Raw genomic sequence first — 1,153,433 nt, 5'->3', positions numbered from 1 at the left:
ATAACTTTGAACTCTGGACATCCAAAAGCGCCCTGTGAAGCTGTGGCCGAGAAGCTGCAGTGGCTGTGGTACTTCCAAAGTGCCACCCGGAGGGGAGAAAAGGCAGCGGTAAAGCCCGTCCAGCAGCAAAGAAGCAGCGAAAAGCTCCTATCAGCCCAGAAGCAGGAACGCCTGGGGCTCGGCTCGGATCAACTCTGCTCCAGAAAAATGGCAAACCTGTATTCCACCCTCCAAATCACAAAGGTGAAATGGCACGAGCGAACTGGCCTGCAGAAACTTTACAGAAGCCACGTGGTGAGATCAGCGTGGGACAAATTAATCATCTGAACTATAATTTTAGGTGTAAGGACTAAGTGGGTAGTCATATATTTTACTCATAGTTGATGATGGGATACGTTTTAGTTAGTTGATTAAAAAAAAAGGAGTATTAGCAGTTTTAGCCCATTTAAAGATCTGATTTCTAACCACCTGCATCTTTGTCTTAATTAGTCATTTTCTCTATAATTTAAATGTGTTTTGTTTTCCAGTTAATATTTTCAATTGCAAAATGTTTTACTGTGTGTATTTTAATGTACTTAGCCTGTTTTTAAAATGTATGTTATGCATTTATGCTGTAGTACTTGTGTGTAGGGAAGGTTAATAGGAACAGAAAGTTTCCCCAATATAGTTTAAAAGTATAGGAACATGAAAGTTCCGGAATAGTGCTTGGTAGAAAAGCATTAAGAAAATTTTAAGTTACAGGTGTATAGTATATTTTGCAGAAATGTTATGTTTTTGAAAAGGGCTGGTATATTAATTTTCACTTTATTACATTGTTGTATGAAAATATTAACCCACCTTTGGCTAAAGGTGGAGTCAGAATTACAAAAGGGTCCTTATATTTCAGAAAAGGGGGAAATGTAGGTGTACCTATCTGAGACCCGCCCATTTCTGGGAGGGATCTTGGGAACTGAATATTAGGTGTGACCTTACCTGCAAGACCCCGCCCATTCCTGGGAGGGGTCTTGGAATAGGTAGATAAACCCTTGAGCCAGGCGATTAGGCTCTGCCCTGCTGCACTCTCAGGCTTTTGGGTAGTTGCCTCTTTTGGTCTTTGACCAGGATGGAGGCCAAAGGAAGATGGCTGAAAGGAATTTAGATGTAGGGTAGCCTAGAATGGCTGAATGCTTAATTGGTTATGATATTGGCCACACATGTGGTGAATAGGGCATGAATAAAGCTGATGCTTCCTGATGCCTGTTTCTGGATGAGTCTGATTCCGCTGTTCACCTGGGCCTGGGACCCGCCAGCTGGATGGGGATTGCGAAGCCACGTGGCCTGGGATGCCATCCACATCCATCCAGCTCCATCGTTAATTATTTGATTCTACAGTACTTCATCGTTGTTTTTATTTGCATCTCCCTGATGATTAGTGATGTGGAGCATTTTTTCATGTGTCTTTTGGCCATTTGTATTTCTTCTTTGTCAAAGTGTCTGTTCATTTCTTCTCCCCATTTTTTGATGGGATTAGATGTTTTTTTCTTGTAAAGTTCTGTCAGTGCCCTGTATATTTTGGAGATTAGCCCCTTATCTGATGGGTATTGGGTGAATAGTTTCTCCCACTCAGTGGGTGGCTCTTGTATCCTGGGCACTATTTCCTTTGAGGTGCAGAAACTTCTCAGCTTAATATATTCCCATCTGTTAATCTCTGCTTTCACTTGCTTGGAGAGTGCAGTTTCCTCCTTGAAGATGCCTGTATTCTCAATGTCCTGGAGTGTTTCGAGTCTGATATTGAGGTCTTTCATCCATTTGGATTTTACCTTCGTACATGATATTAGCTGGGGGTCTAAGTTCAATTTTTTGCAAGTGGCTATCCAGTTGTGCCAACACCACTTGTTGAAGAGGCTTTCTTTCCTCCATTTAGGATTTCTTGCTCCTTTATAAAAAAAATTAGGTGATTGTATATCTGGGGAACATTTTCTGAGTATTCAAGCCTATTCCACTGATCAGAGGGCCTGTCCTTATTCCAATACCATGCTGTTTTGATAACTATTGCTTTGTAGTACAGTTTAAAGTTGGGGAAAGTAATTCCTCCCATATTCTTTTTCCCAATGATTGCTTTAGCTATTCTAGGGTGTTTATTGTTCCAAATGAATTTCAAAAGTGCCTGATCCACTTCTTTGAAGAATGTCATGGGTATCTTTAGAGGGATAGCATTAAATCTGTATAATGCCTTGGGGAGTATTGCCATTTTGATGATGTTAATCCTTCCAATCCATGAGCAGGGTATGTGTTTCCATTTCCGCGTGTCCTCTCTTATTTCTTGGAGCAGAGTTTTATAGTTTTCCTTGTATAGGTCCTTCACATTTTTAGTCAAGTTGATTCCAAGATATTTGAGTTTGTGTGGCACTATTGTGAATGGGGTTGTTTTCTTAATGTCCATTTCTTCCTTATTAGTATTGGTGTATAGAAAGGCCATTGATTTTTGTGTGTTAATTTTGTAGCCTGCCACCTTGCTATATGAGTCTATTGTTTCTAGAAGCTTTTGGGTAGAGTCTTTAGGGTTTTCTAGGTAGAGTATCATGTCATCTGCAAACAGTGAGAGCTTGACTTCTTCCTTGCCTATCTGGATTCCCTTGATATCTTTTTCTTGCCTAATTGCTATAGCGAGTACTTCCAGTGCTATGTTGAATAGGAGTGGTGAGAGAGGACAGCCTTGTCTTGTGCCAGAATTTAGAGGGAAGGCTTTTAGTTTTTCTCCATTGAGGATAATATTTGCCACTGGCTTGTGGTAGATGGCCTTAACTATATTGAGAAAGGTTCCTTCCATTCCCATCTTGCTGAGAGTTTTGATCAAGAATGGGTGTTGGACCTTATCAAATGCTTTCTCTGCATCTATTGATATGATCATGTGGTTTTTATTTTTCTTGTTGTTGATGTTGTGTATTATGTTGATAGATTTACGGATGTTAAACCAGCCTTGCATTTCTGGGATGAAACCTACTTGATTGTAGTGGATAATCTTCTTAATGAGGCATTGAATCCTATTTGCCAGGATTTTGTTGAGGATCTTTGCACCTGCATTCATCAGCGATATTGGTCTGTAATTTTCTTTTTTCGTAGCATCTCTGTCTGGTTTAGGTGTCAAGGTGATGTTGGCTTCATAAAAGCTATTTGGAAGTGTTTCCGTTTGTTCAATTTCATGAAAGAGTCTTGCCAGGATTGGTAGTAGTTCCTCTTGGAAAGTTTGAAAGAATTCATTAGTGAATCCATCTGGGCCTGGGCTTTTGTTTTTCGGCAGACATTTGATTACTGTTTTAATTTCATCAATGGTGATGGGGGTGTTTAGATATGCTACATCCTCTTCCTTCAACCGTGGAAGATTATAAGAGTCCAAGAATTTATCCATTTCTTCCAGATTCTCATTTTTAGTGGTGTAGAGTTTCTCAAAGTAGTTTCTTATTACCCTTTGAATCTCTGTCATATCAGTAGTGATCTCTCCTTTTTCATTCCTATTACGAGTTATCAAGTTTCTCTCTCTCTTTCTTTGTTAGTTTTGCCAGTGGTCTATCAATCTTGTTTATTTTTTCAAAGAACCAACTTCTGCTTTCGTTGATCTTTCGGATTGTTTTTTGGGTTTCCACTTCATTGATTTCTGCTCTCAGCTTTTTTATTTCCTTCTGTCTCCCTATTTTTGGGTCCTTTTGTTGAGCAAAAAGTGGGACAATCTTATGATTCTTTTGCCACTACTTGATATACTTTAAAATATTTAAAAATCATTATATAATGAGTTTTCCAAATGCAAAGTGTAGTAGGATTTTTTTTTTACAAAAAACACTAGTGTATTTATACACTAGTAACACCATCATTGCAAAACATGAGAACTGATTTTAACAAGGGTGTGGTTGTACTTGGGGGCAGAGGGGAAGAGAAGGTGTCTGTACTGAAATAATAGCAGAATGTAGTAGATACGTGTGGAGGATATAATGCCATACTGTCTGCTGGAACCCAGGAACCATGCTGTAAAACATGAGGCTTCAAATATAAGTTTTTTAAATCAATAAATGAACAGAAGTAGAGAACTTGAATTTAATATGCTTAATAGCTAAACAAAGAAAAGGTCGGTATGATTTAGATTTTTTTTTCTTGTGCAGTAATCACTGCTTGCTTTGTATGGACCTTTGCTCTACTGTTGGATGATGTTGGAAAGACTGAAATCCCCTAGGCCCAAATCTCAGCCTCATGGTGTAACCTCAAGCTGGGATCAGTGCTGTAAAAGCCTCAATCAATTGGGTCCACTATGTTACTATGAAATACAATAAACTCATCTTTGAATAGGGGTGCATACATAACACTTAACTACTTTACAGCAACAGCACTGTAAATCACACAGCAAAAGTTATTTAAAAAGAAAACGTTCCTCTCATAAAGGAAGGTAGGTGAGTTGGAGTGAAATGGGGGTGGGTAGCATTGTTGGAGGTAAATGGACACTGGGGAAGGGATTGGAACTGAAGTATTGTATTCCTGAAATGCAGTCATGAATAATTATGTTGTTCATGGTGAGCTAATAAAAAATAATCTTTGATGTGCAATTAGAGCCACAGGGTATAGCATTTACCAAATCCTTTAATGAACCTTCTGTCTAGGTCATCACTGAAACTATGCAATTGAGCTATTTATTACCCAACTCATTCTACCATGCAGGAGACTGATGCACCCAGAAACAGAATGCCCGGGGCCACCGCCTAAAAAGAGAAGTCAAAACTTGAGGTCAGCCCTGCCATGCCTGTGCTCTCAACAAGCAGTAATATTAACAATAAAGAGGGCTTGCTTGCTACAAAGTTACCAAAAACAGTACATTTATATATGCACATATATATACATATATCTATCTTATTATTTGAAAAATAAACCCAATTCCTCTCTCAAGACCCCTCAGAAATAAAATGTTATGTCAATATTATTTTATTTTTTATATAACTAAATAATCTAGTGACCACAAGTAAGATACTCATTTTTACACATTGATTCAAAGAAAGGAACTTGAAGTTGTTCAAAATAATTGTTCAATTGCTTTCTCTGTCTCCATTTCCTCTTGCCATTGAATTCTGAAAGAGAAAGAAAAATTCTTCAACTCTGATTAAGCCACCTCAGATCAAGATAAAAGGCTGTTATATATATATTTTTGGTTTTGGAGCCACACCCTCTGATGCTCTTGGCTATGCGCTCAGAAATCACTCCTGGCTTGGGGAACCATATGCGATGCTGGGGATCAAACCGAGATTCATCCTGGGTCAGCCGCATGCAAGGCAAACACCCTACTTCTCCAGCTCCTATATAACATATTTTTGAAAATGTCACAAATGCCCACAATTGGTACTTAATTATTTATTTGTTTTTGTTGTCTCTGCTTAGGTCATTTTAAGTCTGTGAGTTTCCTGGCCTCTGGGGATAGCTTCCCTTGTTTTCACCTGAGACCCTGTGTCCCAGCGTCTGGACAACTGTCTCAGATTTGACCTGCGGGGACCATCCTGGCTGATAGTAAGTAGGGGAGTGCTCCTTATGGGAGGCTGACATCCCTTGCAAGGTCACAGCATCATGGAGGTCACAGCTCTCCTGGGAAACATTGGGGTTAGAAACAGGTAAGAGGAAACATTTTATACCCTGCAAAGGAGAAATGATTGTCGCCGGGTGCCAGCATGATCCTGCAACAAAAACACAATGCATACAATACAAGTACTTTATAAATAAAATACAAATACTTTATAATAAAATACAAGTACTTTATGTCAAAGGGTTTTCAACGATGCCTATTGTAGTAGTTTTCAGAGCTGTCCCAGTCCAAGAGCATCAGATTTATCTGGGCCCATGATTAGACATGCAGATAGCATCAAAGTTATGTGGGAGCATGCAAATTCTTGGGCTTTTAGTGATTCAGTGGTAGTGGGATCCTGGTCACTTGAATTTTCACAAGACCTCTAGTGTCTGTGAAAATAGTGACTCACAGATGAGACTACACCACAGGTGACACCTTCCAAGTGTGAACAACTGTGGTCTCTAAGCTAGAGAGTGAACACCTGGGAGCAGGTGGTCTCAGGTAACTTGTTTGTGAGACTGGAGTAAAATGTTAGCTATAGTCATTGCCAAGTAAGAACTTTCTGCCTAGGGTGAGGCTAAACATACCCTACATTAGATGCTTGTTCTTGGAGGAGACTTTTCAGGCTGTGTGTAAGAACAGCTCTTTCAGAGTGGTTTAGAGCCCTTTTCTCACTCACCTGTTTGCTGATGACCCTCTGTTGACCTAATATCCTTTTTGTGATTCTTTATTCCATGGGTGGCTTTCTAGTTTTTTTTATTATGCATCTCTAGTTGTGTAATTTTTATCTGTGGGCTCTGTGGAAGATCAGGGGACTTTCCACTGAAAAATACCAGATAGGCCTAACTTCAAGCACTTCCCTGTTCTTGTTTAGGTCTGAGAGAATAGTGGTATTTTCTGCAGGGTTTATATCCATCCTACCTTCATGGTAAAATCCACGTGGCAGCAATTCCTGGATCCTATAAAGAATGAGGTACAAGTTAAATGGGGTCCACACTCTCAAGGCTGCAGCTGTACCCCAATTAGGCTGACCTTCCACTTCTTTTTCTAAGCAACCAGAAGTCAAGTGCAAAAGGCCGCTCAAGAGAGCTGCTAACACACCCCAGGAATGTATCTAATCACCTTAACAAGCATGCTGTTTTAACATCCATAGCATACACCCTGCTTTCCCTAATCCCCTTACCATGTCTTCCTACAACACAGAAGCTCACACTGTTGTAATCCCCTCTCACATCCTATATAATTGGCTGACACAGAGTCCACACCTTACTCTCCATCTTACTTTCCCCTAATATCAATATCCCTTTCCCACCTATAATAAACTGAGTTACTCTCCCAAAGTGGCAGTTGAGTGTTCTACTAGCCTGTTCTACTATACCTCACCAATGACTTCTACAACCAGAGACTCTAACCTCACCAGTGACTTCTACATTTTGGGATCTGACCTTACCAGCCTCTTTTACACAGGAAGCCAAATTGTTTTTTTTTTTTTTTTTTTGCTTACTCTTTCCAATAGCTTCAACTTAAAACACACTCCTCTCTTTCAAGAAAGTTTTCTGGACAGTGCATTTCCGATTTTTGATTGTTTTGACCACACGAGTGATGCTCAAAGGTTATCCCACTCCTAACAATGCTTAGGGACCCTACAGGATGCTAGGAATCAAACCTAGGACTGCTGTGTGCAAGGCAAGTAATACCTGCTGTACTATCTGGCCCCATTTCAACTTTTTAAACTTGCCTTTTGCTGTGCTTCTGGTACCATGATGGGAGCCTGTGGTCAGACTAGATGAGACAAGTGGTTAACACTATGCTGACCAACATACTTTTCAGAAGCTGAGAGGCTCCTGAAACTCAGGACTTTTGGAGCCATACTCAGAAAGGTGTTGGGTTTGAGCTGAATCCCCTACCTTGGCTCAGAACCCTAGAGCAATTTTATTGATCCTTTCCTTTTAACATTTTGAAGATCTTTTTTTTTTTTTTTTTTGGTTTTTGGGTCACACCCAGCAGTGCTCAGGGGTTACTCCTGGCTCTATGCTCAGAAATCGCCCCTGGCAGGCACAGGGGACCATATGGGATGCCAGGATTCGACCCACCTTCCTGCATAAAAGGCAAACACCTTACCTCCATGCTAGCTCTTCAGTCCTATCCTTCAATAATACTTAACTCTGGCAATTTATACATTTCTCTTTTCAAAGGGATCCATTTAAAAATGGGATCCATCTACTCTGAGATATGGACAGGCAGACGAAATGAAAATGGCAAGAGAATATTAGCAAATGTTCATGTCACGGTGGGGGAAGGATTGAGAAGAGAGGAAAAAATGTCTCCACAAGGCAACAAAACACCTGGATGAAGAGGCTGAAACCAGGCCTACAGCCACCGTATAGTGTCACAGTGGAGGAGGCTCTGTTCAGAGCACAGTGGACAGGCAATAGGAAGATGGTGGCAGGACTAGTTGTCATACATACTTTTCAAGGCTGGAGCACGTGGAGAAACAGAAAGGCACCAACTCGTGGAGGCAGCGGCAAATCTTCTCACCCTCCGGTGGGCCAGTTTGGCAGCCAGGCGCACCAGAGGGTGCACAGGGGCAAACTGCAGCAAAGAAGTACAGGTGAGGGAAGCCCAGGGCCTGACACTCTCCCCCCACCATCCCCTTACAGATGCTTTCACTAGCACAGACAAACCCATTTTCCAGCCTGCACTTGACATTTTGCTTCCATGAAAGACCCTCTTGCTCTGAGAGCAGATTTTTCACCCTGACTTATCACTGCCCATCTCTGAAAACCTCTCTTCTGGGCACATCTGCCTTAATTCTGAGTGTCATCTGCACTGTGGCCTCCACTTTCCCAAGTAAACGCAGCCACACTGACCCTTTGGAGCCCCCTGTGTGTTCTTTCCTGGAGTAGATGAGGTGGAGATTGACAGCTCTGACCTCTCTGCTGCTCACCTGGGTTTTAAGGGAATAAAGGGGCACATCTGTCCATGCTCAGGGCTTACTCCTGGCTCTGCCATCAAGACACTGCCCTGGCAGTGTTCAGAGAAATTTATGGGGTGCTGAGGATTGAATCACGGTCAGCTGCCTGCAAGACAGCACCACTCTCTGTCTTGCCCTCTAGCCCACACACTGGTGTCTTCTCCAGGAAGGTGAGCCCTCTCTGAGTGAATCGACACAGAGCAGGTGGAATTTTTATCACTGAAACCAGGAGTTTAGGACTTCTTTTCATGCATCTGGCTCCCTTCCCAGTGCATATGCCCTTTTACCATGCACCATTCAAACCTGAGCCTCACGGCTAACGCAGGACTTTGTACCTCTTCCTTGGTCAGGTGGCCATCTGGGCGAGCAAGTGCTTGCAGTGTCTGGAAACTCTTGCCCCTATCCACCTTGCACATGGAATTAGAAAGGGGCAAAGGCATGCAGATTAGAGGGGTGTTTACAGAAAAATTATTATATGATACTGACCAGAGTTTGAACAGGATATGTTGGCTCCTGAGTTCTGGAGTAGTGAAATAGAAACTAAATCGAAAAAAAAAATAATGATTGATTTTAGTTATAGGCATCATTAGCTACAAATGTTGAAATTGTTTGATCTTTTTACTCTTAGGAAATACTCACTCTTTTATATATGTCTTGAATACCCTGGAAAGAAAATTAGGAGGACAAGTTACTTGGAAATTTACTGAAGCGGGTAATTGGTGAGGCATTCAATATAAGTTGTACCAGGGACCTCCTCTCTTTACCCAAACATGACAAAGCAAGTTGACAGTCAAAAAGAAAATCTGTAATACAAACTTAATAAGGCTATCATTGATGTTTGCAAAGCAGAAATCTGTCAACAATAAATTGCATGATAAAACAATCTTATTTTGCCTTTTAAGTTTTCAGAGGGAAACTCTCTATGATGTACTTAAGCAATACTCAGACCAATTCCCTGATAACCACCTGACCAATAATAAATTAAAAATTCACAATTTCTCAGGGTTTGTTAAAATGTAGATTATTCTTAGCATGAAAGGTTTTCTAACAGCAGTGGTCCTGTGGAAATTAATTCTTTGCTTCCTTCTAAAAGCCATTTCAAAATCATCAAAAGTATTTGACAATTTTATAGTTCCTGGTCTATGTACCAGCTTCTTCCTCCAGAACTCGGTGTGTGTCTGCATGTTTCTGTATGTTATGAACAGTGTTAAGGAAGCAACTGCTTCTTATATATGACATCCTTCAAATTCATAATTCTGCATTCAGGCTCCAAGTAACAAATATATGGGAAAAAAAAAAGCTTTTCCAGGTACTTAAAGTAATCTCCAACATTTCATAATTCCATTCCTTGTTTTAATTTTCCCAGAAGAAAAACTTAGTAAACATGTGATTTTTTATCTCTGTTTCATTATTACTTCTCCTGCTACATAATAAGTTCCATGAGACCAGGTAGCTCTTTCTTTTTAATCACGACAGTCTCTGTAGTACCTGGCATTCATCAACAAACACATTTTGAGAAATATGGGTCATGCCCCCAGCTATTTATTGTTCTATTTATGTTTCTTCTCATCCTACATAATGACCAGAAGTACAAAATCTACAGAGTCTCTGTAGGTATCATTATTTTCAGAGTAATATTTACTTTCTTAACTGCACTGAGGTAGAAGTTCCCTGGAAACATACACCCAGATAGATATTCCTGATCTTGAGAACAGAAGGTAAACGTAAGCCCAGGTAAGTGATCTGGCCACTGGGAAGCTGAGGGATAGATACAAAGTCCCCAAAAAGAAGTGATCTAGTGAGGGTCACATTTGATCAATAGAACCAGATTTTCTAGTAATAGCACTTGTGATTTTGAGCAGTCCTTTGATCTTAGGTAACTAGAATTGACACGCAGGATCAGCTTTGGGGAAATTAAAGTGAAAGGAAATTCATTTCAAGTGAGTCCATGCACTCGAGTGTAGACAACATATGAGACCTCCACACGCCTGCATCCAGGGACACCCCATAGCCTCCATGCAGGAATGAGGAGGCCCCTGCAGGAGTAATCAAGAGAAAAGGCCAAGGAGATGGAGAACTCTGACTTCTCATTCTGTACAGATTGGTTCTCAAGCTAAGAGGAGACAATTGTTTTCAAATACACATTAACATTAGAAATCAAATGAGATAGAAATGGTGTATTTAGAAGGTTTAAGAAAGTAATGTTTTGTCTTGAAGAATGAAAATATTTGCACCAGGAGATGATTAGTTCTGAAATGGTCTCATTTGGTACGTTCTGAACATTGTTTCTTTATTTTGTAAACAGGTGACTATCTTTTTCTTCATGTTCAAAAACTCATACTGAATAGACTTTACTCAGAAGTCTGTTTTACTTCCAAATTCACGATACTTGAATCCACCACCTAGATTTCATTTGTACCTAAATGGGCAAGATAGTGAGGACAGTTTCATCATGTATCAATGACATTAAGCACGTATGAGGTATCAATGACATACATAAAAGCAGAATCGGACATAAAAGTAAACATTTAAAATCTGAAGGAATTTGTCTCTATTTTTTAAAATTTTTATTTTGATCATAGTGGCTTACATATCTTTCACATTAGTATTTTAGGTACATATTAACATTGAATCAGGGGAATACCCACCACCAAATTTGTCCTCCTTCCTTCCCCGTTCCGTTTCTGCAACCCATATCCCCCACCATCACCCCCTGGGCTGCTAGAGTAGGTGGTCCCCTCTTTGTCTAGCTTACTATCAGTGATCATATATCTGTTTGGTTCTGGTGCTCTCCCTTGTTTCTCCCTCTATTTGAGAGGCTAAGCTAGATAAATCGAGTTATGTGGTTTTGTTTGAGGGAAAGAAAAACAATAAAATGGGGTAAAGAATAAGAAAAAAAATTTTTTTAAATTAAAATATGCTGAAAATGGGCAGAGTCCTTCTAGTGGCTATCAACCTCAGTTTGAGAGAGGACATGAAAAAGGGAATTGAAACACCATAACAATACAAAAATAAATGTCAAATTAAATATCCAGTGAGCACTACAACAATAAAGACAAGCACCACACAATAGTCTCGGTTCTGAAATCAAATCATGCCGGAGTGAAAAAGAAAAAGATAAAATAAAATAAAATAAAATAAAAAAGGAGACATCAACTTCAATATCTACACCAAAAAAAGGACGTCAAAAAAAATCAATCAATCAATAAATATATATGTGGAAAAATGATTATTTTGTGCTTTTTTTTTTCTTTTCCCCCCTGCATAGGCACAATAATTATTGGGGATATTATAGAGGGAATTCCCTTGGCCTAGGAGATACAGGATTTCTCCACCCCTGAAGTATACTGTCATGGGATTAACTCTAGACTCCTTGCATGATCATTTACTCTCCCCTCAGTGCTTTTGTGGTGTACGGAAGACTTCTGCTTCGTAATGGATGGTAAAATCAGACCTCTGTATCTAGAGATCTTGGTGACTATGCAGCTCAAGGAATGGAACTTATGATGAAGGCTTTCTTTGTGGTTCTAGCAGTTCTGCTTCTTCAGTGTCCTTTTAATTCATCTTCTGTAGTTGGTGTTCTTGGTCATTATGTTGCTCCTAGGATGGAACCTGGGATAGAGTCTTTCGTTATGTTTCTGGAAGACCCGTTCACTTGCAATTGTCTCAGTCAGACCTCTGGAATTGAAGATCTTGTTTGTTGAACAGATTGTAGACCAAAAGCTAGGTTAGAGCTTTTTGTTGTTGTTGTTGTTGTTGTTGGTCCTGGGATGTGTACTGTCTAGTCCTGGTTGTAACAACCATCATCCGTATATAGCAATCTTGGTTTTTGCACAGATCAAAGGGTGACTTGTCTTCTGATTTTGTCTTATCGTTGGTTGGTGAGGAAGAATAACTTGCTCTTAGATCTAGTTAAGGAACTTCTCTCTTTTTAACATTTGGAAAAATTAGTATAGGTAGACATTTAACACCTCAAAAATAAAAAGATGGCATGATAAAATAACTGTCTTTAAACAGATAAAATATCTGATTAAAACATCAGGGAGGGGGACTAAGATTTGCTTGACTCTTGAATCACCTTTTTTGTTTTGTTATGTTTTTTTGTTTTTTGGGTTACACCTGTTTGATGCTCAGGGGTTACTCATGGCTAAGCACTCAGAAATCGCCCCTAGCTTGTGGGGACCATATGGGATGCCGGGGAATCGAATGTGGTCCTTCCTTGTCTAGCGCTTTCAAGGCAGACACCTTACCTCTAGCGCCACCTCACCGGCCCCTTGAATCACTTTTTATTTCTGAGATTTTCAGATGCTAAAATGAGTGTGGACCTGAGTTAAATCAATTGTTGGTAATTGTGAACTACCCTGAACATGATTAAAAGTTTATGCCACACATACAAAAAGACAAAGTAGCTTGATTTGTGGTTTTTAGTCTTTTTCTTTTTAAGCCAAAATAGAATTTGGTCATTTGCAGGTGATACAAAAAATTTTAAATAAAGGAAAAATTCTAGCTTCTAATAAAGCACATTTCATATTTATACTTCACTAACAAATTTACTTAAGACCAAGCATATATATATGGTATAAAATTATTTTTTTCTTTCCCTTCTCCTTATAAAAATTATTTTTATACTGCCCATGAAACATCACTCTAGGACAGTGTTTTTCAACCTTTTTGTGCAAAGGCACACTTTTTTCATGAAAAAAAAAAAATTACGAAGCAGACCACCATTAGAAAATGTTAAAATTTTAATTCTGTGTGCCTAGATTGACTATATATAAAGTAATTCTCTTGAATAGGAATCAAATAAACACAAAGAAGTTATTTTATAATTACTTTATGTGAAATAATAAAGCATTTTATAATTGTTCATATTTCTGTTTACTCACTCAGTGCGAAACCTGGGCTCGTTTGACTGAACACAAAGCTGATATTCTGGCAGGAATCGAAGCTCTTCACCAGCAGCTCTCAGTTTCTCTGTCTTTAGTTTTTATAGTCCATAACATGCGCTTCTGCTCACAAATAGACCAATCATGCCAAATCCACATGTTACGGATGAAACTGGAATTTTTCCTCTGGCACTCCAGACAATATCTCATGGCACACTAGTGTGCCGTGTACAATGGTTGAAAATTGCTGCTCTAGGGCATACTAGAAACTGGTTCCAATATAGTAAGAGTTTTCTCCCATGACACAATACTAAGCTTCAACCTAATTCTGAACAGCCAGGATAGATTTACAATCCCAACCTCCCTCTTATAAACATAGAACAATTGAACACAGCTCATAACTATCATCCAAGTGACACATATAAACATGTATCCATGTCTATGTATCCATGTTGTAGAAATTGCTAAGATAACTTCTCAAATAGGAAAGCAACCCACCCTCATAACAGCATTCTAAGGTGAACTCTGACATCACAGATGGGAAAACTGAGACCAGATAAATTAAAATGTGCCATGACCAGTCTTGGTTTTAGACCTAGTTTCTCTGGTATTAGAATCTTGGCTATTAAGTACAGTTTGTATGGGAGGCAAAGTCATCTTGGGCAATTGGAAAGCTAATGTATGGACAGCAGAGTATGGTCCATGTGGAGACTAGAGAGAGGTTAAATGGGGCTGAGCATGATGTGTTGAGTGTTTGCTGAAGCAGATGCAAGAGGAAGAGGAGATTAAAAAGTTCATGAAGAGGGGCCAGAGAGATAGCATGGAGGTAAGGCATTTGCCTTTCATGCAGAAGGTCATTGGTTTGAATCCCGGCATCTCATATGGTCCCCTGTGCTTGCCAGGGGCAATTTCTGAGCATAGAGCCAGGAGTAACCCCTGAGTGCTGCCAGTTGTGACCCCCCCCAAAAAAAAAAGTTTATGAAGAACTAGTGACTCGACCCTGATACACTCTTTCTCTTGTGATCGGACTAGCATTTCCTTTGTAGTCATTGAAATAATTCTCTTGTGTTTACCAGAACTATTATTGTTTTTCTTACATGAAATTTGTTGTTTTATATAAGTGATATACTATATCATCTTGTAAGACATCTTAGATCATATATCAATTAAAGTAATAGCCCATATAGATGATTTTCATCACTATAAGATAACACACAAACTACAATCCTTATGGTAAATCTCATTAAAGACATCCACTCGTCATTTGTTAAAACTGTTCTTACATGCATATTTATAAATAAACACAGAGTTTTCTAACAGTTAGAAAAAGATCTTTGACTAAAGATATCATTTCTGACACAAACATGAACTAAACCACTCTATCTTAAATAATTATGTTAACATTAATATTTCCATCTTATATTGCCTCAAAACTGTTGTCCAATATGTCACCTGCTGATAGAGTGAATAACTGGATCAAAGATAATAAGTTTCTTAGTCAATACAAGCTTATTATTTTTTATTGTAAGAATTTATTCAAGAGAAAATTGATTAACATGTTGAGGTAAACTGACATAACATAATATAGTAACATAGCATAACATATAATTAATATAATATAATAATACATGTAAGTCAAAGAACATTTCTAAATAAAACACAATTTTTTATCATAATGACTTACATATCTTTCACAGTAGTATTTTAGGTACATATTAACATTGAGTCAGGGGAATATCCATCAACCCCAGTGTTTTCCTCCCTTCATCCCTGTTCCCAAGCATATATCCCTTTCTTCCTCCTTTATCCCCTAGAATGCTAGTTTAATTAAAAGCATATATGTTAACACTAATGTAAACCATTATTTTTTTGCAGTTCCAGATATTTTTACTAGTGGTTTCTTAAAAGTTTAGAGTCAAAGGAGCACTGTATAAACAATGTTAGAGTGGCTATTATCGTTTGCATGGGCCCACCAAAGTATGGGGGTCATGGAAAGGAAAAACTTTTGGCCTAAGTACAAGGAGACCCTACACCTGAAGTTTCCCAACATAAGACCATTTCTAGGTTCCAGGCAAACTAGTTTGTCCAATCCAGGTCATTGTCTGTAGTGCCCACACAGTTATTTTTTTCACGGTCTCTTTTGTTGGTATCCTGTTTCAATACAAGCTTATTCTATCATAAATAATTGTCCCCACTTATGAGCCTTATGTGATTTTCTTACACAGGTATGGTGAATACCAGCACATCGTGCCTTAAAGGAGGTCATGAAATAGCAACAGCACGTTTTTATCACAGCCAAGAATCTCATCTTAAAATAGTTTACACGAACATTAGCTAAATATTTTCAAGACTGAGGCTAAATTACATTTCCCATTACTGAACAGCTTACCTCCACTGCATAATAATCTGGAGGATCAGCTGAAGGCAAAGGGAACCCTATAGTGAGAAATTACAAAAAAATTACAAAAATTAGTGAAGAGGGAAGAGGCCAAAACTAATTTTTCAGTCTGCCATTTAAAAAAAGGCTTTAATAGCATATGTATAGTGTTTTTTGAAGGACTTATAAGAAAACATGCTCTACCACCTACCTAAGAAATATGAGATTTATACCAAAATTAATTTAAAAAGTTTTTTTAAACCTACTTTGAGTTAGCAGTAGAGAAGTTAATAACTCAGAAAATAGAGGAAAAATACTTAGGTGACTTAAAGTATTGATGGTATTAATAATAATAGATTATTAAAAATGGTACAAACTATGAGTATTTGAATCACTCTTGAAATATTTCATAAATAAGGACTCTCTGCTTCACTGAATTTCTGCTCTACTGAATCTTTGGTGGTAGATTCTGGTAAAGGTTATAGCTTACAGGAAGTCAGGCCAGGTGTCAGAAAATCTTTATTCACCCAAATGAATTCTTTATCTCATTCACATATATTATAACACTCACAGAATACTGCAATGAGAAGAATGCACGCAAAAGCATAGAGAGGTTTAAATTACCAATATCGAATTAAATAGAATAGACACAAAATTCTAAATTGAGATTAAACAGGGAATATTTGTATCTAAATTTTATAGATATAATACCATTATATATTTATATAGTTCATATATGTCATTTGTGTATTAGCTGGGATAATTTTTCTTCCAACCTCTATGATGCAAGAAACTAAGATAATATCACATTAAAAAATGAGCATAACTTCTCTCAAGGAAGAAAGTTAGAATGTGTAGATTAACTGCCTTAAATATTTTAATAATATCTTTATTTAAGCACTTGGCTTACAGACATGATTGTAATTGGGTTTCAGTCATATAAAGAACACCCCCTTCACCAGTAACTGCCTTAAATATTTTAAGAAGTGGGGCCAGAGAGATAGCATGGAGATAAGGCGTTTGCCTTGCATGCAGAAGGACAGTGGTTCGAATCCCGGCATCCCATATGGTCTCCTGAGCCTGCCATGTGCGATTTCTGAGCATAAAGCCAGGGCTAACCCCTGAATGCCGTCGGGTGTGACCCGAAACAAAACAAAACAAAACAAAATATTTTAAGAAGTGTCCCATTGTGTATGCCCTAAATCTTATTTATTTATTTATTAAATATTTATTTATTTATTTTGCTTTTTGGGCCCCACATGGTGACGTTCAGGGTTTACTCCTGGCTATGCACTCAGAGTTCAATCCTGGCCTGGGGGACCATATAGAACACCGGGGAATCGAATGGTCTGTCCTAGGTTAGCGCGTGCATAGCAAATGCCCTATCACTTGCTCCATTGCTCTGGCCCATATGTCCTCAATCTTAATGCTTAGCATGTACAAGTGATCAGAGTTCAGCTTAGTGTAAAAAGGTTCTGATGACTAGAGTAACTGAAGATGCAAAATAATTCAATCTAATTGTATTAAGTGGTTTTGTGTTGACAGGAAAGGGAGTAAGGACTGTCCTTGGAAACACAGAATCAAACAGAAAGCAGAGGGAGATGTATATAAAGATGTAGGCAGATGGGTCAAATTTTAAAAGTGTAATATGAATAGGACTTGATTAAAGCCCAGTTGGGGCCATTCCTGCTGCCTCTAATTGGTAGCAAATGTGAAAGTAATCAAATGGGGAACTCAGAGAAGCAAACTGCTGGTCATGAGAAGGTGAGCTAGAGGACTCCCTAAATTATGTGTTTACAGCAGGACTTGGCAAAAAATTCCAGCATACTATTGGAACTGTCTTTTTGTTTTTATATATTCAGATTTTGTAATTCCACAAAGCAAAAGCTTAGTGGAAAATCTCAAATTTCAAACCTTAATTATTCAGTCCCATCATTCCCTGCACCATATACATGGTGAATTAGCTGTCAGAGGATGGTGGCTTGGGACCCCATTGGGTCCTAACAGAACCTCACAGGTTCTTGGAAGTTGGTGAAGGGACACAGTGGCACATTGACACCTTGAACAGTGCCCAACTAAAGGGCTGGCCACTGGGCTTCCTTCTTCACCCCCAATTCCCAGGTCCCCTAGGAAGGGTAGATAAAGATCCCTTTATTCTGTGCTCACTTCTTCCTGCTCTTCCCAAGTCTTCACTTTTGAGACTGCAAACTCAGTTTCATTTTTCTGCTCTTCCCTCTTTCACATCTTCTGAGAGGCCTGGGCAGAAGCTGTTTAATGCTAATATTTAAGTTCCCCTGAAGAAGGGTGTCTCCTATTATAAAATGTTTCAGATCTAGATCTGTCCACACTCGCAGGAAATTGAGACAAAAGGAAAGACTGAATCAATAGGGTAAAATTGAGAATAAAAGAGAAAGTTAAGGTCCATTGTCTAGAGGATCAAAGTCTGCCTCAGGCATCCTGAGCAAGTAGGGCAGGTGGAACCTGATAGAGAAGGTCACTTACCCGAGGAGGGCATCTGTGGGATGCAGAAGGAGAGGGTGGCCAAGATGTAGAGGCATTGGGGAAGAGTTTTCATTTCCAAGGTCCAATTTCTCTTTGCAGTGCACAAATATGTGCTGCTAGCATAGAAGAAGAGAATTTTCTAAAGTTTCGTGAAGAGGTACCATCTGCTCCACATCTGATCTACCCAGTAGAGAACTGGCCTTTATTTGCAAGGCCTCAGAGGGTCATTGTCTGACCAGCCAATCAACTTTGTGCAGAAAGACCTCTACTTTCTTATAAATGTCAAATGTCATGCTGGGCCTTTGTATGGAGGATAATCTCTTCCTGGTGGAGATATTGTTGAAAGTCATCTTTGTCAAGCCAGCTATAAAAATAAAAAGTAGGGAGTTATTCTATAGTGATGTGAAAATGTTTGTGAATCAAAAAGATCTTTTCTCTTTTTAGTCAAAGAACTGAAGATAAATCTATAAAGCCTTGCTCAATAAAGTATTATTTCCTAAGAATACACTTATTTTGACCATTAACAAAGGATATTTTGTAGTCTTTGGTGAATCTGAGAAAAATAAGGTTTGGAATCCTGGGCATAGCATGTAAGAACTATAAAGTTTGATTAGTACTTTTTTTTTAGAGCATGACTGGAAAGAAAGGAAATGGTAGGGCATTTGCCTTGCATGCAGCTGACCCAGGACGGTGATGGTTTGAATCCCGGCATCCTATATGGTCCCCCTTGCCTGCCAGGGGAGATTTCAGAGCGCAGAGCCAGGAGTAACACATGCACACTGCCGGGTATGACTCAAAAACCAAAAACAAACAAACAAACCAAAAACAACCCCCCCCAAAAAAACGTTACTTCAAGTTAAATGTTTCAAAACAATGTTGTTTTATAATAATAAAAATGACTCCCTACTAAACTCTTATCTGCTTCAGCATTTTGTATAAGTTCTGTCATTCTCACCGCAAACCTGTACTGAAATGTATCACTATTCTAATATTATAAGTGGGGAAATTGAGGTTGAAAAAAATTAAGCAACTTGTTCAAGACTATCAAATCACCAGGCCAGGAATCTGAGTCCAAAGTATCAGAGGCTAATCATATTTGTAAGACAGTAGCATTTTAGTTGATTAAGTTATTAATTTTAAAATAAAAGCCTTAAGAAAAGATACAGGACAAAAAGGAGAAACAATGAAACCTGCAATTTCTTAAAGAAAGAGACGATAACATATAATGCATATCTGAAAAATATTATTAAAATTATGTGAAAACTTAAGTATGTGAAAACTTAATTTTCCACTAAAACTTAAGTTTTGGGAGGAAGTTTCTCAGTTTGGCATGTTTCTGACTTCAAATGTGATGGTTTGTCCAAAACATGGGGAAGGCAAACTGGGTGGTGGAACATTAGGAACTGATGAAGGGTATTGTATATTGACTTAAACTCAAATCATGAACAACTTTGTAACTGTGAAAGAAATTGTTGTTACGAAGAAATTTATAAACCATGGTTTTAAATAAAGTATTTTTTAAAACTAAAAAGAGGAATTCCCCATAGTTTTGATAGTATCTAAGTTTCATGTTCTTTGAGAAATTTTATTGATTATAATAAAAGTAGAGAACATGTGATAGAATAAAAACATTAGTTCATAACAGAGTGGGGATTATTAACTACTTTCTTCTTTAAAGTTTTGTTTATTTCGGGGCCGGAGAGATAGCATGGAGGTAAGGTGTTTTCCTTGCATGCAGAAGGATGGTGGTTCGAATCCTAGCATCCCATATGGTCCCCCGAGCCTGCCAGGAGCGATTTCTGAGCTTAGAGCCAAGAGTAACTTAGAGTAACTTAGTAACTTGGTAACTTAGTAACTTAGTAACTTGGAGCCAAGTGCTGCCGGGTGTGACCCAAAAACCAAAACCAAAAAAAAAAAAAAAGTTTTGTTTATTTCTTTTAGCCAGCAAGATTTATATATTTCTAGAGTTAAATTTATCATAGTATATGGAGATTCCTTCACAAACTGGAAATTGAGCTCCCATACGATCCAGCTATACCACTCCTAGGAATATACCCGAGGAACACAAAAATACAATACAAAAATCCCTTCCTCACACCTATATTCATTGTAGTGCTATTTAGAATAGCCAGACTCTGGAAACAACCAGATGCCCTTCAACAGATGAGTGGCTAAAGAAACTGTGGTACATATACACAATGGAATATTATGCAACCATCAGGAGAGATGAAGTCATGAAATTTTCCTATACATGGATGTACATGGAATCTATTATGCTGAGTGAAGTAAGTCAGAAGGAGAGAGAAAGACGCAGAATGGTTTCACTCATCTATGGGTTTTAAGAAAAATGAAAGACATTTTTAACAGTATCTCAGAAACAAGAGAGATGAGGACTGGTAGGTACAGCTCATGACATGAAGCTCACCACATAGTGTGATGAGTGCAGTTAGAGAAATAACTACACTGAAAACTATCATAACAATGTGAATGAATGAGGGAAGTAGAAAGCCTGTCTCGAGTACAGGTGTGGGGGTGTGAGGAGGAGGGAGATCTGGGAAATTGGTGGTGGGAATGCTGCATTGGTGAAGGGGGGTGTTCTTTACATGACTGTAATCATACAACTACAATCATATTTGTAGTCACGGTGTTTAAATAAAAATAATAAAAAATAATTAAAGGCCAAAAAAAATAAAGTCCTATGTAACATAAAAATTATCATAGTATTTACCACTTTATTTAAGAAGAATAAAATAATATAATTGTCTTTACATATTTATGATCAGGTAGGGGGAATTATTTATATTAAAAGATACCCCCTGCAATGAATGTATTTTTACTTTCTTGTGAGCAACGCATCATAATTCTGGTTGCTTTACATTCTTGTCGACATATACTATGATTATTTATTTTTTTAGTCATTCAAATCCCCTAACATTTTTAACTATTTCTCTATATTAAAGTTTTTCTGTCTAAAACATGTAGAGTTTATTTTTTTAACCAAGCAATAAAAATATTGAGTGACTTAAGATTTAGTACATGCTAGATGAATGAATCACTGACTTAGTCCATGCAAAGCGTTTAGAGCTGGGAAGGAAAAAAAATAAGCATTATGTTTAGGCAGGGAGAGACTATGATGAAACAAGAACATAAAGACTGTAGTGGAAGCATAAAGCAAGAAAAGAATTCCCAGCAAGCACATGGGAGAGATACAGAACATTGAATGAGAAACTAGTGGAAAAGGAGGGAGAATAAACAATAATGTTCAGAAATGGAATGTAAGCAATGGAAGAGAATTAACTTAACAAAATAGAAAGTAAGTAGGAATGATCATAGAAAAGGCGATGACTTACCTTGTGAAGGTACCAGAGAAATGATTCAGGAATTAAGATGCAGTCCTGGTTTGCAGCTGATCCTGGCTTACCACAGGCTTCACATGACCAGCAGGGATGTTGGGTGTAGCCTGGGTGCCACCCCCCTCCTGCCAAACCCTGCTTGGGTTGCCCAAACAGCATCACATCCTTCAATTATCTCATTGATCAACTATTCCAATTTCCTGAGCATCTTGAAAAACAAAAACAAGAATAGAGTTCCATGAGATGACAAATTTGAGTAAGAATTTTCATGGGACAAGTTAGAATAAAACTTGATCAGCGAGAAAGCACCAGTCTGAACCAAGTGCAGAATAGTCTACCAAGCAGACTCACTCATTGCACAGAATTCTAGTTGTGAGCAGCCCACGTGGTCCAGCCCACACTCAGAAGATGACAACAGTAGACAACTCAGTACAACAGAGCTGCCTGCTGTGTTTCCTGCAGTCTTAACTGCAAGAGAGGAAGTGGGGGCCAGTGGATAGGATACAATGAGACCCTAAGAATGGACACATGAATCCTCTTGTCTACTGCTTTGGATGTTGGGGGAGAAGGGAAGATGGGGAAAGAAGAGGTGATTGTTGTTGGGAATGCAGAGCAAATGGAGACATTTTTCTCAGTCCCCCATTCATTGGCTGGTTCAGCTACTGATAGTGTCTTAAGCGTTTTCATTACATTTTGTAATACATTTCTTGTCCCCCTACATTTTCGAGGATTGAGTCTCCTTTTTCTGCTTCCTTTGTTATTTCCCAGCACCTAGAATGATGCTAGTTTTCACTCATGCATGTTTTGTTATTTCTTTGAACATATATATCATGCTCCTGTATGCTAGGTCCCAGGAAAGAAGATGGATAGGAAGTCAGATTGAGGCGGGAAAAAGGGGTGCATCAATAATTCCTAGAGTGTTGGATGTGCCATTTAAAAGGCATCTAGTATAGGCAAGGAGGCAGGGAAGGCTCTCTGATGGGGCTGCTTTGGCAGGAAGTCTAAAAGCAAGTGGGAGGATGCCAGCAATGCATTCAGGGAGTAGAAAGTCTGAAAGACACTGAGAACTAGGAGCAAAAAAGCGATGTTTGCTGTTTTCTGAGGCTGGGACAGAAGCACAGTTGATTGCTATAGTATAGAGAGTTGTAAGTAAGTCATTGGCAAGGTGGTTAGGACCATAGAAACTTTCAGAAACTGACTGAAGGCACATGGAAACTGGTTGCCAGTTTGCAGACTTGTAGGGAGAATAATAAATGAGTAGGGAAGCTCTTTAAGTGCCTCCTCTCCCCCATCTGCTAATCTGACTTTGGGTCTCTGAGAACAGAACTTGGTCTCACTTTTGATGGGGAGGCAAAGTGGAAAGGGAATTGCAACTTGGGTCAGAGAAGGCTGACAGAGACCCGTGGTATCGGAAGTACCTGATGTTCTCATTCTGGAGTGAGCTGTGTGCTTCAGAGTCAGCGTGGCACCAATAGTTGATAGCAGAATTGTAATGAGCCCCTGTGTGACTCCATGATGGGAAGTAAGCTCAGTCTCAATTGGGAAGTCTGGAAGTCCACTGCAGGTGAAAGACAAGTGAAGGTCAAACCCCAAGTTATGTTAGAAAGAATGAAAGAAATGAGGTGGGCTCCAACAATGCAATTAGACAATTGACAGCAATTGGCTCACTGTCTATAAAGGATGAAGGAAAGGAAGGGATGGGAGAGACCACTGCAGTTCACATTTGTGACCAGACAGCAGAATTATTTTTGCAGAGACCAGCAGCACAGCTTTAGAGGGAGACTGATCAGTGTGTTGACCATTTGGCCTGGGGGACACTAATGGAGTTACACAGAAAAGTCTGAAAACTCGTGACATATTTACAAGAGACCCTTAAGCCTTGTGTGCTGATGTAATCATCAAAGCACATAGATATAATCTGGTGATACCAGAGACGATGAGATCACTCCAGGAGAATGAATGTAATAGAGTAACATGAGATGAAGGACAGATCTTGGGGCACATGGTGCATAAGGGTTGGGAAGAACAGATGCACAGAGGGGAGACAGCCCTGCAGGGGGACAGTTTTCCAAAGCAGAGTTGTTCAAGAGCATCTGAGTTTTGGGTTTAGTAGTTAGAATGTCATTGGCAAGCGGTGGATGAACTGGGGTGCTTAGGAAGTGGCCGACCTGGGTTCTATCTTGGGCACCACTGTGGTTCTCTGAGCCCAGTCAGGAATGGTGTCAAGAGTAGAGCCTGAGGTAAATTTTGAGCACCACTGGGTGTGACCCAAATAATAAACAACAATAACAAAAAACAGCCTGCCTGTCAAGATGGCAGACTGGGGCAATTGGGGGTGGGAGGGAACCTGGTGGAGGGATGTTGAAGCTAGTGGTGGGATTGATGCTGGAACATTGTATGCCTAAAACTCAACTGAGTAACTTTGTAAATCACAGCACCTCCATCAAATGAATAGAAAGTATTTCTCCAGCCTGACTAAAGGGAATGGGGACTTGTTCTCAGAGAATGAATGCCCCAGTTTCTTTCACTGAGCACACTGGACATTTGCATTTGGCTTCCCGGGTGGTCTTTGAGGGGAGGCTGAATAAAGCTGAAATGGGAATTTGTTCATGTTAAGGCTTTATTAGGGGTTGTGGCTGCAGTCAGGCATCAGCATGTAGTTCCAGAAGTTGGAATGTTGGGTTAATTTAAAGGGCTCTCTCATCTGCAGAGTTGGAGGCAGGGATTATACAAACCTACACAAGTTGGTGTTCCTCTCCTATTTTTAGATGACTGTAATTAAAAGATTTTGTACTAAAAAAAAAGATGAATGAAACAAGCTCAATTCTGTATCCTTGCTCTAGAATTTCTAATGAGTTTATTATGGTCTTGAGTGGGAATGTTGTATCTTTAATTAGCTAAAATATAAAAGGATTTCACATTTGGAGAAATTCACTGAGATTTATTTCATATCTTTAAATAGAAGAGGAGTTTTCAAGAACTACAATACCTACTTTGAATTACTGAAAATTATCTTAAATTTACTAAAATTTATTTTTATTTATTTAGTTTTGGGGTTTGAAACCTTACCTCTTTTTTAAATACTTTAAAGTAATTTATTTATGAACATGATTGTAGCCATGGTGCTTAAATAAAGAAATTATTTAAAAATTCACTAACATTTTAAAAACAGAAAGAAGTGCTAAACTCTTGAGGTGGTAAGAGGCAACAGAGAAATCAGGCAACATTCTGACATAACTGGTGAAGGCTATAAAATGACTTTGCTATTTAGGTATCAGACCTGCTAATAATATAATTGATCTTGGTCACTTGCCTGGGTCCTGCCTCAGGAAATGCAAGCATGATCAAAGCCCTGACTGCTTAAACTGTGGCCCAGGACCCCATTTAGGGTCAAATAATCCAATTGACAATAGTAAAAGGTTTCTAAATGTGCATCAAGCAAAACTTAATTCAAATTTAAATGTGTGCTGAATACAAGGTGCTTGGTGGTACTTCCTGTTAAGAACTGAATGGAAAAAAAATAAGAAGTATGGATATCGGTAACTTGCAGAGATTACCTTTGAGAACGTGAGCTGTGATCCTGAAGCTTGATTTTTTTTTTAAATGTAGACTCACAAGTTGGACTCAGTTATGGTCCCTTAGTCACCCACATTGAATAAGCTGAAAAAGAAAACATTTGCAATTCAAGATGTCTTATACAGCATAACCTTAATGCAATATTCAAGTTTAGTTACTGGGCTACATGTCAAGAAATTAGATCCAATCCGGTTAAAATATAAAAACTTATTTATGAAGTATTAACTAAATGAATAAGAGTCCTGAATGGTGGTGGATGATGGTGGATGGATGGATAGTGAGGCCTTTCTCAGCCTGCCCAGGCTCCTGCATCTTCTTTGGCCTGGCAGGTTTGAGGGTTCAGGATAATGGCAAGGAAATGATCCACAAACAATCAGTAGAGGTTAGGAGACATGCAGCTTTATTAAAGGCCCTAGCCACCATGTGTGGCTTCTAAGCTAACCTTTTAAGCAGTTTCCTTAAGCTGCCCTGCATCTAATTCTGTCTCTGCTCTCTACATCCTGTGTCCTTCTCCTGAGACTTCTCTTGCTGCCTCTCTCACTGAATTCCCTCTGAATCTCCCCCTGAATCCTTCTTATACCCCTCAGGCAACCCCTTTGTTACCTTCCATAAATCTCTTCCAGATGTGGGCTGGTATAACCATCAGGTAAGATTAGCATTTAACCTAGGGAGGGGTAACAATTTGTAATTAGTTTTTTTAATGTTTAAGAATGGCAATTTCTAGGGCCGGAGTGATAGTACAGAAGGTAGGGCACTTGCCTTGCATGTGGCTGAACCAAGTTCAATCCCCAGGATCCCACTGGTCCCCAGGGCCTGCCAGGAATAATTTCTGAGTGCAGAGCCAGGAATAACTCCTGAGCATCTCCAGGTGTGGTCCAACCCCCATCCAAAATTCAACAAGAATGTCAGTTTTCATGATTTCCTGTAATATTTCCACCTCAGAGACTAACAATATTGGACATGGAATTATCTACTAACTTAATCTGGATCTCATTTTTTTCTCATATATAAAAGCCATACCTAATAGATTTAATTAGTAATAATAGCAGAATACTCATTTTTCTCAAGGACACATAGAACATTCTCTGGAATAGACATGGCAGTGGTAAACTATTATTAAACTCAATAATGTGAATCATAATAATGAAATCATTCAGTGTGTGTTTGTTTTCTAATCATATTAAAGTAAACTAGAAATAAACTAAACAAGAAATTTGGTGGGTGTATGGGGTTGTAGGGTAGGTCTAAGGGTTTAGTATAAAGGGTATATTGAGAAGTAGGGTGATTGTAGATGTACAGGAGTTAGTATGGTGGGGGTCAGTGTGGTGTATTTTTGACCCCCAGGTCCCATCTGAAGGTACCTGGGCCCAGCTAATCCTCCACTAGAATTCCAAGATGTTAATGAGCTCTATGTTGAGAACTTGGAAGAAAGACATTTATTCACTCCTACCATTTAGACAACCACAATATTTTAGAAGCTGCGTTAGAAGTGAGAAAAGGATCAAATATATAAATTTATTATTTGTTGGATATGAAGACATTCAAGAAACAAACAAATTTAGCTAGAGAGCCTATAGTCTGAGTGGTGATAGTCTGAGGAAGCTGATGAAGATCTGAGGGCTCTTAATGTAAATTCCTGGAACACCAAGTCCCTGCCTGAAGGAGTCCTGTATACAGTCTTTATCTATCACCCATCACAGAGGAAGACAATCTTCAGAGATTTTACTTTAGCTTCCTCTTTCCTAACAGTTTCCCTTAATGAAATATAAGCCTCCTCCCACTTAGGCTTAGTTATCACTAGATCGGAATTTGTCTGTTATCTGTCCTTTTTCCCTGTTAATTCTAATTGTGTGTGGTGGGGGGGGGCATACCTGATGGTGCTCAGGGGTTACTCCTGGCTCTATGCTCAGAAATTGCTCCTGGCAAACTCGGGGGACTATATGGAATGCTGGGGATCAAACCCGGGTCCATCCCAGGTGGCCTGCATGCAAGGCAAACGTCTTACCTCTGTGCTATCACTCGGTCCCTCATGCTGATTATTCTTGAATAATAAATATCCTACATGAAGTCTAGTTAGGGTTCTCAGTTCATGAGACTGGGCACCCCTAAGTCCATGCTTTACTCTCTGCATGTCTGTCTTGTTTACTTAATCCTTGTAGCAGCCCTGCTTCAGGCCCATTTAAAGGGCTGGACTCCAGCAATTATTGAGCCACAACCAGTTTATAATTAGATAATATAAAATTCTTATTTTCACCATCATCACTTTGTTTCATCTCAGAAATATTAAAATATTGGGATACTGTCAAACTTAGAATGGCAGATACAGGTTTTTCAAAAGTCTGGATTTTCACCAGGAAGTTTGAATTTTATTATTGGCAACAAACATGTTCAATTGCTTGCTTTGTGGTGATGGCTTACTGATTGGTTTGGAGAAAATGTCTGCCAAGTATCAATGTCTGTATGAGCACAGCTTGTCAGACTTTTTTTTCCCCCAATAAATATAAAAACAAGAAAGTTTAGCTTTTAGGAATCATAATCCACCAGCCCCAGGGCATTGCCTCTAGTCAACCTGCAAACCTGGGTCAGTGGGAGAATGAGCCGGTCCCCTTCAGACTCTCTCTCTCTCTCTCTCTCTCTCTCTCTCTCTCTCTCTCTCTCTCTCTCTCTCTCTCTCTCTCTCATCTAGTACAGGGAGCTTGTTGTATTTGTCTTTTCTGAAAGTGGGTGCTGGTGAAGAGCATGGGCATGGCGACCACTACAGTACCCTTGTGACACTCAGCCCAGTTATACAGGATTCACCCACAATTCAGCTGACCTTTGGTACACGAGTTTCTTGTTGGTTTGGGAGTACTCAAGTCCTTATCCAGACTTACTCAAATACTCAAGTCAATGGTAATAGTACTATTACTATTTACTATCTCACTGGATCTGACACTGGTTGTTTCTGGTCCTTTTGATTTGAATAATTCCATTGGTATGTGGTATTATCTCATTATTTTTATTTTTATTTATTTATTTATTTTTGGTTTTTGGGTCACACCCAGCAGCGCTCAGGGGTTCCTCCTGACTCTACGCTCAGAAATCACTCCTGGCAGGCACGGGGGACCATATGGGATGCCGGGATTCAAACCACCGTTCTTCTGCATGGAAGGTAAACACCTTACCTCCATGCTATCTTGCCGGCCCCTATTTTTATATTTTTAATTATTAATTATAAATGCCAAACTAACATTAATAGAAATAATTACTATAACTAATAGATAATGATGAATTATTTTCATATGTCTACTAACTTGTATATCTTTTGCAGGAAGTTTCTGTTTATCTCCTTTCTGCATTTGTTGATAGGATTGGTTTTTGTTGTTGAGCTATATTTTTATATATCTTGGGAATTATATATATATAATTTTATATATATTGAGAGTTAGTCTTTAATTAGATGCTCTAGGTGAAAATACTTGCTTCCAGGCCTGGAGAGATAGCACAGCGGCGTTTGCCTTGCAAGCAGCCGATCCAGGACCAAAGGTGGTTGGTTCGAATCCCGGTGTCCCATATGGTCCCCTGTGCCTGCCAGGAGCTATTTCTGAGCAGACAGCCAGGAGTAACCCCTGAGCACTGCCGGGTGTGGCCCAAAAACCAAAAAAAAAAAAAAAAAAAAGAAAGAAAAAAAAAAAGAAAATATTTGCTTCCATTCATTAGAGTATTTTAGTTCAGGATTCTTTTGGAGGCAAAATTTTTTGTTTTACAATACTGCTCACAACAGGGTTTCACACAGTGTCCACACTGGTCCCCCAACAACACCTTGCTTGCATTCTCCATCATGGTAAGCTCATCTGTGTAGACCACTTCTCAGGTGCCATCATGCCTGGCCATTTCTTTGTTCCCTCCCTTGTTTCCTTCTAGACCACATGAGAGAGATCATTCTGTGTTGGTTCCTCTCCTCGGACTAAGTTCCTTCAGCAAGATATGCACCAGTTCTATCCACAGAGCAGGAAATTTCATGATTTTGTCTTTTTGTTATAGCTGAGTAGTATCCCAATGTGCAGAGTTCTTATCTCCTAGTTTGTTCTTAGATTAGTCCCATTTATTTATTTTTGCTTTTTTTGTTTTCTTTGTTAATGGAGTTGATTTCATAAAGAGATTTGATTGTATTTTCCTCAAATTTTATGGCTTCTGGTTTAATATCAAGGTGCTTAATGCATCATTGACTTTTGTCTATGGTATGGAATTAAGGTTTCTTTTCTTTTCCTTCCTTCCTTCCTTCCTTCCTTCCTTCCTTCCTTCCTTCCTTCCTTCCTTCCTTCCTTCCTTCCTTCCTTCCTTCCTTCCTTCTTTCCTTCCTTCTTTCCTTCCTTCTTTCCTCCCTCCCTCCCTCCATCCCTCCCTTCCTTCCTTCCTTCCTCCCTCTCTTCCTTCCATTCTCTCCTTCCTTTCTTCTATCCTCCCTCCCTCTTTCTCCTCTCTCTCCTGCTCTTTCTTTCTCTTTCTCTCCCTCCCCCCCATCCATTTCTCTAAGCACTGTTTGTTGAGGACATTTCCTTTCCTCCAGGTCCTCTATTGTCAATCACCTCCACAGACATTAGGGCCTCCTTCCAGCCTGATTCCTATTCTTTGGGCATGAAAGTTGGTTTGTATTTCAGTATTAATTATTTTTTATCATTATAGTGTGATGATATAACATGAAGTAGACACGCAACACCTTGCAGCTTCTTTCCTTCCCCCCTCTCCAGCATTGCTTTTGTTATTCGGTGAACAGTAGGGTTTCCCACATTCCAGCAGTATTTGTTTTATGTCTTTGGAATGTGAAAGTGATGGCTTTGAATTTGGTTACTTTGCCAGTGAATTTCCAATGACAGACCAGTGATATGGAAGCTGTGGTAGGTGTACACAATGAAATATTACTCAGGTGTAAGAACAAATGAAATCTTTCCTTTTACTACTACTCGGATGAAGCTCAGAGATAAACCTAAGTGCAATCACGTACCCGCGCAGGGGTCTCAAACTCGCGGCCCGCGGGCTGCAAACAGCCCTCCATACAACATTTTGTGGCCCTGCCCTAGAGGAATCTTTTTTTGTTTTGTTTTGTTTTAGTTGTTTGGGTCACACCCCCCAATGTTCAAGGCTTACTACTGACTTTGCACTCAAGGATCACCCCGACTTTGCCTCCTGCGGCCCCCAGGTAAATTGAGTTTGAGACCCCTGATAGAGGAAGGAAGACAAGTCAATCACGCATAGCTGGGGCATATAAAAACAAAGCAAGACAATGGGCATGTCCAGTGGCAACAATCCCTGGGTTCTGAGGCCAGAACTGAGGTGACAGGCAGCAGGGGACAGGCCTGGCAGCAGCAGAAGCAGCAGCAGGAGGAGGAGGAGGAGGAGAGGAAGAGGAGGAGGAAGCCAGAGGTGAGCCTGCCCAAGCTTGCAACAGCACAGGGACTTGTCACCTAACCAAAACCCTGTTCCAGATGCACCAACTCGGAGCACTGCTGTGATCTCCACGTCGGTCCTAAAAGAGGACCCTGACAGACACCCAAGCAGCTCCTCAACCACCACCTGCACCCTGCCTGGGTGAGTCCTGCTGGGATGGGGTCTGGGTTCGGGTCTCTCAGTTTTCCTTCCAAGAAGGTTGGGGTACGCACAGGGAGGAAGGACAGAGGGAGAAGGCGACAGACAGACAGACAGACAGACAGACAGACAGACAGAGCCTTGTGGTCCCTGGCCTCGCCTGGGGTCTCCTCTCCGGCCTCGGCGACGCGAGCACTGTCGGGGACCTGCAGGGCCCAGGATGCGCAGGGCCGGGGCCGCGCGCACTTTGGGGACGCGCAGGGGCGGGGACGCGCGAGGGCCGGGGACGTGCAGGACCGGCCACCCCGAGGCCTCCGCCGCTTCCTCCTTCCACCGCCGCTTCCCCGGGGCGCTCCGGGCCCCTGGAGGACGAGGACGCGAGGCTGCTGGCCACGGTGAGCTGCGCGGGCCCCCGGCCCATCCCGGGTCTCCCGGTCAACCACTGGGCCAGGGCCAGGTTCCCGGACCCTCCTCATCCCAATCTCCCCGTCCCCGTCCCCCACTTCTCCTCCCTCCATCCCCCCAGTCCCCATTTCCATCCCTCCATTCCCGGTCCCCCCTTTTCCGCCGTCCTCCTCCCCATCTCCCCCATCCCCGGTCCTCTCCTCCCTGCGTCCTGCGCCCCGGACGGTTCCGCCCGTGGCTCGCCCGGAGCGCAGAGTGCAGAGATGTTTCCAGGCGCTGCGGGTGTGGGAAGGAGGCGCCCGGCGCTCGCTGCAAAACCCCAAGACCGCGCTGCTCCGGCCGGACCCCCTTTCCGTCCACCTCCGGCCGGGAAGGCGCCGGGCAGGAAGGCCACGCCGGCCCCCCAGGCGCCCCCACGGCCAAGGAGTGGGGAGCGCGCCTGTGCCCAGGCCCAGAGCAGTGCCCAGACAGGCTTCCCAAGGCGGCTGCCAGCGAGGAAAGGCCTGCGTAGGGGCCTCCATCAGTCTCGGGGCCTCACCCTCACCGCTCCGTGCCCCAAGCCCCTCTCACAGGCTTTGCGCATCTGCCTTCTGCCCACTCTCCTTTGGTAGGCTGCAAACGGTGGTTCTCTAAAATGAGGCCCTTAGTTCGTCTTGGGTCTGAATGGAATTTCAGCAAAGAAAGAAAAATAAACCCGTTTTGGTTCTGGACGCTGGAGGGAAAGACTCTCAGAGAGATACCTGCGGAGAGAATTCTTGTCCTCCCTAGCTTTGGAAACCAGAGATCTCATAAAGTTGGACCGAGAGAACAGAGCACCAGGAATGTTATGAGAACTGAGCATTTGTAATGACCTGTGGACAAAGCAACGTCGCGGGTGATTGGCAGTTAGATTCATTCAGATCAGAATTCATATCTTGGAGGTAATGCATGAAAGATGGGAGAGAGCCAGGAAGGAAGGAAAGAGTTTAACAACACGGACTGGAGAGCTTTTCTTCTTCCTGGTGTAGGTCTGGAAGAATGGTACCTGGAAGAAACAGAACCTGCGCTCCTCAGGCACCTCTGCTATAGCTCTGTACGGTTCTTTATGATGCTAATGATGACTTGTTTGCAGGAGCAAGGCTCTTGTGCTGAGACTCATTCATTTGCACCAGACATTTGATGCTCAGAACTGTTCTCTGGGCTTGCAGCCCTGGGATTGAATTTGGGACCTTGCATCCATAGGTCACACGCTACAGCCCTCTGAGCCTCGTCCCGATGCTGGTGGGACCTAAGTATGGATCAAGCCCAGCCAAAATGGGCCAGTCTGAGCTGTGTTGCTTTTGTCACCAGCTGACTCGCAAATCTGTCATGTAATCCCTGAGTCTGGCTTGTTTCCAATTATTCATTCTTGATAAGACATTTGGTTACACATTGCCAAGTTGGTAAGAGTTGAACAAATAAACCCCCTAAGACATTATCTTGTATTGGGAGAGTGAAACATCTTCTATAGGCATCTTTTACCCGATATCAGACGTGTTAAATGGGTGTAATAAGATAAAAAGATTTTTGTGACAAATGGGTTCATTCCTCTTACTTTTTATCTTACCAACCTAACAATGTCTAACCACACTGGCCCAGTTTGACTCAGAATTTCCATTGACCATGAAATCCAGACGCATCCTCCGTGAAGGCCCTGCCCTGATCCCTTACAATCGAAGTAAGGAGCGATTTCCCCCTTGTACACCACACTATTCAGGAAGTCGGTCTGTATGTTTTTTTGTTTGTTTGTTTTTTTGGTTTTTGGGCCACACCTGGCAGTGCTCAGGGGTTACTCCTGGCTGTCTGCTCAGAAATAGCTCCTGGCAGGCACAGGGGACCATATGGGACACCGGGATTCAAACCAACCACCTTTGGTTCTGGATCGGCTGCTTGCAAGGCAAACGCCATTGTGCTATCTCTCCGGGCCCCGGTCTGTATGTTTTAATGGTGCTTTTTTTCCCCACAGCAACAAGAGGAATCCAGAACCTTAGGCAAAGCCAATCCCTGGCAGGAAGTGTGGACACCAGGCCCCTGCTATAGGGAGGTCACTGGTATTTTCAGGTCCCTCCTGGAACTTTCTTGCTGGCTCCTTTTGCTTACATGGAGTTGGATAAAACTCCTTTGGAATCTGTGTATGTATACATGTGTATTTGAAACTGTTTCCCCAGACCACTCTTGGCCCGAGATGAGAGGACTGGTCCCGCCAGCTCTGAGCTCCTTGCCAGTATTAAGCTGGATGTTCTTCTTCTCATGAGAATCTGTCTCCCTCTTGGGCACACTCTATAGCTAGACAATCATGAGCTGTTTGTGAATCTTGGTCCAGGATATTGAGGTGGCAGATGCACATGAGGGCAGCAGGCTGACATGAAGTTTCTGGACCCAGATGGCGAGGTTCCCTTCCTCTGTAAGTCCCAAAGCCACGGTGATTCCAGATTAGGAAAGAATTCTATTGGCGAAGTCCTTTGCATTATCTTCCAGCCTAAATAATAGCCTTGAGGTGATAGACTTTAGTTTGAGAGCAGAAGGTGAAATAGTCTTCCTCACTGCCCACTGCTGTCAGCTCCTTTCTCCCTGACCTCCACACCAGGCCCATGTACTGTACCAAAGTACTTGACTTTTTAAGGGTATTTCCTTCAGTGAATGGGTGTGCTTGGGAAAAAGTAACAGAGATAGCTTCCCTGGGTGCATGTGTGATGGGGAACCCAGAGTTTGTATGTCAGTAAAGTGCCTTTGCTGGACTCTGCCTGACCTCGACTGCCCCTTCCCTCTCTGCACAGGTCTGCCCCCTCCTTTGCTGCTCAGGATGCCCCTAGGACTGGAGTTGTTCTCTTTGGCTCAGCCTTCGCACATGTTTCCTAGGACAGGGGGACAGGCAGGCTGGCTGTGCTGCTCCTTCTGGTACTGCTCTGATCTCTATATTTATGGCTCATCAGTCATTATGTGCATTGCTAAGTCCCCAGAGGCTATCACAGCTCCAACAACTTGCTGGCTCAGAATTGGCTTTTGGTGCAGGTGGACTGAAGGAGGGGTGACTGGGGAGAAATTCAGGCTTATTTATTGCCAAACTTTTTAGGACCTTTAAAAGGCAGAAATGCATAGGGACAGTGGAACACAACAGTTTGGCATTTAGCATTGCCTTTGTGGTTTTTTTTGTTTTGTTTTGTTTTGGGGCCACATCTGGTGGCACTCAGAGGCTCTGCACTCAGAAATCATTCGTGGCAGGCTCAGGGACCATATGGCATGCCAGGAATCAAACCCATGCCCTTCCCGGGTCAGCCACATGCAAGGCAAACACCCTACCCCTGTGCTATTACTCTGACGCCAAGACTTTGTGTTTTTGTATGACAACACAAAGTTGGGTAGCCACTAGCAGGAACGTTTATTAGCCACCAAGCAAAATTAATTGACCCACATTCTTTGGAAAATGCAGTGGTGGGAATTTGCCCTGAAAGCTGTAATAGAATTGTTTTCTATAATTACTGATTCTGTGATTTTGTAATTACTGATGTCATATGTAGAGGCAGAAACATATTTAGAGGCAGAAACAATGTAGGGGTTCTTGAACATTCAGTTATGTTCTTGCTTTACTGATTTCTCTGCTTTTCTCCAAGGGCCTTAACTTCTTTACCCCAGCTTGCTGTGAGTTTTCTTAGAGCCCAGCTCTTTGCTTTCATCTGGCTCTGGTAGGACTTGAGCCAGCTTCTGTAGGCAGAACATTGACTAAAGTCTCTAAGGAAGACAGAAGGGACATCTGTAGGACACAGCAAGGGCTCAGCCCCCAACACAGGGTGTATCCAGGTGTGGGTGGGATGACCACTAGCCAAGTGTTGAGGAAGTTGAGGTTTCACATGTCTGGGAAACCAGTACTGGGTCTGACAGACATTTGGTTTTCGGGTCAAGGCCATCCACTGTTCCCACTAGCTTTGGAAGTTTTGACACTGTTTACTGTCAACATAGGGGTGAGTAAGAGGGAGCAGTTACTTCTCAGTGTCCAGGATACCTCACTGCTGGCAGACCCAGCCTGGCCCAGAGCTCTGTCTCCTGAGGTGGTTCCATGAAGTTGGTGCCAAATTCTCTGAAGTTTGGCTTCAAGAAGCACTGTGTGACATGGTCTGCTTCATGCCTAGACATGAGTACTACTTTCCTTTTTCCTCAAGTGCCTCTGAAGCAGAATAGACTACTTGATGATGTACTGAAGACAGACTTAGGTCAGCAGCTGGGAAGGAAGACACCTGCTAAGCCAGCTCCTCAGAGGCTGAAACTTCCCCAAAGGAACCCCGAGTTATTGTCCAGTAACCATCTCCTTCCTTGTGCTAATTACCGACAGCTAACGCCTTGTCCTTAACACAAGGATGCCTCCTTCTGTCCATGGCCTCATGGACTGACTTTTGCTGGAAACCCACACAGGTTTTGACAGTGGTCTGGGCCAGAAAGAAGTTCTAGAGGCAAATCTGCAAAAACAAAAACATCACACATTCTGAAGAAAGTAGAGGGGATTCATTTGGGTGTTTTTCATTGGATTTGACTGATGACTAAACTGGTCAGTTTTTTTTTTAATTAAAAAAATTACTTTATTTAGGGACCGGAGCATTGGTGTAGGGTGTAAGGCATCTGCCTTAAGCATGCTAGCCTAGGACAGACTGTGGTTCAAAACAAACAAAAAATATTACTTTATTTAAACACCATGGTTTACAAGGTTGTTCATAATAGAGATTTTTTCCCCACAGTTACAAAGTTGTTCAGGATTGAGTTTTAGTCATACAATGTATGACAAAAGCTGATCAGTTATTGATGAAAAGTAAAACATTATCTAGCGAGTACCTGTTGTACTGTATTAATTTTGTTTGTTTGTTTTTGGGCCATACCCGGTGATGCCCAAAGGTTACTCCTGGCTATGCGCTCAGAAATCGCTCCTGGCTTGAGGGAATATGGGATGCCAGGGGATCAAACTGTGGTCCGTCCTAGGTTAACACCACCAGTCCAGCCCCTGTACTGTATTAATTTATAAATATTGTTCGTGTTGATGCTGTTAGCTGAACTGGCCTGCCTTAGTCTTTGCTTCAGTTTCACTGTTCCCTGTTTTTTTTTTTTCGGGCCACACCCATTTGATGCTCAGGGGTTACTCCTGGCTAAGCGCTCAGAAATTGCACTGGCCCCAGTTCCTGTTTCACTATCTCACTGTCTCACTGTCTTTTCCAGGAAGACCACTGAATGGCTGGGGTCTGACAACATGCACCACCAGTGGCTTCTCCTGGCCATCTGCTTTTGGGTGCTTTTCATGTTCATGGTAGCCAGCAAGTTCATCACGCTGACCTTTAAGGACCCTGATGGTAGGTTGCAGCCTGGGATATGGGTTGGGGCTGTGATATGGTTCAAGAATGCACAAGTGATGCCATCACAGGACCCCGAGATTTCATGTTGTCCACAACATAAGAGGAAGTGGGGATGCAGTGACCCCACTGTCTAGCTAGGGGAACCTCCTGATTTTGTGGGTGTTCTTGGTGACTCTGTATATGTTTCCATTAATGCCAATTATTGTGGGATACCTGCATATGCATTTCATAAGCACGTAGAGGAAGTCATATAAAAACTCATCATTGGGGCCGGAGCAATAGCACAGCAGTAGGGCATTTGCTTACACGCGGCTGACCCAGGACAAATTGAGGTTCAATCCCCTGGTGTCCCATATGGTCTCCCAAGCCAGGAGTGATTTCTGAGCGCATAGCTAGGAGTAACTTCTGAGTGTCACAGGGTGTGGCCCAAACAAACAAACAAAATCTCATCATTGTGGTTACTCTGAAGAGGCTTTTAAGGTGCAGTTTGCCTTTGAAATACACATATACACATTACTTTTCTAAGGAGATAAACAGGATTTACATTTGTTTCCATTTTGTAGCCGTGCATCAATGCACAAAAATGAGCTTTTATTTATGATTGTAGCTTGGGTACCATGTTTGCTATAGTGTTGATGTTTTTGCTTTGTTTTTGGTTTGGGGCCATGGCTGACCATCCTCAGATGTTACTCGTGGCTTTGTTCTCAGGAATTATTCCTGGCAGGCTCGGGGGACTCTATGGGATGCCAGAATCGAACCTGGGTTGGCTGCATGCCAGGCAAATCACTGTGCTATTACTCTGGTCCCAATGTTGATGATTTTGATGTACACAGCCACCTGCTCTCCCTATGTCACAGTCCCTAGACCTTCTTGGACTGACAGTTCTTCATAGACCCTCATCAGTCCCTCCTTCATGTCCTTGTTCGAGTTATTTTCATTCAGGCATTATTGTAAATGATGCTGCTGCTAGCCTTTGACTACAGGGTTTGGTGGAAAATATATTTCTCTGGGTCCAATGCCTCGGTGTGTATTTCCTGACTCTTATAGTACTTGTATGCATAGTCTAGTTCTTTTGAGAAACTACTGGCTGTTTTCCCAGAGTTTCTGTGCCACTTAATTTTATCATCAGCAATGCAGATCATTTCTTGACATTTTCACCAGCATCAAACATTTTTTTTTAATTTGTTTGTATTGTGGCCACACTTGTTAGTGCACAGGGCTTATTCTTAGTTTGACACTCTAAGAGCACACTCTGGTGGTGCTCAGGGAACCATTTGAGGTGTGGGGTTGGTACTATAGGGGTGTCCTACATGCTCAGGGCTGACTCCTGACAGGCTTGGGGACGTGTCTGTGATACCAGGGTAGCTGTGGTGTGCAAGGCAAGCACCTTGCCTGTTATACTAACTCTCCACCCTCTTAAAAAATGTTATAGTTTATATTCCTTTTAAAACCTGATTCATATTTTGTGTTCATATATAACTAAAGTATGATTTGTTTTTGGTTTTTATTTTGTTAATTTGTTTTGTTGTTCACTTTTTGTTTGTTTTGAGTCATGCTGGAGGGTTTACTTCTGACTCTACACTCTGGGATTGCTCCTGATGAGGCTCGGGAGCTCATTTAGAAAATCCAACCTGGGTTGGCCACGTGCAAGGCAAATGGTTTTGGGCCCTTATGGCCCCAGTCCTTAAGTGTGATATTCCAAATATCAGGATTCACTTTGCTGTCTGTGGATGTTTAAAGATCTGGGTTTACTCTGCTGTCTATGATTAAAGATCAAGGTCCCTTTTGATGTTCATGATATTCCTCCAGTTGTTGGTGTCTTTGGCAGAAACCTCCCTTTGGAGATGAATGTTTCTAAGCTCTATCCTCATGCTGCTCTTCCATGGGAAGCTACTTTAATCTCCCCCCACTCTCTCTCCTTTCTCTCTACCCCCCCCACCCCCAGCTTATAGTGCCAAGCAGGAGTTCCTGTTCCTGACCGCTGTGCCTGACCCTGGGAGGCTCCAGAGAGAGAAGCACTTTTCTGAGGAGCTGCAGGTGGGTACTATCCCCACTGTGTCCCCCAGTAGCGCAACAGGCTCCCTCCTCCTGTTCATTCTGCTCAGCCTTGGGGCCCCGAGGTCGCCTGTGGTGGGGACTGATCTCTTCCTCTTGCCCCACTGCCAACAGCCCTTTCCCCCATTGCTCAAGACTGCCTCTCCCCTCTGTGCTCATGGTTGGAATTTCTGTCTGGGCCGAACAGGCTCCCTGTGTGTTCCTGCTCCTTAGTGCTTCTCTGTCCTGTGGGTGCCCTGAACGAGGTTGAGATCCCAAGTATCTGAAGCATGCTAGGGCTGTGGAGCAAGACTGGGCAGGTGCCCAGAGCTTGCGGCTTGTGCTATGCCTGCAGATCTGGACAGTTGGAATTCTCGGCCCCTGGCTGCACTCTGGCCCCTTGAGCTACTCTGCCTCTGCGGGTGGGTCCTTGACACGCTTTCCTGCCGGGTTTGCTCTGTGTGTGTGTGTGTGTGTGTGTGTGTGTGTGTGTGTGTGTGTGTGTGTGTGTGTCTGAACCCTGCATCTCTTTCCCTGTCCTCTTAGCCCACAGAGCGGCTGCCTTCAGCCAGCCTGCTGGTCCAGCCACTGGTCTACATGGAGCGCCTGGAGCTCATCAGAAATGTCTGCAGGGACGAGGCCCTGAGGAACCTCTCCCACACGGTGGTCTCCAAGTTCGTCCTGGACCGGATCTTCGTCTGTGACAAGCACAAGATTCTCTTCTGCCAGACTCCCAAAGTGGGCAACACCCAGTGGAAGAAAGTGCTGATCGTGTTGAATGGTGCGGTGTGGTGTAGTGCGGTGGGCCTCCTGGACATTGACAGCGGGGTGCCGGGTCTCTGCCGCCCTGCGAGCAGGGCCCCTGTTGGAATCGAGTTTTCCAAGGAGCATCCCTATCAGCAGGAACCCCCATTTCACCACGCCTCCCCACATCCCACCGTTTCTGCTCTCTAACTCATTGTGTTGGTTCTTCCCAATATGCATCTCTCCTGGCAAACCAGGGCTCTGCCCCCAGAACACTCTGGAGGGTCCTGCTAGGTGGTCTGGGTTCCCCTCTATCCCTCAAGGTCTCCTGTGCCTGTGCATAGAGAGAAGTCATGCCCATGTTATTCCAGGCATCTCTCTGCATGTGATTTAATTGTCTTCTGGTAATCTCAGGTTTATTTCAGAACATATTAGATCCCCAGAAAATGGCCTCAGATTAGCAGCTGTCACTCATGTCTCCTCAGGCACTGTGTAGTGTTTTGAACTCTAGTGATTTTGAATGTTTCATGCAGTTATGGGCTGTTAAATTTGGCTTTGTCGGTGGGCAGTGTCCTGCCTTAGGAAATGAACCTGGATCCGTGGTGGGAGGCCAGCCCAGTTGGTCCCGGCTCAGACTTTGCATCGATGTGTGATCAGAGAGGAAGAGACACCTTTGTCTCACCTACTGTGTTTGATTACTATGGGGCTGGAGTAATCTGGTTGCACATTGTGTCCTTGCCTCTGGAGAATGGGGTGACAGATGCAGAAAAGAGAAATGACTAGACTCAGGTCTCTCAAACTCACCACCCAAGATGTTCGACTCTGGAATAACGGTCTGTCCCTACATCAGGATGGAAAAGTGGCAGGTTTGTTGGGCCACATCCTGGAGAAGGGAAGGGCCTAGTGGTATTTTTTGTACTCCCCAGATAGTCTGGGTTCCCCCAGGAGTCCATGGCCACACCTCACTAAAGTTCCACCAGTCCCATTCCTAATCTCAGCTCTGTTCTGGGCAGAGGCATTTGGAAGAGGGACCCCACTCAGAGAGCTCAGCAGGGACAGCCCCTGTCGTGCCCATGTTTAGCCTGGTGGGATGAACACCAGAATGGGAGTGACTGTTTGTAGAGGCTTGGCGAGGGTCCTCCTGTAGGCCTCCTGACAGTTCAAGCCTGTCTAGATGCCAGCCCTGTCTGGACGCCCCCAAGTTCTGTCCGGCTTCCCTTCTCTTCAGATTCTTCTTGTCCTCCACTGACTCTCATACAAACATGTCACATGGACCGCAGGACATTAGCTGGTTTTTCCAGCACTGCACATCTGTGCATCTGATCTTCCTGGAGAGTAGCTGCCTGCACAGCCCTGGGGCTGGGCTTGTGTCAGGAAGCTGAGCCTACGGAGAGTGAGGGGCCCAGCCTGGTTCCCATGTGTGAGTCAACAATGAGTCCCCTACAGGGTGCAGAGCCTGACCTAATCCTCAAACATGAATCAGCAGTGTGGCCCTCACTTCCGGCATTTCTGCTGGTCTCAGGAAAGAGCTGTAAAGATTAGCATCCATGTGCACAGATCTGCTTTAAGTTCATTGCGTTCCCAGGACTGTTAGGTATCATTGGTGTTCCTACCTGTGTCTCCCTCCTGCTCTTTTCTCCAGCTAGTTTTTGGATGAGCCTTCCTTGCCCTTTTACTTGCTGGTAGAACCAAATGAACTTCCCAGATCTGAACTTGGCTCCCAGAGGGTGGGGAACACAGGCCCGAGTTGCGAGGGTTTGTTCTTTGGGCCTGCTCTCTGTGGCCCACACACCTTCCTTCCTTCTTTCTTTCCAGGAGCATTTCCATCCATCGAAGAAATCCCTGAGAATATGGTTCACGATCATGAAAAAAATGGCCTGCCTCGCCTTTCCTCCTTTAGCGACTCGGAGATTCAGAAGCGGTAGGGGCAGGTTTTCTCCCTGCCATAGAACGCTTAATGAGCCCATGAGGCTCAGGGGTGCTTGCTGAGAAGTCCCAGGTTGCATGCTATAGGAGACAGACAGCTCAGGCCCTGCCAAGCCGGAGTGGATTCAAATTTTCAAATTTGAAGAAGAATTTGAGAAGAAATTTTCTCTCTAAAAGGAACTCTCACAATTGGCCTATATCTCTTAACATCTCAGTTTGTTAAAACTAAGGGGGCATCCTTTACTTAATGGAAATGAAGTTTTTGTTTGGCTTTGGTCTAGTTTGTTTGCAAGAAGTTTTTGTTTGTTTTATTTTGGGGGACAGTTCTCAGGGGTTACTCCTGGCTCTCTGCTCAGGAATCATTCCTGGCAGGTTTAGAAGACCCTATGATATGCCTGAGATCAAACCCAGATTGGTTGCATGCAAGGCAAATGACCTCCTCACTATGCTCTCGCTCTAGCCCCTTATTTGCAGGAATTTCTTCCTGAATGTGACCTTGATTCTATCAGAAAGGGGAATTGGCTTCAGGGTAGCCCACTTTGGGGTTCATTCACTCCCCCCAGGTCTTTCCTCTCAAAACCACAGTAGCTGCTCCTGGAGGGCTAAGGGGTGACCTGGCTCTCTCTCAGGCAGGAGATAGACCTAGTGCCTCTTAGCATTTAGCAAGTGGTCCAACAGATCTCCTCACTTGATCTCTTACTCTGACTAGTTCTTGCTCAGGAATACAATTCTAAACAACGTTGAGATTTTGAAGTATTGGTCAAAACCTAGCACAGGACAAATAGTGTCTGGAGTGGGTCCCTGGACAGGCAGTGAGAACTGTGGGCTCATTTTGCTTAGATTTCTGAGCCTTTATTTGCTTTGTGCTACTTGGGAACTAACAGATTGGTTGAAGGAGGTAAGAGCTGTCGGGAATACAACCTGGCCCAGGGTTCAAGAAACACAGGCTCTATGTGGTGGGCAGTCTTTGCTCTTGCTCTCCTAGCAGCTCTCTGCTAAGGCCATTGGTTTAATAGCCTCTCATTTGTCTCCCATCAGCTTGAAGACCTACTTCAAGTTCTTCATCGTGAGAGACCCTTTTGAGCGACTCATTTCTGCCTTCAAGGACAAGTTTGTGCACAACCCCCGCTTTGAGCCTTGGTACCGGCACCACATCGCCCCAAGCATCATCAGGAAGTACCGGCGGAACCGGACAGAAACCAGGGGCATCCAGTTTGAGGATTTCGTGCGGTATCTGGGCGACCCCAACCACAGGCGGCTGGACCTGCAGTTCGGGGAGCACATCATCCACTGGGTGACCTATGTGGAGCTCTGTGCCCCCTGTGAGATCACCTACAGTGTAGTCGGCCACCATGAGAACCTAGAGGACGATGCCCCTCACATCCTCAGGGAGGCTGGCATAGATCACTTGGTGGCTTACCCCGCTATTCCCCCGGGCATCACCGTGTATAACCGCACCAAGGTCCAGCACTACTTTCTGGGCATTAGCAAGCGCGACATCCGCCGCCTGTATGCACGTTTTGAAGGGGACTTTCGGCTCTTTGGGTACCAGAAGCCTGACTTTTTGCTAAACTGATGCATTGGGCAATGTTACGTGAAGGCAGTAGCTGAACTGCTGGATGGGGTTCAGAAGGGTTCCTCCCCTTCTCTGCTGAGGATCCCAGAGGCACCTCTGGATGTGAGGGTACCTCATAACTCTGGCCTTTACAGTTAGTTTGGGCATCAGGGCACCGGGTTGGTGGGCCCCCTTCCCTCCCAACACTAGCACAGGCCTTTTCTCTCATCAAAGGGGAGAAAGACTCAACCACTGGAAGTATTTGCAGTATGACGGGGAATCATGCAAACCATTCTCGTCTGTCATTAGGGTGGATGCACCCCAAGTGTCTGATGGCCAGGCTGTCCTGGCCACTGGTGGGTTACAGGGCGGCTCCCGATGTCCTCGGAGATGGAGCAGCCAATTGTCTCGTCATAGGAGCTGAGAATAACAGATGAAGCCCAGGAACATCACATGTCTTCTTTCATCTTGCTGCTGATCTGATCACAGAGGAAAACCCTTCTTTTGCAACTGTTTCTACACAGGTTAGCGAGGTCCGATGGCCCTGTACATGTCCTTGTGGATGAAAGGCCTGTCCCGGGTAAACTGAGGGACTGTTCTCCCAAGAAGGGCGTCTTTAGGGGACTGCAAAGAGAATGCGGCGTGGAAGGCATGGCACTGGTTATGTTGCACTGGTTCGGTCGCTGCAATGTGGGGACATCCATCCTGACTGTGTCCACCTCTGTTCTCTCCCATCTTCCTGACCCCCTCGGGAACCTCCCCCAGGGCCGTGGGGACACCAGAGATACCTGGCTTAGATACCAGTATCACACAGTCAGTATTTTCACTTGTCTGTTTCCTTGAAGTGAGATGCTCCTTGCTGACCTGGTCAGACCAGGTCCCCACCAGCCCAGCACAGCTGGGAGACAGAGCCTTGAAGTCACCAGCAATAAACCCTGCAGGGACTGAGCATCTTCCAGCACAGGCTCCCATCTCCTGCATCACAGCCAGCACCAGGGGACAGTTGCTAAGGGATATTGTCCCGAAAAGGCCCTGTGCCCAGCCCAGCCCAACTGTCTCCTGTCTCCTGTGAGCCTGGCTTCTTTGGGCAGTCTCGAAGACCCTGGTGTCCAACAGGCATCCTGACTATGTGATGGACCTGAAGCAAGTTCACACCACGTGCCAAATGGAAGGCTGTGGCTGGTTCCAAGCCCTGTGTGGGCTGGGGCTCTTGGGATGATAGGACTGTGGGATCGAGGCTGCAGTGTGCTGTGTGGCTGCTGCTGAGGACACAGTCCCTGTGGTCACTGGGGTCCTCTCCATTCCCACACCACTGAGCTCGAGTGGTTTTTCTATAAAGTTTTGGCAAAGTCGTCTTGAAATCATTTCACACTTCACAAATGGATCTGCGGCCTCTTTCCTGTGTGATTGAGGCACCAGAACTCAAGACCTTAACATTCTGATTTCTCAAAACCCGCATTTCAGGATGGGAGTGATGGCACAGTGGGGAGGGTATTTGCCTTGAACAAGGCTGACCCGGGTTCGATCCCCAGCATCCCATATGGTCCTCTGAGCCTGCCAGGAATGACCCCTGAGCACTGCTGGCTGTGACTCAAACCCCCCCTTCCCAGACCCCCAGAAAACCCTTCATTTTTGTCAGAAACGAAAAGTGAGCTAACTGGCAATTAGGTGTAGGCCAAATTCCTCCAGTTTTTGGGTTATTTTCCCAAGAATCTGCCAAACAAGACTGGCTCCCAGAACATCTCCAAGATGTTGTGGCCATGACCGGGGTCCAACCTACATTCAGCCATATGGCACAGTGGTCCCTCTACCCATGTGGACCACCCTCTACAGAGGCCTTGAGAGGAGAGTGCCTTGTCCCCAAGGCAGCCTTACCAAGGGTGCTTTCTCCCTAGTCTGTCCTGGCTGATCTTTAACTTTGTGTGATACTTTTTTTTTATTTTGTGTTGGGGCCACATCCGGTGGTGCTCAGTGGTTCCTCCTGGCTCTGCACTCAAAAATTACTCCTGGCAGTGCTGGGGGACCAAATGGGATGCCAAGGATCCAACCTGAGTGGGCTGCATTCTAGGCAAGCTTCCTACCTGCTGTGCTATTGCTCTGATCCAGTGTCTGATACATTTTTATTCTCCCTCAAGAGAAGCTGTTCACAAGGCAGTTGAACCGATGTCCTCAGCTGGAAGTCCCAGAGCACTGGGGCATTTCTGACACTCAGAGGGCATGTGACAGCACCAGGGCACCAGGGCACACACATATGTATTCACCGTGTTTCCTCAAAGGCAGGGATCTAACTTATCTCCCCAGTATCCTGCACAGAGTTCAACTTTAGTTTTTCATATTTATATTTCATGAATTAAAAATCAGTCCTGGGGCCCGGAGAGATAGCACAGCGGCATTTGCATTGCAAGTAGCCGATCCAGGACCAAAGGTGGTTGGTTCGAATCCCGGTGTCCCATATGGTCCCCCGTGCCTGCCAGGAGCTATTTCTGAGCAGACAGCAAGGAGTAACCCCTGAGCACCACCGGATGTGACCCAAAAACCAAAAAAAAAAAAAAATCAGTCCTGAAAAACAAGTACCCTAAAATCAAAAACTTTTATAACGGCCCCTTATCTGAGCTTGTTCTTCATGACAAATGTCAGCCCACTTGTCAGATCCAGTTGCTGATTAGAATAAATAAATATACAGTACCGGATGCTGCTCAAATCCCTCAAAACAGGCTCTGGGAAGATCAGGGGCGAGGGGAGAGGCGGTGGCCAAGGCTGGAGCATAGTCTTCTCAAGAGCAGGAGGCGTGTGCCATCTGCTGGGCGTTCTGCAGAACTACAGAACCGGCACCGGAGCGCCTCTGAGGGAAAACTTGGAGGTTTTCAAAGAATTTTGCCAAAATGTGCAAACTAAATGCTGTCACCACTGCACAGGAGATGGCTGAGGAACAGGGTGAGCATCTGTGTCTCAGTGTTTCTTTTTCTCAGAATCCCGTCACAGAACTGAATCCCCCCCCAAAAGAGGCAAGTTGGAAAATGAGGGCTATATAATACATGATATATATTATATTTACATATAAATGTAGTTCCCATGTCACCACTGATGTCTGTAATAATGCCACGTGATATTCCACTGACCATCAGTTGGGAGGATGTCACACACACCAGCCCCACACTTAAAGGAACCGTGGAGTGAGTCCTTTTATGAAGCCAAGGTTATGTTTTTATTTTTATTTTTTTTTACAAAGCAGAAGATGCACTTGTTTTATGCCTTTAAGTATATATATTAAATATGGATTTAAATATTCAAACAATAATAGAGGGTAAAATTTACAGAATGCTGACTCCCAAGAGCACCAGAGAGTGGTAAAGAGAGCTTGCTTTGCACATGGCTAACCCAGATTCAATTCCTAGTACCTCATAGAATTCCCAAAGCACCATTTTGAGTGATCCTTACGTGCAAAGAATGGGGGTAATCCTGATGATCTGCAAACCCCCCCCCCAAAATTAATTTCTGAAAACAAAGATAATGAAAATAAAATTTACCAGAACAGATAGGGCACAACAAAGGGGGTTGAAAGGTAGGTTCATAGCAATGCAAGCATTCATTAGGAAGCAAAGAAATGTCTAAATACATACCCAAACATCACAGCTTAAGCAGCTCAAAAAAGACAAACTAGCAGAAAGAAGTAAATTATAAAAGCCCTCATGTCTGATGGTTGATGGTCGTGACCACCTTTGCTGGTTGGTAAATCACAAATCAGCAGTAAAAACAACAGTATTGATGAGCTCTATGCTATGTCTATGGCACTTTTGGTGGTGGGTGCTGCCTTTTATGAACTGCCCCCTATTCTCAGCAAGCCATTTGAGTCGCAGCTCATCTGCTTTGCAGAGGCGATGGAACATTCTGGGAGGTGGGCAGCTGGCCATGTGCCCCAGCCACTCCCAGCTTGCCCTCAACGAGCTCCAAGGACAGATGGAGCAGGGTCGTGCTCCCCGCAAGGACTGCTCGGGTCTATACTCCCAATCTCTCCTGCCAAATCTGACCCTACCCCAGTTTTCTACTTGAGGAAGTGTGAATGTGAGTTCTGAATGGCCCTGACATTTTGGGGCACAGAACATAAACCAGACAAAGCTGGGCTTGGTTGTGGTATTTGTTTTTGTTTGTTTGTTTGTTTTTGGTCACACCTGGCAGTGCTCAGGGGTTACTCCTGGCTCTATGCTCAGAAATCACTCCTGTCAGGCTCAGGGGACCATATGGGATGCTGGGATTCAAACCACTGACCTTCTGCATGCAAGGCAAACCCCTTACCTTCATGTTATCTCTCCAGCCCCAGTTGTGGTATTTGGGACAGCTTCTTAGCACCTCTGGTTTCAAGCTGGGATACACACTGCACCTCTTCCTAGGCTTCCTGTGAGAGTAGGCAGAGGTATGTCCATTTCCATGGGAGAAGGGTCATAACCAACCAGATATTTTCTGGGGAGACTGGTGTTGGCACACACCACACCCACTAGAGCTTGGAGCCATCAAGAGTACCCGGGAGTGAAAGAAAGCACAGTCTGCTGAGTCAGCGGTGCAAGTTGAAGGTTGGACAGGAAAAGCATCTGGGGGGAAACTGAGTCCTGTATTGTGGTAGTTTCTCTGGAAGCTGCTGCTTCTGGCCATGGAATTGTCTATTTGTAGCATCTGCCCAGCCTTATCAGAGCTCTTGACTCACCTGAAGTCTCAACTCAGGGAAAGACAGTTCTGAGCACAGGAAGATAAATGAGGATTGATGTCCACGCATAAAGATGAAGTTGAGAGAACCCACAGCAGAGGTGCAAGATCATCGCTTTGTAAAAGGCAGTTCTCATCCATGAGTGAGTTCAGTTCCTCCCAGGAAAGCAGGTTCTATGCACTTCCGGAGACCAATGCAATCCTAACATCTGGATCTCCTCTGGCCCCAAATCAAAAGGCAATAAAGAAAAGGAAGTGACGAGAGGCACTGGGAGTGATTTTGAGCTTAATTAAAATATCCCTCCTCTAGAGAAGCCTTAGTTTCTCCCTCAGTCCCACCTTGTTCCTGCAGGGAGGAAAAAATGCCCTCACAGCCCCAAATATGTTTTTGACCAAAGGTTCATTTCTTGGGTGGAGCCTTGTGGGTAGCACAGAGGTTATTGCCTTTGAAAGAGAAATTTAAGCGCAAACATCTCCCTAAGTGAGCCAGGATGAGGGCAGGAAATGTACCCTTACCCCAACCAAGCCCAATCTCATAATTCCTAACACATGGGCCTCCAGGCAAAACCAAGCTTTCTGTGACCAACTTCCTCCCAAGCGACCACTTGCACAAGTTCTCTGACCTGTGACCTTCCTGAGCGCCACCACTGACTTCCCAACTTTGGGGTTTTCACTGGGCAGGCCGTGGCTTTTCTTCTATGTTTAAAAGCTTTGAGTGGAGGAAAGTCGCAGCTGAGAAGCTTCAAGGAAGTGGCCAAGCACGGTGGGTCCTTCCTCTGAATATTCCAGGTTTGTCAGAATGACCATTTACCCCGTCCCCTCTCTCTGGTTCACCTCTCCTCATCCCAGAAGCCAAGTCCCAAAGTAAAGGCAGCCTTGGGAAGGTGGGAAGTCAATGCTGAGCAAGGGGGATGCTCGCCTTAAACCATAGCTAACCTGCCTCTATCTACAGGAGGGTTTGCTCCTGAACTCTTACTTTGATCCGTTGACTGACGTGATTGACAGTCCTGCTGCTGATGGTTTCTATGCACATCATTCCAACACACACCCTCACCAGGGTACCCATTTCTCCCCCAAGGACCAGGCCAATCCTCCATCCCAGTTGTGGATTAGTTCTCATGTGGTTTGTCCCTCTGTTACTCTTTTGCTGTGTGTGTTTAAGCACAGGAGAGAGTTTGCTTCCAGGAAGGAGATCGGAGTGGGTGTGAAAAGGGGCATAAACTAGTGTGATGACAAACTAGTCGTATTTTTGATGTTTAACTCACACAGTGGATTTATTTTTTCTTTTTCAGTTTAACTAAGTAGTTATATGACAATTTTACCTGAAAAGAGAACCGACTGCTCGGTCATTTGGTTTCATTTCTCCTGTAATAAAACCCACTCTGCCAGTGGTGGTCAGATCGTCAGCATCTGGGTATTGCACTCTAGAATTTTACATTTCCAGGAAGCTTGGCCCCTGGAGATTACAAATGATGTCTTGCAGTGTGAATGAATGACAGTCTTAAAAGACCCAAGTTCAATTCCTAAAGGAAAATCGGTTTTTCACAGAGAATTGTCATGAGTACTCAGACATTTGTGAGTGGTAATAGTTGTGTCTCAATTTTCACAAGCAGTTCATTTTCAAATATTCTTTTTTATTTACCATTGTTGTTCATTTTCGACATTTTTAGATCCTTTAGAATGCTCCCATTTTATTTTTCTTCTTTTGTCCTGATGGAGAAATTGCCCTCTAGCCTTCCTCAGCTGAGCAAGAACCTTAACCCCACAGCCTTTGGATCATCTCTCTGCTGTTCATCCCAACTGCCAGGCTGACCTCAGAAATCAGACACCACTTTGGTGAAACTGTTTTATGGGTAGCCCTGGAGAAAGATGTTTCCTAGCTGGATATCAGCTGAGTTTCTACAGTAATGAGCAACAGCATTTCCCTGAGATGCCCAGGTCCACACTGAGCAGTACCAGCATGAGTAGAAGTCTTTGTGGCTGGAAAGTAGATAACCAGTGAGGGTCAGACTATGGCATTTGCTGGCTCAGCCATCCCGCAAGGTTGGAGCCCACACCAGGGCATTTTGGTCATGAATGGGACCTCCATGTTTTCCACATCTCAGTTCACAGCCCTCTGCTTTTCTGCCCATGGAAACTTGTTTCAACATTTATTTCTTGGCCATCCTGTGGTCTCACCCAAGTCTTCCAAGACTCAGGTGCAAGAAAGGAGCCAAAATTGGACTGGGTGTCCCCTGAGCATCTGCCTGGAGCAAAGGTGCAGACAGATATCTTCATCCATGCATCCACTATGTGCCAATGAGAGGGGTCCGGCATGCCACTTCATCACCCCTCCACCTCCACCGCTACAAAAACAGCAGCTGCTGTTGTCTTCATGAGGCTTCTGGAGAAAAGACAGCAAAGGTTCCAGTGAACACTGGGATTATCAAAGAGGGGGGGTGTTTTGTCTGTGTTTGTTTTTTTTTCCCTCTCACTCACTGTGGTGCTGTGGTAGCTGTTCAGAGCTCAGGGACCTTGACAAATGGCAGAGAAGGTGCTGGCCAGCATGTGGGAGACCTAAGTTTGAAGCTTGATCCTGCTAGATCCTGAGTATATCTAGTAGCACTGATGGGAGGGGCCCTGCACCCACCCCCAGGTACAAACAACTGCAGCCCCTAATTTTTCAAAAAGTGTTCAGGACTATGAACCAAGCCACACACATGGCATTTCTTTCTTCTAGTCCTAATTGGGTTCAAGGGAAAAAAAGCTAAGAAACCTCAACATTAACTATAGATAATCCTAAAAAGCAACGTACAACATACATATACAAATAAGTTACTGGGGGCCGGTGAGATAGCATGGAGGTAAGGAGTTTGCCTTCCATGCAGAAGGATGGTGGTTCAAATCCTGGCCAGGGTCGATTTCTGAGCTTAGAGCCAGGAGTAACCCTTGAGCGCTGCTGGGTGTGACCCAAAAACCAAGAAACAAACAAACAACCCCCCCCCCAAAAAAACCCAAATAAGTTACTGGTTTAAAGGATGTGCATCATGATGCATACATAACTGTGAAACAGAAATATTCTTTTTTATTTGTAATTCTACAGAGAAATCTATTCTCACAGATTTCATAAACAGTCTTTCCTTAAATCTTGCAGCCTTGGAAATCCTAGGGCAGCCTTTCAACTATGACTTGCAATTAGAATCACTTCCATACCTCCTATGATTTTTATTCTTATTTTTCTGTAATTGCTTTCTCATACACATTTGAAAGACTTAACATACTACCCTGTTATTCTTGTATTTTAAGGACATGAATCTAAGGTACATATTTTAGATTTATTTACACTAATGATACCACTGATAATTTACATAAAATTTCTGGTAATGATTCTGCTTTTTAAATTTAGAAATGACAAAGATGTTCATATAAATACTTTGTTTTTGGAGGGGGGTTCCCTACATCTTCAAAATCTATAACTAGTTTAGTACCAATAAGAGTGTCAAGACAACACAAATAAATACTTGATACCCTCTGTCTTGGTAAAGAAATTACTCAAGACATTATATATGACTAGCTTCAACAGAAAGATTGGAAAAAATGTTTATATCTTTCAATAAGACAAAAGTGAATCAACCAAAAACTGTATGTTAAAACTTTTAGCATTTAAGAGCCAAATAAATTCTTTGCTCAGGGGAATAATATCTTTCAAATACTGAAAGAACCTTTGTACAGTTTTTATTCTGTTTATTCTATTTATTCAGTACAATAGCTATAAGTATACACGTTTAAATTTAATTTGTCTCACTAACATTGTCACCACCACTCTGTCAAGTTTGAATCATAATCAAAATAACAAGCTAAACTGAGTTTTTACTATAGGGCAAATTCTTCGGGATATATTACTCTCCCCATGGGTGATTTTAGGCTGTGTACTCTCAAAAAGCAGCGACTTGAGAGCGCATCTGTAAAGGATCCATGTGGGTGGGATAAGGGTTGGATGGTTACAGAAGCCAGAGAAGTTTCATGGCAGGCAATCCAAGGTAAGACTATGAAGACATGTGTCTTGTCTAACAGCCAAACTGTAAGCCATGAGCTTGTGTTCCTCAGTGGAACTCAGCCTGGCAAACCAGGGAGCTGAGCTCAGTCTCAAGTGACTCTCAGCAAAACTGGAGTGAAGGGGACTTTCATACTGCCTATTTTACAATGAGACTCAGGACAATGATGAGTTATGTCCAAGGTCTCCAAAGGTTGCAGCGAAAGCTAAGAGCTGGGCTGTGTCTTCTCCAGGAATCCTTGCTTGCATTTCAGAAGTGATGCTGGTGCAAAAACCAATCCTTGATGAACTGGAGGTTCCAAGAAAAGCCCTGAAAGATTCTAAAAGGCTTGAAGATGCTGATGTGAAGAGTCTGACTGTAGTAGAGACTCAGGTCTTGCATGTTCTGACCAGTATTTGATCCCAGACCACAGAGACCTCTGAGAATTGGCAGGCTTGGCACTGAGAACCCCCTATGCACATATGGTGTGGTCCTGATTCCCAGTATGATCATTATGGTGGAGTAGCATCATCATTGGTTCCTCAGTCCTACCTCGGAACTCTAAGCCCAGTTTGGAGAGGCCCTGGGACTTTCTGAGCACCACATAGGTGCTCATCCTCTTCCCAATCAAAAGAAGTTAAGCAGGGAGAGCCTGCCACTGGCTAGGTGATCTGGTCCTGCCCAGAGGGTGAGAACTGGAGAAAAACCCAATTAATGAACCTAAGAACAGCATATAGAAAACATCACACTGCAAGTGTGACAATGGGGAAACAACACAGACATGCACCATGCTTATAGAGAATGAAGATGGTAGCTCTGATGATCTGACAAGTACCAACCACTTATATACCTTCTTTGATAAGGACTTTAGAGAAGAAATATAGAGGATGTTCAAAGAACTCAAAGAAAGCATGGAATGAACTGAATGAACCATACTAAGAAGATAGGAAAGCAGAAAGGAGAAAAATTCAAACTGAAATAACAGAGCTGAAAAACTTGGTAGGCAAAATGAAAAACTCACTGGAAGGCCTCACCAGCAGAGTAACAGCTGCTGAGAACAGAATCAGTGAACTGGAAGATGAGCTGCATAACAATTCCATACAATAGAAGAGGTTGGAAAACAGTTGTAAATGCCTTAAAATAAAAACAAATGGAACTACATTAACCTCATTTGTTCTGTACCTCAAAGGAAATAGTGATTAGGATACAAAGACTACTCACAGAATGGGAGAAACTTTTCACCCAATACCCATCTGAGAAGGGGCTAATATCTAAGATATACAATGCACTGGTTAAACCTTACAAGCAAAAACCATTTGACCCCATTAAAAATGGGGGAAAATGAACAAATATTTTTTTCAAAGAAGAAATACAGATTTCCAAAAGGCACATGAAAAAATTCTCCTCGTCACTAATCATCAGGGAGATGCAAATCAAAACAACAATGAGATATCATCTCCCATCACAGAGATTAACACACATCACAAAAGAACAACCAGTGCTGGTGTGGATATAGGGAGAAAGGGACTGTTATTCATTGCTGGTGGGAATATATAATGGTCCAAATTTTTTTTTGGAAAACAATATTGATATTCCTCAAAAAGCTAGAAATTGAGCTTTCTTATGACCCATCAATAACCACTCCTAGGGATATACCCCAGGATCACAAAAACACAGTACAAAAGTGCCACTTTCACTCCTATGTTCAGTGCAGCACTATTTAAAATAGCCAAAATCTGGAAACAACCCAGCTGCCCTTCAACAAATGAGTGACTAAAGAAATGGTGCTACATCTACACAGTGGAAAACTGTGCAGCCATTAGGAAAAATGAAGTCATGAAATTTGCTTATACATGGATGGACATGGATACTATTATGCGGAGTGGAATAAACCAGGGGAAAGGAATAGACATAGAATAATCTCATTCACTTGTGGGATATAAGAAAAATAAGAGAAAGTATGGTGATAATACCCAGAAACAATAGAGACAAATGTTGGGAAGTCCATCGCAGGGTAGAAAACTCACCAACAAGAACAGCGATTGTAGCTTACTGGGACAATGATAGTTGCAACAGATCATTCTTGGCAAGAACTCGGCACTGAAAGGGGAGAGAATAACAGGCAAGGTGTCCCTCCATTAACCACAGTGTTAATGAGAGAGATAAATGAGAATGAGAGAGAAAGAGAAGTAATTTGTTTGCCTGAGAGCAAGGCAGAGGGATGGGATGAGGGATGGGAGGAATGGGAGACATCAGTGGCAGGAGGGGTGCAATGGTAAAGGATGTAAAACATTATACAATGTAAAACATTGTATAACTTAAACCCAACAATTTTGTAACCAAGGTACTTAAATGAGACATTTAAAAAATTTGGACAAAGGTATGAAGAAAGAATTTGGTGGTCTTCATGTGGTTGGTGTTCTTATCCTGCCCTATGACCCCTGCCCTTCTCTGGACTAGCTTTTCTGGACAGTGAGCCAATTCTCCTTTCATTTAATGGAGGGTTCAAGGTCCAAGGGTCAGGACTGGCCCACTCTTCACTTGACCTATGTGGAATCAGAATTACTGGGCAGGTGGAGAATTTATCCCCTGGGGAATGTGATTCAGCCAGGACCAGAAAGGAAATCTGGGGTTGTCTTAGAGTACCAGGACTTACAGTGGCACCCTGATGACTGACAAACTGATAGACTGATGGACAGATGAACTGATGGAATGATGGCTGTCAGACTGATGGACAAATGTACTAATAGACTGATGAATAAACTGATGGACAATGTACCAATGGACTGATAAACTGACAGAATGATGGACATATGAATAAATGAACTGATGAACAGATAAGCTGATGAAAAGATAGACTGATGGACAAATGGCTGGTGGACTGACAGACTGATGAACTGATGGACTCATAGACTGACAGACAGATGGACTATGGACAGATGAGCAGCAGATTGATGGACTGACAAATAGATTGACTGATAGATTGATAGATTGACTGATGGATTGATGGACACAGACAAGTGAAGTGCAACCTGTCATGCTTTTGGGTAAAGGTCTGCACCCCTAAGTAGCCTCCAGAGAAAGCATCTGCTGAGCTAGGGGGTGCCCAAGCCAGACAGGCTGGGTCTGAGCCAGAAAGCCAGCAAAGCAGGTAGGCACTTGCCTTGCATTCAGTTGCCCTGGGTTTGATCCCTGGCACTGCATAGGGTCTGCTGGACCCTTCAGAGCTGATCACAGAGCCAGGAGCACCACAAAACACACACAAAAAAAAATGCCCTCCCAAATGGGGCAAGACCCTGCCCGTGGCCCTCAGGGAGAGAAGTCACAGGGCAAACAGAGGTCACTGGCCTCCACTTACCCTTAACAGGAACTTTCTCACAAGAAAGGAATAGGCATCATAGCCTATAACTCAGGCTAAAGAACAGCTGTGGGTAGTTTTTCTTCCTTTCACAAAGGACAGCCCCTCTGGGACAGGCAGGATGTGTCCTGACAACTTTCAGTTCCCCATCACTCTCCCTTGGGCATTAGACCCCCAGGACAAGTGGCAGCCCTGAGAGGTGCCTTGGAGGAGCCCAACTGTGCCCACAGGACTGTCTCCTGATCCACCCGGTGGTCTCGGGGGACAAACAGGCACCAGTAGATCCTCTAAGGGTCTGGGCTAAGGGCAGGTTGGCTGAGTTGGTGTCTCTGAGAGGTGTGGAGATGCCAAACCACCGTTCCTCATGCCAGGGACATGGGCCAAAGCTGCTGTGGTCTTTGCCAGCACAGCAATAAGGGCCAGAGGGGAGTAGGCCTCGAGTCCGTGTTTGTGAGGTGGACACACAGGTAGGAGCCCCACCTCACCAGCCAGTGAGCTGTGAGCTGCACACAGCCCCATTCTTGCCATTGGGCCTTCTGGGAACATCCTGTGACAAGCATAAGGCCAGGTGGCTTTGCCCAGGGCAGGATCTATGCTCTTTCCAGCAGCTTTTGTGATTGACTTTGCTTTGTCTTCCAGGGAATCATTAACCAGATTTAGAATGTTGCAGAAACGGGCAATTATGGTGATGAGCTGACACAGAGATGTGGGAACTGTGATGACAGAAAAGGAAAATATTGGACTCTTGTGTTGCTCTGGGTCCTCTGGAGGACCCCATTACCCCATAGCCCTTGGCCAGGATCCCATCACTTCTGAGACACAGGTGGGAACCCAGTGCAGTGATCTCAGAGTCCCTGGCCAGGTCCATCATCTGGCCATCCCTGGCCAGGACCCCCATCACTCTGGACCCCTGGCTGAGGCCCAATCACTCCTGAGCACCAAGTTCTGGAGAGCCTCTCTTCCTTCTGCGAGTCTGGGCAGAGGCAGGAGGCCTAGAAGCCCAGCTTGAATGCCAAATACAGGTCCTGGGGTCAAGGGGACTGGTGCTCTGTTGGCAGCCTGAACACACACACACACACACACACACACACACACACACACACACACATTCTATGCTCACACAGCCCCTTAAATGTTTACTCACATACTGTCGTGCTCACTCACACAGTCACTGGACACATGCAGGCTACACATCACAATCACAACCCTCTCCCATCACACATAGCAAACCCCACGGGAACTTTTCCCCTGACCCTGGGAAGGATCTGGTAGTGTTTTTAAGCTGTGCAGGCTTTTGGGGGAGGGACTGAGAGTAAGACAGGCTACCATGGGGATGCCAGCAGCAGAGTTGACTCTAAGACACTTCAACTCTCTTATTGAATTCGTTGAAGGCCTATTTCTGTGCTGAGCAGGTGTGGCCTATGGCCCTGTGGCTGGAGTGGATTGGTGCATCTGTGAGGGACCAGTTGCCTCATCCCTGGCTAAAGTGTTTCTGTCACTCTGGGCTGAATCTATGCATAACTCCCAAACTGGACTGTACATTCCACCTACAGCCCCACCAAGTGGTCAGATCCTGGTTTCTGCTGTCAGTACTCAAGAAGAGAAATGTTTTGCAAAAGAAATGAGTGATGTGGAGGCAGGGCAGGCAATGGGAAGCTGAACCTGGAGCATCTTGTAGTGAACGAACAAGGACATGCTTTGCGAATGTGATGCCAGGATATGTCAAAAGGGCACAGGAGTCCTTTGCTGGGGAGTAGGAACCAGGCTGTGAGCTCGGTTCATTTTGTTTGGGTTTGGATCTGTAGCTCACTTGTAACCCCGATTCTGGGCTCAAGGATCATTCCTGACAGGAAAACTGTATGAAGTGTCTAGGATCAAACCAGGGTTGGCTGAATGCAAGGAGGTACTTAAAATTTTATTTATTTATTTATTTATTTTGAGGGGCCACACCTGGAAGCACTCAAGCATTATTATTCCTAACTCAGCTCATTAATTACCCCTGGCAGGCACAGGGTTACCATTTGGGATGCCAGGGATCAAATTGTGGTTGACCATGTGCAAGGCAAATGCTCTTCCCTCTGTACTATAACTCTAGCCCCTGCAAGGCAGGTACTTTTATACCCTGTACTATCTCCCAGCCCAAAGCTGCAACCATTTGAGCAGTGAGATGTTAGACCAAAAGCAATGTATAAATAAAACATTCATAAGCACTTAATAATATTTAGAAATCGAGTGAATAAACTATGTGATCACTTGTATCTATAATATATATACATACACACATATATGTATATATATAGTATATACACAGAATTCCAAGGAGTCTCTGCTCCTCCTTTCAGAGAAGTAACATTTCTACCCTGTAAGCCTGAGTTGTGAGTGCAGGGTTAAAAGGGGAGCCCTTGGAGCCAGAGCGATAGCACAACGGCAAGTCGTTTGCCTTGAAGGCAGCCAACACAGGATGGACCCTGGTTCTAATCCCAGCATCCCATATAGTCCCCCAAGCCTACCAGGAGTGACTTCTGAGTGCCACAAGTGTAACACAAAAAACAAACAAAAAAAAGAAAATAATAATAAAGGGGAGCCCTTCTGGCTTGGGAACCCCCCAGCCTGCTTGCTAAGCCTAGCACTAGTGTCTTGCACCTTTGGTTTAAAAAAATAAACAAAAAACCGGTTTTGCAATAAGCTTCAACTCTGCTAAGACCCTCAGCACCGCAAAGATGGAAAGACTCAATTGGAGTAGCTTAGGAGCCATAGAAAATGGCAGTGCTCTGGCTTCCTTTTCAACTGCCCTTCTCTGAATCATCCAAACACGATTTAGTCTCATGCACCCAGCTGGAGAGACAGAGGTGCTTAGAGCCAACCCTGGTTCAAAGCTTGGGTACTACAGAGTCTCCTGATTCTGCCAGGAGAGATTCCCCAAGTAGAGCAAGGAAAAAGCCCTGAGCACCACCAGGTGTGACCCCAAAGCAAAACAAACAGCAACAAGAACAAAAATGGCTTTGTTCACCTCCATTTGCAGCAAGCAAAGACATAACAATGAGATAAGTTTTGGAGTAGGCAGCTGCCTGCATGCCCTTAAGTGCCAAGTCCCACACTGTGAGGGCCTCTCCTTGTGAGATGGAAGGACAGAGGGACTGAAGGACAGAAACTCAGGCTATGCAGAGGAAGAAGACAGACACCCCAACGTGGTTATGTCCCTGCGTGTTTGCCACCTCGGCCTACAGGTGGCGCTCTGCAGCCACCCTTCTCCTGAACGTTGGACCAGCATGTCTCAGGAGAGCATGCCTTGTTCTAGCAACTGTGGAACCCCACAGGGTCTCCCAGAAAAGAGCAGGGGGCAGGGAAGGATGCAGAGCATTGTGTCCTGGAGGCAGCCCAACTGTGGCTTTTCTCTGCTTCAGAAAATCATTTAAAGTCAAACAGATCTTCCATTTGTCTAGGGGCCACTGGAGTGACTCAGCAGAGCAGGGGCAGAACTCAGGCCTTTCACATGCTCCAGCACTTTGACTATTTATTCCCCTTCACCTCATAAACTCTTTCTACTCAACAAAACAAGGTTCTACAGGGGCCACAGGTAGGCCTGGCGAGAGCCCAATAGGCTGGAAAGCATAGACTGGAGCATACATACGCTTTGCATGCAGAGGTCACAGAGACCTCTGTGAGCGCCTGAGCACCTTGAGGAGTGACCTGGAGTCCCCCCACGGGTCTTGTCCCCGTCCCTAAAAGAGTCTGGGTTATTTAGCCATTGTCTTCCTCCCTGACTCGAACTCTAACTGGGCAGCAGGCTCTCTCTGATCAGGGCGACAGAAAACTTCCAAGTTCCTTCTGGTACCAATGCAGGTTCTTGTCACGGTCTCCTGGCTTCTGGGCATGTCATCTCTGCCCACCCTCAGCAGGGTCCTTTATGTAGGAGGTAGTTAGTGACCCCTAGCACAGTCTGAAGGGGTTTGCACAAAGAGAGAAAACAGCATATTTCTGCTGTGGGCATGAAAGCTTCGCCTCTCAGATCCACTCGGGTTCCCCTCTTCCAAAAGGCAGAGCCAGGGCACCAGGGCCAGTGTGAGTACCAGATCAGGGGCACCCAGAGCTCTACAGGCTGCAGGGCTGTCACAGCTGCAGAGGAGCTCCTAGACAAGAGAAGGAAGTTTCTAGAGCAAATAAGAGAAAGCAAGTGTCCCTGTTCTCTGACCAAAGGCACCTCAATGTGTTCGGCTTGGCTCCTCATCCCAGAAATAACATTAACTGTAGATCACGCAAAATCCAGAAACTAAAGGCAAAAGTCAGAAAATTCGGATTAGCTACTAGCAGACATTTTCTTTCCTAACTTGGTTAAAGATGGGACTCGAGCAATGGCACAGTGGGTCTTGCACAAGGATGACATGGGTCTGATCCTTGGCATCCCATATGGTCCTGTGAGCCCATCAAGAGTAAGCTTAGAGGGCCCGGAGAGATAGCACAGTGGCGTTTGCCTTGCAAGCAGCCGATCCAGGACCAAAGGTGGTTGGTTCGAATCCCGGTGTCCCATATGGTCCCCCGTGCCTGCCAGGAGCTATTTCTGAGCAGACAGCCAGGAGTAACCCCTGAGCACCGCCGGGTGTGGCCCAAAAACCAAAAAAAAAAAAAAAAAAAAAAAGAGTAAGCTTAGAGCCAGGAGGAAGCCTTGAACACTTTCTAGATACTTAGAGACAGGAAGACTACATGTTTACAACTTAGTACAGTTGATTCTTAGTACAGTTGAAAAAGATGATTTGAACAGCAACGATTCACTCAGCGGTATAGTTTTCTTATTTCACAAGTTTTCTTTACGATGCATATTTCTCCTCTATTGATTTATCATTGGCTTACATTACTGTTGTAAGCGAATGCTTCAATATGTATGTAGGACTTGCCACCCCACCCCCAAAGTTTCTGTGCTCTTCCACCTCTACCTGTCTCTTCCCCACCTTCACTCCAGCCACTACTATAGTTTTCACTCCCTAGGAATTAGTCTTAGTTATTAATTTATGGATTTATGAGTTTATTTATTTTGGTTTGAGGACCACCCTAACTATATTTAGGACTAACTTCTGGATCTGTGCTCAGGAGTTACTCCTGGAAGGGTTTGAGGACAATATTGAATGTCACTGACAAGAGTTTTAACCCCCGTACGCCCTCTCTCACTCCCAGTCTTTATTTTTTGCCAGCTTGTTTGCTTTAGATATTTATATTTCACATAAAAGTGATTGCCTTTTACTTTATTTCTTGCTTCACAAAATAAACACTCCAAATTCCAGATATTTAATACCAAAAGGTACAATTTCATCTTTTAATGTAGGAATATCCTTTATCTAGCCATCTTTCAATTGGCTTTTCGAAAGATTTTCTTATTTAGGTTATTGTAAATAAAGATGTAATGAGCATTGGCTACATGTATCTTTTTTAATTAGTTTTTTCATAGTTTTCAGATAAATGCTTAGGACTACTAATACCATATCATTTTTGACCTTTCAAGGAATTTTCATGTTGTTTTCCATAGAGAACTTCCCAACTTGCATTCCCACCTTTTTCTCCACATCCTCACTAGCACTTGCTGTTATTTTTAATCTTTATTGATTAAAATACTGTGAGTTACAATGCTATTAATGATGGTTTCATGCTCACACAATTCCAACAAGACAGCCATCACCAGCATGCTCAGTTCTGTTCCCCCAAATCCCTCCCTTCAGTCATTCCCCCACATTCGCCACAAGCTCAGTTGTGTGAGTTAACTTTGCCTTTGAACCTTTGTTGCTACCTTGCAGTGTATCTTTAAGTCCTGTTTATTAGAGAGAGATCATTCTATATCAGTTCTTTTCTTTTTGGTTGACTTCTCTCAGCATGGTACCCTCTAGTTCCATTCATTCAGCAGTAAATTGCATTATTTTCTCCTTTCTTAGAGTTGCATAGTACGTGTGTGTGTGTGTGTGTGTGTGTGTGTGTGTGTGTATGCTACAACTTTTTTATCTTTTTATCCATAGTTGGGCATTTGTGTTGTTTCTTTTTTTGTTTTTTGTTTTTTTGGTCACAACCAGCAGCTCTCAGGGGTTACTCCTGGCTCTATGCTCAGAAATCGCTCCTGGCAGGCTCTGGGGACCGTATGGGATGCCGGGATTCGAACCACTGTCCTTCTGCATGTAAGGCAAACACCCTACCTCCATGCTATCTCTCCGGCCCCATTTGTGTTTTCTATGTCTTGGCTATTGTACTAACAATTGTGATGAACATATGAGTGCATACATAATTTTTAATAAGTGTGTGTATGTGTATTTGTATTTGGGGGGTAGGTGCCAAGAAGTGGGATCACTTGCTTAGAATAGAGTTCTATTCTGATATTTTTGAGAGTGAACCAGATGACATCCCCATTAACAGAAGATGAGGGGTCCTATTCTCATCACAATCCAACGCAAGCTGTTTCTAGACTTTTTTGATATATGCCATTATCACATGAGAATGAACAAAACTATATCTCAATCTTGTTTGGATTTGCATTTCCCTGATTCTGTAATTATGAGTCATGAGAGCACTTTTTCATAGGCCTGTTTACCATTTGTGTGAATGGGGGAAGGATCTGTTTATCACCTATCCCCATTTTTTAGTTGGGAGTGTTGGTTTTTGTTATTCTTATTGACCTTTATGAGTGCTTATAGATTTTGGTTATTATTATTTTATTGTGTACAGTTTTTTATTGATTGAGATTCTGTTATTAATGCTGTTAATAATGTTTTCTTACTGTGTGAAAATATTTTATCTCATTCATAGAAATATGAATAAAAACATAAAAGATTATTATGTTTTGTGTTTCTTCTGCTGTGCAGAAGCTTTTAAATTTTGTGTAGTTTTCTTTGTTTATTTTTGTTGTTGTCTTTGCCTGTTTGGTCATCTGTGGAAGATACCTCTGAGGTACATTTCCTTTAGTATTCTGCCTATGTTTTCTACAATGTATTTTATAGATTTTGATCTAAATTGTATCTCTAATATAATTTGAGTTAATTTTTTTAATATTTTATTTTATTGAAACCATTGTGATCTACAGAGTCATTCATAGTTGAAATTCAAATATACACGAGTCAAGGCCATTCTCACCACCAGTGTCAACTTCCCTTCACCAATAAACTCAGAGTGGATCCTATGCCATCACCCTTTGTCCCCAGGCCTGCCAGTGTAAAAGGCCCCTTTAAGTTTCATTGTTAAATGTTAGGTCTCTTGTTTCTATTGTCATGACTTTGGCTTGAATATCTAATTCTGTCCTTATTTTTGCATGCACCTGAGACCGCTTGGCCCTGGCTCCCAGCCTTTCTTTTTTCATTTCCTTTTATTTAATAGAAAAATTCAGAACTATGTCATAAAACAAAGTAATTCATGTCCCAAGGTTCTATGAAAAAGGCAGGAGCCCCTTTTTAAAAGATAAGAAATAAAAGCATAAAACTAAATAAAATTAAATTTAAAAAAGAGTGTGATGTGTGTGGCATTTTTGTTTATTTTTGTTTTGTTTTATTTTGTTTTGCATAGGCACAACATAAGATGGGAAAATAGAAAGGAAAAACCTTTGGCCTAAAAACAGGGAGACCCTACCCATGAAACATTCTGCCATAGACCCACTACAGGCTCCAGACATCTAAGTTGTCTTACACAGAGTCTTTGTGGTCCCAGTAAAAGTTCTCAATCACAGTTGTTGCAATCAAATTTCTGTAGTTAGAGACCTTGTTTTTTGTATAGATCCTTGTCAAAGTAAGAGTGACATAAAATGTCATGGTTTTATCTCACCACTAGGTGGCAATGCAGAGAACCCTGCCCTGAAAGCAAGTTATTGCTATTACCAAGTCATAAGGGTATCATTTGAACTCACTCTGGAGCAAATTGGTGCCAAGGCAGCATTAGGGCCTTCCCTGGTAGAAGTCTGATTCCTGATGCTGGTGCAAAAAACTGTGCTGGTTCCATAAATGGGATCCAAGGTTCAGGAGTGAATGGCCAATATCCCATCTTCTGAAACCTAAGTTTATTTACGATGACAAATGTTCGGGGAGTAAGACCCCACTACAATATAAATTTTATGTGTTTTATCCCTATTTGATAAGAACTTGTTTCTACATGAAATATTTCCCCATTTTGATGTGCCTATGCAAAAAGGAACAATGCCACATAATACTACTGGTTCATATGGGTGTATAAATAACAAGCTAAACAATCCCAATTACCTGGTTATTTTTTTTTAACAGTGACAGCACAATGCTGGAGAGTAATATAGACTTTAATTATGGGAAGGTACAGCTGCTTTTTTAAATTTAATTTATTTTTTTAACAATAATCATTTTATTTAAGTTCCATGATAGCAAACTTGTTTGTAGTTGGGCTTCAGTCATAAAAAAAGAACACCCCCTTCACCAGTGCAACATTACCACCACCAATGCCCCCCATAACCCTCCTCACTCCTTTCCCTGCCTGTATTCGAGACAGGAATTCTATTTATCTCACTCACTACCATTGTCATGATAGTTGCTAGAGTAGTTATGTCTCTAACTGTACACACTACTCTTTGTGGTAAGCTTAATATCGTGAGCTGGTCTTTCCAGCCCTCATCTCTATTGTTACTGGGCATTATTTTAATACTATATTTTATTTTTCTTAAATCCAACAGATGGGTGAGACTCTTCTGTGTCTATCTCTCTCCCTCTAACTTATTTCACTTAGCATAATAGTTTCCATGTCTATCCATGTATAGGAAAGTTTTATGACTATTTTTCCTGACAGCTGCATTATATTCCATTGTGTATATGTACCACAGTTTATTTGTTGTCTGGCATCTGGATTGTTTACAGATTCTGGCTATTGTAAATAGCACTGCAATGAATATAGATGTGCAGAAGGCATTTTGTATTGAGTTTTTGTGTTCCTAGTGTCTATCCCTAGGAGTGGTATTTCTGGATCATGTGGGAGCTCAATTTCCATTTTGCTTTGAGGAATCTCCATATAGTTTTTCAGAAAGGCTAGAATAGATGGCATTCCCACCAGCCATGAATGAGAGTTCCTATCTCCCCACGTCCCCGCCAGCCTTGATAGTTATTGTTTCTTGTGATGTGTGCCATTCTCTGTGACATGAGATGGTAACTCATTGTTATTTTGATTTGCATCTCCCTGATGATTAGTGATGTGGATCATTTTTTCATGTGCCTTTTGGCTATTTTATTACTTCTTTTGAGGAAGTGTTTGTTTATTTCTTCTTCCCACATTTTGATGGGTTAACTTTTTTTTATCTTGTTACGTTCAGCCAGTAACTTGTATATTTTAGATATTAGCCCATTATCTGATGGGTATTGGGTGAATAGTTTCTTCCATTCTGTGAGTCTTTGTATCCTAGTCACTATTTCCTTTGACAAGCAGAAGTTTCTCAGCTTAATATATTCCCATCTGTTTATCTCTCTTCCAATTGTTTGGAGAGTGCTTTTCCTCCTTGAAGATGCCTTTAGACTCAATGTCATGGATTGTTTTACCTACATGTTCTTTTATATACCTTTTGGTTCTGGCTCTGATATCAAGGTCTTTAATCCATTTGGATTTGACCTTTGTGCATGGTGTTAGATAGAGGTCTAAGTTAGCTTTTTTGCATGTGGCTGACTCCAGGATATTCAATCCCTGGCATTCCATATGGTCCCTGAGCCTGCCAGAAATGATTTCTGAGCCCAGAGCCAGGAATAGTCCTTGAGTGACACCGGGTGTAGCCCCAAAACCAAAAAATAAATAAAGTAAAATGAAATGAATAGCTCCAATACCCAAACTGCAATAGCTAGGTACCCAGCTTCATAACTTCTGGAGTACCACCTTCTAAGATGACCTGCATAGACAGAAGTTTACAGATACCAAGATCCAAAAGGTCTGAAGGTTCCCAGTGAAAATAGACACAATAAAGAAAACTTCAAGACATTTGTACTCAAAATAAATAAAATCTAAAACTACAGAATATTGAGAGCAGCAAGATTAAGAAAGCAACTTCTAGACAAGCAGTATCTATAAGATTCACAGCAGTTCTATCAAATGAATTCTCTGGGCCAAAAGAAATGAAAAGACATAGTACAAAAATTCAGCAAAATAAACACCTCCTCCAAAAGACTCCATTCAGCGGGATTATCATTCATATTTGAAGGAACAATTTAGAGCATTGAAATAGACAACAGTTTAGGGAATTTGTAGTCTTGAAGCCAGTTTTACTGGAAGCATCCAAGGAACTTCTTTAAAGGATAGAAAACTCTTAGCATGTGACATTAAGTGTGGCATCACTTATGGTAGATGCATAGGGTTGCTCTCTATTAAATTTAGGAAGGGATATTTACTCCTAGCTTGATAAGGAATTTTATTTTAAATAATGAATTAGCATCTCATTTTTATTGCATGTGCTAAATCTTTTAGTCTTCAATATTCTCTTTTTAGAATATTTTGTCCTTTTATAAGCCTATTCAGATATTTCCCTTTAAATTTGCATAATTTTTTTCATCTGAACTATATTTTTGTTTCTTTGTTTTGGGCCAAATCTGGTGGTGCTCAGGGCATACTTCTCAGGAAACACTCCTGGTGGGCTCAGGGTACCAGATTGAGTTCCAGGGATCAAATCTGGGTTGGCCGTCTACAAAGCAAATGCCCTACTTACTGTACTATCATTCTGGCCCCACTTTTACTAAATTTCTTACTAAATTTTACCATTGTAGGCTTTACCTATTTCATGTAAGCTCTAGTCTAAAATGTGTTAGGGAAGAATTAAAAAAGGCTTATTAATGATAGGATTATTACCTTAATGAAAATGAAATATAAAATAAAAGTTAATGCAACATATTTTAGATACCAGAGTTGAACTTATCTATGTAAATGAGAGTAGGCAATATATTATATTGTATTAAATGATTTATCAACATTTACATAAATTAAATCTAAGCAATCATCACAATAGAATACTATTGATTTATTTATAATTACTGCATTTGCCATTTCTCTAAGTTTTCTTAAAGCAAGCAAGAAGAAATGAATTTAAATTTATATGACATAAACTTAAAATAAATTTGTCTTCTAAGGGGATAAGCTAGGGGTAATTTACGGGAGGTAAACTGGGACCACTGAGGGAAAGTCACATTGGTGGTGGGTGTTAGAATATTGATGTCTGAAACAACTGTATAATGAATAATATTTAAGTTCACTGTGTTTTAGCAAACATTTAAAAATTAAAATAAAAAATTCTGGGGTGGAGGTATGGGATGCATGATGGGAATAGGGGTGGTGGGTGGTCAACATGGGTGGTGGAAATTGCCCCAATTCACTGGCACTATGTACCTTAAACATAACTGTGAAAGACTTGCAATTCACATTGGCCTCAATAAAAATTATTTAACAAAAAATGAATCTTCCTGGATCTTCCAGTATCTATTCTCTAATATAGCTAGGGAGCCACTTATAAAATGTTTAGTGAATAGTTACATCTGTTAATAAAATGATCACAGCTTTTATGCTTTCTTCATCTTTTCTTCTTTTTATTGCCTATTTAAAATACAATTAGCTTATTTTTCTTGTTACCTTGCTTGAATTTTTTATGTATTTCAAATATGAATGTTTTATCAGTTGTATAATGTTCAGATTGGTAGTTTATATTCCTTGTTGTTGTAGCTTCTTTGACTATGCAAAAGTTTTTTTAATTATAGTTGTATTAACTTATTTTTATTTCTCCTTCTAATATACTTAAAACTCCAAATTTATCTCTATTATTGAGATTTTATAGTTTATCATTTATGTTTTCTCTGTGTATTTCATGGCTCCAGGCCTAACATTCAAGTCTTTAATCCACTTTGAGTTAATTTTTGTGTTACCTAGTGATATGGTTTCTTAAGTGTGTGTGTTTCATTTTTGCAGCACCATTGTTGAAAATACTCTCTTTTATCATTATATGGCCATGTATGTGTGATTATTTATATTTATCTATTCTCTATTCTCTATTGGTCCATCTATGTTTTTGTTCTATTACTATGCTGGTTTTAATTATAATATTTTGTAGTATTGAGAGATTATGATAATTAAATTTTTTAAATTTCTGTCTCAGAATTTCTGTTCAGGGTCTTCTGGTAGTTTCATACAAATTTTAGAATTGTTTCTTTTATTTCTTTAAAAAAGTCTATTGATGCAGAAAGATCCCTCTCAGATGTAAGACTTAAAAAAAAAACCATAGCAAGGTATTAATTAAAGGCCAAAAGAAATAAATTAAAAGAATTGTTCTACAAAACTGAATGAGTTGGGGGTATTTGATTGCTTGTTTGCTTGCTTGCTTTTGTTTTTTTGGGCTACTTCGTTTGACGCTCAGGGGTTACTCCTGGCTATGAGCTCAGAAATCCCTCCTGGCTTGAGGGGACCATATGGAACACTGGGGGATCAAACCGTTGTCCATCCTAGGCTAGCACTTGCAAGGCTTAACTCTAGCACCACTGCTCCGGCCTCAAGTTGGGGGCATTTGAAAAGAAGGGGCATTGGGGCCTTTGGGGGAGGGAGGTGAGCTCACTGGGGGGAGGGTGATCCTGCAATTATATACATGAGAAATCATCATTATTAATACTGTACATCAGAAACTCAATTTAAAAAGCCTTAAAAATAAAAATGCTATTGGTATTTTGATAGGAATTTCATTGATCTGTATATTATTGTAGGTAATATTTTCAGTTGATTCTTTCAATTCACAAGCATGAGATATTCTTCCATTTCATTGTGTTTTCTATTTCTTTTCATGATTTTGGGGAGGTTGGGCCACACCCAGTGACACTCAGGGGTTACTCCTGGCTATGTACTCAGAAATTGCTCCTGGCTTGGGGGATCATATGGGACTCCAGTAGATCAAAACACAGTCTGTCCTAGGTTAGCATGTGCAAGGCAAAAGCCCTACTGCTTGCGCCATCACTCGGCCCCTCTTTTCATGTGTTTAGGTCTTTCACCGTCTTTGCTAGGTTCACCCCTGGTGAGCATTGTTGGGTGCTCTCTGTTACTTACAGTACCAGTGGCACCATTGGGCCCAGTGACCCATCATCATTGGGCATAAAATTATCAGGACAACACTGCCAGATTGAGCACTTCTGGTAGAGTCCCCTTGGTCACCAAGCACTGCTTGGTGATAGGTTCTACTCTATGATTCAGCAATTCTACTCCAGGTTATCTATTTGGATAATATAAAAACACAAAACACAAAAATAAGTTCACACTCCTATAAGTTCATGAAAGCACTGTTTAAAATAGTCGAGATAGGCCAATAACTCCAAGGCCCTCAAAGCAAATAAGTGAGCAAAGAAGATGAAGACACATTCCCGAGTGTGACTCAGCACTCAATATAAGAAATTTTGCTATTTGTGACAGCCTGGATTGAAATAGGGGATATGATCTGACAATAATGTCACGAGAAAAAGGCAAGCTCAGTACTCAGTGACCCCAGTAGATGTGGAATGCAAAGAAAGAAACAAAACAAAGGGACAGAGAAAAACCAAAGCAAGGTGTGCCCTGGACTCTTACTGCAGAACTGAATTTAGGGACAGGAAGGGCCTCGATACAGGGGTTAGGGGGACTTTTAAGAGCCACCTGGCTGGACGTTGACATTTGATCATAGGTTTGGGTTGGGAACATACATGTGAAGAGATGTCAACCGGGCTATTGAAATAGACACAATAGGGGCCGGGCAGTGGCGCTAAAGGTAAGGTGCCTGCCTTGCCTGCGCTATCCTTGGACGGACCGCGGTTCGATCCCCCGGTGTCCCATATGGTCCCCCAAGCCAGGAGCAACTTCTGAGCGCATACCAGGAGTAACCCCTGAGCGTTACCGGGTGTGGCCCAAAAACCAAAAAAAAAAAAAAAAAGAAATAGACACAATAGAATTTCTGTCATGATACAGGCAGGGGGTTGGGGGAAAGGGAGGTGGAGGTGAAGGGCATTGTTGGTGGGAATGTTGCACTGGTGAAGGGGGGTATTCTTTTTTATAACTGAAACCCAACTGCAAACATGTTTGTAATCATGGTGCTTAAAAAAAAAAAAGAAATAGACACAGTGAAGAAAGTGATTAAAAAAACAAAAGGACAAAAGGGGGGGGCGGAGAGATAGTGTGGAGGAAAGGTGTTTGCCTTACATGCAGAAGGATGGTGGTTCGAATCCCGGCATCCTATATGGTCCCCCGAGCCTGCCAGGAGCGATTTCTGAGCATAAAGCCAGGAGTAACCCCTGAGCGCTACTGGGTGTGACCCAAAAACCAAAGGAAATAAAAAGGACAAGGGTCCATGGTGGGGCCTCAGACAAGGGTTGGACAGAACACTGTAGCATTTGTTGGCATCATCACCACCTGGGGTAGAAAGAGGTAAGTGACTGGGCAGGGGAGTTACAGGACTGTGGGCCCAGGATTCTGGCTGCTGGGTGACTGCCTGGACACTGAAAAGTGTTGGTGCCATGATTTAATCTGTTTCAGACTAACATTCAGTGCCACTTAAGTATGTCAAGTTTGCTGAGGTAGGCAAACTTTTTGTTTGTTTGTTTTGGAGTCACATCCAGCAATGCTCAGGGGTTACTCCTGACTCTGCACTCAGAAATGACTTCTGGCAGGCTCAGGGCACCCTATGGAATGTTGAGTATCAAACCAGGTTGGCCAAATGCAAGTCCTCTGTGCTGTGCTATCGCTCCAGTCCCAAGGGTAGAAATACTCTTATGAGTGGAAACACTTTTTATTTTTAGGGTGAGGGTGGAGGGCATGTGAATCCCCAAAATTAAATCACACATTTTAACATATTATGCTAATATATCACGCTTGCTTACGAGTCTGGATTCTACCCTTGAAATGTTCTCACAGCCAGAGATGTATATAAAATACAACAGCAGAGGCCGTAATAGATTTTGATGCATATTTCATAGTTTCAAGAGTACCACTTGATCTCACATATTTATGAAAACGCAGTTTATTATACAATATCCATGTTTTATTAAGTGCGATTGCACTATGAGGGAGATAGTTACGTTACAGAGTGACTGGAATGAGGTGGGACGGGGACCAGATGTTTGACCTGGTACGTCAGGAGCCTCCTTCTTTGGGGTGTTGACCTCGGTGGGTCACCACGCCCGCCTAAGCCAGGCGTCTCCAGCCCTCCCTGGCACTCCCGTCCTTCCCCACCTGGCAGCAGGGTGCAGCCTTTAAAAACATCCGGAGATGGGCCTCCCCCTTATCTGAGGCAGAAAGGAACCTGGCTCCTTACCCTGTCTGCCGCCTGCCACACTTATCTGAGGAAACAACCGCACAGCCTGATTCATTCTTGGACTGCTGCTGCTCTCAACCCCTCGCCTGGGAACCTGAGAAGGTTCCCCTCAAACAAGGCCCTGGGGGCCAGCCTCAGATTGGCCCCACTGCTCTCTGATGAGGGCAAACGGGGAGCAGAGGTCCAGCAGCTGGAGTAACTCGACTCCGTGCCAGCTCACTTGCTTTCTTTTTCTGAACTAGATTGATGTAGCAGGGTTTAGTCTTACCACAGGCATTCCCAGGAGGGGCCCTGAACCCGGCGTCGCGTAGCCCCCTTCAGCCTGGAAAACCTACGTGGGGTTTTAGATCAGGTTGTGTTGATACTGAAGGAAAATTGGATTTGTGTGTGAGTGAGCAGTGCTTGACACCACATGATGCCTGGAGCCAGCCCCGGAAATAGGGGTGAGGGAGGCCCAGCCTGAAACCTGTCATTTCTACCCAAGCCACATCAGAGTAGTGCTGGGCCTAGAGTCAGATTCAAGTGAAGACTATTTATTTCATTTTCTTGGCGGTGTGGTCTGGACTCAATGACTCAACCCCTCTGTGCTCCATTTCCTTGCTTGTAAACAACGATGCTCTCCTCCTAAGGTCATTGTGGAATCATGAACTTTACCAATGTTCCCAGGTACTAAGAAAGAAGTCAAAAATATAACCAGCACTTTTAAAATGAGTCAGAGGGAGAGGGAGAGACATAGACATAGAATGATCTCACTCACCTTCGGGATATGAGGAAAAACAGATAGTATAGTCATCAGATCAAAGACAATAGAGATCAGGGCCAGTCTTCAAAGCTTCCTACAAAGAGTGAGAGAGCGCAGTCAGGGCAGAGAAGGGAGCACTGTGACAATAAAAATTGGAAATGATCACTCCGGAGAAGAACTGGGTGCTGAGAGGAGATAACGTGATAGATAGGCAAGATAGCCCTTCAGTAAAAATTGTGCAAACTGGGACCGGAGAGATAGCATGGAGGTAGGTCGTTTGCCTTGCAATCAGGACAGTGGTTCGAATCCCGGTATCCCATATGGTCCCCCAAGCCTGCCAGGAGTGAGTTCTGAGCGTAGAACCAGGAGTAACCCTTGAGCGCTGCTGGGTGTGACCCAAAAACCAAAAAAAAAATTTTTGTGTGTGCAAACTACAATGTTTTAAAGGGGGGTGGTAGGAAGTGTGAGTGAGAGAAAGAGAAAGAAAGAGACAGAGAGACAGATAAGAAAACTACTCTATAGACTGGCAGGGGGATCAGAGGGAAACTGGGAACATTGGTGGTGGGAAATGAGCACTGAAGAAGGGTGTCGGACAGTTGCATGACTGAAACTCTGTATCTGTTAAAAAAAAAACACAACTAACTTTGTTATGAACAACCTTGTATCCATGGTGCTTAAATAAAGCAATTAGCGGCCACCAACAACAATGGCAACAACAAAATATCAGCTTTTAGACACCAGGAACATAGTACATGAGTTACCATGCTTGCCTTGCATATGGCCAACCCATTTTCCATCCCTAGCTCTGTATGTAGTTCCCTACCTGGAGGGAGTGGAACCCTAAGCACAGAGCCTGGAAGAAGTAAGCCCTCAGCAACCCTGAGTATGCCCTGCCCCTACCCTAACCTCTTGGTTTCCTATTGGGAGATCACTGAGCTCATTCGTTTAAGCCCCAGGAACCAAACCCCGGACGGGTTTGGAAACTTAGAAGGAGATGCAGGACTGCTGTGGGCTGGAGCTCTCACAAGTCCAGCTATGCAGGATGCTGAAGAGGGGGAGGGAGAGAAATGGCAGGAGCTCAGCCCTGACATGACACACGAAGTCCACCCCCAACTGCTTGGTGTTCGCGTGGGGGACATTTTCACACAAGCTGGTCCCAAATGCCAGGGGTTCGTCAGGCCTTTCCCTGTGCGCAGAGAGCAGAGGGCCCTTCATTTACCTGGCGATGTCAGTTGCCAGACAGTCGGGCCTCAGAGCTGAATCCTAATCAGCCCCTCACATCTCCTGTCTCTCCAAGACTGGGGCACTAATAGCTTCCCCAGGGAGGACCGGCTTGGCAGACTGTCTGCCTCCCTCCACGCACGGCACAGCTTGCCTCTTTCGTCCTTGTAGGCAGCAGCCAGGGATGAAAAGAATTTTTTTTGACTTGGCTGACAGTTTCATTTAAAAAACAAAACAGAATAAACACGCATTTCTCTTGGCCAAAGTGGGGTGACATTTGTTTTTGCTTTTTAAAGAATACAATGTCTTTAAATTACTTTCTAAGGAACTTCTATTGGATTTTGTTGGAAGAATTATTCCTGAAAACGCCCAGAGATTGTAAAGACAGTCCTGTAAGAGATTGTAAAGACAGTCCTTGTAAAGACAGATTCTAGGTATCTGTCCAATAAGGGTGGCAAAAGACGAACCTCCATCATGAGCAGAGAAAACCAGGAGCCAGAAGTAGGATGTTTCCTCCGGACAGCCTCGAACCTTGGTGCAAACATGCTTCCATTCATTTTAGATGTGTGATATGCACAGCTATCTAGGCTGAGATCCTGGAAACTTCCATCTGCAGAAGACTATTGGGTCCTCTCTGTGGCTGGTCTCTCCTGCCTGACCCTAACCCTTCTCCTTTACCCACTGGCCATGCTGGTGGGAACCTGACATGGGTAAAGAGAAGAAATGTCCAGTAGGAGTTCGCTGACCAGGCAGGACTCTGCAGCTCAGAAAGTAGATAATGATTGCAAGGGTTTCTAGATGATTGTGGTCACCCAACTAAAGGCATCATCCCTCAGAGCCTTTGCTGATGTCTAATGAATGCAGTTCTTAGATCAGAGTGAATGTTATTTGAATTCAACACATTCAACTATGGTCTAGTCCTCTCTATGCTAGAAGAATCCTTAGAAACAAGAGATGAGGGCTGGAAGGTCCAGCTCAAGATATGAAGCTCACCACAAAGAGTGGTGAGTGCAGTTAGAGAAATAACTACAATAACAATCTGAATGAATGAGGGAAGTAGAAAGCCTGTCTTAAATACAGGTGGGGGGGGCAGGGAGGTGGGAGATTTGGGACATTGGTGATGGGAATGTTGCACTGGTGAAGGGGGGTGCTCTTTATATGACTGAAACCCAATTGCAATCATGTTTGTAATCAAATTGTATAAATAAAGATATTTTTAAAAAAAAAAAAGTAGGGTGAGAAAAACTGGAGCTATTGTTGGCAGGAAATGTGAACTGGTGAAGGAATGGGTACTGAACATTGCATCACTGAAACAACTAACAACAACTTTATAACTATATCTCACAGTGGTTCAATTTTTAAAATGTTATTTAAAAAATAAAAACAAGCCAATGGATCTGCTTCTGCTCTGTAACCCTTTGCCCAGATCTTCTGGGGCTCTCAGACAACAGAAAGACTCTGGCCTTGCACTTGCCCATGTCCTCTGAAATGAGGTGGAAGAGACACACACTTTCAGACTGCATCCACACACTTATAAAAATGGCTCTGTGCCCCTGCCTGATGTCTGTTGGTTCTGTCTGCAGGAGAGCTCACCGAAGAGGAATGAGGCACGGGAGCGAGGGAGGGCGACAGGGCTGAATGAATAAAGTGTGGAGGGTTGCTGTGTGGGCCTCTCAGCTTTGCTGAGTCCTCAGAAAGCAAATCAAACACTTCTAGTGAGTTCATCTGCTAGCTTGTTGGGGTGCTGGATGACAAGTTCCAGGGAAGGGAGAGAACCACAGTAAGGAATTCATGTTGACTTTTCTGTCTGGCAAAATGCATAGCAGATGACAGGAAAATCAGAATGTCTGCAGGTGAAATTGCATAGCAGAGTTTTAGAAAGTCATTCAGGTAAAGCTTATTTTGCAAAATCCCCACAAAATTGTGAGTGCTCTTAAGCCTAATTCAGAAAACATTCCTTAAACCAAGAACATCTTGATTTGATTTCATTTGTTTTGGAGTTCTATATTCTACAGACTTTTTTTTTCCAGTATGGGATAAAAATGCAAGAAGGGTAAGTAAACTATCTTCCCAGATGCATAGAATTCTAATGTATATGATATTGAGGACTGGGAATTGGTTAAATGCAACTATCACTATGTAATCTGATTGTTACCTAATCCTCAGGACTTTATAATTCCCTTTCAGCCCCTGCCTGAGCCTTTTCTCGGTGGCATCTGACACTTAATTCTAGAGACTCAATCCTTAGCATCTGAAGATGTTTTGGGTACCAGGGCAGGTCCAGGATAATGTTCAGTTAACTTTTGTTTTGTTTTGTTTTGTTTGGGGGCCACACTCGGGGCTTTCTCCTGGCTTTGCCTTCAGGGATCACTCCTGACAGTGCTTAGGGGACCCTATATAATGTGAGGGATGGAACTCCAGTTGGCCATATGCAAGACAATTGCCCTCCCCACTATACTGTTGCCCCAGCTCTCAGTCACCTTACTCTTTAGCACTGTGATTTTCAACCTCACAAACTCTCACTGACTAATTCTGATTCATGTATGAGTTTTTATAAGACTTCACATTCACCTTGTCATCCCACTCCCTCTCAAAAGGGATGCTGAGTGGGTGGGCCCAGGAAGTGGTAAGAAGAAGGGCTGAGAGGCCCCAGGAAGGGCAGACTAGAGATCCAAGGGCAGGAGCCTGGAGCATGATGCTCCTTCTTACCAGGCTGTGGGTGAGATGTGCCAGGCCACAGACACCCACTGAGGCATGAGGAAGCAACAGGACACTGCAGGAACAACTGCTTTGCTGCTATGACGGAGGTTAATAATTATTTCCCAACAACCAACAACCAATTTATCTTTTTTAAATAAATTATTTAAGCACCATGGTTACAAAATTGTGCATGATTGGATTTACAATGTACACCATCCTTAACCAGTGCACTTTCCCCACCAGCACAGTCCTTAGTTTCCCTCCCACCCACCCCCACCCTGCCTCTGGGGTAGATATTTTATCTCTCTCTCTCTCTCTCTCTCTCTCTCTCTCTCTCTCTCTCTCTCTCTCTCTCCTTCTTCTTCTTCTTCTTGACACTGTGGTTTGTACTATTGTTACTGAAGGTGTACCTTGCATATCACTTTATCCTTTTTCAGCACCCAGTTCTTGTGATCACCCAGAGTGATCAGTTCCAACTCTCATCGTCACAGAGTTCCCTTTTCTGCCCTGACTATACTCCCCATTCCTTGTGGCAAGCTGATAGACTGGTCTCCTGGCCCTAAACTACTCCAAAAGGCATCATCACAAGCAGAGGGCGATGGAGAAAGTCAGTGTGCAGCAGGTCCAGCTCCCCCAAACAGCTCACAAATACATGAGGATCTGGTAGAATGAGATAGAATATGGGAGGAGATGTAGAAAGATAGGCAGACTCATGAGAGCAGAAGAATCACGAGGTAAGACGAGCCAAGCAAAGCTGGCTCTGCACCCCAGCTGCCCTGTGAGCCAGATCGGCTCTAGAAGCCCATCAACTACATAGGAATGGTCCTCAGAACAGCATCAGGCCTCCTTCCTGGGCTGGTCTCACAGGGAAGGTGTGAACTCAGCACCACCACCAGGCAAACCCACGGCCCTGTATGGATTCTCAGTCACAAAAACTGCGCTGGCCGGGAGAATAGACCCCAATGTCTTGCCAGCTGCATGCTGGTTCTTTCTTTGGATACATAAGAAAACCATTTCCTCCAGCCACCATCACATCACACAATTGTCCCAAATACCTTACACTAATATTCATGAAAATGGGGTTTAAAACTATACACGGGCCCTATTTTATTTTGATTAAATTATACAAAGTTATTTAAAATTTCAAACTTTACAGAATTTCATTTCTAGGAACAAAATGGGTGCACAATTGCCCATCTACATTTTTTACACTGATATTAACCCTATTATTGTGGCTGTTGAGTATTTCAGATATAGACAGATACTATCAATGATGAGTACCTCTGGGTATGGCCCCCCAAACAAACAAAAGAAATATTGGGGGAAAAGATGGGCTGCCAATAGGTCAGTAGACATCACGCTGTTGCAAGTGTCAACAATGCCTTCCTGAGCAAGGCAGCCCTGATCACACTCACCTCTGCCTCCTCCAGCCCTTTCTTAGTTTCATCTCCCTAACCACCATCCAGGCCATCGGAGCTGATCTGGCTATCCTGGGCGTCTCCCCAGGAAAGCTGTGCAGGTCCTAAATCCCTCCTAATCCTGATAAGTGTCCTAATCTCCTCTTGCCCCTTACCAGATGGTGAGCAGCCCAGAGATGGTCAGTAACCCAGGTTGAAACTTGCAAACAGACAGATCTGATGGGATCCACCTTTCACTTGGAGATGAAGCAACTTTAGCAGGAGCTGAAGCCCACACAAGCCCGCAAGCCCACACTTCTACCAGTTCAGACCTTCAGATCCACAGACACATGCAGGCTGCCTGCTGTGGGGAGGCAGCCAGGAGGTGCGTGTCTGTCTGGATGTCTGTTCGTGTCTCCAAAGCACACGGTCAGTGACATCCTACAAGAGAGACAGGAGCCCCAGACGTGGCTTAGATCTTGTCCACGACTGCTTCTAGCACTGTGCTCAGATCCATGCCTGCTTCTGAGCTTCTGAGAACTGGCTGAGAGTTTTCTGGAACAGCTGAAAGGTGGTGGAAGTCCGTTTACTCATTGATTATTTACTTATTGGTGACTCATTGATTCCTGCAGTTGCCCCTTCCCTTTGCTCCTGTTGTCACAATGACTAGGAGTCTCACATGCTTGGTTGTGTGCCCACAATTGCACTGGTCATAGGGCATGTCAGAGGGCACTGTAGATTCTCCAGGGACAGTGCTCCTGGCCATGGTGCTCACAACAGCTGGCTGTGTTGATTCAACAATTGTTCTCGTGGAGAAATAGCACAGTGGTAGGGCGTTTGTCTTGCATGCAGCCAACCAAGGAGAGATCTGGTTTGATTCCGGCATCCCATATGGTCCCCCAGAGTGCCAGGGGTAATTTCTGAGCACAGAGCCAGGAATAACCCCCTGAGTGCCGCCAGATGTGACCCCCAAAGCCAATCAATTAATAAATAAATAAAGTTTAAGAAAAAAATTATTCTGGTACATTGGGGAATGGGTGGGCCCCAACAGAAGAGCAACGTCTTTCATTTCAGGAGCAACGTCTCAGCCTCACTCTTGCACTTTGCCACCAACCCGTACCCCTTAGAGAACCCTTGAGAGCATATACTGGTTGTTACCCATGCTTGGTGTCCAGTCAATGCCAGCTAGCCTCCCTGGGCAGATGCCAGCTGTGACCGGAAGGCAGTTGTGGGTGGATAGCTGAGTGTAGAGTGCACTAGCTCTGCTCTTGCCGGATTTCCCGGGCAGCCTGACCTGCCCTTCCTCCCTCCCTCCTTCTAATGGCTCCAATTTAACCTCCTCTAATAAGGCCTGGAGAGGAGCCAATTCCAGAGCTGGCAGGAAACCTGGTGTGGCCAGGTGGCCCTGAGACCACCCCCAAAGGCAGCTCGGACCTCTGGCCCCGAGGGAGACTTCACATAAAACACGCCCTGTGTTTCTGCTTTCAGACACGTTGCTCCTGAAATGAAAATGTCACTACCCTGGCCAGGGCTCTGCCTAATGGAAGGCTCCACTCCTGTGCCCATCCACTGAGTCTGGGTTTTGAAAGGAAAAAAGCGCTCCCATTTGGAGCAGAGCATAGATTCCTTTAATTTCTGAAGATTAGTTTTTGATTACTATGTTGCTTTCCTAATATTCGGCCGAGGCACAATTAAGCCTACTTTAGCTCAGATTCACACTTGAAACGTGAGAATAACATAATTCATTCAACCCCACTTAGAAAAGGAGGAAACATGTGAAGCTCATTAGCATTTCTTGGGCATTCTTTCAGGAATTAATTGCCAGGTTTTATACTCCATTAGAAGCTTTCCAGCTCTCTTTAGGAGGCATTCCTAAAATCCAGCCTTTGATTTTTTTTAACACTTTTGAACACATTTGCTCTATGACATTTTCTCTGAAAGGAAAAATTCCTTTCCTTAAATTTTTAGTCTACAGAAGAATATTGAAAATTATAATATGAATGAAAAATTCTCAAATGTTGTCGGTGAAGAGAGGTTAGGCAAAGAACCCAAATGATGGTAGAGGTTGAATAGATAAAACAGTCAGACACACTAGAGTAAGTTTATCCTGGGGGACAAGACCCAGTGAGGGACTTTTAAAATTAAAACCATTAATATTTTCCTCATTATGAAGTTATTTTTACTCATTTTAGAGAAGAAAAACATAGACAGAAAAAATTCCTCCATTAGATGACTGTCTAAAATAACATGGCTAGATTTTTATTGCTATTCAGTCTTTCTATTCTAGCATTATTTTACACAGCTCTGATTAGATTATGAGTAGACAGAAAAGTTGTGTCAATGTGCTTGAATGAAATCCCGACTTGTTTATTTAATAATAATATCTTTATATAAGCATCATTATTACAAACATGTTTGTAGTTGGGCTTCAGTCATAAAAAAGAACACCCCCTTCACCAGTGCATCATGTCCACCACTAATTCCTACATTTCCCTCCTCCACCCTTCCTCTGCCTATATTCAAGACAGGCATTCTATTTCTCTCACTCACTACCATTGTTATGATAGTTGTTAGTGTAGTTATTTCTCTAACTGAACTCACCACTCTTTATGTTAAGCTTCATATTGTGGATCAGTCCTTCTATCCTCATCTCTTTTGTCTCTGGGTATTATTACAATAATATTTTTATTTTTCTTAAATTCCACAGATGAGTGAGACTATTCTGTGTCTCTCTCCCTCTGATTTATTTCAATCAGCATAATAGTTTCTATGCTCATACATGTATAGAAAAATTTTCTGACTTCATTTTTTTCTGACAGCTGCTTAATATTCCATTGTGTATATGTACCACAGCTTCTTCAGCCACTCATCTGTTGTTGGGCATCTGAATTGTTTCCAGATTCTGGCTAATATAAATAGTGCTGCAATGAATATAGATATGCAGAAGGTAATTTTGTATTGTGGTTTTGTCCCCCTAGGCCTAGGGTATATCCCTAGGAGTGGTATAACTGGATCATATGGGAGTTCAATTTCCATTTTTTTGAGGAATCTCCATATTGTTTTCCAGAAAGGCTGGACTGGACAACATTCCCACTAACAGTGAATGAGAGTTCCTTTCTCCCCACACCCCCACCTGCACTGATTGTTATTGTTTTTTGGGTTTTGTGTGTGTGTGTGTGTGTGTGTGTGTGTGTGTGTGTGATGTGTGCAACTCTCTGTGACATGAGATGGTACCTCATTGTTGTTTTGATTTGCATCTCCCTGATGATTTGTGATGTGGAGCGCTTTTTCATGTACTTTTTGGCTATTTGTATTTCTTCTTTGAGGAAGTGTCTGTTCATTTCTTCTCCCTACTTTTTGATGGGGTTAGATGTTTTCTTGTTAAGTTTAGTCAGTAACTTGTATATCATAGATATTAGCCCCTTATCTGATGGGTGGGTATTGGGTGAATAGTTTCTCCCATTCTGTGGATGGCCTTATTTCTATCACTAATTCCTTTGAGGTGCAGAAACTTCTCAGTTTAGTATAGTCACATCTGTTTATCTCTGCTTCCACTTGTCTGGAGAGTAGTGTTTCCTCCCTGAAGATGCCTTTAGTCTCAATGTCATGGATTGTTTTACCTACATATTCTTCTATATACCTTATGGTTCCAGGACTAATATCTAGGTCTTTACTCCATTTGGATTTGACCTTTGTGCATGGTGTTAGATGGAGGTCCGGGTTTGGTGTTTTTCATGTGGCTCACCAGTTGTCCCAACACTGCTTGTTGAAGAAGCTGTCCTTGCTTCATTTTGACTTTCTTGCCCCTTTATCATAGAATAATTGGTTGTATGTCTAAGTAACATTTTCTAAATACTCAAGTCTATTCCATTGATATGAGGGTATGTCTTTATTCCAATACCATGCTTTTTTATATATATATAACTATTGCTTTGTAGTACAATTTAAAGTTGGGGAAAGTGATGTCTCCCATCTTCTTTTTTCTAAGACTTGCTTTAGCTATTTGTGGGTGTTTGTTGTTCCAAATGAGTTTCAGGAGTGTTTGACCCATGTCTTTGAAGAATGTCATGAGTATCCTTAGAAAAATTGCATTAAATATGTACAATGCTTTGGGGGAGTATTGTCATTTTAATTTTTCCTCCCAATCTATGAACAAGGTATGTGTCTCCATTTCCTTGTGTCCTCTTTTATTTCTTGAATGAGTGTTTTGTAGTTTTGTTTGTATATGTCCTTCACCTCATTAGTTAAGTTGACTCCAAGGTATTTGAGTTTGTGTGACACTAATGTAAATAAAATTGTTTTTGCAATGTCCATTTCTTCTCTATCATTATTTGTGTATAAGAAGGCCATTGATATTTGTGTGTTAATTTTGTAGCCTGCTGTGTGGTATATGAATCTATTGTTTCTAGAAGCTTTTTGGCTGAATCTTTTAGGTTTTCTAAATATAGTAGCATGTCATCTGCAAGCAGTGAGAGCTTGGCTTCTTCCTTTCCTATCTCGATGTCCCTGATATCTTTGTGTGTGTGTGTGTGTGTGTGTGTGTGTGTGTGTGTGTGTCTAATTACTATGGCAAGTACTTCCAGTATTATGTTGAATAGGAGTGGTGAGAGGGAGTAGCCTTGTCTTGCACCAGATCTTAGGGGAAAGACTTTTAGTTTATCTCCATTGAAAATATTTGTCATTGGCTTATCGTAAATGGCCTTGACTATATTGAGAAAGGTTTCTTCCATTCCCATCTTGAGAGTTTTTATCCTGAATGGGTGTTGGACCCATTCAAATTCTCTCTCTGCATCTATTTATATGATCATATGATTTTTATTTTTCTCTTCTTGATATGGTGTATTATGTTGATAGATTTGTGTGTGTTAAACCATCCTTGCATCTCTGGAATGAACCCTACGTGGTCATGATGTGTAACCTTCTTGATGAGGCATTGGATCGTATTTGCTAGGATTTTGTTGAGGATCTTTACATCTTTTTCATCAGAGATATTGGTCTATAGTTTTCTTTTTTTGCAGCACCTCTGTCTAGTTTTGGTTTCAGGTTGAAGTTAGCTTTATAAAGACTATTTGGGAGTGTTCCTGTTTCTTCAATTTCTTGAAAGAGCCTGAAAAAGGATTTGTAGTAGGTCCTCCTGAAAGGTTTGAAATAATTCATTAGTGAATCCATCTGGGCCTGGACTTTTGTTTTTGGGAAGACTTTTGATTACTATATGATCCTATATCATCTTGGTTCAATTATGAAAGAATTTATCTATTTCTTCTAGGTTCTCTTGTTTCATAACATATCAAAGTAGTCTCTGATTACCCTTTGAATCTCTGTAGTATCTGTAATGATCTCTTTTTCATTTATAATTCAGTTTATTAGTTTCTCTCTCACTTTTTTTTTTTTTTTTTGGTTTTTGGGCCATACCCAGCGGTGCTCAGGGGTTACTCCTGGCTGTCTGCTCAGAAATAGCTCCTGGCAGGCACGGGGGACCATATGGGACACCGGGATTCGAACCAACCACCTTTGGTCCTGGATCGGCTGCTTGCAAGGCAAACGCCGCTGTGCTATCTCTCCGGGCCCCTCTCTCACTTTCTTTGTGAGTTTTGCTAGTGGTTTATCAATCTTGTTGATATTTTTAAAGAACCAACTTTTGCTTTGGTTGATCTTTTGAAATATTTGCATTTCCACTGCACTCATTTCTCCTTTAAGCTTTGTTATTTCCTTCTGCCTACCTATTTTTGTTTCATTTTGTTGATATCTTTCTAATTTTATAAGTTGTGTCATTAAGTTATACGTCCTTCCTGAGTGTACTTGTAAAGCTATAAATTTTCCTCTTATTTTTAATTTTGTTTTTGGCTTTTGGGCCATATCTGGTGATGCTCAGGGGTTACTTTTGGCTGTGCTCTCAGAAATAGCTCTTGGTTCAGGGAACCATATGGAACACTGGGGATCAAACTGCGGTTCATCCTAGGTCAGTCGAGTGCAAGGCAAATGCCTTCACTCTGCACCACCATTCTGGCCCCTAAATTTCCTCTTAGTACTGCTTTTGCTGTGTCCCACAAATTCTGGTAATTTGCACCGTTATTTTGTATTTTTTAAGGAATTTTTTGATTTCCTCTTTGACCCACTGATTGTTCAGTAGTGAGCTGTTCAATTTCCAGGTGTTAAAGTGTTTCCCCTGTGTCTGTTTGTAGTTCACTTCTAATTTCAGTGCATTATGATCAGAGAAAGTAGTTTATACAATTTCTATCCTCTTGATTTTATAGAAGTATGAGTATGGGCCAGGATGTGTTCTATTCTGGACAAAGACCCATGTGTACTAGAGAATGTATGTCCAGTTTTATGGGAGTGGATATATATACTAGTGTACATTCTTCCATTTCTCCCTTATAGCTAGTGTATTCTTATTAAGTTTCATTCTGGCTGACCTATCAAAGGGTGACAGAGTGGTGTTGAGGTTTCCCACTATTAGTGTGTTGCTATTGATGTCTTCTTTCAGATTTGTCAACAATAGTTTTAAATATTTTGCTGGTCCCTCATTGGGTGTGTATATATTTAGAAGTGTGATTTTTTTCCTGTTGTACGTATTCCTTGATTATCACAAAATATTCATCTTTGTCCCTTATAACATTTTTAAGTCTAAAGTTTGTGTCATTTGATATTAATATGGCTACTCCAGCTTTTTGATTGTCCTCCAACCTTTGGTTTTCAGTCTATGTTTGTTCTGATTATTCAGATATGTTTTTTGTAGGCAGCAGAATGTTGGATTCAGCATTTTGATCCATTTTGCCACTCTGTGTCCCTTAACTGGTGCATCTAGTCTATTGATGTTGAGAGAGATAATTGTCATGGGATTTAGTTTTATCTTTGTGTAGAAGTTTGATGTGTCTGTTGGTCAGTCTTATCTTAAAGTAGACCTTTCAGTTTTTCTTTTGAGGCTGGTTTTGAGTCTGCAAAGTTTCTGAGCTGTTGTTTATCCATGAAACTATGTATACATCCTTCAAACGTGAAAGTGAGTCTGGCTGAGTGCAATATTCTAGGAGAAGAATCCGTTTCATTGAGTTTTGCAACTATGTCCCACCACTGCCTTCTGGCCTTGATGGTTTCTTGTGGCAGGTCTGCTGTAAATCTTAAGGATGCTCCTTTGAATGTAATTTCCCTTTGTGATATCGCTGCTTTCAGTATTTTATCCCTATCTGTGAGACTGATCACAGATAGGATGTTTCTTGGGGTGCTTTTCTTCAGGTTTCTTTTACCTGGTACTTTTCAGGCATGCAGAATTTGGTTGCATGCAGTCTTTATCTCTGGGAGTTTCTCTGCAATGATGTCCTTGACTGTTGATTCTTCCTGAGGATTTTCTTCCTGGGTTTCTGGGACTCCAATGATTCTTATGTTGTTTCTGTTGAGTTTGTCAACAGAGTTCTATTTTCATCTGTTCATATTCTTTGAGTAATTTTTTCATTGTCTGATCATTTGCTTTAAGGCTCTTTTCCAATCTCTCCTGCTGTATGGAGTTGTTATGCATCTCATCTTCCAGCTCACTGATTCTATCCTCTACTGCTCTTACTCTGTTGGAGAGACTTTCTATAGAGATTTTCATTTTATCTACTATATTTTTCAGACCTGTTATTTCATTTTGGAGTTTTTTTAAATTTCTATCTTCATATCCTCTTGCTTCTTACTAGTTTTCTGTTCAACTTAATCTATGCTTTCTTTGAGTTCTATGAACATCCTCCATATCTCTTCTCTAAACTCCTTATCTGAGAGACTAACTAGGTTGGTTGGAAGTTTTTGGGTCATCAGAGTTGCCATCTTCATTCTCTATGCCTGGCTGCATTGTTCCCCATTGTCACGCTTGTAGTGTGGATTTTTCTATGTGTTATGGTGGTGTTTATTGGCTAGAAGATTCACGTAGTCCCACTCTCCTCTAGTTCCACCCTTTGAGGGCAGAACTGCTCACCTATGAAGAAGAGCACTTTTCAGGTCATCAGAGCTGCCATCTTCATTCTCTGTGCTTGATGTTGGCCTGCATTGTTTCTGCATTTTTTGTGCTTGTAGCGTGATATTTTTTGTGTATTGTGCTGGGGATCATTAATTAGGAGATATGCATGGCCAGGCTCCCCTGGCTCTACCCTTCTTGGGTGGGGCCATCTCACCTCTGATCATGTGGCTTACACAGTTTCCTCTGCCTGTGGTTGGTCCCAAAACCTGAAGCCGCAGGTCTTGTGCCACTGACCAAATTGTTTTAATACCATATCTACTGTTGCTTTCATAAACCCTGTTCATTTACTATTCATTTGACAGCTATCTTTGAAGTCTCCTGTTAAGAGCCAGATACTGAATAAGTGAACAGAACAAAAGATTTTTGTTTCTCTGCAAGGCATATTGTAGATGCAAGAGACAGAAAAAATGAATAAATGTGTGTTGTGTAGTGAGATATCAGGGACTTTTGTGAGCCACCCTGGCTTTTATTTGAGAATGATTTTACTATGTGATGTCTGGGGTGGGAAGAGTGGAAGGAAGTCAGTTATGTCACTATTGTTAATGATAGGCTGAGGCTGCTTGAGTAGAGGCAAATGATGGGGAGACAGAAGTCTCAGAATTTCAGATTATGACAGCTCATGTCATGTGTGCCAGAGAGAAAGATCACAGAATGTTTTAACTAATGAGGTGACTTTTAGAGGTGAGAAAACTTGAGGAGTTTTGTAGTAGAGTCTTGTCTTTGTCTGAGCAGACAAGGGAACCTTAGAGGTACAAATGCATGTGATAAGCTTGTAGTAGAGAAAGTGAACCGGGAATACTGAGCAGATGTTGACTTAGAACTATTGACTCTTGAGCCATAATTAGTGTTGTGGATTAAATTAAGTTATTTTATAGTGCATAAAAAGAGAAAAATTGACACACTGCAAGAAAGTATTTGACCTTTCGGAACTAAGCATAACACTGTCCCCCATTGTGAGTTACTGTGTAATGCACTCCCACCTCTACCTTTTTGGGAAAAAGTGAAGGAGAAAGTGGGTTCTCATATTGAAGCGTTATATTGATTGAAAGGTATAGCTTAGCAGTAGGGAACTTGCCTTAGGAGTGTAAGGCTCTGTGTTCCATCCCCATATATCTCAAAAACATTGTTATAAAATGTTCATGAAGGTATATATTAGAAAACCACTGCACTGTATAAAGTATTATCCTTGTAGAAGTAAACAGTATGCTATCATTTTAATGTAAAAAAGATTGATGATAAGGCTGGAGAGTTAGAATCCATATGGCCGTGCACATGGCTGACTCCAATTTGATCTCTGGAATCCACCACAGCTCACCTCCAGAAGTGATCCCTGAGCACAGAGCATCAAGTAGCTCCTGATCCTGCCAGTGAAACCCCAAATCCCTTCTCTGCCCCCAAAAGTTGATGAATAATATTATGAAAATTCTGTGTTCAAATAACATAATACAATATTTAAATTATATTTACAAATTACATAATAAAGCATTTAAATGGTGGATTTTAAAGTTTGATGTGCATTTTCAAGCAGCTTTATGTATATTTAAATGTTCCTTTCAAACTGCCAGCTTGGTTAATAGATTGTTTAGAAGTAAGTTTGTTGTTTAATAACCCAGCCTTTAGGTATTTTTTGTTACCTACATTTATTAAGTTATATTTTGGTTCCATATGTAGTCATATACATTCTACTATAACATCAAAAAAGTAAATAAGCATTATTAATTTTTTTAATTTTGGGGGGTAGTGCTTTTATGGCTTAGGATATTCTAGGTCTTGTTGAATATTCTTCTGGCAACTGATAAAAGTATGCATAATTTGCTATCATAGAGTTGAATGATGGTCCTATTTAGATAATCTCTATTGCTGAAATTTCTCAAAATTCTAATTTTCTTAATACTTTCATTGTCAACTTACTGATGCCACAATTTAAGTTTCTTATAAGCATCCGTAGCTAAGGTTTTGTTTAAATTCATGAAACAAATTCACAAAAACTAGTTGAATTCCTTCCAGCTTCCATGCATGTGGGCTTTAAATATCCCAGGCCCCTTCTCTTCTTGTCTTTTTAAATGCACACCCTGTTCTGCTCTCTGGGCTGAGCAAAAACTGGAGAACAATGCTTCAGCATGGCTTCTTCCTGGATTCTATCTAGTGCCCATGAATGAAGACCCCTGACTCACTCACCCAGAGCCATTATAAAACTTTCTCTCCAGAAACACAAGATTTCTAATCTCTGCCAACTTCACATCATCATAGGCTGCTGGGAAACCACCAGGATTCACTATAAGTATAGCCGTCCCCAAGGCCATAGCTGAGACCTCCACACTCTGGTCCATCCTCCTTCAGAAGATCCAAGATGGGCTCTTAGATCCTGAATGGAAATTAGCTGTCTGGCCTGTATGTCTTTGCCTGCAGGCTAAGGTCCTGCTCCTCCTCACTGTCTCTGAGAGCAGGAATAAAAGTCCTTCCCCCAAGGGCAGTTGTTTCACTAGGTCAGAAGACTGTGCTCACTTGTCTCTTCTTAAAACCACTGTATTCTTTCTCTTCCAACCTACCCACCTCTCCAGTAGCTGGGCTTCTCAATAATTGAGCCTTTGGAGTAGAAGAAATTTGAGTGGGCAAATATGTGGGCATCAATCAGGTGGCCTGCAAACCTTTATATACAGGTTGAGTCCTTTCTGGGGTTTACAAAAGTGACACTATCACATGCTAGTTCTCTTTCTCACACCTCACACCACACAGGAGTGTTTTCTGCAATGAACTCCCAAACTCAGGTATAGCTCTGGATGTCTTCAGGGACATAGTGCTAATAGTTTACTCATTTCTCTTACATCCACCTTTGTCTTTTAAGACAAAGACATGGGGGGAATGTGTGGGAAAGCAGTGGTAGAAGTAAACAATCATAGAGCCACAAATAACAGAAGAGAAAGGCAGGGCCATTGACATGGAGAGTAACTTTGCAATATATACCAAAAATTCAAAACAGCAAAAATTTGCTGTTTCTAAAACAAATTAGACCTAACAGGAAAGGAAAGGAGCAAAACTGAGCTGAATCTCTTAGCAAGCTCCCATAGGGGAATGGAGATGAACAGCAAATATTCCCCTTCTAACCACAACAGGCAGGCACAATGGGGGAGCCTCACAGAACTTCACCCAACTGAGCTTAACAAGCAAAGATAATGATCCAGAGGCTCAACCGGTGCTCACCATTTCTGCAACCTCTCAGATAATGACTCCAAGAGATGCCATGATGTGGATGTTTAATGAGTTTTAAAAAAATGGTTCAGGGGAAAATCTATGCCCGCCCAGTGATTCCCGACTGTGAGTGTTGCCTTGCGTGTTTTTCCACTGTCCTGTCTCCTAAACTTCCTGAGAGTGGGCCAAAAAGGGTCCAGAAAAATAGCTCTCCCAGAGGCTCATCCAAGGGCAGGAGTGCCAAGGAAGTGTGTCTGACCATGGAAACTGGCTATCTGCAGTAGTCTGCAGAAAGAAAGGTCTCCTGTTTGTGACATCAGGCTGGGAAAATCTACACCCGCCCAGAGATTCCCGACTGTGAATGTTGCCTGTGCATGTTTTTCCACTGTCCTGTCTCCGAAACCTCTTGGGAGTGGGCTGAAAAGGGCCCAGAAAAATAGCTCTCCCCAAGGCTCCAGAAGAGCACGGCTGCTCCGCTTTGCGGCTGCGCATCCTTTCTAACCAATGAACCCCACCACAACACGCAGAAAAAAATCACACTACAAGTATGACAATGGGGAAACCTCGCAGGCAAACACCATGCACAGAGAATGAAGACAATAGCTCGGATGACCTAAAAAATCTCAACCATCTGATTAACCTCTCGGATAAGGAGTTTAGAATAGCAATATGGATGATGTTTGTAGAAATTAAAGAAAGCATAGATCGATCTGAACAGAACACAAAGACAGAAATCAGAAAACTCCAAACTGAAATAACAGATCTGAAAAACACAGTAGCTGAACTGAATAACTCAGTGGATGGCCTCGCCAGCAGGGTAACAGCAGCTGAGGACAGAATTGGCGTCCTGGAAGATGAGATGCAGAAAAACTCAACACAGCAGAAGAAATTGGAAAAGAACCTTAAGACAAACGATCAGGCAATGGAAAAAGTACTCAAGGAATGTGAACAGATGAAAATAGAAGACTTTGATAAACTCAACAGAAACAACATAAGAATCATTGGAGTCCCAGAGGCCCAGGTAGGAGATCTCCAGGAAGAATCAACTGTCGAAGACATTATCAAAGAGATACTCCCAGAGTTAAAGACTACATGTAATCAAATCCTGCATGCCTGAAGAGTACCAGCTAAAAGAGACCCAAAGAAAAACACCCCAAGACACATCCTCATTACAATGACAAATCCCACAGATAGAGATAGAATACTGAAAGCAGCAAGATCAAAAAGGGAAATTATATTCAAAGGAGCATCCCTAAGGCTTACAGCAGACATGTCACACGAAACACTCAAGGCCAGAAGACAGTGGTGGGATATTGTGAAAAGACTGAATAAAATGGATGCCTCACCGAGAATACTGCACCCAGCCCGACTCACATTCAGGTTTAAAGGAAGGACACATAGCTTCATGGATAAACAACAGCTCAGAAACTTCACAGATGAAAAACCAACCCTAAAGGAAAATCTGAAAGGTCTACTTTAAGACAAGAGAGACCAACAAACACAGCAAACTTATCTACAAAGATGACATTAAATCCTATGACAATCATCTCCCTCAATGTCAATGGACTAAATTTGCCAATTAAAAGACACAGAGTGGCAAAATGGGTCAAAAAGATGAATCCAACCTTCTGCTGCATACAAGAAACACACCTGCATAGTCAGAACAAATATAGACTCAAAATCAAAGGCTGGAGGAAAATCACACAATCAAACAACACCCTTAAAAAGCTGGGGTGAAAAAAAACCTGGGGTGGCCATATTAATATCTGATGACACCAAATTTATACTCAGAAAAGTGGTAAGGGACAAAGATGGACACTATGTACTAATCAAGGGATATGTGCAACAGGAAGAAATCAGACTATTAAACATATATGCAACCAATGAGAAACCAGCAAATTATCTAATACAATTACTGACAAATCTTAAAGAAGACATCAATAAAAATAACACAATAATTGTGGGAGACCTCAACACGGCCCTGTCAACACTTGATAGGTCAACCAGACTAAAACCCAACAAAAACATACTGGCCCTGAAAAGAGTAATGGAAGAAAGAGAACTAGTAGATATTTGTAGGGCACTGCACCCCAAAAAACCTGGATACACATTCTTCTCCACTGTACATGGGTCATTCTTGAGGATAGACCACATGCTGACACATAAAACATACCTTCATAAAATCAAGAGGATAGAAATCTTGCAGGCTACCTTTGCTGACCACAAGGCTCTGAAATTAGATGTGAACTACAAAAGCAAACAGAAGAAAAACTTTAACAATTGGAAATTAAACACCCTGCTACTGAACAACCAGTGGGTCCGAGATGAAATCAAAGAGGAAATCAAAACTTTCCTGGAAACAAATGATAATGAAGACACAAACCGCCAGAATCTATGGGACACAGTAAAAGTGGTCCTGACAGGAAAATTTATAGCTTTACAAGCACACATCAGGAAGAAAGAAGGAGCATACCTGAATAACTCAATGACGCAGCTCATAAAATTAGAAAATGACCAACAAAAGGAACCAAAAATAGGAAGACAGAGGAAATAACAAAACTGAAAGCAGAAATCAATGAAGTGGAAAACCAAAAAACATCTGAAAGATCAATGAAAGCAGAAGTTGGTTCTTTGAAAAAATAAACAATATTGATAGACCATTGGCAAAATTCACCAAAAAAGAGAGAAACCTGATAACCTGTATTAGAAATGAGAAGGAGGAGATCACGACAGATACTGCAGATATCCAAAGGGTAATCAGAGAGGAACTTTATGCTACTAAACATGAGAACCTAGAAGAAATGGATAAATTATTGGACACTTACAACCTTCCACAGTTAAGTAAGGAGGATATAGCATATATAAACACCCCCATCACTATTGAGGAAATTGAAACTGTAATCAAACATCTGCCCAAAAAGAAAAGCCCAGGCCCAGATGGATTTACTAATGAATTCTTTCGAACCTTTCAAGAGGAGCTACTACCAATCCTAGCCAGGCTCTTCCATGAAATTGAAAAAACGGGAACACTCCCAAACAGCTTATATGAAGCCAACATCACCTTGATACCAAAACCAGACAGATGCTGCCAAAAAAGAAAATTACAGACCTGGTAATATCCTTAATGAATGCAGATGCAAAGATCTTCAACAAAATCCTGGCAAATAGGATCCAATGCATCATCAAGAAGATCATACACTACGACCAAGTAGGTTTCATCCCAGGAATGCAAGGATGGTTTAACATCCATAAATCTATCAACATCATACACAACATCAACAACAAGAAAAATAAAAATCACATGATCATATCAATAGATGCAGAGAAAGCATTTGATAAGGTCCAACACCCATTCTTGATCAAAACTCTTAGCAAGATGGGAATGGAAGGAACCTTTCTCAATCTAGTTAAAGCCATCTACAACAAGCCAATGGCAAATATTATCCTCAATGGAGAAAAACTAAAAGCCTTTCCTCTAAATTCTGGTACAAGACAAGGCTGTCCTCTCTCACCACTCCTCTTCAACATAGTACTGGAAGTGCTTGCTATAGTGATCAGGCAAGAAAGAGATATCAAGGGATCCAGATAGGAAAGGAAGAAGTCAAGCTCTCACTGTTTGCAGATGACATGATACTCTACCTAGAAAACCCTAAAGACTCTACCAAAAAGCTTCTAGAAACAATAGACTCATATAGCAAGGTGGCAAGCTCCAAAATTAACACACAGAAATCAATTGCCTTTTTATACACCAATAATAATAGGAAAGAGATGGATGTCAAGAAGGCAATCCCATTCACATTAGTGCCACACAAATTCAAATATCTTAAAGTCAACTTGACCAAAGAGGTGAAAGACCTATACAAAGAAAACTATAAAGCCCTACTGCAAGAAATAAGAGAGGACACATGGAAATAGAAACACATACCCTGCTCATGGATTGGCAGGATTAACATCATTAAAATGGCAATACTCCCCAAAGCATTATACAGATTTAATGCGATCCCCTTAAAAATACCCATGACATTCTTCAAAGAAGTGGATCAAACACTTAAGAAGTTCATCTGGAACAAAAAACATCCTCGAATAACTAAAGCACTTCTAGGGAAAAGGAAAATAGGAGGCATTACTTTCCCCAACTTTAAACTGTACTACAAAGCAATAATTATCAAAACAGCATGGTATTGGAATAAAGACAGACCCTCAGATCAGTGGAATAGGCTTGAGTTCTCAATGCTCCCCAGACATACAATCACCTAATTTTTGACAAGGGAGCAAGAAATCCTAAGTGGAACAGGGAAAACCTCTTTAACAAGTGGTGCTGACAGAACTGGTTAGCCACTTGAAAAAAGCGAACATAAACCCCCAGTTAACATCATGTATGAAGGTAAAATCCAAATGGGTTAAAGACCTTAATATCAGACCTGATACCATAAGATATATAGAACAACACGTAGGTAAAACACTCCATGACATTGAGACTAAAGGCATCTTTAAGGAGGAAACTGCACTTTCCAAACAAGTGGAAGCAGAGATAAACAGATGGGAATACATTAAGCTGAGAAGCTTCTGCACCTCAAATGAAATAGTGCCCAGGATACAAGAGCCACCCACCATGTGGGAGAAACTATTCATGCAATACCCATCAGATAAAGGGCTAATATCCAAAATATACAAGACAATGACAGAACTTTACAAGAAAAAATATCTAATCCCATAAAAAATGGAGAGAAGAAATGAACGGACACTTTGATAAAACAGAAATATAAATGGCCAAAAGGCACATGAAAAAATGCTCCTCATCACTGATCATCAGGGAGATGCAAATCAAAACAACGATGAGATACCATCTCACACCACAGAGATTGGCACACATCACAAAGAATGAGAACAATCGGTGCTTGTGGGGATGTGGAGAGAAAGGAACTCTTATTCACTGCTGGTGGGAGTGCCGTCTAGTCCAGCCTCTATGGAAAGTGATATGAAGATTCCTTCAAAAATTGAGCTCCCATTCAACCCAGCTATTTCACTCCTAGGAATATACCCTAGAAACACAAGAATACAATACAAAAACCCCTTCCCCACACCTATATTTATTTATTTATATTCAAAAATTGAGCTCCCATTCAACCCAGCTATTTCACTCCTAGGAATATACCCTAGAAACACAAGAATACAATACAAAAACCCCTTCCCCACACCTATATTTATTGCAGCACTATTCACAATAGCCAGGCTCTGGAAACAACCAAGATGCCCTTCACCAGATGAATGGCTAAAGAAACTGTGGTAATATATACAATGGAATATTATGCAGCCATCAGGAGAGATGAAGCCATAAAATTCTCCTATACATGGATGTATATGGAGTCTATCATGCTGAGTGAAATAACTCAGAGGGAGGGAGAGAGACGCAGAATGGTCTCACTCATCTATGGGTTTTAAGAAAAATAAAAGTCATCTTTGCAACAATCCTCAGAGACAATGAGAGGAGGGCTGGAACTTCCAGCTCACTTCATGAAGCTCACCACGAAGAGTGGTGAGTGCAGTTATAGAAATAACTACACTGAGAACTACCATAATCATGTGAATGAATGAGGGAACTGGAAAGCCTTTCTAGAGTACAGGTGGGAGTGGGGTGGGATGGAGGGAGATTTAGGACATTGGTGGTGGGAATGTTTCACTGCTGAAGGGGGGTGTTCTTTACATGACTGAAACCTAATCATATCATATTTGTAATCAAGATGTTTAAATAAAGAAAAAAGAATGCAAAAAATTATCAAAAGGACATAAAAATAAATAAATAAAATAAAAAACATGGTTCAGGTAATCATTAAACCACAGAAAGTGTGAGATTAGAAATGAGAAAAACTGCTATCAGACGTAACAGAAGTGAAAAGTTCAGGAGGTGAGATTAAAAACAGAAAAATACTCTCAGTGGAAGGACTTGGTAGTAGAGTCATAATAGTTAAGGAAAGAATCAGCGACTTCCCATATGGGACACAGGAAACCTATATAAAACAACCAAAGGCAGTAAAAGTCTCTAAATGAGAGAATATCATGCTAGAAAACTAGGATGAGTTCAGGAGGACCAACATAAAAATCATCAGAGTCCCCCAGGAACAAGAAATTGAGTTTGACCAAGGACCACTACTTATTGAAATCACAAAGGAAAATTTCCCAGAGTTGGGCAGTGTAGGAACCTAGCTCCAGGAGACCTGGCCCTAGATTTATCATAATTATCATAAAGCAAGACCAAAGAAGGGACTTACGTACAAAGAGAAGCACATAAATGCTTTGGGCTATAGGAAAACATTGTAAAAATAAAATTCTCTATAATACTATAGTTCACCAAGAATATTTGACCCAGATAGATAATCATTCAGATTTGAGGCTTCATGGACAAACAATAGCTGAGGAACTTCTTAAACATCAGGCAAGAGACATTGAGGAGATTTCTTTAAAAGACAAGAGACTTTAAAAGACTTCTGGAATTGGAACAATAGCATATGGGTAGAGCATTTACCTTGCATGTGGGTGACCTGGCTTTGGTCCCTGGCATCTCATATGGTTCCCTGAGCCTGCCAGAAAAAATTCCTAAGGTCAGAGCAAGGAGTAACCCCTAAGTGCCACTGGATGTAGCCCTTGCTCCCACCAAAAATAAAAGGAAAAAAAAGGGACAAGATAAACTTCACAAACACACAGAACTACTATAGAATGATGGTAATGAATTTCTTTATCTAGATCTCACTCAGTGCCAATGATCTTAATTCACCAACAAAGAGATGTAGTGTGTCAGGGTGAACCAGAAAATGAAAACCAACTTTCTGTTTACTATTAGGGGCCTACCTGAATACCATGTTGTATGCACAGGCTCACAGAAAAAGGTTGAAAACAATCTTACAAGCATACAATTTCGTTACAACATGGGTATGTATACATATAAACTTAGAAATTTAAAAGAAATGACAGATTGTCATTTCTTGATGATCAAGAGGTCTATGCATTAAGAAAATCTTATACTCCAGGGGCCGGAGAGATAGCATGGAGGTAAGGCGTTTGCCTTTCATGCAGGAGGTCATCGGTTTGAATCCCGGCGCCCCATATGGTCCCCCGTGCCTGCCAGGAGCAATTTCTGAGCCTGGAGCCAGGAATAACCTCTGAGCACTGCCGGGTGTGACCCAAAAACCACAAAAAAAAAAAAAAAGAAAATCTTATACTCCTGAGCATACACTCATCTAATGATATACCCTTAAAAATTTTGAAACAAATACTAATAGCCCAATGAAAGACATTGACTACAACACAATAGTAGTTTGAGACTTTTGCATCCACAATCACTGCTGGATAAATCAACTAGGCAAAGACTCAACAGGAAGAAATAAAAGAAAAGATGGGCTTATTTTTGTATATATAACATAAATTTATATATTAAATTTTATATAATAACATATATATATGCTATTTAATATATAATATTATATACTATATAATATAATGTAATAACATTATTTATGTAATATATATGTGTCCCTTTATCTCCCAAAAGTGGAATACACATTCTTCTTCAGGACACATGGTATTACTCTCCAAGAAAGATCAAATGATAGGTCACAAATAAAATCAAAAGGCTAGAAATTGTATTAACTATTCAGATGACAGTGTCTAGAAAATGGGAATCGTAGAAATGGGGTGGGGGAGGAAAAAATAATTGAAAATTAAATAATAATATTGAATCACTGTGGGTCAAAGATAGAATCAGAAAAGAAAGAAAAAAATCTTAGGAACAGGTTGAAAGGAAGGGGCATTGAGACCCAAGCCACAGTGAACCTCGGTCAACAGAAAATTAATATGATAAAAATATTCTTGGAGGCAAAAAAGAATAATGACATATGCCACAGAGCAACAACAATGTGTAGGAGAAGTTCACAGCAATGCAGGCATTTATTAGGAATCAAGAATGGGCCCAAATAAATAATAGCACTACAGAAGCAGCTTGAAAAAAAAGACTACAAAGGGAACCCGAATCAAGAAGGAAAAAGGAAAGAAATAATAAAAAAAATAGAGCAGAAATCTAGAAAATGAAAACTAAGAAGAAAAAACATTTCAAAATCTCAATAAAACCAGGAGATGGTTCTTTGAAAGAGTAAAAAAAAAAGTAATGACAATGAGCAAGGTTCACAAAGGAAGAGCGTGAGAGAACTCTGATGAACTGAATTAGAAATGGAAGGGGAGATAAGCATCCTCAGATATTAACTATGAAAATCTCTGTGCCAGAAGCAAGAGTTTCTTATTGTTTTCTCAGAACTTGTGCTAAGTTTATGGCAATGAGTTCACCAATATGATGGCTAAAAGTGCCCCCATCGGGTAGCTATGCTCAGCAGGCACGTGGTGGACTCAGTCTAAGACTGGTGGAAGTTACCTGGGTCCCCTGGATAACTGCCTTTCAGGAACCCTTGCTCCCCCAAGTCTATCTTCCAATGTTTCCAACTGTATAGCTGCCCTGTGGTGGAGGTGGGGGATTAGAATAAATTCCTCTTTCCCCCAATTAAACCTAGTCAGCAGGTAATGGCTGTAGCTTTTCAGGTTTAAGTTGTGTTCCTACCTCATCACTGTTGGTAGGATTGTCATCCAGGTCCTGTATGGAAAGCTAGATCACTATTTGAAAAAATAGCAATAGAGCCCTGTGTCACTCAGCGATACTACTTCCTGAGATCTATTCCCAAAACACAAAATTAATTGCAAGTGATCTATGTGCACCTAAATAATCACTGCACTTAGTAATAACAGTATTAATATTCTATTCTATTATTTTTTTGGACACAGTAATAGCCAAGATATGGAAACAAGCCAAATGCCCAATGAGAGATGCAGGGATCAGGAAGCTGTGGGCTAGATGCACAATGGAGGCTATGCAGTGCTAAGAAAGAACAAGACCACAGTATGAGAATAATATCAGAAGACTATAGAAATGAGGGCCAGGAGGGCTGCTCCATGGTGGTAAGCTTGCCACAAGGGGTGGGTGTGTGTGTGTGTGTGTGTGTGTGTGTGTGTGTGTGTGTGTTACAGTTGGGACGGAGAAGGGACCACAATGACAAAAGAAATTGGAAAGGAACAAGAACTGGGAGCTGAATGAAAGGAAGTCAAGTGATGTCCATGACATCCCTTTTAGTAACAGTATTTCTCAAAGAAAAAGGGGATGGGGAAGAGAGAGAGAAGAGTCTGCCATAAAGATAGGCTGGGGTGAGGATGTGGGGAGAACTGGGACATCGGTGATGGCAAATGTGCACTGATGACGGGATGGGTGTTAGGACATCTTTTCTTTTTGGTTTCGGGCTACACCCATTTTGATGCTCAGGGGTTACTCCTGACTAAGCACTCAGAAATTGCCCCTGGCTTGGGGGGACCAGATGGGATGAGGGGGGATCGAACTGCCGTCCTTCCTTGGCTAGCGCTTGCAAGGCAGACACCTTACCTAGCGCCACCTCACCGGCCCCAGTTAGGACATCTTATGACTGAAATTCAAACATCAACACTGTATCTTACGGTGATTTGATTTAAAAATAAAAATAAAGGAAGATACTTTCTCCTCCTATAGAAATCTTCGAGCATAAAGCATAAGGAAGAGCCTTTATAAATAGTGCAGGAGGTAAGCAATTCCAGGCGGTTCCAGTTTTCAGATGAAGAGCACGATTGTAAAGGCCTCTCTGCATTAAGTGGTAGTACCAGCCCGACTAGCGACCCTCTGTGCTCCGATATGAGTTCTTCCTCCTACACAAATGAGCACATGGGCTGTTCTGTCTGCTTTTAAATCACAGCTAGCTCTGTTTAAAATGTTACAAAAAGACTTAAAATGTGTAAAGGCCTTTCTTAGACCAATGGGAAAGGGAAGGAAGCAGGACCAGCTTGCCTCTTGTAAGTCACTCAAATCCTGCAGCTCATTTTACCCCCAAAGCCACATGTTGGGGAGGTTGTATAAGATGACAGTCCCATGGGCTCTCATGTGAGAATTTGCTGCTTTCATTCCATCCTTGACACGCATGATGTGTTCTGACCAGTGAGTTAAGGCCTGGTTCACAACTGGCCCCCTGTACTGCAAGACACCTGGAGTTTCACTGCAGTTACTATAAATTCTGGGAGAATCTTAATGAGTCCTATTTAGAGTCAACAGGAAGTGACCCTACCCAGAAGGACCCATGCTGGTGGCCTGAAAGTGGGTGTTTCTTTCAAAATAAACCTTCATATATTTTCACATTAGATACTCTGTAGGTCACAATCTAAGGGGTGGGTTGGTACGGAAGCTACATGAATCCAAATTGTGTGTGTTGCTTTTACATGGGATGGTTGAGCAAGGGAATGCATATGATATAGAGATGAGGTTCAGTAGATGGCAAAAATGCAAGAGAAAAAGATTTTTTGGGCCCAGGTCTGTGACAAACAGCAACAACCCACTTTTCCCAACCAGGATCTTTTGCCTTCAGGAACAAACCCTCCATATCCATTGTCTTTTCTCCTTAGTCAGGGGTATAGAATAAAATAATAAATAGGCTCTTTGGATGGGCTTGGATGGTGGTGGATGGTAAATAAAGATCTTTCTCCTCCAGCCCAGAAACATGTGACTCCAATTCCCTCCAGCCGACAGGTCAGCAGGTTCAGGTAGAGGCGAGGAAATCATTCACAAACAGGTTCCAAGAATTATCAGTTTTATTCATGCCCTAGCCACCACATGTGTGGCCTATCATAACCATTTACGCTGGATTCCTATTCAGCCCAGCATTGTACCTTGTCCCTCAGAGATCTCCTCCTCTTGCTTCCTCTTCCATCCTGCATCCATGCAAATTCCCTTTTGCCCCTGAAGCCAAACCTTTTGTAACCTCCCCAAGACCTCTCCCAGAAATGGGAGGTCTTTCTTGTAAGGCTACACAGGAATAATGAGGGGGGGTTACAAGAGGGACTTTGGGGTTCAACATATGGCACTCACAGATGATAGAAGGTATGTTTTGAGTTTGGATTGGGGGTTACATCGACTTTGAAGAGGCTTCTGAGCTCTGTAATTCTTTAGCAATGTAACTTAAATCCCTGCACCCCATGGGGCCAGAGACATAGCATAGCAGGGAAGAGCATTTTTCTCCCATGTGACTGATACAGATTCAATCACATCCCATATGGTCCCTGAGCACCACCAGGAATGATTTCTGAGAGCAGAGCCAGGAGGAACCCCTGAGCATCATTAGATGTGGACCAAAGCTAAACCCAAAATAAATAAATTTCTGCATCTCTGATATTAAAGCCCATGCCCATCCCGGGGTCCTGCCCAGTGAGGACAACAAAAAGGGAAGGATGTCACCTTCATGATTGCTAATTCATTTTCTTGTTACTTGAGATTTCCTGCCTGTCTCTGTGAAGCATCCAAGTTTAAGAGAAAATACTTCTGGGAAGCAAAAACATGTGAGTGGTATTTTATTTTATTTTATTTTATTTTATTTTATTTTGTTGTTTGGATCATCCCAGGTGGTGCTCAGGCCAGCTCTGTTCTTGGCAATCATGTTTCCAGACACTTCTAAAGGGTCATTTCTGAGCCTTATCTGACCCTCATGGTGCTGCTGGACCTTCACACTGCCCATGCTGTGTGAGCTGGCATGTGTTAGACTTGTGAACCCAGACAAAAACTCAGGGGGCCCCTGAGGATGGGGCTGGAAGAGAGCAACAGACAAGCAGGAGGAGGCTGGGCTGGCTTCTCTGTGAGGGGCCCTGATGTGTGATGCCAGATCAGCAGGTCATCAAGTGACATATCTCCTGATATGTCCTAACAAGGTCTAGCTAGGCTGGTCTCAGCCCTGCCCGCAGCACTGGCTGGTCTGTACTGGCTTCGTTGAACTACTCCAGCCCCAGAGGGAAAACAAGCCAGAGAAGGTGGACTCTGGGTTCTGGGTTTGGCAGCAGGTACAATGTGAAAACCAATTCCGGGTCCCTCAAGGTCCCTTGCTGGACTAAGGAGGTGGTCAGGGTGAACAGCCTGGGAAAGTTCACTGTCCACTTGGGCCTTCCTGGAGCCCTGTACCCAGCCTCAAATCCTCGGAGTGAAATGACCTCCAGAGGTAGGTGGCTTTGCTCTTCATACTTCCTGCCAAGCCTTTTACTCTAAATAAATGCCTTTTTGAAGAGGCAATTTACATAGGTTATATCGAAAAGCAGGGAGGGTCATCAGAGATTATTTGCAACTTTCAAAGGCAATTATCGAAGGATGTTGATTCCCATCCAAAAAGAGAAAAACCTCTAATCGACTATTAAATATTTATAAGCCACCTCATTATTAATTTAATTCAGCAGGAGCTTGGGAAAGCACCCAAATTTTATTGCCCGGCTGGTCATTCCATGCTAACCCTAGCCTCAGCAAACATATGAGTCACCTCAGGAATTATGCAGAAAGAATCACAGCTCTCTTAAAGTCCTCTTAATCACCAATTGAGCAGGCCTCTAGCCTTCCTCCAAACTCTTTATCTCTAGGCAGTCCTTGCTAAAACATGGGCCCATTTCAGATCACAAAGCCACAGCGAATGCAGCTGTTAGATAGTCCTCCCTGGGCCTCACTCCCACACTTCTACACTAGGGTTTTGAAACTTCACTGGGGGATTCCTCTCTATTTCTCTTTTTTGGAGGAATAATATTTGTTTTTTAGGCCAGACAAGCTCGGAGTTTACTCCTGGCCCTGTGCTTAAGGATCACTCCTGGTGGTGCTCCAGAGGCCATATAGGGTGCTGGGGATTGAACCTGGGTCAAGCAAACACTCTTCCTACTGGGAATATAAATAATAATTTCCTAGCTCCCTTCCCTGGTGCATTTGTCATGGTGACTCAAGCAAGGAAATTGGTAGTGTAAGACAGAGGAGTGGGGATACTGTTCTGTGTTCTTTTTTTTGGGGGGGGGGGCACTTGCTCAGGTACTCTGAGCTCAGAAATGACTATTAACAGGCTATTATGGAATGTCAGGGATTGAACCTAGCTTGGTGACTGCATGCAAAGCAAACACCCTCCCTGCTGTACTCATTGCTCTGCCCCCTCTCTTGTCTTGTTTGGGGCAGCACCTGGGTAGTATCTGAGCTCTCAGAAGGTGACCAAGAAATGCATCTTCCTGCTCCCATCTTGAGGCATTTGAATTCCCCAACACACAAGCAGGGACAAAAGGAAAAACCTAGAAAGTGCCCGGCAAGTACCCCAGAAGGGAGAAATAAAATAATGAGTGACAGCAACGAAAGGAAGTGCTGAGTTCTGGTAAAAGACGAAGATCAATCCTCAAGGCTCATCTTGTAAAAGCACCAGGACCCTGCATGGTCTCTGGGGCAGGGCTCTGACCTTGGCTCTGTGCAGGAGCCTTGGTATATTATCTGAAAAGCTAATAGAGTGCCAGTGTTGATCCCCACCTCTGGGACTCTGGGGGAACTGACTTGGGGTAGAAACCAGACACTATTGTGTCTGCTAGCCTCTCCTTGTTACTGGCTTATCAAACTGGTGGTTACTGAGCTTATCACCTCTGACTTTGGAAGGGTGTCTGCCATCCAAGCTCTGTCACCTGTAGGATTCCTGGACAGGAGGGGAGGAGTGGGTAGTGATGTAGAGCTGGGAGGCCAGTGACAGCAATACTGGTCTTCAACTCCCAAACACCACCAGCTCATCATTGCTCTGGGGGGAGACAGGGTCCTTCAGACCTGTGAAATGGCTTAGAAATGGGCAGAAATACTTTCAAGTCTTTGACACTCTTTTTGTTTTGGGGCCATATGCAATGATGCTCAAGTGTTAACCCTGGGTTTGTGCTCAGGAGTTACTCCTAGCAGTGCTCAGGTACCGTATGGGATGCCAGGATCAAATCCAAGAGCTCTACTGATTGGCTGTACTGTTACTCTAACCCCGAGTCTTTGAAATTAAATCAACTGAAGCACATAATGAAGCATCTTACTGTAACTTATTACAGGAACATGAAAATCAAAGTGACAATAAGGTACTATGGCTGGTGATAATGGCATATAGTACAAAGACTACAGACAGCCATGTTGGCAAGGATGTTGTTAAACAAGGAACATCATTCACTGTTGGTGGGAAGGCCTTCTGTTTCAGCTTTTATGGATGACAGTATGAGGATTTCTCCAAAGATCAACACTAGAACTCTCAGGCTGGAGAGAGAGAGAGAGAGAGAGAGAGAGAGAGAGAGAGAGAGAGAGAGAGAGAGAGAGAGAGAGAGAGAGAGAGAGAGAGAGAGAGAGAGAGAGAGAGAGAGAGTACAGCAGGTAAGATGCTTATCTTGCAAACAACCAACCTGGATTGGCTCCCCGACATGCCTTAGGGCCTCCCTGAACACCAGGAGTGAGTCTTGAGTACCCCAAAGTATGATCCAAAAACAACAACCAAACTGAACTCCCAGAGATCCAGGAATCTTTCTTTTTTGGCATCTGTCCCAAGAAAACAAAACATTAACTCAAAGCAATCTATGCATACTTGCATTCCTTGAGTGTTGTGTACAATAGCCAAGACAGGAGTATCACCTATATGTCCAGTAGTAGCACTCGAGGAGATGAGTTGGGGTACAGTGGAATAGCTCTGAGTTCTAAGAAAAGAAATCTTTTTTTTCTCTCTATGTGGATGGAAATAGAAGGGCATCAATCTTAGAAATAAGATTCATTTTTGAGCATAATAATAAAATTCATAATAAGCATCATTTTTAAAAAAAAACAGAGAGAAGGACAAACATAGGCTCAATGTCACTTATATTAATAAACAAGAGACAGGATTTTTTTTAATGAGATTTATCCTACGCTTATCCCGAAAGCCACAAGACACTAAAACCACAGCAGTGAGGCTATCCAGCAGCAAAGGGAAACAATTTAGGGTGGGGAAGGAAGAATGAAATTTGGAGTGACAGAAAGACCAGGATGGGTTGGGTCTTTGGTGGTCAAGGGGCTGCAGTAACTTTGCACACTGAAAGCATAAATGTTGACACTAGGGCAGGGGTCTCAAACTCAATTTACCTGGGGGCCACAGGAGGCAAAGTCGGGGTGAGGCAGAGCCACATAAGGGATTTTGCTTACTGAATATTCGCAATAAAATATCACATTAGTAAGAAAATACATCGCAAAAATTCGCATTAAATATTTGCATATCCCGAACGGAACTGCTCATGGTATGCGAATGTTTAATGCGATTTTTTTCTTACTAATGCGATTTTTATTGCCATTATGCGATATTTGAAGGCTTGCCGCGGGCCACAAAATGTTGTATGGAGGGCCACGGGCCGCGAGTTTGAGACCCCTGCACTAGGGTAACCATGTAAACTCAAGTATAATTAAAACTGTGAGAAAAAAACTATGGGGCTAGAGCAATAGTGCAGCAGAGAGGTCATTTGTCTTGCACGTGGCTGATCCAGGTTCAATTCTCAGAATCCCATATGGTCCCCTGAGCCTGCCAGGAGTAATATCTGAGCACAGAGCTAGAAGTAACCCCTGAGAGCCACTAGGTGTGGTCCAAAAGCAAAACAAACAAAAAGCAAACTAATAAAACCTATGAGAAATTAAAGTCCCAAGACTTCCTTCCTGTAGGAAGGACTCTAGAGCCAGAGATGGGCAGAGCTAGCACCAGGATCCAAGGCAGTTGCATGACCTACTGCCACTATTGTAATCCCTGCTCAGGCCCTACTGTGAGTCATAAAAATACTTTCATTTGGATGTTCATACATCATAAAAAAATATTATTTGTTCAGTCCTTGCAAAGCTCCCACCCCGGTGCAGATTGGTGCAGGGAAGGTTATAGCCTCATCTGACAGCACACTCCCTGGGGTTAAAGGTTAAGAACTGCAACTATGTCTTTTTCAGGAGGCCCAAATCAAACGAAGGCTGCTGCTGCAGGTGGGCAGAGGAGCACAGACCCTGGGACTGGTGGGAGGCAAGTGGGGCCAGCATGAAGGATTCAGAGGGCAGGCCAGGAGGAGCAAATTAACCCCTGCTTCAGGACCTGATGAGAAGGCTCCAGACCCCTCACTCAGCCTTTGGGTCTAGAAGGAGTCTTCACACCTGCAGAGACATTGTGCCTGGGTACTGGATTAGCTCCCTTGTTCCTAGGTTTAGGTGGTTGCTGCACTCTCTCTTCTGCCCCTAATTTCACCCTGGAAAATGCAGACAATTTAGCTGCTTTTGCAAGGAGATATTTGTCAATGTCTATGTCCACATGCACGCAGGAAGAGGGAAGGCACTTTCATCCAGCAGAACGCTCATCTATAAATGTAGACAGAAAAGTGGAAGGAACCAAGTCACCACAATCATGGTCATAATTGTATCAAATAAGAATCAATTTTTCCAAAATGACAGGGTAAAACTCTGATGAAAGAAAGGGCATGACATAGGATGTGCAAAGGGTAACTTGGCACATTTGCTCATGGTGACCAGCATTCAAGTGCCAATAAGGGGTCATGAATCCTGTTACATCTTGTCTCATACATGAGAAAGGCAGCACCAATAGTACATTTCTTGAGTTGGGGCTTTTGTTTTGTTTTGTTTTTCTCTTGGAAGCCACTCATCTGTCCTAAGGACTCACTCCTTTTGGGACTCAGGGGACCCAACGTGGATCAAACCTGAATCAACAGTGTGAGGGGTGAGTGTTTGAACTGCCTAGACAACCCTGATTTCGGGCAGTAGAAATTACAGCACGCTGGCATCCTTTATGGTCCCATGTGCCTTGGCCCATGTCCCATGGTCCTCTCAGTTCTAGGCTTGTACAATCTGCTTTCCTTGGGATTGGGCAAGACCTTTGCAAACCAGCAGAATCTGATTCAAGAGACGAGTGAAAGGTTTCCTTTCATCTGTACATGAAAACAGGACAAACTCATAGCCCCATCATTCTTGTTTTGGCTGGTTTTGAAGAAGCAAGTTGTGAGTTTTTGACATTTGGAACTTGACTTTGTCTTTATTGTCTGTGCTACCCTTCTTTCATGTGTAAGTCTCATGGGCTGAAAAGTTTGTCTGAAACTTTGTGAAACCGAAGCACCCCTATGGTTTGCAGTGTTTCCAAGAGGTTTCTGTGAAGACTTGGTTGCATATCATAGGATACAGGCCATTTACAGTGGCCTGTATTCCTTCCCTTCCTTCTTCCCTCCCTCCCTCCCCTCTCCCTTCCTTCCTTCCTTCCCTCCTCCCCTCCTTCCTCCCTTCCTCCCTTTCTTCCTTCCTTCCTCCCTCCCTCCCTTCCTTCCTTCCTTCCCTCCTTCCTCCCTCCCCTCTCCCTTCCTTTCTTCCTTCCCTCCTTCCCTCCTTCCTTCCTCCCTCCCTCCCTTCCTTCCTTCCTTCCCTCCTTCCCTCCTTCCTTCCTTCCCTCCCTCCTTCCTTCCTTCCTTCCTTCCTTCCTTCCTTCCTTCCTTCCTTCCTTCCTTCCTTCCTTCCTTCCTTCCTTCCTTCCTTCCTTCCTTCCTTCCTTCCTTCCTTCCATCACACCTGGTGGTGCTCAAGGCTTCCTGAAAGTTCTTAGAGGATTATTTTTGGTGCCAAAGTTTGGACCTGAACTAGCCATGTGCAAGGCCAGCTACTTAATCAATGTCCTTTTCTCCAGCTTGATTCTTTTTTTCTTGAAGACTTATCAGAGCCATCTAATCAACCATATGCCATATTGAAAAGCTTTCAATGATGATAATATCTGCAGAAGTTCTTTTAAGGAGTTTAGAACCAAAAGTCTCAAGGAGAAATTGTGACTGTAACTGAAGCAGAACTGGTGAGTGTGACTGTGGTGTTTCCTGAGAGTGGACAGAGACACTAGGCCTGGCTCTAGGCCTTGACTAGCCATCTAGTCATATAAGGCCAGTGAGGATGGCAGCTGAGGCCAGAGAGCTTGACTCCTGAGATTGTATGCCTGTCCTAACTGGACTCTTCCCTGGCAGATAGTGTTGAGCCTAGAGCCTGTGTTCGAAAGTCCTCAGGGCAGTGATAACTGGCAACCTACCTTTCCTCCAAGCCATAAGGCCCCTTGTCTCCTGACCTGCTCCCTCTCACTCAGCTGCAGCTATGGTCCTGGCCATGTAGCCTCCAGCTTCCTGAAAGGCTTTTTAGCATATCTGGCCATACTGTGGCCAGAACAGGATCTCTTCCTTACCTGGGCCTCATTGTTGGTAACTTTCAGCATGTAGGTCCGTGTTTCTCTGTTTTTCAGGACCAATGACACACTGAAAGGCTTCTGTAGGGATGATACTTACTACTGTCTCTCTTTTTTTTTTGTGTGTGGTTTTTTTTGGGTCACACCCGGCAGTGCTCAGGGGTTACTCCTGGCTCCATGCTCAGAAATTGCTCCTGGCAGGCACGGGGGACCATATGGGATGCCGGGATTCGAACCGATGACCTTCTGCATGAAAGGCAAACGCCTTACCTCCATGCTATCTCCCCGGCCCTACTGTCTCTCTTGTTCCATTGAATATAAGGAACTGGCCAAGTTGGGCTTTCCCTATGCAGACTTTTAGTCCTGAATGCAAAGAATGAAAGCTACAATCATGGCATTTTCTAAAACAGAGACATAAAGCTCTTGCATTTCTGTGGAAAAAGTGTCCCTCCCACATTGATATTCAGACTTGAACTCTCCCCCACTCCTCCAAACATGTCCAGACGCCCTTTCTCTGCTCTTGGAACAGCGCTCTTAGGAGAGAAATTTTCCATCTGTTTCCTTACACTGCGAAGCTGCTGGTGCAGTTCATTATTTATTACCTCCCAGTTTATGTAGAAGTATGATTTTCTTTTTGCCAGTATTAAGAATTCAGCCGGATCGGTATAAAAATAGGGTTGGCATTCACTTCTGCAGACTGATTTTTTTTTTGCACAGCATATTTTGGGGGAGGATTGTAATGATTCCCAACTGCTTTCATCCTTAGCCAGAACTTGATATCAGGTTTGTTTGTGTGACTGTGTAGTTGGAGATGTGTGTGTGTGTGTGTGTGTTTGTGCGCACACGTGCGTGCATGCACACATATGTGGGGGCAGGGCTGTCCACCCAAGGAGACCAGAAGCTGATATTTGATCTGGTCCACATGGTGATGCTCAGATTCTCATGTTCACCACAAACCCACAGCCTCCCAGTGGGCAGTGTGTGGCATGTGCTTTGCAGAAACAAATCCAGAGCAAAAATGACATTTGCAATGGCTCTGATGCTGCAGAACAGTCGGTGTCTTGAACAGACCAAGCTGCACCGACCCACCGAGCAGAAGCCTGGGCCTGCTGCAGATGTGCTCCCTCTGGGACACCCTGCCCACCCACCCTGCCATGCTGAGAGCACAGCTGGCCAGGGACAGGAGTCCAGTCCAACAGGAGACAGCACCCAGTGCCAGCCAGCTGGGGAACGCAGGAAGGAACTGAACCCAAGGCGCCAGCGTTCTCGCGGGAAAATCATTATTCTTCTTCCCACAGCCAGAGAGGAGCCCTCTGTGCAGACATTCCTAGCCATGCATGTTACACTCACTGGAGGTTTGGGGTGGCAGAATTGCTCCCCAGGATAGCTATTCTGATACGAATGCATCAGAGCCATTTCTCACTCAGCATCTTGCTCAAAGAAATGTTCTAATAGATGGGAAAAAGGAACGCTCAGAATTTCTTGCAGCATAATTAAAATATCACTTTTTTCAATAAAGCATCTAGATTATCTCCCAGAAAAGTGTTGTTTACAACCATGGGTACAAATGTAATGTTCTTGGCTGGAGCGTTCTAGAAGTTTGAGTTAGTTCCCATTGTCATCTCTTCATCTGACTTTCCATTTCTGCCACCCAGCACTGTCTTTAGTTTAGTGGAGATGTTATTAAGATCAAATCTCTATTCAATTCCATATTGTACCATATTAACACACACAATTAGCAATGCTTTATCAGTTATGAAGAAAGATGATGACTGCTTTTAAGCTAAATTACCTTTATCACGCTAGTACATGAAGGAAACCACAAATATTTACCCAAGTGCATGTTAATTCTTATTTAATTTTAACACTGCTCTTATCAACCAAATTAACCAATGAATTTTATTAAAGGGAATGTTATTATAGGAGACAGCTTCTACTGCTGCCTTCCATCTGCTTTTATTTATATAATTTTGATGGTTTCTTTTTCTCTTTCATTTCATTTTTAATTAAGGGGAACACATGGAAAATGGAACATTTGGGCCTGATTTTTAGCAGAATTTGGGATAATTAAACCTATGTGCTTGTTTATATAAGGATTGTCAGTCAGTGTTACGACTGCAGGGCTTGAGTGTGTGCATTTGCTCCTGACTTCATATGGCAGCTCACCAAGGATGAGCCATAAACATGAGGGGTGCTGGGCCAGTTGGGGCACTGCCACCACATCTGTGTCTCTGGACCATGTAGGGCAAGAAGGTGAATCCTCACCTTGGTGACCCTTGACTGCAGGAGCCAAGTGATTCCTCTCTCTAGTTGAAGAAATAAAATGTGCCGTGTCTGCAGAACGAACATGGAGCTGTTTGTTTGCAAGCAGATGCTACAAGTCCAGATCTGATGTACTCTTGATTTAGAAATGATGCTGAGTTCTTAGTTGCTCTTTGGAAACATACTGAGTGACGGGCCTGGAATCTACCCTTTAGCTGCTAGAGAAGGAAACCCGGAGCCTATGAGAAGCATCTGGTGCATCAATCAGTGAGCAGATGGCTTGGAGTTGGGGGTTATGGCTGGTGTCCTTCTGGCTACTTCTGGCTCTCCCACGCCCCAGTCCTGGGAGTAGTGCTATCCGACTGTCCCAGACATATCCTCAGATTGCTCTGATAGGAACTCAGACCCATGCTGAGAAGGTCCTTTGCTTTGGCCCAGAAAGATCCATGCTAAGGTTTAGTCAAGAACGGGTGACCCAGGGCAGTACAGTTTAATAGAGTCTGGCCAATACTGGCCAGGTGTTTTGTGTTCTACAATTCAAAGGATGCTTTTTGGCCAGGACACAGTGTTTGTCCTAGACTTAATGAAGACAAGTCCTTGAGTGACCTTGAACAAGGCACAACAAGGCTTTATCTAAGCCTCTGCTCTTTATCCATAAAGTGGGCCAACAGCTGCCTAATGTACAAGGTGTACTAATAACATGTTTCTATGATCTAAATGGAGTGATAAAGGAAATAAATTGTTCTCAATTAGTTGAACATGTCATTTAATGCAAATTATTATCATTTTTTTGCACAAAACTGTTATTGGCCTATAAGCTAAAAAGATCTGAGTGTATTACTGAAAAATAAATTATGAAGTATCTGTAGATGCAAAGAAATAGTTTGAAAATAGCACTTCTCAGAGGGCATTTCTGACTGTCCAGTCCTAATTTTATGTCTAGGGCATTAATAATCTTATAAATTTATAAATACCCAAAAGATAAAATTTTAAAATTTTGAATTTTTAAAAGAAAGAACATTTCCAAAGGGTAGTTTATTAAATTAGAAATAAATAAATATCTTTCTTGAATCCACTATTTAAGTAGCTGTTAGCTAATAGTATTAATCATAGTAGCAGTTGTGGTGGTGGTGGGATCCTTATTTTTAATTGTATTGTGATAGCCATATGGAAGCCAGGGTCTTAAAAGATGGTCTTACCAGAATTACAGCCGTGTTAAACAACAGTATAATAACTCTAAAGCTTCTCTATCCCTTACTTAAGCTAGTGCTTCACATCTGTGGAAGACTCATAAAATTCAGCCTGGCAATTTCTATGTAATCTCTCTAAAGATCCTGTGTTCAGGGGAGACTCCCAGTCCTGGGATCTCCATAGACACCAGTATCATCAGTGTCTAAACAGCTTATCAGTAACAACACGTTAATATGACCCTGGGGGAGAGAGGGAGGAAGCAACTCCACTACAGTGAGCCATTTACATTTTTTACTTCAGAAGAGAAATCTTTCATTTATGTTCAGTCAGGTACTTGCCAACTAGACCCATTTTTCTATCCCCATAGTTTTGGTATCTCCTTACTTTAATAAGCTTGCTTTTAGGAAATTGTGATGTTTTAAAATTACATTTTAAACAGGAAGAAAAACGTCAGTCTCCATATAATTAAGGAATGTAACCAGATTATTTGCAATCAAGATCTACTTAATGCCTTATTACCCTAATGGAAGTTATTGTAAGTGATGATAAAATTGTCAGAAAGAAGTTATGCTAATTGATGATAAAATTGCATTATTAAGCGATGAAATCCTTTTTTTTTTTAAATAATGTGTAGCTACTACTTGGTTATTTGAAACTTCACACCTGATAAGGGAAAGTGGAGGGTTCCAAGTGGTTCTGAGCCAGCAAAGGTGCTATGGTCAGAAACCTAGTGCCTGCTCCATCCCTCAACTGAGATGAGAAAGCCAGATCTCCAGTATTGGTGGTTGGATGTGAGCCTTGGGGAGGCGATCAGATTGTGGGTCTGACACCCACACAAAGTAAGCCAGGAGAGAAATGATCTCTCTCTCCGCTATATAAAGACACCACAAGAAGATAAGGATGGTGATGGGGACAGCCCTCACCCAGGAACCAAATCATCTGGCACTTTCAAATTGAACTACCCAGTCTCCTGAACAGTCCATTGAACTGTCTATTGTTTAAGCTTCTTCTTCTTCTTCTTTTTTTTTTTTTTTGTTTTGTTTTGGTTTGGTTTTGGTTTTTGGGCCACACCCGGCGGTGCTCAGGGGATACTCCTGGCTGTCTGCTCAGAAATAGCTCCTGGCAGGCACGGGGGACCATATGGGACACCAGGATTCGAACCAACCACCTTTGGTCCTGGATTGACTGCTTGCAAGGCAGCCGCTGTGCTATCTCTTCAGGCCCTTTTTTTTTTTTTTAACAGCATAAGTAAGGCAAGAATGTGGCTGCTTTCACTGGCCTCTAGGAAAGGTGTCAGAGGGTGGAGGTGAGGTGGGCAGTGGGAAAGCATCACCAACTGTCAGTGCTCTGCTTGGACCAGGCCATTGGTGTGGAGAAGGCCTCATTGCTCCCAATTTGTCATTCTGCCTTTGGAATTGAATTGGGAACTGGTGGGGGGAAGGTGGAGTTTATTCTGCAGATGGAAAACCAAAAGTAAAGCCAGGGAGCATCTACATAACAGGGTTCTACAGACTAGGGAAAGGTCTTCTCTCCTGGGTTTGGGCCCAGGAAATGGGTCTTTCTAAGCATTAACTACCCAGTAGCTCATAGATTCCTTCTGTGTATTTTTCCTAGCAGCTATGTGACAAATCTAGGAAGATTCTCAGTCCTAACCGACTGTGTCTTGTCCATGAGCTGTGATGCTTCTCCTGTCCACATACACTAAGACATAATAGATATTTGGACATGACAGAATCGATCCTGTTTCCTGAGGCCATGTGGGCAGTTTGAGCTCTGCTTCCATTTTCTTTCTGGGTCATGATGCTTTTCAAAGTCAAGTCCTGGACCATTTTCCCCACTAGACCATAAGCAATACATAGGGTGTTACTTTTGTTCCTTCGCTTTCTTCTACTTGGTACCTAGGGCAGGGCTGGGGGAGGTAAGGGTTGATCTGCAAATGAAAACTTGTTGAGTGAAGTTTCCTGAGATGGTTACTAGCATCTGGGTTCAAAAAGAGGGTCTGAGGGACCAGAACTGTAGGACAGCGGGGAGGGTATTTGTCTTGCACACAGCTACAATACTTAGCATCCAATATGGTTCTAAGCTTGCAGTAGTAATTCCTGGGTACTGCTGAATGTGCCCCCATGCCAAAAATACCCAACACACACTCACACATACACACATACACACACATACACGAGGTTTGAATTGGAGAGATAGCTAAATTGGGAATTGAAATTGGGTTGAGACAGGATTTGGGTTTGATCCTAATAGGTCCCCCAAGCACAGTCCCCCTACCCCAGTACAATGAAAGAAACCAAGAATGAAAGTCAATTCTGCTTTTACTTACAAACCTTTTCATTCTGCCACCCTAGCTCTGCCTGGCCCTGCAGCCTCTAATGGGAAACCAACAACATTCGGAAGCTCAGGGTCCTTTGATTCTCTCCCCTGCCCACCACCTTAGCTCTTGGTTCAGTCTTATGTGTCTCTGTAGTTTTGTTTTTCCTATGCTGACACTGGTGCTGAGTGTGGCCCCTTGCTTGGACAGTCCAGCCCCCTCACTGATCTCCTTGCCACCACATCCTACAATCCAGGCCAAAAAAACCCCCACTTCCAGCTGGGCTGAGCAAGATGCACATCCACAGTGTCTAGAGCTCCTGGTGTCTGTAGGATGAAAGGAGGAAAGCAGGTTATGTGGGGAGGCCCAAATTCTAAAGTTCAAACTCACTTTCTCTCTCTAGATATATGGTATTTCCAAGTAAGGTGATTCGCTGATGCCCAGATAACAGGGACCCTGGCCTTGTTTTTAACTTTCTTATCCTTATGCAGGCTTGGAAAGGTCAACAGTTGAGGAGCCGACTTCATTGACTCCATTGAACAGAGTTTGTCACAGTTCCCAAAGGCCTAGAGGCATAGAGCCAAGCACCAGGACCTGATAGGGGCTGAGTGATAAGGATGAAAGGGCAGGATAGGCTTTAGAATGGGGGAGGTAGGGGCCAGCTCCCTGGTGCTAGAGGTAAGGTGCCTGAGGGTCCCATATGGTCCCCCCCAAGAGGCAATTTCTGAGTGCTTAGCCAGGAGTAACCCCTGAGCATCAAACGGGTGTGGCCCGAAAAACAAAAAAACAAACAAACAAAAAAAAAGAATGGGGAGGTAGTCTTAGGGGTAATTCGTGGAAGCAATATCAGCAGGTTATGGGGCCAGGGGTCATCCCTGCTGTCTTTAATGTCCCTAATGTGAGTGACTAGGATTGGTAGGGGCTGAACCTGAGCTTGAGAGTCTCCTAGGGGAGGCTGTTAGAAAATATTCCAGAGGTTTCCAAATTTAACTGGGTTTACTACCCCCCTTTTCAGAGAAATAATTACATAGTAACCTTCCCCTCAACATACACCAGAAATCTACCTTTTTAAAACAAACTAACAGGAAGTACCTCCTACCTCCCCCATTAAATTAATGGCATTAACTGAGGATACTACCCCACCCAGGATCTTTCTAGTACCCCATAAGTGGGGGCAGCACTTTAGGAAACATTGGTAAAAACTATGGATTGATTTGTTTTGCAGATGAAAAGCAGGTAGATAGAGGGTTTTTCTAGGCTTATCTAGGCCCCAGAGTATCAAAGAATATTAACATGCAGACCATAAAGCAACATGATGGCTAGGATGGAAGCTCCCCCAAACTATTTAGCTATTGAGGAATGCCTAAAATAGAATCTGTTTCTGAACATGCCCCCATCGCTCTCATGTCGCTTCTTCCCATCCATTCCCACCCAACCCCCACTTTCAAACTTATCTTTAATTTGCTAGAAAATATTCCACAATTGATGGGAAATTGGACTCGTCTCTTCCGGTTTGCTCCCCAGGGAACCACGATCCTCACATTCAGATGTAGCCCTAGCCATGGTCTGCGCACATTGACGGCCACGTCTGCGTCTGAAAGCCTGTTGCGGTCCATTTCCTTTACAATTGGCTGTTAACAATCAAAACCCATCATCTGTTCAGCTAGGTCTTTGCCATCTGCCAATTTATAAGGCTTAAAATAGTCATTTCCACTATTTTGTTAATTTTTAATAGGTCTGTCTGTGTAACTGGACGCTGGTTCCTAAGAACAGCCATTCTGCTTTGGCTCCTGATTATTTAAACACTTGGCCAGACCCCCAAAGGCTTTTATTTCCATTTCATAGACTTTTAGTCCAGATTTAGAATAACATAAATTTCACCTAATTACTTACTTCCCTATTTTATTCCCGCTGAGTCATTAATCAATTTTATTAAAGACGGTGACTGACCCAACTTCCCATCACCTGTAAGAATTGTTTTTCTGGGCCCAGAGAGATAGCACAGTGGTGTTTGCCTTGCAAGCAGCCAATCCAGGACTAAAGGTGGTTGGTTCGAATCCCGGTGTCCCATATGGTCCCCCATTGTTTGCCAGGAGCTATTTCTGAGCAGACAGCCAGGAGTAACCCCTGAGCACTGCCAGGTGTGGCCCCAAAACCAAAAAAAAAAAAAAAAAAGAACGGTTTTTCTTCAGTATTCGAGTAACACACACATTGGAATAGTTTCCATTTTAATTTTGGGGGAGAGAAAGAAAATATGTGGAAATGAACAAAATGATGAAAATAGGAAAATATAGTATATTGTCTTTGTCTATTTTTTATATATACTTCAAAATCTCTCTAAAAGCAGGTATGATTTTCCTTCTTAGACACTTTTAGTCTATTTTAATAGCTTTGACAAAACTTCTACATGTATATAAAACAGACCATAAGCATATAAAACAGAGGTGAGGCATACTTATTAAAAACTATAATTAAGATCTATTCAATAAAATGATAAAGTATATATAATCAAATCTTTATGATTGAAGTCCCCCCCCCCATTTCTTATGAGATTAAGGTTGAAAGAATTCTCAGAGTATAATTTTGCTATCTGCTCCTCCTCCTCATAGTGATGTTTTTAGAGTAGTATAGATTTTTGATTGCCTTGATGCAGATATATTAAAAGGATACTCAACATGCTATAGTTAATTACAGTGAATCCCCTAGGATGTGGTCACTGAAGTATCAGCTAATGCCAAACTTGCTTATTATTGAAGTTGATCAATGTGGAACAGTTTGCTTGAGTAGATGATAATGATAATTTGAACACTGGACTAAGTATCTCTGATAGATCTTCTTGTTCTATTCTCAGAGTAGCTACAGAAAGTAGAGTTAGTGTTTAACGAATGAGAAAATGTAACTGAGACATGGAGAGCCTGGGCTGTGGGTGTCTGGCTGTCTACCCAATGGAAGGGCTGGAGGGGGCTCAAGTGACCTTTGTTTATATGGAGATGGAGTTTACAAGCTGAGATGAACCACTTTGCTCATGGTCATCTCTTGATGTCTTGTATCTTGCACATTGGGGGATGTTCCTGGGTCTTTGAGAGCCATGTGTAAAATTAACCCATTGAACTCCCCCATAGTTTTTTTTTTAATATTGTAGCTATTTTATTCATGGCATAAGCAGAGACTCTCCTGCCACTGACTCTAGGGTACTGGCCTTAGAGCCTGGGATGCAGTCTTGAGCTCAGACACAGTTTCTTGCCACTGGTGACCTTCCTTACCATGTTGAGAGTTGGCTATACTCTTTACTCACTATAGAAATATGTACATTCACCAGAGAGAACAGCTCACCATTACAGTGGCCCTTGAAGAAAATCAGATAATTTATGACAAAACACCCCAGAGATTTAAGGAATACATGTCAGCAACCATTTGGACAGGGACCTGTTAAATTTTTATAGCCCCAATGTACATTGGAAGCTTCCTGGTGACAAGACCCTTGAAATTGTTATCCTACTCCCACCAGTTCTGCACACAGTTCTGGTGCATGGGAAAGCAGAGGGGCTCTGACAAGAGTCAAGCTCCTACTTTTGACTCCTGGCTCCAAGTTTTGCTGTGTGATGTTAGGCATGTCACCTAACCTCTCTTTGAAATCTCTAATGATAAGGATGAAATCTGCTTCCTGTGGTAATTGTGAAAACAAGTGAGAAAATTATTGTGAAAGTGTTTTGTAAACTGTAATTAATACAAATATAAGCAATTAAGTGAGTTTCACTTGAGTTGCTACACACTTTTGTCTAGGCACAGGGACCAGCCTGAGCTCAGAGAATCCTTATGGTTCAAGTCAAGACCTTGATGGCCCAGTCCCTGTTGGGCAGGTTTCCTGAGAGTGCAAAGAGGATATGTTTGGAATAGGAAGTAACTCTACACCAGAAGTCTGCACCCTTGTGTGATCATGATGAACATGTTCTGAAGTAGCAGGAACTGTCATCCCTCAAGTTAACTTTTCACTTCTTGATGGCCACCGCTCATTATCATCTGAGGCAAATGTTCAGGAAAAGGCACTAAAGTTCATAGTCATAGGGTTCCTTCAAGGCCATGGAACAAGGAATTGGCAAAGGCAGGCTTCTGGGCCATATGGACTCCCTCTAGAGCCCCACCCTGACTCTGTGATCTGGGAGCTTGAGGAGCTCTTTAGGGTATGTGTTACTAATCTGGGGGCCATTACTGTGTGGAGACAAGGGATAGAAAGTTGTCCATGTTTCTGACTCATTAAAAGACTAACTTCTCTTCTTTACTACTAGTCTGGGTCACTCCTCTTTCCTGACCCTTCTGGGGGTGGGTATGCATGACTGGGCTTTAAAATCTGATACAGCTCTTGAGAATTTTATCTCAATAAGCCTGGGAGCCCCAGACAGAGTGAGACACAATAAATGTGAGTATCTGAATGTGAGTATCTGGGATCTACCCAGTGGAAGGGCTGGAGGGGATGCTAGTGGCCTTTGTTTATATGGAGGTGGAATTTACAAGCTGAGATAAACCACTTTGCTCATGGTCATCTCTTACTGTCTTGTAACTTGCGCATGGGGTTGTTCCTGGGTCTTTGAGAGACATTTGTAAAATTAACCCATGGAACTTTCCCCATAGTTTTGATATTGTAGCTAATTTATTCAATGCCATAAGCAGGGACTCCTCTGCTACTGACTTCAGTGATCAGTGATAGTCCAGCTGGTCAGTTCCCAGATGCTGAGTGAACAAAGGCCAGACTTTAGGCTGGTTCCATCTCATGCTGTTCTCATGTTGGAACCGTTGGTCAGAGATCACTGCACCATCATTATTGCCTACAATGACCTCACTGCTCCACGTCTACTGGGTTCTTTTGTGTGTGTGTGTGTGTGTGTGTGTGTGTGTGTGTGTGTGTGTGTGTGTGCTGCCATTTGTGTCACCAACTCTCCATGTTCAGCTAAAGCTGGGGAGAGACTCATTTTATGTCTCAATTCTCCCTGCCCTTCTCCATTATTGCTGCTCAACTGGTTCCCTCCATGTGATGAGATTGAAAATGAGCAATTGAATGAGCTTCATTGCTTGAAGCCCCGCCTTACCTCCACTGCCACCGCCACAACCACCACTTGTCTCTGTTTCTAACACACTTTTATGGCTCCCAGAGGAGACCTTTTGATAGAGGTGAGAGCGCTGAACCGTGGAGGATAGACCCAAGTCCCCTTGTCCTTGTCTCTGTATATACTTCCTCCTCTGAGTGGCCAGATTGGCTCTGTAGATGGATCCAGAGTGGAGACCCAGGGGAAGTCCAGATATGACACTACATCAGGGCAGAGGATTCTTAAGACAAGGCAGGTGGGGTCCCTATTGTGAGTAATTTTGAGGAGGGCAGTGGTGGAAGTTGTGAGGAACTTAACTCAAAGGTGAGTGAGGGTCCAGCTGACAACTAAGCTCTAATAGCTATGTGTCTAAAAGGCAGCTTCTCTGGCCAGGCATGGCACATCTGTGGGACCGAAAATGCCTTTCTCAGAGCAGTGTCATGCATGGTCCTTACATCCTAGAAGCAATGCACTGTAGACAGCGGCTGTTAATTGTCTATGAAGTGAAGTTTAGCCTGTGATTGGCTCTGAATTCATCTCCAAGGTGTTGCACTATTTTTCACTATTTCTGCCTGGAGCTGAGACCAGTGCACACTGGGACATAGAGAGGGTAGCAGAGCCCCCTGGCCTTGTTGAATGAGGTCCCCCTGAGGAAGTGTGGTCTCTGATCCCTGGAGCACAGACAGAGCAGCTTCCTTGCAGCTGGGTGGCTTGTCCTGATTGGCCAGGGTGCCCTGCCGCCTCCTGTTTGCAACCTGAAGCACATTTTGGTTTATTCTTTCTTTCATTTTTAATTATTTTTAAATTTTCCTTCTGGTGCATTTCTGGTATTTGTTAGTTACTTTACTGAAAAGTCACTTTGAAAACCATCTCTATTCTTTAAAGCAAGGCACATCGATGTCTTCCTGAGCTAAAATTGTATTTTATTGAGGATTCCCTTCTATTATGATTAGTTAATGGACAATCTACCCTAGTGGGACCAGCAGCAAATAGAACTATTGATGGGGAAGATGCACTTTCTGAGACACACTTGGTAAAGTCAATTCAGCTTCTTACAAGGAAAGAATGTCATGAATTTCTCTCTATTTTTAGTCACACATAAATCCCTTTAATACATTCAAGCTCAAAATTCCATATTTGTCTTGATCTAAGTTAAATCTACTGGGTAAGTTGAAAGGAAGTCTATTGGATCAATGATATGTTGCAAGGGGCCCCAAGTATTGAGGTTTATGGGACATGGGTGTCATGGTAACCCCAGAAGAAGGACCCTCAAACATTAGTGGGGTGGCAGGATGAGGCTTCCCTGACCTTTCCTGCTGGGGACCAGATGTTCCCTGAAGGGCTCTGACTCAAACTTCACTGTCCAGGCAGCTTTGTTAGGATGGGTTTTGGTTTGGCTTGTTTTGGGCTATACCCAGCTGTCTCTGAACTCAGCCACACTCCTGGTGGTGCTTGGGGGACTCTCTGGGGTATCAGGGACTCTCTGGGGTATCAGGGAAACCTGGAACAGCCAAATGCAAGGCAAGTACCCTCCTGGCTGTACCTTGGCTTAGATCCCTTGAGGGGGATTTTGAACTCAGCCCTAGAGAATGACATGAAGGCATAAGTAGTGGGGAGGGACTATTGTTCCTCTTCATAGACAATAGTCCATGAAGAGCTGGGATACCCAAGTCATCCGAGATGCCTAATCAATTCCTTAACACATCTTCCTCAGTCACAGTGACATGGAGTCCTCTTGGTCCACAAGAGGGGGTGTGTGGGATTCTGGGGAGAGGAAAGGAGCTGGCCCAGGGTTCTAGAGAGAGGACAGGGTTGCTCTAGGGTTCTGGGGAGGGAGGGAGGTGCAGTCACTGACTGGCAGAGACTGACCATGTGAACCTCCTCAACTAGATCTTCAGCGTAAAGCTGCCACGAAAAAGGGCCTGTGCTGCCTTCAAGCCTTAACTAGTCCTTTTTCTTTCCACCACAGGGACTCCTGCAGGGAACCCACTGAAGATCTCACCCCTGAGTTCTCATCCCTGGAAGCAACCAACACCCAACTGTTGTCTCCTCACATTGCAGCAGCTGTGATGGTCTGTGCAGGACAGACACTAGCTGTTGGCGAATTTTCTAGCCGAATCACAGAACAGAAAGGACTCCTTCCAACTTGTGCTATTTAAATAATAATGAGCACCTGCAGTTCTTCGCTCCTGATCAGCATTTTTATTCTCATCAGGGCAGAACGCTGCCATGTGGCTCTTCCTCTACGAACAGAGGTCTCAGATTCTTTGCAAATGTTCCCTCTTATTTGAGCACACAGAAGAAGCAAACCAATTCAAATTCCCCTTTATTTTAGGGAGTTACATTTCAGAATGAGAACATTCAGTCACATTTTCTGTATAATTCAGAGCAGTGGGGAAGTAGAGACGAATCACACTTGCTTTCAGCATTTCCTATGGTAGCAAATCAACAATATACCCCAGGACTGCTGCCTGAACTCTAGCTAATATACTTGGTTATGGAAGAAACAAAACCTACTCCTCGAATTCCCAAGTATTTTTGATCAGATTTTAATCTCTTCGTGGAGAGATTCTGCTTTCTTGAATGAACATGTAGTGTGGATTTCAAGTGGCTTAGCCAACACATTCACATGTGATAATAACTGCAAATAAGGCACAAACATCCCTCTTGCTACACAAATAATAACCAACAAATATATCAAACTATCTGAAACAAGGTATTCTGGAAGCATTATTTATTTTCTCCCCATCTTCCTTCTCAGTGCCAGAAAGACAGGTTCCTGGAAAGATAGGACTGAATATGTCGTCTGTCTGTCTGTCTGTCTGTCTGTCTGTTTGTCTGTCTGTTTATCTGTCTATCTCTCATTTCAAGAATGAAGAAGGGAGGAACTGGTCAAGTTATGGTGTCCTCTCCTAATTTGCTCCACATACGGTGTCAGACCTCTCATACTAGCCTGGTGTCTCAGTTCCAGCTTCTGTTTGCTACCCTAGCTCTGTCACCTCATCTAGCTGGTCAGTCCTAGTCTTCCAGTTAGGCCCATTAGGTCTTGGTCTCCCAGTGTGCAACATCAGTTTTGTTGGTTCCTTATCTTGCCCAGAGTCTGCTTCCTTCACCACAACCAACCCTTTATTAAAATATATTTTTTCTTTTGTAATTTGAGCCACACCAGGCTGAGCACAGGCCTTACTCCTGACTGTGCTCAGGAATCTCTCCATGAGGCAATAGCTTTGGAACGTGTCTTGTATTGGGGCCTATTTTGTGCAATAAAGCAAACTTTGATCTAAACGAAGAAATTTCCTGTCCTCTCTCTCCCTTTTTACTATGGAGATGTGAGGCCAGACCAGAATTCTTTTTTCATAAGCTAGATCATAAACAAATTGTGAGCTCTTAACAGCTCATCCCTGACTGTCCTCATTGTCATGCCAGGGCTGACATCCCCCATCTCCACCTGGTCTCTACCCTGCTTCTCTGCCACCAATATAAATACAGAAGCATCCCTGAGGGTGTTAGAACCCAATCACCCAATTTCTGGATGGAACACAGAATAAAAGGGTTTATCTTTATTTCTCTCTACAATCTTAATTCTTGTGCAATAATCTCATTTATAGAGTCTTTTCCAGCACAACTATGTCAAACAGAATACAAATATCACTTGTCTAAGAAGCGGTCTTTATCGGGACTTCGGAGGACCTTCATTTCCTTCTAGAATCATCTTTAAAACTGGAAAGTAGTTGATGGCTGGGAAGACAGAAAACAGATAGAACTGTAAACACAGTGATTGGAAATATGGCTATACTTCTAATAGTAAAATAATTATAAGCAGGGATCTTAAAGTGAGTTTTAGTTTACCCCTAGGAAGAATTGGAACATTACAGCTTTATACAAGATTAAGGTTGAAGTGTTGCATGATTCAATTGTCTTTTTTGAAGTGGTGCTACTTTTTCCCTCTAGAGATAGAGATAGTTTCATATTTATGACATTTTCCTTTCCTAGGGAACTGTTTGAAGTTCAGAACTGTTTTCTCCTGCAGGGAAGACACGGATTTGTCAAGAAACAATGCTGAGTTCCATCTTAGTGAGCATCTCTGGGGATAATTTTCTCAGAGAAGTGACCAGAGTTTCTGGTTTAACTACAAAGGTTCTCTTTATGCAGATAGAATTGGGCACAGTGAATGCCCAATCCCAGGCTGTTCATTTCTTTATTGTTTATTTTTTAGGCAAGAATCCAACTCAAAAGCATACTATTGGTAGGTTGTACCACTAGCATATTCCCATTTTGCCCAAGTGACTTGCTGACACTGCTTAAAATTCGCAGCTGTTCAGACTTATTTCTTATTTTATTTTATATTTATTATTATTAAATACTTTTTGAATTTTGGCCCCACCACTAACCAATTGTAGGAAAGGTCAAGTTATCACTAAATACTTAGGGCCCCTTCTTCTCTAAATCTGCCTGGGAAATGGAAGCAACACATATTTTTTTATAATACATAGAGAATATTGAGAAAACAAGGAGTGTATCGCTCACATATGTGAGAGGTTTACACAGCATCTGGTACATACTTAATGGACTTTAGTTATCATGATAAATATTATTACTGTTACTACAATATTTTTTAATATTGGGAATTTTCTTTTTATATAAAATAAATATTTAATTGAATCACCATGAGATACACAGTTACAGTTGTTCATGATTGAGTTTCAGTCAGCCAATATACAACCAGTGCGTATTTCTCGCACAATGTCTTCAGTTTCTCTTCTGCCTTCCTCACTATCCTTTTTCCCAAACACCAAACAAGGACTATATATTGCAAAATTAAAATAAACAAGTTTTAAGTCCACATTAGGCTTTCAAATCTTTACTGACTTTTATAATCCCGTGTCATTAACATTACCCCCTGAGAGACTTAAGAACGTGATGTTCTCCTTTTTGATTCTGCATGGGGCCTTCCTATTCTTGGCCACATCTGCCTTATATTTCTCAGAAAAAGGTATCAGATTCTTGTTGTCAATGTTCCATCAAATATAGGGCACTGTTAAAGCTCTCTCTTCTGGGACCGGAGAGATAGCACAGCGGCATTTGCCTTGCAAGCAGCCGATCCAGGACCAAAGGTGGTTGGTTCGAATCCTGGTGTCCCATATGGTCCCCTGTGCCTGCCAGGAGCTATTTCTGAGCAGACAGCCAGGAATAACCCCTGAGCATTGCTGGGTGAGGCCCAAAACCAAAAAAAAAGCTCTCTCTTCTTTTCTTGAGTTTAAATACTTTAGTCCTTATGTTTTTTATTACTAGATACATACTTCAGATACATATATATACCAGACTATACACATATGTGTGCAAACCACAAAATACACCTATTACATGTACCTATACACATATACACACATTAACATGCAAACATAATCTTCACATATGAAAATTATGCACTTGCTATGTGTACTTACACACAGTACACATATGGAGAAATGCAAAACATACTGTATACTTACGTAAAATGCATATAAGCAATATGTCTATACATTCTCATATGCAAGCATAGTAAAGCACATTTCTAGTGAGCTGTGGGCCCACTAGATTAGTGAGCTCAGTCCCATATGACCCAGCTATACCACTCCTAGGAATATACCCTAGGAACACAAAAACACAATACAAAAATCCCTTCCTTACACCTATATTCATTGCAGCACTATTTACCATAGCAAGACTCTGGTAACAGCCAAGATACCCTTCAACAGATGAATGGCTAAAGAAACTGTGGTACATATACACAATGGACTATTATGCAGCTGTCAGGAGAGATGAAGTCATGAAATTTTCCTATACATGATGTACATGGAATCTATTTTTTTCAAACAATATTTACTTTTTATTTTATTATTCCTATAAAATAATTTTTTATGATTATCTTTATTTAAACACCGTGATTACAAACATGATTATAATTGTATGATTACAGTCATGTAAAGAACACCCCCCTTTACCAGTGCAACATTCCCACCACCAATTTCCCAGATCTCCCTCCTCCCCACGCCCCCACACCTGTACTCGAGACAGGCTTTCTACTTCCCTCATTCATTCACATTGTTATGATAGTTTTCAGTGTAGTCATCTTTCCAACTGCACTCATCCCTCTATGAGATGAGCTTCATGTCATGAGATGCACCTTCCAGCCCTCATCTCTCTTGTCTCTGAGATACTGTTAAAAATGTCTTTCATTTTTCTTAAAACCCATAGATGAGTGAGACCATTCTGCATCTTTCTCTCTCCCTCTGACTTACTTCACTCAGGAATCTATTATGCTGAGTGAAATAAGTCAGAGGGAGAGAGAAAGATACAGAATGGTCTCACTCATCTATGGGTTTTAAGAAAAATGAAAGACATTCTTGCAATAACTTTCAGACACAAAGGAGAAAAGAGCTGGAAGTTACAGCTCACCTCATGAAGCTCACTACAAACAGGGATGTTTACTTAGAGAAATAACTATGTTTTGAACTATCCTAATAATGAGAATGTACGAGGGAAATATAAAGCCTGTCTAGAGTACAGGCGGGGGTTGGATGGGGAGGAGGAAGATTTGGGACATTGGTGATGGGAATGTTGCACTGGTGATGGGTGGTGTCCTTTACATGACTGAAACCCAAACACAATCATGTATGTAATAAAGTTGTTCAAATAAAAAAAAAAGATTAGTGAGCTCAGATTATTCCCAAGGAGCATGGTGGAATACTTCTACCATTTCACATGTATTGAAAGATGGTCCTTTTTCTAATTAAAAAAAATTAATATGGGAAAGAAATTACACATGAAAAATAATGACATGTGATTTTCTTCATTTTTACATTATATACATTATTTAAAATATTCAAACATCAACATTTTGCATATTTCTAGTCAATTAATTCCATACATGATCACAATTGCAATTTTTGGTCTTCAGGACATTATAGCTTACAAAATGCATTTTGACATGTAATTTCATTTATGTAGAAGAACATCCATTTGAAGGTAATGTAATTAGAGCTGTGAAATTGTCCAGACTTCTTGTGTATGTGTATCTGTGTGTGTTAAAGTAAAATTGAAGTGTAATATATTTTGGGGGGTTAGGCAGAGTCCAAGAAATACCAACTACAAGTGAAAGAAATAAAAGTTGGCCTGGTTCCAATAGCACAATTGGGTGCTTAGGTATTTAGATGATTGGGTGGTTTTGATAGAAGAATTATTATATTTAAGTGATCAACAAGGCAGATGGGTACTGAGTATTGACTTCAGGAGATGAGCCCCCAATATCTGGATATTTTAGAGCAAGAGGCAGAAATGGGTAGAAGACTAATTAGAGAAGCTAGACCCCATGGTCACTTTGTAAATTGGGCTTTGAAGAAGGACAAGATCTCTGGAGAAAGAGGCAAAGAAAAGAACACTTCCAGATGGATCTTATGACTCAGTTATTGAGTCTCCCCTGCAGCAAGGTCCCACTAGCCAACTTGCTATCCAAAGGACCTAACTAAATATAGATAATACTTAGAGTGGGGTAGCATCTCTCTTTTGTCTTCTGAAGAAAACAACCAGATACACTGAAAGACATTTTCCTATTGGCAAACACTTCACCATTGTTTTTCAGGAACAGTTGTAGTGGGTTGCAGAATTACATATTAATTATAGAGTCCTGCATGGTTGTGGATGGTGATGGATGGAGGGTGAGGCCTTTCTCCTCCAGCCCGGAGCCTGCAACCCCTTCCAGCCAGCAGGTCTCAGGGTTCAGGGTAGTGGTGAGGATATGATTCACAGCAGTCATGAAGTTTCAGGAGATGAAGCTTTATTAATAATAATGCCTTAGCCATCATGAGTGGTTTTTAAGATAAACCTTTTAAGCAGGCTCCATAAGCTGCCCTGAACTTAAACCCATTTCTTATCCCTCCATGCTGCAACTCCTCCAGCTGCTTCTTGCTTCCTTCTGCAGACCCCTTTATACCCCTGAGGCAACCCTTTTATTACCTTCCATAGACCCCTCCCAGATGTGGGCTGGTCTGCCTCTTCAGGTGAGATTAGCATTTTGGCCTGGGAGGGGTTATAGTGGGTGGCACATTGTCATCTACTTGCTTTCTTAGACATCCCAATTGCATTTGTCATTAGATGCTCCCTGTAAGTACCATAAATTGAGGGGGAAAGGAAAACAGGAGGAGCAGGGACTGGCTTGAGCATTGGCTTGAGCAGTGAAGTCATGTCATCCAGATCTGCTCAGACTCAATTTTATATTCATCACTTTGCTTTTTACAGTGAAATGCTAGTGTGTATGTTTTCTTTAGGACTTGATAGCTTAGAAAGTACTGTCACGGGCCGGAGAGATAGCACAGCGGCGTTTGCCTTGCAAGCAGCCGATCCAGGACCAAAGGTGGTTGGTTCGAATCCCGGTGTCCCATATGGTCCCCCGTGCCTACCAGGAGCTATTTCTGAGCAGACAGCCAGGAGTAACCCCTGAGCACCGCCGGGTGTGACCCAAAAACCAAAAAAAAAAAAAAAAAAAAAAAGTACTGTCACTTAGTATTATTGGAATACAAATGGCTACAGTTCTTGTCACTCTCCTCCATTAAATCCCCTCCCGTTAAAACTAGACAGCTAGGCCCAAAGAACATGGAACATATGCCACTGTGCGTTTTGGGCCTGAGTACTGTAAAGGATTCACAGCACCAATTTCTATCCTTTTTTCCCCTGTTAGTTAGCTATCATGTGACAAAAGGCCAAGGATCTCAGAAGAGCCATACGTGAGCATTCAAGTCAATAGTACCTGTCAAACTCCTGATTTCCAACATCAACCGAAAAGTATGAAAATGAAACCTGAACTTCCCAGGTCGGTCAAGTCCCAGATGCTACACGTCATTGTGCATTATAGAGTATAAACATCATCCAGCTAAGTCCAGTCAACCCACAACCTTAAATGGTGAGTGTTTTTAGCCACTATGTTGGCTTATACAAAGCAACAGATAACCGAAACTATGTCCCACAGGAAGATGTTTGATCTTTACCAGGACTCAGTAGCATGCCAGTAACTGACTCTAGAGATTTGTCAATAGATGAGGACATTGGCTTTCTCTAAAGCCTGAGGTTCTCTACTGAAACTTGCCATCGAACATAAATTTCTGCTGGAAATGCTTCTGGTGCGATTAAGTTTGCTCTATCACAACCCTCAAGAGAAAAACAGTCTGTGACTGAAAGTGTTCTTATTCTAGGCTACACTTAAACTTGCAGGAAACTCTGTTTGTCAGCCCAGACAATTGACAAACTGTCTAAATAAGATAAATGTTGCCTCCAGAATCTAAGAGGGCCCCATTAGCAATAGGACCATTGAAATGGACAAAGATTTCTTTCCACCTCTCAATCTTGAATATCACTTAAAGTATCGTAGAGGACATGGTACTTCTTTCTAACCAGGTTAAATTATCTTAATGTCACAGATAGCACAAATTGTCAGAATTTATGCTACACATTCCCTCTGTGTTATGTTGCTGTGAAGAGGAAGACACGAGATGGCCCTAAGGTAAGGTAGTGAATGCAGATTTCTATTTTACATCAGACAACAGGGACCACGGTCATATGTATTAGTAATTTTATCACAGTTGTGATCATCACCACATGATTCCATTTGTGGCCATTTTAGTTCTCCAGGAGTTCTCCTGTGGCCCTTTCAAAGGTGATTTAAATCGATATGACCAGAATCATCACCTGCATACATCAGACCTTGGGAATTCTCTGATAAGTTCCCTCTAGTTAACTTTAGAACATTGTTTTAGTTCACTTCCTTAATAATGGGGTTGAGAGCAAGGGATTTCTACTTGCTTCTCCTGTCACATTCTTTTTTTGCCTAGGTCAGGGAACCAATGTCAACATTTTCTCAGTTACCTGATAAAGTAGAGATTGACTCTAATTCTGAGGATCAGAATTAACCACAGGGGGAGTTTATAGTCTCAGTAAAATTCCTGTTAGATAAACTATAGACTTCCATCTATCACTTACTTAGTGTTCCTCAGTGTGCTTGTTTGGATTTTCCAGGTTTATCAGATCAGTGACAAGATCTAGGAGCTCCTAAAATGTCTGATTATCTCAGACACTGACCTGGAGAACGCCCTCCAAAGCTTCTTTGGGAAGGCATGAAGGATGATTCATTTCTGTTCTTCTTTGTATCTATTCCTAAATGTCTCTTCAAAGGAACACAGTGACTCCTTCAATCGATACATTTCTCTTTTTACCTGACTGTCCAAGAAAATAACCTTGAATTATCACAGTGGAAACTCTACCTACTAAACCAAACATTTCTTGATCTCTGTATTAAGCAGCACCCAGGAAGGTAGGTCTTTGAGTTTATTCCCAAAGGCTGTGGGAACCTGAGTCTTTTCCTGGATCGGTTAGAATAGTGTTGGAGCTCTGTCTCTCATTGTGATGATCACATCTACTTTATCTCTGAACACCAACCTCTGGATTCTAAAACTTTAAGTGATCAGTGGAATAAGAAAACTTGGTAAATTGACACACCATTTCTTTATTTTTTGTTATAGTCAACGTATTTATTATAAAATTTAACAGTATTTTTTACAGTTCAAACATAAAGGTATAAAGAAAATTTTAAAGTGTACAAGATCATTAGTCTCAGGAAAATTCTACATATTAAAAACTGATATATTTATGGACCTGGAGATATTAGAATAAAGGTTCAGGCACTTACCTTGCATGTGGCCAAACATGGTTAGATCCCTGGCACCACATAGAATTCCCCAAGCATCACCAGGAATGATCCCTGACATAGAGTCAGAAGTGAGCCTTGAGCACAGACAGGTGTGGCCCAAACCCCACCCCCAAATTAGATACTTAAGCATATATGACATACCATGTCTTTGGTCCTCAGCAGACAGACATTTCAGAGCTTTTCAGGAATTCCAGCACTTTTTATTTAATGCACCATTTGTGTCCCAGAAGATGAAGCCTTTCATTCTTTAGGTGTCTAAACAGGTGGACTTGGTAGAAGTATTTGAGCATCATAATCAGCTTTTAACTTTAGATAGGTTTTTCTTTAGTTGCTATATGAATGGTACCCAGAGTCTATCTTTAGCAGAAATATTAGCTGAAAGACTCCTAACGCTGACCAATCTAAGAAAAAATCTCTGGGGTTCATAGCACTTTACTCAGCTACCAAAGTCTATAAAGCATTTAGCTTGATTCTACCATAGGCCACCCACTGAGGCCAGGTTTCAATTAATCTTAACAAGCAATGTTACTTTTAGGTTCAAGATCCCCAAACCTAATTGAGTACACCCATATGAATTAGCGTGTTTGGGTTATGCTTTATTGTTCTTCCTTCTTCGTGTGACCTTTCTACATCCTCATTTCCACATATGCTTCCTGAACTCCTGTCATAACACTCTACAGAGTTCTGCATGCTGTGTGTGTGTGTGTGTGTGTGTGTGTGTGTGTGTGTGTGTGTGTGTGTGTGTGTGTGTGTATAAGCTACTTACTTGTAAAAATGATCCTACATACTGAGTTAGTAGTAGTGTTCCACTGGTGGGCCTTGAGAGGGCGGTGATGGGACCTGAATCCAAACTGTAGTTTGCATTGTAGTACTGATCCAGAGGTTAGTCCCAACCCTACAGGGTCTGACTCTCCCAAGTAGCAGCAGCTTCTTACTGCCCACCCCAGCCTAAGAGCTTCTCCTACAATGTTGGAAGGGTGGATTAGTCAACCTTATGGATTAATGAGCCTTATTCCTCACCCAGTATATTTTTTCTGACCCTATGATAGATTTGTAAAAAAGGCAAACATATTCCTTCCTTCTAGCCTAGCCATTCCACCACTAGATAGAAGAAAAAGAAATGATAAGTTCTGGCAAGACTGGCACAAATATATAAACTAGCCTTGTTTGCAATAGTCCTAAAATAGTAATTGTTAAAGAAAAATTGGTAGCCTGTTCATAAAGTAAAATGCTCCACTGATGCCAACCTCCAGACCATTAATCCAGGTTTCCTATTTGCAGTAGACTCTCAGCAAGCATTAGCTCTGACCAGAATAAGTCAAGTCATTGTGTCATTAATACCCATTTTATGTACACTCTTTTAAAAACTTGATGGCCGTTCTACTAAAATTAAAGTGCTAATACTTTATTATTTCTGTGGGTGTCAGTTTCAAAATGACTAGCTAAAGAATAAAAAATAGCTTTTTTGGGGGGAGGGGATTGGGCCACACCCAGTGGTGCTCAGGATATCTTCTCAGAAATAGCTCCTGGCAGGCACGGGGGACCATAGGGGATGCCGGGATTCAAACCAACCACCTTAGGTCCTGAATCGGCTGCTTGCAAAGCAAACACCGATGTAAAATAGCTAAATTAAACAGGATTTCTACCTTTAATATAAATAAATTCTGAAAAGGAGAGACATTGGGACCCTGGAGAAGGGAGGCAGGCACAGTGGTGTTGGGTGTGGTGTTTGAATTATGTAGATAGGAAACCATCATTAACAATACAGTAAAGCAAGGACCTCCATCCATGAAAATAAAAAATATAATAAAGTAAATAAATTCCATATAGAGATATGAGAGCAAGCAAAGTAGGATGAAATATAAAATAGAGAATACTAAAAAATAACAGAAAGGTTAAGTAAATTAAGACAATGAAAGTAAATGCGGAGAAAATCCCTTTCTAAAGGGCAGATATCAGATGAAACAAAGTCTAATTAAGTTACTGGGCTCCAAATATATAAATCAAAATGACAAATAGACATTTAAATTAAATAATAAAGGCTCTCAGAAAAAAAGCTCTGCATAAATATAGAAGGAATATTGTTATAAATAAAATAAAATGTGTAATGAGGCATGGAATCATTTTATATAGAAATTAGTATAAAGTAAAATAAAAACAAAATTAAAGCAAATATGAACATTTAGTTGCACCCAAAATATAAAATACTATTTTGACTGAAAAAGAGCAGTGGCAAATTCCAAGTACAGGAATATAAAGATATATACATATCAGTTTATCATTTTAAATATGAAAATAATAATCAACTCTTAGCTTCCATACTTTAATCCCTTTTCCTAGTGAGTTAGAAGCTCTGAGATAGATGAACTCCCTCTGAGATAGGGAGGTGGGAGCCATTAGTCCTAGACAGAGCTTAGAGATGCTGAAACTTCACCTTGGTTTCTTTCAGACTTGTGTACCATTTCCACAGATGCCTTAGATTAGAGAATGGCTGGAGTCAACTCAAGTCTGATCACATGGTGTACGATTCCGGAGACCTGAGAGAAAATCATTGGAGTTACATCTAGTAATACCACGGCAGTGCCTGGAGAAGGAGAGAGGAACACTGGCTTCTGACTCCACGGCCTCCTAAGGGTCTGTCCTTGCACAAAGCCGCCATAGTGAATAATGTTGCATTTACATAATGTGGGGCTGCAGAGATCTCTGCAAAATGGTACTTTGTGTTCCTTGGGTAAATACCAAGATGTAGGCTAACTAGGTGTTAGGATTTTTTTTTTTAATTTATTTTTTGTGCCATCTCCATACTCTTTCCATAGTGGCTGTAATGGTAACATGTCTCAAGGTCACTAGCAGTGTTTCCTTCTTTCCTACTACCTTCTTGTTTTTGTCATTTGGATAATAGCCATTCTCACAGATGTGAGTTCATAGCTCATGGTTGTTTTAGTTTGCATTTACCTAATAATTAGGTAGAACGAATATATTTCCAGTGCCTTTTGGTCATCTATATGTCTTCTTTGTAGAAATTTCTATTCAGATTTTTGGTCCAATTTTAATCAGCTTCTTAGTTCTTTGTTAAGATTTATGAGTTCTTTGTATATGTTGAATACTACCCCTTGTTGGACTTACGACTTTCAATTGTAGCATGTCCTCATTTTGATATTTTGAAGAAATTATTCTTTAAAATTCTTTAAAAATCCTTGTCTAGGAAGTATATTGAGAGAATAAAAAATATGTTCAGGAGGGGCAAAACAACACAGTATGTAGGGTATTTGCCTTGTTAGTATCCAAAGCTGGTTTCATCCCTGGCATCTTATATGGTCCCCTGAATTTGCCAGGAGTGATTTCTGAGCATAGAGCCAGGAGTAACCCTTGAGCGTTGCCCCTCCCCCAAATTATGCTCATAAAAGCTTAAAATTGATTACACTTCATTCACAGGAGAATTGCTAATTTAGTGTTTATTTTATATTATTGCTCCTAAGATAATATTTCATATACTAAAGTCAAGCAATAAAGGTGAAGAGACAAGCAGTCACACAAAGAATCAGACAGCCTTCTGAATTGAAAACTACCTACCTGTTTGAAAGCTCAGAATGCCATTAAAAATTTAGTTTGCTAATGTGATGCTAAAACCTACATAATATCAAGTGAATGACTTTTTTCACTGACATTCTTTAATAACATGAATGGGCTCTTATCACTATCTTACCCCTGTGCTTCCAGCATCTCATTTGTATGTAAATTCTCTTGTATGTAACTTTATTCTCTGACAAATGCTAACCATGGAATGAGTGTCTTCATGTTTCTGTTCCATTCCATCTACCCTCTTGGCTTTTTATTATTCCAAGGCAGCTGCCCCTCTTCATATTTCTGATGGACCAGAGAGCAGATCCAACAATCTTTCTGCCTCTGTGGGCCAGGCGGCTTGCCTCAAGGCCTCCTCACTCTCCTCTATTTTCTAAACTCTTCTTGAAAGTATTGCTCCTTTTTCTCTTCAATTGTTTCCTTCCGTTATTGCCTTGAACTGGAATTCTTCCGTGTTTGACAAAAATAAATCCTTCAACTAACTAAGCCTCTTCCCACCCCGTCCATTGGTTTTATTTATGTGATAGAGAACTAGGAGACAAAATTACTCTTCATACAAGTATAGGTCAGATTGTTTAATAAGGCATAAAATCTAATAAAAATTTCATGTGAGACAAACTGGGAATTAACAATGTGCACATAGATTTACATATAAATATAAACACAATGCATACATCCAGGTGTGTGTGTGTGTGTGTGTGTGTGTGTGTGTGTGTGTGTGTGTGTGTGTGTGTGTGTGTGTGAATAAAGCATGAGCATGTATTTAAGCACGCACACATGGGGAAAGAGAGACTATATATTCTCGGGGATAGTCATGCCTGAGCTTGAGCCCCAGCTCTGGCATTAATGATGCATCACCCTGGGCAAGCTCTTAATCTTCACATTTCACTCTCCTATTCGTAACAGGAGGATAAGCACGGCTTTTGATTTTAGAGGGATCTTGTGATGAAATAAAGTCAGAAACACCAAGTGTTTCTCAGTGTGTTGTTATCTATTCAATAAATGTAACAATATTATTTCCATTATATATTATTCATTTATGGCATCATATATTATTAACTATCAATATAGACTTGCAGATAATAATTGATTCTATTAGGCCTCTCTCTCTCCACTAGCCCACTGTGTGTGCTTGAGTTCTTTGTGGTGTGAAGTTGGACAGACACTGTTTGCAAGTGTGTGTCAGAGTCCATTGCTTCCTGCCAGGCTAGGATCCCATGGAGTTTCTTCCTTTAGTACCCAGCCTCTATTCCCTAGCCCAAAACCTCAACACAATAGCTACCAACACTCTGCACCAGTTAGATTTTCCTCTCTTACCACCAGCTGGAGGATTCCAGAACACTTCTAGAAACAATAGACTTGTTTAGTAAAGTGATAGGTTATAAACTCAATGAAGAGAAAGACATGGTTTTTCTATATGCAACTAATGAAATAAAAGAGAGAATTTTTTTTAAATCCTCCTTAAAGGGCTGGAGAAATAGGCCAGAAGGGAGGGCTCTTGTCTGGCATGCAGCTGACATGGTTTGATCATGTGATTCCCCATATGGTCCCCTCCCCTGAAAAGAACCAGGAGTGATTCCTGAGTGCAGAGCCAGGAGTAACTCCTAAGCACTACCAGGTGTGGCTCAAAACCCAAACAAACAAAATTAAGTAAAAACTAATCTCAGTCACAAATTGTGCCAAACAGGTGAAAAATTTACAAAGAAAACAATCTTAGAACAGGAGTCCTCAGTCTTTTTAAACAGGGGGCGTGTTCATTGTCCCTCAGACCATTATTGGAGGGCCAGACTATAGTTTAAAAAACTATGAACAAATTCCTATGCACACTGCACATATCCTATTTTGAAGTAAAAAAGCAAAATGGGAGCAAATACAATATTTAAAATTAAGAACAGGTAAAGTTGAACCAATAAACTTGCCATATTTCTACGGGAACTATGGGCCTGGTTTTGGTGGGCTGTAGTTTGAGGACCCTTGCTGAGACTTAAAGGAGTTGAGAGACAGAGAGAAGGAGGGAGTCTGAGAATGTGGCCCACATCCCATATATATGCACTGAGGATCTGGGAAGAAAGCCTGCTGCTAAGCAGGATAGGCAGTGGCAGAAACACCTAGCAGGTTGGGTAAATGTCCTTGATGAGTCACATGTGGCCCATAGGGCCATAGTTTGAGAACCCCTGACTTAGAAAAATAAAAGAGTACTCAATGAAAGGGAAGCAGAGCCTGTTTTCATGGACTGAGAGGGGTAATATTGCCCAAAGCATTATACAGATTAATTCTCTCCCAATAAAACTATAAAAACCCATTAAAAATGGAGGGAGAAATGAACAAAAATTCCTCAAAGAAATACAAATTGCCAAAAGGCATATAAAAATGCTCTGCATCAGGAAAATGCAAATAAGACCAACAATGAGATATCACCTCACACTGGAGACTGGCACACATCACAAAGAACAAAAACAACAAGGGTTGGCGTGGTTATGGATAATAGAAATTTTCATTCATTGCTGATGGAAATGTAGACTGGCCCAGCCATTTTAGAAAAAAATATAGACACTCCTCAAAAAAACTAGAAATGGAGCTTCTGTATCACCCAGCAATTTTACTTCTTGGCATCTACCCCAAAGATCCAAAAACTCTATTCAGAAAAGGCATTTGCATTCCTATATTCATTGCTGCACTATTCACAACAGCCCAAACCTGGAAATTACCCAAATGTCCAAAACAGATGACTGCATAAAGAAGCTGGTGTATATACACACATTATAAAATGCTACTCAACTTCAAGAAAAGATGAAATCATCCAATGTGCTGCTGTGTAGATGGATCTGGGGAGTATCATGCTGAGTGAAGTTAGAAGGAGAGGGACAAACACAAAATTATCACTCTCATATGCAGGATATAAAGAAATACATTTGGGGAATAACAAATACTCTCAAAACAATAGCGGTAGTATTGGTCTTTTGGTACTGAGATTTATCACAGGGGGACGGGGGTGCAGAGTAATAAAGAAGGCAAACACTGGGATGTTGGTAAAGGGAAACTGACACTCTGGTGGAGGGTGTGGTGCTTAATGTTTATGCCTGAGACAATAGTATTGTCCCTTTATCAACAGTATTGTAGACCAGTCCTAAAATCTTACTTAGGTTCCCATTTTCTCTTTCTTTTTTTATAGTTACTTTAAGCACCATGGTTACAAAATTGTTCATGATTAAGTTTTGTCATAAAATGTGCACTGCCCTTCTCTTGTGCACTTTTTCCACCACCAATGGCCCCAGTTTCCCTCCCACCCACCCACCTATTTCTAGGGCAAGCATTTTTACTTCTCTCTCTTTCTGTCTCTTTCTTTTTCCTGTTTGACACTGTGGTTTACACTACTATTAATAAAGGGGTACCATGCCTATCACTTTCTCCCCAATCAGCACTCAGTTCTTGTTCAGAATAACCATTTCCAAACTATCATCAGAGCGGTCTCTTCTCTGCCCTCACTGCACTCCCCGCTTTATGTGGCAAGTTTCTTACCGTGGACTGATCCTCCTGGTCCTCATATCTATTGTCTCTGGATATTATTACCATGCTGTCTTTTATTTTTCTTATATCCCACAAATGAGTGAGATTATTCTACGTCTATCCCTCTATTAGACTATTAGTCAGCATAATAGTCTTCATGTTTTCATCCATGTATAAGCAAATTTCATAACTTCATTTAGGTTCCCATTTTCTACAGGAGAAAGTTATTTTTAGCTTGCCCAAGTGACCCAGTATGGCAAGGTTCATATAGGACTTGAAGACTTGGGGCTTGAAGTTGTTTTCACCCACCTGCTTTAAAGTATTTTCATTCCTGTGATCACTCAACAAGGTTTATGGGAGCTAGGGGTTGGGTTTCTTTCTACTTGTTACAAGTACCTTCCAGAGCCTTCAGCCTCACGATGAAGAGGCAGTATGAAATAATTGATGATTAGTAAGTGTCATGAGTGTGATGATCAAGGAAATGCATTTGAGAATTTGACAGAGGCTGGAAACTATCAGAAATGAATGAATCTGGGGTCAGTTCTACCTCCAGTTAGCCTGTCCAAGTTCTTTGGGGGTGCTGGCAGTCCAAGATGAGATGGTCAAAAAAACAAGAGGTAATTGGAACTGGTGAATGAGAGAAATAAATTGTAGGTGTTTCGGAGCTTCCTAGATTTCCAGGCATAAACGTTGTGACAAATCAGATGTTATTAGATGTACACAGTAGGTCTGGAATGTGGGAAGCATAAAGAGGACCACCAAGGTAAGGTGCCTGAGCAACTATGACAGAACACAGCAGAGGAGAGTTCAAACCTAGGACAGTCTGACTCCAGAGTCCATCCCCTGACATGGAAGAGCCCATGGATCCATTGAACATGAAAGCCAAAGCCTCCTGTCAGCCACTGCTGAGAAATGGTAAAGATCTGTCCCTCATGTCTAAGGAGAGGAGGAATGAGGTAGCATGTAAAGCACCCAATGGAAATTGCTGGTCTGGCAAGGGAAGTCACAGCACCCCAAAAAGGAAGGAGCACAAAACAAGGGAACTTGGATGTTCAGGAAATGATGTTGGGTGTGGAGGAGAGGAAAGAAGGAATGGTACCTCCCTGAGTCATCTCCACTAGTATGGGAACTTGAGGATCTTCCCTTAAGAAGATGGAGGGGAACCATGGAAGGGTGAAGGGATTGAGGAGACTGTAATGTTCCCACCGAGACTATCTCTTACAACAGAAATACAGAGTGAGCATGGAACTCACTCTGGAGCCCATCTCCAGCGAAATGAGTTTTGAGACCATGTAATCCATATTCCTCAGAGGGCAGCCTCCTCACAATAAAAGTTATCCTGTGTTCGTAGTACATGTATGAGTCACAATCACAGTGCATCCAACTTCATACACTGTGCATTAAAATAAGCATAAATACAAGACAGATGGCATAAATAAATATAAATTTAGGTTTGGATGTGGAGGTTGTACCCATGGCAAATAGACCTAATACCACCGGGTTATAGACTTTAAAATAGTAACGGGCATGTGAACCTCAGTAAAAGTAAACCAGAAAGCTTGAATCTTTTGGTCTCTTCCCATACCCCAGTGCATTGTTTTGAACACTGGGTACACGTGCTCCTGGGGACAGGACAAAGATGTCGAGTTTAGTAAAGATCTTTCTATAGTGATGGAGAGCAGAGTTTGAGGTGAGGCTAACTGAAGACTGAGGAATCTATGAGACGAGGAAAATGGCAGGTTTTTATTTGCCTCATCCCCTTGTGGCCTATACCAGACCAGGGATGGGCAGCTCCTAGGTCTTCTCCAAAGTAGTCACTATTGGAAGTGGAAACAAGATCCAACTTGACAAATATTCTCAAGGGCAGAGAAAGTGCGAGAAAGACAGAAGCTCAGAGATGGTAAATAAGGAGAAAGTGGGAACAGTGGAGGTTGGTGGACATAGGCCACCTGAGAATGGTGTGTGTGGTGGTTTTTGAAGCCTGAGGGCCCTGTGGGATGTACTTGAGGGCAGTAGCAGTGAATGAGTGAATCTGTGAGAGGGATTCAGTAGCAGCCTTTCAAAAGCACATAGGAAAACAGACTTTAGTAGATAGAGATGGACCTTGAAGAAAGAACTAGAATGAATATGTTTGCAGAGGAACGGAGCTTGAGAGAGAGAGAGAGAGAGAGAGAGAGAGAGAGAGAGAGAGAGAGAGAGAGAGAGAGAGAGAGAGAGAGAGAGAGAAATCCAATTAGGATAACAGGATGATGAGAAAAATTCTCCAGAAGGAAAAAGGTGGTCCCTGGAGCCCAGTGTGACAGACTGACAGATAAGACAAGAACCTAAAAGCCGCCTATGACTGAGCTCTCCGCTAACATTCACAGAAGAATCAGGAGATGAGGGTTCAAGGAGGGAAGAGGTAAGAAGCCCCAGGGATCTGAGATGATCTGGGGAGTGACTACAGGAGGAAAAAAAGACCCATTTCATCTGATCTTCATCCAGAGGTAGTGCTCTTCTAAGAGGCCTCTTCTTCCTAGAAAGTTCTCAAATATTTATTTTAGTCTAGGGCTGGGTTGGGCTTTTGGTTCTCATTTAAAAAAAACACTAGACCCTTTGGGAAGCTAACAGAGCTTTAGACAAGTTGAGGGGTCCATTTACTCTTACTTAGATAATGTCTAAGCACAGAGTTGAGGGATTCCCAACGTATTACTGGAATTCTTTTAAGGTATTGACATGGGGAATGGAGCTGCCTCTCACGTTTTCCATCACTTTTGTGTCAGGTGGACCTCAGAAAGGAGCCTGGGCTCTGGCCTCCAGGACGATGGCAAGCCTTATTCTGAGGAGTTGAGGGATTGAGAGGAGTTTGGTGGGGAAAGAAACTGATGGGCTGAGTCATTTGCCCCCCTCACTCTCACATCCTCTCTCGCACCTGCACCCTTCAGTCGTGACCACACATGGGCTTCCTGTTTGTATCGAAGTCGACATTCGGAAGTTGGTCTTTGAGGAAGAAGATTCTCACTTAGCCTCAGGAGAAAGACAACAGGAAGGAGGACTGAGCAGAGAAAGAAGAGGAGCATTTGTACCCAGTAGTAGAAGTTTCCAGACTGGGGGGTGGTGACAAAGTAACTCTGATTGGGTCCCTCAGGGGGTGATGAAGTAACCTGGCCTGCTTGGAAGGAAAGACTCTCACCGTGCTTCCTCACTGAGATCATTCAGGCTCTGGGGAAGGCTGGACATATGGGGAGGCAGGCTGGGAAGGGGATCGACAATGATCTCAGAATTTATGTGTATGTGACATAAAAACTATAACCTATGTGTGGAGAAACTTCTAGACATGTGGGAAGAGAGCTGAGCTACTGGATCATATGAAAACAGTGTCTGAACTTCTTGTAGGACAATGAGTCAGAACTCAGAAATGAAAAAAAAAAAAACAAAAAAAACAAAAAAACCACCCACAACTGGGCCCCAGACTGGGCTCTGGGTACGGCCCAAGGGTGTGTGTGCTCACAGACACAGAAAGAACAGAAGTCAGTCAGCACATGGGGCTGATGGCCTTGTTTACATTCCTGTGCACAACGTGATGGACACAGGTGTGCAAATACAAATGCTTTCTACTGTGTACTCATAGGCATGTGTACCATATACTATAGGATAACATTAGGATATGACCATATCATTTTGTTAGAAAAAGTCTGACCAATTATTATACTGCTGTCCCCTCTGTGAATGATACGTCCTGTACCACTATTTTCCCTTTCGGGCCTTCATTGAGAAGTAAGGGTTGTTTATTCCCTGCCTCAACCTCCTGGGCTGTGGGTGACTCTCTGGCAGATAAAACATGTGTGACTGATGGTATCAGAAAAGGAAAAATGGAAAACCAAATAGTGACACAAGGATTCCCTCCATGTAGACTCTTGACTACTCAAACCTTACAAATTCAGAAATAAATTTGTACTCTACAATTTCTTTCATTCAAAGAGGTGACAAGTCCTAGGAAGAGGGTCACACTGGCCATGTCCAAGGTGATATTGCAATTGATCGAGTGTGAAGGTACCTGCTAATAGGCCAGACACAGCCACTCATGGATTCATCTTGAGCATACACACAAAGAAACTTCTGGTTTCTACTTGTGCAGTGGTAATGGCCCCTTGGAGCAAAGGGGAGGTGAGCACCTTGTTTGGGGCTGTCCCCCTGCCCCTCATTGCTAGAAAGACTGAGAGACTATATAGAAGCTACAGGGAAACAACATGCAGGAGCCTCAGGTTTGGATTTGCTTCACCAGCCACAGTTTCCTGTCACTGACTCTACTTGAACTACATGCATGGTTGTGCTGTGATGCTTTTTGTTTTTATTCATTTTGGTTTAAACATGGAAAAGCTGTACATCTCTCTTTAACCAGACTTCTGGGTTCAAGTCCCTACCCTATCACTCTTGTGACTTTGAAAGGCCTTAGTTCCACACTATCTCCATCTATATAAAAGACTATAGATAGTCTTTGTTTGTGTGTGTGCATTTTTGTTTGGTTTGGTTTGGTTTGGTTGGGTGATTGGAGGGGGGGGTTTGGGGTCAACCTGGTGGCATTTAGGAGTTACTCCTGGCTCTGCACTCAGAGGTCGCTCCTCGAAGGCTTGGGGGACCATATGGGATGCCAGGATTCGAACAGGGGTCTGTCCTTTGTTGGTCATATGCAAGGCAAACACTGTATTATTGCTCTGGCCCCCTATAGATAGTCTTTGATGTACAATAGGTTAACCCCAAAGTTTTCAATTTTCCAATGGTTTAAAGTGATAGGAAGACCATAGAAAATGCCCATTTATCCATTGATATGAATACCTGTGAATATGTTCAGATTTATAATTCTGCATTTTAATTTTTTCCTGAACTTTTTTCATGATGCTTGTCCATAACAACAAGCCACAGTTTCTTAGTAGCTGCATACCAGGAGGAGAAACTAACGAGATTCCAAAGACGTGTCCACTTTTTGCACAGTAGTCAACATTTCAGACAAGTTATTTTTCCTCTTGGTATAAAATATGGGATTCTGCCCAACTTTAGTCTAATGGGCACATTTAAGTAGATTAGTTTAATTAACTTCTTTGCTGGGTTAGGTGAACTAATTGCATTTCTGACTTATGATGCTTTAAACTTAGGGTGAATTTATCAGGATATGGCCCCTATGGTAGATTGAGAAAGATTTTTATTTCTGATGCATAAAAGAGAACATGTTGAAAGTGACTTCCACTAAAAGCAAGTTAAAAGTAAAAGTACAAAGAAGGTTGGTTCTTCAGTGACATGTCATTAGGTCTGACTTTCAAATGGCTACTTTGTCCTCTTTAGCACCATTATTCTAGAATTTGCTCAATGATCCCCATATATGGGAAATTAGCTTACTTCTCATTTTAAAAAAATTACAAATCCTAAACTATGTTGCAAATCCTATAGAGCTCCCATTAGTTCTCTTAATTTTGTAATTTGAGAAGAAAATGGTGCTTCAGTTTGTATTTTATTTGCTTTTCCATTGTTACTTGATTCCCAGTCATTTAAACATGACTTTGCAAAAAAGTAAGAACAATATTTCTCATTCATAAGTATCCCAAATTTGCTTATTGTCTTTAAAGTGGAGAGGTGCTATTTTTCTCAGAATAAATTTGCAAACAGGTATTAATGTTACAGTGAAAACCTATTAAAAATCATCTTACATAAATATTCCTCTTTGTAGCCTTTATCAGTGCTAAAAGTGAGGGATTATAATGAATACAAGACAACTAAATTCCTGCATTAACTAATAAACATGACAATTTGATTTATTACTCTTCTTCTGCTGTGGCCTGTTGACAGATTTTTCTTTATGGAAAAATTACCATGGCTTAAATCTCTATCATATGGCACTTAATTCAATCGACAATATGTTCCCAATTAGATCCTGCTTAAACTACCATCAACTCACAGACCACGGAACATGTTAAGTGGGATGACAATCAGATAACTAGTAAAATATTTGTGGCAGCAATGCTAAAACAAAGACTAATGAAGACAGAAAGGACAAACAAAGCATTTTCTTTTCCCCGTTCTGAAAAAAAAAATCTTTTCAATTCTCCCTACAGTGGATAGAGAGTTTGGATTTGGGCTGAAAGTTGTATACACGGGTATTTCCTCCTTTTCCACTTTTCAATCCTCTGTCTCCAATCCCAGGGTAGATTTTGCAAACTGAAAGGCATTTTATTTCAATATCCTCTCTTAGAGGAGCACATCGGCTCCATCCCCACATTTCAGTTAGTCGTGCCTTTGGAGTGTCCCCCTTTCTTCCAGGCCCCAGATGGCAATCAGGGCTAGTGGTGTTGTTAAATGAGATAAGCCTCCTTCGCTTAGTGCCCTTTTACATCTGCCTAACTCAGCCTGTGCCCCTGCTGCAAGACAGAGAAAACAAATTGTGCAGTGCTGAATGAAAGGGCAAGCTTTAGAAAAACATTGAGAGCAGCACAGGCTGGAGGAAAGAGCTCAGCAAGAAAAACTAAAGGCCAGACAGTCAGAACCCACCAGGATACAATGAAGAGAGCTAGGCACAGGCTAGGTCACTGCATGCCACCCCCACAGGAATAGATGTGACCCCCATTTCCCTCATTGGGACATTGGTTACATAAAACACAAAGACGCATAAAAATGAGAGAGGGAAAGGCTGGAAGAGAAAGAGAAGAGAGATAGTGAGAGTGAGTTTGTGTGTGTGGTGCATATGTTTATATTTTGTGTATGCGTGTGAATATGTGTGTGAGAGATAAAACGAGAGATAGAGAGGGAGAGAGACTGAGAAGTGCTGTCCAGATCATGTGTCTGCCCCAGAAATAAAATGAATATTTGATATGTCCACTTGACTTTTGGATCTACCTCTTAAAGCAAATTGAAATGAAGTAGCTCCCTCCCAATCCCAAAAAGATGTTTCCTCCCCAGAAACACTAGAGTGACAATAAGAAGGGGTAGGTGACTAGAGAATTGCAGCACCAATGACTAATGTCGTTTGTGACACCAGAAGATCACTCTGTGATTTGTTTGCATGGGTGTTTTATGGAACGAATAATAAGAGATGGGGTCTCCAAGGCACATCCGGCTGCTTTGCTTTTATAGACTGTGGGAAGTCTGAACCCCGGAAATTGTTCTGTGAACCTAAACTGCTGTATGGAAACCCCTTCTCTAACACAAGAAGGCACTGTCTCACCAGTTCCACCTGAAGTTGAGCATTTTTTGGAGACCTCACAATATCCCTGAGGTGTAGGTTTTGAGGGGATTGTACACTCTTGTGGTATCAGAACAAAGGCTCCAGGAATTAACTGTCCCCACCAACAGCTGACACTGAGCACAGGGGTCCAGATGGAGGTGGGCTGAGTCCAAAACCTCACCCAGCGGTCAGCCTCAGGGCGGTCCAAGCCCAGCTGCACCGCGAGAACACATGTGGTTTAGTTTGAAGGAAACCCCACTCCTCCAGGACACCACTGTGTGTGTGCTCCAGGCAAACAGAACCAGGGTGTCTGCTGAGCGGGAAGCAGGGGCTTTGGAGGAAAAAGTTTCCATGTGTTATAACTTTGTCTGGGTTGTCCCTATTCCTAAATACCATGACAATATTTTTTGAAGCAAAGATCAAAGGACATATGGTCTGACTCATGGGTTAACAAAAGGAAAAAAATATTTGAAATTGGGAGTATCTGAGACAATTTGAAATGTGTGGCTACAATCATTCCCAGAGCACCTGGAAGTCATGGAGCTCTTTAGGAAACACTTTGAAAAACTGACAGAGTAAATCCTGTTCTCCAAACTTGGAATGATTTTATCAGAAAAATTGAGACAGTCTTGTACATAGATTGTATGATTGCATAGCTGGGACTTTATGCCAGAAAACAACAGAGGAGTTGACATCTAGTTAGATGACCTCTAAAGGTTTACAAAAAAGAAGAGAACTCTTTACATAAAAATTAATAGTTTCCCTAGAGCAAAAATAATTGGTAAAAATTGCAATGGGGGTCCCCACCCAGAGCGAAAGCACAGCAGGTAGGGTGCTTGTCTTTTATGTGGCTGGCCCAGGTTCAGTCCCTGGCATCCCATATGGTCTTCCAAGCCTGCCAGGAGTAATTTCTGAGCTCAGAACCAGGAGTAAGCCCTGAGCACTGCTGGTGTGGTCCAAAAACAAAAACAAACAATGGGAGGCGTTGGAATTATATGCATGAGAAACCATCATTAGTAGTCTTGTTTGTTACATATTATCAATCAACTAAATGTTTTAAATGCCGTGGATTCACAGGATATACTTCATAAAAGTGCTGATATTTCAATCCTCAAAAAGTAGTTTAAGAGAAAATATATAAGATCTACATTTAAAAAAACTCTACTTAGGGATAAAAGGCATATAAATGGTAACACAGACGTGGGAACACATGTGGAGGCTAGATAAGCAGACTCAATATTTAATCTCACCAAACTAATTTTACGTGCAAAAATAAATGCAATTAAATGTCCAACACAGTCAGTGAGGAAGAGGAACTTGATGAAATTCCAATGTGTGAAAATCTGGTGAACTTTAGATAAGAGTGACTCGGATATTTTTCACAGTTGAAAAAGAAGGGGGTAGGCATAGTTCTGCCATGTTAAGTCTCAAGGTTTCAGTGGTCATACAGTTGGATAAACAAATCAATGGGAAAGAAGAGAAAGTCTGTGTCCCCACACACATATGCAAACTGAACAGATTGCTTAAAAACTCCCTTTCCAATCAGACCGAGAATGAGAATAGTCATCTTAAGAGTGAAAGGTCCTCATTTGACTTGCTCTTTGGAAGCCTGACAGTTATTTACTACTTTCTTTTTGAACCCTCTTTCTTCTTTGGATCCTTTCCAGCTTCTTCTCTTTTTCCTCTCAGGCTGCTCCTGCCTGGCTCCTTCTCAGGTTCCTTCCCCAATGCTTCCATGTGTCTAGATGGTAGAGCACTCAGGGAGGAGTCCTCCAACCTTTCTGCTCTAACTGCCAAGAAGGGATTTGATGTGGCCACTGAAACATCACTCTACCAACTCTGACCTTGGTTCTAATAATAGCTGCCCAACAACACTAACTTCCCCAGTCACACACATATGAGCCTCAGCATACCCAGAACATGTCTCCTCCTTCTCATCTTCCATATTCCTCCTGAGTCCCCATGGATTCTTCCTAGGTCAGGCCAGCAATAGGGATCCTTTCTCTCTCACCCTACAGAGAACCATCAGAACGTGCCAGCCTTGGCCATAATTCTGCCATTAAAACCCTCTTCCTTCTGGCTCTACCATCCTGAACTCTGCCCCGCTCTCCACACTGATCGTTCCATACTCTCCTTTTTTTCATTCTGTTCCCAGCACAAATTTATGAACATTCTTAGAGTGCTTAAGTCAAATTCTATGATTTCAGAGCTGGAGCGATAGCACAGAGGGCAAGGAATTTGCCTTACATGTGGCCAACCAAGGTTCCATCCCTGGTAACTCTTAGGGTCCCCCAAACCTACCAGGAGTAACTTTGAGCATGGCCAGGTGTGGCTCAAACACCAAATAAATAAATAAATAAATAAATAAATAAATAAATAAATAAATAAATAAAATCCTATGATTGCTTCAATCTGTTCAGTGGCTTACCACTTTACATTCTCTAAATCTTTTGGAACCAGATACCCAAATGAATGCTTGGATGTTTTTAAAAATATTCAGTTTTGCTCAGGACAGATGGATCAGAAATTTTCTCAGATCTTTGTGACCCGGCTGCAGGCTCCCTTTCAAAGATGGCATCTACAACTCCATCCATTTTGCAACTCTATCCATGCTGCTCTAAGCCATTATGAGGCTTCACTTCTCCCCTAGTGAGGATTTCAGGATAATTGTTTTTGCACTGTGATGGAATTCTAAGACACAGGAAGAAGAGGCCAGATCTCTTAAGTGCTCATCTCCAAGCTGGAATAGCATTTGTATGCCAAATGGTGTTGGCCAAAGACTCAGAGATACCTGAACTCAAAGAGGCACAGAGATGGAATTTGCCTCTGACAGAGTTCTGCAAGTGGACTTTTACTGTGGTCATCTTTAGGAAATAAACCCTGCTCCATTCACAGGGTGCCAAAGCCCAAAATACTTACCCTCATTTATCAGGTCCTCCACACTGACTCCTAAGCAGACTTTTAGTGCCCCTTCTACACTCTATAATACTGTTACAGCCAGAGAGCTCCTTCCTAGACCTTACATTCACCCAGAAGAACCAACCTCGAATTTTCCAGACTCAGGAACACTTTTCCTGGATGCAGAGGTCACCTTAAACTTCTTTCAGGTCACTATCCCTATGCCACAATTGCAGGGGAATTGTTCCTAGTTCTTCTGTGCATAATGTTCTAACTTCAGATGTGTCTTACATCAATTTCCCCTTAATATAGTGCACATATCCTTCATGTTTTCTGCCATTCCCATTACAAAGTGTGTTCTATATCCCCAGAACCTAGATAAAATGCTTGTTTTTTGAGGGGTGCAGAGAGAGCTCAGGAGTAAGATGAGCAAATGGTTCAAGCATCACCACGCATCCCCCTATTCCCACCTGCACCAGCTGGAGGTACCTGCGCATCAACATAGTGGCCCTGGTGTCCCGAGGTGTGAGTCTGGTGGTTGCTGATTCTTGAAGCCTGTGTTTCTTGAACCACCAGGGAAATTTAGAAAGTGCTTAGGGGTTTTAAGGGTTACATCCAGAGTACTGGGGGGTCCATAGGTCCCTGTATTAATTGGACACGTGACCTGACCTTTGAACTATCTTCCCAGGCCTTAACCATTAGCTTTTATTCTTTCCCACTATGTCTAATTCTCTCTTTCTCTTTTTGAATCACTTGACTTACAGAGCTATTTATAATAGAGTATTAAGAATTTGGTTAAGACACCAATCCTATCACCAGTGTAACTTTCCTCACCATTGTTGCTGGATTCCTTCTCATTCCCCAGTAAGCCTCCATAATAGACATGTTTTTAAGTTTAATTATTGTAGTTTGGATGCTGTACTTGTAGTGCCTGTGGCACTATGGTTTACACACACACACACAGACACACACACACACACACACACTCTTTACCTCTATCCCTTCAGTTTTCCCAAGGTCCCCTATCCCTGCTGCCATTACCCTCGTCCACTTCTTCCTTAATTTCCCTTGCTTTCTTTCCTCCCCTGTCATCTCATTTCTGTAATCTAGAGTACAGGATAATATAGATACCCCTTTTAATACCTTGCACTTATTTGGCTTGTTATTCTATATGTCACTGATAAGTGGCATTTTCTAGCATCTGTCCTTCTTCTGACTTATTTCGATTAACATGGGATCCTCCAGTTCTGCTCAAGTTGCAGGGAATTTCTTGATTTCATCATTTCTCACAATTGCCCAGTATCCCCTTGTGTAACATGCCACACTTTTATAAACCACTTATCTGTCGATGAACTTCTGGGTTCATTACATATCCTCGCAATTGCACTAAGTGCTGCAACGAATAATGGTGTGCATGCGTCCTTTTCCATAATATTTTTGTGTCTTGAGGGAAAATAACAAGAAGTGGAATTGCTGGGTAATATGACCACTTTTTTTATCTGGGACATCTCCAGATTGTTTCCCATCATAATGAGGTTGAACCAGACAACATGCATACCCCATTCCTGACAACATAGGCTCTTCTCAGTTTTTTCATGTGTGCCATTCTCACTGGTGTGATATAGGATCTTATCTTCATCTTGATTTGATTGTCCCTGATAAGAAGTGCTGGTGAGCACTTTTTTGTGTGCCTATTGGCTATCCATCTGCCTTGCTCAGAAAAGAGTCTGTTCATTCCTTCTACCCATTATTTATGTTTTTTTATTGTTTTGATTGTTGATCATTGTGAGTGCTTTGCATAGGTTTTAATCTCAGCTCCTAATTACGCGCATGACATGCTGCTAGAACTTGTAAATGTTGATTTATTCTTTCATTTTTTTATTTCTGCTTTTCTTCTGCACTGGCTCAAATGTCATAAAGAAAATGTGCAAGAGTTTTTTCTCAGTTCTCAAGAAATCTATTTTAAAAGTCATCCTCTCCCGGAATAAGTGCCTTGACCACATATCAATAATACTAACCTGAGAATCATACTCATTTGAGCATCTTGCAGTCTGAGAAAGCTCTCTGAACATACTGAACAAACCCTTCCTCATTTGGGAGAAAAATAAGTGTGCCTTGGGGTTTCAATTTCACATGATTAATTGGCTGTCTTCTTGAAGGAACAGATATGTGAGGGAACTGGAATGTTTTTGCTTTTGTCCATTTTTTGGTGTGTGATAAAAAATATACAGGATCAGAGAAACTGAAACAAAAATGTTACTTGGAATTTATGCTCATTATGAATCTGTATGCTGGTCTTTATCATCTTCTATTCCACAACTAGATTTTTTTGTGCCTTAGCAGTCGCTCAATAATCTTTGTTTAGAAACAAAGAGCAGAGGTTAATCTTGACAGGAAAATCTCTCAGTGGAGATTTTCTTAGCTGGAAAGGCCTGGTCTGGGATGTATCCTGATGTGGCCCAAATCCATGGCACCTGCAAGCAACTAAATGTTCAACATCAGATGGATTTGCTCAAGTCTCCTAAGAAAACACCGGAATACTGGAATCTGAGAATTTCTGGAATCAATATGTGAAATCACCCCCCACACACACACACACATGAGACCCACAAAGCTATGATTTCTGGGGCAAAGCACATTCTTTTTACAGAAGTGTGAAGTTGTTGCCTATGGTGAGCTGCTCTGGTACATAGCTGATATCCGAGTAGGAATCAGAATCCATCCAAAGGCCACTTGGGGGAAGGAAGCGATGCCTCTTCTCCTTTCCTCAATGGTACCAGCATCTCAGTGGTAGCTGCAGATCATGTGTCTCCTGTACCTATAGGGGAACACTAAAAATTCTAGTCAGGTCTTAGTTATTTCATTTTACATGATGGTACATGTTCTTAAGAATGGTCTAGAAGCTTTTACTATTAGAGTTCCCACCAGAAGTACCTGGCCAAGACACACCATCAGCTTATGAGTCAGAACAATGAAGAGGAAAGTGTAAAAGTGTTGAGTCTCATTTTTATTTTTATCCCTCCTGGTATCAGAACCTGAATGAGTCATCATCAAGCACTGTCTTCTGTGACCAGGGAAATTTGCTTTTGTCCCTGAGTTTCAGATTTGCTTCTTTTAAAGTGAAGATAATAAAATATCCAGGTTTGATATAAGAATTTAATGGTACTGAAAGTAATGTATTTCAGAGAACATGAAAGGTACCAGACATTCAATTAAAAAGTGGTAATTTTTTTTTTTTTTTTTGGTTTTTGGGCCACACCCGGCGGTGCTCAGGGGTTACTCCTGGCTGTCTGCTCAGAAATAGCTCCTGGCAGGCACGGGGGACCATATGGGACACCGAGATTCAAACCAACCACCTTTGGTCCTGGATCGGCAACTTGCAAGGCAAACGCTGCTGTGCTATCTCTCCGGGCCCTAATTTTTTTTTATTATTTAGACACCCTATTATTAAGGCACGAGACCCCACATCAACTTTAACATCCTGATGACTTGAATAACAAGTAAATTAGACATACTGGGAAGAAGGTTAATTTCTCATATTGGTGGAGCATTTTGTGAATCACAACATTAATTTTCTAAATGGCCATGAGTCACCTGGAGAAGAGCAGACATATAGCGCTGGCCCTGTTGTGCCCCTGGAGAGTAAATGGGCCATTTACTCAGAGCATAAAAGCCGGCTATCCTTTGCAAAAGCTGGCTCCCTGTGTGTGACACCAGGCGGGGAAAATCCGCGAAAGTACACCGGCCCAGTGGGGCTCAGCTGTGAAAGACTGTGAGTGTGACCTGTCTATGTCTGTCTACTGTCCTCTTGCGTGAAACTCTTGCGAGTGGGGCAAAAAGAGCCTCCAGAAACCTCGCTCGCCCAGACGCCATTTTCAGGGAGGGACTTCAGAGCTTAAAAACCGGCTATCCTTTGCAAAAGCTGGCTCCCTGTGTGTGACACCAGGCGGGGAAAATCCGCGAAAGTACACCGGCCCAGTGGGGCTCAGCTGTGAAAGACTGTGAGTGTGACCTGTCTATGTCTGTCTACTGTCCTCTTGCGTGAAACTCTTGCGAGTGGGGCAAAAAGAGCCTCCAGAAACCTCGCTCGCCCAGACGCCATTTTCAGGGAGGGACTTCAGAGCATAAAAACCGGCTATCCTTTGCAAAAGCTGGCTCCCTGTGTGTGACACCAGGCGGGGAAAATCCGCGAAAGTACACCGGCCCAGTGGGGCTCAGCTGTGAAAGACTGTGAGTGTGACCTGTCTATGTCTGTCTACTGTCCTCTTGCGTGAAACTCTTGCGAGTGGGGCAAAAAGAGGCTCAGAGGAGCACGGCCACTCCGCTTCGCTACGCGGCCGTGCACTCTTTCTAAGGAAAGAACTCCATTGCAACAAGAAGGAAAAATCACACTAAGAACGGCGCTATATCACAGAAGCAAACATTTCTCTCTGGACTGTCTTCTCTGTTACATGCTCGGGCCTAAGATTTGACCCAGTGTGAGGCTTCATCCACGGAGGACTCCCCTCCCTTAGAGGCAAGTCAGCCCATCCAGAAAGGGAGGAGCCAGAGGAGTGTGCTGCCTACATCATATAGACAATGAATACCACTACAACACGTAGAAAAACCCACAATACAAATGTGACAATGGGGAAACAGCGCAGGCCAGCATCAGACATAGAGAATGAAGATGACAATTCTGAGGACCAGATAATGACTGAACAACTAATCAACCTCTCAGATAAGGACTTTAGACTAGCAATATGGAAGGTGCTCAACAGACTCCAAGAAACCATGGATCGAGTTGAACAGAACACTAATAAGAACCAAGAAAATATGAAGGCAGAAATGACAAAACTCCAAACTGAAATAACATGTCAACTAACAGGCCTGAAAAACTCAGTAAACGAAGTGAATGACAAAATGGATAAGCTCTGGGACAGGGTATCAGAAGCTGAGAATAGACTTGGTGCTGTGGAAGATGAGATACATAACAATTCCATACAGCAGGAGAGATTGGACAAAAAACTTAAAGCAAATGAGCAGACAATGGAAAAATTAGTCAAAGAATGGGAACAGACGAAAATAGAAGTCTATGATAAGATCAACAGAAACAACTTAAGAATCATTGGAGTCCCAGAGACCCAGGAAGAAAATTTCCAGGAAGAATCAATGGTCAAGAACATCATTAAAGAGAAACTTCCAGAGCTAAAGAATATATGTGATCAAATCCTGCATGCCCGAAGAGTACCAACCAAAAGAGACCCCAGAAAAACCACCCCAAGACACATCCTAGTCACAATGACAAATCCCACAGATAGAGACAGAATTCTGAAAACAGCAAGATCAAAAGGGGAAATCATGTTCAAGCAAGCTTCCCTGAGATTTACAGCAGACCTGTCACCAGAAACGCTCAATGCCAGAAAGCAGTGGTGGGATATTGTGACAAGACTGAATGAAATGAATGCTTCACCCAGAATACTATACCCAGCAAAACTCACTTTCCGGTTTGATGGAAGAATACATGGTTTCACAGACAAAAAACAGCTCAGAAACTTCACAGACACAAAACCAGTCTTAAGAGAAAAACTGAAAGACCTAATCTAAGACAAGACTACCCAAAAGACACACCAAATTTTGAAATAAAGATGGCGTTAAATCCCAGGACAATTCTTTCTCTCAACGTCAATGGACTAAATGCACCAGTTAAGAGACACAGAGTGGCTAAATGGGTCAAAAAACTCAATCCAACCTTCTGCTGCCTACAAGAAACGCACCTGAATAGTCAGAACAAACATAGACTCAAAATAAAAGGCTGGAGAAAAGTTATCCAAGCAAACAACACCCATAAAAAAGCTGGAGTGGCCATACTAATATCAGATAATGCAAACTTTATACTCAGGAAGGTTGTAAGGGACAAAGACGGACATTTTATATTAATCAAGGGGTACGTAGAGCAGGAAGAATTCACTCTCCTAAACATATATGCACCGAATGAGGGGCCAGCAAAATATTTAATACAACTGCTGACAAATCTGAAAAATAATATCAACAACAACACAATAATTGTGGGGGACCTAAACACGGCTTTGCCAACACTGGACAGGTCAACCAGACTGAAACCCAACAAGAATATACTAGACCTGAGGAGAGAAATGGAAGAAAGAGGCCTAGTGGATATATATAGGACACTCCATCCCCAGAAACCTGGATACACATTCTTCTCCAATGTACATGGGACATTCTCCAGGATAGACTACTTGCTGGCACATAAAACATACCTCCATAAGATCAAGAGGATAGAAATTTTGCAGACTACCTTCGCTGACCACAAGGCTCTGAAATTATTTGTGAACTCCAAAGGGACTCAGAAGAAACACTTTAACACCTGGAAGTTAAACAGCCTCATGCTCAATAACCAGTGGGTCCGAGATGAAATCAAGGAGGAAATAAAAAGGTTCCTGGAAACAAATGACAATAAAGACACAAACTCTCAGAACTTATGGGACACAGCAAAAGCAGTACTGAGAGGAAAATTTATAGCTTTGCAAGCACACATCAGGAAGGAAGAAGGAGCTTACCTGAGTAGCTTAATGACACAGCTAATAGAACTAGAAAATGCTCAACAAAAGGACCCAAGAACAGGAAGACAGAAGGAAATAACAAAGCTGAGAGCAGAAATCAACGAAGTGGAAACTCAAAAAACAATCCGAAAGATCAACGAAAGCAGAAGTTGGTTCTTTGAAAAAATAAACAAGATTGATAGACCACTGGCAAACCTAACAAAGAAAGAGAGAGAGAGAAACTTGATAACTCGTATCAGGAATGAAAAAGGAGAGATCACTACTGATATGACAGAGATTCAAAGGGTAATCAGAAACTACTTTGAAAAACTCTACGCCACTAAAAATGAGAACCTGGAAGAAATGGATAAATTCTTGGACTCTTATAATCTTCCACGGTTGAAGGAAGAGGATGTAGCATATCTAAACACCCCCATCACCATTGATGAAATTAAAACAGTAATCAAATGTCTGCCGAAAAACAAAAGCCCAGGTCCAGATGGATTCACTAATGAATTCTATCAAACTTTCCAAGAGGAACTACTGCCAATCTTGGCAAGACTCTTTCATGAAATTGAACAAACAGAAACACTTCCAAATAGCTTTTATGAAGCCAACATCACCTTGATACCTAAACCAGACAGAGACGCTACCAAAAAAGAAAATTACAGACCAATATCACTGATGAATGCAGATGCAAAGATCCTCAACAAAATCCTGGCAAATAGGATTCAATGCCTCATTAAGAAGATCATCCACTACGATCAAGTAGGTTTCATCCCAGGAATGCAAGGCTGGTTTAACATCCGTAAATCTATCAACATAATACACAACATCAATAACAAGAAAAATAAAAACCACATGATCATATCAATAGATGCAGAGAAAGCATTTGATAAGGTCCAACACCCATTCTTGATCAAAACTCTCAGCAAGATGGGAATGGAGGGAACCTTTCTCAATATAGTGAAGGCCATCTACCACAAGCCAGTGGCAAATATTATCCTCAATGGAGAAAAACTGAAAGCCTTCCCTCTAAATTCTGGCACAAGACAAGGCTGTCCTCTCTCACCACTCCTATTCAACATAGCACTGGAAGTACTTGCTATAGCGATTAGGCAAGAAAAGGATATCAAGGGAATCCAGATAGGAAAGGAAGAAGTCAAGCTCTCACTGTTTGCAGATGACATGATACTCTACTTAGAAAACCCTAAAGACTCTATCAAAAAGCTTCTAGAAACAATAGACTCATATAGCAAGGTGGCAGGCTACAAAATTAACACACAAAAATCAATGGCCTTTCTATACACCAACAGTAATAAAGAAGAAATGGACATTAAGAAAACAACCCCATTCACAATAGTACCACACAAACTCAAATATCTTGGAATCAACTTGACTAAATATGTGAAGGACCTATACAAAGAAAACTATAAAACTCTGCTCCAAGAAATAAGAGAGGACACACGGAAATGGAAACACATACCCTGCTCATGGATTGGCAGGATTAACATCATCAAAATGGCAATACTCCCCAAGGCATTATACAGATTTAATGCCATCCCTCTAAAGATACCCATGACATTCTTCAAAGAAGTGGATCAGACACTTTTGAAATTCATTTGGAACAATAAACACCCTCGAATAGCTAAAGCAATCATTGGGAAAAAGAATATGGGAGGAATTACTTTTCCCAACTTTAAACTGTACTACAAAGCAACAGTTATCAAAACAGCATGGTATTGGAATAAGGATAGGTCCTCAGATCAGTGGAATAGGCTTGAATACTCAGAAAATGTTCCCCAGAGATACAACCATCTAATTTTTGATAAAGGAGCAAGAAATCCTAAATGGAGCAGGGAAAGCCTCTTCAACAAGTGGTGTTGGCACAATTGGATAGCCACTTGCAAAAAATTAAACTTAGACCCCCAGCTAACATCATGTACAAAGGTAAAATCCAAATGGATTAAAGACCTCGATATCAGCCCCAAAACCATAAGATATATAGAACAGCACATAGGCAAAACACTACAGGACATTACAGGCATCTTCAAGGAGGAAACTGCACTCTCCAAGCAAGTGAAAGCAGAGATTAACAGATGGGAATATATTAAGCTGAGAAGCTTCTGCACCTCAAAGGAAATAGTGCCCAGGATACAAGAGCCACCCACTGAGTGGGAGAAACTATTCACCCAATACCCATCAGATAAGGGGCTAATCTCCAAAATATACAAGGCACTGACAGAACTTTACAAGAAAAAAACATCTAACCCCATCAAAAAATGGGGAGAAGAAATGAACAGACACTTTGACAAAGAAGAAATACGCATGGCCAAAAGACACATGAAAAAATGTTCCACATCACTAATCATCAGGGAGATGCAAATCAAAACAACGATGAGATACCACCTCACACCCCAGAGAATGGCACACATCACAAAGAATGAGAATAAACAGTGTTGGCGGGGATGTGGAGAGAAAGGAACTCTTATCCACTGCTGGTGGGAATGCTGTCTAGTTCAACCTTTATGGAAAGCGATATGGAGATTCCTCCAAAAACTGGAAATCGAGCTCCCATACGATCCAGCTATACCACTCCTAGGAATATACCCTAGGAACACAAAAATACAATACAAAAACCCCTTCCTTACACCTATATTCATTGCAGCTCTATTTACCATAGCAAGACTCTGGAAACAACCAAGATGCCCTTCAACAGACGAATGGCTAAAGAAACTGTGGTACATATACACAATGGAATATTATGCAGCTGTCAGGAGAGATGAAGTCATGAAATTTTCCTATACATGGATGTACATGGAATCTATTATGCTGAGTGAAATAAGTCAGAGAGAGAGAGAAAAACGCAGAATGGTCTCACTCATCTATGGGTTTTAAGAAAAATGAAAGACACCCTTGTAATAATAATTTTCAGACACAAAAGAGAAAAGAGCTGGAAGTTCCAGCTCACCTCAGGAAGCTCACCACAAAGAGTGATGAGTTTAGTTAGAGAAATAACTACATTTTGAACTGTCCTAATATTGAGAATGTATGAGGGAAATGTAGAGCCTGTTTAGGGTACAGGCGGGGGTTGGGTGGGGAGGAGGGTGATTTGGGACTTGGGTGATGGGAATGTTGCACTGGTGATGGGTGGTGTTCCTTTTATGACTGAAACCCAAACACAATCATGTATGTAATCAAGGTGTTTAAATAAAAAAAAAATTAAAAAAAAAAATGGGCCATTTACATAACTCGACCGTTACTTGCTTCCAAGAAGGCCCATACATAGAGAGAAATATATATTTATGTGTATGTCCATTTCTAGGTACTCAGTTTAGCACATTTCAGGAAGATGAATGAGCTGATGTATTTTACCTAAACATATGTGTGTGTGTGTGGTTCTCTGTGTGTGTTTTGAATACAGTGTCAAATACATGTTTCAGATTTTATGTTCTGTGGGTTGTTCACACAGGAAGCCTCAATACAGAGTAATTGGCAGTGGATCCAATGGATCCAGTGGATTTCGATGACACCCCTGCAACATTTTACTATGATTCTAGGACATATCATTAAGGATCTGGTTTCACAATCCCACCAAAATGGACCCTTTGGGTTAATCAAGTGGCCACTGCTGCCAAGTGGGTTAGTTGTGATTGCGGAATGTGCCTGGGAAACCCTCACTCTTGAGTCCACTCTGGGCCCAGCTGCTGTCTCCAGGCCAGAGCCTGCCCTTTCCTAGCTGCAATAGGGCCTCCCTCCGTAGGTCATGGTTGCAAAGTGACAGATGGACTGGGGGATCCCAACTGTGGACCTCCACCTCTGACCCTACTTGCTTTCTCTGTATCCCAGAAATATGTCTAAGTAAAGATCAACAAATTAAATATCTCAGCGCCAGATCGAGCAGATATCTGTTCTGACCATATTCTCCTTTCCCAACACATTTTGATAAGTAGCTATTGATTCAGCTTGACCTCTGGTGCACAAACCTCACAACCCACGAAGCGGCCGTTCCTCTTTCAAGGCCTTCTATAGCTTGGGAGTCCTTCATTTCCAACCCAAATTGGTCGTGTTGTCATTTTGACCTTTGATTCCCAGTTTACCTTCTGGGGCAATGGTGAACAGATGAAAGCATTGAACGTTGCCTTAGGGAAATAGATCATAATTTTCTGTACTGAAATATCCTTTGGGCCAAATAACAATAACTAATCTTTATTAATCTCCAGTGGCCTGGGTTGGGAAAGGCCGAGTCTAGAAAAATCACAGCTTGACCTCTGAAATTGACCTTTCTTGAGTAGATCACTTTGGCAATCCATAACCGACTGCAGAAAAACATCAGGACCCCCCTGAGAGTTTTTCCCAGGAGAATGGCCAGGGGAGGAGGAGAGGAGGAGTACCTGGGTTCTGTGCACACTTTTAATGAAGGGCCTCAGTTAAGAAACAGAGCTAGCAATAAGGGGCCCCAAATCCCCTGTTTATGACTATTTTCTGTCTAACGGCAATTCCTCGATCAGCTAGGTACCATTCCAAGAGTTCTTCAGACTTCGGGGCATCTCCTTAGTGTCCTTGAGCTGCCCTCTTGGGCTTCCCTCTTCTGAAGCCTTGTCTATTTAAACACAGAGAGCCCTGGGATAGGAGAGCAGTGGAAGAATGGTGGAAATTCAGGGATCAGAGTGCAGGGCATTAGCAAGAAATGATGTTGAAGAATCATTTCTTTTCTGCTCTGTGCTTCCTGTGTGAGTTAGGCAAGCTCCTCACTCTTTTTTTTTTCTCTTTATTTGGATATCTTGATTACATAAATGATTGTGATAAGGTTTCAGTCCTATAAAGATCACCCCTCTTCACCAGCACTCTTGAATCTGATGTTTCTTCCCCACAAAAGAGAAATTACCATTGGGGCCAGAGTGATATCACAGCGAGTAGAGCATTTGCATCTCGTATGGTCTCCTGAGCACAGACTGAAATAGTGTCTGAGTTCAGAGGCAGGAATAGCCTCTGAATGTTTCTGGGTGTGGCCCAAAACACACAAAAAATAAAAAATAATAAAAAAAAAAGAGAGGACCATCAACCATTCACAACACAGCAAGGCTGTTTGAGCTAAAGGAAAGATGAAAGCAAAAATACATCTGGATATATCATTCACTTTTTCTTAGACTGGCTCAATGATTGAATTAGAGTCCTTGCAGTATCACATTTAGTGTAGCACCCCAAAATTACTAGCAGTACTGCTAAACCACTGTACAGCAGTCTGAGCACCTCACTGAAGCACATTGACATTCATATGCTCTACTTTCATTGTAAACTTTAAACAGCTTTAATTAATAATACCTTTCATTCTGAGTGTCAACACACCTCCACATTTTTTGTAAATAAATTAAATAAATATATTGAATAAAATATTAACTAAAATTATTGAAGTCAGAAATGAAGAGATATAATTGATTTAAGAGACTTTTGCTACCAAAAAAATCCCTAGGGCCACAGAGTACATTTCATTAAAAAAATATCAGATGCTTATATATCTACATTTCTTATGTAATAATTTTGAGTTTCTCAGGGGGAAAATAGTATTATTGAAGGAAAAATAATTATGACAAGTGTTAAAGATTAGTGGCTCCGATTTCCCTGGTGTGCAACCAACATCCCGGGAGTAAGTTAAGTGTCTTAGAAAGCGACATGAGCTCTTGTCATTGAGCAAATTACTGCTTCGATGCACTAACAAGGACCCTGGTGAATTGGAAGAGTTCTTTCAGCATCCCGAAGCACCGAGCCGAATCCCTGTGCTGCATTTCTGCTCTGTGAGAATCTGGAGCTGTGTTTATCCACATCTATTTCTGTCTTCTAAGAACAGGCATTCTTCAGGGGAAAGCCCATATCTTTAGAATTATCCTGGCATTTGGCCTGCCCCATGCTCCTGGGCGTCCCATAAACACTCCTCCAGCTTTTTTGACAGAACATGCTCTAGCAATGATCATGCCTAAATCACCCTGACAATGCTTCTCTGCCTTCCTGCTAAAACAGTATCATGACTTATGGCCAAGCTTCAGTGACTTGGTGATGAGAAACTCCAGCCATCTCCCCAGCATCCCTAGCACATTGCATACAAGAAACACAACAGTGCATGCAGTACGTTGTTCATAGGCAGTTATATAGCAAGTAATGTTTCTTTTTCTTTGATGGAAGGAGATTATTCAATAACAAATATTGAATTCTCAAGCCCTAGTTTTTCCTGATGTATCCAGACCAGAGCTGTCTGTATGGAAGTTTTGGTCCCAGGGCATGCAGAAATTTGGAACTATCCACCTTCATCAGTGATGGGGGATTAGAAGAAAGTCTCACATTTTGTTGAATGATTTATCAACATCATTAGTGTAGACAGAAAAGCCCTAATCTACTTGATCCCTGCCCACTCCCCCAGAATCGAGCAAAACCTCCCTCACAGACACCACTCTACCTCAGCCACTCATAGTTTCCTACCTGGAGTCTTCACACCTGTTTTATGGGGTCAGAACACTCTTCTACACCCACCTGATTCCTTCTCTAGAACTGTCCTACGAAGGAACCACCTCCATGGATGGCATAGACTGTTTTTCTGTGTACTCTATTTTCACTGAAAATACAACCATTGACACTGGAAAGACACACTGAGACCTTCCCTTCCCCACCTGACTTAGATACTTTTAATTCACTACTTATTATTCAGTGCTGACCTTTATATTTTATGTTTTCTTCTTGGCTGCACTTATATATTCATTATTATACTAAATTTATTTCTGGTTTAATTTGCTTTTGGGGGCATACCTGGAAGTGCTCTGGGCTTACTACTGGCTCTGCATTCAGAAATTACTCCTGGTAGGCTTGGAGGACTCTAGGGAGGCTGGAGATCAAACCCAGGTGCCAGGTGTAAGGCAACACCCTACCCACTGTGCTATTGTTCTGGACCCTAATCTGTTTTTAATAATATTCTATTGCTTGATTATTCTTGCTCTTTATCCCCATTTACATCTCCATTTTAGAGGGAGGCAAATAAATGTTTACATTTTATTTTGAAGTCTCCATCAAGTGTTCATGATTCACCTATTGATTAAATCAAATATTAGGACTACATATACTTTTTGTTTATTAACGCTCTAATTCCAAAACCAATCAAAGATACCAAGTTTAAATTAACTGCCCTTTTATTTGATTCCACAATATTGTCACAGCTTAATTTAATTGATATACAAATTATAGTTTATTCTAGCTTATTTTGTTATACTTTCTTCTACTCGATCTTTCTGAAATGTACAACTAATTTTAAATTAATTACTTTATTTAAACATGTGGTCACAAAGTTGTTCATGATTAAGTTTTGGTTATACAAAATATACCACACTTTATCGGTGAACATTTCTTTCCACCAGTGTCCCCAGTTTCCCTCTCTTACTCCCCGCTGCCTACCTCTGGGGCAGACCTTTTACTTTGCTCATGTTCTCTCTCTCTCTTCTCTCTCTCTTTCTCTCTCTTTCTCTCTCTCTCTCTGTCTTCCTTTTTACTGTTTTACACACTGTGGTTTGCACTATTGTTAATGAAGGGGTACCATGCCTATCACTTTACCTCCTAGCACCTAGTTGTTGTTCAGAGTGATCATTTTCAACTATCATTGTCACAGTGGCCTCTTCTCTACCTTAAATGCACTGTTCCACTATTTGTGGCAAGCTTCCTTCCATGGACTGATCCTCCTGGCCCTCCTCTTTATTGTCTCTGGATATTATAGCCTGAAAATTATGACTATCAAAGCTTGCTTTTTTCACAAAAATTCCCCAAGTCTGTGTTTTACGTTTATTTCTTCCTTCCTCCAGACCTCCAAGCCTGAGCTGGCATCATAGATGCCAGGACTCTACAACCTTCTTTAATTTCATATCTTTCAAAAGAAGGATGTCTGAGAGTGAAATGTCCTGCTCTTTTGCTGTCTGGAAGTAACAATATTCTCTTGCTCCAAAACCATAGGGCAGGATGGGATGTGAGTGCCTTTTAGGCATCTTTGCTCTAGAGTAATGTGACATGAGAAGAAATTATCTGAATATTTCTAACTACTGAAATGAGGATGACTTTATTCTAGAACACCGACACTATTAGTGTCATTTTACATAGAGGATGCTTGGGTTCAGAGATCTATGATACCTATGATAAAATAGCTAGTAAGGGGCCAGAGACATATTACAAAGGTTTTATAAAGCATTTGTCCAGCCTGCAAGAGAGAACATATGTGAGTTCCTCCAAGCTTCTACGCCTACTACTGAACACAGAGCTAGAAGTAGCCCCTCTGGATAGTCAGGTTTATCCACTGAGCGAGCAAAGAACCACATTTAGCTTAACTTCACTCCCACCCCTCAAAATAAAACTGTGACAAAATGGTAACTGATGTGTCAGAGATAAATAGAGGTCATGGTACTTGCTTTATATGCCATCAATCCATGTCCTATCTTCGACACTGCATAGGATCCTTCAAACATCACCATGAGTGATCAGTGAACACAGAGATAAGCCCTGTTTTTGCCAAAAGTAAGCTCTGAACAGCTTGGGATGGTCCCAATATCCTCAAACAAATAATAAATGAAAAAAATTGAACTACAATTTTTCCAAATAAAATTAGGAATTATTCTCATTTCAGAAAGTCAAGTAAATGTCAATGGAAATAGAAAGATTGTGTTGCATGAATAACTAGCTCATCTTTTGAAAATAAATATATATCATGTGATATATATAGTTCAAAATTCCACCTTAAGAGTCCTGTTTTCCAAAGCCCAGGCCTGGATAGATTCATGAATAAATTCTTTCAAACCTTTCAAGAGAAACTACTACCAATTCTGGCCAGGTTCTTTCATGAAAAAAAAAAAAAAAAAAAACGGGAACACTTCCAAATAGCTTTTATGAAGCCATCATCACCTTGATACCTAAACTAGACAGATATGCTGCCAAAAAGAATTACAGACCAATATTCCTGATAAACACAGATGCAAAGATCCTCAACAAAATCCTGGCAAATAGGATTCAATGCCTCATCAAAAAGATCGTTCACTACGATCAAGTAGGTTTCATCCCAGGAATGCAAGGATGGTTTAACATCCGTAAATCTATCAAAATAATACACAACATCAATAACAAGAAAAATAAAAATCACATGAGGGGGGTAAATCACATGATCATATCAGTAGATGCAGAGAAAGCTTTTGATAAGGTCCAACACCCAATCTTGATCAAAACTCACAGCAAGATGGGAATGAAAGGAACCTTTCACAATATGGTTAAGGCCTTCTACCACAAGACAATGTCAAATATTATCCTCAAAGGAGAAAAACTAAAAGTCTTTCCTCTAAATTCTGGTACAAGACAAGGCTGTCCTCTCTCACCACTCCTATTTAACATAGTACTGGAAGTACTTGCTATAGCGATTAGGCAAGAAAAAGATATCAAGAGAATCCAGATAAGTAGAAGTCAAGCTCTCACTGCTTGCAGATGACATTAAACTCTACTTACAAAACCCTAAAGACTCTACCAAAAAGCTTCTAGAAACAATAGATTCATATAGCAATGTGGCAGGCTACAAAATTAACACACAAAAATCAGTGGCCTTTTTATACACCAATAGTGATAGAGAAGAAATGGACATTAAGAAAACAACCCCATTCACATTAATGCCACACAAACTCAAATATCTAGGAGTGAACTTGACTAAAGACGTGAAGGACTTATACAAAGAAAACTATACAACCCTTCTCTAAGAAATAAGAGAGGACACACGAAAATGGAAACACATACCCTTCTCATGGATTGGCAGGATTAACATCATTAAAGTGGCAATATTTCACAAAGCATTGTACAGATTTAATGCAATCCCTCTAAAGATATCCATGACATACTTCAAAGAAGTGTATCAAACACTTCTGAAATTCATTTGGAACAATAAATGAATTGTTTATTATTTAAATAATAACTTAATAATGAAAGCAATTAGCTTTATTATTAGTTTAATAATAATAAAACTCGAATAGCTAAAGTAATCCTTGGAAAAAGGAATATGGGAGGCATTACTTTCCCCAATTTTAAACTGTATTACAAAGCAATACTTATCAAAACAGGTATTGAAATAAAGACAGACCCTCAGATCAGTGGAATAGGCTTGAGTCCTCAGAGAATGTTCCCCAGAAATACAATCACCTAGTTTTTGATAAAGGAGCAAGAAATCCTAAATGGAGCAAGGAAAGCCTATTCAACAAGTGGTGTTGGCACAACTGGTTAGCCACTTGCAAAAAAGCGAACTCAGACCCCCAGCTAACACCATGTACAAAGGTAAAATCCAAATGGATTAAAGGCCTTGATATCAGACCTGAAACCATAAGGTATATATAACAACACATAGGTAAAACATTTCATGACAATGAGACTAAAGGCATCTTCAAGGAGGAAACTGCTCTTTCCAAACAAGTGGAAGCAGAGATAAAAAGATGGGAATATATTAAGCTGAGAAGCTCCTGCACCTCAATGGAAATAGTGTCAAGGATACGAGATCCACCCACTGAGTGGGAGAAACTATTCACCCAATGCCCATCAGGTAAGGGGAAAATATCTAAAATATACAAGGCACTGACAGTTCTTTACAAGAAATTAAACATCTAATCCCATAAAAAATGGGGAGAAGAAATGAACAGACACTTTGATAAAGAAGAAATACAAATAGCCAAAAGGCACATGAAAAAATACTCCACATCACTAATCATTAGGGAGATGCAAATCTAAACAACTGTGAGGTACCATCTCACGCCACAGAGATTGTCACACATCACAAAGAACAAGAACAAGCAGTGTTGACAGGGATGTGGAGAGAAAGGAACTCTTTTTCACAGCTGGTGGGAATGCCATCTAGTACAACCTTTATGGAAAGCAATATGAAGATTCCTCAAAAATTGGAAATCGAGTTCCCATATGATCCAGCTATACCACTCCTAGGGATATACCCTAGGAACACAAAACTATAATACAAAAATCTCTTCCTCACATCTATATTCATTGCAGTGCTATTTACAATAACCAGACTGTGGAAACAACTGAGATGCCCTTCAACAGATGAATGGCTAAAGAAACTGTGGTATACATACTCTATAGAATATGCAGCCAACAGGAGAAATGCAGTCATGAAATTTTCGTAAACATGGATGTACATGGAATCTATTATGCTGGGCTAAATAAGTCAGAGGGAGAGAGATAGATGCAGAATAGTCTCACTCATCTATGGGTTTTAAGAAAAATGAAAGAAATTTTTGCAATAATTCTCTGAGACAAAAGAATGGAAAATTGGAAGGTCCAGCTCACGACATGAAGCTCACCACAAAGAGTGATGAGTGCCATTAGAGAAATAACTACATTGAGAACTATTCTAACAATGTGAATGAATGAGGGAAGTAGAAAGCCTGTCTAGAGTACAGGCGGGGGTGGGTGGGGAGGAGGGAGATTTAGGACACCGGTGATGGGAATGTTGCACTGGTGAAGGAGAGTGTTCTTTACATGACTGAAACCCAACTACAATCATATTTGTAATCAAGGTATTTAAATAAAGATATTAATTTAAAAAAGGGGAGAAAGAAGCTAATTTCTGAAACTCTTGGCCTTATTTTAAATCAAGTGTTCTTTTATATGTATATATATATATATAACTAAAACCCAACTATAAATATGCCTGTAATCGTAGAACTTAAATAAATATATTTATAAAAAGAATTTTAAAAAAGAGTCCTGCTTTCATATAAAATGAAGGACTCTGAACATTTTTACTCATATAATGGACTGTTTCATTTCTCTTAGGCTATTAATCTACTCTGTACTATTAAAGAAAATTAGATAATTAAATTTCACTCACACTCAGAAGGCATCTAAGCAGAATTAACAGTTTAAGAGAAACTATGTGCTTTAAAGCTAAAGGGAATAATGTGTCCCTATATTGAGCAGGCCACAATATAATAAAATGTTTTAAATTATCTTTAGTAGATATTTTTATATATTTTATTTAAACACCTTAATTACATACATGATTGTGTTTGTGTTTCAGTCATGTAAAGAACACCAACTATCACCAGAGCAACATTTCCATTACCAATGTCCCAAATCTCCCTCCTCCCCACCCAACCCTCGCTTTCTATAACCCTCATAAGTTCTCATTATTAGGATAGTTAAAAATGTAGTTATTTCTCTAACTAAACTCATCCCTATTTGTGGTGAGCTTCATGAGGTGAGCTGTAACTTCCAGCTCTTTTCTCTTTTGTGTCTGAAAATTATTATTGCAAAAATGTTTTTCATTTTTCTTAAAACCCATAGATGAGAGAAACCATTCTGCATTTTTCTCTCTCTCTCTCTCTGACTTATTTCACTCAGCATAATAGATTCCATGTACATCTATGTATAGGAAATTTTCATGACTTCATCTCTCCTGACAGCTGCATAATATTTCATTGTGTATATGTACCACAGATTCTTTAGCCATTTGTCTGTTGAAGGGCATCTTGGTTGTTTCCAGAGTCTTGCTATGGTAAATAGTGCTACAATGAATATAGGTGTAAGGAAGGGATTTTTGTATTGTATTTTTGTGTTCCTAGGGTATATTCTTAGGAGTGGTATAGCTGGATCGTATGGGAGCTCGATTTCCAGTTTTTGGAGCAATCTCCATATCGCTTTCCATAAAGGTTGAACTAGATGGCATTCCCAGCAGCAGTGGATAAGAGTTCCTTTCTCTCCACATCCCCGCCAACACTGTTTATTCTCGTTCTTTGTGATGTGTGCCAATCTCTGTGGTGTGAGGTGGTACCTCATAGTTGTTTTTATTTGCATCTCCCTGATGATTAGTGATATGGAGCATTTTTTCATGTGTCTTTTGGCCATTTGTATTTCTTCTTTGTCAAAGTGTCTGTCCATTTCTTCTCCCCATTTTTTTTATGGGATTAGATATTTTTTTCTTGTAAAGTTCTGTCAGTGCCTTGTATACTTTGGAGATTAGCCCCTTATCTGATGGGTATTGGGTGAATAGTTTCTCCCACTCTTGGGTGACTCTTGTATCCTGGGCGCTATTTCCTTTGAGGTGCAGAAGTTTCTCAGCTTAATATATTCCCATCTGTTAATATCTGTTTTCACTTGCTTGGAGAGTGCAGTTTCCTCCTTGAATGTGCCTGTAGTCTCAATGTCCTGGAGTGTTTTGCCTATGTGTTGTTCTATATATCTTATGGTTTCGGGTCTGATATCGAGGTCTTTCTTCCATTTGGATTTTACCTTCGTACATGATGTTAAACCTCTTTCTTCCTAACCCTCAGACTTGATCCTAATTCTGATGGTAATAAATATTCCATTCTTAAAATTTACTATTTTGGAGGAAAAAAACTATTGACAAGTAATGCTTTTGTTATTAGAAAATTACTTCTTAAATTTTTAATGAAGCATTTATTGATTATCAAGCATAAATCAGACACTGTGAAATTAAACATTGGGTTTCTAATTCGACACTTACCTCTACCTTCCTGGAAAGTGATAATAGATGTTCCATGAAAAATCAATTCCAAGATCAAACAAGTTTTGCTAAATCTGAGTTAAAATTAAGTTAGTTTTTATTTGCTACTAGTCCTTTCCATGTTAATGTGCATTGTGGAAATTCACATTTAGAAAATGCTCATTTAGAAAAACTCACTTTTCAAGACATCAACTTGGCTTAATAAAAAACCACTTTGCTTTTCTCTCCCCTCCAGAGACATGGTCTCAATTATTCATGCTTGAGCCACATTTCCTGTCCGTGCATTTTTTCATCCTAGAGTTATATTCAGTTTCACTATTTTAGTTGGATACCCTCAGAATTCTATTCCTCTTCACTACCTGATTTACTGAATTGACCATCTCTTAATTTTGAGACTTTCACATCCTTGAATGATGCTGTGTTTTATAACCTAAAGATTGTCACCCACAAAATATTGACACACTAACATAGTAGGCTTCAACAGAAATAAAAATTTTACAATGACAGTCTATGTGGTCAATGAATGCAATAATAAAAGTCTTTCTTTTGAAGGGTTATCTGGCCATCATATAAGTTCTGTATGACCAAAACTCCATTATTGAAAACAAAATACTTGAAGAAAAAAATACTCAAACTGAAGGGTAATTACAGGAGGTACATACAACATCATTGGAGGACTCAAGTTGTATGAATATGAAGGACAACTAAGACAGTAAACAGAGGTGGGAGGTCATAAGGACTTTCGTGGTGGTATGGTACAGTAACTACATCAATACCATAACTTTTAACTCTACTGTCATCATGTTACCTAAACTATTATTTTTATTTTTTTAAATTATTACTTTTAAAGCATTATAGTATCATTAACAAAATATCAAAATATTTATGTGCTTGCTATTAATTGGACTGATTCCTCTTCCCATCTCCCATCTTATTTACTTTATGTCTTTATTGTCCATGCTTTTGCCTAAGTGAGAAGTTTAGAGCCCCGAGCCTGGGCATAACATCTCCTTTTTTTATTTGAGCTTGTCCCTTCTACACTATCTAAGATCATCCTTTAGGATACTTCTCAAAGTCTTAAGCAGTGCATGTACTTTATAAATAAAATCATATATGTCCATGCACAATAATACTTAATACTTAATACTCCAGACATTATACAGATTCAGAGAAAATAAGGAATCATTATTTAATTTGTTTTATTTATTTTGGTTTTGGAGCCACACCTGACATTTCTCAGGGATTTCTCTTGACTCTGCACTCAGAAACACTCCTGGCAGGATCAGGAGATCATACGGCAGGGGTCTCAAACTCAATTTACCTGGGGGCCGCAGGAGGCAAAGCCGGGGTGAAGCAGGGTCGCATAAGGGATTTTGCTTACCGAATATTCGCAATAAAAAATCTCATTAGTAAGAAAAAAATCGCAAAAAATCGCATTAAACATGTGCATACCCCGAACAGAACTGCTCGGGGTATGCGAATGTCTAATGCTTTTTTTTTTTACTAATGCGATTTTTATTATTCGGTAAGCGAATAATCGCGAATACTGCGATATTTGAAGGCCGGCAGAGGGCCACAAAATGTTGTACGGCGGGAAACGGCCCACGGGCCGCGAGTTTGAGACCCCTGCCATACGGTCAGTCGTATGCAAGGCAAACACCTACCCACTGGACTATCGCTCCAGCCACAGTCGTTACTTAATTAATTTCTCATGTTAGGATGACTTAGTTCGGAGTCTTCTTTCTATGTTATCTCTTTCTTCATCACTTCTGCCTTTAGATTTGGTATTTAGACATTTCACATCCATGCCAGGTCTTTGACATCAGCAATCCCAAAATCTATTTCTATCCACATTTAGACTGCTCTGATTTGGGTCAAAGGCTGAGGTGAAATAAAGGGCTCTTCAATAATCTTCTGAAACTACATTTTGATGTCTGGGAAAGTTAAAGGGAGGGGAAATATTTCTTCTCTCCAGATAAGTGAAGTTAACTCTCACTATTTGGGCCAGAGAGGTTCTTACTCTTTAGGTTACAGGCATAGAGATGCTTAAATATTCATAAGATCAAAGCAAAAGCAAACTTTAAGGGATGAAGAAAGAGTACAGGACTTATAGAATTTTGTATCTCTGATTATGTTTTGACTCTCAACTAACACATCTAGTTCCTGAGTTCCTGGGTCACTCCTGAACACAGACCCAACAATAAAAGATGTGGTACAAAACCCACTGCCAATAAAAGGCGCTCACACACACACACACACACACACACACACACACACACGCACACGCACACGCACACACACAGATAAAAGCCAACAGAACTCTGGGATGTGGCAGTAGTTCAAAGGACTGTAGCACAAAACTTAATGAACAAGCCTAGAGTTGCATTTGTATCCCTAGTGGCCCAAGTGATGACTAACAGAATTAGGTATATCAGGACAACATTGCTGGGTTGAACACTCAATAGTTTAGTCCAGACAGAAAAGAGCTGTCCCAGTACCACTAGAAGTAGCTTCTGGACACTTTGAGCACTGTTTAGGAGCCCCAAAATCACCATGTCAAAGTAGGTTGGCCCACAAAATCATGATTTTGAATGTACTGTGTTCTGTCTCTTGTGTATTTTATTTCAGCTCTATTGAAAGACATTGGCCAAAAATATAAAAATAAAAAAATAAAATAAAAGACATTGGCCAGCAGTTTCTGTGGAAGTCTTTGGGGCTACACTGTGAGAATTCTGGGAGGAAAATTCTGTAAGTGTTTACCTAGTAACTGTTAACATAATTTATATTTTTTAGAATATCCATCATTATGGAGATTTCATGGGATCCCACATCCCAGTGTGTGATTTTTTTTTCATAAGCTTGGAGGAGTGTTACTTTCAATGTACTTATTACTATTTTCTCAAGGAGGCTTCTTCTTAAATATTCTCATCCCCTTTAGCCTCATTTTACACTTTTCTGACAGATTGGCTTTAATATCTACAAACCTATTTGTTTTAATTAGATACTTGGTTCTATTGTCATTAGAATCACTTTGAAAAGCCTAAGCTACCCAATTCTCAGAGAGTAATTTTATAGAGTTACTACAGAACTGTTAATTTTCTGTCAGCCCTTTATCACATCACCACAGATTCCTCATGAACAACCTTGTCTAAATTTCTCTGTCAAATGACTATGTGCTGGGCTCACAGATCTGTGCATAGCAGACTTGAATCTGGCAGCTGAAGTGTGTCTCCAGTAAAGTCACAATTCCTCCTGTGTGAAATAAAGAAGGAGAGCACAAGAAATAAATAAAGGACTCCATAGAGGGTAGGTTCATTGCTCATTGCCTGTCATTGCTTTACTTGTTAGCAACTATTAAGCCATAATGGGTAACTGTTAAATGGTTTCACTACTATTCAAACTTTACCAAGAATAATATAACATTGTTCGCTTCTTTATTGATATTCCCAAGGTTTGAGTCTAGGGTCAAGACTAGGTTAGATACAAATTAAGTAGGATGAGGACAATGAAAAATTTGTGTTATTGATGTTAAAATGAATCTGCTTTTAAGTGCCCAACAGACAGTCTTGGCAAGAATGAAAAATCTATAGAGTATATACTACAAAAACAGGATCAAATGGTTCAAGCAACTCCTTGACTATTGTTAGAGGGACATTTTGCTTATGTATTTGTGGTCTTATCTGTATTTGTAAAGAGAGAGCTAATGAAGACATAATAAACTATTGGGACAATTGTGGCAACTTAGATACAGAACCAGAAGTCACTCAGATTTTTGCATGAGAGTATATACAGAAAATACAAGATGGTCCATGAAGGGTGGAGTATGATACCAGCCTAATGCTTTTCAATGCAACTGTCACCCAAGACCAGCAGCTGCCAGTTCTGGGTCCAACCTTGCCCAGAAGAGCTTGCTTCATCAAGAAGGTCATACACCATGACCAAGTAGATTTCATTCCAGAGATGCAGGGATGGTTTAACTTATGCAAATCAATCAACATAATGCACCATATCAACAAAATAAAAAATAAAATTTATATTATCATATCAATAGATGCAGAGAAAGCATTTGATTAGGTCTGACTCCCATTCATTATAAAAACTCTCAAAAATATAGGAATAGAAGGACCTTTTCTCAATACAGTCAAGGCCATCTACCACAAGTCAATGGCAAAGATTATTCTTAATGGAGATAAACTAAAAGTCTTTCTTCTAAATATGGTACAAGACATGCTGCCCCCTCTCACCACTCCTATTCAACCTAGTACTGGAAGTACTTGCCATAGCAAGTCAAACTCTCACTGTTTGCAGATGACATGATACTATGTTTAGAAAAACCTAAATATTACCAAAAAGCTTCTAGAAACAATTGATTCATATAGCAAAGTGGCAGGCTACTAAATTAATATGCAAAAATCAATGGCCCTCTTATACACAAATATTGATAAAGAATATATAGACATTAAAAAATTCTGTTATCATTAGTGCCATACAAATTCAAATACTTTGCAGTAAACTTAACTAAAGAGGTGAAGGACCTATACAAAAAACTACATAAAACTGCTTCAAGATATAAAAGAGGACACACAATAAATGGAGATACATACCCTGTTAATGAATTGGAAGAATTAACATCATTAAAATGGCAATACTCCCCAAAGCATCGTACTGATTTAATGCAAGTCCTCTAAGGATACCCATAACATTCTTCAAAGAAATGGATCAAACACTCCTGAAATTCATTTGGAACAACAAACACCAACAAATAGCTAAAGCAACCCTTAGGAAAAAGAAGATGGGAGGCATCACCTTCCTCAACTTTAAATTGTATTACAAAGCAATAGTCATTAAAAAAAGTATGGTGTTGGAATAAAAACATACCCTCAGATCAATAAAATAGACTTGAGTATTCAGAGAATGTTCCCTAGACATACAATCAATTAATCTTTGATAAAGGGGCATGAAACACAAAATGGAGCAAGAAAACCCCCTTCAACAAGTGGTGTTGGCACAACTGGTCAGCCACATGCAAAAAAGCAAACTTGGGCCTCCATCTAACACCATGAACAAAGGCCAAATCCAAAAGGATTAAAGTCCTTGATATCAGACCTGGAACTATATGATATATAGAAGAACACATAGGTAAAATACTCCATGACATTGAAATTAAAGGCATCTTTGAGGAAATATCACTGTCCAAACAAGTGGAAGCAGAACTAAACAATGGGAGTATATTAAGCTGAGAAGCCTCTGTACCTCAAAGGAAATATTGAGTAGGATACAAAGGCTACCCACAGAATGGAAGAAAATATTCACCAAAATCCATCAGATTTTGATGAATATCTAATATCTAATATCTACAGTATACAAGTTACTGACTGAACTTAACAAGAAAAATAATTAACCCCATCACAAAGTGGGGAGAAGAAATGAACAGACACTTTCTCAAAGAAGAAATACAAATAGCCAATTGACACTTCAAAAATGCTCCACATCACTAATCATCAGGGAGATGCTAATCAAAACAACAATGAGTTACCATCTCACACCACAGAGACTGGCACACCACAAAAAACAAGAACAATCAGTGCTGGTGGGATGTGGGGAGAAAGGAACTCTCATTAACTGCTGGTGGGAATGCCTTCCAATACAGCCTTTCTGGAAAACAATATGGAGATTCCTCAAAACCTAGAAATTAAGCTCCTGTGTTATCCAGTTATACCACTCCTAGGGATATACTTTGGATCACAGAAACACAATACAGAAATGTTTTCTGCATGCTTATATTCATTGCAGCGCTAATTACAATAGCCAGAATCTGGAATCAGCCCAGATACCTGACAACAGATGAATGACTAAAGAAACTGTGGTACATATACACAATGGAATACTATGCAGCCATCAGGAACAATGAAGTCATGAAATTTTTTTTTTGGTTTTTCGGGCCACACCCATTTGATACTCAGGGGTTACTCCTGGCTAAGCGCTCAGAAATTGCCCCTGGCTTGCGGGGACCATATGGGATGCCGGGGGATCAAACCACAGTCCTTCCTTGGCTAGCGCTTGCAAGGCAAACACCTTACCTCTAGTGCCACCTCTCCGGCCCCGTGAAATTTTCTTATACGTGAATGTACATGGAACCTATTATGCTAAGTCAGAGGTAAATAAGAAATAAGTCAGAAATAAGTCGGGGGATAGAGATAGATACAGAATAGTCTCACTCATCTGTGAGATTTAAGAAAAATAAAAGACAGTATGGTAATAATACCCAGAGACAATAGAAATGAGGGCTGGAAGTATGAGTCCACAATATGAAGCTTATCACAAAGAGTGATGAGTGCAGTTAGAGAAATAACTACTCTAAAAACTATCATGACAATGGTGATGAGTGAGACAAATAGAATTTCTGTCTCAAATACAGGCAGGTGTAGGGAAGGAATGAGATGGAGGTGGGATTTGTTTGTGAGAATGTTGCACTGGTGATGGGGAGTATTCTTTTTCATGACTGAAACCCAACTACAAACACGTTTTTAATCGTGGTGCTCAAATAAAGTTATTATTAAAAAAGATAAAATGCCAAGCCGAAACTGTGGGACAAGCAATAGGGCGTTTGCCCTAATGTAGGACAGACTGCGGTTCAATCCCTCAGTGTCCTATATGGTCTCCTAAGCCAGGAGGATTTCTGAGCACATAACCAGGAGTAACCCCTGAGTGTCACTGGGTGTGGCCCCAAAACAAAACAAAAAAAAGAAAGAAAAGAAAATGCAAGAAATATCTTTGGTGATCATTTATAAGTGATCCTGGAGAACAGGATTTCCTGTGTCCTCAATTTCTACAGCATAAATATTGTCCAGTATTTTGGTATAAAATTTTGCTATAAAAATTTACAAAACAAGGGTCTGGAGTGATGGCACAGTGGTAGAGTGTTTACCTTGCACATAGCTGACCCAAGATGAACCATGGTTTGATCCCCTGCTATCCCATATAGTCCTCCAAGCCAGGAGTGATTTCTGAACGCATAGCCAGGAGTAACCCCTGAGCATCATCGGGTATGGCCCAAAAATATAAAATAAAAAAAATTACAAAACAAGTAATGCCTGGACCCCATGATTATAACCTGAATATTTTTTCCCTGAAATACATCCAAAAAAAATCTCTTGTGATTATAACCACTTAAAATTGAAGGTAGGGCCCAGAGAGATAGCACAGCGGCATTTGCCTTGCAAGCAGCCCATCCAGGACCAAAGGTGGTTGGTTCAAATCCCGGTGTCCCATATGGTCCCCCGTGCCTGCCAGGAGCTATTTCTGAGCAGACAGCCAGGAGTAACCCCTGAGCATTGCCGGGTGTGCCCCCAAACCAAAAATAAAATAAAATAAAATAAAATTGAAGGTAATTATTTTGGGAAGATGTGAGATATTAAATATTTAAATAGTTCATTCTGAATAAGAATATAGGGCTGGAGAGATAGCACAGCATTAGGGCATTTGCCTTGCACACAACCAATCCAGGATTGACGGTGGTTCGAATCCTGACATCCCATATGGTCCCCCATGCCTGCCAAAAGTGACTTCTGAGTGCAGAGCCAGGAGTAACCCCTGAGCACCACTGGGGTGTGACCCAAAAACCAAAAAAGAAAAAAAAGAATAGTTGCCATTTCAAGGGTTCTAAACTAGATGGCAACACTGCTTATATCTTAGCAAAAGCATTCTATTTGTCAGAAAGGACAATAAATATTACTTACATTTGACCAGTGAGAGAAAGGGAAATAAGTTTAAATAAGAAAAGTTTAAATAAGAAAATTTACATTGCTAACATAAGTAAAACTAGGATTGGAATTAAATCATCTGGTTTTAAATTATGTTCTTTTGTTTGGTTTTTATTTGGGGGCCACACCCAATAGTGCTCAAGGCTCTGGTCTCAGGGATCACTTCTGAAGGGGGTCGTGGATCCTAATGGGGTACTGTGGGAAAAAAATCAGGCTGGCTGCAGGCAAGGCCCGCATCCTACCCACATAGGAATGGTGAATTCAACGCACCTTTGGTCTTATAGATCCCTATTGCATAAATTCATGGATAAGGAAAGGAAGCTACATAAGGCTAAAATGTGGCTATATTCCCCAAGTGGTAATGCTTTTCAGCTGTCTAGCACCCTGTCAGATGGAGAAAGATAGCATACTGTCTACTCCCTGCAAGTCATAAGGTATCTCCTACAAGGCCCAATTATGGGGCCAGTATTGAGAAGAGATAATGGTGACATTGACACCTATATTGATTATCTCTTTAAATTGTTTACCATTTATCTCTAAAGGTATTAATGGGTGTCCATTCTTTGTGAAGTTGTAGATCCCCACAAGGGGATCCGCAGGAGTTGTTAGAGGTTTAATGCTGCCAAACTTCTAATCCTTGAGTAATTGGCATAGCCAGGCATGACAAATTAAAGAAGTAAAAGTTGCACAATGCACTCTCCTTTTTTGAATATTCATACAGTTGGAACCGTTATCACTATTATTAACTCTCATGTATAGCCTGAATTTACTATTCCTACATGAACACTAGTGCCTTGATGGTTAAGTTGCTTCTTTTTAAATAGCTTGGTGGTATTTGTCCCTTTATTCCTGTTTGTAATTTAAATGGGCATAGTGCTGGTGTTACAGCAATGTTATCTGGGAATGGTATGTTTAGGGAAGCACTTCCTGTGATGGCTGGATGCAATGAACTTAGTGGTTGTAGGTCTGCATGATTTGGGGCCCCAGATTTAGCTGGGCCTGGGTTTGGCCTCCTGCCCATTTTTTCAACATTTGCTGATTATTGGGACAAAGTCTCTTGCCCAATGATCCTATCCATTGTATGTGGGCATGGTCTGGATGGTGGTTTTCAAAAGGTGGGGTTAGAGAAGGTTCTGCATTCCCTTCTATAATGACCAAAGTTCCCACAGTTGTAACATCTAACCCAGGTTTGTGAGGTCTGGGGATGTTTGCTTTTTATGTTCTTCCATATCCCTACAGAGCGATAATCTCTTGCGCAGTAGTTAGCCCTGACACATTTTGGATAAGGTCCAGGTAGTGACCTCGAAAATATATAGTTGGGCAGGGATCTATAATCTCTCCATAGATAACCTGGTTCTCTAGCCTTCCTCTGCACTGAATAGACTTCAAGGGCGTTTACACATGCCTGATGGGAGAGGAAACCTATGTTCCAACATACCCTCTTGTAACCTATCACATCTTCCTCTCTGATGAGCTGTAGAATTGAATGGCAGTCCTCATTTGTGTTTTTGAAGGCCAGCTGCCTTATTGAATATTCCTGGATTTCCTTCCCTTTTACCTGTCTCTGGACCACATGAGACAGTTTGCCAATAAATTGGGCAAAAGGCTCCATAACTCTCCGGAATATTTTCATAAAGCTGCCTTTGAATTTTCTGTATCAATTTTTCCCAAGTGCTCAATACTAATTCTTATACATAGGTTAAGACAGTATGAGTTAGGGTAACCTGCTTATAAGCTTTTTTTAAATTCATCTTCTCCTAGCAATATATTCAGGGTATTTCAGATCTCAGACAGTCCCATACCAGATCAGCCTAGGTTGAGCATTTTGGCCTTGGCCTCATTAATGTACCACATTCTCCATTGTGGATATTGTGAGAGGCTAAGACATACTTGGCCACATTCTGGAAGCCTTGTGGTGTCCAAAGTGCTTTCTTACTCTAACCCAATAGATATTCAATACAGTATTAAAAAGTGGGTCTATAGGCAGTGCAAGATTTCTTAAAGTTTTTCAGAAATAATCTTGAGTCCTTGGATTCACAGCACTTTGTGAGGCCTAGATCTGGCAGGTTCCAATCTTACTCTATTCTGGAAAGTATTTTCAGACTCTGAGACTGAATATACACTGATTGGCTCATTGTCCAAAGTGCTAGAATTTGTTTCATGCCTAGGAGATGCAGATCTTTCTGGGCTGCCACCAGTTGTGTTAACTGTATGGTCTGTCCTGGATTTGGTTTGAGACTGGGATCTAGTTTCAAATGGATAAACTTCTTTCCCCTCTGCTGGTACTGGTTCTGTGAAATTCTCCTGTGTAACACCCTCCATTATATTTGCTTTAATTGGTTTAGGAGATATCTTTGTTCTATGCATTGGCACAGGATGGGCTGAGAAGGTGGCATTTGCTGTGGCATTTGCTATGAGATATTGTACATTAAGTTGTTCTCACTTAATAGGTAGGAGATGATTAAAGATTTGATCCATAATGGAATCAGGGCCTTGATCCATGAAGAGATCATTACCTTGATCCACAGGAACAGTAAGTTGATTAACGAGAATATCATCACTCACCTGTTCAGGAGCCAACTGCAAGAAGCCATCTCTAGAGGCCAAGTAGACATGACTCTGACAAAAAAAAAAAAAGGTTTTTCTGGAGACAGGTTTTAACAGGGGAACAGGCAGAGTAGGTAGTCAGGGGCCTTACAGCCAAACCCTAGGCAGAGAGGAAAAAGGAGAGAGCAGAGATTGAGAGCAAGGTGACTGGCCAGCCAAAGAGAAGGCTAGAATAGAGGAAAATGTAGGAGGAGCAATCAGGCAACAGGAATAGTAAGTCCAGCCAAAAGTTTTTCCAGTAATCTAGCAGCAACCTTCCAATGAAGCTGTCTGGGAAAAGCAGCCAGTGTCTGGAGAAGCGTCCCTTCCTTTGTATTAACTGACCCCTCACTCAAATTTGGGGCTAATATACTCATGGGCAACTGTTCTTAAAGGAGAGTTACAATGGGGTTCCTCCTAATTGATTTTTCAGCCCTTAAAGGAACAGGGGCCATAGGAGTTCGTGTAACACAAGACCATCTTTTTAATCAATACACAGTAAAGTTTGCTATCATCTGTAAAAGTCACTGGAAGAATAAATAACCCAAACTCAAAAAAAGAAAATTAAATCTCTAGAGTATATACATATGTATTATATATGTTATGTATTTCTATGCTATATTTTAGCTAATAATATTAATGAATCAATATTCAGTTTGCTATGGCTTTTTAAGGTTTAAAGGCATTAAGGTAACAAAACTTGAGCAATGAATTACAAAGCTCCATGAGAAGACACAAGTTAAAGAAAGTGAAGAAGGTATTTAGGAAAATTGTTTTCTTGGAAACGTACTCAATTTTGAAAGGCAGCAATTGAAAGTCTAACCTAGTAGTTGATAGCATTCTGGAAGGTGGTGATTACAATAAAATCATTAATCACAAGTTCATAAAGAGAAAACAGATCACAGTAAGTCCTCATTGAAGTGGAATCATAAAAAGTATGTCCTAAAAGAAATTCAAGCTTTAAAGTAGATATGCCTAGTTTTGTTGATTGGTTGGTTTTGTTTTGTTTTGGGGAGATCCCAGTGATATTCAAGGATTATTCCTGTCTCTATTCTCATCAGTGATTCTTAGAAATGCGTGGGGAACCATATGTGATAGATACCAGGGATTTGAAACAGGGTTAGCTAAATGCAAGACAAATAACTTAACTCCCATACAATACCCCTGGTCATAAAGTTAAGAGGAGTTTAGTATTGTTTAAAATTCCATAATTTGTAAAAATGTTTTAAATTATCCCAAATCCCTAATATTCCCAAGAATCTAGCAAAAATCAGCTACAATTATGAAAAAATGTAATACCAGTACAGAAACAAAGTATTTTATTAATGCAATTTTCCATATCTAATAAAATTAATATGTATGATTATTAATAACATGCAAACAGAAATATGTACAATATAAATATACCATAGGGTTTTCAGATAAATTTGCTATTAAACACAAACTTTAAGATAATCAAATCATGCTTCCTTCTGACTAAAGATAATATTGAGAATTTTAGAATAAGACAAGATACAGAAAGAAATCATAAGAAAACTCTAGAATATAAATCAATGATGCTTTAAATGAAACAAAATAAGTAAATGGGGTCAGAGCTATTGCAGATAGGACATTTGCTTTGCATGCACCTAAACCAAATTTGATCCCCGGTATCCCATAGGGCCCCCCGAACCTGTCAGGAATAATTCTGAGTGAAGAGCCAGTGGTAACCCCTGAGCACCACCAGGTGTAGCCCCCAAACTAAAAAAAAAAAACAAACAAACAAAAAACAGTGAATGGTTAATAGAAGATTATGTACAGTTAAAGCTAGAAGTTGTTGACTGGAAGATATATCAAAAGAAAATATTCAGACATCAATATAAATGACAAAAGTTTCCAAAACTAGAATAAAAACATAGAAATAAATTTTAATAACTTCTTGAATTGAATTACTTTGAGATGTACAGTGACAAAATTGTTCATAATTGAGTTTCAGTCATGTGATGTCAAACACCCTGCAGAGCAATGAGCAATGGCTGAGAACTTACCAGTAAATGACAGTGATTGTACCCAGATAAGAAGCCTCACTAACCTCTATAGGGATAAAGAAGAAGAAATCTATCTCAAGACACATCATAGTAAAACCGTCGAAAGTCAAAATCAAAAATGAAAACCTCAAGTGTAGGAGAGTGGAAGCTATTTTTCTTTATAGAAACAACAATCTAATTGCCCGGTGACTTTTTAACAAACATTATGGATGCTAGAATACTATACCTATACATATTATGGGAAAAAACCGTCAACCTAGACATTAAAATTTGTCAAATATATCCATTAATCATACAAGCAAATGGTAAGGCTTGCCAAAGCAATTGCTCTTCTTCACCTATGGATACATGAAAGGTGCAGTTATGCACAAAACAGTTGCCTTTGAAAGACCTAGACACATTGGATAAATGAGAACACCACACTGAAATGAAAAAAAAATTGAGATACATTTTTGCCAAAACAGTATCCCAGGTACAATATCATAATGAGGAGAGAAAGACAAATTCTTCACTTCTCTTTGAGCAGAAAAGGCTTTATCCTTTTAAATCCTATAGGTGCCTTCAAGATTAGACAAGACTGCCCACTCTCACTACTTCTATTCAATGTAGTGTTGAAAGTCCTTGCCATAGCAGTTAGGCAGAAGGAGATTTTTAGGGTATCCAATTGTAAAAGAAAAAGAAAAGGGAAAAAAAAAGAAAAAGTCAAACTTTCATTATTTACAGTTGACATAATATAAACCTAAAAATCTTAATTAGTCTATACAAAAGCTCCAATAGACAATAGACACAGACTGTGAAGCGGAAGGCTACAAATCAATATGCAGAAAGCCATATTTTTACATGCAAATAATAAAAGCAGAGAGGTTTGTTTTTTTTTAAACTCATTAACAATTGTGCCTTGGGAAATCAAGTACCTAAGAATCAGCTTAACAAAAGAGGTGAAAGACTTCTATGAAGAAAAAATATAAATCGCTACTAAAAGAAATAAAAGAGGACATAAGAAAATGGAAACATATCCCATGTTCATGAACTGGAAGGAATAAAATTGTTAAAATGACAATCTTATTCAAAGCATTCAATTCAGATTCAATTCAGTCCCTAAAATATTACCGATGACATTTTTCAAGACATAAATCAAATGCTGTTGAAATTTATATGGACTAATAACACACAACCATCAATTAACTGAATTTTTTTTTTTAGTAATTATAGCAAAAGGAAGATGGGAAGCTTCTGCATACTTGTTTTATCTTCATACTTTCTTTTATTTTTGGCCCCTGAAAATAATTGTTTTTATTAATTAAATACTTAAACACCACGGTTACAAAATTGTTCATGAGTGAATCTCAGTCATACAATGTTCACTCCCTTCACCAGTGCAGATTTCCCACCACCGATGTCCCAGTTTCCCTTCCCTCTCCCCTCTGCCTGCCTCTGGGGCAGACATTTCTCTTTCATACTTTTACTTTCTCTCTCTTTCTTTCTCTCTCTCTCACCTATCTCTTCTTTCTTTTCTTCTTAGGCACTGTGGTTTGCACTACTGTTATTGAAGGGATACCATGCCTATTATTTTTTCTCCTTTCAGCACCTAGTTCTTGTCCAGAGTGATAAATTTCATCTATCATTGTAATTTTCATAGTGGTCCCTTTTCTATCCTAACTGCACTGCTCCACTATTTGTGGCAAGTTTCAAGTTACAATAGACTAGTCCTCTTGACCCTCATCTCTATTGTCTCTAGATATTATTACTATATTATCTTTATTTTTCTCCTATCCCACAAATGAGTGAGATCATTCTATGTCTATTCTATCTTCGTACTTTCAAATCTTTTGTCTGAGAGCCATTTAGCACATACCCAATAGTCAGCTGTGATCTGACCCTGGGAAAATCAGCAAACATGTAGCTGGCTTTCTACTCTATTTAGCTACATGTGCTACCAGGGGAAAAATTTTCACATATTAACTTCCAACTTTTGTAATACAGCACGTAGATTGGTTCCCAGGTTTTCTGGCTCTGATAGAAAAATGGGTTTCTCCTCAGAAATCCCACAGGAAACTCCACCTTATCCAACTCAATGTGATTAACTGAGATGACCATCTTCCAGTATCTTCATGGGATGATCAATAAATAGTTATTCTCTGAGTATGGATCTGACTTTCATTTGGATTCCAACGTGTTCTGAGGCAACCCTGCACTTTGGGACTAGATTAGTTTAGCCTATCTTCATGGTTAGGTTCAGCCACTAAGAGCAAAAACATGTAGCCTGGACGATCATGAAGGGTAAAGACAAATATGTGGTCAGGTTGGGTAACACGAACCTAGTTCATATGCCTACACATATCTTAATGAAATGAAGAGAGGAGGTTTACCTGGTAGAAAGTTCGCCAAAGATCGGAAAAACCATGTATGAGCAATACGAAGCTTCAATAAAGAAATAGAATTACCAAGCCAATCACATAGCCAAAGAATAAAACACAGAACCAATATTTTAATAAATAGATTTAACAACTAGATTGGACAAAAGAATCAATAAATATTAAATCAAATCATTGGAATTCATCTAAACATAGATGCAATAATAAAAAAATACCAATAAAAGGTGAAAAATCCCAAAAAGGTTTTAGGAAAGGATTAAAAGGCCAACAATAAGAGTGCATGGAAAATCTAAAGAGAAAATTATAAGTTATAAATAGTCTGACAAACTCCCTAACCTGAAGAAAAAAACAGACCCAGACAAGGAAGTATAGTCAGTAATAAATGAAAAAAATGCAAAAAAGGCATGACTCTTACTAATCAAAATTAAAGTTAAGGAGAGAATCTTAAAAGCAGCAAGAGGAAAGGAGTGACATAAAAAGAACCACAACCCCTCCCTCACATAAAACTAAGCTCTGAAGATGGAGAGGTAGCTAGAGGTAGCTAGCTGGAGAGGTAGATGGAGAGGGATGGAACAAATGGTTTGTGGTCCCAGGAACCTCGGAGCATCACGGAGCATCACTGGATCACTCCTGATGTCGTCCAGCCCCACTAGATCCAATCATTAAAACCATCAGGTGTGAACAGCAGAATGAGCATCACCAAAAGTAGCTCCCAGGCTCTCTAAGTGCTTCTTGGGAGGTCCCATAAATAACAACAATAAAAACCAAAACCAAAACCAAAAAACCCCACACATTTATAATTCAGTTATGCAGCAGAAAGACTTCAGGCCAGAGTTCAATGGGATGATATATTCAAAGTGCTGAAAGGAAAACAATGCATGCACACCAAGAGTATTCACTATAGCAAAGCCATCCTTCAGAACTAAAGGGAAATAGACTTTTCCAACAAATGAAAGCTAAATGACTTTATCACCATTAGAATTTCTTACGAGAAATGTTATGTAACTTTTCAAGCTGGAATAGAATGGTGCTAATAAGTAGCAGGAAAACAGATAAAATTATAAAATCCACTGGTGAAAGTAAATGCATGGTGAAAAAGATTCTAATACAGTGTTAATGGGTAAGTCACTCACAGAATTATTATACAGTTTAAAAACTAAAAGTATCAAAATGTATAAACTATAACAGTTTATTAATGTGTAAGGGATATAAATTATGATATTTACACATAATACTTGGGAAAGGAAGATACTAATTTAGACCTTTGTTATGTTTTTTGTTTGTCTGTTTGTGTTTTGGGCCACACCCAGTGATGCTCAGAGGTTACTCCTGGCTCTGCGCTCAGAAATCAGTCCTGGCTTGGGACCATATGGGAATCTGAGGGATCCAACTATGGTCTCTTTTAGGTCAGCCTTGTGCAAGTAAAGCACCCTATCACTATGCCACTGCTCCTGCCCTGCCCTTTATTACATTTTAAAGCTGTTTTTAGCTTCAAATTGTCAAAAATATCAAACATGTAAGCCTTGTGGTTACCAAAATTCTACAGTAGATACACAAAATGTAAAAAGAATTAGAACATGATATGTTACTAGAAAAATGATTAAATTGCAAAGACTAAGAGCAAGGCAGGAATAAGTAAAGTAATTACAAAATAATATGAAAGCAATAAATCAGATGTCAGTTCTATGCCCAAACATTTTAGCAATTACTTCAAATATTAATGGATTAAATTCTCTAATCAAAAGAGTTTGTGATTAAATGAATTTTAGGAGACTGAACTTTAATTCAGCCTTTGGAGTCCAAATCAGATGAACGTAAACAGATAGATGAATATATTCATGGGATCAGGAGATAGTACAGCAGCATGGCCTGAGCCAGACTCTATCCCTAGCACCACATGATCCATTACGTTAGGACCACGAGCACCTGAGCACCACTGAATTGCCTGATTAGCCTTGATCCCCCCCTCATTGGGAGGACCAAAAACATTAAAAATATTCCTGCAAAGGGAGAGCCAAGATAAAACAGGGATTACTAGAGTTATGCCAGACAAGATAAAACTTTAGCCAAAAATAAGAGGAAACTAAGAAAATCATTAAAAGAATCAATTCACAAGGAGGATGATATAACATTAATAAGGAAGTATATGCCAGACATAGGACTGATGGTTAAAGAAACAAGTATTAACAGAATTGAAAGAAAAACAGGCAGCAGTACAATGATAGTAGAATATTATGTTATGAATAATAAGAAAACATTGGGCTAACAATAATCATTTGGCAGCTGAGTTTAATCTACATGGTAGACTAAATGAACTTCTGAGGCATATATTAACATTTTAGCCAATAGTAAAATACATTTTTCTTAGTCATACACAAAATTCCTCAGGAGGAGTCATAAATTAGGCCACAAAACAAGTCTTAATATTTTTAAGAAGATTAAAATGTCATCAAACATCTTTTACAAATACAATGGCATAGAATTAGAAGTAACTTAAAAGAAAATTGGAAAATTCACAAATGTATACCCATAAAAGTCATGCTTCTGGACAGTCAGTCAATAGAAAAAAAATGCAAAATTTTAAATAGTATCTTGAAATGAATTGAATTGGAAAATGAATTGAATTGTGGAACACAGGTAAAGTAGCTGTAAGAAGAAAATTTTAACCATACATCTCAATATTTACATTGTGGAAAAAAACTCAAGTTACGCCTCAAGTAATTAGTACTAGAACAAATTTAGCCCATTATTAAGGAGAACAGAAATAGTAATGACCAGACTAGAAATAAATGATATAGAGACTAAAATGTCATAAAATTTAATTAAAGTATGAAAAGCTTTAAAAAATACAATAGAGAAACCTAGGCTACACTTAGCCATTAAAAATAAAGAATTCAAAGTTTTAAATGAAAGACATCACAATGATCATATTCTATGAGCCATATACCCTAAAATTAGTTAACTTAACAGAAGTTCCTCAAAACATTCAACCTAGCAAGATAGAATAATGAAGAAATTAAGTCTGAATAGATAAATGATTAGAAAGGAAATTAAATGAGTAATCAATCTTCCAGGGTGAATGTTTCCAAACGTGAATTCTGCCAAATATTTAATACCCATCCTTAGGTTTTTCCCAAAAATGAAGGGGAAAAGGTGAGGCCACACAATCTTGATACCAAAGTCAGACCAGACAAGAAATGAAAGCTATAGTCAATACTCCCAAGGAGCAAATATGCAATAATTCTCAACAATATATGATCAAACTAAGTTCAATACTACATTCAAAAGATCATGCACTATGACTTGTGGGACCCACTCCAGAAATGCATCCACAAATAAGCAATTGTAATCATTCCATTAACAAAATGAAGGATAAAAACCACACTCATCTCAATGGATACCTCAGAAAAGGCATTTGACAATTTTCAACAACCTTCAATTTGAAAAGCACTCAATAACTAGGTTCTAAAGCGAAGGTACCTCAACACAATAAAGATTATGATACACCCACAGCCAACAATATGCTTGATGGTGACAAGCTGAAAACTTTTCCTCTAAAATGAGGAACAAGCCAAGGGTGTTCTTTGATCTCACTACTCTTTTTATCATGGTATGGGAGGTCCTGACCAGAGCAATTGGGAAGAAAAATAATTAAGTGTTATCCAGACTGAAAAAGAATAAGTAAATTTGTCTCTATTTCCAAATAAATTATATATAGAAAATTTAAAAGGCTACAAAAAAATCACTAGTCCTAGTACAAACCCAGTCAAATTGCAGGATCTCAAATCAATGTAGGAAAATCAGTTGTGCTATTATATTAACAGTGATGTTGCAGAATGAGACATTTACAAAATAGTCTTACTTAAAACAGCATCCAAAAAGAATTAAATAACATGTCACAGTCATTTTATATCTGTTGGCTGTGAGAAATAATATTGATGTTGAGAATGTATTTTAAGCGACACTTGGAATTACGCTTTAAAAAACTATTGGAAACATGTTTATCATAATGTTTGGCTTTTCCTCAACCAGTTACTTTGTTGTTGTTTGTTTGTTTGTTTTCTGTTCACACCCAGCTGTGCTCAGGTTCTGTGCTCAGACAGAGATTCCTCCAGGTAGGGCCAAGAAGAGAATCCAGCCCTGCCATGTGCAAGGCAAGCACCTTAATCTAGATACAGTCTCTGGCAAAACAGCAAAACCTGTACTAAATAACTTGTCTCTCTACACCTTACTTGGCAAATACAAGTGTATTTGAGAAATCGATCATGAAAAGGGAGGAAAAATGGAAAGTCCTTTGACAAATGCTCCCCTGACACATGTTACTATTATGGTCTAAATTGTCTCAAACTTTAAGCATTATCTGTACTATGAGGGAAAAAGAACCTTTTCATTGTGGAATGAATTCAAATGCAGGGTCTTGCATCGTGGGGACTCTGTTGTTGATTTCTTGCTGGTGCTCTGGACATCTGGTTCCAAGGATCCAGCATAGGCCCGTTATGTGAATGAACATACTTTATCAGATTAAAGATCTCTGCAGTCCCCACTAAGGTCACGCCATTGAGACATGTTTAATGTTCTGCAGTTTGAAACTCTTACTAGTTGATGAACAAGGGGATCCAAGTTTTCATTTTGTTCTGGTATCCACAAATGATGTGACCATGTGCTGATAGAACAGCTTGTTTGGCTTTATAACCAAAGATAGAAAAGTCTCCAGATTAAATGCTCTGTGAAACACTTTCAATAGTTCCTCCAAAACCATTTCCTCTTTTCAGCCTCTCAGTTGCCTTCCTGGTGTTCACTTGGCAGCTGGTATTCACTTACTGTTTTACCGAAACTCTGATGTTGCTTCCTGTTCACTTACCCTGTGTTCACAAGAGCAAAACAAGCTTCTTTACTGCCCTGCCATGGGTTCCTCCCCCCTTTTCTCCATTCCGCTCCTGCACTTGACCTAAATGTGACCCGAGGACTTGTACCAAGCCAGCCCAAAGCAGTGCTTTGACCACATGGAGCCAGCTCTGACACAGGACTATGACCTGTTCTTCCACATCCCTTTGCCCAGAATTCTGATCTATCGCTAGTACCACCTCTCACTTGGGTTCATTCCGGTAGACCCAGCCAAATGTTAGCTTGCTTTCATTTGTTCTGGGACAGTCTCAGGATAGTGCACAAACTTTGCTTTTCTTTTACATCTTCTCCTAGCCAATATTTTTGCTGGATAAATCGGTTCTTGACTTAGAATCCAAGTTGGGATTCTTTTATAGAAATATCTCTGAGTACCTGCACTTACTTCAGTATCATAGTAATGATAAGATGGTAACATAATAGTACTACTTCTTTATGAAACCATGTCTTTCTTTTTTCTCTTCGGTGGGGAGTGGAGTCTGGTAACTGACTCTGTGAATATCATTTCAGTCTGAGCATAAATGTGTTTAGACTATGTACTTTTCAACATTATCTCATTATCTCAACAGTATCTCAAAAATGCCTCTGCCTCTATTTCTAACCTTAGTATTGGGATGCTTAATATTGATGTTCAGCAAACAAATACTATCTGAAATGACATCCATGACTATTGAGATAATCCTCCTGAGTCCTGGCTCCAAGACCTGAATTGATGTCAGTTCCCCCCGTGACTTCATCTCTGACTGGAGACTGTATTCTTCTGAGAAAGATGAGGAGGACTGAATGCAGATCTGAATTAGCAGGCACTCAGGAGGTTTAAGAGAATGAATTTCCCTTTATGTTCTAATAAAGATCATATTGTTGTCTAGAGAGTGGTAGAAAGTAAAGTTAAATCCATAAAAAAAAAGTAACCATCTGTATCAGGTATATAGAATTATAATAAACATTACAGAATGCTAGGGATTTGGAACAACACTGAGAACAACTTCTTGAAAGAGTGGGTTTCTGTGGTTATGGGTGGGCCCCTTAGCCCAGAGTTCTTCCTTCCTGTCCTCATCCTCACATTTCTCTCATCATCCTGGGTGTCTATGTTCTGCTTTTCACCCTTTTCACCCAGTGACTTCTACAAGACAATCAATAAAAATGTCTCTTACCTTCTAGAAGTTTCCTCCCTTTCCTTCTCTTTTGTTTGTGAAGCTATTTTTTCTCAAGGAATCGATGGCCAGCTGGAAGAGAGATTTCTCTCTTTCTGTTCATTTGGGAAAAGAAAAAACCAGCTCTCTTTCTCTCCACAGTTTTCATACTCACAAATGCACATGGAATTTCCTCCAGCAAATTTGTTGAGGAAATTGCTTGAGTTCACACGTCTTCTATGGAGAACCAAGAGCAGGGTTGGGTAACTGATCTCTAATTGGGTACTTTAAGGAGATGGAGAAACATCACTGAGGATTCACAAAGACAAGGTACAATGTTGTTCCAGTAAGAGCTGCCTCTTTAAAATCAGAAGAGGAGGCTTTTTCAAGAGAGTGAGTTACCTATCCCAAGAAATGCCTGTCTTCAGGCTGAGCACAGAAGGGCTGATGCCCAGGGAATTCCTGTGGGGGTAGTAGGAGGTTAGCTGGAGACAGGCCTCTAGGGTTTCTCAGGCTTTCAAGCATCTGCGATTTTATTACAGGGTTCTAACCCTGTAATGCAGTTTATATTTCAAAATACTGTACTTAATTAGTTGTTTTTCTAAATTCCTTCTGAAGTAAATCAGCTTCTTACAGCAGTGATTAGTTTATTGGTGGAAACAATGAGAGTCTGAAACATGCATATTTTTGCGTATGTGGCAAGGACACAAGAAAGGCTGACTATTATTATTCCTGGACTATTTTCCAGAAATGAGGTCTCCAAGTGTTCTTGAGGAGGTATCGGCAATTTAACTAGGTTCACAAATAACAGAAATAAAGCAGCAATTATTAATATGGGATGCTGGAGCCAGATGAAGTGGGATTCAGACGATCAGGATTGACTCTTGCACGGTGGGAGGGAACCCCGAAAGTAAACATTGGCATTTCCAAGTTACAGCTGGGTCCCTAGCAATGCTTTCTCTGCTGGTGTATACAGATGTGAGCATCTCGAAGGCCTGATTCTCTGTGGAAGTATGTCAAGCTCCATAGAAGGACAATGACTTCTCTGTGTCATACAATAAGCAAAAGATGACAGCAGCATTTCAAAGAGGATCTAATTTCTATTTACAAACTCCCGAGATAAATAGGTAGTTCAAAAACAGTCCAAGGGCATGAAGAAACCATTAAGGTCACCTTCACACTTCAGATCTATTGGCACTTTTTTGTTTCTAGTTGGGGAGGGGCCACACTTGCTGATGTTCAGGATTTACTCCTGGTTCTGTGCTCGGGAATTACTCTTGATGGTCTTTGGGGGACCATCTGAAGTGCCAGAATCAAACTCAGGTCAGTCACATGCAAGGCAAGTACTCTACTATAGCTGTGGGCTTGAAGATCTGTCTACTTTTTGTTTTGTCTGTTTTTGGGCCGCCGGTGATGCTCAGGGGTTACTCCTGGCTATACACTCAGAAATCACTCCTGACTCAGGGGACCATACGGGATGCTGGGGATCAAACTCAGATCTGTCCTGGGTCAGCCATGTGCAAGGCAGACGCCCTACCACTGTGCTATTGCTCTGTCCTCATATCTGTCCACTTTTGTCTGAGGGTCTTACTCTCAAGATCAAGGTCCAAGAGTGTGACTTTCCCTCAGATCTTTTAGAATATTCTTGATGAACAAAGCCTACATTTTCCCTCCAAAATATTCCTACATATAGAAACTTATGTCTTATTGGCCCAAACTATGTTCCGTCCTCAGATTTTCTATAATAGAAGGACTAGAAAATACAGTCTTTCGGTGGGGCTTAGCACTTTCACAAGACAAAGGAGGTTTGTCAGTAAAGAAAAGGGCATATAGACATTGGAAAAGGGCCTAGAGTGACTGCTATAGCTTGTTTTCTTCAGGCCTAGAGGAGAATACCTCTGCTGTTTCTTCTTTCTGGATTGGAGGTCCTTTTCTATCACAATATTGAAAGGCTATGTGAGAATCTAATATGGCTGCCCTTTGCCTGGCAACATCTCACCTGTTTGGAAAAAGTATAAAATTTCTCTGTCTTCAGGTTGTAAGATGTTTGCTCACTTTTGACTTCATGGCTCTTCAGGGTTTTATGAATCACCAGAACCAATATTCCCTGGTACCTCACCTCCCCAGTTATACTGTAACTCATTCCCCCACACTTTCCCCAGACCCAATATGTCTCCTAGACAGATGGGTCTTGTGTGTCAACACTGAGCAGAACAGCACACAGGCCTGTTTGGAACAGAACATGACCGTAAGATTGGTTAACTCCAAGGAGGAGGCCCTACCTTTAAACAAGAAAATATTTATGACTCTCTTGACATATTCCAGGAATTCCTGTCTGGTAGTGTGCTCAGGGGAACAACTAAAACAGAACTTTTGAACATTTGAGAACGGTCAGAGACAAAATCTGCCAGAAAGAAAGAACCAATGTCAGCTCCGGATATTCCTAAAGAGTCACCCTGAGAAATCTCTTTCTCCACATGTTGTACAAAGAAGATCTGAACTCAGAGTGTAGGACAGGAAGCTGTCCCAAAGAAAGCTGTTCTCTCTCTCTCTCTCTCTCTCTCTCTCTCTCTCTCTCTCTCTCTCTCTCTCTCTCTCTCTCTCTCTTTCTCTCTCTCTCTCTCTCTCTTTCTCTCTCTCTCTCTCTCTCTCTCTCTCTCTCTCTTTCTCTCTCTCTCTCTCTCTCTCTCTCTCTCTCTCTCTCTCTCTCTCTCTCTCTCTCTCTCTCTCTCTCTCTCTCGTGAACCAGGTTCACATTGAATTCTTTACCCGAGGACCTGATATTGCTCCATGACAATAGCCAATGAAGGCAAGTCCTGGGAGATGGCAGAACCCATATGCACAGCGCTGTCCTTTGGCTCATGACATGTACTTTTTCTTTTGTTTACTTGCCTGTAAAATAAAAAACATAGTTGTGCTACCTCATGTAGTTTTTAGAGGAATAAGCGAGGTTGGCAGTTAGAGTATCACCATGATTAGTTAGTTCCTATTTTCAGCAGGCTGAGTGTATGATTATTGCACCAAGGGACAGAGCACAACACAATGCCAGTGACAACATAAGTTTTAGGAAAGTCAGGATGTTTGATTCTTGTTACCAACACGGAGGGATCTTCCTGAGCCAGAAATCACAGCACACTCTCCAGAAGGTGAGCACAGCGTCAAACACAGGGCCGGTGATAGGCATCGCTTTCCCTGACCCATTTTTATGGGGAGCCAGCCTCTGCCTTTTCTGTCTGTGGTTTTTGTTTTCAGGATATGTGCCTACTTTGTTTCTTTGCCTTATGAAAAATGTGGGGAGCTTCTCACACTCATCTTCTGGACCAGCTGTAGAGGAGCCGAACTGATGCAGAAGACACATTTGCACCGACACCTCACACCGAATCAACATTTTGTAAATAAGAGCTGTGGTAGTGGTCCACATTCCAAGTTATCTTTGTCTGAGTAGCATGAAAAATTTCCTTCTCCTACCTTTCCCTCTCCCAAGGGTCAAACAGCCCCCCTTACCCCCCCACCCCAGTCTTTTCTCTGCCCTGCCTGGCCTCTGACCCCGCCCAGCTCTGCTGTTTCTATGGACTCCTGAATCTAATTAATGTCTTGGCCATATAAGTGAATTATGTAGGCAGGAGGATGTTGGAAACTCTTAAAAAAAAAAAAAAGAAAGAAAAAAGGTACATTCCTTAGGAAAAACCTGGTTTTATGGGAAAAGGAAAGCAGAGCACATGGCAGGGGGTGGAACCTGGCGAAGAGTCGCAGGTTCCTACCAGAGTTAGGCTCGTTAAATCTCTGATGATTAGGTGCAGCCCCAGATCCGCCTAGTCTCACATTTGGACCATAACAAAGCATCATGGAGGCTGGATAAAGGGCCACACAGTTCAATATGCTGCTGATATGCGGAGTCTTAGCGCTGTGAGGGGGCAGTGGGGGGTGTGTGCTGGGCCTCCTTCCCCCCCCTCCCGCTCCTCCGCTCACGTCCTCAGGTAATCTCTGAAATGAGCCTGATGTGGGGGGCCTTGGAACACTCCCCAAGTCTGCAGGATGTGCGTAGGCTCGGGGGAGGGGGCCGAGTGCTGAGGTTCCCCAGCACAGGATACTGTCAGAGAGCCCAAGGCAGAAATGGTCCCTATGCCCCACGTTTCCATGGAAACATAGGAGGAGTGATGACAGCCAGCACAGCCACACCATCTGCTCGGGACCTGGTGAATGATGGAAAGAAAAAAAAAAAATAGAAAGAGCAAAGCACCTCGGCTCCCAGACTAGAACCGTTCAGACACCAGCGGACAGGGAGAGGGCTTCAGGCTCTGGGACCTTCAAGCAGGCATGAAAGGTGCACTTGGGCATTGCATGTCTGCTGGCGAGGGCAGCTCGATCACCCTGGAAGTCTCTGAAGGAGAGCCAGCAGCACATGCTGAGTGCACCCCTGCTGGAACAGGAAAGAAGGTTCTGTGGCACAGTTCTGGGGAGGGGCTCCCTCACCTTCCAGCCAGACCACCTGCACAGCCAGCTTTGGGCCAGACGTTTTTTTTTTTTTTTCTAGGGCAGTGGTGGGATTACTTTTATTTATTTATTTTTCTTTTTACATTCCACTTCATCACAAGAGCAATCTCGGAGTTGCTGCCAAGTCTTGGGAATAAAGTATGAATGAAAGCCGGTGAGGGTTTCTCCTCTGCGGTTCACTTCCAGGGGGGATCTGAGATGGGTGCCACAAATCTGCTTCTGGGTCTCTTTAGGCCGCTTTCAGCTTCAGTCTGGTGAACTCTGACTGCTGCCACACGAAGGACATGCAAAAGCCTTCCTGCCATGGCCTGGACTCACTTCTCAGTGTCTTGATTTTAGCCTAAACCAACATTCCACCTTCCCCCAATGGCTCCCAGGAGCTGGTGGTTTCCCTCAGTTCTCTGCCTTGTCTGCATCTATCTGGGTTGGGTGTGTGGAGAAGCTGCATTTCTTTCTCTGAAAATATCATTTACAAAAAAAACAATGAAATGTATTCCTTTTTATGTGGGGCTTTGTGTCTGGGACCTCTGATGTGATTCCCTAGAATTATGATGCTAGGATAAAACTAAGACATCCTACGTACAAAGCACAGAACCCAGCCTAGAAATACCCATTCCGACTTCATTTTTATTTAATATTTTTGGAGACCCTGCCTCCTGGTGCTGCGGTCAAGGTTCAGGAGTCCTCAACACAATGCAGGGCCTCGCTGGCACAGAGCCCACCAGCCTCTGAAGGACGTGGCCTTGCTTTCACCTGGATCTTTAATCTGGGTAGTGTCAAACTCCTCTAGGAAGCAGAAAATGAAATCTTCCCTTTCGTCTGGCAATCAAATCCCAGGAAGTCCAACCCTTGTTTTTCTCAATAGTAAAGATTTGGGATTTTGACAGCTAGATTAGGCTTTGTTCTGGTGCATGGACGCAAGTGCCAGAGGATGAAGAGGACATCTTAATAAGCCTAGATAACAGAAAAACCTTCCTACAAGGGTCCTCAGGAACTGTTCTCCAAATGATGTGTTGATATTGTTCCTTCTGCCTCACTGTTGCCCAAAGTGGGGGTGGCTCTTGCTGGGGGCACTGGAGCAACGAAGCGGGTGGCTTGGTTCCCTTGGGGACAATAGGGGGGGGGGCTTTCCTTCCTTGTTGGCTTAAAGAAGGGATGCTGATTTTTTTTTTTTTTACTGAAAAGAGGGTGGTAAGCCAAATAAGTCTGGGAACCGCTGCTTTTGATTTATTTCCATAACAACATCCTAAAACTGCTTACCTATAACTATTATTTTGGTTTCTTCAAAAGCCTCTGTTGGAAATGAAAGTATTAAGGCAACTTCCTCTGCATTGGAGATTCAAACAGAAAGTAAGAAAGAGCTATTCCAAAGGTGGGGGTTAGTTAGGGGGTGGGGTGGGGTAGAGTGGGGGGAGTGAATGCCTCCAAATCAAGTCGCGTTAGGCTCAAATAAACTCACATATTAACACGGAACACCACTTGCCAATTCAAATGCAAACATACTCATTCTATGGCTTTTGGGGGAGGTGGTTTATGGTTTATGATGACCCAAGTCCTCGGCATCTTAATCTCCCACGGGGCTTTCTCCTATGCCTTTTTGGGGAGCATCTCTTTATCTTTGGCCTCCTGGGTGAGGACAAATCTGTGCCTTGAGCCCCAAGCCCTGAATGGGACTCCCAGTAAATATAGTTCTGTTTGTTCTTCTGCAGTGCTTTTTGTATAAGGATGGGAAGGAAAGGACAGGGGAAGAAAGGTGGGGTGAGGGTCTCTTTCTCACAGGCGCAGCCCTGAGCCTGGGGCCAGGCTCCCTGCTCTGCTCAGGCAGTGGAACTTGTCGTTCTTCCAGTGAGAAGCCCTTCTGCTCATCCTCCTCCCCCTCCTTTGTTCTGGGAATGCTGTCTACTCTCTCGGCTTCTCGCCTTTGCCAGAGCAAACATTTCCAACAAGGCTTGTGCCTGGGGACTTGAGGACCTGGTCTCCTTAGGCTGCAACTGGGGTCGACTGGGGTTGGCGAGGCTCAGCCCTTCTTCACACCTGCACTTTGTCCACCCTGCAGTCACTTCCCTTTGTTCTTTTGTGGCCTTGTTGCTTCTCTGTTCAAGGAATGAAGAAAATTGGGGGCTGGGGGGGCTGGGAGTTGTCGGCTTGTAAAATAAGGATCTTTCCCTCCAACTATGTTGGGAAAGCCAGCTTGGCTTTGATTTATTGTTCTACATTTTGCACATTAGTTATGCTAATAAAAGGAGGGCAGGTTCAGAGCTGGTGTGTGTGTGTGTGTGTGTGTGTGTGTGTGTGCGTGTGTGTGTGTGTGTGTGTGTGTGTGTGTGTGTGTGTGTGTGTGTGTGTGTGTGTGTGATCTACCCCCTTTCTCAAAGGAAAGAATTTTCTTTGTCTTTTTGCTCTTCTATATGTTGGTCCATCTTCCAGATTCGAGCTGTTAATCTCCTTTCAGGGGGCTGGGAGGAAAGCAGGGTACCCTAAGGTTTGACCAGACCTGGAGACTGGCTTCCACTCAAGAGGTCTGGCCTTCAGCAGACCCTGTTCTTAGGGGCAGTGCGGAGTCTGCAACCGCACACTTGGCCTGCTGTCATCAGGGATGTCCTGGAGAGGCTCAGAGGCTCCCAGACCTGGGCTGGGGGTGTGGGGGAAATGGAAGGTAGGGTGTGGGAGTCTGGCTTAAGAGGAGTCCAGGGGTCCCGGCCAGCGATGGGTAGGTGGATAACAGCTAAGTCCTTGCTTTGGACGTGGCTTTCTCGGGAGCTTCAGTCAAAGGAGGAACGGTAGGTAGAGGGTTATCTTGCAAAACCACACAAGGACCTAATTGGTACAGGCCCCAGGGACACCAGCTGAGGGCACACCACCCTTCAAGGCAAAGTGGTGATTTTGCAGTGTAGACCAGATGCCAGGCTGGGTCCCGAGCACGGGACCGTACACTAGGCCAGACTGCAGGTCGTGCCAGGAGAGAAAGAGCGAGCGAGAGAGCAAGAACCTGGCAGCCTCCGGGCATTGCCCTGAACTTAAACACTCCAGATATTCGCAGCGCCCCAGCCCCTGCCCCCTGCCCGGAGAGGCGTCCCCACGCGCGCCAACGAGCCCCGAGTGGCCGGGGCAAGTGGGTCTCGCGCCCCTCGCCGCGCCCCCGGAGGTGCGGGGGTCCGGGCGCCGCGGGCGGGGCCGGGATGCTGCAGGCCGGGCCGGGGGCGGCGCGGGGCGCGCGGGGCGGGCTCGGCGCGGGGTTCACGGCGCGCGCGCGCCGGGCCTGGTCGCGCACACGCGCCTCCCGGAGGAGAAAGGCGGCGGCGGCGGCGGCGGCGGCGGCGGTGCGGGCCGGGCTGGCGGGCGGGCGGGAGGCGGGGCGGCGGCGCGGGGCGAGCTCGCGGCTGCTCGGGCCGTGCGTGCGTGCGCGGAGCCGGCCGGGGGTGAGTGCGCGGCCGCTGCGGCGGGGCGCGGGGCTCGGGGCGCGGGCGCGGCCGGCCAGGGCGCACCGCGAGCGGCTCGTCTCCGTCTCGGTCGTTGCAGGCGCGCGGGCGGCCTGAGACCCATCCGGCGGCGCGGACCATGGACAGCTTCGACCTGGCGCTGCTGCAGGAGTGGGACCTCGAGTCGCTGTGGTGAGTGAGCGCGGGGCTCGCGGCCGGCCGCCCCCGGCCCTCCTTGCTGGGGACCCCAAGGGAAGGAGGAAGGACCCCGGGGCCCCCCCGCGCCTCCCCGCGCGCGCTGCTGCCGTGGGCTGCAGCGGGAGGGACCCTCGAGCCGGTGTCACTCCTGTCCGGGCGCCCCCTCACCTGCCCGGCACCCCCAGCCTGCGCCCCGCGCCCCCCTCCCCGACCCCCCGGAGTTGGCGCGCGAGGACGCGCCGGTGCGCGCGGCTCTGGCCACGGTGCTCGCGCCCCCGCGCTCCTCTCGCCTCCCGCAGGGAAAGTGAGCCGGGGTCCTGGCCTGGGCGAGTCGGGGAGGGGGGACCCCTTTCCTGGCATCTCTGCGCACTCGCTGGTCTCCCCCGATGGGCCCTACCCGGCCCGGCCCGCGCATCCCCCGCGCGCTGCCGCTGGAGAGGCGGCCACCCCGGCTCCAGGCTCCCGAGGCTCGCGCCGGCCTGGACCAGGCGCTGTAGGTGCAGAGCTCTTTAATCCCACTTGCGGGGCTCGCTCCGCTCTCTTTCTGGAACCCAGGCTTCGGCATCACTCTTCCACCCCCTCCCCGCCGTCTCCTCGATGTTCTGGGCAGCGCTGGGCTGAGCTCAGGTGGGGAGATGAGCGCCCTGGATCCCGTGAAGAACCCGGGGCGGGTGATGCTGCCTGTTTGCCAAGACCAACTGAACAGTGCGGGGAACCAGCCCCGGACCCGGACCCGGACCCGGACCCGCGCTGGCTTGGCTCTGCAGATCAAGGCGGCCCATGCATGGCCTTTGCTAGGGTAGCCACCTCCACCGCACCCCGTTTTGTCTTTGGTTCTGGAGAGCCCACGTTCCCGACCCTGCGGGCGCGTGGCATGCCTGCCCATGAATATGCAGCGCCGTCTCCCCGCTAAATGGCCTTGCGATTTATGGATCACGTCGAGGATGGGTGGGTGTGGATCTCCCCGCGCCGTGATTTAGGCTGCCCGGTGACTTTTATGTTCCGGAAGCCAGGTGTGTCCCACCGCGCTTGGGTACCAAGCTCTTGCATCCTCTGGCCCTTTATTAGAAAAGAGCTGATGATGAGTAAAGTCCAGCTGGCGCTGCATAACGCTGGCGCCCATAAAACACACAGGGATGGGGCCCAATGCAATAAAACTTTTATACATGACACTGAAAACTTCAAAGAGCCCGAGTAGAAAGAATATGAAACATTATGACTCTATAAAAGTTGCTAATTACTGTGTTGTTACTCCTGGCCCCATTTCAGCCTTTCATTTACAGGTACACATTATTATTTTTTTTTTTTTTTGCAAGTTTACAGTTAGAAATGTGGGTTTCTGGCACCAAATCCGTTGTTTTCCCGAGAGTGAACTTTGAAAAAAAAATGACTTCCTCCCAAAATGCTTTATTTTTGGCCAAAGGGATAATATTATTTTGACGCTGAATCCCCTCATAACTTTTACTAGCAATATTTTGAAACATTCTGCTATAATGTTCAGGTGTTCCTAGCACAGGGATTGGATTCTGTTCCATCTTTCTTATCTTGTGGTTTTGGAACCAAACTGGGCAGGTCTCAAGGCTTGCTCTGGCTGTGGGTTCAGGGATCATCACCTGGCAGAGCTCTGGGGACCAAACTCAGTTTGGTCCTGGAAAGAAAACAACTTGAACCGCTGTACTGTCCTTCTCCACACCCTTCACATCCTTAGCTTCCAGCTGAGGTTCCTTGAAACCCTGTTCCACAGTATGTGTCTAGTGAGTTGCCTCAAAATTTAGCTCAGCTGCAGTATATCAGTGTGTCAGTTAATTTTTGGCTGGTGGCAGCATGTAGAGATTGTAGTTGCTCTTTAGCAGGGCCTCTTGGCTTGATTTAGGAAGCCTTTTGGTTTGCAGATGGCCAATGCATGTTTTGCAAAAGCTTACAGAGAACTCTGTAAGTTAAAGATAAAGGAAGCTCCTGGGTTATGTCTAAAGGAGGATTTTGTGGATGGTACTTTTGAAGCTCAGTTTTATGGTGTAATCTTTAGATTTTTTTTGGTTGATGAGCTTTTATTAGTTATCCAAAATAATATTTGAATCCTGTGTGATAATCAAAATGCTTCCTATTATTTTCTTGCTTAAAGCTCTCAGCAAAGCTCGAGTAGAAGTCCCATGTTTCAGATAGGGAAATGAATTTTGAACTGTTAAATGACTATTATGATGGTAGAAAAAATAACAGTTGGATTTAACCAACATTTACCAAGCACTTACAATTGATCGTACACTGTATAGATTCTTTGTTGGAACTTTTTTTGCACTAGATGTTTTAGTCTTTAAACTAAACTAAAAATACCCTAGAAAGGAAGTCTGCTTAGTTCCATTGCACAGGTCGGGTTGTTGAGGTAGGGAAAACCAAGTAACCCATCCAGTGGTACAGATCCAGATCTCAGGGCCAAGACGTCCTGATTCAAAACAAACATCGTTTGCAAGACCGGATTTCTAACTTCAAAACCGGCACATTTTCTGCTGTGCTGAATGTCTCCTAATTATGAAGGTGGCTCTGACATTAATTATGAAACAGGCTTTGAAGAACTAGAAGTGAAGTTTCTGTTAAAATATCAGAGAAAGAGAAGATGAGAGCTCTATATGATATTGATCTCTAATTACAAATTTGAGAACAAAATACCATGAATTAGGAAATTATGCCTGCTCTCTTTAAATTACCCGAGGGGACACACACACACACACACACACACACACACACACACACACACACACACATTTGTAAAACTTTTGAATGAAGACCACGAAAAGCTTTTGCCTTTGATTCATCTTAGAAAACTCTAGTATAGTTGGGAGAAGATACAGGTTAATGCAAAAAAAAAATGTTTTTTATATCCCTGAATACTTTTGTAATTGGTGGACACTAATAAAATAAATGGTAACCAGTTTATTGTAAATGTGATTTGCATGTCCGCTAAGTTTAGTAATCACAGTCTCCCAACAGCTATGGAGCATTGTGAAGACATGAGCTCAATATTGAGTATGATTCTTATAGACAGTCTACCGATAATGCAGAATTATGTCCTCTGGGTCCTTAGGGACATCCCCCCTCAACACACATAGACATATACTGAGGAATACAAGTTTATTTTTACAAAAGACCTTTTGTACCTGATGTACCTAGAAAGCTGTTTTAGTTGTGTTATTTTTCTCTAGCCATACCTTACTTGGGAGTGTGGCCTTAATTTCTCAGACTGGTGTCCCCTGCCCTGTTTTGAACAGAGAGCTGTGAGAAGGTGACAGTGCCTGCTCTGCTCCCCAGTTCCAACTCTATAGTGATTCTGTAGAGCGGACTCTGTAACTTGGTGAGATGCAGACAAAGATCCAGCGGGTAGTACCACTTTGCATTGTCTATGGTCTTAACTTAAGGCACCATGATTTACCAAATTGCTTAGAGTTTCAGGTATATTGTGTTCAGTACCAATAACACCATCAGTGCCAGCTTCTCATCACTGGGTATCCCCAAGACCATGCAATTTGTCCAACTTTGGATCAGCTACTGGACATACATAGTATTCTCAAGGATCACCCTTTGCACCAGGAAAACTGTAAACTTTATGTATTTACTTCACAAACACTGAGTTTTATGTATACAACCTTGTTTGTACTGCTTGTTTTTTGTTTTTGTTTTTGTTTTGGTGGGGGGGAGCACATCCAATGATGCTCAGGGGTTACTTCCTAGCTCTGTGCTCAGAAATTATTCCTGGCAGTCTGGGGGAACCATATGGGATAATAGGCATGCAAGGCAAATACCCTCTCTGCTGTAGTGTCACTATGGCCCCTGTGCTGCTTATTGATAGGGATATACAGATGAGTAAATTAGTGATTTTGCTAATAGGAGAATGAGGCAAACACATGAAAATACTCATCCAACATGGATGAGTCGCAGGAGAGAAAAACTATATTTGGAACTGGGGTGGGGGCTAGAGTCCATGGAAAAAGTGGCCTTTATCTTGGGAAAAGCCTTGGGAGATGAATGGAATTTTTATGAATGCTGAGGGTCAGGTATCGAGAGGACACGGATTTATACCGTGGGTGAGAATGAATGTGAACAGCTTTTATGGTTTGTCCAAAAGAGCCTTTTATGAATTTGGGTGAAACAATCTATACTTGAAAGATACAAAACATTGTCCTCCAAAACAAACATAATATGAATGGTATTTAGTCTCCTTGAATATGGACATGCTGTAGTTATTTTGAAGCAGCTATATAGTCTGTATCTAACAGCCCTCTCCATAGTTTTACATACAACTGACCCATTTGTGCGTGTTCCATTAGGCATTATACTTTGCGTTTTCTCAAACAGAAGTTGTCATGAATTGCTCAGCTCATTATTCTGTACAGAGAGCATTGGATGTTTAAGGGTGGGTGCAGTGGAGACTTACAGGAACAAATGCATTGGACACCGCCGCCCCCTAGGTCATTCCTGAGTATGCACACCTCTTGCTAAAGCCAGTGGCATAAGATAGAGCTCTTCCTCCTTATGTGTGAATCACTCCCTAGTTTCCATTCCCTTCCCCCTGAATTTCTGATCTAGGAGTTGAAACCTTCCTTTCAAGAGCCCTCTGTGAGGGTGGTGTATAGGGTATAAAAATTTCTGCCAGATCCCAAGTTCAAACCCAGCTGTCCAGCATCCCTGCCGCACTATAGTACACCATAGCTCTGTGTCCATGCTCCTAGCGCTGAGTCACCCAGTTCATTGTGTGAGAGTGACCTGTCCCCACTGAGAACTGTTTGGGAATCCCCCTACCCCCAAGCCCTCTTCCCTGAACAGAGAGTGAAGGAGGCACAGGGATATGGAAGAGGAGAAGCCAAAGGCCCCCTGACTTTGGGGGGAGACAGTGGGTAGTGGATAGAGATCTTTACGGCATGAAGAGTTCTTCAGGGCACTGGCATTTGAGGTGGACCATGGAGAAGTGCAAGTCTGGGGAGGATGAAGAAGGAAGGAAGGGCACAAGGCAAAACATTCAACTACCTCAGAGGGAACCATGTATGGGCTGGCTTGCTGGAGTTCAGGCTGATAAACACTTGGTAATGGGCAGAGATACTGGAACAGAGAGGAGGAAGGAATGAAGCAGAACTGGGAATATTCTCAAGTGCACGGGTCGTCTTCCATATTGGTTGCAATATGGAACAGAACAGTTCCCAGGCCCAGGCCTAAGGCCCCATTGACAAAACCTGTGCTCAGGTTCCATGGTCTGGCCTCTCAAGTCCTTTGGACCGCCCTCCAGTCTCTGCAGAGACCCTTGTCCCATGGGTCAGCCCATGGGGGTGGCGGGGAGAGATGCCCACCAGAGGTCAAAACTCATATCTTCTGCTTTGTGCAGGTTGTTTTAGGGCTGTTCTGGAATTCACTGGGCCTAAAGCCACTGCATTCAAGCTCATTGGCCAGACAGTTGGTGGGAAAGGCTCTCATTGGCCAGACGGTTGAGATAGGCTCTCATTGGCTGAACACTTCTGTGTAGCCACGTGGAAGTGCTATTGAACAAGAGCAGAGTTGACAATATTTCTGGGAAGGGATTGGCTGCCATTGTAGGGGTGGTGATGGTCAGAAGCAGCAGTCACATGCCCAGGGCCCTATGCTTGAGCAGTGACCATCTGCAGGTATAGGTGAGGCAGGGTGTATGGGAGAAAGGCAAGGAGGGAAACTGGGTAAATCAGAAATCTGGAGTGATAGACAAGTGATGGACAAGGTCCAGTGGGAAACACCAGGTATCAGGGAAAAACCTTTTTCCTTTTTATCTATTCATCTTTTAATCAAGATGAATGTCATGTGTGTAGGGGGATGATATCGTTTGTGTGTGTGTTTGTATGAGAGAGTGAGAGAGAAAGAAGAATCAGAAAATGCTAAGCCTCTTTAGAAGAATGTGTCTTTGAGCCAGAATGAGACTAATCAGTGGCACTTAGATTTCGGAACTTGAATGAGGCCCTTTGGCATAATTTTTTAAGTCAAATTAAGAAATAAATAATCTCATGCAAAATGGAAAATTTTAAACCTAGGATGAATTTTCTTATTTAAGTTTTATGTATTTTAAAAATACAACCCTGATGACAAAATCAAGGTAATAAAAGATTATTTTTTTAATATTATTTAATGGCAACATAATGTTTCCTTGTTTTATTTCAAAGGAAAATCCATAAAACTTTTTTTTTTACTCTTGCCAGTTCTCTTTTGTCTGGGAATTTAATTGAGGTTTCTGAATTCAGCTGGCTCTAACCTTGCTTTCTGTTTGGCCCTGGGCAGCCAGTTTTTCTCATTTCTTATTCTCAGTCTTGGTTTAATCACTTATAAAACGACCGCACTTATACTGGCCTACCTCATAAGGTTATGATGTTAAGTAATAAAAGTGTCAATTGCTTGGTGAACGCCAAATGTAGTTCTGTTGTACCCAATACTTCCTTTAAAACATCCCTCTTTATCAGAAACAAGAGAGAATACGGAACGGCCACACTGGGTCAGTTCCTCCATCTGACACAGAGTTGTGTGTTTGGCAATAGTGTGCAGGGATGTGTCTGAGTGAAGTGGAGGCTTGTTTTTCCTTGTACATCATAGGCAAAATAGAGTAGACAAATCTTCCTTTGCTTGGGGTTCCACTACTACCATGTAGATGTATTAACCATTACAGAATCTTTGATATTTCACCAAGAATGTATTGAATTACCACCCATTACATCAAATGACTTCATTTGACACTGTGGATTTCATTAAATTATGTCAGGCTAATCATATCTTAGCTTCGATAGCAACAAAATGCATAGTGATACTAGGAGAAGAAAAAAATAGCACAATATTCGGGAAGTAAGTAGCTGATTCCTCCCGTGGAAAGGCCACCTGAGGGCAGCTGGGGCCTTCAGATGTGGAAGGTGGTTCCCTAGAATAGAGTGTGGAATAGAGTTCCTGGCTGCTCATGACAAGGGCATGCTGAGCAGGGGTGAGAATCTAACTGTGATGCTACACAGACATCTCTGGGTGACAATTACCTGGCTCCGGGAGACTGGACCACCTGTGAGTGCTTTGTTGGGCAGCCCTGGGTAAGTGGACCAGCTGCCCCTAATCTCGGGGCGTCTTCTCATTTCTGATTTCTCTGTGTGTTCCCATTATAAAGGAGTGGGAATCAAAGAATGCAGAAGTCATTAATCTTATTCACTAGTGTATTTCCCCCACTTGCAATCTCTCCAGTCACATGTGGAGAAAGGCATAGGGGGTACTTAGACTTCTTCACATAATTCCTTCTCAGGAGACTCGTTGTTAGCAAAAGTAAACAAAAGTGCCTCTAATTTGGGGGCCACTCTCACATAGCAACTTGGGCTCTGTACTTGTTACTAAAAACAACTTTATTTTTCCTTTTATGTTGGCAGGAAATTAGTTTTAAAAATATCCTCATGAGGCCTGTAATGGGAATGTTAGTCTTTGTTAAACTTTTCTTGTCATACCTGTACTGCGTACCTGAGTTATGAAGTAAAAGAAATCCGTTTCTGTCCATGTTCATTGATATCGAGAAGGTCATTAGGTACATGGTGGTGTGGAGAGAAAAAGGCTTTATTCTCATGGATTGTCCTTTTGGTTGGGGATACTAATTAGTTCTTTTTTCCCCTCAATTTTAAAGGAATTTTTAATACACACTGGCATAGGTTGTAAATTTATCTCAAAGAAGAAAAGACCCAGGTTTCTAAAAGCACTTTGAGGCCGTAGCTGTCATACTTTTTAGTCTTCAGGCCAGGACCTTTCAAACCCTTCTATGTTCATGTCTGTTCCTGGGAATTTTAATGAAATGCAGATTCTGGCAGGGTGGTAAATCAGCAGCTCAGCCATCTCCCAGGTGTTTAAGCTGGGTCAGAGACCTAACTTGGAGTACCAAGAACTGAGACTTTCAAGGTTCCTTTGAAAGAAAGAAAATTCCTTCAAAATACTGTTTTTCCTCTTAACTATAGGATCATTTGTAGCGTGACATTACAATCCCACAACCTGGGTTTAGAGGCGACAATTATTTTATTTTTTTCTGAGTCGAGTACTGCTAGGAGCTGAATCTTCTTGTTAGCTTTTTGGGATTTGTTTTTACATTTTAGGGTTCCTGTATGTGTCCCCCAGTGTCTCCATTTTCTTTTTCTTTTCTTTTTTTTTGGGGGGGGGGTCCACACCCGGCAGCGCTCAGGGGTTACTCCTGGCTTTACGCTCAGAAATCGCTTCTGGCAGGACCAGTGAACCACATGGGATGCCGGGATTCGAACCATCAGCCTTCTGCATGCAAGGCAAACACCCTACCTCCATGCTATCTCTCTGGTCCTGAATGTCTCCATTTACGTTGGCATGTATTCTATGGTTGTGGGTGGTTGTGTGTGTGTGTGTGTGTGTGTGTGTGTGTGTGTGTGTGTGTGTATAGACATGGAAAGGTGGTAGGGTGACATAGGAGGGCTTGTTGGGTGGGGCAACTGTTTGAAGAATCACTGCACTGCCTGTGGCCATCTTGGCAGACAACACCTTCCCTGGAATCCTCTCAGCAGTCACAATCCCCAGGACCAACATATCAGCATCAAGTGGGACTTCTGCACCTGGACTCTGGGCTGCCGTGGCTGAGCTCCCCATGTCTGTCAGGTGGACAGACCAAGCCTGGGGCTCCTGGTTTAATTCCCAGCCCTAGTTCACTAGGAAAATATGGACAGATAGGGCTCCTTATGTGAGTCAGTAGAGTGCTGTTGACTTTGAATGCACCGTGAGATTGGCGGAAAGTTTATTTACTTGTTCTGCTTAGTGGGGGATTATTTGTATGCATATATATACAAGTATGCATATGTATATATACACTCTTGCCCATGCACACATATACACACGCACACCTTTCCGTGGGATCAGAAGACAGTTTCTGATGAGATGAAAGCCAGGCTGAGTGTAAGAAATTCTGGCTATTTCAGATTTCGAAAATAAGGTGATTTTGGGTGGCTGGGAGTAATGGATTCAGACCAGGCAGTGGGGTGGAGGGAGCCCGTGCAGGGACCCCACAGAGGCAATGCCTGCAGCAGCTTCTAGAAGCTAGAGCTTCTTCCAAACACTTTCACTTCCTGCAGCAGCTCTAATGTTGATACTTTGGGGTCCATTATGTAGTCTGGCTCATTGTGTTTAGCCAGCTTTGTAATATGCAGCACCCCATTTCCCTAAATGAACTTTCTCTTCATACTTGGTGGGGTGAGGGGACCGTTAGGTTCCTAGGCCTCATCCTCGGTCAAAAAAGGAGTGTTTTTGGTTGTTGCTTCACTTTGTACTAATGCAATCAAGTTAATGACTATTTCTTTTTTTCATATGGGGCCATCAGTATATAGGACAGATAATGGGGTGTTACACTGGTATGAGTTTTCAGAGAGTCCTGGCTGGTCCAGTTATTTTTAATTTTAGGAACTGTCAAATTTATTTAATATTAATCTTGAAAAATCAATGCACAGAATATTACAAGTGGTGGTTTGAATTACTTTCTCAGTCTTCTGTGAAGTAGTTATCCTATTTTTATTAGTTTGCAGATCTCAAACAAGTTGAAAAGCACTGATTTAGACTAGTTGTGGGGAGGGGACTCTCAGTGATTAGGTTCTGTCCCATGAAGAAACATCCAAGAGTTTCTAGGACCCAATGGGTGATGATGATGATGATGATGATGATGATGAAGAAGAAGAAGAAGAAGAAGAAGAAAAAATTTTTGATCTTTGGTTATTCCAGTATGTGGGCTACAATGAGGTTGGCAGGACCCCACTTTACCTGTCACACTGACTGGCTTTTGTTTCCAGAGCCTGTAGGTGATTCCAAGGATGACTGAGATGGGAGTGGAGACAGGCCTTCCCTGTAGTGGGAGGCAACATCTTTGTCTGTAGACCTGTATTTCAGTTGACTGAAATAGAGGGTCAGGGCGGCAAATGTTTGGGTATGTCTGAAATATTCTTGCCATGTCCTGTGGTGCTTCTCAGCCAGTTTGTACTGGTGGTGGGAGAAGGACTCATCTCACAGAAGGACGTCATTTCCTCCAGCCCGTCACAGAAAGATGCGCTGCATCTGTAGTCATGGAAAATCATGTTCCTCTGGTTCACAGCACATGCAGCCACCTTCTCTGCTGTAAAATCCAGCTGGGTGCCAGCTGTGTTCTTGAGGTCCTCTATGGGGCACCTGTTCCCAGGGTGAGTGGTGCCAGAGTGCCCTGCTGGCAGAGTGCACAGGCTGGACCAGTGTGCCCTGCAGAGCCTTCAGCATGAGTATCTTTCAGGACCGGCTGCTCCTCATGCTATGGGCCTCCCCTGCTTGTTCTTTCCTGAAAGATACTCTTCCTCAGACCCTGTGATACTCTTCCAAGAACCAATGTGAAGGCTCACTTTGCTTTACGTTTTTTGTGGCTGTTGTTTTTTAACAAGAATTTCATCTCCTAGCATAAGAAGAATATGAGAGCATGTGTGTATGTTTGTATTGTGCATGTGTGTTTGTGTAGAGTATGAATTTTTCTTAGTTGTCTTCATTCTTCCACCTTCCGACGAGAATTAAAAATTCCAAGGCTGAGTTAAGTTCTGAGTCAAGAAATTAAATATTTATCATCTTAAAAGGGAGCATGGCATTTTAGTTTCTAATATTTAGGTAGATAATTAGTTACATAAATTAATTTCCATTATTTCACTCAGTCTTATTCCCCAGCAGGATGGCAGTCATATTTTAGAATCCTAATATACTATGCACAATTATGTGTAGCACAGTTTGCCTGCTTTAAGCTTCTCTCCATAACTTTCCAGTCTAGACTTAGAGGTTCCTGAACTGGTGACCAGTCATTGATTGAATCAGACATCCGGGCTAAGGGAGACCTCATTGTCAGGCCTCTGTGTTTGGCTTGGGATATATTCAAATGATCACAACACAACTTTCATGTACTGAAGAGGAACCCTTGGGGGGTACGTGAAAGGGGACTCTCCCCCAGTGCAGTTTTAGGGAAGAAATTCCTGGAGAGAGAAAACATTTGGCTTTGAAAGGCTTTGCATTTCAGAGGGATAGATAAGTGGATGTTGCCCTGGCCAGTGGTAGAGGGTTTTTGGCAGATCAATAAAACAAGGAAAAGAGGTGAGAATGCTGAGGTTGGGTGGGACTGGGTTGAAGGAGAGGAGTTGCAGATTAGGAACCTTCAAACTGGGGAGAGCAGGGGTCATTTGGCGATTGAGCATGGAACTCAGCATGGGAGTTCTTGATGGAGTCAAAGGACCTTGAGCATTTCCCAAGAGGTGATGGCCTGCTCTGGAGGCTTATGAGTGGGGTTGAGAGGCTGATGGTTACATTCTGTGTTTTCATATTAGTTGCATTTTGGTATTTCTAGAAAATTTTACCTGTGGAGTGTGGGAGAGAATCAGGCAGCAAGAAAGGGAATGCCTTAGCTCAGGCCAGTGAGGACGGACGAGGACGAGAGAGTAGAGGGATGTTTAGGAGATTACATTTCTGGAACTTATTGATTGATTGAACGTGGGAAATGGTGTGTGTGTGTGTGTGTGTGTGTGTGTGTGTGTGTGTGTGTGTGAGAGAGAGAGAGAGAGAGAGAGAGAGAGAGAGAGAGAGACACAAAGGGTCAACATGCTTTTCAATTATATATGTGAGTGTAGAGGCGTACGTTGCATGGGGAAAGGTGAAGTATTGGATCTTCAGACATTAGTTGTGCAGTAGAAGTGCTTGCGGAAAGTTTGCTATATGATAATGCTACTTAGGTTAAAGACTAGGCCAGATATTTGGTAGTTGTCAGTATATGGGAACTTATAAAAGGGAATTGGGCAGGATGCTTTAGGAAGGAGGCAGACAGCAAAGGATGGAGAGGGAGACCCTGAGAGAATTGAGGAAGACTGAGAAGGAACTGAGGAAAGAAGGGCTCTCATCTCTTCCAAGCAAATATCCAGCTTGAGATGAGGGCTGACTGGGGAGAACAGAGGAGGGAAGAATAGGTGAGGTGGGGAGGGGAGAGTAGGAAGAGCAGAGGAGGGAAAGACCGGAGGAGTGGAGGGTAGAAGAAGGTCTAGGAGGGGAAGAGGGAATTCCTATCAGAGGGGAGGGTTGGAGGGAAAGCAAAGAAGGGAAGGATGGAGCAGAGGAAGGAAGGAGGGGGAGCAGAGCCCAGCTCTTTTTCCAGGAAGGCAGGAATATCTTGGTGATGGGAGACCAGAGTTTGTCCTGAGGAACAATAGGAAATGCAACTGCAGGGAGGGAAATGCAAGTGTGAGAAGAGGAGAGAATTAATTAGACTCCAACATGGAAATGATAAGCATTTCATAGGTAGTTTGGACAAATGTCATGGAGGTCTGCTTAAGCCACTTCGGTTTAAGTGTGTCATCCCATCTGTAATTAGAGTATATTTTAAAGGGAGTTTTTATGGATTGATTATCAACATGTAGACTTCTTAGGAGAGCCATTACATCAGGAATTCTCTACCCACAGACCTGCCATTGTTTCCTCCCTGAAGCCACCCCTGTAGTGCTCTCAGGTGGAGAGATTGTGTCTTGTATTTTGATTCAGAAGAAATGAGATGAGATATGGTAGTCAGGAAAAGTTAGTGGAGATTTTGAATTATGAACTCTTGTAAAAGGGATTAAGAATGGTTTTCAGATACAGGAGAATGACAGGTGATGGACAATACAACCCTGGGGTTGAGTGGCATCTCTGTCCAGGGCACAGAGCCCGCCTGACCTCAGTGTGTGATGAGGGAGTATGTGAGTCCTTTGTATAAGCCACACCTGTTTCCCTTCACCCGTGAGGAAATGCTGCACTCTCCATTTGGTGGCAAGGAACAGAGATACACAGCACCCTAGCCAGACTCCTGAATTGCTGGTCAAGCCATCCTGGCTCAACTCTTCCCCATCACTACTGCCCTGCAATAAATCTCTTTCCATGCCAGTATTTGATGGGTGTTCTTGGTCTATACTGGCTCTCCTGTACTTGTGATCACATACCATGTTTTTCACTCTTACATGACTGAAACCCAAACACAGTCATGTATGTAATAAAGTTGTTTAAATTAAAAAAAAAAAAAAGAAGCACCTGACCCTAAGACACACAGATTTTTTTAGATGAGGAAAACAAGAAAAAATATTCTAAAGCAAATGGTGCAATGTGAGACGCTGTCAGGAGACTGCAGCCTTTCAAGCTGAAGTATATCTACAACACGCCAGTCCACAGCTGGTTAAACACATTTACCTAAGTTTTATTTTTTACATCAGAAAACAAAAATATTTACATACTTTTTTATTAATATAAAAAAAGTCACAGCAGTGATCAAATAGCCTTAAATGAAAGCTTTATATGTGATGGTGAAAGTGCATTAAACTGATTGCTTGTACTATGTGGTGGCATGTTATGTTATAAAGAGGGCATAACACTGCGGATGTCATGTGATTGTGGATGTCATGTGATTAGTATATGCTCTCCTCCCCTGCACTCAGGTTTCACTTCCAGGTCACATTCTCTCCATAAGCTGCACAGACATTTTATCCCATTTTTTTTTTTTTTGGAGAAAAAAAGTGCGTCGTGGGGCCAGAAAGATAGCACAACAGTAAGCTATTTGCCTTGAAAGTAGCCAGTAGGACAGATGGTAGTTCAAATCCTGGCATCCCCTTTGGTCCCCCGTGCCTGCCAGAAGCGATTTCTGAGCATAGAGCCAGGAGTATCCCCTGAGCGCCACCGGGTGTAACCTAAAAACCAAAAAAAAAAAAAAAAAGTCTTACGGTATGAAAAATACGGTAGTATTGAGTAGATATTATGCATAGCTCAATATACCAACAGCACTACAATATAGAAGACAAAACATAAAGATTCTTTTGAGCTTTTAAACTCAGAACAAATAATAGACTGGAAGTTCTTGTGTCTTTGGGCAAGCAGAATTGTAATTATTTATAATTAAATTGATTTGCAGGAGTTGTCTGGAATTGTCATGTTAGGTAGACTGCTTTTCTTGTTGCCAAAGTGTATAAAAATACACAACCTATATATTTTTTGTATTTATTTGGATACTCATAAAAGCACTAATTTGATACATCTTATGGGTAAAGAAAATGGTAACAACTGTTTCCCACAGCTAATCAGATCTACCACAATGCCACAGTGCAACTTATTAATAACACTAATGCTAGTGTTGCAATAAAATTGGTAAAACTACTGTATAAAAGTCATTTGAATTTGCGTGTGAGAGGGTTCTTTGTTCATGTAGATTACCTTCAATGACTTCTTCCTTTCTCCTTGAAGACAGACTGTCTCTTCAAGCTGCGTGACTGATTCTATAAAAAGTGTTGCTTTCATGACACTGAAGAAGTAAATGGGCTTAATTTCTGTCATAAGATATTTGGGTGAAGTTAAATGAATAGATTCTTGGCTTGAGGAATTGTGACATATTGAAACAGATGACAGAAATAATTTTAAATGTCTCCTTTTAAAATTCCTGAAGTATGAGACAAGTTAAATTTGAAGGTAGGTGAAAAAATTGACTTGGTTGATAAAATTCTACCAAGACACCCTTTTGCTATTGAGAAGACAAGGGTGCTTGGAATCAGCATACGGGGAACTCACGCTCTTCTGGCTATGTTTACTGGTCATTCTCTTTTAATAATCTCTACTTCAAGGTCCTCAGAGAGAAAATGAAGTTAGCAATGTCTGAGGCACTTGCTTGTCAGGGAGATAATATACAGATGGCAGATAGCAGGGCTTCAGAAATGACCCTTCCCCTCCTTATGATCACTTCATGTGATTCGCAGATAGCATGTATTCGGTGGTCATTTTCTTTCTTTTCCTTAAATATATTTGACATTGTTGACTAATGTCAGTCTAATGTCAAGTATAATGTCAGACTAAGTCACTGCCTTAGTGTACATTTTTTTTTCTTCTAGAGTCATGTTTAATCACTATGACCTGGAACATAGAAGAACCCAGTGCTTGATTCCAGTGAGGGAGGTCTTCTCTCTCAGGACTTATGTGCTGGTGCTACTATAATCAGCTGTATAACTTGTAGGTACTTAAGAATATCTGTTTTTCCCCTACCTGAGAGATTCTGTACTTTTTTTCTTAAATCTTCTAGAATTTTTTCCTTTGTGTCTCTATGGAGGTGCCCCAAATTATAATACTGTTAATGATTGTGACATTTGTACAAAGTTCCAACACCACACCACACCTCTTCAGTGCCCTTTCTCTCCACTAATGTCCCAATGACCTCCTGCATCCACCCTCCAGTACGTTTCCCACATCACCCTACCCCAGGTCAGTTCAGCTCTGTAGACCAGTTCTATAATTCTGTTGTCCAAGAAAAAAATATTTATGTACTTAAGAAACAATAGCAGAACCAGAAAATTTGAAAATTGATGGCAACAGTATTATCAGTTGTTGACCTTAGGTTTTGAGCAGCAACATTTCTGGTCATTCTTTCCTGTCACTACATTAGAGGGGCCTTTCTGCTGTGACATAGACACCTGCACTGAGGAGATCTGCACTCTAATCCTTTCATCTGGGCTGCTTTAGTTTGCCCCCCAATTCCTGGACCCAGAATGACTATCTGTCTTTCTCTGGTGTATGGCAGCATGTCGTGATCATGGTTGCTGAGCCCAGCTCACTTGTTCATTCACTTACCTCTTTGTGCAGCGAAAGATCCGGTGCCTTTGGTTTTCTTGCTTTTCCTTCCTCAGCCCTGCATTAGATGCTTATAGAGAACAACAGGAACTCTTCAAACCAGATGCTTGGCTGCTGGAAATCTCAGAGACGAATCATTAGATACATTTTTTCCCCTTAATGGTTTTTGAAATCAATACCCACCTCCCCCCCAACAGCAGGTTTGTCTACTTATAACTAAGTTAAAAGAGTGAGTTAATGACAGGGTTGCAGTCTGTCTTGGTCAGCTTTGGTCAGGCATGTCTGTGGAAAGAAACCACCATAAATCTCCGTGACTTACAGCTCACAGCTCCGGGGTCCCGTTCAAGATCAGCTGTGTAATAGTGCCTCCTTCATCCTAGAAGCTAGACTGACAAAATGCACTTAAATGTGTTGTGCCCTCTTCCTGGTGGAGTGGGACATGTAGCCTAATCACATAGCCCCTGTTTTAATGAACTATGAAGTTATAAAGCTAAGCCTGACAACAGTGAGATGGGAAAAATATTCTCCTTCTTTAATGCAGTGTTGGGGGTCACAGGGCAAGGAGCCTAGCATTGTTTCCTCTTAAAGAGGGAGTAAAAAGATGGGAAACAGTTAATGTCATCTGCTGTCACCAATCTGCATGCTTGTTTGGTCTGAGGGCCACACCTGGCAGTGCTTGGGGGATGTCAGTGCCTGGAAGCCAGCCCAGGACACTGCAGAGCAAATGCTTCAGTCCTGTAAAATTACATTTGTGACCCATTTAGTCCCTTTAACTCAAAGGAATACAGAAATATTTAAATAAGTGCTCACATAACTGCTAATGTGCTCTTTTTCATTAAGAAGCTGTTTTATGGAATTTAGTTTTTTTGTTAGTTGGATTTATAACCTCTTTTGATTTTTTTTTATTGCAAAAAAAATAATTGATGAAAATAGTCAGTGAAATGTTTTCATCTTTGAGTCAAAATTTCTTTGTTAGACACTTACAACATTAGGGAAGTAGTTTTGTAAACTTAGTGTTGAACTTTTCATCTCTAAACAATTTGCCATTACTGTGTACTGAAGAAATACTGTTACTCAATTATGTGTTGGTTCTTTTTTTTTTTTTTTTTTTTTTTTTGGTTTTTGGGCCACAATCGGCAGTGCTCAGGGGTTACTCCTGGCTATCTGCTCAGAAGTAGCTCCTGGCAGGCACGGGGGACCATATGGGACACCGGGATTCGAACCAACCACCTTTGGTCCTGGATCGGCTGCTTGCAAGGCAAACACCGCTGTGCTATCTCTCCAGGCCCATGTGTTGGTTCTTAATAATTTGACTTTGCTTGCCACAGAGTAATTAGAGCCAAATTGTAACTCCAGAGTCAAATCCATATACATTATAAGGGAACTGGACTAGTAACTATTTGGTTTATAGAAAAATAGTACGTTTTAATGTTTTTCTTTATCCAAAGATTTACTCACATGTTGAGCCTGGTTTTTATTTTGTTTTGTATAGTGTTTGGTGCCAGAGATGGGACCAAGTTCCTTATACATTCAAGGTGCTCCACATTCTTGGTCTAAGCCTGGTTTTGATTTTAGAAAAAATTAAACAAAAGAAGATGTAGAAACCGACAGCCAGGGAATGAAATGAATCATTGATATGAGTAGATGGATGGATGTGTGGCTAATGAGATTTTGACTTGATGGTATGGAAAGAATTTTCTAGAACTTAGCAAGCAGGACAGCTCCAAGCTCAGAATACCTTTGTTTCTCCAGCCTGACAAATTTTAGAACAGTCAGAGTCTATGTTCAGGTCTTTATAATGGAAATCAATGAAATGCTTTTCTGAAACATATTAAATTTCCTTTCTAGGTATATAGGTTTATGATGCCTGAGAAGCATTTCAATATTATTGGAATAAGGAACCACTTCTATGTTAAGTCTAATAAAATTGAAGAAGGGATTGGAGAGATACTATAGCTGTTGAGGCACTTGCTTTGCACATGGCTGACCCGAATTCAATCCCTGGCACCACATACAATCTCCTGAGCCTGCCAAGAGTGATTTCTGAGCACAGAGCCAGAAATAAGTCCTTAGCACCTCTAGGTTTGGCCTTATTTCCCCCAAAACGGAAGGAAATAGTCTACACTATTGTGAAGTAGAATGGCACATATTTAAAATACTGGGGATAATCTATGTTGTTAGGAGTGTGATGGAAAAGGAACTCACATTCATTGCTGGTAGGAATGTTGTCTGGTTCAACTCCTGTGGAAAACAGTATGGAGGGTTCCTAGAATCAAACTCAGAATCAAACTGCCATATGATAGAATCCTGCTTTTGAGTATCTAAACTCAGGACAGAAAAACAGTGATCCAAAAGGATCATGTATGAACGTTTCTATTTGTCACAACTCGCAGTACAATAACTAAGGGCACAAGTAGATTATGAAGATGTAATATATATACAATGGAATACTACACAGCTGTAGGGAAAGACAGAATCATACAATTTACTCAATATGGATGGAACTGGAAGATATGCAAGATGAAGTAAGCCAGAAGAAGGATAAACACAGGATATCACTTATATGTGGTATTTAGGATAACTGGATGAAAAAATGAAAGAGGGAATGCCCAGATCACCCTTAGTCCCAGTGTATAGGGATGAGAAGGAAATAAAGGGACCATTATTTTTGTTCTCTCATCATGACCTTGTCTTAAATATGATAATTAATATTTCAATACAACAGGAAAGTTTTTTATTCTCACAAATCAGATGTTTCTTCTTAGGGCTCTCAGTATTTTCCATAAATAAGAACTTTTCATTTCTGGTTTTCCTAGTATTTAAAAAGTGATTTGTACAGTTTTCCGGAAGCAATAAACTAGGTGCTGACATCTCGAACCCTGAGTTCTTAAGGGAGATTCATGAGCACTTCAGAAGGGTTTGCCAAATACCCCAGCCATGCAGTGTCTGTGGCCCCATTCCTCAAGTTATCAGGACATTGTGGTTACACTTAGTGTCTTGTTTATTGAGTTCCTGTGCACAAAGCACCATGTGAGCTTGGGAACGCACAGCTGTAATGTTGCCCCTTCGAAGAAGCATCAAGTCTGGTTCACTTAATCAGGAATTAGCTTTGTTATCTGAACCTAGAGACTTTTAGATTTTTTGAGGAGGGTATGGAGGGAACCACACCCTGTGACGCTCAGGGTGTCCTCCTCGTAGGTCTTGAGGGAATCATATTGGTGTAGAGTAGCAATCTTAGGTTGGCCGCATGCATTATCCAGCCCCCTGGAATCAGACTTTATCCTCTGAGCAAAACAGCTTGAGAAAAGTGCCATTGACTCAGAGTCATATGGTAGGGAATGCACTTGCCTTGCATGTGGCCAGTGGACCCCCTTGTGTCTGTATTACGTATGGCCCCTCAAGGCCCACTAGTAGTGATCATTTGATATAGTAGCAGATATAGTAGCAGAAGTGAGTTCTGAGTATAGTCTGATGTCTCCCATCAAAATGCTGTTAGTTTCTATTTATTAAAAAAAATGAAGGGGACCAGTCTTATGTCATGCATGCATGATGTGAGTCATTTTTATATGCATGTATATCCCATCCACTCCACAGACTTCAGGTATTGCTAATAGTTGGAATCTGAATGTCACTCGTTACTGAAATCATGAACACATTGTCTCACATAATCCATTATAGTTCATAAATAGCCCTTGGTTCCCTTCCTTCATTACGCAATATTCAAATTTACACAAAACAGCTCCAACATAATTGATGGCAGTGAATGTTTCTGTTCCAAAGGCAGGATCATCCAGTTTTTAATATAGTCTGGCCAAACCCCAGATCCCCAGGCACTTAGGTAGAAGAGGAACATGGTTGGGACATTCAGCTCTGCATGGCCAGGCAGGAGTATTTATCAGGATAACATTCTTTTGCCAAGTGTGTGGCCGGATTTGACTTTGAGAATTTGGACTTATTCTATATTTAGTACCTACAGACTGTTAAGGGGCTGTGGCTACTTTGGAGGTTTTAGTCACTGCTTGGCCACACTTAGATCATTTGAGCATGTCTCACATTGGTGCACTCTTGGTCTGAAGTTTTGTTCGCTTGCTCATTTACTTCAAAAGTTTTTCATACATGTATCACTCACATTTTAACACATCTCAGGGTTTCGTGACAATTATTTTCAGGACTTCTTTTAGAAGAATTGGGGTAATTTTAGTAAGGGAAGCCTCATAATAAAATAGTAACGTGAAGAAAAAACTTAGAGGTTATATTTTGGCAGAACTCTTAAAAGGTTTTCACAAAATCAGGGATTAGCAATTACTAAGACAGGGTCAGGGGAGATAATACAGATGGTAGGGCACTTTCCTTGCACATGGCCAATCTGGGTTCAATCCGGCACCTCATTGTGCCCTCCCCCAAATTCCTCAGAAATTATCTCTGAGTGCAGAGCCAGAAGTAAGCATGAGCACTGCCAAGTGTGGTCCAAAATCCAAACAAGAGACTGAATTGCTGAATCAAGGTCATAATGGCAATTGTAGTTCCTTTACAGAAATGAACACACCAGTTTCTATTCAGCCACATCTCCCCACACCAGAGAAAGTTTCTTTGTAGAGGTGACTGTTGACTGAAAGGAGAGTCAGTCAGAAGCCATTGGTGATTCTTCTGTTTGGTATCTGTGAAATGGGGCTAATGATGCTATTCCATTGGCCTCCCAGGGTTGTGCACACATGGAGTGGATGAACTCAACAGTTAGGATAAGAATGTGCCCAAAGTGAGCCACCCTGTGTTTTGGCCTGCCAGAACAGTGTGGGATGCACCAATAGCCTCGCTGCAGTTGTGGGCTTTTTCTCCTTTCTTCCCTTCAGGACACTGAGGTACTTTTGTTCTGATAGGGGTAGTGAGCTGACTTGGGGGGTGCCCCAATCTGGAAGGGTGACAGATTTATTTCTCGGAAGAACCCACTACTATTGCTTCACTGTTAGCCAGAAATCAGGCCTCTGTGTCCTCAAGATCTTTGCCCTTTCCCCGACCTACTTCCTTCCCAAGGTGAGAGTTCTTGTGGGCACTGCAGACTGGGATTTTCTTCCTGGGTGCATCATACTCCTTGCAGAGAACCCTCAATACAAGAGCCTACTGCTGGGACTTTATTACTGCTGCTCAGCATCTCTACTGGTCTCTCAGGACCATGGAATAACTCCAGGGTGCCTGATAAACCCTGAATCCTTCAATTCAGGTTGCACCCTCTAGGTACCCTGCAGTACAGTTCTGCTATAGCCCAATGAATGCTGGCAGTTGTCCTAGGTCTTTCCTCTTTTATGTTTTGGGAAGCACAGACCTCCCTGTCCAGGCCTTGGACAACCTTTCTGCTGTTTTCCTGGAGGTAGATGTGGGCAGGCAGCCAGATGGGACGTGGCATAGCTCAGAGCTGGCTTAGCTCCCTCAGCTGGACCAGGCAGCTGTCTGACTCCTCACAGGTCAGGTGGTGATGGACACAGGGGTGTTAAGTATAGAGCTCCCCAGATTGGCTGGACCAGTGCATAGTGGAGTCCAGGCAGATAAAGGCCTTTCCACCCTTTGTTCCTGGAGCAGGGCAGCAACACATTCTAGCGCTGACTAGAAACTTCCAGAATACTCAGATTGTTTAGATAATCTAACTGCCAATACTCACGATTTTCTTCTATTTTCTTTGGGGGGGGGGCACATCCAGTGGTGTTCAGGGGTTGTACTTCGGAATTACTCCTAGTAGATTTACGGGACCATGTGGGATGCTGAGAAACCAACCCTGGTCAGCTGCGTGCAAGGCAACCTCCTCACCCGACTGTGCTATTGCTCCCACCCCATGATTTCCTTCTGAGGCAATCCAGTTGGTGAAATTCTGGTTTATGTACTAGCCCTTCCCCATTAAACTCCCTCGATCCCAGCTGCTCTCACAATATTTCTGTTTGTTTTTTTTCCCCCCTCTTAACAGGCTTTCCTTTCCTCTTTCTCCCAGGCCTCTTCCTTTTTAATTTGTTATTTTAGAGCTCAGGTGCTGTGACTTAAACCCAAAACCTCACTCACACACGACATAACTTCATTTCAGCTTCTCTCTGTCTTTCTGGATTGATTTGTCTGCTTTTGCCCTTGTCTATAAGTCTAAACCTGTTTAAATAACAATTATTAAGATTTTTTTTAATAATTAGTTGATTTTACTTACATTTTCTCTGATATTCACATTGGCTTACAATAGTGTATAGAAACAAGGAAGACACGTGAAGAGATAGTGGACTTTAGCTTAACTCTGATGTTGGATGGACTATTGTGTGATTCTTACTTTGAGGCAAACCAGAGATGTCCTGGAAGGGACATTTCAGCTTCCAACCTGTTCTAACTTAGTTCTTTTCTGTGTCTGGGTGCAGAAGACTATAGAGTAGGGTTGAGAAAGAAAATACTTATTAATGTAACACTTAAGTGACAAGATAACAATAAAGACCATCAAAAGCAGGGAAAAGAAAAGACCAAAAATGGTCTGCATCTTTTTTACTAGAATTCAGGGCACAGCAAATGTCAGGGGGATAATTTTCTGGGTTTCAGTGCATTAACCTAGTAGCTCCTCATTCCCACACTTTCAAACTCAAACTATTTGGATCCAGGTATGAAGGTTTTGAAGGGAGGTGCAGACACTGTCCATGAGGCAGATGTCAGTGTTTGCATGCTGAGGAGTTCTCAGTTCAACTCAGGTTCACCTGGTAATCAGGCACCAGGTCTTATTGCTTGGGCAGCCTTTGTGTCCCAAGTGACTGTTGATGCTGGTCTTGCAGCTGTCTTTAAATAAGCAGTAGCAGGATGGGAAAGTGTGTCCGTGTCCTCCTCTAGTTTCTAGTCTTGAATGGGAACTAGAAACCTGGTAGCTTGCTAGTTTATAGTTGACTTTATTTTCAGTTTGAGGATTCTTTCCAGCAGTGCTCCAGGTCTGCCACTCTAGTGTTCAGGGTCACCAGAATGAACCATCTCTAGCATTTCTGGGGGTACAGGGGACATGGACATGCCCATGTAATCCCAGAACTTGGACTCAGGCCCTCACACAGGATAGGCATGTGTTGGACCATTTGAGCTATCATCTCTTTGACCCTGTAGCTGTTTTTTTTTGTTTTGTTTTGTTTTGGCCACACCCACTGGTTCTCAGGGGTTACTCCTGCAGGTTCGGGGACCATATGGGATGCCAGGGATCCAATCTGGGTTGACCATGTGTAAGGCAAACCCTACCTGCTGTGATATTGTTATGGCTCCTATAGCTGGCATTTTAAAAGATAAGGTATATATATTTTTCAAATTGAAAACTGAATTCCACTTGACATATTCTTATTTTGAACTTTGCATTCTCTTACAGGAGATTTTTGCAAGTACCTTTAGTTCTTTGCAGTCTGCAGTTGAATGAGCCTATTCCTGGGCCCTCTCTCATTCCATTAATTAAAAACAATACTCGCTATGGTAGGCATTATTGGTCCATGCTTCTGGGTCCAGACCGGTTCATCTGTATTTACTCCTGTAGAGAGAATTGCTTAACTACATAAAAGATTGAGCTATGTCTAAGAGACTCCAAATCTTTTCCATCTATAAAACACAGTTTTGTTTCAAGATAGTAAACATAAGTGAGTCTCTTAAAGATTGTGAGCTTGAGGTGGTAAGAACTTGTCTATTTTTAGGTAGATTGGTAGGACATACCACCTGATTTACATTTATTGTTTCAAATTTCAGTATAAACTCATTCTCTGTCTTCAGAGTGTCCGTCTTTTGTGAACTCACGCTCTTTTTTTGTTTTGTTTTTGGGTCACACCTGATGGTTCTCGGGGTGACGCCTGGCTCTGCACTCAGAAACAGCTCCTGGCAGGCTCAGGGGACTATATGGGATGCCAGGATTCAAACCACTGTCTGTCCTGGGTCGGCTGCATTCAAGACAAACACCCTACCACTGTGCTATCTCTCAGGGCCCTGAACTCACACTGTTAATGAAATGTAAACGCCAGGTACTCACTCCCAGAGCACTGAGGGCAACCTAACCCGGGCACTGGTACTGTTACAGGGACTAGAATTCTTGGTCGTTGCCTGTGCTTCTTTCCAAATAGAATATGCAAAATGTACATTTTGCTTTTTGAACTATCATAGAAAAAATTTGTCAAGGGACCAGCCTTGGCAGTCAAGGAAAGGTGTTTCAGAGGGATGACATTGTTCACAACATAGGTGGGAGACTGTCCAGGGGGTTGGGTCAGAAGCTGGGAGATGGTACAGCAGCTGGGCTCATACCTAGCACATTTGAGTCCCATCACCACATGGTTCCCCTTGAGCATCACTGAAAGCTGCTGTGCAGGTCCCGAGCACGGCTGGTGGAGGCTGATTTGCATCAATCCCTCAGGCTCCTGTGTGTACTGACAGGTGCAGTTGGAGGGAGGAAGGAACTTAAGACATTCAGGCCCAGTGCTCTGCTTACATGAAGGCAGTCTTTAGTGGTGTAAATAACACTAACTCACTGCTCCAGATATCTCCAAAGAGCTGACTGGGTGGACGTGGTGGCCCATCCAACTGCATCCTCACAGAGGATGCTGGGCAGAATCTCTCGCCTTCCTTTGCCCAAGACATCTCGCATTCTTGGACTTGTGGTCCCTCTTATAGCATTCAGCCCACAGCCAACCTGTCCCCAACCTCTGATGCTCTGAACTGCCTGCCTCATCCTATAAAGCCCTTTGCGATTAGATTGGCCCACAGGGATAATCCAGGATAATCTCCCCAGCTCAAGATCCTTAACTAAATCACATCTGCAAATGCCCTCATGTCATGGCAGATTCCCGAATTCTCACTGGTTCCTGAGATGAACAGGTTGACATCTTTGGGCCATTCTCCTCCTTCCTAATACATGCACTGTGAGGGACCAGGAGATCAGGCTTCCTTCTCTGTCTTGGAAGAAGTATTGTGAGCAGATTGAATCATTTGGATTGTTCATGAGGGACTGTCGGCAGCACCACTCCAGCCTTCTGTGCCCTTGCGGGGACTTTCTTGAAAGGAAAGAGTGATGATGATAGGAATGAATGACACAGCTGGGAGTTGGGGTGAGTCCCTCAGATGGACTCAGCAAGCATCAATGCCCTTAGAAGCAGAGTGGGACTGCTTAGAGCCCGCTCTATAGACAGGAAGGCATAGGCCCAAGAGAGACAGGCCAGGAGGTATTTTGAGATGTGCCATGAAGCAACATCGCTGAGATACTAGGTTGGAAAGATCTGCTAACTTAAGTGCTGTGCTCTCCACCAGGCCAGGCCTTGTATCCTGGGGGCAAGGCTGCTTTGGAAAGCTCTGGGGATACTCTTGGCTCTTCTCAGTAGAGACATGTTAGCGCAAAGACAATGTGGCACCGGCATCTATCACTTCAGAGTTTTATGGGCAGAAGCCATGAAGAACCTGGATTCTTAGGATTTCTGGAGTGACATTTCAGCTGGTATGACACAAGGCTTGTTATTTGGTCTGTCATTAGAGATGGAGTTGACTCCTTGTTGGAAAGCATGTAGAATGGCAAATTGGTGATTCTGAAGCCACATTTCTCCCCTCCCTAACCCCCACCCCAGTGATGTATTCCAACATTGTTTTTGCTTTGATGTTCAGGTAAAGGCTGGGTTAGAGCTCATGCATGGTGACCTGGGTTTGACGCTCAGCAGAACATGGGCTTTCTGACCACTACTAGGTGTAGAGCTGGTATTCCTTAAGCACGGGGGTGGGTTTGGTGGTCTCAAGCACCCTGATAATCCCCTGGCACTTCAGGCCTACTTGGCAAGACATCACTGAGAGTGACCTCCAGACCCCAAACTAGAGCTTAGGAGTCCCCCTTCTGACCTTCTAGAAACCCAGAATCTTAAACTAGATATTGAGCTAACAGAAGAAAATCATCTAGTTCCTGTGGATATCCTCAGTTCCTCTGGACTTTCTGATTTTCTTTCATTTTCCTGTTCCTCTACCCATGGTCAGTGAGGAAGATACTGTGAGAAGACAGGGGCCTGGAGAAGAGTCGCAGCTGTGTGTAGATGCAGGGCTGTGGGACACCACCCCGGATCCCTGAGGATCCACCCAGCACTGTGCTTTCCAGGCTTATAATCTCTTACAGAAGAGGAGCCACAGAAACTAGAAAAAAAAAAATAACCGTGGGAACCACTGGAGCCTGATGCTCTGTTTGCCATCACTGGAAACATCATCAGATAAATGCATTCTGGGAATTTGGCCAGAACCTATAAAGACATGTGAAAGCTGGAAACATTTATATAATACTAGAATTTGAGATTTCCCCTAATTATAGTGAAATTTCCTTAATTATTTCCCTAATTAACAGGTTTTTTTTTCACCACTGTTGTTGCCATGTCTAGAAACAGGAAATAGGATTATTCTGGCTTGACAATTTCTAGGAAACCTAAGCGCTTATTCCTCAACCTTGTTCTCAGTCATACTCGACTGAGGATGTGTTTAGTGAGGAATCTTGACGGGCTGTTCTAAGAAAGAAGCAAACAGACGTGCACAATCATTTGTTGCTCTTACTGACTTATGGTTTTCTCTGTGTTCACAGTATCTCAATCAAAGGCCTTTTTCTCATTAGAGGACTTAACAGTAGTTGCTGTGTCTTAACAAGAGGAGTGGAATAATGCACTTGTGTCTACATACATAGTGGACTGCTACTCAGCTATGAGAAAACAGGAGCTATTAACATTCTGCTACAAGTTGGGTGGAACTATAAGCAAAAGTAGTCAGTCTGAGGGAGGGATGCAGAGATAACATGCACTCATCCCAGGTTTGATCCTCAGTGCCCCAGATGATCCCCCAGCTCTCCAGGAGTGATTCCTTAGTGTAGGACCAGGAATGAGCTCTAAGCATCATGGGGTGTGGTCCCAAATTCCCTTTTAACCACTGTGTAAACAGAAAACATAAACCAAAACATTTGTAAATCATAGTACTCCATGATAGTAAAATATAATTATCATGGCTTTCAGGGCCTGTTTATGAAGTACAGACATAGGCTATGGTGTTTCTTAAGATCTCACAAGAGAGGTGGATTGATGAGACAAGGACATTCACTACAACATATCTGGGAACCTAGCCTTCCACTCAGTCATCTCTTATACTTACATGACTGCTTCCCCCGAATAGGCTGCTCTCAACCCACCAGGAAACAGGAATTAGCTCAGGTTATTCCTGTGAAAGCAAAGATTTGCCCTGGCACAGGGCTCTAATCCTGTTTCCTTTATAGGAGTTTAAAATAGTTCATTGTCATATCATTAAATGCATCATTTGTTGCAAAGAATGCACAGGATGGTCCTTTGGCACAATTAAATCTAACAGATAGATATTTACCTATTCATCTTTCTGTTCTTTTCTGGTCATGCTCAGAGGTAGACTTAGCATGTTTCTAAGTGTCCCTAATTGTTTCCGGGACATTCCTCAGTTCCTCCAGTGTGTAGTTCTGTTTTCAGGGAAGTGAGATCAGTGAGACTTCTCTGAGGTCTTGGGCCTTTGGTATCTCCCAAATGTTTGATAGGGGGCACATCTGTCTGAGGAGGATCTTTCTCTCTTCATGCTGAGCACTGTTAAAATCAAGCTGCCTGATTTGTGTCCTAATTATTCAGAATTCAAAGATAAATCAGATTTTAACTTTATACCAAGTAAAATAGGAAAAAGAAGACAGTTTTATTAAACAAGTTGCTCAGATGTGTTAACCTTTTAAAAGCATCATTGATTAATAAACCATCTGTCAAGTCACAATATCTTTTTGTGTTGTGTTGATTCTGGTGAGGGAGGATCAACTGCACAAAAGCATTTAGCAGAATATATTAAGAACAGGCATGTGGTGATCAAAATAGCTTCCTTTCCCCCATGATTGCTATGTCTGAGTGAGATGGTAAGAATGGAAATTCAGGCATGGAGGTGAGTGGGTAATTCCCTTGAGAAAATGATGGAGAGTGACAAGGATGAAAGTGAACTGGCATGTGCCTCTGTCAGATGAAGGGGGAGAGTAAAGTTATGGGGGGGGGGAGGTACAGAGGGCAAATAAACAGAAGGACTCAAAAATTTCAGGGATTGGGGACAATGGAGTAAAATGTGCCAGAGTCATCACTTCAATTGGGTTTGGGGTGCACACCTTAGATATTTGGTAGAATGATTATATCTGGTCCATTGCCAAGTCATGACAAGGCCAGGATGTGGTCTCTCTTCTGGAATGTTCTACTCAGCCTTCTTTCTTGTTTAAAGGCACTGCCTTCTTTGATTTGTTTGCCAGCATAAAGGCTACATGTTCTCATTATTTATAATATAGATATTTCTGATTTTCATTTGTTATAGATGGTTTGGCTCCTGGAGTGAGCCATTTTTTCACTGTGAGTACCTTGTTAAAAATTTTGAACTCCAAAGTGTTAAAAAATAATTTGTATTTTCAGGGATGCACTATCTTAATTTAAAAAATAGTTATTGATTTAATATAAATTTGTTCATAATATTATAAAACTCCAAGGGTTTTTCATACCTAAATGTTTTCTCATTCCCATTATTATGTGCTGCTGTTTCCTGCCAGTCATTGGCTTTAGTTATACGTATTCCACATATGTTGGAAACCCTTTGGCAATTGTCTCACTTATTAGAATCACCTCAACTCCCACTTTGTACATGGGAAAAAGTGCAGCTATACACCCAAAGCTCAGACCCAACATCTAAGCTATCACCACCAAACTTTGAAGTGTGTCTGTCAAGATGGCAAGTGAGCAGGAGTGGGGAGTGGAATATGGGCACATTTAAAAGAGGAACATCAACACTGTTGTGAGGTGTTGGTGTGAACCTTTATATGCCTAAAACTCAACTATCAATAACTTTGTAAATCAGGGTTCTTTAATTTAAAATGTTAAGGACGCATCATTTTTATATGTGTATAGTATTCCATTGATGACATATGCTGAAGCTCTGTCTTGTCAGGTCAATGGGAATTTAGGATTCCATGTTTTTGGCTGTTGTGAATATGCTGCTATGAACATAGAGGTACACATGTCTTTTGGACTTAGTGTTGATTTTTTTTTTTTTTTTTTTAGTGTTTGAATATCTTTTGGATACATGGCGACAAGTAGTAATACTGGATCAAATGTTTTAGGAATGAACTAACTATCTTAATATCAGTCTTTGAACTGGAGATAGCAACAAATCTTTTAATTTAAAATTTTTTAACCATAATAAATTGCTTTTAAATTTGAGAAATATTGGAATTTTGGGGGGATTAGTAGGTTAGTTATTTAGATCTATGTTGTATTTTTAGCCAAATAATATGTTTTGTTTAATGTTTGATGACCATAGAAAACTCAGGGTGTGTATATTAGTGCATTAGATCTGAAGCAAAGCACAGACTTGGGGCTTTGGCAATCAAACTCATATCCTTCTGGATATGAGAGCTTCCAAACTGGGACTATTCTTACCTCGGGTTCTGCACTGAAAAGTCTGTCCTTGTTGTTTCCTTCACTTTTGAGGGGTATGTGTTTTGTTTGCTGGTGTATTGGGTATTCTTGGCTAGTGGGTACATCATCCCGGTCTCTGCCCTCATCTTCATATTCTGTTCTCTCTGCAGGCCTGTATTCCTTGTCATAAGAAAACCAATTGTGGGGCTGGAGAGATAGCACAGCGGTGTTTGCCTTGCAAGCAGCCGATCCAGGACCTAAGGTGGTTGGTTCGAATTCCGGCTTCCCATATGGTCCCGCGTGCCTGCCAGGAGCAATTTCTGAGCAGATAGCCAGGAGTAACCCCTGAGCACTGCCGGGTGTGGCCCCAAAACAACAACAACAACAACAAAAAAAAAGAAAACCAATTGTAAAATAGTAAGGTTCACCTAATTCCTTTGTGATCCCATTCTGACTACCGAAGTCTACAGTGACTCTGTTTCCAGTAAAGATTCCATTGTGAGGGTCCCAGAAGTTAGGTCTTCAGATTAAGAATTTTGGAAAGTATAGGTTAGCCATAACCAACTGCAGCACAGAAAGATTCTCTGAGGCAGAGCTTTGGGTCTCTGTTCTAACTCCAAATAGGACCAGCGGTGACATCGGATATTGGTGGAAGGTCACAACCACTTTGCTGATGGGGGGGGGGGGGTTTGCAGCAACTTAGTACCAGTATGGTAAACTTTAACATGATTGTAACCCTATTACCTGAACTAAAATAAAACATTTGTAAAGAAAATCAATTTTATTGGAGTCTAGTAACAACTCCTTCATGTTTTGAATACATTAAGTTACTAATCAAATCAGCTAATATAGGAAGAGAAATAGGAAGCAAAATAAATTAGTCAAATAAAATGCTAAGAGAGAAATGAACATAAAAGAGCAAATATTAAAAACAAACACAAAGAGGACCAAAATAATAGCATAGTGGGTAGGGTGTTTGCCTTGCATAACACTAACTTGGGTTTGATCCCTGCCATCCCATATGGTCCCCTGAGCACCACCTGAATGACCAGGAATGACCCCTGAGCACAGAGACAGGTGTGGCCCTAAAACCAAACCACAACAAAAATAAAAACAAAACAAAACAAAAAAACCAGCAATGACATTTTTTTGGTTTTGGGGCCACACTCAGTGATACTTGGGATTACTCCTGGCTCTGTACTCAGGAATTACTATGGCAGGCTCGAATTACTATGGTAGGATTTCAAGGATTGAACCCAGGTTGCTCACATGCAAGTCTATCCCCTGGACTATCGCAATTATGACAAGAAACATTTTCGTTGGCATCTGTGAAGTTTCCCAGATTCAATTTTATTCTGTCAAAATTCAACAGGTAAATGTGAGATGCAGGTTCTCAGCATTGATGACATTAATTTTGTACTTCATGAGAAGTACATTTTCGTTGGCATCTGTGAAGTTTCCCAGATTCAATTTTATTCTGTCAAAATTCAACAGGTAAATGTGAGATGCAGGTTCTCAGCATTGATGACATTAATTTTGTACTTCATGAGAAAGAAAAGCTAAGGCATGTGAGCATTGTTCTGTGGCTGCCAGGTTGGTTACTGATATCTTGGTCGGACCCTGGCCCTTCTGAGGGTGGTTACAGCCTCTCCCAGCAGTCCCTTGTATCCTTTTTGGGATCATATGAACCAGTGTCTCCTCAGCCTTCTCCCACTGTGGCCTTTCTCCTTCTTGTGGCCCCTTGGTCATGTGCCAGGCCCAGCATTCACAAAATTTCCACATATGGTCCTCTTGATGCACCCAGTGGCCATATGGCCCTGGTTGAGAAATATGCTGATCTGGGGGAGAGTCTATTACATGGTTGTAGTGCAGGGTGTGAACCAGGGGCCAACATCTCATTCTGGGACCACAGTGCTTGCAGGTGTTCTAGTCATCCTCTCTCCTGGGACAGGAGTCTTGTTTTTAGTGACTATTCCTTGGTTTATATTTAGTAACAGACGTCAGAAGGCGAAGAAATCCATGGTAAGTGCTGTGCAGTTGAATGAGCTGGATGTGCAAATTGTACTACCTGCAGATAACATCTGCCACGCAGTCTGGGCTTGGATGATGGATTCATCATCATGTGGAACAGGAAGTGTCTTCCCAGGAAAGAGGCCGATGGGCAGATAGAACAAAGGAGAACAGGGCAGAGCAGATGGCACAGCAAAGTGTTTCCCTTGCATGTGGCCTACCCGGGTTCCATCCCTGACATCGAATAGGGTCTCTCAAGCACTGCCAGGAGTAATTTTTGAGCACAGAGTAAGGACTAAACCCTGCGTGCCACTGTATGTGGTCCAACCCCTAACCCACCCCACCCCCAAGAAAAAAAGAAAAAGAGAGCTCAGACCTGCTTCATATTCACTTCATAATTTGATATTTGGTGATATTCATGGTCAAATCATTTTAGGGGTATTTCTTTGTTATTTCTAATATCCTTTCTTACCCCAACTAAGACCCTTATATTGAGCCCCTACATTTATCTGGTTTATGTCACAGCTTTTCTGGAAGTTTTTTTTTTCCTTTATGTGGGGCCTTCAAGTACCAGCATGTCCTCCTCCTCCTAGATGTGTCTTGGTGGGGAACTATATGATTCATAGCACTATTGTCCTTGCTGGCAAGTGAGATCATATTTGCAGAGCATGACATTCTGGATTCAGAGCATTCATAGACAACACAGATGCACTATCATGTTTGCTGGGGTCCATAGACAATAGGAAGCAAGGTTCTTTGACCTTTTACACTTGTGGCCCAGGGAAAATTTCACAGACCAGCTTGAAGGCTGAGAAACAAAATCCAGTGTGGTTAGTTTTATATTCATTAAATACAGTGTTCTAAATGTGCAATTTTATCTAATTTGATGTCTGCTGCTTAGCTACCACATTGTTGAGAAGTGACTTTTTAGGGATTTTTCACGATATATCCATAGTTTAGGACCACAGTTTAAAAAGCAGGGATCTAGTATATATTTTACAAGTCATGTTTTGTTCAATATTCACATGACAACTCAGAATTTGGAGTTTTGAACCTTCCTCATCTTTTACACTTGATTAAAAGCTGCCTCAGACATTCTTCAATCAGTCATTTTTATTTTATGAAGGCTCTCTTTTGAATAATAACAGTTCCAGTATTAAAATAAAAGCTTTTGCACACCTCCTCTTTCTTCTAAGAAGCAGGTCAAATACTATTATCCTGGTAAGTGTAAGAATAGATTTCTATTATTAAATTGCAGCATGAATCAAGTCAAATGCTTTAATGCTACATTTTCTAAAATGTAGAGTTATTTTAAACAAATATTTGAGTTCTTACAACCTACCAGACCAGAATACAGCTATGGTCTATCATATTTTTCATATGCTTTACAATGACTTTAAAATTGAAAACCAGAAACAATATAATTATCCTTTTTAAAATTATATATATGTATATTTGCCATATAGACAGCAATGATTAGGGATCACTCTTAGTGTCACTCGGGGATCATATGAAGTACCAAGATTTGAATTGGTGTTGGCCACATGCAAGGCAAGCACAGTGAAACTCTACACCTTTTTTTTAGGCCACACCCGTTTGACGCTCAGGAGTTACTCCTGGCTATGCACTCAGAAATCGCCCCTGGCTTGGGGGACCATATGGGACACCGGGGGATAGAACTGCAGTCCGTCCTACGCTAGCGCTTGCAAGGCAGACACCTTACCTCTAGCGCCACCTTCCCGGCCCCGAAACTCTACACCTTACACCCTATATTATCTCTTCAACCCATGACTCCCTTTATAAAAAGTAATCTCCAATGAGGGCTAGGAATATAGTACAGTAGTCAGGGCACTTGCCTTGCAAGTGGCCATCCCAGATTCAATACTAACCACCACAAAAGTCCCAAGAGCACCATCAGAAGTAATTCCTGAGTGTAGACTGGAAGTATAAGCTTTGCGCATTGCCCCAGGCTCCTAAACGAGGATCTGGTGAGATATGGGTCTGGAAGCAAACATTGACCCAGGAGATAATCCACACAGCGAAAAGGTACAAGAATGGGTTCAGGAAATCCAGCACTCAAGCAAGGGATCCAACCACACAAACTTTTTGTTCCTAAGAAGGAGTGAAGCTTAGTGGAGAGTAAATAGCATCATGAGTGCAATAAATACCTAGAATCTTCTGTGCTAGCCCTGAGATTGGAACTCAGTCTATTGTTATTATCATTATTATTATTATTAATAATTATATTATTATTGGTTTGAGGACCACACCTGGCAGTGCTCAGGGTTCTTCACTCCTGACTTTGTGCTCAGAGATCACTCTGTTGGGGCTCAGGGGACTCTGTGGATTCTGGATTGAACCTAGACTGATCTCATCCAAAATACATGCCCTGCCCATTGTGGTCAGAACTCAATTCTGTGTGATGCTCTGGAATTTCTACCCTGGATGCCCAGGAAGTTCCATTTTAAATTCACCATCTGCTCCATGTACCTGAATCTTCCTTCAGGCTCTGACTGGTCCTCTGACCTGGCAGGAGGTAGTTCAGGGAGATTGACTCTACTTAGGCAGGCCTGAATGAGGACATTGGGTTCTTAGCCAGATCTATTCTCTCTGGGATTAGGGCTCTGCCTGTCTTCTACTAGTCTTGCCTCTGGAGAAGCCCAGCTGCTTCCTGCTGTGGCCTTCCCTACCTTCCCCACATCAATGACCTCAGACTTACTGCAGCGCACCTCAAAGGAGTTTAGGAATCAGTTCGGGTCAAGCCCACATGCCCACAGTCTCACCCTAGAGGTCTTGTCCCTGGTGCTACACACAAGAAGAAAAATCTCTGGATTCCCTCCTCCATCTAACAGTTCCCACAAAGGACCATTATACTATCTGTGATGGTTACCCTTCTTTTCTCTGGGCCATTTCCTGTTTCTGTAGCTCTGTTGTGGAACTAGAGTATTTGGTCATTGTTTAAACCAAGAATCCAGATTTGGTCCAGAATGATCACTCCCTTTTCATGTCCAAGCTGGGAGGGAGGAAAAGTGACTTGGGCCCAAAGAGAAGACTTGGTTCTGCTCAGTTCGGGGGCCACACTTGCCTATGGCAACACCGTTGGGAACAGAGTGTTCCTCAGAAGCAATCATGCTCCCTTCCTCTTGGCAACCTTAGCCCTTTGTGTTTAAACTCTTTCCCATCTTGTTTGAACTGATTTTTTTCTGGAACAAACATTTGATGTAGACAGTGTAAATAACAGCTGACACTGTTTGTGTTGACTTTTCTATGAAGAGTCAGAAGCGACTATTTACTTCCCGAGTTTGGAAGGTCTGAGCTCAGGCTCTACTTTTTTGGTCCCCCATTTAAAATGTTGACAAGACTACTCCTTCCCCAGACTGAAGATTTTTTTATTTTTGTAAAACAGGGTATATGAATATATTTTTCATATATTCGGGAAAAAGAATGCCAAATATGTTGGAGACCCAGAATCTTGAGATAGCCAGAATAATGGGCTTCATGAAAATAATAGAATTCTGTCATGATTATTTATCGTTATTATTATCAGTACCTCTAATAGCTCAGCTAAAAGTTTAGCTTTTTTATAGCATTTTGTTGTTTTTTATTTTTCTGTTAAGTTCTTGTTGTTTTGTTTTTCAGTCATACTAACAATGCTCAGAAATAATATTTGAGGATGCTGGGGATCAGTCCTGGCCAGTAGAATGCAAGTCAAAGGCTTATCCCTTCATACTATCCCTCTGGTACCTTACTGTTAGTTTTTACTGGTTGGAGTTATTAAAAAATATTTAGCAGGACATTTTGACTTTTCAGAAAAGGAATTTCATTTTCTTTTCGGAGACCATCCTCATACCTGATCTCATGTGAACTTAGAGCAGAGCGTGTTGACATACTTGCAGACTTGGAGTGGTACACTCACTCGTTCTAATTTGCTCTTAGGAAGGAAGCAGCTAAGAAACAGTCCATCCTTGCAGATTACTGGCTTTTCCCTTGGCACTCGATCACCCTGGAAGAATCAACTTTTTATCTCCTTGTGGCTGGCAACATGAGGGACCAACAATGAAGTCTTTGGCCTTTGAACACCATCATTTTAAAAAATCATTATGAATTTATTTAAGTACCAGGACTACACTATTGCTCGTAATACAGTTTTTTTCATAGATACAAAGTTATTCATGATTGAATTTTAGTCATGCAATGTTCCACACCCTTTACCAGTGCATGTTTACCACTACCAATGTCCACAGTATTCCTCCTGCCCTCCCCTCTGCCAATCTATGAGGCAGACAGTTTTCCCCACTCTCTCTGTCTCTGTCTCTCTCCCTCTCCCCCTATTTTTAGACACTGTGGTTTGCAATATTTATTACTGAAGGGGTATCACATCTACCACTTTATCTTCTCGAAGCACCCAGTTCTTGTCCGAAGTGATCATTTTCAACATTTTCTTTTTCTCTTTTATAAAATCTTTATTTAAGCACCATAATTACAAGCATGATTGTAGTTGGGTTTCAGTCATAAACAGAACACCCCACTTCACCAGTGCAACCTTCCCACCACCAGTGCCTCTCTCCTTCCTCCCCCATCCCTGCCTGTATTCAAGATAGGCATTCTACTTCTCTCATTCATTAACATTGTCATGCTAGTTGTTAGTGTAGTTATTTCCCTAACAGCATTCACCACTCTTTGTGGCAAGCCTTATATTGCGAGCCGGTCCTTCCGGCTCTTAACTCTATTGTCTCTGGGCCTTATTACAATATTGTTTTTAATTTTTTTAAAACCCATAGATGAGTGAGACTATTCTGTGGCTCTCTCCCTCTGACTTATTTCACTCAGCATAATAGATTCCATGTACATCTATGTACAGGAAAATCATAATATTCCACTGTGTATATGTGCCACAGTTTCTGTAGCCATTCATCTGTTGAAGAGTATCTTGATTGTTTCCAGAGTCTGGCTATTGTAAATAGTGCTGCAATGAATATAGGTGTGAGGAAGGGATTTTTGCATTGTATTTTTGTGTTTGTAGGGTATTTACCTAGGAGTGGTATAGCTGGATCATATGGTAGCTCAATTTCCAGTTTTTTGAGGAATCTCCATATTGTTTTCCATAAAGGCGTTCCCACCAGCAGTGAATAAGAATTCCTTTCTCTCCACACCCTCATCAGCACTGCTTGTTCTCATTCTTTGTGATGTGCAGCAGTCTCTGTGGCATGAGATGGTACCCCATAGTTGTTTTGATTTGCATCTTCCTGATAATTAGTGATGTGAAACATTTTTCTATGTGTCTTTTGGCCATTTGTATTTCTTCTTTGAAGAAGTGTCTGCTCATTTCTTCTCCTCATTTTTTTTTTGATGAGGTTAGATGTTTTTTCCTTGTAAAGTTCTGTCAGTGCCTTGTATATTTCAAATATTAGCCCCTTATCTGATAGGTATTGGGTGAGTAGTTTCTCCCATTCAGTGGTTGGCTCTTGAGTCCTAGGCACAATTTCCTTTGAGGTGCAGGAGCTTCTCAGCTTAATATAGTCCCCATCTGTTTATCTCTGTTTCCACTAGTTTGGAGAGTGCTGTTTCCTCCTTGAAGATACCTTTAATCTCAGTGTCATATAGTATTTTACCTACATGTTGTTCTATATACCTTATGGTTTTAGGCCAGATATCAAGGTCTTTAATCCATTTTGATTTTACCTTTGTTAATGGTGTTAGCTGAGGGTCTGAGTTTGCTTTTTTGCAAGTGGCTAACCAGTTGTTCCAACACCACTTCCAACAATCATTTTCATAGTGGTCCTTTCTCTGCTCTAACTACACTATTTGTGGGAACTGGTCCTCCTTGCACTCTTCTCTATTGTCCCTAGATATTATTAACATACTGTCATTTTCACTATCCCATAAAGGAGTGTGATCATTCTGTGTCTATCACTCTCACTCTGACTCATATCGCTCAGCATAATACTCTTCATATTCATCCATATACAGTGGATTTCATGACTTTATTTTTTACCAATAGCTGTGTAGTGTTCCATTGTACAGATCAATCACAATTTCTTTATCCACTCATCTGTTCTCAGGCCTTGGGTTGTTTCCAGATTTGGGCTGAACACTACCATCTTTTACCACATAAAAACAGAATATGTCTTCCAGTTAGGGAAATAAGAAAGCTATTGATGGGTAGAATGGTTTAGCTGAAAATGAAAGTCACTGACATGCAGTAGCACCTGATTGTGAGTGATTCTTTTTAGGGCATAGCTGAATGATAAAAATGGGAATTCAATGCATTCTTTAGGTCCTATCTAAAGGAGTTCTCAGACTATTGTCAAGGCCTCAGAATATCTCTAAAGAGATTATATTGAAGAATGTTTTGGATGGTATTTCCTCCAGTGTTCCTTGCAGAGATGCTAAGAGGCAAATTAATAATAGATCATTCATTCGCAGTGAAATTAAAAATTACTTCAGAAATTATATATATTATTTTGCTCCCATTTGGGTTCAGTAAAATATTCCTTCAAATACATTTTAAGAACTTGAAAAATAATACAGGACTTAAGGTGCTTGCCTTGCATGTGGATGACCTGGGTTTGATTCCAGCACCCGTATGATCCCCTAAGCACTGCCAGCAATGAACCCAGAACCAGATGTAATTCCTGAGTGCCACTGGGTGTTGTCTAAAAACAGAAACAAATTAAGGAAAGACAAATTAAGTTGGTTGAGAGGATGTTCCTTTGCCTGTGTTGCTGATGTACCCTGCAGAGTGTTAGTCTGTAGTTAGTAAAAGTGGAGAAGTGGGATCTCATTGGTTTACCAGAGCCTTCATCTTGCAGAATCATTAAAGGCCTTATAGTATAATTGACATGGTCTAACCATATGCCTACCATGTGCCAATTAGAATATTTAGCTGCACAATTAGAGGACTTAATAAAACACAACTGAAAAACGAAAATAAGATTAGAAGTGACAATTTGGCCCTGATTCAAGTGGCACAAAGCAGAAAGGTAGTGGAATCCAAGTTTGGCTCATATGCTATGTGTGTCTTAATTTACCACTAACTCATTCATTGCTTAATGTCTGGTATATTCGGTGACCATCTCTTTTCTACAGATAGTCTAGGCTCAGTTTGAGATAGTGCTATTTTATTTTGAATGAGAGATGAAAATTTTATGTCAATCTCAATACAACAAAATGAATTAGTATTGCAATGTATTTATCTATTAGTGATTTTTTTCTTGCAAAAAAAGCGCACAGGTTTTCTATTTTCTTCCCCTCCCCCCCAAAAAAAATAATCATTGCCTGTATTTTTGTATTTTTATCTGTATTTTTTTAAACTGCAAGTAGCTTATGTTTAGCAACATTGCCGACAAATGTGCTTCTTGGGAATTTTACCATGCTCTAATTGCCTCCTTTATTTCTTTGCTAGCTTAACTAGTCTATAGAATCATTGATTTATAAGTGTGAGCTATGATCATGTCAGCTGTCTACCAGCATGATTGGAGAAGTTATTATGAAATGAGGTTAATTTTCTGTCTTCTTTTCTTGGAAACTCTTTTACACTTAATTTTGAGCAGATACGTGACATAAAAGACCAAGCCACTTGAAGCTAATGCATTTAGAACTTGCTGATTGATGAGCTTATGCTTATCTAATTTTGTTTTAAAAGATCATAATATGTCTTTGGAGAATAGAGTTTTGAGTGAAAACAGAATAGGCGGGGTAAGACATCAGAAAAGGCAAAGTTTTAGGGCCCTGGGTATATGTTTCTCTCTCCAAAACAGTCTTTACTAATCCTGTGGTTCTTGTTTTAGTCATGGTTATCAGTTATGGAATAGATTATTTAGCTTAATAGTATTAATTAAAATAAATGTTTATGTTTAAAGCACAAATAGTTGATGTTTTCATAGGAGAGCAGTGACATTTTCTGCATCTCCTTTTTTGCTGGAGTTTCTTTTGAGAGAATGATCTTTGGGATTTTTTTTTATCCATATGCATATCATACTCAGGTTTCTGTTGAAATGTATGCATGAGGAAGATGCACTGAATTTGATTAACTTTATCAACCATAAATAATGAAATGTATTCTTTCATGTTAACCCTTATTTTATTGTGCTTCAGCCTTTAGACATTTGCTATCTGGACAAGCAATCACTTACACCCTTTTAAAAATATTTATTACTTCTTCGACTAATTGCTTCTTTTAGGACTTAAAGCCTTTTTGCTGTGGTACCATTTGTTAAAACACAACCAGAAGCAGGCAGGGCGGTGTAATTTTTCAAAAATTTAGTGTCATTTTTATAGACAAATAACACTTGTACATGATGGATAATAGCTATCTGGATGCTGCTTGGTATAAAATGTGCATGAATTATTTTTTCTGGGAGTTAGAAGGTTAACTTGCTTATGAACTAATTGAAGAGCTTTATGGTAAATGTAAAATGCTCTGTGCACATTAGCAGCAAGACTTCAACCAGCTGAAAAGGGGATTTTCCTTCCCATGGGGACTATTCATTATCTCTTTTCTGGCTAGCTTATGTCTAAGGAGCATCCCCTCACAATGTGACTATAGCGTTTATAAAAGAGCAAAGCGTGGATGCTTTCTCCAGCCAGTGAATAGGCAGAGTAGTCTTTGCATGTTAGTAATGGGATTGGAGAAGAGTGTTGGCATTGGGATGAGCATTGCTTAGTGATATATTTTGTATTTTTGTAGACCAAGACTGTCTTTATGAAGCAATTCATGGTTTGGGGGCCCTAGGCACACAATTGTGGGGAATAATTTTGCCTTCTGTGTCCTGTGATAAAGTAATTGGAATTCATCATACTTTTTTTTTGTTTTTGTTTTTTTGGGCTACACCCAGTGGTTCTCAGGTGCTACTCCTGATTCTGCACTCAGAAATTATTCCTGGCAGGCTCCGGGGACCAAATGAGATGCCGGGATTGAACCTGGATTGGCTGTGTGCAAGGCAAATACCCTCTCCACTGTGCTATCACTCCAGCCCATCATCACACTTTTTTTTTTTTAATTTTAGCAAGACTATCTCACAGGTCTCTTTGGGCATGTTTTCTCTGGACAATTGTGTTAAATGAAAAACACTGTCAAATCTAGTCCTAATTCAACTGTTTGATTGAGTATATTGATAGATTAATGAATACTTGGTCCACAAGCAAGACTTCTCCTGTTCATGTAGGCATCAGTCCCAGTGATGGGAGAGGATATGCATATATCCCTTTTCAGCTCCTCCTTATTCTGCTTCTCATCATTTGTGTTGGGGTGAGAGGACTTGTGGAAAAGACCATGAGTGAAACGAAGTTTACCCTTGGCCATGGTGGTCATAAGCTGGACTCAATGCTTTTTAAGATCTCTTTTTTGGGGGGTACTTTTTGGTTTAATTACAATATGTCTAGGTTGGAGTTCTCTTTCTTACTGATTAATATACCTATGGATTCATGTCTTATTACTTCTGGGAAAGTCTCTGTTAAATGTGATCTCTTTCAATATTCCCCTTTCTTAATTCTTTTCTTTTAGGATTATGATTAGACTGACATTTGACTTTCTCATTGTCATCATATCTGTTAACAAAGATGGCTTAACATCTGTGTTAATAGACTTTCAACTTTTTATATTCTTAATTTCTTCAACTCTTTTTTTGAGCTCATTCTTTTCTTCAGTCTTGACTAATGTGCTGAGTAATCTTGCTAATGAATTTTTAATTCCAATAATCAGATGTTAAAATGTTTGATTCCATTCTTTTGCAACATGCCTGTCCATTTTGAGGAATTGGGGCCAATGCACATGATGTGAATATTAGCCCCGCTGCTCCAATGTGTGGAGTTTGCGGTGGGCATATTTTCATAGTTACGCAACACGACTCCAAACTGCTTCATCTTGTAAAATGGAAACAGCCTGGTCACTTGTTGCTTATTGTTTGTGTGATTCTTCCTTTTGTTTCTTCAATATTTATATACACTTATTTTATAGTCTCTGTGTGGTAATTGAAGCATCTGAAGTCCGTAGTCTTCTAAATCTGTTGTTTACTCTTCTGACTCACACTCATGGTGTTGTTTTATTGCCATGTGTATCTAGGGAGCCCTGATTGCTATCTCATCTCTAATTTTAATCAGTACAGAACTGTGAGTCCTCAATCCAGGGTGCTCTTCTGCATGGAGCCATGGTCGCTGCTTTCCTGGGTCACTTTCTGGTCAAAATCTCCTGGGCATCCTTGTGTGGTCCAGGGCATTCAGCCAGTCCTTCTAGCTCCAATGCCACATTGAGACAGACACTTGCCTTCCTTGGCCTGCTTTTTTTTACCGCTCAATTCTGTGTGTGGGGTGTGTGTGTGTGTGTGTGTGTGTGTGTGTGTATGTGTGTGTTTACTGCTCAATTCTGTGTGTGTGTGTTTTACTTTTGTATCCCTAGAGAAATTTTCTTGTTTCCCCTCAGCCCAGCACACACAGAGTAATGACTGGTTGTCCCTCAGGATTTGATTGTCTTCTGGGTGTGGCCCCCAGGAGTGTTTGATATTTGGACCCTTCTGAGCACCCTCTGGGAGTCTGGGAGTGATAGAGACAGCCTCTCTCCTTGACCCTTCTGTCTGTTGCTCCTGCTAGACAGCTTCCTACAGCTACTCCTGGCTTAGGGTCCTCCAAATTCCTCAGAAAGTGAGTGTTCTGGGGGTTTATTTGAGGGCCAGGAAGCCTCCCATGCCATCCCCAGCTCCATTGCTGTGTTGTGCCACTTCCTTACAGTTCTCTCTTTTACCTCAGAGAATTACTGTAATCTTTCCTCAAACCCCCTTTCATCCCACCCCAACTCAGTGAAGGCCAGAAAAAAAAATCATGAAATCAGATATTAGTTTTGAAAATTCCTGTGGAAATCTTTTTGTTTTTGTTTTTGTTTTTGGGTCACACCCAGCAGCGCTCAGGAATCACTCCTGGCAGGCTCGGGGGACCATATGGGCTGCCGGGATTCGAAACACCGACCTTCTGCATGCAAAGCAAACGCCTTACCTCCATGCTATCTCTCCGGCTCCTCCTATGGAAATTTTGATCCCTAAGTTTAGAAGATTTTTTTTCTCATTGTAAAGTAGTGCATTTGGGACTCCCAGTTTAGCATCTGGCCATATAAACATATATACAGTAGGGGTCACTTCCTTGATCACAGAATAGTTTTCCTGTTCCTGTGACCTCCCATTGTTTTTTAAATCTCTAGACTGGAGTGGACTTCCTACTTTCTCTGCAAGCCTGTTGGCTCACTTATTTATTACCTTGCAAAGAAGATGTTTTACCCCGTAAAATATACTGTGATCCAAGACTTAAGAATGATGCCCACCAAGCCTTGGCTCATTATAGAGTCACTTAGAACAGGACAATCAGTAGAATATCAGTGGGCATGTTGTCTTATTTTTCAATGTTATGCCAGATTGACTCCCTTCCAAATGAGCTTCTGTGTATGTAGGGTGTGTGCCCCAGCCAATGATGTGAAAGTTTGCTCTGTTTCCTGAGAGCATGGGTGCATGTTCCAAAGATCAGAGTGTGGCTGAATGAGGTAGTGGGAAGACATTGGCATAGTGCCAGCTAAGTGATCCGTGCCCCAGTGGATGGAGGCCCATCCTTCAGGCCCTCAACTAAACCATATAACCTTCCTGAAGCCACTTTTCCTGACATCACTGTATTCCTCAATGGGATTCACCGTCTGCATTTTGAGGATACACCCACACTTAGCAAGAGCAGACCCTCATATTAACAATCTAGTACCAACCATGACCGTCACTCTCATACACAGTACACAGTAAACAGTACACAGTAAACAGGAATGAATAACAGAGGTGTCTCCCCATGTTTTCTGAGTGTGTCCCTCACTGTAGCTATTTACTTCAAGTTCCTGCTCCTTAGTATATTTTTTATATTCTTCTCTCAAGATCAGTCTTGGGTATCTGTCTTTAATTATCCAAAACTTTAAAAGACTAGATATCCTTCTAACCAACAAGATTGGTGTATTTTGGTAAAATGTGTGTAAATCTTGGTAGCTTTCCTTTTTTTTTTTTTTTAAAGAAAACTGTGTCTGAAAACAAACAGGCTTAGATTGTCTTCACAAAAAATTGTGGTGGGGCCAGAGTGATAGCACAGTGGGGAGGGCTTTTTGCCTTGCATGCAACCTGGGTTCGATCTCCAGCACCCCATACAACCCCTCAAGCCTACCAACAGTAATTTTTGATCACAGAGCCAAGAGTAACCCCTAGTTCCAGTGGATGTGGTCCACACCCCCCCACCAGTTGTATAGTATTTCAAAGAGCATTCACATTTGAGGTAATTCGAGGTAAATGCCATTTCTACCTTCTACCAACTATACATCATGGGTGGTTAAATTCTTGCAACCTCAATTTCCAGAATGGTTAAGTGGATTACAGGAGATGGCAGTATAAAATGCCTAGAATGTACTTGCCTGGTTTATCTTGTCCACCCAATGCATGGTTTCTGCCTATGTATTTGATTCTGAAGCCCCAGATATCAGTCTTATTTCCACCATCAAGGTTCTTAATGTCTTTAAATGTCTTAGTCTTCTTTTAGAAAGTCAGTTAGTCATTTTATTGTCTAGCTACTCTGATTTACCTTGGCTATTTAAAAGGTGAATTTTCCCAACGTTTTTGGGAGAGAGGCATTTTCTCAATGAAATCACGAAGGATAGTTTATTTTGTTTCCAGGAGTTCTAGGTACTGATGGTTTCAAGGAACATGTGTTTTCATGCTTGCAAGCAGCTCACAAATGATACTGTTAGAAATATAGATCAGTTCTCTGCCAGCATGGACATTTCCTCTGAGGATACCTGTTTATAGGAAAAATCATCCCCAAAATGATGGGAGGGACTTCATAAGGTTATAAGGAGAGATAATAGAATTACAAGTAGTAATGGGATATATTGATGCAAAAAAATGTGACTAGGTAAAAGGTATTAATGGGAATCTGAGTTCTGTGATCTGTGGCTGGAGAAGAGGGGCAAGGGGCTGAATGACAATGATATTAATCTCTAGTAGTAATGACAAGTAACAGCTTCTGACTATTATACTGGATCATGTGTGCTGTACTAAATGAAGGCCCTAATCATGTATTTTGTTACTTAATCAGCACAAACACTCCATAGAGCTGAGTCTAGAGTTAAAAAGATTAAATGCCTCATTCTAAGTTCACATGCTGTTTATAAATGGAAGATAACAGAGAATGAATCAACCCAGTGTAACTTGAGATGTTTCTTTCTCATCCTTGAGAAAACCCTCAAGTCTGTGCAATGTTCCAGAAACCTTCATTTCCTCAGTTTTTGTGATGGAACCAGTAGTCAAGCTGGAAACATGTCATAGTGAAGAGAGACTCATTTACATTTACCACAGTGCCAAAGATACACATCAGACCAGCCAGAAGATATGATCACCTGTATGTCAGGGTTCGAATAAAATGAAATTTGACCTCAGATGATAACAACAGAAAGATGACAAAGCTTTATTTCCAATAGATGGTAAAGACATGACTTGGAGAAATCAGAACTGCTTGATTCCTGTTCTTATGTGATGTGTTTAACAGGAAAAAGTGTTCTCCACACTGCAAAGGATAGAATAAACACACTTAGCATAAGTTAAAGCCTAGCATAGAAGAGATAATGAGGGCTGCTATGAATGCATTTAAGTCTCCTGGGCATTGAGAGAATTTGCAGATGTGACTGTGGAACCACTTGAGTTAATATTTTGTGAATCAGCGAAAATAGGATGTCAGAAGATGGTAAATGATTCCAGTGAACCTGGCCTAATGTACATGGAGAGTGGTGTGTGTGTGTGTGTGTGTGTGTGTGTGTGTGTGTGTATGTGTGTGTGTGTGTGACAATGTAGAACCTACAAATGGATGAGCTTAAGTGAGTTCTTAAAGGAATTCTGGAGGTAATATCAAGGAGAAGTTTGTGAGTGCATGAAGATAGTAGAGATTCCTGAAAGACAGAGAAGAGTCTCTAGGAGCAAGTTCCTTCCTGTTTGGGTAGATCTTTATTGAGACACGGTATGGGGATGCTGGATAGAATAAATATTGATTCCAGCAGGCCACAAAAGTTTTTGCAGGCAGGGCATGTAGCAACTAGTGTTTTTAGACATGTTGATGAATGAACTATGACTGATAGGCTAAATGTGGCCTCCACTAGATTTTGTCAAGTTTTATTGGTACACAACTGAACTGAACCACTCACTTTTGTATTTTCTGTGGCTTTTTTTTACATTGCAAGAGTAGAATTGGGCAGTTGGAAAGCTTTGCTGAACCCGTGGCCTAGACCAGACATGGGCATATGGTTTATAGACAGGATGAACAGTGAGAATCCCTTATGAGACATTGCTAAAGCTTTAACACCCCTCACCCCTCACAAGGAAATATGAGTATTTGAGGAGCTGTGAAGAGAAGTAGTGAGACCAATTTTGCTTGGATTCCTGACATTGCAATTTGGTTCCCTGAGCTCTGTCAGGAAGACCCCGGGCATGACAATTATGGTCTAGTCACCCCACCACCACCATCAACAGAGTATTTAAAGTTGAGTATGCACATTTTTGGATTTTGGGTGCGTGTGTTATGCAGGTGGACTGAAGACCTCTGCTTAGGAATAGAGTATTCACTGTGGCAAAGTGCAGAGTAGCAGACATTCTTGCGTTCTCATTGAGCTAATCATATGTGATGCATCTCTGGTGTTGAGAAGGGTCTCAGGATGACTAGCTAAGTCAGCTGGGGCTGCCTCCCTGCCTTCAGGTAACAGAGGGACCGTGTTTATTGTAGTACATGCAAAACTTGTGTGTGGGAGTGACCCAGTGGATGTATTAGCTGATGATTGACTCTTGTCATAGCTCATGTAAAAATGAGACAGGGGATGGGGTGGGGACTTCAGACTCAAATCTCTGTTAGTGTCATGGTTCAGTAAACCCCACACGAGATCAACGCTACAGTAGCCATCAAGACCATCTCAGCTGTGCCAATATCACGATAATGAAAAGCCAGGAGGAGCCTTTTACTCTAGTAAGGCCAGATACTACATCAGTGATAAGACTATCAACTCCTTAGGCGGTGCAGACTGTGACTTCAGGATGGTAATACCATAGCACCACACTCCAGCACACGAGCTCCCTGGAACATTACTTCTTTAAGGTCATTGAGCAGAGGGATTAGATTGGACAGGGATTAGCGCTGAAAAACTGTTGTTTGGAATCATATTTTCCAGAGAAATAGAAGTGGTAGTGTTGAGGGGAAGAGGGCCAGGAGAGTCAGGAGGGTCAGGGAGAAGAGATCATGATTATAGAGGCCAGAATTCAAGTCCCAAGACCTGTAGGGTCAGTCAGTGCACCAGATCTGGGAGAGTCAAGGATGAATGTGCCAGTTTGAGTTGTAGGTTTTAAGCTCAGGGAGCTGATGGGGAAATATATCCAGTTGAAGGCTTGTTGGACACCCAGAAAGAGGTCAGAAAGGTGTCTCCTTTTCTTAGGCAGATCAACTCTTTTGTCCTAGTCAGGTCTTCTAAGAACTGGTTGATAAACAACAACTTAGAAGAGAACAGTATGCTTGATTTTATCTACTGACTCAGCTGTTGATCCAACCCAAGAATGTCCTCTGCACACACTCATGCACCCAGACTTTGGCCAAATATCAGATCCCCCATGGCCAGTCAGATCAGCACACAGCATTAACCACCAGCAGGGCAGTATGTGCAAAGTTATCATTTTGTAACATGTGATTTTTGCCAAGGTATCTAGTCTTGGACTCGGGACTCCTTGAGCTTTGCCTGGCCTCTCGCCCTCTGAGGTTGAGCATACGTAAAAGGTCTGTGATGCTCTCAAGGGGCTGTCAAATCCTCAGAGTTATGGAGGAAAAGCAACCATGAAGTCAAACCTGAGAACAAAGGACCATAGTGACTGCAAGCCAGGCATCCAGTTGTGCAGGGCAGACCTGTTACCCGAATGCTGAGGATGTCAGGGCACATGAAAGACAGCATGGGCTGGTGAGTCTGGATCTCACTGATGCCCTCACACCTTGTCCAGGAGCCCTGTATGCCTGGTGATCTTAATGCTCTCAGGAGGGTGAGCAGGGATGACCTAACAGCAGATTTCCTATGCATGTACATTGAAACACACGTGGGAAGCCCTCAGCAGCTCCAGGAGGGGATTGCTCATTGACCTCAGTGCTGATCTCCTCTGTCGATTTGACCAGAAGGATTTAGGACCTCCACAGAGGGAAGCGCTTCCTAGGGTGAGCATCATCAGAGGAGACGCAGCATCTCTGTCGCAAAGCTGATTCTAGGTTACCATTTGGAAAACAGCTATATCTGTTTTGTGTTATCCTCACCTTGGAGATGAGAAGGCGGAGCCCCAGGCACCTTCTTCCTTTGATGAGTTGCCAGCCTCGATGCAGGCTCTGGACAGAACACCTCTGACTCTAGCAATGGTGAGATGGCTCTTTGGCAGATTGTTTTTGCAGCCAGCCCTCCTCAGTGCCAGGCTTCTAAGTGCCATGGTGGCTGACATGTGACAGCAGCACTCTTCAGGTGCTGTATAAATAGTCAACAGGCTGACTATCGAGTCAAACATAATTTCCCAACTGCCGCTGAGAGGAAGATAATTGATGATAACAGGTAAATATAAATGACTTTTTGATTACCTGTTGTTCCAGATTGCCTCAGCTTCTCCTTATCATTACTAAAGAGACTTTGCAACTATGCAGAGGAGCCTCTTAGTCTAAATTCCCCACTTGCCACTTCCCCTCTTGTAACTCTGTACCTCTGAACAGAGCCCCTGCTCTCGGGGAAGACCAGAATGGGTTGCTTGACTCTCTAATTATTACAAGTGTGTTAAACAAATCATTGATAAGAGCCTTGCCTGGTGCAGGTGCTCAAACCCAAGCCAGGTGCAGCCCCACAATCTCCTCTGGGCCTCTTTAGGCAACCGATGAGGATCCAGCAGCCTTGGATGCTGTGAGAAACCCCCCTCACTAAATAGCAATATGCTGGCTTTAGGCCCTGAAATGTGACTTAGTCAGGGAACCTCTGATGTGGAGTGATGCCATGTCTGCTTGGCACAGAGTAGGGCTAAAGTGTGGAGGCAGTTAGAAAGCTTGGAGTGCACCTGATAATCCACACATTTGTTTCACTGGAGAGTTCTGGTGGGAGATAGACTACTTTAGGGGGACCCCAAAATGGATGTGACAGCCCCAGGAAACCCAGGGAACAGAGATGGAGGTTCTGCAGCTGCTTCTTCTCCTTTGTCAGAGTATCTCAATTGATAGGTTTTACTTTTATTTTTTGTCAGGAAGGGAGTGAGATGGGGTCCAGGAATAGACCAGGGAAAGTTTTAGAACTTTTCTTACAGGGAAATCTTAATCTTCATCTTATCCTTTCTACCTTTATCTGCATCTTATTCTTTCCACAATTCTTACTTATTCTTTAAATGAGTTTTATGACTGAAATTTGTAAGGAAACAGAATGGCATAACTCATTTCTGTGAGGGAAACAAAACTCATATTTCATCTTCCCGAACAGAGGAGCAGTTGTGAAATCATCACAAAGGAGGGAATGGAAGAGAGGTTTTCCTCCCTTCCCCATAGTCAGAATGGAAATCTGGCTCCTCCTTTCCTGCCATCCCTGAGACCTCTCCCCAGGCTCTGATCGATCATCCTTGTCCCTTTGAAAATCAGCTGACATTTCTGTTGTTGCTGTTGAATGCATCCTGGGTCTTGTAGACCCAGAGCCTGGAGCAGTATTGATTTCATTTAGGGGTGCATTACTTAGGTAAACCAAATCATGCAACTGAGTGTGGCTCTAATTGATCGAATCTGTCCTACCGCATTGTGAGGATCGTAATCTAATTACTCTGGTTTCCAAGGGAAGGTTCCAATTTGCTGAAATTGTCACTGCTTTCATCACCTGCTCTTGCATGTTGGTTACATGTAGATAAACTCAGAAGGACTCTCAGACACACAAACACACATCACCAATCTGCCTATAAAGTGCCTGAGTCTGCATTTGGACTGCGTGATGGGCAAGAAATGTAAGCTGTGCTAGCTTTTCCCCCGTTTACTCTTGTAAGTAAACCTGGTATGGGGAGAAGCAAAGTGCTGTTGCTCTGGCTACTCCTTTTTCTCCTACTGGGTTAAGCCTCATGCTAATTCTTTTTAAAAATAATTTCTTTGTTTCAGCACGTAGTTACAGAGATGTTTGTAATTGGGTTTGTCATGCTAATTCTTTTGGGGACATTTACTTTCAGTTTCCAAACATTACAAGTGCAGGATGTTTGTTTGTTTGTTTAAGGAAATACTTGGCTGTGCTTACTCTTGGCTCTGTGCTCAGAGATCACCTCTGGCAGGGTTTGGGGGATCTTTTGGGATGCTAGAGATTGAATCTCCCGTATATGGGATGTTTAAAGTTGGTTTCTGAATGTTGCGGAGGGCTTATGTGGTATCATGAATAGGGCACTTGCCTTGCATTTGGCTGGGTTTTATCCCAGACACCACATATAGACCCCTGAGTCCTGCCAGGTGTGATCCATGAGCATAGAGGCAGGAGTAAGCCCCATCACTGTCAAGTGTAACACCAAAATGAAAAAAAATCGAAACAATAAAATTTAATCTTGATATAGTTATATCGATTGTAGAGTGTACAGTAGATATTTAAATTTCTCCAGTTGTCACAGCAACTGTCATTAGAGCTACTTAAAAAATCCAAGCCCTTAGCAAGGATCACACATGTTGTTTAGTTGTTACACCTCATTAGTCTTAATCTTGAACAGTCCCTTTGCTTTTTTCAAAATCTTCGTTGTTGACTGCTTTGAAATGTGCACACCCATTCTCGTAGACTCATAGATACTCATCTGACTCTCGTAGACTTCTGCAGTGTGTGTCTGCTGAGTTTTTTCCTTTCTAAAGAGTTAAAAATAGCAGCTAAGAAGGATGCTCTGTTACTGAGCTGGGCAGCACACAAGGTCAGTGGGTCAGATTCTTGGTGCTTTTGGATTCAGCTATGGGGTACCACTGTTCAGTTGATGGCCCTGCTTCAAGTTACTGAGTTCCCTTCAGCAGGTCTTTTGTAACAAGGTGACTTTATTTCCAGAAGTTTCACAGAAATTTTAATATCTACTGGTAATCATTGCTTGAAGTAATGATTTAAAAAATAGTTATTGTGTCCAAGGTTGGAGGGGGTAATCAGTTGTGTTTTGGTTGCCAGAATATATAAAAATGTCTTTTATATTAAAAACTTTTCTCATGTAATTTTAGATAAAATTTGTGAATGTGGACGTCAAATTGATATAAAAGTCTATTAATTTTGCATGCAGATATTTGAATATCCCAGTTATAGATTTCTAAATTTTGTATGCTATACCTCAAAAGATGTAAAAGTCAATAATTTTAGAATTGAATTCTTGTTACATGATTATTGCCCTTACTAGAAAGCAAAGTGAAAAACACTAGGAGCTCTTGAATAAACTCCACTCAGAGGTATCACTCTAGAAATATCATTCAAAGGAATTTATGAAAATCCCAAATGAATGCGTTGTTTCTTTTAAACAACTCTCATTTGAGAAATTGCTCGTGATAAATGAGCTTTGCTAATTAAATCATACACTTCCATAGTATATTCATATAAAACTAGACTAGGAAATAAATATAATTAAAGTAAACATGCCCTTCTAATTAGTAATTGTTTCTGCCATTTTAAGCAAATTTCAGAGTCACAGAGAGTGGCTCCACTGTAAACCTAATAATGAAGCTTGTGATAACAGGTGTAAATTAACACAATGGAAAACATTTACAGTGTAACATGATAAATTAAAAATGACATGAACAAGTCTCAATTTTCAAATTCTCTATAATTAACATTTGTTCAATTCAGAGAAGAGCAAGTGCAGTACAATGGTAGATGTCTTTATTTATAGCTTATGATATCTTAAATGGCGTTATCATGTTTAAATTGTTAACAATGGAGATGTATTCCTTCTTAAAATATGTCATGTTTATGACATCTTAGGCAGTCTGACAAAGAATACAATGTGATACTGGTGTCATTATTGTGGCAAATATGCAAGTGGTGCCCCAGGACGGAGTTAATTGGTCAGGGAATGAGACAGACAAGAAATGGATATTGGGGGACTGGAATGATTTTACACTCAAGTGATTTTGAACCCAAGGCCAGGGTAGGTACTTGCCTTGGGTCCAATTCCCAGCATTCCATTTGGGCTCCCAAAGCCCTCCAGAAATGATTCCTAAATACAGAGCCAGCAGTAACCCCTGAGGATCTCCAATGTAGTTTCCCAAATCAAACCAAACAAACAAGAGAAATAGGGAAATATACAGGCACAAGCATAATAATAGCCACATGATCAGGTAGGGCTCCTTAGAGCATTTCCCTCTCAATGAACATATGTGTATCTGAGTGCTTGGAATCAATGTTTGTTTCTGCAAATAAGTATTATCTTAAAGGCTTTCTTTTATGGCACTCGTTAATAGAAGTTAGACACCAGAGAGCAAGAGGGAACAGCTTGGCAGCTTAATTTGTCACAGCGGACATCATGCTTTTCTCCTTGCAGAGAATTTTATCAGGACAGTAATGATGGACCAAAGAATGTAAGCATTATGGCATTGCTAAACATTGGCATATGTCTTTGGTTGAGCCTCTTTTAATTCAAAAAGAAAAAAGCAATACTAACTGAATTTAAAATTCTCCAAGACACGTACTGTGAATTACTTCCGAATGCTTTTTGTTTCTGTTGGTATTAGATAAGCTGTTTGGAGGTATAGGAGAAGAAGGAGGAATATTTTACAAAGATGTGGTTTCTATAATGTCTCATTAAGCATGAAACAGCCAGTATTCAGTAATGCTTGGAAAATTCGGGGACATGACCCCTAAGCTCTAGCGCCAACAGGCTTTGTGGGGAGGGAACGTAGACGAATGATGGGGCCAGACCATTGGCTCTCTGGGTCTCCAGTTGGCTGACTCTCTCCACACCTTGGGATCTGTTGGAATTAGGAACTGGGATGAACCTATATCTTCTAATCAATCTTTTTAATTACATATGTAAACTTGTGCATGCGTGCTCACACACATACACACACGATACTGATGATGTTTCTCCAGAGAAGCCTGACAAATACACCAACATAACTGGGATGTTAAAATAGGTTTAAAATACTATATTTATGTGTTCTAGGGTGTTGCTTAATATCGTTGATAACCTTATTAAAGGTTATTTTCAGGCAGAGTATCTTAGGTCAGGTGTCAGTTCAATAATAAATAACTTTCTATTTAAGAAGTAAATTTGTGGGCCAAAAAAAGGGGATACTAGGGAGAGCACTTGCCTGGCACATAGCTCATCAGGGTTCAATCCCTGGCCTTTCATCAGGTTTTCTGAGCACCACTAGGAGGAACCCCTGAAAAGCAAGAGCCAGGACTAAGCTCTGAGCACTAATGGGTCTGTCCCCAACCATCCTCCAAAACACAGCCTCTGGTTGTTTTCTGTGCTGCTTAGAGACAGGGCAGGAAAGCTGGGAAGATAGACGAAGTGTGGGCAGTGGGAGCAATTAGGCAGGTGCCCTCACCCCTCGGTGCCTTTACTTCCAAGGTCATTCTGACTATCTGATTTATTTTTTTATCTTTTTTTGGGGGGGTGGGTCACACCTGGCAGCACTCAGGAGTTACTCCTGGCTCTATGCTCAGAAATCGCTCTTGGCAGGCTTGGGGGACCATATGGGATGCTGGGATTCGTACCATCATCCTTATGCATGCAAGACAAATGCCCTACCTCCATGCTCTCTCTCCGGCCCCAATATTCTGATTTCTTAGCTCACTGCCCACCTGAATGTAGCAAAGAGCCAGTTTTCTTGCCTCTGCTTGCTGTGGCTTGTTTCTTCCCTTCTTTTCTCACTACTTTAAGCCAGTTTGATTACAACCCTGTGTTCCTGAAGGAGTTGGTGCAGCTGGGAGGCTCACAGGAACCTCTGGCCTAAGAGTCTGGCTTCCAAAGTAGTTTGTTGTCTTATACGTCAGCTCACACAGGTTCCCTTGCCCTAACCATGCCTCCCGACTGATGCTCACAGTTTCCTGAGCTCCGAGATTGAGATGCATGGCTGGACAGTGATGAGACACAGAGAAAGCTGAGGGGGACATCAATGTTGTGCTTCCTTTTTCCTCTTTGGCACCTGTGCTGATGATGTTTGAAGGGGTTTCAGCATACTAGCTTTTCTTAGACTGAATCTTGGGGATCAATCAAAGTTGAATCAAAGTTCACCGCCCTATGAATCAGTAAAGCTCAAGCCAGTCCTCAGGGGAAAGTAGTGTTGTAGCTCAGGACATGGCTCGGGACTGTCCTCTTAGTGTTGTTGGCTGCTGCACTGAGTGGAAAAAACCCGTGGTTGAGAGTTAAAAGGATCTTGGCGAAAGACGTTGAGGTTCAATTGTGTTTTTTGTAGCCCATAGAAGCAGATCCCAAGCAGGACAAAGGAGGGCTGGAAATGTTGCATGATTTTTCTTAGTCCCTCTATAGTAGTTGTGTCTTAGAGGCCAAAGGCAATGGGGATAGAGGTTTCTGATATAACCAAACATGACTACTGTTTCTACCAAGAAATGAGTGCTTGAGCACAGTGCTCTTGGAGAGAGGGGTCTGCTGGTGTGAGCAATGTGCTTGCTGCCTTGAGGATCACCACTCTGCTGTGACCCACTGAAGCCAAGTGGGAAGAAGTGCTTCCTCTTGATATAATTACCCAAACAAGACAACACTCAGGTGTGACTTGCCAATGACCACAGCTCGGAGTACACCCTCTCCCCAGGAGTCCTACTGGGGTTAAAGCACAAGAGAAAATTGGCAGGGAATTTTAACTTCATTAAACTCTAGGAGGAACTGCACACATAGAAATGGAGTCTGGGTTTTCCATTAAAACACAATCACAGTCACAAGCCTCTCTCCATAGCCCTGAAATCCCTTTGGATTCATTTGGATTCATTAGTTGAAGCCAGACCATCACGCCTAGCTCACTCAAGTGTGTGTGAACCAAGAAGACCCATAAATAGAGCCTTTTAATGCTCAGATTTAAGCAAAGGTCAAATGGAAGGTGTTTGGCAGATGTCAGTGGTAAGGCCTCTGTTATTTATTGTGCACATTGGTTCTAAAGTTTTATGTTTTTGTTGCATCTGCCATTAAAATGTTCACTGCAGTCACCTTTTCCTCTTCCTACTTAGTATCTCTGACTCCAACTCTCAAGTGCAGGAAGATCCTTGGCATTTTTGTCAGCTTCCCATTCTTCTCATGCCATTTAATTGTGTGCCCCCAGGGCAGATCCCCCTACTCCCCTCCACAATCTGCAGAGGTGTGTGTTTCAAACCTAGCATTGGCAGTGTACTATTGGCATAAAGAGTCTGCCAAGGCATCACACACTATGACATCCACCTGCCTCTTCTGTGGGGAGGGCACCAGTTTAGTTCAAAGCCAGACTGAGAGTTTTTCCATAGAAACATCTGCTTTCTCAGGCAGCTTCATGGAAGTGACTTTGGTCTGGGTCATTGGAGAGTGTTGAGTGCCACCTACTTTTATCACATGGTTCAGATGCTCAAAGTGTTCCTGGCATTTGGGTGTCCCAGTTTCTGGGAACGAGCATGAGTAAGCTGAAGTCTTTTTGCATTTGCAAAGCCTGTTTGCAATTTGGGGACTGGAAAGAAAATCCTCTTCAAAGTTTTTTCTGTGTTGATTTACCTGAATTTATGGATTATATTTCTGTTGCTTGATTTTTGATATTAACTTACGCTGCAGAGAAGTATCAAAAAGATGGTAGAAAAGTAGTCTTTAGGGGCCAGAGAAATAGCATGGAGGTAGGGCGTTTGCCTTGCATACAGAAGGATGGTGGTTCAAGTCCCGGTGTCCCATATAGTCCCCTGAGCCTGCCAGGAGCGATTTCTGAGCATAGAGCCAGGAGTAACCCCTGAGCGCTGTTAGGTGTGACCCAAAAACAACAACAACAACAACAACAACAAAGGTAGTCTTTAAAAATATTCACTAATGGGGCCAGAGCAACAGTACAGCAGGAAGGGCATTTATTTGCCTTGTATACGACCAACTCAGATACGATCCTTGGCATCTCATACAGTCCCCTGAGCCTGACAGGAGTGATTTCTTAGTGCAGAGCCCAACAGGAGTGATTTCTTAGTGCAGAGCCAGGAATCAAACCTTAGAACCCTCCCAGACTAGACTTGGCTTTTCTACATGAGATCTTTTATTTTGGTTTTTGGTTTGTAAGGTACACCCAGTGATGCTCAGGAGTTACTCCTGGCTATGGGCTCAGAAATCGCCCCTGGCTTGGGGAACAAGATGGGATGCCAGGGGATTGAACTGCAGTCCGTCCTAGGTTAGTGTGTGCAAGGCAAACATCCTACCACCTGCACCACCACTCCGGCTCCAAGATCACTTGTTTTATTTAATAATTAGTTCATGTTGGACATACTCAGCTTATTCTGATTAGTCATTATTTAGGATGCAACCACTAAACACTTTGATTTGTGTCTCTTATCTGTTTGTCCATTTGCTTCTTAGCCATTATATCACTTCCTTTCTGTAACTGGATTTATCTGTCTCCCAGCTAAGCATTTCTTCATGTTGTAAATACCCACTATAGACCTACTGTGTGCCCAGTACAGTTCTAGACATTAGAATGAAAGGAAACAATTTATTACTGGAGCTCATCTCTTAGAGGGCCAGATGGTCATCAGTTGTGTATCTGGGCTCTAGATAAATGAGTTGATAGAAGGCATGATGTGGAGGCCAGCTCTAGTAGGGTAGTTAGGTGACATTGTGTTGATCTCTGAGAAGTTAACTTCAGGCAGATATGTTTAAAATTACTTTATTTAAACATTGTGATTGACAATTTTGTTCATAATATAGTTGGTATTTTTCTCCAGTTACAACGTTGTTCAGGATTGAGTTTCAGTAGTACAATGTCCAACACCCTTCACCAGTGCACTTTTCCCATCACCAATGTTCCTAGTTTCCCTCTTGCTCTCTCCCTGTGTGCTTCTGCTTTTGGGACTGATATTTTTCATTTCTCTCTCTTATATCTTTTTTACCTTTTAGACTCTGTGGCTTGCAATATAGTTACAGGACTATCATGCTAATCACTTCATCTCCTTCCAGCACTCAGTTCTTTTCCAGAGTGATCATTTTCAACTATGATTGTCATATTGTCTCTTCTCTGCTCTAACTGAACTCTCCCATTATTTGTGGGAAGCTTCCTATCATGAACCAGTCCTTCTGGCCCTCATCTATTATCTCATTTATATCCAACAAATGAGTGTGATCATTCTATGTCTATCCCTCTTCTTCTGATCATTTCACTCAGCATAGTACTCTCCATATCCATCTATGTATAAGCAAATTCACTACTTCATTTTTCCTAATAGTTGCATAGTATTCCACCGTGCAGATGTACCACAGTTTCATTATCCATTCATCTGTTCTAGGGTCCTTGGTTTGTTTCCAAATTCTGGCTATTTTGAATGGTGCTGTGACAAACACAGGAGTTCACAAGGCAGATATTGAGGAGGAGTTTTCCAAACAAAGGAAACAGCTGGTTCAAATCTCTCTTCTAGCTCACTTGGGATAAAGAACAAAGAACATTTCAGGGTAGTTATGGGACAGCACCCGAGAAAGGAAGTAGAATAACAGGAAGGTGGGATTGAAATGAGGAACAGGAAATGGATATGACTTTAGTCTTTATTCTAAAATGCAGAGAGAAGCTATGGCAAGGCACCCAGGAAAAAACTCGGATATTATTGAGACTGTAGGTTTACTCTAATTTTAGAATGACAGTGGTCATCAGAAGATTTTTTTTAATTAAGTGAAGTAATAACCTGTGTGCTTGTTTTGATAATGAATATCCCCATATGTATTTTGATTGAAAACTAAAAGAAATAACTTATGTAAAATGAAGAAATGAATTTTATATCTGCATTGCCTAACAATTAAATAATCATTGTTTAGAGACTCTCCGTGTTTATTCATATGGGGGCATAAATTGCTCATTGGAGTGGGGCTTGTCAATTTTAGTTAAGGTCTTTTTTATTTTTGATTGTCTATCCCTTGTGACTGCATGTCAGAATGTGACATATCAACAGAGGCCAACCTGGATTTAATGAATAGGAAACCCTGGGGTTTGTATGATTTGGGACACATGGAGGCTTTTAATGCCAATCCTAAGGATAAGTGCCATGGAGGGTATTTGATTAATTGGACAAGCATAAACTCTAGCTTCAGCTACCTGCATGTCATCAGAACACAAAATATTGAAGATATGTTGACTTAGCACTCCACAATTAAAATCATGATCCTTCTTTTACTGTCAACAAGATTCCTTGGTTAACCTCCCACTGTCTTTCAGATAAGCACTGACAGGGCTCTGCATAGATAATCACTATGTGTGCAGGAGGCATTTTCTTCAGGGATGCTTGAAGAACACTGAGCTCCCTGATACTCAGGTGTGCTCAGCCATACCTTTGCAATAAGACACATTTCAGAGTTTCCATAGGAAACTAGGAGGCTCTTGCTGAATCTCTTTGCTGACGCAGCACTGGTGAAGGCATCTGTCATAGCCCTCATCCTCATGAGGTAACGTACTTGGTTTTCACTCTGAGTAGACCTTGTTTTGGAAGACTTAGACCCTTGAAGGTGATGAAGAGAGAAGATGTAACTACTCTAGACTGACTGAGACAGCAGCTGCCCGTGTCCTCACTGAGTTGACGTCTCTGGGCCTGAAGATCTGACCTCCTGTCTTTCCTCAGATCTAAGGCATAAAAGGAAAATTGAGGAGGCAGTTCCCAGCTGGGGCTCTAGATCTTTTCATCATTACTAGGATTATCGACCACTGAAACACCTCTAGCAGTCCAAACCACATACATAGATGTGTACCTTTTTTTTAGGCTGACAACTTTTTGAGAAATTTGATGTTCAAGTTTAGTGAGACAAGTACAAGTCCTGATAGCAGCTAATTTGCAAATTTTAATGTTTCATTATTTGTATCAGTTTTTGTTTTATTAGAAAATGTATTATCATGCCTTTTAACTGGAGTGATGTTTTATAGGACAATGAAATTTCATGGTTTTTCCACAAAGACTGAATATGCACAGAATATCAGCATTATTGTGGTCACCTTATAGATAAAGAACCATTGTTTATCTGAGGCAGACATCTGGCAATTTGTGGAACTGGGTTTTATTATAAATGTAGAAATCTTAATCACTTTCAGTCGCTTTAATGGAAAAATCAAAATTTACAACTCCAGTTTACTAGGGAAATATACATAACAGTAAATACATCATAGAGAGCTTCATTCTACTGACTTATTTGGGAATTCAAGATGATCAAGTTTTTTTAGGATTAGAGAATGTTGGAGTTAAAGATGATCTTATTTAGAACTTCTAGACTAGGACTTGATAAGAATTGCTTCTTAAAGTATTCTGGGTCACATGGAAAAGTGATTGGATTGTCTATAGAGGAAATAGAAAGTATTAAATTTCCTTTTAGATCTCTATTTATTCATTTACTGGCAGTGTTTAGGAGGACACCAGGACCACATTTAGGTGATGTTCCAGTATCAAACCCTGGATCCTCAGTCTGCAAAGCCTCTGTTCTTTGCCTCTTGTCACCCACCCTCAGCTCCTGGTTTGGACTCTTTCTTGGAGTAAAGAGAGATAGGTGTAGAGTTCTCTGAAAGGATCATTTTTTTCAGGTACTCAGGGGAAATGGGATTCCAAGTAATTGGTTGCATTTTCTCTTTTCTAGGAATCATAGTTTAATGGGAGAAGCTTTTAGTAGTAGCTATGCCTAACACTGAGTAAGCAAGTCATAATAACCACAGATTCACAAAGATCCAACAGAGAAAATAAGAACTGAAGTGCTTATAGAGCAGGTCAGGAGTGAGAGCTTAGCTGAGGAAAGAAAGTTCCAGTAAAAGCATGGTAAGGGTCTTGGAAAAGGGGAAGGGGGGTCATGGGTGGGGCATGAAATTAATAGGTCACAGAGTTTATAATTGTACAGTTTGCAATATCTGTTGAGTATATTCTGATGAGTTTCCCACACACAGATTTCTTCTTTGGGTGGGGGGGGGGTGGTGGGAATCACATCCAGCAGTGCTTAGGGGTTACTCCTGGCTCTATGCTTAGAAATCGCTCCTGGCAGGCTCAGGGGACTATATGGGATGCCAGGATTCGAACCACCACCTTTCTGCATGCAAGGCAAATGGCCTACCTCCATGTTATCTCTCTGGCCCTCACACAGAGATTTCTAAGACATAGAACAATAGAGATTAAACTGAGTGTAATCCAAATGTATTCAGTGCTGCCTTGAGGTAGGCGTTAGTTAAACCTTGCTTTGGGGAAGGCAGTTTTGTGCCTCAAAACTCACAGTCTTGTTGGGGAGAAAGGAACAGTCTTATATGCTGTCACCCTAGTTGGAAGAGCCATTTCCTCAAGTACAACCTTGTATGACAGTGACAATGGGGGGTGGGGGGACAGGAGAAAGAGACAGAGTTGACAACCCAGTGAAGGAGGCTAGTAACCTGTGAAAAGAAAAAGCTGTTCAAGGAGCTGTCCTGTATATTGAAAATCCATGTATGTGTGCAGAAGTGGCTTGGCTAGAGCTAACAAGGGAGGCAGACAGGTGACTATTAGGATGAGGGGTGGAATCATTTTTTATGCCACACTGAAGCTTCTGGACATTGCCAAGAAATGTGCATGGTGAAGGTGGACATTGCATGGCTGAAAACTCAATCATGAACAACTTTGTATCTGTGGGAAAAAACTCAGCTGTATTATGAACAACCTTATAGCTATGGTGTTTAAATAAAGTAATAAAATTAAAAATAATAGGAGCAAACATACGATGGAGAATATATTGAAAGGCTAACTGCTGGGAAGACATTGTACTGTTCAATGGCAAAGCGATATAGAAAGGGTAGAATTTCATTGAACCACAGTTGAAGCACTGTTATAGGTTTTGTCATGGTGAATGTTAAATAGCTTAAAAAATTCATAAACTAGAGGAACTATACATGAGGCAAATAAACCCATCGCCTAGTCCCATGATCCATAGATAAAATCAAGTCATTTGGATGCTCTGTGATATTGCAGTCTGTTCTTGGCATATGTGTGCCACGGGAAAAATCATGGGAAGGTTCTGGAATGGTGCCCAGCCTCTGCCCTCCCTGTGCAAGCTGTGTGCTGTGTGATGTCTTTCACTTGCACTCTCCAGTATTTATGACATGTATGAGAAATAAAATCAAAGCCGCCTTTGTATTATTAGTGCACAGAATGGTTGAGATGGTTTTCTTTCTCCTGTGTCCTTCTATAAAATGCCTTCTGCTTTCTCCTGCCTGGCCCCTTTTGGGCTATGGACATTGGGGGCTTTTCTGAGATCTCCAGATTGTTTTATAATTTGAGGAAATTTTAAGTCCAATTGATTAATGCCAGGAAGCTGGATTCCTATAGAGTGGGAGATAAGGGCTCATGTGGTCTATTTGGCAGAAATCTTCATGACTAAGACAGTCTGATGGCCTTGGTGGGGTGGGAGCGAGGATTGGCAGTGGGTTTTGTCACCTAGCCCATATGCCTGGGACCTCATCTGTACTGTTGTTCTGGGTCGTCTGAGCATCCCTGGTTGCTACTGAGCCTCTGCCTTGGACCTCACAACAGAAGAATGTTCCCTGCATTGTCTTTGTTTTTCCTTCCCTCTTTCTCTGCTTTTCATGCATGAAGATACATTTTTAGGTGAGTAGGAATAAAGCCAAGAATTTTCTAATTTGAAATATTGGCCTTGAAAATCCTTTCACACCTGCATTTCAGTCTGAAGAAACTCAGATCAGTTGTGAAACAAAGCACAAAACCACAAAAACATGAGAGGTTCAGCTTGAAATTACTGTCCTTGACTTACGGGCCTATACCCCCATTATATATGCATATCTGTCCTTTCTCTCTCTCTCTCTCTCTCTCTCTCTCTCTCTCTCTCTCTCTCTCTCTCTGTATACACACACAGTTTTCATCTTTATTCCTTCACCCCATTTGTGAGTCATATTGAGTATTGTCTTTAAACTTGCATTTTCATTCATACTACAAGAACTTAACGTTAGATATCATTACATTTTCTTTGAGAAATTATGTTTTCTTTGAAAAAAGATTTATATCATTCAGTCCAGTAGATATACCTAACTTAATCCTCTTATTGGGCATTTTGTGTTTTTTTTAATATTTTCCCTGTTACATTAATGTGTGTTGTGTTGAATATTCTTGGACAGAATCTTTGTACATTGTAAACATGATAAACTATGGAACTCTGGCTGAGGACATGAGCTTTTCACATGGTCTCTGAAATGCTGCCAACTTTCTCTCCAGAAAGATCTGACCTGTTTCTTTCCAGCAGGAGCAGATGTGATGTCCCGCTGCCCTGTGTTGTCTGGAGATTATTGTCCCTGTTTTGGGGTTGTTCGGTACAGAAAATGCTACTCATATCTTGTTTGCTTTTCCTTTTCTGAGTCTTATGACTGGTAAACATTTATATCTCTTTATGTTTGATCATTTTCTTTCTGTCGATTGACTGTTCATGTATTAACTCAAACTGGCTTCTAAAACATTTTATTTCGTTTCAAGGACTCTTAGTATCTATAAAGGATGTTAAACCCTTTCTCATATATTTTATCCAGTTGCTCTGTCTCAATTTTCTTGAGCTATAAAGTGACAGTGTTATTGTTTTAACTTGTTCAAATAGACTGCTTATTTCTTTGTTGCCCTGTGATTAGGAATGCCAACCCCTTCCAAGATTCCAGAGATGCACTAAATATATTCATTCTTGTTGTTTTAAGTCTTCATACTAAATTAGTTTCTCACTAATTTGTTGGAATTTATTTTGAATGTGTTATAAGATAGGATTACCACCCCCAATCATTTACGTGTTATCATTTTTCTACATAGATTTGCAATAATGTGAAATTAGGTTTTAAAAAAGTTGGTCAGATAATAGTGGCCTAGGGCAATGTGTGGGACAATCCTCAAATTATTAAATAGAAGAAATTGAATGTGACAGGTGAGTGGTAAGTTATTCAAACCTAGGGCATTGTATAAGTGCTTGTGCCATCTATGCTAATGGGGGACTCGGGGAAGGGAGACCAGTGTTGAAAAGTTGGAACTTTTCTTTTGCACTTTTCTTTTTTCAGAACCTGGCACAGACGTTCACATTTTATTAGAACCATATCCGCCATCTCTTTCAGTGAACTTGAGATCTTTGTAAGCCAAGAGGTGGATTTGATGAAGGTTGAGAAACGAGAAACTTGGAGTTTAAAAGACCATTTTAGATTAATCTCTTCAAGGCGTGTCTCGCTGGGGCTGTGAGTTTTCTGTTGGAGTTGTGGATTGTGCTGGTTTCTTTGCTTGGCAGACACTTGGGGGCCTCCCCAGGCATCCCCTGACGGCTTGCCTCGGCTGAGGCGTGTCTCGCTGGGGCTGTGAGTTTTCTGTTGGAGTTGTGGATTGTGCTGGTTTCTTTGCTTGGCAGACACTTGGGGGCCTCCCCAGGCATCCCCTGACGGCTTGCCTCGGCTGAGGTGAGTGTTTGGGGGCCGGAGTTGCAGATCAGGCTGACTGCTGGACCCCTAGGCCCGGCAGACATTTTGGGACCTCCCCCAGCCTGCATCAACCTGGGAACTTTGACCTGATTCAGCATTAATCTCTTCAAGGCGTGTCTCGCTGGGGCTGTGAGTTTTCTGTTGGAGTTGTGGATTGTGCTGGTTTCTTTGCTTGGCAGACACTTGGGGGCCTCCCCAGGCATCCCCTGACGGCTTGCCTCGGCTGAGGTGAGTGTTTGGGGGCCGGAGTTGCAGATCAGGCTGACTGCTGGACCCCTAGGCCCGGCAGACATTTTGGGACCTCCCCCAGCCTGCATCAACCTGGGAACTTTGACCTGATTCAGCATTAATCTCTTCAAGGCGTGTCTCGCTGGGGCTGTGAGTTTTCTGTTGGAGTTGTGGATTGTGCTGGTTTCTTTGCTTGGCAGACACTTGGGGGCCTCCCCAGGCATCCCCTGACGGCTTGCCTCGGCTGAGGTGAGTGTTTGGGGGCCGGAGTTGCAGATCAGGCTGACTGCTGGACCCCTAGGCCCGGCAGACTCCACCTCGCCAATGAGTACCACCACAACACGTAGAAAAACCCACAGCGTAAGCGAGACAATGGGGAGACTACGCAGACCAACTTCAACCATAGAGAATGAAGATGGAAACTCTGATGACCCAACAACGACCAACTACCTAAGCAGTCTTTCAGAAATGGAGTTTAGAGACGAAATATGGAGGTTGCTATCAGATATCAAAGAAAGTATAAATCAGAGCACTAATAAAAATCAAGAGAATATGAAGACAGAAATCAGAAAACTCCAAACTGAAATATCAGATCAGATAACAGGTCTGAAAAACTCAATAGACGAATTGAAGAACATAATGGATGAGTTTTCCAACAGGTTAACAGCAGCTGAGGATAGAATTAGTGCTTTAGAAGATGAGATGCATAACAACTTTACACAGCAGAAGAGATTAGAAAAAAACCTCAAATCAAATGATCAGACAATGGAAAATTTACTCAAAGAATATGAGAAGATGAAAATAGAAGTCTTTGATAAGCTCAACAGAAACAACTTCAGAATCATTGGAGTTCCAGAGACCCAAGAAGAAAATCTTCAGGAAGAATCAATGGTTAAGAACATCATCACAGAGAAACTACCAGAGCTAAAGAAAACATGTGACCAAATCCTGCATGCCCGAAGAGTACCAGCTAAAAAAGACCCCAGTAGAAACACCCCAAGACACATCCTAGTCACCATGATGAAACCCACCGATAGAGATAGAATACTGCAAGCAGCAAGATCGAAAAGGGAAATTACATTCCACGGAGCATCCTTGAAATTTACAGCAGACCTGTCACCAGAAACACTCAAGGCCAGAAGGCAGTGGTGGGACGTAGTGGCAAAACTCAATGAAATAAATGCTTCGCCAAGAATATTGCACCCAGCAAAACTAAGTTTCAGGTTTGACGGATGTATACACGGCTTCACAGATAAACAACAGCTCAAAATCTTTGCAGACTCAAAACCAGCCTTAAAAGAAAAACTGAAAGATCTACTCTAAAAACAAGACAGAACAAAAAACACACCAAACTTCTACACAAAGATGGCAATAAATCCCATGACAATTATTTCTCTCAATGTCAATGGACTAAATGCACCAGTTAAGAGGCACAGAGTGGCGAAATGGATCAAAAAACTGAAGCCAACCTTCTGCTGTCTACAAGAAACACACCTGAATAGTCAGAATAAACATAGACTCAAAATCAAAGGCTGGAGGAAAATCATTCAAGCAAACAACACCCTTAAAAAAGCGGGGGTGGCCATACTAATATCAGATGACACAAACTTTATACTCAGAAAAATTGTAAGGGACAAAGATGGATATTATGTACTAATCAAGGGATTTGTACAGCAAGAAGAAATCACTCTCCTAAACATATACGCACCGAATGAGGGTCCAGCAAAGTATTTAATACAATTGTTGACAAATCTGAAGAAGGATATCAATAATAACACAATAATTGTGGGAGACCTCAACACAGGCTTGTCAACACTTGATAGGTCAACCAAATGGAAACCCAACAAAAATATACTAGACCTGCAAAAAGAAATGGATGAAAGAGGCCTAGTAGATATATATAGGGCACTCTATCCTCAGAAACCTGGATACACATTCTTTTCCAATGTACATGGATCATTCTCCAGGATAGATCATGTGCTGGCACATAAAACATACCTCCATAAAATAAAAAAGATAGACATTTTGCAGGCTGCCTTTGCTGACCACAAGGCTCTGAAGTTAGATGTGAACTGCAAAGGGACACAGAAGAAAAAATTTAACACCTGGAAGTTAAACAGCCTCATACTCAATAACCAGTGGGTCCGAGATGAAATCAAGGAGGAAATCAAAAGGTTCCTGGAAACAAATGACAATAAAGACACAAACTATCAGAACTTATGGGACACAGCAAAAGCAGTACTGAGAGGAAAATTTATAGCTTTGCAAGCACACATCAGGAAGGAAGAAGGAGCTTACCTGAGTAGCTTAATGACACAGCTAATAGAACTAGAAAGTGCTCAACAAAAGGACCCAAAAATAGGGAGACAGAAGGAAATAACAAAGCTGAGAGCAGAAATCAACGAAGTGGAAACCCAAAAAACAATCCGAAAGATCAACGAAAGCAGAAGTTGGTTCTTTGAAAAAATAAACAAGATTGATAGACCATTGGCAAAACTCACAAAGCAAAAGAAAGAGAGAAACTTGATAACGCGTATTAGAAATGAGAAGGGGGAGATCACTACAGATACTGCAGAGATTCAAAGGGTATTCAGAGAATACTTTGAGAAACTCTATGCCACTAAATATGAGAACCTGGAAGAAATGGATAAATTTCTGAACTCATATAACCTTCCACGGTTGAATAAAGAAGAGGTAGCATATCTAAACACCCCCATCACTATTGAGGAAATTAAAACTGTAATCAAAAATTTACCCAAAAACAAAAGCCCAGGCCCTGATGGATTCACGAATGAATTCTTTCAAACCTTTCAAGAGGAACTACTACCAATTCTGGCCAGGCTCTTTTATGAAATCGAAAAAACAGGAATACTTCCAAATAGCTTTTATGAAGCCAACATCACCTTAATACCAAAACCTGATAGAGATGCTGCCAAAAAAGAAAATTACAGACCAATATCCCTGATGAACACAGATGCAAAGATCCTCAACAAAATCCTGGCGAACAGGATCCAGTGCCTCATCAAGAAGATCATTCACTTTGATCAAGTAGGTTTCATCCCAGGAATGCAAGGATGGTTTAACATCCGTAAATCTATTAATATAATACACAACATAAACAACAACAAAAATAAAAATCACATGGTCATATCAATAGATGCAGAAAAAGCATTTGATAAGGTTCAACACCCATTCTTGATTAAAACTCTCAGCAAGATAGGAATAAAAGGAACCTTTCTCAATATAGTCAAAGCCATCTACCAGAAGCCAGTGGCAAATATTATCCTCAATGGAGAAAAACTAAAATCCTTTCCTCTAAATTCTGGTACAAGACAAGGCTGTCCTCTCTCACCACTCCTATTCAACATAGCACTGGAAGTACTTGCTATAGCGATTAGGCAAGAAAAAGATATCAAGGGAATTCAGATAGGAAAGGAAGAAGTCAAGCTCTCACTGTTTGCAGATGACATGATACTCTACTTAGAAAACCCTAAAGACTCTACCAAAAAGCTTCTAGAAATAATAGATTTGTATAGCAAAGTGGCAGGATACAAAATTAACACACAAAAATCAATGGCCTTTTTATACACGAATAATGATAGGGAAGAAATGGACATTAAGAGAACAATCCCATTCACATTAGTTCCACACAAACTCAAATATCTTGGAGTCAACCTGACTAAAGATGTGAAGGATCTATACAAAGAAAACTACAAAACACTGCTCCAAGAAATAAGAGAGGACACGCGGAAATGGAAACACATACCATGCTCATGGATTGGCAGGATCAACATCATTAAAATGGCAATACTTCCAAAAGCATTGTACAGATTTAACGCGATTCCTCTAAAGATACCCATGACATTTTTCAAAGAAGTGGATCAAATACTTCTGAAATTCATCTGGAACAACAAACAACCTCGAATAGCTAAAGCACTCCTTGGGAAAAGGAATATGGGAGGCATTACTTTCCCCAATTTTAAGTTGTATTACAAAGCAACAGTTATAAAAACAGCATGGTATTGGAATAAAAACAGACCCTCAGATCAGTGGAATAGGCTTGAGTACTCAGAGAAGGTTCCTCAGACATATAACCACCTTGTTTTTGATAAAGGAGCAAAAAATCCTAAATGGAGCAGGGAAAGCCTATTCAACAAGTGGTGTTGGCACAACTGGTTAACCACTTGCAAAAAAGCGAACTCAGACCCCCAGCTAACACCATATACAAAGGTAAAATCCAAATGGATTAAAGACCTTGATATCAGAACTGAAACTATAAGGTATATAGAACAACATGTAGGTGAAACACTCCAGGACATTGAGACTAAAGGCATCTTTAAGGAGGAGACAGCACTTTCCAAGCAAGTGGAAGCAGAGATAAACAGATGGGACTATATTAAGCTGAAAAGCTTCTGCATCTCAAAGGAAATAGCGCCCAGAATACAAAGGCCACCCACTGAGTGGGAGAAATTATTCACCCAATACACATCAGATAAAGGGCTAATATCCAAAATTTACAAGGTACTGACAGAACTATACAAGAAAAAAACAACTAACCCCATCAAAAAATGGGGAGAAGAAATGAACAGACACTTTGAAAAAGAAGAAAGGCAAATGGCCAAAAGGCACATGAAAAGATGTTCAACATCACTAATCGTCAGGGAGATGCAAATCAAAACTACTATGAGGTACCACCTCACGCCACTGAGATTGGCACACATCACAAGAAAGGAAAACAAGCAGTGCTGGCGGGGATGTGGAGAGAAAGGAACTCTTTTTCACTGCTGGTGGGAATGCCGTCTAGTACAACCTTTATGGAAAGCGATATGGAGATTCCTTCACAAACTGGAAATTGAGCTTCCATACGATCCAGCTATACCACTCCTAGGAATATACCCAAGAAACACAAAAATACAATACAAAAAACCCTTCCTTACTCCTATATTCATTGCAGCGCTATTTACAATAGCCAGACTCTGGAAACAACCAAGATGCCCTTCAACAGATGAGTGGCTGAAGAAACTGTGGTACATATACACAATGGAATACTATGCAGCCATCAGGAGAGATGAAGTCATGAAATTTTCCAATACATGGATGTACATGGAATCTATTATGCTGAGTGAAGTAAGTCAGAGGGAGAGAGAAAGACGCAGAATGGTTTCACTCATCTATGGGCTTTAAGAAAAATGAAGGACATTTTTAACAATATCTCAGAGACAAGAGAGATGAGGGCTGGTAGGTGCAGCTCAGGACATGCAGCTCATCACATAGAGTGATGAGTGCAGTTGCAGAGATGACTACACTGAAAACTATCATAAAATGTGAATGAATGAGGGAAGTAGAAAGCCTGTCTCGAGTACAGGTGTAGGGGGGTGGGGAGGAGGGAGATCTGGGAAATTGGTGGTGGGAATGTTACACCGGTGAAGGGGGGGTGCTCTTTACATGACTGTAATCATACAACTATAATCATGTTTGTAATCACGGTGTTTAAATAAAGATAAAAAATAAAAAATAAAAACCCACTAAAAAAAAAAAAAAAAAAAAAAAAAAAAAAAAAATAAAAGACCATTTTAAAAATAATTGTTCTAGGGGCTGGAGTGATGGCCATGGTAGGGCATTTGCCTTGCACGTGCCTGACCCAGAATGGACTCTGTTTTGATCTTCCAGTGTCCCATATGGTCCCCCAAGCCAGGAGCTATTTTTGAGTGCATAGTCAGTATAACCCCTGAGGTCACCGGGTGTGGCCCAAAAACTAAAAAAAAAAAAATTGTTCTAGAGTGATAGTACAGCAGGCCTTGCACCTGGCCTACCTGAGTTTGATCCCTGGCATTCCAAATGGTCCTCCAAGATTGCCATGAATAATTTTTGATCACAGAGCCAGGAGTCACCCCTTAGAACCACTGGTTGTGGCCCTAAAACAAAAATATATATATAAATAAATAAATAAAAATAATTGTTCTTGGTTGCACATTAATCAGCACTACCATGTCTGTTCCAAGGATGCTTCCTTACTATGAATTATCTTATTTTTCTAGCTTTTTACCTTTGTACAATTGATCTTTCTGGTAAGAGGTAACTTTCTTATCTAGGAATCCATGCAGTTCTCTCTATAGCCAGTATGAATGGCATTTCATGCATTACTGTGTCTTTATTTTTGATGGTATGGAAATATGCCCACAGACTTTAGGTTCCTAAGGAGAAACAGAAACTATGTCATCTCCAATTCACTGAGGGCTGTGCTCTGCTGGATGTGTTTAGGTACAGAGGAGACAAAGATGTAAAGGACAGTTCTACTTTTCAAATGCTTAAATCAGATTCAAGGCAGCTAGAAGTAAATCCCAGACTCTCTGGCTCAAATAGTATCTTTCTGCAACATCACACGCTCTGGTGTATGGATGTACTTATAGGCTCCTTGACTTGAACTTTTGTTATTTGTCACCATTAAGCAATGCTGTTTGTCATTCACTATTAGGGAAATGTTAACTAAAACAGCAGTGAGGTATTACCTTATGCTGGTGATAAAGACACATTTTTGAAAATCTGGAAACAGCCAGTATAGGTAGGGCTGTAGAATTCTCATTTGCTATTGGTGGGGATTCATCTGTGTCAGTCTTTATGGAAAGCAATATTGAAATCGATTCCCAAAAGGAATTCAAACTACTATATGACCCTGCAATACAACCTTCTTGTCATCTGTTCCCAGAAAACAAAAATAATGAGTCTGAAGGATTTGTTCATGCCTGTATTCATCCCTGCACTCAGTAGAACAGCAAAGATATGAAAACCACCTAACATCCAACTGTGAATGGATTGTGATGTTGTGTTATATAGACATAATGGAATACTATGTAGCTCTAAGAAAGAACAAACACATACAATTGGAACAATATTGTTGGAATTAAAAGAGATTATGCTGAGTGAGGTTAGTCAACAGGAAAGGGATAGATCCAGAATGATCTTTCACAAACTGAGTTGAGGGGTTGGGGCTCTAAGGGTGTTGGGGTTTTTTGAGAAAGTGTAAGAGGCACACTGGGTGTGATGTTGGAATTATGTGTGTGAGAATCCATCTTTTTTAAAATTGAATCACAGTGAGAAACACAGTTACAAAGTTGTTGATGGTTGAGTTTCAGTCAAAAAATGTTCCAGTACCCATCAATTCAGCAGTGTGCACTTGTCAACCACCAATGTGCTATTTTGCTCTCATAGCCCACCCCATGTCACGCTCAAAAGTCAAATCAAAATGAATGAAGGACCTGAACATCAGACCTAAGGTACATAGGGGAAACACAGGCAGAAGTCTCCATGAGATTTAAACTAAAGGCATCTTTAAGGATGAAACACCACTAGCAAAGGAAAGGAAGCAAAGATAAATAAATGAGAATACAATTATTACTAGCACTGTAAACAAGAGAAAAAAAATTAAAATCAAGTTTGGTGTTTTTAGATTAAAAAAAGAGAGAAAATAGGGCTCATGTATTTTCCTTCTGTTAGAAAAGCTCGTTTTCAAGTGATTTTTTTAAATTCGGAATGGAAAGAGATTGGTATATTTGAAATCTGAAGATTGGAGTATGATCCTCTGGGTTTTCTTCTTCTTCTTTTTTTTTTTTTTTTTTTTTTTTGCTTTCTTATTGGGGACGCAAAACAACTGGAGATACTTACACTTACCTACACTTACCTGGTTCTGCATGCAGGGATTCATCTTGGTGATATTCAGGGGACCAGGTAGGAGCCAGGGGGACGAAACCAAGCTTGGCCATGGGCAAGACAAGTGTCCTGTCCACTCCAGTATCTCTTCAGTCTCAGAAGATTTTTCTCACCACCTCTCACACAACTGATTTTCTTAATTAGTTTAGTTTAACCACTGTATTTTATTTTTATATTTAAGTCTACCTTTGCTAATTTTAATCAGTTTGTTATAAATGTTAATTCTACTTTCCTAATTGGTAGTTTAGGTATAATCCCATTTTATATTTCTATTTAATCGTGCTTTTTTTTCTGTAATACACTTTTTCATGTGCTTCAGTAAAATCATTGTCTGTTTTCTGATTGACAAGTTGAATTAAAAAATTGATTTCCTTTGGTGTGAAACTAAATCTTTGGAAAACAAACAGCGCAATCCCTTTGTCGATGCTAATATTTCAGGATTTCTAACTGTTTGCATGACAAGGGTGATAACCAATCTTAGAACAAGTATTTGGTATTGATTTGCCAGTCTAAAGTAACAAGTTCCTGCTTCTTACCGAAAATAAAATCAAAATAATTCTGCATTGTGAGAATTCCCTTGCATGATTTATATGCTGTGGTGTAGCAAGGATAAATGTTGAAGACTCATATGAGTTTTGTGTATCATTACTATATAATTTTATTGTATAGTAAATCTTAATTTGATGTATTAAAAAGCTATTGTAGAGGCTCTTAAAAAGTTTAGGGCCACATTTATATTATAAAAATTTGCATTTTTTTTATTCTGTGGAATTCTCAGTCCATATGGGCTTTATTGCCCAATAAAAATTATAAATGAGAAATGTAGATCTGCTTATAAAACATAGATCTTTTTAAAATCAGAATTAACTATAACTCAAAGCTAATATTTGAAATAAAATGCTGTATTATTTCTGCTCAAAATTAAAACACAAAGTTATAATGAAGCTCTCTGTTTCATATCAAAGGCAGATAATGGGGTTTCTTTGGAGGGAATATTTTACATTTATTTTCAGAACTTACCATCTGGTAAATGGTTTGAGTCAATTTCAGAAGGTGCCAGTAACTCAGATGTTTCATATAAAACTAACAACTCATATATATCATATGCGTGTGCATGTGTATGGATGAAATGAACTAATTTTGACTCATATTTAAAATAATTCCATAGTAATCCCAAATCTTTTGCATTAATCCATCTTATTTACCAATACTATAGAAAATTTAAAACCATTGAATTGTTAAAATAATAGCTTGTTTCTTGTTCATGCTTTTGTCCCTCAAGTGGAATGGGGAAAGAGGCTCTTTTTTGACACTGACTTTATCCAAGGAAAATCCACCTTAGTGAGCCACACTTTGCAAGGGAGGAAAAGTGAATGTTCATATGCAAGGATATGCATGTCCACCCCCAATTGTATAAGAAATGATTTGGAAACTGGCAGTTGCTTCTGCAATTCAAAGGTGCTGGAAAAATACAAAGGATAAAGAATACAGGAGTCTTAAAAAGATAAGACTTTTGAGCTTACTCTACTGGGACTAAAGATTTTATCAGAAAGTTATAATAATCAAGATATGGAGCAGACAGAGACAAGAAACTGGAACAGGAAAGGGTGACCAGAACCTCACATTTGTGAAGATTACACACAACAGAGTTCCCACTGCAGTACAGTAACAGTCTCTCAACTTACAGCATTTGGCATTGGCTCACCTATTGGAAGAACTCTTAGTCTGATTTCTGCATTATGTTAGAATTGATTTGGAGGTAGTTTTTTTTTTTTCTTCCCTTTGGAGGGATCTCCCAACTGGTACTAAGGGGCCCTGCTAGCCTCTCTGACAATTTGTGGCCATACTGTCCAGAAGTTCTATGGAAGGGCCTGGAATGCAGTGCTTGGATCCCCAGACCATCCCTATGCTTTTTTTGAGGGTTTTGAGAGTCACTCAAACAGATTATGGGATGCCAGGGATGGAGCACACAAGGTAAGTACCCTAACAACTGCACTGTCCTTCAGGTCCAGGAGGTTTACAACATTGTTTTTTTATTAATATATTTATTTAAACACCTTGATTACAAATATGATTGTAGTCAGTCATGTCAGTTATGTAAAGAAACCCTCTCCCACCTTTCACTGGTGCAACATTCCTATCACCAATTGTTTTTTAACTAAGGATTTATTTTTCATGCATGTTGTGAGGTAAGGAATCCATTTAATTTCTTGTATTGATCACATTTTTCTTTGGCTTTTGGGCCACCCCCAATGGCACCCAGGAATCTCTCCTGGTGGACTCATGGACTATATGGGATGCTAGGGATCGATTTGGGTCAGCCATGTTTAAGGCAAATGCCCTCCTCACTGTGCTATGGCTCTGGCCTCTGACTACTTTTCTTTTTTCTTTTGGCCATACCCGGTGGTGCCCAGGGGTTACTTCTGACTCTGCACTCAGGTCACTCCCAACAGGCTCAGAAACCATATGGGATGTCAGGAATTGAACCTGGATCAGCCATGCACAAGGCAAATGCCCTCCTTATTGGCTATCGCTTTAGTCCCTGATTACTTTTTTGATAAAATAGATTATTGATCAAGTACTATTGATTTTATTGGTAGAACCTCAGAAATCTCCCTCAGATTTTCTTCTAATAGGTGTCCTACCCTTTTTAAACAGCAAAAATGAATTTCCTCAAAGTTCTGGAGACAGGAATTCCAGTCAAAGTGTTAGTCTGTTGCATCTCATCCAGAGCCCCTGTGCGTGGTTTGCACATTGCAGCCTACTCCCTGCCTCCAAAGGCCTGCGTCTTTGTAACATTGCTGATCACCTCTGTGGGTTTAGATTTCCTTCTCCTTAGGAGGACCCATCAGATTGGATTGACCATTGATCTTATTGGGACATGATTATGTCTTTAAAGACCCATCCTTCAAGACAGCTTTGATGCTGGAAGTTGGGGTGATGGGGTGAGTCACAATTCAGCTCACAACATTGAAGATCGTAAGAGTTTCCTTCCTTCAAGACTGAAGAAAACCCCTCTGTAAAGACACTGTAGAACATTTTTTGCTAGTCTCTTCCCTTGCCATTTACATGGCAATTACCTTGGGTGCTGTGAGTATGCTACTTTGACCTATGCTACACCTTACTTTCAGATCTTTTTGGTGTAGTCCTAGAATTAAAAGCATTGGATTGGTCTATAATTCTATTTTAAGTTCTTTGAGGCATCTGTTTTCTGTGGTAGTTATAATCTCACTGAGTACCAGTTTTCCCATATCTTTGTCACTGCGCTTTACTTTCTGGCTTTTTATGAGGGTAGCCATCCTAGTGTGCATGAAGAATAATATATATTAAATAAAAGACATTAAATCTATGATGTATAAACAGAAGCTGATCTTTTTAGATAGTTTTCTCACTCTCTATGTCATGTATATACTTGCACACACAAATATGCCTTTCAATCACTTTAACAAACTTGATCCTATTTCCTATTGCCTGTGTAATTTTTATTCATTTGGCATTACTTTATGAGCAATGTGTCATTAAGTATATTTGAATGCATTCGTTTTAACGGTTGCAATATAAATGCTTTTTGTTTGTTTTTTGGGGGACCATACCTGGCAATGCTCAGGACTTACTCCTGGCTCTGTGCTCAGGGATCACTCCTAATGAGGTTCAAAAGACTATATGTGTTCTATGGATTTAACCTGATTGGCTGCAGGCAAAACATATATATTTGAGAATCATCTTTGACAATTTTCTTACCTGCATGTATATGCTGAGTTACACAGATACTATTTACACACATAGAAATATTTCTTTTAGCTCACATGTCACAGAAATATTCATCACAGAGGCCTAGAACCATTATAATGGTGAAATAAGCTAAACTGTCTCCATGATGTCTCCTCTGCCCAGCACCAGAATGGCAGCCATTGCATGAGCAGTCGCTGCTGTTTCTCAGATGTCTCAGAATACAAGGAGTGAAACTGAGGCAGGCCCTGAAATTCAAAGATCTGGAAGGAGCAATATTGTGCTACTACTTTTGAACCCTTCTTCATGGTGCTCAGGAACAACTCCCAGTCTAATGTGAGGGACTCTTCCCAAGTGGTATTGGGAGGTCCATGTTCAGTGTTCTTCTCTGAGGCCATGAGGCACTGTCCAGGCAATAATGTCTTCAGCTCTTATTTGAGAATGTTTTTATCCCTCCCTTAGATCTAAGTGCCAGCGTTTCTGGGTAAAGGACTCTAGGTTGAAAAGCAATTTTTTTTTAGATCTAGTTGTTGAAAATATCATCCCTGAGCCTTCTTGCCTGTAGGGTTTTGTGCAACAGATCTCTGTGAATTTTATGGAATTCTTCCATTTAGTTACATACTGGAACTTTGGGTTCTTTCTGGCTGCTCCAACTCATCTCTCTTTCATTCTCTCTCTCCTTTGAATTCATTTTGTTTTACCCTCTGGGGCCTCTGGGATCTCTCTAATCTCTCTCCCAAAGTGGGGAATTTTTCAGCTATTGTCTCTTTCTCCACCCTTTCTCACCCTTCCTCTTTTTTGGGGGTTGGGGTTGGGTAGAGAGGAGGTCTCTTGAGCTGTGCTCAGGGATCACTCTCAGGGGACCAAATGAGGTATGGGAAACCTTATTTAAGTTGGCCACATGCAAGAAAAGCACCCTGTCCTTGTCCTGTTTCACATTTTCTTTCTTCTCCTTTTCTGTGATATAGAGGTTATGCCAATAAATCCTCTGTATTTTCTTCAGTTTTTTTTTTTTTTTGAACTGTCTCCTTTTACTGTCTGGTTTTGGTGTTGCCTTCTATTTTTACCCAGTAATCCAACTGGGGTTGGTCACAGGCAAAGCATACACCTAAATTCCTGCACTGCCTCTCCACCCTCCTACACCCCCCTTAAGGATTCTCATGATAGATTCTATGTCTAATTGAAGTCAAGACTTAGTGAGTGATATAGCCTTAGGAACAGACCTGATATGGCTGTTTGGAATAAATCATCTTTAGTGTCATGGGTGCAGAATGAATTATAGAAATGTAGGATGCAAATAATTCATAATTCTTAACATCATCTTTCAAGCTAAACATAATTGGCTACAGACTTTTCCCATGACAAGTTGAAGAAAGTCCTCTAGAGTAAAAGTATGGACTCTGAATGGTTTTACATATCCTGCTAGCATTGAAATATAGTTTTCATTGAATATTTTTAAATTAAAAGTTTAAAGCTTAAATTAAAAATATACTTTAAAAGGTGGAATTGCCCAGCAGTTTTCATTTAGGCAGATAGTTTAAATTTTTTTCATTGATAAAAGGTATTTTTTCTTTCAAGATGAACATAAGAATGCTTATGCAACCCAAATTTTATTTACTTTTATATGTTAATTTGTTACTTTTTATAGAAATAAATAGGGCTACATAACAATTTGTCTAGAGGGACAAATGACAAAATTTGCTTTACAAATTTCTTAGTGCCAGACAGATGCTCAATATTATTATTATTCCTACTGTTAGTATATTCTGTAATTATAAAGAACATTTAGGATCTAATATCTGATAGATTTTCATTGTACTCAAATTGTAGTTTAGGATAACTTACGTATGGGTTAAATTTTGAAGAGGATAAAGAAAAAAATGAAACACCTATCTATGATTAATTTTTAAAGTGTAGTTTTTAAAATCCACTTGTGCTCTTTGTTATTCTCGGGTGCTGTAAAAATGGGCCCTTTGGTTCAGATCATCAATTCCTAGAAGTGTGGTGATCAGCTTGGAAGGATGCAGGCTTCCATGGTGCATAACTGCAATTAGGGCTAGTGGCCAGATTTGAATGTTGAGTGCATTGGGGAATGTTTCTGAGAGGGAAGCATCAGTCAACTGAGTTAATCGGCATTAGGACAAGGCAGACAGGTGGGAAACAGAGGAGTCTGGAACATAGACAAAGCATACACTGGGCTCAGAGAGAATCCAGGCTGACAATATTGAAGAGATTGAAGTTATCGCTTGGTTTGAGTCCTAGAGACAGGAGGGGGCTTCAGTCCTAAGGAGAATTCCTCTTAGAAGGCAACATTGGCCATGTAAGAGGTTGGGGATGGAATGATCCAGTTGGTGCCTTGGTGAATAAGTTGTGGCTTCATTGTGAGCAACAGAACTAGTTCATAAAGGATTCAGGAACTGGAACTGAGTGTAAAACACTGCACAAAACTGGGAGCAATAAAGAAAACAGTCAGAAGATAGAGGGGCCGGTGAGGATTTTTTTGAATCAGAGGTGTAAGATATTTGCCTTCTATGCAAATGATTAGGGTTGACTCCCAGCATGACATGTGGCCCCCAGAGTGCAGAGTACAGACCCCGAATGCAGAGCCAGGAATTAACCATGGGCACAGCGAGTGTGGTTCAATATCCTGAAAATGTGAGGTCTTAAAAGAGATTGTTAGCTGATGAGAAGCCAGTTGAGATCAACAAGTGGCCCAAAGGAAAGAAGTCTCTGCAGACTGGGAATAGAGGCTTCATTTCAGGGCAGGGACAGCCTGAGAGGCTGAGGGCAGCACTAGAGAGAAATGAGGGGTGGAAAAGACTTCTCGCACATAGAATGAGTGGATGGTTGGAGCACAGGAAGTTGAGGACTTCTGCTTCCCTGGTACTGAGGAAATGAAATTCCTGTCTCAGGCCCACCTCTGCTCTTTGGTCATTGAGGCCCCTTCCTGTCTAGGGTTTGCTGCTGGATACTGAGATTTTCATGTCTTTCATCCCTTTTCTCTGTTCCTTTAACTCATCAAGGTATCTAGCTAAGCTGATAAACTAGACACTCTTATGTCCTTCTGTTCAGAAACAGTGGATGTGTATGAAGCAGTTTCCATCTGTGTGTTGTCTACAGAGAAGATCCTCATGGTTGGCTTCTCTGCTGAGACATGGAAGATACTTGAATCATTCCTTTCTTTAAAATCTGTGGCTTCTTTTTGTTCTGGTCTAGGGCTTGTTCCATATCTCACAGGTAAACTGATTCAGCGTGGCAGGTAGCGAGGTCCAGCCCAGTCTCTGTCCTTTTCAGATGTTCCATTGGTCCAGATGAAGCCCATCTCTTCAGGGGTTGTGAGGAAGTGAGGATTGAATGAGCCATTTTTATCAGCTGATATAGGGGCTCTAGGAAATATGGGAACCCAGTAAGAGGGAGCATGGCTTCCCTCTGTCCTTGTCTAAAATGCAAATGTCCTTGTAGGAGTTCACTGGAAGTGTACCAAGGTTGAAAGGTTTACTTGTTTTTCTGCCCTTTTCTGTGCATGTCTTTGTAGTCTTTACAGATCAAAGCTGTTGCTGTTGTGTGTGTGTGTGGACACAATGGGACCTCCAACCACTAACTCAAAGGGAAGAGCCCAGCAAGCAGAGACACAAACCTGGGTGAAAGAGGGGAATGGTATCAGAGTTCAGGGTTTGAGGGTTTAAGACTGAGGCAGTTCTCATCCTCATCAGGCCTTTAACCACTGCCCATGTCCTGTTCTGGTCACTGCGTTCACACTCTCACCCATGACGATGGTCTCTTCACTGCTCATACCACCAGCAGCTTCTCCCCATCCCCGCAGTTAAGCCAACAAAGGGCAGGTTGTTCCCAGGGATTCTCAGACCTCAGATCTCTAGAGCTTCTTCCTAAATTTCTCCATCTTCTGCTGGCCTCTGACCATTTGCTGCCCTCTTTGCAGCCACCCGCTCTGTCTGCAGTTGAAGCAAATCTCTAAGTGCACTTCAGAAGCCTGGCTCTGCGTTAAGAAAGGATTGTGGATTTTTCATCATTTGCTTTATAAATAATGAGATGTTAATTAGTTTGACTCATTACATTGAAAGCAATTGTTATAACGCTGAACTGTTTGATTAAGGTTCTTTAATTATACGCAGTGGCTGATATTGCTATTCAGGAGAGCCAGGGCCTCTCTGTGAAAGGTGCATTGCTCCACTTACTGTCTGTATCTCCCTGCCTTCCTCAGGGTGACCAGCTCAGGGCCAGCTCAGAGATTGTCCCACAACAGACAGACAGGATGTGCTGTTGGAGACAGCCCTGATGCAGGCTGAAGGGGTGGAGGTGCTAGTCCTTACCCTCCACATCTGTCTGTCCTTCTGTCATTCCAAACCAGACCTACTAGCAGGAAGGGGTGTGAAACTTATTTAGGCAGAGAAGCAGTGGAGCAGATGGAAATGGGAAGTTTATGGGATTCCAGCCGATCAGAGTAGCAGGGTGGTGTGGAGAGGGTGAGCTCAGCTTCCCCAGAGTCTCTGAGGCTCAATAATAGTGGTAAAAAAAATCCTTCTTCCCTTCCAGGAAACACTCCTTATTTCCCATGTTCCCTCTGTCCGACCCTGGCCACATGATTTCAATCTTCTCTGCTGGCACTGGGCTCCTTCATTCCTCTCTGTGCAGGGGAATATGGGGAGAGCCCAGTTATCTAGCAAGCACCGAACACTGAAGTATTATGGTGTCACCAGGGAAATGTTCCTTAGACTAAAGCGAGTTGTAATTCTCTTATCTGTAGAGGACACACTTTCTGAAACACAGACAAATGACTGTTCTTCAGTAGATGAGGTGAGAGGTTGTTCAGTGTCTCTGCAGCACATTTGCTTGTTCCTGACACCCTCATGCCACAGACATACTGGTAGGAAGCATGTAGTGGTCAGTTATTTAAGTTAATTCATAAAATGCTCTGATGTTTTTACTTGGTGGCTACAGTTAACTTGGTATATCACTGGCTGGCCGACTGCCTTCTCTGTGAGAATGTACTGATCTGCCTCATAAGGGTCCTGGAATCTTTTGTGTGCAGTTGGGTCAATCCTGGGTTCCAGCTAGAAGCCTTGTGGTCTCACTCCAATTCCTTATTTTTCTTATTTTTAAAACAAGTGACTTAGTAATAACTTCCACCATTCGTGTCTTTCTCAAAGGGACATTTTAAGAATAATGAAAGGACATGCATGTAATATATGCAGCTCACTTCAAGATGGAAGTGATCACACTCAAAGGTATTACTGTTACTCAATTTCCTTTACTCCTATATCATCAAGAAAAAATTAATTTTTGACATTGCAATTCCTTGTTTGGACATCTACTTCTACTTAACAAGCACAATTGACTTTGTTCTCAGCCTTACAAGTTATCTTAATTTATAGATTACTAACAAGTTAATGGGAAGAGATGAGAAATGACTATTTTTTTCCTAAAATATAAATCTTGAAAGGAGTTAATTAGAATGCCTCATTTTCAAGGAATGCCATGCTTCTGACATAAATCATATTATAGCAGTTGGATGCTCCCAGTTCTATGCAAAATAAATAGATATATTTGAAGAGTATGGGTCTAGTACTGTTCATGGATATAAGGAGATGTAAACACAGATGATACACTTTTTTTCATCTTTCAGCAACAAAGCAACATAGCTCTTAGGAGGAGGTTATTGATTTTTAGATATCTATTTGAAGACAGAAGTCAGAATTCCCTACTGCTTAATAGTGTCAACCCCAGCGAAGTGACCCAATTTTCAACATGTTAGAAGCTTTTCCTTCTAGAACACATAGCATGGTCTTTGCATCACTTGGCAGAGAAGCAAGAGGGCAAGTTGTCATGGCTAGAGAGAAGAGAGAGTGCTCTTGGGAGTGGTCAAAGACCTGTTCTGAATTATACGTTTAGCTCATGGGATGGTGCAATGGCTGCAGGAAGATACTGTCTTCATGGAGCAAAACATTTAGTGTAATTTAGTGTGAAAATATTCAAAGTCACATATTTGGGGAGTTATAGGATGGCAAGTCCCTGACTTTCTCTGGGGTGATGTCTTTCTCTGACAATGGCATATGCCTTTAGAAGAGGATCTTGTAGCCTGGTTGCCCAACAGGATGAGAAGGGGTCATGATTCGCACAAAGGAGGAATTGCAGACTGCTCTCATGTAGGGCTAAATGATTGCGGGGGGAGGAGGGTGTCTCTGAAGCCACCTCCCTGGAAGAAGAGGTTCCAAAAGGAAGAGCATTAAAGAGATGCTGTCCCCTTGGTCACTCTATCTTGAAAAAGGATGATGTTTGCTTGTTTGGGGGCCTCTCCCATGGAACTGACATTGGTGGCTGCCAGCCCTCACCTGATATGGCTGTGGGATTAACTGATGGCCCCATGTGTGCCTGCAGAATGCTCCAGCCCTGTGAGCTGTCTTCCTGTTTCTGATGGTTATGTTAGATCAATCTGCTATCACCTGATGGTGTGGAGGGACCTTGTGGGACAAATATTTCACAGCCTCTAGAAGACAGTGGTGCACTCCTGGGAAGTTATGTTGGAGGTAATGTGGGTTCTCAGTTCTTCTGAGTATAAGCTGGTGCAGGCTGGGTGTGTTAGCAGGAATTCTGCATCCTGGACCTTGGTTGGTCGCCCCAAAGCAGCCTTTCCCAAGGTGGGTGGTCATTCCTATTCCAGCAGGAACATGGGAGTGATGGAAGAGGAAGGTGAATAGGCCTGGGTACATTTGGGAAAGGGCACTTTAGTTTTTTGGTGGGGGCTACCCAGCAGCACTCTGGGGTTACTCTTGGCTCTGAGCTCATAAGTTACTCCTGGTAGGCTCTGGGGACCATATGGGATGCTGGGGATTGAACCCGGGTCAACCAAGTACAAGGCAAATGCTTTATCCGCTGTGCTATTACTCTGGAGCCAGAAAGGGCACTTTATATTTGTTCACTTAAAGAAGGTATATTGACAAAGACCACCAAGGGCTTTTTTTTCTAATTACTTTATTTAAATACCGTGGTTACAAGGTTGTTCATTATACAATTTTTTTCAGTTACAAAGTTGTTCATGATTGAGTTTTAGTCATAAATATATAGTTCCCTTTACCAGGGCACATTTCCCACCATCAATGCCCCCAGTTTCCTTTCCTTCCTCCCATTGCCTGACTCTGGGATAGACTTTCTTCTCTTTCTTTCTCTCTCTCTTTTTCTCTCCTCTTATTTTTTCTTATAGAAATTGTGGTTTTCAATATTGTTACTGAAGGGGTATCACTTTCAGTACTCAGTTCTTATTGAGAATGATCATTTACAACTGTCAAAGGGCCTTTTTTTCTTTTTTTTTTTGTTTTATTTTTTGGGTCACACCCGGCAGTGCTCAGGGGTTACTCCTGGCGCTATGCTCAGAAATCGCCCCTGGCAGGCACAGGGGACCATATGGGATGACAGGATTCGAACCACTGTCCTTCTGCATGAAAGGCAAACGCTCTACCTCCATGCTATCTCTCAGGCCCCCCCTTTCTTTTTTTTTTTTAAATGTAGCATTTAATTATTTTTTTGATGGGGGCAGGGGTAACACACCCAGCATTGCTCAGGGGTTATTCCTGCTCTGCACAGAGGGGACCACATATTCTAGCAGCCCTGGGGGTGAGGGAAGAGGATATGGAAGGTAGGACAAAAACGGAGGAGTAGGGAAGACAAACCGGTGATGGGAATCCCCCCTGATTTTATGTAAATATGTACCTAAAATATTATTGTCAACAATATGTAAGCCACTCTGATCAAAATTAAAATTATGTTAAAAAAAAAGAAAGAAATTACTTATGGTGATGCATGCTATGGACCATATGGGATGCTGGTAATAGAACCTGGGTTTGCCACATGCAAGGCAAGTAAATGCCTTCCCTGCTATGCTATCACCCAGGTCCCAGATGGCAATTTTCTGGAAAGGGGAGTGGTGCCAGGGAAATTTAGGAACCTGTACTGAAGTTTTGAGGGATTGGGAATGAAGTCTGTTTAGTTAAAGAGGAGCTAGGTTGCTTTTGCCTTTTATTCCAGTGCCTCTGTCTGAAATATTTAAGGCCACTTTTAAATAGAGCTCCTAGGGTGTTCCTGCTCTGGCCCACATTTTTCTCCTTTGTCTTCCTGCTAGTTGTCTCTGCCACTATGGTGTTGATGTCCCTCATGGTCTTTGGGTTCGACGCTGATACATGCACCCACAAGGCTCTCCCTGTGGGCTGATGAAGTTTAAAGTGTTTCCCCTTTTGTGGTGTCCACGTTTCTTTCAGGGGTGAAGACATCTTAAGCCAGAGGAATGACTCTCTCGTGGTGGAGTTTCAGCCATCAGCTGGCAGATGCAGGAGGTATTATCTGGATTATGGGGGCCTTTGCCATAGCCCTGAAATCATCCTCATTGACCCTTGCTTGCTCCATGTGACATCAGGCCACATTGTAAACATCCATCAATCTTGTGTGTGTGGTTGGGGTGGCCCGTTGAGGCAGCGAGCATGTGTGTGGATTCCTCTGCTTGCTGTGCCCTCACTGGGTCTTCACAGCAACCAGGCTGGCACAAAGGGGAGGATGCACAGTGCATGTCACGGATTGGAATTTTCTGGTTGGTGTTGTGCCCAAAGTGAACACATTTGTCATAAAATGAGAATGACCCTTGGTTAACTCTGTCTTCATGTCCATTTGTGTGTGCACAGAAAACCTCCATTTAAAACCTATAGAATGGTCACGAACCAACGGGTTTCATATAGCAATGACGCTTAAGGCTGGGCTGTGCTTGCATTCCCTCTGTCTTGAACTTGGCATCTATTTCTGTCTGTACATAATGTCGTTTCCATATTGTGCCTCCTCTGTGGCAGCCAGATCCTTACGGCCACTCTGGAGAGTCCTTAGTGACTGATACTGGGCTCTGACCGCAGATTCCCATCATGTGAAGGTCACTCGATGGAGTCTCAAATCTAATAACTCGGGCTAATGTACTAAGGACGAATTAAAATGCTAATCGGCTCCATCTTCTGGGTATTTCAACATTCCCCTCATCTGAAATTTAAATGACCCGCCTTGGGCACTTTCACAGCCTGGCTGGAAGCATACTTAGCATCATCCTGTGCATAGAGAATTCAGAGTATATGCCAGTCATGAGAAAAGCATGGAGCACAATCTTGATTGTGTGGTTGTTTGATATGTGAGTCCTGCCAGGCTACCTGGCACAAGGATCCTCAAGATAGTGTTTCAGATTAAAAAAAAAAACTTTCATTCGTGTCTTTAAAACCATAGCTGCCTTTGTGATGAACATTTTAATAGCTGTGCATTTCATCGAGGGCACTTGCGGCTGTTACAAAGTCCTTTTTCTAGATTTTTTTTTTCCGTGCAAATCTTATACCATGAGGGCATGGAGCATCCTGTGTCATAGTGAAAACAAAGGTGGTGGGTTTTTCCTCACATCACTGCTGCAGGTGAGAGAACTGGCGCCATCACCAGGTCATTGTTCTGGTACCAAGATTTCCCCCTGAATCAAGTCAGAATTTATACAAAGTAATGAGAGCTATGATGAGGCCAGTGGACTCATTTGTTGGAAATGAGACAGTGCTCATTGTTTTTTTTTGTTTGTTTGTTTGTTTTTGTTTGTTTGTTTTTTGGCTTTTAGGCCACACCCGGAGGTGCTCAGGGGTTACTCCTGGCTGTCTGCTCAGAAATAGCTCCTGGCAGGCATGGGGACCATATGGGGCACTGGGATTCGAACCAACCACCTTTGGTCCTGGATTGGCTGCTTGCAACATAAACCTGCTGTGCTATCTCTCCGGGCCTGAAACAGTGCTCATTGTGCAGGTGATATGAGTCCTTAACATTTGGTTGTTGTTTACACAGAGGGTAGATTCCTTTAGTTTAAAAACAAACAAGAGTATTTCCTTGCTTAGGGAAACAGAGTATTTGCTAGTGATTAGCTAAATTGGCCCCTTTCTGGTCTTGTTCAGAGAAAAAACACTATTCTTTCCTCAGCTCATCTACTTATATGGTGCCTGGTTACTTTGTAATTGTGAATAGATATTAATTTTCTTCCATAAAAAGGGCTGCAGTTCTTGATGGGATGCCATACTTCAATTTCCGTTTTTTTCCCTCCATTTCCTGCCCCCTCTTCCTCCTGGCATATTTTTCATAGTTAGGAGGAGTGATGGTGTCAGATAGATCAGAAAGAAGAATTGATTCTGTAGTCATCTGACTACTTGCCTGATTAACAGAGATCAGAAAAAAAGTCTCTTAACTGTGAAAACCAGTGCAGCATGGAGTTTTAACAGCTCTTCGGGGAGCTGGTTAACAATAGAACAGCCATGGAAAACTCCTTTATTCGAAAGGAAGGAGAGAAGACAGTGGGAGCATTCTCGCCCAACTCAGAGGCTGTGTCAAGAGAGGAAATACGTTCATAATTTCTGTTTACGCATTGCTTTAATTACAGTCTGCCCAGGATTACTCTGTCGTCTATCAAAGTTGCTTAGATAGTTCCTCTGTCATTATCAAGCAGAGAGGTCCAGTCCTGGTTGGAACTTGTCCTGAGGATTGTTCTTCTTCCAGAAGAATGTAATTATTCAACAGCCAAGCTCCTGCTTCCTGGTTAGACTGGCTTCATCTCATCTGTCTTCTTCACCATTTGTTATCATTGTCATTTGTTCATAAACCAAACATTCTGGGGAACATCACATTGGGTTTTACACTTTAATTTTTGAGTGTGGTTGTACTCTTTTCTTTTCTTCTGATACAGTGCCTATGAACCGGATAGAAATGTGTTACGAAGGAAAGAACGAGAAAGGAGAAACCAGGAAACTCAGCAGGATGATGGCACCTTTAATTCGAGTTACTCTCTCTTCAGCGAACCCTACAAGGTGGATAGTTTTCTATTGTTCTTCTTCCCTCTGCATTCAAACCTTCACATCTTAATCCTTCCTTCCACACCATAGTAACTTTTTTTTTTTTTTTTTTTTTTGCCAATCTATCTAGTGGTGCTCAGGGCTTACTTCTGGCTCTTCCCTCAGGGTTTACTCCTGATGGGCCTCAGGATACCATGGATAAAATCCGAGTAGGCCATGTGCAAGGCATACACCCTACCTGCTGTACTATCTTTCTGGCCCCCTTGATAATCATCTTAACTTTGTGAATGTTTTCTGCCTACTTTGCTCAGGGAAGATAACAGTCTCTAAAATTGGGGTCTCTCTCCCTCACAAATATTAATGTCTAGTTCCTATATTGAACTATATATTGACTGCTCACTCAGTAAAATGAAATTTTCATTTAATATTGGTGCCTCTTGTTGCAAGATTTGTCAATAATAGAGGTTTCAATTTTGTATCGATTTTTCAGGTTAACATCATGTGTCATGTTTTCTAACCTAGTAGGGAAAAACATATTACTAAGAGCTCGGATTACATATTTGTCACACTTGGGTAATGCTCAGATCACGATTAGGCTATTGAATGTAACAGGAAAGATTCTGTTAGATTTCTCTCAGTTATTCTAAAATTGTAATTATACCCTACTTTCAAAATAAGATATTCCCTCTAATTTCACTAATATCTTAGACTGCTTCTTGTACATTTAACCCTCAAGTTCATTTTAATCTTCATTTTCATTTCTCTTTCCTTAGTTTTGGGTTTATGACAAGAATAATCCTATATATAGAAATTGGAAGCATAATAGTTTGAACTCAGTAATTTACAAGAAGATCTTCCAAAGGACCATGAAAAAAGAAAAGATAATCTAGTCCTAAAATGCTACATAGAGGAGGCCAGAGTAATAGTACATTACATGTAGAGTACTTACAGTGCTCCATACTTAGTATAGTATATAGTAAGTACCTATATTTACTACGTAAGTACAGCCATAGTATGTGCATGTAGAGCCTTGCACTTGACTAACCTGGGTTTTATCCCCAGCATCCCATATGGTCACCTGAGTACCTCCAGGAGTTATTTCTGAGTACAGAGCCAGGAGTAACCCCTGAGCATCATTGGTTACATCCAAAACAAATGAAAGCGCTAACATAAACTGTTTTATGAAGATTCAATAATAAAATTTCTGGTTTTTATTGTAGCAGAATGATAGCAAGGGGAAGTTTCTGTTTGTATGTTCTCTGGGGCCACAAACAGCTGAATGGTATGATGTAGAACAGGGGTCTCAAACTGGCGGCCCACGGGCCTTTTGCGGTCCTTCATACAACATTTTGTGGCCCTGCCCTAGAGGAATCTTTTTTTGTTTTGTTTTGTTTTGTTTTAGTTGTTTGGGTCACCCCCCCCCCAATGTTCAAGGCTTACTACTGACTTTGCACTCAAAGATCACCCCTACTTTGCCTCCTGTGGCCCGCAGGTAAATTGAGTTTGAGACCCCTGAGTAGAAGGTTGGCAGACATTATCATTAGAGCTGATGGCTGTTTTCATTGATGGCTCCAGAACTCTGCAAACAGAGGTCTCTGATGGATAAAGGTGCCACCCTACCACTCCCTGTGTTCCTGTTATCTCTAACCCTTGTGTGGATGTCATGTTTTTATGTCTCCAGACGAACAAGGGGGATGAACTCTCCAATCGGATCCAGAATACTTTGGGAAATTATGATGAAATGAAGGACTTTTTAACGGATCGATCCAATCAGAGCCATCTTGTTGGAGTGCCCAAACCTGGCATTCCTCAGGCTCCAGTGAACAAAATCGATGAACATTTTGCTGCAGATTCAAGAGCCCAGACCCAGCCCTCCTCTGTCTGCAGCTCCACATCGTCCACACCAGCAGCTGTCCCTGTTCAGCAGAGTAAGAGGGGCACCATGGGCTGGCAGAAGACTGGCCACCCCCCTTCTGAAGGCCAGCAAAGAGCAAGTAAGCACGGCCACAGATTGCTTGATTTGCACACATCTGCTAACCCAAAGAACCATAATAAAAAATCGAATCACTGTGTGTCAAGCCTGTCATCCTCATCTTCCTCTTCTTCTTCTTCCTCCTCTTCCAACTCAGCACAACAGGGCTCGCTCAGGACTTTGCTTGGAGATGGTGTTGGCAGACAGCAACCACGGGCCAAACAAGTGTCCAATGTAGAGGTGGGTCTTCAGACCCAGGAGAGGCCCCCTTCTATGGCAGCCAAGCACAGTGGAGGTGGACACTGTGTTCAAAACTTCCCTTCATCCCTGGCTTCCAAACCCAGCCTGGTCCAGCAGAAGCCAACGGCCTATGTGCGGCCAATGGATGGCCAAGATCAGGCTCCTGACGAGTCTCCAAAGCTTAAGTCGCCCACAGAAACCAGCGTTCACTGCACAGCCTACAGAGGACTCCCGGCCGCCAAAACAGAGTCTGCCAGAGCCAAGGCCAAACTCTCCAAGTTCAACCTGCCCAAACAAGGAGAGGTAAGTCTGTTTCCCACTTGGGATTACATGTTTCTCTAACTGACGTACTTCCTGAGAATGGAAATGTACTTCTCGGCATTCTTTCTGGGACCATCTTCCCATGACACAGATTTATAACAATCACTAACTGAACATATAAATAAGGATTTCTCAGAACAACAAATTGATGTGGAAAAAACTCAAAGTTTTAAATAAAACTAAAAACACAGCTTTGTATTTATAATTTCCAAAAGGAATGCCTTTTTCAATATAGTTTCAGGTTTGTTGTTGGATTTTTTTTTTTTGGTATTTTTAGTGGTCCTGCTTTTTGTGTATTAGTTTTTATGAAGATGTTACATATTAAAAATAAAAGTAAATAAAATTAAAATATTTCAAAAGTTACAGTTTTTAGCATGTGTAATGGTTAGTTCTTATGTTAAATGTGTTAAACTCAGTGTTTTTGTGAAAAAAAAATGTTTTTATCATTTTGTGCCATGCCTGGCAGTGCTTACGGCTTACTCCTGGCTCTGTACTCACTGATTGCTCTCATAGTAAGGAATCAGAAGGGATGCCAGGGATCAAACTGTCTGATGGTGTGAGGCACGTGCCTCACTATCACTATCACTCTGGTCCCTCGATGATTTTTTAAAATTTGCTTTGAAATGTCCTGGGACAAATTTTATAAAGTAAACCATAAATATTCATAATAGTTATTTCCTTGAAAATAATCACTTAGTCATTGTTTATGATTAACTGTAAATGATTAAACCATTGGTTAAGTGATTAAGTATTTAATATGGTGAAGGTTCATATTTACCAGATGTTCCAACCTATCAATAATATTCAGGATTCAAGTTTATTTATCTAAAGTAATACTGACTTTGTTCTATAAGATGATCTTAAAAGTTAAATGAGAATATAACTTTAGTTTGAGTTCTTCTGGTTTTATTAAAAAGTATTATTCATTGTATTAGACAATATATAGATTGCATCCATGAAATAATAGAATTCTAAACAAGAAAGCTACATTATTGTAATATGATTATTCGTATGAAGAGTAAATATTGATGGAAAATGTTTTGTTTTAGAGAATCACATACCAATCTATATTACAGATTATTGATATTGTGTCTAAAGCACAAGGAGAAAAATATGACTACACTTTGTTTTGGGTAATATGGGTTATGACTTAAATAAAATGTGAATTATAGAAGGTTCAGTGTTTAGGAATGGTTTGGCTTCTCTTCTTCATATTAACTTTATAGCTGATATGTACTACTTGTGACTCACACTTGAATGTGGTTTAATGAACATAAATTGCAGTGCTCGAGTCAGCTTGTTAAAGATGGAGTAATAACATGACCATAGTAGTCATTGTATTTTAATTTTGTTTAATGACCAAATGAAGCAAATGGTTGATATTGCTTATGTGTATGGCAAGGCTAAGTTCTGGGTTGTTGTTTTAGAAGTCACTATATACCAATTGGGATATTAACTATACTTATAGATGTATATACATATATATATATATCCTTAAAGAAAAATGAATACTTAACTCTATGATGCCTACATAGATTCTATGGAATTATGTGACACTCACTATTGACATTTTTGTTTCTTTGTCATACCTGGTGGTGCTCAGTACTTACTCCTGGCTCTATGCTCAGGCATCATTCCTGGTAGCTCCTGGGGTATTATAATAGGGTGCAGGGTCTCAAACCTGACTAGAATTAAATAGGCAAGGCAAGTGCCCTACCCACTGTATTGTCTCTCTGCCCTTTATATCAATGATTTCTTTAGTTTATTTATGTTGAATCCTATTATTTTTGTTCATTAGAAATTTATAGAAGTGAGATGTGCCAATTGAAAAAGGTTTTGGAAAGCACATATAGATACCACCTTACAGAGCTGAATTCATTCAGCTTTTTGAGAAGCTTTGCCTATTATAAAAATTCAGTAATTTGGGGCCGGTGAGGTGGCACTAGAGGTAAGGTGTCTGCCTTGCAAGCGCTAGCCAAGGAAGGACCGGGGTTCGATTCCCCAGCGTCCCATATGGTTCACCCAAGCCAGGGGCGATTTCTGAGCGCTTAGTCAGGAGTAACCCCTGAGCATCAAACGGGTGTGGCCCAAAAAACAAAAAAAAAAAATGCAGTAATTTGAAACTTGTAGCACTCATGAGTCTAGTAAGTTTATTGTCACAAGTAGTACATCTTGCCTAATTACCAATGGGGTCCTATCTGTAAATTGCATGTATTATTTTTCAAACTCAAGGGACTTTTAAAAAATAAATTGTATTCCAGAGATTAATAAATATCCTTTTGCAAATATATAATTCAGTTTTATAAAGGATATTCCCATAAAATTCATAGTAACACATAGAATCTAAAGAATTTTATCAAATTAAAGACTTTTACTCTTTTGGGGGGTTGGGCCACACCCAGTGACACTCAGGGTTTACTCCTGGCTCTGCACTCAGAAATCGCTCCTGGCTTTGGGGGAGGACCATATGGGATGCCAAGGGATCGAACTGCAGTTAATCCTAGGCTAGCATGAGCACCTCTTGCACCACCACTCCAGCCCCTACTCTTTTTTTTTCTTGATGAAATTTTTGGTTTTAATTTTTGGAAGGGGAAAAATAATTCAAAGTGGAAATGTTTTTGTTTTTTATTTTAATTTTTTTTCGTTTTTTGTTTCTTTTTTGGAGGGAGCCACACAGTGACAGTGGCACTCAGGGGTTACTCCTGGCTATGTGCTTAGAAATTGCTCCTGGCTTGGGGGACCATCTGGGAAGCTGGGGATCAAATAGTGGTCCATCCTAGGTTAGAGCATGCAAAGCAAGCACCCTACCGCTTGTGCCACAGCTCTGGCCCCTGGAAATGCTTTTTGAACATATTCATGTCTTTATTTTTACACAGACACAAACCTTCTTAAAGGATCCTCTTATTAGAACAGACAATGATTTTTAGGGAGACTTACAGAGGAAATGACCTGGAGAATATGTGTGTCTCTTTACTAAACCTCTTTGGAGAGGCAAGTAGAGAGGAAGGTAAAACAATGTGAAGACTTTGATTGCTAAAAGGAAGTGGTGGGTAATCATGCTATATGGACAAGGGAAGTACAAATATAAGCAATTGGCATTGAGTGGGTACATTCTTTATATAAAATCAATTGAATTATTAGTGTTATGTGACACAGAAAATTCAAGAAAACATGAGACAATCTGTCCCAGCACATTTACATGAATTAAACAAATTCAACTTCAGGAATTAGCTTTTCATTTGCAACTTCTTTCATAGCCCAAACTAAATTTAAAATCCATCTCTTTGCCCCAAGAAAAGCCCCTTGCCTTCTTATTCCTTGTAGTACAAAATATTCTTACTTGAAAAATTGGGAGTTTGCCTTTTTTTTTTTGTCTGATGTAAATGACACATTCTTTATTCTTTCCCTCTAACATCTGCACTCTTTCTGCCACCATGGCAAATTATTTGTTTTAATTCTTTAGTCTTCAATAATAGGTAATTAGTGTAGAAAAATTCAGGGCAATTTAATGTGGAAGTTAAAGACCTCAAGGGACTTCTTAACTGATACACCTGCCTCTTGGCTGGTTTTTCCCAGTTCAGTTGTGTGCTTAATGAAAAACATATTTTTGTTGTTATAGCTGAGCCTTTTATTTCTGATGTCACCCCTTCATTAAGTGAACCTTCTCTGAATTACCACTTGCAGAGGTGCTTACTGTTAGGTGAGAGACAAAAGGGACTAAATAAGCAGTGGAAGAACTTACACTAAAATAGACCCTTCTAGGAAAGGACACACTTAATCTTATTTCTAGTTGATTTATTTATTTTTGTGTCACATGCAAAAATTAGTGTGTTTTGCTCTTAACTTGTAACTCAAGATCTAGCCAGCCCCATGGGACTCAGAGCTTATGAGAGGCAGCTATAGCTTTTGTGGAACCCAAACTTCTCTCTGTCTTGGAGGCAAATAGCTCTCTAGGGAAAAATAATAGAAAATTATTTGACTGACAATTTTTTAAAAATATGAACTGTATTAATACATTACTCACCCCTCCTGGAGCCTTGAAGAAACTCCTGTTTGAGTTTTCCAGAAGCGTAGAGGCACTAGTGTTTTTGTATATCTGTCTCTGGTTAATGAAATAAGAAGTAATGTTATTCAAACAATAAATTTAGATATTAAAGGCATCCAGATTAGGAAAGAAGTCAGACTCTTGCTATAGGGAGAAGACATAATACTGTACTTAGAAAATTCTAAACACTCTATAGAAAAGCTCCTATAAACAATAGACTTGTATACTAAATTTGCAGGCTATAAAATTGATGCACAGAAATTCAGGGCTTTTCTATATGCAGATAATGAGATATAAATTAGGGAATTAAAAAAAATCCCATTTGTAAATGTATGTCAGAAATTCAGATGCCTGGAAATCATCTTAATAAAAGAGGTAAAAGACATATATCTATGAAATGCTACTAAAAAATGAAAGAGGACAATGGAAAATAGAAACAATCCCTGTTCAATGATGAGAAAGATTAATATTATCAAGATAAAAATCTTCTAAAAAGCATTATACAGATTAAGTGCATTCTCCATAAAAAGTACTCGGGATATTTTAAAAGAAATAGATCAAAATTTTCACGAAATAGTTTAGTAAAAGAAGACTTGTGAAAATTGTTATATTTCACAATGGCCATTGAGAATGACTGCACCATTTATTACTAGTCGAGCCTCCTGAATTACTGTTTTTGCTTATTGAGCTTGATAGACTTCTATGATACTTTCACATCTAATTTGCTGTCCTCTTACCGGGCTGTCAGGATGGTGGAATTTGGAGGCATCCACGAGCTGCATACATACAAACCCTGGAGTTCCAAGATCTATAGAACTGGGATGATTTTCAGCCCACACCTCTTCCAAGGAGGCCCCAGAGTTTTTAGTCCAAAGACTGGTGTCCCTGTGACTTTGATCAGCTTAGTGTGTCTTCTGAGATTAGTCAGAGAGCTCTGAGGCTGTGCCATTTACATGGTGGAGGCTGTGAGGGGTGAGTCTGGTTGTTATATTTGTGAAACCACACATTAACAGCATGGATGGTGCCTCACATTATTGCGGCACTCAGTACAATATCTAGGAATCAGAATCAACCTAGATGTCCAACAACAGATGAGTAGATAATGAAGATGTCATACATCTATACAGTGGTATATTGCATGGCTGTAAGGAATGATGCAGTCATACAATTTGCTATAGAATGGATGGAACTGGAAGATAATCATGTTAAATGAAGTAAGCCAGAAGAAGGATAAATATAAGATGGTCTCAGTCATACGCACTATTTAGAATAACTGCATGAAGAAATGCAGTGGCTTAACTGGGGGTTGTCTAGAATATGCTAGAACCCAGGGTATAATGAGGAGAAGGAAAGACATTGATTGGAGGAGAAAGACAAATATGAAATGATGGAGACAGAGTTTAAGGGGTCTCAGGTGCATTGGTAGTATTAAGGAATGACAGAATTTAATATCCAAGCCATAGTCAACAACATTGAAAAAAAAAAGACCCAAAATTTAATAATCAAACTTAAAAAGGTGCCTGTTATGCTGGCAGTCTGGGGCTGGCGGAGGTACCATGAAATGGACTCTGAGAACATTGGTGGAGAGAGGTTGACACGTGTGGTGGGATTGGTCCTGAAACATTGTTGGTCTAAAACAGTAGTCGGCAAGCCGTGGCTCGTGAGCCACATGCGACTTTTTACACTTTTTAATGCGGCTCTTCTGTGTGCCGGGTGGTCCAGGAGTCAGGACTCTGCTGCCTAGCCTCTGTCAGTGCACGCCCTGTGCGGCTCTCAAAATAAATTTTAATCATGGTTTTGGCAAGATTTGGCTCAGTTGAAAAAAAAAGGTCGCCTACCACTGGTCTAAAATTTAAGTATGAATAACTTTGTAAATCACCATGGTTTAAATATAACTTTTTTTTCTTCTTTTTCTTTTTTTTTTTTTTTTTTTTTTTTGGTTTTTGGGTCACACCCAGCTGTGCTAAGGGGTTACTCCTGGTTCTGCACTCAGAAATCGCTCCTGACAGGCTTGAGGGACCATAGGCTTAAGGGACCTATGGGATGCCGGTATTTGAAACCGCGTCCGTCCTGGGCAGCTGCATGCAAGGCAAATGCCCTGCTGCTGTGCTATCACTCTGGCCCCTAAATAAAACATTTTTTAAAAGTTTTTTAAAAATAACCTAAACTTGGTAGATAACTACATATGCAGACATTAGTTGATGGAGACAAGTGAAAGATGAAAGAGTTTGTGGAAAGGGGGACAGTGAGGGAAAGTAGAAGTCAGAGACATGCAGTCATTCTGAGTGGTGAGTTTCACAGTGCTATCCCAAAACATACACATATTTGTTTTTCATTGCTATTTGATAAATATCAGTTTGAAAGTGATCAAGTTGAAGGCTCTTCATGTTTGAGAATAGGGCACGTTTCGGAAGCCAGGGAACTTAGAAAATCACTGACTGTTAAACTTGGATTGGTCACCGATGAGAAAAAGATGCCAACATTTGAATATCAGTTAATGGACTTGCCTCATAGAGGTTTTTTAATGGCTGAAAATTTATCAAAAAAAGGCTTATTAAGGGGATAGAGCAGTGGCGCAAGTGGTAGGGTGTTTGCCTTGCACATGCTAACCTAGAACAGACCACGGTTCGATTCCCCAGTGTTCCATATGGTCCCTCAAGCCAGGAGTGATTTCTGAGTGAATAGCCAGGAGTAACCCCTAAGCATCACCAGGCGTGGCCCAGAAAACAAAACAAAACAAACCATATTAACCTTTTTTGGTTGATCGGAATTTTATTTATTAAATTAAGATATTAAATAGTTGGGGCCAGAGAGGTAGCATGGAGGTAAGGCGTTTGCCTTGCATGCAGAAGGTCGGTGTTTTGAATCCCGGCATTCCATACGCAGGTCTCCTGAGCCTGCCAGGAGTGATTTCTGAGCATAGAGCCAGGAGAAACCCCTGAGCGCTGCCAGGTGTGACCCATAAACCAAAAACCAAAAATAAAATAAAATAAATTAAATAGTTGAGGAAGTATTGTTTTATAATGGGCATTTATAAATTTTGACAGAATAAGATGAGAAAGAATTGTGATTCTATCCAATAACTTTCTAGAAAAGCAGTTAACTAATTCTTAGAGAAATTTCACAGGAGATAAATAATATAGTCTTTTTATTTTTGTGTCACTCTTGGTTATCTTTGTATGAAGATAGATACCTTTCAAATTAAAGTTGGCACCAGCCTGTATTATAAAAAAAGACATCTGTAAGGCAATGTGCTTGTTACATATTCACATCAGTCTAAATTGCTTAATTACCTTTAAAATGTGTTATGTTTTCAAATCAAAGTATGCTCTGTCATTTCTTATTGATAAAGGGAGAGCATGGGCAGCCAAGACGTAGGGTCCCTTAAGTGGCCTCACCGTCCTCATCATCAGCTTCTCTACTGTCACTCTGGAGACAGAGGCCAGGTCTTGCCAGATAATGTGACTACATAACAGAACAGATGGTACACACAGTTCTTTCTCCTCACATAATGCAAATTTCCGCCATTCTCTTAGTGAGGCATGGAGAGCTTGGCATGTATAGACCAAGGAAGGGAAGATTCACAACTTTGATTTCAGATGCTCGATGAAAATACTTGTTTTCCATATTATATACAGGCCATAAAGAAAGCTGGCAAATGGAAGTGTTCTCATTTATTTTGGTTCTTTTATTTTTAGCCAGCAGGGTCCTAGCTATAAGACATTGAGTCACTTTTTAAAACAACTTGTTTCTATAGTCTTTTATTGAAACAATGAAGAAAGAATTCCTGTTGGGGAAATGTCCAGGTGTGTCTTTTTTCCATCCCTTTTGTGTCTGAGCTCATTAAGATTTATGTTATAAAGCCAAGTTTTCTAAACACAGGGGACGGAAAAGTCTTCCTGGTGATGAAGGCATTGAAGGGGGGGAGAACCAGAGGGAAGTTATTAGCCAGACCTGCTTTGTTTCCCTTGTATATTTTCTCTGTTCTCAGCAGATTTTCCTTTCCCAGAAAACATCTGGATGGATTACGGGCCTGTTTTCCCATACACTATAATCTCGTGTGTGTGTGTGTGTGTGTGTGTGTGTGTGTGTGTGTGTGTGTGTGTGTGTGTTGGCAAAAATGATGTGGGCACCCTATTTCCTCCAGACTAGAAAGAGTCTCTCTTTACAGTCCAGTGGGAGGACATTTTGCCTGATACATTTGTCCTTTCTTGAACGAGAAGTCCCATGCAAGCTTTCACACTCACAGGATGGCTAGAGATCTGCCATGTGATAACATCTGCCAGCTAACAAGAACAGGCTCTTCCCTGGCTTTACCACTTATTGGTCAGGAGACCAGAACAAGGAGTTTAACTTTGCCAAAAACTTGATTTTCTTAAGAACAAAATGGAGAAATGATGAACTTCACTTGACAGGGTTATCAGGAAGATAAATAGATGAGAGATAAGGTACGTGATGTGCTTAGCACCACAATAATATAGTCAGGGTTCTGTAAATAAAGGCTACATTAATCTTATTAGAAATGCCTCTGAAACAACAAAAACAGAGACAAATTTAAAAATGGTAGTATTATTGAATGTAGGAGAGAGAGGGAGCAATAGAAAGAGATGAGATGGGAGGAGACAGGAAACTGAAATTTTGAAAGTTCTTTTGTAGTTATTTGTGAGAAATATCAGAAATATTGAAGGCAGAGTTATCCTAGAATAACATAAAAAAGACCAAGTGGCATGATTCTCCCTTATTTAATGCTTAACCCCCTCCTGTGATTTTATTGCCGGGTCTGGTATGGAATCTTCTAATTGTGTGTATTTGGCTTCCTGAGCTATTATTATCAATGTGGAATATATCACTCTTGAGTTTTTATTTCAAGTTAAGTGAAATATAAAAATAAACATGACTTGGGCTGAGGAAAAGCATTAAAATTTGTCATAGTACAGATTTTGAATTACACATTGAAAGAGATCTCTTTGAAGCTGCAAAGCAAAACATTAAATAGCTTGTTTAATTGGGTTGAATGGTATAACCATTTAAGCAGGTTAACGATAGGCAATACCTTTAGAGTGGATGAAAGTGGCATTTTTGTTCACTGCTGTTCACAAATTCCTTTCCAGAGTGGCACATGTGATAAGCATCCTGTCAACCACCCCTGGATATTTAAGTCTTCTCTTCTAGCCAAAGGTCTGGCTTCATTTGATACTAGTAGATGTATTCAGAAGTCATATTTACTTGAACCCATTGCACTTTGGTAATTTCATGATTTTAGAATTGAGGCTAGATGATCCAACGTTGACTTTAATTTCATGTATTATCTACATCATATCCATCTCAAAGGTTTTCTCTGTGGCATCCTTGTGACATGAGATTCTTTTGCTAGAAGTACAGTTAGAAAAATTTCACAAGATGGATGGCTCAAAACACCTGACATTTATTTTTAGACATATCTGGAGGCTGAACTAAACCATGAGGCCACAGTTGATTTTTTTTCTCTAAGGGCTGTGAGGGAGAAACTGTTCTAGGTCTCTGACTTTGACTTGTGGACAGTCTTCTGGAATCATTATGTGGCCTTCTCACTCTGTGTCTCTCTGCCTTTTCTCTTTCTAAAAGGTGTCCTATGCAGTGGTCCTCAAACTTTTTATACAGGGGGCCAGTTCACTGTCCCTCAGACCATTGGAGGGTCTGACTATAGTAAAAACAAAGCTTATGAACAAATTCTTATGCACACTGCATATATCTTATTTTGCAATGAAGAAACAAAACAGATACAAATACAATATGTGGCCCGCGGGCCATAGTTTGAGGACCACTGGTTAGACCATGCCTTCTTAGTTTAATTTTAAACTGATTGCAAAACCCATCTTAAAATTTAAAATTGTGAGGAACACAATTTAATATAAAAGCACCTATGGTAGTCATACATTTTTAATGACTTTGTTGAGTCAATATTTGTCAATATGACTAGGATCTGTCTTGGAGTATTTTTATTTAATTGGCACTGTTTGGGCCTTTAGAATGTAAGTTAATGCAGTCTCCAGTTCTGAAGACTTTTCATGAATGATATCTTTGAAGGTTTCTCTTAAATTCACTCAAAGTTCTCTGTCAGTTGTTTGTTTGTTTTCAGGGCTTTCTCCCATTTTGGCTTTTGTCTGGAACTGATATGGACCTCACCTTCTGGTTCACTGATTCTGTTCTAACAGTTGTTATTTTGCTGGTGAGGCATTCCAGTGCATTTCATTTCTCCTACCCTATTTTCAGTTTCGTCATTTCTGTTTGAAGTTTTCTCGTTTCTGTTCTCAGAATCTCTTGTGCTTTATTGGCTGTCCATTGTATCCTTGAGCTCCTTGAGCAGCCTCAACATTTCCTCTTCAAAGTCCTTACCTTAGCTGTTATGTTGCTGGTTAATGCTGGTTGGATCTTCAGAGCTACCATCTTCACACAGTAAACATGGTTGGGTTCTCTGTTGTTTTCCATTGTGGCTTTTGCAGTCTGAAGATGTGTCTTGTGTATTGTAGTGTGGCTGAGTGTCAAGAGTTAGGATATCTTTGTGTGCTCAGGGTCAAGAAATGTGCAGCTACCCTATGCTCCATTCATGTTCTTCTCAGATTTCCTGATCTGGGGGAAATGGCACTCTAAGTTATAAACAGGACCTCAGTGCCCGTTTCTTGGAAATATGGGTGGACATAATCTACTGATGAGTTAATATTTATATGGTTTTTGTATGGAATTTACTATGTATTTACACATAGTAAACATACTAATAACTCAGTCATTATCATACTTATATCCTTCATATTTACATTCTAATGTACTCAGCTTTAGATGATCTGAGAGCTTAGATATTGAGAATTTGATCATTGAATTTCACTTGAAGATGAATTCAGAAGGGCAAGCATTTTTGTTTTGATTTTATTTCTTTGTTTGCTGAAACATTCCTAACTCTCCTTGCCAGATAGTTTGCACTCAATAGATATTTGTTGACTTGGTTAATTAATTTAAGGCTATGGGTAAAAGAAGTTGTTCCCTTCGAACCATTGAACTCCTCCCCAGTGGCCTCACTTACTCCTGCCAAAGCAGGAGAATAGAGGAGTCAAACACTTTCAACATATAATTTATAGCTGTTATTACAAAGAGAAATGTGGCCCATATTTACTAATGTATGTAAACACAATATATGTAAAATTAGCCATAGAGTTATATACTGAATTGGGAAACAAGTGAAAGCAAGCATTGGCTCTGACAGAGATGCTATGTTCTCTGCTTATTTATTGCTGCTATTCTTGATATGTTTTTATTAGCAGAAGCCAAGGTATGGGGAAAGGAAGAGGATAGAAAGTTTGTGTGTGTGTGTGTGTGTGTGTGTGTGTGTGTGTGTGTGTGTGTGTGTGTGTGTGTATTTTGTAGCTACCCTGCCAGCTGAGGCTTCTGTGCTCATGATGTGAGCTGTTTCATAGAACATGCAACAGGGAGGCAGGACAGGAGGAGAGAGGTTCCTTCTCACACTTCCTGCCATGTGAATTAAGTTTCTTTGGACTTAGAAATACCTAGTAAACATGACATCCTTAGGAGCATCTCTTGATGCCCGTGGATGCTGATTCTAGAAGGCCACATAAGCTTTTTCCTTTTGTAGGTCATTTTATGCTTCATTTGATTCTCCTTCAGTCATGACCCCTATGTCAGTTATTTTTGTCATGTGTTGTTTTATGACTTATGTGGGTGCTGTCCACAGTTTTACCCAATTTGTTGTCTTACTGGTAAATCCTTCTGAATGCTGGTTACACTACATTTGAGTCCCAAGCCCTTGCAATTCTGTTGATCCATTGTACATGGTTGACCCCTTATCTGTTTAACAGAAGGTGAAACAGTGGAAAATAATTAAAACATAGACATTTAACTATGTTTTAAAGCTCTAAGAACTGTCTAGATTTACCTGCCTTGATTGTTGATTTTAGATGTCTTGAGACTCTCCCAAAGAAAGCCCTGTTGATAGAAGGTCTCCTCTGTGGTATCATTATTACTCTGTCCTCTGTGTAAAATCTCAGCAAAGAGGGAACAAACTCCACACTCTCAGGGCTTTCTCATCCTTGCATCGCTCTTCCCTTCCTCAGACCAGACTTCCTACAGATCTTTACTTACCTTAGGCAGCTTAGCTTTTGTTTTGCCTACTGAGATTTCAGATTTCTTCCTATTCCCTCTTTGTTTATTTTATAACTAATTCATGTAGATTAGTTACTCACTGTGCCCCTCTGAAAAGTAATTATGGTGGGATCATGAAGAGCAGGGGCCCATAGATTGGAGCCCCAATTCTGGATTTTGGTGGTGAGAGGAATCTCTTGGCTGGAGATAGAGTGAGGGAGTTGGAAGTTGATTGCATATTTTGGTTCCTAAGAATTTAAGATGGGATGAGATAAGAAGTCCTGATCTCAGTGTAATCCTGCCAAAGTGGCTGGTTCTCTGGAGACACTGTACTAGGAAAGTAAACAAAAGAGAAGTATAACAAAGGAAGGAAATGGCTTAGAAACCATAGGAGGAGGGTGTCAATGGGGAATAGAGTGTCTTCACAAGGCTCAGCCACAGAGACATGGAACCTCCTCTTCCTCAGTTTCACAACTGAGGTTAAGAAATTCAGAAATAGAAATTAGAGGGGCCGGAGTGATGGCGTGGAGTGGTAAGGCGTTTGCCTTGCTGCGCTAGCCTAGGACTGACCACGGTTCGATCCCCTGGCATTCCACATGGTACCCCAAGCCAGGAGCGATTTCTGAGCACATACCAGGAGTAACCCCTGATCATCACTGAGTGTGGCCAAAAAAAAACAAAACAAAAAACAAAACAAAAACAAAAAAAAGAAATTACAGTCACCACTGATATAGAGACAGCTGTTTCCAAAAGCTTATTATTTTGATGATTTGGTGTTTTGTTTCCACAGCACAGTTAGACATTAAACACAATTGATTCTTCACTTTTTTTTTCTTTTTTTGGTTTTTGGGCCACATCCGGCATTGCTCAGGGGTTACTCCTGGCTGTCTGCTCAGAAATAGCTCCTGGCAGACACGGGGGACCATATGGGACACCGGGATTCGAACCAACCACCTTTGGTCCTGGATCGGCTGCTTGCAAGGCAAACGCCACTGTGCTATCTCTCTGGGCCCACTTTTTTTGTTTTTTACATTTTGTACTGTGATTTACTAAGTTACTCACAGTTGAGTGTTAGACATTGAGTCTTCATCTTATTAGAACATCTTCCAGTACTGAACTCCTCAAAGAAGCATCTCATAGAAATAAACTGAAGTGCTGTACTCCTGCTTGTGATTGTGCCAAAGAACAGCTGTTGAAAACCTGAAGTTTCTTTCTTTCATAATAAGTCAAAGATAGTTTGCACCTCTGTTCAATGAGGCTCTGCTTTATGCATGGGTTCCTTTGCTTTGTTACTCTGTCACTGTGTGTAACATTTATCCATATGGTCTTAGATGACCCCATTCCTGTCTAGCACTCAGGAATTGAGAAAGGAAAGAGGGAATATCCTGGCCTCAAAAACTCCAACCTGGAAGGAAGGGAAGACACTCAGCACTCTTACTGTCTGCTGGCCTAAGCCAATCACCCAGCTATCAGTTTCATAGCAGGCTGGGGAAAGCCCTGTCTTGATGCTGGGTCACCCCTGTCCTGATCAAACATTAATTCTTGTAGAGGGAAAAGTGAAGCATCAAAAACATGAAATGGCAAAAAACAAAACAAAATAAAACAAAAAAACCCCAAGCAGTTTCTGCCCAACTATAATAATTATGTCAGTGGTTACTTATTTAAGGTTTACTTCTCATTTTTTAAAATTTGTTAAAAGGAAGGAATTAATTTTCTCACCTTATTTATCAGTATCTGATTATACTATGTAAAAGGCAATCAGTTGTTTGTTGTGGTTGAATTGTTTATTTTGAATTAAAATGTCAAGTCTGTCATTTTTTGTATTTGTAAAGAAATGTTTCTATAATTTTTTAGTGTTTTAGAACATTCTAAAAATTTTTGATAAATGAGAAAAAGGGTTTCCTGTAATATTATTCTAGCTTGAAAAATTGTCCCTGAAATCTGATAGCTACAAAGTATATAAATTTGATTGAAGTTATATATAAATATATCCAGTAATATAGACTCTTCTTACTTAATATGAAAATATCTTTGGGTAATAAGTGGATTCCTATCTAAATTCATGAGTTCTCTTATGACATTTAGGCTAAGCCTGAAATGGATTAATCTTTTTCTGATAAAGTTTCATAAGCTGTGATTTCTCTGGTGACCACATTTAATTAGATATTAAATAAACTGCTTATCTTTATACCAACAGGTTTTATGAATGTGATTTTTTCCCCTAGGCTGTATTTCAAAGATTAAGCAGCTGGAAGTAAAATAAACTACATTATTTAGTAAACCATAATATCCCTAGATTAGAAATTATAACATGTACACTTTTTAAATAAAAAATAAATATATAGCTGAAATGTAAGGGACAAAGAGAGCTACATCTACACATTTTTGTGAAAATAAATATGCTTTGCTTTTTCAAGTATTTCCCTTGCCCCTCCTGTAGAAATTGATTATGCATCTTTTTTTTTGATTATGCATCTTTTAATGGAAAAACTCCATTTAACCTGCAAAGGTTGAGACAGTTTGTGATAAGGTTCTAAAAAAACCATAAGGGATTAAAAAAATACATATACTGGAAATCACAGTAGGATTATCCCAACTACAGTAACACTCTGACTCAGCTTTTCCTACCAAAGTGTAGTAATGGGGTGGGGAGAGAGAGAGAGATAGAGACAGAGAGAGAGAGAGACAGAGAGAGACAGAGAGACAGAGAGAGACAGAGTGAGAGAGAGAGAGAGAGAGAGAGAGAGAGAGAGAGAGAGAGACAGAGAGAGAGAGATGCCTTGTGAGTATGAACACCAAAGTGTAGTTATGGGAGAGAGAGGAGAGAGACAGAGACAGAGACAGATGTGTCTTGTGAGTATGAACAGCAAAGATGAATTGAGCAGCTGTTTTAGCAACTGGAATAGCAGATATCGATCTGAAAATGCCAGATGACCTTTCAGAGGGATCAGAGAAAGACTGTTTCTGATTTGCCTGCAGTACTAAGATCCAAACCAGAAGGAAGGTCAGCAGTGAGCAGGTCGCCTCAAGGCATGAAATTTATAAAAGGTTTAATTTTCCTCAATGCTGTTTTCCCAGAGCAAGGCAACATTTTAGAAGAGACTTTCATTCTCTAGAATGAGATATTATTTTTACCTTTTTACGTTAACTTTAAGGGGAGAATAGGTAGGGATTAGTTCGCCGAGTAACCTCTCTAGAGGAAGGAAGGTTCAGCTCAGTGTGAAAAGGTTGCATGTAGTTGACATTATTTTGATTCTTTGGTTCAAGTTTCTGGAATGCAATCCAAATTGGTATCATTGGGATCTGGGTGTATTGACAACATTCAAGCTAACGTTTCTGTTTATCAACTGCTTTCTGTGTGTGTGTGTGTGTGTGTGTATGTGTCTGGGTGTGTGTCTGGGTGTGTGTGTGTCTGGGAGTGTGTGTGTGTGCAATTTAAAGTCAAATTGACCATGATTTCAGTGGAATTCAGTGTCTTGGAATTATTTTGAATTTTTTTTCGTGTTGTTAATTTTTCTATTAAAAAGAGCCAAAATTATTCCAAATCTTAGTGCTATTATCCTACTTGACTATTTAGTTTTTTCTAGCTTTTAAATGTTCATCTACTTGACTTCCAGTCTCTAACAACGTTTTGTGATTAATCATCTGGATTCAGTCTCTTTTCTTTTTTTCCCCAGTTAAAAATTATTAAGCTCTATAAAAGAACAAAGTCAAGCAGTTTGCCAAGGATGTCATGCTGAGTAAAGTCAGAAGGAAGGAGACAGATTCAGGATGATCTCTCATATGTAGGACTTCAAAATACATTGCAAGAAGACAACCAAAGCCTAAAGGGGAGAACTGGAAGATTGAGTCACAGAACTGAGTCAATATGTCTGTGGTCTGGGCAGTGGAGAGGGACTTAAGAGGTCGGGGAGACATTATGAACCTCTGTTAGGGAAGTGGTGATTGGCAAATAACAATATCTATATAACATATGCCATAAGTATATAAGTCCCATGGAATTATATACATGGGAAACTGTCATGAACAATATTGTAAGTCACACAGTACTTGAGAATTCTACCACTGAACTACCCATGCACCCAATCAGACAGTATTTGAATGAAAAAGTTTAAACATGCATATGCACACAAAACTTAGTTTCTATTATATAGAGAACAGACATTATATGAACAAAGGTAGATTATTCAAAGTTTATTTAACTTCATAATTTCCTTCAAAATTTTAATTACAGTTAAGAATACACAGCATAAAACTTTTAGCCCCTTTTTTAAAGTTTACGACTCAGTAGTGTGAAATTTACTCATAATGTTATGCAACATTTTCATAATTATTATTTCCATCTCACATGAAAAGAATTCTAAATTCTCTTACCTCAAAGGCAATTTTTAAAATAATTTGTGCAAATTGTTTACAGACTTTCTGTGTCAGTTGAAAGTAGGCTATGAGGGGCCAGAGCAATAGCACAGCATTAAGACGTTTTAAGCACAGTAAGCATGGCCAACACAGGACAGACCCTGGTTCAAATCCTGGCATCCTCTATGTTCCCCCGAGCCTGCCAGGAGTGACTTCCGAGTATGGAGCCAGGAGTAACCCCTGAGCACCGCTGGGTGTGACCCAATAAAACATTATTTAAAAAAATAAAAGAAAGTTGGTTATAAAATTAGTGGCAGCAAACTGGAAACTTTTTACACTCAGTTCTTACTGTTTTCCTCTTTGTGTCTACCTAATCAAAGCTGCCTCACTCATTTTAAGGCACTTAGTAGCTATTTGCTGAATCACTCTGAACAATGATGTCTTATTACTTTAATGAAAAATACTGCTTTTCTTGACCATCATTCCAATAACATGATTTTTCAATAAACTATAACTATATCAAAAGTGTATATCTCATTATAGCAACTAAAACTTAATGGAGGGGGCTGGAAAGATAATATAGCGAGTAAGGTCTTTGCCTTGCATGTGACTATCCCAGGTTTGCTCTCCAGCATGGTTGCCACAAAACTGCCACTCATGAGTGCAGAGCTAGGAGTAAGCCCTAAGCACCTTCCAAAAATAACATGAACTTGGAAAACAACAAGACACTTCCATATTATTTGTTAATGATTTTATTCAAGTAAATTAAAAAATTGTTTTGCATTTCCAAATCCCCAAAAACCAGTAAAGAGACTTTGAGCTAATTTTTTACTTCCTAATTACATAAGATTAAGTGTGATATGCTTTTGGTTAAAATTTAAAATTATTATTCTCAGGCTTTTTTTATACTCTTGGGTGCCTGATTTATTTTATTTGTAAAATAATAATTGGAATAGTCTTAAATAATAGTCATTATAAGATTTTTAATTGATTTGAACTTCAAATCTATTTAATTTGATTAATCCTGTCTCCCAGATTTTTATTCCTTTGCATGATATAGCAATAACCATTAGTAAAAATATGAACTTTGATTGTCTTGGCACTCTTTCTGGATAATATAAAAGAAAACCTTTTATATAATAATAAACTTTAAGAATTCAATAAAATGATTATAAAAACCTTACAGTAATGAATTTTTTAAAATTTGCATGTCAAAAAATTTGTTACTTTATATATTGAAACACTAATATTTTGAATTCTGTGCTTTTTTTTTGATCAAGGTGTTTTTCCACAAAGAATTTATCCATATCAATGATTTCATATGCCTTTTATATGATTGTAATAGGTATTTCTAGTCCTGACTTCCTTTCTAAGCTTAAGAAGATTTTTTTCATTTTTTTTTCTGTTTTGTTTGGGGGCTTTTCTTCTTTTGTTTCACTATTTCATCTGTGCTCAGGGCTCACTCCTTTTTGCTCAGGAATCACTCCTTACAGTACTCAGGGGACAGCATGCAGTGCAGGAATCGACCCAGAGTCAGTTGTGTGTAAAACAAGCTCCGTAACCCCTGGACTCTTCTCTGGCCCCCACACCCATATTTCTGTCTTTTTAATGTACCCAGATGGATGTTTTTATGGTACCTTGTCCTTAACATAAACAGCACAGATCATTCTACTTTCAGCATACAAGTCTTGGCTCTGAAATTGTATCTTGGTTAAAAGTGGACTTTCTTGCTCTCTAAGCTAGAACCTTTGAGGTAATTTTTAATTGCTCTTGTTCTGCTATATACCATATTTTTTGTACCATAAGATGCACTTTCCACCCCCCACCCACCAGCCCTGATAAGGGAAAATGTCTGTGCGTCCCATGAAGTTAATGCTGCCTGGAGCTGAAGCCTGAGTGCAGGGGAATTTTTTTTTGTTTGTTTTTATGGGTCACACTCGGCAGCGCTCAGGGGTTACTCCTGGCTCTATGCTCAGAAGTCACTCCTGGCAGGCTCAGGGAACCATATGGGATGCCAGAATTCAAACCATCATCCTTCTGCATGCAAGGCAAATGCCTTACCTTCATGCTATCTCTCCGGGCCCTGACTTTTATTTTTTTATATTAATGAAAAAGTATTAACTTTTTTTTAATTTTCTGATGTTAAAAGAAAGTGAGGTAAATGTATTTAACCATCTGTGGACCAGTTTATTGTAAATATATTTTGGCTTCACAGGCTGATTATTCCCAGCAGCAGTCTCCTGACATCTCTTAAAACTATGTGCATATATAGTCCGGTGCATCTTATAGAGTGAAAAATATGGTAATTCCTCAAATCCCCTCATCTAAAGTCATATCCCTGTGTTCCATCATGTCTTGGCTTCTTCCCATTCAGAGTCCAAACTTAGCTCATCATCTGTATCAGTACAGATAAGTGCTGCTAAAAATATTTTTCTGATGAAGAATTAAGAAGGAAAAAAAAGCCTCCATTTCTCATTCCTGACCCAATAGTTCCTTTCCTTGCCCTTCTTTCTAGAAGCATCTTTCTAGTTCATCCACAGTCTGCAAAGCACCATTTTGTAAAGATGTCACTGTTCCTTTGAATGTGCTGTATACTTTAGCTTTTACCAACATTATTTCTTTTTGTTTGTTTGTTTGTTTGGATCACACCTGACAGCGCTCAGGGGTTACTCCTGGCTCTCTGCTCAGAAAACGCTCCTGACAGGCATGGGGGACCAAATGGGATGCTGGGATTCAAACCACCGTTGGTCCTGGGTCGGCCACTTGCAAGGCAAACGCCCTACTGCTGAGCTATCTCTTCGGCCCCATTACTACCATTATTTCTTACTCACTTGATATTGTGGTTCTCTAAAAGAAAGACTGTAGGATGCAGCATTTTCCAGGCGTAGCTTATCACAAAACAATTGTTTGCAAAGCAACTCATGAAATTTGGGGCCTGTGTGGGGCTGGATTCACCGCCTGTCAGCCTGCTTGCTTCCTCCTGGATCTTACCATTTCCAAAATGCTCAGGGAACCACATATATTTCTGGTTATGAAACTGGGATTGGCTCTGTGCAAGGCAAATGCTTTAACTTCTGTATTAAATCTCTGACCTGACTTGTGGAATTAATTTTCTGAGAAACATGCTAGCAAGATAAGTAACATAGAAGATTAAAAAAACAAACAAACAAAAAAAAAACCAGCTACTGGGGCCCTACTCACAACCTTTCATAATCTAATCATCAATTTACTCCTAATGTTAACCTCACAACACCAAGCATTTCCCTGAACATTAAGCACCCCAAACCTGACTGCCTGACCCGCATTCCCTGCTTACTTGGTCTGTTCCTCCAACCCAGAAATTTTCTGTATTCACTCTCTTCCACTTTTATCAAGGCAGCTGGCACAAAACCTTCCTTATGAAGTCTCTCCTCCTGATGGAATGAGTTACTCTCTAGATTCCTTCACAGAACTGAACCGCGCCCCGTCAGTCATCCGTGCACCTCTTCTTTTAGCTTTGCTTCATTCAACTCCCATGGCGGTTGCTAGTTCGTGAGCTTCTACCCGACTCATTTTCCACCCTCAGCTCTGTGTTTGGTGCTTAACATGCTTTGTAAGAGTGTTGAGTTAAAATTTTAAAAGTTAAAACCACTCACAGTAGTTCTTTTCACAGAGGATTCATAAAGTTTTGTAAATAGAAATTATTATTCCATGGAGGAGATTGAAAAAGCAATATGCTTTATGTCTTACATCCTGTCAGAATTCTGCTGGATGTTAAGTTATTAGATACCAGAGAACACATTTTATTTTATGTCTTTATTTACTCTGTGTGTGGTCCTGTGGATCAAACCCAAACCATCATCTCAGGGATGCTGGTCTGTGCTTTGCTGCCGAATTACATCCTCTGCTCTTAGAGAATATATTGGTGAAGGTCTGGATAGCACAAAAGTGAACTTGAGGAGGAAACCTTCCTTAAGGGGGAGCAGAGACTCACTTAGAAAGGGACCCTGCTCTATGAATAGATAGAAATTTAAAATTATTTAATTTCCACTTAGGACACAGACCTAGTTTCTTTAATCTATCTATGAAAAGAGTTCTATAAAAGAAATAAATCCCACAGTCTGATATAAACAAATGTCTAAATAACATTGCTTATTCCAGCTAATGTTGCACATAAATGATAAATATGAAATAAATTCTGCACTGTCCTAGCTTCTCTGATCTCAAATGACATTAACAGGAGGATCTGTGGATGGATCTAAACTAACATTATCTTAATAAACTGCCTCTGAGAGTGCCTTTCTATCCGAGGAATCACTGTACATAAAAATGAATGAAACCTGATGTCGAGCTCTTTCTGTAAATGGACTCCAATTTGTGGGAGTTTCAATGCAAGTTCTCTGGAGACTTTTGTTTATAAATGTGAACGCAAATAGATTAATGCAGATGATGTATAAAGTATTCCTCGTCCCTTTTTAAGTTTAGTGGTTTAACATTAATTACTGTGTATGCTCAAGCTATCAGAAGAGAATACAGCTTTTGTAATGATGTTGAAATAGATGAACAAACATAAAGACAGGGGTCACAGAGAGCCTCCTCCTGGGGTAAAAGAAAGTCTCTTTCTTCCTTTGACCCCTTGTTTATGCCTTGATGGTCACTATTTGAGAAGTGCTGGTCAACTACTTAAAGTCAAAACATTTATGATTGTGTCTGTAATTCTCAGCTTTTTGTCCAACAAAGCCCCAATTGGGATTAAAGAGTGGATACACCACCATCATCATCATCTTACATGCTTCATAACTTTACTCCTCTAGATTCACAGATGCTCAAGACTTATTTATAGTCTAGTTTCAGCTTCTGAAAGTACAATTGAAATGAAATGAATGAAAACTGCACCAATCTTTAGCGTCCTGATCAAAGAATCCTAAACCATGTATGGAGTATGTTGTTGGTGGTTGTATTTTAAACTTCATCAATGTGAGTAGGTATTATTGGACACTTTCTACATTTGCATTAGCTTATTTAATGTGTGTGGATTTCAGTGGGATTTTTTGGGTCTCTGGGTAAAGTAATAAAACTATATGTCATTTCTTGTTGGACTTGGACCCACTTTTTTTTTTGAAAATTACATGTTTAGAACTACTTTGCTTTACACTATAGTAGTGATTTTGAAATACACCCTAAATTTTTGTTTAGCATGCAATTTGGGGGGAGCATAATTAGTTTAACATATTCACAAGAGATTATTCAAGAAGATTTTGCTGTTATTTAAGCTTACATGTTTGGCCAATCTAGTCATTTGAAAGTGAAACTAAGACTCTAGTCATTTGAAAGTGAAACTAAGACTTGGTGAATGTCATTAGTAGAGATGCTGTTATAATAGTGTCAGGAGGTTTATGAACATTGGATGCATGCAGTCAGGTGACTAACATTGGGTGCTTCCGGCTGATATTGAAAATAATGAAGTTTAGTTTGTGCCTTGCCTTCTTTTGTTTATTTCTTAGAGAAATGGAATTGATATACAGAAACTGAACACTGACATGTGTTTGTCATTCATTTTAAGAGATGGAACATTACTATTCCCCTAGAAGCTCTTTTTGCACCAGAAACCACACCCATGTATTATTCACTAGTGACCACCATCTTGCTTTCTAATTGTAACATGATTTTTTTTCTCATTTTTATGAATTTTATTCTTACCTTATTCAGCATTTTGTTTCTAAGAATTAGCCATGTTACATAAATTATAGATGGTTCTTTCTCATTTCAGTGGAATGGCATTCCATTAATATGTCCTTACCTATTCATTTTATTATAATTTTATCATTTAATTACTTTTATTTCTATGATTTGCTGCATACCAATTTACCTTTGAAAAGGTCAAATGCTGTTCCCTTTATTGCATTGCCATGCAACCTTTTAAAATATGGATAAAATGAAGCAGCAATAAATTTAACAGTTTTTATGAGTAAAAGAAACTGGTAGCACATTTTCATTATTTGAAAGAGGTCATGTCCGTGGCAATCCATGCAATTCTGAATATGTAAAAAGAAAGTGAATTTGGTAAAATGCCGAAATAAATTTAGTTGCAAAATGACAGAAATATGGTTATACTTAAGGATCGGGTTAGCCTTGTTTTTTATCATTGACTAGATTATATTTTCATAGAATATTTCATAGCACAAAAGGTGAATTTGGTTACCCTGTATAAAAAAAATGCCATTTGCAAATGCCTCACATCTGTGTGTTTGTTTGGCTGCAGACATAACCAGCAAGTTTAGTACGGAAATCTGTTCTTAATTATGCAAGCAGCTGTTGGAGAGGTCGCCATTATTTTTTCCCTTTCCTGATGCGAAGTTGTCTGATTTACTCATTTTTGCTGCATTTTCAGCATTGTGAGTGCAGGAAAGAGCTCTTTTGTGAGAGGCTACAATTTGTTTTCTGTATGAAAGCCAGTGCAAGTGGACTCAATGTGCACAGCAGGATGGTTTTATCTGTCTTCTTCCTGCATGACAAGCTGTCCTAGCTCTGCTCAACACAAGAGACCTCTAAAACTACCCAGCAGATGAGGAGGCTGTGAAAGTCTCTGCAGAAATGTCAGGCAGCTTATGTTTGTGAACTGGTCCTTCTTACGGTGGGAGTGAAGTTGGGGCTAGAGCTAGTCCTGGCAGAGTTGGACATGGAGTATCTAAAACAGATGGTATTAACATGCTATTTCGTTTTCAGGTTTGTAGATTTATTAACACAACTCTCTTCGTTTCTAGCCCATTACTTTTGCATCCATCATACTAGATGATATTTATGATCTTGAAGGTAACCAAAGCAAAGCTGAAACACATCTAGATAATCATTCAGGCTATTTCTCAAGCAGCCTTGTTACTTGACCCAGGCCACCATAGACAAGGAGTGCAGATATATTTCCTCTATAGGCTTAAGTAAATATTAGACCAGGAATTGTGAATCAAACTGGATATGAATATTAATGAAGTTTTTGATGGTTGAGTTTGGATGCTTCCTAGATTTTTTTCTGTATGCAGAAATCAATAATTTTTAGTTTGAAGTGATTGATTTGATATATGAATTTTGGCTCTGTTAGCTCTTTTCATATTATTGTAGGTCTGGCCACAATGGCTGAATGCTTTTGAAGTATGACATTTCAAATACTAATGGCAACTTCTACTACACTGTGATATTTAAAAATAAAAGGTGAAGACAAAAACACAAACATAAAGCTTAGTCTAAAATGGGGAGAAAGCTACTTTTATATTTTGATTTGTTTTATGAAAAACGGAAAAGCTTTTTTATACTTTAAAGCCAGGGTTTCATAAACTTTGTGAAGTAAAAGGAAAACTTCACTAGTTGTTTAGATTAATTTTCCTGCTCTGCTTACACTTTCTGGAGCCACGTACTATTGCAAAATCTTGGAAGCACTCAATACTCAACTTTCTGAAAACAGCTTGCCTGGCATTATTCTCTTTCTCATTTTAATTAAACCCAGACCAATATGAACCATCTTGCAAGTCCTTAGTCTATTGAAGTCCCTCTTACACTACAATTCAGGAGCCAGTGAGTTTTTCTCACCTGAGTTGTCCAGACAATCATGTATTGTCGTTTTTTTAAATTTCTGACCCTTTTGAAGTCAATAGGTTTTTTTGTTTGCTTGTTTTGTTTTGTTTTGTTTTGAATAGTCAATCTTAAAACCCTTCAGCTACTTCCTTTCATGATCTGCCTGGCTTGGAGATTTCTGTGAAGTTAGATACTGAGTTAGAGTATATTAAAAAAAAATACTAACAGAAGCATTAAAGACATTCATAAGTTATTTTAAAATGGATATTATCATCTTGGTTCAGGCACATGAAGCTCATTGTTTAAATGAATTATTGAAAAGTTATAACCATTCAGAGCAGAACGGCAGAAGGAGGCCAGCTAGAGAAAATTTCTTTTCTTCTTGCTCTGAGATTGGGAGGTAGAGTGGCTGACACCTGGACTGTGTGCTCCACTCAAGGCCATTGAGTGGGATCTTCAACAGTACCAGACTCTTTGATGAAATATCGCTTTTATTTCATCTTACAATATATTTGTAACCTCCTTGGTTATTTCCAATCAGCCACAGACACGTGTGGGACTCTGAGTGATGAGACTTTAGTTTTCACTAATAATTATGGGTTATCCCATGGATACCTGGTTATGCAGATGAAACATGAATTAGTCCTTAGATGTCATGACAGAGATCCTGGCCTGATCTTTCAGATATTTCACAAATAGGCCTGACGTATATGTGGCAGTGGCTGGAATGATTCCAGATGACAGACCAAACTCTTCAGGACTCAGTGGTCTTCATTTCCCAGCTGTGGCATCTTACTCCGTCTTTAATTAGGATTATTATTCCCCTCCCCCATCCTTTATAATTTTCTATATTATGTCTCAGCTTGCTTCATGATTGTCTGGCTTCAGTTTCTGCTGTTAGAATCAAATATTCCATGTGTTTTGTTTTCCTCAAATTTCTAGTAGATTGAATATCTTTATTGTGAGTGAAGTTGGAACATTAGACACAGAGAACCATAGTCTCAGCAATTAAGGAGCCAGAAAAGAGCCTTGAAAATTTAACTATGGTAACTAACCCACTTGTCAAGTGGTGGCCTGGCCCGGGATGCATTTTTCTATTCAGCTTAGAATCGTCTGGTTTAGTGATCTAAAGCACTAAACTCATTCCAGAAGGCACTGGCTTAGACTGATGCTACTTTTACTTGCTTGAGTATGGCCCCACCGACTTCAAGAAGAAAGTTTGGAAAGAGAGTATTTTGGAGCATTGCCTGACATTATGTGGACCTCACATTAGGAACATTTAAAAAGAAAGCAGGGGAAATTAACGGACATTTAAAATAAATCTTTGGATAGTCATTAAAGGTGTTCTTTTTCAAGTTGTTGTAGTTAATGACAAAAATAAAATTTACCTGATTATTATAAACAGAGAAATGTCCAATGATGGCAACTTGAAATTTATCTGAGAAAAGGCACAAATACAAGTTCCTCTGCAACTGAGGGTCCCTCAAATCAAGTCTAAAATGTATTCTGCAAGATGTATTTTTTATTTAATTTAAATTTTTAGTCATCATGATTTAACAATGCTGTCAATGAAAGGATTTCATGCCTACAACATTCTAATTCTTCACCCCATGTTTGTTTTCTTCCTTGTTGTCTCAGGAATCCTCTCAGTCCCCATACCCAGTGTCTCAACATCATTATAAGCTCATCTTTGGAGGTCAGGTCACAGAATCTATTGCTTGGGCCCTATTTTATTCCTTCTTAAGGTTCTTTATATCTCACATATGAGAAAGGTTATTCTGTGCCTGTCCCTCACTTTCTGACTAACTTCACTCATCATTATACTCTCCAGATCCATCCATGTAGAAGCTGACTGCATGGTTTCATTTTCTTTTGTAACTGAGTAGTCTTCCATTGTGAATAAGCACCATAGTTTCTTTATCCAGTCATCTGTTCTTGGACACTTGAGTAGTTTCCAGATTTTGGCTACTATAAATAGTGCTCCAGTGAATCTGGAGGTCTTTTCTGAATAGAGTTTTAGGGCCCTTAGATAGATAGTCAGATGTGGAATTGCTGGATTATATAGAAACTCAATTCCTAGGTTTCTTTTGAGGTGTGTCGTAATTGTTTTTCTAAAGAGTTAAACCAGGCAATAGTCCTACTAGCAGCAAATGAGGGTGACTTTTCCCCACATTATGCCAACACTGGTTGTGTTTTTTTTGTACTGATGCCAGTCTCATGATTTGATAAGAATATACCATTGTTGTTTTAATCCCCTCTTCCTGATATCCAGTGATGCAGAATATTCTTCATATATCTACTGATTATTTATATTTTTCTTGAGAAAGGGATTGGTTTATGTTTTTAAGTTTTAGAAATGCTTTATGTCAGGCACTGCTGGGTGTGGTCCAACACTCCCCCAAGTAAAATATTTTTCAGAAAAAATTGTATTATATAATAATCTAATATAATAGATAAAGTGATATATAAAAGATCATTTGATATAAGACTACCCATATACTGTAATAAATTGTATATCTCCACAATTTTAAAAATGCCCAATTTACAATTATTTTAAATTGTGATATTAATGCTCCTAAAGAATTGCTACTTTTCCCCCAATTTTTTCTTACAATGATCATGAAATAGTTTGATAATAATTTAAAACAACCCATAATTTAAAAACAATCCTGTGAGTTCCCTTAGACTGACTATAAAAGTCTGTTATACCAACAAATATTTTTGTGCTATTAAGTACTGAAAGACATGGTTAAATTTTTATAGCATTGATTTGGATAACATAAAATTAAAGCAGATAATAGCTGCCTAGAAGGTACTAAATAAGAAGAAAATAACTGGCCCTGTGCTTAAGGTCAGCAAAGCTTTTCAAATTAATGGAATTTAGGAAGGCAAAGCAGTGGCCTCAAATCAAATTATTTTCAGAGTGTGCCTGCCTAGTAGCTCTTAGAAATCTAAAGATTGCCACATATTGGGGAGAAAATCGTAGCCTTTCTTCATGTCCTTCTGGTACAATTTTTTTTTCTGAAATGTGTTATGTCTCTAATTGCTCCATATGCACGTTTGTGCCAGAGAACCATTAAATCTGCCCTGGTAGACAGAAAATATTGACATTATATATGTTGGGGCTGATTTGCATCTCTGTCCTGAATCAGGGGCTGAGAGTGTGTGTCTGCATAAGAGTTGTTGTGGAAATGAGCTCAAATTGTAATTGTGGGAACATGGAGAGGCAAATCGCCTGTTTCCACCATTGATGTTATGCAATGAAATTCAGAATCTTCTGTTAACTTAGGTCCCAAAATAGCTGAAGTTGAATAGCAAGAAATAGCAATAAGAGAGCTCTAAACCTAAGGACATTGTCATTAGTTTTTATATTTAAAAAACTTACTGGAGGGGCCAGATGGCACAGTGGTAGGGCATTTGCCTTGCATACAGCCCATCCAGGATAGACCTGGTTCGATCCCCAGCATATCATATGGTTCCCCTAGCCAGGAGCGATTTCTGAGCTTATAGCCAGGTATAACTCATGAGCATCACCGGGTATGGCCCCCAAAACAAAAACAAAAACAAAAAAACTTACTGGAAACTTGATTTAATTACAGATAGATGATTACCATAACAAATGTACTTAGGAGCCACAGATAGTGGACTAGACAGAATGATATTTAAGACTATCTTTGCTCCTCCCAACCATCAGTACCCCAGATTTACCCTTCTTAACTTCAGTAACACACAGCTTCAATCTCTGACCAAAGACATACAGTAGATCTTACAAATCCCAGAACTATTTAGAAGGGCACAAATCGAACACATATTGAACACATATATTTTTTGAATATTTTATGGTTATTTTCTTTAACTGCTGTAACTCTCTATATATTCTTCTACCATGATGTTTCTATCCACTTTTCATCTTGTCTTTTCTTTGTAAGCTGTTCAGTAAGGATTGTGGTGGAACTATCCCTCAGTTTGATGCCTATGATTGAACTATGTCATGGAAATTGCTGGTCTTGTTCCTATTGCCTCCAGATGCACCAATAACGCTTCGTGGCATTGATCCTTGTTTGCATAGACACATTAAAATGGGAAAACACTATACATACAGATTAGTTATTATCTAATAAATCTCATTACAATGTACCTTACACCCTGAATATTGATATAATGACCTGGCATAGGCCTCAGTTGAATGGGCATTCTCCATTCACGCTGGAACCAGGCAAGCTATCTACGAAACATCCAAGGTCTTTTATAGCAACAGTTGGAAGCAGTCCTCTACCAGGAAAGACACTACCAAGGGTGTGACATCGACCTCCTAATAAGACACTTCCGTTTACACTGAGAAGACGTGACAACAACAATGACCTGCGAGAAGACATGACAACAACGATGACCTGCTCTACAGGACATGGTTCTCTCTATTGCCCCTTAAGTGTGAGGTGAAACGAGAGGATGCTCTGCACCATCCTGACTGCAATATGGGATATGCAGACTCCAGGATCTTTAATACAGAAGAATGATACCAACAACAGAGACTATGTGAGGAATGGAGGTGTATTGCCACTACAGACTATGACTTGAATTGGACAAACTAGTTTGCCTGGAGCCTAGAGTCAGTCCTGTGCCAGGAAACTTCAGGGGTAGGGTCTCCATGTATTTAGACCATAATTTGTCTTTCCATGTCCCTTATGTTTTGGTGGGCCTATGCAAACAAATGCCACTTTAATATCGTTTTTTACTATGTTCTCTTGACTCCAATCCTTAAGAAAAACAACCCATTAAAACTTTTGAGGTTAACTTAAACTAGTAAGCATGTGCATGGAACTAGATAAATGTACTTTGCCCTCAATGTTTAAAGAGTTACATAAGTCTAATATCTTTAGATTATATGGTGTGCTGCTAAGAAACAATATGTACTACAACTGGGGATTTGAGGGACAAAGTAATTGTATTGTACATGGGTTCAGTTTTGTTTTTCTTAATGTTCTTTGGCTGAAAGTTCAAGGCTGGGATATCATCGATGGAACTACTGAGAATCCTGTTTATGGGTGATTGGGCTTCCACTGTAACTTTACCCTGTCCTCTTTCTTTGCATCTTTGTTGTCATAATTAAAATAATAAAAAAAATAATTAATAAAAAAAAAGACTATCTTTGCTGATACATTGCTTCTGCTTCACGGACTTCCAGTGCATAGCTATGAGGGGTTTAAGTGGTGAGTGTACAGTGGATAAGATGTTTCATGCAGAGAACTAAGTGATCACTTTTCAAGGGTGAGGCTAATTAAAAAAAGAAACTTAAAGCAAGGACTTTTTTTCTTTGTGTGCATCCCGATTGTTCCTTTTTTAGAGTTTCTGAGAAATTCCCTCAAATCTAAATATTTGTACTCGGCCTCATTCCCATGGCTGTTCCAAGGTTGTGACCAGCTAGCTCTCTTGCTTCTATCTACAAGACTCCTTTATATAAGACCCCACACTCCTTTGAGCTCATTTTCAGAAACTGCCATATTTCTGGGTGACCAAAGTAATGTGATTCAGAGCCAATGTCATCTGGAACTACTCAAATGCATGCTGAAATGGGTGAGTCCCAGGCCTTGATGGCTGTATCTTGGGGTTGGGGGGGCCATTTCAGAGTGTTTATTAATAAGGCATTCTCTAGTCATAGCCTTTACTTTAGTAAACTGAGTTCCAGTCTGTTCATCTCTCCCTGCTTTTGTTTCTCTACACTTGTGTAGCACTCCCCAAGGCCTGGCCCTGACCCTGTCTACTGTTCTCTGCCAGGTATGTCCTGGCCCTCATCAGCAGGATGCTGGGGCTTTTCCTGGTGCTTAGAGAGTGTCTGTCTCTTCTCTTATGATTGTCCAGCTATTCTCATTGCCATGTCAGTTTTCTGGCCTTTGTTCTCAAAAATCAATAACTATTTCTACTTTCTTATTATTATTCTTATCGATGCTGTGAGTTGGACTCGTAAATTTTGATACTGGCAATGTTACTACATTGTCCACGTGTATATTTTATTAATATTTTCCTAGATTGAGCTTATTAACCTCTTTTGATCTCTGTTGGGTTTTTTACCTTTTTAATAAACCCTCTATAGATCTCCTGTGCTCAGAGTTCTGTGAGCAATCCGACTTGTCAGGTATCCTCTGACATACATTTCAGATCTCTTTGTTTCCGAAGGACAAGTAATAGTTCTGGTGGGCCTTTGAGGCAATGGGTTCTGTTCCTGTCTTTGAAGTTTCCTGCCCTAGATAGGTTACTCTGAAGAATCTGAGATCTTTATTGTGAAGTTGGCAAGAGGAACAGGCAGGTTTCAACTGAGTGTTTTGGGGGTATATTGATTGAAGGTCAAGTGTTCAACCTTCTGAGAAGTTTTGGCAAGAGTTGAGTGTTGGGGCCAGAGCCTTGGTGCAGCAGTAGGGTGTTTGCCTTGCATGCAGCTAACCTAGGATGGACCGAGGTTCAATCCCCTGGTTTCCTATATGCCAGGAGCAATTTTAGAGCACATAGCCAGGAGTAATCCCTGAGCATCTCTAGATGCAGCCCAAAACAAAACAAACCGAAAAGAGTGTCATTTTGGAGAGAGGTGACTCACAGACAATACTTGTTGCTGTCTGGCTAGCCAGGTATTTTTCTAATTGCTTGAGTAACTTCATGTATCCCAGTCTTGCAGACAGACATGTTGGTAGGAGAAGCTGGTCCTCCATTCCTCAAATGTACCCCAAGATTGTCCTCAAGAGTCTACATGGATGTTTGGAAAGTCAGTCTGAAAGACCACCCAGTGATAGGATTGTCCCAGCAGAGGAAGGCAAAGCCACCTTCACCTGATAGATCATTTTGGAAGCTGGGCTGAGCTTTTGCAATGAGAAGAAAAAATAAAAATAACTTATATGAAGTGAAATACTGATATTTTTTAAAAAGCTGGCATTTCTGTAATGCCTACTTTTATCTTTGAGCTTTTACTTGTTTGTTTGTTTTTTGTTTTGTTTTGTTTTGTTTTGTCTTTGTTTTTCCAAAGCACTGTTCCCTCAGGTATAAAGATGGAAGTGGAATTAAGAGAGGAAATGTCTTCCCTCTCCAGACAGACAAACCTGGGTGGCACCTTCTTAGTGTAGCCAAATCTAGGGCAGCTCTTGAGTGTGTGAGATTCTCAGAGGGAAGCATGACTTTGTTTAATCTTCTGATTGAACAGAAGGTCTAACATCACTTCTGATACTTATAATTGACACCAAATAGACTAGAAAAGAACCACTGGTGGGCAGTTTTACTGGTAGTAAAATTCATCCCACTAGGTTCAGGCAGAATCTCAGCCAGGTCATCTCAAACATTCAGGGATCTATTCTTTTTCTAAAATTTTTTTTTCTCCCCAAAAGACCACCTGTTCTCTGGGTTTCATGTCATGAGCTCTTTATATCATAAAACTTCACTTTGATGCAAACTTGGGTTCTCCAGACATTAGTTCAAAGATGTTTCCTCTGGCTCCCATCCTCTCAGAACACCTTCAGGTCTTTGAATGTTGAATTGCCTTTCAGCTTTCTCTTTTCCTGAGGTGGAATTATTTCACTTCCAGTCACTTGAGTTCCAAAGAAGCTTTTTCTTCTTACCAGGAAATTCAAACCAAGTAAATACAAACCTTTTTTTAAGGAATGGGAAAGAGAAAGAAAAAGGGGGCAGTTTTTCTGTTGACAGCTTCCCACATGAAATCCAGGGTACCTGAAATGAGGGAAGCTGAATCTTGAATTTCCTCACTGCACAATTCATTGGTTGCTGCTGTTCCCATTTTAGTGAGAGCAGTCTCTCTCTCTCTCTCTCTCTCTCTCTCTCTCTCTCTCTCTCTCTCTCTCTCTCTCTCTCTCTCTCAATTTGTAAAGGAATTACGTAAATTGTACAACCCAAGCTTTTGAGAGAAATAAGATTCTGGAATAAGGGTTCCTTATTTATTCTTATTTATTATTTATTTCCTTATTTATTTATTATGTTCCTTTTTTATTGCTCTATTTGGAAGAGTCCAAGACTCATTTGAAAATCTGGTAAACTCTTAAAGGCCCTTTCTTAGGAAAGCACATAAATCTATATACAGGAACTATCCTGTACAATTTCATTGACCCCAGATTCTAACCCTCAAACCTAATTTAGATGACCTTTCAGTCATATGTGACAGTCAATCCTTTCTTTTCAAATGTTTTTTGTTTTGTTTTGTTTTTTGTTTTTGTTTGTTTGTTTGTTTTTGGTTTTTGGTTTTTGGGTCACACCGGGCAGCGCTCAGTGGTTACTCCTGGCTCTATGCTCAGAAATCGCTCCTGGCAGACTGGGGGGGGGTGGGTTGTGGGGGGGGGGCATATGGAATGCTGGGAACGACTATCCTTCCGCATGCAAGACAAATGCCTTACCTTTCTGCTATCTCTCCGGCCCTCTTTTCAAACTCTTTTTTTTTTTTTTTTTTTGGATTAAAAATTTGACTTTAATCTTCAAAGCATTAGTATACAGAGAACACACAGACAATACACTATAGTACTGTATCTGGGAACTTTAACAACAAGAAAACAAAAGCAAAAATAAACAAGTGGAACTATATCAAACTATAAAACTCCTACATAGGAAAAGAAACTAGGATGAAAAGAGTAACATCTACTGATGAAGAGCTGAAAAATATGAGAAATATATTTTGGTAATTTGTATTACAAAAGCTTCAGCTATAAAATAAATATGACTTTGGCTAAAGGAATAATATGTAAATATTTTATCCTTATTGATAATAGATCATAAGCATTCTCACAAAAGTAGTAACCATAAGTTAGCTAACTTGACTGCAGCTAACTTGATTCTGGAAATCATTTCACAATGTACTATCATCAATCTTTCACCCTAAATAATTTTTTTTTTAATTTTTTTTTATTTAAACACCTTGATTACATACATGATTGTGTTTGGGTTTCAGTCATAAAAGGAACACCACCCATCACCAGTGCAACATTCCCATCACCCAAGTCCCAAATCTCCCTCCTCCCCACCCAACCCCCGCCTGTACCCTAAACAGGCTCTACATTTCCCTCATACATTCTCAATATTAGGACAGTTCAAAATGTAGTTATTTCTCTAACTAAACTCATCACTCTTTGTGGTGAGCTTCCTGAGGTGAGCTGGAACTTCCAGCTCTTTTCTCTTTTGTGTCTGAAAATTATTATTACAAGGGTGTCTTTCATTTTTCTTAAAACCCATAGATGAGTGAGACCATTCTGCGTTTTTCTCTCTCTCTCTGACTTATTTCACTCAGCATAATAGATTCCATGTACATCCATGTATAGGAAAATTTCATGACTTCATCTCTCCTGACAGCTGCATAATATTCCATTGTGTATATGTACCACAGTTTCTTTAGCCATTCGTCTGTTGAAGGGCATCTTGGTTGTTTCCAGAGTCTTGCTATGGTAAATAGAGCTGCAATGAATATAGGTGTAAGGAAGGGGTTTTTGTATTGTATTTTTGTGTTCCTAGGGTATATTCCTAGGAGTGGTATAGCTGGATCGTATGGGAGCTCGATTTCCAGTTTTTGGAGGAATCTCCATATCGCTTTCCATAAAGGTTGAACTAGACAGCATTCCCACCAGCAGTGGATAAGAGTTCCTTTCTCTCCACATCCCCGCCAACACTGTTTATTCTCATTCTTTGTGATGTGTGCCATTCTCTGGGGTGTGAGGTGGTATCTCATCGTTGTTTTGATTTGCATCTCCCTGATGATTAGTGATGTGGAACATTTTTTCATGTGTCTTTTGGCCATGCGTATTTCTTCTTTGTCAAAGTGTCTGTTCATTTCTTCTCCCCATTTTTTGATGGGGTTAGATGTTTTTTTCTTGTAAAGTTCTGTCAGTGCCTTGTATATTTTGGAGATTAGCCCCTTATCTGATGGGTATTGGGTGAATAGTTTCTCCCACTCAGTGGGTGGCTCTTGTATCCTGGGCACTATTTCCTTTGAGGTGCAGAAGCTTCTCAGCTTAATATATTCCCATCTGTTAATCTCTGCTTTCACTTGCTTGGAGAGTGCAGTTTCCTCCTTGAAGATGCCTGTAATGTCCTGGAGTGTTTTGCCTATGTGCTGTTCTATATATCTTATGGTTTTGGGGCTGATATCGAGGTCTTTAATCCATTTGGATTTTACCTTTGTACATGATGTTAGCTGGGGGTCTAAGTTTAATTTTTTGCAAGTGGCTATCCAATTGTGCCAACACCACTTGTTGAAGAGGCTTTCCCTGCTCCATTTAGGATTTCCTGCTCCTTTATCAAAAATTAGATGGTTGTATCTCTGGGGAACATTTTCTGAGTATTCAAGCCTATTCCACTGATCTGAGGACCTATCCTTATTCCAATACCATGCTGTTTTGATAACTGTTGCTTTGTAGTACAGTTTAAAGTTGGGAAAAGTAATTCCTCCCATATTCTTTTTCCCAATGATTGCTTTAGCTATTCGAGGGTGTTTATTGTTCCAAATGAATTTCAAAAGTGTCTGATCCACTTCTTTGAAGAATGTCATGGGTATCTTTAGAGGGATGGCATTAAATCTGTATAATGCCTTGGGGAGTATTGACATTTTGATGATGTTAATCCTGCCAATCCATGAGCAGGGTATGTGTTTCCATTTCCGTGTGTCCTCTCTTATTTCTTGGAGCAGAGTTTTATAGTTTTCTTTGTATAGGTCCTTCACATATTTAGTCAAGTTGATTCCAAGATATTTGAGTTTGTGTGGTACTATTGTGAATGGGGTTGTTTTCTTAATGTCCATTTCTTCTTTATTACTGTTGGTGTATAGAAAGGCCATTGATTTTTGTGTGTTAATTTTGTAGCCTGCCACCTTGCTATATGAGTCTATTGTTTCTAGAAGCTTTTTGATAGAGTCTTTAGGGTTTTCTAAGTAGAGTATCATGTCATCTGCAAACAGTGAGAGCTTGACTTCTTCCTTTCCTATCTGGATTCCCTTGATATCCTTTTCTTGCCTAATCGCTATAGCAAGTACTTCCAGTGCTATGTTGAATAGGAGTGGTGAGAGAGGACAGCCTTGTCTTGTGCCAGAATTTAGAGGGAAGGCTTTCAGTTTTTCTCCATTGAGGATAATATTTGCCACTGGCTTGTGGTAGATGGCCTTCACTATATTGAGAAAGGTTCCCTCCATTCCCATCTTGCTGAGAGTTTTGATCAAGAATGGGTGTTGGACCTTATCAAATGCTTTCTCTGCATCTATTGATATGATCATGTGGTTTTTATTTTTCTTGTTATTGATGTTGTGTATTATGTTGATAGATTTACGGATGTTAAACCAGCCTTGCATTCCTGGGATGAAACCTACTTGATCGTAGTGGATGATCATCTTAATGAGGCATTGAATCCTCTTTGCCAGGATTTTGTTGAGGATCTTTGCATCTGCATTCATCAGTGATATTGGTCTGTAATTTTCTTTTTTGGTAGCGTCTCTGTCTGGTTTAGGTATCAAGGTGATGTTGGCTTCATAAAAGCTATTTGGAAGTGTTTCTGTTTGTTCAATTTCATGAAAGAGTCTTGCCAAGATTGGCAGTAGTTCCTCTTGGAAAGTTTGATAGAATTCATTAGTGAATCCATCTGGACCTGGGCTTTTGTTTTTCGGCAGACATTTGATTACTGTTTTAATTTCATCAATGGTGATGGGGGTGTTTAGATATGCTACATCCTCTTCCTTCAACCGTGGAAGATTATAAGAGTCCAAGAATTTATCCATTTCTTCCAGGTTCTCATTTTTAGTGGCGTAGAGTTTTTCAAAGTAGTTTCTGATTACCCTTTGAATCTCTGTCATATCAGTAGTGATCTCTCCTTTTTCATTCCTGATACGAGTTATCAAGTTTCTCTCTCTCTCTTTCTTTGTTAGGTTTGCCAGTGGTCTATCGATCTTGTTTATTTTTTCAAAGAACCAACTTCTGCTTTCGTTGATCTTTCGGATTGTTTTTTGAGTTTCCACTTCGTTGATTTCTGCTCTCAACTTTGTTATTTCCTTCTGTCTTCCTATTCTTGGGTCCTTTTGTTGAGCATTTTCTAGTTCTATTAGCTGTGTCATTAAGCTACTCAGGTAAGCTCCTTCTTCCTTCCTGATGTGTGCTTGCAAAGCTATAAATTTTCCTCTCAGTACTGCTTTTGCTGTGTCCCATAAGTTCTGAGAGTTTGTGTCTTTATTGTCATTTGTTTCCAGGAACCTTTTTATTTCCTCCTTGATTTCATCTCGGACCCACTGGTTATTGAGCATGAGGCTGTTTAACTTCCAGGTGTTAAAGTGTTTCTTCTGAGTCCCTTTGGAGTTCACAAATAATTTCAGAGCCTTGTGGTCAGCGAAGGTAGTCTGCAAAATTTCTATCCTCTTGATCTTATGGAGGTATGTTTTATGTGCCAGCATGTAGTCTATCCTGGAGAATGTCCCATGTACATTGGAGAAGAATGTGTATCCAGGTTTCTGGGGATGGAGTGTCCTATATATATCCACTAGGCCTCTTTCTTCCATTTCTCTCCTCAGGTCTAGTATATTCTTGTTGGGTTTCAGTCTGGTTGACCTGTCCAGTGTTGACAAAGCCGTGTTAAGGTCCCCCACAATTATTGTGTTGTTGTTGATATTATTTTTCAGATTTGTCAACAGTTGTATTAAATATTTTGCTGGCCCCTCATTCGGTGCATATATGTTTAGGAGAGTGAATTCTTCCTGCTCTACGTACCCCTTGATTAATATAAAATGTCCGTCTTTGTCCCTTACAACCTTCCTGAGTATAAAGTTTGCATTATCTGATATTAGTATGGCCACTCCAGCTTTTTTATGGGTGTTGTTTGCTTGGATAACTTTTCTCCAGCCTTTTATTTTGAGTCTATGTTTGTTCTGACTATTCAGGTGCGTTTCTTGTAGGCAGCAGAAGGTTGGATTGAGTTTTTTGATCCATTTAGCCACTCTGTGTCTCTTAACTGGTGCATTTAGTCCATTGACGTTGAGAGAAAGAATTGTCCTGGGATTTAACGCCATCTTTATTTCAAAATTTGGTGTGTCTTTTGGGTAGTCTTGTCTTAGATTAGGTCTTTCAGTTTTTCTCTTAAGACTGGTTTTGTGTCTGTGAAGTTTCTGAGCTGTTTTTTGTCTGTGAAACCATGTATTCTTCCATCAAACCGGAAAGTGAGTTTTGCTGGGTATAGTATTCTGGGTGAAGCATTCATTTCATTCAGTCTTGTCACAATATCCCACCACTGCTTTCTGGCATTGAGCGTTTCTGGTGACAGGTCTGCTGTAAATCTCAGGGAAGCTTGCTTGAACATGATTTCCCCTTTTGATCTTGCTGTTTTCAGAATTCTGTCTCTATCTGTGGGATTTGTCATTGTGACTAGGATGTGTCTTGGGGTGGTTTTTCTGGGGTCTCTTTTGGTTGGTACTCTTCGGGCATGCAGGATTTGATCACATATATTCTTTAGCTCTGGAAGTTTCTCTTTAATGATGTTCTTGACCATTGATTCTTCCTGGAAATTTTCTTCCTGGGTCTCTGGGACTCCAATGATTCTTAAGTTGTTTCTGTTGATCTTATCATAGACTTCTATTTTCGTCTGTTCCCATTCTTTGACTAATTTTTCCATTGTCTGCTCATTTGCTTTAAGTTTTTTGTCCAATCTCTCCTGCTGTATGGAATTGTTATGTATCTCATCTTCCACAGCACCAAGTCTATTCTCAGCTTCTGATACCCTGTCCCAGAGCTTATCCATTTTGTCATTCACTTCGTTTACTGACTTTTTCAGTCCTGTTAGTTGACATGTTATTTCAGTTTGGAGTTTTGTCATTTCTGCCTTCATATTTTCTTGGTTCTTATTAGTGTTCTGTTCAACTCGATCCATGGTTTCTTGGAGTCTGTTGAGCACCTTCCATATTGCTAGTCTAAAGTCCTTATCTGAGAGATTGATTAGTTGTTCAGTCATTATCTGGTCCTCAGAATTGTCATCTTCATTCTCTATGTCTGATGCTGGCCTGCGTTGTTTCCCCATTGTCACACTTGTATTGTGGGTTTTTCTACGTGTTGTAGTGGTATTCATTGTCTATATGATGTAGGCAGCACACTCCTCTGGCTCCTCCCTTTCTGGATGGGCTGACTTGCCTCTAAGGGAGGGGAGTCCTCCATGGATGAAGCCTCACACTGGGTCAAATCTTAGGCCCGAGCATGCAACAGAGAAGACAGTCCAGAGAGAAATGTTTGCTTCTGTGATATAGCGCCGTTCTTAGTGTGATTTTTCCTTCTTGTTGCAATGGAGTTCTTTCCTTAGAAAGAGTGCACGGCCGCGTAGCGAAGCGGAGCGGCCGTGCTCCTCTGAGCCTCTTTTTGCCCCACTCGCAAGAGTGTCACGCAAGAGGACAGTAGACAGACATAGACAGGTCACACTCACAGTCTTTCACAGCTGAGCCCCACTGGGCCGGTGTACTTTCGCGAATTTTCCCCGCCTGGTGTCACACACAGGGAGCCAGCTTTTGCAAAGGTTAGCCGGTTTTTATGCTCTGAAGTCCCTCCCAGAAAATGGCGTCTGGGCGAGCGAGGTTTCTGGAGGCTCTTTTTGCCCCACTCGCAAGAGTTTCACGCAAGAGGACAGTAGACAGACATAGACAGGTCACACTCACAGTCTTTCACAGCTGAGCCCCACTGGGCCGGTGTACTTTCGCGGATTTTCCCCGCCTGGTGTCACACACAGGGAGCCAGCTTTTGCAAAGGTTAGCCGGTTTTTTCTTTTCAAACTCTTAATTGACACTAGAAAGGAAAAATGTGAATGTTTCTTTAATAATGAGGTGTTTTCTAAATAAACAGATTCCCATGTGAAGAATGATTTTGTGATAAAACCATTTAACTTATTTTTAATTTAAATTACCTTTTCATTTCTGAAGTCTTACCTTCAGAAATTCTTAATTTCTGGTGGCATTTGATTTTGAATCACAGTTGAATCACATTGATGGGGAGTAGGGGACCTGGGCAGGTTCCAGGGTAGTAGACACTTCTCTGGCCACCAGCTCTGTTGTGACCTGTCTGGACCTTTCTGCCTAAAAAATTGCTGTTTTTATTATGAGGCCCCTTCCTTGTTTCTTTGGATTTGATTTCCTATTCCAAAGCTGCCAGACCTTTCTGCCTAAAAATTGCTGTTTTTATTATGAGACCCCTTCCTTGTTTCTTTGGATTTGATTTCCTATTCCAAAGCTGTGCTTTTCTGAAATTCAGTGAGATGTTTCTTGAAGTAGCCCTTGTCTATTTAGTGGGATGGCATAGCAGGAGGAGTTGAAAGAGTCCCAGTGAAGGACACACTAGTCCCAGGACTGGTATTCCCAATCCCATCATGGCATATGTCTCTCCTCACTTGATTGGATTCCTCACATACTCAAGGCATCTCAATCAATAGTCAACTGACTGCATCCACAGATACAATTGGAAGATTCAGGATGTCTGAGAATCCAAGTTTCCTAAAGTATGCTTTTATTTTAGACCCACTAACCTAGTAATTTCCATAATAAATTATTTGATTCACATATAATTAGCTTCTCTTTCTATTTTCATGACCAGACAAAAAATCCAGGCACCATATATTTGGAATGAAAAGGCTTTCTGCTGCCACTTCTAACATTTCATAGAGGTATAAGCTCTGCAAGCGAAATTATTCCATCCCAATAATTGTATAATTAGACTGATGTGTGTGTATGTTTTCCTGATTATGCTTTTAGCCCTGGCCCCCTCTCACAAGTCCTCAGCGTTAGAGTATAATCAAGAATCCTTGGCTCTGGGCAGAATTCCGGCTTCCAGTGAAATATTCCAGTGAGAAGTTGCAGTCAGATGTTCCAGTCATATATGTTCCATAGATGTTCCATAGATGGTCCAGTGAGATATTGTGCCACGTCCTCTTTGTCTGGACACTTCAGCGAATTCTCTGGGTCCCCAGGAAAGTGGGTGCAGGGTTTGGTGAAGGAAGGATGCACACTTAGTTGTTGTGGTGGATGACAATTGTGTGTCTGTTTATTGAATGCTATAGAGGTATATTTATACATGAATTTTATGTGTGAGAGACTGTCTACATCTGCTTTCCTGCAAGATTAAAAAAATTGTACTTTCTTGTTAGCAACAAGCTTATCCGTACATACTGTTTGATCTTTAAGTTTCTTCACAACAGATAATTCACAGGCCTTTAGTGTGGGTTACAAATCTTCTGAATGATAAGTTCCAATTAAAAGACAGAGGGGAGTTGAGCAAGAGGCTTCTCTGGTATCTAAGAGCAAATTTTAACATCTCAAATTTTTTTTTACGACTAGGCTAGACTTTGGGTATCAATTCTGATATAAATGAAAAGATTAGCAAGTTGGGCAGGTGTTCCTACAAAGGGGTCCTATCATCTAAGTGAGCAGAATATTTTTTTAAAAGACTGACTTTACTTTGAGAATTACAAAGTTATTTTTTTTTTTTTTTTTTTGGTTTTTGGGCCACACCCGGCGGTGCTCAGGGGTTACTCCTGGCTGTCTGCTCAGAAATAGCTCCTGGCAGGCACGGGGGACCATATGGGACACTGGGATTCGAACCAAACACCTTTGGTCCTGGATCGGCTGCTTGCAAGGCAAACACCGCTGTGCTATCTCTCCGGGCCCACAAAGTTATTTTTATGTCTCTCTTGATGCTGATTTTCCCAGGTAAAGTAATATTTAATCAAGGCCATATTTGTATTAGTAATTTTGTCATCTGGAAGTAAATGTTCAACTACATACGTACTTAGCCCAACAGCAGGGAGACTCTTATTAGGCCAAATAGTTTTCAACTATTGTTTGAAACTATTACTCAGCTTGAGAAATACCACCCTCACTTTTCTTTCCTTTTTTTTTTTTTTTTTTTTTTTTTTTTGGTTTTTGGCCCACACCAGGCAGTGCTCAGGGGTTACTCCTGGCTGTCTGCTCAGAAATAGCTCCTGGCTGGCACGGGGGACCATATGGGACACCGGGATTTGAACCAACCACCTTAGGTCCTGGATCGGCTGCTTGCAAGGCAAACACCGCTGTGCTATCTCTCTGGGCCCCACCCTCACTTTTCAAGGAAGCGACCTCTCTCTGAGGTCAGTCATCCATGCTGGAGGAGCACAGGGGGCCTTCTGATTTTAACTTTCCTTAAATTATGGTGGCAGTAATATTGCTCATAGCCTGCTGGCTGTCAGGAGGGAAAATGGGAACGTTTGGTGAAGTCTAATACCCTTCCATCAAGTAGTTGATGGGATGCTCAGGCTTAAGGGGACTCCAGCCTCCATCCCAAGTTCCTTCATGGAATGATCAATATTTCTGCTTATTTTAATTCCCAAACCAGACTGAAAACCTTCCTACACCACTGTTGCTCAAAGCTCTGTGTTTCAGGAAGCACCTTATTACCATGACCTTAAGTCACAACCTTGATACTGTCTTTTTCTCACCCTGTGCCGCATGGGGCTGCTCTGGACTGCCAAAGCCTCTGTCACCCTTCAACCCTGGGACTTGGCTGAGGCCTATCACAGCATGGAAAGTGTCCCTGGGACTTGGCTGAGGCCTGTCACAGCATGGAAAGCCGTGTGTCTCCAAAGGCACAATGGCAGAGGACTTCACACCAGTCTCGTTAATGAGCCTTTCTTTTCTGCAGTATGGTGACAAATGTCAGCTTCTGCATTTATTTTATCCTCAGCTGTGGGAGACGGTCTCCATGCTTGGAAAAGACGTGTGTCTGTGCAGGGGTGCAGTGAGAAGTCATTTCTCTTTTTCATTGGGAGAGAGTGGAAGGTCCCCTCAAGAGAGAGAGATAAAAGGTTGTCAGATAGGCTAAGGATTGGCTTCAGATAAATGCCCAAGTGCCCTGGTAGGGAAGCGAGCAGGTGATCTTTGTATCCCAGCAGTGATTACTCACACTTCGGTGGTGTGGCTTTCAGCACTGCAATTAGTTCCTGTGTGCAAGTATTTGGACACTGAGTCTGGCGACACAAGCAGTCAGTGGCAGAGCTCCTACCCCCCCCACCCCAAATGCTCACATTGTGCTTGCATCCACTTATTGACAGACACATAGTGTTCAGTCAAATCAGTTTTAACCTGCTGTCTGAAGTCACTAGGCTCCCTCTGACTCTCCTCATGTTCCTCATGCTAAGGTTTCTGAAGTCTTTTTGACAGGAAAATGAGAAATATTCAGGTAGTTTTTATTAAATAGGAATTAGAAAGAGTCACCTAATTAAAAATAATAAATTCACATCACATAGCATCTAAGGGAAAGAAAGTAAAACTACCTTAGGTAGAAAACAGACATTGAGCTAAGTGTATACATTTTACATGAAAATGCATTTGACTTCCCTTTACCTAATGTGTACATATTCAACATCTAAAGTCCCTTGCTCCCCAGCTCAGGGAAAAAAAAAAAATCCCAGGTGAGATTGTTCTCCAGGAGTTACTTTTAAATGCAAATGAGAAACATGCTTCAGAAATTTGGGAGCATTTCTGCTTCTAGGGGTTTCTCTGTGCTCTGGCTTGTAGCTCAGTACAGAGTCCTCTTGCCTAATGGCTCATTAAGGCCATTGGTCCAGAAGAGGAGCCTCTGCAGGAACTCCTGCCCCAGAGCAGGCCCAACAGTGAGCTCAAACTCATTCCCACAGTAGCCTCAGAGACTGAACAGTTAGTAGGTCTGTACATGGAGCCAGACTTTTCTGGTCAAAATCTTATTGAAAACAAAACTAAAGGTTTTCTATAGGGAGAAACTCAGAGTGAGACTTTGGCAGAGCAGAGCTTTTGGTGAAGTTTTATGTAACTGAGTCAAAACTATAGGAATTCAGCCAGTGAATCAGAGCTTCTGGCTCCAGGTGTGTGTGGCCCCGATTTGGAGTCATGAAGCTTGGGAGCCATTTGGAGACACTTGAATTGTTTTGTTTTCTTGTAAATAAACGAAAGTGAAAAGGGAATAAAAGATAACCATCTGTCTTCTGTATGATTCTGAACTTAAGGGTAAAATATCCAAAGGATTCCTGAATTGATATATGTGTGGCAGGTTTGGGGGGCTGGGGTAGAGATTGAGATTCAACAATGGCTTATCTGCTTCCATTTTCCACCTTGCTTGAAACAATTGGCTCTGAGAAGTCCTGAGGATCTACATTTCTCTCTTCATATTAAATCTGAGCAGAAAAGTATTCTTTCTAGTTAGTGAGATGTAACCTTTCAGCTACATCTATGTCACGATAATCCAACCCAGGATGGAGTTAGGAAGAGGTAAGAGCTACTTGCAAAGGCTAAGAACAACTTTTGTTTTATTTTGGAGTCACACTCAACAGTGCTCAAAGGTTATTTCTGGCTCTGCTCTCAGGGGTCATTCCTGGCAGGCTCAGGGGACCATATGGGATCTGAGAATCAAATCTGGATCTACTGCATGCAGGGCAAATGCTCTCCCAGCTGTGCTATCACTCTGACCCCTACTAAGAACAACTTTATCTGGGATGAGTGCCAGAGAGCATTCGGAAGGGTCTCTGGGTCTGAGTGTTTGTGAATAATACATACAAGATGTGTCACGAGAAAAGACCAAAGGTATCACATTGCTTTATGATTTGTTTCTAAACAAATCAGGTATGTTAAAAGGCACACTATCCTTCTAACAGAAATCTCCAGTGGAGAAAAGCACATGTGTTTCTAGCCACATAATTTGAGGCATTGCCTTTATTATGATGATGCCAGGCTTCACAGTAGAATAGAAAAGCAGCCTGACATTTCTGTTGAACAGAATGGTGGCAAAGTTCACACCAGAAGGTGATAATGTCGAGCTCCAGGAGCTGGTGTGAGGGTTGGGTATAGGTCCCGGTCTTTGGTGTGTCTTATCACCCTGAATTCTTCATCCCCTTGAACCTGTTCCAGTTCTTCACATCACTTCTCACTGTCATCACTTACTCATTTTCTTGGTTATTGTTCACTTTCGTGATGTATATATGTACATATAATTACATACATACATCTAGAGTGGCTCCCTAGTTGGTGTAATATGCTGGCATCCTCCATCAGTGCCCAGCATGTAGGAAAGGGAAACAGGCCATTTAGATGAACTGTGATGAAAAGAAAGGTAATGTGGGAACTTGGGCATCTGAAACTCTGTCTTACCTAACTGTCCTTTCCCCCCAGGACTTCTGAACAGTATCGGAGAGAATCACCTGAGGGTTCCCTATATCCAAAGTTCATCAAAACTTGTATCTTTGGATATAAACGTTTCCTTAAACTTGCTACTGTCCCAAGACTCTTGTTGAACAAATCTCCAACTTGCTCCTATTTTCTAGAATCTGAGGGCAGATGTGTGGATGGTGGAGAAAACAGAGTGTCGGGTCCCTGAGACATGGTCTGTAGGTGCTGTCCCGGACTGCCAATCTCTTCAACTTGAGCATTTGGGATGCTTTCTTTTCAGTCAGTACCCATTATTAGGGCCTACCCACTCTTTTCTAACTCTCTTTTTCATTTCTAAGTTTGGGCCACATCTGGGAGTCCTTAGGGGGGTTGATCCTAGCTGTGCTTGGAGACAGGTGGTTCTGGGAATTAAACCTGGGCCTCCAGGATACAAAGCCTGTTGATTTTACTACAAAGTCTGTGGATTTATTAGAACTACTATATTATGGCCGGCTGAGACATTACTGTGCTACTGAGAAAGTTACTGACTTATGTGGATCAAAATTGAGTTTTTCCACCTGCTAAGGGGTTGGACTTTCATCTCTTTAAACTGAAGATTTTGTTTGTTCATTTCCTGCTCATGAAATAGACATGGAAATCAATCCAAATATTTTATTCCTCAATATCCAGATTTAACAGGGTCTCAGAATGTTTCCAGATCAAGCATACTGACCTGAAACCTTCAACTAATGGTTTGGATTTTCCTGTTCAGTTTTTGGCTTGGCCCTGTGCCTGACTTTGTGATGTAGGACTAGATCCTGAATTTTATTTTTTTCAAACTGAAATGACCTTCACATTATATTTTATTGTCACATTACTTTGACTAGAGTTTCCAGTATAAGCAATGTTCAGTCAGTAGCTTGGAATACATAGTGTAGATTACACAAGATACATTCAAGACCTGTTTTAAAAGCTCCTTGAGGAGCTTTTAGCCTTGAGGGGAGATATGACATTACAGTTACAAGTCGTGGGTTGTGGTTTTGGAGTACTTGGAGATGACTTTGATTGGAGAGAGATATGAGATTATAGAGGACCTGGGAGTTAGCCAGGAGAGTTTGGGCATGTGTTTGGGAGGGTAGGACCAAAATCAGTGCAGGAAGTGGGAAGAGGTGTAGAAGTTAAATCTCAGAATGTCATTCTGGAAAATAAAAGACATTTTTGCAATAATCCTCAGATACAAAGAGAGGAGGGCTGGAAGGTCCAGCTCATGACATGAAGCTCACTACAAAGAGTGGTGAGTAAAGTTAGAAAAGTAACTACACTGAGAACTATCATAACAATGTGAATGAATGAGGTAAGTGGAAAGCCTGTCTAGAGTACAGGCAGGGATGGGGTGGGAAGAAGGAAGATTTGGGACATTGGTGGTGGGAATGTTGCACCGGTGAAGCGGGGTGTTCTTTACATGACTGAAACCCAACTACAATCATATTTGTAATCAAGGTGTTTAAATAAAGATTTTAATAAAAAAAAAGAATGTTATTCTGGGATAGTAGAATGGATTGAGGGGGAGATATAGGAGACAATTGAATTAGGAAACCCTTGCTGGAAACAAGTACTATTGTTATAGACTTGATTAGCAAATTAGAATGGATAAGAAAGGAATGAATGAGCCTGGGGCCATCTCAAAGGAAGGCTTTGGGAGGTGAAATTAAAGACAAACCTTGGTCTTATGACTTAATAATAGAAGGTTGAGAGGCATTGGGATGACAGAGAATGGAATCAATGCTACCTTAGGCATTCATAGCATTGTGGGGCTACTTTTTGGGATAGCCATTTTATTTTAGCATTGGGATAGCCTTTTATTTCAACAGCCCACTGGACCATGTAGAAAAGCTATTTTAACTCTCATAGAAAAAGATGCTTTGAAGGTGCAGTACAAAGCAGATGGCTAATAAAAGAAATGGAGAACTAACTGGCTTTGAACCTAAGTTCTTGGAAAATTGCTTTTTTTTTTTAAAATGACTGTGGGCCAAATCCAGTGGTGCTAAGGTGCTATTACTGGCATGATTAGGTATGATTTCTCTGATGGTTCTTAGGAGATTATATGTGGTACTGGGATAGAACCAGGGTTGGCAACATAGAAGGCAGTGCCTGAAACCTTGTATATCTCTCTGGTCCTGGATATTGTTTTAAAATGCAAGACATTCCTATCAAAGTAAGTTGAACTTGGATCGATGGTAGAATTTTTAAATAGTAAGGAGATAAAGTTGGAGATAGGTTGGAGGTGTTGGAATGAGATAGAGTATTAGGCATGATAATCAAATCAATACAATAATAATGGATTTTGCTGGAAAGCAGGGAGAGAGAAGGTGTAGAGAGAAGTTAGGATTGGCTGTCACAGAGGGTCTACGCAAAGAATTGCTCCAGGAATGAGATGAAAACGTATGTTATGTAATACCTTTGAGGGAGACTACACAGAGGGAGAATACACTCAGCAGGACAAAATTGAACTCTCAGTTGTGTCTGATGCCTTAATGTTTCTGAAGCATCATTTTGATGACAAAAAAATTTCTTGACTGCAGAGAGAGTAGTGGAATGAACTTGGTAAGAACCAAAAATCAGTGGTTAAGTGTTTCAAAGTGAATGGGTGTGGTTGAAGACAGCATAGACACTTGGGTTCTAAACCAGGGTCATTGATGAGGAACAGGGAGCAAAGTAGTTCCTAGGCAAGCAACAGGCTTCATCAGTGGGTTTCTCACACTGTGGGGATATGGAGTTTGAAGGAGTAAAGGAAGACAAGGTGGCAGTAGATATTCACGGTGATGGTCAAGCCAGAGAAGAGTGGTCTCTACATTTTGAGAAAGACTGCACAGGAGAAAAGAACTCCCAACTTTCTCCACACAGGATGACTCCTTTTGTTAGCTGGAGGAGAAATGAGTAGAAATACTCCCAAGAGCTTTAGAACACAGCTTTTCACATTGTGCCTTTTGTCATTTTCTTCCTTTTTATTCCTTATTGGAAAATTCCTGTCCTTTTCATTGAGATGCACCATTTACGCCATTATGTGGTATTATGCTTATTTTTGATCCAAAGAAAGATACAGAAACTTAAGATTGTGATAGATAATACCTTGCAAATGTCTTATGTTTCTTAGTTGAAATGTGTAATATAACTGTGGTAGCATTGTGGTTTTTCTATATAAAATTTCAAAGGAGAATAATCATACGAGCTTATAATAAATAGTTGAGCAGGCCTAGAAGTACTAAATAATTTGATTTGGTATATGTTCTTTAATTTTTCAATGTAGATTAGGTGATCTGGTAGAAATGCTACTTTAAAAAGTAATCTGTCTTCTTAAATAGAAAGTTTGAGTTGTTCCTTATCTATAGGCAGAGTTTCATATATATATCTTTATTTCTTAGTACATTTTCTTCAGGGTCAAAATGAATTCAGCATCATCTTTGAGAGTGAGAGAGAATGGAGGGCATAAAGCGATTCTATGCTACTTGAAGACCCAGAGACTATAGCTGGTCCCCCAACTCTCCTTTGAGTCCTCCAAAGGGGAGTCCAGGAGCCAGAAAACTCTGCATTCCTCAGGCTTCAGAGGAATAGCCGGAGTGTGGAGAGGATGGAGGTTGATACTAAGGATTTTCTTCCTGTAGCCTCCCTCTTACCTCCTTCAAGACCTCGAAATCTACGGTCCTTGTCTCTTACTACACACATGTCTTCATTTAGGCACCAAATTAGGAGACTATCCCTTGGGCTGCTTTCAAATGTGGAGTAGAGAGGCAGAGGAGAGTCAAGGTTCCAGTAGGAAGATAACAAAAAAAGCGTTCAAACTCTGTTGAGGCTTCCTGCAGGTATTTTAGAACAAACCAAACCCAAACCATCTTTTGGTCTCTTGATTCATCTTTTACTTCTCATACATGTATGTTGGAGGCATTCTGGATCCTTGTTTCCGGACAATACTGCAAATGCAATTATTACAGAACAGTGGAAGCCGGCTCAACTCCAAGTTGTACCAAAGCATAAATGTCATCTAAATTATCTTTAATGAAATCATTTTCTTTTTTAATCATAGAGTCCACCAGAAGGGGAAAGATTTGCTTTAATTGCAGGCACTTGGAGCACCCAGCCTGGGGTTAAATATCCTTTCATCTCCACTGATTATGACAGACAGAGGAGATATTCTTAACTCTGTGAATGCTTGTGGTTTGGGATAATTAAATTGGTTTAGGAGAGCAAAATGAAGGAAATACATGGTTGAAAGGAAAAAGAATCTCCATTAGTTAGGGGCAATCGGAGGTTTTAAAATCAGATGGAAATGAAGTCGATGGATTGCTAAGTTTGCCACATGTGAGACATTGGAGCAGAAGGCTAGGAGAACAAATGGAGAAGGAAGGAAAGTTGTTTGTGTGGGCTCATTGAAGAAATGGTTTATCCAAACTGGGGACATCAGGAAAGATTCAGTTGAGTGAATCATGTGGGAAAGATGGGGGCCAATGACATCTGAACTAAGGAACTTTAAGGGAACTCACAGATGGTGGCCAGTAGGCACATACTGTTTTCAGAAACAAAAAGCTCTACCCTAGAAAAATGAGGAATAATGCACCAGGATTGCATGTTGCATTATATATTTGAAGAGGCAGAACCCTAAGAGAAAGAAAATAATATCATAAAAGAGAGGAGCTAAGGGACCCAGTAGGTAACCTTGGTGATTGTGTGGGCACACTCTGGAGTTTGAACAGAAGCACTGTCCTTACTGGGATGCTGGACAGTTGTATAGACATCCTCTGTCAGCCCCTACAGCAGGAGTGGCGAACACGTGGCTCTCGAGCCACATGCGGCTCCCGGCCAAAATGAATGCGGCTCTTTGTCTCTTATTATTTTGTCTACTGTGACTCTTCACCAAGTTTGGATTTTGTTCTGCTGCTTCTGAGGAGGGACCTCTGAGGAGAGATCTCCGAGTGCCGAGTCCCTCCCGCCTCCAGGCTGCATCCTCCCATCTCCCATCCCTCGGAAACAACTGCACTGGCCAGCGAGCAGGGAAACCCGTGTGTCATAGGTTGTGTCACATCTTGCCGTTAGTTCTGAGTGTGGAGGACGCAGCACACCCTCACCATCACTGCAGGATTTTGACCCTCACTCAAAATGGCAAAATGCAATATGTGTTTAATAGATTATTGTTAAAATTAGATGTTTTTGTGTGTTTGTCTGTTTTGGCAGGTCACTGCGTGGGGTGGCTTTCTGACTCTCACAGTTTAAAATTTTGGCTCTTTGTGTCGAACTTGTTTGCCACTCCTGCCTACAGTGTCAGTACTTTTATTTCTGCTGATTTCAGCCACTAAAGATGGTGTTGCTGATGATGGAGCAGAAATGCTGCTCAGACATATGCACGTAGATACCAGTCACCTGAACACAGTATGGCATTCATTGTGCAACATCCATACGAAAATAAGTCTAAAAGATGCTGGAAAAGGGTAGGGAGAGAAAGGGAGGGGTGAGACATTGGCACCAAAGTGGGGGTTTGACTAGGAGAGGGAAAAAAGGATGGAGGGAAAATTTATAGGAACAAGGTACAAATGGAAATTTTGGAGATACCTGTGTATGCAGGGTGAGAAATCAGAAGAGGAGGCAGTAAAAAGAGTGGGATGAGAGACTGGAAGAGAAAACAAAATCTCAGACCACCAAGAATGAAAATGAGAGAATAGGTCATTGGCAGCATAGGGTACTACTACTTATAACTTAGAACCATAACATTTGAACCAGAATTGATTGGCTCAGCAGAAATTAATTTTCATGACATTCCTGAGAGAATATCATTAAACCATTTGAAATCCTTCCCATAATCAATCTTCTGTAGTGTTTGTTAATCTGTTTTTGTAATATTTTTGTATGTATCTTAATGAAATTATTAAAATCACAACATTATTTTCCTCATAAATATCATGAAATTTTATCACTAACTTAAAATTTTTCTTTAAATATTACTAATTACATCCTTGTCATTAATTTTTGGGGGTCTAGTTTCCCTAAGTAACTTTTAAAATCATTAACAATTGATGACACTTTAGGCAATCTTTCACCTACATACATTTTAATCTGTAGATATTATATTTGTGGGACTTTCACTTTATCTTTAAATATTAAACTGTAAAACCATTTAAGTCGTTTTTCCCTCACACTTTAGAACAATAAGATGCTAAATAAAAATTCTAAAGGAAAAAATATGAGGGGCTTGGTATGGATTTTATTTAGTCTTTCATATCATAAACAGTGTAGAATTAATTAATATCTTATTTAGTATTGGGAGAAAATATTTTCACTTTCTCTACTTTAAAATATTTTTAAAATCTTTTATTTTGCACATCACTTTAAACAAAAATCAGTTGGTATAGCAGTTGTGTCAGTAGGTCAAAGAATATAGCATCATATTTAGCTGAGTAATGCTGGCAGAAATCAAGAGGTTGGAAAAGTTTACACCAGACCCAGAAGTTGCAAGTGAGAGGTAGCCCTGCCTGAACCCAATTTCCATGATGAATTTGCCACAGCTTAGCTCCAAATAGCTGACTTTGTCAACAAACTGATTTTTTTCATTCAAATTGTTATTATATCATAAAGTTATCAAATAACAATTATAAAGCCTTAGTAACCGAAACAGCATGTGGTAAGAATAAAAGCAAATGGCTAGCTGTCCTGCCCAGAGCCCCCCACATACCAGTCAAACACCCAGAAATCCTGGCATGTGGAGTGGTCTGAGCCCAGCCGTGCCTCTGCAGTTTTGGGATGCAAAGGGCGGGATTTCTCCCCCGCCTCCCCCCAGGGCCCGATTAACCAGGCGTGGCCCTGAAGACCCACCAGGTTTGGGGGGATCTTGGCCCCCTGGACTAGGAGTTCAGCCCAGGGGACCTGTGGCTAGCTGTCCTGCCCAGAGCCCCCCACATACCAGTCAAACACCCAGAAATCCTGGCATGACATTGTCCTGCTCAAAAGAGACTTCCATTAACACTGAGAAGACTTAACAACAACAACGATTTGCTTACAGGACAGGGCTCCCTGCATTGCCCTTTGATTGTAAGGTGAAACCAGAGGACGCTCCACATCCTGACTTCAATGTTGGATATACAGATTCCAGGATCTTAAATACAGAAGCTTGATACCAACAACAGAGACTGTGTGAAAAATATAAGTGTGTTGGCACTACAGACAATGTCTTGGATTGGACGATCTAGCTTGCCTGGAGCCTAGAGTTGGTCTTGTGCCAGGAACCATCAGGGGTGGGGTCTTTTTGTATTTAGGCCAAGGTTATTTCTTTCCATGTCCCTCATATTTTGGTGGGCCTATGCAAACAACAATTGCCACTCTAACACCATTTTTGCTGTGCTCCTTTGACTCTAATCCTTAAAAAGAACCCAGTTAAGATTTGAGGTCAACTTAAGCTAATATGCATGAATATGGAAATGTAATAAAAAAATAAAAAAAAATGCTATGCCTGTAATGTTTAAGGAGTTATGTAAGTTTTATGGCTTTAGATTGCCTTGTGTGCTGTTAAGAAATATTATAGTGTGTTACAATCTTAATGTTCTTTGGATGAAATTTCAAAGTTGGGATATCAGCAAGGGGACTTCTGAGAATTATGTTATGTATTGTCCTTCCACTGTAACTTTACCTTGTCCTCTTTCTTTGCATCCTTGTTCTCATAATTACAAATAAAAAATTAAAAAAAAAAAAAAAAAGAATAAAAGCAAATGCCCAGACATAACTGAGAACCCAGAGATAGATCGTCAGACAAACAGCTAATTTGTGACAAAGGGAGTCAAAGGAGTCAAGACCACACTGGTATTTTAGTGGTAGTTTAGTATGGGAATATTGTACCCCTAAATCATGTATACTCTTGTGAACAGGTAAAATTTAAAAATAGGAAAAAAAAAACAATGTCAGCTCACAAAACCAAAATGAGAGTGTTGTGTAAAACTAGAGTATAGGTTTATTTATTTTTCATGCTTACATGCATGAAAAAGACTGCAAGTTTTGGAAAGGGTGTAGAATTTCAGAAAAATAAATAAAAATGTAACTTGCTATAAGCAATAGTTTTCAGCTAGTTGTCATATGATGCTTGCTTACTGTAGATCTCCAGGTATTTTGGATTCATCTACTGTATACTCCAGAAATATGAGCAGGGCAGGAATAGATGAAGCCTCATCTGTGCAGTTCTGTGTTTTCCATTCAGTGGTTCAGGTGCCATACTAAAAGTATTATTGGTACAATTCAAACTTTAAGTGTGCTGATATATTGGAAGGCTGGAATGCAAAGGGTGGTGGTTGGGATATACTCTGGGAACATGGTTCAAAGAGGTTGACAATGGTAGTGGGATTGGCCCTGATTTATTGTTATGCCTGAAACCCAATTATGAAGGACTGTAAATCACAATGGTCTCAATAAAATAAATAAATTAAATAATTAAATGGGGAAAAAAGTATCATTAGTAACCCATGTGCCTCTAACCCACAAAGTACTGAACTTGTGCTGTGTACCTCTTTGTCCGATTCTCTGATGTCCTGGCTATTTCCACCACCCTCTGAGCCACATGACCTTTCTTTAAGTCAAGAGCTTCAGTCAACTTAATGCCCAGCCTTGAAGGTCTAGCATTCATAGTGGTGTTCTGAAAACTTACTTTTTAATTCCCCATTTCATTCATATTGTATTACTAATAAAATTGAAATCTCAGGCTGGAGAGATAACATGGAGGTAAGGTGTTTGCCTTGCATGCAGAAGGATAGTGGTTCGAATCCCAGCTTCCCATATGGTCCCCCCTGCCTCCCAGAAGTTATTTCTGAGCGCAGAGCCAGGAGTGACCCCTGAGCACTGCCAAATGTGACCCAAAAACCAAAAAAAAAAAAAAAATCTCCAGCCCTCATTTGGGGGCAGTCTAATCTTCAAGTCCTATCTGTCTTACACAAGATAGTTTAAGAATCTGCAGTTGAGTTGGATCACATTGAACTCTAAACAGGATTACACTTCTTAATCTTCAGATTAACATAGATTCAAATGCAGCTATAAGGAGCAATACCTAGAGAATCTAGGGCTTTATACTCCTTGAAGAATATATTTGCTAATATATTCCTGTGGTCGTGTCCTTTTATTTTTTTATTTAAACAGCATGGTTACAGAGTTGTACATGATTAAATTTCAATGTACACTACCCTTCACCAGTGCACATTTTTTATTTCTCACCATCAATGTCCCCAGTTTCTCTCATCTTCTCTTTCTCCCCACTGCCTGCCTCTGGGATAGGCATTTTATCCCCTCCTCTCTCTTCCTTTCTATCTCTCGCTCTTTCTCTCTTCCTTTCTCTCTGTCTCTCCCTCTCTATGGTTTGCACTATTGTTAACGAAAGGGTATTGTGCCTATTACTTTCCCTCCTTTCAGCATTCAGTTCTTGTCCAGAATGATCATTCCCAACTGTTATTGTCATGGTTTGTCTTATAGGCACATCTCAGCCAGGGCCTGGGCTCTGGAGCAGACCAACTAGAGGTTCTATAATCCCAGAGGTCTTTCATGATACCTTTGCATTCTGGAAATAAATTCAACATGGTCATGGTATTTATCTGGGATTGAACGTGCTGAGATTGAACTTGGGTCAACTCACATTGTCTTCTATTTGACTTATTCACTCTATTTCTATTCAAGGTAATTATTGACATGTGTACCTTAAGTCTCTCATTTGATCACGTATTTTCTAGTTTGTTCTTACTGTTTCTCATTCCTTTCTCTTTAATCATTTCTCTGCATGCAAACTTTGCAAACACTTTGAAAATAATTGTACTGATTTACTTATAATTTTATAAAAATTATTTATTTGTATAATTTTCTAAATGGTAATCCTAGGTATTGCAATATGCACATGAAATATCATAATCTACTGGTATCAGTATTTTGCCACATCAGATAAGAGTGTTGACATTTTGGGGGGATGGTGATGGTCACATTTGGTGGTTTACTCCTGGTTCGGTGCTTAGAGATTACACCTGGTGATGCTCAGAAGACCATCTAATGTGCTTGGGATCAAATCCAGGACTGGCACATGCAAAGCGAATGCATAGTTTCTGCCCCAGAGTGTTGAAAATCTAACAGCCATTTGTATATATTCCTTCCTTCCTTCCTTCCTTCCTTCCTTCCTTCCTTCCTTCCTTCCTTCCTTCCTCCCTCCCTCCCTCCCTCCCTCCCTCCCTCCCTCCCTCCCTCCCTCCCTCCCTCCCTCCCTCCCTTCCTTCCTTCCTTCCTTCCTTCCTTCCTTTCTCTTCACATGTTATGACATCAGATAGTATAAATCTTACTTCAACCATCAGCTTTACCTATTCTGTTGTTCTTCTGCTTGTATTAGGTTCATATGTTCTTGTATTATTTACTCTTTTTTATTCTCCTTGAAGAATATATTTGCTAATACATTTGAAAAAAAATTTTTCTGGCTTTTGTTTCCCTCTTAACTTCTGAAGGATATTATTACCATAAATCAAATTCACAGTTGACAGTTTTTGTCTTTCTCTTTAGTAGTTGAAAAATGCACTATTTTCAGCCTCTATAATCTCAACAGGACAATCTCTTTTCTCAATCCTGAGAGAGTATAGCATTGAGGTACTTGCCTTGTGCTTGCTGAGCCCAGTTTGACCCCCAGCACCAATCTATTGTTCCCCAAGCACCTCCAGGAGTGACCCCTGAGCAAAGTCAAGAGTAAGGCCTAAGCACTGTCTGGACTACCCAGTCCTCTGTCCCAGTATCAAAAACAGCTACTATGTTAATTTATAGCAAGGGAGTCACAAAAAATGGAGAAAAGAGAACTGTCCAGAAGTGATGCAGGCATGTCAGAGGTATGTAAGGGGCTCGCTTTATGGCCAAGCCTGGTTCAGTCCTAGAAGAGAATCTGGTCCCTGACTGCCATTGCCTTATCAGTCAGGGACTTAACCTGAGCCCAGCCTAGAACCCCACTCCACCTCATCTCCACCCCAATCTATTCTCTGTGAGTTGGAACCATTTACCTATGGCGACTTCTCCCTTTTTTCCTTTGTAGTTCATTTTCAGAACTTGAATTATGATAGACATGATATAAATTTCTTTGATTTTACCCTATCCAATATTCAGTCTCTTGAATCTATGACTTTGTATTTTACCAAATCTAAGAAGTTCATTGATTTTGTTTTGTTTTGTTTTTGGGCCACACCTAGAAGCAGTAGCACTCAGGTATTACTTGTGGGTCTGCACTCAAAAGTTACTTCTGGCAGCCGTGGAGGACCATATAGGGTGCCAGAGATCAAACCTGGGTTGGTTACATGCAAGCAAATGATCTATCTGCTGTGCTTTGACTCCAGCTCTTATTTATTTATTTTTTTTTGGCTTTTGGTTTTGGGTTTTGGGGTCACACCTGGCAGCAGTCAGGAGTTACTCCTGGCTCTACACTCGGGAATTGCTCCTGGAAGGCTTGGGGGACCATGTGGGGTGCCGGAATTTGAACCACTGACCTTCTGTATGCAAGGCAAAAAGCCTTACCTCCATGCTATCTCTCCAGCTCCTCCAGCCCTTATTTTTAAAAATACTCTATTATTCCAAAGTCCCTTTCCTCTAGTAATCTAAAGAGCACTTAAACCAAAGCTAAATCTGTTGTCATCACTCAGAGGCTACTGGGTTTTCTGGTCCCAGTTCAGAATTGTCCTTGGGCTACCCTTTCTACTATTCTCAGGGTTTATGCTTTGGTTGGCAAGGAGGAAGAAGAGGAAGCAATTCTGAACCCTCAAATCTAAACTAGCATTCTAAGGCCAGTCCATGTGAAAGCAGATATGTGTCACTGGCCACATAACATTGGTTCATTACATGGACTGGCCAATTGGGAGTAAAGAAAGAGAGAAAATGGCAGCAATGAAACCACAGCTGTCTTGAGGCAAAGATGATGAAGTGCAAAGTAAGTGGTAAGAACAGAAATCACAGAGTACTTCTAGGAAGAAAGATCGATACATCTCTGAGCCTGTCTTGTACAAGAATAACTACAGTCTTCTGGAGGTCAGAGTCAGTAGGTGGGCCTCCCAGTGGATGGAAGAGGTTCCTCGAGGTTGTAGGCCATGGATAGTGCAAATACTACACTTTCAAGTAAGACACCAAACCCAAATCTCCGAGTGTCTGGTTTACTGAGTACTGGGAGGGTGGAAAGAGGGGAGAGGGTAGTGGGACTGTCCCCATTGACAGTGTTTGGAAAGCTCTTGTGAGAAAACTCAGTGTGAGACAAACAGGTGACTCAGAAGGACCCAGAACTGGAGAGAGTTGAGGCCAGGTTAGAGTAGACAGTACTATGGTGCTTTGAGGAGCTCTCAGGAGAAGTTCTGGAAAGTTCTCATGGCATGTGGTGCAGCTGATGTCATGAATGCCCCTTCGCCAATTCTCTAGGCACTGGGCCTGTATGGAAGGGACAAGGGGGGGGGGATGGGAGGCAGAGATCCAAACAAGTGAAATATAGATAGTAAGTCTGATTTTCCTTTTTCCTTTTTTTTTTGGTTTTGGGGTCACACTCAGCAGCTCTCAGGGGTTCCTCCTGGTTCTTCGCTCAGAAATTGCTCCTGGCAGGCTCAGGGGACCATATGGAATTCCGGAATTCGAACTGCCATCCTTCTGCATGCAAGACAAATGCCTTACCTCTATGCTGTCTCTTCAGCCCATGATTTTTCTTTTCTTATTTTCTTTTTTTTTTTTTTTGGCCATACCCAGCAGTGCTCAGGGGTTACTCATGGCTTTGCACTCAGAAATCACTCCTGGCAGACTCAGGAACCATATGGCATGATGGGAATTGAACCAGGGTCAGCCACTTGCAAGGCAAACACCTTCCCTACTTTACTGTCTCTCCAGCCTCTAGTCTTATTTTTCTAATAAGAAGTATCAAAACATGAAGTGCACTTTCCTGCTAGATAGGAGAATGTATTGGGATGATTATAAGGATGCAGCACAACATATGGTTGAAATCAGATGCACTGGACCAGCAGGGTGTTTAGTCCAAACAGTGCTATCAGTTGTGTTTTTTTTCTGCAAGCATATTAAAAAATGATCATTTTTTGAGTAAATGAAACCTAGGAATTTTTCCTTTTCACAGTTAAGAAAATTATTATTTATCACTAGACATTGCTAGCTAGGACTGAAACGACGGTGAACTTTCTGTATTGTTCCTATTCTGACATTCCTAGCTAATTATGATTTAAACAAACACAGAGGTGTACAGGAGAGGGGAGTCAATGGGGTGATGGCTCTGCTCTTAGCATCAACTCTAGAATCCACAAGGCATATCAACAGCTACTCAAGGGCCCACCAAGGAGTGCCCTATTTAAAACATTTTTTTAAATTAAAGCATAGTTATTTACAAAGTTCTTAATAGTTGTGTTTTGGGACCAATCCTAACAAAAGTGTCAGTTTTCCTCCACCAATGTTCCCGAAGTCTTACTCTGCCACCACCACCCACAGCCTGCTAGCAAACAGGCACCTTTTAAAGTTCGGTTGTTAAAGTTTGAGGCTCATGATTTCATTATTGTTGATTCTGGCTTAGATATTTCATTCTGTCCTTTCTTAACACAACCAATGCACCTGAGACCCCTTGGCTCCTCCTTTCTTATTTATATTTCTCCTCCTCCACTCACTGTCTTTCCTTCTCCTCACTATACTCTGGAGCCTACTATGTTCTAGACAACCCCCATTTAAAACATTGTATTTCTTCATGCCATTATTCTAAATACTACATATAAGTGATATCATCCTGTTTTTATCCTTCATCTGGCTTATTTCATCTCACATAATATCTTCCAGTTCCATCCATGTTGCATAAATGCATTATTCCTTATAGCTAGCTATGTAGTATTTCATTGTGGAAATGTACCACATCTTCATGATCCACTTCGTTTGTTGTTGGACATCTAAGTTGATTCCAACTCTTAGCTATTGATGAATAGTGGTGTACATACATCCTTTTGGATATGTATTTTTCTGTCCTGGGAATAGATACCATAAGTAGGATTGCTGAGTCATATGACAGATTGATTCTGAGTTTACTGAGAAACCTCATTACAGTTTTTCAAAGGGGTTGGACCAGGCAGTATTCCTACCAGCAGTGGACCAGAGTTCCTTTTTCACCACATTTCTGCCAATACAGATTGTTCCCAATAATTTTGATATATGACACCAAGGAGCATTTTTTAAGCATATAGTTTCCCATTGAATGTAGAATCCTGATACTGTCACACAGTTTGATGATTATGATCATCGGTTTTTTGGGTCACACTCAGTGACACTCAGGGGTTATTCCTGGCTTTGTGCTCAGAAATCACTCCTGGCTTGGAGAACCATATGGGACACCAGGGGATCAAACCACAGTCCGTCCGTCCTAAGCTACTGCAGGCAAGGCAGATGCTTTACCACTTGCACCACCGCTCTGGCCCCAGATATATTTATTGATCATAAACTGAGTGCCAGGTATTATTCTAGAAATTGGATACACAACACTGTAAAAATAAATAATACCCCTCCCCTATTCTTCTTTAGTCTGTCTAGGACACAATTAAAATATTCATGGTTGGGTCAGAGTTGGACCAAATGTGGTTGGGAGAATCCATGAATTAGGCTGGGTTGGAAAGGGGAAGTGATAATGAACTTTAACTGGGGAAATCTTCAAACATGATCTTTACAAGATTTCCAACAAGACTGTTAGAAATAGAAAGGGGAGGAAATTGTCACTGATTTTCGGAGAAAAATGCTTGTGACATAACATGTATTTGTGTCATATGTTGTATTTTGGACCCCCCAAATGTTATACTTTGGATTCCTCCCCCATACTGGATACCACAGGATACTCCCGGTTATATTTGCCTACTGGTGTGGGTCTGACTGTTTGGGCTCAGTGATTTGGGGTGCTGGGGACACACCAGAGCTTACATCTGGGGTACTCAGAGGCATGCTTTAATGGGGGTCGAACACAGGCCCTCCTGAGTGCATGATATTCTCTCTAGTCTTTGAGCTTGCTCCCTGACACTATTTTTTGAAATGAGTTTATTTAATTCAGCAATTCATTTTAGTGCTCCTAAAGTGCTAGTCAAAAAGAAAATACATCAGGTAATCTAAGGGGTTACGAAAAGTATTTTTGTGACTTTTTTTCTAATTATAAAACGAGAGTATTAGAGTATGATAAAACATTTTCTTAAGATACAAATATGCCTTGGAACTATGTATTTGACATTCAAGCTTTCATTTCTTCCCTTATCAGACCCTGTTCTCAGGACTAAACCAGACTCTCCTCTAGCCTCTAGACAGTTGATTTTCTGCTTCTACCGCCCATGCTCATTCTTGACCATCTCCCTTTTCTGTTCCACCCTTCATGAACACTGGCTGTCAGCACAGCATCCATCTCTGGGACATGACCTCTAAAGATGTGTCCTCCATTCCTTGAGAGACCCCTGGACCACTGTGTGGACTACTCATTAATCTGAGTCCTTTTCTGCCCCCTTTCAAGGACAAATTCCCCAGGACCAAGGCTGTTTCCCAATCTCTGCAGATCCCTTGGGGGTTGTCATTGGAGGCCATCTTTGAGAATGTTTGTTGAGGTTTACTGGGTGAGCTTTTAGATGTAGAGTTGGCCCTTGGTCTCTACCAGTTTGTCCAGTGTCTACAGTTCTTTAATTTTATTTTTTGGTTTTGGAGCCACACCCAGCAGCATTCAGGGGTTTCTCCTGGCTCTATGCTCAGGAATCACTCCTGCTCAGGCTCGAGACCACGTGGGATGTTTGGGATTGAATCTAGGTCTGCTCTGTGTAAGGCCAATGCCCTCCCTGCTGTGCTATTATTGCTTTGGCCCCTACAACTACTTTAGGACTATTTATTTGCATAGCCTTTGCATTTCTGACTGTTCTGGGCATCAGCCTTGCCACACTGTACTGAGAGCCAGTCCTAGTGTTCCTTTAAGGGCTGGCTTCAGGGATGGAGGGGCACCCAACCACCAGCCAGAGACACATCTTGTTTAAATTATGGTGGAAGGTCAAGTTGACCAAGGATGCTCTGAGCATCGACCCAGTATGAGACATGCTGCTGGGCCTTGGGTGCTAACATCATGCCCTTATGCCTATGAGAGACTCACTGGGACCTTTTTTTTTTTAACATTGAGAATAAATCAGACAAGGTTAGAGCAACCCTTTTTTTCTTGGGCTGGGAGGACTTTGCTCAAGGAAAGATTTAACATGCACTGTAGCTTCCAGTGACCTTGAATTCTCTGCTCTTTTTTTTTTTCTGTTTTCCTCTTACATACTGCTTGATCTCAAAGATTTTTCTCATCTGGATGATCTGGCATTTCCTCTCATACTTCACCATCTTGGGAAACAATATCTCTCCCTCTCAACACCCTGTTGAATGTGGCAGCCCAAAACTGGCGGTTTGGGACTCTGTCCTGTAAGAAGACCTGAGCTCCCTTTCACTTCTCTCCCTCTCCTCTGTCATACATACATAATAATGTTTTTTGATTTGATAGCTGGAGAAGCAAATCTAAGTGATTTAGCACAGGATTACCCCCCCTCTGAGGTTAAAATATTTCTAAATGCAAACCTAAGGTATTAAGCATTACTCCCTTTTTTCTGTAAGGTAGAATAAATAACTCAGGAATTCACTTTCAGACTTTTAGTGATGAAGATTAAATAAACCACATAACAGTTTCCTACCTGCTATGATTGGACGTGCACACACACACACACACACACACACACTCATACTCATGCACACATACAAAGTGTATGTGATGTGAAGGAGCTTTTCAGGTGATGGTGTATAGAATATCCTCTCCCCTCTTCAAGACGTTTTAAGGGAAGGAAATGAATATTGTTTCTTTATTGTAAGACTACTGCATGAGCCTGTATTAGCTCCATTCTAAGCTATTTCTACAGAACCTCCCAGAAATTGCCACTTTTATGGGCAGGTATACCATTTTTGGTATAATGTATACCATTTTGCTTTATACATTTTATACATTTATATAATGTATACCATTTTGCTTTATGCTTACCCCACTTTTACATTGTGGTTCTTACAACAAGGACCTCAGACTTTCTCTTTAGTCAGAGTAAACTGGGGGATGATCACATAACACTTATGAACTTCTTATTTTCTGTTCAACTCCTGTGCCTCTCAAACCCTCCTTGCCAAAATTGCCTAGAATATACTCCAGGTATAATCGATGACCTATTGTTCAGTGATGTTGAAATGTTAAGGTGCTAATAGAGGGGCAAAAAGAGCACATATGCTTTTGGAATTGCTTTACTGCCATCACTCTGATAAAAATTAAGCCTATCTAAAGAATGTTGCCTAATTATTTTGATATTCTTAAAGGCCAAGGCATTGCAGGTGAATATTAGCTTTGAGTTTTATATACTATGAAATCTTCAAACTATCATCCACTTTTGAACAATAGATGTCAGCCTTTGCCTCAGTCAGCTTAAGCTAATTTATGCTTCAATAACAAATACTCCCTGATAAAGTGACCTTCTATAGAGTGACTGATAATATAGAGACTGCATTCCCTCTCACCTTCACTTCAGAAACAGCTGCACTACATTCCCAGGTCCTCACACCTGCTGCTTCTGGCTTCCCTTGTCTCAGCAATTCCTACAAACATCAGCCAGTCTGTTTGGTCTTTAATTTAAGTAAATGTTTACCTGTAATATTGAAGTCTTTCAATGAAATTAGTCTGGTTTTCAGAGCATCTTTTTGTACATCAGAAAAAGTATATGATAGGGAAAATTGAATGTTTGAATTTTGGAAGATGCCTGCACATGTGCTCCTTTTGTTCTGCTTCTTGCCTGTTTTTCTTCATAAACTATCTACATTTTAGAGTGAGCTACAAAATGTGTTAGTGTGAAAATATTTGCAATTCTGGCCCTTTGCTCCTAATCATACCTCAGTACTGAAGAGAAGCTTATGTGTAAGCAGTTGCTTCTATGTAAAGAAATATCTAGGCTCTCTGATTACACGAATAAAGGCCAAACAAAAGGAGAGGACTTTATGTCCTTCTGGAAAACTGAATGTGGCCCATCGGTTGTTGGAATGATTTTATGGGATGGTGTTCCACATCATTAAATGTTACTCAGTTATAAATATTTAAAAACAGAAATTGTGGTAACAGTGATTTGTGTAACATAGTCCTTGGTCAGTTCTTCTGTAGAACATTCATTTTATCATATTTTTCCTTCACATAAGACTGTTCTCTCAAGGATGTCAGCATTTCAGCTCTTCTCTGGGCAACCAGACTCTGGCCTCTGGGACTGTCCATTTTGGTTTGTTTCAAACTCACATCCTTGAATTTATTAATTTTGGAGGCAATTCTTCATCAAAATTCTTGAATTTGCAATAGTAAAGCATGGTGAAAGATACATAGTTTTCTATAATTTTAATTTCTGCCTTAAAGTAATTATGTCTAGAGGACAAAAATATTGTATATATTTTATTCTCCCATCAGTACTTTGTATTAGGGGTGCTGTGCTTTGTAGAGGTCAATTATCTTCGGTCATTTTTGTAATTCATAGTTAATCATATTTTGTTATCATTTCGTGACATTACCTTAGTGATAATCAATGCATTTCTAAATATTGTATTTTAATAGTGTTTTGTATATATAATAAACTTCTATTATCTGTTAGCATCTCCCCAAAGTTTCATTATAGTTAGATAATAGATCTATTTATATTTCACTGTTTATTAAAAAACAAACTATCTTTCATAGCATTAGGAAACCTCTTCATTTAAATAAATGGTGGAAATGCAGAATGACAAATTGTTGGCTTTTTTGATGCTGCTCACTTTCGTTTATGTCCCTGTGCCACAAGAAGGCCAAGATATGTGAAAATGGACCCTGGCTTTCTTTACCAGTGAAACTAATTCTACAAGGATGTTGGTTTATCTGTCTAATAGTGATGCCTGATTAGTATCATGTCATCACTGCATTCACACACACTCACAAAATGTCTTTAAATCAGTGCTTGGGGAAAAGTCACTTGACCTTGACCAACTCATCACAGATTGTCCCTCAGCCTTGGCTTTGGCTCCCAGGGACCAAGCCCATTACTCTTGCTAATGGCTCTGGGTGTGTGGCACCCCCCTTATACAGGCCCACCTGCACCCTTGCCGTTCGCTTGTTCTGCCCATAACTCACTGCAATGATGGGACCAATGCTGCCGTATATCACTGTGTCTCTCATTTGTGCATAATTTCCTGCCCATTTTTAATCTGGCATTTTCCTTCTGTGTAAAACACAGCCCCAGAAGAGATATTCTGATGAACTACCTCAATTCACTGGTTAACCACATCACTATAGTTGATAGAATAAAGTTTGATGGATTTCAGAAGTTATAGTCATGATAGATTCTTAATTTGTGAAGGTTTCTAGTAGATGTAGAAAGACTTAGAATGAGCCCATCTTAACTTTCATATAAATAGTTTTGATGCTTCATTCTATCTTCCCTCTCTGGCAGCAAATCAGATCATGAGATGCATGTTCACAAAGGCATATGTGTTTGGTTGTAAGCACATACTATATTTCCTTTCTTACCAACTTTCTTGAGATCTTTTTTCTATTTACAAACTAGAGTCTATCTTCTCTGCCAACAGGGAGTCTTTCTCAAATTTCTCAAGAATTTGCATAGTATTAATGTGGCAAAAGTTGTGTAAATCATATATAGATTTTTTTTTTTTGGTTTTTGGGTCACACCTGGCAGCTCTCAGGGGTTACTCCTGGCTCTATGCCCAGAAATAGCTCCTGGCAGGCTCAGGGGACCATATGGGATGCCATGACTTGAACCACCATTCTTCTTCTGCATGCAAGGCAAATGTCCTACCTCCTGGCTATCTCTCTGTCCCATCATATATACATTTAAGTTAAGTCATTTATATGTGAGTAACTCAAGAATTTTTTTTTAATTTTGTTGTATAATAGGTGCTTAAATAGTTGCTAAGTGAATTGATAACCTCTCTATGAGTTTGGAATGGTTAAACCTATGCTTCTTAAGATTGTAAAAGGATTTTCTTGGATCTGATAATTAATTGAAACACTCCCCTCAGTCCCAGCCCAGTAAATTTTTATTTAGACAGATTATCTTCATTATTATTATAGTAATGAATTATTATGTGAATACACTCAAAGAGTCAACCTTTAATTAAAAACCCAAGGTATAGAATATTGTGATCCATTAGCTCCTTTTCTAAGCATAATATTCAGATTCAATACATGTTGCCACTTTTTCTCTTCCAGAGTCTGTCTGTCTTTCCTAGAATTGTTTGGAATCTGACCCATACACTTATTCTTTTTTTTTAACTTGTTTTCCTTTTATTTTTATCAGATAAAAAAACAAAAATATTTAGAAATACAGTCATAAATGTAGAAACCCTTATCTAGCAAGAAGTGTAGAGATAATTTGTTTAATCTTACATTTAAAATTACCATGAATTAGTTATTTAATTTTAAGTCTAAACTTCTTTGATAGTTATACATATAATAAAGATACCCCTATAACATCTTTGTCACTAACCGTCGGTTTCTATTTGTTTTCATAAATCAATTATTTAATGATTTGTAAAACTTCTCTGTCACACTTATGGAAAATACAAGAAGTGCAGTATTTTTAAAAGAATATAGAAGAGTGAAAACTATCATTACATGGTCACTGTGTGCCCTGTTAAGACATTTTATTTTATTAATCAGTTTCTAAAACATGCGAAGAGTACTAGAAGACATTTGAGTCCTGTGTTGAATTTCTAATTTTATTTTCCCACCTGAATTTTTGTTTGGGAGAATTGAATTGAGGATGTATCATAGTGTTCTAATTGAGAAAATTATTATGACCCAATAGCAGTGAAGGCAAATGTATATTCACCTGTGTGTTACCTGTGTGTGCTTGTGTGACAGTAATTCAATTACATTATTCACTGGTATTTCAGACATGGACTGGGCTTGGGATGAGAGGAAGATGCACAAGCTGATAACGCTGCTCCCCATTCTCTGGAACTGGCTTTGTTCGTGAAAATTTTTTTTGATTGAGTCTGTATGGTTGATAGTGCTGTTAACGATGGCCTGTCCAGTGTATGATCCCAATAGCACACCCCACACCAGTAGATCTACTGCTGTGTCTATGCTTTTAGAACTTTAGTCTTTCTTTGACTTGGGCAGGGAGCTCCATTTGCAGGGGATGGCAGCAGGACTAAATTTGGTGTGAGGAAAAATGTCATTTCAAAGCCCTGTTGTCCAGCATTTTTGTTTCATTTGTTTACTTTCCCTCCTTTTCTCCTCTACCTGACAAATGGGAGAATAGACCAGCAAAGAAAAATAAAATCATGCCATCCACAGATCTGCACAGTCTGAGAACTTTGCTTCAATGAAGCCTTAGCTGCAAAGCTAAATGCAATTTCAAAGACACTGGGAGATACATGGATGGATATGGAGACAAATGAGTCAGAGGAAGAGGGATAGATATAAAGAATAATATCACTCAAATGGAATAAGAAAAATAAAAGATAGTATGGTAATAATAGCCAGAGACAATAGAGATGAGGAGCAGTTCACAATAGAAAGCTTGCCACGAATTGTTGAGCAGTGCAGTTAGGGCAGAGAAGAGACAACTATGACAATGAGAGTTAGAAACGATCACTCTGGATGAGACTCTGGACAAGAAAGGGGATAAAGTGATAATCATGGTATACCTTCATTAACAATAGTGCAAACCTCAGTGTCAAAAATGAAAAGAAAGGGGGCCGGCGTGATAGCACAACAGTAGGGCATTTGCCTTGCATACAGCTGACCTAGGATGGACCTTGGTTCGATCCACAGCATCCCATATGGTTCCCAAGCCAGGATCGATTTCTGAACACATAGCCAGGAGTAACCCCTGAGCATCACCAGGTGTGGCTCATAAAAACAAACAGAAAAATGAAAAGAAAGTAGGAAAGACGGGGGGAGAGGAGTAAAATGCCTGTCCCAGAGGCAAGTGGGGGAAGGGTAGAGGAGGAAAACTGGGGACATTGGTAGTGGGACATTGGTGGTGGTGGTGGTAAATGTGCACTAGTGAATGGTGTTGTTAGACATTGTAAGACTGAAAATCAATCATGAACAATTTTGTAACCATGGTGCTTAAATAAAATAGTGGTAAACCAACAATCACAAAAACAAAGGAAAGCACTACAGTGAAGTGATGTCAGTCTTTGTCAGTCTGCCTGGTCTCCTATCAGCTCTGACTCAAGGTGGTTCATGAAATGAGTGGACACATGTGAATCTGACCCTTTGACGTAGTGGCATCTGCCAATCTGAATCAGAGTCTGTGGAAGCTGCCTATTCTATCTAATTTCTTACCTTACCTTTCTTAGGCAAGCCAGTTTTTTCTTAGTGCCTAAAAGGAGAAGATGAGTCCAACAAAGTACTTCCTCAAAGGTTTCTAAATGACGTAAAAGCAATTTTGGGCCAAAAACAGAACATGTAGTTAGAAACCTCTGAACAAGTAGAGGTTATTTCATATTTCATGGTACAGAAAGGTACCAGAGGACTGACACTAACAGGGGGAAGGAAATTACATTTTAAGGCTAAATAACTTTAGAAAAACAGAGTGGCAGCTACACACCGTTATGTAAAATACTTTTTAATATGGGTGTCATGAAGCCACAATTCTCCCTAGAACAGGAGTTTCCTGCCCTTCTAGATACTTACCAATCAGGCTGATATTTATAGGTCATCTTCACAGAGCATAGTCACCTAATTTTATTTATAGAACAAGAACAAGATGGACTCTGTTGGCCAGAATTAAACAGCTACTTCTAATAAAAGAAAGTCCTTCAAAAGCCCAGTAACTGAATCTGCATCAGTTAAGGTAGGTGACTGTTTTTACCCTACACCTCAGGTAGAAGTGACAAATCCAATTCATTTTTCAAGACGAAACTCAGAAGCAGCTGGAAAACAAGACAGGAACTCAGACAAGCTTTGGTGATGAGTGACACAAAATAACATTGCTGTGGCTTGTGAGGGTCCCAGTCTCAAATGACTCGAACGAAGGATATGATTATCCCAACTCTGTGACTTGTCAGAGGAGTCCATTGAGTACAGATCAATCCTCTTCCAGTTGCCACTGAGTAGAACAGGCTGATGACAAAGTCCTTGTATAGCAGGGTGTGGTATTCACATCACACAGACACCCTGAGACTCGTTAGATGACCTGTGAGTTGCTAGGCCCTAGTGCTTGCCTGGAGTGAGTCCAGCTCTTTGGACTATCTCCCCAGGCCTGGATTTGTTTTTTAGTGTTTGTTTGTTTGTTTGTTTTTTGGGCTACATCTGCAGTGCTCAGGGTTACTCCTGGCCACAGTGCTCAGAAATCACTTCTAGCAGGTTCTAGGAATTCTATGGGATGCTGGGAATCAAACCATGTACCAAGGTAAATGCCTTACCAGTTGTTCTATCCTTCTCCTGGTCTTGTCTTCCTCGATCTCTTCACTATCTCCTGCAGCTCCTTAGTAGACAGCCCAGGTTTCAGTTCAAAAGTGATCAAGTGACTGAGACTAGAATGTGCAGATAATGTTATGCCAGATCCACAATGGATGGGGCAGGAGGGCTTAGATTTCTTTAAAGCATCAACCTTTGATGGGACAAGCTGGGAATTAGAAAGCTACATCCTCAAAATACAAACCCAAATAAATGTATCTCCAATTCATGGTTCTCAAGGACATGTTCTCTTTGTGTGAGATATCTGAGAGTAGTGTATTTTTAAGCACATTTTTACAATGACTCTCCAAACTTATTCTACTATGACTGAGCATGTTGCCTACACTTTTACCTACTAAAAGTCCAACCAATAGTTAATGATTTGGAAGTGAAATTTTAGATAGAAGAAGATTTAAGTCCCAGACTGATATTTTGTGTGTTTTCAATGTTATAATCTTGTAGGAGGGGGTCCATCATTTGAAAACAATGAATAAGCATATGGTAGCATGACTCTAAGATTGGTTTGCTTTATAACAAAAGTAAACGAAGTAAACACTAAAGAGAACATAATGGTGTTTCCAGAGCTCTTTACTGTTGGTTGGTTTACACCCCAGGTTTTATGGGTTGGGACTTTGATGGTTTGAGCTTAGAGTCATTACTCACTAAACAAGTGTTTAGTTTTTATACCCTTGCTGCATCAATCAAAGCAAGTTTCACACTCTGTCTTTCTGGACCAGCAGTCTCTGACCTCGAAGGGAAGCTGATGCTACTTGTGGGTTATTATTCATTACATTGCTCTTTAATAATAGCACCCAAATTATATTGGTGAGACAACATACTAAAACTTTAAAAACTTTACTTCTGAGGGCCAAAGAGAGTATAGTGGGTAGGATACTTTCCGTACATGCCATGGACCTGGGTTCCATCCCCAGCATCCCCTATGGTTCTGTGAGCTCACCAGGAATAATCCCTCAGTGCAAAATCGAAAGCAACCCCTGAGCAATGTACGATATGAACTAAAAAAACAGCCTCCCATAATTCCTAATTCCTAATGTCTCAGTTCCGTTCAAAGATGTGTAAGACATCATCTATTGGTTTGAAAGAAAGCTTGTTAAGTGAAGAGTAACTAAACTGCATCCCTTCTATGCATTCTCATCTTCCTTCTTCCTTTCAAAAATGAAAATGTGCAGCTTGGTTTGGATTACTTGGATTGTTTCCCTGCTCCAAATCCATTCTCCCTGGATAGGTTATAATGTGTGAAGCCTTTATATCTGGCACCCGGAACAGAGACCTGAGAAGAAAGACCTCAACAATAGTGAGTGATATGATTCCCTGGTGGATCAAGGCTATCATCCCTTCATGGGTTAAGAACATAATTCCCTGGTGGATTAAGGCTTTGATACTGTCCTGATTTTAGAATGAATGTACTGAGACTTTACCTTACTTTTAACTGAGTGGTGACGTGCATACTAGGCAGCTTGATATTACTCTTGGGTAGTTTGATGTTATTCTGGTGCATTTATGTGCAGCTCTTACTCCATAATGTACAGGCCATACTTTCTAAATTGTCTTCTACATTAGAAAGTAAAAGTGCCTCCCCAGTGGTGATGCATTCTCTAATTAAAATCCTTCCCAAGGCCAGTAATCCAATGCTAGCCACTGTTGTTAAACCAGATAGACCACCATCTGTCATGTCTAGTACATCAGATGATGGCGATTCTCCTGATAATCCAGCTACTGCCTCGTCTGACTCAGAGTCTGAAAGTGGCTCAGCAGAAAGTGACTCCACTCTTCCCCCAATGCACTAGAGGCTGCCTGTAGAGACCATCCTAGATGTAGCTTCAGGTACAGCTCACAGTTACCAGCAAGGCCCTGTGAACTTTAGTCTTGCCTTTCCTCCCCCACCCATGTGGAAGATATGAGGGCTTAAATATGGATTCACTCAGTTTAAAAAGGCCTGCACATCATATGGACCATCATTCCCATACTGTACTGAGTATCTTGCAGGCTGGAGTTAGAGTGTACTTGGACTCCTTAGGATTTTCATGATTGCTAACACTGCCTGAACCCTCCACAATATATGTAGTGGAAAATGTGGTTTAGTGATAAGTCAAAGACAAAACTTCACAACCTAGGTTAGACTGGAAGGACAATTTTATTACATTGCTCTTCAGTTGTCTGAAATTGTCTAAAGGAGGTTTGGGTGACTTATGAGATGTTGATTGGGAAGGGGAAATAAGCTGACATAAGAAAACAAGGTGCCCAAGATTGACCTCCTGCCCCAACAGAATATCATCCAGCTCCCCAGTGAAAGACACCCTCTGGGTCCCCGTTCTCATGCATCGGCAAAGAACTACAACCAGCATGCTGCTGACTCATGCTTTATGGCCCCTTTCCTACCCACCAAATTGTGGACTGTTGTACAATACAGGAATCTGCCTCAGCAAAACTCTCAGATCAAAGACACTGTATGGTCTCGTAATGCAGCAAAGCATCTCTCAAACTCAATTCCAAGGCCCGTGAATCGAAAAGTACCTTGGCTTTTACTCCCCACAAGAATATATCAAAAGACTTAATTGGGAGTCTTATATTGCCTATGGAAGCTCAATATCTGTATAACAATACATCTTAAGATATGTATTCCTAAATATACAAGTAGCCTCCTCCACCACTTGTTTTATTCGAATACCTTTTCTTTTTAACTCATTTTTATTTATTTGTTCTATTTTAATATATACATTTTTTCTCTATCCTTACCATTTTTGGTGCTGCTTGGTACAAAAAGCCTTGACTGGGATAAAAGCTCAGAACAAAACCAGACGACAGAGACTGTGTGTGCAGCCTGTCATCCTTATCCAGAATAGCACCAGTAACACAGTATTACACCATACATTTTTGTATGGGCACAGTAAAAAAAGGGGAAACCATAGACACAGAAACAAGATCTTATCTTCTAGGGATAAGAACTCACTTTTTATAGCAGAAGGGTGCCTCCCATTTTGAACATGTGTCATGTAGATACAATCAGTCCCCAGGAGATTGGACAGTGTTAGTCCAATCCCAAACCCCAGATCCCCGACGTAGAAATGATACAGCTCCGGGCAACACCACCAGGAACTAAGCTCCATTAGGAGATTTATAACACTACTCTGGCACCAACTTGTGCCAGTTTTGATACGACAACGAGGAAAGGAAAACTTGACCTAAGACCAGGCTGACCTATCACATCACCTAACACTAAATGGAAATCAGAAGAGCTATCGTCCTTTGAACTGTGAAAAATAAGAGCACCAACAACAGAAAACTGACTTTGACAACCGTGACTGAAAAGAGCCTACCTTGGGATTAATAAGGAAAACATTACCCTAGATTGTAGTCCAGGACACATAAAAAACAACAACAACAACAAGATGTCTTATTGCAGAGGTCCAACTTGGACAACAGAGACTGAGCAGAACCTTTGAATCCATAATATCCTAGGCTTCGGCTTAGGGACTGAATGAAAACAGGGAGCAAGTGTTACAGAAGACTGAACACCACAACAATGATGGATAGGAACCTCTAGAACCTAGAGACTCTGTCCTAGACCCTGACCTATAACCTGTGCAAATATCAAGATCGCTAGCTACAGTGGCTTGATTTTCTCACACACAACCGAGAGGAAACTTTCCTGGCATCACAAAAAAGCCTTTGGGATGGGGTAATGAGTATATATGGAACCAGGGGTTGATCCCATGATGGTATGCGTCAAGGATGGAGAAACCATGAATCTCTTAGGCCACGGGAATTCCCTTTCTTCCCCAATGCTTACTGTGCCTATGCAAAAAAAAAAAAAAAAGTGGGGGAAATGCCAAACCCTACCACTCCAGCACCCATACTTTTTCTTGTTTTGTTTTGATTTGTTAGTTTTTGACTTTATTTTCCTTCTCTTTTTTCTTCCACTTTTCTCATTCTTTTTCACTCTTGTGGTTATTATTTAGAGATCTATTTTTATTTTTATTTGCCGGATCCATTTTTTTTCTTTTTTCTTCCATTTTTCTTTTCTTTTTTTTTTTCTCTCTCTCTCTCCTTTCTTTTTTTGGTAGTTGTCACCAATTTTTTTTCTCCCCTTTTTATTATCCTTTTTATCTCCAATGATGGTGGAATAGATGCTCAATCTACAACAAGCTGTAAAGTGGAGATCAGTTGCACTAGCATACTGAGGGGTAGAGGAGGGAGATATGGGATGCATACTGGGAACAGGAGCAGAGAGAGGACAGCACTGGTGGTGGGAATGCCCCTCATTCATTGTCACTATGTACCATAAATGATGCAGTGAAAGATTTGTAATGCACTTTGGTCACAATAAAAATTAAAAAAAATTTAAAAAAAAGAAAACAAGGTACCTTATCATGTGATATCTTGGTGTAGGTCCATGGTATAGCATTGTGGGCTTGGGAAAAGATTGATACTGATGCTTAATTTAAATAAATCTATACAAAGATTTTTTATGGAGTTTCTGAGCCATATGCAGAATTTCTGGAGAAACTGATGGATGCAGTCCAGAGACAAGTTAGAGGTAAGGAAACACAGCAGAACCTAATAAGACAATTAGCCTTTGAGAATGCTAGGGAAGACTGCCAGGAAATCTTTCTTCCTATCAGAAAGAGGGATGATGTTAATGGGTACCTAAGAGCTTGTCAAAACATTGGTTCTATTAAACATCAGGCTTGAGTCCATGCTATTGAGGACTATTAAATACAAAGAAAAGTTCAGGATAATCAGGATGGACCAGGCTATTCACTCAGATAATATAGAGCTTTCCCCATTACTGTTCCTTTATGGACACCACCTAGATCTTATCCAAGATTTGACAAGGGAAACCATTGAGCTAGAGATGCTGCTGCTCTCGTAATCCAGTTTCAATAAATTGAAAAAGAGGACAACAAGCGCCACAAGTTCAGGGCAGATATTTTAACTGTGATAAACTAGGGCATTTTTGTAGGAACTGCAGAATTCCTCCTGGACCTGCCTTCTTGAGACTCAAAAATCATCCTGTCTTGGGATACCTAGTAAGGGGCCATCCCTAAGCCCCAAAGAATAAGGGGATACTCTCATCTGAGGCCCCCTCCCCAACCCAGGCCAATACAGTTATAATCAATAGAGTCACTGCATCCTGCAACTGTAGGAAGTTGTACCTTGGATATTTCCTGCCCTGAGACAGTAACCATAACACTGGCGCAGTGTCCCTACAAATTAAAATTTGGCATAATGCCTGCTCCTGGGAAGAATCAGTCTGATTTAAGGTTATCACTTTTCATGTACGGCTAGTAGATTCTGATCATATTGGAAAAATAATAATTGTCATTTCTGTGCCAGCTGTTTGGACATTTTGAGAAGGGAGAGCACATTGTCCATCTGCTATTTCCCTTTGTAATGCCTGGCCACTCTGATCACCCTAGGATGGAGGCTTTGGTAACACCAACCCTTTAGCAGCATCTATTGGTTCTCTGATTCTCCTTTACCTCTAATATTACAAAGGCCATGTGCCCACTTATATCCCTTGATATTCATGGGAAGTTTAAAGGTATGTTTGACACGGATACCTATATTTCCATCATCTCTTCACAATACTGGCCTTTGTAACTGGGTCATGCAAGAGATACCTATGGCCTAACAAGGTGTGGGTTCATTTCCCTCTTTCTCAGTCTAACAGAGTGCTAGATGGCTGAAAAACAGAAGGACAGATGGCCACCTTCTAATCATATATAGCTACCCTACCCCTGAAATATGAGGTCAAGATCTACATGAACAGTAGTATGCTCAATACAATATTGAGGTCCCTCTCTGGCCCCTAAATTAGAGGCCACACCTTTTTAATTGGGGTCACTGAGGTTTAGTGATCACCACCCCTCTCTGTATTTAGTGGAATATTTAGGATCTCATGATCCTGTGTTGACTGCACAGTGGCCCCTAACAACATAAAATTAAAGGCACTGGTAGATCTGGTAGATCTGGAGCAACTTAAGATGTGACATATTGAAACCTCATTTTCAGAATGGAATTCTCCTATCTTTATTATACAAAAAGAGTTGGGAAAATGGAGGTTGTTAGTTGACCTGAGGAATGTTAATTCTACCATGATTCCTATGGGCATCTTGCAACACAGCCTCTCTGCCCTGGCGGCTATTCCTAAAGACTGGCTGCTGATTGTGATAGACTTAAAAGACTGTTTTTATAACATACCCAGACACCCAGAGGACCATAAATGCTTTGTATTCTCCATTCCCTATTTTAAAAACAAAACTCCCTTTCATAGATTTTAGTGGACTGTTTTACCTCAGGGGATAAGCAATTCACCTACGATGTGTCAATATATTTTTGATGTGGTTTTATGCTATGTTCATTCAAAATTTTCTCTGCTTTTATTATCCATTATAATCAGGGGTCCTCAAACTTTTTAAACAAGGGGCCAGTTCACTGTCCCTCAGACCATTGGAGGGTCTGACTATAGTAAAAACAAAACTTATAAACGAATTCTTATGCACACTGCATATATCTTATTTTGCAATGAAGAAACAAAACAGATACAAATACAATATGTGGCCCGTGGGCCATAGTTTGAGGACCAGTGCATTATATGGATGATATCTTGCTTGCATGTTCTAATGACATGTCATCCTAAAGCAGAGATTACAAAATTTCAGTCTTGTTTTTGGGGGAACTTGTCCAACTCTCACTGGAATTCATAACTTAGAAAACACTTGTTACATAAACTTAATATTACAGTGCCTTGTAATGCTCATTTTTGGCTGATTATTTCAATTGAAATTATTACCAGCATGATATTAACAGGGTGAATTCTTTGGGTCATAAATGTAAAGTGGCAGAAGAATTTGGCATAATTATGAAAGCCCTGTGGGAAGGACAGTACAGATATAGCCCAAAAGACTTTAAGATAACCATTGGAAAGATCAATGACTAATTTTCAGGATACAGCCAACAATATTCATAGACATTACTTCTATTTCTGATGAATAGTCTCCATGAAGACCTGAATAAAGCAATAATCAGAAAAGATATAAAGAGGAAAATAATGATCCTCTCGATGACTTGAAGCTGCAGAACATGGTTGGCAAAGACACAACCAGCTCAATGAGTCTATTATTGTTACATTTTTTTCAAGGTTAGTTCAGATCCACAATTCAGAGCCTCACTTGTCAAAAAAAGTCTTGGACATTTGAGAATTTTATGCATCTATTTCTGCTACTAGCATTCACAAGTAAATATACCTTACAGGATTGCTTTAGGTTATTTTCCAAAAAGAAAATCTGATAGATAACAACAGGTTTTATTGCAGTCACTGCAGAGCTCAGTGGGATGCTCTACACAGAATAGGATTTTAAATTTCTATTCAAACAAAATAATACATCTAAGATACTTTTTCTATAAGGGCTGGCAGAAGCAAAAATGACAGATACATGTGTATTTCCCCATAGAAAATCTTGACTTGTCATAGTATGTTATTATTTCAAAGAACAACTTGAAAAATATAACTTACTCTCTGTTTTAAATCACTATGGTGGGCTGGTCAGAGGCCATTATACTGCCTGTTGTAAAATTGCAGCAAGACAGTGCTGGTTTAAGTTTGATGATCAGTATTGGGTAACACCACCTCTTCGATGAAATCCTTAGCACCTTATATCCTTTTTTTATACTTCAGTATCAAGAACAGCAGCTATAGCTGCATAAGTCAAAGCAGTTCATTAGTTAATTTCCTTTTAAAAGATGTTTGCGATACTATTCTAATGTTTTTGTTTAGCAAAGTCTACAGAAAAAGAAATCTAGATTCATGCTACAGTGTTCAATGCTCTTAACTCTTTCTACAGTGATCAGTATAAGGATGTTTAGCAACTTATGGAAAAAAAAAGATTTGTAATATGCTTAGGATAGGATTTGGAAAAACCTGTTAGTTTAAGAATCATTCTAACCTATGATGTTTTACAGTCAACTCTACCTTCCCTAGCAGTGATTCCTAGAAATTAGCTATTAGAAGAACTGGCTTAACATTTCCTAATCACCTTACTTGCAAACTTTATATTTATGATGTGCTTTGGCTCATTCCCATTTACCACCATAGATGGGTCAATTTTACAGCTGTAACATATCAATCAATTATGTATGGGTGTGCATGTTTGTGTGGTGACCCCTTTGTACTAGTCCAATGTCCATCTATATTGTACATAATGTCTTTCTGTGTTGCACATAGTCCTTCTACCTTTACCCTCTCCCACCTGCCATTCTGCAAATCTTTTTCTGTTGTTTTCCTATACTCACTTATCCTGGATTTGTTGATCTCCCTATTAAATATTTTTACTCCTACAGATAAACACCCCTTGTGCCTTTAAACACCACCCCACTCCCACATGCCCATTCTCCACACACACGCCCTTTCAGCTGTTAGTCACCATGGACTGCTGCTCACAAGGACTGATCTCAGTCCATAACTCCAATTAACACCTGCAGGACATTCCCACCACCTCCCTGACTGCTATCAACCACAGATAACTTCATTAGCAATAATCCAAATTTTACCCACCTTGGACTTGGGGATATGTGTACTCTTTTAATGTGCATTTCTTTATGTGTATTTCTTTATTGGGATACAATATTGCTCTTTTGGACTTGTTCAATAGAAAAAAAGGAGGATATATATATATATATATATATATATATATATATATATATATATATATATATATATATATATCCTAGGGAACAGTGCTATTATACCTATGTATCAGGAATTAAATAGTATTAAATCTTCTGAGGGATAAATACTACAACCTACCTATAAATCCCTGGTGCTCCAATACTCCTTTGTAGCAATATTCTTTATTTTCCTTTTTGCAGAGACCCAGTAGAATGGGGAAACTCATATGTAAGAAAGAAGTTCTGTTAAGGATAGGAACCACACAATTAATATGTTTCAGGTGGGCCTTTAATACTGAACATTTGTAATACTGACTTGATTTAAGTTTCAGTTGCTCTGAGATTGACCTTACACCCCCAAACTTTAGGTCCCATCACTGGAACCACGGAAAGGTTTTGAGCCACCCTGGTAATAAAGGATCCAGGGACAAGCTTCATGGCACTCTGGCAAGACTTGTAAGGCAAGGCATGCCTCTTGAAGCTCTAGCAACTACTTGCAATCTGAGGCATGCTTCGTGATGCCCTGACAATTACACAGAACTTCTGAGAATCCAAGGACTCTTAGTGCTATGCCTGAGTACGACAAATACCATGAGAAGAACTTTTCCAGGGATGTGGAAGAAAGACTCTAGGCAAATTTAGACTCTTGGAAGCCTTCAGTTGGATATATGATCAAATGTTTTCTGGAAAAGGGCACCCTGCTCTTAGACTAAAAGTTTTTTTCTCTTTTATTTCCCCAGCTACCTACTTACATAACTCCTACCTGTGAGTTCCCACTTCTCATGGAGAACATTAGAACGTGTTTTATTCTGGTTTATCTCATAGTTATGCATTTAGTAAATAGACGGAGGGAGATTGTTAGATTATAACTGATTTTCTCCCTAAACAAAATCTTTGGATGGTTTCCTCTTTACATGTCAAAAACGCACCTAGATAGGAAGAGTTTCTAGACTGACCCTTTACCTTCACGCCCTCTACCCGTGGGGTGGTCTTAGTTTCCCAATAAATACTGTGGTCTTTGCCAACCTCTCTCTGTCTCTCTGTCTTTTTTGCCTCTCTCTCAGTCACTCTCCCTTTCTTTCTCTCTCTTTCTCTCTCCATGGGGTGGAAGGCCCCCAGACCACAAGTCACCCTTAGCTTGGTTTGGATTATTTCCTGAGGCAATCCCTGCTCCATACCTATTCTCCCAGGGATTGGATTATGGTGTCTGGAGCCTTTAAAGATGATAAGATGATTTCCAAAACCAAAAAAGATATTATGGTGAATGACTATGAGAGGCTGTCAGACTTAGTGGTCCAAATCTGTCTTTCTGTGCAGGAGACACTTACTCTGGTGTCCTGAATGAAAAAGACATTTATGTGAAGACTATGTCAGTTCCACTGCAGAAGAAGGCAGGTCAAGTGCAAGGTTTGGAACAGGAGCAAGCAGCACATTAAAGGGTAATATCAGTGCCAATAGAGGAACTCTTGGCCATAACACAGGGAAATGGAAAGAAAGCTGAAGGTTTTCCCACTGCCAACCTCCCCAGAACACAGAAATCCCTGAAACAGAATTAGAGAGGACTGAAATCCTTCTCACACCTGTGTGACACTACCTATGACTCACTTAAACATGTGTTCCTTCCCTGGGAAATAATCTTAATAAACCTTCCTCCTCTTGTATTAAGGGGAAATAGTTGTTGGCAGTACCGCCACTTAAAAGGTCAGTTGTCATGAATAAGACTGAGTCTGTTCTCAGATCAATGACCACAGAGCAATTTGCACACACACACTAACAGAACAATTTGTGCGCGAGCGCGCGCACACACACACACACACACACACACACACACACACACACACACACACGCACTACTTTGCCACAAACTTTGCCAGGCATCTTGAGTTCAAAGAGTCAACTGCATCTTTCCTGGACATACAGCAAGCCAGTATGGAAGAGAAACAACCCCCTGGGAACTGAAGAGCTGCAGAAAACCCCAATACAAGAGAAAAATGATGCTGATCCTGACTCAAATTCCGATCTTAACCTTGATGGGTCATACAAGCACCCTAGATAGAAGCTGCAGTCCTGGAGAACATCACAACAAATATTGACACTAAGATGACAGTCCTCATCTCGCAGTCAGTCACCACGACCTACACATGAAAAAAATGTAGAGACCCCCTTGGGCACAGAAGCCCCAGCAAGTGCCTGATGGGTAATATATTATGTGTCTGTTATCTAGACGATGACTCTTACATCATTGAAAGGAAATGGGACATTCTTCTTCAACCATAAAGAGCTACCTTGCTCTTAAAATGAGATTCTTCAAGAGAAAGACTCCCCTCCCCTTCATTGTAATGAAAAATCCCTTTCTCCTTTCACAGACTCACTGCATACAGTAATAGTTCTGTTATTACGTGGCAATCTATGTGTAATGAATTCTACTTAGTTAGAAAAGAAGTGGAATATGGAGTAAGAGTTTCTCATCAGTTCTAACTTTCTGCTGATTGTTCCCAGCCTTTTTCTTTCTCTCAATTGATTATAGAACTAATGGTAGCTTTGTGGAGTGTTCCCATGATTTTCCTCAGACCAGTACTCCATTTAAAACTGGGACCAGTGGATAATTTGTCACGGTCAAGTCTCTCAAATTTTTATCTAACTGTTCACTTAAAAGAGATCAAATGAATTTTCAACTTAATCTATTTATCTAAGCCATGATTCTCTGTTTCTTACAGTGACTGTTCTTCTAATAGTCAAAACCAGAAATAGAGTTGTTTATTATCTTGGGTCAAAATTGATTGTTCTTTTCACTATAACATGAAAAATATATTTTTGGTATTTAATTATTGAGTCACTGTGAGATACAAGTTACAAAATTGTTGATAGCTGAGTTTATGTAACACAGTTGGTTTACTTTGCAATATTAAGGATGTTACTTAGAGAAGGCATCTCGGATCTCAGACCAAGAAACTGCTTAGCTGGACAGATGTCTAGTGACTTCTTTTGGTGGGCAGACCTAAGATTGGGGCTGAGGACTGTAGCTCTATTCTCTATGTTCTCTGCCCACCTGACTCTGATTTTCATATCTGCTCTTTCTCCCAGAATAGCCACAGCTTTGCCCAGATCAGACCTGGGAGGAAGCACAGAGAAGCAGATCAAAGGTTGTGCTGGTTGATATTTGCACGTGCTCTTTCTTGTTAAGTTATCTTGAGAATCGCAGGAGACTCATTCTGCAAACTGCACTGACTATGTGCAGGTAATAAGCTTTATGCTGTGAATACACAGACGATCTATGTCCTTGACTATAAAGAAACCCAAAGCAATGCATATCAGTCTCTGAAGGATGCTCTGGAATTGTGCTTTTAGAACCATTTCTTGCAAAGACTCACATTCATCTGTTGCTAAACTTTTTTTTTCATTTTTGGCAATATGCGGTGGTACTCAGGGATTATTCTTGACTCTGCACTCAGAAATCACTCCAGGCAGGCTCAGGGGATCCTATGGGATGCCAGGGATGGAACCTGGGTTGGCCTCATGCAAGGCAAATGCCTTCCCTGCTGTGTTATCGCTTTGGCCTCATTGCTAAATCTTTTGTAGGAAAATATTTCTGAACTTACTACATGGAAAATGATTGTTTGTGTCAGGCCTGTAGTAATTTTTAATGTATCAGTAGGATAAAAGGGCAAAAACAATTTTTGAAGTGTAACAAATTTATGGGGGAAGAAAAAGGAGCAAAGGAGAGAAAGAGAGAGTAAGATACATGCTTAAGAGGAACTCAAGCTTCTCCAGAATGGAGAGAACAGGGGGGATAATGTTATATCTGATGCTGGATTTCTGAGATAGATATTCCCTTTGGAGTTGTGAGGACATGGGAAAAATAAGTCAATGAAATTGTATTTGGGGTTTTGTGTGTCACTTTAATAGCTTCACAATTGGAACAGCATGCAATAAAGTGACCTCATGATGTTGTAAGATCAGTGTTGAATTTATAGCAGTAAACAAAGGTGAGTGATGTTTAATGTTTATGTGCCAGACAAATGATGGTATTACTAATTGGAAGCAAGATTTTTTTACTCCTTCGCATTCCTGGTAATGATAGTTCTCTTACGAATTCCAAATTCAAAAGGTCAGACATTTAACTGTTATTTATTTACTTAATACAAGTGCATGCAAGACATTAAGTTTTTCGGAAGAGAGAGACCCTATTTGGTATCTATCTATGTAAACTATAAATTATAGCTGGATTAAATAAGGGCTATGATAGAGATATACATTATGATGTGAGTAGAAAGGCAAATTTCTTTAGGGAGTCTAGAAAAGCAAAGGAAAGGAGATGATGGACAAGGGAAATCTTGAAGGGTATATGAGATATGTGTTAGCAAAAGGGGAAAATAAATGCTGTGTGTGTGTTTCTTGAGATATATGTTAGCAAAAGGGGAAATAAATGCTGTGTGTGTGTGTTGTATGTGTGTGTTTCTTGCCCAAAAGAATTTTAAGCAAAGTTGGGGCTGGTGAGGTGGCGCTAGAGGTTAGGTGTCTGCCTTGCAAGTGCTAGCCAAGGAAGGACAGACGTCCTATGTGGTCCCCCCCCAAGCCGGGGCAATTTCTGAGCGCTTAGCCAGGAGTAACCCCTGAGCATCAAACGGGTGTGGCCCGAAGAAAAAAAAAAGAAGAATTTTAAACAAAGTTCATGCTTTCTGGGACAAGAAACTTCCTCCATCCAGTATAGGGTTAGTTGTACCTTTAAGAGGAAGGGAAGGACAATGGGGAGGGAAGCTCAATGGGGAGGAAGTTAAGCAAATTGCTGCAAAGGGGTTTCTGCTGTGGCTTCCTTGGCTCCCTACCAAGACATCTGTTCTAATGATCTTGTAGCCACTCCAGAGTTAGCAAACTACAGTGTTTCCTCAAGAGGGACTTTCTCATCTTTATGTATAGCTGGTGCTGATTTTATTCTCTACCTTGGTTTATTGTAATTGTAAGAATTATAACATTCAGAGAGAATTCATTGTTTTATAAAGGTAACCAATGCATTTACTACCAATGTTAAAAACCAGGATTATGGAACATTTTGGTTTGATGGATATTTTCCCAAGATAAAAATTGAGTATTTATTGCAGAAGAGTTGTGAAGCATCTTTAAATATCTGATTCAAATGTCTTACGTACTCAGCACACTCAGATGCCATAGCACCAATATCAGATATCTTTTTTGAATGATTTTATGTCACCTTACTTTTCTCCAGCTAGAATTCAGAAGATCCGAGTCATCTTTAATTCAAGTCATCTTTACTTGTTCCTTTTGTGAAAATAGAAATTAGTTTTTAGAATTATAGAACTTGTAATTGTGGCTCTGGAGAATAACAGGACATGGAAATATAAGTTTTCAAAGGGGTGTGTGTAGATTACTCTGATCTTTGCCTGAGAGAAATGAGAACCAGTAAGGAAAGAAAGTGAGGGGGTGAAATATGAAGACCTGGATAGGAGGTAGCAGGGGCAGGGACAGAGTCTACAATATCAGTGGGGTAGAGGTGTGGTAGATCCAAATATCTGAACCATAGTATCAACACAGCTTAAAATATGAGATTCAAACTATAATACCCAACTTAAATGTGAGCTGCTACAGAGGCAGGCTGGGCAAGAGAAAAACAGGGGTATTGGTTGAGTGTATAGGACACAGGGTTGGTGTTGGAACATTGTATGCTTAAGAGTCAACTATGGATAACTGTTAAGAAAACAAACTTTTTCAGGGAGGAGGGTTGGAGCTCAGTTTCTTTATCAAAATTTTTGAAGTGTAACTCTTGAGTTTTTGTTACTGTGTGAGTAATGAATAGCACATGCTTTGATGGGATCCACAGCATTTTAGAAGCATCCCAGAGACACCTGGCAGAGCAGTGCCCTGTCCTAAGTGAGAGCTACCAAAGCATGAGTAAAAAAAACAGAAGGAGACAAAGAGCATAATTGTTACTGACACTTTGGGGGCGGGGGGGATTTTGGGCCATACCAATCGGTCCTTTGAGTTACTACTGGTTCTAGGTACTCAAGGATAACTCCTGGCAGGTTCAGGGGTACCTTATGGTATACTGGGGATGCCAACTCAGGTTGGCATGTGCAAAGCAAATATCCTACCCAGTATACTGTGGCTCCAGCCCCAAATTGTGAATTGTGAAAGAGGTAGGTAGGTAGTCAGGAGGTAGGGAAGGAACTATAAAGGAAGACAAAGCAAACATAAACTTAAGAATTTATAATGATTCTTAAATATGGTTATTTTTCTTAAATGTATAATTCCCAAAGAACTTTTATTGAATTATTTTTAGTATAAGTTTCAGTCCTTTATGAAAAATATGAAGGCTAAATTCATCATCTTTGACTTTCCAACTCAGCTTCTGACTCAGATGCCAAGTTATTTCTACTGTCACATAATTTGACTTGACTTGTTCTAGATTTTTGTAGAAATGTGATCATAAGGTAAGTACTTTTTTTGTCTAGCTTCTTTTTTTTTTACTCATTATACAATTTGTAGATTCATCCATATTATTGCTTGTATCAGTCATTTCTTTCCTTTTTAAAATTTTACTTAAAGTCCTATATAGCCATTCCTTACCTTACTTGGCCACTGGGCCTGATTCCAAGGCTCAGGCCCAAGTATGTGCTGCCAAGTGCCACCTTCTTAGTGCTTGTTGGCTGCCAGGTCTACTGCTAGAAGTACTTGGAAGGTCATGTGGCACTGGGGATCCAACGTGGGACCTTGTACATCATGAGGATGTCCATGATACTGGCATACCCTCCTTAGTTACTATGATCTAATCTACAGTCTGAACATGCCATACAATAATTTACTGTATGAACATGACATCATAGGTTGATGGAAATAAGGGCTATTTTTTGGTTTGTATTACAAATAAAGGAGTTAGGAACATTGTAATAAAGAGATTTTTTTCCTTTGGTTTTTGGGCCACACCCAGCAGTGCTAAGGGGTTACTCCTGGCTATCTGCTCAGAAATAGCTCCTGGCAGGCACGGGAGACCATATGGGACACTGGGATTCGAATCAACCACCTTTGGTGCTGTGTATCTCTCCAGGCCCATAAAGAGGTTTTTATATAGACACTTTGTCTTTATTTACTACGGACTAAGTTTGGTCAGCCATAGAGTAGATCTTTGTTTAGCTTCTTCTTATTAAGTATCTAAAGGTATTTCTAGTTGATTGTGTTTTATTTATAAGATTTGGTAGTGTTACTTGTTCTAGTGGATGGATGTGATTTTAATTCCCATTTCACATTGTTAAAATTATGTTTACAACTTTCTCAAGCGTTTTTGCTCATATATCTCTATTTCTTTGTCTTTTGCAAGATTTTATCATTTATAGTGTTAGAATATTATTCTCTTGAGTATATTTAATTGCATATACTTCTTTACCCAGTCATTTGTCAGTGGACATTTGGACCGATTTTGGCAAATGTGAATCATATTGCATTCAACATAGGTGTGCCTGTATTATTTTGAATTACTATTTTCATGTCCTTCATGTAAATAGCTACTGGTGGTATGTAAATAACTAGCAATGGTATAAAAGACATCTTTTCTAGGTATCTGGAAATTTTTCGCAGACTGGTGCTGTATGTATTTTCCACTGGATAATATAATATTTTCATTTTTATTTTTAAGGAAAATTCAGACTGTTTTCCATAAAAGCTACACCAGTTTACATTCCCAATAGTATCAGTTTTCCATTATCCTCACAGTCATAAACATTGCTGCTTCTGGTGTTTTTGGTAGGGTCATTCTCAACCATGTGAGGTGATTTCTCAAGCATGGTTTGGATTTACTTTTCCCTATTAGTAAGTGATGCTGAACTCTTTTTCATACTCTGCATGTCTTCTTTGGAAAAGTATCTACAATTGTCCTTGGCCCATTTTTTTGTTTGGAGTATTTTTTTTTTGTTAAGAATGTGAGTGCTTTATACAGTTGATATATATGTGCTTTATACGATGAGACATGGACATTTTAAATTGTGAAGTATAAGGTATTTTTTTATATTTACTGTTTCTGTACTCATTCTAACCAGAATTTTGCCTACTTTCACTTCATTAACATATTATTCTAAACTTTGTTTGAATTTGTTAGAAAACTTTTGGGGAATAATGCTAGATTCACTAAGAATTACAAATACATGTTATTAAATGTATTATATATATATCTGTATATATATTTGTGTGTATATGTATATTATACATGTGGATTCCAGCCAGTTTCATGGTATAAAATGACAGCACAAAATAGATTAGAGAAACTACAGACTTAAATGTAGGTTTTCCAGGTTTTCCCCAATGGTTGTTAAAAGACCCAACTTGAAACTTCACATTGTGTTTGGGTAAGTATCTGTATGTACCCTTTATTTCCTCTAGTTTGTGACCCCCCAGTTTCCCACCCTTCTTTACCTTCAGTGACCTTGATGCATTTTTATTAATTAAATATTTCATTTAATTTAATAGTTTATAAGAGTTGGTTACAAAGTTGTTCATGATTGAGTTTTAGTCATACAGTGTACATCACCCTTTACCAATACACATTTCCCACCACCAATATTCCCAGTTCCCTTTTCCCTTCTGCCCTCACCTATGCCTATCTCTGAGGCAATTTTCTTCTCTCTTCTCTCTCTCTCTTCCTCTCTCTCACTCACTCTCACTCTCACTCTCTCTCACTCTCACTCACTCACTCGCTCACTTTCTCTCTCTTCCTCACTCTCTTCCTTTTTTCTTTTTTAGACACTGTGGTTACCTTGTTATGTTAGAGTTTTGCAGAACCCCAGTTTAAATTATCTGAAATATTTTTATGGGTAGACCAAGGTTCTGGATTATTGGGAAGAATGACTACTGTGGAGGTCATGTGCTCTCATTATTCCTAATAATATCTTTGTTTGGGATTTTTCATAGTTAAGCCTGATTTAATAGATAATTATATTAAGATCATCTCAGATTTTATTTTTGTGGGGTTTTTATTGGGAAAATTCTAGAGATTTTGATGGGTTGTTAATGTTCAGTTTGAGGTAAACTGTCCTTTTTAAAATAATTTTTATTTTGACTAAAGTGGATTACAAATCTTTCACAGTAATATTTAGTCACATAGTGACATTGAATAAAGGGCATTCCCACCACCAATGTTGCCCTCCCTCCACCCTGTTCCAAATTATATATTCCTCGTGTATATCTTCAGTGTCTGCAATGTTTTAGAGATTCAGTTAGTATATAGGTTACATCCATTTTGTAAACTTATTGTCAGGTTGGTGATAGTGTTGCTATTTTAATAAATATAAGTTTTAGAAATGTGTATGTTTTATCTTGTAACATTGCTTTTTTATGGTCACAAGAAAGGTAATTAATCAGATTACTTTTCTTAGAGAGTTTTCCCGACTTTTTTGCATGCACCCATCATCATTGAGTAATGTTTTGTTTCATTCTCTCCAAGTCATGTGTCTTTCATTTCTTGCACTTGCCTGAGTTCCTGGTGCTGGCATTCATAAGATATTGGGTAAAGGTGATGAGAGAAGATACTTTTGTTTTCTTCCCGGTCTTTCAGGGGACATTGAATATTTCACTGTCATGAGTTGTCGGCTATAGATGTTATGTAGATAACCATTATACACGGAGGAAGGCCTTTTGTTCTAATTAGCTGGAAAATTTGAACATGACTATTGCAGACTGGTGCTTTATGTATTTTAAATGGGTGTCCCAGATATGTTTCTACATCTACTGAAATGATCATATTAATTTTCTTAATCTGATAATGCAGTGAACTGCATTAATTTATATCAACCTTCTACTTCACTGAATAAGTTCAGTGATTACATTATAGATATTATTTAGTATATACTATATACTATTTTAATATATTATATTAAATTATATATATTATTTTTATATTTCTTAGGTGATTTGATGCTGTTAAAACTTTTATTTACATTGATATCTGCAAACAATTGGGGTCTATATATTTTTTTTACAATTTTTTTTATTTTTTAAAAGTCTTTGATTTTGGTACCAGAAATACACTGACTTCTATATGATGTGTTTGGAAATGTTCACTTTTTTGTTTTTCTAATAGAGTGTATGACTGATAATACCTCTTTTACTAATTTTTGGAATAGTTTAAAAGTGGGGACATTAGTCCCAGATATTATTTGGGAGAAATTGTTTAACTACAAATTCAGCATAAAAAAGCAACATAGATTTTATAGAACAAAACTTATTTAGGAGACATAAGGGGAGGTAAAAGGGAGAGAAAATTGTCTTCTTCAGAGTAAGAAAAAGCGCCAAAGAGACATAGAGAGAGGCAAGCAAGATACATGGTTAAAGGGGAGTACAGGCTTAAAGAACAAGCCCATGGTCAGCATTTTAAACAGGTTGTTATTTAGGTTTTGTCTTTCTCTGTCAGCATGATAAGTGTTATCATCATTGGAATTTGTCTGTTTTCATCTAAGTTATCAAATTTATTGACAGGAAACTTTGTAATATTCTAGCATTATGTTTTCATTTTTATGCAAATTGTGATGGATGATACATGTTCCTAATATTGATGAATTCAGCTCTTACTTCTGGTTTTAGAATTTTTTGACCACTATTGTTAGATGGTTATCAATTTTTTCATTTCTAAGGAACCAACTCTGATCATTGGTTGCATTGTTGATATTTTGGTCCATTTTTTATTTTATTTACCAGCAGTTATCTGTATTGCCTTCTATCTTCCTCTTGCTTGCTTTTCCCTTGGGGAAATGCATTGCCTTTAACCTATGCCTTATATAGAACTAATACTTTGGCAAAATATTGATTAATATGAAATATCTTTAAGTATTTATGGGGACAGGAGAGATAGTATAGCAGGTAAATATACTTGTCTTGTTTACAGCCAACCCAGATTTTCATCCTTAGTACTACATGTGATCCCTGGTTTATGCAGGCGCAGGCCAGGAGCAGGTCCTGAGTATAAGTGGGTATGGCCCAAAATCCTAAATGTAAAATAAGCTCTGTGTGTGTGTGTGTGTGTGTGTGTGTGTGTGTGTGTGTGTTGTGTTGTGTCTCATTTACTCCTTTATTGGTTATTTGTGTATCCTCAAAGAGCACCCAGAATGAGAAATTGATTCCCATCCCCTTATCCCCTTGTGGGGGGAGATCTTGGTAATATTTATCTGCAGCAAATAATCCACACAGACAGGAGGGTAAAGGGGTAAAAAGGTTGGGCTCCGAAACTCCTTTGTCAGCCTTCTACCAGCTCCAAAAAAGACCTCGACACCTGTACTCGAGACAGGCTTTCTACTTCCCTCATTCATTCACATTGTTATGATAGTTTTCAGGAGGGGGGGGCTGGGGAGGAGGGAGATCTGGGAAATTGGTGGTGGGAATGTTGCACAGGTGAAGGGGGGTGTTCTTTACATGACTGTAATCATACAACTATAATCATTTTTGTAATCACGGTGTTTAAATAAAGATAATTATAAAAAACAAAAAACAAACAAACAAACAAAAAAAAAACACCTCGAGCCAGCCAGTGAACTCTGCTAAAAGACCTTGAACACTTCGCTCCCAAACTATTTAGTCTGCTCTCAACAGCGCCCCCACCTGGACGGTCAAGGTGGGACAACAGGCAAAGAATAATCTTATGGAAATGTTTTCATATATAACATAAATGCATATATATAAAAACTATATATGTGGTATATATGTATATATAAACCCTATATATAGCATTTGGGGCCTCACCTGATGTTGCTCAGGGGTTACTCCTGTTTCTGTGCTCAGGAATTATACCTGACAGGCTCTGGGGACCATAGGGGAACCATGACTCGAAGCCAGGTCGGCCACGTACAAGGTAAATGCGCCCTACCCACTGTGCTCTCTTTTAAGCACCAGGAATATGTTTAATAAAAATAGTTATAGGTAAATTGATCTTAGCTTTATAAATATGAACAGAGTTTCTACATTAGGTCTTCAATAATTGTATTAGGAATGTACTCTGGTCTTGTTGACAGATGCCCAGAGCATTGTTTCACTAAGGGGTCAGCTCACATTTAGAACCTATTCTAAAACTGGCTAAGTTAGCACCTCCTGAAAGATACATGGGAGAGAACATAGCAGATCTTTCTTGCATAATTAAATTTATTTAAAATGTGAAAATTAGATGTGTAGTTTTAATTGATTAATTTGACTGTGGGCATTGATGTGAGAAATATGGTAATTACACTTAAGAGATAAACATTGGGGGCCGGCGAGGTGGCGCTAGAGGTAAGGTGTCTGCCTTACAGGCGCTAGCCAAGGAAAGGACCACGGTTCGATCCCCCGGTGTCCCATATGGTCCCCCCAAGCCAGGGGCAATTTCTGAGCGTGTAGCCAGGAGTAACCCCTGAGCATCTAACGGGTGTGGCCCGAAAAACCAAAAAAAAAAAAAAAAAAAAAAAAAAAAAAAAAAAAAAAAAAAAGAGATAAACATTAATGGATTTTGGCTTGCACATCATCCATTATAGAATTAGGTGTCCCAAATGCTTTTCATTCGTGTCCTTTATGAGGGAGAACATTGCAATTGAGGAATGTCACTGGGAGTTAATGACTATTGTCTATATTCATAAAAAACAGACAACTTAAGATGTGCCATAGAACAATAGCAAAAGGTTAGGGTTAATAATTCCTACTTCTCAAAGTAAGATAACCAGGAGATTCCCTTCGAGGATAAAAATTATTTTTTCCTGGGGGGTGGCACAAGGATATATAAACAGTTTTGTACAAAAAGGGATTTAGATCACAAATAATGGATTAAGATATTCAAGTTTTATTATCATACTGAATATTTTCTACTGAATATTGAATTTTTGCTGTTATTATTTATTTTGGTAATGATCTTGAAAACAAGACTGAACCATATAAAATTTGCCACTGAAGGCTTTATATTACAAGGTTTGGATTTCAAGTAACTGATTGTTGTTCAGTTGTTTGTTTGGGTTTGAGGGCCCCAATCAATGGTACTGTGGATTTAACTCCTGGCTCTGTGCTCAAAGATCACTCTTGGCAGTACTTCAGGGACCGTGTGCGGTGCTGGGATCAAACCAAGGTCAACCACCTCTGTTCTCTCTCTCTCTCTGCTTCCTCACATAACTGCTTCAGAACATCTTTCATACTGCATCTAATCTTTAGTGAGAAAACCTTAAGATGAAAACTTCTACTGCAGTTATTTGGTGCTAACTTGTTTTGTGCTCATCTCACCTCCTAAACATTTCTTGTCAGAATGAATGAAAACAATGGTTCAAAGTCATTCATGAATTAAATACTGAATCATATTACAAATTCTAGTTGTAGAGCTGTGCCTTTCTCGCAGTGTCCATTTTGGGAAACCCTGCACCATGTGATTTGGTTAGAAATGCTGGCTCTGAGGTGCCTCAGAACTAGATGATTTTTTTAAGACTTTTTTTTTTACTTAAATCATTGTGATTTCAAAGTGATTCATATTTGCATTTTAGACATAGGATGTTTCAGCACCAATCCTAAGATCAATGTCATCCTCCCTCCATCAATGTTCCCAGAGTCCATCCTATGCCACACCACCCCCGCCCCAGCCTGGCAGCAAAAAGGTCTATTTTAAAATTTGGTTGTTAAAATTTGAGAGTCATGATTTTATTGTTGTTGGCTCTGTGGCTCGGATATTTAGTTCTGTCCTTTCTTAACTCCACCAATGCACCTGAGTCCCCTTGACCCCTTTCTCCCATCCTTTCATATTTGTGTTTCTCTTCCTCCACTCAATTTCTTTACTTCTCCTCAACTATACTCTGGTGCCTAGAATGTTCTCAACAGTCCCCATGTAAGCCATTGTATTTCTTCCTGTAGTTATTCTAAATATGACATATAAGTGAGATCTTCCTCTATTTATCTTTCTTCTCTGGCTTACTTCATTTAACATTGTATCTTCCAACGTAACTAGATGTTTTTTAGTTTCCAGTTTCTTATGGAAAGAACATTCAAATTATATCCACAGTATTTGGACAAGTCATTCCTGGCTCTGTGTTCAGGGGTCACTCCTGGTGGTACTTAGGAGTGACCACTATATGTGGAGCTAGTATCAAACTGAGTCAACTGCATGCTAGACATATTCCTCAGCTCCTGTACTATCTCTATAGCCTATATTAATATACTAGTAAAATATTAAGACTATAAAAATATGGCATATAGGGCCCGGAGAGATAGCACAGTGGCGTTTGCCTCGCAAGCAGCTGATCCAAGACCTAAGGTGGTTGGTTCGAATCCCGGTGTCCCATATGATCCCCCGTGCCTGCCAGGAGCTATTTCTGAGCAGACAGCCAGGAGTAACCCCTGAGCATCGCCAGGTGTGGCCCAAAAATCAATATATATATATATATATATATATATATATATAAATATATATATATATATATGGCATATAATTTGTCCAAAATTAAAAATGTGTCAGATTATTTTATATGATCCAAGATAATTCCCAGACATTTTACATATTGTCCCCAAACCAAGATAAAGGAGTTCCAAAGTTTGTTTTTTTTTTAATGTATTACCTTTGAGTTATGATGCACATAATCAAAAGGAATATGGCAATGTTCGAGCAAGCCAGAAAATAACTCTACATGTTGTTTTGTAACAACAACCAGAATATATTTTTTAAATTATAGGAGAAAAATTGCCTAGTTGAAGGGAGGGTAAATTATGTATTCCCTTTAGAAGGCCACAGTGAAAGAGAAAGGCTCCATCGTTCACTGTTTGGGGTATCAGAATTGATTGTGTACTAAGTAACACTCTTTAGCCCTGGAAGAATATATTATGATTTTTCCCTTTCCTAGAGTTTTTATTTCAGCAATATTTTCATGTAATAGCTAAGTAATAAATATCCAACTTGATTTTTTGTGCTGTTTGTGGAACACAGCTTTTTTGCCAAATAGCAATTGCTTTCATCACTGGCATTCTTGTAGATACTATTGTAGCCTGTATATTAGTTGTATATTAGTTGGTCAAAAATTCTAGGAAGTGGGAAAATAGAGCTATTATCTAGAAAGAAATGGTGCATCTGGTATCATTCAGCTATTGTAAACATCAGAAAATAGGACAACCTGATATTGCTAAATTATTATGACTTTTGTGATAGACTATATGATTATGTGTTAAGTTCATTAGGGGTGCCAGAAAAAGTCCTCCTGAGGAGTGAATAATTCAGAAGACATGAGTAGCATGTTGGAAACAAGAAAATAACTCAAACAACATGAGTCAGAGTGATAGGACACTGGGGAAGGTGCCGGTTCGATCCCCAGCACCTCATATGGTCCCCTGAGTACAAAGTCAGGAGTCAGCCCTGAAGCACCACTGGGTGTAGTAGCATAAAGACAAAGTAACATAAAAACTTATCTAGAGGGAATCATTGTACTCACCTGGTAAGATGTATAGAGCATATTTGGTGTTTTCCTGTGTTTGTCTTTCTCAGATTTCTTCTCATGATAGGTAAACTGGCCTCTAAGGACTGTACCAGGCTCCTTTGGCTTTTGGGTGAGCTCAGAGAAGAGGCCAGTGAGAGGGGAGAGATAAAAGACCATGTCTTCATCCCCCAGCTGGAAGCAGGCTCTGTGAGCTGCCTCTGTACCAAGAAGGAACTGGGGGGTTCCTTCCCCTGTGATGCTCATCTGAGAAGGGATCTGCCCTAGCAACAGGGGATGGTTCCTTTCCAGCTCTCCCAGCAGTGTTTCACTTCTTGTAACATTCTGTAATAACAAAAGAAACAGAAAAGTGTATTTAGTGACTTTCATTGAGGTCTCCTAGTTTACAATATTACAGATGTTTATGCCTTACAGCTGGCAGGGCCCCCGTGCCGACTCCTCTACCAAGTGCTTCTTGAACCCTTTTCTCTTAAGCATGGCAGGATGAGTCATGGGGATTTCTCCCACCTCACTCTCACATCCTACCATCAGCATGTGTATCACATCTCCATCATCTCTCCCTCTGCTTTCTCTTCTTCTTCATATGCCTAGAATGCACGATGGGTGATGCTAATCAGTGTATGACCTAGCCTTATATAAGCCACTGGGCAACTCATCCAGTGCAGGCATGGGATGCTCATTTACTCTGAAATTCTTCAAATGTGTTTCCCCCAGAAAAAGTAAGAACTTCCAAACCCATTTGGAAGTTGATCTTTAATGATTTCTGGCAATGTTTTGGACACTTTGCATGCTTTTCTAATGAGTTTCGTGAATTAAACATGATTTTTATATAAAAAATAATTAAAAAAATTAAAAAGCAGAAACTTTCTCTTCTGTGACCTTGGTATGGTACCCAGGAAATTTTACCCAGGCAGATCACCTTCCAGAACAGTGCTGATTTAGCTGACTTGTCTATGTTCCATACTAGGAACCAGCTCCAACTTTTACTAATTTAGTTTTGCTTTGTTTGTCCTTTGTGACCATAACATTTTTGCAAACTAGAGGCCAATGTTTAACAGACTGTTCTTCAACTTGTTTATATTTGTTTCAGGCAAGGGGTAGGTAGAGCAGGAATGCCAGAGGGGAAATGCTAATTCTTCTGAAAGAGACAAATTCAGGGCCCTTAATCTTGATCAGTTCCATTACTGTTAATATAAACTTTGTTGTTGAGTTAATATGGTCTTATATCTTCTCAATTTCTCTAACACTACTAATAAGTATCTGATCAGTAAGCATTTTAGATGTGTTATTTCCCATCAGAATTGTACTAAACCAGCCTTATCCATTAATGATGAGCCTTGCCTCAGTTTCTCTCAGGGTTCTTGAAAATGGTGAATTTCTAATTGCATTGTCATTTGGGTGCCATTTTTTCTTTGGGGGGGGTCACACCCAGCAGTGCTCAGGGATTACTCTTGACTCTATGCTCAAGACTGGCAGACTTGGGGGACCATATGGGAAGCTGGGATTCGAACCACCGTCCTTCTGCATGCAAGGCAAACACCCTACCTCCATGCTCTCTCTCCAGCCCCTGGGGTGCCATTTCTAAGAGGCACTTTTATTGGACAGAGATGTAACACTACTGTACAAAACTACACACCCTGCACTCATGTCACTGCCTGCACCAACCTACAATAGGTGGCTGTGTTACTGCCTTCCAGCCTTTCACATATCTTACTTATGTGATCTTCTATCTAGACTTTCACAGCTCTACTCTTCTATCCAGTAAACTTACATTTCACACTAATGTTGTTAGATCAAATCCAGTACCATATGGTTCCTTCTCATATGTTTTTTCTATTTATAATTCTCTTTTCTGACAATGAGATATCTGTTTCCATTATCCACATATGTATGTAATTTCTGGTATCAGAACACCCTTCCCACAAAGATTCAACATCGCTAGTACTTAGAACTGTGGAAACATGGTGCTTTATGGGATTGAATACTTGTTTAGAATCCAAGGCTAATACTGTTCTAGGCACAAGAGTAGGTGTCGATAAATAAGATGTGGGCCTTATCACTGCATAGCCTCCCTGCTGCCTCTCTCTCTACTCTCCTGCAGGAAAGAATGAGATGGAGTTGAGTTTGCCCCAGGGAATACAATACTCTGTGGTTGTGCTGGGGCTAAGGGCTTCTTGATTTAGGTAGGCACTGGGACCCAGTTGAAGCATGTACTTTTCCTTCTGTGCTCTGGGACTGCTCACACACTCACTCACATGCATTTTGTGATCACACTGTATGTTCTTGGATGACTGTTTGCTGTATCTGAAAGTGGTTTCAGATAAGAACAGTGATGAATTCTGCTCTTGTGATCATTTGGAGATAGTGACCTGGTGAGCTTTTCTCACTCATTAAAACTACCATTTTCTGGTTGAACCACATATGCTCTTGTGTTCTCCACACCCCTGCAACTTCTAATCTGGAAGGATCATTTGGTGATAAATATAGTTTCATCTCTTTGGGTTAAAATATGACCTTTTGAAAGCTCTGTGTGATTGGAAGTTACCCCAATGAGGGAACATTTTCATAATCAGTGATGCAGAGAAGTAATTTATGGGGTCTTTATGGGTATATTTGGCACAGTTATAAATATGAAATACATTTGAACAAGTTACGTTGGTATTTAGGAGCATGTATGCCCCAAGTGTGACTTTCAACTCGTCATTTTTATCAATGCAAATTATCAAGAGAAATGTATGGAATGTGTCATCAGACAGGCACACATTTCTGCTAAATGTAAAACCATTGATCATTAGTTTCCTTGGGAATATTTTCCCATGGGTCACAGTGGATTTTTGCCTTAAGAGTCTAATAGCACAGGGTTTGTACGTCAATAAATAGAGCTGCCTTCTTTTTATTGAAAATATTGGAATTTGCTATTCCTCAATAATGTGAATGTTAACCTTTTCCTTTGGGCTAAAGAAAAATCTATTACCCCCATTGATTTCTGAAGTGCTTCCACATGCCAAGGAATCCTGTTTCTGAGTTTTGGCATAGTGGCTGATCTGGGTTTGATTCTTCCTTTTACTTTGGACACTTTCCCTGCCAGTTGTTATTTTGTGCTTGTAATTTTTGTGACTCTCACCAAGAGAGGCCTGATGAATCACAAAGAAGTTAACCATGGAGAGCTTTTAAAAGGTGAAATTGCTTTCATTTGCCCAGTTCTAGTTGGAATGTCACACCACAGCCTTAACAGCATGGGGTCTATGCTGAGGATCTCTGCTTGATGGGGTGCTGGATTCTGTCCCTTTGTGCTTATTTCCTTGGTAAGCACATCATTTCATTGGGCTTCCCAGTACCCATTAGTCACTGTGCCCCTCTCACTTATCTATCCCTGGACTGCCTTGAAGGAAAAAAGATAGCAGAAACTACTGGGCACAATAATGTGTGTATATATCTATATACGAACATATATATATATCTATATATATCTATATATATCTATATATATTTATATACACTACACATACATATACTTATATATACATATAAGTTTGGGGCCAGGCCTGACGTTGTTCAGGGGTGGTTAATCATGGCTTTGTATTCATAAATTACTTCTATGTACTCAAGAGATCATCTCGGGATGGAACCTAGGTCATCTTCATGGAAGGCAAGTTCCTCTCCACAGTAATATTGCTCCAGCCTCTCTGTGTAGTATTATTTTTCAAGGAACATTTTTCCAATAATACAAAATATATATCTTGATGTTAAGATTTTTATATTTAGTTCAAATGTTGATGATTCCAAAATCAGTATGAATCCAGGGGTAGAGAAAACCTCACAGGACCATTCATCCTGCTTGGAATTTTGCTACATCAAAGGCATATCTGCCTGCCTAGCAGTCAAGTCCCATGTTCTTATTTCTGTCTGTCTCTATCAACCTAAAAAGTGCAAGTGAATGGTGCTGTATTTCACAGAACCAATTGGATACAGTAGGGCAGCAAGCTTGTGACTTCTAGTTTTTAACCATCTTTTGGAGAAGTCATCCTTTTGTGAATAAAATAACTTTTGTTGTGTTTTTGGGTCATATTTGCCTGTGCTTAGAGCTTATTCCAGGCTCTATGCTCAGGACCCATGGGACTCAGGTGGACATAAACAATTAGGGCTCGAACCTGGGTAGGCTTTGTGCCAGGAAAGTAACTTAACCCCTGTGTAATTTCCCCAACTCCAAATAAAATTTTTCTTCACCCTTGGTACTTCAGGTTACTAAAAAAAAAAAAACAGCACATAGAAATGATTGAGTAAATGTAATTGAAGATGAGGATATGGTACCTCACTTTCATTACATGGGCCTTGTACACCTTCTATAGTGAAACAAGGCATTTTAGGTGGTACTTGGAGGAAGTCCTATAAAGTAAATTGTCTAACCAATGCCAGTAGTTCACCTGACCAGAATTCTCTCCATATGTCTCATAAGATGTAAGATACTCTTAACATATTCACACATGGTAAGTAACTGATGTACATAGTCTGAACAGACTCTGAGCTCCACAGTTAAAGTGGAAAGAAAGAAAAATTTAAAAGGCATGAGGGAGTCATATTGCATCTCAGCAGATAGGACTCTAATCATTTGAAAGAAACAAAAGATTTTCCTAATATTGTGGTCCGTGAGACTCCTGGGTCCTTCAGATAATTATAGAGAACTGTAGGTTTCAATTCCCACCTGTGGGCCAGGACCAGGTCACAGGTGTCAAAGTTCAAACACCACTGAGATCAATTGGGTTTTTGCTTTGCTTTTCCAAATGATTTGTATATCGTCATTGTGAAATTACAAAGTCATTCATAATTGAGTTTCAGGCATATAATGTCTCCATACTGATCCCTTCACTTGCATCCACTTCCCTCCACCAAAGACCTCTGTCCACCCCACTTTGCCTCTCACCAGTCTGCTGCTATGAGAGGGGCTTTGTTTTATATATGTGTACATATATAAATATACACATGTAAATTTTGTGCTGTGGTCTACTGTACTATTGTGAAAAGATTTCAGACATAACACTTTCATTTTGCCTTTTTTGGGTTTGGCTTTGGGGCCACTCCTAGCTCTGTGCTCAGAGATCAGTCCTAGCAATACTCAAGGGACCATATGGGGTGCTGGAGATCAAACCTGGGTTGGCCACTTGTAAGTCAAACATCCTACACATTGTAGGATTACTCTAGCCCCAGAAAACAGGATCATTTCTAACATCCTTGTAATAATGAAAATCTTTCACATAGACGTTTTAATTGCATTTCTCTGTGCAAACAGTGTTCAGGATATTAAGATATTGTACAGTAGAGTGGAAGATGAATATGTTGCTGTTTTACCTCTAGCTAATCTCTTCAGTGTTACACAACACCCAAATACTACTGGAGAACATAGTCTATTAATTATTAATCAAGTATAATTCTTTAAAATGTTTGGGAATGAAAGCATGGATAATAAAAAAAATGTTAACTAAAATACTTATTTAGCAAACAAATAATGGAAGGATAGTTTTTTTTTTATCACAGTCAAAACCAAAGTATATTTATTCCCAAATCACACATTGAGTGCTTTTCAGCAGAATGGCCTTTGTTAATTTGGAGGGGGTTCTTGAGGGAAACTCATACCCAGCAGTACTCAGGGCTTACACCTGGTTCTCAGCTCAAGGATCACTCCTTGTGGTGTTCCAAAGATCATATATGGTGTATCCAGTTAGCTATATGCAAAGCAAGTGCCTTACCCACTGTACAATATTCAGCCCTCTGAATGGCCATTTTCAAGCCATTTAATATCTACGAAGTAGCATCTGTGACTGAACATGCTTATGCTTTTTTGAATCTAAATCATCCCATGATATAATTTTTAATTCAAAATTATTGCTGCTGAACATGAAAAATTATTTTAAAATATCTTTTCATCAGTGATGAGTGAAGGATTATGTACAATGATATTATGTAAGTACAGATGCATACAAATAACCAATTTCAACCAATAGTTTTCAACCTGGAAGATAGATAGCATAGGTTCAGAATTACTCTTGTAAATGGGAGAAAATGGTCTGAGAAGAAACTAAAATTGAACCAGTTTGTAAAGTAGAAACAGTCATCTGATCAAAAGACCAACATATATTTATAGATGTGTTGTGTATATATGTGTTTGAATCAAAATGAGGAATATCAACATATATTCACATGTGCTGATATTTGTAGATTTATAACTATAAAAATATAAAATATCTATGTTTATAGATAAATAGTATCTATATTGTGGAAAATTAATAATAAATTATAGATAATAACTATATAGATTTTTATAAAAATAGCTACATATTTATAGATGTGTTGTGTATGCATTTGTTTTTTTTTTGTTTTTTTTTGTTTGTTTGTTTGTTTTGGGTCACACCCGGCGGTGCTCAGAGATTACTCCTGGCTGTCTGCTCAGAAATAGCTCCTGGCAGGCACGGGGGACCATATGGGACACCGGGATTTGAACCAACCACCTTTGGTCCTGAATGGGCTGCTTGCAAGGCAAACACCGCTGCGCTATCTCTCCGGGCCCATGTATGCATTTGTTTGAATCAAAATTCAAATTTCCTGTATGTGAGGTGAGCAGGTCAGGAAGATGAATGGGAGGAGCATAAAAAAGGACTACATGGGGGCCCGGGGAGATAGCACAGCAGTGTTTGCCTTGCAAGCAGCCAATCCAGGACCAAAGGTGGTTGGTTCGAATCCTGGTGTCCCATATGGTCCCACGTGCCTGCCAGGAGCTATTTCTGAGCAGACAGCCAGGAGTGACCCCTGAGCAATGCCAGGTGTGGCCCAAAAACCAAAAAAAAAAAAAAAAAAAAAAAAAAAAAGGACTACATGGAATCAATAAAAAAAATTTGGTTGGTAAATAGTTGTTTTATTTTAAAAGCAACATTCCCTAAATTACTTGATCTCCTACTAGAAGACTAAATCCAGTATCAATTACTGAGGATTAGAGAAACTGAAGAGTAAAACTCCACAAGCGAGCAAATGGAGTATTTGTAAGATTGAGTCTATGTTTCAGTAGAAAGCTTTAATGTACTGTAGATTATTTAACCTGAAGAGAAGAATAAGCTTTTTTAAATTAATGTCTAAGGAGTAAAATTTTGGTAATGCTCAAAATCCTTCACTTTAATGTTGCACAAGGAATGACTGAGTTCTGCACTGACTTGTTAATTATGTCAAATGGTAAAAAAAATAATGTACACAGTTGCAACAGAATTGGGCTATTAGAAAGCATGTTACCTGGATTTTTCATGGCTTTAATAATTTTTAAATAAATTACATGTTGAATATATATATGTTATTTCAACTCTATTAGAAGGAGGAAAGGTTGTTTTCTACTTCCATTAAGAAAAAAAAGAATTCTAACAAAGAAACAACTTGGCATGTCATTAGAATTTGATTGCTTGAACATTACGGGGTTGGGTGAGGTTAATTTTAAAGGTTTAAAGGGGGAAGTAACACAGAGCAGAGGTCAAGGGGGTTCAGAACCATCAGTGGCATTAAGGAAGGACAGAGCTAAATATACAAGCCACAGAGTCAACAGCACTGAAATCATGAGATCCAAACTTTAACAACAGAGCTGAAAAAGGTTTTTATCAAAGTGACAGGCTGGTGAGGTAAGGGAGGGACTCCAGGGACAGTGGTGGAAAGAAGTTGACACTGGTGGTGGGATTGATGCTGGGACATTGTGTGACGAAAACTCAACTATGAATAGCTTTGTAAATCATGGTGGTGAATAAAAAATAAATAAATTAGATAAAGTAACTTTAGAGAAGGAAAATGTATAGACTAAATTATTTTGACAATTAGGGCATATTTTTGATAGGAGATTTTCTTCTGTACTCACTATAAATTTGATCAGATTTGTTTATAAATATGTTCTCTTCAACCTACCAAATAATTTTCCATTCAATAAAAGATGTGCATTTTATTGTAAAATAAAGCCCATGTCTGATCATTCTCAAATGTCAGTTGAGCCAAGGGTATACAGATTTCAGCTCAGACCTGTCTGAAGGCAAACTTTGGGGAGCCCTGATCTTTCATTTCAGCTGAACGTCTTTTAACAAAAGAACCAAAATGCTTTAGCCAGTTCTTGTTTTCATACCAGTGAACACTTGATGACAGAAGGAAGAAAAAGGAATTTTTCAAATTAAGGAAAATTAGTAAAGATGTAAAATAAGTAGTTGATTAAAGCTTAGTGAAGTTAAGCAACAAATAAAAAGTTATTGAATTTTCTTTATGGAAGTTCTCTCTGCTGGAAATATCTTAAAATTACATCTGCTATAAGATAAGTGTAATTCTTCACAGAATATGTTTTGGGAAAGATTTGTAATTAGCATCACTAGGAAATTGTCAGCAATTAGGATATGGAACTATTGACATGATTCAAAGCAGGATCCTGAGGCATGTTTATTAAGTCACATTAGGCTACCCAGAACTTCTAGATGTCTGGTATAAGTAATGAGCTTAAATGAATACTTAGAAAAACCTACTGCAAACTTTGTGAGAATGGCATAGCATGATGGTCAATTTAAATTTAGTTGAAAAGATACTCTCAATTTTATATTTTATGTTTCTTAAATCTTTTATCTGTGTAATAGAAGTTTCAAAAACAGTTTAGTTTATTTTATTCATTCAGTTTATTGTTTTATTTATTTATTTTATTTATCTATTTACTCTATTTTATTTAGTTAGTTTATTTAATTTATTTTAACTTCCTAGAGAAGTTAAAAGAAACTTTTGTATATTAAAAGAAACAATCTGTATATTAAACAATAGCAACTTCAAAGCCTTTCATCAGTGCTATCCTAAAGATCTTGTACCTTGGTATTCAAGGTATTTTTTTATTTTATTATTTTAAATTTCCCATTGTTATTTTTCCATTTATGTAACAAATAGTTAAGAAATAGCTAATAATTAGTAGTTAAGAACTAGTTAACTAATAGAGTGTTTAATATATGGCCAAGCACTGTTCTAAGTGTTAAAGATAAAATAAAAAAGAATATGACCATATATCCCCATTTTAGCATCTCTGAAATTGGGTTGTGGTAATCATTTCATAATTCAGTTGATGAAATAGTTTCTAAATCACTTATAATAGTGTGGGATCTAATGCTTGCCATCATTTTCATGGTTGAAGTAGAGTTTTGCAGTGTGATTTTTAAGTATGCATTTAAATGTTGGTGTACCTAAGCTAAGCAACTATTTGATTTGCATTTATTAAGAAAATTGAAATTGGGGCCGGAGAGATAGCATGGAGGTGGGATATTTGCCTTTCATGGAGAAGGTCATTGGTTCAAATCTCGGCATCCCATATGGTTCCCCATGCCTGCCATGAGCGATTTCTGAGCGTGAAGCCAAGAGTAACCCCTGAGCACTGCCAGGTGTGACCCAAAAACAAAAACAAAAACAAAAAGAAAAATGAAATCAGGGCTGGAGCAATCCTGTAGCAGGTACAAGCATTTGTCTTGCATGTGGCCGACCCAGATTTGACCTCTGGCATTCCATAGGATCCCATGGAATCTGTCGGAAGTAATTTGAGTGCAGATCCAGAGCACCACTGGGTTTGACCCAGAGGTCACAAACCAAAAAAAAAAAAAAAATTGAGATTATTCTTCCAATAAATTAATCGTCAGGCCTCTGGAGAAAATATTGCCTCAAATCTAGAATGCTCTTTGTGTCCTTGATAATTATAAACTTAGATACAAATTTTTTATAAATAAAATAGAACTCAGATAAATATAAACACTGAAACTTTTCTGTATTTCTTCCCTTCAGAAACACGGAAAGATTTAAGACAGCTTCATCCTAACACTGTTTGTTTTATATAGGATGTTGACAGTGCGTATGTACATATCTCATTACACTTTTTCTTTGTGCTTTATTTTCTGTGACTAAAATCAATTTAACTACTTTATAATACCACTATAAGTAAATCCAATTTTGAAAGCCTGGATTTTTTCGGAAATGTTAAATTACGTGGTGTTCTTCTCTTTGAACATGGAATTACCATAGAATTTTCTCAAATAGGACATTGAAAATCAACTTTGATTCACAGAAATTCAGTTTGCATGCAGTTTTCAAAGCACGCCTGCCACGAGAAATGAGGTAGGCCTGCAGGGAGAAAGAGATACACCTGCTCTGTTGGGAGAATCAATGAAATTCAGCTGAATGGAGTCAAGCTCTTAGTTTCTCACACATTTACATAAAACATAGCATGTGAAAAGTTTGTGAACCAGTAAATAGATAGCAAATACATAGATGAGATACCAATGAATATTAGTAATGCATGTTTATATATATATATATATATATATATATATATATATATATATATTTAAACATCCAGAAGAAGAACATGCTGGGAAGACTTTAAACAATGTTCATGTTCTTTATTCAAAAGGACTATTTCCTCTGTTGTCTGTTCATAGCAAGTAACTAATTGTAGCATGACTTTCAGAGTTTTAGAACTGATAGATCTATACATCATTTATAGTTTATTAAAGGTTTTTAGTGCATGAGCTCCTAGCTTAAACAGTTCTGAGCACATATATCTGAAATCTATATTTTGCAAACAGTATGAATGATTTTTTTGTTTGCTTTTTATTTTGTTTTGGGGCCATACGTGGCAGCACTCAGGGGTTACTCTAGCTCAGATATTATTAATAACAAGCTTGGGATAGCATATGGGATGCCAGGGGTCAAACCTGGGTTGGCCACGTGCAAGGCTACCATTCCGGCCTCTATGAGTAATTTCAACAGTGGGATCTGTTGGAACACCAGGTAGGACTGAGGGAGAGTCATAGCCAAGATCCCACCTTGCTGAGGTGTGTGGACAGAGGGAAAAGTGTTTGCAAAGCCTAGAAGTGCAGGGGATATGTGAGAGAATTTGGAGCAGATATTCTGAGGATTCAGAATTATCAGGTAGCTCCAGAAACATCTTCTCACCATGCCAGGAGTTGGCCTTTCCTTCTAAGAGCAGTTATTCAAATGTTTCTGCAGGAGGGAGGCCTGGCCACAGTATTGGTGTTGTAGAAAGACCCTGGGGACTGTCCTCAGAGAATGCCCCCTCAGAGGTCAGACCTGAGACTGGATGGAGTCTATTAGAAGGCAATTCAGGTAATTTGACAGACAGACCAGGACTCTTCATTTTTTCCCTCAACCCAAGGAAATTTCACATGGGCCAAAGCATATTTTGACCTGAAACCAGCCTACGAAGCAGATATTCCAGAAAATCATATGAAGATATTGCCAGCTTGAACTTGAAAGAGTTGAAGGAGTTGGACAGTGGAAATCAGCAGAGGATCAGGAGGAAGAATAGCAGGATATGGTGAAGAGGACAGTGTCTGACTCCAGATCACTGAGCACATGGCAGGAAGCAGGTTGGGACAGGTGACTATCAGATCCCTGATGCATCCTCACTATTTGACACTCCCCAGTTGCTGCTGAGAGAGGGATAGTGAGGATGGGAGGAACCAGGGTTTAGTAAAGCCACCAGACCAGGCAGAATCGACTGGAGATCGGAGAAAAGTCAACACTTCCTAGCCCAAGTAACAGTAAACCCCGTCTGCCAACCTCTCTCTTCTGAAACCCTGGGTTGGTGGGGTTGGTCCTTGAAAAATCTTGGCAGCATCTAAAATGTTGTTCACACTCAGTGACTAGACACTTAATCCAGATTCTTCATGATGATTTCTCCCTTGGTGCTTCTGGCTATTCTCACAGCAGTTGGGTTTCTTGAGAAAAGAAGCTTGTGCATGAAAAGGCAGTTGTCTGGCAGTGTAGATTTTCTCCACTCTCCAGCACCATCTGTGTAGACGCCTCTGGTGGACTCATGTGTGATGCACTGGAGAAGGTCAAGACTCGAATCCCTCAGCAGGATGGGGTGTGGGGGGAGACCTTCCCATCAGAAAGGCCCTTGTCTTTTTCCTCAGTGCTACCAGGTAGACACCTGTCCTGGTCTTTCAGACCCTGTGAGGCATAGCACTGGGGTCCCCTGTACTTCTACATGAGTGTGACAGATCCTCCCTTCTCAGCTCTTTCAGGGGAAGGAGAACAGCCGTCCCTTGGCCTTAGAGTCTGGAGAGTTGCCCTCAGGGCAGTGCTGGCCCCGTTTTTGGAGAGAGCCCCAACCTGTCAGTTGGCCTTTCGTCATGGCCATGAACCCCTTTGCCTGTGCCCATGGCTACCACTCTCGCAGCTGTCAGCCATGTTGCCAACATCCTGTGACTCTCAAAGGATCCATGCCCACCGTGGCCACCCAGACACTCAGAGTCAGTAGATGCTATTGTTTCAGTGCCTGGGGCCTTCTGGGCACAGCCCCAGCCCCCAGGACTTCAGCTCCTTTGAGCTGCCTCACCACAGGCTCCAGTAGGACCTTCTAGGCTGTCGTTTTCAGAGGCTCCAAAAGGCCTGTGAGAAGAAAAGAATGAAAAGCAGGAGCTCTGGAGCAGGCCTGAGTTAGTAGCAGGCATGTCTGTCTGGGAAACACCGTGAGTTTGCCTGTCTGTTCCAGTGGCTCCTGGCCCAGCCTCTCTCTGCATGGCCCCTAAGGGAGAGATGTCAGCATTGCTCCAGCCACAAGACCCCCTCGTTGACTTTTCTCATCAATAAGATGTTCTTGTTGCCTTCACATAACCACCTTCAAGTGTCTCAGTCCTAGCTCTCCACACGGAGCCCAAGGTCTCCTCCGCTTTTGAAGGCTGGGCTTCCCCTCCGACCTTCCTGCTGGGGCTCTCTCTACTCAGCCTTGTTCTGAGGCCTTTTGGGGATCTTCTTGTTGCCTTTTAAGTTGCAATTGGTGCCTCATAATTAGCAGCTGTATCCTGAACAGCCACTTCAGGGATTTTTCAAAGCCTTTCGGATTGACTGCCCGAAGAACTGTTTTTTTTTTTTTAATTAATTAAATACTTCATTTAAACTCCATGGTTACAAAGCTGTTTATGATTGAGTCTCAGTCATACAATGTGTACCCCCTTCACCAGTGTCCATTTCCCACCACCGATGTCCCCAGTTTTCAGCCTGTCTGTCTCTGTGACAGACATTTTACTTCTCTCTCTCTCTTCCTTTCTTCCTTTTTAGACACTGGTTTGTACTACTGCTAATGAAGGGTACTATGAATATTACTTTATCCTCTTTCAGCACCCAGTCCTTGTTTATAGTGATAAGTTTTAACTATCACTGTCATTGTCATAGTGGTCCTCTCTGCCCTAAATGTACCCTCCTCTGTTTATGGCAAGCTTCCTACCATGGACTGGTCTTCCTGACTCTCATCTCTGTTGTCTTTGGATATTATTACCATAGTGTCTTTTTTTTTCTCCCTTTAGCCTATAGATGATTGAGGTAATTCTAAAGAACTCATTTCCGGGCCCGGAGAGATAGCACAGTGGTGTTTGCCTTGCAAGCAGCTGATCCAGGACCTGGTTGTTTCGAATCCCAGTGTCCCATATGGTCCCCCGTGCCTGCCAGGAGCTATTTCTGAGCAGACAGCCAGGAGTAACCCCTGAGCCGGGTGTGGCCCAAAAACCAAAAAAAAAAAAAAAAAAAATCATTTCCACACTGTCTGAGTGTAGCTTGGGCACTCCAGCAGTGACTTAATATAAAGGGGAAACTCCCTTTGTTTCCTCCCCCATTTCTCTTCCATTACAGGGATCTTGTGGCCCCTGCTTGCTTGACTTCAGGACTTTCATAATCATCCCACCTTGGGATCCTGTAGAAAGTGGGGAGTGAGGTTTCTGCATGGATGGCAATTGTGAACTGTGCTCAAATGTGAAGCCAACTGTGTGTCTCTTAAATAGCTCCACTGTCTGTTTTGTCTTCTTGCAGATCCTCTGACAGCAATATTTCTCTCATGATAACATTTATTTATCAGAGTTTATCCTACTTTGACTTTTTATAAAATACCATTGAAGATAAATGGATCGATTGACCCCAACAGCAGTTTATTTATCCTTTTAGTCACACTTCAGTGGCAAAATCAATACCCGTCTGAAATATCTGATATTACCGTGGTTCCAGTCAACAGTGACATTCCTGAGCTATGTGCGAAGTGAACTGAAATTTATTATCAGCTTAGATTTTTTTAGTACCTGTATTGATTTTCCTGGAGAGGCTTGTGAATTTTTATTTATCTGTGCCCGAGCAACTGACCTTTGTTTTGGAAAACCACTGTTTAAATGAGCCAAGAAGAGCTGATTTAGAAGGATTTAGGTCTGTGACTGACTGTGTAGTGAATGAAGAAAAAAAAAAAACTGAAGGGATTTATCTTCTTCTGATTTTTTATTTGCTTTTTGTTGTTATTTGTTTGTTTATTTCCTTAAGTAGTTAGAATTCTTACTCCTTTTGGGTGCCATCAATTCTATGTTCCTAACTCAGAGCACTTCTTCAAGACATCCCTTGGTCCCGTGAGAAAGTTCTAGAGGAGATGGCAAGCAAGCTAGACTTGACTGTGAAGATGAGTCTATTGCTTTTAAGACAAAAATGAATGGCCCAAGACTAGATGAAGTTACTACATTAATACTGACAATGCAGTGCTTTACTCTTCAGTATTCATAATGCTGATGGGTTTTGTTGTCCGTAGATGGCATTCAGGCCTTTGGGGGAACTCATTAACTTTATCTTACTGTTGATTTTTTTTTTTTTTTTAATTTTTTTTTTATTTAAACACCTTGATTACATACATGATTGTGTTTGGGTTTCAGTCATAAAAGGAACACCACCCATCACCAGTGCAACATTCCCATCACCCAAGTCCCAAATCACCCTCCTCCCCACCCAACCCCCGCCTGTACCCTAAACAGGCTCTACATTTCCCTCATACATTCTCAATATTAGGACAGTTCAAAATGTAGTTATTTCTCTAACTAAACTCATCACTCTTTGTGGTGAGCTTCCTGAGGTGAGCTGGAACTTCCAGCTCTTTTCTCTTTTGTGTCTGAAAATTATTATTACAAGGGTGTCTTTCATTTTTCTTAAAACCCATAGATGAGTGAGACCATTCTGCGTTTTTCTCTCTCTCTCTGACTTATTTCACTCAGCATAATAGATTCCATGTACATCCATGTATAGGAAAATTTCATGACTTCATCTCTCCTGACAGCTGCATAATATTCCATTGTGTATATGTACCACAGTTTCTTTAGCCATTCATCTGTTGAAGGGCATCTTGGTTGTTTCCAGAGTCTTGCTATGGTAAATAGAGCTGCAATGAATATAGGTGTAAGGAAGGGGTTTTTGTATTGTATTTTTGTGTTCCTAGGGTATATTCCTAGGAGTGGTATAGCTGGATCGTATGGGAGCTCGATTTCCAGTTTTTGGAGGAATCTCCATATCGCTTTCCATAAAGGTTGAACTAGACAGCATTCCCACCAGCAGTGGATAAGAGTTCCTTTCTCTCCACATCCCCGCCAACACTGTTTATTCTCATTCTTTGTGATGTGTGCCATTCTCTGGGGTGTGAGGTGGTATCTCATCGTTGTTTTGATTTGCATCTCCCTGATGATTAGTGATGTGGAACATTTTTTCATGTGTCTTTTGGCCATGCGTATTTCTTCTTTGTCAAAGTGTCTGTTCATTTCTTCTCCCCATTTTTTGATGGGGTTAGATGTTTTTTTCTTGTAAAGTTCTGTCAGTGCCTTGTATATTTTGGAGATTAGCCCCTTATCTGATGGGTATTGGGTGAATAGTTTCTCCCACTCAGTGGGTGGCTCTTGTATCCTGGGCACTATTTCCTTTGAGGTGCAGAAGCTTCTCAGCTTAATATATTCCCATCTGTTAATCTCTGCTTTCACTTGCTTGGAGAGTGCAGTTTCCTCCTTGAAGATGCCTGTAATGTCCTGTAGTGTTTTGCCTATGTGCTGTTCTATATATCTTATGGTTTTGGGGCTGATATCGAGGTCTTTAATCCATTTGGATTTTACCTTTGTACATGATGTTAGCTGGGGGTCTAAGTTTAATTTTTTGCAAGTGGCTATCCAATTGTGCCAACACCACTTGTTGAAGAGGCTTTCCCTGCTCCATTTAGGATTTCCTGCTCCTTTATCAAAAATTAGATGGTTGTACGTCTGGGGAACATTTTCTGAGTATTCAAGCCTATTCCACTGATCTGAGGACCTATCCTTATTCCAATACCATGCTGTTTTGATAACTGTTGCTTTGTAGTACAGTTTAAAGTTGGGAAAAGTAATTCCTCCCATATTCTTTTTCCCAATGATTGCTTTAGCTATTCGAGGGTGTTTATTGTTCCAAATGAATTTCAAAAGTGTCTGATCCACTTCTTTGAAGAATGTCATGGGTATCTTTAGAGGGATGGCATTAAATCTGTATAATGCCTTGGGGAGTATTGACATTTTGATGATGTTAATCCTGCCAATCCATGAGCAGGGTATGTGTTTCCATTTCCGTGTGTCCTCTCTTATTTCTTGGAGCAGAGTTTTATAGTTTTCTTTGTATAGGTCCTTCACATATTTAGTCAAGTTGATTCCAAGATATTTGAGTTTGTGTGGTACTATTGTGAATGGGGTTGTTTTCTTAATGTCCATTTCTTCTTTATTACTGTTGGTGTATAGAAAGGCCATTGATTTTTGTGTGTTAATTTTGTAGCCTGCCACCTTGCTATATGAGTCTATTGTTTCTAGAAGCTTTTTGATAGAGTCTTTAGGGTTTTCTAAGTAGAGTATCATGTCATCTGCAAACAGTGAGAGCTTGACTTCTTCCTTTCCTATCTGGATTCCCTTGATATCCTTTTCTTGCCTAATCGCTATAGCAAGTACTTCCAGTGCTATGTTGAATAGGAGTGGTGAGAGAGGACAGCCTTGTCTTGTGCCAGAATTTAGAGGGAAGGCTTTCAGTTTTTCTCCATTGAGGATAATATTTGCCACTGGCTTGTGGTAGATGGCCTTCACTATATTGAGAAAGGTTCCCTCCATTCCCATCTTGCTGAGAGTTTTGATCAAGAATGGGTGTTGGACCTTATCAAATGCTTTCTCTGCATCTATTGATATGATCATGTGGTTTTTATTTTTCTTGTTATTGATGTTGTGTATTATGTTGATAGATTTACGGATGTTAAACCAGCCTTGCATTCCTGGGATGAAACCTACTTGATCGTAGTGGATGATCATCTTAATGAGGCATTGAATCCTCTTTGCCAGGATTTTGTTGAGGATCTTTGCATCTGCATTCATCAGTGATATTGGTCTGTAATTTTCTTTTTTGGTAGCGTCTCTGTCTGGTTTAGGTATCAAGGTGATGTTGGCTTCATAAAAGCTATTTGGAAGTGTTTCTGTTTGTTCAATTTCATGAAAGAGTCTTGCCAAGATTGGCAGTAGTTCCTCTTGGAAAGTTTGATAGAATTCATTAGTGAATCCATCTGGACCTGGGCTTTTGTTTTTCGGCAGACATTTGATTACTGTTTTAATTTCATCAATGGTGATGGGGGTGTTTAGATATGCTACATCCTCTTCCTTCAACCGTGGAAGATTATAAGAGTCCAAGAATTTATCCATTTCTTCCAGGTTCTCATTTTTAGTGGCGTAGAGTTTTTCAAAGTAGTTTCTGATTACCCTTTGAATCTCTGTCATATCAGTAGTGATCTCTCCTTTTTCATTCCTGATACGAGTTATCAAGTTTCTCTCTCTCTCTTTCTTTGTTAGGTTTGCCAGTGGTCTATCAATCTTGTTTATTTTTTCAAAGAACCAACTTCTGCTTTCGTTGATCTTTCGGATTGTTTTTTGAGTTTCCACTTCGTTGATTTCTGCTCTCAGCTTTGTTATTTCCTTCTGTCTTCCTATTCTTGGGTCCTTTTGTTGAGCATTTTCTAGTTCTATTAGCTGTGTCATTAAGCTACTCAGGTAAGCTCCTTCTTCCTTCCTGATGTGTGCTTGCAAAGCTATAAATTTTCCTCTCAGTACTGCTTTTGCTGTGTCCCATAAGTTCTGAGAGTTTGTGTCTTTATTGTCATTTGTTTCCAGGAACCTTTTTATTTCCTCCTTGATTTCATCTCGGACCCACTGGTTATTGAGCATGAGGCTGTTTAACTTCCAGGTGTTAAAGTGTTTCTTCTGAGTCCCTTTGGAGTTCACAAATAATTTCAGAGCCTTGTGGTCAGCGAAGGTAGTCTGCAAAATTTCTATCCTCTTGATCTTATGGAGGTATGTTTTATGTGCCAGCATGTAGTCTATCCTGGAGAATGTCCCATGTACATTGGAGAAGAATGTGTATCCAGGTTTCTGGGGATGGAGTGTCCTATATATATCCACTAGGCCTCTTTCTTCCATTTCTCTCCTCAGGTCTAGTATATTCTTGTTGGGTTTCAGTCTGGTTGACCTGTCCAGTGTTGACAAAGCCGTGTTTAGGTCCCCCACAATTATTGTGTTGTTGTTGATATTATTTTTCAGATTTGTCAGCAGTTGTATTAAATATTTTGCTGGCCCCTCATTCGGTGCATATATGTTTAGGAGAGTGAATTCTTCCTGCTCTACGTACCCCTTGATTAATATAAAATGTCCGTCTTTGTCCCTTACAACCTTCCTGAGTATAAAGTTTGCATTATCTGATATTAGTATGGCCACTCCAGCTTTTTTATGGGTGTTGTTTGCTTGGATAACTTTTCTCCAGCTTTTTATTTTGAGTCTATGTTTGTTCTGACTATTCAGGTGCGTTTCTTGTAGGCAGCAGAAGGTTGGATTGAGTTTTTTGATCCATTTAGCCACTCTGTGTCTCTTAACTGGTGCATTTAGTCCATTGACGTTGAGAGAAAGAATTGTCCTGGGATTTAACGCCATCTTTATTTCAAAATTTGGTGTGTCTTTTGGGTAGTCTTGTCTTAGATTAGGTCTTTCAGTTTTTCTCTTAAGACTGGTTTTGTGTCTGTGAAGTTTCTGAGCTGTTTTTTGTCTGTGAAACCATGTATTCTTCCATCAAACCGGAAAGTGAGTTTTGCTGGGTATAGTATTCTGGGTGAAGCATTCATTTCATTCAGTCTTGTCACAATATCCCACCACTGCTTTCTGGCATTGAGCGTTTCTGGTGACAGGTCTGCTGTAAATCTCAGGGAAGCTTGCTTGAACATGATTTCCCCTTTTGATCTTGCTGTTTTCAGAATTCTGTCTCTATCTGTGGGATTTGTCATTGTGACTAGGATGTGTCTTGGGGTGGTTTTTCTGGGGTCTCTTTTGGTTGGTACTCTTCGGGCATGCAGGATTTGATCACATATATTCTTTAGCTCTGGAAGTTTCTCTTTAATGATGTTCTTGACCATTGATTCTTCCTGGAAATTTTCTTCCTGGGTCTCTGGGACTCCAATGATTCTTAAGTTGTTTCTGTTGATCTTATCATAGACTTCTATTTTCGTCTGTTCCCATTCTTTGACTAATTTTTCCATTGTCTGCTCATTTGCTTTAAGTTTTTTGTCCAATCTCTCCTGCTGTATGGAATTGTTATGTATCTCATCTTCCACAGCACCAAGTCTATTCTCAGCTTCTGATACCCTGTCCCAGAGCTTATCCATTTTGTCATTCACTTCGTTTACTGAGTTTTTCAGGCCTGTTAGTTGACATGTTATTTCAGTTTGGAGTTTTGTCATTTCTGCCTTCATATTTTCTTGGTTCTTATTAGTGTTCTGTTCAACTCAATCCATGGTTTCTTGGAGTCTGTTGAGCACCTTCCATATTGCTAGTCTAAAGTCCTTATCTGAGAGGTTGATTAGTTGTTCAGTCATTATCTGGTCCTCAGAATTGTCATCTTCATTCTCTATGTCTGATGCTGGCCTGCGCTGTTTCCCCATTGTCACATTTGTATTGTGGGTTTTTCTACGTGTTGTAGTGGTATTCATTGTCTATATGATGTAGGCAGCACACTCCTCTGGCTCCTCCCTTTCTGGATGGGCTGACTTGCCTCTAAGGAAGGGGAGTCCTCCGTGGATGAAGCCTCACACTGGGTCGTCAAATCTTAGGCCCGAGCATGTAACAGAGAAGACAGTCCAGAGAGAAATGTTTGCTTCTGTGATATAGCGCCGTTCTTAGTGTGATTTTTCCTTCTTGTTGCAATGGAGTTCTTTCCTTAGAAAGAGTGCACGGCCGCGTAGCGAAGCGGAGCGGCCGTGCTCCGCTGGAGCCTCTTTTTGCCCCACTCGCAAGAGTTTCACGCAAGAGGACAGTAGACAGACATAGACAGGTCACACTCACAGTCTTTCACAGCTGAGCCCCACTGGGCCGGTGTACTTTCGCGGATTTTCCCCGCCTGGTGTCACACACAGGGAGCCAGCTTTTGCAAAGGATAGCCGGTTTTTATGCTCTGAAGTCCCTCCCTGAAAATGGCGTCTGGGCGAGCGAGGTTTCTGGAGGCTCTTTTTGCCCCACTCGCAAGAGTTTCACGCAAGAGGACAGTAGACAGACATAGACAGGTCACACTCACAGTCTTTCACAGCTGAGCCCCACTGGGCCGGTGTACTTTCGCGGATTTTCCCCGCCTGGTGTCACACACAGGGAGCCAGCTTTTGCAAAGGATAGCCGGTTTTTATGCTCTGAAGTCCCTCCCTGAAAATGGCGTCTGGGCGAGCGAGGTTTCTGGAGGCTCTTTTTGCCCCACTCGCAAGAGTTTCACGCAAGAGGACAGTAGACAGACATAGACAGGTCACACTCACAGTCTTTCACAGCTGAGCCCCACTGGGCCGGTGTACTTTCGCGGATTTTCCCCGCCTGGTGTCACACACAGGGAGCCAGCTTTTGCAAAGGATAGCCGGTTTTTATGCTCTGAAGTCCCTCCCTGAAAATGGCGTCTGGGCGAGCGAGGTTTCTGGAGGCTCTTTTTGCCCCACTCGCAAGAGTTTCACGCAAGAGGACAGTAGACAGACATAGACAGGTCACACTCACAGTCTTTCACAGCTGAGCCCCACTGGGCCGGTGTACTTTCGCGGATTTTCCCCGCCTGGTGTCACACACAGGGAGCCTTACTGTTGATTTTTAAGTAAATATCTATATTATTTAACTTTGGCAGATATAGTAAGCAAAGGTGTTTCAATTTTTTATTCTAATTTTGCATTTTGCTTAGAAAAAGAAGTAAAATTGAACCCAGCAGCTTGCCAGGCCAATGCTCTACCCACTGTAGACAATATAGCAGTATAACTTGCTATATTTTACTACTTTGAGAATTTTTGAGGGATTTTAGAATTCTGTTTTTGAAGTTCTTTAACTACATGTCACTCTCAGGAGAGCAATTTCTAAGATTCCCTGGAGTCCTGATGGCCATTCTTGGAATACCCGGGCCATCAGTTCAGTGCAGGGCAGAGGATGTGATGCTGCTCAGGCTGGTCAGGGTGGGAACTCCTGGGGACCTGCCAGGCAGTGCTCAGGGACTGCATGGTGCCAAGTATTGACTCTTGGTCCAACCAGTGTACTCTTTTCCAACCCCTCCATGAACTTCGTACTGTTTATTTGTAGTCAAATTTATCACAGGTTATAACAACTTTACATACACTGTCACGCATAGTTAAACTTCAAAATTTCAAAACTTCATACTGAATAACTTACTATAAGCAATTCAGATTTTTTCCAGGGAAAAGCATATTCCCAATAAAATACTGGAAATGGGAAGGCCTAACTTGAAAAAAGGTGAAACTTCACTGCAATTTGAGAACAAAGATGATATATGATGGGAATACGGTGGTAAATTAAAAAGTTTTCATCATTAAAGCATAAACATGGAGTACAACATTTCTAACTTAAATGGCTTAAAACTTCCAATAGAATCATGTATACACATACACAACATATATAGCCTTTCCACTTTAAAACATTGTACATTTCACATTATAATCTGAATTATATTTAATATAATAACCAAATTATGTTTGATAGACATTTAGAATTCCACAGATACCAGGTCAGAAAAAAATGTTACAATTATGCTGCAACCTATTGATATGTATATTTTCCTATGTCAACCTGTTTTCAGAACTGTTATGAGTTGTGTGAATTTTGAAAATGACCATCTTACTCTGAGTTTTACTCTTAAGTACTACAGAAGAACAAGACCTGATGTAAATTTGTCTTTTTCTGTGCTGTGGCCAGTCACTTGTACTTCTGCAATCACGTAGATCAAAACTCTGTCTTTGTTTTCCTTTTATTTAAACACAGTGGTTACAGAGTTGCTCATGATTGAGTCTTATAATGCATACCACCCTTTGCCCATGAACATTTCCTGCCACCAATGTCCTTAGTTTCCCATCCTCCTCCCTGCCTGCCTCTGGGGCAGACATTTTTAAAGCTCACAGTTGGCTTTGTAAAAGAAGTGCATCTTTTCAAGGAAACTTAAGTTGTGCTATTCTAGGGGCTCCCTCTGCCCAAGAGGCCATTGAAGGCTGAACAATGATGCCAGGGAGACAATTAATTAATAGCACTCACTCTGCCATTTTTTTATTACCTAGAATCTTTATGTTCAATGATGTTGTCACCTCACTAAAATAAGAAAGCAGGATAGTCTATCTCCATTGATTCCAGATGATAGAAAAGAGAACTTATTTGATTGCCATAGAAATAATGATGTAACTGTGTCCTTTACAGTTTTAAAATTTACGTCTAGGGTTAAAATCAAGAAGCACAGCCATATTGTTGAGAAATATGTCCAAGTACACTTCTCACATATTTGAATCTTGCAGATAAAAGCAAATGGCTTTAATATAAGGCCTTTAAGATGTTATGAATAATATATTTGAAATTCTTATTGCAGTGGTTCTGGTGCCATGGTTTTGAAATGATTTTGATGCCTTGAACCAACTCATGCTTTCCTCATAGTAGGTTTATATGAAAGGAGTGAAAACATCATGTAATATCCACAAATTGACTTCCCCAGATTTTGTGGGTGTTGAAGGTGATTGTGGATTTTTGTTTTTTTGTTTTGTTTTGTTTTGTTTTGTTTTGCAGTTGTGTTTTCTGACTGAAAAATCCAGCATTGTGAAAACCTAGTTAGATGCAGAGCTTCTCTCTATGAAACCCATCTAGCCCAGTGTCCCAGGAACCCTGAAACATGGCCTTGGTTTATTTATTGGAAAATGAACCAATCCTCACCTTCTGTCTACCACAAATGAAAGGGTCACTTGACTTGTTCACTTAGAGTCTGGTCCTCACCATGGGAATTGACTGCAAAAAACTGGGAGAATAACTGGGAGAATAACTCAGTAATAAAAGAGAGAAATGTTGAAGAGAGCGTGGCCACAAGTTCTCTATGAACATCCCAATGCAGAATTGCAAGCAAGCTGTGCTGGTGACTGGCCATAGTGAAGGAAGAAACTGAGAATAGAGGTTGGTATGAAAATCAGAGAAGAGACAGCAAGAATCGCTGACAATAGCCACGTTCCTGTGTCTTCATACTGAACATTGTGTGGCCTTAGAGAATAGAGCCAGGGTCTGCTTTATTTATTCATTTACTCATTCATTCGTTTGGCCACACTCAGGGGTTACTCCTGGCCCTGCACTTAGAAATTACTCCTGGGGCCAAAGAGATAGCATGGAGGTAAGGTGTTTGCCTTGCATGCAGAAGGTCGGTGGTTCGAATCCGGCATCCCATATGGTCCCCTGAGCCTGCCAGGAGTGATTTCTGAGCATAGAGCCAGGAGTAACCCCTGAGCGCTGCCGGGTGTGACCCAGAAACCAAAAAGAAAAGAAAAGAAATCACTCCTGACAGGCTTGGGAGACCCTATGGGATGCTGAGGATGGGCCATGTGAAAGGCAAACACCCCTCCTTGCTGTGCTATCATTCTGGTCCAGCAAGGTTTGCTTTAAAGAAATGGCTGGCTTTTAAAGCATTAGTTAATAATCAAAAAAGAATCCATTTTTTTTAAGGTTCTATGCAGAAGAAGGCATTCTAGTAAAATGACTTTATAGACCCTGTTGTCCTAATGCAGTAGAAATGTGCCCTCTAGCCCTTTAATATTGCAGGCACTGAATCAAATGGGGCAGTATTTATCCTGGCTGTATACAGACTGCATCTCCACATTTGGCTGCTTAAATGCATTAGCATCATTATCGAGTGGTGGTTTTTGCATGGGAAATCAAGCTAAAGAGAAAGGCCCATTCCAATGAAAACTAAAATTTTATACATTTCTAACTTAGCAAAATTATGTGAATTACAATGCTTCCCTCTTCCTGAATTGTGTTATCATTTCACCTAAATGTATTTCTTTTTTACATCCATCTTTTTAACTACACTTTAAATCTTGCCTTAACCAGTATAATAATTTGGTTTTGGAGTCAAGATGTTTCCGTTGGAAGCAATAGTGAGTAGCAACCTTGAGAGAGAGAATAGAATGATGAAAGGAAGCCCAGGTTAATTTCTCCCCTCCATGAAATCCTCACTCGCCAAAAGAATAAAGACCTATGTGAAAAGCAGTAGTTTTCTTTCAAATGAAATTGAAGGGTCACTCTAAAGATGAATGATTCCGAGATGTTAATTCAGAAGAGAATTTATTTTTTTAAGTTCTGAGATTTATTCTGAGCCAGAAAGCTCTGAGTTTAGCTGGGGGACTAATGAAGCATGGACTTGATTGTGTGGAGTTCCGAGTGGTGCTGTCTGTCATGCAACATGGGCTATTCATAGGCATTCAGGCTGTGAGGTTTTTCTTCATTGGGAATTTTCTCTGAACACATTTTGGGATAGCTTATTTTTTTTTGAACTTAGAAAGCTTTATGTGTGAGAGTCCTGTATTAATAGGAAAGTACTGTATTGAGGGGAATTATTGACATATTGCAACAAAAGTTGTAGATCCATTTATCACCGAAGGACACTTTAGTGCCTATGTTGTACATCAGTTTTCCTGTACAGGGTAAAGAAAAGCAACAGCTTACTGATATTCTGATTAGTACTCTTATTGGGTCCTGGACAAGGCTCAGATTCCAAAATATGGTTCTTTCAATGTTCCACATCCATATAGATTCACCCCTTACTTTTCTTTTCTTTTCCTTTTCTTTTCTCTTACAATTTTTCTTTCTTCCCTTTTTCATTTCTTCCTTTTTATCTTTGTTTCTTTTTATTTCTTTCTTCCTTCCATCATTCCTTCTTCCTTCCCTCCTTTCTTTTTACTTTTTCTATCTTCTTTTCTCATGCTTTGTTTTTGTGCCATACTTTCTGGTCTCATGGTTCTGTTCCTGACTCTTTGGTCTGGGACAACTAACTCTTGGTGGTGCTTGGAAGACCATGCTTGGGAATTGAGCCAGAGTTGACTGCATGCAAGCCAAACTCTTTAGTCCTCATTATCTCTCTGCATACACATAACCTTCCCTCCCCATTTTACTTTGCTAGGAGTAATTTTCACCTAGTATTGCCCAAACCAAGTCTTTCTAGGTCATCTTGTCCCTTTTCACCCATGCTTTTCAAGTCTTCCTCAACATGTAGCATTCACTTCTCTATCACTTCTAAGTGTTGGCCTGAAGTCAGACAGAGAAGCTGATCTGTTTTTCACCAAAATGTATGCAACCACTGTCTTGCTGTTTGCATTGAGCCTTGCATTGACTTCAGCCTGATCATTTTTAAAATAGAATTAACCATTCTATGGAACCACGGAAACTGAGGCAGGTGCAAAATGAAAACTGCAGGCTTCTCTGTGAGTTCCTTTATTGTCAGAAAGTTCCTTGAATTTCCATTCTCAAAGAAAGATGATCGGTTGGCAGGTCATCAGCACATCACTGTCTGGTGGATCAGGCTCACTGCATGTTAGGCTCAGCCAGATTATCACCCAGTGCCTCAGCACTGCAGGGACCCACTTCCTGATGAATCTACTCACTTGCTAGTACTTCCAGCTGCCTGCCTCCCCTGGGGCATTTCTCCAACACTTGGATCTCATAAAATAGAACATCTCTAGAATACGTAGGTTGGTTCATGATAATTTATTCTTCAGATTAGGACTTTCAGAGCCCCCCTTGCTCTTATTAATGGCTGTTCCCCGGGCATCAGGTAAACCTCCACCATACAATGATTTGTTTCTGCATTTCAGACACATTCACCTCACACAGAGCTAAGTGAGCTCACATGGGTGAGCTGAGCACCACAGAAGCAGACAACCCCCAAGTGCAAAGAATGATTTATGGGTTGCAGTAGAAAGGATAGGCCAGGGCGAGGGAGGGAGACAGGGAGAGAGAGTGAGAGAGGCAAATGAAGACCAATCATGCCAAAATGGGAGCTGAGTTGCCGCTATTTTCCATCTCTGTGTTTCTCCCGGCTGCCTCCCCTCCCTGGCAGTCACTCCTGTTGTGAGTGTGCTCATGCATAAATTCAGGTCAAGTACAAACCCCTGATTTCTCTATTCATCATAGGAGTGGGGAGATGTTCTTATCAATACAAAACAAGAAATCCCAACTAATTTGGCTCACGACCTTATTCTTTTATCATTAACAGTTGAAATAGTGTTTGCCTAGCCATTAATACATTGAGTTCGGTAAACTAAATCTGTTTAAAATTTTCACCAGTCTCTTTCCATGGAGGCTTCCCTGGAGCAGCTTGCTTTGAACAGAACAGTGAAGCAAACACATGCACTGGTTTCACACACAATGTATAGGATATACATTTTTACATGCAATGTGAGGGTTGTCTTTTATTTTTCATCACAGACCCTCCTGATGGGTGGATAGATGGATGGACTTTTACTAGAAATCCAAATTGCATGAACGTTATCCCTAAAGTATTAAGTATTGAGTGCTTTTTCTTCCCCATCAAAAAATGAACAAATATAGAAAAATAACCACAGAAGGATAGTTTAACACCTAGCATAAAGATATTCCTACAATGGATCCGTCTTTGCTCTTGAATTTACATTTTGAGGGCTCATTAGGATGATGAATGACGTGGCCAGAGAATAAAACATACTTCCTGAACAAAGGACCATCTCTGACTCCTAATAACATTTTATGCCAGCACTTACATTTGTCAGAAATGGATGCTATTTATCCCTATGATTATTTAAAAATCATTTTTATGGTCCTTTGTGCTGTGTCCTCTTCTGGGAATTTTAATTCAGAGTTTGACACCTACTTATTAACTTGGGTGAAAGATGGAGTACAAAGGCCCGTACTCTATAAAGAATTCAAAGCAGCCGTGTTTATATGGCCTCAGTTGTACACAAATCAGCCCTGTTTGGATTTGTGGTGATGGGAACTCCAGGCCTATTGGAAGCATGTGGGCCTCAGTGTTCCCAGAACTGAACAGCGAGAACTCTATCTGTCTCTGTCTGGCTGTCTGTCTCTCTCTCTCGCTAGCGCTCTCTCTCTCTCTCTCTCTCTCTCTCTCTCTCTCTCTCTCTCTCTCTCTCTCTCTCTCTCTCTCTTTCTCTCTTTCCTCTCTCTCTGTTGCCAATGAGTGGGATGCACAGTCGACAGAAGGAGAAATTTCCTCATTATGCCATAGCCCTATGCATAAATACATTACTTATATTTCCCTTCCCTCCTCCAACTGCTGCTCCCAAATCACACTCTATCATCTGTCGCCACACACTGAGCCAGTCCCCTCCGCTCTGATCCACTCACCCAGCCTCCCTGTCCCCTCCCACACTGCAGGCTTCTTCCAGGGTGCTCCTTGGAGCCATCTGCTAGCCCGGCTGTGGATCTTCACGGGGCTCTGAGGGAGGGCAGGTTGGGGAGCACTCAGGAACTGGTGGGGAGCCTGTTTGCACACGGAGAGCCAGATAGAAGATCCTTGAGCAGGGACTTCTGAGCAGTGCCAGTCTGGGACCAGCCAGCCTGGTGCGAAGGTGGTCTCCTTCAGGTCTCCACTTCCACCCAACTCTGGGCCTGCTAAGTTTGCTTTTTGCTCATCTTACCACTTGAGTAAAGGACAAGTGATTGGTGTCTGCCAAGAGACAAGCCATCCTGTACAGGGAGGGGGAGAGCCTGGAACTAAGCTGGTGTCAGGCTGAGAGGCCCGGCTTGCCAGAGAGGCTCCCTGAGTCTGGGTGTGGACAAATGGCCTCCTTCCGGGCAGAGGCAGAGGAACATTTCCACCTCGTCCCCTCATCCATGACTCCTGGAAATGAGCATTCTGCCTCGTCCACTTGCTCCTGACTCCCACAGATAAGCATTTTTTTCTTTTTAATGAATTACTTTATTTAAACACCTTGCTTACAAGGTTGTTCACCATACAGTTAGGGTTTTTCTTTGATAGTTATGAGTTCCTCATGATTTTGTTTTCAGTCATACAATGTCCAACACTCTTTACCAGGGTACATTTGCCACCACTTATATCCCAGTTTCTCCAGTTTCTCTTCAGTTTCTCTTCTACTCTCCCCAGTCTCTCCCCAGTCTCTCCCCAGTCTCTCTCTCTCTCTCTCTCTCTCTCTCTCTCTCTCTCTCTCTCTCTCTCGATGCTGTTTTGCAATATTGTTACTGAAGTGGTATCATGCCTATCACTTTATCTCCTTCCAGCACCCTTCCAGACTGATCATTTTCAACTCTCATGTTGTAGTGGCCCCTTCTCTGCCCTAATTACACTTCCCTATTCTTTGTGACATGCTTCCTGCCATGGACAAGTTCTCCTGGCCCTCATTTCTATTGTCTCTGGATACTATTACCATCCTATCTTGTTTTGTTTGTTTGTTTTTATATCCCACAAATGAATGCCATAATTCTGTGAATCAGCACTTCTTATTGGTCCCCTAGCCCCTGACTCCTGGCTCCCTCAGGCACAGGAGGAGTTCCTCTTGGTCCTGCTTCATTACCATTTTAATGAGCAGGAGCCATTTTAGCACTTTTGCTGTTTTAAATGACATGGCTAAGTGCAACTAGTCTTCTCTCTGATCCTTAACTACTTCTGTGTTTGAATGGAAGTCACAATGGTAACTGATGATGGCCCCTACCTTTTAAGGGAGCTCTTATATCTCTTCCTGCAGATACTAACATTATTGAAAGAATAGCAGTGACCTGCAGACTTTCAAATGAGGGTCTCCATGTTCCGGGCAAGAAGGCAGGTATGGCTTGGCATATTGGCAAAATCTGACTGTCCAGAGCCTAGCCACTTACAAAATAATCATCAATTTATCTGGCTGACTTTTGCAAACGAGGAGTTTGTAACTACCAAATGATGCCTGAGGAAATGACCAAAATATCAGAATTGCATTTACAGGGAAACTTGACATAAAACGACAACAGTACCAGGATTTCCCCCACCTTGGTATAATTTTCCAACCATAAGAATATATACAAAGGTAGCATGTGTGGCTCAGAAGATAGAAACATCCTGAGTCACAATCTAATGTAAGTAGTGTTGGAGGCGCATAATGTCAACATCTTTATTCAGATAGAGGGACTGATTTCAAGAGAAGAATTCTGTGTGGCTGCAGAACTTATGATGGATGGTGTTGTGGTGATTGTTTATTTCTAAACAGAAATAATTGTTATCTGGGCTGGAGCAAAAGCAAAGTGGGTGGGGTGTTTGCCTTGCAGGCACTGCAGCCGACCTGGGTTCACTCCCCAGCATCCCATATGGTCCCCCAAGCCTGTCAGTAGTGATTTCTGACAACAGAGCCAGGAGTAACCTCTGAGCACCACCAACATGGCTCAAAAACCAAAAAATATTAATAATGATCATTTTATTTGTTGAAGAATACAATTGGAAAACTGTTTAAAGCTTCAGGCTTGGGATTTGCATCACTATGACCTGCTCTAGAATATTTTTGAGCCTGTTAGCAATGACTTTCTTCTTTCCTGTGGACTCATGGGATGAATAGAGACTGAATTAGCCTTAGAAGAACCTGGCATTGGGCTTAGATATCACCAATTTGAACTTATGCCTGGTGGATGTCATGTCCTGGGTCTGATCTCCTGAACTGCATGGGATCTAAAGACCTGTATGCATAACCATAGTGGCACCCAGTACCCCTGCAGGGACCCATGGACCAAAAATAAAGGAGAGAATTAATCATTATTCTGGTTGAGTTATCTCCTTTACCAGCCTTTGAGTTGTCTAGATTTCTTTAAAGCTGCCCATGCTTTATTTAGATATTTGAAAGACACTCCAGAAATGTACAAATCAAGGTGCATGAAAGGAGCATTGCTTAGACCTTTATGAAGTGAATTTGATTTGGGTACTATTAAGTTGGAGGTGAAAATGAGAGTTAGATCCAGTCCACTCTTTTACTTGAGAGACACCATGCTCCCGAACCAATCATCATAGAGTTTAGACAGAATTGAAATATCTAACACAGTCTTCAATTTATGCCTATCAATTTAAATTATTTAGCTTGAATCAATTTTCATAGAAATATATCCCTAAGCAACATGCGAGTTGGCAGCGATGCAAATCAGTGACAATACTCAGAACAGTATTTTTTCTTTTGTTTTTCCTAGAGTGTATTTTTTATAAAGTTTTATATTTACTAAGGTAGACTACTTAAGACTTTAAGTTTATATGGCAGGGCCTATATTTAACCATCCACTGTAAAAGGGTAAAATACGTTTACTATTTCATAATAGTGGAATTTTATCACAACTCAAAAATGATATTAAAATGATACAAAAATTATATTAAATTTCATCATATAGAAGTGAGAATCATAGCGAGAGCTACTGACCCCAAAAACTTTATTCTAAAGCCACTTGCCCAGCTTTTACTTCTCTCCTCACTTCAAGCAATGCTCACCATTAACCTAGAGAACATAGGGGCCAAAGAGGTTATATCAACATCCTTTCTCTATTTTCTCAGCTTCTTACAACAAAATTTGCATCTCATTGACTATGTATTGTACAACATTAATGCTGATGATTAGTCAGTGCCAGTTTTCCAGTATCGTTTCTGTGCAATCAGGATAGAGTTGAGAATGCAATATTGTTATCGTGTAATTTGATTTGACTCATTCATGCCACACATGTTTCTAAGTTCTTCTACACATCTTCCTGACCACCTTCTCTCCTGCGCTAGCATAGCATATAGTGTACAGTAGGACTCAGTAGGAATTTCCTGCATATATTTAGAAGATCATGGCTGCTTCCTGGCAGTATGCTAGCAGCAACCACAGTTATGATTTAAGCCTGACTAAAGTGATGTTAGGCCTATAAAATAGTTTATGCTTTACTGAGTATTTCCTGGTATTTCAGAAATAGTCCTGTGGGCTTTCTGAATCCCGTAAACATGCCATGCACGTGTGGCTACAGAGTAATGGTCTTTAATTATGTGCTAATGACAGTGGCTTCATAAAGGAGATTGTGTCTGTGATACCAGCTATTGTGAAGTTTTCTACTTGCAAAAGCTTTCCTAGTCTTTGCCTTTGCATTTTAGGCAGCTTTTTTTTTCTTTTATGGTTTTTGGGCCACACCCAGAACCACTCAGGGGTTACTCCTGAATCTGCATTTAAGAATCACTCCCTACAGGCTCGATGGAATGCTGGGGATCAAACCCAAGTTGGCCACATGCAAAGCAGCTGCCTTACCTACAGTGCTATCTTTCTGCCTCCCACCCCCGTAGGCAGCTTTCTTGCTCATTTCTTATGGTGAAAGAAATTTCCACGTGTTAGAAATTTCTCTAAAGCTCTCCCATGATGAAAGATAATGGAAATTTCTACTTTATATCCTACTGGTATCTGAAATGCGTGCCCTAAACAGCTCATCATTTTTTCCAATCCTTTATACCAATTTCATCTCTGAAAAAACCCAATCCCAGCTGGTCTCACACTGTTCATCCAGTCAGTTATTAGATAAACTAGGACTTCCTCAGAATTCTCTTTTTGGGCCTCAGTCCCTACAGGTCTTATTATTGTCCTTTCTAAACACCGCCAGCGCTAACATAGCCCATACCTGCATTCATTGCTCACTGTTTTGAAGTGGCTGTTACATTGAACCATAGTTGCTGTCTCCTTGAATAGTGTTAGTGCAGCCCAGCAACTATCCTAGCCTGCTATGATATTCCTAAATATAATGTACCGTGTTTCCATTTGCCATATGAAATTCAAACTTGATTTTAACATTTTCTGGCTTAAAATATGTCACTTATGGTCCCATATGGTCCCCCCAAGCCAGGGGCGATTTCTGAGCACATAGCCAGGAGTAACCCCTGAGCGTCAAACGGGTGTGGCCCAAACACAAAAAAAAATATGTCACTTAAAATCTTTCTTTGGGACAGCAGAGATAGTACAGTGGGCAGGGCATTTACCTTGCATGTGGTCAATCCATATTCTGTCCCAGGCATAATATGACTTCCCAGATGTCACCCCTGAGTACAGAACAAGGAGTAAACTCTGAATACTGTTAGTTGTAGCATGAGAGAGAGAAAAAAGGAGAGAGAGAATACTTATTTTAACTGAGATTCCATAGCTGATTCAGACAGAATAAAAACAGGAGGAAAACTGATTCCATGTAGAGAAACAGTAGATAAATATCTTCCTGGGAAAAGTCTTTGTACTTTAGGGAGACTGAAGGAAGCCCAGTAGTCTGGAGTGGAGTGGACCCAAGGGAGAGGAGAGAGTCTTTTCATGAGAGTGGAGAGGGGAGAAGGAATAAATTATACAGAATCAAGTAGGCTGTGTTAAGGATTTAACTTCTAGGTCACACAAAGACATTGAATGGCTTGAAGCATAAGAATGACATAATCTTAATGGGAACAAGTCTTAAGAAGTAACAGTACCTTAGGATAAGGTGATGACATTAGAAATGTAATATGTGGATGTAAAATAGCCAAGTCAAGACAGATAAAGAAGTTAGAAACAAGGAGTCTGGGTTTAGACATTTTGCTCTTTCTCTGACCACTTGGCTCCTAGACATTTGAGTCTGGAATTCAACAGTGGATCTGAGCTGAAATAGCTCATGTGGGAAATCAAGTACAGATGCTGCAGATGGAGAACTTACAACATGTAGAAAGGGAGTGTACATGGCATGAAATGTGAAGAACACGGGGCTAAGACCTCCATGAGCATCAGAACTAAGGAAGTGTTTGAGGAGGAGGAATGTGAGAGTCAGGGAGAGCCCGAACAGTGCTAGTCCCTATGAGGCAAGAGAATCAAGTCTGTGAAAGAACAGCTGGCTCTGGCCAGCATCTAAGGATGAAAACACCCCAAATTTGGCAATGTGGAGATTTTGAAAGAATGTAGAAGGAACAACTTTCCTGGAATGATGGGGTGAGACCAGACTGGGGTTGTTGGAAGAGTACCTGTCAGGACTGACACTATCTTCTTCCAACCTGGGTTTGTGCATATCATTTATGAGCGACTGGCCTTCCAGAATCCAGTTGAAACCCTGTGTTATCAGTGTTGTAAGTCATGGTGCCAAAATAAATTATTTTTTTAAAGCCATCTAGCTTATTTGTAGTAGTGCCCAGGTTTTGGTGCCTCCTGTTTAGAGGACTGGAGTTATCTGGGTAGATGGATGGATGGATGGATGGATGGATGGATGGATGGATGGATGGATAGATAGATAGATAGATAGATAGATAGATAGATAGATAGATAGATAGATAGATAGATAGATAGATAGATAGATAGATAGATGTTCTTTGTCCATGTCCATCTAACTGGTACTCACTGAATGTCTGTCTACAGCTTTCCAGGAAACATCACCAAAACCACAGGTGTTTATAGTCTGAAGCACAGTACTCAGCACACAGAGAGAAGAAAGGTAATCACAGAGGAAATCACAAAGATTCAAACTCTAGTTGTGGCTTTTCAAGGTGACCTTTGAAATCACTTCGTGGAACTTTTCAACCAATAGCTTGTTTCACTGGAATGACTAATAACTTCTTTTCTTTTAAGCCTTGGACATGGTTGGTTGTGGGCCTCGAGCAAAGTCTATTCCTGTTTCAGTCAGTTCTCTCGTGGCGCTTGCCAAAGATCAGCTATGTGCTACATCCCTACAAGATACAGTTCCCACATTTAACCCCAGGGGTACTATGACACATGTCCACTTTCCAGAGGGAAAGACTGAAACTTGAGTCAGAGACTGTGCAGGAGATAACAGCTCTCAAAGTGGACTGTGAAGGCTTTGCAGCTCTGTATGGCAACCCCAGAGCAAAAATCTCTTCACAACCTTAGAGACATCTAAGTCTATCAGTCCTAGATGGCATTAAAGGCTATGTAGAAAGCAGTGGGTAATGTGCGGCACCTTCACTCAGACAGCCCCACACTGTGACTCCAGGTTTTATCTGTTATCGACTCACAGTGGAGCCATGCTCACTTCAGAATGTCCTTGACCTTTATAAAGGAAGGTAGAAAACCCCACTAATTCTATTCAGTTCTTGCACCCCTAAAATTCTGTAATTGGGAAATCTGTGTGGAGCTTTGGCCTTCCCAGCTGAATGGCTGTTGTGAGAAACATTGCTAGTTGGCACCAAGGTAAAGTGGAATATACTGATTTACTTCAAAGAATGGCTGAGGGGCAAATTACTGTTCTCAAACTTGGGTAATTGGCCAAGAACATTTTGGAAAGTGAATGAAATGAAATTGTCCTTTCAAGGAAAACAACTGACACTGTTTGTTGCTAATGATAAAATTTTGAGCTTTCAAGCAAAAATTAGAATTTTAGAAAATGTGTATGGACCTTGAAAAGCTTGACAACTCCTTTAACTTAAACATTACAGTTTTTATGAGATGGGTGATGAGATAAACAGATCTAATAGTTGATCTTTGTTATGAATTATGTTACCATTTGGAAGATGCACAGAAGTCAGTAAACCAATATTTTCTAAATGGCGAGTGTAACATGCTCCATAAAAACATCTTTCTGTATCATATGAAGGCTCTTGTCCTTGATAAGGAGGAAACAAATCTTCATTGTAGTAGGTCTCAGCAGTCCTGTTTGTGTCTTTCTAAACAGATACATGTATTAAAGAGCCATCCAAAGTCCCATGTAGACCAATGTATTATAATGTAACAGCTCAGAAAAAAATCATTATTATAATTTCCACTTGCATTATAATTAATATTTATCATATTTCTCTAAATAGTTCTGCCATGGATAATAAAAATATTCACAATCTGGCTTTCAGCTAATTGTTGTTTGAGAGTCAACCCTAAAGAAACATTTGCAAAATAAGCCAGTTTTATGAGCTCTATCATTAAGGTAAATAATAATTTTCATTTATCTAAGGTTTTAATCTGTCTCCATGATGGGCCATAAAGAATTTGTTGAGATGAGGAAAAGAGGACAGCTTAGGGTCTTAATGTAAACATTTATAATAATAATAATAATACTTTTGAAAGTGAATGCTAGCTATATATCATGCATTTTATTATACTCTGAGTACTCAGAAAATTCTGATTAGGTAAATGACTTTGAGTTTCTTGTGTATAACTGATGAAACTGAGATGCAAAGAGGTCAAGTAATTGCTTAGTGGCAAAGCCATATTCAAACTTGACATACCAATTTCCAGAGTCCCAAATTTTTCATTCTGTTTTAAGGAATTCAACCCAACCTGATCAAAATTTTTCTTACAATAACTGCGTGTTTCTCAAATTCTGCTTCTTGTGATAGCACCTATCACAGATGAGTTTCTTTAGAGCCCAGATGGTCAGTGGATACTGGCTGCACCTGCACCTTCTCTGCTGATAGCTGGGGTGGGGGGGTCACACAGAGGATGGTCCAGAGAGAAAGAATGGAAGGTTCTTGATGGCAGTCAATGGAAGGCTTCTTTATTTCCATTCAAAGCCTTGTATTGAAATAAGTAACAGATGTACAGTAGGACCAATTTCATAGTCAAAAGTCATAAGTGAGGCCTGTGATACTCAGAGTGGTCAGCCCACCTCTCCCTGACCAGTGTCCCTCTCCTCTAAGTCCCTGTGTGCAGTTGACTAGCTGGGCTGCATCTCACAGCACAGGTTTGCTATCTTCTTTTCGGATTTTACTTCTCACTGACCTTAAGAGCTCCTAGACTTTGCTTTCAGAGAATAGTTTTTTGAGAGACAACATTTGATGATTTTTAAATGTTTCTGATGTCTACCTTCTCATAAAAGTGATTTTGGGGGGGTCTAGAGCAATAGAACAGAGGGGAGGGCATTTGCCCTGCACACACCTGAAATGGGTTCAATCTCCGACATCCCATATGGTCCCACTAGTCTACCAGGAGTGAGTGATTCTTGAGTGCAGAGCCAGGAGTAACCCTTGAGCACTTCCGAGTATGCTCCCCACCCACCCCAAAAAAGAAAAACATTGACTTCTGGACACAATCCTATCACTGTGATCTGACTTCTGTGACCTGGTGTAAGAGCATCTGCTGCCAAGATGGATGCTAGGCAGATGTTTACAGAGTGGTGCCTTCTTTTTATGGCCTCAGCTGACATTTAAGTGAACTGTTACTTTGTCAGCCTGTCATAGAAAGGAATTTAGGGAGATTGGGAGGGAGTTTCTGGGGATGTTGCTGATTTATCTCTCTCAATCCTATACGTATCTTAATCTTAGAGTCCATGACCCTCTCTGGACAGACTGCTCATGAGTATACTTAGCTTTATGTTCATTTGTTGAGACCCTGAGTTGATTGAGCTCTCTAAGGTAAATGGGAGTAGTAACCAGAGCCATATACAGGTTGATAACTATTAGACAACTTTACAAATGGGAGGGGTACAAGTATCGGCATTTGCTTCCTTTCTTCTCTGTTCAAAGAGACACTATGTGCCAAGTAACTCCCATACATTGTCCTTCCCAGACTAGCTCCTTCGTCCTTTTTTCCTCTCTAATATCCTTTTGATATTATTCAAAGATCATAGATGAAATGGATCAAAGTTCTTAAAAGCCACAGCATTATCCAAGCCCTGGTTCTTGGCATCATTCACTCTTTCTCAGTATCTGTCTCCCCTTATTTTGTCTTAACTTTCTTTCCTTAGTGTCTTCCCTGCTGAGAGACCCATCTCCCCTCAAGGTACCACCTGTATAAAGCCTTTCCTGCCTGTCCTGCTGCCTCCCCTCTGGCCTGACACTGAACTTTAATAGGTTCCTGCTCATGTTGATTATATTTCAGAGGTTGTGTCCTCTCTGTGAACTTTGAAGACAAGATTAGCAAATATAATTAGCTGCTTTAGAATTAAAATCTAAAGCGTTAGATTTTAATCATGATCCTATTGGTTATTGCTTCTTGGAACACTGGCTTCTGTGATTGGCTATTTCTGGAGCAGAAAAATAGAGGGAAATGGGGGAAAATTAGAAAACAAAATGCTTTTTCTTCTGTGGAAAAGGAACCCAGTACATTCTCCAAAGCTGTAAGAACTTCCCTGTGGTCTGGTGGGGCCCATCTGTGCATTTTTTGTGCCATGAGCCCATCAGGGACCCCTTGAGAGGGATGGGGGCCAGAAGGGAGAGAGATGAGTGTTAATGAGAGGCCTGAGCTTAACAGTTGGGAGAGGGGCATGGATTCTTTCTCCATGTCCCAGGGGCACAATTAGTGTGCTCACACTTTCTGGAGAAGTCTGGCATTGGGGAGTGTCCCCCGGGTCTAGGGTCCCCAGGTTGTGTGGTTGGTTTCTCTCTCTTTGACTTCCCCAGCCCTGTCCCTCAGAGCCCATGGTGAAGTTGGCATAGGTTGACATAGGCATGAGGAAGACATTGGGACCCCCTTCCTCTGTTTTACATCTGGGTGGCTCTGGTAGAGATCTGGATGGGAAGAACAGGAAAGTACCAGAGAACTTTGTGACCATGAGTGATAAGACATTCATACTCTTCACTTAGGAAATCATCAAAGATCCTTCTTCTGAGATGCTTGAGAGAGTGGGGTGTCAGCTACTATCTCTCTGTGGAAACAGAGCCCATGAACATTGTGATGCATTTCTTGGCTGGTGGAGTTTCCTTCAGCCCTGTGATACTAGAACTTCTTGTTAACTACTTCTGTTTTCTAGTTAGTTGTCCTGAAGGATGTCTTAAAATCCCATCTACAAATAGACCAAGAAAACACTCTAGTTTCTCCTCAGTTTGTCTCCTATTATCACTTCTATTAAAGCCATCAGGAAAATTTCCAGTTAATGGTAACCATATTTGCCAGTGACCAAGAATACATAATTATTCCTGAAGGGAAATTGAGAGAGCAGATGACCTCTAATTTCAAAAAGTTGTTTTGCCAACTCTATTTTCTCACCTTTAGAAAACTTTGTTTTGGCTATAGCAGACTCCCAAACTTATTTGTCCTACTAGACCCCTTTCAAGAAAATAAATTAGTGTTCCCCTGACAGTCTACCTACTTCCAGGGACTAAGCAAAAAGTTTTCCCCTAGTTCCACCTTAGAATATTGCTACCCACCTTCATCCTTCTAGTGACCCCAACAGAATGGGTTGCCCACTTTGGAAAGAATCTGATTATTGTCATTAGGAAAGGAATGGCTCTTCGAGTTTTTGGCTTCTGTTTTGCTCTGCTTTGCTTTTCCAGTCATCTGGTTCTGAGGCAGGGCCTCCTTCCCAAGACTGGAGATTTTCATGCTAGTTTATCCTCCTTCCCCACATACAGGAGCCTCAAATTTCCTGACTCAGCTTTTCTAGATATTAAATTGGAGCCTGGTGGCATATGGGCTACTGGTTCATGGAACCTCTTTTACAGTTCAGAGCAATTTTTGCTGCACCTGAACACTCTGCAGACAGCTGTTTCCCAGTTTCCTAGTACTAGTGATATGATCCCACAGTTTCCTGCAGAGCACCTTCCCTGGCAAGCTCAGTGTGCATGGCTGGCATCTTTAATTTTTAAGGGGTCTTCAGGTCATGCTTTGCAGCTCTCTTGGATAAACTGTGCAAAATCCAATAGCCTCTTTAGTTAAATGCCATTTCTATTTGAATGCATCAGTATTGCGGCTGGAGCAATAGCACAGTTCCAATAGTAGACCACATGGCTTACTTGTGGTCAATGAAAGATCAATCCTTGGCACCCCCTTAAAGTCCCCCAAGCACAACCAGGGTGATTCCTGCAAGAGTAAGCCCCATGCATCATCAGGTTTGACACCCAAAACAATACACCACAAAATTCCTCCGTATTGGTTCTTATTACTTGCTATTGTTGCTTCTTTGGGGACTAGGTGGAAAAATAAAATGCACATTGACTGATCACAAACCATTCTCAGTTGTGGAGTTTATAACTGACCTGTTCCATTTCCAGTCTACGACTAAAATGTAGACTCACACTCTTGTGCCTTAACAGCTTTAAATAACGTGTCCTTGTTACCTCTAAAACACAGCTAGTTTGTTTCTAGGAACTTCTGAATGTTGGGAACATTTTTCTTTCTTGCAATTCTGCTGCCTTCTCCAAATGCTTGGCACATAGTATGAACTTAGCAACTATTTGTTGAGTGAATTGTTAAATTTCAGTGTTCATTATTGGCTCTAATGAACAGCCTTACAAAGGATCTGATCTATTGTTTACATTGTAGTCCTCCAAATGTGAAAGCCGTATGCTATTTGAGTTCTCAATTTCCTGCATGAGCATTTTCATTGGTTTCATCTTCTTTGGCTTAAGGAAATTCAGAACTACCACATGCCCATAACTAGCATTGATTTGTAAATAGGGTTGTCCTTCTAAAGTATTAGTCTGATTCTTTCTCTTGGGTTACTTTGATCTTCATTTCCAAAGAATTTCCAAAGGAAGTTTCTTGGAAAACTTTCCACCTGCATCACTGGAATCCATTTTTATCCCACACTTTACTTCAGGGCCACAGTTCAGGATTAGGGCCAATGGGCCTGAATCCCTCTATAAGATACCTTTTCATATTGGATAGAGTTTCCTGAAGACAAAAACCTAGAAAAAGAAACAATCTATGTTTCTGGCTGAAACAAAGCTGATATTGATTGCATGTTTCAATCTTCAATTGACAGTTTACAATAGCTGAGATGATATGCTTCTTAAAGGTCAAAGTCCACCACCCTGGAGCCAACCATTATTTTTATCCAATCAACCTACCACTTTAATCTGTTTTCTTATAATTACTTTCATCAACTCTTTTTCACCGTTGACTCCCAATTTCAATCCTAAATTGTGTATATATGAGATTTCTAAACTACTACTGATGTGTTTCTGGACTTGTACCAAATGTTTTAAAATGTTCTACCAAATTTTTGGGGGGGCATGATCTATCCAGCTTAATTTCTTCTCTTCTCAATCTAATCCTCTCATCAAGCCTATGAGCTATGAGTGTCTAAAACAAGCAGTTTGACAGCCAGGACCTTCCCTGTTCACAGAAGTAATTCTTTGGTGTTGGTTTTCTCTTGAGCCACTTTCCACTTGTAGAATTTGTTGCTTGTGAGCCAGATCTGTGCCCTGTTCTTAAATGAAGGGATTCAGAGGGAAAGTGTCCCATTCCTGCTGGCTAATACTGTCCAACTCTTGCCAGCTCCATTACTGAGAGGCTAAAACACAGTAATACAAACTTGTTTCTGTATCCTTAGAGTATTATCTTCTCTTACAGTTTATGTTCATTTACATTCTCTCTCACAAAGCCATTACTTAATTATCTGGTTTCTTTCTGACACCCATTCCCCCTCCCCCTTCACTGCTATGGGCTCAGCAAGTATCCTAGAGACTCCCTAAAAAACATTTCTATTTTGAATACTAAAGAAGGTGTAGAGGGGGTACTAAGTAAACTGCCTAGGAAGCAATTTGTTGCATCCATTATGTCACCTCTTCAGTCTCTTAATGGCAAAGAAGGCTTGACTCAGGCTGTGTTTGGTTCAGAATTAAAGGGAGGGCTAATGGTGCTAGATCCCCACTTAAGAGTGAAATGGTCTCTTATTCAATATTTAACTCTTATTTTATATTTTAATGGTGAGTGACCACTTGGGATTGTGAAACTATCCAAGCAGAGATTTCCATTTGTTTTCTTCAGTGAAGTACTTTGGATACTTGCAGGATGCCCTAGAGTAGATGGGCATGTGTTCAGTGATTCTCCTTGATCACTGTAGGTTCAGTCATTGCAAAGGGTCCTCTTGTGTAGGAACTAGACTTGTGTGGAACCCATCACCATCACAAGCAGGCAGCCTTCAGATGGTTCTTCACACAGACTTCATGACAATTATAGCCCTTTTACTTTAGAGACTCTCTCAGGGGACTAGATATTCCATTCATCCATCTACAGGTTTGTGTCTGTGTTTTAATAACTGTATAGTAGATTAAACAAGCTAAATGCTATGCCTTATTTCAGGCACACAATGTTTAGCAGAACACATTATTTAGACATCTTTGCAGTCCATAATTTTCCCCAAAAGGTTGGACCAGCAGATATTCCCACTAGCAGTGAATGAGGGTTTTTTCGCACTGCATAATGCCAGCACTTTTTATTATTCTTGTGCTTTTTGATGAGTGTCAACTTCTCTGGTGTGAGATGGTATCTCGTTGTTGTTTTGATTTGTATTTCCCTGATTATTACTGGTACAGAGTTTATTTTCATGTGCATTTTGTCCATTTGTATTTCTTTTTTTTCTGAGGAATTATTTGTTCATCTCTTCTCTCCCATGGTGTTGGACTTTGTTCTACTAAAGTTCTACTATTATATCTATCTTGAATATTAATCTTTTATCAGATGAACTGTGAACACCTCATCTCTGTAGCACATGGATTTCTAGTCACTTGTCACAAACTTGTCTTTTTTTTTTTTTTCATCCAATGTTTCATGCTATTCTGTCTTAGAGTCCCTGGTTGGGATGCTATTAGCTGACTCAGACATTCTAACCACATTCATCCTAACAACTTTTGGATAACTGTTAAAAGGAATCAACTATGTGGATAAATCAGTCTTCATCAAAAAATAAACTTTTTTTTGTTTTTTTGGGTCACACCTGGCAGTGCTCAGGGGTTACTCCTGGCTCTATGCTCAGAAATCGCTCCTGGAAGGCTCGGGGGACCATATGGGATGCCGGAATTCAAACCACCATCCTTCTGTATACAAGGCAAACACCCTTGCCTCCATGCTATCTCTAGGCCCCTCCATTGAAAATGTTTTTTTATACCTTGGCATCATGACTTTCATATCTGTCTTTAAAAGTGTTCTCTGTTTAAAAAAAACAGTGTTTTTTGTTGTGTCAATGTGAAGAGAAGTAAGGGCAACTCTCTAAGCAGGGTTGTCTGGTTGTCTGGTGTCTGCATCAGGTCCAGGGCCCCTCAGAGGAAGATGCACTTCAGCCTTCAGAAGCAGTCTGGGGTGTGTGGCCCTCCATATATGCTGCTGGGGCTCAGGACCACTGTCATTGTATAAGCAGATGGGCTTTGGAGCCCAAATGGGCAGAAGGGAGAGGCTTCTGGCTGCTTCCCTGCCTGCTTGTTAGCAGCCAAAGGTACCCCTATTCTGCATGGTTTAAACTTGACCTGGACCAGGTGCCAACATCCTGAGGAATGCTTCTTTACAGACAATGTCTTGCTGGACCACCTCTCTTCCTGCCCCTCTCCAACTGCCCCAGCTCCTTGCTTGTGGTTGGGTCTTGGGAAGTAGGCGAAATAGGCAGTGAATATCCAATGTTCTGTGCTTTACTTTCCATGTGGTTCCACTTGTATTCTGTCTCTGGTCTCCCATCTGAAAGCAGGATTAAGTCTGGGGCTAGAGAAGCCCTGCACCTCATGGTGGGAAGCCTGTATGCTGAGATATCCCATAGCTGTGCCTTGGGGTCCTAGATCTTTCCCTCCTGCCTAATTCTATCCAAAAAAGGGTCACACTCAAAAGCAGTGTAAATAAACCCTAAACTTTCCCACCTGAAAAAAAAAGTGTTCTCTGTTAAATTACATATGAAAATTGAGATTAAGGTGGTATCCAAGTATGTTCCAGGGTTTCTAAGGCATACTTAGATATATTTATGATCTTTATTTTGATGACTTATGGATTAGGTGTTGCTGTTATATGAAATCCCTGGATTTTTTTAATCAGAAAAGACAAAATAATAGACTGAGCATGTTTGTGTAATTTAAAATAAATATAGTTTCCTGTTTATAGTCCATAAAAAAGTAGTATATTTTTACTAAAATGATTATCTTCATAGCACAAAAATGATCCTATCTTTTTGGCACAAGATAAAATTTGCCTTTTTTGGTCTGAAATAGACAATGTAGAAACTCTTTGTAATGAGAAAAACAGCTGCTTTTTAAGAAGCTGATTTTTCCCCCTCTATTATTACCTGCAGAAAGTAATAGTCAATAGCAAATGAACAGTGAACGCTTTGTTGACCAAGGTGGGTAGACTCATTCTGAACTTCTGTGGTTGCAGTTTCTCTGCAGGAAAAACATCTGTTGAGATATTTTATTGAGTGTTTCCATTTAAAATTTTATTAATTTTAATAAAATGTCTTTGTAGTATTGGCTTGCCAAAATAGCAACTTTAGTGGATAGGAAGTGGTTGGAATGGAGAATAGCATAGAGTGACTAAAGGGTTCTTTTTAATTGCCATCATAGCCATTCATCAGAAAAGCATACAGAGAAACATTTTAATCATTGGCACTAGGTTTTAACTTATTAAAAAGTAACAGAATATATTTGATCAGAACCTTATTTGGTCCTTTGCAATACCTTAGCCCTTGGCATACTGACACATCTAATCAGTCTCAAAGATTCCTTTTATGTTTTTGAAATGTTTTTACTTGTTCTTCCACAAGGTTAAAAGCACAAGGAAAGAGTTGAAACTGGAAATTCCTCCCAAAATAATTCAGGCCAATGTCAGGACCACACACTACAGTGGGCCACATGACTGACGCAGGGCATTCTCTGTAAACATGACTGTGAACACTGAGAAATTTAGAGCAGGCAGCCTTGTAGAAGGTAGAGGAAGCCCTTAAAAATTAAATAGCAAACATGAAATTCATCATTGGTAATAAATCATCTTTTAAAATATTTGATGATTCTTTAATGGAGAATAAAAAAGTCTAAACAAGATGGTGGTAAAGGTGGAGTGTTTGAGAGTGTTAACACAGAAATAGGACATAATGGAATTCATGAGCCATTTACAAAGTTACTTTTAAAAATTCTTCTAAAAATGTGAAGTAATGTAATAATTTTTATAAAGGAGGAAAGAACAAGCACAGCATTTGTGATCATGAAGAGAAGATGGTGAGGTGGGTGGTCTGAAAATACAATGCTCTAACTCTATCTGACTCTAAAGCTGCCTGCATACACAGATATTTATCTTATACACTGGTTCTCTTGAAGATGGATTTATACTGGGGCACATGCTCTGCTTGTAGGGGTCTGGATGGCGTAACCCCTGGGCACTGCAAAAAAGGAGTCCCCAAGAACTGCTGAGGATGGCCCCAAGCCCCTAAAAAGCAAACAAACATTGTGCATATGCATAATAGATTCTCATATAGAGTATATTTTTGAAATAAAAGACAATTTTATTGAAAGAGAAAGTTGAACCCATCTATATATTTTTTTCACAATGTCAAAGAATACACTTAGTGTTTCGAAGTAGTGATATTAACAGCTTGTATATCTTGGCTTCTATGGAACCAGACACTGCTCCAACACTTTTAAATGAAATGATTCACAACACACCATAGGTCTGTGTGGTCTATGTCATTCTCCCTCAATTTGTACAGCAACGGAAACTGAGAAGGACTGTGATCAGATACTTTGGCTCTGAATTTGATACCCTTGACTACTTTCTAAATATCATTAAAGAAACTAAGTTCACTTTTATATTAGTTCTTCTGCACAAAAATATAGTGTTCTCTTTTGAATCAAAGATCGAAAGTCACAGCTAAAACAGTGAATGATGGCATGATATTTGGAGATATTGACTGAAACCCACCATTTCTTTGTCAAATGGTTAAAACCTAATTGGCTCCCAATTCAACTGTTTTCTTAAGAGAATTCAGTGAAGGAAGATGTGTGAGTTGTCTCTATGTCAAGGCCACTCAGTGAACTGACTGAAGGCAAAATGCAAGAGCCACTCTTTGAGAATATAAAGGGTGTTTTTGAAAATATCTGCTCAGTACAAGTGACATTTTTCCCCTTAGGAATATATTAGTTGGTTAATAGGGATTAACCATTAAAATATTTTTTATTACTAAGATATTTTGAAAATATTTTGCAAGGCACTAGTTTTATAGTGAGTTTCTAATGGACAGAAAGTGAAAGAGAAAGAAAAATAACATTTTGAAGCAGAGAGAAAATGTTATATAATAAACACAAAAAAGGATACACAATTATATTTCTGGATAATGATAGATAATCATTTAAATTCTCCAGGGCTAGATATTGACTTGGGATCTTGGTTGTTAACATATTTATAGTACTTAAGTATTTCTTTAACTTTGTTGTTACAGACAAATTTTCAAGGGAGCTTGTTAAAAAATATAAATTCCTGAAACCAACCCACCCCAGAGATTCTGATGGAGTAGGCCTGGAGCTAGCCTAGTAATTGGTAATTTTAAACAGAATTCTGGGTGATTATTGCTATTAGATTATTCCTTACAATGCAAAAAAATCCTTAGTGAAAAAAAGTGATTCTAGAAGATAGAGTGCAGAGTGACATGTTTGCAGATAACTCTAAGTCTTCTGAAAAATTATGGGCCAAATCAGTAAGGAAAAGCCACAGGAAAATCTTGAAAGAAAAACATTAGCTTCATGTAAACAAGTATAAAGCAATGCCATTAGAGGAAAGCAACGTAGATTCCATTGAGCATGCATGGTTAAGTAGCATGCACTTAGGGCTTCTATAAGAAAGCAGAGGTTCTAGTGGGAAGATTATTCCAAGGTGCCATTAACCTAGAGGTACTCACATAATAAGAATGTCAGTTAGCTATTGCAAAGTCCCACCTTGAACCACACTGAGTGACTTTAAGCATCAGTGAATGCTGCCCTTGGCTGGAACTGTCTGTACCCAGACATGGGCTGAAGGTAGGGCTCAGATTTATCCCACAAGTTAACCCTTAATCACGAATGACCCAGAGTGTGTCCTTCCTGTGATGAGAGCAGTTCAGTAGGGCAAATCCTTCTAAGCACGTTCTCAATGTTGACTGCGTTGTCACATTCTTTATATCCCATTGACCAACCAAAATTGAGAAGGTAGGACAAATGTTCCACCTATATTATAGGAGGAACAGGGTAATGGACATTTTTTAAAGAATCCAAAACGACATACGAGAGGTGTTTTGGTGTTTAGTTTTTTGTAGGTGGCAAGAAAGAGAAAAACTATTAATGATATCTCTGTGGGTTCAAGGTCAAACTGGATAGGAAGATGTGTTTAAAGGTTGACTAACATTAGGTCAGAGTTATAGGATAGTGGGTAGGAAGTTTGCCTTGCATGTGACCGATCCAGGTTCGAACTTGGCATCCCATATGTTCCCCTGAGCCTGCCAGGAGTAATTTTTGAGCACAGAGCCAGTACCCCGCCAGATATACCCTCCCCAAAATGATCGACTGGCAAAAATTTGACAATAGAGGTAGAGAATACTTTGTAATAAAAGGAAATAATAATTTTTAGGACCATCTAAAAATTGAAATTAAATTTGACTAAGAGGATGTAAGAGGAAGGTTGAAAACGTTGATCATCAGAAACAGAAAAGTTAATTTGGAATTTATATGGGTGTTGTTTTTCATGATACATTTCTATCTTAATGTTTATCACAATAGTATTAAGCATAATTTCCTTTTCTAATGAGCTATTGACAGAATGACTTGGAAAAATCTCAAGTCTTGGAAATAAAACAAATTCAGTGAAATGAAAATCCTTGTAGTTCAGCATCCAAGCATGTATTTACTAAATGTTGAAGTACTAAATAATACAGAACCATTTGAGAATCAGCATAATTATTTTAGGATTAAAAATAATTCAGTCTTATAAACAGACTGACAGTTGATCATAATAATACAAATAAACAGGGTGCAGCCTTATGTTCTGATTCACTCAATTGTGCCCATTAAAGACTAGCATGGTTATAGGAACATTTTGCAGTGAGACATAAAAACCAATTATGATCATTCATTTATTGAGTATCAAGGGTAAATAATTTTGAGTGGTTCCCGACTGTGAGAAACTTATTCTGCAGAAAGGCAAGTCCCCTATTTGTGACGTCAGACTGGGAACATCTGCGGCCGCCTAGTGGTTCCCGAATGTGAGAAACTTACTCTGCAGAATGGCAAGTCCCCTGTTTGTGATGTCAGGCTGGGAATATCTACGCCTGCCCAGTGGTTCCCGACTGTGAGAAACTGGCCGGAACACCAAGGAACTGTGTCCGACCATGAAAACTGGCTATCCACAGTATTCTGCAGAAAGGCAAGTCCCTGTTTGTGACGTCAGGCTGGGAATATCTGCGCCCTCCCAGTGGCTCCCAAGTGTGAGAAACTTATTCTGCAGAAAGGCAAGTCCCCTGTTTGTGACATCAGGCTGGGAATATCTATGCCTGCCCAGTGGTTTCCGACTGTGAGAAACTGTAAGTGTTGCCTGTGCGTGTTTTTACACTGTCCTATCTCTTGAACCTCTTGGGAGTGGGCCAAAAGGGCCCAGAAAAATAGCTCTTCCAAAGGTTCATCCAAGGGCTGGAACGCCAAGGAACTGTGTCTGACCATGAAAACTGGCTATCTGCAGTATTCTGCAGAAAGGCAATTCCCCTGTTTGTGACGTCAGGCTGGGAATATCTACGCCCGCCCAGTGGTTCCTGACTGTGAGAAACTAAAAAATCACACTACAAGCGTGACAATATAGAAACCTTACAGGCAAACACCACGCACAGAGAATAAAGACGATAGGGCTGATGACCTAAAAAATCCCAACCATCTGATTAACCTCTCAGATAAGGAGTTTATAATAGAAATATGGAAGATGTTTGTAGAACTCAAAGAAAGTATAAATTGATATGAACAGAACACAAAGAAAGAAATCAGAAAATTTCAAACTGAAATAACAGATCTGAAAAACATGATAGCTCAACTGAAAATCTCAGTGGATGGCCTCGCCAGCTGGGTAACAGCAGCTGAGGACAGAATCGGCATACTGGAAGATGAGATGCAAAAAAACTCAACACAGCAGAAGAAATTGGAAAAGAACCTTAAGACAAATGATCAGGCAATGGAAAAAGTACTCAAGGAATGTCAACAGATGAAAAAAGAAGTCTTTCATAAACTCTACAGAAACAACATAAGAATCGTTGGAATCCCAGAGGCCCAGGTAGGAGATCTCCAGGAAGAATCAACTGTCAAAGACATCATAAAAGATATACTCCCAGAGTTAAAGACTACATGCAATCAAATCCTGCATGCCCGAAGAGTACCAGCTAAAAGAGACCCAAAGAAAAACACCCCAAGACACATCCTCATTACGATGACAAATCCCACAGATAGAGATAGAATACTGAAAGCAGCAAGATCAAAAAAGGAAATTACATTCAAAGGAGCATCCCTAAGACTTACAGCAGACATGTCACAAGAAATTCTCAAGGCCGGAAGACAGTGGTGGTATATTGTGACAAGACTGAATGAAATGGGTGCCTCACCGAGAATACTTCACCCAGCCTGACTCACATTCAGGTTTAAAGGAAGGATATATAGCTTTATGGATAAACAACAGCTCAGAAACTTCACAGATGAAAATCCAGCGTTAAAGGAAAAACTGAAAGGTCTACTTTAAGACAAGAGAGACCAACAAACACAGCAAACTTATCTACAAAGATGGCATTTAATCCTATGACAATCATGTCCCTCAATGTCAATGGACTAAATTCACCAACTAAAAGACAAATAGTGGCAAAATGGGTCAAAAAGATGAATCCAACGTACAAGAAACACACCTGAATAGTCAGAACAAACATAGACTCAAAATCAAAGGCTGGAGGAAAATCATCCAATCAAACACCACCCTTAAAAAAGCTGGAGTGGCCATATTAATATCTGATGACACCAAATTTATACTCAGAAAAGTTGTAAGGGACAAAGATGGACATTATGTACTAATCAAGGGATATGTGCAACAGGAAGAACTCAGACTATTAAACATATATGCACCCAATGAGAGACCAGCAAATTATCTAATACAGTTACTGTCAAATCTGAAAGAAGACATCAATAATAACACAATAATTGTGGGAGACCTCAACACAGCCCTGTCAACACTTGATAGGTCAACCAGACTGAAACCCAACAAAAACATACTGGTCCTGAAAAGAGTAATGGAAGAAAGAGAACTAGTGTGTGTATATATATATATTTATATATATATATGACACTCCACCTCAAAACACCTGAAAACACATTCTTTTCCAATATACATGGATCATTCTCCAGAATAGACTACATACTGACACATAAAACATACCTTCATAAAATCAAGAGGACAGAAATCTTGTAGGCTACCTTTGCTGACCACAAGGCTCTGAAATTAGATGTTAACTTCAAAGGCACACAGAAGAAAAACTTTAACAATTGGAAATTAAACACCCTGCTACTGAACAACCAATGGGTTCAAGATGAAATCAAAGAGGAAATCAAAATGTTTCTGAAAACAAATGATAATGAAGACACAAACTACCAGAATCTATGGGACACAGCAAAAGTGGTCCTGAGAGGAAAATTTATAGTGTTGCAGGCACACATCAGGAAGGAAGAAGGAGCCTACCTGAATAGCTTAATGACGCAGCTCATAGAATTAGAAAGTGCTCAACAAAAGGACCCAAAAATAGGGAGACAGAAGGAAATAACAAAGGTGAGAGCAGAAATCAACGAAGTGGAAACCCAAAAAACAATCCAAAAGATCAACAAAAGCAGAAGTTGGTTCTTTGAAAAAATAAGCAAGATTGATAGACCATTGGCAAAACTCACAAAGAGAGAGAGAGAAACCTGATAACCCGTATTAGAAATGAAAAGGGGGAGATCACGAGATGTATTGCAGAGATCCAAAGGGTAATCAGAGACTACTTTGAGAAACTTTATGCTACTAAACACGAGAACCTAGAAGAAATGGATAAATTCTTGGACACTTATAACCTTCCACAGTTAAGTAAGGAGGATAGAGCATATCTATACACCCCCATCACTATTGAGGAAATTGAAACTGTAATCAAACATTTGCCCAAAAAGAAAAGCCCAGGCCCAGATGGATTTACTAATGAATTCTCTCAAACTTTTCAAGAGGAACTACTACCAATCCTAGCCAGGCTCTTCCATGAAATTGAAGAAAACAAAAAAGGGGGGAACACATTAAAATGGCAATACTCCCCAAAGCATTTTACAGATTTAATGAGATCCCTCTAAAGATACCCATGACATTATTCAAAGAAGTGGATCAAACACTTATGAAGTTCATCTGGAACAATAAACACCCTCAAATAGCTAAAGCACTCCTAGGGAAAAGGAGTATGGGAGGCATTACTTTCCCCAACTTTAAAGTGTACTACAAAGCAATAGTTATCAAAACAGCATGGTATTGGAATAAAGACAGACCCTCAGTTCAGTGGAATAGGCTTGAGTTCTCAGACAATGTTCCCCAGACATACAATCACCTAATCGTTGACAAAGGAGCAAGAAATCCTAAGTGGAGCAGGGAAATCCTCTTCAACAAGTGGTGCTTGCAGAACTGGTTAGCCACTTGCAAAAAAGCGAGCATAGACCCCCAGTTAACATCATATATGAAGGTAAAATCCAAATGGATTAAAGACCTTTATATCAGACCTGATACCATAAGGTATATAGAACAAAACGTAGGTAAAACACTCCATGACATTGAGACTAAAGGCATCTTCAAGGAGGAAACTGCACTTTCCAAACAAGTGGAAGCAGAGATCAACAGATGGTAATACATTAAGCTGAGAAGCTTCTGCACCTCAAAAGAAATATTGCCCAGGATACAAGAGCCACCCACCGTGTGGGAGAAACTATTCATGCAATACCCATCAGATAAAGGGCGAATATCCAAAATATACAGGGCACTGACAGAACTTTACAAGAAAAAAAAAACATCTAATCCCATCAAAGATGGGGAGAAGAAATGAACAGACACTTTGATAAAAAAAGAAATACAAATGGCCAAAAAGCACATGAAAAAATGCTCCTTGTCACTAATCATCAGGGAGATGCAAATGAAAACAACGATGAGATACCATCTCACACCACAGAGATTGGCACACATCACAAAGAACGAGAACAATCAGTGTCGGTGGGGATGTGGAGAGAAAGGAACTCTTATCCACTGCTGGTGGGAATGCTGTCTAGTCCAACCTCTATGGAAAGCGATATGGAGATTCCTCCAAAAACTGGAAATTGAGCTCCCATTCGACCCAGCTATTCCACTCCTAGGGATATACCCTAGGAACACAAGAATACAATACAAAAACCCCTTCCTCACACCTATATTTATTGCAGCACTATTCACAATAGCCAGGCTCTGGAAACAACCAAGATGCCCTTTAACAGACGAATGGCTAAAGAATATGTGGTACATATACACAATGTAATATTATGCAGCCGTCAGGAGAGATGAAGCCATGAAATTCTCCTATACATGGATGTACATGGAGTCTATCATGCTGAGTGAAATAAGTCAGAGGGTGAAAGAGACGCAGAATAGTCTCACTCATCTATGGGTTTTAAGAAAAATAAAAGTCATCTTTGCAACAATCCTCAGAGACAATGAGAAGAGGGCTGGAACTTCCAGCTCACTTCATGAAGCTCATCACAAAGAGTGGTGAGTGCAGTTATAGAAATAACTATACTGAAAACTACCATAATCATGTGAATGAATGAGGGAACTGGAAAGCCTGTCTAGAGTACAGGTGGGGGTGGGGTGGGATGGAGGGAGATTTGGGACATTGGTGGTGGGAATGTTGCACTGGTGAAGGGGGTGTTTTTTACATGACTGAAACCTAATCACAATCATATTTGTAATCAAGATGTTTAAATAAAGAAAAACAGAAAAAAAAGGGTAAATAATTTCTAGATTGTTTTCCCTTTAAGAAAAATCCTCATTTGGACATTCTTCCTGAAAGATATGTACTTGTGTCCTTCAAATATTTTAGTGGTAAGTATAGGTAAAAATTTGACCATGATTTGTTTCTGTGGTCCTTTCCAGGAATAGGCACGTTCTCATTCTGTGGAAGCAGAACTCATTGTTTCTGAAAGAATGCCAGTGACAAAGGAGAGAGACTTTACTGATTCTCTTGTGCATGTTCCCAGGTCAGCCTAAGAACCCAGTGGATCATTACTTAACACTTTCACAAAACCCTCCTCTTCCTCCAAATGCATTATCTTTAAAATTCTTTTTGAGATAATGGCTATTCATATACATATATGAATATTTATATGAATATATATATATATATATAATTTAGCAATCAGAAGTACCTTGCTCCTGGATTTCAATGGTATCTATGCTGTTTGACTTTTTATTATATAAAATTTGGTCATCAATTTAAGAAAGGAATAAATGGAAAAGTTTGAGGGCCTTTAGTTAGTGTATGCCATATCTAGTGGTGCTCAGGACCTAATCCTGATTCTGCACTAAGGGATCACTTCTAGTGTGGCTCAAGGTACCATATATAGGGTCAGCTGCATGCAACCTAACTATACATTATGGCCCCTGAATACTTGATATCTGATTATTTGACATGTCAACAGAATATCTGAAAGGAAAAAAATATTATAAATAATAGCTTAGTTCTCAAATAGGAAATAAATATTCAGCTATCTTTCATTATAACCAAAGTAATAACTGGCACATCTATATCAATTTTCCTTAAAAATCTTAGTGTTGCCACTTCTTTTGAGGCACAGTTTACATATGGCAATGGAAACATACTCGTTTTAAATGGATAGCTCCATGAATTTTTTATCACTGTCTATGTCATCTTAGCTTTGACATCAGTTGTCTTTTCCTTTATGAGTTCAGGTTTTTCTGGCTCTGGCATGTTCAGAAATTTTGTATTATGACTTGCATGTTTGGAGAAGTATGAGAGTGTTTCATGTTTAAATTGTTTAAAGAGCATTGAGACTTTTGCAGGCAGTGAATCTGGTTTAGTCATGGATTTGTATCTGTGTGTGCGTGTGTGCCGTCCAGCAAATGCCATTAGATCCAAGCATGTTTGTACAAGAAGTACTTAGGAGGAGAAGGACTGAAAAGGAAAGAAATCAGTCAAAGTGGGAAGGGAGAAGATGAGAAAGGAAGAAGTGCAGGGGTCAGGGCTTTGCTTTTATTGGTGATGTTGGAGAGTAGTTAAGCTCTACATCAAAGCATAAACTCAACAGCTCTGAAAACATGAAATCTAAGTTGCAACCACTGAACTTTGTAGTATGCCTGCTTAGGTGGGAATGGGGCTGATGGAGTCTGGGAGTGCTGGTGATGGGAGCTGATACTGGTGGTGAGGTTATTAATATTGAAATATTATATGCCTAAACCTTAACTATTCAACAAAATTCTATATTATCATTCTTTAGATTAAAAATTAAGAATATTTTACACTTATATTTTTTCCTTGTTTATACATTTTGTGTTTTTAAAGAATATTTGCCTAAAATAAGGTCATTAATATTTTCACCTATATTCTCTTCTAGAAGTTTTGTATTTCAGTGTATTTATAGCTCGTGTATACATTATTCCAATGTATTTATATCTAAGATAACTTTCTGGAGATAATCTATGTAATATGATACAACATTTAATATTCATCTTTTGTGTATGGATAACTGTTTTAGAGCCAATTTGAAACTATTTTATTTCTATAATTGTATTATCATTTAACACATTACCTCCTTCAAAAACAAATTGACCATTGATATGCAAGCCTATTCTTTAACTTTTTGAAAATTTTATAATATGAGTCATACAATTTGTCTCTCTGTGGCTGGAACCAGGAAATCAGCCAGATGGAGAGGGACATATATAAGATGTTCTTTCCTGTGTGTTTTTCATATATGGAGAAACGTAGTCAAGGCGTAATAGGTAGCTCAAGACAAAACATGACAACTGGTATACTGAAAACAGTGGGGGCAAGAGGGATGAGAACAGAAATAACAGTGAAGGGAAGCAAAATAAAGATGTAGGGAGGGTATGCTGTAGAGTATTGTGTGTACAACTCTATCATTAATAGTGCTGTAAGTCAAATTCAATCAAACTTTCAATCACATGGTAAAATGCCTAAGAAGTACAACTATTTCCCAAGATTGTATATTGAAGAAATTAAAAATGTGAGTAGGAGATTGAATCAGTAATAAAAGAAAAAAAATCCCAACAATGAAAACATGGCTTTAATGTTGAATTTTCTCCAAAATATAGAGAAATTTAATATAATTACTCCTCTAACTGTTCTAGGGAATTGAAGAGAAGGGCATTCTTCTACACTCAAAGCTAGCATTAGCCTGATACTAAAACCAGATAGGGACAGCACAAGAAAATAAAATTACAGACCAATATCTTAGATGAACATAGATGAACAAATTTTCAACAAAATGTTAACAGACATAATTCAGCAGCATTTTAAGAGGATCATCTCCTGTAATCAAGAGGGACTTGCCCCTGAGTTGATAAGGACAGTTCAACATGCACAAATTAGTAAATGATGTACTACTGGAACAAAATGAAAGGAAAAGTATATTTTATGCAAGGGCAAAAGCATTTGACAAAATTTAGCATCCTTTCTTGATAAAAGCTAGGAAGATCAGACATCAAAGGAATGCATCTCAACATAACAAAGACAATATGACAAGCCCAAAACTAACTCAATCTCAGTGGTGGAAAAGCTGAAACAAGACCAAGATCCCTACCCCAGTCACTTAATATTGACACACTAGACAAGCAGTCAGGCAAACAAAAGAAACATTTTCATTTTGATGCTTTAAATTAAATATCTCTATGCTTAGAACTCACTAGCAAATGGAAAAGAAAATGGGCATATTCTCCATAGAGATAAATGTATTCTATTTATAAATTTTCCAGCTTTTGCAGAAATGCCACTCAAGATCAGAGATTTTTTTTTCCCAAGCACCCTCAATTATAAAACAAAGGCCAATGTGATGGGAGGTTGTGAACTGTAGCAGACTTGTATGCACTAATGTGAATTTCATTTCTTTTTTTTTTTTTTTTTTTGGTTTTTGGGCCACACCCGGTAACGCTCAGGGGTTACTCCTGGCTATGCGCTCAGAAGTTGCTCCTGGCTTGGGAGACCATATGGGACACCGGGGGATCGAACCGTGGTCCGTCCAAGGCTAGCGCAGGCAAGGCAGGCACCTTACCTTTAGCGCCACCGCCCGGCCCCGTGAATTTCATTTCTAAATTTTCTGTAGTCAATTTGAAATTGCAGCTACTTCATGTGCTGATTTATTTTGCCCAAGTTCTTGTGATTCTTTAATCTTTTGTTTTAAGTATTATATGTTATCTGCATGGAACTGAGTTGCTAAGGACAGTCAACATTGCTGATCAATTAAGAAATAAAACCTTCGTGGGAGATTTGGGACATTGGTGGTGGAAATGTTGCACTGGTGAAGGGGGATGTTCTTTACATGACTGAAACCCACCCACAATCATGTTTGTAATCAAGGTGTTTAAATAAAAATAATAAAGAAAAAGAAAAATGAAATAAAACCTTTAGTCAAAAGCACTATGAGTGGAAGAGAAATAGCACAGTGAATAGGATCTTTTCCTTGCACTGGGCCAACCAGCTTCAATCCCAGCATCCCATAAGGTCCCCCAAGCCAACCAGGAGTGATCTCTGAGCTTAGAGCTAGGAGTTAGCTCTAAGCATTGACAGTTGTGGTCCCAAATCAAATACAAAAATAAGCAGTAGATGAATGTGAAGATGAATGTTCTGTAAGATCAGGAAATGTCTGTGCTGATGTGAATACTCTGTTGAGATATGGTCACTCCTTTGCTGACTATTGAAGGCATAATAACTAGAAAGCCCAGGAGTTTTCAGATTTAGACTTATTATTGTAGTGTGTTTGCTGTTAATAAGGGAAAGCTGTGTTACCATATTGGCACTCATGTGCCCCCAGCACTGTGCCCATGCCGTGGACCTTCTGTTTATTCAGGCCAGTGCTTGGTATAGTTGTTTTCATTCTAAATAAAAATATTGTCACCAGGTCAATGCAAAGTCTCTTTGCACATTCTTCTTTGTGCTTGATTGGGATATCAATCTGTTTTGTCCTGCAGTCCTTTATCTAGCTGTGGACCACTGCATGTGGCCTTCCATATGCCAACCTCTTCTTCTATTGAATCTTAGTGAGACTGACTCTGACATGTCTGTCCATCCCTGTCCATGGCAGGCCCAACTGGCCTCTCTTTGGACAGATGTTGGGTGCGTGGATTCTAGGTTTGTGTGGAAGCTTCATTGCTGGCAGGGAGGGGCAGGTTCCACACCAGGGCACAGCATTTATCAATCATGGAATAAATTTTGGATTGGTAATGTCAGGATTGCTTGCCTAAACTGGTCTCAGTTTTGTAATTTCTCTTGAGACCACACTGGTGGGACTAGCAGGTTTTTATCAATACTATTCTAATTTTTCCAGTTCATCTATTCCTGTCATTTGCTCTTGGAAGACTTGTTTCCTTGTTTGCTTTGTTGCTTGGGGGTTTTGGGATTTTTTTGGTTTTGTTTTTTGTTTGTTTGTTTATGGAAGGAGTGGTGCAGGGAACAGTGATTTTCAACAATCTATGTGTGGATTGGTGTTTGTAGAAATTTCTTGTCACTCCAAGAAGTTACTGCCACTTATTTACTTAATGGTAGTTTTCACCAATTTTTCTCAAACTTGTATGGGTGTAATCATTGAAACTGCTGCTTTAGATAATTATCAGCCTTTTTTCCAACCTGTGCCCCAGTTGTAGTGTCAAACTTCTAATTTCATACTACAGTTATTATCATTTACAATTTTACCTGTGGTCCTCTTGGAATCTCACATGGGCCTAGGAGATTATGTGGCACCCAGTTGAAAAATACTTCTTGAGAGTTCATTTATCTCCAAGAAGATTTCCTAGATTAGCCAAGGCACTCTTCATTGCTTAAACTTGAAGATGAGCCTACATATATTCACACATATCTGAACACTGATGCACTACGCAGCTGTGAACCACACAGGTATGGGCCACAAAACTGAATATGGAGAAGGGCCCTGCATCTGCTGTGTGCAGCCTCCAGACAGGGGAAGCTTCTTTTGCTATAAAATCCGGATAGTAACAAGATTTATTCACTTTCTACAGTGGTGCCAATTGAAGGATTCTTAGAATGTCTTGCACTTTGCAGAGTACCTGGGAAGTTGTGAAACTTGGTGAAGCTACTAATATTACAGAGGCTGAGAGATGTCTTTAGATAAATCCAATCTATGCAGGAAATGTACAATGAGTTATGTATAGTCACCTCTAACACTTCTTTTCTGTAATTCAATCTCCTGCTTCATAAAATATAAGATGAATATTACAATTCCAGGTATAATTCAGGAGGTTGTAAACACCAAGGACTACAACAGAAAAAAAGATACTCATGAGAAAAATAAACATGTTTTAGGAGCCCTTGGGTAGAAGTAGAAAATGCAAGCAGAGTGTTTTGTCTTTTTTTTTTTTTTTGTAACCTGCTGTAAGGCCATATGGTTGCTGAATGTGTTGATGCTGGTTTTAAGATTCTTGAGTATTTTAAACTTGACATGTGATTTTTTTTAATGAATTCAAACATCATTTCTTTCCTAGCCTTTCCCCAATGTTGCCGTAATACCGAACAGATGGCTCCATAGCATTTACATTTGCATTTTGCAATACTGCCATGTTATTTGCAAAATTTCTTATCAAAAACCTGTGATTCTTTCTCTACCTTTTCCAAACGGCTGTGAGGAAACGTAAATAGGTTCTCCCCAGAGTCATGGGGATGTGATAGAAACTGGGATCCCATATTGCCTCTGCTCTCCCATTTATGTGGTTATATTTTTGGATTTTCACCCACTGTTATTAGTACACTCTCACCCTCTGTAATACATATCAAACTGAGACCAGATTAGTGGTAGAGCGCCACCCCATCCCCCAGCACTCCATCTGTGGCCTTTTCTAGGGAGCCTTTCCCTTCTGTATTCTTTGTAGCCCAGCACCCCCACAAACCCAGAAGGTCAGATCTTCCAGAGAGCTAGAACTCGGCTCTGTGGCTCCCCACTAACTGGACAGAGCACATTCCTAGATGCATTTCTGAGTGAATACATTGGTGATTGGATTGCCACATGTCTTTCTGGAAAGCAGAAAATGACAGCCTTCTCACAATATTTGTCACATTTGCCCTGTTGTATTCTCCAGAGGATCATTCCAGGAGTGTTCTCGGTATTGTCTCCACTGCCTTGCCTTTCCATGTTTTGTTTTATGACAGACACATCTGTCTGGAGGCCCCTGGAAGCATCCTTTTGTGGGCACAGTGGGACCATGCCAGGAGAAAGGCGTGTTATTGCATATCAGGTTGAAGGGGGACAGGGGTCAGATCAGAGCTGATGAAGGCCCCTTTGTAAAGGCATGTGATGATGAAAAAGAACATTACCTGTGTTTCTATTCAAACCCTCTGGTTTTTCTCTTAAAATAAGGACTCTGAGGTTCTTGATTGACCCAGAGGGTGACTGAGGCCACTAATTTCAGGCTTTCCAGTTCTGTGATCTGAGTTCTCACTCAGGGCAGCTCCCAGCCTGTGGACTGTAATCAATAGCCCCTTGGCTTTCAGTTCAAAATTCATAGTAGATTGGCTCACTCGTGGCCCCAACACATAGAACCAATGGGGGAAATGTTTGCACTGAAGTCTGTACCTATGCATATCTTGAGAAAAAATGAGGTACTTTAATTATTGTGAAGTGTTGGCTGGATACTTTTCAGGAGACTAACAAAATCTGTTGGCTGAGAGAAACATTAAGAGGTGGAGAAACACTTTTATTGTTGCAACCATGTGACTCAAGGCATTTCAGTCTTCACTGAGGTGGTTTTTAGAGATCTAGTTGCTGGAGAGAGAGACAGAGAAAGAGACAGAGACAGAGAGAGATGGAAGCCTCATTGCTCTTGATTGAAGTTTAAATTTTTTATTCTAAAGCCAAAATTATAAAAGGATTTTAAAGGTGAGGGGTCTCTGCTCTTTGGGCTCAGTTTCCCACATCAGAACCTGGATTTTGTCATTGGCCAGCCTATGAGGAGCCCTAAATGGTATGTTTTAATATAAATATTTAAGCACCATAATTACAAGCATGTTCATAGTTGGGTTTCAGTCATAAACAGAATACCCCCACTTCACCAGTGCCCTAAATGGTATTGAGAGCAGGAACTAAAGTGTGAGCAGAGGTAGGAATGAAGCATCTGCGATGACTTTCCCTGACCCTCACAGTGCACATGAACGTTTTGTTAAAGTGTTTATGCAGATAAGATTCGAGAATGAGGAATGAGTAAGTAAACATAAAACTCAGCATTGACATGGCCATTACTAGTGGGGAAGACCAGTCCTTGAAGGTGTAGAATTTCCTGAACTCCCTGGCCCCTCACTTTGGTAACCCTTGTCTGTCTCAGCCTGGTGTATTACAGGGTTAAGGAATAAAAATTTCACCAGCACTGCCTTAGTATTTTCCTCAGGATTTCATTTAGCTCTTTGTTTCCTACTACCTATAGCCATATCACCTCCTTTTTTATGAAAATAATTACTAATTACTGTGCTCGCTTTGGCAGTACATATACTTAAAATAAATACTAATTATCATTATAAAGAATTCTCCTTACATTCCTGTGCATGGCATCATTTATAGCTTGCTAATGACAAGCATGCAGAACTAAAATGCTTCAAGTTAAGTAATGGAAATAGAGTTGTTGTAGATTTTTATCTTGAATGCTTGTATTGATTGTTAGTTAAAACCTCTCAAATCTCTACCCAATTAATCCATTAAATTATTGAATTCTTTATTCATTTCACTCTCATAGTTGAAGCTTTTAGAATATTCTTTTTATTCTCATAGGAATCTTTCTTCAAAAGTCATTCATATAGATTTTCAGTACTAAGCTGAGCTGGAAGACAGAGGAGGAACAAATCAGCATTTATTAATGCTGGTTGGAAATGACCAGAATTATGTTCTTAGAGCTAAGGAAAAATATTCCCACCTAGAGGTATGAATTAATAACTATTTTCACCCAAAGAGTCATTACACTTATAGTGAAATATACCATTAGTCACACCCATTCTCCTCTTGGATGTTTCTAATTATGGGGAGGGAGAGAAGGAACCTTTCAAGAAGCTAAAATGGTTCCTATTGATCCAGATTCACATGTCTGGAATGACACAGAATAAGCTTTAAGGGACCAAACCCTTGTTTGTAAATCCTTAACTGTTGTGAAATGAGACCTTTTAAATATTTAAGCTGCTGATTGTGACTCACTGGTTTTCTTTTCGAGCACAAAGTAGCTCGTTCCACTTTCTCAGCCATTCTTCAAATGCTCTGACCCTTCACTAGTCTTCCCATGCTTTTGAAGACTCATAAAACTTTTAACTTGGGGCCGGAGAGATAGCATGGAGGTAAGACATTTGCCTTTCATGCAGGAGGTCATCGGTTCGAATCCCAGCATCCCATATGGTCCCCCGTGCCTGCCAGGAGCAATTTCTGAGCCTGGAGCCAGGAATAACCCCTGAGCACTGCCGGGTGTGACCCAAAAACCACACCAAAAAAAAAAAAACCCAAAAAACTTTTAACTTAACGCAGGGAAACATTGAAAACAATTAATACTAAGAATAATAAGACTCTCAGATAGTGAAGTGCTATGAGTGTGAAGGGAGGAAGAGAAGCATCTAATTTAAGCTTCTCAAATATCTCTAAAGGGTTAGAAAATACATTGGGTAAGGTCTTGGAAGCAGCTCATGGGGGCTCAGTTCCCAGCACCAGAAATGATCCCCTAACCCCTACCAGGAGTGATCCCTGAGTACAGAATCAGGAATAAACCATGGACTCCATTGGGTATATGGCCCAAAAGTCAAACCAAACCAAGCCAACTTGATTTGCAGAAATAACACACTCATTAGAAAAGCAGATTACAGGGGCCGGAGCAATAGCAGTTTGCCTTGCATGCAGCCAACACAGAACAGACTGTGGTTAGATTCCTGCCACCCCAAATGGTCTCCCGAGCCTACCAGGAGTAACTTCGGAGCACAGAGCCAGGAGTAACCCCTGAGCACCTCCGGGTGTGACCCCCCCCCTCCCAAAAACAGATTACAAATAATAATGCTCATCCCAAACTTCATCCCTTTTTTATTTCTAGTTTTTTTACTCATCAAATTTTATTTTCTGGTATACTACATCGTTTGCTTATTTAAAAAAATACATTTTGAGCTGGAGAGATAGTACCAGAATCAAGAAGTTTGCCTTGCATGTGATCGACCCAGGTTCAATCCCCAGCATCCCATATGGTCCCCTGTAAAAACCAACAAGAGTGACTCCTGAGTAGCTCTTCATGTGAGCAACAACAAAAAAGGAAACACTTTTTTTTATCAGACCTCCTAAATAAGGTATTAATTCTTCTTAATTTGTTACACTTCTAATAACTTTAATATGGTTGTTAGTGGACCCAGATTTTGTACCATTTCTCCTTTTATCTTTTTTTATTTTTGCTTCACAGGCTTAGAATTCTACTCTTTCCTCTTGCATGTTACATGATATAGAGGATCATTTGTTACTTTATTCATTACTGCTAAATTGGTGTCCCTTTATTTAGCCTAAAGGAAGTAATTTCTAAAAATTATCTACTTTCCTAGTACTAGAAATTAAGTCCATAAACATTGCCCAAGCATTGGTATTATGCTAGAAGTATTATGTTGATATATTAGTACTTTTGCTTTTTCTGCATGCCTTTAGGCCATAATTTTAGAAAATCACCTTGACTAATTTTCTTTCAGACTTTCTATCTACATTTCACTGCTCCTGTTGGAATGTATTATTACTAAAATGATCATTAAATTGTTACCACCTAATCTAGGTGTGTTTTCAAATTTCAAACCTTTTAGGGTGTTGACGTATGCCTCAGTAGTAAAATATATGTCTTGTATGTGTGAGATCCTGTTTTCAACCCCAGAACTGCAGAAATAAATTGGTAATATATTTTCCTTTTATTTAAACATCGTGATTACAAAGTTATTCATGATTGAGTTTCAGTCATAAAATATACACCACTCTTCACCCATGAACATTTCCACCACCAATGTCCTCAGTTTTCCTCCTGCTATCCCTCCTGCCTTTGGGGAAGGCATTTAACTCCTCTCTCTCCTTTCTCTCTCCTACCTCTCTCTTTCACTCATTCACTCACTCACTCTCTCCCTCTTTCTCTCTGTTTCTCCCTTTTTCCCTTTTCCTTTTTTCCCTTTTTGTTAATGAAGGGGTACCCTTCATATCACTTTATCTCATTCAACACCTAATTCTTGTCCAGCGTGATCATTTCCAACTAGCATTGTCATAGTGGTCCCTTCTCTACCCTAACTGCACTGCTCCACTATTTGTGGCAAGCAGGAAACATATTTTTAATAAAAAGAGTTAAGATGCTTTCCACCAGAAATAGGTGTTCTTGATGCTGAAGTTCATCTAATGATAATTTCATATGCTAAAAATGTACTGAAAAAAGCCAAGGATTATGAAATCAAAAAGGACCTCACGGATGGTTTTTCTAACTCTTCCCTTTGGTTAGATGATCATATTTAAAGTTTTAGATAGCACTGAGGAGGAAATTTATTCCGGATTAAATCTGACCATATTTTAATATTAGGATCTTTTAAATAATGGTATTTGTTCATTACCAAATCTTTGCGTTTTGTAAGATTTCTTTCTTCTCCCTTTGGATTACAATCCCAGGGGGATTGTAGGGCTAGTGAGTATGACGAGACAGATATTAGATTGCCTTCTCATTACCTCATCCAGAAACTCCAAAATAAAAACAGAAAACTGTCCTTTCCTCATTGTGAAAGGACCTAGGTCAGAAGGTGTGCCTGAATTCCTGATTTTCCTAGCAAGTCTCCAAGGACATCTGCATATAGTGCAGTTTCTCATACAATTCAGAGGCATCAGTCTTTCCAGGCCCTTTGGAGGCTGCCCTGCACAGGAAAAGCCAAATGCTCTTCTGCCTCAGGTACCTTTAGGTATCACAAATGAGACAAAAGTAATCTTACGCTGGGATACACATCCTTGTTTTAAAGAATTGAACTTGTTTTGGGGGTGCAGAGTTAAAGATGCTCCCCCTTTTTGTTATGAGGACTCTCCTCACAGTAGCTGGCAAATGTTTTTCGAGGCTGACAGTAGAGAGCACACAGCAGTCAGGAACAAAATGATTGAGGTTTGATTCATGCAAACATCCACCCCAGGACCCAAGTCTGAACAGATGCACCTCCAAGTACTGCTTGGGTGGCCATAGTAATCTCCAGTTCTCAAGAACTGCAACATCTTTGGGTTCTTCCACTGAGCAACTTTGCCCAGGTGTGTGGTGTATGGAGTGAACCTCCAAGACTCCTTAAGTACTACTGGAGAACCCGAGGTTGGCTCTGAGATTTATTTGGTTTGGATTTTGGGCCACACCTGGCAGTGCACAGAGGTTACTCTTGGTTCTGTGCTCAGAAATTTCCCCAGCAGGTTCAGGGGACCATATGGGATGCCCAGTTTGAACCCAAGTCACCTACACGCAAGGCAAACACCCTCCCTCTGTGTTATTGCTCCAGCCTGGCTCTGAGGTTTTTGCACATCCACCTTGCAAATGTGAGAACTCAGTTTGATCCCCAGAACATCAGACACAGACCCTTTGCTCTACTGTCTGGGACCCCCCCAAGTGTGAGTCCGCAAGCACACAACCATGTGTGCAAGCACCACATTGCGATAGCAATGAACCCCAGTTTAGCCACAACCTAGTATGTTGACAGCAACAGGTGGGCAGGAAGAGGGAGAAGGAATGGGACAGAGAAAGGAGGTGATAGTAGGTAGATGTATTTAAAGCTTAGAAGCACATTGTGAAACTTTTCACCATGTACCTGTTTCTTTTTTTATTATTTAATTATTTATTTATTTATTTATTTATTTATTGGTTTTTGGGCCATACCCGGCGGCGCTCAGGGGTTACTCCTGGCTGTCTGCTCCGAAATAACTCCTGGCAGGCCCGGGGGACCATATGGGACACCGGGATTCGAACCAACCACCTTTGGTCCTGGATCGGCTGCTTGCAAGGCAAATGCTGCTGTGCTATCTCTCTGGGCCCCATGTATCTGTTTCTTAACCTCGTGTGCAGCACCCCCAGATCTCATCTGTCAGAAAAGCCTTTCTCCCCTCATTTCAGCACATGTCAGCTCGATTTATTTGCTCAACACTTCTTTCTAGCATATAAATGGCACCACTTTTGCCATTGACAATAGTCATTTCCATTCATGACGTAGAGAGAATTGATTATCTTACTGTAGTGCATAAATTAGGGCAGCCCTACATGTCTTTAATTGGTTTGTTTCTTCAGCCACACTGAATGACTAGCAATGCTTAGCAAGCTTCTGTGTTCAAAATTTTTTGTTTAGGAAAGAAAAACATGTTCCTGATGGGAAATTATAATCAGATGAATCAGCTGTGGTTGTTCCTATCCATGTCCCTCAATTATTTGCAGAGAGAAAATAAAGGAAGAGAGAAGGAAATGCATTCAAGGGATTTTCTATCCATCAGCAATGCTTCTACCTAGATAATTTACTGTTATTTATTACTAGATTAGAGATGTGTGGAGCAGGGTGAAACTCGAGATAATGGAGAACCCTGCAGCCTGCCTAAGAAGTGAGCTGACGGTTTCCACATTATCTCAGCCCTGCTCTCCTGATGTTGGGTTGCAAATAGCAACATCTCATGTCACCTATTGCTACTCGAAGTCACTTTAGGCTGCATTGACAGCCAGTAAGGAAGACAACCCAGCACATGGTACTTGGACACTGGATCTAGACATGGCCCCCTGGAACAGAGCACTCAATATCAATTAGTGACCAGGATGTAAAACCGCTGTCTGGTTCTAATGTCTTTAAACCATCAATAGGCTTTTGACAAGGTCAGCACACTGCCAGACCACTTAACTTTCTGCAGACCATCTGCGCTTTTAACGACGCTCTGATTAATATTAGTAATTTCCCCTTTAAGAATACCATAATTGAAAGACATGTTCTTTGACTAAGAATTGGATAGAAGATCAATAATTAACTCTTTAACCATACTCTATATTGCTTGTTCTGAAATGTTAAGAAGACCATGCAAAGTTTAGGGGATTCCAAATACCAGCCCTGATTGCTCAGCTGATGAATAAGTACTTGCCTGCTTACTGCTAAGGGTGTCAGATTATAATAAATTGTCCTAAGAAAACTGGTGGTTTCTGTTGTTGTAAAGCAAAATATCCCTTTGTTATGTAGACGGTCAGGTCCATTGGATATAAAGTGCGGAACTTGAACTTAAAAAAAAAAAGTTAAGCAGGGAGCCTGCACGATAGTTTAGTGGGTAGGGCATTTGCCTTACATGCAGCTAACTGGGTTCCATCTGCAGCACCCCAAGTGTCCCCCTGAGCCTGCCAGGTGTGATTTCTGAGTGCAGGGCCAGAAGTAACCCCTGAACATTATTGGTGTGTCCAACAACAACAAAAATTAATAGCAGCCTTTCAAATAAAGGAATGTTGGTTATTCACTCAACAAACAATATCCTAGTGCCCACTATGCTGTTTCCAGTATTCTGCTAAATCCACCCTAAAGTGAACTAATACAAGTAATATTAATTCTTAAATACTTTTCTCATTTTTAGTGCATTTGGTATTTAATATTTAACTATATTTTAAAAGGTGGGTATAGGAGAAAGCAGCTTAACAGTGCAATATTTTGAATCAGTGGGAAAATTTCTATGTAGGTAATCAGGATTTACAACATTGTAAATGTAATAATTGCCTCTACATTGAATATTTTAAATGATGTGGGTTTCTTTATATGAAATTACTTTTTAATTTTGAATGCAATTTATAATTTGTTCCACTTATCCATTATGCATGTGGCGATGCAACTTCTTCTTGAAGTGGAATTTTCTGGATTCTAGCTCATCTTGCTTTGATTTTTTATTTGTTTGTTTGGTTTTTGGTTTTGGGGCCACACCCGGTGATGCTCAGGGGTTACTCCTGGTTATGCTCTCAGAAATTGCTCCTGACTTGGGTGACCATATGGGATGCCAGAGATCAAACCACGGTCTGTCCTGGGTCAACCGCATGCAAGGCAAATAAATGCCCTACTGCTGTGCCACTGCTCCAGCCCCAAGTTCAGCTTGCTTTGAAAGCATCGCTAGCCCACCTGATATTTTTGTCTCATTTTTTTTGCTTTTTTGCCAATGAAGATCAATATTATTTATTTAGAAGTCCTTCACTAGAAGTACTGAAGAATGTGTGTCCAGTAAATAATTCCTAAATCTTGAAGCACCATTTGAGAACTTGCAGATAAACCCAGGGATTGTGACTTGAAAGTAGTAACTAGTATCGTAGGAGGAAAATTCCACCTTAAGTGTCTGATGAGTAGTTAAATCTCTTTGGAAACTAAGAGTATATGCAGCTCTGTTCCCTCAGTAGTGAAATGCCTTCTCCCACTGATTTGATCCAAGTCTTTTCTCGTTGATTCTCCCAAGGGCTCTCTCTGTGCTTAGTGTGGTAATTGCAGAGTTCTGCTGTCCCCAACATGTCTTGTGACAATGAGAGTTGGAAATGATCACTCTGGACAAGAACTGGCTGCTGAAAGGAGATAAACTGATAGGCATGATACCCCTCAGTAACATTTTATTTTTTTGGTTTTTGGGTCACACCCAGCAGTGCTCAGGGGTTCCTCCTGACTCTATGCTCAGAAATGACTCCTGGCAGGTGCAGGGAACCATATGGGATGCCAGGATTCGAACCACCATCCTTCTGTATACAAGGCAAATGCTTTACCTCCATGTTATCTCTCCGCCCCCCCCCAGTAACATTATTGCAAACCACAGTGTCTAAAAGGAAAGGGGGAAAGAGAGAGAGAGAGAGAGAGACAGACAGAGACAGAGACAGAGACAGAGAGACAGAGAAAGAGAGAGAGATGTCTGTCCCAGAGGCAGGCAGTGGAAGGCAGGAGGGAAACAGGGCATTGGTGGCGGGAACTGTGCACTGGTGAGTGTTGGACATTGGATGAATGAAACTCAAACAAGTTTGCAATTCTGGAAAAAAAAAAAACATCCAACTATATTATAAACAACCTTAAAACCTTCTTTAAAAGGAACGAGGGAGGGAGGAAGGATGGGAGGGAGGGGGGGAGGGAGGGAGGGGGGAGGGAGGGAGGGGGGAGGGAGAGAGGAAGGGAAGGAAGGAAGGAAGGAAGGAAGGAAGGAAGGAAGGAAGGAAGGAAGGAAGGAAGGGAGGGAGGGAGGGAGGGAGGGAGGGAGGGAGGGAGGGAGGGAGGGAGGGAGGGAGGGAGGGAGGGGAAAAAGATCTCCTGTTCTTTCTGGAGCTCTACTTACCCAAGGTTTCATTCTCTGATGCTTGCTGGCAGTGTGTGGTATGTGTGAGAGTGTTAGGATTTGGGGAAAGCATTTCCTGGATAAAGGAACATGACAGACAAGGAAGGCTGTGGAGGAGAGTCAGCTGGGCTTTCTCGCTTTTCATTGAAGTTTAGTTAGAGGTTCAATGTGGTGAGACTGTTATGACAGATTTCAACATAGAATGATAGAAAAATGGGATGGGTTCGTCAAAGTCAGAGTAAATACTGAGCAACAGCTCAGCAGCTCAGCAGGAAACAACAGTTACACAAACCCTCAAAAAATAAAGAGTAATTAAAATTTGCATTGTGGAGCCCTCCTTCTCAGTGGGCACCTTTGCAGAGAAGGAGTAGCTTCATTGTGAAGTACAGAAACACAAATTCGGAAATGTGAATTGCATGTGTGTTTTAATCTTGTTTGTGAACACTACAATGTAAAAAAAATGTAAATATAGCTCAAGAGTACAACTGCAGTTTAAGCAGTTTTGAGAAAGAGTTTAAGTAAACAGAAGGCCCTCTGCTAGGTCCTCCTCAGGCCTGCCTCCCTGCATGTTCTTGTGAAATTTTGTCCTCTGCGTTCCTACTATGCAAACACTTTACTGGACCTCGCTGTTTTGAACCTTCTTTTTTATATTTTTATTTTTTGATATATACTTACATATGATATATTTTATGTTAGATGTTAGTGAGAACTGAATCATTAAGTGTTGACTAATTTATAAGATGAAAGGAAGGAGAAATTTTACCCCAATACTGTCTGAATTCTTTAAATTCTACTCTTGAGATGTTTTCTGTGACCCTACCCTGAGCCATTTCTAAGGGTTGAGTTTAGAAAGATTCTATGAGCTAATAGAGAATTTCCTGGGGTTGGATAAATATGCATGATTTCTCCTTTATCTTCTAGTTCTTGCTGCCTGAATTATTTTGGACAAAGTCCTTCACTTCTCCATCTAGTTTCTCTTTTAATAGTATCATTGAGTTGGACTCAAAATGGCTCCAACTCCTCTTATAATCGAGCTTTTCTGTAACACTGTGCCTTCTGGGTCTACTGCAGCCCAAGTGGGTCCTAGAAATTTTGGTACAATATAGCTTCTATTCTTAGGCTCCTAGGGTCATCCGGAGTTAGGAATGTTCAAGAGGAGACCAAGCTTTTCTCTGACAGACTATCCATACTGTAATCTAAGACCACTGTGGAAGGCCTGATCTCACTTTGGTGCCTCTTGGACTTCCCAAGGGTCTTTCCTAGTGATAAATTGTCTATCCAGGCTGAGATCTGCCATCCTAGATCCTCATGTAATGATTCTCCATACTCCTGTTGTGATGAGAAAAATGCATTCAAGTGAGCACCTATTCTTAATTTTTTTTCATGGCACATTCCCTTTTCAGAGTCAGGCAGTGGAAATTTGAAAGGTTCCAGGGAGGAATAATCATAGCAGCAACCTGTCAGTTCTATAAATCATGCTAAAGAGAATCCAAGTGTTTTATTTAAAGATTCTTATTAGTAATTTACATACCTGATTGATTCTATTAGCACATGAAGCCAATTTTCTCTTAAATTATTGTTTTAAGGTACTTTGATAATATTAATAGTGCTTTGCCATTATGTTCTATGAAGGACAGAGGGGCAAGCATAGTGTGCCCTAGCGAGAGAAGAATTGACTGTTGAATAACAGTGGTGGTGAAGGCCATCAGGAAGAAAGAGATGAATACTATTATGGATGAGCACTTCTGGGCTAGGGAGCACAACTCTGTGAAACTCATGGCTGACCTGCAGAGGGAGGATGACTTGGAAGTCACTGGGGAAACCAGAGAGGTACAGCTGGCATTTCATGAAGGGGGTGGGGAATGGGTGAGCCATGAAGAAGCTCTGATTTAGGTCATCATACTGTGTGGTGGTTAATGTCCAACGTCCTTGCACCAAAGAATATAGAAAAATCTTTCTCTGCGATTACAGCACTTAGAATAGTAAATGCCATGTGTGGCTCCACCAGAAATATCTCCCATAGAGGTACTATCAAATAAGCATCACACAGAATCTCTTGAATTTCACATGCTCCCAGCACTGAATACTGCTCTCACAGCCCTTAGCTTCTCAGCAGCAGGCAGCAAATGTGCCTGAGCACATGGAGGATAACACAAGGTCAAGGAGTGTTTCTGCTTTTTATTGTTCAGTTTTCAGTTCTTCAAGCCAGTAGGTCTAAGTTTTGAGAATAGTAGGAGATTAGAGATGGGGGCCAGGAGGACCAATCCATGGTAGGAAGCTTGCCACAAGAGTGTTGAATGCAATTAGGTAGAGAAAGGACCACTGAGACAATGAGAGTTGGAACTGATTATGCTGATAAGAACTAGGTGCTGAATGGAGATAAAGTGATAAGCATGATTCCTCTCATTGTGTAAACCACAGTGTCTAAAATGGGGAAAAAAAGGGGGAGGGGGAGAGAGAAATCAAATATCTTCCCCAGAGGCAGGAGTGAAAAGGGAGGGAAACTGGGGACATTGGTGGCAGGAAATGTGCACTGGTGAAGGTTGGTGTGCATTGTATGATTGAAATCTAATCATGAACAACTCTGTTACCACGATGTTTAAATAAAGGGGGAGAGAGAATAGTGAGACAACCAGACTTTTTCCTAAGCCTTAGCAGATGATTGTCTTTGGTAAGGCCACCCTACATGTGGGGGGTGAACAGTGAACTGAATTCATAGTACAAATATTTCACATTTTGATGGGCCCAAGTTGGACAGAACTCATACTGGAAAAATGTTTTACACTCTTCTATGCTGCCACATTTATCTCTGACATAGGTGCATACCATATTTCAAGCTACCCATCTTGGGGCTTGTTTTATGAAAAACAATATGGAGCTTCCTCAAAAAAACTGGAAATTGAGCTCCCATATGATCCAGCTATACCACTCCTAGGGATATACCCTAGGAACACAAAAACACAATACAAAAATGCCTTTCTCACACCTATATTCATTGCAACTACAATTATGCTTGTAATCATGGTTCTTAAATTAAGATATTATTTTTTTAAAAAAAGAAAAAAAAAGAATGAGCCTGTAGTAATGCTGTTTAGACATTCCCCTCAGTCTACACAGTCTTTTGGATGACTGTTTTTCTTGAGAGTCTAGTCTCTGGGACTAATTTTACTTCCTTTTCCTTTGCTTTCAGGAGAGCAGAGCTGGAGAAACTAACAGCTGTGTGGAAGAAATAATCCGGGTAAGGATGTTCTTTTACAAACTTTATCAATGGGTCAAAGCTAGAAAGAAGGTTGAGGCTTCGCTCATGAAGGGAATCCATTGTTTGTTGGGTGCAATGTGCCTTTCCTGAGAGGAATCGCATAAATTGCTGAAGAGACACTCCACCAAACAGGGCATCTGTTAAAGGGCTTGGGACTATTCTTCAGACCTGTGTCTGTGCACAGTGAGATGGTATTAAAGTAATCAGTTGGAAGACAGAGCAGAGATGAAGAATACGGTTGTGCTCCTATTTAGATGCTCCCATTTATCACCCTATTATTTAAAAGCATCCTTGAATGAATGGTCTGTGCTTTTGAGGCCTGTAGAAGTTGCCTGTTATTTTCCCCCTCAGTGTAATTAGAATCAGAAGCTCACTGGAATGGATGCAGTGCTCAGGATTTGAATATTTATTTCTATATTACCTGATTTTTCACTTGACCATAGATGCACATAGTTTTTAGATGCTCTCCTCCCTTGCACTGAGGCTTCAGCTCCAAGTGGCATTCGCTCCATAAGACGCATTTGGGGGAGGGGGGTGCATCTTATGGTATGAGAAATACAGTACTTTTCATATTATTAGTAATATTATTAATTTGCCTGTTGCTTCCTAAGCATGTCCTTTTCATTATTGTCTTCTATAGTGGATTCCTATCAAGAGCAACTTCCTCACCCATGCTCATTTAAGGTAGATTGTTCTGCCTTGTTTCTTTTCTTTTTTGGCCTTTGGGCCACACCCAATGATGCCCAGGGGTTGCTCCTGACTATGCGCTCAGAAATTGCTCCTGGCTTGGAGGACCATATGGGATGCCAGGGGATCAAACTAGGATTTGTACTAGGTTAGCATGTGCAAGGGAAATGCCCTACTGCTTGCACCACCGCTTCGGCCCTTCTGCCTTAGTTCTAACTTCGAATTCAAGCTTATAATCAGGATGTCATCTTCAACCCATTTTTTATTCATACTTTCCAAGGTAGTGACCATTAATTTATGGTTCTCAGCTAACATTATACTAGAGAAAAAAATTAGACCAGATGTTGTAACAATTCTCTCTGAAGAAAAAAATATCTTTATTTTAGCATGTCTTTAATTATTGAATATCATGAATACTTTTTCTTGAGTTGCTAGTGAATTACAGTAATGTGATTATTTAGTTTAAAATTTGATATTGAGTATAAAATTGTTTTTAATGGCAAATTTTTTATAAGTCATTTTGCCAGGTAAATTTTTAAGTTGACCCAAACAATTGAATTTGACTTGTAGTATTCCTAATGATTTTTTTTTAATTATGGACGAGATTTCTGTAGGAAAGACTTGTCAAAGTGGGTGGTTTTATTCCTGGTATTTAAATATATGTTAAATAAAATGCATATGGTATTCTCTATCTGCATATCTCTACCATGGGGCTTTGTTGCACCCTTACCAATGAAAGTGTAAGATGTTAATATATTTATGTTTTTCCTTTCTGAATACCATTATGTTGGAGACCCAAATATTCCATTTTGAAGCCATTTCATTTGATTAGCTATGGTGCCTATAGCTACACCATGCTGCTAAGAGAGTAGACCAGACCACACATGTCCTTCTTGTATTGGTATTTAAAAACCCTCATCCTCTGTGAGGTGGAGGGAGATGCTGATGTTTTTGGTGACATGAGGGCACTAGAGCTCTGGGGCTGAGTATACTGGAATATAAATTCCGACAAAAGTGTGAATCCTGTGAGCCTGCTCAAGTTGGGACCCATTTCATTCCCCACCTCATCATTGCTACCACTTCCCACCTGTGAGTAATATAGGCACGCCTCCTTTTTAAAGCTTCTATAATAGTTATGCCTCACTAGTTTGGAAAAATAATGTATCATGAAATCTGAATATTGTGCCAAGAAGTGTAGATGTGGAGGAGGTAGTTCTGGTGGGTGAAATGAGTCCTTCCTTGCCCCAATTGTCTTCGCACTGTGTCACTAGCACACTTGGTGACTACCGTAGCCTCTAACATGACACTAGTTGGCTCGGTTTAGTTCCTGCATTCTAGCATGACTTTTCTACCTCACTTGCACCAACCCATCTTCCAGAATATTCCAGAATATTCTCTTCCTCAAACACAGAGACAGCCTATTGTGTTTTTCTGGGGCTCACAGTAGTATTTCCCTCACTGTGGCTACTGTGTGTGGAATTTTAAAATGTACTGTTTCATTGAGTGAATGTGATGTTTGAGGGAGTCTTTGAAAGGAGAATGATGTGACTCTTTGTGACAACTCCTAGATCAACTCTATTTGCTATAAATCACAGACATAGTCACTGCTCTTTTTTTTGCTACCTACCATGAGTTAATTATCCTAAGGTCATTTTTCTGACTGATATTTTCTCACCTTGGAAGCAACTCAGGTAAACATGTTAGGGTCAAGATGGCGAAGGTCTCTTGTTACTGCAGTCATCATTATGGAGGAAGAGAATAATGCCATAGAATGAGAAAAATAGAAAATTTCTCTGAACAACTATTATCATGTGCAGGGATTTATAGAATAATAGTAGGCCAAATAGACATGAGTCTTGCCTTCTTGGAAGTAGCAGTGTGCAGGAAGAGATGCAAAGGTACTACATTTTTAAAAGTCACAGACATAAATGGAAAATATCAACTGTGATAAATACTCAGGACTTTATAAAACCTTGTTTGGGATGAAGAACATATTTGCCAAGAAAGCAAGAAACATGTGAACTGTAATGGGGTTGGTGGTGAATCAAAAATCAACCTAGTGGTGAGTGTTCAAGAGAGAAGAGAAAGAACTTAGCATGTTTGAGGTCAGAAGAGGCAGAGAAGGTAGGAGGGCTTGAGAGTAGGTGAAGAAACATGGACCAGAGAAGTCAGAATCACAGCACTTTCTCAGGCAGCCCAGATCCCAGAGGTGGTGGTGGGTGGCATGTAAAGAATTGGGGTAGAGAGTGTGTGACGTGGACATTTAAGTGCACAGCCGGGAAGTCACAGGGAAGGGACTGAAGCGAAGAAGAAGAAGAAACAAAGACTGTTGTCACTGTCCGGATGGGAGATGCATTGGGGGTCACTCACACATGGATAGAGCATGGAGAGAGGGGAACACGTCAAAAATGGATTCTCAGTAATACCAAGTTTGAAGAGTCTTTGAGACATGAAAGAAAACATGGAGAACATAGATGACCATAGATGGAGCTAAAACAAAAAACTGAATATTCATGGGGCTAAACGCAAGTACAGAGGTCTCAGCACAGGCCAACATAGTTAGCAAAAAAAAAAAAAAAGTCACTTGGAGAGAGATTAAAGATAGAGAAAACAAATAATGACCAACAGGACCAGACCATGGTAGGAAGCTTGCCACAAAGAGCAGTGAGTGCAGTTAGGGCAGAGAATGGACCACTGTGGACAATGATAGTTGGAACTGATCTCTCCAGACAAGAACTGGATGCTAAAAGTGATAAAAGGATATGCATGGTATCCCTGCACTAACAATAATAGTAACAGTATCAAAAAAAAAAAAGGAAAAAGAGATAGAAGTAAAATACCTTTCCCAGAGTCAAGTGCTGGGGGAGGGAAACCAAGGAACTGGAGCTATGGTGGTGGGCATTGGTGGTGATGAATGGTGGTTCATTCTATGGTTCTCTCTATGGTTCATACTATGATAGAAACTTAATCATAAACAATTTTGTAAAACCACAGTGCTTTAAAAAGTAATTATTAAAAAAAAGTGAGAGAAACCATGAGAACCACTGAAAATCAGAGAAAGGATGATGTCACAAAAGAGGTTAAGTAGAGAAGTTGAGGGGAAATATTCTGACAATGAAAAGTTATATATGCTGGGAAGAGTGAATCCTTGTCCACTATGTCCAGACTTCCTGACAGGACAAGGGAGAAGAGAATATATAACCGCCTGAGATAAAGGGTGGAAGTGGGACTTTTAGAGACAAGAATAATGATTGTGAACAGATTTGGGTTTAAAATGACACTTATGCCAAACCTCTATGATGTTTAATGTAAATGGACGTTACTTCAATCAAACATCAAGAAGCCTAGCTGTAGACCTTCCCTCCCCCAGTGGCCATGGGTGGCTTCCTGTTGTTGTTTCTGTGGTATAAAGAGGCAAGATACAGGCAGGGAGAACCAGAAGATTAGCAGTGAGGTTAGAATCCTGTGTGAGAAAGGACAGTTTCTATTCTGGTGCCTTTTCATTTTCTAGAACTACATTAAACCACTATAGCACTTATTAAGCCCAAACTATACATGGATTCCTGTCTTAAGTTTCTTGCTCTTGCTTCACAACTGCCCTACAGAGAAGGCACCAACAAGTTCCATCTCTTCAGCAAAGGCAGCAAATCTCTGCTTTCCATACCCATCACACAGCTTGCAGGGACAGCTCTGGTTTGAATGGATGCCCACCTGGTCTAGGCTCAGCTCTCCTCACCACTGCCGCCTCGTTGAATGAATGTGTCCCCTGGCCCATTGATGAAACTTCCCAAGCATTTCTTGAAAGAGGAGTTTTGCCATTTCTGGGTGTTTATGATTCAAAAGAACCAGATTCTGCATTTGTGCCCTTGAACTCAGCAACATTTGATAGCTAATGTTTTTAAACTCATCTTATACTTCTTTCTCCTCTCCCACCTCTTTAGTTTTGCTGAGGGGACTGTTTTCAAGTCATTTGAATATTGCTTTCTGTTTGAAAGTGTAATTATTTTTTATTCTTACTCGAAACTTTAATCCTGGGACCTAATAAATCTATGTAATATTGCAAAAACGCATTTAACCCAGGGAGAGATTAGAACTATGTTCTATAAAGACAGAAGATAAGGGCTAGAAGCCCTTATACTTGTTACAGACAGATTTCTAAGTTCCCTATATTTCATCCTTAATGGTTCCAGCACTGTAATGTTGAGATACTTTTTCTAGCATTATCCATTAACGGAGAACGGCATTAACATTTATTCAGCAAATAAAGCTCACATGCAACTTAATGGCATGGCATAGGGGAAGAATTGAGGGAGTGCAGATTCATGCTAGACAGTTTTCCTTGTAGCTCTTGAGGGCATTACCTATTACATCAAGAATCTTGTTCAAAAGAGGTGTGTGTGTGTGTGTGTGTGTGTGTGTGAGAGAGAGAGAGAGAGAGAGAGAGAGAGAGAGAGAGAGAGAGAGAGAGAGAGAGATTCTGGTTTGAATTTATGAGGTGATATCAGAGGCGATTCCAGTTTACAGTTCAAGTAGTTCACCTTGTGGCTTTCACCTATAGTCATTGCATTAATTACCATTTTCTGTGAAACCTATGTAATGGGTCTTTGCATGGAATCACAGTGTTAGCTCTATACACATACAGGGAAATTGGTACTTGTTTAAATTCTGGAGACCCAAATCAGTTTTCGGACACTATGATTAGACAAACTTTACCCCATAAAGAGAACTCACTTTCCTTGGTTTTCTGGAACCAAGACTACACCTGGAAAGACTTTTTCAGTGTGGATGTCTGGGAGTGAGCAGACAGCTGAGAACAGCACTATGTGGGTCACAGTGGTCTCTTCAGATTAGGGTCTTGTATTTCAATGTCTGCATGTTTATTAACTCAAGCGGGGAATACATACCTACACACAGACACACAGACACACAGACACACACACACACACACACATATATATATATATATATGCATATATATAATCAGCTCCCTGTTGAAAAAATAGATAATAGAGACACACTGGTATGAAGTACCTTGTTTGAGTAATGTGTAGAATTAACCCAGGTCAAATCACCCTGTTTCTGCCACAAAGTCTGTGATTTATATTCTTTTCATTATAAATTATTTTGTTTTTTTTTTTAGCAGTAAACATTTTTTAGTGGCAAATTAAAATCCATTCATGGAAAAACCAATCTGGAATAAATGTCTGTGGGCCCTATTAATATATCCCATTGCTTCTTGCAATAAAATAATAGCAAACCTGATAGAAGCCTAGAGAACTTCATCGTAAAACATAAAAATCATGTCCAGAATAAATCAATGTTGCTTAGAAGTGTTTCTTTTTCTTTTGGTCATCTAAATGGATACAGAGAGAAATATCACAGTTTATGTTTTATTTTGCCTCTGTTGATGTATGTATTTTATAGCCATTATTTTACTAGCTCTCTAGCTCTACCGCAAAACTATATATGCTTTAAAATTTTAAATCCTGTGATTTACAATACTATTTAGCCATGGGCTTTCATGCAACCACAACTTCCACCGGAGTATCTGCTTCCCTCCACCATTTTTCAGGGTCCCCTCAACTAACTCCACTTTTACCCATCCTATACTAAGATCTGTAAACCAGTTCTCAGGCTCTGATATCTAAACTATTTGTTATTCTCATATTGTTTCTTCATACCCCACAGACAATTTCACTTCTGTAACAGAGGGTGTCTTGGTGCCTCTGAGGGATACCTAAGGATGTCCTGTTTTTGAGGGCCTGTTGGCTGTGCTCCTTCAACTCTGACATCAGAGGTGTGTTCAGTTCTGACAGAAATGGAGCAGGAGATCACACTCATTTAGAACCTCTTCTGAACCCATAGGCTTTAGGGTGACAGCCAAAGGATCCCCAGTAGTCTGGACATCCCTGTTGGGAAATAGAATGCCCTTCTAGACCTTTTCTGTTTGGTCATCTCATTCTCACTCACACTATTAAAGCCACAAAGATCCTCCATTAGAGCATTAGAACTTGGTCTTGGGTGAAGACCAAGGGAATGTTGGCAACTAATGGGTCTAGGAGCTGAGGGAATATACTTTCAGTCTGGATACTAGGGGGTAAAGTCAGAGCCCAGAGTGGGCATTTTTACAGTTGGGTGTTTGTCAGTGTTCTGCTGGGAGGTGCTGAGTGGGAGAGAGGAAGAGAGAGGAGTAACACAGGCAGGAGGCCGCTGGATTCCAATGAAGTGAATGATGCTTCGTGCCTCCCGCTGAAGATGAGTCAGAGGTTCAGGGGCCGTGTGTTTGTGGCAGATGGCACCATGTGCTGGTGTCTGGCAGCAGCAAGGATGTGGCTTGGCAGTTTCCTGTAAATACTTAGAGAATCTCAGCGCTGCATTCTAGTACCCAGACATTCAGATGACTTTATTTTTAAAGTTGTCTGTTGTTCTGACCTTGGAAGGTTCATCCACAGAACAAAGAACCTTAGATTGAATAGAAGTCAGAATTGCAACAATAGACAGCAGGTAGGACACATGCCTTGATGTAGCTGACCCAAATTCTATCCCCAGCATCTTCTATGATCCCCCGGAGCACTGCCAGGTATGATCCCTGAGCACATAACCAGGAGTATCACCCCTGAGCATTGCATGATGTTGTCCTAAGCAAACAAACAAACAACAGACTATACCAGGCCAGAATGATAACACAGTGGGGAGGGCATTTGCCTTGCACATTGCCAACCCAGGTTCAATCCTCAGCATCCAATACGGTCCGCCAAGCCTGACAGGAGTGATTTCTGAGTGCAGAGCCAGGTGTAACCCTTCGGCGCTGTTGAGTGTGGTCTCACCGGCCAATAAAAAGACTGTACCTCAAAAAGAATATTTTCTCAGCATATGAGAACACTGGCCAGAAGCACAGGCTGGGGAATAGCAGATGCTTATGGGCTGTAATGAAAGCAGAGTGCTACACAGTGCTCATTTGAAAGGCATGTGGAAGCAAAGACTGGGAAACACTAGGGTGTAGATGGTGAGAGAGGAAGTGAGAACACGGCTGTGAGCACCAAGCATGTGTGGCCCACAGGACCTGATCCTCTTTGCCACCAGAATTTCACAGTATGCACTTCATGTTTTGCTGCTTGTTATTTCAACTGCCTTTGATTTTCAGAAAAAGAAGCACTTAAATTTGGATTAAGTGAAATAAAATTTTAAATTCTTATCTTTATTCATAAGGGAGGTTTATGCTTGCAATGTTGTTTTTATTTGACTGTGTAGAGTTGAAAATATTAATACAAGTGAAATTATGCCATCTTATATTTCTTTCTAGTGCCTAGGTTCCCTAAGGATATACTTATTTTTAATCTGTGTTTCTTTCGATGCTATCCTCTAACAGTAATATGTTTGGCACCAGTCAACCAGTTTGTTTTTGTGTCCCTTCCTAAATTTATTTAATTGAACCAGTGAGCAATTTTTTCCCTCTTTCTATCCTGAAGAATAAGACAAGCATATATAACCATTGAATGTGATCAGTTGGCTGTGAATCAGAACTGAAAATGACTTAGGGAATTGCTATATACAAATTGCACAGTTTTTAGTGAACTACAGTATTCACCTTAATTATTTAGCTAATTGAATTAGTCAACATATATATTAGAATGTATATTAGAGTAGTTATGAAGATGCACAGGAATGTTGAAATATTTTTAAAGAGATACTGATGCTTCAAATATAAGGCAAGGAAGAGTCTTTTACCAAGGGTTTGGGGTGGGATGTTAGAAACCCCATCATGGTGCTCAGAGGCAGATAGGCCTCCCTGTGGGACCCTGGCCATCTCTCTGGCACTGGGTGACCTTTGTTTTCACTGTCCCATACCCCAGCCCAACTCAGTCCTCTAGATAGAGCAGTGAAGGCTCTTTCCTAACACCAGCTCTTGGCCTGGACCATGAACCCTGAGTTCTGACCTCGGCTATGCTGACCCTGCTTCTGGAAGTTGAGGGCATTTCCACAGGAACTAAAGTGGTTTCTGTACCCTCATTACAGAGAGGTCAGGGCACCTGGCCTAGTCGGGCACTGCCCATGGGCATTCTGTGACTTATCCAGTGTTTCTTCCCCAGTTTCTGCCAATCACATGCTCCTCAAATCCTTTTGAGATGTGATTTTTTTCCTTCCTCATGGCTTATCCTCCATGCTAGGACCACAGACCCATGTGTGCCCTCATGTGCCCTAAAGTGAGACCAACTTCAATACCCCATCCTCCTCTGCACCCTTCCTTCCTCCCCTCCCCTGTCACTGTGGGGATCCTCAGCTGCTCTCATCCTCCTTCACTGAGCCAGGCCCTGTTCTTGAGGCCTACGGGGGAAAGGAGTGAAAGGAATCTTAGCATTAGCTCTGTATGAATCAGGAAATCTCAACCTTGTCTCCAATCTGAGTTGCCTAATAAATAAGTAGACTGAATTTATTACCTTGACAGAAATGAAGACAACATGCAAGGGGAAACAGCAGAATGATCTGTGTTCAGGGACAAGTCAGTTGATTACCATGTTGTTATTCGTAGTCAGGGTGATCCCCACCAGAATAAGCTCTTGGGGGAAGCACTTCTCAGAACAATCAAAGTGCATCTATCCAAAGTGATCAACTCATACATTTTTAATCATATTAACCTCATAAAAAAGTACAATATTATTTGTCAAGTGAGGGCTGTGACATTGCCGTGATTTGCCACAAATTAGTCTTGTGCACAGAATCTAAAAGAATTCTGGATAGAAATGGTCATTTGAGCATTGAAGAAATGGAGACCTCAAAAATTTTCAGTATCTGTTTCAAATTAGCCATGTATTTGAAAGAGACATGACTGCCTGGGACCAGAGATGTGGCTCAGTGATCGAGCACATTCTTGCTTATCAAGGACCCATCTTCAATCCCCAGCACAGCAAAAATAAATACATGAGGGGCCGGAACTATAGTACATTGGGGAGGGCATTTGCCTTGCATGTGGCTGACCCAGGTTCAATTCCCCACTCCCTCTTATGGTCCCTAAAGCCCACTCTGAGTGACCTCTGCACTCGGAGCCACAAGTCAGCCCTAGCATTGCTGGGTGTGGCACATGAATAAATAAATTTATATTTTACGAATTTAGGTTGGAACTTAAGACTTAGATGTGTTATTCATTTATCCCCATATGTATCTGCAGGGAAATCTGCCTTCAAAGCAAGGCATTGCTAATTTTCAAGCCATAGCCAGGTTAGATTGTTAACCCACCCTGGGGCAAGTTTGTACCAATGCAGTTCCAGTCATTCGTAGACAATCTCCAATTTTACTAGGCCAACCTGCCTTTATGATCTCCCTGTCATGTCAGGTTATCCAGGCTTGGCTGATACAGAGGTCAAGTCAATATGATAAGCCAGAAAGTGGCAATGGGTCTTTCATTCTTTATAGGAGTATCCTAGTAGGAAGTTGTTTGTCTCATCCCTCTTCAGGTTTGAGAGAGACTTTGATCTCCAGAATTTTCTTGATGTTGAGAGCAGAGCCTCAACTGGCTGTGGTCAGTTAGTGCAGATCCAGGGTCCTTAATAGTAAAAGGTCAATTCCTGGTATAGGAGCAGAAATAGTGCTGGACCCAAAAATGAGATCCAAGGCTCAGGGGTAATCTCGATGTCCAAGCGACTAAAGCCCAAGTCTCTATGGCAAATTTTCAGGATAGAAGGCCCATTATAACAAAAAATTACTGAGTTCTCATCCCTAAAAGATAACTCTTTTTTTTTTTTTTTTTGGTTTTTGGGTCATACCCTGTAGTGCGCAGAGGTTACTCCTGGCTCCATGCTCAGAAATTGCACCTGGCAGGCTCAGGGGACCATATGGGATGCCGGGATTTGAACCAATGACCTTCTGCATGAAAGGCAAATGCCTTACCTCCATGCTATCTCTCCGGCCCCAAGATAATTCCTCTTAGTATCTAATATTTTCTGAGTGTAATGCTCCCATGTTAAAAAAAAAAAAAAGGTGCTATAGGATACAATGGAGGCCTGAGGGGAAGATAATAACAAACCAAATAATTCAAGGGGCCAGAGCAATAGCAATAGAGTGGTAGGGCATTTGCCTTGCACACAACTGCCCAGAACGGACCTAGGTTCGACCCCCTGGTATCCCATATGGTCCCCCAAGCCAGAAGTGATTTCTGAGCACAAAGCCAGATGTTACACCTGAGCATCACCGGGTGTGGCCCAAACAAAAAAAGAAAAAAATCAACAAACCAAACAATTCCAATAACCTATTTTTAGAAACAACACAAAATTTCAAAGGTACTATCTCTACTGTCTTCTAAGAAATTCTTACTGGCAAATCCGAAGAATAGAGGAAAAGCTGTAACTACATGATAAAAATATTCAATAAAGATATATATGTTAAAGAAATACACTTAAGAAGTATACAAAGGAGATAAACATTTCTTATAAGTCTTAAGAGAAATGATCTGATGAGCATATAAATTCTAGTCTAAAGTCTTGTGGAGTCTGAAAAAATGGCTTACAGCAGTCACTGATCAGGAAATGTCTTGGTCAAGGATCTCTCAAAAGCCAAAACGAGTTGCAAGCACTGATCATGAGGCTTTTCTGCACCACTGACCAGTCTTGTGGTGAAGTGAAGTGGCAAAAAGGAGGCCACTGAGAACTCAACAGCATCAGCAACCAGAGAAATGATATAGAACAGTAGACTTCCATCTGGGATGAGCCACTGTAAAGGACCATGAGCAGTTCACATGCCAATGGTGCTGGTAGAGCTCAGCAAGAAAAAACATCTAATGACATCCAAAAATGTGGAGAAGAAATGAATAGGTATCTACTCGAAGAAGAAATACAGATGGCCAAAAGGCACATTAAAAAATGTTCCATATCATTAATCATCAGGAAGATGCAAATCAAAATAACATGCAATACCATTTCACACCAGAGACAGGCACACATCACAAAGAACAACCAGTGCTGATGTGAATGAGAGATGAAAGGGATTCTCTTTCACCACTGGTGGAATGCCCTCTAGTCTAGCCTTTTTTGAAAAACCATATGGATATTTCTCAAAAAAAAAAAAAAAACAAAACAAAAACTAGAAATTGAGCTCTCTTATGATCCAGCAATACCACTCCAGGGATATATCCTAGGAACACAAAGACACAATACAAAAATGCCCTCTGTACTCCTACATTCATCACAGCACTATTTACAATAGAAAGAACCTGGAAACAACCCAAGTGCCTGACAGCAAATGAGTGTATATCTACATGATGGAAAATTATACAGCTGTTAGGAAAAATGAAATCTTGAAATTTGCTTATCTGTGGATGGATATGGAGAGTATTATGCTGAGTGAAATGAGTCAGAGAGAGATAGACATAGAATCTCACTTATGGGATATAAGAAAATTAATAGATAGTATGGTATAGTAGTATATCCATAGACAACAGAAATGAGGGCCAGGAGGTTCAAGGTAGGAAGCTTGCCACAAACAGTGGTGCAGTGCAGTTAGGGTAGAAAAGGGTCCACTGTGACAATGAGAGTTGGAATTGATCATTCAGGACAATAACTGAGCGATGGATTGAAATAAAATGATATGCACAGTATTCCTTTATTAACAATTGTACAAACCACAGTGTCAAAAAAGGAAGAGACACAGACAGAAAGAGAAATCAGAGCAAAATGCCTGCCCCAGAGGCAGCAAGGAGAGAGGGAACAAAACAGGGGACATTGATGGTGGGAAACGTTCATGGGTGAATGGTGGTGTCCATTGTAAGACTGAAACTCAAACATGAACAACTTTGTAATCATGGTGTTTAAATTAAAAAAAGGTTTCTATGAACATTGATTGGACTTTCCAAACCTGATTAAAAGTCTTAAGCTCAGCATGCTTATTATTGACTTACTATGCACAGTAATTTAAAGTCTATTTCTCAGCTGTTTATAAATATCTTTTTAGTATTCTCAAATATAGATTTATTCCTGCAGATAAAAATGCATGTTTTCAGGGCATTTGCCCTAGGACTTCATGTTAATTAATTTAACACCACTGGAATATTTGGAAGAAATACTTTCTGAATTATTGTAGCTCTCTTTTTTCCAGGCCATCACTTAGGACTTAAGAGGGACTCGGGTCAGTTTTTAAATATATTTTAGTCAATTACAGCTGCCAGAAAGGGTGGCCTTTCTAACGACTCCTGAAAAGTTTACAAGCCGCCCAACCCTGCAAATCAGAATATGGATTAGTGAATCAAGAACTCAGTGTCCAATAGGAGAGACATTTGAAAACTGCCTTGCACAATAATCAGAGAAACAGAGAGAAGGGGGGGGGGAAAAGCCGGCCCCAGTGCAATGAATATGATACTTCATAGAAAAAAATGGGGACAAGAGGTTCTCTGCAGACTGTACAATAAAAACCTCTTGTCTGGTCTGCAGAATAATCATTTATTATTAGGACATTTTAGCTTGCTGGTTCCTTGTACTTATTTTTTTCAAGTGAAGTCTCTAAGTGCCTCCTCCACACATGCTCAGACTCTAGAAAAAGACAAGCTCAGGACACACAGTTCCCTTTTGAGGTTCCCTCGTTATTGTCATATGGAATGAGGACCCCACTGTGATAGAATAAAGACTCCAGAGCAGATGCTAATATGTTTGCACCATTTGGATGGAGAGGGGACAGACACATGGTGGCTGGAGTCATCCAGAAAGATCATCAGCGACACTTGCGTAGTTAAGTGATTAATCACTTCAGCACAAAGGAATACAAAAGGAGATTTTTGTTAAGAATAAGCGAGGGACAGAGTGTAGCTCCTGGGCTGATGTGCTTGTCTGCTTAATAATGTCTCTTTTTAAGAGGCTGCCACATCAAAAGCCAAGTGCAGGCAGATGTGGAGAGTGGGGGGAGGCGGGGTAGAAAACAGTGAGCAGAATAGTTGGTGCATTAGAACAAATGTTTAAGAAAGAAGATCAGCAAGAAATTTCCATTCGGCAGCATTTTCAAATGTGTCTGTTTCCACCCTACCTCTGAGGTCGGAGCAGTGCCTAGAGAAGGTGTGGTCCTGAAGAGGTTTGCTGGGCCTTTGTCCCCCAAGAGTGACAGAGCTGAGAAGACGCTCAAAGAGTGATCCTCCATGGAGTGATGAATATGCAGCCCTCCTGACAGGAGTGGATGGGTACAGAGGTCAAGATTGTGGGGAAATGTTGGCCGGACACTCATTGTGTTTCTGCCCTTTCCCCATTCCCTCTCTTGGCACTCTGGGTAGCCTTTAGGGGATCATCTTCACCCCAGGAGGAGCCACACTATGGGCTGGGGTCTCACAAGTCATTCAGGGGGCCCTGAGGTGGCAATCAGGCCAAGAATCTATTGTGAGGGATCAAGGAAGAGGTACTCCTCACTCCTCCAGCCCTTCAGAGTCACTTCAAGACCATCCTGACAGTGCTCTGAGATGCACTAAGATGACCATGCTCAGGGGACCATATGTTGCTGGGAATAAAGAAGGACCAGCCATGCTCGAGGCAAGTGTCTTTGACCCTTTCTGAACTGAGATACAAGATGTCCTGAGATGCTCAGGGGACCATGTCGTGCTGGAGATGCAACAGGACCAGCTATATGCAGGGCAGGTGTCTTTGCCCCTCTTTGAACTCCCCTGGCCTACACACAGCAGTTTAGAGGCTCCTCAACCAGGGAGAGGCCTTCAGGCCTCTCAGACTCCAGAACAACCCAAATCCACAAGCACTAGATCAGCTCCACAGGTCTATTTGATCAGAAATTCCTGCTGATGAATCTTGCTCTCAGCTCACCACATGTTGCCATATGATGCACAGGAAAGGATGCTCTTGATAGAGTTCTCTCTCACTTGATATGGTTGGAATATCATTCAATTTCTGCTGGGGAAATTTGTGAGTATGCTCAGCTTAGTGCACTCTTTGGAAGAAGGAGGCAGGAGTCAGTCTATTTAAAGAAGTTCTACTAGTGGCAGAGAAGCAGATAAAAAGATGCTCCATTTCATGTGGTCAAGGAAATCATAAATCGAAACAACAGTGAGATGTTACTACACACCTATTAGAATGGCCCAAATCTAGAATACTAACAATACAAAATTCTGGTGAACAACTAGAACTCTCATATATTTATGATAGAGCTGTAAAGTAGTGGCACTAGTAGTAAGAAAGCAAATGTAGAACTGCTTTGAAAAGCAACTTTAATTAATAAAGTATATTATTAATTAAGTATATTATTATCATACCAAAAAATAAATACCAGGTAGAGGTAAGAAGCCTTGGATGCAGTTGAGTGTGTGAGTGAAGGAAAAGAAGGTACTTTTTTTTTTTTTTTTGGTTTTTGGGCCACACCTGGCAATGCTCAGGGGTTACTCCTGGCTGTTTGCTCAGAAATAGCTCCTGGCAGGCACAGGGGACCATATGGGGCACCGGGATTTGAACCAACCACCTTTGGTCCTGGATCATAATTTTTTTTCTGAAAAGGAAGCCAGAAGACAAATAAGTTAAGAAATTTTTCTGACTCAGCTAGTATGCATACATACTAAACAATGTTTTCTTCCCTCGAATGTGGTTTTAGAGGTCAAGCAAGGGTTGAAATACACATTATATTTAGAAGTTAATGTTTCCAATTGCTGTCGTTCTAGTTAGTGTTGTTGAGTAGAATATTTCTAATATCTAATAAAGCATTTCAAAATTGATTAGCGATGCTATCGTAAAGAATTCTCAGTTTATAAAATTCAATTGTAAGTAACCTGTAATATTTTTATTGCTAAAAAGCTCTTGCTTTATGAAAGGGTTCCTGGCTACAAGAAAGGATTAATTTGGAATTAATAGGATGTTCCTCTTCTAATAGAGAGATCTGCTGACAGTGTCTTTAAAACTTAGTATTAATGGGGTAAGATGTTGAGAATGACTTGACTTTGATTGACAGTGATCAAATATGAAGACAGAACTTCCTTGAAATAAAAACTAAGCCAGTGGGACATTATAAAACACTTTACAGAGATATAGTGTGTGGTTTTCTTTTTCACCACTGCCATGGGAATAAAGAAGTACAAACTGCGCCCCCTGGTGGAATGCCTTCTTGATCTAACTTGAGAACTTTTTTCTCTCTAAATTCAAGATATATAAATATATATATATACATGATTGTATATATATATATATACATGATTGTAGTTGGATTTCAGTCATATAAAGAACACCCCTTCACCATGTAACATTCCCATAACCAATGTATCCCCCCCCCGCCTGTATTTGAAAGATAGGCATTATAATTCTCTGATTCATTAACATTGCTATGATAGTTGTCAGTGTAATTATTTCTCTAACTGCACTCACCATTCTTGGTAGTGAGCTTCAAATTGTGAGCTGGTCCTTCCAGCCTCATCTCTATTTATAGTCTGTAGGCATTGTTACAATAATGTCTTTTATCTTTCTTAAAACCCATAGATGAGGGAGACTATTCTGTGTATATCTTTCTTTCTTTGACTTATTTCACTCAGCATAATAGATTCCATGTACATCCATGTATAGGGAAATGTCATGACTTCATCTCTCATAATGGCTGCCTAATATTCCATTGTGTATATGTACCACAGTTTCTTTAGCCATTTATCTGTTGAAGGGCATCTCGGTTGTTTCCAGAGTCTAGCTATTATAAATAGCACTTCAATGAATATAGATGTGAGGAAGGCATTTTTGTATTGTGTTTTTGTGTTTCTAGGGTATATCCCTAGGAGTGGTATAGCTGGATCATATGGGAGCTCAATTTCCAGTTTTTTGAGGAATCTCCATATTGTTTTCCATAAAGGTTGAACCAGACGGCATTCCCACCAGCAGTGAATGAGAGTTCCTTTCTCTTCACATCCTCACCAGTAGTGATTGTTCTTGTTCTTTCTGATCTGTGTCAGTCTCTGTGTCAGTCTCTATGGTGTGAGATGGTACCTCATAGTTGTTTTGATTTGTATCTCCCTGATTATTAGTGATGTGGAGCATTTTTTTTCATGTGTCCTTTGGCCATTTATATTTAAATTTAAATTTTCATTTAAATTTTTATTCATTTATGGGGCCGGAGAGATAGCACAGTGGTAAGGCATTTGCCTTAGACACAGAAGGACGGTGGTTCGAATCCCGGCATCCCTTATGGTTCCCCAAGCATGCCAGGAGCGATTTCTGAGCATAGAGTCAGGAGTAACCCCTGAGTGCTGCCAGGTGTGACCCAATAAAAAATTTTTTTTCATTCATTTAAACTTTTATTCAATTGTAAAACTGTTCATCCCTGTTCATTTATGCCTGGAAGTTGGTTTGCAAACATATAGTTATATTAGATATGCCTGTTATAGATGAGATTACCTAAGCAGAGTAATTTTTTTAAGTATGATAGATTACTAACTTCCTAAAGATTTCTTCGAAGAGCTCACAAAGGATTCAAAGTCCTGCCTATCTTCTGTCTCACAATGGTATTTTCACATCAAAATGCACTTGGTAAGTTGCTAGGAATAGCTGTCTTATTGGCAAAGGACACAGATCCCTTCCACTTAAATAGAAGTCCATTCTACAGAAAAACTCATCCAACTAAGGAGAGCAATGACTTGCTTACACATTTGCTTGAACTTGAAAGGATGAAGAATCTAAAGAGTGTGGTTCAAACTGATGATTCAAAAAAAAATTTTTGGCCTCCACACAATCTCTTTGCTTTTGTTTGTTTCTTTGTTTGTGTTTTTTTGGGGGGGTGGTTTTTGGGTTTGGGGTCACATCCAGTGGCGCTCAAGGGTTACTCTTGGTTCTGTGCTCAGAAATCGCTCCTGGCAGGTTCAGGGGATCATATAGGATGCCGGAAATTGAACCACCATCTGTCCTAGGTCAGCCACAAGCAAGGCAAACCCCTACCACCAGTGGTCCTCAAACTATGGCCTGCAGGCCACATATTGTATTTGTATCTGTTTTGTTTCTTCATTGCAAAATAAGATGTATGCAGTGTGCATAATAATTCGTTCATAAGTTTTGTTTTTACTATAGTCAGACCCTCCAATGGTCTGAGGGACAGTGAACTAGCCCCCTGTTTAAAAAGTTTGAGGACCCCTGCTACCACTGTGCTATCTCTCCAGCTCGCCACATGGTCTCGTAAAGCTTGTAAGGGAATGGGACTTGCTGTACCAGTACAAAAGGAATTGTTCTTTTCAGTCTTATTGTCTTTTTCAGTGGTATTAGATTTCTTACCATTGTCTTTTTTTAGTGGTACGTAGATTTCACTTTAATGAAATTTCTTTCATTTTAGTATTTTTGTACTATATGCAACAGTAGTCTTACTAAGCCGTTGAATAATTTACTAAAAGTCTAACTTTCTGAGAATCCTGACACATTAGCTATTTAAAGACATCTTGTAGACTTTCATATAGGAAACAAATTGCTGGTTCAATTGTAGTTAATGCCTCAAATTATTAGCATAAATAAATTGCAGAATTCCAGGGTCCAGAAATGAGTGAGAATTAGTTTTCTTTTTTTTTTAATTTGTCTGTAATTTTATATAATAATACAAAATAATAATATAATTATGTAATGGTATTTATGTTTACAAAAATAAATAGTAATTTAGTTACATTATTGTGCATATGGTAATCCATTTTTCCCAATACCATTTTTTATTAATTTTTTTATTTTTAATTATGAGAACAAGGATGCAAAGAAAGAGGACAAGGTAAAGTTACAGTGGAAGGACAATCACCCATAACATAATTCTCAGAAGTCCCCTTGCTGATATCTTAACTTTGAAATTCCAGCGAGAATTAGTTTTCTATATACAAAACATATCTTTATGGGAATTCAAAGACACCTTAAATTGTCATTTTTAAACTTAGATATCATCGCATCTGATTATAGCAACAGGTGAATTAGGAGTTTATAATAAACAATCACACATGCACATTCAAAACTATTTTTGAACTGATCTCTTCCTCTGCTTTTGGCAGCCAAATATGTGTTTAATCCAGGCTGGGTGTGTAGTTCTCACAGAGTAAGAGTTGCCCAGGGCTTGGCCATGGTGATGGGGTCGTATGGTGTGTCCCCATGACCTGTGCTCCATGAAGCTGCACAGCCACATTCAGAATGGGTGGGATCACACTTTAGGCTTACAATCAGTCCCATCCTGGCTTTCATGAGCAACAAAATTCTGAACATTCAGTAGCAGAGCATTCCAAATGGAACTAGGGTTCCGAGAAGGCACCCTCCCCCCATTCTTGGAGGAGAAAAGTATGAGAAAGCATCAAACCATCCTGCTCAAGAAGTAGGAATATGTGCTACTGAGCTTCATGTTTACCTGAAGAAGGACCAGGAACACTTGTTGTGGTCTAGACAGCTGTTCTCAAACCAAGGCTTTACCAGTCATGGCAGGGGTAGCAATGCCAGAGAAGCCAACTTCTGGTCATTCATTAAAGTGTGGCCATTCCATATTTAAGAATGGGTGGGCTTTCAACTTGGAAAGATCAAAAAGGTTTGTGTATTATTGGTGGGTGGTCATAGTCAATGGATGATAGAGCAATGGAAGTCTACTTAATGCCATGAATACTTAAATATGGTTGACTTGGTCTATTTTATGTTGTTGTCTATTATATGATCATAAAAAAGAAACCCATTCTCTAATTAATAAGAACTCAGTATATGCAGTTACAAAGCACATATTTCCATTCCCATTTCCTCCTCAAACCCTTTCTCTAAACTTCTTCCCCCAACCCGGATGAAATTTCAGTAGGTCCATGGCATTTCTGAACACTGTTTGCTGCCTGCAAAATTTTCCAATGTCTCTCACAGTAGGAAAAGCTGTCAATACTTATAGCACCCTATTTCAGAGTATCATCAAAGCTCTGACCTGTGTTTAATTATAAAAATTGTTTCTCCCATTTAGGTTTCCTGCTGGCTTGTCTAAGGAGGTGGAAGGGAGGGAGGCTGGCCCTTCTGCTTCGATGACTTTTCTTTCCACCTGCTTTTTGGTTCCTTTGGTAACAGAACTAGGAGAATAGAGGTGTGCTGAGGCAGTAAAAAGTTGGATTTAATGTGTGCTGGATATTAGCATTGGCTTTCTTAGAGACTGATGAGTCTTTGTGTGTGTGTGTGTGTGTGTGTGTGTGTGTGTGTGTGTGTGTGTGTGTGTGTGTGTGTGTGTGTGTGTGACAGTGCTCAGGGAGGGTGGAAACCCCCAAATTCTCATCTAGCAAGATCAGTGGTTCAATGCAAGGGACCAAAGTTGTGGTGCTGTGGGCCCTACAGTGCCAGGTATCACCACAACCCAGTAGTGCTCAGGGATGACTGTTTGGAGCCTGGGATGACCACATACAAACATCCACCCTAACTCATGCACTATCTGTCCAACATCCCCAGTTTGGGGAATCTATCCTCAGGAGGAAAGAGAATATTTTCTCCCTCATGGAATTCCTAAATAGCTTCATGAGGATTTTCCCCAACTGTCAGCATCCACATTGATATTGTTCTTTTCAGTCCTCACATGACTCTCGTCACTCCTTGTTTTTGTCCCAACTCAGCCTTTGCGCCCAGTGGTGGAATTTGTCTCTGCTTGCATCTGGAACCTGCATCCAGTCAAGTTTCTGTCCCAGCATCTTTCCTGCTTAGTCAGCTGTGGTTCTGCCTGTTGTTCAGGCCTGGTCAGACATCCCCAGGCTCCCAGAGCCACTATAAAGTCAAATGTGCATTTGATTTCTGTTAGGCTTTTAAAACTATATGAATTTCATACCCTGATGTGATTGTTTTGTTATGCGTATTGTGTTCATTGCCTATCTTGTGTTTGCATATGCATAGATATAATTTCTAGCATACACTTAAGAAAATACCTATAAAATTGTTATTTCTTTATATTTTGGTTTATTTGTGGGAGGAGGATTTGAACCACATCCAACAGTGCTTCGGGCCTACTTGGGAATGACTCCTGGCATTGCTTTGGGGACTATATGGATGCCAAGTATGGAATCTGAGTTGGTGAGGTACAAGGCAAACACCTAACTTCTTGCAGGCATATCTATATTTATAGTGTGTATGAGTATATTTGCATGTTTCTATGTGTTTCTAAAACCCTTCACTTAGACTAAAGGTGAGAAAGAAATACCTTCTTTGCCTTCACCCACCTCAGATGGGAGAGGGAAAATGTCACAGTTTCTCTGAAGAATTCTCTTCCTAGGAGGCTCAGAGAGTGCTGAGCATTGCCTTGCTACTGGATGTACCTCCTGTGACTCTTGCCATCTATTATTTGTTGTGAATCAGGAAACAAAAGAGACAGTGTTTCTGTCTCGTGTCCCATTGAGCAGTGTTCTATTTTCACATGAGGAGCCGCGTTTGATGGTGGTTACACTTAATAAGAATCCAAGGGTTCCCCTTGGATTCAATTCCCGATTCCTCTTTGAGAAAGCCACAGAAGGTTCTATCACAATTCTCCCTATCATGAGCTGATACATGATACATGCAGACGTGAAGTTGGACACTTGAGTATATTCATGTTCCTTCATTTTCTTTCCATCCTCCATCTTTCTCAGCTATTTTTGGATTTTGCCTTTTCCTTTTTAATCTTTGGTAACAGATAAGAGACCAACCTGGTCACTCATTGGAATTTCAAGCCTGCAGTCTACACAGTAGGTCTGAACAGCCCGATTAAACAGACCAGGCCTGGATCTGATTATATAACTTGCAGTAAGATCCACCAAATGACCAAATTAATCCTTATTTGGAAGAACTAGTTCTCTTTTTTAATTTAGGAAATGTCTTCTTTATGGTGTTGTTGCCCTACATTACTTAAAGAGCTATTTTTAGGAAAGTTTTGATTTCCTCTTTGATTTCATCTCGGACCCACTGGTTGTTCAGTAGCAGGCTGTTTAATTTCCAGTTGTTAAAAGTTTTTCTTCTGTGTCCCTTTGTAGTTCACATCTAATTTCAGAGCCTTGTAGTCAGTGAAGGTAGCCTGCAAAATTTCTATCTTCTTGATTTTATGGAGGTATGTTTTATGTGCCAGCATGTGGTCTATCCTGGAGAATGACCCATGTACATTGAAGAATGTATATCCAGGTTTCTGTGTGTGTGTGTGTGTGTGTGTGTGTGTGTGTGTGTGTGTGTGTATATATATATATATATATATATATATATATATATATATATATATATATATATACCATCTACTAGTCCTCTTTCTTCCATTTCTCTTTTCAGGGCTAATATATTTTTGTTGGGTTTCAGTCTGGTTGACCTATCAAGTGTTGACAGAGCCGTGTTGAGGTCTCCCACAATTATTGTGTTATTATTGATGTCCTCTTTCAAATTGGTCAATAATTGTATTAGATCATTTGCTGGTCTCTCATTGGGTACGTATATGTTTAGCAGTCAAAGAGCTATTTCTAAATATGTAATTTTGCTTTTGAATAAAACGAGTATAAGAACCTCTTTAGACAGATGGTGTCCTTTTTAAAATAAGTCCATCCAGTGTGAAGCGGATGGGTTGAATTCCCAGTGATGCTTCTATGGGCATCACCAGAATCACCCCCAGAAACACCCAGACTTCAGCAGCCAAGGACCACAGAACCCAGAGATTCACACTGGTGTTTCCTCACGTCCTTGACATGACACTGGATTTCAGCCTGGGGACAGGAATGAAGGGAAACACAGACTTAGAAACACATGTCAATATTCCCTGATTATCTTCTTCTATGAGGTCACACCCTTCATTTTGACACTTAATGAATAAAATGCCCATATTGCAAGAAATGGGATAATGAATTGTAAAAAGACATAATCAGCAATGACTAAATAATTAAGGGAATTGAAATGCAGAGTCATTTGGGAATACATTAATAATAACATGATTTGTTCCATATGCTAAAGAATTCTGTTTTCAGAAAATCAGGCACATCACACAGGGCTCTGCTGCAAAGGGGAGAAAAAAAATTAATGTTGACTAATAGGAACTGTAATTAGATGTTCTGCTTTGAAATAGCTGAATAAAAGATGAAATCATATAGAAAGTATATTTAGATACAAGTCAGAAAGTAAACTGATTATTATTCATAGCGCTGTTAATAGGAACTGTAATTTATGCATCTAGTGGGGATCGTGTTAGCCAATTAAGGAAGGGAGTCACACTCGGCTTCTCAGCATCCGTTTCCATTTCTGTATTTTCTTGTGAGCCCGTAACTATCTTTTCCCTTCTGTCTCACTGGCTGAGCTATCAAGTCCCGCCTCTTTCTGGGGTGCTCAAGGCTTTTATTTCCTCCCAGAGACTGCAGTGGCAGGCAAGGGTCCCTTTGGAGACTTGTGATACATTAGCAGATGGAGGGAACTTGCATCTTACCCTACTGTTGCTCCTTATTGATTCTTCAGAGTTTCGGAAGAAAAGCCCGGTGGGGGTTCTGAGGGAGCTAGAGTACAGTTTGGGAAATAGTCAGTAAAGACTGGCTGCTTTGCCCACCTACAAGGGCCCGCATTTCACTGGCCAGCAGCACATCTTTAGGGGTGAGAGCAAGAATCTTTCCTGTTATTGTTTCTGTTTTTAAAGGAGACCTCAGGAAAACCTAGCAATGTGTGCTCAAGTTTGTGAACTGAGTTTCTGACCTGAGTCTTCATTCAAGTAGGGTGGCATGGGAAAGGTCGAAGCATCTTGCCGTGGACAACAGGCCTGTGGGGTTTCTGTGAGACTCTTCGGGCTTCCTGGTTACATATTTGTATATGCCTGCTGCAAATTGGCATCTGGGGAACCTACCCCCTCCTGTCCTGCCCTTGCCTGTGTGTGTCTCTGTTCTCCACATGGGAGGAACCCTGGACTCTGCAGTTCTATAGATGTGGACTTTGTCTTCTTCAATAAGCACCTTGAGAGTCCTTCAGAAGTTAGAATAAGACATGTTATTCCTTCTCTCTGGGAAGTATGTTGCTCTGATGCCCCCAGGCCAGGCTTTGTCATGTGGGCAATAGAACACGCTGGACTGGCACTCTGCATTCTGTGATTGTTGTTCATTAGAAACATCCATCTCTGTCTCAGCTTACCCAGCTGTAAATCACAGATCATAATCTTTTACTCACCTGTCTGGCAAAGTAGTTATGAGGATATAATATGAAATATTTATGTCAGAGTGCCTTGGAAACGATAAGTCATGTAATAAATGTCAGGTTGTTTCTGTAGTTATTACTTTATGTATATATTATGTCCCAGAATGTAAAATGTTCAAGGCAACAGAAAGTCTTCACACAGATCCCTCAGCTACATCCAGAATTCAAAACCCATCATTGTTCTCAATAGATGTGGAATTCCTCAGACACACGCACACACTTGGGAAGAAAATGATATCCCTTTTGTGAGGGTACCTCCTAACTTCCAGAATGTCTCATTTATTATATCTATGTATATTTTATGCATACATATTTTAGAAAAGAGAAAGGGAGACCAAGTATTGGAATGGGGAAGAGTGTCAGGAGCTAAGTAACATGGGCTACCTATAAAAAGTGAGAAGATGAAAAGATGTTTCCAGAAAACCATCCTGCTGATGCAGTGATTTTAGTCCATACTGGACTTCTACAGAACTAACTCGAAGACCATCATCAGCCTGTGGGGTTTTTTGAGTTACTTTCAAGGGATTTGCTACAGAGCAACATATACACATTTTCACCAAAGTAGATAAGATTTTTCCAGATGCTCATTTTCAAAGACACCAGAGCCAAGACTGATTGTGGCCACAGTGATGTGGAGGATTGAAAATGAACTTAATGCCTTGTGCCTAGTGTCATCAAGGATCTGGACGAATCTCTTTGCTCCGATTAGCGTCAAGTTTATTGCTTTGTGCCCTGTCAGTTTGCTATAATTACTTGTTGACAGTCATTGTTTCATGGGTGAGGAAACAGGTATACTGAGGCTAGAGCAGCCAAGTACGAGAAGACACTTGTCCTTGGTCACCTAGCAACTGAAGAGATGCTCAGCTGTCTTGTAGCAGCCCTCATCAATAAGACCCTGCCCTTCCCACAAAGCACACAGAATACTTCAGCTTAGTTTCCCATGGTGGTAGATTTGTCTTCCTGCTCATCTCAGGCTGTTTTATAGGCTGCAGTATTGATTCAGACCCCAGAGAATCCTGAATAAATATCACCAGTCTATTACCCCCATTAAAGAAACCCAGAAATTGAAGAGTATTTAAGGTTGACTTTGTACATAATTATGGGGCACTTACTTTATTCCACCCTAGCATTGGGGTAGTGTTATTACTAAGAAAGACTTATTCCCCCAAACATTTTATATGAGACAGGATTCTTTGTCACAAAGGATGCCCACAACTCCTTTCTAGAGACTTCCAGAAGTAAATTACCTGTTCTGGAGACTGAGCTATCGTTCAGTGAGTAGGGCATTTGCCTTGTGCCCCAAACCAACCTGGCTTTGGTCCCCTGAGCACCACCATGAGTAATTCCTGAGTTTAGAGCCAGAAGTGAGCCCTCAGCATCACCAGGTATGGTTCCAAAACAAAACAAAAATATAAACATACATACATATATATATACATACATACATACATAAATATATATATATATATATGAAGTCCATAGCTCAACGAGGAACAATTTCACATATTAGCAAAGAAGATCCCTAAGTTAAGTTGTAGATGTATGCAGCTTAGCAGACTGGTTTACAAATAAAATCCAGAAAGCAGTAGGGTCATTCTAGAATGAGCTGCAAAGTTGCTCATTTAACTTCGTTTTTTGCCTTTGAGCAAATCAATCCCTTCCTTACCTCATTATGTACTAAATGACAACAATGCCAAAATATCCCACGAGATCATTTTTTGGTCTGGTTCTCTTGCCTTATCTGTGTGAATTCCTCGGCTGACTATTGAATTTTGAATTCTCCTATCCATGGAATAAACCTGTGAACTTAAATCAGAAACAGAAACTCCTCCCCTTTCAGCAGGGCTGGTTCAAGGAATAAGTCATTAAGGAAATCCAGTGTTTTGATGATCTGACAAAAGCCCATAATTGTTTAACATAGTGTATTATGGAAAATGAAAGCATTAATAGTCCCTGTAGAGATTGAGTTGGGGAAGACACATTCTGGGAAGGCCAAGACAGGCGGTTGTTTTTGGTTTTGAAAATAAGTTACTGACATTGCAAATCATTTGAATATCATGGTGCTAGGTAGCAAAGAGGAATATGATTATGACAAATGGGTCTGTTTTCTTGTTTGTTTTTTTTTTAAACTCACTTCTTAACTATGTTAAATTAGTCCTTTTATTGATCTCAGGCTCTTTCCTGAACATACTGGCAGAGACCTATTTATAATATAAGGCAGGAAGGTAGTCGGGAAAGAGACAACTTGGTGTTTGTAACTGAGATGGGGATACATACAGTAGTGCAGATCGTTAATTCTCGTGTTCATCACTCCATGTTTCTACAAAGGGACAGTCAAGTTCTTGGGTACTTGGCATTCCCGGTACTAGAGGAAATATGGGCAGTCTGTGCTGGTGAATCCAAGGAAAACCAGATGTATTTTCTAGAATATGCTTCCTGGGACTGATGATCCTAAGACTTCAAAACATGTCTCTGTTTTCTCTTTTCCTAAAATTCTAGTGATTCTTTTGTTTCTCAATCTGTGTTCCTGTTTCCTGGTGATGTGCTACATCTGCAACCATAGTCACTTTCAAACACTCAGGAGTGGTAATTAAAGGAAGTGGGAAGTGTAAGGAAATGTGCTTATTTAATTGCCGTGAAAGGGAACCATGCCTCTCTTCCACCAACTCTTCCCGTAGTCCCAAGACTCCCCACTAATGCACAGAAGCTTTATAACCCCAGTTCTCCTGATATGAGGGAGGGATTACATTCTCCATTTGAGGGAGGAAGATGGGGGTGGCTGAGCCCATGGCATTCTCTGACTGAGGTGGGTAGTGTTAAGTACTCACATACTGAGAGGCGATGAAGTGTGGGACGGTTCAAGGCTGCAAGGAACTGTATCCTGGAAAAGTGAATCAGCAGGACTGGAGACACAGGCTAAGGAACAGCAGTTGGGGTGACCCTGCATCCCACAGACTGGCTGGTTTGACTCATTCTGGAGGCTGTATGGAAGATCAGCTCTTCGGGGAAGCAGCCTTGTGCCTGTCCCCTTGATAAGGAGAGTCCTTTGGCAAAGGAATCTGACCTTATTCACAGGGACAAAGTGGGTGGGGGACATGTGGCCAGACTCTACCCAGGACCCCCCCCCATCTTACCAGATGTCACAGCAGCACATGGCCTTGAATTTTAATTCAGGTTTTATGCCATAGCAACAGCTAATTAAGTTGACCTTCTGACCTCACAGCCAAAACCGGGACTAAAGAATAGCATTAACAACTTGGGGCTTCTGTGGGGACCTCTCTACAAGTTATTAAAAAACTGAAGTGTCCAGGTGGGAATAAAATAGTTGGCCAGCATTCCTTCACCAAGCTATTTTCTTGTACATTTTCTATTTTATCCCCTTCTACCCAGGAATCTTTCTCCTTTTTGAGGAGATGAGAGCTAATCTGATAAAGCCAATTTGCATTCTTCAACTGAAAATCATTTCAGTTCATGAGCATGTCAACCTTGGCCTTTTACCAAACAGCCCTAGTGGTACTAGTCATAGTACACTGACAAAGCAAGGAATGCTGGGAGTTCAGCTGAGATTCCTACCTGTTTCACCTTTCCTTTACGGCTCAGCTGAACCTTGAAGTTTTATATATGATTTTAAAACCATGATCAACTCCATGACCCATGAGAAACTGAGATGTTTACATAATGTGACTATGTGTGTATTTCATTTTGTCAGACATCTCCTTCAGAAACAGTTTACTTCTATTGGAAAGATCGGCGCTCACATATGTAAGATGGTGCATTTTAAGTGTCCCCACATAAGGATTAAACATTCATCCTAGCACATGAACCCTGCTAGGGGGTGTGCTGAGCCCCAGCCTCTGACTCGTTCCCCAAGAAAGACACTGGGACTAAGGTTTGTGGCATTTGAGCTGAAGGAAGGAAGGCACAAGTGTGTGGGCACATGGAGAAGGAAGGAAACTCTCCATGCTGGGTTTAGGGGGTTGTCATATTGCCCGACTTCCCCACACTGTCTGTGATCTGTGCACCCCTCTGGGCACGGACTCTGGGCTGGCTATCTGTCTGCTCTGTCCCTGGAACATAGGCACAATCAGACTGCTCCCTCTCCCTCACTGTCACCCCTGTGCTCAAACACTGCTCCACAGAAAAGCAAACCAAAGCTCAACACATGTTGAGGGGAGGAATTAACAAATGGTTGGATATTAGGGTGATCAATGGTACCTTCGTGTGCTCAAACAGGCCTCTGTGGAAACCATCAGAGCTGGCAACAGCAGGTCTCCTTCATGTGAATGTGCTACACAACATGAAGGCTTTACTCTAACTGCTCTGCTGGTTTGTCCTGCCCATACTGTGAGGCATGTTCTTTTATTGTGTGTATGTGTGTTTTCCCTTATATATCAGGAATTAAGTTGTTATTTTAGAATAGTCCTCATGAATCTTGGAAAGTTAAATTGTTGGGTTCTGAAAGATAATTGTTGGTTACATGTGTTGTTAGGAGACACACATTCTGTTCCCATGAAAAGGGCAGGCAGTGTGTGTACATGTGTGTATGTGTGTGAGAGAGAAAGAGAGAGAGGCTTCTTAGGGCATTCAAAGAATCTCTGGGTACATTTCCTTCACTAGGAATTGTCCTCCTGAAACTCAGTTTCTATAGAAGCAGCACACACATTATTATGAAGTAAATGGGTAAGTGCTTTATTACAAAGTATATAAATAAGATTTCAGGACCAAAGAGAACCAGGATTTGTATTTTTGTTCTACATAGAAAACAAGTGTCATGTTGATTTGGATCAGAAAGCTCAGTAATTGATTACTAACCAGAGGATTATTTCCTTAGGCAGCAAATTATAATGTATCATTTTAAGTTCCCAAAAGCTGTTACTGCCCATATTCTTTCATATTGATTTGTGTTAAAGCAATATAAAGCCAGAGAGAACACTTCTTTTTATAACCTTTTTCTCCACCCAAGTTGAAATACTTTCATTATGCCACCAGTAGAAAGTTTCATTAAAAATGTATTCACAAGAAGCTGGAGAGATAGCACAGTGGTAGGGCATTTGCCTTGCATGCAGGTAACCCAGGATGGATGGTGGTTCAAATCCCGGCTTCCCATATGGTCCCCTGTGCCTGCCAGGAGTGATTTCTGAATGCAGAGCCAGGAGTAACCCCTAAGTACCACCAGTGTGGCCCCAAAACAAACAAATAATACATGAATAAACACATTTATTTAAAAATGTATTCACAGCCTGTGGTAAGAATTGGGAGGCCTTTTCTTTTCTTTTTTTTAATTTTTAATATATATATATGATATATATATTTATATAAATCCTTCACCAGTGCAACATTTCCATGACCAATATCCCAAGTGTCCTTCTTCCCCACCCCACACTGGCCTGTACTCTAGACACTGAGTTCATTACACTGACTGTATAGAAAGAGGAGGTACAGTAAATACACCCCATATACACCTCAACACAGGTCCTGAGCCTGGTCTGTATTGTAAATTGGGGGACAAAATAAAGCAAAACAAAACAAAATGAAGAACTAAATGTTGATTCATTACTCCCTCTAATCTTTATACTCCATTTAAATATTGCAAGTTTTTCATAATATATTCAGAATTACATTGTATTTCATTGCCATATCAAGCCTAGTCTTCTAGAATTCTTTGATTTTCATGACCTTGGATTTTAAAGATTATAATTCTATGACCCAAATTTAAAATAAGTAGCTTAACCTAAAGTCAATATTGTAATTTATTTTGTAGAGTGTCACTTACTTTGAATTTGTCTGGTTTTTAAGTGGATTTATTCAGTTATCAAAACTTTGGTATTTATAATATTGATAGAGTATTCATTTTATTTGATTATATAAAAGACATATGGTTCCATATAGTCACTAGTGATGTTAAACTTGAAGACTTGATTAAAGACATATCTTCTAGAAAAAAATAAAAATAAAAAATAAAAAATGTAGTCACTAAATTTAAATTAAGTGAGTAAAGGTGGATTTTTCTTAATGTGATATATATATATTTATTTTCATTTAAAATAACATTAACCTCTGTGACCAAACATAGACATTTTTTTTAAGGAAGGGCACACCTGACAGTGTTCAGGTCTTTCTCATGGCTCTGCACTTGGAAAATACTCCTGGTGCTTAGGGAACCATATAGGACAGCAGGGGTCAAACCCAGGTCATCAACGCACAAGGCATGAGCCCTACTTGCTATCTTATCTTTTCACCCCCAACCAAACATGGACTTTTGAGCAAAACGGGATATTCCATTTCTTGTCTTTGCATATGCAAAGAAAGCTGAGTCATAAACTTCATACTAGTAATAATATTATTTTGTTACATTAAGGCTACTTTAACAGATATAAGTTGATATATAGACATATGGGAAGAATGTGAAGAAAGTGGTACACTAACAATTGACAGATCTTCTGTTCTTTTAATGAGCACCCCACCCCTGTGAGAGTTTTCTGTTTATACTGCATTTAATGTGGAGATCAAGAGAGTAAAAACCCACAGAGAGATAGTGTAGGAGGGGCCAGAAAGATAGTATGGAGGTAAAGCGTTTGCCTTGCATGCAGAAGGATAATGGTTCGAATCCAGTCACCCCATGTGTGATCCCCCGAGCCTGTCAGGAGCGATTTCTGAGTGTAGAGCCATGAGTGACCTCTGAGCACTGCCAGGTGTGACCCAAAAACCAAATTAAGAAAAAGAGCAATGAATGTGGTTTGTGAATACCAAGGAAAAAAGTTGACCTCATACAAGTTAGACACTACCTGTTGTGCTATTGATTTGGACATTGGTGGTGGGAAAGTTGCACTGGTGAAGGGGAATGTTTATATGACTGAAACTAACACAATCATATTTGTAATCAAGATGTTTAAATAAACATATAAAATGGAAAAAAAAGAAAAAGAGCAATAGTGTAGGCATTAAGGTGACTTTATTGCATACAACTGAGTCCAGTTCAATACCTGGTACGACATAGTCCCTTGAGCATCAGTTGGTACAGCCCTGGAGGTCCCGGAGGACCATAGAGGTAGTCTCGGTTGGTCCATGGTGGCATCCTTCTCCAACCGACCCACACAGCCTGGCCCTGCTGGTTAAACATCACTTGGAGGACCTTCCTGGTCTCCTGCCTATTGCTTGGAAGGACCCTCATAATAAAATAAAAACCCATTAACAATTTTGTTCATATTCAGCACATTCTATGAAGTAACTGGCTACCGGATTTCCATTAAAATGATTTTCCACAGGCTTAGTAGCAAACTTTGGTAGTTATCTACTCATACATACATTATTCATTGAAAAAATTATTTCCATAACTTTTTTAACTTGGTAATTACATGTTTTAATTATGTAATTACACATTCTAATTATGCAGTTAAATCTGATTACGGCAATTATGTAATTATATGATAATTGATACATAATACACATGTAAAAACCTGTATAAGCATGTGTTTGACAAAGGAAATAGTTCTAAGGGAGATAGTTATGGGATGAGAGGTAAAACTATTGTCTTACAGAAAATAAAGGAACTCAGTTAATTAATGACTTGCAATAATATAAAGAGCCCACATACAATTATCTATAAGTATATAATTGTATGCTGTGCTGAGTTCATGGCTTCTACTTTTCCTATTAGGAATAAATGCCTAAACTGAACTGGAACTGGAATTCAGCAGCAACATGAGAACGAAGGAGAGATCCTAGTAGAATCAGATGCTAAAATACAGACAATGTTGGGAAAGAATTTACAGCAGAGCTGGCCCTGCCACCTACTTTTCCTCAGAGGAGAGAACATCTGTGCTTCCTGCTTTGGAAGGAGCTTGGTGCCCCTTGAAAAGGAGCCTTCTCCTGAGCCAGAGGTGGACTGGCCTAGGGGCATGCTCCCACCTTTTCCAATGAACAGCCATTGGTTTTACACTCAAAAGTAAATATCTGAGTCACTGAGTTCTGTGACAGTGAAGAGCAGGTCAGTGAAAATAGTGACAATGTCTTCTAGCATGTTTAGATAAAAGATTGGAGAAGAAAGCTCACCTATAATATTACAAGAAGTCATCAAGTTAAGATACTTCGAAACTTCTGAAAAGTTGGGCCCAGAGAGATAGCACAGCGGCGTTTGCCTTGCAAGCAGCCGATCCAGGACTAAAGGTGGTTGGTTCGAATCCCAGTGTCCCATATGGTCCCCCGTGCCTGCCAGGAGCTATTTCTGAGCAGACAGCCAGGAGTAACCCCTGAGCATCGCCAGGTGTGGCCCAAAAACCAAAAAAAAAAAAAGAAACTTCTGAAAAGTTTCTCAGATTTAGTTGTTCCATTTGATGACACAGGCAGTGCTGCTAGAAATTTACAGAAAGGGTTACATGTATGAAGTCTAAAGTTCATAGAATTGGAAAGAAACAAGTAGCATTGTTGCCTATCTTCATTGAACTATGATTTATATGCAATTAAACACATAAACTATCAGAATGGCAAGTTGATGCATTTTTTGATAGATAACCTTTGAAATCATTGCTACAATCAGAACTGTGAAAACTTCCCAGATTTTTTCTCTCTTACTGCTTTGTAATTCATCCCTCATACCCAAATACTTGCTTCTCCTGTCCCAAGTCACTAGTGACCAACTTCCTGTCACTATAGATGAGCTAGTACTATGTAATTGAGTCATATGTTATATACTGGTTCACTCTCAAGAGTTATTTGGAGAGTCTTCCTAGTTTCTGCTGGTATTGATGGTTCATTCAATTAAGTTCTTGCTGAGCAGTTTCATTTTGTAGGTATCCTAGAGTTGTCTTCTCCATCATTGTTATCATTGCTGGGTATTCCACAGCTGGCTTATCATTATTGGGTATTCCATACTGGCTTCTCTATCATTTACTCTTATCATTGTTGGATATCCCTGTTTTCTTCTCCATTCACTATTGTCCTTTTATGGTGCTGGGTCATTCTTGTATTGGAGTTGGAAGGTGACATGCCTGTACCCATAATAAATGCAGTATTGCCTGGATGGGGCATTACAAGGGCTCAGTCTCGGGATGTTGTGCACCTGAAGCACTTGACCACTGAGCTACAGCCCTGGGCACTAGAAATAATTTTTGAAGGGTACTCAGGTTGTTTCTCTGTGTTTGTGTGTGGTAGGAGTTATTTATAAACAAATATTTTATAAACAGTTTGCATTTGTTTGTAATACCCAAATAAAATCCTTTGTGTAGAATTATGTTTTCTTTTCTCTCAAGAATGTAGTCCATAGTTTTTAAAAGCTACCAAATTATTCTCTGAAGTATTCATTTTATTTTATAATCCTGTCTTCAAATTATGAACATCTTAGTCCCTCCATAGCCTCACCAGCACTTGGTGTTTTAAATTCTGAACATTTCAATGAAGGTGAGATGGTATCTCATTCTGCTTTAATTTGCATCACCTTATCTGAGCAAATTCTGCATCTTTTCCTGTACTTATTTTATTTGCACACACCTTCTACAGAAAGGAATCCTAAACTTTTCATAATTCTCTATTGATGTTTTGATGATTTTCACATGTAAATCTATAATATACTTGGCAGATTTTCTCTGTCAGTATAGACTTATTAAAGTCTCTTACCTGTGTCTTTCAATGGTAATATTTTTAGATAACACACAAATGAAAATTACTAATTTTTCTTTATGGATTCTATTTTTGTCATTAATATGAAATCTTTCCCTAGGGGCCAGAGAGTTAGTACAGAATTCAAAACACTTGCCTTGAAAGCATCCAACTCCATCAACCCATGGTACCCCATATAGCCTCCTGAACACCACCACTAGTGATCCCTGAGCATAGAGCTAGGAGTGAACCCTAAGCACAGAGCCAGGAGTAAGCGCTGAGCACAGAGCCAGGAGTAAGCTCTATGCATGCTGGATATGATCCAACCTACCCCCATAAAAAGGCTTAAGAAATAAATACTTGTCTACTACTAGCTGTTTTTCTGTTTTCGTGGAGAAATTTTTAAGTTCCAAGTTTTACATTTGGGTTCGGAACCATTTGAAATATGGTTGGAAGTTCCATTTAATGGGGGAAGGAGTTGAGCTGTACTTGAAGGATTGAGAGCTAATTCCTGGCTCTGTGCTTTGGGATTCCCCCAGCCATGATCAGGGGGCCAGGCACAGTATGGGGTATCAAACTGGGCACTACCTATTCCGCCCAGCTAGTTCAGTACTACTCTGTTCACTGAATTGCCTTTGCACTTGAAAATAAGTTGTCAATATAGTTTAGTTCTAGATTTTTTTCTTTGTTCCCATCAATCTTAACATCGATATTATAAAGTCTTGGTTACATTAGTTCTATAATTAGATTTTTAATCAGCGGTATTAAGGATGTCCCGGATGGGATTTGTTTCCTGTAGCTGTTATGAAGAACTGTGTTGATTCTATGTCTGGGATCCAGGGTTCAAGGCTGGACGGATAGTGTCTAATCACCTGAGGTCTAAGTTGGGTCCGCGTGACATATTTTCAAGGTGGGAGATATCCCTATATTGTAAACAAGTATGAGTTCTTATCTCTAGTAGATAAGAGCTCTTTTTTATATGTAAGAGTTCCCCTTTTTTTAGTGTGCCTTTGCAGGGAGAAATGGTGCTACTTTATATTGTCGGTGCATTTGGGGGTGGACAGAGAAGAAAACAGAAACGGGTCACACATCCAAACAAGAGAAAAATAGGAATAAAAGTATATGTGTTCACATATGTATATGAAGAACAAACATTTAAAAATAATGAATTAACAAAATAATTAAAGAAACCATGTGATGCACGAGACTACCTTACTTTTGGGGAAAAGCAGGTAAAGAGGTGGTGCTATACCAGTCTTATACTTATTTCCCCATTGTCTTTTGGGATTTTCTTGTGGTGTGTGGGTTCCCAGGCACCTTTCCATCACTCCCCCTGACTTCTTGAGATTGGCAAAGGAATTGCGGCAGGGAGGTCTTGTAAGAGTTCTTGCATTGGGGATACTTTTAGAGCTAAGTCCGGTTTCAAGTAACAGTCCACAGTAGGGGGATTTGGTAGGGAGGGCCGTGCAGCATGAGTCCGCAGGGGAGTTGGTTGCCTTTTCTTGTGGGGGGCAAGGTGTGGGTTTGACTGGATGTCCCTTCGCTTGGATGCTGGGTACTGGTTTGTTGGGGTAGGAGGTCAGTCTTGATGCCTAATGGATTAAGAACTAAGGATGAAGAGTTTTAATATGGTGGGAGGTCTGGATGTGATTGAGGGATGAAGGGATACTTGGATTTCCAAAGTGGGGAAAGGGGAAAGTATATGGAAGGGGTAGAAAAGAAGAAAAGAGAAAATACATTAGAAAGAAAGGGAAAAGAGAAAAGGAAAAAAGAAAAGAGAAGAAAAGAAAAAGAAAAAAGTAGTGAGAAGAGAGGAGAAAATAGCAAGGGAATGCTAGTTTGCTTGAATGTGTTCGATGAGTAGGGCCTGTAGTATAAGTCTGTAGTATAAGTCACAGTTGCTGCTTCGGTGGTCTGACTGGTCACATGCTTCAAATCCTAAAAGAAGGTATAACCTAGAGATAAAGTGTATGTTAAAGAGTTTTCTCGGGACATTCTCGTAGTGCAAGCTGGGTATGGTATCTCATGTGACTGAGTTCTGAGATGCCATCTTAGTTTGTCCACCCTTTGTATCCAAGAATGCCTGTGGACAGAAAAGCTGAGAGGTTATTTTAAAATATAGTAAGATTAAGGCATTAAGACATAGTGTTATGGAATGTTTCCTTTGGAGTTAATGATTTCCCATGGTATATTTTACCTGTGATCCTGTATAAGATCATTAAGGGATTATTATGGGCCTTTGTAGTAGAAGGCTGATTACTTACCTGTTCTCTCTATGCTGCTGTTTCTACTGTTGCTGGTTTCTTTGTGGTATAATGTATAGTCAAGAGTTTGTGTTGTTCCTTTTTCATGTGTTTTGGGTACTGCTCCCGAGTATACATTGAGTATTACCGTGTTTGGAGTTTCTACTCTGTTATTTGATGGTTGAGTATTAGTTGTATATAAGGTGTATGTTCTAGGTGCTTCAGAACAGTGCTATCATTCTGTGTTTATCTTTTGTTTTCTGACTTACTTTGTTTAACATAATATGTTCTAGTTCCATCCATGTTGCTTCAAAGTCTGTGATTGTATCATTTCTGACTGTCATGTAGTATTCCATTGTGTATAAATACCACATCTTAATGATCTATTCATCTGTTCTTGGACATCTAGGTTGGTTCCAAGTCTTGGCTATTACTGAGTACTGCGATAAATAGTGGGGTGCACACATAATTTGGAATGAATGTCCTTCCAACTTGGGGATATATACCTAGAAGAGCGATTGCTGGGTCAAATGGCAGCTCAATTCTGAGTTCTTTGAGCAATCTCCAGACTGTTCTCCATAGGTGTTGGACTAGAAGGCATTCCCACCAGCAGTGGATGAGAGTGCCTTTCATACCACATCCCCACCAACAGAGGTTATTCCCATTATTTTTGATGTGAGCCATCCTCACTGGTGTAAGGTGGTATCTCATTGTTGTCTTGATTTGGATCTCCCTGATGATGAGTGAAGGTGAGCATGTTTTCATGTGTTTGTTGGCCATCCTTCTGTCTTCCTCTGAGAAGTATCTATTCATTTCATCTCCCCACTTTTTATGGCTTTGTTTGGTTTTGGGGGGCTCAGTTTTCTGAGTGCTTTGTATGTTCTAGATATCAGCCCTTAATCTGATATGTCGAGTGAAAAGATTTTTTCCCATTCTGTTAACTGTCTTCTTGTGTTAAGTAGGGTTTCTTTTGCCATGCAGAAGCTTTTTAGTTTGATGTAGTCCCATTTGTTTATGTTTGACACTAAAGTTCTTGCCATTGGTGCTCCATCTTCGAAGACCTTTTTGATATATAGGTCTTCGAGTGTTCTGCCTATTTTATTCTCGATAAACTTTATAGATTCGGGTCTGATTTCAAGGTCTTTGATCCATTTTGAGTTGATTTTTGTATAAGGAGTGAGGTATGGGTCAACTTTCACTTTCATACATGTGGTTTTCCAGTTGTACCAACACCATTTGTTGAATAGACTTTCTTTGTTCCATTTCAAGTTCTTGCCTCTTTTATCAAATATTAGTTGGCTGTATATCTGGGGGTTTATGTCTGAGAATTCTGTTCTGACCCACTGATCTGAGGTCCTGTCTCTGTTCCAGTACCATGCTGTTTTGATCACTATGGCTTTATAGTATAGTTTCAAGTTAGGTAAGGAGATGCCACCCAGCTTCTTGTTTTTCAGTATGTATTTGGCTATCCTGGGTCTTTTGTGGTTCCAGATGAATTTTGTGATTGATTGTTCTAAGTCTTTCAAGAATGATGTTTGAATTTGAATAGGGATTGCATTAAATCTATATAGTAGTTTGGGTAGGATAGTCATTTTGACTATGTTAATTCTACCTATTCATGAGCATGGGATGTTCTTCCATTTCTTTAGATCCTCTTCAATTTCTTTCTGAAGTGTTTTGAAGTTTCCCTAGTATAGGTCTTTCACTTCCCTTGTAAGGCTGATTCCTAGGTACCTGATATTTTTTGATACTATTTTAAATGGAATTGTATTTTTAATCTCTCTCTCCTCGACTTCATTGTTTGTGTATAGAAATGCTACTGTCTTTTGTTATTGACTTTGTATCCAGCCACTTTGCTGTATTGGCTGATTGTTTCTAGGAGTTTTACTGTGGACTCTTTAGGGTTTTCGATGTATTTCATCATATCGTCTGCAAATAGAGATAGTTTGAGTTCCTCTTTCCCAATTTGGATTCCTTTGATTCCCTTCTCTTGTCTAAAAGTGGAGGGAGTGGACAGCCTTGCCTAGTTCCTGACCTTAGTGGGAATGCTTCTAGCTTCTCTCCATTAAGTATAATGTTGGCTGTAGGCTTTTCATAGATAGCTGTAACTATCTTGAGGAAGGTTCCTTCTAGTCCTATTTTGCTGAGTGTCTTTAACATGAAAGGGTGTTGGATTTTGTCAAACGCTTTCTCTGCATCGATTGATATGATCATGTGGTTTTTGTCTTTCTTGTTGTTGATGTGATGTATAATGTTGATTGATTTGCGTAAGTTGAACCAACCTTGACATCCTTAATACCGCTGAGCCACCAACAAGTGCCAGCTCTAATGTGATATCCTGACAACAAAGAAAATGGGAACAACTTGACCTAAGAACAGGTTATCCTACCTCACCAGCTAACGATAAGACAAAATCAGAAGACTTGTCACCCTTTGGTAGGTTCAAAAGCCAAGATCGCAATTTACAGATGAATGACTGCTAGAACCATGACTGGACTGAATATATCTTGAGGCCAGTAAAAAAGCCCTAGACTAGGGTTTGAACTACGACCCGCACAACAACCATGATCCCCAGTTCCAAAGGTCCGGCAGAGACAATCGCAACGGAATGGGGCTTCTGGAAACACAATGAAAGACGCTATCCTAGGTTCCATCCTAGGATCAGTGCAAAGACCAAGACCACCAACCACAGAAGAAGGATTAAAATGACACTGAGGGAACAGAACTTCTAGAACCACAAAGAAAGACTGCATCATAAGTACCACTCCTGGACCTGTGCAGATACTGAGATCTCTAGATACAGAGGTCTTATCTCATCACCCAGGACAGAGCAGAAGTTTTCCAAACACCACAAAAGCACCTCCGATAGAGTAAATGAACCTGAACTGAGTCTATAGTTAATCCCGTGACAATATACCCCAAGGGTGGAGAAACCCCATAGCGCTTAGGCCAAGTGAATTCCTTTTCGAATGACCTCAATATTTACTGTGCCAGTGCAGGAGGGGAAAAAAAGGCAAAAAGCACAAAACATCTTTTATCTTTTATATATTATTTTTTCTTCATTTATTATGATTATTATTTTTATTTTTATTTACCTACCTACTTTTTGTCGATTTCTTTGTTTTGGTGTGGTTATTGAAGTTTTGGTCCCCATTTATATTTATATTGGTTTTTTTTCTTTTTTTCTTTCTTTAGGTGCTCTGCCATGTTTTTTAACTGAAGACCATGGCTTTTTTGTGGTACCTGTCGTTAACACTAGAGTGGTCACTGGATATTTGACACTTCTTTTTGTACTGTTGGGGTGTTTCACCTTCTTTTTCTCCTTCATCTCTCAAACCGACGATGAGAGCCTCTAGAAGGATTCTGCCCATTTTCGGCATATTAGACTTTTACCCCCAGTTTATTACTTTTCTCTTCTTCAAATAAAACCACATAACTTGAACTATGTAGTCCCTCCTCCCAGGTAGAGAGGGAAATAAGGGAGGCACCAAGACCAAGACTACTAAGTAGTAAGCTAGGTACAGAGGGGACCACATATTCTAGCAGCCCCGGGGGTGAGGGAGGAGGATATGGGAGGTAGGACAAACACGGAGGTGTAGGGAGGACAAATCGGTGATGGGAACCCCCCCTGATTTTATGTAAATATGTACCTATAATATTATTGTCAACAATATGTAAACCACTATGATCAAAATAAAAATTATATTATTAAAAAAAGATTTTTAATCAGATAGTTTTAATTATCCAATTTTGTTCTTGATTTCTGTTATCTTGACACTTCTGCATTTCCATGTAGATTTTAAAATCCATTTGTCAATGTCATTTGAGGAGGAGTACATAACTGGTGATGCTGAGAGACTACCTCTAGATCAGAGCTTAGGGATCACCTCTGGCAGTGAACTGAGAAAGATACAATGTTGGAGATCAAGTCTGGGTTCACTGAATGCATAGCAAGTATCCCAGAATCTTAGTCTTTCTCCTAGTCCACCTTGCCAATTTCAGTTTGGAGTGGAACAATAGCACAGCATGGAAGGCATTTGCCTTACATGTGGCCAACCCAGGTTTGATCCCCAGAATCCTATATGGTTCCTCAAGGCCCTCTAGTGTGATTCCTGAGTACAGGACCAGTAGTAACCCTGAGCACTGCCAGATGTGGTCCTAAAACAAAACAAAACAGAAAAATACATGTGCTGGGATAGGGGGAACTTTTGAATCCACTAATCAACTTGGGTGTGACTGACATCTTGACAATACTGATTCTTCCAAACCATAAACAGTACATCTCTTCAAATATTTAAATCTCCTTTGGTTTCTCACTGCAATGTTTTGTGGTTTTCAGTTGTCTAAGATGCATAGATCTGGGGCCAGAGAGATAGTACTATAATTAAAGTACTTGCCTTGCATGCAGTTGACCCTGCTATTCAATGTTGACCTATTTAACTTGGTCCCATAAGATGTACTGGGATGTGACCCAGATAATCCCTGATGCACCAGAGGTCAGGGAGAGCACATCCTTGGGTTCTCTTTTTGAGCTCACATTGCCTGGAGGGGACCCTGAGCCTCCTGAGCATCACTTGGGACCCTTCCCCATTATAAGACATGCTTCTCTCAGATTTATCCAGCAAATCCTCTCTCTCTTTCTCTTTTCTCCTCTTCCTTCCTCTCCTGGCCCCCACTTCCTTCTTTTTGGGTCACACTACTAGGCTCTGCTCAGGGGTCCATCCTGCAGTGCTGAGGGGAACAAGTTGGGATAAGGAATTGAACCTAAATCAACTAGGCAAAACAGTTATTTTAATCCCTTTGCTAACTGTCCATCCCCTGCATTTGATATTTATAATATTACACACAGCATTTATTTATAATTTCAGTGTACTATTTATTGCTGCTAGATCATATGATTGTTGACTAAATATATTCAACTTATTTTTGCTTATTGATCTTATATTTTTAAGCTGAGTGAAGCCAGCTTACCTTTATAGGTTCAGTTGAGTTTTCCACACATTCCATTGGTCACATTGCTATTCAAGGCTGCTGCAATCTGTCTGATTTTATTCATTCATAATCTGTCACTTACTAAGGGAGGGATATTAGAATTTGACTCTAATTATGGGTTTCTCTGTTTCTCCTTGCATTATATCTGTTTTTACTCATACAGTTTTAAGCTGTTATTAGGTGGGTAGACATGCCATTGTTATGTCTAATTTGAGGACTGATTCCTTGAACATTGTCATACAAGTCTTTTACCCTGGTGCACTGAAGTATATATTTATAACAGAATACCTAGCTTTTCTTTGAGTAATATTACCATCTGTTTTATAATTTACTTTTACTGTATTTGGTGTTTTATATTTAATGCATTTTACATAAATAAAATAAGGAATGTTTAATTAGGTTTTAATGCAACTTCTCCAGTTTAATTCTGTGTCATTTCTGTCACTATATATTCAGTTTTTCTCATCTTTTTTCCCACTATCTCTTTTCTAAAATTAATTATATTTTATCTGAATATTCATCTCATAATTGTCATTTTCTCTTTTTATGGTTGTACTTTCCATTTCTACTACTTAAATTTTCTATACACCTATTAAGTCCCAGTGTTTTAGATGCTTAAATAGAATACCCATTTCATTTTTTCTTTTTGGCTAATTCTAAAATATTGCCCAATTTTTGGTTAGTTTTGTCACTGTGGGGCTCATTTTCTTGTTTGAATTTTTACAGGATCTAATAATCATTTGTTGAATGTAAAACCATAGAATTTTTACTTTTTGTTCTTTTATAAATCTTCTTGCACTTTGTTCTTTTGTTCAGTTAATTTATTTGGAAGCATTTTTGTCATTTGGTGGTCTTTTTTTATTAGGGTATTGCAGAGCAGTATTCAGTCTCTACTTAATTATTGCCCTCTACTGAGATATATTTCTTTCAAATGCTGTATCCAATTTCCCATTAATTATGAGATATTTTCAGGATAGCTATTGAGAACGATAATGGTTCCTGGCCTTGTGTTGGTATTTGCTATGTTCATTTCTAGCCTTTTTATATGATTCTTTTCTCAGCATTGATTTGTTTCTCCACATGGTTAAGCTACTGAGACTGGAATACTCTAGTACAGAGGCAAGGATCCTCTATAGCTCTTCAGGATTTTTTTCTGTGTAACAGCCAACCACTCTCTTACCAATTCTAGTCAAATTATTACCACCAGACACTTAAGTTCAGGGGCTCTCTGGATTCTACCTAAATTCATGCTTTCTTCAATACCATATTTTCCAGAACCTGCTACATAATTCTCTTTACACCACCAACTTGGGGATGGGGAGCTGGAGAGATAGCACAATGGGTAAGGCCTATGGTTGCCTTGACATGGTCGACCCAAGTTCAATTCTCAGCATCCCATATGTGTCCTGAAAACTGCCAGTAGTGATTCTTGAATGCAGAGCCAGGAGTATGCCCTGAGCATTGCTGGATATGTCCCCAAAACAAAAAGTTTTCAAAGAAAAGCCATTAACTTGAAAACTAATTTAGCTCAATGAACTTGTCTTTCATCTCTGGGAGTCACTGTCAGTGACTGCATCATATCCAAAGTCTTTAAAGAATTTCTTTTCTGTATTTCTTTTCTGTATTCCAAATAGGAATATTTGTTTTTGTTTTGGGGTCACACATGGAGAATCAAACATGGAGGTGAAAAACACTTGTTATCGTGCTATAACCCAAACAAGAAAGTGAATCACCTTGTGCCAACTCAGCTCAGAATATGCATGTTGAGCAACTCCTCTTCCTTCTCCGAAGCTCCTGAATGAGCAGCCATGGGTCCTGCTCTAAGCACAGACCCCTGATGCCTTTGAAAGGTTCTAGGTTGCTAGAGAACAAAGTTGTGAGACTCATCTAGCCCTGCTGAGAATCGGAAAGTGGTTTCAAAAGTTCCAAGATGACCCAGCATGAAGGCTGATAGCTGGGAAAACCCATCATGCCAGAGCTGGCTGCAGTTCTCAACCCTCCCTTTTGCCTACCAGGAGGATAAGAGTCTAGATTGATCTTGGGACCATTGACTTAATGTTTTCTGTCTTCTGGACCATGCCCAATAGTCTCAGACTGAGTGATTTGTGTACGGGGTGACCCAGGTGATTTGCTCCTGGCTCTCCTGACGGCCTCGATGGTTCTAGATGTGGTGCTAGGATCAAGCCAGGGTGAGCCACAGACGAGTGAAATTCTTCTCCCTGTATTATCTCTTTGGTTCACTCTACTGACTTTATCAAATGTTCTGATTCAGTGAAACATCCATAAGCTCCTAAAAGGACAGGGTTAGAGGTGAACCCCTTGCTTAGTGATCAATTTTCTCTGAGAGATACATACCCCCCACCTCAGACTAAGTCATTCTCCTGGTTTTCACATCTAAGCCTCACTCTATGTTATTATTTCATCTGACTGCCTGTTCTTTCATTCTCTTGGGAAATCCCTGGGAATAAAAGTAGTGTGTTTTAGGGTTAGAGCAATAGTACAGCAAGTAAAGTGCTTGTCTCAAGCACAACATCAATCTGGGTTCAATTCCAGCATCCCATAAGGTCCCCAGATCTGCAAGGAGTGATTCCTGAGTAACCCTAAAAATTATTTTGAGAATTTAGTAGAAATTTAGGAGAGGTCAATAATAAAATGGTAAGCAGTATTTGGAAGAAAAATATTTTTATTTTCCTATACATGAGAATGTGTCTCTGATCTCCTCTGAGAGAGAGAGAGAGAGAGAGGGAGAGAGAGAGAGAGAGAGCAAAGTAGCCCAATTTGTTCATAGACATTTCTATTTAGTGCATTTTATTCAAAGTTTTCCAAGCAGTAGTCTTTCTGCCTAAATGTTAAAAAAAATACCACAATTTTCTTAAAATTTTTGTTTTGTTTGGGTGGTGCTAAGACACTAAGGCATTATAGTTGGCATGTTTACCTGATTCTTTGTCCTTTTTGGGGTAGATATGGGGGTACTTCATTTAAAACAAAGGCATTTCACAAAGCTCAAGACTAGAAAGTTGCCCTCACATGCCTGCCCTTCTCTGTGCTTTCTATGTATTTCTGACAGGAAACATTAACTTCCAGGACAATCAAAAGCAGGTTGGAAATGCTTGAGTAGTCATTTTGTTGCAAGAATGTACCACAGCTAAGAGCGTTTCACACGGATGCTTGTGTGTTTTCTGCTGAGCAGACAAACTTTACATTTCTCTCTGCAGGAGCTGCCACCAAGAATCTAATTTTAGGTACCATCACTTGTGTCCATTCATATGTAATGTTGACTGGATCTATATTCCTACCGTTGTTGAAATTAGCTGAATGATGCTATAATTTGCTTCTGAACATCAGAGAAGATCATTTCATGGCTCTGTTTTCATTTGCAGAGCTTGTACTTCTGCCACTGATTGTTGACTTTTCTTGACAAGACTAAAAAGTATGGGAAGGATAAAGCCCTAGATAGAACTTTCCTTGCAACAATCAGGATCCTTGGGTAATTCCTCGGTTCACTTTCGTGGAATTCAATCTCACTGTCCATATGTAACATGTCCCAAGTAAAGTCTCTGGTGCTGGTGGAGGCAGAAATAAAGGTGTTACCATTCACTGCCTGTGAATCCTAACACTATACCACAGATATTCATGTCCATGATTTCTAGGGACTCCCTCCCTTCCCCCCGCAAAAAAAAAAAAAAAAAAAAAAAAAACTAGAGCCATTCCAGTGGCCTGATTCCCTACCCACCTGGATGCTCCAGGAAGCTTCTCACAGAGAAGGGAACAGAAACAGAGGATGACTTGACCCAGACCACAGAGCTGGTGAACAACACAAGCCAAGCCTCTGTGTCAAATCCAAGAGGGTTTTATTTTCTCCTCTGCCAAATCTCTCTCTCTCCAAAACCCAGATGACTGATCTCTACTAAGAAATGTTTAGACTTAAAAACAGCTGCTCCTGCTGTGAGCTTTCCAGAAGACCTATCCCTGCTAAATTACGTTTCTAAAACAAACAGACAAAACAAACAAACAAAAAAAAAAGACAAGCAAACATGTGGCTTGCCTGTGGCATTGCTGAGGGCTGGACAGGAGCTGTGTGGGGAGACTTGTTTGCCTAAAATCCTCTAACCCAAATCGCCACATCAGGCAGTTTCCTGGGAAGAGGAGGCGCTGCTTCATGACTCAGGACTGCCAAACTGGTCCCTGCTGAGGCTGAACATGGAACTGCAGCTCCCCAGAGAAGGTCACCTCCAACCACCTCAGAGCAGCGCTTTGACTGAACTTCCCTCTGTGTGTGCATCCTGGGATTGTAAGAGTTGAGTTTGGCAGTGCCTTGCTAATTGTGACCTGACAGGGTGATCTGGCCCCAGCCGAGTGAATGGGTGTGAGCCAGCTCAGCCGCGGCCCCCCTTTGGCATCTGTGATTTAGCGCAAAATCTTTGCGAGAAGTCTAACTGCCTGAATTACTGCTCTTTTATATGTTTTTAAATGAGAATGTAAAGGCCAAAGGCATTTTTTCCCATTTAATACTATTAAATCCATCATTAAATCTCTCGCTGAACACTGGCTGATTTTAATGATGCCCTCAAGTCCCAATCCTGGTGCTTGACTGTGTTAATATTGTTGTATATATAGATACAATAAATAATGCTCAGCTAAGATGGCAGGAGAGGCATTGCCGTGTGTATCAATAAAAGGAATCGTGCTAATGAGACCAAGTGTCAGGAACAGATGGTGCCCAGGGAATCCAGCCATTGGAGAGAAAACCCAGAAAGGACCAGGCTCTGTGATACATTGAGTCTAGCTCTGAGACCCTCCTCAAGCCTCTCGCACAGCAGTTTAGTGCAAAAGGATTCATTGGGAGTTATCTTTTATGTTTTTATTATCTTGGTAACAAGGCAGCATAAAGATCACAGTCATTTCCGTCAACTGGTTCTGTTGACTCGCTTCATCCTCCTGTCTGCTGGACTGAGATATTTCCCGCCCAGTGCTTTGGTCCCTGGCTGAGTACCACTCACCCTTGGATCAGATTAGATCCAGAAATAGAAATGTGGGGCCTCTGTTCTGGAATAATAAATGGAATGATTTACATTTAGTATCAAGACATATTGGCATACTTTGGGCTATAGATATATTTTAGGTATATTTTTTGAGGGGCCACACCTGGTGACACTCAGGGGCTATTCCTGGCTATGTGCTCAGAAATCACTCCTGGCTTAGGAGACCATATGGGACGCCGGGGAATCGAACGGGGTCCATCCTAGGTTAGCGCATGCAAGGCAGACATGCTACCACTTGCACCACAACTCTGGCCCCTATTTTAGCTATAGTTTAATTTCTATATATATTGAATATAATAAAATATGATATATAATTGATATCATTTTAGTTTCAGGTGTATAACTTCATGATTAGATTCTTGTATGTACCATCATTAAGAAATAATAACCCTTAGGGACAGGAGTGCTAATACAGTGGGAAGACACTTGTCTTGCACATGGCCGACCCAAGTTCAATCCTCAGCATCCCATATGGTCCCGTGAGCCTGCCAGGAGTAACTTCTGAGCACAGAGCCAGGAGAACCCCTAAGCACTGCTGGGCATGGCCCCCCAAAAATAATAGCCATACATAATGAGTAGAACCTTGGTTTTCTCTTTAAAGCATGTCATTTTGGAGGTAAAACTTGTTTGTTTTGTTTTTAATAATATCTTTATTTAAGCATCATGATTACAAACATGTTTGTAGTTGGACTTTAGTCATAAAAAAAAAGAACATCCCCTTTCACCAGTGCAACCTCCCCACCACAATGGAGGTAGAACTTTTTTTGAAATCTGAACCCCCAGTACTTCTTTCTTGACTTTGTAACTCTGCAGTCCTTTATGACAACCACCACAGCCACAGCTCATCTTTGGGACATGCATGTTGGCTGTGCTAATGGCAGCTTCAGGCCTAGTATTTATTTGTCTGGCTCCTGGCTCTGCACTCAGCCGTCATTCCTGGCAGGCTCGGGGGACCATAGGATGCCAAGAATCGAACTCGGGTTGGCTGCATGCAAGGCAAACACCTTCCTTACTGTACAATTGCTCTGGCTCCAGGTCTAGTATCTTGTCTGAGCCTTCTACTGGCCATGTATGGACAGTAATAAGTGCCCATTTCATGGGTGAGGGGACGGATGGAACATAGCATTTCATAAATGCGCAGGGCAGATTCTAAACCCTTTTACTTCCATTTATTTGATTTGATTTGTGTTACATATCATGTGTGGTACTAGGTGTGTGCCTCAGCATTTCAGAGATGGAGCACCCATGAATGCAGGTGGAATGGATAGAAAGGAAGCCTTTTACTCTAGGTGTAGTAAATTATTAAATATTATTAAAAATAGGGCCAGAGAGATAGCATGGAGGTAGGGTGTTTGCCTTGCATGCAGAAGGAAGGTGGTTCGGATCCTGGCATCCCATATGATCCCCCAAGCCTGCCAGGAGCAATTTCTGAGCGTAGAGCCAGGAGTAACCCCTGAGCGCTTCTGGATGTGACCCCAAACCCAAATATATATATAATTAAAAACAACTCACAGCTTCATATTATCTCTAAAATCCAGAATTTCTTAAATATATGCAAATCCAAGTTTTCAGTTCTAAACTTTTCCACATATTCAATGGAAGAAGAGATGGCAAAAAAACAAAGACATGTAATTGATCATTTTTGAAAAAAAGTTAAGTATTTACTCAAAAAAGTAAAATTAAAGGTCTCCGTTGTATTGCAGTATTGCCTTCTGATAGTGTTCAGTTGTATATAGAAAAGAGGAGTAAGATTAAAGTAAAGTTTTTATTTATTTTTGGGGTGGAGGTTTTGGGCCATACCTGGTAACGCTCAGGGGTTACTCCTGGTTATGTTCTCAGAAATCGCTCCTAGCTTTGGGGGACCATATGGGATGCCAGGGTGAATGGCTGTCCTTCCTAGGTTAGCACGTGCAAAGCAAAAGCTTGCACCACTGCTCCGGCTCCGGGAGTAAAATTTTATGCTTTCTAAGCCTGTCATGTTTGTTGTAACCTTTCAAGTAATTAATTGTTAGTGACTGAGTTATAATTTTTGCTGTTTTTTGTTTTTTATTTTGTTTTACTTTTTGGGCCATACCTGGTGAGGCTCCGGAGTTACTCCTGGCTATGCACTCAGAAATCATTCCTGGCTTAGGGAACCATATGGGATGCCAGGGATCGAACCAAGGCCCATCCTGGATCAGCCACATGCAAGGCAAACACCCTACCACTGTGCTATTGCTCTGGCCCCTGAGTTATAATTTTTGAAGTAGCGCTATCCCTTAAAGGTGGCTGAGACCACCTCTGTGTTACTTTTTAAGATTCAGAAATGACTGTTAATATGAGGTTGTCGTATAATTTCATTACTCTAAATCTCAGCTTTACTCTCTTTTATAATATACACATCCACAAAAATTACAACTAGGAATGTCTTCACCAGAGTCTGCTTAGAAACAGACAAACCAGTTCAGGCTGACCTACAGGAACTTGAGCTCATTGTTCTGCCTTTTCCCACCCACACATACCTCTTGGCTGGCAGAAAAACTACAGGGATAGAAATGAGGAGGTGGAAAAGTCTCAAAAGGTCCCTCATCACCTGGGCACAGAAACACTAATAGCACAGTTAAAGAAACTGTCAGAGCTGTGGAATGGGGGTGAGGGATAATATTGAGAACATATTTGCAAAGAGGAAAGCTGATCAGACATTAAGATTTTTTTTTTGGTTTTTGAGCCACACCCAGCGGCACTCAGGGTTTATTCCTGTCTCTGTGTTCAGAAACCGCTCCTGGCAGGCATGGGGTGATCATATGGGATTCCAGGATTCGAACCACTGTTGGTCCTGGATCGGCTGCTTGCAAGGCAGATGCCCTACCTTCATGCTATCTCTCCAGCCTCATTAAGATTTTTTTAATTAAGCTATTGTGAGGGCCAGTGTGATAGCACAGTGGTAGGACTTTTGCCTTGCATGTGACCAACCCAAGAAGGACCTGAATTCAATCCCCAGTATCCCATTTGGTCCCCATTTGGTCTGCTAAAAGTGATTTCTGAGCACAGAGCCAGGAGTAACCCTTGAGCGCCGCCGGGTGTGGCCCTCAAACCAAAATAAATAAATAAATAAAAATTTTTAAAAATCTATTGTGATTTAAAAAGTTTCTCATAGCTGGGTTTTAGACACACAATGTTTCAAGACCAATCCCACCTCCAAGTCAATCTCCCTCCACCAATGTTCCCAGAGTCTATCCCATGTCACCGCCCCCACCACCACCCCCTGCCCCAGCCTGCCAGCTTAACAGGCACCTTTTTAAGTTTGGTTGTTAAAGTTTAAGGAGAAAGTCATCAGGAATTTTTTAACTCTCTGAGGCTATGCTCACAACAGAAGCAGTTTTTAAAGGTAATCAGAAGAGAATGGACTCGACCTTTAGAGCAATGGAACTATTGATATATTCTTTGTTCAGATCATGAAATTAAAAGTGGCTAAAAGAATCAGGGCTCATCCTTGCATGAAAGGAAATCACTCTTGGGTTCAAGATCATGGAGGGCTTGTTTTCTACATGCCCTTTCACTACAAAATATCTTAGGGTGGCTCAAACTTGATATGAGTTCAGTAACATCATAATGCAGGGTGCTCGAGCCAAGATTTCATCCTCTACATAAGTTCACCTGCAGCCCCAGGATGCTAAGGTCTTGTGTCTTATCTTTGCTCTCTTATAAGTATCATTGGCTTCATTGACACCTTGATTTCCATCAGCTGTAAAGAATGCAAGGGTTTTGGGGGAGGGGGGTGTCCCACACTGAGACAGAATCCAAAGACTGCAGACCTGTGTTCAAACATAAAGTCTTCTTCACAGGTAGGAAGAGTGTTAAGAACAAAGTCCCAGGATCTCAGGGCCTGGTTTTGATGGTCAGAAACACTCCAGCTTCCCTGGCTTAGAGCAGATTCCTGAAGGGTCCTGAGTATAAATCAATCCCATCTCCTCATTCAGGCCCAAGCTACTGTGCAGATAAATCTAAGCCTCTCAGTAGGGAGTCTGTGGAAGGCGCCTGAAATGTTCTCTTTGAGGTTCTTTTAGGAGGTGCCCTAGTGCACATAGGGGGTCAGTTTTTGATCAGCGCTAATGCAGCATCTAGAGGTTCTTGTGGGAGTTTTGTGTGGTTGCTGGGATACAGAGTCTGTGCTTAGTACCTATACAGCAAGTCCTGAGGAGATAGTGAGGGTTCACACTTTCAGGAGGAGATGCCCCCCCCCCACCTCCCCGAATCATTTGTCTCTTCCAGGAGCAGCACAGCATGAACTACATAGAACAAAGAGAAAAGAAGCTCGCTTTGTCTTCACAATAGTCTTTTGCCCATCTTCCCTTTTCTGGAAATTTCTGCAAAGTCTGCCTGAACTCAGAAAAGACAAGCTAGCAATTTACTGCCCATGACTTAAAGAAAGATGTTTTGGGGATGGGGATGTGAGGGTGATCTGGCTGTGACATTTGTCAGCCCATTAATCACCAGGGTTGACTAGGCTGATCTGCCTGGCTAGGCTGGTGTCCCCTTCCTCCCTCACCACTCCATGTGTGTCCCTCCCAAAGTTGTGTGCTTGGGTCAAAGAAGAAGGCCTTCCTGGAATAGAGAAGGAACATTCTTTGGTCGAGGGTGTAAGTGTAACTGTGCACCTCTGCTAAAACCTCCAAACAAGCTCTCAAGAAAGATATTTTTGGAGAAAGAAAACACAGGAATCAGAGAGGGAGTACATGGGGTAAGGCCTTTGATTCGCACAACCCTGAGCACCACAATGGATTCAGAACTAAGCCCTGAGGACCACCCAGTGTGACCTAATAAAAGGAAAAAGCAAAATAAAAAATATAGGAGAAAAGAATACATGCATTATCAGCAAACAAGCTCTAGTCAGTTCCTTAGAACGACATAAATTTGAGTAAATGATGCATGGCTTCTAGGGTGGGTTTGTTCACATTGCTTTGAAGCAGGGCTACTCACAAACACACTTAAAAGGCCACAGTTGCTGCCTCTCCCATCTCAGAGTCTACCCAATACAAGCTCCCTAAGACAGCAGGATTCCAGGGAAGAAATTGTGTGACTAGCTTTTTCACTTCACGAAAATGTCCACCTTAAGTTCAGAGAAGGCTCTTAGTGACTATAGGTGGCAGTTGGGGGTTGTAACAAGTATGTGCTCTCGCGTAGTGAAAGCTTGACTTCCAGTTTGAAGTTGAGTAACTATAATGGCATTTTCCTTGTTGAATTTCTGCTCCTTGCCTGCTTTTCTTCTGTGAGTGATGAATTTTTTTTTATCTGCAAAAGACATACCGAGAGAAGAGAAGGTCAACTTAGGTCCAAGGTTTCAAGCATGCACTGTCTTTACCCCCATTTCACTCTCAGAAACTCTAGAGAATTGTCTAAAACAGCAGGGAAACAGATTTTTTGGACATTGGAAGCAGATTTTTTTTGGCTGATGGAAATGATTTGTCTGGAAAATATTCAAACTTAAGAAAACAGATCTTCTCCATACTCTCTGGCCAAAACAAGCACTTACGTCTTTTTTGCTTCTAGATAGCTAAATTTCATTAATTTAACATGTTTTATATATTGTTCTAGGGCTTTGGAGCACCCATTTTTTTATCTTCAGAAATCTCATCTCTGAATTCACCTCTGTGGTGTATGTGTGTGTGTCTGCAGGCATGCACTCATCATGTGTTTGCCTGAGTATTGTGTGTGTGTCTCTGTGTATATTTATCCACAGGCCTCACTGTCAGTTTGAGTGGTCACACATTGAGAAAGGCCAGAGTCTCTGAAGTTACTCTAGAAGTAAAGCTCCAATGGAATCCAGCCAGCAGCGCTTTTTGAGCTGGATCTGGACAAACAGTGTAGCAGGTCAAGGTTTAGAGCTCTGACCAGCAGTTGCAGATGAATCATTACAGAAAACCCTTGCAGTTCAGTTTAGGTCCCTTCAACAGCACACAGCTAAGAATTACAGCCCCAAAGGATGTTGGAGGGCTTTGCTTTACATTCTGATGCTAGGAGGGTAGTGGGCATGTCCCCCCTCCTCTCTCTCTCTCCCCACTCTCTCTCTCACTCTCATTTTGGCACAATTAATGCTTTTTAAAAAGCTAGCATCATAAACCTGGAATCCCATTTCTCTAGTTTATAATGCTCACTAGTGTTTACAGATGTCTGGGATCAACAGTTTTTGGTGACGACTATGTTAAGCATTTCAAATGTCCTCTGTTAACAATTATTACAACCTGAGGCCCTAAATCCAAAAGAACGAGGCCTTCCTGCCTAAAGGAAAATGGAAATTCAAAACATTGGCCAGAATAATTTAAAGAAGGAAAGAAGGAAGGGACTTTTTTTTTAAGATTTCCAAAGCAATAGTTTTTAGGATATCTGTTTGCTTAATTTGTTTGTTTATTCGGGATATCACAAATAGTCAAGTTCTACATGAGCTAAAATATTACATAGGCTGGCATTAAGAATCACACCATTTCTCTGCAAAGAAAACACATTGTGGACCTGAGAGATAGCACTGTGATAGGGTGTTTGCCTTGCATGCAGCTGACCCAGGAGGGACCTGGTTCGATTCTCGGCATCCTATATGGTCCCTGTGCCTACCAGAAGTGATTTCTGAGTGCAGAGCCAGGAGTAACTCCTGAGCACCCCTGGGTGTGGCCCAAAAACTAATCAATCACTAAAGTTTAAAAAAAAGAAAAGAAAACACATTGTATATCCACTTTACATAAAACAGGATGATAACCCATCTTATTTGTGTTTATATTTTTACTTCAAATCACTCTATTTGTCTATATTTGGAGAAACCTAGTGATAAATGCAAATGACATTTTGATTATATGTTTCTAAACCTCTCTTTCTCATTTGCTCATTGGACACTGTGGAGCTAGCAGGCATTTGCCAGGAAATTGTGTAGGTCTCCAAATAGGAGTCAACAGACTCTTCAAGGACAAGATTTTGTGGTTCATGGCAACTATTGACAGCCAAAGAGAATGAATAGATACAATTAATAATTGCCCAAATAATACTTTATTGACAGAAATAGCTAACAGGCAATGTTGATTTGCAAACTAAAGATGAATGACTTGCTGTGTGATTGTAACTATCCAAATTTTGGGTTTTTGCAAGTTCCATTTAAAAAGCTTAGTTCCTCAGGGGTGGAGGGAGGACAATACTGGTGGTGGGAATGCCCTTCATTCATTGTCACTATGTACCATAAATAATTCTGTGAAAGACTTGTAATACACTTCGATCACAATAAAAAGACTTTGACTTCTCCAAAGAACCCAAGATTTCCTTGGGCTATGAGTTCTCATGACCCAAAATATACACAAAAGATGCTTCTTGTTAGTCATTAAGAGAATGAGGCTCAATGAGGGATCACTTCCCTACCACTATGATGATTGAAATAAGCTAGTGTTAGAAATGAGGTGTGGGAGTTGGAAGTCTCATATGTTGCTAATGGGGAAATAAAATGGTGAAAATAAGTTGAATTCGGAAAGCAATAATGCATTGTTTGATTCCACTTATATATGAATTGTTCAGAATAAGCAAATCCAGAGATTTCCAGCTGTGATTGCCTAGTGGAGAAAGACAGTACAGTTGGAAAGTATAAAGTTCTTTTGTGGATGAAGAAAATTTTCTTGCATTTTACATAAATGATGAGTTAGATAGCATTGTGAATAATTAAAGCCTACTGCATAGTATATTTTAAGTGGCTAAAAAAGGTGACTGTTAATGTGGCTTTATCTCAATTTTTCAAAATTTATTTGAGTTTTGGGGCTAGAGAGATAGCATAGATGGTAAGCATTTGCCTTTCATGTAGCTGACTTGAGTTCAATCCCCAGTACCACATATGGTCCCCAAGCACCACTCAGGGTGATCCCTGAGTGCAGAGCCAGTAGTAAGCACTGAGCATCACCAGGAATGATTCTTGAATGCAGAGCCAGGAGTGAGTCCAGAGCATTGCCAGAGATGCCCAAAAGTGGAAACAAAAACAAAAGTTATTTTATAGTTTCTAAAATCATACAGTAAGAATTTTAGGTACTGAGTTGCCAAAAATATACAACTGCAGAATTGCTTTTATTGGGAAGTGGCTACGTTATTTAGGGTTGGATTCCAACTACATATTTACACTTACACTCAATCAGCAAAAAGGCCAACAACTTTTTTATTCCTATCATTTTTCTTCTTTTAATTGCAAAGGCATAGGAAATATAGATTTTAAAATAATTGAATACGTATTCTCAGAGAAGATACAATGAGATTCTGTGCCAATTGCCCTGACCATAGGTGGTCAATTTAATCTCAGAGTCTTAATAGAATTTTTTCTTTTTCTTGAAATCCGACATATATTTCAAGTTGTGGAAACCATGAATCAACATGTTTTTCTATAGCAATTAGAAAGGAAATTAATGAAGAGTCTTCGCATTATTACCACTTGACATCTAAGGTTGGCACCGGCGGAATCCATAATTCATTTCATTCTTTTCTCAGTCAGAGTCCAGTGAGAATTTCTCTCAGGGACTCCTTCTCATCACTAAGTTCACAATGATATCTAAGGGAGGGCCCTTTCTTTCTTAAATGTCCTTCTCCTCTAATTCTTAAGTATAGCATTCTCATTAAAAGGTACCACTGACTGTAATATGATTTCTCAATCATTCCCTTCACCACAATGCCTAAAAACTGCATGTTCACAAAATTCTGAATGTAGAAAGGTATACTGTACTGAAATATTTAAAAAAGATCTGTCCAGACCAGGATAGAAATTTTTTTTTGGTTCTTGAGAGGGGGCACATCTGGTGATAACTCAAGGATTACTCCTCACTCTGTACTTAGTAATTATTCCAGGTGGTGCTTGGCTGAACATATGTGATGTTGGAAGCCAAATCTGGGTCAGATGCATGCAAGGCAAGCACCTTGCTGTGTATTGTTGCTCTAGCCCAACATATATTGGTTTTTGGGTCACACCCGGCAGCACTCAGGGGTTACTCCTGGCTCTACACTCAGAAATTACTCCTGGCAGCCTTGAGAGACCATATGGATGCCGGGATTTGAACCACCGTCCTTCTGCATGCAAGGCAAATGCCTTACCTCCATGCTATATTTTTTCTTTTTTGTTTCTTAGCCGGCCCCTATATTTTACTCCTCTATCTGCATGCTTATGTACATGTAAGGCCAACTGATGCATAGATAGGATACATAAATGGCCTCGCAGAGCACCTAATTGGTATATGGGTATAAACACAAGAATATTGGGCAGCTTGTTCTCAATAGAGATAGAGACTGAGAGATGGACACTCTTTATCCCTGTGCTGAGTGAGAGAAGGTCACTTCTTATTCCAGGACAAAGCTGAGAGACAATCATTCCTTTATCCCTGGTTTCCTGACCCTGGGCATAACAAACACCAAGTTTTCTCATCATTTCAAAAAGGCATAATGTACTTACCTCCCACTGCTTGGAGATCCAGATAATGTGCTTGACTCTTAACACAGAGCAAGAATAAGTCCATGGTACCTCTGAAACTGTTAGATTCCATGTGCTCTCATCAATGAGAGTCCACAGAGCTAAACTTGAACTTGAGTCCCTCGCTTGAATTTTCATTTTAGCTAGTGAAATTCTTCATAATATGATTGCTCTTTATAGCAGCTCAGGTATTTTCCTCTGCCAAACCAATAATTGTTCTGTTTATTTCAAACTCTGTGTCTTTTTCATTTTAAAACATTATTTGACTATGGTGTCTCAACATCTCGGAATTCCTGACGCATCTGATCTAAAATATACCTAAAGTGTGCCTCATTGCGTGGTGTTCGCTCACTGATGGCTCCAAATTCAGGATGGACATCTCCTGAGGGATAGGTTCAGTTGGTACTTTTGCCCACCCAGAGCTGATGGGACACTCATGCCCTGGAACAAACATCCTGTTGTCAGAAGCACCATGGAACAGAGTAGTAGGTCTGGTCTACCAGAAAGGGGAGCCTAGAAGAGTGAAGGAGCACTTCTTTCCCTTGACAGTGCTGGGAAAAGGCTGGGTGGACCCTGGTTTTCCTCTGAGTGACCCGTCTGAACTTGGCAATGTGCCTTTCAGGAAAGATGTTCCCTGCTCTGAAACAAATGCCTGAAAGCAACTCCTCACTGGGAAATGTCAGCTCCTTCCTCCATCAGTGACCTCAGCCCATCCCTCCTCCACTTCTCCATGCAATCTTTTCCTCCCCACAGGGCCAGACCATCCTCCATCTGTCCAGACCATCTGGCATACCACAGCCTGGTCATTGTCCCTAAAACAGCAGCCACTATGGGAGGGTATCATCCAGGTCTTCACTGACATTGAATTCAGTGCCCACAATCCTTAATTCTTTCCTCAGTAACTTCTATTTCTTCCTTAGTCCTTTAGCCTTGTTCAGATAGGAACTCCAGTGCATGAGGGGTGAGCCCCTTTCCACTCCTGTTACAGGCACTTCCTCGAAGCAGTGAAGCATGTGTCCTACCACATCTGGTCACTGCCCACCGTCATTAGTGTTTGCCTGCCATACCCTGAGGAACACACTGCAGACCCACCACTTTCTCCTGTCCCCCCTTCACCTACTTCACCATGCCCTGCACAGCCAGCCCTGGGGACTTCCATAGCAGTGACCTTGGTCTCTGGTGGCCTCTTTCTACCTGGGGCAGGTCAGCTCTCTGCTCCCACCGAGTTGGTTTGCATCAGTGTCTAGGTCTCCCCTGAGGGAATTATTCACTGTGAGGTAGGAATAATAAAGGATGGTCTTAACAGGTTTGTGTGGTTCCCCTGAGAGAGTAAGAGCAGAGAGCATCACAGATTGTGGGACTCTGCCTTCCTGGGCCTGTCTCCCTCCACTGTAATGAGGACGCTAGCTCTGGAAATAGTTTCACAGGTGCAAACTCATCCTCGACAGGTGATGATGTTTGGATTTTTATCACCACTTATAAAACAGAATGGGGAAAGAGATTTCAGACCCTAAAGCATTTCCTCCCTGCAAATGAGATATTAGTGTTAGAAATTTGTCAATGTTGCTAAATATTTACCCAATACAGGGTTCCTACCTTCTGCCAACCTGAAGCATTTTCTTGGCAAATTTGCCGGTAGAACTTGGGAATTCTTTATTCATTACTCCTCAGACTACACAAATACAACCATCTGTCTGTTGGGGGCGAACAGACTGACCCTATTCTTTTCTTTCTAACCTTTTTTTAAAAAAAAAAATCTCGAAATGTTCCCAAAATAATCTTGACTTTGCTACCGGTTCTTTGTGAGGGGCCAGAAAGACCCAATTGTAAGAAACTCCAGGGACATCGCTTGTGTTCCTTATTCCCATGTTACTCAAAATACTCCAGAGAATTGACATGTAAAAGTTCTATCCATGTACCTTTTTCCTGCTAAGTAGTCATCTATGTGTGCATTTATCAGTCTCAGCAACATTATTTTATTGTTCTGTTGCGATGTTTGGCATGTGTAAAGCAACAAATTTATTTGAAAGCTTGTATTTGCCCAGAACCAAACTAGTATTCTGTAACAACTGAGAATAAAAGGGTACCGTGGGTTTTGATCTAGTTCCTACTATGAGCAGAATTTGTTTTTCAAAGAAATATTCATGTTTGTGTCATGTTTAATATTCTCAAGGGGAGACTCAATAATGCCTTCAGAAAGTCCTTTTGAAAAGTGAAGGACTCATCCATCCTATTTATGTCCTCTTTCAAGCACCCCTACAATTCCTGCACACCTTATTTTATTAGTGTCTGCTCCCTGGACTACACAGATAACCAAGTTGAACAACTGTGGCAGGCCCATGTCCAGCAAATCTGACAGCATGACTTTCCCGACAATCTGTGCCCAATTCACCAAGCATTGTGAACCCAATTGTGTGTGCGTATAAAGTTTTTATATAGGTGACACTATATTATATAGTTCATCAGGTGGATTAAAAGGTAAAGCAACTCTCACAGAATCTGGGGAAGGGAAGATGTGACTGTGCTGTGATTTTTGCTTTATGATTTCAATTTGAAGTCAGACTCTGGGTCACCAAGGTACACTGCTTTCTTGTGAGAGAAGATCCAGCCATGAGGAACAAGCATCTTCTTGAGTTCTGATCCAGACCAGCTGTGTCAGCCACTTGGTTAAGGTGAACCCTCTGAGAGGACTTCTGTTTCTCTGACTTTGTTTCTGCTCATCTCCTGAGTTCCATCAGAAAAGACTGTGAGGCAAAACAAAGAGAAATCTTTGGGAACATTTAAGCTGTTGAAGTGAGAGGCTCACTGAGGTAACAACAGGCTCTCTGATATATGTGAGAACATGGTAGCCCCATCAGGTGCACCTCAAGTGTTTGGCCACCATTTGTTTTTTCCTTCATTGCAGTCCACCAAGAAGGGAGCAGTGGAGAAATGAGGGATACTCTGCCCTCAGAAGACTTCTCTGTGGTGTCCTCAGAGTTTGACTGAGGGCCAGATCTGGCCAGTCCTGTAGTCAGAGAAGGGAAATGTGACAGTGGCAGATGCATCTTGAACTAAGATGCTGGAAGTGGGTGGTAGACAGAGAAGTGAAGGCCAAAAATTAAACATGGGAACAAGACTCCACCCTCTAAGCCCTGAGGAGTCTGCTTTGCCTGAGCCAGTAGGAGGCCAGTGAGACATGGAGAGCCATGCTTTGTCTAATGAGCATCCAAGTGTCCTAGAGAACACCAGCATAACTGAACAGTGTGGAGGAAGATGAATGTGAAGTTGAGCTTGATGACTTCTTCCTAACTGCTCTAAGTCATTCTGACTTTGTCATGTTCTGCACTGTTCCTTGATAGATGGTTCTAGAATCTTTCATCAGAGACTTGCACATGAACTTTCTAGACTGAGGAAACAATTTGTGAATGATGGCAGAGCTGCGGGTTTCTAAGAGGAAAAACAGTGCCTGGCTGAACCAGCAGAAAATAATAATAGAGGGCCAGAGCTTTAGGACAGTGGATAGGGTGTTTGACTTATACAGATGAACTAGGTTCAATCCCCAGCATCCCTTGAGTGGTCCTCTGAGCCCACTGGGAGTGATTTCTGAGTCAGCAGTAATCCCTGAATACTTCCAGGAACAGCCCCAAACCAATAAATTAACAATCACTAATGGTATTAAAATGCAAAAATACTTACGTTTTGTTAGCTATGTAAACTGATATATCACATTTTGAAAGTAATTGGATAATATAAATATTTATGCCATTTAACTTTGAGATACTATAAAAATAACTAATTCCATAGAAGAAATATAGTATATTTCAAGATTAGTGATTGAGGATTTTTGCCAATGCTTGGTTTTGAAAAGTGGCAACTATTCAAGTCACATTACTTACTTAAATAAACTACAGTACTTCCAGGCAGTGAGGTGATCTGTATACAGCCTTTCAACAGATCCATCTGTATGTTTAATTAGGAAAGAAGAAATATAAAATATGAAGTCACCATGTGACCTCATTATAAATATACCTATAATCCTCAGGTTAATTTATGTATATAAAAATTGGATAAGGACCCAGTGCTGAAAATTGTTGACTGTGAACATTATCTGTAGTATTAGCTTTCTGGGCAGCTTTCATTTTTTGCATTTTGCATTTCTGCAATGTTTAATTTTTTAATGAGATGCATGTATTATTTATGTAAGCAGAAAATGCAATGAGGATGCTTTTTCAATTCAATTAAAAAGTACACATATACATAAAACATGGCAGGATAGACTGTATTAGGGAAGGGTTCCCTACACATAACAAGAAACCAGACATATCTCTCTCTCTCTCTATCTATCTATCTATATATATATCTATATATATATCTATATCTATATATATATATCATCATGCCACTTGCTTCAGTTTACACCAGAGATGTCTCATCTGTTCAAGCACCGGCATTGTGGAAGTGGGTAGCCAAAAGCCCCCAGAGTTGATGGAATAGAAAGAAGAATTTTAGTACTCTGGCCCCCACCTCAGCAAAGCTATGGAGCTAGAGCTCTGTGGATTCTTGTCCCAACAGAGGAGGGAATGAGCTTTGGAAACGCACACTTCTCCAGACCTAGTGAGCCCCATACCCAAGTAGGGTCATCCTGCATGGCCTCTGATCTGAGCTCTATGCTAGACACCTGAATCCCCTTCCCCAGCCCCTTCAGACACAGAGATACACTGAGATAACAGTTAGAGAGATGTAGTTAGCTAGAGTTTCAACCTGGTCGAGGATTCAGAAGCCATTGGATTGCAGCCTCAGCAAGGGCAGGATAAGGTTTGAGACATGCAAACTCCAGGCCTTCACGGTTCCCCTTCAGAAAAGAAAGACCTATGTTGCTGCATAGATTTGGGTGCCATGGGTTTGAGAGAGAGTCTTGCAGATAGGGGCTGTTTTCCATTGGTCGCAGAAAATTTCTAGAACCACTATGATTCTTCGGATATCTAAGTGCAGAGTCAGGAGTAGGCCCTGAGGCTGTTTTGAAACAAAAACAGGAAGGAAGGAAGGAAGGAAGGAAGGAAGGAAGGAAGGAAGGAAGGAAGGAAGGAAGGAAGGAAGGAAGGAAGGAAGGGAGGGAGGGAGGGAGGGAGGGAGGGAGGGAGGGAGGGAGGGAGGGAGGGAGGGAGGGAGGGAGGAACAGACAGACTGGCAGAAGAGTCCCTCATCCTGATGCCTTCAGAGCTTAAATCCCACAGGGACTTGGGGACTTCCCATCTTCAGGACCTCTGGGATCTTCTTTATGGAGGGGCAGAGCCACAGCCATGAGCATTGATTGAGGATCAGCAGTTGTAGCCACATAATTCTGGGAAATCTCTGCAGAGTGAACTTTAGTGGGAGAAGAAAGCTGTCCCTGGATTTTGAGGATGGATCCAGGCCACAGAGGGGGAGCTGAGACAGAATGGTCTGGTTGCAGAGGAGAGAACAAGAAGTAACTCCCTACCTAGGCAGTCTTCCACTCCCAAACTGGAGATAAGAAAACCCTGTAGGCCCACCTCTCCCCTGTACCCAAGGCCCTCATAAAACAAAATTCATTTCCAAAACTAGAGCTACAGTACTGGAAATACAGCATATGCAAAAAAAAAAAAAAAAAAGAATCCAGCAAATTTCTCCAACAAACAGAAAGATTCCTTCATAATCAAGGGTAATGAGTTGGAAATGGGGGGCCTGGAAGACAAGGAATCTAAAATAGTTCTTTATGAGAGCCAGAGAGAGCTCCAAGGATGAGAGCATGCTGTGTATTTGAATGTCCAGGTCTGATTCCCAGCACTTCATGGTCCCCTGAGCACTGCTAGAAACAGCCCTCAGGCACTGAGTCAGGCAAAGCCCCTAAGCACAAACAGGTGTACCCCCAAGACTCAATAAATAAATCTATTTTTATAAATAATTTTTATAAATAATAAGTTAATAACTAAGAAAATCACTAGGAAAATGAGAAATAGCAAGTGCATAATAACACAGAGCAGGGGCTGGAGAGATAGCATGGAGGTAAGGCGTTTACCTTTCATGCAGAAGGTCATCAGTTCGAATCCTGGCGTCCCATATGGTCCCCCGTGCATGCCAGGAGCAATTTCTGAGCACGGAGTCAGGAAAAACCCCTGAGCACTGCCAGGTGTGACCCAAAAACCAAAAAAAAAAAAAAAATAACACAGAGCAATACATGAATAACCTAAGAAGGAAAATGTACACTCTGAAGAGTGCTTAACCAAATAGACCAGAACTATTGAAAACTCCAGTCACTGGATATGAAAAAAATTAATGAAACAAAAATTTTATGAAAAGCATACAAGAAGGTTGAATCTTTCAGAGGAGAAAATAAATAAAATTGATGGTAAAAAATTCCAGTAATAACTTAAATGGAAGGGAAGAAATTGGAAAAAAGGGAAGAAAAGGAAAAAAATGAAGAAACCCTTCCAGAATTATCATACTGTTTTCAGAGAGGAAACAGAATAGTCAGTATACCATAACATAAAGAAAAGAAAAGGGAGCAAAATAAAAACAAACCTTCATAAAGAAATAATAACTGGAAGGTTTTTTTAAAGTTATAGACATAGCTAATCAAAGAAGTCAGTAATCTAGTAAAACACACAAATTTCTAAGTGCAAAGGGACTTAACACCAAAATTTATTATGTTAAACTATCACGGAATATCTTTTTCCATAGGATTGACTCATTATATAAGTATACAAACTCGTCTTCAGTGATATTTTTTCTTCAAGTGAAAATTTGCATGTGTATGTATGAGAGAGTTCTTGCAGACCTGTAAACTTTGATAAGAAAAAGGTCATCACTACTCCTTTATTAAAGGATATTTGAGCACTATCTTTTAAAAGCCCAAGATTGCCCATGACAACCAGCTGTTCTCCAACCTCTGAGGTTGGTGTTCCATATTCAGGATAGTTTGGCAGATATTTTCCATCCCCTTTTTTTCTTTCACATTCATCCTTTCGACTAGGAGATGCCAGACTGGGACCCAGACTGGTCAGTGCCATGAATGCATAAACTGATGCTCAAACTGAGGAAGCATTTGAGTAAAGTTAACAGATTAGAAATTGTTTATGTTAAAGGAACATAGTGGGGAGACAGAAGAAGGACAATCATGTTCTCTCATTTAGTTGGAGGAAGTGCTAGGACAGGCTTGTCCTATGGCACACTAGAAACCCTGCCAGACCAAGGACTCTTCAGTTAGCTGGAAGCCTTTTATGATCTATTCTTGACTGGCTCACCTGCCGCACTGTGTCCTGACAGATGCTGAGACCTGTCAGCAGAGCATAGTAGCTTTCCAGTCAACACTCACACTACTTTGTTCATACACTACATTATATTTACATGTATTCACACACACACATACACACACACACACACACACATATATTCTATGGTCACATTTTTGGTTCTAAGCTCATAGTCCCAGTTCTGTGCGTGCATTCCCAGTTCAATACTCACACTCTCAGTTCTACACTCAAATTCCCAGTTCTACACTCACATTCCCAGTTCTATACTAATATTCCCAGCCAGTTCTTCACTCATATTCCCAGCTCTACTCTCACATTTCCAGTTGTATGCTCTCATTTCCTCTTTGCTTCCTTCAGGCCACCAAGGCTCTCAAATCAGCAGCACTTTTAAGCCACTTAGAGAATAGGCAGAAGTTTTAAACTCTTGAGAACTCTAAACTAGTTTTTGAAAGAAAATACCCTGCCTTCTAGTCATTGTCCCACTGAAGAAACTCACCAGGCACGGAGACATCTTCCTTCCATTCGACACATTGGTCCTTAGCTGCAAAGGGAGTTAAAGAAGCAATTGTTGTTTAATAAGCATGCTTTCATTGGGCCTTCTGTTTGCTCATGAATTATTAAACAGTCAAACATTAAATAATTAATTAATTGAAATAGATTTAAAAAAACAAACTCATTCTCCTCTACTTACTCTGTCCCTTCACAAAATTCAAATGGAAAGCTGCTGACACTGTTTATAGAGGTACTGATCTGATGCAGCATCTACCCAGAGCTTGGCAGTGTGATGGGTACTTTGTATGCGTTTCACTAACCCTTCCCATAATCATACAAGATTAGGGCGATTTCCTTCCATTTACAAATGAGGCCATAAATGATCAGAAAAGCAAGCTAGCTCAGGTCATTTATTGTGCTGGCTCATAAAAGAGCCAATATTTCTTTTTTTTCAGGAATATTTATTGAAACACTATGATTTACAGGGTTGTTTATAATAAAATTGTTTCAGGTATACCATGTTCCAACACCATTTCCACCACCAGTGTTCCCTTTGCTGCACCAATACTCCAGGTTTCCTCCCATCCCCCTCCAACCTGCCCCCTTGGCAAGCATAAAACTTCTTATGATTTGGTCCCACTAAAATATAAAGGAAGCATAAATAGAATGATCAGAAAATAAGTCAATAAAAGTTTATTTGTGATTATTAATTTTTTACCTTTGTTAATGGAGTGAGTAAGTGTCCTGCTCATGATAGGAAGTTTCTCATTTCAAGAAGCTCTTACAAAACTGGTTTCAAGACCATGAATTTCTCTAAACTGTTGCTTATTTCTAAAGCTCTATATCATCCCTTCAATTCTGAATAATAATCTAGCTGGATAGAGTATTCTTGGTGAATTCTTCCCATTTTGATCTCGTTACTTTCAATATTCTGTCTCTTCCTTTAGATTTAGCCATATGGGGTATAATATGTCTTGGAGTTTTCCTAACATTCTATTTTACTGGGACCCTTAAGGCCTCTTAGGTGCCTGTCATCCTCAGCTCTGGGAAACTCTTATTGATGATTCCTTCCATTGTTGTTTCTTTATCACATTTTCCTTCCTATTCTGCTGTTATCCTGATAATTCTTATATTGTTCCTCTTGAACTCATCCCATGGTTACCTGATATACTGTTCATTTCTTTTCAGATTATTTTCCACCTTCTACTCTTTCCTAGTAGTTTCCTCCTTCTCATTTTGGAGCTCCTCCATCTTCTGCTCAGCTTCTGTTATTCTGCTGTTCAGAGCTTCTGTTGACTTTTTAATATCACCTATCATGTTCTTCATTTCTGTCATTTCTGACTATGTTAGTTTTTTCCATTTAGACTCTCATATTTCCTTGTCTTTTGCTGAGTCGGTTACTGTTTCTCTGAACTCACTGAACATCCTTGTCATAGTGTCAGTGAAGATAGCTTTTGAAGATTCATTGGTGTTGTTCAAGTCTTCAGTGATATAGTTTTTGCTCATTGACCTTGTTGGGCATTTACTGGTTTTTCCCATTTGTTTCCTAGTGTTCTTGCTGTGCTGGGAGTGCATTTTTGTTGTTAACCCTCCAGGCAGATGCTGAGGGATTATGCTGGAGGTTGTTCTGTCTTCTCTACCTGTTCTCATAGACAACATAACTGTCAGCAGCATGGAATGACTTGTTGAGTATACCTTTTATATGGCCATATAAGGAGGTGTAGTGTAGTTCCTTAACACAATGCAGGTTGGGAGTGGAAAGAAGGGAAGAGCCACTATTTCAAAGAAATTTCTTGGACTACAACTCTCCAAACCTGTTCAGTTCCAGCATCTACTTCTCTGAGAAAAAAAAAGACACTGGTTTTGTTTAATGCATATTTCCAGATTATTTTTCTAGGTAAAGGCCTTCAAGAACATAATACATGGAAAACATGGGAACTTAATGGTCCCCTTTCTCTCTTCTAGTCTCCACAGTCTTTTTTGTCTTTTTTTAATACTTTTTATTGAGACCAATGTGAGTTACAAGTCTTTCACAGTTATATTTAAGGTACATAGTGACAATGAATCAGGCAATTCCCACCAGCAGTATTGACCTCCTTCCACCTCATTTCCCAGCATGCATCCCATACATCTACCTAGAGTCCCTGGACTAATAGCATAACAGGTACTTTTTGTGTATAGCTTGTTGTAGTTTGGGTCTCTTGATTCTGATGTCGCTGACTTTTAGACTCCACAGCCTTATACTCTGTCTCAGATAATACCAGCTTTACCACCAATGTGTATGAAAGTGTTTTAATTATCAAAAACAGCAGCTAGTTCTGTAATCAACCATGCCTGTCTCTTGTACTAAGTATAGAACATAGCTTTGCTTCTAGCCTTTCAAATGAGTGCTTTTGTCCAATATATAAAATTAACTTTGAAAGTTGAATGTGTCTAAAAGTGAATTTTAGAAATTGTTGTTTCCTTCTCCCTGGATATTATTACCAATACTATCTTTTTATTTCCTGGGTCCTGAACCAAGATAAAATGATATGCACAGTACCCCTTTATTAACAATAGTGCAAGCCACAGTGTCTAAAAGGAAAAAAGGGAAGAAAGAGAAATAGAGACACGTAAAATGCTTGCCCCAGAGAAAGTCATAAAGCAGGCTAGGAGGGAAATTGGGGACATATATGGCAAGAAATGTACCCTGGTGAGGGGTATTTGACTTTGTAAGATTTAATGAAACTCAGTTATGAACACCTTTATAACCACAGTGTTTAAATAAAAGGGGAAAGAGGAAATTGGTATTTTCATTGTTCCAAAGGTCACAAGTAAATAGCTAGAACTTAATACAAAGGAATATGAGAGTAAGTCAGAGCATGACTATCTTCTAGCTCCTCCCAAAAATAGAAAATAAAAATACTCTATCAAGAACAAAATTCCCAAACTATAGGGTTCTAGCCTGAAAAAAGTGTTCTCCTCCCTCCTTCCTTCCTTCCACTCTGATGATGAGTATGTCGTGAGGATCTTAGGCCCCACATCAGGGTGCTTTTCAGGGGTCACACTCCTGGAACTGTGGAGCTTGCAGATGTTCTGTTCGTAATGCCCAGCAAGGAGACCACACTGTAGTTGTGATGTTGTGACTTCCAGGGGAGGAAATGTCATCTTTCTGGTGTGGTGCCCTCCTGGGATTGCGGCCTCTAGTATGGTGCTTGCATATCCGGGCTGCAGTGAAGCCAGAACATCCCGGTGGCACTAAAGATCATCGACAAAAACTGCTGAAACATGAGATACCTACATCTGATCAGTGCATGAAGGAGCACTGGGACTCAGACCGGCAGCCTCATGCCCTCAAGACAGGCTTCAACATCAGGCTTTTTCGCAGATCCCTGAGGATCTGGATATGAACAGGAACAATTGTGTCTAAACTTCAACCAGGGCTCTGAACCTTCTTCACATGGAGCTTTTCAGCTTTGCACAGACAGCTGAAGTCAGGGAGGCACACTCTAGTTCTTAATTTGCGGATTGATTTCCTTATATTCAAGTACGCACTTTACAATGTGAAGGAAATTATATTAGGTGATCTCAGCTCTTTCAGAAATGGAAATCTTATGGAACCCAGCTCACTGTGATTTTACATACTTCAGGTGTCCTTCTGGCCAGTTGGAAGGCTTCCTTTAGTCTCTGTCAGTTCTCAAAGCTCACCTGCCAGCCATGCGGTCTTACTGTTCTGGAATCTTATGCATGTTTTCTTTATCTTTCCCAATCTGGGAAACCCAGACTAAGATCTGCTTCTTGATTTGGCTTCATTCATCTTTATATACATGACACATGTCTCTTTCACCCACTGATGATTAACCTCATGGACAGCAGAGATACCAATAACATTACAATGTGTGTCAGTTGCAGTGAATTCCATTTGTCACTTTTTATTTCAACATGAGAATCACCTATTCAAGGGAGATTGACACAAGATCTTAAAATAAAACTGCATGTGCAATTTCTGAGACTCCCCTTCTTAGACCGGTTTTAGTTCAACTTATACATATTTCTTGGATTTCAATTTTAGGACAAGACTTTGTTGTGATTTTCAGTGACTATCATTGCAGGCCATATTGGTTATTTACTTATCTGTAGTTTGGGCAGCATAAGCTATACTGTGAAGAATAGTTTGGTGAGTGTGGGGTCATGCCTGAGAGTGCTTGAAGTTTAATTTTGCTCCTGGGTTACTGTTAACATGACTTGGGGGACCATATGTGGTCCTAGGCTCAACACGGGTCACCCATATACAAGGCAAAGCCCATGTGCCTTCACTATTTTTCTGTCCCCCAAATAAATGTTTTAAATTTTTCTAAGATCCTTTTTCCCCAGAAGTTAATATTTTTCAAAAAGCTTTCCATAACTAGTGATTGCCAATGTCCAAATACCAATTGTTCTTATTATTAATGGTCTTGAATTCACTATGCTTAGAATGATTTGTTTTTTTAACTGTTGTTCCTTCTACCATAGGAAGAGAATGTGCACATCTAGAATTTTGTAGGAGTTTTAAATGTGCCCTCTGTGTTCTATAAAAAAAAAAAAAGTCTATCCTTTGATTCTGAGTCTGTAATGTTTCAGACCCAGGGGTATGTGACTGCAGACTCTCTGGCCCCCTTCAGGAGGAATGTGCTTCCCCCACTTTACTTGCTGGAGGTTGGGAGTCAGAAGCATCCTCTGGTTGCAGGTAAATACAAGCAATCTGCCTCACAGGGAAAGTGGTCATATTGGCCCCTGTTGGCTCCTGTTGGCTCCTGTTGGTCCCTATTGGCTCCCGTTGGATCCTATTGGCTTCTTTTGGTCCCTGTTAGCTCCTTTGGCTCCCATTAGCTGCTGGCATTTCCAGACCCTGTAGTATAATCAAAATGACCACACTCTACTGGCATTGACACTTATCTGTTCAGAATCTCCTAACACAAATAATATGCATGAACGAACTTAAAAACTGAGTGATTCTTCTGTTATGGAGACAAAATCATGCTCTGATGTAAAACTGCCACTTCCACACACAAAAGTCCATCCTGCACTGGACATTTTCATTACCAAGTTCCAACCCAGTGGATTATTTAGAAAAGATAACTAAATTTCTGGGCACAGAACACTTCAGGGTTAACTGATGTCCCTTGCCAGGTGGTGGAGTAGGCAGCCCTGGCAGCAGATCTCTTGGGGCATTGCCAAAAGGAAACAGAAACAGTTTAATCTCCCTTGAGCTGGCCACAGTGCTATGAGTTTTGTAGGTTGAGTATAATTTATTGTTGTCATCATTTTACAGGCAAGAATCAGAGAGATTAAATGAATTTTAGCTATTGTCTCGGGTCTCCCGGGAGTTGTAAGAGAATTATAATACAAGATCCCTTTTCTCAAAGATGTTATAACCAACGGTTTCAAAAGTTAATGATATCGATAATACTTGACAGGGAACTCACATAAATGGGAGGCCAGGAGTGCTCCAGCCACATATAAAGGAGAATGGCAGCTTCATAGGGGGCCTGAGATGGGAGAGAACAAAAAAGTAATGGATATCAAAATAACATGGATGGAAAACTCAGAAAGGAACTTTCTACCCTGAGAGAGGACCATATAGAATAGAAAACAATATGAAGAAACGCAATGGTATATATTGTGGTTATCGAGAACACTTGGCCCCAGAGCCTAGTTAAGAGAAGGGAAAAAAATTGAGTGGAGGAAGAGAAAGATGTGAAATAATAGGGGGCAGAAGCCAAGGGAACTCAGGTACGTTGGTGGACTAAGAAAGGACAGAAGTATAGGCCAGACTACAGCAGGAAGGAAGATTGCCTTGAACACAGCCAACTCAGATTCAATCCTCAGCATCCCAGTCCCCCAAGACTGCCAGGAGTAATTTCTGAGTGCAGAGTCAGAGATAACCCCTGAGTGCAATCAGATATGCCCCCCCCAAAAAAAAACAAATACCAATAAATCCAAACCATAGAGTCAATAATAACAAAATCATGAGACCCAAACTTTAACAACTAAAATTTTAAAATGGGCCTGTTAGGACAACAGGTTGGGTCAGGGGATATGGAATGGCATACCCATTGGTGGAGGGAAGTAGACACTGGTAGTGGGATTGATGCTGAAACACTGCATGTATAAAACCCAACTCGAATGACTATGAATAACTTTGTAAATCTCAATGACTTAAAAGTAACAACTATTTTAGGTGAAGCATTTGTGACAGTGACCAAGATCAACTGCTACAGAAAGACATCTAGAGAGAGAAAGACACCAGACTGACTTTTCCACCCACTGCTTTTAATAGAATTGAAATCTTAATTAATCTCACTTATTTGAAAACCAAATGTACTTTGCATATATTCCTATAGATGAACTTAGGGTTCATGGGACTCACAGTCAATCTCTGTGTAAACATGAGAATAGAAACTGTGTTTTATGATATATGGAAACGGAGTTTGGGCATTAGCAGGTACAGTATTCTGCACCGCATTTAACATCTATTTTTCATTAATAAATATATACTCACTCACAATAAAGAGAAATGACTTTTTTAATTGATTAAAGAAGTAAGAATCCACCATGGAAAAAATATCCTTTGGGTCACTAGGTATTTGTTGTGGCATATGGGACTTATTGGGCTGGATTAACATCCTGGAAAGGATCTTGGAAACTTCCATTTGAAGAGAAACAATGCATTACAGAGCCAGTTTCACACTGGGAAATTAGTACAGACAATATTCAAATTCCTATAGAAATTAATATAAACAATATTTAAGTCTCTACAGAAATTTTTGATCCTAGAGTCATCACCAAAATTCTTAATAAACACCCAAAGTATGTCTGACATTAAATCCACTTGTATCCATTTTTTATTTTTAACCTTTCATTGCCCCATGCCAACAGCTCAGGACACCAGACTTCCTTCTATTGCAGGGCTTCTTCTTGTTCTTGTTCTTGTTCTTGTTCTTCTTCTTGTTCTTCTTCTTCTTGTTCTTCTTCTTCTTCTTCTTCTTCTTCTTCCTTCTTCTTTCTTCTTCTTTCTTCTTCTTCTTCTTCTTCTCCTCCTCCTCCTCCTTCTCCTTTCTCCTTTCTCCTTCTCCTTTCTCCTTCTCCTTTCTCCTTTCTCCTCTTCTCCTTCTCCTTCTTCTTCTTCTTCTTTCTTCTTCTTCTTCCTCCTCCTCCTCCTCCTTCTTCACCTCCTCCTCCTCCTTCTCCTTCTCCTCCTTCCCCTTCTTCTCCTACTCCTTCCCCTTCTCCTTTACCTTCTCCTTCTCCTCCTCTTCTTTCTTTTTCTTCTTTCTTCTCCTTCTCTCTTCTTTCTTCTTTCTTCTTCTTCCTCCTCCTCCTTCTTCTTACTTCTTCTATCTTCCTTCTCCTCCTCCTAATCCTTCTCCTTCTTCTCCTCCTCCTCCTCTTCTTATTTCTTCTTCTTCCTCCTTCCTCCTTTCTTCTTTCTTTTCTTCTTTTCTTCTTTCTTCTTCTCCTTCTCCTCCTCTTCCTCCTCTTCTTTCTCCTCCTCCTTCCTTCCTCCTCCTCCTCCTCCTCCTTCTTCTTCTTCGATTTTTTTCCTCTCTTCAACATCACACTCACCTTTGAACACATTGACATTATTGATCAAAAGCCTGCTGTCTGTTTTTTATGCTTGTTTGGGGTTTTTTTGTCTGTTAGTTCTTAATCGCATAAATTGTAGACTCTAAACAGTTTAGTTTAGCACCTAACCATAAAAGCAAGGCCCTCCCAGGTGCTGGGGAGCAGAAGCCACTGCATTCCTGTGTGACCAGAGAAGCAGGAAGAAGAACACAGAGGCCCAAGAGTGTAAGGGGAGTTTGGAATCTCAGAGTCATTGGATATAAACATTATTTCTCCTCCTGCAATGCATGTCTTTGGGGATAGAACTAAAGCTCAGCCCCATGGGAAAAAGTGGGAGCATGGAGTGATGGCTGCTTGTTAGAGTTTAGGAAGAGCAGGATCATGAGGCGGCTGATGGGGAGGGCCTTCAGTCAGTGGGCATTGGGCAGTGGCACCCTTCCTGGGGTAGTGTCATGCCGTAAAGTAGCAACCTTCTTGGTTAAGGAAATAATCAGAGGGAAACAAAGAAAAATTTCAGCAGGAATGATCATTTTTTTTTCTTTTGGTTGCACATATTTTTAAACTCTACCAGGACATAAAAGGTACAAATTAAATACTTTTAAAACCAAATATTATTATTAATTTTTTGTCTTTGTGATTTTTTCTTTCTTATCCCCTCTTTTCTCTTAAATTGATATTTATAACCCTCTAGATGAGCCCCTCCCAGCTTTTTTGTTTGTTTTTTGCTTTTTCTGTTTTTTTCTTGTTTGTTTTTTGTTTTGTTTTTTTCTGTTCTTGTTTTTATTTTTATTTTTATTTACCTTCAAACAGAACCACATAACAAATCATCTTGTTCTGCCTCATAAATTGAGGGGGAAAAATGGATGGTACCAAAACCAAACAGTTGTATGAACATTGAGTAGAAAAAAAATGATCAACCTTAATCACCAATCCAAAGCCAAAGACAACAGAATCGATACCATTCTACAACAAACTAGACACAGAGGGAATCATTTATACTAACAGCCCAGGGGACAAAGGACGGGGATATGGGATGCATGTATATTGGAAGGAGGATAACACTGGTGGTGGGAATTCCCTGGTTCAATGCCGCTATGTACCTAAAATACTACTGTGAAAGATTTGTAAACCACTTTGGTCACAATAAAAATTATTTAAAAAGAAACATATTATCTCATTGTTGTTATTTTGTCAACATTCTGTTCCTATGAAAACATTTAAGGACACTTTCTTCTGTGTAAAGATCATGCCAAGGAATCATAATAATTTTTGTAATAACTTTCTGTTTTATTCACATGTAGATTGTATTAAAAATTGCTGGTTAACGACTATTTCATTTTCACAATACCTTATTCTATTAGAAAGTTACTTTCCCATATATTCATTCATCTCATATTACTAACAGCTAAAATTTATTTCTCATTTTCATGATTAGTTAGGAAGCTTGGCTTTAAATTAATCAGTGCTGTTTCTCATCAGATGATTCAGCATTAAGAACCTAGACTATATAATAAACTGATGGCTAAAATCATGACATAGTTAATATTTTAATTTCTTCTGGTTCTAAGATGCCACCAGACATGGTGAGGTATAACTATCATATCTTCAGCCTGAAATAACTGCAATTTATTTAGGGTGTGACTTACCTTGAACACTGATATTTTGTGACAGAAATAGATATGGAAATAGTCTCTTTGGCCTTAATTTTTCCATTTACCTCTAATTGTAATTGTTAACATAATGAATAGCCAATCTTAAGGTGTCATAGTATTTGATTAAAAACATACATTTAAGTATCATAAATAATTCTTAGTTTAGGAAAATTTGAATAAAATTGAATGTTGTGTTTTGGGGCAGTTGGCCATACCTAAAGGTCCCTCCTGGCTCTGCACTCAGAAATTACTCCTGGCAGGCTCGGGGACTAGATGGGATGCCTGGGGATCAAATCCAGGTCAGCCCCATGCAAGGCAAATGCCCTATCCACTGTGCTATCACTGCAGCCCCACAAATTAAATTTTTTATTTTGTTTTTATCGTGAGAAATGTTTCAGTGAAATGTGAGCATTCAGTTCAGTTTAGCAAGTTTATACTGAGCACTTAATTCATAAGATACCCCATTCTATGCAAAAAGTAAGCAGTCACTATCCTTCTCTGAGGAAATTTTCAGTCCTTTAGACAATGATATATAATAAATGCATATATATACTTGAAAGAGATTATTAGTATAGACAAGTGTCATTTTTTTCTAAATATGGTTTATTGTACTTTAGGAAAGAGTATCAAAAAAAAAAGGATATTGTTGGGTCCAATTTGAGTTATATGCATATAAAACTATACCCAAAAAATCTCTCTAGAGAGAAAAAGTGCTTTGGCAGAACACGAGAAATAAATTATGGTATATTGGAACAGAAGCAGCAGCAACAAAATTCCCATTACACAGGCAGTGTTTGAAATGATTCTTAATAGATAGAAACCCAAAGAGTATCTGGAAAATGAACATGCTCATACCTTTGCTCATACAAATATAGTGTAAATAAAATTAAAGAAAGTATGAAATCTTATGCATAGCATGTGTAAATTAGTAAAATAAGCACAAGACTGGAAGCAGAGCCTTTTCAGAAGATCTTGAACACTCCTTGTCTGAAGGCAGATCAGTATAGTGAAAAATTAACATGGACCAGGCTCTAAACATGCAAATTTCAGCCATTACATTTATGACAGTGAACTTGAACAAATTAATTAATCCTTTTTTATTTCTTCACCTATCATCAAGATATAATAATAATTTCTTTAAAGATTAGAGGTAACAGAAAATGAATAGGAGTGCCCTAAAAATTATAAAGCATCGACAGGATGCATTATTATTGTCATATTTGTTATCTAAATGATAGCACTAGAAGATTTGGGAGAAGTGAAGCTTTGGGGTTCCAACTACACTTGGGAAAAAGGAGCTTGTCAAGGAGTATAGTAGATGAACTAATAATAATAATTAATAATAATAAGAGAAGGCAGAAAATTAATTAGGAAACAATTAAAGTAATACATGTCAGAAATAATGAGTATGTGATAGGATGGTCTTTCAGAGTAGTCAGAAATCTGATTGACTTCTGAAAAAGACATCATTCACCAGATAAAATTTTAAGCCTAAAGAAATACCATAGAGGGCTCGGAGAGATAGCACAGTGGCGTTTGCCTTGCAAGCAGCCGATCCAGGACCAAAGGTGGTTGGTTCGAATCCCGGTGTCCCATATGGTCCCCCGTGCCTGCCAGGAGCTATTTCTGAGCAGACAGCCAGGAGAAACCCCTGAGTACCGCTGGGTGTGGCCCAAAAACCAAAAAAAAAAAAAAAAAAAAAAAAAAGAAAAAGAAAAAGAAATACCAAAGACTAAAAGTTGCGTAGATGTAGAAACAAGTAACTGCAATGAAGGGGAGCAAATGTTGATGGACATTCAGAGAATGGGACACAATGAAAGGCCCAGTCAACACTGCTGTTGGTTTGGGATGCTGCATCCTACATCCAGATGGTCCCTATTAAACCGTGACTACACGTGTTTGTGTTTACTTAAGGGTAGCTCAGGGTTTGTCCGTTTCAAATGCTGGGAAAAGTTTAGCAAATCTCTTAGCATTTTTACATGACTTCTATTTTTGTTGACCTTCAGATTCATGTGTGCTTGAATAGCATCAGGCCTATAGAAATGGTTTTAGGGACTTTTGGGGGGAGAACAGTTAATCACAACATGTACATCTGAAAGACATTATCATATACATGTCTAATTATAAATATTCAGAATCAGCATGGTTAAATTGGGGTCAAGTGTACACAGCTAATGTTTAATCCTAATTAGTTTATGTGGTTGGGTCCTGAACTATCATATAGCCTAACCTGTGTGGGCCAAAGAAAAATTAATTATAAAGGAAGATTCCAAGTAGATCATTTTTTTTTTTTTTTGGTTTTTGGGCCACACCCTGTGACGCTCAGGGGTTACTCCTGGCTATGCGCTCAGAAGTTGCTCCTGGCTTCTTGGGGGACCATATGGGACACCGGGGGATCGAACCGCGGTCCATCCTAGGCTAGCGCAGGCAAGGCAGGCACCTTACCTCCAGCGCCACCGCCCGGCCCCCAAGTAGATCATTTTTAATGGGATGAACTCAGGAACATATTGGACAGTGGACAAGATAAGGAAGAGCAACCATCTTACTCAGTTTGTTATTTTAAAGTTATCTCCAGCAAAACAGTTGAGGCCTCTACCAGTAAAAACATGCATGTTTACCCACATTTTAGGTCAAAGAGAAAACTCAGAAACCCATAGCAAGAGAGACTCTATGGGAAAGTCAAGCTGTAGAAAAAGGGTTAGGAACTTGGAAGGGAAATGGGTTTTAAAGCTTTAATTGGATAGTAGCAATCTCAGTGAGATTTGACCACTAAATTGGGGGATGTGATGAAAGTCAGCATGGATTTATGCACAAGTTGCTGCTTTAAGTGCAAATTTAACAATGCTGGGCCCGGAGAGATAGCACAGCGGTGTTTGCCTTGCAAGCAGCTGATCCAGGACCAAAGGTGGTTGGTTCGAATCCCGGTGTCCCATATGGTCCCCCATGCCTGCCAGGAGCTATTTCTGAGCAGACAGCCAGGAGTAACCCCTGAGCACCGCCGGGTGTGGCCCAAAAACCAAAAAAAAATAAAAATAAAAATTTAACAATGCTGCTTAGGAAACTTCTCAAGTAAGCAGGGAGGAGATACAGAGGAGCATGGTAACTTATTCAGGGAGTAGAGATGGGAGGGGAAAAAGTGGACATTAAAGTTGCTACATTCCCCCCCCCCTTTTTTTTTGCCTTGAAGAAGGCTGAATAGCATCAGAAATGGGGGATACAATGTCAGAAGCCTATGAACTTAATCCACTCATGCATGTGGGTTGTAGTGAACAAGGAATGACATGGGGTGGCCAAAGCCATAGGACAGTGGGTAAGGCACCTTCCTTTCCTGAAGCCAACCTGGGTTCCATCCCCAGCATCCTATAAAATCCCCAAGGCCCACCAAGAGTGATTCCTGTGCACAGAGGCAGGAGACAGCCCTGAGCACCACCAGGTGTGGCCTCAAAGCAAAACAAAGAAATATAAATTCTTCCAGCAAAGGTTAAACACACTTGGTCTCTCTTTGCTCTTGTACCTTCAGGGTTCCAGTGGAGACCAGTTAGCCAAGGAATGAAGACACAGTACTAACCTCCATTCTGTCCCTTCAGAGGGACAAAATCCCTTTATTCAGCCCAAGAAGATATGAGAAATTTTTTTTGGGGGGGGTGACACCAGGCAGTGCTCAGGGGTTATTTCTGGCTCTGCGCTCAGAAATCGCTCCTGGCAGGCTTGGGGGACCATATGGGATGCAGGGATTCAAACCACCATCCTTCTGCATCCAAGGCAAATGCCTTACCTCCATGATATCTCTCTGGCCCCAAGAAATTATTTTTATGGAAAGAAAAAAAATTTTTTTTGGTTTTTGGGTCACACCCAGCTGCACTCAGGGGCCACTCCTGGCTCTCTACGCTCAGAAATCGCTCCTGGCAAGCTCGGGGGACCATATGGGATGCCGGGATTTGAAACACCGTCCTTCTGCATGCAAGGCAAATGCATTACCTCCATGCTATCTCTTTGGCCCCGGAAAGAAAATTTTTTAATTTTCTTAAAATGAACCTACAGCTTCTTTTAGGACAGCTTGGCTTTGAACATGGAAAAAACAATCAAGAAGTAGGGGTGCAAATCTATTTGTAAACTCCAGGTCAGCTGCCCAGTCATCAGAAATTGAATTAATTCCATGATCTTGAGGGAATTCAGGTATTTTCCAGGAAATCATACTAGAGAATAAAGGAAGTGAGTAAAAGCAATGGCTCCTCACTTCTCTCTCAGAAAGCCTAGTAAAAATATATGACAAAAAACACATGATGGATTATTGCACACTGAGCTGATGTTGTCGTATTAAAAGTGGTTATAAAAATGACACAATTCTATTTCATATGTGATTTGTTTTTTCACTTCTCTCTGAATGACATTTTTATGAAGACCAAAGTGATGTGTGGGGATTCTTTTTTAAAACTCAGACCAAAATAAGGTCCTGATAAAATAAATAAACCTTCTAATAAAGATCCCAAGGGTTAAGAGTTCTTTGTGTGTTTCTTCAAAAACACCCTGTGATTTTTGTGGGACCAACTCCAAGAGAAGCAACCCCTTGCCTGACATTTGCCACAGGCCCTTACTGGTGAACTGTTCCTTCACTTAAGTATGAGCTTAAGTATGAGTACAGTTAAGTACAGAAGCTCAAGTATGAGTGAACGTCTCTGGAAATCTTTGTGAGGATCTGGTGGGGTGTGAGGGGAGCCACAAAACCAAGGATTGGTAAAAGATAATTATAAGAGTTAGGTTGCCCTCTCCTTTTAAAAAATTCCCTTTAATATTTAGTCATGTTTATTCCTTATCCCTTTCATGTCTGATCTGGGCTGCTTTATATGCTAGTAACTTCAAATACTGCCTGTATTCCAACACTGTATGTTTTTCTCCTAGGAAATGACCTGGCTTCCACCACTGTCAGCTATCCAAGCACCCAGCAAAGTGGAACCAGCCAAGTTTCCCTTCACAAATAAGGTGAGTTTTTTCACAGCTCAACAGGAATGTGTGATCTCTACACAGAGACTTTCAGAGACCAATGGGTTTACCTCGGGTTACCTTTTCTCCTGTAAACCTCCAGCCAGAGGTGTGTGGATCTGACTGTCACCTACTTATAAGCACATGTTTGTCAAAGAGAATCAAACTTGCAATTTCTACTTCCAATTCCACATATTTTATAAAATGTAATGTGTATTACAGTTGTCATATTCATCTAAAACTCATTTACAAGATTGGAAAGCAATCACTTTATAAAATCAGTGTTATTATGTCCTCTTCTGAAAAACGATTTTTAAATTGACGTATCTTAAAATCAAGGTCTTTGAATGGAGAATTGAATGTGTACAGTATTTCTCATGACTGTGTGTATGTATATATAAAGCTTAAAATGTTTTCTCGTGCTTGAAAGTATTTCTGTACTTTCTAAAGACAGGCACACAAAAATATCAGTCACAAAATACGTTTAAATTATGAATCTAATCACTTCATTTTAACCATACTACTATAATCTAGCTACATATTCCTTATAAAGATAAAATTATACAAATTGAAGAAACAAATGATGAGAGTCCCTGGCACCCTCATCCAAAATGTTTATACTGTCCTTATCCAAAGATTACTAGAGCTTGGTGTGTACTCCATTTCAATCATTTTACCCTTGCATTGTGTACCTATATTAGCATACAAAGTTTTAAACTCTAGTGTATAGCATGAAAACTATTTTATAGGATCTGGTCAGTCCCAGACAGTTGTAACACATAAATATTATAAGTATGTTAAATAGTAATTAACCAACTTTCCAAAGTGAATTATTTCAATCATGTTCCTCTCACGATAGCAACCTGAAACCTGATTTTTTTTAAGTTTACCTTAACACATGTATTTGGACATCCTTCCAAATAAATATTTAGTATCCTTCTTAATTCTTAATATTTAGCAAAAATATTTCATAGTATGAATTTGGAATTTATTTAAGCAAGCTCCTGTTGGAGGTTAATGGGGTAGTTTATAGGGTTGGTTTTTTGGGGTTTTTTTGGGGGGGTCATACCCAGCAGTGCTCAGGGGTTACTCCTGGCTCTATGCTCAGAAATCACTCCTGGCAGGCTCGGGGGACCATATGGGATGCCGGGGTTTGAACCACTGTCCTTCTGCATGCAAGGCAAATGCTCTACCTCCATGCTATTTCTCTGGTCCCAGGGTTGTTGTTTTGTTTTGTTGGGTTTTTTTGTAAATACCTCTTTACCTACAAATTAATGAATGTATGTATCTCTTTCTCTCTTTCTCTTTCTCATGTGCTATGGTGCTGATGACAATAGAATTCATATATACCCTCAATTGCATTTCAAGTGTGCATTTTTCCCAATCTTTGCCCATGTTCAATATTACCTATCTTCTTACATGATATATGAAAAGTTGATCTCATTATTTTAGTTTGCATTTATCCTACTACTCCTGAATATGGATATTGTTTATTTTATTGTATATATTGTCCATTCCTATCTACTGCTACTAAAAATTTATTTATTGTAGTACCATATATTTTATTATATATGATACAACTTGTCTTATATATGACACAACTCTTTTCTTTGACCTAATTTATTCACCTTTATAATGATTATTTAATTAGATGACAGGAAAAAAATCTAACCAACTAGAGTGTTCAATGTTCTCTGTTTTGTTCCAATTTTATAGTTTTAGCTTTATGATTTTAAAATGTGTGGATGATTTAAATAACTAAAAGCCAACTACAAACAGAAGTAGGGCGTTTGCCTTGCATCCAGCCAGCCTAGGACTGATGGTAGTTCAATTCCTGGCATCCCATATGGTCCCCTAAGCTTGCCAGTAGTGATTTCTGAGTGTAGAGCCATGAGTAACTCCTGAGCACCCCCGGATGTGACCCAAAATCAAGCAAAAAAAGAAGTGTGGAAGGTATAATGTTGGAGTTTATTATTTTAAGTGGCTAATTAATTATTAACTTATTATGATCCCATCAGTGAGTTAGCCCATTTATATACCACACACACACACACACACACACACACACACACAGAGTCTGAAGTACAAAATAGTAGGAAGCAACAGGATTTATTAAAACCTCATGGTTTGGTTTCTACGGACTTTTTCTGTTAAAAATAAGATACTAAAAAGTTTGGAATTTGGGGCCGTAGAGATAGCACAGCTGTAGGGCATTTATTTGCATTGCACACAGCCAACCCAGGAAGGACAATGCTTTGAATCCCGGCATCCCATATGGTCCCCCAAGCCTTCCAGGAGTGATTTCTGAGCGCAGAGCCAGGAGTAACCCTGCCAAGTGTGACCCAAAAGCCAAAAGAAAAGGTTTGGAATTTGTACAGACCTTAACAAAATTGATGTGACTGTGTTCAAGTAAAAGTTTATTTACTGATATAATTGGTAGCATAATAAATGACTCAGAACTCAACAACAAAAGTGATTCCATTTTAAATAAACAAATGATTAACTCATGTGGCACTGACAATATGTATTGCAGGTATGTGTGTGTGTGTTTGTGTGTGTGTGTGTGTGCATGCTTCAGGAGTGCAGTGCTACTACACTGTGTCTACCCTGACGATCTAAATGCCAACCCATTCCACCCACTGTGCCCATCTTTGGTAACCTCAATTCTCCAGTGCTGAGTCTTTGTTAATCATCCTAAGGTCTTCTCAGTGGAGTATCTCCAGCTGTTCTTTCCATTTTTTTAAGTTTTTGAGTCTTTATATGTTATAATATAATATATATATAAACATGTAAAATAATCTATATAACATATATATGGAGATTCCTCCAAAAACTGGAAATCGAGCTCCCATACGATCCAGCTATACCACTCCTAGGAATATACCCTAGGAACACAAAAATACAATACAAAAAAACCCTTCCTTACACCTATATTCATTGCAGCACTATTTACCATAGCAAGACTCTGGAAACAACCAAGATGCCCTTCAACAGACGAATGGCTAAAGAAACTGTGGTACATATACACAATGGAATATTATGCAGCTGTCAGGAGAGATGAAGTCATGAAATTTTCCTATACATGGATGTACACGGAATCTAGTATGCTGAGTGAAATAAGTCAGAGAGAGAGAGAAAAACGCAGAATGGTCTCACTCATCTATGGGTTTTAAGAAAAATAAAAGACATTCTTGCAATAATAATTTTCAGACACAAAAGAGAAAAGAGCTGGAAGTTCCAGCTCACCTCAGGAAGCTCACCACAAAGAGTGATGAGGTTTGTTAGAGAAATAACTACATTTTGAACTGTCCTAATTATGAGAATGTATGAGGGAAATGGAAAGTCTATCTAGAGTACAGGCGGGGGTTGGGTGGGAAGGAGGGAGATTTGGGACATTGGTGATGGAAATGTTGCAGTGGTGATGGGTGGTGTTCTTTACATGACTGAAACCCAAACACAATCATGTATGTAATCAAGGTGTTTAATTAAAATATAAAAAAATAATATATAAAAAGCATATATATGTTAGCCCTGTGTGACTATATAGCATGTGCATATATAAATATGTAAATATTTATACATGAAATATTATATAACAGATATGTTAGTCCTTTGTAACTATATAGCATGCAAATATTCTCTCCCACCCATTATTGATGTATTTTTGTTTAATGAGAGTATCTTTTGCTGCACAGAAGTCTTTAGTTAAATACAGTCCCACTTATTTTGCTTTTGTTTCTTTTGATATTGGTGTTGATTCCACTGAAATCAATATTATGAAGTGTTTTTGTTTACTCCAGTGTAATTTATAGTTTGAAGTTTTAGTATCCAAGTCTTTAATTCATTTTGAATTAACTTGTATTCATGGAGTGAGGTAGGAATTCAGTTTCATTCTTTTGCTGGGGTAACCAGTTTTTACCAGAATCACTCATTGAAGGAATTTATGTTTCTCTATCTGTTTTTGGGGTCCATGCTGTCTCCTTTGTACATATATGTGAGGACTGATTCCTGGGGATTCTTTCTTATTTTACTGGTCTGTCAACTTTCATTCCAATACCACAGTGTTTATTTAGATGACTATAGACTTGTATCATAGTTTAATGTTAGAGAAATAATGCCTCCAAACTAGGATTGCTTTTACTATCTTGGATTCTTTATGGTTCTGTGCCAACTTCCATAATGTATGTTCTGTTTCCTGGGAGAATATCACTGGAATTTTAAGTTGCTTTAAGTCTGTGTAATGTTTTGGGTATGATGATCTTTTAATGACACTAATTTTTCATATCTGTGATCTCAGGATATCTTTCCATTTCTTGTATTTTCTACTTATTTACAGAGACATAATGTTTGATGGAAAAGTCTTTCACCTCATTTGCTAATTTAATTTCTAGACAGTTTTTTTTGATACAGTTATAATTGGGGTTTTTTCCTTCTTTTTTTCTTTTCTCTTCTAGTTTGTTGGCTATAGAAATGTAACAGGTTTTATATCTTGATTGTATAGTCAAACACTTTACTGTATTGGCTTATTGTTTTCTAATAGTTTATTGGTAGAGTCTGTGGGGCTTTCTATGTTTATTTCCCTGTCATTTGCAAATAGATAATTCTACTTTCTCTTTTTCAATTAGTATCCCTTTTATCTCTTTTTCTTCCCTTCCCTAGGACTTCCAATGTTATGCTGAATAATAGTGCTAAGAGTGAACCTCGTCTTGTGCCTGATTTTGGAAAATCTTTCTGGTTTTTGTCACTGAGTATATTAGTGGTGGGTTTGTTGTATATGGCTTTTACCACATTAAATTATATTCTATTCTATTCACATTCGGCCAAAAGTTTTATTTTTTAAACAAATAGATGTTGGATGTTCCTAAAAGTTTCTTCTGCATCTCTTAATCTTATCCTCTCATATTTAACCTTTCTTTTTATTGATGTAGTATATTACATTTATTGACTTTCCTATAATGAACCATTCCAACATTCCTAGAATAAAGGCCAGGCTCTCACGATGGCTTTTAATTACAAAACTGAATTTGATTCATTAGCATTTTGTTGCTGATTTGTACCTATGTTTATCTTTCATGAGCTTATTCAAAGATGATCAGTATCTCTTTGAAGAACCAACTTACATATTTCTGTGAACAACCAACTCTTGGTTTCACTGATATTTGTTACTGTCTTTTTTTTTCAATAATTTTATTGTGACCAATGTGAATTACAAGTATATCACAGTTATATTTAGGGTATATAGTAACAGTGAATTAGGGCCATTTCTACCATCAGTGTTGTCCTCCCTCCACTCCTGTTCCCAGCATACATTCCCACACCTCCCCCCCTTTGCTCCCTGTACTGCTAGTGTAACAGATCCCCTTTGTGTATAGCTTGTTGTAGATTGGGTATCTTGATTCTGTTGTCATTGACTTTAGGTTTGGTGTTTAAGTCAGATCATTCTTTATTTCCACTCAATGTTCATGCTACTGTTTGCTCCTGGTACCATCCTTTTTTTTTCCCTGAATTTATGAGGCAGAACAAGATGATTCAAGTTTTGTGATTCTGTTGGGGAAAAGAAAAGAAAGCTGGGAGGAGTTTGTCTAGAAACTATAAATATCCATTTAAAAGAAGAAAGAGAAAAAAAATAAACCAAAGCAAAACAAGCAATGACAGAAACACAACAGCAACAATAAACAACAGCAAAATAACAAGAATGGAAAAAAAGGAAGGAGGGCTGATGTGGCAAAGTTTTGTAGTTTTATTTTGGGCGGGGGATGTTCCCACAAGCCTCTTGTCTGCAGATGTGAGGCTTTGGTGTCATCAGCTGGGATGTCCTAGGGAGGACATGATTTTTTTAACAGAAATGTGATCCAAACGATAATTGATAGAATTTCAACCTTCATCACTTTATTGATATTTGTGTTTCTACTTGTAAATGTCCCATGTACCCCATTGTTGAGCTAATTAAACCATGAGCTACAGTCCTATATGTAGATCGGGTATCTACAGAATATTGTAGATTGGATATCTTGATTCTGTTGTCATTGACTTTAGGTTTGGTGTTTAAGTATTTTGTTATTCTGAGTATGCTCTATCCTAGTGTTTTACTAATTAGGTCTATTTTCACTGGGATCCTTTGGGTCTTTGGACTTACACTTTTTTTAAGGTATAAATCAGATATTGTTCTTATACAAAACTTTCCAATGATCTTATCCCACATAAAATGCCATGCAAAAATTCATACAGTTTTTGCATTTGATCTAGCCATAATAATGTCTGAACCACAACAAAATATCCTAGTAGGCATTTTTATATAAACATAAATCATAACTTTTTATTTTTTGACTTTTGGGTCACACCCAGCGGCACTCAGAGGTTACTCCTGGCTCTGTGCTCAGAAATCACTCCTGGCAGGCTTGGAAGACCATTTGGGATGCCAAGATTTGAACCACATCCGTCTGCATGCAAGGCAAATGCCCTACTGCTGTGGTATTTCTCAGGCTTCATAAATCATAACTTTAGTCTAAATGCTGACATAGTTGAGCATGTATGCCAAAGTGTGTTCAGTTGTGACTTTTCAAAAAAAGATGATACAAATTTTTGTTTTGTTAAATGTAAATAACATTTGTTGGGGCCAGAGTGATGACTCAAGCAGTAGGGCATTTGCCTTGCATGCAGACAGATGGTGGTTCGAATGGTGGTTCGTTCCCCCAGCATCCCATATGGTCCCCCAAGCCAGGAGAAACCCCTGAGTATCACCAGATGTAGCCCAAAAAGCAAAAAAAATTTAACATTTGTTGGTTAATTATTTAATAAATGTAAATAATTAAGGATAACTTTGAGGTGAAATTGAAACCTCAGATTATTAGTACTAAAAATTCATTTTCTAAGACATAAGGTTATAAGTATTTATTTTTCATAATTTTCACCCAAAATGATACATTATTAATTTTCCTAAAAGTCACAAATTCCAAAATTAATTTTAATGCATCTTAATTAGTATTACTGTATGGAGTTTTTCACCTCTACATTTTTTTGCCTTGCCCAGCAAAGAATGATTTTACCAAACATAAAAATGCTGAAATATATGAATAAATCTTTTCTTTCAAAAAGCTCACTCTTTATCTTCTAGTGAAGAGTGCATTAGTGCTCTAGTCCTGTCATAACAAAACACCACAAATATGGTGATTTAAGAAAACACAAAAGTATTGGCTTGCAACTTTGGAAATAAGAAGTCTGATATTACATGCACTGAGCTAACTATCAAGGAGCTCAATTCCTTCTGAATTTTTAGAGTAGCCATTCTTAGCCAGGACCCCCAGGACCCCAGAATATTCCAGAAGGTACATGGTTAAAAAGCCCTAAATGTGGAGTTATTGCACAAAACTGGGGATAAGGGCAATCAGTGTGATGGGTGGGGGGGAGAGGGCAGGAAGGAAGCAAGACTGGAAGGGAACCAGGAATGGAAAAGGGCTGGGAACTATAATCATGGGGTGATTGGTGGATGGTTCTTCGCAGCTTCTAAGGCTGCCCTTGTCAAGACTCAGGGTTCTTTTCACTCAATACTCTAAAAAAAAAAAAATTCTTTCCCTGACTCCCCCTACCTCCTTTCCCTTGTAAGGCCCTTTGTGTTTGTGTGTGCCCTATCTGGATAATTCCATGTAATCTACCATCTCAAAAAATTTTGTCCCAGGGATTGAACGGAGGCCATCCTTAAAGAAGGTGTTGTACTGCCTATCCCAAAGACTCTCATTAATTTTTATACACTCACCCCTCTTTTGTCTTATGTAATTAGTATTTTGACAGCTGGAAACTTGCCATTCATTTCTTAGATTATTGATGTTAAAGATGATTTCCATTATTAGTCGGTATCTGCCAGAATCGTTTATGGGACTTAACTTAAGGAGCAACTCCAAAATTTCTGATAAACAATGAGATTAAGCCCTTGTTCAGATGAAAGGAGCAATGTAATGTAACCTCACACAGAAAGTAGATTTGAATGTATGAAACTTAACCAGGACCTCTAAATTAATTAGCTAAACACTTTAAAGAATTTTTCTCAAATTACCTGGATAGTAAAGGAACTATGTCATCAAGTCTGTTAATATTGTATTTGGTTGGGCTTTTGTGTTTCTGTTCTCTGAAGACTTCATTTGGGATCACAATTCCCTTGACAAACATTACCAGGTATTTCTGCTTCATTGTTCAAATCTCACTCGTAATTGAATTTGGTAAAGAAAAGAATGCATGACTTCTTTAAAATGGCTGCCATCAATAGGCATATCAGTCAGAATAAAAAGAGAAATTAATTAGATTTGTCCTTCTACCTTCAGTTCTATAATAGTCTTACAGGTTTTGAAATACAAAAAGAAGAAAAGGACTCAAAATTGTAGAACTTTCTCTCTTCTAAAGGCATAGATCCAAGTCTAAGAGCATTTTACAAATATTCCACATGATAATGAATTGCTGAATGGTGGAACCAGATTTAGTATTAATGTTTTCTTGCTAATGATTTGTTAATGCATATTTTGAGTATCTTTTGCCTTTCTCATAACAAGAATGAAAAGTAATGCCATCGTTGTGAAGGGATATTTATTGGGCATCTTCTTTGGACAATTAGCATGCTTAAACATTATGTTTAAGCATTAAACATAAATATGTTTAGCATTACCACAAAATATTTAAATAAAATTTAATTCTTTTGAGCTTTATAGAATATAACAGAGGAAAAGGGTGGGTAGGGATGAAGGGAAATCAAACTACATGAAGAGCCTATTGTTCCTCTGTGTAGGGCTCAGGAACTAAGGAGGACAGATCCCTTTCTTGCCAACTGCAGTTCCAGTTAAGAGCTCATAATTACCACAGAGAGGTACACTGGAATGCCCCTGTCCATTTTAACAAGTGTCCTCCCAGCATCCCAGCCACTGTCACATTCAGATTGAGAGCTACTGTTGGATTGACCTCCGATGCACATGGTTCTCACATTTGACAGTCCCTGGGACCTGAATCTATTTGGAAGCTGATTACAGCTTGTGATTAACAGGTACCAGTTTTCTTTCATAGAAATAAATGGTGTGATGAAGCCTCATCTGCATTTTATGGTATATTATACTTGATTGTGTCAGTGTTTTATCAAATGATTTTCTTGGATAAATATGTACTTTATTCTGTCTTCAGCAAAATGATCTCCTCAGACTTCATATTCCTTTCTAATACCACATGTAAACAAGTTTTAGGAGTCCCATGTACCAAACAACAGATTAAGGATTGAGAATTCATGATAAAACACAGAGAATAATTCCCATCTCCAGTTATTTTTATAAGTCACCCACAGTGAAGACTCACACTGCGAAACCATAATTGACAAATTCTACTTAGAAATAACTTGTAGTGGGAATAAGACAACTTTTTATACTTTGCTATTCTCTGAATTTTCTTCATTGAATAATATTATAATTTTGTTTAAATAATAAAACTTAATGAGATGAAGCAATCCTTAAGTCAAGACATTAAGAAAGTCGTGTTCCTTTTATGCACATTTTCAAATTGTACACTTCAAATATGTCCCTTCTATGTTATTTCCTTTTTGCTTCGATAAGGCCGTATTTTTATTTTGGAGGTCTAGTTGAAAAGGGCATTTCTGTACTGGAAAAATGATGTGAAGCAAACCTTACGAAGCAAGTAATTTATTTTGCAATTCTCCCAAGATTTCAAAGCCAAGTAACCTTTGAAGGTGGACCAAATTTTCTAGACAGCATACATTACAAGGAGAGGGGCCAAGGAAAAATGCACTAGCAAGGAGAGCCCTTGCAATCATGTTTGGGCATCTTTCCATCCCTGGGCATTGCTGGTCAGCATGTAATCACCTCCACCTTGCCCTCCCACACCTTGCTGGCACTTGTGCATGTACCAATGTCATAATTAAAAAGTTCAGTAGCATCCAACAGATGCAGAACTGTGCTTGTTTTCAGAAGAGGCTAAAAGGAATATGCACAGAGAAGACCAGCGGTTCCCAGTGCATGTCTTGCAGTTGTTCATAGTGAGACAAAAGCAGTTGAAGCGGAAATTGTGGGTGCGGAGGTATCTGGGTGGGAGTGACAGGAGACAAAGATGGGAAGAATTTCAGAATTTGGCGCATTTGAGGGATGAATTTTGTGCTGGTTTAGAAAGAGGGAGGATTTACACACTCAGGACCACTAGGGGAAGGTTTTTATATTGTTGGTTTTTTTCCAGGCTGCCTTCACTTGGCCACTTTGTATGGATTACAGTCCTTGCTGAGATATTGCTGAGGAAAAGGCCTAGAACTTAGACTCTGGGGCTGCACATATTTTCCATCTCATTAATATTCTCAGTCTCATCAGAGCATGTAGCTCTGTATTAATTTTCTCCAGGCAGGGGATAAAATCTCAGCCTTTGTTCTGGGTTGGTGGTAAGACAGCTCCATTTTAGATGCTCTTTTCTCCCCAAACATCTGATACTGACTGCCATGTTTGTCCCACCTGCGTGCCTCCTTTGTGAGCAAAGAACTTGAATAGATATTTCTTTAAAGAAGATGTACAAATGGCTAACAAACACATTTTAAAAAGTTTTACACCATTAGAGATGAAGAAGAAACTACAAATTAATGTCACAGTGAAATAGTACTTAACACCCATGAGAATGACTGTGTAAAGATCACAAGTGCTGGTAAAGACATGGACATATTGGAATTCTCCTGGTTTTCTGGTAAGAATTCAGATGTTTTAGCCACTGTGAGGACAGCATGGGAGTTCTTCAGAAAGTTGAACAGAATCACCATATTACAGCATGATTCTACTTCTAGATAGAAAAATAGAAAAAAAATGTAAAGTAGAACTCCAAGAACTATAGATGAAAATATGTTCCTACTAGTAAAATTCACAAGTCAAAAAGGTGTAACAAGTCTCTAAATTCCTCACCAAAGGGAAAATAATTGTTTATTTTCGACACACGGGGTGGTCGAAAGCCATTAGACCACATTAGGGCTGAAGCACTGACATGTTATGAGATGAATGAACTTTATCTCCAAAACTTGAAGATAAGTGAAAGACGTCAAAAATCAATGATCACATACTATGTGACAATCTGCTTATGTGAAGAACCGTGAGAGAGAAGTTGACAGAGACCAATGCTTATTAATGGTGACCTGTAGCTCAGAAGAGGGGAAGAAAGGGGAGACATTCCTCAGTGCTTTTTTTAAACTCCTTGGGAATTTTACTTGTAATAATAGAGACATTTTGTAACCAGAGATATTCATTGAACAGCTTTGTGAACTTAACTCTCGCCAAACTCTTCATGTTTTTTTCATGTTTAAGCTCCCATGAATTGCACCTCAATAAACAAAATGAAAAGGCAATAATATACAAGAGAAGTGATGGTGAACCATATTGCCAGAAAGTGGAGTGCTCCCATTACACGAAACTTCCTTTATTATCATTTAGGGGACATGGTATCACAATGTTAAAGCTTATTATATTTGGTACAAAATCACTGCATCTCACCTCACCTCAACCAAAGAGCCCGAGATCCTCCACCACTGTCAGATGTTACCTCTCAGATTAGTGAGATCATTTCTCCATCTCTCTCTGTTTTATTTTGTTGAACATTGTAGCAAACTACATGATTTCATGTTTTTCTTATAGCTGTAATAGTTCATTATGCCTGTCTATCACAACTTCTTATTCCTCTATTATCAATTATATTATGTGATATTGTCTTAATCATGTCAATATTAGCTAAAAACTGTGGAACAAGTATGCAGTAGCGATTATTAGTTGGTGAAATATAGTAGATTCCCAATGACCAGTAATAGATCCCATGTTCAGCATTAACTTGGAAAATCAAAACAAGAAAATTAATTGATATTTTTTTATTCTTTTAGGATTCTCAGCTTGTTTCCTCTGGACACAATAATCCAAGTAAGAAATTTTTCTCTATTGTTTTCAAAGTGATATTGGGGGGGAAGAGAAATTTATGCAATGTACCATACGTTAATTTTTTTATTAAAATCAGGTGGGACCATAAAGGGAGTCGTTTCTCAAATGCAAAAGTTTTATAGAGATCTGTTTCTCTATTTTTATCAGGGAACAGAGAGACAACAAAACATAAAATACTAAATTCCAAGTGGTTTTGAGAGGAAAGAACAGCCTGCTTATCGCGGTTTTCCATCATGCCCTTGAGAAGATAGGAAAGAAATATGTAAACTTAGTGAAAGGACTATGAAAAGAACATGCAGCCCATTTTCTGAAAAGGAAGTCAATCAAAGGTTCCCAAAAATTGCCTTAGAGTCTATAAAGGAAACCAGGACCGTTTCCATATTGGCAAAATAATAATATTGAGGAATGCATTTTATTATGTCTGATAAAATACAAGAGAACAGGCATGGATACCATCATTTCATGAAGTGGTGTTTCTATTTTCTTTTTTGGATGCTTACTCACTGATATTGATGTTGTGTTGTATAGTAAAGATTGCTGTTCCCTCTGCTCATTCCCTGAAAGCACAGCCTCCATATCAGGGCTTTGCTCTTCTGGCGACTACTCAGTCAGCTGGAGAGGTCCATTGCCAATTTCAAAGCTGCATTTAACAGAACATCATTCTGAGCAAGAAATGACTATTTCTTTGGACCAGAGGTTCAGCCATTGAACATCTTAGAGGACAGAAGGGCTGGGGCAGGAAACACATTCAGATAAGTATGTGAGGAAAGCCAGGCATGAAATATGCAGCAGGAAATGAGTCAGGGTAAGAGATGTTGAAAGAAAATTGCCAGGGCAGTGCTTCTCACTCATCCTATCCTCTGTGGGGACTGGCTGTGAGCACAAACACCAGGAGAAAGAAAAAACTACAGGGGACTTGGAATGTAAGGAAAATAGTAAGTTCAACAGAAAATAAAACATAGAAAAAGTTTAGGAGAAATGCATGATGAAGTCCATGGTCCATGATCAAGTTCATGACTAGAATATATTGAGGAATTTTTATTACTTTTCTCACTGTTGCCATTTAAACTTCAGCAATTCAAGATCAAAGAAGGTTATAATGATGCATAAATGTACCTTCCTCTGCATGGCATTTTTTTCACATATAAAGAACCAGGAACTAGCTGCTGAGTATCCTCTGTCAGTACCTTAAACTTATTTCACTTCAACCTAACAATGACTGCCTAATGGTAGGCATTATCATCTCCACTTCACCCATGATGAACTTGAAATAGGTGGTATCACATATTTTCGCATTTTTCTATAAAACTAAGAAGAAAGGAATAAAGAAAGGTTAGGGGCCAGGGGCCAAGTGGTCTCGGATGCAGTGGTGGGGAAATAAATAAGGAAAGAACTAAATATTCAAGCCAAAGTCAATGATAATAGAATCAAGGGACCTAAACTTTAACAATCTAAACATAAAGGGGCCTGTTATTCTGGCAGGCCAGGAGGCAAAGGATGGTAGTATAGGATGCACAGCACTCTGGGTCCATTAGTGGAGGGGAGTTGGCACTGGTGGTGGGAAGGGTCTTGACTCATTGTGTATCTGAAATTCAACTATGAAGGACTCTGTAGATCACAATTGTTTCAATAAAATAAAATTAAAAAAAAATAAGTATCACATGACTGAAAATGTGAAGACCACTGTAATGTGAATTCCATGATCTCTCCTCCAAAGACAATTGACATCCACATTGCATCTAATACTTCATTCCAAGTTTAAATTCTTAGCCCCAAACAACATGCTATAGTTTAATAATGCACCTGGTATACTTTAATGACATGCCATAGCACACACTTATACTGCAATTTAGAGTATGTGAAAGCAGACTATTGTCAATTTTGAGGTACCACCTGCTATGTATGCCCTAGAAAGGCCACATACATCTCTTTAAGATGACATCACTTTTAGAATCTGGAAAGCACAGTTGGATCTTTAGGAAAGCTTGTATCACTGGAATTTCACACATTATCACATCTTTGGTTTGGATACCCCTACTAAAAAAACTGTTGAACTATAATCATGAAAATAACTCCAAACTGTAATAATAGAAATAAATCCATATAGCATTGATAACAAAATGTCACAAACAAACCAGAAACTCAATTTCTTAAAATAGAAGTAAAGAAGACCATCATCATAATGAATCATAGGCAAGGAAAGTCATGGCATTGAAAAAGGAATTAGAACAATATGAAAGGACCAGGAACAAGTGTCAGAGTGGGAGCAGAAAAAGGAGAGGGAACAGTTCATCAAAGAAGAGGCAGGGGTTGTGGGCATCCAGGACTGCAGATACTAACTTCTCCCACTGCCCCTCCCTCCACTTCCAACTGGTTGCTTCATACAGAATATTCATTTTGCTTTACTGCCAAAACCCAAAAATGTTGTGATATTTACTGAAAATAAAATGAATATCTGGTGTTATGTTAGACCAGAATAAATCTAGTATCTAAAGGGGAGGGAGGGAGGGAGGGAGGGAGGGAGGGAGAGAGAGAGAGAGAGAGAGAGAGAGAGAGAGAGAGAGAGAGAGAGAGAGAGAGAGTAATGTCTGCATAGAGGCAGGCAGGGGAAAGAGGGAAAGGGCAGGAGAGAAACTAGAGACATTGGTGGCTGGAAATGTGCACTGATAAAGGGATGGTTGTTGGACATTATGTGACTACAACTCAATCATCAACAACTTTGTGACTGTATCTCATGGTGATTCAGTTAAAAATTTATTATTTAAAAATAAAGTATTTGGGGGCCGGAGAGATAGCATGGAAGTAAGGCATTTGTCTTGCAGGCAGAAGGACGGTGGTTTGAATCCCGGCATCCCATATGGTCCCCCGAGCCTGCCAGGAAGCAATTTCTGAGTGTAGAGCCAGGAGTAACCCCTGAGCGCTGCCAGGTGTGACCCAAAAAACAAACAAATAAATAAAGTATTTGGCACTTTAGTGTTGGTGGAGGGGCAGTCACTCTGCATACCAAAACCATAGAAGGTAACACTATCATACCATGTTACTTCTTCCACAACAGGAAAGAGGAGTGGGGGAAGGAAGGTAAAGGCAGAGGAAAGGAAATAAGGGAAGAGAAGGTCAAATAAGGGTAGGCCAGAGCACACTTGAATTGATACTTAAATAGAAACAGAAAATAATGTAAGAAAATTCTCAACTTTTAAAACAGATAGATATTGTGAAGGAACAAGAGTTTTTCTCAAGAACAAAAGGAAATACTGTATACCTAAGATAAAGCCCTTCCTAATTTTTGTTTGGGGTAACAAGAAAGAGGAGTGTCAGGCATCTCAATAGACCTCCAAACCTCTTTCCTGCTAAACCATAAAGGAAACCATTCCATCAGCCATATGCATCTTCCAAGAGCCCTAAATCCATCCTTCCCTACCACAAAGAACTGTGTTCAGAAAATGGACCAATGGACTAATACAGAAAATCCACACCAGTTACCTTTGTACTTAACCTACTATCCTGCAAAAATATCAACAAGTACACAAACCCAGTGAGCACCAGAGTAAGGACTAATCCAAATGATATTGAACATATGCCAAAATCAGAGAGAAGGCTTTCAAGTGTTATTATGGTCTTCAGGATGACTTGAAACCATTGGTATTAACTCAAAGAGAATAAATTCATTCAGAATACCAGTTATAAAACAAATGAGCTTTAAGAACTAAAAATATGGTCAATAATATTTAAAGCAGGGGTCTCAAACTCAATTTATCTGGGGGCCGCAGGAGGCAAAGTCAGGGTGAGGTAGGGCGCATAAGGGATTTCGCTTACAGAATATTCGCAATAAAAATATCTCATTAGTAAGGAACAAAAATTGGAAAAAATCGCATTAAACATTTGCATACCCCGAACGGAACTGCTCAGGGTATGCGAATGTTTAATGCGATTTTTTCTTACTAATGTGATTTTTATTATGTTTATTCGGTAAGCGAATAATCGCGAATACTGCGATATTTGAAGGCTGGCCTCGGGCCACAAAATGTTGTACAGAGGGCCGTAAATGGCCCGTAGGCCGCGAGTTTGAGACCCCTGATTTAAAGGGTTATTGAAAATGGGGAATAAAGCTAACTGAAATGTATGGAGGTAAGGCATTTGCCTTGCATGCAGAAGGGTGGTGGTTTGAATCCTGGCATCCCATATGGTTTGGGGAGGTGATTTCCCAGCATGTTTGGTGTGCAGAAGCTCTGAGGTCAATGACCAGCACTTCAGGCTTGTCTGACCATCTGTAGGTAGAACTCCTGTCAACCCAAGCCATACATCATCCTCAGCCCCAACAACTGAACTCTTGGGTCCACAAAGCCAGATTGAGTGTGTATGGGATTACCTACTTTTCTCAAACACTGCTTGGGCATACCCCCCCCAAAAGGAGGGGGTGAAAAACGAGATGACATCTAGAGTTCGGAATAAAAGATTGAAAGCATTTTTCCTAAATATAAAGCATAATACAGGTGGGAAATATGAAAGGAAATTAAGATGGATGCACAACTCAATCAGGGTGGAAGGTCAAACCCCAGCTAATGGGAATTCCAGAACAAGGGGAACACAGGAAGTAGAGGAGGAGAAAGCAATACTAGGAGGAGAATCCCATCTCCAGGTCAAAGTGGCAATGTAAAACAATTCAGGACCCCACTTCGTCCCGCAGGACACTGGATCTGTAGCTACATATGAAACAATTTCCTCAACTGAGTAACCACCATCCATGGAACCAATGACTGAAATGGGCTGAGGCTGTGAGCCCCTCACCATAAACCCTGCCTGCTGTGTGGACAGGAACTGGAAGCTCCTAAGACCTGCAACTTTAAACCCTTTCTGGAACCAACTCCTAGTTGTTGTTTTTTTTTTTTCTATTAGATCACCATGAGTGACACAGTTATAAATGGATTCATGACTGCGTTTCAGTCATACAATGTCCCAGCACCCATCCCTTCTCCACCATCCACTTTCCTCAACCAGTATCCCCAGCTTTTCTCCCTCCCCCTAGTCTGTCTCTGTGGCAGTCATTTTCTTTCTTTTTTTCTTTCCTTTTAGGCTTAAAAGTCCCATGCTGATACTGAAAGGGTGTTGTGCATGCCACGTGGCCTTCTTTCAGCATCTAGTTCTTGTCCAGAGTGACCACATCTCTGTATCATTGTGCTTGTGCTCCCTTTTTGGATTTATCTCAGTTCTGCCCACCCCCAGGCAGCTCCCCATTAAGAAGCTTTTCTCCTGCTTTTGGACTGCAGGGTCTCTGGGTTTTAGCTATTTCCCTACTGTATTCCTTTATGTCCCGCATATGAGTCCATCATTCTGTGTCTGTCCCTTCACGCAGACTCACCTTGCTCAGCATGACAGTTCTGAAGTACAATGTCACCTGCATAGGGTTAACAAAGAAGCATTGACCTGAGAAATGGTTCTTAAAAAGACTGTAGAATAAAAATATAAAATATAAAGAGTCCACGTGTTGGGTGAGACTGCCCGAGGCACCGTGTTTCTAACCCCTCAGGTGGACAGGTCTGATGAAGAAGGGTAGTAGGGTGGAGAAATAATTCACAAATAGTCAGTTAAAGTTTTATAAGAGTCAGCTTGCTTTTATTCCACGGCCTTCCTCTGCCATATGCTTTTCCTTTCATTGGCTTCTTTGCTAAGCTTTCTGCTGCCCTGCTCTGCTTTTTGCTGCTTCTTGCTGCAGCTCCTTTTGCCACCCCTCAGCCAGATTCTAATTCTTTGTTCCAAACAAACCACTCCATCCAGGTGTGGGCAGTTCTGATCATCCAGGTGGGATTAACATCTCAAAAGAAGAGGTTAAGGAAACGGGAAGTTGGGGAAGGGTTAACTTACAAGAAACCAACTGTAAACTCACCCATATAAGGCTCCATTGCAGAGTCAGACAACTGGAAGGGACCTAGATTTTCTTTGGAAAGGTTGATGGTTAATCATAAGCCTGAAGGAAAGACCTTCTACTTACAGGAATTACTCTCCAGGGTAGAGTGCAGAGTCCCAGGCTCATGCCTTCCAAAGGCTTCGTTCCCACTCCCTAGAAGGCAGTTGGCACCCTCACCTGGTGTCCATGCTTTGGAAGTTGCTATTCAGGACCAACAAGACCCTATAAGTCTCTAGAATGCCTGAGCACTGGTGGCTTGCAGGACATATGTTTGAGGACTAGTATCTGGTCCACTAGTGCTTGGGAAAATGCACCCACCATGATGGATTTATATTTTATGGTACTAGAAAAAAAAGTGATGAAGCATGAGGACAAGTGAATTTGGAAACCATCAAGTCTTCTGATTAAGAGAAGCACAGACGGACTTCTGATTGTACACCAGAAAGGGTGCTGCTTGTGACTAATAACATGCAGACTTTTTACTTTTTTATTTAAACCATTATGATTTACATAGTTATTCACAGTTGAGTTTTAGACCATGTTTTAGGACCAATCCTGCCACCAGTGTCAATCTTTTTCAGAGTCTATTCCATGCCACTACCACCCCCAGTCTGCCAGTATAGCAGGCACTTTTTAAAGTTTTCTTGTTAAAGTTTGGCTCTCATGATTTCAGTGTTGTTGATTCTGGCTTAGATATTTAATTCTGTTCTTTCCTAACACCACCAATGTACCTGAGATCTCTTAACCCCTGACCTCCATAATTTCTATGTTTCTTTCTCCTCCCCACCTCAATTTCTTTTCTTGTCCTCACTATACTCTGGAGCCAAGTTAAGCCATTATGCAAAAAAAATTTTAAGTGCCTGTAAGAAGAATGAATGATACAGTCTGACTCTGCTCCTATTGAGTTTAAATTCATAAAAACTAAAGGAATATGTTAGACTGTGTATATGTGTGTATGTTGGGGGAGAGGATATTTGGAGGTTCCCAAATGAAAGGGATTAGAAGGGTGAAGTAATGGGGGGGTAGTCACTTTGAGCACAGGTGGCTTGGATCATCAATGTGAGCACGATTGCATAAGTAAGCTATGGCACTGCACACAGAAAATCCAACAGGAGGGCCCGGAGAGATAGCATGGAGATAAGGTGTTTGCCTTTCATGTAGAAGGTCATTGGTTCAAATCCCATATGGTCCCCAGTGCCTGCCAAGAGCAATTTCTGAGCATGGAGCCAGGAGTAAACCCTGAGCACTGCCAGGTGTGACCCAAAAACAAAAAACAAAACAAAACAAAACAAAACAAAACAAAAAATCCAACAAGATTGTAAATCAACTGTAAATTACGATAACTTGTCTAAGAAGGGTTTTGTTTGCTTGTTTTGGAGCCATACCCTGAAGTGTTCAAGGGTTACTCCTGGCTCTGCTCTCAGGAATCACTCCTGGCAGGTTCAGGGACCACATGGGATGTTGAGATTTGAGCCCAAGTAGGCCCTGTGCAAGACAAGCGTCCTCCCCACTGTAACATCTTTCTGGCCCTAGGAAGAAACAGATTATTTTATTTACAACATAAAAACAACTCTCCAGAAAAGAACAAGAATGATAAGCACATAGTCTACCTAGAACTGGCTAGAATAGCAACAGAAGGTGCCTAAGAGGTCTCTGGATTCTTCCTTGACACTGTCCCGCTTTCTAGCCCTGAAGTTGTTCCACAGTTATATTGTTTTCATTTTTGTTTTTAGTGTTTTTTGGGGGGAGGGCACGCCCAGCAGTGTTCAGGGCTTACTCTTGGCTATCTACTTAGAAATCACTCCTGACAGGTTTAGGGACTATATAGGATGCTGGGAATTGAACCTGGGGCAACTACATGCAAGGGCAAGTGCCCTATCCATTGTGTTTTTGCTCTGGCCTCACTTGCTTTAATTTTTAAAAGGTCTGTATGTGTGTATATATATATATATACATATATATGTATATGTAATCTCATTAAATAATATTTAAAATAGTTTTAGACACGTTCCATTTTAACTTTTTAGCCTTTCTCTGAGGAAAATCTATGGCATTTTGCAAATAAGATTGAATCAAGGACCAGGGAGGTGGCTACATGATAGTGCACAGACCTTACAATGTGCTATGCCCTGAGTTTTACTCCTATAGCCCCTTGAACTTCATCAGGAAAACCCTAGGGAGCCCCCCAACATCAAAATTAGTAAGTTAAATATTTTTGAATCAATGAGAATATATTTGATATACATCCTGGAAACACCTTCTTAGGGATCTCATGACATTTCTACAGGCCTCATTTTGTCTTTGTTCTTTTGTGACATATTTTTATATTGATATAATTTTATAAATTATGTTTATAATATATATATTATATATATATTAGCATTCATAATATTTCTGATTGGCACATCCAAATTAAATAATTAACATTACTAAAAAATGATTCCTTAATAATTAATGAACAGAATATAATGAATATTTTACATCTCAGATTTGTAAAAGAAAGGTTATAACTATGGAATTGTCTGTGCTGGAGGGAAAGGCAGGATGGAAGAATAGAATGATGACTTTCATCATTTTGCATAGTATCTTACCTCAGAAGTCCATTAATCAAGAAATAGAAGATTAAATTTATTTAAAGTTATAAATACTGAGATGCTAAAAAATAGACCTAATAAAACTGTAAGGAGCAATATGATAGTATATTCTCATCTTTCATATCAGAAATCATTAGTACTGCCTAAAGATGGTTCATTCTAGGAATAAGTATATTACTTAGAATAATGGTAGAAGACTATCTGATTTTAAAGGAACAATAATTTTACCATTAAAATATGTTTTGCATCTGGGGACAGAGAGATAGCATGAAGGTAGGGTGTTTGCTTTTCATGCAGAAAGACGGTGGTTCAAATCCCAGCATCCCATATGGTCCCCTGAGCCTGCCAGGAGCGATTTCTGAACGCAGAGCTAAGAGTAACCCCTGAGCTGCCGGCTGTGACCCAAAAACCAAAAAAGAAAAATATTTTTTGCATGAATACTAATACTTTTATTACAAAGAAACACTGTTAATACAGTAAAACAGGGGATAAGTTTGTAAAATCCAGACCCCTACAGCTCTCTTTTGATTCCCTGCCCAAGCTTCTCTAGTTTACAGGAATGAGTTAAATACTCTTTAACTTTATATTTATCAGAGTAGCAGATACAAAAAGTCTTTATTGTATTTTTTAACTAAAACTGTAGCTAGTCAATATTTTTTAGTAGCCCAGAGGAGTGACTAAGTTGTTTCATATCTCAATAGCATGTGCCTGTCAGTGGTTACACTCATCACTGGGTTAATGACACATCATCCAAACACATATACCCAACATCTAGTATATGTTCAACACTGAGAAACATGGAGACTCATGTCAAGTATTAAATTGAAAATACACATAAAATATGCCTATTTTCATACGTACGCATTTACCTGTGTGTTGTGTGTGTTTGTTTACACACATGGCCCTTCCTTTGGCTCATTTTTCCTCTTTTCCTCTCTCTAATTGTATTTTCTCATGCCAAAGTCCACATTGCCAAATCTGCATCGATTCCTTAATGATCAATGCCTTTTCCTTCCCCCAAGAGTCCGGAGTGGTATCCATCATGATGACAACTAAAGTCACCAGAATGACCCCTGTCCTCTCTGCTGGATCCAGGGAAACATCTCCTGGCTCCCATATGAAAAAGTCTCTGAGAATGTGCAGCTTACATTCATGGTTTTCCCTTGAGTTGCCATAAAGAAAACTAACTCCTAATAATATTGCCACTGAAAGGAACATTTCAAATTAACTTCAGAAATTGCATCACCTAAAATTTCAAAATGTTGGGGAGAATTTTTGTGGATTTTTCCCCTTGGGAACAAAGAAAAAGATTTAATCTCCCCATCTCCATCTTGTGCTTACTTAACCCCCAAAAGGTTGATTTAGTCTCAGCCCTGAAGATGCTGATGGTCTCTCTCTGCCTCTTTCCCACTGATGACAGATGCCCTAACTGGTTTCTCAGTGGTATCCACTTTGTAAGAATCTAGTTTATTTTTCCTCTTGCCACAACGTAAGTGCTGCTGAGAGCGTAGATAGCCTAGTTGCCTTTTGAATTTAGTTTGGACACTCTCTTGTAAATGTAATCACCATGGAAATTAGGGGATTGTTCCTGGGACTGAGTGAGCATAGACTAAGCGGGGCAAGGGCAAAGGATGTTGTAGAGCTTGCAAAGACGCATGTCCCCCAACAGCAGGGGGAGGCAGGCATGACTGTTGTTCTCTAGACCTTCAGACCAGACGTGAAAGAAAGAGCAAGTTGTCACCTTCAGGTCCAACTTCTAAAGCCTATGTCTCCCCCAGGGACTTCACCCAGTGCTTCCTCTGCTCTGCACCTCATGACAACCACCACTCACTCATGACCCTTCTCTTTCCATCTCTTGGCCCCAAGGAAATCAAAAGAAGCACCTCACAAAGCGGGAATGCACCATTTAAAGCATAGGTGGTCAAGGGTCAAGGATTACACGATGTCTGTTGCCGTAGGAATTTGCCCTCAAAGACTACAAAAAAGAGAACCGGTTCCAGACTCCCTTGATTAAAATCCGTTAAACCCTCGAGCACCGCAGACCACAGAAACATTTCTCTCCCAGGCCTCTCAGCAGGCCACAAAGGAGCTCTGGTTTCCATCTCCCTTCCTCTGCTTTCACTCAGGATGCAGGATGGAAAGTTACTCTCTGGGATCTTGAAACCCATCATGCAGTCCCCATGTTTTGTAAAAACCCAGCAAGTTCTGACACAGTCGGACCCGGTTTGGCTTGTATTAGCAGAAGAGATCAAAGTTCAGGAGGCCTTGCATGTAGAATACTAATGAGTTTATTTCCTTAAACTTTCTGTAAGATGAAGTAATTGGAAGGAAGCAAGTCCGTGTGTAAGATCTTCATCTTTTGGCAAGGCCTCTACACACACACACACACACACACACACACACACACACACACACACACACACACCCTGAGCCAAGGTAGTCCAGACAAATTATTTTGCAAATTCCTGTTCTCGGACACTTAAAAAAAATCTTTTTAAAAAACTCCTGTTGCACATTTTGAAAGATTATTAGTAGAAACAATGGAAATATATTTAATTGCTCCTAAATTTGAAAGACTAATACTCACATGTGTTTTTTTTTCTTGCTTTTTCTTTTGCTTTTGTTTTTTGTTTTTGCTTCCTTTTTAAGAGAAAGGTGATGCGGAGCCTGGGAGTCCAGACAATGGCACATCAAATACATCGTAAGTTTCTCTGCTTTTTATCTTTGAGATGACTGTTCTCTAAGATGCTGATAATATGAAACAGTGCCTTATCTTGTAATAGTAATAATATAATAACAGAAGGGAGCCCTTGTGGTTCTCTTTCTCATGATAATGTCTTTAAATGCTTGGAGCAACTGATGCATTTTGAATTCCTGCTCGGGCTTTATCATAGTAAAAGTCATCTTGGAAACACAAATGTTCCTCTTTCTAAAGTAGAAGTGTAATGAGATTTTAGGAGGTATACAGAGGGAGAGAAAGAGGAGGGAAACTCTTGAGAATTTGTTTGGAGATTTTAACTGTTGTAAGAATTGCCAATTTTTTCCTTCACACACAGGAATGGGGTGGGGGGGCGGTATCTGGCTTTCACTTCTGTGAGATACCAGGGTCATTTTAAAAGCCTGCCACCCGCAATTTCACCTTGGAATCATGTTTAAAAAAATCAGAATAGTCATCTAGATGGTTTTTAATTAATAAACACCATTTTTAAAAGATGGGGGGCTGGAGCAATAACACAGCAGGTAGGGTATTTGCCTTGCAAGCGGCTGGCTGACCCAGGTTTGATCCCCGGCATCCCAAATGGTTCCCTGAATCTGCCAGGAGTGATTTCTGAGTGCACAGCCAGGAGAAACCCCTGAGCACAGTCAGGTGTGGCCCAAAGCAAACAAACAAAAAGATTAAAGAAAAATAAGAAAAGGCATATATTCCACAAGTTCTATCTTTTCTTCTCCCTAATCAAGGAATCCAAAAGTGTTTTTAATGATTTATTACATTTCATATATAGGCACCAAAATTAAACAAATTAAGTGATGTGCTTACAAATTATTTTAGCTTAGTAACAGAATGCTCCCTAAAAGTTTTAACACTTCTGAGAATTAGATATGTTTTATTATCTAATAGTTTGTTAATTTGCATATGGATGAGTGTTTTCATTATTGAATATTTAAAATGTTTTTATTAGGGAATATAAAAAGATAAAATGCTATGGGCATCTTATTTTTTTCCAACTACTGTTTCTTAAACTAGAGAGCACCTTAGGCTCACATAGGATCACATAGAATGACTAGGTATTTCCTAAAGGATATCATTTTGCTTATATTAAAATATTGTCCTAAGGTTCCATTGCTATGATTTCAGATGGTATAATGGCTGTGACTGAATTTAAATAGTTAAAAATATTACTAATTTCATTATGAGTCTATGTCATTAACCCTGAAGAAGTTTTCCATTACACACATGAAAATAAATGCATAATTTTGTCATAAGATACACATTGTTTAGCTATGTCCACATTATGTAGTGTCAGTGGTTCACTGTTGAGTCAAATAATTAACGATGGACCTGGAAGGTGAAGGATGGAGAGATTCTTCTCTGCCATCCCAGGCCACGTGGCTCCGCAACCCCCATTTAGCCGTTGGGTCCCAGGTTTAGGTGAATGGCGGAATCAGACTCATCCAGAGACAGGCATCAGGAAGCATCAGCTTTATTTATGCCCTATCCACCACATGTGTGTGGCCTATATCATAACCTTTCAAACACTCAGCCATTCTTAGCTAGCCCTGCGTCTTAACTTCTTTCAGCCATCTTCCCTTTCACCTCCTAGCTGGCCCAAGACCAGAAGCACGCGAGAGCCAGCCAAAAGACCTAATCCCCTCTGGCCCATACCTTATCTACCTTTTCCAAGACCCCTCCCAGGAATGGGCGGGGTCTTGCAGGTAAGGTCAAGTTACCTAGGGAGAAAGGGTGGGGGATGAGGCTTCATCTCCCCCTTCTCTGAAATATAAAAGAACTCTCCTGCGCTTTTGGTCTTTGGACAGCGTGGAGGTGAAAGGGAAGATGGCTGAAAGGAATTAAGATGCAGGGTAGCTAAGAATGGCTGAATGCTTGAAAGGTTATGATATAGGCCACACACATGTGGTGGATAGGGATGAATAAAGCTGATGCTTCCTGATGCCTGTCTCTGGGTGAGTCTGATTCTGCCGTTCACCTAAACCTGGAACCCGCCAGCTGAATGGGGGTTGCGGAGCCACGTGGCCTGGAATGGCATCCACCTCCATCCAGCCACCATCGTTAATTATTTAATGCAACAGTTCACTATTTCAAATAATTTCACAATAAATAAAAGTACACCAAAATAATCATTTTTCCACATATATATTTATTGATTGATTGTTTTCTTGACATCTTTATTTTGGTATAGATATTGAAGTTGATGTCTCCTTTTTTATTTTATATTAGTTTATCTTATCTTTCTCTTTCTTATTGCATTCCGGCATGATTTGAATTTAGAACCGAGACTGTTGTGTGGTGCTTCTCTTTATTGCTGTAGGGCTCACAGGATATTTAATATGACATTTATTTTTGTATTGTTATGGTGTTTCAATTACCTTTTTCATGTCCTCTCTCAAATTGAGGCTGATGGCCACTAGAAGGACTCCACCCATTTTTCAGCATATTTTTATTAATTAATTTATTTTTTTAACTTTTTTTTAATTAATCTTTACCCCATTCTATTGCCTTTCTTTCCCTCAAACAAAACCACATAACTTGATTTATCTAGGTTAGCCTCTCAAATAGAGGGAGAAACAAGGGAGGGCACCAGGACCAAACAGATGTATGATCACTGATAGTAAGCTAGACAAAGAGGGGACCTCCTACTCTAGCAGCCTGGGGGGTGATGGTGGGGGATATGGGTTGCAGAAAGAGAATGGGTAAGGGGGGAGGACAAATTTGGTGGTGGTATTCCCCTGATTCAATGTCAATATGTACCTAAAATACTAATGTGAAAGATATGTAAGCCACTATGATCAAAATAAAAATTAAAAAATAAATAAATAAATAAAAGTGCACATATAAATTTCAAAGTAAAATAAATATTACTAATTTCATACACTATAAAAGTTTAATAGAAAAAAGAGTTTTAATGCCATCTGGAGGTATTCTAGAGAACTGAACTAGGGTAGAGTCACTTTTAAAATTTAATCCATTGAGTAACATTTGACTGCATAAAAAAATGATGCCAATAAAATGTAAGCTGTTTCCAAGTTGCTATATTTTCATAACTAATTTTAGAAAAAGTGATTACACAAATAATCTTGCAAATTCTTATTAACAAAACGTGTAAATATTTGAAGCAAAACTACAAAGTCCCCAGAAAACTGCTCATAGCCAGCATTTATCTTCAGACATACAAAAACCATATTTAGTGGACACCATTGTCCCTCCCATGTTCCAAATCATGGCAACATATGCATCACGGTTCCCATGGTAGTGTCTGCATCATGGTCCTAGTTTCATCAGAGACCAGCTTTCCCTGATCACAGATCATCACCCCTCTATGATTTTGCATATGCAAATGTTTCCTTCATTAAGAATACTAGTTATATGGGACTAGTGGCCACACTTGCCACTCCATTTTCATCCCTAGCACAGCCTTTCCCCCAAATAAGGTCACATTCTGACATCCTGACATCCTGTATATCAAGACCAGCATTAAGACCAGAGGAGAGGAGAAAAGGCATAAAACTGAATTCTAGTGGTCGAAATCACTCAGAAACAAGATTGTTGTCTGGAAGTGCACAGAGGCTAGAAGATGAGACGGGTTCAGAGGTACAGAAAATACACCTGTAAGTAGGAGCTTTGTAGACTGAATAGGGTGGTAGATGTGGGTGTGGGAGGCTGCAATTACAGAACACACTAGGCATGAGAGAAAAAAATCTTTTTTTCAAATGCATAGTTTGATGGGAAAGATCAACTTCATTAAGGCAGATATGTCTCTGTATCTATATAATTTCGTGACCTGTGAGTCACTTAATGTGATTTAAGTAAGGTTCTCTAGGCAGGAAGCTCATTTCCCGACAAAACATTTTCTTCTTTGGTCTCTGTTAAAAGAAGTTAATCATGGTAAGTTTGAGCCATTGCTTAGTAGAACAGAATGTTCTGAGTAACATCTGAAGATCCTTTCAGGTTATATTATTTAACAAAACTAAAAGTATTTCTAACAATGAAAAGTACAGTTTATTCCTAGCACATTAAAAGAAAAACCAATTAGAATTTGGGTAATAGAGTACCAATTTTGTTAATGATGGAAATGTTTCTATTGGATTAACTGTCCTGTGGGTTACTGTTTTGAATTCTGGACAAAGTATTTAAAGAAACAACTGTTTGAAGATATTAGGGGATAATCTAAGCAGAAAATGTTGGGAAGTTGATCTTTGAATAAACAAAATGGAACTAGGGGAGGTTGGCATTATCCCATTCCCCCTGAGGCATCTTTCTTCAATCCACCAAGAGCAACTCCACCTTAGGGAGAAAGAAAGCCACAGTCATATTGGCCTCACTGTCAGAGGATGGAGTTCTGGGGCTGCCAAAGGGGCTGGAATTTCAGAGAGGAAATTCCAGAGAAGAGAGAGATGTTTAGAAAAGAGTTCCTATTCAGTCTATAAAGTCCCTCTATCCTATCCTTGGATGACCCCTACGCTATATAGACATGGAAGGGAAATCCCAATGATTGAGCCCACTGGAAAATGAGAGATAGAAAACTGAAAAGCAAAGCATACATTTCATCTGGTCCTTCCTTCCCTTCTCACAATGAAGGCCTAAAGAATGTAGCATTGAAATAAAAAAAAAAAAAAAAAAGAATGTAGCATTGAAATCCCAACCAAGTGAGTAGAGTAGCTTGAAAACCACATTCAGTTTTCATTTGGAACCTTAGAAAGTTCATGTATTGAGAATAAAGATTCTCACCAAAGGCAAGCAGATATTTTAAATATATTTGGGGATTTGGAGGCCATACTTGACTCTACACTCAGATCACTCCAGACAGGACTCAGGGGGACTATATGGAATGCCAGGAAGCAAACTCCTGTTTGCTGCATGCAAGGCAAGCACCTCACTTGCTTGTACTATTGCTCCAGCTCTGGTTAAATGAAGGCATTGTTTATTATTTCAAAACCTGCACAACTTCATTTCCACTAGACCCATTTGCATACAGTAAATGATAAAGAAAATGTGTCATGATGAAGGGAGAAAATATCATATGGGAGTTGAAATGTATATGAAAGAACTATTTTTTTGTTTGCTTGATTTTTTTTATTTAAACAACTTTATTACATACATGATTGTGTTTGGGTTTCAGTCATGTAAAGAACACCACCCATCACCAGTGCAACATTCCCGTCACCAATGGCCCAAATCTCCCTCCTCCCCACCCAACCCATAGGAATAACAAATATATAAGTATAGAAGGTTGTTTACTATCAAATAAAGCATGCATTATATTTAAATGTGAAAATAAGTGGGAGGATGTGTATTTGCAATCTGCATATTTTAATGATAATATGTACTCAGAATTATAAGAAATTTGAAGACAGCAAACTCATAAACAAAGTTTACAAATGGAGAGAACTTTAAAACAGATGAAAGGAAAAACACAAATTACCAAAAAGCAGCCAGTAAGAAACATTTCTCTAGCAGCATTCATCTAATTAAAGACCTACTACTGCACTTCTGTTAGGATATCTACAGTTAAAAAAGAATGATGACCATCAAATAGTAGCAATTGTATGGAGCAATGTGAACTCATTTTTATGAGTTGTTTGTGGGGAATGTAAATGGCATATTTATTTTTGAAAGCCACTTTTTTTCTGCTTCTTATACATGCATTTATTGCATGATTATACAATACCATTTGGAGGCATTAGTGCAAGGAAAGTATTTTATATTTATTTTTTAGCCCAAGTTTTTTTACCCATGCAAAAACATTTTATTTATTTTTAAAATAATTGCTTTAAAGAAATAAGTAAAGAAAAGTATTCAAATGTACTTTTTAAAGATGTGTAGAAGGGTGTTCCTTGAAAGTTTCATCATCATATAGTAAAAAATGTGATGACAGTTGCCATTAATTGATGGAAAAAACAATTGTGTGATATTCACAAAATAGAATCCTTTTCATCCAAGCCAGCAAATTTCACAAGTTGGTTTCTAGGTTCAAAACAGTCCCAATCAAAATGTTTTCATGATGTTTTCTGGATATCAACCCAGTGATTCTAAGGTTTTATGAAGAGACAAAAGATACATAGTAGCCAGCAAAATATTGAATTTGTAAATGTGAAAGCTGGAGGACTGTTTGTATCCAACTTAAGAACTTACCAATTCAGGTGACTTTGGTATTGTCGAAAGAATAGCTAAGTTATAGTACTCCCAGAAATAGACCTCAAGATAAAAGCAACTAATTTTTAATAACAAAGCAGAGTCTTGTATCAAATAATTCTAGAAAAACTAAACATCCATAAACAAAAAAAATGAATCTACATTTTTTGCACCCCTCACAAAAGTTAATCCATGACAAGCCATATACCTAAATGGAAAACAGAAACCTATAAAATTCCTAGAGGATAATATAGAAAAATCAAAATGACCTGGAACAAGGCGATGATTTTCAAGATGTAACAGAGTAATCAGTACACTGAACCCCATTCCAATTAAAAACTTCTGTTCTACAAACAACCAATGTCAAGAGAATAAGATGAGTCACAGACTGGGCGAAAATATTTGGGAAAAGCATATTCTGTACCCAAAATAAACAAAAAAGTCACTTCAAACTCAACAGTGTTTTTTAAACTTGGTCTAAAAAAATAGGTCAAAGTCTTGAACAGTTACATCACCAATGAGTCACAAATGGTAAATAAGTACATGAAGACAGCCTGCTGTTGGCCAAAGAACAACTAAGATGAAAGATGTTCCTGTCCCTTGTCCTCAGGGAAATGTCAATTAAAAAATGGTGCCACACAAATTAGAATGGCAAAATGAGGAAGGAGGGGACTGGCAAATCACAAAGATGATGGGAACATGAACAAAAGGAACTGCTGAGGGGGTGGGGAATGTATGATGGTAGAACTACCCTGTAAGACAGTTGGCAATTAATTTTTTTTTTTTTTTTGGTTTTTGGGCCACACCCGGCAGTGCTCAGGGGTTACTCCTGGCTGTCTGCTCAGAAATAGCTCCTGGCAGGCACGGGGGACCATATGGGACACCGGGATTTGAACCAACCACCTTTGGTCCTGGATCGGCTGCTTGCAAGGCAAACACCGCTGTGCTATCTCTCCGGGCCCGGCAATTAATTTTTAATTAAATAATTATGGTTTACAAAGTTACTGATAGTTAAGTTTTAAACATATAATATTTCAACACCAATCTTATCACCAGTGCTCCCAGACTCCATCATTCCCCACCCCTCCCTATTCCCACTTGCCACCTTGACAGGCACATTAGTTTGGCCTTTTCTTATAAAACTGAATTAGGGGGCCGGGCGGTGGCGCTAAAGGTAAGGTGCCTGCCTTGCCTGCGCTAGCCTTGGACGGACCGCGGTTCGATCCCCCGGTGTCCCATATGGTCCCCCAAGCCAGGAGCAACTTCTGAGCACATAGCCAGGAGTAACCCCTGAGCGTTACCGGGTGTGGCCCAAAAACCAAAAAAAAAAAAAAAACTGAATTAGCCTTTACCCTGTGACTTATCAATTCTACTTTTTGATGAATATCAAAAGTTGCCCAAAACTTTTATCTATTAAAAATAATATGCATGGATGTTTATGGTAGTTTATTCATGATTTTCAAACATTGAAAACACCAAATATAGTCTTGCATAGGTGAATCGATAAGTTGTGGAGTATTTGTTCAGTGCTAAAATGAAACAAGCTCTCAAGCCATGACAAGGAATAGGAGAAATTCATATGCATCCTACGAGGTGGACAAAGACAATCTGAAAATGCTCCATTGTGTGATATTTTCAAATAGGCAAAGCAGAAAAGTCAAAAGAGTCATCATTTCTAGGAAGAGGGAGAGAAAAGGAGGAATGGGTAGATAGATGCCTGAGGATTTTAAGGTGGTAAATATTGTAATTTCTTCTGTAGTGGTAGTAGGATCCATTGTTCAATTACTAAACAAGTCATTCCACTCTGCACAGAGAGTGGACTAAATACAGACTATGATCTTGGATCATGGTGTACTGGTGTAGGTTTATCTGTGGTAACAAATGCACTTCACTGGAGGAATATTGATCATAAATGAGGTGGTTCATATATGCAGGAAGGAACATAAAAAACAAGCAATTGCTGGAACTACCATTTGATTTTGCTGCAAGGTTACAACTGCTCTGAAAACAAAAGGGTCTTACTTTAAAAAAAATAAACTTATCTAGGCAACATGGAAAAAAACACAAAAGATTATGTTAAATGAAAGAAGGCACCAACAGTGTATGTTGTAAGACTGGGGAAACAGGTGAGGGGCTGCAGGGGTAGGGCACATGCTTTGCATACTGCCAATTCCAGGTATTCCGGTGGTCCCCTGAGCATTGCCAGGAGTGATCCTTTAGCACCACCAGGTATGGCTCCAAAACTAAAATAAATAGGTGGACTAATGAGTGAGATGCCATTTGATATTGACTATGAGAGACTATGAGACTATGAGAGACTGAGGATTAATTGGAAGGGGGGATGTCATGAGGGTACTTTGGAGGGCAGGGAAAGGGTTTATATCTGAATCTGGACTATAGAGCAAACTATTTGTCAAAACTCACTTAATTTTATACCTAAGTTCTGTCATGCTACTGGATATGATTGTCCTAAATTGGAAAAAAATTAATTTACGGAGGATTAAAATACACATGTGACAGCATTTTGCCTCATGATAGCAGCTCATCTGACTGGCTCCTATCCTCACCAGGTACTAATCATAGCACACATATTTTAATCACTTGTGGAAGAAAAAAAGTGAAAAATTTTGTGAGAAAATTCTTATGAAAAATCCTGAAAATGTTGCAGGTAAAAGTAAGCTAAAATATGCTGTAGATCGGTTGAAGTGACAAATAAGGAGTTGAGCCCAAAATTCATACCCACCCATCTAAGCTCTTGGCCAATGTATAATGCTGCTAAAACTTTTCTAGTTGTTTCTCCAGAGATACTAATGTTCTCAGGAAGTATAAGTACTTAAGATAGTGCCTGAAAAGAAAAGAAAAGCCAGGGCCATGCTGGGTTCTCGTGTGCACTAGAAACTAGAAACTCCTAGGAAGAAGGAGCAAATATGATTTCCGCGATACTGTGCAAGCTACAATTAGGCAGTGTGCCTGTGCTTGCTTTGTAGAGATTTAACTGTCACTCCTCCTGAGTCAATTCAAACTCAGGTAGAAAAATCCCTAAGAGGGACCTTCCACATTTTAAAATAACTGTCAGTTGTACAAAAATAAATAAATAAATAAACTACTATATTACCAAGAAAAGATTTGAAATGACCTTCATAATCATAGGAAAGGGATTGAACACAAAGAGTTAAACTCTCTGGATAAAATTTTTTAAAAAATAAGATAGAAGTAAAATAGTTCATCGGGGGTACATGTTGCATAGTAAAATGCTTGGAAATAATTATATGTTCCAGCTAAATTAATGACACATGCTGCAATGTTTTCTCCAAAATTAATGCAGTTGTTGGAAACAACATATGGAAAATACTCATTAAGCAGTTATTATTGCTATTGTAATAGGATTCATGATTTACAAAGCTAAGAGGAAAAATGCCTTTGTAGTGGATAAAAATCAAAGCTTGATAAGAAATTTTTCAGGCCTTTTAAATCAAAAAACTTGGGGTTCAGGTGATGAAAGCAAAAGCTTCATCTAAAGATTTCCTCACAAAGTGGAGCTGTATAGAGGAATTGGTGGAGGTAAGTGGTCCCCACAGTGATCATGCCTCTGATCTCTCTCCAAGCCCTCAGAGGGAGGAGAATTAGCCACCTGGCCTTTCCTTCATCAGGGAAGCACCTGATGGAAGGAGGCTACCAAAGGTCTCCCCAGTGACTTCCAAATCTAAAATCTTGGAATGCTTCATAGCATTACTCAGCAAGAAAGATCAGAGCTGATACCCAAAGGTTCTTTCTAGGTGTGTTGTATGCAATTGGTAGCATTGAATCAGGGCAAAAGGGAGCAATTTCTCTGGGTCCTTTCTAGGAATGGTGCTTGGAGCTTTGCTAAGAGACATTAATCCTGGGCATAAGAACTCGACCTTCAAGGGCTTCACCTCCCTACAACACCTCCTAGAACCATCACTTTGATCGTTGGAGTTGCAAGTTGCACATTTGAGTGTGGGTAGCCCTAGACCCAACCATTTGGTTCATAGGTGTGTCTGGTAAAATGCCCTAGTGTTCACTGTAGAACTCTCTTAGGAAATGAGAACTATGAAGGAGAAATCAAGAGGATCAGTTATGTGTTAAACATGTAACAAAAGCTCCTATTCGTGCTGTGCATTTCAAAATGTTCCACAAACTGATCATTTACTAGGTTCTAGAAGTTGGAAGATCAAAGTCAATTTAAGAACCATTACTGAAAGTTCTTTCTTTTTCTCAGAGAAACCTGAAGCCTCTCTGATATTTACTTTGGCCACAGCAGCCCACGTCTACAATGATGAACTGGGGCTGTTCTCTTAGTCGGTGAAGGGTCTGTCCCCAGAGATCCCCCCGTCCGGCTCTGTTTAAGTAATCTGCCAAGATCCTGTCTGCTCGAAAAATGAAAAACATGTAGTGCATTGCCTTTGCCTTGAGAAAACTGGCCTTCTCCTGTTTCTCCAACTCTTAGACAGCAAGAGTGAAAAATCAAATCAGAGAGGCTATTAGAATTCTTCAGCCCATCTCTTTTGTAAAGGAGCACACTTGGCTACAGTCCCCTGAGGAACGTAGCTCATGAAATCTGTGAGATGAGAGTTTCTAGTCAAGTCTGGGAAATGGCCTTGAAGGACCAGAGAATAGGAATTAAACAGAGCTGCTGTTCTGGCTAGACTCAGGTCAGAGCACTCAAGAAGCCCAAGAATGTAGCCTGGTAATAGACCACCTTAGAGCAATTTGGTAAAATCTTCCTCTCCCAGTCTTCCAAAATGACTCCCTGGATGGGCCAGAGGTCAGAAAGAAGATTCTACCACAAAATTGGGGAATCTCTGCCTGCCACCTTTCGATTACACAGAGACTCAACTTTCTTTCCTATAGGCTGGACTTCACCCAACAAACCTTTCCTTGAGATAGTATCTATGTATGTGTTAGGGTTTCTCAAGTAGGATTTAATAGGGGGGTTATTTTGTTTTATGATAAATTATACAATAACACAAAGTTATCCCCTTAACCATGTCAATGTATGGTCAGACTGTCACATTAAGTATATTCACACTGCTGAGCTATATTTAACCATTATTTATCCCCTAAAAACTCTTCATTGTTTTCTTTTATTTGGGTCATTACCCTACTACTATGCTCAGGGATTACTCCTGACTCTACACACAGGAATTACTCCTGTCAAACTCAGGGACCATGTGCGATGCCGGATATCAAACCCGGGTTGTCCACATGCAAGGCTGTATGATTGTTCCAGCCCCATCCTTTTGTCCATTTGTCAATTAATTCTTTCTCTTAGAACAATCCCCTTCAGAATTCAGCTAAGATGTAACAAACATCTGTGTTCTACTAGGTTCTGAATGTTTTAAAGGGCATTACTATAAATAAATAGATAAATAAATAAAGGTCCACAGTACTCCTTTTAAAAGGAGCTATTTAAAAATCACCTTTTGGGCTCCTACCTCTTTCATAAAACCATAGAACTTGAGTCATTTTTATTTGTCTCATATTTCTATGTTTTTCTACAAATTGAGAAAAGAAAAAAAAGTGGATTGGGCCCAGGGCCAAGCAGTCTCAGGAGCATTGAGTGGGGGAAAAAAAAGAGATCAGATCTAAATACCCATCCTAAAGTCAACGACAATAGAATCAAGAGACCCAAACTACAACAAGCTAAACACAAAATGGGTCTGTTACACTGGTAGTCCTGAGAGCTAAGGGTGGAGGTATGGGATACATTCGGGAACTAGAGTGGATAGAGGTCAACACTGGTGGTGGGAATGGCCCTAATTCACTGTCACTAAATGCCTGAAGTACAACTGCAAAAGACTTGTAATTCACAGTGGTCTCAATAAAAAATAAAATAAAATAAAAATCACCTTTTAGGGCCAGAACAATAGCACAGTGGATAGGGCATTTGCCTTGCATGCAGCCAACACAGGTTCGATTTTTGGCATCCCATATGGTCCCTCAAGCCTGCCAGGAGCAATTTCTGAACACAGAGCCAGGAGTAACCCTGAGCGCTGCTGGATATGGCCCAAAAACCAATAAAAATATAAAAATTACCTTTTATAGTAATTACCCTTTTTGTTGTGTTTGGGGTCACACCAAGTGGTGCTCAAAACTTGCCTTGCTCTTTGCTCAAGGATCACTCCTGGAAGGCTCAGAGGAATCAAATGCAATATTGGGGATCAGATCATGCCAGCCATGTGCAAAGCAAGCATTATAACCCCTGCACTATCTCTATGGCCTATAATTATTTCTTCACAAGGCTGAATAATATCCAAGATGTTTAGTTAAATTCTGCTTCTCTATCCTTTCATCAGCAAGCACCCTCTGCTTTTCTTCTGTTATGAATAGCACTACTTATAAGTACAAATACCTTTTACTTGTTTACTTGTACTTATTTTCTTTAAAAACAAGGACTTTATGTTATTTTGGAAATAGTCTACTCTCAGACATTTTTAACATGGTGTACACATCTGAAATACATTTTGCTTCATGTCCTATGCAAGTAGATTTACTGAAGCAAAGATATCACTAGACATCTGCCTTCAGACATTTTTTCTCCTTACATACTATTTTTAAGTGCAGCTCAAGATGCATTTTGTTTGCTAGTAGTCACAAACCATGACATGGAGGCCAAGAGGCAGTACTGGGGTAAAGGCACTGCCTTGCATACAGCCAACCCTGGCTTAATCCTTAGCATGTCACAGAGCCCCAGGTATCACCAGGAGTGACTCTGATGGCAAGTGTAACCCCAGCTCCATCACACTCATAGGTTGCATCCTTGAGGCATCACACGGAACCAGCAGTCCCTAGGAACCCACCAGAAGGTGTTTCCACCCCTCAGAACAAGCACAGTATTGCCCAGCGGCCAGCACACAGGAGTTATACCAAAAGTATGACATGCTTCTCATCTGGCTTTGTTGCCTGTGAAAGAATCACTCCAACCCTTATAAAAGTGTCTGAGAAGGGGTTCTTGAAAGGCTGGTTTTTCCCTGTTGTACAGATGAGGACCCCAAGTCTGAAAGGGGTGAGAAATTTGTCTCAACTTTTGCATGTAGTATGTTCCCACTTATGTCTTCTTGGGAGACTGGAAATGTAACCAGAGAATGAGCAATTTTGCTGAGTGATTAGGACCCACAGAAAAGACGCTACAAATCAACCAGGAGTTGTCTGTCCTGGGTTTGACAGGAAGCCCTGGGTGTCCTTCCCATCAACAGAGTCAAGGATGGCATCACCATAAAGAACTAAAGCTCACCCAGGACATTTAATCTCAGTTTCAGAATGTAAGTCTTGAAAATGCATATTGTTGGAAACAGAAATATTTCAGTCCCCCTGAATTACAATGTCCAAGCTATGGATCCCCTGACTTTCAGGCTTAGGCAACATTGTCTCTAAGAACCCTTCCAGCCCACAGAAAAGGAGCTATTCTCCATTCACCATAGAGTTAGCAGATGGCAACAGTTTTCAGGGGAATTACTGTGCTGTGGGATTATGTAGTAATCAGGGTGGGTGATCAATAAATATTGCCTGACACTAACAGATGGATTTAGCTTCCTCCAATGTGTCTTTTATCAAGCGCCTTCATGCTCTTTCATTGAAGACTTGCCCAGCATTGGAAACCTAATTTAGCAAAAGTTATTAGTGTGAATGAATGCCAAATAACTGGGAGATGGTTGGAATATAACCATTATGTGTTTAGGACAGGATGGTTGGAATACAACCACTCTGCATTTATTAGATGATTGAATACAATCACTCTGCATTTATTATACAGGATGATTGAAATAGAACCACTCTACATTTACAACACAGAATGGTTGGGATACAACCATTATGTGTAAAATAAACCCCACATTGTGAAATCACCCCACGCACCATATTTCCAACCCCAGGTGGACAGGTCTGAAGAAGCAGGGTAGCAAAAAATGAATGAATAAACCAAGCCAGTCAGAAGAGAGTGATGGAGTTTGTTTCTCACCTCTTGATCTTTCTATTCCCCAAGCCAGACTGCCTCTTCTTTTTCTCCGAATATAAATATAAATCAACCAAGTGGGGGAGAGGAAAGTGATCCAGGTGGACTTTTACACAGCAAAGAATATGTTTAAAGGAAAAAAGGAAGATGGGGAAATGCCTTTGTTTGGGTTTAATAGCTGGGTGTCATCTTACAACTATACATTTATATAACAGGGTGGTTGGAATCCAACCACTATGCATTTATGACAAAAGATGGTTGGAATACAACAACTCTGCATGTTAGAACACAAGGTGGTAGGAATACAACCACTCTGCCTTTTCTGTGTCTTCTTTAGAAATGCCACTTCTTAGATTGAACCTTACTCCTCTACTTATTTTAATTAATTAAGATGCAAACCTCCAAATATACGCCTTTCTGTTTACAAACTGTTCTCTCCCATTCCCATCCCCAGAGCTGAGTTTTCTTTCTGCCTCTCATGCTGACTCATCCCCTCTCAAACCCGAGGACCATAATCTTAACTACATATTAAATGTCAGTCTGTGCCAAGCACTCTACTCTACTGGACACCTTGTTTTATTTAATTCTTAGAGCAGCACAATGAGGTGTATTATTACATTATTACAGCTCCTGTTACAGGAGAGAAAATAGAGGTTTCAGAGCTGGTGGGGCCAGGGCCAACATTCTGGCCAAGTCAGCCAGCTCCCAGACCATTTAGCAGCGTTGTTTTAGGTTTGTTTCCTGGCACTGAGGATGCAGGAGTCATAGTTAGGAAAGGAGAAATCTTGTTTCAGGAAAGGGCCCATGATTTTCTGCTTCCTCTTACCATGCGCCTTCACTCTGTGTTCTCAGTGAGCCTGTGGGAGGCCCTGGAGAAGAGACAGGAGGAAGCCTGGTTCTGGCACTGGTAAAGGTGTATCTTGAGAGGAGATAGCAGCCTTGGAGTGAGTCTGGACTCAGCAGCACTGGAAACAGGAGATTTAAGAGCAACTACCAGGATTTGTCTTGTGCAGGCAAAGATGGGGGATACCTGAGTTCAGGAGCACTGGGATCGAAGTTGGTACCAGCAGTGGGATTGGAACTGATATAAGACATGCCTAAGATGCAGCTAGCAATAACTTTGTAAATCATGGTTCTATAATGAAATCTAAAGAAGAAAAGTGAGTTTGGAGTCTGGATCCATCTGACAGTCTCAGTGGCTGGCAAATACGAAAGGGAAGGGCAATTTTCCAGCCTCCAGGGGCTTCTGTGAGTGGGAGAGCAAATTGTGGTAAAGCTATTCTTACATGAGCCTCCCAAGTGTCTTGAGATACTCAGCCTTATACCTTCAAGGTTTTACCTCTGAAGAAATTTCTCCTCAACTTTTAACTTCTTTTTATTTTATTTCAAATTTTCAATAATCTTGCATATTTATTTTTCAAAACACTCATTCCAAATGGATATTCCAAAAATATTCATTTTATGTATATTTTCCATGCATGAATGCAAAAATTATCCATCAGGACCCCCTTATAATTTAAAATATCTTTGTTGTTATACCTCCTATTCAAGATTAATTTTTGTATGTTTTATTTAAAGTACACATCTCACATAATTGACATAGTCAATCATAATACATTTGTTTTCAGATAAGTGAGAGCACAATTATCTTTGAAGAAAAAAGAAATACAGCAAATTTGTAAAAAATGATTGTATCTACAATGAGGTCATTAAGTAATTGTCAGAATACTTAGTAAGCTCTTAGTTCTGCCTAAGCATTTTGTGATACAAATGAAATGTTTTGGCAGACATTCATTTTTCTTCTCTCTCTCTCTCATTTTCTCCCCCACCCCTTTAGAAACTGTGGTTTGCAATGGTTACTGAAGAGGTATCATACATCTCTCTTTACTTCCTTTTGACACCTAGTTCTTGTCCAGACTTATCATTTCCAACTGTCATTGTCATAGTGGCCCCTTCTCAACCCTAACTACATTCACTGCACTTTGTGACAAGCTTCCTACAAACCATAGACTGGTCCTCTGATCTCTGTTGTCTTTCGATATTATTACCATACATCTCTATTTTTTTTTGAATGCTACTTTTTTATATATCCCACAAAGGAGTGTGATCATTCTATGTCATGGGTCCCCTCTGCATAGCCAGGAGTGAACCCTTGAGCACACAGCCAGGAATGATCCCTGAGCACTACCTGTGTGACCCCCAAACCAAACCAATAAACTGAATCACAACTGATTCATGGGTAGCATGCCCAGGCCAGGCCACTAGCCCAGAGCTGGTTGACCCAAAACATTTTCTCCAACTCTGCTTCATGTGATGACATCCAAAATGCTGTATTTGGTTCATGGCACAAAGAGATGAAAGTCCAGTGGCCAGATATAAGAAACAGTGGCTGTTGTTGGGTTCATTTGGAGACTACAGAAGTCTCCAAATGCAAGCTAGAGGACTGTTAGAGAGATTGGCTTTTACGGAAAAAATGTTACTTGTTTGGTTTTGGACTTTGGGACAAGGAGCATTGAGGAGGCAGAGATGGAGCATCAGCCAATCTTTGGATAAAATTGCTACCTGGAGAATTTCATGCAGCAGTACCCTGTTTTCACACAACTTCAAGAATTGTGGCTCTGAAAACAAGTTTGAGTGCATAAGCACAGAAAAGACACTTCTGTATCATTTGAGGGAAGAAAAATTTCTATTTAACCACACAAAAGAAATATTATTTTTCTTGAACCCAGTATAAAAATGGAGACATTCCCCTGGTTTTTAGAGTTGATTTCCTGTCGACAGTTTGGGCAAGGTCATGAAGAATTGATCCCCCAAAAGTGAGTGAGCATTTCCTAGATGTGAAGCACTATTGTAAGCATTTCACTCCTGTCATTCTTACAGCTCTTTGAGATGGTTTCCACTTACAGATAAGATAAATGATGCACAGAGAGGGTAAGTCATGTCCTACGGTCACACTGCCAAAGTGTAAGAGGTTTGGGATTAGAACTCAGATTAGAATCCTACCCCATGTTTTTAATCACGCATCTAGGTATCCTCCACTTCCACTAACAGTCTTTAAGGTGTTTGCCAAACCCTAAATTATTGATTGCTTTCTGAACAAGACAGTAGCTTTTGTCAACCGTGTCACTCTTGGGTGCCCTTGAGTACTAAAGCCTGTAGCTGAATTAGTAATGTAATTAAGATCACTATCCCCAAATGCTAGGAGCATGTCTGTCTGCAGGATCTTCTTTCTCATTGTCAGCATGGGGTGATAGCACAGGACATTTCTCCTTGCACATCACACATCACACACTCACTGTCACATCCTTTCACCACCCCCTTTAATGATGTTGCTCTCAGGAAGTCTCCATGGTGTCCTGCATCCATAGTGGTGCTCATCAGAGGTGGCACCCTTTAAGAAGTAGTGCTTGTTGCCCCATTTGTTGGATCCTGTTTACTCCTTTGTTGGTTGTTTATGTATCCGCAAAGAGCTCCCAGAATGAGAAATTGATTCCCATCCCCTTGTCTCCTTTTGGAGGGAAGATCTTGGTAATATTTATCCATAGCAAATAATCCACACAGACAGGAGGGTTAAGGGGTAAAAGGTTGGGTGAAGAGAGTCCTTTGTCAGCCTGCTACTAGCTCCAAAACACACCAAGAGCCAGCCAGCCAACTCTGGCAAAAGACCCGGAACACCTCACTCCCAAACTATTTATTTGGCTCTCAACAGCGCCCCCACCTGGAAGGTCAAGGTGGGACAACAGGCAAAGAATAATCTTAAGGAAATATTTTCATATACGACAGTACTCACACACAAAACTGGCTGGCATATTGCTTTCAGTGCTGAGGAAGACCCAAAGGAAAACTTCCAGGCTGGAACAGCAAAATTTCCTGGTCACATATGAAGCATATGGGGGTATAAAGGATTGAAATTCTGACCATAGGCTCTCAGGGAAGGCAGGTAACCACAGTGCCAATCCCTGGTCTGACCACTCCATGTTGAAGAATCTTGAATTGTGTTGGTTTTTTTTTCCTCAGCATTTCTATTAATTAATGAGAACTTGGAAGGGGGTGGACTCCATGCCTTGAAACATAGTGAATTTGATGTTCGAATTTGGGAATTAAAACTGAACATATAAATTAAAACTATTACAGGGCCAGAGAGATAGAAGAGTGGTAGGGCATTTACCTTGCACACAGCCAATCCAGGACAGATGGTGGTTTGAATCCCGGCATCCCATATGGTACCCTGTGCCTGCTTGGAGCGATTTCTAAATGAAGAGCCAGGAGTAACCCTGAGCGCTGCCAGGTGTGAACCCCCGCCCCCCCCCCAAAAAAAAAAGAATTAAAACTGTTCCATGCTGCCTCGATGAATAATTTTGCAAGTCTGGACTTAGAGGAAATGTTGGCTAGAACCTAACTCCCTAGTGGACCACTTGAGGATCAGGATGTGGTGGGTCTGTGGAGCTTTCGGTAAAACTTGCTCAAAAATAAACTAAGTTATGGTATAGAGAAAGTGCTCCCAGATAAGAAGCATTTAGACAGGTAGCTCTGGAAAGTTCTCCTTCCAGAGTCATAAATGAATGTCTTTGTTTTTGTTTTCTATCCCAAATTCTGTTTAACCTCCATACTGTGATTGCCAGATAAAATACAAGCACCTCGTTCCATTTGAATTTCAGATTAACGAGGAATAGGTTTTTAGTGTAAAAATGTTCTCCTACAATATTTGAGGCAGACTTAGACTAAAAATATTATGTGTCTTACCTGAAACTCAAATTTAGCTGGACGTGCTATAATTTTATTTGCTAATTCTAGCAGTCCTGCCAAATACTGCCTAGACTGTAGGTCCAATTGAACTGAACTTTAAATTCATAATTCAGCAAGGAGTAAAAAAATAAAGACAAGGTGAAAGGGCAGAGGAATGAGAAAGGAGATAAAATATTAAAAGCTAAGGAGAAAAAATGGAACAATGAATCTGGCAGTCTACCAAGTAAAATAACTAGCAATTTGCAAGAAAAAAAAATCTGAAAACTGAGGTCATAGGATGGAAAAAGTCTGTTGTACAGATTCTTGTAGCCTGAACCTGGGTGGGTTGCAGGGGGTGGGGGGTGGGGGGGAATGCAGGCATTCTCTTAACTTCTGAATTCAGAAGTTCATCCAGGAATGAAAAGATTTGAAATTTGAAGAGGTTTCATTTTTCTCTTTATTACAATACCATACTCCTCCGTTAATTGCAAGGAGAACTGTATTTCTTTCATGAGATGGTTTTAGCATCTGGAAAAGTCTACCCAGTTTCTGCTCCTAAGATGCAGCATTGAAAACTTCATGATTAACCTTTTGTTTGCCTACCTTGTGCTGACTTTCAAAAAGCAATCAAATAGAAGCATTTTTGTTTTAAAAAAAAATCACTTAATTCTGCTTTAAGCATGAAGATGTCTTTTTTTAAGTTGAAAAATAATAACTGACAGCTCCGAGGCAGCATGTTTTTTCTTTAATCTCTTACCCAACAAATTACTATGAAAAAAAATCCTCTTGCCTTAATCCTGAGACATGACCCATGGGGTACTTATGCAGTGATGAGCCTGTAACTGTGAATGCAGGAGAAGAAAGAGCCCTTGGAAATTTTAGGATGTTATTCCAAGTGAGATTACTCGTTTTTGACTCGGTGAGCCCAGCTGGAGGCAGCCTTCATCAGGGTAAGATTCCTTCTTGTTCCAATTCTATCTTCTGTGTTTCCAGAGGTGGGTTGTTGCATTGGGAGGAATCAGGCCTTTGTTGCTTGAGCTATGTCTGAAACGCAACTGTCTTAGAAAGGGGACAGGAACTGGTGGTTTCTGCCTGTGCCATGATCTGAAATAGTCCAATAGATGCAAGGCTGGGCTGTGCAGGGCAGAAAGCAGGTCTCAGCTCTATTGTCTATGAAAGAAAATTCTGTTTCTTTGAGAGGCATTGAATGGCTAGGTTTGCTGTTTCCTCAGAGCCAGAGAATGAGGCTCCGTAGTCTAATTTCTGTCATTCTATAGTGTTGCTGCTGCTGCTGTTTTTGAAAAGTGAGGCTAATGGTGCAAGGAATTTTCCAACCAAATTATGAATCCGTCATGTTGTTTTTTTTAACATTGGCAAACTACAAGTCTTCATATTTTCACTGTCATCTCTCTACTCTGCTTCTTACTGTTTCATTAGGTGCATCTGATGGTGTATTCAGAAAAAAAGGGATGTTATTCTGTATGTTTTTCCTTTAAAAAATGCTTGGAAAAATATTCCAGAGCCAGTTTCTCTCTCCAAGAGCCAGAGCTGGCTTTCTGCATCCTGGTGGCTTTTGGAAACACTCTGAGGACCAAAATGTCCCTGTGACAGCCAGGTTAGAAGTCAGTGTTCATGTGATAGCACCCTGTGAAGCGATATCACAGTGATGGGTTGTTTGCTGTGCACGTGGCTGACCCAGAATGAACCTGGGTTCGATTTCTGGCATCCCATATGGTCCCCTGAGCCTGCCAGGAGTGATTTCTGAGCATAGAGCCAGGAGAAACCCCTGAGCACTGGCACTGCTGGATATGGCCCAAAAACAAAAGAAAAAAGAAAAAAAGAACAAGTCGTGAGAAACTGTCAGGTGACATAGTCACAGGCCCTTTCCAACCATTGTCATTTCTAGTCCCACCTCCTCTGCAGAGGATTCTTTTTTTTTTTTTTTTTTTTGGTTTTTGGGCCACACCCGGCGGTGCTCAGGAGTTACTTCTGGCTGTCTGCTCAGAAATAGCTCCTGGCAGGCACAGGGGACCATATGGGACACCGGGATTCGAACCAACCACCTTTGGTCCTGGATCGGCTGCTTGCAAGGCAAATGCCGCTGAGCTATCTCTCCGGGCCCTGCAGAGGATTCTTGACCAGAATGTGCAACGAGTCACCTGGGATCTTTTTTAAAATACTATCACAGTTTTGGCACATTTTTGTTGCCTGTTACAAACTATGTCCAGAAAGGACCAAATTCAGCTAACTATTACAAAGGAGGCTTGAAAATGCACATTCTTGGGGCTCCATCAGATATTCTGTTTCATGGTAGCTGGATTTGATGATGAATCAAATGTGGAGCCCTAAACTGAATCACATTTATTTTAAAGGCTTCTTGCTTGGAAAAAGAAGAATACCCAAATCCTGAATACCGTGCCTTTGCAGCAGTCATTTACCTTCCATTGTTCTTGCCTTCCCATTTTCCCGAGCTTCTTCCTTCCCACTTTCTCTCCTGTTGTCAAGAAGAAAATCTCTCCCCTCTTTTTGGGGCTTCTTGCTTCTCCCTGCTTCTTCTCTGTGCCCTTTTCATTCTTTTCTTGATTGTCCTTCCCACCTGCACTTTCTTGTTCAGTATTTTTAATAAAACAAATGGTTCCATCATGAGCCATTGCAGCCACAGCACACTAACCCTCTCTGCTCATCCTTTAACTCTGGCTCAGTCTCTTCCTGGCCACCTTCCTGTCACAGCTTTGCCCATTTTCTGCATTGCCTTGCCACTGTAACCGATTTGGATTCAGCCCAATCAATGGCCCTTCAGCAATCTTTTGACTTCCTTGGTAGCTTTGCCACCTGCCATCCGCTCAACCCATACCTCAACCCATCGCTTCCCTTCCTGCTCTGCCATCCTACTGCAGCCTCCCCGTTTCCTTATTAAAGTTCACTCTTGACTCTCTTTCTTTTCCTTTTGTTTCTCATTCTCATGGCAAACTCTTCCTTCTCCTTAGTTTTCTTCTCTCTGTCCAAATGATGCTCAAATTAAGATCTCAAGATCCTGAACTTTGAGGTCTTCCCAATGTTCCAAGCCAGTTTTTCTGCCACCAAATCTTAACATTTTTTGGAATTGACGACGATTCTTCACCATTTTCCCCATTCCACCCCAACTGTCCCTCATATTTGCCCTCTTTCCTTATCGATGTCATCCAGACTCCTTTTTTTGTGCTTGACTCGAGAACACAAGTTGTTTGCTCCATAGCACCCTCTTACATTGCATCTCCACAAACATGCCTGCATAATTATATTTCTCTGTGTTCCCAGAGCCACACCTTAGCCTTCTCTACTTCTTTTCCTTCCCTCTATAGAAACCTGATTTCCCTAATTAACCCTGAGCGATTTATTCCATCTGATGGGATGGTGCCACCTGAGTTATTTTTCTGTAAGTCAAGTTTTGATTATGACACTGCTCATCTTTCATCGTTAGGGGCTTGAAACCTCACCTGGTAATTTCTACATGATTATATATGAACAAAGAAGGAAGAAGATTGAATACTATCACAAATCAAAATATTCTGAGTGGCATTGGCAGAAAAATGAAAATAACATGAAAGTTTGTAAGGAAAAATTAAAGTAGCACCAAGATGGAAATGTAAGCACTCGGTGAGCAAAAGAAGAAAAAAATCCTCAGTTATCTATTCCTATTTCAAGAAACTAAGAAGAATAAAATTAAAACCTAGAGTAAACATCAGAAAGAAAATAATAAAGATATGAGTAAATAACTGTAACATTGACAACTAGACAGCAAAAAAAGAAAAGGAGAACAACCAAGTAATATCTTGGACTATGTATGTATATGATATTACTACATACTCTGAATATGTCAAAAGATAAAATAATTAACAAATATGCATACATTTTATAACTTACAGGAAAGTAAATACCTCGAAAACCATAAATTACCAAAATTTAGCCAAATTGAAACTTTTAATCTAAATAGTCCCAAAACTAAATAGTCCTAAAATATCATTATAAATAATTATATTTATTTTGTGATTTATTTTGAAAGCACACCCAAAGAAAATGTTAAGGCATTTTTTCTTTGTTTTTGAATCATATCCTGACTCAGTTCTTGGAGTCACTCCCAACAGTGCTCAGGGGTCCATGTGATTGTAGAGATCAAACTCTGACTTACTGCATGCATAGCATTTGGTCTAAGTTTTGTGCTATCTCCCTGGTTACCACTAGAAAATTATATTTAAGAAAGAACTAACATGAATCTTATACAGTCTCAAAAATATATAGGAACAATCACAAATTGTTACTACTCTGTTGCTAAAATCTGAGAGGGAAGGGGGAAAATTTCTAATAAGAATAATAATTAGAACAAGAATAATAAATAGAAGATTTACATATTGGAAAAGAAGAAATGAAAATGACTCTTTTGGAAACAATGGTTTTTCTACCCCAAAGAATCACAAAATATAAAATATCTCCCAAAATGTGTCTCAAATCAACTCCCAAAATGTCTCAATCTAAATACCTCCAAAAGGACCCTTAGAGTTCCAAATATACCAAATATACATAACTATTATGTCAATATTATATTAGAAGATGCAAGTTCAACACACAAAATTTAATTGTATTGAGTACAATAACAAGAAAAAGTCAAATTAAAAAGCAATGCCAATTATAATGGCTTCTAAAAAATAAATATTTGAATGTAAATCTAACAAAATGTACATAGAGGCTCTCTGTGAAAGAGATCACAAGATGCTTATGATGCCAGAAATGTTCTGGAGAGTGCTAACTCATCTGGCCTCATCTTTGATAATTAGTGGATGAATCTACAAAAGATCAAGTGCCTCCATGAATCAAAGTCATTGGCAGATAAGTTTCCACTGTCTCAATATCAAAAGGCAAAAAAAAAAAAAAAAATAATAACACCAGATTCCCCAAGTGAGTCAGAATATCTGGATTGTTTTTACATGAATGTCCTTAGCCAGGATCAACAGCTTGGAGTTGAGTTTGAGGTAGAATTTCCAAATCCTGCAAACATTCTGACAACCACCAAGTGCTCCAGATACTGGGCAGTGCCACTCATGAGTCCCATACAGGGTTTTGTACTGTCCAGCACACCACAGATATGCCTATCTTGCCCCAGATACACCCTCTTCATGGTGTGCAGCAAGGAAGGGAATTTGAAAACAAACACACAAATAATAAGTGACAATTGAAAGGCCAGGATGAGAACTTCCTGGTGAGGGAGAGTTATGGTTCAGACGAGGTTACAGCTTTCAGATGATGATAAGCTCAGAGACAGTTTGATTTCTGGCACTGGGAACTATGGGTTAGTTAGCACGATGCAGTTTTTGGTCCTACATTTTGGGGGTTCTGCTTTGAATAATTTCAGAACACACAGAGAAATGTTGTGAAGAAGGAAAAGCAGGATGAGACTTCCTAATACATAAAATTGGTGTGTGGGTAACATTCAAATTCTCAGAGTCAGATATTTATGATCTTATTTTTATTCATAAAACAAAGTTTCTCAAAGTACTTTCAATTCCATTGCAGCCTGTTGTTCTTTAGTAGCTTGTAAAGACATCTGTATTGGTTTGATTTTCCTTGGGGTTTTGTTAGTCTGTATTCCATTTATAGAAATGGCAAGGATGTGTGTGTGTGTGTGTGTGTATGAATATATCCAAACAGTACCAGTTCTATGTGAATCTCTAGGAATAAGACACATAAAACACTTAAAGCATCATGTAAAGCTTCCCCATCATTGAAGAACCCCTCTGATCAGGGCTTCAGTATTTTCTGTGACTTTAAGGTCTCCTTGTGTGTCAGCTGTCATCCCCTTTTATTAATTGATAGCCTGAAATTCAGCTCTGAATTTCTTGATCCAAGGCCCAGAACTCTTCAACACATTTGGCTCTTCAATTCCGCCCAGTACGACTGTTCCCTCAAGGTCCCCCAAAGTTCACCATAAACCAGAATCTCCTGGGCAACTTTTCCAAATCCACATTCCCAGATTATACCCCAAGGATGTTGCATCAGAATGTGGGAGTAGTATGAGAACTAGGAGTCATTTTTTTTAATCCCAAGGAAATACAGTAGAGTTTGGAATCAAGTTCTGTTCTACCACACTGTCAGGCTGTGCTGAATTTGCTCCTACCCTCACTTCTAACCTTAACAGTTCAGCTTCAAAGCAAATCTCTTGATTAGGGCTCCTCTCAGCAATTCACTAGCCCATAGCAAGGGCCACAAAAAATGCAAAAACCATGACTGAGATTCAAAGAGTGACTTGTTACCTACTTATCTGGATAACCCTTCTGGAGTCTACATATGTTTATAGCTGGAAGCCTGTATGGCCAGGAGATAACTCGAAGGTCCTGCCTGGCCTAAGGGGTTCCTGGCCCCCAAGCACCACCAGGATGTTCTGGAGCCCCCTAATACTGCTGTACTGGCTTCAGTCTAGTTAGGAATGGTCACCAGGCTCTCCCCACCCAAAGAAAGTTATCAGTTAAATTAGCAAATCATGAGTTGGCAAACAGGAGAAGCAGCTAGCTGACTAGTTTACAGATGATTAATATTTGACATCACACTTCTGAGCCAAATATGCCCCTAGTTTAGTTCCTGTCTGACAAGTCTCAGTTCACCTAATGGAACTTTCAGAAAGAAATGCCCATGGTATCCTATTCCTGAATTCATTCAGCAGTAGAGACCCAGTGCTGAGAGCATCCAGCTCAGAAGCAAGTTTTCTCCAATTTTGTCAGGAACTAAGCCAGGAAATGGACTGTCTTTGAGGAGAAAACATTCCTTTGCAAGCCTCCATTGCTGTGTTTGCTGGAAAGGACTGCATGAGCCTTCCCTCTCTCTCAGGAGTGGCAGTTTTCAGATCTAAAATGTTCCAGGAGTTCCCAGTCCCAGCTCTGGCCCTCATGGTCCTACATGGAGAAGTTGGAGCCCTGTTATTTGCTCCTAATCTCAGAAGTACAGTGTAGCAGTTGCAGGCTAATGGAAGTTCTAGAAAAGGGAATCAGCTTTGAGTCATATACAAAGAGTTCACTCCAGACAGCTCGACCCCAGGGTGACAAGAATTGCAATTCTGAAAAGAACAGCCAGTACACTTATTAAAACATGCTGCTGAAAAGAAAAGAACATAACTGGTTATTTCCGATGACATTTGTGAGCTGTGTTTGCACGGCCTAAGAGCACCAGGAACAAGCTAAATTGGAGCAACAAATGTGTACAAGTCCCTTCTCACAGTGGTCAGCTTTTAAAGAAAGGATATATATATATATATATATATATATATATATATATATATATATATATATATATATATATATATATGTATATATATATATATGTTTTGGGGCCACACGTGGCAGCGCCAGGGGTTCCTCCTGGCTCTGAGCTCAGAAATCGCTCCTCCTAGGCTCAGGGGACCGTATGGAATGCTGAATATCGAATCTGGGTCAGTCCTGTGTTGGCCACGTGCAAGGCAAATGCCCTACCACTGTGCTATCAGCTCCAACTTCAGAAATAATATTTTTAATTTAAGTAAATAGCTATGATTTATAAAATTATTTACTGTTAAATTTTAGCCATATGCTATTTCAATGCCAATCCCACCACCAATGTCAACTCCCATCACCATACTCCATCATCCAAACCCCTATCCACACATGTGCACACACACACACACACACACACACACACACACACACACACACACACACACGCATGCGCGCTTCCTGCACATTACAGTTCAGTGATAGCAGCTTTGATCTCTGTTTTCAATGTTGTTAAGTCTGTGCTTTGGAGGAAGAGCTAGACCACTCCCCCACATCCCAAATATAATCAAACCCCTGACCCCTGTTCACTCAATACTTTCCTTTCTTGTCTTCTTCCTTCCCACCTTGATTTCTTTCTTTCTATGTCTTTCTCTTTACTGGGTTCTGTGGTCACTGGTGATCTAGGCAAACCCCCTTTACTACATTACATTTCCTCATTCCATTATTCTATATTCCACAGATAAGTGAAGCCATCATGTGTTTTTCTTTCTTCTCCTGGATTACTTCACTCAACATGAGATATTCTGGTTCCATCAGGTTACAGAAAATTGTCTGATTTCATCATTCCTTGCAGCTGCACAGTATTTACAATAAGAAGCTTAGCTTCTTATTTTTTATTTATTTTCTTTTTGGCTTGGGGCCATACACAGTGGTGCTCAGGGGTTACTCCTGGCTCTACCCTCAGAAATCATTCCTGACAGGCTTGGGGGACCATATGCTGGGGATCAAAATTGAGTGGGCTGCCTGCAGAGTAAATGTCCTCCCTGCTGTGCTATCACTCGAGCCCCAATGCTTCTTATGAGCTTTGAGGCATGTTTGCGGGGCTGCCCACTGCTATAGTTTCCTGCCTAGGCCTGAGTTCCTGAGAGCATCCCATGAGCATGAGCTCATGAGTACACTGTGGAACTATGTCAGTAAATATCATCATCAAACTGAGAGGTAATATGGGTGCCTGACATGTTTAACTGGCTCAAACATACCTTCAGGACCCAAAAGGCATATTTGTGAATCCCCACACCTTTGACTCCTTACTCTTGGAGGTCCTTACTCCTAACTTCAGCTGTCTGTTCTGCCACAGCCTAAGATCAGAAGAAGTTCATCTCCTCAGGAGGTGGCCTCATGGGTCTCACAGCACCCCAGGGTCTTCTCAGAGAAGACACCCTGTGGGGAATTTTTAGTACATCCAGCCTTAATACACTGTGTCCGTTTTCTCAGAGAGGATTTTATGTGTTTTCTCTGAGAGTATGTTGTGCCCCCGTGTCTTGGTGATGGCGTTTGGGATCAGACTGCTCCTTTGGAAAGGATGAGGGATGGTTCTGACAGGATGCTTGAAAGTATGTTCTGCTAACGAGCCAGGAGAAGTTGGTGAAAGTGCCTTGGCGGCTCCAGAAAATCATCTTGTTCTGTTCCCTGTTTTTCATCAATGTCATCTGATTCTGTGTGAAGATCTTAGGAGAAAAGAAAAAGATTGATACTGTTTTCTAAAGTACCCCAGAGCGATGTGATGTATGTGTTTGGGCTGCATTTCAGTAGAATGAGGGAAAATGAGGTGAGCACCTGACTGACTCCTCTTGGTCACAGAGGAAGGAAACTTCCTTTGTCTCTAGCCAGAGGGGAGCCAGTACATTCCCTAAATTCAGACAGTCATTGGCTGCCAGGTGCAGGCATGCTGGGTTCAGCTAATGTCCCCTGCCCAGGATCAGACAGCACTGTGGGGAGGTATTTGCCTTGAACCACAGCCAATCCGGGTTCAATCCCCAGCATCCCGTGTTGTCCCCCAAGCCTGCAAGGAATGATTTCTGAGCACAGGGCCAGGAGTAATTTCCCCTAAGATTGTTGGATGTGACCCCAAAACAAACAAACAAACTTGTCTAGTTCATCAAACTTGACATGATACCAAGTGGCACTGAATGTTAGTCTGAAACTGGTTTAAATCATGGCATCATTTGCGACTTTAATCGTAAGATGTGCACATTTCGGTAAATTAATTATTTTCTGTCTATTTTGCAAAAGAAACATCAAAAAAAAACTTCATTTCCATGACATGTGAGGAAATGAGCAAAGAACTTTACACCACCCCCAGATCCTTGAGTCTGGAATTGGATTTGGGGCCGTTGACTCAAGTTCCAGCCTGTTGGCTTACTGAGTTATACCCACAGCACTTGAAAACTCTTTAATTCTCTTAAGTCCTCCTGGGATTTCCCTTGCTAGTGAAGTCTCAGGGCCATGGATTTTAGAACAGGAGAAATAGAGATGTCCTTTTACACAAACTGAGTTTTTAAGATGTAGGCATGTGTCCAGAAAGATTCACTGATTTTGCCCAAGGTGGCACAGTTAGTTGGGGACAGAACCAGACTAAAGGCCTTATCAGTCTGCCAGCTGTCTTTTCAGAATCCTTTCCACATATACACCACACGGACATGTACCCTGGCTATGTCCTTTTACTAGTGTTGATTTTCATTCCTTTTATCCTTCATAATATACTAGATAAGGGAGTATTGAGGAAGTTGTTTAATGGAGCGTTTGAAAACATGATCTTTATCTTGGCAGGCTTGTTCATTAAAGTTGGCTGTTTTGAGAGTCTTAAATGGTAGAAATTTGAGATCTGTTCTCCTAGGGAGAGAGGACTGGCTGTGGTAGAGCCTACAAGTGGACTCAGCTTGTAAGCAGGAGAGAGGACAATTAGAACCTGAGTCTTTCAAGTGCAGAGTGGCCATGCTCACTTGCGGTAGAAGAAAGCAACTCACAGGGATGGACAATACCAAACAGTAGTGAGCCTTAGAGTACAGAAACTAGAATCTAGATTTGAGAGGTCCAGATGGGGTTGGGGAAATAGCAGCTTTCCTGGAAGTAACAAGGGAACTTAAGAGAGAGATTTGAGCACAATTCTGGTGCTAAGGTAACCAGACACACCAAAACCATAAGTGTCAATTAACAGATAATGGGATGTGGTGAGGGGTAGGAATGTTGGACTGGAAGTGTCATAGATGGTTACAGGACCATGGGCATTTTGGTGGGGGCAGGAGATGATCAGTAACTTTGTACATCAATACCAGAAATTTAAATACAGTTATAACCCAATTCCTGAAGTACAATAATTTTTATTTGTTTGTTTTTAAGCCATACTCATTGTGTTTGGGGTTTACTTCTAACTCTACACTCAGGAATCACTCCTGGCAAGGCTCAGACAACCATATGGGGAGGCAGGGATCAAACCTGAGACATGCAATGCAAATGCTCTACCTGCTGTACTATTGTTCTGGCCCTAATATAATAACTTTTTATGAACTTACTATACTTTTTTTTTGGTTTTTGGGCCACACTCGGTGATGCTTAGGGATTACTTCTGGCTATGCACTCAGAAATTGCTCCTGATTCTGGGGAGCAAATGGGACGCTGGGGATCGAACCCAGGTTTGTCCTGGTTCAGCCGTTTGCAAGGCAAATGCCCTACCGCTGCACTCCGGCCCAGAACTTACTATTCTTATAAAAAAAATTTTTCAAACTTTATTGATTGATTGATTGATTGGCTTTGGGGCCACAACTAGTGGTGCTCAAGGGGTCACACCTGGCTCTGTATTCAGAAATCGCTCCTGGCAGCCTTGGGGGACCATATGGGATGACAGGAATAGAACCAGATCCCTCACGGGTTGGCTGCATGCAAAGCTAATGCTCTACTGCTGTGCTATCTCTCTGGCCCCTCTTAATGTCATAGACAGTAGAAAGGATGGATAGGATGAGCACAATTGAAACAGAAGATTGTTGTGATTTGATGACAGAAAGAATGTCTTGAGAAAAAAAAGAATGTCTTGAGAAGAGGGAACTGAAGCAGGAGATGAATGTGAGTAAATGCTGCCGCCAGTGTTGTGAGCCAACATTGCTGCAGAAGATGCATTCCTTGAAGCGCTAAAAGGAAAAGTTAGAGCTGGAAACGAGATTGTCTAGACTAACCTCCTGCATTCTGATAGATTTCTCCTTGGGCACATGGATATTCCTTTGTGCCCTTTGAGTACAACTCACTAGTGCTCCAGGTTGGGCCTCTTCTAGTCTTCCTAAAAGCCTTCCTTTTCTTGTTAAATAGTAGGGTACATGCTAAATTCTTCCAATCAAAGACAGAAAGGGAGTGGATAACCTGTTTGAGAAATAAAAAGATCAGGCAAATGACAGCACTGGCACTCACAGAGCAGAGAAATGTGTTTCACAAATGTTCTGCCCTGGTACCAGCAGCAGAGATGGAGGCATGAGGACGACCTGCAGAAGGCAAACTCACCAACAAGCAGGAGCCTTCCCCCTGCTGATGGCCAGACCAGGTCTTTACATCTTTGAATGTGTTTAATGCTTCAACTTTTGCCTTTCACTCTCAAACAGGGAGAGATAACAGGAGAACAGCTAGAGAAATGAATCTGAAAATCAACCCAATTAAAACTCAGGTCTTTTCAAAAGCCCTACATATCTTTTAAGCTATAGCAACATGAAGCAAGCTTTAAAGAACTAGAAGATCCCAATCTGTTAAGGGCCCCAAATGACAAATAATGCCAGGGATATGCTATTAATTAAGAGCCAGTGCTCTGTGAAATGACTGCTCTCGGAGAGAGTTAATGAGCCACTCACAATACCTGTGTAAGCGAGAGTTGATAGTGAGAAGCAATGGTCCATCTGCCGAGGTTAGGCTGCTATTTCTGCTTCTGGAGAAAAAGTGGGACCTCCCCCAAAATATATCAATATTAACTGCCGTCTAAGCTTCTTTAGAGATCAGTTAAAAAGTGAGAAAGTTGCCCTTCAATATTTCTGCAGCTTTTGTTTCTGAGAAGACACATTTGAGAAGGTACCTTACTTAAAGTCCGACGTGACAGAACGTCAGTTTCCTTGAATGCAATTTTTTCATAGCTGAGATAACTTAGTTACAATAGTGATCATACTGATGCCTTTGACATGCATCATTGCTGTACTGACCCCACTGCCAAACCTTCACAGCCTGAAAGCATTTCAAGGGGACAAAATGACAGGGCATGTCTGAATATGGAAGTGAGAGGGATCAGCTGCAGGTGGCAGTGTGCTCCCCATCAAGTGCTTCCGTGAATTGCTCCCCCATAAGGTGCTCCCCTGAAGGGTTTCTCATGAAGTGTTCCCCATGATGGCCAGCGCCACCCAGAGAACACCCCACTGAAAGGATTTATCCTCATTTGAGAGTTTGGCGACCACTGGGGCTCCAGTTATGTTGGCGGTGCTCAGATTTCTTGGGGCAGCACTTGGCCTGTGCTGGTCCCTCCCCAGCCTTCAGAGGGACACTCTTGTCACTTGCACCTCCTCTACCCACGGCCCTCTGGACACGGGCAGTCAGCCCACTCTGCCCTGAGCTCCAAATCTCTCAATCCTTGGCAGCAGGTATTCAAGTGTACTAAGAGATGAGGGCTGGGACAACCAGTCCATGGGAGGAAGCTTGCCACAAGAGTGGAGCAGTGCAGTTAGGTTAGAGAAGGGTCCACTATGCCAATGACGGCAATAGTTGAAACGTGTCACTCTGGACAAGAACTGAGTGCTGAAAGGAGGTAAAGTGATATGCACGGTATTTCTTCAGTGACCATATTGCAAACCACAGTGTCGTAAAGGAAAAATAAAAGTGTGTGTGTGTGCGTGTGTGTGTCTATCCCAGGGGCAGGCAGTGGGGGAGGTGGGAGGGAAACTGAAGATATTGGGGATGGGAAATGTGCACTGGTGAAGGGCAGTGGACACTGTATGACTTAGACTCAATCATGAATAATTTTATAACTACGGTGTTTAAAAAAAGAAAAGCATTCTGGGGCAACACCCCTTTTATCTAAAGACAAAGAGATATTTTAGTAAAGGGAGGCATTTGCCTTAGACCCATCTGACGCAGGTCCAATCCTCTAGCATCCCAGATGGTCCCCGCAACAGACCACAAGTGATCCCTGAACACTGCTGTGTGTGGCCCAAAACAAACAAACAACCTGAAGAACCTGTGGTCTGGAGGCTGGGCCAAGCCAGTAAGGAGGGAAACCCTGCAGGTATCTCCCAGCAGTTCACAGAGAAATCATGTTGGGTTAATCAGCAGGCGCCTGGCCTAGCCCTGCACCTCACATGGGAAAAACTGGAGTTAGGGTTGCCCCTCCAAGAAAGGACCCCCTCTGGGAATGGGTCATCACTCAGGTGCAAACTGTGCCCAGGAGCCCCGAGGGTTCTGTAGGCACAGTAACACCATGATACTGTAACACCTGTACTGAGCTCGGAAGGGGAGAAAGCAGATGGTGAGGGCAGGATGGCAGCAGTGGCACCCAAGGCCACACAAGACTTGGCTGGGATGTGAGGCCAAGCAGATTCTGAGGGCAGACTTGAACAATGGATCTTGTACTACACACAGCTGCAAGACACTGGCTTAGACTGACAGACTGAGAGAGAGGTGGGAGGGGGGGAGAGAGAGACAGAGACAGAGACAGAGAGAGAGCATGCTGTGTATGACAGTGGACAGTCCTGAGAGATAACTGGGGCTTCATGGGGGCCCACTGGAATGCTCACACAGGTACACAACAGCTGGATGCCAGCCTGAGTGTGGGACAGGCTTGAGAGCTGGCATTGAGTCAGATGTGGACAGGGGCATTGTATGTATTGGGGTGCCCTGGCTAGTTGGCTTGACACTAGGGTATTTTCTAGGATGTCTGACTCACAGGGTGGCTGGAAAACACTGGAAAGATCACTATAGGGTCAAAAACCCACAAGAAAAATCATCTTGTTCTTTGTTTTGGGGCCACACCCGGCAGCACTCAGGGGTTACTCCTGGCTCTGCACTCAGGAGTCACTCCTGGAGGGCTCAGGGTGACCATAGAGGATGTTGGGGATCAAACCTATGCCAGCTGCATGCAAGGCAAATGCCCTCCTATGCTATCACTCCAGCCCCAGGTTTCTTTAAACCTTCAAGCCATCTTGAATCCTCAATCCTATGAGTATTGAAAAGATTTGTCTTTATAATAGAGCTGTTTATAATTTCCTAAGCTTCTCCTATAAAAAGCATATCCTAAAATAGTATTTTATAATTAGCAAATAAATTTGTTACCAAAATATTGCTATTGGAAGTTCCTATTTTGCGTAATGAATTATTTCAGATTTACTAAGTTTCTATGCCTTTTTGTTCCCTTTTCTTAGAATGCTAGAAGATGACCTTAAGCTAAGTAGTGATGAAGAAGAAAATGAGCAGGTAAGATTTTCATTTCTGGGTGCTGAGTTTGAAATGACTGTGTTGCCACTGACCCAACCTGGGCAGCCCTCTGAGTATGCCACTGCAGTATGGGCTTCCTTTGCTAAACTGTGAGCTCTGTTTCTTTGGACCAGTTGATTCCAAAATATCTTGGCTTCCATTTCCCTTTTTTTTTTTTTTTTTTGAAATTTTATTTTGTTTTTGGATCACACCCGGCAGCACTCAGGGGTTAGGGGTTACTCCTGGCTGTACGCTCAGAAATCGCTCCTGACAGGCTCAGGGAACCATATGGGATGCCGGGATTCGAACCACCATCCTTCAGCATCTAAGGCAAATGCCCTACCGCTGTGCTATCTCTCCAGCCCCTTCCATTTCCCTTTAAATTGCTGTTCTGAAGTCAGGATGTGACTCGGCAGCACAGCTCTAGCCTTGCACATGTGAGACCCTGGGTTTAATTCCTGGAACAGCCAAAACCAAATAACAACAATCACAAGCCCTGTGATTCAGTTACTTTTATGGCAGGGAGACCAGCAGTGGTACAGGAGTCCTCCTATGAGAGTGAGGAGACTGGAGTGAGAAACAGAGAACTTTCCTTTCTGCAAAGCTAACTGGCTTTCTGCTGGGGATCCAACACCTGTTCATAAGCTCATCAGTATGCAACAGGCAAGAGGTAACATTAAATATTAAGAGGTCTGATACAGATATTATTAACATTGAGGGAAGGAAACACAGAGGTGAGATAAAACAATGAATAAAAAATAATCATGCTCAGAATAAGCTGTTTGTCTTAAGTGATAAATATGCTTGCAATGTTCTCCCCCAGCGCGAATTTATCAGCGCAAGACATCAGTCAGAGGCTTATAAATACTCTTCTGATCAGTCAGTTAAGGTGAAAAAATATCCACTTAACATTCATCTCTTTCCCTTCTGCTTTTCAGGAAGTGTTCGTTTTAAAAGCAAGTTTGAAAACACTAAAGACAGATGTTTCTACACTTGTGTGTCCTATCTCTTAGCCTTAATTGTATTTTGCCAAGTTTGGATAAATGTGAGTGGACTAAAGACAATTCAGAGAGGTGTTTTTGGTGTTTGTTTTATCATTTTTGCAAGATACTTGGCACTGTTAAATTGTTTTTGAAATCATGAAGTTGATACAGCAATGTCCTGGAATGCTATGCAGGTGATTTCATTGTCTAGAGCCAAGTTCCTCAGCCTTTGGCCACAGGCCTTCCCTATTCACCTTGTCTCTTTCCAGTGTCCCCTTGTTCTGCCAGTTGATTCTCTGGTCTCATGTCTTGGCCCCCATTTATGTGATTTTTCCTCTTGTGATTTCCTGGGCCCTATGGGATCTCTATGGTTCCGAAAAAGAAATGCAGTTGAGAGACATGCTGAAAATGCATGGAGGGAGTATGCAAAGGAGGAATAACTTTCAAAATGAACTTTCTGGGAAGAATGAGCACACTTGGGTATCAGAAGTTGAGAAAGAAGGTGAGAAAGGGAAGTTGAAAGCCAAACAAAAGGGGATTGCTATGTGTGTGAGAGAGAACTTGGTGACTCTGGAAACAGGATTGGCACCTGGAGAAAACCAACCAAGTGCAGGAAGCTCACCTGAGCAAAGGCAGTTGCCCAGAAACCCTTTGTAGGGCCACACGAGGCCACTCCCTCAATCCAGCAATCTTGGCAGAGCTGGAGGTTCTTTCCTTTCTAATTTGAGCTTCTTGTCCAAACCAACTAGATGGAAAATAAAATCATCATTTTCTGCTTTTCCTCAACAAGACTTTCAGAAAGGGACAGTGTATTAAATCATTAAAATGAGTAAATTGGGGCCAGTGACCTGTGGGGTTCAGTCCCACACACAATATCACTGGGAATATCACAGCCAGCATTGCTGGTTGTGGCCCCCAGCACATCTACAGTGTTCCCTTTATTGAGGCATCAGCACATCTGCAGGCTCCAATCCCCCTAAAAATCACTCAGTGTCCCCTTCATCACTAAATAAGATAGTCCTTATTTAATCTGGTTGATTTCTGTTAGATGGGGAATCAGAAATTATTTCATTCAGCCAACACTTTTTAATTTGAGAATGATTTCCTGAGTTATTTCTAGAATACACAGCTACTGAAAACTAAATCTGAACATATTCATTATTCAGGACACACTAAACTCATTTCTCTAAAGTACTAAGAGCTTTTAGTTGACTTCTCATTTTCAGCTCCTTTCCAATCAATCCATAGCCATGAATATCTCATATTAGTTCTTTGTATTGGATTCTTGTATATCTGTTTACCTTCTTCTGTTTTACCATAGGAACCACTGACCAAATAATTTCTACCCAGTAATCCTCTCTTTGAAATAGTGGGGCTTTTAAATATGATAGTATAAGCAATTGCTTTAAAATAATTATTATTGAAGTATCATCCTTTGGCCTATAATTATACACTAGCCTAATCATAAAATCATAATTTTCATGCTTTTAAAAAAAGACTAATGAATGTTTTTTCCTGTGGAAACCCAATTCTGATGTGCCCTAAATAAGCAGAGACTCATTCGTACAGTACTTAGACACATCTGTCTCGGGATGAAGTAACTGGGTCAGTGGCTTCAGCCAATAGCCACTGACCATTTCTGAGCAACAAGTGTAAGAACTGTCAGGGCCAATTAAAGCCCAACAGGAGAGTGTTAATGGGGTTTAATTAAGGTAAAGGCAAAGCAGGGAAGCCAGGGGCCTTACATCCAACCCCCTAGGTCCGAAGAGGGAAAGAGAGGACCAAGGTTGGGACCAGGGCAAGGAAGGAGTCAGCCAGGGAAAGAACAAGTAAAAGGGAATTTGTAGGAGCAGAGAGTCCAGTAAACAGTTTCTCCAGCAATTCGGCAGCGACCATCCAGCAGGAGCAAAATGGCAGGGTCTCTGGTCATTAGCACCACAGCCCTGGATATTATTTTCATCCCTGGGTCAACTGCCCTCCAGTGACAATTACAAGGGATAGTCATCTGGTAACTGACATATTCGTGGTAAAAGGGACAGTATCTCACTTCTGGTTGACCAGGGGCCATAAGAGTCCTTCCTTATATGAAGGTTAAAAACCACTGAATTATATAACATTTTTATTATTTTAATTATTATTAAGGTAACATGGCTAGCAATACTGTTAATGCTTTTGTTATGAAAAGTTACTCAACCCTCACCAAAACACGAATATCATCCCCCACTTTCCTTATGTAGCTCCTGATATGTCCCCATCTCTCCCCAGTGGCCAATCCCCAATCCTTCCTGGTAGCCCCAGTTCTGTTATTAGAGTCTGTTGGTGTTGTCTAGTTGCATACTTTTTTTCACTAGACACAACACATGAGTGAAACCATCCAGCATTTGACTGGCCCCCTCTTGACTTTGTTCATGTAATAGGATACCCTCAAGATTTTGGCAGAAAACCAATATATACCACAATTTCTTTAGCCACTCATCTATTACTTAGTATTGGGCTGCTCCCTGATTGTGACCACTGTAAATAGTGTTGCAGTGAATATGTACTGCAGGTATTTTCTTTTCAAATTATTCCACAGATAGTCCTTCATCTAAACACTCAAATTCAATTTTTTGCCTAAAAATTAATGGGTTTTTTTGTGTTCTTAGGATAAAGACAAAGCAATGGAATCACTGAGCTGATATTCCACTTTTAATTTTCTTCCGTTCATGCTGTTATTTTTAGAAAATGAATCCATTGAACTATTCCAACAACTCTGAATGGGATCCCAACCTGGATTGGTTGTTTCCAAACTTTCTGAGACAAATCATTCTCACTGGTTTGAGGATAATACTTTATTGTCATTTTGATTTGCATTTCCCTGATAACCCAGTGATCATAAACACTTTTTCATAGACTGATAGAATATACATACATACTTTTTTTTTTTTTAGGATGTGTGTGTTCAGGTTCTCCCCCCATTTTTGGATGGGTTTTTATTTTTTGTTGTTGTATGTGCTCTATATGTTTTGATATTTGCTTTATCAAACCCAAGCCAGCCTATGAGGCTCTACCTGTTTATCTGTACAAACAAGGGCTGAATTCCAGCATGGCTGTTCCCAGTGTCTTTGTCTCAGTAGTCTCCTCTGTAACTCCTCTCTGACTAGACCTTCATTGGGTCTTTTCACCCATTGCTCAGTTCAGAATGGGGGGATCTGCCCTTAGTTTTTTTGCCCTTCTCTGGCAACGTTCAGAGATAAGGTCATGATTTTCTGGCCTGTCTTAGTTCTTGCCTCCAGCTCAGGTTTTGCCAGGGTCAAGTGTTAACTGGGTTACTGGTTCCCAACTAGCTTTCTGTTTTCTCAGGGCATATTCAGTCTCTTCAGTGTCGATGTCACTCTTACCTTTCCCTAGTGTCATTCTCCTTTTTGTTCACATCTGTCACAGCATCTTATTCCACAGTGAAGAATCTCCTGGACGTTGTGATTTTTAGGAGGATCCGACACAGAATTCTGTGTTTCTCTAGTTTTCATTTGTTATTTGGTGCTGCAAATACATAATACATACCATATAATACATATATATGTGTATATATACATATATGTTTTGGTTTGGGGCCACACCAGGCGGTGGGTGCTCAGGGGTTACACCTGGCTCTGCACTCAGGAATTACTCCTGGCAATGCTTGAGGGATCGAACCCAAGTTGGCCACATGCAAGGCAAATACCTGCCCACTGTGCTATCATTCTAGCTGCTATATAATGTATATATACACACACACACACACATACACACACACACACACACAACTATACCAGGGTACTGTAGATTGGCCAGTTTGAACCTCCCCCGTTTGAATTAAACATTTAACACAAGCAATTTCTCCTTATATAGCCAGAGTTTGTTCCTTAACCCTAAATCTGTTCTTGTTTTATTTTGGGAGGTAAGTGAGGGCAAGTCAGACCACATCTGGCTAGCAGAATTTGCTATATGCAAGGCAAGTGTCTTAACTTTGTGCCTTTTCTCTCCCCACTCACTCTCCACTCTCTTTCAATCTCTCCCCTCTCTGTCTCTCCATCTCTCTCTGCCCCTTAATCTAAAATCTTTAAAAATTTTATAAAGTATTCCCCTGCCTTGATAAACATTTTATAGTAAATTCACTAACCCCACGTGATATCTGATTGATTTGAGTACTTGCCACTGTGATGAAGAGCCCGCCAGAAATGCTTCCAATTACTATGCATGTTATCCTTCCCGAAAGCACTTCAGAATACTCTACCTAATGTTTCCTTTTTCTTATTGCCTTTGTGCTCCCTAAAGAGATAAACTAGCATAGTGAGTAGAAGCTCTGACTTAATATATCCCTGTTCCCTGGGTACAAATCTCTGTTGTACTTCTTAGTACCTTTAAAACCATGGTCCCTGAAATTGCTCTCTACTTTAGTATCACAGTATTATTTAGATATTATCACATTATTATTTAACTAAAATGATATAATATACATAGGTATAAATATATATACAATAGCCAGAACCATTTGCTGGTGATGGTATTTTGTAGTTTTTTCTCTAATATCCCATACTTACCTTCATCTCAGAATTTATAATATATAAATAATAATGGAATTGAGTTTTCTACTTTTCTGACTTTTCAAGTTAGCAGTTTGTATCTTACAGTTTGTATCCACCCATCCGCCCACCTTTGGTTGTGCTGGGAATCATTTTGGTTGAGTCTCTGAGCCACAATTCTAACCCTGAATTTTAGAAATTAAATTTTGCATCCTGTTAACATCAGTTTCCCTGTTGTATACATGACTTTTTGGATCTAGCAGAAAATTCTCATCTCCCCAGAACCAGATCCACAAAACTTTCTTTCATTTCCTTACTGTTACAAAGGGCTCTCTCTTCATCTTCTCATAGTCTATCTCAATTTCTCTCAGTTAGTAAGTTATTGGTTTTTTTGTTCTCTCATCTCCACCAAAAATATTGCTCCTCATTTCTTGAAATACATATTAATTACAGAGTCCTGGATGGAGGTGGATGATGATGAGATGGAAGGATGGGCCTTTCTCTGCCAGCCAGGGCAGGGCACCTGCAATCCCCTCCAGCCGGCAGGTCTGCTTGTTCAGGATGGCAGCAAGGAAATGACCCACAGACAATCAGGTTTCGTGAGACATGAAGCTTTATTAATTATAGACCCTAGTCACCTAGGCTAACCTTTTAAGCAGCCTATTTCAGCCACCCAGCATCTCAACATGTTTTCTATATTTCCATTCTGCCAACTTCTCCTGCTGCTTCTCACTGACTCTCCCTCAATCCCCTTTTCACCCCTGAGGCAATCCTTTTGTTACTTTCCAAAGACCCCTCCCAGAATGGGCTGGTTTTACCATCAGGTAAGATTACATAGGAAGATGTGGGATGGGGTGACACTCATTGGTACCCCACTGACTTACAGAGAGCCAAATAAAAGTCGTTGTATCTTTTTAGTTCCTTGTTTTTTAAAACCTTGTATTGATTGAGTCTGTGGTTTACAATACTGTTAAAAATGGCTTCTCATGCACATAATTCCAATACTACACCCATCATCACCAGTGGACCTAGATGTCTCTCCCAATGACTCTGACACCCCTCCTTCTCAGTCCCCAAAATTAGTTGTGTGGATTAGTTCTCCCATTTTGTACCTTTACAGCTTGCTGTGTTGATACCTTGCTGTGTCTCTTTAAGTATCACATAAGACAGAAATTATTCTTTCTGTATCTGTCCCTGTTCCTTTGGCCAACCTTACTCAGCATGATGATCTCTTCTAGTCCCATCCATGATGCTGCAAATTGCATGAGATTGTTCTTACTTAGAGCTGCACAGGGTTCCATTGTCTATGTACCACATATGTACCAATGTCTATGTACATTGTCTATGTCCCACAACATCCTGATCCTGTCTTCTGTAATAGAGCATTTGGATAGTTTCCATATCTTTGCTATTATACTAAGTGTGACAGTGAATGCAGATATGCATTATGTCCTTTGGAATGAATGATTTTGTGTTTGGGAAATAAACGCCAAGAAGGAGAATGACTAGGTTATCCAGGAGGGGTTCTACTCCTATTCTTTGGAGCAATCTCCACATTGCTTTCCATAGAGGCTGAATCAGGTGACACTCCTGCCAATAGTGGCTAAGGGACCCTTTCTCTCCATAGCGTTGATGTCTGTTTCAAGCCTTTTTTGCTATGCTCTATTCTCACAAATGTGAGGTGATATCTCCTTGTTGTTTTGATATGCACTTCCCTGATGCTATATTCATAAGGAATGAGGATGAGCACTTTTTCATGTGCCTGTTGCCATCCCTGTCTTCTTTAAGGAAGTGTCTGTCCATCTCCTCACCTCATTTATTAAATAGAGTCATTGAATATTTTGTTGTTGTTGAGTCTTGTGTTTTTCTAGGTCTTAGATATCAACCCATTACCTGATATATTGTGCGTAAATATTTTCTTCCATGTAGTAAGGTGTCTGTCTTTTTATTAGAGCTTGAGGTTATTTTACTGCACAGAAGCTTTTTGATTTGATACAGTCCAGTTTGATGTTTGTTGTCTTTGGCATGTATTCCCTCATTTTACCAAAAGACGTAACATTGATAATCACTAGTTACCCCCCACCCTTTTCTTAAGGCATTTAACTCTGTTTGTTTCCTTTTCCTCTGCCTATTTTTTCGCAGGTCCTTCACTGATTGCTCCTTAACTACCTGGTCTTAAATCTTGAAATTTTGAAATTCTTATTCCTGATTTATCTTCTTCATCTTCACTCACTTTCTCTGGGTGGTCTCATCTAGACCCAGGCCTTCAGTTTGGATGTGCTACCATTTCTAAAGTTAGACCCTTAGCTAAAAACTATCTTCTGAACTGCCCATCAATTTTACGTTTTCTCTTGTGTCTCCCAAGCACTTTAAATTCTTTGTTGTTGTTGTTGTTGTTGTTGTTGCTGTTTGGCCGGCTACATTAAGCAGTGTTCAGGAGTTACTCCTGGCTCTGCACTCAGAAGTCACTCCTGGAAGGCTTGGGGGACCATATGGTAAACCGGGTCAGCACGTGCAAGGCAAATACCCTACTGACTGTACTCCAGCCCCTCAAATTCTATTTTTGACAAACTAGATTTTTGGTCTTTGCCACTACTCTGCCCCCTCGTCACACCTCTCTGACTGCATCCATTCCTAAAACAGACAGTGCCAAATGCACCATTGTTCAAGTCTAGAATACCAAGGTCATCCTAATGACTTCTTGTTCCTCACTCAAATGTACTTTGGTTATCTATGTAGATTAATCTCTACATCCCATAAATTCAGCCTCAAAAATTAAATATTATTCCCATACCACGTCCATCTTAGTGAATCTAAACCAGTTGAGTAGTAACGGGCATATTCTATACATCTTCACAGTAATCTTTTAAAAATAGAGTTCAGGAACAGTATATAGTCCAGTGTTGAAGCCTTTCTCTGTTGGAATCCTAGTATCACATATGGTCACCCTAGTAACCACCAGGGGTAACCCCTAAACACAGAGCCAGAAATGGCAATTGTGACCAAAAACTTCTAAATGAATAAATGAGATTAAAATCTAAATTGGATTAGATTGGTATAAATGGGTGACTCATTCTGCTGGAGATAAAATTCAAAGCCCTCAGCATGGCCAGCACTGCTACACAATCATGGATTATTTCTTTCTTTCTCTCACTTTATACTGAGCACATCCATCATCTATGGGTCTTCATGAACCTTGTTACATCTCCTTCAAAATAAACCCTCTAGCCCTCATTTTCTACCCTACTGATAGCTATTTATCTTGGAAGCTACCTACATTTTTTACAATATAAGTTTCATTTTCTTAAGGAGCCTTCTTCTCTAAAGTAGGTTCCCAGTTAATCCTTAATACAATAGCTTTAACCTGTATTATAAGTGGCATTATAATTCTAGTTATGTGTTATGTTACATTTGTGTATGCGTCTACACATACATATGTATGTTACATTTTTTAAAACATCTATACAAACTATCCTGAAAATAACCAAAGAATTGGAACTGTTTCTGGAACTACAGGATTGCTAAATATTTTACCCGAGAAGGTCAAGAATAAATATGGAATATTGAGTTGAAGTAATAGTTATTCTTGCAGTTTTCTGCTTAAAATCAAAGGTAAAATTTGTTGTATCTTATTTTTAAGCATAAAAAAAAGATCAAAGGTATTTTAAGAGATGACAGAAATATTAGACTCAAGATCAAAAGTTGGCTGTAGATTAAAGCACAAAGAATTCATCTGTCTAGGAGAAAGATTTCTATCTAATCTCCATGGAAAAAACTGTTAGCCACTTTTTTTAAAACGCCATGGTTACAAGTTTGTTCATAATACAGTTTTTTTCACAGATAAAGTTGTTCATTGTGGGATTATGGGATTGATCTGTTTCCACCCAACTCAATATATGCTTTGTTATTCATTGGTTGAAATCAGCTTTGAATGTAGCACCTTGGATCAGTGTTCAGACCAGCTTGTCTCACCTTCCAAGTGTAACATTTTCCCTCAGATTAAATTTTCAGTTGGAAAGGAAGTAGCCCTTACATTTCCGGAACTCCTTGGAGCTGGCTTGGAGAGACTCTTCAAAATCCTTGTGTGTGTGTCCTTGGAGCTGGCTTGGGGTCCTTTTCTGTGTGTGTGTGTGTGTGTGTGTGTGTCTTTTTCTCTCTGTGTGTGTCCTTTTCTGTGTGTGTGTTTATGTGTGTGTGTGTGTATGTTGTTTTCCAGACTGTCATTCAATTCCAGACCCCTGTCTCTCCAGTGTTCTGGTGCTGGGGTCCTTTTCTGTGTGTGTGTGTGTGTGTGTGTGTGTGTGTGTGTGTGTGTGTGTGTGTGTGTGTGTGTGTGTGTGTGTGTGTGTGTGTTGTTTTCCAGACTGTCATTCAATTCCAGACCCCCGTCTCTCCAGTGTTCTGGTGTTGGAACCTGAGTACTTAATTCAATAGTTCATAATTGAATTACAGTCATACAATGTCCAACACCCTTCACCAGTGCACATTTACCACCACCAATGTTTCCAGTTTCCCTCTCACCTTCCCTGATTTCCTCTTCCCTCTTGCTCACCCTCCCATACCTGCTTCTGGGGTAGGTGTTTTACTTTACTCTCTCTCTCTTATCTTTTTTGACACTTTGATTTGTACCAAATTGTTAATATAGGGATACTAAGCATGTAACTTTATCCCCTTTCAGCACCCAGTTCTTATCCAATGTATGATCACCCCACGTGCCATATCTCCAACCCCAGGTGAATGTCTGAATCAGGGTCATGCATGAAATAATCCAAACCAGGCTGATGGTGAAACACGTGTAGTCTGGCAGTCTTCTACCTTGTATGGATAGCTAGCTGCCTGCCAGAACTGCCTTTTTTATTAAGTACAGAGACCACCCCTAGGTGGGGCAGTAAGGACAGATAGCTCAGGCTATCCTGAGCCAGTCCCACCCAGGTTTACAAGTAAAATAATCTCTGTTTTGGGATAAATCCAAGTTTTAAACAATCATACAAAGGAACCAGGGATGATCTTTTTTTAGGTAAAATAAAGTGTAACCTAACAGTTCAGAGTGATGAGTTCCAACTATTACTTTCATAGTAGATCCTTCTCTACATTAACTGCACTCTCAGCTCTTAGTGACAAACTTCCTAGACCTCCTAATCCTCACCTCTATTGTCTCTGGATATCATCACCATACTATTTTTTGTTTTCCTTATGTTCCACAGATGAGTGATATTATTCAATGTTTATCCCTGTCCCTCTGATTCATTTCACTCAGTCCTATAATCTCCATGTCCATCTATGTTAGCAAATTTAATGACTTCATTTTCCCTAACAGCTACATAGTATTCCATTGTGTAGATATACCACAGTTTCTTTAGCCACTGATTTCTTGCCAGGCACCTAGATTGCTTCCAGATTCTGGCTCTTGTAAATCGTGATACAATGAACATTAAAACGCAGAAGGCATTTTGTATTGTATTTTTGTGTTTTAGGGTATACACCTGGGAGTGGTATTGCTGAATTATATGGAAGTTTAATTTCCAATTTTCTGAGGAATATCCAATTGTTTTCCAGAAAGACTGAACCATTATACATTTCTACCTGCAGTGAATAGAGTTTCTTTCTCCCCACATTCATGCCAGCACTGGTTTTTTGTTTTTTGTGATGTGTGCCAATGATACCTTATTGCTATTTTGATTTGCATCTCCTTGATTATTAGTGATATGGAGTATTTTTTTTTCATGTGCTTTTTGGCCATCTGTATTTCTTCTTTGAGGAAATGTCTGTTTCTTCTCCCCATTTTTGGATAGAGCTAGATATATTTTTCTTGTTAAGTTAGGGCAACACTTTGTATATCTTAAATATTAATCCTTTGTATCAGATAGCTATTGGATGAATAACTTTTCCCATTCCATGAGTAGCCTTTGTATCCTAGTCACTGTTTCCTTTAAAGTGCAGAAGTTTCTCAGTTTAATGTAGTTCCATTTGTTTATCTCTGCTTCCACTTGCTTGGACAATTGGACATTTCCTCTTTGAAGATGCCTTTAGACTCAGTGTCATGGAGTGTTTTGCCTATGTTTTCCTCTATGTACCTTATAGTCTTTAATCAAAAGACCAATGTCTTTCATCCATTTTGATTTGACCTATGTGCACAGTGTTGAAGAGAGGTCTGAGTTCACTTTTTTGCATTTTGTTGACCAGTTTTCCAACCACTTGTTGAAGATGTTAGCCACTTATGTATGCCATATTGAAGTGATATATGTTTAGAAGTTATCTTCCAAATTTCCAAAAACAAGAGAATGATTTCTCTGCAGTTAACCCACTCAAGAAGAATATAGATTTGATTTATCTTGTTTTGTTTTGTTGTTCATTTGCTTTTCTGTAATCTCTATAGCTGAGATTATGAAGGGTTTAATCAAAATTTTGGAGATGTCCATAGAATGGGAGAAACTATTCACCCAATACCCATCAGACAAGGGGCTAATACCGAAAATATACAAAGTCTGACAGAACTTAATAAGAAAAATTATATAGCTCTATAAAAAATGGGGAGAAGAAATGAACAAAGACTTCCTCAAAGAAGAAATACAAATGGCCAAAAGATACATGAAAAAGTATTCCACATCACTAATCATCAGGGAGATGCAAATCAAAACAACTATGAGGTGTCATCTCACACCACAGAGACTGGCACACATCACAAAGAACAAGAACAGTCAGTGCTGGCGGGAGAGAAAGGAATTCTCATTCACTGCTGGTGGGAATGCCATCTAGTTCAGCCTTTATGGAAAATACGGAGATACCTAAAAAAAAAAAAAACTGGAAATTGAGCTCCTACAATCCAGCTATACCACTCCTAGGTATATACACTAGGAACAGAAGTACAGTACAAAAATCCCTTCCTCACACCTATATTCATTGCAGCACTATTTACAATATCCAGACTCTGGAAACAACCAAGATGCCCTTCAACAGACGAATGGCTAAAGAAACTGTGGTACATATACACAATGGAATAGTATGAAGCCATCAGAAGAGATGAAGTCATGAAATTTTCCTATATGTGAATGTACTATGGGTTCTAAGAAAAATTAAAGACATTTTTGTGATAAGGCCCAGAAACAATAGATTTAAGGGCTGGAAGGATTAGAAGAACCAGCTCACAATTTGAAGCTCACCACAAAGTGGTGAATGCTGTTAGGGAAATAAATACACTAACAACTAATATGACAATGTTAAAAAATTAAAGAAGTAGAATGCCTGTCTCTAATACAGGCAGGGGTGGGGTAGGAGGAGTGACATTGGTGGTAGGAATGTTGCTCTGGTGAAGGGGGGTATTCTATTTATGCCTGAAACCCAACTATAATCATGCTTGTAATCATGGTGCTTAAATAAAGATTTAAAAAAAAAAAGAAAAACACATTTTGAAGGTGTCACTGACATTTTCATATTCTCATTTTTGAGCCTATAATTTTAACTTGATGATAGATTATAACTAATATAAACAAGTTGAGAATAGATTTTCTTTATTTGGTTAAATGAGAGATACCATATATGATAATAGATAATCATTTGTTGGCTACTATTTTCTATAACTCTTGATTTTAACTGTTTGAAAGGCCAGTATATTCATGGTAGAATATATCAAAATTAGAAAATTTAAGACAATTTAAAGGTATATTAAATTTAATTTTGGGTGGGGTCACACCCGGCAGTGCTCAGGGGTTACTCCTGACTGTCTGCTCAGAAATAGCTCCTGGCAGGCACAGGGGACCATATGGGACACCGGGATTCGAACCAACCACCTTGGTCCTGGATTGGCTGCTTGCAAGGCAAACGCTGCTGTGCTATCTCTCCGGGCCCACATTAAATTTAAATTTAAAGGTACTAAATAATACATTTTTATTAATTTGGGAGAAAAAAGATTAATTCTAGTACCTTTATTATTATTTGATTAAAAAATAAGAAGATTGAACTCTGTCTTTCAAGTCAGAGAAGATTGGAAGGTGGAGCACAGCAAATACCTTAATAGAATTATGGTCACTGAGACCTGAGAAGATGAGCAGAGGATAAAGGAGCAACCAAAATAGCATCAACTGCAATGTTCAGAGATGACAGAAACAAGCTCAGAGAAAGGAAGGGAGCAGGATCCAAACTGAGTAGCTGCGACTATGCTTGCAGTTTCCAGTAATCACATTACACACACATATTAGTCAGTCTTTTCATTTTAATTACATAACTACATTTTTTTCTCTTTAAACAACCATGGTTTATCCACTTTAACTGACAATTTTAATTTTACAGGGAGCAATCATTGGGTATAGTCTGTAGAGGGAAATTTTCCTACTGGCATAATTTACTTCCCACAGTGAGGAAAAGTTACCTTTTAATCCCCAATCAATATTCAGAGAGCACACAATTAATTTAATAGATATCTAGGTAGTAAACATAAATCTGCACATTAAAAAGAAAGTTCGCTTCTTCTTTCTTTTAGTGTGTAGGGCACGATTCATGTCTGTCTCTCAGGGGAACAAAACCTTCTCTGAATGAATCTAAAGTCTCATTGCTTCAAGATATAGGTGAGCTTCTCAGCAGTCACTACCAGTTCTCTTGCTTCTTATGGAGAGATTTAAGAAGCACCGCATCTCAATTCTCTGTTCATTTCCATAGAGTTCACTGATAATAACATCCATCTTGGGTGTCATATTAAGAGCAGGGTGCCCATTGAAATAAGCACCGTTCATTTTTTCCCTTGTTTCTTTTTTAGCATAACAATTGCCTAACAGAAAGCAGAGTTTTTATAAAGAAACCAAAGCTTTTGGCAGTGCCTGTCAATCAGTGACCAGATGCATTAACCGAATGATATGCAGATGTGGAATAAAAATAATGGAGGTTTCTGCAGCCCCACTCCACTTCCCTTGTGCACTTTTTTTCCTTAGGATCAGCTTGGTTGATGTTGAAGTTCTTGGCCTGTGAAAATTTATTACCCAGAGAGTCACTGTGCATCCAGGCGGCCAAGTCTGAATAAATAGAGTCATTGTGTTTGTCTGGGATTTGTGACCAGAGTTCATCCAGTTAGCTTGACAGCCACATCCCAGGAGATTCATAAAATCCAACACCCTGGTATGTGCTCTTGAATCCTGCCAAAATTGTGTAGGATTATATAAACAGAAGTTGAAGCAGTAATCAGGACCAGGTTTGAGGAGCCTGGATCCAAAACCAAGTTTCTCCTACATTCAAAATAAGAACTATGTTGGAGATGCTATTTGCAGCCAAGGGAGAGACATTTTTACATAAAAATCTCTGTCAGATTACCCATAAATGCCTACTCAGCACCAAACATCATGCAAGATGCTAGCTTCTAGGTCTTGACAAATAATGCATAAATAATGCTCATTGTGGGAATTTCATCTCAAAAATTTCAAGCAAATTTTAAATGCTAGAAAACACTGCCCTCCATGTCTATCCAAAAAGCCACTGAATCACATGTTAAGCTGAATAGTGAAACGAGGGGGGGGCAACTTATTCTTGTTTTTTTGGCGCATGTTTTGTGTTATCTAAATGAAATACCCAATTTAATTACACTAATTAGTTTCTTTTTTTAATGGGAAAAAAGAACAACTCTAATTGAAAACTCCTTAACATATCTCTGTCATCTGAAGTAATGGCAGTATGAAGTCATCGCATATCTGATTCTTCTGTCACAATCAGGGACTTTGTTTTTCAGTTGCTTGCTTTGTGGAACCACCCTCAGACTGAGTTAAGTCCTCCTATTTCACACATAAAATTTTACTCTCCCCAGAAGCTTTTAACATGGCTCGTTTTATTATCTCATTGCCTGCTTTATAGACATGAAGAACTCGAGCAGAGAAGGAGACCTACAAACATGCAGTTGGCCTTATTTCATGGCAATCCACTCTCATGTACAAAATTAAAATGTCCCTGAGCACAGATGGACAATGCCAGTACCCCAAACTCTCTTGCTTACATTTCTTTCTTAGATCTCATAATCGACTCACTTGATAATTATGTGGCCTCGGTGGTGGACAAAGAAAGTCAGCATCTTAGTGTATGATAAATCCCAGCCTGAGGATCCTAAATGGGAATCTGAAAAATGAGACAATTCTGTAAAAATGATTAGATGATCCATTACATTTGGGCCAGTATACAACCAACACACAAGTGAACAAACATTGAGCTTTTAAGTAGAAGATTCAGAGAGATTCCTGTAGCTCATCAAGGTTTGGTGCATATATATACTTGAAATGTTTTGGTTTGTGCATGCTTTTCCAAATCCTCTCCAAGTGGGATGATTTTAATGCCTATAAAGCAAAATAATCTGTGGTATTCAGTGCCCCTTGACATTCCCTGTTCCATTCTGACCAGAGGTATCACCAAGAAATTGTACTGAATGAGATGGGAGTATTCCTTATAAAGAGGATCAGGGCAGGGGCACAGTTATAGGGGCCAGAGCACCAGCTCTACATACATGAGGAGCAGATTTAATCTTCCAACCGGCAGTTCAAGAAAGAATATGATTATAGTATATTGTATGGGGAAACATTTCTACATAGAAGCCGTAAATTAAAGTTCACTTGAGAGGGGGGGAAATTCTAACACCAGCAATACCCTGAATGGAATTGATTCCATTTTTATTATTGGTTTGCAAAGTATAATTATGGAATCTTTCTTGACCATCGCAAACTTTCTTTGACCTACGAATAATGCTGTTTTGTCTAAGTATAAAATAGATTTAAATTAAATGCAAAAGCCCAGACTTAGTTTGATCCTTAAAGCATGCATTGCACTTTTAACAAAAAATTCTCATTTGTTACATAACGTTTTTTTATACAAGGGCAAAGTAATAATGTGCTCCCACATCTCAGACTCTGGTTACATGTCTAATGATGAGCTGCTCATTAAGGAAGTAGATGAGACTCCACCAAAGCTTTGAGTTGAGGAACATTTAGTCCCTGAGGAACATTTAGTCCAGTGAAAAGGCATTCACAATCCCAACTAGGTTAGGAGAGTGGGATCCAGGTACCCACCTGCTATGCTATCTCCCCTAGACAGTGTTTCTCAGGTGGCTGTACTGCCCCAGGGATGTGAGAGACACCCTGGGCATCTTTGGAAGATGCTTTCTATTTGTTCCCTTAAAGAAGATAGATTGCCAGACAGAAATGAGTGATATTTTTTTTCTGATAAGGGGCTAGAAGACCAAATACATTTGGGAACTCCATCCCGCATTGTGCTGGACTCTGACCTTCCCTGAAATTGTAAGTCCCAGGAGCAGAAGGGTGATCAAAGACCCAATGAGAACCACCTTAGGAAACCTAGGATGTGGAACACATCAACCACCACACAGCAGAATCAGCCACCCACTCAGAAGACCAAGGGCGCATCACCCACTATGCAACAGACCCAAGTGCCCACTCCCAAAGACCAGGAAATTACAGCCTTTCGGCCAGACTGTCTACAAGCAGCTTGGCCAAGTCTTTAGATGTTGTTGTTATTCATGTCTGTTTACCTTCCTTGAAAAAGTGGGATTGAAAGACAAGTGCAAGTGCAGCCACACAGACCCTCAGACACTCACGCCCATGAAATACCCTCTCGCATCAGTAATGCTTTATCCCAGAATCCCAATGTCTCAACCACTCTCACCATCCTGAAAATTGAGAGCAAATGTGAATCCTTCTCCATCATTCAATGGTGGTCTTGTTCTATTTGCATAATGAATTGGTAACCTCTGCACCTTCCCAAACCTGACAATACAAGTCCTGACTTTATATACCTGTCCTATTATGATGAATCCTAAAAGATAAAGAAATCTTCCCAGTGATTGAGGGTTAAGCTCTGAGAGAAACTATAATACCATTCTTCTTGGAGCTTCCTTGGTATTTTTATCAAGATTACTCACAAAACTAAAGTCCAATCATCTTCTTTGCGAACACCTAAGATAAGATTCTTCTTTGTTGACATTCCCAGGAAAAGCTTGCCTCTGTGTCATCAAACACTGACTCACCTATGTCCCATTGGTTCCTTTGACATAAAGACTGCAGAGTTGAAAATGTATGTGGAACTGGCTCACATCACGAAGAACAAGATGTGTGGATGCAGGGAAAAAGGGACTCTCATTCACTGTTGGTGGGAATATATACTCGTCCACCTTTTTGGAAAATAATATGGATATTCGTCAAACAACTAGAAATTGAGCTTTCATCTCATCCAACCATACCACTCCAATGGATATACCCTAGAGGCCCCAAAAACACCATGTAGAAAAATCCTCTGCATTCCTATGTGTATCGCAGCACTATTAACAATAACCAGAAACTGCAAACAACCCAAGTGCCTGAGAACAAATGCGTGGCAAAAGAAACTTTGTAATATCCCTTCATTAACAATAGTGCAAACCTCAGTGTCTAAAAGAAAAAAAGAAAGGAAAAGACAAAGGAATAAAATGCCTACCAGGCAGGAAGGAGGGTCAGAGGAAAACTGGGGGCATTGATGGCAGGAAATATTCATGGGTAAAGGGTAGTGGGCATTGTGATACTGAAACTTGATCATGAACAACTTTGTAATTACAGTGTTTAAATAAAAGGAAAAAAGATAAAAGAAAGAAAAAATAATGCTGAGATAATAATAATTTCTGGTGCTGAGAGCATGAGCTAGTTCACATCCTCACCTTCATTGATCTCCAAAGAACTTAAGGAACAAAGATAAAAAGTCTTATGAAGCAGGTGGAAAACACCTCAAGACAGACAGACTAGATATAGCGGTCTTCAAACTTTTTAAACAGGGGCCCAGTTCACTGTCCCTCATACCATTTGAGGGCTGGACTATAGCAAAAACAAAAACTATGAACAAATTCCTATGCACACCTCATATATCTTATTTTGAAGTGAAGAAACTAAACAGGAAAATATGTGGCCTGCAGGCCATATTTTGAGGACCAACTACAAATTCAAATGTAACAGGAGCAAAACCCGTGTTTTTCAAAGAGCAGAAAACCAACGAACACTGAGTAATCAAGGAAGATTTTCAAAAAGATGTTAGGCCGGGGATGAGTCTCAGCAGAAGCTCAGCAGAGAAGTAGCTGGGAGAGAGCAAGGGAACAAAGTCAGCAACAGCTATTTGCTTTCCTTCCTGCTGTTTCCTCAGTCCTGGAAACTCTCCTTCTCACCCAGATCTTACTTTTGGGCAGGACAGTCTTTATTAGAGCATCCCTGGTCAATGAGTTCAGAAAAGCATGGGTTTCATCCTGTCATCCCTCAATCCCATATGCCTAACATCCCTTTTCACTCTGAGACAGGGCATTTGAAATAATTTATGTTTCAATCTCTATCTCTGTCCTGGCCCCTGTAAAGAGCAGGATAAAAGTCAAGATCTACTCATGTTGCTTTCTAGACAGCATTTCTAGACTCTGAAATACAAAGCTCACATTATTACAAAGTTAGTAAGAGCCACAGAGATAAAGAAAGGGTCGGAGGACCTTCTTGGCTTGAAGGATGCCCCCCAGTGCTTGGTCCCTCAAGTACTGCCAGGAGTGAACCCCAGAACTGAAAATAGCCCCTGTGTACCCCACTTATAATCTTTTGTCTCACAATATCACAAATGGTCTGAAACTATCACTGAGAAGCTCACTGCATTACAAGTTTAAGAGACTAATTCATGAAGACCAAGATGAAAACAAAAGCATAAAAGTTAATGAAACAGAAACGATGTTAATAGATGTGCATGAGAATTAGGCATCAAAATAAATTAATAAATGCAAGTTTCAACTTAAGGAAGGATGACAAGAAGAAAAGGAAGGCCAACAGAATTGTATGTTCATCTGCATCTCAAAGCCTATTCAGCAGAGTACAAATAGCTCAGAGTTGAATGTGAAGACAGTTTTCACATGTGAAGCAAAGGAATGAAATCCCTGCTGTTTGGGGTACCAAAGATGAAGGTTATCATGTGTGGGAGGATGTTTTCTTTTTTTTTTTTTTTTTTTTTTTTTTTTGGTTTTTGGGTAACACCCGGCGGTGCTCAGGGGTTAATCCTGGCTGTGTGCTCAGAAATAGCTCCTGGCAGGCACAGGGGACCATATGGGACACCGGGATTTGAACCAACCACCTTTGGTCCTGGATCGGCTGCTTGCAAGGTAAACGCAGCTGTGCTATCTCTCCAGGCCCGAGGATGTTTTCTTTTGTGGCCTAGTTCTGTCTTAAAAGTAGATAGAGACAAATCAAATCAAGTATCACTATTTTATCCCTTCTGTTTACCCAGAAATGACTGTTGTTGATTAAAATATATTGATATCCCACCTAATTTTCATTTCATAGCTTCCTTTTCATTTATCTTTATTTTCTGTTTTTGTTTGGGGGCCACACCCAACTGCGCTCAGGGATTAGTCCTAGCTCTGTGCTCAGGTATCACTTCTGGTAGGCTAAAGGGACCAACTTTGTGGTTCCAGATATTGGTTTCATCCAAGACCAGGACCCTGACCACTACACTATCTCTCTGACCTAAACTGTCATGTTTCTTTATACTTAATACCTTTGCAGCATATTGACCTCACATGCCCAGATTTTGCTTCCACCTTTATCTCTGCTCCTTCACCTGCCTTGTTCATCCTGTTTGTGGCTCTTCATCATCACCAGATGCCGAAGTCCCCAAGAATATGGACTCAGCCCCTCACCAAGCTCACTGGGCTCTATTACCTCTTCCTCAGTCCTTTGGCTGAACTGTCATTGGGCCTGTCCTGGCCCCTCATCTTGCTGTGGGAACCATCCATCTTCCCAACCCTGTTGCTCTAATACTTTCACTTTTTATGCCCTTCTTTGTTTGTCAGCTTTGTAATTGCTGGCTGACTGGGCTTTCTCTGACTCACCATCTTCTAAGATCCTCTTCACGGTCCCTCTCTCCCTTAATCACTGCACTAGACACCTATAATGTTTGTGTGTGTATTTGTGTTATGTGTGTGTGTTTAATTTCCCTTGCCTGACTCATCTGAAGGCCTTGTCTATTTTGTTTTTATTGTAAGCTAACCCAGTATCTGCATGAACTTAAGAGTGAATTACAGAGCAATCCTCATATTAGTTCTGGAAAATGGAAGGAAGAAAGGGAGAGAGAGGATGTAGGGAAGGAGAAAGAGAGAGGCAGAGGGGATTTTTCTGGAAGCCCAATAAGGTTTAGTTTCTTCCTTTGGTCTCCTCCCTTTTCAATATCCAAGAACATGTTCTGTACTCTACCACTTAAAATAAGGGCACTGAATTTTCTTTCATTTCCTTTCAATAACAGGTTGTTGACTGGTAATTTATTTAGTATGCCTTGTGATCTGAATGTCTATTGATTGTGCTCCTAAACTTCAAGCTTGGTATAATGAAGACAGAGAAAGGATGTCATCTCTTGTGGAAAGGTTGAAGAATTGTTATTTCAAACAGAACCCTTGTTTTGTCTCAGAGACGTATGTTTCAGAATCACTTGTGAATAAGTAATGAATTCAGCAAAGACCAACCAAGATTTTCTTAACCTATTTGATCTGTTTTGCTGAGAACTGAATGAGGGAAAAGTTATAAGAGATGATTTAGGAAAAGAAAAATATGGTTTCCATAACATACAAGTCTCGAAAGAAGGAAATTAGACAACTCATCTCATTTACTCGGAATAGTTTTTCAGCCTTCAATAATGAGTCACCTAATTTTTTTCTCTGACATTTAATTCCAAAGTTTATTTTTATTATTTTCCTATAGTAAAACAAAATTGAGTGCAAAATCTAAAAATTTGTTTAAAGAGAGAAAGCACTAAAAATATTGCAGTGGTCTTGGGCTTTGTTTGGTCTATTATTTTTTTATTTGTTTGTTTTTGGGTCACACCTGTCGGCACTCAGGGATTACTCCTGCATCTTTGCTCATACATTGCTCCTGGTAGGCTCGGGGGACCACGTGGAATGCCGGGAATTGAACCAGGGTCCATCCTGCGTTGGCTATGTGCAAGGCACTGTGCTACTACTCCGCATTGTGTTTGGCCTGTGATTTTTATTTAATTTGTGTGATGCCTACTTGTTCCTCAAGGAATTATTTTAAAATTTAACATTCTCATCTCCTTTCTGACAGATGATGACTCTGCTGCTGTCAAACTTTGAATAATGTAGAGTAACTACAAATTAAGTAGCACAATCAAAATCGGGCAGTAAAAGTAGTGCAGGCAGTTGGCAATGCAAAGGAGCATTGTGTTGAACTAACATGGGGTGACAGAACAGGGTGTGAATGTATAAAAGTGGCAATCACAGCAGACAGTGCTAATTGTGTAGAGGGTGGCTGCTTCCTAAAGCATTGGCACCATGTCTGAGTGGTCGCAAGCTTCAAGTCAACAAGTATTAAAGGAGCTCATCTGAGTTAGTCTCACAGGCTCCACCAGCTGAGGGGTATCATTGTGGGGGTACTGCAGGAATAGTTGGGTGACTTAGTTTATTTGTATTTTTTTGTTTTTTTTGGGGGGGGGGGCCACACCTGGCAGTGCTCAGGGGTTACTCCTGGCTGTCTGCTCAGAAATAGCTCCTGGTAGGCACAGGGGACCATATGGGACACTGGGATTTGAACCAACCACCTTTGGTCCTGGATCAGCTGCTTGCAACGCAAACGCTGCTGTGCTATCTCTCCGGGCCCTATTTGTATATTTTTACAGTTTACTTATAGGCATTTACTAGATCAATGGAAAAATTATTAGTCTGTCATTTATAATCATTATAATAATGGTGACATGTTATATTTGTGCTTATAGTGAGTTGTTGATTCCAGTGTGTTGAGGGATAGTACTGTGACGGTGGATTAGTAGGAAACAGATATAACATGATCTCACTTGAAAGTGGTTACAAAGAAGCAAAACATGGGCCAGAGGGATAGCACAGCAGGTAGGGCATTTGCCTTGCACACAGTCGACCTGGTTTCAATCTCCGGCATCCCAGTTGGTCTCCCCAAGCCTTCCAGGAGTGATTTGTTGGCCAGTAATGAGCCCTAAGCACTGCTGGTTGTGGCCCAAATACCAAAAAAAAAAAAGAAAAATAAGGAGTAGGAGGAATAGGAGGAGGAGGAAGGTGGTAGTAGTAGTAGTAGTAGTAGTAGTAGTAGTCATCCTCATCGTTGTTGTCATCATTGTCATCATCATCATCATCATTGTCATCAATGTCTTGGAAAAACAAATTCTTAGACTTTAATGACATGATCGAGTTTCTCCAAAAAAAATAGAAAGGAGCTTAGAAAGCTAGAGTCATAGACTGTGATAGCAGGTGTGATGTTACCCCTTAAAACAGACATTTGTTAGCCAATGTTACCTCAATAAAATCAAAAGCATATTAAATTTTAACTGGTTTCCATGTAAATATATATATTTTTAAAAATAATGCTTCTAGCATTCAAGAAAATGAAAAGGAAAAAGAATATAAAAAAATTGACATGTAGGCCTGGGACAGTAACCAGTGCAAATATACAAATATATTTGCAGACCTATTCCTCACTTCAAAAACATGTGTTCTGGGAGTAAAACTTGGCTTTTTAAATCATTTCCTTGAAGGTTAAAACCATGTTTCCTCATCACAAAGTCATCAGGAAGTATTCGGAAGCAGGAGAGAAAAGAGTCAATGGTCTTTTCAAGTATTGGCAGCCAGATCTAGAGAAAATTCAGATATGTTAACGATTTCTGCTGAACATTTAGGCACACATCTTAGCATTTTTTGTTATTCCTAGAAGACTCAGCCCCCCAATACTTCTTGTAGCAGTGATATTAAGAGCCTGTACAAATAACGCTGACTCTCCTTCAGAGAGTTTAGACTACAGCTGTGTTCATCCAAATAGTGTCAGAGTGGAGATTTCAGTTCTTCAACAGCTACCAATCATGAAAGTATCTTGCTGAGTGATAAGAGAGCCCTATAGGAAATAACCCCTGGAACAGTGATAACTATGGACTCCTGGTGGGTGCTGGAGGTCTTCATGCTCTGGGACTGGACCTCCAGAGAGAGAAGAGAGATAGAAAGTGGTCATTATCTGAGATGCAAAGTCTGCCAGTTTCCTTGGATTCTCCTCTTCCCCTGCATCAATCTTTCCTTTGGTTCTTGAAAACAGAAAAGTCTGTCTGCATCTTTTTTTCTTGTGAGCCAATCATTGGAATGGGATATGGGGACCTGTGGGCCTTTACTGGGAACGTGCATGAATGAGGTGGAGGGCCAGAATCTGGCAGTATCTTATCAGTTCAGGGCAAGACTCTCCGATAGAGCACCGTCGATGACAGGGAGGAAAAATGGACTGGTGGCACTTGTTCAAAAAAAACTTGAAGAGGAGGGTGTAGAGAAGGCCATTGCTCTTCACTGCATTATCCATCAGCAGGCCTTTTGCAGTAAATGCCTGCCATGTGACAATGTGTTGTGAAATGTATCAATCAAATCAGATCCAGGGGCTTAAAGCACAGGGGGTTCCATGCTTTTTTAGAGGAAATGGAGTCAGAATATGGAGATGTGCTCTGTTTCACCGAGGTACGTTGGCTCAGCAGGGGAAATGTCCTGAAAAGATTTTTTGAGTTGAGAGAAGAAGTGAAAGCCTTCATGGAGAAGGATGGGAATGCTGTTTCTGAGTTGAGTGATCACAAATGGCTCATGGACTTAGCTTTTCTTGTTGACATCACACATAAGCTGAATGTACTGAACAAGATGTTCCAAGGCCCGGGGCAGCTTATCAGTGCTGCCTCTGACAACATGAGAGCATTCTCCACAAAATTTGTGTTATGGAAATCCCAGCTCTCTCAGACAAACCTTTGCCATTTCACAGCATGCAAAGAACTTGTGGATGCAGGCATACCATTCAGTGGTGAGAAATATGTTGATGCTATTTTTAAGCTAGAAAAGGGATTTGATCACAGATTTGCAGACTTCAAAAAGCACAGAGCCACTTTCCAAATTTTTGTGGACCCCTTTTCCTTTGATGTGCAAGATGCCCCTCCTGTGCTTCAAATGGAGCTCATTGACCTGCAATGCAACTCTGATCTCAAAGCCAAGTTCAGGGAGATTAGTGGAAATGCATGGGCAATTTTTGAGAGAATTGCCCCCAGCTTCCCTGAGCTTTCCCGAATGTTCAAGCACACCATGTGCCTTTTTGGGAGCACATATTTGTGTGAAAAGTTATTCATTCTCCACATTGAACTTCAGTAAGTCAAAGTACAGGTCTAGACTTAATGATGATCATCTTCAAGCCATACTGAGGGTCTCAACTGCTTCCTCTCTAAATCCAAATGTGGTTCAGATTTGTGAGAAGAAGCGCTGTCAAGTCTCTGGCAGCAAGGAATAGGTAAAAGATGCCATGTTCAGAAGAACTGTTCATGATCTTCACTCAATGTTCTATTCATGTTCAAAAGAAATAATTAAAACTGTTAATAGGGCCGGAGAGATAGCACAGCGACATTTGCCTTGCAAGCAGCCGATCCAGGACCAAAGGTGGTTAGTTCGAATCCTGGTGTTCCATATGGTCCCCTGTGCCTGCCAGGAGTAACCCCTGAGCACCACCGGGTGTGACCCAAAAACAAAACAAAACAAAACAAAAAACAAAGAACTGTTAATAATGACGTTTGAGGACTTTTTTTTTTTTTGGTGAAATCACTTATGCGGCCCTGCCTCACCCCGACTTTGCCTCCTGCAGCCCCCAGGTAACTTGAGTTTGAGACCCCTGTCCCAGACCCTCTTGAAAAGCTATGAACCCACCCACTGCAGTCCCCACTGTGGCCAGCCTGCCCCTGCCTTCCTAAGTCTTCTGCTCATTATCTTTTGTTGATAGTCAGCCCTGAGACTCTTCTGCATTCCTCCCCAGGGCAGGAGCCTGTCCAAAATGATGACTGATTCTTCTGTTTTTCCTCTCTGCTGCTATGGTTTGATGGTAGAAATTCAGTGACTATTGGACTGTCTTACAGACCCAAGGACATGCAGCTATAGCAGCAAGCATATATTTTATTTCCATAACAGGCACGTTTGTTCTGATGCATTTTGTGCTTTCAACAAGATTTTTTCTGCAGCTAAAGGTCACAAGGAATAATGTGGGAAACATTTGGTGTAAGCATAACGTATATAGCAGACACTGGAAATGGGCCTATTTCCTGGTACACCCTGAGTCAACCACAGTCTTAGAGGTCAAGCTTAGGTCACTTCCCAACTACAACTTCTGAGCCTTAGATTGCCTCAGATGCTCAGGGATAAAAGGCAAATGAGCCAGAATTAGAACAAACAGACAAAAGGAAAGTCAAGTGAGCAAAGCCTTCCAAAAGGGTATTTTTCTTAGAGATGGATTCCAAGCTGGGACTTCTCCCAGCTGTGTGAATGGTGAGGTTCCCCCATGGTAACTGAATTTCCCTAGGAACTCACACTTCCTCACATCCCCAGGAATGGACATTTGTGGTTCCTCAGCATATGGAAATCATCCTCGCCTGTGTGGGTGAGGGGACACCAGGCAGGGAAGGGCAAAGCCCACAGCCATAGGATCAGAGAGAGCCTCCTACTGCCCTGAATTGGAAGAAGTTAATCAAATTTATAAATGAGTGTTTGTTTATTATTAGAGATGACAAAGTTCTTTATTTGGATGGGTGGAAGCAGAACATACTGTGTCTTCATTCTGTCAATTAGTCTGTGGTAAATCTGGTTCTATCATAGAGTCACAATTTTCCAGAACCTGGGGATGACCAGAGATGGCTCACATGATGGTACATATACCTCGCATGCATGTATGCATGGCCAGGACTCCAGTACTACCCAGTGTGGCCCCACTGATCAGGACCACCCTGGGATTGATTCCCATTGAAAAAAAAAAGAATGTCGGGCCGGGTAGGTGGCGCTGGAGGTAAGGTGTCTGCCTTGCAAGCGCTAGCCAAGGAAGGACCGCGGTTCGATCCCCCGGCGTCCCATATGGTCCCCCCAAGCCAGGGGCGATTTCTGAGCACATAGCCAGGAGTAACCCCTGAGCGTCAAACGGGTGTGGCCCAAAAACCCAAAAAAAAAGAAAAAAGAAAAAAAAAGAATGTCCAAATACCTACATATGATGTTAAGCGAGAATATCATGCATGTACATAACCTTGAGATGGGAGGAATGGAAGCCAGTTTCTTCCCTTTACTTCTTTTCACTTTTGTACTATTGGAAAATGCAAACACTTACCCCCCAAAAAATGTCCAGGATAATATGAAAATTCCACAATGTGTTCATCACCTGACTTTAGTAGTTATCAAACCAAGATCATCTTGCTTTTTGGACTATCCTTAGTGGTCCAAGGAGGCTACTATAAGACAAGTTGCTAATAGGAACTCTGAGATAGCTCCTACTAGCACACCAGGGGTCAGAGAGTACCAGAAATCAAGACAGGGCCTCCAACATGCAAAATGTGTGCTACTGCCCTTTGAGCCATCTCCCTCCCCATAAAAGCAAAACAAACAAAAACTTAAGGCCAGAGACATAATATAGGAACGAAGGCACTACTAGGTCATTCCCCAGTCCCATCCAGTGCCTTGAGCAAGAGCTAGGAGTGAGTCCTGGGTGCTACATAACCAAACTCCCCACAATAGCATTGCTGCACCAAAAACAGATCAACCATTTCACATCATCTCTTTTCCAGGGTTTAAATGTCCATTTATTTTTTGTGTGTGTTTTGTTTTGTTTTTCAAATAAAACTGAAAACTAGATTCAGGATTACACCATCATTGGGAAAGAAGCTACCAAAAAATCTTTTAATTCTCATGGGGAAGGAGAGTAAAGCACTGATGTAATCCTTTTTGGGGAATTTTGGGGGAGCAAACCTGACATCGTTCCAGTCTCTCCTAGCATCTTAAAATCAGTCTAGTGTTCGGTCCCATGAGAGACGAGGCAGGGCCCTCTCTGACCAGTGAAAAGAGCACCACCCATTGGTCTGACATCTATCCACACATGGCACAGAGGTACAGGAAACAGTTTTTTGTAAGTGCTGATTGAGTACATACTTTGAACGTCAGAATATTAAATAAACATCTCTGCCCTTTCTTCCAGCAGGCAGCCCAGAGAACCACTCTCCACGTTCTGTCTGACAGGTACACTTTGTCATTTTTATGAACTATAAATTGCTTTATGTTATGTTGAACCCTAGTTATTGTGGTGCATAATTCAGAATCGGATTTTGTCCCTCAAGTATTGGTGAACTTGGATGTTAAATATTTTGCATGGTTGGATTTGTCATACATGTGTGAAGTTTATTACTGGGGGAAAAAAACGCCTTGCATTTCATAAGATGTATGAAGAATCCCTTGTTCTTCAATGAAACAGGGGACAAAAAACTTCAAGGAAAGGCCTGCATGGCACTGTAAATTCTGAACTTTGAAACTGGTTGGAATTTAAGCATATTTTCATCAATAAGTTCTTTATAAATTTGAAGGTATTTTGTGTATTTGATGTCAGCGATGCCTGCTGCCATTTGGTGACATTCTCTTTTGAAATTGTTTACCCATGCATCCTGACTCATGATCTACAAGCCTGCTTTTCTACTCTCTGCCTTGGCTTCTTTTTTTTTTTTTTTCACGTGTCATTGAATGACATAAGTAAACCAAGTCAGTAAAAAATGCTCACAGATATTCCGCCATGCCTAAAAGACTAGACAGCTGGTTGAATTGGGATAATATATGACGTTACTGAATTTTTTCACTTACTAACAATGTGCATGTGTGTTAAAAAAGATTTGAGAACTGAAGGCTCTCTACAATTGTAATGTTAGAAAGAACTGGAAGGAGGTATCCTTGGTTGGAGGTAGTGTCTACAATGTTGTCTAGCTTCATGCCCTGCCTGCCTTTCCAATGTCTTGTTCTTTACTTTGCTCTTGTGAGCCAGCTAAGTTCAGTGCTGCTCTGAGATAATAAAAAAAAACTATCACCTGGGGCCAGAGTGATAGCATGGAGGTAGGGCATTTGCCTTGCATGCGGAAGTACAGTGATTCGAATCCCAGCATCCCATATGGTCCCCCGAGCCAGCCAGGAGCAATTTCTGAATGCATAGCCAGGAGTAACCCCTGAGCGCTGGGGTTACCCCCCCAAAAAATTGTCACCTATGTAAATGTAATTTGCACGTGTGTAAAAGCATTTTTTTCCTCTGATGAGCAGCTGTACCTGAGTATTTTTATTCCAACTGAAAAGCCTTTCCCAGGACAACCACATAAGCCTGTGACATGTGATCTCCTGGAATTGCTTCTGAAATTTTCACACTATATGGCCTCTAAATCTGTTGGTAGGAGGAGGCGAAATTTAGCTCAAAACACATTTAAGCTCAAAGATGTTAACTCCTTTCTCAACATACTGCTTCTTGCCTTTGACTTCTCAAGTAAACAGTTCCTTCCTGAGAATGTGCTAAGAAGTAAAGAAAACCCCACAATTTATAATGTCAGTCTGCAGTGTCAATGCCTTGACCAGAGGGTACAAGGTTTCTTTGAGGGGTGATGAAAATGTTGGAAATACAGTAATGGGCCGAAGCGGTGGCACAGCAGTAGGGCGTTTGCCTTGCCTGCGGCTGATCCAGGACCAATCTCGGTTTGATCCCCTGCATCCCATAAGGTCCCCCAAGCCAGGAGTAATTTCTGAGCACAGAGCCAGGAATAACCCTTGAGCATCACCAGGTGTTGCCCAAAAACCCAAAAAAAAAAAAAAAAAAGGTGGGAGGAATACAGTAAGGGCCTGTGTTCACAGCACTATTACATATAAGAAAAAGAGAAAAGCATATATTTTTTAATTTAATTTTTATTTTGATCATAGTGGCTTACATATTGTTGACAATAATATTTTAGGTACATATTTACATAAAATCAGGGGGGATTTCCATCACCAATTTGTCCTCCCTACACCTTCGTTTTTGTCATACCTCCCATAGAAAAGCATATATTTTTAAGTGGTGGCCTTGATAAGTATATAATTTATGTTTCAACAATGCTGCATCTGTAGGCACAGATGTTGGCATGACATTTGTTTGACAGAATTTAGGGAATGTGACCTGTTTCAGGGAATGAGAGCTTGGTTGCAAATACAAAGATAAATCATCAGAAACCAGAACTGATAAATCTTGTCCCTCCTTTCCAGAAGATAAATTAATCTGTCCTGAGTAGAGAATGTTCTTGGATTTTAAGGCTGGGTAAACTATTCCCTTTGACTTATGTTCTGTTGGTCCTCTCAAAAACACCTCCGCAAGCCCGACATAGTTGACTAGAAAGTTTTCATCTTGGACCCTGTTGCTTCTCTAACTGATAATTGAGATAACCCCATTGCCTAGTCAGAGAGCATATGTTCTCCTTGCCACTATGAGAAATTTCTCTATTTTCCAATATAATCAAGCTCACACATGCACACCCAAATATAAACCTTTCTCATCAAAATTGGGGAGATGCCACTACTCATTTCACAGTATTAAGTTTTCCTTGTCATTCTAGCAGAACAGTTTTGTACATTGACCACCTCTGTGCATTTTCATTCTATTTTTCCACATTAAGTAATTTCCATACATGAGACATCTGTAATCAGTTGAAGATATGGTTTAAAATACTTCTTCAAAATAAGAACTAAAACACTTCTGATTGATTCCCTTTATTTTTTCGTTCCTTAGATTCAAGGGTACTAACTTAGCCGTGATGTATTTTTCGACCGTGAGATGTATGATGTTGAATAATCTAGTATTTAATAGAAAATGACTAGATCGGGCCCGGAGAGATAGCACAGCGGCGCTTGCCTTGCAAGCAGCCGATCCAGGACCTAAGGTGGTTGGTTCGAATCCCGATATCCCATATGGTCCCCCGTGCCTGCCAGGAGCTATTTCTGAGCAGACAGCCAGGAGTAACCCCTAAGCACCACCGGGTGTGGCCCAGATCACTGAGTGCTTCCTAATATTCTGTCAGAACCACCTCAGGTTGGGAACATAACTGAGCAAAAACTCCCCCAGGAGTTTTGTGTGTGTGTGGTGTGTGTGTGTATGTGTGTGTGTGTGTGAGTTTTTTTTGTGTGTGTGAGTTTCCCCAGGAGGAGACTCAGTCCCAGTTTCTCTGACTCTGTCTACCCAGATATTGATGAATTTCACATTCATTGATAGAAGCTTTTTCAGATTTTGAAATATTCTTGACTTAATGTGCTACTTGTCTTGATATAAATCCACAAAGATCAGGCAGCACATTCCTTTTTTGTCTTAGGAAAAAACAAAGTGATTGTCAGACCTCAGAAAATTCTACAATTCTGAATTGAACAGAAAAGCCCACATGAGCTCAAGGCAATGACATAGACCCCTAAGTTTCAATGTTACCTAGATTTCAAAAACAATATAGTGTCCCAAAGAAAACCTTCTGCCTTGTTTGGTTTTACTTCAGAAATGGGTTTATTGGTTCAACCTGAAGGGCTAGCGTCAATTACAGACCCAGACTTAAACCTGGGCTGGCAGATTAGGGCTCGAAGCATGAACCAAACTTGTGCCCTCTAAGCCCCAGGAAGGGTTTTATTGGAGGGTGTGGTGAGAAGAGCTCTTTTTTTTTCTTTCTTTCTTTTTTTTTTTGGTGGGGGAGTGGGTCAGACCCCAGCAGTGTTCAGGGCTTACTCCTTACTCTGTGCTCAGAAATCACTCCTGGAGTGCTCAGGGGACAGGATGCCAGGAATCAAACTTGAGTTGTTCACATTTTAGGCAAACACCCAATCCATGGTACTATTTCTCCAGCCCATGAGTTCTTTTATGACTTTCATCTGATATATGTCACAGAGAATCAGCTGATTAGCCCATCCACCCCTGCCCACTAATGGCTCAAATTAAAAAAAAATAAAAAATAAGGCCAGAAATGGAGGCAGAAAGAAGTGACAAAATTCTTGGCAAGGTCAACAAGCCAAGTACAATAATAATTGAGCTTTCAAAAGTACATCACCTTCTTGATTCCGTCTTCTGCCGTGTCTCTTGGTGGCTTTTCTTCTTATGGATAGTTGCTTTGGTGCAGGGTAGAGAGAGGGAGAGAGAAAAGGAATAGATTGGCAGGACACTGGTTTATGAGGGTCTGGGGCAGTTGTGATACCCTGTGGAAGCTGCCACATCACCAGGAATATGAGAAATATGCAAAGTGGCTGGTGTTAGGAAGGAGGAAGAATGTGTGCACAGCATACCAAGTGCCTCTGAATACAATTCACTTCGCTTCCTAAGTAGTAAATAGTAGATAACTGTGATCAAAAAGAGGATATGCATGATTTATCAAGCTGAGTATCGGTGCATTTGCCAAGAAGCTGGAGGTCAATCTTGAAATCTAAGGTAAGAAGAGCATTAGGAAACCGCCTGGACTCCTGAGTTAATCATAGCCTTGGACGGCTTCCATCTGTCTTGGAGCGATGGAACCGCCACCCAGACACCAGGGATGCTTTATAGAAACAGATCAGGAATTAATATTTTCTGTGAAACCTCAAGTATCATTTGCAGGAACTTGGGTTTTATAAAAATGAGGCATAATTTCATGGGAATAAATCATATTTAGCTGGAAATAGGAGAAGGCAAGAAAAAATTGTGCTTGACTTTAAGAAAAAGGATGAAGCAGAAAAAAACAACATGCAAATAGTTGTTGGTGTGGTGACACTTGGAGGACATGAGTGGCCTTATGGCTAAACTGTGCATATAATCATATTCTGAGATGTCAGCCCTAAGTCCAGAAACAGCTACATTTTTATAGCCTCAGAGATGGCATCAGCAAGCTGTGACCTGCCTGCCCATATGGCAGTAACTCTGGTCCAAGATCCATTGATATCGAAATCCAAATAACTGCCATTGATTTATGCATTTGTGCCTTGAATATTGATTGGGCACATCTCACAGGCCGCTTTAGGTGCTGAGTGTGTGGTAGGGGTGCACTGGCGAACAGGAGTGACCTGAACTTAAGCTCATGGCTTATTCTGCCCAATGGGGTTTCATTTTGCAGTGAAATATTCTGCTTGAGTGACTTGCATCTTCTATTTTCATTTTTCCCCTTTTTTTGTAAAACATATCACCCGTGAAATCTCTTTCTCATTAGTGAGAATGTCATGAGTTGAAGTAAATAAGCCAGAACCTAAAATGAAGGGATTTTGCCCTCTGCTTGGTTCCTGTCTGCATCTAAGAATGAGGAGCTCAGTACAGACAAGGAGGCACTGATCACTGGATGTGCGGTCATCTGAGCCCTGGTTTTCAAAATAAAAAGTGATGTCACGGTCAGCCATGGACATAGAGATGTAACTTTCTAAATAGTGTTTCAGTTCCTGTCCCTGAATTGATGAGGGCACTCACAATGCCATGTGCTTAAGTCACTTCCTTAAGTCCCCTCAATGCATTTTTTGTTTTGTTTTGGGGCCACACACAGAAGTGGCTCTGCACTCAGAAATCACTGCTGGTAAGCTTGAGGGACCATGCAGAATGCTGGGGGTCGAACCTGGGTCAGCTGTATGCAAGGCAAACACCCTCCCCACTGTGTTATTGCTCCAGTCTCCCAATGCCTTTTATGATCGGTTTATTTTTTTAATTGTTTGTTGAGACCATTGTGAATTACAAGTCTTTTACAGTTGTGTTTCAGGCATATAGTAACAGTGAATTAGGTCCATTCCCACCATTATTGTTGACCTCCCTCCACCAGAGTTCCCAGCAAGCATTTCATACCTTAACCACCTGGTCTACCAGTGTAACATGTCCATTTTGTTTGTAAAGCATGTTATAGTTTGGGTTTCTTGATTCTATTGTTGTTGACTTTGGCTGGTTATTTAGTTCTGAGCATTTTTTTCCCACTCAATGCACCTGAGACAACTTGAGTCCCTGGGTCCCATCCACATTTTTTTTCTCAATTTGTAGGAGGACATGGAGATATGAGGCAAAATAAAATGATTCATGTTCCAAGATTCTATGAAAAAGATAGGAGCCCCGATGTAGAAGATATAAATAAAATTTTAAAAGGGGGGCAGATTTGGCAAGTTTTTTTGAGTTTCTTTTATTTGTTTGTTTATTTTTGCATAGGTTTGATAAATGTTGGGGAAATTAGAAGGGAAATTCCCTTGGCCTAAGAGATACAGGGTGTCTCTACCCATGAAGCATGCTGTCATAAGACCAACTACAGCTCCAGGCATATTAGTTGTCCAACCCCAAGGTCAAGAAAGGTTTCTTTATATTAATTTATTTACTTAGGCACTGTGGTTTACAAAGTTATTTATAGTTGGATTTCAAGCATCCAGTGTTCCAGCTCCAATCCTTCCACCAGTCCCCAATTCCACCCCATCCTCAGGATCCCACCTCAACATTTTAAATTTATCTTTACTACTTTTTCACTTAATGTAAAGAACTATAGTTTACTATGGCCTGCGGGCCACATATTGTGTTTGTATCTGTTTTGTTTCTTCATTGCAAAATAAGATATATGCAGTGTGCATAAGAATTCATTCATGAGGGGCCGGAGAGATAGCATGGAGGTAAGGCGTTTGCCTTTCATGCAGAAGGTCATCGGTTCAAATCCCGGCATCCCATATGGTCCCCCGTGCCTGCCAGGAGCAATTTCTGAGCATGAAGCCAGGAGTAACCCCTGAGCACTGCCGGGTGTGACCCAAAAACCACAAAAAAAAAAAAAAATTCGTTCATGGGCCCCGAGAGATAGCACAGCGGTGTTTGCCTTGCAAGCAGCTGATCCAGGACCAAAGGTGGTTGGTTCGAATCCCGGTGTCCCATATGGAGCTATTTCTGAGCAGACAGCCAGGAGTAACCCCTGAGCACTGCCGGGTGTGACCCAAAAACCAAAAAAAAAAAAAAAAAGAATTTGTTCATAAGTTTTGTTTTTACTATAGTCAGACCCTCCAATGGTCTGAGGGACAGTGAACTGGCCCCCTGTTTAAAAAGTTTGAGGACCCCTGGTTTACAACATTATTGATAGTTGAGTTTTAGGCATATAATATTTCATACCAATCTCACCACCAGTGTCAGCCCCCAACACCAGTGCTCCCAGGCTCTGTCATCCCCTACCCACCTTGATAGGCACGTTACAAAGTTCGGTAGTTGCAATTTAGGTTTCCTGTTTTCAGTGTTGTTGAGTCTGTGCTCTGGGTTTATAACTATTTCACTCTCCCACATATTCTATATAACCTAAGTCTGTTCCTTCATTACTTCCCTTTCTCATCTTCTTCCTTCCCATCTTGATTTCTTTCCTTCTCTGTCCTTCTCCCTAAGCTCTAGGTCCAGGGTGATCTAGGTACTTCCCCCTTTTCTCTATTCCATTCCCTCACTGGTCATCCTGTATACTACATGACCCAGAAATTCCACTTTTCTTTCTTTTGATTTTTGGTTTTTGGGCACACCACTATGATGCTCAGGGGTTACTCCTGGTGCTGAGCTCAGAAATCACTCCTGGCAGACTCAGGGGACCATATGGGATGCCAGGGATTCAATCCAGTTTGGCCACATACAAGGCAAATAAATGCCCTACCTGCTGTGCTATTGCTCCAGCCCCCAATTCCACATTTTTAAGTTTGATTATTGTGGTTTAGATCTTTAGACATTCTGTTTTATTGGTTCTGTGAGGAGGAGTTATTTCACCATATATCTCAGCCAAAGAAAGTTGTAAATATACAGCATTGATGACCCCAGGGTGGTGCCCTGGAGGCATGAAGCTCTGGCCTGGGGTTCTGCCACATCTCTAGTCTCCAGCACTGTTACATCTCTGGCTCTACAGTGCAAGCACAAATATTTCTGCAAAAACCTTAGAGTTAAGATACAAGATCACAATGACTCTGGACTAGAAGATCCTTAGAACTACCCAGTGATAGACAGAGAAAGCTGAGCCTGTCTTTGGGTGGAGGTAACTCATCTGTCACAGCAAAGCAAGTATCAGAACCAGAATGGGCAGGGCTTACAGTCCCCTGACATTCCACCCCCCACCAACAGCACAGGCATGACTGGGGCTGGGCAGATGGAACACACCCAGGCCTCCATCCATCCAACAGTCAGTGTGACAGGTAGTTTGAGAATCACAGTCACATTTTCACATAGTTGTCTATTTTATTTGTTTGTGTTTATTTAAACCAGGGATCTCAAACTCAATTTACCTGGGGGTCGCAGGAGGCAAAGTCGGGGTGATCCTTGAGTGCAAAGTCAGTAGTAAGCCTTGAACATTGGGGGGTGTGACCCAAACAACTAAAACAAAACAAAACAAAAAAAGATTCCTCTAGTGCAGGGCCACAAAATGTTGCATGAAGGGTCACAAGTTTGAGACCCCTGATTTAAACTCAGTGCTCAGGGTCACTTCTGACTCTGAGTTTGGGGAGGGGGGGCGTATAGGATGCTGAGGATCAAATCCAGATCAACCACAAGCAAGGCAAATGCCCTCCCAGCTATTCTATCACTCTTGCCCCATGGTTGTCTTTTTTTTTTTTTAATCACTTTTCTGGTGAACACATTGAGTCATTCAGTGAATACAAGAAGACAATGAATGAATGAATTAATTAATTAATTAATGAAAGAAAAAAGACCATTTGCAGAGATTGAATTGTATCCACATCAGGATTTGTTACTTCTCTGGAGATGTGACTGTCAGCAGGCAGCATGCACTTGAAGAGGCCACAGATGATGGCCAAGGGTTCGTCACAAGGAAATCTTAGTGGGTTGGAGGATGCTGTAAGTGAGAGATGCTATTAACTGAGGTAGATGGTGGAATAGCCTAATGTAAATAGGTAGGAAAATAGGCAAGAATGCTTTAGAACAACTGCAAAAGAGTAGGCGTCCAGTATACTGAAACTAGAGAGGGATTTGATTGAGCTAGAAATCATACCCCAAGGAGAACTGAATGAACCTTGGAGGGGTATCTGGTTACATGGCTGATGACTCCTCCCACTCTTTTCCCTTCCCATTGCTTCCTACCACAGGCACAATTGAAAATGTGCTCCCAGATTATCTCCACTTATTATTTATTTTAAGAATCGTTTTATTTACTATTTGGAGGGTTGGGACCACACCTGGCAGTGCTCAGGTATTACTCCTATTGTACACTCAGAAATTATTCCTGGCAGTGCTCGGGGAACCATATGGGATGCCAGAGACTGAAGCCAGGTCAGCTGCATGCAAGACATCTGCCCTACCCACTGTACTATCTCTCTGCCTCTCTATCTCTACCTATTACTCATGCTTTCCTGCTTTGTTCATCAGTAAATGTTGTAAGTCAGAGTTCAACAGACTGTGGGCAAAGCATTGGGCTGTTCTCTAGGGAAAGCATAAAACTTCCCTAGAAGGATCTACCTCTCCAGGAAATTTGAGCGTGAAGAGGCATGAACATTAGTCTGCTGTGGGCATGAAGTGCCAGCACCTGTGTGCATCATCACAGCTTTCCTTAGCACATGCTTGTATGTAGGTGCCAGGCTCAGAATCTCACAGATATCCTATCACTTGACCTTCACAACAATCTCTCAGCAAGGGCCTTAAAGAGATGATAGTCTTTTTAATAACTTCTACTAATCTTTGAGATAAAAGTGACTTGTTTGCCAGATATTGTCCTTAAGATCCCGGTGAATCTGAATTCAAGAGATACCTACTCTTTGGCCATTGGCCAGAGGGATAGCACAGTAGGTAGGGCATTCACTTTGCTTGATCCTTGACATCCCATAGGGTCCCCCTACATCACCAAGAATAAGCCCTGGGTATAGAGCCAGAAATAACCCCTGAGTACCATCAAAAAACAAAAACAAACTCCTTGGCCATAAAGCTCCATATTGGTCTTTTTGTGCCATTAGTTTTGAGTCACTTCAGTGGTCACCACGAGAGACCCCATCAGGGTATACGGAAATAAATGTCACTCAAGGAAGGTGGATAAATCAAGGACATCCTTTTAGAGCACACAAAAGGGTGGGGAAATCTAGGGTTCTCCAGGAAAGGAGAAGAGCCCATCCTTTATGGACCAAGTAAGATGGGACGGTAGAGGGGTGAGGAGCAGGGCCTCATGGTCTTCCTGTGTGGCTGTGCAACTGAGGGGAAGGGAGTGGAGTCCTACTCCACACAACCAAGGCCATAGAGTGTTCTTTCTGCTCTACCAGGCAGCATCCAAACTTGAGGTCAAACCTGTTCCAAGAAACTTGAATAATCAGTGTCCAGATTCCTTAAGCCCTGTCCATCAGTATCTTATGTAATGGGTCACGAAGCACCTCCCCCCATCCCCCATCCTTATTTCTTTATATATTTATGTCTGGGTCCAGCCACAAAGAACGGAGAGAGCAAGAGCCTATTTGAGTCTGAGCTAGGGCTTCTCACCAAGAGAAGTCATATCTTCCTAAGTGCCTTTGCACACAAGACCAGGAATTCAGGTCATGCCACTCATCTGTGCAGCCATAATGAGGAGGAGGGAAAGAAAACAATGCCAATCCTCTGGCACAGCTATCCCCAATCTTGTATGTATTCTTCATGCAAGGCACCATAAAATAAATATGGGAGTTGGGGACTCGAAAATTTGTTCTGAAATTTGCTGTAGTCCAATACTTTACCCTTTTTGAGAAACAGCCCTCACATCTGTATAAATAGATGATATCAAGAAATTTGTATAAGTAGGATGATACCTACAAACGTGTAGGTTTGTACGCAGATCAAATGAGGTGATAAATAGGCAATGTACTTTGCCAATCTGTCAGTCTGATGGTGATCACTCTATACACCATGAAACACGATAGCAAGAGTCCCTGGTATCAGATACCAGGAGTCACTCTCTAAGGGTGGTGGGGTGGGGGCTTGGAAGCCAAGAGAGAAACTGTTAAGAAAGTGGATCCAACATAGGAAATAGTTTGGATCATGTTCTGACAATGACATTTAAAAAATAAATCGGAACAGATCCTGACTGTGCACCATTGCATACCAGCCCAGATCTGTGACCTGTTCTGACACACTTTGTTTTTCCCCAGAACTCTGGGCACAGCTGCCATCCAGGGTCTTCTTTCCTGCAGCATAGTGGTCAGGGTCATTTCCTGCACCCCTCTCCAATTCCAAAGAATTGGTCTCAGAGGAAAGAAATGCACATTAGTGCAAAAGCAAACAGGAATTCTCCAAATACATGGGGCACTCCACATAGATACTCCAGGATCTGGGGACCAGAAGAAGAGAAAAATATACAGCAGATTCTCTGGGCAACTCAGCCCTTTTCCACACACCAGCCCCATAAGCCCTCACAGGCAGAGGGAGGCCCTTGGCCTTGCAGAAAGCAATGTGAGTGATTGCATCACCCTTTTCTGCTTTTCTTTCACTCATTGCTTTTATAACATGGGCAGGGGAGTGATTATATATACAATATATAGTATCTTATATATCATATATATACACTCTTAAGGAAAAGAACTTCGAAAGAGGTAATATATTTTAGAAATAGTTTATTGATTGATGTTCTATGATTAACAATGCCCTTATGATGAGTTTTCATGCATATAATCTCCCAAATACAAGATACTTTTTTTTTTAGTTTTTGGGCCACACAGGCAGCACTCCAGGTTACTTCTGGCTCTGTGCTCAGAAATCGTTCCTGGCAGGCTCAGGAGACCATATATTATGCCGGGAACTGAACTTGGGTCTGTCCTGGGTCGGCTGCGTGCAAAGCAATTGCCCTGCCGCTGTGCAAATTGCTCCAGCCCCAAAAGACACATGTTTTAAACTAACATTTATTAAGCATAGACATCGCTGCTGCTCTGTGCTATAGGACCTTTTTTAGCTCAACAGAAAAGTTGTGATATTATTATTTTATTGTTTGTTTTGTTTAAAAGTAAACTTCTTAGCTCCTTTTGATATAAGTTTAAGTACTGACATCAATTCTGTTGCTTTTGTTTGGCTTTGGAATGCCCCTTAGTAGTCATCAGAGACCTGAAACCATTAGCCGTGGCCTTCAGCCTTAGGCCTTTCTGGGCCCACCCCTTGCACTGCCCACTTACTCTCAGCTCCAGCCCCTGCAGGACAAACAGTCCACTGTGGCCCTCAGAGTGACTCTCAGAACCAGCTGAACCAACAGCTACCAGCTGCTAGCCCTAGACACCAAGCTTTTCTTTCTGATCCTCCCAACAGGGCTAGGCAGCCAAGCCAGTGCTGGACTCACAGTGCTCCTGTAAGGCCAATGTACTCCTCTCCACTGTATATCCTGACCTTTACCCACTCCTCAGCACTTTCCCTGGGAAGGAGCTGCTGGACCAGGCCAGCCACTACCCACCAGGCTCTACCCAGGCCTGCCATCTGCAGCATTGCCCTTCCCAATAGTCTCCACCCAACCTCCTCCCTTGACTCTGGTTCAGTCCCCCCATACTGTATAAGGTACCTCCATGCCCAAATAGGTGTGACCCCTAAGCACAGAGTCAGGAGTAAGATATAAGCATTGCTGAGTGTGAGAGAAGAGGGGGAAGGAGAAGACTAGTAGCTAGTGAAGGCAGGTTCTGGCATTGAGGTCTATGTGTGCTGTTTCTCGAGAGGAGATAGTCCAAGAGGTGATAGTCACTTTCCCCCTCAAGCTCTGCCTAAGATCTGCTGAGAAAAATGGAACAAATAGACTTAACCAATCACATTGAGATCTTAAGAGAAAAGGCTAGGTTTTCTTTGTGCCATCTGGTCTGACCAGAGACCATGTACCTGGGACCATGTATCTACACTATGGGTCCAGAGTCTTGGACAGAGCACTTTACATAGGAGTTTCCCTGCAGCGTAGCAGAGATGTGGAACAGAAATAAATGTCCAGAAAGATTGAGTTTTCTGATTGGTTTCACAGCAACAACAAATGGAGTTGGGAGCACATCATAGGATCCATTGAACATTGGTTCCAGGATTCTTGGTGCTGATTTGTCCCAGTTTCGATCAGCGACGCTTACTCATTGTTTCTGCAGACCCATCCACTCTTCTGTTCTGGTCCATCTTTATGGCTTATAACCTTTTCATCTCTGTCTAGCTCCTACAAGGGACTGACTTCTAGTTATCTTCTTCATTACCCAACTTTCCCACTGCTACAACAATACATAGGATAAAGTATTTCTTTTAAAAAAATTTTTTTACATTGAGATTCTGTGGTTTACTGGGCTCTTTATAATGGCTTCTCACATGCATAATTCCATATTGCATGCATCACCAGGTTACCCCTCTGTCACGAGGAACTCAGAACCCTCTCTCCCTAGGAACCCAGGACCCCCCTCTCTCCCAAATGCCCCTCCAACTCAATAATGTGACTTTGTTCATGTTGCCTCTGACTTTTGTTGCTGCCACACTGTGTATCTGTAAGTGCCACGTCTGAGATCATTCTGTATCTACCCCTTTCTTTCTGACCAACTTCACCACCCAAACACCCAGGGACAGGTGAATGGGTCAGTTGTTATGTGTAAAAATGATAGAACATTGCAGCTCCAGGAAGGAACGACGTCATGCAATTGGCAGCCACATAGATGGAACGGGAAGAGCTGAAGGAAGACAAAGCATTTCTTAAGCCAAAAGAATTCTGCAGGTGCAAGGAAGTTTACAGAAATGGGAAGGAAAAAAACTGCAGTTTAAACTTCACACATCACCGAAGTCAGAGCATGTGGCTGAGTCCTCCTGTCTCTTCAGCCTGCCTTCATGTTCTAGAAAGGTTCAGCTACATCAGCACACAGGTTGGGGGGACCTAGTCTAAGGAGGGGTGCTGCTTCCCGAAGAAATTTTGACTTTTTGTGTACAAAGAGGATCAGATCAGCAACAGCAAGCATGAATTTGGAGATGGACTTCCCATGGCAGATGGCTCTTCTTCCAGTAAAGCGCCCAAGTGGGGGCCGTGATTTTATTGATGCCTGTGTTGCTGCCAAGCCTTTTCTCGGAATTAAAGAGCATCTTCCAGTGTGCTCCAAGCCTGTCTTTGGCAGGCGTGTGGCTCATCTGGGTGCACTAATCGCCTCTCGGTATATCCATGCTCCCATCTGCTCTGCAGCAGAACTCTGTGCTTTCCAGGTCCAGCAAATCCTGGCCTCCTATGGCCACTTTCCACCTCTAAATTAACTGCCAAGTGCTGTCGTGGAGATTACAATCAAGCTTTGTTTCTCTGAGAAAGTGAGCACACAGGCTTGCTTGTCCTCACCAATTCCAAAGCTCTTCCAGAGACAATAAGTTTGGTGCCTTTGCCATAGTCCCGAGTGGAGTTTTATCACTGCCTTTATCTTCGAACTCTTCTTCCATCAAAATGTTTGTTAGGACAAAGTAGAGTTTTGACAACCTGAATGATGATGAACTTTCAACTCCCAAATTACTTGATCTAGGATCAGTTGTCATTAATCCTCTTCTGTGCCATTTCATCTTCCAGGAGGCTAGCAGATACTGTGCAAAACTCCCAGCAGGAAAACCCCTGTGAGTAAGTCAGTGAAGATTCTATTTGCCAGGTGCCCTTTTATTTGCCAAAAACACTCCAGGAGCAGAGCTGAGGAAGTAGCATAGAGGTTAAATAAAGCACTTGCCTTGCCTTACATACATCCAGTCCTAAGCTTGATCTCCATTACCACATAATGTTGCCGCAAGCACCACCAGGAGTGACCCCTGAGCATAGAGCAAGGAGTGATCCCTAAGCACTGCCAGATATGAGCCCGAAGCAAACCAAAAACATTTCTGAAGCCTTTCATCACTGCTACGTTAACTCTGAATTTGAGATCCATCCCACAAAGACCACCAAAAAGATGAACAGCACTGCAATAAGGCATGGGAGTTTACTTACCAGCATGCTTGGGGTAACCCTTCTAAGGCAATGGATGACCTCTTACTGAGCTCTCAGGCTCCTTTAATAGGTTTACAGAGGCTTCAAACCATCGCCGTTAACCTTTAAGTTAATGGCTATTGGGTGTTTCATTTTATGGCTAGGTCTCTAGAGTGGAATAATGTGGATTATAGGGTTTTGGGGTCTGAGTTGGCTGAAGTAGTAGAGGAGGGGCTCGGGTGCCCACTGGGTGCGCATGACCTTGTCCACCCACAGGCCCCCAAGTGTTGCTAATTTACCTGTTTTGGTACATGCCCTCAAAATTCCTGAAACTGGCTGTTCTGGACTAGTCTTTATTCTTTAAAACTTGAGCCTGTCATGGCTGTACTTAGGTTCAGAGCAAAGCCAGGTTACAGTTAATTCAAACTTTAGATCAAGGGTCTCAAACTCGCAGCCCGCGGGCCGTTTGCGGCCCTCCGTACAACATTTTGTGGCCCTGACCTAGAGGAATCTTGTTTTGTTTTGTTTTGTTTTAGTTGTTTGGGTCACACACCCCAATGTTCAAGACTTACTACTGACTTTACACTCAAGAATCACCCCGACTTTGCCTCCTGCAGCCCCCAGGTAAATTGAGTTTGAGACCCCTGCTTTAGATCCCAACTCTTAGAGCTGCACATTTATAAGAAAGACCATAAAAATGAAGGTTATCAGGTTATCGGGCTTAATACAGGAGCAATGAGTAATCCTTTCATGTAAATCTACCCCTAAATTTCAAAATGATTCATTGTTTATCTAAAATTCAAATTTCAGTAGGTGCCCGGTATTTTTTCTGGCAAACCTACCCGAGCCATAATTTAATTGAAAGGCCTTTTAGTAAAAGGTTCTGTGAAAGGATTTGATCTTTGCTGGGAATTACATAAGAAAATGTCAAAATGTTGGCACATCATCTGATCGCAAGTGTGGTCACAGCTGAAATCAGGGCTCTTCTGGCTCCAGAGAAGCTTCTTCTGCTGTGCTTCTCTCAGTGGGTGAAGCTTGAGAGAGAGAGAGAGAGAGAGAGAGAGAGAGAGAGAGAGAGAGAAGAGAGAGAGTGTGTGTGTGTGTATAATCAGGACTCTGCAATCTTGTGTGTGTGAAATCAGGACTCTTCACTCTTCTGTATGTATGTGTGTGTGTGTGTGTGTGTGTGTGTGTGTGTGTGTGTGTGTGTGTGTGTGTGTAATTACAGTGGCCTATTGGGAAAGCTGCAGATATGTTACCATTTTCAGATAGAGGCATCTAACTAAACCCTTGCTCTCAAAGTGCCCACAGAGCACATGAGACCTTCCATGTCCAGTGGCTGAGGCTGCTGTCCAAGCCCCATTGGATATTGGGCACCATTTGTGCCTGACCATTGGTGGCTGAATTTATGTCTTTTTTTCTCGAAGCACATTTTTCCTTGTGACCATTGTCTAGAGTCCCTTTTTGTTCCCACCTCTGACAGAGGTCAGTGAGATTTCTTGCTGACCTGTACGAGCTGCAGGAAATGGGTTGGGGGTATGGCCTGGCCTCCATGACTGTGGCTAGGGGTCCCTGAGGCTCTCACTGATCAGATGTAAGAATGGTACTTGGGTTCCAGTTATCTTTTTGTTGTTTTTCTTTGGATTGGGGAGGACACACCTAGTGGCACTTAAGTGTTCAGGGGTCATTCCTGGTGATGCTCAGGGCTTACTACTGATTCTGCACTCAGGGACCATTTCTGGTGAGGTTCAGGGTTTACTTCTGGATCTGTGCTCAGGGATCACTTCTGACAGAGTTTGGAGGACCATATATAGTGCTCAGGATTGAACCTGAGTAGAGCTGCATGCATCGCAAGGCCCTCCCCACTATATCAAGTTCCATTTCTTAAGCCTTCTGTCTTGTTCCCTCAGACTCATCATTCATTGCCCAGCTTTGTTTCTGGATGTAAATAATAATAATAATACAATGGGGATGTCAGCAAATCTTATAATATAAAAGCAGTTACTGGAGAAGCAAGTTTAATTTAAAATTATTTTCATTTCATTGGACACCAACTTATTTAAAACTCTGTGTCCTAAGAGACACCAGTATGGTTACCACGTGGGGACGGTTGTTGGTGGAGAGAGAGAAACACGCAGAACCTGGGCCTGTCATGGAATTTCCCTCTATTCATTTTTGTCTTAGTGAGCACCACAGGGTCTTAGACAGGAAGGACCTGGGTACCCCTTGAAGGCTTCCATCCCAGGAACACACATTCCCAAGGAAGAGAGGACCTATTTTCCCTGAGAGAAAGACCACACATCTGAGAAAGAGAGAGAGAGAGAGAGAGAGAGAGAGAGAGAGAGAGAGAGAAAGAGAGAGAGAGAGGGAGAGAGAGAAAGAGAGAGAGAGAGAGAACGAGCACCTTAGCCAGCTTCTTGCCAGCCTCTTCTCTGTCCTGGTCCCCAGCACTGAAAGACCTGCTTCTTAGGGTCTGGCCAATCATGAGAGTGGCTACTCAGAGGTCTGAGCCAGTTTATATTCTCACAGTCCCCATAGTGGGACTGGTTAAGTCACAGACAGCAAAGAGACACCCGCCTGGCAGGAACCCAGGAGAGAATCTGGCTCCCTCTGGCCTGGTCTTCTGAAATGTGAAGGCATGCAGTGAGGCTGGGCAGCCTGAAGACAAGCTGAGAGCAGATGGAAAGCTGTGTCCTTTGGACACCACTGGAAAGGCCACCACCAGGGCCCAAGGGAGGCAGAAAATGCACTTGTCTTCTGGGTAGAACTGCTGCAACCCTGCTACCAGGCACTCTCCCGGAGGCTGCACTGTGGGACCATCTATCCATCCTCCCCTCAACTGGATGATCAGACTTCCTGGGCTTCTAATTTGCTCATCTCAGTCTGAGGGTGGCACTCTCGGGCACAACAGTCACTCTCAGGCCTTCCACACCTGGTCAGAGTACATCCACAAAAGAACATGTCTCCTGCTTTGAGTTGCTCTTAGCTCAATAACCTGAACCTTCTTCACCCTTCCATCTCAGGGGCCAGAGCCATAGCACAGTGGGGAGGTGCTCACCTTGTATGCAGCTGACCTGGATTTGATTCCCAGCATCCCATATGGTCCCCAAGCCTGCCAGAACTGATTCCTGAATGCAGAGTAATCCCTGAGCACTGGCAGGTGTGATCCAAAATTCTAAAATAATTATGTGATTATTAATCTCCTGTAACATTTAGTGTCATAAACTATTTTGGCCCCTTGAGGAATCCCATAGTGCTCTCTGATGTCTGAAATTGATTATTACCCATTGCTCGTCTCAATTATTTTTTAATAAAAATGGAATCTTGGCCCTATTCTCATTCCTTGCAAATGAATAAATGGCCTGTGATGGAGGATCTCTGAATTATTTGGTTTGAACCAGAAAGAATGCCATATGCTACAAAACATCAGCAGGTTTACAGAGCTCCCGTATGACTGATTTTCTCTCCTGCATGTTGTGGCTGGTTCTGTTGACTTTTATCTCTCCCCCAAGGCCAGCCGAATATTTCAGGGATGTCTGGGACAAGCAGCATAAGTCTTTATAATCTTCCACTCTCCCAGAACATTCCCTACTGCCGTCCCATCCTTGATGAAGATGGATGGGCTGTCCTGACTTCCTTCCTTTGGTTATCATCTCTCTGATCCTTAAAATTCACCCCAGAAGCTGCCTCCAAAATAAAGGCAGCTCATCTGTATAAGCTCATCTATACAAACCATGTTTATTTGGGGGCCTAAATATAATGTTACTCTTCTTAACTGCCATCTTGAAGTGAAGAAAAACTTTCCAAATAACTATTAATCTAAGGGAAGTTTCAAACTACTACAATGACCTACATCTCGAAGTAAAAATAATAATAAAATAAACACAGAATACCTAGATAGAAAGGTACAAAACCAAACTGAAGAATACCCAAGTGCTTCTCTTACTAAGAAGTATCAGAAATAATCTTTTGTAAATATGTGTTTATTGAGGCACTATGATTTAAAGCACTAGTAGAGCTTTATAGGGTAAAAACACTGGTGGTGGGAATCCCCCTGATTCAATGTCACTATGTACCTTAAATATTACTGTGAAAGATTTATAATTCACGTTGGTCACAATAAAAATTATTTTTTTAAAATGGGGGAAAGATATAAACAGAAACTACTTCAAAGAAGAAATAAAAATGTCCAAAAAGGCATCTGAAAATAATGCTGTGCATCATTAACCATCCAGGAAATATAAACCAAAACAATAATAAAACATCACTTCATACCAGAGAGACTGGCACAGATCAAAAAAGAAAAAGAACAAAACAACCAGTGGTGGCCAAGACATGGGGAAGGTATCTTCATTCACTTCTGATGGAACTGTCCTCTGGTTCAGCTTTCTAGAAAAACAATAAGGATGCTTCTCACAAAATATATAGAAATTAGGGGCAGAAATGATAGTACAGTCAGTTGTGCACATACCTAGCATGTGGCTGACCCAGGCTTGATTTCCAGTATCCTATATGTTCCCAAGGGCACCACCAGGAGTGCTCTCTTAGTATAGTCAGGATTAAAACTACTGGGTGTGGTCCTAAAGTCATTTTTTTAACTCAGAATTGGGTTTCTATAAGATTAAAATGGCTTAACTAAGTCTTCAATTCAAGAAGTATATGAATGTGTGTCTTAATTAATCATGCCATTTTATAGCCAAAAGACTGTCAAAGACAATCCATGTTGATTAAGCTTGATTCCATAGGTACTCGATTTCTTGAGAAATGATAGAGAAGCATGGCTAAGGCAAAGGGTTTAGCATGGAGCCAGGACACTTGCATTGGGCCTGCCTTGGACCAGGCATGCCAGATTCTAATGGGATTCATGCCTTGGTCTTTCCTCACATTGCTCAGGCCACCAACTGTGGTGCCGTGGACTGAGCTGCAAGCGAGTTCTCCCATTTCTCCCTCTCAAGCCCAGCTCCTCCATCTTTATCTGTTTGGACCCCTCATGGCTAGTCAAGAAGCTTTCCTCAAACAGTTGCTTCATGACCCCACATCATGGCAGGGAGAGAACCAAAAGGACAGGAGAATGTTCCTGCCATACAAGAGGCCCTGAGTTTGGTCTCTGGCATGATCTGGGGTCCTCAACACCCCCTGGGTATAGGCCTGGTATTCCCCAGCCCTTCTGGGAAGACCCCACGCCCCCAAGTCAAAACTGTGTGTAGATATTTGTGCTTCTCTGATTCATAAGAGAAGAAACCCTGTCAGCAAAACACCACCCACTTATAGGGTAAGGCAGAGCCCAGGCCTTGGCTGCCCAAGGTGTTTCTCAGGCATCCTGGAGGCTATTTCCTTGTGTCTGTCCTGAGGAGTTAACATGGAAATTCTTCACACTGATGAGTGTTCAGCACTGATATGTCTATAATAATGACAGGGTCTGAGGCTTCTCTCATGAGGGCATCTCATTATTTAATACTCTGCTGCTAGACTGTTTGCTTGGTCATAGCCTTTCCTGGTGCACAGAATGTAAGAGCGTGTGTCCTGTGATGAATATTTCGACCATTCCTGACCTTTCCACAGGGTGAAATTCTGCTCATAGTGCTCATCATTCTTATGTGGCAGAGACTGCACCACACACAGCAGTACTCGGGTTACTCCTGGCTCTGTGGTCAGGGGTTGCTCCTGGCAAGACTCAGGTGTAGTGTCTGGGGAGTGGCCTCCTCACAGAGCTAGTGACTGTCACCACCAGAGTCCCCAACAATAAAAGGAGTGACTCAGGTAATCAGGGGACACTCTGAAGACACAGATCAGTGAGACATTAAGGAAATACCAGAAAGACATCCGTGATTGCTCCAGACAGGAACTGGGTGCTGAAAGGAGGGAAAGTGGTGTGCTCCATGATATATGCTTCAGTAACAGTACTGCAAACCAGTATCTAAAAGGAGAAAAGGGAGAGAAAGAGAGGCAGGCAAACAGTGGGCAGGCCCTTGGCCTGCATTCTGCCAATTTGGTCTGACTCAAATGTGTGACTATGTATGGTTTTCCATGTACCAACACAGGCTAGTCCTGAGTATAGAACTCAGAATAGTTCCCTGAACACCACTGGGTGAGGCCTGATAACCTCTCCTCCTTCAAAAAAATCAGTGAATTTTCTGGTTTAACATTTGACCCCTAGGTGTGTTTCAATAAAAATCTATCAAGGATTTTGAAGATGTAGTATCTTGTCTGAGTACTAGAACTTGCTTTTTGGCTCAGGCACTGGATGGATGAATGGATGTGTGGCTGTTTGCAATTTCTGTGGCAAATTAATCACTGTTACAAAGCATAGGGTTTTCTTATCTTTGTAACAGTGACTTTTTTTTGGCAAATTTCAAAATATGTGTATCCAGTATTCATTTGAAATGCTGTAACACCAGCATTGGATTTTAAAGCCGAGAATATCTAATTACGTTTGAGTGGTGACTCCCTGTTCTTCAAAGCCAGCACAGTGTTCGGTGCTGCTGGGAACATGGGGACAGTGCCCCACTGGGCTGGAGCAGTGTGGGAACCTGGGCTCTCACTCTGGCCACTTCCACTCTGGGCTCCAGAACCTTTCCAAAGGCTGAAAGCATGAAGCAAATGCAATTCCTCCTCCCAGCCCCCATCCTCAGATAAAGCAGAGAGACACTCTTGTTCTTTATGAAATATTTTGAGCATTTTTGGATTTCCTTGTATTTAGGGAAGGACATTTTCACCGAAGCCATTCCCAGAAACAGCTGCAAAGTAGAGTCATCCTAAAATGATGCCCCACCTGGATGAAGCCCACCCAGTTGACGAGAGCCATCTTGAGGCCCTCACAGTGCCTCTGATATAGCTTGGTAGTTTCGTGACCCTCACAAGTACCCCTGACTTACAGGGCACAGATGTGTGGCCATAGGCAGGTGGATACCCACTCCACTATGCACTCTGGTCTACTCACTTGCCTTTCCTTCCCCTTTCTCTTTCCCTTTCCCTTCCCTTTCCTTCCTGTCCCTTCTCCTTTCTCCCTCTCCCTCTCCTCCCCTCCCCTTCCTTTACCTTTCTTCCCCATTCCTTCTCTTCCTCTCTCCCCCTCCCTGTCCTGTCCCCCTCCCCTGCAGCACCCTGGTCCAGCAGGCCACCTGCAGGGCCTCTGTGCCTTCCAGCCGGCGCAGCAGCAGTGGCAGCAGCAGCAGTGGCAGCAGCTCATCCAGTGATTCGGAGAGCAGCTCGGGGTCCGACTCGGAGACAGAGAGCAGCTCTAGTGAGAGTGAGGCCAGCAAGGCGCCCCACTACTCCAGCCCCGAGGTAAGAAGGCGGCAGCTGTCTGGCTTTATCAGCCTCCTTATGGATCCCACGCTGGGCCCTTGTCACTCTTCTCCTCAGGGAATACAGGGAATAGAGAATTAGGATACCTGGCATGTGGCTGACCCCAGATGGGTTCCCAAATCATGTGGTCTCTCTCTCTCTCTCTCTCTCTCTCTCTCTCTCTCTCTCTCTCTCTCTCTCTCTCTCACTCTCTCTCTCTCTCTCACACACACACACACACACACACACACACACACACACACACACACACCTTGTGGCCCAGAAGGCCCCTAAGCACCACATTCTGGGGCTCTTGCATTGAACTCCTCAACCTGGTTGGCCAAGAATGAGCTGGTTGACTGAGCATCACTAAGAGATTAACATCAATCCCCCCACCAAATACACAAATACACAAACTTCATCGTTCAGTGTCTAAAATTTGCCATCTGGACCTCCAAGAATTTCCCATGAGCCTACACTTTCCTGACTAGAAATATTCTCTGGATCTGGTTATTTCCCAAAGCAGTTGAGTCCTCAGAACACAGGGCCACCCTTAACCCCAGGAAAGGGGCTTTACAGATCACATAGAACTGGGTTCCTCCCTCTGTGCACTCTCTGATGACCCAAAAGGACAAAGGCTAGAAACATTCATAAAATACTCTTAATTGTTTTGTGAAAATAGAGAAAGAAAAATTATCATTTGCCTACAAATAGTAATGAAGCCTTTTATAACTCTGATGAGTATCCATGGGAAAGATTTAGTTGTCTCATATAAAATGTTACAACTTACCAATAAAAATAGAACCTACAATTTCTGCTTAAGAGGAGAAAATTAAGTAGTAATTCAGAGCATGGAGACTCTTGGGAAAGGGTTGAAAGAAAACTTCTCAGATTTCTGAATCTATGCATGTATACTTTGATTTGTAAGGAAAGAATAAAATAAAGCTTTGGGGGCCTGTAGTATAATGCAGTGGGTAGAGAGATTGCCTTGCATGCAACTGACCTAGGTCAATATCCCATTTTGTCCCCTGAGTCCACCAGGAATGATCCCTAAGTCCAGAGCCTTAAGTAAGCCCTGAGCACCACCATTATGATCCAAAATCAAAACCAAAACAATTATTTAAAGTGAGACTGAAGAGATAGTCGAGTGGGTACAGTATTTATCTTATACACAGCTAAACTCACGTTTATGCTTCCTGGCATCCCATATCGACCCCCAAGCCCTCTAGGAGTGATTCTTGAGTACAGAACCTGAAATAACCCTGAAAATCACCAGGTGTGGCCCCAAAACAAAAAAAGGCTAATGTAATCCTGACTTCACCCAGAAGAAGAGATTCCTATTTTCCACAGAACTGACATCCTAGCAAGAATTTAAGAAATAATTAAATAGAGGTGTTAAAATGAACCTCTACAAAACTGACTTGATGGGATACTTTGTTTAGATTTTTAGAATATTTAGAAATAACAATATTGGGGGGCCAGAGAGATAGCATGGAGGTAAGGTGTTTGCCTTGCATGCAGAAGGACGCAGTTTGAATCCCGGCATCCCATATGGTCCCCTGAGCCTGCCAGGAGCAATTTCTGAGTGTAGAGCCAGGAGTAACCCCTGAGTGATGTCGGATGTGACCCAAAAAATAAATAAAAATAAAAGAAAAAGAAATAACAATATTGGGAAATAACAGGATTCTGGGTTATCCAGCTGGTAGGTGGGTGGGTGAAGGTGGAGCTCACAGGGCCAGAAAATTCCTTTGTGGGGGCTAGAGTGCCAGTAGTACAGTGGGAAGGCACTTACCTGGCACATTGCAGACCTGAGTTCCCTCCCTGATACCCAGCCAAGAGTGGCCAGCCTGAGTCCTTCAGTTCTGCCAAAATTGGGGGTGGGGGGATTACTCCCACCTAAGTGGTTCCTCTTTGAAGATTAAACTCAGGAACTTTGAATCTCCTTATATTGACCTGTAAGTCCTAATGGGCCTAAGGAGACACTAACTCGCAGGAGGGAGGTTTATCAGGTGACATTTCCTTCGAAATGTCAGAGATAATTGCAAAGACTCCAGCTCTTAGGTGGTAAAGGGAAGCCCCTGTCATTTCCTCCACCAGAGAGTTCTCTCTTCTTTGCCCCTGAAGGCCCAGCCTGTGGTAGACCTCTCCCAGCTGGGAAGGGTACAACTGCATTTTGCATTTTGTTTTCAGAGTAAAAGATCCCCCTTAGAGATTAAAACAAAACAAAGAAAAAGTTTGTGGGGTGGAAATCACCATGGTAGTCAGTAGCTTTAATTTGCTGAGTCTGTGCTGTGTAGCTGGTTTGCTCTAATCGGCCTGAGGGAACTCAGTTTCTGAAGCCAGTTCACAGCCTTACATTCCTGGGAGCCAATACGTTTTCTGCTACTCTGAAGCAACCTGGGCCAGGTCTACCTTCCTTAACAGGAGGCTTTTAAGGTGCCTCTTAGGCCCAGTGTCCCCTCATCACACCCCCCCCCCAATCCTCTGCTCATTTTGCCTGAATATTCTTCAAAGATAGTTGAGATTGAAAACCACTGCCTTTGGCCTCGGGCCAGCCCCAAATCTGGCCTTTATCGGCTTCATTCCCATCACATCAGGTCCCCACTGTGCTTTTGGGTTTGTTTGTTTGTTTTTTTTTCTGGGCCACACCCATTTGATGCTCAGAGGTTACTCTGGCTAAGCGCTCAGAAATTGCCCCTGGCTTGGGGGGACCATGTGGGACGCCAGGGGATCGAACGGTGGTCCTTCCTTGGCTAACGCTTGCAAGGCAGACACCTTACCTCTAGCGCAACCTCTCCGGCCCCATGTGTGCTTTTATTTATTTGAGCTTCATCCCCTTTTCTGGCACGTCTCATGGGTGGGAGATCCTTGGGTCCTGAAAGGGTTGCTACCTAGCCTCCTTGGAACCACAGAAGGTGCCCTTTAGCGCCCTACCCAGCACCTAATGGAGATGGTGGGTCCTGAAAGGATCTCGACCTGGCCTCCTTGGAACCTTGGAACCAGCGAGGGTGCCCTTTTGCGCCCTGTCCAGCACCAAATGGAGACGGTGGGTCCTAAAAGAATCTCGACCTGACCTCCTTGGGGCCACCCGAGGGTGCCCTTTTGCGCCCTTAACCCACACCTTGTGGAGAGGGCGAGCGGGCCGGCGGCCTGGTCCTCCATGCGCTGCGTGCCTCGAATCTCGAACCATGCTTTCTTTCCGCTTGTAGGCCGAGCCCGCGTCCTCCAACAAGTGGCAGCTGGACAAATGGCTCAACAAGGTGAATCCACACAAGCCGCCCCCGATTCTGGTGCACCACGAGAGCCCGGGGCCCGAGGGCGCCCCGTACTACGCGCCACCCAGCAAGGACCAGGGAGCGCCGGAATGTGGCCACGGCACGGGCCTGCGGGACAAGGAGCCCAAGGGCGCCTGCAAGGACGAGCAGCGGCCCAGGACGGCCAGCAAGGCCCCGGGCAGCAGGGCGGGCAAGCAGAAGTCGCCTCCCGCCGCGGGCCCCGCCGTGGGTCCTGCAGAGAGCACGCCCGCCCCGGCGCGCAGGTCGGCCGGCAAGAAGCCCCCACGGCGCGCGGAGAGGCCGGTGGAGAGGCCCGGGGCGGGGGGCGACGGGGGTCCCTGCCCAAGGCCCGACGAGCCCCCGCCGGCCCCCGAGGCGCTGGGCTCGGGTGCGGGGGGAGGCCCCCCGGAGCCCCCCAAGGCCAGCAAGCCCTGTGCCAACGGCCGCAGTGGCCACCGCAAGGAGCCGCGCCCCGCGTTGCCCTGCGAAAAGCGCCGCACGCGCGGCCTGGGCAGGATCGCGCCCAAGTCCAGGGAGTTCATCGAGACCGAGTCGTCGTCCTCGTCGTCGTCGTCGTCCTCGTCCGACTCGGACCCGGAGTCGGAGCAGGACGAGCCGCCGCCGGCCAAGGCGCCGGGGCCGGGTGCGGGCCCGCCCGACGCGCGGCTCAAGGAGGCGGCGCTGGGCGGTGGAGGAGGCTGCGGCGGGCCCCGCGCGCCCGTGGGCTCCATCAGCGCCAGGACCGGCGGCGACGTGGCCCGGGAACCCGACGAGCAGCTCTACACGCTCGTGCCCTTCGGCCGCAACGAGCTGCTGTCGCCGCTCAAGGACAGCGACGATGGCCGCGCGCTCTGGGTCAAGATCGACCTGAGCCTCCTGGCCAGGGTCCCCGGAGAGCACCTGCCCCCCGAGCCCGGGGTCCTGAGCGCGCCCGCAGCCAAGGAGGCGGCGGACTGCACGCCCGCCGGCCCCCAGGGCCACCCCGGACACGGACACGCCACCGATGCCCTGCCCGAGAAGGCCTTGCCCAAATCCAAGAGGAAACGCAAGGTAAGGGACAGGTGTAGGTGTGGGGTGCGCCCTGGGCAGGCAGGCCCACACTCGCAGCTGCTCCAGCAGTGCTCCTGAATTGCGCAATGCAATGCGTACAGGACACGGGTTTTCTGTAAAACTCGTTTTCTTGGGTTTTTAGTTTTTGGGCCACACCTGGTGACACTCAGGGGTTCCTCCTGGCTATGCGCTCAGAAATCGCTCCTGGCTTGGGGGACCCTATGGGACGCCAGGGGATCGAACCACGGTTCATGCTAGGCTAGCGAGGCCTTACCCCTTCCTTGCGCCACTGCTCCAACCCCTTCTTAGTTTCTTAGAAACTAAGTTTTCTTAGTTTTCTGTAAATTCTAAGAGTTGAAGAGGCTGGAGAGAAGAGAGTACAGTGCCTTGTATGTGGCTGACCCGGTTTTCATCTCTGGCACCCCATCTGTTCCCCCTGAGCACAGAGCCAGGAGTAAGCCCTGGACATCGATGGGTGTGGCCAAAAACAAACAAACACATGAAGAGATGAGTGTTGAGATCAGGCATGACTTCATTTCTCCATCATTCTGCACTCCTGGGTCTCGATTCCAACTTTACGTCTGTAGGTTCAGCTATATTAGTGCGACAAGTACAATCGACTGCTTCAGGTCATTCCCAGACAACGTCTTCCCAGGGAGACTCTGGGAATGAGGCCCCGTTGCTGAGCTTGGGGGAAAGGCTGTCCCTGTTAGAGAGGCTGTTACCGTGGTCTCCTGCACTGAGGAACAGGGAAAGGGTCAGGGACACATATAGGGGACTGGCCCTGCTGTACCTTCAAAACCTTCCACTGGTTGGGCTGAGCCCGTTCCCATTGCTCCGTCCATTCTGGTTGGTGGGTCAGAGCCACACATGTGGCCACATATCCTGCACTTGTCCCCTGACATGCCAGCACCATCTGGGACTAGCAATAGAGAGATTGAAAGCAGGAAGGTAGTTTCTGTATTTGGGGGGAGGGGTCCACAGTCCTGCCTCCGCAGAGTGGAAAGATTGAAAACGTGGTAGATTGTCTCCTCAGTTGTGCTGCCGGTCCAATGTGAGGGGCAGGTGCTGGTCTGTGATAGCATTGCCAGCAGATGCTCCCCAGAGAAGCTGTGTGAGCACTGCTTCAGGAGGTTCTGCTCTGTAGAAGCAGGTAGCCGGAGCTCATGAACATCCTGGACGCTATCTGATTGCTTTTCATCTGTGTCTGTGTAGTGTGACAATGACGATGACTACAGAGAGGTCAAGAAGGCCACAGGTGAGAAGGAGGGCTCCTCACGCCTGGCCACTGCCAATGCCAGCCTGTCTGCCAGCCATTGCACCATGAGCATCAATAGGTACGTGTGGCCTACGGCCTACAGAGATGTGAAGAGACTGAAAACCCCGTCTGCCTGCTGGGTTAGAACAGCTGGTCGCTGGGCCTTGTGCTGGACAGAGCTGGGCGACTACTATAGCAGTGCTGAAGGACACCAAAGGGGAACCCTGCTCTGACCCCCACTGTCATGCTGGAGGCAGTCGGCTTGTTTTGATGGGAGAGCCTCCCACCTTGTGATCTGGGTCCCTCCACCGGGCTAGTGGGCCTTCCCTTGGCTCTTCGGTGCTTGGGTCCCTCCAAGGCCACACTGGCAGTGCCCTGGCAACTGTGTGGCATGCCTAGGGTTGAGGCATGCCTGGCATGGATCTTAATCACTATGTTATTCTACCTTCCAGCCCCAATCTGGACCCACAAATATGCTTCTCTGGTTTACACCTATGGCAAATATTTAGGGCTACTTCATGTATAAGTTCAACCCAGCAGCTTGAGTGTGAGCTGCGTGAATTCATTTATGTATACGTTGTTTTTCTGTCCTTGGTCCCCATATTTGTGGACTTAGCCAATAGGGATGGCAGTTGGATGTGAATTTTCCAGCCCTGAAGATAGAACCTATAATATAATACAGCCCCCAGTCCCTGGCCCCCCCTTGTCCCCACCCCCACCCTGAGTTGTGCAGAGGCCAGTGGTACTTTTCTGCACCAAAGACCTTTTCGTTTAATTTTTTATTTAAACCATTATGATTTCAAAAGCTAAAGCCCAACCACAAACATGGTGCTTGAATAATAAAAATATTATTATTAATTAATTTTTAAGAGTTCTTCATAGTTGGGTTTCAAACATACAGTGTCTCAGGATTAATCCCACCACCAGTGTCAGCCTCCCTCTACCAGTGTTCCCAGAGTCCTTTACATACCACTGCCTCTGCCCCAGCCCGACAGCATAATAGGGACCTTTTTAAGTTTGGTTGTTCAAGTCTGGGTCTCATGATTTCAGTGTTGTTTACTCTGGCTTGGATATTTAGTCTGTCCTTTCTTTTTTTTTTTCTTTTGGTTTTTTGGTTTTGGGGTCACATCTAGCAGCAATACTCAGGAGTTACTCCTGGCTCTGCACTTAGAAGTCGCTCCTGGCAGCTCGGGGGACCATATGGGATGCCAGGATTCGAACCACTGTCTATCCTGGATCAACTGCATGCAAAGCAAACACCCTACCACTGTGCTATCTCTTCAACCCCAGTTCTGTTCTTTCTTTTTTGTTTGTTTGTTTTTTGTTTTTGTTTTTTGGGCCACACCCGGCAGTGCTCAGGGGTTACTCCTGGCTGTCTGCTCAGAAATAGCTCCTGGCAGGCACAGGGGACCATATGGGACACCGGGATTCAAACCAACCACCTTAGGTCCTAGATCGGCTGCTTGCAAGGCAAACGCCGCTGTGCTATCTCTCCGGGCCCAGTTCTGCTCTTTCTTGACACTACCAATGCACCTGAGACCCCAAAGACCATTTTATGATTTACATTGTTCTCCAAAATACACCTTTTCCTATGAAAACATAATAGCTGAATTATTGAACCAATGCCTGATTAGCCAGTAAATTGATGAGAAGCGCTAAATGTATGAATTGCCTCAATGAAAAAAAAGAAACTGGGTGTGGGAACCCACTTAAAAGTCTCAAACTTGTGCTGTTCACACAATGTGTGTCTGCAGGGTTCAAGGGCCATCGGAGCACTCCTCAAAGGGGTGGGGTGCCAGTTGGATGCACAGTGCCCTGCTTTCCATCTGTGACAAATGGCTCCCAGCCAGGCAGGATTCAGACATTTATTAGAAGGGGGAAAGCATATCATCAGTCATAGAGGCTCTTTGCATCAAGAAAAGTCATTTCTCAGCTCAGAAACCACTTTCCTGCTGCAGAGACTCTCCTCCCTCTTCCCAGCTGTGCACGTAGAACTTTGAAGGCAGATTAATGCTTCAGCACAGCACATAAAAATGTAAACCGAAAGGTTAGGATGAGATGAAAAGCTGTGCTAAAACCCGCAGAGGAAATTGGACCGTGGAGGCTCATAGCATAGAGACTCTCCTGTGAGGTACCATGAGGAGAGAGCCTTGGGGCAACCCCAGGTCTGAGCAGGAATTGGGGGAACCTGTGCACATCATCCATGTACAGGGAATGGGATCTCACATATTGGGGGAGTGTGAGGATCACACGATTCCAAAAGGTTCTTAAATATCTGGTAGATATTTAAGATGCTACTTTATAAGACCTTGAGGAGAACTTCCGGTAGATCTAGCAGCGACCATGATTTCTTAGTAGTGACAATTATGTCTGCAACAGCTGTAATGTGATGAGAAAATATCAGAGCTGGAGTGATAATACAGCAGGTAGAATATTGGCTTTGGATGCAGCTGACCCAGGTTCAATCCTGGGCACTTCCTATGCCCCCCAAACTTTCCAGGAGTAACCTCTGAATAATACAGAGCCAGGAGTAAACCCTGAGCACTATTGAGTGTGACCCCAAAGAAACAAAAATTGAAACAAAGAGAAAAACAATGACCTGTGATTTTTGCTGATGATACAAGCCCACACATAATCCAGTGTCATCCCCATTGCCTTCCTCCTCTTGCTTCTGGCCTCGTGTATGGGAAATGCTCAGTTTCACCAGGATAATAATGGAAATGGAGGCATCATTTCTTCCCTTCCAAACCCATGGGTTGCAGGACAAACATTGACTCTTGACCTGACAGAATGGTCCAGCTCTGAGACTGTGTGTTTGTGAAGTGATACCAACAGTGCACAAGTTTCCCAGGAAACATGGTGATTTCTGCTATCTGGTCTCCAGTTAATATGACAGATGCAAGGTGATCCCCATGTCAGGAGGACCCCAAAATATTCCCTTTGCTCAGCTTGAAGATACAAACTGGAAAAGAAATAACTACATGCCTATCACACTGTTGATGTGAGAGCTTTGTGTTCCAAAACACAGAGGTTCTTGAATGTCCTTGGCCACCAGTTTAGAAAAAGAAATCCCTAACCACCCCAATTTTCAGTCTTCTTTTTTATGGTTTTGATTTGGGGGCCACAGCTGGAATTACTCAGGCATTACTCTAGGCTCTGCACTCAGAAATTGATCCTGGCAGGCTCAGAGGACCACCCTATGGAATGCCGGGGATTGAACCTGGGTCAGCTGTATGCAAGGCAAATGTCCTCCCTGCTGTGCTCTGACCCCTTTACAGTCTTCTTTAAAGCAATTAACAGACGGCACTATCATTGCACCCAGACTTCTGTCATCCTCATGGTCCTCCGAGGCACTACTGCCTGCACTGAGCACCACTGTAAAGACATTTACATTCATCTAGAGGGACCTGAGTTGGCACCAGGTAGGCAGCCTACCCACTGTGACCCTGGCCACACAGGGTCCTTCCTGCATGCCTACTCTCAAGTTCCAGAACCTTTCCCCTTGCACCTCACCAAAAGTAAACCTGATGTTGCCAAAGTGGCCCCAAGAAAACATCCCAGAAAATCACCTAACGAGCCCAAGAGATGGCTCAAGTGTAGAACAAATGCCCTGCCTAGGTATAGCCTGATGTTGCTCCCAGCACACTGGCCCATGTCTTCCTCCCTGACCCACTGTACCACATACATGACCACCAGGTATGGTCTTGGTGACCCCTGAGTACCAATAGGCCTGGGACTTCCTCCTAAGCTGGACCCAGGACCACAGGTCAGCACCAAGTGTAAGCTGAGGGCATGTCCTATAAAGAGAATGTTGAACAACTTGAAAATTGGGCTGGAGCTACAGTAGAGGGGAGGGCACTTGTGTGCAGTTGCATGTGGCTCTCCTGGATTTAATCCCCAACATCCCTTATGGTCCCTAAAGCCTGCCGGGAATGATCCTTGAGAACAGAGCCAGGAGTAACCCCTTAGCATCCTTGGGCATGGCCCAAAAACAAAAACAAACAAAAAATAATCTTATAAATCACTTGGCACATGGAATTAGTTTTCACTGACCTTTCAATCAGTTCTGTTCAGCTCCTTCACATCCATCTGCATGAATGTCATCTTCAACATGACATGAGCCATTGTTGACTTTCCTAGGCCATTTCCAGAATTGTCTCCTCACTTCTGAGCCATTTAGACACAAGGAGCTTTGGGGCCAGCATTGTTCCCTCAGTTCTCTCCTATACATATGCCTTAGGATAGAGAATCAAAACAGGAACAGATGGCACCTAGGGACAAACATTTGACTCCAGAACTGAGATTACCACATAGTGATGAAGAGAGGAGGACAAGGTGGGCTAGAGTGACGTGAGGACCATGATGGACAGTCTTGGGTGCTTTGTGGTGATGAAGGACCAGTAATCTTGAACATAAAAGCCATCACCATTAACACAACAGCAGCCGTAGTACCTAAACACATTGAAATAAAGAGAAGAGGGCTGGTGAGGTGACGCTAGAGGTAAAGTGTCTGCCTTGCAAGCGCTAGCCAAGGAAGAACCATGGTTCGATCCCCCGGCTTTCCATATAGTCCCCCCAAGCCAGGGGCAATTTCTGAGCACTTAGCCAGGAAGTAACCCCTGTGCATCGAACGGGTGTGGCCCAAAAAACCAAAAAAAAAAAAAAAAAAGAAATAAAGAGAAGAACCATGATTTTATATATTTCTTCCAGAGGCCTGTATTTATTATTTCTATATTTTGTCCCCAAACAAAAGGACATTTTAAGTGACTTTGGTTGTTGGCTGTGATAGTCAACACAAGCCTAACTGCAAGAAAAACAACAGAATATTCATTAGGTGGGTTTTTAACTATTGGATGATCCCAGTAAGTGATTGAGTTTCTTGCAGGTTACTGTATTTTGCCTTAGATTTTTTCAGAGAAAATTGTTGCAGAAAATGCTGACAATATTCTCTATGTTGCCAAGGTTCCATTATCAGTGCCTCTTTCTCTGCTGGCTACATTCAGGCACAGATGGTTGATTTGGAGACAAAATAAGTAGCTGGAAATCAGAAAGTAAAATTTCTAATGATAAAAAACATTTGCTATTCTATATGTATTCTAATCAATGATGAATCATCTCAGAAACATAATTAAAAGTTGAATTTTGGGGCCAGATCAATAACATAGTAGAGAGAGAATTTGTCTTGCATGCAGCCAACCTGAATTTAATCCCTGGCATCTCATATGGTCCCCGAGGACCACCAGGAATAATTTCTAAGCCCAGAGCCAGGAGTAACCCCTGACCACTGTCGGGTGTGGCCTCCCAAAACCAAAAAGAAAAGTTGAATTTTATGTTCCGCATTCTATTTAACCTGTTCGTCACAATTAGCACATGCCCAGAAGCGTGGGAGAAGAAAAGGCGTATGATTATTCCCATTGCTTTCTATCTTTCCTTATTAGAAAAAATTATTTGTAGTTCTATTCTGGGATTCCCTGAATGAAAACATTTGATAATAAAATTTGATTATTCTCATTTAATTCAATGTTAACTTCTGAATTACTATTCCTCTTGAAAAGAAAAGGAAAGAAACAATGACTGGAGTTCACTTTATTATGTGTTATTGTTGGTGTCATGAAATTATCTCCTGGGATAATAATTTCCCAACAGATTGTTGCAACCAACATGCTTTGAATGGGAAGCTCAAGTCATATAGAAAACATTCTCTTTTCCCTGTCTGGATGTATGGCATTCCATTCCTGTGATTTCCTTTCTCAGCTTGGCAATTCCAATCAATAAAAATGAGAAAATGCTGCGCTCACCCATCTCACCCCTCTCCGACGCCTCCAAACACAAATTCTCCAGCGAGGACTTGACATCGTCCTGCAGATCAAATGGCACCAGCCTCTTTGCTTCTGCCCCATCCAACAAAAAGCATAAGGCAGAGAACCAGCTGCAGTCTCATGGAGGAGACCTCCCGGTATGTTGATGTTTCCCAGTCAAATTGAAATTAAAAAAACAAACAAACATGAAATTGAGGGGTCAGAAACAAGGAAGCTACATATCAAAACTGGTCTGTGTTTGGTTTGTGTTTGTTTTTGTTTGGTGTTGGAGAGCTTACCTGGGGTGCTCAAATCTTACACCCAGCTCAGGTCAAGGATCACTGCTGCATTGCTAGGGAATTGGATCCAGGCCTGCCACATACAAGACAAGCATCTTCCTTGCAGTACTATCTACCCAAAATCCCTGTTTAAAGAGGCATTTGTCTGCACTCAGGAGAGACAGTGTTCTATGGTCCTCATGTTTACACACAGCAGGTTCCATAAATATTGGTACCCCAGGAAATAGAATTGCTAATGAATCTACCTTATAGATTCATTAAATAAAAATTAATTTATTTTAATGAATTAATAGTCTTCCTATTTCTTTTGTGGTTATTTTGTTGGGGGGGGGGGTTCACATCCAGTGATGCTCAGTGGGTTGCTCCTGGCTCTGCATTCAGGAATCACTCCTGGCAGTGCTCATGACCCTATGTGATACCAGAGATTAAACCTGGGTTAGCTGCACATGAGGCAGTATCCCTCCCCACTGTGCTATCTCTGGTCTTCCTCTTTTAAATGGTTTAAAAACCATTTCTACCAATTCCCTTTGACATTTCCAATTTTTCGCTATTGGCAGCAACCAGCCCTTACATGAGCTGAGGACTCCTTTTTTGTCATGTTGATGACAATTAGTGGTTCTGAGAATTCATTTACCAAATAGGCCATACATGGAATTTTTTAGGCATGCCCTTTCTTAGACCAGGCTAAGACCTCCTGGTCACCAGCTCTGGAAGTGGAGTTTCCTTCTATGCTTGGATAATTCACAAGTGCAGTTTACTCAAGCTGTTCCTATCAGCCTGCTGGGCCTGAGGTCTGAGGCCTGAGGAAGTTGGACCAGTAACAGCTGGATCCCATCTGTCTCCTCTGCTTCTGGACCTAGGACAGAGGGCAAGTGCAGAATTCTTTTTCAGGGCTTTAGGTTTAGAAGGAACATTTTTTGGTTTGGTTTGGTTTTGGTTTGGGGGGAGGTCACACCCAACTGCACTCAGGAACTACTCCTGGCTGTGCACTCAGGAATCACTCCTGGCGGGCTCAGGGAACCATATGAGAGGCTGGAGATCAAACCCAGGTTGGCCATGTGCAAGGCAAATGCCCTCCGTGCTTTCCTATAGCTTCAGCCCATTGGGAAGAATGTTTGAAGGCATTTTTCATTGGATGCATTTACTTCAGCCAGGCTTCTCAGAGTGCTGTTTGTTGTGTGTCATTTAGAAAGCTGCTCACAACAATCCTGAAAACATTCTTCACAAGTCACGGCTGCAGACAGAGCCATGGTCACCAGGCACCAACGACCACAGGGATTGCAAGAGGCAGAAACTCGTCTTTGATGACATGTGAGTGTTGACGCTCGGTCACTGGTGGGGCAAGGGGCTTGAGGGGGGCAACAGCTTGAAGGGGGCTTGAGTATGTGTGTGTGTCTGTCTATCTATCTGTCTATCACTGTTGATGTGGCCCATCCTAACACAAGGAGCAGAATTCAATTATGAACCCATGCTAGAGGCCAGGAAGAAACTTGTGTTTGGATGTAGTTATGTTAGCAAAACAAGTTTTTAGTGAATGAAGTGTATTTAAGAAGAGAGGAAGGAGATTCAAGAAATAACACAGGCTTCTCCAGAGTGGGAAAAGCAGAAAAAGACTTATAAACAAGAAGGGAGAACACAGGCTTGAAGAGCAAGCTCAGGTGGGGATTTTATTTTTTTTTAAATCTTTATTGATTGATTGGTTTTTTGGGCCACACCCAGCGGTGCTCAGGTACTACTCCTGGCTCTGCACCCAGAAATCGCCCCTAGCAGGTTGGGCCCATATGGGATGCTGGGAATCCAGCTGGGTCCCTCCCAGTTCAGCCACATGCAAGGCAAATGCCCTACTGCTGTGCTACCTCTCTGGCCCCACCAGGTGGAGATTTTAAATGGGTAAAATAACCTAGAGAACCTCAGATGTTTATGAACTTTTACACCCTTTTCAGAATAAAAAGATTGCTTGCTTGGTGTCCCCCTCCCAGAAATCTCCTTCTATTATTGAAACACACACACACACACCATTTTACTTGAGGTTTCTAGTGTCTCTCAGCATCACTGCCCACTTTGGGAAACGCTGGAATAGCCAAGGCATGTGACCTTGCATTTGGGAAGTAGAAGGTCAATGTCATTACGGAGACATTTCTAAACCTCCAAATTCTGACAATCTACTGTTTTGTAAATTATAATAGTGACTTACTCCTGAAAGCTGTGTGCTATAAAATGCTATATTCTTTATACAGAAAAAAAAATCCTGCACTCTTTGTTTTGCTTTGTTTTTTTTTTATCTAAATTATTTCATTGAATCACAGTGAGTTACATTTACAGAGTTGTTCATGGGTGAGTGTCAGTCATACAATATCCAACTCCCTTCACCAGGGCACATTTCCCACACACCCTGTTGCGATCCCACCCTCCCCTCTTCCCTCTCCCTTGCCTGCCTCTGTGGGAGACGGTAGAAAGCTTGCATAAAGAAGGGCAGTGCAGTTAGGGCAGAGAAGGGACCAGTGTGACAATGAGAGTTGGAAATGAACACTCAGGGCAAGAATTGGGTACTGAAAGGAAGGAAAGTGATATGTATGATATCCCTTCAGTAATACTATTGCAAACCACAATGTCTAAAAGGGGGAGAGAGAAAGAAATCTTGTCTCTTCACCTAACCCCAGACCCCCAAGTCCCATTATTCCATCCTAACATTGACAAACAAGAAGTGCGTGCATAAATATAAACCCTGGAATGTCTTTGACTTGCCAAACTTGACAAATGAGAGATGTTGAATGCTGGAAACTATTTAAGCTTTTCGTGAAAGAATTTTGTGCCAAGGACAAACTTGGAAGAATTGTCCCGAAAGATGCCACGGATTCAGCTTGAATCCTGTATTCAGGCTCACCGTTGATTGCGTGCCTACAGAAAGGGGTGCACCAGAGATCTGGGGGTGTTCACGAAGGTCACAAGTGGAGAGAGACCCAGTCAGACAGTGAAGGGGGTGGGCTGGAGCGATAGCACAGAGGGGAGGGTGTTTGCCTCGCTTGCGGCTGACCCAGGCTCAATCCCTAGCGTCCCATAAGGTCTCCCAAGCCCACCAGGAGAAATTGCTGAGTGCAGAGCCAGGAGTAATGCTTGAGCATTGCTGGGTGTGGCCCAGAAAACAACAACAACAAAAAAGAAAGTGTAGGAGATTTGATGCTGCCAAGTCTCAGCTGCCTTACGTGAGAGAATGAAGTCACCCCACCTGTTCCCATGTCCCAGGGGCCTCTAAGATTCAGTGAGATATTCTGTGCCGAGGGAGTGCACAGGAGAGCTCAAAGCCTCCAGAGGGGTATGCCCCCCCCCATTCTGTCCCCTCTGGTTCCCTCCCACTCTCACCCCACCCACAGAGCAGCACAGTCCTTGAATCACCTCTGTGCTGGCTTTGAGAAGGGCCCACCTGACCCTGATCCTCCTCATATATTCCTTGGACTTCCTCAAGCTAATGAGGCCACAGCATTTGGGTGTTGAGAGCCCATCCAATTTGGCCTTCTTTGTGTCATTTTCTGAACATGCCCCAAGAGAAATGAAGTTAGGATGTTTTTAAGGATGGCCCAGGAGGACTGTTTTCCTCCTCTCTCCCAAATACTGCAGCTGAATGGAACCCACACCTTGTCTCATCCTGGCCCTTGGCACCTTCCTTCTCCTTCTGGTTCCTCTGACCACGCTCAGCAGGGAGGGAGACCGTGATTGGTCCCTGGGGTAGGGGCATGTAATGGGAGTAGAATCAGTTGGTCAACCACATGTATAATTAGAATTTAGTGTATACATGCGCTTTGATTTTTAACCAGATGTGTAGAGGGAATTGTGTTTAAGGGTAATATGGAAGTTTGTATTCAGAAGTCATAATTTTGTAGGAGCACAAGTTTGTATTTAGAAGTCGCAGTTTGGTAGTAGCACAAGGTGGTATAGAGAAGTCCACTCAAACAGAATAGATCTTAAGCACTGGGACTCTCAGGCATCAGATACTTTTAGAAAGTGATGTTCAAAGTTTATTCATACACATACACTCACACACACTTTAAATGTCAGGACTTTTCCAATGGATAAGCCCAAAAATTAAGTCTGACGCAACAACTAAACTAAACACTCAAACTTTGATTTGCCTTTTTTTTTTTTTTTTTGGGTGCTGTTTGCTAAAGGAAATGGTTCTAAATCTGCTGGGACTGCAGTTAATAGAAATTTCTCACTATCGGGATCAAGGAAGAAGTTGTTGTCATCCATCCTTCCCATTAGCAATGTGTATAATCTTTCTGTCTGGCAGCGACAATAAAACTGCTTCTCCTTTTATGGATATAGACATAATCGAATGTAAAGACACTCCTACATATCCATCAGAAAGAGAGAGTGAGGGAGAGAGAGAAATGTCATATTCCAGTTGCCATGTGTCCCCGTTTATTTGAAATCCATAACAGTCAAAATGAACGGGAAGCTCAAACAGCCACTCTGATGCTGAGATAGTCGCAGGGGAGGTTCCTCAAGCTCAAAAAAGCAAAAATTGGAATTGTCTCTTCATTGAAACCATAAAAATGCATCCCTGAAGAGATCAGTGGGCTAGAAAGTCACAGAAATGGTGTGAAATGTCGCCCAGGTTTGTTGAGGTGAACTGAGCTAGACCCTGGGTCAAGTGACAGGAGTCACAGTAAATTCTGCTGTTAACTCTCAGACATGAGTCAAAGGGGCGCACAAAGGTGCCGAGCTCTGGCCTTCCCTGCCCCACACAGAACCAGTATCCCCCAGGGAAGGCAACCGAGGCTCCTTCTACTCACCTCAACTTCTCCCTCTGGGTGGCAACCAACAGTGGATGATGAGAGAGAAGAGCTTAGGGGGCAAAGAAAGTGCTAGAGAATTAGCAGGCGAGTCATTTCGAGTTGATGGAAACCCAGTTATAATGATCCAAACAGTAACAGATGCCACACTGTCATTCAATTTTTATAAAGCCTAATCATGTAGCTTTGAAAAAAAAAAGTAAACTCATCCTTTTGTATTCTAAATACTCGTTAATGATTGAATAAACATGCATTTCAGACAACAGCTGAATCCGGTGGGCGCCCAGTAAAAGTTGTCCAAAGAGCACAGCTGAGTTAGAATAACATTTCCGGGGAAGGCAGATGCAAGCTTTCCCCACCCTTTCTTTCTTTTCCTCAGAGTGTGAGGAATCCGCAGGCAGGTACACCGAAATGCCTTCCTCCCTAGCACCCTTTCCAAAATCCTTGGCAATGAAACAGAAAGCAGTGTGCGCCTCCAGGATGCAGAGGGAGGTGAAAAGAATCACACTTATTGGAAGCTGTGGCCCAAGGCTGTGGGCTCCTGATGGATGCGAGCTTGGGTTGGTGGCACCACCTGCCCTGAGTACAACCAGGCTAGCAACAGCTACTTTACTTCACAGCCACAGTTGTTCTTTGGGTTGTTTTAGGGGTTTTTTTTGTTTGTTTGTTTGTTTGGTTGGTTGGTTGGTTTTGGTTTTTGGGTCACACTCAGAGATGCTCAGGGGTTACTTCTGGCTATGCACTCAGAAATTGCTCCTGGCTTGGGGGACCATATGGGACGCCAGAGAATCAAACCTCGGTCCATCCTAAGCTAGCTCGGGCAAGGCAGACACCTTACTGCTTGCACCACTGATCCAGGCCAACAGCCACAGCTTTAAGGTGTCACTATATGGCACCTTTCATTTGAAAAACAAAAATAGCCCTGTAAAAACGCATGTCTATGTTTCATCTCAAAGACCAGAAAACATTAGAAGTGTTAATGCCATGAGCTGTAAATTATTTGGCATCATAATTAATGACAGGGTCATTTGGGGGCCTGAGAATTGAAGGCATCTGGAAAGGAGGGAGTGAGGGAGGGAGTGAATGGCTGTGGTGAAGGTCCAGAAGTCCTAAGCAGAATAAAGGGATGCTGACTGGAAGCCCCAGTTTCCTAGCCCATCATATTGCCCTGTGGGAAGCCAGCACCCTGACCCATGCCAGAACCACCTTTTGCCCCTGAGGAATCTCCTATCAATTGCCCAATTTCAAAGAGATAAGGCAGCCATAACCATCACATTCAGCCAACTCACCAAATGCCCCATCTGTCCCACAGTACTTGGGACTAGAGCCCAGAGAGCCAAACTTCCCAGTGTTAAGGAAAGGTGACCCCACCCACCATCACTCTGAGTGTAAGCATAGGAAAGGGGGCTGGCAAGCAAGAGGGACCTGGCATTGATGACATAATTATGCTCTGCAATTTCATTGTTTAAAAGATTCTAATTTTTTATTAGTTCTTTATAATTATATTTTATTTAAGCACCATGGTTACAAAATTGTTCATGATTGAGTTTCTGTCATACAATATCCACCACCCTTCACCAGGATACATTTCTTTTTTTTTTTTTTTTCTTGGTTTTGGGTTTTGGGTCATACCCGACAATGCTCCAGGGTTACTCCTGTCTCCATGCTCAGAAATCGCTCCTGGCAGGCTCAGGGGACCATATGGGATGCTGGGATTTGAACCAATGACCTCCTGCATGAAAGGCAAAAACGTCTTACCTCCATGCCATCTCTCTGGCCCCAAGAATACATTTCTTGACAACAGTTTCCCCAGTTTCCCTCCCATCCTCCCCTCACCTGTCTCTGAGGCTGACATTTTCTCTCTCTCTCTCTCTCTCTCTCTCTCTCTCTCTCTCTCTCTCTCTCTCTCTCTCACACACACACACACACACACACACACACACACGCATGCACGCACACATACACTCCTCTCTCTCACACACAATCTCTCATTTTTGACACTATGGTTTGCACTGTTGTTACTGAAAGGGTACATGCATATCACTTTATCTCCTTTCAGCACCTAGTTCTCATCCAGAGAACTCTCTCTCATTGTCACAGTGATACCTTCTTTGTCCTAACTGCATTCACTGCTCTTTGTGACAAGCTTCTTACCCTGGACTGGTCCTCCTGGCCCTCTTTCCTATTATTTCTGGATATTATTGCCATACAACTTTTATTTTTTATAACCCACAAATGAGTGAGATCATCTATGTCTATCCTTCTCTATCTGACAAAGAGTCTAATTTTATAAAGAATGGACAGGCTCTGTACAAAAAAGGTCAGCTCTCTTGCAATATAATTTCAAAGGACACTGTTGTGATCCTTGTGGGACTGATATTACAACAAGGCAAGAGCAGGGCCTGGGCATTATTCTTTCTAGAGCCTTTGGTTCCCAGTCACTCTGGAGCGGAGTCCCAGCATCTTAGTGCCTTTTCATATCATGTTCTGTTGCTGCCATAATGAAGACAAGAGCTTTACTTTCATGCTAGCTTGTGAATATGTCAGAGTGATGCCCTCAGCTAGTGCCCATGACGGCTGGGCAGTTGGGCTGGCAGCTCATTCATTCTAGTACCTTTAAGCGATAACATCTAGAAAGCAGCGGGGGGGGGGGGGGGCAGAGCAATAGCACGGGGGGGGGGGGGGGGAGGGGGGCAGAGCAATAGCACAGCAGGGAGAGTGTTTGCCTTTAACACAGCCAATCAAGATTCAATCTTCAGCATCCCATATGGTCCTCCTTGAGCCTACCAGGAGTGATTTTTTGAATGCAGAGACAGGAGTAATGCCTTAATGCCACCAGGTATGCCCAGACACATACAAACAAACAAACAAAAAAATAGAAATCAGCAGAAAAGAGAAAACAGACCAATCATGAGACAGTCTTTAGTAAGAATGGGTGGCCTGCCTGCCTGCCCTGTGTACGAAGATAGGACTTTTTTGTTTGTTTTTGGGCCACACCTAGTGGTGCTTAGGGATTTCCTGGCTCTGCACTCAGAAATCACTCCTGTGGGCTGGAGCTGTGGTGCAAGTGGTAAGAGATCTGCATTGCCCACGCTAGCGTAGGAAGGACCATGGTTCGATCCCCCCAGCATCTCATATGGTTCCCCAAGCCAGGAGAGATTTCTGAGCACATAGCCAGGAGTAACCCCTAAGCATCACCAGGTGTGGCTCAAAAACAAACAAACAAAAAAAAAAGAAATCCTGGCAGGCTCAGGATGCCGGGAATTGAACCTGGGCTGGTCACATGCAAGGCAAACACCCTCCAGCTGGCTATTGCTCTGACCCCAAAGATAAAACTTCTAACTTACACATTTACAAATGAATGCCTGTTTCTTCAGCATCTGAGGGTGTTGCCTCTTTGGTAGAGTCATGGCATTCATATAGTCAGGCACAACTCTTATAATACAGAGAACAGCCTTATTAAGAAACTCAGATGGGGCCCGGAGAGATAGCACAGCGGCGTTTGCCTTGCAAGCAGCCGATCCAGGACCAAAGGTGGTTGGTTCGAATCCCGGTGTCCCATATGGTCCCCCGTGCCTGCCAGGAGCTATTTCTGAGCAGACAGCCAGGAGTAACCCCTGAGCACTGCCGGGTGTGGCCCAAAAAAACAAAACAAAAAAAAAAAAAAAAAAGAAACTCAGATGGAGTAAGAAGGAGCCACAGCCAGCCATCCCTAAGGGTGACTTACAAGACCAGTCGAAACTACAATGGCATACTATCCCCAAGAGAATCCTTTCATTAAGAACAAGACACATTTGGAATAATGATCTGGTAGTGACAAGGTCTACAAAACAGGGCAAAAGAAAAAAAAAAATGACCCAACTCATCCACTAGAGTGTAGATCAGATAATGATGTGCAGAATCTCCAGTTGCCATGGAGATGTGCTTTGGCTCATTGGCTGCGCTTCTGTAACCCATCACAGGCAACCACTGGCTTCTCAGCTCAAAATGAATTCAGTGATATTCCAGAGAGACTTGTTTCTCTTTGACCAAGACTGCAGGGTGGAGCAGATCAGAAAGCTGTCCAGCGTGGTCTCGGCTGAAAATGAATCTCCTGCAAAGCTGTACAAAGACAAAACTATAGTTTAGGATAGCGCCAATGGTGATTAAATATCTACTAGCATAGCATAAAAAAGAAGTTTCATAAAGATCATAAGGATAGACTGAGTCAAAACCAATGTTATAACAGAATATGAAGAATTGGTAGTATTTGGCTCGTAGTAAGCATTTAGTGAACAGGTAGGAAAGAACTTTTTCCAGATAAGGATAAAATTTGAGCAGCCTTTAAAGACAGGGATGGCCATCAACAAAACAGTGAGGACTGATTGTTCTTTTTTTTTTTTTTTTGGTTTTTGGGCCACACCCTGTGACGCTCAGGGGTTACTCCTGGCTATGTGCTCAGAAGTTGCTCCTGGCTTCTTGGGGGACCATATGGGATGCCGGGGGATCGAACCGCGGTCCGTCCTAGGCTAGCGCAGGCAAGGCAGGCACCTTACCTCCAGCGCCACCGCCCGGCCCCGGACTGATTGTTCTTGTTCTTTGTGATGTGTGTCAGTCTCCGTGGTGTGAGATGGTACCTCATTGTTGTTTTGATTTGCATCTCCCTGATGAATAGCAATATGGAGCATTTTTTCTTATGCCTTTTGTATTTCTTCTTTGAGGAAGTGTCTTTTCGTTTCTTCTTCCCATTTTCTCATTCACTGCTGGTGGGAATGCCATCTTGTCCAGCCTTACAGAAAATAATATGGAGACTCCTAAAAAAAAACCTGGAAATTGAACTCCCATATGATCCAGCAATAACCACTCGTAGGAGCACAAAAATACAATACAAAAATGCCTTCTGCATACTTATATTCATTTTAGAGCTTTTTACAATAGCCAGAATATGGAAACAACCTAAATGCCCTTCAACAGATGAATGGCTAAAGAAACTGTGGTACGGGCCCGGAGAGATAGCACAGCGGCGTTTGCCTTGCAAGCAGCCGATCCAGGACCAGGGGTGGTTGGTTCGAATCCCGGTGTCCCATATGGTCCCCCGTGCCTGCCAGGAGCTATTTCTGAGCAGACAGCCAGGAGTAACCCCTGAGCACCGCCGGGTGTGGCCCAAAAACCAAAAAAAAAAAAAAAGAAACTGTGGTACATATATACACTGGAATATTATACAGGCATCAGGAGAGATGAAGTCATGAAATTTTCCTATACATGGATGGACATGGAAACTATTATGCTGAGTGAAATAATCTATAAGGAGAGAGATAGACACAGAATAGTCTCACTCATCTATGGAATTTAAGAAAAATAAAAGACATTATTCTAATAATACCCAGAAACAATAGAGATGAGGGCTGGAAGGACCAGCTCACAATATGAAGCTTTCCACAAAAAGTGGTGAGTGCAGTTAGAGAAATAACTGCACTAACAACTATCATAACAGTGTTAATGAGAGAGAATAGAATGTCTGTCTCAAAGACAGGCAGGGAGTTGGGGAGGAGAGATGGGGGGCATTGGTGGTATGAATGTTGCACTGGTGAAGGGGGCTTTCTGTTTATGACTGAAACCCAACTACAAACATGTTTGTAATCAAGGTGCTTAAATAAGATGTGTTAAAAATGAGTATAGCTTTTTAGAGCCATGAACTACCTCTGTATGACATATATAAGGCAAATACCTGTGACCACACACTTATCAAAACCTATAGAATAGGGAGCCCTAATGTGAACTGTGGACTTGAGATGATGATCACCATAAGTTGATCAAAGTAACAAATGTGCTACCCTGGTTTCGATGTGGACCAGAAAGAAGACTGTCCAGAGAATGGAGATGCAAGAGGGACCAGAACTGTCTAACTTCCCGCTCACTTTTGCAATGAACATAAAATTCTCTCTAATAAAAGTCCATTAAAAATATGTATCTTTGGGGCTGGAGAGATAACATGGAGATAAGGCGCTTGCCTTTCATGCAGAAGGATGGTGGTTCGAATCCCGGCATCCCATATGGTCCCCTGTGCCTGCCAGGGGCAATTTCTGAGCATAGAGCCAGGAGTAACCTCTGAGTGCTGCCGGATATGACCCAAAAGATATATATATATATATATATATATATATATATATATATATATATATATATCTTTAGGGGCCAGAGTGAGGTGATAGCGCAGTGGTAGGGTGTTTGCCTGGCATGTGGCTAGCCTAGAACGAACCTGTTTGATTCCTGGCATCCCGTATGGTCCCCCAAGCCAGGAGCAATTTCTGAGTGCATATCCAGGAGTTACCCCTGAGTATCACTGGGTGTGGCCCCCAAAAAATATATACATATATATCTTTAGTCATTTTTACATATGCCATATACTATTATTAGCTGTTATCTTTAAGTCCTAGAACTCTTTGTCACAAGAAAAATAAAGTATCATTTTGAATCGGGACACCTAGACTTTATATGGAGATCACATCCCAAAATGTACAGAAACGAGTCACTATGTTAAGCCCCTGAAACGAATCTGTCAATGATACCTCACATTAAAAACAAACAAAAATGGGACCGAAGAGATAGCATGAAAGTAGAGCATTTGCCTTGCATGCAGAAGGACAGTGGTTCAAATCCTGGTATCCCATATGGTCCCCCAAGCCTGCCAGGAGCAATTTCTGAGCATAGAGCCAGGAATAACCCCTGAGCACTGCCGGGTGTGATCCAAAAAACAAAAACAAAAATACAAAAAAATAATAATAATAGTGTGAATTTCCTGAGTCAAAAAATAGAGACAAAGCCAAGTATAAGCATTAGGAAAAATGAACTAGAGCCTCGTTTCTCAAGTGGGAGCCTATGGACTTTCAAGAGGGCCACAGGTAAAAATAATAATAATAATAATTTACATAAACGGGGCCCACAGCATGAGATCAGGGGCCACAGAAAAAAAATGAGGTCAGCTAGAACTTTTGGGCAGAGAAAGGATGAGAAACACTGAAATGGAGAAAGCAAAGACTCTCATTCAGGACCTTCCTTTCCAGGAATGAAGCCCCAGGTCTTACCCACTACAGTGAATTAAATTGGAGTAGAATGTGGGAAGGGTCCCCCTTATTATGATTATACACATAAAAGAAGTTCTGAAGATTTGTTCCTCACCTCTTCTTTGGGAAAGTTCAGCATGCCTAACATGTTCCCACAGCTTTGACATTTTCTGAGGAAGTAAGAGACAGACCAAGTTCCATTCTTTCAGTGATTTGAGATCCAAAGGGAATGAATGATTTTCCAGGATCCTGACTTGCTTATTTAACTGATTCAGATCACTAAAGTAAGGGTACTAGTTTGGAACTGCAGCATCATTATAATGGTATGTTTGGTTTTTCTAAGCATGTCGATCTCTTGGAACAAAAGGATGCTTTGAGAAACTAAAATTGCATTAAGGAAAGCGCCACATTGGAATCTGAAAGGAGGCGGTTCAACATGAACATGAAACAATAGATGAGACTTTCCCTGATTACTGTGACTGCTGGCATCTTGTCTCCCATTCTGGAAGTCCCTGCTTATAGTGAATATTCATGAATAAGTCAAGTTTATTGATGGCATAAAGATCCATAATACAAGAAGAGTTTATGCTGATGGCACATAAAATATGTAGATTTAAAAATATGTATCAGGCTCAAAGCACTTAATGGTCCTGCCTGAAGAGTGGCTTAGTGTGACTTTAGATCGTTACAAACTCTCGGGTCTTGCTCTGGATGAATCACCTGCATTTCCCATAGCATCAGAGCTGGCCAGGGTTATTGCTTTAATAAAGCCCATGTCTGCTGTTCCTGTTTACTAGCTAGCTAATCAGAACTCTAGAGAATACATGCCCCGTTTGCACTATTACAAGGTAGACATCATTCCACAATTAACTTCATTATGACTGAAATGTTATCGTGCAGCAGTACCTAATTTCATTTTTTTACTGTGACACTTTAAAATAATTATATCTAGAGATACATGTACTCGGGGTGCCATTTATGCATATAAAGGATACTTAATTTTCCTAAAGCTATGCAAATACATTCACCTAAACATTTCTCTGGGTTTTGAGGGGGTCATAGATTTACCATCTTTACATGAAGAATGGATTGTTTTAGCATCATGTGAAAGAGGGATTTTTTTGCTTGTTTTCTTAACCATGCGATAAAAAGTCTGATTCACAAATTAGACACTAGGGAGCCATGTGGAAATCACTGTAAATGTAGACTATCAGCATATATGGAGAGCATTATAAATAGCTAATTTCGGAGAAGGATGCTTGTTGTAATTTATAGAGAGACGGTAATCTGAAAAAATGAAACATACTTGATTACATGCTAAGCAGATTTTTGAGAATTGTGCTTCAAGTTTGGGCAAAAGGAATGAATCTTTTCCAAAAATCTTGCACAAATATAATAATTACATCCAATATCATTCTCTGTGTAGGCCTCGTAGTGCGGATTATTTTATGCAAGAAGCGAAGCGGATGAAACATAAAGCAGATGCCATGGTAAGACCTGTTTCTTTCCAGTTACACTCTCCCAAATTATGTTTATATTGCAGCTTCATCAATGGAGCAATATAGCTAGGGTAATTATAAAATCTATTACAAGGATGGCTGGGTCTGTTAAATGGAGAAATGTTTATATAATCAAGTGCTCGTAGCCCAATAAATTATTACTTCAACCAATAATGTTTGGCTGGGAGAAAGCCCTGGATAAATGAATATTTCAATTGAGTCCTAAGGTTTGAATAGTAACTAGGGACAATGGAGTCTGTAGATGGTAGGGTGTTTTTATTTTCTTCCCTTTTAAAAATTATCTAGGGTTTTATTTTTTGTTTTAGTCTTGGTAGCCTGGACAACTCTGCCTGGTCCCAGGATAAATTCCCTTTTTGAAAAGACAGTTACTCATGTAACCCTGCCAGAATAAGCCTTCCTCTGTATCTATACACCTGGAATAACTGCTCAAGTCACCATGATTGAATGTTTTCAAAGAGTGACTTTTCTAGCTTGGATAAATCCCTATTTGCTGTTTTCAGGCAAATGGCAGAAAACTTCTATTTTTACTGACAGAATCATACAGTTGTTCCATCTTCACATTTTCCAAAGAATCTTCTTCCTGCCGTTCACTGCAATTTTGTTCCTCTCTGGCATCCTTAAGTGAAGTAAGAATGCTAGGAATAGATCAAACTTTGTAGGGGGCCAGAGAGATAGCATGGAGGTAAGATGTTAGCCTTGCATGCAGAAGGATGGTGGTTCGAATCCCAGCATCCCATATGGTTCCCAAGCTTGCCAGGAGCTATTTCTGAGCATAGAGTCAGGAGTAACCCCTGAGCACTGCCAGGTGTGACCCAAAAGCCAAAAAAAATAAACTTTGTAGAGCTTCATTCCCAGGATAAATTTGCCTAACCCCTATAGCAACACCTGCCCCCCAATGCCACTCCCACCAAGTACCTACCTGATAGTCATTGCCTAAATGCCATGGGGTATGAGGAACAGTGTTAGCCTGTAAAGAAGTAGAAGAAAAATGGAGGCACTGTGATGGCCCTCATCGTCCCACAGTCTGAGAGAAAGTTGAAAACTTAGCTTATCAGAAAGTTGAAAACTTAGCTTATCAGCTACTTATCAGCTGCAAGCTTTAGTTTGTAAAGCAGAATGAAACTTGATGACAAAATCATCTAGAGTCTTCCAGAATTACATGTTCACTGTCATAGCATCCAACCTGGCTGCTGCTAGGGGCACTGCTCCAGTGGGGTGGTTCTTCTGTCTGCCTTTCTCTTCATACCCACTCACAGACCAGTGAGAGGCCTTTACTTCCAGAGAGTCTGACATGTCCTCAGGAGCCCCTCATATACACACTTGCTCTCAAGCACACTCATTCTTCAGCATTGTCACATTTTTCTTCTGTGTCAGGTTTCTGTCCCTCTCCTCAGGCCTCTTACTTTCTCCCCTCTCCTCTCACTTCACAGTTTGCATTAGATCCCTCACTTTGCATTCTGTTAGCTCACCACAAACTGTCCTAGACTTTGAACCAACCTGTAGGTGACACATTCTTTCCCTTTAAAGGCACAGACATCCTTCTGGAAGGAGCCTCCCTGTTCTACGTACATAACTGAATGTTTCAAATGCTTATTGATTTAAATAATTTAGCATTCTTAATCTAAAAGTGTTACCCATAAATTTTGTTCTCTACTACAGCTTTTCTCAACCAGGAGGCCTAGTGTAGGCCCACAGATAGATATTCCAGGAGGTCACAGATGTAAATCACATAAATGGGGGCCACAGTATGAGGCAAGTAGGACAGAGGGGTGACGTGAGAAGGAAACAGGTTGGCAGGAGTCACAAGAAATTTTGCTCTAGCCTATTAGTGTTTTAAGTTTAAAATTTCGATGAGATTGAAAGAGTTTAGATTGATATTTTTAGTTCTTAAGGTATTATTCATGAGAATTTTTGAGACAGATTAGTAGTTAATTTGTATAATTCTGTTTTGATTGATTAATGGATATTTGAAAATGGGAGATTATGGAATCCAAATATAGCCACAGAAAGTATCAGTAAGAACTTGATATTTAAGTTTAGATTTATGAGAATTAAAATATAAAACTTGGAATATATAAATTATAAAATTAGAATATAAAAATATATAAATCAAATTGTTCTTGACTGTGCTTATGGATAGTAGACGAACAAACTTAGACATCTATATTTAGTCTCAAAAATCCTGATTATTGGTCTTGAGCTCTGTATCCATAATAATGCCTTAACTTTTATCTCTATTTTTTTTTACTCTGATCCTTAAATGATATTCTAACTATTTACAGAACAAATAAAAAAGACCACATAAGGAATAGTAGGACTGTATGGAGATGTTAATGTTGCAAATAATCTAAAAGATAACCATGATATTTTATTAACTATTTTTTATTTAAGCCATTGTAATTTACAAAGCTATTCATAGTTGAGTTTTAGACATACCATGTTTCAGCACTAATCCCTTCACAAGTGTCAGCCTCCCTCCATCAAAGTCCTTTCATCAGAGTCCTTTCCATATCAACCCCAATCCTCCAGCCTGCCATTATAACAGGCGCCTTTTTAAGTTTGGTTGTTAAGTATGAGTGTCATGATTTCATTGTGATTGACTCGATAGCTTGGATAGTTAGTTCTTCCTTAACACCATCATTCACCTAAGTCTCTTTGATCCCTGACCCTGTTACTTCACATCTGCCTTTCTCCTCTTCCTCTTTATTTCTTTCCTTCTCCTTACTAAACTCCGGTTCCAAGAATGTTTGAGACAACTGCAGTAATTCTAAATACTAAATTCTAAATATAAATGATATCATCCTGTATTTATCCTTCTTCTTTTGACTTACTTCATTTAACATGATATCTTTCAGTTCCATCCATGTAGCAGCGAATTTCATGATTGTATCATTCCTCATAGCTGTATAGTATTCTATTGTATTTATATTACCACACCTTCATGATCCACTTATCTGTTGTTGGACATCTAGGTTGATTCCAACTCTTAGATATTATACTGAGTAATGTGATGAAAAACTGTTGTGTATGTCAACCTCTTCAGGGGTTGACTTGCTACAAAAAACAGTATGCATATATCCTTTTGTATGAGTGTTTTTGTCCTGGGGATAGATAGCCAAAAGCAGAATTAATGGGTCATATAGCAGCTCCATTCTGAGTTTACTGAGAACCCTCCACGCTGTTTTTCATAGTGGTCGGACCAGACAACATTCTCCCCAGCAGTGTATGAGAGTTCCTTTTTCACCACATCCCCACCAACACAAATTTTTTTCCCAATATTTTTGACATGTGCCATTCTCATTGTGTGAGATGATATCTGACATGTGTGAGATGATTATCTCATTTTTGGTCTAATATGGGTAATGATAAGACATAATGAGCATCTTTTCATGTGCCTGTTGGCCATCAGAATAACATGACCTTAAAAACATCAAAATGGGTTGTATGGATGAAGTAAAAAACATCTTTTGGAATCCAATGTACTGACTGTTAATGTATATTTAGCATAGACTAGGGGGTGAGACCAAGGAATGAAGTTGTCAGACCATGAGAGATTAAAAAAAAAGGGAAAACAGAGTAACCAGGAAGATCTGAATAACTCTGATTTGGTAGTTGTTTTCTAGCTCAGTATATTCCTGTATGTGACCATTTACCCATTTGTTCTTGCAAAAACAACTAGAGAAAGAAGCATACTGTTTCTGTGTTCTCTGTGTTCCATTCATAGGATTGGAAAACTCAAAACTCAGGTTTCTCAAATCAAGCACACAGACTTATCACTAAGCCATTGACAAAATTTATATTTAATTGTACTTAACAAAGATTATCTATTGACTCTATTGAACAGGTGGAAAAGTTCGGAAAGGCTTTGAATTATGCAGAAGCAGCTTTGTCATTTATTGAGTGTGGAAATGCCATGGAACAAGGTCCAATGGAATCCAAATCTCCTTACACGATGTATTCAGAAACTGTAGAGCTCATCAGGTAAGGATGGTGGTTTGTTTTTGTGTTGGGTCCTACTCCTGGATCTATGCTCAGTAATCACTCCTGACAGTGCTCAGGGGACCAAATGGGATGCTAGGGATCAAACCTGGTCAACTGCATGCAAGGTAGGATCCCTCCTCACTGTAATTCTCTCCAGCTCCAGAACTATGTTTTCTTGCTGGAAGTGAGGGAGGCTATAAGAAATAGATGTAAGTACTATGAACACTGGGAAAATGACATGCCATCTGCTATCAAAAACCTATGTTCATGTCCAAACTCTGAATGTGCTATTTTGCAAGGCACTTCCATATACCAGTCTCTTTGGTCTAGGACCTTATGCCCAATGGTAGCAGAAAGTTGAACAGATTGAACTGCTCCACCCTACTAGATTTCAAACTCATGTGTTAACGTCTAATCTACTTTTTAGAATTTAGAACCTAAATTCAACTACATGAGCACTGAGTCAGAGTTATTTAGAAAAGAAAGAAGATTCAAGTAGATTGAAAAAGGGTATAGCTGTCATCCTAGAGGGTACTGGTGTTATTCTGTTGTGAGGTCTACACAGCACATCTACACTACACATGCAGTAAATGAGACATGTAATGTGAGCAGAGTGGCAAAGATATGCCAAGGAGTTGGGTGGGACATTCTTCATCCATGCTGGAGAGCTGGGTGGCCATGTCCTTCATGGCTCATACATGAACCATCCAGGGATTTATATTCATTCATCCTCATATGAGAAGTTTGGTCATCAGATTTATGTTCCTTCCTGGTTCTGCTGCATGAGAGAATTCTACAACTCTGAGGAATGGTTCTTCCCGAACTAACTTTAAGGGTCTTTTGAATTGCTGTCACCAAAGATTAAATATTGGTTTTTTTATGTCCTACCATTATCAAATGAAAAATTCTCAGCATGTTAGGTTATACTTTTTAGCCTATGTTGCCCCAAGATGCAGCTTATTATTTTACATTACTTTACTTAATAACTAGTTTTCAACCTTTGAAAGTACCACCACGATGTCAGAACACATCATCTTCAATAGCACTGTTCAGGGGCTGGAGAGAAAGCACAGCAATAGGGCATTTGCTTTGCATGCAGCCAACCCAGGACAGATAGTGATTCGAATCCTGGCATCCTATATGGTCCCCTGAGCCTGCCAGGAGTGATTTCTAAGCACAGAACCAGAAGTAACCCCTGAGCACCACCAGGTGTGGCCTCCCAAAAAAAATCACTCTTCAAGGATGTTTGGAAAGTGAATACCACCTAGCAAGGGAAGCAGTTTTTTTGAAAAGGGAAGGAATCATAGCTGGAGATGTGGCTTGGGGTAGCTCACATCCTAACATGTTCTAGACCCTGAATTCTACAGTGACCAAACCAGGAGTTCAGCATGACTCCACATGAGTCTCCCCTGCAAGATTTGGGCCCACTGTGTTTTCCAGCAATGCAGGAGAGGACAGAACCTCAATCATTGTTGGGTGGGGCCCCTAAGAACAGAATAGAAATGGTGAAACTGAAATATAAAGACAGGAAAACCTCACTAGGTGAGCTTAGTAGCATATAAAAATGACAGAAACTGAGAGTATCCAAGACAGAAAAAAGAATTTACCTTTTCTCTTGGAAAGTGAGGGGAAGGAGTGTAGGGAGGGCAAACAGGCTGGAAAAATGGGAACAAAAAGGTTCAACATGAGGATCATTGGGATTCTCAAAGGTGAGGAAAGTATGAGAAATCATGACTTAAATGTGACATATGAGAGGAAAAGAGAGAGAGCTAAAAATGTATGCCACAGGAGCAGGCAGAGGAGAGGTTAGGTGGGAGGATGGTAACAGGAAATTGGAGGTGTAAGTGTTCCCTGGTGAGGGTGTTGGACATTGTCTGACTGAAACTCAATCATGAACCACTTTATAACTGAATAAAAACCAATTGTATTATGAACAACTTTGTCAACTATAGTGTTTAAACTATTTAAAAAAAAAAACAGATGCATGGAGAATATTGGAACTAACGTCACCCTTAGCTGTGGCTGTTAGACTTACCTGTTAGAAAGCAGGAAGAAACTTGATAATCATAAACATTGTCTTGAACTAGTTACCACAGAAATGTGATGCTGACAGAAACTGGGTAGCAGTGGCTAATTTTTTTTTGGGGGGGGGCCACACCCGGCGGTGCTCAGGGGTTACTCCTGGCTCTCTGCTCAGAAATAGCTCCTGGCAGGCACAGGGGACCATATGGGACACCGGGATTCGAACCAACCACCTTTGGTCCTGGATCGGCTGCTTGCAAGGCAAATGCCACTGTGCTATCTCTCTGGGCGCAGCAGTGGCTAATTTTTAAAAAAGAATTATCAGCAAGCATTAGAAAAAAAAACAACTAATCATTGGGCAGAAAGAACTTCATCACAGAAAACAGTTCATTTCTAATAAGCAAGCTCTTATGTAATTGGCTTCTCTTCTTTTTTCTAGGTATGCTATGAGGCTAAAAACCCACTCAGGCCCTAATGCTACTCCCGAGGACAAACAACTAGCTGCATTATGGTAAGTGCATCCTCCGTCCGCTTAAAATAGCTTTACAGTCGACACTGGTAGCCCAGGTGTGGAATGCATGACCTTCCCCAGAGCTTTCCCATCTGCAAACCAAACGCTCACCCCTCAACTCCCCACTGCCCATCCATGAGACAGACTTTGCCACTGAGAACTGACTGGCACATTACCTAAGCAGTATTTTCTCCTTTGTGTTTGTATGGTAGAATCAGCTCTATGTTTTGATCATTGGAATGGGAGTTGTGTCAAATATAGTTTCCCTTGTGTTTAACATTTCAGATGCAATCAAGCTAAATTATCTGTCTCCTTCAATGTAGGATCCATGTATGTGAATCAAGACAATGTCTTTAGAGCCAGCTTCTCAAACTGGGTCATGACTTCATATGGGGGTCACATAATTGGGGGTCACATAGTGGGGAGTTGTGGAGTAAAAAGGTTCGTGAACACTCAACAGCAGAAATTAATTCAAAATAAGCCACAGAATGAATCCTAGCTAAGTCTTTCTGGCAGCTTGAATCCAGCATATTTTTCACGTATAAGAAGAGGTTCCCCAATGGAAAAAGTTGAAGAGTCCCTGCCTGAAAGTTAGTAAACTGACTCCATTGTGCTTTATCAGTGAAATTATTATTTTAAAGCATAGCCTGGAATAGTATTTTCTCTGTTGTGAATGATTATGTGATTAGAATAAATTCCCCATTGCTTCTCCTCTGCCTCCCTGAGAATCATGGGGGACTATCACTATCACACTATCACTATCACACTATCACTGAGAATCATGGGGCACCTCTTCATTGGCTACTCCAGTGCTAGGATCCCATTTCTCTTCTCTCTGAAGGGTCATTCTTGACTCAAAACACGATGGACAAGTTAGTGTCTTAGGAGAAGAGTGATCTATGTCAAAGAGAGAGGTTTGGTATTTCACATCATTAACATCTGGAGTTCAGGTGTTAACATTAAGTTGTACCTGGTGTGTTGGCATTCTAACATGGCAACTTGGAATAGTAAATAACTATTTAGGTTTTCTTAGGAAAACCTAGGAAAAGGGCTGAAAACTAGTACAGAGGTTAAGGCACTTGTCTTGCTCACAGCTAACCCAGGTTCACTCCCTGGGCTATGGTCTATATACCCTGAGCACAAAGCATGTGTATGTGTGTGAGCCTGGGCACAAAGAAAGAATGAGCCCTGAGCACAGAGGGGAGAAAATCCTGATCACAGAACTAGAAGTCATCCCTGAGCACAAAGCAGGATTAAGCCCTCAGCACAGAGCCAGATGTGAGCCACAAGTCCAGAGCTAGGAGTGAGTCCTGAACACAGACCTACGAGTGAACCCAGAGCACTGAGTCAGGATAGAACCTTGAAGCACCCCACCCCCCAAAGAAAACCCAATAGTAAACACCAAATGATTTTATCTTAGAAAATCCTTTTATCACGGAGCCAGAGAGATAGCAAGGAGGTAAGGCATTTGCCTTACATGCAGGAGGACAGTGGTTCGAATCCCGGCATCCTAAATGGTCCCCTGAGTCTGACAGGAGCAATTTCTGAGCATAGAGCCAGGAGTAACCCCTGAGCGCTGCCAAGTGTGACCCAAAAACCAAAAAAGAAAATGAAAAAGAAAAAAGAAAACCCTTTCATCTTGTTCTGTATTGAGATTAGTAAATTAATGATAATTTGTTGTTAGTAGAAGGCAGGTACCACCAGTGTGTGGACAGCATTCGTTCATATCCCATTCTCCTTGGAACTGTTGTAGTCCAGTAAAATAATATGAGTAAGTGGAGGGGACTAAAGCAGACAGAAGGGCTTTTCTTTCAGCAAAGTCAAAGCTTCCAAAAATCTGGAGGAGTCCCTGGAATTTACCTGGAAGCAGCAAGCGCATCTCTGCTGCCGCTATGGAGGGACACTGTCCCCTAGTGGTGGAGGAAGGAACTGTCCCATCCAGAGCCATAAAACCAACTAAGATCAAATGATCTGTAACTCCTTGATACTTACTTTAGGGATTTTTTTTTTAAGGATATCATTTATTTGTATCTACAGTATTGTGACAGATACCTTTGTACATGTCTGTTATTTATACATGACATGTGTGTTTATTTGCATATGTGTGAATGTGAATATATCATCACGGAAACAGAAGTCCTAGCAATGACACAATGACAGTTTCCCCTTATTTGTAAACATGAACCTGTTCCTTAGAACACATATCTCTCTCTCTGTCTCTGTCTCTCTCTGTCTCTCTGTCTCTGTCTCTCTCTGTCTCTGTCTCTCTCTCTCTGTCTCTGTCTCTCTCTCTCTCTCTCTCTCTCTCTCTCTCTCTCTCTCTCTCTCTCTCTCTCTCTCCCCCCTGCAGTTACCGATGCCTTGCTCTCCTGTACTGGCGGATGTTTCGCCTCAAAAGGGACCATGCTGTGAAGTATTCAAAAGCACTGATCGACTACTTCAAGGTAGGGCTGATTAATGACTGAACTGCTTGGGGCCTGTGCTCCCTTGCTGCCTTGTCAAGGAAAATTTGGGAAAAGTTTAGAGAAGCTATTGCTCTAGGCTAATCCAGTAGCACGGTTATAGCCCATCGGATCCCACTTAGGGCACATTGTTGGCATTTTAGGGCTCAGAAGTTAATTTCAAGAGCCCATCAAGATTGATCCCTGTGTCTTTTGTCCAGATATTTTTATGGAATCAAGAAAAAAAAGTATCCAATTACTCATTCCACTGTCCAAAGAATTCAACTTTATAACTAGCATAATTTTAACATGGTCACTCTATGCTGCTGCTTCTTAGAACTTACTACTCAGAACTTCATCTTTCTGTTTTGTCACCAGTAGTTAATTTAATGTGTAATGAAACTGTTGGTTTAAATGTTGATGGATTTTTTTGAACCCAGAGGCACTAGAAAAATAGGCATTGTGAATATTGGGATAGATCTGCAAATTGTGATAATGTGTAGAGATATCAAAGAAAGGGATAATTTTTTTCATTTGGGGAGGGAGGGAGGAGGAAGGAAAGAAGGAAGGGAAGGAAGGAAGGAAGGAAGGAAGGAAGGAAGGAAGGAAGGAAGGAAGGAAGGAAGGAAGGAAGGAAGGAAGGAAGGAAGGAAGGAAGGAAAGACTCTTCTTACTGGATGGTGTGAGGGGCCTAAAAGCCAGAGATTGTGGAAAGAAGAGTTCAGAGCCTATTGCGAAGATAATTTGGTTCAGTCTAGAATGAGATCCAAGGTTGTGAAGAGAATGATCCATTGGAGTTGCCACAGAGCACAGAGGGCCAGGCCAAGGTCAACTCGCTGATACCCTGAAAGAAGATTGTGGCCTTGGGCTAGAACTTTGCCCCTACAGCATCTGTTGATCAGCAATTTATTTATCTGCAGTATTTGCTGTTGTTTCTCAGTGTGCCCTGAGAACAAGTGGCCCTTGTCCCCCACTTAACCTTACGCAGAGGCTTCTGTTTTCCTGCAGAATTCATCGAAAGCTGCCCAAGCGCCATCTCCATGGGGGGCAAGTGGAAAGTAAGTTCCTTTTCCCAGGGTCAGTGAGGGGCTGCATGACTGAGCCACTGAGATGCTTTGCTTCCGCCTCCCTGAAGGCCCTGCCTGGTTCATCCAGCTTAGCTTCTGTACCTTGTTTCTCTCCATCCCCTTCCAGGAGCACGGGAACCCCGTCCCCCATGTCTCCCAACCCCTCCCCTACCAGCTCTGTGGGGTCGCAGGGGAGCCTGTCCAACACCAGTGCCCTGTCCCCGTCCACCATTGTCAGCATTCCCCAGCGCATCCACCAGATGGCAGCCAACCACGTGAGCATCACCAACAGCATCCTGCATAGTTATGACTACTGGGAGATGGCGGACAACCTGGCCAAGGAGAACAGAGGTGAGTGAGAGAGAGAGAGAGAAATGGGGGGGGAGAGAGAGAGAGAGACGGAGAGAGAGAGAGAGAGAGAGAGACAGAGACAGAGACAGAGACAGAGAGACAGAGAGAGAGACAGAGACAGAGAGACAGAGACAGAGAGAGAGAGAGAGGAGAGAGAGAGGAGAGAGAGAGAAACGGGGGGAGGGAAGGAGAAAGAGAGAGAGAGAGAGAGAGAGGAGCAAGAGAGAAAGGGGGGGGCCTCTCACCTTCACCCTCCTGTGTTCTATGGGGGGGTGAGAAAAGGGGAAAGAGAAATGTTAGCAATACAGATACATACATGCTCGAACAGATATGTTTCTCCATTTAGACAATGAGCATCTTGTAGGTGAGGACCATATTTTTTTAGAATTATGATAAAATAAAATATTTTTTAATTTTTTTAATTTTTTTATTTAAACACCTTGGTTACAAACATGATTGTGGTTGAGTTTCAGTCATATTAGATGACACCCCCCCCCCCATCACCAGTGCAACATTCCCATCACCAATGATCCAAATATCCCTCCTCCCCTCCCGCCCCTACGTGTACTCCAAACAGGCTTTCCACTTCCCTCATATATTCTCATTGTTAGGATAGTTTGCAATGTGGTTATTTCTCTAACTAAACTCATCACTTTTTAATTTTTATTGAGGTGCCATGGTTTACAATATTGTCAATAGCTCCATGTGCATATTGTTCTAACACCATACCTACTACCAATGTGCCAACTTCCCTCTATTATTTTTATTGAACATTACTAGAATACCCAGGGGGATTTGGAACACTTAATTAACACATGTGAATGTTATCGTTTTAGTGATAAATGTTTACAACTGAGAAGAGTGCATAGAAGCAGTGATTCTTTTATTTATTTTTAGTTAAAGAACTAATCTATGATTTTGTTAGTGTTTGCCTTTACTGGTGTTAAAGGGATTGATTACAGGTTTATTATGGCTAGATTTATAAAACAGAAAACAATGGAGAATAATAATAGTTAAATTATCAACAATCTCATTAACAAGACATAATTGCTATTAATAGTCTATTGTTTTTTTTTCAATTCCCCTCCAAACTCCTGATATCTTACCAAAATTACTTATAACATATATGCAGTTTTATGTCACTTTTAAAATTTAAAATTATGGGGCTGGAGTGAGGTAAGGCATTTGCCTTGCACATAGCCAGTACAAGACAGACCCCAGTTTGAATCCCAGCATCCCATATGGTCACCACCACCACCAACTCCCCATGCCAAGCCTGCCAGGAGCAACTTCTGAGTGCAGAGCCAGGAGTAATCCCTGAGCACCATTGGGTATGATCCAAAAACCAAAATAAATAAATAAATAAATAATAAAATTTAACATCATTTTCTCAGGCATTTCTTTATGTCACTAGTTACAAAAACACCTGTTGTGTGATTCTAGAATATCTTCTATAGTAGGTATTGCAGTCATAACATAACCACTTCTTTTTTTTTTTTTTTTTTGGTTTTTGGTTTTTGGGCCACACCCGGTGATGCTCAGGGGTTACTCCTGGCTATGCGCTCAGAAGTCGCTCCTGGCTTGGGGGACCATATGGGACGCCGGGGGATCGAACCACGGTCCGTCCGAGGCTAGCGCAGGCAAGGCAGGCACCTTACCATTAGCGCCACCGCCCGGCCCCAACATAACCACTTCTTAAGCTGCTCTAGTTGGACATTCTCTTCTACTTTTTTATACTATTAAAAATGCTATTCAGATAAACAGACTTTTTTTTTTTGGTTTTTGGGTCACACCGGCAGTGCTCAGGGGTTACTCCTGGCTCTAGGCTCAGAAATCGCTCCTAGCAGGCTTGGGGGACCATATGGGATGCTGGGATTCGAACCACCATCCTTCTACATGCAAGGCAAACACCCTAACTCCAAGCTATCTCTCCGGCCCCGAAACAGAGTTTTTAAATATTTATTTATTTAGGTTTTTTTGGCCATACCTGGCAGCTCTCAGAGGTTATTCTTGGCTCTGTACTCAGAAATCGCTGGTAGGCTGGTAGGCAGAAATCCTGGTAGGCTCGAGGGGACATGTGGGATGCCAGGTATGGGTCAACCACGTGCAAGGCAAATGCCCCACCTACTGTGCTATCACTTAGGCCCCTGATAAACAAACAACCTTCTTAAGTAAATTTTTGTTCATTATTCTGGTTTTTTTCATTTTTTATTTTCTTTTTTTTTTTTTCTTTTCTTTTTTTTTTTAAGGAGACACCACAGGTAACAGTGCTCAGGTCTTACTCCCAACTCTGTGTTCAGGGATCATTCCTAGCACCACTTGGTGGAGGGTAGGGGGAATCTCCTCTTTCCTGCACCAAATTTGGCTATGTTCTTAGGAGGGAATTTTAAAAGTTGGATTTAGGGGCCCAGAGAGATAGCACAGCGGCGTTTGCCTTGCAAGCAGCCAATCCAGGACCAAAGGTGGTTGGTTCGAATCCCGGTGTCCCATATGGTCCCCCGTGCCTGCCAGGAGCTATTTCTGAGCAGACAGCCAGGAGTAACCTCTGAGCACCGACAGGTGTGGCCCAAAAACCAAAAAAAAAAAAAAAAAAAAAAAAAGTTGGATTTAGGGAGAATAGGTCTAGAATTTTTAAGGTATATATATTGATGCCATTAACTCTTTGCCCTACCTCCCAAAATTAGAAAGATACCAGTTCTTTTTTTTTTTTCTTTTTGGGCTACACCTGGTGATGCTCAGGTGATGTTCCTGGCTATGTAATCAGAAATCGCTCCTGACTTGGGGGACCATATGGGCACCATGAATGTTACCAGTTTATCTTTTCCCCAATAAGGAGTAAAATGTGAATCTTTAGTTCCCTTTCATGCCGCAAAATGCAACTTTTGTTTTTGGTTTTGGTTTTGGTTTTGGTTTTGGTTTTGGGTTTTTTTGGGTCACACCCAGCGGTGCTCAGGGGTTACTCCTGGCTGTCTGCTCAGAAATAGCTCCTGGCAGGCACGGGGGACCATATGGGACACCGGGATTCGAACCAACCACCTTTGGTCCTGGATCGGCTGCTTGCAAGGCAAACGCCACTGTGCTATCTCTCCGGGCCCCGCAACTTTTGTTTTAATGTATAATAATTTGGTCACATATGTCTTCACCTCTTTATAGCTCACTCTGAACACATAAATACATCCTAACTCTAGTAACTAAACCACACAACACATAAGAAACACCTCTAGACTGCAGAAGTCACTATGAGAAAGCCACACAGAACCACACCACACTTACTGTGTGAACATGGTATCTCTGAAGACCCAACCAGTATCAACCAGCCATGTCACCTCTCTAATAAGGACTTTAGAGAGAAAATGTTGAGGATGCTCAAGGAGCTCAAAGATATAAGGGAACAAAGCATAATAAAGACAATAAAGCACTAGAGGATCTGAGAATAGAAATGAGGAAACTAGTAGCAGAAATGACAGAATTATTTTTTTTTTTTTTTGGTTTTTGGGCCACACCCGGTGACGCTCAGGGGTTACTCCTGGCTATGTGCTCAGAAGTTGCTCCTGGCGTGGGGGACCATATGGGATGCCGGGGGATCGAACCGCAGTCCGTCCTAGGCTAGCGCAGGTAAGGCAGGCACCTTACCTTTAGCGCCACCGCCCGGCCCCATGACAGAATTATTAATGACAGCTGGGTGCATAGAAAGAAAAACTCACTGGAAGGCCTCAACAGTAAACTAATAGTAGTTGAGGACAAATCAGTGAGCTCCAACATGAGATGTTGAAACCTCCAGACAAAAAGGAACATAGGGGACCGGAGCGGTGGCGCAGTGGTAGTGCGTTAGCTTGCACACCGCTGATCCAGGACTGACCTCAGTTTGATCCCCCAGCATCCCATATGTTCTCCCAAGCCAGGAGTGATTTCTGAGTGCAGAGCCAGAAGTAACCCCTGAGCATCACAGGTGTGCCCCCCAAAAAAAGGAACATGGAAAAAAACTTCAAAATAAATGAATATCTGACTAGAGAAATTAGAGATGAATTCAAGAGGAACAATATAAGAATCATCAGGGTCCCAGAGGGCCAGGAAGGCAACTCTGATGAAGAAAGAACAAAGACATTGAGAAGTTTCCAGAACTGGAGAACACAAGAACCCACTGGAGAGTACCAGCTAAAAGAGACTCAAATAAAAATACTCCAATATGGGGCTGGAGAGATAGCACAGTGGTAGGGCATTTGCCTTGCATGCCTGCCAGGAGTGATTTCTGAGCACAGAGCCAGGAGTAATCCCTGAACACCGCCAGGTGTGACCCAAAAACAAAAAAAAATGTGTTTTTTAGTTCCTAGGGTATATCTCTAAGAGTGATATAGCTGGATCATATGGGAGCTCAATTTCCAGTTTTTTAAGGAAACTCCATATTGTTTTCCATGAGGGCTGGACTAGACAGTATTCCCACCAGCAGTGAATGAGAATTCCTTTCTCCCCACATCCCCGCCAGCACTGATTGTTCCTGTTCTTTGTGTTGTGTGCCAATTTCTGTGGCATGAAATGCTACCTCATTGTTTTTTTGATTTGCATCTCCCTGATGATTAGTGATGGGGAACACTTTTTCATGTGTCTTTTGGCCATTTGTATTTCTTATTTGAGGAAGTGTCTGTACATTTCTTCTCCCCATTTTTTGATGGGGTTAGATTTTTTTTTCTTGTTCTGTCAGTACCTTGTATATTTTTGATACTAGCCCCTTACCTGATGAGTATTGGGTGAATAGTTTCTCTCATTCTGTGAGTGGCTTTTGCACCTAGGCACTATTTCCTTTGAGGTGCAGAAGCCTCTCAGCTTAATATATTCCCATCTGTTTATCTCTACTTCCACTTGTTTGGAGAGTGCTGTTTTCCTCCTGGAAGATAATAAGGCACTGATTGAACTTTACAAGAAAAATACATCTAATTCCATCAAAAATTGGGAAGAAATGAACAAAAACTTTGTCAAAGAAGAAATACAAATGGCCAAAGGCATATGAACAAATAAATGCTCTGCATGACTAATCCTCAGAGAGATGCAAATCAGAACAACCATGAGGTATTTTCTCACACCATAGACACTGGTACAACAAATAGAACAAGAATAACCAATGCAGGGCCCAGAATGATAGTACAACAGGTAAGGTGTTTGCCTTGCATGCAGCCAACCCAAGGTTCAAACCTAAACATCCCTTATGGTTCCATGAGTCCACAAGGAGTGACTCCCGAGTTCAAAGCCAGGAGTAACCTTTGAGCACTGAAACCTAACTCCACCCCCCCCCAAAAAAAGAATACCTAGGCTGGTGCAAATGCAGGGAAGAAAGGGATTCTCATTCACAGAAAGTGGGAATGTCATTTAGTCCAGAAAACAATTTTTGAACAACCATATGGACATTCTAAGAAACCTAAGACTTGAGCTTTTATTTGACCCAGCAACTCTACTTCTTGGAATATGCCATACCTTAAGGGCCCCAAAATAAAATGGAGAAAAGACATTTGTACCCCTTTTTTCTTATAGCACTATCCACAATAGCCAACATCTATAAATAACCCAAATGCTCAAGAAGAGATGACTTAATAAAGAAACCATGGTACATATACACAATGGGCTATTTCTCAGCCATAAGAAAAGGTAAAGCCTGGGGCCAGAGGATAGCATAGCGGCTTTGCCTTGCAAGCAGCCAACCCAGGACCTAAGGTGGTTGGTTCAAATCCCGGCATCCCATATGGTCCCCCATGCCTGCCAGGAGCTATTTCTGAGAAGATAGCCAGGAGTAACTCCTGAGCACCGCCGGGTGTGGCTCAAAAATAAAAAAGAAAGAAAGAAAGAAAAAAGTAAAGGTAAAGTCATGGGTTGAGAGACACAGTATAGTGGGGAGGGCACAAGTAAGAAGCCAACCTAAGGTTCACTCCCCAGCATTCCATATGGCCCATCAATCATGGCCAGGAACATCTCCAAATGTGGCCCAAAATCCAAAAATAGAGGAAAGGAAAGATAAAGTTTTGCAATGCTACTCCATGTGTTAGGGTCCAGAGTTGAAAGACGAGACCGCACAATTTTTATAAAGCAAAGCAAGACATCATTTCATCAGCCACAAGCCCCAAACTGGGTAACCAGGGACACCTCCCAGAGGAGACAACCCCTGTCAAGGTCACAAGGCAGTTTATATATAGAGGGGTAAGGAGTTTCTAGCTTCTGATGATCTTTAAGATGACTGGCTGTTGTCAAGAGTACCTTCCTACTGCTCCTTTATGTCTTTTCCAGATAGGCTACCTGATAAGGCCAGATATCTCGGGGAGGTGTTAATGAAAACTTAGGCTTGAGAAAGAGAGGCCCAAGACATCTACAACATGTGGCCCTTTACAAAAATAGCACCCATCCTTGTTCAGAACCTAGGACCCCACAAATGGAGGGACTTGGAGAGTATTATGTTAACTAAAGTTAGAATGAGACTGACACATTCTCTCTCATATTTGGGATATAAAGTAATAATTGTGGAATAAGGAACACTGTAAGGCAGTGGAAAAAAAAAAAAAGAACATGAGAACTTGTCCTCAGTAGGGAACAAGCCCCTGAGGGAGCTGGAGAAAAGAATGGGGGTAAGAAATGACTATGGTGGAGGGAAGTATACAACCAAGAAGAGGAGACAGTGTGGAAAATGGGAAAATGTCACTTATGAAGATATGAAGCCTATCTGCAACAGGCTTGGAAACTACAGAGCAAAGGATTTTTTTTTTTTTTTTGGTTTTTCGGGCCACACCCATTTGATGCTCAGGGGTTACTCCTGGCTAAGCGCTCAGAAATTGCCCCTGGCTGGGGGGGACCATATGGGACACTGGAGGATCGAACAGCGGTCCTTCCTTGGCTAGCGCTTGCAAGGCAGACACCTTACCTCTAGCGCCACCTCGCCGGCCCCAGGATTTATTTTTTTAAATATTTTATTTAAACACCTTGATTACAAACATGATTGTGGTTGGGTTTCAGTCATGCAAATAACACCCCCCAACACCAGTGCAACACTCCCATCACCAATGTCACAAATATCCCTCCTCCCCACCCCACCCCCGCTTGTACTCTAGACAGGCTTTCTATTTCCCTCATATATTCTCTTTGTTAGGATAGTTCTCAATGTAGTTATGCAAAGGATTTATTTATTTATTTATTTATTTTTGGTTTTGGGGCCACACCCGGCAGTGCTCAGGGGTTACTCCTGGCTGTCTGCTCAGAAATAGCTCCTGGCAGGCAAAGGGGACCATATAGGACACTGGGATTCGAACCAACCACCTTTGGTCCTAGATCGGCTGCTTGCAAGGCAAACGCCGCTGTGCTATCTCTCCGGGCCCAACAAAGGATTTATTTTTAAAAAATTTAGAGGCCAGAGGTTGGCGCAGCGGTAGGGTGTTTGCCTTTCATATGCTGATCAGGACAGACCTCAGTTCAATCCCCTCACATCCCATATGGTCCCCTAAGCCAGGTGCAATTTCTGAGTGAATAGCCAGGAGTAACCCCTGAGCGTCACTAGGTGTGGCCCAAAAACCAAAAAGAAATTATTTTTAATTTCCTCTCAGGAGCTGATGGATAGATGGGAGGCAAATGGGATGGATGGGGCCACTGGTGAAGGGAAGTGCAGATAGGTGAAGGGATCAAAATTGGAATACTGTATGCCTGAAACCCAGTCATGAATGACTTTGTAATTTCACTGTGATTAAATGATGATGATGATGATGATGATAATAATAATAATAATAATAATAATAATAATAATAATAAAACAACTTTATAAAGCTGACCAGGAAGAGCATGAGCAGGCAGCACCCCGAAGGGTTCAGTTCCAACCCCCTTATTCTCCAGCCACCCTCACCCCCATTTAACCCTGCAGATCCCCCTCATTTGCCTTGCTCCTCACTCTCCTCTGCTCCTGGTCTCCTCCATTGTCTAAACTCCCAGCTGGAAATTGGAGTCTCCTCTCTCCCATCCAGGCTTTTCCTTCATTCAGCCTGAGATAAGCACCTGGGAAAACTTTTGCCAAATAAAGGAATGTTGGGGCCAAAGATACAGAACATCAGGGAGAGCACTGGCCTTGCATGAGGCCAACCTGGGTTTAATTCTCGACACTACGTATGACCCTCCAAGTCCCACCAGGAGTGATTCCTGAGTACAGAGCCAAAGCACCTCCTGAGCTCCTCTGGGTCTGTTCTACTTCCCCCCCCACCAAAAAAAAAAACAAAAGAGTGTTATTTGGTGATGTAGTTATGACAGCATTGCAGCCATATGAATTTATTTGTTTCTGTTAGCCACTCAACTGTGGTCTTTGAGGGAACAGTTATTGCATCCTCTATCTTGGGATTTACCATGACTGTCCCCTTTGATACCCAGCATAAAGGTTGATTATTACTTCACAAGAAGGACAATCTTCTCCCTTTCTGCTTTGTTCCCCAAAGTCTAGGTAGAACCTTCTCTTTGGAGCCATTCCCAAGGCTCAGTCAGACCCCACCCTGGGGGCTGAGAGTGTGGGAAGGCCTGACCGCCAGTGAGGGTGGGGAGTGAACATAGCATGAGAAGACCATTTTGCTGTTTCCTATGAGGAAGATCACCAAGAGGGTTCTCTTCCTTTGAGTGCTGTTGTGCTCGGCCTCTGCTGAGGCAGACCAGAGGACACTCGGTTTCATGGAAGCCCTGAGTATGTCTGTTGGTCTCAGGTTCCTAATGACTCTCTCTGTCCCTTAGAGTTCTTCAATGACCTGGATCTGCTTATGGGCCCCGTGACCCTCCACAGCAGCATGGAGCACCTGGTCCAGTACTCCCAGCAGGGTCTGCACTGGCTGCGGAACAGCACTCACCTGTCATAGGGCCTTGGCCAGGAGCCGGACTCTGCCCTCCTCCCCATGGACCGCTCTGTGATTCTGGACACTGTGCTACTGATATTTCTGGCCACAGCATTTATTGGACTGCGGTGAACACTTCCTCAGCATCCAAGGACTTCCCAGGGCATGTGTGTCTGTACGTGTGGGCATCTGTGTATGTGTGTACGAAGCACAGCTCTTTAGAACATGTCACCTCTGCCTGGTTTCCAAAAGCCTGGACTAGACAAGGTGATCAGAGGTCATAGAAAACACATTTACATACACACACATACACACACATACATATGCACACACTTTCAGTCTCAAAACTAAACCATAAATTCTTCAACATTCAACCAAAACACCATGGGTTAGTGAACCAGGTGCAATACAGCACACCCAAAACTTGACTGCCAGTTAAGACAAACCTAGTTCTTACACTATTGATTACTTTCAGTATTACTATACTAGTCCCCAATTATTTTTTGATTGTGTGTATTCATGGACAATTGAAAAATGAAAATAAGTCACTTATTTTTGTGCTGGGCCTTTACTAGACTGCATGTTACCAAATACGCCTGTCTCTTGTTTGATTCCCCCCCCACACCTTCTTCCCAGCCTTATTGTCAACTAAATGCATTTATGAGCAAATGAATCAATTCTCACAGGTCTGCACTGACCGACCTGCCCCCAAATTGATCTCAACATAGCACTGTGATGTGGAAAGGACACAGTGTGTTTGAAAATTAACCCCTACTGCTGTGGAACTCAGTTCCAAATGGAACTTAGTGCACACAGCAAGGCCGCCCAGCACCTAGTTCTTCTTAAAGCCATGTGACTTTTGTCCGCCCATGTTTGTCAAGTCTTCTTCCTACAGCAGCTTTCTGAACAAATTTTCTTGGCCAAATTAGAAAGCTACCTGGAAAGTCCCTTCAACTTCGAGATCTGGACATTATAGATCAGGCCAACACCCATTTGCTCTCCAGGTATTTTACCCTCACCCTCTTTGTGCAGAATGTTCCACAGTAGGGCCTTGAGTGAGTTTTTCCCCAGGGGTAGGTGTCAGGCTCGATTCACAGGCTGCAGGACAAGGTCTTCTTGCTGTGAATCCAGTTCTCTTTGCCATCCCCACAAACAGGGCCTCATGCTTCCTTCCTGTGTATATGGGATGTTGATGTCTTGCCCTTAATTCTTTCCATCTTTTTTATAATTACGTTTACATTTTAGTTTTTTGACATCTTGTTTACAGTTCTGGCCAAAATATATTTCATTTATAAAGTCTTTTGTTATGTCCTAGATTTAGCATTCTTGTTAATCATGTATTGGGATATAAAGATATTGGTGGAAAGGAAAACAGCTGTTAAAAAGGTAGGCATGGAGATACTTTAAAACCACAAAGCAGAAAAATGTCCTTGAGGCCTCTAGCTTAGTGCAGTGCCCTGAGGATGATTGGAGAAAGGGGATGGAGTATGTAAACCATCCACTTTCCAAGATCATGGTGCAGCAGACATTTCTCAGAGATACCATTATTTGCTTTCACTGAGGATCTTGTTGGTTTGGTTGAAAGTTGGATATTTTTGGCAGTTTCTTTCTGTGAGAGTTAAGATTGTTATTCATTCTCTAGTTTTTACCATTAATTCACACAGTACAAAACATTAAATAGCTTTAACGGTCAAAAATGAAGATGATCAGGGCCGGAACGATAGCCTTGCATGTGGCTGACCCACAATGGACCTCAGTTTGAGCGCATAGCCAAGAGTAATCATTGAGCATCACTGGGTGTGCCCTCCCCCAAATGAAGATGATGAAACAAAGGGTTTGTGAAATTTGCATTTGGCTTTGGACATGAAGAATCGAAAACTGTTAACAGTATTTGTATATTAGATATATCTAAATAAGGTGCTTCATACATCACTCTCACCAATTATTGGCAGAGTTCATGATTGGAGCCTATGTTGGAAAATTGAATCTACACTAAGATATTATGAGGTGTGGGTCATGTTTTGTTTTTGGAGGACCCACACTTAGTCTTACTCTTGAAAAAGTCTGATAAGATGATCGAACTCTTGTGTGCATGAGGCCCACCATGTATCCTCAGACATCCCCAGGATACCTATCTGGCCTTGCCCATCCTTAAAGCTGCAGCCATGAGACCCCATTCAGACAGATATGTGGCATCAGATCATTTGTGCCAGTAGCATCTATAAACACTTTGGTGACCACGTTCTTCAATAAATCTTGAAATGTGTCCTTTGGGGGTTTGTGAGAAAGCACAGACTGCTCACTGTCTTTCCACTTCATTTGTGGGACAAGTAGGGATATCAGTTTCTTTTTGCCTTGGCATCCATGTTTTTTTGGTAAGGAACAATCCTCTTTATGTTGCTTGTAAAATTTATTCATAACCTGTATTTTGTTTAGATTTATTTAAAGTAGAAATACCTTTTTTGCATTTTTACTATGAAATTAATACATGCTCACTGTAAAAATCCCAACCCTACCAAAATGTAGAAATTAGAAAACCCCATTCCCTAGAAACATCCAATACTCAGAGTCTTCTTGGCTTCCATGATTATATCTTTCTATTTGAAATCATGTTATTTACCAAGAAGTTACTCACAATTCAGCTCACCTCATGCTTCCATAACCTGAATAGATCCTAATCTTTATGTTAGAGTTATCTCTGAGAGAAACCCAACATAGCCTTGATCCAAACTGGTATTTGTGAGTCATCTATACAGATCACACATATGTGTAGATTTATAATGGAAAATTTTTGATTAAAACATAGTTCTAGGAGTCAGAGCAACAGTATAATGAGGAGGGCAATTGCCTGGCATATGGCCAACCCCAGCATCCCATCTGGACCCCGTACCCCACCAGGAGTGATCCCTGAGTGTAGAGCCAGGAGTAACCCCTGAGTACAGCCATGTGGGGGCCCAAAAACCAAATAAGCTGAAATAAAGCATATTTCTAGAAACTTCCCAATTGCAAATGCAAACTCAAATGTTGGAAGAAGACTGTACTGGAAAAATAATCTGAAGAATTGACAAATTCTGTACTAGGGTGAACACATAGATGGTGAATACAATGCAACGAGACTTTCTGCACTAACATGTATCCTAGTGTGTACATCAATGATGTGTGTTAGAGAACAGTGATGTGTACATTGCTAACATCCCATCCATAAGCTATAGTTTGTATAAATGCATACATTTAAAAATATATATGTACAATACAGCTAACATAAATTGTAGTATGCCTGAAGGATCTTATTAGTGCCTAATCTTGAGAGTATAAGTCACTTCATGTTTGCATCACCTTGGAAGTGCAGTAATTGTTAGAAAATCAATAAGTGCAGCCAACATTATTTATGAATCACATCTTTGAAACTGTGCAGTAGTATATACATATATATTTTTAAATAACATTTTTCACAGTTTTCCAGAGTTACTGTTGAAATCTGTATCACCAAAAAAAAAAAAAAAAGAAAAACCAACAAAAAAAAGCAAGATTTTTTAATGATATAGACTCTCTTCCAACCCAGTAATCTGTGTGTGATTTCCTGTTTGTAGATACCGAAGAGACTTTAGCAGTCACCAGCCTTAATGCATGTACAGGATATTATTGTGACTTAATTTATCTGCCGTTTTTAATCCATGTGAAATTGGAATTTATAAACTGACTTGGATTAAATATGTCTGCCTTTCTAAGGTTGCAAAAGTTACATTAAATGATTTATGTTGTAAATGAGAGAAATTGAGTTGTACGTAAAAAAAATAACATGTTCACCAATTTCTGTGAATATTTTTACAGGGAAATTTCAGAATCAAGATATGTTCATAGAAGCATCCTTGTTCCTAATTCATAATCTAAAGAGAAGTCTTTAGATTCTAAAGAAAAGTGACCTTGCTGTTTCTTGAATTTTTTTTAATGTAGCATCCACAGATGCTATGAACCTAATGTTTCTCCTTTGTTGTAACCCAGTTTACTGTTTGTCTTTTCTTTTCTCTGGGACATATATCTATTCATGAGAGCACATCCTATGTTTAGGAAACTTCCCTGCTGATCAGGAAACTTGACAGGTTCATATTGATGGCAGAACTGAGTTCTGCAACCAGTTAGGCCCAGGACTCAGCCAACCCACAAGCCCAACCACACAAGCTAATTTCTGATTTGCATGTGCTTGACTGTTCCAACTCAGACCAACATAGGGAAATAATTCTTCAAATAGGTAAAGTGAACGGATTTTGAACTAGAGATGGGAAGATTGCACCAGTTGCTTGTGATGATCTAGGCCCCTGGGTAGGAATTTTGCTAACCTCGTTTATACCTTCTCTAGCTCCCTGTTTGTTCCCCACCTCCCCCAAGCTAAACAAAACAAAGGAGCAAAAACAACAATGGGAACAAAACCACCTTTCCACCCTGCCAGTATCCTTCCATTCAAATGTTACCTGCTCATGCCACACAGGCCTAGCCCCAGTCACCATGGAGAACAGCATTAGTCAAGGATGGCAAGACCAGGGACTTGTCCTGGCTTGCTGCAGGGACCACTGAGCTTAATTCTCTTTCACAGAACTGCCTTGTACTTAGGCAGTTTTGGCTACTAGCTAATCAGTTAAAGTCTGTTGTGGTCAGAATCATATTTTTAAGGAGTAACACTTTTTTTTTATGTAACCTGGATCAGTTGGATTCTTGAAAGACTCTTTTTCCTAATGAATGACAAAAGACAAAAATCCAGACTGCATTTCCAACTATGGGGAGCCAGAGTTTATTTCCTTGTTTTTCCAGTCCCAGAAGAGCATAGGTTTTTGGTAGCACAACCTCCTTGCAAATAGCACAAGCAATGTTCAGACGTGAGATTTGTGTTCTTTGTGTCCAAACTTCATTACTCTGTATATGTCTTCAGAGGGGTCAACTTGTTCACTTGGCATGAGGGAAACTATAAAACTCTGTTGTCAAACTAATTACATCTGACCACAGTTTTGGTTTTTATTACTTACTAAGAGATAGCAGGGCCAAGTTTTGAGTTGACAGTAAGGGGATTTAGATTCAGAACTCTTAATCACAGTAATGGGAATCAGGGGATTAAATCCCTATGCATTGTTTTGGAAATCTACTTCATAACCAGTTGTAAGCACATTGATTTAATGAATTTGAGGTTCTAATTGCAAATCAACACAGGGCTTATCTTATGTCTCTAAGCATCAGGCAGTAGTGATGACAGTTGAAAACTGAATAGAGAACTTGCTTTTGATTCATTTTGTAAGATAGAAAAGGTTCCACTAGAAATATTTATAGCCATAGAGATAGCACAGTGGAGACAGCGTTTGCCTGCACATGACTGGCCTGGGTTTGATCCCTGATATCCCATGTGGTCCCCCAAGCACTGCCAAGACTAATCCCTGAGCACCACTGGGTGTGGCCCAAAAATATAAAAAACAAATTTATATTCTTGGGTCAGAGTAATAGTACAGTAGAGAAGATATCTGCCTTGCACGTGTCCAACCCAGGTTCAATCCCAGCATCCCACATAGTCTAAGCCCTGCCAGAAATGACCGTGAGCACAGTTAGGAGGAGTTAGCCCTGAGCACTACCAGGTGTGGCCCAAAAACAAAATAGTTCTATCCAGATATGATATAAAGGTGCATCAATGTTAGAATTCATGAATAATACTGGTTTGATTATAACAATTATAATAATCTTCTTCTGTATTGTTCTTCAATCACTTTTTTAGTTCTCCTAAAACAACACTGGGTTTTCAACAGTTTTTTATCATTTCTTTATTTCTAGCTGCTCTAATGAGCTGAGAAAACATTTAACACTGAGAAGTGTGCATTGCTTGATAGAACATTCTGCACATGGTAGCCACAAGCATCTGATTTTGTAAAGAACATTTTTGAATATCTGATATTTGGTAAGTGATCGCAAGGTCTAACATAACATCATCTTTCTGTGTTATTTTTTTTTCCAGCTTCACTACATATCTTCAAGTTCTCTTTGTATGATAAAATAAGAATATGAAAACTTTCCTTAAAATGTTTGCAAACTGGGGGCCAGGAAGGAGGCGCTAGAGGTAATGTGTCTGCCTTGCAAGCACTAGCGTAGGATGGACGGCGGTTCGATCCCCCAGCATCCCATATGGTCCCCCCAAGCCAGGGGCGATTTCTGAGTGCATAGCCAGGAGTAACCCCTGAGCGTCAAACGGGTGTGGCCCAAAAACAAACAAAAAAAACAAAAAAAATGTTTGCAAACTGATGACGAATCCCCTCTGATTCCCAGAGTTGCTCACTCTGGGAGCAAAATGTCTTTTTGTGTGAGCCAGGCTCCCTCTGGAGTTTTTTTCTCTCTGAGTTCTATAAATTAAAAGTAATCACCTTGATTCTTTTAGAAGATCTTGTAGGAGAGCTTTAAAGAAAGAGTTCGTCTTCAAACCCAATGCCAGAATGAGCAGGTTGGAAAGAGAAGTAACTTTGTTTCTCCTCTGTCTGCCTGCTTCAGTGATGGGCATTAAAGCTACTCTGTGCCTCGTGAGCCTGAGAGGTAGAATTCAAGGATTGGAGAGAGTCCAAGAGAGGTGAAGCAGTTTCTTTATAGCAGTGCTTCTCAAATAGTGGGGCGCACCCCCAGGGGCGGACAGAAAATAATTGAGAAGCACTGCTTTATAGTTAGATTGACCAAGGGTCAGCCTAGAGCTACAAATAGAGATAAAACCTAGTCCCTCCGGGTACAAGTCTAAGCCCTGAGCATCAACAGGTGTGGCCCCAAATCTCTCCTCCCCAGTAACTCAAATCATTGACCCTTCCAGAGAGACTAAGCGGATCAACAGTTTGAGGGAAACATTTGGAGACCCCACTTGTCACTTGTTGCTCAACCAGGGTGAAGCATCACTGGCAGTGGAGAGACGAGAGAACCAGGACAATATCTGAGTACCAACCACAGGCCCTTCCCAAGGTCAGAAGGGTGACAACACAGAACTTCTGAGCCTTTGCAGATTGAGTTCAGAGACACCTGATGGGCAGGAGTCTGCCCTTGTCAGGGTCTTTAAGGTGTCAAAAAGCATCCAAATCGGTGGCACAATCCACCCTTCTCCTTAGCATCCTTCACTGGACTGAGAATATGGGGGAAGGAAAGCTGGGGCCAGGTGCCCAGGTGGAAGGGGAGTAAAGAACACTGTGCTGTTTCCTTTCATGGAAAAGATGTGCTGCTTGATCTTTTGGGAAGAGAAAGAATCTTTGTGAACTCCAGGCCTCCTCCTAAGAGACCCCGACGCCCAAGAGCACCATTTCATAGCCCCTAAGCCTCCCTGCAAAGCTGTTCAGAGTGGTTGAATATTTGGTATTTGACTCCAGGTGGTAAAGGGCAGCTGCTCCGGGAAGTTTGTCCCCAAGAACAGTGTGTCCTGCGGGACTTGGATTTGCTGCCTGCTTCAGGAAAAAGGACACCTCTCTTGAGAGATGCCTTTGCTCTCTAGCGGGTTAGGTGGTTAGCACACTCTCTTAATTGTAGGTTCAACTTGACTCAGTGTTCTAAGAGAAAAAGGAATCTATCTAAAAACTGAGTGATTTGGGGAAGGGTCCACTATGCCATAGGTCCAAGTTGGCCACCCCACTTGCTCCAGACCATTGACAGTCACTCCAGTGAACTTAATGATGTGTGTGAGTGTGTGTGTGTGTGTGTGTGTGTGAGAGAGAGAGAGAGAGAGAGAGAGAGAGAGAGAGAGAGAGAGAGAGAGAGCTTTTCCAGCCCAATTATCTGGAACAAAGAAAATATGACTGATTATCTGAATAACATACCATCAAAAGTAAGGCCTTAAATAGTTGATTGACTTTTTAGCAATAATCTAATATTTACATTATTTAGATATAGGGCTTCCCAGTATTCCTAAATTATCATATCGAGCTTAAACAATATTGTAGAATTCTTGTTCAAAAGGGGAAGAGATAGTGCAGTGGTAGGGCTTTTGCCTTGTAAGCAGCCTACCCAGGACCAACGATGTTTCGAATCCTGGCATCCCATATGGTCCCCCGTGCCTACCAGGAGCTATTTCTGAGCAGAGAGCTAGGAGTAACCCCTGACCCCCCAAAAAAATGTGGGGTGAAAGACCTACATTTTGTTTTCACTGGAAATCCTTTCTAAGCCATTCTCCAATATAAAGAGGAAAGGATAGAGGTTCTGGAAAATACAACCTGATTTACGTGTCTCAAATATGCCTAAATTTTTCACAGGAGCCACAGCACAGAAACTGAGTTTCTGGTGGTTAAAACAAAGAATAATGTCCAGATTTATTGGCATGAAAGAACATAGATAAACTAGCTTGACAGTAGTTTCCCTTTCCCTTGGGCCAGATGTTGAGGAACAGAAATTCTGCCACAACCTTATAGCTGCTACCTCCATGCCGTGCGTCTGTCAAAGAATTTAAAATCGCACCATTTTCTTACACTTCATCATCTTGGATGTTCATTTGGTTATTGAAAGTCAATATTCTGCTAGTCAACACCTACTATGTCAATTCAACCCGTTCTCAAGTTCTGCCTCAGAAAAGTCATCGGCTGCTTGTAACATCTCTCACGGGACATTTCCAGTCCTCTGGTGTTTAGCAGCCACAAAACCAAATTATTTAGCCTTTGCCTTCCTTCTCTTACAGGGATTGATCCTTAAAGGATTGATGGAGAAAATGAAGAGGATTTTATAGCCAATAATTGGATACAACAATCTCTGCACTAAAAATGTGTATCACGTAGCATTGACAGTAATGCTGTATTCCTAGGGCTTAGCGTCGTTTTCTTTTTTAGTCTAGTTGATTCAGTGCTGAGATAGCTGAAGGTCACTTTCATTCGTGTGGCAGTCAATTTGTGCTTCTAGAGCATTTGGATATGGTGCTGGAGAAAGGCCAGGATCTGTTCTGACTGACAGTTACTATTTGTATCTATAGTCATCCTAGCTTGTCTGAGCATTACAATACAGCCATTAGCACTGATAAAATTAAGTGTGTGCTTAAAAAAATTTCTTTTTGCTATAGCCAGAGCAATAGGACAGCAGGTAGGGCATTTGCCTTACACTCGCAGAGTTAAGAGTAAGCCTTAAATCTGGGTGTTCCCTATCAAAAAAGAAAAAAAAATTGTTTTGCCTTTCAAGTGTGATTTTTTTTTATTTAGGGGCACACAGCGGGGAATGCTAAGGGGTTACTTCTGGCTCTATAATCACTCCTGGTGATGCTCAAGAAATCATAGGATGCCAGGGATCGAACCTGGGCCAGCCATGTGTGTATGAGGCAAACACACTACCTGCTGTGCTATTGCTCCAGCCCCTCAAATGTAACTGTTTTTAATAATAAAAACTTAAGGACAGGGCCAGTGCACTAGCACAGTGGGTAGGGTGTTTGCCTTGCTGCATAGCCGACCTGGGTTGATTCCCCGGCATCCCATATGGTAGGGACCTGAGTGATAGCACAGTGCAAGGTGCTTTCCTTGCACACACAGCCAATCCAGGTTTGATCCCAAGCATCCCCTATGGTGATCCTAAGCAGTGCCAGGAGTGATTTTTGAGCACAGAGCCAGCAGTAACTCGAGTGCCATGAGGTGTGGCTCAACAACCAAAAACAAAACATAACGAAAAACTGCAAGGAAAGCATATAAAAAAAAAAGTAAAAATTCTAAGATATTTGAAGTGGGGAAAAGAAAAAAAGGGAAGCAGCTTGTACCTTTCTGGTTGGTTTGTTTTTTTTGTTTTTGTTTTTGTTTTTTTGTTTTTGTTTTTTTCAAAAAAGAACATAGTACAAGAAGTTTGATCACAAAAATTAACCTGAGCCGCTAATAAATACCAGCGACTTTAATGAGGGTTACCCTCCAGCTTATCTTGTCAACATATTTTTGTGGGTCTTTTTTCCATGGAAATTCCATTGGCTCCCCCCAGGACCACCAGACCAGATCTTCCTGTGGTGGGGTCACATCTCACAGGCTGTTCTAAAATGTCTATAACTGGGCTTGGGACAACCTCACTTTGGAGTCTGCCTTGATGTGTTTAGGAAGTTGCAAACCCTGAATCCCACCCGTTGTCTTTCTCTGGTAGAACAATTGACATTTTTCCACGCTGCTATATTTCTCTCACTATAGCTATATAAAATTCTACATTCAAATCATGAATAATTCAACAGTGAACTATGTTGCAAGATATTCAAAGGTATCATGAATATATCTAATGCTAATTTGTTTATTTAAGGCAACCTTGCCTTTTGTCTGAGATTACTTGTATGAAGATCCCAAAATCATGATCATTTATTGTTTGGAGGATTTTGCCGTTCCTCTAATTTCTGTGAAATTCACACAGCACAGTTTCTGAAATGGGAAAGCATCTTACTATACAATAATAGGATGAGCCTTAAGGATCTGTAAGAATGAGAACTTTTATATTTATTTGCATTTGCAAAATGACTTATTTTTTATTTATTTTTTTGGTTTTTCGGGCCACACCCATTTGCTGCTCAGGGGTTACTCCTGGCTAAGCGCTTAGAAATTGCCACTGGCTTGGGGGGACCATATGGGACACCGGGGGATAGAAACGCGGTCCTTCCTTGGCTAGCACTTGCAAGGCAGACACCTTACCTCTAGCGCCACCTCACCAGCCCCGCAAAATGACTTTTTAAAATAAACCTTGAAATCAGTATCATTCTGTCTCCAAAACATCCCACTGTCTTGTCTTAAAACTTGAGCAAAACATTGTACTTTCTCAATGTAAATATATTTGTTTAAATATAAACTAGCTACAAACTATCTTTCCTCTACAAAATATATGACTATCTGAAGTCGTAAGATGGAACACAGCATTTTAAAGAAATGAGCAACTGTCTACAAATGATCTTATGGGAAATGGATAACTTCAGAGTGAAAAAAATGAATAAATCAAATGTGTAAGAGCCTGCAACACTCTTCCTGAGAGCATGATTGGTATTTTTGGTTTTCTTACATCTCAAAGCTTTGTTTCATAAAGCAATGCCCAAATAGAAATGGTCACACTGTGACACAGTTGAACATAACAACAAACTAAACATTTAATATTTAATGTCAACTCAGACTATATCCAGATTCAGTTTTTTTCCTGCTTTTTTTGGGAGGTCACACCCAATGGTGCTCAGGGGTTACTCCTGGCCCTGTGCTCAGAAATCATTCCTGGCAGGCCTGGGGGACCATACGGGATACCAGGATTCTAACTACCATCCATCTTTGGTTGGCTGCAAGCAAGGCAAATGATCTACTGCTGTGCTATCTCTCCAGCCCTCCGGCTTTTCTTTTATAAAATATATTTTAAAATAAGTAGTAAACAATATTTTCTTCTCTCATAATATGGACAAGACAAGTAAACAAAGGTTCCTACTAGTTTTTATTCAGTTCACTAAAAGAGAACACTACCCTTGTGAGTTGAATGAGTGTTCATTTTCATGTGTGGGCCCAAAAAGAAATGGTCTGTGTTTGTGCTGAGCTATGAACATGCTTTTATCATTTAGTTAGATGTCTTGGGGTGTCTTCCAATAGCTAAACATAATATCTATTTCATTTGAATCCCCACATACTATTTCTATAACATGTTCTATCATTGCTTATTTAATATCTTCTATTAGTGGCTATTCAAATAGATTTGTTATAATTTTTTTATTTGGAATAAAATTTACATACTTTAAAATTCACCTTAAGTGGAGTGAGAGAGATAGCATGGAGGGAGGGCATTTGCCTTGCATGCAGAAGAACTGTGCATCCAATCCCGGCATCTCATATGGTACCTTGAGCCTGCCAGGAGCGATTTCTGAGCATAGAGCCAGGAGCAACCCCTGAGCGCCACCAGGTGTGACCCCAAAAAAAAAATTCACCTTTAGTATGTTTAAAATTCATGGTTTTTAAGATAGCCACAGGTGCAACTATCATCATTATAAAACACTTTCCTCATCCCCAGAAGAAGCCTCTTACTTAACAATTCTCAATACCTGAGCCACTGAAAACTACTACTTACTCTCTACTTACTGTCTCAGTGTACTGATCTGTCCTATACATAGAATAGAATAAGATAGGGGCCAGCGAGGTGGCGCTAGAGGTAAGGTGTCTGCCTTGCAAGCGCTAGCCAAGGAAGGACCACTGTTCGATCCCCCGGCATCCCATATGGTCCCCCCAAGCCAGGGGCAATTTCTGAGCACTTAGCCAGGAGTAACCCCTGAGCATCAAACAGGTGTGGCCCAAAAAACCAAAAAAAAAAAATAGAATAAAATAAGATAATAGGGGTCATTTGTGTTTTTTCACTCAGCATATTGCTTTTCAGCTACATCCATATCATAGTGTCTCAATGTACTTCTTTCTTTCTTGATGACTGGATACTATTCCATTAAAGTGGTATATCACATTCTACTTATTAACCAGTTGACGGACATTTGATTACTTTCACATTTTAACCCAGGGGTCTCAAACTCGCGGCCCGCAGGCCATTTGCGGCCCTCCGTACAACATTTTGTGGCCCTGCCCTAGAGGAATCTTGTTTTGTTTTGTTTTCTTTTCTTTTAGTTGTTTGGGTTACACCCTCCCAATGTTCAAGGCTTACTACTGACTTTGCACTCAAGGATCACCCCGACTTTGCCTCCTGTGGCCCCCAGGTAAATTGAGTTTGAGAACCCTGTTAGTGAATAGTGCTAATACAAGTTTTGTTTTGGGAAATATTGCCAATTCTTTTTTAGTGTATTGTGTGGATCTGTATGTGTGTGTATATGTATATACACATATGTATTCCTAGGCTTGAAATTTCTGAATCATGGGTTAACTCTAGGCTTATTTTTGTTTTGTTTTGTTTTGTTTTGTTTTGTTTTGTTTTGTTTTTGGGTCACTCCTGGCTCTATGCTCAGAAATTGCTCCTGGCAGGCTCAGGGGACCATATGGGATGCTGGCATTCGAACCACCAACCTTCTGCATACAAGGCAAACGCCTTACCTCCATTCTATCTCTTCGGCCCCAAATTGTCCAACTTCTATGCAGAATCAGCAGTCACTATATATCCCACAAGCAGTGAGTGAGGTTCCTAATTTCACTACATCACCAATTCTTTTTTTTTTTTTTTTTTTTTTTTGGTTTTTGGGCCACACCCGGTGATGCTCAGGGGTTACTCCTGGCTATGTGCTCAGAAGTTGCTCCTGGCTTGGGGGACCATATGGGACACCGGGGGATCGAACCGTGGTCCGTCCAAGGCTAGCGCAGGCAAGGCAGGCACCTTACCTCCAGCGCCACCGCCCGGCCCCAAACATCACCAATTCTTATCACTACTCATTTGCATAGTTTACAAGCTTTTTTTTTAGAGGTTTTTTTTTCTGTTTTGAGGGCCACACCCCACCCAGCAGTGCTTAAGGTGTTACTCTAGCTCTGTACTCAGAAATTACTCCTGGCAGGCTCAGGGAACCATATGGGATCCCAGGGTTCAAACCCAAATCAGCTGCATACAAAGCAAACACACTCCCAGTTGTGCTATCACTTTGGCCTCACATGCCTGTGTTTTTAATGGGGATCACTCCCAGCATTGCTGCAGATACTGAGGTGGCAGTGACTCAGCGTCTCTCACAGTTGAAGCCTGTGTTGGGTCCCTGGAGCCACGTTCTCAAGCTCGTGGTCCTTCCAGAGCATCTCTCTCTGTGTAGCAGCTACATGTGGTGAACAGAAAACACCCAGATAGACCAAAAGGCTGAAAACCCACTTGTGAAGTTCAGTATTCATACAATGCCAGAGCATTTGGGAAAAGTCGCAAAAGAGAGGAAACAACCCCCCAAGTCATGGCAAAGTTTACGTCCACCTCAAACTGAGTTTGAGCAGTAGTATTTATTACATGCATCTTCACTCGGTTCTCAGAGTTCTCAGACCACTGACATCAAACATTCTTTCATGTGCTTATTGGCCAGCTTTAAGCCTTCATTGGATAATGATTATTCTAATTCCTTGACTCGTTTTAAATTGTGTTGTCTTTTTCTGTTAAATTGTAATGGTCTCATATATTCTGGATATTAGATACTTCTCAAATACACAGTTTGAAAATACTGGGTGTCTTCACTTTTGTTGCTGAAGCTTTTAACTTGGATAAATTTATCATTTGAAATGTTATCTCCCCTTTTGTTATTGATTTTTTGTTTTTGTTTTTGGTCCATACCCAGTGGTGCTCAGGGGTTACTCCTGGCTATCTGCTCAGAAATAGCTCCTGGCAGGCACAGGGGACCATATGGGACACTGGGATTTGAACCAACCACCTTAGGTCCTGGATCAACTGCTTGCAAGGCAAACGCCACTGTGCTATCTCTCCGGCCCCAGTCATGGGTTTGTTTTGTTTTGTTTTTTATGACTCTGCACTCAGAAATTACTCCTGGAAGGTTGGGGGAACCATATGGGATATCAGGGATCAAACCCTGGTCAGCCGCATGCAAGGTAAATAAATGCCCTCCTCACTATACTATTGCTCTGGATCGAAATGTTGTCTCTTATGTTTTAATGTCATATATAAGATTTTACCTAGTCAGAGGTCATAAAAATGTACTCTTACTTTTTTTGGGGGGGATGGACATGGAATTTAGGGCTTACTCCTTGCTCTGTACTCAGGAATCACTTCTAACAGTGCTTAAGAAATTATATGGAATCCTGGAGATTGAACCCAGGTTCACTATGTGTAGGGCACAAATCTGAACCTCTGTATTATCTCTCCTGCCCTTATATTTTCCTGAGAGTGTAAAAATAGTTCTAAAGCTGAAATACAGGATCTGTTTTGAAATTATGTCCCTGGATAGCAAGAGAAAGGGTCCAACTTCATTGGTGGCTCATAGTTGTCCAGTTGCCTCAATATCAGTTGATTATTAGATTATTAGATTATTCTTCACTCCATTGAGCTATCTTTTTACCCATGTTCAAAACCAATTTACGAACACAAAATATGAGTTTATTTTGGGGTTTGCTAGCACTCACTCTCTCTTGCAATCACTCTCACTTCCCATCTTCATATGTTGATATTATATATGCAGTGAATGGAAAAGACAGATGGGGCTATTTCAAGAGGTGATGAACTCAGAAGTCAAGACTATTGGGAGGGTGGTTTGTGTGCCCACTTCCTACCATCCCTAGGCTGAAAAGCAGGCAACCCCATCAAGAAAAAGAGAGCACAGAAAGGTGTGAAAACTGTGATGGAAAGGCCAGGCACGGCCTTGGGAGTGGCTAGGAAGGATGAGATGCTCTCTCAGTGCAGCCAGCTTGATGTGGTGAATAGAAAGTGCCCAGACAGACCAAAAGGTTACAAGCCTACATGTGAAGTTTAGTATTCATGCAATGAGCAGAAGCATTTGGGAAAAGTCAAAAAAGAGAGGGAACAACCCCAACCTATGGCAAAGTTTACATCAACGCAGCTGAGTTAATTGCGCAAACAGAAGAGTAATTTGGCACCTATAGAATTAGAATTCTTAGAAAGGAATAACATGCTATTGCTTCCATCAAAAAGAGTGTTTTGGTTTTTTTTCTTTTGGTTTTGTTGTTGTTGGGGTTTTTGTTTTTTGTTTGGTTTGGTTTGGTTTGGTTTGGTTGGAGTCTTTTTATTTTTTGTTTTCCTTTGCTTTTTGGGCCATACCCGGTGATGCTCAGGGGTTACTCTTGCTATGTGCTCAGAAATCACTCCTGGCTTGCAGGACCATATGGGACATGGGGGGGTCGAACTTCAGTCCATTCTAAGTTAGCACGTGCAAGGCAGCAATTTCTGAACGCAGAGCCAGGAGTAACCCCTGAGCACTGCGGGGTGTAGCCCAGCCCTCCCCCCCCAATAAAAAAAGGTCAGTTAAGAACAAGGAGGTGTATATGTGCTGCCTAGGTCCCTGGTGCTCACTCTTCCCTCTGAGATGTGCACTTTCCAATTTTCATTCTTGTTTTTGTACTACTTGTGTAATGGTTATGTACTGATTGTATTCTAGTTGTGTGCCGGGTTGTGGCTCTCTCCACCTTGGGAGAAATCTGTGCTCTCTCTTGAATGCATTACTCCTTACTCTCTCTCATCCTTTCTTACCCCTTTCTCAATACCTCCAAATAAAATCTTCCTCAGTACCTCAAAAAAAGGAACCTTTGAATATGTGAGGCCCTTGGTTCGAGTCCTAGATCTCCCAACCAGCACCTCTGAGGGGTAGGTCTGGGTCCTAGGGACATGGTGCAGAGGCCTGGAGCTTAAAACTCTTGCACAAGGTCCTGAGTTTGATCCCTAACTCCACATAGCACCCACCCCTTTGCACCACCAGGAATATGAGCCCACCTACTTTTTTCCCTTGCTTCTGTCAGTAATGCTGCCCATGCCCACTATTCATGTGATTGGAAATGAGCTAGATGTCACCTGTATCAACCCATTCATTATGAGAAATTTCACACATAATTGATGACTAATCCAAAAATTACTACTGGTTCAAATCACCTTGCAAAAGAACAAAGGTGGAAGGACTCACACTTTTCAAGTTCAGAAATTACTGCAGATCTGCAGTTGCCACAGCAGTAAGAAAAATGGGAAAGCGAGGGGCAGGAGCGGTAGGGCATTTGCCCTGCATGTGCTGACTTAGGATGGACCTCGGTTAGAACCTCCGGCATCCCATATGGTCCCCCAAGCCAGGAGTGATTTTTGAGCGCATAGCCAGAAGTAACCCCTGAGCGTCACCACGTGTGGCCCAAAAAGCAAAATAAAAAGGGGGGAAGCAAGGAGATGCTTTTTCAACAAACCCTCCACATTGTCACAATGGACCTATGCTGCTTCCATTCTGAGGAAATGGCTCATTGTTCCTGGACATATAAGAAGTCTAGACATCCTCAGACGGCTCCATGCTCCTGGACTGGAGAGGGGCCTCTTCTGGGGTTTTATATGGTGCAATTGTTGACATTGTTGATGATGTTGTTATCTGTGGTCCTATTGATCTTCTTTTTCTTTTCATGATACCAAGTTCGCTTGTCAATGGTAGGAGACTAGTTTCTATAGAGAAACCAGACTCAACAATGCAACTCAGATTTCCCCGTGAGAAGCTCTGCACATCAGAGGTGTGCACTCCTTCTTGCTCCTTCTCACTTGCCTTGTGCCGTTACACTAGATATTTCTGGGCCCCTCACAGATCATTAGCTTCTCCCTACTCCACTAGCCAGTTCTGGCTACCCTGACCTTTCTAACTGCCACTGCTTAGTCCTTGGAAAAACCATTGCTGTTCACTCCTTGGAAATTATATCATACAATTTTATTGCTTATAAAATGGAAGTAGAGTCAATTTGCAAATAACGCAAGTATGAATCCAAAGAGTTCAGGAGCACTTTTAGCCAGAATTCCGTGTAGCTCCTGAAATCTTTTCTAATGGCTTCTCCGACTTTTCCTGTTGTTCCTTTAAAGGCATAAAATGCAGATTTGGCACATAAAACAATTGATTTACAAATCGCCCTGTTCCATGAATTTCAACATTTGGCTGAACATTTTGAAGACTTTAAAGGCCCCAAAGAAAACAAAGTTATAAACAAAGCACATCATGTTACAATCAAAGCAATTAAATTTATCCTCCTCTTCCTCAAGAGACAATAAAAATGTTCTCTCTGACAAAGGCATTTGCCAACACTGTCCAACATGTTGTAAAGGGAACTAGAAAAATAATTTTCATCTTAACTAAAATGAAAATAACTAATGCTCCCTCCTTATTATCCCAAACAGAAATAATGAAGAAACTTTAAAAGGAGTTTTAAAGGAATTTCCAATGGTACCTTTAAATCTGTAATTATCTTTAATAATAACAGGCCAAAAGACTTTCTGTTAGAAATGCTTCTCTGGGGGCCGGAGAGATAGCATGGAGGTAAGGCGTTTGCCTTTCATGCAGAAGGTCATCGGTTCGAATCCCGGCATCCCATATGGTCCCCCATGCCTGCCAGGAGCAATTTCTGAGCATGGAGCCAGGAGTAACCCCTGAGCACTGCCGGGTGTGACCCAAAAACCACAAAAAAAAAAAAAAAAAAAAAAGAAATGCTTCTCTGTCCCTGGAGAGACAGCACAGCAGCGTTTACCTTGCAAGCAGCCGATCCAGGACCAAAGGTGGTTGGTTCAAATCCCGGTGTCCCATATGGTCCCCCGTGCCTGCCAGGAGCTATTTCTGAGCAGACAGCCAGGAGTAACCCCTGAGCACCGCCGGGTGTGGCCCAAAAACCAAAAAAACAAAAAAAAAAACAAAAAAAAAAATGCTTCTCTGTCTACTGTGACTTTCCCCTGATTTCTTCTAATCATTGTCCTCAACCATGAAACCATTTCACAGTTTCATTCAGTATTCCTCTCTCTCCCTTCCTCTCTCTCTCCCCTTCCCCCTTCCCCCTTCCCCCTTCCCCCTTCCCCCTTCCCCCTTCCCCCTTTCCTCTCTCTCTCTCTCTCTCTCTCTCTCTCTCTCTCTCTCTCTCTCTCTCTCTCTCTCTCTCTCTCTCTCTCTCTCTCTCTCTCTCTCTCTCTCTCTCTCTCTCTCTCTCTCTCTCTCTCTCTCTCTCCTAGCTCTGCACTATGAGCCCACTTACTCTCATATATACTCTCACTAGTTTACTCCTAGTGGAGCTCAGGGGACTATATGAGGTGCCAGGAATCAAACATGGGTTGACCCTGCATCAAGGCAGCCTTAAAACATGCATTTCTTTTCATTTTAACATGCATTTTCTTTTTTGGTTTTTGTTTGTTTGTTTTATGGGGGGGGGGTGTTTGGGTCACATCCAGCGGTGCTCAGGAATTTCTCTTGGCTCTGCACTCAGAAGTCACTCCTGGCAGGCTCAGGGAACCATGTGGGATGCCGGGATTCAAACCGGGGTTTGTCCTATGTTGGCCGCATGCAAGAAGGCAAATACCTTACCTCTGTGCTATCACTCCAGCCCCACATTTCCTTTTTATTTTTTTGTAATATCTTTATTATTATATTTAAGCACCATGATTAAAACATGTTTGTAGTTAGATTTTAGTCATAAAAAAGAACACTGCCTTCACCACCACCAATGCCTTCCCATCTCCCTCCTCCCCCACCCCTTGCCTCTCTATTCGAGACAGGCATTCTATTTCTCTCAGTCACTACTATTGTCATGATAGTGGTTAGTGTAGTTATTTCTCTAACTGCAGTCACCACTCCTTTTGCTCAGCTTCATATCGTGAACTGGTCCTTCCAGCTCTCATCTCTGGTGTCTCTGGGTATTATTAACATACTGTCTTTTCTTTTTCTTTTTTTTTGGTTTTTGGACCACACCCATTTGATGCTCAGGGGTTACTCCTGGCTATACGCTCAGAAGTCGCTCCTGGCTTGGGGGGACCATATGGGACGCCAGGGGATCGAACCGCAGTCCATCCTACGCTAGCGCTTGCAAGGTAGACACCTTACCTCTAGCACCACCTTCCCGGCCCCTAAAAACATTTTTTTTTTTTTGGTTTTTGGGTCACACCCGGCGTTGCTCGGGGGTTACTCCTGGCTGTCTGCTCAGAAATAGCTCCTGGCAGGCTCGGGGGACCATATGGGACACCAGGATTCGAACCAACCACCTTTGGTCCTGGATCGGCTGCTTGCAAGGCAAACGCCGCTGTGCTATCTCTCCGGGCCCTTTATTTTTCTTAAATCTCACAGATGAGACAATCCTATATCTGTCACTCTCCTTCTGACTTATTTAACTCAGTCCATCCATGTACAGGAAAATTTCATGACTTTATTTTTCATAATGGCTGTATAGAATTCTGTTGTGTATATGTACCACAGTTTCTTTAGCCATTCATCTGTTTTCAGGTATCTGGGTTGTTTCCAGATTCTGGTATTGTAAACAGTGCTGCAATGAATGTAGGTTTGCAGAAGGCAATTTTGTATTGTATTTCTAGATATATCCCTAGAAGTGGTATAGCTGAATCTTATGGAAGCTTAATTTTCAGGGTTTTTTTTTTCCAGAAATCTCCATAGTGTTTTTCATAAATGCTGGACTAGATGGCATTCCTACCAGCAGTGAATGAGACTTCCTTTCTCCTCACATCCCCACCAACATTGATTGTTCTTGTTTTATATGATGTGTGCCAATCTCTGTGGCGTGAGATGCTAACTCATTGTTGTTTTGATTTGCATCTCCCTGATGATTAGTGATGTGGACCTTTTTTTTTCATGTGCTTTTGGCCATTTGTATTTGTTCTTAAAGGAAGTGTTTGCTCATTTCTTCTCCCCACTTTTTGATGGAGTTAAATTTTTTTTTTCTTGTTAAGTTTTGTCAGTACCTTGTCTATCTTAGATATTAGTCCCTTATCTGCTGAGTATGGGTGAATAGTTCCATTCTGTGGGTGTCTTTTGTATGCTAATCACTATTTCCTTTGAGGTGCAGAAACTTCTCAGTTTAACATAGTCCCATTTTTTTTTTAATCTCTGCTTCCACTTATTTGGACACTTATTTCCTCCTTGAAGATGCCTTTAGTCTCATGGTATGGAGTGTTTAACCTCTGTGTCTTTCTGTGTACCTTATGGTTCTGGGTCTGATATCAAGGTCTTTAATCCATTTGGATTTGACCTTTGTGCATGGTGTTAGTTGGAGGTTCAAGTTTGCTTTTTTTGCATGTGGCTGACTAATAGTCCCAACACCACTTGTTGAAGAGGCTTTTCTTGCTCCATTTTGCGTTTCTTGTCTCTTTATCAAAAATTAATTGATTGTATGTCTGAGAAACATTCTCTGAATACTCAAATCTATTTCATTGATCTGAGGGTCTGTCTTTACTCCAATACCATGCTGTTTTAATGACTATTGCTTTGTAATATAATTTAAAGTTAGGGGAAAGTGATGCCCATCTGCTTTATCCTAAGGGTTGCTTTAGCTACAAACAGGCATTTCAAATGAAGTTCAGGAGTGTTTAATTCACTTTTTTGAAGAATGTCATAGGTATCCTTGGGATTGCATTAAATATGTACAATGCTTTGGGGGAATATTATCATTTTAATTATTTAATCCTCATAATCCACATGCACTTCTTATCTGTGACACCATACCAGCAAATTTTATTAAAGGAATGTTTTAATAATAGAATAGCTGACTTAAAAGATTTTAATGGGGCAGATAGATAGAACAAGAGTGTAAGTGCTTGTCTTGTGTGTGACCAACCCATTTGATCCCCAGCAAAGTACAAGGTTTTTGTAGCTCTGCTAGGAATGACCCTTGAACACAGAGCCAGGAATAAGGAATAATAAATTTATAATAAATTCAGGTCAGAAATAATAATAGACATCTACCAGGGTGGTCCAAAACCAAACCAAAAGAAGGCTCTGCAGAAAGACTCCTTTCAGAAACACCAGAAATTTTTCATGCACCATCAGTCCCTAATAGTAAAATGGCACTTGCATGTCTCAGAAGATTGAACCCATTCTCAGTCAGAGAAAGTGTTTGGCATTCCTTATTCTCTCTGGAATCCAAGAATTCTAGATACCAACTGCATCCAGTAATAATGACCTTTCTAAACCTTGCTTATGCTTGCTCAACGCCCCTTTGAGATAGAAGCTAAAGAAGGATTGAGTCCCATAGAGAAAGATTCTACATAAAACAAGTGTTCATTATTCCTAGTCTCAGCCCTTGTAATATTCTGGGGTTGCCTGATAAAATTCCTCAAGGGTATAGATACTGGCTTATACCAAACTGGAGAACCATAAATAAGATCACGTTGCTTCTTTCTCAGTGGTCCTGAATCAAAATCTACTTTGTCTCTAAAACTGTCTGAAGCTCTTCCTTTTCCTGTGATTGTGTTTTTAGCATCCATTAGACCCAGAAAATACATATGTCTCAGGAGAAAATCAGCCACATGCCAGGATTGTTTTGCCTTGAGGACTTATCAAACTTTTCTTATTTCTCTCTGATAATTAATTGAACCTCAAAGATTTTAAACTTCCTTGTGATTCTGTCCTAACATTGGATGACTTACTATGTTCAAAAAATAAGCAAAGCTATGAAACAGAATCTGTGTGTTATTAGAACACTTAATTCAGAAAATACATAAACTCTTCAAAGAGAAATACAGGTCTGCAATTACCTCAAAGAATTCATTCCTTAAGGCTCACAGGAAGATTCACAATCAGGCAAAGCTCTAGCTTCAGGAAGCTTGAAAACTAAATAGTTGATCTTGGGAAACTAACAAATGCATCTTTAAAGATTCTTTTGGGATTCACATCCAGCTGGGAAACTCCAGCAGGGCTTCCTACCTGTTCTCTAGCCCTGTGAGCCACCTTCACATGCCAGTTAAGGGACTTCAGGATGATTGCAAGTGTATCATAGACACTAGAGCCAGACTTGCCTAATGTTAAGTTTGCTCTCCTGAAATCAAGTCCTCCATTGCTGCAATTCTTTCCAAGGGGATATAGGCTTGATTTAACCTTCTGAAATTTTTTGGGTTTTGTTTTTTTTTGTTTTTTTTTTTTTTTGTTTTTGTTTTTGGATCACACCCGGCAGCGCTCAGGGGTTACTCCTGGCTCAATGCTCAGAAATCGCCCCCAGTTGGCACAGGGGACCATATGGGATGCCGGGATTTGAACCACCGTCCTTCTGCATGCAAGGTAAACATCTTACCTCCATGCTATCTCTCCAGCCCCAAAAATTGAAATTTTTTTTTTTTTTGGTTTTTGGATTTAACCTTCTGAAGCCTAACAGTCTTTGCAACAGCCTCCAAATTTCGAGTTGGGTTTTATGGTTATTATAAGCCCCTTTTATGAACTATTTGACCATCAGAAATGCTTCATTAGTAACCTGGGATTCAGCAAAAGTTCATTCTTCTTGTCTGTGATTCGATCCAGTAGCTGAGACCAAATGTTGCCACCTTTTCTGAGAACTACAACAGCATCAATACAACAGAAGCCTAAAATGACTTGGGTCTTCTTGTATTTATTAAATTTGTTAATTTATTAAAGGTGTTTAACATATCTCAGGTATTTCCTATGTCCAATGATATATTCATTTTCTTCTAAATACCTTGTTGTACTAACCCATTTAATGCCCTTTATTTACCCAAGGGGCCAGCCAAGTCTGTGTCTGGGTGGAAATAGGGAAACTCTCGTCCTAATCCCTTCCACCAAACATGAATGGGGCTATCCTTTGGGCCTTTCCTTAGCCTCCTTCTGGGAAGGTGGTGCTAGAGGTATGGTGTCTGCCTTGCAAGCACTAGCGTAGGACGGAGCGGTTGGATCCCTGGGCGTCCCATATGGTCCCCAAGCCAGGGGCGATTTCTGAGCGCATAGCCAGGAGTAACCCCTGAGCGTCAAACGGGTGTGGCTCAAAAACCAAATGAAAAGAAAAAAAGAAACTCCCAAGAATAAAAGTCCAAAACCAGATGGGTTTACAGGTGAATTTTATCAAGCATTCAGAGAAGAGTTACTACAATTGATCCTTAGATTGTTCCAAAACATTAAAAAGACAGGAATCCTCCCTAATACCTTCTATAAAGTTTATATCATGCTTATTCCCAAAGATGACAAAGATACCACCAAGAAAGAAAACTATAGACCCATCTCACTAATGAATATGGATGCAAAAATCCGTAACAAAATCTTAGCAAACCAAATATAACAACAAGTCAAAAAGCTTATACATCATGACCAAGTGGGTTTCATCCCAGGGATGCAAGGAGGGTTCAATATACACAAATCAATCAACATCATACACCACATCAGTAAAAGGAAGGATAAGAAACATATGATCTTATCAATCAATGGAGAAAAAGAATTTAACAAAATTCAATGCCCTTTAATGATAAAAAAAAAAAACCTCGGCAAAATAGGTGTGAATGTAACCTTCCTTAAAATAGTAACCGCTATCTATAAATATCCCACAGCAAACATTTTTCTTAGTGGCAAAAAACAGAAAGCATCTCCAGTAAGGTTTGGCATGAAGCAAAGATGTCTACTGTCTCCACTCTCAGAAGTATAGTATTAGAAGTCCTAGCAATAGTAATAGTCCTAGACAAAAGAAGAAAATCAAAGAAATCCAAAATTAAAAAGCAGAAGTCAAACATCTTTATTTGAAGACGACATGATATATCTCAAAGACCCTAAGGAGTCCACAGAAATCTTCTAGAAACAATAAACCAATACAGTAAAGTGGCCAGCTACAAAGTCAATACACAAAAGATGGTTGCATTCTTTACAAATAATGACTCAGAGGAGAAAGAGATCAATAAATCTATTCCATTTAAAATACAGTCCAAAACTATCAAGTATCTAGGAATCAACTTATATCAAGAAAGGTAAAAGACCAATATCAAGAAAACATCAAAATGCTTCATAAATTGAAGAAGACCTAAGGAAATGAAAGAACATTTCATGCTCATGAATTGGAAGAATATCACCAACTCATGAATTGGAAGAATATCAGCAAAATGACCATCTTACGTAAACTACTATATAGATTCAATGCAATCAATCCCTATTCAAATTCAGATAATATTCTTCAAAAACTAAACTCAAAATTGAGCTTCCATATGACCCAGCAAACCTCCTTTTGAATATATATTCCTAGGACAAAAAATAAATTCATCCAAAAGAATGGATACACACTGCTATTCATTTCAGCACTTAGTACAATAGCTAAGACTTGGAATCAACCTAGATGTCCAACAACCAGATGTGGTACATATACACACAGTGGACTACTACATAGCTGTAAGGGATGATACAGTCAGGCAATTTGCAGAAACATGGATGAAATAAAAGATATTATGTTCAATGAAGTAAGTCCCCAAAAAGGAATACAGAATGATATCACTTATATGTCGCATTTAGAATAATTGCACAAAGAAACACGATGGTCTAAGTTGTAGTTGTCTCGAACACCATTAGCCCCACAGTACAGGGAGGAGACAAGAAGACACTGAGTGAAAGAGTAGAAACACAAAAGCTTATATTCTCTTCTATATTTTAAAGAGAAATTCAGCAACAGATACAGCTGTTTAGATTGAGCAAGTGTCCAGTCAACTGTTCTTTCTAGATGTCTATAATAATGTTCTAATGCTTTTATCCACATAAACTGATACATGAAACCATGTAGAAACCATGTAGAAACCATGGACTTACGGAGATTACTATAAGAAGTTTTTTTTTTTTTTTTGGTTTTTGGGCCACACCCGGTGATGCTCAGGGGTTACTCCTGGCTATGTGCTCAGAAGTTGCTCCTGGCTTGGGGGACCATATGGGACACCGGGGGATCGAACCGCGGTCCGTCAAAGGCTAGCGCAGGCAAGGCAGGCACCTTACCTTTAGCGCCACCGCCCGGCCCCACTATAAGAAGTTTTAATGTCAAAAAAAAAAAAAGAAGTTTTAATGTCTAAATTTTAATATGTCTATAATACTTTAATTTTTTGTCCAAGTAGTACTTGAAGAAATAAGATGGTCACCCTAGTTTTGCATTGCAGTGCTATGTTATATTAGATTCAAAAGACAGTCCTCACTAAGATAATGTCTTGACAAGAATTATAATCTATTCATTTACCATTTAATTATTCCTGCTAATATGATCTAATGTTTATGTCCACAGATAACAATGGAACACACAACTAAATGCCATAAACTCCTGCTACAGTGTTCATTCATTGAGTATGCTATTGCAATTTATTTTCAATTAAAGGTAGTTTGACCTCCCAGGCCAAAATGCTAATCTCATCTGGAGAGGCAGACCAGCCCACTTCTGGGAGGGGTCTATGGAAAGTAACAAAGGGGTGTAAAAGGATTCAGAGAGAAGTCAGAAAGAGAAGTTTCGGCTAGAGGCCGGAGAGATCAGGGAGAGGATTGAATGCAGGGTGGCTAAAATAGGCTGCTTAAAAGGTTTAGCTTAGAGGCCACACACACATTAATAGAGTTTCATGTCTCCTGAAACTTTATAACTGCTGTGGATCATTTCCTCACTGCTACCCTGAACCTGCAGATCTGCCAGCTGGAAGGGGTTGCAGGCACTGGGCCCTAGCCCAGGCTGGCACAGAAAGGCCTCACCATCCATCCACCATCATTCACAGCCATCCAAGACTCTATAATTAATATGTAATTCTATGGGTATAATTCTTGTCTATTTCCTTATGTACAGGTAGTCCCCCCACTTTTTTGGATTTATTTAGTAGGAAATTCTAGTAATACATTTCTTTTGGGTTCTGAATCCACTTCTTGGAATATGCCCAAGGGCCCAAAACAAAATGGAGAAAAGATATTTGCACCCCTCTGTTCCTTGCAACACTATCCACAATAGTCAAAATCAGGAAGCAATCCAAAAGTACCCAAGAAGACATGACTGGATACCATGTTACATCTACACAACAGAATACTCAGCCATAAGAAAGAATAAAGTCATGCTGCTACATGGAGGGATCTGAAGAGCATAATGCTGAGTGAGTGAAGTTAGATGGAGAGAGACCTAATGATCTCTCTCATATGTGAATACCCAAAGACAATGGAAAACACATGAGAACTGGTCTTGAGGAAGCCATTGAGGGGGTGGAGGAGTGGGGGCATGGTGATTGGGAAAGGCCTAAAGTAGAGGAAAGCATTCAATCTGGAGGAGGTGCGAAAGATGGCTAAGGCTTATGAATGTAATGGTATCAGCTACAGTACTGGAACATGGATCAAAAACATATATATTAAATAAAAGAAACAGACTGGTAAGTGAGAGACAAGTGGGGAGTGGAGGGCATTGGTGGAGGGAAGTGGACAGTGGTGAAGAGACGGTGTTCAACACTGTATGTCTAAAACCAATTACCAATGACTGAATTCATGGTGACTGATTTTTAAAAATTATTTTAAAAAGTCAACTTAAGGGGATAGGTTTCTACCCAAAACAATGAAACTAATAATAGAGGTCAGAAGTGAATGAGGTCCACTCACGATAATAATAAAACAGGACTAAAATTTAGATGATCAATTTTCTCATTTCTCTTCACCTCATGTACAACGTTGCCTTTAAAAAAATCATAACACTTTCTAGGACACTAATAAAATCCCTTTTATCTTCATCTATTTATATCAGAACACTTCTAATATACTTTTCATTAAAGAAAATCAAAATTCACTTGAATTTTCCCAAACCATAGTGCAATTCTGAATCCAATGAATTGCTAGATCTATAAATAATACTTAACTTAATTTATTAATAAAAAAAATTAATAGCCATTCCTTTAAGTACTCCAAGAGGAACTCCATTTAACATGATCTGTTTTTGTTTTCTGTTTTGTTTTGGGGTCACAGCCAGCAGTGTTGGGGCTTCCTTGCAGTGTTCAAGGATTACTTGTGGTTCTATGTTGCGCCCCACTCAGGAAGGGCACACATTAAAAATGCTGCACTCCTGAAAAATAATTATTTGCCAAAAAGGCCCACTTAGAGCAGTCAAAATCAGTTGACCCTTTGCGTGGATTGTTTGGCCATAATTCTAAAGTGGCTATAACTATCTCTCTCTTTATTTTTAACCATTACTAAAAATCAGGCCTTAGTAATTCTTTCTAACAAAGAAGGACAGTACAAATCCCGCCAAAAGTCTCCCACTAAACAGCTCCCTGTGATCTTTGCTACTTTGGCGCCAAGATCAGGTTTTTCCAAACACTTAGCTCATGAGTAAAGCAATTTTCAGTTTTCCCCTGCTTACTCAAAACAAAACTATTTTCAGTTTTCCCCAAAAACTCTAAAACATTTCTCTCTCTTCTCACTTCCATGAAAATTACCTGTTTCTCCTGCTTACCCAAAACAAAAGCAAACCCATAATAGAAACTGTTTTTTCACCTTCAGTATCGGTTCTTTAATATGCTAATTTTAACCAGGGTCTTTCATTCTGTTCCCATTTTCTTTGATGTCAAAAATTTACACCCTGCATTCCAAACCTCAAACCTTAAAAGCAGCCCAGCTCAAAAAATAAATTTGTCTTCGTCTTTTTAGACGCAAGTCCCCATGCATTCTGTGTGGTCTCATTCATTTCTACAATATTGTTCCATCTTTTCACCATTTCGTGTACCCACTCTCTCCCCGTGAAGGTTTACCGAACTCCACGAAGAATCTGTTTGCAGGCGCTGGCGTCTGCAACAGTTCTATGCTCAGGAATTATTCCTGATGTTACCCAAGGAGCCTTATATGATCAAACTGGGATCATCTGAATGCAAGGCAAGTGCCCTGTTTTCTGTCCTAGCTCTCTGACCTCTAACATATACCTTTGATACTTGATTTCCCATGACATCTGTAAGCCCCAACCTCCCCCTATCATGCAAAAATTGCACTTTAAGTTTTTATTAATTGAATGCTTTCACTTAGATCTTTACAGTGTGTCAGCAAAGCCTCTTCAATCAAGAACAGACACTCTCCAACTGAATTGTTAGATCATTACAGTGTGTCAAGAAAGCCTCATCAATCAAGAACATTCACTCTGATACAGTCCTGATCATGATAGTTTGTTCTTGTTGAAGGATTTTGCCTGCTTGTAGGAGCTGTTTAATTCTACTCAAGGAATCTCTTTCTCTTTTGGGACACAATAGTGAGTGACTCGCTCCTAGAATAACTATTGTCTGTGCTCTCAATTCAACCTATGCTACAATTAATTGCATTTTACAGAGATGTCAGGTTTTTACCTCTCTGCACTTATTGAACCTGTGTATCCAAAGCAATTAGTAGAGATTTCCACATAATTTAAACACCATCCTTTCATCTGGATGTATGTTCTTGTCTTTTTGGAGAAAGGCACACCTGACTGTGCTTAGGGCTTACTCCTAACTTTATGTTCAGGGATCACTCCTGATAAGGCTCTGGAGACCATATGGGGTGCCAAGGATGGAACCCGAGTAAAATGGATCATGCATGGTAGCAACTTTAAGCCAATTGTTCAGAGACAAGCATTATGTAGTATGTCATGAGCTGAAATGAGACCTGTACAAAAAGCAAAAGTAGCCGGAGAAAGTGCTTGGAAATGGAAGAGTCAAGCAGGACCTAGAATGGGTGAGGATTCAGAGTCAAGTCAAGGAAAGCCACATTTGGTGGCAGTGAAGAAGAGGGTGCAGCAAAATGACATGAGTGAAAAAATAGGATCAAACAGGATCTTGAATGCTAAACTAAGAATTTTAGAAAGAAGAAATCAGATTGCTACAGGTCTCGGCCTGTCTTTTTTTGGGGGGGGGGGCACACTAAGGGGTTACTCCTGGCTATGCGCTCAGAAATCGCCCCTGGTTTGGAGGACCATATGGGACACCAGGGGATCGAACTACCATCTGTCCTAGGTTAGCAGCGTGCAAGGCAAACACCCTACTGTTCTGGCCCCTTCCCAGCTTTTTAATGGAGGGCAACTCCTTGTCTCTGACTCAGCATTTGCAATTCTTTTCTCACATGGGAATTTCAAATAATCATTACAAAGAAATCAGTAGACATAGGGGAAAAAAAACTGTCATCAGTTTTCTCTCTATAATTACAGGGAAGTAAAAAAAAAATACCCTCCAAAAAATTGCCAAAGTTTGCATATGGCTGATGAGTATCTAAAAATGAGATTAAATTGTTCTTTTTAATCTTTCTAGTTACTTGCCATAGCCTTTTTTGTTGGACAATGAAATACAAGAGATGTTTCATTTGCATGTAATGCTATAGATTGCCATTTAGTCTTTCAGGTTTTTTATTCTTGCTTTTATTCCCTTCAGTATAATAGTGCTTCTCACAACTTTTAATCTTTTGTCACATTGGCTGAGTATGTTTTCGCCTATTTTATTTTATTTTGTTTTGTTTTCTGGTTTCATCTGTATCATTGCCTATCTGCTTTGCACCTTTGAGACTGTAATAGCTGAGTGTGGTGCTTAGCTGAGACACATTCTGTGTGCTAATAATCATTTCTACTATCACATCCTTTCATGCAGTCTTGAATATCAGCTGCTGATTCTGGATATAAGGCTCTTCATTTGGCAATTCCCCACCTCTCCCTCTGTGAGTAATGAAAATGTCTTTTCAAATCCAAGTCTTTCTTCCCTTTTGTACTCAGAACCATTTTTCCCCCAATGTGAAAATATTTGATGTCTGTGTATGTGTATTTGAAGCCTATGCTTATGAATGCTGCTTGCAATATTTGAGCCTCTTGAATTTTTTAAATCCTTCCCTGATTAAGCTCATACAATGATTAATTCTGCTTGTCTTTTGTAATTCCCTTATCTTTATTCTGCTTTCTCATATCTTTCTAAGAAAAGCCCTTCTATTGTTCTTTCTACCTTTAATGGAATATATATATTTCTTGACCACATTTGCTTTTCATTATATGAAATTCATTGTTCTATTTTGGAGATGTCAGTATGGTATTCAGTAATCATTGTTCTCACTCAGTTTTACTGAGTGAAGCTAAACCTTTAAAATGCTAGTATTCATAGAATTCTAGAACCAGAAAAAGCAGAATTACTACAGTGCTTTTGGTTGACAACCTAGTACTTTGAAGTGCAGAGAAATGAAATATTTCCCGGCAAGTCAGCAGCTCATTAGCACTGCTGAAGTCAGGTCCAAAGCCTTTTCCCTGGCTCCCTGCCCATGGAGGTTCCTACAGTGGAACCGTGTGCAGTTCCAGTATGGACTTAATGTTTTCATACTGTCAGCCCCTCAACATTTTTACAACACAGAGATGCATCTTCCTTTCCTCCGTGTTTGAATTGGGTATGCCCACAATGGGAAACCTTCCAATAAAATTCAGAAATAAACTCCATCCCCTGTGGTTCCCTAGAGTCATTATTGACAGAATGGGCAGTAAAAGTCCCTGCACTTGATTTTCTCTTTGCCGGCTAATTTGATCTATAACTTTGGAAACTTTCCCCTTAGGATTTCCTAATGTGTTGAATTCTAGTTATAGACAGATCCTCTGGAAATTCTCATTTGAGAGACCCAAAAAGCAAGATCTACTGCCTGGCTCAGTACAGGAAGAGAGAGAAAAAGTACACTGACTTTCAGTCCAGAAACTTGATCTTCAGGCTTTCCCTGCTAATTAAGAGCAAGCTTCTAATCCTCCCTATTAGGCCCCAATTCAGAGCAATTAGAATGTGTGCCCTGTTTGATGACTTCTCAGGTCATGAGGGAAAAGGAAAGTGCTAATAAATCAAGCCTCTAGCCTCCTGCAATCTGACCCAGATGGTGAGACAAGGGAGACCAGGAGATCAAGTTCTGTGAAAGCTCATAAATGGCACCAGGTCATGGGAATTTGTTAAACCCCAGGAAATACATAAAAGATTTTGGGTTTCAAATTGTTGCCCTAAAGTTCAGACATTCAGACCTAGACACACTCATACGATTTAAATAAACACTACTTGAACTTTTAACTAATTAGGGCATACATGTTTTTTCTAGGACAGTGCCTGGAATTTAGTCAATTCACAAATACATCTACTCAACAGGAGAGAAAGTGAGAGCGAGAGCGAGAGAGAGAGAGAGAGAGAGAGAGAGAGAGAGAGAGAGAGAGAGAAAGAGAGAGAGGGAGAGAGAGGGGAGAGAGAGGAGAGAAAAGAAAGGAGAGGAGAAAAAGAGAGGAGAGATATAGAGAGAGGAGGTGAAGAAAATGAAGCCAAGGAGGAAGGCAGGAAGAAAACCCATCCTAGACAGGACCCACAGGAATAGTACAGGGGCTGAGTCCATCTGCCTTATGCATGTATGTTATAGTTTCAAACACCAGGGACCTGCAGGTATGTCCAGAGCATCATCCTGGACATCTGGACCTTGAACTTGGCAACTCTCTGGAGTGTGGCCATCACACTCCCACATTTCTGCCCACATCATAGCCAGGTATGTATAAGCATTACAAAATGGAGTGAAACTTCTGGGGGTGGAGAGAGAGACGGAGAGGTGTACAAACCCCAGAGCCAGGAAAATGTGTCCCTGTGAACATAGCAGCGACACTCCCTCCCTGACTGAGCATCCACAAAGAGTACATATGTGCAAGTACCACATCTGAACAGTGCAAACCTTAGAGAGCACAACAAGTGTGTGTGCATCACATTCTAAACGTGTCACCCCCTCAGTGTTCATCACAGTTGAAATAAAAGTGCACAGCCAAGCATGCATCCAAGTCACTGTGACTGGGATAAAGAAATCTATCACAGATGAATTATTGATCTGTCTGCGCCAGAAAACACAGGCTCTGAAACATGATATCAATATTATGAAGAACAGTCTATGACCTGAAAAATAAAGACAATTAATTGCTTTTGTGTTTGTTTTGGTTAGCTGGTTGGTTTTGGTTGGCCTTCACCTGGTAATAATCAGGGCTGACTCCTGTCTCTGTGCTCAAGGACTCACTCCTGGTGGGCTTAGGAGACCACATATGGTACCCAGGAATACCAAATTGTGTGCAAGGCAAGTGTCTTAACCCTATTCTATCTCTCTGGCCCTCAAATGATTGTTATTTAAGAGAAAAAAAATCAAACAAAGAGACTTACTTTTCAACTGTGGATTGAACCAGAGAAATGGCTCAATGGTGCATGTTATTGCATCAGGGGCCCATGTTTGATCCCCAGCACTGCCAGGAGTGACTTCATGCACAGAGCAAGTTCTGAGACACTGCCAATATGGCCCCAAAATTAATTAATTTAGGAAATAAACTCTGAGTTTGAGTGATAGCACAATGGTTAGGGCATTTGCCAACCTGAGTTTAATCCCAGGCATCCCATATAAGACCCCAAGCCTGCCTGGGAATAATTCCTAAGTGCAGAGCCAGGAGTAACCTTTGAGCACCACTGGTTGTGGCCCAAAAGCAAACAAAAAAAAGAGGATAAACTCTGAGTTGAAAACAAATTATTTAATCTTCCCCTTTAAAAATCTTTAAAAAAAAATCCTGCATAAGTATTTATTTTCATAAAGGAATTTAGCCTCTAGATAAAAGAGTTTGGAAGAAGAAAGGAAATGTTAACCAAAACTTGAAGTCTTGATGTTGGAAGAAACGCATTAGGGATTATCTTGTCAAAAGAAGCTAAAAGGGGGCCGGAGAGGTAGCTGGAGTAGGACATTGCCTTGCATGCAGAAGGACGGTGGTTCAAATTCTGGCATCCCATATGGGTCCCCCGAAACTGCCAGGAGCAATTTCTGAGCATAGAGCCAGGAGTAACCCCTGAGCGCTGCTGGGTGTGACCCCTTCAAAAGAGAAGAAGAAGAAGAAGAAAGAAGAAGAAGAAAGAAGAAGAAGAAGAGAAGAAGAAGAAGAAGAAGAAGAGAAGAAGAAGAAGAAGAAGAAGAAGAGGAAGAGGAAGAGGAAGAAGAAGAAGAAGAGGAAGAGGAAGAAGAAGAAGAGAAGAAGAAGAAAGAAGAAGAGAAGAAGAAAGAAGAAGAAGAAGAAGAAGAAGAAGAAGAAGAAGAAGAAGAAAAGAAGAAGAAGAAGAAGAAGGAAGAAGGAGGAGAAGGAGAAGAAGAAGGAGGAGGAGGAGGAGGAGGAGGAGAAGGAGGAGGAGGAGGAGAAGCTAAAAGCTCATTTCCTCCAGAGGGGATCTAGAGAGCAGTTTGGGAAATCTCGGGTTTTATCACTCTGAATGCCAGACCATAGGTGAAACTGGAAACAGGAAGATGGCCGAAATCTGCACCCCTTCCTTCTCTCCATCTCTGTACATGCCAACACCAATCTTCTGGTTTTTCTTTTCTTTTTTTTTTTATATTGCTGATGATTTCTCTCTTTTTTATCTTTATTATAAACATCTTGATTACAAAATATGATTGTGATTAGGTTTTAGTCATGTAAAGAACACCCCCCTTCACCAGTGCAACATTCCTACCACCAATGTCCCAAATCTCCCTCCATTTCACCCCACCCCCACCTGTACTCTAGACAGGCTTTCCAGTTCCCTCATTCATTCACATGATTATGGTAGTTCTCAGTGTAGTTATTTCTATAACTGCACTCACCACTCTTTGTGGTGAGCTTCATGAAGTGAACTGGAAGTTCCAGCCCTCCTTCTGGTTTTTCAACCTGAAATTCAGCATGAATTTTCACATCCAATTCCTCACATGCTATCCACCATCATATCCTAGTGACTTAAAACCTTCTTCCAAGTCTGTCCACTTCTTACAACCTACTACGCCTTTATAACAAGCCTCCATCACCTCTCCCTGCCCCACTACCTCTTACTCTGTAGCCTCTATAATTTCTGGAATTGCTCTCTGTTCCCCTTCTCTTTCTGCTCCCTTTACAGAGAGTGACATACTTCTAACTAGTCTCTGGGTCCTTGCTAAGCTGACACTTTCTATAGAACTCTAGTTTTTTAGTTGCCAGTCCTCGGATCAGTGCTAGCCCCTAGAAATTTCCTGCCAGTCTGAGAAAAGTTATTACCACTTAACTGTAAGGTCTTTGTTAAGTGATTAAAAACTAGAGAAAAAAAACTGAATGAATGTCAATGCGATTCTTGTCTCTCTAGAACAATTCTGTACTCAGCAGATACTGCACTAGAATTATTTGAATTAAATAATTGCTTTCTTCAACGTTTCACGGTTATTGTTCGCATTTTTGTTTACCACTCAATTTCTGGTGAAATATTTTGGGAGATGGCTATATTTGGCTCTGATCAGGGGCTACTCCTGGCATAGGGGCAGGGGCTATGCTAAGATTTGAACCCAGGGTTTCCCACATGCAAAGCATGCACTAAAGCTTTGTCATTATTTTTAAGTATAAGCAGTTCTACCATCTTTCAGTGTCAAACTAGGACTGGAGAGCATGACTCTTTGCCTGTGCGAACCTCAGATTCCATCTCTAGTACTGCATGCTTCCCTGAGGCAATAATGGATGTGGCCCCCAAACAAGAATCCGTAAAACAAAATAAAAACCAACAACATAAGTAGGTGAACAAGATATATTAAAATAATGTTATTTTTATGTCTTAGCATCCCCTCAAATTATTTCTTCCATCTTCGTTGTCTTGCAGGTATAAAAGACTGAAAATCACTGATCTAGAAATCTCTCTGGCATCCTTTGCATGTTAGTGGCCCTGAGGATCACACCCAGGTCTCATGAATGTAAGGCTGCCCTTTACAGCAGAAGCCACCTCCCTGTTGCCCCCTGATATCCTTTCTAAGTGCTTCATCACACTTCCTGAAAACAGTCTGGAACCTGCCTTGAAGAGCTGATTCGTCTTGAAAACTTTTTGTTTTGTTTATTTGTTGGGACCACACCCAGTGATGCTTAGTTAGGGCTTACTCTTGGTTCTGCAATTCAGGGATCACTCTTGGGGTTTTGAGGGTCGAAACAGGTCAGCCATGTGCAAACACCTTCCCCACTGTGTTATTACTCTAGCCTTACACTAGAAACTCTTTATTTCTCTCTCTCCTCTCTCTCTCTCTCTCCTCATCTCTCTCTCTCTCTCTCTCTCTCTCTCTCTCTGCTCTCTGTCACACACCGACAGTGCTCAGGGGACTACTCCTGCTCCACGCTCAGAAATTGCTCCTGGCAGGGCACAGGGGGGACCATATGCATGCCGGGATTTGAACCAATGACCTTCTGCATGAAAGGCAAACGCCCCACCTCCTCATGCTATCTCTCCCGGCCCCACACTGGAAACTCTTGAGGGAAGGAAATACATTTTGTTTGTTGTCCACTGGACAGTCCCTAACATTCAGAATACCCCTTTAGATATATTTGCCAAATCACTTCTATTTTGGGGTCCCACCCAGTAGTGTTCAAGGCTACTTCAGGTTCAGTGCTTGGGTGTCACTCTTGGCAGTGCCAGGATCAAACTCAGGCCTCATACTTGCCCATGCTACCTACTCTGAGCTATCTCCCTGGCCCTGTTGTTCCCCTCTTTTAATGATAAGAACAAATAATACACATTAAAGAATAGAATATTGGCATCAATTCTAGTTCCAACTTCCTTTTTCAGTTTCTGTGAACATGTGTGTCATTCTCCTTACTTCTTTTCATAGACTATGATGAGGGCCTGGTAATATGTGGTCACCCCAACCCTGAAGTAGAAACATGAGTGTCCACCGACCAGGAACTTTGCAAACAAGGTCTATTTTTAAAAAATAGTTCTAGTTTCAGTTTGTTTTTTGGTCTTTGCTAGAAAAGATGTGGGTATTTCCAATAAAAATATGTGGGAAGAACATACCAGAGAAGTCCAAGGAGAGGAGAATTATGTCTTTATCCCAGGATTTTTCTACAAGGTTGATGGGCCCTGAGCCTTAATAGGTCTCTTGAGATGTCAGTAGTGATAACTCTCAAAAGTGAATTTTAATGAAGTTTAGAAAAGAGAAATGAAGTGCAGTGCCTCAATGTCTGGGATAGTTTGGTATCTGTGGGGCCTTCTCAGATTCCTTACCCAAATGCAAGGCCAGTTCCCCTTAGCCTGGGAAATATAGTGCTCATGAAAAGAAGTGGAGAGGGTCAGAGAAATAGTAAAGTGAGAGAGAGCACATATGCACCAAGCACATATGAATGATTTCCTGCACCACATATGGTTTCCCCTGATCCCTGTAGGAGTGCTTCCCTGAGCTTAGAAAATAAATTCTTGAATTTGTATACTTATTTTGTTTTTGGGGTCATAACCAGAGATTCTTAGGAGTTACTCTCCTGACTCCGCACTCAGAAATTACTCCTGGTGATGTTTGGGGGGGGGGGGGTCAAAACTGAGGTGCCAGTAATCAAACCCTGCTGTGTTCAAGGCAAGCATCACTTACATACTGTACTATCTCTGCAGCCTTAACTTTGTTTGCGTTCGAGTATATATGTCATATATATGTATTCTTCATCTCCCTTTGTTTTATTATATCTACGAGAGCAACACGAGTTTTATTCCCTTAGGAAAGAGTGCTGAGTATTTTACGCCAAAGGGTTGTTTAATATTTCTTTGTTGTTGGTCAATGGTCAGTAGCTCAATGTCTATTTACTTGAGAAAAAAAAAAGACCTTCGACTGGAATAGGAGACAGTGGGAATAAAAATTGAAATCGGAAAACAATACAGGTTCCTTTAAATTAGAGGCTATTTTTTTTTATTTGGAAACGAGCTTTGCCATTAATGGTTAGGAGAAATACTGTCATTTAGAGAAATAAAATTTAAAAATCATAAGGGAGCGTCACTCTTGATGACAGCTGAACTGATGAAATCCTGGGTGCTGCAATTGGCAAACTGGCTGGCATGAGTGTCTGTTGAAATCACGCCATTTTTATTATGACGTTTGCAAAGAGCATGTGACCTGAATTTGCTGAGTTAGCGACACAGATACTGAAGTTGAAGTGCATTTACCAAAGTCTGCAAGATGGTACAAAAAAAGAGGGGGGAGGGCTTGAGGAGTTATTTGAATATTCTCTGAATTAAGAAACTTTTTTCTTAAGCTCTGCAAACTGGGGCCTCCTAGGCAAGAAGAGGCTGGTTCTCCGTTGGCTCTGTGTGTAAAGGCAAGATTGTGGGGTCTCCTGTGCCGCGGAGAGGGGGAGACAGTCCTGTGGAGTCATTGCCGCAACTGCAATAGCATTGAAGCATTCGTGACGCCACAGCCTTATCGACATCAGCAGGATTTGCATTCTCTGCCGTCGGTGGGCAAAACACCTCGGGGTGCACCAGCCAGCTGTGCACCAGCCACAGGCCCCAGGGTGAGGGGACCCTCCCTGCAGGACTCCAATTGCCTCTGGAGCCGGCCCGGGTCCTCAGCTGCTCCTGGGCAGGGCCAAGGGCCGGGTTCATTGTGTTCCGAGCCCACTAGATGTCATCTGCGAAGCAACGACTCCATCTCACGCACTCCACGCTCCCACACTGGGGGGGGGTCCCAGCCAGCTAGGGTCCGAAGAGCTACCCCCTACTCGGGAGGCGAACCCCACGCTCCAGGCGAGCCCAGGCGGGTGCGGAGAGAGCGGCTCGACACAGATGACAGCAAGCGAAACTCCGCCCAGGCCCTCGGGCCCGGATACCATCACGTGCCTCGCCTCGGGGCGGGGCCTCCTGCGCCTCGGCCAATGGGAAAGTCGGAGGTTCTGGGGGGCGGAGCCTAAGAGAAGGCGGAAACCGACGAGGGAGTGAGGGGCGGGGCTAAGGGCGGGGCGAGGGCAGAACCTGGGAGTTTCTGGGGGGCGGGGCGTACGAGCGCGGCGGCCACCACAGGGCTGGCCCCGCGAGGGCGGAGTCCTGGGATGAGCACGTGGTGGTGGCCGCAGGGGGCGGGAGCCTAAGAGCACGGGAAGATCGCAGGGGCGGGGCGAGCGTGACCGCAAGGGGCGTGGTGACGGCGGAGCCTCGACCTATTGGGGGCGGAGCCTGACATTGGGGCGGGGGCTCTAGAGGGCGGGGGCCTGAGAGCTCCTCGGCCGCTGCAGGGGGGACAGTGTGGCTGAAGGGGCGGGGCGACGGCGAAGCCTGGGAGCTAGAGGCGGGTCTCCAGAGGGGGGTGGGACGAGAGCTGAACCTGAGAGCGCGCGACGTTAAACCGCAGGGGCGGGGCGTGGGCGGAGTCTGGGAAACGATCGGGGCCGGTCCGTCAAGGGGCGGCTCGGGTGCGGTGCGGAGCTTGCCGCGCGTGCGCGCTGGCGGAGAAGGGTGCGGCGGAGTTCCGGGAGCGCGCAGCCGCTGGGGGCGGGGGGGGGGCGAAAAGGGGCGGGGCCCGCGAAGGCGCGCGCCTGCGGAAGGGGCGGAGCCTGGAGGCGCGCGCGGAGCCAGCCGCGGCGAGACGGGCGTGAGGAGGGCGGGCGAGCGCGGAGCGGGGCGCTCAGCCTCCCGCCACCGTCCTCCCCGTCCCCGGCGCCCCGGCAGCCGCGGCAGCGGCAGCGGCAGCGCGAGGCCCGTCCCTGGGAGCGCGCCAGCGTGAGGAGGCCGAGCCCGGCGGCCGTGCCCGGGCATGGTGGCCTGGGGCAGCCGGAAGGTGAGGACGTCCCGCGCAGGCCCGGCGGCGGCGGGCGTGGGGGCAGGGCGGGAGGCGCCGCACACCGAGGGCGGGGGCGGGGAGCGCGACGCGCCGCCGGTGACAGAAGGCGTGACCTCCGTTCCTCCCGCCGCCTTGGCGCGGCGCGGCGCCACGCAGCGGCCCTTCCTCCGCCGCCCGGCCCGGCCCGGCCCGGCCCGGCCCGCCTCGGCCCTGCCCGCCCGCCCGCCCGCCCGCCCGCCAGCCAGCCAGCCACCTCGGCCCGCCCGCCCGCGCCATTCATTCGCTCCGCGCCGTGCGGGCCGGAGGCAGCTGAGCCGTCCCCGCCTGAGGAGAGGGCGCGATGGGGCGAGCCGAGGCGCCGTGCCCGGGCTCAGCTGAGGACAGCCGGCAGCCTGGTCGTGCGGCGCTTCAAACCGACCGACCCGGGCTAACCCGCTGTCTCACTTGGGAGCGACTGACGGACTCATTGGGGAGTGCTCCGGGGCCCCCCCCGCACGCACTTGATGGAGGACGGACCCCCCTGAGGAGCGTGTGTGTGTGTGTGTGTGTGTGTGACACCTGCCTCCTTCATTGCCTTCACTCCGGACTCTTGTCTCGTCGCCTCTTGTGGCGGTCTTGATGCCCCTTCCCGTCCCCAGTCAGGGGACCCAACTCCTGTCATGGCACTCGACCCCCTCCCTCCTTCCTGGCAGGAATCACAACGCCTGGCTAGAGTCATCTATCTCTCATCTCTAGGAGGTTGCCAGGGAGGGGGGGGAGAAAAAAAAGAGTTCTTTTGATTGATTGACATTTATTGTTTTATTTTTGCAGATAGCGCATCTCCGATTTGCCACTTTTCCTCACCCACCCCATCCCCATGTGAGGAAAGTTCAGGTTCTGTCCCAGAGAAAAGCAGCCTTGTTCTTTTCTCACAAGCTACACACTAGCCCCGTGGCATGAGAACTTAGTTAAAGGGAGACCACAGCCGACCCCCTGTGTCTTCCATCTGTTGTTGCTTTGCGGTGGCTTTTTTTGGAAAGTCCCAGAGACAGCCAGCCCAACCCAGCCACTTACTGACAGGGTTTCCAGGTAGATTGGAATTCCCACTCAGCTCCTTATTAGCTGTGTGATCTAGAACGACTTTCCAAATTTACTAACGTCTGGATAGCTTTTGCCATTCGTAGAACGACGATCTTACTATTTTGTACATTGGTAGCTGAGGATCACGTTGATTCTGAAACGTAACTTGGAGGGAGGCCCTGGGACTGAGTGGGTGGACACTTGGGAAATAACTCCCTTCAGCGTTCTTCCTCCAATGCAGTTCAGGCTAGAATGGGCCTGAATAGAATATGTTTCAGGTAAAGCCTGTGCAGAAACCTATCTGGAAAAAGTGATGGTATGATACCTCTTGTCTCCAAATGAAAGAACCATTGATTCTTAAATAGCTTTAGAGCTCTGCTCTAGAATGTCTGTTAGAAGCATAGTAGAAATATTAAACGAGTAGGCTGCAGAGATTTCCTACTGGCTTGGTGTTTTAAAGTTGAAGTAGCTCTAGAATTAATCATTCGGTCATATTAGATTTTAAAAATACACAGGATACTGTTCTAAGTAATGTTTTTTATTTTTGCTTAGAAGTTCGTAAAGTATTTTTCCTGTTTTCATTGGTCAGAAGACGGCTTGAAAAGCACTGTATTAAGCACGATATAAATGAGGTGAAATATAATAACACTAATGGAACATGGGTATTTATTTATTTATTTATTTTTGGTTTTTGGGCCACACCCGGCGTGTGCTCAGGGGTTACTCCTGACTCTCTGCTCAGAAATAGCTCCTGGCAGGCACGGGGGGACCATATGGGACACCGGGATTTGAACCAACCACCTTTGGTCCTGGATCGGCTGCTTGCAAGGCAAACGCCGGCTGAGCTATCTCTCTGGGCCCGGGTATTTATTTATTTATTTATTTGGTTTTTGGGCCACACCAGGTAGCACTCAGGGTTACTCCTGGCTTTACTTTCGGAAATCACTCCTGGCAGGCTTGGGGGATCATATGGGATGCTGAGCATCAAACCCTGGTCTGTCCCTTGTCGGCCATGTGCAAGGCAAATGCCCGACTGCTGTGCTGTTGCTCTGAACATATATATATATATTTTTTGTTTTGTTGTTTTGTTTTTTTGTTTTTGTTTTTGGGCCACACCCGGTGACGCTCAGGGGTTACTCCAGGCTATGCGCTCAGAAGTCGCTCCTGGCTTGGACCATATGGGAACCTGAGGGATCGAACCACGGTCCTAAGCTAGCGCTGGCAAGGCAGACACCTTACCTCTAGCGCCACCACGTTGGCCCCAGGAACATATTTTTTAAGGAAAAATAATATTTTTAATAGTAATTTTGTTAAGCACCGTGGTTACAGACATGTTAATAGTTGGGTTTCAGTCAGAATGTACACCACTCTTCACCAGTGCCTCTTTTCTGCCACCAATGTCCCCCACTTCCTTTCCACATCCCCACCCCCACCTGTCTCTGGGACAGGTATTCCTGTTTCTCTCACTCTTTCTGACATTGTGGTTTGCATTATTGTCAATGAAGGGGTACCATGCATATCATTTTTATCTCCTTTCAGCATCCAGTTCTTGTCCCAGAGTTATCAGTTCCAGCTATCATTGTCATGGTAATTGGTAGTGCAGTTGATACTCTAATTGCACTCACCTGGTTTTTATGGCAAGCTTCATCTCATGGTCTGGGTCCTCTCCCGGCCCTCATCTCGTCTCTGGATATTATTATCATACTGTCTTTTTTTCCCCTTATATCCCACAGATGTGTGAGACTATTCTATGTCTATTCCTCAGCTCTGACTGTTCTTTTTTTTTCCTAATGGCTGCATAGTATTCCATTGTGTAGCTGTACCAGTTTTTTTAGCCACTCATCTATTGTTGGGCACCTTGGGTTTCCAGATCTATTTATTCTAAATAGTGTTGTGAAGAACATAGGAGTGCATAGGGCATTTGTGTATTGTGTGGGTTTTTTTTTTTTTGTGTGTGTGTATGTTTTTTTTGTTTGTTTTTGGGTCAAACCCAACCCACTCAGGCTCTATGCTCAGAAATCGTTCCCGGCAGGCACGAGGGACCCTATGGAATGCCGGGGATTCGAATTACCATCAGTCCTGGATTGGCTGCATGCAAGGCAAACACCGCTGTGCTATCTCGTTGTGCTATCTCTCCGGCCGTTGTATTGTGTTTTTTTGTTCCTAGGGTATATCTCTAGGAGTGGCATAGCTGGATCATATGGGAGCCCAATTTCTAGTTTTTTGAGGAATATCCATATTGTTTTCCAGAAAGGCATTCCCACCAGCAGAGAATGAAAGTTCCATTCTCTCCGTATTACACCAGCACTGGTTGTTCTTATTCTTTGTGATGTGTGCCAGTCTCTGGGGTGTGAGATGATTCCTCATTGTTGTTTTGATTTGCATCTTTCTAATGATTAGTGATGTAGAACATTTTTCCTTTTTTGTGTTTTATTTTTCAGCACACACCAGTGACACTCAGGGGTTCCTCCTGGCTATGTGCTCAGAAATCGCTCCTGGCTTGGGGGACCATATGGGGCGCTGGGGGATTGAACCGCGGTCTGTCCTAGGCTAGCGCACGCAAGGCATATGCCTATGGCACATGCCACCGCTTCGACCCCATGTAGAACAGTTTTTCATGTGCCTTTTGGTCATCTGTATTTATTCATTGAAGAAATGCCTGTTCATTTCTTCTCCCCATTTTTTGATGGGTTAGATGTTGTTTTCTTGTTGAGATCTGTCAGTACCTTGCATATCTTAGATAATATATATCTATATATCATACTATATATATATATAATAGCCTCTTAAGTGATGGGTCTTGGGTAGTTTCTCCCATTCTGTGGGTGGTAGCCTTTGTATCCTAGTCACTATTTCCTTTGAAGTGCAGAAGCTTCTGAGTTTAATGAGTTTGTTTATCTTTGTTTATCTTTGCTTCCATTTACTTGGACAGTGGTGTTTCCTCCTTGAATATTCTTTCAGTCTCAATGTCATGGAGTGTTTTGCCTACTCTTCCTTCTATGTACTATAGTTTCAGATCTGATATCAAGGACTTTAATTCATTCGGATTTGACCTTTGTGCATGGTGTTAAAGAGAGGTCTGAATTTGCTTTTTTACATGTGGCTGGCCAGTTATCCCAACACCACTTGTTGAGTAGGCTTTCCTTGCTCTACTTTGTATTTGCCCCTTTATCAAAGATTAATTTATTTTATGTCCGGGGGTCATTCTCTGAATACTCAAGTCTATTCCATTGATCTCAAGGTCTGCCCTTATTATGATAACATGCTGTTTTAAGGACGATTGCTTCATAGTATAGTTTAAAGTTCGGGCTAGTGATGCCTCCCACCTTCTTTTTCCTAAAGATTGCTTTAGCTATTCGTCAGCATTTATTGTTCCAAATGAATTTCAGGAGTATTTGATCCACTTTTTTGAAGAATGTCATGGGTATCCTTAGAGGGATTGCATTAAATTTGTACAATGCTTTGGGGAGTATTGCCATTTTAATGATGCTAATCCTTCCAATTCATGCACAGGTTTATGTCTCCATTTCTTTGTGTCCTCTTTTATATCTTGAAGTAGTGTTTTGTAGTTTTGTTTGTACAGGTCTTTCACCTCTTTAAGTTGACTCCAAGGTACTTGAGTTTCTGTGGCACTATTGTGAATGAGATTGTTTTTTAATGTCTATTTCTTTTCTATCATTATATATAAGAAGGCCATGGATTTTTGTGTGTTAATTTTGTAGCCTGCCACTTTACTGTACAAATCTATTGTTACTTGAAGCTTTTTGGTAGTCTTTAGCATTTTCTAAATTAGTATAAATCTTACACTAATTTATTAGATAAATACTATTAAATAGATAGTATCATCTCATCTAAAAACAGTGAGAGCTTGACTGGAAGAAGAATAATTTTTAAAATGTTTTTTGTATAGATTAAGTTGTATGATCTTTTTAATACCTAATTCTAAGTGTTACTTGAATTTTAGTGCTAGTATTTGCTTAGACTCTGACAACAGTGCCCTCGCTGTTGTCTTTATTTCTCTTGCTTCCTTCCAGACAGACAGATTCTTATATAGTAATTAGAGTGATCTTGTTATAGCAAAAATCAAATTGCCATTCTCTTTCTTGAAATCTGCCACAAGGTCCCAGTATCTTTAAAATTGAATTAGAACTTCTTCCTTCAGCCTCCTGAGAGGCCTGCATGATTTGTCAGCTGCCAGTTGAACCTTCATTCTACTAAGTCACTCTTCATCAACCGTAGAGTAGTATTGTTTCTTGAACAAATCAAACTTCTTCCTTGGGGTTCTTGTACTTATCTTTAGTTGGTAAACCCCCCACCCCAGCTCCTAAGTCTTGTTTTACTTCCTGCTTGCTGCTTTACCACCTCTGAGAGGTCTTCCTTGATCCTTAAAGTTGAAGCTTACTTTTCTTTTAAAATTTTGACTTATTTTTCTGCATGGCATTGGTGCAGTTATACTTGTTGATTTCTCTCAATTGGACCTTTTGCTCCCAGATTCTTCCCATTCTAGGAATAACACCTGTTTGATTTGTTCACGCTCCCCTGCATTATTTAGATCTGCCTGGAGCAGTATAGACTCTGAATAAAGCTTGTTATTTGAGTCTTACAGTTATTTAAATGTGATTCTGGATCCAGACTGCCCAAACAGAATCTAGGCTCTTGGACTGAAAAGAACAGGAATAAGGAGCTTGCTTGGCATATAGCTGACTTTGACACCAGAGTGTGCCATATGTGGTACCCTGAACTCTTGTCAAGAGTGATTTCTGTGATTGAGATGTGGACCCTGGGGCTGGAGAGATAACATGTAGGTAAGGCGTTTGCCTTGCATGCAGAAGGTCAGTGGTTCGAATCCCAGCATCCCATATGGTTCCCCGAGCCTGCCAGGAGCGATTTCTTTTTTTTTTTTTTTTTTTTTTTTGGTTTTTGGGCCACACCCAGTGACGCTCAGGGGTTACTCCTGGCTATGTGCTCAGAAGTTGCTCCTGGCTTGGGGGACCATATGGGACACCGGGGGATCGAACCACGGTCCATCCAAGGCTAGCACAGGCAAGGCAGGCACCTTACCTTTAGCGCCACCGCCCGGCCCCGCCAGGAGCGATTTCTGAGCATAGAGCCAGGAGTAACCCCTGAGCGCTGCCGGGTGTGACCCAAAAACAAACAAACAAAAATAGAGAGAGAGAGAGAGAGAGAGAGAGAGAGAGAGAGAGAGAGAGAGGAGAGAGAGAGAGAGAGAGAGAGAGAGAGAGAGAGAGAGAGAGAGAGGAGAGAGAGAGAGAGAGAGAGAGAGGAGAGAGAGAGAGAGAGATGTGGACCCTAAAAGGAAACAAATTTTTTAAAAATTTGAATCCAGACAACTAACATTTTGTAGATTCTCTGGTCTTGAAAAACTTATCGTTTATTGCCTTGGTTTTGTTCCTCTGTAAGATGGAGACAGTAGAGCTGGAGTGATAGTACAGCAGGGAGGATGCTTGCCTTGCACGCTGCTGATCCAGGTTCAATCACTTGTATCACTCCAACCTTCAAGGATGGTCCTTCAAGGCCCCGCCAGAAGTGATCCCTGAACACAGAGCCAGGAATAGTAAGCTTTGAGCATAGCTGGGTGAAGCCCAAAAACCAAAAAAGAAAGGGGACATAATAATTTCAATTAATGTTGACATATGTAGAGTAGTTTTATGCTTTTTGAAAATATTAGGTATTAAAATTTGTTTTTTGCATGAGAAAAAGGTTTAAATATTGCATGTTGTATTTCTACTAAAATGTTTAGTGTTAAAGTTTTATTTATGAGATTTCTTTTTGTTTTGGGGACCATACCTAACAGTTTCAGGGCTACCTTCTGGCTGGCACTGAGGTATCAGTCCTGGAATTTGAAGCTGGGTCAACTACATGCAAGGCAAGTGCACTGCCACTGTACAATTTCTCTGGTCCCTGGGACACCTTAAAATTGAAAACCAGGAAATCAAGCTCACTTGGCTGAATATGAGTTTAATCCCTCACAAAGCATAGACTTTTGCCCTGCTGGGTGCCCCTGGTGCCTCAGTGCCTCAGAGCACTGAACCATAAGACCTGAACTTCCTGGCCCAAAGTTGTCCAAGATCCCCTGAAATGCAGCTGGAGGTAGACCCTGCAAAAAAAAAGGGGGGTGGGGGGGAAGGAATAGATTTTATGGGTGTCTAGAGAGAGAAAAAAAAACAAGCTATTGGGCCAGAGAGTTAGCATGGAGGTAAGGCATTTGCCTTTCATGCAAAAGGACGGTGCTTCTATTCCAGCCATCCCATGTGGTCTCTTAGGCCTGCCAAGAGTGATTTCTGAGTGCAGAGCCAGGAATAACCCCTGAGTGATGCTGGGTGTGACCCACCCTCCTCCCCCCCAAAAAAATGCCATTGAAAATGGTGGTCAGTAGTTGGTCTTAATGTGTAAATTAACCTTATTCTTAGATCTGTTGAAGATGCTTAGAATGATTATCCTAAAGCTGCTCATCAGAGTGTCTTTTATATACTTTGCTTTGAAGCTCTGTTGGAGGCTATAGACAGGAAAATCCTTGAAGATGTAATGGAAGTATAAATTAGTATTTGGCAGGGAGATTTTTTTTAACTAGTCTCTAGTCTGTTCTATTTATGCCTTTTTATTTTGGGGTTTCCCTCCAAAATTATATTAGGTTCTTAATCAAAGTTTATAATCAGCTTTACTTTATGTCTTATTTCCTTTCTATTCTCTTATGACAGTGGTTGGCAACCTTTTTTTTTTCAACTGAGCCAAATCTCGCCAAAACCACAATAGAAATTTATTTTGAGAGCCACATTTTTTTTTTGTTTGTTTGTTTGTTTTGTTTTTGGCAGCACTCAGGGGTTACTCCTGGCTCTATGCTCAGAAATCGCTCCTGGCAGGCTCAGGGGACCATATTGGGATGCCAGGATTCGAACCACCGATCTTCTGCATGAGAGGCAAACGCCTTACCCCCATGCTATCTCTCCAGCCCTGAGAGCCACATTTTTAAACCCAAAAATACATAGGATGGTACACTGTTTTTAGTTTAAATAAGTTTTTATTGAGAATATTCTGCATGCAAGTATCCACATAGGTCGGGAAGATACAAGTAACACAACTAATATAAAACAAAAACTTTAGAACGATATTATCATTAACGTTAAATTCCATAAAATTTGCCTTAAAATGTAGAGAAAATTACATCCTGACAATGACTGACAGAGTCACACACACTAATGTGAACATTGGCCTTGCATTTCCTTGGATAGTTTGAGTAAGTCAGGTTTGTATGTTGTTTTTAATTTTAGGCACGATTCCAGGTTCTCATTTTACTCTTGATAAGATTCATGCTTGAAAATGATTGTTCGCATAAATATGTAGACCCGAACAAGGAAAGAACAGCAAATACTAGCTTTTTTAGTTGATTATATGAGTCAGGAATACTATTCCAGGTGTTAAAAATCAACATATCTTCCTTCTCCAGGTCTTTCAAAGCAGACCACTTGTGCTGTGAACTAAGTTTACATTTGTGTTTCTCCAATCTTTCTAAATTAGCACAAAGACGTTCAAATTTCAAGTTCCACAGTTCTTTGTTTATTTAAATCCAGAAATTGCATTTCAAAGTTGCCAGTGCCAATATTAAAGGGAGAAAAATTTAATTCCGTTACAGTGGCATCAGAGGTTCTTTAACAAAGGCCAACGTCGCTTTGCTGTTTCTGAAATCCTGAAACCTCTTGAGAAAAGCTTCCCTCATATTTAAAAGTGCTGTTTTAAAATAGGTAATGTCAATATCAGAATTATTTTCTTGGCGATGTTTCAACAGGCTTGGAAAGTGAATCAAAGTTTCTCTGTCAAAATCTTGAGCAAAAACAGGTAATTTGTTTTCAAACGAAATAACTTCTTCTAACAAAGAAAAAATTGTGTTTCTTTTCCCCTGTAGTTTATGATTAAGCTGATGTAGATGTGAAGTAACATCCACCATGAAATACAGTTTTTGAATTCACTGATCGTTTGTTAATTCTGGATAGTGAACACCCATCTCGAGGAAAAATGCTTTGATTTCTAATAAGTAAGCAAAACGTTTCAAAATGCTTCCCTTGAAACCCTACAATATGGAGATGAAACAGGTAAAAGAAAAAAACCTTTAAACAATCTTTAAAAGCAAGGACAGTGTTCCAGAGAAAAGTAGTGATTTCACTGAAAGGAAAAAAATCTATTGACACTTTAGTGTGTGCTGCAAGAAACCAAACTAAAATACACACAAAAACAAAAATGGCACTTTGTTAAAGGCATATGATGTAACATAAAGGAATTATGATAGAGTGCCTGAAACGTTTTAAAAATAATTTTTTATTTAAGCATATTTGTTACAAAATAATTCATACTTGCGTTTCAATCATAGAATGTACACAACCCTTCACCAGTGCATTTTCCCCACCAATGTTCCTTGTTTTCTTCCCCTTCACCCTCCTCTGCCTATGTCAGGGACAGTCATTTTGCTTTTCTCTCTCTCTCTTTTCCTCTATGACACTGAGGTTTGCAAAATTTCCTTTATGACACCATGATTTGCAATATTGTTAATTAAATGGTACCATGCATGTCACTTATCCAGTTTCAGCATCCAGTTCTTGTCCAGAGTGATATGTTCCAACTATCAATGTCATAATGTACCTTTCTCTATTCTAACTGAACTCACGACTTTTTATGGCAAGCTTCCTATCATGGACTCGTCCTCCTGTCCCTCATCCCTATTTTTTCTAGATATTATTACCATATTGCCATTTATTATTCTTTTTTTTTTTGTGTGTGTGTTTTTTTGGGTCACACCTGGCAGTGCTCAGGGGTTACTCCTGGCTTCATGCTCAGAAATTGCTCCTGGCAGGCACGGGGGACCATATGGGATGCGGGGATTCGAACCGATGACCTTCTGCATGAAAGGCAAACGCCTTACCTCCATGCTATCTCTCCGGCCCCCATTTATTATTCTTACATGCCACAAATGATTATTCTGTGTCTACACCTCTCCTTCTGACTCATTTCACTCAGAATAATAATCTGATGTGTTGATATATGTACAGATGATGCACTATGCATGGCTCAGTGTTTTTGTGTAGTCACAAGAAACAGAAGTTGCACACCCGTACATTGTATGATAGACTGGATTCAGAAAAACTCCCTGCTGAACTAAACTCTGTGACAGATGACACAGTAAAGATAATTTGTGAAATTCACAATTGTGATCAAATCCAGGCTATTCACCCCCTGGGTGAGAGTATGGATGCCCACTACTAGCATCTTCTCCATGAAGAAGTGAAGTGGCTGTTCAGGGGAAGGGTGCTCTCTCGCCTTGTTGGCAAGAGGGAAGAAGTAGTGCATTTCCTGTGAGAGCAGAACTCTGACTTTGTACAGCCTGGTTGGACAAGGAATGGGTAGCTAAGCTTGTGTATTTGGCAGACATTGTTCATTTTCTCTATGAATTTAATATTTCTCTGCAAGGGAGTTTCACAAGTAGTTTTTACAGTGAGACAAGATGAATGTGTTCAAAAAAGAATCTGATTCTGGAATAGCTGTGTCTGAGGAGTATCTGAAATGTTTCCACTCTTGCAAAAATTTCTGATTGGCACTTATATTATGCAGAAAGTCATAATAATATGAAAAACAGCATTTAAGGGCATTAGCTCACAACTTTAATCATGAGTACTCTGAACATGAGAATCCACGGAAAAGAAAACTCTGGGTTGAGAATCCCTTCATGGAAAATGCCCACTCTTGTGCAAAATAAAATATGTGTTTTAAGATCACTCCAGGCACTGTATTTCTAAACCCCACTCAACCTGGTCTGAAGAAGCAGGGTAGCATGAAAGAAATAATAAACAAAGCTAGCCAGGAAAGGATGATCATGGAGTCCATGGCCTGCCTGGAGCCCCAAAAGCTAGAACACCTTTTTCTTTATTAAAACCAATTCCCAATACCAGGAGGCTTCAGGTCAAGAGAGAGAGACAAAAGTACATATTCAGTAGATTTTTACATATCAAAGGAAGAGGTTTAATAAAGGATGACTTTGGGGAACACCTTTGTTTAGGGTTGATACTGGGTATCATCTTACACTCTTGGAGCAGGCTGCTGGGACTGCACACCGGGCATGCAATGACAGAGACTAGGAGCAGTCTTGACTCCTGGAGCGGCTGCCTGGCACACAGAAGAGCCAAATTAAAAGTGTAAAGAGCCACATGTGACTGCGAGCCACAGGTTGCCAACCACCGTCTTATGATAATTAGTTTTTCTTTTTTCTTAGTACTTACAAAACCAAAGTAATAGATTCTGCAAAGAATAGCTTCCTAGAGTTGGATTGATAGCACAGCAGTAAGGTGTTTTGCCTTGCACATGGCCAACACAGGACAGACCTGGTTTGAATCCTGGCATCCCATATGGTCCCCTGAGCCTGCCAGGAGCGACTTCTGAGCTAAGAGCCAGGAATAACCCCTGAGCACAGCCAGGTGTGACCCAACCCCCCCCCCCCAAAAAAAAAAAAAAAAAAAAGAATTGCTTTCTAATACTAGAGACTTTGAATTAATGCGACATTTTTTTGGGTTTTGTGCTGAGATTAGAACACGGATATATGCAAGGTTTGTGCTTAATTGCTGAATTAACCCAATATCAGTTATTTTTATTTAATTCACTTTGCTTTTGTAGTAACATTTAATTTTTTCTCAGTCTGAATTTTAACGAGTAATAAGATCCTAACCTTTGGGCTTTAAACTCAAAGAAAAAAATAAATACCCCTGTGTATTACATTTGTTCCAAAAAATTAATAATAATTACAGAATTATTATATGTTTACTGTGTTCCAATTTTTTTTGCTCTGTGTAGTTTCATTTAATAACTCATAATCACCTTATAATAAGGTAGGCAAGGTTATAAGAAACAGATTTAGTGAGCATTGCCAGTGTGACCCAAAAAAAAACCAAAAACCAAAAACAAAAAAAAGAAACAGATTTAGGATCTAACTTGACCAGATCACAACAGGATTTGTCTACTTTTACCCAGTTCCATAATCCATGACTGTAATTACCACTTTGCTGTGACATACTTAAAATTAAGGCTCCTATTTGGAAATTCACTATTATGCTTGATATAATTTTTGTTTGTTTTTGGGGGCCACACCTGGTGAGGCCCAAGGATTACTCCTGACTACATGCTCAGGAATTGCTCCTGGCTTGGAGGACCGTATGGGATGCCGGGGATTGAACTATGGTCCGTCCTAGACTAGCACCAGCAAGGCATTACCGCTCAACACCACCGCTCCAGCCCCTAATTTTTGTTTCTATTTATAATGTTCTTCAATACTGCCAGTTTCATTGTTTATGGCATGTATAGGGAATCTATTTTTCTGCCAAGGTATTTGGATATTTACAATATTTGTGAATCATACAGTAAAGGCAGAATGGCCACATTCTGATATAGAACCATTAGTATCTGTCTTATGTCCCAGGACCGAGAACACACAAGACTTTATGGGCCAGGCATTCAGTATCTTGATTTATGGCAAAAAATTTTGGATTTAACATATGCCCATATCTATGAATGTAATATGGTATGAGGCTGGTATGCAGTTTCTTATTCTTAATCTTTATTAAGAACTCATTAATAAGTGTCAGATAGATAGTATGGAAATTAAAGAGCTTCCCTTGCATGGTGATGATTCTAGTTTGTTCCTAGGCTTCACCCACCAGGAGTGAGCACTTCAAGGTTTCCTCTCTCCACTGGACAGAAAAAAAAAATTTGGTAATAAGTCAAAGTATCAACTCAAAGTAAATAGTTTGAAAGAATTATGCCTAAATGTGCTTCACATTTAAGAAAATATGAATGTGGGGCCGGAGATATAGCATGGAGGTAAGGCGTTTGCCTTTCATGCAGAAGGTCATCGGTTCAAATCCTGGCGTCCCATATGGTCCCCCGTGCCTGCCAGGAGCAATTTCTGAGCATGGAGCCAGGAGTAACCTCTGAGCACTGCCGGGTGTGACCCAAAAACCACAAAAAAAAAAAAAAAAAAAGAAAAAAAGAAAAAATGAATGTATTTAGATTTGCTAAAGATTAAAATAGCACTACTTTCTAGGAAATGAGTGTCTTTTCTGATCACAAATTTTTATCTGCCATTGGTTTGAATAAGAAAAGACACCAGAATGCGCTAATGTTTAATTTTTTGAAATCTAGTCTTTGAGATTAAAAAAAAAACTCTACTAAAACGTTAATTAGCTTTTCAATGGTGAAGTAGATTCAAAATGTACTACTAGAATGAAACCTTAAGGTTTTTGGGGGGGCAGGGGAGCACACCTGTTATTCTTGGCTCTGTGCTCAGGAGTGACCCCTTGTGCTTGGCAGACCAGTCACATATGGTGTCAGGGATTTGAATCAGGGTTAAGGCCATTACAGCCATATGCAAAGCAAGTGTTGTATCTCCTGAATCTACTGTGCCAGTACTCTAGAAAATTTAGAGGCTCTGTAGGGCATGCCCTTTTGTTTTACTAGAGGAAAATGAGATTCAGAGTCATTACTAAAGGTTTTTGGGTTTTTGTTTTTTTTATTCAAAGGGCATTTCTTTTTGCTGTACAAAGCAGACTACACCCAGGGAAAGACCAGCATATCTATAATTTTGTAAATTTCTAATTTAAAATCTTGAGGTTTTCTTTAAAGTCAAAATAATAGAAAAAGTAATTGTGTCTTCTAGCATAATAATGAATTGAGCTTTCTTCTGTAGTCCTCATCAAAACCAAGTTTAAAATGGGGGTTTTGTCAGGTTTAGTCAGAAAATAATGACTGGATCTTACTTTTTTTTGTTTGTTTTTTGGGTCACACCCAGCAGCACTCAGGGGTTACTCCTGGCTCTTGGCTCAGAAATTGCTCCTGGCAGGCTCGGGGAACCATATGGGATGCCAAGATTCGAACTGCGTCCTTCTGCATGCAAGGCAAACGCACTACCTCCATGCTACCTCTCTGGCCCCTGGATCTTACATTTTTTAAATGACAGAAAGTCTAATTTTGGGATTATTAAGAATAAATTATGGGGCTGGAGTGGTAGCACGGTGGTAGGGAATTTGCCTTGCATGTTGCTAACCTGGGACGGAGGCAGGTTCAACCCACAGCATCCCATATGGTCCTTGAGCCTGCCAGAGTGATTTCTGAGTGCAGAGCCAGGAGAAACCCCTGAGCGCTGCTGGGTGTGCTCCCCCCTCCAAAAAAAAGGAAATAAATCATATATGTATATACGCTTTGTTTTGTATACCATAATCACCTGATGTGTTGGAAGTAGGGAGGACATGAGTTCAGTCATACATGCTAGGATGTCTACCTAGCATGTCTTTTACATGCTGTCTACCACTAGCTCCCTGGCTTAATATATTTATTTATTTATTTATTTATTTATTTATTTATTTATTTATTTATTTTTTTGGTTTTTGGGCCACACCCAGTAACGCTCAGGGGTTACTCCTGGCTATGTGCTCAGAAGTTGCTCCTGGCTTGGGGGACCATATGGGACACCGGGGGATCGAACCGCGGTCCGTTCAAGGTTAGCGCAGGCAAGGCAGGCACCTTACCTTTAGCGCCACCGCCCGGCCCCAATATATTTATTTTTATCATAAATATTATTTATCTAAATTATGCATAACTTAGGCTAAAATGAGCTTCTTGTAGATGACAGAACATAATATATGTTCCTATATTTTCAGGCATCTGTATTTTTATCATTAGGCTTAATTATGTAAATGAAATTATAACTGTACACTTCTTTCTAATATTTTTCATCAGAGCTCTTGTTTTTAATCTTAAGATTATTGCATGATGACTTATTCGCTACATAAAGCCTTTAACAAATTAAACTGAACAAATCAATTTAAAAAATACCTGCTTTAATATATTTGGTGCTCAAGAAACCTAGGGCCACTGATTCTTAATTGATTAGATGCACTGCTTGCTGCACAGACCCTGCAGTTCCAGTTCTGGGGTTTACCTGAGCTGCCTTGATAGATCTTGGGGCCTCTAGGCCTTCACAGTGAAATGAAAAAAAATTTTTGTTTTGTTTTGTGGCCACACCCAGTGATGCTCAGGGGTTACTCCTGGCTATGGATCATATGGGATGCTGGGATTTACTGAGGTCTGTGCTGGTCAGCCCTTGCAGGGCAAATGCCCTATTACTGCACTACCACTATGGCCCCCATTTTTTTTTTAATTTTATGTATTTATTTTGGTGTTTGGGCCACACTTGTAGGCGTTCAGGGGTTACTCTTGTTTCTGTACTCAGAAATAGCTCATGGCAGGCTCAGGGCACTATATGGTGGATCAAGCCCGGGTCTGTGTCAGGTTGGCCATGTGCATGGCAAACACTCAACACCAGTTATTTTTAAAGGTGAGATGTTGAGGGGGAACCATTGGAGGTAAGATCAAATTAGATTTGACTACATGCAAGGTTGTTGCTTTGTTACTTTTTAGAGCATAACCAAAAATAGTGTAGTTTTATAATGCTTTTTACCTTTGAAAGTTCTTTCAGGGACATGAGAAAGAAGGAGGGAGAGGTAAGGTGTTATATTCTGTTATTTAGCTGCCATTTAGTTCTAACACTGACTGCCTATATTTAACAGACGTTGCAGGTTAAGGGCACAGTTCCCTCACTTCTGATAATATCTGCAAGCTAAAGAGCTTCCTAGCAACCTAGACTTCTGACCAGCTGGATATAGATATGGGAGTTGAGCTACTTACATTGATCATTTTCTAGAATGGTGCACAGAATGCAATCAAGTACTGTACTTGCACAAAGCAGTACCATCCAAATGACAAGGGACCTTCAAGATTCTTTGGCCTCAGGTCAGGTCATCTTGCCATATCTTTGTAATTTTACCAACCATGGAAACTCACCCCAAGCTTCAGTGTCCAGAATTTATTGTCCCTCCTCCTTCCTCTTGGGACCACAGCAAATACTCTGTTGCTTAGTGATATCCCCATTTATGTTGCTGTGTCTGAGTTACTATTAGACATGCTGTTGGACTTCGTCTGCAGTCACCATTTAGGAGGTCAGATTAGTGTGCGTCAGAGTTCCAACCCACTAGTCATGTAATGCTTCACTACCGTTCTGAAGGTAGGGGTCCACAATATGATTTTTAAAGTAGGGATCAGCAACAGATTTAAAAAAAAAAGTAATTTTTTTATATTAATGGGAGACTAAAAGGATGAAACAATTCTTTGTTTTATCCAGTTATTTGGAAACCTCAACCTTTAATAAGATCAACTTCAACTGGAATATTTTAAAATTTGTTACACATTTAAAATTTTAATGCGGCCAAATATTTTTTAAGTGTTTTTGTACTGAGGGGAGCCACTTCAGCTGTGGTCAAGGCCACCAGAACTATATCTGTTGGGTGGACTACCTTAATATGATGTGCTGAGGACTGATGTGGGACTTCTGCATGCTAGGTTTGTGCTCCAGTCCTTTGTCTTCCTAACCTTTCCAAGTTCCTTACACATCTTGCTGTCTTTTTGTTTATGGAGTTTATTAACGAAATTCCGATACTAAAATTCTGAGATGTTTCCAACATTTGTTGAGATCCAGAGTAAGCTGTCGTAACAGATGTCAATATGTGACAGTATAAACAATATCGACATTTTCTCTCGTGAAATAGTAAGCAGGATGAGCCATGTTTTGTTGTTGATTTTGTTTTTGGACTACACGTGGCAGCGCTCAGATTGCTCCTAGTTCTGTGCTCAGAAATTGCTCCTGCCGATTCTGTGGACCATATGGGATCCTGGGGATCAAATCTGGGTTTGTCCCGAGTTGTCCTTGTGGAAGGCAAATGCCCTACCACTGTGCTATCACTCTGGCCCTGAGCCACTAATTTTTTTTAAAGATTCTTAAAACCTGAGTGCCTCCAGGTGTGGCCCCCCAAAACAAACAAACAAACAAACAAACAAACAAACAAACAAACCTACAGAGCCCTAGATTCCTTGACTAAGCTATCCTCTAGGATAAAGTTTCTTTGCCTTTTTCCCCAATGGTGACCTTGCTACCTTTTTCCTTCCCCCTCTTACTTGGTGGTTCCTCATTCATATTTTTAGTAATAACTTTTAAGTAAAGAACTGTGATTTACAAAGTTATTGATGGTTTAGTTTTAGGTATGTGATATTTCAACACCAATCCCACCACTGGTATTCTCATACTCCATCATTTCACACCTCCTATCCTTGCTATCACCTTAGCAGGCACATTATAAAGTTCTGTAGTTGTAGCTTATGTTTTCAGTGTTGTTGAGTCTGTACTTTGGATGTAGATATATCACTCTATGTCATATGTCATCAATATAACTAAAGCCGACCCCCGTTCAAGATTACTTCCCTTTTTCTTTAGTAGTTTCCTTGGAATCACTGGGATCTCCAGAGTTGGGAGTGGGAGTTGGGGACACACACAAACTTGTAGGATATAGTCCTTATTCTCATGAATGAGATGAAATGAAGCTAGCTAATAGAGCATTCCAGAAAAAGGTAAACAACTTATGAAATATGACACAATTTTTTTTGTTTTGTTTTTGGGTTATATCCAGTGGTGCTTGAGTTACTCCTGGTTCTGCTCTCAGAAATTGCTCCTGGCAGGCTCAGGAGACCATATGGGATGCCGAGAAATGAATCAGGTTCCATCCTGTGTTGGCTATGTGCAAGGCAAATGCCCTATTGCTGTGATATCGCTCTGGCCCCTATGACACAGATTTTTAAAATATGGACTACTTTTATTGAGGCACCGGGGTACAATTCTCAAATAAATTAAGACTTTTCAAGCATGCATCTTTCCAACACTACACCCATCATTAGTGTGCCTGTCCACTTTCCCAATGTCCCAGGGTACCCCTCCCCTCTCTAATGTAAGTTCACCTCTGTACATAGAATCTCCAGCTCAGATGACTTGATGCTGGTGCAGATTGTTAATGGACCACACCTGGGATTGCTCAGGTTTTTTTCTATCTCTATGAACTCCAGAATCTCTTCTTGCAGTGCTGGGGACCATGTGGCATGATTCTTGACCATGTAGTTAGCTGTTTGCTAGCCAAATGCCTTACCTGCTGTTTCTCTGGCCCCTCACTGATTTTTTGTTTGTGTACTATATCTTCATTTTGTTCGGTCATGTAGAGTCTCTGTTGACCTGCTGTGAATCTTACGTACTTTTTTTGCATGTGAGTTTTATTTTTATCTTGCTTCTTTTAGTATTGTGTTTCTGTCTTTAGTTTCTGAGTGCAATGCTGCATAGTTTTTATATTTGAGTGTATTTTCACTGGATCCTTGTATTTTTTTTTTGTGTGTATGTGTGTGTGTTCATCAACTGTTGGAAATTCTTATCTGTGTTTTTTTTTTAAGCTATTGATTCTTTATTGAAATTACCTTTATGTTCTTTGGGAACCCCGATAATTCTTAGTTTGTTCCTATTTAACTCATCCCATAGTTCTCTGGTATGCTATTTGTTCATTTCTTTTCATACTTTTCCACCTTTATTTTTGTCTAGAGGTTTTCTCCATCTCCTCTTGAAGCCGCTTAATTGTTTTTCTCAGCTGCTGTTAATCAACTACCCAGATCTTATAGTTGAGTTTTTCCTATCATCTGCCATACTCTTCATTTCTGCTCTCATACTTCTTTTGCTTTGCTCACTACCTGTGCCATCATTTCTTTGAGATCACTGAACAGTCTCACTATGGTGTCACTATAGTCATTGAGGATTTATGGAGCTGGTAGGTGCTTTTGAGCTTTCCTTGTTAACTGTTTTGCTCATTGACCTTGCCGGTGTCTGCATCTTCCACATTGGTTTTGCTGTTCTGAGGGTGAATCTTTGTAGTTAGCCCCACCTATGACTGAGGACTTTGGCTTGTAATTGCTCTTTTCCTTCACTTCCTGTTTTCACCCACTAATAGGAAATATAACTATGAGTAGTGTTAAAATTGATGAGGAGGCTGATCCGATGGCAGTGGTTTATCAGAACTTATTAATGTTAGTATCACAAAAGTTGCTATATAACCCCTCCTCACTGCTAAATTTGACTGGCTTAAAAAAAATTGATGAGGAGTGGTTTCATAGCCACAAGTCCTCAGGAGAAACGGAGATGGGCCATTGAAATGGTAGGTATGAATGAAGGCTGGAGATGAATCTCTTTTGCAAGGATGGAGCAGAGAGCTCTTGTAGCTGGCCCACAATTTTATTTTTTGTTTGTTTGTTTTTTGCTTTTTGTTTTTTCTGGGCCACACCCGTTTGATGCTCAGGGGTTACTCCTGGCTAAGCGCTCACAAATCGCCCCTAGCTTGGGGGGACCATATGGGACTCCAGGGGATGGAACCACGGTCCTTCCGTGGCTAGTGCATGCAAGGCAGACACCTTACCTCTAGCGCAGGGGTCTCAAACTCTCGGCCCGCGGGCCGTTTGCGGCTCTCCGTACAACATTTTGTGGCCGCCTTCAAATATCGCAGTATTCACGATTATTTGCTTACCGAATATCAATAAAAATCGCATTAGTAAGAAAAAAATCGCATTAAACATTCGTATACCTTGAGCTGTTCCGTTCGTGGTATGCAAATGTTTAATGCGATTTTTTTTCTTACTAATGCGATTTTTTTATTGCGAATATTCGGTAAGCAAATTATCGTGAATACTTTGCGCCTAGCGCAGACGTCATTTCCACTGCTCCTGCCCGCTGTCCTTTGCATTATCAGAGGCCTAAGGGAGAGAAGTTTATTACAGAATTAGATTTTGTCATACCTTCATCATGACTTCATCAAAGCCTGCAGTGAAGAGAAAGATTGATGACGAGCACAGACAATTTCAGGAAAAGTGGGGAGACGCAGTATTTTTTTGTTGAGCACAGGGGCATCCCCACATGTCTTATTTGCTCAGAGAAAGTTGCAGTGCACAAGGAATACAACTTGAAACGCCATTATTCAATTAAACATGCTGAGGAATGTGCAAAATATCAAGGAAATGAGAAAGCCAAGCGGGTTGCCAGTCTTAAAGTATGTCTAATGAGGCAACAAGATTTCTTCAAGAAAGCAACCAAAGAGAATGTTGCAACAGTCAAAGCTAGTTACATGGTTAGTGAGATGATTGCTAAGGCAGGGAAACCATTCACAGAAGGAGAGTTTGTTAAAAAAAAAATGCATGTTCCAGGCTGCAAGCATTATCTGTCTGGAAAAGAAAGGTCAGTTTAGCAAAATCAGCCTTTCTGCCAACACTGGCAGAGTGCATTTCTGACATGTCAAGTGATATTTATCAACTGTGTGAGAAAGCCAAATGTTCTGATGCATACTCAGTTGATCTTGACGAGGACACAGATATAACAGACACTGCGCAGCTCACAATTTATGTCCATGGTGTTGATTGCAATTTTGAATTGACAGAGGAGCTGCTCACAATAATTCCAATGCATGGCCAGACCACTGCTAATGAGATATTTCGGCATCTGTGTGATGCCATTAAGAATGCAGGTTTGCCATGGAAGAAGTTTGTTGGAATAGTAACCGATGGAGCGCCATCGATGACAGGGAGGAAAAATGGACTGGTGGCACTTGTTCAAAAAAAACTTGAAGAAGAGGGTGTAGAGAAGGCCATTACTCTTCACTGCATTATCCATCAGCAGGCCCTTTGCAGTAAATGCCTGCCGTGTGACAATGTGATGTCTGTTGTGAAATGCATCAACCAAATCAGATCCAGGGGCTTAAAGCACAGGAGGTTCCATGCTTTTTTACAGGAAATGGAGTCAGAATATGGAGATGTGCTCTATTTCACCGAGGTATGTTGGTTCAGCAGGGGAAATGTCCTGAAAAGATTTTTTGAGTTGAGAGAAGAAGTGAAAGCCTTCATGGAGAAGGATGGGAATGCTGTTTCTGATCACAAATGGCTAATGGACTTAGCTTTTCTTGTTGACATCACACATAAGCTGAATGTACTGAACAAGATGTTACAAGGCCCGGGGCAGCTTATCAGTGCTGCCTATGACAACGTGAGAGCATTCTCCACAAATCTTGTGTTATGGAAATCCCAGCTCTCTCAGACAAACCTTTGCCATTTCCCAGCCTGCAGGCATACCATTCAGTGGTGAGAAATATGTTGATGCTATTTTTAAGCTAGAGAAGGAATTTGATCACAGATTTGCAGACTTCAAAAAGCACAGAGCCACTTTCCAAATTTTTGTGGACCCCTTTTCCTTTGATGTGTAAGATGCCCTTCCTGTGCTTCAAATGGAGTTCATTGACCTGCATTGCAACTCTGATCTCAAAGCCAGGTTCAGGGAGATTAGTGGAAAAGCAGACATGCATGGGCAATTTTTGAGAGAATTGCCCTCCAGCTTCCCTGAGCTTTCCCGAATGTTCAAGTGCACCATGTGCCTTTTTGGGAGCACATATTTGTGTGAAAAGTTATTCTCCACATTGAACTTCAATAAGTCAAAGTACAGGTCTAGACTTAATGATGATCATCTTCAGCCATACTGAGGATCTCAACTGCTTCCTCTCTAAAGCCAAATGTGGTTCAGATTTGTGAGAAGAAGCGCTGTCAAGTCTCTGGCAGCAAGAAATAGGCAAAAGATGCCATGTTCAGAAGAACTGTTCATGATCTTCACTCTATGTTCTATTCATTTTCAGAAGAAATAATTAAAATTGTTAATAATGACGTTTGAGGACTTTTTTTGTGAAATCCCTTATGTGGTCCTGCCTCACCCCGACTTTGCCTCCTGCGGCCCCCAGGTAAATTGAGTTTGAGACCCTGGTCTAGCGCCACCTCACCAGCCCCTGGTCCACGATTTTAAAGGAGCCAGAAAATGGATTCTCTGGCATCCCAGCTCCCCACTAAAAGGACATGGGCTGGTGTTCTATTGAAAGGAAACTGTGGTTATGAATACTGGAGGATGGCTCTCTATTAGGGTCCAAAGTCAAAGGATGAGAGTAAAGCTGAACAAAACTTGAACTCATACCAACAGCCCCAAAACTGGGGCTGGTCAGGGTCCTCTCAAGGAGGCGCATCCTGCCATGGTCATGAATAGGATTACATAGGGAAGAGTTCAAGCTTTTTGATAATCTTTAAAAATGATTGGCTGTTGTCTAGGGGTCCCTTCCTACTGCTCCCTTGCCAAGTAGCTTTGGACAGTGTTAATGGAAATAGGCTTGAGGAAACCTAGCATGTGGCTTACACTATGTGGTCCTTACAAAATTACGTCCCTCCTTGTTCATAACCCAGGACCCCACACAATCTTTTTGCTACTCCTGAACTTGATAGTTGGTTTTGTAATTAGTTAAAAGGGTTCAAACTTTTGGAAGCTGTTGTGATTGTGTTTATTGTTTACCCTCACAGTGGAATACTAAGTAAGAATGACAATACTCAGGAAATATTGCCAATCAGGAAAGATTGTTCCAATTATAAAAGGGGTGCAGAGGTTATTTTTTGTTGTTTTTTTGTTTTGGGGCCACACCCAGTGACGCTCAGGGGTTACTCCTGGCTAAGTGCTTAGAAATCGCTCCTGGCTTGGGAGGCCATATGGGACGCCAGGGGGCCAGGGGGCCAGGGGATCAAACAGCATTCCTCCTAGGTCAGCTGCGTGCAAGCCATACACCTTACTGCTGTGCCACCGCTCTGCCCCCTGGATGCAGAGTTTTATTGGAGTTTCCTAGTATGTGTGTGTATGGTTGACTTCCCACATGCTTGACCTTTAATCTCCTTTAATCTTCTGGAGGTAAGTAGTGCTTGCCCCTAAACTAATCCACTTTAAACCACTTTGTTAGATTATCTGGTGTTACTAGCTCTAGTCTTTGTTATTAAGTGAACAAAGACATTTTCTGGTAGAACCTTTCAGGAGTTTATATTCATGTGAAATAGTAACCTTAGGAGACTGGGTCTTTATTAGCTAGTTCAGACCTTAATTATAGTCAGGTTTGTCCATTTGTGAACAGTGTTGGACCTGATGAGTTCTAGTCTCCTGAAGTCATTTAAACATTGTTCTATACATGTAGTGATTAAGAAAAAAAACTTAAGGGCAGTGCAGCTCTAGATCAAGCTGTATCTATTTGGGAAGGGAGGAAGAACAGTTGCTGGTGCCCACAGCCACTTCTCCGGGTAAATGGTGCTGGTGAGATGTGGAGCACTCTGTAGCCAGTCACAGACTTTGCCTGCCCACTGTAAAAGTTCTATGCATGTGACCCTTCTGTTCTCTTATTTGCCATTGTTAGCTAGCCAGTGTTAATGAACCTACAGTCATGGACAAAACCAAAATCAAACAAAACTTAAAAGCATATGTATAATATGCTTCTATTCTTTTTTTTTCGGGCCACACCCATTTGATGCTCAGGTGTTACTCCTGGCTAAGCACTCAGAAATTGCCCATGGCTTGAGGGGACCATATGGTACCGAACCGTGGTCCTTCCTTGGCTAGCGCTTGCAAGGCAGACACCTTACCTCTAGCACCACCTCGCCGGTCCCAATATGCTTCTATTCTTTTACTGAGCAACATGTGCCAATCTATAATAATATGTTTAAAAGATGCAGTTTCCATTTGGGTCTACATGGAACTAGTTGCTTTTTCTCTTGACATTGGTCAGTTAAACCAGACAGGTGCTAAATTTGAGTTAATTTTTGTTGAATAGTATTACACTCATATTCAATATTAATATTCAGCAATTTATCATATAGCACTGTTAATTTCTCTATTGAAGACTTGGAGACATAGTTTGTAAAAAATGATTTTGAGGTTTGTAAAAAGTGATTTTGAGATGGATAGGTAGTACAGTGGGTAGTGAGGGTACTTGCCTTGCATATGGTGGATGAGAATTCAGTCCTTGGTTTCCCATCCAGAACCCTGAGGTGTGTGATCCCTGAATACAACGCCAGGAGTAATAAGCCCTGAGCACTGCAGGGTATAGCCCCCAAACAAAAAAAGTGCAGTTGTCTTTCTACCCTACAAGGCAGCTGTGCAAAAGAAGGTAGCCTACTGTAGAATCAAATAATTAAGGATGGGGCTGGATGGCGGTGGATGGCATCCTAGGCCACGTGGCTTCGCAACCCCCATCCAGCCGGCGGGTCCCAGGCCCAGGTGAAAGGCGAATATAGAACTCACTCACAGGCAGGCATCAGGAAGCATCATCTTTATTCATGCCCTAATCACCACATGTGTGTGGCCTACTCATAACCTTTCAAGCACTAGTTATCCTTGGCCCTGCATCTTAACTTCTTTCAGCCATCTTCCCTTTGGGCTCCATGCTGGTCAAAGACCAGGACGCAGAGACCCAAAAGCCAGAGCGCCCAGCAGTGCAGAAAGGGCCCGAATCCCCTCCGTCCAAGGCTTATCTAACTTTTCCAAGACCCCTCCCAGGAATGGGCGGGGTCTTGCAGGTAAGGTCACACATAATATCTGGTTCCCAAGACCCCTCCCAGAAATGGGTGGTTCTCAGGTAGCTACACCTAAATCCAGGGTCTCAGATAGGTACACCTACAGCCTACCATCTTGGGTATGCTGTAAAGGTAAATACAAAGACACTTTGGAAAATTAGGAGCACCATAAAAATAAGTTACTGTGATTTGTGGTTGCATATCTTTAATGATTAAGTATTTTGTCATGTGTTTAACCATTTGTGTATTTTCTTTAGAGAAATGCATTTAAGTAATTTGTCTATTTCTAAATTGGGTTATCTTTGTTGCTGTTTTTGAGTTGTAAGTTATTTGTATGTTATGGGTACTAACCTGGTAGATGGATTTCAAGTATTTCAAGTTCCCAGTTTGTGAATTTTCTTTTTACTCAGTTGATTGTATATTTATAAAAAACAGTTTTGTTGGGGCCAGGCGGTGGCGCTGGAGGTAAGGTGCCTGCCTTGCCTGCGGTAGCCTAGGACGGACCGCGGTTCGATCCCCCGGCGTCCCATATGGTCCCCTAAGAAGCCAGGAGCAACTTCTGAGCGCATAGCCAGGAGTAACCCCTGAGCGTCACAGGGTGTGGCCCAAAAACCAAAAAAAAAAAAAAAAAACAGTTTTGTTTTGTTGTGGGAGGAGGCTATTTTGGTGCCATATCTGGCAGTGCTTGGAGCAATTCAAATTATAATATTGGAATACTGTATGCCTGAAACACTATTATTGACTATTGTAAATCATGGTGCCTAAAAAAAAGGGGGAGATTAAAATAAAACCAATCATTATTTACTGTTTTTCCTGCTGCCCCTTTTATTTTTGTTTTTCATATTTTTTCATAAAGTACCTTTCTTCATTTTTAAATGATTTTTTTCTCTCTGGTATAGAATACTAAGCTACTAATTATTTTCCTTCAGTACTTTGTGTTTTGGCTCTTGTTCTTTTCAAGAGACTGTTAAAATGCTTTTGCATTGGATAGGGGTACCACACTCAGTGATGCTTAGAGGTTACACCTGGCTCTATACTCAGGAATCATTCTTGGTAGGACTTGGGGGAACATATAGGATGCCAGGGATCAAACCTGGGTCAGCCACAAGCAAGGCAAATACTCACAGCCCCATAATTGATTTTGGGTGGGGGGGTTTGGGCCACACCCGGTGATGCTCAGGGGTTACTCCTGGCTTTGTGCTCAGAAACCGCTCGTGGCTTGGAGGACCATATGGGATGCTGAGGATTGAATCCAGATCTGTCCTGATTGGCCACGTGCAAGGCAAACTCCCTAGTGCTGCGCTATCATTCTGGCCCCAATTGCTGTTACTTTTAAATATTATTTTGCAGAGCTCATGTTGCCAGAGACCATTCATGATGTTGCTTGGGTGGCCAGTCTGGGTGATGGTAGATACTAAGGCCAAGTGATTTGGTACTATGTGGACCCATCTGCCAATTTTCAGGACTTTGAGGGCCATACTTGTGGCAGGTGCTGAGGGTAGGGTTGGCTTGCAGTGCTTGGGAATAGATTTAGGTCCTTTTGTGTGAGAGTCAGGGGTCCCTGAACATTGAGTTTTTCCCCCCTACCCCCAAAGCATCTTGTAAGATTTTTTTTTCTTTTGGTAATTAGATGTCCCAGGTGTGTGTGTGTGTGTGTGTGTGTGCGCGCGTGCGTGTGTGTGTGTGTGTGTGTGTGTGTGTGTGTATTTTTTTTTTGCTTTTTGCTTGGAATTCATTGGGCTTCTTGAATTTGATACCTGATATCTTTAGTTCTTTTAGTATTATAACAGCTCCCCTCAATTTATTTAAGCTAGATTGTCTTGTCTTCCGAGTATATTTTGTGTCCTTTCTCCCCCTTTTAAATATTCTTTATCCTTTTATGCCACTATGTTTTAGCTACATGTCTTTCTTTTTCAGTTATTTTTTTATTTGTTCATTTTTTACTGATTATCTTCTATCTATCGATCAATCCATCTCCACAGGTGGAGGTGTTCAAGGGTTACTCCTGTCATTGTGCAGTAGACCATATGATATGCTGGGAGATCAAACCCATGTCAGCCATGTGCAAGTAGATACGCTACCAGCTGTGTTATATTGCTCCAGCTCCCTGATTTACTTTTTAAATTTACAATCTTATATCTTTGAATTTAGTGTTGCCATTTAGGTTATTCTTACATTTTCCACTTTGTTGCTGATAGTCTCTAACTTACTATGTCCCATTCATTGAACATAAAAGCGTAATTACTTTGACCTTTATTAAATTCAGTATCTAGAGTCTCTAGAGGTCTGTTTTGTTTATTTCTGTTGATAATCATAAAATATTATTTCTCTACATGCCTGGTTGTCTTTAGGTGCGAGACTTGTTATAGGAATGATTGAAGGGTTTGGAATATAGAATTGCAGCTAGGGTGCAGGTCTAATATGCATTTGGTGTGGGTTGAATTCCTGCTTCCCTAAGCATTGCTGGACACTGCATGATAAAGACTTTCATATTGACCTTGTATAGTAGATACTTAATATTTGAGGCTGTCAAAAATAAGTTAAACCTTTTAAAGATATTTTATTTCTTTACCTTCATTTAGTTGATTATTCATTGCATCATTTTTGTGTGTGTTTTGGTATATAATGGCCAGAACTCTCAAACTATTTGTAAGCAGAGCTCCCAGACTATTTGTAAGAATTTATGTCAAAAGTGTACTAACATGTTTCCCAGACTCCTTCAGAATACAGGAAGAAATCCCAAGGTACTGAAAAAATATGAGATTCTTGAGAACAGAAGAAATATTTAACATGGCCAAACTATGGCAGTACTGGAACTTGTATCTAACATGTTGGGTAGATCTCAGCTTTCTTCCCTACTTTTGTCAAACTTAAAAAGCCCCTTTTTTCTGCCAGCATCACGACAGCTAATCTGCATCTCTGTACCTAATCATTTGGCTTCACATTCTCAGCCCCCTATATCTCTATTGGTTTTATTCTATTAAATAGTCTCTGCGTATCTTTTGGACCAGTGGTCAGCAAGCCATGCCTCGAGAGCCACATGCAGCTCTTTACACTTTTAATGTGGCTCTTATGTGTGCCCAGCGGGTCCCTCCAGGAGTCAGGACTTTGCTCCTAGCCTTTGTCTTGTGCGGCCTTTGTGCAGCCCCAGTGGCCAGCTCCCAAGAGCATAAGATGATACCCAGTATCAACCCTAAACAAAGGTGTTCCTCCAAAGTCATCCTTTCTTAAACCTCTTCCTTTGATTTGTAAAAATCTACAGAATATGTACTTTTGTCTCTCTCTTGACCTGAAGCCTCCTGGTATTGGGAATTGGTTTTAATAAAGAAAAAGGTATTCTAGCTTTTTTGGGCTCCAGGCAGGCCATGGACTGACTCCATGATCATCCTTTATTTTTATTTACCTATCTACTTCTTGTTGATTTCCTTGTTTTGGCGTGGTTATTGAAGTTGTCCCCATTTACATTTATGTTTTTTCCTTCTTTTCTTTCTTTATATGCCCTGCCATGCTTTTTATCTCAAGACCATGGCTATTTTTGTGGTGCTTATCATTGTTATTGTTGGAGTGCTCACTGGATATCTGACACTTCTTTTTGTACTGTTGGGGTGTTACACCTTATTTCTCTCCTTCATCTCTCAAACTGATGATGAGAGCCTCTAGAAGAATCCCACCCATTTTCAGCGGATTAGACTTTTACCCCAGTTTATTACTTTTCTCTTCTTCAAACAAAACCACATAACTTGAACTATCTAGTCCTGCCTCCCAGTTAGAGGGGGAAATAAGGGAGGCACCAAGACCAAACAGGTGCAAGACTACTAAGTAGTAAACTAGGTACAAAGGGGACCGACCACATTTTCTAGCAGCCCCGGGGGTGAGGGAGGAGGATTTGGGAGGTAGGACGAAAACGGAGGTATAGGGAGGACAAATCAGTGATGGGAATCCCCCTGGTTTTATGTAAATATGTACCTAAAATATTATTGTCTACAATATATAAGCCATTATGTTCAAAATAAAAATTATATTTAAAAAACACATTTTATTTTGCACAAGAGTGGGCATTTTCCATGAAGGGATTCTCAACCCAGAGTTTTCTTTCCCATGGATTCTCATGTTCAGAGTACTCATGATTTTTTTTTTTTTTTTTTTTTTTTGGTTTTTCGGGCCACACCCGTTAGATGCTCAGGGGTTACTCCTGGCTACGCGCTCAGAAATTGCCCCTGGCTTGGGGGGACCATATGGGACACCGGGGGATCGAACCGAGGTCCTTTCCTTGGCTAGCGCTTGCAAGACAGACACCTTACCTCTAGCGCCACCTCGCCGGCCCCAGAGTACTCATGATTAAAGTTGTGAGCTAATGCCCTTAAATGCTGTTTTTCATATTGATTATGACTTTCTGCATAATATAAGTGCCAATCAGAAATTTTTGCAAGAGTGGAAACATTTCAATATCTCTTTCTCAGACACAGCTATCCCAGAATCAGATTCTTTTTTGAACACATTCATCTTATGTCTCACTGTAAAAACTACTTGTGAAACTCCCTTGCAGAGAAATATTAAATTCATAGAGAAAATGAACAATGTCTGCCAAATACACAAGCTTAGCTACCCATTCCTTGTCCAACTAGGCTGTACAAAGTCAGAGTTCTGCTCTCACAGGAAATGCACTACTTCTTCCCTCTTGCCAACAAGGCGAGAGAGCACCCTTCCCCTGAACAGCCACTTCACTTCTTCATGGAGAAGATGCTAGTAGTGGGCATCCATACTCTCACCCAGGGGGTGAATAGCCTGGATTTGATCACAATTGTGAATTTCACAAATTATCTTTACTGTGTCATCTGTCACAGAGTTTAGTTCAGCAGGGAGTTTTTCTGAATCCAGTCTATCATACAATGAGACGATACAATGTACGGTGTGCAGCTTCTACACAAAAACACTGAGCCATGCATAGTGCATCATCTGTACATATATCAACACATCAGATTATTATTCTGAGTGAAATGAGTCAGAAGGAGAGGTGTAGACACAGAATAATCATTTGTGGCATATAAGAATAATAAATGGCAATATGGTAATAATATCTAGAAAAAATAGGGATGAGGGACAGGAGGACGAGTCCATGATAGGAAGCTTGCCATAAAAAGTCGTGAGTTCAGTTAGAATAGAGAAAGGTACATTATGACATTGATAGTTGGAACATATCACTCTGGACAAGAACTGGATGCTGAAACTGGATAAGTGACATGCATGGTACCATTTAATTAACAATATTGCAAATCACGGTGTCATAAAGGAAATTTTGCAAACCTCAGTGTCATAGAGGAAAAGAGAGAGAGAGAAAAGCAAAATGCCTGCCCCTGACATAGGCAGAGGAGGGTAAAGGGGAAGGAAACGAAGGACATTGGTGGTGGAAAAAGTGCACTGGTGAAGGGTTGTGCTGCACACACTAAAGTGTCAATAGATTATTTTTCCTTTCAGTGAAATCACTACTTTTCTCTGGAACACTGTCCTTGCTTTTAAAGATTGTTAAAAGTTTTTCTCTTTTACCTGTTTCATCCTCCATATTGTAGGGTTTCAAATTTCAGCACATTATGGTTATCAAGAGGAAACTTTTTTTTTTCGTCAGAGGAAACGTTTTAAAATGTTTTGCTTCCTTATTATCAGAAATCATAGCATTTTTCCTTGAGAAGGGTGTTCACTATCCAGAATTAACAAACGATCAATGAATTCAAAAACTGTATTTCATGGTGGATGTTACTTCACATCTACATCAGCTTAATCATAAACTACAGGGGAAAAGAAACACAATTTTTTCTTTGTTAGAAGAAGTTATTTCGTTTGAAAACAAATTACCTGTTTTTGCTCAAGATTTTGACAGAGAAACTTTGATTCACTTTCCAAGCCTGTTGAAACATCGCCAAGAAAATAATTCTGATATTGACATTACCTATTTTAAAACAGCACTTTTAAATATGAGGGAAGCTTTTCTCAAGAGGTTCCAGGATTTCAGAAACAGCAAAGCGACGTTGGCCTTTGTTAAAAAAAAAAACCTCTGGATGCCACTGTAACGGAAATAAATTTTTCTTTCTTTAAAATCGACATTGGCAACTTTGAAATGCAATTCCTGGGTTTAAAAAACAGAACTGTGGAGCTTGAAATTTGAATGTTTTTGTGCTAATTTAGAAAGATTGGAGAAACACAAATGTGAACTTAGTTCACAGCACAAGTGGTCTGCTTTGAAAGACCTGGAGAAGGAAGATATGTTGATTTTTAACACCTGGAATAGTATTCCTGACTCATAGTCAACTAAAAAAGCTAGTGTTTGCTGTTCTTTCCTTGTTCGGGTCTACATATTTATGCGAACAATCATTTTCTTTTTTTTTTTTTTTTTTTTTTTTTTTTGTGGCTTTTTGGGTCACACCCGGCAGTGCTCAGGGGTTACTTCTGGCTCCATGCTCAGAAATTGCTCCTGGCAGGCACAGGGGACCATATGGGACGCCGGGATTTGAACCGATGACCTTCTGCATGAAAGGCAAACGCCCTACCTCCATGCTATCTCTCCGGCCCCGAACAATCATTTTCAAGCATGAATCTTATCAAGAGTAAACTGAGGAATCATCTCATCGATGAGAACCTGGAATCGTGCCTAAAATTAAAAACAACAACATACAAACCTGACTTACTCAAACTATATCCAAGGAAATGCAAGGCCAATGTTCACATTAGTGTGTGTGACTTTGTCAGTCATTGTCAGGATGTAATATTCTCTACATTGTAAGGCAAATTTTACGGAATTTAAAATTATGGATAAATAATATCGTTCTAAAGTTTTTGTTTTATTAGTTGTGTTATTTGTATCCTCCTGACCTATGTGGATACTTGCGTGCAGAATATTCTCAATAAAAACTTATTGAAACTAAAAACAGTGTACCAACCTATGTATTTTCGGTTTTAAAAATGTGGCTCTCTGGGGCCAGGCGGTGGCGCTGGAGGTAAGGTGCCTGCCTTGCCTGCGCTAGCCTAGGACGGACCGCGGTTCGATCCCCCTGCGTCCCATATGGTCCCCCAAGAAGCCAGGAGCAACTTCTGAGCGCATAGCCATGAGTAACCCCTGAGCGTCACAGGGTGTGGCCCAAAAACCAAAAAAAAAAAAAAAATGTGGCTCTCAAAATAAATTTTAGTTGTGGTTTTGGTGAGATTTGGCTCAGTTTAAAAAAAGGTTGCCTACCACTCTCTTAGACACTTTAAAAAAGTAGATAATAAAAATACATAATATTTTTAACAGGAAATATTGGAAAGCAAATATCTGTTAGTAAAGTGTAAATTTGTAGGGTTTCTTTTGGGGAGGGGGTTGGGCCACACCTGGTGACGCTCATGGGTTACTCCTGGCTGGCTATGTGCTCTGGCTGGGGAACCATATGGGACACCAGGGGATCGAACCGCAGTCAATCATAGGCTAGTGCTGGCAAGGCAGACACCTTACCACTTTGCACCACTGCACTGGCCCCCTGGGAATTTTTTTTTAAAGATTATACAGTCAAGTCTGAAAATATGTGATATCATTAAAATCATTAGAGTTAGAAGAATTTGACTTTATGCTCCTGCATTGTACAGGAGTAGAAATCTTTATTTCTGCCAAGGGCTGTTTGGATCTTTATAACACCATTTCTCATCATACAGAATAGCCACCACAGCTGACAAGAGGCTTGTGTCTGTCTCTTTACCTAACAGAGCCAGATAACAGAATTTTGCTGTTCTGATGTAGTATCTGCTTGGACTAATGGTACCTTGGTAGCAACTAAGGAGGCTGGCACATTGATGATTATTTGTTCTGGTGATATTATAGTACATAATTGGAGTAGATTACCTTGAAGAGAATGGAAAATTGGGGCCAGAGCAATAGAACAGTGGGTAGGCTTGTTTGTCTTTCCTGCAGCTGACCCAGGTTCGATCCCTGGCATCTCATGGTCCTCTGAGCCTGCCAGGAGTATTTCTGAGCAGAATCAGGAGTAACCCTGGGTTACTTTTGTAACCTTTGTGTACGGCCCCAAAATAAAACAAAACAAAACAAAAAAAGAATTGGAAATTTGGGGCCGGCGAGGTGGCGCTAGAGGTAAGGTGTCTGCCTTGCAAGCGCTAGCCAAGTAAAGATCGCGACCCCGGTTCGATCCCCCGGCGTCCCATATGGTCCCCCCAGCTAGGGGCAATTTCTGAGCACTTAGCCAGGAGTAACCCCTAAGCACCAAATGGATGTGGCCGAAAAACCAAAAAAAAAAGAATTGGAAATTTACTAGTTTATTATCAGTTAAAATATTTCTGTTATGTGTTCCTTGCTTTTATTAAATTATTTTAGAAATTACAGTGGACAGGGGCCAGAGAGATAGCATGGAGGTAAGGCGTTTGCCTTGCATGCAGAAGGTTTGTGGTTCAAGTCCCGGCATCCCATATGGTCCCCCGAGCCTGCCAGGAGCAATTTCTTGAGCGTAGAGCCAGGAGTAACCCTGAGCGATGCAGGGTGTGACCCAAAAACAAAAAAAAAAAAAAAAGGAAATTATAAATGAGTATTGGATTGATTGATGCTTAGGAATTCATAATACTTTGATCTGCTAAAATTTGAATTTTAGGGGTTGAGTGCTTGCCTTGCACGTGATGGCCCAAGTTTGATCCTACATCCTACATCCCATGTGGTCCCTTGAGCACCTCCAGGAGTAATTTCCGTGTTATTTTGTTGGGGGCATATCCAGCAATGCACTCAGGAATCACTCCTGGCACTACTTAGGGTCATATGGGGTGGTTGGAACCAAACCTGGATTGACTGTGTTTGTGAGGCAAGCACCTTACCCACTGCGCTATCACTTTGGCTCCCACCAGGAGTAATTTCTAAGTGCAGAGCCAGTAGTTACCTCTGACTGTCGATGAATGTCTTCAAAACAAGCAACAAAATCTGAAGTGAAAGTAGATATAATTTAGATCTGATTTTCTGCACAGAAGTGTTTTTTAGCATCAGATTTTACTTGTGAATCTGAATGAAAGTTTTTCTCTATAGTACACATTAAACTTCATGAAATGAATATTAGAGTTTTTAAAATTTTTTCTTGATATTAAGATAAAGTATCAATGATAGTTCATTATGTTAGAAAATTGACATATTTCTTTTTCTCCTGATACAGAAGTTCAACTATGAGACGAGGTGGATGGAGGAAGCGAGCTGAAAATGATGGCTGGGAAAAATGGGTGTGTTTTAAAAGAATAAAAATAATTATATTGCATTTTCTAGGTATTTTTCATTCTTCTTTTAGTTTATATCATATTCAAGACATTCTATAATTTGTAAATAATTTTAGACACCTATTTATTAAATTGTTATAAGACTTTAACATCCCTAAAATTTTTTCCTAGGAATTTTATCCTGATAAAAATAAATGTTTTAATTTTACAAAATTTATTGTATTATAATTATTTTCAGCATTGCCAAAAATACTAAGAAACAGAAAGACAGATATCCAAAAATATAGATTATATAGAATCCTATTTTTGTAAAGCCTCTGTGTTAAGGGAGAGAAAAATACTTGTCAGATGAGAACCCCACAATGTTAATAATAGGGGTAAGTTACTTTTTCTAAAGAAAAATTATTTAGTATTGAGCATATATTTAAATAATCAAAAATAATTTCTTTCTGAAAAATGATTTGCCACTTATAGACTACTTCCTGTATCTGTCTTTAATTTACATGACTAATTTATGCTCTGCATTTAGGAGGCCTGATTTCTACCCCTGATACCCCATGGTCCTCTAACACACTGTCTAGAATGATCCCAGTTTGCAGAGCACTGTGAGATGCAGCTCAGAAACAAAAATTACAATAATTATTTCAAATTTGGTGGAAGTGTGACCAGATTAATATATTTACAGGTCTTTAGCTGTTACAGTGTTTTACTACTTTTGATTTTTGCAGGGTAGGAAACTCCCAAACAATGTTTGGGGCCTGAAAGGACATTCCTGATGATTCTTGACCAATAGGTTCTGTGGCTCATTGCTTAGACCTGAAGATGCATGTGGGGGGGTTGTTGCTTGGGTCCTGCAGTGGGGATTACCGGAGCCATCCCTGTTAGTACTTGGGGGTCTCTAGGAGTGTACCTAGAAACAGTACCTAGTGTACTACTGTTGAGATTAAATATGGGTAAGCCACATGCAAGGTATGCAACTTTATATTCCTGTACTGTACTCTTGAGAGCACTATACTTCTGTACTCTCTTTAGTCCTTAAATTCTTTGAGGTTAATATTATCTGATGGAAATTAGTGCTACTACAAATAGATTTATTACATCCAGAATTTAGCCATGGAATAACTTATTGTATTCTCATTTACTGTGTAGGTTTGTTCATCTGATTAATTTTACTTTAAGTTACTAATTTTAAATTTTCTAGTACAGAAGATAGTTGAATCCAGTCTCAAATGGGCCCTGTTGACCACTTGCCATATTTTTAATTGGTTTAAATGTTGATTTAACTTTTGCTTAATTTTGTAGATAAAATTATGTAATTAAATTGTTCTTGATTTTTGTCTTTGTCTTTTTAAAATTACTGTCATGGGACTGGCAAAAGCACAAGGGGCCAGATATAAGCACACATCTCATAAAATTTGAGCATTGAGGAGCTGGAGAGAGCACAAACATGTCTAGGGCTGTGATAATGGTTCTGATCTCAGTGCTACTGTGTGTAGGCACCACATCCCATTTGTTTTTTTTCCTTTTTCTCTAATCAGCTGGTGACTACAGGGGTAAAACTAGAATTTTTTTTTTTAAATTCTAGGTATTATATAACATGCTTAGAAAGTGAAGCTAAAATGCAAGTTCCCATTTTTATGAACTATTCTTGACAAATGTCATGTTTTGCAATCACCTTTTCTAAATTGAAGAAAAGATTGAGGCAAAGATTGAGCAAAGTTACTTACACATCAGAGTATTGTCTACTTTTATCTTTGGTGTTTTTTCCTAATAGGTGTTTTTCTTAGAAAAGTCTGGGGTTTTGTTGGGGGCTTGAGCATACCATAACTGGTAGTTCTGAGGGTGCTCTGGATTTAACTCTGGGTTCCTGCGTACAGATTGTTCCAGTTCTCTGAGCTATCTCCCTGGCTGCCCAATTGTGGAATATTTTCATACTCTTACTAGTAGTGATCTTAATTAAAAAAAAAAAAAGTTGGAAACGTAGTAAGTGTTATGAAAATGTGCAGTTACTAACAGCTAAGTAGATGTAGCAAAATGTCCCTTTTGGTTTATATTATCTTGCTTATGGTTTATACTTATTATATATTGCCATTTTGACAATTTATTAGCACAAAATAAAGTTTTTTGTTTATTTTTTAAAAGTACATTTCTTTCAAGTGAATAGATTAAAATACAACTCATTATTTTACCTTTTCTTTAATTCTAGGGTGGGTATATGACTGCCAAGGTACAGAAATTGGAGGAACAGTTTCGATCAGATGCAACGCTGCAGAAGGATGGAAGTTTGTCTACAATTTTTAGTGGAGTTGCTATCTATGTTAATGGATATACAGGTTGAGTATTTTTTACATTTTAGGTACCCTATTATGACATGTACTTTTAAAATCAGGATTGAGATTTGTTTTAGATTGCTGTTATATATAAAGATGGTAAAATGCTTAGATTTCTATTCTACTACATTGGCTTTTTTTATTTTAAATTTTTTATCAAAATGAAGTTAAAAAACGTAAATGATTTAGAATGAAATGAAAGTAGTCTTTTAGGCAGCTGATTGGAAGCTCTACAATTATGTGGTGGTTATGTAATCTGAGATTTGTTATATAGGTAGACTGGCCAGGTAGGTAGTCTTCATTGGTGAATCTCCAAGTGTAATAATAATCCATAATTCATTTGATGTTAGTGGGGTAGGGTTTAGTGCTGTGTAGGTTCTCGTGGTTTTATGAAGTATGATTTTATTTAATTGCCCTTCTTAAAACTATCCATATCCTAGATCTTTTTTCTTTCGACCAAACCTTTTACTGAGTTTAGTACTGGTTGGAGCAAGATAACTAGTCTTCTGTGGGAATGAGAGATCTGTAATTCTTTTTCTTTCTACACAGAAACTATAAGCTTCTTATTCTATCAACTCTTCTCACTTCCAGTGTTAGAAATAGCAAGGTTCTGTCTGTCACAGATTTATCTTGATTTAGCTGCACCAAGCAGCCTCTTGTGAACTTCCAGATAGCCAGCTTAGATATTGTCTTTCTTTGATCTGACAAGTCAATTGTCACTTGTCTACTATTATATTTTGCTGCTAGTTTTCTTTTCGTTCTTTTAAAGATTCCCTTCATTCATTCCAAAGTGCATTATTAGAGCGAATACAGTTTTTTGAAGTAAATATTTGAGTTTGCTTATTATATTTTTCTACTTCTCACCTAACTGCTAATCTTTAATGTCTCTGTTGATAAATAACTTCCCCTTTATATCTGTTAATATTGATGACTTGTTCCTGTGGAACTTGACATAGTTCCTTGCTAGTAAATGCTATCTTAGCATTTACTAGTTTTTATACTTGTTTGTTACAATTCAAGAAAAAGAGCTATATTATCATTTTAATGTCATAGATACCTCTATTGACTATTCCATAATCAGGAAATTTTATTTTTTTTATTTTTTTAGGGCTGGAGCAATAACACAGTGGTAGGGTGTTTACCTTGCACACGGCTGACCTGGGACAGACCCGGGTTTGATTTCCTGCATTCCCTATGGTCCTCCTTGCTTGCCAGGAGCAATTTCTGAGCGCAGAGCCAGGAGTATCCCCTGAGTGTCATCAGGTGTGGCTCAGAAATCAGAAAAAAAAATTTTTATTAGACATCACTGGCAATGAATTTAGCCTAAGTATGTTATCTCAGAGTAGATGAATTAAGTTTAATTTTGTTGAGTCTCATATGGCATGTAGTTGATAGTGTAATTATTTGTAGCTTGGTATGTGCCCAATTTTCCTTTTCCTTTTTTTTCCCCTCCTTTACTGCTGTTGCAGTGATGATTTGAGGTTGCCCTTGGTTGTGGAGTTCACATACATGCTGATCCTAATACTTGTTAGGGGTTGTCCTAATGGTCACACACCTTGTTGTTTTCCCTTTGGGGATCACAGACAGCAGAGCTGTTAGGACTTCATGGTACATATGGGTCAGTGCTGGGAAGTCTCAGGAGCCAGATCTCCCCTTCACGCTTCCTGGCCTCTTCATTAGTTTTGATGATATTGCAATAACCAAGCATCTTACATGCCTGGTTGTGTGCTTTGTGTTTTTATTTAGCTATAGTGTTCAAACACATCAGTATTTACACACTTGGCTGTGGTGTTTCTTTAGGTACAGTTCTTAATACACATTCAACAAATAATTGAGTGAGTGAATGAATATCAGAATTTTATGTTTATTCCGATGTTGTAGTTTTTAAATGGGAAATTGGGGGCCAGAGATCATACAGCAGGTAACATATTTATTTGCCTTGTATGCGGCCAATCAGGGTTTTATTCCTGGCACTCAATATGATCCCCTTAGCACAGCTGGGTGTGCATGTGCACCACCCACGCATTGCTCCTCCCCTTAGCCCATGAGAGTTGGCCCTCATTCTAGGTTTACTGAATATTCCTCAGAGATGGGCCCTGGGAATATTTATTTTGGTTAAAGTCATGTCAGATAAACTAGTGCTCAAATCAAATGGCCTATTTAATCTCACCTCTCTTCTGTGAATTGGGTTTAGGACAATTACTATAGAAATAGATGTTGGCTAGTTTTCTTTTTTTTATTAATATATGGAGGAAAGATCAGGTCTAATGACTTTGAAAATGATGAAGTTTGTGAAAATGTAATTTGAAGGCAATTGCTTTGTCAAGACATAAAATGAAGCAAGGAAGTCAAATATAGCATATTCAAGTGAGATGGATTTGTTTGAAAAGTCAACCTAAAATTGGTATTTTCTGAAATTCCAAATATAACTAATTTTTTGAAAATAGATGCCTCCCATGATTTATTTTCTTTGAATACATTGAACCTCTTTACATTTCCTGTGAAACACTGATTTCATTAGGACTATAGGGATTGATTCTCCTATATGTGAAAGAGAACATTAATTTATGCCACTCTTATAATTTAGTTATTGTGTGATAGGTATTTGCATCTCTGGGCATTACAATAATGTCTTTTGTTTTTCTTAAAACCCTTAGATGAGTGAAACTATTCTATGTCTATTTCTCTCCTTCTGACTTATTTCACTCAGCACAGTGGTTTCCATGTTCCTCCATGTACGGGAAAATTTCATGACTTCATCTCTCTTGATGGCTACATAACATTCCATTGTGTATATGTACGTACCATAGTTTCTTTAGCCATTCATCTGTTGAAGGGCATCTTGGTTGTTTTCAGAGTCTGGCTATTGTAAATAGCGCTGCAATGAATATAGGTGTGAGGAAGGCATTTTTATGTTGTGTTTTTGTGTTCGTAGGGTATATCTCTAGGAGTGGTATAGCTGGATCATACTGGAGCTCAATTTCCAGTTTTTTGAGGAATTCCCATATTGTTTTCCCATAAAGGCTGGACTAGACAGCATTCCCAACAGCAGTGAATGAGAGAGTTCCTTTCTCTCTACATCCCCTCCAGCACTGATTGTTCTTGTCCTTTGCTATGTGTGCCACTGTCATTGGTGTGAGATGGTACCTCGTTGTTTTGATTTGCATCTCCCTGATGATTAGTGAGAGACTTGAAATTTTACTTCATTTTTGTTGGTTGAATATATCTGACTTTCAGTTGAATTTGATAATTCTCTGTAGTTAGGGAGAATCAGAGTAAAGAGTAAATTACTGGAGAAGTTGGTTATGAATGGAGTTAAGAGACAAGTATCTGCATCATAGCAGACAAATCACCTGTTAAGTCTCAATATACTTATCATGTAGTTACACAACTTTTTTTTTTTCTATTTTGGACTATACCCTGAGGGAATTAAGGGCTTCTTCTGATCCATGTAGGTCCAAAAGTGCACATGGTGCTAGGGATCAAACTTTGGCCTCATGCATGCAAAACATGTCCTCTAGCACTTTGAATTATCTCCCTGCTCTATTCTTTTCGAATTTATAGGGTTGTGTGACTCAAATGAAATAATGAAAATTCTCAATAATACAGGAAGTATTTGTAACCATTTGTATTCTTTCTATAAGTGTAGCATAAACAGCATCACCAGGTTCCTTGGATATGCACCATAAAATGATGAACATAATGAATGTATTCTCAATAGAAATCTATGAAAAAAATTATATAAAATTTAAATTTTTCGGGGATAAGGAAAGAAACTGGGTGAAAGAGTAGAAACACAAATATGAAAGGATGGGGCCCAGGGGCCAAGCAGTCTCAGGTGGATTGGTAGTGTTAAAAAAGGACAGATCTAAATATCCAAGCCAAAGGCAACAGCAATGGAATCAAGAGTCTCAAACTTTAACAATTTAAACTTCAAATGGGCTTATTATACTGGCATGCTGGTGGCAGAGGAGTGGTATGGGATGTACTTGGTAGAGGGAGTAGTACTGGGATTGGCCCTAATACATTGTATTTCAGAAACTCAACTATGAAGGACTTTATAAATCACAATGGTTTCAATAAAATTAAAATTAAAGAAGATATAAATTTTATTTATAGGATTTTGACCAGATGAGCAGTATGAGTATATGTTTGTCTTAGTCCAGATACAAAAAGTTGTCCTTTTACACTTCTGAATATGAGTATTAGTTTTGATTTGTCATATACAGCCTTTCTTGTGTTCCCTCTATTCTTAATTTGATGAATATTATAAATGGAGGTTGATTTCTTGTCAGATGCTTTGTCATATTATATTCGTATGATTGCTTTTTTTTTCTTTTTGGGCCATACTCTATGAGCTTAGGTGTTACTCCTGGCTATGAGCTCAGAAATCACTCCTGGCTTGGGGGCCACATGCGATGCCAAGGATCAAACCAAGGTCCATCGTGGAATGGCTGCATGCAAGGCAAATGCCCTACCACTGTGTTATCACTCTGGCCCCATGATCACATTATTTTTATTTTTCTGATGTGGTATGTGAGATTAATCTGTGTACAAGTTTAACTACCCTTGATCCTGAGGTAATTAACACCATATACAAATTGTACTTTGGATATTTGAGCCCAAACTGTAAATTAGTATAGAAAACATAGGCAATAAACCAGACATAAGTGACACAATTGGAGCTCAAAAGCAGGAATAAACAATTGGAGTTATATAAAAAAAAAAGGGATGGGGCCAAAACAATGGTACAGTGGGTAGGGTGCTTGCCTTATATGTAGATAACCCAGGTTCAATCCCAGCATCCCATATGGTCCCCTGAACTTGCCATGATCGACCCTTGAGTACAAAGCTAGGTATAACCCCTGAGCAGTGTTAGATGTGGCCCACTGCTGCCCGCCCCCCTAAAAAGCTTTTACATAGTGAAAGAAAGTTTCATACTCATATAAAAGGAAACCATAGAAGTTAGGGGAAGATATTTGTACCTCTTGTGTTTGACTTATGATAATACCCAACACAAAGATATTAGAATTGGGACTAGAGAGAGAGTACTACTGGTATGGCACTCACCTTGCATGTGGTTGACCTTGTTTGATGCCTGACACCCAACTCCAAGCTCTACCAGGAGTAATCCTTTAGCACTGCTCCAGGTATGTCCCTACCACCACTACCATACCAAAAAAAATGTGTAATAGGGATAAAGGAGATACATTGGCAAGAAACAGCAAATGCTTACTGGGTATTAATTATGAGAGTCAGGTGGTAGGGTATGAGAAATATGAATATCGGGCTCTTTTTTAGAGTTGGGGTGGAGCTAGAATTTTGATGTGTAACAAAGATTAAACCATTGATACCGGGAATTGAACCCGGGTTCAGCTTTGTGCAAGGCCTACCTGTTATATTCTTTCCTACCTTCTTATTTTCAAAGTTGACCAAGATGTGATGGCTTTTAGTATAAAAGTACAGTTGAAAAGGGGCCTCAAAATTAGTGACTGCAATATTTTAAGATTAAGTCAAAATGGATGTATTTGGAGATATAAATCTGAGCTTACTTAACCTTTGCGATTCTATTTGCTATGTGTGCTTTTGATACTAATCTCTTTAATCATTGATTTATTTTCTATAAATTAATTTGTCTAAACATACTTTAAAAATGCATCAACAAATAGTAATTTGCATGTTAATAAAAGCTTTATTAAACCCTCAAGGGGGGAAATTGATTGAAATACACCATTTTCAAAAATTTTTTGTTAGAACTAAAGCTTATTTTTTTTCCCCTTTTGGTAATGTTGCTTTGGGAAGCTCTTAATTCTGTTGAATTCAAAGAAACTTCATCAAAATGTCAGTGATAATCTGTGGTGATGAGCTTTGTTGGTGATTAAGTTGCCTTTTTTTCACTTTAATGTATTATAACATAATAATGTATAATTGAAGATGTATAACGGGGGTTGAGGGATGTTTGTTTCATTTCTTAATTAAATATTCGAATTGGTCCAGTTGGTTTAACTTGATTAGGCTTGTTTATACCAGTGTGGGAAATGAAATGGTTATTAGATCTCTTGAAAGCTCTCAAGGTCTAATAACCTCCTGAATTTTTGTTTGATTTTTTTTCTTCTTTTTTATTTCTTGAGTATAGATAGTAAAGGCATTTTTGAAAGGAAAGATACTGAAAGCTAGGAACAAGCAAGTATTTATATGAGGAAAAATATGGTGATTGCTAAATAGAAAGCCTCAGCTTGGAGTTCCTTCCTTTTGTGCTTGGGGATAAGAGATGATAATATCCCTATTAATACTGTTCATTGACACATGTGCAACTTACATAGGAATTTATAATTTTTAGTTTTTTCTCAATTCTACAATTCTTTGAAGTAATATTATACTTTATTTATATAACAGAAAACTGAGGCAGAAAATTGAGTAACTTGAGATTTTCATAATTGGCAAGTTAAAGAACTAGGATTTAAACCCAGTTCATCTCAGTTTGGAATCTGCTATGTGACTTCTGTAGTTTGTGAGCGAGTGCATGGATATTATTAAACCACAGTTTTAATCTTTTGTATAACCTAGACCGGGAAGAAAATAAGACTGTTGCATTCTTGCTCTCTGAAAGCACATGTTGCACCACAAGTGTCACAATTAAGACAGAGTAACTTCAGATTATCATCAAAATATGGAGGAAATTTACTGGTATAGTAGGATGCAGACACTAAGCTAGTGTCATATGGATTTCATGGTTAATTAGTTTACTCTCACCCATTTTTCTCTAATCTTTTTTCTTTTTGTATTTATGATAGAATGTTTATAATAGTGTTAATATTGGTGAACAAAATTAACTGCTCCCTCAACAACAAAGTCTATTTTAGTTTTCACTTCAGTCACATTTTTTTTTTTTTTTTGGTTTTTGGGCCACACCCGGTAACGCTCAGGGATTACTCCTGGCTATGTGCTCAGAAGTTGCTCCTGGCTTGGGGGACCATATGGGACACCGGGGGATCGAACCAAGGTCCGTCCAAGGCTAGCGCAGGCAAGGCAGGCACCTTACCTTTAGTGCCACCGCCCGGCCCCTTCAGTCACTATTTCTTTCCCCAATCCTATCCGTCTTACCCTCTTATCCCCACCTCTTGAATTCTATAATCAAGCAGCATTTCTATAATCGAGGTCTTAAGGGTTTGTTATTTTTTGAATATCATTCTTGCTTTCTTTGTATACCACATAGAAGAGAAATCATCTGGTATTTGTATTTCTTTCTCTGACTTCTTTCTTTCCTTACTGATTTTGGGGCCACATCTGGAGGTGCTCAGGGGTTACTCCCAGTTCAGTGTGTGTTTGAGGATTAGGAGAGCCATGCCGTGCTAGATTGAACCTAGACCTTAAACTTGAAAAACATGTCTTAACCCTCTGAGCTATCTTCCCCATCCCCTTAGATAAACTGCTCACACCCCATCTATTTTGTAGCAAAAGGCAAGAGGTTTTTTTTTGTTTTTGCCACACCCTGTAACGCTCAGGGGTTACTCCTGGTATGCGCTCAGAAATTGCTCCTGGCTCGAGGGACCATATGGAACTCGGGATCAAACAAAGGTCCGTCCTGGATTGGCCACATGCAAGGCAAATGTCCTACTGCTCTACTATCACTCCGGCCCCCATAATCTAGCTTTTACGCTAAGTCCTGTGTGAATATAGGTGTACATCTATCCTTACACATTAACAACTTAGTATTTGGGATTAGGATAAATACGAAGAATGGGATTTGTTTCATATGGGATGTTGATTTTTTTTTTTTTTTTATATTGAGAAGTCTCCATGTTGTTTCTCATAGAAGTTGACATTTCTTTGGGTTTTTGTTAGCTTGTTTTGGTTTCTGGGCCACACCCAGTGGTGTTCAGGGGTTACTCCTGGCTCTGCCTAGAAATCACTCATGGGAGACAATGGGGACCATGTGTGGGATGCCAGGGATCGAACCCGGGTCCGTCCCAGGTCATTCGAGTGTATGGTAGCACCCAACCCACCGTGTTATCGCTCTGGCCCCAGAAGTTGACATTTCTACCAATACTAAAAGAGGGTCCCCCCATGGCCCCATCAACACTGGTTAGTTATGTGCCAGTTTCACTGGTGGGAGGTAAAACCTCATTGTTTTGATTTCCATTTCTCTGATAAGTTATTATAAATTTTTATTTGTATGCCTTTTGACTATATTTTAAGATAGTATCCCTATTTTTTGGTGTGACTGGTTTTATTTGGGTTGTTGCATTTTGTGAATGCTTTAGTATCTTGAACCCTTAACCTTATGAATTTTGTGCAAATATTTTCTCCCATTTTATTTCAGCATATTTTCTCTCATAGTGCAAAATCATTTTTAGTTTGATGTAGTCCCTGCTTGCTTATTTTACTTTTGTTTTCATCCAGTGGTGTCATTGAAGCTGCCTCTGGGGTTGGTTGATAAGGAGAATTCTGCCTATATTTCTTTCAAAGTATTTTATATTATTATTAAGTCATTATCTGCTTAATTCAAAGTATTAATAACAGGTGAATTTGTTACGAAAATTTTAGAGCTTTTTTTTTTTTTTAACTTGGTAATGTGGGAGTTGGTTGCTGAAGAAGTAGAAAAATAAATAAAAAAATGAGCCGTAGAGGTGTAGATAGAATGGTAGTACTCTTATCTTGCCTGCAGTCCATATTTTGATCCCTGGCACTGCATATACCTCACTGAGCACTGCCAGGAGTAATCCTTGAACACAGAGCCCTTGACATCAGTGGGTAAGGCCCAGCTCCACTCTTAACTTCCTAAGAAAAAAATTCAAGAAATAATCAATTTTGTTTTGTGGCCATACACAGCAATGCTGAAGGCTTATTCCTGGTTCTGTGCTCAAGGATCACTCGTGGTGCTGCTCCTGAGATCTATTCTGGGTTGGCCTTGTACAAGGCAAGCATTCTTACCTGCTATGCTCTCACTCTGGCCTCAAGAAATACTTAAATTGTCACATACACACACCCACACTCTGTTTTTGTTTTTGTTTTAGTTTTTGGGTCACACCCGGCGGTGCTCAGGGGTTACTCCTGGCTTTCTGCTCAGAAATAGCTCCTGGCAGGCACGGGGACCATATGGGACACCGGGATTCGAACCAACCACCTTTGGTCCTGGATCGGCTGCTTGCAAGGCAAATGCCGCCATGCTATCTCTCCGGGCCCCACACTCTGTTTTTAACTAAAAACAAAATGAGGGCTACCACCACTCATGCTAAGCTATATAGGCTTTGGGTAGTTCCTTCGTATGTTGTGAAAATTAACCTGTTGTTGCTTTTGTTAGAAACATGCTATGGAAAATAGCATGATCTCTCTTGATTTACATCTCAACTTTGTTTATTGATATCAGCTAATGGGAAAGTGAACAAATGCTAAATTCTTTAAATTGCATTTAGTATAACTTTTTAATATGTTAAAACCTTATTATATTTTGATACTAACTTTACAGATCCTTCTGCTGATGAATTGAGAAAATTAATGATGTTGCATGGAGGACAGTATCATGTTTATTATTCCAGATCCAAAACAACACACATTATTGCCACAAATCTTCCTAATTCCAAAATTAAAGAATTAAAAGGGGAAAAAGTAATTCGGCCAGAATGGATTGTGGAAAGGTAAGTTTAATTTTTAGTTTTAAATATTAGAAAACTTTGAATAGAGAACTGAAAATACCAAATGCCGCAAACTAGGGCCCTCATCCCTACGTGGCCATGGAAATGGGTATAAACCCTCGAGAGGACCATTAGGTAGAAAGTGCTGGAGTTGAGGCCTGTATACACCAAGCAAAGAAGCAAGTTTTATAATGATATTTCTTTTTTTAAGATGTAAAATTAAAAAAAAAGAAAACTTTATATTTCTATTAAAATATATTTAATTTATATTACCTCTTAAGGTTAAAAAGTAATTAGTGCTAAGAAATACTATCATTTTTTTTGTTGTTTTGTTTTGTTTCTGGGGCAAACCTGGCAGCAGTGCTCAGGGGTTGCTCCTGGCTCTGCTCAGTAATCACTCTTGGCAGGCACAGGGACCATATGGGATACAGGGAATGGAATTTGAGTTCGTCCTAGGTCTGCTAAGTGCAAAGCAAATGCCCTAATGCTGTGCTATCGCCCCAAGAAATACTATTATATCCTTTAATCTCACATTAATTATTCGGGTTCTAAATTTTGATATTCCATAAATTGGTTTGGTTTGGTGTTTGGTTTGCTGGATCTTGCTACCTAAGTTACATGAGGAAAGATACCTCAAGTAAGCCACAGCAATCAGTGATGGGCAGAGACTGAGTAAGCATGTTTTTACTCATTCAGCATATATATAGGAGTTCTGTGTACTTGGAAAATATTAATAAACAAAACAAATGTCTTTCACCCCTTGGAGGTTACATTCTGTTAGAGGTAATAGACATTAAGCTATATACCTAGCATAAGTAAGTTATATTTCACTTAATACATACTAAGGAGAAAAAAAGACAGAGTAATGGGCGTGGTGATAAGAAGAACAATTGGTAATATTATTAAAATCTGTTCTTTTTTTCTACTGTTGGTTTGGATATGTGTTGTATATCAGTGGTGACCATTCATGTGAACTTAATGAATTTAAGGATCGCATGTGTAGTCCTGGTGAAAATTATGATTGATAATATATTTGAGTAGTTGTTAGGTTTGACAGTTAAAACTGAAAAGACTAAAATTTAAATTTTTGTTTTGGGGCCACAACTGGCAGTGCCAGGACCTACAAGGCTCTTGGCTTGGGATCACTTGGGGAACCATATGTGGTGATGGAAATTGAAGCTGGAATGGCTGTCAAAGCAAGTGCCCTTCCTGCTGTACTCTATGGTCCCTAAAATTCTAATCTGCAATCATTGTCTGAAAGTATGGTCAGATTTTGGCACACCTAGCTGTGTTCTGGGGTAATCTTGGCTCTGTGCTCAGAGATCAGTTCTTTACTCCCAGCTCTGACAATCATTCAGATCTCTCTCTCTCTCTCTTTCTCTTTTTCTTTTTCTCTTTCTCTCTCTCTCACTCTCGCTCTCTCTCTCCTCTCTCTCTCTCCTCTCTCTCTCTCTCACCACCTCCCCATTTCCTCTCCCTATTGAAAAATTGGATTTTTAGAATTAATCTTTTTCTGACTTATTTGGGAACTTTTTTTTTTTAAGCTTATTATAAGGTGAGTTTGCCATATAGAAATTTGTCATTTTGAGTAAATCTCTTTTTCTCTCCTCCCCTCCCCTCTTCTCTATCACTACTCTTTATCTCTCTCCTCTTTCTCTTGCTGCTTGAGTATACATCTTACTACAGAAAGAAATTTCTGTGTCTGCGGTCATAGTGTATAAGCCTTTATAATCAGAAACCCTGTTTTGATTACACTGTAATCTTGATCTTGCTAATCTCTTCTTCATGGCAATCATCTTTTATTTAAAACATATTAGCTGTGTGATGAATGATACATGATACTCCCTTTTATAATTAGTTTTCCTGTTTTTTAGTTTATGCAGCTTTATAAAGCAACTACCACTTATAATTGTGTGGGTGCTTGCTTTTCTTTGAGTAGAATTCCCTGGTGTCTGTGCATGTGCTGGTAAACTTGAGTTACTGTAGACATGATTATAGAGGCCACTGCTTCTTAGAGGCTGGAAATCCTTTAATGAGAAGCCTGTGTACATTAGTTATAATTTAAGATTATTTTAGTGAAACCTTTGCTCCATCAGTCTTGTATTTGCATATAGTATAAGTTTAGTTTTTCTTATGATAATCTTTGTCTCGACAGTATAGTACTGAGATGTAAGATGTGAAGAAACTGCTGATTCATTGTTCTGCCTCATCAGCCATAAGGAGGGTCTTAGAGCCCAATTAAAAATATTTTCTTTTGCAGTTCTTTTTTTTTTTTTTTTTTTTTTTTTTTGGTTTTTGGTTTTTGGGCCACACCCAGTAACGCTCAGAGGTTACTCCTGGCTATGCGCTCAGAAGTCGCTCCTGGCTTGGGGAACCATATGGGACACCGGGGGATTGAACCGCGGTCCGTCCAAGGCTAGCGCAGGCAAGGCAGGCACCTTACCTCTTGTGCCACCGCCCGGCCCCTCTTTTGCAGTTCTTAATAAATGTTTTATACAGATTGAATCTTTTGGTGGGGGAGTGGCGTGGGGGCATACCTGACTGTGACCAGAGGTTACTCCTGGATCTGCACTCAGGAATCACTTCTGGCTTTTGGAGGACTTAGGACCATATGGTATGCCAAGGACCCAGTGTGCAAGGCAAGAGTCCTGCCTGCTCATATTGAGTCTTGTAGCACAAATATCTGTCCCCCTGTGGTTAACGTTCTCATAAGGATGTCCTGTGAGCTAAGAGATGCTGCTTTGCCACTGGTTTATGCTACTGGAGGGATTGCTGGGTCTGACTGACTTCTGGTCAGTTTGCTTTTTAATTTACCTCTTTAATGTTATTTTATATATTGTATACCTATTATTTACATCTCATGCTTCAGATTTTACTTTTTGTTTATTTGATTGTTTTTTGCTTTTGGGCCACACCTGGCTCTGTATTCAGGCATCATTCCTGGCAGTGCTCCTTATGGGATGCCGGGTATTGAACCTAAGTTGGCCACCTAGGCAAACACCTTTCCTGCTATGCTATTGCTCTGGCTCAGATTTTTTTTTGGGGGGGGGGGGGTCACATCCAGAGGCACTCAGAAGTTGCTCCTGCAGGCTCAGGGGATCATATGGGATGCCAGGATTTGAAACAGGGTTCATCTTGTATTGGCTACGTGCAAGGCAAATAAAGGTGTTACTGCTTGTGCTGTCACTCCAACCCCCAGATTTTACATTTTTAAATTCACCTAAAATTGGTTGCAGATTCATTTGGCATAGTTGTTTTGTGTTTTTATGCCTTATATCAATATACTTTCATGGAAAATATGGCCATCTCTACTTTCTGATAAAGATTTATTCTAAAAAATACTTTTTATTTTTGGACCTTAGTTTCTGATTTGTCTACTGGCTAGCATATTTTATGTGCAGAATTGTTTTCCTATAAAGAAAATATAATTTGGGGGCCGGGCGGTGGCGCTGGAGGTAAGGTGCCTGCCTTGCCTGCGCTAGCCTAGGACGGACCGCGGTTCGATCCCCCGGCGTCCCATATGGTCCCCCAAGAAGCCAGGAGCAACTTCTGAGCGCATAGCCAGGAGTAACCCCTGAGCGTCACAGGGTGTGGCCCAAAAACCAAAAAAAAAAAAAAAAAAAAAAAAAAAAAAAAAAGAAAATATAATTTGTAATTAAATTGGAATCAGATTTATATGAGGGGCAGTAGCAATACTACAGAGGGTAGGGCATTTGCCTTGCATGCAGTTAATCTCAGCTTGATCTCAGCCTGGCATAGCTTTTCTGGGGTAATAGGACAAAACAATATCTAAATAGATAAATAAATTGCTTTCTTGGATTGAGTGTCCACTCTATTATATAGACTATAAACTCGTATATGTATGTGTGTATATATATATATATATATATACAGAATATATTTTTATATACTTAGAAAGCTTAATGTAAGTCATGTAGTGTTTGGTTTTTTTAAATTTTGATGTGAGGGCTGGAACGATAGCACAGCGGTAAGGCATTGCAACCAACACAGGACTGACAGCGGTTCGAATCCCAGCATCCCATGTGGTCTCCTGAGCCTGCCAGGGGTGAATTCTGAGCACACAGCCAGGAGGAACCCCTGAGCGTCACCAGGTATGGCCCCCTCCCCCCCAAATAAGTTTTGATGTGGCTCTTTTTATTTTTTGGTAAGAATTACAGATAGAGGGGCTGAAACAATAGTATAGTGGCTAAGGTGCTTGCTTTGCAAACAGTTGTCCTGAGTTTTGTTCCTGGTGTCCCATATAGTCCCCTGATCTTCCAGAAGTAATTCCTTAGCACAAAGCTGGAAAGTAACCCCCAAGCATTGATTGCTAAGTTTGCCCCCAAACCAAAAAACACGTATATGTATAGGCTGATAAAAGATAGAACAGTTCCTTTGTTCTTTTTTTTTTTTTTTTTTTTTGGTTTTTGGGTCACACCGGCATTGCTCAGGGGTTACTCCTGGCTGTTTGCTCAGAAATAGCTCCTGGCAGGCCCGGGGGACCATATGGGACACCAGGATTCGAACCAACCACCTTTGGTCCTGGATCAAACGCCGCTGTGCTATCTCTCCCTCCGGGCCCAGTTCCTTTGTTCTTAATAGAAACAGTGGCATTAGAAATTATTGGGGCCGGAGAGATAGCATGAAGGTAAGGCATTTATTTGCCTTGCATACAGAAGGTCGGTGGTTCAAATCCCAGCATCCCATATGGCCCCCCGAGCCTGCCAGGAGCGATTTCTGAGCATAGAGCCAGGAGTAACCCCTGAGCGCGGCCAGGTGTGACCCAACCCCCCCCCCAAAAAAAAAAAGAAATTATAAAAGTTTAATCTTCAAGAGACTTTTTTTCAAGAAGAATTTTTAAAATGTCCTTTCAAATATTTCTTTGTCTTATTTATAGATAAATGGATAAAGAATTATTAGGAATGTATGGTTAATCTATATTAAATGTCTTATCTAATATTGTAGTTCATTGACTTTTAGTTGAAGGAGGAAAATAGATACCTCATGAGAAATGGACATAACATGGGTCATAAGTTGAGTGAGGGTCTGAGACACTTTTGGAGGTGATGAGGTGTAGTAACTGTGTACTTCAAACTCATAAATGTGTTGATATTATTATAGATGTGACCTAACCTAACACTAGAAAAAATAATTTTTTTAAATTTAACAAAAGAAATACCATCTTCCCTACACTTGTTCATTTATGAAGAATCCCTTTTCCCACAATTAAACTCTTGGTGTTACTTTCTTTGTTTTAGCATCAAGGCTGGTCGACTTTTGTCCTGCATTCCATATCAGCTGTACAGCAAGCAGTCAAGTGCACAGAAAGGTCTCAACTTTAATCCTGTATGCAAACCCGAGGATCCTGTAGCCGGTCCAAGCAATATAACCAAACAATTCAACAACAGGGTGTAAGTTTGTATGGATTGGGGATACGAGAGTAGGTGTTTAAGCTGTGGAAATGGCTTTCACTTTGCTGAAGAAAAAAATGAAACACCTGACTAGCCATTTATGTAACTAACATTAGTATGTTGAAATATATGTGTGGATATGTCCTTTTATCTTGAAATTTTCATCCATAAAATATAAATATGCTTTTCACTAAATATTAGATTTCTTAAATTATTAGAGGTAAAAATTTTAATGATTTTCCTGAAAGTTTATTTGTATTTAAATGACTTGGTGTCAAGTGTTGCTTTCACAAAAATTAACTATACTCATTACATTTGTATGAGTACTGACATAGAAAGTTATTAAAATTAACCTTTTTAGGTTATTTTTTTATATATTCCTAATTTCATATTACTCCTGAGTATGTAAATACTCATACTCATATGAATAAAAACATAATTGTTGACTCTCAAGATCATGGTATTAGATATTAATCTAGACTTTATTCCATGAGGCTGATTTTTTTAAAAAAATATATTGGTTTAAGCCTTAATTGCAGTAATCCTGGGTAAATTGGCTTCAAAATTAATTGGTATGTTGTCTTAACTTGTATATCAGGTGGTTCATTATCATTAACCTTCTCCTTATTTATTAAATTGTTGGCTTTGGGAATTGGATATATTTTTTTCAGGAGAGCAGGAATCTAATTAACCTGAGAAGATCCAATATCATTACCTTCTGTAGTTTTTGTTGTCATTCGTTCTTTAATTTGTATTCACTTTAAGCATTTTTTTGGTAGCTTAAAACTTTAATTTTTCTTAGTATGGTTAAAATGTATATTAATAATAAGAAAACCTTCCCAAAAAATAAATTAAAATTTCCTTTTACCTATGCCAAATAAAGTAGAAAATAGTTGTGTTCTCTTTATATTCTTCTTTATGTTTATTTTAGGAAGAACTTTCCTCTTCTTTCCTCTTGAGATTTTACTCTTTTTTTCTATTGTTTGAACCATACCCCATGGAAGTCAGGACCTGGTTCTGCTCTCAGGGATCAATCTTGTCAGGGCTCAGGAATGATAATGGAGTGCTGGAGATGGAACCCAGTTTGGCCACATGTAAGGCAGTGCCCTGCGCTCTGTGCTATTCTCTTGGCCCAAGATTTTACTTCTCATTACTAATTTACTTTCTTGCCTTTTTTCTACCAGCCATGTATTTCCAGTATAACTATTTTTAAAATTTCTTCATCTATGGTCCACTATCTATAGGGAAAAAATTCTTTGTTTTCTGGTCAGTAGATTTTTGTTTATATGTTGGTAATATCTATGTAAAAATCTTTAACATTTACTGAAAGCTAGATTTAAAACTGCTGACTATAACTTGTCATGATTTTTTTTTTTTTTTTTTTTTTGGTTTTTCGGATCAAACCCGTTTGATGCTCAGGGGTTACTCCTACCTAAGCGCTCAGAAATTGCCCCTGGCTTGGGGGGACCATATGGCACGCTGGGGGGATCAAACTACGGTCCTTCCTTGGCTACGCCACCTCACCGGCCCCAATTTTTTTTTTATATCTAATATATATTATACATTTCTTTGAAGTCATTCTGCTACCTTTCTTTCTCTCTTTATCATATGAAATCTCTCAGGCATTCAACAAATTAGGTTTCTTTTCTCCCTCTTTTGTTTTCTATTGATTTTCTTTTTCCTTTTGTTTGTTTGTTTTTGGGTCACACCCGGCAACGCTCAGGGGTTACTCCTGGCTCTATGCTCAGAAATCGCCCCTGGCAGGCATGGGGACCATACGGGATGGCGGGATTCGAACCATCGTCCTGCATGGAAGGCAAACGCCTTACCTCCACGCTATCTCGCAGGTCCCTGAAAGGATTTAACCTACTGAGTTTACTGTCAGAGTCCATGTCATAGTCAGCCAGAGTTGGAAACTAACCAGAAATAGGTGGTAATGTTTTGCATCTGATTCATGATTCATGTGTGACTTTCCTCTGTAGCCAGACTGTCATTACTAATATATCAAATTGCTAATAGAAAGAGAGTCATTGGATACAACTTGGTAATGCATGTTAATTTGCCTAGGTATTGGTACAGTATATGCCTCTATAACTAGATTGATGTTTCCAAGTAGAATGATTTTCTTCATCATTAGTAGATTTTATTAATGTTACTTAAAGCTTTAAATTTACCGACCCAGGTTTGATTGCCAGCATCCCTCATGGTTCACCAGTCTTGACAGGAGTAATTTCCCAGCCTACTAAAGCCAGAAAGAACCCCTGAGTGCTCTTGGGTGTGACATAAAAACAAACAAACTTTAATTCTTTTAAAGTTTCAGTGTAAAGGTTTTCTTTATCATTTAAATTTTTTAAATTTTAAAATAAATTTTTATTTAGTTTTTGTTGATATTACATGATTCTTTATTGCTTCGTTTCAGATTATGGGGTGCTAAATCTTGCCATGTTAAGGGGCTGCTCCTGGCTCTGCACTCAGGAATTATTATGGCAGTGCACAGAGGACAATGTAGGATGCCAGGGTTCTAACTTGGTTTGTGCATGTGAGGCAAATGCTTTACTTGCTGATAGTAGTCACTCCAGCTCATTATTTAAATGATTCTTGTAAACATGAAAGAACTTTCTCTTTGTCATTACTTTGTCATCATTACCAAGCAAACATCTAGGGTATGGTTTAGCATAGGTCCTGCATTTATTATTACTTGTCACTGAGAAAGTTGGTCCAGATGGTCTGTCTTGAACTTCCTGGCAACTAAAATAAACTTCTCAGAAATGAAATGCCATTTTCTGTCCTAGGTAGGGCAACCATCTTCATTATTTTAAGTATCAATTTTTTTACCCAATTACTCATAAATCTTCTCCTGACTTTTTATCTACTTGTACAACAGGCCCCATTAATTGGTTAATGAATCTAATCTCATTCTTTTCCTGAGTTAATTTAACTGATGTTAGAATGGTAGTAGCAATATTGCATTTCACATATGAATAATACTCTACTTGATAAAACTACAACTACAAATTCAGATAATATTCACTTCTTTTGGTGGTAATTATTCATATTTTATTAATTTACCCTGATTTTTTTTTTTACTACTACCTAATTTTTCTTCAACTTAAAAGTGATTTTTGGGAGCTGGGCGGTGGCGCTAGAGGTAAGGTGCCTGCCTTGCCTGCGCTAGCCTTGGATGGACTGCAGTTCGATCCCCCGGTGTCCCATATGATCCCCCAAGCCAGGAGCGACTTCTGAGCCCATAGCCAGGAGTAACCCCTGAGCATCACTGGGTGTGGCCCAAAAACAAAACAAAACAAAAAAGTGATTTTTGTATGTCTTGAGGGAATCTGTGTGACGTTACATAGAAATAAATAGATTTAAAATGAGGATAATGTTCTAGAATTTTCCTAGTTACTTTGCTTCTTTAAACATTTTCTTTCATTGGATATGTATACTAGAAAGTAAAATTTTTGGCACAGTTTTTTGGTTTTTGAGGTAGAATATATACTGAAGAAGTTTAAGAGTTGTTTTATCCTGTAAGTCATTTATTGATTTAAATCACTTTCTTGCTTTAGAAATCACATAATTAAGAAGATTGAGACAGAAAATGAAGTCAAAGTCAATGGTGTGAACAGTTGGATTGAAGAAGATACAGATGATGATGACTTTGGTTTTATGGAGCTGGAGCAGATTTCTCCAGAAAAGCAAAATGGAATTTTGCATCACAGAGACAGCCCTGCCATTTTTAATGGCCATCCCCACGGTTATAATGGTGCCTTAAAGATACAGGATTGTGTGGAGCCCACGGGCAATAGTGTTGCTGATCGGCTTTCTCCAGATCTTGCCCCAGAAGAGAAGGTCGAGAAAAGCAGCACTGACTTTAGAGACTGCAGCATGCAGCAGCTACAACAAAGCACCAGAAACACAGACGTATTGCGTAATCCACACAGAACTAATTCCCCCTCATTATCACCTTTGCACAGTACCACTAAGATAAATGGTGCTCACCACTCCACTGTTCAGGGGCCTTCAAGCACAAAAAGCACTTCTTTAGTACCTGCTGCTAGCAAAGCAGCACCGTCAGTGCCATCGAAACCTTCAGACTGCAATTTTATTTCAGACTTCTATTCTCGATCAAGACTACATCACATATCCACGTGGAAGTGTGAATTGACTGAGTTTGTCAATACCCTACAAAGACAAAGTAGTGGGATCTTTCCGGGAAGGGAAAAGTTAAAAAAAATGAAAACAGGCAGGTCCGCACTTGTTGTAACTGACACAGGTAGATACTTACTAAAATTGTCTTCTTAAGATATAATTATGCTTGATCATTGTATTCTTAAATTAATTGGTAGTCTAATCAATACTGCCCTCCTAATAAGTTTCTAGGACTGTCAGGTTCTGTTATTTACCATCATAATAGAATAGCATTCTTATTCACAGAAAATCACTTTTACAAATTTAGGTTTTTAGAGCTAATTGAAGTTTTTTTAGATAATCTACACAATAAGAAATTTGGGATTGTGAGCCTTTTGTTTCTCAGAACCGTACATGGTTGATATTTTGAACTGTGTAAAATATAATTTGTATTTTATTCAGTGCTTAAGATCCTGTAAAAATGAGTTGGTTTGGTAAGAGTGTTGATTTCTAGAAATTTGCATCTTAATTTTTAAATAAGTAACTTGAATTAGTAGTTATTGTAATTATAATAGTAAACTTGAGTGAAAGAGGTTAAGTATTTTCACATTTAAGTAGATTGGTTAGTTGATTTTGCTTTTTAATATTTTCTTATCGAAAACAAAACCAACAATAACAGGCTTTATAACTGTGCCAAATATAAATTTAGTATTTGGTGATTTAGTTGCTTACAACTTTTGTGAAACCTATTTCAGGGAGGATTTCAGAGATGATTTGATACTACCTTTTTATTTGTTGCAGTGAAAACAAGGATAGATAGGAACTTCTATTCCTGTCATCTGCACTTGAGTGACAGAGCCTCTGCGTGTTTGTTTTTTTCTGTTATGTTTTGCTGTGTTTGATACATTTCTAAATGCATTTTTGTCATTAAATATTTCAGTATTATGTTTTAGGTACTAGGTTGTCTATTAATTATACTTTGATTCTAAAGTTTACTTAAGTTTGAAAACTTCAAAAATCTCTTAGAATTTCCAGGAATTCCATGAGTTTCCTGAATGAATAAAATGAGTAATTTTTATCTATATGAAAAAAAATCTGTAATAGAATTTGCTAAGTCATTACAATTGAAATATTTTAAAGCCACCATTATTTTGGAGTTGTCTACATTATGCATATATTTAATATTTTATACAGCAAAATGATTTTAAATGTTTATCACAAATCATTTCATGAGCTAAAAGAGGTTAGTAAGGAAGTGCATGGCTTTAGAATGGCATAGGTTGAGTCCTGGTCTTAACTCTGCTCCTCTTTTGATGCATGAGTGAGATAGTTCACCTCTCTGAGTGTCAGTTTTCTCTTGACAGAAGAATGATAGATAGTCCAGATTGCTCACCTTGTGGAGTTGTGAGCTTAAAAAAATAAAATGAACAAAGGCTCGGTGCCTTGCACAATTTGAGAAATCAGGTAAATACCTTATCCTATTGCAGTTTGGTAAGTGGAGTGGTCCAGATCTTTTTGGGGGAATATATGTTTTTTGGAACCTTTTTATGAAAACTGCTAGTACTAATATTCTTGAGTTTGTCAGAGGAATATTTCTTTATGAAATCAACTTTTAGTAAGCTCAGAGTTTTTTTCCCCCAAGACATAGATATCTTGGAGGACCAAGGGATAGGCCAACCATTCTTTACCATATATAAAGTTCTGTTCCTGATTATACTAGATTTAAGGTAACTTATATAAATTCTATGAAGCTTATGATAATTAAAAACTAGAGTGCAGGGGGCGGAGAGAGAGCATGGAGGTAGGGTGTTTGCCTTACGTGCAGAAGGACAGTGGTTTAAATCCCAGCATCCCATATGGTCCCCCGAGCCTGCCAGGAGTAACCCCTGAGCATTGCCAGTGTGACCCAAAAACAAAACAAACTAGAGTCCATAGGAAGAGATACCTTCTTAAAAGTGGTGTTCATCCTTCAGAGTGGATGTGTTTATGTTAACGGCTTAAGGAGAAAAATGTTACTTATGCACATTTCTGCTTAGTAGACTATTTTAAAGTGTGTATGTTTATAACATACATGGCTTGATTACTGAAATCATCCTTCCTGAGATTGAATATCTGCTGAACTTCTTACTGGTTCTATAATTTATAAAAGCTATTAATTAAAAAAAGCTATTAATCTCCAAAATGGAGATAAGATTTTTTTAGTTCAAATGTTTTTGAGAATTCAAGTTAATACCTGCAAATCTCTTTAAAAAAGAGTCTGAGAACCTACTAGGCACTCAGTAATGGTGATGGTGTGGGGCTGAACACATGCTTCGATATATAAGACCTGGTTCAGTCCCTAGCCTCATATGGTCATTGGATCACCAGAGGGGAATGATTTGCCAGCATAGCTGGTGACCCAGTACCCAATATGATGACCCATAGCATAGTGACCCAATACTTCCCACACCCAGTTCCCAGAATAGTAGTTTTATTGGTATTTATTAAGGTTTATAGACTACATATAACTTTAGATTATTAGACTTTGATTTAGATCACTAGTTCTAAAATTACTTAGTCTCTGCTTGTGGCTAAATATATGAAAGCATATATAATAATAGCACACACACTTTTAAGATAAGCATTTAGACAAGCTGTTAGAAACCCCATTATTGCATAGAGACTAGGAAAACCTGATATTTCTGTAATTAATGTTTGGTAACTAAGTTTATTTTTAAATTTTCCAATGTTCTCAATTTTCATCTGAAGATGAAATTGAGTTGTAGAAAAAAAACAACTTGAATAGATTTTGTATTTTTTAAACTTTCCCTTCTTGTAAGCATTCAAAAATATAATTTCTAAGATTGGTTAGGCCTGACTTTTTAATATTAAAAATTACTTTGGGATTTGAAAATTCTCTTTTTTATCCTTTTAGGAAATATGTCAATGAGCTCACCCAGACATCGGAGCTGTATAATGCATGTTGATATGGATTGCTTCTTTGTATCAGTGGGTATACGAAATAGACCAGATCTAAAAGGTATTCTTGCTTATGTCTTAAGAAACTCAATGTATTGTTTTAAATATATTTTAATATTTTAAGGAATCAAAAAATTAATAATACTCTTAATTTCTCTTTGCAAAATCAATACCTGCCTCCAAGTTTCTGCACTTCATTTTCAAGAAAATTTATGAAATTAGAAAAGCTTTTTTTCTCCCTGAAGAGTTAAAAACTTTGAGAACCAGAGTGATAGTTAAGTGGATAGCGCACTTACCTTGCATGCTGCTAACCTAGGTTTGATCCCTGGCATTCCTTATGGTCCCCTGAGCACTGTCAGAAATGATTCCTTTGAGTGCAGACCCAGGAGTAACATGAGCATTTGCTAAGTGTGCTTCCCTACCTCTCCCCTCCCTCAAAGAAAAAGATTTCAAGACTTTTGGGAATGATACTCTTATTTAGTTGAAGGATTTGTCATCTAAGACTTATGTAGACAGGAACCTAATGTCTCTATGACTTGGGCCATTGTACTTTCTCTTGAATAAAATATTTGTTTATTGAGCTGGAGACAATACAGGGGTTAAGGATCTTGTCTTGGGCCCGGAGAGATAGCACAGCGGCGTTTGCCTTGCAAGCAGCCAATCCAGGACCAAAGGTGGTTGGTTCGAATCCCGGTGTCCCATATGGTCCCCCGTGCCTGCCAGGAGCTATTTCTGAGCAGACAGCCAGGAGTGACCCCTGAGCAATGCCAGGTGTGTCCCAAAAAACAAAAAACAAAAAAAAAAAAAAAAAGGGATCGTCTTGCATGTCGTCAACCCTGATTTGGTCCCTGGTTTTACATATAGCTCTCTGAGCAAAGCCAGTAATGATCCCTAAAACACAGAATCAGGAATAAGCCCTGTGTACTGTTGGGTATGGCCCTAAAAGCAGAAAAAAGCGCCAAGTAGTAGATCATACTCTTTGTAGTGAACATTTCCGGCTTTCTGGTGGTAGAATAGTTTTCTTTTATTGAATATTGCCAAATGTGATGCTCAGTCTTTATAATAATTATTTGTTAGGAAATCAATACTTTTTAAATCTATGAAAATAATTTTGTGGAATTTTTAACAGTTCTGAATCTGAAATAACTTAGTACTACTGTCTGAGAGTTATTTCCTTAAGAGGAAGCATAAGGGTAGGAGCAATAGCACAGTGGTAGGGTGTTTGCCTTGCACATGGCCAGCCCTGGATGGATCCCAGTTCAATTCCTGGCATCCGATATGGTCCTTCAAGCCTGCCAGGAGTGACTTCTGAGCTCAGAGCCAGGAGTAACCCCTGAACACCTCTGGGTGTGACCCCAAAAAAAATTTGGGGGGCATAAATGCTATGGATGAAATAGTTTTATTTTTGTCATGAATAGTTGGAACAAAGTGTTTGAAATATTGAAAAGTTGACGATCGTCCTCACAACATATTTACTTAGTAAAATGCATGTGAATCACCTATAGTTTGTAAGGTTTATAATTGTCCTATAACTTAAAAACACAAGTATATAGCAGATGAGTGAAAATTAGAAGTACCGGGCCCAGAGAGATAGCACAGTGATGTTTGCCTTGCAAGCAGCCGATCCAGGACCAAAGGTGGTTGGTTCGAATCCCGGTGTCCCATATGGTCCCCCGAGCCTGCCAGGAGCTATTTCTGAGCAGACAGCCGGGAGTAACCCCTGAGCACTGCCAGGTGTGGCCCAAAAACCAAAAAAAAAAAAAAAAAGAAAGAAAATTAGAAGTACCATACACTTAATGTTGGTCAGATTGTGGTTCCTCTGTATGTATTTCTCTTACTATATTGAAATTGAAAGATTAGTTGTATGTTACTCTGCTTTTCTGATTTAAAAAAAAATAAATAAAAGGTAAGACCTAGGAATAGCTATTGTTTTTCCTTACCCCTTCAATCTGAATCTAGAATTCACATTGCTTTTTCTGTTTCAAAAAGGTGGAATACACGTATACTATTGACAGTCCTTAAAATTAATTCGTAAAAATAAATAGGTCAATACCTGAATACAACTTTGTTTGTTTGTTTTTGGGTCACATCTGGCCACACTCAGGGGTCACTCCTGGCTCTATGCCCAGAAATTGTTTCTGGCAGGCTCATAACCTGCCAAACCACCATCCTTCTGCATACAAGGCAAACGCCCCACCTCCATGCTATCTCTCCGGACCCCCTAAATACAATTTTTTGTTTGTTTGTTTTTGGGTCACGCCCGGCAGCACTCGGGTTACTCCTGGCTCTATGCTCAGAAATTGTTCCTGGCAGGCTCAGGATGCTGGGATTCGAACCACCGACCTTCTGCATGTAAGGCAAATGCCTTACCTCCATGCTATCTCTCGCCTCCCCCCCCAATATACAATTTTAAAAACAAAGTTAATTTAAAAAATTATGTTTTGAGGCCAGAGTGACAGCAGAGCTGGTAGTGTTTGCACACAGCTGACCCAGGTTGATCCCCAGCATCCCATAAGGTCCCCCTGAGCCTGCCAGGAGTGATTTCTGAGTGCAGAGCCAGGATAACCCCTGAGTGCTGCTGGGTGTGGCACAACCCCCTCCCCAAAATATGTTTTCAGGAATTTTTTAATAATGTTTCAGTGTTGTTAACATTCCTGTACTTAAATATTAATGTAGTTTTGCTTCATTTTTACAGGAAAACCAGTGGCTGTTACAAGCAACAGAGGAACAGGAAAGGCACCTTTACGTCCTGGTGCTAACCCCCAATTGGAGTGGCAGTATTACCAGAATAAAATCCTGAGAGGCAAAGCAGGTACAGATCGAGAGGTCTCTTTGAAGTCCTAGTATTCCTGTAGAAGACTATTGGGATACTTGTTACAGGAATGAAGAAAGAGTTGAGACCTCTTCATTCAAGGCTTGTCATTTAAGGGTATCTGTGAATTCTTAAAGAAAAATATAAATGTAATACAAGTGAGAAATAGTTACTTATAGTTATGCTTTGTTGAATTTGGTGATGCTATTTTTGTGAAAGTGAATATTTACAAAGATATGATATTACAAATCTCGAATTGGTAAAAATCACATTTTGTGGAAACCTTTAAGTTTTGAATTATAAGTTTGATTACTCATCATGGTAAGGTTAATAGAATTCTTATTGCTGAAGATTTGTATGAGGCAGTAAAATAAAAGTATTGAATATTCTTGAATATAAGCTGACCCGAGTATAAGCCAACCCCCCTAAAAACTGGGAAAACTTAATGACTTGAGTATAAGCCGAGGTAGAAAATTCAGCAGATGCTGGCAAATTTCAAAAAATAAAAATATTGGGGCTGGAGAGATAGCATGGAGTTAAGGCGTTTACCTTGCATGCAGAAGGTTGGTAGTTTGAATCCTGGCATCCTATATGGTCCCCCGAGCCTGCCAGGAGTGATTTCTGAGTGTAGAGCCAGGAGTAACCCCTGAGCGCTGCCGGGTGTGACCCAAAACAAACAAACAAAATATATATATATAAACCCAAAGAATTACAGTAATTGAGGAATCAGTAGGTTAAATGGTTTTCAATATTTATTGCTAAAGAAAAACTCTAAATTAACAACAGTAACCTTAAAACTTTAAATAAAGTGCAGAAAACTGTACCTTAACAGGTCATCAAGCTAAGTCACAAAGGTTAAAATTCTTCAAAACTGAATTCCTCCTTCTCATCATCTGTATGTCCAAACAGAGCTTCAGCTGTCTGATGTGAGGGTAATCAGCATAGACCTTGTCATCATCACTGAGTTTGCAGGTAGCATCATCACTGCTGTCAGTCTCGTACAAAGTGCAGACAGAATATTGTGGGTTAAATAGTTCAGTGGCATACAATTCAGTTCAGCCGCCTACCTCTTCAGCTCAGCCGAGACTTGTAGACTGAGTTGAAGCATGACCCCCTCCAGCAGATCGTAGAAGACAACTGGAGCCTACATGCATGCTCACCAAATTAAATAACCTATATGACTCGAGTATAAGCTGAGTTTGAGATTTTTAACGGAAAAATTTTGCTTATACTTGAGTATACATGGTAGTAAAGATTTATTGCAGTTAGAAGATAAACATCAGCAATTACACCCCCTTTTTTAAATGTTCAACTTTTTTCATAAAAATAGTTATGCTTATAGCTTTTGAATTTTTATTTTATTTTTTTTGTTTTTTTTGGGGGGCCACACCCGTTTGACGCTCAGGGGTTACTCCTGGCTATGAGCTCAGAAATCGCCCCTGGCTTGGGGAGACCATATGGGACGCCGGGGGATTGAACCGCGGTCAGTCCTACGCTAGCGCTTGTAAGGCAGACACCTTACCTCTAGCGCCACCTTCCTGGCCCAGCTTTTGAATTTTAAATAATACTAAAATCAAAAATATATTTATTATAATATTTTTCCTCTGGGTAAATTATCTGAGATATATTTGCATAACATTTTAAGTTTTCAATATTGATCAGTTTCTCATGGATGGTCTACAAATCAAAACTTATGTAATTTTTTTTACAAAAATGTTATTGATCAGATGTAGTTCAGAATTAGATAACAGCCTGGAATAGAGCATATGTAGCTTAGTTTCATTCCATTTATCTTAGTGACCAAGTTTTCAGTTCTAAAGCTTCAGGCTTATTTTAGAAGTATCTTTCTGAAATATGCTGAGGTAAATAAAGTCACTGGATAGCTCTGAGAAACTTAATTTGCGATTAGTGTTTTGGTGGTGATCTAGTATGTTGTGTTAAGAAGATTGTTGTCACATGCCTTTCATGTTTATAGGTGTCTTCCAGATTGGAGTATTCTGGTATCGTTTCCTAAACATGTTTTGTTTTTTTTGTCTGTTTTGATTATTTTGGTCTTTTTGGGATTCTAACATTTTTGTGTCTCATGATTATCTCTGAGGGTAGTTAAGATTAAGATTTGGTTGTTTTGTGGAATTTGACAATATAGGTTGTTTCTTAAGTAAGTACCAATAGTATGATTTTGTTTTGTTTTATGTGTATTGGTACTAAAAATGAAATTGTAGGTTCTAGATAAAAGTGGATCACTTAAATGCGTAGTTCTTCTTGCATATTGGGCACTCAATAAAACTTAATGAAAATTAAAATCAGGACAATGCCTTATTGCTCAGTTATTCAGTGCTTGGAGTTTCTCTGTGGTTGAACTCATTTTAGCAGTTTATATTTGAGTTTAGCCCAGGCAAGCACACATTGCTATGGTGTAGCAAGGGAGCTAGTATTATTTTGTCTTTGCTTTCTTCATAGATGAGCTGATCTTCAACATCTGGTAGCAGAATGCTCTTGCTATATAATTTGTTGTCTTCAGTCAGTTTAGTCATTGGATTTTTATATTAGGAAGCCTTTGTTTTTTGCATATCTTCCACTGCTAGGTTTGAGTAGTTAGGAGAAACTGGCATCTCATTAGCCTTTAAAATAGTCAGAAGAGGTTTTTTTTGTGACTAGAAAACATGACATTTTTATTTTTACTTTCTTTGACTTAATGTCATTTACTCTCAAGTCCTAAGCCTTTTTACTTATTAGAATATACTAAAATATTTTCTGCCATCAAGCTTGCACTTTATTATATAAAGTTTAGTTGCAGTTAGGCTTACATTTCAAACTTGTTTTCAATACCATTGTCTTTCCTTCTAATTTGCTGATTTCTTTTTCTGGGTCCATATTGAACATGACACCAATTCTTTGGGGTTTTTTGTTTGTTTTCTGTTTGTTTGTTTGTTTTTGGGTCACACCTGCCAATGCTCAGGGGTTACTTCTGGCTCTCTGCTCAGAAATTGCTCCTAGCAGGCACGGGGGACCATATAGGATGCCAGGATTTGAACCACTGTCCTGGATCGGCTGTGTGCAAGGCAAATGCCCTGCCATGGCTGCAACAATTTTTTTTTTGTTTTTGAACCACACCCAGTGACTCGGGTTACTCCTGCCTATGCACTCAGAAATTGCTCCTGGCTTTACACCAATTCTTTTTTTTGGGGGTGGGGGGTGGGGGTTTGGGCCACACCCGGTGAAGCTCAGGGGTTACTCTTGGCTATGTGCTCAGAAGTTGCTCCTGGCTTGGGGGACCATATGTGACGCAGGGGGATCCAACCGCGGTCCGTCCTAGGCTAGCGCTGGCAAGGCAGACTCCTTACCTCTAGTGCCACCACGCCGGCCCCTACACCAATTCTTTTTAAATAATTTTTTTTTATTGGATCACAGTGAGATAGTTAGAAATTTGTTTGTGATTGAGTTTCAGTCATACAATGTCCATCACCCATTCCTTCACCAGTGCACATGTCCCGACATCAATGTTCCTACTTTGCTTTTATCCCTTCTCCTTGCCTGTCTCAATGGCAGTCTCTCCTCTCTCTCTCTCTCTCTCTCTCTCTCTCTCTCTCTCTCTCTCTCTCTCTCTCTCTCTCTCTCTCTCTCTCTCTCAAGATCAATGATACAAATTCTTAAAATATTTACAGTCTATTTAGGACTTAGAGTCTTGGGCTTCTGTATACTAGAATTAACAAGCAAGTTGAGTTCTGATATTTTGGCAAGTATTATACAAAGTTTTAGAAATAATAGCATCTTTAAGTCCTTTTATACTTTATTTTATTTCATATCCGAAGCCTGTCTAATCAGACCTGCATAGGCAGAGACTAATCTATCCATGGCTTCCTTTGGAAGCTGAGCCATACTTAGCAATTACCTTCTCACTAATTGTCTTTTATATGGAATTTTTTATACACAAGACTCATGGTTGGGGCCTTTTATTCCTTCCTGGAGTATAGGATTCAAATGTTTCCTATTCTTCAACAACTTCAATTTTCATTCTAAAGAACAACAGTTTTAAAATTCGTATTAGTCATAGATTTATTCTCAGCGATTTCTTTTTCACAGACTTGGGTCCTGGCCTCTGATTTCTCCAACCGTTCCTCCACATTCTCCATGTGCCCGTCTAGTTTGTCAAGTTTTGATGAGCAGTTCTTCACTTTGCCCTCCATCAGGACAGTGTGCCCCTGCATTTCCTTGAATCTCTCACAGAAGCAACTCACTCCGCTCGTGGAGGGATCACCCAGTCTGCAGCACTGTGGAAAAGGTCAGCCAGCCCCATGAAGAAAAACTTGAGGGGCTGCCCCTCAGGGAGGGCATCAAGTGCAGGAACCACAGGCACTAATCTTAGCTTGAGCATGATTTTCCTGTGATTTTTCTTTTTTTAGAAAAAATATTATTTAGCCCTTCAGACATGTCACGTAACCCTCAAACTTTGAAGGCACAACTAACTCATGGTTATACTTTTGAAAGACCACTAATTGTAGCTATCATGCTTCACTTCTTCTATTCCTAATCATATTTTTGTTTCTGTTTTAGTAGCAGCCGCTGTGGAAGAGTGATACTGATAATCCTAAAACTCTTAAAGCTTTTTGGTCTAGGATTACTAAAACATTTTAAACTTTTGAGACCCTCCAAGAATGCTAGTCTGCTCTTTTTTTTCCTGAACTTGTCAGTAGTATACATGGAAGTGGTAATAAATAGATCAGAAATCATAGCTCACATTATCTACTGTGCTACTTTTAATTTGATACAAGTAGGATCTGACTCTTAAGATGCCAGTAATTTGAGTTTGATCTTCATTTATGCTTTATATTTAGGTCCTAGTCTCCAGAAATGTTTGTTTGGTTGCATACTTGTGTAAAAGACGTGATGATGATTAGAGTCAAACCAGAAAAAGTTGTTTTAACCAGCAAAACCATATACCTTTGCCATGTAATTCTGGTGGTACAATAGCTTGTTTGATAGTATTTGGAATATTATTTCTGAAATAATTAGAAGATATGTTCTGGTTTGTGTGTTACTTACTGTTAGAGTACTCAAAATAGATTGTTCAGAATTAGCTAATGTGGAATATTGGTCTTATTTTCTAACGCAATATTTCATCATAGAACCACGGATGAAATTGTGGTTTTAGGATATATGTTCTTAAAGAGTTCCTTGGAGCTATGTAATATCCCACGATACCTATAACTGAAATTGTGTTTGAATTTGTTTCTATTACTAGTGGGATTAATGGTGATTAAGGAAGTGAAGTGTTAGGCTAACAGTAGCCTGTCTAGATAGACTATGTGCTTTATGTTCTTGTGTAAAATTTTGCATTTATTTTGGTTATTAAGAGAGACTGATAAAGTAAACTCTTTAGGTTAGAGTTGTTATTCTGTAAAGCAATTGGTATTTTGATTATATTTGAATGTTCTTGATTGAACATGCATTAATGAGTCAAAACTACAATTTCCTGAAAGGGGAATAATGATAGGGACTTCTTATGCTTAGGTAATCTCAGAGGAGCATCTTAAATTTAGGATGAAACACATTATAGCATATGGCCTACTAAATTATCATTAAATCCAGTGACTTTAGGAATTTGATTTTTTGGACATATTAGCTTTTTTAAGTTTCACAGCCAGTTCTTTTAGGGAACAGCAAAGTCAATTGAGTGACTTTTTTTTTTTTTACTGATTATTTACCTTTTCAGTCCTTTTAAAGGCTATAGTAGAGGATTAATATTATTCTTATTATTCTCTTTACTAATATCAAAGATTGTGTTAAAAATGTATTTTTTGGTTTGCTTTATGGTTCACTTCTGGCGGTGCTTAAGCCTTACTCCTAGCTTTGTGCTTAGGAATTACTCCTGGCAATAATTGGGGAACCCTATGCAATACTTGGAGTCAAACTTGGGTCTGCTGTGTGCAAGGAAAGCACCTCTCTGTTAAACCATTTATTTTCCAAGCATACACGGTCATCCTGGCTCTGTGCTCAGAAATTGCTCCTGGCAGGCTCAGGGGATGCTGGGAATGGAACCCAGCATCTGTCCTGGATCGCCATGTGCAAGGCAAACACCCTATGGTTGTGCCATCGTTCTAGCCCCTATCTGTTATATACTCTTGATCTTGCCCTTAAAGGAGTAATTTTTTCTATTGACTTATATTTCTCTTTTGGTATGTTTAAAATGTTTTCAATTTATTATAATTTATTAATAACTATTATAATGCTTTTTATTATATAATTGCTGGTGAAGAAAATAATGAACAAATCATTTTAGAGTTGTACAGTTTATTAAATAATGTTTGAGATTACTGTATTTGGGATTTAGCAAAAGATTTTATCTGAAAAGTAGAGAAAACAAATTACTTGAATCAAAGTTAAGGAAAAATCATTTTTAATATATAATTATTTACTTCATTGTTTTTAAAGCTGAGATACCAGATTCATCAATGTGGGAGAATCAAGATTCTGTACAAACAAATGGAATAGATTCTATTTTGTCAAAGGCAGAAATTGCATCTTGCAGTTATGAAGCACGGTATGTAGAAATCAAATGTAATATCTGCACATAGTTGAATTACTTAATTGTCCAAAAAGTGGGTTTAAATATACTAATCATATTTATGACTTAAATTGGATGTGGAAAGAAATTATTTTTATTTATTCATTTATTTATTTGGTTTTTGGGCCACACCCGGTTGGCGCTCAGGGGCCACTTCTGGCTCTGCGCTCAGAAATAGCTCCTAGCAGGCTGGGGGATCATATGGGATGCTAGGAATCGAACTCGGGTTTGTTCCCAATTGGCTGCATGTAAGGCAAACGCCCTACCATTGTGCTGTCTCTCTGGCCCTAAGAGAAAAGATTTTTAATTTTTTTTATTTCTTTCACAGATATTAGGTAATTCTTAAATCATCTTATTGTCTTTGCAAATCAATAGGTCTTACAGTGGAAACAAAGAAATTGGTTATTGTTATTTTGAAATTATTATCTCTTGGAGAGTGAAATTAAAGTACTAGGGTTTTTTGTTTGTTTGTTTGTTTGTTTGTTTGGGGGTCACACCCAGAGGCTCTCAGGGGTTTTACTCGTAGCTCTGTTCAGAAATCACTCCTGGCAGGCTTGGGGACCATATAGGATGCCAGGGATTGAACCCAGGTCTGTCTAAGGTTGTTTGCATGCCAGGCAAGCATCGTATCAACATCCTACCACTGTGCTATCGCTCCAGCCCCAGTACTAGGTATTTTGTTAATATATTTTTTATTTAAGTAACATGATCATATTTGGGTTACAGTCATAACCAGAATACCCCCCTTCACCAGTGTAACATTACCCCTCCCCCTTCCCATCCCATTCTACTACAGTTATTAAGTTCAGTAAGTTGTATTTTTTTTTCCTTAAAGGATAAGAGTAAAAAAATATAGTAAAGGTGTGATAGTGGCAATCGCCGTTGTTTGCATAGGTCCAGAAAAATGGGGAAAATAGAAAAAAAAATCCTTGACCTGATTACAAAAAGGCCTCACCCCAGAAAGTACTAGGTATTTTTAATAGAGTTTTAATGTTCTTTTACATTCATCATTCCTTTTTGCAACAGAGAAAAAGTCCCTTTTAATTTAAATCTTTAATTTAAATCTTCTAAAGTTAGTGTTTTTAAAATTATTAAAGCTCTTAAGTCACAGACAAATAAATCCATATTGGCAAATCTAATAATCTCACCTAGATTTGCAGGGTTGTCAGTTTGTAATTACAAACTCTATAGGAACAGATAGTAAAGGGTAGGGTGTTTGCCTTGAAAATGGCTGGCCCAGGTTCAATCCCTGGCAACCCATACGGTACCCCTGAACCGCCACGAGTAATTTCTGAATAATTTCAGAGCCAGGAGTAACCTCTGAATGTAGCCCCAAAACAAAACTATTTTTTAGGTTTTTACCTTTTTTTATTTTGGGGTTTGGGGCACTGGTTTATTGCATTTTTATAGTACCTTTACACCCTAATTACAATATGCTGGGGGGTTTTTTGTTTGTTTTTGGTTTTTTGGGGGGGTCACACCGGCAGCGCTCAGGTTTATTCCTGGCTCTGCACTCAGAAATTGCCTCTGGCAGGCACAGGGGGACCATGTGGGATGCCAGGATTCGAACCACTATCCTTCTGCATGGAAGGCAAACGCCCTGCCTCCATGCAGTCTCTCTGGCCCACAGAATGCTATTTTAATATAAGAAGAAACATAATCTCATACTTTACAATAGCAGTTATTTAGAAATAAAATGAGGAAAGGGTTGGAGAAATAATACAGTGCCTTTTGTCTTGTATGTAACTGACTTGAGTTCAGACATAGCACCACTTAGAGAGATGTTTTAAACACTACCAGAAGAGATCCCTGAGCACAGCTTGATGTGGGACAAAAATCAAACCAACCAAATAAAAGTAGGAGTGATAATGAACTGGTATATTAAAAGCCAGTCTATACCATTTTCCCCCCTTTACTTAAACAACATATTTTACTATAATGACTCAGAAGCATTATAAGTTATTGGAATGTGCTAAAGTATCAAATGCCCCCCCCTTTTTTTCTTAAAGAAGTCAAGAATTTGTCTCTGTCGTTCATTTATTTTAAATTGTTAAATTCATGTAACATTTCAGGTATACAACATAATGGATTGATAACATTTTCAGTCTTAAGTATTGGTATTAAATACATCTAAGTTGAGCAAAAATTATTTAAATTTCACCATCTAACTAAAACAGTATAGTTAAAATTTGGCCAAATTTATAAAGCTATTTTAGAAAAAATGATGTATTAACATATACAATTAAAAATATTTTCATTTGTTTTCTGTTTTGACATGTCAAATGTACTCCCAAACTTTTCCTTTCTTACTGAAGAACTAATGTCTTAACCTTTTTCATAGTTAATTATTTTTTGTAGCTGAAGAGCTGACATTTGCTTTAATAATGAAATAAATACAAGTGCATTCTGGATGATGAACTTTTTATTAGCACAGTCTTGTTTTCTCAAAGTGGATGATACAGCCTTTGATGAACCTGGGCAGCAGTAATAGCCTCAGGTACAATAGAGGCCCTTCTTGCTTGTTCTCTTTAAAGAAGATAGGTATTTCCAGTAGTGCTGAGTCCTTTTTGTTGTTGTAGCTTTTTTTTTTTCCCCCAAAATGGGTTTGGTGCTGGTGGGTGGTGAGTGGTGGGTGGTGGTGGTGGTGGTGGGGATTGTGTTTTTTTTTTTTAAAGGAGATAGATCTAATAAGTTTGGAAAACTCTTAACAGACAATTTTAGAGATTATTTTATGTTGCTTTTAAGTTTCTAGTAAATGTTTACTAATATGTTTTGTGTAGGTTGTAGGAAATTCCAGAAAGACCTATTGGTCTCTGGGGTTTTGCTACTTGGTGAAAAGAAATGCACTTAAAATAGGGGTGTGCTTAATGCACTTGAAACTCAGAATAAGCTTTTTCTATGATAAATGCTTCTGAATGCTTCTGAATTATTGATAGTTCAGGAAGAAATTTTAGTTGGAAAGATTAGTCAATTTAAAACTGTTTGCAATCTTTTTTTATTTTCACTTTATCTTAGTTATCTCAACTTTCCAATTACTAGTTGCAGGTATTTTGGTTTCTTTTATTATAGGAAACCTCTTAGGTTTTTCCTTTTTTGTTGAGTTTCCTTAAAATGGCTCCTGAGCATTTTTATCTGTGGGTATAGTGCATCAATATATAAGCATATTTATTTTTCAGAATTATGGGCCCCTGTTATTTTGCCTAAGTGAAAAACTTGAAAAAGAAATCATTATAAATGTAAAAATACAATATAAGGAATATTTCATAATTGGATAAGGGTCATTTTTATCTTACATTAAGCTTTTACATGCCGATCCTACACATTGTCATCAATTATATATTGCTGTTTAGACTTCTGAAATATAATCTGTATTTCCTTGCCTTACTAAATAAAGTTCATTGACTCTAATCTAGTAGTTCCAGCCTTTTTTTTTTTTTGGCTATTGGCTTTTGGTCTTTGGATCACACTCGGCAGTGCCCAGGGGTTACTACTGGCTCTGCGCTCTGGATCATATGGGATGTCGGGACTTGAACCAGCTTCTGACCTGTGTTGGCCATATGCAAGGCAAAGGCCTTACCGCTCCAGGCCCCAGTTTGCAACCTTTTATACATGAAAATTGACTTGTGTTTGAGAGTTGGTCCAAGGACCCTACCTTTAGCAGGCAATCTTTGTAGTAACTGGTTTTCAGTGTTTCATGCCTGGAAGTCTCAAATGGATGGATTTAATCCATCTATCTTTTGCTGGTTGAACAGGATCTCTTTCCTGAACATTCTGAGGTCTGGTTTGTTCACCATCTTTTATCCACCACTTTGTAAAAATGCTGAAATAAATTTTGTTAAATTGTTTTCACTTTATTAATGGGAGCTGGGGGAATCATGTGCCACTTTACATCTGGCCTGGCTGTGTTTGGAGTCATGAGGTGTACCGGTCAATCGTAGCATTCTTCCACTGCCTGCAAAGTTGTTTTCTCTTCTTGGGCTTGTGGTCCTCCTGCCATAATACCCAAGCCTGGGTGCTTTATGGCAGAGACAACCAATCCTGTTTCTTTACCATGCTGTTTCCAACTATCATTCTCTTAATGTTTTTTCCCTTCATAGTTTCACATACAAAGGCCAAGGGTCCTTTTTTTTTTTTTTTTTTTTTTTTTGGTGTTTGGTTTTTGGGTCATACCCGGCAGTGCTCAGGGGTTAGACTCCTGGCTCCACGCTCAGAAATCACTCCTGGCAGGCTCGGGGAACCAAATGGGACACCAGGATTTGAACCAGTGACCTTCTGCATGAAAGGCTATTTAGGACTTATCTCCATGCTATCTCTCCAGCCCCCCAAGGGTCCTTTTTTAATCAAGTAACTTACTGCCATTTTTGTACATAAGGAGTGTAATGGTTTTGTATTTTGTTCTATGAATTTGGATAATTCTTTTCCTCGTTATTTTTTGTTTGTTTGTTTTGTATTTTGAGACAACAAATTTCAGTGTTCAGAGGTACCCCATTATAGTGTTGTATACATTCCCAGAGCATTCTCAGTACTATGTGATAGCAGGGATTAAACCCAGTCTCATTCATGCCTAGCATATGAGTCAGCTTTGTCCCCAGTCCCTCTCTTCCTCCCTGACTCTAGTAGTCTGGCTGTGGGAAGAGAGTGGAAAGGGCCTGTAAAGATATGAAGACTGTTTATGTATGTCTTAAAAATAGGCATAGCTCTATATTATTACAGCAGGTAAGGCACCTACCTTGCATATAGCTGACACGGGTTCAATCCCCTGTACCCCAAGAAATAAGCCCTGAGCACAGTAAGATAAAGCCTAAAACCCAAAATACAAACAAAAACTTTAATTATTTCTATATTTTTTGTAGCAATGATTTGGTATATTCAGTGATAGTATGTAATTTAGTGAAACAATGCTTATCATTTTGCTGTGTTTTTACTTTAATACTTTATTACATAGTAAAATGGAATTTTACTAATTGTACATAATTCCATAATTATTTTATTTACTGAATGCTTCAAATATCAAAAGTAATGAGGGGAACAGAGAGATAGCACAACCGCAGGGCATTTGCCTTGCACACAGCAGACCCAGGACGGACGGTGGTTCAAATTTCACATCTCATATGGTCCCTCGAGCCTGCCAGGAGTGACTTCTGAGCACTGAGCCAGGAGTAACCCTGAGTGCAGCCGGGTGTGAACCCCTCCCCAAAAGTGATGTAGGGCATTGAGACACACAGTAGATTTTCTTTTGTTGTTGTTTGTCTTTGGGTCACACCCAGCCCAGGGGCTCCTCCTGGCTCTACGCTCAGAAATAGCTCCTGGCAGGGTCAGGGGATCAAATGGGATGTCGGGATTCCAACCACCGTCCTTCTGCATGCAAGGCAAATGCGCTACCTCCATGCTATCTCTCTAGCCCCGAGACACACAGTAGATTTAAAATTTACCATTTTCAATTAGGTCCCTCAAAGTTCTGGAACCCTGGCCCCTGTCCAGAGTGATGGCCTACCATATACAATGCTGTAGGCATCTCAACCACTGTGGAGCCACTTGAGGACCATGGAATTGGTCAATTGGGAATTGGGTGGTAATAGGATGAGTACATTTTGTCTGTCACATAGCACTGTTCTGTGTAGTTCTTTTGTTTACATTGTCTTTGAGGAATGAAGCCTGGCTGAGCTGTGCCACATTTTAAGGGAAGTAAATGTCGTTTGGTAGTATGTTCCTACTCTGTGGAGGTTGTGGTATGACCAGCATATGGCATGCTGACATCTCTGCAAAGGGGCCAGAGGTATGAGTCTTAGGGAAAACTCCAGATGTAATCATGAGCCAAACCTGGTCTTTTAATAACAGATTTTGGCCTGTCTTCACGTGTCAGTTATACTGTTCAGATCATTTTATAATTTTCTTTTAGGGGGAACAAACCTGTATTTTTTTTTAAATATCTCCATTTGACTCCTAATAAAAATGCTTTTAAGTGAAAATTACATACTTGTGGCATGGGGAAATAATATTTGTATTTATTTTGCATATGAATATTTTCAGTATAACATTCATTGCTCTTTTTTCCCCTCTAGGCAAGTTGGCATTAAGAACGGAATGTTTTTTGGACATGCTAAGCAGCTTTGCCCTAATCTTCAAGCTGTTCCATATGATTTTCACGCATATAAGGAAGTTGCACGAATGATGTATGAAACATTGGCAAGGTATAGCATCTAATATCACTCTTATGTCAGATATTTCTGCTTCTTCATGTTAAAGGTCATTGAATCTATGTAGGATTTTTAAATTCACTATTACTAGACTTTTTAGGAATTCCCTTTTTTGGGAATCGTGTTCCTAGCATAGCAGTCTGTCAGCCTTCTTTCTTGTCTTTGAGCAGCAATAATAATAGGTAGGTCAATATTATGGGATATTTTTTGCTCTGTTTAGGTCATACATTTACTTCCTGATGTTGCCAAAATAAATTTGTCTTTGCCTCCATAACTTTTTTTTTCTAAGAACTTCTCTAAGAACTATTAGAATTTCTCTAAAAATAGTGAAAGGTAAAGAGTTACCCCAAGCTTCTTTTTTTTTTTGAAACTTTTTTTTCTTTATGTAAACATCTTGATTACGTATATGATTGTGATTAGTTTTCAGTCATGTAAAAAACACCCCCTAACCAGTGCAACATTCCCACCACCAATGTCCCAAATCTCCCTCCATCAGACCCCACCCCCACCTGTACTCTAGACAGGCTATCCAGTTCCCTCATTCATTCACATGATTATGGTAGTTCTCTGTATAGTTATTTCTATAACTGCACTCACCGCTCTTTGTGGTGAGTTTCATGAAGTGAGCTGGAAGTTCCAGCCCTCCTCTCATTGTCTCTGAGGATTGTTGCAAGAATGACTTTTCTTTTTCTTTTCTTTTTTTTGACTTTTATTTTTCTTAAAACCCATGAGTGAGACTATTCTGCATCTCTCTCTCTCCCTCTGACTTATTTCACTCAGCATGATAGATTCCATGTACATCCATGTATAGGAAAATTTCATGACTTCATCTCTCCTGACGGCTGCATAATATTCCATTGTGTATATGTAGCATAGTTTCTTTAGCCATTCGTCTGTTGAAGGGCATCTTGGTTGTTTCCAGAGCCTGGCTATTGTGAATAGTGCTGCAATAAATATAGGTGTGAGGAAGGGGTTTGCCTCCATAACTTTAATGTAATGGATCTTCTAGTTTTCTTTCCATGGAACCAAACTGATGAGTCATTAGAATTTTTTTTAAGATCAGTAGTATCCAGTGGAGTTGATGCTGGGGCAGGAATGCCATGCCAGTGATGAAATTCAAATTTAGAGCCTCACACTTGCCTAAGCATGTGCTATACCACTTGAATTATGCCCCTAACTGCAGAATGAGAATTTTCAACCTAGTTACTCTCTTACATTTGCGTTATGTTTTTCTTTAAATTTAGAACAAATGGGTTAACAATTAGTGACTCTTTAAAACACTTTTTCTAAAATTATTATATTTGGTACGAGCTAGTTTTATTAATCGTACTAACAGTTTAAAGTAATTAATTGAAAAAAGTGTTGACTGGGGAAAAAAGGTTGAAGTAGGATGTGACTCAGCTGTGAATCACAAGGTTGCAGGCATAAGGCCTGGATTTGATACTCAGCTCCAAAGAAGGATATTAGTTTAATACTCAGAACTCAAACCTTTTTAATAGGCATATAGGCAGACATGTATGCTCTAAAGAAGTTTGCATACTCTTTATAATGGGCCAGTTAAGCATATTGTCTCTTTTATAATTTTATAACTATATATGGTGAAAGCCAACTATGGGCAGTGTATGTTGGTGGGTGGGTGTACCTGGATTCCATCAAATCTTGATTTATCAAAACAGTAGGCCAAGATTTGTCTAACTTTGCACTGTTGTTGATTCAAAGATGGGTTAAAATGTTCACACTAGGGGCTGGAGTGGTGGCGCAAGGGGTAGGGCATTTTCCTTGCATGTGCTAATCTAGGACCGACCAGTTTGATCCCCTGGCATCCCATATGATCCCGCAATCCCAGAGCAATTTCTGAGCGCATAGGCAGGAGTAACCCCTGAGCATCACCAGGTGTGGCCCAAAAACCAAAAAAGAAAAAAAAAATAGATGTTCACACTCAAGACAGCGTAAAAAGGCAGTGTTCTGGAATCGGATTTGGACCCAGTGCCTGCAGCATATGTGATTGGTCTTCTTGGCTGTTTATCCATGATTTATTTTGAGCATCCATGTTAGGTGCAGACACCTGTTGCTATTACTAGGTTTTTGTTTTATTTGGGGTAGGCTCTCACACCTTGCAAATGCAGGGTTACTCCTGGTTCTGCATTTAGATGTTGCTCATGACAATACTCAGGTGATCATAAGAGATGCCAAGGGCCTGCCTTATGCAAGGCAAATACCCAACCTGCTGTACTAGCGATCCAGCCCATGATATTCCTAGCTTTACAGACTAGTAAAGTTCAATCTTGGTAAGAAAGACAGCCGAAAGAGACCAATGAGATATGTAGGAGTTACAGAATTTAGGATCATCCTGAGTTACAGCATTGTCTATCCATAAGAGACCCCAAGTGTGGTAGTGTTGGTGTTAGCAAGAGGAAAGAGCCTTTTAAATCCCGTCTTGGGTTTGAGTCCATTCACCCAAATGAAGGCTGGGATGGAGCACTGGGCCCAAGTGCATCCATCCTGATGGATGTTGAGCCCTTTTTTTTTTTTTTTCTTCTTTATTCTTGGAGGGGGCACCCGGATTTGAGCCTTTTTTTCTGAGAACTTTAGCATGGAACCTGATAATCCTGACACAAGTGAGGTCTGGAAACCTTCTCAGTGGCATGTAGCTGGAGGTGGGGTTCCATTTTTTTCCTTTCACTCCATGGAAGTTCTGTCCAAGTTTATTTTATTATATTTTATTTATTCTGTTGACATTTATTTCCTCAATTTAGAGCCTCAAGTCAGTTGAGTTCCTTGGAACCCTTGTCCATATTTCTTTTTTAAATGAGTGTAGATGTTGATTCCATAAGTAATCTATAGAATGGTATAGGTAAGAGATGAGACCGTGCCATGTGTAAGTTTACGAAATGTATTACCGAAGATAGATTTGGGGATACTAAGACTTTTTGTGGCTCCTCCCATTTGTGGAGTTGCATTTACTTCACGTTGGAGCCACAGAGCAGATCTTCTCTCTCTTCTAAAGTAATTGGAACAAGTACTTGGTTGCCACTGGATTATATTAGGTGACCAAACCCAAAACAAAGAAGTTCCATATGCACAGAAGGTAGATGATGTCTTCCTACACAGGCATTTCCTATATTATCTGCACTGATTATTATATTTAACAGGTGTGTTTAGAAAGGCTCCAGTTTCTTATATAATTGCTATGCCTGTTTTTTTCTTTTTCTTAGCATTTTTAAGGTAGAGTGTTTAAAGATGAAATGTTACAGGTCTAGTTCACTCACTACTTGTTATCCTGGTTTTTAAAGAATTTTATAGTATAGCTAAACTGGAATGATAATTTTGTAATTTTGTTAATAAAGAAAACATGACCTTTGCAATTAAAATGATAACTAAATAATTGACTGTACCAGTTTAATTAAAATATTTGTTTTATTTAATGGGCTTGGAACATCATTCAACAGTCTGTGTACATGGCATGCAAGAAGCCCAGATTTAGTCCTTGGTACCATATGGTCCAGCAAGCAATGAATTGGAAGTGGCCCCTGGATCACAGATTGGTGTGAACCAAAAGCCAAAAACAATCCTACACACCCACACACACACACACACACACACACACACACACACACACACACACACACAGATTCTTCTTGACATATTATGTTTGCTAAGGAAATGTTGAAGAAAGGTCTCCTAAAGACCTTTATTTTGCAACATTCTCATCTACTGGATGGTAAAATGCCATTGTGATTCTATTTTTTGCTTTGTCTTTCTTTTTGATAGCTACACACATAACATTGAAGCTGTCAGTTGTGATGAAGCATTAGTAGATATCACAGAAATCCTTGCAGAGACCAGGCTTACTCCTGAGGAGTTTGCAAATGTTGTTCGGATGGAGATCAAAGACCAGACTAAATGTGCTGCCTCTGTTGGAATTGGTTAGTATCCAGATTGATTTACTGAGGGCATTGTTTTGGTTTCAAAAATGAATTACTTTACTGTTTTGGTCTCTACTTCTGTAACAAGTCAGCATTGCTCACAGTTGACTAATACACAAGCAACAAGTATTCGAAATGTAAATAAAAGGTGATTGACATCATTGGAATAAGTCAAAATATTCCTTTTTCCATATGAAACAAAAGTGAATTAGGTATTTGAAGATAATAGCTTCTTCCTTTTTTCTCCCAAAAATGAAACAAAGACTATATTTAAAGACAGCCTTAGTGTTTAGTCTTGTAACTTTTTTATGTTCTAAATGTGTGGTTCGTGGAAGCTCAGCCACAGTTCCCTTCAGTTCTAGAAGTCAGCTTTTGACACATTCTTGGGAACCATCTTTCTCCCACCTCTTCTCTGCTGTATCTTTTCCCCTCACTACTCCCATCTAAGTCCTTTGATTGAGTTTTCTGGCTGCCTATAGACACTATCAATCATATCTCCTCCTTTCCGAAACCAGTGCCTCTTGACCAGAAATCTCTTTCGTTGTTCTTTCAGGTGAATTGATCTTTCCTGATTTCCTCTGTATGGAGGGAGAAGAGTGGAGAGAGAACCTGACCTAAGGTCCTCTTTTAAAAAGTTTTCAGACCACTATTTCTTTGACCTTATTTTCTAATTATCTGTTGACTAGGAAAATGAACTAGTTCCCTCAATCTCTGTAGACTCCCATTCTATTTTAGCTTTCACCCACCTGTTTAGATGTTAGAATGGAACTTGTATTAAAACAAAGAAACCTCTGACTGGTAAAAAAAAATGCTAGTTATCATCTGTAATAGTAAAATTCTGCCTGTTTACACTGTATTTGAAATGATCAAAATTGAAAATTATTTTAGTTGTGTGCAGAGCTCTGTCAAGGAATATCTGCATATGTCTTCAATAAGAAAGTTAATAATTGGTGAATAATTGTTTTAACTTTTGAAAAATCTTTTTAGGTTCTAATATTCTCCTGGCTAGAATGGCAACTAGAAAAGCAAAACCTAATGGCCAATACCACTTAAAACCAGAAGAAGTCGATGATTTTATCAGAGGCCAATTAGTTACTAATCTACCAGGTAAATTCGCATCTTTTCTTTTTAACTTGTATTTATTGCAATCACTAATAGTTTTACACTAGTGGAATTGGATCAATCTCTAGTGGATTTGTGAACTAGGACATTGCTCTGTCCAAACCTGATGGGAGAATGTTATGTCCAGCATGCAACGATTTATGGGAAGGCAAGCATCCTATAAGATAGCTCTGCATGGCAAGCTTCTCATTAGGCAGGATACCTGGTCTTCTTGTTGAATGTGCCCCTGCTCTGTGAGAACACAGTCAAGGCATCCAAGGTCACTTTTCTTCCACAACATTCTTGCCTATTTATTTTCCTAGAGACTATGCCTGGCATCCTCCCTTTCCTAGCCTCTGGCTGACCTTCTACTCTATGTATATTGTTTTTACAAAGGGATTTCTTCAGACCAGCGATGTGCTTTAATATGCCTCAACTTATGAGTTCGTGGGCAAGGTCATACAGTGTTGAGAGGGATTGTTGCCAACAATTAATGTGGTTTTTTTGTTTTTTTTTTTTTTTTTAGTTCTGTAATGCATTTCTTTAAAAATAGGAATTAGGGCCAGAGAGATAATACAACAGTTAAGTTGCTTGCCTTGCTTGCAGCAGACCCCAGTTCAGATCCCCAGTCCTCAGGGACTCAGATCCCTGAGTACTGCCAGGAAAGAATCCTGACGACACAGTAGGAGTAGCTGAGCATCGCTGAATATGGATGGACCCCTTGTCCCCAAGAAAAAGAAAGGAAGAAAGAAAAAATACAAATAGGGCCAGAGAGATAGCACAGCAGCAGGGCGTTTGCCGTGCACTTAGCCAATCAGGACAGTCGGTGGTTCAAATCCAGCATCCCATATGGTCCCCTGTGCCTGAAGGAGTGATTTCTGAGCTTAGAGCCAGGAGTAATCCCTAGCGCCACTGGGTGTAATCCAAAAACAAAAACAACACAAAACAAATAATAACAAAACACAAATATTAAAAAATAATCTATTACTGTGTGCTATGAAAAACAATTTTGTTTTATTATTAAAAATATATGCTTAGAGGCCCGAGTGATAGCGCAGCAGTAGGGCATTTGCCTTGCACGCTGCTGACCCAGGACCAACCTCAGTGCCATCACCAGCATCCCATATGGTCTCCAAAGCCAGGAGCGATTTCTGAGCACATAGCCTGGAGTAGCCCCTGAGTGTCATCAGCTGTGGCCCCTCCAAAAAAACAAAAAACAAACCCCCCCAAAAAATATAAGCTTAAAGCTTTCTTTTTAATTATTCTACTTTAATAATCCCAAGTAAATACCTTAAAAGATGATGTTTTTTTGCCAAATATGCTCACTGTGAGTTTGAGATTAAACTTGAAAAATAATTGACTTGAAGAAAATAAGTTAGTAAATTATTTTACTAGACAAGTCAATTAAAAATAATTTTAGTAATATTTCTTACTGCATTATTTTTATATGAGAAGGATCCAGTATATTTAAAGATGCATGTGAAAATAGAGTTATATTTATTACCGACCTCTGTTAGTTTGCTAGGGCTGCCAAAAGGAAATGTACAAGGCTGGTATTTTCACTCAGAATCATGTCATCAAGGGCTGTGGGAGGTAGTGTGTGGTGAAATTGTCAAAGGGCATTTATCCTTAGGGGTAATAGGGCTATTTTGCTGTTTCACATAATGTGTTTACTGTGTATGCGTGTGGCTTAACTACTGCTTCTGAGCATATAAACTCTGTTAGGTATGGGTTCCACCTGTATAACTTTATTTTACCTGAATTATCTCTTTAAGGCTTTCTCCAAATATAATCCAATTAGGGTTTCAACGTATGGGTTTTGAGGATCTTTTGCTGAATGAAAGACTTCCCCATCTATGTCTGTCTTTGTCCTCTGAGACTAGAATCGAAGCTGGCAGGTTTCCCATCATTATTTTCCTTCCCAGTGACTGCTCTTGAGTTTTAGCATCAAGTTGTTCTTCCCAAAGATGTTTCCTGTCCTGGTGAGCGCTTACTTGAGCCTTGCATGTCAGTTACTCTGGCAGCCTCAGAGCTTTGTTGCTGATTCAGAGTTGCATGCTCCCACCTCAGTACAAAAGAGCTTAGAAGTATATACTTCCTTCACTGTGTCAGTTGCAGGCCCATCCAATCATGGATGAGCCCCAGGTTTTCCTGCGAGGGATAGTTGAGTTAGTTTCTATTGATTGTGGTGATTTGGTGTTTCACTAGAATAGCTTTCTTTATTACCTGTTAGTAATGACTGTTCGGCCATACTCATGGTTTTTGAAAACGAACTTCCTGCCCCCCTTCAAAGCACATGTACAGCTCATCTAGGATGATTGGTGCCACTTGCCAATTTTCCATGGCAGTGAAAGTGAAAGTACATGGATAGGCTCCAAATCTATGAGTCAGAGATTCTGATTACCATATTTTTCGGCATATAAGATGACCCCTACTTTTCCTGTTAAAATATATGGCTATATTTGCCATATAAGACTACCTCTCTTTTAACGCACACCAAATGGAAATTAAAAAATGTAAGATTTTATTTCAATATGGAATTTTGCTTCAAATGCTTATGCATGTACTTAGCTGAAAAACTGTCACTTATAAACATAAGGCTATTTGTCATCAAACATGTAAACATTAAACAGTGATCTACATTGAGAGGAAGGGGAGGGCTCCTCCAAGAGCAGCTGGCTGGGGTGCAGTGATTAATAGGACAGCGTGTCTCCTCTGTGTCCCATAAAAGCAGAGGGATGCCAGCAGTAAGAGTGGGTGGATCGCTCCTCTCTGAAACTGGAGTAAGTTTCAGCATGTCATATACCGGCATATAAGACAACCCCTGACTTTTAAGTAGTTTTTCATGGGTTTAATAAGTCATCTTATAATACAGTACTTTTCAAGGATAAGGAATTGGAACATGGATGGGAAGAAAAATAGTCTTGAACACAAATCCTGGTATCAGATTTCTGACTTTTGGCTAACCTTGGATGTGATTTGTATGTTTCTTTGGGTGTTTCCTTCCCATTTTGGAAAATACTAAAGTAGGTTTCATCTCTAATTAATTTGCTTTTTGTGGATGCCATTATTTCCTTGGAGGACTTTTTTGTTATTCATTTCTCAGACTGAGATTTTTGCTTGCCCTTTGTTGTAACCTGAATGGCAGAAATGGAGGTAGCAGCTTTAACATCTTCATCCTTTAACTTCCATTAAGAAGTAAATTCTCTTAGTTTAAACGTGTTTCCTTTTATGTTCAGGGTCAGAGAGCTTAAGTAAAACTGATAATGCCTAACCTTGTGTTATGCATAATCTTAGCTTCTGTAAGAGGCTGCTCTGGCAAAACCTGGACTGGAACACTGATGGGCAAAATATCAGGCTTTGCCCCAGCACTCGGATAAGATCTTGCAGAAGATAAGGAAAGCATTTTCCTTGTTGATGGAATTATTTGCTGGTGTGGAGACCATTTAAAAGAATTTTATTTACCTTAAGTTACTTATTAAATATCTTTCCTAGCTATTCATACTTTTGTTATGCTTTTAAGCAAACTGAGAGAAACCGAACCCAGTGGCTTGCTATGAGCAAGGCAAGCCTTTCATCTTAAAGATTAATATAGGGATTGCTCTCTGCTGGCCTAGCTGTATATAAGGGGTATAATCTTTGTTATTGTTGTTATTTTGTTTGTTTGTTTGTTTTCTTTTTTTTTTTTTTTTGGTTTGGGGGCCATACCCAGTGGTGCTCAGGTGCTCAGGGGTTACTCCTGGTTCTGCACTCAGAAATCGCTCCTCTCAGGCTCGGGGACCATATGGGATGCCAGGAATCAAACCCAGGTTTGTCCTGGGTCTGCTGCATGCAAGGCCAAACACCCTACCGCTATCTCTCTGGCCTTTTTTTTTTTTGGTCTCCTCCCTACCACTTTCCCCACTGTCTTTTTTGTGCTTAGAAATTTATTTTTATTTCTAGGGCCAGTGCAATAGCATAATAGGGAGGACATTTGCCTTGCACATAGCCTACACAAGTTCGATTTCTGCATTCCATATGGTTTCCTACACAAGTTCGATTTTTGCATCCCAGATGGTTTCCCAAGGAGTGATTTCAAAGTACAGAGCCAGGAGTAACCCTGAGTGCTGCTTGGTATTTTTGAAGAGCCAGAGCAATAGCACAGCAGTAGGGCATTTGCCTTGCATGCAGCCAACCTAGGTTCAATTCCTTCATCCCATATGGTTCCCCAACCTGCCAGGAGGATTTCTGAATGAAGTCAGGAATAACCCCTGAGCGCTGCTGGGTGTGGCCCCAAAACAAAACTGAAAAAAATATTTTTGAAATGGAGCCTATTACTGAAACTAACATGAGGTTTGGTCATCACCAAAATAATATTTGTTTTTTTTTGTTGTTTGTTTGTTTGTTTGTTTTTTTGTGGTTTTTGGGTCACACCTGGCAGTGCTCAGGGGTTATTCCTGGCTTCACGCTCAGAAATTGCTCCTGGCAGGCACGGGGGACCATATGGGACGCCGGGATTCGAACTGATGACCTCCTGCATGAAAGGCAAACGCCTTACCTCCATGCTCTTTCCGGCCCCCAAAATAATATTTCTAATGTTTGATGGATGACTCCCATGTTTAGAAATCATTCATGTAAATAGTTGTTACTTCATTCATTTTGTAAATAAGAGAATCTCAGTATTACTCAGTAACAATCCTCATTCTTAGAAATAAATTCAGTAATAAGTATTTGAGAAGCTTTGGTTAGCTTACATGTGGAGTTGAAATTGAGAAGTTGGTTATGAGAAATTATTACATTGATTTGCACAAAAACCAAGACTTATGAGATGATTCAGTTGTGCCACAATAAAAATATTAAGGAACGTTATAAGAAATCAGCTGTTTCTTTACCTAAATGAATGATATCTATTTCAAACTGCTGAATATTTTTAATAGTTTATTTGCAGAGTTAAAGAGTATATTTCCTCTTTCCTAGGAGTTGGACGTTCGATGGAATCCAAGTTGGCATCTTTGGGAATTAAAACTTGTGGAGATTTGCAATATATGACCATGGCTAAACTCCAAAAAGAATTTGGTCCCAAAACTGGTCAAATGCTGTATAGGTTCTGTCGAGGTCTGGATGACAGACCAGTTCGAACTGAAAAGGAAAGAAAATCTGTTTCAGCTGAAATCAACTATGGAATAAGATTTACACAGGTATTGATCTTTCAGTGAGTTTACCTTACATCTTTTTTTTTGGCCAGAATAGGGCATTTGTCAGGAGTAATAGCTGAACATCACTGTGTGTGGCCAAATTTTTTTTCCTTTAGGATAGTCACTGTGAAATCACAAAGTTCTTCATGATTGGGTTTCAGGTACTGCCCTTCATGTTTTTACCTCATCCTCTCCAACTAGAATCTGATCTTTTCCAGAGTGGGCAAGGCTTCCCTACTTAGGTTGTTGGTAGTATTGGGTTCAATTGAAGGGAACTTTCTGTTTGTTGGCTTTGTCCATAGTAAATGCTTAACAGAATAGGTATTCAACTCTGAATACATTTACTTTGTCTTTCCATAGCCAAAAGAAGCAGAAGATTTTCTTCTGAATCTTTCAGAAGAAATTCAACGACGACTTGAAGCTGCTGGCATGAAGGGTAAACGTCTGACCCTCAAAATCATGGTCCGAAAACCAGGAGCCCCAGTAGAAACTGCAAAATTTGGAGGCCATGGAATCTGTGATAATATAACCAGGTAAGTTCATCTTGAAGAGCATACTAGCGAGCACACAACTTTTCTTTCATGTATCAGACCACAAACTCAGTCCCTGGCACTGCAAAGCAAAACTACGTTTTATTAATGTGAAGGAAAAATGGGAAAGTTTGAAGAAAGGCATGTTAACTGACTTATTTGATACTCTGTGGAGCCACGTCTTGGACCATTTGTATTTGGTTGATGTGCTCAAATTCAGCCTGCGCTGAAGGTTGTGAGACTGGCATTTGGAGAACTTACTTAGAAAGGAAGGCTGAGGTTGAGAACCATGACCCACGTTTCTTAGCTGTGGGCTTAATGGGAATCTCCATTTCAGAATGATTCAAGTTAATTCAGTTAGGTAGGTATGATTTCTGTTTGTGAGAGATTTGTCATTGTAATAGCTGGCAACTGCTTATAGAAAAACAACTAGTACAAAATGTTAGATTCAGGACCAATATGAAAATGTCACTTTCTATTTGAAAGGACACAGTCCAATGTTTGTGATCTGCTAATTAACAACACTAAAAATTTCTGTTCTGAAAATCACATATAAGAAAAACTGTTTAAGGGTTAGTTCGGAGCCAGAGTGATTAGTATAATGTGGAAGATACATATAGGTACATTCATTAATTGTATGGAGATACTAAAAAATTTTTTTCTGTTTTTGAGACCATACCTGGCTGTGCTCAAGGCTTACTCCTGGCTCTGCACTTAGGGATCATATGACCATATTGAGTGCTGGGGATCCCAAGTCTGATGCAGGCAAGGCAAATGCCCTCCCCTCTGTACAATCTCTCCAGCACCTGCTATGTATAATCTTAAGAAAAATCAGCCTTTCGATCATATTTGGAAGGACTGAGAAACTTTAGAAATCTAATTACATGGGGCCGGGTAGGTGGCGCTGGAGGTAAGGTGTCTGCCTTGCAAGCGCTAGCCAAGGAAGGACCGCGGTTCGATCCCCCGGCGTCCCATATGGTCCCCCCAAGCCAGGGGCGATTTCTGAGCACATAGCCAGGAGTAACCCCTGAGCGTCAAACGGGTGTGGCCCAAAAACCAAAAAAAAAAAAAAAAAAAAAAAAAGAAATCTAATTACATGATTAAAATAATTGAAGTTGGGGCTGAAGCAATAGTATAATGGGTAAGACATTTGCCTTTGAAGTAGCCAACCCAGTTCCATCCCCAGCATCCTATATGGTCCCTGAAGCCCACCAAGAATATCCTGTGAGCATCGCTAGGTGTGGCCCCCAAACCAAATAAAACCATTGAAATTAAGGGTAGCAATGAGTAGCACGTAGCCCATCCAATACTGGTTCAATCCCCAGCATCACTGGCTGTGAGATTAATAATTGAGGTCAAGGACTAGAAAAATAATACAGTGAGTAGCATGCTGGTCTTATAAGCTTTCATCCCAAGATCAACCTCTGGCATCATAAGGTCCCCTGAGCATTGCCAGGAGTAATTCCTGAGGGCAGAGCCTAGGGTAAGCCCTGAGCATCACTGGATGTGATCTCCCCCCTTCCAAATAAAACACAAATAGTAAAATAATTGCAATTAATTGTTTCCTCATTTAAGGATATTATGTATTTAAATATTTTATAAATTTAGCTTTATTTTCCCCACCCACCCCCTAAATTTAGCTTTTTTAAGTATCACATAATCTTTTATCGTAAGCTTTGAAAATAGTTTATTATGTAATTTTGAACGTTCAGAAATGAGCAAGAGGGACTGGCGAGGTGGCACTAGAGGTAGCCAAGGTGTCCGCCTTGCAAGCGCTAGCCAAGGAAGGACCTTGGTTCGATCCCCCGGCATCCCATATGGTCCTCCCAAGCCAGGGGCAATTTCTGAGCACTTAGCCAGGAGTAACCCCTGAGCATCAAACGGGTGTGGCCCGAAAAAAAAAAAAAAGAAATGAGCGAGAGTGATGGGTAGTACAGCCAATAGGTAGAGCACTTATTTTGCACACAGCAGACCTGAGTTCCATTCTCACTACTGTTGTGGCCCTTGCATTAAAAATTCTTTTAGGGGGCCCGGAGAGATAGCACAGCGGTGTTTGCCTTGCAAGCAGCCGGTCCAGGACCTGAGGTGATTGGTTCGAATCCCGGTGTCCCATATGGTCCCCTGTGCATGCCAGGAGCTATTTCTGAGCAGACAGCCAGGAGTAACCCCTGAGCAACGCTGGGTGTGGCCCAAAAACCAAACAAACAAAACATTTAGGGAGCCAGAGTAGCATGGAGGTAGGGCGTTTGCCTTACATGCAGGATGGTGGTTTGAATCCCGGCATCCCATATGGTCCCCAGAGCCTGCCAGGAACGATTTCTGAGCATAGAGCCAGGAGTAAGCCCCTGAGTGAAGTCAGGTGTGACCCAAAAACCAAAAAAAAAAAAAATTTTTTTGTGCTATAGTATTTCCTTCCATTCAGGAATTGATCCATTGAGCCAAGTTCACACTGTGCTGTATCCTATCAATTCTCCTTTATTTTTAATTCATATATAAAATTTTATTTTAGGCATTGTGATTTACAAAACTGTATAAAGCATTCCAGCATTATACCACCTACTAGAATCTCCTTCCTTCTACTGTCCCAATTTTCTTTCCCCTGGAAACCAGTTCTCAGTTTCTGTTACCGTAGATTATTATGTTAGATTATTCTGTGTCTGTTCCTCTCCTAATTTCAATCAGCATGATATTCCAGATTCAGCCATGTAGCAGCAAATTGCTTGATTTCATCTTTTCTTATGGTAGAATAGTATTTAGTTTTGTACATAGTTTCCTTATATACAAAAAGAAACTTTACCCACTCATTTATTCTTGAACACTTGAATCATTTCCAGATTTGGGCTATTGTGGACAGAAGTATCTTTTTTCAATAGTCTTTGGCTGTTAGGATGAATGATAGTAGAATTGTTGGATCCTATGAAGGCTCAACTTGTTCTCCAGTAGTGCTCAGGGGTTACTCCTGGCTCTGTGCTCAGAAATTTCTCCTGGCAGGCACGGTGGACCCTATGGGATGCCAGAATTCGAACCACCATTCATCCTGAATCGACTACATGCAAGACAAACGCTCTACTGCTGTGCTATCTCTCCAGCCCCTCAACTTGTTTTTTGATGTGTGCATATTTTCCAAAAAGGCTAAATAAGTTGAAATTCTCACCAGCAATGAATTGTGTATTCTTCTACATCTATGCCAACACTAGTTGCTTTTTTTTATTAATATTTTTATTTAAGTAACATGATTATAGTTGGGTTACAGTCACAAACAGATCACCCCCCTTCACCAGTGTAATTGTAGTCTGTGCCAGTCTCATTGGTGTGAGGTCTTATCTCATTGTTTTAGCTTGCATTTCCCTGATGATAAATTATGTAGAGTACTTTTAATTTTTATTTTATTGAAACAGTTGTGATCTACAGAGTTCTTCATAGTTGAATTTCAGATATACAATGAGTCAGGGCCTGCCCACCACCAGTGTGGCAAGGGTGGTGGTGGTGGTGATGATAATGTATGTTCCAATAGTGTTTGACCTATGTCTTTAAGAAAAGTCATAGGTCTGCATTGAACCTGGTATGTGTACACATACATACTTATGTATTTCTGTGCGTGTGTATGTGTTTTTATTATCATGAAAAGTTATTAGTGATTAGGTTTCATTGTGTGTATATTTTATCACCATGAAAAGTTATTAATGATTCCATTTCAGACATATCTCAATATTGATCCCTTCACCAGTGTTCACTTCCTTCTACCAATGCCTCTGCCCCATTTGCCTCCCACTTACAATCTGCTCCTATGAAAGGCAATTTTTGGTATCTATTTTGTAAATGAGTTTTATGAGCTGTGAATGCTTTTTCTGTTTTGGGGCCACACCTGGTGGGACCCGGTTTACTGGTGGCTCTGCACTTAGCTATTACTCTTGACAGACTCAGGGACCATGTGGATGCCAGAGATTGAACCCTGATTGACCATACGCCAAGCAAATGCCCTCCCCACTGTGCTATCGCTCTGGCCTCCTGTGAATGCTTTTTATGTAACAGATTGTATATCAAGACTTTATTAGATACTCCAGAACACAAGTTTATTTAGTACTGGCTTATCTTTAAGAATAGTTTTTGAAAGGAAGAGTGAGAGAGAAAATGCCTGCTCCCATAGAGGCAGAGGGAAGAGTAGAAGGGGAATTGAGGAACATTGGTGGTGGTAAATGTTCATGGGAGAAGGGTGTTTGGTATTATTGAAACTCCATCATGAACAACTCTGTAATCATGGTGTTTAAATAAAAGGGGGGGGCAGTTTTTGACCCAGCTGTAGTCTAAAGCAGTGGCTTTTAAACTTAGTTTAACTGGACTGGTTAAATTGAAGAATTTCTCAAACCACTAAGGCAGAAAATAACAAAAAGGAAAGAATATTGTATGTCAGCATTCACCGTATTTTCTGGATTATAAGACAACTTTTTTCTTAAAAGTTAGGAGGGGTCATCTTATATGCCAGTATATGGCATGCTGAAACTTACTCCAGCTTCAGGGACAAGCTATCTGCCCCCCTCTTACCACAGCATCCCATCTAGCTGCCAGGTGTCATCACTGTCCTCTGCTTGTCCTGATTCATCTTTCAGGGCACACAGAGGAGCTGAGTTATCGAGCACTGCATCTCATCCAGCCGCCAGGTATGCAGCTTTCCAGTGCTCAGTTCTCTGTTCAGCTTTTATGGGACACTGGAGGCGCTCTGTCTCCCTCTAGCTGTCCTATTAATCACTGCACCCCAGCCAGCTGCTCTTGAAGGCCCCCCCCCCCCGCCCTGTTCTCAATGTAGATCACAAATAAAAAAAATCACAGTCACTCACTACAAATGACAAATGTAGAATGATTGTTGGCACTTCAAAATCTAGCTTTATGAAACATACACTGTTAACCTTTGAGGGTTCAACTCTTTTTCTCATGTTTTTTAATTTCCATTTGGTGTACGTTAAAAGAGAAGTAGTCTTTTATGGCGAATATAGCTTAAACCTTATATTTTAACAGGAAAAGTAAGGGGTCGTCTTATATGCCCAGTCGTCTCATGGTATATATACATGTATAATAGTACCTACATGACTCAAGTGAAACAAAGAAGCAGTAACTTTTGTGTATGGGAAGAAAAGTTATACCAAAACTCTCAAAGGGCAATAATTTGGGGCCAGTGCAGTAGTACGGTGGGTGGCTTGTTTGCTTTGCACACAGTCAACCCGAATTCAATTCCTGGCATCTCATATAGTTCCCTGAGCCTGCCAGGAGTAATTCCTGAGCACAGAGCCAGGATTAAATCCCTGAACACCTCTGGTGTGCCCCCCCCCCCAAAAAAAAAACATAAAAAGGACAACAGACTTCAGTATTTAGTTCATAATTATTTTGGTTTTGGGTCACACCCAGCAGTGCTCAGGGGTTACTCCTGACTTTATGCTCAGAAATGGCTCCTGGCAGGTCGGGGGACCATATGGGATGCTGGGATTTGAACCACTGTCCTTCTGCATGCAAGGCAAATGCCCTACCTCCATGCTATTTCTCCTAACCCTGGCTCATAATTCGAAATGTGCTCTATATACCAAGGAAGATAGCCCTAGTGGTAAAGGCCTACTTCCTAGCATTGCTTGGCGCCCCCATAAACATCATCAGGAGTAGCCCTGTTTTAAAAGTAAATCAGTGGTCTAGTATAATATAGGGTAGAGTACTTAAATGCAACAGACCCAGATTCAGTCCCTAGCATCCCGTATGGTCTCCCCACCCCTGTCAACTGTGATCCCTGCCACACCTTTGTGTGGCCTAAAAACCAAAAAGAATAAGACACTAAATTAAAAGTACTTTTCCATAATTATATTATCTACTGGCCCTAATTGAAAGCTCTGTGAAAATTCAGGATGCTAGAACTGATACATTCTAACTTTATAGAAATGAAATTTTGGGGCCGGGCAGTGGCGCTAGAGGTAAGGTGCCTGCCTTGCCTGCACTATCCTTGGATGGACCACGGTTCGATCCCCCGGAGCCCCATATGGTCCTCCAAGCCAGGAGCGACTTCTGAGCGCATAGCCAGGAGTAACCCCTGAGCGTCACCGGGAGTGGCCCAAAAACCAAAAAAAAAAAAAAAAAGAAATGAAATTTTAAGTTGCTTATCGAAGAGCCGCATATATATTATCACTTGGCTTTCTGTGTATGGTTTTAGTTTTTGAGCCACATCTTACATTGGCTCTGCACTGGCTCTAAACTCAGAAATCGTCCCTGGCAGGCTGGGAAACTACACGGGGTGCCTGAATCGAACCAGGTCCCTTCCGGGTCAGCTGCATGCAAGGCAAATGCCCTACCGCTGTGCTATCTCTCCAGCCTCAAGAGTTCTTATTTTTAATTAAAAAATAGCCATATAGATATATATATGGCAGGCCAGGGGACCATATGGGATGCAGATCCAATGTGGGTCTATACTGGGTCAGCCACATGCAAGGCAAATGCTTTACCCACTGTGCTGTCACTTTGGCCCTATGCTTATTTAGGTTTTGTAAGGTAATTTATGCTGGAGTGAAATAAAAAATTTTTATTTAGGCACTGTGATTATGATGTTATTCTTAGTTGTTACAAGGCATACAATTTTCCCTTACAAATCCCATTAAGTGTCAGCTCACCATCAGTAGTGTCTCCCTTTAACTTCACTCCCTATCCTTGACACTCTTCAGTTTGGTGATAACTAAAGTTTTGATCTCTGCTTTCAGTGTTGGTTCTCTAGTTCAACTCTGTAATTGAATCTCACTCTTCACCACCAGTCTTGTGGCCCTTGCCCCCTTCCCTGTTGTCCCCCATGCAGCTCTTCCTCCTTTTTACTTTTTTCCTTCCCCATCTTTACTTAGTTCAGTAGTCTCAATTCCAGGCTGGTTAGGTCTCCCTCTATTGAAGTCTGTATATGTCATAAATGAGAGAGTTCATCCTGATCCATCTTTCTTCCATTAGCATGATACCTTCCACTTCCATCCAACTTATGGCAGATTGCATGATTTCATCCTTCCTGGATGCAATTGCATAGTGTAGAATTCGTGTGTATGTGAGAGGTGGGGAGGGAATGGGAGGAGTGGAAGACGGAAAGGGGAGGAATAACCTGCATGCTGCCGGATGTGGCCCAAAAAGAAATCTTTGGTTTTCTGATGACCTGCTCTTTATTTTTTGGGCGGGGGAGTTTTGGGCCACACCCATTGACGCTCAGAAATAACTGACTTGGGGGATCCTATGGTACACCTGGGATTGAACTGTCCTAGGTTAGTGTGTGCAAGGTAGACGCCCTACCGCTTACACCACTGCTCCGGCCCAGACCGGTTCTTTATTTTTGTGGAGCCCCCCCCCCCCCAATACACAAACACATTAAGGCATATGCTCTGCCATTGGGTATATCCAAGCTCCTCAACACCTGTCTTTTACTCTCTGAAATTTAATATCTTCTCTTTACCTTGGTAGATTTTGGAATGTTATTTAGGCTTTATGCCAGGCATTTTAAGTGTTAAAAATTTAATTGGAGGTAGTTTTTAAAAATTCAATGAACATTTAGGTACTATCTTATAGTGTTTTCTCAATTCTTACAGACCCAGTTAGATTTTTTTTTTTGATTGCTTTTTCAGGGGTGTGGGGCAGGGGGACTCCCATGCAGCATTCAGGAGGCCTGGGAGACCCCACTGGCAGTTCTTGAAACCAGTACTGCTTAGACCTGAGACACTGCTTTTCAGACTCAGGAAACCCGGTGGTGCTAGAAGCAGGTGTGGGAACTTGTGGCTGTCATATGCTAGGCTATGCTGTCTCCAACCTCATTTCTACCTTTTTTTGGGGGAAGGGAAAGGTCGTCACACCTGGCATCGCTCAGGAGTTATTCCTGGCTCTACGCTCAGAAGTCGGTCCTGGTAGGCTTGGGGGACCATATGCTGAGATTGGAACCAGTCCCTGCTGTGTTGGCCAATTGCAAAGCAAGCACCTTACTGCTATGCTTTCACTCTGGCCCCCTCATTGCTACCTTTTCTTTCAATTTCAGGCTTCCTCTGGTTGTTTCCATCTACTACAATGCTTTCTCTTGTATTTGGTCTCTCACAGCTCCCAATTCCCAGGACCAAGCAGTGCTAGGGACTGAACCCTGGGCACCTGTACGTGCTCCTTCCCTTTGAGCCATCATCCCCCAAGCATGCTCTTCAGAATCTCTGGGTTCATAGATGACCACTAAAACGGAGGCGACTAGAGTGGCTGGAGGGATCTGATCTTTGGTTGTCACAGTTACTGACAGCTGAGTCTCGAAGCATCTCATCTTTCCACAGCTGAATACGGATCCCTCGCTTCCCTGTCCACATTCCCCTGTACTGTGTCATCCATAGGACAGTGGAGTGCGAGTCTTTGTCTCACTCACTTCATCTCACCATCCTCACAAAACCCTGTCATAGTTGTTTATAATTTCTTTATCCATTTATAGAGCCTCTGAAAGCAATTAGAATGTACTTACTAACATGCCAAAATTGTTCAGAGGTAATGATGAAAATAGTCTAGAGGATTGATGATTTTTTTCTGAACATTAACCTTCAGCATAGACCTGGGTCCTAAATCAGTACACTTACCATTTAAACTTTAGTTGCTGTATAAAGTACCTTTATTTGTGTTAACTAAAATTGGCTTTTCCACAATAAAATTTAGACTTTAATTGGTTGTGGTTTCTATTAGATTATAGTTGCAGTATTAACCTGATTTTTCTTCCTTCTGTCAGCATTGGTTTAACTAGCTTCTTTTTTTGTAACTTTACTAGTTTTATTTCAATAGTTCTATATTATTGAGATGCAAATGAATATATATATGGCAGCTTCTGTTCCTTTTAAAAGTTAAATTTTGTTGCTTATAGGACCGCAACTCTTGATCAAGCAACAGATAATGCAAAAGTCATTGGAAAAGCCACACTAAATATGTTTCATACAATGAAGTTAAATATATCAGATATGAGAGGGGTAAGTAGTGTGCAACAATCTAAAACATTTTCTTGAGGTTTGATCAAATGAATGGGTCTTGTTGGGAGCATGAGTTACATGCATGCTTGTATTGTAGTTCCTTTGTAACAGTCAAATATGGCTTTCTCATCTGACCTTGTTTTTCAAAGCATTATTTTATTTCCAATGTCTAGAATATTTTCTATGGATTTTAAGTCATTTTAGGCAATGACTTTTCATAAATCCTTTCTTTTTTTCCCCATAAGTATATAGGATTGTGAACTTGTTATATCAGAAATTTATTCCAGTGCTCGCGTCAACAGCACATATATTAAAAATTAACAACACAGAGAAGATTAGCATGTCCCCTGTGCAAGGATGACACAAAAATTCAAGAAGAAACTTACGAATAAAAGATGATCTAGAAGGGAGGTCTTACTATAGGTACATAATGACAACTTTGGAACAGATAAGCAAGAGGGCTTAAGAAATATAAAACTCCGTGAGCCTTCCCTGGAGGTGAGTCGACACGCCCAGAAAGGGAGGAGCCACTGAACTTCGCTGGATCTCAGATGCCAGCACCCTTCTGCCTCTCTATTCTGCTGTCCTGCATTTTCGGCCTGATTTCACCCTTGGTGCGGCTCATCAGCCAGCCTGCCTTCCTGTGAACGTTCCGGGGAGTCTGCCTTCCCGTGAGCCTTCCGTGGAGGTGAGTCGACACGCCCAGAAAGGGAGGAGCCACCGAACTCTGCTGGATCTCAGATGCCAGCACCCTTCTGCCTCTCTACTCTGCTGTCCTGCATTTTCGGCCTGATTTCACCCTTGGTGCGGCTCATCAGCCAGCCTGCCTTCCTGTGAACTTTCCGGGGAGTCTGCCTTCCCGTGAGCCTTCCGTGGAGGTGAGTCGACAAGCCCAGAAAGGGAGGGGCCACTGAACTTCGCTGGATCTCAGATGCCAGCACTGTTCTGCCTCTCTACTCTGCTGTCCTGCATTTTTGGCCTGATTTCATCCTGGGTGCGGCCCATCTGCCAGCCTGCGTTCCTGTGAGCCTTCCGTGGACGTGAGTCGACACGCCCAGAAAGGGAGAAGCCAGAGGAGCACGGTTGCTCCGCTCCCCTTCGCGACGGTGCACAGCATTTAGCCAATGAATACAATCACAACACGTAGAAAAACACGCAGTACTAGTGTGACAATGGGGAAACAACATGGGCCAGTGCCAGACATAGAGAATGAAGATGGCAACTCTGATGACTTGAACATGATCAACCACCTAGTCAGTCTCTCAGATAAGGAGTTTAGAGTTGCAATATGGAACATGTTCAAAGAACTCAAACAAAGTATAGAAGAGAAAACTAAAAAGAATCAGGAGAATATGAAGATAGAAATGAGAAAACTCCAAACGGAAATTTCAGATCAAATAACAGGTCTGAGAAACTCAGTAGATGAATTGAAGAAAAACATGTTTGAGATTTCCCACAGGTTAACAGCAGCTGAGGATAGAATCAGTACACTGGAAGATGAGATACATAACAATTACATACAGCAGAAGAAATTGGAAAAAAGCCTCAAAGCAAATGATCAAACAATGGAAAAATTACTCAAAGAATGGGAACAGATGAAAATAGAAGTCTATGATAAGCTCAACAGAAACAACTTAAGAATCATTGGAGTCCCAGAGACTCAGGAAGAAAATCTCCGGGAAGAATCAACAGTCAAGAACATCATTAAAGAGAAACTACCAGAGATAATGAATACATGTGATCAAATCCTGCATGCCCGAAGAGTGCCAACTAAAAGAGACCCCAGAAAAAACACCCCAAGACACATCCTGGTCACAATGACGAATCCCATAGATAGAGACAGAATTCTGAAAGCAGCAAGATCGAAAAGAGAAATTACATTTAAGGGAACATCCTTGAGATTTACTGCAGACCTGTCACCAGAAACACTCAAGGCCAGAAGGCAGTGGTGGGACATAGTGACAAAACTCAATGAAATAAATGCTTCGCCTAGAATACTGCACCCAGCAAAACTCACTTTTAGGTTTGAAGGAACAATACATAGTTTCACAGACAAACAACAGCTCAAAAACTTCACAGACTCAAAACCATTCTTAAAAGAAAAACTGAACGGCATACTTTAAGACAAGGCTTACCAACAGACACACCAAACTTTAATATAAAGATGGCACTAACTCCCAGGACAATTCTTTCTCTCAATGTCAATGGACTAAATGCACCAGTTAAGAGACACAGTGGCTAAATGGATCAAAAAACTCAATCCAACCTTCTGCTGCCTACAAGAAACGCACCTGAATAGTCAGAACAAACATAGACTCAAAATAAAAGGCTGGAGGAAAATCATCCAAGCAAACAACACCCAAAAAAAAGCAGGAGTGGCCATATTAATATCAGATGATGCAAACTTTATACTTAGGAAAGTAGTAAGGGACAAAGATGGACATTTTGTATTAATCAAGGGATATGTACAGCAGGAAGAAATCACCCTCCTAAACATATATGCACCGAATGAGGGGCCAGCAAAATATTTAATACAACTGTTGACAAATCTGAAAAATAATATCAATAACAACACAATAATTGTGGGAGACCTCAACACGGCATTGTCAACACTAGACAGGTCAACCAGACTGAAACCCAACAAGAATATACTAGACCTGAGGAGAGAAATGGAAGTAAGAGGCCTAGTAGATATATACAGGACACTCCACCCCCAGAAGCCTGGATACACATTTTTCTCTAATGTACATGGGACATTCTCTAGGATAGACTACATGTTAGCACACAAAACATATCTCCATAATATCAAGAGGATAGAAATTTTGCAGGCTGCCTTTGCTGACCACAAAGCCCTGAAATTATATATAAACTACAAAGGGACACAGAAGAAAAATTTTAACACCTGGAAGTTAAATAGCCTCATACTGAATAATCAGTGGGTCCGAGATGAAATCAAAGAGGAAATCAAAACCTTCCTGAAAACAAATGACAATGGAGACACAATTTATCAGAACCTATGGGACACAGCAAAAGCAGTACTGAGAGGAAAATTTATAGCTTTGCAAGCACACATCAGGAAAGAAGAAGGGGCATACCTGAATAGCTTAATGACGCAGCTCATAGAATTAGAAAGTGCTCAACAAAAGGATCCAAAAATAGGGAGGCAGAAGGAAATAACAAAGCTGAGAGCAGAAATCAATGAAGTGGAAACCAGAAAAACCATCCAAAAGATCAACGAAAGCAGAAGTTGGTTCTTTGAAAAAATAAACAAGATTGATAGACCACTGGCAAAACTAACAAAGAAAGAAAGAGAGAGAAACTTGATAACTCGTATTAGGAATGAAAAAGGAGAGATCACTACTGATATGGTAGAGATTCAAAGGGTAATCAGAAACTACTTTGAGAAACTCTATGCCACTAAAAATGAAAACCTGGAAGAAATGGATAAATTTTTGGAATCTTATAATCTTCCACGATTGAATGAAGAGGATGTAGCATATCTAAACACACCCATTACTATTGAGGAAATTAAGAAAGTAATCAAATGTCTGCCCAAAAACAAAAGCCCAGGCCCAGATGGATTTACTAATGAATTCTTTCAAACCTTTCAAGAGGAACTACTACCAATCCTGGCAAGACTCTTTCATGAAATTGAAAAAACAGGAAAACTTCCAAATAGCTTTTATGAAGCCAACATTACCTTGATACCTAAACCAGACAGAGATGCTACGAAAAAAGAAAATTACAGACCAATATCGCTGATGAATGCAGATGCAAAGATCTTCAACAAAATCCTGGCAAATAGGATTCAATGCCTCATTAAGAAGATCATCCACTACGATCAAGTAGGTTTCATTCCAGGAATGCAAGGCTGGTTTAACATCCGTAAATCTATCAACATAATACACAACATCAACAGCAAGAAAAATAAAAATCACATGATCATATCAATCGACGCAGAGAAAGCATTTGACAAGGTCCAACACCCATTCTTGATCAAAACTCTCAGCAAGATGGGAATGGAGGGAACCTTTCTCAATATAGTTAAGGCCATCTACCACAAGCCAGAGGCAAATATTGTCCTCAATGGAGAAAAACTGAAAGCCTTTCCTCTAAATTCTGGCACAAGACAAGGCTGTCCTCTCTCACCACTCCTATTCAACATAGCACTGGAAGTACTCGCTATAGCGATTAGGCAAGAAAAGGATATCAAGGGAATCCAGATAGGAAAGGAAGAAGTCAAGCTCTCACTGTTTGCAGATGACATGATACTCTACTTAGAAAACCCCAAAGACTCTATCAAAAAGCTTCTAGAAACAATAGACTCATATAGCAAGGTGGCAGGCTACAAAATTAACACACAAAAATCAATGGCCTTCCTATACACCAATACTAATAAGGAAGAAATGGACATTAAGAAAACAACTCCATTCACTATAGTGTCACACAAACTCAAATATCTTGGAATCAACTTGACTAAAAATGTGAAGGACCTATACAAGGAAAACTATAAAACTCTGCTCCAAGAAATAAGAGAGGACACGCGGAAATGGAAGCATATACCCTGCTCATGGATTGGCAGGATTAACATCATTAAAATGGCAATACTCCCCAAAGCACTGTACAGATTTAATGCGATCCCCCTAAAGATACCCATGACGTTCTTCAAAGAAGTGGACCAGGCACTTTTGAAATTTATTTGGAACAATAAACACCCTCGAATAGCCAAAGCAATCATTGGGAAAAAGAATATGGGAGGAATTACTTTCCCCAACTTTAAACTTTACTACAAAGCAATAGTTATCAAAACAGCATGGTATTGGAATAAAGACAGGCCCTCAGATCAGTGGAATAAGCTTGAATACTCAGAGAATGTTCCCCAGACATACAATCATCTAATTTTTGATAAAGGAGCAAAAAATCCTAAATGGAACAAAGAAAGCCTCTTCAACAAGTGGTGTTGGCAAAACTGGGTAGCCACTTGCAAAAAATTGAACTTAGACCCCCAGCTAACATCATGTACGAAGGTAAAATCCAAATGGATTAAAGACCTCGATATCAGCCCCAAAACCATAAGATATATAGAACAATACGTAGGTAAAACACTCCAGGACATTGAGGCTAAAGGCATCTTCAAGGAAGAAACTGCACTCTCCAAGCAAGTGAAAGCAGAAATTAACAGATGGGAATATATTAAGCTGAGAAGCTTCTGCACCTCAAAGGAAATAGTGCCCAAGATACAAGAGCCACCCACTGAGTGGGAGAAACTATTCACCCAATACCCATCAGATAAGGGGCTAATCTCCAAAATATACAAGGCACTGACAGAACTTTACAAGAAAAAAACATCTAATCCCATCAAAAAATGGGGAGAAGAAATGAACAGACACTTTGACAAAGAAGAAATACAGATGGCCAAAAGACACATGAAAAAGTGCTCCACATCACTAATCATCAGGGAGATGCAAATCAAAACAACGATGAGATACCACCTCACACCACAGAGAATGGCACACATCACAAAGAATGAGAATAAACAGTGTTGGCGGGGATGTGGGGAGAAAGGAACTCTTATCCACTGCTGGTGGGAATGCCGTCTAGTTCAACCTTTATGGAAAGCGATATGGGGATTCCTCCAAAAACTGGAAATCGAGCTCCCATACGATCCAGCTATACCACTCCTAGGAATATACCCTAGGAACACAAAAATACAATACAAAAACCCCTTCCTTACACCTATATTCATTGCAGCACTATTTACCATAGCAAGACTCTGGAAACAACCAAGATGCCCTTCAACAGACGAATGGCTAAAGAAACTGTGGTACATATACACAATGGAATATTATGCAGCTGTCAGGAGAGATGAAGTCATGAAATTTTCCTATACATGGATGTACACGGAATCTATTATGCTGAGTGAAATAAGTCAGAGAGAGAGAGAAAAACGCAGAATGGTCTCACACATTTATGGGTTTTAAGAAAAATGATAGACATTCTTGCAATAATAACTTTCAGACACAAAAGAGAAAAGAGCTGGAAGTTCCAGCTCACCTCAGGAAGCTCATCACAAAGAGTGATGAGTTTAGTTGGATAAATAACTACATTTTGAACTGTCCTAATAATGAGAATGTATGAGGGAAATTGAGAACCTGTTTAGAGTACAGGCGGGGGTCGGGTGGGGAGGAGGGAGACTTGGGACATTGGTGATGGGAATGTTGCACTGGTGATGGGTGGTGTTAAAAAAAAAAAAAAAAGAAAAAGTATAAAAGATGCACTACAATTTAGGATTAAAAAAAAAAAAGAAATATAAAACTGTTTTTTGGTCTAAAGATTAACTTCAACTTCTGTAGGGTCACTGTCATGAGATACATAAGCAAATCTAACTCACTGGCTTGGTGAGGCTTTGTGAGATGGAAATTTTCCTGGAAATACAATCTGTATTCTTGATCTAGGTTGGGATTCAAGTGAATCAATTGGTTCCAAATAATCTGAACCCTTCCTCCAGTCGCCCATCCATCCCCTCGAATCACAGTGGATCACATTCTGTCCTTGATCTGTTTCACGCTCAGAAAACTAAGAATTCTATAGATGAGGAGCATAAGGAAGGTGAGTGGGCACCAGCATTTTGATCTTTAGGAAGATGCTATAATAAATTTGTCTTTGGCTTAAGAGATAGCTCTGGAGAGACTTTTTCTTTATTTTCAGTATTTCTGGCTGCTATGGATTTGGAAATAGCTTCTGCTTCTAGAACTTGCACTTTCCTGCCATCTCTTCCTACATATCTGACATCAACCATCAGTCCATTTACTAGTAAAGCTGATCCTTCAGGAAAATTGAATGGCCTGCATTCTCCCACCAATGTAAAATCAAGACTGAACCTGAGTATAGAAGTTCCATCACCTTCTCAGGTATGTTAATGTTTAAGTATAAGTGCAAAAATAGTTTTATAGTAAAAGTTGCCTTTTATCTCTTTAACCGAAAGATCTACTCGTTAGGGTGGTTCTTTTGATGGTGGATTCACACCCAGTGGTGCTCAGGACCATAATATGGAATGCCAAGGATCAAACTTGATTGGCACTGTGCAAGGCTTATCCATTATGCTCTGTATTCCTTGATGCTGCTGAAGATCAGCTGAAAAGTGGTAAACCATCAGCAGCCACTTGGCCTCTTTGTAATAATGGTAATTAGGACACACCAAGTGATTATAGAAACCAGTGTCAAAGGTGGCTGAGATAGTGCAGTGGATGAGAACAGGACATGTAGGATTCCATTTGCTGCTGATTAATCACCAAGTTAAGATTGGGCTATCCAGGGCCCGGAGAGATAGCACAGCGGTGTTTGCCTTGCAAGCAGCTGATCCAGGACCAAAGGTGGTTGGTTCGAATCCTGGTGTCCCATATGGTCCCCCGTGCCTGCCAGGAGCTATTTCTGAGCAGACAGCTAGGAGTAACCCCTGAGCACCACCGGGTGTGGCCCAAAAACCAAAAAAAAAAAAAAAAAAAAAAAAAGATTGGGCTATCCAGCTTGTGTCTAAAGGGGAAAAAGAGGAGCAGGCCAGGGAACAGAGGATCCTGATAAGATGGAGAAGATCATTACTAGAATTCCTTTAGAGATAATTTACAAATTTTTAAACAAGAGTTATTTACATTTGTGTACACAATCTCCCATCTGAAACAAAAACCAATGATCCTGGACTCATCTCATTCCAGAAATGGGACTTGCATTGGATCCTCATCTATTGGTAAGCTCTACTATCCAGCTGCTCCTTAATGCTAGACATGCAGTGAACCTACCAAGATTGAGAAACTTAGGGGTACTGGGATCTAGTACTGTCCAGTTGTTGTCTCCAGATCTCACCTATTACTGTGCATTTCTGATGGCAATAGGTCAATTTGAGGAGTTGGTGTGGCTGTACTTGATGTTCATTATCCATGTTCTAAACAAAAATTGGCTCAGTAGAAAAAATGTATGCCTATGTGCATGAAGCCTTTGTTTTATCTCTAGCAGTGGGGGAGGAGGAAGGACATGAAAATGAAAATTAAACTTCTTATAAAAGTAAATGATACATGTGACTCTACTTTCTGAGAAGGCTTTAACTGCAGCTTGAATGCTTTGGTGTTTTACAGCTTGACCAGTCTGTTTTAGAAGCCCTTCCACCTGACCTTCGGGAACAAGTAGAACAAGCTTGTGCTATTAATATTCAGCAAGGAGAATTGCATGGTGATAAAAAGAAAGAACCAGTAAATGGCTGTAGTACAGGAATTTTGCCACAAACAGTTTTGTTACAAATACCAGAACCTCCAGACAAGAACAGTGACACAGGGATCAGTGTCATAGCCCTTCCAGCATTTTCACAGGTGAGTTGACTTAGAGAACCTTACTTAGATCTACCAGTGTCAGTATTCCCACCCTTCCTTTTCCATTCAGTTCACAGACAGAGCCTCCTCTGAAAGAGGGCAGAGAGCAAACAGAAGGATATGGGCCCTAAAGCTTCCACAGTTCTCTTTAGTTTGCAAAGAGGTTTTATGTTCAGAACATTGTTGGGGCTCTAGCCAGAGCCCCACACAGTCTCTTTGTGTACAAACCAGCTGTGGGCTTCTCTCACATACTCCCACCCCAAAAGGGAAAGAAAAGTTGTGATAGGTAGAACACAGGCCTAATGTGTATGTTTTATCCTCAGCTCTGTGTGTGCACCAAATCTCCAGGCACAAACCACTTAGACTGGCCTTGCACACGAACCTCTTGTGTTTCAGCTAATGCTTTAATGGTTCTGTAGTGGGGAAAAGTCAATTTAAATTTTAAATCTCATTCTCACCTTTAGAGGATATGATCTTTGATATTCAAGGCCGCCTAGTAAAAATTAATAAAGATCAGAAAATGATGATTTGGGAACAAACTGTTGGATAGTCAAACTTGTCTTTGAACCTTCTTTTCTACAAGGTGGACCCAGAAGTGTTTGCTGCCCTTCCTCCTGAGCTTCAAAGGGAGCTGAAAGCAGCCTATGATCAAAGACAGAGGCAAGGAGAGAACACAGCTCACCACACAGCAAGCACATCTGGTAAGCCTTGAAAAGTTACAGGCTGCAGAATGAAATCCTCCTTTTATTATCTTAGCATCAAGTGGCCACAGTCTAATTACATTAAGAGCTCTTTAGATTGAAGAACAAATACTAACCTATAAGTAAAGTAATTGTATTTTACCTATACTTTCTTAATACAGAAACCTTTAAATACTTGTAAAGCCAATTGTTGATATTGCTACAGTAAGGGGTAGATTTAAAATATGCTATTTTCTGGGGCCAGTGGTGGCACAAGCAGTAGGTCATTTGTCTTAAAAGCGATAACCTAGGATGGCCAATGTTCGATCCTTTGGCGTCCCATATGGTCCGCACCCCAAGCCAGGAGTAACCTGAGTGTCACCAGGTGTGGCCCAAACACTAAAATAAATAAATAAAATATGCTATTTTCTGAACATCACATCAGAGACCTTCATGTCAAGAACTAAATGCTTCCCACTGCTGAATTTTCTGTTAATCCTTACGTATACCCTATATATGTCAAATTATAAATTGTAGAGATACTAGGAATTACAGCACCTACACCATCCACCATTTCACTAACTCTTACTTTGGAGGCTTGATGCATAGGAAAGAAAACTTGGAACAATCCAAATGCCTTTTTTTTTGGGGGGGGGGGTGGGGGGGGATTCACACCCGGCAGTGCTCAGGACTTATTCCTGGCTCCACGCTCAGAAATCACTCTTGGCAGGCTTGGGGGAGCATATGGGACGCCAGGCTTCAAACCATCGACCTTCTGCATGCAAGGCAAATGCCTTACCTCCATGTTATCTCTCTCTGGCCCCCCAAATGCTTTTTTGTGATGAGCATCCATGTCCATTTTCTTTTAGTGCCTAAAAATCCATTACTTCAGCTAAAACCAGCAACAATAAAAGAGAAGAGAAGAAACAAGAAAAAAAATCCCATCAGCCCTTCAAAAAGGGTCCAGAGTCCTCTGAAAAACAAGATGCTTAATAGTCCTGCAAAAAATCTGCCTGGGGCCCATGAGAGTCCCCAAAAGTTAATTGATGGGTTTCTAAAACATGAGGGTCCTGCTCTCGAGAAACCTCTGGTAATATTTCTTTTATATCCAGAAACTTAATTTCTTTGATCATATTTTAATGTATTGGGCCTTAGGAGGAAAAACAAAACATTTTTCCTTTTTTTTTGTTTTGTTTTGTTTTCAAACAGGGAGAGCATTCTGCCTCCACATCAGGTGTGCTGGCTCTTTCTGACATGCAGCCTGACCCTCCCAGCCATGTGAGACCCTTGCCACCCAACCTAGCAGGAGCTGTGGAATTCAGTGATGTGAAGACCTTGCTCAAAGAGTGGATAACCACTATTACAGGTTGGTGCTACAAAGCTAAGAATTGCAGACACCTAGAACTAGATGGGACTAATTCCTAAAATCCAGCTTTCAAGGTCAGTTCCACTTCACAGTAAAAAGACAAAAGCTTGACAATAGATTTTCCGGACATAACTGGGGCTGGCTTTGAAAGTTCTTTCCATAAATCATTTATAGTTGTCAGTCAGTGGTGTAGAAATGTGGCTTCTCCCTGGAGACTTGCCTTTTAAAGTCCTCATTTGAAGATTTGGTATTTTTCTTCACCCCCTTAGATCCAATGGAAGAAGACATTCTTCAAGTTGTGAAATACTGTACTGATCTAATAGAGGAAAAGGACTTGGAAAAACTGGATCTAGTTATAAAATACATGAAAAGGTAATTTTTTAAAACTATAATTTTACATTACATAAAGGGTAACAGTATACTAGTCAAGGGCCAGGAGGAGGCAGTGGTTTCTATTGTTGCCCTCCAAAAATAGATAGTGGTCAAGGGGGGCCGGCGAGGTGGCGCTAGAGGTAAAGTGTCTCTGCCTTGCAAGCGCTAGCCAAGGAAGGACCTCGGTTAGATCCCCTGGCGTCCCATATGGTCCTCCCAAGCCAGGAGCAATTTCTTAGAGCTTAGCCAGGAGTGGCCCGGATCCTCAAATGGGTGTGGCGGGGGTGGGGGGTGGGGAACGGGTCAAGGAATCAGTCCTTCCTCTCATGCTGTTTCTTATTTCCTCTACCTGTAGGCTGATGCAGCAGTCGGTGGAATCAGTTTGGAATATGGCATTTGACTTTATTCTTGATAATGTTCAGGTGGTTTTACAACAAACTTATGGAAGCACATTAAAAGTCACATAGGTATCAGGGAGCCTGGCGCTTTCTGCTAGCTGTGCCATAAGTGCTTGTGAGGTATTGGCAAAGTGCATGATAGTATGCTCTGAGTTTTTATATTTAGTTTCTTTTTAAGCAAGTGTTTTGTACATTTCTTTTCAAAAAGTGCCAAATTTGTCAGTATTGCATGTAAATAATCGTGTTAATTCTTTTATTGTAGTATAGATTCTATTTACAAAATGTTTGTTTATAAAGTTTTATGGATTTTTACAGTGAAGTGTTTACAGTTGTTTAATAAAGAACTGTATGTATATTTTGTACAGGCTCCTTTTTGTGAATCCTTATCTTCCTTTAGAAGCAAAACTGAAGTGAGAGTCAGACTAAGATTAGCCCACCCTACCTGTCCCCAAAAGTAGCAAATTCATTGTGCTACAAACCAGGCTGATTGCTAGTCTTTATCTTCATACTAGCCTTAAACATTCCTGAGTTCCAATGGAATCATTTATTCCAAGTAAAAATTGTTTCTAAACATTGTCCCCAAGTATGAACACAGGAGCATATTAAGAAAATCTGGGCCGGAGAGATAGCATGGAGGTAAGGCGTTTGCCTTTCATGCAGGAGGTCATCGGTTCAAATCCCGGCGTCCCATATGGTCCCCCGTGCCTGCCAGGAACAATTTCTGAGCCTGGAGCCAGGAATAATCTCTGAGCACTGCCGGGTGTGACCCAAAAACCACAAAAAAAAAAAAAAAAAAAAAAAAAAAAAGAAAATCTTTACTTTGTCCAAGTGGAATTTACATATTTTGAAATTAGAACACAAAAAAATTTTTTCCTGAAAAATTATGTACCACAGGTATTTCAGAGATGGTGTTTGTGCCTCTACTGGCCCTTGAGAAACTGATAGTGAAGAATGGTAGATTTTCAAAGCATTTTTCTGTCATGTGTTAGGCCGTAACATTTAAAACTAACCCAGTGAATAACTTGGAAGCACTGATGTAGATCATGTCACATACTAGAGATGTTAGAAGAATCAGTATCACTAGATTTCTGTACTTGGGAAAGAAATATATATACTGATGTGAGCCCATTCCTCATTAAAACTAGCTATAGTCAGATTACTACTACAAATTCAATCACTGTCTGCAACTACTTAAAATCCGCTAATGTTAATAAAGTTTCTATTGATTGTCTCTCATCAGAAAGAAAATGTATGTAGTAGAAATTTTCTAGGACAAAGCACAGAAATTAAGTTCCTAATATTAATGTGCGCTAGAATACAACATACGAGACTTAATTTAAAAATGAGGTTCTTGTCCTTAAAAAAAGGGGCAGTACCAAGGATGATTAGTCATGAAGAAGCTACTCTAACATGTAAACCTAACAGAACTGACTGGTCAATGTCTATTTTCTTTATTTGTAGTTCAGAATTGTGCTGATTACAGGTGGACTTTCATGACCATACACAAGCAGCAAATACCCAGCTATGCTTTTACACCATGGTTTCACACAAAGCAGATAAATATCAGAATACCTAATTTTCTATTTAGAAAAATTCCCAAGAGCATATGGCATTGAGTGCTGGGGGAGAGATCACTGTAGGAAGGATACATAAATAAAGAAGTTATTTCTTACATCAAAATAGTCCCAAGAATCACAAAGTCTGCAGAAACTTGGTTAATCAAATACTGCAGTACTGATTTAATCAGTATAAAATTGAGAGCTTTAGATCTGTAATAAAAATCCAATTTGGGGGAAAGGACAAAAAGAGCAGCCAGTAGAGAAAGATAGGGAAAGGAGTGGGCGATAAACAGGCACCTTGGAACTGTGGGGACATGTAATTGACCACTGTCAAACCAGTGTAATTTTCTTGGTTTCTCATGGAAAACATTTTATACACCTATTTTTTTCCTTCCATTCTTAAGTTCATTCACTGTTCAGGTACATACTTTCCATTTTGTCTCATGTTTGTTGGTGAAATCACAACATAATCTTGCATCCAGTTCCTACCCCGAGTGGAAAAATTAGATGATTTCAAATACTTTCTTCAGCTCCACAATAAGCTGCCAGTCACTCTTCTGCATTTCGTCTCTGAACCAGTCTTTGAGGGCATCAATGGACTGCCGGCTAATCTGCAAGCCCCAGGGCATAAAAAGAAATAAATTAGCAAGTGCACAGAAGTACTTGTGGCCCTAGTTTGACTAGATGTTCTCAGTACTGCAAGAATGAAACAGACCATGCTGCCTGGCTAAAAGGGGAGCAGAATCCAGTACTCTGATTTGTGAGGCAACTGAGAAACACTTTCCTCAACAAAGACAGATCCATCCCACAGAGCATGAAGACAGTCCTGTCTGATTCTAAAATTCTAACTTAGGCCCTCAAAAATACCAAGGAAATGTAACAAAAGGGCTGACTCCCCTATTTCTTCAAAAGGCCCCTTTTGCTTAAGGGGGCTTACCTTACTGACAAGAATGTCTGTAGCTTCAAAATGTCTTCCATACATTTTGGGAGATTCACCAGGAATAGGTTCTATTTTGACGCAGACTTCTTGACCTTTTTTTGCAACATCCACTTGTTTATGGTTAATTTCAATACTTGTTACTATTCCAATATCAACAAACTATAAAAAGAACAAACAACAAAGTATGTAAAAGAAGCTAGTCCTAGGTGCCTTCATTAGAAAGGAAAACAGGGAGAACCATTTTTAATGGTTGTAAGATGACACCTAACAATTAGCCCAAAACAAAGGCATCCCCATCTTCCTCTTTCCTGTAATCACTTCCCTATATGAAAGACCACCTTTATCTTACTCCACCCTGCCTGGTAGGATGGGTATTGTTTTGGTTTGGTTTGGTGAGGCTCAGGGGTTGCTCCTGGCTTGGGGGATGCCAGGGGATCAAACTGTAGTTTGTCCTAGGTCAGCTGTGTTGTGTGCAAGGCAAAAGCCTTACCGCTGTGCCACCGCTCTGGCCCCAGGTATTGGTTTAATAAAGAGGCAATTCTGGCTTTGGCTCAAGGGAGACGACAGGTGCAAACTGACTCCTAACTAGCTTGGTTTATTAATCTTTCACCGCTACCCTGTTGCTTCAGATCTGTCCTCCTGGGGTTATCTGACAAAACGTGGGTTTTATTTTACATGTTGTCTTCCTACAGCTTTATTACTTACAACCTCCACATTAAGTGTAAGATCACTGATTAAGGTTTGTGAAACTTGAAAAGTGCTTTCAAACCAATGCAGTTTTCTACTTCTGCTCTTTCACAAGATAAATGATGTCATATTAAAGGGGAATATGGGGCAGGGAGCATAGCTTTGGGGAATAGCACGGTGAGGCAGTTGAAGGCATCCAAGAACGCTTCATGTGAGAGCCTATAGACAATGGCAAATAATTGCATTTCATTTTGTGGACCAGATCTCACTTAATAATAAAGAGGGGAAACTGCTACCTATCCGTGACTGAGAAGCTGTCTCGTTTGATCAGTCACACAAGAGATAGTAGTAATAAAAGTACAAAAATTCAGCTCGGGCCCAGAGAGATAGCACAGCGGCGTTTGCCTTGCAAGCAGCCGATCCAGGACCAAAGGTGGTTGGTTCGAATCCCGGTGTCCCATATGGTCCCCCCGTGCCTGCCAGGAGCGATTTCTGAGCAGACAGCCAGGAGTAACCCCTGAGCACCGCAGAGTGTGGCCCAAAAACAAAACAAAAAAATTCAGCTCAAGCAATATATAGAAATATCTTAAGAAACAACACCTGGGGCCAGAGTGATAGATAGCACAGCAGTTAGGCATTTTGCCTTGCATGTGGCCATCCCAGGACAGACCTAGATTCAATCCCCGCATCCCATATGGTCCCCGAGGCTGCCAGGAGATATTTCTGAGTGCAGAGCTAATAGTGATCCCTGAGCACTGCCAGTTGTGGCCCCAAAACAAAAACAAACAAATCTGGGCTGGAGAGATAGCATGGAGGTAAGGCATTTGCCTTTCATGCAGGAGGTCATCAGTTCGAATCCCGGCGCCCCATATGGTCCCCTGTGCCTGCCAGGAACAATTTCTGAGCCTGGAGCCAGAAATAACCCCTGAGCACTGCCGGGTGTGACCCAAAACACCACCAAAAAAAAAAAAAAAACAAATCTGCCTGAGGCAGAGGAAGTACTAAGTTTATGAGATCCTAGCATATCATGACCTAAAGGGAAGCAAATGTTCCAAGGGCAAGAACATAGCCTAAAGGGATACCACTGGCTAAGCTGATTAATTAAGAAAATCATTACTAAAGTCACTGGGATAAAAGATGAAGGGAGGGGGCTGGGCGGTGGCGCTAAAGGTAAGGTGCCTGCCTTGCCTGTGCTAGCCTTGGACGGACCGTGGTTCGATCCCCCGGTGTCCCATATGGTCCCCCAAGCCAGGAGCAACTTCTGAGCACATAGCCAGGAGTAACCCCTGAGCGTTACCGGGTGTGGCCCAAAAACCAAAAACCAAAAAAAAAAAAAAGATGAAGGGAACTACTCTGAGTCCTTCCCAAAACAAAACCATCAAATGCAAATAAATACAGGGTCCTTGAAAGGTTCCTGGACCAGGCAAGCAGGGGAAATATGAATGGTAGCAATAAATATTACATTATCATTTGACCCTGACTTTCTTAGGTATATATAGGTATTCAATTCTCTGCATGTCAAATTTTAACTTATTTAAGAGCACAAATTCAAGTGTCCTACAACTTTAGTGAACTGAAACACCTATATCTGGAGGTAAAGATCAAAGTTGAGTAAGGAGCACTGCTACCTAGAAATGGTGGATAAATTCTCCAAGATGATGACAGAATCCTTGGGAGAGAAGACAGCTTTATAAATGTACAATCAGAACTTACATTTTTGCTAGGGACACACATGGGTGTCCCCTGCTTCACCTGACCTGCTTCCACTGTCACTCCCATCACGATCGGATCTCGAGAATTGAAAATAAACTGAGGAAGGATTTTCATCTTGCAGGGAAATACTGCTATGTGCCTAAAAGGAAACAAGAAAACCCAGGAATTTTGAAGCTCACAGAATCTCTCAGGCATAAATGGCCAAGGTTTTCCCAACTGAGAAGAGCAGCTTTATGCTTAGGCTAGCAGCAGGGACACTATTATATGGTCAGAGATAGGTGCTACAATCCATGACTCCATTTTCTCGTGCTTTCATCCTCCTGCTTCTTGAATCTTAAGCAGGATCATGTCTGGTCATGTAATGTATTATTTATTCTAAAGACCACATGCTTGTCAAACCAACTGACTTCTTCCAACCATCAATCACAGTAGCAAATCAGTTGTTTCCAAAGGACACATCCCTTAGAAACCTGAGTTTCTAAGAATCTAAAAAGGCCAGATAGATAGTACAGTATGTAAGGTGTTTGGCTTGTACTCAACTGACTCGGGTTTGATTCCCCAGAACCCTATATGGTTCCCTAGTCTCAGGAGTGATCCCCGAGACCTGCTGGGTGTGGCCCAAATAACATCAATAAATGAGAACCTGAAGAAAGCACATCCCATTATAAATCCTAATGTTGGGAGTGTTGGGCCAGAGTGATACCACAGTGGTAGGGCATTTATTTTCCTTGCATGCGAACAACCAGGGACAGACTCCAGATCAATCCCCGACACCCCATAGGTCCCCTGAGCCTGACAGGAGCGATTTCTGAGCACAGGAGTAACCCAAGCACCACCAGGTGTGACCCCAAAACAAACCAAAATAATCCTAGTGTTTATCAACCAGTTACACTTAAAAACATACCCAGATGGAGCCACTCAACTAGACTCTGGGGACCTCCCTTCAAGTTTCTATCACCAACTCCATAACTAGCAGTGCTCAGGGTTACTCCTGGTTCTGCCTTCAGGTCTTATTTGTAGAGGGCTTGGGTTGCCAGAGATCAAAACCACATTGGCCATGTGGCTGTATACCAGGCAAACACCCTCCCCTCTGTACTGTCACTCGGGATTATATTTTCTAATAGTCTCCCCAGAGTTACTAAGGGTGCCCCACCTCTAAACCTCCCTTTCCTATCAGTGCTGCCTTGCCCACTCATTTTCCATGTGTATGGCTGGCTCACCTTATTCTCTGCATAGCCTCAACCACTTCAGCACACCCTCTTTTCTGGTAGATAAGCTAATACTATATTTTTGTGGTTTATGCATCTCCCTGGAAATTGCTTTTCTCAAAGATATGAAGTAAAATCACCAACTTACTTAAATTCTTCTTGTTTCTGTTTCTTGTAGTCTTGTCTATATTTCGTAAAGGCATCAAATAAATGATAAATTATTTCTGCACTAAAAATTCTAACTCCTAAACTATCAGCCATTTCTTGTGCATCCCGTTCAATTCTCACATCGAAGGCCAAAATTACTGCATATCTGAAAGTTTAAAACATTAGAAATCATTTTAAGAAAAGCAGTAATGTTACAAAAGACATATATGAGAAAATGGGTAATATGAAAGCCTTATTAATAGAAAAAATGACTTACTGAGGATCATGTTCCAACATTACTGAAGCCTTCATAACATCTTTTTTATGGACTGGGCCAATGTTAATTCCTGCATACTGTAAAAAGAATATTTCACTTTTCATTGCCTGTATCAAGTAACACTGCCCCAAATCTTTTGTGGAGTTTGGTACATTACTTACGGGCACTTCTGAGGTTTTCAAAAATTCAAGCAGTGCTTCCAAAGACCCCAGTGTAGATGCTTGGACATAAACCCCTTTCTCTTCTAACTTGATGGCATTTAGAGTCTGCTTTAACTCGTGTATCAATTCATCCTTCAAAAGAAATTATATTTGACACAGTTGCAAACACAGCAGCAGCAGCCTAGAACTAAGACTATTATCTCCTTTTAATCAAACACTCAACTTAAAGCATAAAACTAAAGCTAAAAAAGCAGGATAACATTGTATGCAGGAACAAGGGAGAAAATTCAGAAAACTATCAGAATTATATCCCACTTTTCCTTTGTCTTAGTTTCCTAGTTGTAAAGTTGTATTAACTTTTATGACAAACAGTAGATGACTGAGTAGAATCAAGTATAAAATATAACCTAAGTACGGTGCATTTTGTTGGCTCAGAGAATGTAGCTGTACAAAATACCCTAAATCCATGATCTCAGTGGCTCTGTACTCCAGTATTACTTCTCTGAAAATAGATTTTGACTATAAACAAAACCATATCAACACTAATTAAAATTGAAAAGTCAAAATCAGGGCCCGGAGAGATAGCACAGCGGCGTTTGCCTTGCAAGCAGCCGATCCAGGACCAAAGGTGGTTGGTTCGAATCCCGGTGTCCCATATGGTCCCCCGTGCCTGCCAGGAGCTATTTCTGAGCAGACAGCCAGGAGTAACCCCTGAGCACTGCCGGGTGTGACCCAAAAAACAAAAAAAAAAACAAAACAAAAAAAAGTCAAAATCATACTTCAGATTGGCTGAGGGATACTGACCTATGTCACTGGCCCTAGAGTGGGCAATTTCCTAATCTCAGTAACCTGGTGCTGGTGCTGCTCAACCAAAACAATGGTGGTTCCAGCACACAGATAAATCTCATGTTAGGATCAGCTGAGTCTTCTCTCTGACACGACAAACTATGGCTCAAAGTTGGCTTCTGTGAATAAAACTATGCTGATGCGAGTGATATCTGTGCTGTAAACATACTAGCTTAATGTGATTCCTAGTAGCTAATAAGATCTTCTTTTGTTCTATGTCACTATTGGGGTATTTAGGAGAAATGTAAATAAATAACAACTAGCTTTTGATCCCTTAACTGTACATTTTAAAAATTCTAGTATTTATGTCATCTTATTACTGTACAAAATGACCTATATCAGGGGTCAAGAGCAATAGTGCAGCAGGTAGGGACTTGCCTCGCATTCAGCCTACATTAGTTTGATCCCTGGTATCCTACATAGTCCCTCAAACTTAGGAGTATTCCTCAATGCATCGCCAGAGCATTATTTATTTGTTATGACAATAGTCTTCACAAAGACAAAGATGCCTCATGTATTTACTGTTGCTTTAGAGAGGTGCTTACCCAGAATTCAAATTGATTTGGTAAGGAAAAGCATTGAAATAACTTACTTTAAGAACTGGAATTTCGTCTTCTTTATAAGCCACCAGGAGTGGTAAGCCAGCCAAAGTTTTCTCTAGATCCTTTCCAAGAATCTTTACTCCCTGAGCTGCTTCTACTTCTTTGTGCTTTTCATACTGATTCTATAGAGAACAAAATATGGTTACCGTTTTTAACTAAAGAAAGTATTTAACACAGGAGATATGAGACAATATTTCACAAACACATTAACAAAAGCTTGATCAACTCAACAATACTATAAAACAGTTATTTCTCAAGATACTATCAGATACTACAGACTAGTATAAAACAGAAGATGCTGCAGGATGTACAAACCCCAGTACACTAACTCCCTTCAATTGATAAGAAAGATACTTAATGCCAGAAAATGTGGGGATTTCAAAAAGAAGACAATTTGAATGACATGTAAAATAATAACTAAACATATTTCAAATCAGTAAATGCAAAGTAAAACAAAAATGAGTGAAACAAAAAGAGGAAAAAAATTAATTATGACATCTAATGATGTGAAATAATGCAGACTGAAAATCTGCAGTTGCTGGAGCCAGAGCAGTAGTACAGAAGAGAGGGCATTTGCTTTGCACAGTCAACCCAGGTTTAATCCTACACACACGATAGTGTGCCCTGAGCTACACGAGTGACACCTCATCACAGTGTTAGAAGTCATCTCTGAACATCACTGGGTATGAACCAAAAACAAACAAAAAATGCAATTCCAAGTATAGTTATTATACTCCCTAAAAACAAGAATGCAACATTTTTTCAGTAAAACTGAAGCAAAATACTCAACATATTTACTTAACAACATAGAAAATTTTTATAAGAAAAACTAGCACAACTATGCCAAGAGGTAATAAATGAAAAGAACAATAGCATTGTTAGTAACAAAAACATTTTAAAAATGAGAGAGCTTACACTTTCTTTTTTTTTTTTTCTTTTGGCTTTTGGGCCACACCCGGTAACGCTCAGGGGTTACTCCTGGCTACTCGCTCAGAGTCGCTCCTGGCTTGGGGGACCATATGGGATGCCGGGGAATGGAACCACGGTCCGTCCAAGGCTAGCGCAGGCAAGGCAGGCACCTTACCTCTAGCGCCACCGCCCGGCCCCTAGAGCTTACACTTTCTATGAACAGAACAGATACATGCATAGCACAATGTTATAAACAATCACCAATGGTAACACTAAAAACATTTTTGAGAAAAACTAGATCCAAAGGAAAACTGGATCCAAAGGAAACACTCTGAGAATAACGCCACATATTTATCATTAAAGATGCACTAGTATTATTTATAGTAATAATAAATATTAAGATATTTAAATAAGGGCCCGGAGAGATAGCACAGCGGCGTTTGCCTTGCAAGCAGCCGATCCAGGACCTAAGGTGGTTGGTTCGAATCCCGGTGTCCCATATGGTCCCCCGTGCCTGCCAGGAGCTATTTCTGAGCAGACAGCCAGGAGTAACCCCTGAGCAATGCCGGGTGTGGCCCAAAAACCAAAAACCAAAAAAAAAAAAAAAAAAAAAAAAAAAAAAAGATATTTAAATAAGATTATTATTTTTGTTTTTGTTTTTGGGCCACACCTGGTGATGCTCAGGGGTTACTCCTGGCTGCCTGTTCAGAAATAGCTCCAGGCAGGCACGGGGGACCATATGGGACACCGGGATTCGAACCAACCACCTTTGGTCCTGGATCGGCTGCTTGCAAGGCAAACGCCACTGTGCTAGCTCTCCGGGCCCAAGATTAAATATTTAAGATATTTATTATAAATAAATAGCATTCATTAAATTCAATATTATTAATATTAATATATTGTTATATTAATATTGTATAATAAATATAATATTGATAAAATAAATATAATTTATGATATTGAGAATAATAAATTATATAATATAAAATTATAATATTATTTATTATTAAAGATGCACTATTTTAAAACAATGATATTAACTATACTTTTAGGGAAGAAAAGGGAGTTAATATGAGAAAGATGGGGCTGAAGCGGTGGCCAAGGGGTAAGGGGTTTGCCTTGCGTGTGCTAGCCTAGAATGGACTGCGGTTCGATCCCCTGGTGTCCCTTATGGTCCCCCAAGCCAGGAGCGATTTCTGAACGCATAGCCAGGAGTAACCCCTGAGCCTCACCGGGTGTGGCCGGAAAAGAAAAAAATGAGAAAGATGCCCAGAAACAGGGACACCAGGGCCCTTCTCACTGATTCGCAGCATGGCAGAGCAGGAATGATACTTTATTGGTCAAGCCCAGTGGTAAGTACTTGGGGGTTGGAGGGAGGGCCATGCCTGGGGCCATGCACTATTGGGGATCAAATATAAGGTCACATTTATGTTAACACTGTACTCTACCACTTGAAATATCTTCCTGTTCCCCATGTTCCAGTTTTGTTCTGCACGGCTGCTTCCAAAAACGTATTAAACGTATTTTGTTTTGTTTTATTTTTACTGGAGGCACAATAAAAATGTTATGAGGGTTAAAGACCAGAATGAATAAGAAAACGCCAACTGCCTTGCACTGTGCCTATCCAGGTTCTATCCTTAACACTGCATTCAGTCCCCCAACACCCAGGCATGACTCCTAAGAACATAGCTAAGAATAAGTCTGGAGTCCCAAAACAACAGAAGTAAAAACACCAACAAATAAAAATTATTAGAGCATGGCCCTGCCCAAGAAGTTAAACCAGAGCTCAACTGAGCTCTGCAGCTATGCTTTGACCCTGTGACAGAGCCCCACCATCCAGCCTTGATTCACTCATTAGCCATGCATTTCTCCTAGTCAACGAGCCCCAACACAACTTATAAAAACACACCACACTGGCCGGATAGGACAACGGTAGGGCGATTGCCTTGCATGCAGAAAGACAGTAGTTCGAATTCCGGCATCCCATATGGTCCCCAGCCTGCAGGGGGCTATTTCTGAGCATAGAGCCAGGAGTGGCCCCTGAGTGCTGCTAGGTGTGACTCCCCCAAAAAACAAACAAACAAAAACACACCACACTTCTGACCCTAGGAGACCCAGCTAAATCTGCAGACCAGTGTGATGAACTGCCCCAGCCCCCTGTAAGTGGCAGTGCGGCACTCTAGGAAACCTGGTGAGACCTACACAAGAGCATAAGGGCCCGGAGAGATAGCACAGCGGCATTTGCCTTGCAAGCAGCCGATCCAGGACCAAAGGTGGTTGGTTCGAATCCCGGTGTCCCATATGGTCCCCTGTGGCTGCCAGGAGCTATTTCTGAGCAGACAGCCAGGAGTAACCCCTGAGCACCGCTGGGTGTGTCCCAAAACCAAACCAAACCAAAACAAAACAAAACAAAAACAAGAGCACAAGAACAAGAAGATACAGCCATGCATATCTTATAGTCAACAAACACCAGCACAATACGTAGAAAGCACCACAATGCGAAGGACACAAAGGGGAAACATCACTATGCTTAGAGAATGAAGATGGTAGCTCTGAAGATCCAAGAATTACCAGCCACCAATATAGATTAGGACTTTGGAAAGAAAATTTGGAGGATGATCAAAGAACTCAAAGAAATTATGGAACAAATTGAACGAACCACAAATAAGACTGCAGGGGGGTGGGACTGCAGGGGGGGGGGGAAGACTGCAGAGGACATGAGAGTAGAAATGAAAAAAACTTCAAACTCAAGAGAACTGAGAAACTTGGTAGGTAAAATGAAAAACTCATTGGAGGGGCTGGAGAGATAGCATGGAGGTTTAAGGTGTTTGCCTTTCATGCAGAAGGACAGTGGTTCGATCCCAGCATTTCATATGGTACCCTGTGCCTGCCAGGGGCTATTTCTGAGCACATAGCCAGGAGTAACCCCTGAGCGCCGCCAGGTGTGACCCAAAAGCCAAAAAAAAAAACAAAAAACAAAACAAAACAAAAAACCAACTCACTGGAAGGCCTCAACAGCAGAGTAACTGCTGCTGAGGACAGAATAAGTGAATAAGTGAGTTGGAAGTTGAGCTACATAACAGCTCCATACAACAGAAGAGATTAGAAAATAATCTCAAAGAAAGTGAACAGAAGACAATAGCACTCTGGGATAAATTCAATAGAAACATAAGAATCACTGGAGGGCCAGAACAATAATACAGAGGTAAGGTCGGCCAATCTAGGATGGACCATGGTTTGATCCCCTGGGTTCCCATATAGTCCTCCGTGCCAGGAGTGATTTCTGAGCATATAGCCAGGAGTAACCCCTGAGCGTCACATGGTGTGCCCCCCCCCAAAAAAAAAAAAAGAAGAATCACTGGAGTCCCAGAGACCTTTGGAAGAATCACCAGCCAAGAACATCATTGCTGAGAAGTTCTCAGAGCTAAAAATGTGGCTGCAGGAAGAGGACCAGCTAAGAGATCCAAAGAAAAGCACCCCAAAACACATCCTAGTCACAATGATGAAGACCACAGATAGGGTTAGAATACTGGGAAATTGCATACAAAGAAGCATCCTTAAGATTTACAACAATTTATCAGAGAAACTTTCAAGGCCTAAAAACTGGTGGAATATAGTGACAAAACTCAATGAAATGAATGCTTCACAGACTTTCATTCAGGTTTGAAGGAAGAAAACACAGCTTCAGGGATAAACAATAACTCAGAAACTTTACAAACTCAAAGCCAACCTTAAAGGAAGAGCTTACGGGTCTTCTTTATGGCAAGGCAGACTCAACAAACAAACCTAACTCCTACAAAAAGATGACACGGGGGTGGGGGAGAAGATGACACTTAAAAAATAAAAGATGGGGCCCGGAGAGATAGCACAGTGGTGTTTGCCTTGCAAGCAGCTGATCCAGGACCAAAGGTGGTTGGTTCAAATCCCAGTGTCCCATATGGTCCCCCGTGCCTGCCAGGAGCTATTTCTGAGCAAACAGCCAGGAGTAACCCCTGAGCACTGCCGGGTATGACCCAAAAAAAAAATAAATAAATAAAAGATGACACTAAATCCCATGACAATCATCTTTCTTTTTGTTTTTTTACAATCATCTCTTTCAATGCCAATGGACTAAATGCCCCAGTTAAGAGATAAAAAGTTAAGAAAACAGAATCCAACATTTTGCTGACTGCAAGAAACACATCTGAATAGTCATAGCAAACATAGACTTAAAATCAAGGTTGGAAGACATTCACTTAAACAACTCCCTTAAAAAGGCTGGGGTAGCCATATTAATACAAACAACAGACTTTAAGATTGGAAATGCTGTAATAGGGTTTGGAGCAATGGCGCAGCAGTAGGGTGTTTGCTTTGCACACAGCTGACCCAGAACGAATGAATCGCGGTTCGATCCCCCAGCATCCCATATGGTCCCCCAAGCCAGGAATGATTTCTGAGCGCATAGCCAGGTATAACCCCTGAGCGTCACAGGACGTGGCCCAAAAATAAAAAAAAATAAAAAAAATCAAGATCCTGGAACTAAAGAGGTGAAAAAAACTATATAAAAAAATTACAAAGCACTGATTTTTTGTTTGTTTTTGTTTAATGATCTTTTTTTTTTTTTTTTGGTTTTTGGCTTTTGGTTTTTTGGGCCTCACCCAGTGATGCTCAGGGGTTACTCCTGGCTATGCACTCAGAAATTGCTCCTGGCTTGGGGGACCATATGGGACGCTGGGTATCAAACCGTAGTCTGTCCTCGGTTAGCCGCATACAAAGCAAAGGCCCTACCGCTGCACCACCACTCCGGCTCCATGTGATCAGTTAACTTTGATAATGGAGCAAGAAATACATAGTAGAGCAAGGAAAGCCTCTTCAACCAGTGATACTGGGAAAACTGGTCAATTACGTCCTAAAAAAATGAACCCAGTCCTCTCCTTAACACCATGCACAAAGGTCAAATCTAAGTGAATAAAGACCTTGATATTAGACCTGAAACCATAAGGTACATAGAGGAAAACGTAGGCAGAACACTCCATGACATCGAAGCTAAAGGTATCTTCAAGGATGAAACACCACTGCCCAAGCAAGTGAACGCAAAGATAAACAAATGGGACTACATTAAACTCAGAAGTTTCTGCACTTCAAAGAAAATAGTGAGTAGAATATAAAGGTTACTCACAGAATGGGAGAAACTATTCCCCCATCAGATAAGGGGTTAATATCTAAGATATACAAGGCATGGACAGAACTTTGCAAGAAAAAAATCTAACTCCATCAAAAAATGAGAGAAGTGAACAAACATTTCCTCAAGGAAGAAATAGATGGCCAAAAGATACATGAAAAAATGTTCCACATCAGTAATCAACAGGGAGATGCAAATGAAAACAATAATGAGGTAACACCTCATACAAAAGAATGGCACATATCACAAAGAACAAGAACAACCAGTAATGGCAGGGATGCAGGGAGAAAGGGATTCTCATTCACTGCTGTTAGGAAAGTATACTGGGGTCCATCCTTTCTGGGAAACAATATAGATATTCCTCAAAAAACTGGAAATTGTGGGCTGGAGAGATAGCACAGCAGTAGGGCTTTTGCCTTGCATGCGGCTGACCCAGGAGGGACCTGGTTCGATCCCAGCATCCCAGATGGTCCTCCCCAGCCTGCTGGAGGAGATTTCTGAGTGCAGAGCCAGAAGTAGCCTGAGGGCAAATGGGTGTGGCCCAAAAACCAATCAATCAATAATCAATAAATAAAGTTTAAAATAAAAACTGAAAATTGAATCCCTATATGATCCAGCAATACCACTCCTTAGGAATATACTCTAAGAACAAAAAATCAATGCAAAAATCCCCTCGACACTCCAATGTGCATCACAACACTATTTACAATAATAAGAATATCAAAACAACACAGGTGCCCGACAACAGATCAGTGTCTTAAGAAATGGTGATATATCTACACAATGAAATATTGCAGCCGTTAAAATTTGATGGAATTGAGATTATTATGCTGAGTAAAGAGTCAGAGGGAAAGGGAGACACATAGAATAATTTCATTAATTTGTGGGCTATAAGAAAAACAAGGGGGGCCCGGAGAGATAGCACTGCAGCGTTTGCCTTGCAAGCAGCCGATCCAGGACCAAAGGTGGTTGGTTCGAATCCCGGTGTCCCATATGGTCCCCCATGCCTGCCAGGAACTATTTCTGAGCAGAGAGCCAGGAGTAACCCCTGAGCACCGCAGGGTGTGACCCAAAAAACAAAAGAAAAGAAAAACAAGGAATAGTATGGTAATAATATCCTGAGACAACAGAGAGAGGGGTAGACGGTCCAGCCCAGGTTAGGAAACCTGCCACAAAGAGTGGTGATTGCAGTTTGCATAGAGAAGGGTCTGCTATGACAATGATAGTTGGAACTGATCACTTTGGACAAGAGCTTGGTGCTGAAGGGGAAGTAAGTGACATGCAAGGTAAACCCCCATTAATAATAGTTAAAACCATTGTCAAAAAGAAGGGGAGAGAGACAGACAGAGACAAAATGCCTGCATAGGAACGGGTTGGGGGTTGGGGTAGGGGGGAGGTAAACATGAGACATTAGTGTCGAGAAGGTCCACTAGTGAAGAGTAGTGCATATTCTGTGACTGAAATTCAACAAGAACAATTTTATAATCAGGTGCTCAAATAAAGCAATAAATAAATAAATAATAAAAAGTATTAGTGAAATACTAGTTAGCATTAAGAAACAAAGCGCTTCAACTTTTATTTAAAAAATACAAAAGTTGGGGCCGGGCAGTGGCGCTGGAGGTAAGGTGCCTGCCTTACAAGCGCTAGCCAAGGAACGGACAGCGGTTCGATCCCCCGGCGTCCCATATGGTTCCCCCAAGCCAGGGGCGATTTCTGAGCATATAGCCAGGAGTAACCCCTGAGCGTCAAACGGGTGTGGCCCAAAAACCAAAAAAAAAAAAAACAAAAAACAAAAGTTGGGCCGGGAGAGATAGCACAGCGGTGTTTGCCTTGCAAGCAGCTGATCCAGGACCAAGGTGGTTGGTTCGAATCCCGGTGTCCCATATGGTTCCCCCGTGCCTGCCAGGAGCTATTTCTGAGCAGACAGCCAAGAGTAACCCCTGAGCACCGCCGGGTGTGGCCCAAAAAAAAAAAAAAAAAAAATTTCAGGGGCTGGCGTGGTGGCGCTAGAGGTAAGGTGTCTGCCTTGCCAGCGCTAGCCTAGGATGGACCGAGGTTCGATCCCCTGGCATCCATATAGTCCCCCAAGCCAGGAGCAACTTCTGAGCGCATAGCCAGGAGTAACCCTAACCCCTGAGCGTTACCGGGTGCGGCCCAAAAACCAAAAAAAAAATACAAAAGTTCAATCGGCAAAGAGGATCTTTCACACATCTTCACTCTGACGAATATTTGAGATCCCTCCTCTATGACAACATCTAAAATAAAACCATGCAAATAAGGGAGACTGGGTATGTTGCTTAAATTGCTCTTAATGTAGCCTTAAGAGGAAATTTTCAACACTGTACAATTCCCAATTTGACCATCCTAAGTAGCATTTTGGCTTACCTTCACTCGTAATTCCTTCATAGGAGGAGGTAATAGGAGCCCTCGGATCTGGGTGACAATGGGCCCTTCCACTCCAGGAACAATAATTGTATCTCCTTCTTTCAAACGCCCATTAATTAATATTACATCAATAGTGGTGCCCATTCCTGGGAGAGCCTTCACCTAAGAAACATTATAAAGTTTTATATATATACATATATGCTACAGTGCATTTAAGTTCCTTAAACAAAAAGTGGTAAATATACCCAAGAACTGTTTCTTAAAAAGGGAGAAATCTTGGGGCCAGATCGGTGGCACTAGAGGTAAGGTTCTGCCTTGAAAGCGCTAGGCTAGGAAGGACTGAAGTTCGATCCCCCAGCATCTCAGATGGTCCCAAGCCAGGAGTGACCCCAGAGAGTCAATGGGTGTGGCCCCCAAACAAACAAAAACAAGAAAGTGAAAAATCTGAGAAAATGCCATTACTTACCTCCATCACCTGTGCTCTCAACTCTTCACAGTGTGCAAGTCTCTTGCTCAACATCGTCTGAGTTAACTCAACAAGAAGGTAGATGAGACTTCCCATGCCATCACCAGTATGAGCAGAGGTAGGTACCAAGGATACAAAAGTGCGGGGATCTTTATTCTCATAAAACAAAGCTGCATTCAAACCCTAGAAAAATCAAAAGCAAAATCAATCAAAATTCAACTTGTGGGGCTGGAGCAATAGCACAGCAATAGGGCTTTTCCTTGCATGCAGCTGACCCAAGACAGACCTGAAGTCAATCCCCAGGATCCCATAAGGTCCCCCAAGCCAGGAGCAATTTCTGAGTAGAGAGCCAGGAGTAACCCGAGCGTTAATGGGTGTGGCCCAACACCCCCCCCCCCCCGAAAACAACAACAACAACAAAAACCCAACTTGTTTGGTTTTTAAGAACAGAATTAACTAGATTCTAGACTTAGGACTAGAGAAAGAACTAACTACAACCTTAACTATGACTCATCATATCAAAATGCCTCAAAACACCACAGAAAAGAACACGCACAGTCTGCATTTATTGCAAAGTCCATACTACATTTTTTTATCACAGAAAAAGTAATTTCTTTTTAAAAATCAACCAAGGCCAGAGTGATAGCACAGCAGTACAGTGTTGCCTTGTACACGGATGACCTGGGACTAACCTGGGTTCATCCCATATGGTACCCCCAGCCTGCCAGCAGCAATTTTTGAGCATAGAGCCAGGAGTAATCCAAGTGCCACCAGGTGTGGCCCAAAAACCAAAAAAAAAAAAAACAAACAAAATAAATAAATAAAAATCAACTAAGTTTTAAAATTTAAACATCTGTATTAATCTTGGAAAAGCCCAGTGATATTAGAAAGTACAGGGGTACGAGAAAAGAATAGAAAACGCTAAAACCCATTATGATGAGGAACAGAACAATATTAAATAAAAAATATTAAAAGAATGAAATAAAAGAAATATAGGGCCTAATCCACAAGGGAAACCTTTCTTACCTGCTGTGCAAATTCCACAATAATAGCCTTTGCTCTTTCCTCAAATTCATCTTTTGTATTTTTTTTCTGCTTTTTTAAAGTAGCAGCCACATCAGAATCAGGACTTTTCTTCCAATCATACAATCTATCAATCTGAAAAAGTGATTTCATAATCAACATCTTGTAAGAGTAAGGATATTTAAGGATTTAAACTGTAGAATAGTCCTACTGTATCTATTCACTGAACCAAAGGTAATATATTCTTCTCATTCATTTTCTCCCTCAAAAATCATACCTGCAGAGCACACTGACATTCTTCAATAATTCATAAGGTACTGCCATTTGTTAATCAAAGATGACATACTAGAATTACCACAAGACCATTAAGTAGTAATCAGAAGTCCAAAATGGTCTTGGTTAAACAAAAAACATGAACAGGGGCTGGATCAGTGGTGCAGTGGTAGGTCAGCCTTGCAAGTGGCTGACCTAGGACGAACTGTGGTTTGATCCCTCTGCGTCCTATATGGTCCCCCAAAACCAGGAGCAATTTCTAAGTGCATAGCCAGAAATAACCCTGAGGATCAACAGGTGTGGCCCCAAAACAAAACAAAACCAAAGAAAAAAGAAAAAAAGAAACCATGAATAAGGAGAACAAGGGCCCGGAGAGATAGCACAGCGGCATTTGCCTTGCAAGCAGCCAATCCAGGACCAAAGGTGGTTGGTTCGAATCCCGGTGTCCCATATGGTCCTCTGTGCCTGCCAGGCACTATTTCTGAGCAGACAGCCAGGATTAACCCCTGAGCACTGCTGGGTGTGGCCCAAAAACCAAAAAAAAAAAAAAAAAAAAAGAATAAGGAGAACAAGGATTAATTATAAGCCATCACTAGGAAGCTACATATCCTCCTCACTCCCCCAAACACAAAATTCCCATTTTAAAAATACTGTTAAAAATAATTTGTTTAGTAAATTAAAAAATTTTCTCCAATTTCCCAAAGACCTGGGATGTGAGAACAATTTGGCTAAGATACTGTCAGCCCACTGAGTGCAGGGGTGATTGAGTTACCATGCATCCATCCCCAACGTTCTCCCAGTGTTCTGTGTATTTTTCCAAGATAATCTTTCTGCATTCAAGAATTTATCAGCAATAAGCTCCCTGAAGTATAATAAATGGGTAAAGAGAGGAAAATCATTTAAAGGGGCTAAGTCGGGGGTAGGAAGAGAAATAATCTCCATAGGTAGCTCAATCTGAGGTGATATGCCACAGAGACTGGCACACACCACAAAGAACAAGGACAATTTAGTGCTGGCAGGGATGTGGGGAGAAACTCTCATTCACTGTTGATGAATTCACTTCCTTTGTGGAAAACAATATGGAGATTCCTCAAAAAAAAAACAAACTGGAAATTGAGCTCCCATATAATTCAGCCAAACCACTCGTAGGAACACAAAAATGCAATACAAAAATACCTTCCTCACATTTTTATTCATTGCAGTATTATTTACAATAGCCAGAATCTGGAAATAACCAAGATGCCCTTTAGCAGATGAATGGCTAAAGAAATTGTGATACATATACAACAATGGAATATTACACAGCTGTCAGAAGAGATGAAGTTATGAAATTTTCTTATACATGGATGGAAACTATTATGCTAAGTGAAATAGGTCAGAGACACAGAATAGTCTCACTCATCTATGGGTTTTAAGAAAAATACTTTTTTGTGATAATGCCTAAAGATGAGGCCAGAAGGACCAGCTCACGATATATATGAAGCTTACCACAAAGAATGGTGAGTGAAGTTAGAGAAATAACTACACTACACTAACAATTACCATGACAATGTTAATGAGTGAGAGAAGTAGAATGCCTATCTTATATAGAGGCAGGGGATGGGGGAGGAGGGTGATAAGGGGTACTGGTGGTGGGAGCACTGGTGAAGGGGGGGTATTCCTTTTATGACTGAAACCTAACTACAACCATTTGTAAGCATGATGTTTAAATAAAGATATTATTAAAAAAAATCTGGGGTCGGGGCTGGAGAGATAGCATGGAGGTAAGGCGTTTGCCTTTCATGCAGAAAGTCATCGGTTCGAATCCCAGCACCCCATATGGTCCCCCGTGCCTGCCAGGAGCAATTTCTGAGCCTGGAGCCAGGATTAACCCCTGAGCACTGCCGGGTGTGACCCAAAAACCAAAAAAAGAAAAAAAGAAAAAAAAATCTGGGGTGGTAAAGTAGAGTTGCCACTAAATAAAAAATAAAACAAATAACCCCCAAAATTACAAACAAAATATAATCAGCATATGCTTTATAATTAAAAGTTACTTAAAACATAGTCATGTTATACTTTTATCAAAAAATATGAAAATAAGGGGCCGGGCGGTGGCGCTGGAGGTAAGGTGCCTGCCTTGCCTGCGCTAGCCTAGGACGGACCTCGGTTCGATCCCCCGGCGTCCCATATGGTCCCCCAAGAAGCCAGGAGCAACTTCTGAGCGCATAGCCAGGAGTAACCCCTGAGCGTCACAGGGTGTGGCCCAAAAACCGAAAATAAAAACATAATTTGAGGGTCAGAACCATAGCACAGCGGCAAGTCTTTTGCCTTGCACGCAGCAATGCAGGATGAATCTGGGATCAATTCCCAGCATTCCATATAGTCCCCCGAGCCTGCCAGGAGTGATTTCTATGCACAGAACCAGGAGTAGAACTCCTCAGTACCACAGAGTGTGGCCTCAAAACAAAAAGAAAAATAACAAAACAAAAACCAAAAAAATCATAATTTGAATAGAAAAATTTGCTTCTCAAGCAACAGCAAATTTTATATGAGAGTAAGGGAAGTGTCAGGAATTAGTGATTTTTATTTTTATTATTATTAGTTGTGGGGCAACACCTAGTGTTGATCAGGGCTTACTCCTGACTGCATTTTGGGGGTACTCCTGGTATGGCTCAGGGGACCATATAGGGTTTTATTTTGTTTTTGTCCTGGACATGATACTTTGAAACATAGAAATAATTTGATGTTAAGGATGGCATTTCCTGTCTTTAGAATTTGGGGCTGGAGAGATAGCATGAAGGTAGGGTGTTTGCCTTTCATGCAGAAGGACAGTGGTTCGAATCCTGGCATCCCATATGGTCCCCTGAGCCTGCCAGGAGCGATTTCTGAGAATAGAGCCAGGAGGAACCCCTGAGTGCGGCCACTATGACCCAAACCCCCCCCCCAAAAAAAAGAATCTAGACAGGAATGCAGTGAATTATATAGTAATTTAGGTATGATGGTAATTTGGAGAATATTAATTCTTCCAACCCAAGAGCATGGAATCATTTTCCATTTCTTAAGGGTCCTTTTCTATTAAGTGTTTTGAAGTTCTCATGGTATAGGTCTCCCACCTATCTTGTTGTTTCACAAATACTTAAGAGAGTCAGTTTTGGTTTTGGGTTAGTTCAGTGGTTTTGCCGGGCTTGTCACTCAGGAATCACTCCTGTTGAACACAGAGGACCACATGTGATACCATAATTAGCGCAGGTCAGCACATGGAAAGCAAGCACCCTACCCTCTGTACTATCTTTCCAGTCTAGTACTTGATGCTTTTAGACACTATATTAAGGGGATATACTCTTTGAGCTCTTTCTCCTGTATTATTTGCATATGATGTGTATATAATGTGACTGATTTTTGTGCAAAATTACTTTTAACATTTAAAATATCAGTAATAATAAATGGTACTGGAACAAGTACATTCACATGTAATAATAATTAATCTAGTCACAAACCTTACATATTCATAACTAACAACATAATGGATCACTGACTTTAATGTAAAAAATTGAAAAAAAAAAATACTCTTAGGAGTGAGGCTGAAGGGATAGCACAGTGGGATAGGGTGTTTGCCTTGCACACAGTTTACCCAGGTTCCCTGGCATCCAATATGGTCCCCAAGCCTGCCAAGAGTAAGTTCTGATAGCAGAGCCCTGAATGCTCTAGGTATAGTCCACCCGCCCCCAAATTCTAGAAGTTAAATAGGAAAAAACCCAGATGACTGGTTTTATTGATAAAGAAGTTTGGGCATACTAAAATGCATCAGTCATTTCTCAAAAGAATTGAAAGATGGAGTAAAGACACATTTGATAAAAATCTAATATTCAAGATATACAAAGAATTCTCCAACAATAAGGGGCCAGAGTGATAGCACAGCAGTAGGGTGTTTGCCTTGCACATGGCCGACCCAGGACAAACCCGGGTTTGATTCCTGGCATCCTATACAGTCCCTCGAGTCTGCCAGGAAAATCCCTGAGCACCACCGGGTGTAGCACAAAAATCCAAGTTCCCCTCCCAAAGAAATCACCAATAATAAATACACTGAAATATACATTTTTAAAATGTAAAATTTAAGTGTCTTTTAAAAGATATGAATGAGTCTATTTCTTAATCACAAAATATTAAAAGCTTGCTTTCACATTTTAATTTTCAGGCACACTTACCTTATTGAGCGCGACAATGAAAGGACATTTTTTAGATTTCAGAAGGTTAATAGATTCTATTGTTTGAGGTTCCAAGCCATGCATAATATCAACCACTAGAATAGCAATATCACAAAGAGAACTTCCTCTATTTCTGAGATTACTGTTAAAAAAAAAAAAGAGGAAAAAGATGAAAAAAAATTCACACTTTAAATAAAAGACTGGTTAGCCCTTATCTTGTCAAATGCTTTTCTGACAGTGCATTAAAATCAACTGGGGTGAATTAGTTCCAGAAGCTACTTCAATTTAGTCAATTTTACAGGCAAAAAAAATTTTTTTTGTATTAAGGAATTGGCCAAAGAGGCAATAGGAAAAAACTCCACTCATTATGGGCTTCATAGGAGATGAGAGAGACCAGTATATATAAAAATTTGCTTTTTCTAAGTAATAAAGACTTGTCTCTACAAAATGTAGAGCCAAACAAAAATCCAAATAAAAAGTATTACATTAGTAAGGTGTAGATAAGGACTGGTCATTTATTAAAGAATTATACAGCTCTTAAGTACCCCAAAATTAATCAAACCTACCTTACTTGCTGAATTTTAAAAAAGTTTTAAACAGTTTGATGATCAAAAACACTCAAATCGCTCTTACCTAAAAGACTCATGACCCGGAGTATCAATAATCAACATTCCTGGAATCCGAACATTTTCTCTATCAAACTAGAAAAAATAGGAAAAAGAGCTTTAAAATTATCAATAAAAAAATGTTTTATAAATCAATTATTCTCAACAAAATTTAAAGGTCTCATTCTTTACCAAATGAAGTTTTTCTTGTTTGTTTTTGTTTTGGGGCCAAACCCAGTGATGCTCAGGGGTTAGTTACTTCGGACTGTGCGCTCAGAAATCGATCCTGGCTTGGGGGACCATATGGGACACCGGGGGATCAAACCACAGTCCTTCCTAGGCTAGTTCAGGCAAGGCAGACGCCTTACTGCTTTTGCCACCACTCCGGCCCCACCAAATGAAGTTTTAACACAAAGCAGTAAGCCGGCAGAGTAGCATAGTATATATTTTCATTAACATCAAAAGTGCTACCAAGGGGCCGGAGAGATAGCATGGAGCTAAGGTGTTTGCCTTTCGTGCAGAAAGAAGGTGATTCGAACCCCAGCATCCCAGATGGTCCCCTGTGCCTGCCAGGAGCGATTTCTGAGCATAGAGCCAACCCCTGAGTGCTGCCGGGTGTGACCCCCCCCCCCCAAAAAAAAGTATATGAATGAAACATTACAATATATACAATATGAATTCTTTTTTAACCTAGAGCATTGATTAACAATTCTCACATACAAAACTATTTTCCTCATCTATATTTGAAAAATCTTCACTATTCAAAGAATTCTATCAATATTATTCCCGATATTCCTTCCTAAAGATAAAATGAACTTTACAAAACACAAACAAAAGAAAAAAAGAAAACCAAACAAAAAAGGTAAGGTGAGCAAAAAGAATAAGCAAGCATGCGCACACACACACAAAATCACAAATTCAACAAACAATAACAGAAAAACTGAGACACACTCAGAGACCATTCTACATACAAAGTTAAGAAAATTAACGAAGGTACCAGAACGTATTGATATATGCTGCATCTATCGCCAATTTATTGTTTCTCATTTCCAAATTTCCTACTTGCACCTTTTGTATGATACATAAAGTAGGGAATGATTCTAAAGCCTGGTTTCTGAGGTGGAACAGATTACGTCTAACAGAAGCCTGGAACATCTTGCCATATCAGACAGCTTAACTCTATCAAAAAGTAATGAGACTACTCGGATTTTATCAGAGATACAGGAGTCAAGTACAGAACAAAGAATTATTTCAGGCATTTTCCTTGCACTCGGCTGACCTGGGAGGGACTCGAGTTCAATCCCTGACATCCCATAGGGTCCCCAGAGCCTGCCAAGAACCAGGAGGAGCTCAAGAGCCGGTGGGTGTGGCCCCCAAAACCAACAATGATAATAAGAATTACAGTAAAGACATTGAAGTCTATAACACACACACACACACACACACACACACACACACACACACAAACTGGTTGGCCTGCCTAGTGAGGGTCAAAGAGATAGATCAATGAAGTGATTACATGCTTTGCATGTTGGAGGTCTGGGTTTGTTTGCCAGATCCTCATGGGCTATACCCATGAATGACTTCTAAGCACGGTATCAAGAGAAGATCCTGAATATCAATAGATATGGCTCAAAACCAAACAAACAAAACATACCAAAAGAACAAAATTATATTGAAGTGGGTAAATAAAGGTAAAGTATCAAATATCTATTGTGGCTTTCCTAGACATATCAAGTATCTATTGTGGCTTTCCTTTACTACTGCAAAATAACCAAACAGTAGACAGGGTAGACTTTATTAAACGTAATCCAATAAATATGGGGCCGGGAAGGTGGCGCTAGAGGTAAGGTGCCTTGCAAGCGCTAGCGTAGGACGGACCACGGTTCGATCCTCCAGTGTCCCATATGGTCCCCCCAAGCCAGGGGCGATTTCTGAGCGCATAGCCAGGAGTAACTCCTGTGCATCACCGGGTGTGGCCCAAAAACAAACAAAAAAATAAAAGTAATCCAATAAATATAAAGTTGGATGATAGAATTAGAAGTAGACTACTTAACTTTTTTTTTTTTTTGCCACACCTGATCATGATCAGGGAACCATTTGATATGTCTGGAATCAAACCTAGGTTAGTCACAGGCAAGGCAAACACCCTACCTGCTGTGCTATTATTCTAACCCAAGTATTAATACTTTTATTTTAAGAGGAAGCTAGTATTAAAAGTTACTCCTGGGGCAAGAAAGAAAGCTCAATGGACTGAACATATACAAAACATGCTTTGCAAACAGATCAAGGTTTAGTCAGTCCCCTGCACATTAAAACTGCCAGAAAAATACCCTACCTAGCACACAGATGGAGGTAACTTTGTTAGGCTAGGTAGTGTGCAAAAGTCCCACCAAAAGTTATTCAAGTGAAGAAGAGAGCTTTGATTGGAAAGATGAATAGCTGGTTTTTGAGGAAACCAGCAAGGTTCTATCTCCCAACATGGTTGACACAAAGGTGTTTGCTTCGTAATGATTTAGTAAGCTTCATAATAATCTTTTAAGTGTTACATTTAGCATAAACAGAAATAGCCAAAATAAAAAAAAATAAGGGTAATAAAGAAAATGCAATCAAGTAAAATACAAAGTTTGGAGGAAACACAAGTTTTGGGTTTCTTGTTTTGTTTTGTGGCCAATCCTGATTATTGTCAGGGATTATTCCTTGCTCTGTGCTCCAGAATCATTCCTGAAAGGCTCAGAGAACCATATGTGGTGCCAGGGATCAAATCCAGGTTGGCTGTGTGTAAGGCAAGAGTCCTATCTCTTGCATTATCTCTCAATGGCCCAAACAAAGTTTCTACACATAGAGATCTATAAAAAGATATTAAACACAGTGAATCATTCTAATTTCAGAAGCTGCCTTTGTCTTAAAGGGAAAAAAATGTAATGTGAAAGCTCCTACCACTGACCTTATCTCTCTTAAACAATAAGGTCTGAAACAAATTAGAGCAAAATCAGACAAGCTATTTATGAGCGATGAGCACATAGACATGGTATTCTAGTGTTTAACTTTAGTTCTCTGATAAAGTAGCTTATGGCAGAGATCAAGACATAAGATACAGTATACTTACTTTTTTGTTTTTGTTTTTGTTTTTGGTTTTGGTTTTGGTTTTTGGACCACACCCGGCGGTGCTCAGGGATTACTCCTGGCTATCTGCTCAGAAATAGCTCCTGGCAGGCACAGGGACCATAGGGTACACCAGGATTCAAACCAACCACCTTTGGTCCTGGATCGGCTGCTTGCAAGGCAAACGCCGCTATGCTCTATCTCCGGCCCCATACTTACATTTTTAATCATCTTAGTCTGTTCATTAATAGCTTCAAGGGGAACATTGGTAGCCCCAATTTGCTGTGTGATACCACCTGCTTCACCATCTTGTACATGTGTGTGACGAAGCTGAAACAGAGAACAAATTTTTGTAACACAAAAAGTAACTTATTTACTATAAAGGCACTACTTATATATGCTACAATTTCTATTAGTATATTTAAATGACATCAATCTATAAAATGCATTAAATAATGAATGTTAAGTATATTAAATGTATAAGTTTTTATGAGTTTTATCAATGCATACAATACTTACCTTATCTAAAATTTTTGTCTTCCCTGTGTCCACATGTCCAAGTACACAAATAACAGGGGCTCTCAGCTTTTCCGTATTTACATTTTTACTATGTTCAAGTCGTCGTTTCTAGAAATAAAGAACTTTAGTTAATCACAAAATGAAATAGTATTTCATATATTTTACTATCATTATTTTTCTTTAAACTTTTTTTTAGAGATTTTCGTTCTTATTTTCAGGAACAGCTTACATCCTGGGGCTTTCCAGTTGAAATATAACATAAAGTAAGCTCTATCCAGACAAGGAGAATAATCATTAATAGCAACTATCTTATCTGGATCTTCTATTGCATAGCAACCATAAAATAGAAATACATACACTTTTTAAAATTTATTAAACTTACAAATGGCACCACATAGTCCCTGATTCAGTCATTGGATCTTTATACCAACATAAAGTAGTGGGACAGAATTGACACTGGAAAAATCTATATGTCAATCACCATCTTAAACCTGACTGGCTGAGGTTTCCCAGTGACTGCACAGCATTGGAAAAGATGTGTCACTGGTAGGGAATGCTAATCTAAGGGGACATCAAAACTATTTTTTGACTATGAGAAAGAAAAATATTGCAGTGAATTGGGGGAAGGGGGTGTCATTTTGTTTCTAGGTCACAATTGGTGGTGCTAAGGGCTTACTCCTGGTTCTAAGCTTAGGGATCACTCCTGACAGAGAACCATATGGGTGACAGAGATTGGCTTTGTACAAGGCATGAACCCTACCCACTGTATTTTTGCTCTGGCCGTTTGCACTGCTTTTCTTTAAAAAAAAAAAAGAAAAAAAAGTGAGGGATGGGATGGGACGGGAAGATAAAGGGAGATACCCAGAGAGTGATGGGGGCATTGGTAGTGGGAAGGTTACATTGTTAAGGGGGTGTTCTTTTTTTAACTGAAACCCAACTACAAACATGTTTGTAATCATGATGTATAAAGACATTTATTAAAATAAAAGGAACTTAAAAATGTATATATTTAAAAACAATAAAAACCACTTAATACCAAAAATTATTTTTATTTGAATACTTAGTTATTTGAGTATGTAGTTGCATTTCACAATATAAACTTTACACTCTAATTCCAATAATGGTACCTAAAAAGGAGACCTGTTTAGAATGTATTTCATAGTAGTGCTATTAAAATACTAATAAGAAAAGTATAAAAACAACAGGGCTGAGTAGTTGCATCATGCTGATATATTTAATTTTGTGTGTATCCTGTAATTATGTCATAATGTTTTCAGAGAACTTACTGTAAAGAAGAAGATAAACCTTTGATGTACTATACTAAGCATTGAATTTGTTTGAGTTAAAAAAAAGGGGGGGGGGCGGTGAGGTGGCGCTAGAGGTAAAGTGTCTGCCTTGCAAGCGCTAGCCAAGGAAGGACTGCGGTTCCATCCCCTGGCATCCCATATGGTCCCCCTAAGCCAGGGGCAATTTCTGAGCGCTTAGCCAGGAGTAACCCCTGAGCATCAAATGGGTGTGGCCCCAAAAAAAAAACAAAACAAAAACAAACAAAAAAAAGACAGAAAAATAAAAGACTGGAGGAGCTTCCTACCTTCCCTTCCTCCCTCTCTCCCTATCTTCCCTCTTTGGCCGATTAGCTTTCTGGTAAAAATGCAATACTGAATTTTTATTTTTTTTTTTTTTGGTTTTTGGGCCACACTCGGTGACGTTCAGGGATGACTCCTGGCTATGTACTCAGCAATCTCCTGGCTTGGGGGACCATATGGGATGCTGGGGGATAGAAAGGCGGTCTGTCCTGGGTCAGCCACGTGCAAGACACAAAGCCCTATGGCTGCACCATTGCTCCAGCCCCACAATGCAGAATTTAAAATCCAAATGTAGGTTTATTCATTCATAAATAAATTCTGTGAAAGCTATAAGTAATTGCCACATGTACTGTATCATTAATGTTTACTTTTTCCAAGTAAAAGTTTGGAGGCTGGACGGACACTAGTATGGTGGAGAACATACCTTTTATCATACTATTGAATATATTTCCCATTAGTTTTGCTTCCTCCAATGTAAACTGAAAATATTTTATTCTACTTAAAAAAAATAAAAAAGAATCTAGGAGTCCTAGATTCAAACTCCAGCACCACATGGGCTTCCATCACCATGGGTGTGTGTGGTCTTTCAAAAAAGAAAAAGAATGGGGGCCAAAGAGATAGCATGGAGGTAAGGCATTTGCCTTTCATGCAGAAGGTCATTGGTTCAAATCCCGGCATCCCATATGGTCCCCCAAGCCTGCCAGGAGTGATTTCTGAGCCTAAAGCCAGGAGTAACCCCTGAGCACCGCCGGTGTGACCCACAAACCAAAAAAATAAAAAAAATAAAAAAAAAAGAAAAAGAAAAAAGAAAAAGAATGGTATAAAGTATTGGCCAAAGTTTGTAAATACATATATGAAAATGGCTAATTTAATGAATACCACAGGAACTATTTTGTTGTGCTTCTTTTTTTCTTGGTTTTGTTTGTTTGTTTGTTTGTTTTGGGCCACACCCCACAGTGCTCAGGGGTTACTCCTGGCTGTCTGCTCAGAAATAGCTCCTGGTAGGCACCGGGGCCCATATAGGACACCGGGATTTGAGCCAACCACCTTAGGTCCTGGATCGGCTGCTTGCAAGGCAAACACTGCTGTGCTATCTCTCCGGGCCCTTGTTGTGCTTCTTATACAAAACTATCTCTAAGGGCCAGAGAGATAGCACAGTGTTTGCCTTGCAAGCTGGTAGTTCAAATCCCGGTCCCCTGAGCCTGCCAGGAGCAATTTCTGAGCACAGAGCCAGGAGTATCCCTGAGTGTGCCAGGTGTGACCCAAAACAACAACAAAAAATTATCTCTATGCCATGTGATAATTTATATAGATATACAATAAAATTTTCTTCCAAAAATACATTAGAACTAAACTGTAGAAAATTTTAGATTTAATTCAAAACTATTCAGTCATAAAGTTCTATAAATTTCAATTAGGAAAGGGCTCACAAACTACTCAAACCACAATCTTCTACTCTCTGAAAGCTCTTCTAATATACCACTAAGCATGAGAGCTGGTCTTGATTACCATTTTCATAAATATTTTTAGCCTCATGGGACTAGCGAGACTCCAGCCGCTATATTACCTGGGAACTCTGATATTGGCATTGTAGACTGGTGTATGCAAACACCGAAGCTAAAGTGCAACCCCTGAGGAGCAACCAAAGCCAGATTGTTTTCCTCTGGCAAGCAAAATCCAAATGTGTTTATGAGTGCAACAATCAAGGTGAAGGAAGGGAGGAGAAATATATGCCAGCAGTTCTCTGAAACAACTTTTCAAACGTAGTGAGCATTCCTGAGACAAGACTCTCAACACACTAAAACATGAATCCTCAAACTATGGCAACTCGCTGAGGACATTTATTGGGTCACTGGTGATTTTGTCACTGTTGTCTGTCCTCTTAGCAGCCTACTTGTCCAGGCCCATGGGATGTGTGCCACACTCTCCAACTCCCCTCTTCCTCTCTGTCTTTTGACTCCTCTCAGTCTCAGGCAGGGATCCTCAAAATACAGCCCACAGGCCACTATTATTTTTTTTTTAAACTATAGCCTGGCCTTCCAACAGTCTGAAGAACACTGAATTGGCCCGCTGTTTAAAAAGTTTGAGGATCCCTGCTCTAAAATAATGCCATTTTAAAGACTTTTCCAGTGGCTGGAACGAATGCACAGCAGGTATGGCATTTGCCTTGCACACGGATAATCCAGGTCCGATCCCCTGCATCCTATATGGTCTTCTGAGCCTGCCAGGAGTAATTTCTGAACACAGAGACAGGAGTAACCCGAGTGCCGCCTGAAGTGGCCCAAATTCCCTCCCCAAAAGACTTTTCCAGCTTAAAATTATCTTGTGGGCACTGCTTAAAATGAAAAGAAGTCTCCCCACAACAACTACATGGAAAAAAAAAAATCAACATTTCCCAATTTATAACAAATCTTAATTCTTTCAACTTTTGAGAAATTTTCACTAACCAGACTTTACAAAAGAAAAAGACAAGTATGATACCTAGATATTTGAAAAATTTAAATGCTTTAAAAAATAAAAAAGAGGGCCAAAGTGATAGCACAGCCATAGGGCATTTGCACAAAACCGACCCAGGATGAACACAGGTTCAATCCCTGACATCCCATATGGTCCCCTGAAGCTTGCCAAGAGCGACTTCTTAGTGCAAGAGCCAGGAATAACCCCTGAGCATTGCTGGGTGTGGCCCCAAAACCAAAAATAAGTATAATATAAGATGAAAGAGAATTAAAAAGATTTTATCCTTAAAATAGTTTTAAACAGCATGCTAATTTAAACTCAAGTAATTAAGTGTCATTTATGGTAAGCTGTCAAAACTAGTTATAACATTGAAATCTTTTGGTTTACTCATTAAACAGAAAAACTATAGTAGCTGGGCCTGGAGAGATAGCACAGCGGTGTTTGCCTTGCAAGCAGCCGATCCAGGACCTAAGGTGGCTGGTTCAAATCCCAGTGTTCCATATGGTCCCCCGTGCCTGCCAGGAGCTATTTCTGAGCAGACAGCCAGGAGTAACCCCTGAGCACCGCCGGGTGTGGCCCAAAAACCAAAAAAAAAAAAAAAAACCTATAGTAGCTAAGATTTAAATTTTATAAAATGTCACAGGCCAACCAAATTAAATACAAATTATAAGATGCCTTAATACTGAGTAATCTAAATATGTGAGGCAAACACTTAACATTTATAACTAAAATGCATATGCTCAGAGTATTTCTGCATATCTATAAATTACCAAAGAACAAATTAAAATAATGTGAAAATAATAAGCCACCATTCTAATTTGTTAAGAGTGAGATCAGAGTCAAAGACCTATTATGTCTCAACAAAAATTGAACAAGATTGAACTCTACAGAAACTGAACAAGGTAATACCCCCAAAATTTTAAATACAAATATAATGATGATAGAGTAATAGAGAAAATGAGTAAAGAGAAAGAAAATTAAAAATACCTCAATCCTTCGTTTCGCTTTGTCATAAGCCCTTTCTTCTTTGGTTCGATCATCATCAGAGTCATACTCAGATTCTGAGCTAATTTCTTTACTTAGCTTTTTATCTAATGTTTTTCCCAAATCCTTTTCATCTGAAGTTTTTTCATCATCTTCATCACCTTCACTGCCTTCACTTTCTCCATCTTCATCTTCCTCTTCACTCTCTTCCTCCTCCTCCTCCTCATCTTCTTCTTCCTCCTCCTCTTCAGGGTCTTCTTTTACTTCTATATGTACTGTGTTTCCTTCTTTCAATAAAAAACAATGTTAAAAATAAGAGTAAGTTTAAAGTGAGCAATCTTTATAAAAACAAGAGAACTAGGGGCCGGAGAGAGAGCACAGCGGCGTTTGCCTTGCAAGCAGCCAACCCAGGACCTAAGGTTGTTGGTTTGAATCCTGGCATCCCATGTGGTACCCCATGCCTGCCAGGAGCTATTTCTGAGCAGAGAGCCAGAAGTAATCCCTGAGCACCGCCAGGTGTGGACCAAAAAACAAAAAACAAAAAAAAAAAAAAAAAAAAAAAAAGAAAAAAAAAATCAAGGGAACTTAGTGATCAGACTATAGCTCAGAGGGCAGGTCGTTTGCCTTGCACAAACTGACCTGACTTCAATCCCCAGCATCCCATATAGCCCAAGCCTGCCAGGAGTGATTTCTGAGTGGTCAAAAGTAAACATGAGTGTTACTAGGTGTGGCCCAAAATCAAACAAAAACAAAAAAGGAGAACTTAAAGGGGAAATAAAGCTAAAAGTGCACTAAGTAACAAATAACTACAAATTAATATTCTCATGAGTTATAAATACAAGGTGGCTGTCAACATGCTAAATTGAAGATTATCATTAACAATAAAAATCTACAAAGTATAAGTTAACATAAGCTAATAAAAACAGCAGAGCATTATTACCACATCAGCACAAACTCAGGGCAATGAGTACAAATCTTAATACTTCCTTTCCCTTAGAGCCACCTGAAGATTCTAGGAGGGGCAGCAGAAAAGCTAATTAGTGGGGTTTTGTTTATGGGGGGGGGGGGACATACGGGTGCTCAGGGCTTACTCTGACTCAGTGATCATTTGTAGTGGGGCAAGGATCAAACCCAGGTGGGCTGTATCCAGCCCTACTTACTGTACTATAGCTCTGACCCCACTAAGTTTCGATTTAATGATCCTTTGCTATAGAAGTGTCACAGTATTATAAGTTGATAAATCAGGTATATCAAGGATTTAGGAATGCAAAAAAAAAAAAATTAAGGCACTGAATGAGCTATCTAGAAGGAATAAAATCCTATAGAACTACAGCCTAGTGGTTAAATATAAACAGAAAGTAAACAAACTGAAACCTAACTACAATCATGTTTATAATCATGGTGTTTAAATAAAGATTTTATTTAAAAACAAAAACAAAAACAAAGAAAAGAAAATAAACAGTACCTCCCTTATAATCACATCCAGATTGACTCAATTCCAAACTTGGAATAAGATATTTCCATCTTGCTAGTTCACTTATACTCCTAGTAGAAGTACACATAAATTCTTTCTAAAGACAGGAAATGCCATCCTTAACAACAAATTATTTCTATGTTTCAAAGTATCATGTCCAGAACAAAAACAAAACCAAACCCTAAAAAGTCAATTCACGTACGAAAAGCCAGCACACAGAACGGCCACAAAACTTTCCTACATTGAAGCTATAAAACTAGAATTTAAAGTGACTAACATGTCAGAGAGATACTGTAGGGATTAAAAACAACCTTAAGGTTGCAACCAATCCTCGTTCAATCCTCAATATCACATATGTTCTCCAGACCACAAGTGGTCCCTGAGCCCAATGGGTATGTCCCAAGCCCTCTCTGCCTGTAAAAACTTTTGAAAATATTGAGAGAATCACCAGGAGAAACCATCTATAAGAATAATCCATTAAAAATTATTGGAAAGAGTATCAGAGCAAGAATGATAGCACAGCAGGTAGGGCATTTGCCTTGTCAACCTGGATTTGAGCCCTTTTATCCCATATGGTCCCTGAGGCTGCCAGAAGATATTTCTGAGTAGTCAGGAGTAACCCCTGAGCGCTGCCTGCTGTAGCATCCCCCCAAACAAGTTCTCGGTAAAATAACAAAAATACAGAACAATGCCAGGATATAGCTAAGGCCTAAGCACATGTTTTATACGAGGGAGCCCTGTGTTTGATCCCAGAACCACACCGTTCAGAGAGCACCTCCAAGAGTAAAGAATAGCAGTAAGTAAGCCACACATGAGTAATCATTCAGGATGGGAACTGCCTGAATTGTATAGTTAAAGGAATTGTGGCAGGGCCTGAAATACAGTATAGCAGAGAAGGCACTTGATTTTGCACATGGCCGAGCTGGATTTGATCCCCAGCACCCTATGTGGTCGACCAGGCACTGCCAGGTGTGATCTCTGAGTGTAGTCAGGAGTTAGACCTTGATCAGAACTGCCAGGTTGTGGCCCAAACAACCTCTCCACCACTCCTCACTGCTGCCCAAAAAATAGAGCAGATCTTTTAAGCAAGATCTGCCCATCTATATTATAAACACAAAAAACTTTTAAGGAAAGCACTCACAAGTAGACTAGACTGAAGTTTATAAAGCTGATAATACAAAAAGGAATGGGATGCTATAAAAGATTAAAATGTTATGGGGGAATGGGGAGAAAAAGTTATGTAAGAAAAAGCAAAAGAAAACAAATATATCCACAAAGCAAATGCCTAGTCTCAGAAGCCAAGGTTAAAATAAAGGTAGTTTAAAACATAAAAACAAAGAAAATCAAAGAAAGAGAATCACCTAACAGCCTTCATGCTTAGTTTTCAATACGACACACAGCTGTGCCCCATCATACTACATCCTGGTTGATACCAATTTTATCAACTTTCCCATTATGCTAAACTGGACTCAGTGCCATCAAGGACAGATTGTATGCCACAGGTTCCCAGCATAACTGACCATAATGGCTGAAATTGATAATTGAGGAAGAATATCAAGTAGCCCTTAGGAGTGTCAAGGATCCAATATTTGAACAACTACTGTGCACACACTAAAGAACTCAGGCAGGTCATGCTTAATAACACAAATGGCCACACACTATGGCCACTGTCAGCCTGCACCTTAAACAATATATATGGAAGATCCCTGAAGTTCACAAAATGTACATCATTAATCATAAATGCTTATCAGATGCCAGATGATTATGAAGCCATTAGTACTAGTCCTTACAAAACAAAGTTCTGCCGGCTTTCTTAAACTTTTTCTGTTACTAGTTCATTAAACATGCTATAGCAGGACTATGAATTATCACTCTACTCATCCACTTACTAAGAATTGAGAACATTCATTTTTTTATGTTGCTCTGAAAATGTATTTTATATCATTTCAAATGCTATAGATTTTTATAAAACAGGTGACTGCTCAGATAAAAAAAAGGAGCCAGAGTGATATGAGGTGCTTGCCTTGCATATGGCAGTCCTGCGTTCCATCCCCAGTATCTCATATGGCCCCGAGCCCACAAATAGTAATTCCTGAGCGCAGAGCCAGGAGTTGAGTTGGGCTGGAACAATCTTAGAGCTGGTAGGATGTTTGCCAACATGATATGAAGATTTAGAAAACATGGCAGCAAAGATGGCAATGTGTTCCCTTATCTGAGGAACTCTTTTTTTTGGAGGGGCCACATATGGCAGAACTCAGGGGTTACTTCTGGCTCTGCACTCAGAAATCACTCCTGGCAGGCTTGGGGAACCATATGTGATGCCGAGGATTGAACCTGAGTCCATCCTGCGTCGGCAGCATGCAAGGCAAACGCCCTACTGTTATGCTATCACTAGGGCCCTGAGAGGAATGTTATGATCTCCTTAATGAGAAAACTACTCAATACATACACTATTGTTTACTACCAGATTTATGAGTATGTGTTTATGAATCATTCACCTTTTTCTTTCTCTTCATCACTGGCCATAGCTTCCCAATCATCCAATTCAGCATCCTCAGTTTCTTCTTCCTCCTCTGTAAATAAAAGTTATAGTCAAACACAAGAAATTATCTAGAAATAAGATTGTTTTAGAAAAAGAAAAGGTTTTGATTATGCAATGAAAAATATGCAATTTCAGTAATTTGAAATCACAAGACACTGTTAAAACAGTATCAAGTACTCTGAATATCCTAGTATTTAGAATACAAGATATAAAAGCCACCCATATTTCATAGTTGAGGTAATTATATTAGAAGTTCAGACACTGAAATGTTTGCTTAACAGTGATTCCCAAACGTATTTGGTTTATAGGCTCCAAATAAGAAAGAAATTTACTGAAACTTAACAGAAGTTCCCCAAATTGTTTGGTCTCTAGATCCCATTTAAGAAAAAATAAATTACCGGGACTAGAGAGATAGTACGAAAAGAACATTTCCCTCATAACCAATCAACCTGGGCTCAATCCGCAACCTTTTTGATCTGTAAAAACAAGTCACCACCCACCCCCATTTGCCACTAAGGTTACGACTCCCTCACTGGATTGTTCCCTTGTTTTGGGGAGGAAAAAAGGTACTGGCCCATTCTGGCAAATACTGCTTTAGAACTTGAAAAGGAAACATGACCACATTCAGTTTTTTGGGGGAAAAATAATTTGACATATATCTACATAGCTACTTTTTGATCTTCCAACATATTTATACATAAAAGCCTAATATTTACTTTTCTAACCTATACAGATACATAAAACTACTTGCACTAAGAATTTGGAGGCACAAAGCAGTATCTCTAGCACAGTGAAAATTAAGAGCATTATGCCAATATATCAAAATAACCAGGAAGGTATAATTTAAAATTTTAAAGACAATATTCTCAACAGCTGGAATTTTCTGAAATTAAACTACAGAACTATTCTCAAATGTAAGACGAAGGTGCAACCTGTACAGGCTAGCTTCCTGTAATGATTCTTTGTCAGTAAGTTAAAGTCATTCTGAGAGAAAGGAAATAAGGGTCTGAAAAATATATACAAAACATTCTCCCAAATTGGCAATTCGTTCTAGTACTGCAAGTATGAACTAAAATAATTAATTTCTCTAAGTGTTTCAGGCTATATTGTGTGACATACCCAAGTAAAATATCACTTCTATACTGGGAATAGAATGGAGAAAAAAGAAATTCTTTACTCTAAAAATGTGTTAAGACTTTAAAAATGTGTTTGATTTTCCTGAAAGGATCTCATAGAAATAATCTTACAACATAGTTAGGTACTCTTTTTTAATAAATATATTTAACCTCAAGAACCAGAACTTCGGGGCCCGGAGAGATAGCACAGCGGCGTTTGCCTTGCAAGCAGCCGATTCAGGACCAAAGGTGGTTAGTTCGAATCCCGGTGTCCCATATGGTCCCCCGTGCCTGCCAGGAGCTATTTCTGAGCAGACAGCCAGGAGTAACCCCTGTGCACCGCCGGGTGTGACCCAAAAACCAAAAAAAAAAAAAAAAAAAAAGAACCAGAACTTCTTGTTTTGTTTCATTTTGGGCCACACACAGCAATGCTCAGGTATTACTCCTGACTGTGTTCAGGGACCACTCCTAGTAGGGCTTGGAGGACCATACAAGATGCGGGAGATCAAACCCTAAATGCAGAGCAACCGTAGATCTGGCTACAATCAAAACAATATTTACCTTAAAGAAAAAAAGAAGGGGCTAGAAAGATAGTAAAGTGGTAGGGGATTTGCCTTGCATGCAGCCGATCCAGGATGGACGGTGGTTTGAATCCTAGCATCCCGTATGGGGCCCCCGCCCAAGCCAGGAGCAATTTCTGAGTGCATAGCCAAGAATAAGCCCAGAGTGTCACCAAGTGTGACCCAAAAACCAAAAAAGAAAAAAGCCAGATTTCATGGTTCTAAGTAAGGCCAAAGGCACATTAAAAATTTAAGCTCCTAGACAAGCAGCAGTTGCCATCACCTGATCTGATTACAGGCACTAAGCACTATGAGTTGGTCTTGATTATCACTGAGTATAATTGTAGAAACAAAGTTTTGATCAAATCAAACTAAGTGAAATTTCCTTCTAAAAGATTAAGGATTATCTTAGAGTAGGGGTGACGAACATACAGCTCTCTAGTCGCATGCGGCTCCTGGCCAAAATGAATGCGGTTCTTTGCCTCTTATCATTATTTTGTATACTGTGGCTCTTTGCCAAGTTTGGATTTTGTTCTGCTTCTTCTGAGGAGGGACCTCTGAGGAGAGATCTCCGAGCACGTAGTCTCGCCCCCAGGCTGCGGCATCCCGTCTCCCATCCCTCGGAAACTACATGGGCCAGTGAGCAGGGGGACCCGTGTGTCATATGTTGTATCGCATCTTGCCATTAGTTCTGAGTGTGGAGGACACAGCACACCCTCACCATCACTGGAGGATTTTGACCCTCACTCAAAATGGCAAAATGCAATATGTGTTTAATAGATTATTGTTAAAATTAGATGCTTTTGTGTGAGTTTTTGTCTGCTCTCTGACTCTCACAGTTTAAAATTTTGGCTCTTTGTGTCGAACTTGTTCGCCACCCATCTTAGAGAAAGTCCCCAAATTTCTATTCTCTCCAAATATTTAATGACACTAAAAAGAACAAAATTGATTCAAGCTTTACTTTTATATTTTAATAAATATAAATAAATATAGGAATGAAAACAGAGGCCAGAGCAATAGTTAAGCAGGTACAGCATTTGTCTTGCACATGATCAAGGGATCATGATTCAGGGATCTAGCCCCAACATCCCAATTTTCCCCCCAAATATCCCTCATAATAATTCTTGAGTAGAGACAGGAGTAACTCCTGAGAATTGCCAGGTGTGGACCCCCCCCCCCAAAATAGAATTAAATTAAGTGGCCTAAGGAAAAAAAATGAGAAAATAGTGCTGTCAGTTATCTAATTTCCCCAAACTAATAACTAAGACAATTTATAACACATCAATACAACAGGTATTAATTAATGTTACTAGCCTGGTTCAACAGGTGGTGGCATTTCTTCTTTTTCAGGTTCTCGTTGTTCCATAATATCTACAGCAGAACTTATTTCTATTGGTTCAGAAACTAAAAAAAAAAAGAAAGAAAGAAAAGAAACAATACTACTTCAATACAGAACTTCTGTGGGTTAGTTAAATATTGCATTAAAAACCAATCTTGCTAATATGGTAATAATATCAAATAAATACAGCTAAGGGCCAGGAAGACCAATCAATGGTACGGAGTTTCCAAAAATAGTTGAGTGCAATTTCCTAAGGAAGGGACCACTATGACAATGAGAGTTGTAATGATCACTCCGGACAAAAATTGGGTGCTGAAAGGAGCTAATATTGCAAACAAACCAGGTGATTATAAGGTTGAGGGGGAGGTTGGGAAGGAGAGGACTGTTTATAAGGCTGGGGGGAAGGAAGGGTAGGGGAGAAAAAGATAGGAGGGGGAGAGAGAGACAGAGAGGAAAACTGCCCCTTAGGCAAGCAGAGTGAAACTGGAGACACTGGTGGTAGGAGATGTGCACTGGTACAGGTGTTGTCCATTTCATAACTGAAACTACATCATGAATAACTATCTGTGAAAAACAAAAACTGTATTATGAACAACCTTGTATCCATGATATTTAAATAATTAGTAAAAAAAATCTTGCTGGGATGGTGCAACATCATAGCGAATATGACATTTGCCTTGCAACACGGCTGATCCTGGTTCAATCCCCAGGATCCCATGTGGTTCTCCCGAGCCTGCCAGGAGCGAATTCTGAGCTCAGGGTTAGGAGTAAACCCTGAGTACTGCTTGGTGTGGCCCCACAAAAAAAAAAAAACAAAAAGCAAAAAACAAACAAAAATCTTGATGGAGCCAGAGCAGTGGCATGGAGCGGTAAGGAATCTGCCTTAAAAAAAAAAAGTAAAAAAAAAGGAATCTGCCTTGCCGGCACTATCCCAGGACAGATCGAGGCCCAATCCCCCAGTGTCCCTGATGGTCCCCCAAGACAGGAACGATTTCTGACCATCACCAGGTGTGTGTGGCCCAAAACAACAACAACAACAACAACAAAAAATCTTGAAAACCTAAGTTCTTCAGAAAGTTTAGAGAACTTTCAAATACTGGACTAGTAGGTAGCTCAAAGCACTGCCTTTCTTGGAGAAGCCCTAAATGATTCCCAATACTACAGAAAACCCTGAATATCATCAAGTGTGCCCAAGTAGATGATAGTGGTCCCAGACTCCTGAATATCATTAAGAGTTTGATAGGGAGAAACACTGTTCCTAAAAAAAAAAAAAAAAAAAAAAAAGAAACAATTTACATTGATACGTTTGAGAACAATAGTTTCTCTTTATATTCAGGGAGTAAGATGTAAAATTACATGCTGAGGACAAATGAACAGCATGATTACTGTAAATATTGCTGAATCACATATTTGAAATTGCTAAGAACTGAACCCTAACTGTTCTTTCTCATCAAAAGTAAAAATATCAGATCCAGGGGCCGGAGCGATAGTAGAGCTCTAGGGCATTTGCCTTGAATGCTGCCAACCTGGGTTGGATGCCTGAGCATCCCATATGGTCCCCCAAATCTGGAGAGCCAGGAGTGTGGCCCCAAAACAAAACAAAACAAAATCAGATCCATTTTCTTCAAATAAAATTCCTTTCCACTTACCTGTCATTTGAACTAGCTAGAAACTAGGCTCCCACATGTATTTCTGATATTGGTTTCTTTTATAAAAAAATTTCAGTTTTGAGGAATATGGGGAAAAGACTTAACAGAATTGTTTATAAGTCACAAACAACTCTAGATGCAAACCTTCTTTATTTTCTGTCTGTTGAGGTGTTTTTTTCTTCTTTTTATCCTCATAAATTGGCCTTTTCTTTGGCAATGAGTCTTTTGATGGCACTTCGACACCTGAGAAATAAAAATTAAAAATACCAGGTTTATATTACTTGTATAATCTAAAAAATACTAGCCTAGGACAGACCGAGGTTCGATCCCCCGGGATCCCATATGGTCCCCCAAGCCAGGAGCGACTTCTGAGCACATAGCCAGGAGTAACCCCTGAGTATCACCGGGTGTGGCCCAAAAACCAAAAAACAAAAAAAGAAAAGAAAAAGGAAAACAGTTTAGGTGCCACAGAGATAGCACAGAGTTAGGGCATTTGCCTTGCATGCAGCCAACCCAGGAGGGACACGGTTTGATTCCTGGCGATTTCTGAGTGCAGAGTCAAGAGTAACCCCTGAGCACTGCTGGTGTGGCCCCCAAACAATCAATCAAACAATAAATAAATAGTTTAAAAATATAAATAAAATAAACAACAACAACAACCAAAGCAGTTTAACAGAATATCAGGACCAAATCAATGGACTAAGCACAGTTAAAATGCCAGTCCCCCAAAGAGCTGCAGAGCTGGGAATAGTCCCTGCAAACCAACTGAGTGACTCCCCTTCCCCCAAAAAATAGAACAAAGCAGACTATGACAAAAAGAACACCATAAATCCACAATTCCTAATATAATAAACTAGTAGAAACAGGCAATCACCATTAATTGTATGTTTTAATTATTAGGTCAAAAGTTAATAGAGAGCATCTTAGGTAATAACTCTACCAATACCTAAACCCACTGATAAACTTGACATCACAAGAAAAGTAGGTCATATATATCCTGGCAAGAAGTAATAATAAATGTGTAACACACAAGAGCTAAGAAGTCACAAAGCATGGCGAAGATAAAGAAATTCATTAGCCAGTCAGGAAAATATAATTCAACAAATCCAGATTGTCAATAGATAAAAACATACAGATATATAAAGATATAGTTATATCAACTAAATATGTAGCTCTATTTTGATACTGATTTGGAAAAGATTATATAAAGATTTTGGAGGCAAGTAAAATTTAAAATAAAACATGAGCATAAAATCAAATAATCCTATGAAAAGTTAATGTAATAATTTATACTCATACTCTGCTTCTTCAAGCGACAAAATAAATATAAGCAAAGTATTATTTTCTTTTCTTTTTGGAATTAATCTTAAAACACTTCAGAAAAAAACGTGGAGGCAGACAAATGTGGTAAATGTTGATAATTGCTGAGACTGAGTGATGGGACTAATTTTACCATAGTCTCTATTTTTTTTTTTTTTTTTTTTTTTTTTTGGTTTTTGGGCCACACCCGGCGATGCTCAAGGGTTACTCCTGGCTGTCTGCTCAGAAATAGCTCCTGGCAGGCACGGGGGACCATATGGGACACCGGGATTCGAACCAACCACCTTTGGTCCTGGATTGGCTGCTTGCAAGGCAAACGCCGCTGTGCTATCTCTCCGGGCCCCCATAGTCTCTATTTTTGTTTGGGAAATAAACATACTTTTTTGGAAGTCATACCTGATGATATTCAGAGCTTACCCCTGGCAGACCCATATAGGTTACCAAAGATCATCCCAGATCAGCCACATACAAGGCAAATGGCCTAACTGCTGCTGTACTATCATTCTGGCCCTCGTTTATATATTTTTATCATAATAGTAAGCTCTCAAAATAATTTCTCACCTGTTATGTTTTATGTGCTTTCTCATAGTATATTCATAAAATATGAAACCCAATTCAATCTTTCTTTTGACTATTAGAGATATAACCGTGTAAAAAGAACTTTTGGGGGGAAATAAAAGTGGGCCTACACATGGTAATTATTACTATATTCAATAATCACTCCTGGAGGGCTTGGATAACCATGAGATGCCAGAAATTGTAGCCAGGTCTGTTCCTGGGTAAGCCGTATGCAAGGCAAGCACCCTACCAGTTGCACTAAGTGACTGATTACGTATATTACTAGAGATAGGAAAGAGAAGTGGCTAAAAAGGCTAGAGTACAAGCATTGCACCCAAGAAGGCCAGGTTCAATCCCTAGCACTACATGGTCTTCTAAGAACTGCCATGAGTAAATCAGGTCAGCTACAGCCAAATAATGGGAAGATGAGCGTTACCTTGAGCTTGCAGAAGTTTAAGGGTAGCTTCAGCTCTGGCTCTGGCTTCTCGCTGGGATTTAGTTAAAAGTTTTCCTTCTTTTTTCAAGCGCTCTTTTCTTTCTTTTTCCTTTTGTTTTTTCCTTTCTCTCTTTTCTTGTTCCAATCTTTCCTACAAGAAAACATGTCAAATGAAAATTATATTACCTAACTGAATTAAAAAATTTAAATATCAACCCTAATTTCAAATATTGCACTTTTAAGAGATCGCAAATGTTATACATAATAAGAACTATTAATTAGCATTATATTAGACTATTTATTGGCATTGAAACATGAGAAACTAGAATATTCTTTTTTTTTTTTTTTTTTTTTTTTTTTGGTTTTTGGGCCACACCCGATACGCTCAGGGGTTACTCCTGGCTATGCGCTCAGAAGTCGCTCCTGGCTTGGGGGACCATATGGGACACCGGGGGATCGAACCGCGGTCCGTCTCCTAGGCTAGCGCTGGTAAGGCAGGCACCTTACCTCCAGCGCCACCGCCCGGCCCACTAGAATATTCTAAAAATAAGAATTTTCATCTTATTTTCTTTTCTGGTGGGTGGTAGTGGTGGGTGTTTTCCAATGGTCTCAGGGTCTACTCCTGGCTCTGGGCTCAGCAGTGATCCCCTAGCAGTGCTCTAGGAATTCAAACCGTCAGAAGAATATAACCCCTATCACTCCATCCCCTTTCATATTCTTTCAAATAGGACAATATATATAATTATATATATCATAATATAAAATATATTACATTATTATATATTAAATACACATATATAACAGACTATATAAATATGTATTATATATTTATATTTATGTTTACATAATATATTTATCTATAAAGTAGAAAATGTATTTAAAAAGTAGGAAAATTTTCAATATATAACTATTTATTAAAAGAAGTTTTGGATGGGGCCGGAGAGGTTGCGCTAGAGTTAAGGTGTCTGCCTTGCAAGCACTAGCCAAGGAAGGACCTTGGTTCAATCCCCCGGCGTCCCATATGGTCCTCCCAAGCCAGGGGGAATTTCTGAGCGCTTAGCCAGGAGTAACCCCTGAGCATCAAAGGGGTGTGGCCCAAAACAAATAAACAAACAAAAAAGAAATTTGGGGGCCGGAGAGATAGCACAGTGGTAGGGGGCTTGCCTTGCAAGGGGCCAACCCAGGACCAACATTGGTTCGAATTCCAGCATACCATATGCTCCCTGCCAGGAGCAATTTCTGAGCACAGAGCCAGGAGTAACCCCTGAGCACCGCAGGGTGGGACCAAAAAAAAAAAAAAGAAGAAGAAAGAAGTTTTAAGTTAAATACAATATCAAATTCAGTAACTTGAAGAAGACACACCTCTTCTTTCCGCTTGGCTTCTAATTCTTCAAGCCGTTTTATGCGTTCTTCCTCTTCTCTTTTCTGCCTTTCTTCTTCTTCTTTAAGTTTAGCCAGAGCTTCTTGCATAGCTTTAACTGTGGCTTTGCTAGGTCCTTTCTTTTTCTCCTTTTCTTTTTCTTCCTTTTCTCCTTTCTTTTTCTTCTTATCTTTTTTCTTTTTGTCTCCTTCATTTTCATCTGCCAAAAAGAAAAAAGCATTATATAAAAGTTCTTTCCTAGTGGAGTTGGAGAGAATATAGGAGGTATGCTGTTTGCCTTCATGCTTCCTGTAGCAATAATAAACTCCCGAATTTGAAAATCATAAAAAGCCACGGCTGATGCAGCAGCAGGGTGGGGTCTCTAGACATCATTTATTTCTTTTTTTGGTCACACCCTTATTTCTTTTTTTGGTCACACCCTGGGCATCCTTCAAAGATACTCTTAGCCCTGCACTCAAGAATTCCTCCTGCAAGACTTGGAGGACCCAATAGGATTCCAGGGATGGAACCTGGAATAGCGGTATGCAAGGTAAACACCCTCCTTCCTGTACTCAGCCCTGCCAGATATAATTGTTAGATCTATGAATGGGGCCGAAGTGATAGCATGGCATTCCAGGACAGACCAGGGTTCGATCCCCAGCAACCATATGGTCCTCAGAGTCTACAAGGTGTGATTTCTAAGCACAAAGCCAAGAATTACTCCTGAACTCCGCTGGGTCTGGCCTCCCCCCAAAAAATTAATTGTATCTATGAAAAGGTCTGAGGAGGCAGTGAAAGCTTTCCCATTCTCTTTAAGCACCTCATGTCTCTCAACTAGGAAAGAAAAGACCTTCCCACATTCCTGACATGCATAACTATGAATATTCCAGTGGCTGGTTAGAATATTCCAGTGGTTGGTTAAAATATACAAATGTAAGTATTTGAGCACTGTGCACTTACTTCAGTACTAGGAAATGTTCAAAATAACCCATTTCAAACTCATAAATGACTACAGTGTTAATGTTATCCTGAATTGTCCTAAGAGACACCCAAATGAAGGAGGATCCTGTTAGTAAGGAAAATACTGCATTTATCACTTTAATATGACATCTGAATTTCAGCCTAAATTTTTGTGCTTGTTCAAGGAACTAAGAATTTCTTCCATATAAAAAAATATTAGGGGCCGGAGAGATAGCATGGCGGTAGGGCGTTTGCCTTGTATGCAGATGGACAGTGGTTTGAATCCCGGCATCTCATATGATCCCCCAAATTGCCAGAGACAATTTCTGAGCGCAGAACCAGGAGTAACCCCTGAGTACTGCCAGGTGTGACCCCCACCCAAAAAAAAAAAAAAAAAATATATATATATATATATATATATATATATATATATATATATATATATATATATATATATATATATATATATATATTAGAAGCACAAAATATGGGGCCGGAGGTAAAGCATTTGCCTTTCATGCAGAAGGACGGTGGTTCGAATATCCCGGCATCCCATATGGTCCCCTGTGCCTGCCAGGGGCAATTTCTGAGCATAGAGCCAGGAGTAACCCCTGAGTGCTGCCGGGGTGTGACCCAAAAACCAAAAAAAAAAAGAAGCACAAAATACAAAAATAAAATTAAACTCAAGGACTTTACTTCATTCCACTAAAAATTTAAAAGTTTCATGTTTCTCTCAAAGATACAAGATAATGAAAGATAAAAAAAAATACCAAAAGATATGTCAATTTTTCCATTAAATGTTTTCAGTCTATAGAAATAAAGCAAATACTTTTTAAGCTTTATAAATTAGGGACCTAGTCAAAAGCGTTTAGGTTAATTCGTTTGGTTCTGAAACATGGGTCACTATATTTAAAAAGACTAACTTTAGCAGGTTTTTCAGTTTAAAATGGGTTTTTAAAACTAGAATTTTAAGTTGTCAAAAAGAAAAACAAAATTTATTAAGCAACTTCCAGTCTACCAAGAGCAAAAAAAATGCTTTTCATAGCATAACTGTTTAAAAATCCTCATCTTTAGAAAACCCACTTGAGATATCTTACCTTGTCTCTTAAAATATCTACATTATCTCTTAATAACCTTATATCAAGACTAGTCAGCTGTAGTTTTTTAAAGGGCATCTTACAACTTGGCATATTTATAACCAATATCAAATTTACATTGGAGCTATTATATCATACTAATAAAAACAGACTAAAACTGAATCAAAGCTTTCACCCTTTCCTTTATCTTATCACCAACCTTCAGCAGCTGTGGGAGTCTCTCCTTTCTCTTCATATAGTAAGGTTGTCCCAGTATCAAGGGCCTCTTTGGATTTAACAAGTTCCTCTTCGGATTTTTTTTGAGAATCTTTTTGTTTATTTTGTTCCTTTTTGCCAGTTTCTAACTCTTCTTTTTCTTTAAGCTTCCGCAGTTTTGCCTTCTCTTCGTCTCGCTTTTTCCTTTCACGCTCTTTCTTTTCTGCTTTCTTTTGGGCCACTGTTTTAATTTTAAAGGAAGAGTCATCATCTTCATTCCCACTGTCTACATTAGGACCAGCCTTGTTTATTTGATTTTTTTTCTGCCCTTTTTTAGACTGCAAAACTTCATCTGATTCATCACCACTTTCACCTGAAGAATCTACTTTAGAACGATCTTTAGTTCTTTTACTGCTATCCTCATCCTCTTCTGATCCATTCCATTTTTTATTAGATTTCTGAGCTTTCCCTTTAGCTTTTTTGGAAAGTTTATTTAAGTTGTCATCATCATCACTTCCAGAACACATATCCATTTTTGGTTTTGCAGTCTTCTTGGATTTTGAATCTTTATCTTCCAATTCTTCACTATCATCATCAAAACTCTGCCTTTTGCCTTTCTGTCCTTTCTTTTTCTTATCTTGTTTTGAAGTGGACTCTTCTTCATTATTATCTGTTGACTAAAAAATCTATTGTTAGAAATACTGCGTTCAATTTTATTTTTTAAACAATTGAGGTCCCTGAGATTCATGTACTTAATTACTACATGAAAACTTCTTCAATATAATTTTTAAGTAAGGTCCTTTTTAACAAGAATTTAAAACTCAATCAACTGCCAGAAATTTGGCCCAAGTTTCAGGCACATTTCAGTCACGGTACATTTCAGAATCCAAGTAATGTAAGGTCCACATCAGCCCACATTTACGACCTTTTTCAAATGCCATACAATGCATAAAAGGTTAAATGGAAAGAAAGAATACCTGCCATTCCTCCACCACTTTAAGGCTTATCCAAATACAAAATGAAGAAATCGTAAGAAAATTTTAAGTGAAAATGGAAAATATATCTCCAAATATATCAATTTTATAAAGAGACAACATACACCAGACAAATTTAGATTCCCAAATAAATCTTTGAACATTTTTAAAGTATATTAGTTTTAAAGTTACCTAAGTAACTTTCTGCCCTAACATAAAAATTTATAAAAAACCAAACTTTTAATTGCTAACACTGCTCAAAAGTTCCCCAAAACAGGTCCCTAAAATTGGCACTGCAAAGTCATGCATGTGGAATAACTAAAAATGTCTTTCACCTTTATTGCAGCTGTTTCTTTGTCAACTTTGATGCCTTGAGCTTCCCAAGATAATTCTTCTAGTTCTTTCAGGATATCATCTTCACTAAGAAAAGATTAAAAAATATTTTTGAGGCATGAATTAATTTAGTAAGTGAATCTAGTACCAAAAGTAATTAAAAATTCAATTGTATTTAAAATATACTTACTCAAAGTCTTGCCTTTTTTTCTCCTTTTTCTTTTTCCCTTTTGACTTTTGAGGTTCTTGTTCCTTAGTAGCACCAGCTCCTTCTATTTCTGCAGCCAAAGCATCAAGATCAATGTCATCCTTAGCACTTAAATTAAAAAAAAAAAAAAAAAAAAAGAACTACGTGTTAAAGAGTAAAATTTCGGGGCTGGAGTAATTTGATCCCCTGGCATCCCATATGGTCCCCCCCACCAAGCCAGGAGCAATTTCTGAGTGCATAGCCAGGAGTAACCCCTGATTGTCAATGGGTGTGGTCCCCCCAAAACAAAAGACACCACCAAAATAAATAAATAAATAAATAAATAAATAAATAAATAAATAAATAAATAAATAAATAAATAAAATAAAGGCTAAAATTTCATTATGTTTGTTTTGATTTGTTTTCTGGGCTACACCCAGCAGTGCTCAGGGGTTACTCCTGGCTCTGTGCTGAGAAATCACTCCTGGCAGGCTCAAGTTCCATATGGGATGCCAGGGATCGAACCCAGGCCAGCCATGTGCAAGGCAAATGCCCTACCCACTGTGCTAATGCTCTGCACCCTGAATCAACAGATTCTTAATGATTTCTCAAGATCAAGAATCTAGGAGAAAACAAGAATTACGTGGAAGTGAGATACTATTTTTAGCATTCTTTCCTGGTTACTGAGAGCCAGATTTGTACACTATTATCATCAGCATTTAAAACATGAAAGAATCTGAGGCACAGATAATTTGGCCAAAGTAAGAGGAGAAATGAAACCTGAACCTTCAAGTTCTGACTCCGTGGTGCCAAAGAACTTTTAATCCCATTCACATGAAATTCTCTTTTTAGAAAGCTACTATAGGGAGCAGAGTAGAATCCCAACTAGATGGAAAACAGGAAGGCAAACAATAAAGACTAATTTGATTAACTGTAAAGATTGGTTAACTATAAACATAACGAACACCTGATATGCAACAGTATCAAACAAGATGGACCTGAGCCAAATTAAATGAAAGAGAATAAGGAGGGAAAAATCAAAGATAATTCTCAGGTCTCATCAAGATACAGGAACCTAAATTTGGCCCAGCATTGACCACCAATATCTTCGGAATAAAGACACTCACAGACTAGGAAAAAGAATTTGCCCACTGCATATCTAATAAAGGATTAACATACAAAGCATTAGTAGAACATTACAAGAAAAAACAGAGCCAGAACAATAGTAAAGTGTGTAAGGCACTTTGTCTGGCATGTGGCCAACCTGGGTTCAATCCCCAGCATGCCGTAGAGTCCCCTGAACCTGCTAGGAGTGATTACAGTGCAGCTTACTGGGTGTGGACCAAAACACATGAGCCACACCTGGCAGCATGCAGGGGTAACTCCTGGCTTTTCGTTCAGAATCACTCCTGGCATGCTTGGGGGGTGGGGGTGGGAGACTCCTATGGGATGACTGGATAAAGAAACTATGGTACATAGACAACTTCTTGGCTCTAAGATGAAATTAAAAATTAAAGCTACCTGGAAGAACCTGAAGAATATTGTGATGACTATCAATTAGAAGGAAAGAAACAGATAAAGAATAATCACGCTTATATATGGAATACGGTAAGGAAAGAACAACTGCCCAAATCAAGAGAAACTGAGAACTGGTATTTAGTAGGAAGGTTAGGGCTGAGGGGTACATGAAGTGTACAATGAGACAATGGTTATGGGAAACAGACTCTGGTGGAGGGTGTGGTGCTGAAATGATTTGTACATGATACCCCAATATTAAAGCATATAATTAAGGCATAGTAAACTAGGGTCCTTATATTAAAAAAACACTTGGGGGGGCTGGAGAGATAGCATGAAGGTAAGGCATTTGCCCTGCATGCAGAAAGACAGTGGTTCGAATCCCGGCATCCCATATGGTCTCCCGAGCCTGCCAGGAGTGACTTCTGAGCACAGAGCCAGGAGTATCTCCTGAGTGCAACCGGGTGTAACCCAAAAACAAAAAAACAAACAAAAACAAAAAAAAAAAAAATAACCACACTTGGTATGAGTACTATTTTGTAAATGCCAGTACTTAATTATAAACAATTTAAGAAAAAACACCTAAAATTGCCTATAATCTTGCAAAATGCTTTCACTGGAGGAGAAGAAGGTATCTATATAGCTCTTGTATTATTCTTTTAATTGCATATGAATCTGCAATTGTTTTAAAAATACAAAGATAAGGGGGGCCGGAGAGATAGCATGGAGGTAAGGCGCTTGCCTTTCATGCAGGAGGTCATTGGTTCGAATCCCGGCGCCCCATATGGTCCCCCGTGCCTGCCAGGAGCAATTTCTGAGCATGGAGCCAGGAATAACCCCTGAGCACTGCCGGGTGTGACCCAAAAACCAAAAGAAAAAAAAAAATACAAAGATAAGCTAGACTGAGAAGAAAACTTTGTAATGTATAAAGAACTTTTTATGCAGTATTAAATAACACAACTTTTGTTTTTGATTTGAGCCATTCAGGGGATGAGTATACTCATGGCTCTGCACTCAGGGGTCATACCTGGAAGTGCTCAAATGTTTCCAGTGTCACATTCAGTGACGTTTGAGAGGTGGAGATTAAATCAAGATTGCCACAAGACTTGTAATGGGTATTTTTTTTTTTTTTTTTTTTTTTTTTTGGTTTTTGGGTCACACCCGGCGGTGCTCAGGGGTTACTCCTGGCTGTGTGCTCAGAAATAGCTCCTGGCAGGCACGGGGGACCATATGGGACACCGGGAATCGAACCAACCACCTTAGGTTCTGGATTGGCTGCTTGCAAGGCAAACACCGCTGTGCTATCTCTCCGGGCCCTGTAATGGGTATTTTTTTAATGCAACTAAAGTATTGGACAGGCCAAGAAAATGACTCTGGAGTACAGCTTTGAATGTTAGGCCCCCAGATATGCTCTCTGATATGTATAATCCACTGGGTACCACTGAGTGCAACTACCAAGTATATAGCTTTTAAGCAATCCCTGAACACCTCCAGTTATGACCTTAAAATAAAATACTAGGCAACATCAGTATTATAATTATACCATTTAACAGGGCCATTAAATAATTTTGTGTATATCAGATAAGTTTATAGTCAAACCACTAAAAAAGATAAATATTCTAACCTAATATAAAAGAACAAAAGATAAAAACAGGGGCCAGAGCGGTGGCACAAGTGGTAAGGCGACCGCGGTTCGATCCCCCAGCATCCCATATGGTCCCCCAAGCCAGGAGCGATTTCTGAGCTCATAGCCAGGAATAACCCCTGAGCATCACCAGGTATGGCCCAAAAAAAGAAAAAAAAAAAGAAAAAGAAAAACAAAGTGTGGCAGAAATAATAAAAAGAATGTCTGAGGGGCCTGAGAGATAGCATGGAGGTAGGGCATTTGCCTTGCATACAGAAGGATGGTGGTTCGAATCCCAGCATCCCATATGGTCCCCCAAGCCTGCCAGGAGCGATTTATGAGTGTAGAGCCAGGAATAACGCCCGAGCAATGCCTGGTGTGACCCAAAACAAAACAAAACAAAACAAAATGAATGTCTGTAAAAAGGTCAAATAAGGAGCCAGGGTGATAGCAAAGCAGTAGGGCATTTGCCTTAGATGCAGCAACCCAGGATGGACCCAGGTTCTATCCTCAGCATCCCATATGGGTCCCCCAAGCCTGCCAGCAGTGAAATTTGAGCTCTGAGCCAGGAGTAACCTACGAGTGCTGTTGGGTGTGGCCCCAAAACAAAAACAAGAAATAAAAAACCCTCCAAGAAGGTCAAATCACACATAACTTGAATTTAAACTCTGACACTTTATCAAATTAATACTGACAAAAAATCATTTATATGCTGTTTGCCAAATGACAGATCTAAAGTAACTACATAAAAAATTAAAACCTGGGCCCAGAGAGATAGCACAGTGGCGTTTGCCTTGCAAGCAGCCGATCCAGGACCAAAGGTGGTTGGTTCGAATCCCGGTGTCCCATATGGTCCCCCGTGCCTGCCAGGAGCTATTTCTGAGCAGATAGCCAGGAGTAACCCCTGAGCACCGCCAGGTGTGGCCCCAAAAAAACAAAAAATAAATAAAAAAAATAAAACCTGGGGCCGAAGCGGTGGCGCTACAGGTAAAGTGTCTGCCTTGCAAGCACTAGCCAAGGAAGGACCGTGGTTCGATCCCCTGGCATCCCATATGGTCCCCCCAAACCAGGAGCGATCTGAGTGCATAGACAGGAGTAACCCCTAAGTGTCAAAGGGTGTGGCACAAAAAAACAAAAAAAAAAATCAAAAAAATCCTAGACAGGGGCCGGAGAGATAACATGGAGGTAAGGCATTCACCTTTCATGCAGAAGGTCATCGGTTTGAATCCCGGCGTCCCATATGGTCCCCCATGCCTGCCAGGAGCGATTTCTGAGCCTGGAGCCAGGAAAAACCCCTGAGCACTGCCGGGTGTGACCCAAAAACCACAAAAAAAAAAAGAAAAAAAAAATCCTAGACCATTACCAGATTAACAAGGTGGGAGGGGAGAAACTATTGAGCACACCACCAGAAGTGGCCCACACACCAAATAGGAAAAAAGATTTCTCATCATATTTGAAAATATTATAGTTACTGCTAAGGCAAGTGATCCTTTTTAATAAAGATTTAAAATATTTGTGTATCCTAATTTTTTTGGGGGGGTCACACCCGGCAGAGCTCAGGGCTTACTCCTGGCTCTATGCTCAGAAATTGCTCCTAGCAGGCTCGGCGGACCATATGGGATGCTGGGATTTGAACCATCGTCCTTCTGCATGCACGGCAAATGCCTTACCTCCATGCTCTCTCTCCAGCCCCACAAATTATTTTTATATTAATAATTACTATTTGTCAGAAAGAGAAGGGGACAGAAGAAAAAGTCATTTGTGTTTATAATAACTAAAACATGCATATCATATGTGTAAGTTATATGAAGAACTAAGAAGTGGGGGGGGGGCATAACCATTGGGTAGCAGGTAAGGAGTTTGCCTTGCATATGGCCAACCTAGATTTTATCTCCAGCATCCCATATCAACCCTGGAGCCCTCCAGAAAGTGACCCTAGACTGAAGTCAGGCATAAGCCCTGTGCAACAATGGGTTCAGTCCCCCCACAAAAAAGAAGTGGAAAGACTTCCCATGTTCAGACATCAGAACACAACGTTTTGGCGATATCTCCATAGATGGCATAAAGACAGAAAACAATCCTAATCAAATTTCCAGCTGCCTGGAGCCTGAGCACAGCAGGTAAGTAAGGCTCAATTCCTGACATCCCATATGGTCCTGAGTACCACTAGGAATGAACCAAGTGCAGAATCCTGAGTACACACCCAAGCATTACAGTGTGTGGTCCAAAAAAAAAAATCCAGTTGCTTATGCAGAAACTTAGAAGCTGCAAGAGGCCCAAATTACCAAAAGCCTCAAAAAAGAACAAAGTTAAAAGAATCACATTTTACAATTTCAAAACTTACTATACAAAGCTTATACCAAAAAAAAAGGGGGGGGGAGGTGGCACTAGAGGTAAGGTGTCTGCCTTGCAAGCGCTAGCCAAGGAACGGACCGCGGTTCAATCCCCTGGCGTCCCATATGGTCCCCCCAAGCCAGGGGCGATTTCTGAGCTCATAGCCAGGAGTAATCCCTGAGCATCAAACGGGTGTAGCCCAAAAACCATAAAAAAAAAAAATGCTTATGAAGCTTATACAGTCATTCAAACATATTATCTATAGATCTGTGGAACAGAACAGAGAAACCCTATACATGTGTCATCTGATTTGATAAGAATTTCAAAGAAGAAAAAAATAAATCCTTTTAAAGACATTGTGTTGTTTAAAAACTCAAAAAAATGAAGTTGGTAGCTCTGTAACAAATTAACTCAGAATGATTCCAACATCTAAATAAAAGAGTTATAAAGTTATAAAACTACTAGAAAATTCATAACCTTAATTTGACAATGGTTTCTTAGATGTGACACCAAAACCACATGTAACTAAGGGGAAAATTTTTAATTGTAGTACTTTGTCAAAATTAGAAATTTTTATGGTACAAAAGGCTACATCATGAAAGTTAAACAGGCCAGAGAGTACAGTAGGTAAGGCACTTCCCTTGCCATAGTTGACCAGGGTTCAATCTCTGGTATCCCATAGGGTTCTCCAGAATAAGTTGAAAGTATTCTTTAGTGCAGAGCCAGGAGTAAACCTGAACACCAGTGGGAAGAGAGGGAGAAAGGAAGGGAAGAAAGGAGGGAGGGAGGAAATACAATCTCCTGCAGGAGCAAAACAATCCTCAAAAATGGAACAAAATAACAGCAAACCCTATCTGATAAAGTTCATGACTTTTGAATATATGAAGAATGGAGTAGCAGTTCTGTCATTTCATGATAAAAAATGTTGTGCTGGCTTGACAGTTGCTGAGAAGTTTCACATACAGTTAAACTAGCATTTAACTTGGGTATAAAATCACTGTAACTAAAAACATCCACACAAAATCACTCATAATAGCAAAATAATAGAATCCATCGTCCAGGGGCCGGTGAGGTGGCGCTAGAGGTAAGGTATCTGCCTTGTAAGCGCTAGCCAAGGAAGGACCGTGGTTTGATCCCCCGGTGCCCCATATGGTCCCCCAAACAAGGGGCGATTTCTGAGCGCTTAGCCAGGAGTAACCCCTGAGTATCAAACGGGTGTGCCCCCCCCAAAAAAAATAATAGAATCCATTGTCAAACTGATGAAATTACTAAATGTTGTATATCCACAAAAGGAAACCTACAATTAATTTATGTGATTCTAGACTTAAAATGCATGACATAAGTCTAGAATATGTGACTCACTTAAGTCTAAAATGTGATTCAATCTGGACTTTAAAGAAACTCAAATTAGGTCATCAAGAGTCACATTAATGCAGAGACAGAGACAGAAATAGATACAGATACAGAAACCTAAGACATAACTGAATGAAAAAGATGTCCAACTGAGTTTTCTGGGAACTGCTATAGTTTCTGGAGTAGTTTCAGAAACAGAAAAAAATACCTTCACTTGAGGTATTTTTACATGACCTCAGGTATATAAAATTAATATACAAAAGAACCAGTAAGAGAGTACAATGGTTAAGTGTTTGCCTGTCAGGCAGGCAGGCAATCAACTCCAGATCTGACCCAGTTAGATTCCCAGCAACACATTGATCCACAAACACTACTAGTCATTGGTCCCCACGAAAAGATAAAAATAAGTAGGTAAACAGATCAAATATCTAATGATAAACCATAAAAAAAAATTTTTTTTGGTATTTGGGTCCCACGCAATGGCGCTCAGGGGCTACTCCTAGCTCTATGCTCAGAAGTCCCCCCTGGCAGGCTGGGGAGACCACATGGGATGTTGGAATTCGAACTAGGGTTCGTCCTCTGTAGGCCGTGTGCAAAGCAAATACCTTACCGCTGTGCTTTCACTCCGGCCCCAAACCATAAATATTTTAAAACACATGTTTCACAGCCCTCACAGTCATGCAAAACCGCACAGATCATAAGAGGCAGCCTACAGACCAGACATGGTTATCATTTTTCTAGTCTTCCTCCAAGTTATCAACAACCTTTTTAACAGTTGCTTCATCAATAAAGATTCTATGTACATATCATTCTTTCTTTTTTTTTGCTTTTTGTTTTTTTGTTTGGGGGCCACACCTGGCGGCGCTCCAGAATTATTCCTGGCTCTGAGCTCAGAAATCACTCCTGCCAGGCTCAAGAACCATATGGGATGCCAGGACTGAGTCAAACCACGATCCACCCTGGGTCAGCAGCGTGCAAGGCAAACGTCCTACTGCTGTGCTATCACTCTGGCCCTCATATCATTATTTCTTTGTAAAGCCTTTAGTCTGGAATATCTGGATGTCTTAAATCTACACAGTAAAGTGAAGAAACAGGTTTGGAAAACAAATGAGAAGCTCTAAGCAATAAGCACATCATCATGCTACTTCCGGTTTCTTTTCCAATATGTTATAATAGGTCAATCTTTAGATCTTTCTTTCCCTCCTACAGATTATCAAACTAGTTACAGCCTGATTGCACATTAAGAATAGTCATCGGGGCCGGGAAGGTGGCGCTAGAGGTAAGGTGTCTGCCTTACAAGCGCTAGCCAAGGAACGGACCGCAGTTCGATCCCCGGCGTCCCATATGGTCCCCCCAAGCCAGGGGCGATTTCTGAGCACATAGCCAGGAGTAACCCCTGAGCGTCAAACGGGTGTGGCCCAAAAACCAAAAAAAAAAAAATGGGGCCGGGCGGTGGTGCTGGAGGTAAGGTGCCTGCCTTGCCTGCGCTAGCCTAGGACGGACCGCGGTTCGATCCCCCGGTGTCCCATATGGTCCCCCAAGAAGCCAGGAGCAACTTCTGAGCGCATAGCCAGAAGTAACCCCTGAGCATCACAGGGTGTGGCCCAAAAACAAAAAAAAAAAAAAAAAAAAAGAATAGTCATCAATGGGTCAAGCTGTAGCTCAAAAAGCTGGAGAGCACATACCTTTATTTGGGGGAGGGGTTTGATGCCCAAGTTCACACTCCTAACAGTGTTCAGCACTTATTCCTGTTGAAGTTTAGGGTCCACTTAGGTTCTGAGGATAGAACCCAGGTAGTAGTACAGTGGACAAGGCACTGTACTATTTCGCCACCCCTGGGGCTAATGATTCATATGCAGGAAATATCAGTCTTAATACCTATGCTCTTCCTGAACACCACTGAAAATCCAAACTGGGGGAAGTCACCCTTACTGCACTACAGATGTGATGCACAAACAAAAAGAAAAAAATTCTTTTCATCGCTCAGATCAATTATAAATATTATCATTACAGACAGGGCAAATACTTGTTATTTCATTACTACTTCAGAGAAGTTGAAAATATTCATGTAAGGGCTGAAGCGACAACACATCGGTAAGGCGCATGCGGGCTACCCAGGACAGACCCCGATTCGATTCTCCACATCCATAAGATCCCCCGAGCCAGCCAAGAGCGATTTCTGAGCACAGAGCCAGGAATAACACCTGAGCACCAGGTAACCCAAAGAAAAAACTTCCAAAAAAAAAAGAAAATATTCATGTAGAGACTGAAGGGATAGTACAGTGGGTAGGACAATAGGCCTAGAATGTGGACAACGTAATTTCAATCATTGACACTCCATATGGTTCCCTTTATCAATCAGGAGTGATCTCTAAGCACAAAGCCAAAAAGAAAGTCCCAAGGATAGCCAAGTATAGCCCAAAAACCAAATCAAAACAAAATATAATAAAATATTCATGTACCCTGTACAATTCTCAATAATTCTTATTTGCCAGAATGTAGGTTAAATAAGGAGTCATTTGTATGATAACAACTAAAATATTTTAAATGCTCCTTAAATGTCCTTTTCTCCTACTTTCCCACCAAGTCACATATCACAAACTAATAACCTGACCATGATGAGCTCTCACCCTTTACAGTTACTTCTAATAATTCATGAGTTCACCAAGTTGATCAGATATAGATGACCATCCTGGGGCAGAAGGGAAGATCAATACGTTCAAAAAAATTCTGAGAATCTTTAATAAGCCAAATAACCAATATTCTAAAAACTTCACTGCAACTCACTTAAAATAACCTAATAAAAAGCATATGGGGACCAAAGACAAGCATATGATACAGCAGGCAAGGCATTTGCCTTGAATGAAGTCAACCTGGATTCAACCCCCAACACACCATCTGGTCCCCTGAGCATGGCCAGGAAAGAACTCTGAGCACAGAGCCAAAGGAAGCACTGAGCAGAGATAGAAAACAAACAAAAATCAACATTGTTATTAACTTGTTCACTTCATTTCCAGCACCGAAAACATTAACTAGCACTTTAAAGTGCTTAAACTTCATGGGTGCTTAAATAATAATATTATTAAAAAATAAAAGTGAGGGCCCGGAGAGATAGCACAGCGGCGTTTGCCTGCAAACAGCCGATCCAGGACCAAAGGTGGTTGGTTCAAATCCCGGTGTCCCATATGGTCCCCCGTGCCTGCCAGGAGCTATTTCTGAGCAGACAGCCAGGAGTAACCCCTGAGCACTGCCGGGTGTGACCCAAAAACCAAAAAAAATAAAATAAATAAAATAAAATAAAAGTGAGATTCACTGTGTATTTAAAAAATTAAGTGCATAAGCTGAGTCTTAATACTATTTCTTGAATGGAAAACTCAATACCATAAAGATTTCACATCTATAAAATAATATAAAATTTTGAAGGGACTTCTAATTAAAACCAATTCCAATAGAATCACAGTTTCCAATAAAAATCCTAAATGATTTAAAATATCAAGAATAGGCTGACAGAGAGATCGCACAGCAGTAAGGCATTTGCCTTGCACATGGTTGACCCAGGATGGACCTATGGTCCCCCAAGCCAGGGGCGATTTCTGAGCGCATAGCCAGGAATAACCCCTGGGCATCACCTGGTGTGGCCCAAAAACAAACAAACAAACAAAAACAAATAGGGCTGAAAAGATAATACAGTGGTAGGGCACTTGCCCTGCATGGGGCTAACCTAAATTTGATCCTGAGCATCCCATATAGTTCCTTGAGCACCACATGAAGTAATCCCTGATTGAAGAGTCAAGAACAAGCTCTGAATGCTGCTGGCTGCTGGGTGTGGCCCATAACCAACCAACCAAACAAACAAACAAACAAACAAAACAAAACACAAGATGGGGCTGGAGTGATAGCACAGTGGTAGGGCATTTGCCTTGCACATGGCCAACCCAGGATGAACCTGGGTTCGATCCCCAGCATCCCATATGGTCCCCTGAGCCTGCCAGGAGTGATTTCTGAGCACAGAGCCAGGGACCCTGAGCACTGGCAGGTGTGGCCTGAAAACCAAAAAATAAAACAAAATATCAAGAGAGAACTCTTGGTCTGTCAAGAACAATAATTGTTTTTGTCAAATAAACTTGGAAAATATGCCTTTCAAATAAGCCAAGACCTGAAGAGTCAGCGAACTTGAATCTATCTCATCATTACTTGAATCTTCAACAACAGAAAATTCTGTAGTCCCACCGTGTCAAAGCCACGCCAGCTGCCTCCATTACCAAGAATCACCATTCTCCCTATGGCCTCATCTGATCACTCCTCTGATTCATTTTGGAGACACCAATCTGACCAAACTGTGGGAATACATGAATTTAACAGAATGGACAGCTAACAAGAGCTTACTAATAAACCTTCAGCTATTGTGTTAATGACTTCATTGGAAATACAATAGAATAGTTTTCACAAATGTGCTTGCTACAGTACTTTCTCTAAAAAATTTTAAAACTTTCTCCTCTTCCTTTTTCTTTTTCATTTTTTAATGACTTTACTTTCACTTATCTGGAAACAAATACATTATGATCAACTACTATTAATGCATTTTCTTTAAATAAAGTACAATTAAAACAAAAAAAAAAAATCAAGAATGGTAACCAGAGACTGGAATGATAGCATAGCAGCTAGGGCACTCGTCTTGCACATGAGCAATCCAGGTTCCATCCCCAGCATTCCATATAGTCCCCCAAGCCCACCCTGAGGCACAACTGTGTATATCCCCTCCCCCAGAGTGGTAACTAGAGACCCAGATTAAACTGTCTTTGAGGAATACAAGTATTAGAAGTACCTAAAGGTCTAGCAGCTTAGAAAATGTTTCATAAATGTCTATTTCTCTGCAAAACTGCCCTACCACTGTGCTCTCACTCTGGCCCCTATTCTGTGCATTCTAATGTTGCTAAAGACATTTTATTAAATTACTGACATAACTTTATAAAGTTTTGCATAATGCTCACAACACACTTCTTTGCATAATATCTGCAATTATTATGCAATAAAATATGGTGTGCATTAGAAATCCTTAACAATCTATTCTCAAAGTAGTTCCAAAGATGTTCTCTAGGGAACTAATTTGGAGTCAAAACTATTTTCAAGTATAAGAGGTTATTATTACCTTTGCCCTTCTCAGTGTCACAATAGGGTTTCCAGAGGCCACGAGCAGATACAACTACAAAGCAACTATAATTGCATGGACAGATGAAAATAACGCTCTCTTCTAAAACAAAGAGACTTCTAAAAATGTTTATAATGCTACTTGTCATCATATTACTATTAGCAGTAGTATTACTAGGCATTATCAAAAATTGAAGCCAGGTCCTCACAAATGCAAGGCAAAGAGCTGTATTGCTGAATTCATTTTCTGGTCCTCGACTATTTTTTAGTTTTTGGCTCATACTAAGCAGTGCTCGGAGTATACTCAACTTTGAGTTCATACTGAGCAGGCTCAGAGCACCATAAAGACAATGATATTTTTATACTATTTAGCAATGTTTTTTATACTTGTGTTCTTCCAGTTAATGTCTTAATAGTTTAAGTATCCAGATAAAACCCACCTAAGCAAGTCTTTGGAGTTCCTTAGCATCTTATTTTCTGGCTTTTAGGTTATACCCAACTGTTCTCAGGCGCTGTTCCTGGTGGTGGTTTGGACTGAACCTCTATCAGCTTTGTGTGTGTGTGTGTGTAAGATTCAATCTGTACTATCTCTCCAATTTAGTAATTTTACCTTAAATGAGTTCTAGGCTTACACTCTCATCCCATGCTCTTTCGTAAACATGTACTTCCTCTCTTTCTCTCCCCTCGCATCTTCCTAAATTTTGTGCAATAAAAACTATCTTGTGGGCCGGAGAGATAGCATACAAGTAACGGAATTTGCCTTGCATGCAAATTGTGGTTCGAATCCCAGCCTCCCATATGGTCTCCCGAGACTGCCAGGATCGATTTCTGAGCCTTTAACCAGGAGTAACCCCTGAGTGCTGCCGGATATAACCCAAAAAACCTATCTTGTTTCAATATTTTGCCTCCCCTTAAAATTATTTTCGTGGCGATGGATCCAGAACCACCATACCAAGGTTAGAACTCACTTTTTCTTTCCTGCAAACAGCAATTCATTGCTTTAGCCTCAGTCCCTGGCTCCCTGAGTGGGAGGGCTCATCTCCCAAGCTAGGCAGACTCCAGGTGAAGCTAGGCAGCTGGCTCGTGGGGCTGGTGAAACATGGGTGTCGATGCCATGTAGATGTACCTTTCAGATTTTACCAGTTCTGACCCAAGTAAGAGTGCAGGTGAGGGTAGCCAGTGTGATTTGAGCAGAGAAATAAAAGCACTCTTTTCTCCAGTTACTTCCCTTGCTCCACAATGTTACCAAGCCACCAGCAACATTAAGTCTTAAAGAACTTCAAGAGGAAGGAAGTAACCTCATGAAAATCTACAGTGCAGACTGACAACTATGGAAACAATAAAACATGGCCTGGGCCCCATGAATAGCATGAGATTTCACTCCCTTACAAAAGCAATCTGTTCCCATTTGTTGTTGTGAAGTTACAGAAGAGAGAACTTCACCCATCTAACCCTTAAATATTTAAGGGTGTGAAATCTCTGGGTGAAAATGTTGCAGACAGACAGGGTTCCCTAGTTATGAACGTTTGGGAAACAAAACCTAACAGATCACCAAGCCCTAAAGTAGTCCAAACACATTAAGACTACATTCTTTGGGCCCGGAGAGATAGCACAGCGGCGTTTGCCTTGCAAGCAGCTGATCCAGGACCAAAGGTGGTTGGTTCGAATCCCGGTGTCCCATATGGTCCCCCGTGCCTGCCAGGAGCTATTTCTGAGCAGACAGCCAGGAGTAACCCCTGAGCACCGCCGGGTGTGGCCCAAAAAAACAAAACAAAAAAAAAGACTACATTCTTCTGAAACACAAATCCTGGGTTCTTTGAACAGGAAAACTGAGGCATCACCCAGGTGCAGAAATAAAACAAAGGCCCTACATAGAACATAGTGACCCCTCAGACTCATCAGGTGAAGCTATAGAAGAATCTATAAGATTATGAAGGAGCCATCAACAATGCAAGGCCTGACCACATTAACCTTTATGTGTGCAGAGAATAACAGGAAAGCCCTTTGAAAGAATTATATAAATCTTCCCCCAAAAGCCTTTCAGGGCTTGTACTCTCAAGCATGTATTCTACCTTCCCTTGAGCTCTTTCAATTTTTTTCCACTCTGGAAAAGTGCTCTCTCTTGAAAATGTATTTCCTCCCTTATTCTCTCCTCCTCAATCTTCCTAAGTAAGCCTTGTTCAATAAAAAACTATTTTGTAGGAGGACAGGTAGGGCATTTGCCTTGCACATGGTTGACCCAAGTTTGATCCCTGGTATTGCCAAACCTACCAGGAATAATTTCTGAGCACAGAGCCAGGAGTAACCCCTAAGTAGTGCTGGGTATGGTCCAAAACAAAAGCAAAACAAACAAACAAAAAACACTATCTTGGGGCCGGAGAGATAGCATGGAGGTAAGGCGTTTGCCTTCCATGCGGTAGGTCATCGGTTTGAATCCCGGCGCCCCATATGGTCCTCCGTGCCTGCCAGGAGCAATTTCTGAGCCTGGAGCCAGGAATAACCCCTGAGCACTGCCGGGTGTGACCCAAAAACCACAAAAAAAAAAAAAAAAACCACACTATCTTGCTTCACTTAAAAAAAATTAAAATAGGGGCCAAAGCTATCACAGTGGTAGGGTGTTTGCCTTGCATGCTGACGACCCAGGACGGAGCCGTGTTCTATTCCCAGCATCCCATATGGTCCACCTGAGCTTACCAGGAGCAATTTCTGAGCACAGAGCCAGGAGTAACCCCTGAGGCTGCCGGGTGTGCCCCCCCCCAAAATAATAAAGGAATTCTAGAACATAAAAATTTGAGAACTATTGCTCTAACCCAGGGATCTCAAACTCAATTTACCTGGGGGCCGCAGGAGGCAAAGTCGGGGTGAGGTAGGGCTGCATAAGGGATTTCGCTTACTGAATATTCACAATAAAAAATCGCAAAACATCACATTAAACATTTGCATACCCCGAACGAAACTGCTCAGGGTATGCAAATGTTTAATGCAATTTTTTCTTACTAATGCAATTTTTATTGCAATTATTCGGTAAGCGAATAATCACAAATACTGCGATATTTGAAGGCCGGCCGCGGGCCACAGAATGTTGTTCGGAGGGCTGCAAACGGCCCACGGGCCGCGAGTTTGAGACCTCCTGCTCTAACCTAAGACTCAATTCCTCAGTTAAGACTTTTTTCAGCTTACAGAACTACAAGACTAGAACAAACAAAACTGGAGCAAATCACAATTAATGAGCAAATAATATCAAAAGTAGTTAAACTAACTCCTCATAGAGATGACCAACAGAGAAGGTAAGAGGTAAACAAGTTACCTTTTTTTTTAGCATTCATGGCAAACCAGCACTTCTACATCACAACTTCCTTAAATAGTAGTATAGAAACAAGTCTAAGGGGGCCAGACAGATAGCATGGATGGAGGTAAGGCATTTGCCTTTCATGCAAAAGGACAGTGGTTCGAATCCCGGCATCCCATATGGTCCCCACTGCCTGCCAGGGACGATTTCTGAGCAGACAGCCAGGAGTAACCCCTGAGCACTGCCGGCTGTGACCCAAAAACAAAACAAAACAAAATGAAACAAGTCTAAAGGAAATCTCAGGAGCCCTACATCGGTAGGGCATTTGCCTTGCATGTGGACAACCCGGGACGGACCTGAGTTTGATTCCCAACATTCCATATGGTCTCCATATGGTCTACGACAGGGGTCTTCAAACTACGGCCCGCGGGCCACATATTGTATTTATTCCCATTTTGTTTCTTCACTTCTAAATAAGATATATGCAGTGTGCATAGAAATTTGTTCATAATTTTTGTTTTTACTATAATCTGGCCCTCCAACAGTCTGAAGGACAATGAACTGGCCCCTTGTTTAAAAAGTTTGAGGACCCCTGGTCTACGAGAAGCAATTTCTGAGTGCAGAGCCAGGAGTAAACCCTGAGCACCACCAGGTGTGTCCTAACCCCTCCCAAAAAAAGAAATCTCAAACTATCTTATGATCCATCTTTTATGATCTAACAGTGGTCCTCAAACTTGTATTTGTATCTGTTTTGTTTCTTCATTGCAAAATAAGATGTATGCAGTGTGCATAAGAATTCGTTCATAAGTTTTGTTTTTACTACAGTCAGACCCTCCAATGGTCTGAGGGACAGTGAACTGGCCCCCTGTTTCAAAAGTTTGAGGACCCCTGAGTATATTAACTTTTTTTAATTAAAATTTCTACAACTGAAATAAATTCCTTTGTTTTAACTAGATTATCTGGACTATCAAATTAGACTGCTTCCTTCTAGTGAGCTTCTGAGCACCTGCTTAAACTCACACATAAGTTAAATTCTACTACTCTGAACAGATCCTTAAGCAGGTCACAAGTTTTCTATTTCTGATCATACCTTACAACTAGGACTTATGTCTAATAGAAGGTAACCATCTAACGACTAGGCATCTGCTTCAGAGATACAACACCCAAGAGTAGTAGTCTGCCCTTAATGAAGGGGCATTTTCTATAGTTAAAAGCAAATAGTGAGTCATTTCTAACCACTCTAGGGATGCTTCATAAAAAGATAATCCAGATCCTTTTGTCAGATCATATTGTGTAAATGAAAAAAAACCAATGCTAGAAAAAAAAATCTCCCAAATAAGGTCCCTTTATATAAACTGATTGAGAATATTATAGGAAAAATAGCCTTTAAAATATCATGGGAGAATTATTAAAGATTAAAAGCTATATATGGTTCATATTTTTTTCCAAAACTAAAGAGAGGCTCAAAGTCATATCAACTCCATATCCAAGAGATAGGTGGTTATTTCTCACTCAATACTTCCTGGACAGAAACATATATGACATAATTTAGGAAGAAAGAAGTGATGAAATAAATGTAAAACCTTTAATGTTGGGCTCTTCAAAAAAGAATAAAAGTGGGCCCAGAGAGATAGCACAGAGGTGTTAGCGGCGTTTGCCTTGCAAGCAGCTGATCCAGGACCAAAGGTGGTTGGTTCGAATCCTGGTGTCCCATGTGGTCCCCACTGCCTGCCAGGGGCGATTTCTGAGCAGACAGCCAGGAGTAACCCCTAAGCACTGCCGGGTGTGGCCCAAAAACCAAAAAAAAAAAAAGAATAAAAGCAATTTATCATCTCATTCTGCACGAAGAATATCTGAAAATAAGCTTTTTCTTTAGGATGATTTTCTGTCATTTTTTTGTTTGTTCCTTTTATTAAATTCAAAATAGCCATAAAGGGGCTGGAGAGAGAGCACAGTGGTAAGGTGTTTGCCTTGCACGTGGACAATATAGGATGGACCCTGGTTCGAATCCCGGCATCCCATATGGTCCCCCAAGCCTGCCAGGAATGACTTCTGAGCGCAGAACCAGGAGTAACCCGAGAGCCCCCGGTGTGACGCAAAAACCAAACAAACAAAATTAGCCATAAAGAACGCACTATTTAAATATATAAAGATCAAAGCAAATGGCTCATAAAACATGAACTTCCCTAACCCCTCTATCACTCCTAAATAATTTGTGTGGAATGACAAATACCAAAGAGGAACAAAATCCTAGGATTTCTCAGATATAATTTAAAAGTGGTACTCAAGTAAAACTCCATTAAAAAAATTTTCCGGTACTTGTAAAAATAGCTTTCTTCCACTGTGAAAGTCTGGGAAAGAAAAACTGCAAGTGAAACAAAAAATAAATACATGTGTTTTTTAAATCTAAAGAACAGACATTTTTCCTGAACCAAATATCTGAGCACGAATATGGTAATTTTAGTGACTCAAAAATTTAAATACTTGACTGGGTTATTGACAATAGGTAGGAAATCACTGTCAATATTGCTAAAACTTGAGGATGATATAGTGACTGTACTTCATGTCATGTTTCTGTGGCTGTTTAAACCCTGCAGTATAGTCTTTCAGATAACAACTGAAAGATTTCCATATCAAAAGGTGCAGATTTGTTTTGTAATTAATACCCAGCAGGTAAGTTAAAAAATTTATCCCAAAAAAAAAAAATGCTGTCAAAAACTGAGAAATTTTTGTTCTATTTATCTAGAACTCTGCTTACATTTTCCTATTTTTCTGGTTGGACTGATAACCAATTCTATCCTCCAGCAGAACGATCATTAAGGCATGGCTAGGCCTCGCCTGGGTAACTCTACTCATAAGTGCCAAGTAAAAGATAGACGCCCGGACCCCAACCGGTAACTAGTGATATCTCAATCGAATTTCAAGATTATCCAAGTCACATCTTGTAGTAATCTCCTTCCAGCTTCAGGAGGAATTCCTCTTTAGTGATTTCCCCTCAGCTTTGGAACTAACTCCTAACGAATGATCGGTCTCATTCCATTTTCGGGGCTAACTTCTAACGAGTGATGGATCTCAGGCCAACAACTTCAGGGAGAACTCTTTTGTTTGTCTTCTTTTGTTTTGTTTTTTTTTTCTTGTTCCAACTTTGGAACCAAATCCTAAGGAGCTCTGTTCCAACGTCAAGACTGAGTCATAACTAGGCAGCTTCGGAGCTAAAACTCAACAAGTAGTAATCTAATAACTCAGAAAAAAAAAACGAGTCATTTCATTCCAGCTAGGGGACTCCTAACGAAGCGATCTCGTCCCAACTTGGGGGAACTGAGTGGGTGGGAGCTGGCTATTCTCGATGTTCCAGCTTAGGGAAAATGATGTAGCGATCTCAAGGTTCAACAACTGGGGCGATGTCCAGAAGTTGTTCGCGCTGTACCACAGAAGTGGCGAGCGATCTCATTGCAACTTAGACACTGAATTGCAGGGCCGGAGAGATAATCTGCATGGAGGTAGGGCATTTGCCTTGCATCATGCAGAAGGATGGTAGTTCGAATCCCATATGGCATCCCATACGGTCCCCCCTAGGAGCCTGCCAGAAGGAGCCATTTCTGAGCATAGTCGAGCCAGGCGCTGCTGGGGTGTCACCCAAAAACCGAAAGAAAAAAAAAAAAAAAAAGAAGTATTGGACCAGAGCGATAACACAGTGGGGCAGGCAGGGCAACAACGTTCGCCTTGCAATGCATCTGGCCAACCCTGAGTTCGATTCCGGGCGTCCCATATGGTTCCCAAGCCAGCCAGGAGAGGGGATATATGAGAGTGCAAAGCCAGGAGGAACCCCTGAAGGCAGGCAGCCAGCCGGATGTGACCCCAAAACCAAAAACGAATAAAGAGACTGAATTGCAACCGGCGAGGTCACTCCCGCCCCGACATCCACCGACGTGGGGAGGTGAGGGGGGGATCTTCTGATCTTCATGGGGAAGGGGGCATCTTCTGATCTTCTGTGTCGCTGACTGGCCTTCGGTCCTGGCCCAAGGAAGTTGGGGTCCGAGCGTGGTGGGATGATCTGAGGCGGCGGCAGCAGCTGTTCGTCCTCCCAGAGACGAGGCGACTCGGGGCTGTTCTCTCTCTCTCTCTCTCTCTCCACAGCGCGTCAGGACGAGGGAAGGGGGAAGCAGCGCCCGGCCCGGCTCGACAGGCGCGATTCGGGGCGCGGGGGACGCCACCCCAAGAGTCCCCGCGCTCGTTCCGGGGCGCCCAGGCGGCGCCTCGAGTCTAGAGCCCGGCCAGGCCTGTGGGCCACGTTCCTCGGGCCCGGGAGCCCCGACGTCCCCGCCCTCCCCCGCCCTCCCCTGCCCTCCCCTCACCCCCAGCCCGCGCGGGGGCCCCCAGGACCCGCCCGAGCGACACCCCAAGACCCCCGGGGTCGAGTCCCGCCCCGCCTCGCCTCGCTTCTCCGAGTTCCCGAGACGCCCCGCCCGGGCTGGCTGGTGGCTGGCTACCTGTCCTCGCTCTTGTTTTTCTGCTTCTTCCCCATGGCGTGTCAACGGCTCTCGCGACCCTCCGACCCCTCGGCTCAGTCCTCCGCAGGCTCGCACACACACGCAGCCTGTCCGCGCGGCGTCGCTCGCTCTCTCGCTCGCTCGCTCGCTCTCTACAGACGCGCGCACCGGGACCGGGCACATAGGGAGAGCGCCCCGCGCGCGTGCGCATGCGCTTACGTGTGCGCATGCGCGCCGCGCGGCGCCGACGCCTCGGCGTGCGTGGGCACGCAGGGCGCGGCGCGACACGGCGCTGGCACGTCGGAGCTGAGCGCCGCTGCTAGCTAGTTATAGCTAGAGCGTCTCCGAGGTGGGAGGGAGGGAGGGTAGGGTAGTCCGCCGGCTAGGCAGTGGGGCCCGAGCGCCCCCTGCCGGCTGGCATTCGCCGTGCACCCGAGCTTCGCGGAGCTTGTTCCCAAATTCTAGAAGCCAGAGGTGAACAATGGATTGGATTGGATTGGATGGGATAGGATAGGATGGATGGACGGACGGACGGACGGACGGACGGACGGACGGACGGACGGACGGACGGACGGATGGATGGGGCTGATGGATGGATGGGGCTGATGGATGGATGGGGCTGATGGATGGATGGATGGATGGATGAATGGATGGATGGGGCTGATGGATGAATGGATGGATGGATGGGGCTGATGGATGGATGGGGCTGATGGATGGATGGATGGATGGATGGACGGACGGACGGATGGATGGGGCTGATGGATGGATGGATGGGGCGGATGGATGGATGGATGGGGCTGATGGATGGATGGATGGGGCGGATGGATGGATGGATGGATGGATGGACGGACGGACGGACGGACGGACAGATGGATGGGGCTGATGGATGGATGGGGCTGATGGATGGATGGATGGACGGACGGACGGATGGATGGGGCTGATGGATGGATGGATGGATGGGGCTAATGGATGGATGGATGGGGCGGGTGGATGGATGGATGGACGGATGGATGGACGGACGGACGGACGGACGGATGGACGGACGGATGGATGGATGGGGCTGATGGATGGATGGGGCTGATGGATGGATGGGGCTGATGGATGGATGGATGGATGGATGGATGGATGGATGGATGGATGCCTGTTCTGGGTACCATGATGATGGGGCTGAAATCTGGATGGATAGATGGATGGATGATGGATGGATGGATGGAGGATGGATGGATGGATGGATGGATGGATGGATGGATGGATGGATGGATGGATGGGGCTGAAATCTATATACACCACATCAGTTCATTCCTGCCTTGGGAGGTGGACTGAATGTCAAAGCAGGGCTCAGAGGTAACTTCTGTAAAGAATTTTCCCGCAACTCCTTGGCTGCTCAAGTCAGGAACCAATAATGTGTGGACTAACTGTTCTAGAGATGTTCTCTGGATTGAAATAAAAATATCCTGGAGACAACAGTTTCCATCTCGTTTATTCATTGTGGGGTCTGTATCTTTCCAAACAAAAAGCAAAGATATGCACACGCTTGATAAAGGGAAAGTAGTGAAGAAACCTTTATGCGGGGGTGCTAAAAAACATTCGGACAGGCTATTTCTCTCTTTTTTAAATTTATTTAAAGAACATGCATTACATAGTTGACATAACTGATAATAATACATTTGTTTTAGGAAGACCAAAAGCAACATGTTTTAAAAAAAATAAAAAATTGAAAAACTAAAGAGATGGAAGAGAAAGGAAAGAATATTTTTGAAATTGTTGAATCACAATGAATTCATTAAAGCACCAGCAGAAAGTTTTGTAAGCTCTTCTCTTTTTAAGAAAGGATAAAAGTTTAAAAAACATACAGTAATAACGGTGTAAATGGCAATAGTTGTTAGCATAGGCCCAGCAACGAACGGGGTATTTCGAGATCCTGACCTGAGCGCTGCCGGGTGTGACCCAAAAATAAAAAATAAATTAAATAATAATAATAAAATGCTTCAGTACTATATCAAGTCCTGGCCTTGTTCAGTTTTCTCATTTTAACAGTGTGAAACATTGTGAAAAAAATTGTGAAAAAAATGTGAAAAATTGTCGATGCCCCCATTGAGGTGTAGCAAATTGAAATTCCATTGTATGCTGCATAAGTTGCTGATTCCAAGACCCTAGCAGTGATTTAAACTGTACTGTAAGAAAATAATCATGAAATACAAAGCAATATAACTTTACCAGTTAGAAAAAAATGTGGAGGGAAGACATGTAAAGATTCTAAGCTAAAAAATAATTAAATTCGGGGCCAGAGTGATAGCACAGCGGCGTTTGCCTTGCAAGCAGCCGATCCAGGACCTAAAGTGGTTGGTTTGAATCCCGGCGTCCCATATGGTCCCCCATGCCTTCCAGGAGCTATTTCTGAGCAAATAGCCAGGAGTAATCCTTGAGCACTGCCAGGTGTGGCCCAAAAAACAATAAATAAATAAATACAAATAAAAAATAATCAAATTCATGTGATGAATATTGAAATATGTAATAAAAATATAAAAATAAGCTACCTCACAGAGGCTGTGAAAAATATAACTGTATGGGCACTACAGACAATAACCTGGATTGGACAAACTAGTTTGCCTGGAGCCTAGAAATGGTCTTATGTCAGGAAACTTCAGGGGTAGGGTCTCCTTGTACTTAGGCCAAAGTTTTTCCTTTCCATGACCCCCATACTTTGGTGGGCCCATGCAAACGATAATTGCCACACTAACATTGTTTTTACAGTGCTCCTTTGACTCTAAACCTTTAAGAAACCACTAGTAAAAATCTGGAACCACAAAAAAAAAAAAAAAAAAAAAAAAGGTTTACATTAGTGTTAACATATATGCTTTTAGTTAAACTAGCATTCTGGGGGATAAAGGAGGGGGACATAAGGGATATATGCTTGGGAACAGGGATGAAGGGAGGACAACACTGGTGGTGGAAAGGTCCTCATTAATTGTCACTGTGTACCTTAAATATCACTGTGTAAGACTTGTAATTCACTTTGGCCACAATAAAAATTAAAAAAAAAAAAAAGTTACCTCACATTTAAAAAAAAAGAACATAATCATGATGTATGTTATCCCTTACCCTCTGAAAATGGGGGGTGGGGGGAGTAATTAATACTCAAAGCTTAGAAAGGAAGATGAATGGAATGTCCTGCGCAAGACCCAAAATTCTCCTTTCTGATGTAATAGGCCCGCTCACCCGGGGAAAGTGGGACCAATCCCCGTCGAGACCTAAGAAACTACAGTTCCCAGAATGCTTTGCTCTCCCACGGCGTGCCTTAGAAACTAGAGGCGTTTCCCTAGGAGGGGGCGGGAGCATGCGAAAAAGAGCCCGACGCACGCACGCACGCATGTAAGTCCCGCCCCTGACTTCCGGGGGCGGGACCATATGAAGAAAGCAGCCAATCATCAGGCGCCCTGACTTCCGTGGGCGGGCTTGAGTGAAGAAGGCAGCCAATCAGAAGGTGAGGGTGACGACAGTTCGCTTCCGCCACCGGCAGCCACGGAAGAGTAAGGAAGGAGCGCCCGCCCGGCTTTGTGGAGTCTCTGATCTAGGGCCTACCTACCTGGTCGCTGTTCCCGGGAGCTCAGGTGAGGCGCAAGGGCCCGGCCGGACTGACTCGCCGCCGCGGGGCTCCGCCTTCCCCGATCGAGTCGAGCTCGGGGTGGGTGGAGGCCGCTGCGACGCGCACCCCGGGCTGGGAGCAGGAGGCCCGCAGTTTGCTAGTTGTGCTTGCCGAGGAATCTGTGCTGCTGCCTCCCCTCGTTCCTGGCAGCAAAGTAGGGGCTGTCACTTCCCCACCTCCAAAACGGCTCCAGGAACCCCCAATCCCAACTCTGAGCTTTTTTATTTTTTTAGGATCACATTCTGAGTTGTTGGATGTTAGAACTTCAAACGTATGCATAATGAAAAATAAACAATTTGAGAGAAATAACTACATTGAGAACTATCCTAACAATGTGAATGAATGAGGGAAGTAGAAAGCCTGTCTAGAGTACAGGCGAGAGGGGTGGGGTGGGAGGAGGGAGATTTGGGGCATTGGTGGGGAGAATGTTGCACTGGTGAGGGGGGCTGTTCTTTACATGACTGAAACCCAACTACAATCATATTTGTAATCACGGTGTTTAAGTAAAGATACTAAGAAAAAAAGAAATTGGTACATATACACAATGGAATATTATGCAGCCATCAGGAGAGATGAAGTCATGAATTTTTCCTATACAGGAATGGACATGGAATCTATCTACTGAATGAAATAAGTCAGAGGGAGAGAGATAGACGCAGAATAGTCTCACTCATCTATGGGTTTTAAGAAAAATAAAGACATGTTTGCAATAATTCTCAGAAACAAAAGAGAGGAGGGCTAGAAGGTCCAGCTCACGACATGAAGCTCGCCACAAAGAGTGATGAGTGCAGTTAGAGAAATAACTACATTGAGAACTATCCTAACAATGTGAATGAATGAGGGAAGTAGAAAGCCTGCCTAGAGTACAGGTGGGGGTGGCTGGGGAGGAGGGAGATTTGGGGCATTGGTGATGGGAATGTGGCACCAGTGAAGGGGAGTGTTCTTTCCATGACTGAAATCCAACTACAATCATGTTTGTAATCAAGGTGTTTAAATAAAGATATTAACTTAAAGAAACAATTTTACCATAATTATGAATAAAAAATTATCTGTAGACTTCTACCACATTTTCCTCAGGACTCAATTACAGATATATTTGCAGCTGTCTGTCGTAGTTCTTTAGTTTTGCATGTTGAAGCTCTGTTTTCTTTGCTTTTTTTTGAGATGGAGAGTTGTCTTACTGTTGCCATTGTTCTTTTTTGGTTGTGGTTTTGGTTTTTGGGTCAAACCCGGCACTGCTCAGGGGTTCCTCCTGGCTCTGCGCTCAGAAATTGCTCCTGGCAGGCCCGGGGAGACCCTATGGGATGCCGGGATTCGAACCCCCATCCTTCTGCATGCAAGGCAAACACCCTACCTCCACGCTAGCTCTCCGGCCGCAGTTGTCATTATTCTTGACAGAACTCCAGGAGTAGCTTGTCACGAGTGAAGACTGGTTCTGGCACAGATGTCCCTGTCTTACAGCCACTTTTCTGCTTCACTGAGCCCCAGGAGAGATAGCACAGCAGTAGGTAGGGTGTTTGCCTTGAAAGCCACTGACCCAGGACTGACCCAGGACCTGTGGTGGTGGTGGTTCGAATCCCGGCATCCCATATGGTCCCCACTTTGAGCCTGCCAGGAGCGATTTCTGAGCACAGAGCCAGGAGTAACCCCTGAGTGCCAAAAACAACAACAACAACAACAACAAAAGTCTAGAGCAGTACAAGACGCTTAGAATTGGTGCATTAAATTCAGCTATTTGGGGGCCCGCGCGGTGTCTGCCTTGCCAGCGCTAGCCTAGGACAGACCATAGTTCAATCCCCCGGCATCCCATAAGGTCCCCCAAGCCAGGAGCGACTTCTGAGCGCATAGCCAGGAGTAACCCCTGAGCATCACTGCGTGTGGCCCAAAAAACAAAAACAAAAACAAAAAAAATTCAGTTATTTGGGGGAAGGGAGGTATTGGACCACACACAGTGCACCGGGTTTACTACTGTCGGCTCGGGGATCATAAGGGATGCCGGGTTGGAACCTGAGTCAGGCTCAAGCAAGGCAAACGTCCTTCTGATCCGGGCCCCTAAACCCAGATACTTGGAAAACTAAAGGACAACTCGGGGAGAAGCTAGAGTCTCCTGGTATTTTACGCTCTGCTTGCTGCTCGGCAATGGACTCCAGGAATGGACTCCGATATCTTTTTCCGTTGCCTGCCTCCTAAAGAAAAAATAAAGTGATGTTTGCAATTAAACAATTTCTCTTAGGATCTCTGGGCATGGATTGGGGTTTCCTCAGATGCTTTAAGATGCTTCAGTACTATACCAAGTCCTGGTCTTGTTCAGTTTTCTCATTTTAACAGTGATGTGAAAATTTGTATGTGCCCCCATTGAGGTTGAGCAAATTAAAATTCCATTGTATTCTGTATAAAGTTGCTGGTTCCAAGATCCTATCAGTGATTTAAATTGTATTTGCAAATGTGCCTATTTGTTTGAGATGCAGTCGTTTTCTTTTATAGACAAGTGTAAATTATATCTGTCAATAACTGGGAACACAGAATTTTTTAGGATCTCTCTTATATGGGAGGTTTAAAGACACAATAAGGGGGCCCGAACAATAGTACAGCAGGTAGGGCATTTGCCTTGCATGCAGTTGGCCCTAGGTTCAATCTCTGACATCCTCTTGTTCCCTGAGCACTGCCAGGCGTGAATTTCTGAGCACAGAGCTAAGAGTGACCCCTGAGCTGTGCTGGATGTGACCCAAAAACAAAACAAAAAGACAGTAAGAGAGCAATAAATGACAATAGTCAATAGTGTTGGTCCACAGAAAAGACTCAGAATAATCTATTGCTGGTAGAAAATACTATTAAAATTCTGTTTCATGATGGATATTAGGACTAGTGATAGCTCAGAGCTGGAGCTTTGGAGTGTTTCATAACTTTCTGTCAGTGTTAACTGAGTGTCTGTAAATCAATACCACTTACTCTTTGCAGCTCTAACTTTGTTAGGTAATGAGAGAACAAGCATAAAAACTAAAGCTTGAGGAACACTTCCTTCCATAACAGGAGATTTCTTAAGCAGTAAAGAAATGAAAGTCTGTTAGACAGAAACCATGAAAATTTTATTCTTCAACTCTGCTCTGTATTGAAGCGGTATGCATAGTCTGTATGAAACCTTGCTAGGTTTAAACTGTTCGTTTTAAGTGGGGCCACTGGTATAGTATCATACAAGATTCCCTGTTCAGCACATTTAGTTTGGAGGGAGGGATAGTACAGTGCCTTGCATGCTGACCCAGGCTCAATCCTGAGCCCCACTAAATGTAAGCCCTGAGCACAGCTGATTGTGGCCCAACAACAACAACAATTTACTGTAGAGCAGGAGAGTTTCAAGGTACTGGGGGCATTCTTTGTATGCAGGTGGCCCACAGTTCAATCCCCAGCACCATATGATACCCTGCACGCTGCAGGGTATGGCCCCAAAACAAAACCAAAAGAAATACCTTATTGTTCATAGTCATTTTTCCTTTGGTAATGTCAGTGTTTCACTAGGTATAAACTATCTATTTCTCTCTGGTCCAATGGCTTTAAAAACTTTTCTTTGCCTTAAACTAAATCAGAAGCACTTCATCTTTGCACTAGGCAGTTTTTTAATTGTATGCTGAAAATTAAATGTAAAAGGTTCTAAATCTAATGGGAACTGCTTGGTTTTCAGCAAGACAGTGTAAATTGCAATTTATATATGTGCTAGAATTTTTTGAAATTGCATAGGAAATGTCTCTCATTGTTTACTTCCTTTGTCTTTATACCTAGCACCAAGACTGAACTTGTACCATTTAGAAGGATGGAGACTCGCGATTCTGTCGACATGTTTGCCAAAGTCCTAGAGAATCAGCTGCTCCAGACAGCCAAACTAGTAGAAGAGCATTTGGATTCTGAAATTCAGAAAGTAGACCAGATGGATGAGGATGAATTGGAACGCCTTAAAGAAAAGAGACTCGAGGCCCTAAGGAAAGCTCAGCAGCAGAAACAAGTAACCTCTCTGCCCTGCTTTCTGAAATTGCTCTCACAGTATGCTCCTAATAACTTATATCTGTATGTGTGCTGCAATTCTCACCTTTCAAGGTCTCATCTGAGGGTTTTGACCAGAAGTCACTGTTAAAAATTTCCTCGGAGGGGCTAGACTCGAGCAATAGCACAGCGGGTAGGGTGTTTGCCTTGCACGTGGCCAATCTAGGTTTGATCCTGGTTTCCCATGGGGGGAATCCCTGAGCACAGCCAGGAATAGACTTTGAGCACCATTGGGCGTGACTCCAAACCCCATCCCCCCCTTATTTGTTGCTTTTGATTTACTTATATTGAAACATTATCACCAGTTCTTTAATTGATGGTGACTAAAATAGAAACTTGAACTTAAGGGGCCGTAGCTGTGACACAGAGTGGTAAGACGTCTGCTTTGCCGATGATGCTACCCTATGATAAACCGATGTTCGATCCCCCGGCATCCCATATGATTCCCCCAAACCAGTATCGATTTCTGAGCGCCTAGCCAGGAGTAACCCCTGAGTCTCACCAGGTGTGGCTGATAAAACAAAAAAGAGAAACTTGAACTTAAAAGGGGTAGTGTTGTTTCTCTGGTCTAATTATACCTTCATTGTTTAGAAGAATCACTACAAAAGAGGGGAGAAGCTTAATGATTAGTAAGTGGAAGACTGTTCAGATTTTTTTTTTTTTTTTTTTTGGTTTTTGGGTCATACCCGGCAGTGCTCAGGGGTTACTCCTGGCTCTCTATGCTCAGAAATCACTGACCTTCTGCATGCAAGGCAAACGCCTTACCTCCATGCTATCTCTCTGGCCCCTGTGTTCAGATTTTTATTTTTATTTATTTATTTATTTTTGGTTTTTGGGCCACACCCGGCAATGCTCAGGGGTTACTCCTGGCTGTCTGCTCAGAAATAGCTCCTGGCAGGCACAGGGGACCATATGGAACACCGGGATTCGAACCAACCACCTTTGGTCCTGGATCGGCTGCTTGCAAGGCAAATGGCGCTGTGCTATCTCTCCGGGCCCCTGTGTTCAGATTTTTAAGTATTTAAGATAAGACATGTGAGACCAAAGAGAAAGGACATCAGGCCAGGCACTACCTTGCACAAGGCAGAGCAGCTTCCATCCCTAGTATTCCACATAGTCCCCTAAGTGCAGAGCTGGAAGTAAGCCCTAACCACCATTGGGTACTGTCCAAGTAAAATATACATGTATATAATATGTAATGAATTCTGTCATAAATTCCTATTCATAATCAATTAAATGTATTGCTAATTGGTTCTGCTGAACTAAAACTTTGTTATAACTAGGATAGTTTTGTATAAAGTCTGAATCTGATTTGCATTTAGTAGGACATTATTGTCTTTTTTATAAATTTTTTAATAATATTTATATTATATTATAAATATAATATTTTTTAAGCAATGTCTTATATGAAGTTGTCAATAATTAAAAAAACAATACACTCAGGTGCAGGAGCAATACTACACCAGATAGAGTGCTTGCCTTGCACATAGCTGGCCCAGTTCTGTCCCGGGACCCCAGCTGCCCCCTAAAAACTGCAAACGGTAATTTCTGCATGGTCCAAAAAACAAACAAAACTCAATACACTGAGGAGCCAGAGTTTGTACAGCAGGTAGGACATTTGCCTTTCATGCTGGCAATCCAGGATGATCCCCAGTGTTATCTCCCAAGCCCAGTCGGGAGGAATCCCTGAGCACAGCCAAGAGTAAACCCTAAAGACAGCTGAGTGTGGCTCCCTCCCCCCAAAAAAGGAAAGGAAAAACAATACATTGATCGTTTTTTATTAAAAATCTAGTGGGGGGGGCAGAGAGATAGCACATCGGCAAGGCATTTGCCTTGCATGCAGAAGGATGGTGATTCGAATCCCGGTATCCCATATGGTCCCTCAAGCCTGCCAGGGGCGATTTCTGAGCGAAAAGCAGGAGTAACCCCTGAGTGCTGCCGGGTGTGACCCAAAAACCAAAAAAAAAAAATTAGTGGGGAACAGAGATATAGCACAGTGGTAGAGCATTTGCCTGGCACACAGCTGACCCAGGATGGACCTGGGTTCAATTCCTGACACCCCATTTGCTCCCCCGAGCCTCCCAGGAGCAATTTCTGAGCGCAGAGCCAAGATAACTCCTGAGTACTGCCGAATGTAGAATGTAGTCCAAAAACAAAACAAAAAAAATTTAAGGGTCCTAAGAGATAGTACAGGGTTTAAAATGCATACCTCACATGCATTTAATCCTGTTTGATTCTCAGCCCTACCAGCCCTCTAAACCTCACTGGCTGCTGCCCCAGAGGACTCCTACATGCCCACGTGTGACCCTGAACATCACCCCCATATGCCCACACTGCAGTACTGCAGGGCCTGACCAGCACCACATTCTTAGACTCTCACATTGAACATTGTTGGGAAGGCTCTGGGCCTCCTGAGCTCTGCTGGGGGTGGGAAGGAGTGAGGTAACTCCTTCACATACCATATACACTACATACCACATACATATGATTGGGGGTAGGTGGTAGGGCTACATCTAGCAGTGCTCAGGGATTAATTTAGCCACATGTAAAGCAAGTACCTGACTCACTGTACTGTCTTACCAGCCCCAGCAAGTACTTATTTTAAGGATGTGCTTATCATTCGAATAAAGAAAGAAGTTAGGAAATGTCACGTGGTCTAGGATTTATATTTATCCAAACAATTTTTTAATTGGCATAGGAGCTTGGATGGAATGGAATGCTTTTGATTTTACTGGTTTGAAAATGAAGTGTGGTTTTTTTTTTGTGTGTGTGTGTGTGTTGGGGGGGGTTGTTTTGTTTTTGTTTTGGGGCCACACCTGGCAGCACTCAAGGGTTATTCTTGGCTCTGTCAGAAATCGCACCTGACAGGGCCGGAGTGGTGGCGCAGTGGTAAGGCGTTTGCCTTGCACACGTCTGACCTAGGACAGACCACTGTTTGATCCCCCTGCGTCCCATGTGGTCCCCCTAGCCAGGAGCAATTTCTGAGCACGTAGTCAGGAGTAACCCCTGAGCATCACCGGGTGTGGCCCAAAATTTTAAAAAAGAAAAGAAAATACCCCTGGCAGGCTCGGGGAACCATATGGGATGCCGGGAATCAAACCTGGATCTAGCCTGGGTTGCAGGGCAACCCATCTGCAAGGCAAATGCCCTACCTCTGTGCTATCTCTCCAGCCCCACAAAGTGTGTTTCTATTCTAAATAAAATGCCCCAAGTTCTAAGAAAATGTGTTAAAAATTATCAGCAGGTACTTATGTTAAATACTAACCATGCTGCAGAAATTCCTTGGAGGTTATTTTTGCTTTAAATCTAAAAACATAAATTGGCAAAGAGAATTCAGCACATGATCAAATCAACTTCATAGCAAAATAATTTGAACACAATTGTCAAGGTAAACAAGTGTAAAGGTGTTACTCTTATGTAATACTATGCTTTACTCTGAATTAGGAATGGCTTTCAAAAGGACATGGAGAGTACAGAGAAATTACTAACGAGAGAGAATTTTTTCAAGAAGTGAAGGAGAGTAAAAAAGTGGTTTGCCATTTCTACAGAGATACCACATTCAGGTAACCTTTTTTAGTGACTTTAAAAAAGGGTATCTGCTTAAGATACTAAAATATAAAGTATATGTAATATATAATTGAACAATAATAAATGAACTTTTACTGAAAATGTACAGTTTTTCTCTTTATCCCATCCACCAGTTACCAACCTTTGCTATAAGTACCATGGTAAAACCCTCACAGTATCAGAGAGGGATATTATTTGCTTATTTATTAGGCATGTCCCCCACTAAACTATGAGCTTTGACAAGGCAGAAAAAAAATCAGCCTGCACTGTGGTCTGTTGTATTTTTCCTTGCCCTGGTAGAGCCAAACAACTAACAAAAAAGAAACTTCTTGTTTGAGCTTTTGATTTTCTACTTGTTACGTTTACAGATGTAAAATATTAGACAGACATTTGGTAATCCTGTCTAAGAAACACCTGGAGACTAAGTTTTTGAAGCTGAATGTGGAAAAAGCACATTTCCTTTGTGAGAGGCTCCGTATCAAAGTCATCCCCACCCTGGCCCTGGTCAAAGATGGAAAAGCGCAGGATTACGTGGTTGGGTTTACCGACCTCGGCAACACAGATGACTTCAGCACAGAGACTTTAGAGTGGAGACTTGGCTGTTCGGATATTCTTAATTACAGGTAATTTAAGTTCGGCTGTTTTGCATATAATGTTCAATTAATAATTGTTAGAAAGGAATGTGTTGTATAATTTTATGAAATGAAGATTTGGAGGGGCTAGATGTAGAAAATTATTCACAAAAGAAATATAAGTTTGAAAAGCACTTCTGATTTCTTTCCATGCTTCCCAGTCAAAATGCTGTTGGTGCATTCTCTGCAAACGTTTAGTACAAACAAGACCTCTAACTATTGAGACCTCATCCCTGACACCAGAATATTAAAGAAAATTGTAATTTTTGTCAATCGAAGATACTCTACTGCATCTTAATAAATAACTCTTAAATATGCTTATTTTTAGTGGAAACTTAATGGAGCCACCATTTCAGAGCCAGAAGAAATTTGGGACAAACTTCACAAAACTGGAAAAGAAAACTATTCGAGGAAAAAAATATGATTCAGACTCCGACGATGATTAAAGATCGGTTATCATTCCTTGTAACTCATCCTTTTTACTTTGAAAATCACACTTTACTTTTCTAAATTTTTATTTCAATACATTGGTCATATGAGGTTCATAGAGTTTTATACAGTTACATCACAATGAAAGAGACATTTTAAGTTGATGAAAACTGTCTAGATTCTCTATTTTTGAAATTGATTTTGTCACAATCTGGTTCTTCTTTATACCATTCACAATTGCATTTTTAAACTACTAGATGGGAAAAAGGAATTCAGCCAACTGTTCAGGACCAATACTTCTTCTGTTTTTGAGCCACAACTGGTGGTGGTCAAAAATCACTCCTGGCAGGCTTGGGGAATGATATGGGATGCTGGGGATCTAACCCTGGTTTATCCAGGTCAGCAGTGTATAAGGCAAATGTCCTACCGCTGTGCTATCACTCCAACCCCTCAGGACCAATTCTTAATATTACTGACATTGTAAAATAGGTTGGGCGACACTTAATAAAATATTCTGCACTTGTTAAAATAATTATAAATACTCTTCACTTCTGGGTAACTTTATTTTTTTATATATATATATATATATTTTTTTTTTTATTTAAACATCTTGATTACATACATGATTGTCTTTGGGTTTCAGTCATGTAAAGAACACCACTCATCACCAGTGCAATGTTCCCATCACCAATGTCCCAAATCTCCCTCCTCCCCACCTAACCTTCTGGGTACCTTTACAGAACTAAAAGAGTTGTGTATTTATTCTCTATGCTGCATGTTCATGTTGAGTTAATTGAAGCAAAGTTTTCAGTTTGTAAACTCACCACCTTATTTTAAAAGTTTGTACTGGGCCCGGAGAGATAGCACAGCGGCGTTTGCCTTGCAAGCAGCTGATTCAGGACCAAAGGTGGTTGGTTCGAATCCCAGTGTCCCATATGGTCCCCCATGCCTGCCAGGAGCTATTTCTGAGCAGACAGCCAGGAGTAACCCCTGGGCAACGCCGGGTGTGGCCCAAAAACCAAAAAAAAAAAAAGTTAGTGTACTAGGTCTGGAAAGATAACACAGTGGGTAGGGCATTTGCCATCACACATCTGACCCTGGACCCAACCAGGTTTCAATCCCCAGCATCCATATGATCCCCTGAGCCTTCCAGGAGCAATTTTCTGAGCACAGAATCAGGTATAACCCCTCAGCACCACCTGGTATGACACAGACAAATAAAAAAGAATTTACTTTGCTTTGCAACACATACTTAGAAAAATCAGGAAATACTTTTAGAATGGCATCATGAAGAATTCTATAGATTCCTCAATGAAGAGCCATACCTGATTATGTATGTGTTTCTTCATGTGTAAACAAAGTCTCATAGTATATATAGCAAACACTCAAGAATCTATTAAATCATAAGAAGAAGCTGGAGAGATAGCATGGAGGTAGGGTGTTTGCCTTGGATGCAGAAGAATGGTGGTTCGAATCCTGGCATCCCATATAGTTCCCTGAGCCTGCCAGGAACAATTTCTGAGCATAGAGCCAGGAGGAACCCCTGAGCACTGCCGGGTGTGACCCAAAAACCAAAAAAAAAAAAGGGGGGGGGGATTTGTTGTTGTTCTTGTTTTGTTTTTTGGGTCACACGCTCAGAAATCGTTCCTGGCAGGCTCGGGGGACTATGTGGGATTCCAGGATTCGAACCACCATCCTGCATGCAAGGCAACACCTTACGTCCATAATATCTCTCTGGCCCCAAGAAATGGGATCTTTGATTTGGAGCAAAGAGAAATCCTAGCCTTAGGTGCTAAGTCTGCTGCCAAAGACCGGGCTCAGGCAATAAGAACCTGAATTAAATCACATTAGCATTTTGTGGCTGAGAGAGAACACCTTCGACAGAGAAGGGAGAGTGTGTGCACCCTGGACACTCAGGCTTCCCAGATCTCAGTCACTGAGGAAAGAAATCACTGTCTAAGATGACCTCTAGAGGACAGAGGACAGCTAAGTATTAGGGACCAGCATAGTGGCTAGTGGGGTTCAGCCTCTCTGACATACCAAATGAGGGACAGATAATGGCTCGCTGGCTGGAGGAACCTTGTTCTTCAAAATAAACAAAATCAACCATCTAGGCCTGGAACAGCTGCAGCAGAAATGGAGCCAAAGCCAGAGCTGGCTCCAAGGCCCAGTTCCTCCGCTGGGAAGGAACAACCCAACTCTCTCATCCATAAGCAAATGATGTGCTGCCCCTCAAATCAGGCTCCAGACAGGCTTGCAGGGATGACTTTGGAAAGATCTGAGTCCCGAGAACCAGAGACCACACTGGCCAGAACAAGGATTATGGGATTGAAGCTCAACACCAGGCCAGGACCACGGCCTGTGGCTACCAGAAGAGCCACCCACCAAGAAGAGGTGCATCTTCTTCCTCCAGGACACCCACAGAGGTAGTGTTCAGCAATGTCTGGAGCCTTCGAAAATCCATATGCCATTTCCCAACATCCAGTTCCAGTCCCGTCAGAGCCTTGTACTCTCCTTTTCACAATATGGGTGGCTCCTCATATCATATAAAGGGAAAAGAAGCTGATAAAGGACCTTGGAGCCAAATATTAACAACCAAACTTCAACTGTGTCTGTCAAGATGGCAAGCTGGGCAGGAGGAAACCTGGGAGCACTGGGGAGGGAAGTTTTGGCACTGGGGGTGGGGTTGGTGAGGGAACATCATCTGTCTAAAACCCAACCATGAATAACTCAATCATGGTGCTTTGATGAAATAAAACTCGTTATAAAACTTTTATAAAACTTTGGGATACACTCACAAACATATTCAGGCTTCTGCTTTCCAGCCCAAGAGATTTTATTGAAGCAAGCCTCAACCCTAGAATTTCTAGGGTTACTCCTGGCACTCAGAATCCCAAGAAGACTTTGAAATTGGGTAGTGTGTGACCTGGGCTATCTCATGTTTTTTTTTGGTGAGCATTGACCCCAGCAGCTCCAGGCTCTTCCACAGAGGCATGGAAGGATGTGAACCTTCCTCTCCTGACTGTGAACCCCAACGCCTGGGATCCATTGCTCACTACTAACCTGACAGAGGGAATATCCAACCTCATTAAGAACTTGAACTGTGGGGCCGGAGAGATAGCATGGAGGTAAGGCGTTTGCCTTTCATGCAGGAGGTCATCGGTTCAAATCCCGGAGCCCCATATGGTCCCCCGTGCCTGCCAGGAGCAATTTCTGAGCCTGGAGCCAGGAATAACCCCTGAGCACTGCCGGGTGTGACCCAAAAACCACAAAAAAAAAAAAAAAAAGAACTTGAACTGTGGGACTGGAGAGATAGCATGGAGGTAAGGCGTTTACCTTTCATGCAGAAGGTCATCGGTTCGAACCCCAGCGTCCCATATGGCCCCCGTGCCTGCCAGGGACAATTTCTGAGCACAGAGCCAGGAAAAACCCCTGAGCACTGCTGGGTGTGACCCAAAAACCACACACACACACACACACACACACACACACACACACACACACACACACAAGAACTTGAACTGTTAAGGCCGGAGGAATAGCACAGCAGAAAGGGCATTTACCTTGCACACAGCTGACCCAGGTTTTATCCCTGGCATCCCATGTGGTTCCCCAAGCCCACCAAGAGTGGTTTCTGAGAGAACCAGGAGTTACCACTGACCACTGCCAAGTGTGCCCCCACCCAAAAAATAAAAAAAATTCAGAATCCTAAATTCTAAATACTGAAAAATTTCAGTATCCTAATCACATTTGAGAATAATCATTTCTTTGTGACCACAAACCACCATGGTTCCCCTCAGGCCAAAAAACCCTTTATGCCCTTTATATTCCCTGGAGACTCCCCTAAATTTAATCTCTATGATCTCTGAGAGTTCCAAAGACATGAGTTGAAGATGAAATAATCTTTGCCCAGTGGAGGCCCCTTGCTGATTTGGAAACTTGGTTATGCCATTTTATTACTGAGCATCACAGTTTCCTCCTCTGTAAAATTGTTCAAAGAAGCACTAGAGTAGCATGTATGAAAGTACTTCATACCCTGGAAGGTGATCCACAGTTGTGAGGAGTGGCTGGGTGATCCTTAGGGAATGTTTCCGGATTTGAGGTATTTTAGACTTAACTGAATGAGTCATCGTATATTAGAGTTTTATTGGTTCCCGGTTGACAGTTTTATTGGTTTCACACTTCACTGACACAGCACAATAAAGATCTTTATTTAGCATGGCCTCACCTGTTTTTTTGTTGCTCAACCAATGGATTCTGTGGAGATCTGTGAGTTCTCATCATACACGGGGTCAAATTTAACCTACTAATCCAGAGGTGGGACAGAGAAATGAGAGTGCCCATTCACTACCTTGCAGTAACTTGATGGTAGAGCCTCCGTCCTATTCAACTTTTCATTCTTGGAACATAGCCCATTGTAGATACTAAATAAATAAATACATTGTAGATAATAAATAAACATCTATTTCATAGATGAATAATAACAGTAAGAAATAAAGTTGTTACCTTTCTTCTAGAATTGCCAATTTCCATAGCCAGTCCATAGGCATTATATTTTTATATTTAAATTTTGGTCACTAGGGGGCCCGGAGAGATAGCACAGAGGTGTTTGCCTTGCAAGCAGCCGATTCAGGACCAAAGGTGGTTGGTTCGAATCCCGGTGTCCCATATGGTCCCCCGTGCCTGCCAGGAGCTATTTCTGTTTTTTTTTTTTTTTTTTTTTTTTTTTTTTGTGGTTTTTGGGTCACACCCGGCAGTGCTCAGAGATTATTCCTGGCTCCAGGCTCAGAAATTGTTCCTGGCAGGCAGGCACGGGGGACCATATGGGAGCCGGGATTCGAACCGATGACCTCCTGCATGAAAGGCAAACGCCTTACCTCCATGCTATCTCTCTGGCCCCGCCAGGAGCTATTTCTGAGCAGACAGCCAGGAGTAACCCCTGAGCACTGCCGGGTGTGGCCCCCCCCCAAAAAAAAATTGGTCACTAAATTGTACTAATTTTGCACTTAGTAGAGAAAAGGCATAATATGAATAGCAACAGAAAAAATTCTAAAGTACCTATAAAAAATCCCTAATTTTAATTTACCAATCCTTATTCTTCAAATAAACTAGAAAACCTCAGAAATGAATTAAGGAGACAGCTTTCATGAATAGGTGTTCTTAGGACTTTCTGGAAAAAAGTAGTCTCAGATCCATTGCTATGTCTTTTGATCATTAAAAAGTAGTTTTCTTCTTTATTAGAAGTAGGAGGAAATCTGGGGCTGGAGCAGTGGTGTAAGCAGTAAGGTCTTCCCCGAGCTAGCCTAGGATGGACCTCGGTTCGATCCCCCGACGCTCCATATGGTCCCCCAAGCCAGGAGTGATTTCTGAGTGCATAGCCAGGAGTAATCCCTGAGTGTCACCGAGTGTGGCCCAAAACCCAAAAATAAAAAAAAAACAAAAACAGAAAAGGAAATCAAACGAAAGATGGAAAGATGTATACTTATATGTCTACATTTCTGTAACTACCCACACACTTATACATTTAAACATTCCTCTTGACATCCAAAGGAATTTTACAATTTGGGGATGTTCTTTGCCTTAAGATGGAACATAGAAATACAAAATAAAGCTTTTTTTTCTCAAAACAAAACAAAACAAAACAAAATAAAAAAACATGTCAGACATATCCATGAATGGGGCTTGACATACAGGCAAGTCCATTCTCTTTGAACTCCAGAGCTGGGAGAACTTCTCATGAACAAGAGTAACCAACCTATTCTCCTCTTCCTGCAATCTCTCACAACAAAAGATATTTTGAGTTATTCATCTGGCCCCCACCACCACCAGTAGAATATTTATTCAAAATCATATTTTTTCATTCCAAGTTTTAGATAGTTCATTTCAACCCTCCTGTTACTTGTTACTTTATCATCTTTTTTTTTTTTTTTTTTTTGGTTTTTGGGCCACACCCGTTTGATGCTCAGGGGTTACTCCTGGCTATGTGCTCAGAAATCGCCCCTGGCTTGGGGGGACCATATGGGACGCCGGGGGATCGAACCGCGGTCCTTCCTTGACTAGCGCTTGCAAGGCAGACACCTTACCTCCAGCGCCACCTACCCGGCCCCACTTTATCATCTTTATGGAAAATGGAAGACCTTTTTTTGAAGGTCCTTTGTGATGAGGATGCCTGATTACATTTGTGTCTGAGGGTAGCATTATATACCACAAAAATAAAAACAAAATCTATAAATTCATGTTCAGTGTGTAAAAATAGATCATATAGATCTCATGTTTCTAGTATTTCAAATACTAGAAGAAGAAGGTGCAGAGCAGTGCTGACATTTTTAAGAACACAAAGACTCTCTCTTTTTTTTTTTTTGGTTTTGGGGTCACACCCAGCAGTGCTCAGGGGTCACTCCTGGCTCTATACTCAGAAATCGCTCCTGGCAGGCTCGGGGGACCATGTGGGATGCCGGGATTTGAACCACCGTCCTTCTGCATCTAAGGCAAACGCCCTACGTCCATGCCATTTCTCCGGCCCCTAGACCACAAAGACTCTTCTAAAGAATATAAATGTTTCAGGGGCCAGAGTGATAGCACAGTGGTAAGGCATTTGCCTTGCACATGGCCAATACTGGACAGACCCCGGTTCAAATCCAATATGGTCCCCCAAGCCTGTCAGGAGTGACTTCTGAACGCAGAGAGCCAGGAGTAAAACTTGAGCACTGCTGGGTGTGACCCAAAAACCAAAAAGATCTCTATGATCTCTGAGAAAAAAGACATCACATATCTATAGCACAGCCTTGAAATATTTGCACATCACACATCAGAAAATGGGCTCAATTCTGAGCTATATAAAGGACTCATGAAATTTAGTAACAAACAACCCCCATCAAAAAAATTGGGAACAGAAATGAACAAACACCTACTCAAAAAAAAAAGGGGGGGGGATGAAATAACTTTCTTCCTTTGGCTCAGAGAAACACGAAAGTCTTGGGACCAAGAAACCTCCTTGAGCTTCCATGCCAAAGGAGCATGTCGTATGCCTAGTGTTTACTTGGTCTGTGCTATGATGCAGATATCCAAACCTCTCTCCAGAAACTCACCTCAGGCCAGTACAGGCCAAGCTACTGAGGTTCACACCCCTGGAATTGATAGCTGAGTGGAGCATGGACCTCATTCACTCACCTCTCACAAAAATGCCCCCAACTCTAGCATCGAACTAACATAGCTTCCCCTCTTCTTTTCCTCACAACAGCATTGAATGATTCAGAGAGTTTTCTGGTGGCAGACAAATTTCATAGAGCTTGTTCTATGCCCTTAAAAACTACTTTTGGAGTTTTTAAAGAATTGTATTAAGTCTGTATAATTATTTGAGTAATATTACTCAAGGTCATTTAGGCAAAATTTTTTGTTTGTTTCAGTGTGTCAGTGTTCTCATCTATTCCTTTTTTTTTCCCCACACACATAGAATTACTCCTGGCTCTGAGCTCAGAAATTACTTCTGGTGGTGCTTGGTGGACCATTTAGGATGCCAGGGCTGCTGTGTGTAAGGCAAATACCCTATCTATTGTGCTATCACTCTGGCCCTTTATTCCTAATTCTTTCTTTCTTTCTTTCTTTCTTTCTTTCTTTCTTTCTTTCTTTCTTTCTTTCTTTCTTTCTTTCTTTCTTTCTTTCTTTCTTTCTTTCTTTCTTTCTTTCTTTCTTTCTTTCTTTCTTTCTTTCTTTCTTTCTTTCTTTCTTTCTTTCTTTCTTTCTTTCTTTCTTTTCTTCCTTCCTTCTTCCTTCCTTCCTTCCTTCCTTCTTTCCTTCCTTCTTTCTTTTTCTTTCTCTTTCTTTCTTTCTTTCTTTCTTTCTTTCTTTCTTTCTTTCTTTCTTTCTTTCTTTCTTTCTTTCTTTCTTTCTTTCTTTCTTTCTTTCTTTCTTTCTTTCTTTCTTTCTTTCTTTCTTTCTTTCTTTCTTTCTTTCTTTCTTTCTTTCTTTCTTTCTTCTTCTGGTTTTGGGCCACACCCGTTTGATGCTCAGGGGTTACTCCTGGCTAAGCACTCAGAAATTGCCCCTGGCTTGGGGGTCCATATGGGACGCCAGGGGATCGAACCCTGGTCCTTCCTTGGCTAGCGCTTGCAAGGCAGACACCTTACCTCTAGTGCCACCTCTCCGGCCCCTATTCCTAATTATTTCAATGCTTTGTTAAGTTGACTTCTAAATTCTTGATGTTATGGGAACAATTATAAATAAGGTTGCTTTTTAAAATTCACTATAAGTAAAAATGTAGTCTTTGGGTATTGAATTCTTGGTTGGTTACTTTACTGTATTGTTTTATTTCTTTACTGTTATTAAAGCATTATGATTTACAAAGTTATTCATAGTAGAGTTTCAGGCATATAATGTTCCAACAATAATGCCAACACCCCTCCACTAAAATCCTTAGGTTTCCTCCCACCCCACACACCCCCAGTCTGCTTCCTTGACGAGCACAATATTTTTTGTTTTGTTTTTGGGCCACACTTGATGACTCTCAGGTTTATTCCTGGCGCTACTCTAAGAATTCACGATTTGGAATGCCGCAGATCCAACCTGTGTCAGCTGTGTGCAAGGCAAACGCCCTACTGCTGTGCTATTGCTCTGGCCCTAACCAGCAAAATTTTAAGTTTGATTGTTGGAGTTGAGTCTCCTGCTAACAGTATCAGAATTTACAATACTGGAGAACTTTAAAAAGGATCAGAAAGTCTGAAGAAACTCCAATCGGAAGTTACTGAACTGAAGAGCACTGATGGGAACAACAGCATCTTAACAAGTCTGGGTCAAGCCAGTGTGCTCACGGACAAAACCATTCAGAAAGAGCAGAAGAAAGAAGAATGAAAACAATGAAAAAGACATCACATATCTATATATCTATGGTACAGCCTTGAAATATTTGCACATCACACCTCAGAAAAGGGGCTTGGAGCCGGCAAGGTGGCACTACAGGTAAGGTGTCTGTCTTGCAAGCGCTAGGTTGCAAGCAAGGTTCGATCCCCCGGTGTCCCATATGGTCCCCCCCAAGCCAGGGGCAATTTCTGAGCGCTTAGCCAGGAGTAACCCCTGAGCATCAAATGAGTGTGGCCCGAGACAAACAAACAAAACAAAAAGAAAAGAAAAGGGGCTTAATTTCGAGCTATATAAAGGACTCATAAATTTGGTAACAAACAACCCCCACCAAAAAAAATTGGGAACAGAACTGAAGAGACTAGGCTGGAGAGATAGCATGGAGGTAAGGCATTTGCCTTTAATGCAGAAGGTCATTGGTTCGAATCCCGGCATCCCATATGGTCCCCCGAGCCTGCCAGGAGCAATTTCTGAGCATGGAGCCAGGAGTAACCCCTGAGCACTGCCAGGTGTGACCCCAAAAACAAACAAAGAAAGAAAAACTGCACAGACACCTACTCAAAACAGACATTAAAAAAAAAAAACAACAACAGACATAAAGAGGAGACCAAGAGGTAGTTTTATTCCCAGAACCCCATATGATTCCTTGAGCAGGAGTGATTCCTGAGTGCAGAGCCAGGGTAACCCCTGAGTATCACTGGATCTGACCCTAAACAAAACAAAATAGACCTCCCCAAAAAGAGACCTAAGGAAGGACAACAGGCATAGGAAATGTGTTCATATTTCTAGAGAAGTGCAAATAAAACAAAGTGAGATGTCTCACTCCACTAGAAATGACCTACATCAAACTCTGTGTGTATGTGTGTTTGTGTGTGGTGAGGGAGGTACAGTGAACTCAATAACTGTTGGTAGAATTGCTTTTGGAACAAGACCTTACAGTAATGGTATAAAAAAAGTAAGAATCGAAATTTCATAGAATCTATAATTTCCCCTTCTAGGCATCTACCCCCAGAACATGGAAACATGAATCCACAAGGTTATTATATACTTGTGTTTACTGTAACATTATAAAATTTTAGTCAGCTATGATTTTATTTTATTATTTTTAATGGTTTTTGGGTCACACCCGGCAGCACTCAGGGGTTACACCTGGTTCTATGCTCAGAAATCGCTCCTGGCAGGCTCAGGAAGAGACCATAGGGGATGCCGGGATTCGAACCATCGTCCTTTTGCGTCTAAGGCAAACGCCTTACCACTGTGCTATCTCTCCGGTCTCTCAGCTATGATTTTAACAAAATAAAATCACATGATCTTCCACAACTGGAATTGAAGGAAAATTGTCAGAGATAGCCACCAATTAATTTTGCTCAGATTTGGAATATAAAGAAATAAAGCAGGAGATAAGACAGTGCCCTGCAGAAACCAGCCCTGAACTAATGCCAACAGAGCAATGTTGTGGTCATAAATGGAGGGGAGGGAGAGGCACTGGGAAATAGGGGCTATTGGCACTCTGAGGTGAGGACAGTGAGAGGTTATCACAAGCACAAACCATTACTAATATGGATACTTCTATAAACCACTCACCTTATAGAGTAATATAAATAAATGTGTTAGCATAAATAAAATAATTTAAACTGTCCACTCTCAGACCATCCTATTTCACCATTATCTCTCACAATAAAACAAGTCACAGTTTGTATTTAGCTTTTGAATGCATATAAAAGCCATATTTACACTAAACTATAGTCTATTAAGTGTGTGCTGCCATTATGTCCAAATACAGAATGCACCTTAATTAAATATGACACAGACAGGAAGAAAAATGGGCACAGGGTTGCCACAAACCTTCAATTTGTGAAAAGTGCAATACCTGTCTAGCAAATGAAAACAAAGGCAATAAAATGAGCTGTGCCCATGAGAAATTTTAGTTGTTGGTGCATGCTGGAACTTGTTGTGAAAAAAAATTAAGAGAAGTGATTCCACTTTGTTTTATTTTTTTTAATTTTTTTTTTGGGGGTCACACCCGGCAGTGCTCAGTGGTTACTCCTGGCTGTTTGCTCAGAAATAGCTCCTGGCAGGCACGGGGGACCATATGGGACACCAGGATTCGAACCAACCACCTTTGGTTCTGGATCAGCTGCTTGCAAGGCAAACACCGCTGTGCTATCTCTCTGGGCCCTCCACTTTGTTTTATTTTAAATTTTTTTGCACTAATCATATCTTTTTTTTTGTTTGTTTGTTTGTTTGTTTTTGGGTCACACCCAGCAGCGCTCAGGGGTTACTCCTGGCTCTATGCTCAGAAATCGGTCCTGGCAGGCTCAGGGGACCATATGGGACGCCAGGATTTGAACCACCGACCTTCTGCATGCAAGGCAAACGCTTTACCTCCATGCTATCTCTCCAGCCCAGCACTAATCATATCTTTAATAACTGATAATTCTCATAAAGTAATGAATTGTAGTGAAGTGTTTCAGAAATGCTTCTTTGAGGAAAATTCCTATTCATTTCTTCTCCCCATTTTTTGATAGGGTTAGATGTTTTTTTCTTGTTAAGTTCTGGGTTAAGTTCTGACCCTAATCAGTATTTCCTTTGAGCTGCAGAAGCTTCTCAGCTTAATATAGTCCCATCTGTTTATCTCTGCTCCCACTTTTTTTTTTTTGGTTTTGGGCCACACCCGTTTGACGCTCAAGGGTTACTCCTGGCTATGCGCTCAGAAATCGCCCCTAGCTTGGGGGGACCATATGGGACGCGGGGGGGATGGAACCGTGGTCTGTCCTACATTAGCGCTTGCAAGGCAGACACCTTACCTCTAGCGCCACCTTCCTGGCCCCTCTGCTCCTACTTGTTTGGACAGTGTTGTTTCCTCCTTGAAGATGCCTTTGGTCTCAATGTCATGGAGTGTTTTGCTTATGTGTTCTTCTATATACCTTATGGTTCCAGGTAGTGATTCCACATTTTTTGATAGGTTATGATTTTTGTTTTACTTTTTATTTGTATCATTTTGGGCCACACCAGGCAAAGCTTGGGTGTTCCTCCTAGCTCTGCACTCATGAATCATGCCTGCACCTCTTGAGGAGCCATATAGGATGGTGAGAACTGAGCCCTGGCTGGTGGCAATCAAGGCAAATACCCTCCCCTCAGTACTATCACTCCAGTACCCAGTTATGTTTTTTTTTTAATGTGACACATTAATTACTCTGCTTTATTCCAACTCTACCAACAGAGAGGAAACCTACATTCCACTTCCTCCTCCCAAGTTTAATGTTCAGGGACTTCCTTGGTCTCCTCATCTGGAAATTTCTTCACAGTGCTTTGCCTTCTTCTGCCTTAGCATCTCAGCTGGGAGGGAAACAATAAAAACTCCAAAGTCTGGGCTACAGATAACAAGCCACTGGCTTCCCTATAGCCTTTTTGGGGGTGAAAAAAATAGAGAATGCATCCCTATGTTCAAGCTGATTTTATTTTATTTTCTGTTTTATTTATTTTTTTTTTCGGCCACACCCATTTGATGCTCAGGGATTACTCCTGGCTAAGCACTCAGAAAATGTCCCTGGCTTGGGAGGACCATATGGGATGCCGGGGGAACAAACCACAGTCCTTCCTTGGCTAGCGCTTGCAAGGCAGACACCTTACCTCTAGCGCCACCTCACCAGCCCCTGTTTTTTTATTTTTGGGGCACACCCATTTGATGCTCAGGGGTTACTCCTGGCTAAGTGCTCAGAAATTGCCCCTGGCTTGGGGGGGACCATATGGGATGCCAGGGGATGGAACCGTGGTCTGTCCTACGTTAGCGCTTGCAAGACAGACACCTTACCTCTAGCGCCACCTCACCGGCCCCTCAAGTTGATTTTAGACTGAAAGATATAAAATAAAACGAAGCAAAATAAAGTGAAAGGAGAGTCAGGGGAGTTATTTCAGAGGGCTGCTTTGATACCTGACACCACGGATCCCTCTTGCACCCTGGGGAGATATCTCCAAGCAACATCCCAGGAATAGCCCCTGAACATTGCTACGTGTGCTCCCCAAACCAAAACAAACATAAAATGGAATGGCTTCTCTGATAGAAAGCAACAGAGGAATCAGGGCTTCCCCCTGGGACTCTCTGAAGGCTGCATTAAGGGAACACCTTAGATCAGTGCTTCTCAAATAGTGGGCTCGTTAAAGGGGGGTGCGTTTGACCTCAGCACAACACTGTCCTAACAAGCTAAGCCCCGTGTTCAGATCTCTGTAATGTCTCTGGAGCTGAGAGTTGCTGTGTCCAGCTTCAAACCTGGCTTCAAAAAGCTATGCATTGCAAAACGTGCTCATTTTAGCCATTAATCCAGACATCACCTCTGATTAAAAAATCAGCTCAAATTATTTTATATATTTTTGTTTTGCAGGTTAAAGTTTTCTTTTTAGGGGCTGGAGAGATAGCATGGAGGTAAGGCATTTGCCTTTCATGCAGACGGTCATCAGTTTGAATCCCGCTGTCCCATATGGTCCCCCGGGACTGCCAGGAGCAATTTCTGAGCATGGAGCCAGGAGTATCCCCTGAGCACTGCTGGGTGTGACCCAAAAGACACACACACACACACACACACACACACACACACACACACACACACACAAAAGTTTACTTTTTAATAAAGATACTATTTTACAGTGGCGGGGGGGGGGGCCGCAAAAAATGCTTTCTTCTTCCTTGGGGGGCATGACAGAAAATAATTGAGAAGCACTCAAGAAGCACTCCTTCAAGGAACATTGAAGATTTTTCTGAAGATTCACAGTGCATAGAACTCTGGCCTGGGCTGGAAAAGAGGCTAGAACCAAGGCAGCCAAAATCACTCATCTCTGAGGGCTCAAGTCCTTTCCTTCCCTTCCCTTCCCTTCCTTTGCTATCGCTTGGGTCTTTCTGTCTCTCTTTCTCTCTCTCTGTCTCTCTCCACATCCCTTCCTTTGGTATTGCTCGGGTCTCTGTCTCTGTCTCTCTCTCTCTCTCTGTCTCTCTCTCTCTCTTTCTCTGTCTCTCTCTCCAATTCCCTTCCCTTGCTATCACTTGGGTTTCTGTCTCTGTCTTTGTCTCTGTCTCTCTCTCTTTCTGTCTCTCTCTCTGTCTGCCTCTGTCTGTCTGTCTGTCTGTCTGTCTGTCTGTCTCTCTCTCTCGTTACAATGTGTGCACCCTGGCTGTGGTGCTCAGCAGACTCACACTATACTGGGATGCTGGGTTGCTCAGCAGAAACAGTGCTCCCCAGGAATCCTAGTGGATCTGACTGCAAGGAGCATCTCCTTTAGTTGAGCGTTCATTAAGGGCCACACACTTTGCAGACTCTCCCAGACAGCAGAGCAGCCCGGTATGATTTGCTCGTGTGGACAGCACCCAGGCACAAAGTTCTGGAGGCAACACATTTTCAAGGCCAGAGCTTTGACCTGGAAGGCATCCGGGAGACCCTGGGACCAGCCTTTAATCCACAAGCACAGGTGTCTGATATTAAGAACTAAAACTTACAAAGAAAAATGAGACACAGTCCCCATCCCCAAGGGCATTTCCTCCAGTAGGAGGGACACTGGGGGCAAGGACAGGACTGTCATACAGTCATATTGGGTGTGGGGATGCAGTGGCCACCTCTGTCAGTGACGACACTAGTCCTGGGGCAGAGTCCTCCTGAGAAATCTCATATAAACCCTCTTAAGTATTTATTGCTGTAGAAATATAGGAACAAACTGTAGTTATCCCAATCTACATAAAAGAGTATTAGACAGCCTATGGAAATTCCTTCTTTCCTCCCTCCCTCTCTTCTTCCCTCCCCTTCCTTTCTTCTTTCCTCCCTTCCTTTCCGATCTTTTCTCCTTGCTTTCTTTTCTTCCCTTCCTTCATTGGTCCCATTTCTAGACTCTGATACAAATGAAAGGAAGCAAAGATCTGGTAAGGTGTGGTAAGGTAAGAAACTAATTGGCTAATGTTTGCAAAATGCCAGGACACTGAATAAAAGGCCTATATAAGTTCAAAGTATTTGTAATTATTATGATTATTACTATAATTTGTAAGGCTTAGCCATAAATCCCTTCACAATCCAATGAAGTCAACCTCTTTAAAAAAGAGAGAGCTGGACAGAAATGCTATATAAGGCTCTGTGTGCCTGTTGTCTCCAGGACAAGCACTAACTGAAAACAGGTGAGTTGAAGTAGCTGTCAGCTTTATTCTAAGTCGTGATTAGGATGGACATTTCAGTCTAGAAGGATTGATAATGCCTTTGTTGCTCAACAAATGAGAAAAGTTTGGGGTCAGATAGGATTTAAGGACCTTGTAAGTAAAACTCAAATGATAAAAGATAATGTTTATGACAGTATGATTTTGTTTGTTTTGTTTTGTTTTTGGGTCATACCCTGTGGCGCTCAGGGGTTACTCCTGGCTCTGTGCTCAGAAATTACTCCTGATATGGGCCAGAGCGATAGCGCAATGGTAGGGCATTTGCCTTGCATGCGGCTGTTCCAGGATGGACCTCAGTTCGATCCCCAGCATCCTATATGGTCCCTCAAGCCGGAGCGATTTCTGAGCACATAGCCAGGAGAAATCTCTGAGCATCACCGAGTGTGGCCCAAAATCCAAAAAGAAAAAAGAAAAGACTGTGGCTGGAGAGATAGCATGGAGGTAGGCGTTTGCCTTACATATAGTCCCATATGGACCCCATGCCTGCCAGGCCGCAATTTCTGAGCATAGAGCCAGGATAACCCCTGAGTGCTGAGTAACAACCGAGCACTGCCAGGTGTGACTCAAAAAGCCAAAAAAGAAAAGAAAAAGAAAAAGAAATTACTTCTGGTAGTGCTCAGGGGGCATGTGGGATGCTGGGGATAGAACCTGGATTGGCCACATGCAAGGCAAAAGCCCTCCCCGCTGGGCTATCACTCCAGCCCCAAATGGTAGTATGTTTTTGACTGTTCTTTCATATATTTATTATAAAAATGTAGATTACTTTAAAGCAATGATATGGGTAACCTTTGGATGTGGGAACATGTACAAAGTAAAGAATGTATGGGCCCGGAGAGATAGCACAGCGACGTTTGCTTTGCAAGCAGCCCGATCCAGGACCAAAGGTGGTTGGTTTCGAATTCCGGGTGTCCCATATGGTCCCCCGTGCCTGCCAGGAGCTATTTCTGAGCAGACAGCTAGGAGTAACCCCAGAGCACCGCCAGGTGTGGCCCAAAAACAAAAACAAAAACAAAAAAAGAAGGAAAAATAAGAAAGAAGCAAGGCAGTTCAATGGAAGCGGGTAGTAGTGCAAATGTGAAATCTTTCATGAACTCTGAGTTTCAGGACGAGCAGAGATGCCTGGCTACTACCTCATTCTTGGCTGCTCTTCTTCTCCCATCACATTAACCAGGCAACCTGCAAATGGTGATTATCCTTGTCGACTTCTTTTTTTTTTCGGTTTTGGTTTTTTATGGGTCACACTTGGCAGTGCTCAGGGATTACTCCTGGCTCTGCGCTCAGAAATCGCTCCTGGCAGGCATGGGGGGATCATATTGGGATGCTGGGATTTGAACCACAGTTCAAGTCTGATCAAGTCCTGGATCGGCTGCATGCAAGGCAAATGCCCTACCACTGTGCTACCTCTCTGGCTCCTTTCCTATCGACTTCTATTTTCTCTGGAGCCTGGAGAAAAATTAGAGGCCAAAATATCTAAAAGCTGAAGTCTGACAGAGTAGGCAAACTTCAAAAATTTGGGGGAATAAGAGTTAAAAATCTCTTTTGATCTGTATCCAAAAAACAACCTGCCACACCTCCACTTCAGGACATGATCCTATCCTGAAATTCTTACTCTGGAAATTTTCAGACAGGTTGTGAGTGAGAAGAGCAGGTTTGTGTGCTTCCAGTCTGTTCAGTCTGTTTCATGAGGAAAGGACTGACCTGTCTAGGAAAAGAGAAACTGGGCTAGCACAAATGGAATAGCGGGAGGGCCAATGTCTGCCATGTGGGCTAACCCGGGTTCCATCCCCAGCACCCCATAGGGTCCTCCAAGCCCACCAAGAGTGATCCCTGAGCACAGATTCAAGAGTAAATAAGTAAGCTCTGTGTGCCTCTAGAGTAGATGAGAGAAACAGAGACAGAGAGAGACAGAAAGACAGAGACAGAGACAGAGAGATACAGAGAGAAGTAGTGAGTCTCTGAGTCCTTCCAGACTGGTTATCATCACTCACAAATTAGTAAATACATGGGGCCGGAGAGATAGTATGGAGGTAAGGCATTTGTTTTGCATGCCAAAGGACAGTGGTTCGAGTCCCTGCATCCCATATGGTCCCCCGAGCCTGCCAGGAGCGATTTCTGAGTGTAGAGCCAGGAGTAACCCCTGAGCGCTGCCGGGTGTGGCCCAAAAACCAAAAATATATAAATAAATAAAAGTAAAAAAAATTAGTAAATACAGATGTTCACATAGCAAGGGAAAATGCAACTTTGCACAAAGTGACATGAACAGAACCTCCTAGTTTCTCTCCAAAGTTGTCCTGAGGCAAATGTGACCCTGTTGGTAGAAGGGTCTTGATGACTGATGACTGCCGTGCTGTTGTTGCAGTGGAAAGTCTACATAGCTGTCTTCCAGGCTGGCCATTACCGCAGGTGTGCAGGGCAGGAGAGGGCAAGGCAGAAAGAGAATTCATGAGGCAGCTAGAAGGAGCTCTCAGGCACAGGGACGAAGCAGGTAGAGAGGCAAGGAGAGCAGGAGAGCTGCCTGAAGTGATACATAGGGCAGCTTTTCTTTCGTCTGGAGTAAGCGAGCTCATGTGGGGATGGATGGAGCCTTCATCTCCTCTGGTCAGGCTGTCAGACAGCATGAGTGTCCCAGGAGCTGCTATGACTCTGGTTCAGGGGCATGTAAGGAAGAGAACATTCATGGGAACAGTTTGTCTACTTTTCAGGAAAGTGGTTTGACTGAGGAAGTAGTGGTCTGTGTTAGATGCATAGTGCATATGTTATATATCAGACCACATACATTAGATATATTATAACAGATGCATATATTTTATATTAGATGCATTGTTAGATTTACAGACTATTAATTTGCATGTATTAAATGTATTATGTTGTATGAATATATATATAATTAGATTTATGTATTATATATTAGGTGCATATATTAATCTGATATGTAACATATTAGATGCATGTATTAGGTGCATAGATTATATATGAGATGCACATATTAGATGTATAGTGGCTTTACACATACAGATAATGTTTTGAAAATAATAATATACGAAGTAGAGGGAAGAGGAAGGGCTGAGTAGAGACCTGGGATTTGCTGGCCCCAAGTAGGTCCAGGCTGTCATTTACCTGGTGGGCCTGCTGCTCCATCCAGTCGTGGATACTCCTGTGCTGTCTATTATCATTGTACTCTCCAGGAAAAGAGAAAGGGATGCATTCAGGAACATTGAGCTATGTAGATCTGATGGCATTTTAAAGATGGTTGGAAGTGCAGGAGGCTAAGTGGGGTCTCACAGACCCATCGCAGGCAGACACATGCCCAGCTGACTGCAGAGACACTGTGGACATGCTGTGTCTAGGGCCATTGTAACAAAGACTCTGTTCTGGAGTCATCTGCATTGCGTTGACTCTTCCTAGTAAAGTCTGCTTAACTCAGATAACAAATGTTATGCTTGGGAAATGAGCTAGTTTAATATGTTGTGAAAAGTGCTGTTTGCTAGTCAGCCCTTGATGGGGGTTGACTGATGGAGGGATGAGGATGAGGTCTTTTCCCCTTCAGCTCGCAGCACGCGTCTGCCACCCGTCCAGCTGACGGTTCTGTGAGTGAAACGGTGGGTAAACAGCTTGGCAGTCAGGCTTGTGGAAATATCAGCTTGATTCGGTAGACAAGACTGAGGTCCAAGACTCTAGCATAAGTTCCAGCCAAAAGCATCTCGCCTTCCACAGACCCTAGTTTTTATCCCCCAGAATCAGGTACCACCCAATGGTGGAAGCAGAATCAGGTACCACCCTAGGGTGGGGGCAGAATGGCAGGTCACACCCTAGGGTAGGGCACAATCACTGATCAGGGTAGGGTCAGTAACATAATAATCCCCTAAAATATCTACATACACAACAAAGTGCATCTTTCCACTAGGTTCCAGAAGTTACTATTTTTGCTGCCCAGAAACAGTCTTATCTATGGATTTAAGCGGTTCTTCTTTTCTGCAGAGATCTGCAAATTTGGTGACCCAGGGGGACTGAGACCCTCTGGAGAAGAACAGACAGAGTTCTGTCCTTACTTTTCTTGATCCAAAGGCCAAACAAGTGTTAAAGAAGACTTTCCTCCAACCAGAGGAAAAGGAATCCAAAGGAAGAGAAACACTAATGCAAAGCTCTCCTGTTTATATTCACTTTTAATAATAACCTCTTGGGATCATGGGTGCCGTGTACCTGAGATCAGGCCCCTGTTTCCAGATTCCAACTATCTAGTTTCTTGAAATAGCACCAGAGTGATGTGAGCCCAGCAGAACGGGAAAAGCTGTGTGGTGTGTGTCTCCATTTGACGTAAATCATAGTTATATAATTTATAACTCCATTATAACTCAAATTATTACCTTTCTTTTTTTTTTTTTTGTGGTTTTTGGGTCACACCCGGCAGTGCTCAGGGGTTACTCCTGGCTCCATGCTCAGAAATTGCTCCTGGCAGGCACGGGGGACCATATGGGATGCTGGGATTCGAACCGATGACCTCTTGCATGAAAGGCAAACGCCTTACCTCCATGCTATCTCTCCAGCCCAAATTATTACCTTTCTTTATGCAGACATGAGAAAATGTCCTTTTTTCATAGAAAATACCTTTTCAAGAAAATAGGATATTTTGGGATGTGGTTCTGGGAGTGGTCAATATTCTCACACCTTTGAACTATTTTTTATTCTGGAGACGTTTCGGGATTTGGAGCTTTGCCCTCAACATGTCTGCGCTGTGGCTGCTGTGGGGCCTTCTAGTCCTGGCTGGTGAGTGAGTTTTTATTTCCTATGTGCTCTTGGAGACAGTGAAGATGTAACAGTATTTGTTGTAAATACCAAATAAACAGCAGTGGAAAATGCTTTTCTTTGCTCTACAAATTGTGGCCCTAGTAGTGACACGAAGACTCTTTTTTTTTTGGGGGGGGGGCCACACCTGGCGGTGCTCATGGGTTACTCCTGGCTGTCTGCTCAGAAATAGCTCCTGGCAAGCACAGGGGGACCATATGGGACACCGGGATTCGAACCAACCACCTTAGGTCCTGGATCGGCTGCTTGCAAGGCAAACACTGCTATGCTATGCTATCTCTCCGGGCCCACGAAGACTCTTTCTGAGTGCCCTCCCAAAGAAGATGGGGGCTTAGACAATTCAAGACTCTCAAAGCAGTGCTCCCTGAGATCAAGCTTTAAATACACAGGTCTGGGCAGTTCTGAAACTCTGCAAAGAGCATTCACTATTTGTGTCCTTAGCATGGGGAGAATCTGGGGAGAGGGTGTTTGTTTGGTTTTTTTTGGGTCATACCCAGCAGTGCTCAGGGGTTACTCCTGGCTCTCTGCTCAGAAATGGCTCCTGGCAGGCACCAGGTTGGGGAGGGGACCATATAGGATGCCGGGATTTGTACCAACATTGCTCCTGGGTCGGCCACTTGTAAAGCAAATGCCCTACGGTTGTGCTATCTCTCCAGCTCCCACAAGCCAGGTTTCAAATGAATTGTCTAGTCAGTTAATAATACTATCAAAAGTATTTCCACTGCTGAGTGTGCTTTTTTAATCTGTTATAGGCCTAGATAGCTATGTTATTTTTTTTTGATAGATATGTTATTAATGCAACTTCTTTCCAAGGACTAACGATGGGTCAGAACTATTCTGCTTCCTTAAGTCAATATTTCTTTCCATATGAAGGTTCATCAGAGAGTAGCAATTGGAACTGCTATGGAAATATCCGGACCCTGAACACTCCTGGGGCATCCTGTGGAATTGGACGGCGCCAAGGCCTGAACTACTGTGTAGTTATGATCCCACTGTTCCCCTATCCCTCCTCTCCATCCTTGTCTTCTCAGAAGGTGACTCCTTTAGAAATGGAAGACTCTAACCAGCCTATGGCTCTTCCATAATACTCACGAGCCACATCACTCTGGGCCATCCCTGACCGATTTCAAATCAGGTGCAGGTGGGATTGGAATGAGGCAGAGCTCAGACTGAGGACTTTCCCAGCATCTGCTGGGCAGGTGCTGACTGGCCTACCTGTACCCTTTCAGTCCCCTTCATGCTCTGATCTCTCTACAAGTCTTTTTAGCTCCCACACTTTCTACCCAGTTCTGGGAAGCCTCATAGATCACGTGGTCCCACACCTGCCCTTTCAGCTATCCTCAGCTACCCCCAGTTTTTGTGGAAAGAAGATAACAAGAACTACCTGGTGGGCATTATAATTGCTGTTCATCATAAAGCGGATGAAAGTGTTTTGAAAACATATGTGAGGAGGTAGGTTAGTCCAGATATATTATTATAAATTGATCGTATTTTCCCAAACATTTTGAACTTATTTTATCTAAGTCTATAATACTAAGTATTATTATAAATATGTCACAATAAATTGTTATTTCTTTCTTTTTTTTCTTTTTTTTTTGGTTTTTGGGACACACCCGGCAGCTCTCGGGGGTCACTCCTGGCTCTACGCTCATATGGGATGCTGGGATTTGAATCACTGTCCTTGTGCATGCAAGGCAAACACCCTGCCTCCATGTATCTCTCCTGCCCCAAATTGTTATTTCTAAAGATTGGAAGAAAGGTTGGCAAAGGTCAGCGAATGTGTCAGAATCTCAAGAACTTAAAGGGTTTGAGAGACCATGTCCTTTATACCATCTCATTGCAGCTTTTGGAAAGGGGCATTTTCCATTTTTGTTTGTTTTGGTTTTTTGTTTAGGGGCCATACCTGGATCACTCGGGGTTACTCCTGGCGTTTCACCCAGAACCACTCCGGTAGATTCAAGGGACCATAAGGGATGCCAGAAATCAAACCGAGCTCTCAGCTGTGTTCAAGATAAGCGCCCTCCTCACTGTGTTATATCTTTAGTCCTTAGAAAGACACATTTTCCTGGATAACTTTGTTGGGATACCTTTAATGAATGTAGTGGTTTCTGTGTCCCTAAAATTGTCCTGAAAGGGCCAGAATAGCCCCTGAGAGTCCAGCTGAAGAGGTTCATTGCTTCGGAGGAAGACAACTTAGTTCAAAGACGCACCCCAGTGGTCTGACAATGGCCACAAGGGGTTCCAGAGAGAAAAAGGCACCAATGATTCTTTTTTTTTGCTTTGTTTTGGGGGGTTACTCCTGGCTCTGTGTTCAAAAATCACTGCTAGGCAGGCTCGGGGGACCATATGGGATGCCAGGATTCTAATCACACATCCATCCTGAATCAGCTGCATGCAAGACAAACCCCCTACCACTGTACTATCTCTCTAGCCCACCCCAATGATATTTTTTGTTTTTTTGTTTTTTGTTTGTTTGTTTGTTTTTGGCCACACCCAGCGGCGCTCAGGGGTTACTCCTGGGCTCTGATGCTCAGAAAATCGCCCCTGGCAGGCACAGGGGACCCTAATGGGATGCCAGGATTCAAACCACCGTCCTTCTGCATGAAAGGCAAACAACCCATCTCCATGCCATCTCTCTCGGCCCTAATGATTCTTGATGTAGGTTTTCCTCCCTCTGTGCTTCTGTCCCAGCATCTGCCCACATCAGGTTGATCCTGGTGTCTGTTCTCTCAGGAGTTTTCGAGCTTCCGAGAGGCTGGCAGAAATAGACCTGCCATACCTGAGGAGGTTCCAGCCCATGATGCGAACCGTGGGCCGCAAGTACTGTATGGGACCCCCGCGGTCATCGCTGGTGTCCTGTCTTAGGGAATCGAATGGTGGGCAACCGTGCCTGGTCCATGTGGCAACGCAGGCGATGGAAGCAGGCTGGTGCAGGTGAGTCTGCAGCTATGACCGTGGGTGCCCAGTGGGTACACCCATGAGTAGGGACACACCATGCTGGCTGTTGTGAGGGTATCGCAGTTTCTAGGGAACATTGGTGACAGTGCTTCCTAGAGCTGCCAGAGCCCAGGGCCCTGCCTAAAAGATGCAAGCAATGACGTGTGTGCTTTGTCTTGTTTCTTTTCAAAGTCCTCCCCAAAACAACAACAACAACCAACCACAACAACAACAGAAACCAAACATTGGCCAGAACGATAGCAACAGTGGGGGAGGGTGTTTGCCTTGCATGCAGCCAACTTCGGGTTCCATCCTTGGGTCGGCGGTATGATTCCCTGAGTCCACCAGGAGAATTGCGGAGCACAAAGCCCAAAAGTAATCCTTGCACACTGCTGGGTGTGGCCCCCAAAATAAAACAAAACAAAAACAAGACAAAACAAAAAACAAATTTAAGTCCAGTGATTATAGGAGATTGAAGTCCACTATGATGGCAAGGAGGGTATCCATAAATCCCCTGGGCCCCACCCTAAATCTCTAAAAGTAGCACTAGCTGAATTCTTGTTCTATTCCTTTGTGATGTGTGAATTTAGATCATTCACTTTTTTCTTTGTTTAATATTGTTTTATTGTTTGTTTAATTATTTGTTTTGGGGGCTATACCAGACAGTACTCAGGAGTTAGTCCTGGTTCTGTACTTAGGAATTACTACTGCAGTGCTCAGGAGACCATTATGTGATGCCAAGGATCAAACCTGAATCGACCTTATGCAAGAAAAACACCCTTCCTGATGTGCTATTGCTTCAGTCTCCACAATTCCTAGTTCTTTTTTTAGGGGGGGTGTGGGTGGGGCCACACTGGCAGCACTCAGGGGTTACTCCTGGCTCTTCGCTCAGAAATTGTTCTGGCATACTCGGGTGGGTACCATATGGGGATGCTAAGGATTTGAACCGCCCGTCCTTCTGCATGCAAGGTAAATCCCCTACCTCCATAGCTACCTCTCTGGCTCTATTCCTCATTCTTTTTTTTGGGGGGCACACCCATTTGATGCTCAGGGGTTACTCCTGCTAAGTGCTCAGAAATTGGCCCTGGATTGGGGGGACCATATGGGACGCTGGGGGATTCGAACCACAGTCCTTCTTGGCTAATGCTTACAAGGCAGACACTTACCTTTAGCGCCCACCTTCACCGACCCCCTTATTACTTGTTTTTTAATGTCAGATTTTATTGTTGCATTCTTTCTATTTTGTTGGAAACATCCAGGGAACTGATTAGTAATTAAAATCACTGTTAAATTAACTATGTGCTGAAGGAATTGTTGGCAAAACAGACAATATGGTCGTACTCTACTATTGCATTTTGTGTTGTATTGCTCAAAAACATCTATATGTATGTAAACATTTTGTAAACTTTTAGAAAAATGTATTCCTTGATGATCTTTAAATTGGGGAGAAGATAAGGAGGTCAAGGAGAAAGAGAAAGAGGATGAGGAATAGGAGGAGAAGGAAGAGGAGGAAACAGGAGGAGGAAAAGTAGAAGGAGGAGGAGGAGGAAGAGGAATAAAGGGAACTGAACAGGCAGTCCTGAGCATGTGAACCCACAAACCCCCACTTGTCTGTCTGATCTCTTTTCTTTTTGTCTGACCTCTGTCTCTTTGTCTCCAGAACTCCGGCGTTTATGCCCCCATAGCTCTGATCAGCCAGGACCAGGTCTCCCAAATGACGGAGAACCTCACTGTCAGAATCAAGGAGATCCAGAGGCGCTTTCCAACCTGGAGCCCTGATCAGTATCTGAGAGGTCCGTTTGGCCGTGGGTTGGGGTGGACCTTGCCCAGGAAGGGGTTCATGCATCAACACTGACTGGTCTTATGGTTTCCAGGGGGGCTCTGTGCCTATGGCGGTGGTGCTGGCTACATCAGAGGCACCCAGGACCTCAGTTGGTGACTTCTGCAATGATGTCCTTCGCACGAGCCAAGTACCTGAAAGAGATATGGCTTCTAACACTGCAGCTCAGACCCGGGACCCCCTGAGGTCTCTGCTGTGAAGCAGGCGACACAGTCCACAGCGTTTGTGATTGTCCATCTTGACTTTGGACACCCAAATAGCACGGATGCCATTAAAGAAACAATGCCCATATGTCCTGGGTCTGTTGCGTCTGTGTGCAAATAAAAGGCAAGTGTCTCCTAAATGTATTTCCCTGGTACTTTCAACCAAATGGACTCCACCAAGTTGAACAAATCAAATTACCGGAGTCCCAAGTTGATTTGAAATTCAGAAAAATAAAAAAAATAATTATTTTTACTTGAGAAGTCACCATAATATGAAATATAGTTATGCCGAAAAATGACTCATTACTTAGCTGGAAATCAAAATTTAACTGGGCATCTTATACTGTTATCTGGTTACTTTATCACTGACTTCTTTGAAATATCATAGCTTCAGAGGACCAAAAGGAAAATACAGCAGGTAAGGCAAGTGCCATGCATGCATTTGACCCCTTTCTTTGACCCCTGGCACCTACATGTGAACCCTAGAGCCCACCAGGCATGATCTCTGAACTCAGAGCCCAGGAGTAATCCTGAAACTCCACCAGGTATGGGACCCCCAAACAACAATAAAACGCCAGAACTTCAAATTTTAACTGAAAAAAAAAATTTTTTTTTTTGTTTTGGGACCACAATCAAGGGGGGTTACTCCTAGCATGGTGTTTAGGTTTTACTCCAGCACTGTTGGGGTGCTGTTCTTTGAGCCATCACCTGGCATGGCTGACAAGAAAATAAGCAGATGGTCAGCGCCACTGCTTGGCTGACGTATTTCAGGAGAGGGACCTGCTAACTTTGCAGCATTTTCTCAGCCCTAGAGCAGTCTGTCTGGAAGATTCTCTATCTCTCCCTTTCCCTTCCTGCACCACAGATCCTCCCTCGAAACTCAAGCCCCCATCACTGAACTATCTCTCGATTGAAGCAAGGAGGTGCCAAGTTGGAGCTGTTTTCAAGGACAGGGATCAGGTACTATGCTGAAGAATCACTAAATTCTGGGCCTTGTAGCCTACACATGCAACCGATGCGCCAGTCTATCAACTCTAAGAAATCAATAGTTAGATTCATTTCAAAATAACTGTCACTGTTATAGCAGGGGAAAAATATTTTAAGCAATTATTTCATGATCACTACTCTCAAAAGCACTATGCTGGGGTCTTATCCTCAGGAACTGAGAAACTGTCACCTGTAGTTGGGAACTGCAACCAATATCATGTGTGCACAGGCACAGATGAATGCTTACTCTGGTGATAGTCCTTTCAAGTTAGGAGCTCTGGGACCAGCCAAAGCATAATGAATCAAAAGCTTTGAGCTCCTCGAGGACACACACTTCTTGACAGCTCTAATCTGACCTCCTGAGACTGGTCCAAGGCTGAGTCCAGTTAAGGGGTTCCCAGCTAGGAGAAATGCCATGAAAGACCTCAACCATCCCTATTTTGAGTTTCTTTCTTTTTTTTTTTTTAAGCTGAATCTTGATGATTTTTTTTTATTTAAACACCTTGATTACATACATGATTGTGTTTGGGTTTCAGTCATGTAAAGAACACCACCCATCACCAGTGCAACATTCCCATCACCAATGTCCCAAGTCTCCCTCCTCCCCACCCGACCCCCGCCTGTACTCTAAACAGGCTCTCCATTTCCCTCATACATTCTCATTATTAGGAAAGTTCAAAATGTAGTTATTTCTCTAACTAAACTCATCACTCTTTGTGGTGAGCTTCCTGTGGTGAGCTGGAACTTCCAGCTCTTTTCTCTTTTGTGTCTGAAAATTATTATTGCAAGAATGTCTTTCATTTTTCTTAAAACTCATAGATGAGTGAGACCATTCTGCATTTTTCTCTCTCTCTCTCTCTGACTTATTTCACTCAGCATAATAGATTCCGTGTACATCCATGTATAGGAAAATTTCATGAGTTTCTACATCACTAGCACCAGGGAAGCAGACTCACTGATGAGAGGCTGCAGACAGCTTCTGGGTGGGTGTTGGCAAGAAACCACATAGTGGCCTGGTCATGAGGGAGTCACTGTGCACATTCTGGTTGTCTCCCATGCTGAGGAATCAAAATGTCCCAGGTAGGAACCCAAGTGAGGGTACAGAGATGTGCGACAGGAACTGAGAATCCCCCAGTAAGCCAGAAGTTGGCACAAAAATGAGAAGGAAACAGCTAAGGAATGATTATTCTCCCTCTGCCTGCCTGCCTCTGTGGCCTGAGCCACCAGGGCCTGTTTCCTTTTCTAGTTGGGTGACAGATACACTGGCATTTGGGACACAGGACACAGAACATTATGTTCTAGAAGTAGAGAAGGTCAGTGCCACAGATTAAACACTTACCTTGCATGCCTCCAGCCCCAGGGCAGCCCCAACCATCTCTGTGAATTGCTGTGGAATGAGGCTAAGGAATCCTTCTGTGGGCCCAGTTCCCCTGAGATACAGCTGTTTCACTGGAGCGAATACATGACCCCCATTTAGTTTAGGGCTCTCTCTCAGTCTCATTTATAATTTTTGCATGTGTCTTCATTGCTTTGATGGAGCTCGTTTTTTTCCCCTTCCATTTAAAAGGTGTCTCACTTCTCCTGAAACCTTATAGAACCACTTTATATAATGTACATGGATTGCAGCAAGAGCTGAAGAAACAAGGCTGTTGGCAAGGGTATGGGGATAAAGGAGTATTGTCCCTTGTCAGTGGTTAGATACAGCAGTTTTCCACCCCCATCAAGATCCCTGACCAATAAATCCTCAGAGAATTTGATTGAAGACACAATAAATCCCAGTCTAGAAGTCCACAAATCCTTCAGAACAAACAAGTTAACAAGCACTTCACCAGAAGTACATCCCCTAATCAGGCTTTCAAAGGATAAATTTCCCATCACTAAGGCAGGTTCAGAGAATAAAGCACGCCTTGTGCTGTTTTTGGACAAGTGTTAGTAAACAGATCCTCCATTCAGACCTGGCCTATTCCGGAACTGATTCCAGCATATTTTGGTCAAGGACAAGGCCTGTTTGGATGAGATTTGTCCCACGCAAGGATTTAAAGATCTGATTGTGTGCCTTCCATGGATTCAATTACAACTGTCCTGATTCAGGAACAAGTGCCCTGTCCCTCAGTTACCTTTTCTGAGAAAGGGTTCTGGCCCCTTGTGTACTTGCATTTCTCAAAACAACAACAACAACAACAACAAAAAACAAATAACCAGGGGCCAAAGATTCAAAGCAATGGTTAAGATGATTGCCTTATGTTACTCTTGGTTCCAGCCAAAGAAACAGGCACCAGTGATGGTTAACAATGGTTAAGGTGAATGTCTGTGTTACTCCTACCTGGGTTCTAGCCCTGGTACCTCCTATGATGGATCCATCCAGCACTGTCAGGAGTGGTCCCTGAGCATAATATCATATGTCATAACTCCTCACAAACAGCAGAGGACAGCATTGCCTTTGCCCTGAGAATGAGCAGTGGCAGGAGGCTGGGAGACCAGCACCTACCAACTGCTATTGTTGTTTTACTTATTGCAGTCTGAATTATGTAATTTTAAGACTTTAATTTTTTAGTTCAGACTAAATTATTTATTACTATTTATTTAAAATTAATATTTAATACTTACATTTAAGTCTGAATTACTTAATTTTAAGACTTTATTTTATTTTATTTTTGGTTTTTGGGTCACACCCGGCAGTGCTCAGAGGTTACTCTGGCTCTATGCTCAGAAATCGCTTCTGGCAGGCTCAGGGACCACATGGGATGCTGTGATTCGAACCACTGTCCTTCTGCAAACGCCCTACCTCCATGCTATCTCTCCAGCCCCATTTTTTAAGACTTATTTTATTCTGTGTGAGTGTGTGTGTCGCTATTTGTGAGCATGTGTGTGAGTGAGTGAGTCTGTGTCTATGTGTCTGTTAGTGTGTGTCTGTGTCTGTTAGTGTGTGTCTGTGTCTTAAGTGTGAGTCAGAGCATGTCTGTTTCTGTAAGTATGTATGAGCATGTCTATTAGTGTGTCTAAATGCGTGTGCACAAGTGTGTGTGTGTGTGTGTGTGTGTGTGTGTGTGTGTGTGTGTGTGTGGTGGTTGAGGTCCTCCCAGCAGTGCAGGAAGCTATCACTGGAGACATTCAAGAGCCTGATGGGGGATAGGTGGTAGGCTTGGCACATCATTGAAAATACCTTTGAGGCCCAAATATTGGTGCTTTCTCTCTTTCTCTCTTTTTTTTTTGGGGGGGGGCACACCCGTTTGATGCTCAGGGGTTACTCCTGGCTAAGCGCTCAGAAATTGCCCCTGGCTTGGGGGGACTATATGGGATGCCGGGGGATCGAACTGTGGTCCTTCTTTGGCTAGCACTTGTAAGGCAGACACCTTACCTCTAGCGCCACTTTTGGTGGCCCAATATTGGTGCTTTCTGATTACATTTTCCTTATTGTATTTCACAGATTCTAGAATCTAGTCTGATCTCAAGGTCTTCTAGCCACTTTGAGCTGCCTTTTGTATAAATGTGAGACACAGATGCATCTTCATTTTCTCATTTGGTCATCCAATCTTTTTTTTTTTTTTTGGGTGGGCATACCCCTGGTGGCACTTAGGAGTTGCTCCTGGCTCTGTGCTCAGATTTCATTTTTGGCAGGCTTGGGGGACCATATAAGATGCTCGATTGAACCCAGGTCAACTACATGCAAGGCAAACAAATGCCTTACCTGCTGCCCAGCACTATTTCTGAAGAGCCTGTTTTCACTCCATTTCATGCCCAGCTCCTTTCTCAAAATCAACCAACCACACATATATCTGGGAATTGATCTCTAGGTCCTTGACTTTAACTCAGTGATTCATGTCTACAATTATTCTAGTACCATGCTCAATCACTAGGACTTTATAGCACAATTCTAAGTTAAATAGTGAAATACTTTCCTGTTCTTTTTTTTTCTTGGTTTTTGGGTCACACCTGGCAGTGCTCAGGGGTTACTCCTGGCTCTGCGCTCAGAAATTGCTCCTGGCAGGCTCAGGGGACCATATGGGATTCGAACCACCGTCCTTCTGCATGAAAGGCAAACACCCTACCTCCATGCTATCTCTCCAGCCCCACCTCTGTTTCTTACGTCTAAGGATGACTTGGGCATTTTGGGATGTTCCAGACCAACTTTACCGTTGACTGTTGGAAGTACTTAAAGAATGTTGCCTAAATTTAGATGGCAAATGCTCTGAATCTATATGATACCTAGGCAACACGGTCATTTAACAATATTGATTCTTGTGATCTCGGAAAGTGGAATAGTTTCCTGTTTCCTAAGGTCTTCTCTTAGCTCTATTCGTGACATTGTTTTCACAGTGTAGATCTCTCCTGCCTTTTATTATGTTTTTTTTTTTTTTTGTTTTGTTTTGTTTTGTTTTTGGGCCACACCCGGCGGTGCTCAGGAGTTACTCCTGGCTATCTGCTCAGAAATAGCTCCTGGCAGGCACGGGGGACCATATGGGACACCGGGATTCGAACCAACCACCTTTGGTCCTGGATCGGCTGCTTGCAAGGCAAACACTGCTGTGCTATCTCTCCGGGCCCCTTTTATTATGTTGATTCTTGTGAATGAGGTAGATTCTGAGCAGTTTTTTAGTTCATAATTCACACCCGGGATGTGACTGATTTGTGTGCAATGACTTTGTAGCCAGCTGCTCTGCTGTACTGGATTTTTGTTTCTAGGAGGCTTTAGTGGACATCTTAGGGTCTTACATGTCTATTATTATGTTATCTTAAAATAGTGATCATATAGATTCTTCTCCTAATTTGTTTTTTAAAATGCTTTTATTTACTTGTTTATTTATTGGTTTTAGGGTCACACCCAGTGGTACTCGGGATTACTCCTGGATTTTGCGCTCAGAAATTACTCCTGGCAGGCACTGGGGACCATATGGGATGCTGGGATTTGAACCACTGTCTCTGTCTTGGATTGGCTGCATGCAAGGCAAATACCCTACTGCTATGCTATCTCTCTGGCCCCTTATCTTCCTATTTGAATCCCTGTGATTTTTTTTGTCTGATGTTGCTATGATTTTATTTTATTTTACTGTTTTTTGGCAGGGTGTGGGGGGCCCTATGGGGTTCTAGGGATCAAACCCAGGTTGGCCATGGGCCAGGCAAGTGCCCTTCTCACTGTACCCAAACAGTCCTTTTTTCCATCCTTTCACTCTGAGCCTGTATTAATCCTATGAATTTAGATGTATTTCCTGTAAATAAGATTTCTATTATTATTATTTATTTATTTTAACCACACGTGGTAATGCGCAGGGGATATTCCTGGTTCTGCTCTCAGGAATCACTCCTTGCAGACTTGGGGGATCCTATGGGATGCCGGCAATCAAGTCCAGGGTCAGCCATGTACAAGATAAGCACCCTTTCCCACTGTGCTATGACTCTGGCCCCAGATTCCCATTTTAAAAATGAGACCGAGGCAGGGCCCGGAGAGATAGCACAGTGGTGCTTGCCCTTGCAAGCAGCCGATCCAGAACCTAAGGTGGTTGGTTCGAATCCCGGTGTCCCATATGGTCCCCCGTGCCTGCCAGGAGCTATTTCTGAGCAGACAGCCAGGAGTAGCCCCTGAGCACCACCAGGTGTGACCCAAAACCAAAAAAAAAAAAAAAAAAATGAGACCAAGGCAAAGGAGCATGTTGTGTTACTGATCCTACCCTAATCAATTATTGTACCCCACCCTAGGGTGTGACGTGATGATAGTATATTGGATTATTCCTTACTTGGTATTTTGCTCCCACCCTAGGGTTCTTGTCAATAAAAGCAAGGGTCTTAGGAAGGCTGGGGCTCGTTCTTCGGTCTTCTTCCACTGAGCTGCACTCCATCTTAGGAGCAGAGAACTTTTGTGGTTTGCATTCCTTGCTTGAGCACTGGATTTCTTGAACCCATTCTTGTATCTTTTCACTGTGTGGATTATTTTCTGCGAATCTCTGTGACTGGAACTGTTCCCCCTGACCTAATCGGACAAGAGAATGGGAACTGCCTTTCCTGTCTGGGAGCTTGGTGGGAATCAAACCTTAACCAATCTCCTAGAGAACCAAAATATACAAGCAGTTCAGAGAAGATGAAGCAAAATGGCCAATTTTCAAAAAGACACCCAATCTGAATCTTTTTTTTTTTTTTTTTTTGGTTTTTGGGCCACACCTGGCAGTGCTCAGGGGTTACTCCTGACTGTCTGCTCAGGAATAGCTCCTGGCAGGCACGGGGGACCATATGAGACACTGGGATTCGAACCAACCACCTTTGGTCCTGGATCGGCTGCTTGCAAGGCAAACACCACTGTGCTATCTCTCCGGGCCCCCCAACCTGAATCTTAAAATGAGATCTACCCTGTCCAGTTTAAGCCTTGAACAGGAGCTGACATTGGTGGGTATGTGGGACGCCAGGGCATGAACACTCAGGGTTTCCGCTCACACGAGACATCGTGAACAACCTCAAATGTACAGCAGTGCAGGTGAAAATGTGAGCCAGCTGATTTTCCACAAAACTGGGGTGGATAAAGTTCAGGGTTAGGGTCCTGAATCCTGGGCTTCACCCCCAACACTTTTGTGCTCTGAGCACCACCGGGTGGGGCCCTCACAAATCTGGAAACATTCATTAATACCACTTAATGATCCACTTACGCAGAGAGCTTAAGAGCATATCAGCAGAGAGCTTAAGAGCATATCACGGACATTTCTCCGTTGTTAAACAAGAAAACTTGTTATTAACCATCTCTAGTGGAGAGCCTGGAACCAAGGCTTCCTCTGAACTCTGGACTCTGGCCTGAGAGAAGGTGCTGGGAAACTGACACCACCCCACGGCTGCTCCTGCCACTCCAGCCTCCCCTCCTGGCAGTGCCTGCACCCTTGCTTGCTCTTCTTCTTCCTGACAGCTGGGGTGGGGTGGGGTGGATGTTGGGCTGGGAGGCTGCGTCTGCTCTTGTCCTTCCTCAGGGCCTCAACGACAGCCCTGGCTTGCAATGCCACCTGCCTTTCCTGTTGGGACAGAGGCTTCAATGGTTATTTCCTGCTCTTCCTGAGTTCTCAGGGAATCCACATGAATAAATAAACAAACAGACAAATAAATCAACAAGCAGCCCAGGCGTCAGGGTCCAAGTTCAGCCTCCTCGGAGTAAGTGGCACCTGCAGGACAGTTGATGGCAGGTTCTCACACATCTAATTAACTTTTTATCTTTCAACCCAAGGCATGGGGCATTATTATGGAGCTCCCTTGAATGTTTTACAGAGAAGGCAGACGGGGGCTCCGGGGGCTAAATGAGTGACCCATGGCAGTGCTCATGGCTCTTCTTGAGAGACATAAGCTGTGGGGGGGAGGCGGCTATGGCTCTCCAACCCAGCACAGGGTGAGGAGAGTGGTCAGGGAGGCACAGGGCAGGGCTAAGGGTCAAGGAGATAAAGGTAGGACCATCCTCAACTAGCACCAGTCATGGTTAAGGGGGCCTCTAAGAAACATGCCCCAGCTTGACTTCCACCAGGGAAACTCAGCACCTGTTTCCATCACCAAAGTAAGAGAGAATAAATTTTTTCTGTTATCCTTGAGGGAACACAGGTGAATTTGCTTTGCCATCAGCTTTGTTTTGGAAGTTGTTCCCGTCTGAGTTTGTCACCCTCTTTGATGAGGAAACAGAACCTAAATGAGTGGCCCATTCTGTCTCTTCCCAATCTAATAATTGGTGGAGACAGATCTTGAGTTGGGTCTCTGCTGGGCCTGGGGATCCTCCTAAGCACAGGTTGGCTTGGTGAAGTTGATATAAACATGTGTTTGTATGAATCTGAAAATTCTCAGGGAGGGAGAAAAGGGGTGCCCAAGCAGTGCCCAATACCCAGGGCATTTCCACTGATACAGGTAGCTGTGTGCCTGACAGTCTGCTGCTGGAATCCAAGAATCAGAGTAATTCAGGCCCTGGGAGGCCTGGGAGCACCATGCTATGCCTGGCAATGTTGGGAGTGGTGTTGGGTGCGAAAGAGGCTCCTATGAACAAAACAAGTATCCCTGACCTGTGCATCTCATGTTCTGGAAAGCAAGCTGTTTTCCTGGAACTTACCTCTGTCCTACTCCAGCTATGGCTGAGACCCCTGGAGGGATGTTCAGGGACAGAATCCTTAGTGCTGAGGTGAAGACATCAGGTGCCTCACCAGAATCCATTGTCCAATCTACAGCTGAAAAGACTTACAGGGAACAACTGATTGAGGGGCTGAGGGCAGGGGGACTGTTCATGAGTTCATTTATAAGTTATATATTTTTATTTGTTTGTTTTTGAGACACACCAGGTGGAGATCAGGGTCACTCACGGTTCTGCACTAAGTGGTCATTCACAGAGGTTCTTGGGGAACCATATGGAATGTGAGGGTCAAACCTGGTCAGCCATGTGCAAGGCAAATGCCCTAACACATGGTGCTATTGCTCTGGCCCCGAAGTGGAAAGAAAAACAAAGAGAAAGAAAGAAAGAAAGAAAGAAAGAAAGAAAGAAAGAAAGAAAGAAAGAAAGAAAGAAAGAAAGAAAGAAAGAGAGAGAGAGAGAGAGAGAGGGAGGGAGGGAGGGAGGGAGGGAGGGAGGGAGGGAGGGAGGAAGGAAGGAAGGAAGGAAGGAAGGAAGGAAGGAAGGAAGGAAAGGGAGAGAGAGAGAGAGAAAGAAAGAAAGAAAGAAAGAAAGAAAGAAAGGGAGAGAGAGAGGAAGGAAGGAAGGAAGGAAGGAAGGAAGGAAGGAAGGAAGGAAGGAAGGAAGGAAGGAAGGAAGGAAGGAAGGAAGGAAGGAGTGGTAAGGTGTCTGCCTTGCAAGCGCTAGTCTAGGTCAGACCATGGTTCTATCCCCAGTTTGATCCCCCGGAGTCTCATATGGTCCCTGAAGCCAGGAGTGATTTCTGAGTGCTAGCCAGGAGTAACCCCTGAGCATCACTGGGTGTGGCCCAAAAAAACAAAACAAAAAAAAAAAAGCTTAGGGGCTAGTAGAGATTACAGCAGGAGTCAAGGTTCGGTAAAGACTCTCTTGGCACAAATCAGATGCACACTCTTTACTTCCCACCATCCCTGAGAAGAGATGGATTTCGCTTAGATGTTAAGTATATAAAAACTTCTCAGGAAAAAATATGTCAAAACTTCTAAGATCTTCCTATGATAGTACCTCACTTTTAGAAGGAAAAGAAAAGAAATTGAGGGGGCAGTAAAAAGAGGTGATGGGGGTTAGTGGCCTGGACCCATGAGCATGTGGAGTTGTGTCTAACAAATTTATTTTTTAATTTAAAAGTGTTGGGCCCGGAGAGATAGCACAGCGGCGTTTGCCTTGCAAGCAGCCGATCCAGGACCAAAGGTGGTTAGTTCGAATCCCGGTGTACCATATGGTCCCCCGTGCCTGCCAGGAGCTATTTCTGAGAAGACAGCCAGGAGTAGCCCTTGAGCATCGCTGGGTGTGGCCCAAAAACCAAAATAAATAAATAAATAAATAAATAAATAAATAAATAAATAAATAAATAAATTTAAAAGTGTTTTCTTTAGGGGCCAGAGAAATAGCATGGAGGTAGGGCATTTGCGTTGCATGCAGAGGGATGGTGGTTCGAATCCCAGCATCCCACTTGGTTCCCCGAGCCTGCCAGGAGTGATTTCTGAGTGTAGAGCCAGGAGTAACCCTGGAGCGCTGCTGGGTGTGACCCAAAACAAACAAACAAACAAAAACTGTTTTCTTTTTTGCACTAGGTTGGCAGGAGCTCACAACAGAAAGTCTAGCATGTAGGAGCCCCTGAGTTTGAGTCCCAGAATTCCGGATTCCTCAACTCAACCCTCCCCAGTAATGCCAGCCCCAAATATCACTGCAGTACTCTTCCAGGCCAGAACTTTGATTTGAGAACTTTCCCACACCAGTGAGTGAGACTGTGGCCCTGGGGTCCCAGAGTATCATGGGAGACACCCCCATTACAAATACATGTGATAATCTTAAAAAAAGAATTAGGGTTTGGTACTACTGACTTAGGCTCAGATCTAAGTCATTCCCCTTGCTAGTATGTTTCTAGGCTTACAGATGGGCTCAAAGCATCATAGCAGCTATTATCATGGCGGAGAAAACATGAAACAGAAAACAACAGCCAATATTCACTTGAATTTCAAAAATAAAAAAACAACCTGAAATATGAAACAAGTGGTAGAAATTAGGCACTGGAATTACTTCCCCTACAGAGAGAATGGACAGTACTTTGTGTGCAAATAGATTCAACCTGGTTCCTGCAGGGCTAATGGATGCTGCTAGTATCTTGGATGAGAACAATAGTATAGAGTTTGGAATTTTGCAATTCTGGGCTCAAATCTTTGCAAGCTTGTACAATCCTATTTGTGCCATCTAAAAAGAGCTGCTTAACTTCTCTATATCTCAGGCTCTTGACTGGTAAATAAAGGATGGATCCTCTTAGAGGACTGTCCTTAGGAACCTGATGTGTGCTATGTCAAACCGCATTCTCATAACCTGAGAAACTAAGAATAATCCACGAGTTGAAAAACTATGGCTCAAACTGTAGAGGAGTTGTCAAAACCTTCAGTCCTTCAGGAACCTGAAGTCTTGCTTTGTGAAAATGGAAAGTCAATATTCTTCTCGCTCAGTGGTACTCAAATGTTCTATTTCTTCCCAAAGGAACAATTAGGTTCATCTCCAGTTTCATCTGTACTTATTTTTTATTTAGGGACCACACGTGGTGGTGCTCAGGGGTCACTGCTGGTGCGTTGGGGGGGACCCTATGGGGTACTGAGGATCAAAGCTGGATGAACCACAAGCAAATCAAGCACCTCCCTGCTGTCTTATTGCTTAGCCCCCTCTATTGGCATCTTTTCATTCTCCTTCCATTTCTCCTCTTTCTTGAACTCTCTCATCGCACTGAGCCTGGACGGCTGACTGGAACACTCCAACTCACTTTGCCTCAGTGTAGTCTATAGTCACATCATCCCTGCAGAGTTGCCATGGTCACAGGAGATAGACCCTGTGTCCTAACGTCCAGCCAGTGCCTAACAAAGTGACAAGTACTTCCCCAGGAAGTACTTCTGGAGTGTGAATAAAGATTCTCCATTCTCAAAGTTTTCTTCCCTGACTAACTTCTTTCCCCCCACTTCCTCTGAGAGTTTGGAAAGCCAGCAGCAACTTGGTTACTGCTTGGCTTTTCATTGATCTCCCCCAATAGGTAAGGGGTAGAACTGAAACAAGGACCCAAGCCCACCTATTGAGATCACATGATATACTGGCATGTGAATCATGACACAAGAATGAGGAACACCATGTAGAATGGCTTTAGCATTTCAGGCAAACAATCCAGGAATGAGAGTTGTTAGTGTTTTCTGTTTGTCTTTTTAAAGATAATCATCTGTATCTTGTTCTCTAATTGAGAAGCTGTTTGCCTGGCACAGTTTTGGATTCCAAGAAACAATCCACCAAATATATGCTTCCAGTACAACCTGGGGGTTCATTAGATTAATTAATTATAGTGGTAAATAAATGTTTTGAAATACTCTTATTAAAAGGGCCACCAAGGTACAAAGTACTATTATGGCCGAGTCTAATGAGGTCAGTGGCTTAAAGAGAGGCCTTTAAACATATATAAAGCTCCTGTAACAATTGGAGGCACATGATGAAGGTCCAAGGAGGCAGGTGAGTCTCGGGAGCACTGAAGAATCTGTCAAAGAGTCGGGATATACTGGGGGCTGCTGGGAATGAAGCCAGGGTCTCATGGAGGTATGTATGGATTCTCTGACATTACAGGGCAGGGGCCACTGCTTCATAGGAGCCTGAGGAGCAGTTGCTACAGAGCACCGATCTGAAAGGGGTGACTGATTCTCCCACAGGTCTGCAGAAGCAGGTTTGTGCTGCGCCTCTCGGGTCCCATAAAGTGCCCAAAGCCCCTTTTGAGAATGACCAGGAGTGGTCAGTAAGATGGCCTGGAGGAAGGCTGGAGGGATGAACAGGACAGAGTATATATATATTTCGAGTCATCATTCCATATTCTCTGCGGTTTCCTTAAATTATCAAGATCATAGTTTGAGAAGGGGAAAAATAATGGGATGATTAAATCTGGAGATAGTAAATGTGTGTGGGGCAATATAATTAAGATGTTTTATTTATTTATTCATTCATTTTGGGGTTTCACCTGGCGGCATTTGGGTCACTCCTGGCTCTGCACTCAGGAATCACTCCTGGTAGATTCAGGGGACCATAGGGGATGCTGGGGATCAAATCTGGGTTTTGGTGTGCAAGGCAAACACCCTCCCCACTGTGCTATGTCTCCAGCCCCTAATTAAGGTTTGTTTGTTTTTGTTTGGTTTTTGGTTTTTGGGTCACACCCGGCAGCGCTCAGGGGTTACTCAGAAATTGCTCCTGGCAGGCTCAAGGGGTCATATGGGATGTCAGGATTTGAACCACTGTCCTTCTGCATGCAAGGCAAAAGTCTTACCTCCATGCTAACTCTCCAGACCTAATTAAGGTGTTTATGGGTTCAGGCAAATGAGATTAAAAAAAATGATTTCTGAGTTTCTACTTAGGGTAAAGTGATCCAATGAGCATAATACTGGGTTATTTTTGAACTGTGAATAAAATAGAAGTAGAAATGACTCTATAGTTGTGTTAAATTAAAACAATTCTTTGGGAAATGTTCATACTTTCGAGTTAACCAGCTCCCATTTCTGGTCCTAACAGGTGCTGTAAGATAAGGCTCTCATCACTATGTCACCCTCTGTCCTGTTCTGGGGACTTGTAGCCCTCATGGGTGAGTCAATATATCATATGTTTTCAGGGGGTTAATGGAACTGTCCATCATGGATGTTGTTGAATCATTATTCAACAATGATGAAAGAGCGATGATGAGTCACAGAGTCAGGGCAGCACTGGGTTAAACTCCTAGAGGGGAGAGAGCAGCTCCTCTCCGCAGGGATGAAGCTGGGAGAGGGTGAACTCGTGAATCAGAAACTTGGGAGGCAAATATAGGAAGGGAAAACCAAGACAGGCACTAAATAAGGGGACTTTAAAAAAAATCACCATGAAACCCACTATTCTTGGTGATGTTTACAAGGGATAGTTTACATCAGGGTGGCAAGCTCAGGAGTTTGGGGGGAGGACAGGAGAGTTGAATGATCCTTGCTATTTTGGTAAAAGAAGAACCCAGAGGGTGAAAGAAATGATTTTACTGAAAACACCAAAGAGAAACATGTGGAAAGGAACTGATGAGATACAGTAAGTAAGACCATGTGGTTGAAGGAGAAAAGGGAATTCCTGAGGTGAGTCCTGAAAGGTGGACAAGTGAGCAGTAAGAGATAAAGACCAGAACAAGAATTAATAAGACAGGAGAAGAAACATTCCCTAGAACTGCCATTGTAAATAATGCTCAATTGTCTTTATTAACAAAGTGATGATGGAGAAGACAGTTTGGCTAAATGGTTTGATTCTGGATTTGTGAAAGTGAGTGATGCTACTAAAAAGCAGCAGCTTCCAACCACTTATGGTCCAAGCAGGAGATGGTAGTTCCAGTTTTTACTGCTTTATATGCCAGCTGGACGCAGCAGAGGAATGAAGAGCTAAGTTCTGGCAGTGTTGAGCTGAGTGTGTGTGTGTGTGTGGGGGGGGTGTCTGTAAGTAGGATCGTGTTTAGATGCCAAGGCATGGAGTGGAAGGTCCACAGTCGATCATTCCAATCCCCTTAAAGTTGTAGTTTCCTAACTCAGTTGGGGAAGCCAAGAAAAAGGCAGTAAAGTGATACGCAGAGACCTCCGTTCAATAGACCAGCATAAATAACCAGAGAGGCACATTTTAATAATATCCCAGATCACTTGGATGGCAACAGTGTATGGACCTTATGTGAAGAAGAGCAAAGTTGCCTTCCTAGTAACCAACACTGAAGCTGCTGAGTTGCGGTCACAATCTCGACACATTAGAACATTTCTTTCACCAATTCAACAAATAATGATTTGACAAGTTGGTTTTTTTTTTGGGGGGGGGGCACACCTCTATGTACTCAGAGTTTACTCCTGATCTTGTGCTCAGGAATCTCTCCTTGCAGATGCCCTCCCCACTGTGCTGTCTCTCTGGGCCCCAACAATAAGTATTTATGGACTTAACATAGGCCTTCAACTAGGTGCTTAAGAGACAAGAAAGAGAAATAACTCACTAGTGAGAAGCAGGGCTGGAAGGATGAAGGGGTGAAGAAAGAGTGGAAGGAAAAATGGAAGTAATGTCAAAAGGTGATAAGTGAAATAAAATTTTAAGCAATTTAAGGTAATGAGAGACAAGAAGAGCTGAAGTATTTCCTCTTTAATAGATAAGATTTTCCAATAAAGCAAACTTAAAAAATAAAAAGCTGGGCCCGGAGAGATAGCACAGCGGCGTTTGCCTTGCAAACAGCCGATCCAGGACCAAAGGTGGTTGGCTCGAATCCCGGTGTCCCATATGGTCCCCCATGCCTGCCAGGAGTTATTTCTGAGCAGACAGCCAGGAGTAACCCCTGAGCACCGCCGGGTGTGGCCCCCCCCCAAAAAAAAGCTGGGACCAGAGAGGTGGGGCATTTGCCTTACATGCAGAAGGATAGTGGTTCGAATCTCAGCATCCCATATGGTCTCCCGAGCCTGCCAGGAGCAATTTCTGAGAGCAGAGCCAGGAGTAAGCCCTGAGCGCTGCCTGCCGGGTGTGACCAAAAAACAAAACATAAATAAATAAATAAATAAATAAATAAGCTGGGTTTGAACAGTGGTGCAAGAGGTAGGGCATTTGCCTTGCACACACTAACCTAGGATGGACAGCGGTTCAATCCCCCAGCATCCCATATGTTCCCCCAAGCCAGGAGCAATTTCTGAGAGCATAGCCAGGAGTCACCCCTGAGCATCACTGGGTGTGGCCCAAAAAAGAAAAAAAAAAGGCTTTGCTGGAGCTGAAGCAATAATACAGCAGGGAGAGTGTTTGCCTTGCATATGGTTGACCCAGATTTGATTCCTGCCATCCCATAGGTTACACCCAATGGGAAAGGCTTATAAGGTATAAGCCCCACCATGTGACTTACACTTTCCAGAATGTTGCCATCTTTTTACTGTATTTTGGGGATTGGGGATCCTGATGTACCTGGGGGCTCCTTCTACCTCAATGCTCAATTCCTCTTGGCAATCAGGAGTCACTCCTGATGGTTGAGAATCAGACCTGGGGCTCTAGCCTGCAAAACAAGGGCTCCCTCTCTGTCACCATCGTCCTAACTACATTTTGCCATTCTCATTTGACTTACATCTCATCTGAATCCTGGGCTGGGGGCTAGAATTTTTTTTTTTTGTTTTTGTTTTTGGGCCACACCCGGCGGTGCTCAGGAGTTACTCCTGGCTGTCCGCTCAGAAATAGCTCCTGGCAGGCACGGGGGGACCATATGGGACACCGGGATTTGAACCAACCACCTTTGATCCTGGATCGGCTGCTTGCAAGGCAAACACCGCTGTGCTATCTCTCCGGGCCCTAGGGGCTAGAATATTTTTAAATTGAAAATTTTCACATGAAAAAATTTAGTATCTATAACAAATAAGACCAGCACTGGCATTAAATGTTCCTGGCTCATTTCGTGCCCAAATCAGGGAGAACTCCCACCCTCTTCTTGGAAAGCACTGTTCCTTCCCTGCAGAAAGTATCTAGAGACAATAGGTCCAGGTATTTAGAGACAATAGTCGGGTGTTCCTGCTGGAAATGCCCCATTCATGCGAGATTGTCACTCTAGAAATTTTTATTGGAGAGAAATGGAAAATGTTTATTTCTAAGAAAAATAATAATTAGACTATTGATTATAATTTTAATTTTTGTTTTGTTTCTTTAGGTTCTTAGCTTGTATAACAGTGGTAGAAGGTCAGATTGACATCTTATAAGATCTATTAAAGTAATTCTCTGAGGGCTGTGTGGCACCAGGGAGCAGCCTATTCCATCTCCCTGACCCTTCCTTGTCCTTTTTCACAATTGAGTATTCTTTGGGGGTGGGTGGGTGTTTGGGCCACACCCAGCAGCACTCAGGAGTTACTCCTGGCTCTTCACTCAGAAATCACTATCGGATGGGCTGGGGTGGTGGCGCAAGTGATAGGGTGTTTGCCTTGCACACACTATCCTAGGATAGACCGTGGTTCGATCTCCTGGCATCCCATATGGTTCCCCAAGCCAAGAGCGATTTCTGAGCACAGAGCCAGGAGTAACCCCTGAGTGTCACTGGGTGTGCCTCCCCCCAAAAAGAAATCAGTATTGGCAGGGACCATATGGGATGTTGGGGATTGAATTTGGGTCTGTCCCAGATGGGCCACATGCAAGGCTAACACTCTCCCTACTGTTGCTCTGGCCCAGTTGAGTCGTATTTGGATGTGTGGATCTCTGTTTATTCCATCCATTCCTATACTAATGATATTCTCACTTTTTTTCTAATCTTTTGCCATTGTGTGACTGCAAGTGCTAAAGCAATAGCATGTCACAAGCCCCTCTGGGCATTGCCTGAGAATGTATGTATCAATTGCGAGGCTGAGAGACAGCATTGGGAAAATTTGTTTTTTTTTTTTTTTTTGTTTTGTTTTGTTTTGGGGTCACACCTGATGACGTTCAGGAATTACTCCTGGTTCTGTGCTCAGAAATCACTTCTGGCAGGCTCAGGGCACCTTATGGGATGCCAGGAATTGAACCCTAGTCCGTCCTGGGTTGGCCCCTTGCAAGGCAAAAGTCCTATTGCTGAGCTATCACTTTGGCCCCATAATATCCTCCCTTTTCACATAATATTCCTCCCTTTGCTAGCATGGTGGGTGCCTTTCATCTTGGTCTTACTCTTGTTTGTGGGGCCGTTCCCAGTGGTGCACATGAGTTGTAAGTGCTCAGGGGCCATTCCTGCAGTGCTTGGGGGAGCAGTGCTGAGCCAGCATTGAAGCTGGGCTCCTTCCATGCAAAGCTTGTTCTCCAATGCTGGGTGGCATGTCCCAGGCCTGAACATCATTTCCCTGGAAGGAACATTTCTAGGTTTGGTCTGTGAAGTTCTAGAATTCCTATCTTTGGCAGATTAGGTGGTTTTTGAGCAGAGATGTAAAGGCAGTGAGGCTGGACTCTCTCTAGGCCCCAAATTCTCAGGTTGAAATTCTTGTACTGTTTAACTCACAATTCCTGCCTGAAAATCAAGTTGCAATTTGAGACTCTGGAAAACATCTTTGAGACTTGTAAAAGTGGGTGTTTTTCAAATACATTGAGCTGACTTCAGGTTGGAGTCAAGTGGGCTGGTGGAAGAAAGACGTGATGTTTTGTCTAATGGGTCGAGGGTCTGGAACAGGAGTCCTCAAACTTTTTAAACAGGGGCACAGTTCACTGTCCCTCAGACCATTGGAGGGTCTGACTATAGTAAAAACAAAACTTATGAACGAATTCTTATGCACACTGCATATATCTTATTTTGCAATGAAGAAACAAAACAGATACAAATACAATATGTGGCCTGCGGGCTGAATGTGGGGTGGTCCACTTTACAGCTCCATGTGGGTGGGCTGTGCAGTCTTATAAGTGTTCTCCTTGCCCAGGCTCAAGTGAGGGCTTGTATTTGCTGACCCACTCCATGAACCCACGCCTCCACCCTCGCCTGTACTATGGCTGCTACGGCGACATTCTGAACATGGAAACAGCTGGAGCACCCTGCGATATCGCCAGACCCATCAATTGTGGTAAGCACAAAAGCAAAGTGACTGTCCTCTCACAGTCTTATAGGCCACTTGTTCAGACTCAGAACTGGGAGCACAGAACCCTAAGCAAACAAGCAAACTGTATTTCATTCATTTACTCCCTTTATAATCTTTCCGAATCTTGTCAGTATTTTTCCCCCATACATATTAAATTTATTGCTACAGTAAAATACTGAACTCAGGTTTTGCTTTCTGGTTTGTTGTCTATCTACTTCCTGCTCCAGCAGGGATACCTGAAGCAAGTCCCTTAGTCACTGTATTTCCTTTTTTTGGTCCTTGTCCAAAGTGTCAGGGCAGTAGCCCAGGACTAGTCAGTCAGAGCTGGAAGCAGCTCCAAGAGCCCAATAATCCTAACACCTGGTTTACAGGTCAGGAAACAAGGGTTAGTATGAACTGATTAGGATCAGATGGGAACTGGGCTTGGCAAAAGCAAGATTGTGGGCCAACGAGGAAGGAAAGGGATGAGTGAGAAAGAACCAATGGACACCCTGTGAGCTGTGGACCTTCCCAAGTCTCTGTGATCCAGTGGCATTTGCCTTGCAAGCAGCCAATCCAAGACCTAAGGTGGTTGGTTCAAATCCCGGAGTCCCATATGGTCCCCCGTGCCTTCCAGGAGCTATTTCTGAGCAGATAGCCAGGAGTAACCCCTGAGCACCACCGGGTGTGGCCCAAAAAACAAACAAACAAAAACCAAACAAACAAATCAGTGATGGACTATTGCAATTGCTACCTTAAACTTTCACATTAAGGATGTGTTTAAATTGGTGTCTGACAAAAGAGAAAAGAGCTGGAAGTTCCAGCTCACCTCAGGAAGCTCACCACAAAGAGTGATGAGTTTAGTTAGGGAAATAACTACATTCTGAACTGTCCTAATAACGAGAATGTATGAGGAAAATGGAGAGCCTGTCTAGAGTACAGGTGGGGGTCGGGTGGGGAGGAGGGAGACTTGGGACATTGGTGATGGGAATGTTGCACTGGTGATGGGTGGTGTTCTTTACATGACTGAAACCCAAACACAATCATGTATGTAATTAAGGTGTTTAAATAAATTAAAAAAAAAGAAAGATGAAAAAAAAATTGGTGTCTGACTCGTGGGCTGCAATCAGGAAGACTGTGGATAATAACTTTCCCTTAGAAAAGGTTTGTTTTTTATTTTTCATACTCAAGAAGAGGAGAGAGAAATTATTTTTTCCTTTGGCCTTAGGGATCCATGGCTCTGAGATGTTTGCGGAGATGGACCTGAGGGCCATCAAACCCTACCAGAACCTAATCAAAGAAGTGGGGCTTCGGCACTGTGTGGACCCCGCGCTGGTGGCCGCCATCATCTCCCGGGAGAGCCACGGGGGCACCATCCTTCACGACGGCTGGGACCACACGGGAGCCAAGTTTGGCCTGATGCAGGTGCGTGTTCACTGTCTCCCCAGCGCCGCTCCTCTCTGCAACAGTGGAGCACATACCAGTGATGCTCTTCAGTACTCAGGCTGCCAAGCACCTTGGCCATTTATCCTAAGCTTGAGTCCAGCTTTGGACCACACCTGGCAGGGCTGGGCTGACACCTCTCCCTACACTCAGGGCTTATCCCTGGCAGGTCTCAGGGGACCAGAGCAGGATGCTGGGGATCGAACTCGGGTTAGCCAGACACATGCAAGGCACATACCCTCCTTGCTGTGCTATCACTCCAGCCCCAAGAAGGGAGCCTAGGCAGGGACATGAGCCCTGAGCTCTCAGATGGAAAGACTGAGGCTTTATGATGGACTAATTTGGGCTTTACTATAACTTGTATCCAGACTTCTGTAACACATTCTGTTATTTCAAAGATATATCAAAGACTTATCAGGTATGTTTTTAGTTACTGGATTTATTAAAAGAAAGTAGAGTTTCAGAGCTATAGCTTTCAATAAATAATATTCATTATACTTAAAGAGGTACAATTCAAAGTGTCTTCTTGGAGTAATCAACGTTTTGTCTGTGTATAAAAACACTGTAGTTGTAAGCCCTGCTCGAAGAAATTTGTTTCCCAGGCAAACTGGAATAATTAAGTTTTCTAGATATTTACTTCCAGTCTCTGGAAACACCTATTTCTAACCTTTCTAGTTAGAAATATATTTTTATTTTTCATTGCAAATATCTAAATGTTGGGTGCTCAACAGCAACTAAACTTGTGGGCATTAACTTATATCTATCTGCTTATCTAACTGAATGGTAAGATCTATGCCACATTCATTTTCCTCAAACTTTCCTTTATTTCCTCTCTGTTAAAGAGCTGTGGGATTCATTATGTGGGTAAAGAAAACAGCATGAGGCCATGTTGGTCAATCAGACAAAAGGAAGAGAAAATCAAGAACAGCAGAAAAAGGACCTGAACATAAGCACAGCGGGCAGGGCATATGCCTTGCAGGTGGCTGACCTGGTTTGATCTGTAGCATCTTGTAAAGTCCCCCAAGCCTGCCAAGAGCAATTTCTGGATGTAGAGCCAAGAGTAATCCCTGAGCACTGGGTATAACCTCAAAACAAAGCAAAATAACAACAAAAAAGCAGAAAAATATGCTGCTTCTTTCAGACGCTCACATTAATTATCTCAATTTCTTGTGACAGAAGCACATGAGAAATATTCTAAGTTAATATTATTAGGGCAAGGTAAACAAAAAGTGAGTTCATGTATTTTATTAGTTGTGTATTTAAGCTTACAAACCAAATATGTTTGATATTTATGTAGCTTTGGAAGGTAGCTATGCTAACCACTATATCACCAACGTGCCAATCAATATTTATTTCTTTAATGAATGTCAGTATACAGTTATTTGTGAAAGCAAGTATTTAATGCTAACTTTTATATAAAATGATAAGCTCACATAAATCCTGTTTCATTTTCTTAGCTGGATAAGCAAGTGTACAAGCCTTACGGCGCCTGGGACAGCAAAGAACACCTTTTGCAGGGTGTTGGAATTCTAGCAAACAACATCCAGACGATCCAGAAAAAATTCCCCACATGGAACGCAACTCAGCACCTTAAAGGTATTTCCGCCTCCTATGTGTTTAAAGAGCAGCGAGTGAACAGTGTACCCCGAGGCCCCTGAAGTCCCTATGGGTCCCTCAGTGGCTATTCTCAGTGCTGGAAACTCTAGCTTTGCCTGGTCTCCCTTCCCAAATTGCGTTTCTCTTCCCACCATGTGTTGAGAGTCTCAGTATATCTTTGGATACTGACTCCTCAAGAGAAGCCTTCCAAGTGCTAAGGGTCTTCAGGGGATGCTCAATTTCCCCCGTCACACTCGACTCCTAGAAACACTCTTCTGAAAGGAAGAAATGAAGCAGAGAGAAACCAACCAAAAGTTCTGTCCCTAGAACCCCAGTGAACCCCCTGGGATCTCACCAGGAGTGACCCTGAACACAGAATCTGGAGTAAGGCTTGAGCACAATGGGTGTGGCATAAACACACACACACACACACACACACACACACACACACACACACACACACACACACTATGCAGGAAACTTCATCACTTTCTAATTGCTTGGCCAAACTTTTTACCTCATGAACATTTTCAGTGACTTCAGGACTTTACACACTGTTTATAAGGGAAGATTCCTGACTAACTGGCCACAGCACTCCCACCCCCACCCCAGCACACCTTACGCAGGGTCAACTTACTAGAAGTTGCTAGTTATCCTGTGTTTTTCTGTGAAAGAAAGCATAATATACACAGTCACCCAAGTCAGAAAGGGAATTTTTTGTATCCTGGTTTCTACTTTCCAATCCAACCACGTTCAGTCTACTTTCTTGAGACCTCTGGTATGTATATGAATTTCCTAGCTTTCATGGTCTTTTTTTTTTTTTGAGGGGGGGTCACACCAGGCAGCGCTCAGGGGTTACTCAGAAATCGCTCCTGGCAGGCACGGGGGACCATGTGAGATGCCAGGATTTAAACTAATGACCTTCTGCATGAAAGGCAAACACCTTACCTCCATGCTATCTCTCCAGCCCACTTTCATGGTCTTGATTTAAAAACAGGGCTCAGGGGTCACTAAGGGTGGTGAGCAGGACCATGTGTCTTCTGGGATGGAAATTAGGCCTCCTGTACAGAGTCCTTGCTCCAGCCCTTCACACCATCTCCCAGCTCAATGTCTCAGAAAGCTGGAATTATACCAGGAGCCTTTTCCTTTAGAGAGCAAAGGAGTACCCTTATAGTAAAACACATTTGAACACATAGTTGAAGACCAAAGTTCAGGGTAAGATTCACCTAGCCCCACACATGCAATATCACAGGCCTGTTTGAAGAAAAGGTCATGTCCCGGGCACCCCCTACCCTGGTACTTGCTGTGGCTTCCACCCTGGAGCACAACAGGCACATGAAACCAGATACTGAATGAAAGACTGGGAGCGAGTAAGAAGTTGACCATGGGACATACAAAGAGTGTATCTCTGGGGATCTCGGTTTCTAGTTTTCTCCAGGCCTGGCTACATAAGGAGTCTGCCTGAATTTTTCATTCTTCATTAAGAAAAGGAAAGTTATGTGGAGGAGAAAGTCATCAGGGATGAAGGAGGCAATGGGTCCTAAGACTCTCTGCTTTGAAGCGTTCTGTGGGGGGGGGGGGCTTCCCTCCTGAGAGGTGACATTTCATCCCAATGCTGTGTGTTTTATTCCAGGTGGCCTCTCAGCCTTTAAGGCAGGAAGCGATGCCATCAGCTCACCCATGGACATAAACCATGACCTGACCGATGACCTACTGGCCCGCGCCAAGTTCTATAAGAGACATGGATTTTAGGCACAGTGGGGGGCTAGGCCAGCCAGTGCTGTCTCTCCACAGTATTATTTGATATGCCATGCTTGATATAGGCAAAGGCACAACTGCAATTTTGGACAGAAAATTCATTTGCTATGTAGACAGGCATAAACAAAGAAAAGAAAATCCGGGCCAGAAAGTTTGGGGTTAGATGCTTGCCTTGCATGCAGCTGAGCTTGACTTGATTCTAGCATTGCATATAGTCCCCCAAGCACTGTAGGAATAATCCCTGAGCACAGAGCACTGCTGAGTGTGGCCAAAGCAATTAACAGCACTAACAACAACAAAAAAGATGGGATAAAGGGCCTGGAATGATAGTACAGTGGTTAGGCATTTGTACTGCACATGACTGACCTGGGTTCAATTCCTAACGCATAAGGTCCTCAGAGCCCACCAGAAGTGATCCCTATACAGAGCCAGGAGTAAACTCTGAGCACTGGAAGGCATGACCTCCCCCAAAAGAAACAAAGGAAAACAAAAAGGAAAGAAAAACCTCCATTTCACTAAATGGTTCCACGAGATGTGCAGAAGTCTATATGCATCATTGACAGGGAAGCTAGGATGGGTTGACAGGAGGCCTGACAGGACGAATGATCTACAATGAGCGAGCCTGTGACATTCACTCAGCCATACTCAGCTTCCTGTAGCTTCTCTCTCTCTTACATGGCTAGAAAGCCAGGACCAGATCATTTCTGCTTTTTCCACCCAAGGACCTGCAGGGCACAGAAAGTGGCAGAAGAGAAAGTCAGAAGAGCCAAATTACATTGGGCTCTTTGAGGGCTCACAGGTCAAAGTAACTGGTTCTGCAGGCCAGGAGAGAGTATAATGGTTCAGTGGCTTTTTAAGCACACATTAGCCTTGAGAGCTTTTTAGCAACAAACATCTCCCAGGCACAGCTGAAAGCACTGAGCAGCCTGACACCTGGGGCCCTTGTCTTGGACCACACTGGCCCTACTGACCGAGACTAACTAGTGGGGGCCCAGAACTTCTGAGCATGGCTCACTAGTATCTTCCTATCCCCCAAAAGGAAAACTAGCAACCAATTCTGGAATACTTAAACAATGAAAGAAAATTACTTAAGGCTCTAAAAATAAAAAGGCTTAGAGGACCAAGGACATGGAGAGACAGGCAGTTCTGGGGTCTGGAGAGCACAGTGGCCTGTGTTCTAGAGCTTTCTGAGTACAGAAGAGAATCGGTATCCTCACCATGTACATGAATGTCAAATGTTGTCCTCATTTTTATGGGTTTTTATTTTTTATTTTTTGGTTTTTGTTTTTGTTTTTGGGTCACACCTGGCAGTGCTCAGGGGTTCCTCCTGGCTCTATGCTCAGAAATCGTTCCTGGCAGACTCGGGGGACCATATAGGATGCCGGGATGCATGTAAGGCAAACACCTTACCTCCATCTCTCTCCAGCCCCTGCCCGCATTTTTAAATTACTCTCGAATTTTCAGGAAGGTGACTGAACTTGGGTAGGTATATCTATCTTCTGCTCTTCGGTCTTTCTTAGACCATCCACAGTGGAGAAGACAATGTTCTAGAAGGATGCTCAGTGCAGGTGGAGGCTTTCCCACACACGCCCAGGACAGAAAATGTAGAGACAGGACTGTGACATCATCCAAGTCCCTGCCAACACAGCCCCACTCGATTCTAGCTTCTCTTGGATATGTGTGATTTGTTGGACCACTTCTCTTGCTGAGGACTCAAGTAACATTCGTCAATCCTCAAGCACTTTAGAGGAAGCCAGTAAACCCTTCTTTGCCAGTGACCTTTCTGTCTAGCTTGGAGATTTGACCTGGATGGGAACCAGACCCCCATGTTTTCACTGAGCCAGTCCAATGTGCGGCTGGTATGGTGGCCCCATAACACCTGGGCCAGCCCCTCTGAGGATGGCCAAGGCGATGATGTGCCAGGTGCCAAGTATTTTGATGATCAAAGCTGTCTGCCCTCAGGAGGCCTACAGGACCCCGGGGAAATTCAAGGGCAGGAGGAGGAAGAGGCAACTCTGAGGACTGGATAGCAGGATGTAGCTGGCCAGACTTCAGAGAAACCCACACCATGAATGAACTAGCAGGGGAAGGTTCAGTGTTTGAGAACAATGTCCTGATCTTTGGCACTGACATGTGCTCACCTTGTCTTCCCAGTCCTACTAAAGTACACTCAGATGCTTTTCAAGAATTCTAAGGACAAGACATAGCACACATTTACTTTGAATCTATTCACTAGCAGATAGACTCTTCTAACAGGCATAACAAAAGAAGTTCTATAGAAAAATCCACATTCAAGTTGTTTTAATGTGGTCCCCGTCCCCGTAGAAGCAGTACCCTAAGATTCCAAATATAAGAAATGTACCTGAGAGGTTTTTAGTACAAAGCGTCTCAGAGAAGCCCAGAAAAAAAGAGTTGACAAGCCAGCTTGAGGAGACCTTGTGCAGAGTGATTTCACCTGGGCTTAGCCCTGCAGCCTTTCAGGATCAATGCAGAATGCACATATTACAAACGAAAAGGGCAGGACCTGGGATACTCTTAACTGAGGTCTGAGAGTCCAGATGGATGGCACCTGCTTACTGGAGGTGGGGAGTGTGTGCGGATTCACTGCTCGTCAGGACAAGCAAAAACCATGCCAAAACCATCCACTTCTCAGGAGGTCCCAGGAAAAGGAAAAAGGGGCAGAGACTGGACCCTAAGAGCAGACCAAAACCTGGGCAGAGAGGCCCGGAGCAAGAGCACAGCAGGGAGGACATCTGCTTGTACGCAGCTACCTGAATGCTATCCCTGGCATCCCATTTGTTCCCCGAGCCTGCCAGGAGTGATTTCTGATATCAGAGTCAGGAGTAACCCCTGAGCACCACTGGATGTGTCCCTCCCCCAGTAAAAAAGAACCTGGGCAGAGATGCATCGAGAGTCCAGCAACACCTAGAGATGCAGGAGTCGCTGATGGCATCTGATGCCAGAGGTCCACCCAAGACGGTCCTGCCTCCTACACTGCTTTCCCTAGCTCATGACTGACAACAGGGGAAGAGTCTTCTAGAAATAATACACATGCCTGAGTGAACTGTATGAATTCCAAATTAGGCTTCTGCATAATCTCTAACATTGACTAATAGTCCTATTTATTAATAGTTGCTATCCCACCTAATTCCCAAAAGCTTATGGAGAATTTATTTCAAATATGTTAGATCCAAGTATAATTCCAGTAAATAGTTTATCCCCCATCGATTTTCTCCATCTTTTCTTAAACATGTGTTTTTGCTATGGAAAAAAAGAATTGGTTTAAATTGACACCTACTGTCTAAAATATCTGGGGTCTGGAGCAATAGTCCATCAGGTAAGGGTCTTGCCTTGCATGCAGCCAACCTGTTTTAATCACCAGTATTGCATAGGGTACCCAGCACCACCAGGAGTGACCCCTGGGCACAGAGCCAGGATTAAGGTCTGAGTAAGGTTATTTGAGTATGATCCCAAAACAAAAACTCATTAAGTAAGTTAATATCAGGACTAGGGAGACAGACAGCTCAGTGGGCTGAGCTCATGCTTTACATAAAGCAGCCTGAGTTTGATCCCTGTAACTTTGAACAAGCCCAGGAGCTGCTGAAGACAGAGTCCAGGTTCAGACAGCATCACCCTGTCCCGTACCATAGAGAGGCTCAGGTCAGGGAGGAAGAAGTACCCAGCCAAGGAGCACCAAAGCCTTCAATTCCCGAGTCAGGAAGAACCAAGCTCAGCCAGTGAAACTGAGACCAACTTAAAATCCACTCAAAGAAAAACCCTTTGGGATGGAGAGATAGTATAGAGATAAGCATTTGTCTTGAATGCCGAAGATCAGTGGTTCAAATCCCGGCATCCCACATGGTCCACCTTGCCTTCCAGGAGCGATTTCTGGGTGTAGAGCCAGGAGTAACCGCTGAGTGCTGCTGGGTGTGACCCAAAAACCAAAAACCAAAATCCAAAAAGAAAAAAAAGGAAAACCCTCTCACCACCAAAATTGAGATGACTTTTATTAGGGATGCCCAACTTCCATCTTTCATCAGTGTTTGGGGCGCTAGTACAGCACCAGCTCCCCAATGCTCTTGAGGTACGTGTTATTCATGTCCTCCTCGGCCAGAAGCCCTTGTGGCAGCTTCAGGGGCTGGATGCTGCGACAACAAAGATTCTCTTAGAAGCAGACAAGGGAACTTTTCTAGGAGGACTTAGGTGAGCCTCTGGGAATGCTAGGGTCAGAACCTAGGTCAGGCACATGCAAGGCAAGTATATTCCCTGCTGTGCTACTTCTTCAGTCCCAGAACGATATTTTTTGGTGCTTGTTGTTTCTGGGCCACACCCAAAGACTATCAGGGGTTATTCTTGGTGTTGTACTCAAATTGGGGGACCATATGGAGCATCAGAGAACTAACCCAGGTTGGCCACATGTAAGGCAAGTGCCCTCCCGCTGTGTTACTTCTATACATAGCACCATTTCTTTTTTTGTTTGTTTTTGGGTCACACTTGGCAGTGCTCAGGGGTTACTCCTGGCTCTATGATCAGAAATCACTCCTGGCAGGCTTGGGTGACCATATGGGATGCTGGGATTCAAACCACTGTCCTTCTGCATGCAAGGCAAATGCCCTACCTCCATACTATCTCACAGGCCCCCACAGAGCACCATTTCTAAAGCTACAGTGATAACTAACTGTATCAGATGTTTGACCACTTTCAGATTGGCATTCACGAAGGAGATATTCTTGTGAACTTGAGGGGTGTGTGCCTAAAAACAGAGGCAGTGGGCCAGAGAGATAGCATGGAGGTAGGGCATTCCTGACATGCAGAAGGACAGTGGTTCGAATCCCGGCATCCCATATGGTCCTCCGAGCCTACCATAAGCTATTTCTGAGCATGGAGCCAGGAGTAACCCCTGAGTGCTGCTGGGTATGACCTAAAAACCAAAACAAAAAAAACCAAACAAACAAAAAACCCAAAATACCAAAAATAACCAGAGGCAATTAGGTCATGGAGGGCTTACACACATGACTCAGTAATATCCCAATGAAGGCACATCCCATCCAAACGAACCTGCACCTAGACTACATTAAATCACATACATAAAATCATAAAAACAGATCTTCCAGTTTCAGAAAGGATCTATTTTAAAACAGACCCTACAGGTTATTAAACTGATTGTGTACTTTTTTTTTTTTTGGGGTCACACCCGGCAGTGCTCAGGGGTTACTCCTGGCTGTCTGCTCAGAAATAGCTCCTGGCAGGCACGGGGGACCATATGGGACCAACCACCTTTGGTCCTGGATTGGCTGTTTGCAAGGCAAACGCCGCTGTGCTATCTCTCCGGGCCCAGGCGCTTGCCTTTCATGCAGAAGGTCATTGGTTCGAATCCCGGCATCCCATATGGTCCCCGGAGCCTGCCAGGAGTGATTTCTGAGCATGGAGCCAGGAGTAACCCCTGAGTGCTGCTGGGTGTGACCCAAAAACAAAAAACAAAACAAATAAACAAAAAAGAGTATAGCAAGTATAGCTCCAGGGGCTCAAAAAAACATTCAAGCAGTGGGAGAAAGTATTTACATCAGGGGTCTCAAATTCAATTTACCTGGGGGCCGCAGGAGGCAAAGTCGGGGTGATCCTTGAGTGCAAAGTCAGTAGTAAGCCTTGAACATTGGGGGGTGTTACCCACACAACTAAAACAAAACAAAACAAAACAAAAAAGATTCCTCTAGGGCAGGGCACAAAATGTTGTTTGAGACCCCTGATTTACATAGTAAGCGTCAGGCATTCAGCTGTGATGCTGAAAGCAACATTTATGAGGACAAAAAGACAAGAGTATAGACAATTATGAACAATACTGTGGGATACAAAAGTGGCTGCCTATGAGTACAACAGTTCTAAGGTATCTGACAAAAACCTGTAGGAAATAATGTCTTTAAAGTGAACACTGTAACAGTCTTTGTACTACCGAAAAATAGAAAAACCACATGATATTTCTATCAACAAAATAACATGATTCATATACTACACAAAATAAATAAGACTTAAAATATTGTGCAACTAATCCACTAGATATGTTTCCATGAAAACATATAAGGCTATATTTTCAGGCAGTACATTGAGGAATTGCCATAAAACATACTATTTTTGCTTTGGCCATACTGGAGATGCCAGGGCTTGCTCCTGGCTCTGTACTCAGGAATCACTCCTCGAGATACTCAGAGGACGATATGGGATGTTGGAGATTAAACCCAGGCCAGCCACGTGCAAGGCAAATGCAACTCCTGCTGTGCTAGCCCATCAGAGTACACACAAAACACCACACCACACCACTCCACACCAAACCCACCCCCCCCACACACACACACGAAGAAAGGGTGGATACTTTTCCAAGAACATGAAAAATGTGCAACACCATATATGGTGCAATGTCATCTCTCTGTAAACAAACTCAGAAACAGCAAAGAAAAGAAAAATAAAAGAAGAGCCCTTCATTCACTACTACCTCAGTTTCTCTGGAAAACAGTACAAGGATCTATGAGAAGAAAGACAGAGGGTGAGACTCAGTACAGAGATTAAAGCACTTGCGTTGTAGCCTGCCAACCCAAGCCAGACCTTTTTGTTGCACTATAGAAATCCACTGTGCATTGCCAGGGTTCACTCCTGAGCACAGAGCCAGGAGTAGTGCTTGAGCACACCCAGGTGAGGCCCAAGACATTTCGTCCAAAATTGTACCCCATGATCCAGCAATTCCACCCTTAGTAGATATCCACCAAAAACACACTAACACACTGATCTAAAAGAGGTATCTATGTGTGTACAACTGACAGCTATGGAATGCACAAAGGCCCAGCTGAGAGACAGATGGAAGCATGCATCCATGCAGGCAGGTGCGCACACACACGCACACACACACACACACACACACACACACACACACACACACACGAATACTAATCAGCTCTAAGCAAATGTGATCTCATGCTTTTGTGACAAGAGCGATGGATCCAGAGGGGACACACAGAAAAGACCAAGGCCCAGCCTTGTGCGGCCCATAAACACAGTGAGGGAAGGAGACAGGCCAGTAATAAAAGCCAATTATACTTTTTGACTCCAGCCACAAAGCTGGGATGGACGAGGAGGCCAACCCTGTACTAATCACCATGTATACAAAATTATATGATTGTGCTTTCAACCACAAACCATTTTACATACAAGTTGTCGAACACCTCTGTAAACATGACAGTCCTAAAAAATGATAACATTATATTATTTATTTTGCTTTCTGCGCCACACCTGGTAGGTAGCACTGAAGGGTTACTCCTGGCTCTGCGCTCAGAAATAACTCCTAGCAGGCTCAATGGTCCAGGTGGGATGCTGAGGATCGAATTCAGGTCCATCCCGAGTTGGGTGCATGCCAGGGCTAGGGGGAGCCGGCAGGCCGCGGCCCCGGCAGTGCAACAGCCAGGAACCTCCCGAGTCCGGGAACGGGACCAAGGGAGTGGAGCAGTGAAGTCCGGACCGGCCCCGACCGGGCCCCGACCTCACATCTCCTCCGCCAAGCGCCCAACACGCCGGCCACGCCCACTAGCTCCCAGAGCGCTTGCGCAGAAATCACATGCTCTGAACCCAGCTAGCTGCCCGGGCGCAGGCCCCGCCCACTAAACGCGCGGGGCGGACACCGGTATCACGTGATCTAGACCCGGAAGCAGGTACGCGGTAGGGTCCGATTATCCTGGCATCAGGGCGCAGGCGCGGGTATCACATGACCGAACCAACCCGGAGCGCTGTCCTGCCGCAGGCCCCGCCCACTAAACGCGCCGGGCGGACACCAGTGTCACGTGATCTGTACCCGGAAGCTGGGCGGTGGCTGCTGGGCTGGTCAGTGTCTCCGAATTGTCTCCGAATCCCTGGCGAATTGCGACAGTGCGGCCGCCTTCCCGGTATCTAGCTTGCCGAGGAGCTGCACAGTGAAGCCGACGCCAAGTACCAGCAAGTCCTGGCGTGCTATCAGATGGCCTCTATCTGCTTATTAAGGAACGCCAGAGTGAGCTCTGGCCCCCGAGCCGGACGGGTTTGCTTGGCTGGATGCGGGCTGGGGGCGCGGGCGGGGCTGGTTCCTTGCAGGCCCGGAGGGGCGCCACTCGCCGTGCAGGTGCCCGAGGCTTTGGGAGCCCCGGGAAGTGAGGAAATGAAAGCGAAAGGGACAGGGTCATCCCCATCCGGATTGGGATGATGACAGTGAGTGACAGTTGTTTGTTAGAGCAGTGTGAAACAGTCTGATTATGGACTGGGTAGCATTAAAGCAAATCATCCTTTTTGGAGCAATTCTTAATATTTAGAAAGCTTTAAAATTAAAAATACCGGAGAGATAGCATAGTGGCGTTTGCCTTGCAAGCAGCCGATCCAGGACCAAAGGTGGTTGGTTCGAATCCCGGTGTCCCATATGGTCCCCCGTGCCTGCCAGGAGCTATTTCTGAGCAGACAGCCAGGAGTAACCCCTGAGCACTGCTAGGTGTGGCCCAAAAACCCCAAAATTATTAAAAATAATTTAATATCCATCTGAAAGGAATGTCATGGTTTTCATTTTCATTGAATTTCATATAATGGGGACAGTGGAAGCAAATGGAAAAAATGCTATTAAATCAGTATACTATATTAAGAAAAATGACATTTTTTTTGTTTGTTTTTTTGATCTGAACCTCAAATACCACAGCACCCCTTCAGCACTTGCCCCCTTAACACTGGTGAGGGTGACATAAACACAACAAATTCTAGGGTGCATTTGCACGTTCCCAATTTATCAGGATAAGAGAAGCCACTCTTGATAGCCACTCTTGAAATATCCAGCTCCTTATACATGCAGTCCTCTCGTGGTTCAGGTGCCTGGGACAAAAGCTTGAGCTTATGAAGATGTTCCAAGAACTTTCTGGACTTGGCTTTCCCTCTGGCCTGTTTTCCAGGAAGGCAGAAGTGCCTTATGCAGTGGTGTGCCTGGCATGTAGAATACATTTAGTAAAAGTTTTCCAAATTGGAGGAGTTAAAGTTAGCACATAGAAGATCCTGATAAATCACTGTCTATGACACTATGCATGAATAAAGTGACCATGAAAGGAAAATGCATGGTCACTGGTTTTTCATCTTTTGTAGATGGAAAATATCACAAGCAAATTAAAATCAAAGAGAATGCAACAGGTTTCACTTATGAGTCACTTTTTTTTTGGATTTTGGTTTTTGGGTCACACCCGGCAGCACTCGGAAGTTACTCCTGGCTTGAGCTCAGAAGTTGCTTCTGGCAGGCTCAGAGGACCATATGCGATGCCAGAATTCGAACCACTGTCTGCCCTGTGTTGACTGCGTGCAAGACAAACGCCTTACCGCTGTACTATTGCTTCGGCCCCCATGTTCAATATCTGATCCTTGTCAGAAGAATGTGAAAATATCTAGGTGGTCTTTTTCTTTTTGTGGTAGTTCCATTTTGTTGCATAGAATCATTTGGATTTGGTGCAATCTTCTTTATTTTAGCTTCTATTTCCTTTGCCAGTGAAGTTAAGTTTCTAGACACATCTTTGAGATCTTATAGGTGTGTTCCCATCTGCTTCATGTTTTTCAGGGCTAATAATCAGCACTTAATCCATTATATCCAAAAGGACAGATATACGCTCTCTATGTGACAGTGAAAGTGTGTTAACCAGTATGTTAATCATACTAAGGGGCCAGAATGGTAGTACAGCAGGTTAGAGTTCTCACCTTGCACACGGCATACTAGGTTCAACAGTTGGCTGAATATTATATTATCCCTGAATACTGCTGGGAGTTATCCCTGAGTACCAGAAATGGCCCCTGATGAGGCCAGTTATAGTATACTGGGTTGGGTGTTTGACGTGGCCTCAGTCAACCTGAATTTGATCCCTAGCTTCCTATACAGACCTCTGTGTACTGTAATTCCTGAGTGTGGAACTGGAAGTAAGCCCTGAGCATCACCAGATGTGACCTAAAAACAAAAACCAATCACACGAACAAGTTAATAAAACATGTATGGGGGGCTGGAGCGATAGCACAGCGGTAAGGCGTTTGCCTTACATGCGGCCAATATAGGACAGACCTAGGTTCGATTTCTGATATTCCATATGGTCCCCTGAGCCTGGCAGGAGTGACTTCTGAATGCAGAGCCAGGAGTAACCCCTGAGCACAGCTGGGTGTGATTCCCCCCCCCCAAGAAACAAAAAAAACATGTATGATTTATATATATATAAAATATACATACATACATACATACATACACATACATACACACATAAGGGAGAGGCCCAGAAAAATGGAATATATTACCACATTGCTTCAGATGCAATAAGAATTTAGCTAAGGCAGGGGTTGGAGTGAGAGAACAGCCCTGCTGGATTCTAGCTCCTCTTGGACATGTGTGATGTGTTTCATCACTTCTCTTGCTGAGACTCAAGTCACATTCATCAGTCCCTCAAGCACTTCAGAGGAAGCCAGTAAACCCTCCTTTTCCAGTGACCTCTCCCCACAAAAGCAGTACCCTAAGATTCTAAATGTAAGAAATTTACCTGAGAGGTTTTATAGTACAGAGTGTCTCAGAGAAGCACAGAAGGAAAAAGAGTTGACAAGCCAGCCTGAGGAGACCTTGTACAGAGTGATTTCACCTGGGCTTAGTCCTGCAGTCTTTGAGGATCAATGCAAAATGCACATGTTACAAACAAAAAAGGCAGGACCTGGGGTACTCTTCACTGAGGTCTTCGAGTCCTGGTGGATAGCACCTGCTTGCTGGAGATGGGAAGTGTGTGTGGATTCACTGCTCATTCCACCATGCCAAAACCATCCACTTCTCGGCAGGTCCCAAGAAAAGGATAAAAGGGGCAGAGACTGGGACCCTAAGAGTAGACCAAGAACCTGGGTAGAGAGGTCCGGAGCAAGAGCACAGCAGGGAGGACATCTGCTTGTACACAGCTACCTGGATGCTATCCCTGGCATCCCATTTGGTCCCCCGAGCCTGCCAGGAGTGATTTCTGATATCAGAGTCAGGAGTAACTCCTGGGCACCACTGGATGTGCCCCTGTCCCAATAAAAAAGAACCTGGGCAGAGATGCAGATACTGGCCCTTGGGAGCCAACGAGAGCCCAGCAACACCTAGAGATGCAGGAGTCGCTGATGGCATCTGATGCCAGAGGCTGAGATCCACCCAAGACGTGCCTGCCTCCTACACTGCTTTCCCTAGCTCATGACTGACAATAGCAGAAGAGACTTTTAGAAATACACATACTTGAGTGAACTGCATGAATTCCAAATTAGTCCTATTCATTAATAGATGCTATCCCACCTAATTCCCCAAAGCTTATGGAGAATTTATTTCAAATATGTTAGATCCAAATGTAATTCCAGTATATAGTTTTTCCCCATCCATTTTCTCCATCTTTTCTTAAACATGTGCTTTTACTATGAAAACAAGTATTAGTTTAAATTGACACCTACTGTATCAAATATCTGGGGTTCTGGAGTAATAGTCCATCAAGTAAGGGATTTGCCTTGAATGCACCAACCTGGTTCAATCACCAGTATCCCATATGGGAGCCAGCAACACCAGTAGTGACCCCTGGCACAGAGACAGGATTAAGCTTTGAGTAATGTTATTTGGGTGTGATCCTAAACAAAAACTCAAATAAGTTAATATTGGGAATAGGGAGACAGACAGCTCAGTGGGCCGAGCTCATGCTTTTTTGCACAGAACAGCCCAAGTCTGATCCCTGTAACAAGCCCAGAAGCTGCAGAGCCCAGGTTCAGATAGCATCACCCTGCCCATACTATAGAGAGAGGCTCAGGGAGGAAGGGGAGCAACCGGCGAAGGAACACCAAAACCTCCAATTCCCGAGTCAGAAAGAACCAAGCTCAGCCAGTTAAAGTACGATCGACTTAAATCCACTCAAAGGAAAACACTCACCACCGAAACTAAGATGACTTTTATTAGGGATGCCCGACTTTCATCTTTCATCAGTGTTTGGGGTGCCAGTGCAGCACCAGTTCCCCAGTGCTCTTGAGGCACGTATTAGCCATGTCCTCCTCGGCTGGAAGCCCTTGTGGCAGCTTCAGGGGCTGGATCCGTATCAGATGTTTGACCACTTTCAGTTTGGCATTCACGGAGGGGATATTCTTGTGTACTTGAGGGGTGTGTGCTTTTTCTAATCCAAGCATTTTGATCGTATCTTTTTCCCAGTATGGCCGTCTTACTGTGCTTTTGATTCGGGTGACAATATGCAGTTTATGTGGGTGCTGGGGATCCCCACCATATTTTTCATGATCCGCTGGTGAAGGCTGAAACACCTAGAAAAGAAGAATTTTAACTGGTAAATTTCAATTTATACATTTTAGGCACCTCTTTTCCTTTTTCTTTAAAACCAACACCACCAAGGAACTACATAATGATCTTTTTTTCTAATCTTTCTGGAATCCTCATCCTCAATAGAACATGAAACTTATGGGTTTCGTAGTCTAAGAAAAATATCAATGTGTTTGTAGTATTATTATTATTATTTGTTTTTTGGGTCACACACAGTGACACTCGGGTTACTCCTGATTATGTGCTCAGAAGCCGCTCCTGGCTTGGGGGAACGTCCCAAGGGATGCCGGTTCAAAGTCAGGCGTGCAAGGCAGACGCCCTACCGCTGAGCTATCACTTCCGCATCGTGTTTTACTATTTTTAAAAGAGTGTAGCAAGGACCACCACAGGCTCTAAAACATTTAAACAGCAGGAGAAAGTATTAACACAGTAAGAGCCAGGCATTCAGCTGTGATGCTGAAAAGCAACATCTATGGGGACAAGAAGACAAGAATATAGACAATTATGAACAAGTACTGTGGGATACAAAAGTGGCTGCTTATGCGTAAAACAGTTCTAATATATATATCTGACAAAAACTTTTAGGAAATAAAATGTCTTTAAAGTGAACACTGTAGGGGCCAGCGAGGTGGCGCTAGAGGTAAGGTGTCTGCCTTGCAAGCGCCAGCCAGCCAAGGGACTGTGGCTCGATCCCCCGGCGTCCCATATGGTCCTCCCACACAAGGGGCAATTTCTGAGCGCTTAGCCAGGAGTAACCCCTGAGCATCAAACGGGTGTGGTCTGAAAAACCAAAAACAACAAAAGAAAAAAAAGTGAACACTGTAAAAATACAGTAACATTATATTATTTATTTTGCCACACCTGGTAGCGCTTAGTGGTTACTCCTGGTTTTGCACACAGAAATAACTTAGCAGGCCCAACAATCCAGATGAGATGCCGAGGATTGAACCCAGGTCCATCCCGACACCCTACCACTGTGCTATCACTCTGGGTCCAACATTACATTCTTTAAAAAAATGAAACAAAAATTCGGTTCTTACTTTATCAGGAATTCTTGACTTGGTAAATTTGTGTCGAATCCAAACAGAACATATAAGTGATTCCACACCTTTGCTTACAGCCTAAAATAGAACATTAAGTATATACTTTTTAGAGTTCAAAGTGCAGAAATCCATATTCACCAATTTTATGGCTAGTCTTTTCATAGCAATAAATTATGTAAGACTATACTTATTAAGCCTTTATCTTAGCCCTCTAGAAAAAGAATATATTTCATCACACACTATCTTTTTTTTGGGGGGAGGGGGGAGGTTGGGCCATACCCGGTGAAGCTCAGTGGTTACTATGCACTCAGAAGTTGCTCCTGGCTTGGGGGACCATCTGGGACACAGGGGATCGAACTGAAGTCTGTCCTGGGTCAGCTGCATGCAAAGCAAAAGCCCAACCTCTGCTATTGCTCCGGTCCCTCACACAACTATCTTATCATAAAGCAAAAGAACACCTAAATGGGGCCGGAGAGATAGCATGGAGGTAGGGCATTTGCCTTGTATGCAGAAGGACAGTGGTTCAAATCCCGGCATCCCATATGGTCCCCCGAGTCTGCCAGGAGCGATTTCTGAGCGTAGAGCCAGGAGTAACCCCTGAGTGCTGCCGGGTGTGACCCAAAAGCAAAAAAAAAAAAAAAAAAAAAAAGAAGCCTAAATAAGGAATATTAGAACTCAGCTTGGCAAATTTTTTTTTAGCAAAGACACAGAAAATAATATTCCCACTTCTGGGGTCACCTGTGGTTCCTACTGCAAAGTCTCCACTGGACCATGTAAGGAAGAGGAACTACAGACTGTATTTACACTATTTATACATAGGATCAGACATGCTCTACCAAATTATTCACAAAAACAGGTCTAGGCTGGAATGGCCTGCAGTTGGCCAGGCCCTGCGCTGGACATGATAAAACAGCCTTTGCTGTTTGCTCCCTTATGATCCTCTGTCTCTACTCTCTGGGGGTAAGTCTGGGCTCACGTCTGACCCTTCCAACCAATGAGCTGGTCTCTGCAGAGGCCGTTCCTTCTCTGCACGATCTACCCATATAGCAGAGATGCAGTGACAACTGGAACTTGAACAGGAACAATGAGGGAAGCAATGTAGAAGGGAACTCTAGGCTCTTAGCTACATGTGTGAGATGCCTGCTGCTTAGGCTCAGCTCCTTGGTGAGATCCATTTACTGATTTTTGTTTTGGGCGAGTCACTCCAGACGGTGCTCATGCCTTACCCCTGGCTCTGAGCTTAGAGTTCACTCCTGGAGGGGCTCAAGTGGAGGGGATCATGTGCTGAATCGACCACTCACAAGGCAGGTAGCTTACCTGCTGTACTAGACAGACCCTGTATCTGTTCTAACACAAAGAACAGAGCTGATCTAAGGCTATAACACTTCAAGGAAAGCCTGATATTCATGGTTAGAGCAGCAGATCTCCAAAGTGAGGCCATGGCCCTGCTGAGGAGCAGTACACCCACAACCTCTAGGAGAAAACCTCAGGGAAATAAATACTAACAGGAACGGTCTTTGGGAGATGGTGTCTCCTCATTCTACATTTCGGTATTTTCCTAATGGTCTGTGGCTGAAATGTTCTCCTGGTGAGTGAAGGGGAACCTAAACTTTAAAACAGTGCAAGTTTTAAAAAACTTAAAAAAAAATGCAAGTATACAAGAAAGAGTGACATGTTTTACATATACCATGCTAAAGAGAAAAGAAAATTCAAGGAATAAAGAAAATCTGGAAGAGACTCACCTGTGGTGGGCCTGGGGTCCTCTTCAGTACAGAGCACAAGATTCCTGCCATGGCTGCAGCTAGCTCTGCTGAGGCAGAGGCTTGGGAGACAGAGCCTGGGAAGTCAACAACAGGCAAGGCCCCTTCTGCAGTGAAAAAAGTGGAATGGTCTGAGGTTTATTAGTAAGATCTTGGCTACTTCATTCTGTATGTTTGGAGAGAGAGAGGTGTGTGTATGTGTGTGTGTGTGTGTGTGTGCTCGTGCTCTCCAGGATTATCAGTAATATCTTGGCTACTTCATTGTTTCTTTGGAGAGAGGTGTGTGTGTGTGTGTGCGCGCTAGCGCTCTCTCTCTCCAGCAGTGCTTGGGGGTTAGGGGCTTCTCTTGGCTACTTCATTCAGTTTGTTTGGAGAGTGTGTGTGTGTGTGTGTGTGTGTGTACTCTCCAGGTTTATCAGTAAGATCTTGGCTACTTCATTCCGTTTGTTTGGAGAGAGGTGTGTGTGTGTGTGTGTGGAGAGAGGTGTGTGTGTGTATGTGTGTGTGTGTGGAGAGAGGTGTGTGTGTGTGTGCGCGCTCTCCAGCAGTGCTGTGTGTGTGTGTGCACGGCGCGCGCTCTCTCCAGCAGTGCTTGGGGGTTAGGGGCTCCTCTTGGCTACTTCATTCAGTTTGTTTGGAGTGTGTGTGTGTGTGTGTGTGTGTGTGCTCTCCAGGTTTATCAGTAAGATCTTGGCTACTTCATTCTGTTTGTTTGGAGAGAGGTGTGTGTGTGTGTGTGTGTGTGTGCGCGCGCGCGCCGCGCGCGCGCCGCGCGCGCGCGCACTCTCCAGCAGTGCTGTGTGTGTGTGTGTGTGTGTGTGTGTGTGTGTGCGCGCGCGCGCGCGCTCTCTCTCCAGCAGTGCTTGGGGGTTAGGGGCTCCTCTTGGCTACTTCAGTTTGTTTGGTGTGTGTGTGAGTGTGTGTGTGTGTGTGTGTGTGTGTGTGTGTGTGTGTGCTCTCCAGCAGTGCTTGGGGGTTAGGGGGTCCTCTTGGCTACTTCATTCAGTTTGTTTGGAGTGTGTGTGTGTGCTCTCCAGCAGTGCTTGGGGGTTAGGGGGTCCTCTTGGCTACTTCATTCAGTTTGTTCGGAGGTGTGTGTGTGTGTGTGTGCATGCGCGTGTGTGCTCTCCAGCAGTACTTGGGGGCTATGGGTCCTCCAGTGTGACAGTGACCAAGTTTGTCTTTATATCATCTCCTAACCTTGGCTATTCTGAATCCGGGGAAGCTAGTGAGAGCAAAGAATTCTACACCTACAACCCCTCATACAAACACGTACACATGCCTTCCTTTCACCAAATAAATTACAGCCCACAGTTGACTTTTATAATATGAAAATGAAAAGGAGTCGTTTCTACCACTTCAAAAATTGCTATCTGGGGTGTAAGCTCCAAGGGTCATAGGAAGGGCTTGACATCCGGAGGGCCTGGGCCTGAGCTCCTCTGGTAGCACCTCATGGTCCCCTTCGACCAGTGCTTGCAATGATTTGTTTGTTTTTGCCTTTATTGGGGGGCGCGGGGAACCCCCATCGGTGCTCAAGGGTCACTCCTGGCTCTGGGCTCGGGAACCATAGGGCCGGCTGCCTGCAAAGCAAACGCCAGCCTCACTGTTTGCTTTTTTTTTTTTTTGGTTTTTGGGCCACACCCGGCGGTGCTCAGGGGTTACTCCTGGCTGTCTGCTCAGAAATAGCTCCTGGCAGGCACGGGGGACCATATGGGACACCGCGATTCGAACCAACCACCTTAGGTCCTGGATCGGCTGCTTGCAAGTAAACGCCGCTGTGCTATCTCTCCGGGCCCAGCTTTTTTAAACGTTGCAATTCGGGGCCGTGCTCTGGCCAACCGGGACCGCTTGGGACCAAAGGAGGGAATAACAGCTTCGATCATCGCGGCGACCCCATCCGGTACGGACTCACCTAGCGAAGCCCGGAGCCGCCCGGACCCCGACCTGGCCCCGAACCCAGGCCTGTCTCCTCCGCGAAGCGCCCAGACCGCCGGCCCCGCCCACTAGCTCCCAGAGCGCAGGCATCACATGACCGGAAGAGTCCGGGGATATGTCCCACCCACTAAGCCTTGGATGCGGACACCAGTATCACGTGATCTATACTCGAAAGCTGGTAGCCCTAAAGACCGATCATCCCGGCTTCAGGGCGCAGGCGCGGGTATCACATGACCGAAACCCGGAAAGCGCAGAACCCCGACCACTAAACGCGCGGTGCGGACACCTGCGTCACGTGATCTAGACCCGGAAGCAGGTCCTTTCGCAGGTTCGACCATTTTGGCCTCAGGGCGCAGGCGCGGGTGTCACGTGATGTCCATCCGGATGTTTGGCTGCTGCAGGGTTTTGGAAGCCCGGCTGGTCATTGTCCTCAGACATGGCTGCCTGCGGCAACGCAGCCGCCGTCACCATTATCAAGCGTGCGGTGGGGCTGGAAGCCGACAGCAAGTACCAGCAAGCCCTTGTGTGCTACCAGGAGGGGCTCGATATGCTCTTGCAGGAAATCCGGAGTGAGCATTGGCCCCTGGGCCGGACGGGCTTGGCTGGAGGCGGGCTGGGGGCGCCGTGGTCCGCCGGGATGCTGCGGGCGCTGGCGGGGCTGGTTCCTTGCTGCTCAGTTAGCGAAGGGCCGGCTCCGAGGGGCGCCACTCGCCGTGCAGGTGGCCGAGGCTTAGGCGTCGAGTCCCGGAAAACCCGGGGAGTGAGGAAATGAAAGCGAAAGGGACCAGGTCATCTCCTTCTGGATTGGGATGATGGGCGAGTAGTGAGTGACAGTTGTTTTTTAGAGCAGTGTGAAACAGTTTGATTATGGACTGGGTAGCATTAAAGCGAATCATCCTTGTTGGAGCAATTCTTCATCTTTAGAGATCTTTAAAATTATTAGAAATAATTTAATATCCATTCGAAAGGAATGACATGGTTTTCATTTTCATTGAATTTCATATAATGGGGACAGTGGAAGCAAAATGGAAAACTGCTTTTAAATCAGTGTACGATTGCCTCTCCTGTTTCAGCACTTTCATTCAAAGGAAACATTCAATTAGCGGTAGAAGAAATAAGTTACTTTTCTTCGAAATTGGTGTGCTTAAATTCATTGTGAGACATGCTCAGAAGTGTGGACTCAGATAGTGAAGTTTCCCCCTACGATTGTAGTTAAGATATGCTGGGCTGTTACCACATAATCCCCAGAGATCCTGGTACAAAACAGACAACCAGCAGTTACACAAGAAATTTAAGAACCCAGGAGTAGCCCCTGCATATGCCCACATCCAACCTGGGTGAACAGGCCTGGAGAGGGGCGCTGTGAGGATTGAGAAAATAAAACAAGGGCCAGAGAGATAGCATAACGGTAAGGTCTTTGTCTTGCATGAGACCGACTCAGAACAGACTTTGTTCTATTCCTGGAATCCCATATGGTCCCTTAAGCTTGTCAGGAGTGATTTCTGAGCATACAGCCAGGAATAACCCCTGAGCATCGCTAGGTGTGGCCCAAAAACCAGTTAATTAATAAAAAAAAATTTTTTTTAAGAGAAAAAGCATGGAGTCTGGGACTACCCAATTTCATGGACTGAGAGCCCCAACTCCTCCATATAGGACATTTATTATTGCGGAATAATCAATCATAGGAAGAAGGGCAGATAACAGAGAGATTCCTATCTAATGCTGAATAAGTTGAAGGGGGATTTTTCATTTCAGAAGGAAATGTGTGAGGAAAGAGGAAGCTAAAGTAAAATCTCTTGAAGATTGTCTTCCTCCAGGAAAGGTGGCAGATAAAAGACTGCAGACAGGACTCTGGCCCACAGGGCATTCTGGTAGTTTAGGTTAAGAGCCCTTAGATCGTCATCTGTACCTCCCTTGGGAGGATCAGCTAAATTTACTTTTGGAGTCTTCGTATCTGACATAGTATAGTACCTCTGAGTATGGTCCTCAGAAAGTTCCCTCCCCCTAAAAAACTAAATTTTCTTCCTACCGGTGTTGACTGAGAGGGCCTCGAAGTAGCAAAAGGGCTTCACCTATGTCAGTAAGCATGCAATTACTGATTTATAATTTTGGTTTTGGGGGCACAGCCAATGGTGTTCCTGGCTTCCCAGATCTGTGCTCAGAAATCTCTCCTGGCAGGTTCGGGGTACCGGGGATTGATCCAAGCATGAGTGGCAGATGCCCAACCTGCTGTGCAATGCTTTGGCCACAGGGTGTAGTAGATCCTTGATAAGTACTAGGACTATGACTAAAGTAGTAAGCAACACCATCATGCACAAGAGGGCTATTGGTCAGCATGGAAAAGAGCCTGACTTCTTGTGGGGACATCTGTGGCTCCTACTTCACCCAATCAGTATTAATGTTCACGTTGACAGGCACCCATTGAATAAGACAGAAAATGCCTCTGTGGTCTTCTTGTCCCCATGCATAACATCAGTCTAGTAACAGGCGAGCATGACTGATCACTTTTATAAATGTTTATGACATGAAGGCAAAGAGACAAATGGCACATGCTTGTACCAGAGTAGTAAACAAAAGTGTCCACATGGAGCAAAAATAAAGTGTCTAAAGACACACAATTAAATGCATTTTTCTGATGGGAACCAGTTTTCTGATGGGAACCAACTTTCCTTAGTTGAAAAACTGTGGATTGAATAAACAGGGTTTTTAGTTGATGGGAACCAGTTTTCTGATGGGAACCAACTTTCCTTAGTTGAAAAACTGTGGGTTGAATAAACAGGGTTTTTAGTTGAGTTAAAAGTATGGTACCTTGGGCCAGAGTGCCGGTATAGATGGTAGGGCACTAACTTTGCCTGCTGGTGATCCAGTTTGATCCTTGGCATTCCCCTGTGCACTGCCAGGAATAATTCCTGAGCACAGAGCCAGGAGTAAGCACTAAGCACTGCTGGATGTGGCCTGAAAAGAAGAAAAAAGGTATACCTAGGGAATCTGGGTACAAGTGATTCAGTGCTATTTTTGCAACGTTCTATAAATATAACATTGATTCAAAATCTATCTCCTCCCATCCTCTTCCCCCTCCCACTCCTCCATTTTCTCCTCTTTCTTGCTCCCCCTTCTTTTCTCTCCTCTCTATTCCTCTCCTTCTCCCCTCACTTTATGAGGCAGAAGCCACCCTGTCTCCATGCTTTCTATCATATGAGTGTCTTAGTTTATCATTTTTGCGTGGTAACCCTGGTCTAGACCCACTTTCCTAGGTGGATGGATTATGGCAAGTGGAGCCTTAAAGTTCACAGCACAGATGGGAGAGAACCACTCCTCCTGAGCATGATGTGGCTTCCCAAATAGAGAAGGGATTGGAGATATAGTACTGTGGGATGGCACTTGCCTTGCATGCAGCGGACATGGGTATGATCCCTAGTATCCTCTTTGGTCACCTGAGTCCCATCAGGAGTGATCCCTGAGCAAACAGCTGAGTATAGTCAAAGAAAGAAAAAAAAAGAAATAGGAGCATCTGTAGGTACAAGCCACCAGTTAATTTATAGGAATGTATTATTTATTTATTATCCCCGAGGAATTAATAAATTAATGCTGAGGGATTACTCCTGGTTTTGCACTCAGGAATTATTCCTGCTCTAGATGTTAGGACTCAAATTCAGGTCCACCATGGGCAAGGCAAACACCCTACCTATTGTGCTATCTGTGTGGCCCCTTTATTAGTGTATTTTTAAGACAGGCAAACCATGTCAAAGGATAGAAAATGTTTGGAGAACCTATGCTTATACTAAATAGAAAGTGAGAATATGTATTTAAATTTATAGGCACCAAAAATGATGCAAAGAAAAGGAACCTCAGACAAATAATTGAAGTCTACATGAAGAAAGCTGAAAATCTAAAGAAATACTTGGATCAAGAAAAAGAAGGTAAAGAGGTCCTTACGGTGAATGCTGGTGGCTTTTCTGAGTGTTGACCTCAGGGCCTTGTGCTCTTTCCTGGTCACAGAGGGATCCACTATGCATTTCTTTTCATGTATACGTGAGCTGATATGAATCCTCTTGAGCATTTGTGGGAAGCTGTTGATACTACTTTTCAGAACTCCGCAGGTGTGTGAGGAATTCACACATCCCCATGAGGCTAATTGTGAGATTGCCAGTTTCCGTATACAAGAGTGGAAACTGTATGTTAATCCTGATTTCTATTTCCTTTATATAAAAAAAAAAAAGACCAAAATATTAAAGTAGCTCAAAAAACTTGAGATTTTGTTGTGAATTGGAAAGCATTTCAGAAATTGAGTGTTTCTAGTGACTAGATCTGCAATAAGTATCATATTCTGTTCTTAATTCCTTACTTGGGAAGATGCAGTTTGATTTTCTTTTTTTCTTTTTTGTTGTTGTTGTTGTTGTTGTTATTGTTGTGGTTTTTGGGTCACACCCGGCAGTGCTCAGAGGATACTCCTGGCTCCATGCTCAGAAATTGCTCCTGGCGGGGGCCGGGAAGGTGGCGCTAGAGGTAAGGTGTCTGCCTTACAAGCGCTAGCGTAGGATGGACCTCGGTTCGATCCCCCGGCATCCCATATGGTCTCCCCAAGCCAGGGGCGATTTCTGAGCTCATAGCCAGGAGTAACCCCTGAGCGTCAAACGGGTGTGGCCCAAAAACCAAAAAAAAAAAACAAAAACAAAAAACAAAAAAAAAAAAAAAAAAAAAAGAAATTGCTCCTGGCAGGCATGGGGGACCATATGGGACGCCTGAATTCAAACTGATAACCTTCTGCATGAAAGGCCTTACCTCCATGCTATCTCTTTTCGGTCCCTGAAGACAGATTTCTTTTTTTTTTTCTCCTTTGGGCCATACCCATTTGATGCTCAGGGGTTACTCCTGGCTAAGCGCTCAGAAATTGTCCCTGGCTTGGGGGGACCATATGGGATGCTGGGGGATGGAACCGTGGTCCTTCCTTGGCTAGTGCTTGCAAGGCAGACACCTTATCTCTAGCACCACCTCTCCGGCCCCGCAGTTTGATTTTCTTTTTGTGCTGGAGACCAGACCCATAGCCTCCCATACTGCATACACATTGGTCATAGCCACCTGTGACCTCAAGTGCAGGCTCCTGCCATTTTCCATTTTTGTTTTTGGGCTACCCTCAGAAGTGCTCAGGGCTGACTCCTGGCAGGCTCAGGGGACTGTATGGAGTGCCAGGCATTGAACCTGGGCCATCCATGTGCAAGGCAAACACCCTACCAGCTGTACTATCACTCTGGCCCCAAAGTTGTGTCCTTTTCTTTCTCTAAGGGAATTACTGCTCTTATTAAAATCCATTGCCTCTGGCTTTTGGTGCTTTTCCTCAATATTCTTACTTCAGCCATCTATCCCTCTCTTCTTAGTGTTCTTTACCAGCCCAGATCTGGATTCCTCAACAAAGCACAACCAGTGAGTAGAAATAAAATTGTTTTCTTTACACCAAAATGAAATCTATAATGAAATAGACCGTCAAACAGTGATGAACTGTAGTATCATTATTATTGTGCATAAAAGTGTGTGTGTTTGTGTGAATATGTATATATGCATGTATTTTGGATTAATTTCACCAGTCTAGAAAATAAACATCTTACTTGAAAATGGAAGCATACTTAGATTTTATCAATGGAAATACAAGGAACGGAATACAGAACAGGTGCCTGAGTGATAGCACAGTGGCAAGGCATTTGCCTTTCATCGGCCAATCCAGGATAAAACTGAGTTCGAATCCCAGCATCCTATATGGTTCCCCGAGCCTGCCAGGAGCAACTTCTGAGCACAGAGCCAGGAGTTACCCCTGAATGCCTCTGGGTGTGACGACCCCTCCCCCCAAATAATACAAAACACTTATTTAAGCAAAATTTAAAAGTGCAGTCACCACATAAATTAAGGAATATCATTAGGAGTCCTGTTTTAAACATTCAAAAAGAGCTTTAAATACCTTTTATAACATGGCTAGAAAGTGGATAGGACGTCTACTTTGCATGTGACTAACCTAGGTTTGGTCCTGTGAGCCCCTTCTCCCCCCAGCAATCCCTGAGCACAGCCAAGATATGCCTTGAACACAGCTGGGTATGGCCCCCCCAAAAGAAAAACCTTTGCTAATGTGTTTTGAATGATCACAGACAGTGAAACTATACTGTGGTTTGGGTTATTAAGAAGTGCTTGGGGCCGGAGGGATAGCATGGATGATAAGGCATTTGCCTTTTATGCAGAAGGTCATTGGTTCGAATCCCGGAATCCCATATGGTTCCCTGAGCCTGTCAGGAGTGATTCTGAGCATGGAGTCAGGAGTAACCCCTGAGTGCTGCTGGGTGTAACCCAAAAACACAACAAAACAAAACAACAGAAAAAAGAAGTGCTGTAAACCCTATTCCTTGGGCTTGAGAGTAGTCCATAAGAGTAGGGTACTTGCCTTGTATTCTGCTATTCTGCTGACCCTGATCTGAACCTCTAATACCACAGCACCCCTTCAGCACTTGCCCCCTTAGCACTGGTGAGGGTGACAAACACAACAAATTCTAAGGTGCATTTGCACATTCCCAGTTTATCATAATATCCATCTCTTTATACATGCAGTCCTCTCGTGGTTCAGGTGCCTGGGACAAAAGCTTGAGCTTATGAAGATGTTCCAAGAACTTTCTGGACTTGGCTTTTCCTCTGGCCTGTTTTCCAGGAAGGCAGAAGTGCCTTATGCAGTGGTGTGCCTGGCATGTAGAATACATTTAGTAAAAGTTTTCCAAATTGGAGGAGTTAGAGTTAGCACATAGAAGATCCTGATAAATCACTGTCTATGACACTATGCATGAATAAAGTGACCATGAAAGGAAAATGCATGGTCACTGGTTTTTCATCTTTTGTAGATGGAAAATATCACAAGCAAATTAAAATCGAAGAGAATGCAACAGGTTTCAGTTATGAGTCACTTTTTAAAGAATACCTTAATGAGACAGTGACAGAAGTGTGGATAGAAGATTCTTATATTAGACAGCCACATCAGGTGAGAAAGCACTAAAATATGATGAAGTGTTCTTTACCACATCTGAGTTAGTAATGACCAATCCTAATGCCTTTCAGGTGAATAACTTTCTTCGATTTTGTGAGATGCTTATTAAGAAATGTAAAGTAAAAACTATTCATCTTCTCACGTCTCTGGATTCTGTAAGTATCTGACAACACACATAAAATATCTCAAAGTGTTTTTGATTTTCAGATGTCCCTTGGGTTTGGTCTTATTCGAATAGTTTGTCAGTTTAATTTCCTGCATGTTCCAGAAGGCGATGACACTGTACTAGTGACAATGTGTCTTCTTTACAATTATTAGATCTTTTTCTTTATCTTCTTTTTTTTGTTTGTTTGTTTTTGGGCCCACCCTGTGGCACTTAGGGGTCACTCGTGGTTCTGTACTCAGAAATCGCTTCTGGCAGGCTTTGGGGACCCTCTGGGATGCCAAGCATTGAACCCAGGTAGGCCGAGTGGAAGACGCCCTATTGTTGTGCTATTGCTCCGACCCTAGATCTTTTTTTTTTTTTTTTCATTCTACAGCTTTTAATCAAGTTATATATAAAATAACTTTACTCCTGCATCTTCTCAATGGTTTCTTCTTTGTATTTGCCCTTTTCCTTGCCGACTTGTCGAGACTTGGCCTTGCGCTCAAGAATCTTCTTGCGATCTTTGTCCAGCTTTAGTCTGGTGATAACCACCTTACTGGGGTGAATGCCGACATGGACAGTTGTGCCATTTGCTTTCTCCCGCTGGACTCTTTCAATGTAGATGACGTATTTCTTCCTATAAACCTGGACCACTTTGCCAATTTGCTGACCTTTGTAGTGGCCTCTCACCACCTGGACCTCATCGTCCTTGCGGATGGGCATGGATCGCACGTTGTACTTCTGTCTCAGCTCCTTGGAAAGAGGAGAAGACATGATCTTCTTGCGAACGTGGGAAGGTGCATTGAAATGCCTTTTGCGGTTCTTGCTCCGGTCAGAAGTCACAAAAGGGTTGAACTTCATTTTGGCTGGCGCTCCTACCGCAAGCGGCCGCCGAAGGGAAGAGCTTTTTTACAACTCTTTTTTTTTTTTTTTTTTTTGGTTTTTTGGGCCACACCCTGTGACGCTCAGGGGTTACTCCTGGCTATGTGCTCAGAAGTTGCTCCTGGCTTCTTGGGGGACCATATGGGAAGCCAGGGGATCGAACCGCGGTCCGTCCTAGGCTAGCGCAGGCAAGGCAGGCACCTTACCTCTAGCGCCACCGCCCGGCCCCGACCCTAGATCTTTTAGTTGAGTTACTTCACTGCCTTTTGAGGGTTTGTAGCATGAAAGTAGTTATCTTTATTATTGATTTTGACTCAGAAAATGCTTCTAAATAATTCCTATTTGTGGCATTAATTTGAAAAGAAGACAGTTCTATCAGAAGTATTAGACAGTACACTAAAACCATTTTAGAAATTAGGACAGCACATTTGAAAAAAAATAACCATTTGTTTAGGTAAAAACAATTACTCTATATTCTTTGATACTTTCTTTGAGACAGTAGACATCAAAATGAGTTTAGAACCTTTCCATTTTCTTTCACCTGATATATATTACATAGTTTAGGAGTAAACTAAAAATAACTAATGAGGAAAATACTGTTTTTCTTAAACAGAGCTGTGCAGTCACACAAAGGAGTGGTCTTGAAGAAATAAAAGCATCACTCAGAAATTACGGAGTGCTATTGGAAATAGAATACTCCTCTTCATTACATGACCGAGAAATTAGGTTAGTTTATGGTCATTTTTGGTTTTGGGCCACACTAAGCTATGCTCAGGGTTTACTCCTGACTCTGTGCTCAGGGCTTCACACATAGGAGTCACTTATATTGGTGCGTGGGGACAGGATAGGATGCCAGGGATCAAATCCAGCTTGACTGTATGCCAGGCAAGAGCCATTCCAGCTGTACTATCTTTCCAGCCCATATTTGTCTACTTTTCAAGTGGGTTATTTGTTCTTTAAAGTTGTAGGAGTTTGAACCAGAATACAGGGTTTAAGGGATTGTCATGCATGTGGGCAACCCTAGCTCTGACCCAGAATTGCATTTGTATCTTTGAGCACCAACAGGAGTGATTCCTGAGCATCACTGCATGTGGCATCAAACTCTGTTCCTCTTCCCCAAAAGAATTAGCATATTTTTGTACCATAAAACACACTTTTTTTCTCCTCCAAATGATGGGGGAAAATGTCTGTGTGTCTTATGGAGTGAATGCCACCTGGAGCTGAAGCCTGAGTGCAGGGGAGGAGAGCATATATTAACTATATGACATCTGCAGTGTTACACCCCCTTTATTGTGCAAACATACCAGATAGTATGAGCAATCAGGTTAATACACTTTCACCATCACATAACTTCGTTTAAAACTAATCACTCCTGCGACTTTTAATTTTTTTATATTAATGAAAAAGTATTAACATTTTTATTTATTTTCTGATATAAAAAATAAAAGTTAAGTAAATGTGTTTAACCAATTGTGGACTCGAGTATTGTAAATATACTTCAGCCTCGAAGGCTGGTTGTTCCCAGCCAGTCTCTTTTTTTTTTTTCCCTTTGGTTTTTGGGTCATACTGGCAGCACTCAGGGGTTACTCCTGGCTCTATGCTCAGAAATCGCTCCTGGCAGGCTCAGAGGACCATATGGGATGCTGGGATTCAAACTACCATCCTGTATGCTAGGCAAACACCTTACCTCCATGCTATCTATCCAGCCCCCACCCAGTCTCTTGATGGTGTCTCTTGTTGCACCACTTGCTTTAGAATATTTGTTTTCCTTGTCTAAAAACTGTGTGCGTCTTATGGTCAGGTGTGTCTTACAGAATAAAAAATATGGTATATGAGTACTTTATACATGTTCAATATCTATTTTGTTTGTTTTTGGGTCACACCCGGCAGCGCTCAGGTTTTACTCCTGGCTCTGCGCTCAGAAGTTGCTTCTGGCAGGCTCAGAGGACCATATGCGATGCCAGGATTCGAACCACTGTCTGTCCTGTGTTGGTCGTATGCATGGCAAATGCCTTAACACAGTGCTATCACTCCGGCCCCCATGTTCAATATCTGATCCTTGTCAGAAGAATGTGAAAATATCTAAGTGGTCTTTTTGTTTTTGTGGTAGTTTCATTTTGTTGTGTAGAATCATTTGGATTTGATGCAATCTTGTTTATTTTAGCTTCTGTTTCCTTTGCCAGTGGAGTTAAGTTTCTAGATACAGCATTGATTTTGAGATCTTATAGATGTGTTCCTATCTGCTTCATGTTTTCAGGGCTAATAACCAGTACTTAATCCATTTTGAGTTAATTTTATATGTGGTGTATATAGATATATGTATGTAGATATATAAATGGTGTGTATATATGTGTATTGTATATACATATACATATAGAAATATGTTATGTGTGTTTACATATTCATATATATATGAATGTGCAGTTTCTTTCAACATTTGTTGAAGCTTTTTTTTTTTTTTTTTTTTTTTGGTTTTTGGGCCACCCTCGGCGGTGCTCTGGGGTTACTCCTGGCTGTCTGCTCAGAAATAGCTCCTGGCAGGCACGGGGGGACCATATAGGACACAGGATTCCAACCAATCACCTTAGGTCCTGGATTGGCTGCTTGCAAGGCAAACACCGCTGTGCTATTTCTCCAGGCCTGAAGCTTTTTTTTTTTTTTTTTTTTTTTTTTTTTTTTTGGTTTTTGGGCCACACCCTGTGACGCTCAGGGGTTACTCCTGGCTATGCGCTCAGAAGTTGCTCCTGGCTTCTTGGGGGACCATATGGGACACCGGGGGATCGAACCGCGGTCCGTCCTAGGCTAGCGCAGGCAAGGCAGGCACCTTACCTCCAGCGCCACCGCCCGGCCCGAAGCTTTTTTTTTTTAAACTAAATTATTTAAACACCTTGATTACAAATATAATTGTAGTTGGGTTTCACTCATAACAAGAACATTCTCCTTCACCCATGCAACCTTCCCATCACCAATGCCCCATCTTTTTCCTCCCCCACTCCTTGACTTACTTGAGACAGGCTTTCTATATCCCTTACTCACTGACATCATTATGATAGATCTCAGTGTAGTTATTTTTCTAACTGCACGCATCAGTTTTGTGGTGAACTTCATATCTTGAGCCGGTCCTTCCGGCCCTCAATTCTGGGAGTTATTTCAATGTCTTTAATTTTTCTTAAAACCCATAGATGAGTGAGACTATTCTGTGTGTGTGTCTCTCTCCCTTTGATTTCACTCAGCACAATAGACTCCATGAACATCCATGTATAGGGAAATTTCATGACTTCATTTCTTCTGACAGCTGCATAGTATTCCATTGTGTATATGTACCACAGTTTCTTTAGCCATTCATCTGTTGAAGGGCATCTTGGTTGTTTCCAGAGTCTGGCTATTGTAAAAAGTGCTGCAATGAATATAGGTGTGTGGAAGGGATTTTTGTATTGGATTTTTGTGTTCCTAGAGTATATCCCTAGGAGTGGTATAGCCATATCAAATGGGAGCTCAATTGTTGCCCCATTTGTGGGGTCCTGTTTACTCCTTTGTTGGTTATTTGTGTATCCTCAAAGAACTCCCAGAATGAGAAATTAATTCCCCTCCCCTTGTCCCCTTTTGGGGGGAGATCTTGGTAATATTTATCCACAGCAAATAATCCACACAGACAGGAGGGTTAAGGGGTAAAAGGTTGGGCGAAGAGAGTCCTTTGTCAGCCTGCTGCAAGCTCCAAAAAACACCTGGAGCCAGCCAGCAAACTCTCCAAAAGACCCTGAACACCTTGCTCCCAAACTATTTATTCAGCTCTCAACAACGCCCCCACCTGGAAGGTCAAGGTGGGACAACAGGCAAAGAGTAATCTTACGGAAATGTTTTCATATACACACTCAATTTCCAATTTTTTTTGAGGAATCTCCATATTGTTTTCCATAAAGGCTGGACTAGACAACATTCCCACCTGCAGTGAATGAGAGTTCCTTTCTCTCCGCATCTCCACCAGCACTGATTGTTGTTTTTTTTTTTTGGTTTTTGGGCCACATCTTTGGTCCTGGATTGGCTGCTTGCAAGGCAAACGCGGCTGTGCTACCTCTCTGGGCCCCGCACTGATTGTTCTTGTTCTTTGTGATGTGGGCCAGTCTCTGTGTTGTGAGATAGTACTTCATTGTTGTTTTGATTTGCATCTCCCTGATGATTAGTGATATGGAGAATTTTTTCATGTGCCTTTTGGACATTTGTATTACTTCTTTGAGAAATTTTCTGTTCATTTTTCTCCACACTTTTTGATGTGGTTAGATGTTTTTTTCTTGTTACGTTCTGTCAGTACCTTGTATATCTTAGATATTAGCCCCTTATCTATCTGATGGGTATTGTGTGAATAGCTTCTCTCATTCTATTGGTGGCTTTTATATCTAGGTATTATTCCCTTTGAGGTGCAGAAGCTTCTCAGCTTAATATAGTCCCATTTGTGTATCTCTACTTTGATTTAGAGTGCTGTTTCTTCTTTGAGGATGCTTTTAGTTTCAATGTCCTGGAGTGTTTTACCTATGTTGTTCTATATACCTCATGGTTTTAGGTCTGATATCAAGGTTTTTAATCCATTTGCATTTGACCTTGGTGCATGGTGTTATCTGGAGCTCTGAATCCATTTTTTTGCAAGTGGCTGTCCAGTTGTGGCAACACCACTTGAAGAGGTTTCCTTGCTCCATTTTGCATTAATTGCCCCTTTATCAAAGATTAATTGATTGTATATCTGGGGAACATTCTCTGAATACTCTAGTTTATTCCACTGATCTGAGGGTCTGTCTTTATTCCAATACCATGCTGTTTTAATGACTATTAATTATAATACAATTGAAAGTTGGGAAAAGCTATGCCTCCCATATTCCTTTGAAATACAATTGAAAGTTGGGAAAAGTTATGCCTCCCATATTCCTTTTCCCAAGGGTTGCTATAGCTATTCTTGGGTGTTTATTGTTCCAGATGAATTTCAGGAGTGTTTGGTCCACATCTTTGAAGAATGTTATGGGTAGCCTTAGAGGGATTGCATTAAATCTGCACAATGCCTTGGGGAGTATAGCCATTTCATTAGCAGGGTATATGCTTGTTGAGGCTTTTCTTCTGTATTATATGGACTTGGTTCCTTTGTCCCTAAATGTATAAAAACAGTTTTTTTTAAAGTTTTGGGTTACATCCAGTGGCGCTCAGGGATTACTCCTGGCTCTGTGCTCAAAAATCGCTCCTGGTAGGTTTGGAGGACCATATGTGATGCCTGGATTCGAACCACCTTCCATCCTTGGTTGGCCGTGTGCAAGGCAAACGCCCTACCGCTGTGCTATATCCGGCCCCTAAATGTATAAATTTAATTCTAGGTGTTCTGTTTGTTGGCCTGTGTGCCTGTTGTTTCCAATACCAAACTATATAAATTATCATTCCTTTGTAATATTATTTGAAGGCAGAGGTGTGGTACCTCTGTTTCTCTTCTCTCAGAATTACTTTGGGCATTGAGTTTTTTTTTTTTTTTGTGATTCCATATATATTTTAGAACTATTCTATTTCCTTGAAAAATGTCTTTTTCTTTTTGAGAAGTGGTTGAATTAGGTAAGACAGCTATTGTACTAAAGTTCAACAATTTTCTTCCATCTCACAAACATGGAATGTCTTTCCATATCTTTGTATCTTTTGTTTTTGGTTTTTGGGCCACACCTGGTGACGCTCAGGGGTTATTCCTGGCTATGCGCTGAGAAGTCACTCCTGGCTTGGGGGACCATATGGGACACCGGGGGATCGAACCGTGATCCATCCAAGGCTAGCACAGGCAAGGCAGGCACCTTACCTCTAGCGTCACTGCCCCATATCTTTGTATCTTAATTCTTTTGTAATGTCTTATGGTTTTTGTTTGTTGTTTTGGGCCACACCGACAGCCCTCAGGGGTCACTTTTGGCTCTGCTCTCAGAAATCATTCCTGCCAGGCTTGAGGGACCATATGGGATGCTGTGGATCAAACCCGGTCTGTCCCAGGTCGGCTTCCTGCAAGGCAAATGTCGTACCACTGTGCTATAACTCAGGTCCCTGGTTTTCGGGGCCAGAAAGGTGGCGCTAGAGGTAAGGTGTCTGCCTTGCAAGTGCTAGCCAAGGAACGGACCCAGGTTCGATCCCTGGGCATCCCATATGGTCCCCCCAAGCCAGGGCCGATTTCTGAGCTCATAGCCAGGAGTAACCCCTGATTTCAAACAGGTGTGGCCCAAAAACCAAACACCAAAAAAAAATATATATATATATAGATCTTTCACCTCCTTTTGTCAGATTTGCTCCCAGGTAGTTTTTGATTGGTGATGCTTATCCATTCTCTGCCCCCTGTTCCCAAGTATTTTATCTTTTTTATTTTTCTGTCAATGTAAAACACTTTTCTTGATTTTCTCTAGTCTAATCCATTGTATATTTAAATCACGATTATATTTTGGTTTTCTTTTTTGGTTTTTGGGTCACACCTGGCGGCGCTCAGAAATTGCTCCTGGCAGGTTCAATGAACCATATGGGATGCTGGGATTCGAACCACCATCCATCCTATGTTGGTAGCGTGCAAGGCAAACGTCTTACTGCTGCGCTATTGCTCTGGCCCCATAAATTTACAATTTATATGTATTGTTTTTTATAGTTTACCATCTAAGTGAAATAATTATTTCTAGTAGTTTTGTGGTCTTTAGGGTTTTCCATCTAGATTGCTAAGATAGTTTAATATTTTTGCAATCTTTTTTTTGCATAATTACTCTGATTAGAATTACCAAATTACTAAATTGAAAAGTAGTGGTAAGTGTACATATTGTTCTATTTTTCCAGGTATTATGGGAAAAGCTATCAGTTATCAAGTATAACAACTTTGGGTCTGTTTTCTATGGTTCTTGTTATGTTGAGATGTGTTCTATTTCAAATTTTTAACCTTTTTGTTTTGTTTTTTGGGCCACACCTGGGGATACTCAGGGGTTACTCCTGGCTATGTGCTCAGAAATCACTCCTGGTTTGGAGGACCATATGGGATGCCAGGGGATCAAACTGCGGTCTATCCTAGGTCAGCCACGTGCAAGGCAAATGCTCTACCACTCTAGTACCACTCTGGTTCCATTTTTTTTTTTTTTTAAATATCAAAAGAATGGGGCCGGAGAGATAGCACAGAGAGATAGCACAGCAGTGTTTGCCTTGCAAGCAGCTGATCCAGGACCTAAGGTGGTTGGTTTGATACCCCGGCATCCTATATGGTCCCGAATGCCTGCTAGGAGCTATTTCTGAGCAAAAAGCCAGGCGTAACCCCTGAGCACTGCCGGGTGTGGCCCAAAAACCAAAAAAAAAAAAATATATATATATATATATATATATATATATATATATATATATATATATATATATATCAAAAGAATGGAAACTGGAGCTACAGTATAGTAGTTAGTGCACAAACTTTGTACTTGGCTTACCTGGGCTGATCCTTACATCACAGGAGTGATCCTAGAGCAAAGAATCAAGAATAGACCCTCAGCACTACTGGGTATAGCCCCATGCAGAAAAATAATTGGGTAAGATTTTGGCTGGAATGATAGAACAGCTGATAGGGCACATACCTTATAAGTAACCAATTTGGGTTCAGGTCTTGGTATCTTTATGGTCCCCTGAGTACTGTTGAGGGTGTTTAGAGCTTATTGAACATCCCAAAAAAATCCCAAATAGGTGGATGTTAAATCTTTTTTTTTTTTTTTTTTTTTTTTTTTGGTTTTTGGGCCACACCCGGCGATGCTCAGGGGTTACTTCTGGCTGTCTGCTCAGAAATAGCTCCTGGCAGGCACGGGGGACCATATGGGACACCGGGATTTGAACCAACCACCTTTGGTCCTGGATCGGCTGCTTGCAAGGCAAACGCCGCTGCGCTATCTCTTCGGACCCAAATCTTGTGAAAGTATTTTTTTTTTCTCCAGCATTTATTAATCATTTGATCTTGATCTTTTTGCTAATATGGCATATTACATTAATTGATTTGCAGATGTTGAAGCATCCTTCCATTGTTAGGGAGAATTCTTACTGTTTACTGAATTTGGATTTGAGAACTGCTTACAGATGTCTGAAATATCATACTGTATATTTCAACAGGTTCAATAATGGTTGGATTGTTAAGATTGGCAGGGGACTTGATTATTTTAAAAGGTCCAAGGTAAGATATTTTGCCCTATGAGTATGTAGTACTCTTCTTGCATAATTTTTACAAAATTATTTTGTTTTGTTTTTTTAAAAAACTTCTTCTTTTCTTAGGGTCAATATTCCCTTGGGAATTGTGATCTCGACTTAAGACAATGTCATGAAACAACAGTGGACATTTTTCATACCAAGCATACTAAAAAAATATGATGGTTAGTGGTTTGTTTACATTTTTATTGTAAATATATATTAGATTTTTCTTTGACCAAATCATAAACGTTCTACTAATTTATGTATTTGTTCTTCATTTGTGTGAAACACATTAAATATTTCTATTAATACATATAAATATTTTACCAGTTTTCTCTTATTTGTCCTTTGGTGAGAAAATCAGTATATTATGAGTACTGATTATGAATATAAATTGAATGGCAATCTTAACTAGAGGAAAAAGATTATTGACAAGACTCTTCTTACCAGAAGTAAGGGGGAGGGGTTTAAGTGGCAAAGTACAGTGGGTAGGGCCTTGTATGTGGCTGACCAGGATTCAATCCCCAGCATTACTTAGGATCCCGAGCCCACCAGGAGTGATCAATGAATGTAGAGCCAGGAGTATGCTTTGAGAACCACCGGATCTGGTCCAAAACAAACTAAAAAACCACAACAGAGAAATATGGGCCTAATAAGAGGAAAACATCACTCATTTGTTGTCCAGATGAGTTTTAAAGCTCATTCAACATTTACTGGCACATTTGTAAAAGTTTGCATTTTAGAATCAACTATATGAGTAAATGTACTTATCCAGATCAAATGCTAGTTTCCTGACTAGCTGGAGACAGAATCCTAAGTTCAATGATTCTAGGAGAGATGGGGTACAGGTACGTACAGAAATGTAAAGAACAAGTTACTGTATAGACAACAATAGAGTTCTGGATTCTACATTATAAACCACATCACTGAAGACACTTAAATTAATGGAGGGTCAGAGCCACAGAGAATGAAACTGGGCAGAGCAGACCTATTGGGCTATTTCAGACACAAAGAACATATATTTATTTTATGTTTGGGAAAGAGCAGGTACATGACTGAGATGGCAAAAAAGACCAGGATTTCCAGAAAGTTCTAATGATATTCTTTGACATTTCTCGGTCAGGATATCAGATTAACAGAAATTAGGGTTTTATTCCTGAGGTAAGAAAATAACTTTTTGGGCCCGGAGAGATAGCACAGTGGCATTTGCCTTGCAAGCAGCCTATCCAGGACCAAAGGTGGTTGGTTCGAATCCCGGCGTCCCATATGGTCCCCCGTGCCTGCCAGGAGCTATTTCTGAGCAGACAGCCAGGAATAACCCCTGAGCACCGCCGGGTGTGGCCCAAAAACCAAAAAAAAAAAAAAGAAAATAACTTTTTGAGGTCAGAATATTCAGTACTAACTATAGTATACACACACACACACACACACACACACACACACACACACACATACATATACATCTCCAAGAGGGTAGTGCAATAAGGAGTCAAACTATACATTCATGCTACATATTAAAATCAGCAAAGAGTTTGCTGGAGTAGAGGTGCATAGAACATACGGGCAAGAAACAAAAGACACAGACTATTCCAAATGGTACAGTATTAGTAAAAGACTAGTTCTGGGGCCGGAGAGATAGCACAGCGGTAAGGCGTTTACCTTGCATGCAGGATGGTGGTTCGAATCCCAGCATGCCATATAGTTCCCTGAACCTGCCAGGAGTGATTTCTGAGCATAGAGCCAGGAGTAATCCCTGAGTGCTGACGAGTGTGACCCCCCCCCCAAAAAAAAAGACTAGTTCTTATTTTTTTTAATTTTAAGGCATACAATGTAGATTTAAATGTTTTATTTTCTCATTGAAACTACCAATATGAAATTTTCTAGGAATCACATTATTCCCTTAATTTTTTCACAGAGAAAATTCCATTTACTGTGCAGTTCATTGTCTTCTGGACATGTGCAACATAATGTGTTTGTCAGCATAGTAGTTTCAATAGGGCAAAATTTACTGCCAATAATACTTGAATTCAATTTCCTACATAATTCTAGTGGCAACCAATGATCTGGTATTTCAACATTACAAGTGTCAATTTTTCCATTTTTTATGTCTATAAATATTTTAATTTCCAAAGATGACTGTTCATGTAATACATGAAAGGAAGTGTTTATGCTAAACTTTGGAGTTTTGCCATATATCCAGTCCCAAGTTTGAAGTTCTTTGGCTTTAGAATTTATTCCAGGAAATAAGGTCTCATCTGATGGGTTTATCAGGTTAATGTGATTATCAATCTGATGATAAGCCGCATACTCTTTGGCAATGGCTTCGATCAATGCTTCACAAGTCAGAGTGGGATCTTTTTCTAAGAGATTTTTGACTATGGAAGGTATGCTAGCAGTGGCATTGCTCCTAATCCCCTGGTTAGGACTCTGGAGCAAAGCTGACAAAAGGGTTCTGTCAGCATTACATAGCAAAGTACAGTGATGGTAAGCAGTAGTCCGGCCAATTTTAGAAGCTGTTCCTGAGACCTTGAACTGTCCATCCAGTAAAATGTCAAATCTTTTGGTGGCTTGAACATCCAGCTGGGGCTGGACAGCATTCAGAGCTCTCACAACTAATTTGAGATTTTCCATCCTATCATACTTTTTTTTGGTTGTGAAAAAGGTCAGATTGATATTACCCATATCATGGTAGACGGTTCCTCCACCACTTCTTCTGCGAGCCAGTTTTATACCTTCTTCTCTCATCAGATTCAGGTTACATTCCTGCCAAGGATTTTGATGCCTACCAATGACAACAGAGGGAGAATTTCTCCACAAGAAAAGAATTGGCTTGCCTTCTAGATTCATATGGTCATGAATCCAATCTTCTACAGCCAGATTTTGGTAAACATCATTGGAAATCGACTGTAAAATGAGTCCGCTTTTCACTGTGCTTTTAAATCCAGCAGCTGGGACCTTTAAGTTACATAGTAACTGGAAGCAATTCTTCTTTGACAGTAGGATCAGCATGCTTTTGAAAATGGAAGACAAAACATTAACTAAGGAAAGAAATTTTAATTTCTATTTTCCAGGTATCGATACTTGGTTATTGAATTGTAACTTAATCATTTCCTCCCCAAGCATCAAAGTGACTCCTAAGCAGTGAACTGGGTATAATATCTGAGCACTGAAGGGTAAGGATAAGGAAAGGATAAGGGGAAAGAAAGAAGAATGGGGCCGGAGAGATAGCATGGAGGTAGGGTGTTTGCCTTGGATGCAGGACTGTGGTTCAAATCCTGGCATCCCATATGGTCCCCAGAGCCTGCCAGGAATGATTTCTGAGTGTAGAGCCAGGAGTAATTCCTGAGTACTGCCGGGTGTGACCCAAAAACCAAAATAAAAAGACTTTTGAGGGGCTGGAGAGAGAGCACAGAGGAAAGGAGTTTTCCTTGCAAGTGGCCTACCCAGGACAGGTGGTAGTTCGACTTACTGCATCCCATATGGTCTCCAAAGCCCATCAAGAGCAATTTCTGAGCGCAGAGCCAGGAGTAACCCCTGAGCGCCGGCAGGTGTGTCCCCAAAACCAAAATAAATAAATAAATAAATCCTGAGGGTCAGAGATACTACAATGACCTGAGCATGGTCCCCCAAGTACCACTGGGAGCAATCTAAGATCAAGTGCTCCCAAGCACTGAGGAGTCAGGTATTTGAGCAAAAATCGAAAGAGATGAAGGAGTTAGGCTAAGCACTTACTAGATGCCGGAAAACGTAGGCACATGAATGCCTAAATAGGCTCATGTGTGAGGATAACTGATTCCAAAAGGACAGATATAAGGAATCATCCTAAGGGGCCAGAACGGTAATACAGCAGGTTAGAATTCTCGTCTTGCACACGGCAGACTAGATTCAACAGCTGGCTCCCCATATCATCCCCGAATACTGTTGGGAGTTATCCCTGAGTAGTAGAAATGACCCCTGCTGGGGCCAGTTATAGTATACTGGGTTGGGTGTTTGACCTGGCCTCAGTCAACCTAGATTTGATCCCTGGCGTCCTACATGGCCCTCTGTGTACTGTAATTCGAGTGTAGAGCTGTGACCTAAAAACAAAAACCAGTAACATTGACAAGTTAGAAAAAATATGTATGGGGGGGGGGGCTGGAGCGATAGCATAGCAGTATGGTCTCAGTAGGCAGCCCAGCAACCACAAGAGCCCTGGGCTCATGGAACAGAGCTCCATCCTGTCCCTCGCCTGTGCTTGTGACAGGCCAGACCACAGCTTCCACAGTCTTCTAGCTTGAAGGCCTGTTTAAACTTATGTCCTGTAAGAGCAGATTCTTGGCTTTATCTTTGTGGTTTTGTTGGGGGCCACACTGGAGTGCCTGGGATTATCCTGATGGTGTTGAGAGCTGCTATAGGGGGTGCCAGGGACCAATTTCATTTGTGAATTTTTTATGAAGCGAAGATTTTACTGAACAGAACTTGTTTAGCAAAAAAGATGTGAGAGGAGGGAGGTGTTCGGAGAGGAAAAACAAAAGACATTCTTGCAAAAATTCTCAGAGACAAAAGAGAGGAGGGTGGAAGGTCCAGCTCACGACATGAAGTTCACCACAAAGAGTGATGAGTGTAGTGAGAAAAATAACTACATTGAGAGCTATCCTAACAATGAGAATGAATGAGGGAAGTGGAAAGCCTGTGTAGAGTACAGGTGGGGGCGAGGTGAGGAGGAGGGAAATTTGGGACACTGGTGGTGGGAATGTTGCACTGATGAAGGGGGCTGTTCTTTTACATGGCTGAAACCCAACTACAATCATATTTGTAACCACGGTGTTTAAAGATTAATTTTTAAAAAAAATGGTTTATATCGAAAGACTAGAAACAAACCAGTGTAGACAGAAATGTGATAAAAAGAAGCTATTCCATTCTGTTCCTTTTTATGATCTTGAATTCAAGCAGAAAATGAACTAGAATAGTGAGAAAAAATAGTGCACTGAGAGGAATTTTAAAATTCTATTTCAAAATGTTGGAAAGAGTACTCGAGTTGGCCTAGTCCCCCTTAAAACTCCATGGGGAGGAAGGAGATTTGGGACACCGGTGATGGGAATGTTGCACGGGTGAAGGGGGGTTTTCTTTACATGGCTCAAACCCAATCACAATCATGTTTGTAATCAAGGTGTGTAAATAAAGATATTAATAAAAAAAATAAATAAAGAAGCAAAGCAACACGAGCGGGAACTCAGAGCCCCGCAGGGGCCGGTCCCTCGTGTCCGTGTTGGTTCTGGGGGTGCCACGGGCTGCTGGGCAGGCTTCTCTCAGCATCGCACAACACGGGAAGGACGGCAGCAAGGTCGGGCCTGTCCAGGCGGCCCTCCCCTAATTGAACCCACTGAAATCCATGCCTGCACCGCCTTCCCCGATCACAGGGGCCCAGCTCCATAGCGTTCCCCGGTAATCGCGGGGTGCTATTCCGCACGCCGCGTTGGGCCAAGCCCCTTCCGCAGAGCCACGGGCCCACTCCGCTCCCGGGCAGCTTCCAGCCTCACCCACCTGCCACTTCCGGTCGTGCGGTCTCCGGCGTGTCAAGCCTGTGAAAGGGGCGAGGTCAACGGAACCGGAAACTCCGCTTAGGGGCGGGGCCAGAGGGACCGGAAGCGCCAGGAGAGAGGCGGCGGCAGCGCCGGAAGCAGGGGCTTGGGGGTGGGTGCAGGTCAGCTGGGCCGGAACTTCCGGGAAGGACGGGTAAGCGGGGCGAGATGGGCGGGTCAAGCGCGGTCCGAAAGGGCCAGAAGGGCGGATCCACGGGGCCGGAAGGGGTGGGCCAGAGGAACCGGAAGTGCTCTGTAGAGGCGGGGCTGCTGCTCCACAGCCCTGGGACTTGCTTCGGGCACACTTAGTTTGGGCCTCGCCTGCTCGGTAATGGACTTTCGGGCCGGCCCTTCGCGCCAACGGCCGGCGGGGAAGCAGCCGCGCGGGATGGGAGAAACTCGAACTCTCGGGCCATTCATAATATTTGATATTGATATTTAAATAATATTTAATATTAACACTTAAATAATATTTGTTATTAATATTTAATATATTAATCATATTTATTTATTTATTTATTTTGGTTTTTGGGTCACACCCGGCGTTGCTCAGGGGTTACTCCTGGTTGTCTGCTCAGAAATAGCTCCTGGCAGGCACGGGGGACCATATGGGGCACCGGGATTCGAACCAGCCACCTTTGGTCCTGGATCGGCTGCTTGCAAGGCAAACGCCGCTGTGCTATCTCTCCGGGCCCAATCATCTTTATTTAAACACCGTGATTACAGTCATGTAAAGAACACCCTCCCTTCACCAGTGCAGGATTCCCACCACCAATTTCCCAGATCTACCTACTCCCCACCCCACCCACACCTGTACTTGAGACAGGCTTTCTTTTTCCCTCATTCATTCACATTGTTATGGTAGTTTTCAGTGTAGTTATTTCTCTAACTGCACTTATCACTCTATGTGGTGAGCTTCATGTCATTAGCTGCACCTACATGGGAAGATGGAGGGAAGTAAGGGTTGGGACTGAGGCAGTAAAATATTAGAAATGAGCTTTGTAGGGCAGTATCAAGGTCCCAATACAAGATGGATATTATGGACATATAGAATATATGCACACAATACTATCAATATGAAAACAAGGAGAAAAAATTTCCACTGACTGTCCCAACATAAACCAGTGCTAGAACAGCTCGCCCTCCTCCCAGAGCGCATTCCCATTAGTGTAGGGAGAGAGAGGGGGAAAGCCTTTTGACCCCTATAGAGTCCACCTAGACCGGCGCCCAGGGAAAGACTGAAGTCCAGGGGAGAAAAACCCTATACCTGGCAAGAGCTGGTCTCCAGATTCAAGGAGAAAACCAGAAGCCAAATGTCTGCCCGCCCTCCTCCCCATGCACCTCCCCCTGGAGTACGGAGGGAGAGGGGAAGCCTGAGGACCACTATAAGTCCACCTGAACCCACTTCTGGCCATCTGAGCTGGCACCCAGGGAAGGCCTGGAGTCAGGGGGAAAAGACAAGGACGGCTGGGGACCTGCCGAGCCTCCCAGCACTCCCCAGGCTAGGGAGAAAGGCTCTGGTATGGGGCCTGAATGTTAACAATGTTAATATTAGTATTAATATCTTTATTTAAACACCTTGATTACAAATATGATTGTAGTTGGGTTTCAGTCATGGGCCACATTCCCATCATCAATACCTCAAATTTCCCACCTCCCTACACCCCACCTGTACTCTAGGCAGGCTTTCTACTTCCCTCATTCATTCACATTGTTAGGATAGTTCTCAATGTAGTTATTTCTCTAACTGCATTCATCACTGTTTGGGGCGAGCTTCATGTCGTGAGCTGGACCTTCTAGCCCTCCTCTCTTTTGTCTCTGGGAATTACTGCAAACATGTCTTTATTTTTCTTAAAACCCATAGATAAGGGAGACTATTCTATCTCTCCCCCTGACTTATTTCATTCAGCATAATAGATTCCATGTCCATGTATAGGAGAATTTCATGACTTCATCTCTCCTGATGGCTGCATAATATTCCATTGTGTATATGTACCATAGTTTATTTTTTCTTAATATCTTTATTTAAACACGTTGATTACAAATATGATTATAGTTGGGTTTCAATGAATGTAGTTGGGTTTCAACTACAATGTAAAGAAAGTCCCCCTTAACTGATGCAACATTCCCATCACCAATGCCCCAAATCTCCCTCCTCCCTATCCTCTCCCCACCCCGCTGGTATTTGAGACAGGCTTTCTACTTCCCTCATTCATTCACATTGTTATGATAGTTCTCTAATTGCATTCACCACTCTTTGTGGCGAGCTTCCTGTCTTGAGTTGGACCTTCCAGCCCTCCTCTTTTGTCTCTGGGAATTATTGCAAACATGTCTTTTATTTTTCTTAAAACCCATAGATGAGGGAGACACTTTTTTTTGGAATCGCCTTCCTGGGCTAAAATCAGTGCCGGTGTCGGCCTGAGACAGCGTTAGGGGCTCCCACGCCTGTAAGCCTCTCTGGCCTGTCGGCCTCTGCACCCAGCCTCTCCCTCCCCGGCTCCCAGACAAGACTTGGCTCCTCAGGACACCCTCCAGCAGCCTCGCCCCTCGTTCCTCTTCACGTCCCGTCCGCTCCCCTCCCGCGCTGAACTCCCCCGAGTCTGGCCTAGCTAGGTGGACGGACGTCCAGTCTCCATCTCCTCCTTCCCGCTTCCCTAGAGCTCCACCTCGCCCAACAGTTCCGCAGGCACCCCAGGGGGCCGGCCGCATCCTGCCTGGGGAAGCGCCTCGACCCCCGCCAAAGGCTTCCCTGGGAGATGCGGGGTTCGCAGCCCCGGGTGTGATGCTCAGGGCAATGCTCACAGCCAGGGGAAAGTAGCACCGCCTGGGCGGCAGAGCCCCGGGTGCTGCGGGCCCTGGAGGAGAGGCGCGATCTCGCCCCCCGCTAGCGAGCGAGTGCCGAGAGAGGGGGTGGCTTCGTTAGTTCTGGTTACTAGGAGACGGGACAGTCCTTGGGACGCGCGTAGAGCGGCTAGGACCCCCCGGGCACGTGCGCATCAGGTAGGACCCCCCCACGAGGCGAGGGCGCGCGCAGGGCACGAAAGCGTCGAGAAGGCGCCAGGGCGGTGGAGGAGAGCCCCCCTCAGGTACGGGCCGGCGGCGGGCGCCCCGCCAACCCCCTCCCGCCGCCTTTCCCGCTCGCTGGGCTGGCCTGGGTGGGCCTTGGGGACCCAGGGGGCCGAGAGGGCGGGCCGGGTAGGTGCGCTCAGGTGAGTCCGGATAGGTCCGCCGTGGGCCTAGGTAGGTGATGGGTGGGCCCGGCCAGGTAGGCGCGCTCAGGTGAGTCCGGATAGGTTTCGTGGGCTCAGGTATGTGCGGTAGTGCCCAGGTAGGTGGTGGGTGGACCCAGGTAGGTTTAACGGGCGGGCCCAGGTAGGTGCTCTCAGGTGAGTCTGGATAGGTCGGCTGTGGGCTGGAAGGTGATGGGTGGGCCCAGCCGGGTAGATGCACTCAGGTGAGTCCCTATAGGTTTCGCCGTGGGCCCAGGTAAATGTGGGGTGGGCCCAGGTATGTGTGGGGCGGACCCGGCCAGGTAGGTGCGCTCAGGTGAGTCCGGATAGGTTTCGCAGTGGGCCCAGGTAAATGTGGGGCGGGCCCAGGTATGTGCGGGGCGGGCCCAGCCAGGTAGGTGCGCTCAGGTGGGCCTAGGTAAATGTGGGGCGGGCCCAGGTATGTGCGGGGCGGGCCCGGCCAGGCAGGTGCGCTCAGGTGAGTCCGGATAGGTCCGCCGTGGGGCGGGGCGGACCCGGGGAGGTGCGGGCAGGTCCAGGCCGGTCCGGGGCGGGCCCGGCTGAGTTCAGAGCGAGCCCGGGTCCGGCGCGGCCGCTGGCGGGATGAGCGCCGGGGAAGACCACGGCGCCCGCCTGGGCTCAGAGCCGGCGCTCCAGGTAGAGGCCGTGGGGCCGGGCGCGGCGGAGGCGCCTGCGAAGAGGAGAGGAGAGCGGGACGGGGTGGGGAGCGCTGGAGCCTCGGAGTGGCAGCCCGGAGCCTCGGGGCCCTGGCGTCCGTCCCCCGGTTCCCATGGCTACCGCTGGCCGATCTCAAACGACCAGGCTCTCGGGGCCCCTCACTCCGAGCCTCCCGACTCCCGGACTCCCGTTCCGGTGCCTTCCTACAAGACTCGGGGTCCGGCTGGACCACAGCTCCCCACAGGCGTTTGCACCGGGAACGCGCCTGCTCCTGGGGCAGAAATAGACGCGGGTGCCTGGCCGGGGTTTCTGCTGGAAAAAGCGAATTTGGGGTTGAGACAAACAAGGTGGCAGTGGGTCGGTCCCCTCCAACCAAAGGAAAAGAAAGCAATCTTCCGTAGCCGGGGATGGGGTCCGTCTTCAGGAACCTGCACCCAGGACCGTCTCCCAGGCAAGCCCGGTAGCTTGGGTAGCCCCATTCTAAAAGGGGGTTCCTTTTGTATTTTAGTTGATAGGTGAACAGAACACTGAAGATGCGTTAGTGAAATATCCGAAAGGACAGTACACCTTTCCCCTTCCTGCAGTTTAAAAAACGTCTCCCCTTTTTTGGTTCTCTTTGCCCTTTCTGTGTCTTCGATTCGTTAGGGAATAATTTGTTTGGTAGCGACAGTTTTCGTTTTCCCATCTTTCCATCTACCCATTGTACACCCCGGAGGTAGCTCGCTGTTCTGTTTTCGGACAGCCATAGTTTTGCTTTTCTTTGGATGGTTTTCTTCTTTGAGAGGGAATCCACACAGCCCTGCAGGACTTGTTTTTGAATTTTACGAACATGGAATTGTACCAAGTATACATTTTAAGTAAGTATAAGTACTAAGTATTGGCATTTTTAATAATTATCTTTATTTAAACACCGTGATAAGTATTGGCATTTTACTTCTTAAGTTTAATTACTTTTTAATTTATTTTAAAAGATAAAAGATTTGTCCTGTGGCTGTTTTCCACTCTGGAGAAGCCCGTATTCTTTTTTGAATCTATATCTCTTCTCTCACATCTCCCTAAATTTCTTTCAATAAAACTATATTGTTATGCAAAAAAAAACCTGAATGAAAAAAGATTGATCCTTGTTATAACTTGTAGTCATTTTGCTTTTAGTGTTCTCTTATAGTGTTCCATCATTTCACCTTATGGAACATCATAAGAATGTTTTTTTCTTTGTCTCTTAACATTTATCTTTGTATTTTGTATTGGGGGACACACCCAACTGTGCCCAGGGCTTATTCCTGGTTCTACGCTCAGGAATTACTCCTAGCCAGTTCAGGCTATATGAAAGCTGGGGATCCAACCTGAATCAGTTGTGTATGTAAAACAAACACCCTACCTGCTGTGTTACTGCTCCAGCCCCATGTTTTGTATTCTTTTAGTTCAGAAAACTCTTAGAAAATAACTATTTAATCTTTCTGCTTCCCAACATTCTTGACACATGCTACTTCTCCAAAGGCCACTGTTTTTGTGCTGCTTTTAGAATAAAAGCTATCTCTTTATAGTCTGGATTCAAGAGCTAGGGTTTGGATGAGATGACTAGAGAGATTCTGATTTTTTTTTTTTTTTGTGGTTTTTGGGTCACACCCGGCAGTGCTCAGGGGTTACTCCTGGCTCCATGCTCAGAAATTGCTCCTGGCAGGCACAGGGGACCATATGGGACGCTGGGATTCGAACCGATGACCTCTTGCATGAAAGGCAAACGCTTTACCTCCATGCTATCTCTCCAGCCCCAAGAGATTCTGATATTTTTTTAATAAGCAGAGTTAAGCATTGTAGTTTTACTACACCAAAATATTCATTCACTTCTTGTTTTTTTATATAAAATTCTGTCAAGAGTATTCATAAAGAAAGCAGAGGGTATGATAATACATAGGTTATGGCATTCGCCTTGCATGCAGCCAAGATTCCATCCATAGCATCTCATATGGTATTCAGAGCCCTAAGCACAGCCAGGTGTGGCCCAAAACAAAAAAGTATTAATAAGATGTTGTGTGGTTTACTTCATTTCTTCGTGAGGCTATTACTTCCTACTTTAAAGTTTAAACTTTCTGAGACAATAAAAAGAAAAGTTGACTTTTTATGGAAAATAAATTCAGAATCCCAAAACAGGCAATTTTTTGGTTAGAATACATCAAGTTAAGATAGTGCTAAAGTTTTGATATTAATTTACAAAGTTGCTACACTCCACCCACTCTACAACACTCTTTCACATCCCCAAACCTTTTCTTTCTACTGCTTGATAATTGAAGTATTCTAATCCAAGAGTTTGTATTTTTTGGATATCTTCTATTCCCTTATTTTCTCTCTTTCTCCAACAGATGAGTGTGATCATCCAGTACTTGTCCTTCCTTTGAGCTACTTTACTTAATATGATGATGGTTTCATACACGTGGTAGTAACAATGATTTTATAATTTCTTACAACGTATTGTTTTCCATTGTGTGTATACCATAACTTTTGTATTTTTGAACCACACTTAGTGATGCTCTGGGCTTACGCCTGGTTTAGATGTGGTGCCACAGAAGAAACTTGGGTTGGCTGCAAAAAAGGCAAATGCCACCTTACCTGCTATACTATCTCTCCAGCTCATGTAGCATAACTTCTGTAACCAGAAGTTGTTGGTCTGTAACCAATAGTGTTTGACATTCAGCTTGTGTCTGTATCCTGTCTATTAAGTGCAACAGTGAACAAAGGTGTGCATATATCTTTTTGGCATATCCACCATTCCACCCTCAGAATGCCAGGATCCTTCACCATTATCCCAGTGTCTGTGCACAAACACACACACACACACACACACACACACACACACACACACACATATATATATATATATATATATATATATGCAGCATCCTCAGATCATAGTTCTATTGACTGTCTCAGGGTTTTCTCCGTTGGGGGTTGTCTAAGAAATCTCTTGTGTTCTTTATAGTCTTCAAATGAACAAGATCATCAAGTTTGAATTTCTTTCTTTTTTTCTTTTTTTCTTTTTTTTTTTGTCTCCACATCCAGTGGTACTCAGAGCTTATTCCTGGTTCTGTGTGATTCCTCCAGGAATCACTCCTGGAGGGCTTGGGGGATTCTATGGGGGTACTGGGGATTGCTCAGCTATGTGCAAAGATAATGAGCAACCTTTCACCCTTCAGTACCACGAGGTGTGACCCCAAAAGAAAGACTTAAGAGGAATTACTAATAGTGATATGTAATAATAACATATAAAGATTTATTGACAGATTGATTTACTTTTTTTTTTTGGTTTTTCGGGCCACACCCATTTGAGGCTCAGGGGTTACTCCTGGCTAAGCACTCAGAAATTGCCCCTGGCTTGGGGGGACCATATGGGATGCTGGGGGATCGAACCGCAGTCCTTCCTTGGCTAACGAGACACCTTACCTCTAGTGCCACCTCGCTGGCCCCAAACTTTTTTTTTTTTTTTGGTTCTTGGGTCACATCCGGCACCTCTCAGGGGTTACTCCTGGCTCTACACTCAGGAATTGCTCCTGGCAGGCTCAGGGGACTATATGGGGCTCCGGGATTTGAACCACCAACCTTCTGCAGGCAAGGCAAACGTCTTACCTCCATGCTATCTCTTCGGCCCCTTTGCTTTACTAATTTAATCCTCACCAAAACTGTATGAGTCAAGCACTATTATTATTGTCTGTTCTACAGATGAGGAACCCAGGGTCATGCAGCTCAGAAATAGCAAGGAATTGTAGATGTGATGTGTCTACCTCCTGTCCACTGCTCATCTGCTTCCCGTTTTTGAATGGGCTGTGGTTCTATCTTGGCATTCATGATAACTCAAATACTTTTGCTTAACCTCTCTGAGACCTGTAGAGCCAAACAAATTGCATTTAAATGTCCATAGATGGTGTGAGTGAGCAATGAATGTATTCGTTCTGAAGCCTGAGGGTGGGGAGCTGCACAAGCATCGCTGGTCGCTCTTTCTTCCTTCTGGATACACTCTATTAGTGGGAGAAAGTGGTAACTGACTCTCCTGACTGCTCTTGACTGTCAGGTAGACTCAGCCTCTGCCCACTAAACTTGTCTAATTGGTCATTTTACAGTTTTCTCACTTGTCTTTAGTTTACTGAAAAGGAAAGTTCGGTTTTGTTTGTTTTAGTATATTGTGTCTGTATTAACTGTTACAGTTTTATGTTGATTCCTGTTACAGAGGCTGGTAGAAATATGGGGACTTAAAAGGCATTGTTCCTAAGAATCTAGTCATATGAGGAGGAAGACATAATGAGACACAGAATTTAAAATATTCAAAAGTGTTCTTTGAACTAGACACAGAGATAATGAACTTGAAATACTCTTAAGACATCTAAGTCTAAAGTTCCAGGTGACACAGCAACTGTTAAGAGTGAAGAGCAAATAAGCAGAATTGTGCCTTAAGGAAGGGAAAATAAAATAGACCACTAAGTACTATGTTTGTACTGTGGGGAGGGTAGCACAGTGCCAGAGGTTGGTAGATAACTATAATTTCCCACACCTAGTTTTTTTTTTTTTTTGAGAGTAGCAACTGTGCTGTTAAGAAAGATCTAGTATGTATGTAGCAAATTCTTCCTCTATGTAGTGTAGTAGCTGTACTTTAGGGAAAGAAGCACTATGTAGAGTACTCCTTCTGTAGCAGTTGTTTGCACATGTACTGGGGAGGGGAGCAGAACTTTTACCTGAGGCACTTGAGCTGCAGTCGTGCTTAGGGGTTCTGGCTGCAGTTCTCACATGGAAGCGACCTTGTCCGAAGTCGCACTTTCTGATTATGGAACACAGATCTTTTTAGTTTTTATGCTCACCAGTCTCGCACCTCTTTTTTTTTTAATATTTTTTATTGTTAAATAAAAATAGTTTTTATTGTGACCAACGTGAATTACAAATCTTTCACAGTAATATTTGCAGTACACAGTGGCATTGAATCAGGGATATTTTGCATCTTTTTGTGATGTTCACACCTACCTGACTGCAGGGTAGCTGGGCATTGCTGCAGTACCAATGTCTACAGAGTGTAGAGCTGCTGAGCTCAGTCAAAGTTTCCAGGAATGGGCTTGGTACATGTGAGATTCCAGGGGGTTTCAACAGGTGACTATAAGCTTGCAAGCTGGTTTTCTGATCCACTACGCTATTCCTCTGGGCCCTGCAATGCTGTTTTAAACTAAATACTGTTGCATTGTTTCTTTCCTATAGGATACCACCAAGGAATATGAGTTTGGCTTAGGGGCTCCAGTTTCTGAAGCTGAAAAATATCAGAATACACTCCAGCTAGAACAAGAAGAGAGAAATCAAGATAAATTCATCCTTACCCTCAAATTACAGGTTATATTTAGCATCTATATATTTTCCCTGAATTAATTTGAAATCAAGTAATTAATTGATTTATTTAATTATTTTTAAATAAGGGGATTTGAAGTCAAATGAATAAATACTAACTTAGAGCTCATTAAGTCTTATGGATCTAAAATATTCCATTTTGGGGCTGGACAGATAGTATAGTGAGTAGGGTTTTTGCCTTGGATTCCGTTGACTTTGGTTTAACCCCATTTTCTTTTTTACTTTTTTTTTTTTTTTTTTTTGGTTTTGATTTTTGGGCCACACCTGCTGATGGTCAGGGACTACTCCTGGCTATGCGCTCAGATATTGCTCCTAACTTGGGGAACCATTTGGGACGCTGAGGATTGAACTGAGGTCTGTCCTGGATCAGCTGCGCTACCATTCTGGTCCCTTAACCCCATTTTCATTCTAAGCAATGTTTTTGTTTTTAGGGGGTGGGCCACACCCAGCAGCTCTCAGTGGTTACTCCTGGTTCTAAGCTCAGAAATCGCTCCTGGCAGGCATGGGGGACCATATGGGATGCTGGGATTTGAACTACTGTTGGTCCTGGGTCGGCCGCTTGCAAGGCAAATGCCCTACCACTGTGCTATCTCTCTGGCTCCCATTCTAAGCATTTTTATATATTGATTGAGAGTCAGTGAGTACAAACTATGTCAGGTAGTTATATCAGGTGGTTTCAAATAGTTAATCTTATTTCATAGATCCCAGTCTTATAAAATAGTCACAATATTTCCATTTTATATACATGGAAGCTGAAGATGTAAGTGGCTCAAGAATAGTATTTGAGGGTCCAGAGCTGTGGTACAGCAGTAGGGCGTTTGCCTTGCATGCAGCTGACCTAACATGGACTGGGGTTCAATCCCCCTGACATTCCATATGGTCCCCCCAAGCCAGGAGCGATTTCTGAGTGCATAGCCAGGAGTAACTCCTGAGAATCAGAGGGTGTAACCCCAAAACCAAAAAAAAAATTTTTTTTTTGATTGTTGTATGTTAGAGCTAGGATTTCTCTGATTTCCTACATTTGCTAGGATTTGAATTTAATTCCTGGACACTACATTGTTTCTGGCCTCTTAGTGCCTGACATGTGATACAAGGCACTGTAAAAGAAAATCCCTTGCTTCAGAAAATGAATTAAGTTCTCTTTTCCCAAAATCTTTTTTTTTTTTTTTTTTTGTGGTTTTTGGGTCACACCCGGCAGTGCTCAGGGGTTATTCCTGGCTCCAGGCTCAGAAATTGCTCCTGGCAGGCACGGGAGGACCATATATGGGACGCCGGGATTCGAACCGATGACCTCCTGCATGAGAGGCAAACGCCTTACCTCCATGCTATCTCTCCGGCCCCAAAATCTTAAATACAGTACAGGTAATATCTGTACTTATAAAAAAAAACTTTGAACACTATATATTAAAATAACACAAAACACAGTGTAAATTGGAAAGAACCTCAAGACATAAGGAGTGCTACATTTGTGAATTCCTGGATTTTTTTTCTCCATGTCTCTCAAGCTGAAGGAATAGTTTGGTAGGTAAACTATTTTTAAACAATACCTGTCTACTCCAAGCGAAGATCACGGAAAACACTCCAGCCCATTCCTGTCAGCAAAGAATAAGAGCCTAATCTTGCACTCCTGCTAGGCTGTAACAAGAAATTCCAACGATGTCCTACCATGCTCCCTCCCCAACAAGTCTGCCATCCAACTAGGATGTTATCAAAGAAGACTGAGTGAAAAATTCAGGCTTTTATTCCCACCAAGAAATAAGGAGATTCTTGACTCCCAGGGTTAATGCATATCATAGTAACAGTTGCTCTATTTCTTTCTCATGAGGATGGTGCCAAGGAAAACTTGTTGCAGTTAGGTATGTGTGCCCCCCCCCCAACAGTATCACTCATTGTGGCAGTGTCTGACATAGGGGAGCAGTACCAAGGTTGTTCTTCCTCCTGGATATTGAGGTATCATCAGCACATGCCCAGTGGAGAGATTGAATTTTTTTTTTTTTGGTTTTTGGGCCACACCCGATGACGCTCAGGGGTTACTCCTGGCTATGCGCTCAGAAGTCGCTCCTGGCTTGGGGGACCATATGGGATGCCGGGGGATCGAACGGCGGTCCATCCAAGGCTAGTGCAGGCAAGGCAGGCACCTTACCTCTAGTGCCACCGCCCGGCCCCGAGATTGAATTTTTAACCCTGCTTACCAAGACCCTGTAGAGGTCCTGGATTTCTCTTCACACTTAGCAGTAACAAAGCCTTTTTAGCTGAAGTGGTGATAAATAAATAGGAAGTTGACTAAGCAGAAAAGCCAAAGTCTTAGAATATCACAATTCAATGAAAATGAAAAGCAACTCTTATAAATTAGGGAGATCACAATTTCGGTTTTAAAAGACAAGTAAGAGGTACTAACAATGAAGTGAAGCATATATTACAATGATCCAACAAAGATTTAAAGATTCTTTATACAAACCTTCAACAGCAATTATAAGCAAACTTGAAACAAATGAAAACCAGAAATAACTGAAAAAAAGGGAGAAAAAAACAAATGAAAATTTGGGAAGCAATTAAGATGTTGCTCTTCAGAGATAGATGGATATATGAGTGTGATACTTTTGTACAATGAACTTACTATATATAATACTACAGTGGAATAACAGTACCACAGGGTGGACTAAAAAAAAAAAAAGTGAGCAAAGGCTCAGGGAACTGTACAGTACCCGCTTTGCAAGTACAAAGCTCCAAGTTTGGTCTTTAATAGTGGCTATATGACACGTGTCCCTGCAACTCTATACTTTGACCCACAACACTGCAACATAGCATACAAGTTTTGAAGCCACGAGAACTAAAGCGTGAGTCTGTTCCCCCACCACCACCAACAACAAGCAGGAAGTAGGTCCTGAGCACTGAAAAATAAAATTAAATAAGCAGAAATAATTATGATAGAGATTCATCCATCAAATGGTAACAAGTGAAACATATAAAAAAAAAGATGTAAACGGGCCGGAGAGATAGCACAGCAGTAGGGCATTTTGTCAACCAATCCAGGACGGATGGTGGTTCGAATCCCGGCATCCCAGATGGTTCCACAAGCCTGCCAGGAGTGATTTCTGAGCACATAGCTAGCCAGGCATAACCCCTGAGTGCCACCAGGTGTGGCCCAAAATCAAAACAAAAAAGATGTAGGGGCTGGAGAGATAGCATGGAGGAAAGGTGTTTGCCTTGCATGCAGAAGGTTGGTGGTTCAAATCCCGGCATCCCATATGGTCCCCTGAGCCTAACAGGAGTGATTTCTGAGAATAGAGCCAGGAATAACCCCTGAGCACTGCCGGGTGTGACCCAAAAACCAAGCCAAAAAAAAAAAAAAAGATGTAAACAGAAAGGAAACTAGGGAGAGGGATTCTGTGGAAAATGTATATTTTCTTTTTTGCCATTTGTTTGTTTTTGTTTTGGGGCCACACCCGGCAGTGCTCAGAGTACACCTAGATCTGTGCTCAGAAATTGCTTCTGGCAGGCTCTGGAGACCATATGGCATGATGGGAATTGAATCCAGGTTGGCAGTGTGCAAGGCAAACACCCTACCGCTGTGCTATCACTCCAGTCCACTCTACACTTTCTGATAAATATTTTTTTATATATTTCCAAAACAAAAATCATCTACTAATGACATACACAGTGGAATAGTAGGAAGCTTCTATAAACTGTCAACATTGATATACAAACATGAATATTTTGGAAATATAAATATTCTGCAGTCATAAGAAAAGATGGAAAAGTTGTTATTTGCTGCAACTTCGATGGAACTGGATGGGATCGTGTTTCATGAAGTCAGGGAGAAGTACAGATGCTCGGTGATCTCATTCATCTGTGATGTATGGAACAACAAATTAAGAGACCATTTCTATCTATTGATGATGAACCTTTGATCCTGGATTACAAAACAAAACCAAGCAAGGGGTTGGGATGTTGGAAGAGGAATAAAGAAGTGGACTAGAAGTAACTTGAGTATATTGGTGAAATATTCTGGGAAATTTGGTGGTGGTAAAGTGCGGTAAAACTAAAACCTTAAACTAACACTAGTATTAACATGGTATTACTTCACAATATAATTAAATTTGAAAAGAAAGATACTAAAATACATGGAAGCAAATATTTCCAAATATTGTATCTGAAAGGGTTTGTTATCCAGTATATCTAGTGAATGCCTGCAACTGAACAACATCCAAAATAAAAATACCCTATTAAAAAATGGGTAAAATTCCTGGATCTATTCAAAGAAGTCATATGAAAAGATGCATAATGACACTATATTTAATGCAGTCCATATCATAATTCCCATGGCAGGGATGGTAGGGATTCGATTGCAGCATGTATCTGACCTCAGTTCAGTCCTTGCCACGATGTGGTCATTTCTAATCACTGGTGTGACCCTGGAGGTCCTTAGCACCCTAGGACCCAAGGAGAGCTGCATCTTTTTTGAGTCTTCACTCTGAATCACTAGTGTGGTTGGGTGAGAATTACTAGGAGTAGTCCTGGGACCCCTAAGAAGCACTTGGGAGGTTCACCTTCCAAAACAATTTTTTCCCATGGCATTTTGAAGGACATAGAACAAATACTGCTAAATTTTATGGCTTGTTTAAGATCACAGAATTCCTGAATAAACAAAGCAGTTCTGAGAAAAAAATGGCTGGTATGCACTGCAGTCCTGGATTTAGAATATACCATAAAGCTGTAATCAATCAAAACAATGTGTGCCAGGTAAAGGCCAACTTTCAGGCACCCTACTGAATAAGCGATATGCATACCATTACCTGATAGTGGGCTAATAGCCAAAACAGATCAAGCACCCACAAAAATCACCAGAGGCAAAGCTACCCCTCAAAGAATAAGGAAAAAAGAATAGATATTTCCTTAAGGAAGATACACAGATGGTCAACTGCATATGAAAATGTGTTCCTCATGATTGCAGGAAAAATGCAAGTCAAAATGACAGTGAGATTAACATGTCACATAACATGTCATATAAGATAATGTCTTATATTAGGAAGTCTGGAAACAACCAATGTTGGTGGGATGTTATGAAAAAGCCCTTATTCAGTGTTGTGGTTACTATCTCTGATTTAGCTTCCATTAAAAAACTCCAGAGACTTTCAAGAAATTAAAAGTAGACCTGCCTGGGCCAGGGCAATATCACAGTGGGTTGGACATTTACCTTGCACGTGGCCAACCTGGGATGGATCCAGGTTCAATCCCAGAAAACCAAAATGCAATAGCAAACTGAAAAAATTAGACTTAGCATAGTATTTTGAGATTCCATTTGAGTATTTACCCCATGAATATAAAAACATTAACTTGGGCCCGGAGAGATAGCACAGCGGTGTTTGCCTTGCAAGCAGCCGATCCAGGACCAAAGGTGGTTGGTTCAAATCCCGGTGTCCCATATGGTCCCCCGTGCCTGCCAGGAGCTATTTCTGAGCAGACAGCCAGGAGTAACCCCTGAGCACCGCCGGGTGTGGCCCAAAAACCAAAAACCAAAACCAAAAAAAAAAAAAACCATTAACTTGAAAGATAAATGTCAAACTTGAAAATTAAAGATAATCCACCCCATAACTAAAAATAAACCAAAGAAAATGTCATTAGCTACAGGAAAAAAAAACCTGTTTAAATGACAGCAGATTTGTTTGTTTGTTTGTTTTGGGCCATACCCCATGACGCTCAGGGGTACTCCTGGCTAAGCACTCAGAAATAGCTGAGGTGACCATCTGGGACATCAGGGATCTAACCCAAGTCTGTCCTGGGTCAGCTGCATGCAAGGCAAACTCCCTACTGCTGTGCTATTGCTCCAGCCCCTAAATGACATCAGATTTGATGAGCTGAGCAATAACACAGTGGGGAGGGTGTTTGCGTGTGACTGACTTGGGTTTGGTCCCTGACACCCCTGAGCCTGCCAGAAGTAACCCTTGGACACTGGTTTGGCTCAAAAAACAAACAACCAAAAAAATTGACAACAGATTTGAAACAAGTTAGAAGGAAACTGAATCATATTATTCAAGTGCTGGAAGAAAAGAACTGTCAACCCAGTATTTTTGATCAATAGGGCTATCTTGAAAAAATAACAGATTTGTTGTGTTAAAAAACAGAAAATGGGGTCAGATTTATAGTACAGTGGGTAGGGTGTTTACTTGGCATGTGACTAACCTTGGGTCTAAATAACCCCTACCATCCCACAAAAATTCCATGAGACAATCAGGAATGATCCATGAACACAGAGCTAAGAATAATCCCTGAGCGCACTGACTGCCCGGTGTGGCCACCAACAAATTAAGCAAGCAAGCAAGCAAGCAAGCAAGCAAGCAAGCAAGCAAACAAAACAGGTTGTAAAAAGTAACAGATTAAACCAAATATGAGAAAATGCAACTTAGTCCTACACTAAGTTGGGGAGTTTCCTTCCCTTTCCCTCCTACTTGCCTTTTAAAAATAAATATATGGGTAAAGCATGTGGAACAACTATTTAGAACAGTTATTAGTATGAGAAGATATAAAAAGGGAAGCTTTTGCATTTTTAGCTGGTAAATTATAGACAATATAGAATTTACAAGATATATATATAAAATATATAAATGTAAGTTACAACTTAAAAATATGTAACAAAACAACCACTTAGAAAATAAACATATTGAGGGGCCAGAGAGATAGCATGGAGGTAAGGCATTTGCCTTGCATGCAGAAGGTCGGTGGTTCGAATCCTGGCATCCCATATGGTCCTCCAAGCCGCCGGGAGCGATTTCTGAGCATGGAGCCAGGAGTAACCCCTGCTGGGTGTGACCCAGAAACCAAAAAAACAAAACAGAACAGAACAAAACAGAAAATAAACATATTGAAAAATACTAATGGTAAATGAAAAAGAACTGTAAATTATGTTGAAGAGACCTAAAGGATACTTTGGGAAGCAAAATCAAAGAAACAAAAAAATCATTAAAATATTAACAAATTAGGGCCCGGAGAGATAGCACAGCAGCGTTTGCCTTGCAAGTAGCCAATCCAGGACCTAAGGTGGTTGGTTCGAATCCCAGTGTCTCATATGGTCCCCCGTGCCTGCCAGGAGCTATTTCTGAGCAGACAGCCAGGAGTAACCCCTGAGCAACGCTGGGTGTGGCCCAAAAACTTAAAAATAAATTAGCAAAATTAATTAAAGTAATACACACAGGTTACATACAGAAGATTGGATCTGAAAAGCATAGGGAGAATTCTTCGACATGACTGAAAGCATGATTCATTTTGAAAATATGTTTTGAGGTATAAGGGATGTATCTCAGTGGAACCAAAAATATACTTTGCATCTCTAAAAGCAAAACAAAACCCAACATTAAAAGCAAACAATCTAATTAGAAAATGAGTATAAAGGGGCTGGTTCGGTGGCACAAGTGGTAAGGCATTTGCTTTGTGCGTGCTAGCCTAGGACAGGCCTAGGTTTGATCCTCTCCTCTCCCCTCCCCTCCCCTCCCCTCCCCTCCCCTCCCCTCCCCTCTCCCCTCCCTCTCCCTCTCCCTCTCCCTCTCCTTCCTTCCTTCCTTCCTTCCTTCCTTCCTTCCTTCCTTCCTTCCTTCCTTCCTTCCTTCCTTCCTTCCTTCCTTCCTTCCTTCCTTCCTTCCTTCCTTCCTTCCTTCCTTCCTTCCTTCCTTCCTCCCTCCTTCCTTCCTTCCTTCCTTCCTTCCTTCCTTCCTTCCTTCCTTCCTTCCTTCCTTCCTTCCTTCCTTCCTTCCTTCCTTCCTTCCTTCCTTCCTTCCTTCCTTCCTTCCTTCCGTGTGTGTTTTGGGTCACACCCAGCAGCGCTCAGGGGTTATTCCTGGCTCCAGGCTCAGAAATTCCTCCTGGCAGGCTCAGAAATTCCTCCTGGCAGGCACGGGGGACCATATGGGACCCAGGGATTTGAACCAATGACCTCCTGCATGAAAGGCAAACGCCTTACCTCCATGCTATCTCTCCGACCCCGCTAGGAGCGATTTCTAAGTGCATAGCCAGGAGTTGTAGCCCTTGAGCGTCACCAGGTGTGGCCCCAAAACAAACTCCCCCCCAAATAAAAAGGAAATGAGCATAAAATATGTGAGATTTAGCCGAGGGATATATGTTTAAATGTAAACATATACAAAGATGCTCATCTTTTTTAAGTATCAGAGATTAGAAAATAAAACACCTATTTGTACAACCAGAACAAAAAAAAAAAATAATGAGATTTTAAGATGTTACCAAGGATGAGGAAAAAGTCATACATTTTTTATGGAAATGAATTTATATTTTGAAAACTACAAAATTCTAATTAAAATGGTTCAACCACTCTGGAATTACATGAAATAATTTATAAAACTAAGATACCTTTACCAGATATTCATCACTTGTACAGGTGGGATTTTTTCCACAGAAATAAAAACATCAGGCCAGAGAGATAGGGTTCAGGTGCTTGTTTGCATGTGGCTACCCCCAGTTCAATCCCTGTTACTGTTTGTGGTCCTTGAGCACTACCTGAAGTTATTGTACAGATGTACAAAGTCTGACATTAGCACTGAGCACCTGTGGGTGTGGAGAACAAGGAAGGAGATATAGAGGGAGTGATGGACAGATGGAGGGAGGAAGGGAGGGAAGAAGAGAGGAAGGGATGGCTTGCTTTTATAATATTTGCCAGAAATTTGAATTTTTACAAAATCTCCCTGGCTACACAATTTTTTTTATAAATACTTTACATTGAAAAGATGAGATTAAAAGGCTTGCATATATTTTTAAAAGTCAGGTGCATCTCTTAGGTTCAAAAACATAAGATTAGTTGCTAAGGTTTAATAACTCGAAAGTTCTATCACAGGATTTAAACCTCTCCCTACATTCAAAACTTTTTCTAGGGCTGGAGTGATAGTACAATGGATAGAGCACTTGTGTTGCATGTGGCCAACCCATTTTCTGTTTCTGGCATCTGTTTGGTTCCCTGAGCACTGCCAGGAGTAATTCCTAAATGCAGAACTTAAGCAGCTGCCTGCCAGGTGTGGCCCAAAAACCAAAACCAAACTAAAGAAAAAAACATTCTTTCTACTAATATGAATTACCTCTTATAAAGAACTTGTGTTTTCTTTTTTCTTTGTTTGGTTTTGGTTTTGGTTTTTGGGCCACACCCATCGGTGCTCAGGGGTTACTCCTGGCTATCTGCTCAGAAATAGTTCCTGGCAGGCACAGGGGACCATATGGGACACCGGGATTCAAACCAACCACCTTAGGTCCTGGATTGGCTGCTTGCAAGGCAAACACCGCTGCACTATATCTCTGGTCCCAAGAACTTGTATTTTGGAATAATCTTAAAAGGTTTGATATTAAAGATCAGGGTAATATTTATTAATGTTTTGCTTAAGTATTTAATAATTTTAGCACTATATATGACATATAAATAAGTAATAATTAGAATTATTTGGATATATTCTTAGCTTCTGTTGCTAAAAAAAATGTAATATAGAAGCCAAGAATGGAGACAAAAAGATCTACAGTTAGATAAATGGAATCCTATTTGTTAACCCCACACTCTTTAGTTTTAAAAATTTGTAATGAAAATAACTTACATAAGAATAAGAAAAATAAGCATAAAGAAATTACTGTAAAAAAGAATACACAAAAGTAAACTTAGTGAAAGCAAATAGAGAATCATTGCATATGATTTTTGTACTAGATGATAGAAGTGGATCTAAAATTCCTAGAAGCATGGGGCCAGAGAGATAGCACAGTGGTAGGGTGTTTGCCTTGCACACAGAAAGCCGATGGTTCGAATCTCGGCATCCCATATGGTTCCCCAAGCCTGCCAGGAGCGATTTCTGAACATAGAGACAGGAGTAAGCCCTGAGTGCTGCTGGGTGTGACCCAAAAAACCAAATAAATAAATAAATAAAATTCCTAGAAGCAAAGGCAAATGAAAAATTTAGTTAAGTACAACTTCCAAAAGAAGTTCACATTTTCCTGAAATCGAAGCAGAACAAATTATTGTCTGTTTGTTTAGGAGCCCATCTGAGCTGTATTCAGGACTCACTTCTAGCTCTATGATCATGGATTACTCCTGAGAGGGCTCCAGCAACCAAATCAGGTGCTGGAAATTGAGCCCGGTTGGCCTATGCAAGGCAAGCATCCTACCTGCTGGACTATTTGTTATGAGCCTGGCTATATTTCTAATAGTACAAATAAATAATTTCTTTTTAATTAAACTATAAATTTCCTGGAAAGATATATATGAAAATAATTTTGGTTTTTTTTGTTTGTTTGTTTTTGGGTCCCACCTGGCAGTACTCAGGGGTTACTCCTGGCTCCATGGTCAGAAATTGCTCCTGGTAGGCTCGTGGGGAGCATATGGGATGCCGGGATTTGAACCAATGACCTTCTGCATGAAAGGCAAACACCTTACCTCCATGCTATCTCTCCAGCCCCTTGTATTTATTTTTAATTTTTTTTTCTGTTTTGGCACCACACTCAGCCACACTTAGGGGTTACTCCTGGCCCTGTGCTGAGAAATCACTCCTGGCAGACCTGGGGGACCATATGGGATGCTGGGGATTGAACCTGAGTCTGTCCCAGGTCAGCAGCTTGCAAGACAAATGCCCTACCGCTGTGCTATCACACCTGTGTGTGTATACCACGCTGTGCTATACTTTTTCAGATGAGAAATACATTTCCAAGGTATAACATTCACAAAGTAAGAAAAAGATAGTGCTCATTCTCCTTTCTTCCTATTCTTATCACTTTTTTTTTTTTATCCTCAGAGGCAGACAAAAGAATCACTTTAATGTGATAATTTCCTTTCTAATTCCACTAGATTGAAGATCTCAAACAGACAAATCATGACTTGGAAGAATATGTTAGGAAACTCTTGGATAGTAAAGAGGTGGTAAGAAGTCATATAGATGATTTGACCAACCACAATGAGCATCTCTGTAAAGAATTGATTAAAGTCGACCAACTAGCAAGGCAACTAGAAAACGAGAAAAATTTTGTGGTGGATACTGCTGACAAGGAACTCGAAGAAGCAAAGGTACTAAACTTACCCATTGGTTGGAAATTTTCTTTTGGCCAGGAGGAGAAAGAAACACATTTTTTTCCCCTGTGGCATTTGGGTTTCTCCTGGCAGTGCTCAGTGGGGCTTTGTGGTGCTGGGGATGGACGTCCAGCCCTCCTGCGTGCACTGAGACATGCTCAGCTTGGTGGACTCACTAGCTTTTCATGACAAATTACTGAAATACCTGCAAGTGACACAATAGTAGGATACCAGTGTCTTGTCAGGCAGATGTCTGTAGGTTGCTTGACAATAGGTTGCTTGATGGGTAATTTCTCCCCTTCTCCCCATACTATTGATTTAAGAGAAAAAAAAATCTGCAATGCCCCGTACAAAGAATCACATACTATATCTCACTTTCACCAAATCCTATTGATTAGAAATGTGCCACTTAAAAAAGAAAAAGAAAAGAAAAGAAAAAGAAATGAGCCACTAAGTATACCTTACTTTGAAGGGAAGGAAATTAAATTAAATTCCATTTTTTGAAGGAAGGAGTATCAGAATTTGTGAACTTATTTTATTTATTAGCCACATGGTATTTTACTATGTTAGTCCTGATTTGTGTAGTTACTTTTTTAGGGGCCACACCCAGTGATGTTCAGGGTTTACTCATGCTCTGTGCTCAGGGTCGCTCCTGGTGGAGCTCACATGCTGGGGATTGAACCCAGGTTGCCCACATGCAAGACCCTAACCACTGTCCTATCATTCTGGCCCTGTCATGAGTTGTTTAATCTTAAATTTTTAGATCAGAAATCATAAGAGTTTGAAAACGGATTTTTTAATTTTAATTGTTTCATTACTTTTAAAACTGTTTGTTTACTTTGATTAAGGCTCTGGGGTTTACAAACTTATTGCAAACTTGTTGAGTTTCAATCATTCAATGTCCCCACACCCATCCCACCATCCTGTGAAGGTAGGAGGCATATTTTTAAAGTTTGTTTGTTGTAATTGGGTCTCATGCTTCCAGGGCTGTGGGCTGCATGGTTCACACTGGCACATAGACTTTACATCTGCCCCTGTCACCTCACTCCATCTCTTACTCCTGGCTCCCTTGAATTATTTTCTTCTCTGTCCTCCTTTCTATAGTCTGGGCCCAGACAATCTATGTATCTTCCCTTTGATGCTTCACATAGTCTGTCCAGTTATTCTGAATACTAGAGATACGTGACATCATCTGGTCTTTCTTTGTTTTCCTTCCTTTGAGATCCTTCAATTCCATTCAGGTCACAGAGAATCATGTGACTTTCTTGCAGCTGAGTAGTGCGTCATGCTTTCCTGTTTCTGATGCTTATGCTTGTATACATCCTTTTGGAGGAATGTTTTCTCATTCTGGGGGAAAAACTCCCAAGAAATGGAGTTTCTGGGTCTTCTGGCAGCTCTCTCATCACTTTTCTGAGAAACTACCCTGCTGTTTTCCATATAGTTTGAACCAGCCAACATTTCCATCAGCAGTGGCTCAGAGTTTCTTCTTCACCACAATCCTGCCAACACAGATTGGTTCCACTTTTTCGTTTTTGTATGCGCCGTTTTCACTGTTGTGAAGTGATACCTTGTTATTACATAGATTTGTATTTTCCTGGTAATAAGAGATAGTGAATGCTTTCCATGTATCTGTTGGTCACCAACCTGACTTCTGACAGAAGTGTCTTCATTTTATAGACCTATTCTTAAAACAAAACTACATGATCTCTTTCTAGTTAAATCAGTTTAAACATTTAAAATATAGATGACACCTTTTTTGTTTTAAAAAAAATGGATTGTTTTACAGATTCAACTCATTTGCCAGCAAAATAATATAATAGTATTGGAAGATACAATTAAAAGACTTAGATCTGTAAGTACGTTTAAAAAATTGTTAAAGAATCATATTTATGTGGTTTGTAAGATTGTAAAAAGTATTTTGTTTTAACTTCATGTTCTCTTAGAACAATAAAACCTTTGGTTTTTTTTTTTTTGGTTTTGGTTTTTGGGCCACAACCTGTGATGCTCAGGAGTTATTCCTGGCTCTGCACTCAGAAATCGCTCCTGTTTTGGGGGACCATATGGGATGCCGGGGGATTGAACCGCAGTTCGTCCTAGGCCAGCCGCATGCAAGGCAAACGTCCCACCACTGTGCCACCACTTCGGCCCCAAAATAGATATTTTTAAAATTAGCACTGTGACTTATCTCTATATATATTAGTGCCTGGAGATACCTCTGTTTATATGGGAGGTGCTTTTCTTCATTTCACCATTATTCCTTTTTTTATTAGAGGTGGAAAGAACTTTGCTTGATTTTACTAATGTCCTTAACTCATTTTTACTTGAAATAATCATTATGTGTAATTTACTTTTTAATGTAACCTTTATATTGACTTCTATTCCTCTTAGTAATATTTTAAGTTATAAATTTTATTACTTATATTTTCTTTATGTTGTGAAAAAATTTCTCTGCTTAGATATTTTAATATTATCACAAATATTCAAAACATACTGTCTGAAAGTGTATCTAATAAAGGTTGGTGAAATTTTTAAAAGGTATTGGTGGGGGCTGGAGAGATAGCATGGAGGTAGTGTGTTTGCCTTGCATGCAGAAGAACGGTGGTTCGAATCCCGGCATCCCATATGGTCTCCCGAGCCTGCCAGGAATGATTTCTGAGTGTAGAGCCTGGAGTAACCCCAGAGCGTTGCTGGGTGTAACCCAAAAAACAAAAAACAAAAAAAAAAGGCATTGATAAAATAAATATTATAAAATTTGGATATTGAATATTGATTTAATTTATACATTCATTGACAAATTATTGAATGAAGCTTAGATGTTATCTATATATTGTTCATTAGGAAAGTGAGTTTTTCTTTTTCTTTATTTGGTGGGGGCCACACCTGGTGATGCTCAGGAGTTACTCTTGGCTCTGCACTTAGGAATCACCCCTGATTATGCTCCAGGGATTGTATGGGAAGCCAGGGATCCAACAAGCTCAGCTGAGTCCAAGGCGATGGAGCCATTTGTGCTGTGCTATGGCCTTGGCCCTAAACAAGCTTTTCTAAGCAAATCACTTGCCTTTCTTAGTCATGAGTTAAGTGAATGGACATTTCTGCCACTCTGAAATTTCCTTTCTTTTCTTTTCTTTTTTTAAATTATTGCATAAATTAGGGGTGTTTTCAGAAATTTAGGAAAATGAAGGCGTATTTTGGGGCTGGAGTTTGGGCCATACCTGACAGTGCTCAGGGATTAATACTGGCTCTAGGGGTCAGAGAGATAGCATGGAGGAAGGGTGTTTGTCTTACATGCAGAATGACAGTGCTTCGAATCCCGGCATTCCATATGGTTCCCCAGGCCTTCCAGGAGCAATCTCTGAGTGTAGAGCCAGGAGTGACCCCTGAGCGCTGCTGGGTATGATCCAAAAACCAAAAAAAAAAAAATACTGGCTCTACTCTCAGGAATCACTTCTGATGGGCTTATGGGACCATAGGTGGTGCCAGATATCGAACCTGAGTTGGCCACTTGCAAAGCAAACACCCTCCCCCCTGTACTATAGCTCCATTCCAGAAAGTCCCTAAGTTTTAAGAGTATTTGATGAATGGGGAGGGCTATACTTGGTTCTGGTCAGTGCTGACTGACCCCTGGTGGTGCTCAGAGGGCCATATAAGATACTAGGGATTAAAGTTGGGTTGGCCTTGTATAAGTCAAGTGCCCTACTCCCTGTGCTATTGCTTAATTTTTGGTTTTTGGGTCACACCCGACAACGTTCAGGGGTTACTCCTGACTCTACACTCAGAAATCGCCCCTGGCAGGTTTGGGGGACCATATGGGATGCCAGGATTCGAACCACTGACCTTCTGCATGAAAGGCAAACGCCTTACCTCCATGCTATCTCTCTGGCCCCGAAAAGTTATTCTTAAACTGGCAAACGTTAATACTATCAGGTGTCCTATTTATTGTCAACATTCATTCAGAAAGTAATGATGGTTTAGCTTGAAATAATGCCCTGATTTTTTTCCCTCCTTGGCAAGATAATTTTAGAGACTGAAAAAGCACAAAATAAATCTCCTTCCAGACTTGATTCCTTTGTCAAGGCTTTGGAGGCAGACAAAGACTATTATAAGAACGAAGCTCAGCTCCTAAGGAAGATGATAAGGAGCAGATCCAAGAGTCCCCGGCGCCTATCTCCATGTTCTAGGGTAGGTCTTGGAAACTCAGACTTCTATGGAACCATTGGACCTGAGAATTATTCATTCCAATTTTACCTGGATTGTTCTACCAAAGATGTTAGAATACAGCTATCTTCTGACACAGTGGACTAGTGTTTGGACTCTTTATCAGAGTTAATCAGACACATGTGGAAGCAAATACCATATTTTCCAGTGTATAAGACTACCGGTCATATAAGACAACCCCCTACTTTTCCTGTTAAAATATAGGATTTGGGCTATATTCGCCGTATAAGACTACCTCTCTTTTAACGCACACCAAATGGAAATTAAAAAACATGAGAAAAAGAGTTGAACCCTCAAAGGTTAACAGTATATGTTTCATAAAGCTAGACTTTGGAGTGCCAAGAATCATTCTACATTTGTCATTTGTAGCGAGTGAATGTGATTTTTTTTTATTTTTTATTTGTGATCTACATTGAGAGCAGGGAGGGGGGCTCCTCCAAGAGCAGCTGGCTGGGGTGCAGTGATTAGTAGGACAGCTAGAGGGAGACAGAGTGCTCCTATGTCCCATAAAAGCTGAACAGAGAACTGAGCACCAGAAAGCTGCATACCTGGCGACTGGATGAGATGCGGCGCTCGGTAACTCAGCTCCTCTGTGTGCCCTGAAAGATGAATCAGGACAAGCAGAGGACTGAGTGATGACGCCTGGCAGCTGTAGGATGCGGTGGTAAGAGGGGGTGGATCACTCATCCCTGAGGCTGGAGTAAGTTTCAGCATGCCATATACAGGCGTATAAGACAACCCCCAACTTTTAAGAAGCTTTTCATGGGTTAAAAAGTCATCTTATATGCCAGAAAACATACTTTGTGAAGTCATTAGAGACTTTAAAAATGTGTATCATGACTTAAAATAGTATTGATTTCTTAGATACAAACCCACCACTGTTGGTCCCTAGGATCCTTCTTGTCTGAGCCCCACCTCGGTCTCAGGTTGTTTCTCATTCAGAGAAGAGCCAGAAATGGTGAAACTCCCCTTCCCTTACTCCCTCTCCTTTTCTCTTTTCTCTTCTACCCTTCTCTTCTTCTCCCATCCCCTCTCCCCTTCCTTTCCCTTCCTCTCTGTTTCCCTTCCCTTCTTTTTCCCTCCCTCCCCACTGCTTCCCTTCTCTGCCTCCCTTCAAGAATGTGCTCAAACATGTTGAGCTGATTTCATTTCTGGTGTAGACTTTTCAGTGATGACAAGAGCGCTGTACAATCCCTCCCTGTGTCATCATCTTCTTAGTTATCTATTCCTTAAAAGAGAGTTTAAGGAGTCGGAGGATAATACAGCAAGGAGTATTTGCCTGTATGCAGCCAACCTGGATTCAGTCCCTGATATCTCATATGGTCCTGAATCCTGAGCACAGAACCAGGAATAAACTGTGAACTTCACTGGGTGTGGCCCAACCTCACCCCCTCAATCCCTAAAATATATAGTTTGAAGTACAACTAGTTCTTGCCTAAGTAGAAATTGGATTGTCAGCCTTAGTAGCTGTTTTCTATTTGTACCACAGGTCCAAGACTTTCAATCTCTTATGATTCTAGGGTGCAAATTGTGATATAGAGCTTATGAAGACAGCAAGGGATCGTGAGGAACTTAAATGCATGCTGGAAAAATATGAGCGTCATTTAGCAGAAATTCAGGGCAATGTCAAAGTTCTTACATCTGAGAGAGATAAGACCTATCTTCTTTATGAGCAGGTAAAATTGAAACAAATTTGGAAACTATATTTAATTCTAGATATATGATTCTTCAAGTTCTGTAAGAACGATGAATTTGATCTGAATTTAATATTGATTTGAATTTTAATAATAAATTTTAATATTTTAATAAATTAATCAATAATTTAATTATTATTAAATAAATAATAAATTTGAATTTAATTTGATCTGACATTTGGAATTTGTTAAAATAATTTTAATATATAAAATCTTTATTTAAGCACTATGGTTGTAGTTGGGTTTCAGTCATAAACAGAATACCCCCTTCACCAGTGCAACATTCCCACCACCAATACCTTCCCTCCTCCCCCACCCCTGCCTGTATTAGAGACAGGCATTCTATTTCTCTCATTCTTTAACTTTGTCATGCTAGTTGTTAGTGTAGTTATTTTCCTAACAGCATTCACCACTCTTTGTGGTGAGCTTCAAATTGTAAGCCGGTCTTTCCGGCCCTTCCAGCCCTTAACTCTATTGTCTTTGGGCCTTATTACAGTATTGTCTTTAATTTTTCTTAAAAACAATAGATGAGTGAGACTATTCTGTGTCTATCTCTCTCCCTCTGACTTATCTCACTCAGCATAATAGATTCCATGTACATCATGTATAGGAAAATTTCATGACTTCATCTCTCCTAATATTTCATTGTGTATATGTATCACAGTTTCTTTAGCCACTCATCTGTTGTAGGACATCTTGGTTGTTTCCAGAGTCTGGCTATTGTAAATAGTGCTGCAATAAATATAGGTGTGAGGAAGGGGTTTTTGAATTGTAATTTTGTGTTCCTAGGGTATATCCCTAGGAGTGGTATAGTTGGATCATATGGGAGCTCAATTTCCAGTTTTTTGAGGAATCTCCATATTGTTTTCCATAAAGACTGGACTAAATGACATTCCCACCAGCAGTGAATTAGAGTTCCTTTTTCTACACATCCCCACCAGCACTGATTGTTCTTGTTCTTTGTGATGTGTGGCAGTCTCTATGGTGTGAGATGGTACCTCATTGTTGTTTTGATTTGCCTCTCCCTGGTGATTAGTGATGTGGAGCATTTTTTCATGTGCCTTTTGGCCATTTGTATTTCTTCTTTGAGGAACTGTCTGTTCGTTTCTTCTCCCCATATTTAATGGGGCTATATGTTTTTTCTTGTTACATTTTGTATATCTTGTATATTTTCGATATTAGCCCCTTGTATGATGGGTATTGAGTGATTAGTTTCTCCCATTCTGTGGGTGGCTTTTGTATCCTAGGCACTATTTCCTTTGAGGTGAAGAAGCTTTTCAACTTAATATAGTCCCATCTGTTTATCTCTGCTTCCACTTTTTTGGGAGTGCTGTTTCCTCCTTGAAGATATCTTTAGTCTGAATGTCATAGAGTGTTTTACCTATGTGCTGTTATATAAAACTTATGGTTTCAGGTCTGATATCAAGGTGTTTAATCCATTTGGATTTGATTATTGTGCATGGTGTTAGGTGGGGGTCTGAGTTCACTTTTTTGCAAATGGCTAACCAATTGTGCCGACACCACTTGTTGAAGAGGCTTTCATTGCTCCATTTTGCATTTCTTGTCCCCTTTACCAAAGATTAGTTGATTCTATGTCTGGGGAACATTCTCTGAATACTCTGAATACTCAATAACAGAGAGTATTCTCCAAATACTCAAGTCTATCTGAGAATCTGTCTTTATTCCAATACCATGCTATTATAATAACTGTTGCTTTGTAATACAGTTTAAAATTGAGGGTGTTGGGCCGGAGTGGTGGCACAAATGGTAAGGTGCCTACCTTGCCCATGCTAGCCTAGGACAGACTGTGGTTTGATCTCCTGGCGTTCCATATGATCCTCCAAGCCAGGAGCGATTTCTGAGCACAGAGCCAGGAGTAACCCCTGAGTTTCACAGGGTGTGGCCGAAAAAAAAAAACAAAAAATGGGGGGGATGTTAAAATAAATGTAATGCAATTGAGTTTATTCCAGTAAGTATATACTTACTTATATAATAAGTACACTTATCATCCCCATCCAAAAAATCATATTTATGCATACAATGACTAGCCTTTTTTAGATATGAAATGAGAATAGCATTCAGTGATGATGTATAAGTTCAAAGTAAAATGATTGATTTTTTTTAAATGATACTACCTTTGTTATACTGTCAGTCACTTTAAGAACTACCATATTATTAATTTTCTTTTTTAATATTTTTATACAAGCACCATGGTTACAAACATGTTTGTAGTTGGATTTCAGTCTCTGTAGTATTTGTGGTGATCTCTTCCTTTCCTTTTTTTTTTTTGTTACCTTAATATCTTTATTTAAACACCTTGGTTACAAATATGATTGTAGTTGGGTTTCAGTCATGTAAAGAACATCCCCCCCCTCACTGGTGCAACATTCCCACCACCAATGTCGCCATTTGCCATGCTTCTCTATTAATTTTCTTAATTTTAGTAGTAGTGTCAGTTTATAGGCAGCCTTTTTTTTAGCTAAAATTTATTGAACCCTTATTAACCAGAAGAATTCTGGGGCACATGCTTGACCTGGGTTTGATCTCCAGCATCCTATATGGTCTCCAAAGCCTGTCAGGAGTGATTTTTTTTTCTTTTTGGTTTTTGGGCCACACCTGGTGGTGCTTAGCAGTTATTTCTGACTTTGTGCTCAGAAATCGCACCTGGCAGACTTGGGAGACCACATGGGATGCTGGGGATCAAACTTGGGTCTGTCCCGGGTCATCTGTATGCAAGGCAAATGCTCTACCACTATACTATTGCTCTGGCCCCTTCCAGGAGAAATTTATGAGCACAGAGCCAGAGCCAGGAGTAACTAACCCCTGAACACTACTGGGTCTGATTTCCCCCAAAAAGTCTTTTTTTTTTATTTTGTTAAAATTTTAAACTATGATTTTCAAAGTTATTCATAATTGAGTTTTGGATCATTTAAATAGAGAAAAATTAAACTCCAATAAATCACCAATATTTTATAATCCAAATTTTATTTTGAATTTATCTCTTGAGCAATATGACTCACTTCTATGGCTTGTTTTCTTTTCTTGGAGGGAGGGGCTTTGGACCATACCCAGCGACACTCCGGGATTATTTCTGTCTCTGTGCTCAGAAATTACTGTGACAGACTTGGGGGACCATATGGGATGCTGGGGATTGAACCTGGGTCAACTGCATGCAAGGCGAACACCCTACCTGCTGTGCACTGGCCCCTAAGACCCTGTTTTTTTTTTTTTTAATAGTTTTTTTTTTTTTCCAGCCACACCCGTTTGATGCTCAGGGGTTACTCCTGGCTAAGCACTCAGAAATTGCTCCTGGCTTGGGGGGACCATATGGGATGCTGGGGGATCGAACCATGGCCCTACCTTGGCTAGCGCTTGCAAGGCAGACACCTTACCTCTAGCGCCACCTCACTGGCCCCAAGGCCCTGTTTTCTATGTTTGAAATCTAGTTGGGGAGATATGGTGTCTTTTTTTAAATCTTTTGGTCTTTGGGCCATACTTGGTGGTGCTCCAGAGGTCTGCCTGCTCTGTGGTCTCCTGGCAGCTCTGGAGGACCATCTGGGGCTCAGATCAGCTGCAGAGAAAGCAAGCGCTGGTTTTTTCTAAGTGGGGTAGTCTCTAAAAACTGTTGAATTGAGAACATGTCTCTGTGTATTGGAACGCCAGGCACAGGAAGAAATCACCCGACTTCGACGAGACATGATGAAGAACTGTAAGTCCCCGAAGTCAACCACAGCGCACGCCATCTTGCGCCGGGTAGAGACGGAGCGTGATGTGGCCTTCACAGACCTAAGGAGAATGACCACGGAGAGGGACAGCCTGAGGGAGAGGCTCAAGGTCTGGATAGTTCCCAGTCCTGGTGAATGCGGGCAGGTACCCATGCAGGGCCACCAGGAGAATTAATTCCCTTATTCCTTGGACAGATCGCTCAGGAGACGGCGTTTAACGAGAAGGCGCACTTGGAGCAAAGGATCGAGGAGTTGGAGTGCACGGTCCATAACGTAAGAGGACTAAGGGGATGTGGTACCTCACTCTCCCTTCTCTGCCCTTCCCCACTTCCCTCTCTTCTTCTCTCTCCCCTCTCCCCTCATTCTCTCCTCTCTTTTCTCTCTCTCACCCCTCTTTCATCTTTCTCTCCCTCTCTCTCTTTAATTTCCCTCTCCCCTCTTCACCTCTGCCCTTCAGGATTCAGAGAATAAATCCTATTATTGTTCCCATGTTTGTGATCCTAAGGGTTGAAATTCTATTTAAGTCACATACGATGAGTTATGTATGATATCTTACATATGATGTTGATTGTTGCTTGTTAGCATTTTTATTATTATCTTTTTACTATTTCTGCTAAATTTTTTTTTTTTTTGGTTTTTGGGCCACACCCGTTTGACGCTCAGGGGTTACTCCTGGTATGCGCTCAGAAATCACCCCTGGCTTGGGGGGATCATATGGGACGCCGGGGGATCGAACCACGGTCCGTCCTACGCTAGCGCTTGCAAGGCAGACACCTTACCTCTAGCGCCACCTTCCCGGCCCCTGCTAAAAATTTTTGAGTGAAGACTTTTTCTGTTAGGCAGCAAGATGTATTCTTTTTTTTTTTTTTTTTTTGGTTTTTGGGTCACACCCGTTGGTGCTCAGGTGTCACTCCTGGCAGGCTTGGGGGGCCATATGGGATGTCGGGATTCGAACTGGGGTCCTATGTTGGCTGTATGCAAGGTAGACGTCTTACCATTGTGCTATTGCTCCGGCCCCAAAATGTGTTCTTTTTTTTTTTTTTTTTTGGTTTTTGGGTCACACCCGGCGGTGCTCAGGAGTTACTCCTGGCTGCCTGCTCAGAAATAGCTCCTGGCAGGCACGGGGAACCATATGGGACACCGGGATTTGAACCAACCACCTTTGGTCCTGGATCGGCTGCTTGCAAGGCAAACACCGCTGTGCTATCTCTCCAGGCCCCAAAATGTGTGCTTAAAACAAACACTACAGGACTGGAGTGAGAATACAGGTGGTGTCTCATGTGGTCTCCTGAGCCTTCCAGTGGTGATCCCTGAGGTAGGAGTCAAGTCCTAAGCATCAAGAGGTGTGCCCACCCCCAATCAGCAAGAATCCAACCTGTAGGAATTGAAGAATAAGGACCAGCCTAGTGATAGCTTCTGTATGGAGTCTATTCCAGTACCTGTCTCCATTTCCAATATGGTTCCATTCTACCACAGCATCTAAGTCCTCTTCCCACTACACACTCTGGGAGTAGAGGCCTCAGGAAGCACTTGGGAGGACCACTCCTTCAATACTTGGTAAACTAGCCCAGTGACTCATGCTAGGAACTAAGATCCAGTGCTGCTTGGGTCTCTGATGCTAGGGACCATGTAGATCACCTCAGCAACCCCTTGTAGGGTGTCATTCAGGGCCATATCCAGCAATGCTCTGGAAGTCATGTGGTGCTGAGGGATTGAACTAGGTAATGTATTAATATGGACTGATGCCTTGCATGTTCCCTAAGTCCTTACATTATTTTTAATTTGCTGTCTAATGTGAACAAACTGTGTCTATCCAATTTGTTTTATATATATAAACAAATTATATACATCAAATAGAATTACAGGAAATATTTTTGCCATCTACTGCTTCCTCTTTTACTAATAAGTAAAATAATAGCTACATAAGTATAAGCATTTAAATTGTAGACTAAAAACAGCTCAGGAAACCATATGGAGATTAAACTGCCATGTGCAAGGCAAATGCCCTCTCCACTGTGCTGTGCTGTCACTCTGGCCCCACAGATTGGATTCTGATCACTCAACAGATAAATCTTGCCACTCAGTTTGTACAAGAGCACTCGATCTCTTTAAGAAGATGAGTGAGAATATTTCGTGAAAGCAGTAACCTTGTCATCCCACTTATATAGCTTGATGATGAGCGCATGGAACAATTGTCAAATATGACTTTGATGAAGGATACCATAACCACGGTAGAAAAAGAAATGAAATCACTAGCAAGAAAGGCAATGGATACAGAAAGTGAACTTGGCAGACAAAAAGCAGAGAATAATTCTTTGAGGTAAATTAAGTTACTTTTTTATCCTTCCGCTTTTGGGGCCACACCCGGTGAGGCTCAAGGGTTACTCCTGGCTATGCGCTCAGAAATTGCTCTTGGCTTGGGGGACCATATGGGGGATAGAACTGTGGTTCATCCTAGGTTAGTGCTTGGAAGGAAAATGCCCTACTGCTTATGCTACCACTCCGGCCCCAAATTAAGTTACTTTTAAGCAATAAGAGTTCTCTATAATAATAGCTTTACTTTTTCAATAATTATTTAATCAGTATTTTATAATGATAATTAAAGTGTATTTTAATATATAAAAGAATGATAGAAACTTCTGTACATAAAGATGAATCCCAGATTGGTAATACCATACTAACAATGAATTCAAGGGCCTGGGTATTTACATTTGATTCACCTGCCAGGAACTGAAAACCACTCATTTCCTCCCTTCCTCCCTCCCTTCCTTCCTTTCCTCCTCCCTCCCTCCCTCCCTCCCTCCCTCCCTCCCTCCCTTCCTTCCTTCCTTCCTTTCCTCCCTCCCTCCCCTTCCTTTCTTTCTTCCTTCCTTCCTTTCCTCCCTCCCTCCCTCCCTCCCTCCCTCCCTCCCTCCCTTCCTTCCTTTCTTTCTTTCTTTCCTCCCTCCCTCCTTCTTTCCCTCCCTCCCTCCCTCCCTCCCTCCCTCCCTCCCTCCCTCCCTCCCTCCTTCCTTCCTTCCTTCCTTCCTTCCTTCCTTCCTTCCTTCCTTCCTTCCTTCCTTCCTTCCTTCCTTCCTTCCTCCCTCCCTCCCTCTTTCTCTTCCTTCCTCCCTTCCTCCCCCTCTCTCTTCCTATGTTTCTGGGCCACACCCAGTGGTAGTCAGGGGTAACTCCTGCCTCTGCACTCAAAAATCACTTCTGGCAGGCTCAGAGGACCATGTGGGATGCCAGGGAATGAACCCAGGTCAGCCATGTACAAGGCTACCCTCCCCACTGTGCAATAATATTGTTCCAGCCCTTTTCCTTCATTTTTAAAAAATTTTCTGCTTAATAGCTTATTTCAAACTCAGATAAAATAGTAGTAAAATACAATAACAACAAAGAAAATCTTGGAAAATAGAGAAAAATGTCAAGAAAGTGTAAATAATGATTCTTTGCACAGGGGCCATGCTAATCTCCGTATTGTTCCAATTTTAGAATATGTGCTGCCGAAGCGAGCACAGCATAATTAATGATTCTATAACTTAGGGAAAACTACCACTAATATGGATGTTCCGAAATAGAAGTATTACAATGTATGTAGTAACTTTCTAGAAAATTAACATCATCCTATATTAAGTTTTGTATTTGACCTATTTCACTTACCTATATATATATATATATATATATATATATATGAATATATATGCACATGCCAAGCATTTTCCAATGCTATTAAAACGTTTAATACATATGGTAGTTTATTAAAATAACAAATATATCACTTTGCTCTCTTTTTGTTGTATGAGCCTTTGTTTTTCACCATTTTTATTAAATAGAGTTGGCATGCATATTATAAGTCATATGTATGTAAAGTTGATGACTTCAGTAAGTTTTGATGTATGAATGTACCTATAAAACTTAAACTGCCATCAAATAGTAGAGTCCTGCCCATTATTCCTCTGTGACATGTGCCTCTTACTACCACAGCATTTCCAGGGAGCTATTTATTTGCTTTCTTTAAGAAGAGTTTTTTATTTTTTTATTTTTTTATTTTTGAGCCACACCCATTTGATGCTCAGGAGTTACTCCTGGCTAAGCGCTCAGAAATTGCCTCTGGCTTGGGGGGACCATATGGGACGCTAGGGGATCTAACTGTGGTCCTTCCTTGGCTAGTGCTTGCAAGGCAGACACCTTACCTCTAGCGCCACCTCTCCAGACCCTTTCTTTCTTTTTTTTTTTTTTTGGTTTTTGGGTCACACCCGGCGGTGCTCAGGGGTTACTCCTGGCTGTCTGCTCAGAAATAGCTCCTGGCAGGCACAGGGGACCATGTGGGACACCGGGATTCGAACCAATCACCTTTGGTCCTGGATCGGCTGCTTGCAAGGCAAACGCCGCTGTGCTATCTCTCCGGGCCCCAGACCCTTTCTTTAAGAAGAGTTTTACAAATTTTTCCAGACAGTCACATTAATGAAATCATACATATGGAGTTTTTTGTTGGATGATTTACTCAATATAATGGTTTGGAGGTTGAACTATGTAATTAGCAAGATATGCTCCTTTCTTAGGTTTTTACTAAGTAGTCTTTTTTTGTTTGTTTTGGTTTTTGGGTCACACCTGGCAGCACTGAGGGGTTACTCCTGGCTAGCTCAGAAATCGCTTCTGGGGCCAGCGAGGTGGCGCTAGAGGTAAGGTGTCTGCCTTGCAAGTGCTAGCCAAGGAAGGACAGGCGTCCCATATGGTCCCCCCCAAGCCAGGGACAATTTCTGAGCACTTAGCCAGGAGTAACCCCTGAGCATCAAACGGGTGTGGCCCGAAAAACCAAAAAAAAAAAAAAAAAAAAAGAAGAAAAGAAATTGCTCCTGGCAGGCCCAGGGGACCATATGGGATGCCGGGATTCGAACCACCGACCTTCTGCATGCAAGACAAATGCCCTACCTACATGCCGTCTCTCTAGCTCCCAGTAGTGTTCCATTTTATAATAAACCACATAAATATTGATGTTCTTTCATTTATTTCCTATAAAAATAAAACCATTTTTATGTGAGTCTTTGTATGAATACATGCTCTTATTTCTCACGGGTGAATACCTAAAAATGCGGTGGTTTATTCATAAGATGGCTATCTATTTAACTCTCAGAGAAATCAATAAACTTTTCCAGAGTGGTTGTACTGCTTTGATTCTCATTCACAGTAACAGTACATGAGTTTTTCAGTTTAATACACGTCTTTGACATTTGGTATGCTGTCTCATCATTTTATTTTATTTTATTATTTTTGGTTTTTGGTTTTTGTTTTTGGGTCACAGCCGGTGACGCTCAGGGGTTACTCCTGGCTATGCACTCAGAAATTGCTCCTGGCTTGGGGGACCATATGGGACGCCGAGGGAATTGAACCGTGGTCCATCTTGCATCGGCTGCATGCAAAGTAAACACTCTACCGCTGTGCCATCACTCCGGCCCCCATCATTTTATTTTTTGAGATCTTTCCTGATGAAGTGCTCTGGGGAACTTGTGGTACCAGGAACTAAACATGAGTCTCCCTCATAGAAAGAATGTTCTAGTCCCCCATCTCCCTAGTCCCCAAACTGTTCTTAGAATTGTAGCCATTTTCATCAGTGTATATTATGGTTTTAACTTGTCTTCCCTAATAGACTAATGTTTTTGAGTATACATTCATGTGTATGTGCTATACTTATGCATTTTTTGTAACATGATTGTTAAGTTCTTGTTACTTTTATTATATTATTTATATTACTAAGTCGTAAGTCATGGCTATATTTTAGATTTAAGTCCTTTTTTTCAAATATATTACCCCAGATTGTGGCTTTCTGTTTTAATTTTTTTTTTTTTTTTGGTTTTTCGGGCCACACCCATTTGACACTCAGGGGTTACTCCTGGCTAAGCGCTCAGAAATTGCCCCTGGCTTGGGGGGACCATATGGGATGCCGGGGGATCAAACCGTGGTCCTTCCTCGGCTAGCGCTTGCAAGGCAGACACCTCACCTCTAGTGCCATCTCGCCGGCCCCGAAATCTATCCTTTTTATACTGACTTGTTTAACACCTTTGTAAAGAGTTCTCTGAATTGACATGAGCCTATTTTGTTACGGTCTGTTTTATAGGTGTGTGTGTGTGTGTGTGTGTGTGTGTGTGTGTGTGTGTGTGAGTGTGTGTGTGTGTGTGTGTATGTGTGTATGCTGCTATCAGTACAATACTCATGATTACATTGATTTTTTTAAAGCCTTCAAATTACTGTTAATTCTTCAACTTTGTTCTTTTCCAAAGTTGTATTAGCTATTCTATTTTCCTTCTATATTTAATTTTTTTTCTTGTTCCCTATAGTATTTTCACTAACTATTCTAGATGTTCTATTTAGGAATTATTATTTTTCCATTGTTTTTCATAGTTACATTTCAAATTGGTAGAGTTCTTATTAATTTTTAAGTTTAATGAGTTATTCTTTTTGTTTTTGTTTTGTTTTGTTTTGGTCACACCCAGTGGCTCTCAGGGGTTACTCCTGGCTCTGCACTCAGAAATCGCTCCTGGCAGGCTGGGGGGACCATATGGGATACCGAGAATTGAGCTGGGGTCTGTCCTGTGTTTGCCATGTGCAAGGCAAATGCCCTACTGATGTGCTATCGCTCCAGTCTCTAATAAGTTATTCTTGACTGTTCAGTTGGAGTAAATGAAGCAGCACTTTTAACTTGTCTCAATATATTTTTGTAGGTTTTTTTTTTGGTTCAGAGATCCCATATCTCTGCCTAATTTACCCATCTGTAACAGAACATTGTACAATAACCGTGTAGTTTTTATCCTGTTAATATCTTTAACCAATTAATCATAGTTTAAACTTTTTTCTGTCTAACATGTCTGTGTCACATGAATTAGGTTTTGGTTCTTTACACTGTTTTACATGACTTCTCTTATGTCTCATTTTTTTGAAAGCTGGATGTATATAGAGCATTAGTTAATTGGGTATTAGCAACAGATAATAATTGGTATTTAGTGTGAACATTCATATTCTTCTGTTGTTCTAATTTTTGTTTCTCTTTTTGACCCCTCCTAAATAGTAATCTGAATCTTGAAGCCCTTTCCATTGTGATTTTCTGTAATTATTTTGGAGACTTGTTAGTGTGTTAGATGCAAGTGAGGGAACAACTTACATAGTTTTATATTTAAATCTCATATTTTCAGTGGTTTTCTAACCCAGAATTTTTGGGGGGGGGGTTTGGGTCACATCTGGCTGCGCTCAGGAGTTACTCTTGGCACTGTGCTCAGAAGTTGCTCCTCGCAGGCTCAGGGGACCATGTGGGATGCCAGGATTTGAACTGGGGTTCGTTTTGTCTTGGCTGTGTGCAAGGCAAATCCACTGTGCTATAGCTCCGGTCCCTAACCCAGAATTTCTTAATTATGACTACTAGGATATTTTAGAGGACTTACAGATGATACTCACATAAATGGAGGGGTAAAGAATAGGATGAGGAGCCACCTGGTAGGGTTGGGGAAGGAGACAGGGTCAGAAAGGTGTAAAAATGACTGAAAAATACTGAGTTAATCCATGTTTACAGTTTTTTTTAGTGATGTACATTGTGTTCTTAATTCTCTTATATTAAATAGAAAGACTAGAGGGAGCTAAAGTGTATAGAATTTCTATTATCTTTACCTGGGATAAAACATTGGTAAAAATGCTTCTTTAAAAAAAAGTTGAATAACTTTATAAAATTATTCATGATTTTTATTTGTATGATATTTGTACACCAGTGTATACTTCCTCCCACCAACATCCTCAGTTTTCCTCTAATTCTCTCTCCCCCCACTCCAGTCTACTTCTATAGCAGACACTTTGCTTTTACTGTTTTTTCTTTTTTCCTATTGGGTACCACTATGATTTGTAATACTGTTACTTAAAGGTTGTCATGTATTTCCTTGTCAAGATATACAAGGCACTGATAGAACTTTACAATTTAAAAAAAATCCACCTCCATCAAAAAACAGGGAGAAGAGATGATTGGAAACTTCCTCAAAGAAAAAATACAAATGACTAAAAAGCACATCACTAACCAGGAAGTTGCAAATCAAAACAATAGAATATCACCTCACAACACAGAGACTGGAGCACATCAAGAACAAGAGCATACAATACTGGTGTTGGTGCAGGGAGAAAGGGACCCTCATTTACTGCTGGTGGGAAAGTAAACTTATTGGCAAACAATATGCATATTCCTCTAGAGAACTAGAAATTTAGTTTCCATATATGGCCTAGAAATATCACTCCTGAGAATATACTTTAGGGACCCAAAAACACAGTGCAGAAAAGGTACCTGCACTTCTATACTCACTGCAGCACTACTCACAATAGCCAGAAACTGGAAATAACCCAGGTGTCTGAGAACGTATGAGTGGATAAAGAAACTGGTACATCTATCTACACATTGGAATATTATGCAGCTGTGAAGAAAAGGGAGTTCTTAGACATTTTTGGTGGGAATGAAAAATGATTCAATCATGATGGAAAACAATATGGAAATTCTTAAAAATGTTAAACAATAGGTGTACCATAGAGCTTTGCGATTGTACTTCTGAATTTATCCTTAAAAGGATGAAAATAGGATTTTTATTCACCCCTGTGATCACCAAGATCTAGTAACCAACACAGAGAAACAACTCAATTGCCCACCAACAGATGTGCTTTATATAATTCTGTAATATGCTTCATCCATTATGAAGAAACATCCTACTTTGACTTGGCTAACTCTGCTGCACACTATGCTGAGATAAAGAAAGACAAATATTATATAAAATCACATATATGTAATGTAAAGCTATTATACCTGTGGGGAAAAGAAGAAAGTGGAGGTTACCAGGGAATAGTGATGTGAGGGGGGTTTGAGTGATGGTATTTCGGGATAGAAACTTTTAATGAGTTGTAAAAAAGCCATTAAATATCTAATGCACAGTGAATAGGGCATTTGCCTTGTATGTGGCTGACCCAGGTTCAATCCCTGGCATTCCATATGGTCCCCAAGCCTGCCAGGAGAAATTTCTGAGCACAGAGCAAGGAGTAGTAATCTCTGAGTGCTGCTGGGTATGGCCCAAATATTAAAAAAGTCTAATGTATAGTATAATGATCACACTATAATTATTTAATGTTATAAACATCTTTATATTGGAAGTTATAGGATATATTCAAGTAGTGCTCTATACACATTACATTATACAATGCTAAGTGCTAAATTTATTCAATAAAAAGTGCATGATTATTATATTTCAGCTAGATTAGTATTTTTAACTTTGTTATTAAAAATATTAGAGATTAATTGTAGTTGAGAAATCAGAATTTTATTTTGAATTTATAGAATTCATGCAAAAAATTAGTGACTAGCCAAGATCAGATATTTATAGTTTATATTGATGTCGTGTATTGAGTATCCCTTTTCATCCATGACTCTCTAACCTTATAATGTAGTTTCATAATATATCCCAAATTTCAAAAGTACATTTGAGTTATTAAAGGTTTTAATTTAAATACACTAAAAAATTAAAAAAATACAAACATTTCAGAATTGGTTTTATTATATACTGCTTGCAGACTTTTATATGAAAACACAGAAAAAGATCTTTCTGATACTCAACGACACCTTGCCAAAAAAAAATATGAGCTACAGCTTACTCAGGAGAAAATTATGTGTTTGGATGAAAAAGTTGGTGAGTGTTTTTTTACAATGCATTTTTTAAATTCCGGTAGAAAATGCCTGTTATTTTTAGTTATAACATAAATTAACTTGGGAAAAAAAAAACTCTAGTTTTCTGTGTGCATGATAAGAATGTAAGGAAAGTACCCTACTAACTCACTGTATTATCTTGGTAAGGACTTCTTTGTTGTTGTTGTTGTTGTTGTTGTTGTTATTGTTATTGTGTATGTATGTGTGTGTGCGCCATGAGTGCCACACCAGTGATGCTCAGGGATTATTCCTGGAAGTGCTCAGGAGACCAAAATGTGATGCTGGGGATGGAACTTAGATCTGCTGCAGACAAGGCAGATGCCCTCCCTGCTGTACTATCGCTCTGGCCACAGGAAGGGCTATTTTTAATAAGGTCACAAACCATGTTAAAATGAAGGGAATAGTCTTCGGTGGAGAGATTTTTCTTTTTTCTTTTCTTTTTTTTTTGTTTGTTTGTTTGGGAGCCACACCTGATGGTGCTTAGGGGTTACTCTTGCCACTGCACTCAGATGCCAGACAGGTCCATCCCGGATCAGCAGCATGAAAGGCAAATGCCCTACCACTGTGCTGTCCCTCTGGTCCTCAGTGGGGAAATTTTTAAATATAAATTTAAAGTTAAGTCAGTATTTATTTAGGTGAATAAATTAATGTTAATCAAAATATTTTTGAATTGGCTTGTTTCTTTTGTGGTGATGGTACTCAGTGATATGCATTTTGAGTACAAAATCCTGGCTCTTCAAAATACCACACCACAGGGGCCGGAGAGACAGCATGGAGGTAAGGCATTTGCCTTTCATGCAGAAGGACATTGGTTCGCATCCCATATAGTCCCCTGAGTCTGCCAGTGGTGCTTTCTGAGCAAAGAGCCAGGAGTAACCCCTAAGCGCTGCCGGGTGTGACCCAAAAACTAAAAAAAAAAAAAAAGTACCACATCACAACCATATCAAAATACGAAGTCTTGGAACTAGAAAGATTTTGTTTGTTCGCCTTCTGTTTGGTTTGGACCACAAGGTGCTGTGTGTTTAGGGGCAGCTGGTGGTGTGTGAGACTATGTGGGGCTCAAGTTTAAAACTGACATTCTGCTGTACTCAGTATGTCAAACTGTGTCCCCAAGGGAATTTTGTTTAACTTTTTATGTAAGGTAGTTTAAAAATGTGTGTAGTTTTATTTTTCTGTGTTGGAATTGAACCTGGGGCCTCTAACCTGCAGTACAATTGCTTCACCACTGAGCTACTTGCTTAGTTTAGAGTTTCTTTTCATTGAGATCAGAAATGTGAAAAAAGGAATCTCAGAAGGGAAATACTGAAGAACCAAGTGAAAAATGTAAACAAGTCTGTATTCATAAGGAACCTGGGGTAGAGATCTGCATTAGGGACGCTTCAGTATCAAAATGACACTCAAAGGACATGAAACTGCTGAGGGTCTGAAGAGCCTTTTGGGCTGAGAAGGACACACAGGAGCAGAAGGAGACTCAGAAGTGACTGTTGTTCGGGGGAGGGAGGCAAGAGTAAAAGGTTTTGGGGCTGGAGAGATAGCACTGTGGTAGGGTGTTTGCCTTACACGCAGCTAATTCAAACAGCGATTTCAATCCTGGCATCCCATATGGTCCCCTGTGCCTGCCAAGAGTGACTTCTGAGCACAGAGCCAGTAGTAACCTCTGAGCACCAATGGATATGACCCAAACAACAACAACAACAACAACAACAACAACAAAAAAGAAGAGTAAAAGGTTTTAAAAGGGGGTGGGGGTAAGATCAGTTGTTAGGTACCTGCAGGAAGGATTTGGGGCTCTGGAGAATTCCAGAGGGCCTAGGTGGGGTCATCCCAGTGACCCCTGGCCTGGTCGTGAGGCTTCTAGGGTTTCAGCGCCTGCTCTTTGTCCTGGAGGGTGCCTGCTCTGTCCTGCACTGCTGTCTCCCAGGACACTGAGCCGAGGTTGAACCCCGCCTCTGAGCTGTTCAGGCCTGTCTTTGCAGCCCCTCACATTCACATTTACAGTTATTGCTGCTAAGTAAACTGGGATAGAGACAGAATACTGATTAGATTTGGCACCTGAAAGGAATCAAACAGCTCCAACAAGTTTTTGGCTATGGAAGGTAGAACTGAAAGGTCAGAAAATTGAGTCAGGAGATGACTTATGAGAAATGAAGCAGCTTGTATGGAATGTGAGACTGAGGTATCTGTTAAAGCTAAAGATATTGGAACTGTTTTGGAGTTAAACAAGTTTTTTTTTTTTTTGGTCAGTGGGAATGAATTGAGATATTGGAACAACCCCAAAATGTTTTTGCCTTGAAGATAGGACTCCTTGGAAAAGCAGCAGGATGCACTCTCAAGTTGTGTAGATTGCCCTGGTGGCACCTGACAGTTTTGTTCTCCCTGACTGTGACCCTGCATGGCACTGGCTGGTCAAATGTAGGAATGTGCTCTCAGTCTAGGACATGCCAGAACACCTGGAATGTGAATAAAGTCACTGTAGCCCAGATTCTTGAAGTAAGAAAGGAGCCTGATGTTGTCTACCCTTTTCCTTGAGTGGTCCTTCATTCTGAACCATCCTTAGACTCAGGGCTCAGGTGAAGCAGCGACAGCCAGTGACACCACACTCCAACCAAATGGGAGGCTCCAGATTGTCCTCAGGATTAATGAGTCAAGGGGTCTGGGGGATCGGGGGCAGGGGACACAGACTTGGCTTCTCTGATAATGCCTACGTATGACACTAATGCTGTTGGCTGAGAAACCATTGTTTGCAAACTATTATTCTTCACTGAACTTCTGGGACTTCAAATTAAATCAGAGTTCCTGGGATGACATTTAATTCCTAGAAAAAAATGTGACATTACTTTGAGAAGACACATACTAGAAGTCATGTGACTGTGAAGATGGCTTAATTGAGTATTAGCCCCACCCATTAGTTACTAACTTGTAAACCATGATCCTGAGCTGTAGAGAAGGGAGAGGTCACGGGTAGTTTCAAGCTTCTACCAACTCTATTCTTTTTCTCCCCACATATGCAAATATCTGCTCTCATATTTTGTTGTATTAACACTTTGCTTTGCAGTTCTAATTCAATGTGTTAATTGTTATTTTACATGAGTCATGATCCATCTCTAATAACAAAAGCCATTAAAATTTGCTTATTTTTAACAAAAGGATAATGCCTTTTAAAAATATTTCAATCTACTAGAACTGGAAAAAAAACCCTATTTTGATTAAAATGTCTTTGTGGTTACATATTTAGATAATTTTACAAGGCAAAGTATTGCCCATCGAGAAGAAATCAGCATTCTTGGTGCAACACTTAATGATTTGGCCAAAGAAAAGGAATGCCTACAAGCATGCTTGGATAAAAAATCTGAGAATATTGCATCTCTTGGAGAGAGTTTGGCAATGAAAGTATGTTTATGAGTCCTGTGATTTAAGACAAACGTTTGAATTTGAATCTGAATAAAATAATAGGTTTTTTAATTTTTTTCTAGAGAGCTGAAATTTAAAATTTAATTTAGAAGCATTTGAATTATTCATATATATTATGGTTTTTGGGCCACACCTGGCAGCACTCAGGGGTAATTACTCCTGAGTCTTCGATCAGAAATTTCTCCTGGAAGTCTCAGGGGACCATATGGGATGCTGGGAATCCACTGGGTTTGTCCTGGGTCAGCTGCGTGCAAGGCAAACGCCTTATTACTGTGCTATCTCTCCAACTCCTTAAGTTATTCTTATGGAATACTTATTAAAATACCTTTCCTTGGGATACAAGTATTTTTTCTATTAAAATTACTTATTTAATTATGTTCAAAACAGGAAAACATTTTTGCATTGTTCTAAATAAGCCTTTCAGAATAGAACATATGGAGCTGGTAACATAAATCTTGATAATCTTCAACCCACACTTTTGTGTTGTTTAAACAACACCTAAAAGGTGTTGCTAAACACTCGGGGAAATATTAATATCCCTTTATAGATCATAAGTTCATTCTGAGGGTAAGCCCTGAACTATTTTCCACAAAATTTTAAAGCAAAAACAGGAAGGATATCACTGTAATAAGGTCTTTTTTTGTTTTTGTTTTTGTTTTTGTTTTTGGGTCACACCTGGCAGTGCTCAGGGGTTACTCCTGAATCTATGCTCAGAAATTACTCCTGGCAGGCTCGGGGGAGCATATGGGATGCCGGGATTTGAACCACTGTCCTTCTGCGTGAAAGGCAAACGCCTTACCTCCATGCTATCTCTCCGGTCCCTGGAATAAGGTCTTAACCACTTCCTTTTCAGTTTTGTTTTTGGGCCCCACCAGTTATGCTCAGGGAATACTCCACATACAGTGCTCAGGGATTCTTTCTAGCTATGCTTGGCAGACCAGGTGGTGCTTAGACTCAAACCTGGGCATCTCACATGCAAAACATTTGTTTAGTCTTTTTGGGTTCTTTCCCGTTCTATGAGAAACAATTTACTTGTTCCTCCATCCATCTGTCTACCATCCATCCATCCATCCATCTTCCCATTCATTCGTTCATCCATCAACCATCCATCCACCATCCATTATCTATCTGTCCATCCAGCAAATACATGCAAAAGTATTGAGTGGGCCTAAATCCAAAAGCATATGCTATAATTGGAAGAAAGTCAAAGCACTTTTATTCTACATCCACATGTGATTGGATTTAGGCAAACTGTACCTGATTCAGGATAGGAGTTGGATTAGAGCAGAGAAAAATCTGGTAAACCTTCCAGATGATGGTGCTTATAATGCCCTGAAAGATGGCCAGGAATTACCCATAAAAGGAGTCAGAAAAAAAGGGGCCAGCGAGGTGGCGCTAGAGGTAAGGTATCTGCCTTGCAAGCACTAGCCACGGAAGGACCGCAGTTCGATCCCCCCGGCGTCCCACATGGTCCCCCCAAGCCAGGGGCAATTTTTGAGCGCTTAGCCAGGAGTAACCCCTGAGCATCAAATGGGTGTGGCCCAAACAAACAAACAAACAAACAAACAAAAAAGGAGTCAGAAAAAGGAAGTGCCGAGAGAATGGCTACACAACCAAGTAGACAAATTTCATAAGAATATTATATGAGCATTTTTTGAGGGGCCACACCCGGTGATGCTCAGGGGTTACACCTGGCTGTGCACTCAGAAATCACTCCTGGCTTGGGGGACAATAGGGACGCCAGGGTCAGTCACATGCAAGGCAAAGGGCCTACTGTTAACGCTATTGCTCCAGCCCCTATGTGAGCATTTCTGACAGTTTGGTATGGCTAGAGAATAGATTATGAAGAGATAAATATGGGATGGGTGATATATAGTATATGATAATATAAGATAGATAAACAAAAAAGATGATGAAAATACCTGTATGCTGAATTTAGATTCATTGACTGTTATGCTACCCAAAGTGAGTAATACCACTCTGGGAGTTGGGGGTGCTAGGGGAAATTGGGGTTGGCAGTAGCCTCAGGTAAATTAGGGTGTGATCTCTGCTTGCTATTTAAGGAGGTAGATTTCTAGGGAGGGGAGCACTAATGATTAAAAAAAAAAAAGTACTTTGTTTAAGATTGTGACTGTAAATACATTGATCCTCCAAAGGAAAATAAAAACATTTTTAAGTATTAGTATTCAAAAGAGGGATTGTTTTCTGCACTGACATTTCAAATCTGAATCAGCAAATATTCTTCAATTAAAAGTAATAGTTTTAGGGGCTGGAGCAGTGGCGCAAGCAATAAGGTGTCTGTCTTGCCCCCGCTAGCCTAGGACGGACCGCAATTCAATCCCTTGGTGTCCGCTATGGTCCCCCAAGCCAGGAGTGATTTCTGACCACATAGCCAGGAGTAACCCCTGAGCATCACTGGGTGTGGCCCAAAAAAGCAAACAAATAAAACAAAAACAAACAAAAAAAGGTAATTTTATAATTTAAGCTGGAGATTCTAGAAATAAGTTACTATGGAAAAGGCCACATTATGGGGCCGGAGAGATAGCATGGATGTAGGGTGTTTGCCTTGTATGCAGAAGGACAGTGGTTCAAATCCCAGCATCCTATATGGTCCCCCGAGCCTGCCAGGAGCAATTTCTGAGCGCTGCCAGGTGTGAACCAAAAAAAAAAAAAAAAGAAAAGGCCACATTTTCTTGGTTATCATAGTCTAAAAATTTCTATGACTTTGTCCCAATTAAACTTAGAACATTTAGTGGCAATTTAATAATAATTTTTTGTTGTTTGTTTTTTGTGCCATACCCTGTGACGCTTAGGGGTTACTCCTGGCCATGCGCTCAGAAATTGCTCCTGGCGTGGGGGGTCCATATGGGATGCTGGGGGTCGAACTCAGGTCCATCTGGTCAGCTGTGTACAAGGCAAATGCCCTACCGCTGTACTATTGCTCCAGCCCCGAGTTAATAAATTTTTATTAATAAAATTATAATATAATTTTATGGCATATGATTTAGTGCTATTCTAAGTAGATTTATGCAATTGTACATAAAATTACTAATGACCTGATACATTTCTTTTTTCTTTTTTTTTTTTGACCTGATACATTTCAACAACTTGTAACATTAATGCTTTATTAAGAAAAAATAAGCCGGGCACGGAGAGATAGCACAGCGGCATTTGCCTTGCAAGCAGCCGATCCAGGACCTAAGGTGGTTGGTTCGAATCCCGGTGTCCCATATGGTCCCCCGTGCCTGCCAGGAGCTATTTCTGAGCAGACAGCCAGGAGTAACCCCTGAGTGCTGCCGGGTGTGGCCCAAAACCAAAAAAGAAAAAAAAAGAAAAAATAAGCCAAGAGAATATGTAAGCCAACAAAATTAATAATTTTATTGCCCTGAATACATTACAATATTCTTAGAAAAATCTGTATTTTAATTTCTCTTGATAGAAGAAAGTTTTGTAGATTTATATATGCTATTACAAAGTTTAAATAAGTAATTACTTTCAGGGATCGGAGAAATAGCATAGAGATAAGGCATTTGCCTTTCATGCAGAAGGTCATTGTTTCGAATCCCAGCATCTCATATGGTTCCCCAAGCCTTCCAGGAGTGATTTCTGAGCATAGATCCAGGAGTAACCCCTGAGCGCTGCCAGGTGTGACCCCCCCCCCAAAAAAAAAGAAATTACTTTCAGAAGCATTGTGATTCAATTATTTCTACTGAATTTATAAATGTATTAAATCACATTTAAGCAGCATTTGAGGGGCTGGAGCGATAGTACAGCAGATAAAGTGCTTGTCTTGCATGCAGTTGACCCAAGATCCCCAGCACCCTATATGGTCCTTGGAGTATCACCAGGAATGACCCCTGAGTCACTAGTGACCTAGGTGTGGCATGCCCTCCTCCCAAAAGAAAGCACTTTGAAATATTTATTTATTTTGGGTCACACCCAGTGGTGCTCAAGGCTTGCTATTGGCTCTTCACTCAGGAACTACACCTGAAGGGCTTGGGGACCATAGTGGGTTCAGGAGATCAAACTCAGGTCAGCTTCGTGCAAGGCAAGCACCCTCCCCACTGTCCAGTTTCTCCAGCCTCAGAAAGATTCTATTTTAGAGCAGTATTTTCTGTTTTGAGTTTTCCTCCATTGGTTTCTGCTCCTTAAAAGAATTTTAAAGCTTTTGCTATGGGATACTTTTTTTTTCAGGCCACACCCATTTGATGCTCAGGGGTTACTCCTGGCTAAGTGCTCAGAAATCGCCCCTGGCTTGGGGGGACCATATGGGACACAGGGAGATCGAACCACGGTCCTTCCTTGGCTAGCGCTTGCAAGGCAGACACCTTACCTCTACTGCCACCTCGCCGGTCCCACTATGGGATATCTTAACCATACTCCAATATCTGTAATTGCCAGACATGGAACCTTTCCATTCTAAAAAGCAGAATAGGAAACCCGAGATAAAATACTCCTGACAAGAACACATGATAAAGGATGCTCACACATTTGAATTGCATGTGCCATATGTTTTGTGCATGTCCCACAGAAAGTGTCTGTAAAATGCAGGAAGAAAAACTCTTGGGCAATAGAGGTTTGTTTTATGTGCATGTGTGTGTTTTGTTTTTGCCTTATTGATTGGATACTAGAATTTGAAAATTCCAATGGCAAATCTAGTTAGTGAAAGAATAATTTTCTTTTCTTTTCTTTTTTTTTTATTTTTTATTTTTGGGCCACACCCGTTTGACGCTCAGGGGTTACTCATGGCTATGCGCTCAGACATCGCTCCTGGCTTGGGGGGACCATATGGGATGTCAGGGGATCAAACCGCGGTCCATCCTCTAGCACTTGCAAGGCAGACACCTTACCTCTAGCGCCACCTTCCCGGCCCTGAATAATTTCCTTTTTATTTTTTATAGTGCTGGAGATTGAATACAGGGTTTCATCCATGCAATGCATGTGCTCTATTTCCATTTGACATCCCTGATCACACGATGATTCTCCATCACCCCTAGACTAATTGGTTTAGGGTTAATGATAGTTTTGAGAGGAAGAGATGAGGAGGTATTATGATGATAAGGTTTTTGCCTCTTTCAGCCTTAACTGACTTCACTAACTGTAATCTCTCATCACTCTTTAAAATGGGAGATTACCAATAGTTTTTGAAATTTTAAATATATTTTAGGCCTAATGCCTAGAGTATTTATTAATTCATGTTTTAAATGTATAGTTTGTTTTTTAAACATAGATTCATTGGAGCTGCTTTTTGAAAATGGTGTTATCTAATATAAATAACACACTAAATAAGAATTATTTTTTAAAAAATTAAATTTAGTTTTGTGGGTCTCATATCTGTGTTGGCTCCATAAAAGTCATGTTCCTTGCCTTCTGTTCTAGTTGTCCAGAGCTTACAAGATTTGCTCTGTGGGTTTTATAATATGAAGTAAATTAGTTCTACTCCCAGAATAGAATACTATAATGCCAAATCTTTGATTACCTCCCAAATTAGGATGATTATAGGGTTCTTTTGTTGTTGAATGACTACAAAATATCTTAGTAAAGTACTTGATGTATTAGTACATGGAAATATAGATTTTAGTGAGCATAATCTATTGTCTTTGTCTAATGTATTCACATTAATATGCATTGGACTTGAGTCTTATGTTTATTTTTCAGTTAAGTAAATAGTTTTTATTGAAAGAAACTTAGTAAAGTGGGAGGGGAGAGAAATATGTGGTCAGGGGAAAAGAGAAGCTTCTTTAGAAGGAAAAACATGGTTTTAAAATGTAGAACATAGTATGTAATTTTGGAAATCAAAAAGGAAAGAGAATTTTTCTTATACATAGTTTTAGTAGCAATAATAATTTTAGGTGCTTTTATTTAATATTCATATTACTTTTCAAGGAAAAGACCATTTCAGGCATGAAGAATATCATTGCTGAGATGGAACAGGCTTCAAGGTAAGTCATTCAACAAGTATTTGAATATTTATAGAAGGCAAAGTACTTTTTTATATGAACAAACATAGTAGGACACAATGGACTTGATATAATTAAAGTAGATAACATCATCTCTAAGGTTGAAAAGTAGCCCAAATATTGTCTAGAGAAGGTAAAGAGTGTTTGCCAAATAAAGAAAAAATATTCAAGGTATAAAGGAAAAAATTGCAGATAAACAGAGATTATGTTCAAAGACTTCTGAATGACAAATAGATGTGTGTATAGGACTTAAAATGTAAGAGGGCGATGAGGGAGAAATTGCAGAGCAGGTTGCAGAGGCTGCGTTATAGACAAATAAGTCTTGACTTTATTTTTTAGTCATTAGAAGCATTAGAAAATTTGAGACTTTTGTATTCATAAGATTAATTGACTAGAGAGGTGGTGGGATAGATTCAAGTTTGGAAGCTGGGAGACATAAAGAGTGAGGTGTGAGGCCAGAGAAGTAATAGGATAGTGGGGGAGAGTTCTTGCCATGCACGTGGCTGACCTGGGTTTGATCCCCAAAACAGTATATGGTCCACCTCCTCCCAGGCAGTTCCAGGAATAATTCCAGGAATAATTTCAGATTGTAAAGACTGGAGTAACCCCTGAGCATTGCTGAGTGTAACTCAAAAACTATTTTAAAAAAAAAAGGCAAGATGCTATGAGGTCAAGACACTAGGAAAATGACATGCATCCATCTGGGGATGAATAAGCACATGATAAAAGTGTATGGGGGAAAATGACTTCTCATGTCTGAGATTTTTCTAATATCTCCCATAAGCAGCTAAACATGTGTCTTCAGTATAAGGAAGAGGCAAGTGCTGAAGAAATTATTTAGAAGTTATCTGGTTATAGGTGACAAAAGTCAGGAGTCTGTTTCTGAATATTTTCCAAACATTAATGTTTCTGAGTTTAGAAGGAAAAGGGAGCAGCAGAAGAGATTAAGCCAGAAAAACAGCTAAAGATAGGATGAGGGTTTGAAGTTTTGAAATATTTAGCAAATCATTTCCCATTTGCATCCTTGTTCATAGAGAAAGGTTGGCAACACAGAGTCACTCAATGCACTGAATTTACAGTCTTTATTTCTACAAGCTGAAATGTGGGTAAAACACATCCAGCCATTTTAATGTTCATCCTCTGTCTTGTGAGAATTTGTGATGGTAAAGGTTCTTCTAATCCACTTCTATTCATGAACTAGGCAGTCTACGGAAGCTCTAATTATGTGTGAGCAAGACATTTCCAGAATGCGTCGGCAACTGGAAGAAACCAATGATGAGCTGGCCCAGATCGCCAGGGAGAGAGATATCTTGGCTCATGAAAATGATAATCTCCAAGAGCAGTTTTCTAAGGCGAAGCAAGAAAACCAGGTATATAGATTCCTGGATTCCTTTTTCTTTGCAACTAATGGGCTTCTCTTGAGGGGCCATTCAGTTTCACTTTGTGGAAAAGTTCAGACTTGGGAACCAGCTATGTTTTGTTTTTATTACATAATATGCCACTGTTTCATGTGAAGTGTTAAATATAGTGAAAACAGAACCAAGCATATTTGGTTTTGGAAGCATACCCAATGGCACTCAGGAATTACTTCTGGCTCTGGGTTCAGAAATAATCCTGGCAGGCTTTGGGGATCATCTGGGTTGCTGGGGATCGAACCTGGGTCAGTTGCAAGCAAGGCAAACAGATGCCATTTCCTCTGTGCTATTGCTTCATCCCAGAAGATACATTATTGATAACAATATTTATTTGAGTAACTATTTTCTACTTACGCATGAGTATACAAACTTCTTTTAGCATTGGCTATGATTTTTTAGGGGGAAATAATTGTTATAAATTATAATTATTATTATAATTATTTTAGCAGTGGCTGTGATTTTATGGGAAAATAATTCAATTGTTATAAATAATAATTATTATGTTTTATATATAATAATTATATATTGTAACTTATAAGATTTATAATTACCTACTCTATAAATTGATATATTTCAGCTTTATTCATAATTACTATATTTTTATTTTAATTTAAACATTAAAGCATCTGGTTCAGAAGCCCTTCTTCCTCAGAATTTTTTTTATGATGTTTTGACATACAGAAATTTTTATTTTGTATTCATATTTTATTATCTTTTATAGGTACTGGCAAAAAAATTGAATGATACTCACAATGAACTTAATGACATAAAACAGAAGGTCCAAGATACTAATATGGAAGTTAACAAGCTGAAGAATATATTAAAGTCTGAAGTATGTATATATTTTTGTCTTTGCTCATGATAGGTACCTTAGATTTTCATTAAAGTTGTCTGTCAGTTATAGAGACATCTGGACCATCTTGCTTTAATACATAGATAGCATTAGTTTGCTTTTATCTTGATGGGCTAATTGCTTATGTAGAATATCCCAATATCCAGAAAGGTATCTCAGGAATATTCCTCTTTTATTTGCTATTTAATAATTCTAGATAAGCAGAATCCTGACTGGATAATGTTCAAGGACCCACATCAACTTGGGCTCACTTATATTTGAAGATGATATTTTTCTCCATTTTCCTTTGACCAAGAGATGCCACCTGATTATATAGCACATCAGGATTGGTTATTGTGGGGCATCTGTTTCTCAGATGCTTTAATGCTGTTTTCCATCTTAGGAATATTGGACATCAAGTGCATCCAAATATATGTGGAGAGGTAAATGATAGTCTTGGAGTAAATATCTTAACCAACTGTGTCAGACAGGCCTAGTGAGTAAAATATTATTTAATAAAGTAGTGCAGTTTGATTGATTGATATGTGTGAGTCATCTACATACCACTCAAACAATTAAGAACACAGCTCACAGATTATTTATCATATCATAATTTTAACATTCACAAATATTCTGGAATTGTTGAGCTAAATTATGAGAAGAGTCAAAAAATCTGAAGGAGGGCCCGGAGAGATAGCACAGCGGCGTTTGCCTTGCAAGCAGCCGATCCAGGACCAAAGGTGGTTGGTTCGAATCCCGGTGTCCCATATGGTCCCCCGTGCCTGCCAGGAGCTATTTCTGAGCAGACCGCCAGGATAACCCCTGAGCAACGCCGGGTGTGGCCCCCCAAAAAAAAAACCAAAAAAAAAATCTGAAGGAGGGAGAGACTATCCATAAGTCATATCAGGAGAGTATCCATAAATCAGTCATGGAGTACAATGGATTTCTCCTGGTCTTAGCTGGATTTTATTGTGATGAGTCCATGGACAGCACAGGGAAATTGGGGGTCCAGTGAATGGGGAGTCTGATAATGGCATGAGCCTATTTACATGTTGAGTTTTTGTTTCAGATAAACAACACTTCAGAGTGGTTAGTTAGCCTTTGTGGATTTTCATGTATTCAAAGATAATGCTGATTTGGAGGACCAAATCATGACCAAGATGAAGCAATTGTGAAGTTTGAGGTAGTCCTCAGGAATAGGGAGCACCTCAGGAATATGGACTATATAATAACAAGCAGGGATGAGAGTTAGTCTGAGAGGAGGACAAAAATGCAGAAATATGAGTGGCTATAAGAACCACATTGAATATTTTTTGGGAAGTAGGATTTTTTCCTAGCATGAGCCATAAGGCACGCTCGCTGCCCTTTAGTACACAGGACAGAGGTAAGATACTGCCTAAGGATTTACTAATAGCATTCATGTGTGCTTCATTAGTGTTATTGATCTCAGCCTGTACAGAAACATGTCTGTTGGTGAGGGTGTTCCAATAATTTATGAGCTCTTTGGTATGGCCAGAATAAAAAATTCTGCCTATTTTTTGATGAAACTGACGCTATTGGAGTAGCTCATTTTGATGATGGTGCTGGAGGTTAGAATGAAGTTTAGAGACCCATGTTGCAACTAATCAAACAGCAAATGGCTTTGTCTTCAAGGTGGTATTTAAAGACAAGTTTTCTTTGGTTTCAGTACTGATAAATGGAGGAAGATTAGCTGGATGACTGAATTTTGCTGGAGTGTCAGGGATCAACAGGGGTCAGTCATGTACAAGGCAAGCACCTCTGTACTGTCTCGCTGGTCCCAGATTCACATTTTTTAGATTTCTACTTATTCAACAAATGTTAAAAGATACATGAGACTTGAATTGTTGTCATGACTGTGTCCAAATAGAATTGGTGCTAAAATTAGAAGCAGCTGCACAGAACCTGGTCTGATTGCCTTCAGAGCATGGTGAAAAACTGCTACGAAGGTTTTCTTGGAAGTTGTAAATAAAGTCATTAAGTCCTGTGAAAAATTCAGTGTTATTCTGTGCTAAATGACATGAAATTATGCCCAAAGATTTCATGAAAACACTGATTTTAATTGAAATATAATCTTATATAGGCTTTTTAGTAAGCATTTCACACAAAAAATAGTTTCAGAATTTAAGAGATAAAAGGAATGAAAATTGGAAAAGTAGTAAAGAAGTCACTGTTTATAAATGACATAATACAGTACATAGAAGACCCTTAAAATGCCACAAAAATTTATGATAGTGAGGTCAGTAAAATGCAGAATGAGATTAATAAACAAATATGTGGGGGATTTTTCTATGCATACAATAAAGGGATACAATAGTGGTAAGAGAAATTAAGGAACATAAGTACAATGTGAAAATAAAATGCTGGTTCAAAGAGATAATATAGGAGTTAAGGAATGTGATTGATCTTGGTTGGATCCTGGGAACTACACGATCCCTCGAGCACCACTGGGTACAGCCTGAGAGGCCCTCAATACCTTTAGATGTGGCCTTAGGGACCCCATGTATACTGGTGTGGCCTGAGTAATAAGCTCCAGGACAGCAGGCCCTGAGTGATACTGCAACCTGGGTCTCAGCTGGCTGATAATTGGACTACTTTAGGCGTAGTCCTGGGGAGATGGCCCCACCCGCCAAATACAACATCAATGCCTTGGAATGATCTAATAAAGCAAAACAAAGGCCTTCACACTGAAAACTGGAGTAAGAATCGATTCCATGTTAAGTGACATGAGGAATAAACAGTCTTAAATGGCCTTCTTAGAGAAATCTACAGATCAAGCAAACTCTATTAAAATATCAATGGCATTTTAAAAATTTTTTTGCTTTTGGGCCACATTAGGTGATACTCAGGACTTACTCCTGTGCTCTGTGATCAGTGATCACTCCTGGTAGACTAGAGGGACCATATATGGTTTTGGGGGTCAAACTGGGGTTGGCAGAATGCAAAGAAAAAAAACCCCATCCAATGTACTATCTCTCCAGCCTCAACCACTAATATTTTTTTTCAACCACTAATATTTAAAAAAAAAATAGAAAAAACTGAAAATGTGTCAGGAACCACAAAAGACCTAACATAATTCTCTGAGAAAGAGAGAATAGGAAATCATCATGTTCCCTGATTTCAGGAAATACTACAGAGCAACCAGAGTTAAACTAGTCTGATATCAGAACAAAACAATCAGAGAACCTACAAATAGAGTTGCAAATAGAAGAACATCTAACCCATGACAAAAGGGGTCAATAATAGATAGAGAGAATAGGCACTTCAACAAGTGGTGATGCTAAACTCAGATTACTATACTCAAATGAAACAGGATCACTGTTCAACCATGCCACTCAAGAGTTCGATTAGAATGAATCAAGGATATGAAAAAATAAAATACATAGAAGAAAACAAATGATGCACTCTAACACTTCAGCCTCAGAGATATAGTATAGATGTAATTCTGTTGTCAAGGGAATAATACAAGAATCAACAAATTGACTACATCAATTTGCTTTTTCACGCAGAATGCTTTCACTCATCTATGGGCTTTAAGAAAAAGGAAAGACATTTTTAACAGTATCTCAGAGACAAGAGAGATGAGGGCTGGTAGGTGCAGCTCAGGACATGAATCTCATCACATAGAGTGATGAGTGCAGTTGGAGAGATGACTACACTGAAAACTATCATAACAATGTGAATGAATGAGGGAAGTAGAAAGCCTGTCTCGAGTACAGGTGTAGGGGGGTGGGGAGGAGGGAGATCTGGAAAATTGGTGGTGGGAATGTTGCACTGGTGAAGGGGGGGGTGTTCTTTACATGACTGTAATCATACAACTATAATCATGTTTGTAATCACGGTGTTTAAATAAAGATAAAAAAATTTGCTTTTTCTATAACAAAAACAAACATAAAAGCAGAAAACAATACAAATGGCAACTTGGGGTTGGAGAAACTGTATAGCAGAGAGTCCACTTACTTACATATGGCCAACCCCGGTCTGATCTCCAAAACCATGTCTACATCCTCCAGAACCTTGCCAAGAGTGTCATCTAAGTACAGAGCAAGGAGTAAGCTCTGAGCTCTGGTGAGTATGGCTCAAAGCAAGCAAGCAAACAAAAAAGACCCAAAACTAAGAACCAAAATCTTAGCAGTTGAGGAAGCTATTTTCACATATTACATCTGAATATTTGAATGAATAGAATTTACAGTGGAGAGATAGTACATAATTCATAAAGAGGCTGCAGTTTGATCCCTAGAATTTTATAGTCCCCTTAGTAACAGTAGGTGGACCCCCCTGAGTACCTCAACAGGTAGATAGCTAGCTCTTTTTTTTTTTTTTTTTTTTTTTTTTTTTTTTTTTTTTTTTTGGTTTTTGGGCCACACCCGGTAACGCTCAGGGGTTACTCCTGGCTATGCGCTCAGAAGTCGCTCCTGGCTTGGGGGACCATATGGGACGCCGGGGGATCGAACCGCGGTCCGTCTCCTAGGCTAGCGCAGATAAGGCAGGCACCTTACCTCCAGCGCCACCGCCCGGCCCCAGATAGCTAGCTCTTGAGCACTCCTGAGTGTTTCTCACCAGATTCTCAGAATTAATTATCAAGGAAATATAAATAAAAATCACAATAAACTGTCACTTTACGCTGGTGAGAACAGGCTCATGTCAAAACTATTGGAAACTACAAGTATTTATGAAGGTTTGAAGAAAAAGGAACTTTGAAACACTGTTGGTAGGACTATAAATTGGTGTTTCTATGATAAATGGCACAGAAATACCTAGAAGTGGAAATCACGTGTTGAAAATGCCTTTCCAAGTCATGTACTTGAACATAACTTGAAAGGGTATTTCTACTATGTAGATAACATATGCAAACATAACAATATGCAAACATAGAATCAACAGAAATTGGTGCCAGAGAGATAGAACAGCGGTAGGGCATTTGCCATGCACATGGCCGACTCAGGACAGACCTGGGTTCAACCCCTAGCATCCTATGTGGTCCCCCGAGCCTGCCAGGAGATTTCCTTTTTTTTTTTTTTTTTTTTGGTTTTTGGTTTTTGGGCCACACCCGGCAGTGCTCAGGGGTTACTCCTGGCTATCTGCTCAGAAATAGCTCCTGGCAGGCACGGGGGACCATATGGGACACCGGGATTCGAACCAACCACCTTAGGTCCTGGATCGGCTGCTTGCAAGGCAAACACCGCTGAGCTATCTCTCTGGCCCCTAGATGTCTGAGGGCAGAGCCATGAGTAACTCCTATATATACATATGATAGTATTTAATGGAATACTATTCTTTCAATAAAAATGTGATGTTAAATTATTGAATTTGGGGGCACAGACTTAATGAGTCCAGTGATTATGCTCAATAAAATAGGGTCATGAAGGACAGTTTCACTCATGTGGACTAACTTGACAAATTAGCAAAAGGCAACAAAACTCATAGACTTGGTAGAAACAGTGATTTTTTGGAGAAGTGGTGGTGTTAAGGTATAGTGGGAAGAATGAGTAAAGTTGTCTTTGTCAGTGGTAACATGACACTGGGGGTCTTTGATGGGAGAAATGGTGAATTGAATACACATGTATTTGATGAGGCAACCCCCCCAAAATCCTGTGATCAAAAATAGAATAAGGATAATTATAATTCAGGGAAAAATGTTATCAGGATAAAAGGGATGCAGATATGCAAAAAGCCAGATCTTTCTAGAAGTTCAGAAACCAGACCCATGGGTAGTTAATTCTAGGTTTTATATAAAAAAGAAACAAATAATAGAACTTTTATCTAGCTCCTAAAGAGAAGAATAATTTGCTTTCCTGGGAAAGTGAGTGTGGTTCTTTCTGGTCTTCCTTTCATTCAGTTACAATATAATGAATTTTTAAAGAGACTCCAATTACCAGTATATTCTTCAAAGTGTCTCTACAAGTAGTATTCCTCACGACAAGCAAAGTCCCAGCAGTCTGCAAATACTGTTTAAGTTGCATCATATGCAGAACCTTTTGCTTCTTTAATACCTTATGATATAGGAATCTGAAAACCGTCAAATGATAGACCAGCTCCGAAAAGCCAATGATGATGCTGAAAATTGGGAAAATAAGGCCCGACAAGCAGAGGCAGATAATAACACTCTCAAATTGGAACTCATCACTGCAGAAGCAGAGGCAAACAGGCTCAAAGAAAAAGTCGATGCCCTTAACAGAGAGTTAGAGCAGGTTGGTAATGGTTTCAGTTTAATATACATACTCCTTGTCTATTTAAAAAGTTTGTTTGACTTTCCATACATTAAATATGCAACTTAGATTATATAAATGCCATGGCTGACGTCTACTCTAGTTTTTCTTTAATATGGAGCCTATTCTGCAACTTCATCGATCTGTTGCATTTTTTACTTATTTGTTTTCCTAATTTTAAACACGGTGGTTGACAAAGTTGTTTACAATACAATTGTTTTGGTTATTCAGTGTTCCAACCCCAACCCATCACCAGTGAAACCTTCCTACCCTTCACCAGAGTCTTCAGTTTCTCCTCCCATTTTCCCAAGCCTTCCCTCTTAGTAGGCACAAAATAGTTCATTTTATATTGTTTGTTACAACAAAGTGCTAGACGAAATGATCAAAAATAGTTCAGTAAAAGAAAATTTGTGAGGGCTGGCGAGGTGGCGCTAGAGGTAAGGTGTTTGCCTTGCAAGCGCTAGCCAAGGAAGGACCACGATTCGATCCCCCGGCATCCCATATGGTCCCCCCAAGCCAGGGGCAATTTCTGAGCGCGTAGCCAGGAGTAACCCCAAGCATCAAACGGGTGTAGCTGAAAAACCAAAAAAAAAAAAAAAAAAAGAAAATTTGTGAAACTTGTTATATATCACAGTGATGTTATTAACTCATTGAGAATATTGATCTGTTTGTTGCTAGTTGAACCTTCTGTGTCACTGTTTCCACTCATGAACTTAGTGGTTTTCTTTGCTACTTTCTCATCTAATTTGCTTGCTCCTACTGGGCTGTCAGGAAGGTGGGATTTGTGCGAAATTTTCCTCAACTCTATTCTATGCACTTATTTATTGATATATGTATGTATGTGTTTGTTTTGGAGTTTGGCACCTCACACTGTGGTACTCAGGGGCGATTACTGCTCTGGGCTCAGGAGTGATCCTGGTGATGCTCTGGGGACCATATGTGCTGCTTAGGGATTTAAACAGAGGTCAGCAGGATGCAAGGTAAGTTCAGTACCTCCTGTTCCTTTTCTCTGACCCCAATTGTACTTAAAGAAAAAAAAAGCACGATAGGTACAGTTCCTTTTTACTTCCCCTTCTTTATATAATATATGGTATATAAATTATATATTTAAGTGCATAATTCCTTTGCATGTATTTGTACTTTTTCTATATCTATGACCCACACAGAGAGGATGGTGCTTTGCGTGACTTTGTTTTGGTTTAAATTATAGATACTGTTGCAACAGGACATTTTTGTTTAACATTTTAATTTTGAAATGATCTATTTTAGTAGATAAAATTACATCTAAATAGATACATCTAAATTTATTGTGTTGTAATCATTTTATTTTAAAACTTAATTTCCACGTGGAAGAAAATTGAATTGCTTTTTATTGTTGTTGTTTTCTTTTGGGGGGCCATACCCAAAGATGCTCAGGGATGGGGATTCCTCTTTTTCAGCCCTTTATCCTTGAAGTACTGTCTTGGGGGGGTCATTTTTGTTTTACTTTGTTTTTTCGGCCATACTCAGCTGTGCACAGAGCTTATTCGTGGCTCTGCTCAAGGATTACTCTAGCTGGTGCTCCTGGGATACTCTGCAGTGCTGGTGGTCTAATGAGGATCAGCCACATATGCACAGCAAGAGTCTTAACCCCTTAATTAACTTTTTGGCCCAGGTAATGCTTCTGAGCTGCACTTGCACCTATGTCCCTTTCCTTAGTAGCCAATTCCATGACCTTTTTGTGTACCATCTTGAAGATGGGAAAGTGCTAAAAACATTTCTCACTGTGTATTTATATATTCATCTCTATGATTACCCAACTAAGACATAACTTCCACAGTTTGGAAATGGATGGATATCAGCTCAAAAAGTATGAAACAGAGAGATGGGGGCGTGGGTGGATGAATAGGTAGATGGGTGAGTTATTTGAATCATGAGTGAGAACTAGGTAAAATAAATGTGGAAGGGCTAGGAAAAGGATGAAGTGCACTGTGATCAGAGCAGGAGCCATTTATTTTGTATGTTACACTTGGAAAAGCAGAACCTTTTCTTTGTCATTTCTGAAATATCACACTATGGCATATCTATATGTGACAGTACGCTTAGTACATAGACAGTTTCTGTGGCAAAAAGGGCATAGAATTGTCTTGAAAAGGTGAACGTATATAACTGTAAACTGATTGTATGGTTTTTAAAACATGCTCTTATTTTCCCATAATATGGATGTATTCTTAGTTTTTATGTGTTGAATGTTTCCTTGCAGCACTTAAATGCCGAAAGGTCCTACAAGTCTCAGATTGCTACCCTGCACAAGTCTCTTGTGAAGATGGAGGATGAGCTACAGAAGGTTCAGTTTGAAAAGGTCTCTGCCCTGGCAGATCTCTCGTCCACTAGGGAACTCTGTATTAAACTGGATTCCAGCAAAGAACTTCTTAGTCGACAGCTGCTTGCTAAAGATCAAGAAATAGAAATGGTAGGAAACACATTTTACATGATTTTTTAAAGTAAATTGGATATTTTATCAAGACATTGTCATAATGAGCACTTATATGGTATCTAGTGTTATTAATCACGGAGGCATAGAAATAGGGTATCCATCATATGTTTCCAGGAAACACTGTGGACAAAGATAGAGTTATTTTATATCTGAAAAAAAAATAAACCATGGGGCCGGAGAGATAGCATGGAGGTAAGGCGTTTGCCTTTCATGCAGGAGGTCATCGGTTCGAATCCCGGCGTCCCATATGGTCTCCCGTGCCTGCCAGGAGCAATTTCTGAGCCTGGAGCTAGGAATAACCCCTGAGCACTGCCGGGTGTGACCTAAAAACCAAAAAAAAAAAAAAACCAAAAAAAAATAAACCATTAAAATATGTTGTTTGTAATCATTGCAGCAGGATTTCCTGGCTTCCAGTCATATTCTGCATTTTTTTCTTTTTCTTTTTTCTTTTTTTTAATTTTTTTTATTTTTAATTATGTGAACAATGATGCAAAGAAAGAGGACAAGGTAAAGTTACAGTGGAAGGACAATCACCCAAAAACAGAGTTCTCAGAAGAAATCCCCCTGCTGACACCTTAATTTTAAACTTACAATCAAAGAAAGAAAAAACAGAACCAATGTACAATTACTTTGTCCCTCAAGACCCCAGACTGTAGTACATTATAAATTTTCTTAGCGGTACACAGAGAAATCTAAAGCCATAAAATTTATGTAACTCCTTAAACTTGAAGGTATAGTAGTTTTTTTACATTTTCATGCACATGCATATTAGTTTAAGTCAACCTCAAAAGTTTAAGTGAGTTTTTTTTAAGGTTTAGAGTCAAAGGAGCACAGTAAAAATGGTGTTAGAGTGGCATTTATCATTTGCATAGGCCCACCAAAGTATGGGGGACCTGGAAAGGAAAAGCCTTGGCTTAAATACAAGGAGACCCTACCCCTGAAGTTTCCTGACATAAGACCAATTCTAGGCTCCAGGCAAACTAGTTTGTCCAATCCAGGTCATTATCTGTAGTGCCAGTACAGTTTTATTTTTCACATAGTCTCTGTTGCTGGTATCATGTTTCTGTATTGAAGATCCTGAAATCTGTATATCCTACATTGAAGTCAGGATGGTGCGGAGCATCGTCTAATTTCAACTCACAATTAAAGGGCAATACAGAAAGCCCTGTCCAGTACGCAGGTCGTTATTGTTGTTTCAATCTTCTCAGTGCTAAGGAAAGACTCTTTTGAGTAGATCGATGTCAGAGGGTCTTCCCTGGTGGAGAATTGCTTCCAGGTGATGTCATAGACAACTTTGGATGTTTCATAGATGGCTTCCCTGGTTCAGGGGCGAATGGAGAATGCCCATACTTCTGAGGTCTGTGCCAGGTTATCATGTCAATGTTCAGGGTGTAAGTTCCCATTGCACTATAAGATTTGTGTGTTCCTATCTCTATGAGATAAGAACTTATTTGAATGTATAGTATTTTCCATTTTAATGTGCCTATGCAAACAAGGAATAATGCCACATGGCATTATCAGCACATAAGGGGGCCGCAAGAACAAGTCCAACAATCCCCATGACTTGGTTCAAACATTAAGCATTAAACTGAGGGACTCTTTCACCAAAATTCCTTATTGAACAGTTCACAAAGAGAAAAAAAGATAAAAAGTGGGGAAAATAAACAATCTAACTTAAGACAGTGGACACAATTGTCACTGTTTAAGGGGATATTCAATAATAGTTATAGAGGTTGAGGGAATATATCTACAATATTCAAAGGAGATATGCATGTCCCTTTTATGTCATTGGAAATAGTCGGGAGGAGGGTGCTGAATCCTGGACAGCACTTTGGTCTGTGATTTAGCTCTCTGGAGTCTGCAAAATGACTTCCCGCAGTTAAATATAGGGAAATGCATTTGAGTGGGAACTAATTAGAAACCTAGTATGGTAGCAAACACAGTTACAAAATGAAAGAAGAGGCCAAGAAGCCACTGAGAGTAAACAAGTAGGAAAAGAGTTCTGGTCTCTTCCGAGCCTGAGAGTCCATCCTCTCATTTTTATTTTGAATATATATGGTATATATATAAACAATATATAAAATTATAAAATTACTATATGTATATACTATAAAGTTACTATAGTTTTATCAAAATGTTTTTATGACATAAAGCTATTGTCTTTCAACTTCAGATCTTATAAAGTTAATTTTTTTTGTTTTGGTTTTTGGGCCACATCTGGTGACGTTCAGGGGTTACTACTGGCTATGTGCTCAGAAATCGCTCTTGGCTAGGGGGACCTGTGGGATGCTGGGGGTCGAACCAGGTCCATCATGGATCTGCCGTGTGCAAGGCAAATGCCCTCCTGCTGCGCTATTGTGCCGGCCCCTTATTAAGTTAATTTATGAGCACTGTCTTCTAAACAGTTCAAGGGTGATGTAAGCTTTTCTTTTACACATGTTATTAGCATTTACTTTTGCTCTGAAGAATTATAAAATGCAGCAGCCAGCAAAGAAAAACAATGTTGGGGTTTACCCAGCCAAGTTATAGTTTTCATGACATTATTTTATGCTGAGTTTATTTACTAATAAGGTCCTTTTGAGTGGTAACCCATTTTCTATTTTTATTTTTTTGGGCCACACCTGGCAGTGCTCGGCACTTACCAATGGTTCTGCACTCAGAAATTATTCCTGGTGGTGCTCAGGGAACCATATGGATTGTGAGGGCTCAAATCAAGCTCAGCTACATTTGATTTTATCTGCTGTGCCCTTCCAATTGTGGGGTGCAAAACATGGAGCTATCTAGGACCACATAGGTGAAAATGAGTGGGGACATTTCTCCTCTGAGTATCTCTGAGAATTTCTATCACATATGAGTGTTGAGTTTTTGTGGAATGTTTTTTCTTCACTTGTTCATGTGATTTTAATCCATTAGTAAAAATATATATAAAGAAATATCAAAGCTGGAAGTGAATTTTCTGTTATGATCTGGAAGTTGGACACAGTGATACTGTTTATGTATGTATGTATGTATGTGTGTATATGTATTTGGTACAGAAACCCTCTAATCAAGAAATTTAAAGTGGATGTTAATTTAGAGTACAGAGTTGAAACCATTATGAGTCTTTTTGCTCATCATCAGTTTGGATGAGCGGGAAGGAGTCTAAATACCAACCTCCTCTTGTTCAGCTGGAGAGTGAGCTAGATTCTGCTCGTTCTGAAATAGAACTTCTCAGGAGCCAGATGACCAATGAGAGAATCTCCATGCAGAATCTAGAAGCTCTGCTGGTGGCCAACAGGGACAAAGAATATCAGTCCCAGATAGCACTTCAAGAGAAAGAGTCTGAAATTCAGCTTCTGAAAGAACATCTCTGTTTGGCAGAAAATAAAATGTGAGTTGGCTGTCAGTATAATAACACTAAGGCATATTTTCTAAAGTTATGTTTCTTTTTAGGTGAAAAGGAATTTATTGAAGGTAGAATTAGGAAATTCGGTGGCAGCAATTCGTTATTAATGAAACTCAGGACCCTAAATACTATAATTTGATAAAATTTAATACTTGTAGTATATATTTGACCTAAATGTATATACATTTTTATTTTATTTTTATTTTTTTGCAGTTTTTGGGTATAATAGAATATATGGTGCCTTGGACACTGGACACCTAGAATCATTGTATTATTAGAATACTAAATATGAATTCTTCACCAAGCATTAATTAAAAAATTTTAAGTGCCTACTACCATATTTTTATTTTAGCTTTTGCACCATAGCCAGCAGTGCTCAGGGAGTAGAGGTACCTGGAATTGAGCACATGTGAGGCAAAATCCTTTACCTCTGCAGTGTCTCTCCCACCCCTCTGTCTGTCTTTCCTACCCAGTTTGCCTGTCTATCAATCTGTCTATTTTGCCTATCAATCTATCTGTCTATTTTGGAGGTTACACCAACTGTGCTTAGAATTTACTTCTGACTTTGAGCTCCAGGATCACTCTTGGCAGCATTGGTGGACCATATAGGGTCCTCGGGGACCAACATGGATCAGATCCTTGTTGGCCTTGTAGAAGGCAATTGCCTTCCATGCTGTGTTGTTGCTTCAGTCGTTTTTTATTTTATTTTTTGAAAGAATCCCTAGCACCAACTACCTGTAGATTCAGGCCTGGTCAGAACTCTTTCAACAGGTTCTGCAGGATCCTCACAAAGGATGTCCAGGCTCTTTCCTGAGGGTTATATTCTGTTTATGACAGCCTCTAACTACTGTGGCTTAGGACTGAGAAGTGACACTTTGAGTTCTTGGTCCTTTAACCTCTCTCGCTGAGCTTTTGAGGTTCTCCTTTGGGGGGGATGCATACCCGTTGATGCTCAGGGATTACTCCTGACTCTGTGCTCAGAAATTGCTCCTGGATTGGGGGACCATATGGGATGCCAGGAATCAAACCTGCATCCATCCTAGGTGAGTTGTGTGTAAGGCAAATGCCCTACCCCTGTGCTACCATTCTGGTCCGAAGGTTCTCCTCCTTTAGTCCAGAGAATGTCTGCTTCACTGAAGACTTTCATGCTTTTTTTGTTTGTCTTGTTTTTTTTTTTGTTTGTTTGTTTTTTGGCCAAACTGGTGGCACTCAGGGGTTACTCCTGGCTCTGTGATCAGAAATCACTCCTGGCAGGCACAGGGGACCATATGGGATGCCGGGATTCAAACCACCGTTGGTCAGCTGCTTGCAAGGCAAATTCTCTACCACTGTGCTATCTCTCCGGCCCCAGAATTTTATAATTTTATGTATTTAAAAGCATGTAAAAAAGTGTTAGGGAATTCTAGTGTTGAATATTTGATATCATATGCTGCATACAATGTGCCTTAATGAAATTATTGGTATAAATATTAATAGGTTGTGTTCTTATTAATAGATAATAAAGATACATAATAAATATTACCCCATTGAAACATAGGAGCCACAGGAGAAGTATTAATAGAATGAGAATTGGGACAAAGTAGGATTTCCAAGGAAATTACAACTCATATTTTTCTTTTTCTTGAGATAGCATTTTATTTAGATCTTTAAAAGAAGAGTGCAGTTTGCTAGAGCAGAACCTTGATGGGATGAAAAAGATGGTAGAAAAGAAAAACATATACAAAAAATGATAAGCAAGGTACTTGCCACAATTTTATCAACAGAGTCATGAATTCTTGAAATAATACATATATACATATACTTTTATTTATGAAGGTAGGGATATTCATTTTTTTAATTTTGATCATAGTGGCTTACATATCTTTCACATTAGTATTTTAGGTACATATTAACATTGAATCAGGGGAATACCCACCACCAAATTTGTCCTCCCTCCTTCCCCGTTCCCTTTCTGCAACCCATATCCCCCACCATCACCGCCCAAGCTGCTAGGGTAGGAGGTCCCCTCTTTGTCTAGCTTACTATCAGTGATCATACATCTGTTTGGTCCTGGTGCCCTCCCTTGTACAAATCATATTTATTGTCTAAAATTAGCATACTGATTTATTTATGCATATGTTCACAAAGCATATTGCAGTTTGATGTAATTCCAGCTGAGAAATGATTGTCAACATGATCTTGTGTATTTTTGGAGGCCTGCCCTAGTCTGATCAATTGTCATTCATCCTTCTTCTTCACTCACTCACCCTTCTTTTCCACAGGGCCATCCAGAGTAGAGATGTTGCCCAGTTTCGAAATGTTGTAACACAACTAGAAGCTGATTTGGACATTACCAAAAGACAGCTAGGGACTGAGCGCTTCGAAAGGCAAGTTTATCTCTATGCAATGCTGAGACTTAAGGTTTTGCTAGATAACAAGAAATTTGCCCAGAATTGGTTTGATTGGAAGACTTGAATGAAACAATTATTTTATAGTTGTATTAATGGTGTTGTTTTGCTGTAGGGAAAGGGCAGTGCAAGAACTTCGTCGCCAGAATTATTCAAGTAATGCGTATCATTTGAGTTCTTCCCTGAAACAGAACACCAAGTGCCACTCGCCAGAGCGTACCCACCACCGATCTCCTGACCGAGGCCTAGACCGATCATTAGAAGAGTGAGTGGCTTAAGGATTCATTCTTTTGGGTCCACTTAGCAACTATGCAGTGAATATTTGAGGAAGCAAGAACAGGAAATAAGATTGTCGCTGATAGTGCTATTTAAACACTGACATAAAAAGAATGTGTTTTGCTCATACATTTTATAGAAATATTGTTTAGCTAATACTTATATAAATTATATTTTAAAACAATTTTATTTATACTATATGAATTTTCCATATATTTTTATTAACAACATATTGGTTATTATAGTATCATAAAGTAAATTTATCACTTTTATTAAAAAAAACTTGTTGGGTTTTTTGGCCACATCTGGAGATGTTTACTTCTGGCTCTGCATTCAGGAATCACTCCTGATGGTTCTCAGATTCATATGGGATGTTAGGGATTGAACTCAAGTAGGTTGCGTGAAAGGCAGTCATCCTGTCCTCTGTATTATCACTTTGTCCCATATAAAATTTTTTTTAATTGGAAATTTTTTTTAGTTTCCAACTCATAAAAGTTATAACCATAAATATAAAGAACACTTTATACTTTTCCCCATATTCATTGTTGCTAAAATTATACTCCACATACTTTTTGTGCTTATGAAACATTTGCTGTACATCATGACAAATTTCTTCCTCACCTTTCCTATCCCATATCTGCATATTTTTCTTCTACAGTGAAACCCATGGCACAATAGCAACACACTTACCTAAAACATCTGCATACAAACACATTTCTTTAGTTTCAAGATGAATCTAAGATAGTTTCAGGATTTCTCCACCTGCATCACTACAAAAACAGAGCATCAGTGCCAAGGAACTCCTTCTTTTGTTGTACTACCATTGAGAGTCTACCACTGTTCTCTTTTTCTCCCTGGGAAGCACGCATTTATTTCTTCCATCTCTGGTGCTCTCTTTATTGCTCCATCTAATTTGTTATACGTATCAATAATCTTTTTTTGTTATTACTGGATATTATTTCCTGGTGGGATGTGTCAGTTTAAGGAAAACTATATTGCATCTCCTTTTTTTGTGTGTAGGGGCATATCTGGTGGCACACAGGGATTGCTCCTGGCTCTGTGCTCAGGAATCATCCTAGTGGACTCTAGGGACCATATGAGATGCTGGGGATTGAACCCAGGACAGCTGTGTTCAAGGCAAACACCCTGTCCATTGTGCTTGCTTCTTTTTTCCTTCACAGAAGCTTGGGAGAAATGTTAAATGTAGCCAAAGTAATGCTAAAATACATCATTTAAACATGTATAAATCATTTGGTTGAAATTATTAATATACATATTGTTTTCTTTCATAGGAATCTTTGCTATAGAGATTTCTGACATACAAAAGGATTCTTCACATCCCTGGGAAAGGTCAAAGTTAAAAACTGATTTTTTTCCTATATAATTGTCTTTGTCTTTGAATGCCTAGCAATGTTGAATATACTTAGTAACTTCATGCCTCTGAATTTCTGTTCTCATGTGCCATATTGCAGTGATCTGCAATGTCTTATTGGACCCAAAATGCACGTGGGCCTTTTCTATCCACACAGTAATAGTGAGTGTAAAATCTGCTTGCTTACTATTAAATATTATTTTGTCAACTATCCAAATTAAATAAAGACACTTAAAAAAGAAGGAAAAGTATTTTTACAAAATGGATTTCCTTTCTTTATACCTAAAATAAATGGTTGGTCAGAAATTTTCTTTGTGATTCCTACTTTCATGGCTGTGGAGAAGTTGTGCCTGCATTGGCATAGTTTTCCTGGCACAGCACTTGCTGGGACCCAATATTCCATTTTGGAACCAACCTGACATAATTTCCAGGCCATAATCTGACTTCAGAGCAGCAGATAGTGAGGCTAGGTCAGCATAAAATCCGTATTATTGTACCTCTAATTAACTTACATTTTCTGCAATTGTGTTTACCCTACTATTTTTAGAAAGGTAGGTGAGACTACATGTGCTTAGAATAAGAGCTTTTTTAAAGTCTGTATTTTAAATAAGTTTTCTTTAAAATATTAAAGTACTGCAATCAACATAATTGCCATTTTATTTATTTTTTGCCTGTAATAGCTGTATATAATGTAGAATAACAAGTTCAGTCAGGTTCCATTATTTCATCTAAGATCTCTGAAATCTCTTACCTTTTCTGTCCACAGATGGATTTAATGTTGATATTACATCTCGAACACTACTGTATTTTACTGACGCTTGTATTCTTGCCTTTTAATAAAAAAAATCAGCCCTCTCATTAATAGTATTATATTATGTATATAAGTTCTCATTTTATATATTCCTTGTGCAGTATGACTACAGTCATATAAGAAAGTACCCAACTCTTGTCTCATCATTAGCATGCTGAGATTTCACTATCAATCTATACTACATATTTTTTTTTAGTTTGACTTTTAATAATCTTTAGGATTACTCATCTAATTTAAAATAGTCATTACCCACTGGTTTTAAAAGTTAAATAATTTAAAATAAGATGGCCTTATTTTTTGTTTTGTTTTTTGGGCCTCTCAGTCAGTGTTCAGGGGTTACTCTTGACTGTGCTCAGACATCACTCCTGGCAGTGCTCGGGGATTGGACTTGAGTCTGCTATCTGTGAGGCAAAGGCCCTCCCTCCCTTCTGAGCTATGGTCTTATTTTATTATTATTTTTGTTTGTTTTTTGAGTCACACCCGGCAGTGCTCAGGGATTACTCCTGAATAATAAATCGCTCCTGGCAGGCTCGGGGGACCATATGGAATGCCGGGATTCAAACCACCATCCTTCTGCATGCAAGGCAAACACCCTACCTCCATGCTGTCTCTCCGGCCCCAGTCTTATTTTATTTTTAATTAAAAAAATTTTTTTTTTTGTTTTTGGACCACACACAGCAATGCTCAGGGGTTACTTCTGGCTCTACCATCAGAAATGCTCCTGGAAGGCTCTGGGGGACTATATGGGATGCTGGAGTTAGAACCTAGGTCCATCCCGGGTTGGCCACGTGCAAGGCAAATGCTCTACCACTTTGCTATCACTCTGGCCCATATGGTCTTTTTAAATGAGAGAGAGAGGAAAGAGAGGGGAGAGAGAGGAGAGAGGGGGGAGAGAGAAAAGAGAGGGGGGAGAGAGAGAGGGAGGAGAGAGAAAGGAGAGAGAGAGAGAGATGAGGACATTTGCCTTTTATGTGTCAGACCCTGGTTCAGTGTAGTGTACTGCATTTGGTGACCTGAGTACTTCAGGGTCACTCCTGAGCTCAGAGCCAGTTGTAAGCCCAGGGGTTACTCCCATGTAACAAAGTACCTGGGGAAAAAAAAGAATAAAAATACAGGTGCCGGAGAGACGCATGGAGGTAAGCTTTTGTTTGCCTTGCATGTATAAGGATGGTGGTTCAAATCCCGGCATCCCCCAAGCCTGCCAGGAGCAATTTCTGAGCATAGAGACAGGTACCCCTGAGCGCTGCTGGGTGTGACCCAAAAACCAAAAAAAAAAAAAAAAAACCCCAAAAAAAACAAAGAGTAATTGGTATGATGTTTAGAAGGATTAGTGTAGAGAATGTTAAATGTATTCTAATGAATATAGTTCATTCTTAAATACAATTCATTCTTGCCTGGTGCTAGAAAACAATATAATACAAAAGACATAACAAACCTATTCTTCTTTGTTTACTTATTTATTTTTTAAAAACCCTTCACCAGTGCAACATTCCCATCACCAATGTCCCAACTGTCCCTCCTCCCAACCCCACCCCGGCCTGTGCTCTAGACAGGCTTTCTAATTTCCTCATTCGTTCACATTTTGTTATGATGGTTCTTGGTTCTCTAACTGCACTCCTCACTCTTTTTGGTGAGCTTCATGTCGTGAGCTGGACTTCCAGCCCTCCTATCTTTTGTCTTTGAGAATTATTGCAAAAATGACTTTTATTTTTCTTAAAACTCATAAATGAGTGAAACTATTCTGCATCTATCTCTCTCCCTCTGATTTATTTCACTCAGCATAATAGATTCCACATACATCCATGTATAGGAAAATTTCATGACTTCATCTCTTCTGATGGTTGCATAATATCACATTGTATATATGTACCACAGTTTCTTTAGACATTCATCTATTGAGGGGCATCTAAGTTGTTTCCAGAGTCTGGCTATTGTAAACAGCGTTGCAATGAATATAGGTGTGATTTTTGTATTGTATTTTTCTGTTCCTAGGATATATCCCTAGGAGTGGTATAGCTGGATCATATGGGAGCTCGATTTCGAGCTTTTGGAGGAATCTCCATATCACTTTTTATAAAGGTTGCACTAGATGGCATTTCCACTAGCAGAGAATAAGAGTTCCTTTCTCTCCACATCCCCACCAGCACTGCTTGTTCTCATTCTTTGTGATGTGCGCCAGTCTCTGTGGCGTGAGATGGTACCTCATAGTTGTTTTGATTTGCATCTCCCTGATGATTAGTGATGTGGAGCATTTTTTCATGTGTCTTTTAGCCATTTGTATTTCTTTTTTTTTCTCTCAAAAGAAAGAACACTTCATATAAGCTCCCTTTAGGAACAGAGATGACAACGACACAGTCCTTGCACAACGCTGACCCCAGTTTGCTCCCTGGCACCACATAAACACCATAAGAAGTAAATTCTGAGAACAGAGCAGGAGTAAGTAACGAGCACCCGCAGTGTGGCCAAAAACCCACTCCATCCACCAAATACGTGCTGTTGAGTAAAAACAAATCTATTTTTTTGATAAAAAGAAAAAAATCTGTTTTTCTGCATTGAAATGTGTTCAGTATAAAATCATCAGCATTGGTAACCCTCTGAGTCTCTAAGCAGTTGTACTGTTTTATATGCTTGACCCCCAACAATGTCCTGGGATTGTACAGTTCCAGTGTATTGGAACGTCAAGTTCCAATTTCCTTACATTCTCAACAGCACATATTTGGGGGATGGAGTGGGTTTTGGGGTACACTGGGGGTGCTCGTTACTTACTCCTGCTCTGCTCTCAAGACTTACTCCTTATGGTGTTTAGAGGACCATATGTGGTGCCAGGGTGCAAACTGGGGTCAGCGTTGTGCAAGGCCTGTGTCATCATCATCTGTGTTCCTAAAGGGAACTTATATGAAGTGTTCTTTCTTTTGAGAGAGGGAAAGGAGTGGTCTGGATCCCAGCTGGGGCCATTGGGGCTGCTTTTGGCTCTGTGCCTGGCAGTGATCTCTGGCTGGCTGATGGTGCTGGTGTGAGGGTTGAACCAGATTGGCTGCAACCAAGGCAAGTGCCTTCCCTGCTGCTCCTGCTGCAAAGACAAGCACCTTACCCCTGGACTAGCTCTCCTGCCCAGGTTTGTGGGCGACCGTGCACCCCACATATTCAATGGAACTCTGGATGAATTTTCCACCACCTGCCTGATAGCCACAAAGTTTGCATAGCCCCAAGCCAACAGGAAACTCTGCAAATAAATTTAGCTCAGCACACAGAATCTGGCTTAACCAGATTCCTTAACCTTTCCATGGAATCTGTTTTTGTGCCTGCTCTCAAGCATGTAGTTATAGATATGTTTTTGTAAAGTTTAAATTGTGATCCTTATTGCTTGCACAAAAGATAGATCTAAATGGAAAATAGGCTAAACAAAAAATTGTATTTGCGTAAATATCAATTAGCTATTTGTTTAAGGATTTGCTTCCCCTCCCCTCATCCTGCCAGGTTCCTCCTTATCCTTCCCGCCATCAAAATGTGTATGTGCAGTATGCGCACTAAACCAAAAAAGGAATTTATGCTCCCATTGGTTAAAATTGTTGTACTTGTACAAATCTGATTGGTTTATGTTTCAATCCTATGTTACTACTCCTCCCACTGGAGCAGGGCATAAAAACCCTGCTCTCCCCTTAATAAAGTCTCTCGACTGGCACACGTCACCCTGAGCCCTTTACTAACTTCTACAGCTTAATTTTTTAGGTGTTCACAAAAGAGCTTAACACTCGCGAATTATTTGTAGTTGCCTTCTGCCTTCTGTCCTGGTTGAGAGAAAGCTGCTGGCCGGAATTCTCTCCCAGTAAAGGGCAGGAGCAGAGGCAATTGCACAGGTTAGTTTTGTTTTGGTTGCATTTTGTTATTTTTTAAAGTAGCTCTTTGATGGAATGTAGAGTGGTATTGTGTTAAATAATTAATGATGGTGCTGGATGGAGATGGATGGATGGAGAGACCTTTCTCTGCCATCCCAGGCCATGTGGCTCTGCAACCCCCTTCAGCCAGCGGGTCTGGAGGTTCATGAGAGCGGTGGATAGAAATCTCACTCACAGTCATGCTTCAGGAAGTATCAGCTTTATTCATACCCTATCCACTACATGTGTGGCCTATATCATAACCAATTAAGCATTCAGCCATTTTTAGCTAGCCCTGCGTCTTAACTCCTTTCAGCCATCTTCTCTTTGACCTCTATGCTGGCAAAAGACCAAAAGACCCTAATCCCCTAAGATAAGGCCTTATCTTACCTTTCCAAGACCACTCCCAGGAAAAGGCGGGGTCTTACAGGTAAAGATACATGCAATATCCGCTTCCCAAGAGCCCTCCCAGGAATGGGTGGGTCTCGGGTAGATACACCTAAATCCAATTATTTAACACTACAACTGGCACCCAGAACTTGGATGTAAACCCTGGACCCAAGAAAACAGTGATGATGGTGAGATTTCTGCTTTTCAGTTTCATTTTGGGTCTTTTCGGATGGACTGAGCCCAAAACCCTGGGCCATGTGCAACGATTTTCAAAGATGGCCGACACCCTATCTGGGGGCTCAAAGACCATTGAAACAAAGGTGATGGAAGCTTGCATCACCTCCATCCCAGGACCAGGACAGAAACTTTGTTACATGAAACAAAAACCTAGGCCTTCTCAAAGACTGATTAAAAGCCTAGATTGGAAACGGAGAAGAAAAAAGACTGTATTTAAAGTGGACTGATTTTCTGAGAACAACCTTTGGCTAGAATTTGGATTTCGACTTTGAAAGTTTCGGACTGGACTTTTAGTTTAAATCACTTAGAACTCTGAACATCCAAAAGCAACCTGCAAAAAAGCTGTGGCCAAGAAGCTGCAGCGGCTGTGGCAGCGGGACCTGCTTTCAAAGTGTTGCCCGCCCGGAAGGGAGAAAAGGCAGCTGCAATCAGCCAGGAACTCCGGCCCTGCAGCAGAAAAGCAGCGAAAAGTGCCTAATCTGGCCCAAAGCGGCCAGCCTGGGATCCACCCCCCCAAACCAGAAAGGTCGGCTGTGGGCCCTGGGACCACATGGTCAACAACAGTGCGAGCAAACCATCTGCAGGGCCTAAGACTATGGAAGTGAAACCACGTGGTAACAGCAGCACGGGACAGATTCAGCGTCTGGACATTTGGTTTTAGGTGACGGAATTTCACAATTGGTGTTGGTAATGGGAAAAATTAGGTAGTAGTGAAAAAATTGAAAAAAAAAAGGGGGAGTAATAACAGCTTAACCCAACTAAAATATCTGATTTCTTTTTTTTTTTTTTTTTTTTGGTTTTTGGGTCACACCCGGTGGTGCTCAGGGGTTACTCCTGGCTGACTGCTCAGAAATAGCTCCTGGCAGGCACGGGGGACCATATGGGACACCGGGATTCGAACCAACCACCTTTGGTCCTGGATCGTCTGCTTGCAAGGCAAGCGCCACTGTGCTATCTCTCCGGGCCCAAATATCTGATTTTTTAACCGCCTGCATCTAACTTTGTCTTGATTAAGTCATTTTCACTACGATTTAAATATGCTTTATTGTTTTCCATAGTTAATATTTTCAATTGCAAAATGTTTTATGGTGTATTTTAATGTATTAAGACTTTTTTAAAATGTATATTCTGTGTTTATGCTTTTATGCTTGTGTGTAGGAAGGTTAATAGGAACAGAAAGTTCCCCTAATATAGTTTAAAAGTATAGGAACATGAAAGTTCCAGAATAGTGCTTGGTAAAAAAGCATAAGAGAATTTTCAGTTACAGGTGTATAGTATATTTTGCAGAAATGTTATGTTTTTAAAAGGGCTGGTATGTTAATTTTCACTTTATTATATTGTTGCTTTGGAAATATTACCCACCTGTGGCTAAAGGCAGAGTCAGAATTACAAAAGCTTCTTCTATATTTCAGAGAAGGGGGAGAATGTAACTCAACCCTGGATTTAGGTGTATCTACCTGAGACCCGCCCATTCCTGGGAGGGCTCTTGGGAAGCGGATATTGCATGTATCTTTACCTGCAAGACCCCGCCTTTTCCTGGGAGTGGTCTTGGAAAGGTAAGATAAGGCCTTTGACCCAGGGGATTAGGGTCTTTTGGTCTTTTGCCAGCATAGAGGTCAAAGAGAAGATGGCTGAAAGGAGTTAAGATGCAGGGCTAGATAAGAATGGCTGAATGCTTAATTGGTTATGATATAGGCCACACATGTAGTGGATAGGGTATGAATAAAGCTGATACTTCCTGAAGCCTGACTGTGAGTGAGATTTCTACCCACTGCTCTCATGAACCTCCAGACCTGCCGGCTGAAGGGGGTTGCAGAGCCACATGGCCTGGGATGGCAGAGAAAGGTCTCTCCATCCATCCATCTCCATCCAGCACCATCATTAATTATTTAACACTACAGTATTGTATAGTCATTTCTTTCTGAAAATCAGATATCAGGGTCTTTGAGGAAGTGAGAAGAAGGCAGGCTGAGTTAGATGGTCATAAGCTGGAGAAGAAGGAAAGATTTGTTTTCTTAATGACCTAGGCCAGGGGTGGTGAACAAGCGGCGCTCCCGGACAAAATGAATGCGGCTCTTTGCCTCTATCATCATTTGTATACTGTGGCTCTTCACCAAGTTTGGATTTTGTTCTGCAGCTTCTCGGGAGGGACCTCTGAGGAGAGATCTCCCAGTGCTAGTCCCGCTCCCAGGCTGCGTCTTCCCGTCTCCCATCCCTCAGAAACAACTGCACGGGCCAGCGGGGGTGGGGTGGGGTTGGGGGGGTGGGAGGGACGGACCAGTGCGTCACATGTTGTGTCACATCTTGCTGTGAGTTCTTAGTGTGGAGGACGCAGCACACCCTCACCATACTGCAGGATTTTTACCCTCACTCAAAATGGCAAAATGCAGTATGTGTTTATTAGATTATTGTTAAAATTATATGCTTTTGTGTGAGTGTCTGTTTTGGCAGGTCACTGCGTGGTGTGGCTCTCTGACTCTCACAGTTTAAAATTTTGGGTCTTTGTTTGCCACCCCTGACCTAGGCTGTAATCAAGTAAAGACACCCCCCCTTTAAAAAAAAAAGCCCTTTTTTTTATTGAGATGCCTGGATTTACAGTACTGTTAATCATAGTACTCAAAAAGAGGCATTTGTTCCTTTCACTATAAAGAACTTGCAGAGATCTTAATAATTTGGATTAAGATAGCTTGGTGCAGTGTTGTTTTTTTTTTCTTTTACTTTGATTGTTTGGTAGAAATATAAATGTGTTTATTTTCAGGATGTAACTTTCAAACCAAAAGCTGAACCAGGTGACACAGTGGACTGAACACATATTCAGCATTTCAGAGGCCTGGATTTGATTCTTGCTCCACATGGTCCCCCGAGGACTGCCAGGAATGAGCCCTGAGTAGACCCTGGGCAACACCAGGCCTGGCCACCAAACCACAAAATAAAAATTTCAACTGAAAATTGAACCAATTTGCTGAGTGAGTGATGTACAGCCAAGCTAAGCCCCAAGCTTCTGAGGGGTAGCCGGGGACCCTTTGTTCTTCATGATTGGTCTCCCCACTACGTCTAGAATAAATTCAGCTCAAAGAATAAATTTCTGTTCCTACCAGAGAGATATGGCCATTCTCTGAAAATGTCTTTTTGGGTTTTATATGCTCTTGGATGATGCACCTACAGTCCTTAGCCCAAAGAGCTCAACTAACAGCTAGTACCTCACAGCTTCCAATGCTCCAAAGCATGTGAAAGCAGTCAGGGGTGTGGGTTAGGAGTACGGCACTTTTCTTGAATGTGTGAGTGCCTGGATTTGATCCTTAGCACTACCAAAAGAAATGTTGTAATGTTTACATGCAGATATAACTGTCGAGCCAAGTTCTGAAAGGCCAAATTTGAACTTGTGCGTGACTATAAGACTAGATGTAGAATGTGAAGGCAGTGCTGGATGATGGGGAAAGGTACGTATGTGTCACCCCAGGTCAGAATGCCACCAAACAGAAATGCACAAAGAATTCAGGGGGTCTCAGAGAGGACAAGTGTTACAGCACTCTGGGGGAGCTGCTCCAAAGCCCTGCTGCACTGTAAGCAAACCAAACTAGCTCATGCATTCAGTCTCTTCTGTGTTCCCTCATTCCTAAGATGGAGAGATTCATCTCATATATCTCATATCATGAATATTAATGAATTGTACCATATACCTGCCACCAAAATTTGCTACATATAAGTCTTCATAGCTTGTTAAAATAATGTCTTGGTGTTGTTGGGAAGTGGGATTGCCTGTGAGCTATATATACCTTTGGGGCTGTCGTATGGGATTTTCTTCATATGGGGCACATATTTTAAGATAGAGGCAGGAGGGGCCAGAGAGATAGCATGGAGGCAGGGCATTTGCCTTGCATGAAGAAGGACGATGGTTTGAATCCCGGCATTCCATATGGTCCCCTGAGCCTGCCAGGAACGATTTCTGAGCATAGAGCCAGGAGTAACCCCTGAGCGCTGCCAGGTGTGACCTAAAAACCAAAAACAACAGCAATAGAAAAACAATGGAGGCAGGAAAAGATAAGATCAATCATCAGTTGCTTGAAAATTTACAATTTTGAAGAGATTGGTTTATGCTATATTGGCTTATTAACTAATTCTTATGTGATGGTTGAATTTGAGTTTGGGCTGTTCTCAAGGGCACAATTGGGCCTTATCTGAAGAAGGTGAGTTTAGGGGATTGGCAGAATAGAAGACCCGAGAGGTACCAAGAACACACTTCACCTACTCCACATTTTTGTTTGTGGTCAGCACCCAGAGTTCACTCTATGCAAAGTCCACATGGACTGTGCAACAAGCAACTGGAGAGACAAATGCAGCCAAGAAAGCTTTCATCTACACATGAAGCAGATCATGTAACATGGTACTTAGGCTGGGAAGAGACCATAGCAAAGACAGAGATATGTTTACCAGTTGTCCAGAGAATTACTGTCAGCTAATACCCTACCGTTTCTCTTAAGAAAGTCTCCAAATATACATAGGCCTTATTGGCACAGAAAGTCATGCATCATTCCCACTTTGCTGTTTTCCATGGAAACAAGGAGAAATGATTCCTCATCCTATTTTCACCCCAAATACTATTTTTAGCGTTACCATTTGCTATAGAAACATGCCTTCAGTTCTTTCACCTTAATGTCATATTTTGCTGAGAGACAAGGCAAAGCTGCTCCAGGAGTTCTCAGAAGAGGTAGACATAGTTTTAAGGGCACCCCAAATCTCCCTCATAAACATGGCTTGTTGATAACAAGGAACTACACATAGTGCCAATATAAAACCTTTTGTTTAAAAAGAAAAAAGCTGTGTTTCCATTGCAATGTTGAGACAGCATTCCTAAAAAAAAAAAAAAAAGTAGGGGAGTCTCATTTACCTGCTAATAAGTCTATGAATATTGCCCTGGTGACTGAGCGACAGAGCATTTGGGAGGTGGGCAGAAGCTGTCACTGTCTGCAGAGCAGGCAGATGAGACTCCTGATATATCTGCACCTCTTCAGGCTTGTCACACATTTGGTCCCCGAAAATGGATCTGCAGGGCAGGAACCTGAAGACTCTGGACAGACCCACCTTTCTGCATCTGAATTCCAGGCACGTAGCACCTTGAGCTGAGGAGGCGAGGCGAGCACCAGGAAGCTTTCTCTAATGAGAATCACCAACTACATGGGGGGTACCCAGGAGCACAGCGCGTGTTCACTGGCAGCAATGCTCCCTCTTATTCAGCACCTTCCATTCCTACTCCCACATTTGTTCTCATTGCTTCTAAATTAGTCGCTAGAAAGCCTTCTGAAAGATTAGCTGCTTTCAAGCCATATTTTGCAAAAGAAGCCATGTGAGCCAGCACAGAAATCAGAGACATGCTTGTTTTGAATCACTTTGCTGAGAGAAAAGTAGTGGTTTAGACTTTTTCTTTATAAGCATAATTAATGTTCTTTTTTTTCTTCTTATTTAAATATTTTTATAGAAATACCAAATGGGTACAGGCATAGTTCCAAGTGAATGTTCCAGATTCATTCTTGGAAGCTGGTACCTTTAGAGAAGCCAATCCTTGTTAGGTTAGAATAAAGGTTAAGCAGCAAGGATCAGTTTATGGAAAATAACTTTTAATGTTGAGAAACAATGATTTTCATATAGCATAACAAAATGTTTTTAATAAAGTAAAATTTTAAAAATTATAAAACTTAAGCAGATTAAAACTGAAGACATTTTAAAATTAAATGTAGACACTAATGGGGATTTTGGAAGAATCTATAACTTGCTAAAATGTGTGTAAGTGGATATCTAATGGTTCAATATTCTACAGCAGAGTTTGACATTTGTCCAAAAAGTGGGAGGGTTGCTACCGAAGTCTTACCTACAGCCTGAGACCCAGTAAAGCAGCTTGAAAAAGCCTCTATTGAAAGTATTAAGCATGGGGCCAGGAGATTGCTCTAGCAGGGGTCTCAAACTCGCAGCCCGTGGGCCGCAAATAGCCCTCCATACAACATTTTGTGGCCCTGCCCTAGAGGAATCTTATTTTGCTTTGTTTTGTTTTTAGTTGTTTGGGTCACACCCCCCAATGTTCAAGGGTTACTACTGACTTTGCACTCAAGGATCACCCCGACTTTGCCTCCTGCGGCCCCCAGGTAAATTGACTTTGAGACCCCTGCGAGGTTGCATGTAGGAATCCTGGGCTTGATCCATTGCCCCATTGTCCCTGACACAATCCAACAGCCAAACATTTAAAAAAAATTGGGACTGGAGCAATAGCATGGCGGTAAGACGTTTGCCTTGCACACGCTGACCTAAGACGGATCTAGGTTCGATCCCTGGAGGCCCATATGGTCCCCTGAACCAGGAACGATTTCTGAGCTTATAGCCAAGAGTAACCCCTGAGCATCACCGGGTGTGGCTCAAAAAAAAAAATAAAAAAAAATTTTAATTATGGGGCCAGAGACATAGACAGGACAGTGAGTACTTACCTTGCATGTGGTTTGATCCCTGGTATCCCATATGGTCTTCTGAGTATAAGAGAACAGAGACACTTATGGCCCTCTGTCAGCTATAAAAAGTGTTATTGTCCTTTTCTGGGTGAAGATGTCAGTTACCAAAAGCCACAGGATGGTAGTTGAGGGGGTGTGGTATATGAAGTCGCTGGCTGAAGTGCTGGGGTGGAGGGTGGCTGAAGAGACTCTGCCACCACCACTCCTGCTGGATTGCTCCTGTTGGATGGTCACTGCTTAATTGCTGGTGAATCTGTTTACCAGACTGCCAGTTCCTGCCACCTTTTGCTGAACCTCATTGGTCTGGACCTAACAGTAACACTGAGCATTACCAGTTGTGATTCCTGAGTGTCAGAGAGGAGTCAGGAGTAACCCTGGAGTATTACCAGGTGTGACTTTAGAACCAAATAAATAAAAAACTAAAATGGGTGGTTTGTATAGAAATACGTGAATTAAGCATATTCCACCAGTATTCAGCTAGACTGGTGACTCTGCCAGTGAGTAGAGCTGGTTTCTAGCAATAATTCTAGGTAATTCTAAAATTTAGTTCAGTTTTCCTGTTGCTGTTGTTGTAGTAAATTCCCATTAGCTTAGTGATGAAATGCAACACAATTAGCTGACAGTCCTAGAGAGGAGAAGTTGAACACATTAAGCTAGAATGAAGGAGTCATGAGGACTAGAAGGGAGTCATCTGCAATTCTCATCAACCACTTTTCTTGACATGTAGCTACTGCTCCACCTTCAAAACCAACAAGATGACCCATGTCCTCCTATGTTTCCATCTCCTTTTTTTTTTTTTTTTTTTTTTTTGGTTTTTGGTTTTTGGGACACACCCGGTGACACTCAGGAGTTACTCCTGGCTATGCGCTCAGAAATCATTACTCCTGGCTTGGGGGACCACATGGGACACCAGGGGATCCAACCACAGTCTGTCCTAGGTTAGCATGTGCAAGGCAGATGCCTGACCGCTTGTGCAATGGCTCCAGCCCCTCCATCTCTTGCATACTCATCTCCATCTCTCCTTGCATAGATCACTGATGTAATGTGAGATGTCATTAGGTCCACCCAAATACTCCACGTAAATCTTATTCTGAGATCAACTGATTAGCAAATTTATTTCCATGCAAGGAAACAATTTTCTTTGTAAAGACAAAACAAAACATTAATGTAGAAGAGTATGCTAAAGACCCAGAACATGTGGTGTCTGAGAGCAATTGGGACATGCTGTCAATATCAGGAAACACATTGGGACAAAGGAAAGGTGGCTCAGTTACACTCTGCAAGCCTTAGAACCTGAAAAGTCTTTCCACCCTGTTACTTAGCACCTCTGGCCTACTCAGAGCCATAGACTTGGGAACAACTTTTCTAGCCTTCTCCTAGGAAGATTATAACAACTACTGCACCCAGGTAGTTCTCAGAGCATTTTATGTAACTCCTTCAAATTGGAAGCAACATAGATGATAAATTATATATATATATATATATATATATATATATATATATATATATATATGTCCACATAGTTAACCATTCACCATTTCTGTTTACATTCATGGCAAACCCTTGGTCTGTGATCACAGAACTGAGGTTCCAGGAAAGAGGGGAAAAAGGGCTCAGTAGATTTAGTGGATGACATTGGTACCTCAGTGGTGGGTATGGTCTGTTGACACTGAGAAGAATGAAGTTGTAACCTAATATATAGACAGCCTCTTTAACCAATTTGCCTGCAACAAAACATTGTTTTTCTTCATTCTTAACTTGTAAAAATAAATGGTTAACATTTCTAGTTTGTCACCAGATTGTAGTAGTGCTCGTGATTTTGGTTTCTATATTATCCCAACACCTCAGCTCCATCAAAGAGTCTCAGCTGGGCTCTTGAGGTGGGTTAGTTCCATATTCACTCCCACCTCTGCCCTGGTCTATTTGGGATCCAAGGTCGAGATTGTCATTATTAGCACTGCCTATGCCTTATTCACAAAATTTTTTTATTTAAACATCATTATATGGTCATCACCTGGGATGATATATTTGTCATAATGTAGTTTAAAGAGCAAAAAAATTCTATTTTAGGGGCCAGAGCAATAGCACAGCAGTAGGGCGTTAGCCTTGCACATGTCCAACCCAGGAAGGATCCAGGTTCTGAATCCCAGCATCTCATAGTCCCCCAAGCCTGCCACCAGTGATATCTGAGCACAGAGTCAGGAGTAACCCTTGAGCACCACTGGGTGTGATCCAAAAAACAAATAAACAAAAATTTGTATTTTCAAAAGGCCAAAGGCACATGAAAAAATGTTCCACATCACTATCAGGGAGATGCAAATCAGAACAACAATGAGGAACCATCTCACACCACAGAGACTGGCACACATCACAAAGAACAAGAACTATTAGTGCTGGCAGGGATGTGGGGAGAAAGGAACTCTAATTCACTGCTGGTGGGAATGCCATCTAGTCTAGCTTTTATGGAAAACAATATGGAGATTCCTCAAAACACTGGAAATTGAACTCCCATATGGTCCAGCCATACCACTCATAGGTATATACCTTAGGAACACAAATACGCAATACAATAATCACTTCCTTACACCTATACTCATTGCAGTACTATTTACAATAGCCAGACTCTGGAAACAATCAAGATGCCCTTCAACAGATGAATGGCTAAAGAAACTGTAGTATATATGCACAATGACATATTATGCATATATCTCTCCATCAGGAGAGATGAAATGATAAAATTTTCCTATACCTGGATGGACATGGAAACTATTATGTTAAGTGAAATAAGTTAGAGGGAGAGAGAGAGGCACACAGAATAGTCTCACTTATCTATGGATTTTAAGAAAAATAAAAGACATTATTGTAATAATGCCCAGAGATGAGGGCTGGAAGGACTAGCTTATGATATGAAGCTCACCTCAAAGAGGGTTGAGTGCAGTTAGAGAAATAATATACTAACAACTACCATGACAATGTTAATGAGTGAGAGAAACCTGTCTTGAATCTAGGCAGGAGGTGTGGGGGAGAAGGGAGATGGGGGCCATTGGTGATGGGAATGTTGCACTGGTGAAGGGGGGGCTCTTTTTGTGACTGAAACCCAACTACAGTTATGTTTGTAATCATGGTGTTCATAATAATAATAATAATAATATTAAAATTGTATTTTAAAATATAAAATGTGTATCAAAACTTTTTAATACAATTTAAATGTACTAACATTTACTCTAACTTATAGAGGATAGTTAATTTTGCAGGAAAATTAATATGTGGTTTAAAAATACAGAAGGAAAATTAAAACTGTAAAACTATGAGGGCTGGGATTACTGGTGCTGTTACTGTAAGATGAAAATCTAAATCCATAAGTGGTGAGATCACTCCACATGCTGTGTTTCTAGCTCCTTAGGTGGATGGGTCTGATCAAGCAGGGTAGTGATGGAGAAATAATACAAAGCCAGTCAGCAAAGGATATACATCCAAGTCAGTCATGAAGCTTTTTGCTTCATGTTCTCTCTCTGCCATGTGCTCTCTTTGTGCCCCCAAAAGCCAGAACTGCTCTCTCTTTATTCAACTAACTCCCAATACCAGGAGGGATAGGTCAAGTTAGATACAAAAGGGGCCAGAGCTGATAGCACAGCGGTAGGGTGTTTGCCTTGCACGCAGTCAACCAGGGCCAGATCCAGGTTCAATCCTGCCATCCCATAAGTTCCCCTTAGCCTGCCAGGAGAGATTTCTGAGCGAAGAGCCAGGAGTAACCCCTGAGCACCACAAGGTGTGAAACCCCCCTCCTCCTCCCCAAGTAACTATCCAGTGAGCTTTTACATATCAAAGGAAGAGGTTCCTGGAAAGAGGAAGTAGGGGAAACACCTTTGTTTAGGGTTTTAGCTAGGTTCACCTTACACTGTTACCATTTTCTTATATGTTCTGTCACATAAATCATTTTTCCGGAGACTTTCCAAGGAGTCGCCACATCAGCTGAAGTTGGAGACTATATATTTTTGTGCTTTCATGTACCTCTGGCTCTGTGATGTTCCTTGGCCATGTGGAAATGCCTCCTGTGGGAGGAGATTGAACTGATAAAGGAAGTTGATGCTCAGAAACCAGAGAACTAGTAGGAGTGAAGGCACTGGCTTTGTACCATCTGACCCAGGTGCCATTCTCAGCACCACATGGTTTCCTGAGAACCGCCAGGAGGGATCTCTGAGGGCAGAGCCAGGATTAAGCCCTGAGCACTGAAGAGTGTGATTCCAAAGCACAACAAAACAAAATTGAAACATAAAAATAAAGTTGATGCTGAAAAGGCAAGCCACAAACTAGAGAGGATGTGTGTATGAGAATATATACATACATTTAGATATTCTCAGATTTATGCTCATAGGTCAGAATTGATACACAATAGACATATTTCAAATATATTTTCAATAAAGTAAGCATGTAGAATAGAAAAAAAGATTCTCATTAATATATGACCAAAATAATAATAATAAAAAAAAAACCTGGAGTCAGAGTGATAGTATAGCAAAAAGCTACTATCAAGATTTATCCCACCCAGGATCAGCACAGTTTTGTGAAACTTCTCATCTATGACATTACTCGAACTTCTAACCTCAAAGCTCTAGCCAGCAATTAGCCAGAATTTTGTTATTCTCACCTCCTCAAACCTGAAAGAGTTGCCTTCAGATCAAAAACTGGCCAAAAAGAATTAATAGTATATAATAAAAGATCCCACTGGGGAAGTGATGGAATTGACTAAACTTGTTCTAAATATACAACCACACATTCATAATTTGTAAGCACAACTTGTTAGCAGAAGATTGGAGAAAACAATCAGAACCAGTGAAATGAAGATAGGATCTAAATTCAGAACCTCCTGACTGTTCATGATGGCTTGGAAATACTTGGTCACTACCTCAAGCATATTGCTCCTTGTCTGGACGAAAATGCACCTTTCTGGATTTGTGGGAACAGATAGTGCTGTATAAATAACAGTCAATGAAGGAGGATAAATAAAGCAAAACAAATAGACCCACAATGCCTATCTCAATGTTAATAGATTTTTTTTTTCAAATTAGACAAAGACTCAGATCATATTATGAACAAGGCCTATAATCCCTAGACCATATTTCCATACTCCTATGTAAAGAGGATTATGATGTTGGGATGATGCAATTACACATAAAGGAATGCTTAAAATACCATATTGCAGTCAATGTATATCAAATTATACATGGGGTTTGAAAATTAGTGTGATCTTGGGCACACACACAAAATATCTAAACTTCACAGAATTCCAGCAAAAGTTTCAGTGTAATCATTGAAAGCAATTAGTATAGTCTACTGTACAACAGTAGACCGTATAACTAAACAATAATTATAATTTGATTCATCTTTATAATTAGTGATCTTGGAGGAAGAACCTGCATCCCAATCTTATCTAAGATTTAAGAGGCAGAGACATCATGCATTAATACAACCACATTAGCTAATTTGTCAATAAAATTAATCAGTGTTAATAATGGGTTAGGATGGACAGGCATTGAAAGGTTATTCCTGGGGGGCTGTAGACACTACAGTGGGGAAGGCATTTGCGTTTTATGCAGCTAACCTGGGTTCGATACTGGGCATCTCATTAGATCCCCTGAGCTCACCAGGAGTGATCCCTGAGCACAAAACCAGGAGTAAACTCTAAGAATTGTTGGGTGTGACCCCCAAGTTCTCCCAAGTAAAAAAATCAGAGCATAAATTTTTGTACTTAATCTCAACGATCTGTGTAGAAGTTTGCAGGGAAATCAGCAATGCATTCTATTTACTTAGATTGGGGGTCACACTCAGGGTTGACTCCTGGCTCTGTACTCAGGGATCACTTCTTACCCTGCGAAGGATCATATGGGGTTTCTGGGATCAACACACACTCTTTTATTCTTTTTAAAATTAAACTACAGTGAGATAGAGTTGAAGGGTGATTAATAATTGAGCTTTGATCATTCAGAGCTCTGACTTTATTCCTTCACTAGGACACATTCTTTTTTCCTTCCTTCCTTCCTTCCTTCCTTCCTTCCTTCCTTCCTTCCTTCCTTCCTTCCTTCCTTCCTTCCTTCCTTCCTTCCTTCCTTCCTTCCTTCCTTCCTTCCTTCCTTCTTTCCTCTTTCCTTTTAAAAAAAAATTAAATCATGAGCTACAGGGGCAGGAGCGGTGGTGCAGAGGTAGGGCTTTTGTCTTGCACACGCTAACCTAGGACGGATCTTGGTTCGATTTCCCAGCGTCCCATATGGTCCCACAAGCCAGGGGCGATTTCTGAGTGCATAGCCAGGAGTAACCCTGGCCCAAAAAACAAAAACAAAATCATGAGATATAGAGTTAAAAAGTTGTTGAGTTTTTGGTCATACAGTGCTCCAACCCTATCCCTTCACAAGCTTTCTTGATGGCTCCAATTCCTCTCCCCAAGCATGGCATGAGCTAATTCCTGAACAGAAGGTTCCAGATGTAGATTGTGGCTTCCGGTCTTGTCTCTGCCCCTACTTGCTCTCCATGTCACTTGTCCTCTTGTGTGCCGGAGTCCCCTCATCCATAGCACAGAGATCATGGTGGTCTGAGCTGGGCTCAGGCTTCTCCTGAGAATGGAATGTTTTGAACGAATTTCTGACTCTGAGCCGCTTAAATCAGCGCCTGGGTTTGATGATAATATGTTCCCAGGTGAGCTTGCAAGCAACACAGGCCCCCTTCCCCTGGGCAGCAAGGGTCTCCATGGGAGGAAGGTACCTGGGAGGAGGTTTGCAGGCTCAGGAAACAGCCGACTCCATGGTCTTAGCTTGGCAGCTTCCTGCCAGGATTCAAGTAATTGGGTGTAGGATCTGTTTCCAGGGAACCACTTGCAAAGGAAAAGGCAGTTTATGTAGCATTTTTTTATTAATTATTTTTTTTATTATTTTAATTATGACAACAAAGATGCAAAGAAAGAGGACAGGGTAAAGTTACAGTGGAAGCCCAATCACCCATAAACAGGATTCTCAGTAGTTCCATCGATGATATCCCAGCCTTGAACTTTCAGCCAAAGAACATTAAGAAAAACAAAACTGAACCCATGTACAATACAATTACTTTGTCCCTCAAATCCCCAGTTGTAGTACATATTGTTTCTTAGCAGCACACCATATAATCTAAAGATATTAGACTTATGTAACTCTTTAAACATTGAGGGCAAAGTACATTTATCTAGTTCCATGCACATGCTTACTAGTTTAAGTTAACCTCAAAAGTTTTAATGGGTTGTTTTTCTTAAGGATTGGAGTCAAGAGAACATAGTAAAAAACGATATTAAAGTGGCATTTGTTTGCATAGGCCCACCAAAACATAAGGGACATGGAAAGACAAATTATGGTCTAAATACATGGAGACCCTACCCCTGAAGTTTCCTGGCACAGGACTGACTCTAGGCTCCAGGCAAACTAGTTTGTCCAATTCAAGTCATAGTCTGTAGTGGCAATACACCTCCATTCCTCACATAGTCTCTGTTGTTGGTATCATTCTTCTGTATTAAAGATCCTGGAGTCTGCATATCCCATATTGCAGTCAGGATGGTGCAGAGCATCCTCTCGTTTCACCTCACACTTAAGGGGCAATAGAGAGAACCATGTCCTGTAGAGCAGGTCATCGTTGTTGTCATGTCTTCTCGCAGGTCATTGTTGTTGTCACGTCTTCTCAGTGTAAACGGAAGTGTCTTTTTAGGAGGTCGATGTCACACCCTTGGTAGTGTCTTTCCTGGTAGAGGACTGCTTCCAACTGTTGCTATAAAAGACCTTGGATGTTTCGTAGATAGCTTGCCTGGTTCCAGCGTGAATGGAGAATGCCCATTCAACTGGGGCCTATGCCAGGTCATTATATCAATATTCAGGGTGTAAGGTACATTGTAATGAGATTTATTAGATAATAACTAATCTGTATGTATAGTGTTTTCCCATTTTAATGTGTCTATGCAAACAAGGATCAATGCCACTAGCGTTATTGGTGCATCTGGAGGCAATAGGAACAAGACCAGCAATTTCCATGACATAGATGTTTCTATCCATTTTTCATCTTGTCTTTTCTTTGTAAGCTGTTCAGTAAGGATTGTGGTGGAACTGTCCCTCAGTTTATGTAGCATTTTTACAGTCCGGCTTCAAAGTTGAGTCAAAAGGCATTAAAGAAAAGCTCCCGAACACATGGCAAAGCCCTGGGATCTAAAGTTCTCAGCAGAAAGGGGGACAGGGTGGGTGGAACCTTTGTCCATATTTAAAGGGGGAAAGAAGCGGGGAGGGACATTCCTTTTTTTTTTTTTTTTTTTTTTTTGACGTTTTGGTTTTTACCGCTCAGGGTTACTCCTGAGTCACTGAATAACTCCTGAGTTATTCCTGGCTCAGGAATCACTCCTGGTGGGTTTGGGGAACCATATAGGATGCTGGGGGTTGAAACCAGTTCAGCTGGGTGCAAGGCAAATGTCCTCTCCCCTGTGCCATCGCTCTGGTCCTGGAAGGGACATTCTTCCATGTTTAAAGCATGAAGGTGCTTTCCCTACCAGCCTCCAGATAATTTCACATTTTTCTACCCTCTTCACAGAGTTTCCAGCACTTTCTATTTTGGGCATTGACACGATGTTCTTTCATTGCTTCAGGTAATCACCGCAAAAAGAAAAAAGAAAAAAGATTTTGTCCTCTTAAAACCTCCAGGAACATTAAAAACCACCCACAACACGCACAAACAAAGCCAGAGGTTTAAGATGTTCTGGAAACAAGTGCAATTTTCAGGTAGAAAGGCGATTTATAGACGCAAGAAACACGTAATGGATGCAACCCAAAAAAGATATCATTTGGGAGAAGGGGGGTTGTGGGTTTGCTCAGACCAGTTCATTTTCACTTGGGGGTTTTGTAGAACACACACACGCACACACACACACACACACACACACACACACACACACACACACACACACACACACACACACACACGTTCTAAATCTAAATGTGACTCAAGGAGTCACAGACTTACTCTCCAAACACTTTTAACTCTCACGCACTTCACTCTCCAAACGCACATTCGCTGGAATTGTTTGTGCAAAAGGACTGTTGCCAAGTCAGGGGGGGGGCGTGTCTGTAGCCTCCCCTGGAATCTGGGGGTTCTAAGCTCCAGGAAGGCTTACAGAGTCGTCGACCTGCAGCTGAGAACCCCGCGGACTTTCGCGCCCTGTTCCTCGCGTCCACGGGGAGACGCACCGCAGAGCATCCAGGGCGCCCTCGCCGATTCCGTCCGTGTGGGGAGCCCCAAGCTGGTCTCCGGGCTCCAGGCCCCGCTTCGGGGAAACCCCGGGTTCTGTCTCTGACCCCGGACGAACCGAGCCAGCGATGAGTCTGCCGCGGGCCGAGCCCCACGCCCAGCCCCGCGCACTCACGCGCTGAGTCTTCCCACCCGGGTCCCGGCCCCGCAGGTGAGCAGGAAGGTGCGGCTGGAGCCGGAGCCGGAGCCGGGGCCCGGGAGGGAGGCCGGCCTGCACAGGGCAGCCGGCGCCTGGATGCGGGGATGCGGGGATCTCAGTATCCGAGGGGGCCGGCGGGGACCCCCGACCCGGGAACGCTCGCTCCCACGGGGATGCATGCGCAGGGCGGGTCGGAGAGCGGGGGCGCCGGGGGAAGGAGCGCACGGGGGCGCAGAGTGCCGAGGGCGCAGGAATGGGAGGCCGGGGTCCTGGGCAAGCACCTGCGTCGCGCACGGGGAAATCGGGGTGCTGCCGGGCGTGCGAGCCGTAGGCACGGCGGGGAGGCGCGCGGGGTCCGCCCCCGCCGACTGAGCCGCGCCGGCGCGCCCGCAGCTGGGAGCGCGCTCCGAGCCGGCTAGGGCGGCCGCCCAGGGTCTGACCCAGCCCCGCGCCCCGGCTCGCGGCCACCAGGCCCGCCCGCCACCTGCGGCGCCGCGCCGGGGCTCCGGGGAGCTTCGGCGCCACCGTCCGCCCGCACCCAGGCCACGCGCCGCGCCAGGTAGGGCTGCAAGGCTGCGGGGGACGCAGGGGCGCGCGGGCCGGGCGCGGGGCGCGCAGGGCTGGAGAGGACCAGGGGCGACGAGCGCTCCCCGATCTCCGCGCGCAGATGACCCAGCTGGCCCGCGCGCGAGGGTCCAGTCCAGTCCAGGTCCCCGCCGCGTGGGTTGCGGGGTTGCGGGTCTGCGGGGCTGGGCCGGGCCCGCAGGAGCCGGACACGCACACGCACTGCCCAAGTTCCCTGCGCGCACTTTGCCGGACTTAACTTGCAACGAGGCGACGTTCCCCGGGAAGCCAAAGGACGGCGCGGGAGGGGGGGACGGGTCAGGGCCTCGGGACTGTGCGCTGGGGACCCCCTGGAGGTCCCCGCAGGACAGGCAGACATCCAGCCGGCCCCCGAGCACCCCGAGCGCCCCGAGCGTTCCCCCCGCCCGGCCAGGCAGGTTCTGGCTCCGATGAGTCGCCCTGGGTTGCCTGTCCGAGCCAAAGGAGCGAGCAGGCGGGCGGGGATTAGGGCACCGCGGGCCAGAGGTAAGTGGTCCCCGAGACGCTCCTAGACAGAGTTCCTCCAAGCTGGCAGCTGGTATTTCTGTGCCCACCCTCTGTTAGGGGACGCCTGCAGGTGCCCATCTGCGCCCCTGAGGAGTGACCATGGCAGAGCAGAACCGGGCAGGAACCCCAAGGCCGCCCCGAAGCTGTGTGCTGGTGGAAAACCGGGGCTTGGAAAGGGCCCTAGGCGGGTATCAGACTGTTAGCAGGAAACCCGGGATGGCATCCTCAGAACCCTGGCCACGCACCTAGGACTCCCCCGCTGCAGGAAGGACCGAGCTGAAGGTTCCCTGGAGCTGTCCCGGAGCTCATAGAAGCCTCTAGGAAGCCAAATTCAGGACTCCTGGTCCCGTCTGTGTTTAGAATGGGGAGATTCTGTGCAACACGGATTTGGGTATTAATTTTCAGTCAGTGCTTTTTAAAAGCGACCCTAGGACATTTTGGTGGCAGACTTGCTTCGCCCGATTCTGGGTTTGTTTTGGAAATCTGTGTTATTTATTTATTTATTTATTTATTTATTTATTTATTTATTTATTTATTTATTTATGGAGTGGTTGGGGCATCTGGCAGTGCTCAAGGCTCCTTCCTAGTCTCCGCTCTTGGGACTATATTGGGTGCTGGGGATTGAATGGAGGGAGGGGAGGTTGTCAGCTACGTGCAAGACCAGTACCGTCCCTGCTGTGCTCTCTTGCTTTTTTAAACTTTAGTTTGTTTGTTTTGGTTCTTGGGCCACATCTGGCAGCTTTCAGGGGTTACTCCTGGCTCTGTACTCAGAAATCTCCTTGGAGGTGCTTGGGAACCCTATGGGCTGCTGGGTATCCGGCCCCTTTAAACCTTTTTGAACAGCAGTTTTCCTCGTTTCTGAAGCCAAAAGGCAGGTCTGTAGATGTTGAACCAAGAATGCTCAGTCCAGGTCTAGGTTGGGGCATCCAGAGAATGGGGTATCCTTATTGCTCCTTGGCTTCTCACAGAGTAATCACAGGATGGTTCTATCAAAGTGAGGGGTCCATTGGTGCTCCTGGGTCACGGGGTTAAAGGGGAAATTGCCCTGAGCTCCCCAGACTCTCCTAGACGTGAATTTTCTGTGGTGCTTGTCCAGGCCTTGGCCTGGCAAACTTCAGCCACTTGCCTTTCTCTGGAGGCTGGTGTGGCACCGTGTCATCCACCTTCCAAACTCAGCTGTGTGCACGGTGGATCCGGGAGCCTCAGAGTCAGCTGGACAGTCCCCTACCTGCGGCCACTCTGCTGGCAATGCCATCAGGGAGCAAACTTCTCATGCCTGCGTGGACTTTTCTCTCCATCCCCAGCCCTTCTTCCTCCATCCTGTCTGGTTGATCCTAGGTCAGGAGTGTGACTTGTCTTGCTCAGAATCGAGTGGCATCACCTCACTTCCTGCCCATTTTGTTCCCTGGTGGTCTCTGGGCAGCAGTAGAAGGTTGTCACCACTTTAGGGTTTGGAGACTGTGGCTCTTGCTTGTCTCCTGCTAGCAGGGGCACACCTCACACTGAGTCTCAGTGGGACCCATACTTGGCACCTCTGCAGGATCCACATTCCACACTTCAGGAGGACCTTTACTCTTCATCATCTGGGTCATCAGGTGGGCACAGAGATAGGACACAGCTTCCCTGTGGGCCTCTCTGCTCTCACCACCCTTCTCCCTCTCCAGCCCCCCCCCCCCCCAGGGCTTCCCACCCAGTTCCAGGAGAGCCTCTCTCCACCCCGAGGGAGGCTCTGGCCCACATGTCCGCTCAATTGGGCTCTGTGAGTGGAATTTCTGCCCCTTTCCTGCTAAACTGCTGAACTCTGAGACAGCAGATCTGGGGAGCTGCGTTGGGGTGGGGGGTGGGGTGGGGATGGAAGCAAAGATGGAGCTGAGCAAAGAGACATGAGCCGTTGCACTGGCCCTTTGGGGTCTGTGAGTTACCTGCTGGGGATGTGTGAGTGTGTATTTGGGTGTATATGAATGTATATGTAAGTGTGGGTATGTGTGTAAATTTATATGTGAGTATGTGTGGGTGAATATGTAAGTATGAATGTGTGAATGTGTGAGTTTGCATGTGTGTGTTAGTGTGTGAGAGTATATGAGTATATGTGTGAGTGTGGATATGTGTGAGTACATATGTGTGTGTTACTATATCAGTGAGCGTGGGGACATTTGTGAGTATATTGGTTAAGGGGATAGCTTTCTGCTCATTCATTAAATTGGGTCATGGTCCTAAACCCAAATGTGAGGGGTCATTTCAGAGTGAAATTCTTTCTGACGCATGGTGAGTAAAAATCTGCTTTGTAACCTTCCTTTATACCTACTTTACATCTGGTGTCCAATGACTCTCCCTTAGGCCTACAGGGGTGTGAGTGGCGGTCTGGAGCCCTGTAGTGGAAGAGTCTTGTAGCCCCAGTGTCCCCAGCACCCTGATCACATACCACTGCTCAAGTCTGGAGCCTCTGAGTTCCTAGCACACTCTGAAGGCAGCAGGGAGACAAAGCTCCTCCTCAGGGAATACCCGGAGGTTACTGAGTCCCCAGAGACCTCAAGCTGGGTGCTCCCTGAGTGGGAGGGACATGGAAGGAGACTTCTCAGAGGATGGGGACCCCACATCAAGACAGTCCATGGGTGCCAGCCAGGTCCTGCCCTGATTAGAGCCCACTAGGAGCTGCTGACTGGAGCCTGCCCAGGCCAGGATTGAGAGTTTGTGTGTCTTGTAGAAAGAACAGCACGGTTGACTTGAAGTCCCATGGTCTCCCCAAATCTCCTTGATCTCGAATGAAATGAAAGAAATTCTCTTTCATTCTGCTATTCTTTTTATTTATTTATTTATTTATTTACTTACTTACTATTTGATTTTTGGTTTTTGGGTCACACCTGGCAGTGCTCAGGAGTTAGTCCTGGCTCTATGCTCAGAAATAGCTTCTGGCAGGCTCAGTGGATGATATGGGATGCCAGGATTCAAACCACTGCCCTTCTGTATGCAAGGCAAACACCCTACCTCCATGCTATCTCTCCAGCTCCTCATCCTGTTATTCTTAAGTCTTCCCCTAGAAAGGAAGTGCAGAGTTTGAGGCTACTTTAGTGGTCCATAAGGCCTTAGGAGTTCCCCAGGACTCTAAGCCTAGCTTTTGGGTTGCTGTGACCCCTGGCCTGGCTTAGCAGATACAGAATGCAACTGATGGAACAGAACCGAGTGGGACAGGTATGGCCGTATGAGGCAGGACTGTGGGACAGGCATGGTTGTGGAGACAGGACAGCGCAGGGACAGAACTGGCAGGGACAGGCGTGGCCATGAGGGGCAGCCACTGCCCTGTGCATGAGTCCTGCTGCCTGGGGCCTTCAGGTGTTTCCTTCCTGCTCCGAGAATCTGTGAAAAGTCCAGAAAGGGAAAATGGTGCTTTGGAAGTTGGGCTGGAAGCTGTGACTGGCTCCCGCCTCCTCCTGCCCTGGCACTTGGGCCTGGACTTAAAGTTTGAAATCGCAGAACCTCTGGAAGAATCACCTTCCCCTCTGAGTCTGGACCCCCGATTGCCCCCAAGTTTTGTGTCCATGTGTGGCAGCAGAGACTTTTTCTACCAGTGTCTTTCCCTAGGATGCTGTTCTTGTGGGGACTGTGTGGAGTTTGGGGTGTGGACATGGTAGAGGAGTTTTGCTTCAACTGAGAGCTGCAGGTGAGCTAGGTCTCTGCCTTGGGTGTCTCCAAAGAGTAAGTGGGTTTAGTCACACACACTTAAATGCAAACGTGTGCACACACATACATCATGACTCACTGGTGCCTTTACTTTTCTGGTTTGTCTTTGAGAGGCAGAAGGCGACTTTGAGAATCCCCATAAGGGTAGCCTCGTAGAGTTGCTGGAATAGTGAAGCTGACGCAGCTGAGTCTGATCACATTTGGGGGGGGGTACCACATTGCTCCTGGATGCAAGATTGGGGGGGGAAGGTTCCCTGTGGAGCAGACAATTAGGGACCTCTCTCTTTCCTTCTCTCTTTGCCAGTGAATCTGACAACAGTCCTGGCATGAAGGCCAGAATGATTGTATAGGAGCCTGAATAGGAGCCTGAATTGTGCCTTGAATGATCCGTCTCTTGTATGTGTAGTTTCCAGCATATGGATAGATTATGAATATTTAGTACTTTTTTTGGAATTTAGTGTCTTATGAATAATTACTGCCTAGCTGCTTTGGTTAGAGTTAGAACCTCATAAATATGATTTCTTAGTCTTTCCATCCCTTCCTTTGGACATTCAATATAGGTACCCCCGTATGTCACTGCGTTTTCTTCTCTTCCTCTCAATCTTACGAGTTGTCCCCCTCTTTAGGCTTAAGTTCTCAGACAGTGCAACAGACACTGCTTAGAGCTGAGACTTCTGATCCTCTTTAGGCCAGTATCTAGGCAGTGTGTTGTTGTGGCACCTTCTGTGAGTCCTCTGAGGCCAGTGAGAGAGATGGACACCTTTGGGAGGGGGGGGGGGTGTCTCATGAAGGTTCCACCCCCTCAGCTTTGCAAATAATATTCCATGTCTGGAGCTATCTCCGAGCTTCTTATGGGGGTGGGGTGTAAGTGACCATGGAGGGTGTTTGTGACCTAGGAGGGTCTTCAGGAGACAGGAAAGGATATTCCTGAACACGAAGGGAATTCATGATAACAAGAGGAATCCCCGAGACAGTCCAATCCTGCAGTCCTGTGTCTCTCTCATGTCCACTATTTGCACCCGAGCTCCCTGAGGAATCATACCAAGTACTGTCTCCCGTGTCTGCTCTGTGTGAGGACTGAGGCTTGGAAGCTGCAGATCTGTTAATGGCAGGTGGGTGGGGCAGATCACCCTCTGGCCAGCCCAAACAGTCCTGTGGTTACCTCTGTGAACTGGAATCTCTATTCAGGAGGAGACTTAGCTTTGTACTGGGGCCTGGTTGCTGGGTGTCAACTATGAAATCGGCCTTTAAATCCCACAGACCAGTGTTTCCAGTGTGGTCTCAGGGCGGAAATGGGCTCTGAACGCACAAACACAAAGCCCTGTAGAGGCCCGAGTCAGCCTGTGTTTCTGGGTGTGGCTAATATCCTCAGGTTCCTTCTGTGGCCTTTGTGAACAGATGCCAGACTCCAAAGCGAGGCCTTCCAGTGTGTGAGGCCTATCTGGCACATTGTTCTAGAACTGAACTTTCTGGGGTGCATACCATGGACCTCAGGGCAACCCTAAGAGGGAGAGAAACCAGGGTGAACAGCACTTAGCCAGCAGGTGGAGAAGACGCAGCAGTGAGGGCAGAGCTTAAGACAGAGCCTGCATGTGGGGCGGCAGAACCAGACTTGTGACCTGGCATCAGCTCCGGCTGCTCCCTGTGGCCCAAGGCCAGGAGCTGCTGGAACAGGCAGTTTGTGTTGTGCAGCAAGGCTGGGGCTGGAACATGAGCAGGCAACGTGGGAACACTCAGGACGCCCTTCTTTGAAGCGGGTCTGAGCAGTGCCACCACGACTAGGTGCATAGAGGTCAAGTGCTCACTTTGCTAGGACTGCCTCTTTGACCCTGGGGCATACGCAAAGGGCTTCTGCTGCACAGTCATGGACCAGCTTAGTGGCCCCTTTGCACAAGCCCCTGAGGACTCGCCCATGTCTTCAGCTGCACAGATATTCCCTGAGGCTGCCTCCATTTCCTGCCTCTTAGGTGTAGCCTGAGTATGGACATTCTTGCAAGTTTGTCAGACTGACTGATGTCCTTGCTCTGAATGTATTTTTATACTAAGGTTTTCTTTCTGTGTGTGTTTTGTTGTTATTTGTGTTTTTGTCCACACATTGCTCAGAACTTCCTCCTAAAATCACTCCTGGAAGGCTCACGGGACCATATGGGATGCCAGGGATCAAATCCGGGTCAGTCTCATGCAAAGCAAAAACCTTTTCCACTGTGGAAGGCCCCAGATTGTTTCCCCACATCCTCTGAAGATTTTCTGCCTCTTCTCTGTTATCTAGGACTGGCTCTAGTTTTTTTAAGCCAGAAAGGATCCAAAGCAGACTTCCAAGACCAACATTTTGTGAAAGCTCGGCTCTCAGTCAGACTTCCTGAGGCAACCCCAGATCAGTGCTCCAGAGCTGGCTTCTTCAGGCCATGGTCCCCTCATTCTCTGTTCCCACCATGTTAGTCCCCTTCTGGTTCCTGTCCTCTGTGGGATTGTGGAGAGGTTGTGGCACACCTATCCCTGGCTAGAGGGAAGCTGGGTGCTTGCAATAGAGCCTGTGGCAATGCTCAATGGGGCTGATCCAGGAAGGGGGCTGGAAGGATGACTTTGGTTGTCCAGTTCCCAATAGGCATGTGAACCTCAGACCTCCCTGCCTCTATTTCTGGTCCTTCTTCAGCACAGGGGCGATTTTTCAGGAGTGGACTCCGGTGGCTGGTGCTTGGCAGCCCCTGTGTCCTCTTCAGAGGAGAAAAGTGCATCCCACAGAAAGGCTGGCCCCTTCTTTTACTTTCTTTGCTCATTAGGGAAAGAGGATTATTTTCAATAGGTACAGCACATACCAATAATTTTTGCAGACTTAAAACTTGAGCATCAGATTCAAGACATTGGCATGAGAAGGGTGAGGATAGCACATGGAATGTGGGTGACCGTTCCTCTGCTCTGAGAACCCTTCTATGTTTGTGCCCTGTCTTGACAGTCTGGGTTAGCTGGCATGGGCAGGAAGTGGGGGTCCAGAGCTGACTATCTCCCCAGGTCACTTGGTGCCTCTTGTTTCTCGAACACACATGCCTGGGGATTCAGGTGGCTGTACAGTTCCAGGCCTCACCTTGGAGGAGATCAATATTGGAGGAAATCATCACTAAGGAGGGACTCTAGGAATAGACACCCATACCCACATACACAGTAGAAGGGGAGATGGCTTCTATCAGGAAAACCCAGCACTCTCCCTAAGGGAGACCATTCAAGTACCATGACTCGAAGTTCCCGGGGAATGGAGGAAGCAAAGGAAGAAGAGGAAATAGTTCCTCAAAGGGCTAGATGGGGCAAGACAGCCATAGCCCTTCCCTGGGAGGGCCTGGACCATGGTACTTTTCAGCAAGACCTGTCCAGGAAAACATGTCTTGCTCAAAGGAGCATGTGTTATGGTTTGGACTGTCCCGAGTGATTTACCTTAAGAGAAGGCAACACCTTCTTTCTAGGAATCGAAAACATACCTTAATTACTATGTAGCAGCTGCTCGCCTCTCTTGTCTCAGGGGAGGCTGCTGTGTTATCACCTTCATGGGAAGAATGAATAATCTTACCAGCAACAGCTGTCTTTTCCCATTGTGCCTCAAGTTCTGTAGACTGAGATCCTTAAGGGGGTCATGTGGGGCTATAATGATTTCTTCACCAGCAGCAGCTGCTGCTCAGGGCCTAAAACTTGAAAGTCTGTGGAGACACTGGCCAGTCTGGGCTGCCTGGAGCATGGACTTTAGCTGGCCTTCACTGGCCGGTTCTCAAGGGCCTCGAAGAGAGCAGGGGAGATGGAAGATCTCTGGTGAGTAGGTGAGTAAGTGAGTCTGACACCTGCTTCTTCAGCTTCTTCCTTCCTTGGTCTCCTTGGAAACTGGGACTAGATTGGTACCTCAGGGGCCATGTCCCTAGCAGGGCCTCAGGCCAGTCAATATCCCCCTCAGTACTAGGATTTAGAACCTCTCAGCTTTCGACTGGGAAAGCACTATGCCTGGGAACCCACACAGGAAGTGAGAAAAGGACCAGGGTGACCCTGAGAACTCAGATAAGGAGCTTCGGTGAGGAAAGGCACAGAGGTGACCCTGGACATAAACCTTATCCCATACACCTGCCATGAACCTGCCATGCCCCTGGTCTGCTTCTAACCTTCAGATAATGCTTCCAGAGAAGGAGATCAAAGCACAGGGAAGGCAAAGTGATGTGGCTGTGGCCTTTGCAGGAGATCTCAGTGAGGGCAAAGAGACTCAGAATCCCTTGTGGCCCTCAGCAAGACCAAGTCCTGAGCTTCCAACCTGGGTTGCCGCTGAGATCCTGGCATGGCCCCACATCCTGGTTCTGGCTCCACAGGCTCTCTTGGGAACCACGTTCACCATGTCCGGGGGATGATCTGAAGGGGCAGATAGTTCCCGAACAGTGTGTGTTCTTGGCTCTCCCCATTTTTCCTGTGAACACGTCTGTCATCATCACATGTCGAAGCGACAACACTTTCTTGCTCTCCTGATGGATGGATGGATGGATGGATGAATGGATGGGTGGGTGGATGGACGGACGGATGGATGGATGGATGGATGGATGGATGGATGGGTGGATGGATGGATGGGTGGATGGATGGATGGGTGAATGGATGGATGGATGGATGGATGGATGGATGGATGGATGGATGGATGGGTGGGTGGATGGACAGGGTTGTTCATGCAAAACTCTAGCTTCTGCTCCTCCATGTTAACGGACTAGCATCCTCCTCTACTTGGGCCTCAGGACCAGTGTGGTTTTTGTTTGTTTCTTTTTTTTGGGGGGGGGAGGGGCCATACCTGGCAGTGTTCAAGGGTTACTCCAGGCTCTGCACTCAGAAATCATTCTTGACAGGCTTGGCAGACCCAATGGAATGCCAGGGATCGAACCCGCGTGCAAGGCAAACACCTTCCTTGCTGTGCTATTGCTCAGGTCCCTGTTTCTATTTTTATTATTCTTTTTAAGGCTACTCCTTATATCTGGTCTTTTGAGTTGGAGGTTCTGTTGTTAATACTGGAATAGATTTTATTGCGATTAGTGCTTCCACAGCAGGGACTCACAGATGAGAACTATGTGTATCTATGGAGATTATTGTATCTGTAACTTTATAGGAGATACGCTCTTTCACACTTAGCTTTTGCTAAGTGATTCCTGTAGGAGGTGCTGATATCAGGAAACCAGTACCCTGGCTCACGCTTTGCTCTAGTTATGAAAATGAATTTTCTACTCCTGAACATTTTATTTTCCCTAGGGCAAGCATACAACATTAAAATAAAAACAGATGAATTAACGATGTGTTTGTTCTAAAAGAGGTCACCGAATATGAGACAGACTTCAAAGATGCTACAGGTTAAATAGCAACATTATTTTAATAATTATTTAGTGCTTGGTTTTCTCTGATCTGGCTTTAATTTTTTTTTCTGAGCTTCCAGACATAAAGTGCCAACTCCAGCCCCAGCTCTATTTTCAGAGGTTTGGAGTATGAGAGCCCAGCAGAGCTTCTATATTAGGAGCATATGGGCTGTCTTGGTGGCTGTGCAAAGGTGCCCAGCTTCTCCTCCTGGCTGAAGGTTGCAGAGACCGAAGTTGAATGCCAGTTCTTGGTGACTTAGAATGATGTAGGTGCAGAGTGGAGTTGGCCCCTGGAAAGTCCTGCCCAGACCCTATTTAATGAAAGAAAACAGGCCTTGTGTCTTCAGACTCAGCACTGACACTGGGATGCGTGGGCTTGGATGTCACAGAAGTGCAACTGCTTCCCAGGAGCAGCAGCTGCATCCTCCATTCCTCAGTGGCTAAGTGTTCAGGGAATCCTGACATTATGTACATCCCGAGAAAGTGCTTGGTATTAGGTGCATTCGAATATGAAACATACAAACATACAGTCGTGAGAAAACCAGGCAGCAGTTACTTACACACACACACACACACACACACACACACACACACACACACACACACACACACACACGATTGCTTTATCCCACAGTCCTGGTAAAATGGGAAGGAGGTTCCCCTCTATGCTCGTGCCTTGGTGCTCTTCAGCCCATGCTGCTGATGTCGCTGTGTTGTGAGCTGCTGCTGAGATCTGTAGCATCACAGAGCAATGGTCCACGGGCAGCACCAGTCCAAAGGGGCTGAGCTATAGCACCATCAGTGCAGTGGATGGGATGGGTGTTGTGGTGCAGATGGGGGGGACACAGATCCAAGATGGTTCTTTCCTAATATCCTAGGGACCTTGAGACACCCCCCCTTGGCATAGAGGGACCATAATATTTTTATTCCTCAAAATATGACCATTTGAGCACAGCGATAGGGTGTTTGCCTTGCATGCAGCCCATACAAGACAGATGGTGATTCAAATCCCAGCACCCCATATGGTCCCCCAAGCCTGCCAGGAGTGATTTCTGAGCACTGGGCCAGGAGTAACCCCTGAGTGCTGCCAGGTGTGACCCCAAAAACAACAACAAAATAATGATCATTTTGGGGTCAGAGCCATAGCAAAGCAGGTAGGAAGTTTACCTTGCACATAGCCGACCTGGATTTGATCCTTAGCTTCCCATATGGTCCCCAGAGCTGGCCAGAACTGATTCCTGAACACAGAGCCAGGAGTAACTCCTGAGTGCTGCTGGGTGTGGCCCCAAAACCATATATATCTATCTATATCTAATCTATATATATCTACATATATCTATACTCATTCATTATGGGAGGGTCCACCAAAATATTCATTAGGAGGGGCCCATCAAAGTATTTTCCCTTTCTTCTGAATTAAAAGCACGAGGAATTTTAGGATCAAAGAGAATTCTGTGATATATATTATCTGTTCTTGTAATAGAAGTTAACAAAGTCTATGTGATCATCCTTAGACTGGGGAAATCGTAGAATGTCTTTGACAATTTCTTTGAGCAGAGGAAAGGAGCGAAGGAGCCTTTGGTCTAAAATGTCTAAAAGTCATGGCACGGCCCTGTGGGGCTAATGTAGGGGCCTCTGTCTGCCTGAGCAGTGTCTCCAGTATAGGACAGCCTTTAAAGGAAAACAGGCTCTGTGTGTGCTGCTAGAGCCAAGACCAGGGCTATTGCTTCTTTGAAGTCTCCTTGTGGGAAGACCTCTAAGAAGCTGCATTAGAGCAGGCCTTGGGCTGGAGAGTCGGATCCCAGCTATGGTGGCTCTCAGGGATCTGGTCCTTCCCTGGGGTCAGATCTCGCCATTGGATGTGTTTCCTGCGTGCCACAGGTTCCATGGGCAGGAAAAATGTCTGTACCCGACTCTTCGCTGGAGCCGGGCACTCAGAAGTGCTGCTTCTCCTCTCTTGTCTGTGCTGTGCCTCCCACACGACCCTAGAGTTGGAGTTGTGCATGGCTGGGCTGGTCCTTGGTTGAGTGTCAAGGTCTAGTGCTGACTCAGGGGGCCAAGACGGGCTGTATAGTGCTCAGGGCCAGCCTTCGCCTTGCTACAAGGGTCCAGTGTGGGAGCCAGTATAAGTGATTCCTAGGAAGTGGGCTCACTGCCCCCCCCATACCCCGATCACCTGGAGAGACACAGTCTTCCTTCTGTCTGTATTGGCTACACACTCTTCCTGAATGGTATCTTCTATGAGGCTGGACCGGGAAGGCCCCAGAGGTTTTACTGTTGGTCGCATGCACATGACTGACCTGGGGCTTTCATGGCTGTGAGTCCATTGCATCTCACAAGGGCACAGACCTGTGACTGACCCTGATCCCAAAGAGATCCATCATCAGGCTGCTCTGTAGGGAACACTGGGCTACAAGGGCAGAGAGACTGTGCAGGTGGCATTTGGGACATCTCCTTGGGTGGATCTGCCCAGAGGGAGGCAGAGCAGAAGCAGGTGCCACCAAAGAAAGGCAGGCATGTGCAGGCCATGGCCCATAACCAGGAAGACAATGTGGAGGTCTGAGGATGGTAGAAGCTGGCTGTAGCCTGCAGGGCCAGGGCCAGGAACCCAGATCCTGCTGGTTTCTTTGGTGGTGATGGCTGTGGGACTGCCCAGTGATAGCCGAGGAGTCTTTGAAACATCTGGAGGTTCCTTGAGAGGCATCTCAGAAGGAATCACAAGTCCAGGTTCTAAACTGCAGCCCTTATGTGAGAAACTCAGGGCATTTGCCAGAAGACAAGGTATTTTCTCCAGGTGCTGGGATGAGAATCCCAAGAAGGGTCCCACTGGGAGAACCTGGGAGATGACCAAGGACAGGAGAGAGCACTGACAGGAGTGGATGGGGATGCAGGTGATGAAGGAGGCATCAGTCTTAGGAAACCTCTAAGTTGGGCCAGTCTTTAGCTAGAACACAAGTGGATAAAACAGCAGGCATTTTGGGGACCAGAGTGATAGTACAGCAGGGAGAGCATTTGCCTGTACACGGCTGACACGGGTTAGATGTCCAGCATCTTATATGGTCCCCTGAGCCTGCAGGAGTAACTCCTGAAAGCCACCCAGGTATTTCCACCCCCCAAAAAACCCCCCATAAAACCCAAATCAGTAGAGCAATTAAAATATCTTTACATCTAGGTAAAAATAGAAAGTAGACCTATAGAACCAATCAGGAATTCTGCAAAAATATCATAGTTTTAGTTCATCATTGATGTGTAGCGCTTTTGGTTTATTTATGGGAGCAGGCCTTTTTATACTCAGGATCACTTGTGGCGAGGCTCAGGGGAACTCTCAGGGGATCAAACTTGAGTTGGCCACATGGAAGGCAAGTGCCTTCTGCTCTTTCTCCAGCCTCCCCAATCATTAACATCCTTTATTTTTATCAGACTACAAAACATATTACATGTGGGTTAAAACTTTATATTCCAACACAAAATTATTAAATGTGCATTAGGTACGTCTTTAAGATTGAATGATGGGATGAGAAATAACTTATCTCACATCACACTAAAGCCCACAGGTCAAAATTGTTTTCCTTATTTATTGGAGGGAAGAAAAACGTGGATATGTCCTAAGGAAACTTTCTGAACAGTATATAAAAATCAGTGGAAGCATTTAGAAAAAAATAATTCCGCCAAACAAGTATTGAGAACACATACCCTCTCAATAAATATCTCAAATAGTTGAAATGAACTCTTGGTGTGCATTTAATTCTCAGTAGGAAAGTGGGTAAAAGATTTGGTTCTGTACATAAAAGGAGAAAGAAACAACAGGAAATGGAAGAAAGTCAGCCTTAGATTTATCAAATAGGTACTTCTAATGCTGGTTACTATTTCGGGGTACCAGATCAGCAAACGCATTTGTGTGTCTTTATATTTGTTGTTTATCTATTTGTTTTCATATTGTTGTTTATTTGTGAGTGGTAGAGAAGTTGGGTGGGTGGAGATGGGTGTTGGGACCTTGTGGGTCTTGGGAAGCGGAAGACACAAGCTTTCTGCCCAGCACATCTCCAAACCCCTCATGGATTCCACTTGTTCCACTTCAAGGAAGCTTGTCCCAAAGAATTAACAGATCTATAGTCAAATATTATTTTTGTTTCAAGTTTATTTTTATTAATGTGTGGGAAGGGTTTGAACCACAATGGGCAGGACTCAGGCTATGCTCACCTGTGGTACTGGAATTTGAACCCAGGTCATGGTCTGCTGTTCTTCTGCCTCTTTGTCCCAAATGTTCTTTTTCTGACTTCTTCCTCTTCCTCTTCTTCTTTCTCCTCTTCATCCTCCTCCTCTTTTTTTAATTTGAGGGTGTCCATCATGGTATCCACAGAAGGATGGGATTCTGGGAACACTCTAAACAGCCAGTCTCAAGACAAGCAGTTCTGGTGGTGTTGAAGTGTGGAAGGTCCTGTAGGCCCTTTGCGGGAGAGCTTGGCGCCAGACCCTGGGTAGATCCTTGACCTTCATGGCATTGGGACCTCCGCATTCTGGTCAGTGGTCCCTGTGTCACTTCTAATGCCTGCGGTTTCCCCTCAAACATAATTCCCAGTGTCCCTGGCCTCAGAGCCTCGTCCCACCACCCACAGGCTGGCTCTGTTGGCCACCCTAACCTCACCATCACTTCCTGGCCAAGGTGCCTCCTTTTCAGAACATTCTACATGCCTACTTTCCAGAACATTCTGTCTGCCTCCCCCGCAGACCCAGGAGTCTTGGTGTGGAGATGGGACTCTGGTTCAGGAACACACACAGTGACACCATAGATGTTCAGTGAGTCATTGTGTGTCTGTGTTGGAGCAGTTACAATCCCCCCTTTCCTCATTTGTTGCTATTGTTGGGGAGAAATAGGACAGAAAGGCAGAGAATGTTCCATGTGGCAAATGGGCTCACTGAAGAGAAGGTTTTTTTTTATCAACTCCAGATTCACAGATCCTGGCTGTGACTTGTTGGGCAGCAGTGGGTGTTGGCCCCTTCAGCTGCAGGCTCTGTACGGTGAGCTGGAGGGATGCCTCGGGTGGTGCTGGGCGGACAGTGTTTTGGGGTGCTGGCGGCCCCTCCCTGGGCCCTGCTTCTGGGTGCCTGAGGAATGAGTCAGAACATGTGCTGTGTGGGCTTGCGGATGGCAGGAAGCCCAGAGTTAGCTCAGCGGTGTTTCAGCAGGGCAGTGGCAGGGAGGGGAGCCAGGAGGCAGTGGCTGGAGCTGTGTGTGTGTGTGTGTGTGTGTGTGTGTGAGAGAGAGAGAGAGAGAGAGAGAGAGAGAGAGAGAGAGAGAGAGAGAGAGAGAGAGAGAGAGAGAGAGAGAGAGAGAGAGAGATTCGACTTTGTGCCTGGCACATTTTCCATTGTGGCAGAGCATGGTCAGAGGTACTGCCATGTGCCAGGTGACCCATGTTCCCTGGGCACAAGGGAGTCAGGTGGGCATGGCTAGAGAGGCGGGTCAGGCCCACCTCTGCCATTGCAGAAGCTGTTGTCCCTTCTTCCCTGCCTGTTCCTCTGTCCTGTGCTGGTCAGCAGCTTATCTCTCTGTCCTGTGCCTACCAGCATGACAAAGGGGCAGTGTGGCAGGGCATACCCCTGAGGCCGGTGGGTGGAACATCAGGATGGCCTGTTACACTTGTGCATATTTTCTTCAAAGCCCCAGTGTCAGAAGTTGGGCTTCCCAGGACAGGCTTCTGCTGTTACCTTCACAAAGCTGGGCCCACAGAGAGGTGGGCTGGGCTCAGGCCCAGGAGCAAGACCACAGGGAAGAGCAGGAGGTCTGAAGGCTTGTGGGGCATGGGTGGGTAGTTTTGAGGCCCAACTGGTCATTTCAGATGAGAAGGTCCTGGTCTGGCTTTGAGATACCATTTGGGTTCAGGCGCCCAAGCTGGGGGAATGGACTGACAAGACCCCAAGCCTCGTGCCTGGCCAACAGAGAGTGGCCAGCTCTATTTAAAGGAGATATATTATTAGAAAGGTAATTGTTTAGTCTTATGGCATTATGTAATGAATTAGCTTCTAAAGTGTTCTAATATTATCTTCCTTACTTCTGATTATATTCTTTGGTCTTAAATCCATTTTGTTTTCTATTTTCTTAAATTATTTTTTGGTTCATTTTTTGGCCACATCTGGCAGTGCTCAAAGGTTACTCCTGGCTCTGCATGCAGAAATCACTCCTGGCAGGCTCAGGGGACTCTATGGAATGCTGGGTATTGAACCCGGGTCAGCCACATGCAAGGCAAATGTCCTACCTGTGATGCTATTGCTCCGGTCCCCATTTTATTTTCTTTTGCGGGGAGGCTCAGGAAATGCTTTTCAAGTTGTGCTCAGGAAGTGTAGGCCACAGAATGGTCAGTGGAGCACGTGGATTAAAAATGTGAAAGTGTTGATAGAGTAGCAGTAAGACCATCAGAAGGAACCCAGAGCACATGTTGGCATCAGAAATTCTAAAAAAGTTTATCTTCTTTAGAAGGGAATTGGGAAAAAGTTTCTTCTATTTAGGAGTATTCACTTTATTGATCCAGGTGAATTTATAGACAAACTGTTATGATGATATTCGAACTAGTATTGGGCAATCAGATTTATAGGGAAAAAGGCAAACAAGCAAGATTCCAATCCCTGGTTCACCCATGTTTGGGTGATGCGGGTTCAGAAGCATTTCAGAAGACATGGCGCAGGAACTGCACTGGCCTGCTGTGTTCCTGAACAACTGACCAGAACCTGATGCAAATGCTGGACTCAGGCATTGACCATGTCCCCCTAGAACTTTCCATTTGGCCAGGATCTGGGCACTTTTATAGTGGGTGGGTCTCTTGACTGTTAGCAAAGCCCCCTTGATCAGTGCCATGATTTGCTGCAGTGAAGGAGATGTAACCTGTGCCCTGCTCAGGCCGTTGAGGCCAGAGTGAGGCCTGAGCAGCAGTCTATGAGCATCACTATTCTATACCCCTGCCCTGTCCCTGTCCAGCATCCACACTCTCCTGCTTTCTCCTGTCCCCATGGATAGATTATTCTACCAGGCACCAGCCAGGGGTGTGGCATGACCACCCAGTGGGATACAGATGAGACAGATTCTTTACCTGCATTAGGATATGGAAGCAGATGGAGACCATGTGCAGTAGGTTAATTGTAGGATGAATTATATTGGGGGAAATATTTTCAGAGAGCCATCAAGGTTGATACTGTCTGCAGCATCTTTGGTAATGCTTTACCACATCTCTGAGCAGGGGACATCAGCACATGCTTCTGTATGTGCATCTTCCCGATTTCAACAGCGGTAGGAGCTTGGAGAAATCTGTGCTAAATTTTGGGGGGGAGGGTAAGAGGGTTCTTGCTGTTCAAATTCTCAGCCCAGCAAGCTCTTTAGTACCTGAGTCTTACCTGCCCTTTGCACTGAGAAATGGTTCTGTTCAACCTTGATTTGAGCTGGCAGTGCCTTCTTTTCCTTAGGGCACTGACCCTGGGCATAGAGACTTCCATGGAAACAGACCCCAGTGGGTACAATTCCTGGCCAGTATCTCTGCCAGTCTCTAGCCTTGGGCCTCTAAAGCCCATATTCTGGCAGTGGGAAGGGGCAGGGGCACATTTAAACCAGGCACCATGGTCATTGTCAGCAAGGTGGGTACCAGAAAGTTCTCCAAGTACATTCCAGGAAAAATGCTGCAGTTGCTGTTTTCAGAGGTGTGGGATGTCTCCTGAGACTCTGTGGGCTTCCCTTCCCCTCATGGCTGGGCTCTGCTTCCAGCAGGAGGATTATGTGGGGGCTGGAGGGTGGTGATGCCCGTAGGGTGGCAGGCACAGCAGGGTACGGAGAGGAGGTGGCGCCTGGCGTTGTTCACGGTGCTGTTAGGGCAGAGAAGCTGGCAGGACATAGCTGTTTCCTCCTTGCAGAAACAGTTGCCCTTCCAGAGCGCAGCTGGGGGCCCACGGCTCCTGCAGTTGATCTCTTTAGCAGGGCCCTGGCCCTCTGCCATGCCTGTTGATAGGCCTCGAACTTGGAGACAGGCCCTGTGAGCTTGCAGGTCCCTTAGAACAGGATTCTTCTGGTGAGAGGGAGCAGGGGAGAGAGACAGCAGCTGGTCAGGTGGTCTAAGATGTATGATCACCTGGGTGCTTGATGCAAGGTTTCTTTGGACCCTCAGGCTGGTGCTGGAATGTGCAGGAAGGAGGGAATCATTCCACTTTGTCAGTAGCCAGTGTTTGGTCCTGTGTTCCTGCCAGGCCACCTAGTTCCTGTGCACTTACAGATTCCCTGATCTGTGGCCCCTGACAGTGAGTGGCCTGGGCCCAGATTCTGTGCCAACACTGTAGATCTGCAATGGACTGTGGGTCTAATTCATTGTCTCGTGGCTCTCTCAGATGCTGGGTAGTTTTTTTTTTCCCTCCTCCTGCTCACCTTCTTCTTCACAGCCAGGCAATTCCACCCCACAGCTGTGACATGTAAATCAGGAGAAATTGGAACCAAATAAGGAAAAGTGTTTCATGAATAGCAAGTGCTCCTGGAACAGCCCGGGGAGCCAAAGCAAACACCAGAAGGAACATGGAAGCATCGCTCTAGAACAGAAGAGTGTCAGGTGCTTCTGAGGGGCAGATTCTGAACTGCTGATTCACTGTGTGACTAAATCAAAAGCATTTTGTTATTTATTTGTTTATTTATTTACTGTTGTTGGACCACATTCAGCAATGTTCAGAGCTTATTCCTAACTCTGCTCAGGGGTCAATCATGATGGGCTCAAAGGACCTTATGGAATGCTGGGGTTCAAACCCTGCCACTGAGCTCACTCTCTGGCTCTAGATCTAGAACACTTTGATCTCACATCTGTGATTTATTCAGAATGTGGATGGGGAAATGTGGGTTCTGGGGAATGAGCTATTTGTGTGTGTGTGTGTGTGTGTGTGTGTGTGTGTGTGTGTGTTGCTTTTAGGATAATCTCATCAGGTGGATACAGTATGTTGAGGCTTTCTTTGGGCCTAGAGCGAACAGGTGAGGTGCAAATGAAGCCACTTTCTCTGCACACAGACTTGCAGAACAGGGGAAGGCTGGGCCCGACTTATTGCAGATTGAGTGTTTGTTCTTTTGCCAATGGAGACACGGGGGAAGGTCACTGGAACTGGAGCCTCCTTGGAAACCTGAGCCAGATTCTGTTGTCCAGAACAAGTGGCAGCTTGTACCAGGGAGGGGCGGGCACCACCTGGGCAGGTCTTTATCTTCCTGATAGCTCAGTGTAGGTTGAGTTTGAATTTGTGTTTTTATCTGGGCAGACAGGATCTTATGGGTATATGCATACCGTCTGCCTGATGAAAGTCCTCAGGCAGTGAGATTTCTGGTTGAGTGATCAGGAAGCAGGGCTGCCCCCATTTCCAGTGCTCGGGGAGAGATGGTTGCTAGGAACATCCTTCTTATTGGAGGTAAGATATGACCCCTGGAATGGAATAGGAGTTCATGTGGCCCTTTTCTGCTCCAGGGCTGAGGGTTTGGAATATTCTAGAAGTAATCCAGTACTTGAGAGTGCTCTCAGAGCCTTTGGGTTCTGTGTGGGACAAGTGAGTCCATGAATTGGAGTTTGGGTGGGGAGTGCCAGGCCCCGCCATCCCTGACTGGACTTTGTCAGGAAGATGATTTCCCCCTCAGAATGTTTCAACCTGATGTCAGCAGTGAGAACCAGCTGTTGTTCCCTTGGCTTGATGAATGGGGCACCTCTTCTAACCTTTCACCTTTCACCTCTCACCTTTCATCTTTCATGCCTGAAAGTTTGCCAGCAATGCATATGTATACATTGGGGGTCAAAACATTGGCATTTTCTGCTGGAGGAGAGCTGTGCCAGACTTTCTAACGTGGTCTTATGGGAGGTGGGTCATTTTCTGGCTCTTCCACATACCGCCACAGCCATCTGTTAGTGAACAGACTTCTGATCCCTCCCTGGCTAGTCCTAGACACTGGTCAACCCTCCCACCCTGAGCCATCACAGTGCTGTCTAAGAAGGTGATGTAGCTGTCTTTAGAAATGGGAAGGTTCCTTCAAGTGGCTGCTGACTCATGACTTTTTGGGGATTACCCTACAGTTAAGGCTTAGGGTAACACTAAGAGAGAAGCCCAGGGAAACAGAGGTGCTGAGGCAGCAGAGATTTGTTGGGCAGAGAATTATAGAGGAAGATTCTCAGTTGAAAAGCAACTGTGGGAATCTTCGAAGAGTCCACCAAAACAATAGTTTTTGCCTTGTTAGACCAGCAGTGTCCATGACTGGCCATTAGAAATCACTGTCCTGCATATTATTAAATTGCATTTATTCTTTTTGTTTGGGGGCCATTTCCAGTTGTGCTTTGGTGTTATTCCTATCTCTGTTCAGGGATCACTTCTAGTGCTCTCTAGGGACTAAAAAGGGTATTGTACTGAACCTGAGTCAGCCACATGCAAGGCAAGCACCATAACCTTTGTACTGTTTCCAGCCCATAAGAAGCTGTGTCTATTGAAACTCTGGAGATCTCATGTTACGGGAGACTAGAAAGTTCCACAGTCAGGGGGCTTACTGGACACCCAAGGCTATTAAAAGGCTTTTAGGAGTTGGCTTGGTGAAGGACGACTCTGAATCCCATGTAACAACATTTGAAACAACCTCATTAAAACAAAGAGTACATGCTAGTCAACCACCTGCTAGAATAGAATTTTACTTGATTTGAACAAATTATTATCTGCAATATTCAGCATATAAGGAAAACTCATTAAGTCAACATCAAAAGAGAAGGAGGTCATGAGCTACAAATATAGTGAGAAAATAGTAATTTTAGCAGAGAAATGAAAAATTTAGAAGCAAATAAATAAAGAATTTAGAAATGAAAAATTTACAGTGTATGTCTAATAGCGGTGCAGGCAGTGTAGAAAAAAATGCCAGTGACCTTGAAGACAGATCAGTAGAATTGTGTTGAGGCAGGAGTGAAAAGCTGAGTAGATCCTAGGGACATGTGATAGATAATGAGCATACTTGCTCTGTTCTGTAGAACAGAGAGGTAGAGAAGTCTGAGAAGAAAAATATTTGAGGACATTATCTCAAATTTGTTAATAAAATATCAATCTATAGATTGCAGAATCTCAAAGAATTCTAAACAAGGTAAAACCAAAGAGAATCACACTGAGGCATACCAAAATTAAATTGCTGAAAGAAAAGATGAAAATATTAGAGCAGCCAAAGGAAAGAAAGCAAAGGAAAAAACCATGCAGACCAGAAGACAAAGGGTAGAAAATAAATCTTTGTAAAATAAATGTGAAAGAAATTTTCAAATTGGCAAAAGTTGAGAAAATATTTTCATAGAAGACCTGCAATATAAAAATTATTAAAAAATAATGATTTCACCCTGAAAGAATATCCCACAGAATATGTATCCATATAGTGGTTTTGAAATTGGCAAAAACTGGATAAATACAGAAAAATTGTTTCCTCATTTCTCAATATCTTTAAAAGTCAATTGATTTATTTAAGCAAAAATAATAGTTTTGTGCAGCTTATAATAGGTATAAAAATAAAGTGACAAGAAGAGAAGAAGGTAAGTGAAATAATATAGAAAAGCAATAGAAAAAAGGATGAACAAAATGGGGACAAAGATATAGCTCAGTTGTAGAGCATTTTCCTTGCATGTCTAAAGCCCTGGGTTTGATTCTGGCATCACTAAAAATAAAAACACATACAGAAGACTGATCTATTAAAGAGAAAATAAAATGGAATAGATTCCCCTCCTCTCTCTCTCTATACATATTGTATAGCCACTAAAGGGTAAAAATGGAGTGTTAAGAATAACTGTATTTTAATATAGTCAATGAATTAGGATAAATCGACAAACTTCTTGAAAGGAACAAAACTGACACCAGAAGAAAGTGAAGATGTTAATTAAATTCCTAAATTTTATTTAAAAACAACAACAACAAAGTTGCAAACAGGACATTTCCTACAAAGAAAACTATAGGACCAAATGGTTGAATCTAAAAAAATTTTAAGAAGATGTTAATAATACATAATACTAAACACTTTTATAGAGGAGAGAAAAATGAAACACCAAATTTCTTTATGTCACCAACATTATTTTTAAACAAAAAAATTATAGATCCGTATTCTTCATGAACATAAGGATAACAAACCAACCAATCAACAGCAAAAACAACAACAAGGCAAGCAACCAAGCAACCAACCAATCAAGCACTAGCATATTCTGTAGAATATGGTGGTTCTAGAAAGATCAATACCTCATGATGAAGGAATGCAAAGTTGGTTCTTCTTCTTGTTATTTATTTATTTATTTTTTGATTTTGGGTCACACCTGGTGACACTCAGTGATTACTCCTGACTCTGTGCTCAGAATTTGTTTCTGGCAGGCATGGGGAACCATATGGGATGCTGGATTTGAACCACTGTCCTTCTGGGGTCAGCTGCATGCAAGGCAAATGTCCTATCACTGTGCTAGTTCTCCAGCCCCAAGGTTGGTCTCTTAGTTAAAGCTTGCATTCTGTTTATGATTAAGAACTTTTAACAAAGTCAGAATAAAAGGGAAATTCTACAATTTGTAAAAGATTATCTTCCTGAATCTCACAGCCAAAAATCATTCTAAACTATGGAACATTTAATATCTCCCCCTTGCTCTGGAACAAGCACAGAGTTCTGTGATCTCTGAACGCAGAGCTAGCAAGGAGGAAGCCTTGCACATCATTGGATGTGAACTCAAAGTAAAAACAAAAATATTAAATAAAATTAAAAAAACACTCATTTTTGCATATAAGAGGTTGAAATTCAGAGAGAAGTGACAATTCAGTTTTCCTGGAACTGGAAGAATCCTGTGCCCCCTTAAGACTCCTTAGACCCCAACTACACTAACACTCCACAAACACACTATGTCCCCAAACCAAGAGGGCATGTAACTTTGGTGATGGAGCTCAAGAGTTAGGCCCTAGCTTCAATCTCCAAATAGCTAAATCTGTTGTGAGTCTGGCCTTCTTGCTTCCCTTTCTTTGTGAGATGCTGAAAGAAGATATTAATGGAGGCTCGAACCTATCTCCCAAGTTTGGTCTGTTAAGAATTCAGATGTATTTTTTCTTTTTTATGGGATTACGTGATCTCCCAATTTGAGGGATGGGAGGGAAAGTTCCAGTAGGCAACTCCTCTGATGTGTCGAGGTATTGCCTATCTAAGTTCAGCCTCAATTGCTGATGTTTTGCATGGTCCATATAGTCCCTTTAGTTTGCTGCTCTCAGGGCAAGCCTCAAAGAGAGATGATTTTTTTTGGCATCCACAGAGGAGAAAATGCAGTCAATAAAAACAAAAAAGGGACAAAGAACATATACATCGGTCATGCTGTCAGTGTTTTACATTTAGTGCCAGAAGGGTACAAGGAACAAACTAGTGATGCCTGCAACAGCTTGGGTGAGGCTCAGAGACATAACGTTCAGTGAAAGGAGTCAGTCTCCAAAGGGACTGTACCATTCCATTTCTGTGACATTCTCGAGATGACAGGTCCTCCTCAGTGACAGTGATGGAGCAGGGTTGAATGAGGGCCAGGGGTTGAGGGTGGCGGAGTGTCATGGGGGAGGAATTTTGGGGAGATGATGGGATTGTTCTGTATCCTGGCTATAGTGATGGTTCTGTGAGCATATTCATGTACCCAAAACAAAGGGAGCTGTGCCCTCTAAACTAGTAAGGATAACTGCAAGACAATTTAAAAAAAATACTCCAGAAGGCTGTGCAGTGCCTGGGTTTGACCATCAGTCATCCAGAGGTTCAGTTCAGCTTTTGCCTGGCTGATACATGCCTATTTCTAACTCCCTAGTTGGGGCCACCCCTGCGTCCCGAATGTCACTCAGTAGACAGTTGTCGCAGCACACAGGGAGTTGCCCTCTGGGTCTCTTAAGTGTCTTGTGCAAGGGTGTCCCAGTGCTGAGCCCTGGCCTATGTCTATAAGGCTCCAGTGTGGGTGAATTTTTCTGGCTACTCGTGTTTCTTTCTATAAGTGTTATATAATTTAGGATCAGCTCTCTCTATCACCTGTTGACTGACTCCTTCCTGGGATGCTTATTGCTCACACTGTGGGGACTCCACTCCCCACATAGTCACCCACATATGGAAATATACCCATCTTTGTCCTATATTCCTAGCCTTCCTTGATTCAGCATTGTCTTCAAATTCTGTCCACTCAGCAGTCCTCGAAGGGTCATCCCCATCCCTTCCTGGCTCCTTGGCCACTCCCCAACATTCGAGCTTCCTATGCCCTCAGGGTCATGAACAAGTTCCATTCAGGTCTACCCCAGGCCTTTGCAGAATGCCCCATTCCATGTTCACACCCACTTCTAGCCCCATGGTGCCTGGCCACACACAGAATTTGCTGAGTGCCTTGTTGTTCTCTCCTGGCACTGCCCTTGTCACTGTGTTGGCCTGGTATTTTGTCACTGGTACCTGGCATTAAGGGCACTGAGGGGAAAAATGGATCATGGAAGGATACATCTGGGACATCTCAGAGCCAACAACAATGGATCCAGTGGGAGTTGGGTCACACCGAAACACTAGCCCTGCCTTTTGGATGGCTCTGTGTGAGGGAAGGGGTGTTGCCATCATGTGTGATGCTGGTTAGAGCACAAGCCTGGGTCTCCCATTGCCAATGAGGGCAAGGTGATAGGTGCAAGAGGAGAGAGACCTTGTCTCATCTGACCTGGAGTCACTGCTCTCCTGTACTACAGCCCTTGAGGCTGCCTTCCCAGCCTCAAAGTCACCTTCTTTGAAGATTAAAAAAATAAACAAATAAAATAAATAAAAGAATGGTTCATGCCCAGGTCTTCAAATAAAGTTCAGCTTTACCAAGTAAGAAAAAAACCCAACAATACATCAGGAATCATTGCATTTTTTTTTTATTTAGATTGCCTTTTCTGTGGGGGTTCTCTCCCACTCTTTTCCAACTTAGTTGGGATATAATTTACTTATATCAAAACACATTGTGAACCTTCATTATCTGTAATTCCAGAACATTTTCATTACCTCCAGAATAAAGCATGAATCTATAAGTAGGATGTTTTAAACATTGGTAGGGTTCATGGTGAACCTGGGGCTTTCTGTGGAAGATTTTGACATTCCTCATTTTCAAGCTCTTTCATTATCATGGGTCATTTCTTTTCTTCTTGAGTCTATCCCTTAGAAACAGGCCCATCTCCTCTAGGATGTCTATGCTGTTAGCACACAATTGTTCTTTCCATCCTCTTTTTATTTGTTATCGTTTTTTAATTTCTGAAGCTTCTATATCTATACCTCTTTCATTCTTGATTTTCAATACTTGACTTGATAATATTTTACTTGATTTGGCCTGATCTGCAGCTTCTTCTCCAGTGATCCACTGACTTAATCATGTGGAACTGTAGAGAGAGAGAAATAAGAGTCAACATATTTTGAACTGTGAAGCTGTTGATTTTGAGAGTCATCATGGAGCCCAAGAGCAAGGAGTTGAGACCAAGTAAGTTAGTGTATATGCTCCCTAGAGCATTGCAAGCCCATGATATGTCTCCAGAATTCCATCAAATTGATTTCTTCATTTATGGCCAGTTTTTTCATTATTACCTTTATGAGGGAAAGTCTTGTTGCCATTGTTTTTCAATTTCTTATTCTCACAATTGTTAAAGCCACAAGCTTTTGTTTTTATTATGAAAAGGGTTTTAAATCACTCTCACTATTTGCCACCATCATGGTCTGGTTTGAGGTATGCAGGCTGGGTCTGGCCCAGTTCAGTTCTGTCACCTGGGAAAAATGGTGATGGAAATGAAGAATCCATTTTTGCTGGCTCTGAAATCAGCTTCTTTGGACCATGTTCCAGTTATGGTCAGTCTTTCTCATACTGCTCTGCTGAGTTCATTTTCAAAAGCCTCGCTCCACTCTGTCAATACTAGTTTTGTGGTGATTTTGTTCTGATGTGCAAACCTTCCAGAGGCAGCATCTCTGTGCTTCTCGGCTGTTGTTGGCTCCCTCAGAGAGACTGTTCAGTGCAGTCACTGACCGTACACAAACTGCTCTTCACGCCAAAGTCCACCTCCCACTCCCGTGTTGGCTTAGCAACTGCTAGGCATGAAGTGGGCGAAGGGGCGTTTCATCACCCTGGGCAGGTACATGAACTGAGTCCCAGAGGTCAGATGCTCTTTGCCCTCAGCTAAGTGTTTCTTGCCTCTTCTAGTGAAGATGGACCCCAGTTTTATTTCCTATTTCCTACCCATTCCACCTTCCTTCATTGCAGCTCTTGTGCTTGAGCTGAGTCTGGCTTCTTAGACAATGGCTCTAAGTTATGTCATTGAATGTGGAGGCCACAGACTATTTGGCAAAAGGGAAATGTTCCTGACTATGCATTGGCCAGAAATCAATCCCGAAGCAGCAGCATCATACCTCCAAGCTGGCTCTGGCAGCACTCACCTGTGTGGCTTTTTATTTGACCCAAAGAAGTTGCACATGGAGCCAATTTAAGAAGCCCTGGCAGAAGTAAAGGCATCTTCATGCCACGGACACATGTGAGAATCAATCCAGCACCAAATATATTGCCCACATGGAGGAGAGGGCAGTGTTATCCTCCGAGCTTAATACTCAGGGCTGCCTCCCTTAGAGGGCTTCAAGCATTTTCCATAGTGCCCCCCTTTTCCTCAGAGCAAATTCAGTTTATTTGCCATTTGCACAGTTGAGTCATTGTCGATCTGGATAAAATTTATATTTAATTGTTGAAAGGACGCTAGGCATTTATTTTTCATTGGGCTTCTGATAATTCCCAATCCCCTGGCTAAACAAGGGAGAAAAAAATAGCATGAATGGACCCACAGTAGAAACCTTCTAGGTACAGGGTAATGGAAATCAAGATTTATCCCGTTTATCCTGAGATCAGTGGGTTCATGGCTATTCAGATCATGCCATGCCTGATTGCTGTTGGGGTGGACTCAGCGAGCTGGACTGCCGCATGCTCTCACGGGCAAACAAAGTATTTTCCCCTCTGACCAACTCTAGAGACCTTTATTCCTCACTCGAGCACCCCACGCTCTCTTGTCTTCATGCATGGCCAAGCCAGCCCTGGTGCCTCTGCCTTGGGTGTGGGAGGGCACGGTGCCAGGCTTCACTCCTGGAGGGCCCAGGACAGCCCCATCTGGAGAGTCTGACAAGGAGGGTCAGGTTGTGACCAAGTGGGGTTGTGTGGCAGGGCCAGGACATGCTGCTGCCACTGGAGACAGTGGGTTTGGTCCCCTCTCACCCCCCTCCTCGCTTCTCACAAGCCTATGCAGGAGGTCAGGAAAGATCTACTCGTCCCTGGGCCTTGCCTGCCCTTGTGCTCCACATGCTTCCTGCTGCCTGAGTCACTTGGCAGTGCCAGCATTTGCTGCCACTCCAGGAACTCTTCAATGTGTCTGTCTGTACCTGGCGCATTGGCCATTTGCCTCTCCATGGACACGGGGTCCCAGCTCTGGCTCCCCTCACGCCCTCTGCTGGCCGTGTCTCCAAGGGGACAGAGTGCTCCTTCCTGCCTCCCTGCACCCTGCTGTACTCCCCGGGGGTGGCTCTATTTCCAAACCCCAGGGAGCTGGGGGCAGCTCAGCCAGAGCAGGACTGGTGCAGAGGTGGCGGGGGCGCAGCCATGTGCGCATCCTGGGAGCTGCCAACTGAGCGGTGAGCCGCAGCCGGGCTGGTTCTTCCTTCTCTTGGGCATGACATCATTGCGCTCGCTCCAGAGAGCTGAGAGGGAGGGAGGGAGGCAGGGCCTGTGCATGACCACAGACTCCAGTGCAGACACAACTGCTGGCAGGCTTTTGCTTAGCCTGGGTCTAACTCACTAATCTGTGCCAGGCAATTGCCAATCCACTGGACTACCTCTGCAGCCCTACACATTCGTGGGTTTTTTTTTGTTTGTTTTTGTGCCATACCTGGTGGCAATCAGGGGTTACTCCTGGCTCTGAGCTCAGAAACCGCTCCTGGCAGGCTTGGGGGACCATAGAGGATGCCGGGGACTGAACCCTGGTCGGCTGCACGCAAGGCAAATGCCTTACCCTCTGTGCTATTGCTCCAGCCCCTAGATGTTGTTTTAAAGCTTGTCAGTCATGACTAAGATCAGAGTACTGCGATGTTTAGCACCAACCCCACAGCCACTGTCCTGGGCTCTTTCTGCACGAGCCCCTTTTCCAGTGGTAATTGGAGTTTGTGTCTCCTGCCCTCTGCGTCTCTGGCTTTTGGGTTTAGATTTATAGATATTTGTCACCCCTGCACTCCTGGTGGACTCCAGGCCCCTGTCCTGGTGCAAGATCATGTCCCTTCCCATCCATTGATCACACTGATCCTGCCCAGCTGTGTGGATGGACATCCCTGTCACTCAGCTCCACTGTCCTGCTTCCTGCCACCTGTGGCCAGCAGAAGGTTTCAGTCCATGGTGCATTTCTCCAGGGAGTCCCACAGAGGGCCAGAAGCATTTGGAGCTGGATGCTGGACCTTGGTGCTTGTTTTTGGGTAGCAGAAATGGTGCTGTTGGGGCCGGGCGGTGGCGCTAAAGGTAAGGTGCCTGCCTTGCCTGCGCTAGCCTTGGACAGACCGAGGTTCGATCCCCCGGTGTCCCATATGGTCCCCCAAGCCAGGAGCAACTTCTGAGCACATAGCCAGGAGTAATCCCTGAGCGTTACCGGGTGTGGCCCCAAAAAAAAGAAAAAAAAAAAAAAGAAAAAAGAAATGGTGCTGTTGCAGGAAACCTCTGTCATTCTGCCCTGCACCAGCCATCTGGGGGCTAGCAGGGGGCTGCATTATTGTGTTGCTGTGAATTTAGGGACCTGTGTATCCTCTACCCCTGCCAGCCTCTGGCCACCCCAAGGCTTTGTTCATGCAGGGGCTCAGAGTGCCACCCGGAGCAGCTCAGCTCTTTCCCAAATGCCCCTCCTGGTGCTTCTCGTCCCAGGAACACAGACCACCCGATCATGTCCTTGTAATGTTATAGTCCACCTCATGGGAGAATCAGGGCCCCAGGATATGTGGGGAGTCTCTCTGTGTGGAGAAAAGGAAAGTTACACACCAGTATCCTGCTGAGCACAGACATCGAGAGCCTTGAAGAAATTTCAAGGAACTAAATTCAATAATATTTCAAGATAATGCAGGGCCAGAGTGATGTCACAGCAGGGAGGGTGTTTGCCTTGCACATAGCTGACCCAGGTTCAACCTCTGGCATCCCATAGCGTCCCCCAAGCACCGCCAGTAGTGATTTCTGAGCTCAGGGCCAGGAGTCACCCCTGAGCACTGCCAGGTGTGAACCCCACCCAAAAAGAAAGGTCACAAAAGCACTGTGAATGAATCTAAGTAGGATTCATCTTAGAGCTACAAGGATGGGTTAATACACACGAGAGAATCAGTGTAGTACATCAACTCAATGCAAGGGAAAACAAATGTGCATTCTATGATCCTAGCAGTAGATGCAGAGAAAGCATTTGACAATATCCAGTTCCTATTCATGCTAGAAACTCTGGGGGTTGAAAGGACTTTCCTGTGTCAGGAGGGACAGCTAAGAAATGTCCTCAGAGCAGCTCGAGATCTGCAGACTCCGGCCTGCCACTCGCCTGTGTCAGCTGCTGCCCACCAGCTCATGTCTATGCTACTCAGAAAATCATGTTCTTGGGTGATGTCCTCAAAGGCTCCATCTGACACAGCCAGTTAGGACCCTGGAATAATGTAAATGCCCCAAAGTGCTGAAAGGCATGAGACATCACCGTGGGATGCCTGCCCTCTCGGAAACAATTCAGAAAATAGGGCTTTGCCTCGCTTTCTCGGGTTCTAAAATACAGAGAGGCTGAAAACAATTATAATATCAAATGACTCCACATAATAGGACGAATAGATGCTCACACAGCCTCCATGTTCTTCCTCTCCAAATGCGACATCTTCCCAGTTAGGGAACAGGAAGCTATTTCTGTCAGAGCCAACCAGCTCCCACGTCTGAATCACGCAGGAGCACCTTGTCAGAGGATCCCATCAAATGGTTGAAATCAGACTCACTCTTTGAGAAAGTCTTTTCTTGAGCATTCTGACGAGAGTTCCTAATGAGGAAGGGCTCCTTGGAAATAAGTGTGGGTTGTGTGATGTTGTGTGGTGAAGGCTGCCCTTGGGTTTGGTAAGCCTAGGCTAGTCAGGTTTATCACTCATCCCAATAGTCTGTCCTGAGGAGCCAGAAGGATTGTACAGCGAGGAGAACATTTGCCTTGCACAAGGCCAACTACAAGATCCTGCAAGACCTGGCATCCCAGAGAATGGATGCAGATGTGATCCAGACACAAGAATTTCAAGGATTGGGGCCGGAGAGATAGCATGGAGGTAGGGGGTTTGTCTTACATGCAGAAGGACTGCGGTTTGAATCTCGGCATCCCATATGGTCCCCTGAGCCTGCCAGAAGTGATTTCTGAGCGTAGAGCCAGGAGTAACCCCTGAGCGCTGCTGGATATGACCCAAAACACAATAATAATAATGATAATAATAATAATAATAATAATAATAATAATAATAATAATTTTAAGGATAAAAAAAGAATTTCACCAAGTCCAAAAACATGAAAAATGCACATTCCTACATCTGGTGAGTTCACAATTGGTGGATGAACAAGCACAAGCTTGTGGAAAGGCAGGGAGCGGTAAACTAAGGGACTCATCATAATCCCCCCATGTTTGATGGGGAACGTAAGACTGAGAACTCATTGTCTGGAGCTGGGATCTCTCCTAAGTATCTTTACTCTCAAAATCGATTGACCTCCAGTTCTGTATGGTTCTAATGGCCATGATGTCCACATGGAGGCCAGTGGAAAAGAGCATGTCTATAAACTTTGATGAAAAGTTTTCCCTGTATCCTATCACTGCCTCCTGGACTGGAGGGTTGCTTATGATAAATCTACTGTAAATCTTAAGGATGTATGGATTTGTATGTAAATTTTCCTTTTTGGTCTTGCTTTCAGTATTCTATCTCTATCTATGATTTCATTATTGTGACTAGAATGTACCTTGGGGTGCTTTTATTTGGGCCTCTTTTAGCTAGTACTCTTCAGGCATCCAGTATGTGGTTTGTGGGATTACTGGGATTGATCTGTTTCTATATCACTCAGTATACACCTTGTTACTCATTGGTTGGAATCAGATTTTTTTTTTTGTTTTTTTGCATTTTGGGCATCACACCTGGTGATGATCAGGGGTTACTCCTGACTATGTTCTCAGAAATTGCTCATGGCTTGGGGGACCATATAGGGTGCCGGGAGATCGAACTTGCAGTCCATCCAAGGTTAGTGTGTGCAAGGCAGACACCTTATGCCTTAAGCCACCGCTCTGGCCCCTGGAATCAGCTTTTAATGTAGCACCTTGAATTGGTGTTGAGACCACTTGGTCCCAACTCCAGGTGTGGTCATTTTCCCTCAGATTAAATATCAGGTTAAATGCAGATTGGGAGGAAGTCACTCTTTTGTGCTTCTGGACCACACAGAGCATGATGCTTCTTAGGAGTAAAGGGCAAACTTGTGGGAACTCCTGAAAATCTATTTCTCCCTTTATGCATGTGCGTGTGAATTATTCTCCAGATGCCATTCTCTTCCAGACCTGCGTATCTCAAGTGTTCTGGTGTTTGAATCTGAGGACTTTATTCGATAGTGGGTGCCTGTACTCTTAAGCTCTGGGAACTTCTCCTCAATGATGTCTATTCTGTTACTTCTTCATAGGGGTTTTCTTCCTGGCCTTCTGTATCCCAATTATTCGTATGTTATTCCTGTTAAATTTATCCCAAAGATCTGTTGTTGTCTGTTCACTTATTTTGAGGGTTTTGTTCATCTTCTGTTCATCTAAAGCTCACTTTAAGTTCATTTTAAAGCTCTTTTCCAACTTCTTCTGGTGTATGGAAGTGTTATGCAACTCATCTTCCAGCTCACTGACTCTGTCCTCAGCAGCTGTTTCTCTTGGCCTTCCAGTGACTTTTTCATTTCATCTACCAAGTTTCTCAATTGTGCCATTTCTGTTTGGGTTTTCTTCATTTATGTTTTCCTGTACGGTATTTTTATCAGCAGTATGTCCCATTATTTCTTTGAGCTGTTGAACATCCCAAGCATTTTCCCTCTGAACTCCATTTCAGAGTGGATTAGTCCCGATTGGATCTGCATGCTTACTATCTTTACCCACAGTCAAGGTGGATCTTTACACTGCTTTACCATGCATGGTTCCTTATCACTTCAAAGTGCTTCTTTCCTAAGTCACTGTCAGCCTCTCCCACTGCCAGGGCGCTCTCAGGGAAGTTTATGTGAGTGAGAGATTATGCAGTTGCATAAATCTTGGCCTCCCTGGCTTCTCACCTGTGTGAATGGGGAAGCTGCAATCCCTGTTGCTGTGGGGACTGCTCTTGCTGTTCCACTGTGTGGCTGGCACTCACCAAGATTTTTCTGCTGCAAGCCCCTTTGTTGTTGGGGCTCACAGGAAGTTGGCTCTAAGATACGATCATGCCTGGAGACTGGGAGCTGTGGTGAAGTGATTATTGCTTCTCACTGTTACTAGGGAGTGATTCTTCCCAGTATTACAGCTGACTGCTCACTCATTCCCTCTACAAGAGGGGCTCCTACTTTGAGACCATACAATGATGTATGCATCTCATCCTCACCAGGACAGCCCTCAAGTTTAATATCCGAAACAAGAACAGGAGGACTTAGCCTAGCCCAATATTCTTTTATTTTTTTTTAATTAAATAAGCATAAAGTATAAGAGGCTAGAGAACTCCCAAAATCACTCAGTTCCTTCACTCACCTATTCTGCCCTGAGCTCCATGACAGTATAGAAATGTTCTGGTATCAGCCCTTTGTTTATGATCCATTGGTCTCTGCTTTCCTGAGAGGTGGAGAGAGGAGTGTTTTTTACATACTCAGCTGAGGGTGGGCTTCAAAGACAGGTTCCTTGGATACCTTCAAGGAGAGTTCATTAGCTGGGGGTGAATTCAGCTCCTATATGTATATGTATATGTGGTGGGTGGTCAGTTCTGCTCTGGAGGATAATCAGATACATCCTGAAGCTGTAGACACTCACAATCTTTGAGCAGAGATTTCTCAGGAACTTTGCAAGTATTACACATTCTGTTTGCCTCAGTAATGTGAAGCTTATTTTACTAAAAAAAAAAAAAAAAAAAAAGTACATGCAGTTCTCAGTATGACTCATTCAAGAACAATAGTTAAATCACAGTTTATTTCTGTCTTTGTCCCCCACAAAAAAAGAAGAGAAAAATGATTGCATATAGAGAATATATGCAGCCTCACCTCTAAAAAGGGGGAACAGGTTCAAAGAACCAGGTAAATATAGATAAGATCGTAAATGACAAGGCTGTGAATGCCGGAGCTGTGGTGGAATGTTCTCTGTACACTTGGGTTTTTATTGTCGCATACTACACACTGAGGTTTACCCTCTTAGCTGTAAGTGTAGAGTTTATTGAGATTCAGTACATTCATTTCTTGCATGAGCATGGCCTCTGTTCACCCCAGTTTAACTATTTTCATCTTGAACAAAAACTCTGACCCTGCCCTTTGATCACTGCCCTACTGCCCTCCACGGGGGCAGCTGCCTTCCCATAGACTCTCCATTTGGCTCTAAACAGCAGAACCAGACACCGTCTTTGTACATGTGATTGGTTGATTCCACCTCAGCTGTCTTCCATGCTGTTCCATATTGCTGAATGTTCTGTCCTTTTAAGGCTAACTGATAAAGAGGAAATCACTTCTGTCATTTTGATATTCGTGTTCTTTATGCCCGGTATGCTCTCATTTCCTGCCTCACTCTCTTCTCTGTTCAGTGGTTCTGTAGTGAAATATTTGCATTACTTTTTCATTTCCTTTTTGTGAATCTTCTTTAGCTATTTTCTTTGTGGTTACCATGGGGATCCCATTAGCATCTAAAGTTAAAACACTTTCATTTGAATTTACACCAGCTTAAGTTCAGTAATACAAACTCTTTCTTTACATCTCTTTTCCTCTTTTCTTTCAGTGGTGGATGTTCCAGAATAACACCTTTGTACATCTTATAAACAAAAACACAAACTTGTAAGTTTTAATACACGAGAAAATATTGAATTATAAAATTGTAATCACACTAGGTTCTTCAGCTAGTGACTGTTTTTTAGAAAATGTATTAGTCTCTTAAATCATAGAGAAAACTATTAAAAGTGGAGTTACCAGTAATATCTTAAAAATAAACAACAGTACTTAGACTGGAGAGAGAGCTCAGTAGGCTGAACTCTTGCTTTGCTTACAGCAAAAGCCTCTCAGCCACCCAGTGTCCAGGAAACTCCAGATCCAAGCTTGAGTGTGTGTGTGTGTCTTGCTTTTGGGAGACTTAAAAAAAAAGAAAGAGGGGCCGGAGAGATAGCATGGAGGTAAGGCATTTACCTTTCATGCAGGAGGTCATCGGTTCGAATCCTGGCATCCCATATGGTCCCCGTGCCTGCCAGGAGCAATTTCTGAGCCTGGAGCCAGGAATAATCCCTGAGCACTGCCGGGTGTGACCCAAAAACCAAAAAAATAATAATAATAAGGAAGGAAGGAAGGAAGGAAGGAAGGAAGGAAGGAAGGAAGGAAGGAAGGAAGGAAGGAAGGAAGGAAGGAAGGAAATTCTTCTGACTTACCCTGAGGTCTAGACTCTTGCTCTGTTGGGGGTAAAAAAATCCAGGACGAGGAAAAGTAGAAGCAAAAAGAGAGGAAAGAGAGACAGAGACAGGAAGACAGGAAGAGAGAAGAGGCAGAGAAACAGGAAAAGATAGGAGAGACAGACAGAGACAGAGAGACAGAGAGAGGGTAGATGTCTCCAAATGTCCAAATGAAGTGCCTGGGAGAGCTGGTGATAAAGGGCACATTCGTGGCCTGGTTCAGATTCCCGGAGTTTGAATTTGAATTTTAGCACTAGGGAGTTGTCAAGGAGATGGTCTTGTGCTCTCTGAGTTGGCTGTTCTCTGCCTTGACAGTCACCTTCCTCACTCTGTTCTGCCCAACTGACTCATCATTCTCAAGTATCCTCTGCAGAACAGGCCATTTCGTCTTGGGGGTCTTCCTGAATCAGGCCCTTCCCAATGGCCTTTTAATTCCCAATGGTTTTTAATTGTTTCCAATTTTTGTAACTGCCCGTGTATTTTATTTTCTTCTTATGGCTTCAAAAACATGTTTTTCATTTCTACCTACAGGACATTTCTTGTAAAGTTGGGTTAGTGATAATCTCTCAATTTTTGTTTATTTGGGGTGAAAAAAAATTTTCTTAAATCTCCTTTTGAAGAACAGTTTTTGATTGTTGGTTGAATTCCTCCACCACCCCCACCTTTTTTTCCCCCTTAGACCCATTCCCTACACTTTTTTAAACTTTATTTATTTATTTATTTATTTGTTTGTTTGTTTGTTTTTGGGCCTCACCTGGTGATGCTCAGGAGTTACTTCTAGCTATGTGCTCAGAAATAGCTCCTGGCTTTGGACAAAATTACTTTGAGGGACAAAGTAATTGTACATGGGTTCTGCTTTATTTTTCTTAATGTTCTTTGGCTGAAAGTTCAAAGTTAAGATATCAGCAATGGTACTACTGAGAATTCTGTTTATGGGTGATTGTCCTTCCACTGTAACTTTACCTTGTCCTCTTTGCATCTTTGTTCTCATAATTAAAAATAAAAAATTAAAAAAAAAAGAAATTGCTCCTGGCTTGGGGGACCATATGGGACATCGGGATATCAGACTCAGTCCATCCTGGGTCAGTCACTTGCAAAGCAAACGCCCTATCACTGAGCCACTGTTCCGGCCCTCCCACCCTTTTTCCTACTCCTTGTGATAAAAGCCTGCCTAGTCATCTTAACAATATGATTGTATATGAGATTGTTTTTCTCTTGTTGCTTCCTAGCTTTGTGTTGAGACTCTTTGGTGCTCCACCCTTTGTTCTTGGGTGTTCATTGTGGGTTTCTGGGGTTTATCCTGTCTGGAGATGATTAAACACTCATCTCATTAGGGTAATTATTTCTCCAAATATTCTGTCTCTTTTCCTTCTGGGACTCCACAACTTATATCTTGGTTTTCTGATGATGTCCCATAAGTACCTTATGCCCTATTAACTCAAATCTTTCCCTTGTAACGCTCTCTGATACCTTTGTCTACTTGATGAAATCTACCTTTGCATCGCTCTAGTGAATATTTGGTTTCATATATGATACTTTTTAAGCTGCAGCATACTGGGCTGAAGGTTCTTTTTTAGGGTTTTCTATACCTTTATTTCTACCTTTAGGTTTGTCTTTTTGAGCAGTGCCAAGCAAGGATCAGACTGAGGGCCTCCCACATGCAAGGCAAGAACTATATCGCTCGAAAATGTCCCCATTACCCGGAGAGATAGCATAGCGGCCTTTGTCTTGCAAGCAGCCCATCCAGAACCAAAGGTGGTTGGTTCGAATCCCGGTGTCCCATATGGTCCCCCGTGCCTGCCAGGAGCTATTTCTGAGCAGACAGCCAGGAGTAATCCCTGAGCACTGCCGGGGGTGGCCCAAAATCAAAAACAAAAACAAAAACAAACAAAAAAAAAGAAAATGTCCCCATTAGGCTTTGAGCATCTTGAAGACATTTAGTAGATCCATCACCAAGTTATTTGAGGGAAATATTTTGTTTATTATTGTTCCTTTGGTCACTTTCCTATTTATTTGTATGATTTATGATTTATTAAGAATGTGGTAGCCCCATGGTATTTGTTTATTTCCTAATAGTCTGGGATCTTGCTGGGCCAAGAGATAATGTTAAGGGCTTCTCAGGTCTGTTCTAAGTTCATGGGAAGTGACTTCCTAGTTATTTATTTATTTTTTGCATATGAAGCTGCTTTAAATGACCTAGTTCTTAGTGTCTAGTTCCAAAAGGGGAAAAAGAGAAAAGTGAAGGGAATGGGGGGATGGAACACCACATTTAATTCTCCTTGTAGTCACTTCAGCTAGGCAGAGAGGGGATTTCAGCAGTTGCTTGTTGGACAACATGAGCACCGTACGTCTTACCTGTAATTCTGCCCTCAGAAGCCCCACTCAACATAATTCCCCACTATTTGGGAAGCAGGATCCTTTTTGCTCACTTAGCTGGATATGGACCAGCTTCCTGGTTCTGTCTGAATGCTGGGGGGCAGGCGGTGGGCAGATGCTAGGCAGAGAGCTGAGAGTGGTCAGATTCAGTCATAATGTATGTCTTTCCCCCTGGGAATTGGAAAACTTCAGCTGGACACCAGAACCTAAAATATTTTGGTCATTCAATTCTTTCTTTGCAGTCATTGTTTCTGTAGGAAACTAATTCTTGTTCTTTCTACTCAGCTCACTTCCAAGAATATTCAGTGGGCATATGTGTGTTTCTCTTCCAACCTGCAGAGGAATGGCTGGGCTATAAGATATCTTCAGGCTTAAAATTTGGAGAAACTTTTCCCAAAGTGGCCATGCTTTGGATTTCCATCAATATTGAGTGACATTCCTATATCTTCATCTACTTGTAAATACTTGCTATTGTCTGTCCTTTTTCTTGCAGCCATTCATTCTAGTTACTGTAAAGTAATATTTCAGATAGCTTAATTCCACTCCCCAGTAGTTTCAATCATGAGGGTTTTTTTTTGTTTTTTGTTTTTTGTTTTTTTTTTACTTTTGGCCACACCCAGTGGTGCTAAGGGGTTTCTCCTAGCCCTGTGCTCAGAAAACACTCCTGGTGGGGCCCGAGCAATGGTGCTGGAGGTAAGGCATCTGCCTTGCAAAGCGCTAGCCTAGGACAGACCGAGGTTCGATCCCCCGGTGTCCCATATGCTCCCCCCAAGCCAGGAGCAATTTCTGAGCACATAGCCAGGAGTAACCCCCTGAGCATCAATGGGTGTGGCCCCAAAACAAAACAAAACTAAAAAAAGAAAGAAAGAAAAGAAATCACTCCTGGCAGGCTCAGAGAATGGGATACTTGGAATTGAACCCCGATCAGCTGCGTGCAAAGCCAGTGCCCTCTCTGCTGTGCTATTGTTTCAGCCCCTCAAGCATCATTTTTACTTTCCTACTGACCATTCCTATGCCTTTTTATGCTAATATCTGCTTAAATCCTCAGTTTTTTTTATTGAGGCATAGTCAAAATATTAGCTTTAGGTTTACAATATAATTTGTTATTTCTATTGCAAACTATAACTGTTATGTTACTTAGTATTCATTTTCAAACAGAGGCCTTTTACTATTGTCCTTTTTATTGTTGGGTCATAGCTGGTGGTACTGCAGAGCCATCTGGTCACTGGAGATTGAACTGGGGGACTTGGACATGCAAGGCCTGTGCTCTCTTAAGTTGCCACTTCTCGGGCCCATATTTTTAGTTTGAAGAATTCCTTTGATATTCTTTACACAAACCCCTTATGACTTGTAATATTTCTCCTGCTGTGTGGGTTCTTTATACTTTGTCTTTTTTTGGGGGTGGCACACCCAGTGACACTTGGGTTACTCCTGGCTATATGCTCAGAAATCACCCCTGGCTTGGGGGACCATATGGGATGCCGGGGATCAAACTACGGTTCGTCCTAGGTTAGCGTGTGCAAGGCCTTATGCCCTGCGCCACTGCTCCGGCCCTATACTTTGTCTTTTTAACTGCTGTTTTCTTCCTTGACTTACCATTGGTTTACAGTTTTATGGAATTTTTGGAGTTTAGCCTAACCTCATCTGTCTGTGTGTAATTGTTGCTGCCATTTAAGACCCAAAGCTAGTACCCCACCAGAAAGTTCTCCCCACTCCTTTCTCCACCTTTGTTCTCCTTTCTTGCTCATAAACACTGATTTTTTTCAATTTTATTTATTTTTCTTTTTTTAATTTATACTTTTTATTTTAAATAATTTATTTAAAGAAAATGTATCACATTGTTGACATAACTGATCATAATACATTTGCTTCAGAATGACAAAAAAACAAAGTTATTAAGAAATAGAAAGAGAACAGAGAATTTAAAAAAATGGAAGGGGCGAGAGTTCATTAATAGTCATATTTGTGAAACTTACTGTCTCTATTTATTTTTATTGAAACATCTTGATTACACAATTGTTCATGATTGAGTCTCAATCTTGCAATGTACACTACCCTTAACCCATGAACATTTTCCACTACCAATGTCCTAGGTTTTCCTGCCACCCTCCATCCTGCCTGCTTCTGGGTCAGGCATTTTGTTCTCCCCAAACTTTCTCTTTCTTCCTTTTTTCCTTTTTCCCCTTTACAAACAATATGGTTTTCACTATTGTTGATGAAGGGATACCATGCATATCACTTTAATCTCCATTCCACACCCAGTTATTGTCTGAGTGATCATTTCCAACTCTCAATGTCATCATGGCCTCTTCTCTGCCCTGACTGCACCGATCCACTATTAGTGGCAAGCTTCCTACCATGAACTGATACTCCTGGCCCTTCTCTCTATTATCTGGGATATTATTACCACATTGACTTTTATTTTTCTTATATCCATAAATAAGTGAGATTATTCTTTGTCTATCCCTCTCCCTCTGACTTATTTCGCTCAGTATAATGCTCTCCATATCCATCCATGTATAAACAAATTTCATGATTTAATCTTTCCTATTTACAGCTGCATAACTATTTAACTATTAACTTTAACTATTAACATTGCATAGTATTTCATTGTATAGATGTACCACAGTTCCTTTAGCCACTCATCTGTTCTCGGGCACTTAAGTTGTTTCCAGATTCTCGCTATTGTAAATAGTGCCACAATGAACATAGGAGTGCAGATGATGTTTTTGTGTTGGTTTGTGTGTGTGTGTGTGTGTGTGTCTGTGTGTGTGTATGTGTGTGTGTTCCTAGGGTATCTCCCTAGGAATGGTATAGTTGGATCATATGGGAACTCAATTTCCAGTTTTTTGAGGAATCTCCATATTGTTTTCCAGAAAGGCTGGACTAGACAGCATTCCCACCAGCAGTGAATAAGAGTTCCTTTCTCCCTGTATCCATATAAGCACTGGTTGTTCTTGTTCTTTGTCTCTACTGTGTGAGATGGTACTTCATTGTTGTTTTGATTTGCATCTCCCTGATGATTAGTGATGTGGAGCTTTTTTTCATATGCCTTTTTGTAGTTCTTCTTTGAGGAAATGTCTGTTTATTCTCTCATTTTTTGGATGGGGTTAGATTTTTTTATTCTTGCTGAGCTCTACCAGTGTCTTTAATATCTTTGATATTAAACCCTTATCAGATGGGTATTGGATATATAGCTTCTCCCATTCTGTGGGTAGTCTTCGTGAGCTAGTCACCATTTTCTTTGAGGTACAGAAGCTTTTCAATTTAATTTTTTGTGTCCCCCCCCCATTAACAATACAGACCAGGCAAAGGGCCTGGTTTGAGGTGTATATGGGGAACATTTACTGTCCCTCCTCTTCTATGCAGTCAGTGTAAAGAACACAGCCTGTGGTAAGCATTGGGAGGCCTTATCTTTTCTTTTTTTTTTTTTTTGATTTATATACATATATAATCCTTCACCAGTGCAACATTTCCATCACCAATATCCCAAGTCTCCTTCCTCCCCACTTAATTTAATGTAGTACATTTGTTTATTTTTGCTTTCACTTTATTGATCAATAGTGTTTCATCCTTTAGTTTTAATGTCGTAGAGTGTTCTGCCTATATTTTCCTCTCATAATCACTTTCTATCTCATAACTTTTCTTGAGTTATGTTGTTTCTTTTTTTTTTTTTTTTTTTTTTTTGGTTTTTGGGCCACACCCGTTTGACGCTCAGGGGTTACTCCTGGCTATGCGCTCAGAAGTCACTCCTGGCTTGGGGGACCATATGGGGCACCGGGGGATCAAACCGCAGTCCGTCCTAGGCTAGCACTGGCAAGGCAGACACCTTACCTTTAGCACCACCGCCCGGCCCCGAGTTATGTTGTTTCTTATTGGTTTTCTTTTTCTTTTTATTTGGTCACATCTGGCAGCACTCAGGGATTATTACTACAGGCTCTGTGGGGGACCCTAGGATGTCAGGATTAATCCAGGTCAGCCAAGGTTAGCAAGGCAAAATGCCCTTAACCACCATTCTATCACTCCGGCATTGTTCGTATGTTTTCATAGGCCATTATTATTCCATTCTTATTCCATGAGCGAAGACACCTAATAATTAATTGTGTGTCACTTTACTCTTTCACTTAGCGTCATTGCTAGATAAGTGCCAAGTTCTGTCCTTGTTGTTCTAATAGACACTCTCCCACCCTGCTTTAATGACAGAACTCTGGTTCATTGAGTTTCTGTGCCCAGTCATCTGCTGAGTCTGTGTTTTGGTTCTTGTGAGTAATACTGTTGTCAACAGGGGTGGAAACAGCCTTTGTGTTAGTATGTCATGTCTGTTGGAGGGATATTATGGGCCTCGTGAAATTGCCTTTATTTAAAAAAAAAAAAACACCCAAAAAAACCTCCACACCATTTTCCACAGTTTTTGCTTTGAATTCCCAGCAGTATGCCAGAATGGCTTTGAGTTTCTTTTATCATATAAGAGTTTTAGAACTTGCTGCAGTATTCTTTGCTTATTTTTCATTGAATCTACATGTATTGCTAATGTTAAGTTTGTCACCTACATTATATTCCGTATAGTTTGAAATGGAAGTCTTGAATACATTATGAAATAATTCTTGTGTATAGTGTTGTATATAGTGATATAGTTTCACTTTTGCACGTGGCCCCCTACACCTTGCTAGGAATGATCTCTGAGCAAGGAATAAGCTCTGATCACTACAGGGTGTGACCCCCAAACAAAACAAAAACTGACAATATAATTAATTTTCTTGAGTGATTTTATAATAAAGAATGTTGACACTTGTTAAAATATTTTTAAAGTACCTCCTGATTGATATTATTTTTATTTTGTTGACATGCTATGTTGCATTAATATGTGTTTGTGGAGTCATCCTACTAGATTGTGGTGCATGATTCTCTTGATGTATTGTTTTAACTGAATTTCCAAGATTTTGGGGGGAAGTTGGGGCCACACCCAGTGGTGCTCAGGGGTTTCTTCTGGCTTTGCACTCAGAAATCGCTCTTGGCAGGAACTGGGGACCTTATGAGATGGCAAGGATTATTATACCTGGGTCCATCCCCGGTCATCTGTGTGCAAGGCAAACATCCTACCACTGTGCTATCACTCCAGCCCCTCCAAGATATTTTTTATTACTTTTTTTATCTATGCTTATTAGAGAAAAAGTATCTGGTTTTCGTATTTATTCCATTTTTCTGGTCACTTTGGATATTATTTTTATAGATTATTATAGATTTTTCTTGTTTATTGATAGAGACTTTGTTTCATTAAACTTCCTTTTATTTTATTTATTATTATTATTATTTTTGGCCACACCTGGCAGCATTCAGAGGTTACTCCTGGCTCTATGCTCAGAAGATATGCCTGGCAGGCTCAGGGGACCATATGGAATGCCAGGATGGAACCTAGGTCAGCTACATGCAAGGCAAACACCCCTGCCCACTGAGCTATTACTCTGGCTCCTAAATTTCCCTTTAATATTATTTTTGTAACATCCCATATGCTTACTTATTTGTTTTTGTTGTTCTATAAGTAATTTTTTATTTTTCTAATTTCTTCATTAATCCAAGAGTTATTCAAAAAGCATGTCATTTATTCATCACTTGTTTGCAGATTTTACTATTTTATTTTATGTTGTTGATTTCTAATATCATAGTATTATGAGTATGAGTAGAAAGAGATGGTCTTACTTCTTCATGTAATTTTTGAGACTTATTTATGTCCCATCAATATGATCTATCTTTGAAAATGATTTATGTGCACTCGAGGAAAACATCATTTCTTTGAGAATAGAAGTTTGTGTGCTTATGTCTATCTCTTCAATTACTTTATTTATTGTCATTATATTATTGTTAGTGTTTATCTGGATGAATTGCCCATTGCTGTTAGTGATGTGTTGAGATTTCTACAATTTTGTGCTGTCAGTGTTTCCTTGTTGTCTGTTCATAATTATTTTGTATATTTGAATGTTCCCATATTTGGTCCATACATATCGAAGACCATATGTCTTTTTCAATTGGGAAATTCTTATTTTTATAATGGTTTCAGTATTATCATTTTATATTTGCAGGGTTATCCTATCTCACAATGAGATGATCCTGCTAGCATTAGCACAAGGTCCCTCCCCTTCTCTCAAGCCTTTCATATTCTTAAGTCTCAGTTCCATTGAGCTTATCCAAGATCTCTGTCCATTGGAGGTGGTTTAATACCTTGCTTTGTCATCATGTCTTCTTGATGGGTTTTGACCCCCTAGATTCATATTTAAGATCCATCTTTGTCTCTTATTTTCTTTTTAGCTGAACATTTATTTATCAGCTAGCAGAATGTCTTGTTCCAGCCTTCCAGTCTGACTTTATATTTGTCTTTAAGTCTGATGTGAAAGTCTTGTATATATTGTATAGACAGATCCTGCCTTTTTTTTTTATAATCCACAGTTCCTCAGTATTTTGATTGGTGAGTTCAGACCATTCACATCTAAGGTGATTCTTTATAGGCGATTCTTACTGCCCACTTTATTTCTTGTTTTCTGATATTGTTTTTATAATTAGTTGTTTTTTTCCCATTGGTTTCTGTTCATGTGGATAATTTCCCTGGAGAGTTTATTTCTTCTTTTCTGTCCTGCCCCCAGATTCTTATTTTGAGGTTACCATGGAGATTATATTATACTTTTACATCAAGAGCGGTGCTGGTAATGGCTCCTCATCATTGGACTATACCCTTCTTTGTCTTTATAACCTTTCTATATTTTTATTGTATCATATCACTGCTGTGCTGTCCTTATTTGGGCTACTGTTTTACTAGTTTGTCCTGTGTTCAACATATTTTTTACTTTTGGTCTCTCCTGTTCATGGTAAGAGCTCCTTTTAGGATTTCTTATAGAGCAGGTCTGGCAGTGGTGAGCTTTTGTTTATCTGAAAAGCCTTTGTTTCTTCATCATGTTTACATGGTAATTTTTTCAGAAAAAGCATCCTTAACTCACATTTTTGCCTTTTACTAGAGTGAATATGACATTCTAGTCTCTTCTAGCCTTTGGAGTTTCTGCTTAGAAATCTGATGATGATGATGATGATGATGATGATGATGATGTGTGTGTGTGTGTGTTTTTCATAACCTTTTTCTTACCATTAATTTTCAATAACATTATACTGATGTTTCTTGGTGGTAGGTCATGTTAGATAAAACTTTTGGAGTGTTATATTTTTTATATCCTGCATAGTTATTTTGACAAAAATAGAAAATATTATACAAATTTTTATGTCATCATTTTGCAAGGATTCTGCTAGTCTCTACCATATTAGTTCTAGAATATATCCTGCTGTAGTGAGCACTTATGCTTTCCTGCTAGAGTTTGAAAAAAAGAGTTTATTGTTATTTTTATTTTAGGAGGGCACTCTTGGTGGTGTTCAGGACTTACTCCTGGCTCTATGCTCGGTTGTCAGTCCTAGAAGTGCCCAGGGCACTATATGTTCTGTGGGGGACCGAACCAGAATCATTAGCATTTAAGACTTAATCTCCGTATATCTAAGGCCCCCAACATTTATAATTTTGATAATGTCCAACTTATTTTTTCTCTTTTCCTGTTACATGTGATTAATCATTATCTAACCCATACTCAGATTGTTCTCTGTTTTATTTGAACAGTTTTATCTCTTGTATTGAAGTGATTCATTTTGAGTCTGTTTTTAGCATAATTTGAAGCGGAAGTACAAGTTAAGTTTTGTCTGTCAGTGTTCCAAGTACCATTTGTTAAAATGAATAATCTACCCCCCAGTGAATTCTCTTGACAGCCTGTTGCCACTCAATTATCTGCAGATGTATGGGTCCAAGGTTTAATATTTTGTTGAACTATTTGATAGTCTTATGTCAGTACCATGTAATCTTGATTGATTTAGAGTTGAAGGAAGTTTTGAAATTTGGATGTATGAGTCCTCCTGTCTTTTCTTGGTTTAAAGATTGTATCATTTGCAGTTCCTTTAGAATTTTCACATCAGTTTGTCAACTTCTGAATAAAAAGCCATATAGAGATATTGATAGGGATTCCCCTGAATCTGTACAAATTTGTGGAATATGTTTTTGATCTATGAACACAGTATATTTTCCATTTATTTATGCCCTCTTGAATTCTTTCACCAATGTTGGTTGTTTACAAAACTCAGGTATTTTACTTCCTTGGTTAAATATTTTCACACTTAAATATTTGTTTGGATAATGTTATACATTATTTTTTTCTTAAATTCATTTTTTACTGTTATCATCTGTGAAATTGATTTTTTTTAATTAATATACTTATTTAAGCACTATGATTATGTTTGTAGTTGGGTTTCAGTCATAATAAAGGATACCCCCCTTCACCATTGCAACCTTCCCACTGCCAATGCCCCCCATCTCCCTTCTCCCCCACCCCCTTCTATGGAATTATCTTATATATCAATTTTAAATTCTGAAGCTTCAGTCTTAATGATTTGTAATTAATACCTTGACATATTGTTTAGTTTTTGTGGCCACTCCTGGTGGTGCTCTGGGCTTACTCCTGGATCTGCACTCAAGAATCACTCCTAGTGGAGGTCAGAGGACCCTTTGGGGTATCAAGGATCAAACCAGGATGGGCTGCCTGCAAGCTCTCTGAAGTGCAGAATCATTGGACCGTGAGCAATGAATGGAAGCCTGCTGAGGTCAGATTCTCTCTTCCAGGGATGTGAAGGAGATGAAAGACCAGCAGCCAGTGGCTGACACCAGAAATTATTTTCTGTCCTACAAAATGTAAATTCAGTATTATTTTTATTGTCAGGCTGGTAAAACGACCCTTCCCCCAAATATACACAGCCTTGGCAACTAAAGTTCACATGTTAAAGGCTCTTAGACGGCCAGAAACTGTGGGAGTCTTTAGTTTGTCAGAAGCCAAGCAGGCAAAACTCTGACAGTTTAAGCCTTTTTTTTTAAATAGAGAAGACTGGGGCCTTATGACAAACTCCGAGGCCGGGAGAGGGAGAAAGTGGGAGAGAAAGTTGGGTTTGGGACCTGAGTAAGATCAGATTGAGAGCCAGGTAAAAGAAATAGGTAAACAATGTACAGGATAAACAGTCTAAAAGATACAACCAAATTAGGAAATTAGGAAATTAGGGAGAAAAGCTGTAGCCAGGAATAGAAAGGATTCCATCATATTGCTGCTCTAACTGCCTCTTCAAACTGCCTCTGACTCTCCATCCTGAATCTCACTGGGGTAAAGGGTATTTATAGCCCCAACTAGCCAATGATAGTTGAATAAGGTCTTTCTTAAGAGGTGGACCCTTTTATAGCTGTTGCTGGACTGCTGTTGGGGTAATACAGTAATGTAAGGCAAGACTGGACCATCATTAAAATCTAGCTCTTGGGTGTATTGGCACTTCTGAAGCCTGAGAACAAGTGTGTGTGGACACCCATTGGTTCATTCATTTGCTACACTGACCAGGCAACCGTGTGGCCAAACACTGAGCCAGATGCATCTAGAGATGGGTGTACCAGAGAGGCCTGTCCTCTGGGCCGTGCTCCCTTTAGGAGGAAGGATGAGCTCCAGACTCAAGTTTTCTCTCACTTTTGTCTCTCTTTTAGGAACATTGGAACATTAAAAACTACAGTAATTAGGTACTCGTTTGGTTGTTTTGTTTTGGTGCCACACCCTGCAATGCTCAGGACTTACTCCTGGCTCTGCATGCAGTGATCACTCCCGGCAGTGCTAGGGGGACTATATAGGATGCCAGGGGTCAAACTCACAAGGCCAGCACCCTCCCTGCTGTGCCATCGATCTACAATTTGGTGGTGGTTTTAAGACGTGTTTGGAATCGGCTCTATGGTCTTCAGCTGGTTTTACACCTACTCATTGATTTCTGGATGTGTTTAGTTCGCTTTGAAATGACATAAATTCTACTTACAGGTCTGTGACCACCGACTGTTCACAGTTAGTTAATCTAAAAACAAATAATTAAATTTTCTGTAAATATACATCATTTCCATCATTCACCATAAGAATTTTGCTAAGCTGACATCTATTTTCTCCAGTCATTATACATGAAAGCTTGCAGATTTGGTCTCACAAAAAAATGCTGCCTTTTGATTCCATATTTATCTGTTTTTAATCTCTTTGATGCCATGTTGCTCTGCAAAGAAAATATTGTTGTTTTCCCACTTAGACTGACCAGGCACCTTTTAGGGTTTGCATTTACAGAATTGGGTGTCAGCCATACTCCAAGGGATCATCGAATCTCAGATTTGTCTCAGATTGGATTATTAGACCGCATTTATTTATTTATTTATTTGTTTGTTTGTTTGTTTGGGCCATACCAGTGATGCTCAGGGTCCTCTTAGCTCTGTGATCAGAAGTCGCTCCTGACAGGCTCAGGAGACCATATGGGATGCCAGTAATTGAACCTGGATCCTTCCCAAATTGGCCATATGCAAGGCAAATGCCCTACTGCAATGCTATCGCTCTGGCCTGGTGTTGCCCAACCCCCATTCTTCCTGTGTAACCTTACTTACAAGAAAGACCTGCCCATTTCTGGGGAGGTCTTTGAGGGGTTACAAAAGGTTTGGCCAGAAGGGATTGAAGGGGAAATTTGGAGGAGGAGTTTGAAGAGAGATTGAGCAAGGAAGATAGATGGATAGGAGATGGCTGCGGGACAAGGTACTATGCAGGGCTGAAGAGGGGTCCAGTGTAAATGGTTATGATAGGCCACACATGTTGACCAGGGCCTGAATAAAGATGATATCTCCAGAAGCCTGACTGCCTGTGAGTTTTATACCTGATACTATCCTGTACTTGCGGACTTGCCAGTTGGAGGGGGTTGCAGACACACGTGGTCCTGGGCTGGAGGAGAAAGGCCTCCATCACCATCCACCACCATCCAAGTCCATCCAAAGGGATTCAATGCAACAGCCTGGATGTATCTATTTCTGAGCCCATGTCTTTATGATTTCTTTTCACCCAGCTTGAGTCCCTGTTAATAGCTTCTGTCATGGTTTATGCCAGTTTAAGAGGACAGTGGGTATGGGGCCAAGCATTTACCCTGCGCCCTGTTTCCAGGCATAGGAGGGAGGGAACATTTGACATTCAACTTACAGAAGAGTCATGAGTGACCGACCACCTTGACAACTGTTAACAAACAATCCCATGCTGGAGAAGGAATGCCACCATCCCATGGACATGGCCTGAGGGATGGCCTGGACCTGGTGTGTTTGTTGGAGCAAATGTTGAGTTCTTGGTCCACCAGCTTCCCCTGGCCCTGCATTATGTTGCTATAATGTGGATTCTTGTTTGGTTTCAGGGAGTCAATGATGATCTCCACAAAGGTGATGGATGTCAAACTTCGGGAGACCGCAGAGGGCCTTGGAGAGGACAGCACAGGTAAGAGTCCTGTACTCTTGTCATGGCGGTGCTGACAGAGCAGCCACTCTCAATGAGGACATTGAGGGTTTAGGGTAGTATGAATCCCTCAGCCCCTCCAGACAGGAGAGCTCAGTGGCGACTCAAGTCTTCTCCTACTCTGAGCCAGAACTGGGGGGTATGAAAGTCATACATTCTCCTCCTAAAAGATGTTTTCAATTGAATCACCATAAGGTATACTTACAAAGTTGTTCCTGATTGAATATCAGTCATAGTGTCCAACATCCATCCCTCACCAGTGCCCATTCTCCCCAACAGTGTCCTTAGTTTTCCTACCCCCCAGATGCCTCATTACACTTTCTTCTTCTCCTCCTCCTCCACTTCCTTTTCCTCCTTTTTTTCTTCTTTCCTCCTTTTCTTCTTCCTCTTCCTCCTCCTCTTCTTCCTCTTCCTCCTTCTCCTCTTCTTCCTCTTCCTCTTCCTCCTTCTCCTCTTCTTGTTACCAGCCATGTTCAGGGATTAGTCATGGCTCTGCACCCAGAAATTACTCCTGGTAGGTTCAGGTGATCATAGATATGCCAGGGATCGAACCTTGGTTAGCCACATGCAAGGCAAATGCCTTACCCTCTGTGCTATTGCTCTGTCCTCTTATTTTTTCTCTATCTCTTTCTCTCTCTTCTCCTTTTCTTTCACTCTGGCTTGCAATATTGTTACAGAGGGGTACTATTCCTATCATTTTCCTTCCTTTTAGTACCCAGTTCATGTCCACAGTTTCAACAATCACTGCCATGGAAGCTCCTTCTTGGCCCTAACTGCCCTCCCCCTGGCACACCCAGCTTTTTATATCATTCTTAAAGGTGAAGATATTCCCATGTTTGGCTGATTTGAAAGCAAAGGAAAAGGAACTTGGTGACATCCTTCATTGTCCAGGAGCATCCAGATGATGTTAGTGAGAGGGAGGATGGTCAGAGCTTAGAATGGCCAGACCAATAGGTAATTAATAGTATTGGAAAAGGGACCTTTTCAGCCCTTCTATCCTTTTTCACACATATTCATGAATAATCATATCATAACACATTCTAAGAATTACACAATTGTTTGGTTAGTCTATCATCATCAATATATTGTGGATAGATGATAGAGACAGAATAGATGCAGGAGTAGGAAAGAGGCTGCTTTGCTTAGAAGCCATGTGAGATATGTATATGGTGATTAGGGCTTAAATAAAGCTTAATGTCTCCTGAAATCTGACTGCTGTGGATAATTTCCTCACCGTTATCCTGAACCCTCAGACCTGCTTGCCTAAAGGGGCATCAGGTGCCAGGCAGGCCAAGAAAGGCTCCCCCCATCCATTCTATGCACCACCAAGGACTCTATAATTAATATTAAATACAACAACTGGTGCTCGACATTGATTTGAACTCTGGACCCTAGAAGACTCAATGATAGTGAGATTCCTGTTCTTGTGGTTAATTTTGGCTCTATTCAGCTGGAGTGGGTCCAAAAGATGGGACCACATAGCGCCTGATCAAAAAATGGCGGAGATACTATCTGGCAACAGAGCAGGCAGTTTTGAAAAGGGGTTTGCTGAACACTTGATGCAGCTCCCCAAAGGCCCAGGTACCCAACTTTTCTTCTATGAAAAGTGCTTTTTTCAAGGACCACGGCCTCTCAATTGTCAGAGACTTTTAGAGGCCACTTGGAAAAAGACCAGAAAGAAAAGGCTTTATTGATAGCGGACTGACCTCTGGATGATAACCTTCCGCCATGACATGGATTCTGGCTTTGGAAATTTCAGGTTAAGACCATCATACTTTAAACTCCCAGATGCGCAGCCACTGTGGTAGAGCTATGCTTCCAAACACCCGAGCTGCCCAGAGGGGCGAAGAGGTGGCAGAGGTTGTGGCAGCAGCAGCAGCAACCAACTACTTTCTCAGCAAGATGCACCAGAAAGTTCTCTCCCTTCGGACAGGCAAACAGGATGTGCTGGGGGGGGGGGTAATGTCTGTGAGGGAGGTGTGTGGCTGTGAAGCCAACTCTAGCAAACCCAGACTGCCTGCAGGGCCCAGGGTTCCAAGGAGCTAAAGCCACCTGTAAAACCCATGCGACCTGGGGAGAAGCTCACAGCTTACTTGCCTCTGGACTATCTGGTGATGGTGATGGTGATGGTGAAAATAGAAGAAAATAAGAGAAAGAAGCCAGCAAAGCCCAACAGAAGCTGATTTTTGAAACTTCCTACATTTGACTAGTTAAGGTTATCTCTTAATCCTTTAGTTGCATCATTGTCTTGCTGGTTTTAAATGTGGTTTATAGTTTTCCACAATTAGTATTTCCAATTGCATAATATTTGACTGTGTATCTTAATGTAGTAGCTTGTTTTCAAACTGTATTTTCTGTATAAATGTTCTTGTAATTTTGTTTAGGGAAGTTTAAAATTTAAAAGTTTAGAATTTAAAATTTAGGGAAATTTTGTTTAGGGAAGTTTATAAAAGTGCTTGGTTAAGTAGCATTAAGAATTTTAAACTGGGGCCGGGTAGGTGGCGCTGGAGCTAAGGTGTCTGCCTTGCAAGCGCTAGCCAAGGAAGGACCGCGGTTCGATCCCCGGCGTCCCATATGGTCCCCCCAAGCCAGGGGCGATTTCTGAGCACATAGCCAGGAGTAACCCCTGAGCGTCAAACGGGTGTGGCCCAAAAAAAAAAAAGAATTTTAAACTACCAGTGTATTTTGCAGAAAAGTTCTGTTTGTGGAAAAGGCTGATTATTTTAATTTTACACTTTGGACTTTATGCTTTGGGAGAATATTAGGGTTCCTGCCTTTGGCCTAAGGTGGATGTCAGGAAACCAAGGCTAACCTTTCTTTTGTTTTCTAACCAAGGAAGGGGGAAATGTTACCCTTCTTCCCAACTGCCTTGGTATCTCACCTGAAGAGGGAGATCCTCCCATAGCTGGGAGGCATTTGGTTGGTAATTTAAGGGGTTGCCTCAGGGGTGAGAGAGATTCAGTGACAAGAGAGAGATTCAGCAAGACAGAGCTTGAGAAGAAAGATGCAGGAGGGAAAGAGATCAGAGACAGGATGAATGCAGAGGCTGATTAACTTAGAAGCCACACATGGTGGCTAGGGCCTTGTAATAAAACCTGTCTCCTAAAACTTTATGACTGCTGTGGATATTTTCCTCACTGTCATCCTGATACCTACAGACCCACTGGCTGAAAAGGGGTACAGGTGCCTGGCCTGGCCAAGAAAGACCTCACCATCTATCCACCATAATCCACCTCCATCAGGACTTTTATTAATTTAATTAATACTGCTTTAATTAATATTGCTATTTATGTGTTTATTGAGTTATAAAGTTTATATCAGAGAATCAAACATTAAGCTGATGACTAAGCAATCACAATCCTACATAGTTAACTGTGATATGAAATCTTATATTTAAGAACAGTCAATAGCAACTTTATTCATAATTGCCAAAATGGTTAAAAATGAGATGTCCTTCAGCTGGTCAGTCATTCCATTCAGTTTCATTCAAATGATGGAATAATTGGTAGCCATCAATAAAAAGGAATAAGTGACTGACATAACTACCCAGATGAGTAGTTAAGGCAGGAAGGCACCATGGAAAGGACAAGACACTGCATCTAAGAGTTCCTCTTGTGATGTTCTGGGAGAATGATGCTAGAGGAGCAGAGATGGCAGGCTGGAAGGCCGAAAGAGGAAGGATCAGCTTCACTAGGGCAGTATCAGGAGATGGTATAATTTTGTGGCTCCAAAGCTGGATATACTCCCAAAAGAATACATTTTATGTACGTAATTTTTAAAACTGACCAAAACTTTAATTCATCTCCCAACAGCTCCAACTACCAGTTAGGGTCGCCTCTCACAAGTGAATAACCCTGCCCAAGGTCATGAACCAGATTATATAGGGAGGGTATATAGGGATAGAATCTTTTAAATTATTGGTTATTGTCTAGGGTACCTTCTTACTGCTCCCTGTGTCCTTCCCTGATAGTGTAGCTGGTATGGTCAGGTAGCTTGGGATGGTGTAAATGGGAAAAGACTTGAGAAAGCCTAATGTACGGTCCTTGTAAAATGGTGTCCTGCTTTGTTCTGAACCTAAGAGAAGTTTAACATGTGACCTTTACAAAATGGCATCCTTCCTTGTTCAGAACCCAGGACCCTACATTTCCTCCTCTTCTTATGGACCTGAGTCAAGTCTTTGACTCTCCTTAAGGTTCTTCATCCTTGTTCCCTACTTATAGACACATACTTGGACCTTAGCACAAGCATCTTAACTGCACCGGTGTATGCCTGAATAAAGTGGCTGAGGAAATTAATTAAAAAAGGACCTACTGGGTCTGGAGAGTTAGCACAGTGGCGTTTGCCTTGCAAGCAGCCGCTCCAGGACCAAAGGTGGTTGGTTTGAATCCCGGTGTCCCATATGGTTCCCCCGTGCCTGCCAGGAGCTATTTCTGAGCAGACAGCCAGGAGTAACCCCTGAGCACCGCCGGGTGTGGCCCAAAAACCAAAAAAAAAAAAAAAAAAAGGACCTACTAAGAAAATTACTAAAACAAACAAAACCAGAACAATGGCCCAGCTAGGGGGGTTATCAGGGAGGTTTTCTGGGGGTGATTGAGTGAACCACCATTTATACCAGGAAACAGATCTTTCTGTTGCCCTTCCTGTTCCTGCAACCAGCCTTTACCTGCTGCAGTGTCTCACAGATGACCCCTGACTTATTAGCATAGAAACAACATTGCACCCCAGAGCCATACACAACCCTCCTTCCTTCATGAAGAGTAGGTCTAGTCTCCACTTGTTCTGGAGAGCAACTTCAGCTAGGGAGGCAACTTGTTCTTTTAACATCCCTATAGAAAAATGGTAACATCTCGGATCAGCACCCACTTGTTTTGGAAGAGTTGTTTAAGTTGCATGTCTCCCTTGACAAGGGAGGCCACTCCCACACCAGTGGAGCCAATAATACCAGCTGCTACAAGAGCTGAAATAAGAAGGGGAATGACCCTCTCCTGGTGGGGATGATAACTCTGTTCAAACTTATTCCCACCCACCTTCTCCTACCAGGTATGACACCTGAAATAGAATGACGATGATGCAAAACTCATCTGGATTTTCAAAAGTAGTGGAAAATACACAGGGAGTCATCCCTTGGTACATGAAAGCCATGCCCCATTTGATCCCTGATGGAGATTACTTCCCTGTGCAGCTATATTGGCCTATGGTTTCATTGCAATAGTCTAGATAAGGGGAGGGGACCCTGCTGGCCCCTTCAGGGGTGGGCAAGAGGCACTTGCCCATGCCTTGTATTCCCTTCAGAGTGATCCTCCCCTCAGTCTAGGAGCAGCCAGAATCTATTGTCTGTGACACTACCCCAATTACTCCCAATCCCATGAAACATGGGGGTCTAGGGTCCAAGCACAACCAGCAATCTTTGGCCAGCCCTGCTGGGTGACATTGAGAAACAGTAGGATTTGCTTCTATAGTCTATGGTCTACAGTAGGTTGCTTCTATGGTTCTGAGTGTCTCTTCCTCTTCACTTATTGGGCCAGGAAGAATTACAGGGTTGTGGGGCTTACTGGCACCTTATAGGCAGTGTTGAGCTGCTGGCTCCCTCCTCCTTATTTGCCTTAACTGATGCTTCCCTACTAATAAGTTTGTCTGGGCACATTCCCTTAAGGGCCCTACTGATATTTGAGCCAGACAGCTCTGGTTAACAGCACTTCCAAAACTGCCTGAAACCTCCAGCCTTAGCCTCAGGGTCTGTCTCCCTCTGTGCTGCTAAGTGGCTTCCCTGATACATTCGTATACCCTACAGAAAAAGTCCCTCTCACCCACATTTTGGTGACTCCATTCTGGACCAGCATAAAATGAGAATGCTCTCAGGGCTACTTCCCTATCCCAGGATCCAAACCCATGGGTTGATATCTACATTTTTTAACACTTACACCTCAGTGGTGGGAGGTCTTGTGGAACATAATCAGAAACCTCAAACAAATCACGTAAGTCAAAGTTTATGAGAGGAATCTCCGGTGTGACAGCTTGACCCACAACCCTCCCATCTACAGTTTGTGTAAGAGTGTGTTCATTTTTGCTGGTCGTCCTACAGTCACTGCACAGTCACAGCCACAGTCAAAAGAAGCACCAGGACTATCTGCATTCTGTCCTGGTCCTGGGAGCAGAGTCAGCTGGATCTTCAGGGTTTCCTTCTTATTCAAACTGTGACTTTCCACCATGAAGGGAAAGGAGGTTCCTGTTTCTTCAATACTGCAATTTAAACTGCTGTTGGGTTGGATAGAACAACATAGGACCCTAAAATCCAATTGCTTTTGCTTCATGGGTCAGAAGAGATGAAGAGATGCCTCCCCTACCTGTTGCTAATTCTTTTCCCCTTAACATTACCATAATTTTTGTCCTTCTTTCCTTATACCACCCATCCTCTTTAAATGTTAGTGTCTGGTTAATTCTTTCTACTTGTCTCAACCTCTAGTGTAGATAGGCATAATGTAATTTCCAATTGATGTCAATGGTCTTAGCTAGTTGAGTTCCCATGGCCCTTTTCTTGCCCTTATTCCTTGGCAGCTTTCCGGCTGACCTTCCTTTTCCATATATTTCTTAGAGATTTCACCACCTTAGAAGTCATTAAAAGGGAGTGTGGCTGAAGGTCCATCTTCTGTAGCTTCTTCAGGCTGGCAAAGTACTGTAGACCCTACCTATAAGAAGGGATGAAATATCATGGTACCTTAGCTTTTAATGAGGTAATTAACTAGTTCAGTTCTGAAGTTTCAACACCTGAAAAAGATCAGATCAGTTAGACAAGGGAATATTATTTAAACCAATCCAGGGGTCCTCAAACTTTTTAAACAGGGGGCCAGTTTACTGTCCCTCAGACCATTGGAGGGTCTGACTATAGTAAAAACAAAACTTATGAATGAATTCTTATGCACACTGCATATATCTTATTTTGCAATGAAGAAACAAAACAGATACAAATACAATATGTGGCCCGCAGGCCATAGTTTGAGGACCACTGGATCAGGCCCTGGAGCAGTGAATGGTCTTTTCTATCCTTGGGAGGACAGAGCTCCCTCTGGAATGATAACACAGAAGTAAAAACAACAGAAACCAAAGTATCTTAGCATTATTCCTGCTCCCTGAGCATTTAGGCATCCGTGTGAGGTTAGTTTTCCTCAAAATATGCTCTTTAGTGTTACAGGTGTTGTCTGGAGAGGAGATGAAGGATTCCCAGTAGTTTCAGTAACAGCAATTAAAACACAGTTCTGAGTTACTTCTACTGTAAGTTCTCCCTGATAAAGTTTTAGCCAGACTAGTGATAGTATGCACATCCTCTAGTTACTTATGACCAGTCTGTTACAACCATTAAGTACACTTTCATATAGGTTACCCAAGAGGAGTGGGCTTTAAGTTAAGCCCACTAGAATGCTTTCAATTCAATCGACTACAAAAACATAGATTTTTCTCTTCACCTTCACATTGAAGCTTGCCAGGTGGCTAAATAAACTTGGCTTGTTCCTTTGCATAAACCCAGTAAGACTGGAGAAATCTCCCTCTGGTTTATCCCATTATTCACAGAGAATTTCTGGGGATTGACTGATCAAGAACATAGAAGACTATTTACCAATAAAGGCATTAATACTTATCTGTCATGTCAGGATTCCCAAGAGTTAGTCAGGTCAACATGAGGATGGCCTTAGGTGTCTTACGTTCTGTAGGAGTGTCCTAGAGGGAGTCTGTTCCACCCCCTCTTCAGGGTTGAAAGAGATTCCGATCTCCAAGACTTTTCTCAATGCTGAGAACAGGACCCAGGATGTGGGCCAGATGGCACATATCTAGACATTCCTAGATTATCTCCCATTTCGCTAGGTCAATCTGACTCCCTGAGGTCAGCAGAATAGGACCTGCTTGCACTTAACCTTAACCTCTTTCAATTCTGTTCCCAATAAATAGAACTCTGGGGTCCCTAACTGACTTTTAAGATTTCTTGTCTGCATGAGGAATAATCCCCACTAGAGAGAGGAAAACTTCCTGTTTGTATTTATGCAAATCAACACAATGCCATGAAGCATGAAAAATACTGAAGGTGCTAAGAAGAGAGAAAAAGTAATTTTTCTCAATTTATAGAACACAGAGCAACCATTATGCATATAATTTTAAATCTCATTTGGAAAACCTTGATTTCCTATCATTTCTTTGGAGGGGAGGGTCACACCTGGCGCCACTCAGGGTTACTTGCTGCAGACGCCAGCGCCTCTAAGCAGGTTCTTCGTGGAGTTCAGGAAACCTTCACGGGGAGAGAGTGGGAACAGGAAATGGCGGAAAGACAGAACAATATTGTAGAAATGAATTACCACACACAATGAATGGGGACTTGCGTCTAGAAAGACGAAGACAAATTTATTTTTTGAGCTGGGTAACTTTTAAGGGGTAAGCTCTGGAATGTGGGGTGTAATTTTGGAGATCAAAGAAAGTGGAAGATGGTCAGGGAAACAGAATGAAAGGCCATGACTAAAATCTGCATATTAAAGAACCGATACTGAAGGTGAAAAGAAGTTTCTGTTGTAGGTTAGCTTTGTTTTGGGTAAGCAGGAGAAACCAGATAATTTTCAGGGAAGTGGGAAGAGAGAGAAATGTTTTAGAGTTTTGGGGGAAACTGAAAATTGCTTTACTCATGAGCTGAGTTTTGGGAAAAAACATGATCTTGGCGCCAAGGTAGCAGAGATCACAGAGAACTGGTCAGTGGGAGACTTTTGGTGGGATTTGATACTGTGCTTCTTTGTTAGAAAGAAATATTGAGTCCTGATTTCTAATAATGGTCAAAAGTAAAGAGAGAGATAGTTACAGCCACGTTTAGAATTATAGCCAAGGGGCCGGGTAGGTGGCGCTGGAGGTAAGGTGTCTGCCTTGCAAGCGCTAGCCAAGGAAGGACCGCGGTTCGATCCCCCGGCGTCCCATATGGTCCCCCCAAGCCAGGGGCGATTTCTGAGCACATAGCCAGGAGTAACCCCTGAGCATCAAACGGGTGTGGCCCAAAAACCAAAAAAAAAAAAAAAAAAGAATTATAGCCAAACAATCCACGCGAAGGGTCAACTGATTTGACTGCTCTAAGCGGGCCTTTTTGGCAAATAATTCTTTTTCAGGAGTGCAACACTTCTGATCCTGAGTGGGGTGTAACAGTTACTCCTGGCTCTGTGCTCAGAAATCACTCCTGGCAAGCACAGGGGACCATATGGGATGCCAAGATTCAAACTACCATTCTACCTGAATTGGTTGCATACAAGGCAAATGCCCCACCACTGTGCTATTGCTCCAGCCCCGATTTCCTATCATTTCTAAAGGACCATTTTTGTAAGTGCACTATATCATGAGTCTAGAATAAAAACACTCCTTTTTCTAACCTTCTATTCTCTCTTCATCCTCTGATGAGTAGTCTTGCTGCTCTGCCTGCCATAGGCAACCATGTGCACCTAACTCAGAGTGCTGGAGAGGGCCATTGTTGGCTTGGTACTCCAGTCTCTTCCCATGGCACACTAGCTTCCCAAGTTTATCGACCTAGAACCCAGCATTAAGTCTCTACGAGGGAAACTTGAAACTGCCTTCTGCCAATTTGGAACCAAATTGCTAAACATTCTTATACCTAGCAGGACCAAATATCCTTTATGATACTTATTAAAGACCTTTAAGCCAGGTCTATTGATTTCCCTTCTTTTAGATAGTCACAATCTAATACCAGTGAGATTTTCACAGGTAAAGTTGTCTTAAGCACAGCATTAAGATTGATGTGATAAAATTGACATGGACTTGAATTACCTTAACAATATCATAAACTCATAAAATTAACAATATTGTCTTAATTTGTCACAATAATTTGCAATATTTTCCTCCCAATTCTTCATTCTTAGTGTAAAATGACACCTAGCCATTAACAAAAACAAAGAAGTTCTCCCATTTTCCTCCCTCTGCCAAATCCCTCCTTTGATATGTAAAAGGCCCACCCGCCCTACCCCTCCCTGGTGGAACTTGTTTTGGGGTTGCAGACAATAAGTTCTCTAGAGGGATGGGGCTAGGAAAGTTTCCCTGTTCAGATAACAAATTCCAATCTTAATCACTGATAGAGATCAATTAACAATTTTCAAAATCACATACTCTATCTTGCTAGGATTGGGTTTTAAAATGGCCACTTCTATTTTCTTTCCTCCAGCCAATTTTCACCATTTGGAAGTGGCCAAGCCAGCACCTGGCACTGAGCTCCTGAGAACTGCCTTCCATGAATTCCTGATTTCACCTCTTCCTCTATATATACACATGCAGTTTCTGGGGAGCTATACTGCATTCGATTTCTCTCCCTTGCTCCCCCAAGAGCTCCATTCCCTTAGGCTTTCACCTACCTCGAGGAGGTCTTGGTGTATATTCATGGGACCCAGGCAGCTTTGTTGGTGACTGAATCACTGTCATTTGATCCCAGACGAGCCCCCAAATGTTAGAGTCTGGAGTCAAAAGAAAAGACCACACAACTGGAGTAAAGCTGAACAAAACTTTAATCCGTCTACCAACAGCTCCAACTGACAAGTCAGGGTTGTCTCTCACAAGAGATGAACCTATGTACATAATTTTAAAAATTATGAATCAGATTTTAAAAAATAAATAAAAATTTTAGAAATAAGTGTAATTGGGGCCGGTGAGGTGGCACTAGAGGTAAGGTGTCTGCCTTGCAAGCGCTAGCCAAGGAAGAACCTTGGTTCGATCCCCTGGCATCCCATATGGTCCCCCCAAGTCAGGGGCAATTTCTGAGCACTTAGCCAGGAGTAACCCCTGAGCATCAAACGGGTGTGCCCCCCCCCAAAAAAAAGAAATAAGTGTAATTAATTTAGTGTTCAGTAGAGGAGTTTGATGGCAGATTCTATCAGTTAATGACAAATCACAACAAATTAAATACAATGTATATATAACAACAAAAAGATGGATATTACAGAAGGGAGTACCAGAAGCAGAGAGGCAGGTGAGAGGCATAACATGTCTGGGAACAGTCTGAAGAAAGCACATGGTTGAAAATATTCTGGAATTTTTTAAAAAAGATTATTTAGTTTAGAGATTTAAGAAATCCATCAAAGGGGTCAAAGATAGAGAGCAGTGGGCAAAACACTTGCCTTGCACTTTCTGTTCATCCAAGGTAGATCCCTAGAGTTGTATCTGATCCCCTGAATCCTACCAGATCCCTGAGCCCAGAACCACAAGTAAACTCTTAGTACTGTCATGTGTGGTTCCAAACAAAAGATAAAGAAAATCAATGTGTTGAAAAACAAATTGCAGTTATGTATACTTTTAATACATAATCATACTGATATTTGTGGATTTTTTTTCAGGCCACACCTGCCAGTGGTCAGGGATTACTTCTGGCTCTGTACTTAAGAATCATTTTTAGCTGGCTTGAGGGACCCTATGGGATGCTGGGAATTGAACTTGGGTCACTTGTGTACAAGACAAACACCCTTCCCACTGTACTATTGCTCTAGCAATATATATATATATATATATATATATATATATATATATATATTTGGTTTTTGGGCCACACCTGGTGATGCTTAGGACTTACTCCTGACTATGACTATGTGCTCAGAAATTGCTCCTGGCTTGGGGACCATATGGGACACTGGGGGAATTGAACCGCAGTCTGTCCTAGGCTAGCGCAGGCAAGGCAGATGCCTTACCTCTTGTGCCACTGCACTGACCTCTAGCACCTGATATTTATGTATCTATAGTATCATAACTTAGATAAATTTAAAAAACCTCAATGAGTTATTAAAGGATAAATGAAAGAACATTCATGTGAACTGAAACTGCAGACTACCAAGATATGATTTAAAAATATCTTTTAAAAAACCAATTTAGTTTCAAAGGAGTTGATGAAAGCTGTGTAAACACAAAACAATAAAACATGCTCTTGAGGTTATTAAAAGGACCATTAACAATGATTGTTAATCTAGAATGCTACATTGAGGAGCAAGTGCATGTCAGGAATGAAGTAGCCTAGACACATACTTAAGACAACAAAAGTGCTGACTTGTTACCAGGTATCTTGAGAACACAACTACCTTTGGAGACAATAAAAAGTATTCTATGGAAGTTCTGAAAGATGAGAAACAATGTTCAACAGGAAAATTGGAGAGCAAGTGGCAAATATTTATGCACTGCCTATATTTGTTTTGAAATAAAACTTATTTTATAAAACATAAAAAATCTGTTTTGTACTAGTAGTATACTGGTATACTATTACTACACTATTATATCTATGTATACTTCAGTATACTAGTAGACACATCTCTATTCAGAGTTCATGTAAACAAAATGCTCCAGGATCTGTTGGTCTTGACACCTCTGCCCCCCCCCCCCCCGTACACACTAGTAATTCTCTGTGACACTGTCCCTTTTTGCATAGGCACATCAAAATGGTAAAAGTTAACAGTTGCAAAGAAGTTCTTATCTAGGAGATGGGAACACAAAATTTTTTACACTGCAGTGGAACCTTACACTTTCCCAGTGATGGCTAACCTTTTTGAATATTTGCCCAATAAAACATCAATGACAATTGACAAATAAAGGAAATGATCATTGAGTATTCATAGTAGATCTCTGAGAAATATAAAACAGGATATATGCTGCTGTGGATTTTACCGATGCAATAGGGATTTTCTTGATCTTCTAGTCATCAAAATTGATCCAATACTGTTGGAATATTTTGGGCCCAAGTGCCCAAACTGCAGCACAATGCCCCATCCTCCCAATGACCAGTCCGGCCCTGTTGCCAAGTGAGCTGCAAAGCAGGCACCAACACACTTGCCTCCCACCGTGCCGCATATCTTAATTGTGAACCCCTTCCTGCGTGCCAACTGCAAGGCCTTCTCGGGCCACCACTGGCATGTGTGCCATAGGTTCACCATCGAGGCTCTTCTAGACACTTGGCATAATGACTTGGCTTAGAATCCACTTGATTCGACACTGACTATTCACCCCCTGAACTGAGGATACTGCCTATGGAAACAAACAAGGTTTCCCACACCAGCACCAGGAACATAAATTCTACCAAGGAAGGCCTTACTACCGCCACAGCACTGACTTACTCCAAAAACAGTTCTTATATCACCCTGACAACCAGTCAACAGCAATAGTCTGCTTTTTTTTTTTGGGGGGGGGGGCCCCGCACCCGGGGGTGCTCAGGGGTTACTCCTGGCTTTCTGCTCAGAAATAGCTCCTGGCAGGCACAGGAGACCATATGGGACACCGGGATTCGAACCAGCCACCTTTGGTCCTGGATCGGCTGCTTGCAAGGCAAATGCCACTGTGCTATCTCTCCGAATAGTCTGCTTTTAAGGCAGGATTCTCTGCAATGTTAACTGATGGAGAGACAGAACCAGAAGACACAACACACCACCCAGTCTTCGACACAGGACCTATACAGAAACCAGGATCTATAACTACAGAAACCTGACAGCAACAACTATGAGACTGAAGAGCTGACCACCAAAAATGAGTACGGGGTTGGACAACCGAGTATGCCTGGAGCCTTGAGTTGATCTTATGCTAAAGATCTCCCTGTTTTTTTAGGCCAAAGGTGTTTATTTCCATTGTCTTCCATATTTTGCTGTGCCTATGCAAATGACATTGCCATACACACATTTTTTTTTACACACACATTTTTTAATGTATTTTCCATCTCTGGAGAAAAAAATGGGAGTATGGTAAATCTTCAGCTATTGCATTAATGACTTTTTAGGTGATACAATAAGTTTCACAAATATAACTACTAATGAACTCTCTTCCCTTTTTTCATTTTGTTAATTCTCTGTTCTCTTTCTATTTATTAATAACTTTGCTTTCTGTCATCATGAAACAAATGTATTATGATCAGTATGTCAACAATGTGATACATTTTTTAAAATAAATAATTAAAAACAATATGTTTTGAAATAAAACATATGTAAATAAAAACTATATGTGTTTTAGAACTAACATATATAAAACTATATATTTAGAAATTAAAAATAAATATAAAAATAATAATAAATGTAAATTAAAAGATTCATTTTAAGTGAAAGCAAAGTTCTCTGTGTTGTGAAACACACGCAAAGATCTCTTGGCTTTTATTTCATATCCCAGAGCAGCAGGAATCAAGAGTTGCTTCAGGTGTGTGCTGGTGGGGCCAGATCCTGATTCTCCTGTGCTGAGATGGACCCAGGGTGCTAAGGACATTCTGAAATCAGATGTGCAAAGGGCATCCTGAGACCCGGGGTGCTAAGGGCATCCTGAGATGAAGTGTTTTGGGACTGAGGATAGACACACACATGGACAGAATCCTTCTTTCATGCCTGCATATGTCACCTGCTCCCTGATTACTCACAAACATCTTTTCTGTGTAGGGAAGAAAAAGTCCAAGTTCAAAACATTTAAGAAGTTATTTGGGAAGAAGAAGAGAAAGGAAGCACCATCATCCACGGGAGAGAGCACCTGGAAGCAGAGTCATGTGCCAAGTGATGTCATCACTCTTGAGACAGGACCTGTGGGTTACGACTCAGAAGATGAACTTGAGTAAGTTTCTGTGGCTTCTCAGATTTGGGTGCTAAAAGAGCATCCCGAGACCAGATGTGCTAAGGGCATCCTGAGACCCAGGGTGCTAAACTAAGGGCACCTTCTGACTGGCTGCGCTGAGACCAGGGCACATTGGGGTAGTTGTCTCAGATGCTGGGTTCCAGAACCAACTTTGTCCTGGTCACTCCATCCAAACTTCTCTCCTAGGAGATGTGTCTTCTCCTCACACAGCAGGGAATGTGGCTGGGGATGACCATTGCTAGGTGTGTTTTGGGTGCCAGGTGCCCTGCAGGTCTCAGGAGCAAGGCTCCATTTTCTGAGTGAACTGAGCTACAAAGAAATTTCCGAGAGCTTGCTCAGTGTTGCAGAGGTGCAAATGGGAATGTTAGCATAAGAGCCCCGAATTTCTTCAATTTAACAACTCTCTTACAGGCTCGAATTCTTCACTAAATATATATTCGTATATGTATATGTTTTTAAACTTGAATTTTGAGTAAACTAAGGTGAAAATTCCCATTTGAGGGAGAGAGACCAGGGAAGGCTTCTTGACCTAATTTTGGTCTCAAAAACTTATGAAAGATTTAATTAGAAAGAACACCCCTAAAAAGTTGGGACATTTGGGAAAGCCTTATGGGAAAGAATCCTGTGTTTTCCTGTAATTTTGTTCTTGTAAAATCCTGTAATTTTGTTTCACATCAGAGCATACTGTGCACATACACTTGGATCATTCTAGAAGCCTCTGAGCTCCAGGTCTGCTTCATTATTTTCCTCTGATTGGGGGCTCCCGGCAGTGCTCAGTGTGGTGCTCCAGGGGCCCCGCACAGGGCAGAGGGAGGCTTGAACTTCAATATTCTCCCTCCTCTCTATTTTCCTTCCTCCCATTATTAAGGAAGTAGAAACTACACTGACCACTTGGTGGCACTAAGCGACCAGAGAGAACAGATGAGATTTGTCTTCCAGGCTGTTTTGGTTGGTTTGGTCTTAGGAGGAGCCTCTATGAAAAGGATGGAGGACCCACAGCATTTGAGCACACACTCTGAGCTTGCAGAGGAATACAGTATCTTGTGTTGTTGAAATGTAGTAGTCTTGCTCTTGTGAAATGTCTTCATGGTCCACATTTCAGGGACACTGGGCCCCTCCGCTCCGGCTTCAAGTGCTAGGGGTAGCTGTTCTGACCATGTCTGGACAAGAGCCCAGCAGAGAGGCAGGACTGACCCACCTGCTACTTTGTCCTCTGCTTCATTACCAGAGCTTATGGTATTTCTGTTCCCATTACCCTGCAGGGCCTGGCCCATTGCTGCTGGCCAGTCACTGGATGGGGTTGGAGCCCTCATAGGATAGGACAGAGGGAGATGCTTGTCTTGCACAGTGCCAACCTGGCTTCAATCTCCAGCATCCTATGTGGTCCCCTGAGCCCCACCAGAAGTGATCTCTGAGTGCAGAGCCAAGAGTAAGCCCTCAGTACTGCCGGTGTGGTCCCCAAACTAAACAAAAATGTTTGTGGTATTGTGATTTATAAGATATATAGGATTAGAAAAAAGTAGTACAGGGCCTAAGGTGCTTGCCTTGCCTGTGGATGACCCGGGTTCGATACCTAGCACTACAAATAGTTCCTTCAAGCACTGCCAGGAGTGATCCTTGAGCACTGAGCCAGAAATAAGCCCTGAGTGCCACCAGGTATGACGCATTTTCCACACACTTTATCGACACTAAGAAAATAAAGCTTCAAGGCAGTATGATGAGGCCAAGAAACGAAAATGATCTTTATTTTTCTTTTTGGTTTTTGGGCAATACCAGGCCATTTGAATATCTTTTCTGGAAGCATATCCAGCCACTTCCTCTGCCTGCTTTTCAATAGCTTTGGTTTTGTTGTTGTTGGTTTTTGAGATTGAGTTGCTTATGCAACTTATGTTCTTTCTATGGTTTGAATATCAATTGTTTCCCGTGCATGATTCAAAAATATTTTCTTCCGTTTTCATGTTTTCGATGGTGTGTGTTGCTGTGCAGGATGTTTTAAGCCAAACATAGTTCCATTTGTTTATTTTTTGCTTTTGGTTGAAAATGCCAGCTGCAACCCAGCTGATAGACTCCAGCCCCAGGTGTAGACTGAAGGCTCAGGGGAAGAAGAATGCGTAGGTCCACATTCATCAATTATCCAGAGGGGAAGTAGGAGTTGGGGTTGGATTTTCAGAGGCACAATAGGTAGAAGGAGATGAGTAAGCACTGGTGAGTTAGGAACAAAGGATGGATGGAAGAAAGCTGGCACTGCAGACAGATGCAAATAGCTCATCTCCAGCTCACTGTCCTAGTTTCCAGCCCCTGTGAGGCACCTAAGATACAGCCCTGCCCTGGGCGAGTTGTTGTGCTGCCCAGAGACACTAGGTTTTGGTTTGACTTCTTTCTAGTTCAGGGCCACACCCAGTTGAACTCAGGGCTCATTCCTGGCTCAGTGCTCAGGGCTTAGGTTGGCTGCTTGGAAGGTCAATCTATTTCCTGTTGTGTTATCTCTCCAACTCCCTTGGAAGGATAATTTGTAAGAATAACAACAACAACAAAAAGCCCCACCAAAGATATAGCATTGTATTCAAGAGTCTAATTAGTCATCTAACTAGATGTCACTGATTAAATTACATGTCAGTTACTGGATTCAAATGTCATTGAATTCAGTTATTGATAATGTTATTAGGAAGTATATTAAATCAGATGTTTGTACAGGGTCTAGGCTATAGCTCAGGGGAGGACACTTGCCTTCTGTGTGCAAGGCTGAATTCTACATCCAGCATCACACACACACACTCTCTCTCTCTCTCTTTCTCTCTCTCTCTCTCTCTTTCTCTCTTTCTGTCTGTTTCTCTCTCTCTTTCTGTCTGTTTCTCTCTCTTTCTGTCTGTTTCTCTCTCTTTCTGTCTGTTTCTCTCTCTCTCTCTCTCTCTCTCTCTCTCTCTCTCTCTCTCTCTCTCTCTCACACACACACACACACACACAATTTTAAAACCAGCGCCGACATTTGATAGAATGTAATCCCTGTGTGAGAAAGGGGAGTGATAAAATTATTATTATAAATATACTGCATGATGAAAAAATTAAGTAATGCCATAAATGTCACAAGAAACAAGGCTTCAAGGGAAGAGAAAATTGAATTTAAACAAAAAATACTCAAAGAAATACTTTTTTTCATTAGTTTGAACTGAAAAAAAAAAGAAAGTAATTATTTAATGCCCCCTGGAATTAAAATGTAATAGGCCTGAAATATGGCTCGATGTCAAAGCCTTGTAACCACGAGACTTAGGTGTGAGACCAGAAATGCAAAAAAAAAAAAAATAAATAATAGTCAAATTAAATTAAATTAAGACAAGGATCTGGTGAGACTGGGATCTGGAAGCAAATGTTGACTCAGGCAATAATCCACACAGTGAAAAGGTAGAAGAACGGATTCAGGAAATCCAACGCTCAAGCCAGAAATCCCACCACATAAGCTTTCTGCTCCTAAGAAGGAAAGCAGCTTAGTGGGGAAGGCTGAAGAATGAACCCTTGCCTTCCTCAGATCCTTGCTTTTATTGACTAATCCCATCACCAGATCACACCCTAGGTTGGAGTCTGAATATTGATTAAGGGGCGACCAGTAAGCCAACGGGGGGTGGGGGCAAAGATATTAAAGAGAACATATGTGTGACTCCTGTAAACACAGCTGATCTGTATTGAACCTCCAATGAACAAAGTTCCAGTGGTCGGCAAGCCGGGAGCCGCATGCCGCTCTTTACACTTTTTAATGCTGCTCTGCTAGGAGCAGAGTCCTGACTCCTGACTCCTAGAGGGGCCGCCCACACACCGAAAAGCCGCAGTCTGACCCCAACTCCCACATCCCCTCTGGATAACTGATGAATGTTCTAGGCATTCTTCTTCCTCTGAGCCTTCAGTCTACACCTGGCGCTGGAATCTATCAGCTGGGTTGCAGCTGGCATCAGAGGTCATGAGTAGGGTGTGGCTCTGTGGGTCCTGCTTCAGTTCTAGCCATGGGTGTCTGGATGGCTGGTGAGATTCATGTGTCAGGGACCAGTGCTGAGTTTGCATGCAACTGTGGGCTGTAGCCTACTGAGGCTGTGTATGAGCCCCCCAGAAACTTCTCTGCTCCCCTTCCTCCTGCAGGGCTACTGTTTTTTTTGTTTTGTTTTGTTTTGGTTGATTGGTTTGGGCCACACCTGGCAGTGCTCAGAGATTACTCCTGGCTCTGTGCTCAGATATCATTCCTAGTGAGGCTCGGGGGACCATATGGGATGCAAGGATCAAACCTGGGTTGGCTGCTTACAAGGAAAACAACCTAGCCACTGTGCTATTATTCTGGTCCCAACAACTGCTGTCTTGATTCTTACTCACTTTGCAAGGCCTTGGTGTTGCCTTGAAGGAAAATAGTTCCCATACTCCTTAGTGCTGAAACTTCTCATCTTAGCTGCTGTCTCAGTGCTGAATGGACTGACTGCCAGGTTTATTGGGACAGGCACATCTGACTTAGGAGCAGTTTCCAATAAATGTGGGGTACAAGTGGTAGAGCAGGAGCCTTGCAGGTGTGAGTCCCTGAGTTTCACCCCTCATCCTGTATGGCCCGTAAGTGTTCCACATGACATCTGCCCACAAGCAGAACTCTACTGGGCATGGCCCAGGCCTTGTCAACCAGGAGGAGGCTGCATGTCTGATGGGTTCTGCTTTCCCCCAGCATATAGGTCATGACATGATGGTCTTTTCTCTGTCCTAGGGACTCCAGGGGTGCCCTGGGCAGTCGAGCCCTCTCACATGACAGCATCTTCTTCCCAGAGGCTGGCCAGGACCCAGCACGGCCTGTGAGGGTATTTTCCCAGGAAAATGTGTGTGACCGGATCAAAGCTCTGCAGGTAATGGAGGTGAAACTGAACCGCCGGGTTGGGCTGGCTCCCAGCTCTGGGTCTGAGAGTCAGGGCCACACCTGGCCATGCTCGCAGCCAGCCAGAGAGACGGTGGCACTTTTCATTTCATTCCTGGGTGGTGAAACTATCTCTGGAATGAATCAAGCTAGGCAGAAGGGTTTGTTGATAAGTCACGCTGGGTGCAACAGCCACTGTTCTTCTGTACTTCTCTGCAGTTAAAAATTCAGTGTCATGTGAAAATGGGGCCCCCTCCTCCAGGGGTCCTCCCGGCCAAGCGTGTTGAGGATACGGGTATGAGCTCTGAAGACGATGGACTTCCCAGAAGTCCCCCAGAAATGTCTCTGCTGCATGAAGTGGGACCCAGCACCACCATAAAGGCAAGTGCAGGCGAGTGTTCGTATCTGTGTCGTCTGTCCCTAGTCCAGGGGAATCTCAGTACTTGAGCTCTCTACCCTTGAACAGGGACCTGGTCTGTCTTGCTAGGAGAAGGTTCCAGGCCACATTTTTCTCTGTGGTTTTCATGACTGATCTGACCTGGCCGCAGCTCATTTTTCCTGTCCATGCTGATGACTGACCAGGCAGTCATTGGAAGGAAGGAAACACCCTTGTGACTGTTTTCTGTTGTCATGGTGTCTGGCTGTGGGTGGAAGGTGCAGGGACAGCATGGGGCTCCAAGACTAACTTCAGGCCATGAGAACCTGTTGATTTGGGCCAATGATGGGAGGTGGTGTGAGGAAATGGGGCGCAGGGCATGGATGGCTGGTGGAGGAGAGTTCATGGCCTCATCAGGGCCTGCTGGCTCACCCCAGAGCCCAGATGAGCTATTGGTCATGTGGGAGCAGCAGAGCTGGGGAGCCCCATCTGTCACTTCTTTCTCCAGTGAGTCCTCCCATTCGGGTGGATGTGTCCTAGTTATCCAAATTCTTCCGACACTTGGGGGCTGATGAAAATGCTGCAGACTGATTTTATTTGCTATTTATGTTTTGTTTTATAACTTATGGGACCAGAAACTTCAGGATACCACAGGGTCCCAGAAAACCCTCAGCTTCTCTGTACCTGCAAGGACCTAGTGGGAATTTGCCTCCAGGACAGGGGAAGGAGATGCATGACTGAGTTTTCCAGGCCCTGCAGTCAGGATCACACACAGCCCCACTGTGGACCATCCTGCTGCACGGGCAGATCTGAGGATGAGGGTACACACCCCTGCTCCCTACCGCTGGGAGAAGGACTGGTGCCTAGGAGGTTGGCTTGGCCTGTGGCCCATGGCTCAAGGACTGTAGACCGTGAACTGTGACCCATGACCCATGACCCTGCATCCACCAGCCCTTTACCCCTTAGCACCTGGAAGTACTGCTGAGTGGGGAGGCTGAAGGCCCTCAGGTGTCACCTCCTCACAGATGGTTCCCACATGCAGGGCACACTTCTCTTTGTACCACCAGACACACAGCTTTGGGGTCCCTGCCTCAGTTTGGAGGGAACATGGCACTCACTGAAGCTGGCTCAGTTGTTCCTGAACTGTGTTGGAAGGAGGGAGTCCACGGCCACTTGAACCCACTGACCTGGCCCTTCCATGGCCCTTCCCATGCTCCCAGGAGGCTCATTGAAGATTGTCTTGGTATATTATCAATTATGGGCCAGTGGCTAATGCCCTGGCTTCATAGAAAACCAATTTTGAGCCTTTAAGATGTTAAAAAAAAAAAGGGCCCGGAGAGATAGCACAGTGGCATTTGCCTTGCAAGCAGCCGCTCCAGGACCAAAGGTGGTTGGTTCGAATCCTGGTGTCCCATATGGTTCCCCGTGCCTGCCAGGAGCTATTTCTGAGCAGACAGCCAGGAGTAACCCCTGAGCATCGCCGGGTGTGGCCCAAAAACCAAAAACCAAAAAAAAAAAAAAAAAAACCAAAAACAAACAAACAAAAAAAAACAACAAAGTACAATCTTTACCAGAGGGTTTGGAAGACACAATAGTATTTTGTCACCTGGAAATTTTTTGGGTCATGTCAGCTGACCGAAATGGGGAAACAATGCACCCGTTTTAGTGGGATTACATCACACAGGCTATTTGATCCAATGGTTAGGTCCCAAAGGGAAGAACTGTGGCTTATTTAGATTCCACCTGTCACAGAACCTTAAGGGCCACACACTTGACAGAAAAATTAAATATTATTCTAAGTGAAATAAATGAAAATTAAAAAAAAATACTCCAAAGATGTGCTTGATAACATTTCCTTTTGAAATGAGGCCAGGAAATATACAGACATTCTTTTTTAGGAACTCCATTTCCGAGTGAGGTAACATGGGTGAAACTTGGTAATGTTCACATGGAAATCCCATCTAGGTGCTTGTGGCCTTGTTTCTGCTCTGCAGTAGGACACTCAGAGCCCAGCAGGGCGGACTGGCCGGCAAACATGTCTGACCCAAGCACTGAGGGAAGGTGACCTGTAAGCCTCAGCCCTTGAGAAAAGAGGTGTTGCATGTTGCTGAGGAATGGAGCTTTGGGCTGAAGCTCCTGTGCGCTGCTCTGGGACCTGAGTCAGGGCAGTACTGCTAAACACAGGTTCTCTGCATGCCTAGGGAGTAAGATCCAGCTCAGAAAAGCACAAGCACATTTCTCAAGGATATTTAGGACCCTCAGACATCCTACCGCCATGCTATCCCTCTGGCCCCAACCACATGGTGTTTAAATTAGAAAATAAATAAAACAAAATCTCTCTTGGAGCCAGAGTATGCTGCAGGAACCAGGATGCATGTCTGGGGCCGTCGTTCTATCCCAGACATCCGTGGCCCTGAGCACCAGCTGATGGTCCTTGTGGCTCTCAGCACCATAGACCCAGCCTTACCATATTCTTGAGCCCTCCATTCCACCATCTCATCCATTTGCGAATTGCCAGGAATGCAAACACAGTACAACTTGAGAGCCTTCCAAATAAAATAATGAACTAGCATAAGAGCAAATGGAACAGGCCAGAATGTATTTGCCTGACCTGGGCTTAATCCCCAGCATCTTGAGCCAAGAGGAAGCCCCAACTACAGTCGGGTATGGCCGCAAAACCAAGGAGAGAAGTAAACAAATGAGGTCAAACAAAAGGACATATGCAGCAGAGAGCAGAGTTGGGGGTGAGGGTGTCCTGCAGGCAGCTGGGCAGACGCCAAGCTCATGGCATATTTGCTCTTGTCCCCCCAGGTCTCCTTAGCCCCCTCTCCCAGGCTCTCCCCCAGGCTGCTGGCCCCGGACCATGTTTTCTGCAGGCAGATGAGCGAAGCCAGCGTCTTGCCCAGGACCTCCCGCAGCAGCCTGGCCCCCGTGGCAGACTTTGATTACCCCCCTGAATTCTCTTCCTGCCTCGACAATTCTGCAGCTAAACACAAGCTCCTGGTCAAGCCACGCAACCAGCGGTCCAGCAAAATGCGGCGACTATCCTCGGTAAGTGGGGTCCCCCTCCTCAGGTAGGGTCTCTCTCCACATAGGAATGGGGGATGAACCTGTAACTCTTCCTCAAACACTCTCCTGGTCGTCCAGGGTCTGGGCTCTGGAAGATTCTCCCAGTGTCCAAGCACCTGTGCTGCTTAACCTGGAGCTTCTGGTGGTTCTCAGCATAGAGCAGATGCACCTTCCTACATGACAACCTGCCTGCCTCCTCCTTCTTCTTCTACTTCCTTTCCTCCCTCCCTCCCTCCCTCTGTCCCTCTATCCTTCTGTCCCTCTATCCCCCTCCCTCCATCATTCTTCCTCTATCCTTCCCTCCCTTCTTTCCTCCTTTCTTACTCTTCTTCCTTCTTTCCACCCTCCTTCCTTCTTTCTTTCTTCCTTCTTTCTTCCTTCCTTCTCTCCTCTTTCCTTCCTTCCTCTCTGTCCCTCCCTCTCTCCCTCCCTCCCTTCCTTCCTTCCTCTGTCCCTCCCTCCCCCTTCCTCCTCCCACTCTCCTTCCTTCCTTCCTTCCTCCCTCCCTCCCTTTCTGTTCCTTTCTTCCTCCCTACCTTCCTCCTTCTCTCCCACCCTCCCTCCTGCCCTTCTTCCCGCTCTTCCTTCCTTCCTTCCTTCCTTCCTTCCTTCCTTCCTTCCTTCCTTCCTTCCTTCCTTCCTTCCTTCCTTCCTTCCTTCCTTCCTTCCTTCCTTCCTTCCTTCCTTCCTTCCTTCCTTCCTTCCTTCCTTCCTTCCTTCTCCCTCTCTCCCTTCCTTCCTTCCTTCCTTCCTCCCCCCAAGCAGCTATGTCATCAGGTACCGGGTCCTCCCCTCCAGACACCCTACAAGCTGGTGCTTCACCAAGGCTTCTGGTTTCTACAAGCCGACCTCATGCCCTGTTTTTGTCCCTGTCCCCAGCGAGCACAGTCGGAGTCCCTGAGCTATCTGCTGGACCCCGATGAGGAAGACTATGAGGAGAAGCCAGTGCTCAAAGTCTGTCCACAGGACAAACCCAGCTCTGGACAGCAGGACGCAGTGGACAAAAGGCCTGAGTCCAGGGTCGTGGGCTCCACACTGCAGCCAGAGGGTCCCCGTGCCAGACGGGCCCGTCTCCAGCACAGCCCTGCCCTGCGCATCAGTGGGGACGAGGAGAACAGCCCTGGGGACCAGCTCCCAAGCCGCCCGGCCTCACCTGACTTGGCGTCAGACCCCATATCTCTGCAGGAAGCCAGCTCGCAACCTCCTACTGTTTCCAAGACCCAGCCCGACCCTCTGTTTCTCAGAAGTGCAGGGGACACAGCGGGGATACAGCCATACCCCTGCACACCCCAGGGAACCAGGCCAGCCCCCATGACAAACACCCCCAGCACTGCAGAGCCAGAGGGGCTGGAGTACCTGGTGTCGCCTGAAGGGGAGCTGAGGCTGGAGGTGCCCCTGTTGCCGGTGGCCAGGAAGGCAACCCCTGAGGCCCCCAAGCCTAGCCCACGTATCTCCCGGAGCTGCCTAAAGCACAAGGCCTCAGCCCCGAGCCCCCAGGTCTCCCCCAAAGCCCCCACGTCCAAGCAGCTGCCCCAGGAACCCACCTTAGGTCCCCCAGACAGTGAGCTCACACCCCCGAGGGCCCCCAAGACTGAACAGGCAGACACCCTAGGGAGCCCCAAAACTATACAAGTAGAGATGTCCCAGGGAACTCCCAAAACTGCACAGGTGGAGATATTCCAGAGGATCCTCAAGACTGAGCAGGTAGATATGTCCCAGCAGATCCCCAAGACTGAGCAGATGGAACTGCCCCAGGGGACACCCAAGACTGAGCAGGTGGATGTGTCCCAGGAAACACCCAAAACTGAGCAGGTGGATATGTCCCAGGAAACACTCAAAACTGAGCAGGTGGATGTGTCCCAGGAAAGCCCCAAAACTGAGCAGATGGATATGTCCCAGGGTACCCCCAAGTGTGAGCATGTGGAGAAACCCCTGGAGACTCCCAATACTGCACATGTGGAGACCCTCCAGGGGGCCCCCAAAACTACAGAGATGGAGATACCTCAGGGGACACCCAAAACTGAACAGGTGGTGATGTCTGCGGGGACCCCCAAAACTGAGCAAATGGAGATGTCCAAGGGGGCCCCCAAAACTGAACATATGGAGATGTCTAAATGGGCCCCCAAAGCTGCACAGGTGGATATACCCCAAGGGACTACTCCCAAAACAGATATGGACATACCTCAGGGGACCCTCAAAACTGAACAGGTGATGTCTGAGAGGAGCCCCCAAACTGAGCATTTGGAAATATCTGAAGGGTCCCCCAAAACTGAGCATATGGAGATGCCCCAAGGGATCCCCAAAATGGCACAGGTGGAGATGTCTGAGGGGACCCCCAAAGCTGCACAGGTGGAGATGCCCCAGGAGACTCCCAAAACAGCAGATGTGGACATACCTCAAGGGACCCCCAAGACTGAGCAGGCAGAGACACTCTTGGATACCCCTAAAACTGCACAAGTAGAAATGCCCCAGGGGACCCCCAAGACTGAGCAGGTGGAGATGCTCCAGGGGTCCCCCAAGACTGAACAGGTGGAGATGCTCCAGGGGACCCCCAAGACTGAGCAGGTAGAAACACCTCTGGCTACCCCCGAACCTGCACAGATGGAGGTAACCGAGGGGACCCCCAAGACTGAGGAGGTGGAGGTGCTCCTGAGTACCTCCAAAACAGGGCAGGTGGAGACGCCGCAGGGAACCCCCAAAGCGGAACAGGTGGAGACCCACCAGGGGCCCCCCGCCGCGGAGCGGGAGCCCAGCAGGCGCCCCAAGCAGGGGCTGGAGGTGGGCCGGGACGAGTCGCGCGCACCCCGGTTCTCCGTGTCGCCGCGCCGAGCGACCCCGGTCCAGGTGGCGGGTCCCGGCCCCGGCTCGCGGCTGCCCCTGGCGCGCAGCGGCCCGGCCTGGCGGAGCGAGGCTGCCCCGGAGCCCCCGCAAGGGCCCCCCGCGGACTCGAGCCCCCGGGACGCCGCCGACCGAGCGCCCTTCCCGGTCAAGCTCCGCTCCACGTCCCTGTCCCTGCGGCACCGCGACGCGGCCGCGCCCGGGCTTCGGGGCCCCAAGCGCCACAGCGCGGAGGTGAGGCCGGAGCCGCCCGCCAGGGACCCCCACAGCAGAGCCGGTGGAGACGTCAGGGACCAGGGCGGCCCCAGCACCCCGAGGCCCGGGAAGGGCCGCGCCCCGGAGCCCCCCGCCGCCAAGCCGCCCCTGCCCAGGAAGCCGCTGCTGCAAGCCCTGACGCTCCCGCCGCAGCCCGCACCCCCGGAGCCCGGTACCGGGGAGCCGCCGAGAGGGGCCAGGAGGGACAAGAAGCCGCACCCGCAGCGCGGAACAGGTAAGGCCCGGGGGACGGATGCGCTCGGGGACGACGCGCACTGCATGGTCTCGCAAGGGCCTGGGTGGAGCTGTCACTGTCACTGTCACGGGCGGGCCCCCTGGTCCCATCTAACGAGCTTCCCAGCCGGGGACCGGGCCCCGAAGATAAAGAGCAGAGATCGGGGTTCCTGGGTGTCCAGCTGCCTGGGTAGCTTCGGCTCTTCTGCCCTGCTCGCTTCCAGGGGCGCAGGGCACAGAGCTGTGTCTGTCCACTTACTGGGGTGTGGGGGGACACACTGGGCACTGCTGGGGCTTGAGCCACTGCTTTCTTGTTCTGGGCACTGCTCTGTCCACATGCAGGGTTCATTCTTGGGGGTGCTGGGCAGGAACCCTGTGGGATGTTGGGGGTTGAACCCGGGTCAATCACGTGCATCTCTCCAGCCCCTCAAGTCAAGTGATAAACCTTGTTTTGGTTAAGTATAAAACCTGCATCCTGGGCCCGGAGAGATAGCACAGCGGTGTTTGCCTTGCAAGCAGCCGATCCAGAACCTAAGGTGGTTGGTTCGAATCCCGGTGTCCCATATGGTCCCCCGTGCCTGCCAGGAGTGATTTCTGAGCAAATAGCCAGGAGTGACCCCTGAGCACCGCCAGGAGTGGCCTAAACCGCCCCCCCCCCCCAAAAAAAAAACCCTGCATCCATAGCGTGTCTGATTCCTCCACTTGGCATCCTTCTAACGGTTCTTAGGATAAAAGGGAAGCATTTTATTGTAATTATGTGCTACATGGGATTAGAGAGCATGTAACGGGCATTTGTAACTGGCACAAAGATTTAATAATCAGACTCATATGGCCTTAGCGGGTGAGGCTCACAGCCTGGGAAGGAAGGCCCTGTTTAGATTGGCACAGCCTGTAGGAATCTTCCAGAGCGAATGCCCCTCTGCAAGGAAGCAGAGAGAAAGGCTTGGCTCTTTCTGTGTTTTAGAAGGGGCAGCTTTTGATTTTGAGGTCTCGGTGGAAGTGGCAAATCCGTTAGGAAAGGAGTATCTGGCAGAGCTAAAGAATCGTTCATTGTGGATTTCTTGGAAACTCCTTCATGGAGTCAGTGGATCAGAAAATGAAACGTCAGGGAGGGAGGTGTGTGGCTTGTGAGAGGCCCGAGCAGAGCAGGAATGTTCCATGGCAAATGAAAAACAAAAACAAACTTTTTTTTAGTTGTTTAACTTGCAGAATCTGTTAAGTACAAATCTAAGTGCAGAACTTTAACACCCAGTGTTCCGAGCACTGACAGTGATCCCTGAAAACACAAATGGGGAACGTTCAGGAGACCATTCCGGAAGTGGCCTTACATAGCCCCTCCTGAAGAGATGCGTGGCTCATCCAGACCTCTGGGATGTGGGAAAATTTGGGTTTTGCAGATCATCGGCTCTCTAAATTTCCAGTGAGGCTATTCAAAGAATGGAAGGTGAGTCTCAATCCCAATAGCAAGGCAAGAGTGAGTTGACTCTGGCACCTGTGACTTGCTATTTGCCATCCATCTTCAAGACCCTGGAGTGTGAATCCTTCTCTCAGGATTCTGGGGTGCAGGAATCCAGGACCTGGCCCAGAATCTGGACAGAATCTTGTTCTAGTGCAAAGAGGAGAGAGAAATCCCCACTTGTGTGGGAAAGCGGCCCTGTGGGCTGTGTCCTTGGGGAGCTCCAGGAAGCTGGAGGGTTTTGGGTTTCCTAATGGAGACCCCCATCTGTATGGCCCTGTCTCGTATTCCCCTGATTGGGAAGCTGGTGCTTAATTCATTATTACTTTGTTGCAGTTATAGCAGTGGAAACAAATCATATTGTATGAAACCAACAAATGATGAGGTTTTAATAACAGGATCACTCAGTTATTTTTAAAGCCTAATTATTGCTGAATATTATCTTAGGGTGACAAGTATTTTACCAGGGTCTCCCAGTGTGCTGGCAGCTCCTATCCACCTTCCAGGGGTTCCCACCCTAAAATGAATCACGCATTGTCCCAGGGGGTACGTGACCTCGCATCATGAGATCCACTTGTTTGGACTGGTCCTTACCCCATTCTCTTCTGCTCTCCTCCCAACCCACTTACCCTCTGGGGAGACCCACAGGGACCCCTATTTGCTGGTGACCATGTGAGGTTCAACCCACAGGGTGGGGACTTGTCCACGTATTCTCTTGCCGGGCAGATGAGAGAGAGGTGTCTGCTTTGCCCCTCCCTGCAGGACCTCACCCCTCCTCTCTTCCTTTTCCTTTTATTTAAACACGGTGGTTACAAAGCTGTTCATGATTGAGTTTCAATCTTACAATGTACACAGCCCTTCACCTATGAAAGTTTTCTAACACCACTGTTTCCTGTTTCCCTCTACTTTCCTTCCTGCCTGCCCCTGGGGCACGCATTTAAACTCCCTCTTCCTTTTTTTTTTCCTTTTAAACATTGTAGTTTGCACTATTATTACTGAAGGGGTATCATGCCTATCACTTTATCTCCTTTCAGCACCAAGTTCTTGTCCAGAGTGATCATTTCCAGCTCTTTTTTTTGGGGGGGGTTGGGTTTTTGGGCCACACCCAGTGATGCTCAGGGGTTACTCCTGGCTATGTGCTCAGAAATCGCTCCTGGCTTGGGAGACCATATGGGACGCCGGGGGATTAAACCACGGTCCATCCTATGTCACCGCATACAAGGCAAATGCTCAATGCTGCGCCACTGCTCTGGCCCCCATTTCCAACTCTTATTGTCATTGTGTTCCCTTCTCTGCCCTAACTGCATTTCCCTACTAATTGTGGCAAGCTTCCTTCCATGGACTGGTCCTCGTGGCCCTCATCTCTTTGTCTGGATATTATTACCATACTATCTATTATTTTTCTTATATTCCATTGTTATATATGGAAGCCTTTATAATGTTTCTCTGTAAAATCCATATCTCTGCCTGTTGTCCCACCTACAACCTTCCAGATGGGGGCGCTGTGGAGAGCCTAATAAATAGTTTTTGAGTGAGGTGCTTCAGGGTCTTTTGGGGCAGCTATTGGCAGGTTCTGGAGTTTTTGGAGCTGCTGGGAGGCTGACAAAGGATTCTGCATCTGACCTTCTTGCCTTTTTAGCCTCCTGTTTGCGTGGTTTATTTCCACAGATAATTATTACCAAAATCGCTTCCTCTTCCTAAGGGGTTGGGAAATGGGAATCAATTTCTCATTCTGGAAGCTCTTTGAGGATCCATCGATAACCAATCTAGGACTACATCTGACACAGCATTCCATAAATCTGTGAGATTATTCTGTCTATACCTCTCTGACTCATTTCATTTAGCATATACTCTCCACATCCATCCACATAAATTTCATGACTTTATTTCTTCAAATAGCTGCATAGTATTACATGGTATAACTGTACCAGTTCCTTTAGCCACTCATCTATTCCTCTTGCTGGGCCCATCCATCCCAAAACCAAAGTGCAGCTTCCTATATGAGGGATGTGAGTTATGCAGAGGACTTAGAGGCCCCACAGGGAAGTGACAGCCACATAAAGTATCTTACGGAAATGACTGTGACCTCGGCTGGCCACTTCTAGTTTCCTGGTCTTCCTGCACATGTATGTGCATGGAGGGTGTAGTCTCTTCAGTTCTGGTCCTGGGTTGTGCACCATGGACAGAGATGGAGGGATTCCTACTCAAGCTGACCCAGGCTGTCTGTGGGTTGAGACCCTTCACTGCCTGCCTCTGTCTGCCAAGCAGGTGGGTATGCTTGTGATTAGAGGGGCTAATAGGTACAGTGTGTAATGATGAAAGTTATCAGTGATTATCAGAGAGAGCACAGAAGGAAAAGGGGCTTGGCCCATAGTTTTCCCATAATTTTAGCTCCCCATGTGCCAACTGTGGCCTGGAAGAAAATTCAGTGAGAGGTCATGGCTTTTAGGGCCCACATTTTGCTTTAGAGCTATGCTGTGAGAACATGGTCATGATGTTCATGCTTGTTTCCTCTGCATGTGTGTGTGTGTGTGTGTGTGTGTGTGTGTGTGTGTGAAATTTAAACTTTCATTGGTTTACAGTATTGGAGCAAATCAGCAATCGAGTGAAATTTTTTGGTTTGAGAGGGCAGGCTTCTCACCTGATGTGAGAACAATCTTTTCTCCCCACATACTTTCATTTGGAAGGATCCATAACAATGAACTCTTGTGTGGCTCTGGAGGACGAACATGATGTCTTCGATGTTCTTTTCCCTGAGAGAGCCAAGTCCCTTGTGTAGGGTTCCATGTCTTTCCAGAAAAGCTCCCAGACCATTTTCCACCTCACACTGGGGCTCAGGTGGTGAACGGAAGCCAGATTGAGGCTGCATGGCACGTGGAACTGTTTTCTGTCACTGTGTCTTTTCCCACAGAGAAATCCCATCTGTCTTCGGCCCTGGGACCAGGAGCTGATAGCCAACCCACCCCGCCTTGGATAACTGTCTCTCTGCACAAGCGAAGAGGGACTCCGGAGCTGCCTCCTGAGCAGGAAGACAGGCCAGGAGCAGGAACCCTTCAGGCTGAAATGGGAAAGCAAGCCAAGGTGTGGGGGAACCCCTTGCTTCCAGAAACCTCTCTATCTCTGGGCACAGCCCTTCAGTCACTGCTGGCCCTCCTGGTCCTTACAAGCATCTTCACCTCCCGCTGGCCTCTTTGCTCTTTACACGAACCGTGAGGTCCCTGGGGAGTCAGAGAAGCTGCACTTGCAGGAGAGGCATCTCTCAGTTCCCAGTCCCCAAGGAAACCCAGCTCAGCTTGGGAGAAACTGAGCAAGCTGGAGTCCCTTCTGGCTGCCCTGCATGGTGGCTCTGGCATGGCTCCATTTTTGCTGGTTCCTTAGCAGAGGCCCCAGCCATGGCTCCATCCTGACTGGTGGTAGGGATGACTGAGCCCAACTTTGGCATCTCTGCTGGAAGGTCAGAAGACTAGAACTCAGATTCCCTTTTGCACTCTGAGCTGACACCCCCCACCCCCCAAATCTGAAGAGCTCTGCACAGGGAGGGCTGAGACTCCTAGCCTAGACTTCATGTTCCTCCCATGGCCACTGCAGCATATAGTCTGCCCTTCTGTATGGCACAACGAGCTGGAGCAGCTCCTCTTCATCTTAGTCTGAACCCCTGATGCCTCTGCTCAGAATCTCTCAGCGGGTTTGAGGGCTCAAGAATGCAGCCAGTCCCTTTGGCCACATCATCCCTCATGTATCAAGTCTCAGATGTTTTCCAATGTGACTCATCTCAGGAGTCATGTGGTTGCCTGTCGTTCAACCCTAGGACTGGCTTGTTGGGTGCAGGGGCGGAAGCTTCAGGTCTTCTCATGTGGGTTCATACACAAGCCTGACCCTATCTCACCTCTGCTCTCTTTCTCGTGTCCCACAGGTGTCCACCAAGCAAGCCGATTTTGTCCGCAGCAAGTCCTTCCTAATCACCCCTGCAAAGCCCACCATGGGGGGCCGGGACCGAGGCCAGGGGACAAGGCTTCATCTCCAGGAGGGGCTGCAAAGAGGAATCTCTTTGTCACACCAAAACTTGGGTACGAAGCTAAGAAAATACGCACAGCGCCACAAAGCCAGTCATGTTCTGTGGAGATTGCTTTCGTTGTGCTTTCTGAACTCCTTGTCACACTGATGTTTTTAAAGTTTCTCTTAAGTGATTGTTATACCATGAAACTTCGTCCTCTTAAATGTGTAATTTCATGAGTATATATATATATATATATATATATATATATATATATATATGTCATGGGTATAAATATAGACAACCATCCTGACAGTCTCATCTGAGAACAATCCCCCCACCCTAAAATCAAGCCTTCTGCTGACTTTACAGCCTTTCACCTTTCCCACCCCGAACTTGACTCAGCTTCTACTCTATTATCAGTGTTTGCAAAATCCATTCTGGACATTGCTTATCAATGGAATCACATGTGGGCTCTTTTCTATCTAGTGTCTTTCATTGAGTAGCATAAAGTCTTTGAAATCCTCTTAGTTCTGTGTTTGTGTATTTTAAATGTCAGTGCTTTTAATCTGTGTTTTTAATTGTGGTCATATACAATACCACTGTTGTGTCCCCACAGAGTATGAATGTCACCATGGAATTGTTTGAGCCTGTACTTCAGTTTTCCTGTCCTGGTGCTTCTCTTTCCGTTGGGGTGCACTGACCTGTGTGTAATTGGCTCTTGTGAGTCGCAAAGAGGACCTTGCTGCTGGTCTACCTGTCTTAGCTTCTTGGGACTGTATAGCTTGAAGACCCCTCCCCTTGTCCTGGTGCTTCTCTTTCCCTCAGAATACACTGACCTGGGTGACATTACTCTTCTTTGTCCTGAAGTCTGCTTTTCAGTTTTATTTCCACATTGATCATTCTTTGCCTAAATCTTCTCTACTTATTTATACAATAGTGTCAGATTTAAGATCTTGGTTAAGACCTTTGGTCTATATCTAAAAGGTATGCAGGAGGCTTAACCAAAAAGACCAGTACATTTCTCTTGTTTCTGTTTGTTTTGTCTTCTTAACATCAGCTCAGGCTGCCATGATGACGGAGAAAGAATTGCATCAGCTGAAGAGAGCCAGTTATACCAGCACGGATCAGCCGTCCTGGATGGAACTTGCCAGAAAGAAATCTCAGGCTTGGAGTGACATGCCCCAAATTATAAAATAGATTGACAGCTGTGCTGACAAAGAACAGTTACTACTTTGATGGGCTACTTGTTAAAAGCAGCCTCTAAATACAGGCAAACAAATCAAGACATTTAAAAATGATTTTTATCATCAAGTGATAGGAGGCCCCCTTGGAGGAACCAAACAGAATCAGGACAAGAGGAGAGACACACAGACTCCATCCTGGCCTCCAGGTGCTCCCGACGAGAGCACTGTTGAAAAGAGCCAAGCACACAATCCCCCTGCTCAGTGTGGAAGTATCTTTCAGAATTGTCCTGGACAAGAGGCTCAAAAGCCAATGATTTACGACCTGAAAGTCAGAGCTGTGAGCTCAAAGAGGAGTCTAAGCATCCATCAGCTGCTTGCATCTCTGGGCAACATCTCTCCTGTGGTCCTGTCTTCTGCTTGTATGTCTATAGCAGGTCGGACAGGGGAGCCACTTCTCAGAGCAACCAGCAAACAGGCATGTCCCTGGCCAGGAGGCACTGGAAGGAGGCTTGGATGGAGCATGGCTGGGCTCACTGAAACATGGACCATTTCTCAAAAGAATTTTTTAATATTCCATGAGGCATCTCTGTCTCTCACTCTTGCACAATGCATTGCCTGTTCAATAAAAGTTTTCAAACATGTGCCTGTCCATGTGCTATTTCTGATCCTGCTCAGAGAAGATTCCCCAGCATGAGTCTGTCTGGGACTTCGTTCCTGCTGACAGCAGATCCTTTGAAGTCTCATTGTGATAGAGTTTGGAGTTTGGCTTTTTGGAGATTCCCCCCACCCCCCTCTATTTGGTGCAATATCCTAAACCTTTTAATCCATTTCCTTGAAATGGATAGTTATTTAACTATCTAGCCTGGAGGTTTTAAATGGAAGCTAGATTATCAGTGTCTTAGCCAGAATAATCTACCAGCATAGAATATGAAGAACTCAGCACAGGAAAAGAATATCTTTAGGAGCGCCAAACTGCATCTTTTATAGAATATATATATATTTCTTCAGGGGGTCATACCTAGAAGCACTCAGGGGTTACTCCTGGCTCTGCACTCAAAAATTATTCGTGGCAGGCTTGGGGGACCACATGGGATGCCGGGATCGAACCCAGATTTGCCACATGCAAGGCAAATGCCCTCCCCACTGTGCTATTCTCCAGGCCCTTTCTATTATTACTTTTTTTTGTTTGTTTGTTTTTGTTTTTGGGCCACACCCGGCATTGCTCAGGGGTTACTCCTAGCTGTCTGCTCAGAAATAGCTCCTGGCAGGCACGGGGGACCATATGGGACACCGGGATTGGAACCAATCACCTTTGGTCCTGGATCGGCTGCTTGCAAGGCAAAGGCCTGCTGTGCTATCTCTCTGGGCCCCTATTATTACTTTTTATTCCATTTTGTCCATTAGAACTCTCATCTCCATTCAAATATCTGTCTGTGCATAATATTTAACCATCAGGATCAGTTAGGCTCAGCTATATAGAACTTGGTTTCATAAATCCTACTTTCTGCTGCTTTTGTTCTTTTCCCAATGGGAATATTTTCCTAGCTATAACAGCTATACAATTAGATCTGGTCTACCTCTGGTGAAAAACAATCCTGGAGTAGTAGGTTTTTCTCTTCCCCAATCAAACTGATATATTAATTTTGTCCTCTTATGTTGTGTATGTAAATATTTTGGGGGATTACTATGTTGCTCACCCTAATCTGATTAGGTGATTGTGCCCTACCCTAGGGTGTGACCTGGCATTCTGCCCCCACCCTAGGGTAGGACCTGATTCTGCTTCCACCATTGGTTGGTATCTGATCCCACCATTGGGTGGGACCTGACTCTGGACTATAAGAGCAAGGGTCTGTGGAAGGCGAGGGCTTTTTTGCTGGCTGGAACTGAAGCTGAGTCTTTGGACTTCAGTTTTGTCCATCCGAATAAAGCAAATATTTCCACGAGCC

At 41.5% G+C, this 1,153,433-nt stretch overlaps 13 protein-coding genes, 1 long non-coding RNA gene, 2 other non-coding genes and 2 pseudogenes across 16 annotated transcripts; 12 read left to right on the top strand and 6 right to left on the bottom strand.

The window, feature by feature from the left end:
- Nucleotides 1-36,441: 36,441 nt before the first annotated feature.
- On the top strand, nt 36,442-44,203 carry CHST10 (carbohydrate sulfotransferase 10). Its single transcript, XM_049785080.1, has 5 exons — nt 36,442-36,561; nt 38,510-38,601; nt 39,145-39,379; nt 41,158-41,263; nt 42,307-44,203. Exons 1-5 carry the CDS (start codon nt 36,462-36,464, stop codon nt 42,842-42,844), a joined length of 1,071 nt encoding a protein of 356 aa, XP_049641037.1. The 5' UTR covers nt 36,442-36,461; the 3' UTR covers nt 42,845-44,203.
- Nucleotides 44,204-44,759: 556 nt separating this feature from the next.
- Nucleotides 44,760-45,511, top strand: LOC126024705 (uncharacterized). The gene is made up of 2 exons (XR_007500887.1): nt 44,760-45,183; nt 45,381-45,511. It is a non-coding gene; the product is annotated as an uncharacterized LOC126024705 (long non-coding RNA).
- A 147,489-nt stretch (nt 45,512-193,000) lies between these two features.
- AFF3 (ALF transcription elongation factor 3) lies at nt 193,001-671,778 on the top strand. Its single transcript, XM_049785039.1, has 24 exons — nt 193,001-193,046; nt 193,147-193,238; nt 275,875-275,949; nt 278,352-278,472; nt 280,139-280,451; nt 280,587-280,972; nt 443,315-443,362; nt 520,348-520,428; nt 532,310-532,346; nt 543,510-543,561; nt 577,137-577,188; nt 604,726-604,766; nt 626,470-626,656; nt 629,866-630,981; nt 632,197-632,318; nt 637,994-638,195; nt 639,526-639,647; nt 651,596-651,659; nt 655,534-655,670; nt 658,132-658,203; nt 660,554-660,647; nt 661,653-661,702; nt 661,839-662,062; nt 670,796-671,778. The coding sequence occupies exons 2-24, from the start codon at nt 193,186-193,188 to the stop codon at nt 670,915-670,917; spliced, it is 3,771 nt and encodes a 1,256-aa protein (XP_049640996.1). The 5' UTR covers nt 193,001-193,046; nt 193,147-193,185; the 3' UTR covers nt 670,918-671,778.
- LOC126024878 (uncharacterized) lies at nt 472,507-472,656 on the top strand (annotated as a pseudogene).
- A 37,874-nt stretch (nt 671,779-709,652) lies between the features above and the next one.
- REV1 (REV1 DNA directed polymerase) lies at nt 709,653-814,638 on the top strand. Its single transcript, XM_049785042.1, has 23 exons — nt 709,653-709,705; nt 743,305-743,368; nt 745,569-745,695; nt 755,162-755,330; nt 760,586-760,738; nt 764,302-765,008; nt 767,778-767,882; nt 770,517-770,633; nt 777,066-777,174; nt 783,261-783,389; nt 787,167-787,321; nt 788,309-788,428; nt 793,379-793,599; nt 793,957-794,129; nt 803,002-803,104; nt 809,560-809,713; nt 809,813-810,015; nt 811,234-811,464; nt 812,048-812,165; nt 813,014-813,234; nt 813,354-813,510; nt 813,780-813,882; nt 814,238-814,638. Exons 2-23 carry the CDS (start codon nt 743,315-743,317, stop codon nt 814,347-814,349), a joined length of 3,741 nt encoding a protein of 1,246 aa, XP_049640999.1. The 5' UTR covers nt 709,653-709,705; nt 743,305-743,314; the 3' UTR covers nt 814,350-814,638.
- On the top strand, nt 803,391-803,496 carry LOC126025269 (U6 spliceosomal RNA). The gene has a single exon (XR_007501300.1). It is a non-coding gene; the product is annotated as a U6 spliceosomal RNA (small nuclear RNA).
- A 1,353-nt stretch (nt 814,639-815,991) lies between the features above and the next one.
- EIF5B (eukaryotic translation initiation factor 5B) lies at nt 815,992-882,062 on the bottom strand. The gene is made up of 24 exons (XM_049785140.1): nt 881,930-882,062; nt 862,180-862,305; nt 861,992-862,076; nt 860,687-861,359; nt 858,433-858,650; nt 857,071-857,221; nt 854,901-854,999; nt 853,083-853,172; nt 850,050-850,124; nt 846,081-846,364; nt 841,051-841,158; nt 840,751-840,861; nt 837,455-837,522; nt 836,822-836,963; nt 832,368-832,499; nt 831,342-831,524; nt 830,876-831,037; nt 822,411-822,542; nt 820,973-821,104; nt 820,812-820,888; nt 820,536-820,700; nt 819,180-819,318; nt 816,777-816,938; nt 815,992-816,450 (listed from the first exon to the last, which is right to left on the bottom strand). Exons 1-24 carry the CDS (start codon nt 881,962-881,964, stop codon nt 816,343-816,345), a joined length of 3,657 nt encoding a protein of 1,218 aa, XP_049641097.1. The 5' UTR covers nt 881,965-882,062; the 3' UTR covers nt 815,992-816,342.
- A 3,391-nt stretch (nt 882,063-885,453) lies between these two features.
- Nucleotides 885,454-894,704, top strand: TXNDC9 (thioredoxin domain containing 9). Its single transcript, XM_049785107.1, has 5 exons — nt 885,454-885,540; nt 889,350-889,569; nt 893,052-893,170; nt 893,543-893,797; nt 894,135-894,704. Exons 2-5 carry the CDS (start codon nt 889,381-889,383, stop codon nt 894,250-894,252), a joined length of 681 nt encoding a protein of 226 aa, XP_049641064.1. The 5' UTR covers nt 885,454-885,540; nt 889,350-889,380; the 3' UTR covers nt 894,253-894,704.
- Nucleotides 894,705-932,748: 38,044 nt separating this feature from the next.
- LYG2 (lysozyme g2) lies at nt 932,749-942,503 on the top strand. Its single transcript, XM_049785114.1, has 5 exons — nt 932,749-932,791; nt 937,578-937,718; nt 938,941-939,137; nt 940,613-940,751; nt 942,385-942,503. Exons 1-5 carry the CDS (start codon nt 932,749-932,751, stop codon nt 942,501-942,503), a joined length of 639 nt encoding a protein of 212 aa, XP_049641071.1.
- An 11,947-nt stretch (nt 942,504-954,450) lies between these two features.
- On the bottom strand, nt 954,451-957,724 carry MRPL30 (mitochondrial ribosomal protein L30). Its single transcript, XM_049785123.1, has 3 exons — nt 957,632-957,724; nt 955,887-955,967; nt 954,451-954,830 (listed from the first exon to the last, which is right to left on the bottom strand). Exons 1-3 carry the CDS (start codon nt 957,680-957,682, stop codon nt 954,501-954,503), a joined length of 462 nt encoding a protein of 153 aa, XP_049641080.1. The 5' UTR covers nt 957,683-957,724; the 3' UTR covers nt 954,451-954,500.
- A 2,281-nt stretch (nt 957,725-960,005) lies between these two features.
- Nucleotides 960,006-976,059, top strand: MITD1 (microtubule interacting and trafficking domain containing 1). Its single transcript, XM_049785103.1, has 7 exons — nt 960,006-960,153; nt 963,403-963,504; nt 966,457-966,593; nt 966,671-966,754; nt 968,240-968,352; nt 975,745-975,805; nt 975,904-976,059. The coding sequence occupies exons 1-7, from the start codon at nt 960,021-960,023 to the stop codon at nt 975,997-975,999; spliced, it is 726 nt and encodes a 241-aa protein (XP_049641060.1). The 5' UTR covers nt 960,006-960,020; the 3' UTR covers nt 976,000-976,059.
- LOC126024682 (60S ribosomal protein L26-like) lies at nt 967,113-967,642 on the bottom strand. The gene has a single exon (XM_049785125.1). It carries the CDS (start codon nt 967,603-967,605, stop codon nt 967,168-967,170), a length of 438 nt encoding a protein of 145 aa, XP_049641082.1. The 5' UTR covers nt 967,606-967,642; the 3' UTR covers nt 967,113-967,167.
- Nucleotides 976,060-977,626: 1,567 nt separating the features above from the next.
- LIPT1 (lipoyltransferase 1) lies at nt 977,627-981,363 on the bottom strand. Its single transcript, XM_049785077.1, has 2 exons — nt 981,343-981,363; nt 977,627-978,829 (listed from the first exon to the last, which is right to left on the bottom strand). Exon 2 carries the CDS (start codon nt 978,826-978,828, stop codon nt 977,707-977,709), a length of 1,122 nt encoding a protein of 373 aa, XP_049641034.1. The 5' UTR covers nt 978,829; nt 981,343-981,363; the 3' UTR covers nt 977,627-977,706.
- LOC126024106 (centrosomal protein of 135 kDa-like) lies at nt 979,555-1,005,825 on the top strand. The gene is made up of 8 exons (XM_049784560.1): nt 979,555-979,566; nt 981,219-981,362; nt 981,424-981,534; nt 990,521-990,649; nt 1,001,484-1,001,699; nt 1,003,489-1,003,554; nt 1,005,714-1,005,734; nt 1,005,790-1,005,825. The coding sequence occupies exons 1-8, from the start codon at nt 979,555-979,557 to the stop codon at nt 1,005,823-1,005,825; spliced, it is 735 nt and encodes a 244-aa protein (XP_049640517.1).
- On the top strand, nt 1,005,697-1,049,630 carry TSGA10 (testis specific 10). Its single transcript, XM_049785144.1, has 17 exons — nt 1,005,697-1,005,881; nt 1,007,438-1,007,593; nt 1,011,275-1,011,445; nt 1,011,532-1,011,609; nt 1,013,505-1,013,656; nt 1,020,904-1,021,019; nt 1,024,272-1,024,426; nt 1,030,334-1,030,389; nt 1,031,609-1,031,777; nt 1,032,544-1,032,654; nt 1,038,678-1,038,863; nt 1,041,124-1,041,333; nt 1,044,525-1,044,727; nt 1,047,004-1,047,108; nt 1,047,245-1,047,394; nt 1,048,698-1,048,755; nt 1,049,544-1,049,630. The coding sequence occupies exons 1-16, from the start codon at nt 1,005,831-1,005,833 to the stop codon at nt 1,048,720-1,048,722; spliced, it is 2,094 nt and encodes a 697-aa protein (XP_049641101.1). The 5' UTR covers nt 1,005,697-1,005,830; the 3' UTR covers nt 1,048,723-1,048,755; nt 1,049,544-1,049,630.
- On the bottom strand, nt 1,014,739-1,014,837 carry LOC126025319 (uncharacterized; annotated as a pseudogene).
- Nucleotides 1,049,631-1,069,913: 20,283 nt separating the features above from the next.
- CRACDL (CRACD like) lies at nt 1,069,914-1,152,128 on the top strand. Its single transcript, XM_049784559.1, has 10 exons — nt 1,069,914-1,070,038; nt 1,118,510-1,118,589; nt 1,133,016-1,133,184; nt 1,137,935-1,138,070; nt 1,138,298-1,138,459; nt 1,141,266-1,141,505; nt 1,142,403-1,144,851; nt 1,149,218-1,149,387; nt 1,150,220-1,150,373; nt 1,151,361-1,152,128. The coding sequence occupies exons 2-10, from the start codon at nt 1,118,517-1,118,519 to the stop codon at nt 1,151,498-1,151,500; spliced, it is 3,693 nt and encodes a 1,230-aa protein (XP_049640516.1). The 5' UTR covers nt 1,069,914-1,070,038; nt 1,118,510-1,118,516; the 3' UTR covers nt 1,151,501-1,152,128.
- LOC126024846 (small nucleolar RNA SNORA51) lies at nt 1,110,481-1,110,615 on the bottom strand. Its single transcript, XR_007500944.1, has one exon. It is a non-coding gene; the product is annotated as a small nucleolar RNA SNORA51 (small nucleolar RNA).
- Nucleotides 1,152,129-1,153,433: the final 1,305 nt, after the last annotated feature.

This window comes from Suncus etruscus, chromosome 12, assembly GCF_024139225.1.
Source record: "Suncus etruscus isolate mSunEtr1 chromosome 12, mSunEtr1.pri.cur, whole genome shotgun sequence".
Classification (NCBI taxonomy): Eukaryota; Metazoa; Chordata; class Mammalia; order Eulipotyphla; family Soricidae; genus Suncus; species Suncus etruscus.
The sequence above is the reverse complement of the archived record's forward strand: the minus strand, read 5'-3'. Positions and strand labels throughout refer to the sequence as shown.

What these genes read in the sequence shown, in the direction of transcription:
- TXNDC9 (XM_049785107.1), top strand. Translation starts at nt 889,381, where the DNA reads ATGGAGACTCGCGATTCTGTCGACATGTTTGCCAAAGTCCTAGAGAAT. An exon ending in AAGCTCAGCAGCAGAAACAA is followed by an intron (nt 889,570 to 893,051) that starts GTAACCTCTCTG and finishes ACTCTGAATTAG; the next exon opens with GAATGGCTTTCAAAAGGACA. An exon ending in TCGGATATTCTTAATTACAG is followed by an intron (nt 893,798 to 894,134) that starts GTAATTTAAGTT and finishes GCTTATTTTTAG; the next exon opens with TGGAAACTTAATGGAGCCAC.
- MITD1 (XM_049785103.1), top strand. Translation starts at nt 960,021, where the DNA reads ATGGCTGCCTGCGGCAACGCAGCCGCCGTCACCATTATCAAGCGTGCG. An exon ending in CTTGGATCAAGAAAAAGAAG is followed by an intron (nt 963,505 to 966,456) that starts GTAAAGAGGTCC and finishes CATCTTTTGTAG; the next exon opens with ATGGAAAATATCACAAGCAA. An exon ending in ATATTAGACAGCCACATCAG is followed by an intron (nt 966,594 to 966,670) that starts GTGAGAAAGCAC and finishes AATGCCTTTCAG; the next exon opens with GTGAATAACTTTCTTCGATT.
- EIF5B (XM_049785140.1), bottom strand. Translation starts at nt 881,964, where the DNA reads ATGGGGAAGAAGCAGAAAAACAAGAGCGAGGACAG. An exon ending in AAAAAAAGGCAAGACTTTGA is followed by an intron (nt 862,077 to 862,179) that starts GTAAGTATATTT and finishes ATCTTTTCTTAG; the next exon opens with TGAAGATGATATCCTGAAAG. An exon ending in TGAGAGCACAGGTGATGGAG is followed by an intron (nt 831,038 to 831,341) that starts GTAAGTAATGGC and finishes AATGTTTCTTAG; the next exon opens with GTGAAGGCTCTCCCAGGAAT.
- CHST10 (XM_049785080.1), top strand. Translation starts at nt 36,462, where the DNA reads ATGCACCACCAGTGGCTTCTCCTGGCCATCTGCTTTTGGGTGCTTTTC. An exon ending in ACTTTTCTGAGGAGCTGCAG is followed by an intron (nt 38,602 to 39,144) that starts GTGGGTACTATC and finishes CTGTCCTCTTAG; the next exon opens with CCCACAGAGCGGCTGCCTTC. An exon ending in GACTCGGAGATTCAGAAGCG is followed by an intron (nt 41,264 to 42,306) that starts GTAGGGGCAGGT and finishes GTCTCCCATCAG; the next exon opens with CTTGAAGACCTACTTCAAGT.
- LOC126024106 (XM_049784560.1), top strand. An exon ending in AGGAACTCGAAGAAGCAAAG is followed by an intron (nt 1,001,700 to 1,003,488) that starts GTACTAAACTTA and finishes ATTGTTTTACAG; the next exon opens with ATTCAACTCATTTGCCAGCA. An exon ending in CAATTAAAAGACTTAGATCT is followed by an intron (nt 1,003,555 to 1,005,713) that starts GTAAGTACGTTT and finishes CTCCTTGGCAAG; the next exon opens with ATAATTTTAGAGACTGAAAA.
- TSGA10 (XM_049785144.1), top strand. Translation starts at nt 1,005,831, where the DNA reads ATGATAAGGAGCAGATCCAAGAGTCCCCGGCGCCTATCTCCATGTTCT. An exon ending in AGAATATATTAAAGTCTGAA is followed by an intron (nt 1,032,655 to 1,038,677) that starts GTATGTATATAT and finishes CTTATGATATAG; the next exon opens with GAATCTGAAAACCGTCAAAT. An exon ending in GGGACTGAGCGCTTCGAAAG is followed by an intron (nt 1,047,109 to 1,047,244) that starts GCAAGTTTATCT and finishes GTTTTGCTGTAG; the next exon opens with GGAAAGGGCAGTGCAAGAAC.
- LOC126024682 (XM_049785125.1), bottom strand. Translation starts at nt 967,605, where the DNA reads ATGAAGTTCAACCCTTTTGTGACTTCTGACCGGAGCAAGAACCGCAAA.
- MRPL30 (XM_049785123.1), bottom strand. Translation starts at nt 957,682, where the DNA reads ATGGCAGGAATCTTGTGCTCTGTACTGAAGAGGACCCCAGGCCCACCA. An exon ending in GGACCCCAGGCCCACCACAG is followed by an intron (nt 955,968 to 957,631) that starts GTGAGTCTCTTC and finishes GTTCTATTTTAG; the next exon opens with GCTGTAAGCAAAGGTGTGGA. An exon ending in AGTCAAGAATTCCTGATAAA is followed by an intron (nt 954,831 to 955,886) that starts GTAAGAACCGAA and finishes CTTCTTTTCTAG; the next exon opens with GTGTTTCAGCCTTCACCAGC.
- LYG2 (XM_049785114.1), top strand. Translation starts at nt 932,749, where the DNA reads ATGTCACCCTCTGTCCTGTTCTGGGGACTTGTAGCCCTCATGG. An exon ending in CGCCAGACCCATCAATTGTG is followed by an intron (nt 937,719 to 938,940) that starts GTAAGCACAAAA and finishes CTTTGGCCTTAG; the next exon opens with GGATCCATGGCTCTGAGATG. An exon ending in CCAAGTTTGGCCTGATGCAG is followed by an intron (nt 939,138 to 940,612) that starts GTGCGTGTTCAC and finishes TCATTTTCTTAG; the next exon opens with CTGGATAAGCAAGTGTACAA.
- AFF3 (XM_049785039.1), top strand. Translation starts at nt 193,186, where the DNA reads ATGGACAGCTTCGACCTGGCGCTGCTGCAGGAGTGGGACCTCGAGTCG. An exon ending in AATGGCACATCAAATACATC is followed by an intron (nt 543,562 to 577,136) that starts GTAAGTTTCTCT and finishes CCCTTTTCTTAG; the next exon opens with AATGCTAGAAGATGACCTTA. An exon ending in CCCACTACTCCAGCCCCGAG is followed by an intron (nt 626,657 to 629,865) that starts GTAAGAAGGCGG and finishes TTCCGCTTGTAG; the next exon opens with GCCGAGCCCGCGTCCTCCAA.
- CRACDL (XM_049784559.1), top strand. Translation starts at nt 1,118,517, where the DNA reads ATGATGATCTCCACAAAGGTGATGGATGTCAAACTTCGGGAGACCGCA. An exon ending in AAATGGGAAAGCAAGCCAAG is followed by an intron (nt 1,149,388 to 1,150,219) that starts GTGTGGGGGAAC and finishes CGTGTCCCACAG; the next exon opens with GTGTCCACCAAGCAAGCCGA. An exon ending in TTTGTCACACCAAAACTTGG is followed by an intron (nt 1,150,374 to 1,151,360) that starts GTACGAAGCTAA and finishes TCTTAACATCAG; the next exon opens with CTCAGGCTGCCATGATGACG.
- LIPT1 (XM_049785077.1), bottom strand. Translation starts at nt 978,828, where the DNA reads ATGCTGATCCTACTGTCAAAGAAGAATTGCTTCCAGTTACTATGTAAC.
- REV1 (XM_049785042.1), top strand. Translation starts at nt 743,315, where the DNA reads ATGAGACGAGGTGGATGGAGGAAGCGAGCTGAAAATGATGGCTGGGAA. An exon ending in CCAGAATGGATTGTGGAAAG is followed by an intron (nt 755,331 to 760,585) that starts GTAAGTTTAATT and finishes TCTTTGTTTTAG; the next exon opens with CATCAAGGCTGGTCGACTTT. An exon ending in AAATAGACCAGATCTAAAAG is followed by an intron (nt 767,883 to 770,516) that starts GTATTCTTGCTT and finishes TCATTTTTACAG; the next exon opens with GAAAACCAGTGGCTGTTACA.